This window comes from Somniosus microcephalus, chromosome 1, assembly GCF_052327205.1.
Source record: "Somniosus microcephalus isolate GS21.2 chromosome 1, FLI_Smic_1.0, whole genome shotgun sequence".
NCBI classification, from domain to species: Eukaryota; Metazoa; Chordata; class Chondrichthyes; order Squaliformes; family Somniosidae; genus Somniosus; species Somniosus microcephalus.
Genome location: NC_140987.1, coordinates 6,943,458 through 7,888,399, shown reverse-complemented (window position 1 = coordinate 7,888,399; position 944,942 = coordinate 6,943,458). Strand labels below are relative to the sequence as shown.

The window sequence follows — 944,942 nt, the reverse complement described above, 5'->3', positions numbered from 1 at the left end:
GAAGATAATCACTGCTGGCTAGTTTTATCCTAACAGCCAGGCAAAAAAACCTAAACTTAGCCTGGAGTGGAAATAGTCTCTCTTCAATTATTTTTTTCCTTTATATTTTGTCTGTTTATTTGCCTGTATGTCTTTAATTCTATTCAACTTATATTTTATCGATATTTGACATAGTATAAGTTAGATAAAGTTATAAAAAATGTTACGATGACAGGACAGCTGCTACCTGAGTTGAATGAATCTTGCCAGATGTGAGAGTTTCTGGATGGTTTCAGCATCCAGGGAAACCGCACTCACAGGAAGTGTCTCCAGCTGTATTCACTCAAGAGGAGATTACTGAGCTCGAGGACCAGAGGGAGACATTGCAGCCCAGATTTTTCAATTGGAGTTATTTTAATACCGTCAGTAACCCACTTAAAGTAAACGTTTTATAGCTTGCGTTAAAATCATGACACTCTGAAAATCAAGGCTTATATTACCTATAGGAGGGGAGGGCTTTCTGGGGTAGATGTTTCAAGAGGTGGTCACCCCACAAACCAGACAGAGATAAAAAGAGGATAGCAAAATACTGCGGATGCTGGAAATCCGAACTAACAACAGCTAAACGCTGGAAAAACTCAGCAGGCCAGGCAACATCCGTGGAGAGAGAAACAGAGTTAACGTTTCAGGTCGAAACCCTTCTTCAGAACTGAGAAAAAAGCAGGAAATGAAACAGATTAAAAGGCCAGTTTGGGGGCTGGGAAATGGGGGTGGGGATGAAAGAACAAAGGGTAAAGGTCTGAGAGGTGAAGAGACATTCAGAGATATTCAAGACGAGACGAGATGGTGATAGGGCAGGTAAAGAGACAAAAGATAAAAAGAGTATGGATTCGAAGTGGGTGACCATCCTTTGTGGTGGAAAGAGGAGTCGGCCTTGCCAAATACATTTTCCATACAGGAAACCTGTCCCAAGGGTGATAATTTGAGGAAGGGAGGCTACAAACAATGCCATGGCTTTGTGGAAAAAGTAATTTCCCGAGGGGAAGAAATCAGCGTTGGAACACTGTGGCAATGGAAAATATTAGAGAGAGGAATAGCCAGTTACTTCTATAACTGTAGATGTGAGTTCCGAATGGTGTATTGCATTCCCGGTGCCAGAGTAAGGGACATAATAGAATAGGTGCAGAACCTCTTAGACAAGGAGGGGGAATCAGCCAGTAATTATGCTTCATGCCAGAAACAAACACAAAGGAAAGAATTGGATTCATATAAATGACCTGGAGTTGGGTATAAGGGATAAAATATCAAAATTTACAGCCGTTACAAAAATAAGGAGCATGCTTAACTGTGAAGAGGACTCCAAGTTCCCCTTCATTTTACACACCATCCCGACTTGGAAATATATCGGCCGTTCCTTCATCGTCACTGGGTCAAAATTCCGGAACTTCCTATGAAACAGCACTGTGGGAGCACCTTCACCACACGGACTGCAGCGGTTCAAGAAGGCGGCTCACCACCACCTTCTCAAGGGCAATTAGGGATGGAATACTCTCCGCTTGCCTGGATGAGTGCAGCTCCAACAACACTCAAGAAGCTCAATACCATCCAGGCCAAAGCAGCCCGCTTGATCGGCACCCCATCCACCACCTTAAACATTCACTCCCTCCACCACCGGCGCACCGTGGCTGCAGTGTGTACCATCTACAAGATGCATTGCTGCAACTCGCCAAGGCTTCTTCGGCAGCACTCTCATTCTTATAAACTCCAATGAGTATAGGCCCAACCTGCTCAACCTTTCTTCATAAGACAACCTATTCATCTCAAGAATTAATCTGGTGAACCTTCTCTGAACTGCTTCCAATGCAAGTATATCCCCCCTTAAATAAGGAGACCAAAACTGTAAATTTTGATATTTTATCCCTTATACCCAACTCCAGGCCAGTTGCAGCAAGACTTCCCTACTTTTTTACTCCATCCCCCTTGCAATAAAGCCCAACATTTCATTTGCCTTCCTAATTACTTGCTGTACCTGCATGCTAACTTTTTGTGTTTCATGTACGAGGACCACCAGATCCCTCTGTACCGCAGCATTCTGTAGTCTCCATTTAAATAACAATTTGCTTTTTTATTTTTCCTACCAAAGTGGATATCCTCACATTTTCCCACGTTATTTTCCATCTGCCAAAGTTTTGCCCACTCACTTAACCTATCTATATCTCTTTGCAGACTCTTAGGCCGCGATTCGGCTTGGGGGTGGGACAGCTGCCTTCCGGGTTCCAGTCACGGTACCAACGGCATCAGATGCAATTTTGTGTCAATTGGCCTTGTTAAGCCTGATCTGCTGGTTTTCGTAAAGGGGCCATGCACAATTTTTTTTGACAGCTGACCTTTCAGTGTTTGACAGCATTGAGGTGCTGTAAACACTGACAATCACTGTACAAAGGTGAGCCCTTGCATCCAGGCTCTCCAATGACTTCCTCCTTAGGCTAGAACAGATGGCAGCTGCAGGTGAGGTTCAGAACGATCTGTCACTAGTGAGAGAGGTTCTCCCAATGAGGTGGGACTACACTCACAATCCAAAACTTGTCAACTACAGAAAAGTGTAAATGCATTAAAAATGATTTTCCCAACATTTTCTTACCTCTGAACCTCACCAGTCTACCACTGGATCCTTCACACCAATTCTGCAGCTGTCATCAATGCAGAAACATTACAGTAGACCCACACATACCTGGCGTGGTGTCCAGACGTCAGGAAGCCCGTAGTAGACATGTCAAAATTGCAAAAAGTCTCTTAACTGCCTGTTAACAACCTATTAATAAGCAATTAAGTGCCTATAATCCTCTTCCCGTCGCGAGGTGTCGGGTCCATGCGCAAATCGGGGACTTAACACCTGGGAAGATTGTTTGGAGGCAGCTTGACAGCGGGTTTCCGACCCGCTGTCAATCTTTGTGATTTTGTCGGATGTCCCGCCTCCAAACCTGCCCCCTGAGCGCCGGCAAAATTCCGGCCTTTGTGTCCTCCTCACAACTTGCATTTCTGCCTATCTTTGTATCATCAACAAATTTGGCTGCAGTACACATGGTCCCTTCATCCAAGCCATGAGAATCATAGAAATTTACAGCACAGAAGGAGGCCATTTGGTCCACCTTGTCTGTGCCGGCCGACAAAGAGCTATCCACCCTAATCCCATTTTCCAGCACTTGTCATAGAGTCATAGAGTTATACAGAAAGAGGCCCTTCGGCCCATCGTGTCCACGCAGGCCATCAAGCCCTGTCTATTTTAATCCCACTTTCCAGCACTTGGTCCATAGCCTTGAATGCTATGGCGTTTCAAGTGCTCATCTAAATGCTTCTTGAATGTTGTGAGGGTTCCTGCCTCTACCACCCTTTCAGGCAGTGAGTTCCAGATTCCAACCACCCTCTGGGTGAAAAGTTTTTCCTTAAATCCCCTCTAAACCTCCTGCCCCTTATCTTGAAACTATGCTCCCTGGTTATTGACCCCTCTACTAAGGGGAAAAGTTTATTTCTATCTACCCTATCTATGCCCCTCATAATTTTGCACACCTCAATCAGGTCCCCCTTCAGCCTTCTTTGCTCTAGGGAAAACAACCCCAGCCTGTCCAGTCTCTCTTCATAGCTGAAGCGCTCCAGCCCAGGTAACATCCTGGTGGATCTCCTCTGCACCCTCTCCAATGCAATCACATCCTTCCTATAGTGTGGCGACCAGAACTGCACACAGTATTCCAGCTGCGGCCTAACTAACGTTTTGTACAGCTCCATCATAACCTCCCTGCTCTTATATTCTATGCCTTGGCTAATGAAGGCAAGTATCCCATATGCCTTTTTAACCACCTTATCTACCTGTCCTGCTGCCTTCAGGGATCTATGTACATGCACATCAAGGTCCCTCTGATCCTTTGTCCTTCCTAGGATCCGACTATTCATTGTGTATTCCCTTGCCTTGTTAGTCCTCCCAAAATGCATCACCTCACACTTTTCAGGGTTAAATTCCATTTGGCAGTGTTCTGCCCATCTGACCAACCCGTCTATATCATCCTGTAGCCTGAGGCTTCCCTCCTCGCTATTTACCACTCCACCAATTTTCGTGTCATCTGCGAACTTACTGATCATACTTTCTACATTCATATCTAAATCATTAATGTACACTACAAACAGCAAAGGACCCAGCACCGATCCCTGCAGTACACCACTGGACACAGGCTTCCAGTCACAAAAACAACCTTCGACCATTACCCTCTGCCTCCTGCCACTAAGCCAATTTTGGATCCAATGTGCCAAATTGCCCTGGATCCCATGGGCACATACTTTCTTGACCAATCTCCCATGTGGGACTTTGTCAAAAGCCTTACTGAAGTCCATGTAGACTACATCAACTGCACTACCCTCATCCACACACCTAGACACCCCCTTGAAAAATTCAATCAAATTGGTTAGACATGATCTGTTCCTTTATCTCCCCCTGACTGTTTGGGGGCCTATAGTGCACTCCCAGCAAAGTGCTTGCCCCCTTTTTGTTAAGTTCTACCCATATGGCCTCATTAGAGGAACCTGCTAAGCTATCATCCCTCCTTACAGCAGTAATTGACTCCTTGATTAATACTGCGACACCCCCTCCTCTTTTACACCCCCCTTTGTCTCACCTGAAGATTCTATACCCCAGAATATTGAGCTGGCAGTCCTGCCCGTCCCTCAACCATGTCTCTGTGATAGCAACAATATCATACTCCCATGTGTTCATCAACACCTTCAATTTATCTGCCTTATTCGCAAGACTCCTTGCATTAAAATAAATGCCATCCAGCCTTGCCATACTCCCTTGAGCCACTACATATTTGCTCTGCCTTCCAGGCTGACTTGTTTTTTCCTCTGTATTTGGCTGTACATCACCCCCTACTATAGCTCCACTCCGTATCCCATCCCCCTACCAAGTTAGTTTAAACCCCCTCCCCAACAGTACTAGCAAACCTCCCTGCAAGGACGTTGGTCCCATTCCGGTTCAGGTGCAACCCGTCTGACTTGTACAGGTCCCACCTTCCCCAGAAGCAGACCCAGTGATCCAGGAAACTAAAGCCCTCCCTCCTACACTAACTCTTTAGCCACGCATTCATCTGCTCTATCCTCCTATTCCTATACTCACTAGCACATGGCACCGGGAGTAATCCAGATATTACAACCTTTGAGGTCCTGCTTTTTAATCTGCTACCGAGCTCCCTAAATTCTTGTTGCAGGACCTCATCCCTCTTTCTACCCATGTTGTTGGTACCAATGTGAACCATGACCTCAGACTGTTTGCCCTCCCCCTTCAGAATGCCCTGCAGCTGTTCAGTGACATCCTTGACCCTGACACCAGGGAGGCACATCTGCGGCCACAGAAACATCTGTCTGTTCCCCTTACAATAGAATCCCCTATCACTATTACTCTCCCATTCTTTTTCCTCCCCTCCTGTGCAGCTGAGGCACTCGTAGTGCCATGGACTTGGCTCATGCTGCATTCCCCTGAGAAACCATCTCCCTCATCAGTATCCAAAACGGAAAATCTGTTGGAGAGGGAGATGGACCCAGGGGACTCCTGCACTACCTTCCTAGTTCTTTTACTCTGTCTGGCGGTCACCCATTCCCTGTCTGCCTGTGCACTCTTTACCTGCGGTGTGACCACCTTGTTAAACATGCTATCCACGAAGATCTCAGCTTCGCGGATGCTCCACAGTGACTCCAGCCGCAGCTCCAGCTCCGAAATGTGGATTTGGAGTAGCTGCAGCTGGAGACACTTCCTGCACATATGTTTGCCCTGGACACCTAAAGTGTCCCTGACTTCCCACATAGCACAGGAGGAGCACTGCACGCTGCCGAGCTGCCCTGCCATGTCCTACCCTTAATTTACTCCCTTTACTTCCTTTAAATTATAGAATATTAAATACACTTGGGACATTACTTAGTCCGTAGCCTTCTAGTGCATATCCAAGTACTTTTAAATGTGATGAGGGTCTCTGGCTCTACCACCCTTTCAGGCAGTGAGTTCCTACTTACTTAACCTATCTATATCCCTTTACAGCCACTTTGTCTCCTCACAGCTTAATTTCCCACTGAGCTTTGTATCATCAGCAAACCTGGATACATTACACTCGGTCCCCTCATCAAATTCATTGATAGAGATTATAAATAGCTGAGGCCCCAGCACTGATCCTTGCAGCACCGCACTAGTTACAACCTGCCAAGCTCAAAATTACCGGTTTATTCCTTCTCTGTTTTCTGTCCATTAACCAAGCCTCAATCCAGGCTAATATATTATCCCCAATCCCATGAACCCTAATCTTGTGTAACAACCTCTTGTGCTACACTTTATCGAATACCGTTTGAACATACATAAGAAACAGGAGCAGGAGTAGGCCAATCGGCCCTTCGAGCCTGCTCCGCCATTCAATAAGATCATGGCTGATCCAATCTTGGCCTCAACACCACTTTCCCGCTCTCTCCCCATACCCCTTGACTCCCTTGTAGTTCAAATGTCTGTCAATCTCCGCCTTGAATATATTCACTGACTCCGCCTCCACAGCTCTCTAGGGTAGAGAATTCCAATGATTCACGACCCTCTGAGAGAAGAAATTCCTCCTCATCTCCATCTTAAATGTGCCTCCCCTTATTCTGAAACTATGCCCACTAGTTCTAGATACCCCCACTAGGGGAAACATCCTCTCTGCATCTACGCTGTCAACCCCCCTCAGAATCTTACATGTTTCAATAAGATCACCTCTCATTCTTCTAAATTCCAATGAGTATAGACCCAACCTGCTCAACCTTTCCTCATAAATCAACCCAATCAACCTAGTGAACCTTCTCTGAACTGCCTCCAATGCAAGTATATCCTTCCTTAAATATGGAGACTAAAACTGTATGCAGTACTCCAGGTGTGGTCTCACCAACGCCCTGTAAAGTTGCATCAAAACCTCCCTACTTTTATACTCCATGTCCCTTGCAATAAAGCCCAACATTCCATTAACCTGATAAAAGCCACTCGCCCTTTCGAACGCCTGAGCGTCGATTTTAAAGGGCCTCTCCCCTCCTCCGACCGCAATGTGTACTTCCTCAACATCATTGACGAGTACTCCCGTTTCCCGTTCGCTATCCCCTGCCCGGACATGACCAGTGCCACGGTCATTAAATGTCTGAACAGCCTCTTCACCCTGTTCGGTTTCCCCAGCTATATCCATAGCGACCGGGGCTCATCGTTTATGAGCGACGAACTCCGCCAGTACCTGCTCGCTAGGGGTATAGCCACAAGCAGGACCACCAGTTACAACCCCCGGGGGAACGGACAGGTGGAAAGAGAGAATGCAACAGTTTGGAAGGCCACCCTACTAGCCTTAAAGTCTAGGGGCCTTCCGACCTCCCGCTGGCAGGAGGTGCTCCCCGATGCGCTCCACTCGATTCGGTCACTGCTCTGCACTGCCACCAATGCCACCCCTCACGAGAAAATGTTTGTCTTCCCAAGGAAGTCCACATCGGGGACAGCGTTACCGCCATGGCTGACGTCCCCAGGGCCGGTACTACTGAGAAGACATGTGAGGACCAATAAAACGGACCCCCTGGTTGAGAGGGTCGACCTCCTCCACGCCAACCCCCAGTACGCTTACATTGCGTACCCGGACGGGCGGGAGGACACAGTCTCCATACGAGACCTCGCACCCTCGGGGACCGCTGTAACCCACTACCCATTACCACCACCCCCCACGACACCCTCGGGGACCGCTGTAACCCACGACCCATTACCACCCCCCCCCCCCACGACCCGATATCCAACCCGAGCAGCCGGCTCGCCTTGGACCGTCACCCACGAGGACTACACTCCAATGCCCCAGCCTACACGGGACGCGACGCCGGAAGCTCCACCACCCCTGCCGTCGCCACGTCGATCACAGCGGCAGACAAGACCTCCGGAGAGACTCCAATACACGAACTTTTAAATACACTTCACCCCGCCGGACTCATTTTTAAACAAGGGGTGAATGTGGTAAACCACTGTTATACCTGTCTGTATGTGTATGTGTATTCCACTAGGTACAGGTCTGGACATGCCTCGGCTGACTCCTCCCACTATTCCAGGTATATAAGTGACTACCTCCCAGTCCCTTAGTATTCTGGACGGGTCGACCACTCGAGACTAGACCTTCATTCTTTAGTTAATAAAAGCCTGGTTGTTACTCGCTCAACCTCAGTCTTTGGAGTAATTGATGGCGCATCACCTGCATGCTAAGTTTTTGTGTTTCATGTACTCGGACCCTCAGGTCCCTTTGTACCTCAGCATTTTGTAGTCTCACTCCATTTAAATAATAATTTGCTTTTTCATTCTTCCTTCCAAAGTGGATAACCTCACATTTTCCCACATTATACTCCATCTGCCAAATTTCTGCCCACTCACTTAACCTATCTCTATCCCTTTGCAGACTCTTTGGGCTGGATTTTGATACTGGAGGCGTGTAGGAGGCAAGACGACAACTTTCGGGGTTGTAGTCCTGCCTCCATCGAGTTGTGGCCAACCCATGCGATTTTCACTTGATTGACCTTGTTGAGCCTGCCCAGCGGGCTCGGCAGGCCAATTAAGGGCCACCCGGCAACAGGTGATATCACAGATTGACATTTCATCTGTCAAGAACGTTTGACAGATGAAATATCAGCGTTTGACAGCTCTTTGAAGCTGTCAAACACTGACAATCTGTACACTAAGTTAATTCCTTCCTCTCAGGCTGATTTAGAGATCTCTCCAGAACAGACAGCTGAATGCTGCAACTTTTGACAGCTCACGGCCATTCTGCTTTCTGTGTCAGTGAGATGAGGGACTCCCGAGACCTGAAGGAAGGAAGGCTGTAAAGGTAAGTAAAGGTAATTAAACTTTTTTAAACACTTTACACACACCAAACACTGTGCACTCATGCACCCATCACTCACCTGAACACCGGACATCTCGAACCCTCCAAGCCCTTCAGCCCAACGGTCCGCCTCGCTAACTTGGCGTGGTTTGGAGCCGTCGGGAATCCCACACTTCAGGAATAAAAATAGGGATTAGGCTAAAAACTGCCTGTTAACTACCTGATAACAGGCAGTTAATTGGCACTAATCCCCTTCCTGCCTCGGGGAGGCGGCTCCCAGCACAGGTCGGGTATCCGCCTCCTTTGAAATTGACATGGAGGCGGGATGGGTTCGTGACCGCCGATTTCGCGATTTTTAACCCCCCACACGCCTCCAATCCCGCCTCCATGGCCCAATGAAAATCTTGCCCTCTGTGTCCTCCTCACAACTTGCTAACACACCTACCTTTGTATCATCAGCAAATTTGGCTACAGTACACTCGGTCCCTTCATCCAAGTCATTAATATAGTACTATAATCCAAATATACTACGTCAACTGGTTCCCCTTTATCTACCCTGCCTGTTACACCCTCAAACAACTCTAACAGATTTGTCAAACACGATTTTCCTTTCATAAAATTGCGTTGACTCTGCCTAATCATATTATGATTTTGTACGTGCCCTATTACCATGGTCACGATTTCCCCTACCTCGGCAGGTCCGTGGCGGGCGACGTCAGTGCCGGGTCCCATCCCCGCTGCTGGCTCCAGCCCGCTGTGTAGAATGATTTTACGTTGATTTGGGCTTGTTAAGCCCGCCCAGCGCGTTTGTCGGCCAGTTGAAGGAAGCGGGTCTGATGACGTCATTTGATGGAAGTGGCTTAGTGAGTTGCAGTGAATGGTGAGACATAACGGAACCCCCCGCAATGGTGATGAGTGTGAAAGGAATGGCTTGGTCATTGTAGTGATGCTTTATGGTGTTGTTGTGGGGTGGTGCCAGCCTGGCATATCATATGGTAGCCAGGGTGTACAGTGTCAAGTGAAGTAAATCTGGCCATGGTGAGGCCAACCCTGTGCTCAGGTACTGATGCCCTGTGTCATGTGCAGCATCAGTTGATTGTGGAGAAGGCTGGTGTTGTTATTGGTGCTGCTGGTGTGCCTGCTGCTGCTGGTGTTGGGCTGATCATGGTGGGATTCTAAGGACCAAGGTGAGATAGTTTCAAGGGCACCAATGCTGATGTAATAGATTAACTTGAAATGACAGAAGTGATCTGTCAATGGTGAGAGAGATTGCTCCAAGGAGGTGACACTGGATAGAGAGTTTACTCCAAACACTTGCAACCTGCATAAAGATCAATCTGTCTTCCAAATTCAGTAAGCAACAGCCTCTAAGCTTGGAAAGTGAACAGCTGTGAGATGGGAGCTTTTGCACATTTGCAGCTGTCAAGAAATGAGATTATTCCATGGTCATACAACTCCTGACCTGCTTACCTAACATGATCCCCGAGCAGTGTGGACCCCGTGGGCGACCTCGTAAAATGTAAAGGGGATCTCAAAATACTTTTTAATGGGCTGTTAACAAGGTCTTAATGACCTGAATTGACTCCCCCGTCGCTACATGTTGGACCTGTTCAGCACTGACAAACTGGACATCTGGGAAAGGTGCGTGGCGGCGGGTTGACAGAGACGTCCCGACATGTCGCCCAGAAAAAAAAAAATTCCCACCAAATGCGCCTGCTGACCCCCAAAAAAATCCCCCCCCCCCCACGCTCCTAATACTGGATTGCAGCATTTGCCCTACTACTGATGTCAGGCTAACTGGCCTGTAGTTCTCTCTCGCTTCTCTTAAAATAAGCATGTAAGGATGTTAAGTGGTGAAACATAGAAGATAGGAGCAGGAGTAGGCCATTCGGCCCCTCGAGCCTGCTCCGCCATTCAATGCGATCATGGCTGATCATCCAAATTCAGTACCCGGTCCCTGCTTTCTCTCCATATCCCTTGATCCCTTTAGCCTTAAGAAATATATCCAACTCCTTCTTGAATATATTTAATGAATTGGCCTCAACTGCCTTCTGTGGCAGAGAATTCCACAGGTTCTCCACTCTCTGGGTGAAGAAATTCCTCCTCATTTCTGTCCTAAATGGCTTACCCCTTATCTTTAGACTGTGACCCCTGGTTCTGGACTCCCCGACCATCGGGAACATCCTTCCTGCATCTAGTCTGTCCAGTCCTGTTAGAATTTTATAAGTTTCAATGAGATCCCCTCTCATTCTTCTAAACTCCAGCGAGTACAAGCCCAATCGACCCAATCTCTCCTCATACATCATTCCTGCCATTCCAGGTATCAGTCTGGTGAATCTTCGCTGCACTCCTTCCATGGCAAGAACATCCTTCCTCAGATAAGGCGACCAAAACTGCACACAAAAGCACCTAGGAGGTCATGGGAAAGAGTACAGCAATATTAAATGTTAATGTATTTTAGCAATTTTTAACCATTTTTCCTTGTTCTTTTCCTCTAAGCACTTAGGTTCCCAAAGCCTCTGTGCCCGTTAATGTAAATGATTCCCCCAGCCCCCCACCCGGCCGCCCCCGCCGCCAGCACCACAACTGGCATCACTGGGTTCCTTGCTTAGAATCCCCTTAGCTGGAAGAAGAGCACCTACAGGGGAATGCCAGGCAGGTCTGGCTGCACAGGAGATGCTCTGTGTCCTCCGTGACATTGTCAATATCTTAGACTTTGATCATTAGCCAGTATCTGTCCACCATTACTAGCATCTGCAATAAAGCTGAACATCTTACTTTTATAGACGATTGGAAGTTAATCTTCCAGAAGAAAACTGAAACATTAGAACAAGTGGATCACGAAGATATGCAGCTGCCTGACAAAGCCCACATTTGGATGCTTCCTCAGAAACACTTCGGCAGCCCCTCCCAATCCCGCGACCTCTACCACCTAGAAGGACAAGGGCAGCAGGCGCATGGGAAACACCACCACCTCCAAGTTCCCCTCCAAGTCACACACCATCCTGATTTGGAAATATATGGACCATTCCTTCATCGTCGCTGGATCAAAATCCTGGAACTCCCTCCCTAACAGCACTGTGGGAGTACCTTCACCACATGGGACTGCAGCGGTTCAAGAAGGCGGCTCACCACCACCTTCTCAAAGGGCAATTAGGGGATGGGCAATAAATGCTGACCTTGCCAGCGACGCCCACATCCCAGGAACGAATAAAAAAACCCACCCTGATAGCAAAATGTCCCACTTTTAGTGGCACTGTATCATAGAGCTTCACTGCACAGAAAGGGCCATTCAGTGTCTATTGCACCTCTGCCTGCTCAACGAAATAGCTAGCCCTTATTCTCATTCCCCTTCCCTTTTTCCATACCAGTATAAGTTTTTATCATTCAATATCTACTATTTTATGCTGGATTGGTGCACAGAGAACAGTAAGGCACGGAAACTGGCACCAACAAATTCAGCAATCTGAATATTATGCTCTTCTATTTTTGAACAGGAAATTAGAGATGCATGTAACAAGGGTACTACACTAATCATGGGTGACATTAATCTACATATAGACTGGCCAAACCAAATTAGCAATAATACTGTGGAGGATGAATTCCTGCAGTGTATACGAGATGGTCTTTTAGACCAGTACGTTGAGGAACCAACTAGGGAACAGGCTATCCTAGGTTGGGTATTGTGTAATGAGAAGGGGTTAATTAATAATCTTGTTGTGTGGGGTCCTTTAGGGAAGAGTGACCATAACATGATAGAATTCTTCATTAAAATGGAAAGTGAAGACGTCCAATCCGAAGCTAGGGTATATGTGAAATCCGCGTATGGCAAAACTGCGGTTGGGGCGGCATTCCTGTATTAGTAAAAAAATGGTGCTGGAGAAATTAATGGGACTGAAAGCTGATAAATCCCCTGGACCTGATAATCTGCATCCCAGAGTACTGAAAGAGGTAACCATGGAAATAGTGGATGCATTGGTTGTCATCTTCCAAAATTCTATAGATTATGGAACAGTTCCTGCAGATTGGAGGGTGGCAAATGTAACCCCACTATTTAAAAAAGGAGAGAGAGAGAAAACGGGGAACTACAGACCGGTTAGCCTAACATCAGTAGTAGGGAAAATATTCGAGTCTATTTTAAAGGATGTGATAACAGGATGCTTAGAAAATATCAACGGGATTAGACAAAGTCAACATGGATTTATGAAAAGGGAAATCGTGTTTGACAGACCTACTGGAGTTTTTTTGAGGGTGTAACTAGTAGAATAGATAAGGGAGAACCAGTGGATGTGATGCATTTGGATTTTCAGAAGTCCTTTGATAAAGTCCCACATAAGAGGTTAGTGTGCAAAATTACAACACATGGGATTGGGGGTAATATACTGGCATGGATTGAAAATTGGTCAACAGACAGGAAACAGAGAGTAGGAATAAATGGATCTTTTTCAGGGTGGCAGGTGGTGACTAGTGGGGTACCGCAGGGATCAGTGCTTGGGCCCCAGCTATTCACAATATATATCAATGATTTGGATGAGGGAACCAAATGTAATATTTCCAAGTTTGCTGACAACACGAAACTAGGTGGGATTGTGAGTTGTGAGGAGGATGCAAAGAGGCTTCAAGGCGATTTAGACAAGTTGAGTGAGTGGGCAAATACATGGCAGATGTAGTATAACGTTGATAAATGTGAAGTTATCCACTTCGATAGGAAAAACAGAAAGGCAGAGTATTATTTAAATGTTGATAGATTGGGAAATATTGATGTACAGAGGGACCTGGGTGTCCTTGTACACCTGTCACTGAAAGTAAACATGCAGGTGCAGCAGGTAGTTAGGAAGAGAATGGGTGACCACCAGGCAGAGTAGTAGGCGCAGGCAGGTAGTGCAGGGGTCCCCTGTGACCATCCCCCTCTCAAACAGATATACCGCTTTGGATATTGTTGGGGAGGATGGCTTATCAGAGGAAGGTAGCAGCAGCCAACTTCCTGGCACCAGGGGTGGTTCTACTGCACAGGACGGAAGGAAAAAGAGCGGGAGAGCTATCGTAATAGGGGATTCTATTGTAAGGGGAATAGATAAGCATTTCTGCAGCCGCAAACGTGACTCCAGGATGGTATGTTGCCTCCCTGGTGCAAGGGTCAAGGATGTCTCAGAGCGGCTGCAGAACATTTTGGAAGGGGACGGTGAACAGCCAGTTGTCGTGGTGCATATAGGTACCAACGATATAGGTAAAAAAACGGGATGAGGTCCTAAAAGCTGAATATAGGGAGTTAGGAGGTAAATTAAAAAATAGGACCTCAAAGGTAGTAATCTCAGGATTGCTACCAGTGCCACGTGCTAGTCAGAGTAGAAATAGAAGGATATTTCAGATGAATACGTGGTGCAAGGGGGAGGGATTCAAATTCCTCGGACATTGGAACCGGTTCTGGGGGAGGTGGAACCAGTACAAACCGGACGGTTTGTACCTGGGCAGGGCCGGGACCGATGGGGGAGTGTTTGCTCGTGCTCTGGGGGAGGGTTTAAACTAAAATGGCAGGGGGTTGGGAACCTGAGCAGGGAAACAGAGGAAAGGGAAACAAGGACAGAAGCAAAAGACAGGAAGGAGAAAAACAAAAGTGGCAGTCAGAGAAATCAAGGCCTAGAAATTCAGTTGGCTGCGCCAGCCGTTAGCACCTTAGGAGGAGCAGATCTCGAGCGCTAGGCGCTTAGCGCCCGGGCGCAGTGCGATCTGCGCCTCGCCCCAACTTCAGTAGACATTTAGCGCCGGCGCAAAGTCTTTGCGCGCGCTCATCTGCGCGCGCAGATCATGACGTCATTTCGTCGTGCAATGACCTTTGTGCGCCCGGAACCGGAACTTCACTCGCGCCGCCCCATTGTGCGCCGGGCGGCCTTAACGACTGTTGAGTGGAACGGTACACAGCCAAGGCGGGCCGCGGGGAGCGCAAATTAAAGGGCACTTACCCTGCACTATAAAGGGCAGCCATTTTGCAGCATTCACAGAATCACAGAATCTACAGTGCAGATAGAGGCCATTTCGGCCCATCGAGCCTGCACCGACACACATCCCACCCCATCCCCGCAACCCCACGTATTTAATCCCCTAACACTAAGGGTCAATTTATCACAGCCAATCAACCTAACCTGCACATCTTTGGACTGTGGGAGGAAACCGGAGCACCCGGAGGAAACCCACGCAGACACAGGGAGAATGTGCAAACTCCACACAGACAGTCGCCCGAGGCCAGATTTGAACCCGGGTCCCTGGCGCTGTGAGGCAACAGTGCTAACCACTATGCCACCGTGCCCTCACTCTTGTGCAACGGATTTTTGGAGAGAGACCAAGGAAGAGAGCTTACTGCTTTGGCCCAACACTAGGACAGGTATTTTTGGCTTCAGGCCAAAGCTTTGCAATTATCTTTGCCTTCATTGAGATCTCAGTGTTTGCCAGCATATTATGGGGGCTGCATTGGGTGCCAACGCTGAGTTTCAGCATTATGTCGGAAGGGCTTACAGACGCCGTGAGAGAGTGGCAGCCCTGGCTAGACGCAGAGGGGGCAACAGGCATCGCCAAGGGAGGCCTTACCCACCCAGGGTATACCGCCAACAGTTCTCCTATCTCAACATGTCTGCCGCGCAGTGTGTTAGGAGGCTGCGCTTCAGAAGGGAGGTGGTTGCAGACATCTGCCAGCTGCTTCACAGAGATCTGCGTCCACAGCTGATGCGCAGGACGTCTCTGTCGGTGGCAGTGAAGGTGACGGTGGCTCTCAACTTCTATGCCACCGGCTCCTTCCAATCCGCTACTGGGGACATCGCTAACATCTCCCAGTTCGCCGTGCATTGCTGCATCCGCCAGGTGACCAATGCCCTTTTCAGAAGGAGACGTCAATTCATCTCCTTCCCCATGACGCTGGACAAGCAGCAGCAGCGTGCAGTGGGATTTGCAAGAATAGCGGGCTTCCCCATGGTGCAGGGCGCCATTGACTGCACGCATGTGGCTTTGCAGGCACCTCTGGAGCATGCCGAGGATTACCGCAACCGGAAGGGCTACCATTCCCTCAATGTACAGCTGGTGTGTGACCACAGGCAGCGCATCCTAGCTGTCAATGCCTGCTTTCCAGGCAGCAGCCACGATGCCTTTATCCTGCGACAGACAACTGTGGCTGACATGTTCCAGGCACAGCCTCCCCCAAGAGGATGGCTTATCGGGGACAAAGGCTATCCTTTGTGTACCTGGCTCATGACCCCGCTCCGCGCGCCCATGACCCCTGCTGAAGAGGCATACAATGAGAGCCATCAAGCGACCAGGAACCTCATCGAACAAACAATCGGCGTCCTGAAGCAACGGTTCCACTGTCTCAATCGCTCCGGGGGAGCCCTCCAGTATTCGCAGGAGCGAGTCTCCCAATTCGTCGTCGTTTGCTGCATGCTGCACAACCTGGCTATCCGCAGGACTCAGGCACTGCCACCTCACGTTGGACCACCACCTCAGGAGGAGGAGCAGGAGGAGCATGAGGAGGAGGAGGAGTACCAGCCCAGGAGGGAGGCAGAAGGTCCAAGGGCCGCCCGTCGGCGGCTTATTGAACGTCACTTCTAGGCCCCCTGTCAGGGAATGGCTTGTGCCAATGAAAGAATATGATTGCAGCCGCTCCGCAAACCCTCAGCCGGTTATGGCAACAAACACTTCAAAGATCAAACATGGACAATGTGAATAAATAAAATGGTTTATTGTACAAACTCAGGGCCCTTCCCACATGAAAACCAAAAACACACGAAACCCCCAAAAAACACTCACACACATGACTCACTCCCACAACCTGGGGAGGATTAACAAAAGATGTAAACAAAAATGGCCTTCATTCTCGGCCTTCACAAAACACCCATTCCAAAAAACAAAACATTTGGACACACCCTCTACTTTGTGGCCCACGGGGGCGATGCCTTCTGCAAACTTTGGCGGCCCCTGCCCGCCCTGCTGCTCCTCCTCAAAGTGAGGCCAGTGGCTGCTGCAAGGCTGGGCGAAGGCTCCTGAGGGGCACATGTCGTGACAGCAGATGCCCTTGGGGGTCGGCCTAGACGAGGCCTGGCCCTCGAGGGGCCGGCTGGTGAATGCTGCAGCTGTGGCTGGGCAGCATCAGTCGCTGCAGCAGCTCGTGGCAGCTCCACTGGGGGAGTGGCAGTGGCGGCTGGAGGAATGGGGGCAAGCTGGTGGATGGCAGGCGCTCGCTGGTCGCCTGAGACACTGGCACTCACCCGGGCCAGCACTGCAGCATGCGCAGCAATCTGCCGAGGGACAGACCGCTGTGCTGCTGCAGCGCGGCGGGTGCCCTGGCGATGCCTGGCTGACACAGCGAGTGTGGCAGCAGTGAGTGCCCGTGTTGCCCTGTTCTGTGACCGCATCAGAGCAGCCAGTGACTGCACGGCACCACTGATCACCTGGCCAGTCGCTGCCTGAGCTGCCCCGAATTCCGCCCGACTCGCTGCCTGATCTGCCCCGAATTCCGCCAAACTGGTGGCCTGTGAGGCCCCAAATTCAGTCACACTCCGAGACAGGGACTCGATGGCCTCAGGCATCCATGCCACTACCCCCATGAGCTCCGTGTGCCGGTGCTCCGAGTCCGCGGACACGTCCTCGAGGAGGCGCATCTCCTCGGCGTTGACCATCTCCGGACTGGAGGCCGGACTCTCCCTCTGGGGAGAAGGCCGCCGAGCTGGCCGACCCTTCCTGCGTTGCTGGACGCCGCTGGGCCCAGCAATTGGACTCCCCTCCGACCCTTCCCCCCTCTGGGGAGAAGGCCGCTGAGCTTCCACCCCCCTCCCACGTTTCTGCAGGCCGCTGGTCCCAGGAGCTACACTCCCCTCCGACACTTCCCCCAGGCTCCCCTCCAGGGAAGACGTGTCCCCTACATTGGCATGGCTTGCCGCGGCTGAGGGTTCCCCTGATGGGCCGCCTTCCTCTTGCTCCTCCTCCTCCTCCTCTTCTGAGGGGCTGTCACTGGCAACTTCAGGGACCTCCTCCTCACCATCTGAAAGCAGGAAGGCACAAGAGTAGCTTTAGAGTGAGGAGCGGGCATCAGCGAGGGATGCATGAGTGGTGGCATTCAGCGCATTGGTCGGACAGTGGCAAAGGATGTAGATCTGATGCGCAAGTGGGACGAGAGAGGTCCAAAAGGTGATGTCCTTACCATTGGTGCCCAGAACAGGGTCGGCATCTCCAGATGCAACGGGGCCAATCACCCGGGCACCCATGATGCGCTCCACGCGCTGTTGCAGCTCGGTGAGCTGCTGGATCTGGGGTCCGCCTCCCCCGGTCTCAGTCCGGCTCCTCTTATTATTGGCCAGCTTGGCCTGCAAGAGAAAGGACGGCCTCTAAGTACAGTGTGTAGCCCTGATCTTGTGTGCACTGCCTCCCATGGTGGAATAGCCTGGCCAGTGTGTAGCCCTGATCTTGTGTGCACTGCCACCCATGGTGGAATAGCTTGGCCAGTGTGTAGCCCTGATCTTGTGTGCACTGCCTCCCATGGTCGAACAGCCTGGCCAGTGTGTTAAGTGCACAATGTGCAATTGATGTTCATGACTGTCCCATAGCTGCTGCATGAGGGCTGGCCATTAAGGCTTGCAGGTCCCTTTGCCCATAATGTGAGGTGCACATGCAAGGATAAGGAGGACACTGGAAAGGGTACTCACCCTGACAATCCTGGCGAGGTCATTTAGCTTTTTGCAGCATTGTACAGAGCTCCTGGGGACCTCACTTTTGGACGTCACCCTGGTGGCGACATGCCTCCAGGCTTTCCAGTAGACGCGGGCCGCCGGCTTCTTCCCATTGTCCAGAAACAAAATATGGCGTCTCTTCTCCACAGCGCCAACCAGCACCCTCAGATCATGCTCTGAGAAGCGCTGCGCTCGTTCACGGGCCTTCTCCATCCTTTCAGGCGCTATTTGGGTTCAACAGCAGTGTTCAGGCCTAGCTGGAGGGCTGCAGTGTCCAGGGCGTGGCAGCAGACCAACTCGACCCTTCCCCCTTAAGAGCTGGCCGGCGCCAGGGTGTCTGCTGTCAATCAAGAAATGGCCGCACCTGCGCTGCTCCCGGCCTCGGCGGTATCGCTCAGCACCTCCGGCTTAGCGCCTAAAGAGAGCCGTGCATCGCCAGTTTTAGCGCTCGAGCAAACTCTTAGGGTGAAGCTAATGAATATCGGCGAAGTGGCCTCGAATTTGCGCCGGGCGCAAACTTTAGCGGCCGCCCGACTTTACCGCCCCAAAAGTGGCTATAATGAATTTCTAGGCCCAAGGGTTTAAATCAAACATGGCCATAGTAAATAATAATTCTAAAAGGTGCAAGGCCTAGAAATTCAGTTGGGCGCGCCAGCCGTTAGCGCCTTAGGAGGAGTAGATCTCGAGCGCTAGGCGCTTAGCGCCCGGGCGCAGCACGATCTGCGCCTCGCCCCAACTTCAGTACACATTTAGCGCCGGCGCAAAATCTTAGCGCGCGCCCTGCTGCGCGCGCAGATCATGACGTCATTTACTAGTGCAACGCCCTTTGTGCGCCCCGAACCGGAACTTCACTCGCGCCGGGCCATTGTGCGCCGGGCGGCCCTAACGACTGTGAAGTGGAACGGTACACAGCCGAGGCGGGCCGCGGGGAGCGCTAATTAAAGGGCACTTACCCTGCACTATAAAGGCCAGCCATTTTGCAGCATTCACTCTTGTGCAACGGTTTTTTGGAGAGAGACCAAGGAGGAGAGCTTACTGGTTTGGACCAAGACGAGGACAGGTATTTTTGGCTCAGGCCAGAGCTTAGCAATTATCTTTGCCTTCATTGAGAGCTCATTGTTTGCCAGCATATAATGGGGGCTGCATTGGGTGCCAACGCTGACTTTCAGCCTTATGCCAGAAGGGCTTACAGACGCCGTGAGAGAGTGGCAGCCCTGGCTAGACGCAGAGGGGGCAACAGGCGTCGCCAACTGAGGCCTTACCCACCCAGGGTATACCGCCAGCAGTCCTCCTATCTGACCATGTCTGCCGCGATGTGTGTAAGGAGGCTGCGATTCAGAAGGGAGGTGGTTGCAGACATCTGCCAGCTGCTTCAGAGAGATCTGCAGCCACAGCTGATGCGCAGGACGTCTCTGTCGGTGGCAGTGAAGGTGACGGTGGCTCTCAACTTCTATGCCACCGGCTCCTTCCAATCCGCTGCTGGGGACATCGCTAACATCTCCCAGTTCGCCGTGCATTGCTGCATCCGCCAGGTGACCGAAGCCCTTTTCAGAAGGAGACATCAATTCATCTCCTTCCCCATGACCCTGGACAAGCAGCAGCAGCGTGCAGTGGGATTTGCAAGAATAGCGGGCTTCCCCATGGTGCAGGGCGCCATTGACTGCACGCATGTGGCTTTGCGGGCACCTCTGGAGCATGCCGAGGATTACCGCAACCGGAAGGGCTACCATTCCCTCAATGTACAGCTGGTGTGTGACCACAGGCAGCGCATCCTAGCTGTCAATGCCCGCTTTCCAGGCAGCAGCCACGATGCCTTTATCCTGCGACAGACAACTGTGGCTGACATGTTCCAGGCACAGCCTCCCCCAAGAGGATGGCTTATCGGGGACAAAGGCTATCCTTTGTGTACCTGGCTCATGACCCCACTCCGCGCGCCCACGACCCCTGCTGAAGAGGCATACAACGAGAACCATCAAGCGACTAGGAACATCATAGAACAAACAATCGGCGTCCTCAAGCAACGGTTCCGCTGTCTCGATCGCTCCGGGGGAGCCCTCCAGTATTCGCAGGAGCGAGTCTCCCAATTCGTCATCGTTTGCTGCATGCTGCACAACCTGGCTATCCGCAGGACTCAGGCACTGCCACCTCACGTTGGACCCCCACCTCAGGAGGAGGAGCAGGAGGAGCATGAGGAGGAGGAGGACGAGGAGTACCAGCCCAGGAGGGAGGCAGAAGGTCCAAGGGCCGCCCGTCGGCGGCTGATTGAACGTCACTTCTAGGCCCCCTGTCAGGGAATGGCTTGTGCCAATGAAAGAACATGATTGCAGCCGCTCCGCAAGCCCTCAGCCGGTTATGGCAACAAACACTTCAAAGATCAAACATGGACAATGTGAATAAATAAAATGGTTTATTGTACAAACTCAGGGCCCTTCCCACATGAAAACCAAAAACAGGCGAAACCCCCAAAAAACACTTAAACACATTACTCGCTCCCACAACCTGGAGAGGATTAACAAAACAGTGCAGCTAAAATGGCCGTCATCCTCGGGCTTCGTAAAATACAAACATCACATCCTCGGCCTTCAAAAAACAAACATCCAATTCTTGGCCTCAAAAAACAAACATCCAATTCTCGGCCTCAAAAAACAAACATCCAATTCTCGGCCTCAAAAAACAAACACAACTGGCCACACATTCCATTTTTTGGCCCGCTAGGGCGATGCCTTGGCCATCTTTGTGTGGCCCCTGCCCGCCCTGCTGCTCCTCCTCAAAGTAAGGCCATTGGCTGCTGCAAGGCTGGGGGCAGGCTCCAGAGGGGCACATGTCGTGACGGCAGATGCCCTTGGGGGTCGGCCTAGTCGAGGTCTGGCCGTCGAGCGGGCGGCTGTTGAATGCTGCAGCTGTGGCTGGCCAGCATCAGTCGCTGCAGCAGCTCCTGGCAGCTCCACTGGGGGAGTGGCAGTGGCGGCTGGAGGAATGGGGGCAAGCTGGCGGATGGCAGGCACTCGCTGGTCACCTGAGACACTGGCACTCGCCCGGGCCAGCACTGCAGCATGCGCACCAATCTGCCGAGGGACAGACCGCTGTGCTGCTGCAGCACGCCGGGTGCCCTGGCGATGCCTGGCTGACACAGCGAGTGTGGCAGCAGTGAGTGCCCGTGTTGACCTGTTCAGTGACCTCATCAGAGCACCCAGTGACTGCACGGCACCACTGATCAGCTGCCCACTCGCTGCCTGAGCTGCCCCGAATGCCGCCCAACTCGCTGCCTGATCTGCCCCGAATGCCGCCCGACTCGCTGCCTGCTCTGCCCCGAATTCCGCCAAACTGATGGCCTGTGAGGCCCCGACGTCGGTGACACTCCGAGAGAGGGACTCGATGGCCTCAGGCAACCGTGCCACTACACCCATGAGCTCCGTGTGCCGGCGCTCCGAGTCCGCGGACAAGTCCTCGTGGCGTTCCATCTCCTTGGCGAAGACCATCTCCGGACTGGAGGCCGGACTCTCCCTCTGGGGAGAAGGCCGCCGAGCTGGCCGACCTTTCCTGCGTTGCTGGACGCCGCTGGGCCCAGCAATTGGACTCCCCTCCGACCCTTCCCCCCTCTGGGGAGAAGGCCGCCGAGCTGGCACCCCCCTCCCGCGTTTCTGCAGGCCGCAGGTCCCATGAGCTCCCCTCCTCTCCGACACTTCCGCGACGCTCCCCTCCAGGGAAGACGTGTCCCCTACATTGGCATGGGTTGCCACAGCTGAGGGTTCCCCTGATGGGCTGCCTTCCTCTTGCTCCTCCTCCTCCTCTGAGGGGCTATCACTGGCAAGTTCAGGGACCTCCTCCTCACCATCTGAAAGCAGGAAGGCACAAGAGTAGCTTTAGAGTGAGGAAAGGGCGTCAGCGAGGGATGCATGAGTGGTGGCATTCAGCACATTGGTCGGACAGTGGCAAAGAATGTAGATCTGATGCGCAAGTGGGACGAGAGAGGTCCAAACGTTGATGTCCTTACCATTGGTGCCCAGAACAGGGTCGGCATCTCCACATGCAACGGGGCCAATCACCCGGCCACCCATGATGCGCTCCACGCGATGTTGCAGCTCGGTGAGCTGCTGGATCTGGGGTCGGCCTCCCCCGGTCGCAGTCTGGCTCTCCTTGTTATTGGCCAGCTTGGCCTGCAAGAGAAAGGACGGCCTCTAAGTACAGTGTGTCGCCCTGATCTTGTGTGCACTGCCTCCCATGGTGGAATAGCCTGGCCAGTGTGTCGCCCTGATCTTGTGTGCACTGCCTCCCATGGTGGAATAGCCTGGCCAGTGTGTCGCCCTGATCTTGTGTGCACTGCCTCCCATGGTGGAATAGCCTGGCCAGTGTGTCGCCCTGATCTTGTGTGCACTGCCTCCCATGGTGGAATAGCTTGGCCAGTGTGTTAAGTGCAGAATGTGCAATTGATGTTCATGCCTGTTCCATAGCTGCTGGATGAGGGCTGGCCATTAGGGCTTTCAGGTCCCTTTGCCCATAATGTGAGGTGCACATGCAAGGATGAGGAGGTCACTGGAAAGGGTACTCACCCTGACAATCCGCGTGAGGTCATTAAACTTTTTGCGGCATTGGACACCGGTCCTGGGGACCTCGCTGTTGGCTGACACCTTGCTGGCGACATGCCTCCAGGCTCTCCGGTAGGCGCGGACCGGCGCCTTCCTGCCATTGTCCGGGTACAAAATATGGCGCCTCTTCTCCACACCACCAACCAGCACACTCAGATCACGCTCTGAGAAGCGCTGCGCTCGTTCACGGGCCCTCTGCATGGCTTCAGGCGCTATTTGGGTCCAGCAGCAGTGTTCAGGCCTAGCTGGAGGGCTCCACTATCCAGGGCGTGGCAGCAGACAAAGTCGACCCTTCCCCCTTAAGAGCTGGCCGGCGCCAGGGTGTCTGCTGTCAATCACGAGATGGCCGCAACTGCGCTGCGCCCGGCCTGGGCGCTCTCGCTCAGCACCTCCGGCTTAGCACCTAAAGAGAGGCGTCCAGCGCCAGTTTTAGCGCTCGAGCAAACTCTTAGGGCGAAGCTAATGAATATCGGAGAAGTGGCCTCGATTTGGCGGCGGGCGCAAACTTTAGCGGTCGCCCGACTTTAACGCCCCAAAAGTGGCTACCATGAATTTCTAGGCCCAAGAGTGTTCAAAAAACAAGCCTGAAGTCCTTGGGGGAGAAATTCGGTTGTTTGTGCCACTGATTAGCGCCTAAAGAGGCCGAGAAGTGGGGCACTAGCCAATTTCCGGCCGGGTGCAGGGAGCCTAGCGCCTCGCCCCATATTAAGCATGCATTTAGCGCCGGCGCAAAATCTTAGCGCCCGCTCACGGGCGCAGGCAGATTATGATGTCATTTGAGTGTGCAATGCCTTTTGGGCACCCCGGACCGGAAATTCAGTGGCGCCCACCTCCGTAGCGCCTGGCGCTAATAGTGACAGCTTACCTGGAACCTTACCCAGTCACTCTCGGCCTGGGGGGACGTTATTTAAAGGGGAATAGTGTGGTTTAAAAGCGGCAGCCATTTCTGCAGCACAACTTCTTCGAGAGTTACAAAGAGTTGCTGAGCTGCACACAGAGAGCCTTTTGACCACTGAGCCCGTGCAGGCAGAGGAACTTCAGCCTTCTGACCATCGCCTTGCTTTTGGTGAGCATTTACAACGGGAAAACTTCCTGTGCGCACTTATTATGGGGGCTGCATTGGAGGGGAGCATCCTGCTGCTGAATCATCGGGGAAGGGCACAGCGAAATTAGTATCTCTAGGGATATGGTGTTGGGTAAGTTGAGGGGACTGAAGGCCGACAAATCCCCGGGGCCTGATAAACTACATCCTAGGGTACTTAAGGAGGTGGCCCTGGAGATAGCAGATGCTCTAAGGATCATCTTCCGGAACTCCATTGACTCGGGAACAGTACCCGTGGATTGGAGGGTAGCTAATGTTACCCCAATATTTAAAAAGGGGGGTAGAGAGAAAGCAGGGAATTATAGACCAGTAAGCCTTACATCGGTTGTGGGCAAAATGCTAGAGTCCATTATTAAGGATAAAATAGCGGAGCACTTGACAAATGGGGAAAGGATCGGACAGAGTCAACATGGATTTACAAAGGGTAAATCGTGTTTGACTAATCTGCTGGAATTTTTTGAGGAAGTAACTGGTAAAATAGATGGGGGAGAGCCAGTGGATGTGGTGTACCTTGACTTCCAGAAAGCCTTCGATAAGGTTCCACACAAAAGATTATCATGCAAAATTAAGGCTCATGGGATTGGGGGCAAAGTATTAACGTGGATAGAGAACTGGCTGGCGGATAGAAAACAGAGAGTTGGAATAAACGGCTCGTTTTCGGAGTGGCAGGCAGTGACCAGCGGGGTGCCGCAAGGATCTGTCCTGGGACCCCAGCTGTTCACAATATATATAAATGATCTGGATCAGGGAATTGGATGCAATATTTCCAAATTCGCTGACGACACTAAACTAGGAGGAGGGGTGGGCTCTGATGAGGATGTCAGGAGGCTACAGTGCGATTTGGACAGGTTGGGGGAATGGGCGGATACGTGGCAGATGCACTATAATGTGGATAAATGCGAGGTTATCCACTTTGGGGGTAAAAACAGGAGGGTAGATTATTATCTAAATGGCAATAGATTGGGAGATGGGGAAGTGCAGAGGGACCTGGGTGTTCTTGTGCACCAGTCACTGAAGGAGAGCATGCAGGTGCAACAGGCGATTAAGAAGGCAAATGGTATGTTGGCCTTCATATCAAGGGGGTTCGAGTATAGGAATAGGGATACCTTACTACAGCTGTACAAGGTGCTGGTGAGACCGCATCTGGAGTATTGTGTACAGTTTTGGTCGCCCCATCTGCGGAAGGATGTTCTTGCCATGGAAAGAGTGCAACGGCGATTCACCAGGCTGATACCTGGAATGGCGGGAATGACCTACGAAGAGAGATTAAATAGTTTGGGCTTGTACTCACTGGAGTTTAGAAGATTGAGAGGGGATCTCATCGAAACATATAAAATTATGGCAGGCCTGGACAGGCTGAATTCAGAGAGAATGTTTCCAATGGCCGGGGAGCACAGAACCAGGGGCCACAGTCTAAAAATAGCGGGCAAATCATTTAAAACAGAGATGAGGAAGAATTTCTTCACTCAAAGAGTGGTGAGCCTGTGGAATTCCCTGCCACAGAGGGCTGTGAAGGCTAATTCAATAAATATTTTCAAGAGAGAATTGGATATATTTCTGAAGGCTAAGGGGATTAAGGGTTACGGAGAAAAGGCGGGGACGGGGTACTGAACTGGTAAGATCAGCTATGATCTCAGACGAAGATCAGCCATGATCTCATTGAATGGCGGAGCAGGCTCGAAGGGCCGAATGGCCTACTCCTGTTCCTATCTCTATGTTTCTATGAAACATAGAGAGAGGGGCTGGCGTGGCCAGACGGAGGAGGGCCAACAGATGTCGCCATACCAGACCTTACGCTGGCAAGGTTTTCCGACAGCAGTTTTCCTACATGGACATGTCGGAGGAGCAGTGTATCAGAAGGCTGCGCTTTACAAAGGAGGTGGTGGCTGAGCTGTGCCAGCTGCTTCAGCCAGATCTCCAGCCTCAGATAAGGTGCAGGACATATCTGCCGGTGGCTGAGAAGATGCCTGCTGCCCTGAACTTCTACGTGAGCGGCTCTTCTCAGGCTGCGCGTCAGAGGCTCATCAGAAGTCGCTTCTAGGCCCCTCTCACGGAATGCTTGCTGCCATTCCAAGACCAGGAATGGCACTGACCTCATACCCCCAAGCCTGTGAAGGACAAGATGCATGTAAATAGCAGACATGGCCATTGTAAATGAATAAAGTGTTTTATTACAAAAAATGTGCTTCCTTCCAGCATGATAAACCAATAGGCACAGAAAGCTAAACTAACACACACACACATTAGTCTCTCTCCCTCCCGTGAGACTGGCCAAAACATCAATAACACTCATAACAGTTGACTCTCCCTCCCATGAGACTGGCCAAAACATTAAGAACACTCATAACAGTTGTCTTGGCCTTGATTCCACCTCAGCAGAGGCTTCATCACCACCCTTTACTTTTTGCCCCCTGATGGGGATCTTGGTCTCTTGCGGCTCTGGCCCCTTCCCTCCCTGCTGCTCCTCCTTAATGTGACCCCAGTGGCTGCAGCAAGGCTGGGGGAGGCCTGCTGACTGTCCTTGAGTGCAGATGCCCCTGAGGTGCGGCCTGGACGACCTCTGGGCCTAGAGGGCCCAGCTGCTGACTTATCCACCTGTGCATGGGTGGAAGCAGCCTGTCCTGCAGGTGGTGGCAGCTGCAGTGGAGAAGTGCCAGTGGTGGCAGCAGGAAAGCTGTCATCTTCAGAGAGGACAGCACCTCCCTGCTCCAACAACACACTGGCACTCCCACGGGGCAGCACCTCAGCATCCGGAGCAATCTGATGGAGCACAGATTGCTGGCCTGCTGTGGTGATGTGAGGGCCCCGGATAATCCTGCCTGAGCCATCGAGGGTGGCAGCAGTCACTGGTCGCGTGGCCTCAATCTGCATATGCAGGAGACCAGTGAGTGACTGGGTGGCAGCACTCAGCACTTGCGTGGCTGGTGCCAGTGTTTCGGTGAAGCCCTGGACAGTCCTTTCCATTGCTTCGGCGAAGCCCTGGACACTCCTTTCCATTGCTTCGGTGAAGCCCTGGACAGTCCTTTCCATTGCTCCGCTGAAGCCCTGGACAGACCTTTCCATTGCTCCGCTGAAGCCCTGGACAGACCTTTCCAATGCTGACCCGAAGTCCTGCGCACTCCGGGCCTGTGCTGCCCCGATGTCTTGGACACTCCTCGCCAGTGTCTCAATGGTTTCAGGCAACCTTGCCACTGCAGCCATGAGCTCGGTGTGCCTCCAGCCAGCCTGGGCACTCATTTCAGTGAGGGCACGCACCTCCTCTGCGTTCTGTGCAGCAGCACTGGCGGCCTGACTCGCCCTCCGGGGAGACGGCACCCCAGCTTCCCTCCCCGCCCTGCGTTGTTGCAGCCCGCTGGTGCCTGGAGTTGCCTCCTCCTCCGAGCGGTCCCCCCCGCTCCCCTCCAGGGAAGTTGTGCCACCAGTCTGCTGTTGGGCTGGCTCACCTGAGGGTGCTTGGGATGTTCCGGCTTCCTCCTGGTCTTCACCTCCAGAGTCACTCATAGTGGCAGCTTGAGGGCCCACCTCCTCACCTGGCGATTCAGCATCTGAAGGGAGGGAGGTACAGGAGTGGCTTTAGCGTGAGGACAGGGTGGCAGCGAGGGAGGCATAAGTGCTGCAATGTACTGTAGTGGAACGACAGTGGGAAATCATGCCGGTGGGGGGAACAAGTGGTAGGAGAGAGATCAAAAAGGTGATAGCCTTACCATCGCTGGCCACTATGGGGTCGGCAGCTCCAGAGGCGACAGGACCACTCAGCCAGTTTCCCATTATCATCTGCACTCTCTCCTCCAGGTCGCTGAGGATGTGCAGGTTAGGCGGGCCTCCTCCGGTGCGCATCTGCTCATGCCGGTTCCTGGCCAGCTTCGCCTGCAGGAGAAAGGACGGGAAGTGCTGACACATGCTGCACTGAGCAGACATCAACTGCCCCCCATGGTTGAATAGCCATTGCATCATGCACTGCGCAGACATCACCTGCCCCCCATGGTTGAATAGCCCTTGCATCATGCACTGAGCAGCATGTGCGTGTGTGTTTCCTGAAAGGGCCATGGGTGCTGGCATACAGATGGTCTTTGGGGGTTCGGGCGCCCTCTAGCCATAAAGTCAGGTGCAGATGGAGGGATGAAGATGATCGTGGAAAAGTCACTCACCCTGACGACCCGAGTGAGGTCGTTGAACTTTTTCCTGCATTGAACTGCACTCCTGGGCACCACGCTTCTGGAGGTCACTCTGGTGGACACATCCCTCCAAGCTCGCTGGTAATCAGCATGTGGAGCCCTCCTCCCATCCTCAGGGTACAGAATATCACGCCGGCGCTCCACAGCGCCAACCAAAGCTTCCAGTGCCAGATCTGTGAAGCGCTCCGCCCTCTGCCTCACCCTCTCCATGCCTTGACAGGCTGCAGCGCCTCAGGAAAGTTAGCGCCGAATTTAAGGCCTGCCAGGAAGTGCTGTGTCTGGTGATCCTAATTTACCCGCCCCTTTAAGAGCTGTCCGGCGCCAGTGTGTCTCGGGGTAAGTGATTATTGACAGCACCTGCGCTGCGCTCCGCCGCCGCAAAATTGGGTTGCACCGCCGGGTTAGCGCCTTAGGGGTCTCATGCAGCGCCTGATTTAGTGCCACAATCACCTTCAGGGGCGCAACAACCCAATATTGCGCTAGGTGGCGAGACATTGCGCCTGATGCTAAACTTTGCGTTTCGCCAGGACTAGCGCCCCAAACGGGGCGATACCGAATTTTTAGCCCAAGCTTGTGTCTTAATGCGAGGAGCATTCGTAATAAGCTGGATGAATTAGCTGCGCAAATAGAGGTAAACGAATATGATTTGATTGGGATTACGGAAACATGGCTGCAGGGTGGCCAAGGCTGGGAACTCAACATCCAGGGGTATTCAATATTCAGGAAAGATAGGCAAAAAGGAAAAGGAGGTGGGGTAGCATTGCTGGTTAAAGAGGGGATTAACACAATTGAAAGGAAGGATATTAGCTCTGATGATGTGGAATCTGTATAGGTAGAACTGAGAAATACCAAGGGGCAGAAAACGTTAGTGGGAGTGGTATACAGACCTCCAAACAGTAATGCTGAGGTTGGGGATGACATTAAAAGAGAAACTAGAGACACGTGCAATAAGGGCACAGCAGTTAACATGGGTGACTTTAATCTACATATAGATTGGGCTAACCAAATTAGTAACAATACCGTGGAGGAGGAATTCCTGGAGTGTATACGGGATGGTTTCCTGGACCAATATGTCGAGGAACCAACTAGAGATCAGGCCATCTTAGACTGGGTATTATGTAATGAGAAAGGATTACTTAGCAATCTTGTTGTGCGAGGCCCCTTGGGTCGGAGCGATCATAACATGATAGAATTCTTCATTAACATGGAGAGTGAAGTAGTTGACTCAGAGACTAGGCTCCTGAATTTAAATAAAGGAAACTACGATGGTATGAGGCGCGAGTTGGGTAGGATTGATTGGGGAATGTTACTCAAAGGGTTGACGGTGGATAGGCAATGGCAAACATTCAAAGATCGCATGGATGAACGAGAGAATTTGATCAGAAAAAGCTGGAAAAACTCAGCAGGTCAGGCAACATCCGTGGAGAGAAATTTGAGTTGACGTTTCGGGTTGGACCCTTCTTCAAAACTGGAAAGAAAAGAAACTAGATCGAAGGCAGGGCTGCGATCGGACAAAAGAATAAAAGAAACAAAAGAAGTAAAAGAGATTAGAAGCTAGACGAGATGGTAATAGGCTGGGATTAGGTGTAAAGTGTACTGGCAGGGCAAAAGATAGCTGCCAGGTGTGAGAGAGAAACAAAAGGAAAGTAGGGGGGGGGGGGAAAGGAGTGGAACAAATACAAGAGAAAATGAAATGGGGGCCCAGCTTATGATCTGAAATTGTTGAACTCGATATTGAGTCCGGAAGGCTGCAGACTGCCTAATCGGAAGATGAGGTGCTGTTCCTCGAGTTTACGTTGAGCTTCCGTGGAACAATACAAGAGGCCAAGGACGGTGAGGTCCGAGTGGGAATGGAGCGGTGAATTAAAATGACAGGCGACCGGAAGCTCGGGGTCACCCTTACGGACTGAACGGAGGTGTTCCGCAAAGCGGTCACCCAATCTGCGTTTGGTCTCCCCAATGTAGAGGAGACCGCATCGTGAGCAGCGAATACAGTATACTAGATTGCGAGAAGGACAAGTAAATCGCTGTTTCACCTGGAAGGGGTGTTTGGGGCCCTGGACAGTGGGAAGGGGGGAGGTATAGGGGCAGGTGTTACATCTCCTCCGCTTGCACGGGAAGGTGCCAGGTGAAGAGGAAGGGCTGTTTGGGGTGATAGAGGAGTGGACTAGGGTGTCTCGGAGGGAGCGGTCCCTGCGGAATGCTGAAAGGGGAGGGGAGGGGAAGATACATTTGGTGGTGGGATCACTTTGGAGGTAGCGGAAATGCCGGAGGATGATCCGTTGAATGTGGAGGCTGGTGGGGTGAAAGGTGAGGACAAGGGGAACCCTATCGTGGTTCCGGGAGGGAGGGGCAGGGGTGAGGGCAGAAGTGCGGGAGATAGAACTGACACGGTCGAGGGCAGTGTCAACCACAGTAGAGGGGAATCCACGGTTGCGGAAAAAGGACGACATGTCTGAAGCACTGGTGTGGAAGGTGGCGTCGTCGGAGCAGATACGGCGGAGGCGGAGAAACTGGGAGAATGGAATAGAGTCCTTACAGGAAGCGGGGTGGGAGGAAGTGTAGTCCAGGTAGCTGTGGGAGTCAGTGGGCTTGTAGTAAATATTGGTCGATAACCTATCCCCAGAGATGGAGACGGAGAAGTCGAGGAAGGGAAGGGAAGAGTCCGAGATGGACCATGTGAAGGTGAGGGAAGGGTGGAAATTGGAGGCAAAGTGAATGAAATTGTCAAGTTCGGGGCGAGAGCAGGAAACGGCACCGATACAGTCATCAATGTATCGGAAAAAGAGGTGAGGGAGGGGACCCGAGTAGGACTGGAACAAAGATTGTTCCACATAGCCCACGAAAAGGCAGGCATAGCTAGGACCCATGCGGGTACCCATGGCAACACCTTTGATTTGGAGGAAATGAGTGGAGTTAACGGAGAAGTTGTTCAATGTGAGAACAAGTTCAGCCAGGCGGAGGAGGGTCGTGGTGGATGGGGACTGGTCGGGCCTCTGTTCAAGGAAGAAGCGGAGCACCCTCAGGCCACCCGGGTGGGGGATGGAGGTGTAGAGGGATTGTACGTCCATGGTGAAAAGGAAGCGGTTGGGGCCAGGAAACTGGAAACTGTTAAAGTGGCGGAGGGCGTCCGAAGAGTCGCGGATGTAGGTGGGAAGAGACTGGACAAGGGGAGAAAAGATAGAGTCAAGATAGGAAGAGATAAGTTCTGTAGGGCAAGAACAGGCTGAAACGATGGGTCTACCAGGGCAGTCCTGTTTGTGGATCTTGGGAAGGAGGTAGAAGCGGGCTGTGCGGGGTTGGGGAACTATGAGGTTGGTGGCAGAAGGGGGAAGATTTCCAGAGGAGATGAGGTCAGTGACAGTCTTGGAAACGGTGGTTTGATGTTCGGTAGTGGGGTCATGGTCCAGGTGGAGGTAGGAGGAGGTGTCGGAGAGTTGGCGTTCAGCTTCCGCTAGGTAGAGGTCAGTACGCCAAACAACAACAGCACCACCCTTGTCAGCGGGTTTAATGACAATGTCAGGGTTGGAACACCTCCGTTCAGTCCGTAAGGGTGACCCCGAGCTTCCGGTCGCCTGTCATTTTAATTCACCGCTCCATTCCCACTCGGACCTCACCGTCCTTGGCCTCTTGTATTGTTCCATGGAAGCTCAACGTAAACTTGAGGAACAGCACCTCATCTTCCGATTAGGCAGTCTGCAGCCTTCCGGACTCAATATCGAGTTCAACAATTTCAGATCATAAGCTGGGCCCCCATTTCATTTTCTCTTGTATTTGTTCCACTCCTTTCCCCCCCCCCCCCTTTCCTTTTGTTTCTCTCTCACACCTGGCAGCTATCTTTTGCCCTGCCAGTACACTTTACACCTAATCCCAGCCTATTACCATCTTGTCTAGCTTCTAATCTCTTTTACTTCTTTTGTTTCTTTTATTCTTTTGTCCGATCGCAGCCCTGCCTTCGATCTAGTTTCTTTTCTTTCCAGTTTTGAAGAAGGGTCCAACCCGAAACGTCAACTCAAATTTCTCTCCACGGATGTTGCCTGACCTGCTGAGCTTTTCCAGCTTTTTCTGTTGTTATTTCGGATTTCCAACATCTGCAGTATTTTGCTATCGTACTAGAGAATTTGATCATCCCTGTTTGGCATAAAAATAAAACAAAAAAGGTGACTCAACCGTGGCTAACAAGGGAAATTAGGGATAGCATAAGATCCAAGGAGAGAACATATAAATTGGCCAGAAAAAGCAGTAAACCTGAGGATTGGGAGCAGTTCAGGATTCAGCAAAGGAGGACAAAGGGATTAATTAAGAGGGGGAAAATAGAGTATGAGAGTAAGCTTGCAGGGAACATAAAAACTGACTGTAAAAGCTTTTATAGATGTGTGAAGAGAAAAAGATTGGTGAAGTCAAGCGTAGGTCCCTTGCAGTCAGAATCAGGGGAATTTATAATGGGGAACAAAGAAATGGCAGACCAATTAAATACATACTTTTGTTCTGTCTTCACAAAGGAGGACACAAATAACCTCCCAGAGATGTCGGGGAACATAGAGTCTAATGAGAGGGAGGAACTGAATTAAATCAGTATTTGTAGGGTAATGGTGTTAGGGAAATTGACGGGATTGAAGGCCGATAAATCCCCAGGGCCTGATAATCTACATCCTAGTGTACTTAAGGAAGTGGCCCTAGAGCTAGTAGATGCATTGCTGGTCATCTTCCAAAATTCGATAGACTCTGGGACAGTGCCCATGGATTGGAGGGTAGCTAATGTTACCCCACTATTCAAAAAAGGTGGTAGAGAGAAAACGGGGAATTATAGACCGGTAAGCCTGACATCGGTAGTGGGGAAAATGCTAGAGTCCATTATAAAAGATGTAGTAGCAGAGCACTTGGAAAACAGTGACAGGATCGGACAAAGTCAACATGGATTTACAAAAGGTAAATCGTGCTTGACTAATCTACTGGAATTTTTTGAGGATGTAACTGGTAGAATAGATAAGGGAGAACCAGTGGATGTGGTGTATTTGGACTTTCAGAAGGCTTTCGATAAGGTCCCGCATAAGAGATTAGCATGTAAAGTTAAGGCACAAGGGATTGGGGGCAAGGTACTGACTTGGATAAAGAACTGGTTGGCAGACAGGAAGCAAAGAGTTGGAATAAACGGCTCTTTTTCCGAGTGGCAGGCAGTGACTAGTGGGGTACCGCAGGGACCGGTCCTAGGACCCCAGCTATTCACAATATATATAAATGATCTAGACGAGGGAACTAGATGTAATATCTCCAAGTTTGCAGATGACACAAAGCTGGGTGGGGGTGTGTGCTGTGAGGAGGATGCCGAGAAACCCCAGTATGATTTGGACAGGTTGGGTGATTGGGCAGAAGTATGGCAGATGCAGTATAACGTGGATAAATGTGAGGTTATCCACTTTGGTGGCAAAAGCAGGAAGGCAGATTATTATCTGAACGGCAATAGATTGGGAGAAGGGGAAGTGCAACGAGACCTGGGCGTCCTTGTGCATCAATTGCTGAAGATAAGCATGCAGGTGCAGCAGACGGTTAAGAAGGCAAATGGTATGTTGGCCTTCGTAGCGAGAGGGTTTGAGTACAGGAACAAGGATGTCTTGCTGCAGTTGTACAGGGCCTTGGTGAGACCACACCTTGAGTATTGTGTGCAGTTTTGGTTGCCTTATCTGAGGAAGGATGTTCTTGCCATGGAGGTTGTGCAGCGAAGCTTCACCAGACTGATACCTGGGATGACAGGAATGACATATGAGGAGAGATTGCGTCGATTGGGCTTATACTCGCTGGATTTTGGAAGAATGAGAGGGGATCTCGTTGAAACTTATAAAATTCTAACAGGACTAGACAGACTAGGTGCAGGAAGGATGTTCCCGATAGAAACATAGAAACATAAAAGATAGGAGCAGGAGTAGGCCATTCAGCCCCTTGAGCCTGCTCCGAATTCAATGAGATCATGGCTGATCATCCAAATTCAGTACCCTGTCCCTGCTTTCTCTCCATATCCCTTGATCCCTTTAGCTGCAGAATACCTAGCCTTTGACCTGCTCTTGTTACCACAGTATTTATGTGGCTGGTCCAGTTAAGTTTCTGGTCAATGGTGACCCCCAGGATGTTGATGGTTGGGGATTCGGCGATGGTAATACCATTGAATGTCAATGGGAGGTGGTTGGACGCTCGCTTGTTGGAGATAGTCATTGCCTGGCACTTCTGTGCCGCGAATGTTACCTACCACTTATCAGCCCAAGCCTGAACGTCGTCCAGGTCTTGTTGCATGCGGGCATGGACTGCTTCATTACCTGAGGAGTTGTGAATGGCCCTGAACACTGTGCAGTCATCAGCGAACATCCCCATTTCTGACCTTATGTTGGAGGGAAGGTCATTGATGAAGCAGCTGAAGATGGTTGGGCCTAGGACACTGCCCTGAGGAACTCCTGCAGCACTGTCCTGGGGCTGTGATGAGTGACCTTCAACCACAACAACCATCTTCCTTTGTGCTAGGTATGACTCCAGCCAGTGGAATGTTTTCCCCCCCGATTCCCATTGACTTCAATTTTACTAGGGCTCCTTGATGTCATACTCGGTCAAATGCTGCCTTGATGTCAAGGGCAGTCACTCTCACCTCACCCCTGGAATTCAGCTCCTTTGTCCAGGTTTGGACCAAGGCTGTAATGAGGTCGGGAGCTGAGCGGTCTTGGCGGAACCCAAACTGAGCATCCGTGAGCAGGTTATTGGTGAGTAGGTGTCACTTGATAGCACTGTCAACGACACCTTCCATCGCTTTGCTGTTGATTGAGAGTAGACTGATGTGGCGGTAATTGCCCGGGTTGGATTTGTCCTGCTTTTTGTGGATAGGACATATCTGGGCAGTCTTCCACATTATCAGATAGATGCCAGTGTTGTAGCTGTACTGAAACAGCTTGGCTAGAGGCGCGGCTAGTTCTGGAGCACAAGTTTTCAGCACGATAGCCAGGATGTTGTCGGGGCCCATAGCCTTTGCTGTATCCAGTGCGCTCAGCCGTTTTTTGATATCACATGGAGTGAATCGAATTGGCTGTAGACTGGCTTCTGTAATGGTGGGGACCTCAGGAGGAGGCGAATTCGGATCATCCACTCGGCACTTCTGGCTGAAGATGGTTGCGAACGTGGGTGCGGAGTACTCATACATCCAGAGTTCAAAGGGCAACAAAGGTATCTCCCCTTCTCCTTCCTCCACAATAAAATAGACAGACACTAGAATCTAAGTGTGCACAAAGCTGGATTTCTGACGGTTTACTGGAGTATGAAGGCACATGCAGGGGCCAAGGCTTTACATGACTCACCGTTATCATTGTACATAATCCTGCTCCATTTCTGTTGTTCAACCTGATCTGTTCCAGCGAATTTAATTGGTACTATTACTGAGCTGTGCAAGATTTATGAAGAGCTACATGTGAGCTTGAGCTATGTGCATGATGTGCTGAAATGTTTGTGCAGCAATCTGAGAGCTGCACTCAGTGTCACCTGTGGCTCAGTTGCTAGCACTCTCACCTCTGACTCCCACCCCAGAGACCTGAGCGCAAAAATCTAGCCTGACACTCCAGTGCAGTGCTGAGGGAGCGCTGCACTGTCGGAGTTGCTGTCTTTCAGATGAAACATTAAACCAAGGCCCCATCTACTCTCTGAGGTGGATGTAAAAGATCCCATGGCATTATTTTGAAGAATAGCAGGGGAGCCAACTTCGTGCTGCCTTCGCATTCTAATGACTTCAGCGTGCAGCAGTGCTAACAGCGCTGTTAAGAACATAAGAAATGGGAGCAGGAGTTGGCCATTCGGCCCTTCGACCCTGCTCCGCCATTCAGTAAGATCATGGCTGATCTTCTACCTCATCTCCACTTTCCTGCACTATCCCCATATCCCTTGATTCCCTTAATATTCAAAAATCTATCGATCTCAGCCTTGAATATACTCAACGACTGAGCCTCCACAGCCCTATGGGGTAGAGAATTCCAAAGATTCACCACCCTCTGAGTGAAGAAATTTCTCCTCATCTCAGTCCGAAATGGCCGACCCCTTATTCTGAGACTGTGGCCCCTGGTTCTAGACTCCCCAGCCAGGGGGAACATCCTCCCTGCATCTAGCCTGTCAAGCCCTGTAAGAATTTTGTATGTTTCAATGAGGTCACCTCTCATTCTTCTAAACTCTAGAGAACATAGGCCTAGTCTACTCAATCTCTCCTCATAGGACAAGCTCCCTATCCCAGGAACCTTTGTTGCACTCCCTCTATGGCAAGTATATCCTGCCTTAGGTAAGGAGACCAAAACTGTACACAATACTCCCCCAAGGCCCTCTGTAATTGCAGTAAGACGTCTTTATTCTTATACTCAAATCCTCTTGTAATAAAGGCCAACATACCATTTACTGTCCTAATTGCTTGCTGTACCTGCATGTTAACTTTCAGTGATTCGTGTACAAGGACACCCAGGTCCCTCTGAACACCAACATTTCCCAATCTCTCATCATTTAAAAAATACTCTGCTTTTCTATTTTTCCTACCAAAGTGGATTTCTCCACATTATATTCCATTTGCCATGTTCTTGTCCACTCACTTAGCTTGTCTATAACCTCTTGAAGCCTCTTTGCACCCTCCTCACACCTTACATTCCCACCCAACTTTGTGTCATCAGCAAACTTGGATATATTACATTTGGTTCCCTCATCCAAATCATTGATGTAGATTGTGAATAGCTGGGGCCCAAGCACTGATCCTTGCGGTACCCCACTAGTTACAGCCTGCCAACCCGAAAATGACCTGTTTATTCCTACTCTCTGTGTTCTGTATGTTAACCAATCCTTAATCCATGCAAGTATATTACCCTCAATCCCATGAGCCCTAATTTTGTTTAATAACCTCTTGTGTGGCACTTTATCGAATGGCTTCTGAAAATCCAAAATACACCACATCCACTGGTTCCCCCTTATCTATTCTGCTAGTTACAACCTCAAAAAACTCTAACAGATTCGTCAAACGCAATTTCCCTTTCATAAATCCGTGTTGACTCTGCCCAATCCGATTATTATTTTCTAAATGCCCTGTTACCACGTCCTTAATAATAGATTCCAGCATTTTCCCTACAACTGATGTCAGGCTAACTAATCTATAGTTCCCTGTTTTCTCTCTCCCTCCTTACTTAAATAGTTGCTACCTTCCAATCCGCGGGAACAAATCTTATCCATTTTACATACCTATAGAAGCTTTTAGTCTGTTTTGATGTCTCTCGCTAGTTTGCGCTCACATTCTATTTTCTCTTTCTTTACCAATTCCTTAGTCTTCCTTTGCTGAATTCTAAAATCCTCCCAATCCTCAGGCTTACTACTCTTTTTGGCAACATTATAAGTGTCTTCCTTTGATTTAATACTTTTTTTTTTGTTAGCCACGGTTGGACCACTTTTCCTGTGGGGTTTTTGTGCCTTAAAGGAATGCATATTTGTTGTAAATTATGTATTAATTCTTTAAATACTAGCCATTGCTTGTCTACCATCATGCCTTTTACTGTAGTTTCCCAATCTACCCCAGCCAACTCGCCCTTCATACCACGTTGTTTGCTTTGTTTAGATTTAAGACCCTAGTTTCAAATTTAACTAAATCACTTTCAAACTCAATATAAAATTCTATCATATTATGGTCACTCTTCCCTAAAGGCCCCTTTACTACAAGGTTATTAATTAACCCTTTATCATTGCACAATACTAGATCTAAAATAGCCTGTTCCCCAGTTGGTTCCTCAACATACTGATCTAGAAAACTATCTTGTATTTGTCCTCCACACTATTACTGAAAATTTGGTTTGCCCAGTCTATATGTAGATTCAAGTCCCCCATGATTACTGTATTACCCTTGTTACATGCGTCTCTAATTTCCTGATTTATACTCTGCCCTACATTACAACTACTGTTTGGGGGCCTATAAACAACTCCCACCAATGTTTCCTGCCCCTTGCTGTTTCTTAGCTCCACCCAAACTGATTCTATTCTTGATTTTCGGAGCTAAGATCCTTTCTCTCCACTGTCTTTATCCCATCCTTTATTATCAGGGCTACCCCTCCTCCTTTTCCATTTTGCCTATCTCTTCTAAAAGTTAAGTATTTTGGAATATTTCGTTTCCAACCTTGGCCACTTTGCAACCACGTCTCCGTAATGGCTATTAGATCAAACTTGTTCATTTCTATCTGCGCTATTAATTCATCTGTTTTGTTGTGAATCTTCGCACATTCAGATGTAGTGCGTTTAGCTTTGACTTATTTCTCTCTTTCCCTGATGTCACCTTAGTCACTGATGCCCTATTACCTTTGTTACTCTCTCTGTCCCTTCCTGACCCACTCTGTTTATTTTTACCCAAATACTCTACTCTGCTCTAGAGCCTTGACATTTCTCTCGCTGCTTTTAGATTTACTATTTCCTGAATCCTCCCACCACCCCTTCATTAGTTTAAAGACTTGTCTACTGCCCTAGTTATTCGGTTCACCAGGACACTGGTCCCAGCATGGTTTAAGTGGAGCCCATCCCAATGGAACTGCTCCCTCTTTCCCCAGTACTGGCACCAGTACCCCATGAACTGAAACCCCTTCCTCCTACATCATTGTTTGAGCCACGCATTTAAAGCTCTAATCTGTTTGTCCCTATGCCAATTTACGTGTGGCTCAGTTAACAATCCAGAGATTATTACCTTTGAGGTTCTGCTTTTTTATTTCGATCCTAGCACCTCAAACTCCCTCAGCAGAACCTCATTCCTAGTTCTACCTATGTCGTTGGTTCCTATGTGGACCACGACAACTGGAACATCCCCCTCCCACTCCAAGTTCTCCTCCAGCCGCGAGGAGATGTCTTTAACCCTGGCACCGGGCAGGCAACACAACCTTCGGAGCTCTCGGTCATGGCTGCAGAGCGCAGTATCTATCCCCCTAACTATACTGTCCCCTACCACAACTACATCCCCTTTCATTCCCCCCAACTTGAATGGCCTCCTGCACCATGGTGCCATGGTCAGCCTGCTCATCCGTCCTGCAGACTTTTCCCTCATCCACACAGGCAGCAAGAACCTCATCCCTGTTGGACAAGGGCAAAGGCTGAGGCTCCTTCAGCACTACACCTGGGGTCCCCTTACCTGCCTGAGTTGCAGTCACACCCTCCTGTCTGTGACCACTAACCAGACCTGTACCACTACCTAACCTAAGGGTGTGACTGTCTCCTGGATCAAAGTATCCAGGTAACTCTCCCCATCCCTGATGCCCCGCAATGTCTGCACCTCAGACTCCAGCTCAACAACTCTGAGCTGAAGTTCCTCAAGATGCAGGCACTTACTGCAAACGTGGTTGTCCGGGATCACAATGCTCTCCACAAACTCCCACATTACATTTAAATAGATTTGTAAATCGGTAACTTAGTTTACAGTGTAGTTTCTTGACTACTTACTTGATCTCGATTAAGTTATGGGCACTGGAATTAAATATCTACCTGTAACACAAAGCACGACAAGTAGTGTAGGCAAAAAGCAGCAACTCCTTCCCCGTATTCTCCCAATTCCCACTCTTTCCAAATTCCCAAATGAAACACTCTGTTTAAGTCCACTCTGTTTTAATCCTGCTCTATTTTCTCTGCTCTCCAGACCTGTTTACTTTTATACTCTAGGAGCCTCACCCAATTTACCAGTGATGACTCAGCTCCCCTGCTCCCGGTGATTCGCGCCCATTCAAGACAAACACTTACAGCTGACTGACAGTCAACTGCCATTGGCAGGCAGCTTCTGTTAACTACAGTGTTTAAAGTTCTAAGTTAAAATCAAAATGTTGAACTAAATTTCACTTTTTACGTCTACTACTTCCCCAATACTTACCAGAAATTCTCACTCTTTCCAAATAAAACACTATGGGGAAAAATTTGGTTGGTTTGCACCTCCCATTAGCGCCCTAAGAGGGTGCTAATGGGGCTCAAAGCAACTAGCACCCGGGCGCAGCGATGTTTGCGGCGTTCGCGAAATTGACTAGAGTTTTTGCAGCGGCGCAAAAGTTTACCGCCTCGCAGATCGTGACGTCAGGAAGGAGAAAAACATAGAAACATAGAAACATAGAAGATAGGAGCAGGAGTAGGCCATTCGGCCCCTCGAGCCTGCTCCGCCATTCAATGCGATCATGGCTGATCATCCAAATTCAGTACCCTGTCAATGCTTTCTCCCCATATCCCTTGATCCCTTTAGCCTTAAGAAATATATCCAACTCCTTCTTGAATATATTTAATGAATTGGCCTCTACTGCCTTCTGTGGTAGAGAATTCCACAGGTTCACCACTCTCTGGGTGAAGAAATTCCTCCTCATTTCTGTCCTAAAAGGCCTGCCCCTTATCCTTAGACTGTGACCCCTGGTTCTGGATTCCCCGACCATCGGGAACATCCTCCCTGCATCTATTCTGTCCAGTCCTGCCAGAAATTTATAAGTTTCAATGAGATCCTCTCTCATTCTTCTAAACTCCAGCGAGTACAAGCCCAATCGACCCAATCTCTCCTCATACGTCATTCCTGCCATCCCAGGTATCAGCCTGGTGAATCTTCACTGAACTCCTTCCATGGCAAGAATATCCTTCCTCAGGTAAGGCGACCAAAACTGCACACAATACTCAAGATGTGGTCTCACCAAGGCCCTGTACAACTGTAGCAAGACATCCTTGTTCCTGTACTCAAACCCTCTCGCTATTAAGGCCAACATACCATTTGCCTTCTTAACCGCCTGCTGCACCTGCATGCTTACCTTCAGCGACTGGTGCACAAGGACACCCAGGTCTCGTTGCACTTCCCCTTCTCCCAATCTATTGCCATTCAGATAATAGTCTGCCTTCCTGTTTTTGACACCAAAGTGGATAACCTCACATTTATCCACATTATATTGCATCTGCCATGCTTCTGCCCAATCACCCAACCTGTCCAAATCATCCTGTAGTTTCTTGGCATCCTCCTCACAGCACACACGGCCACCCAGCTTTGTGTCATCTGCAAACTTGGAGATATTACATCTAGTTCCCTTGTCTAGATCATTAATATATATTGTGAATAGCTGGGGTCCAAGGACCGATCCCTGCGGTACCCCACTAGTCACTGCCTGCCACTCGGAAAAAGACCCATTTATTCCAACTCTTTGCTTTCTATCTGCCAACTAGTTCTCTATCCAAGTCAATACCTTGCCCCCAATCCCATGTGCCTTAACTTTACACGCTAATCTCTTATGTGGGACCTTACCGAAAGCCTTCTGAAAGTCCAAATACACCACATCCACTGGTTCTCCCTTATCTATTTTAATAGTTACATCCTCAAAAAGTGACAGGCAAAGAAATCAAGGGTTTAAATCAAACATGGCCACAGTAAATAATAATTCTAAATGATCTAAGAGTGCTAAAAAAACAAGCCTGAAGGCTTTGTGTCTTAATGCAAGGAGCATTCGTAATAAGGTGGATGAATTAGCTGCGCAAATAGAGGTAAACAAATATGATAAATTGGGATTACGGAAACATGGCTCCAGGTTGGCCAAGGCTGGGAACTCAACATCCAGGGGTATTCAATATTCAGGAAAGATAGGCAGAAAGGAAAAGGAGGTGGGGTAGCATTGCTGGTTAAACAGAGGATTCACACAATTGAAAGGAAGGATATTAGCTCTGATGATGTGGAATCTGTATGGGTAGAACTGAGAGATACCAAGGGGCAGAAAACGTTAGTGGGAGTGGTATATAGACCTCCAAACAGTAATGCAGAGGTCGGGGATGGCATTAAACGGGAAATTAGAGAAGCGTGCAATAAGGGCACAGCAGTTATCATGGGCGACTTTAATCTACATATAGATTGGGCTAACCAAATTAGTAACAATACTGTGGAGGAGCAATTTCTGGAGTGTATACGGGATGGTTTCGTGGACCAATATGTCGAGGAACCAACTAGAGATCAGGCCATCTTAGACTGGGTATTATGTAATGAGAAAGGATTAATTAGCAATCTTGTTGCGCGAGGCCCCTTGGGACGGAGCGATCATAATATGATAGAATTCTTCATTAAGATTGAGAGTGAAATAGTTGACTCAGAGACTAAGGTCCTGAATTTAAATAAAGGAGACTATGATGGTATGAGGTGCGAGTTGGGTAGGATTGATTGGGGAATGTCACTCAAAGGGTTGACGGTGGATGGGCAATGGCAAACATTCAAAGATCACATGGATGAACTACAGAATTTGTTCATCCCAGTTTGGCATAAAAACTGACTGTAAAAGCTTCTATAGATATGTGAAGAGAAAAAGATTGGTGAAATCAAGCGTAGGTCCCTTGCAGTCAGAATCAGTGGAATTTATAACGGGGAACAAAGAAATGGCAGACCAATTAAATACATACTTTGGTTCTGTCTTCACAAAGGAGGACACAAATAACCTCCCAAAGATGTCGGGGAACATAGGGTCTAATGCTAGTGAGGAACTGATAGAAATCAGTATTTGTAGGGAAATGGTGTTAGGGAAATTGATGGGATTGAAGGCCGATAAATCCCCAGGGCCTGATAATCTACATCTTAGGGTACTTAAGGAAGTGGCCCAAGAAATAGTAGATGCATTGCTGGTCATCTTCCAAAATTCGACAGACTCTGGAACAGTACCCATGGATTGGCGGGTTGCTAATGTTACCGCACTGTTCAAAAAGGGTGGTAGAGAGAAAACGGGGAATTACAGACCAGTAAGCCTGACATCGGTAGTGGGGGAAATGCTATAGTCCATTATAAAGGATGTAATAGCAGAGCACTTGGAAAAAAGTGACCGGATCGGACAAAGTCAACATGGCTTTACAAAAAGTAAATCGTGCTTGACTAATCTACTGGAATTTTTTGAGGATGTAACTGGTAAAATAGATAAGGGAGAACCAGTGGATGTGGTGTATTTGGATTTTCAAAAGGCTTTCGATAAGGTCCCGCATAAGAGATTAGCGTGTAAAGTTAAGGCACATGGGATTGGGGGTAAGGTACTGACTTGGATCGAGAACTGGTTGGCAGACAGAAAGCAAAGAGTTGGAATAAACGGGTCTTTTTCCGAGTGGCAGGCAGTGACTAGTGGGGTACCGCAGGGATCGGTCCTAGGACCCCAGCTATTCACAATATATATTAATGATCTAGACAAGGGAACTAGATGTAATATCTCCAAGTTTGCAGATGACACAAAGCTGGGTGGGCGTGTGTGCTGTGAGGAGGATGCTGAGAAACTCCAGTATGATTTGGACAGGTTGGGAGATTGGGCAGAAACATGGCAGATGCAGTATAACGTGGATAAATGTGAGGTTATCCACTTTGGTGGCAAAAGCAGGAAGGCAGATTATTATCTGAACGGCAATAGATTGGGAGAAGGGGAAGTGCAACGAGACCTGGGCGTCCTTGTGCATCAATTGCTGAAGATAAGCATGCAGGTGCAGCAGACGGTTAAGAAGGCAAATGGTATGTTGGCCTTCGTAGCGAGAGGGTTTGAGTACAGGAACAAGGATGTCTTGCTGCAGTTGTACAGGGCCTTGGTGAGGTCACACCTTGAGGATTGTGTGCAGTTTTGGTCACCTTATCTGAGGAAGGATGTGCTTGCCATGGAAGGAGTGCAGCGAAGATTCACCAGGCTGATACCTGGGATGGCAGGAATGACGTATGAGGAGAGATTGGGTTGATTGGGCTTATATTCGCTAGAGTTTAGAAGAATGAGAGGGGATCTCATCGAAACTTATAAAATTCTAACAGGACTAGACAGACTAGATGCAGGAAGGATGGTCCCGATGGTCAGGGAGTCCAGAACCAGGGGTCACAGTCTAAGGATAAGGGGTAAGGCATTTAGGACAGAGATGAGGAGGAATTTCTTCACCCAGAGAGTGGTGAACCTGTGGAATTCTCTACCACAGAAGGCAGCATAGGCCAATTCATTAAATATATTCAAGAAGGTGCTGGATATATTTCTTAAGGCTAAAGGGATCAAGGGATATGGAGAGAAGGCAGGAACAGGGTACTGAATTTGGATGATCAGCCATTATCTCATTGAATGGCGGAACAGGCTCGAGGGGCCGAATGGCCTACTCCTGCTCCTATCTTCTATGTTTCTATGTTTCTATGTGCAACACCCTGGTGGCGCCCTGGACCGGATATTGAGTGGCGCCCCCTCCTCTCCGCCTGGCGCAAGCAACGACAGGAAGACTGGAACATTTCCCAGTCGGTAAGGCGTTGCGGGGTGGGTTCTATTTAAAGGCGCCCTCTTCCTGGCTTTTTCTGTGGTAGACATTTTTACACCACACAGAAAGAGAGATTCTGAGAGAGAGATAGAAATGCTTCTGCATAGAGTCAACGTTGTGTGAAGTAGTTTTGGCTACTGAGCATCACTTTGCAGGTACTTTTGGATTTGACCTTTATTACTTCGATTGCCAAGAGAGTGTGGGGGCGGCACTGATTCGGGGCGTCGTCCTGCACCTGCAGAATCGGAGGCAAAAGAGATGCAGAGAAAGAGTGGCAATCATGGCCAACAGGCCTCTGCACAGGAGACCTTACCCTCCCAGGGTATTCCGGGAACAATACTCCTCCATTAATTTGTCTGAGGAGCAGTGTTTGCACAGGCTGCGCTTCAGCAAGGAGGTGGTCACTGAGCTCTGCCGCCTGCTGCAGCCAGATCTGCAGCCTCAACTGAGGACCAGGACATCTCTATCGGTGGCAGTGAAGGTCACAGTGGCTCTGAATTTTTAAGTACACTCCGTTTTAATCCTGCTCTATGCAGATCGCTCTGTGCTCTTAATTATCCCCAGACAGGCCGGAAAAAAGGCAATACAGATGGTTAAAGTAGAGAATGCTATTTTTGATTCATCCAAGACTGCTTCCTAGATTAATGTTTCTAGTCCAACAAGGATACAAGCACTGCTTGGTTTAGTTCTGGGAAATAAAGTGGGGCATATAATCAAAGTGAGAGTGGGAGAACAATAGTGACCACAGCTTAGGTTAAATATAAATCTCGTAAGTCAAAAAAATGCTGAACTGAAAGAACGCAATGTTCACTGAGATAAGAAGGGATTGCTCCCAAATTAACTGCCCAGAAAGGTTAGTAAACAGATCAATGGAACAGCTGTGTGGAAAACCTTCTAAATGATCTGGCTAGAATACAAAATAGATATATTCCTATTGGACAAACAGCAGGTGCTTCAAAGAATAAAGTTCTATGGATACAGAGAGATTAAAACCAAACTGCAATTTAAAAGGGAGGCATATGATGAAATTAGGACTAACAATACCAAACCCGTCACCCTCCCACTATAGCCCTGAACCACCATCTCTATCTAGCTTCTTCTACGTGGTCCTCTGGTCAGATCAGTGCCAGTTCTCGTCACTGATACACGAGGAAGGCATTCAAGTATTGGAGGTTATATTGGAGGTAATATAGAGGAGCCACAATGTCGAACCTTAACATTAGAGGTCTGAAATAAGAGGAAAGATTGAAGAAACTTGGGCTTTTAGGAGGCGTCTGAGAAGTGACCGTCTGAGAAGTGACCAGCATGGTGGCATAGTGGTTAGCACTGTTGCCTCACAGCGCCAGGGACCCGGGTTCGAATCCGGCCTCGGGCGACTGTCTGTGTGGAGTTTGCACATTCTCCCCGTGTTTGCGTGGGTTTCCTCCCACAGTCCAAAGATGTGCAGGTTAGGTTGATTAGCTATGATAAATTGACCCTTAGTGTTAGGGGGATTAAATACGTGGGGTTACAGGGATAGGGTGGGATATGTGTTGGTGTAGGGGTTACGGGGATCGGGTGGGATATGTGTCGGTGCAGGCTCGATGGGCCGAAATGGCCTCTATCTGCACTGTGGGGTTTCTGTGATTTCTGTGAAAAGTATGTAAGATAGTAAAGATGGAAATGGTAAATCCAGAAAGTCACTTCAAACTACATTGCAAGAATGAGATAAGGGGACACAGGTTCACACTGGTAAAGGGCAAATTTGGGACACACAGAGTAATCAACACATAGAATGGGCTCCCAGATATAACAGTAGCAGTGAAACCCTGAACTTGTTTAAGAACCAATTGGATGCTGCAGTAGGGGGAGTATAGGGACTTTCTGAATTGATAAATGAAGATAAGCTGAATGGCCTTTGTTATCCATAAGTATCTTGTGATAATTCCCAATATGTGCTCCTGGTAAGTGATCTCTGCACCCAGAGTATGGATTTGTAAAATTGTCCTTGTCATTTTCTCGAAGTGGTACCACTTAAACCTGCAATGCCCTATTTCAATTCTTTTGTATTTATGGGCCTATAAACTTGAAGTCTTACTGCTGGCCCTTAAGGCCCGTTTCGGGGGAAAAAATGGCGGCCGCCGCACTTCCGCCCGCTGCCCGTGGGTCCCGAGGCGGCCGCCATTTTGGCAGGTTGGCAGTGCTGCCATTGCCTACGCTCACCGAAAGTATTGTAATTAGTTGGAGCATGGCGCCAATCAGCGTTCATTGCCGCGTTGATGCCCGCTTGTCCATTTTGGATATTGCCGCTCCTCTTGCCGCCCGCTCCAAAGCACGCCCGTGCGTGCAGCCGCTAAAAGCCCTTCAGCAGCGTTAACAGCCATGAGGACACTTCAACTGACAAATGTAAGACAGCCAGGATTCCCCACGTAGCGGTGTTCATATTATTCGCAGGCCTGGGTCTCGAGAGCTAACCCTTGGGATTTGTAGGTAAAGTTCCGGTGGTTTGCTGATTTGAAACTGTCCTGGCTGAGATTGTAATACTGAATGTAACAAATGGGAAGATGCAGAATACTGTAAGTGCTTACTTCTGAGTGACTAGAAGAGTAAGCTGGAGGCTTGGATTAGGAATCACCTGTGGACGTTCAGTGTCTCGCTCTCTGAAATCTGAAGTGTGAATTCAAATTCTTGAAGTTATCAGCTATGAGTCCTCTGTCCCCACCAGTTGTCAGACCCTCCGAAGCCAGTGACTAAAGTGACCTCAGTATATCAATGAAATTATGAATACGGTGTAATGGTTTCAAAAACTACAAAGCGCTGGATTTCATCATTCCCTGTTTTTCTTCCTGCTACACGAAAATTTAAACAAGCATTTAAAATAAAGAGCTTGGTTTAGTCTCCTTTAGACTGAGATCTATGGGTAAAGTGAGAGGGGAGAGTCCTTGAAAGCATTAAATGGGCCACCTTGGCTCAATGTCAGAAACAATGACCTGTGGTCCCTTTCAACAACACTGAATACTGCATGCCTTCTTCAGCGTAATGAGAGGTACAGACTTTGAGAATTAATTTGCTCTGGAGTACACCCACACCCTCCCCTCTTCTCCTCCGACCCCATGAAACCCAAAGTCCGATCAAAGCACAGACTTCCCTGGCGCAGTCGACAAAATCCCTACAAATGCATAAACAATTTGCCTGCAACATTGATTGGTGAGCGGGTGGCAGGTAAATTGTTGTAACAAATACGGCAACTGTTCCATACATGGCCCACAGGTTCACTCGTTTCTTCCCCATTCTCCTTAACTGCAAGCGGGACACAAGTGCGACCTTCGGTCTCCTGCTGAGCTTAGCAGCAGAAAGAGCGGGGTTTTTTTTTATTCGTTCCTGGGATGTGGGCGTCGCTGGCAAGGCCGGCATTTATTGCCCATCCCTAATTGCCCTTGAGAAGGTGGTGTGCCACCTTCTTGAACCGCTGCAGTCCAGGTGTTGAAGGTACTCCCACAGTGCTGTTAGGGAGGGAGTTCCAGGATTTTGACCCAGCGACGATGAAGGAACGGCGATATATTTCCAAGTCTGGCAGGTGTGTGACTTGAACGGGAACTTGGAGGTGGTGGTGTTCCCATGCGCCTGCTGCCCTTGTCCTTCTAGGTGGTAGAGGTCGCGAGTTTGGGAGGTGCTGCAGTGTATCTTGTAGATGGTACACACTGCAGCCACAGTACGCCGGTGGTGGAGGGAGTGAATGTTTAAGGTGGTGGATGGGGTGCCAATCAAGCGGGCTGCTTTGTCCTGGATGGTGTCGAGCATCTTGAGTGTTGTTGGAGCTGCACTCATCCAGGCAAGTGGAGAGTATTCCATCAGACCCCTTGCTTGTGCCTTGATGGTGGAAAGGCTTTGGGGAGTCAGGAGGTGAGACACTCGCCGCAGAATACCTAGCCTCTGACCTGCTCTTGTTGCCACAGTCCAGTTAAGTTTCTGGTCAATGGTGACCCCCAGGATGTTGATGGTGGGGGATTCGGTGATGGTAATGCCTTTGAATGTCAAGGGGTGGTGGTTAGACTCTCTCTTGTTGGAGATAGTCATTGCCTGGCACTTGTGTGACGCGAATGTTACCTGCCACTTATCAGCCCAAGCCTGAATGTCACCCAGGTCTTGTTGCATGCAGGCATGGACTGCTTCATTATCTGAGGAGCTGTGAATGGAACTGAACACTGTGCAGTCATCAGCGGTTACACCACAAATTCTTTGCACTGCTGATGTTAATTAGCAGGCAGCACCAAGAAACCGTGCTGCCTGCGCTCTCTCGACGGGCAGCCGTTAGCCTTGGCCGGTGCTGTTACTGGCAGGTTTCCGGCCGACTGCAATTTCTAGGCCATAGAGTCTTACAGCACAGAAGGAGGCCATTCAGCCCATCGTGCCTGTGCCGACTCTTTGAAAGACCAACTAATTAGTCACAATCCCCTGCTCGTTCCCCGTAGCCCTGCACTTCTCTCCCATTCTAGTATTTATCCAATTCTCTTTTGAAAGTTACGACTGAATCTGCTTCCACCGCCCTTTCAGGCAGCGCATTCCGGATCATGACAACTCGCTGCATAAAAGAAATTCTCCTTATTTCACCTCTGGTTCTTTTGCCAATTACCTTAAATCTGTGTCCTCTGGTTTCTGCCCCTTCTGCCACTGGAAACAGTTTCTCCTTATTTACTCGATCAAAACCCGGCATGGTTTTCAACACCTCTATTAAATCTCCCCTTGAACTTCTCTGCTCTAAGGAGAGCAATCCCAGCTTCTCTCGTCTATCCACGTAACTGAAGTCCCTCATCCCTGGAACCATTCCAGTAAATCTCCTCTGCACCCTCTCCAAGGCCTTGACATCCTCCCTGAAGTGTGGGGCCCAGAATTGGACCCAATACTCCAGCTGGGGCCTAACCAGTGTTTTATAAAGGTTCATCATAACTTCCTTGCTTTTGTACTCTATGGGCTGGATTTTCCAAGCCCCGAGGAGGTGGGCATGGAGGTGGAACAGCCGGTAATTTCGGAGAAAGTGGGGGCGGATGGCAAAGCCGCCCCCATCCCGCCTCCGTGCCCTTTTGCCAGGAGGCGGGAAGATGTGTAGCTTCGGGTCCCGTCTCCTGGAGGCGGGAAAGGCATTTAATCCTTTTAACTGCCTGTTAACAGGTAGTTAACCAGCAGAAAAAGGGATTAGTGCGATTTTACCTTCACAGGTGAATGCTTCCCGACCTCGGAGAACCCCGCTGGGTTGGAGGAGACGTGGAGGAGGTCTGCGGCGGTCGGAGGCACCTGGAAGTAAGGTGTAGAGGTGAGTGATGGGTGCAAGTGTGGAGTGGTAAGTATGCAAGGTGAGTGATAAGTTTTAAAAAGTGTTCACTTACCTTGTTTTCTTCCTACAGCCTTCAGCCGCGGTAGATCGGGAGAGCCGACATCCTCCTTGTCAATTTCACAGACTGGCTGCTGGAACCTTCGAACCAACAGTCATGTGAAATTTACAAATTTGAAAGGTCCTGAACACTAGGACTCGTCAAACTATAGAGAATGTCAGTGTTTGACAGCTTCACAGAGCTGTCAAACGCTGACATTTCTTCTTTCAAGAAGTCTTGACAGATAGCACGTCTGACATTGATGTGATCTGTCAGTGATTTCCTCCCTAATTGGCCTGCTGAGCCCGTTATGCCTTAGAGTCATAGAGTTATACAGCACAGAAAGAGGCCCTTCGGCCCATCGCGTCCGCGCCGGCCATCAAGCCCTGTCTAATCTAATCCCATTTTCCAGCATTTGGTCCGTAGCCTTGTATGCAATGGCATTTCAAGTGCTCATCTAAATGCTTCTTGAATGTTGTGAGGGTTCCTGCCTCCACCACCCTTTCAGGCAGTGAGTTCCAGATTCCAACCACCCTCTGGGTGAAAAAGTTCTTCCTCAAATCCCCTCTAAACCTCCTGCCCCTTACCTTGAATCTATGCCCCCTGGTTATTGACCCCTCTACTAAGGGGAAAAGTTCCTTTCTATCTACCCTATCTATGCCCCTCATAATTTTGTACACCTCACTCAGGTCCCCCCTCAGCCTTCTCTGCTCCAAGGAAAACAACCCCAGCCTGTCCAGACTTTCTTCATAGCTGAAGCGCTCCAGCCCAGGTAACATCCTGGTGAATCTTTTTAACCGCTTTCTCAACCTGCCCTGCCACCTTCAACGATTTCTGCACATATACCCCCAGGTCTCTCTGTTCGTGCACCCACTTTAGAATTGTACCCTTTAGTTTATATTGCCTCTCCTCGTTCTTCCTACCAAAATGTATCTGCGTTAAGTTTCATCTGCCACGTGTCTGCCCATTTCACCAGCCTGTCTATGTCTTCCTGAAGCCTATCACTCTCCTCCCCACTGTTCACTATACTGCCAAGCTTTGCGTCATCTGCACATTTTGAAATTGTGCCCTGTACAAGTCATTAATATATATCAGGAAAAGCAGTGGCCCGAGTACTAACCCCTGGGGAACACCACTGTATGCCTTCCTCCAGTCCGAAAAACAACCATTCACCACTACTCTCTGTTTCCTGTCACTTAGCCAATTTCATACCCATGCTGCCACTGTCCCTTTTATTCCACGGGCTTCAACTTTGCTGGCAAGCCTATTATGTGGCACTTTGTTAAAAGCCTTTTGGAACTCCATGTACACCACATCAACCGCATTACTCTCATCAACCCTCTCTGTTACCTCATCAAAAAACTCAATCAAGTTAGTTAAGCACAATTTGCCTTTAACAAATTCGTGCTGGCTTTCCTTAATTAATCCACACTTGTTCAAGTGACTGTTAACTTTGACCCTGATTATCGTTTCTAAAAGCTTCCCCACTACCGAGGTTAAACTGACCGGCCTGTAGTTGCTGGGTTTATCTTTACACCCTTTTTGAACAATGGTGTAACATTTGCAATTCTCCAGTCCTCTGGCACCACCCCCCTAAGGAGGATTGGAAGATTATGGTCAGTACCTCTGCGATTTCCACCATTGCCTCCCTCAGCATCCTAGGATCCGGTCCTGGTGACTTATCAACTTTAAGTACAGCCAGCCTTTCTAGTACCTCCTCTTTATCAATTTTTATCTCATCCAGTATCTCCACTACCTCCTCTTTCAGTATGACTTTGGCAGCATCTTCTTCCTTGGTGAAGGCAGATGCGTAGTGCTCATTTAGTACCTCAGCCATGCCCTCTGCCTCCATGTGTAGGTCTCCATTTTGGTTTCTAATCGGCCCCACCCCTCTTCTTACTGCCCATTTACTATTTATATGCCTGTAGAAAACTTTTGAATTCCCTTTTATGTTAGCTGCCAGTCTATTCTCATACCCTCTCTTTGCCCCACTTATTTTCTTTTTCACTTCCTGTCTGAACTTTCTATATTCAGCCTGATTCTCACTTGTACTCTCAATCTGACATCTGTCATATGCGCCCTTTTTCTGCTTCATCTTACTCTCTATCTCTTTCGTCATCCAGGGAGCTCTGACTTTAGTTGCCCTGCCTTTTCCCCTTGTGGGGATGTACCTCGACTGTACCCGAACTATCTCCTCTTTAAAGGCAGCCCATTGTGCGATTACAGTTTTGCCTGTCAATCTTTAATTCCAGTTTACCCGGGCCAGATCCGTTCTCAACCCACTGAAATTTGCCTTCCTCCAATTAAGTATTTTTACTCTAGATTGCTCCCTGTCCTTTTCCATAGCTAAACTAAACCTTATCATACTATAATCACATGTTCACCTATTGACACTTGCTCCATTTGACCCACTTCGTTTGGACAATGATAAACTTTCTTTAAACCAACAATGACATTATGTGAAAGTGTCCCCATAGTATGTAAGAATCATAGGGGGAGAAATGGAGAGAGGGTGGGGCGGAGGAGAAAATATCAAGTTCAAGTGTCTGGTTATAAGAGTAAGACTGAAGAGCAAGAACAGATAATGAAACCACTCTGGAACACTGGAACATCCGAGTGGGACTCAGCAGTGAATGTGAGGGATGGAGACGGTCCTACCCTAGAAGATCCGAGAAGATATGCTCCTTTCTGGAATTGGTAAAATTGCAGTTATATGGGTCTGTGTGTAAGAATATCTGTCTCGGTGCCTGCAGAGGAGAGGAGGTGTAATATATTGAGCTTTTTGGCCTTGGACTGCAGATGACACAATGTCATCTGTGGAGAAAAGGAGCATCTGATAAGATTCTTGCAAACCAACCCTGCAGAAACAGTGAGCTGAACTGATAAAAGATTACTGTGGTCACTTAATATATAATGCCCAATTGTTACCCTATAATCTCTGTAGAGCTGGTTCCTGACACTACAGATTGTATTCTTGCTAAAAGCAGAGAAACATTATTTGGACAAAGTTCCCAAAGGCATGAGGGTATGGCCAATCTCAGCTTTGTTCACACACTCTAGTGTATCAATGCTGCACAGTTCATTTGACTTATTTCCTCGCAGCTTTCTCCGCTCAGCTCCTCGCAGGATTAACTCACGCTGGGCACTACTATCCTTTCAGTGATTTGGCTGGATGCTGACTTGAACCTGGAAACACCTGTCTTTGGTGAAGGGCGCTTTGATCTTTTTTACCTTTCCTCACTGACAACAAAGCCCCTGAGGCGTCTTCCAACTGATCTCCTTCATGGTCCTTAACTCCGAAGCAAGTAATTCAGGAGTGTTTTTTCTGGTTCATGTCAGGTCGAGGACCAAATTGTGATGCAGGTTTGTGGCAAAAAAGGGACAGTGGCTGCAAGGAGGGAGGGCTCCCCCTACACCTCTCCGTTACTGACTACCTGAAGGGAGGTTCAGCCTCACAAAAGGCACAGCTTCTTTATTCGTTCATGGAATATTGGCGTCGCTGGCAAGGTCAGCATTTATTGCCCATTCCTAGTTGCCCTTGAGAAGGTGGTGGTGAGCCGCCTTCTTGAACCGCTGCAGTCCGTGTGGTGAAGGTGCTCCCACAGTGCTGTCAGGGAGGGAGTTCCAGGATTTTGACCCAGCAATGATGAAGGATCGGCCGATATATTTCCAAGTCAGGACGGTGTGTGACTTGGAGGGGAACTTGGAGGTGGTGGTGTTCCCATGCGTCTGCTGCCCTTGTCCTTCTAGGTGGGAGAGGTCGCGGGTTTGGGAGGTGCTGCCGAAGAAACCTTGGCGAGTTGCTGCAGTGCATCTTGTAGATGATACACACTGCAGCCACGGTGCGCCGCTGGTGGAGGGAGTGAATGTTTAAGGTGGTGGATGGGGTGCCAATCAAGCAGGCTGCTTTGTCCTGGATGGTGTCGAGCTTCTTGAGTGTTGTTGGAGCTGCACTCATCGAGGCAAGTGGAGAGTATTCCATCACACTCCTTACTTGTGCCTTGCAGATGGTGGAAAGGCTTTGGCGGGTCAGGAGGTGAGACACTCGTCGCAGAAGCTAAAACTTGAATTGCCACAGCCTCTCACATAAGGGTCTGGATAAAGGGTGATAAGTAAACCTGGTACACAGTTCCAGACGTGGACTCCTGGAGACTCAAGGTGACTGGCCCGAATATTACATGCTGCCTGAGTCACTTGCAACAGGCCATGCAGTGCGTACCTCGCCCCCAACAGCCCGATTCTGGGCACGAAAGGATTTCTAAGCCTTTGGCTTTCCAGTATGAAACTGTCAAATTTGAATGGATATTCCATATTCTGTTTCATACCTCAAAAGCGTCTCTCCCTACCTCAATCACCCATTGCAGTCAGTTGCTTTGGTTAGTGGTTAAAAGCAACTTGAAATTATCACTGGCCATTTCATTAAGTTGATGGCATTATTAAAACCAAACAACAGACTGTTAGAAAGTGGGCATTTTCTCAGCAAGCCAAAAGTCACAGATATCAGAAAATGCCTTCAGATTGTTTGCATGACTCCTGTAAAGTATAATAACCATGAATTTCCTCAGGGACTGGGATAGACTGCAGGTGTAAGAATGAAAGACAGGGGCAGGAAGTGGGGTGAGACTCAATAACACAGGATCAAACTTGAAGAAATGGAGCACGGATTTCCTCTGAGGGCGGAGGCAGGTGGTAAGTGCGTTGTACCCTTGCAGCCCGAAGTATGAAAAGGAGGTGAGACTGAAAGGATATCATCTATTGGATTTCACGCTACTCCTACTTCCTGTGCCCCAATATAGAAACATAGAAACATCGAAGATAGGGGCAGGAGTAGGCCATTCGGCCCCTCGAGCCTGCTCCGCCATTCAATGCGATCATGGCTGATCATCCAAATTCAGTACCCTGTCCCTGCTTTCTCCCCATATCCCTTGATCCCTTTAGCCATAAGAAATATATCTAACTCCTTCTTGAATATATTTAATGAATTGGCCTCTACTGCCTTCTGTGGTAGAGAATTCCACAGGTTGACCACTCTCTGGGTGAAGAAATTCCTCCTCATCTCTGTCCTAAATGGCCTACCCCTTATCCTTAGACTGTGACCCCTGGTTCTGGACTCCCCGACCATCGGGAACATCCTTCCTGCATCCAGTCTGTCCAGTCCTGTCAGATTTTTATAAGTTTCAATGAGATCCCCTCTCATTCTTCTAAACTCCAGTGAGTATAAGCCCAATCGACCCAATCTCTCTTCATACGTCATTCCTGCCATCCCAGGTATCAGCCTGGTGAATCTTCGCTGAACTCCTTCCATGGCAAGAACATCCTTCCTCAGATAAGGCGTATATGGGCGTATAGTACATTGAAACAGCAGGTGTGGGGCCCCACAAGTGGGTTATTGGCCTGAAAGACTCAGAACATGCATCCCTGATATCAGCAGCCTTTTGCTGGATCTCCTGGCTATGCGCTCAAGTGGCTGACCATTTTCCTAACTCCTCTCTTCCATCCTGCAATTGCCCAAGATGTGCTGACACCACACTATGTAAATGGTCTGACTCCAGGAACTCTGACAGTGTCAGGCACTGGGTCACTGGTGGGCCTGTCGACTCCTGCTCCGGCATACTTACAGCGACCATGTGGAATCGCAGATTTTTGACCCAATGTTCGAGCAACATTTACGGAAATGATCATACTATCAAGAGCCCGTGAACGAGCTGGGTCCTACCTAGCAAAACTGGACAAACACAGGCCGGAATTTTCTCAAGGGAGCTGGGTTGGGGGTGGTGGATCTCCAAGGCCAGGGATCGCCGGGGAAGGGGTTGGCTGGGGATCGGGGGTGGGGGGGCGGTCAGCTAGGGATCGGCGGGGGGGAGAGAGGATCCGGGATTGGCCACTGGAGGATCGTGGCCAGCCTCATCATCATCGTTGGGGGGAGGCCTGGGGGGTGATCGGAATCCTCGTGGGGGGGTCAACGATCGCTGGGGGTGAGTGTGGTCGGGACCCTGGATCCAGGAGGTAGGTATAAAGTCACTTGCCTCCTGGATGCAGCAGCCCCCACCTCTATTTAACTGCCGGGTTTCACAAACTGTGTAAAACCCGACCCCAGGCACTTAGACACAAGATGGACAGGGAGGATTAGGCTTCCATCCTCATTACCATATTAAATTGAGGTAACGCCCCCTGGGAGCAGGTTGGTCGCCCCTCCTCACCCTCACCCTCCCCGTCCCCCCACCCCCCTCCCCCTCCCCGTCCGTCCTCCCCCCATCCCCCCTCCTCCTCCCCCCACCCCGTCCCTCCTCCACCTCCCCTCCCCGTCACTCCTCCTCCTCCCCTCCCCTCCTCCTCCCTGTCACTCCTCCTCCTCCCCTCCCCCTCCTCCTCCCCCCTCCCTGTCTCCCCTCCCTGTCCCTCCCCACTCCCTCCTCCCCCCTCCCCTCCTCCTCCCTTCTCCCCGTCCCTCCTCCCCCTCCCCGTCCCCGTCTCCCCTCCCCCTCCTCCTCCTCCCCCCTCCCAGTACCTCCCCCCCTCCCCGTCCCTCCTCCCCCTCCTCCTCCCCCTCCCAGTCCCTCCTCACCCTCCCCCTCCTACTCCCCCTCCCCGCCCCTTCTCCCCCCTCCCCCTCCTCCTCCCCCTCCCCGTCCCTCCTCCCCCTCCCTGTCCCCCTCCCCCTCCCCGTCCCTCCTCCTCCTCCCCCTCCCCGTCCCTACTCCCCTCCCCCTTCCCGTCCCTCCTCCCCCTCCCCCTTCCCGTCCCTCCTCCCCCTCCCCCTTCCCGTCCCTCCTCCCCCTCCCCGTCCCTCCTCCCCCTCCCCCCTCCCCCCTCCCCCTCCCTCCTCCTCCTCCCCCCTCCTCTTCCCCCTCCCCGTCCCCCCTGTCCCTTCCCCATCCCTCCTCAGTGCAAGATGCCATGGAAATTAAACGGGCTCGGACAAGTCTAACTAACGGCTAGTGCCGTTGTTGATTGGTTACAGCAAATTCTGGGCAATTAATGATCTGGGCTCGGGCAGACAGGCTACAGTTTCAAAGTTTGCAGATGACACAAAACTTAGGAACAGGAGGATTCAACAATAATTTAAATTTTTGAAAAAATTAATTAAATTTTCTAATGGAGCTCAAAATAAACTTACCTCTCTTTTTAAATTATTTAAAAATAATAAACCTGTGGAAAAAATGTTTTAATTTTACTTAATTCACCACTTACCTTGTTAAAAGCAGGCCTTGCGACTTGCTTTTTAAAAGCGTAGCTCCTGGAGACTTACCCTCCCAGAGAAACCTGCAAAAGACGGAAGTTCCAGGCGCACGCGCTGCCTCTCCGGCGCACGCATTCGACCTGTGAACCCCTTCCTTTAAAGGAATGGAAGTTCCGGTTTCCCGCGCATGCGCAGTGCATGCACGAAACCGGCACTTTCGTTGGGCCTACGCGTGAGTACCCAGCTCGTACTCACCCGTGGGGACCCGAATTTCTGGGCCATGCATCTGTTTTAGTGTTGTTGATTGAGGGATAAATATTGGCCAGGACACCGGGGATAAATCCCCAGCTCTTCTTGGAAATAGTGTCATGGGATCTTTTACATCCACCTGAGAGCAGATGGAGCCTCGGTTTGACGTTTCATCTGAAAGACGGCACCTCCGACAATGCAGCACTCCCTCAGTACTGCCCCTCCAACAGTGCAGCACTCACTCAGTACTGACCCTCCGACAGTGCCGCGCTCCCTCTGTACTGCCCCTCCGACAGTGCGGCACTCCCTCAGTACTGCCCCTCTGACAGTGCAGCACTCCCTCAGTACTGCCCCTCCGACAGTGCAGCTCTCCCTCAGTTCTGCCCCTCCGACAGTGCAGCGCTTCCTCAGTACTGCCCTTCCGACAGTGCAGCGCTTCCTCAGTACTGCCCTTCCAACAGTGCAGCGCTGCCTCAGTACTGCCCCTCCGACAGTGCAGCGCTCCCTCAGTACTGCCCCTCCAACAGTGTAGCGCTCCCTCAGTACTGCCCCTCCGACAGTGCGGCGCTCCCTCAGTACTGCCCCTCCGACAGTGCAGCGCACCCACAGTACTGCCCCTCAGACAGTGCAGCACTCCCTCAGTACTGCCCCTCCGACAGTGCAGCACTCCCTCAGTACTGCCCCTCCGACAGTGCAGCGTTCCCTCAGTATTGCCCCTCCGACAGTGCAGATCTCCCTCAGTTCTGCCCCTCCAACAGTGCAGCACTCCCTCAGTACTGCCCCTCCAACAGTGCAGCACTCCCTCAGTACTGCCCCTCCGACAGTGCAGCGCTCCCTCAGTACTGACCCTCTGACAGTGCAGCGCTCCCTCAGTACTGCCCCTCCAACAGTGCAGCACTCCCTCAGTACTGCCCCTCCGACAGTGCGGCGCTCCCTCAGTACTGCCCCTCCAACAGTGTAGCGCTCCCTCAGTACCGCCCGTCCGACAGTGCGGCGCTCCCTCGGTACTGCCCCTCCAACAGTGTAGCGCTCCCTCAGTACTGACCCTCCGACAGTGTAGCGCTCCCTCAGTACTGCCCCTCCGACAGTGGGGTGCTCCCTCAGTACTGCCCCTCTGACAGTGCGGCACTCCCTCAGTACTGCCCCTCCAACAGTGCAGCACTCCCTCAGTACTGCCCCTCCGACAGTGCGGCGCTCCCTCAGTACTGCCCCTCCAACAGTGTAGCACTCCCTCAGTACTGCCCCTCCGGCAATGCGGCGCTCCCTCAGTACTGCCCCTCCAACAGTGTAGCGCTCCCTCAGTACTGCCCCTCCGACAGTGCGGCGCTCCCTCAGTACTGCCCCTCCAACAGTGTAGCGCTCCCTCAGTACTGCCCCTCCGACAGTGCGGCGCTCCCTCAGTACTGCCCATCCAACAGTGTAGCGCTCCCTCAGTACTGCCCCTCCGACAGTGCAGCGCTCCCTCAGTACTGCCCCTCCGACAGTGCAGCGCTCCCTCAGTACTGCCCCTCCGACAGTGCAGCGCTGCCTCAGTACTGCCCCTCCGACAGTGCAGCGCTCCCTCAGTACTGCCCCTCCGACAGTGCAGTGCTCCCTCAGTACTGCCCCTCCGACAGTGCAGCGCTCCCTCAGTACTGCCCCTCCGACAGTGCAGCGCTCCCTCAGTACTGCCCCTCCGACAGTGCCGCACTCCTTCAGTACTGACCCCTCCGACAGTGCAGTGCTCCCTCAGTACTGCCCCTCCGACAGTGCAGCGCTGCCTCAGTACTGCCCCTCCGACAGTGCAGCGCTCCCTCAGTACTGCCCCTCCGACAGTACAGCGCTCCCTCAGTACTGCCCCTCCGACAGTGCAGTGCTCCCTCAGTACTGCCCCTCCGACAGTGCAGTGCTCGCTCAGTACTGCACCTCCAACAGTGCAGCGCTCCCTCAGTACTGCCCCTCCGACAGTACAGCGCTCCCTCAGTACTGCCCCTCCGACAGTGCAGCGCTCCCTCAGTACTGCCCCTCCGACAGTGCAGCACTCCCTCAGTACTGCCCCTCCGACTGTGCAGCGTTCCCTCAGTACTGCCCCCCCGACAGTGCAGCTCTCCCTCAGTTCTGCCCCTCCAACAGTGCAGCACTCCCTCAGTACTGCCCCTCCGACAGTGCGGCGCTCCCTCAGTACTGCCCCTCCAACAGTGTAGCGCTCCCTCAGTACCGCCCGTCCGACAGTGCTGCGCTCCCTCGGTACTGCCCCTCCAACAGTGTAGCGCTCCCTCAGTACTGCCCCTCCGACAGTGCAGCGCTCCCTCAGTACTGCCCCTCCGACAGTGGGGCGCTCCCTCAGTACTGCCCCTCTGACAGTGCGGCACTCCCTCAGTACTGCCCCTCCAACAGTGCAGCACTCCCTCAGTACTGCCCCTCCGCCAGTGCGGCGCTCCCTCAGTACTGCCCCTCCAACAGTGTAGCACTCCCTCAGTACTGCCCCTCCGGCAATGCGGCGCTCCCTCAGTACTGCCCCTCCAACAGTGTAGCGCTCCCTCAGTACTGCCCCTCCAACAGTGTAGCGCTCCCTCAGTACTGCCCCTCCGACAGTGCGGCGCTCCCTCAGTACTGCCCCTCCAACAGTGTGGCGCTCCCTCAGTACTGCCCCTCCAACAGTGTAGCGCTCCCTCAGTACTGCCCCTCCGACAGTGTAGTGCTCCCTCAGTACTGCCCCTCCGACAGTGCCGTGCTCCCTCTGCACTGCCCCTCCGACAGTGCGGCGCTCCCTCAGTACTGCCCCTCCGACAGTGCAGTGCTCCCTCAGTACTGCCCCTCCGACAGTGCAGTGCTCCCTCAGTACTGCCCCTCCGACAGTGCAGCGCTCCCTCAGTACTGCCCCTCCGACAGTGCAGTGCTCCCTCAGTACTGCCCCTCCGACAGTGCAGCGCTCCCTCAGTACTGCCCCTCCGACAGTGCAGCGCTCCCTCAGTACTGCCCCTCCGACAGTGCCGCACTCCCTCAGTACTGACCCCTCCGACAGTGCAGTGCTCCCTCAGTACTGCCCCTCCGACAGTGCAGCGCTGCCTCAGTACTGCCCCTCCGACAGTGCAGTGCTCCCTCAGTACTGCCCCTCCGACAGTGCAGCGCTCCCTCAGTACTGCCCCTCCGACAGTACAGCGCTCCCTCAGTACTGCCCCTCCGACAGTGCAGCGCTCCCTCAGTACTGCCCCTCCGACAGTGCAGCGCTCCCTCAGTACTGCCCCTCCGACAGTGCAGCGCTGCCTCAGTACTGCCCCTCCGACAGTGCGGCACTCCCTCAGTACTGCCCCTCCGACAGTGCAGCTCTCCCTCAGTTCTGCCCCTCCAACAGTGCAGCACTCCCTCAGTACTGCCCCTCCAACAGTGCAGCACTCCCTCAGTACTGCCCCTCCGACAGTGCAGCGCTCCCTCAGTACTGACCCTCTGACAGTGCAGCGCTCCCTCAGTACTGCCCCTCCAACAGTGCAGCACTCCCTCAGTACTGCCCCTCCGACAGTGCGGCGCTCCCTCAGTACTGCCCCTCCAACAGTGTAGCGCTCCCTCAGTACCCGCCCGTCCGACGGTGCTGCGCTCCCTCAGTACTGCCCCTCCGACAGTGCAGCACTCCCTCAGTACTGCCCCTCCAACAGTGCAGCACTCCCTCAGTACTGCCCCTCCGGCAATGCGGCGCTCCCTCAGTACTGCCCCTCCAACAGTGTAGCGCTCCCTCAGTACTGCCCCTCCGACAGTGCGGCGCTCCCTCAGTACTGCCCCTCCGACAGTGCAGCACTCCCTCAGCACTGCATTGGAGTGTCAGCCTAGATTTTTTTGTGCTCAGGCCTCTGGAGTGGGACTCTGAACCCACAACGTTCTGACTCAGAGGCGAACCTGCTGCCGACTGAGCCACAGCTGACACTGTAGTAGCTGACACTGAACCTTAGTAGCAGCTTTGCGTTTCTCCCTTTCAAACAGTACATTGGACTCGATTATGTTATGTACTTGGAAATATAGTAAACAGTGAGGAGGATTGTAACAGACTTTTGCAAGATATAGATAGACTCGTGAAATTGGCAGACACATGGCAGATGAAATTTAATGCAGAGAAGCTGTGGCTAAAGCTAACAGGGTATTGGGTTGTATTATTAGAACCAATCAGAATAAATCAAAGGACATCATTTTGTCACTCTACAGGTCGCTGGTCAGACCGCAGCTGGAGAACTGTGCCCAGATTTGGTCCCCCCATATGGTGGGTGATATAGTGGCTTTGGAATAGGTCCAGAGGAGAGCTACAAGAATGATTCCCAGCTATTGAGATAAACTTAATGACATTGATCTGTTTACTTTAGAACAGCGTAGACTTCGAGGTGACCTGATAGAGATCTACAAAATAATTAAAGGGCTAGACAGCATATCTATTGATAGATTATTCCAGTTTAACAGATTGGGGAGGACCAGGAGACTGGATGTTAGACGGTTCGTTTCCCAGAGAGTAGTGAGCCTCTGGATTACATTGACTGCTGGTGTGATGGGTGCTGACTCTCTGCATGCCTTCAAGATGGAGCTGGACCAGTTATTGACTGGGGTAGAGGCTGCATCGTATAGGAGCATGTTGTCTTTATGGATAACACTTGGTCCATATGAACTCCTGGACTGGTTTTGATGGCCTGAGGGAGTTGGAGAGGAATTTTCCAGAGTATTTTTACCCTTATTAGCCCTGGGTTTTTTCTCTGTCTTTTTGACTCTCCCAGGAGATTACATGAGTGTGGGAGATGGGGTGGGCTGGGGGAGGGTAGGAGGTGTCCAGTCGTGATGCTCTCGCCATCATGAGGCGCGGGCCAGGCTGGATGAGGAAGAATGAGGAGGGGCAATATAGAGTACAAAAGCAAGCAGAAGATCCAGAGGAGATAATTGTTCCACTCCTTCCCCCCCCCACCCTTTCCTTTTGTTTCTCTCTCACACCTGGCAGCTATCTTTTGCCCTGCCAGTACACTTTACACCTAATCACAGCCTATTACCATCTCGTCTAGCTTCTAATCTCTTTTACTTCTTTTGTTTCTTTTATTCTTTTGTCCGATCGCAGCCCTGCCTTCGATCTAGTTTCTTTTCTTTCCAGTTTTGAAGAAGGGTCCAACCCGAAACGTCAACTCAAATTTCTCTCCACGGATGTTGCCTGACCTGCTGAGTTTTTCCAGCATTTTCTGTTGTTATAAGGGCATTCAGTGTTGTGGGGAGACTGGAACCGCTGGGATTGTTCTCCTTTGAGCAGAGAACATTAAAGGGAGATTTAATAGAAGTGTTCAAAATTATGAGGGGTTTTGATCGAGTAAATAAGGAGAAACTGTTCCCATTAGCAGGTGGATTGGTAACCAGAGGACACAGATTTAAGATTATTGGCAAAAGGACCAGAGGGGAGACAAGGAAAGTTTTTTTATGCAACAAGTTGTTGTGATCTGGAATGCGCTGCCTGAAACAGTGGTGGAAGCAGATTCAATAGTAACTTTCAAAAGGGAATTGGGGATAGACTCGAAAAGGAAAACGCTGCACTGCTACGGAGCAAGAGCAGGGGAGTGGGGCTAATTGGATCGGTCTTCAAAGAGCCGGCACAGGCACAATGGGCTGATTTGTCTCCTTCTGTGCAGTGATTCTATGGGGGAAAAATTCAGTATCGCCCCGTTTGGGGCGCCATTATCGGCCGTGCGCAAAGGTAAGGGCCTGGCGCTAATTATCGCCTCTGACGGCAAACTTGGCTTTTATCGCCCCTGGAGGTGATTGGACTGCTAAATCAGGCGCTTCACACCTGTCTTAAGGTGCAAAGGCCGAGGAATGAGGCGCTACCTCAGAGCGCTGGCGAAGCAAGGAAGGGCAAATCAAAATGAACCTGCAAAGTGCTGCTCAGTACTCAAAACTCCTTCACACAGCGTTGAATCTCTCCAGAAGTCTCTCTCTCTCTCTCAGAATGCGTGGTGCAAAAATATCACCGACAAAGAAAGGCAGGGAGCGGACGCCTTTAAATAGCGCTCCCCCAGTCCCTTTCTGACTGCAAAACGCTCCCTCAACCTGTCGTTGCTAGCGGCAGGCGGTAAGGCAGGGGACGCCATTCAATATCCGGTCCGGGGCGCTAACGGGGCGTTGCGCACTCGACTGACGTCACGATCTGCCAGCGCAGGAGATCGTGGCGGTAGTGTTTAGCGCCACCGCAAAATGTCTAGTTAATTTCACGAGCGGCGCAAACATCGCCGCGCCCGGGCACTAGTTGCTTTGCGCCCCATTAGCGCCCTCTTAAGGCGCTAACGGGAGGCGCAAACAACTGAATTTTCCCCCCTATGGTTCTAACTGCTGACTATCCTTGTAAATTGTGCCATATATGTTCTTTATTGACCATTATTAAAGGTTCCCTTGTACTTCTGGCTCTGGACAAAAAGCCAGAGCAAGCAAAATGAGGTCAACCAAATATTTTTACATGAAGATAGCCTTGTTCTTTCAAGTTCGCAAAATATGGAGAAGGAGAAACATTGAGAAAGCAATTAGGTCACCTACAGTTCACCTCCGTAGCATTGTGTTGGTGTTACTGTCTCACTGTCCAGTGTCAATGTGTTGGTTACTTAAAGAAAAAGCATATAATTGCGCAAAGATGGGTGGCAGGTCAGAAGATTGGACAGAATATAAAAAACAGCAAAGAATGACTAAAAGATTAATAAGGAGAGAAAAATTAGAGTACAAGAGAAAGCTAGCTAGAAATATAAAAACAGATAGTAAGAGTTTCTATAGATATTTTAAAAAGAAAAGAGTTAACAAAGTGAGCGTTGGTCCTATAAAAAGTGAGTCTGGGGGATCAATAATGGAAAATAAGGAGATGGCAGTTGAATTGAACAGGTATTTTGCATCGGTCGTCACTATAGAGGATACAAGTAACATCTCAGAAAAAGCTGTAAATCAGGAAATGGAAGGGAGGGAGGAAGTCAAGTAAATTATAATCACCAGGGAAGTGGTACTGAGCAAATTGTTGGAGCTGCGGGCTGACAAGTCCCCAGGTCCTGATGGACTTCATCCTAGGGTCTTAAAAGAAGTGGCTAGTGAGATAGTTGATGCGTTGGTTTTAATTTTCCAAAATTCCCTAGATTCGGGGAAGGTTCCATTAGGTTGGAAAATAGCGAATGTAACTCCTTTATTCAAAAAGGGAGAGAGACAGAAAACAGGAAACTACAGGCCAGTTAGCTTAACATCTGTCATAGGGAAGATGTTAGAAGCTATTATTAAAGACGTTATAGCAGGGCACTTAGAAAAGTTCAAAGTAATCAGGCAGAGTCAACATGGTTTTGTGCAAGGGAAATCATGTTTAACCAATTTATTGGAGTTCTCTGAGGAAGTAACATGTGCTGTGGATAAAGGGGAACTGGTGAATGTACTGTACTTAGATTTCCAGAAGGCATTTGATAAGGTGCCACATCAAAGGTTATTGCGGAAAATAAAAGCTCATGGTCTAGGGGGTAACATATTGGCATGGATAGAAGATTGGCTAGCTAACAGGAAACACAGAGTAGGCATAAATGGGTCATTTTCTGATTGGCAAGATGTAACGAGTGGTGTGCCACAGGGATCAGTGCTGGGGCCTCAGCTTTTCACAATTTATATAAATGACTTGGATGAAGGGACCGAAGGTATGGTTGCTAAATTTGCTGATGACACAAAGATAGGTAGGAAAGTAAATTGTGAAGAGGACATAAGGAGGCTACAAAGGGATATAGATAGGTTAAGTGAGTGGGCAAAGATCTGGCAAATGGAGTACAATGTGGGAAAATGTGAAGTTGTCCATTTTGGCAGGAAGAATAAAAAAAGAAGCATATTATCTAAATGGTGAGAGATTGCAGAGCTCTGAGATGCAGAGGGATCTGGGTGCCCTCGTGCATGAATCGCAAAAGGTTACTATGCAGGTACAGCAAGTAATTAGGAAAGCTAATAGAATGTTATCGTTTATTGTGAGGGGAATTGAATACAAAAGTAGGGAGGTTATCCTTCAGTTATACAGGGCATTGGTGAGACCACATCTGGAGTACTGTGTACAGTATTGGTCTCCTTATTTAAGGAAGGATGTAAATGCGTTGGAACCAGTTCAAAGAAGGTTTACTAGACTAATACCTGTAAGAAATCACACAACACCAGGTTATAGTCCTGGGGCTAGATTTTCAGTTGCTTGCGCCAGCAGTTAGCGCCTTAAGAGAAGTGATTTTCGGGCGCTATGCGTGTAGCGCCCGGGCGCAGCGCAGTTTGCGCCCCGCCCCAAATTAAGTTGCCCGTTAGCGCCGGCGCAAAGTTTAGCGGCCGCCCGGATGCGCACGCAGAAAATGACGTCACATCCTCGTGCAACGCCCTTTGGCCGCCCCGAATCCAAACTTCAGTCGGACCGCCCCATTGTGCGGCTGGCGTCCAGAGCGTTTGTAAAATGGAACGCAACACACCCTGGGGAGCGCAAATTAAAGGGCACTCCTCCTGCACTATAAACGGCAGTCTGCATGTGTTGTGTGGAAGGATGCAGTGTGTTGTTCTGAATGGCGTATTTATGTTTCCGGACACCTCCTCCTCCTCCTCCTCCTCCTCCTCCTCCTCCTCCTCCTCCTCCTCCTCCTCCTCCTCCTCCTCCTCCTCCTCCTCCTCCTCCTTCTTCTTTCCCCCCAGACTCTGCCTTTGAAAACAACACATGCACCCTTCCCCTTTAAGAGCTCACTGGCACCAGAGTGTCTGCTGTGCGCTGCGCCCGAACTCAGGCGCTGCGCTCTGCACCGCCGGCTTAGCGCCTAAAGATAGTAGTGGAACGCTTCTTTTAGCGCTCCACCAACCTCTTAGGGCGAAGCCACTGAATTTCCGGCAACGGGGCGCTACTTTGGGGCGGGCGCTAACTTCGGGCGGGCGCTAAGGTTAGCGCCCCAAAACTGTCTATACTGAAAATCTAGCCCCAACAGCTTTATTTGAAATCTCAAATAAAGCTGTTGGACTATAACCTGGTGTTGTGTGATTTCTTACATTTGTCCACCCCAGTCCAACACCGGCATCTCCACACCAAGACTAATACCTGGAATGGGCGGGTTGTCTTATGAGGAAAGGTTGGACAGGCTAGGCTTTTATCCGCTGGAGTTTAGAAGAGTAAAAGGTGACTTGATTGAAACATATAAGATCCTGAGGGGTCTGGACAGGGTGGATGTGGAGAGGATGTTTCCTCTTGTGGGAGAATCTAGAACTAGGGGTCACTGTTTAAAAATAAGGGCCTAGAAATTCAGTGGGCTGCGCCACCAGTTAGCGCCTAAAGAGGGCACTCAGTGGCTTTAGCGCCACTGGCCACGCCTCCCGTGATATCTAGCGGGGCGCTAATGGCGGCGTTAGCCTGTTGCGCTGCGCCACCACCAATGATGTCATCGGTGTGCGCAGCGCCCCGCTACCGCCCCGATCGCAATATTTGGTAGCACCCGCCTCTGTAGCGCCATTCGCAAATCGCGCCCGGTTCATGGGGCCTACCTGTGGCGGCAGTGGCGCAAATTAAGGCGGAGGTGCGGGGCGGCCATTTTTGCCGGCGGCTGCCTGCCAGCACCTTCGTCCCCGGCCTCCTGATCCCCCCCCCCCGAGCAGTGCCGGCTGTGTCCCGAGAGCCCGGCACTTCTCCTAGGTGCCGGGCTCTTTTGCCAGCACTCGCGATTGGTCATCGTGCTGGTGCAGGCCCCTCCCCCTTAAGAAGCGGAGGAAGGCCTGCAGTACTGCAGTGCGCCGTGCCGCAGCGTGTGGTGCTGTGGCATGTTGCGCTGCGATATTCAGTTTCAGCACCCTAAGAGGGACGCGGGGCGCCTCGAGCAGCGCCCCGAGTCCCTCTTGGGGCGTTCAAGATGAATTTCTGGCGGGCGCAACTGCTCCGATCGCAGCGGTAATTCTGGCGCCCAGGCGAGCTTGGCGCCCCGTTTGGGCCTCCACTGAATTTCTAGGCGAAGGGGTCTCCCATTTAAGACACAGATGAGGAGAAATTTTTTCTCACAGAGGATCGTGAGTCTTTGGCACTCTCTTCCTCAGAGGGCAGTGGAAACAGAGTCTTTGAATATTTTTAAGGCAGAGGTAGATAGATTCTTGGTAAGCAAGGGGGTGAAAAGTTATCGGGGATAGGTGGGAATGTGGAGTAATCGGATCAGCCATGATCTTATTGAATGGCGGAGCAGACTCGAAGGGCCGAGTGGTCTATTCCTGCTCCTAATTCATATGTTCGTATGTTCGTATGGTTTTACTATCTCACTGATATCCAGTAACAATGTGTTGGTGCTACTGTCTCACTGCTGTCCGTTCACAATTTGCTGGTGTTACTGACTCACTGATGTCCAGTAACAATGTATTGGTGTTACTGTCTCACTGATGTCCAGTAATAATGTGTTAGTGTCACTGTCGCACTGCCCAGTTACAATGTGTTGGTGTTACTGTCTCAGTGATGTCCATTAACAATGCGTTGGTGTTACTGTCTCACAGATGTCCAGTAGCAATGTATTGGTGTTACTGTCTCACTGATGTCCAGTAATAATGTGTTGGTGTTACTGTCTCACTGTCCAGTTGTAATGTGTTGGTGTTACTGTCTCACTGATATCCAGTAACAATGTGTTGGTGTTACTGTCTCACTGTCCAGTAACAATGTGTTGGTGTTACTGTCATACTGATATCCAGTTGTAATGTGTTGCTGTTACTGACTCACTGTGAAGAGAAAAAGATTGGTGAAGTCAAGCGTAGGTCCCTTGCAGTGCGAATCAGTGGAATTTATAATGGGGAACAAAGAAATGGCAAACCAATTAAATACATACTTTGGTTCTGTCACAAATAACCTCCCAGAGATGTCGGGGAACATAGGGTCTAATGAGAGGGAGGAATTGAATGAAATCAGTATTTGTAGGTAAATGGTGTTAGGGAAATTGACAGGATTGAAGGCCGATAAATCCCCAGTGCCTGATAATCTACATCTAGGTTACTTAAGGAAGTGGCCCTAGAAATAGTAGATGCATTGTTGGTCATCTTCCAAAATTCTATAGACTCTGGAACAGTTCCCATGGATTGGAGGATAGCTAATGCAACCCCACTACATAAAAAGGGTGGTAGAGAAAATACTGGGAATTATAGACCGGTAAGCCTGACATCGGTAGTTGGGAAAATGCTAGAGTCCATTATAAAAGATGTAATAGCAGAGCACTTGGAAAACAGTGACAGGATCGGACAAAGTCAACATGGATTTACAAAAGGTAAATCATGCTTGGCTAATCTACTGAAATTTTTTGAGGATGTAACTGGTAGAATAGATAAGGGAGAACCAGTGGATGTGGTGTATTTGGACTTTCAGAAGGCTTTCGATAAGGTCCCGCATAAGAGATTAGCGTGTAAAGTTAAAGCACATGGGATTGGGGGTAAGGTACTGTTTTGGATAGAGAACTGGTTGGCAGACAGGAAGCAAAGAGTTGGAATAAACGGATCTTTTTCCGAGTGGCAGGCAGTGACTAGTGGGGTACTGCAGGGATCGGTGCTTGGACCCCAGCGATTCACAATATATATAAATGATCTAGACAAGGGAACTAGATGTAATATCTCCAAGTTTGCAGACGACACAAAGCTGGGTGGGCGTGTGTGCTGAGAGGAGAATGCAAAGAAACTCCAGTATGAATTGAACAGGCTGGGTGATTGTGCAGATGCATGGCAAATGCAGTATAATGTGGATAAATGCAAGGTTATCCACTTTGGTGTCAAAAACAGGAAGGCAGATTATTATCTGAACGGCACTAGATTGGGAGAACCGGAAATGCGGCAAGACCTGGTGTCCTTGTGCATCAGTCGCTGAAGGTAAGCATGCAGGTGCATCAAGCGGTTAAGAAGGCAAATGGTATGTTGGCCTTCGTAGCTGTTAGATCCGTGTATCTGAATGTTGTGTCCTTCAATAATCAGACAACAGACTGCAGGGAACGATTCAACAGGTGTTTACTGAATGAGGGTTATTCTAGAACCAACTCTACAGATCACTACTCAGGGTTTATATACAGGTGTGGTCACTGCCGGTACTACAGTATACAGGAGCTGTAAAAAGTAGTTCCCCCCTTAAAGGTACATATATTACAATTCATCCCCTTTTAGATTAACAGTACCATAACACTCATTTAACAATTAAATATCAAACTAATTACAATTAACACTTTTAACATGCAACATTAGCTGAAAATAGTCTATTTATAAATTCAGTCTTTGGGGAGGCTTCGTGATCCTTTCTGGATAGCGCTTTTCCCAAGTGTCTTGCTCTTGGTGCGGAGGCGATTCTGGCCCCCTGTCGTCGGTTGGTTCATCCACTTCCGATGCTACTGTTTCTGGGGTAGATGCTACCTGTACGTCGGGTTCATCACCAGGTACATATGGGCGAGGCATGGGGTTGACTTGTTCCTGTGACTCTAGGATCTGGTCAGCATGGCGTCTCACGATGCTCTCCCCAACGTCCACTGTGTACATTAGTGGGCCCTGCCGTGTGCATATCGTTCCTGGCTGCCATTTTTCTGTTCGGTAGTCGCGGGCCAAGACTGGTTGCCCTACATTGAAGCTCCTTGTTGGCTTCTCATGGATGTGCTGGAATTGCTTACACTCAACATCTCTTTGTACGTTTGGTCTGAGCAAATCCAGGCGAGATCTTAACCTTCGGTTAAAGAACATCATGGCTGGGGCCTGGTTGGTGACTGCATGTGTCGCATTCCGGTAGGCGACCAGGAAATTTTCCACCTTGTGCTGCAGCGGAATGTTATCATTGTACATAGCCTTTATTGCCTTCTTAAAGGTTTGTACGAACCTCTCAGCCAATCCATTTGTGGCTGGATGATACAGGGCGGATGCGTAATGCCTTACCCCATTCCATTTCATAAATCTTCAAAACTCTTCGGACACAAACTGTGGTCCGTTATCAGAGCAAATCTGCTCTGGCAAGCCGTTCCTGGCAAAAATGGTCCGTAGGACTGCAATAGTTTTCTCCGTGGTGGTGGAGGACATTTTGATCACCTCAGGCCATTTCGAGTGCGCATCCACGGCTATTAAAAACATTGAGTCCATGAATGGACCAGCAAAATCAATATGCACCCGTTGCCATGGAGATGAGGGCCACTCCCATGGGTGTAGAGGGGCATGTGGTGGTGCATTTTGGACCTTCTGGCATCCTGAGCAGCTCTTTGTCAGGTCCTCGATTTGCTGATCGATCCCCGGCCACCACACATAAGCCCTAGCAAGGCTTTTCATTTTCACCCCTCCCAGATGACCTTCGTGAAGCTCATTGAGCACTCTCTCCCTTAACTTGGGTGGAATTACCACTCGGGATCCATACATCAAGGTCCCCTGACATACTGACAGCTGTTCTCTTCTGGATGAGAATGCTGGCAACAGTGAGTCGCCATGTGCTGGCCATCCCTTCACCGTCAAATCATATACCCGAGACAGTGTCGGGTCATTTCGGGTCTCCTTCTCTATACCAGCGTTAGTTACTGGCAAGCATTCAATTATAGTCGAATGAAATATTTTGACAGAATCCACTGCTGGTGCTTCCTCCGCAGTAGGCAGTGGCAGGCGTGATAGCCCATCAGCGTTTCCATGCTGTTTCGTGCCCTTATACTCGATTTCATATTGGTGCGCCCCTAGAAAAAAGGACCATCTTTGTAGCCGTTGCGCAGTCATCACCGGAACGCCCTTCTTTGGATTAAAGATGGAGACAAGTGGTTGGTGGTCAGTCAGCAAGGTGAACTTCTGCCCGTGCAGATAGTGATTGATCTTTTTCACTCCCCACACTAGGCCCTGTCAATCTGGGCGTAGTTACGCTCGGCTGAGGTTAGTGATCATGACGCAAAGGCTATTGGCCTCTCTGAGCCGTCCGATAATTTGTGCGACAGCACCGCTCCAATGCCGTAGGGTGACGCATCACATGCCAACCAAATTGGTAATGCCGGGTTGTAATGGGCCAATAACTCTTTCGATGTGATTAGTGTTTAATCTTCTGGAAAGCTCGTCTACATTCGTCACTCCACTTCCATGGCACCCCAGTTTGCAGTAGGGTGTCCAGTGGCTGTAGTATTGTAGACAAATTTGGCAAAAACTTATGGCAGTAGTTTACCAGCCTGAGGAACAACCTCAGTTGTGACACATTTTCCGGTGCTGGAGCCTTGACTACTGCCTCAATCTTCTGTGGGGACTTATGTAACCCCTCTTTATCGATAACGTGGCCACAATACGAGATCTGTTTTCTGAAAAACTCGCATTTGGGGCGGTTAGCTCGGAGCCCATATTCCTGCAATCTAGTGAGCACCTGCTCCAGGTTGGCAAGGTGATCAGTGTCATTTTCACCCGTGACCAGGATGTCGTCCAAAAACATTGGGTCCCTGGGATCCCTTGCAGGACTTGTTCCATTGCCCTCTGCCAAATAGCCGGAGCTGATGCTACCCCGAATACCAGCCGGTTGTATTGGTAGAGACCTTTATGGGTGTTGATTGTGAGGTATTTTTTTGATGCTTCTTCTACCTCCATTTGCAGATACGTCTGGGCCAGATCAATCTTAGTGAAGCGTTTCCCTCCAAATAGCGAGGCGAAAATATCTTCAATCCTCGGAAGTGGATATTGTACAGTGTGAAGGACTGGGTTCACTGTTACCTTAAAGTCCCCACAGATGCGAACCTTCCTTGGTTCCCCAGGCGTGCTGCTCAACGACTTTTTCATCACAGGGACGATGGGTGTAGCCCACTCGCTCCAGTCTACCTTGGACAGTACACCTGAATGTTCCAGACTCTCCAGCTCTGCTTCGACGGCTGGGCAGATCGCATAAGGTACCGGTCTGGCCTTAAAAAAATTTAAGCTTGCGTTTTCTTCAATTTTAATCATCGCTGTCACGCCTTTTACTGTTCCGAGTCCTTGCTGGAACACTTCTTTCGCATCAGGTAGGATCTTTGACAGTCGCCCAGGTGTGACGTCGTCATCCTTTTTGTCAGCCACAGTCAGTGCCTGTATGGAATGCCAATCTAGCTGTATCTTCCGGATCCATTCACGTCCTAGTAGTGGTGGTCCTCCATCTGGCAATACATATAGGTCCATTTTTGGTGTTTCCTTGCTGTTATATATAAAGTTCACTCTTATTTTTCCTTTGGGGTAGACTTTTTGCCCCGTGTACATCTTCAGGACAATCTTTGTATCTCTCAAGGGTATATGTGAGAATAGCCGCTTGTAGTCCCTTCGTTTTATGACTGTTAGGGCTGATCCTGTGTCCAATTCCATTTTCACTTGGACTCCTGCTATCTTGAGCGTGACCCAGATAGTTTGGTGATCCTCCGTTTTGATCACATTATGTAGTTTCAGACAGCCCAGCTCCTTGCTTCCAGAGTCTGTATCACTCTTCTGTTCGTCTGAACTACTCTCCGTCACCTTATGTACCTTCTTGTACTTCTCCTGTGGAGATTTCTTGCTGCTGGTTTTCTTTCCCGACCTGCAGACTCTTGCTATGTGTCCTACTTTTCCACACTGTCTGCACACTTTGTCCTTGAACCAGCAATCATTATGGTCGTGTGTTGTTCTGCCGCAGCGATAGCACTTCACTGTTCCGTATGACATTTCATTTGTGCCATATTCTTGCGGTCTCCATTGTATCTCTGCAGCGCCCCGTGCTGCTGCTTCATGTGATACTGCAATGCTGAAAGCCTTGTCCAGCGTAAGATCCTTTTCTGATAGAAGCCGTTTCTGGGTTCCTTCACTTTGAAGCCCACACACAAACTTGTCCCTTAAAGTATCTGCTAGTCCCATTCCAAACTGGCAGTGTTTCGATAGCTTGCGCAGTTCCGTTAAATACTCAGCATTACTTTCATCTTTATGCTGGTTCCTTTTGTGAAGCTTAAATCTTTCTGCTATCAGCAGCAGTGTGGGGTTTAAGTGGTCCTGTAGGACTGACACTATGTTTTCAAAATCCTTTTCTACTAGCTTCTCTGGGGTTACTAGGTTTCGTAGTAAGCCATATGTTTTTGCACTCATTGAATTCAACAATACCAGCGCTTTCTTGTCATCTGGCACTTCATTCACCTTGCAGTATACGTCTATGCATTCGACATATGTCGTCCAATCTTCGACTTCATTGTCGAACGCTGTGATACTGCCACTCTTCGGCATTTTTGGGTGTGGTTAGACTGGCTTAAAATGGCGTCTCCTGCGCTTTCCTTTCTTCCCCGCTGCGGCTTAAAATGGCGTCTCCCGCGCTTTCCTTTCTTCCCCGCTGCGGCTTAAAATGGCATCTCCCGCGCTGCTGCCAACGCCGCTATCGGCGGTCCTCTTGGCAAACGGCAGCGCCTCGTGTTTTCCTGCGCGCCTCTCTCCCCCGTTGACGCTGCTCGGCCTTTTTCTGTGACGCTCGGTCGGGCTCTAGCCCGTCGCTGTCCGGGAAGGGTCTGCGCAGTACCTGTTGCCAGCCCGTTTCGCTGGACCACCGTGACTGGAAAGCCAAGACTGGCTCTCGACAGCCTCCCCTGCGATGCTCAAATCTCCGCTGGATGACTGGGCGGTTGCCCGTGGTTGACGCCCGTGCTTCTGGACTCTACCTTCTTCCACTGTTCTCCAGGAGCGAATCCCTGGGAGGTGATGCAGAGTTGCAGGTAGGTTCGAACTTGTTCATCGCCACTGTTAGATCCGTGTATCTTAATGTTGTGTCCTTCAATAATCAGACAACAGACTGCAGGGAATGATTCAACAGGTGTTTACTGAATGAGGGTTACCCTAGAACTAACTCTACAGATCACTACTCAGGGTTTATATACAGGTGTGGTCACTGCCGGTACTACAGTATACAGGAGCTATAAAGAGTCGTTCTCCCCTTAAAGGTACATACATTACAGTAGCGAGAGGATTTGAGTACAGGAACAAGGATGTCTTGATGCAGTTGCACAGGGCCTTGCTGAGACCACACCTTGAGTATTGTGTGCAGTTTTGGTCTCCTTATCTGAGGAAGGATGTTCTTGACATGGAAGGAGTTCAGCAAAGATTCACCAGGCTGATACCTGGGATGGCAGGAATGACGTATGAGGAGAGATTGGGTCGATTGGGCTTATACTTGCTGGAGTTTAGAAGAATGAGAGGGGATCTCATTGAAATTTATAAAATCCTGACAGGACTGGACAGACTAGATGCAGGAAGGATGTTCCCGATGGTCGGGGAGTCCAGAACCAGGGGTCACAGTCTAAGGATAAGGGGTATGCCATTTAGGACTGAGATGAGGAGGAATTTCTTCACCCAGAGAGTGGTGAACCTGTGGAATTCTCTGCCACACAGGGCAGTTGAGGCCAATTCATTAAATATATTCAAGAAGGAGTTAGATATATTTTTTGAGGCTAAAGGGATCAAGGGACATGGGGAGAAAGCAGGGACAGGATACTGAATTTGTATGATCAGCAATGATCTCATTAAATGGTGGAGCGGACTCGAGGGGCCAAATGGCCTAATCCTGCTCCAATCCTCTATGATTCTGTTTCCATATCCAGGAACAATCTGTTGGTGTTACTGCCTCACTGATGTCCAGTAACAATGTGTTGGTGTTACTGTCTCACTGATATCCAGTAACAATGTGTTGGTGTTACTGTCTCACTGATATCCAGTAACAATGTGTTTCTGTTACTGACTCACTGATGTCCAGTAACAATGTGTTGGCGTTATTGACTCATTGTCTAGTAACAATGTGTTGGTGTTACTGTCTCACAGATGTCCAGTAACAATGTGTTGGTGTTACTGTCTCACTGATGTCCAGTAACAATATGTTGATGATACTGTCTCACTGATGCCCAGCAACAATCTGTTGGTGTTACTGACTCACTGTCCAGTAACAATGTGTTGTCGTTACTGTCTCACTGATATCCAGTAACAATGTGTTGGTGTTACATTCTCACTGTCCAGCAACAATATGTTGGTGTTACTGTCTCACTGATGTCCAGTAACAATGTGTTCGTGTTACTGTCTCACTGATATCCAGTAACAATGTGTTGGTGTTACTGTCTCACTGATGTCCAGTAACAATATGTTGGTGTTACTGTCTGACTGATGTCCAGTAACAATGTGTTGGTGTTACTGTCTCACTGATGTCCGGTAACAATGTGTTGGTGTTACTGTCTCACTGATGTCCATTAACAATATGTTGGTGTTACTGTCTCACTCCTTTACAGTAACAATATGTTAGTGTTACTGTCTCGCTGTCCAGTAACAATGTGTTGGTGTTACTGTCTCACTGATGTCCAGTAACAATGTGTTGGTGTTACTGTCTCACTGATGTCCAGTAACAATATGTTGGTGTTACTGTCTCACTTGTGGCCAGTAACAAGGTGTTGGTGTTACTGTCTCATTGATATATAGTAACAATGTGTTGGTGTTACTGTCTCACTGATGACCATTAACAGCTTATTGGTGTTACTGTCTCACTGATATCCAGTAACAATATGTTGGTGTTACTGTCTCGCTGATATCCAGTAACAATATGTTGGTGTTACTGTCTCAGTGATATCCAGTAACAATGTTTTGCTGTTACTGTCTCACTGATCTACAGTGACAATGTGTTCATGTTACTGCCTCAGTGATGTCCATTAACAATATGTTCGTGTTACTGTCTCACTGATGTCCAGTAACAACATGTTGGTGTTACTGCCTCACTGAAGACCATTAAAAATGTTTTGGTGTTACTGTCTCACTGATGTCCATTAACAATATATTGGTGTTACTGTCTCACCGATGTCCAGTAACAATGTGTTGGTGTTACTGTCTCACTGATGTCCAGTAAAAATGTTTTGGTGTTACTGTCTCACTGTCCATTAACAATGTGTTGTTGTTACTGTCTCACTGTCCAGTAACAATGTGTTGGTGTTACTGTCTTACTGATGTCCAGTAACAAGGTGTTGGTGTGTTTGTCTCACTGATGTCCAGTAACAATGTGTTGGTGTTACTGTCTCACAGATATCCAGTAACAATGTGTTGGTGTTACTGTCTCACTGATATCCAGTAACAATGTGTTGGTGTTACTGTCTCACTGATATCCAGTAACAATGTGTTGGTTTTACTTTCTCAGTGATAATCAGTAACAATGTGTTGGTGTTACTGTCTCACTGATATCCAGTAACAATGTGTTGGTGTTACTGTCTCACTGATATCCAGTAACAATGTGTTGGTTTTACTTTCTCAGTGATAATCAGTAACAATGTGTTGTTATTACTGTCTCACTGATGTCCAGTAACAATGTGTTGGTGTTACTGTCTCACTGATGTCCAGTAACAATGTGTTGGTGTTACTGTCTCACTGTTGTTCAGTAACAATGTGTTGGTGTTTCTTGTTCGATCCGTGTATCTTGATGTTATGTCCTTCAATAATTAGACAAGAGACTGCAGGGAACGATCAACAGGTGTTTACTGAATGAGGGTTACTCTAGAAGTAACTGTACATATCACTACCCAGGGTTTATATACAGGTGTGGTCACTGCCGGTACTACAGTATACAGGAGCTGTAAAAAGTAGTTCTCCCCTTAAAGGTACATACATTACAATTCCTCTCCTTTTAGATTAACAGTACCATAACACTCATTTAACAATTAAATATCAAACTAATTACAATTAACACTTTTAACATGCAACATTAACTGAAAATAGTCTATTTATAAATTCAGTCTTTGGGGAGGCTTCCTGATCCTTTCTGGATAGCGCCTTTCCCGAGTGTCTTGCTGTTGGTGCGGAGGCGATTCTGGCCCCCTGTCGTTGGTTGGTTCATCCGCTTCCGATGCTACTGTTTCTGGGGTAGATGCTACCTGTACGTCGGGTTCATCACCAGGTACGTATGGGCGAGTCATGGGGTTGACTCGTTCCTGTGACTCTAGGATCTGGTCAGCATGGCATCTCACAATGTTCTCCCCAACATCCACTGTGTACATTAGTGGCCCCTGCCGTGTGCATATCGTTCCTGGTTTCCATTTCTCTGTTCGGTAGTCGCGGGCCAAGACTGGTTGCCCTACATTGAAGCTCCTTGTCGGTTTCTCATTGATGTGCTGGAATTGCTTATTCTCAACATCTCTTCGTACATTTGGTCTGAGCAAATCCAGACGAGATCTCAACCTTCGGTTAAAGAGCATTGTGGCCGGGGCCTGGTTGGTGACTGCATGTGTCGCATTTCTGTAGGCTAACAGGAAATTGTCCACCTTATGCTGCAGTGGAATGTCGTCATCGCACATGGCCCTTCCTGCTTTTTTAAAGGTTTGTATGAACCTCTCAGCCAATCCATTTGTGGCTGGATGATACGGGGCGGATGTGTAATGCCTGATCCCATTCCTTTTCATGAATCTTCGAAACTCTTCGGACACAAACTGTGGTCCGTTATCAGAGCAAATCTGTTCTGGCAAGCTGTTCCTGGCAAAAATGGTCCGTAGGACTGCAATAGTTTTCTCCGTGGTGGTGGAGGACATTTTGATCACCTCAGGCCATTTCGAGTGCGCATCCACGGCTATTAAAAACATTGAGTGCATGAATGGACCAGCAAAATCAATATGCACCCGTTGCCATGGAGATGAGGGCCACTCCCATGGGTGTAGAGTGGCATGTGGTGGTGCATTTTGGACCTTCTGGCATCCTGAGCAGCTCTTTGTCAAGTCCTCGATTTGCTGATCGATCCCTGGCCACCACACATAAGCCCTAGCAAGGCTTTTCATTTTCACCCCATTAGATGACCTTCGTGAAGCTCATTGAGCACTCTCTCCCTTAACTTGGGTGGAATTACCACTCGGGATCCACACATCAAGGTCCCCTGGCATACTGACAGCTGTTCTCTTCTGGATGAGAATGCTGGCAAGACTGAGTCGCCATGTGCTGGCCATCCCTTCACCGTCAAATCATATACCCGAGACAGTGTCGGGTCATTTCGGGTCTCCTTCTCTATACCAGTGTTAGTTACTGGCAAGCATTCAATTATAGTCGAATGAAATATTTCGACAGAATCCACTGCTGGTGCTTCCTCCGCAGTAGGCAGTGGCAGGCGTGATAGCCCATCAGCGTTTCCATGCTGTTTCGAACCCTTATACACAATTTCATATTGGTGCGCCCCTAGAAAAAGGGACCATCTTTTTGCCATTGCGCAGTCATCACCGGAATGCCCTTCTTTGGATTAAAGATGGAGACAAGTGGTTGGTGGTCAGTCAGCAAGGTGAACTTCTGCCCGTGCAGATAGTGATTGAACTTTTTCACTCCCCACACTAGGCTGAGGGCCTCCCTGTCAATCTGGGCATAGTTACGCTCGGCTGAGGTTAGTGACCGAGACGCAAAGGCTACTGGCCTCTCCGAGCCGTCCGGGAATTTTTGCGACAGCACCGCTCCAATGCCATAGGGTGATGCATCACCCGCCAACCGAATTGGTAGTGCTGGGTTGAAATGAGCCAACACCTCTTTTGATGTGATCAATGCTTTGCTCTTCTGGAAAGCTCGTTTACATTCATCACTCCACTTCCATGGTACCCCCGTTTGCAGTAGGGTGTTCAGTGGGTGTAGTACTGTAGACAAATTCGGCAAGAACTTATGGTAGTAGTTCACCAGCCCGAGGAACGACCTCAGTTGTGACACATTTTCCGGTGCTGGAGCCTCGACTACTGCCGCAATCTTTTCAGGGGACTTATGCAACCCCTCTTTATCAATAACGTGGCCACAATACGAGATCTGCTTCTGGAAAAACTCGCATTTGTGGCGATTAGCTCGGAGCCCATATTCCTTCAATCTAGTGAACACCTGCTCCAGGTTGGCGAGGTGATCACTGTCATTTTCGCCCGTGACCAGGATGTCGTCCAAATAACACTGGGTCCCTGGAATCCCTTGCAGGACTTGATCCATTGCCCTTTGCCAAATAGCCGGAGCTGATGCTACCCCGAACACCAGCCGGTTGTATTGGTAGAGACCTTTGTGAGTGTTGATCATGAGGTACTGTTTCGAGGCGTCTTCTACCTCCATTTGCAGGTACGCCTGGGCGTTTCCCTCCAGATAGCGAGGCGAAAATATCTTCAATCCGCGGAAGCGGATATTGTACAGTGTGAAGGATTGGGTTCACTGTCACCTTAAAGTCCCCACAGATGCGAACCTTCTTTGGTTCCCCAGGCGCATTACTCAACGACCTCTTCATTACAGGAACGATGGGTGTAGCCCACTCGCTCCAGTCCACTTTGGACAGTACTCCTGAACGTTCCAAACCTTCCAGCGGCAGCTGGGCGGATCGCATAAGGTACCGGTCTGGCCTTAAAAAACTTTGGGCCTGCATTTTCCTCTATTTTGATCGTCGCTTTTATGCCTTTTAGTGTTCTGAGTCCCTGCTGGAACACTTCCTGTGCGTCAGTTAGCATTTTTGACAGTCGTCCAGGTGTGACGTCGTCATCCTTTTTGGCATCTACAGTCAGTGCTTGTATGGAATGCCAATCTAGCTGTATCTTCCGGATCCATTCACGTCCTAGTAGTGGTGGCCCTCCATCTGGCAATACATATAGGTCCATTTTTGGTGTTTCCTTGCCGTTATATATAACGTTCACCCTTATTTTTCCTTTGGGGTAGACTTTTTGCCTCGTGTACATCTTCAAGACAATCTTTGTATCTCTCAAGGGTATATGTGAGAATAGCCGCTTGTAGTCCCTTCGATTTATGACTGTTAGGGCTGATCCTGTGTCCAATTCCATTTTCACTTGGACTCCTGCTATCTTGAGCGTGACCCAGATAGTTTGGTGATCCTCCGTTTTGATCACATTATGTAGTTTCAGACAACCCAGCTCCTTGCTTCCAGAGTCTGTATCACTTTTCTGTTCGTCTGCACTACTCTCCGTCACCTTACGTACCTTCTTGTACTTCTCCTGTGGAGATTTCTTGCTGCTGGTTTTCTTTCCCGACCTGCAGGCTCTTGCTATGTGTCCTACTTTTCCACACTGTCTGCACACTTTGTCCTTGAACCAGCAATCATTATGGTCGTGTGTTGTTCTGCCGCAGCGATAGCACTTCACTGTTCTGTATGACATTTCATTTGTGCCATATTCTTGCGGTCTCCGTTGTATCTCTGCAGCGCCCCGTGCAGCTGCTTCGTGTGATACTGCCATGCTGAAAGCCTTGTCCAGCGTAAGATCCTTTTCTGATAGAAGCCGTATCTGGGTTCCTTCACTTTGAAGCCCACACACAAACTTATCCCTTAAAGTATCTGCTAGTCCCATTCCAAACTGGCAGTGTTTCGATAGCTTGCGCAGTTCCGTTAAATACTCAGCATTACTTTCATCTTTATGCTGGTTCCTTTTGTGAAACTTAAATCTTTCTGCTATCAGCAGTGGTGTGGGGTTTAAGTGGTCCTGTAGGATTGACACTATGTTTTCAAAATCCTTTTCTACTGGCTTCTCTGGGGTTACTAGGTTTCGTAGTAAGTCATACATTTTTGCACCCATTGAATTCAACAATACCAGCACTTTCTTGTTATCTGGCACTTCATTTGCCTTGTAGTGTACTTCTATGCATTCGACATATGTCGTCCAATCTTCGACTTAACATAAGAACATAAGAAATAGGAGCAGGAGTAGGCCAATCAGCCCCTTGAGCCTGCTCCACCATTCAATAAGATCATGGCTGATCTGATCCTAACCTCAAATCTTCTATCACTCTCCATCCCACCCGAACCCATGTGATCTCCCGAGAGAGGCGAAAAACCAGGTAAAAAAACCAATGGCCAATTTGGGAGAAAAAATCTGGGAAATTCCTCTCCGACCCATCTAGGCGATCAAAACTCTTCCAGGAGATCACTCTGTCCCTATATTTTCTACAGTACTTACCTTCTGTAAAGGCAATCTCCACCCCAGCCAGGAACAGGAATAAAACCATCTCCTGAAATCTAACACAGAATTAGAACACAAGAAGTAGGAGCAGAACCAGGCTACACGGCCCCTGGGCCCGCTCCACTACCCACAGGGCCATGACCATTCCGAACCTAGACTCATGTCCAATTTCCTGCCTGCTCCCCGTAACCCTTAATTCCCTTTACTTCTAGGAAACTATCTATTTCTGTTTTAAATTTATTTAATGATGTAGCTTCCAAAGCTTTCTGGGGCATCAAATTACACAAACCTACCACCCTCTGAGTGAAGAAGTTTCTCCTCATCTCAGTTTTGAAAGAGCAGCCCCTTATTTTAAGAATATGCCCCCTAGTTCTAGTGTCACCCATCATTGGGAACATCCTCACCGCATCCACCCGATCAAGCCCCTTCACAATCTTATATGTTTCAATAAGATCGCCTCTCATTCTTCTGAACTCCAATGAGTAGAGTCCCAATCTACTCAACCTCTCCTCATATGACCACCCCCTCATCCCCGGGATTAACCGAGTGAATCTTCTTTGTACTGACTCGAGAGCAAGTATGCCTTATCTTAAGTATGGACACCAAAACTGTATGCAGTATTCCAGGTGCGGTCTCACCAATGCCTTGTATAACTGCAGCAATACCTCCCTGTTTTTATATTCTATCCCTCTAGCAATAAAAGCCAACATTCCATTGGCCTTCTTGATCACTTGCTGCACCTGCATACTAACCTTTTTGAGTTTCGTGCACCAGGACCCCCAGATCCCTTTGTACTACAGTACTTTCCAGTTTCTTGCCATTAAGATAATAACTTGCTCTATGATTTTTCCTGCCAAAGTGCATAACCTCACACTTTCCAGTATTGTATTCCATCTGCCAAATCTCTGCCCACTTACTTAGCCTGTCTATGTCACTTTGCAGGTTTTTTATGTCCTCCTCACTCACTACCTTCCCTCCCATCTTTGTATCATCTGCAAACTTTGATATGCTACACTCGGTCCCCTCCTCCAAATCGTTAATATAGATTGTAAAGAGTTGGGGACCCAGCACTGACCCCTGCGGAACACCACTAGTTACTGATTGCCAGTCTGAGAATGAACCATTTATCCCAACTCTCTGCTTTCTGTTAGAGAGCCAATTCTCCACCCACGACAGAATATTACCCCCAATCCCATGATTTTTTAACTTGAGCAATAATCTTTTGTGTGGCACCTTGTCAAATGCCTTTTGGAAGTCTAAATACACTACGTCCACTCGTTCTCCTTTATCCACCCTGTATGTTACTTCCTCAAAGAACTCAAGCAAATTTGTCAAACATGACTTCCCCTTCATGAAACCATGCTGAGTTTGTCCTATTAAATTATGTTTATCCAAATGTCCCGTTACTGTCTCCTTAATAATGGACTCTAACATTTTACCAACCACAGATGTTAGTCTAACAGGTCTATAGTTTCCAGCCTTCTGCCTACTACCCTTTTTAAATAAGGGTGTTAAATTAGCAATTCTGCCGGGACCTTTGCTGAATCCAGGGAGTTTTGGAAAATTATCACCAATGCATCCACAATCCCTACCGCCACTTCCCTCAAGACCCTAGGATGTAAGCCATCAGGTCCAGGGGATTTATCCGGCTTAAGTCCCATTATTTTACCAAGTACCACTTCCTTAGTGATTTTAATCGTATTTAGCTCCTCTCCCCCTAGAGCCCCCTCTTTGTCCAGTGTTGGGACATTCTTGGTGTCCTCTACCATAAAGACTGATACAAAATATTTGTTCAGCGTTATTGCCATCTCCATGTTCCCCACCATTAATTTCCCGGTCTCATCCTCTAAGGGACCAACAATTACTTTAGCCACCCTTTTTCTTTTTATATAACTATAGAGCTTTTGCTATCTGTTTTTATATTTTTTGCTAATTTACTTTCATAATCTATCTTCCCTTTCTTAATCAATCTTTTAGTTAGTTTTTGCTGTCTTTTAAAGACTTCCCAATCTTCTATCCTCCCACTAGATTTGGCGACCTTATATGCCCTTGTTTTTAGTCGGATGCTATCCTTAATTACTTTACTTAGCCACGGATGGCTATCTTTTCTTTTACACTCTTTTTTCCTCAGTGGAATATATATTTTTTGGAAGTTGTAAAATAACTCCTTAAATGTACACCACTGATCATGTACCGTCTTACCCTTTAATCTATTTTCCCAGTCCACTCTCATCAATTCCGCTCTCATACCTTCATAGTCTCCTTTATTCAAGCTCAGCACGCTTGTTTGAGATCCAACCTTCTCACCCTCTACTTGAATATGGAATTCAACCATGTTATGGTCACTCATTCCAAGGGGATCCTTTACTAGGACATTTTTAATTAATCCTGTCTCATTTCACAGGACCAAATCTAAGGTTGCTTGCCCCCTAGTCGGTTTAGTTACATACTGCTCAAGAAACCCATCCCTAATACACTCAATGAACTCATCCTCAAGGCTGCTCTGCCCAATTTGATTTGTCCAGTTAATATGATAGTTAAAATCCCCCATAATTATAGCTGTTCCCTTATTACAAGCCTCAACTATTTCCTGATTAATACTCCGTCCAACAGAGTTGCAACTGTTCGGAGGCCTATAGACTACGCCCACTAGTGTTTTTTTCCACTTATTATTCCTTATCTCTACCCAAACTGTTTCACTATCCTGCTCCTTTGACCCAATATCATTTCTCTGTATTATAGTGATTCCTTCCTTTATTAACATAGCCACCCCACCTCCCCTCCCTTCCTGCCTGTCCTTCCTGATTGTTAAATAACCTGGTATGTTTAATTCCCAGTCATGGTCACCATGCAGCCATGTTTCTGTAATGGCCACAAGATCATACCCATATGTCATTATTTGTGCCATTAACTCATTCATTTTGTTACGAATGCTACGTGCATTCAGATAAAGAACTTTCAAATATGTTTTGTGACACTTCGTTCCTGTTTTTTCCCCTTTTACTACTTTACCTTTTACTCCATACCTTCTGTCCCTTCCTGACACGTTCTGTTTTTTAATTTCCCCACTGCTACCAAAGTCGATGACCTTCACCGTTGTCATTTCTGTTATTTGCTCTCTAGAAACCTCCCCCCCACTAATTAGTTTAAAGCCCTCTCTACAGCCCGAGTTATATGATTCGCCAGGACTCTAGTCCCAGCACTGGCCTTCATTGTCCAACGCTGTGATACTGCCACTCTTCGGCATTTTTGGGTGTGGTTAGACTGGCTTAAAATGGCGTCTCCAGCGCTTTCCTTTCTTCCCCGCTGACGCTGCTTGGCCCTTGAACACCGGCTGCGCTCTGCGCATTTTCCTGCGCGCCTCTCTCTCCCATTGACGCTGCTCAGCCCTTGAACACCGGCTGCGCTCTGCGCATTTTCCTGCGTGCCTCTCTCTCCCGTTGACGCTGCTCGGCCCTTGAACACCGGCTGCGCTCTGCTATCTCTCATTGACGCCGCTCGGTCCTGAACACCGGCTGCGCCCTGTGCGCTCTACCCTCTCTCTCTCCCCCGTCGATGCTGCTAGGCCTTTTTCTGTGCCGTCGGTCGGCTCTAGCCGCCGCTGTCCGGGAAGGTTCTGCGCAGTACCTGTTGCCAGCCCGTTTTGCTGGACCACCATGGCTGGAAAGCCAAGCCTGGCTCTCGACAGCCTCCCCTGCAATGCTCAAATCCCCGCTGGATGACTGGGGGGTTTCCCGTGGTCGACGCCCGTGCTTCTGGACTCGGCCTTCTTCCACTGTTCTCCAGGAGCGAATCCCTGGGAGGTGATGCATAGTTGCAGGTAGGTTTGAATCTGCTCGTCGCCAATGTTAGGTCCGTGTATCTTGATGCTATGTCCTTCAATAATTAGACAAGAGACTGCAGGGAACGATCAACAGGTGTTTACTGAATGAGGGTTACTCTAGAACTAACTGTACAAGTCACTACTCAGGGTTTATATACAGGTGTGGTCACTGCCGGTACTACAGTATACAGGAGCTGTAAAAAGTAGTTCTCCCCTTAAAGGTACATACATTACATTACTGTCTCACTGATGTCCAGTAACAATGTGTTGGTGTTACTGTCTCACTGATATCCAGTAACAACGTGTTGGTGTTACTGACTCACTGTTGTCTAGTAACAATCTGTTGGTGTTACTGTCTCTCTGTCAATTAACAATGTGTTGGTGTTACTGTCTCACTGATATCCAGTAACAATGTGTTGGTATTATTGTCTCACTGATGTCCAGTAACAATGTGTTGGTGTTACTGTCTCACTGTCCAGTAACAATATGTTGGTGTTACTGTCTCACTGATGTCCATTAACAATGTGTTGGTGTTACTGTCTCACTGTCCAGAAACAATGTGTTGGTGTTACTGTCTCACTGATGTCCAGTAACAAGGTGTTGGTGTCACTGTCTCACTGATACTCAGTAACAATGTGTTGGTGTTACTGTCTCACTGACATCCAGTAACAATGTGTTGGTGTTACAGGCTCACTGATGTCCGTTAGCAATGTGTTAGTGTTAACGTCTCACTGATGTCCAGTAACAATGTGTTGGTGTTACTGTCTCACTGATGTCCAGTAACAATGTGTTGATGTTAATGTCTCACTGATATCCAGTAACAACATGTTGGTGTTACTGTCGCACTGATGTCCAGTAACAATTTGTTGGTGTTACTGTCTCACTGATGTCCAGTAACAATGTGTTGGTGTTACTGTCTCACTGATGTCCAGTAACAATGTGTTGGTGTTACTGTCTCACTGATATCCAGAAACAATATATTGGTGTTACTGTCTCACTGATGTCTGTTAGCAATGTGTTGGTGTTACTGTCTCTCTGATGTCCAGTAACAATGTGTTGGTGTTACTGCCTCACTGATGTCCAGTAACAATGTGTTGGTATTACTGTCTCATTGAGGTCCAGTAACAATGTGTTGGTGTTACTGTCTCACCGATGTCCAGTAACAATGTGTTGGTGCTACTGTCTCACTGAAGTCCAGTAACATTGTGTTGATGTTACTGTCTCACTGATGTCCAGTAACAAGGTGTTGGTGTCACTGTCTCACTGATACTCAGTAACAATGTGTTGGTGTTACTGTCTCACTGTCCAGTAACAATGTGTTGGTGTTACTGTCTCACTGATGTCCAGTAACAATGTACTGGAGTTACTGTCTCACTGATGTCCAGTAACAATGTGTTGGTGTTACTGTCTAACCGATGTCCAGTAACAACGTGTTGATGTTAATGTCTCACTGATATCCAGTAACAATGTATTGGTGTTACTGTCTCACTGAAGTCCAGTAACGATGTGTTGGTGATATTGACTCACTGATATCCATTAACAACGTGTTGATGTCACTGACTGGCTGATATCCATTAACAATGTGTTGGTGTTACTGTCTCAATCATGTCCAGTAACAATGTGTTGGTGTTACTGTCTCACTGATGTCCAGTAACAATGTGTTGATATTACTGTCTCACTGATGTCCAGTAACAATGTGTTGGTGTTACTGACTCACTGTTCAGTAACAATGTGTTGGTGTTACTGTCTCACTGTTGTCCAGTAACAATGTGTTGGTGTTACAGTCTCACTGATGTCCAGTAACAATGTGTTGCTGTTACTGTCCCACTGATATCCAGTGACAATGTGTTGGTGTTACTGTCTCTCTGTCAATTAACAATGAGTTGGTGTTACTGTCTCACTGATATCCAGTAACAATGAGTTGATATTACTGTCTCACTGATGTCCAGCAACAATGTGTTGGTGTTACTGTCTCACTGTCCAGTAACAATGTGTTGGTGTTAATGTCTCACTGATATCCAGTAACAATGTGTTGGTGTTACTGTCTCACTGATGTCCAGTAACAATGTGTCGGTGTTACTGACACACTGATATACATTAACAATATGTTGGTGTTAATGTCTCACTGATATCCAGTAACAATGTGTTGGTGTTACTGTCTCACTGATGTCCAGAAACAATATGTTGGTGTTACTGTCTCACTGATGTCCAGTAACAATGTGTTGGTGTTACTGACTCACTGTCCAGTAACAATGTGTTGGTGTTACAGTCTCACTGTTGTCTAGTAACAATGTGTTGGTGTTACTGTCTCACTGATGCCCAGTAACAATGTGTTGGTGTCACTGTCCCAATGATATCCAGTAACAATGTGTTGGTGTTACTGTCTCACTGATATCCAATAACAAAATGTTGGTATTACTGTCTCATTGAGGTCCAGTAACAATGTGTTGGTGTTAATGTCTCACTGAAGTCCAGCAACAATGTGTTGATGTTACTGTGTCACTGATGTCCAGCAGCAATGTGTTGGTGTTACTGACTCACTGTCAAGTGACATTGTGTTGGCGTTACTGTTTCACTGATGTCCAGGAACAATATGTTGGTGTTACTGTCTCACTGATATCCAGTAACAACGTGTTGGTGTTACTGACTCACTGTTGTCTAGTAACAATCTGTTGGTGTTACTGTCTCTCTGTCCATTAACAATGTGTTGGTGTTGCTGTCTCACTGATATCCAGTAACAATGTGTTGGTGTTATTGTCTCACTGATGTCCAGTAACAATGTGTTGGTGTTACTGTCTCACTGTCCAGTAACAATATGTTGGTCTTACTGTCTCACTGATGTCCATTAACAAAGTGTTGGTGTTACTGTCTCACTGTCCAGTAACAATGTGTTGGTGTTACTGTCTCACTGATGTCCAGTAACAAGGTGTTGGTGTCACTGTCTCACTGATATCCAGTAACAATGTATTGGTGTTACTGTCTCACTGATGTCCAGTAACAATGTGTTGGTGATATTGACTCACTGATATCCATTAACAATGTGTTGATATCACTGACTGGCTGATATCCATTAACAATGTGTTGGTGTTACTATCTCAATCATGTCCAGTAGGAATGTGTTGGTGTTACTGTCTCACTGATGTCCAGTAACAATGTGTTGATATTACTGTCTCACTGATGTCCAGTAACAATGTGTTGGTGTTACTGACACACTGTTCAGTAACAATGTGTTGGTGTTACTGTCTCACTGTTGTCCAGTAACAATGTGTCGGTGTTACTGACACACTGATATACATTAACAATATGTTGGTGTTAATGTCTCACTGATATCCAGTAACAATGTGTTGGTGTTACTGTCTCACTGATGTCCAGAAACAATATGTTGGTGTTACTGTCTCACTGATGTCCAGTAACAATGTGTTGGTGTTACTGACTCACTGTCCAGTAACAATGTGTTGGTGTTACAGTCTCACTGTTGTCTAGTAACAATGTGTTGGTGTTACTGTCTCACTGATGCCCAGTAACAATGTGTTGGTGTCACTGTCCCAATGATATCCAGTAACAATGTGTTGGTGTTACTGTCTCACTGATATCCAATAACAAAATGTTGGTATTACTGTCTCATTGAGGTCCAGTAACAATGTGTTGGTGTTAATGTCTCACCGATGTCCAGTAACAATGTGTTGGTGCTACTGTCTCACTGAAGTCCAGCAACAATGTGTTGATGTTACTGTGTCACTGATGTCCAGCAGCAATGTGTTGGTGTTACTGACTCACTGTCAAGTGACATTGTGTTGGCGTTACTGTTTCACTGATGTCCAGTAACAATATGTTGGTGTTACTGTCTCACTGATATCCAGTAACAACGTGTTGGTGTTACTGACTCACTGTTGTCTAGTAACAATCTGTTGGTGTTACTGTCTCTCTGTCCATTAACAATGTGTTGGTGTTGCTGTCTCACTGATATCCAGTAACAATGTGTTGGTGTTATTGTCTCACTGATGTCCAGTAACAATGTGTTGGTGTTACTGTCTCACTGTCCAGTAACAATATGTTGGTGTTACTGTCTCACTGATGTCCATTAACAAAGTGTTGGTGTTACTGTCTCACTGTCCAGTAACAATGTGTTGGTGTTACTGTCTCACTGATGTCCAGTAACAAGGTGTTGGTGTCACTGTCTCACTGATATCCAGTAACAATGTATTGGTGTTACTGTCTCACTGATGTCCAGTAACAATGTGTTGGTGTTACTATCTCAATCATGTCCAGTAGGAATGTGTTGGTGTTACTGTCTCACTGATGTCCAGTAACAATGTGTTGATATTACTGTCTCACTGATGTCCAGTAACAATGTGTTGGTGTTACTGACACACTGTTCAGTAACAATGTGTTGGTGTTACTGTCTCACTGTTGTCCAGTAACAATGTGTTGGTGTTACAGTCTCACTGATGTCCAGTAACAATGTGTTGCTGTTACTGTCCCACTGATATCCAGTAACAATGTGTTGGTGTTACTGTCTGACTGATATCCAGTAACAACGTGCTGGTATTACAGTCTCACTGATGTCCAGTAACAATGTGTTGGTGTTAATGTCTCACTGATATCCAGTAACAATGTGTTGGTGTTACTGTCTCACTGATGTCCAGTAACAATGTGTTGGTGTTACTGACTCACTGATATACATTAACAATGTGTTGGTGTTACTGACTCACTGATATCCATTAACAATGTGTTGATGTCACTGACTCGCTGATATCCATTAACAATGTGTTGGTGTTACTGTCTCAATCATGTCCAGTAAGAATATGTTGGTGTTACTGTCTCACTGATGTCCAGCAACAATGTGTTGGTGTTACTGACTCACTGTCCAGTAACAATGTGTTGATGTTGCTGTCTCACTGTTTTCTAGTAACAATGTGTTGGTGTTACTGTCTCACTGATGTCCAGTAACAATGTGTTGGTTTTACTGTCCCAATGATATCCAGTAACAATGTGTTGGTGTTACTGACTCACTGATGTCCAGGAACACAGTGTGGGTGTTACTGTCTCACTGATGTCCAGTAACAATCTGTTGGTGTTACTGACTCACTGATGTCCAGTAATCATATATTGGTGTTAATGTTTCACTGTCCAGTAACAACGTGTTGGTGTTACTGTCTCACTGATGTCCAGTAACAATGTGTTGATTTTACTGTCTCACTGATATCCAGTAACAATATGTTGGTGTTACTGTCTCACTGATGTCTGTTAGCAATGTGTTGGTGTTACTGTCTCACTGATGCCCAGTAACAATGTGTTGGCGTTACTGTCTCACTGATGTCCAGGAACAATGTGTTGGTATTACTGTCTCACTGTCCATTAACAATGTGTTGTTGCTACTATCTCACTGCTATCCAGTAACAATGTGTTGGTGTTACTGTCTCACTGATGTCCAGTATCAATGTGTTGGTGTTACTGTCTCACTGATATCCAGTAACAGTGTGTTGGTGTTACTGTCTACTGATGTCCGTTCACAATGTTTTGGTGTTACTGTCTCACTGTCCAATAAAAATGTGTTGGTGTTACTGTCTCACTGATGTCCAGTAACAATGTGTTGGTGTTACTGTCTCACTGATGTCCAGTAACAATGTGTTGGTGTTACTGTCTCACTGTCCAGTAACAATGTGTTCGTGTTACTGTCTCACTGTTGACCAGTACCAATGTGCTGGTGTTACTGTCTCACTGACGTCCAGTAATAATGTGTTGGTGTTACTGTCTCACTGATGTCCAGTAACAATGTGTTGGTGTTACTGTCTCACTGATGTCCAGTAACAATGTGTTGGTGTTACTGTCTCACGGATGTCCAGTAACAATGTGTTGGTGTTACTGTCCCACTGATATCCAGTAACAATGTGTTGGTGTTACTGTCTCACTGATGTCCAGTAACAATGTGTTGGTGTTACTGTCCCACTGATATCCAGTGACAATGTGTTGGTGTTACTGACTCACTGATGTCCAGTAACACAGTGTTGGTGTTACGATCTCACTGATGTCCAGTAACAATCTGTTGGTGTTACTGACTCACTGATGTCCTGTAACAATATATTGGTGTTACTGTCTCACTGTCCAGTACCAATGTGTTGGTGTTACTGTCTCACTGATGTCCAGTAACAATGTGTTGATGTTACTGTCTCACTGATGCCCAGTAACAATATGTTGGTGTTACTGTCTCACTGGTGTCCAATAACAATGTGTTGGTATTACTGTCTCACTATCCATTAACAATGTGTTGTTGTCACTGTCTCACTGATATCCAGTAACAATGTGTTCGTTACTGTCTCACTGATGTCCAGTAACAATCTGTTGGTGTTACTGTCTCACTGATATCCTGTAACAATGTGTTCATGTTACTGTCTCACTGATGTCCAGAAACAATGTGTAGGTGTTACTTTCTCACTGATATCCAGTAACAATGTGTTGGTGTTACAGCCTCATTGATGTCCGTTAGCAATGTGTTAATGTTAACGTCTCACTGATGTCCAGTAACAATGTGTTGGTGTTACTGTGTCACTGATGTCCAGTAACAATGTGTTGGTGTTACTGTCTCACTGATAACCAGTAGCAATATGTTGGTATTACTGTTTCACTGAGGTCCAGTAACAATGTGTTGGTGTTATTGTCTCACTGTCAATTAAAAATGTATTGGTGTTACTGTCTCACTGATGTCCAGTAACAATGTGTTGATGTTACTGTCTCACTGATCTCCAGTAACAACTTGTTGGTGTTACTGTCCCACTGATATCCAGTAACAATGTTTTGGTGTTACTGGCTCACTGATATCCAGTAACACAATGTTGGTGTTACTGTCTCACTGATGTTCAGTAACAATCTGTTGGTGTTAATGACTCACTGATGTCCAGTAACAATGTATTGGTGTTACTGTCTGTCTGATGTCCAGTAGCAATGTGTTGGAGTTACTGTCTCACTGTCCAGTAACAATGAGTTGGTATTACTGTCTCACTGATGTCCAGTAACAATGTGTTGGTGTTACTGTCTCACTGATATCCAGTAACAATGTGTTGGTGTTACTGTCTCATTCATATCCAGTAACAATGCGTTGGTGTTACTGTCTCACTGATGTTCATTAACAATCTGCTGCTGTTACTGTCTCACTGTCCAGTGACAATATGTTGGTGTTACTGTCTCACTGATATCCAGTAACAATGTGTTGGTGTTACTGTCTCACTGACATCCAGTAACAATGTGTTGGTGTTACTGTCTCACTTATGGTCAGTAACAATCTGTTGGTGTTAATGACTCACTGATGTCCAGTAACAATGTGTTGGTGTTACTGTCTGTCTGATGTCCAGTAACAACGTGTTGGAGTTACTGTCTCACTGTCCAGTAACAATGAGTTGGTATTGCTGTCTCACTGATGTCCAGTAACAATGTGTTGGTGTTACTGTCTCACTGATATCCAGTAACAATGTGTTGGTGTTACTGTCTCATTCATATCCAGTAACAATGTGTTGGTGTTACTGTCTCACTGATGCTCATTAACAATCTGCTGCTGTTACTGTCTCACTGTCCAGTGACAATATGTTGGTGTTACTGTCTCACTGATATCCAGTAACAATGTGTTGGTGTTACAGTCTCACTGGTGTCCAGTAACAACGTGTTGGTGTTACTGACTCACTGATATCCATTAACAATGTGTTGATGTCACTGTCTCTCTGATGTCCAGTAACAATGTGTTGTTGTTACTGTCTCACCCATGTCCAGTAACAATGTGCTGGTGTTACTGTCTCACTGATGTCCAGTAACAATGTGTTGGTGTTACTGTCTCACTGTTCAGTAACAATGTGTTCGTGTTACTGTCTCACTGTTGACCAGTAACAATGTGCTGGTGTTACTGTCTCACTGACGTCCAGTAACAATGTTTTGGTGTTACTGTCCCACTGATATCCAGTAACAATGTGTTGGTGTTATTGTCTCACTGATGTCCAGTAACAATGTGTTGGTGTTACTGTCTCACTGATGTCCAGTAACAATGTGTTGGTGTTACTGTCCCACTGATATCTAGTAACAATGTGTTGGTGTTACTGTCTCACTGATGTCCAGTAACAATGTGTTGGTGTTACTGTCTCACTGATGTCCAGTAACAATGTGTTGGTGTTACTGTCTCACTGATGTCCAGTAACAATGTGTTGGTGTTACTGTCCCACTGATATCCAGTAACAATGTGTTGGTGTTACTGTCTCACTGATGTCCAGCAACAATGTGTTGGTGTTACTGTCCCACAGATATCCAGTGACAATGTGTTGGTGTTACTGACTCACGGATGTCCAGTAACACAGTGTTGGTGTTACTGTCTCACTGATGTCCAGTAACAATCTGTTGGTGTTACTGACTCACTGATGTCCAGTAACAATATATTGGTGTTACTGTCTCACTGTCCAGTAACAATGTGTTGGTGTTACTGTCTCACTGATGTCCAGTAACAATGTGTTGATGTTACTGTCTCACGGATGCCCAGTAACAATATGTTGGTGTTACTGTCTCACTGATGTCCAATAACAATGTGTTGGCATTACTGTCTCACTATCCATCAACAATGTGTTGTTGTTACTGTCTCACTGATATCCAGTAACAATGTGTTGGTTACTGTCTCACTGATGTCCAGTAACAATCTGTTGGTGTTACTGTCTCACTGATATCCTGTAACAATGTGTTCATGTTACTGTCTCACTGATGTCCAGTAACAATGTGTTGGTGTTACTATCTCACTGATGTCCTTCAGCAATGTGTTAGTGTTAACGCCTCACTGATGTCCAGTAACAATGTGTTGGTGTTACTGTGTCACTGATGTCCAGTAACAATGTGTTGGTGTTACTGTCTCACTAATGTCCAGGAACAATGTGTTGGTGTTACTGTCTCACTGATAACCAGTAGCAATATGTTGGTATTACTGTTTCACTCAGGTCCAGTAACAATGTGTTGGTGTTATTGTCTCACTGTCAATTAAAAATGTGTTGGTGTTACTGTCTCACTGATGTCCAGTAACAATGTGTTGATGTTACTGTCTCACAGAGGTCCAGTAGCAATGTGTTGCTGTTACTGACTCACTGTCCAGTAACAATGTGTTGGTGTTACTGTCTCACTGATCTCCAGTAACAACTTGTTGGTGTTACTGTCCCACTGATATCCAGTAACAATGTTTTGGTGTTACTGGCTCACTGATGTCCAGTAACACAATGTTGGTGTCACTGTCTCACTGATGATCAGTAACAATCTGTTGGTGTTAATGACTCACTGATGTCCAGTAACAATGTGTTGTTGTTACTGTCTGTCTGATGTCCAGTAACAATGTGTTGGAGTTACTGTCTCACTGTCCAGCAACAATGAGTTGGTATTACTGTCTCACTGATGTCCAGTAACAATGTGCTGGTGTTACTGTCTCACTGATATCCAGTAACAATGTGTTGGTGTTACTGTCTCATTCATATCCAGTAACAATGCGTTGGTGTTACTGTCTCACTGATGTTCATTAACAATCTGCTGCTGTTACTGTCTCACTGTCCAGTGACAATATGTTGGTGTTACTGTCTCACTGATATCCAGTAACAATGTGTTGGTGTTACTGTCTCACTGACATCCAGTAACAATGCGTTGGTGTTACTGTCTCACTGATGTTCATTAACAATCTGCTGCTGTTACTGTCTCACTGTCCAGTGACAATATGTTGGTGTTACTGTCTCACTGATATCCAGTAACAATGTGTTGGTGTTACTGTCTCACTGATGTCCAGTAACAACGTGTTGGTGTTACTGACTCACTGATATCCATTAACAATGTGTTGATGTCACTGACTCACTGATATCCATTAACAAAGAGTTGGTGTTACTGTCTCAATCATGTCCAGTACGAATGTGTTAGTGTTACTGTCTCTCTGATGTCCAGTAACAATGTGTTGTTGTTATTGTCTCACTGATGTCCAGTAACAATGTGTTGGTATTACTGTCTCACTGTCCATTTACAATGTGTTGTTGTTACTGTCTCACTGATATCCAGTAACAATGTGTTGGAAACTGTCTCACTGATGTCCAGGAACAATCTGTTGGTGTCACTGTCTCACTGATATCCAGTAACAATATGTTGGTGTTACTGTCACACTGATGTCCATTAGCAATGTGTTCGTGTTACTGACTCACTGATGCCCAGTAACAATATGTTGGCGTTCATGCCCCACTGATGTCCAGTAACAATGTGTTGGTATTATTGTCTCATTGTCAACTAACAATGTGTTGTTGTTACTGTCTCTCTGATATCCAGTTACAATGTGTTGGTGACTGTCTCACTGATATCCAGTAACAATGTGTTGGTATTACTGTCTCACTGTCCAGTAATTATGTGTTGGTGTTACTGTCTAACTGATGTCCAGTAACAAAGTGTTCATGTTACTGTCTCATTGATGTCCAGTAACAATGTGTTGGTGTCACTGTCTCACTGATATCCAGTTACAATCTGTTGGTGTTACTGTCTCACTGATGTCCGTTGCCAATGTGTTGGTGTTACTGTCTCACTGATGTCCAGTAACAATGTGTTGTGTTTCTGTCTCACTGATGTCCAGTAACAATGTTTTGGTGTTACTGTCTCACTGATGTCCAGTAACAATGTGTTGGTGTTACTGTCTCACTGATATCCAGTAACAATATCTTGGTATTACTGTCTCTCTGAGGTCCAGTAACAATGTGTTGGTGTTACTGTCTCGCTGTCGAATATCAATGTGTTGGTGTTACTGCCTCACTGAAGTCCAGTAACAAGGTGTTGGTGTTACTGTCTCACTGATATCCGGTAACAATGTGATGGTGTTACTGTCTCACTGATATGCAGAAACAATGTTATGGTCTTCATGTGTCTCTGGTGTCCAGTAACAATGTGTTGGTGTTACTGTCTCACTGATATCCAGTAACAATGTGTTGGTATTACTGTCTCACTGTCCATTAACAATGTGTTGTTGTTACTGTCTCACTGATATCCAGTAACAATGTGTTGGTGTTACTGTCTCACTGATGTCCAGTAACAATGTGTTGGTGTTACTGACTCACTGATATCCAGTAACAGTGTGTTGGTGTTACTGTCTCACTGATGTCCATTAACAATGTTTTGGTGTTACTGTCTCACTGTCCAGTAACAATGTGTTGGTGTTACTGTCTCACTGATGTCCAGTAACAATGTATTGGTGTTACTGTCTCACTGATGTCCAGCAACAATGTGTTGGTGTTACTGTCTGACTGATATCCAGTAACAATGTATTGGTGTTATTTTATCACTGATGTCCAGTAAAAATGTGTTGGTGTTACTGACTCACTGATATCCATTAACAATGTGTTATTGTTACTGACTCACTGATATCCATTAACAATGTGTTGGTGTCACTTACTCGCTGATATCCATCAACATTATTCTGGTGTTACTGTCTCAATAATATCCAGTAACAATGTGTTCGTGTTACTGTCTCACTAATGTCCAGCAACAATGTGTTGGTGTTACTGTCTCACCGATGTCCAGGAACAATGTGTTGGTTTTACTGTCTCACTGAAGTCCAGTAACAATGTGTTGATGTTACTGTCTCACTGATGTCCAGCAGCAATGTGTTGGTGTTACTGACTCACTGTCAAGTAACATTGTGTTGGTGTTACTGTCTCAGTGATGTCCAGTAACAATGTGTTGGTGTTACTGTCCCACTGATATCCAGTAATAATGTGTTGGTGTTCCTGTCTCACTGATGACCAGTAACAATCTGTTGGTGTCACTGTCTCCCTGCTATCCAGTAACAATGTGCTGGTGTTACTGTCTCACTGATGTCCAGTAACAATGTGTTGGAATCCCTGTCTAACTGTCCAGTAACAATATGTTTGTTTTACTGTCTCACTGATATCCAGTAACAATGTGCTGGAGTTACTGTCTCACTGATAACCAGTAACAATGTTTTCGTGTTACTGTCTCACTGATATCCATTAACAATGTGTTGGAGTTACTGACTCACTGATATTCATTAACGATGTGTTGATGTCACTGACTCGCTGATATCCATTAACAATGTGTTGGTGTTTCTGTCTCAATCATGTCCAGTAACAATGTGCTGGTGTTACTGTCTCACTGATGTCCAGTAACAATGTGTTGGTGTTACTTTCCCACTGATATCCAGTAACAATGTGTTGGTGTTACTGACTCACTGATGTCCAGTAACACAGTATTGTTGTTACTGTCTCACTGATGTCCAGTAACAATCTGTTGGTGTTACTGACTCACTGATGTCCAGTAACAATATATTGGTGTTACTGTCTCACTGTCCAGTAACAATGTGTTGGAGTTACTGTCTCACTGATGTCCAGTAACAATGTGTTGGTGTTACTGTCTCACTGATATCCAGTAACAATGTGTTGGTGTTACTGTCTCACTGATAGCCAATAACAAAATGTTGGTATTACTGTCTCATTGAGGTCCAGTAACAATGTGTTGGTGTTACTGTCTCACCGATTTACAGTAACAATGTGTTGGTGTTACTGTTTCACTGAAGTCCAGTAACAATGTGTTGATGTTACTGTGTCACTGATGTCCAGCAGCAATGTGTTGGTGTTACTGACTCACTGTCAAGTAACATTGTGTTGGTGTTACTGTCCCACTGATATCCAATAATAATGTGTTGGTGTTACTTTCTCACTGATGACCAGTAACAATCTGCTGGTGTTACTGACTCACTGATGTCCAGTAACAATGTATTGGTGTTACTGTCTCACCGATGTCGAGTAACAATGTGTTGGTGTTACTGTCTCACTGAAGCCCAGTAACAATGTGTTGATGTGACTGTCTCACTGATGTCCAGCAGCAATGTGTTGGTGTTACTGACTCACTGTCAAGTAACATTGTGTTGGTGTTACTGTCCCACTGATATCCAGTAATAATGTGTTGGTGTTACCGTCTCACTGATGACCACTAACAATCTGTTGGTGTTACTGACTCACTGATGTCCAGTAACAATATATTGGTTTTGCTGTCTCACATCCAGTAATAATGTGTTGGTGTTACTGTCTCACTGATGTCCAGTAACAATGTGTTGGTGTTACTGTCTCGCTGATGTCCAGTAACAATGTGTTGGTGTTACTGTCTCACTGATGTCCAGTAACAATGTGTTGGAGTTACTGTCTGACTGTCCAGTAACAATGAGTTGGTATTACTGTCTCACTGACGTCCAGTAACAATGTGTTGGTGTTACTGTCTCATTGATATCCAGTAACAATGTATTGGAGTTACTGTCTCACTGATGTTCATTAAGAATGTGTTGCTGTTACTGTCTCACTGTCCAGTGACAATATGTTTGTGTTACTGTCTCACTGATATCCAGTAGCAATGTGTTGGAGTTACTGTCTCACTGATATCCAGTAACAATGTGTTGGTGTTACTGTCTCGCTGATGTCCAGTAACAATGTGTTGGTGTTACTGACTCACTGATATCCATTAACAATGTGTTGGAGTTACTGACTCACTGATATCCATTAACAATGTGTTGATGTCACTGACTCGCTGATATCCATTAACAATGTTTTGGTGTTACTGTCTCAATCATGTCCACTAACAATGTGTTGGTGTTACTGTCTCACTGATCTCCAGTAACAATGCATTGTTGTTACTGTCTCATCGATGTCCAGTAACAATGTGCTGGTGTTACTGTCTCACTGATGTCCAGTAACAATGTGTTGATGTTACTGTCTCACCGATGTCCAGTAACAATGTGTTTGTGTTACTGTCTCACTGATGTCCAGTAACAATGTGTTGGTGTTACAGTCTCACTGATGTCCAGAAACAATGTGTTGGTATTAATGTTTCACTGATATCCAGTAACAATGTGTTGGTATTACTGTCTCACTGATGTCCAGCAACAATGTGTTGCTGTAAATGACTCACTGATATACATTAACAATGTGTTGGAGTTACTGATTCACTGATATCCATTAACAATGTGTTGATATCACTGACTCGCTGATATCCATTAACAATGTGTTGGTGTTACTGACTCACTGTTCAGTAACAATGTGTTGGTGTTACTGTCTCACTGTTGTCCAGGAACAAATGTGTTGGTGTTACTGTCTCACTGATGTCCAGTAACAATGTGATGGTGTTACTGTCCCACTGATATCCAGTAACAATGTGTTGGTCTTGCTGTCTGACTGATGTCCAGGAACAATGCGTTGCTATTAATATCTCACTGATATCCAGTAACAAGGTGTTGGTATTACTGTCGCACTGATATCCAGTAACAATCTGTTGCTGTAACTGACTCACTGATATACATTAACAATGTGTTGGTGTTACTGACTCACTGAAATCCATTAACAATGTGTTGATGTCACTGGCTCGCTGATATCCAGTAACAATGTGTTGGTGTTACCGTCTCAATCATGTCCGGTAACAATGTGTTGGTGTTACTGTCTCACTGATGTCCAGTAACAATGTGTTGCTGTTACTGTTTCACTGAAATGCAGTAACAATGTTTTGGTCTTCATGTGTCTCTGGTGTCCAGTAACAATGTGCTGGTGTTACTGTCTCACTGATATCCAGTAACAATGTCTTGGTATTACTGTCTCACTGTCCATTAACAATGTGTTGTTGTTACCGTCTCACTGATATCCAGTAACAATGTTTTCATGTTACTGTCTCACTGATATCCATTAACAATGTGTTGATGTCACTGACTCGCTGATATCCATCAACAATGTGTTGGTGTTACAGTCTCAATCATGTCGAGTAACAATGTGTTGGTGTTACTGTCTCACTGATGTCCAGTAACAATGTGTTGGTGTTACTGTCCCACTGATATCCAGTAACAATGTGTTGGTGTTACTGACTCACTGATGTCCAGTAACACAGCGTTGGTGTTACTGTCTCACTGATGTCCAGTAACACAGCGTTGGTGTTACTGTCTCACTGATGTCCAGTAACAATCTGTTGGTGTTACTGACTCACTGATGTCCAGTAACAATATATTGGTGTTACTGTCTCACTGTCCAGTAACAATGTGTTGTGTTACTGTCTCACTGATGTCCAGTAACAATGTGTTGATGTTACTGTCTCACTGATGTCCAATAACAATGTGTTGTTATTACTGTCTCACTATCCATAAACAATGTGTGGTTGTTACTGTCTCACTGATATCCAGTAACAATGTGTTGGTTACTGTCTCACTGATGTCCAGTAACAATCTGTTGGTGTTACAGGCTCACTGATGTCCATTAGCAATGTGTTAGTGTTAACGTCTCACTGATGTCCAGTAACAATGTGTTGGTGTTACTGTCTCACTGATGTCCAGTAACAATGTGTTGGTGTTACTGTCTCACTGATAACCAGTAGCAATATGTTGGTATTACTGTTTCACTGAGGTCCAGTAACAATGTGTTGGTGTTATTGTCTCACTGTCAATTAACAATGTGTTGGTGTTACTGTCTCACTGATGTCCAGTAACAATGTGTTGATGTTACTGTCTCACAGATGTCCAGTAGCAATGTGTTGGTGTTACTGACTCACTGTCCAGTAACAATGTGTTGCTGTTACTGTCTCACTGATCTCCAGTAACAATTTGTTGGTGTTACTGTCCCACTGATATCCAGTAACAATGTTTTGGTGTTACTGGCTCACTGATGTCCAGTAACACAATGTTGGTGTTACTGTCTCACGGATGATCAGTAACAATCTGTTGGTGTTAATGACCCACTGATGTCCAGTAACAATGTGTTGGTGTTGCTCTCTGTCTGATGTCCAGTAACAATGTGTTGGAGTTACTGTCTCACTGTCCAGTAACAATGAGTTGGTATTACTGTCTCACTGATGTCCAGTAACAATGTGTTGGTGTTACTGTCTCTCTGATGTCCAGTAACAATGTGTTGGTGTTACTTTCTCATTCATATCCAGTAACAATGTGTTGGTGTTACTGTCTCACTGATGTTCATTAACAATCTGCTGCTGTTACTGTCTCACTGTCCAGTGATATGTTGGTGTTACTGTCTCACTGATATCCAGTAACAATGTGTTGGTGTTACTGTCTCACTGATATCCAGTAACAATGTGTTGGTGTTACTGTCTCACTGACGTCCAGTAACAATGTGTTGGTGTTACTGACTCACTGACATCCATTAACAATGTGTTGATGTCACTGACTCACTGATATCCATTAACAATGTGTTGGTGTTACTGTCTCACTGATGTCCAGTAACAATGTGTTGTTGTTACTGTCTCACCCATGTCCAGTAACAATGTGCTGGTGTTACTGTCTCACTGATGTCCAGTAACAATGTGTTGGTGTTACTGTTTCACTGTTGTCCAGTAACAATGTGTTGGTGTTACTGTCTCACTGATGTCCAGTAACAATGTGTTGATGTTACTGACTCACTGTCCAGTAACATTGTGTTGGAGTTACTGTCTCACTGATGGCCAGCAACAATGTGTTGGTGTTACTGTCTCACCGATGTCCAGTAACAATGTGTTGGTATTACTGTCTCACTGAAGTCCAGTAACAATGTGTTGATGTTACTGTCTCACTGATGTACAGCAGCAATGTGTTGGTGTTACTGACTCACTGTCAAGTAACATTGTGTTGGTGTTACTGTCTCACTGATGTCCAGTAACAATGTGTTGGTGTTACTGTCCCACTGATATCCAGTAATAATGTGTTGGTGTTACTGTCTCACTGATGACCAGTAACACTCTGTTGGTGTCACTGACTCACTGATGTCCAGTAACAATATATTGGTGTTACTGTCTCACTGATATCCAGCAACAATGTGTTGGAGTTACTATCTTACTGATAACCAGTAACAATGTTTTGGTGTTACTGTCTCACTGATATCCATTAACAATGTGTTGGAGTCACTGACTCACTGATATCCATTAACAATGTGTTGATGTCACTGACTCGCTGATATCCATTAACAATGTGTTGGTGTTACTGTCTCAATCATGTCCAGTAACAATGTGCTGGTGTTACTGACTCACTGATGTCCAGTAACACAGTATTGTTGTTACTGTCTCACTGATGTCCAGTAACAATCTGTTGGTGTTACTGACTCACTGATGTCCAGTAACAATATATTGGTGTTACTGTCTCACTGTCCAGTAACAATGTGTTGGAGTTACTGTCTCACTGATGTCCAGTAACAATGTGTTGATGTTACTGTCTCACTGATGTCCAGTAACAATGTGTTGGTATTACTGTCTCACTGTCCATTAACAATGTGTTGTTGTTACTGTCTCACTGATATCCATTAACAAAGTGTTGGTCACTGTCTCACTGATGTTCAGGAACAATCTGTTGGTGTTACTGTCTCACTGATATCCAGTAACAATATGTTGGTGTTACTGTCACACTGATGTGCAGTAACAATGTGTTGGTATTACTGTCTCACTGTCCAGTAACAATGTGTTGGTGTTACTGTCTCACTGATGTCCAGTAACAATGTATTGGTGTTACTGTCTCATTGATGTCCAGTAACAATGAGTTAGTGTTCCTGTCTGACTGACATCCAGTAACAATGTATTGGTGTTACTGTCTCACTGATGTCCAGTAACAATGTGTTGGTGTTACTGACTCCCTGATATCCAGTAACAATTTGTTGGTGTTACTGTCTCACTGATGTCCAGCAACAATGTGTTGGTGTTTCTGTCTGACTGATATCCAGTAACAATGTATTGGTGTTATTGTATCACTGATGTCCAGTAAAAATGTGTTGGTGTTACTGACTCACTGATATCCATTAACAATGTGTTGGTGTTACTGACTCACTGATATCCATTAACAATGTGTTGGTGTCACTTACTCGCTGATATCCATTAACAATATGTTGGTGTTACTGTCTCAATAATATCCAGTAACAATGTGTTAGTGTTACTGTCTCACTGATGTCCAGCAACAATGTGTTGGTGTGACTGTCTCACCGATGTCCAGTAAAAATGTGTTGATGTTACTGTCTCACTGATGTCCAGCAGCAATGTGTTGGTGTTACTGACTCACTGTCAAGTAACATTGCGTTGGTGTTACTGTCCCACTGATATCCAATAATAATGTGTTGGTGTTACTGTCTCACTGATGACCAGTAACAATCTGTTGGTGTTACTGAGTCACTGATGTCCAGTAACAATATATTGGTGTTACTGTCTCACATCCAGTAATAATGTGTTGATGTTACTGTCTCACTGATGTCCAGTAACAATGTGTTGGTGTTACTATCTCCCTGATATCCAGTAACAATGTGCTGGTGTTACTGTCTCACTGATGTCCAGTAACAATGTGTTGGAATCACTGTCTGACTGTCCAGTAACAATATGTTTGTGTCACTGTCTCACTGATATCCAGTAACAATGTGTTGGAGTTACTGTCTCGCTGATAACCAGTAACAATGTTTTGGTGTTACTGTCTCACTGATATCCATTAACAATGTGTTGGAGTTACTGACTCACTGATATCCATTAACAATGTGTTGATGTCACTGACTCGCTGATATCCATTAACAATGTGTTTGTGTTACTGTCTCACTGATGTCCAGTAACAATGTGTTCGTGTTACTGTCCCACTGATAACCAGTAACAATGTGTTGGTGTTACTGAATCACTGATGTCCAGTAACACAGTATAGTTGTTACTGTCTCACTGATGTCCAGTAACAATCTGTTGGTGTTACTGACTCACTGATGTCCAGTAACAATATATTGGTGTTACTGTCTCACTGTCCAATAACAATGTGTTGGAGTTACTGTCTCACTGATGTCCAGTAACAATGTGTTGATGTTACTGTCTCACTGATGCCCAGCAACAATATGTTGGTGTTACTGTCTAACCGATGTCCAGTAACAATGTGTTGGTATTAATGTCTCACTGTCCATTAACAATGTGTTGTTGTTACTGTCTCACTGATATCCATTAACAAAGTGTTGGTCACTGTCTCACTGATGTACAGGAACAATCTGTTGGTGTTACTGTCTTACTGATATCCAGTAACAATATGTTGGTGTTACTGTCGCACTGATGTCCAGTAACAATGTGTTGGTGTTACAGTCTCACTGATCTCCAGTAACAATGTGTTCATGTTACTGTCTCACTGATGTCCAGTAACAATGTGTTGGTGTTACTGTCTCACTGATGTCCAGTAACAATGTGTTGGAGTTACTGTCTCGCTGATAACCAGTAACAATGTTTTGGTGTCACTGTCTCACTGATATCCATTAACAATGTGTTGCAGTTACTGACTCACTGATATCCATTAACAATGTGTTGATGTCACTGACTCGCTGATATCCATTAACAATATGTTGGTGTTACTGTCTCAATCATGTCCAGTAACAATGTGCTGGACTTACTGTCTCACTGTTGTCCAGTAACAATGTGTTTGTGTTACTGTCCCACTGATATCCAGTAACAATGTGTTGGTGTTACTGAATCACTGATGTCCAGTAACACAGTATTGTTGTTACTGTCTCACTGATGTCCAGTAACAATCTGTTGGTGTTACTGACTCACTGATGTCCAGTAACAATATATTGGTGTTACTGTCTCACTGTCCAGTAACAATGTGTTGGAGTTACTGTCTCACTGATGTCCAGTAACAATGTGTTGATGTTACTGTCTCACTGATGCCCAGCAACAATATGTTGGTGTTACTGTCTAACCGATGTCCAGTAACAATGTGTTGGTATTACTGTCTCACTGTCCATTAACAATGTGTTTTTGTTACTGTCTCACTGATATCCATTAACAAAGTGTTGGTCACTGTCTCACTGATGTACAGGAACAATCTGTTGGTGTTACTGTCTTACTGATATCCAGTAACAATATGTTGGTGTTACTGTCGCACTGATGTCCAGTAACAATGTGTTGGTGTTACAGTCTCACTGATCTCCAGTAACAATGTGTTCATGTTACTGTCTCACTGATGTCCAGTAACAATGTGTTGGTGTTACTGTCTCACTGAAGTCCAGTAACAATGTGTTGGAGTTCCTGTCTCGCTGATAACCAGTAACAATGTTTTGGTGTCACTGTCTCACTGATATCCATTAACAATGTGTTGTTGTTACTGTCTCACTGATATCCATTAACAAAGTGTTGGTCACTGTCTCACTGATGTCAGGAACAATCTGTTGGTGTTACTGTCTTACTGATACCCAGTAACAATATGTTGGTGTTACTGTCGCTCTGATGTCCAGTAACAATGTGTTGGTGTTACTGTCTCACTGATGTCCAGTAACAATGTGTTCATGTTACTGTCTCACTGATGTCCAGTAACAATGTGTTGGTGTTACTGTCTCACTGATATCCACAAACAATGTGTTGGTGTTACTGACTCACAGATGTCTGTTAGCAATGTGTTGGTGTTACTGTCTCACTGATGTCCAGTAACAATGTGTAGGTGTTACTGTCTCACTGATGTCCAGTAACAATGTGTTGGTGTTACTGTCTCACTGATATCCAGTAACAATGTGTTGGTGTTACTGTCTCACTGATATCCAATAACAAAATGTTGGTATTACTGTCTCATTGAGGTCCAGTAACAATGTGTTCGTGTTACTGTCTCACCGATGTCCAGTAACAATGTGTTGGTGTTACTGTTTCACTGAAGTCCAGTAACAATGTGTTGATGTTACTGTGTCACTGATGTCCGGCTGCAATGTGTTGGTGTTACTGACTCACAGTCAAGTAACATTGTGTTGGTGTTACTGTCCCACTGATATCCAGTAAGAATGTGTTGGTGTTACTGTCTCACTGATGACCAGTAACAATCTGTTGGTGTTACTGACTCACTGATGTCCAGTAACAATATATTGGTGTTACTGTCTTACATCCAGTAATAATGTGTTGGTGTTACTGTCTCACTGATGTCCAGCAACAATGTGTTGGAGTTACTGTCTGACTGTCCAGTAACAGTGAGTTGGTATTACTGTCTCACTGATGTCCAGTATCAATGTGTTGGTGTTACTGTCTCACTGATATCCAGTAACAATGTGTTGGTGTTACTGTCTCACTGATATCCAGTAACAATGTGTTGGTGTTACTGTCTCACAGATGTTCATTAACAATGTGTTGCTGTTACTGTCTCACTGTCCAGTGACAGTATGTTTGTGTTACTGTCTCACTGATATCCAGTAACAATGTGTTGGTGTTACTGTCTCACTGATATCCAATAACAATGTGTTGGTGTTACTGTCTCGCTGATGTCCAGTAACAATGTGTTGGTGTTACTGACTCACTGATATCCATTAACAATGTGTTGGAGTTACTGACTCACTGATATCCATTAACAATGTGTTGATGTCACTGACTCGCTGATATCCATTAACAATGTGTTGGTGTTACTGTCTCAATCATGTCCACTAACAATGTGTTGGTGTTACTGTCTCACTGATCTCCAGTAACAATGCATTGTTGTTACTGTCTCACTGATGTCCAGTAACAATGTGTTGATGTTACTGTCTCACCGATGTCCAGTAACAATGTGTTTGTGTTACTGTCTCACTGATGTCCAGTAACAATGTGTTGGTGTTACAGTCTCACTGATGTCCAGTAACAATGTGTTGGTATTAATGTCTCACTGATATCCAGTAACAATGTGTTGGTATTACTGTCTCACTGATGTCCAGCAACAATGTGTTGCTGTAACTGACTCACTGATATACATGAACAATGTGTTGGTGTTACTGACTCACTGATATCCATTAACAATGTGTTGATATCACTGACTCGCTGATATCCATTAACAATGTGTTGGTGTTACTTACTCACTGTTCAGTAACAATGTGTTGGTGTTACTGCCTCACTGTTGTCCAGTAACAAATGTGTTGGTGTTACTGTCTCACTGATGTCCAGTAACAATGTGATGTAATTACTGTCCCACTGATAACCAGTAAAAATGTGTTGGTATAACTGTCTGACTGATATCCAGTAACAATGTGTTGATTACTGTCTCACTGATGTCCAGTAACAATCTGTTGGTGTTACAGGCTCACTGATATCCATTAACAATGTGTTGATGTCACTGACTCGCTGATATCCATTAACAATGTGTTTGTGTTACTGTCTCACTGATGTCCAGTAACAATGTGTTGGTGTTACTGTCCCACTGATAACCAGTAACAATGTGTTGGTGTTACTGAATCACTGATGTCCAGTAACACAGTATAGTTGTTACTGTCTCACTGATGTCCAGTAACAATCTGTTGGTGTTACTGACTCACTGATGTCCAGTAACAATATATTGGTGTTACTGTCTCACTGTCCAATAACAATGTGTTGGAGTTACTGTCTCACTGATGTCCAGTAACAATGTGTTGATGTTACTGTCTCACTGATGCCCAGCAACAATATGTTGGTGTTCCTGTCTCACTGATGTCCAGTGACAATGTGTTGGTATTACTGTCTCACTGTCAATTAACAATGTGTTGTTGTTACTGTCTCACTGATATCCATTAACAAAGTGTTGGTCACTGTCTCACTGATGTCAGGAACAATCTGTTGGTGCTACTGTCTTACTGATACCCAGTAACAATATGTTGGTGTTACTGTCGCACTGATGTCCAGTAACAATGTGTTGGTGTTACTGTCTCACTGATGTCCAGTAACAATGTGTTCATGTTACTGTCTCACTGATGTCCAGTAACAATGTGTTGGTGTTACTGTCTCACTGATATCCACAAACAATGTGTTGGTGTTACTGACTCACAGATGTCTGTTAGCAATGTGTTGGTGTTACTGTCTCACTGATGTCCAGTAACAATGTGTAGGTGTTACTGTCTCACTGATATCCAATAACAAAATGTTGGTATTACTGTCTCATTGAGGTCCAGTAACAATGTGTTCGTGTTACTGTCTCACCGATGTCCAGTAACAATGTGTTGGTGTTACTGTTTCACTGAAGTCCAGTAACAATGTGTTGATGTTACTGTGTCACTGATGTCCAGCTGCAATGTGTTGGTGTTACTGACTCACAGTCAAGTAACATTGTGTTGGTGTTACTGTCCCACTGATATCCAGTAAGAATGTGTTGGTGTTACTGTCTCACTGATGACCAGTAACAATCTGCTGGTGTTACTGACTCACTGATGTCCAGTAACAATGTGTTGGTGTTACTGTCTCACCGATGTCGAGTAACAATGTGTTGGTGTTACTGTCTCACTGAAGTCCAGTAACAATGTGTTGATGTTACTGTCTCACTGATGTCCAGCAGCAATGTGTTGGTGTTACTGACTCACTGTCAAGTAACATTGTGTTGGTGTTACTGTCCCAGTGATATCCAGTAATAATGTGTTGGTGTTACTGTCTCACTGATGACCAGTAACAATCTGTTGGTGTTACTGACTCACTGATGTCCAGTAACAATATATTGGTGTTACTGTCTCACATCCAGTAATAATGTGTTGGTGTTACTGTCTCACTGATGTCCAGTATCAATGTGTTGGTGTTACTGTCTCACTGATATCCAGTAACAATGTGTTGGTGTTACTGTCTCACAGATGTTCATTAACAATGTGTTGCTGTTACTGTCTCACTGTCCAGTGACAGTATGTTTGTGTTACTGTCTCACTGATATCCACTAACAATGTGTTGGTGTTACTGTCTCACTGATATCCAATAACAATGTGTTGGTGTTACTGTCTCGCTGATGTCCAGTAACAATGTGTTGGTGTTACTGACTCACTGATATCCATTAACAATGTGTTGGAGTTACTGACTCACTGATATCCATTAACAATGTGTTGATGTCACTGACTCGCTGATATCCATTAACAATGTGTTGGTGTTACTGTCTCAATCATGTCCACTAACAATGTGTTGGTGTTACTGTCTCACTGATCTCCAGTAACAATGCATTGTTGTTACTGTCTCACTGATGTCCAGTAACAATGTGTTGATGTTACTGTCTCACCGATGTCCAGTAACAATGTGTTTGTGTTACTGTCTCACTGATGTCCAGTAACAATGTGTTGGTGTTACAGTCTCACTGATGTCCAGTAACAATGTGTTGGTATTAATGTCTCACTGATATCCAGTAACAATGTGTTGGTATTACTGTCTCACTGATGTCCAGCAACAATGTGTTGCTGTAACTGACTCACTGATATACATGAACAATGTGTTGGTGTTACTGACTCACTGATATCCATTAACAATGTGTTGATATCACTGACTCGCTGATATCCATTAACAATGTGTTGGTGTTACTTACTCACTGTTCAGTAACAATGTGTTGGTGTTACTGCCTCACTGTTGTCCAGTAACAAATGTGTTGGTGTTACTGTCTCACTGATGTCCAGTAACAATGTGATGGTATTACTGTCCCACTGATAACCAGTAAAAATGTGTTGGTATAACTGTCTGACTGATATCCAGTAACAATGTGTTGGTCTTACTGTCTCACTGATGTCCAGTAACAATGTGTTGGTATTAATATCTCACTGATATCCAGTAACAATGTGTTGGTATTACAGTCCCACTGATATCCAGTAACAATCTGTTGCTGTAACTGACTCACTGATATACATTAACAATGTGTTGGTGTTACTGACTCACTGATATCCATTAACAATGTGTTGATGTCACTGACTCGCTGATATCCATTAACAATGTGTTGGTGTTACAGTCTCAATCATGTCGAGTAACAATGTGTTGGTGTTACTGTCTCACTGATGTCCAGTAACAATGTGTTGGTGTTACTGTCCCACTGATATCCAGTAACAATGTGTTGGTGTTACTGACTCACTGATGTCCAGTAACACAGTGTTGGTGTTACTGTCTCACTGATGTCCAGTAACAATCTGTTGGTGTTACTGACTCACTGATGTCCAGTAACAATATATTGGTGTTACTGTCTCACTGTCCAGTAACAATGTGTTGTGTTACTGTCTCACTGATGTCCAGTAACAATGTGTTGATGTTACTGTCTCACTGATGTCCAATAACAACGTGTTGTTATTACTGTCTCACTATCCATAAACAATGTGTGGTTGTTACTGTCTCACTGATATCCAGTAACAATGTGTTGGTTACTGTCTCACTGATGTCCAGTAACAATCTGTTGGTGTTACAGGCTCACTGATGTCCATTAGCAATGTGTTAGTGTTAACGTCTCACTGATGTCCAGTAACAATGTGTTGGTGTTACTGTCTCACTGATGTCCAGTAACAATGTGTTGGTGTTACTGTCTCACTGATAACCAGTAGCAATATGTTGGTATTACTGTTTCACTGAGGTCCAGTAACAATGTGTTGGTGTTATTGTCTCACTGTCAATTAACAATGTGTTGGTGTTACTGTCTCACTGATGTCCAGTAACAATGTGTTGATGTTACTGTCTCACAGATGTCCAGTAGCAATGTGTTGGTGTTACTGACTCACTGTCCAGTAACAATGTGTTGGTGTTACTGTCTCACTGATCTCCAGTAACAATTTGTTGGTGTTACTGTCCCACTGATATCCAGTAACAATGTTTTGGTGTTACTGGCTCACTGATGTCCAGTAACACAATGTTGGTGTTACTGTCTCACTGATGATCAGTAACAATCTGTTGGTGTTAATGACCCACTGATGTCCAGTAACAATGTATTGGTGTTGCTGTCTGTCTGATGTCCAGTAACAAAGTGTTGGAGTTACTGTCTCACTGTCCAGTAACAATGAGTTGGTATTACTGTCTCACTGATGTCCAGTAACAATGTGTTGGTGTTACTGTCTCTCTGATGTCCAGTAACAATGTGTTGGTGTTACTTTCTCATTCATATCCAGTAACAATGTGTTGGTGTTACTGTCTCACTGATGTTCATTAACAATCTGCTGCTGTTACTGTCTCACTGTCCAGTGATAATATGCTGGTGTTACTGTCTCACTGATATCCAGTAACAATGTGTTGGTGTTACTGTCTCACTGATATCCAGTAACAATGTGTTGGTGTTACTGTCTCACTGACGTCCAGTAACAATGTGTTGGTGTTACTGACTCACTGACATCCATTAACAATGTGTTGATGTCACTGACTCACTGATATCCATTAACAATGTGTTGGTGTTACTGTCTCACTGATGTCCAGTAACAATGTGTTGTTGTTACTGTCTCACCCATGTCCAGTAACAATGTGCTGGTGTTACTGTCTCACTGATGTCCAGTAACAATGTGTTGGTGTTACTGTTTCACTGTTGTCCAGTAACAATGTGTTGGTGTTACTGTCTCACTGATGTCCAGTAACAATGTTTTGGTGTTACTGTCCCACTGATATCCAGTAACAATGTGTTGGTGTTACTGACTCACTGATGTCCAGTGGCACAGTGTTGGTGTTACTGTCTCACTGATGTCCAGTAACAATCTGTTGGTGTTACTGACTCACTGAAGTCCAGTAACCATATTTTGGTGTTAATGTCCCACTGTCCAGTAACAACGTGTTGGTCTTACTGTCTCACTGATGTCCAGTAACAATGTGTTGATGTTACTGACTCACTGTCCAGTAACATTGTGTTGGAGTTACTGTCTCACTGATGGCCAGCAACAATGTGTTGGTGTTACTGTCTCACCGATGTCCAGTAACAATGTGTTGGTATTACTGTCTCACTGAAGTCCAGTAACAATGTGTTGATGTTACTGTCTCACTGATGTACAGCAGCAATGTGTTGGTGTTACTGACTCACTGTCAAGTAACATTGTGTTGGTGTTACTGTCTCACTGATGTCCAGTAACAATGTGTTGGTGTTACTGTCCCACTGATATCCAGTAATAATGTGTTGGTGTTACTGTCTCACTGATGACCAGTAACACTCTGTTGGTGTCACTGACTCACTGATGTCCAGTAACAATATATTGGTGTTACTGTCTCACTGATATCCAGCAACAATGTGTTGGAGTTACTATCTTACTGATAACCAGCAACAATGTTTTGGTGCTCCTGTCTCACTGATATCCATTAACAATGTGTTGGAGTCACTGACTCACTGATATCCATTAACAATGTGTTGATGTCACTGACTCGCTGATATCCATTAACACAGTATTGTTGTTACTGTCTCACTGATGTCCAGTAACAATGTGCTGGTGTTACTGTCTCACTGTTGTCCAGTAACAATGTGTTTGTGTTACTGTCTCACTGATGTCCAGTAACAATGTGTTGGTGTTACTGTCCCACTGATATCCAGTAACAATGTGTTGGTGTTACTGACTCACTGATGTCCAGTAACACAGTATTGTTGTTACTGTCTCACTGATGTCCAGTAACAATCTGTTGGTGTTACTGACTCACTGATGTCCAGTAACAATATATTGGTGTTACTGTCTCACTGTCCAGTAACAATGTGTTGGAGTTACTGTCTCACTGATGTCCAGTAACAATGTGTTGATGTTACTGTCTCACTGATGCCCAGGAACAATATGTGGGTTTTACTGTCTCACTGATGTCCAGTAACAATGTGTTGGTATTACTGTCTCACTGTCCATTAACAATGTGTTGTTGTTACTGTCTCACTGATATCCATTAGCAAAGTGTTGGTCACTGTCTCACTGATGTTCAGGAACAATCTGTTCGTGTTACTGTCTCACTGATATCCAGTAACGATATGTTGGTGTTACTGTCACACTGATGTGCAGTAACAATGTGTTGGTGTTACTGTCTCACTGATGTCCAGTAACTCTGTGTTCATGTTACTGTCTCACTGATGTCCAGTAACAATGTGTTGGTGTTACTGTCTCACTGATATCCACAAACAATGTGTTGGTGTTACTGTCTCACTGATATCCAGTAACAATGTCTTGGTGTTACTGTCTCACTGATATCCAATAACAAAATGTTGGTATTACTGTCTCATTGAGGTCCAGTAACAATGTGTTGGTGTTACTGTCTCACCGATGTCCAGTAAGAATGTGTTGGTGTTACTGTTTCACTGAAGTCCAGTAACAATGTATTGATGTTACTGTGTCACTGATGTCCAGCAGCAATGTGTTGGTGTTACTGACTCACTGTCAAGTAACATTGTGTTGGTGTTACTGTCCCACTAATATCCAGTAATAATGTGTTGGTGTTACTGTCTCACTGATATCCAGTAACAATGTGTTGGTGTTACTGTCTCACAGATGTTCATTAACAATGTGTTGCTGTTACTGTCTCACTGTCCAGTGACAGTATGTTTGTGTTACTGTCTCACTGATATCCAGTAACAATGTGTTGGTGTTACTGTCTCACTGATATCCAATAACAATGTGTTGGTGTTACTGTCTCGCTGATGTCCAGTAACAATGTGTTGGTGTTACTGACTCACTGATATCCATTAACAATGTGTTGGAGTTACTGACTCACTGATATCCATTAACAATATGTTGATGTCACTGACTCGCTGATATCCATTAACAATGTGTTGGTGTTACTGTCTCAATCATGTCCACTAACAATGTGTTGGTGTTACTGTCTCACTGATCTCCAGTAACAATGCATTGTTGTTACTGTCTCACTGATGTCCAGTAACAATGTGTTGATGTTACTGTCTCACCGATGTCCAGTAACAATGTGTTTGTGTTACTGTCTCACTGATGTCCAGTAACAATGTGTTGGTGTTACAGTCTCACTGATGTCCAGTAACAATGTGTTGGTATTAATGTCTCACTGATATCCAGTAACAATGTGTTGGTATTACTGTCTCACTGATGTCCAGCAACAATGTGTTGCTGTAACTGACTCACTGATATACATGAACAATGTGTTGGTGTTACTGACTCACTGATATCCATTAACAATGTGTTGATATCACTGACTCGCTGATATCCATTAACAATGTGTTGGTGTTACTTACTCACTGTTCAGTAACAATGTGTTGGTGTTACTGCCTCACTGTTGTCCAGTAACAAATGTGTTGGTGTTACTGTCTCACTGATGTCCAGTAACAATGTGATGGTATTACTGTCCCACTGATAACCAGTAAAAATGTGTTGGTATAACTGTCTGACTGATATCCAGTAACAATGTGTTGGTCTTACTGTCTCACTGATGTCCAGTAACAATGTGTTGGTATTAATATCTCACTGATATCCAGTAACAATGTGTTGGTATTACAGTCCCACTGATATCCAGTAACAATCTGTTGCTGTAACTGACTCACTGATATACATTAACAATGTGTTGGTGTTACTGACTCACTGATATCCATTAACAATGTGTTGATGTCACTGACTCGCTGATATCCATTAACAATGTGTTGGTGTTACAGTCTCAATCATGTCGAGTAACAATGTGTTGGTGTTACTGTCTCACTGATGTCCAGTAACAATGTGTTGGTGTTACTGTCCCACTGATATCCAGTAACAATGTGTTGGTGTTACTGACTCACTGATGTCCAGTAACACAGTGTTGGTGTTACTGTCTCACTGATGTCCAGTAACAATCTGTTGGTGTTACTGACTCACTGATGTCCAGTAACAATATATTGGTGTTACTGTCTCACTGTCCAGTAACAATGTGTTGTGTTACTGTCTCACTGATGTCCAGTAACAATGTGTTGATGTTACTGTCTCACTGATGTCCAATAACAACGTGTTGTTATTACTGTCTCACTATCCATAAACAATGTGTGGTTGTTACTGTCTCACTGATATCCAGTAACAATGTGTTGGTTACTGTCTCACTGATGTCCAGTAACAATCTGTTGGTGTTACAGGCTCACTGATGTCCATTAGCAATGTGTTAGTGTTAATGTCTCACTGATGTCCAGTAACAATGTGTTGGTGTTACTGTCTCACTGATGTCCAGTAACAATGTGTTGGTGTTACTGTCTCACTGATAACCAGTAGCAATATGTTGGTATTACTGTTTCACTGAGGTCCAGTAACAATGTGTTGGTGTTATTGTCTCACTGTCAATTAACAATGTGTTGGTGTTACTGTCTCACTGATGTCCAGTAACAATGTGTTGATGTTACTGTCTCACAGATGTCCAGTAGCAATGTGTTGGTGTTACTGACTCACTGTCCAGTAACAATGTGTTGGTGTTACTGTCTCACTGATCTCCAGTAACAATTTGTTGGTGTTACTGTCCCACTGATATCCAGTAACAATGTTTTGGTGTTACTGGCTCACTGATGTCCAGTAACACAATGTTGGTGTTACTGTCTCACTGATGATCAGTAACAATCTGTTGGTGTTAATGACCCACTGATGTCCAGTAACAATGTATTGGTGTTGCTGTCTGTCTGATGTCCAGTAACAAAGTGTTGGAGTTACTGTCTCACTGTCCAGTAACAATGAGTTGGTATTACTGTCTCACTGATGTCCAGTAACAATGTGTTGGTGTTACTGTCTCTCTGATGTCCAGTAACAATGTGTTGGTGTTACTTTCTCATTCATATCCAGTAACAATGTGTTGGTGTTACTGTCTCACTGATGTTCATTAACAATCTGCTGCTGTTACTGTCTCACTGTCCAGTGATAATATGCTGGTGTTACTGTCTCACTGATATCCAGTAACAATGTGTTGGTGTTACTGTCTCACTGATATCCAGTAACAATGTGTTGGTGTTACTGTCTCACTGACGTCCAGTAACAATGTGTTGGTGTTACTGACTCACTGACATCCATTAACAATGTGTTGATGTCACTGACTCACTGATATCCATTAACAATGTGTTGGTGTTACTGTCTCACTGATGTCCAGTAACAATGTGTTGTTGTTACTGTCTCACCCATGTCCAGTAACAATGTGCTGGTGTTACTGTCTCACTGATGTCCAGTAACAATGTGTTGGTGTTACTGTTTCACTGTTGTCCATTAACAATGTGTTGATATCACTGACTCGCTGATATCCATTAACAATGTGTTGGTGTTACTTACTCACTGTTCAGTAACAATGTGTTGGTGTTACTGCCTCACTGTTGTCCAGTAACAAATGTGTTGGTGTTACTGTCTCACTGATGTCCAGTAACAATGTGATGGTATTACTGTCCCACTGATAACCAGTAAAAATGTGTTGGTATAACTGTCTGACTGATATCCAGTAACAATGTGTTGGTCTTACTGTCTCACTGATGTCCAGTAACAATGTGTTGGTATTAATATCTCACTGATATCCAGTAACAATGTGTTGGTATTACAGTCCCACTGATATCCAGTAACAATCTGTTGCTGTAACTGACTCACTGATATACATTAACAATGTGTTGGTGTTACTGACTCACTGATATCCATTAACAATGTGTTGATGTCACTGACTCGCTGATATCCATTAACAATGTGTTGGTGTTACAGTCTCAATCATGTCGAGTAACAATGTGTTGGTGTTACTGTCTCACTGATGTCCAGTAACAATGTGTTGGTGTTACTGTCCCACTGATATCCAGTAACAATGTGTTGGTGTTACTGACTCACTGATGTCCAGTAACACAGTGTTGGTGTTACTGTCTCACTGATGTCCAGTAACAATCTGTTGGTGTTACTGACTCACTGATGTCCAGTAACAATATATTGGTGTTACTGTCTCACTGTCCAGTAACAATGTGTTGTGTTACTGTCTCACTGATGTCCAGTAACAATGTGTTGATGTTACTGTCTCACTGATGTCCAATAACAACGTGTTGTTATTACTGTCTCACTATCCATAAACAATGTGTGGTTGTTACTGTCTCACTGATATCCAGTAACAATGTGTTGGTTACTGTCTCACTGATGTCCAGTAACAATCTGTTGGTGTTACAGGCTCACTGATGTCCATTAGCAATGTGTTAGTGTTAATGTCTCACTGATGTCCAGTAACAATGTGTTGGTGTTACTGTCTCACTGATGTCCAGTAACAATGTGTTGGTGTTACTGTCTCACTGATAACCAGTAGCAATATGTTGGTATTACTGTTTCACTGAGGTCCAGTAACAATGTGTTGGTGTTATTGTCTCACTGTCAATTAACAATGTGTTGGTGTTACTGTCTCACTGATGTCCAGTAACAATGTGTTGATGTTACTGTCTCACAGATGTCCAGTAGCAATGTGTTGGTGTTACTGACTCACTGTCCAGTAACAATGTGTTGGTGTTACTGTCTCACTGATCTCCAGTAACAATTTGTTGGTGTTACTGTCCCACTGATATCCAGTAACAATGTTTTGGTGTTACTGGCTCACTGATGTCCAGTAACACAATGTTGGTGTTACTGTCTCACTGATGATCAGTAACAATCTGTTGGTGTTAATGACCCACTGATGTCCAGTAACAATGTATTGGTGTTGCTGTCTGTCTGATGTCCAGTAACAAAGTGTTGGAGTTACTGTCTCACTGTCCAGTAACAATGAGTTGGTATTACTGTCTCACTGATGTCCAGTAACAATGTGTTGGTGTTACTGTCTCTCTGATGTCCAGTAACAATGTGTTGGTGTTACTTTCTCATTCATATCCAGTAACAATGTGTTGGTGTTACTGTCTCACTGATGTTCATTAACAATCTGCTGCTGTTACTGTCTCACTGTCCAGTGATAATATGCTGGTGTTACTGTCTCACTGATATCCAGTAACAATGTGTTGGTGTTACTGTCTCACTGATATCCAGTAACAATGTGTTGGTGTTACTGTCTCACTGACGTCCAGTAACAATGTGTTGGTGTTACTGACTCACTGACATCCATTAACAATGTGTTGATGTCACTGACTCACTGATATCCATTAACAATGTGTTGGTGTTACTGTCTCACTGATGTCCAGTAACAATGTGTTGTTGTTACTGTCTCACCCATGTCCAGTAACAATGTGCTGGTGTTACTGTCTCACTGATGTCCAGTAACAATGTGTTGGTGTTACTGTTTCACTGTTGTCCAGTAACAATGTGTTGGTGTTACTGTCTCACTGATGTCCAGTAACAATGTTTTGGTGTTACTGTCCCACTGATATCCAGTAACAATGTGTTGGTGTTACTGACTCACTGATGTCCAGTGGCACAGTGTTGGTGTTACTGTCTCACTGATGTCCAGTAACAATCTGTTGGTGTTACTGACTCACTGAAGTCCAGTAACCATATTTTGGTGTTAATGTCCCACTGTCCAGTAACAACGTGTTGGTGTTACTGTCTCACTGATGTCCAGTAACAATGTGTTGATGTTACTGACTCACTGTCCAGTAACATTGTGTTGGAGTTACTGTCTCACTGATGGCCAGCAACAATGTGTTGGTGTTACTGTCTCACCGATGTCCAGTAACAATGTGTTGGTATTACTGTCTCACTGAAGTCCAGTAACAATGTGTTGATGTTACTGTCTCACTGATGTACAGCAGCAATGTGTTGGTGTTACTGACTCACTGTCAAGTAACATTGTGTTGGTGTTACTGTCTCACTGATGTCCAGTAACAATGTGTTGGTGTTACTGTCCCACTGATATCCAGTAATAATGTGTTGGTGTTACTGTCTCACTGATGACCAGTAACACTCTGTTGGTGTCACTGACTCACTGATGTCCAGTAACAATATATTGGTGTTACTGTCTCACTGATATCCAGCAACAATGTGTTGGAGTTACTATCTTACTGATAACCAGCAACAATGTTTTGGTGTTACTGTCTCACTGATATCCATTAACAATGTGTTGGAGTCACTGACTCACTGATATCCATTAACAATGTGTTGATGTCACTGACTCGCTGATATCCATTAACAATGTGTTGGTGTTACTGTCTCAATCATGTCCGTAACAATGTGCTGGTGTTACTGTCTCACTGTTGTCCAGTAACAATGTGTTTGTGTTACTGTCTCACTGATGTCCAGTAACAATGTGTTGTTACTGTCCCACTGATATCCAGTAACAATGTGTTGGTGTTACTGACTCACTGATGTCCAGTAACACAGTATTGTTGTTACTGTCTCACTGATGTCCAGTAACAATCTGTTGGTGTTACTGACGCACTGATGTCCAGTAACAATATATTGGTGTTACTGTCTCACTGTCCAGTAACAATGTGTTGGAGTTACTGTCTCACTGATGTCCAGTAACAATGTGTTGATGTTACTGTCTCACTGATGCCCAGGAACAATATGTGGGTTTTACTGTCTCACTGATGTCCAGTAACAATGTGTTGGTATTACTGTCTCACTGTCCATTAACAATGTGTTGTTGTTACTGTCTCACTGATATCCATTAACAAAGTGTTGGTCACTGTCTCACTGATGTTCAGGAACAATCTGTTGGTGTTACTGTCTCACTGATATCCAGTAACGATATGTTGGTGTTACTGTCACACTGATGTGCAGTAACAATGTGTTGGTGTTACTGTCTCACTGATGTCCAGTAACTCTGTGTTCATGTTACTGTCTCACTGATGTCCAGTAACAATGTGTTGGTGTTACTGTCTCACTGATATCCACAAACAATGTGTTGGTGTTACTGTCTCACTGATATCCAGTAACAATGTGTTGGTGTTACTGTCTCACTGATATCCAATAACAAAATGTTGGTATTACTGTCTCATTGAGGTCCAGTAACAATGTGTTGGTGTTACTGTCTCACCGATGTCCAGTAAGAATGTGTTGATGTTACTGTGTCACTGATGTCCAGCAGCAATGTGTTGGTGTTACTGACTCACTGTCAAGTAACATTGTGTTGGTGTTACTGTCCCACTAATATCCAGTAATAATGTGTTGGTGTTACTGTCTCACTGATATCCAGTAACAATGTGTTGGTGTTACTGTCTCACAGATGTTCATTAACAATGTGTTGCTGTTACTGTCTCACTGTCCAGTGACAGTATGTTTGTGTTACTGTCTCACTGATATCCACTAACAATGTGTTGGTGTTACTGTCTCACTGATATCCAATAACAATGTGTTGGTGTTACTGTCTCGCTGATGTCCAGTAACAATGTGTTGGTGTTACTGACTCACTGATATCCATTAACAATGTGTTGGAGTTACTGACTCACTGATATCCATTAACAATGTGTTGATGTCACTGACTCGCTGATATCCATTAACAATGTGTTGGTGTTACTGTCTCAATCATGTCCACTAACAATGTGTTGGTGTTACTGTCTCACTGATCTCCAGTAACAATGCATTGTTGTTACTGTCTCACTGATGTCCAGTAACAATGTGTTGATGTTACTGTCTCACCGATGTCCAGTAACAATGTGTTTGTGTTACTGTCTCACTGATGTCCAGTAAAAATGTGTTGGTGTTACAGTCTCACTGATGTCCAGTAACAATGTGTTGGTATTAATGTCTCACTGATATCCAGTAACAATGTGTTGGTATTACTGTCTCACTGATGTCCAGCAACAATGTGTTGCTGTAACTGACTCACTGATATACATGAACAATGTGTTGGTGTTACTGACTCACTGATATCCATTAACAATGTGTTGATATCACTGACTCGCTGATATCCATTAACAATGTGTTGGTGTTACTTACTCACTGTTCAGTAACAATGTGTTGGTGTTACTGCCTCACTGTTGTCCAGTAACAAATGTGTTGGTGTTACTGTCTCACTGATGTTCAGTAACAATGTGATGGTATTACTGTCCCACTGATAACCAGTAAAAATGTGTTGGTATAACTGTCTGACTGATATCCAGTAACAATGTGTTGGTCTTACTGTCTCACTGATGTCCAGTAACAATGTGTTGGTATTAATATCTCACTGATATCCAGTAACAATGTGTTGGTATTACAGTCCCACTGATATCCAGTAACAATCTGTTGCTGTAACTGACTCACTGATATACATTAACAATGTGTTGGTGTTACTGACTCACTGATATCCATTAACAATGTGTTGATGTCACTGACTCGCTGATATCCATTAACAATGTGTTGGTGTTACAGTCTCAATCATGTCGAGTAACAATGTGTTGGTGTTACTGTCTCACTGATGTCCAGTAACAATGTGTTGGTGTTACTGTCCCACTGATATCCAGTAACAATGTGTTGGTGTTACTGACTCACTGATGTCCAGTAACACAGTGTTGGTGTTACTGTCTCACTGATGTCCAGTAACAATCTGTTGGTGTTACTGACTCACTGATGTCCAGTAACAATATATTGGTGTTACTGTCTCACTGTCCAGTAACAATGTGTTGTGTTACTGTCTCACTGATGTCCAGTAACAATGTGTTGATGTTACTGTCTCACTGATGTCCAATAACAACGTGTTGTTATTACTGTCTCACTATCCATAAACAATGTGTGGTTGTTACTGTCTCACTGATATCCAGTAACAATGTGTTGGTTACTGTCTCACTGATGTCCAGTAACAATCTGTTGGTGTTACAGGCTCACTGATGTCCATTAGCAATGTGTTAGTGTTAACGTCTCACTGATGTCCAGTAACAATGTGTTGGTGTTACTGTCTCACTGATGTCCAGTAACAATGTGTTGGTGTTACTGTCTCACTGATAACCAGTAGCAATATGTTGGTATTACTGTTTCACTGAGGTCCAGTAACAATGTGTTGGTGTTATTGTCTCACTGTCAATTAACAATGTGTTGGTGTTACTGTCTCACTGATGTCCAGTAACAATGTGTTGATGTTACTGTCTCACAGATGTCCAGTAGCAATGTGTTGGTGTTACTGACTCACTGTCCAGTAACAATGTGTTGGTGTTACTGTCTCACTGATCTCCAGTAACAATTTGTTGGTGTTACTGTCCCACTGATATCCAGTAACAATGTTTTGGTGTTACTGGCTCACTGATGTCCAGTAACACAATGTTGGTGTTACTGTCTCACTGATGATCAGTAACAATCTGTTGGTGTTAATGACCCACTGATGTCCAGTAACAATGTATTGGTGTTGCTGTCTGTCTGATGTCCAGTAACAAAGTGTTGGAGTTACTGTCTCACTGTCCAGTAACAATGAGTTGGTATTACTGTCTCACTGATGTCCAGTAACAATGTGTTGGTGTTACTGTCTCTCTGATGTCCAGTAACAATGTGTTGGTGTTACTTTCTCATTCATATCCAGTAACAATGTGTTGGTGTTACTGTCTCACTGATGTACATTAACAATCTGCTGCTGTTACTGTCTCACTGTCCAGTGATAATATGCTGGTGTTACTGTCTCACTGATATCCAGTAACAATGTGTTGGTGTTACTGTCTCACTGATATCCAGTAACAATGTGTTGGTGTTACTGTCTCACTGACGTCCAGTAACAATGTGTTGGTGTTACTGACTCACTGACATCCATTAACAATGTGTTGATGTCACTGACTCACTGATATCCATTAACAATGTGTTGGTGTTACTGTCTCACTGATGTCCAGTAACAATGTGTTGTTGTTACTGTCTCACCCATGTCCAGTAACAATGTGCTGGTGTTACTGTCTCACTGATGTCCAGTAACAATGTGTTGGTGTTACTGTTTCACTGTTGTCCAGTAACAATGTGTTGGTGTTACTGTCTCACTGATGTCCAGTAACAATGTTTTGGTGTTACTGTCCCACTGATATCCAGTAACAATGTGTTGGTGTTACTGACTCACTGATGTCCAGTGGCACAGTGTTGGTGTTACTGTCTCACTGATGTCCAGTAACAATCTGTTGGTGTTACTGACTCACTGAAGTCCAGTAACCATATTTTGGTGTTAATGTCCCACCGTCCAGTAACAACGTGTTGGTGTTACTGTCTCACTGATGTCCAGTAACAATGTGTTGATGTTACTGACTCACTGTCCAGTAACGTTGTGTTGGAGTTACTGTCTCACTGATGGCCAGCAACAATGTGTTGGTGTTACTGTCTCACCGATGTCCAGTAACAATGTGTTGGTATTACTGTCTCACTGAAGTCCAGTAACAATGTGTTGATGTTACTGTCTCACTGATGTACAGCAGCAATGTGTTGGTGTTACTGACTCACTGTCAAGTAACATTGTGTTGGTGTTACTGTCTCACTGATGTCCAGTAACAATGTGTTGGTGTTACTGTCCCACTGATATCCAGTAATAATGTGTTGGTGTTACTGTCTCACTGATGACCAGTAACACTCTGTTGGTGTCACTGACTCACTGATGTCCAGTAACAATATATTGGTGTTACTGTCTCACTGATATCCAGCAACAATGTGTTGGAGTTACTATCTTACTGATAACCAGCAACAATGTTTTGGTGTTACTGTCTCACTGATATCCATTAACAATGTGTTGGAGTCACTGACTCACTGATATCCATTAACAATGTGTTGATGTCACTGACTCGCTGATATCCATTAACAATGTGTTGGTGTTACTGTCTCAATCATGTCCAGTAACAATGTGCTGGTGTTACTGTCTCACTGTTGTCCAGTAACAATGTGTTTGTGTTACTGTCTCACTGATGTCCAGTAACAATGTGTTGGTGTTACTGTCCCACTGATATCCAGTAACAATGTGTTGGTGTTACTGACTCACTGATGTCCAGTAACACAGTATTGTTGTTACTGTCTCACTGATGTCCAGTAACAATCTGTTGGTGTTACTGACTCACTGATGTCCAGTAACAATATATTGGTGTTACTGTCTCACTGTCCAGTAACAATGTGTTGGAGTTACTGTCTCACTGATGTCCAGTAACAATGTGTTGATGTTACTGTCTCACTGATGCCCAGGAACAATATGTGGGTTTTACTGTCTCACTGATGTCCAGTAACAATGTGTTGGTATTACTGTCTCACTGTCCATTAACAATGTGTTGTTGTTACTGTCTCACTGATATCCATTAACAAAGTGTTGGTCACTGTCTCACTGATGTTCAGGAACAATCTGTTGGTGTTACTGTCTCACTGATATCCAGTAACGATATGTTGGTGTTACAGTCACACTGATGTGCAGTAACAATGTGTTGGTGTTACTGTCTCACTGATGTCCAGTAACTCTGTGTTCATGTTACTGTCTCACTGATGTCCAGTAACAATGTGTTGGTGTTACTGTCTCACTGATATCCACAAACAATGTGTTGGTGTTACTGTCTCACTGATATCCAGTAACAATGTGTTGGTGTTACTGTCTCACTGATATCCAATAACAAAATGTTGGTATTACTGTCTCATTGAGGTCCAGTAACAATGTGTTGGTGTTACTGTCTCACCGATGTCCAGTAAGAATGTGTTGGTGTTACTGTTTCACTGAAGTCCAGTAACAATGTGTTGATGTTACTGTGTCACTGATGTCCAGCAGCAATGTGTTGGTGTTACTGACTCACTGTCAAGTAACATTGTGTTGGTGTTACTGTCCCACTAATATCCAGTAATAATGTGTTGGTGTTACTGTCTCACTGATGACCAGTAACAATCTGCTGGTGTTACTGACTCACTGATCTCCAGTAACAATGTGTTGATGTTACTGTCTCACCGATGTCCAGCAGCAATGTGTTGGTGTTACTGACTCACTGTCAAGTAACTTTGTGTTGGTGTTACTGTCCCACCGATATCCAGTAATCATGTGTTGGTGTTACTGTCTCACTAATGACCAGTAACATTCTGTTGGTGTTACTGACTCACTGATGTCCAGTAACAATATATTGGTGTTAGTGTCTCACATCCAGTAATAATGTGTTGGTGTTACTGTCTCACTGATGTCCAGTAACAATCTGTTGGTGGTACTGCCTCTCTAATATCCAGTAACAATGTGTTGGTGTTACTGTCTCACTGATGTCCAGTAACAATGTGTTGGAGTTACTGTCTGACTGTCCAGTAACAATATGTTTGTGTCACTGTCTCTCTGATATCCAGTAACAATGTGTTGGAGTTACTGTCTCGCTGATAACCAGTAACAATATTTTGGTGTTACTGTCTCACTGATATCCATTAACAATGTGTTGGAGTTACTGACTCACTGATATCCATTAACAATGTGTTGATGTCACTGACTCGCTGATATCCATTAACAATGTGTTTGTGTTACTGTCTCACTGATGTCCAGTAACAATGTGTTGGTGTTACTGTCCCACTGATAACCAGTAACAATGTGTTGGTGTTACTGAATCACTGATGTCCAGTAACACAGTATTGTTGTTACTGTCTCACTGATGTCCAGTAACAATCTGTTGGTGTTACTGACTCACTGATGTCCAGTAACAATATATTGGTGTTACTGTCTCACTGTCCAGTAACAATGTGTTGGAGTTACTGTCTCACTGATGTCCAGTAACAATGTGTTGATGTTACTGTCTCACTGGTGCCCAGCAACAATATGTTGGTGTTACTGTCTCACCGATGTCCAGTAACAATGTGTTGGTATTACTGTCTCACTGTCCATTAACAATGTGTTGTTGTTACTGTCTCACTGATATCCATCAACAAAGTGTTGGTCACTGTCTCACTGATGTCCAGGAACAATCTGTTGGTGTTACTGTCTTACTGATATCCAGTGACAATATGTTGGTGTTACTGTCGCACTGATGTCCAGTAACAATGTGTTGGTGTTACTGTCTCACTGATCTCCAGTAACAATGTGTTCATGTTACAGTCTCACTGACGTCCAGTAACAATGTGTTGGTATTACTCTCTCACTGATGTCCAGTAACAATGTGTTGGAGTTACTGTCTCGCTGATAACCAGTAACAATGTTTTGGTGTTACTGTCTCACTGATATCCATTAACAATGTGTTGCAGTTACTGACTCACTGATATCCATTAACAATGTGTTGATGTCACTGACTCGCTGATATCCATTAACAATATGTTGGTGTTACTGTCTCAATCATGTCCAGTAACAATGTGCTGGTGTTACTGTCTCACTGTTGTCCAGTAACAATGTGTTTGTGTTACTGTCTCACTGATGTCCAGTAACAATGTGTTGGTGTTACTGTTCCACTGATATCCAGTAACAATGTGTTGGTGTTACTGAATCACTGATGTCCAGTAACACAGTATTGTTGTTACTGTCTCACTGTCCAGTAACAATGTGTTGGAGTTACTGTCTCACTGATGTCCAGTAACAATGTGTTGCTGTAACTGACTCACTGATATACATTAAAAATGTGTTGGTGTTACTGACTCACTGATATCCATTAACAATGTGTTGGTGTTACTGACTCACTGTTCAGTAACAATGTGTTGGTGTTACTGTCTCACTGTTGTCCAGTAACAAATGTGTTGGTGTTACTGTCTCACTGATGTCCAGTAACAATGTGATGGTGTTACTGTCCCACTGATATCCAGTAAAAATGTGTTGGTATAACTGTCTGACTGATATCCAGTAACAATGTGTTGGTCTTACTGTCTCACTGATGTCCAGTAACAATGTGTTGGTATTAATATCTCACTGATATCCAGTAACAATGTGTTGGTATTACAGTCCCACTGATATCCAGTAACAATCTGTTGCTGTAACTGACTCACTGATATACATTAACAATGTGTTGGTGTTACTGACTCACTGATATCCATTAACAATGTGTTGATGTCACTGACTCGCTGATATCCATTAACAATGTGTTGGTGTTACAGTCTCAATCATCTCCAGTAACAATGTGTTGGTGTTACTGTCTCACTGATATCCAGTAACAATGTGTTGGTGTTACTGTCCCACTGATATCCAGTAACAATGTGTTGGTGTTACTGACTCACTGATGTCAGTAACACAGTGTTGGTGTTACTGTCTCACTGATGTCCAGTAACAATCTGTTGGTGTTACTGACTCACTGATGTCCAGTAACAATATATTGGTGTTACTGTCTCACTGTCCAGTAACAATGTGTTGTGTTACTGTCTCACTGATGTCCAGTAACAATGTGTTGATATTACTGTCTCACTGATGTCCAATAACAATGTGTTGTTATTACTGTCTCACTATCCATAAACAATGTGTGGTTGTTACTGTCTCACTGATATCCAGTAACAATGTGTTGGTTACTGTCTCACTGATGTCCAGTAACAATCCGTTGGTGTTCCAGGCTTACTGATATCCAGTAACAATGTGTTGGTGTTACTCTCTCACTGACGTCCAGTAACAATGTGTTGGTGTTAATGACTCACTGACATCCATTAACAATGTGTTAGTGTTAACGTCTCACTGATGTCCATTTGCAATGTGTTAGTGTTAACGTCTCACTGATGTCCAGTAACATTGTGTTGGTGTTACTGTCTCACTGATGTCCAGTAACAATGTGTTGGTGTTACTGTCTCACTGATAACCAGTAGCAATATGTTGGTATTACTGTTTCACTGAGGTCCAGTAACAATGTGTTGGTGTTATTGTCTCACTGTCAATTAACAATGTGTTGGTGTTACTGTCTCACTGATGTCCAGTAACAATGTGTTGATGTTACTGTCTTACACATGTCCAGTAGCAATGTGTTGGTGTTACTGACTCACTGTCCAGTAACAATGTGTTGGTGTTACTGTCTCACTGATCTCCAGTAACAATTTGTTGGTGTTACTGTCCCACTGATATCCAGTAACAATGTTTTGGTGTTACTGGCTGACTGATGTCCAGTAACACAATGTTGGTGTTACTGTCTCACTGATGATAAGTAACAATCTGTTGGTGTTAATGACCCACTGATGTCCAGTAACAATGTGTTGGTGTTGCTGTCTGTCTGATGTCCAGTAACAATGTGTTGGAGTTACTGTCTCACTGTCCAGTAACAATGAGTTGGTATTACTGTTTCACTGATGTCCAGTAACAATGTGTTGGTGTTACTGTCTCTCTGATGTCCAGTAACAATGTGTTGGTGTTACTTTCTCATTCATATCCAGTAACAATGTGCTGGTGTTACTGTCTCACTGTCCAGTGATAATATGTTGGTGTTACTGTCTCACTGATATCCAGTAACAATGTGTTGGTGTTACTGTCTCACTGATATCCAGTAACAATGTGTTGGTGTTACTGTCTCACTGACATCCATTAACAATGTGTTGATGTCACTGACTCGCTGATATCCATTAACAATGTGTTGGTGTTACTGTCTCACTGATGTCCAGTAACAATGTGTTGTTGTTACTGTCTCACCCATGTCCAGTAACAATGTGCTGGTGTTACTGTCTCACTGATGTCCAGTAACAATGTGTTGGTGTTACTGTTTCACTGTTGTCCAATAACAATGTGTTGGTGTTACTGTCTCACTGATGTCCAGTAACAATGTTTTGGTGTTACTGTCCCACTGATATCCAGTAACAATGTGTTGGTGTTACTGACTCACTGATGTCCAGTGGCACAGTGTTGGTGTTACTGTCTCACTGATGTCCAGTAACAATCTGTTGGTGTTACTGACTCACTGAAGTCCAGTAACCATATTTTGGTGTTAATGTCCCACTGTCCAGTAACAACGTGTTGGTGTTACTGTCTCACTGATGTCCAGTAACAATGTGTTGATGTTACTGACTCACTGTCCAGTAACAATGTGTTGGAGTTACTGTCTCACCGATGGCCAGCAACAATGTGTTGGTGTTAATGTCTCACTGATGTCCAGTAACAATGTGTTGGTATTACTGTCTCACTGAAGTCCAGTAACAATGTGTTGATGTTACTGTCTCACTGATGTCCAGCAGCAATGTGTTGGTGTTACTGACTCACTGTCAAGTAACATTGTGTTGGTGTTACTGTCTCACTGATGTCCAGTAACAATGTGTTGGTGTTACTATCCCACTGATATCCAGTAATAATGTGTTGGTGTAACTGTCTCACTGATGACCAGTAACACTCTGTTGGTGTTACTGACTCACTGATGTCCAGTAACAATATATTGGTGTTACTGTCTCACATCCAGTAATAATGTGTTGGTGTTACTGTCTCACTGATGTCCAGTAACAATGTGTTGGTGTTGTTGTGTATGTAACCGTTTACCTTTAAGGGAACTATAGAATGTAACCGTTCGCCTTTAAGAGCACTACTTTAGGGTGGCACTATCTATTGGCTCATGTATACTGTAATACCGATAGTGACCACACCAGTATATAAGGGTTGTGATACGTTAACTAGGGCAGAATCGCCCGAGCCTCTGAATAGTAAAGACGTGTTTTATTTTGTTAACAGTGGAGTCTGTGATTATTTATAATACAACCCACAGACTTAAAATTGGCGACGAGTCAGGATTCGAACCCTGCGGCAGTTGTTCCACGGCGGCTTCGTCCGAAGACAGGACGTTGAAGAGAGGTTTCAATCCTCACCAGTCTGGAACCGACAGGCGGGAAGCGACAGGCATTAGGACCCTGAAGCCTCCATAACCTCGTGGGTAAGCCGCAGCGTTGGCTGCAAAGACAGGGCGATCGCAATCCCTGATAAGAGCCGCGGTGAAACGCGCGAGCGGGTAAGCCAGAGCCCGGGAGGGAGCGAGCAAGAGCCGCGCGAGCGGGTGAGCCAGAGGCCGGGGGCCGCTTTCAAGTGCGAGGCGCAGCCGGGCCATCGATCGCATCCGCTGATAAGGCCCGCACTCGGCCTGAAAGTCAGCGTCGGGGAACGGGTGATAACCGCCATTGAAGTGGGCGGAGAGCGCCGAGAAGCGCGGGAAAACCGCCATCGAAGTGGGCGGGGAGAGCGAGAAGCGCGGGAAAGCCGCCATTTTTCGCGGGGAAACCGCTGAAGAAGAAGGAAGAAGCGGGAAACCGCCATCTTGGAAATTATTAAGAATTTCAGGAAAGTAATAAGATTTTTCAGAAAGGCTGGTGTGTTCTCAAGAAGAGAGGGAAAATAAGTATAAGTACAGCAATACTTGTGGTGTTCTCAAGAAGAGAGAAGAAAATTAATAATAAGTAAAGTAATACTTGTACTGTACTCGAAAAGAGAAGAAGATGCCTAAGCGAGGAAATATTAATGATTTTAATGCTGAAATAGAAGACAGGGCCACGTATGGGGAACGCATAGGAATATATTGCGTAGCCATATACGACAAGGCAATAACTTTGTTAAATTCGATGGGAGCAAAAACATACGGGCTTTTGAAACATCTAATAGCACCAGTTAAACCAGTGGACCAGACCTTCGAAGAGATCGTAGCAGTGCTGAAGGATCACTTGAACCCCACACCGTTGATACTGGCTGAACGATTTAAATTTTACGCCAGAACCCAGAGGCAAGATGAAAGCAATGCGGAATACTTAGTCGAACTGCGTAAGCTAGCGAAATACTGCCAGCTTGGAGGGAATTTGACAGAGGCGCTGCGGGACAAGTTCGTATGCGGCTTGGCCAAAGAAGGAACGCAGAAGCGACTCCTGGAGGAAAACGACCTCACACTGGACAGGGCTGTCCTCATAGCTTCATCGCACGAAGCCGCAGTGAAAGGAACGGCGGAAATGCAGCTAAAGGCGGCGGCACTCGGGGTGGACCAAATGACTGCAAGCATTTCCAAATGCTACCGTTGTGGAAAGACAACGCACGACCAGAATCAGTGCTGGTTTAAGAATCAAGAGTGCAGGAAATGTGGCAAACTGGGTCACATCGCGAAGGTATGCAGGTCCAGAAAGAAGACCAACAAACAAAGGAAGCCACCACCACAAGAAAAGTACAACAAGGTGCATCAGGTGGCTGAAAAGAGTTCAGACGAACAAAATTCAGACTCAGACCCAAACAGCCAGGAGTTGGATAGTCTGAGAATCCACAATGTGGGTAAAGTAACTGATCTACAGACGATCTGGGTCACACTAAAAATAGCTGGAGTCCAAGTACGAATGGAGCTGGACACGGGATCAGCTGTATCAGTCATCAACCAAAAGGACTACCACCGACTATTCTCTCACATACCCTTAAGAAATACCAAGTTCGTATTACAGACATACACGGGGCATCGCGTATACCCCATGGGGAAAATAAGAGTCAAGGTGAGAGATAGGGGTAAAGTACACCCAAGAATGAATTTGTACGTACTACCTGAGGGAGGACCACCACTTCTAGGACGGGAGTGGATCAAGAAAATAGACATGGAATGGCACTACCGACAAGCAATGACGAGTGAGGACTCGGTGCAGACAAGCAGCTCAGACTCTGAGCCGGAAGACGATAAGTCCAGCTTATGTATGAAAAACAAGGTTAACATTAACTCACGGACTAAGGTTGGAAAATCGATGGCGTGCATAAAGACAGAGAATTCTGAGTCTGTTCAAGCTACAGACATATGCATTACGGAGGAACACCGGGCTCGAACTCAACGCTATTTCAAAGTACAACAACAATTAGAACAATTAAGTTACCGCCTCGTACAAGAGATGAAAACAATGAAAAAGTTCTATGACACCGAATGGGAGAGTCTGGAAAGACAACAGAACCTACTGGCTCAAGCAGAGAGCGACCATAGAGCCATCGTGACCAATTACCGATCACATCTCCCTGATGATGTTCAGGGGTTAGAATATTTGCATGATCTAGAGATACAGCAGAAGGGCAAATCACGCTGCACTGAGGATTTTGTTCTGCAATTAGAGACGGAGCTAGTGCAGGCAAAGTTAAGAGAAGTTGAATCACAGGGTGCTCTTAAGGAGATGCAGAAACAAATCTTGGACATGGAAAAGAGAAACGCTTCTTTACCTGATGAGAATAATGTGGCCATGTTGCAAGAGGAGCTTATAGGGGCGAAACTGAAAGAAGCTAAGCAAAGGACGTTGGAACTTGAAACGCAGAACCAAATCAGCGGTAATCAGCTATGTCAAGCAGAGAAGGAGTGCAAGGGTCTACATGAGAAGGTGCAATATCTCTCAGCCCAAAATAAGGGACTACTCACTCAGTTAAATGAAAGTAAACGGGAAATGGCTGAGATGGACTGCAAGAATAAAGAAGAGTTGATGGCAGTGAGACTTCGAGAGGCAGATAGCATAGCAGCCTTGGCTGAACTCCAACAGGAAATTGCGAAAGAAACAAATGAAGAGGAATCTTCAGGAAGCCAGGATTTTATTCCAGTTCTTCTCTACGACTCCTTACAAGCAGAGTGCGAGAAGTTGAAAAAACAGTATGAACAGGCCCAGACTACAATTCTGGAGGGGGTTAACTCAGCAACCTCCGAAAAGCTAGTTTCGTTGGAAGTATATGAGCAACTAAAGGTTGAACATGAGCAAGAAGTCCAAAGGCTGCAGGAAATTCTTGAGGAGCTCAGGGCCAAGACAGACTCATCGGTAGAAGTTCCATACATAGATGAGGATGTAGAGGTGAAAGACATGGCAGAACTCATAAAAATATGGAAGGAAGCCCAAGACAAATATGAGGCGGCAATTACCGAGGTTGACCGACTTGAAGAACAGTTTCAACTGGGAATGGGCCCTGAACATGAGCTAGAGAGCATCGAGGCGCAACTTCTCCAAGCACTGGAAGCCAAAGTACAAGAGGAAGAGAAGATGAAAGCATTGGAGAAAATGATGGATGAAATGGAGGAGTACGCTGAATTACGTCCAGGGGAACAGGAGAATGGGGAAACAGCTACTTCAGTAGAAGGATTAAATAGCCTGATAACGAAATCCCTGAAGGAAGGGAAAGGATTGAACGCACAAATGAGGCCAGGAGGGAAGGAAGGGCAGACATCCGAGGAAGAGCAGGATGAATATGATTGCTTGAAGAAGGGTTTTGACCTGTTGAGTGACACCGAATGTTATGAGGATGTGGTCTGCCCAAATTGTGATGGGAACTCCCAAAGTGCTGAAATCCTGAGGAAGCACTTAAGGTCTAAGGAACATAGAGAGTTGGTGGCGCTACAGATGGCAGCCGGGAAAAGAGCTCGGAGAGTTTCAAAAAGGCAGAAAAGAAAAAGAAGAAGCAGAAAATAATAACTGTTTAAAATGTTATTACTTCTACTACCTCAGTCCGAACACTACGAAAGGTGCTAAATTTGTAAAAAAAATCCAGGGACATTATCAAGACAGCCAGTGGGTTGTATAAGTCCGCACTGCTGGTTCAACAGGACGAAAGTACAAGCTGTTAAAAAAAAAAAAAAAAAAAGGCTATGGAGGATGCTGTCTGGAACGAATTAATACCAGAGACTGAATTTATGAACTGTTCCCACAGAGACTGAACCTGTAAACTGATTCCACTGAGAGTATGTTTGTAAACTGTTATATGACGTTGACTCCATTGAGAGTATATCTGTAAATTGTTATATGACGTTGACTCCATCGAGAGTATATCTGCAAACTGTTTATATAAAGTTGAAGATTGTATGTTTAACGGGATTCTGTAAGTAATAAGCTAGGAAGGGAGGAGTGTTGTGTATGTAACCGTTTACCTTTAAGGGAACTATAGAATGTAACCGTTCGCCTTTAAGAGCACTACTTTAGGGTGGCACTATCTATTGGCTCATGTATACTGTAATACCGATAGTGACCACACCAGTATATAAGGGTTGTGATACGTTAACTAGGGCAGAATCGCCCGAGCCTCTGAATAGTAAAGACGTGTTTTATTTTGTTAACAGTGGAGTCTGTGATTATTTATAATACAACCCACAGACTTAACAGGTGTTACTGTCTCCCTGATATCCAGTGACAATGTGCTGCTGTTACTGTCTCACTGATGTCCAGTAACAATGTGTTGGAATCACTGTCTGACTGTCCAGTAACAATATGTTTGTGTTACTGTCTCACTGATATCCAGTAACAATGTGTTGGAGTTACTATCTTACTGATAACCAGTAACAATGTTTTGGTGTTACTGTCTCACTGATATCCATTAACAATGTGTTGGAGTTACTGACTCACTGATATCCATTAACAATGTGTTGATGTCACTGACTCGCTGATATCCATTAACAATGTGTTGGTGTTACTGTCTCAATCATGTCCAGTAACAATGTGCTGGTGTTACTGTCTCACTGATATCCAGTAACAATGTGTTTGTGTTACTGTCTCACTGATGTCCAGTAACAATGTGTTGGTGTTACTGTCCCACTGATATCCAGTAACAATGTGTTGGTGTTACTGACTCACTGATGTCCAGTAACACAGTATTGTTGTTACTGTCTCACTGATGTCCAGTAACAATCTGTTGGTGTTACTGACTCACTGATGTCCAGTAACAATATATTGGTGTTACTGTCTCACTGTCCAGTAACAATGTGTTGGAGTTACTGTCTCACTGATGTCCAGTAACAATGTGTTGATGTTACTGTCTCACTGATGCCCAGGAACAATATGTGGGTTTTACTGTCTCACTGATGTCCAGTAACAATGTGTTGGTATTACTGTCTCACTGTCCATTAACAATGTGTTGTTGTTACTGTCTCACTGATATCCATTAACAAAGTGTTGGTCACTGTCTCACTGATGTTCAGGAACAATCTGTTGGTGTTACTGTCTCACTGATATCCAGTAACAATATGTTGGTGTTACTGTCACACTGATGTGCAGTAACAATGTGTTGGTGTTACTGTCTCACTGATGTCCAGTAACTATGTGTTCATGTTGCTGTCTCACTGATGTCCAGTAACAATGTGTTGGTGTTACTGTCTCACTGATATCCACAAACAATGTGTTGGTGTTACTGACTCACTGATGTCTGTTAGCAATGTGTTGGTGTTACTGTCTCACTGATGTCCAGTAACAATGTGTTGGTGTTACTGTCTCACTGATGTCCAGTAACAATGTGTTGGTGTTACTGTCTCACTGATATCCAGTAACAATGTGTTGGTGTTACTGTCTCACTGATATCCAATAACAAAATGTTGGTATTACTGTCTCATTGAGGTCCAGTAACAATGTGTTGGTGTGACTGTCTCACCGATGTCCAGTAACAATGTGTTGGTGTTACTGTTTCACTGAAGTCCAGTAACAATGTGTTGATGTTACTGTGTCACTGATGTCCAGCAGCAATGTGTTGGTGTTACTGACTCACTGTCAAGTAACATTGTGTTGGTGTTACTGTCCCACTAATATCCAGTAATAATGTGTTGGTGTTACTGTCTCACTGATGACCAGTAACAACCTGCTGGTGTTACTGACTCACTGATGTCCAGTAACAATGTATTGGTGTTACTGTCTCACCGATGTCGAGTAACAATGTGTTGGTGTTACTGTCTCACTGAACTCCAGTAACAATGTGTTGATGTTACTGTCCCACTGATATCCAGTAATAATGTGTTGGTGTTATTGTCTCACTGATGACCAGCAACATTCTGTTGGTGTTACTGACTCACTGATGTCCAGTAACAATATATTGGTGTTAGTGTCTCACATCCAGTAATAATGTGTTGGTGTTACTGTCTCACTGATGTCCAGTAACAATCTGTTGGTGGTACTGCCTCTCTGATGTCCAGTAACAATGTGTTGGTGTTACTGTCTCACTGATGTCCAGTAACAATGTGTTGGTGTTACTGTCTCACTGATATCCAGTAACAATGTGTTGGTGTTACTGTCCCATTGATATCCAGTAACAATGTGTTGGTGTTACTGTCTCACTGATGTTCATTAACACTGTGTTGCTGTTACTGTCTATCTGTCCAGTGACAATATATTTGTGTTACTGTCTCACTGATATCCAGTAACAATGTGTTGGTGTTACTGTCTCGCTGACGTCCAGTAACAATGTGCTGGTGTTACTGTCTCACTGATGTCCAGTATCAATGTGTTGGTGTTACTGTCTCACTGATATCCATTAACAATGTGTTGGAGTTACTGACTCACTGATATCCATTAACAATGTGTTGATGTCACTGACTCGCTGATATCCATTAACAATGTGTTGGTGTTACTGTCTCAATCATGTCCACTAACAATGTGTTGGTGTTGCTGTCTCACTGATCTCCAGTAACAATGCATTGTTGTTACTGTCTCATCGATGTCCAGTAACAATGTGCTGGTGTTACTGTCTCACTGATGTCCAGTAACAATGTGTTGGTATTAATGTCTCACTGATATCCAGTAACAATGTGTTGGTATTACTGTCTCACTGATGTCCAGCAACAATGTGTTGCTGTAACTGACTCACTGGTATACATTAACAATGTGTTGGTGTTACTGACTCACTGATATCCATTAACAATGTGTTGATATCACTGACTCGCTGATATCCATTAACAATGTGTTGGTGTTACTGACTCACTGTTCAGTAACAATGTGTTGGTGTTACTGTCTCACTGTTGTCCAGTAACAAATGTGTTGGTGTTACTGTCTCACTGATGTCCAGCAACAATGTGATGGTGTTACTGTCCCACTGATATCCAGTAACAATGTGTTGGTGTAACTGTCTGACTGATATCCAGTAACAATGTGTTGGCCTTACTGTCTCACTAATGTCCAGTAACAATGTGTTGGTATTAATATCTCACTGATATCCAGTAACAATGTGCTGGTATTACTGTCCCACTGATATCCAGTAACCATCTGTTGCTGTAACTGACTCACTGATATACATTAACAATGTGTTGGTGTTACTGACTCACTGATATCCATTAACAATGTGTTGATGTCACTGACTCGCTGATATCCATTAACAATGTGTTGGTGTTACAGTCTCAATCATGTCCAATAACAATGTGTTGGTGTTACTGTCTCACTGATGTCCAGTAACAATGTGTTGGTGTTACTGTCCCACTGATACCCAGTAACAATGTTTTGGTGTTACTGACTCACTGATGTCCAGTAACACAGTGTTGGTTTTACTGTCTCACTAATGTCCAGTAACAATCTGTTGGAGTTACTGACTCACTGATGTCCAGTAACAATATACTGGTGTTACTGTCTCACTGTCCAGTAACAATGTGTTGGTATTACTGTCTCACTGATGTCCAGTAACAATGTGTTGATGTTACTGTCTCGCTGATGCCCAGTAACAATATGTTGGTGTTACTGTCCCACTGATGTCCAGTGACAATGTGTTGGTGTTACTGTCTCGCTGATGCCCAGTAACAATATGTTGGTGTTACTGTCTCACTGATGTCCAATAACAATGTGTTGTTATTACTGTCTCACTATCCATAAACAATGTGTTGTTGTTACTGTCTCACTGATATCCAGTAACAATGTGTTGGTTACTGTCTCACTGATGTCCAGTAACAATGTGTTGGTGTTACTGTCTCACTGATGTCCAGTAACAATGTGTTGATGTTACTGTCTCACAGATGTCCAGTAGCAATGTGTTGGTGTTACTGACTCACTGTCCAGTAACAATGTGTTGGTGTTACTGTCTCACTGATCTCCAGTAACAATTTGTTGGTGTTACTGTCCCACTGATATCCCGTAACAATGTTTTGGTGTTACTGGCTCACTGTCCAGTAACAATGTGTTGGTGTTACTGTCTCACTGATCTCCAGTAACAATTTGTTGGTGTTACTGTCCCACTGATATCCCGTAACAATGTTTTGGTGTTACTGGCTCACTGATGTCCAGTAACACAATGTTGGTGTTACTGTCTCACTGATGATCAGTAACAATCTGTTGGTGTTCATGACCCACTGATGTCCAGTAACAATGTGTTGGTGTTACTGTCTGTCTGATGTCCAGTAACAATGTGTTGGAGTTACTGTCTCACTGTCCAGTAACAATGAGTTGGTATTACTGTCTCACTGATGTCCAGTAACAATGTGTTGGTGTTACTGTCTCACTGATATCCAGTAACAATGTGTTGGTGTTACTGTCTCTTTCATATCCAGTAACAATGTGTTGGTGTTACTGTCTCACCGATGTCCAGTAACAATGTTTTGGTGTTACTGACTCACTGATATCCATTAAGAATGTGTTGATGTCACTGACTCACTGATATCCATTAACAATGTGTTGGTGTTACTGTCTCACTGATGTCCAGTAACAATGTGTTGTTGTTACTGTCTCACCCATGTCCAGTAACAATGTGCTGGTGTTACTGTCTCACTGATGTCCAGTAACAATGTATTGGTGTTACTGTTTCACTGTTGTCCAGTAACAATGTTTTGGTGTTACTGTCTCACTGATGTCCAGTCACAATGTTTTGGTGTTACTGTCCCACTGATATCCAGTAACAATGTGTTGGTGTTACTGACTCACTGATGTCCAGTGACACAGTGTTGGTGTTACTGTCTCACTGATGTCCAGTAACAATCTGTTGGTGTTACTGACTCACTGAAGTCCAGTAACCATATTTTCGTGTTAATGTCCCACTGTCCAGTAACAACGTGTTGGTGTTACTGTCTCACTGATGTCCAGTAACAATGTGTTGATGTTACTATCTCACTGATGCCTAGTAACAATGTGTTGGCGTTACTGTCTCACTGATGTCCAGTAACAATGTGTTGGTATTACTGTCTCACTGTCCATTTACAATGTGTTGTTTTTACTGTCTCACTTATATCCAGTAACAATGTGTTGGATACTGTCTCACTGATGTCCAGTAACAATCTGTTGGTGTCACTGTCTCACTGATATCCAGTAACAATATGTTGGTGTTACTGTCACACTGATGTCCGTTAGCAATGTGTTCGTGTTACTGACTCACTGATGCCCAGTAACAATATGTTGGCGTTCATGCCCCACTGATGTCCAGTAACAATGTGTTGGTATTATTGTCTGATTGTCCACTAACAATGTGTTGTTGTTACTGTCTCTCTGATATCCAGTAACAATGTGTTGGTGACTGTCTCACTGATATCCAGTAACAATGTGTTGGTATTACTGCCTCACTGTCCAGTAATAATGTGTTGGTGTTACTGTCTAACTGGTGTCCAGTAACAACGTGTTCGTGTTACTGTCTGATGCGCTATCAATTACTCATAAGAGACTGAGAGTTAAGTGAGTAACTAAAGGCTTTTGTTAGGAAAGAACAGAGCATGCCTCTCGTGGTTGACTGGGTTCCAAGAAGGCAGGGGGCTGCAGGTCAATCACCTTTATACCTGGGCCTGTGTGGGTGGAGCCAGCCGAGACATGTTGAGGCATGCATAGGTACAACAGTGTGTAATAACAACAACAACAACAACAACAGTGGTTTACCACATTCACCCCTTGTTTAAAATTGAGTCCGGCGGGGTGAAGTGTACTAAAGGTTCGTGTAAGTAAGTCTATCAGGTGGCCTTGTATGCCGCCCTGATCGTCGTGGTGGCGGCGGTGATGGTGCAGCATCCAACGTTGAGTCTGGCGTCTCATTGAGTGGTTGGGTGGTCAATGACGGGTCCTGGGGCTGCGGCATGCCGTCTAGCGTGGTTGGGTTGTGGGTAGTGGTGGATGGCAATGGCAGTGTTTCAGGGGCACCCAAAGGTGCGAGATCTCGTGTGGGGGCTGTGTCCTCCCGCCCGTCCGGGTACGCTACGTAAGCGTACTGGGGGTAGGCGTGGTAGTGGTGGATGGCGAGGGGGGTGTTTCGGGAGCACCCGAAGGTGCGAGGTCTCGTATGGAGACTGTGTCCTCCCGCCCGTCCGGGTACACCACGTAAGCGTACTGAGGGTTGGCATGGAGGAGGCTCACCCTCTCGACCAGGGGGTCCGTCTTATGGGACCTCACGTGCTTCCGCAGTAGGACGGGTCCTGGAGAAGTCAGCCATGTCAGTAACGAGATCCCCGATGTGGACTTCCTGGGGAAGGAGAACATTCTCTCGTGAGGGGTAGCATTGGTGGCTGTACAGAGCAGTGACCGAATGGAATGGAGCGCCGCAGGGAGGACTTCCTGCCAGCGAGAGGTCGGAAGGCCCTTAGATTTCAAGTTTAAAAGGACTGCCTTCCAGACCGTCGCATTCTCCCTTTCCACCTGGCCATTCCCCCGGGGGTTGTAGCTGGTGGTCCTGCTTGTAGCAATACCTCTCGAGAGCAGGTACTGCCGGAGTTCGTCGCTCATAAAGGATGAGCCCCTGTCGCTATGTCGCTATGAATATAGCTAGGGAAACCGAACAAGGCGAAGAGGTCATTCAGACATTTAATGACCGTGGTACTGGTCATGTCTGAGCAAGGGATGGCAAACGGGAAATGGGAGTACTCATCAATTATGTTGAGGAAGTACACATTGCGGTCGGAGGAGGGGAGGGGCCCTTTAAAATTGACGCTCAGCCGTTCAAAGGGGCGCGTGGCTTTGATCAGGCTTGCTCTGTCTGGCCTATAAAAATGCGGTTTGCACTCGGCACAGATTTGGCAGTTCCTGGTCATGGTCCTGACCTCCTCGATGGAGTAGGGCAGGTTACGGGATTTGATGAAGTGAAAAAACCTGGTGACCCCCGGGTGGCAGAGGTCATTGTGGAGGGTCTTCAGTCTATCGACCTGCGCGTTGGCGCATGTACCACGTGATAGGGCATCTGGGGGCTCATTGAGTTTCCCGGGCCGGTACAAGATATCGTAATTGTAGGTGGAGAGTTCGATTCTCCACCTCAAGATCTTGTCGTTCTTGATTTTGCCCCTTGTGGTAAACCACTTTTATCGTTCACTATCGTTGCACTATAGTTATCACTGTTATATCGTTTTTCTATGGTTATCACTGTTCACACTGTTGTATCACTATACGAGGTCGCCTCTTGTCACGCTGCTATACCTGGGCTGACCACTGCTGACTCCGCCCATGACTCCACCTACCTGACCAGGTATAAAGGTAGTCGACTGGCTGGCATTCCTCCTTGTTGTATCCGATCACCCACGAGGGTGGGCTCTGTTATTTAGCCAATAAAAACCTATAGTTACTTTCTTAACTCGTCGCTTTTCATTGGATGAATTGATAGGTATATCAATTTTATTGGCTAAATTTTAAAATGTCGACACCTGAGCAGTCAAACGACCAGCCAAGCGACCAGCCAGACGCCCAGCTACAACAGCCACAGCAGCCGGCCTGGCTGCGAGCCCTCAGACCACCGTACCTGGATCTAAACCCACAGGCAGCAAACTCAGCCCTCGACTTCGAACACTGGCTGAGCTGCTTTGAAGCCTACCTGGGAGAATCCGGCGTGCCTCAGAAATCCATGCTAAGAGTTCTGAACGCCCAAGTGAGCCCTAAAGTATTCGCACTCATCCGGGACCTTAAAACATACGAGGACGCCATCAACCGGCTGAAAAGACAGTACCAAACCCCGGTAAATTCCATGTATGCCAGACACCTCCTAAGATCCCGCCCGCAACAGCCAGGAGAGCCCGTGGAGGAATTTTTACGGGTGCTACAAGCACTCGGCAGAGACTGTAACTTTAAAGCGGTAACGGCGGCAGAAAATACTGAAGACAATGTCCGCGATGCCTTCGTGAAAGGCCTGCGGTCCGACTACTCACGGCAAAGACTACTGGAAGCAAGGGACCTCGACCTGAACAAAGCTGCAGCCCTCGCTCTCTCTCTAGAGGTGGCCCATCGGGACCTCGAGGCATACTCAAGGTACTGTAACTCGCGACCCTGGGACTTGGGACCAACCCCGACCGCGATACCTCCCGCAGCAACCCCCCTGGGACCTACCTCAGCGTCCCGGACCCGATCGAGACCGCCACCCCCGGTACCGGCTCCGACATCGGACTCCCGCGATCGGGCCGCCGGCTGCTTCTTCTGCGGCCAGGCGAAACACCCGAGGTCGCGCTGCCCAGCCAGGAACTCTACCTGCTCAAACTGCATGAAGAAAGGCCACTTCGTTAAGGCCTGCAGAGGTGGATCATCAGAGGCCAGCAGTGCCTCATGCGAGCTGTGGGGGCGGCCATCTTCCTTCAAGGCAACAGAGGCAGCATCCTCACATGTGAGTCATGGGGGCAGCCATCTTTGATACAGGCAACCGACACCAGCAGTGCCTCATGTGAGTTATGGGGGCAGCCATCTTCTCCGCCATTTTGTCCAACCTCGTGGGAGACGCCATTTTACCTGTTGTGTATGTAACCGTTTACCTTTAAGGGAACTATAGAATGTAACCGTTCGCCTTTAAGAGCACTACTTTAGGGTGGCACTATCTATTGGCTCATGTATACTGTAATACCGATAGTGACCACACCAGTATATAAGGGTTGTGATACGTTAACTAGGGCAGAATCGCCCGAGCCTCTGAATAGTAAAGACGTGTTTTATTTTGTTAACAGTGGAGTCTGTGATTATTTATAATACAACCCACAGACTTAACATTGGCGACGAGTCAGGATTCGAACCCTGCGGCAGTTGTTCCACGGTGGCTTCGTCCGAAGACAGGACGTTGAAGAGAGGTTTCAATCCTCACCAGTCTGGAACCGACAGGCTGGAAGCGACAGGCATTAGGACCCTGAAGCCTCCATAACCTCGTGGGTAAGCCACAGCGTTGGCTGCAAAGACAGTGCCACCGATCGGGAGATAAGGGCGATCGCAATCCCTGATAAGAGCCGCGGTGAAACGCGCGAGCAGGTAAGCCAGAGCCCGGGAGGGAGCGAGCAAGATCCGCGCGAGCGGGTGAGCCAGAGGCCGGGGGCCGCTTTCAAGTGCGAGGCGCAGCCGGGCCATCGATCGCATCCGCTGATAAGGGCCGCACTCGGGCTGAAAGACAGCGTCGGGGGACAGGCGAAGACCGTCAAGCGCGGGAAAACCGCCATTGAAGTGGGCGGGGAGAGCGAGAAGCGCGGGAAAGCCGCCATTTTTTGCGGGAAAACCGCAGGGGAAGAAGGCAGAAGCGGGAAACCGCCATCTTAGAAAATTAATTCGAATTTTCAGAAACAAGAAATAAGTAAAGCAATACTTGTGGTGTTCTCAAGAAGAGAAGAAAATTAATAATAAGTAAAGAAATACTTGTGCTGTTCTCGGAAAGAGAAGAAGATGCCTAAGCGAGGAAATATTAATGATTTTAATGCTGAAATAGAAGACAGGGCCACGTATGGGGAACACATAGGAATATATTGCGTAGCCATATACGACAAGGCAATAACTTTGTTAAATTCGATGGGAGCAAAAACATACGGGCTCTTGAAACATCTAATAGCACCAGTTAAACCAGTGGACCAGACCTTCGAAGAGATCGTAGCAGTGCTGAAGGATCACTTGAACCCCACACCGTTGATACTGGCTGAACGATTTAAATTTTACGCCAGAACCCAGAGGCAAGATGAAAGCAATGCGGAATACTTAGTCGAACTGCGTAAGCTAGCGAAATACTGCCAGTTTGGAGGGAATTTGAAAGAGGCGCTGCGGGACAAGTTCGTATGCGGCTTGGCCAAAGAAGGAACGCAGAAGCGACTCCTGGAGGAAAACGACCTCACACTGGACAGGGCTGTCCTCATAGCTTCATCGCACGAAGCCGCAGTGAAAGGAACGGCGGAAATGCAGCTAAAGGCGGCGGCACTCGGGGTGGACCAAATGACTGCAAGCATTTCCAAATGCTACCGTTGTGGAAAGACAACGCACGACCAGAATCAGTGCTGGTTTAAGAATCAAGAGTGCAGGAAATGTGGCAAACTGGGTCACATCGCGAAGGTATGCAGGTCCAGAAAGAAGACCAACAAACAAAGGAAGCCACCACCACAAGAAAAGTACAACAAGGTGCATCAGGTGGCTGAAAAGAGTTCAGAAGAACAAAATTCAGACTCAGACCCAAACAGCCAGGAGTTGGATAGTCTGAGAATCCACAATGTGGGTAAAGTAACTGATCTACAGACGATCTGGGTCACACTAAAAATAGCTGGAGTCCAAGTACGAATGGAGCTGGACACGGGATCAGCTGTATCAGTCATCAACCAAAAGGACTACCATCGACTATTCTCTCACATACCCTTAAGAAATACCAAGTTCGTATTACAGACATACACGGGGCATCGCGTATACCCCATGGGGAAAATAAGAGTCAAGGTGAGAGATAGGGGTAAAGTACACCCAAGAATGAATTTGTACGTACTACCTGAGGGAGGACCACCACTTCTAGGACGGGAGTGGATCAAGAAAATAGACATGGAATGGCACTACCGACAAGCAATGACGAGTGAGGACTCGGTGCAGACAAGCAGCTCAGACTCTGAGCCGGAAGACGATAAGTCCAGCTTATGTATGAAAAACAAGGTTAACATTAACTCACGGACTAAGGTTGGAAAATCGATGGCGTGCATAAAGACAGAGAATTCTGAGTCTGTTCAAGCTACAGACATATGCATTACGGAGGAACACCGGGCTCGAACTCAACGCTATTTCAAAGTACAACAACAATTAGAACAATTAAGTTACCGCCTCGTACAAGAGATGAAAACAATGAAAAAGTTCTATGACACCGAATGGGAGAGTCTGGAAAGACAACAGAACCTACTGGCTCAAGCAGAGAGCGACCATAGAGCCATCGTGACCAATTACCGATCACATCTCCCTGATGATGTTCAGGGGTTAGAATATTTGCATGATCTAGAGATACAGCAGAAGGGCAAATCACGCTGCACTGAGGATTTTGTTCTGCAATTAGAGACGGAGCTAGTGCAGGCAAAGTTAAGAGAAGTTGAATCACAGGGTGCTCTTAAGGAGATGCAGAAACAAATCTTGGACATGGAAAAGAGAAACGCTTCTTTACCTGATGAGAATAATGTGGCCATGTTGCAAGAGGAGCTTATAGGGGCGAAACTGAAAGAAGCTAAGCAAAGGACGTTGGAACTTGAAACGCAGAACCAAATCAGCGGTAATCAGCTATGTCAAGCAGAGAAGGAGTGCAAGGGTCTACATGAGAAGGTGCAATATCTCTCAGCCCAAAATAAGGGACTACTCACTCAGTTAAATGAAAGTAAACGGGAAATGGCTGAGATGGACTGCAAGAATAAAGAAGAGTTGATGGCAGTGAGACTTCGAGAGGCAGATAGCATAGCAGCCTTGGCTGAACTCCAACAGGAAATTGCGAAAGAAACAAATGAAGAGGAATCTTCAGGAAGCCAGGATTTTATTCCAGTTCTTCTCTACGACTCCTTACAAGCAGAGTGCGAGAAGTTGAAAAAACAGTATGAACAGGCCCAGACTACAATTCTGGAGGGGGTTAACTCAGCAACCTCCGAAAAGCTAGTTTCGTTGGAAGTATATGAGCAACTAAAGGTTGAACATGAGCAAGAAGTCCAAAGGCTGCAGGAAATTCTTGAGGAGCTCAGGGCCAAGACAGACTCATCGGTAGATGTTCCATACATAGATGAGGATGTAGATGGCAGAACGCATAAAAATATGGAAGGAAGCCCAAGACAAATATGAGGCGGCAATTACCGAGGTTGACCGACTTGAAGAACAGTTTCAACTGGGAATGGGCCCTGAACATGAGCTAGAGAGCATCGAGGCGCAACTTCTCCAAGCACTGGAAGCCAAAGTACAAGAGGAAGAGAAGATGAAAGCATTGGAGAAAATGATGGATGAAATGGAGGAGTACGCTGAATTACGTCCAGGGGAACAGGAGAATGGGGAAACAGCTACTTCAGTAGAAGGATTAAATAGCCTGATAACGAAATCCCTGAAGGAAGGGAAAGGATTGAACGCACAAATGAGGCCAGGAGGGAAGGAAGGGCAGACATCCGAGGAAGAGCAGGATGAATATGATTGCTTGAAGAAGGGTTTTGACCTGTTGAGTGACACCGAATGTTATGAGGATGTGGTCTGCCCAAATTGTGATGGGAACTCCCAAAGTGCTGAAATCCTGAGGAAGCACTTAAGGTCTAAGGAACATAGAGAGTTGGTGGCGCTACAGATGGCAGCCGGGAAAAGAGCTCGGAGAGTTTCAAAAAGGCAGAAAAGAAAAAGAAGAAGCAGAAAATAATAACTGTTTAAAATATTATTACTTCTACTACCTCAGTCCGAACACTACGAAAGGTGCTAAATTTGTAAAAAAAATCCAGGGACATTATCAAGACAGCCAGTGGGTTGTATAAGTCCGCACTGCTGGTTCAACAGGACGAAAGTACAAGCTGTTAAAAAAAAAAAAAAAAAAGGCTATGGAGGATGCTGTCTGGAACGAATTAATACCAGAGACTGAATTTATGAACTGTTCCCACAGAGACTGAACCTGTAAACTGATTCCACTGAGAGTATGTTTGTAAACTGTTATATGACGTTGACTCCATTGAGAGTATATCTGTAAATTGTTATATGACGTTGACTCCATCGAGAGTATATCTGCAAACTGTTTATATAAAGTTGAAGATTGTATGTTTAACGGGATTCTGTAAGTAATAAGCTAGGAAGGGAGGAGTGTTGTGTATGTAACCGTTTACCTTTAAGGGAACTATAGAATGTAACCGTTCGCCTTTAAGAGCACTACTTTAGGGTGGCACTATCTATTGGCTCATGTATACTGTAATACCGATAGTGACCACACCAGTATATAAGGGTTGTGATACGTTAACTAGGGCAGAATCGCCCGAGCCTCTGAATAGTAAAGACGTGTTTTATTTTGTTAACAGTGGAGTCTGTGATTATTTATAATACAACCCACAGACTTAACATTACCCACCACGTCCGACCGCCACCGTGCCTCTAGACCCGACTACCGCCTCAACCGCAGACTACAACAACTCGCTCAGCTATACACTAGCCTCCGTCACACTGGACCAGGCCCGCCCGCATCACCTGTCCAAGTCGATGATGGACATCAAAGTAAACGGCCACGCCACGACCTGTCTGTTCGACAGCGGAAGCACGGAGAGCTTCATCCACCCAGACACGGTGAGCCACTACTCCCTCCCTGTCCTGCCAACGCGCAACCGGATCTCGATGGCATCGAGGTCACACGCCACAGACATCAGCGGCTACTGTGTTGTGACCCTGTCGGTTAAGGGTACGGAGTATAAAAATTTTAAACTCCTCGTCCTGCCCCAGCTATGCGCTGCCGTCCTACTAGGCCTAGACTTCCAATCCCACCTCCAAAGCGTCACGCTAGCATACGGCGGACCCCTCCCCCCACTCACAGTCGACAACCAGCAGATTTTAAACCGCCCACCGCGTAACACCTGCGGCCTATCCACCCTCAAGGTCCCGCCACCATCCCTGTTCGCTAACCTCACCCCCGACTGCAAACCCGTCGCTACCAAGAGCAGGCGGTACAGCGCCGGGGACAGAGCTTTCATTAGCTCTGAGGTGCAGCGTCTCCTGAAGGAGGGCATCATCGAGGGGAGCACCAGCCCCTGGCGTGCCCAGGTCGTGGTCGTTAAGACCGGCAATAAAAACCGCCTGGTCATCGACTACAGCCAGACCATAAACAGGTACACCCAGCTGGACGCATACCCCCTTCCCCGCATATCTGATATGGTCAATCAGATTGCGCAGTACCGGGTATTCTCCACCATCGACCTTAAGTCGGCCTATCACCAACTCCCTATCCGCCCTGAGGACCGCCAGTATACAGCCTTCGAGGCGAACGGCCGCCTCTACCACTTCCTTAGGGTTCCCTTCGGCGTCACCAACGGGGTTTCGGTCTTCCAAAGGGAGATGGACCGGATGGTTGACCAGAACGGGCTGCACGCCACATTCCCCTATCTAGATAACGTCACCATCTGCGGCCGCGACCGTCAGGACCACGATGTTAATCTGGAGAGATTCCTCCGTACGGCCCAACGGCTGAACCTCACCTACAATAAGGATAAATGTGTGTTTAACACCTCGCGCCTTGCCATCCTCGGCTGTGTAGTAGAGAACGGAATCATCGGCCCCGACCCCGAAAGAATGCGCCCCCTCATGGAGCTACCCCTTCCCCACTGTCCAAAGGCACTGAAGAGAACCCTGGGGCTATTCGCCTACTATGCCCAATGGGTGCCCAATTATGCGGACAAAGCCAGACCCCTCATGAAGTCCACATCCTTCCCCCTTACGGAGGAAGCGTGCGCAGCCTTCTCCCTCATTAAGGGAGACATTGCCAAGGCCACTATGCACGCAGTGGATGAGTCCATCCCCTTCCAAGTCGAGAGCGATGCATCCGACTTCGCCCTAGCCGCCACCCTTAACCAGGAGGGGAGACCGGTGGCCTTCTTCTCAAGGACCCTACAGGGCCCTGAGATCCGACACTCGTCGGTCGAGAAGGAGGCCCAGGCGATTGTGGAGGCGGTACGACGCTGGAGGCACTACCTGGCAGGCAAACGATTTACCCTCCTTACCGACCAACGTTCGGCCGCTTTTATGTTTAATAACAAGCTGAGGGGCAAAATCAAGAATGACAAGATCTTGAGGTGGAGAATCGAGCTCTCCACCTACGATTATGATATCTTGTACCGGCCAGGTAAGCTGAACGAACCCCCCGATGCTCTGTCACGAATTACATGCGCCAGCGCGCAAAGTGATAGACTTCAGACCCTCCACAACGACCTCTGCCACCCCGGGGTCACCAGACTTTACCACTTCATTAAGGCCCGCAACCTGCCCTACTCCATCGAGGAGGTCAGGACCATGACCAGGAACTGCCAGACCTGTGCCGAGTGCAAACCGCACTTCTTTAGGCCGGACAGAGCAAGCCTGATCAAGGCCACCCGCCCCTTCGAGCGCCTGAGCATCGACTTTAAGGGGCCCCTCCCGTCCTCTGACCGTAATGTGTACTTCCTCAACATTGTTGATGAGTACTCCCGTTTCCCCTTTGCCTTCCCCTGCCCAGACATGACCAGTACCACGGTCATTAAATGCCTGAACGACCTCTTCGCCTTGTTCGGGTTCCCAAACTATATACATAGTGACCGGGGCTCCTCCTTCATGAGCGAGGAACTCCGTCAGTTCCTACTAGCGAGAGGTATTGCTGCAAGCAGGACCACCAGCTACAACCCCCGAGGGAACGGCCAGGTAGAAAGAGAGAACGCGACGGTATGGAAGGCCGTCCTCTTAGCCTTAAAGTCTAAGGGCCTCCCAACCTCCCGCTGGCAGGAAGTCCTCCCGGCAGCGCTGCATTCCACCCGGTCACTACTTTGCACTGCCATCAACGCCACCCCCCATGAACGAATGTTTGCTTTCCCCAGGAAGTCGACTACGGGAACCACGCTACCAACCTGGCTGACCTCTCCGGGCCCGTCTTGCTGCGAAAGCACATGAGGGCCCATAAAACGGACCCCCTGGTCGAGAGGGTGGACCTCCTGCACGCCAACCCCCAGCACGCCTATGTGGCATACCCAGACGGGCGGGAGGACACAGTCTCCTTACGAGACCTCGCACCCTCGGGCACTCCGGAGACACCACCTTCACCCCCCCCACCACCCCCCCAATTCCAGACCAGGTAGACGGCATGCCGGAACCCCACGAGACTTCGCCGACCACGCAGACACCAGCATTAACACCGGATAATGCAACACCGCCGCTGCGCCGATCAGAAAGGCTTACGAGGCCTCCGGACAGACTGACATACCAGAACTGGTAGTACACTTCACCCCGCCGGACTCAAATCTAAACAAGGGGTGAATGTGGTAAACCACTTTTATCGTTCACTATCGTTACACTATAGTTATCACTGTTATATCGTTACTCTATGGTTATCACTGTTCACACTGTTGTATCACTATACGAGGTCGCCTCTTGTCACGCTGCTATACCTGGGCTGACCACTGCTGACTCCGCCCATGACTCCACCTACCTGACCAGGTATAAAGGTAGTCGACTGGCTGGCATTCCTCCTTGTTGTATCCGATCACCCACGAGGGTGGGCTCTGTTATTTAGCCAAAAAAAACCTATAGTTACTTTCTTAACTCGTCGCTTTTCATTGGATGAATTGATAGGTATATCACCCCTCTGCTTATTATTAAACATAAAAGCTACTGAACGCTGGTCAGTGAGCAGGGTAAATCGTTTTCCGGCCAGGTAATGCCTCCAATGTCGCACAGCTTCCCCAATGGCCTGGGCCTCCTTTTCGACAGAGGAGTGTCGAATCTCGGGGCCCTGGAGGGTCCTTGAGAAAAAGGCCACGGGTCTCCCCGCCTGGTTAAGGGTTGCAGCTGGGGCAAAGTCAGATGCGTCACTCTCCACTTGGAAAGGGATGGACTCATCCACTGCGTGCATTGTGGCCTTCGCAATATCTTCTTTTATGAGAGTGAAGGCTGCACAGGCCTCTGCTGTCAGGGGGAAGGAGGTGGACTTGATGAGGGGTCTGGCTTTGTCCGCATAGTTGGGCACCCACTGAGCATAGTACGAGAAAAACCCTAGGCATCTCTTCAGTGCTTTTTGGCAGTGGGGGAGGGGGAGCTCCATAAGGGGGCGCATCCTGTCGGGGTCGGGGCCGATGACTCCGTTCTCCACTACACAGCCAAGGATGGCAAGGCGCTTGGTACGAAACATACATTTGTCCTTGTTGTATGTTAGGTTCAGCCGCTGGGCCGTACGGAGGAATTTTTCTAGATTAACATCATGGTCCTGCTGGTCGCGGCCGCAGATGGTGACGTTGTCTAGATAGGGGAAAGTGGCCTGGAGCGCGTTCTGGTCGACCATCCGGTCCATCTCCCGTTGGAAGACTGAAACCCATTGGTGACGCCGAAGGGAACTCTGAGGAAGTGGTAGAGACGACCGTCAGCTTCAAAAGCTGTGTACTGGCGGTCCTCAGCCCTGATGGGGAGCTGGTGGTATGCCGACTTCAGATCAATCGTCGAGAACACCCGGTATTGTGCTATCTGATTGACCATGTCAGATATGCGGGGGAGTGGGTATGCATCTAGCTGGGTGCAGCGATTGATCGTCTGGCTGTAGTCAATAACTAGGCGCTGTTTTTCGCCAGTCTTCACTACCACCACTTGTGCTCGCCATGGGCTGGTGCTACTTTCAATAATCCCTTCCTTCAGGAGTCTTGCTACCTCGGATTTAATGAAGCTCCTATCCCCGGCACTGTAACGCCTGCTTTTGGTAATGATGGGCTTATAGTCGCGGGTGAGGTTAGCGAACAAGGAGGGGGGGGGGACTTTAAGGGTGGAGAGGCTGCAAATGGTGCGCGGCGGACGATTTAAAAGCTGCTGGCTGCAGACTGTGAGTGGGGGGAGGGGTCCGTCGTACGCTAATGTGACACTCTTAAGGTTGCACTGAAAATCCAACCCCAGTAGAACGGCAGCGCAAAGATGGGGCAGGACCAAGAGTTTAAAATTTTTGTATTCTGTGCCCCTTACTGAAAGGGTCACTACACAGTAGCCACCGATGTCCGCTGACTGGGCTTTGGAAGCCAAAGAGATCCGATGTCGCATCGGCAGGACCGGGAGAGAGTAACTGCGCACCGTGTCGGGGTGGATAAAGCTTTCCGTGCTCCCGCTGTCAAAAAGGAAGGTAGTGGCGCGGCCATTTACCTTAATGTCCATCACGGACCTGGACAGTTGATGAGGGAGTGATTGGGCCAGCGTCACGGAGGCCAGCGTATGGTCGAGCGAGTCGATGTGGTCATCAGATGAGGCGGTGGTTGAGTCCGGGTCCCCCGTGGTTGAAGTTGGAGACGTCCGAGATGGCGGACAAAATGGCGGCGCCCATGGTCCCGATCCCCACGCGGCTGGGGGAGCCCAAGATGGCGGACAAGATGGCTGCCCCCACGGTTCGCACGCGGCACTGCTGGCGTTAGCGGTTTTACCTTTGCAGGCGCTGACAGTGTCCTTTCTTCCCGCAGCCGGAGCAGGTAGCGTTTCTCGCCGTGCAGCGTGCTCTGGGGTGTTTTGCCTGGCCACAAAAATAACATTTCTGTGCCTTGGACATCGCAGCAGCAGTTGAAGGTGGCGGTCCCAAGACCCAAGGTTGTGGCGTCCACGTTGCGGAGCGGTTAGGGGAGAAGGCGTCCATATTCCTGTGGGCTGCGTCGAGCGAGAGCGCGAGGGACACTGCCTTTCTCAGGTCCATTTCTCCCTTTTCCAACAGTCTCTGCCGGGAGTAGTCGGACCTTAGACCCGCAACGAAAGCATCTCGGATCAGTCCCTCCGTGTGTGCTGCGGCTGATGCTTCTTTGCAATCACAGTCTCGGCCTAGTATCCGTAGTGCCCGTAGGAAGGCCTCCACCGATTCCCCGGGCTGCTGTCTGCGGGATCTTAAGAGGTGCCGGGCATAGACCGTATTTACCGGGCGTGCGTATTGCCCTTTTAGCAGACCGATAGCCGCCGCGTAGGTCGTCGCGTCCTGGATTATTGTATAAACTTGGTGGCTCACCTTTGAGGCCAGGATTTCCAACTTGTTTTCGTCCAGGGTCACAGTTGAGGCTTGCAGGTAGGCCTCGAAGCAACGCAGCCAATGCGCGAATTGGGTAGCCGAACCCGTTTCTTGCGGGTCTAGGTCCAGGCATGTTGGTCTGAGGGCTCGCAGCAGCTCCTGTTGCTCAGCGTTTGGTGCCGCAGCCTGCTGTTCAGCGTTTGGTGCAGCAGCCTGCTGTTCAGCGTTTGGTGCAGCAGCCTGCTGTTCAGCAAATGTCGACATTTTGTTTTTGCTAATAAAATTGATGCGCTATCAATTACTCATAAAAGACTGAGAGTTAAGCGAGTAACTAAAGGCTTTTATTCGCAAAGAACAGAGCATGCCTCTCGTGGTTGACTGGGTTCCAAGAAGGCAGGGGGCTGCAGGTCAATCACCTTTATACCTGGGCCTGTGTGGGTGGAGCCAGCCGAGACATGTTGAGGCATGCATAGGTACAACAGTGTGTAATAACAACAACAACAACAACAACAACAACAGTGGTTTGCCACACTGTCTCACTGATGTCCAGTAACAATGTGTTGGTGTCACTGTCTCACTGATATCCAGTAACAATGTGTTGGTGTTACTGACTCACTGATGTCCGTTAGCAATGTGTTGGTGTTACTGTCTCACTGATGTCCAGTAACAATGTGTGGTGTTTCTGTCTCACTGATGTCCAGTAACAATGTGTTGGTGTTACTGACTCACTGTCCAGTAACAATGTGTTGGTGTTACTGTCTCACCGATGTCCAGTAACAATGTGTCGGTGCAACTGTCTCACTGAAGTCCAGTAACAATGTGTTGATGTTACTGTGTCACTGATGTCCAGCAGCAATGTGTTGGTGTTACTGACTCACTGTCAAGTAACATTGTGTTGGTGTTACTGTCTCACTGATGTCCAGTAACAATGTGTTGGTGTTACTGTCTCACTGATATCCAGTAACAACGTGTTCGTGTTACTGACTCACTGTTGTCTAGTAACAATCTGTTGGTGTTACTGTCTCTCTGTCCATTAACGATGTGTTGGTGTTACTGTCTCACTGATATCCAGTAACAATGTGTTGGTATTATTGTCTCACTGATGTCCAGTAACAATGTGTTGGTGTTACTGTCTCACTGTCCAGTAACAATGTGTTGGTGTTACTGTCTCACTGATGTCCAGTAACAAGGTGTTGGTGTCACTGTCTCACTGATACTCAGTAACAATGTGTTGGTGTTACTGTCTCACTTTCCAGTAACAATGTGCTGGTGTTACTTTCTCACTGATGTCCAGTAACAATGTATTCGAATTACTGTCTCACTGATGTCCAGTAACAATGTGTTGGTGTTACTGTCTCACCGATGTCCAGTAACAACGTGTTGATGTTAATGACTCACTGATATCCAGCAACAATGTATTGGTGTTACTGTCTCACTGATGTCCAGCAACAATGTGTTGGTGATATTGACTCACTGATACCCATTAACAACGTGTTGATGTCACTGACTGGCTGATATCCATTAACAATGTGTTGGTGTTACTGTCTCAATCATGTCCAGTAACAATGTGTTGGTGTTACTGTCTCACTGATGTCCAGTAACAATGTGTTGATATTACTGTCTCACTGATGTCCAGTAACAATGTGTTGGTGTTATTGACTCACTGTTCAGTAACAATGTGTTGGTGTTACTGTCTCACTGTTGTCCAGTAACAATGTGTTGGTGTTAAAGTCTCACTGATGTCCAGTAACAATGTGTTGCTGTTACTGTCCCACTGATATCCAGTAACAATATGTTGGTGTTACTGACTGACTGATATCAAGTAACAATGTGTTGGAATTACAGTCTCACTGATGTCCAGTAACAATGTGTTGGTGTTACTGACTCACTGATATACATTAACAATGTGTTGGTGTTACTGACTCACTGATATCCGTTAACAATGTGTTGATGTCACTGACTCGCTGATATCCATTAACAATGTGTTGGTGTTACTGTCTCAATCATGTCCAGTAACAATACGTTGGTGTTACTGTCTCACTGATGTCCAGTAACAATGTGTTGGTGTTACTGACTCACTGTCCAGTAACAATGTGTTGGTGTTACTGTCTCACTGTTGTCTAGTAACAATGTGTTGGTGTTACTGCCTCACTGATGTCCAGTAACAATGTGTTGGTGTCACTGTCCCAATGATATCCAGTAACAATGTGTTGGTGTTACTGTCTCACTGATATCCAATAACAAAATGTTGGTATTACTGTCTCATTGAGGTCCAGTAACAATGTGTTGGAGTTACTGTCTCACTGATGTCCAGTAACAATGTGTTGGTGTTACTGTCTCACCGATGTCCAGTAACAACGTGTTGATGTTAATGTCTCACTGATATCCAGTAACAATGTATTGGTGTTACTGTCTCACTGATGTCCAGTAACAATGTGTTGGTGATATTGACTCACTGATATCCATTAACAACGTGTTGATATCACTGACTGGCTGGTATCCATTAACAATGTGTTGGTGTTACTGCCTCAATCATGTCCAGTAACAATGTGTTGGTGTTACTGTCTCACTGAAGTCCAGTAACAATGTGTTGGTGTTACTGACTCACTGTTCAGTAACAATGTGTTGGTGTTACTGTCTCACTGTTGTCCAGTAACAATGTGTTGGTGTTACAGTCTCACTGATGTCCAGTAACAATGTGTTGCTGTTACTGTCCCACTGATATCCAGTAACAATGTGTTGGTGCTACTGTCTGACTGATATCCAGTAACAATGTGTTGGTGTTACTGACTCACTGATATACATTAACAATGTGTTGATGTTACTGACTCGCTGATATCCATTAACAATGTGTTGGTGTTACTGTCTCAATCATGTCCAGTAACAATATGTTGGTGTTACTGTCTCACTGATGTCCAGTAACAATGTGTTGGTGTTACTGACTCACTGTCCATTAACAATGTGTTGGTGTTGCTGTCTCACTGTTGTCTAGTAACAATGTATTGGTGTTACTGTCTCACTGATATCCAGTAACAATGTGTTGGTGTTACTGTCCCAATGATATCCAGTAACAATGTGTTGGTGTTACTGACTCACTGATGTCCAGTAACACAGTGTTGGTGTTACTGTCTCACTGATGTCCAGTAACAATCTCTTGGTGTTACTGACTCACTGATGCCCAGTAACAATGTGTTGATTTTACTGTCTCACTGATATCCAGTAACAATATGTTGGTGTTACTGTCTCACTGATGCCTGTTAGCAATGTGTTGGTGTTACTGTCTCACTGATGCCCAGTAACAATGTGTTGGTGTTACTGTCTCACTGATGTCCAGCAACAATGTGTTGGTATTACTGTCTCACTGTCCATTAACAATGCGTTGTTGCTACTATCTCACTGCTATCCAGTAACAATGTGTTGGTGTTACTGTCTCACTGAAGTCCAGTAACAAGGTGTTGGTGTTACTGTCTCACTGATATCCGGTAACAATGTGATGGTGTTACTGTCTCACTGATATGCAGAAACAATGTTATGTTCTTCATGTGTCTCTGATGTCCAGTAACAATGTGTTGGTGTTACTGTCTCACTGAAATGCAGTAACAATGTTTTGGTCTTCATGTGTCTCTCATGTGCAGTAACAATGTGTTGGTGTTACTGACTCACTGATATCCAGTAACAGTGTGCTGGTGTTACTGTCTCACTGATGTCCAGTAACAATGTGTTGGTGTTAATGTCTCACTGATATCCAGTAACAATGTGTTGGTGTTACTGTCTCACTGATGTCCAGTAACAATGTGTTGGTGTTACTGACTCACTGATATACATTAACAATGTGTTGGTGTTACTGACTCACTGATATCCATTAACAATGTGTTGATGTCACTGACTCGCTGATATCCAGTAACAATGTGTTGGTGTTACAGTCTCAATCATGTCCAGTAACAATATGTTGGTGTTACTGTCTCACTGATGTCCAGTAACAATGTGTTGGTGTTACTGACTCACTGTCCAGTAACAATGTGTTGGTGTTACTGTCTCACTGTTGTCTAGTAACAATGTGTTGGTGTTACTGTCTCACTGATGTCCAGTAACAATGTGTTTGTGTCACTGTCCCAATGATATCCAGTAACAATGTGTTGGTGTTACTGTCTCACTGATATCCAATAACAAAATGTTGGTATTACTGTCTTATTGAGGTCCAGTAACAATGTTTTGGTGTTACTGTCTCACCGATGTCTAGTAACAATGTGTTGGTGCTACTGTCTCACTGAAGTCCAGTAACAATGTGTTGATGTTACTGTGTCACTGATGTCCAGCAGCAATGTGTTGGTGTTACTGACTCACTGTCAAGTAACATTGTGTTGGTGTTACTGTCTCACTGATGTCCAGTAACAATGTGTTGGTGTTACTGTCTCACTGATATCCAGTAACAACGTGTTGGTGTTACTGACTCGCTGTTGTCTAGTAACAATCTGTTGGTGTTACTGTCTCTCTGTCCATTAACAAAGTGTTGGTGTTACTGTCTCACTGATATCCAGTAACAATGTGTTGGTATTATTGTCTCACTGATGTCCAGTAACAATGTGTTGGTGTTACTGTCTCACTGTCCAGTAACAATGTGTTGGTGTTACTGTCTCACTGATGTCCAGTAACAAGGTGTTGGTGTCACTGTCTCACTGATACTCAGTAACAATGTGTTGGTGTTACTTTCTCACTGATGTCCAGTAACAATGTATTGGAGTTACTGTCTCACTGATGTCCAGTAACAATGTGTTGGTGTTACTCTCTCACCGATGTCCAGTAACAACGTGTTGATGTTAATGACTCACTGATATCCAGCAACAATGTATTGGTGTTACTGTCTCACTGATGTCCAGTAACAATGTGTTGGTGATATTGACTCACTGATACCCATTAACAACGTGTTGATGTCACTGACTGGCTGATATCCATTAACAATGTGTTGGTGTTACTGTCTCAATCATGATCAGTAACAATGTGTTGGTGTTCCTGTCTCACTGATGTCCAGTAACAATGTGTTGATATTACTGTCTCACTGATGTCCAGTAACAATGTGTTGGTGTTATTGACTCACTGTTCAGTAACAATGTGTTGGTGTTACTGTCTCACTGTTGTCCAGCAACAATGCGTTGGTGTTACAGTCTCACTGATGTCCAGTAACAATGTGTTGCTGTTACTGTCCCACTGATATCCAGTAACAATATGTTGGTGTTACTGACTGACTGATATCAAGTAACAATGTGTTGGTATTACAGTCTCACTGATGTCCAGTAACAATGTGTTGGTGTTAATATCTCACTGATATCGAGTAACAATGTGTTGGTGTTACTGTCTCACTGATGTCCAGTAACAATGTGTTGGTGTGACTGACTCACTGATATACATTAACAATGTGTTTGTGTTACTGACTCACTGATATCCGTTAACAATGTGTTGATGTCACTGACTCGCTGATATCCATTAACAATGTGTTGGTGTTACTGTCTCAATCATGTCCAGTAACAATATGTTGGTGTTACTGTCTCACTGATGTCCAGTAACAATGTGTTGGCGTTACTGACTCACTGTCCAGTAACAATGTGTTGGTGTTACTGTCTCACTGTTGTCTAGTAACAATGTGTTGGTGTTACTGTCTCACTGATGTCCAGTAACAATGTGTTGGTGTCACTGTCCCAATGATATCCAGTAACAATGTGTTGGTGTTACTGTCTCACTGATATCCAATAACAAAATGTTGGTATTACTGCCTCATTGAGGTCCAGTAACAATGTGTTGGTGTTACTGTCTGACCGATGTCCAGTAACAATGTGTGGCGTTACTGTCTCACTGATGTCCAGTAACAATGTGTTCGTGTTACTTTCTCACTGATGTCCAGTAACAATGTATTGGAGTTACTGTCTCACTGATGTCCAGTAACAATGTGTTGGTGTTACTGTCTCACCGATGTCCAGTAACAACGTGTTGATGTTAATGACTCACTGATATCCAGCAACAATGTATTGGTGTTACTGTCTCACTGATGTCCAGTAACAATGTGTTGGTGATATTGACTCACTGATACCCATTAACAAAGTGTTGATGTCACTGACTGGCTGATATCCATTAACAATGTGTTGGTGTTACTGTCTCAATCATGTCCAGTAACAATGTGTTGGTGTTCCTGTCTCACTGATGTCCAGTAACAATGTGTTGATATCACTGTCTCACTGATGTCCAGTAACAATGTGTTGGTGTTATTGACTCACTGTTCAGTAACAATGTGTTGGTGTTACTGTCTCACTGTTGTCCAGTAAAAATGTGTTGGTGTTACAGTCTCACTGATATCCAGTAACAATATGTTGGTGTTACTGACTGACTGAAATCAAGTAACAATGTGTTGGTATGACAGTCTCACTGATGTCCAGTAACAATGTGTTGGTGTTAATATCTCACTGATGTCGAGTAACAATGTGTTGGTGTTACTGTCTCACTGATGTCCAGTAACAATGTGTTGGTGTGACTGTCTCACTGATATACATTAACAATGTGTTGGTGTTACTGACTCACTGATATCCATTAACAATGTGTTGATGTCACTGACTCGCTGATATCCATTAACAATGTGTTGGTGTTTCTGTCTCAATCATGTCCAGTAACAATATGTTGGTGTTACTGTCTCACTGATGTCCAGTAACAATGTGTTGGCGTTACTGACTCACTGTCCACTAACAATGTGTTGGTGTTACTGTCTCACTGTTGTCTAGTAACAATGTGTTGGTGTTACTGTCTCACTGATGTCCAGTAACAATGTGTTGGTGTCACTGTCCCAATGATATCCAGTAACAATGTGTTGGTGTTACTGTCTCACTGATATCCAATAACAAAATGTTGGTATTACTGTCTCATTGAGGTCCAGTAACAATGTGTTGGTGTTACTGTCTCACCGATGTCCAGTAACAATGTGTTGGTGTTACTGTCTCACTGATGTCCAGTAACAATGTATTGGAGTTACTGTCTCACTGATGTCCAGTAACAATGTATTGGTGTTACTGTCTCACTGATGTCCAGTAACAATGTGTTGGTGATATTGACTCACTGATATCCGTTAACAACGTGTTGATATCACTGACTGGCTGGTATCCATTAACAATGTGTTGGTGTTACTGTCTCAATCATGTTCAGTAACAATGTGTTGGTGTTACTGTCTCACTGATGTCCAGTAACAATGTGTTGATATTACTGTCTCACTGAAGTCCAGTAACAATGTGTTGGTGTTACTGACTCACTGTTCAGTAACAATGTGTTGGTGTTACTGTCTCACTGTTGTCCAGTAACAATGTGTTGGTGTTACAGTCTCACTGATGTCCAGTAACAATGTGTTGCTGTTACTGTCCCACTGATATCCAGTAACAATGTGTAGGTGTTACTGTCTGACTGATATCCAGTAACAATGTGCTGGTATTACAGTCTCACTGATGTCCAGTAACAATGTGTTGGTGTTAATGTCTCACTGATATCCAGTAACAATGTGTTGGTGTTACTGTCTCACTGATGCCCAGTAACAATGTGTTGGTGTTACTGACTCACTGATATACATTAACAATGTGTTGGTGTTACTGACTCACTGATATCCATTAACAATGTGTTGATGTTACTGACTCGCTGATATCCAGTAACAATGTGTTGGTGTCACTGTCTCAATCATGTCCAGTAACAATATGTTGGTGTTACTGTCTCACTGATATCCAGTAACAATGTGTTGGTGTTAATGTCTCACTGATATACAGTAACAATGTGTTGGTGTTACTGTCTCACTGATGTCCAGTAACAATGTGTTGGTGTTACTGACTCACTGACGTCCAGTAACAATGTGTTGGTGTTACTGTCTCTCCGATATCCAGCAACAATGTGTTGATGTCACTGTCTCACTGATGTCCAGTAACAAAGTGTTGGTGTTAGTGTCTCACTGTCCAGTAACAATGTGTTGGTGTTACTGTCTCACTGATGCCCAGCAACAATGTGTTGGTGTTGCTGTCTCACTCATGTCCAGTAACAATGTGTTGGTATTACTGTATCACTGTCCATTAACAATGTGTTGTTGTTACTGCCTCACTGATATCCAGTAAGAATGTGTTGGTTACTGTCTCACTGATGTCCAGTAACAATCTGTTGGTGTTAATGTCTCACTGATATCCAGAAACAATATGTTGGTGTTGCTGTCTCCCTGATGTCCAATAACAAATGTGTTGGTGTTACTGTCTCACTGATATCCAGTACCAACATGTTGGTGTTACTGTCTCACTGATGTCCGTTAGCAATGTGTTGGTGTTACTGTCTCACTGATGTCCAGTATCAATGTGTGGTGTTACTGGCTCACTGATGTCCATTAAAAATGTGTTGGTGTTACTGTCTCACTGATGTCCAGTAACAATGTGTTGGTGTTACTGTCTCACTGATGTCCAGTAACAATGTGTTGGTGTTACTGTCTCACTGTCGATTAACAATGTGTTGGTGTTACTGTCTCACTGATGTCCAGTAACAAGGTGTTGGTGTTACTGTCTCACTGATATCCGGTAACAATGTGTTGGTGTTACTGTCTCACTGATATGCAGTAACAATGTTTTGGTCTTCATGTACCTCTGATGTCCAGTAACAATGTGTTGGTGTTACTGTCTTACTGTCCATTAACAATGTGTTGTTGTTACTCTCTCACTGATATCCAGTAACAATGTGTTGGTGTTACTGTCTCACTGATGTCCATTAACAATGTGTTGGTGTTACTGTCTCACTGTCCAGTAGCAATGTGTTGGTGTTACTGTCTCACTGATGTCCAGTAACAATATATTGGTGTTACTGTCTCACTGATGTCCAGTAACAATGAGTTGGTGTTCCTGTCTGACGGATATCCAGTGACAATGTATTGGTGTTACTGTCTCACTGATGTCCAGTAACAATGTGTTGGTGTTACTGACTCACTGATATCCAGTAACAATGTGTTGGTGTTACTGTCTCACTGATGTCCAGCAACAATGTGTTGGTGTTACTCTCTGACTGATATCCAGTTACAATGTATTGGTCTTACTGTTTCACTGATGTCCAGTAACAATGTGTTGGTGTTACTGACTCACTGATATCCATTAACAATGTGTTGGTGTTACTGACTCACTGATAACAATTAACAATGTGTTGGTGTCACTTACTCGCTGATATCCATTTACAATGTGTTGGTGTTACTGTCTCAATAATGTCCAGTAACAATGTGTTAGTGTTTCTGTCTCACTGATGTCCAGTAACAATGTGTTGGTGTTACTGTCTCACTGATGTCCAGAAACAATGTGTTGGTGTTACTGTCTCACTGAAGTCCAGTAACAATGTGTTGATGTTACTGTCTGACTGATGTCCAGCAGCAATGTGTTGGTGTTACTGACTCACTGTCAAGTAACACTGTGTTGGTGTTACTGTCTCACTGATGTACAGTAATAATGTGTTGGTGTTACTGACTCACTGATGTCCAGTAACAATATATTGGTGTTACTGTCTCACATCCAGTAATAATGTGTTGATGTTACTGTCTCACTGATGTCCAGTAACAATGTGTTGGTGTTACTGTCTCTCTGATGTCCAGTAACAATGTGTTGGAGTCACTGTCTGACTGTCCAGTAACAATGTGTTGGTGTTCCTGTCTAACTGATGTTCATTAACAATGTGTTGCTGTTACTGTCTAACTGTCCAGTGACAATATGTTTGTGTTACTCTCTCACTGATATCCAGTAACAATGTGTTGGAGTTACTGTCTCACTGATATCCAGTAACAATGTGTTGGTGTTACTGTCTCACTGATGTCCAGTAACAACGTGTTGGTGTTACTGACTCACTGATATCCATTAACAATGTGTTGGAGTTACTGACTCACTGATATCCATTGACAATGTGTTGCTCACTGTCTCACTGATGTCCAGGAACAATCTGTTGGTGTTGCTGTCTCACTGATGTCCAGTAACAATGTGTTGGTGTTACTGTCTCTATGATGTCCAGTAACAATGAGTTGGTGTTACTGTCTCACCGATGTCCTGTAACAATGTGTTGGTGTTACTGTCTCACTGATGTCCAGTAACAATGTGTTGGTGTTACTGTCTCTCTGATGTCCAGTAACAATGTGTTGGTTTACTGTCTCACTGATGTCCAGTAACAATGTGTTGGAGTTACTGTCTGACTGTCCAGTAACAATGTGTTGGTATTACTGTCTTAATGATGTCCAGTAACAATGTGTTAGTGTTACTGTCTCACTGATATCCAGTAACAAAGTGTTGGTGCTACTGTCTCATTGATATCCAGTAACAATGTGTTGGTGTTACTGTCACACTGATGTTCATTAACAATATGTTGCTGTTACTGTCTCACTGTCCAGTGACAATATGTTTGTGTTACTGTCTCACTGATATGCAGTAACAATGTTTTGGTGTTACTGTCTCACTGATATCCAGTAACAATGTGATGGTGTTACTGTCTCACTGATATCCAGTAACAATGTGTTGGTGTTACTGTCTCACTGATGTCCATTAACAATGTGTTGGTGTTACTGTCTCACTGTCCAGTAGCAATGTGTTGGTGTTACTGTCTCACTGATGTCCAGTAACAATATATTGGTGTTACTGTCTCACTGATGTCCAGTAACAATGAGTTGGTGTTCCTGTCTGACGGATATCCAGTGACAATGTATTGGTGTTACTGTCTCACTGATGTCCAGTAACAATGTGTTGGTGTTACTGACTCACTGATATCCAGTAACAATGTGTTGGTGTTACTGTCTCACTGATGTCCAGCAACAATGTGTTGGTGTTACTCTCTGACTGATATCCAGTTACAATGTATTGGTCTTACTGTTTCACTGATGTCCAGTAACAATGTGTTGGTGTTACTGACTCACTGATATCCATTAACAATGTGTTGGTGTTACTGACTCACTGATAACCATTAACAATGTGTTGGTGTCACTTACTCGCTGATATCCATTTACAATGTGTTGGTGTTACTGTCTCAATAATGTCCAGTAACAATGTGTTAGTGTTTCTGTCTCACTGATGTCCAGTAACAATGTGCTGGTGTTACTGTCTCACTGATGTCCAGAAACAATGTGTTGGTGTTACTGTCTCACTGAAGTCCAGTAACAATGTGTTGATGTTACTGTCTGACTGATGTCCAGCAGCAATGTGTTGGTGTTACTGACTCACTGTCAAGTAACACTGTGTTGGTGTTACTGTCTCACTGATGTACAGTAATAATGTGTTGGTGTTACTGACTCACTGATGTCCAGTAACAATATATTGGTGTTACTGTCTCACATCCAGTAATAATGTGTTGATGTTACTGTCTCACTGATGTCCAGTAACAATGTGTTGGTGTTACTGTCTCTCTGATGTCCATTAACAATGTTTTGCTGTTACTGTCTCACTGATGTCCAGTAACAATGTGTTGGAGTCACTGTCTGACTGTCCAGTAACAATGTGTTGGTGTTCCTGTCTAACTGATGTTCATTAACAATGTGTTGCTGTTACTGTCTAACTGTCCAGTGACAATATGTTTGTGTTACTCTCTCACTGATATCCAGTAACAATGTGTTGGAGTTACTGTCTCACTGATATCCAGTAACAATGTGTTGGTGTTACTGTCTCACTGATGTCCAGTAACAACGTGTTGGTGTTACTGACTCACTGATATCCATTAACAATGTGTTGGAGTTACTGACTCACTGATATCCATTGACAATGTGTTGCTCACTGTCTCACTGATGTCCAGGAACAATCTGTTGGTGTTGCTGTCTCACTGATAACCAGTAAGAATATGTTGGTGTTACTGTCTCACTGATGTCCAGTAACAATGTGTTGGTGTTACTGTCTCTATGATGTCCAGTAACAATGAGTTGGTGTTACTGTCTCACCGATGTCCTGTAACAATGTGTTGGTGTTACTGTCTCACTGATGTCCAGTAACAATGTGTTGGTGTTACTGTCTCTCTGATGTCCAGTAACAATGTGTTGGTTTACTGTCTCACTGATGTCCAGTAACAATGTGTTGGAGTTACTGTCTGACTGTCCAGTAACAATGTGTTGGTATTACTGTCTCACTGATGTCCAGTAACAATGTGTTAGTGTTACTGTCTCACTGATATCCAGTAACAAAGTGTTGGTGCTACTGTCTCATTGATATCCAGTAACAATGTGTTGGTGTTACTGTCACACTGATGTTCATTAACAATATGTTGCTGTTACTGTCTCACTGTCCAGTGACAATATGTTTGTGTTACTGTCTCACTGATATGCAGTAACAATGTTTTGGTGTTACTGTCTCACTGATATCCAGTAACAATGTGATGGTGTTACTGTCTCACTGATGTCCAGTAACAATGTGTTGGTATTACGGACTCACTGATATCCATTAACAATGTGTTGGAGTTACTGACTCACTGATACCATTAACAATGTGTTGATGTCACTGACTCGCTGATATCCATTAACAATGTGTTGGTGTTGCGGTCTCAATCATGTCCAGTAACAATGTGTTGGTGTTACTGTCTCACTGATGTCCAGTAACAATGTGCTTGTGTTACTTTCTCACTGATGTCCAGTAACAATGTGATGGTGTTACTGTCTCACTGATGTCCAGTAACAATGTGTTGCTGAAACTGATTCACTGTTCAGTGACAATGTGTTGGTGTTACTGTCTCACTATTGTCCAGTAACAAATGTGTTGGTGTTACTATCTCACTGATGTCCAGTAACAATGTGATGGTGTTAATGTCCCACTGATATCCAGTAACAAATGTGTTGGTGTTACTGTCTCACTGATGTCCAGTAACAATGTGATGGTGTTACTGTCCCACTGATATCCAGTAACAATGTGTTGGTGTTATTGTCTGACTGATATCCAGTAACAATGTGTTGGTGTGAATGTCTCACTGATGTCCAGTAACAATGTGTTGGTATTAATGTCTCACTGATATCCAGTAACAATGTGTTGGTATTACTGTCTCACTGATGTCCAGTAACAATGTGTTGCTGTAACTGACTCACTGATATACATTAACAATGTGTTGGTGTTACTGACTCACTGATGTCCAGTAACAATGTGTTGATTTCACTGTCTCACTGATGTCCAGTAACAATGTGTTGGTGTTAATGTCTCACGCTCCAGTAACAACGTGCTGGTGTTACTGTCTCTCTGATGTCCATGAACAATGTGTTGATGTTACTGTCTCACTGATGCCCAGCAACAATGTGTTGGTGTTGTTGTCTCACTGATGTCCAGTAACATTGTGTTGTTATTACTGTCTCACTGCCCATTAACAATGTGTTGTTGTTACTGTCTCACTCATTTACAGTAAGAATGTGTTGGTTACTGTCTCACTGATGTCCAGTAACAATCTGTTGGTGTTACTGTCTCACTGATATCCAGTAACAATGTGTTGGTGTTCCTGTCTCACTGATATCCAGTAACAACGTGTTGGTGTTACTGACTCACTGATGTCCGTTAGCAATGTGTTGGTGTTACTGTCTCACTGATGTCCAGTATCAATGTGTGGTGTTACTGGCTCACTGATGTCCAGTAACAATGTGTTGGTGTTACTGTCTCACTGATGTCCAGTAACAATGTTTTGGTGTTACTGTCTCACTAATATCCAGTAACAATGTGTTGGTATTATTGTCTCACTGATGTCCAGTAACAATGTTTTGGTGTTACTGTCTCACTGATGTCCAGTAACAATGTGTTGGTATTAATGTCCCAGTGATATCCAGTAACAATGTGTTGGTATTACTGTCTCACTGATGTCCAGTAACAATGTGTTACTGTAACTGACTCACTGATATACATTCACAATGTGTTGGTGTTACTGACTCACTGATATCCATTAACAATGTGTTGATGTCACTGACTCGCTGATATCCATTAACAATATGTTGGTGTTACAGTCTCAATCATGTCCAGCAACAATATGTTGGTGTTACTGCCTCACTGATGTCCAGTAACAATGTTTTGGTGTTACTGTCTCACCGATGTCCAGCAACAATGTGTTGGTGTTACTGTCACACTGATGTCCAATAACAATGTGTTGATGACACTGTCTCACTGATGTCCAGTAACAATGTGTTGGTGTTAATGTCTCACTGTCCAGTAACAACATGTTGGTGTTACTGTCTCACTGATGTCCAGTAACAATGTGTTGATGTTACTGTCTCACTGATGCCCAGCAACAATGTGTTGGTGTTGCTGTCTCACTGATGTCCAGCAAAAATATGTTGGTTTTACTGTCTCACTGTCCATTAACAATGTGTTGTTGTTACTGTCTCACTGATATCCAGTAAGAATGTGTTGGTTACTGTCTCACTGATGTCCAGTACCAATCTGTTGGTGTTCCTGTCTCACTGAAATCCAGTAACAATATGTTGGTGTTGTTGTCTCACTGATGTCCGGTAACAAATGTGTTGGTGTTACTGTCTCACTGATATCCAGTAACAACATGTTGGTGTTACTGTCTCACTGATGTCCAGTATCAATGTGTGGTGTTACTGGCTCACTGAAGTCCAGTAACAATGTGTTTGTGTTACTGTCTCACTGTCGATTAACAATGTGTTGGTGTTACTGTCTCACTGATGTCCAGTAACAAGGTGTTGGTGTTACTCTCTCACTGATATCCGGTAACAAAGTGTTGGTGTTACTGTCTCACTGATATGCAGTAACAATGTTTTGGTCTTCATGTGTCTCTGATGTCCAGTAACAATGTGTTGGTGTTACTGTCTCACTGATGTCCAGTAACAATGTTTTGGTGTGACTGTCTCACTGATATCCAGTAACAATGTGTTGGTATTATTGTCTCACTGTCCATTAACAATGTGTGGTTGTTACTCTCTCACTGATATCCAGTAACAATGTGTTGGTGTTACTGTCTCACTGATGTCCAGTAACAATGTGTTGGTGTTACTGTCGCACGGATATCCAGTAGCAGTGTGTTGGTGTTACTGTCTCACTGATGCCCATTAACAATCTGTTGTTGTTACTGTCTCACTGTCCAGTAGCAATGTGTTGGTGTTACTGTCTCACTGATGTCCAGTAACAATGTATTGGTGTTACTGTCTCACTGATGTCCAGCAACAATGATTTGGTGTTCCTGTCTGACGGATATCCAGTAACAATGTATTGGTGTTACTGTCTCACTGATGTCCAGTAACAATGTGTTGGTGTTGCTGACTCACTGATATCCAGTAACAATGTGTTCGTGTTACTGTCTCACTGATGTCCAGTAATAATGTGTTGGTGTTACTGTCTCTCTGATATCCAGTAACAATGTGTTGGTGTGACTGTCTCACTGATGTCCAGGAACAAAGTGTTGGTGTTACTGTCTCACTCATGTCCAGTAACAAAGTGTTGGTGTTACTGTCTCACTGGTGTCCAGTAACAATGTGTTGATGTTACTGTCTCACTGATGTCCAGTAGCAATGTCTTGGTGTTACTGACTCACTGTCCAGTAGCAATATGTTGGTGTTAATATCTCACTGATGTCCAGTAACAATGTTTTGGTGTGAAAGTCTCACTGATATCCAGTAACAATGTGTTGTAATTACTGTCTCACTGTCCATTAACAATGTGTTGTTGTTACTGTCTCACTGATATCCAGTAACAATGTGTTGGTGTTACTGTCTCACTGATGTCCACTAACAATGTGTTGGTGTTACTGTCTCTCTGATATCCAGTAACAATGTGTTGGTGTGACTGTCTCACTGATGTCCATTAACAATGTGTTCGTGTTACTGTCTCACTGTCCAGTAACAATGTGTTGGTGTTAATGTCTCACTGATGTCCAGTAACAATATGTTGGTGTCACTGTCTCACTGATACTCAGTAACAATGTGTTGGTGTTACTGTCTCACTGTCCAGTAACAATGTGTTGGTGTTACTGTCTCACTGATGTCCAGTAACAATGTATTGGTGTTACTGTCTCACTGATGTCCAGTAACAATGATTTGGTGTTCCTGTCTGACGGATATCCAGTAACAATGTATTGGTGTTACTGTCTCACTGATGTCCAGTAACAATGTGTTGGTGTTGCTGACTCACTGATATCCAGTAACAATGTGTTACTGTCTCACTGATGTCCAGTAATAATGTGTTGGTGTTACTGTCTCTCTGATATCCAGTAACAATGTGTTGGTGTGACTGTCTCACTGATGTCCAGTAACAAAGTGTTGGTGTTACTGTCTCACTCATGTCCAGTAACAAAGTGTTGGTGTTACTGTCTCACTGGTGTCCAGTAACAATGTGTTGATGTTACTGTCTCACTGATGTCCAGTAGCAATGTCTTGGTGTTACTGACTCACTGTCCAGTAGCAATATGTTGGTGTTAATATCTCACTGATGTCCAGTAACAATGTTTTGGTGTGAAAGTCTCACTGATATCCAGTAACAATGTGTTGTAATTACTGTCTCACTGTCCATTAACAATGTGTTGTTGTTACTGTCTCACTGATATCCAGTAACAATGTGTTGGTGTTACTGTCTCACTGATGTCCACTAACAATGTGTTGGTGTTACTGTCTCTCTGATATCCAGTAACAATGTGTTGGTGTGACTGTCTCACTGATGTCCATTAACAATGTGTTCGTGTTACTGTCTCACTGTCCAGTAACAATGTGTTGGTGTTAATGTCTCACTGATGTCCAGTAACAATATGTTGGTGTCACTGTCTCACTGATACTCAGTAACAATGTGTTGGTGTTACTGTCTCACTGTCCAGTAACAATGTGTTGGTGTTACTGTCTCACCGATGTCCAGTAACAATGTGTTGATGTTAATCTCTCACTGATATCCAGTAACAATGTATTGGTGTTACTGACTCACTGATATACATTAACAATGTGTTGGTGTTACTGACTCACTGATATCCATCAACAATGTGTTGATGTCACTGACTCGCTGATATCCATTAACAATGTGTTGGTGTTACAGTCTCAATCATGTCCAGCAACAATATGTTGGTGTTACTGTCTCACAGATGTCCAGTAACAATGTTTTGGTGTTATTGTCTCACCGATGTCCAGCAACAATGTGTTGGTGTTACTGTCCCACTGATGTCCAGTAACAATGTGTTGATTTCACTGTCTCACTGATGTCCAGTAACAATGTGTTGGTGTTAATGTCTCACTCTCCAGTAACAACGTGCTGGTGTTACTGTCTCTCTGATGTCCATGAACAATGTGTTGATGTTACTGTCTCACTGATGCCCAGCAACAATGTGTTGGTGTTGTTGTCTCACTGATGTCCAGTAACATTGTGTTGTTATTACTGTCTCACTGTCCATTAACAATGTGTTGTTGTTACTGTCTCACTCATTTACAGTAAGAATGTGTTGGTTACTGTCTCACTGATGTCCAGTAACAATCTGTTGGTGTTACTGTCTCACTGATATCCAGTAACAATGTGTTGGTGTTCCTGTCTCACTGATATCCAGTAACAACGTGTTGGTGTTACTGACTCACTGATGTCCGTTAGCAATGTGTTGGTGTTACTGTCTCACTGATGTCCTGTATCAATGTGTGGTGTTACTGGCTCACTGATGTCCAGTAACAATGTGTTGGTGTTACTGTCTCACTGATGTCCAGTAACAATGTTTTGGTGTTACTGTCTCACTAATATCCAGTAACAATGTGTTGGTATTATTGTCTCACTGATGTCCAGTAACAATGTTTTGGTGTTACTGTCTCACTGATGTCCAGTAACAATGTGTTGGTATTAATGTCCCAGTGATATCCAGTAACAATGTGTTGGTATTACTGTCTCACTGATGTCCAGTAACAATGTGTTGCTGTAACTGACTCACTGGTATACATTAACAATGTGTTGGTGTTACTGACTCACTGATATCCATTAACAATGTGTTGATGTCACTGACTCGCTGATATCCATTTACAATATGTTGGTGTTGCAGTCTCAATCATGTCCAGCAACAATATGTTGGTGTTACTGCCTCACTGATGTCCAGTAACAATGTTTTGGTGTTACTGTCTCACCGATGTCCAGCAACAATGTGTTGGTGTTACTGTCACACTGATGTCCAAAAACAATGTGTTGATGACACTGTCTCACTGATGTCCAGTAACAATGTGTTGGTGTTAATGTCTCACTGTCCAGTAACAACATGTTGGTGTTACTGTCTCACTGATGTCCAGTAACAATGTGTTGATGTTACTGTCTCACTGATGCCCAGCAACAATGTGTTGGTGTTGCTGTCTCACTGATGTCCAGCAAAAATATGTTGGTTTTACTGTCTCACTGTCCATTAACAATGTGTTGTTGTTACTGTCTCACTGATATCCAGTAAGAATGTGTTGGTTACTGTCTCACTGATGTCCAGTACCAATCTGTTGGTGTTCCTGTCTCACTGAAATCCAGTAACAATATGTTGGTGTTGTTGTCTCACTGATGTCCAGTAACAAATGTGTTGGTGTTACTGTCTCACTGATATCCAGTAACAACATGTTGGTGTTACTGTCTCACTGATGTCCAGTATCAATGTGTGGTGTTACTGGCTCACTGAAGTCCAGTAACAATGTGTTTGTGTTACTGTCTCACTGATGCCCAGTAACAATGTGTTGGTGTTAATGTCTCACTGATGTCCAGTAACAATGTGTTGGTGTTACTGTCTCACTGTCGATTAACAATGTGTTGGTGTTACTGTCTCACTGATGTCCAGTAACAAGGTGTTGGTGTTACTCTCTCACTGATATCCGGGAACAAAGTGTTGGTGTTACTGTCTCACTGATATGCAGTAACAATGTTTTGGTCTTCATGTGTCTCTGATGTCCAGTAACAATGTGTTGGTGTTACTGTCTCACTGATGTCCAGTAACAATGTTTTGGTGTGACTGTCTCACTGATATCCAGTAACAATGTGTTGGTATTATTGTCTCACTGTCCATTAACAATGTGTGGTTGTTACTCTCTCACTGATATCCAGTAACAATGTGTTGGTGTTACTGTCTCACTGATGTCCAGTAACAATGTGTTGGTGTTACTGTCGCACGGATATCCAGTAGCAGTGTGTTGGTGTTACTGTCTCACTGATGCCCATTAACAATCTGTTGTTGTTACTGTCTCACTGTCCAGTAGCAATGTGTTGGTGTTACTGTCTCACTGATGTCCAGTAACAATGTGCTGGTGTTACTGTCTCAGCGCTGTCCAGTAACAATGTGTTGATGTTAATCTCTCACTGATATCCAGTAACAATGTATTGGTGTTACTGTCTCACTGATGTCCAGTAACAAAGTGTTGGTGTTACTGTCTCACTGATGTCCTGTAACAATGTGTTGATGTTACTATCTCACTGATGTCCAGTAACAATGTGTTGGTGTTACTGACTCACTGTTCAGTAACAATGTGTTGGTGTTACTGTCTCACTGTTGTCCAGTAACAAATGTGTTGGTGTTACTGTCTCACTGATGTCCAGTAACAATGTGTTGGTGTTACTCTCCCACTGATATCCAGTAACAATGTGTTGGTGTTAATGTCTGACTGATATCCAGTTACAATGCGTTGATGATACTGTCTCACTGATGTCCAGTAACAATGTGTTGGTGCTAATGTCTCACTGATATCCAGAAAGAATGTTTTGGTGTTACTGTCTCACTGATGTACAATAACACTGTGTTGATGTCACTGACTCACTGATATGCATTAACAAGGTGTTGGTGTTACTCTCTCAATCATGTCCAGGAACAATATGTTGGTGTTACTGTCACACTGATGTCCAGTAACAATGTTTTGCTGTTACTGTCTCACCGATGTCCAGTAACAATGTGTTGGTGTTACTGTCTCACTGATGTCCAGTAACAATGTGTTGATGTTACTGTCTCACTGTCCAGTAACAATGTGTTGGTGTTACTGTCTCACTGTTGTCCAGTAACAATGTGTTGGTGTTACTGTCTCATTGATGTCCAGTAACAATGTGTTGGTGTTACTGTCCCACTGATATCCAGTAACAATGTGTTGGTGTTACTGACTCACTGATGTCCAGTAACAATGTATTGGTGTTACTGTCTCACTGATGTCCAGTAACAATGTGTTGGTGTTACTGACTCACTGAGATCCACTAACAATGTGTTCGTGTTACTGTCTCACTGATGTCCAGTAACAATGTGTTGGTGTTACTGTCTCTCTGATATCCAGTAACAATGTGTTGGTGTTGCTGTCTCACTCATGTCCAGCAGCAATGCCTTGGTGTTACTGACTCACTGTCCAGTAGCAATGTGTTGGTGTTAATGTCTCACTGATGTCCAGTAACAATGTTTTGGAATTACTATCTCACTGTCCATTAACAATGTGTTGTTGTTACTGTCTCACTGATATCCAGTAACAATGTGTTGGTGTTACTGTCTCACTGATGTCCAGTAACAATGTGTTAGTGTGACTGTCTCACTGATGTCCATTAACACTGTGTTGGTGTTACTGTCTCACTGTCCAGTAACAATGTGTTGATGTTACTGTCTCACTGATGTCCTGCAACAATGTGTTGATGTTACTGTGTCACTGTCCAGTAACAATGTGTTGGTGTTACTGTCTCACCGATGTCCAGGAACAATATGTTGGTGTTATTGACTCACTGATATCCATTGACAATATGTTGATGTCACTGACTCGCTGTTATCCATTAACAATGTGTTGGTGTTACTGTCTCACTGATGTCAAGTAACAATGTGCTGGTGTTACTGTCGCACCGCTGTCCAGTAACAAAGTGTTGGTGTTACAGTCTCACTGATGTCCTGTAACAATGTGTTGATGTTACTGTCTCACTGATGTCCAGTAACAATGTGTTGGTGTTACTGACTCACTGTTCAGTAACAATGTGTTGGTGTTACTGTCTCACTGTTGTCCAGCAACAAATGTGTTGGTGTTACTGTCTCACTGATGTCCAGAAAGAATGTTTTGGTGTTACTGTCTCACTGATGTACAGTAACAATGTGTTGGTGTAACTGACTCACTGATATACATTAACAATGTGTTGGTGTTACTGACTCACTGATATCCATTGACAATATGTTGATGTCACTGACTCACTGATATGCATTAACAAGGTGTTGGTGTTACTGTCTCAATCATGTCCAGTAAAAATATGTTGGTGTTACTGTCACACTGATGTCCAGTAACAATGTTTTGCTGTTACTGTCTCACCAATGTCCAGTAACAATGTGTTGGTGTTACTGTCTCACTGATGTCCAGTAACAAAGTGTTGATGTTACTGTCTCACTGATGTCCAGGAACAATGTATTGGTGTTACTGACTCACTGTCCATGAACAATGTGTTGGTGTTACTGTCTCACTGTTGTCCAGTTACAATGTGTTGGTGTTACTGTCTCATTGATGTCCAGTAACAATGTGTTGAAGTTACTGTCCCACTGACATCCAGTAACAATGTGTTGGTGTTACTGACTCACTGATGTCCAGTAACAATATATTGGTGTTAATGTCTCACTGTCCAGTAACAACATGTTGGTGTTACTGTCTCACTGATGTCCAGTCACAATGTGTTGATGTTACTGTCTCACTGATGCCCAGTAACAATGTGTTGGTGTTGCTCTCTCACTGATGTCCAGTAACAATGTGTTGGTGCTAATATCACACTGATATCCAGTAACAATGTATTGGTGTTACTGTGTCACTGATGTCCAGTAACAAGGTGTTGGTGTTACTGACTCACTGATATCCAGTAACAATGTGTTCATGTTACTGTCTCACTGATGTCCAGTAACAATGTGTTGGTGTTACTGTCTCACTGTCCATTAACAATGTGTTGTTGTTACTGTCTCACTGATATCCAGTAAAAATGTGTTGGTGTTACTGTCTCACTGATGTCCAGTAACAATGTGTTGGTGTGACTGTCTCACTGATGTCCATTAACAATGTGTTGGTGTTACTGTCTCACTGTCCAGTAACAATGTGTTGGTGTTACTGTCTCACTGATGTCCAGTAACAAGGTGTTGGTGTCACTGTCTCACTGATACTCAGTAACAATGTGTTGGTGTTACTGTCTCACTGTCCAGTAACAATGTGTTGGTTTTACTGTCTCACCGATGACCAGTAACAATGTGTTGATGTTAATGTCTTACTGATATCCAGTAACAATGTATTGGTGTTACTGTCTCACTGATGTCCAGTAACAATGTGTTGGTGTTACTGACTCACTGTTCAGTAACAATGTGTTGGTGTTACTGTCTCACTGTTGTCCAGTAACAAATGTGTTGGTGTTACTGTCTCGCCAATGACCAATAACAATGTGTTGGTGTTACTGTCTCACTGATATCCAGTAACAATGTGTTGGTTACTGTCTCACTGATGTCCAGTAACAATCTGTTGGTGTTACTGTCTCACTGATATCCAGTAACAATATGTTGGTGTTACTGTCTCACTGATGTCCAGTAACAATGTGTTCGTGTTACTGTCTCACTGATGTCTAGTAACAATGTTTTGGTGTTACTGTCTCACTGATATCCAGTAACAATGTGTTGGTGTTACTGTCTCACTGATGTCCATTAGCCATGTGTTGGTGTTACTGTCTCACTGATGTCCAGTAACAATGTGTTGTGTTATTGACTCACTGATATGCATTGACAATATGTTGATGTCACTGACTCGCTGTTATCCATTAACAATGTGTTGGTGTCCTGTCTCAATCATGTCCAGTAACAATGTGTTGGTGTTACTGTCTCACTGATGTCCAGTAACAATGTGCTGGTGTTACTGTCTCACCGCTGTCCAGTAACAAAGTGTTGGTGTTACTGCCTTACTGATGTCCTGTAACAATGTGCTGATGTTACTGTCTCACTGATGTCCAATAACAATGTGTTTGTGTTACTGTCTGACTGATATCCAGTTACACTGCGTTGGTGATACTGTCTCACTGATGTCCTGTAACAATGTGTTGGTGTTACTGTCCCACTGATATCCAGTAACAATGTGTTGGTGTTACTGTCTGACTGATATCCAGTTACAATGCGTTGGTGATGCTGTCTCACTGATGTCCATTAGCAATGTATTGGTGCTAATGTCTCACTGATATCCAGAAAGAATGTTTTGGTGTTCCTGTCTCACTGATGTACAGTAACAATGTGTTGGTGTAACTGACTCACTGATATACATTAACAATGTGTTGGTGTTACTGACTCACTGATATCCATTAACAATGTATTAATGTCACTGACTCACTGATGTGCATTAACAAGGTGTTAGTGTTACTGTCTCAATAATGTCCAGTAACAATGTTTTGCTGTTAATGTCTCACCGATGTCCAGTAACAATGTTTTGGTGTTACTGGTTCACTGATGTCCAGTAACAATGTGTTGATGTTACTGTCTCACTGATGTCCAGCAACAATGTGTTGGTGTTACTGACTCACTGTCCAGTAACAATGTGTTGGTGTTACTGCCTCACTGTTGTCCAGTAACAATGTGTTGGTGTTACTGTCTCATTGATGTCCAGTAACAATATGTTGGTGTTACTGTCCCACTCATATCCAGTAACAATGTGTTGGTGTTAATGTCTCACTGTCCAGTAACAACATGTTGGTGTTACTGTCTCACTGATGTCCAGTAACAATGTGTTGATGTTACTGTCTCACTGATGCCCAGTAAAATGTGTTGGTGTTGCTGTCTCACTGATGTCCAGTAACAATGTGTTGGTGCTAATGTCTCACTGATATCCAGTAACAATGTGTTGGTGTTACTGTCTCACTGATGTCCAGTAACAATGTGTTGGTGTTACTGACTCTCTGATATCCAGGAGCAATGTGTTCATGTTACTGTCTCACTGATGTCCAGTAACAATGTGTTGGTGTTACTGTCTCTCTGATATCCAGTAACAATGTGTTGGTGTGACTGTCTCACTGATGTCCAGTAACAAAGTGTTGTTGTTACTGTCTCACTCATGTCCAATAACAAAGTGTTGGTGTTACTGTCTCACTGGTGTCCAGTAACAATGTGTTGATGTTACTGTCTCACTGATGTCCAGTAGCAATGTCTTGGTGTTACTGACTCACTGTGCAGTAACAATGTGTTGGTGTTAATGTCTCGCTGATGTCCAGTAACAATGTTTTGGTGTGAAAGTTTCACTGTTATCCAGTTACAATGTGTTGGAATTACTGTCTCACTGACCATTAACCATGTGTTGTTGTTACTGTCTCACTGATATCCAGTAAAAATGTGTTGGTGTTACTGTCTCACTGATGTCCAGTAACAATGTGTTGGTGTTACTGTCTCTCTGATATCCAGTAACAATGTGTTGGTGTGACTGTCTCACTGATGACCATTAACAATGTGTTGGTGTTACTGTCTCACTTTCCAGTAACAATGTGTTGGTGTGACTGTCTCACTGATGTCCAGTAACAAAGTGTTGGTGTTACTGTCTCACTCATGTCCAGTAACAAAGTGTTGGTGTTACTGTCTCACTGGTGTCCAGTAACAATGTGTTGATGTTACTGTCTCACTGATGTCCAGTAGCAATGTCTTGGTGTTACTGACTCACTGTCCAGTAACAATGTGTTGGTGTTAATGTCTCACTGATATCCAGTAAAAATGTGTTGGTGTTACTGTCTCACTGATGTCCAGTAACAATGTGTTGGTGTTACTGTCTCTCTGATATCCAGTAACAATGTGTTGGTGTGACTGTCTCACTGATGTCCATTAACAATGTGTTGGTGTTACTGTCTCACTGTCCAGTAACAATGTGTTGGTGTTACTGTCTCACTGATGTCCAGTAACAAGGTGTTGGTGTTATTGGCTCACTGATATCCATTGACAATGTGTTGATGTCACTGACTCGCTGTTATCCATTAACAATGTGTTGGTGTCACTGTTTCAATCATGTCCAGTAACAATGTGTTGGTGTTAGTGTCTCACTGATGTCCAGTAACAATGTGCTGGTGTTACTGTGTCACCGCTGTCCAGTAACAAAGTGTTGGAGTTACTGATTCACTGTTCAGTAACAATGTGTTGCTGTTACAGTCTCACTGTTGTCCAGTAACAAATGTGTTGGTGTTACTGTCTCACTGATGCCCAGTAACAATGTGTTGGTGTTACTGTCCCACTGATATCCAGTAACAATGTGTTGGTGTTACTGTCTGACTGATATCCAGTAACAATGCGTTGGTGATACTGTCTCACTGATGTCCAGTAACAATGTGTTGGTGCTAATGTCTCACTGATATCCAGAAAGAATGTTTTGGTGTTCCTGTCTCACTGATGTACAGCAACAATGTGTTGGTGTAACTGACTCACTGATATACATTAACAATGTGTTGGTGTTACTGACTCACGGATATCCATTAACAATGTGTTGATGTCACTGACTCACTGATATGCATTAACATGGTGTTGGTGTTGCTGTCCCAATCATGTCCCGTAACAATATGTTGGTGTTACTGTCACACTGATGTCCAGTAACAATGTTTTGCTGTTACTGTCTCACCAATGTCCAGTAACAATGTGTTGGTGTTACTGTCTCACTGATGTCCAGTAACAATGTGTTGATGTTACTGTCTCACTGATGTCCAGCAACAATGTGTTGGTGTTACTGACTCACTGTCCAGTAACAATGTGTTGGTGTTACTGTCTCACTGATGTCCAGTAACAATGTGTTGATGTTATTGTCGCACTGATGTCCAGTAGCAATGTGTTGATGTTACTGTCTCACAGATGTCCAGTAACAATGTGTTGGTGTTACTGTCTCACTGATGTCCAGTAACAATGAGTTGGTGTTCCTGTTTGACTGATATCCAGTAACAATGTATTGGTGTTACTGACTCACTGATATCCAGTAACAATGTGTTGGTGTTACAGTCTCAATCATGTCCAGCAACAATATGTTGGTGTTACTGTCTCACCGATGTCCAGTAACAATGTCTTGGTGTTCCTGACTCACTGTCCAGTAACAATGTGTTGGTGTTCCTGTCTCACTGATGTCCAGTAACAATGTGTTGGTGTTACTGACTCACTGATGTCTAGTAACAATGTCTTGGTGTTACTTACTCACAGTCCAGTAACAATGTGTTGGTGTTACTGTCTCACTGATGTCCAGTAACAATGTGTTGATGTTACTGTCTCACTGATGTCCAGCAACAATGTGTTGGTGTTACTGACTCACTGTCCAGTAACAACGTGTTGGTGTTACTGTCTCACTGTTGTCCAGTAACAATGTGTTGGTGTTACTGACTCACTGTCCAGTAACAACGTGTTGGTGTTACTGTCTCACTGTTGTCCAGTAACAATGTGTTGGTGTTACTGTCTCATTGATGTCCAGTAACAATATGTTGGTGTTACTGTCCCACTGATATCCAGTAACAATGTGTTGGTGTTACTGTCTCACTGATGTCCAGTAACAATGTGTTGATGTTAATGTCTCACTGATGACCAGTAGCTATGTGTTGGTGTTGCTGTCTCACTGATGTCCAGTAGCAATGTGTTGGTGTTACTGTCTCACTGATGTCCAGCAACAATGTGTTGATGTTCCTGTCTCAGTGATGTCCAGTAACAATGTGTTGATGTTATTGTCTCAGTGCTGTCCAGTAGCAATGTCTTGGTGTTACTGACTCACTGTCCAGTAACAATGTGTTGGTGTTATTGTCTCACTGATGTCCAACAACAATGTTTTGCTGTTACTGTCTCACTGATGTCCAGTAACAATGTGTTGGTGTTACTGTCTCACTGATGTCCAGTAACAATGAGTTGGTGTTCCTGTTTGACTGATATCCAGCAACCATGTATTGGTGTTACTGTCTCACTGATGTCCAGTAACAATGTGTTGGTGTTACTGACTCCTTGATATCCAGTAACAATGTGTTGGTGTTACTGTGTCACCGATGTCCAGCAACAATGTTTTGGTGTTATTGTCTGACTGATATCCAGTAACAACGTATTGGTGTTACTGTCTCACTGATGTCCAGTAACAATGTGTTGGTGTTACTGACTCACTGATAACCTTTAACAATGTGTTGGTGTTACTGACTCACTGATATACATTAACAATGTATTGGTGTCACTTACTCGCTGATATCCATCAACAATGTGTTGGTGTTACTGTCTCAATCATGTCCAGTAAAAATGTGTTAGTGTTACTGACTCACTCATGTCCAGTAACAATGTGTTGGTGTTACTCACAGAATCACAGAAACCCCACAGTGCAGATAGAGGCCATTTCGGCCCATCGAGCCTGCACCGACACATATCCCACCCGATCCCCGTAACCCCTACACCAACACATATCCCACCCTATCCCCGTAACCCCATGTATTTAATCCCCCTAACACTAAGGGTCAATTTATCATAGTCAATCAACCTAATTCGCACATCTTTGGACTGTGGGAGGAAACCGGAGCACCCTCACCAATGTCCAGTAACAATGTCTTGGTGTTACTGTCTCACTGCCCAGTAACAATGTGTTGGTGTTACTGTCTCATAGATGTCCAGTAACAATTTGTTGGTGTTACTGACTCACTGATGTCCAGTAACAATGTTTTGATGTTACTGTCTCACTGATGTCCAGTAGCAATGTCTTGGTGTTACTGACTCACTGTCCAGTAAAAATGTGCTGGTGTTACTGTCTCACTGATGTCCAGTAACAATGTGTTGATGTTACTGTCTCACTGATGTCCAGCAATAATGTGTTGGTGTTACTGACTCACTGACCAGTAACAATGTGTTGGTGTTACTGTCTCATTGATGTGAAGTAACAATGTGTTGGTGTTAATGTCCCACTGATATCCAGTAACAATGTGTTGGTGTTACTGACTCACTGATGTCCAGTAACAATATATTGGTGTTAATGTCTCACTGATGTCCAGCAACAATGTGTTGGTGTTACTGACTCACTGTCCAGTAACAATGTGTTGGTGTTACTGTCACTTGTTGTTCAGTAACAATGTGTTGGTGTTACTGACTCACTGACCAGTAACAATGTGTTGGTGTTACTGTCTCATTGATGTGAAGTAACAATGTTTTGCTGCTACTGTCTCACCAATGTCCAGTAACAATGTGTTGGTGTTCCTGTCTCACTGATGTCCAGTAACAATGTGTTGGTGTTACTGACTCACTGTCCAGTAACAATGTGTTGGTGTTAATGTCGCTTGTTGTTCAGTAACAATGTGCTAGTGTTACTGTCTCATTGATGTCCAGCAACAATGTGTTGGTGTTACTGTCCCACTGATATACAGTAACAATGTGTTGGTGTTACTGACTCACTGATGTCCAGTAACAATATATTGTTGTTAATGTCTCACTGTCCAGTAAGAACGTGTTGGTGTTACTGTGTCACTGATGTCCAGTAACAATGTGTTGATGTTACTGTCTCACTGATGCCCAGTAACAATGTGTTGCTGTTACTGTCTCACTCATGTCCAGTAACAATGTGTTGGTGTTACTGTCTCACCGATGTCCAGTAATAATGTGTTGATGTTCCTGTCTCAGTGATGTCCAGTAACAATGTGTTGATGTTATTGTCTCAATGATGTCCAGTAGCAATGTCTTGGTGTTACTGACTCACTGTCCGGTAACAATTTGTTGGTGTTATTGTCTCACTGATGTCCAACAACAATGTTTTGGTGTTACTGTCTCACTGATGTCCAGTAACAATGTGTTGCTGTTACTGTCTGACTGATATCCAGTAACAATCTGTTGGCGTTACTGTCTCACTGATGCCCAGTAACAATGTGTTGGTGCTAATGTCTCACTGATATCCAGTAACAATGTGTTGGTGTTACTGTCTCACTGATGTCCAGTAACAATGTATTGGTGTTACTGTCTCACTGATGTCCAGTAGCAATGTGTTGGTGTTACTGTCTCACTCATGTCCAGGAACAATGTGTTGGTGTTACTGTCTCACCGATGTCCAGTAACAATGTGTTGATGTTCCTGTCTCACTGATGTCCAGTAACAATGTGTTGGTGTTACTGTCTCACAGATATCCAGTAACAATGTGTTGGTGTTACTGTCTCACTGATGTCCAGTAACAATGAGTTGGTGTTCCTGTTTGACTGATATCCAGTAACAATGTATTGGTGTTACTGTCTCACTGATGTCCAGTAACAATGTGTTGGTGTTACTGACTCACTGATATCCAGTAACAATGTTTTGGTGTTACAGTCTCAATCATGTCCAGCAACAATATGTTGGTGTTACTGTCTCACCGATGTCCAGTAACAATGTCTTGGTGTTACTGACTCACTGTCCAGTAACAATGTGTTGGTGTTACTGTCTCACTGATGTCCAGTAACAATGTTTTGGTGTTACTGTCTCACTCATATCCAGTAAGAATATGTTGGTATTACTGTCTCACTCAGGTCCAGTAACAATATGTTGGTTTTACTGTCTTACTGATGTCCAGTAACAATGTGTTCGTGTTACTGTCTCACTGATGTCCAGTAACAATGTGTTGGTGTTACTGTCTCACTGATGTCTAGTAACAATGTTTGGTCTTCATGTGTCTCTGATGTCCAGTAACAATGTGTTGGTGTTACTGTCTCACTGATTTCCAGTAACAATGTTTTGGTGTGACTGTCTCACTGATATCCAGTAACAATGTGTTGGTATTACTGTCTCACTGTCCATTAACAATGTGTCGTTGTTAATGTCTCACTGATATCCAGCAACAATGTGTTGGTGTTACTGTCGCATTGCTGTCCAGTAACAACGTGTTGGTGTTACTGTCTCACTGATATCCAGTAACAGTGTGTTGGTGTTACTGTCTCACTGATGTCCATCAACAATGTGTTGGTGTTACTGTCTCACTGTCCAGTAACAATGTGTTGGTGTTACTGTCTCACTGATGTCCAGTAACAAGGTGTTGGTGTCACTGTCTCACTGATACTCAGTAACAATGTGTTGGTGTTACTGTCTCACTGTCCAGTAACAATGTGTTGGTGTTACTATCTCACCGATGCCCAGTAACAATGTGTTGATGTTAATGTCTCACTGATATCCAGTAACAATGTATTGGTGTTACTGTCTCACTGATGTCCAGTAACAATGTCTTGGTGCTATTGACTCACTGATATCCATTGACAATGTGTTGATGTCACTGACTCACTGATATCCATTAACAATGTGTTGGTGTTACTGTCTCACTGATGTCCAGTAACAATGTGCTGGTGTTACTGTCTCACTGAAATGCAGTAACAATGTTTGGTCTTCATGTGTCTCTGATGTCCAGTAACAATGTGTTGGTGTCACTGTCTCACTGATACTCAGTAACAATGTGTTGGTGTTACTGTCTCACTGTCCAATAACAATGTGTTGCTGTTACTGTCTCACCGATGCCCAGTAACAATGTGTTGATGTTAATGTCTCACTGATATCCAGTAACAATGTATTGGTGTTACTGTCTCACGGATGCCCAGTAACAATGTGTTGGTGCTATTGACTCACTGATATCCATTGACAATGTGTTGATGTCACTGACTCGCTGATATCCATTAAAAATGTATTGGTGTTACTGTCTCAATCATGTCCAGTAACAATGTGTTGGTGTTACTGTCTCACTGTTGTCCCGTAGCAAATGTGTTCGTGTTACTGTCTAACTGATGTCCAATAACAATGTGTTGGTGTTACTGTCCCACTGATATCCAGTAACAATGTGTTGGTGTTACTGTCTGACTGATATCCAGTAACAATGTGTTGGTGTTAGTGTCTCACCGATGTCCAGTAACAATGTCTTGGTGTTACTGACTCACTGTCCAGTAACAATGCGTTGGTGTTACTGTCTCACTGATGTCCAGTAACAATGTGTTGGTGTTACTGACTCACTGATGTCCAGTAACAATCTGTTGATGTTACTGTCTCACTAATGTCCAGTAGCAATGTCTTGGTGTCACTGACTCACTGTCCAGTAAAAATGTGTTGGTGTTACTGTATCACTGATGTCCATTAGCAATGTGTTGGTGTTACTGTCTCACTGATGTCCAGTAACAATGTGTTGATGTTACTGTCTCACTGATGTCCAACAATAATGTGTTGGTGTTACTGACTCACTGTCCAGTAACAATGTGTTGGTGTTACTGTCTCATTGATGTCCAGTAACAATGTGTTGGTGTTAATGTCCCACTGATATCCAGTAACAATGTGTTGGTGTTACTGACTCACTGATGTCCAGTAACAATATATTGGTGTTAATGTCTCACTGTCCAGTAACAATGTGTTGATGTTACTGTCTCACTGATGTCCAGTAACAATGTGTTGATGTTACTGTCTCACTGATGCCCAGTAACAATGTGTTGGTGTTGCTGTCCCACTGATGTCCAGTAACAATGTGTTGATATTACTGTCTCACTGTCCATTAACAATGTGTTGATTTTACTGTCTCACTGATATCCAGTAACAATGTGTTGGTTACTGTCTCACTGATGCCCAGTAACAATCCGTTGGTGCTACTGTCTCACTGATATCCAGTAACAATATGTTGGTGTTACTGTCTCACTGATGTCCAATAACAATGTGTTCGTGTTACTGTCTCGCTGATGTCCAGTAACAATGTTTTGGTTTAGCTGTCTCACTGATATCCAGTAACAATGTGTTGGTGTTACTGTCTCACCAATGTCCAGTAACAATGTGCTGGTGTTACTGTCTCACCGATGTCCAGTAACAATGTGTTGGTGTTACTGTATCACTGATGTCCAGTAACAATGTGTTGAAGTTACTGTCTCGCTGATGTCCAGTAACAATATGTTGGTGTTACTGACTCACTGTTCAGTAACAATGTGTTGGTGTTACTGTCTCATTGTTGTCCAGTAACAAATGTGTTGGTGTTACTGTCTCGCCAATGTCCAGTAACAATGTGTTGGTGTTACTGTCTCACTGATATCCAGTAACAATGTGTTGGTTACTGTCTCACTGATGTCCAGTAACAATCTGTTGGTGTTACTGTATCACTGATATCCAGTAACAATATGTTGGTGTTACTGTCTCACTGATGTCCAGTAACAATGTGTTCGTGTTACTGTCTCACTGATGTCTAGTAACAAAGTTTTGGTGTTACTGTCTCACTGATATCCAGTAACAATGTGTTGGTGTTACTGCATCACTGATGTCCATTAGCAATGTGTTGGTGTTACTGTCTCACTGATGTCCAGTAACAATGTGTTGGTGTTACTGTCTCACTGATGCCCAGTAACAATGTGTTGGTGTTACTGTCTCACTGATGTCCAGTAACAATGTTTTGGTGTTACTGTCTCACTGATATCCAGTAACAATATGTTGGTATTACTGTCTCGCTGAGGTCCAGTAACAATATGTTCGTGTTACTGTCTCACTGATGTCCAGTAACAATGTGTTGGTGTTACTGTCTCACTGATGTCCAATAACAATGTGTGGTGTTACTGTCCCATTGATGTCCAGTAACAATGTGTTCGTGTTACTGTCTCACTGACGTCCAGTAACAATGTGTTCGTGTTACTGTCTCACTGATGTCTAGTAACAAAGTTTTGGTGTTACTGTCTCACTGATATCCAGTAACAATGTGTTGGTGTTACTGCATCACTGATGTCCATTAGCAATGTCTTGGTGTTACTGTCTCACTGATGTCCAGTAACAATGTGTTGGTGTTACTGTCTCACTGATATCCAGTAACAATGTGTTGGTGTTACTGTCTCACTGATGTCCAGTAACAATGTTTTGGTGTTACTGTCTCACTGATATCCAGTAACAATATGTTGGTATTACTGTCTCACTGAGGTCCAGTAACAATATGTTGGTGTTACTGTCTTACAGATGTCCAGTAACAATGTGTTCGTGTTAATGTCTCACTGATGTCCAGTAACAATATGTTGGTATTACTGTCTCACTGATGTCCAGTAACAAGGTGTTGGTGTTACTGTCTCACTGATATCCGGTAACAATGTGTTGGTGTTACTGTCTCACTGATATGCAGTAACAATGTTTGGTCTTCATGTGTCTCTGATGTCCAGTAACAATGTGTTGGTGTTACTGTCTCACTGATGTCCAGTAACAACGTTTTGGCGTGACTGTCTCACTGATATCCAGTAACAATGTGTTGGTATTACTGTCTCACTGTCCATTAACAATGTGTCGTTGTTACTGTCTCACTGATATCCAGTAACAATGTGTTGGTGTTACTGTCGCACTGCTGTCCAGTAACAACGTGTTGGTGTTACTGTCTCACTGATATCCAGTAACAGTGTGTTGGTGTTACTGTCTCACTGAAATCCAGTAACAATGTGTTGGTGTTACTGTCTGACTGATATCCAGTAACAATGTGTTGGTGTTACTGTCTCACTGATGTCCAGTAACAATGTGTTGGTGCTAATGTCTCACTGATATCCAGTAACAATGTGTTGGTGTTACTGTCTCACTGATGTCCAGTAACAATGTATTGGTGTTACTGTCTCACTGATGTCCAGTAGCAATGTGTTGGTGTTACTGTCTCACTCATGTCCAGTAACAATGTGTTGGTGTTACTGTCTCACCGATGGCCAGTAACAATGTGTTGATGTTCCTGTCTCAGTGATGTCCAGTAACAATGTGTTGATGTTATTGTCTCACTGATGTCCAGTAGCAATGTCTTGGTGTTACTGACTCACTGTCCAGTAACAATGTGTTGGTGTTATTGTCTCACTGATGTCCAACAACAATGTTTTGGTGTTACTGTCTCACTGATGTCCAGTAACAATGTGTTGGTGTTACTGTCTCACTGATGTCCATTAACAATGTGTTGGTGTTACTGTCTCACTGATGTCCAGTAACAATGAGTTGGTGTTCCTGTTTGACTGATATCCAGTAACAATGTATTGGTGTTACTGTCTCACTGATGTCCAGTAACAATGTGTTGGTGTTACTGACTCACTGATAACCAGTAACAATGTGCTGGTGTTACTGTCTCACTTATGTCCAGTAACAATGTGTTGGTGTTACTGTCCCTCTGATATCCAGCAACAAAGTGTTGGTGTTACTGAATCACTGATGTCCAGTAACACAATGTTGGTGTTACTGTCTCACTGATGACCAGTTATAATATATTGGTGTTACTGTCTCACATCCAGTAATAATGTGTTGGTGTTACTGTCTCACTGATGTCCAGTAACAATGTGTTGGAGTTCCTGTTTGACTGATATCCAGTAACAATGTATTGGTGTTACTGTCTCACTGATGTCCAGTAACAATGTGTTGGTGTTGCTGACTCACTGATAACCAGTAACAATGTGTTGGTGTTACTGTCTCACTGATGTCCAGCAACAATGTTTTGGTGTTACTGTCTGACTGATATCCAGCAACAATGTATTGGTGTTACTGTCTCACTGATGTCCAGTAACAATGTGTTGGTGTCACTTACTCGCTGATATCCATTAACAATGTGTTGGTGTTACTATCTCAATAATGTCCAGTAACAATGTGTTAGTGTTACTGACTCACTCATGTCCAGTAACAATGTGTTGGTGTTACTGCCTCACTGATGCCCAGTAACCATGTCTTGGTGTTACTGACTCACTGTCCAGTAATAATGTGTTGGTGTTACTGTGTCACTGATGTCCAGTAACAATGTGTTGGTGTTACTGACTCACTGATGTCCAGTAACAATGTGTTTATGTTACTGTCTCACTGATGTCCAGTAGCAATGTCTTGGTGTTACTGACTCACTGTCCAGTAACAATGTGTTGGTGTTACTGTCTCACTTATGTCCAGTAACAATGTGTGGGTGTTACTGTCCCTCTGATATCCAGCAACAAAGTGTTGGTGTTACTGAATCACTGATGTCCAGTAACACAATGTTGGTGTTACTGTCTCACTGATGACCAGTTATAATATATTGGTGTTACTGTCTCACATCCAGTAATAATGTGTTGGTGTTACTGTCTCACTGATGTCCAGTAACAATGTGTTGGAGTTACTGTCTCACTGTCCAGTAACAATTTGTTGGTATTACTGTCTCACTGATGTCCAGTAACAAAGTGTTGGTGTTACTGTCTCATTGATATCCAGTAACAATGTGTTCGTGTTACTGTCTCACTGATGTTCATTAACAATGTGTTGCTGTTATTGTCTCACTCTCCAGTGACAATATGTTGGTGTTACTGTCTCACTGATATCCAGTAACAATCTGTTGGTGTTACTGTCTCACTGATGTCCATTAACAATGTGTTGGTGTTACTGTCTCACTGACATCCAGTAACAATGTATTGGTGTTCCTGTCTCACTGATGTCCATTAACAATGTCTTGGTGTTACTGTCTCAGTGTCAATTAACAATGTGTTGCGGTTACTGTCTCACTGATGTCCAGTAATAAGGTGTTGGTGTTACTTTCTCTCTGATATCCAGTAATAATGTGTTGGTGTTACTGTCTCACTGATATCCATTGATAATGTGTGGGTGTTATTGTCTTACTGATGTCCAGTAACAATATATTGGTGTTACTGACTCACTGTCCAGTAAAAATGTGTTGGTGTTACTGTCTCACTGATGTCCATTGACAATGTGTTGGTGTTACTGTCTCACTGATGCCCAGTAACAATCTGTTGGAGTTACTGTCTCACTGATGTCCAGTAACAGTGTGTTGGTGTTACTGTCTCACTGATAATTTGGCAGGGGGATGGGAACCTAGGTAGTGGAAAAGAGGGAAGTCATATGAAGTCAGAAATAGATGGTAGAAAGGTGAGAAGCAATAAGCAAAGGAGAGAAACACAAAGGGCCAAACTAATTCATAATGAGAGTGTGAAAAAAGCAAGCCTGAAGGCTTTGTATCTTAATGCTAGAAGCATTAGGAACAAGGTGGATGAATTAGTTGTGGAAATAGAGGTAAACAAGTATGATTTGATTGGGATTACAGAAACGTGGCTGCAGGGTGGGCAAGGCTGGGAACTTAACATCCAGGGATATACAATATTTAGGAAGGATCGGCAAAAAGGTAGGGGAGGTGGGGTAGCATTGCTGGTAAAGGAGGGGATTAATGCAATGGAAAGGAAGGATATTAACTCGGATGAAACGGAATCTGTATGGGTAGAAATGAGAAATAGCAAGGGGAGGAAAACGTTAGTGGGTGTGATATATAGGCCTCCAAATAGTAATATGGAGGTGAGGGAAGGCATAAAAAGGGAAATTAGAGAAGCGTGCGATAAGAGCACAGCTGTCATCATGGGTGACTTTAATTTACATATTGATTGGACTACCCAAATTAGTAAAAATTCTGAGGAGGAGGAATTCCTGGAATGTTTTCGGGACGGTTATCTGGACCAATATGTCGAGGAGCCGACTCGAGATCAGGCCATTTTAGACTGGGTATTGTGCAATGAGAAGGGACTTATCAGCAATCTTCTTGTACGAGGCCCCTTGGGTCAGAGCGATCATAATATGATCGAGCTCTCAGTCGAGATGGAGAGTGAGGAAATTGAATCAGAGACTAAGGTCCAGAACTTAAATAAAGGGAATTACGAGGGTATGAGACGGGAATTGGGTAAGATTGATTGGGTGGTGTTTCTGGGGGGATTGACAGTGGATAGACAATGGCAAGCATTCAAAGATAGAATGGAAGAATTCCAGAACATGTTTATACCGGTTTGGCATAAAAATAAACCTAAAAAGGTGACTCAACCGTGGATAACGAGGGAAATTAGGGACAGCATAAAATCAAAAAAAAGGGCATATCAACTGGCAAAAAAAAGCACCAGACCGGAAGATTGGGGGCAGTACAGGATACAGCAAAAGAGGACAAAGGGATTAATCAGGAAGGGGAAAATAGAATACGAAAGTAAACTTGCAGCAAACATAAAGACAGACTGCAAAAGCTTTTATCGGTATATCAGGAGGAAAAGACTGGTAAAATCCCAAGTCGGTCCCTTGCAGTCCGATTCGGGAGAATATATAATGGAGAATAAGGAAATGGCAGACCAATTAAACTCATACTTTGGTTCTGTATTCACAAAGGAGGACACAAATAACCTCCCAGGAATATCGGCAAACATAGGGACTAATGAGAGGGAGGAGCTGACAGAAATTAGTATCTCTAGGGATATGGTGTTGGGTAAGTTGAGGGGACTGAAGGCCGACAAATCCCCAGGGCCTGATAAACTACATCCTAGGGTACTTAAGGAGGTGGCCCTGGAGATAGCAGATGCTCTAAGGATCATCTTCCGGAACTCCATTGACTCGGGAACAGTACCCGTGGATTGGAGGGTAGCTAATGTTACCCCAATATTTAAAAAGGGGGGTAGAGAGAAAGCAGGGAATTATAGACCAGTAAGCCTTACATCGGTTGTGGGCAAAATGCTAGAGTCCATTATTAAGGATAAAATAGCGGAGCACTTGACAAATGGGGAAAGGATCGGACAGAGTCAACATGGATTTACAAAGGGTAAATCGTGTTTGACTAATCTGCTGGAATTTTTTGAGGAGGTAACTGGTAGAATAGATGGGGGAGAGCCAGTGGATGTGGTGTACCTTGACTTCCAGAAAGCCTTCGATAAGGTTCCACACAAAAGATTATCATGCAAAATTAAGGCTCATGGGATTGGGGGCAAAGTATTAACGTGGATAGAGAACTGGCTGGCGGATAGAAAACAGAGAGTTGGAATAAACGGCTCGTTTTCGGAGTGGCAGGCAGTGACCAGCGGGGTGCCGCAAGGATCTGTCCTGGGACCCCAGCTGTTCACAATATATATAAATGATCTGGATCAGGGAATTGGATGCAATATTTCCAAATTCGCTGACGACACTAAACTAGGAGGAGGGGTGGGCTCTGATGAGGATGTCAGGAGGCTACAGTGTGATTTGGACAGGTTGGGGGAATGGGCGGATACGTGGCAGATGCACTATAATGTGGATAAATGCGAGGTTATCCACTTTGGGGGTAAAAACAGGAGGGTAGATTATTATCTAAATGGCAATAGATTGGGAGATGGGGAAGTGCAGAGGGACCTGGGTGTTCTTGTGCACCAGTCACTGAAGGAGAGCATGCAGGTGCAACAGGCGATTAAGAAGGCAAATGGTATGTTGGCCTTCATATCAAGGGGGTTCAAGTATAGGAATAGGGATACCTTACTACAGCTGTACAAGGTGCTGGTGAGACCGCATCTGGAGTATTGTGTACAGTTTTGGTCGCCCCATCTGCGGAAGGATGTTCTTGCCATGGAAAGAGTGCAACGGCGATTCACCAGGCTGATACCTGGAAAGGCGGGAATGACCTACGAAGAGAGATTAAATAGTTTGGGCTTGTACTCACTGGAGTTTAGAAGATTGAGAGGGGATCTCATCGAAACATATAAAATTATGGCAGGCCTGGACAGGCTGAATTCAGAGAGAATGTTTCCAATGGCCGGGGAGCACAGAACCAGGGGCCACAGTCTAAAAATAGCGGGCAAATCATTTAAAACAGAGATGAGGAAGAATTTCTTCACTCAAAGAGTGGTGAGCCTGTGGAATTCCCTGCCACAGAGGGCTGTGAAGGCTAATTCAATAAATATTTTCAAGAGAGAATTGGATATATTTCTGAAGGCTAAGGGGATTAAGGGTTACGGAGAAAAGGCGGGGACGGGGTACTGAACTGGTAAGATCAGCTATGATCTCAGACGAAGATCAGCCATGATCTCATTGAATGGCGGAGCAGGCTCGAAGGGCCGAATGGCCTACTCCTGTTCCTATCTCTATGTATCTATGATATCCATTAACAATGTGTTGGTGTTACTGTCTCACTGATGTCCAGTACCAGTGTGTTGGTGTTACTCTCTCACTGTCCAGTAACAGTGTATTGGTGTTACTGTCTCACTGATATCCATTTACAATGTTTTGGTGTTACTGTCTCACTGATGTCCAGTAACAATGTGTTGGTGTTACTGTCTCACTGATGTCCAGTAACAATGTGCTGGTGTTACTGTCTCACTGATGTCCAGTAACAATGTGTTGGTGTTACTGTCTCACTGATATCCAGTAACAATATGTTGGTGTTACTGTCTCAGTGATGTCCAGTAACAATGTGTTGGTGTTACTGTCTCACTGGTGTCCAGCATCAATGTGTTCGTGTTACTGTCTCGCTGATGTCCAGCAACAATATGTTGGTGTTACTGTCTCACTGATATCCAGTAACAATATGTTGGTGTTACTGTCTCACTGATATCCAGTAACAATGTGTTGGTTTTACTATCTCACTGTCCTGTAACAATGTGTTGGTGTTACTGTCTCACTGATGTACAGTAACAATATGTTGGTTTTACTGTCTCTCTGATATCCAGTAACAATGTGTTGGTGTTACTGTCTCACTGGTATCCAGTAACAATGTGTTGGTGTTACTGTCTCACTGATGTCCATTAACAATATGTTGATGTTACTGTCTCACTGATATCCAGTAACAATGTGTTGGTGTTACTGTCTCACTGATGTCCATTAACAATGTGTTGGTGCTATTGACTCACTGATATCCATTGACAATGTGTTGATGTCACTCACTCGCTGATATCCATTAAAAATGTGTTGGTGTTACTGTCTCAATCATGTCCAGTAACAATGTGTTGGTGTTACTGTCTCACTGATGTCCAGTAACAATGTGCTGGTGTTACTGTCTCACCGCTGTCCAGTAACAATGTGTTGGTGTTACTGTCTCACTGATGTCCAGTAACAATGTGTTGGCGTTACTGACTCACTGTTCAGTAACAATGTGTTGGTGTTACTGTCTCACTGTTGTCCAGCAGCAAATGTGTTGGTGTTACTGTCTAACTGATGTCCAGGAACAATGTGTTGGTGTTACTGTCTGACTGATATCCAGTAACAATGTGTTGGTTTTAGTGTCTCACCGATGTCCAGTAACAATGTCTTGGTGTTACTGACTCTCTGTCCAGTAACAATGTGTGGGTGTTACTGTCTCACTGATGTCCAGTAACAATGTGTTGGTGTTACTGACTCACTGATGTCCAGTAACAATCTGTTGATGTTACTGTCTCACTGATGTCCAGTAGCAATGTCTTGGTGTTACTGACTCACTGTCCAGTAAAAATGTGTTGGTGTTACTGTATCACTGATGTCCATTAGCAATGTTTTGGTGTTACTGACTCACTGATGTCCAGTAACAATGTGTTGGTGTTACTGTCTGACTGTCCAGTAACAATGTGTTGGTGTTACTGTCTCATTGATGTCCAGTAACAATGTGTTGGCGTTAATGTCCCACTGATATCCAGTAACAATGTGTTGGTGTTACTGACTCACTGATGTCCTGTAACAATATATTGGTGTTAATGTCTCACTCTCCAGTAACAACGTGTTGGTGTTACTATCTCACTGATGTCCAGTAACAATGTGTTGATGTTACTGTCTCACTGATGCCCAGTAACAATGTGTTGGTGTTGCTGTCCCACTGATATCCAGTAACAATGTGTTGATATTACTGTCTCACTGTCCATTAACAATGTGTTGATTTTACTGTCTCACTGATATCCAGTAACAATGTGTTGGTTACTGTCTCACTGATGTCCAGTAACAATCCGTTGGTGCTACTGTCTCACTGATATCCAGTAACAATGTTTTGGTGTAGCTGTCTCACTGATGTCCAATAACAATGTGTTCATGTTACTGTCTCACCAATGTCCAGTAACAATGTGCTGGTGTTACTGTCTCACCGATGTCCAGTAACAATGTGTTGGTGTTACTGTATCACTAATGTCCAGTAACAATGTGTTTATGTTACTGTCTCACTGATGTCCAGTAACAATATGTTGGTGTTACTGACTCACTGTTCAGTAACAATGTGTTGGTGTTACTGTCTCATTGTTGTCCAGTAACAAATGTGTTGGTGTTACTGTCTCGCCAATGTCCAGTAACAATGTGTTAGTGTTACTCTCTCACTGATATCCAGTAACAATGTGTTGGTTACTATCTCACTGATGTCCAGTAACAATCTGTTGGTGTTACTGTCTCACTGATATCCAGCAACAATATGTTGGTGTTACTGTCTCACTGACGTCCAGTAACAATGTGTTCGTGTTACTGTCTCACTGATGTCGAGTAACAAAGTTTTGGTGTTACTGTCTCACTGATATCCAGTAACAATGTGTTGGTGTTACTGCATCACTGATGTCCATTAGCAATGTGTTGGTGTTACTGTCTCACTGATGTCCAATAACAATGTGTGATGTTACTGTCCCATTGATGTCCAGTAACAATGTGTTCGTGTTACTGTCTCACTGATGTCCAGTAACAATGTGTTCGTGTTACTGTCTCACTGATGTCTAGTAACAAAGTTTTAGTGTTACTGTCTCACTGAAATCCAGTAACAATGTGTTGGTGTTACTGCATCACTGATGTCCATTAGCAATGTGTTGCTGTTCATGTCTCACTGATGTCCAGTAATAATGTGTTGGTGTTACTGTCTCACTGATGTCCAGTAACAATGTGTTGGTGTTACTGTCTCACTGATGTCCAGTAACAATGTTTTGGTGCTCCTGTCTCACTGATATCCAGTAACAATATGTTGGTATTACTGTCTCACTGAGGTCCAGTAACAATATGTTGGTTTTACTGTCTTACTGATGTCCTGTAACAATGTGTTCATGTTACTGTCTCACTGATGTCCAGTAACAATGTGTTGGTGTTACTGTCTCACTGATGTCCAGTAACAATGTTTGGTCTTCATGTGTCTCTGATGTCCAGTAACAATGTGTTGGTGTTACTGTCTCACTGATGTCCAGTAACAATGTTTTGGTGTGACTGTCTCACTGATATCCAGTAACAATGTGTTGGTATTACAGTCTCACTGTCCATTAACAATGTGTCATTGTTACTGTCTCACTGATATCCAGTAACAAAGTGTTGGTGTTACTGTCGCACTGCTGTCCAGTAACAACGTGTTGGTGTTACTGTCTCACTGATATCCAGTAACAGTGTGTTGGTGTTACTGTCTCACTGATGTCCATCAACAATGTGTTGGTGTTACTGTCTCACTGTCCAGTAACAATGTGTTGGTGTTACTGTCTCACTGATGTCCAGTAACAAGGTGTTGGTGTCACTGTCTCACTGATACTCAGTAACAATGTGTTGGTGTTACTGTCTCACTGTCCAGTAACAATGTGTTGGTGTTACTATCTCACCGATGCCCAGTAACAATGTGTTGATGTTAATGTCTCACTGATATCCAGTAACAATGTATTGGTGTTACTGTCTCACTGATGTCCAGTAACAATGTGTTGGTGCTATTGACTCACTGATATCCATTGACAATGTGTTGATGTCACTGACTCGCTGATATCCATTAACAATGTGTTGGTGTTACTGTCTCAATCATGTCCAGTAACAATGTGTTGGTGTTACTGTCTCACTGATGTCCAGTAACAATGTGCTGGTGTTACTGTCTCACTGATATGCAGTAACAATGTTTGGTCTTCATGTGTCTCTGATGTCCAGTAACAGTGTGTTGGTGTCACTGTCTCACTGATACTCAGTAACAATGTGTTGGTGTTACTGTCTCACTGTCCAATAACAATGTGTTGCTGTTACTGTCTCACCGATGCCCAGTTACAATGTGTTGATGTTAATGTCTCACTGATATCCAGTAACAATGTATTGGTGTTACTGTCTCACGGATGCCCAGTAACAATGTGTTGATGTTAATGTCTCACTGATATCCAGTAACAATGTACTGGTGTTACTCTCTCACTGATGTCCAGTAACAATGTGTTGGTGCTATTGACTCACTGATATCCATTGACAATGTGTTGATGTCACTGACTCGCTGATATCCATTAAAAATGTATTGGTGTTACTGTCTCAATCATGTCCAGTAACAATGTGTTGGTGTTACTGTCTCACTGTTGTCCCGTAGCAAATGTGTTCGTCTTACTGTCTAACTGATGTCCAATAACAATGTGTTGGTGTTACTGTCCCACTGATATCCAGTAACAATGTGTTGGTGTTACTGTCTGACTGATATCCAGTAACAATGTGTTGGTGTTAGTGTCTCACCGATGTCCAGTAACAATGTCTTGGTGTTACTGACTCACTGTCCAGTAACAATGTGTTGGTGTTACTGTCTCACTGATGTCCAGTAACAATGTGTTGGTGTTACTGACTCACTGATGTCCAGTAACAATCTGTTGATGTTACTGTCTCACTAATGTCCAGTAGCAATGTCTTGGTGTTACTGACTCACTGTCCAGTAAAAATGTGTTGGTGTTACTGTCTCACTGATGTCCAGTAACAATGTGTTGATGTTACTGTCTCACTGATGTCCAACAATAATGTGTTGGTGTTACTGACTCACTGTCCAGTAACAATGTGTTGGTGTTAATGTCTCATTGATGTCCAGTAACAATGTGTTGGTGTTAATGTCCCACTGATATCCAGTAACAATGTGTTGGTGTTACTGACTCACTGATGTCCAGTAACAATATATTGGTGTTAATGTCTCACTGTCCAGTAACAATGTGTTGGTGTTACTGTCTCACTGATGTCCAGTAACAATGTGTTGATGTTACTGTCTCACTGATGCCCAGTAACAATGTGTTGGTGTTGCTGTCCCACTGATGTCCAGTAACAATGTGTTGATATTACTGTCTCACTGTCCATTAACAATGTGTTGATTTTACTGTCTCACTGATATCCAGTAACAATGTGTTGGTTACTGTCTCACTGATGTCCAGTAACAATCCGTTGGTGCTACTGTCTCACTGATATCCAGTAACAATATGTTGGTGTTACTGTCTCACTGATGTCCAATAACAATGTGTTCGTGTTACTGTCTCGCTGATGTCCAGTAACAATCTTTTGGTTTAGCTGTCTCACTGATATCCAGTAACAATGTGTTGGTGTTACTGTCTCACCAATGTCCAGTAACAATGTGCTGGTGTTACTGTCTCACCGATGTCCAGTAACAATGTGTTGGTCTTACTGTATCACTGATGTCCAGTAACAATGTGTTGATGTTACTGTCTCGCTGATGTCCAGTAACAATATGTTGGTGTTACTGACTCACTGTTCAGTAACAATGTGTTGGTGTTACTGTCTCATTGTTGTCCAGTAACAAATGTGTTGGTGTTACTGTCTCGCCAATGTCCAGTAACAATGTGTTGGTGTTAATGTCTCACTGATATCCAGTAACAATGTGTTGGTTACTGTCTCACTGATGTCCAGTAACAATCTGTTGGTGTTACTGTATCACTGATATCCAGTAACAATATGTTGGTGTTACTGTCTCACTGATGTCCAGTAACAATGTGTTCGTGTTACTGTCTCACTGATGTCTAGTAACAAAGTTTTGGTGTTACTGTCTCACTGATATCCAGTAACAATGTGTTGGTGTTACTGCATCACTGATGTCCATTAGCAATGTGTTGGTGTTACTGTCTCACTGATGTCCAGTAACAATGTGTTGGTGTTACTGTCTCACTGATGTCCAGTAACAATGTGTTGGTGTTACTGTCTCACTGATGTCCAGTAACAATGTTTTGGTGTTACTGTGTCACTGATATCCAGTAACAATATGTTGGTATTACTGTCTCGCTGAGGTCCAGTAACAATATGTTGGTGTTACTGTCTTACTGATGTCCAGTAACAATGTGTTCGTGTTACTGTCTCACTGATGTCCAGTAACAATGTGTTGGTGTTACTGTCTCACTGATGTCCAATAACAATGTGTGGTGTTACTGTCCCATTGATGTCCAGTAACAATGTGTTCGTGTTACTGTCTCACTGACGTCCAGTAACAATGTGTTCGTGTTACTGTCTCACTGATGTCTAGTAACAAAGTTTTGGTGTTACTGTCTCACTGATATCCAGTAACAATGTGTTGGTGTTACTGCATCACTGATGTCCATTAGCAATGTGTTGGTGTTACTGTCTCACTGATGTCCAGTAACAATGTGTTGGTGTTACTGTCTCACTGATGTCCAGTAACAATGTGTTGGTGTTACTGTCTCACTGATGTCCAGTAACAATGTTTTGGTGTTACTGTCTCACTGATATCCATTAACAATATGTTGGTATTACTGTCTCACTGAGGTCCAGTAACAATATGTTGGTGTTACTGTCTTACTGATGTCCAGTAACAATGTTTTCGTGTTACTGTCTCACTGATGTCCAGTCACAATGTGTGGCGTTACTGTCCCATTGATGTCAAGTAACAATGTGTTCGTGTTACTGTCTCACTGATGTCCAGTAACAATATGTTGGTATTACTGTTTCACTGATGTCCAGTAACAAGGTGTTGGTGTTACTGTCTCACTGATGTCCAGTAACAATGTGTTGGTGTTACTGTCTCACTGATGTCCAGTAACAATGTTTTGGCGTGACTGTCTCACTGATATCCAGTAACAATGTGTTGGTATTACTGTCTCACTGTCCATTAACAATGTGTCGTTGTTACTGTCTCACAGATATCCAGTAACAATGTGTTGGTGTTACTGTCGCACTGCTGTCCAGTAACAACGTGTTGGTGTTACTGTCTCACTGATATCCAGTAACAGTGTGTTGGTGTTACTGTCTCACTGATGTCCATCAACAATGTTTTGGTGTTACTGTCTCACTGTCCAGTAACAATGTGTTGGTGTTACTGTCTCACTGATGTCCAGTAACAAGGTGCTTGTGTCACTGTCTCACTGATACTCAGTAACAATGTGTTGGTGTTACTGTCTCACTGTCCAGCAACAATGTGTTGGTGTTACTGTCTCACCGATGCCCAGTAACAATGTGTTGATATTAATGTCTCACTGATATCCAGTAACAATGTATTGGTGTTACTGTCTCACTGATGTCCAGTAACAATGTGTTGGTGCTATTGACTCACTGATATCCATTGACAATGTGTTGATGTCACCGACTCGCTGATATCCATTAACAATGTGTTGGTGTTACTGTCTCACTGATGTGCAGTAACAATGTGTTGGTGTTACTGACTCACTGTTCAGTAACAATGTGTTGGTGTTACTGTCTCACTGTTGTCCAGTAACAAATGTGTTGGTGTTACTGTCTCACTTATGTCCAATAACAATGTGTTGGTGTTACTGTCCCACTGATATCCAGTTACAATGTTTTGGTGTTACTGTCTGACTGATATCCAGTAACAATGTGTTGGTGTTACTGTCTCACTGATGTCCATTAACAATGTGTTGGTGCTAATGTCCTTCTGATATCCAGTAACAATGTGTTGGTGTTACTGTCTCACTGATGTCCAGTAACAATGTATTGGTGTTACTGTCTCACTGATGTCCAGTCGCAATGTGTTGGTGTTACTGTCTCACTCATGTCCAGTAACAATGTGTTGGTGTTGCTGTCTCACCGATGGCCAGTAACAATGTGTTGATGTTCCTGTCTCAGTGATGTCCAGTAACAATGTGTTCATGTTATTGTCTCACTGATGTCCAGTAGCAATGTCTTGGTGTTACTGACTCACTGTCCAGTAACAATGTGTTGGTGTTATTGTCTCACTGATGTCCAACAACAATGTTTTGGTGTTACTGTCTCACTGATGTCCAGTAACAATGTGTTGGTGTTACTGTCTCACTGATGTCCAGTAACAATGTGTTGGTGTTACTGACTCAGTGTCAATTAACAATGTGTTGCTGTTACTGTCTCACTGATGTCCAGTAAGAAGGTGTTGGTGTTACTTTCTCACTGATATCCAGTAATAATGTTTTGGTGTTCATGTCTCACTGATGTCCAGTAATAATGTGTTGGTGTTGCTGTCTCACTGATATCCATTGATAATGTGTGGGTGTTATTGCCTTACTGATGTCCAGTAACAATATATTGGTGTTCCTGACTCACTGTCCAGTAAAAATGTGTTGGTGTTACTGTCTCACTGATGTCCATTGAAAATGTGTTGGTGTTACTGTCTCACTGATGTCCAGTAACAATCTGTTGGAGTTACTGTCTCACTGATGTCCAGTAACAGTGTGTTGGTGTTACTGTCTCACTGATATCCATTAACAATGTGTTGGTGTTACTGTCTCACTGATGTCCAGTACCAGTGTGTTGGTGTTACTCTCTCACTGTCCAGTAACAGTGTATTGGTGTTACTGTCTCACTGATATCCATTTACAATGTGTTGGTGTTACTGTCTCACTGATGTCCAGTAACAATGTGTTGGTGTTACTGTCTCACTGATGTCCAGTAACAATGTGTTGGTGTTACTGTCTCACTGATGTCCAGTAACAATGTGTTGGTGTTACTGTCTCACTGATATCCAGTAACAATATGTTGGTGTTACTGTCTCAGTGATGTCCAGTAACAATGTGTTGGTGTTACTGTCTCACTGGTGTCCAGCATCAATGTGTTCGTGTTACTGTCTCGCTGATGTCCAGCAACAATATGTTGGTGTTACTGTCTCACTGATATCCAGTAACAATATGTTGGTGTTACTGTCTCACTGATATCCAGTAACAATGTGTTGGTTTTACTATCTCACTGTCCTGTAACAATGTGTTGGTGTTACTGTCTCACTGATGTACAGTAACAATATGTTGGTTTTACTGTCTCACTGATATCCAGTAACAATGTGTTGGTGTTACTGTCTCACTGGTATCCAGTAACAATGTGTTGGTGTTACTGTCTCACTGATGTCCATTAACAATGTGTTGGTGTTAATGTCTCACTGATGTCCAGTAACAATGTGTTGGTGTTACTGTCTGTAAAGTCTGTGGGTTGTATTGCAAATAATACACAGACTCCAAGATTAACAAATAAAACAGGTCTTTACTATTCAGAGGTTCGGGCGAATCTGCCCTTGTTAACGTATCACAACCCTTATATACTGGTGTGGTCACTATCGGTATTACAGTATACATGAGCCAACAAATAGTGCCACACCTAAAGTAGTGCTCTTAAAGGCGAACGGTTACATTCTATAATTCCCTTAAAGGTAAACGGGTACATACACTACAATCCTCCCTTTTTAGCTTTTTCCTTACAGAATCCCGTTAAACATACAATCTTCAACTTTATATAAACAGTTTGCAGATATACTCTCGATGGTGTCAACGTCATATAACAATTTACAGATATACTCTCGATGGAGTCAACGTCATATAACTTCATGTTTAACATAACATAATAACATATATAACTTCATGTCAAAACAGATCACAGATTCAGTCTCTGCGGAAAACAGTTCACAGATTCAGTCTCTGTGGTGTAGTCGGTTCACATTGCTGGAGTGACTCATTCAATAGTCCTTCCATGGATTTAACAGTTTGAACTTCCGAACTGATTTGGCTCCGTTCGGAGGGACCACGTGTGTGATCTGGTAGAGGTGATAATGGTTCAGATGGGTCATCTTCTGTTTCGACTTTTCCTTTTCTGCTTCTTGGAGACTCTCTGGGCTCCACTGTCAGCTGCCAGCTGCATGCGCAGTTCCTCCTTCTCTTCCTCCTTTTTCCGTAGTAGAGCCACCTTCTCCCGATGTTCCGTAGACTTTTGGTGCTCCTCCATGATTTCTGCACTTTGTGAGTCGAAGTTACAAGCTGGGCAGGACAGGACATCGTAATATTCGGTGTAGTCCACCAGGTCATGGTAATATTCGTTGTCGTCCTGAGCTAGGCCAGCGAGAGGGTCGTCTATTTCCTCCATACCCAGCTGGACGTTAGCCAGCTCTTGTTCCAAATCCAGACATCTTTCCTGAAGAGACTTCTTCATGTGTACCTCTTCATCCAGCTTTTTCTGGGCTTTCAGCAAGTCGTTTACTAATGACCTCATTTGTGATTTTAATACTTCAACTTCCTTTGGAGATTGATTGATCGGACTATTCAATCCCTCTACCGGAGCAGCTGTTTCAGCGGTCTGTTGTTCTACATTGACGTGAGTCAGCGTACTTTTGGTATCCAAGGGTTGCTCTGCTGCCATCTTCTCAGTCTGTGTTGCAACCTCAGCTATTTCAATAACTTTTGAGAGCTCCAAACCCCTCTCCTCTTCCACGACTAATGTTTCATCTATGGATGGAATCTTTACCGATGAGGCAGCCTTGGCCTGGAGCTCATCAAACATTTCCTGCAGCCTTTGGACTTCTTGCTCATGTTCAACCTTTAGTTGTTCATATGCTTCTACTGAAACTAGCTTTTCGGGGGTTGCCGAGTTAATCCCCTCCAGAATTGTTGCCTGGGCCTGTCCATACTGTTCTTTCAACTTCTCACACTCTGCTTGTAAGGAGTCGTAGAGAAGGACTGGAATAAAATCCTGGCTTCCTGAAGATTCCTCTGCAATTGTTTTTTTTGCAATTTCCTGTTGGAGTTCAGCCAAGGCTGCTATGCTATCTGCCTCTCGAAGTCTCACTGCCATCAATTCTTCTTTATTCTTGCAGTCTATCTCAGCCATTTCCCGTTTACTCTCATTTAACTGAGTGAGTAGCCCCTTATTCTGGGCTGAGAGATATTGCACCTTCTCATGTAGACCATAGCACTCCTTCTCTGCTCGACATAGCTGATTTCTGCTGATTTGGCTCTGTGTTTCAAGTTCCAACATCCTTTGCTTAGCTTCTTTCAGTTTCGCCTCAATAATCCCCTCTCGCAACATGTCCACATTATTCACATCAGGTAAAGAAGCGTTTCTCTTTTCCATGTCCAAGATTTGTTTCTGCATCTCCTTAAGAGCACACTGCGATTCAACTTCTCTTAACCTTGCCTGCACTAGCTCCGTCTCCAATTGCAGAACAAAATCCTCAGTGTAGCGTGGTTTGCCCTTCTGCTGTATCTCTAGATCATGCAAATATTCTAACTCCTGAACATCATAAGGGAGATGTGATCGGTAATTGGTCACGATGGCTCTATGGTCGCTCTCTGCTTGAGCCAGTAGGTTCTGTTGTCTTTCCATACTCTCCCATTCGGTGTCATAGAACTTTTTCATTGTTTTCATCTCTTGTACGAGGCGGTAACTTAATTGTTCTAATTGTTGTCGTACTTTGAAATAACGTTGAGTTCGAGCCCGGTGTTCCTCCGTAATGCATATGTCTGTAACTTGAACAGACTCAGAATTCTCTGTCTTTATGCACGCCATCGATTTTCCAACCTTAGTCCGTGAGTTCATTTTAACCTTGTTTTTCATACGTAAGCTGGACTTATCGTCTTCCGGCTTGGAGTCTGAGCTGCTTGTCTGCACCGAGTCCTCACTCGTCATTGCTTGTAGGTAGTGCCATTCCATGTCTATTTTCTTGATCCACTCCCGTCCTAGAAGTGGTGGTCCTCCCTCAGGTAGTACGTACAAATTCATTCTTGGGTGTACTTTACCCCTATCTCTCACCTTGACTCTTATTTTCCCCATGGGGTATACGTTATGCCCCGTGTATGTCTGTAATACGAACTTGGTATTTCTTAAGGGTATGTGAGAGAATAGCCGGTGGTAGTCCTTTTGGTTGATGACTGATACAGCTGATCCCGTGTCCAGTTCCATTCGTACTTGGACTCCAGCTATTTTTAGTGTGACCCAGATCGTCTGTAGATCAGTTACTTTACCCACATTGTGGATTCTCAGACTATCCAGCTCCTGGCTGTTTGGGTCTGAGTCTGAATTTTGTTCTTCTGAACTCTTTTCAGCCACCTGATGCACCTTGTTGTACTTTTCTTGTGGTGGTGGCTTCCTTTGCTTGTTGGTCTTCTTTCCGGACCTGCATACCTTCGCGATGTGACCCAGTTTGCCACATTTCCTGCACTCTTGGTTCTTAAACCAGCACTGATTCTGGTCGTGCGTTGTCTTTCCACAACGGTAGCATTTGGAAGTGCTTGCAGTAATTTGGTCCACCCCGAGTGCCGCCGCCTTTAGCTGCATTTCCGCCGTTCCTTTCGCTGCGGCTTCGTGCGATGAAGCTATGAGGACAGCCCTGTCCAGTGTGAGGTCGTTTTCTTCCAGAAGTCGCTTCTGCGTTCCTTCTTTGGCCAAGCCGCATACGAACTTGTCCCGCAGCGCCTCTGTCAAATTCCCTCCAAACTGGCAGTATTTCGCTAGCTTACGCAGTTCGACTAAGTATTCCGCATTGCTTTCATCTTTCCTCTGGGTTCTTGCGTAAAATTTAAATCGTTCAGCCAGCATCAACGGTGTGGGGTGTTGTGTATGTAATATGTGTGCTACTTTGAACCTATGGACAGGACTGCACTACTTGTAGGGCGTAGTGATACGCAGTACCACTCCTGGCCATAGGGGTATAAATAGTACTGTGGGTACTGATCTCCCCTCAGTTCCCGCCTGTGGGCATGAAGTAAAGAACTACGTGCAGTCCCTACCTCCAACCAGTAAAGACCTGTTTGAGTTATACGTTTAAGTCTTTGTGTTAATTGTTCAATACAATACACATACTTAACACTGGCGACGAGTCGGTTCGAACCCTGCGGCAGTTATTCCACGGCGGCTTCGTCCAAAGACAGGACGTTGAAGAGAGGTTTCAATCCTCAACACCCCACTCAAAACTGAAGGGCAGCAGAAATCCTGACAGCTTCCAACGACTGGATGCGACAGGCATTAGGACCCTGAAGCCTCCATAACCTCGTGGATAAGCCAGAGCCGGGAGGGAGCGAGCAAGAGCCGCGCGAGCGGGTGAGCCAGAGGCCGGGAGCCGCTTCAAGTGCGAGGCGCAGCGCGGGCCAGCGATCGGGACCAAAGATAAGGGCCGCACTCGGACTGAAAGGCGCGGCGGCTGCAGAAGCTCAAGGTGCGAGAGCCGCGGTGCACAGCGCGGGCTATCGATCGCACAGAAGATAAGGGCCGCACTCGGGGGCTGAAGGGAGACGGCGTCGGGGGACGGGTGAAGACCGCCAAGCGCGGGAAAACCGCCATTTTGTGGGCGGAGGACGACGGCAAGAGCGGGAAGCCGCCATCTTTGATAACAAGTAAACAAAATAAAATCTGAGAAATTGCAAATCTACAATGCCTAAACACGGGAATATTAGCACCTTTGATAGTGACCTCGAAGATTGAGCCATATATGTTGAAAGAGTAAAAAATTATTGTAAGGCCAATAAAATTCGTGACCAAGATAAAGCTCTAACATTATTAAATTTAATGGGTGCGAAGACATACGGGCAATTGAAACATCTGTTATCACCAGATGAACCGGCGGATAAGACGTTCGATGAGATTGTTACTGTCCTGAAAGATCATCTAAACCCCACGCCGCTGATGCTAGCGGAATGATTTAAATTTTACGACAGAAGGCAGCTACAGCATGAAAGCAATGCTGAATATTTGCTGGAATTGCGTAAATTAGCGAAATATTGCCAGTTTGGAACGGGACTGACAGATGCACTACGAGACAAATTTGTGTGTGGTTTATTTAAACAGGATACACAAAAGCGACTGCTCGAGGAGAATGAGCTGACGCTTGAGAAGGCGGTCACTATGGCAGCAGCACACAAAGCCGCAGCGAGAGGCACGGCAGTAATGCAGCTACGGTCACCGGAGCTCAGTGCACACAAATTGGGTGTGAGTTCTGGCAAATGTTATCGTTGTGGAAAGACAACGCATGATCAGAACCAGTGTTGGTTTAAAAACCAAGAATGTAGAACTTGTGGTAGGCTTGGACATATAGCTAGAGTATGCAGGTCAGGGAAGAAGACCAGCAACAAGAAGTCACCGCAAGGAAAATACGCAAAGGTACACAAGGTGACCGAACAGGAGTCCGATTCAGACGCTAGCAGTAATGAACTGGCTAGCTTAAGCTGTAATGAACTGGCTAGCTTAAGAGTACTCAACGCTGGTAAGGGTGCAGACCTCCAGACAATTTGGGTCACTCTTCAGATAGAAGGAGTCCAAGTAAAACTGGAATTGGACACTGGATCGGCATTGACGGTCATAAATAAGAAAGATTACGGAAAGTTATTCCAACATATTCCCCTACAGGATACGGGGATTATATTGAAAACATACACGGGGCAAAGAGTGTACCCCATCGGGAAAATAGAGGTTGCAGTGGTCCACAAGGGCGAAGACAGTCAAATAATGGACTTATATGTGATATCTGAAGGAGGTCCTCCACTACTAGGATGGGAGAGGATTAGGAAAATGAATATGGACTGGCATTTCCTACAAACAATAACGAGTGAGAACTCGGTGAAGATAGTCGGCCCAGACTCTGGAACGGATGATGGTAAGCCCAACTCAGGTGCAAAAGACAAAGTTTCAGCACAGAATTCCACTGAGCAACAACAACATAGTTTAACTGTGGATTCTGAGTCTGGCAAGTCTACTGATGTGCCCATTTCTGAGGGACACCGGGCTCGAACTCAACTCCATTTCAAACTACAACAGCAATTAGAACAAATGCTTCGCCGTTTTGAGCAAGAGTTGAATGCAACGAAAGAGTTCTTTGATATAGAGTTGGAGAATCTGGAAAGACAACAGAAGCAGCTGATGGAGAAAATGGAGCAGGAGCACACAAAACGTCTGATGTCAGAGGAGTTAACGGTCAGCCAACTCCTGCATATGCTGAAGGACAGGACTCTGAAATGGGAAAAACTTGAACACGAACTTCAATATTCAAACGAAAGGGGTTCGGAGCTCTCAAAGGTTATTGGAAGAGCTGAGGTGGCAACACAGACTGAGATGACTGCAACAGAGCAGCCCTTGGATGCCAAAAGTACGCTGACTCACGTCAACGTAGAACAACAGACCGCTGAAACAGCTGCTCCGGTAGAGGGATTGAATAGTCCGATCAATCAATCTCCAAAAGAAGTTGAAGTAGTAAAATCTCAAATGAGGTCATTAGTAAACGACTTGCTGAAAGCCCAGAAAAAGCTGGATGAAGAGGTACGCATGAAGAAGTCTCTTCAGGAAAGATGTCTGGACTTGGAACAAAAGCTGGCTAACGCCCAGCTGGGTATGGAGGAAATAGACGACCCTCTCGCTGGCCTAGATCAGGACGACACCGAATATTACTATGTCCTGTCCTGCCCAACTTGTAACTTCGACTCCCACCATACAGAAATCATGGAGGAGCACCGAAAGTCTACGGAACATCGGGAGAAGGTGGCTCTACTACGGAAAAAGGAGGAAGAGAAGGAGGAACTGCGCATGCAGCTGGCAGCTGACAGTGGAGCCCAGAGAGTCTCCAAGAAGCAGAAAAGGAAAAGTCGAAACAGAAGATGACCCATCTGAACCATTATTACCTCTACCAGATCACACACGTGGTCCCTCCGAACGGAGCCAATTCAGTTCGGAAGTTCAAACTGTTAAATCCATGGAAGGACTATTGAATGAGTCACTCCAGCAACGTGAACCGACTACACCACAGAGATTGAATCTGTGAACTGTTTTCCGCAGAGACTGAATCTGTGATCTGTTTTGACATGAAGTTATATATGTATATATGTTATTACGTTATGTTAAATGGGGAGATGACTGTAAAGCTAAGAAGGGAGGAATGTTGTGTATGTAATATGTGTGCTACTTTGAACCTATGGACAGGACTGCACTACTTGTAGGGCGTAGTGATACGCAGTACCACTCCTGGCCATAGGGGTATAAATAGTACTGTGGGTACTGATCTCCCCTCAGTTCCCGCCTGTGGGCATGAAGTAAAGACCTACGTGCAGTCCCTACCTCCAACCAGTAAAGACCTGTTTGAGTTATACGTTTAAGTCTTTGTGTTAATTGTTCAATACAATACACATACTTAACATGGGGTTCAAGTGATCCTTCAGCACTGCTACGATCTCTTCGAAGGTCTGGTCCACTGGTTTAACTGGTGCTATTAGATGTTTCAAGAGCCCGTATGTTTTTGCTCCCATCGAATTTAACAAAGTTATTGCCTTGTCGTCATCCTCAATTTCGTTGGCTACGCAATATATTTCTATGCGTTCCACATACGTGGCCCAGTCTTCTATTTCAGCATTAAAATCATTAATATTTCCTCGCTTAGGCATCTTCTTCTCTTCTTGAGAACAACACAAGTATTGCTTTACTTATTCTTATTTTTCCTCTCTTCTTGAGAACACGCCAGCATTTCTGAAAATTCTTATTAATTTTCTGAGATGGTGGTTTCCCGCTTCTGTCTTCTTCCCCAGCGGTTTCCCCGCGAAAAATGGCGGCTTTCCCGCGCTTCTCGCTTCACCCGCCCACTTCAATGGCGGTTTTCCCGTGCTTGGCGGTCTTCACCCGACCCCCGACGCTGTCTTTCAGCCCGAGTGCGGCCCTTATCTCCGCCGCGATCGATGGCCCGCGCTGTTCACCGCGGCTCTCGCGCCTTCAGTGTCTGCCGACTCTGCCCTACCAGCCCGAGTGCAGCCCTTATCAGGGATTGCGATCGATGGCCCGGCTGCGCCCCTCACTTCAAAGCGGCCCGGCCCTTATCAGTGGATGCGATCGATGGCCCGCGTTGCGCCTCTCGCCCGAAGCGGCTCTCGGCCCTTATCGCTGGTGCGATCGCTGGCTCGCGAAGCGCCTCCCGCTCGAAGCGGCTCTTGCTCGCTCCCTCTCGGGCTCTGGCTCACCCGCTCACGCGGCTCTTGCTCGCTCCCTCTCGGGCTCTCGCTCAGCGGATTCAAACGCCTCTCCCCGACCTCCCGCAGTCCGGCCCTTTCCTCCCCCGGCTGCGGCTGATTCTTCGCGGGTTATTTAGTTATTTATTTATTTATCGCCACCGCGCCTTCTGATCCCGGTCGCTGTCCGGCCTTTTTCACCCCCTCGACCGTGGTGGTCACTGCCCTTATCCTCCGGATATTTTCCACACTTTCCCCTACTCACAGTCGTTGCGGTCGCCGGTTGCTTTCTTTTGTTAGTTGATCGACGCACTCCGCACCGTGGTAAAAGGGTAGTTGTGCCTGTTGCTGATGAACTTTCATTGCTAGTCTGCTTCCTGTCTGTTGCTGCAGCCTCGTGTGTTCTTCCAGCAGCACGACGAAGGCGGTTGCCTCACTTCGACGCTCCTTAGTAGCTTAGGAAGTACTGTTGCCGCAGGGTACGATCGTCCTCGTCACCATTGTAAAGTCTGTGGGTTGTATTGCAAATAATACACAGACTCCAAGATTAACAAATAAAACAGGTCTTTACTATTCAGAGGTTCGGGCGAATCTGCCCTAGTTAACGTATCACAACCCTTATACACTGGTGTGGTCACTATCGGTATTACATTATACATGAGCCAACAAATAGTGCCACACCTAAAGTAGTGCTCTTAAAGGCGAACGGTTACATTCTATAGTTCCCTTAAAGGTAAACGGGTACATACACTACACTGTCCTACTGTCCAGTAACAATATGTTGGTGTTACTGTCTCATTGCTGTCCAGTAACAATGTGTTCGTGTTACTGTCTCACTGATGTCCAGTAACAATGTACGATAGCAAAATACCTCAGATGCTGGAAATCCAAAATAACAACAGAGAATGCTGGAAAGGTGACCGTAAGGGTGACCCCGAGCTTCTGGTCGCCTGTCATTTTAATTCACCGCTCCATTCCCATTCGGACCTCACCGTCCTTGGCCTCTTGTATTGTTCCACGGAAGCTCAACGTAAACTCGAGGAACAGCAAATCATCTTCCGATTAGGCACCATGCAGCCTTCCGGACTCAATATCGAGTTCAATAATTTCAGATCATAACCTCGGCCTCGATTACTTTTTTCCTTTAAATTTTTTCCAGCCCTTTGTTTTGGGTCCTCCTTTCCGCCACCACCCCTCCACCCCCCCCCCCGCCCCTCCTTTCCTTTTGTTTCTCTCTCTCACCTGGCAGCTGTCCTTATCCTGCCAGTACACTTCACACCTAATCTCAGCTGCCTTTTGTCTCCACGGGCCCATTACCATCTCATCTGGCTTCGCATATCTTTTATTGTCTCCTTTTCTTCTTTTGTTCGATCGCAGCTTTGCCTTCGATCCTTTTATTTTCTTTCCAGTTTTGAAGAAGGGTTTCAACCCGAAATGTCAACTCAAATTTCTCTCCACGGATGTTGCCTGACCTGCTGAGTTTTTCCAGCATTCTCTGTTGTTATTTCCGGTAACAATGTGTTGGTGTTACTGTCTCACTGACATCCAGTAACAATGTGTTGGTGTTACTGTCTCACTGATGTCCAGTAACAACGTGTTGGTGTTACTGTCTCACTGATGTCCAGTAACAATGTATTTGTGTTACTGTCTCACTGTCCATTAACAATGTGTTGGTGTTACTGCCTCACTGTCCAGTAACAATGTGTTGGTGTTACTGTCTCACTTTCCAGTAACAATGTGTTGGTTTTAGTGTCTCACCGTCCAGTTACAATGTGGCGGCCTTACTGTCTCACTGTCCAGTAACAATGTGTTGGTGTTACTGTCTCACTGTCCAGTAACAATGTGTTTGTGTTACTGTCTCACTGTCCAGTAACAATGTGTTGGAATTACTGTCTCACTGTCCAGTAACAATGTGTTGGTGTTACTGTCTCACTGTCCAGTAACAATGTGTTTGTGTTACTGTCTCACTGTCCAGTAACAATGTGTTGGAATTACTGTCTCACTGTCCAGTAACAATGTGTTGGTGTTACTGTCTCACTGTCCAGTAACAATGTGTTGGTGTTACTGTCTCACTGTCCTGTAACAATGTGTTGGTGTTACTGTCTCACTGTCCAGTAACAATGTGTTAGTGTTACTGTTTCACTGATGTCCATTAACAATGTGTTGGTGTTACTGTCTCACTGATGTCCATTAACAATGTGTTAGTGTTACTGTCTCACTGATGTCCATTAACAATGTGTTGGTGTTACTGCCTCACTGATGTCCATTAACAATGTGTTGGAGTTACTGTCTCACTGATGTCCAGTAACAATGTGTTGGAGCTACTGTCTCACTGATGTCTAGTAACAATGTGTTGGTGTTACTGTCTCACTGTCCAGTAACAATGTGTTGGAGTACTGTCTCACTATCCAGTAACAATGTGTTGGTGTTACTGTCTCACTGTCCAGTAACAATGTGTTGGTGTTACTGTCTCACTGTCCAGTAACAATGTGTTGGTGTTACTGTCTCACTGTCCAGTAACAATGTGTTGGTGTTACTGTCTCACTGTCCAGTAACAATGTGTTGGAGTACTGTCTCACTGTCCAGTAACAATGTGTTGGTGTTACTGTCTCACTGTCCAGTAACAATGTGTTGGTGTTACTGTCTCACTGTCCAGTAACAATGTGTTGGTGTTACTGTCTCACTGTCCAGTAACAATGTGTTGGAGTTACTGTCTCACTGTCCAGTAACAATGTGTTGGAGTTACTGTCTCACTGTCCAGTAACAATGTGTTGGAGTTACTGTCTCACTGTCCAGTAACAATGTGTTGGAGTTACTGTCTCGTTGACTTTCCATACCACTACCACCTTGTTGATGTATAGCAGTTACATGTGTTGGTGTTACTGTCTCACTGTCCAGTAACAATGTGTTGGTGTTACTGTCTCACTGTCCAGTAACAATGTGTTGGTGTTACTGTCTCACTGTCCAGTAACAATGTGTTGGTGTTACTGTCTCACTGTCCAGTAACAATGTGTTAGTGTTACTGTCTCACTGATGTCCATTAACAATGTGTTGGTGTTACTGTCTCACTGATGTCCATTAACAATGTGTTGGTGTTACTGTCTCACTGTCCAGTAACAATGTGTTGGAGTACTGTCTCACTATACAGTAACAATGTGTTGGTGTTACTGTCTCACTGTCCAGTAACAATGTGTTGGTGTTACTGTCTCACTGTCCAGTAACAATGTGTTGGAGTTACTGTCTCACTGTCCAGTAACAATGTGTTGGAGTTACTGTCTCGCTGACTTTCCATACCACTACCACCTTGTTGATGTATAGCAGTTACATGTGTTGGTGTTGCCATCTCATTTGGGATGGCCGCTTCTGAAAAAGTCAGGATGCAACTCAATTTCCAGCTTTCTTCCTTTGTTGTTCGATGCAATAGCCTTATTTGCATAGCCCTAGGAATATTGAACTGGAAAGACAAATACACAGAGCACACAGTGTGCAGACTTTAAGCAAATATCTGATCAAATCATCCAAAGTAACAGGCAGTTCTTTTATCCAGCTCTCTAAGAATGTACAATGGGAGACCCTTTATTCTCAAGCCGCAACCCAGTGTATTGATCAGCTTGTGTTTCTATAATATAGAAAGGAACCAGCAGTGCGGACTGTTCAGCTCCACCTTTTGATGGCCAACTCTCTTCCCTCTCCCCATTATACCTGACCACCACCCAGCTCCTCACCCACTCCAATATTGTCACTCTCTAACTTCTCTCCCACCTCACTCACTCCTTTGCACTTTAATGTCTTCTATCGAAGAATCATAGAAATTTACAGCACAGAAGGAGGCCATTTGGCCGATCTTCTCCATGCCGGCCGACAAAGAGCTCTCCACCCTAATCCCACTTTCCAGCTCTCGGTCTGTAGCCCTGCAGGTTACGGCACTTCAAGTGCATATCCAAGTACTTTTTACATGTGATGAGGGTTTCTGCCTCTACCACCCAGTGAGTTCCAGACCCCCACAACCCTCTGGGTGAAAAAATGAGATCCATCTCCTGGTACTTCAAACCCTGCATCACTCAACTTCCCTTCCTGGCTGCTGTGCTAGCTGGAGGGGTAATTGTTATTGGCTTGCTGTGCTCAGGCCCCCATTGCTCTTCTTTTTAAAACTGCCATCAATAGCTCAGTCTTCAGAAAGCACCTCCTCAAACTATTTATGCTCTCCAGCTAGTGTCCATCTCTGACCTCTCTTTTTTCTAAGTTTTTTGAACATGTCGTTACCTCTCAGCTCCGTGCCCATCTCTCCCACAGCTTCCTGCTCAATTCTCTTGAGCTTAGTTGGGACCCTATTTGGCACCGACCACTTTGAGCAACCTCATCCACCGTGTTCCTCGTGACTGCCATCGTGGCACACCATCCATTCTTGTTCTCCTTGCCCTCTCCACACTGGTCGGCATGGATGACCACATCATTCTCCTCCACTGCCTTTTGACTGCGGTTCAGTCTTTTATGGTTCTACAGTAATCTGGGATGTTATGATTAAGGTTATCCACCAGGTGGTGCTGTAGCCAATGCTGCTACTAAGGTCAGAGGTTTGCGTCCTGTTAAGGTCAGAGGTTTGCTTCCTGTATAGGTCAGCACAAGGTGGAATGCCAGGATGCTGATGCAGGCTGTCTGTAAACATGTTTCCCAGTTGTTACTAAAGTACTCGTGTTAATTCTACGATATCGCCTCTTTGAGTCCTTGTTCCACTTAATGGATTTATCACAGGTTCTACTCCTTTCTGTCCCAGTGCAGCCAGCACATCTCCTCCCAGCTCTGCACAGCCAACTTCAGAGCATTCTTGGCCCTCTCTTCTTCCTCAACTACATGTTGCCCCTCGGTGATATCATCTGTAGACGTGGACTCAGTTTTTCTCATGTACAGCGATGACACCCAGCACTACCTCCCTCACCGCTATGACCTTCACTGTGCTGTCAGACTGCTTGCCTGTTTTAAATCTTCAGGAGCCATCATTTCCTCCAGTTGAATGTTGGGAAGACTAAAGCCATTGTTGACGTAATAAAACTCACTCCACACTTGGTTTGAGTATAAAGCAAGGCTTTAATCAACTTGTTTCAGAACATGGAGGTCGAGTTGTACTTCACTAGTTCCTTGTCTTTACAAAATGTCCCTGGGCAAGCTGGGCCCACGCCCGAGTATTTATACACCTTGGACAGCACCACCAGCTGGCCGTCCAGCGTTATTTCATAAGTAGTTTCTTGATGATGAGATTTATAACAATTGTTTTCAACCCCTGAAAGATAATGCATTCTCCTGCCACTGACTTTGCACCGCCTCCGCCACCCCCCACCCCCGGCCCCGCCACCCCCTCCACTGAAACCCTTATCCAGGCCTTCCTTATCTCGAGACAACACTGGCATTTCCATGTGGTGGGCAGGGAAAGAGTGGGCAGGGGCAAGAGGAGGGAAGTTGGGGTTGGGACAGTGAGGTGATTTTGTCTCATTCTCCACCGCTTTATTTCAGATGGGATAAAGGAGGAGAATCCAGCACAGTGTCCTGGGTGCTGTTGCCCCGGCATTTGTTGTCGCCTCATAAACTCATCTTCCTCTCTCAGGATGGACTGCAAACAGGACCCCCCACTGAAATCTCCATCCTTTGTACTGTTTTTGCAGCAACTTCATTACAGCTGCAAGCAATGATATTGGGTCAAAGTCTTTCAAAAGGTCAGGTCTTATGCATTCACGGGACGTGGACATCGCCAGTAAGGTCAGCATTTATTGCCCATCCTTAATCGCCCTTGAGAAGGTGCTGGTGAGCTGCCTTCTTGAATACAACAAAGTGTCTCGCTATTTTGCTATCGCACTAGTGTTTGGTTCACTGCCACACCTCTTCTAGGAATGCCTACCTTGAAGAAGTTCTGCTCTTCTCTTCGACGGGATCTCTGTTTGACTCTTCACTCTCCCAGCCCCCATACTGGCCTTTTAATCTATTTCATTTCCTGTGCTTCTTCAGTCTTGACAAAGGGTTGTGACCCGAAACATTGACTCTATTTTCTCTCCATGGATGTTGCCTGGCCTGCTGAGTTTTTCCAGCATTTTCTGTTGTTATTTCGGATTTCCAGCATCTGCAGTATTTTGCTATCGTAAAAGTGTCTCGCTGGGCCATTTCAGAGGGCAGTTAAGAGTCAACCACATTGCTGTGGGTCTGGAGTCACATGTAGGCCAGACCGGGTAAGGACGGCAGATTTCCTTCCCGAAAGGACATTAGTGAACCAGATGGGTTGTTACAACAATTCGGTTTCATGGTCACCATTACTGATACTAGCTTTTTATTCCAGATTTATTTAATTAACTGAATTTAAATTCCCCAGCTGATGTGGTGGGAACTCTTGAACTCCAGATCATTAGTTCAGACCTCGGGATTACTAGACCAGCAATATAACCGCTATGCTACCGTACCCGTAGAGCCTAATCGTGCATTCCACCTAATAATTCCAAACAAAATGCATCAATGCTTGTTGAAAAGAAGCCACAACTTTGGTCGGACTGTTGCAGTAGAAACGAATTTAGGTCGGGTAAATATTGACTATAAGGGATTGTAGTAACAGTGGGAATTGTGCACTGCGACAGTGAAACAAATCCCTGACACAGAATTCCCAATTTTGCTTCACCACTCCACGCATGCATTGCGAATGCATGTCGGAACATTCGACACAACCAGCCTGAGATTTTCTATCCATTAAAACAGATGGATGGTAAACCATGGGCTGTGCTGGGACTGCCAAAGTGGAGAAACTCCCCTCCAGTGTTTCTGACGGCACATCAAGAATGATTCAAAAAGATCAGCATAAACAAGTGTTGACCTCAAACACAACTGCAGCCAGCAGTTGGAGCTGGAATCAAAAATGTTTCATGTGTTGAATGAATGAGGTAAGTGATTGGCTGTGCTTGGCTGTTAGGTAAGTGCTGTCCTGTGTACTGCCTAAAACAGAAGTGAGCCTCTTTTGCCTTAAACCTTTTGGGGTTTAAAGCTACATTATCTCCCTCCTCCACAGAAGACCCTTGCTGGGTCAGCTTTCTCTGCTGTTGGCATATCAAATCATGGAATCATAGAAATTTACAGCACAGGAGGAGGCCACTCGGCCCATCGTGACTGCACCAGCTGAAAAAGAGCCCTCCAGCCTAATCCCACTTTCCAGCTCTTGGTTCGTAGCCCTGTAGGTTACGGCACTTCAAGTGAATATCCAAGTACTTTTTAAATGTGATGAGGGTTTCTGCCTCTACCACCCTTTCAGGCAGTGAGTTCCAGACCCCCACCACCCTCTGGGTGAAAACATTTCTCCTCAACTCCCCTCTAATCCTCCGACCAATTACTTTAAATCAATGCCCCCTGGTTATTGACCTCTCTGCTAAGGGAAATAGGTCCTTCCTATCCACTCTATCTAGGCCCCTCATAATTTTATACACCTCAATCAAGTCTCCCCTCAGCCTCCTCTGTTCCAAAGAAAACTACCCCAGCCGATCCAATCTTTCCTCATAGCTAAAATTCCCCAGTCCTGGCAACATCCTCGTAAATCTCCTCTGTACCCTCACTAGTGCAATCACAATCAAATGCCATTGTTTATGCGTGCTCCTGGACACTGAGGCCAGTACTTTCACTTCAGCGATCCTGGTGAACTTTAGGAGCAGATTGTGGGAAATCCATGATTTATCATTGGTCAGAAAATCCGGGCTGAGGGTGCTCAATTTTCCTATCTCCTTGCCCAGGCAAGGAGCGCTGAAGCGGAAAATCCCAGCCTGAGTGTCAGTAACATAATAAAGAAGTAAAACCGTCGCAGATGGAAGATCTTAACTTATTTTTGTTGTGTTTTTATTCCACATCCCAGATCTCCGACTCTCCTGGATCAAGAGGATGATCCTTCCCTGGGTCCTGCTAATGCAATGCAGCTCTGAAACTAGGGTCCTGAGAGGAGCCAGGAAGAAGCAGAGTAAGGTTCTAACTCTAGTTGTGCCTTCCTCTTCTGTGGAGAAGAGCCTGGTCTTTGTGTGGCAACTACGTGCATTAATGTGACTAAAATTGGCAGCAGGGAAGCTCAGGCAATATTGTCAAATCGGAGGGGAGAGAGGGAATGATCACTAGCAGCTACTCCCTTCGCTTAAGTGTAGTTTAGTTAAGTGGGTGGCAGACTTCCCTAAGCGTCGGAAAATTGTGGGTTCAATCTCCATGCAAGCACTTTGAGCTAATAATCTAGGCTGACATTCCAATGCAGTACTGAGAGAATGCTGCATTGTTAGAGAAACATAGAAGATAGGAGCAGGAGTAGGCCATTCGACCCCTCGAGCCTGCTCCGCCATTCAATGAGATCATGGCTGATCATCCAATTTCAGTACCCTGTTCCTGCCTTCTCCCCATATCCCTTGATCCCTTTAGCCTTAAGAAATATATCTAACTCCTTCTTGAATGTATTTAATGAATTGGCCTCCACTGCCTTCTGTGGTAGCGAATTCCATAGGTTCACCACTCTCTGGGTGAAGAAATTCCTCCTCATCTCAGTCCTAAATGGCTTACCCCTTATCCTTAGACTGTGACCCCTGGTTCTGGACTCCCCTGCCATTGGGAACATCCTTCCAGCATCTAGTCTGTCTAGTCCTGTTAGAATTTTATAAGTTTCAATGAGATCCCCTCTCATTCTTCTAAACTCCAGCGAGTATAAGTCATTCCTGCCATCCCAGGTATCAGCCTGGTGAATCTTCGCTGCACTCCCTCCATGGCAAGAACATCCTTCCTCAGATAAGGTGACCAAAACTGCACACAATACTCAAGGTGTGGTCTCACCAAGGCCCTGTACAACTGCAGCAAGACATCCTTGTTCCTGTACTCGAACCCTCTCGCTACGAAGGCCAACATACCATGTTTTGGATGTGATATCAAACCGAGGCCCTGTTTGCCTGTTCTGGTAGTTCATGTGGATGTTAAAGATCCAATAGCACTATTGACAGAAGATAAGTGAATTCTCCCAATATCCTGGCAAACATTTCTCCCACAAGCAGCACCGCCAATAACAGATTTATTTTCTTTCTAATGGTTATAGAGGGACATTGACAAAGGTTCTGGAGTAGGGAGCGGCTTCACCACTTGGGCTGGGAACAGTGCCTTAAAAATGGGGCAACAAGAAACAAAAGCTGCCAAATTGATGGTGGCTCTAGCTGAACACACACAGTTGAACCATTGTCAATCTGTGCTTCAGTAACCCCATGAACCTATGCACTGTCATCTTCACAGAACTGGTGTGGAGGCCACTTTCTTGATAAATTCATCAATTATTTACCAAAGAATGCTGCATAGAATCATAGAATGATACATGTTGCATTTAGGTTGGGATTTCAGATCAAAATTACCACTTTCTTTGTCGTTCTCCTGCTGTCATGTAAAAAATAAAATGAAAGAGTTAGATAAGTACCTGGGTAGTAATGGGATTGAAAGTTTTCTAAACTCTGGAGGGCAGCCTTTGTAAAGCACACTAGCACCGCCAAAATTATGGTGGTCAAGCACTAGTGGGGTCTGTGCCAGGGAAGTAGCCTAGACCCCAGACCTCACCCTCTATGTCATCCCCACTGTTTGGTGGCCTGTAATGCACACCACAATTTATACAAGTTCCCTTCCTATTTCTTAACTCCATCCAAATGGATTCTGTCTTAACAAAATGTGAAGACACTTAGCTTATCAACTTCTTGAGCCCTGGAATTTCTTTCTCCGTCGCTGCCATGTTCAATGTACATGTAAGACAACATTCACATGCATTGCTATCTCTGGGCATTATATGCATTGGCCAGTATTATTGGCTGCCCCTGAGATCCAAAGGGGGCCACTTTTCCTTCCAGTACCTTCTGGAATACGGCCTCCAAAGCAGTGGCCTCAAAAGGAGCAGTGCTACATCTCACCTTCCGTGCTAACATGGTTGATTTGTTTGCATAAGTTGCAGATTCATCAATAAGCAGGACAGTTTTAAGAAAGTGATGAACAACTACTCCTGCCAGATACATTGCCCATTGATCCCAGCACATAGGTGGTCTGAGCAAGGAGTGTTGCAGAAATATTGAAATCATTTGAAATCAGGCACAGTCAGGCCAGTTTGATGGTCTGTATGAAGAGCAGTGGCCTTGATGCCAATCATACACTCTCAAGCTGCATAATCAGCATTAGGTCAATTTTCATTTGTACGCTGACACCCAGGACTATTTCACCACCGCCTTGATTTGAGAGACATCTCTGTGTTGTCAGATTACTTATCTGGCTTCAAGTCATGATGAATCAGAAAATCATAGAATGGTTACAGCACAGAAGGAGGCCATTTGGCCCGTCGAGCCTGTGCCAGCTCTCTGTAAGAGCACTTCAGCCAGTCCCACTCCCCCGCCCTTTCCCCGTAGCCCTGCAAATTATTTTCCTTCAAGTACTTATCCAACTCCCTTTTGAAAGCCGGGATTGAATCTGCCTCCACCACCCTTTCAGGCAGTTCATTCCAGATCCTAACCACTCGCTGCGTAAAAATGTTTTTCCTCATGTCGCCTTTGGTGCTTCTGCCAATCACCTTAAATCTGTGTCCTCTGGTTCTCGACCCTTCCACCAATGGGAACAGTTTCTCTCTATCTACTCTGTCTCGACACCTCATGATTTGAAATAACTCTATCACTGCTGTAAGTAGAACAACCTCAGCTTCTCCAGTCTATCCACGTAACTGAAGTCCCTCATCCCTGGAACCATTCCCGTAAATCTTTTCTGCACCCTCTCCAAGGCCTTCACATCCTTCCTAAAGTGCGGTGCCCAGAATTGGACACAATACTCCAGTTGAGGCCGAGCCAGTGTTTTATAAAGGTTCATCATCATTTCCATGCTTTTGTACTCTACAGGGCAGGATTTTCATTGGGCCATGGAGGCGGGATTGGAGGCGTGTGGGGGGTTAAAATTGCGAAATCGGGGGGGGGGCACGAACCCATCCCGCCCCCAACCCACCTCCATGCCAGTTTCAAAGGAGGCGGATACCCGACCTGTGCTGGGACCCATCTCCCCCGAGGCGGGAAGGGGATTAGTGCCAATTAACTGCCTGTTATCAGGTAGTTAACAGGCAGTTTTTAGCCTAATCCCTATTTTTATTCCTGAAGTGTGGGATTCCCGACGGCTCCAAACCACGCCAAGTTAGCGAGATGTCCGGTGTTCAGGTGAGTGATGGGTGCATGAGTGAAGAGGTAAGTGTGTTTGGTGTGTGTAAAGTGTTTAAAGAAGTTTAATTACCTTTACTTACCTTTACAGCCTTCCTTCGTTCAGGTCTCGGGAGTCCCTCATCTCATCGGCACAGAAAGCAGAATGGCCGCGAGCTGTCAAAAGTTGCAGCATTCAGCTTTCTGTTCCGAGGAGATCTCTAAATCAGCCTGAGAGGAAGGAATTAACTTAGAGTACAGATTGTCAGTGTTTGACAGCTTCGAACAGCTGTGAAACGCTGATATTTCATCTGACAAAAGCTTTTGACAGATGAAATGTCAATCTGTGACGTCACCTGTTGCCGGGTGGCCCTTAATTGGCCTGCTGGGCCCACTGGGCGGGCTCAACAAGGTCAATCAAGTGAAAATCGCGTGGGTTGGCCACAACTCGATGGAGGCGGGACTACAACCCCGAAAGTTGTAGTCCCGCCTCCTACACGCCTCCAGAATCAAAATCCAGCCCTATGCCTCTGTTTATGAAGCCCAGGATCCCGCAAGCATTTTTAACCGCTTTCTCAACCTGCCCTGCCACCTTCAACGATTTGTGCACAAATATCCCCAGGTCTCTCTGTTCATGCATTCCCTTCAGGATTGTGCCCTTTAGTTTATATGCCCGATCCTCATTCTTTCTACCAAAATGCATCAATTCACACTTCTCTGCATTAAATTTCATCTGCCACGTGTCCACCCATTCCAGCAGCCTCTCTATATATTCCTGAAGTCTGTCACTATCCTCCTCACTGTTCACTATACTTCCAAGTTTTGTGTCATCTGCAAATTTTGAAATTGTGCCCTGTACACCCACGTCCAAGTCATTAATATATATCAAGAAAAGCAGTGGTCCTAGAACCGACCCCTGGGAAACACCACTGTATACCTTCCTCCAGTCCGAAAGACAACCGTTCACCACTACTCCTGTCATTTAGCCAATTTTGTATCCATGCTGCCACTGTCACTTTTATTCCATAGGCTTCAATTATACTGACAAACCTATTATGTGGCACTTTGTCGAACGCCTTTTAGAAATCCATGTCAACCGCATTGCCCTCATCAACCCTCTCTGTTACCACATCAAAAAACTTGATCAAATTGGTTAAACACAATTTGCCTTTAACAAATCCGTGCTGGCTTTCCTTAATTAATCCGCCCCTATCCAAGTGACTGTTGATTTTGTCACTGATTACTGTTTCTAAAAACTTCCCCACTACTGAGGTTAAACTGACTGGCCTGTAGTTGCTGGGTTTATCTTTACACTCTTTTTTGAACAATGGTGTAACATTTGCAAATTCTCCAGTCCTCTGGCACTACCCCCATATCTATGGAGGGTTGGAGTATTATGGCCAGTACCTCCGCGATTTACGCCCTCAATTCCCTCAGCATCCTAGGATGCATCCCATCCGCTCCTGGTGATTTACTTACTTTAAGTACAGCCAGCCTTTCTAATACCTCTTCTTTATCAATTTTTATACTATCAAGTATCTCCACTACCTCCTCCTTCACTATGTCTATGGCAGCATCCTCTTCCTTGGTGAAGACACGTTACTCTGTCTCATTTAGTACCTCAGCCATACTCTCTGCCTCCATGAATAGGTCTCCTTTTTGGTCCCTAATCGGCCCCACCCCTCCTCTTACTACCCTTTTACTATTTTTATGCCTATAGAAGAATTTTGGATTACCTTTTATGTTGGCTGCCATTCTATTCTCATACACTCTCTTTGCCCCTCTTATTTTCTTTTTCACTTCTCCTCTGACCTTTCTATATATAGCCTGATTCTCAGGTGTATTTGCAACCTGACATCTGTCATACGCGCTCTTTTTCTGCTTCATCATATTCTCTATCTGTTTCGTCATCCAGGGAGCCCTGACTTTAGTTGCTCTGCCTTTACCCCTAGTGGGAATGTACCTCGACTGTACCTGAACTAGTTCCCCTTTAAAGGCAGCCCATTGTTCCACTACAGTTTTGTCTGCCAATCTTTGATCCCAGTTTACCCGGGCCAGAACCATTTTTGAGCCAGGTCTGTTATTGCCACAACATCATATTCCCATGTGGCTATTTTTGCCTGCAGCTCAGTTACCTTGTTTACTACGCTTTGCGCGTTCACATACATACTCTGTAAACCCATCTTAGACCATCCTGGATTCTCTCTTAGTTGGACCCCACCTAATACCTTACTATTTCTTACTTTAGTGCTCTCTGCCTCTCCTAACCCTTTGAGTACTTTATTTCCCCTTTTGAATGTTACATCCTGGTGTCCATCCCCCAGCCAAATTAGTTTAAACCCTCCCCAACAGCACTAGCAAACCTCCCAGCAAGGATATTGGTTCCAGCCCTGTTGAGGTGAAACCCATCCGGCCTTTACAGGTCCCACCTCCCCAAGAACCAGTCCCAATGCCCCAAGAATCTGAAGGCCTCCCTCCTGCACCACCTCTCCAGCCACCCATTCATCTGCTCTGCCCTCCTATTTCTATACTCACTTGTGTGTGGCACCAGGAGTAATCTGGAGATTACTATCTTTGAGGTGCTGCTTTTTATCTCTTTCCTAGCTCCCTAAACTCTGCAGGACCTCATCCCTCTTTCTGCCTATGTCATTGGTACCAATATGGACCACGACCTCTAGCTGTGCGTCCTCCCCCTTCAGAATGCCCTGCAGCCATTCAGTGACATCCTTGACCCTGGCACCAGGGAGGCAACATATCATCCTGGAGTCACGTCTGCGGCCGCAGAAACGCCTGTCTGCTCTCCTAACTATCGAATCCAATACCACTATTGCTCTCCCACTCTTCTTCCTGCCCCCCCCACCCCCCCGTATAGCTGAGCCACCCATGGTGCTGCGGACTTGGCTCTGGCTGTATTCCCCAGTGGAACCATTGCCCTCACCAGTACTCAGAACTGAATACTGGTTGGAGAGCGAGATGCACTCAGGGGACTCCTGCACTACCTGCTTGGTCCTCCTCGTCAGTCTGATGGTCACCCATTCCCTCTCTGTCTGCACACTCTTACGCTGCGGGGTGACCACCTCCTGAAACGTGCTATCCACGAAGCTCTCAACCTCGTGGATGCTCCGCAGTGACGCCAGCTGCTGCTCAAGCTCTGAAACCTGGAGCTCGAGCTCCTCCAGCTGACGACACTTCCTGCATGCCTGGTTGTCCAGGACACAGGAAGCATCCTGGATTTCCCACATGGCACAGGATGTGCATTCCACAGGACTGAGCTGCCCTGCCATGCCTCTATTTAATAGGCTATTTACTAGCTTTACAGAAATTTAAGACTAAGATGTATCTAATTCAAATTATTGATATAATATGATATTAACAGTTACTAATTTAATATAGTATTAACAGTTACCAATCTCTAAGTTTCTGTTTTATCGCTAACCAGCTATTTATACCCGACCCCTTGGAAGAGCAAGAAAAAAACCAATGTGGCCTTTACCAACCAATCATTTACCAGCTGTCCTGTGACATCCCTCCTTGTGTTTTTTTCTCTCTCTCCCCGCTCTTTAAATCCTCGGTTTCTGCGCTCAGTCTCCACCCAGGGCCGCTTTCACTGCTGCTGCCGGTTCAGCCTGCTGCTCACTTGTATTCTCAACCTGACATCTGTCATACGCCTGAACTTTCTCGAACTGAACACTGGGAAAGTTGAAACAAAAACAGAAAATGCTGGAAATACTCAGCAGGTCAGGCAGCATCTGTGGAGAGAGAAACAGAGTTAACGTTTCAGGTCGATGACCCTTCGTCAGAACTGAAAGAAGTTGAGATTTAACCGGTTTTAAGCAAGTGCGGGGGCAGGGAATGGGGGGAGGGGATGGGAGGACAAAAGGGAAGGTCTGTGATAGGGTGGAAGGCAGGAGAGATTAAATGACAAAAGGGATGATGGTGCGAGGCAAAAGAAGATGGTAATGGGACAAGAAAAGAAAGAAAAGATGACGCTAGAGGAGGTGTAAATGTCAATGGCAGAATCGTCAACAGCTGCCATCTGAAAAAATAGGGGCCGAGGTTAGGGTCTGAAATTGATGAACTCGATGTTGAGTCCAGAAGGCTGTAAAGTGCCTAATCGAAAGATGAGGTGCTGTTCCTCGAGCTTACGCTGAGCTTCACTGGAACAGTGTAAGAGGCCGAGGACGGAGAGGTCAGAGTGGGAGTGGAGCGGAGAATTAAAGTGACAGGAGATCGGAAGCTGGGAAAGCTGAGTCCATCTTATTTGACTCCACCAAAAATGTGTACTCTTGCTCCGACTCCACCCCGCTATGGATACTGACTTAACTGAACCAGACACTGCGGAACCTCGATGGTCGCTTCAATGCAGAGCTCAATCGAAAGTCCCATATCCCACTCATCATCTAGAATAGGGGTATGGTTATTGTTGTGTATGTACCTTTAAGGGAATAACTGGTCTCAGACTGCAGTTCCAGCAGTGACCACCCCTGTATAAAAGGCCCTAGCAGGCTTCTGTAGTTTCAGTTTCCAGGTTGTCTCCATTCAGTAAAGACTTGTTATAATCAACTCCTGCAGTCCGTGTCTCAATTATACACGGACATAATAGTGGCGACGAGTAAGAAACGAACTTACCTGCAACTCGGCAGCACCTCAGACGACGTTATTGAAGGTCGAAGCCAGAAGAAAGAAAAAAAAAAAAAAATAATCCAAAGAAACTCGAGAAACGGGCGTCGACTGTGGACAACCGCCCTCCAAATCATCGAATTGAAAAGTGGAGGAGAGACTGTCGAGAGCCAGGCTTGGTTCTCCAGTCTGTGGTTTCCCAGCTAATCGGGCTGGTGGCAGGTAGTGCACTGATCCTTCCTGGGCTGCGGCCGGCTAGAGCTCGATTGGGTGGCTCTGCAACGGGGCCGGGCAGCGAGTCGGGAAGCAAAGAGAGAGAGAGAGGGTGGAGCACACAGGGCGCGGCCGGTGCTTCGAAGCCGGGCAGCGTTCGGACCTAAGAGGAGGGAGGGAAGTGTCCCAGAGGGCCTGCTCCATGACGGGAACGGTTCTTCAATTAATGGAGCAAATATTGAAGCGCGATAGAAAAATAAAAATACCGCGGAGAGCGGCGTTGGCAGCAGCGATCGGGGAGGCGCGAAGACCATAGGGCGTCGCCATTACAGGATAGTAAAATAAATATAATTGCCAGCAACAGCGTTGGCAGCAGAGGCAGTGGTGGGAAAGCACGGGAGGCGCCATCTTAATTCGGCGGGGAAGAAGGAAAAGCACGGGAGGCGCCATTTTGATCCGTCGGGGACGAAGGAAAAGCGCGAGAGGCGCCATCTTAGATTTTCAAGATGCCAAAGACTGGCGATATCACTGCCTTCGATAATGCAATAGAAGACTGGACCACGTATGTGGAAAGAGTCGAGGTATATTGCGAGGCAAACGAAATAGCCGATGAGAAAAAGGCATCGGTATTGCTAAATTTAATGGGCGCAAGAACGTACGGCCTATTGCGGGACCTGATTACTCCAGCCAAACCGAAGGCGAAGAGTTTTAACGAAATTGTTGCTATCCTACAGGAACACCTAAATCCTACACCACTGCTGATAGCAGAAAGATTGAAATTCCACAGGAGAAATCAGCATAAAAATGAGAGCAATGCTGATTACCTTACGGAACTACGCAAGCTATCAAAGCACTGCCAGTTCGGAGCAGGACTGGCAGATACCTTACGGGACAAATTTGTCTGTGGACTCCTGAGTGAAGGAACCCAGAAGAGGTTACTCTCAGAGAAAGAGCTGACGCTAGATAAGGCTTTCAGTGTGGCAGTATCGTACGAAGCAGCAGCAAGGGGAGCTGCGGAAATACAACAAAAGCCACAGGAATACGGCACCCATGAAATGACACGGGGATTTGCAAAATGTTATCGCTGCGGCAGAACAAACCATGACCAGAAGGACTGCTGGTCCAAGGACAAAATATGCAGGCAATGCGGAAAGATGGGACACATTGCACGAGTTTGCAGGTCTGGGAAGAAGACCAACGACAACAAAAAGGCTACTAAGGAACCGTACAGGAAAGTACAAAATGACGGGCAGTAGTTCCGAAGACCAGATGAGCGATAGTGAATCCGGGAACAAGAGACTAAGCTGTCTCAAACTTCACAATGTAATCGCAAAAGAGGATCACCGAACCATTTGGGTCACCCTCACGATAGCAGGGTGCCAAGTCAAAATGGAATTGGATACAGGATCTGCGTTAACCGTCATGAATCAACGAGACTACGAGCGGCTATTCTCACACATACCCTTGAGAGAGACATCCATTGTCTTGAGGACGTATACGGGGCAAAAAGTATACCCCAGAGGAAAAATAAGGATGCCTGTCGAATACAACGGCAAAAAAATACGGAAATTGTATCTCTACATTCTGCAAGATGGTGGACCACCGTTATTGGGACGTGAATGGATCAGAAAGATAAGTTTAGACTGGCACTCTATTCAGGCACTGACGGTGGCTGGTAAAAAGGATGACGACGTCACTCCTGGATGATTTTCAACAATATTAGCTGACGCCAAAGAGGTATTTCAACAAGAACTGGGCACTCTTAAAGGCGTAACCGCCTCGATAAAAATAGAGGAGAATGCAATTCCCAAGTTTTTCAAGGCAAGACCGGTACCATATGCAATTCGCCCAGCCGTCGAGGCAGAGCTGGAGAATCTGGAGAATGCAGGCGTGTTACCTAAGGTAGACTGGAGCGAGTGGGCGACACCCATCGTTCCTGTCATGAAGAAAACGTTAAACAATAGGTCTGAGGAGCCAAGGAAGGTTCGCATCTGTGGGGACTTCAAGGTGATGGTGAACCCAGTCCTTCACACAGTACAATATCCTCTTCCAAGGATAGAAGATATCTTCGCCTCACTATCTGGAGGGAAGCATTTTACAAAAATTGACCTAGCACAAGCATATTTGCAGATGGAGGTTGAAGAATCCTCTAGGAAGTATCTCACGATAAACACTCAGAGGTCTTTACCAGTATAATTGACTTGTATTTGGAGTAGCATCTGCTCCGGCGATATGGCAGAGAGCGATGGAACAAGTCCTGCAAGGGATTCCGGGGACTCAGTGTTACTTGGACGACATCCTAGTGACAGGTGAAGATGACAGTGAACACCTTGCCAACCTAGAGCAGGTGCTCACTAGACCACGTGAACATGGGCTACGAGCCAATCACCCCAAGTGCGAGTTTTTTAAGAAACAGATATCGTATTATGCCCACGTGATCGATGAAGAGGGGTTGCATAAGTCCCCTGACAAAATTGAAGCGGTAGTTAAGGCTCCAGCGCCTGAAAATGTGTCGCAACTGAGGTCATTCCTCGGATTGGTGAATTACTACCATAAGTTTTTGCCGAATTTGTGCACAATTCTGCATCCACTAAACGCCCTACTACGAACGGGAGTAGCATGGAAATGGAGCGATGAATGTAAGCGGGCCTTTCAGAAGAGTAAGGACCTAATCACTTCAAGAGAAGTATTGACTCACTGCAACCCATCACTACCGATAAGATTGGCGTGTGATGCGTCTCCCTACGGCATTGGGGTGGTTCTGTCACATAAATTCCTTGATGGTTCAGAGAGGCCGATAGCTTTTGCGTCACGCTCGTTAACTTCAGCCGAGCGTAACTACGCCCAGATTGACAGAGAGGCCCTCAGCCTGGTGTGGGGGGTGAAGAAGTTCAATCACTACCTGCACGGTCAGAAATTTACTCTACTGACTGATCATCAACCTCTCGTTTCCATTTTCAACCCTCAGAAGGGCGTACCGATAATGACGGCACAACGGCTACAGAGGTGGTCCCTTTTCCTAGGGGCACACCAATATGACATCGAGTACAAAGGAACTAAACAGCATGGGAATGCTGATGGATTGTCGCGCCTACCGTTGCCGACGGTGGAAGAAGAACTGGCAGTGGATCCAGTGGAGTTATTCCACTCGACTATAGTCGAATGTCTCCCTGTGACGAATGCAAACATAGAAAAGCAAACACAAAATGACCCGACACTCTCCTGGGCCTATGATTTAATGGTGAAGGGATGGCCAGGACATGGCGAACCACTGCTGCCAGCATTCTCGCCGAGAAGAGAACAGCTGTCAGTGTGCAGAGGAACCCTGATGTGTGGATCCAGAGTAGTAATTCCACCCAAATTGAAGGATAGAGTGCTCAATGAGCTTCATGAGGGTCATCTGGGAGGGGTAAAAATGAAGAACTTAGCCAGAGCGTTTGTGTGGTGGCCGGGAATCGATAGAGAAATCAAAGAGATGACCAAGAGCTGTACAGGATGCCAGAAGGTCCAAAACGCCCCACCACAAGCCCCTCTACATCCATGGGAGTGGCCCTCATCTCCATGGCAAAGGGTGTACATTGATTTTGCTGGTCCCTTTATGGACTCGATGTTTTTAATTGCGGTGGATGCACATTCAAAGTGGCCAGAGGTAATAAAAATGTCCTGAACCACCACAGAAAAAACTATCACAGTCTTACGAACCATATTTGCCAGGAATGGGCTGCCTGAACAGATTTGCTCTGACAATGGACCACAGTTTGTGTCTGAAGAGTTCCGGAGGTTCTTAAAGAACAATGGTGTTAAGCATTACACATCCGCCCCATATCATCCAGCCACTAATGGATTGGCCGAGAGGTTTGTTCAAACATTCAAGAAGGCTATCAAGGCAATGTGTAATGAAGATATACCCCTACACCACAAGATGGATAACTTCTTGTTTGCCTACCGGAATGCGACACATGCGGTTACCAACCAAACTCCAGCCATGATGTTCTTCAATCGAAGGCTACGATGCCGCTTGGATTTGGTTAAGCCAAACGTCAGAAGAGATGTGGAGAACAGGCAGTTTCAGAATATGAATGAAAGGCCGACCAGGAGTTTTAAGATAGGTCAACCAGTTTTGGCCCGGGACTACCGCACAGAGAAATGGCAGCCAGGAACGATCTGTACACGGCAAGGACCTCTAATGTATACCATGAACGTTGGAGAGAGCATTGTAAGACGCCATGCTGACCAGATTCTAGAGTCACTGGAAAACTTCAACTCCACACCACGATCTGATACACCTGGCGATGAAACCGAAGTACCAATTGCATCTACCGCCGAATCGGTGATATTGGAAGCAGACGAACCAAACAACGACATTGATCCCGACTCAACCTTGCCAGAAGAACCTGATATCCCAAAGAGGCGTTATCCAGAAAGAATCAGGAAGCCTCCTCAAAGACTGAACTTATAATTGCTTAACTTCAACCAATGTATCTAGCATCCGTAATTGTAATTGTAATTAGTTATTTTTAGTTGTTAAATGAATGTTATGTACTGTTTATCTAAAAGGGGAGGAATTGTTGTGTATGTACCTTTAAGGGAATAACTGGTCTCAAACTGCAGTACCGGCAGTGACCACCCCTGCATAAAAGGCCCTAGCAGGCTTCTGTAGTTTCAGTATCCAGGTTGTCTCCATTCAGTAAAGACTTGTTATAATCAACTCCTGCAGTCCGTGTCTCAATTATACACGGACATAATAGTTATGTTTCTGGAGAAATCCAAAGGTCCATGAGTTCAAATCCCACCACCGACAGCTGGGGAATTTAAATTCAGTAAATTAAATTCATCTGGAATAAAAAGCTAGCATCAGTCATTTAAAAAAACTCATTTATGGGATGTGGGTGTCACTGGCAAGGCCAGCATTTATAGCCCATCCCTAATTGCCCTTGAGAAGGTGGTGGTGAGCCGCTGCAGTCCCGTGTGGTGAAGGTGCTCCCACAGTGCTGTTAGGGAGAGAGTTCCAGGATTTTGACCCAGCGACGATGAAGGATCGGCGATATATTTCCAAGTCAGGATGGTGTGTGACTTGGAGGGGAACTTGGAGGTGGTGGTGTTCCCATGCGCCTGCTGCCCTTGTCCTTCTAGGTGGTAGAGGGCGCGGGTTTGGGAGGTGCTGCCAAAGAAGCCTTGGTGAGTTGCTGCAGTGCATCTTGCAGATGGTACACACTGCAGCCACGGTACGCCGGTGGTGGAGGGAGTGAATGTTTAAGGTGGTGGATGGGGTGCCAATCAAGCAGGCTGCTTTGTCCTGGATAGTGTCGAGCTTCTTGGGTGTTGTTGGAACTGCATTCGTCCAGGCAAGTGGAGAGTATTCCATCATACTCCTTACTTGTGCCTGGTAGATGGTGGAAAGGCTTTGGGGAGTCAGGAGGTGAGACACTCACCACAGAATATCCAGCCTCTAACCTGCTCTTGTTGCCACAGTATTTATGTGGCTGGTCCAGTTAAGTTTCTGGTCAATGGTGACCCCCAGGATGTTGATGGTGGGGGATTCAGTGTTGGTAATGCCGTTGAATGTCAAGGGCCGGTGGTTAGACTCTCGCTTGTTGGAGATAGTCATTGCCTAGCACTTGTGTGGCACGAATGTTACCTGCCACTTATCAACCCAAGCCTAACTGTCATCCAGGTCTTGTTGCATGCAGGCATGGACTGCTTCATTATCTGAGGAGATGCGAATGACACTGAACACTGTGCAGTCATCAGCGAACAGCCCCATTTCTGACCTTATATCGGAGGGAAGGTCATTGATGCAGCTGAAGATGGTTGGGCCTCGGACACTGCCCTGAGGAACTCCTGCAGCAATGTCCTGAGGCAAAGGTGATTCATCTCCAACCAGCACAACCATCTTCGTTTGTACTAGGTATGACTCCAGCCAGTGGAACTTTCTCCCCCCGCTTCCCATTGACTTCAGTTTTACTAGGGCTCCTTGATGCCACACTCGGTCAAATGTTGCCTTGATGTTAAGGGTAGTCACTCTCATCTCACCTCTGGAATTCACTTCCTTTGTCCATGTTTGGACCAAAGCTGTAATGAGGTCAGGAGCCGAGTGGTGTTGGCAGAACCCAAACTGGGCATCAGTGAGCAGGTTATTGGTGAGTAAGTGCCGCTTGATAGCACTGTCGATGACACCTTCCATCGCTTTGCTGATGATTGAGAGTAGACTGATCGGACAGGAATTGGCCGGATTGGATTTGCTCTGTTTTTTGTGGACAGGATATACCTGGGCAGTTTTCCACATTATAAAAACATAAGAACATAAGAAATAGGAGCAGGAGTAGGCCATTCAGCCGATTGAGTCTGCTCCACCATTCAATGTGATCATGGCTGATCTTCTGCCTCAATTCCATTCACCGGCCCTATCATCATATCCCTTGATGCCCTTACTAGTCAGAAATCTATCGACTTCTGTTTTAAATATACCCAATGACTGAGCCTCCACAGCCCTCTGGGGCAGAGAATTCCTCTGTGTGAAGAAATGTCTTCTCATCTCAGTCCTGAATGGCCTACCCTTTTATCTTGAGGCTGTGGCCCCTGGTTCTAGACTCCCCAGCCAAGGGAAACATTCTCCCAGCTTCCACCCTATCGTGCCCTGTAATAATTTTGTATGCTTCAATGAGATCCCCTCTCATTCTTCTGAATTCAAGAGAATACAGGCCTAGTTTATTCAATCTCTTCTCATACGACAGTCCCGCCATCCCAGGAATCAATCTCGTGAACCTTCATTGTACTCCCTCTATGGCAAGTATATCCTTCCTTAGGTAAGGAGACCAAAATTGTACACAGTACTCCAGGTGTGGTCTCACCAAGGCCCTAAATAATTGGAGTAAGACTTCTTTACTCCTGTACTCAAATCCTCTTGTAATGAAGGCCAGCATATCATTTGCCTTCCTAATGGCTTGCTGCACCTGCACATTTACTTTCAGTGACTCATGTACAAGGACACCCAGGTCCCTTTGAGTATCTGCATTCCCCAATCTTTCACCATTTAGGAAATACTCTGCCTTTCTGTTTTTTCTACCAAAGTGGATAACTTCACATTTATCCACATTATATTCCATCGGCCATGTTCTCGCCCACTCACTGAGCCTGTCGAGATCCCCTTGAAGCCTCTTCACATCCTCTTCGCGACTGACACTGCCACCTAGCTTTGTATCATCAGCATATTTAGAAATGTTACATTTAGTCCCCTCATCCAAATCATTGATATAGATTGTGAATAGCTGGGGCACAAGCACCGATTCTTGCGGTACACCACTAGTCACAGCCTGCCATCCTGAAAAAGACCCGTTTATCCCTACTCTTTGTTTTCTGTCTGTTAACCAATTCTCAATCCATGCTAGTATATTACCCCCAATTTCATGTGCCCTAATTTTGTTCACCAACCTCTTGTGTGGGACCTTATCGAAGGCCTTCTGAAAATCCAGATATATCACATCTACTGGTTCCCCTTTGTCTACTCCGCTAGTTACATCCTCAAAGAACTCCAATAGGTTTGTCAAACAGGATTTCCCTTTCATAAATCCACATTGACTCTGCCCAATCTTACTATTAGTTTCTAAGTGCCCAGTTATTGCATCCTTTATAATAGATTCCAGCATTTTCCCAACTACTGATGTGAAGCTAACAGGTCTGTAGTTCCCCGTTTTCTCTCTCCCTCCTTTCTTAAATAGCAGGGTTACATTTGCTATCCTCCAATCTGCAGGAACCGTTCCAGAATCTATAGAATTTTGGAAGATGACAACCAATGCGTCCACTATTCTAATGGCCACCTCTTTCAAAACCCTAGGATGTAGGTCATCCAGTCCTTGGGATTTATCAACTTTTAGTCCCATTCATTTTGCTGGTGCTGTTTCATTACTAATAATAATTTCTTTAAGTTCCTCATTCTCTTGGTTTTCTCGTATTTCTGGGAGGTATTTTGTGTCTTCCTCCGCGAAGACAGAAACAAAGTATTTATTTAATTTCCCTTCCATTTCCTCATTCCCCATTATAAATTCTCCCGTGTCTGACTGTAAAGGACCAACATTTACCTTCGCCAGTCTTTTCCTTTTCACATACCTATAGAAGCTTTTACAATCCTCTTTTATATTTTTCACTAGTTTGTGCTCATATTCCATTTTCCCTTTCTTTATCAATTTCTTGGTCCCCCTTTGCTGATTTCTAAAAAGATCCCAATCCTCAGGCTGACCGCTTTTTCTGGCAACTTTATAAGCTTCCTCCTTCGACTTAATACTAGCTTTAATTTCTATTGTTAGCCATGGTTGGATCACTTTTCCTTTTGGGTTTTTATGCCCTAGAGGAATATATGTTGTTGCAAATTATGCATTATTTCCTTGAATGTTAGCCATTGTATGTCCACCTTCATACCTTTAGTGTAATGGCAATGACATCATACCCATTTACTTCTATTAGTGCCATTAATTCATCCACCTTGTTGCGAATGCTACGTGCATTTAGATAAAGTGCCTTCACATTTGCCTGTTTAATAGTTTTCTGCACTTTGACCCTCTTTACTGTTGACCTTTGTTTCTGCTCCCGACTAGTTTTGCTGACTACTTTTCTAACTTGCACTTCCAGCTTTGTTTCTCTCTGTTCTGGGCCCACACTTAGGTTCCCAGCCCCCTGACAAACTAGTTTAAATCCTTCGCAACAGCACTAGCAAACCCCCCTGCGAGGATGTTAGTCCCGTTTCTGCCGAGGTGTAAGCCGTCCAGCTTGTACAGGTCCCACCTTCCCCAGAATCGGTCCCAATGCCTCAGGAATTTAAATCCCTCCCTCCGACACCATCTCTCCAGCCATGCATTCATCTGGTCTATTCTCCTATTTCTGCTCTCGCTAGCACGTGGCACTGGGAGTAATCCTGAGATTACTACCTTTGAGGTCCTGCTTTTTAATTTATTTCCTAGCTCCCTATATTCAGCTTGCAGAACCTCGTCCCTCTTTCTACCTATGCCGTTGGTACCAATGTGAACCACGACCTCTGGCTGTTCACCCTCCCCCTTCAGAATGTCCTGCAGCTGCTCAGTGACATCCTTGACCCTGGTACCAGGGAGGCAACATACCATCCTGGCGTCACGTCTGTGGCCACCAGGGAGACAACATACCATCCTGGAGTTACGTCTGCGGCCACAGAAACCTCTATCTGTTCCCCTTACGATAGAATCCCCTATCACTATTGCTCTCCCATTCTTTTTCCTCCCCTCCTGTGCAGCTGAGCCACTCATCGTACCACGGACTTGGGCCTTGCTGCATTCCCCTGAGAAACCATCTTCCCCAGCAGTTTCCAAAATGGAAAATCTGTTGGAGAGGGATTTTGGATCCAGGGGACTCCTGCACTACCTTCCTAGTTCTTTTACTCTGTCTGGCGGTCACCCATTTCCCGTCTGCCTGTACACTCTTTACCTGCGGTGTAACTGTAGTGTATGTGCGTTTAAGTCAGAACTACTTTTACAGCTCCTGTATACTGTAGTACCGGCAGTGACCACACCGGTATATAAGCTTTGCGCATGCCTCTGTACCCCGAGTCTAGAGACTACCCTCCTCCAGTAAAGACCTGTTTATTGTTCATGTACAGCATCCGTGTGATTATTTAATAATAGCATATCTACTGAACCACGGATCCAACAGTGGCGACGAGTGTAGATTCGAATCTACCTGCAACATAAAAAAAGAAATAGTCGAGGCCAGGAACACGGGCGTCGACCACGAGCAACCGCCCAGCAGTCAGGCAGAGATTGAACTTCGCAGGAGAGGCTGTGGAGAGCCGGGCTTGGTTCCCCAGCCACGACGAGCAGTAAGAGACCGACGACAGGTCCAGCGCAGACCCTTCCCGAGCAGCGGCGGCTGGAGCCGACCGACGGCGGAGAGAAAGCCGAGCAGCGTCGACGGGGTAAGACAGAGGGTGAAGAGCGCAGGGTGCAGCCGGGGGCTGAACACCGAGCGGCGTCAAGAAAAAGAAAACAAACCGAAGAGAGAGAGGGTTAAGAAACAGCCGGGTTCTAGACTGAGCGGCGTCGAAAAATATAAAAAGAAGAACGCGCAGAGCACAGCCAGGGCTACGAGCTAATCGCCAAAAGTGCGAGTTTTTCCAGTAACAGATCTCGTATTGTGGCCACGTCATCGATGAAGAGGGGTTACATAAGTCCCCTGACAAGATTGAGGCAGTAGTCAAGGCTCCAGCACCGGAAAATGTGTCACAACTGAGGTCGTTTCTCGGGCTGGTAAACTACTACCACAAGTTCTTACCAAATTTGTCTACGGTATTACACCCACTGAACACCCTACTGCAAACAGGGGTACCATGGAAGTGGGATGACAAACGTAGATGAGCTTTCCAGAAGTGTAAAGAATTGATCACATCAAAAGAGGTGTTGGCCCATTTCAACCCAGCACTACCAATTCGGTTGGCGTGTGATGCATCACCCTATGGAATTGGAGTGGTGCTGTCGCACAAATTCCCAGATGGGTTGGAGAGGCCAGTAGCCTTTGCGTCTCGGTCACTAACCTCAGCCGAGCGCAACTACGCCCAAATTGACAGGGAGGCCCTCAGCCTAGTATGGGGAGTAAAAAAATTCAACCACTATCTGCATGGGCAGAAGTTCACCTTGCTGACTGACCACCAACCACTTGTCTCCATCTTTAATCCTAAGAAGGGCGTTCCGGTGATGACTGCACAGCGGTTACAAAGATGGTCCCTGTTTCTAGGGGCGAATCAATATGAAATAGAATATAAAGGCACGAAACAGCATGGGAACGCTGATGGGCTATCGCGCCTGCCACTGCCTACTGTGGAGGAAGCACCAGCAGTGGACCCTTTCGAGATATTTTATTCGTCAATAATTGAACGATTGCCAGTAACAAACGTGGATATAGAGAAGGAGACCCGCAATGATCCGACGCTGTCGAGGGTATATGAATTGACGGTGAGGGGATGGCCAACACATGGCGACTCACTGTTGCCAGCATTCTCATCCAGAAGAGAACAGCTGTCAGTATGCCAGGGGACAGTGATGTGTGGATCCAGAGTGGTGATTCCACCCAAGTTAAGGGAGAGAGTGCTAAATGAGCTACATGAAGGTCATCTGGGGGGAGTGAAAATGAAAAGCCTTGCTAGGGCTTATGTGTGGTGGCCGGGAATCGATCAACAAATCGAAGACCTAACTAAGAGCTGCTTAGGATGCCAGAAGGTCCAAAATGCACCACCACATGCCCCTCTACACCCATGGGAGTGGCCCTCCTCTCCATGGCAACGGGTGCATATTGATTTTGCTGGTCCATTCATGGACTCAATGTTCTTAATAGCAGTGGATGCTCATTCAAAGTGGCCTGAGGTGATAAAAATGTCTTCAACCACTACAGAGAAAACGATTGCAGTCCTATGGACCATATTTGCCAGAAACGGTTTGCCAGAGCAGATTTGCTCTGATAATGGACCACAGTTTGTGTCCGACGAGTTCCAAAAATTTATGAGAAGGAATGGGGTAAGGCATTACACATCCGCCCCGTATCATCCAGCCACAAATGGATTGGCTGAGAGGTTCGTACAAACCTTTAAGAAGGCGATAAAGGCCATGTGCGACGATGAAATTCCACTACAGCATAAGATGGACAATTTCTTATTAGCCTACCGAAACGCGACACATGCAGTTACCAACCAGACCCCGGTCATGATGTTCTTTAACCGAAGGTTGAGATCTCGTCTGGACTTGCTCAGACCAAATGTGCGAAGAAATGTTGAGGACAAACAATTCCAGCACATCAATGAGAAGCCGACAAGGAGCTTCAATGTAGGGCAACCAGTCTTGGCCCGTGACTATCGAACAGAGAAATGGCAACCCGGAACGATATGTACAGGGCAGGGGCCATTAATGTACACAGTGGATGTCGGGGAGAACATTGTGAGACGCCACGTCGATCAGATCTTAGCGTCACAGGAACGTATCAACCCCATGTCTCGAGTACCTGGGGATGAACCCGATATACCGGTAGCATCTACTTCAGACCCAGTAACAGTGGAACCCGATGAACTACCCGATGAAAAGGGGTCAGAATCGCCTCTGCACCAAGAACAAGAACCTCCAGAAAGGCGCTATCCCGAAAGGGTCAGGAAGCCGCCCCAAAGACTGAATCTATAAATGGACTTTTGTTGTTTAATGTACATGTTGAAATGTTAATTGTTATTTGAATATTAGGGGTACTACTAATCTAAAAGGGGAGGAATTGTAGTGTATGTGCCTTTAATCAGAACTACTTTTACAGCTCCTGTATACTGTAGTACTGGCAGTGACCACACCGGTATATAAGCTTTGCGCATGCCTCTGCACCCCCAGTCTAGAGACTACCCTCCTCCAGTAAAGACCTGTTTATTGTTCATGTACAGCATCCGTGTGATTATTTAATAACAGCATATTTACTGAACCACGGATCCAACAGTAACCACCTCGTTAAACGTGCTATCCACGAAGATCTCAGCCTCGCAGATGCTCCACAGTGACTCCAGCCGCAGCTCCAGCTCCGAAACGCGGATTTCAAGTAGCTGCAACTGGAGCCACGTCCTGCACATGTGTTCGGCCTGGACACCGAAAGTGTCCCTGACTTCGCACGTAGCACAGGAGGAGAACTCCACGCTGCCGAGCTGCCCTGCCATGTCCTACCCTTAATTTACTCCCTTTACTTCCTTTTAATTACAGAATATTAATACACTAGGGACCTTACTTCACTGTAAACACTACTTACTCTAAACTAGAGACTTTACTTTTACTTTAACGACTGGACTGTAGAAATACTCACCAGGTCCTACTCACCAATCAGCTCCTTCCCTTGTGCCGACGTCACTTTTAATGTCTGACGTCACTTTCGAATGTTGCCTGTTGAGGTCCGCTCTCGCTGCTGCTCCCAATAGCATTGTCGGATAGATGGCAGTGTTGTTGCTTTACTAGAACAGATTGGCTAGAGGCGCGGCTAGTTCTGGAGCACAAGTCTTCAACAGGACAGCTCGGATGCTGTTGTGGCCCATAGCCTTTGCTGTATCCAATGCACTCAGCCATTTCTTGATATCACGTGGAGTGAATCGAATTGGCTGAAGATTGGCTTCTGTGATGGTGGGGACCTCAGGGGGAGGCTGAAATGGATCCTCCACTCAGCACTTCTGGCTGAACATAAGAACATAAGAAATAGGAGCAGGAGTAGGCCATTTGGCCCTTTGAGCCTGCTCCACCATTCAATCATATAATGGCTGATATTCTACCTCATCTCCACTTAGAGTCATAGAGTCATAGAGTTATTCAGCACGGATAGAGGCCCTTCGGCCCATCGTGTCCGCGCCGGCCATCAAGCCCTGCCTAATCTAATCCCATATTCCAGCATTTGGTCCGTAGCCTTGTATGCTATGGCATTTCAAGTGCTCATCCAAATGCTTCTTAAATGTTGTGAGGGTTCCTGCCTCCACAACCCTTTCAGGCAGTGAGTTCCAGACTCCAACCACCCTCTGGGTGAAAAAGTTCTTTCTCAAATCCCCTCTAAACCTCCCGCCCTTTACCTTGAATCTATGCCCCATAGTTATTGACCCCTCTACTAAGGGAAAAAGCTCCTCAGCATCCATCCTATCTATGCCCCTCATAATTTTGTACGCCTCAATCATGTCCCCCCTCAGCCTCCTCTGCTCCAAGGAAAACAAACCCAATCTGCCCAGTCTCTCTTCATAGCTGAAGCGCTCCAGCCCTGGTAACATCCTGGTGAACCTCCTCTGCACCCTCTCTAACGCCATCACATCCTTCCTGTAGTGTGGCGACCAGAACTGCACACAGTATTCCAGCTGTGGCCGAACCAGTGTTTTATACAGCTCCATCATAACCTCCTTGCTCTTATATTCAATGCCTCGGCTAATGAAGGCAAGTATCCCATATGCCTTTTTTACCACCTTATCCACCTGTTCCGCCGCCTTCAGGGATCTGTGTACTTGCACACCCAGATCCCCCTGACCCTCCGACTTGCCTAGGGTCTTACCATTCATTGTGTATTCCCTTGCCTTGTTAGTCCCCCCAAAGTGCATCACCTCGCACTTTTCCGGGTTAAATTCCATTTGCCACTGTTCCGCCCATCTGACCAACCCATCTATATCATCCTGCAGACTGAGACTACCCTCCTCGCTATTTACCACCCTACCAATTTTTGTATCATCCGCGAACTTACTGATCATACCTTTTACATTCATATCCAAGTCATTAATGTAGACCACAAACAGCAAGGGATCCAGCACCGATCCCTGTGGTACCCCACTGGCCACAGGCTTCCAGTCACAAAAACAACCTTCGACCATCACCCTCTGCCTTCTGCCACTAAGCCAGTTTTGTATCCAATGTGCCAAGGCACCCTGGATTCCATGGGCTCTTACCTTCTTGACCAGTCTCCTGTGCGGGACTTTATCGAAGGCCTTACTGAAATCCATGTATACCACATCCACTGCGTTACCCTCATCCACACACCTAGTCACCCCCTCAAAAAATTCAATCAAATTAGTCAGACATGATCTTCCCTTGACAAAGCCATGTTGACTATCCCCATATTCCTTGATTCCCTTAATATTCAAAAATCGATCGACCTCTGTCTTGAATATACTCAACGACTGAGCCTCCACAGCCCTCTAGGGTAGAGAATTCCAAAGATTCACCACCCTCTGAGTGAAGAAATTTCTCCTCATCTCAGTCCGAAATGGCCGACCCCTTATTCTGAGACTGTGACCCCTGGTTCTAGACTCCCCAGCCAGGGGAAACATCCTCCCTGCATCTACCCTGTCAAGCCCTGTAAGAATTTTGTATGTTTCAATGAGATCCCCTCTCATTTTTGTAAACTCTAGAGAATATAGGCCTAGTCTACTCAATCTGTCCTCATAGGACAATCCCCCATCCCAGGAACCAGTCTGGTGAACCTTCATTGCACTCCCTCGATGGCAAGTATATCCTTCCTTCGGGTGAGGCGTTAAACCAAGGCCCCATCTGCTCTCTCAGGTGGGCGTAAAAGATCCCGTGGCACTATTTCGAAGAGCAGCAGGGGGTTATCCCCGGTGTCCTGGGGACAATATTTATCCCTCAACCAACATAACAAAAACAGATTATCTGGTCATTATCACATTTGCTGTTTGTGGGAGCTTGCTGTGCGCAAATAGGTTGCCATGTTTCCCACATTACAACAGTGACTACACTTCAAAAAGTACTTCATTGGCAGTAAAGCGCTTTGAGACGTCTGGTGGTCGTGAAAGCCGCTATAGAAATGCAAGTCTTTTTTTCTTCTTTCTTTCCTTAGGTAAGGAGACTAAAACTGTCCACAATACTCCAGGTGTGGTCTCACCAGGGCCCTATTTAATTGCAGTAAGACGTCTTTACTCTTATACTCAAATCTTCTCGAATAAAAGCCAACATACCATTTTTTTAAATTTGTTTTTATGGGATGTGCGCGTTGCTGGCAAGGCCGGCATTTATCGCCCATCCCTAGTTGCCCTTGAGAAGGTGGTGGTGAGCTGCCTTCTTGAACCGCTGCAGTCCCGTGTGGTGAAGGTACTCCCACAGTGCTGTTAACGAGGGAGTTCCAGGATTTTGACCCAGCGACGATGAAGGAACGGCCGATATACTTCTAAGTCAGGATGGTGTGTGACTTAGAGGGGAACTTGGAGGTGGTGGTGTTCCCATGCGCCTGCTGCCCTTGTCCTTCTAGGTGGTAGAGGGCGCGGGTTTGGGAGGTGCTGCCGAAGAAGCCTTGGCGAGTTGCTGCAGTGCATCTTGTAGATGGTGCACACTGCAGCCACGGTACGCCGGTGGTGGAGGGAGTGAATGTTTAAGGTGGTGGATGGGGTGCAAATCAAGCGGGCTGCTTTGTCCTAGATGGTGTCGAGCTTCTTGGGTGTTGTTGGAACTGCACTCATCCAGGCAAGTGGAGAGTATTCCATCACACTCCTTACTTGTGCCTTATAGATGGTGGAACGGCTTTGGGGAGTCAGGTGGTGAGACACTCGCCGCACAATATCCAGCCTCTGACCTGCTCTTATTGCCACAGTATTTATGTGGCTGGTCCAGTTAAGTTTCTGGTCAATGGTGACCCCCCAGGATGTTGATAGTGGGGGATTCAGCAATGGTAATGCCGTTGAATGTCAAGGGGAGGTGGTTAGATGGTCGCTTGTTGGAGATAGTCATTGCCTGGCACTTGTGTGGCGCGAATGTTACCTGCCACTTATGCAGTCATCAGCGAACATCCCCATTTCTGACCTTATGTTGGAGCGAAGGTCATTGATGAAGCAGCTGAAGATGGTTGGGCCTAGGTCACTGCTCTGAGGAACTCCTACAGTGATGTCCTGGGGCTGAGATGATTGACCTCCCAACAATCACAACCATCTTCCTTTGTGCTAGGTATGACTCCAGCCAGTGGAGTGTTTTTCCCCTGATTCCCATTGACTTCAGTTTTACTAGGGCTCCTTGATGCCAAACTCGGTCAAATGCTGCCTTGATGTCAAGGGCAGTCACTCTCACCTTACCTCTGGAATTCAGCTCCTTTGTCCATGTTTGGACCAAGGCTGTAATGAGTTCGGGAGCTGAGTGGTCTTGACGGAACCCAAACTGGGCATCAGTGAGCAGATTATTGGTGAGTAAGTGCCACTTGATAGCACTGTCAATGACGCCTTCCATCACTTTGCTGATGATTGAGAGTAGACTGATTGGGCGGTAATTGGCCGGATTGGATTTGTCCTGCTTTTTGTGAACAGGACATACCTGGGCAGTTTTCCACATTGTCGGATAGATGCCAGTGTTGTAGCTGTACTGGAACAGCTTGGCTAAAGGTGCGGCTAGTTCTGGAGCACAAGTCTTAAGCACTATAGCCGGGATGTTGTCAGGGCCCACAGCCTTTGCTGTATCTGTAGTGTATGTACCTTTAAGAGAGAACTACTTTTACAGCTCCTGTATACTGTAGTACCGGCAGTGACCACACCTGTATATAAGCCTTGAGCATGCCTCTGTACTGTCAGTCTTTAGACTACCCTCCTCTAGTAAACACCTGTTGATTGTTAAGTTACAGCCTCTGTGTAGTTATTAGAAAACATCATACTCTAAGAATCACGGATTCAACAGTGGCGACGAGGTCGATTCGAATCTACCTGCAACTCTGCATTTCCCTTCAAGGATTCGCTCCGGGCGGGCGGTGGAAGAAAGTCGAGGCCAGAAGCACGGGCGTCGACCACGAGCAACCGCCCAGTCATCCAGCAGAGAGTGAACATCGCAGGGGAGGCTGTTGAGAGCCAGGCTTGGTTCCCCAGCCACGACGATCCAGCAACAGACTGGCAACAGGTACAGTGCAGACCCTTCCCGGACAGCGGCGGCTGGAGCCGACCGACGGCAGAGAAAGAGCCGAGCAGCGTCGACGGGGTAAGAGAGAGGGTGAAGCACACAGGGCGCGGCCGGGGGTTGAAAACCGAGCAGCATCGAGGAAAAACAAACAGAGAGAGAGAGAGGGTAAAGCAGCAGCCGGGTTCAGGAACGAGCGACGGCAACAGGAAAAGCGCACAGGAGAACGCGCAGAGCACAGCCAGGGCTCAACGGCTGAACCGCGTCCGTGGGGAGAAGAAGGGAGAGCGCAGGAGACGCCATTTTAGAAGCCGCAGCGGAGAAGAAGGGCGAGCGCGGGAAGAAAGGAAAGCGCGGGAGACGCCATTTTGTGCCAGCGGAGAAGAAGGGAGAGCGCGGGAGACGCCATTTTAGACAGTTAAATCACACCCAGGGATGCCGAAGAGTGGCAGTATCACTGCGTTCGACGATGAAGTCGAAGATTGGGCGACATATGTGGAACGCATTGAGGAGTACTGCAGGGCGAATGAAGTGCCAGATGCTAGGAAAGCACTGGTTTTGTTAAATTCCATGGATGCAAAAACTTATGGCTTACTGTGAAACCTAATAACCCCAGAGAAGCCCGTGGATAAGAATTTCGAAAGCATAGTAGAAATCCTACAGGACCACTTAAACCCCACACTGCTGCTGATAGCAGAAAGATTTAAGTTCCATAAAAGGAACCAGCATAAAGACGAAAGTAATGCTGAGTACTTAACGGAACTGCGCAAGCTATCGAAACACTGCCAGTTTGGAGTGGGACTAGCAGATACGTTAAGGGACAAGTTTGTGTGTGGGCTTCAAAGTGAAGGAACCCAGAAACGGCTTCTATCAGAAAAGGATCTTACGCTGGACAAGGCTTTCAGCATGGCAGTATCACACGAAGCAGCCGCACGGGGCGCTGCAGAGATACAACGGAGACCGCAAGAATATGGCACCAATGAAATGTCATATGGAGCAGGGAAGTGTTATCGCTGCGGCAGAACAACACACGACCAGAAGGATTATTGGTTCAAGGACCAAATGTGCAGACAGTGTGGAAAAGCAGGACACATAGCAAGAGTCTGCAGGTCAGGGAAGAAAACCAGCAGCAAGAAATCTCCACAGGAGAAGTACAAAAAGGTACATAAGGTGATGGACAGTAGTTCAGACGAACAGAAAAGTGATACAGACTCCGGAAGCAAGGAGCTTGGTTGTCTGAAACTACATAAGGTAATCAAAATGGAGGATCAGCAGACTATCTGGGTCAGGCTCAAGATAGACGGAGTCCAAGTGAAAATGGAATTGGACACAGGATCAGCCCTAACAGTCATAAACCAAAGGGACTACAAGCGGCTATTTTCACATATACCCTTGAAAGCTACAGAAATTGTCTTGAAGATGTACACGGGGCAAAAAGTCTACTCCAAAGGAAAAATAAGGGTGAAAGTGATATACAAAGGCCAGGAAATACCTAAAATGGACCTATATGTATTGCCAGATGGAGGACCACCACTAAGACGTGAATGGATCCAGAAGATACAATTAGATTGGCATTCCATACAGGCACTGAAGGTTGAGGCCAAAAAGGATGACGACGTCACACCTGGACGACTGTCAAAAATGCTAACTGACGCACAAGAAGTGTTCCAGGAGGGACTCGGAACACTAAAAGGCATAACAGCAACGATTAAAATAGAGGAAAATGCAAGCCCAAAGTTTTTTAAGGCCAGACCGGTGCCTTATGCGATCTGACCAGCCGTCGAAGCAGAGCTTCGCTATCTGGAGCTAAACGCTTCACCAAAATTGATCTAGCCCAGGCATACTTGCAAATGGAGGTAGAAGAAGCCTCGAAACAATACCTCACGATCAACACTCATAAAGGTCTCTACCACTACAACCGGCTGGTGTTCGGGGCAGCATCGGCTCCGGCTATTTGGCAAAGGGCAATGGATCAAGTCCTGCAAGGGATTCCAGGGACCCAGTGTTATTTGGGCGACATCCTGGTCACGGGCGAAAATGACAGTGATCACCTCGCCAACCTGGAGAAGGTGCTCACTAGATTAAAGGAATATGGGCTACGAGCTAATCGCCACAAGTGCGAGTTTTTCCAGAAGCAGATCTCGTATTGTGGCCACGTTATTGATGAAGAGGGGTTACATAAGTCCCCTGAAAAGATTGAGGCAGTCGTCAAGGCTCCAGCATCGGAAAATGTGTCACAACTGAGGTCGTTTCTCGGGCTGGTAAACTACTACCATAAGTTCTTACCAAATTTGTCTACAGTATTACACCCACTGAACACCCTACTGCAAACAGGGGTACCATGGAAGTGGGATGACAAATGTAAACGAGCTTTCCAGAAGTGCAAAGAATTGATCACATCAAAAGAGGTGTTGGCCCATTTCAACCCAGCACTACCAATTCGGTTGGCATGTGATGCATCACCCTATGGTATTGGAGCAGTGCTGTCGCAAAAATTCCCAGACGGGTTGGAGAGGTCAGTAGCCTTTGCGTCTCGGTCACTAACCTCAGCCGAGCGCAACTACACCCAGATTGACAGGGAGGCCCTCAGCCTAGTATGGGGAGTAAAAAAATTCAACCACTATCTGCATGGGCAGAAGTTCACCTTGCTGACTGACCACCAACCACTTGTCTCCATCCTCAATCCAAAGAAGGGCGTTCCGGTGATGACTGCACAACGGTAACAAAGATGGTCCCTTTTTCTAGGGGCGGACCAATATGAAATAGAATATAAAGGCACGAAACAACATGGAAACGCTGATGGGCTATCGTGCCTGCCAATGCCTACTGTGGAGGAAGCACCAGCGGTGGACTCTGTCGAGATATTTTATTCGTCAATAATTGAATGATTGCCAGTAACTAACGCGGATATAGAGAAGGAGACCCGCAATGATCCGACACTGTCTCGGGTGTATGATTTGACGGTGAGGGGATGGCCAACACATGGCGACTCACTGTTGCCAGCATTCTCATCCGGAAGAGAACAGCTGTCAGTATGCCAGGGGACACTGATGTGTGGATCCCGAGTGGTAATTCCACCCAAGTTAAGGGAGAGAGTGCTCAATGAGCTTCATGAAGGTCATCTGGGAGGGGTGAAAATGAAAAGCCTTGCTAGGGCTTATGTCATAGAGTCATAGAGTCATAGAGTTATACAGCACGGATAGAGGCCCTTCGGCCCATCGTGTCCGCGCCGGCCATCAAGCCCTGTCTAATCTAATCCCATATTCCAGCATTTGGTCCGTAGCCTTGTATGCTGTGGCATTTCAAGTGCATCCAAATGCTTCTTAAATGTTGTGAGGGTTCCTGCCTCCACAACCCTTTCAGGCAGTGAGTTCCAGACTCCAACCACCCTCTGGGTGAAAAAGTTCTTTCTCAAATCCCCTCTAAACCTCCTGCCCTTTACCTTGAATCTATGCCCCCTAGTTATTGACCCCTCTACTAAGGGAAAAAGCTCCTCAGCATCCATCCTATCTATGCCCCTCATAATTTTGTACGCCTCAATCATGTCCCCCCTCAGCCTCCTCTGCTCCAAGGAAATCAAACCCAATCTGCCCAGTCTCTCTTCATAGCTGAAGCGCTCCAGCCCTGGTAACATCCTGGTGAACCTTCTCTGCACCCTCTCTAACGCCATCACATCCTTCCTGTAGTGTGGCGAACAGAACTGCACACAGTATTCCAGCTGTGGTCTAACCAGTGTTTTATACAGCTCCATCATAACCTCCTTGCTCTTATATTCAATTGCTCGGCTAATGAAGGCAAGTATCCCATATGCCTTTTTTACCACCTTATCCACCTGTTCCGCCGCCTTCAGGGATCTGTGTACTTGCACACCCAGATCCCTCTGACCCTCCGTCTTGCCGAGGGTCTTACCATTCATTGTGTATTCCCTTGCCTTGTTAGTCCCCCCAAAGTGCATCACCTCGCACTTTTCCGGGTTAAATTCCATTTGCCACTGTTCCGCCCATCTGACCAACCCATCTATATCGTCCTGCAGACTGAGGCTATCCTCCTCGCTATTTACCACCCTACCAATTTTTGTATCATCCGCGAACTTACTGATCATACCTTTTACATTCATATCCAAGTCATTAATGTAGACCACAAACAGCAAGGGACCCAGCACCGATCCCTGTGTTACCCCACTGGCCACAGGCTTCCAGTCACAAAAACAACCTTCGGCCATCACCCTCTGCCTTCTGCCACTAAGCCAGTTTTATATCCAATGTGCCAAGGCACCCTGGATTCCATGGGCTCTTACCTTCTTGACCAGTCTCCTGTGCGGGACTTTATCGAAGGCCTTACTGAAAACCATGTATACCACATCCACTGCGTTACCCTCATCCACACACCGAGTCATCCCCTCAAAAAATTCAATCAAATTAGTCAGACATGATCTTCCCTTGACAAAGCCATGTTGACTATCCCTGATTAATCCTTGCCTCTCCAAGTGGAGACAAATTTTGTCCCTCAGAATTTTTTCCAATAACTTTCCTACCACTGATGTTAGGCTCACTGGCCTGCAGTTCCCCGGTTTTTCCCTACTTCCCTTCTTGAATAATGGTACTACATTAGCGGTTCTCCAGTCCTCTGGCACATCCCCTGTGGCCAGAGAGGTCCTGAATATATGTGCTAGAGCCCCCGCAATCTCTTCCTTTGCCTCACACAGCAGCCTGGGATACATTTCATCCGGGCCTGGGGATTTATCCATTTTTAGGCCAGCTAAAACCGCCAATACCTCCTCCCTCTCGATGTTAATATGTTCGAGCATATCACAGTCCCCCCGCCCTATTTCTATGTCTACACCGTCCTTCTCCATAGTGAAAACAGATGCAAAAAATTCATTTAGAACCCCTCCTACATCTTCCGGCTCCACACACAGATTGCCACTTTTGTCCCTAATGGGCCCTATTTTTTCCCTAGTTATCCTCTTACCCTTAATATACTTATAAAACATCTTAGGATTTTCCTTTATTTTGCTCGCCAGTGTTATTTCATGGCCCCTCCTTGATCTCCTAATTTCTTTTTTAAGTATCCCCCTGCACTTTTTGTACTCCTCTAGGGCTTCCTCCATCTTTAGCCTTTTGTATCTGCCAAAAGCCCTCCTTTTTTTCCTAATCCATTCTCGTATATCCCCTGACATCCAAGGTTCCCTGTGGTTTTTGGAACCACCCTTGACCTTTACGGGAACATGTTGCCATTGTATGATCTCAATCTCCCTTCTGAAAGCCTCCCATTGCTCCGATGCGGATTTTCCTACAAGTAGCTGATCCCAGTCCATTTTGGCCAGATCCTGCCTTATCCTATTAAAATCGGCCTTCCCCCAATTTAGAACCTTTATTTCCGGCCCATCCATGTCCTTTTCCATGACCACCTTAAATCTTACCATATTATGGTCACTGTCACCAAAGTGCTCACCTACTAGCACTTTTTCCACTTGGTCAGCCACATTCCCTAGAATTAGGTCCAGTACCGCTCCCTCTCTTGTAGGACTTTCTACATGCTGGCTCAAAAAGCTCTCCTGGATGCACTTTAAGAATTCTACACCCTCTGAGCCTTTCACACTCTGACTATCCCAGTTAATATTGGGGAAGTTGAAATCCCCCATTATTATTACCCTATTATTTGCACATTTCTCTGAGATTTGCCTACATATCTGTTCCTCTATCTCCCCCTGACTGTTTGGAGGCCTATAGTACACTCCCAGCAAAGTGCTTGCCCCCTTTTTGTTTTTAAGCTCCACCCATATGGCCTCATTAGAGGAACCTGCTAATATATCATCCCTCCTTACTGCAGTAATTGACTCCTTAATTAATATTGCGACACCCCCTCCTCTTATACCTCCCCCTCTGTCTCGCCTGAAGATTCTGTACCCCGGAATATTGAGCTGCCAGTCTTCCCCCTCCCTCAACCATGTCTCCGTGATAGCAACAATATCATACTCCCATGTGTTTATCAACACCTTCAGTTCATCCACCTTATTTGCAAGACTCCTTGCATTAAAATAGATGCCATCCAGCCTTGCCCTTATATGTTTGCCCTGTCTACCAAACTGACTTATTTTTTTCCCTATAATTGGCAGCACATCACCCCCTATTTCAGCTCCCCTCTGTATCCCATCCCCCTGCCAAGTTAGTTTAAACCCCCCCCAACAGTGCTAGCAAACCTCCCCGCAAGGATATTTGTCCCGCTCTGGTTCAGGTGCAACCCGTCCGACTTGTACAAGTCCCACCTTTCCCAGAAGCAGGCCCAGTGATCCAGGAAAGTAAAACCCTCCCCCCTACACCAACTCCTTAGCCACGCATTCATCTGCTCTATCCTCCCATTCCTATACTCACTAGCACGTGGCACTGGGAGTAATCCAGAGATTACAACCTTTGAGGTCCTGCTCTTTAATCTGTTACCTAGCTCCCTAAATTCTTGATGCAGGACCTCATCTTCCTTCCTTCCTATGTCGTTGGTCCCAATGTGGACCACGACCTCTGCCTGCTCACCCTCCCCCTTAAGAATGCCCTGCAGCCGCTCAGTGACATCCCTGACCCTGGCCCCAGGGAGGCAACAAACCATCCTGGAGTCATGTTTGCGGCCACAGAAACACCTATCTGTTCCCCTTACGATAGAATCCCCTACCACTATTGCTCTCCCACTCTTTTTCCTCCCTTCCTGAGCAGCAGAAGCCTCCCTGGTGCCAGGAAGCTGGCTGCTGCTGCCTTCCCCTGGTAAGTCATCCCCCTCAACAGTATCCAACTTGGTATACTTGTTTGAAAGGGGGATGTCCGCAGGGGTTCCCTGCACTACCTGCCTGCCTTTGTTGCTCCGCCTGATGGTCACCCCCTGTGCAGCCCTACCCTGAGGCGTGAACAACTCGCTAAACGTGCTATCCACGAGCCTCTCAGCATCGCGCATGCTCCAAAATTCATCCACCCGCAGCTCGAGCGCCGTAATGCGGTCTACAAGTAGCTGCAGCTGGATGCATTTCCCGCACACATGGTCGTCAGGGACACTGGCAGCGCCCCTGACTTCCCACATGGAGCAAGAGGAGCAGAACACGGGTCTGAACTCTCCTGCCATGACTTACTCCTTTAATTAATTAAAACATTTATTCAATACCCCAGTTACAGGTATACTCTAGGGCGCTTTATTTACCAACTGTCCCCACTACACCAGAGACCCTAGAAATTTAACACCACAGAAGTCAAGCTTGTATTGAAAAGAGAGAAATACTCACCAACCAATCACTTACCTGCTCCCTGGTGACGTCACACTCTGATTACTTTTTACCTCTCTCTCCGCTGCTGAGTTGGTAAGCCTCGCTGCTCTCCGGTTTTTATACCGGGCTCCTCACCTCCCAGGCTCCGTGCTCCGACTGCTCTCGGGCCTCGCTGCTCTCCGGTTTTTATACCGGGCTCCTCACCTCCCAGGCTCCGTGCTCCGACTGCTCTCGGGCCTCGCTGCTCTCCGGTTTTTATACCGGGCTCCTCACCTCCCAGGCTCCATGCTCCGACTGCTCTCGGGCCTCGCTGCTCTCCGGTTTTTTATACCGGGCTCCTCACCTCCCAGGCTCCGTGCTCCGACTGCTCTCGGGCCTCGCTGGGGATCGATCAACAAATCGAGGACCTAACCAAGAGCTGCTCAGGATGCCAAAAGGTCCAAAATGCACCACCACATGCCCCTCTACACCCATGGGAGTGGCCCTCCTCTCCATGGCAACGGGTGCATATTGATTTTGCTGGTCCATTCATGGACTCAATGTTCTTAATAGCAGTGGATGCGCACTCGAAATGGCCTGAGGTGATAAAAATGTCCTCAACCACTACAGAGAAAACGATTGCAGTCCTACGGACCATATTTGCCAGGAACGGCTTGCCAGAGCAGATTTGCTCTGATAATGGACCACAGTTTGTGTCCGAAGAGTTTCAGAAATTTATGAGAAGGAATGGGGTAAGGCATTACACATCCGCCCCGTATCATCCAGCCACAAATGGATTGGCTGAGAGGTTCGTACAAGCCTTTAAAAAGGCGATAAAGGCCATGTGCGATGATGAAATTCCACTACAGCATAAGGTGGACAATTTCCTGTTAGCCTACAGAAATATGACACATGCAGTTACCAACCAGACCCCGGCCATGATGTTCTTTAACCGAAGGTTGAGATCTCGTCTGGACTTGCTCAGACCAAATGTGCGAAGAAATGTTGAGGATAAACAATTCCAGCACATCAATGAGAAGCCGACAAGGAGCTTCAGTGTAGGACAACCAGTCTTGGCCCGTGACTACCGAACAGAGAAATGGCAACCCGGAACGATATGCACACGGCAGGGGCCATTAATGTACACAGTGGATGTCGGGGAGAACATTGTGAGACGCCACGTCGACCAGATCTTAGCGTCACAGGAACGAGTCAACCCCATGTCTCGCGTCCCTGGGGAGGAACCCGACATACTGGTAGCATCTACCTCAGAAACAGTAGCAATGGAAACTGATGAAATAACCGACGAAAAGGGGCCAGAATCGCCTCCGCACCAAGAACAAGAACCTCAGGAAAGGCGCTATCCAGAAAGGATCAGGAAGCCGCCCCAAAGACTGAATCTATAAATGGACTATTTCAGTTTAATGTGCATGTTAAAGTGTTAATTGTTATTTGAACATTATGGGTACTGCTAATCTAAAAGGGGAGGAATTGTAGTGTATGTACCTTTAAGAGAGAACTACTTTTACAGCTCCTGTATACTGTAGTACAGGCAGTGACCACACCTGTATATAAGCCTTGAGCATGCCTCTGTACTGTCAGTCTTTAGACTACCCTCCTCCAGTAAACACCTGTTGATTGTTAAGTTACAGCCTCCGTGTAGTTATTGGAAAACATCATACTCTAAGAATCACGGATTCAACAGTATCCAGTACGTTCAGCCGTTTCTTGATATCACGTGAAGTGAATCGAATTGGCTGAAGACTGGCTTCTGTGATGGTGGGGACCTCAGGTGGAGGCCGATATGGATCATCCACTCGGCACTTCTGGCTGAAGATGGTTGCAAACGCTTCAGCCTTGTCTTTTGCACGCGCGTGCTGGGCTCTACCACCATTGATGTTCTGCCCTCGCAACGCGTGGCTATGCAAAGCTAGACAGATAGCGAACAGCTTGAGATCTTCCAATAAAATCACAAGGCTTGACTTTTCTTGTAACGCTTTACTGAAAGATTTCTTATTTGTAAAACTGAAATACAACACAGAAATGGAAGCACACATTAGTATACAAGCGCATAACTGATATGTATACACAAATTTAGGTACGCCTGCGCAACACAGTACATTTAGTAAACTGGGAGGCATTCTCTTTAAATTAGCCCTGTACATAGTGTATCAAAATACAGCTACTAGTTAATCAGCTAGACAGAGAAAAGTTACAACTGAACATTTTCTACAACATACAGTGCACATTAATCATCTATAGCATTCTAGAATACTTACAGACAAACAATTTCCAAGACTCAAGCGTGGGGACAATACAACTGCTCGGAGCCTGTGCTGCTGTAGGAGCACCGTGGTGTAGGTCTGTGTCCCAGTGAGGACTCCACGAGGACTACGTAGCAGTCCTGTGGGGAGCGTGATGACCTCATCACGCTCGGTCGCGTTGTCTGCGCTTGGGGCGTCACGTGATGCGTGTGGTCGCGTTTCTGGCCGTTGCGTCCCTGGCCGTTGGGGCCAAAGTCAGGAGCGGGAGCTGGAGGCCAGGCTGAGCCGGTGCTTGCCGCGGGAGCGGCGATAGCGGCGCTCCCGGCGGCTGATCGATGCGGCCTAAGACGCTAGGCCGGGCTGTGCCGGCGGCCTTCTGGAGGGCCGAGTCGGGCCGGCAGCCGCCTCACGCACGTCACGTCGTACGTGCCGTGACGTCAGCACGCTACGTCGTACGTGACGTGACGTCAGCACGCTAAGGCGCGTCTTAAAGGGGCAATGGCCCTAAAAGGTAAGTTAAAGGGGCAACGGCCCCAACAGGTAGGTTATACATATATAAGTAAGTTAAATACATACAGTGAGGTTAAGTTAGAGGGAGAGGCAGCACAATTGAGGATGGGGATATTCTTGGAGCCTCCTCCTCCCGTTAGTTGTTTAATGGACCACCACCATTCACAACTGGATGTGGCAGGACTGCAGAGCTTTCATCTGATCCATTGATTGTGGGATCGCTTAGCCCTGTCTATAGCATGCTGCTTCTGCTTTTTAGCATGTATGTAGTCCTGTGTTGCAGCTTCCCCAGGTTGGCAGCTCATTTTTAGGTATGCCTGGTGCTGCTCCCGGCATGCTCTTCTACACTCGTTGTTGGACCAGGGTTGGTGGTAATGGTAGAGTGAGGGATATGCCGGGCCATGAGGTTACAGATTGTGGTGGAATACAATTCTGCTGCTGCTAATGGCCCACAGCACCTCATGGATGCCCAGTTTTGAGCTGCTAGATCTGTTCTGAATCTATCCCATTTAGCACAGTGGTAGTGCCACACAACACGATGGAGGGTGTCCTCAGTGTGAAGACGGGACTTCGTCTCCACAATGGCTGTGCGGTGGTCACTGCTGCCAATACTGTCATGGACAGATGGCATCTGTGACAGGTAGATTGGTGAGAACAAGGTCAAGTAGGTTTTTCCCTCGTCTTGGTTCTCTCACCACCTGTCACAGGCCCAGACTGGCAGTTATATCCTTCAGGACTCAGCCAGCTCGGTCAGTAATGGTGCTACCGAGCCACTCTTGGTGATGGACATTGAAGTCCCCCACCCAGTGTGGTAATCAGCAGGAGGTTTCCTTGCCCATGCTTGACCTGAAGCCATGAGACTTCATGGGGTCCAGGGTCAATGTTGAGGACTCCCAGGGCCACTCATTCCTGACTGTATACCACAGTGCCACCACCCCTGATGTGTCTGTCCCGATGGTGGGACAGGACATACCCAGGGATGGTGATGGAGGAGTCTGGGACATTGGCTGAAAGGTATGATTCTGTGAGTATGACTATGTCAGGCTATTGCTTGACTAGTCTGTGGGACAGCTCTCCCAATTTTGGCACAAGTCCCCAGATGTTGGTGAGGAGGACTTTGCAGGGTTGACTGGGCTGGGTGTGCCGTTGCCATGTCTGTAGCCGGTGCCAAGTGGTCATAGAAACATAGAAGATAGGAGCAGGAGTAGGCCATTCGGCCCCTCGAGCCTGCTCCGCCATTTAATGAGATCATGGCTGATCATCCAAATTCAGTACCCTGTCCCTGCTTTCTCCCCATATCCCTTGATCCCTTTAGCCTTAAGAAATATATCCAACTCCTTCTTGAATATATTTAATGAATTGGCCTCAACTGCCTTCTGTGGTAGAGAATTCCACAGGTTCACCACTCTCTGGGTGAAGAAATTCCTCCTCATCTCAGTCCTGGTTTCATGCTTATTATTTTGTTCCGTAGCGGTTAGTTACAACTGAGTGTCTCGCTGGGCCATTTCAGAGGGCAGTTAAGAGTCAACCACATTGCTGTGGGTCTGGAGTCACATATAGGCCAGACCGGGTAAGGACGGTAGATTTCCTTCCCTAAAGGACATTAGTGAACTCGATGGGTTTTATGACAATCCGATAGTTTCATGGTCACCATTACTGATACTAACTTTTTATTCCAGATTTATTTAATTAACTGAATTTAAATTCCCCAGTTGTCTTGGTGGGATTTGAACTCATGTCTCTGGATCATTAGTGCAGGCCTCTGGATTACTAGTCCAGTGACATTCCCACTCCACTACCATTCCCTAATTGCTTGTTGTACCTGCATGTTAACTTTCAGTGATTCGTGTACAAGGACACCCAGGTCCCTCTGAACACCAACATTTCCCAATCTCTCACCATTAAAAAATACTCTGCTTTTCTATTTTTCCTACCTTTAGGGAAGGAAATCTGCCACCCTTACCCGGTCTGGCCTACATGTGACTCCAGACCCACAGCAATGTGGTTGACTCTTAATGCCCTCTGAAATGGCCTAGCAAGCCACTCAGTTGTAAACAACCGCTACAAAAAAAAACAATAAGAATAAAACCGGACAGACCACCCGGCATCGACCTTGGCGCCGGAAACGACAACGACAACGGCAAACCCAGCCCTGTCGACCCTGCAAAGTCCTCCTTACCAACATCTGAGGGCTTGTGCCAAAATTGGGAGATCTGTCCCACAGACTAGTCAAGCAACAGCCTGACATAGTCATAATTACCGAATCATACCTTACAACCAATGTCCCAGACACCACCATCACCATCCCTGGGTATGTCCTGTCCCACCGGCAGGACAGACCCACCAGAGGTGGTGGCACCGTGGTATACAGTCGGGAGGGAGTAGCCCTGGGAGTCCTCAACATTGACTCAGGACCCCATGAGGTCTCATGGCATCAAGTCAAACATGGGCAAGGAAACCTCCTGCTAATTATCACCTACTGCCCTCCCTCAGCTGATGAATCAGTTCTCCTTCATGTTGAACACCAATTGGAAGAAGCACTGAGAGTAGCAAGGGCACAAAATGTCCTCTGGGTGGGGGACTTCAATGTCCATCACCAAGAGTGGCTCAGTAGCACCACAACTGACCGAGCTGGTCGAGTCCTAAAGGACATACCTGCCAGACTGGGTCTGCGACAGGTGGTGAGGGAACCAACAAGAGGGAAAAACCTACTTGATCTCGTCCTCACCAATCTACCTGTTGCAGATGCATCTGTCCATGACAGCATTGGTGGAAGTGACCACCGCACAGTCCTTGTGGAGACGAAGTCCCGTCTTCATGTTGAGGATACCCTCCACCGTGTTGTGTGGCACTACCACCGTGCTAAATGGGACAGATTTCGAACAGATCTGGCAACTCAAAACTGGGCATCCATGAGGCGCTGTGGGCCATCAGCAGCAGCAGAATTGTATTCAACCACAATCTGTAACCTCATGGCCCGGCATATCCCTCACTCTACCATTACCATCAAGCCGGGAGATCAACCCTGGTTTAACAAAGAGTGCAGGAGAGCATGCCGGGAACAGCACCAGGCATACCGAAAAATGAGGTGTCAACCTGGTGAGGCTACAACACAGGACTACTTGCATGCCAAACAACGGAAGCAACATGCGATAGACAGAGCTAAGCGATCTCACAACCATCGGATCAAATCAAAGCTCTGCAGTCCTGCCACATCCAGTCGTGAGTGGTGGTGGACAATTAAACAGTTAACAGGAGGAGGAGGCTCCAAAAATATCCCCATCCTCAATGATGGTGGAGCCCAGCACGTGAGTGCAAAAGACAAGGCTGAAGCATTTGCAACTATCTTCAGCCAGAAGTGCCGAGTGGATGATCCATCTCGGCCTCCTCCTGAGGTCCCCAGCATCACAGATGCCAGTCTTCAGCCCATTCAATTCACTCCACGTGATGTCAAGAAACGGCTGAAGACACTGGATACTGCAAAGGCTATGGGTCCTGACAACATTCCGGCAATAGTACTGAAGACTTGTGCTCCAGAACTAACTGCGCCCCTAGCCAAGCTGTTCCAGTACAGCTACAACACTGGCATCTACCCGGCAATGTGGAAAATTGCCCAAGTATGTCCTGTCTACAAAAAGCAGGACAAATCCGACCCGGCCAATTACCGTCCCATCAGTCTACTCTCAATCATCAGCAAAGTGATGGAAGGTGTCGTCGACAGTGCTATCAAGCGGCACTTACTCAGCAATAACCTGCTAACTGACGCCCAGTTTGGGTTCCGCCAGGGCCACTCAGCTCCTGACCTCATTACAGCCTTGGTCCAAACATGGACAAAAGAGCTGAACTCAAGAGGTGAGGTGAGAGTGACTGCCCTTGACATCAAGGCAGCATTTGATCGAGTGTGGCATCAAGGAGCCCTAGCAAAACTGAAGTCAATGGGAATCAAGGGGAAAACTCTCCATTGGTTGGAATCATACCTAGCACAAAGGAAGTTGGCTGTGGTTGTTGGAGGTCATTCATCTCAATCACATGACATCACTGCAGGAGTTCCTCAGGGCAGTGTCCTAGGCCCAACCATCTTCAGCTGTTTCATCAATGACTTTCCCTCCATCATAAGGTCAGAAGTGGGGATGTTCGCTGATGATTGCACACTGTTCAGCACCATTCGAGACTCGTCAGATACTGACGCAGTCCGTGTCCATATGCAGCAAGACCTGGACAACATTCAGACTTGGGCTGACAAGTGGCAAGTAACATTCGCACCACACAAGTGCCAGGCAATGACCATCTCCAACAAGCGAGACTCTAACCATCTCCCCTTGACATTCAATGGCATTACCATCGCTGAATCCCCCACTATCAACATCCTGGGGGTTACCATTGATCAGAAACTGAACTGGACCAGCCATATAAATACTGTGGCTACAAGAGCAGGCCAGAGGCTGGGAATTCTGCAGCGAGTGTCTCACCTCCTGACTCCCCAAAGCCTTTCCACCATCTATAAGGCACAAGTCAGGAGTGTGATGGAATACTCTCCACTTGCCTGGATGAGTGCAGCTCCAACAACACTCAAGAAGCGCGACACCATTCAGGATAAAGCAGCCCGCTTGATTGGCACTCCATCCACCACCTTCAACATTCACTCCCTCCACCACCAGCGCACTGTGGCTGCAGTGTGTACCATCTACAAGATGCACTGCAGCAACTCACCAAAGCTCCTTCAACAGCACCTTCCAAACCTGCGACCTCTACCACTTAGAAGGACAAGGGCAGCAGACGCATGGGAACATCACCACCTACAAGTTCCCCTCCAAGCCACACACCATCCAATTCGTCCTCCACAGTGTTACTGCAAATTTGGTTTGCCCAGTCTATATGTAGATTAATGTCCCCCATGATTACCCTTGTTACATGCGCCTCTAATTTCCTGATTTATACTCTGCCCTACATTACAACTACTGTTTGGGGGTCTGTATACAACTCCCACCAATGTTTTCTGCCCCTTGCTGTTTCTTAGCTCTACCCAAACTGATTCTACTTCTTGATTTTCAGAGCGAAGATCCTTTCTCTCTACTGTCTTTATCCCGTCTTTTATTATCAGGGCTACCCCTCCTCCTTTTCCATTTTGCCTATCTCTTCTAAAAGTTAAGTATCCTGGAATATTTAGTTCCCAACCTTGGCCACTTTGCAACCACATCTCCATTATGGCCATTAGATCAAACCTTTTAGTTTCTATCTGCACCACTAATTCATCTTTCTGAAGATGGTTGCAAACACTTCAGCCTTGTATTTTGCACTCATGTGCTGGGCTCCACCATTATTGAGGATTGGGATATTCATGGTGCCTCCTCCTCCTGTTAGTTGTTTAATGGTCCACCTCCATTCACGACTGGATGTGGCAGGATTGCAGAGCTTTGATCTGATCCGTTGATTGTGGGATCGCTTAGCTCTATCTCTAGCATTTTGTTTTTGCTTTTTAGCATGCATGTCGTCCTGTGTTGCAGCTTCCCCAGGTTGGCACCTCATTCTTAGGTATGCCTGGTGCTGTTCCTGGCATGCTCTTCTACACGCCTTATTGTACCAGGGTTGGTCCCCTGGCTTGATGGTAATGGTAGAGTGAGGGATATACCGGGCCATGAGGTTACAGATTGTGGTGGAGTACTATTCTGCTGCTGCTGATGGCCCATAGCATGGATACCCAGTTTTGAGCTGCTAGATCTGTTCTGAATCTATCCCATTTAGCATGGTGGAGGATGTTCTCAGTGTGAAGATGGGACTTTGTGTCCACAATGACTGTGCGGTGGTCACTGCTACAAATGCTGTCATGGACAGATGCATCTGCGACAGGTAGATTGGTGAGGACGAGGTCAATTAGGTTTTTCCCTCGTGTTGGTTCTCTCACCACCTGTCGCAGGCCCAGACTGGCAGCTATGTCCTTCAGGACTCAGCCAGCTCGGCCAGTAGTGGTGCTATCTGTAGTGTATGTAATCGTTCTACCTTTAAGAGAACTATTGTATGTAACCGTCCACCTTTAAGAGAACTATTTTAGGTGTTGCACTACTTTATCTTGGCTGCGGTATACTGTAATACCGGTGGTGACCACACCGGTATATAAGTGCTGTGTAATGAGTGATTGGGCAGATTCGCCCTGACCTTCGAATAGTAAAGTCCTGTTAAAGTTTACTCTTGTAGTCTGTGTAATAATTTGCAATATAACACACAGACTTTACAGTGGCGACGAGTTCGATCTTACCCTGCGGCAGCGATACATCCGAAGCAGTTAACGAGCGTCGAGAAGAGGCATCCGCCCTCGTCGTTCTGCTGAGAGAAGACTCGAGTCTGCAGAGCAAGGAAGAAGGAAGAATTCAGACACGAAGCCTTCCATCAGCAACAGGCAGTGATCGTCCCTTCTGTCACGGTGGTGAGTGAGCCGATCAGCCACGAGAAGCAAGTCGGCCACGTTGACTGTGAGTAGGGGGGCAATAAAAAGAAACGGAGGATAAGGGCGGTGAACTCGACCACGGTCGGGGGAAAGGAGCCAGACAGAAGTCGGGGCCAGAGACGCTGAGACTGGGGCAGCGTAGGGCACGGAAGCCGCGGTACAAGCGGGAACGCAGCCGGTGTGAGAGACCGGGCTACAAGCGGGAATGCAGCCGGTGTGAGAGACCGGGCTACAAGCGGGCTGGGAGACGCAACAGCGTCGTGAGACAGCTCGACCGCGACCGGCGAAAAAGGCCGGGCAGCTACCGAGGCCGCGAGGCGCTGCGACCGGGATCGTAAGGCGCGGGAAGAAATAAATAAATAAAACCGCGGAGAACTCAGCCGCAGCCTGGGGAGGAAAGGACCGGACTGCGAGAGGGCTGGGAGGCGCGATTGGAAGCCGCTGAGGGAGAGACAGAGCCCGAGCGAGCGGGAGAGACAGAGCCCGAGCGAGGGGGAACGGGACCGAGCGAGGGAGACCGAGCGAGATTCCGCCCAGCGGCTGGAACTATTCGCCGCCAACGGGTTGTCCCCAGCGCCGGTTGCCCTGCCGAGAAAAGGGAACAAGGAACGCACTGAAGCCGGCGCGCAGGCTGCGAACCCCGAAAGCCAGCGGTCGTCGCCCGAGAGCAAAGCTTACCCCTCCCGCCAGGGGAAGAAACGCGGGAAGCCGCCAGTAGGCGGGGAAGAAGACAGGAGCGGGAAACCGCCATTTTGAAAGTGGGCGGGGAAGAAGACAAGCGCGGGAAACCGCCATTTTTGGAAAAAAAAAGTAACGAACAAATTTGTTGTTGTTTCTCAGAAAGATAGTGAAGATGCCTAAGCATGGTAACATCAATGACTTCGATTCCGAGGTGGAAGATTGGACCACGTATGTAGAACGCATCGAGATATATTGTGAGGCCAATAAAATAGCAGATGATGATAAAGCTCTAACCTTACTAAACTCAATGGGGGCGAAGACATACGGGCTATTGAAGCATCTTCTATCACCAGCTAAACCGGCGGATCAGACTTTCGCTAATATTGTTGCTGTCCTGAAGGATCATTTGAACCCCACACTGCTGATGTTGGCGGAACGATTCAAATTTTATGCGAGAACGCAACAGAAAGAGGAAAGCAACGCGGAATACTTGGTTGAACTGCGTAGATTAGCGAAATACTGTCAGTTTGGGGAAAATCTGACAGAGGCATTGAGAGACAAGTTCGTGTGTGGGTTGTCGAAGGAAGGAACACAAAAGCGACTGCTAGAAGAGAACGATCTTACACTTGATAAGGCTGTCCTTATTGCAGCATCGCACGAAGCCGCAGCGAGAGGCACTGCAGAAATGCAGCTGAAGGCAGCGGTACTCAGCGTGGATCAAATGACTTCGGGTACAACGAAATGTTATCGTTGTGGGAAGACAACACATGACCAGAACCAATGCTGGTTTAAAAACCAGGAATGTAGAAAATGTGGCAAGCTTGGTCACATAGCTAAAGTATGCCGGTCAGGAAAGAAGACCAGCAACAAAAAAAAGTCACCGCAGGAAAAGTACAGCAAGGTACACAAGGTGGCTGAGAAGAGTTCGGATGAACAGAATTCGGATTCAGACCCAAACGACCAGGAACTGGGTAGTCTGAGAATTCACAATGTGAGTAAGGAAGCTGACCTACAAACTATCTGGGTCATGCTAAAAATAGCCGGAGTCCAAGTAAAAATGGAATTGGACACAGGATCAGCCCTATCAGTCATAAATTGAAGGGATTACAACCGGCTATTCTCACATATACCCTTGAGAGATACCAAGATCGTATTGCAGACATACACGGGGCATAAAGTATACCCCATCGGAAAGATAAAAGTCAAGGTGAGAGACAAGGGCAAAGAACACCAAGGAATGGACTTATATGTACTACCTGAGGGAGGTCCACCACTTCTGGGACGGGAGTGGATCAGGGAAATAAACATGGAATGGCACTACCTAAAAGCAATAACGAGTGAGAACTCGGTGAAGACAATCAGCTCAGACTCTGAAACTGATGACGATAAGACCAGCCCAGGTGCGAAAGACAAGTCTAAAATGGACTTGCTGACTAAGGTTGGAAAAACGAAGGAGTGCATAAATGCTTATGCTTCAGAGGAGAACAAAGTTTCAGAACAGAATTCCACTGAACAACAACAACATAGTTTGACAGAGAATCCGAATTCTGTTCATCCGAACTCTTCTCAGCCACCTTGTGTACCCAGAATTCTGAGTCTGTCCAGTTTACAGACATGCACAATTCTGAGGAACACCGGGCTCGAACTCAACTCCATTTCAAATTACAACAGCAATTAGAACAATTGAGTTGCCGTCTTGAGCAAGAGATGAAAGCAATGAAAAAGTTCTTTGACACAGAGTGGGAGAATCTGGAAAGACAACAGAAGCAGCTGATGGAGAAAAGGGAGCAGGAGCACACAAACCGTCTGCGCGAGGAGGCCAAACAAATCAAAGCTGATTCGGTTTCTGAAGGTGCGTGCTCTAATCTGGTGGAGCAAGATGTTCAGCAACTGAAGGCGCTTGTTAGCAGGTTGCAGGCAGAAAAGGCTGATTTGGTCGCCATGAATTCCGAGCTCCTACTGAAGTTGGGTGCAGCATCACCGGACGATTCATTTGTGGAAATTCGAATGGTGGAGGCTGCGGATGATGGCGAAGTAGAAACAGCAAAGGAGCCCCAGGGCAAGGCTATAAACATCCCTGCAGCTACTGGGAAACGGATGATGTCAGAAGAGTTAACGGTCAGCCAACTCCTTCATATGCTGAGGGACAAGACTCTGAAATGGGAACAATTTGAACATGAGCTTAAATCTTCAAAGGAGAGGGGTTTGGAGCTCTCAAAAGTTATTGAAATAGCTGAGGTTGCAACACAGACTGAGAAGATGGCAGCAGAGCAACCCTTGGATGCCAAAAGTATGCTGACTCACGTCAATGTTGAACAACAGAATGCTGAAACAACTGCTCCAGTAGAGGGATTGAATAATACGATCAATCAATCTCCGAATGAAGTTGAAGTATTGAAATCACGAATGAGGTCATTAGTAAAAGACTTGCAGGAAGCCCAGAAAAAGCTGGAGGAAGCTGAACACATGAAGAAGTCTCTTCAGGAGAGATGTCTGGAATTGGAACAAAAGCTGACTAACGTCCAGCTGGGCATGGAGGAAATAAAAGACCCTCTCGCTGGCCTAGCTCAGGACGACACCGATTATTACCACGTCCTGTTGAACGACACCGAATATAACGATGACCTGTTCTGCCCAGCTTGTGGGGAAATCTTCCGAAGTGCAAAAACCCTGAAGAATCACAAAAAGTCGAAGAAACACCGGGAGATGGTGGCGCTGCTAAGGCAACAGGAGAAAGAGGAGGAGGAACTGTGCATGCGGCTGGCAGCGGAGCACAGAGAGTCTCCAAGAAGCAGGAAAGGAAAAGACGAAACAGAAGAAGATGACCCATCTGAACCATTATCACCCCTACCAGATCACGCACGTGGTCCCTCCGAACGGAACCAAATCAGTTTGGAAGTAGAAAAACTTCCCAAGGTACTCAAGCTTTTAGAAGTCAGCAATGCTGGTTCAGAAGTGACGGAAGTTCAAGCTGTTAAGTCCAGTGAAGGACTATTGGATGAGTCACCCCAGCAAAGTGAACCGACTACACCACAGGGAACTGCTACACCACCGAGGCATTGTCCAGACCGAGTCAAGAAGCACAGGAGGCGCCTCCACAGAGACTGAATCTGTGAACTGTTTTCCACAGAGACTGAATCTGTGAACTGTTTTCCGCAGAGACTGAATCTGTGAACTGTTTTCCGCAGAGACTACATCTGTGAACTGTTTTTACATGAAGTTGGATATATGTTATGATGTTATGTTAATGGGGAATAAGTATGTTGTAAGCTAAAAAGGGAGGATTGTAGTGTATGTAACCGTTCTACCTTTAAGAGAACTATTGTATGTAACCGTCCACCTTTAAGAGAACTATTTTAGGTGTTGCACTACCTTATCTTGGCTGCGGTATACTGTAATACCGGTGGTGACCACACCGGTATATAAGTGCTGTGTAATGAGTGATTGGGCAGATTCGCCCTGACCTTCGAATAGTAAAGTCCTGTTAAAGTTTACTCTTGTAGTCTGTGTAATAATTTGCAATATAACACACAGACTTTACATTATCGAGCCACTCTTGGTGATGGACATTGAAGTCCCCCACCCAGAGTACATTCTGTGCCCTTGCTACCCTCAGTGCTTCTTCCAAGTGGCGTTCAACATGGCGGAGTACTGATTCATCAGCTGAGGGAGGGCGGTAGCTGGTAATCAACAGGAGCTTTCCTTGCCCATGCTTAGTGAACCAGATGGGGTTTTACGACTATCCGATAGTTTCGTGGTCACCATTACTGATGCTAGCTTTTTATTCCAGATGTATTTAATTAACTGAATTTAAATTCCCCAGCTGCCGTGGTGGGATTTGAACTCCCGTCTCTGGATCATTGGTCCAGGCCTCTAGATTATTAGTCCAGTAACATAACCTCAATGCTATCGTTCCCGTTCATGGTGACCATAAAACTATCGGATTGTTATAAAAACCCACCTGGTTCACTAATGTCCTTCAGGGAAGGAAATCTGCCGCCCTTACCCGGTCTGGCCTATATGTGACTCCAGACCCACAGCAATGTGCTTGACTCTTAACTGACCTCTGAAATGGCCTAGCAAGCCACTTATTCAAGAAGGCAGCTCCCTGCCACCTTCTGGAGGGTAATTAGGGATGGGCAATAAATGCTGGCCTTGCCAGCGACATCTACATCCTGTGAACAAATAAAAAAAAGACTGCTTAATTTCACCTCGCAACATTGCTCTCCTTTGCCCCTGTTGAAACCCTTATTACATCAACTTAACTTCTTGGAGGGCTTCCTCACTGACCTCCTTTCGTGCACTAATTCCTCCCTGCTTTCACGTCAGCCCTGACTGATTTACATTTGCTCTATGCCCACTGATGAATTCAAAATCGTTGTCCTTGTCTTTAAATCTTTACAATGCCTAACCCCACTCTAGCTGTGCAACCTCCGCCGACTTTTCCTCCCATCTGTAAGAAATGGTGAACTGGAAGAAATTGTGAATTGTGAAAGGAATAATGGTTTTATAAAAGAAATGGGTTTTCCGAGCTCAGCAGCCAGGATAAGCTGATGACACAGAAGAAACCAATTATGTCAGGTAAGGAGTTGCACAAAGAGCTGAGGTCGTTTACAAGGGCAGAACACAGAAACAGGCCTTCATTTAGGCATAGCTAGGCCTGATAAGAGGTTGAGTAAGGAGTCTTTGAGATGAACAAACTGTCCAAGAGAAGGTAACTAGAGGTCCAAACAAGAGATAAGTGGAGGAATGACCTTGTGAGTCTGGGCGGGGTTTGTCATAGGGACCTATTCCCCTGTAATTGGACAATTGAATGGGTAACAAATGATTGACATGAGGTATATAAACGGGCAGCCGAAAGGGAAAAACAGGCAGAGACAGCAAGAGCTTCCCTGGGGAGGCAGAGAGGGGAAGGGCTTTTCATGCTGGCTTTGGCTTAACACCTTGTTCAATGCGAGGTTATCCACTTTGGTGGCAAAAACAGGAAGGCAGATTATTATCTGAAAGGCAATAGATTGGGAGAAGGGGAAGTGCAACGAGACCTGGGTGTCCTTGTGCACCAGTTGCTGAAGGTAAGCATGCAGGTGCAGCAGGCGGTTAAGAAAGCAAATGGTATGTTGGCCTTAGTAGCGAGAGGATTCGAGTACAGGAACAAGGATGTCTTGCTGCAGTTGTACAGGACCTTGGTGAGACCACACCTTGAGTATTGTGTGCAGTTTTGGTCACCTTATCTGAGGAAGGATGTTCTTGCCATGGAGGGAGTGCAGCGAAGATTCACCAGACTGATACCTGGGATGGCAGGAATGACGTATGAAGAGAGATTGAGTCGATTAGGCTTATATTCACTAGAGTTTAGAACAATGAGAGGGGATCTCATTGAAACTTATAAAATTCTAACAGGACTAGACAGACTAGATGCAGGAAGGCTGTTCCCAATGGCAGGGGAGTCCAGAACCAGGGGTCACAGTCTAAGGATAAGGGGTAAGCCATTTAGGAATGAGATGAGGAGGAATTTCTTCACCCAGGGAGTGGTGAACCTGTGGAATTCTCTACCACAGAAGGCAGTTGAGGCCAACTTATTAAATATATTCAAGAAGGAGTTAGATATATTTCTTAAGGCTAAAGGGATCAAGGGATATGGGGAGAAAGCAGGAACAGGATACTCAATTTGGATGATCAGCCATGATCTCATTAAATGGCGGAACAGGCTCGAGGGACCGAATAGCCTTTTAAAAAAATTCATTGATGGGATGTGGGCGTCGCTGGCTAGGCCTGCATTTAGTGCCCATCCCTAATTGCCCTTGAGAAGATGGTGGTGAGCCGCCTTCTTGAACCGCTGCAGTCCATATGATGTAGGTACACCCACAATGCTGTTAGGAAGGGAGTTCCAGGATTTTGGCCCAGCGACAGTGAAGGAACGGCGATACAGGTCCAAGTCAGGATGGTGTGTGGCTTGGAGGGGAACTTGTAGGTGGCGATGTTCCCATGCGTCTGCTGCCCTTGTCCTTCTAAGTGGTAGAGGTCGCGGGTTTGGAAGGTGCTGTTGAAGGAGCTTTGGCGAGTTGCTGCAGTGCATCTTGTAGATGGTACACACTGCAGCCACAGTGCGCTGGTGGTGGAGGGAGTGAATGTTGAAGGTGGTGGATGGAGTGCCAATCAAGCGGGCTGCTTTATCCTGAATGGTGTCGAGCTTCTTGAGTGTTGTTGGAGCTGCACTCATCCAGGCAAGTGGAGAGTATTCCATCACACTCCTGACTTCTGCCTTATAGATGGTGGAAAGGCTTTGGGGAGTCAGGAGGTGAGACACTCGCTGCAGAATTCCCAGCCTCTGGCCTGCTCTTGTAGCCACAGTATTTATATGGCTGGTCCAGTTCAGTTTCTGATCAATGGTAACCCCCAGGATGTTGATAGTGGGGGATTCAGCGATGGTAATGCCATTGAATGTCAAGGGGAGATGGTTAGAGTCTCGCTTGTTGGAGATGGTCATTGCCTGGCACTTGTGTGGTGCGAATGTTACTTGCCACTTGTCAGCCCAAGTCTGAATGTTGTCCAGGTCTTGCTGCATATGGACACGGACTGCGTCAGTATCTGACGAGTCTCGAATGGTGCTGAACAGTGTGCAATCATCAGCGAACATCCCCACTTCTGACCTTATGATGGAGGGAAAGTCATTGATGAAACAGCTGAAGATGGTTGGGCCTAGGACACTGCCCTGAGGAACTCCTGCAGTGATGTCATGTGATTGAGATGAATGACCTCCAACAACCACAGCCAACTTCCTTTGTGCTAGGTATGATTCCAACCAATGGAGAGTTTTCCCCTTGATTCCCATTGACTTCAGTTTTGCTAGGGCTCCTTGATGCCACACTCGATCAAATGCTGCCTTGATGTCAAGGGCAGTCACTCTCACCTCACCTCTTAAGTTCAGCTCTTTTGTCCATGTTTGGACCAAGGCTGTAATGAGGTCAGGAGCTGAGTGGCCCTGGCGGAACCCAAACTGGGCGTCAGTTAGCAGGTTATTGCTGAGTAAGTGCCGCTTGATAGCACTGTCGACGACACCTTCCATCACTTTGCTGATGATTGAGAGTAGACTGATGGGACGGTAATTGGCCGGGTCGGATTTGTCCTGCTTTTTGTAGACAGGACATACTTGGGCAATTTTCCACATTGCTGGGTAGATGCCAGTGTTGTAGCTGTACTGGAACAGCTTGGCTAGGGGCGCAGCTAGTTCTGGAGCGCAAGTCTTCAGTACTATTGCCGGAATGTTGTCAGGACCCATAGCCTTTGCAGTATCCAGTGTCTTCAGCCGTTTCTTGACATCACGTGGAGTGAATTGAATGGGCTGAAGACTGGCATCTGTGATGCTGGGGACCTCAGGAGGAGACCGAGATGGATCATCCACTCGGCACTTCTGGCTGAAGATAGTTGCAAATGCTTCAGCCTTGTTTTTTGCACTCACGTACTGGGCTCCACCATCATTGAGGATGGGGATATTTTTGGAGCCTCCTCCTCCTGTTAACTGTTTAATTGTCCACCACCACTCACGACTGGATGTGGCAGGACTGCAGAGCTTTGATTTGATCCGATGGTTGTGAGATCGCTTAGCTCTGTCTATCGCATGTTGCTTCCGTTGTTTGGCATGCAAGTAGTCCTGTGTTGTAGCCTCACCAGGTTGACACCTCATTTTTCGGTATGCCTGGTGCTGTTCCCGGCATGCTCTCCTGCACTCTTCGTTAAACCAGGGTTGATCTCCCGGCTTGATGGTAATGGTAGAGTGAGGGATATGCAGGGCCATGAGGTTACAGATTGTGGTTGAATACAATTCTGCTGCTGCTGATGGCCCACAGCGCCTCATGGATGCCCAGTTTTGAGTTGCCAGATCTGTTCGAAATCTGTCCCATTTAGCACGGTGGTAGTGCCACACAACACGGTGGAGGGTATCCTCAACATGAAGACGGGACTTCGTCTCCACAAGGACTGTGCGGTGGCCACTTCCACCAATGCTGTCATGGACAGATGCATCTGCAACAGGTAGATTGGTGAGGACGAGATCAAGTAGGTTTTTCCCTCTTGTTGGTTCCCTCACCACCTGTCGCAGACCCAGTCTGGCAGGTATGTCCTTTAGGACTCGACCAGCTCGGTCAGTTGTGGTGCTACTGAGCCACTCTTGGTGATGGACATTGAAGTCCCCCACCCAGAGGACATTTTGTGCCCTTGCTACTCTCAGTGCTTCTTCCAATTGATGTTCAACATGAAGGAGTACTGATTCATCAGCTGAGGGAGGGCGGTAGGTGGTAATTAGCAGGAGGTTTCCTTGCCCATGTTTGACTTGATGCCATGAGACCTCATGGAGTCCTGAGTCAATGTTGAGGCCTACTCCTGCTCCTATGTTTCTGTGTTTCAATCTTAACCTCTGAGGTGGATCTCATGCTGGCTTCGGCTTAATACCTCCGCCAGCCTCGGGAGACGACCAAAGAGGAAGAGATCACTGCCGCAGTCTGCAGGGATCCGAGATCACCGTTCTGCCTCAACCCCTGTCTGTCCGCCCATTCCGGGGCCGGTAAACCATTCTCATCTGTTACGGGTTGTATGTCGACTATGTCTATCCTGATTTAACTATATTTGAACTGCCGCTCCTTAATAAAGTGACCTATGACGCCTAAGACCCTTTGGGTAGTCTGTGTGTGACCTATGATCCAAATCTTACACATCCCTTCAATCCTTTGATCCTCACCTTCTCCCGCTGCACCTTCAATGGTGCAAGGACATTCAGCAGTTTTACTCTTACTTTCAGGAAGTCACTCCCTAATCCTCTGCCTCATTAATTCTCTCACCAACTTTAAAAATGTTCTGATGTGCAGTTCCGGGAAGCATCAGAAGCCATCTTTTTGACCACACTCTCGGTCACCTCTGGTAACCCCGAATACAGTGTCAGCCTGTTCTCTCCTCTGTGAGGCACCTTGGGATGTTCTCTTATTGTAAAGGAGCTGTAGAAATACCAGTTGCTGTCAATCATAAAACAGCACGGTGGCATAATGGTTAGCACTGTTGCCTCACAGCGCCAGGGACCCGGGTTCGAATCCGGCCTCGGGCGACTGTCTGTGTGGAGTTTGCACATTCTCCCCGTGTTTGCGTGGGTTTCCTCCGGGTGCTCTGGTTTCCTCCCACAGTCCAAAGATGTGCGGGTTAGGTTGATTGGCTATGATAAATTGATCCTTAGTGTTAGGGGGATTAAATACGTGGGGTTGCGGGGATAGGGTGGGATATGTGTTGGTGTAGGGGTTGCGGGGATCGGGTGGGATATGTGTCGGTGCAGGCTCGATGGGCCGAAATGGCCTCTATCTGCACTGTGGGGTTTCTGTGATTTCTGTGTTCTGTGAGATACATCCTGGGAGGTGTAGTTTTCTCCTTGGTTGAGTCCCTTAATATAGCTGAGTCACATTTCTGGGAAACTCAAATACCAGTACTGAGCTTTTTGGAGAGACACAGGCCTCGAACAAAAAAATTCTTAAAAGACATTTGAAACAACCAAAATACTACAATATAATTCCCTCATTTGCACGTCATTTCCCTGCACCCACCCATCCATTCTTTGTGCACCCGTGAATCACAATTTCTGTCCAATGAGCAAGACTACATTTATCGGTGTCTGTCCAACTGCTTTGCCTATCTAAATACTTCTGTAAATCCGTGCTGCTGTAGGATTCGCAAAATTGAATTTTATATTATAAAGGGTCGAATGGCAGAAGAGGCCATGATTTTAAAGACTGTTTTAAAAGAAGCCTAGGAAAAAGGGGCATTCAAAATGGCCACCAGACCCCGTGACTAACTTATTGGGACACTTTAAAATGGTTCCTGCAGTCCTCAGACAGCTTTGTGGATTCAGCCCACAGTAAGTTCTGGAAGCCGTTTCTGAGAGAACGAAACCAGACACCCACATATACATATAGATTGGATGCAGATCCAGTCAAGATCGGCCTGTAGATAAAGGCCATCTAAATGTTTAACCAGACAAAAGGGAACAGTTTCATATTCATGAGAAGAGCATCAAGGACCCGTTAAGAACATCACCAGGACATTAAAAACAATGAAGGTCATTCCAGACCAGAGATGGCCCATTACCGGCCATCCAAGAACATTTTAAAATATAATAACTACCCCGTTGTGCTCCCAGCCCGCCAAAATTAAAACAAAAGACTAACCTGATTTGGCGCGAGATAGGGGCTTCTGATGAGAAGTATATCTGGGAACCCAGAGGTAGGAAGGAAGCCATCGAGGTGAGGAAGCCATAGACGGGGAGGCCATCGTGGAAAGAAGCCATCGTGGTGCTGCCATCATATCGGTAGCATCATCGCTAGAAGAAGGAGAAGAAGACGGTTCGAGCCGACGTCCCGCCCCGGGGTAGAACATCGGGAGATCATCGACCAACCCCGGGCTGTTGACGAAACGGGAGGCCATCGACCCACTCCGGCTCGGGAGAAGAGACAATAAGAAGCTGAAGAAATGATGGGGGCCAGCCCGAGGCTCCTCTGACCGGAGTCGAGCAAATGATCCCCGACCCCGCCGACATCCAGACCAGCCGGTGTCCAGCCGTCCCCGACCCCCACCTCAGGAGAGAGGTGTGGCGCAGTTCACTGGGGCTCCACCAACCGCGTGGAGACGGGACGCCTGAAAGAATCAAACGCAGACCTGTTTCAAAACCTTGCACTTCCTAGTTGGATTGGTGAGCATGTTTCTGGCCCTTCATAATCAGATCTAGATAGGCTTAAGGGGGTGGACATTTAAGGGTATAATTAACATGAGCTGTTGTCCCTCGATGTTCCGTGTGTTTTCCCCATTTCATGATGATCTTTGTAGAGTATAATATGCCTATATTTGCCTTAGTTAGTACTGTGTCGTTATGATTTGTTTGTGTTTTCCCCTCCCATGTACCCTCTTATTTGCTTGCATTTTGTTTTGTTTTACATTATGCAATAAAATTCCATTTTGTTTCATCAAACTTGGTCTATAAGAGTTTTCTCTACATTGTAGTTCCTGCCCCTAAGTCCAGAGTACAGAATCTAAGGGGCGAGTGGGTCGAACCACTCACGGTTTACTGTGCAAGAGAGAGAGGCCTCCAGAGAGAGAAACCTCTGCGATCTAAAACCCCTTACACTGCGTCCTCTGTCACTGCTCGTTTAGTGTCATCAGCAAATCTAACAAGCTTACATTTGATTTCAGTTTTCAGGTCAATTATATAATTTAGAAACAGAGAGGTGCAAGTACTGACTTCTGCCAGACTCAAATCGCAGCTCCTCCCAGAATATAGAAACCCAATTCAGAGAAATAGGATACCCAGAAACTTGTATCTGACATGATCGCCATGAATAAATGGGAGCCTGCCATCCACAGAGGCTGTCACGTATGCAGTAAACTATTGATGCCAATCAGAGTAAATTACAGGTGTGCTTGCTTAAGTATCTCAGTATACTTAATATTAACTGATCCAGGAACCTGCTGCAAATAGAACACAAAGGCAGGTAATGAACGTGGCTGAGAACTTGTACAGTAAGACAGAAGGATGAGCTTAGAATGACTCAGCCTAGAAATATTTGAGTCTGACTACAATTATTTCCATATACATCTGACAATTACATGAACTCAATTACCTGTCAAACATTGTCAGAAAGTTTCTGTAGCCATGATACTTTATGCCATAAAACTGTGTCCCAGCCTGAAATACTCAGCACAAAAGATCCTCTCATTCAATGTATGCTTTTCTTCCTTGGACCATAGGAACAGGAGGCCATTCAGCCCCTCAAGCCTGCTCCGCCATTCTAGTAGATCACGGCTGATCTGTACCTGAACTCCATTTACCCACCTTTGCTCTATATCCCTTGATGCCCTCACCCAACAAAAATCCATCAAAACAACAACAGAAAACGCTGGAAAAACTCAGCAGGCCAGGCAACATCTGTGGAGAGAGAAACAGAGTCAACGTTTCAGGTCGAAGACCTTTCATCAGGGAAGGGTCTTCCTGACGGAATCTATCAATCTCAGTCTTGAAAGCTTCAGTTGACCCCCAGCCTCCACTGCCTTTTGGGGGAGAGAGTTCCAGATGTCCATTATTGTTTGTGTGAAGAAGTGCTTCCTGGTTTCACTCCTGAACAACCTAGCTCTAATTTTAAAATTGTGCCCCCTAGTTCGGGATGCCCTCACCAGAGGAAATAGATTCTCTGTATCAACTCTATCAAATTCGTTTATCATTTTAAACACCTCAATTAAATCACCCCTCAACCTTCTAAACTCAAGTGAGTAAAAGCTAAGTTTCTGCAACCTGTCTTCATAATGTAACTCTTTTTAAGCTCTGATATCTTTCTGATGAATCTACGCTGCACTCTGTCCAAGCCCAACCTATCCTTCCTGAGGTGCGGTGCCCAGAACTGAACGCGGTTCTCCAGATGGGGTCTGACCAAGGCTCTGTACAACTGAATCTGTCTTTGACACGAGTGTCCTCAACTCCATCCCACAGCATGCTACCCACCACCATCTCAGCACAACCCCAGCCCGGCATGAGGTTAAAAAGGCCATCCGACAACTGAAGAACAACAAGGCCTCAGGAGCAGATGGAATCCCTGCCGAGGCACTAAAGCATGGTGGAGAAGCACTACTGGTGCAAATTCATGAACTCATTTCTCTTATCTGGAAGGAGGAGAGCATGCCAGGGAATCTCAGAGACGCCGTAATTGTGACCATCTTCAAGAAAGGTGACAAGTCCGATTGCGGTAATTACAGAGGAGTCTCCCTGCTATCTGCCACAGGGAAAGGCATCGCAAGAATCCTCCTCAATCGCCTTCTCCCAGTGGCCGAAGAGCTCCTCCCAGAGTCGCAATGCGGATTCCACCCACTAAGGGGCACAATGGACATGATCTTCACCGCACATCAATTACAAGAGAAATGCAGGGAACAGCACCAACCACTGTACATGGCCTTCTTTGATCTCACAAAAGCCTTCGACACTGTCAACCGTGAGGGATTATGGAGTGTCCTCCTCAAATTCGGCTGCCCTCAAAAGTTCGTCACTATCTTCCGCCTGCTTCATGACGACATGCAAGCCGTGATCCTGACCAACGGTTCCACCACAGACCCAATTCACGTACGAACCGGGGTCAAGCAAGGCTGTGTCATCGTATCAACGCTCTTCTCAATCTTCCTTGCTGCAATGCTCCATCTCACCCTCAGTAAGCTCCCCAATGGAGTGGAGCTAATTTACAGAACAAACGGGAAACTGTTCAACCTCCGTCGCCTCCAGTCCCGATCCAAGGTCGTCCCTTCCTCTGTCGTCGAATACAGTATGCAGACGATGCTTGCGTCTGCGCTCCCTCGGAGGTCGAACTCCAAACCATCGTAAACACCTTCACCGAAGCATACGAGAGCATGGGCCTTACACTAAACATCCGTAAGACAAAGGTCCTCTACCAACCTACCCCCGCCACACAGTGCTGCCACCCGATTATCCAAATCCACGACAAGGCCTTGGACAACGTGTACCACTTTCCATACCTCGGGAGCCTACTGTCAACAAGGGCAGACGTCGACGACGAAGTCCAACACCGCCTTCAGTGTGCCAGTGCAGCCTTCGGTCGCCTGAGGAAGAGAGTGTTTGAAGAGCAGGACCTCAAACCCGGCACTAAGCTCATGGTCTACAGGGCAGCAGTGATACCTGCCCTGCTGTATGCCTCAGAGACATGGACCATGTACAGCAGGCACCTCAAAGCACTGGAGAGGTACCACCAACGCTGCCTCCGCAAGATCCTGCAAATCCATTGGAAGGATAGGCGCACCAACATCAGTGTTCTTGCTCAGGCCAACATCCCCAGCATCGAAACTCTGACCATGCTCAATCAGCTCCGATGGATGGGTCACATTGTCCGCATGCCCGATACGAGACTCCCAAAACAAGCACTCTACTCGGAGCTCCGGCATGGCAAGAGAGCCCCAGGTGGGCAGAGGAAATGCTTCAAGGACACCATCAAAGCCTCCTTGAAAAAGTGCAACATCCCCACCGACACCTGGGAATCCCTGGCCCAAGACCGCACAAAGTGGAGGAGAAGCATCCGGGAAGGTGCCGAACACCTCGAGTCTCTTCGCCGGGAGCAAGCGGAAGCCAAGTGCAGGCAGCGCAAGGAGCGCACGTCAACCCAAGCACCCCACCCACCCGCCCCTTCAACCACTGTCTGCCCCACCTGTGACAGAGACTATGGCCTAGAAATTCAGTTGCTTGCGCCACCAGTTTGTGCCCAAAGAGGCCACTCAGAGGCTTTAGCGCCACTGGCCACAACCACCGCGATATTTAGCGGGGCGCTAATGGCGGCGTTAGCCTGTAGCGCTGCGCCGCCACCAATGACGTCATCGGTGTGCGCAGTGCCCCGCTACCGCCCCGAACGCCATATTAGGTCGCGCCCGCCTCTTCCGCGCCGGCCGCAAATAGCAACCGGTACACAGGGGCCAACCTGTGGCGGTAGTGGCGTGAGTTAAGGTGGAGGTGCGGCCGGCCGCTTTTTCGGTGGCCGCCTGCCCGCACCTCCGTCCCCAGCCTCCTACACCCCGCCCCCCCCCCCGCGGCATTGCCGGCTGTTTCCCGAGGGCCCGGCACTTCTCCTTGGTGCCGGGCTCATTTGCTGGCACTCGCGAGCAGGGCTCGCGCTGTTGCAGGCACCTCCCCCTTAACAGTGGGAGGAAGGCCTGCAGTACCGCAGCGTGCCGTGCCGCAGCGGGTGGCGCTGCGGCACTTTGCGCGCCGACATTCAGTTTCAGCGCCCCAAGTGGGGCGCGGGAAGCCTTGTTTAGCGGCCGGCTTCCATTTGGGGCACAGAAGCTGAATATCCCGATGGCGCAAGTGGCTCCGCGCGCAGCGGTAATTCCGGCGCCCAAGCGAGCTTGGCGCCCCAAAGTGAATTTTTAGCCCTGTAGGTCCCACATTGGACTAATCAGCCACCTGCAAGCTCATTTTTAATGTGGAAGCAAGTCATCCTCAGTTCCGAGGGACTGCCTAAGAAGAAGAGTGCAACTGGAGCATCACTTCCTCTGCTTTGTGTTCTTTAAAAACCAACATTCCATTTGCCCTCTTGATTGGTTTTTGTACCTGTGCACTAGTGATTTGAGTGATTCATGTACATGGACACCTCAGTTCCTTTGCTCCTCTACAATTCCTTGTCTTTCGCCATTAAGAAAATATTGCAATTTGTCTTTCTTGGCTTCAAAAGGATGACCTCGCACTTCCCCACATTGAACTCTGTCTGCTATAGTTTTGCCCGCTCATTTAATCTGACTGTGTCCTCTTGTAACTTCCTGCTTCCATCCACACAAATTACTGTGCCTCCTTACTTGGTCCCATCACATCGACGTTGTAACCAAGAAGGCATGCCAACGCCTGTTCTTCCTCAGGAGACTGAAGAAATTTGGAATGGCCCCCCAGATCCTCACCAACTTCTACCAGTGCACCATCGAGAGTATCCTGTCCGGCTGCATCACTACCTGGTATGGCAACTGCACCGCCACAGACCGCAAGGCTCTACAGATGGTAGTGAAAGCTGCACAACACACTATAGGAATTAAACTACCTGCTGTGCAGGATATCTACCCCGAGAGGTGCCGGGGGAAGGCCCTGAGAATCATTAAAGACGCGAGTCACCCCAGCCACAACCTCTTCGCCCTGCTCCCGTCCGGTAAGAGATACCGAAGCATACGGTCTCGTACCAACAGGTTTTGAAACAGCTTCTACCCCCAGGCCATAAGACTCATGAACGATTAATTTATTATTATTTATTACTGTTGTTTTATTTATTATTACTGTCTTTCTATTAGTATTTCTATTAGTATTTTTATCATTGTTATGCCATATTTATTCCAATGTTGGGAGGACTCGTAAAAATCAACATTTCATTGTGCAGTACACACGTCTGCTGCATATATGACAAATAAAATTGAATTGAATTGAATCTGGAAAGCTTGGATATACAACTCTATTCCTTCATCCGCGTCATTAATGTAAATGCTGTAGCCCCAGTACAGATCCCTGGGGACACCACTTCTCACATGCTGCCACTCAAAGAACAAAGCCTTCATCACTATTACATTAAACATTAGTTAGAAGGGAAAACAGAGAATAGGAGTTAAGGGCGGTTTCTCGGAGTGGTTGCAAGTAGGGGAGTCACACAGGGTTCAGTTCTGGGGTTACTTGACTGCGTATATCAATGATTTGGACACAGGCCGAGATGGAGCGGTGTTAACATCTGCAGATGATACCAAAATAGGAGGTATAGTTCATTCTTTAGAAGACCAAAGGAAGCAGCAAAAGGATATTGGTATGGTGGGGGAATGAGCTAAAAAGTGGCAGATGGAATTCAGTGTAAATGTAAGGTGATGCATTTTGGTAGAAATAATGACAGTGGTAATTATACTGTGAATGGAAGTAGGTTCGGGGCTGTGGATGAGCAGAGGGATTTGCAGGGGACAGGTTTACAGGACACTAAAGGCAGCACCATGGGTTGATAAGGTCACAAGGAAAGCTAATGAAACTATAGGTTTTATCACAAGAGGTACAGAATAGGTCATTATGAGCCTACATAAAACCTTAATTAGACCTTGGTTCAAGTACTGTGTACTAGGAACATAGGAACAGGAGTAGGCCATTGAGCCCCTCAAGCCTGTTCCGCCATTCAGTGAGGGTACTTTGTGCTGTATTGGGCTCCACACTGCAGGAAGGCCAGTGAGGCTTTAGTGAGGATATAACACAGATTCACGAGGAAGCTGCCTGGTATGCAAGTTGTTGTTGTTGTTGTTGTATGAGGAAATACAAATACGAAGAAAGACTTGAAAGACTGGGGCTTTTTTGTTAAATAATGAGGGTGGTGATACGAGTGTTTAAAATTCTGCAAAGATGGGTCAGAGTAGCTAGAAGTGGACTGTCCCCAGTAGTTGAGGGGTCTGGAACGAGGGGCCGGAGATACATGATTAAATGTAAGAGATTTAGAACAGAGGGCAGGAGAAACTTCTTCCCACAGAGAGTCGTGGGTCTGTGGAATTCACTCCCAGGGTGAGTGGTCGAGGCAGAAACGGTGTCAACATTGAAGATTTGATTGGAGAGGGGGATGGAGAAAAAGGGGTTGAAGAGATGTGGGAACAGGAGGGGTAAATATGATTAGAAGTATTTGCTGTGTGGAGGGTAAACTCCGATTGGCCTGATTTCCATGTTGTAACTTCTGTCTATCTCTCTGCGAGTGCTGATGCGGGGCCTGCAGGTCACACTGACTTCCCCACTCTTATCTGATCCAATCTGAACGGAAAGCACTGGAGGCATGTGCGGTTCCGGGCAGCGTCAGGCAGGGTTTGCAGCTCAGTGAGGACACCGTCAGCACTCTGACCGGTGGGTCCATACAGGCATAACTGCGACAAGCAGTCAAGTACCAACGGAAAACAGCTACTACAGCTCTGTCGAAACCTGGGTCTGTACATTGTCAATGGTAGGTTCATAGGAGACCTCCTAGGAAGATCGACCTATTGCTCACCTCTTGGCTGCAGCACAGTAGACTATATGATTACAGACTTAAACCCATGCTCTTTCAGAGCATTCACAGTCAAACCACAAACAACACTGTCAGATCACAGTCAAATTACTATGTTCCTCAAAAAGACAGAAACAAACAACATAGAAACACAACCCAGTAAACTGTACAACACCAAAAAATCGTACAGATGGGCCAAAAACGACACGGAAAAATACCAGAAAACAATTAGCAATGCATCAACTCAAGCTCTCTTAGACACCTTTCTGGATAACATATACACTCACAATAAAGAAGGCGTAAACCGGGCAGTTAGTAAACTAAACAATATTTTTGATAATTTGGCAACAAATGCAAACTTGAAAGCTCGCAAGAACAAACCCAAAACAAAAAACTATGAAAAATGGTTTGACCGAGATTGCCATAACATGAGGAAAAAACTTAGAAAAATATCAAACCAAAAACACAGACATCCAGAAAACGAGGAACTACGCCTTACTTATTGTCAGACACAGACACAATACAGAAACACACTCAGAACCAAAAAAGAGCAATATATTAAGAATACACTCAGCTCCATGGAGGAATCCATTGATTCCAATTGTTTCTGGGAAAACTTGAAAACACTACACAAAAAACAACACGACGATTTGGCCATTCAAAATGGGGACACATGGGTAAACCACTTTGAAAAATTATACCAGAAAAACACACTAAGACCAGAGCAACACCAAATATGCAAAAAACTGGAAAAGCTAGAAATGGCCATAAAAGATAACCAAAACCCGCTGGACGCCATAATAACAGAAAAAGAACTTCTTGAAAAACTCAAGGACCTGCGACCAGGAAAAGCCTGCGGGACAGACGGCATACTAAACGAGATGATTAAACACACAGACAACAAAATGAAACTGGCTATCCTAAAACTCTTCAACTTGGTTCTGAGTGTCGGTTATTTCCCTGATATCTGGAACAAAGGACTCATAACGCCCATATACAAAAGTGGGGACAAAATCGACCCAAACAACTATCGAGGCATCTGTGTAAACAGTAACCTGGGGAAGGTATTCTGTAGCATCATAAACAAAAGACTTATAAACTTCCTTGAGGAGCACAATGTCTTGAGTAAAAGCCAAATTGGATTCCTGCCAAACTATAGAACATCCGATCATATCTTCACCCTACAGACCCTAATTGACAAACACGTTCACCATAACAAAAGCAAAATCTACGCATGCTTTGTAGATTTCCAGAAGGCTTTCGACTCCATCTGGCATGACGGTTTATTCCTGAAACTTATCGAAAGTGGGGTAGGAGGGAAAACATATGATGTAATTAAATCAATGTATACAAACAACAAATGTGCAGTTAAAATTGGAGACAAACAAACAAAATACTTCCCACAGGGGCGGGGGGTGACGCAGGGCTCGCCAATCTCACCGGCACTCTTTAATATTTACATAAATGGATTGGCAAAACTACTTGAACAATCTACAGCACCCGGCCTCACCCTATATGAATCCAAGGTTAAATTCCTCCTCTATGCAGACGACCTGGTTCTGCTGTCACCTACAAAAGAGGGGCTACAGCAAAACCTGGACCTGCTGGAGTCGTACTGCCAGACTTGGGCCCTGACAATAAATCCCCAAAAAACCAAAGTCCTTGTGTTCCAGCAAAGATCCAAACATCAGGGACCCAAAATAAATTTCACAGTAGGAACAACCAAAATTGAACAAACCACTAACTACACATACTTGGGCTTAAAAATCAGTTCTATGGAAAACTTCAAACTGGCTGTGAATGAACTGAAAGAGAAAGCAAGAAGGGCTTTCTATGCCATCAAAAAATCAATCCAAATAGAAATCCCAATTAGCATTTGGCTCAAAATTTTCAAATCAGTAATTGAACCAATTGCACTCTATGGCAGTGAGGTATGGGGACCGCTAACTCAACAAGAATTTGCAAAATGGGACAAACACCCAATTGAGATCTGTAAAGTCTGTAAGTTGTGCAGTAAATAACTTCAGAGACTTTAGGAGTACAAACAAAACAGGTCTTTACTATTCAGAGGTCTGGGCGATTTCTGCCCTAGTTAACGTATCACAACCCTTATATACTGGTGTGGTCACTATCGGTATTACAGTATACATGAGCCAATAAATAGTGCCACCCTGAAGTAGTGCTCTTAAAGGCGAACGGTCACATTCTATAGTTCCCTTAAAGGTAAACGGTTACATACACAACACTCCTCCCTTCCTAGCTTATTACTTACAGAATCCCGTTAAACATACAATCTTCAATTTTATATAAACAGGTTGCAGATATACTCTCGATGGAGTCAACGTCATATAACAATTTACAGATATACTCTCGATGGAGTCAACGTCATATAACTTCATGTTTAACATAACATAATAACATATATATCTTCATGTCAAAACAGATCACAGATTCAGTCTCTGTGGAAAACAGTTCATAGATTCAGTCTCTGTGGTGTAGTCGGTTCACATTGCTGGAGTGACTCATTCAATAGTCCTTCCATGGGTTTAACAGTTTGAACTTCCGAACTGAATTGGCTCCGTTCGGAGGGACCATGTGTGTGATCTGGTAGAGGTAATCATGGTTCAGATGGGTCATCTTCTGTTTCGACTTTTCCTTTTCTGCTTCTTGGAGACTCTCTGGGCTCCACTGTCAGCTGCCAGCTGCATGCGCAGTTCCTCCTTCTCTTCCTCCTTTTCCCGTAGTAGAGCCACCTTCTCCCGATGTTCCGTAGACTTTCGGTGCTCCTCCATGATTTCTGTATGGTGGGAGTCGAAGTTACAAGTTGGGCAGGACAGGACATAGTAATATTCGGAGTCGTCCTGAGCTAGGCCAGCGAGAGGGTCTTCTATGTCCTCCCTACCCAGCTGGACGTCAGCCAGCTTTTGTTCCAAATCCAGACATCTTTCCTGAAGAGACTTCTTCACGTGTTCCGCTTCCTCTAACTTTTTCTGGGCTTTCAGCAAGTTGTTTACTAATGACCTCATTTGTGATTTTAATACTTCAACTTCCTTTGGAGATTGATTGATCGGACTATTCAATCCCTCTACCGGAGCAGTTGTTTCAGCGTTCTGTTGTTCAACCTTGACATGAGTCAGCGTACTTTTGATATCTAAGGGTTGCTCTGCTGCCATCTTCTCAGTCTGTGTTGCAACCTCGGCTATTTCAATAACTTTTGAGAGCTCCAAACCCTTCTCCTCTGACGATTTAAGCTCATGTTCATGGCCCATTCTTACGGTCTCTGTGTTTCTTACAGTTCCCTTTTCTTCCACTGAAAAGATTTCCAGTTGCATCTGTTCTTCAAGTCGTTGGACCTCGGCCATTGCCGCTTCATATTTATTTTGTGTTTCCTTTAATAATTTAACGAGTTCTTGGACATCCTGTATTCCCTGTTCTGGTATGTCTTCCACCACTAATTTTTTTCCTATGGATTGAATCCCTAACGATGAGTCAGCCTTGGCCTGAAGCTCATCAAACATTTCCTGCAGACTTTGTAATTCTTGCTTATGGTCAACCTTTAGTCGTTCATGTTCTTTCACTAACACGAGCTTTTCGGAAGTTGCCAAGTTAACCCCTTCCAGGATTGTAGTCCGAGCCTGTTCATACTGTTCTTTCAACTCGTTACACTCTGCTTGCAACAAGTCGTAGAGGTGAACTGGAATACCATCCTGACTTCCTGAAGATTCCTCTTCCTTTGGATCGTTCTGTGTATATTCTAGTTCCTGAACAGCCTCAGGGAGATGTGATTGGTACTTGACCACGATGGCTCTATGGTCGCTCTCTGCTTGAGCGGGCTGTCTCTGTTGTCTTTCCAGGGACTCCCATTCGGTGTCCCAGAACTTTTTCACCTTTTCCATCTCTTGTAGGAGACGGGCACGCAACTGTTCTAATTGTCGTTGTACTTTGACATAACGTTGAGTTCTAGCCCGGTGTTCCTCCATAATGCATCTGTCTGTAGCTTGAACAGACTCAGAATTCTCTGTCTTTATGCACGCCATCGATTTCCCAACCTTAGTCCGTGAGTTCATGTTAATCTTGTTTTTCATACATAAGCTGGACTTATCGTCTTCCGGCTCGGAGTCTGAGCTGCTTGTCTGCACCGAGTCCTCACTCGTCATTGCTTGTCGGTAGTGCCATTCCATGTCTATTTTCTTGATCCACTCCCGTCCCAGAAGTGGTGGTCCTCCCTCAGGTAGTACGTACAGATACATTCGTGGGTGTTCTTTACCCCTATCTCTCACCTTGACTCGTATTTTTCCCAGGGGGTATACATGATGCCCCGTGTATGTCTGTAATATGAATTTTGTATTTCTTAAGGGTATGTGAGAGAATAGCCGGTGATAGTCCTTTTGGTTGATGACGGATACAGCTGATCCCGTGTCCAGCTCCATTCGTACTTGGACTCCCGCTACTTTTAGTGTGACCCAGATCAACTGTAGATCAGTTACTTTACCCACATGGTGGATTCTCAGACTATCCAGCTCCTGGCTGTTTGGGTCTGAGTCTGAATTTTGTTCGTCTGAACTCTTTTCAGCCACCTGATGCACCTTGTTGTACTTTCCTTGTGGTGGTGGCTTCCTTTGCTTGTTGGTCTTCTTTCCGGACCTGCATACCTTCGCGATGTGACCCAGTTTGCCACATTTCCTGCACTCTTGGTTCTTAAACCAGCACTGATTCTGGTCGTGCGTTGTCTTTCCACAACGGTAGCATTTGGGAGTGCTTGTTGTAATTTGGTCCACCCCGAGTGCCGCCGCCTTTAGCTGCATTTCCGCCGTCCCTTTCGCTGCGGCTTCGTGCGATGAAGCTATGAGGACAGCCCTGTCCAGTGTGAGGTCGTTTTCTTCCAGAAGTCGCTTCTGCGTTCCTTCTTTGGCCAAGCCGCATACGAACTTGTCCCGCAGCGCCTCTGTCAAATTCCCTCCAAACTGGCAGTATTTCGCTAGCTTACGCAGTTCGACTAAGTATTCCGCATTGCTTTCATCTTGCCTCTGGGTTCTGGCGTAAAATTTAAATCGTTCAGCCAGCATCAACGGTGTGGGGTTCAAGTGATCCTTCAACACTGTTACGATCTCTTCGAAGGTCTGGTCCACTGGTTTAACTGGTGCTATTAGATGTTTCAAAAGCCCGTATGTTTTTGCTCCCATCGAATTTAACAAAGTTATTGCCTTGTTGTCATCCTCAATTTCGTTGGCTACGCAATATATTTCTATGCATTCCACATACGTGGCCCAGTCTTCTATTTCTGCATTAAAGTCATTAATATTTCCTCGCTTAGGCATCTTCTTCTCTTTTTGAGAACCGTACAAGTATTACTTTACTTATTATTAATTTTCTTCTCTCTTCTTGAGAACACACCAGCCTTTCTGAAAAATCTTATTACTTTTCTGAAATTCTTAATAATTTCCAAGATGGCGGTTTCCCGCTTCTTCCTTCTTCTTCGGCGGTTTTCCTGCGAAAAATGGCGGCTTTCCCGCGCTTCTCGGCTCTCCCCGCCCACTTTAATGGCGGTTTTCCCCGCGCTTTTCTGTTCTCCCCGCCCACGGCAATGGCGGTTTCCCGCTTCTTCCCCTGGCGGGAGGGGTACACTTTCCCCCGCGGGCGACGGCCGCTGGCTACCGGTCCCCAGCCTGTGCGTCGGCTTCAGCGCTCTCCGCTGGTTTTCAGATCCCCAGCCCGCGCGTCGGCTTCAGCGCTCTCCGCTGGCTTTCAGATCCCCAGCCCGCGCGTCGGCTTCAGCGCTCTCCTTCCCGCGGCAGGCAACCGGCTCCGGGTACCCCCGATGACGGCGGACAGTTACAGCCTCTGAACTGGCTCTCGGCCAATTCCCGATTTCTCGGCTCTGTCTCACCCGGCCTGCTCCCAGTCTCAGCGCCTCTGGACCCGACTTTGTCTGGCTCCTTTCCCCCTCGACCGTGGTCGAGTGTACCGCCCTTATCCTCTGGTTTTACTCCTTCCTTATTTTCTTTTACTGTTCCCTTACTCACAGCCCGTGGCAGCCTTGCCTCTCTTGTCGATCGGCTCGCTCCTCACTGTGGCAGAAGGGACCGTCAGTGCCTGTTGCAGATGGAAGTTTTCAATGCCAAAATCTTCCTCTTTGCTATCGCTGCAGCCTCGAGTTTTCACCCAGCAGAACGACGAGGGCGGGTGCCTCACTTCGACGCTCCTTAGTTGCTTAGGAACTACTGTTGCCGCAGGGTACGATCGGCCTCGTCGCCATTGTAAAGTCTGTAAGTTGTGCAGTAAATAACTTCAGAGACTTTAGGAGTACAAACAAAACAGGTCTTTACTATTCAGAGGTCTGGGCGATTTCTGCCCTAGTTAACGTATCACAACCCTTATATACTGGTGTGGTCACTATCGGTATTACAGTATACATGAGCCAATAAATAGTGCCACCCTGAAGTAGTGCTCTTAAAGGCGAACGGTCACATTCTATAGTTCCCTTAAAGGTAAACGGTTACATACACAACAAGATCCTACATGCAGAATTCTGTAAAAGTATCCTCCGGACTCAAAGGAAAACAGTAAACAATGCATGCAGGGCGGAACTAGGCCAATATCCATTAATAATCACTATCCAAAAAAGAGCCACCAAATTTTGGAATCACCTACAAATGAGCAATCCCCAATGCTATCACTACGACGCCCTGAAATGCCAAGAGCTGACCATAAAGAAGAATACCCTCAGTCAACTAGTCCTGGGACTCAGTGAAGTAACTACTAACAATACTAACAATAACCAGCCCCAGGACAGTGACAGGGTAACACAAAGAATTCGACCCAACACAATCGTCGCTAAGCAAAAGGAAAAATATCTGACATATTGGGCAGAAACAACAAAAACCCAAAGCAAACTCAATTGCTACTTGGCCCTAAACAGACAATACAACATAGCTGATTACCTGACCATGGTAAAGGATAACAAACTGAGAAGAACCTTGACAAGGTACAGACTTAGCGAACATAGCCTAGCGATCGAAAAAGGCAGACACAGGCAGACCAGGCTGCCAAGAGAGGACAGGATATGCTCTCACTGCAGTCAGGGAGTGGTGGAGACAGAGATGCACTTCCTCACAGCTTGTGGAAAATATCAGGGCATCAGGGAGAATTTCTACCAAAAATTCTCACAAATATGCCCTGATTTCAGAAATCTGAATGACAACCAAAAACTCCCATTCCTACTGGGAGAGGAGAGAAGCTGTATAACACTGGCGGCACACTATGTTACAGCTTGCCATGAACAGAGGGACAACCAGTAAACTAAGAAAAGAATATATATAAACAATGCGAATGTATATTTATACACTCAGGGATATACCTGTTTATACACTGTATGAATAGAACTGCGTTTATGTGCTAAACCATAAATGTATTTTGATGCTTTGGCAACATAAGATGTAACTTATCATGCCAATAAAGCGATTTGAATTGTGAATTGTGAATTGGGTCGGCAGCAGTACTGCAGGTGAGTCCTCCCTGGCTCTTTGTTGGAGTGATAGCTGAAACGCCTGTGCTGGATTGCTGAGTGAAGTTGCATTCATGTCCCTGGGAATGAGCTCAAAAGGAACTCATTTAGTGCATTCTTTGCATACTCCGAGTAAAGGCTCTCTCCTAATAATATATATATTTTAAAAAACTCATGTGTAATGTCTTTTATGAGTTAATTTTACTAGGTTTCAGTTGCAGGGATTGTCTCCAGTCAGTCTCTGTCCCTTTCCCAAGTTGCAATAACTATTTTCAATATCAGATTCATAATTTGTCCTTTCTCCAGTGAAAAAAACTTGTATTTATATAGCACCTATCACATTTGTTCAATAAGTGCCCTAAAGTACCTCTTACACTAGGGACAGTTTTCCCAACGAGCACTCCTGTTGCAGCAACAGGAGCACACCATGGGAATTTGAGCATGGATATCGGTGCACTTGATTCACGCCTCGTACAGTTTTCCAAGCATTAGGTTTCTGAGCTGTCTATCAGCCGTGTGGATCTCCGCATTCCCAGTGTGCCAAGGTGAAATTTCCCCTTACAGTGAAGGAGTTGAAACTCAGTGACTGCTGCTATGTAAGCGAAATGGGATTTGGAAGTTACATTGTCCGCTCTGGGTTGTGCTTGGGATTACATCGGATATACGGCACAGAAACAGACCATTCGGCCCAACCAGTCCATGCCGGCGTTTATGTTCCACTCGAGCCTCCTCCCATCTTTCCTCATCTAACTCTATCAGCATAACCCTCTATTCCCTTCTCCCTCATACGCTTATCTAACTGCCCCTTAAATGCAAGGTTAGTTGCAATGAAAGAAAGATTTGCATTTATATAGCGCCTTTCACGTCCACCGGGCATTCCAAAGCACTTTACAGTCAATGAAGCAGTTTTTGAAGTGTGGTCACTGTTGTAATGTAGGAAACAGAGCAGCAATTTGCGCACAGCAAGTTCCCACAAACAGCAATGTGATAATGACCAGATAATCTACATAAGAACATAAGAACATAAGAAATAGGAGCAGGAGTAGGCCAATTGGCCCCTCGAGCCTGCTCCGCCATTCAATAAGATCGTGGCTGATCTGATCCTAACCGCCAATCCACTATGACAGGACTATCTCCTGAATCTAACAGCATTAGACACATGAAAACAGGAGCAGGATCAGGCTACACGGCCCCTGGGCCCGCTCCGCTACCCACAGGGCCATGACCTATCCGAACCTAGACTCATGTCCAAATTCCTGCCCGCTCCCCGTAACCCTTAATTCCCTTTTCTACTAGGAAACTGTCTATTTCTGTTTTAAATTTATGTAATGATGTAGCTTCGACAGCTTTTTGGGGCAGCATATTCCATGGACCTACCACCCTCTGAGTGAAGTAGTTCCTCCTCATCTCAGTTTTGAAAGAGCAGCCCCTTATTCTAAGACTATGCCCCCTAGTTCTAGTTTCACCCATCATCTGGAACATCCTCCCTGCATCCACCCGATCCAACCCCTTCATAATCTTATATGTTTCAATAAGATCGCCTCTCATTCTTCTGAACTCCAATGAGTAGAGTCCCAATCTACTCAACCTCTCCTCATATGTCCATCCCCTCATCCCCGGGATTAATCGAGTGAACCTTCTTTGTACTGACTCGAGAGCAAGTATGTCCTTTCTTAAGTATGGACACCAAAACTGTATGCAGTATTCCAGGTGCGGTCTCACCAATACCTTGTACAACTGAAGCAATACCTCCCTATTTTTATATTCTATCCCCCTAGCAATGAAAGCCAACATTCCATTGGCCTTCTTAATCACTTGCTGCACCTGCATACTAACCTTTTGAGTTTCGTGCACCAGGACCCCCAGATCCCTTTGTACTTCAGTACTTTCAAGTTTCTTGCCATTAAGATAATAACTTGCTCTACGATTTTTCCTGCCAAAGTGCATAACCTCACACTTTCCAGTATTGTATTCCATCTGCCAAATCTCTGCCCACTTACTTAGCCTGTCTATGTCCCCTTGCAGGTTTTTTATGTCCTCCTCACTCACTACTTTCCCTCCCATCTTAGTATCATCTGCAAACTTTGACGTGTTACACTCGGTCCCCTCCTCCAAATCGTTAATATAGATTGTAAAGAGTTGGGGACCCAGCACTGACCCCTGCGGAACACCACTGGTTACTGATTGCCAGTCTGAATATGAACCATTTATCCCAACTCTCTGCCTTCTGTTAGATAGCCAATCCTCTATCCATGCCAGAATATTACCCCCAATCCCGTGATTTTTTATCTTAAGCAATAATCTTTTGTGTGGCACCTTGTCAAATGCCTTTTGGAAGTCTAAATACACTACGTCCACTGGTTCACCTTTATCCACCCTATATGTTACTTCCTCAAAGAACTCCAGCAAATTTGTCAAACATGACTTCCCCTTCATAAAACCATGCTGACTTTGTCTAATTAAATTATGATTATCCAAATGTCCTGTTACTGTCTCCTTAATAATGGACACCAAAATTTTACCTACCACAGATGTTAGGCTAACCGGTCTATAGTTTCCAGCCTTCTGTCTACTGCCCTTTTTAAATAAGGGTGTTACATTAGCAGTTTTCCAGTCTGCCGGGACCTTTGCTGAGTCCAGGGAGTTTTGGAAGATTATTACCAATGCATCCACAATCCCTACCGCCACTTCCCTCAAAACCCTGGGATGTAAGCCATCAGGTCCAGGTGATTTATCCGCCTTGAGTCCCATTATTTTACCAAGTACTACTTCCTTAGTGATTTTAATCGTATTTAGCTCCTCCCCCCCTATAGCCCCCTGCTTGTCAAGTGTTGGGATATTCTTGGTGTCCTCTACTGTAAAGACTGATACAAAATATTCATTCAGTGTTTTTGCCATCTCCATATTTCCCACCATTAATTTCCCGGTCTCATCCTCTAAGGGACCAACATTTACTTTAGCCACCCTTTTTCTTTTTATATAACTATAAAAACTCTTACTATCTGTCTTTATATTTTTTGCGAATTTACTTTCATAATGTATCTTCCCTTTCTTAATCAATCTTTTTGTTATTTTTTGCTGTCTTTTAAAGTTTTCCCAATCCTCTATCCTCCCACTAGATTTGGCTACCTTATATGCCCTTGTTTTTAGTCGAATACTATCCTTAATTTCTTTACTTAGCCACGGATGGCTGTCTTTTCTTTTACACCCTTTTTTTCTCAGTGGAATATACTTTTTTTGGAATTTGTAAAATAACTCCTTAAATGTACACCACTGATCATGTATCGTCTTATCCTTTAACCTATTTTCCCAATCCACTTTACTCAATTCCGCTCTCATACCTTCATAGTCTCCTTTATTCAAGCTTAGCACGCTTGTTTGAGATACAGCCTCCTCACCCTCTAACTGAATATGGAATTCAACCATGTTATGGTCACTCATTCCAAGGGGATCCTTTACTAGGACATTTTTAATTAATCCTGTCTCGTTACACAGGACCAGATCTAAGGTTGCTTGCCCCCTGGTTGGTTCAGTTACATACTGCTCAAGAAACCCATCCCTAATACACTCAATGAACTCATCCTCAAGGCAGCCCTGCCCAATTTGATTCGTCCAATTTATATGATAGTTAAAATCCCCCATAATTATAGATGTTCCCTTATTACAAGCCTCAACTATTTCCTGATTGATACTCCGTCCAACCGAGTTGCGACTGTTCGGAGGCCTATATACTACACCCACTAGTGTTTTTTTCCCCTTATTATTCCTTATCTCCACCCAAACTGTTTCATTATCCTGATCCTTTGACCCAATATCATTTCTCTGTATTACAGTGATTCCTTCCTTTATTAACATAGCCACCCTACCTCCCCTTCCTTCCTGCCTGTCCTTCCTGATTGTTAAATAACCTGGTATGTTTAATTCCCAGGCATTGTCACCCTGCAGCCATGTTTCTGTAATGGCCACAAGATCATACCCATATGTAGCTATTTGTGCCTTTAACTCGTCTATTTTGTTACGAATGCTACGTGCATTCAGATAGAGAACTTTCAAATATGTTTTGTGACACTTAGTTCCTGCTATTGCCCTTTTTATTACTTTACCTTTTACTCCACACCTTCTACCCCTTCCTGACACGCTCTGGTTTTTAATTTCCCCACTGCTACCTAAGTCTATGACCTTCTCTGTTGTCATTTGTATTATTTGCTCTCTGGGAACCTCCCCCCCACTAGTTAGTTTAAAGCCCTCTCTACAGCCCTAGTTATATGATCCGCCAGGACTCTAGTCCCAGCACTGGCCAAGTGAAGCCCGTCCCAACGGAACAGCTCCCTCCTGTCCCAGTACTGGTGCCAGTGTCCCAGGAAGCAAAACCCATTTCTCCCACACCAGTCTTTGAGCCACGCATTTAACTCTCTTATTTTATTTGTCCTAGCCAAATTCGCTCGTGGCTCAGGTAATAATCCAGAGATTATTACCCTTGTGGTTCTGCTTTTTAATTTGGCCCCTAGCTGCTCAAACTCCCTCAGCAGAACCTCCTTCCTTGTCCTATCTATGTCGTTGGTACCAACATGGACCACGACAACTGGATCCTCCCCCTCCCACTCCAAGTTTCTGTCCAGCCCAGAGGAGATGTCCTTAACCCTGGCACCGGGTAGGCAACACAGCCTACGGGACTTTCGCTCTTGGCTGCAGAGAACTCTATCTATCCCCCTAATAATACTATCCCCTGCCACTACAACATTTCTATTTACTCCCCCCTCTTGAATGGCCCCCCTCTCCACGGTGCTGTGGCCAGGTTACTCATCCTCCCTGCAGCCCCTGCTTCCGTCTCCACAGGGAGCAAGAAGCTCGAACCTGTTGGACAAGAGCAAGGGCTGCGGCTCCTCCAACACTACCTTCTGGATCCCCGTACCTGCCTCACTCGTGGTCACACCGTCCAGTCCCTGACCATGGGCTACATCTGAATTAATTAACTTCATAGGTGTGACCACCTCCTGAAACACAGAGTCCAGGTACTTCTCCCCCTCCCTGATGTGTCGCAGTATCTGAAGCTCAGACTCCAGCTCATCAACACGGAGCTGGAGATCCTGTAGCAGCAGACACTTGTCACAAATGTAATCACCGTTAGCCTCAATGGGGTCTACCGGCTCCCACATCTCGCAACAGTAACACATCATCTGCTCCATTCTATGTAATTAATTATAATTTTTTTTATTTAATTAGATTAATTCAATCCCTCTAAATTACACCAGTTTAATGGTTAACCAACTGTCTCCCTTACAGCACAGACCCTAGAAAAAAACCGCCGAATTTAAGCTTGTAATAAAAAGAAGAAATACTCACCAACCAATCCAACCAATCACCTACCTGCTTCCTGGTGACGTCACTCTTGGATTATTTTTTACCTCTCTCCTCTGCTGTTGATTTGGTATGCCTCTGGTCGCTGCTGCTGGTTTTTATGCCGGTTATAGCTCCTCCTCCTGACCTCGCTGCTCACTCCTAGGTCCGATGCTGGTCTCGGGCCTCTGGTCGCTGCTGCTGGTTTTTATGCCGGTTATAGCTCCTCCTCCTGACCTCGCTGCTCACTCCTAGGTCCGATGCTGGTCTCGGGCCTCTGGTCGCTGCCGCTGGTTTTTATGCCGGTTATAGCTCCTCCTCCTGACCTCGCTGCTCACTCCTAGGTCCGATGCTGGTCTCGGGCCTCTGGTCGCTGCCGCTGGTTTTTATGCCGGTTATAGCTCCTCCTCCTGACCTCGCTGCTCACTCCTAGGTCCGATGCTGGTCTCGGGCCTCTGGTCGCTGCCGCTGGTTTTTATGCCGGTTATAGCTCCTCCTCCTGACCTCGCTGCTCACTCCTAGGTCCGATGCTGGTCTCGGGCCTCTGGTCGCTGCCGCTGGTTTTTATGCCGGTTATAGCTCCTCCTCCTGACCTCGCTGCTCACTCCTAGGTCCGATGCTGTTTTCATGATGTTTGTTAAGGGATAAATATTGGCAAGATCCTGTGTAATGTCCGTGTGTAATTGAGACACGGACTGCAGAAGTTGGTTATAGCAGGTGTTTACTGAATGGAGACAAAACTGGAACTACTATACAAAGTTACTACACAGGCTTATATACAGGGGTGGTCACTACTGGTACTGCAGTATACAGGGGCTGCAGAATATAGTTCCTTCTTCAAGGTACATACACTACAATTCCTCCCCTTTTAGCTAAACAGTACATAACATTCGATTAATACTTAAATAACATATTTACAATTACAGTTGCTATGTACATTAGCTGAAGTTAATCAATTATAAATTCAGTCTTTGAGGAGGCTTCCTGATTCTGTCTGGATAACGCCTCTTTGGGGTATCAGGTTCTTCTGGCAAAGTTGATTCGGGATCAACGTCGTTGTTTGGTTCGTCTACTTCCAATATCACCGATTCTGAGGTAGATGCAATTGGTACTTCGGTTTCATCACCGGGTGTATAGGATCGTAGTGTAGATTTGACGTTTTCCAGTGACTCTAAAATCTGGTCAGCATGGCGTCTTACAATGCTCGCTCCAACGTCCACGGTATACATTAGAGGTCCTTGCCGTGTGCAGATCGTTCCTGGCTGCCATTTCTCTGTGCGGTAGTCCCGGGCCAAAACTGGTTGACCTATCTTGAAACTCCTGGTTGGCCTTTCATTCATATTCTGAAACTGCCTGTTCTCCACATCTCTTCTGATGTTTGGCTTAACCAAATCCAAGTGGCATCTTAGTCTTCGATTGAAGAACATCATGGCTGGAGTTTGGTTGGTAACCGCATGTGTCGCATTCCGGTAAGCAAACAAGAAGTTATCCACCTTGTGTTGTAGGGGTATGTCTTCATTACACATTGCCTTGATAGCCTTCTTGAATGTTTGAACGAACCTCTCAGCCAATCCATTGGTGGCTGGATGATATGGGGCGGATGTGTAATGCTTAACACCATTGTTCTTTAAGAACCTCCGGAACTCTTCAGACACAAACTGTGGTCCATTGTCGGAGCAAATCTGTTCAGGCAGCCCATTTCTGGCGAATATGGTTCGTAAGACTGTGATAGTTTTTCTGTGGTGGTTGAGGACATTTTTATTACCTCTGGCCACTTTGAATGTGCATCCACCGCAATTAAAAACATCGAGTCCATAAATGGACCAGCAAAATCAATGTGCACCCTTTGCCATGGAGATGAGGGCCACTCCCATGGATGTAGAGGGGCTTGTGGTGGGGCGTTTTGGACCTTCTGGCATCCTGTACAGCTCTTGGTCATCTCTTCGATTTCTCTATCGATTCCCGGCCACCACACAAACGCTCTGGCTAAGTTCTTCATTTTTACCCCTCCCAGATGACCCTCATGAAGCTCATTGAGCACTCTATCCTTCAATTTGGGTGGAATTACTACTCTGGATCCACACATCAAGGTTCCTCGGTACACTGACAGCTGTTCTCTTCTCGGCGAGAATGCTGGCAACAGTAGTTCGCCATGTGCTGGCCATCCCTTCACCATTAAATCATAGACCCTGGAGAGTGTCGGGTCATTTCGTGTTTCCTTTTCTATATTACCATTCGTCACAGGTAGACATTCGACTATGGTCGAGTGGAATATCTCCACAGGATCCACTGCAGGTGCTTCTTCCACCATCGGCAACGGTAGGCGCGACAATCCATCAGCATTCCCATGCTGTTTAGTTCCTTTGTACTCAATTTCATATTGGTGTGCCCCTAGGAAAAGGGACCACCTCTGTAGCCGTTGTGCTGTCATTATCGGGATGCCCTTCTTAGGGTTGAAAATGGAGACAAGAGGTTGATGATCAGTTAGTAGAGTAAATTTCTGTCCGTGCAGGTAGTGATTGAACTTCTTCACCCCCCACACCAGGCTGAGGGCCTCTCTGTCAATCTGGGCATAGTTACGCTCGGCTGCAGTTAACGAGCGTGACGCAAAAGCTATCGGCCTCTCTGAACCATCAAGGGATTTATGTGACAGTACCGCTCCAACGCCGTAGGGAGACGCATCACACGCCAGTCTTATCGGTAGTGATGGGTTGTAGTGAGCCAATACTTCTCTTGAAGTGATCAGGCCTTTACACTCCTGAAAGGCCCGCTTACATTCATCGCTCCATTTCCATGCTACTCCAGTTTGTAGCAGGGTGTTCAGTGGGTGCAGAATTGTGGACAAATTCGGCAAAAACTTATGGTAGTAATTCACCAATCCGAGGAATGACCTCAGTTGCGACACATTTTCAGGCGCTGGAGCCTTAACTGCCACTTCAATTTTGTCAGGGGACTTACGTAACCCCTCTTCATCAATCACGTGGCCACAATACGATATTTGTTTCTTAAAAAACTCGCACTTGGGGTGATTGGCTCGTAGCCCATGTTCTCTTAGTCTAGTGAGCACCTGCTCTAGGTTGGCAAGGTGTTCACTGTCATTTTCACCTGTCACTAGGATGTCGTCCAAGTAACACTGAGTCTCCGGAATCCCTTGCAGAACTTGTTCCATCGCTCTTTGCCATATAGCCGGAGCTGATGCTACTCCGAATAACAGTCGATTATACTGGTAAAGACCTTTGTGAGTGTTTATCGTGAGATATTTCCTAGAGGATTCTTCAACCTCCATCTGCAAATATGCTTGCGCTAGGTTAATTTTTGTAAAACGCTTCCCTCCATATAGTGAGGCAAAAATATCTTCTATCCTCGGAAGAGGATACTGTACTGTGTGAAGGACTGGGTTCACAGTCACCTTGAAGTCCCCACAGATGCGAACCTTCCTTGGCTCCTCAGACTTATTGTTTAACGTTTTCTTCATGACAGGAATGATGGGTGTCGCCCACTCGCTCCAGTCTACCTTAGATAACACGCCTGCATTCTCCAGATTCTCCAGCTCTGCCTCGACGGCTGGGCGAATTGCATACGGTACCGGTCTTACTTTGAAAAACTTGGGAATTGCATTCTCTTCTATTTTTATCGAGGCGGTTATGCCTTTAAGAGTTCCCAGTCCTTATTGAAATACCTCTTTAGCGTTAGCTAAGATTTTTGACAATCGTCCAGGTGTGACGTCGTCATCCTTTTTACCAGCCACAGTCAGTGCCTGAATGGAGTGCCAGTCTTAACTTATCTTTCTGATCCATTCACGTCCCAATAATGGTGGTCCACCATCTTGCAGTATGTAAAGATACAATTTCTGTATTTCCTTGCCGTTGTATTCGACAGGTACCCTTATTTTCCCTCTGGGGTATACTTTCTGCCCCGTATATGTCTTCAAGACAATGGATGTGTCTTTCAAGGGTATGTGTGAGAATAGCCGCTCATAGTCTCATCGATTCATGACGGTCAGGGCTGATCCTGTATCCAATTCCATTTTGACTTGGGACCCTTCTATCGTGAGGGTGACCCAAATGGTTCGGTGATCCTCTTTTGCGATTACGTTGTGTAGTTTGAGACAGCTTAGTCTCTTGTTCCCAGATTCACTATCGCTCTTCTGGTCTTCGGAACTACTGTCCGTCATCTTTTGTACTTTCCTGTACTGTTCCTTAGTCGTCTTTTTGTTGTTGTTAGTCTTCTTCCCGGACCTGCAAACTCGTGCAATGTGTCCCATCTTTCCGCATTGCCTGCATGTTTTGTCCTTGGACCAGCAGTCCTTCTGGTCATGGGTTGCTCTGCCGCAGCGATAACATTTTTCAAATCCCCGTGTCATTTCATGGGTGCCGTATTCCTGTGGCTTTTGCTGTATTTCCGCAGCTCCCCTTGCTGCTGCTTCATACGATACTGCCACGCTGAAAGCCTTATCTAGCGTCAGCTCTTTCTCTGAGAGTAACCTCTTCTGGGTTCCTTCACTCAGGAGTCCACAGACAAATTTGTCCCGTAGGGTATCTGCCAGTCCTGCTCCGAACTGGCAGTGCTTTGATAGCGTAAGGTAATCAGCATTGCTCTCATCTTTATGCTGATTTCTCTTGTGGAATTTAAATCTTTCTGCTATCAGCAGCGGTGTAGGATTTAGGTGTTCCTGCAGGATATCAACAATTTCGTTAAAACTCTTCGCCATCGGTTTGACTGGAGTGATCAGGTTCCGCAATAGCCCGTACGTTCTTGCGCCCATTAAGTTTAGTAGTACCGATGCCTTTTTCTCATCGGCTACTTCATTTGCCTTACAATATACTTCGACTCTTTCCACATACGTGGTCCAGTCTTCTATTGCATTATCGAAGGCAGTGATATTGCCAGTCTTCGGCATCTTGGAGATCAAGATGGCGCCTCCCGCGCTTTGCCTTCTTCCCCGATTGAACAAAATGGCGCCTCCCGTGCTTTGCCTTCTTCCCCGCTGGATTAAGATGGCGCCTCCCGCACTTTCTGCCTTTTCTGCTGCTGCCAGTGCTGTTGCTGGCGTTTTTATGCCTTGATGGTGACGCCCTATGGTCTTCACGCGCTTCCCCCCGTGCTGCTGCCAACGCCGCTCTCCGCGGTCCCCGTGGCAACTGCAGCTCCTCGCGGCTTTCTGCGCTTCTAATTTCTTTTTCTTTTATTTTAATTACTGTTCCCGTCGTCAGAGCAGACCCTATGGGACACTTCCCTCCCTCTTCTCCGGTCTGTACGCTGCCTGGCTTCGTAGCACCCGCCGCGCCCTGTGTGCTCCACCCTCTATCTCTCTCTCCTCTTCCCGACAACGCTGCTCGGCCCCGTTGAAAAGCCACCCGATCGAGCTCTAGCCCGCCGCAGCCCAGGAAGAATCAGTGTACTACTTGCCACCAGCCCGATTAGCTGGAACACCATAGACTGGATAACCAAGCCCAGCTCTCGACAGCCTCTCCTGCAAATCTTCGAATTCGACGAATCAGAGGGCGGTTGCCCACGGTCGACGCCTGTTTCTTCTGTTTGTTTTTTTTTCTTTTTGGATTTCTTCCTTCTGGCTTCGACCTCTAGTAACTTCGCTTCAGGGATGGATCCCCGTGAGGTGGTGCAGAACTGTAGGTAAGTTCGGATCTGTTCGTCGTCAATGTAATGTCCGTGTGTAATTGAGACACGGACTGCAGAAGTTGGTTATAACAGGTGTTTACTGAATGGAGACAAAACTGGAACTACTATGCAAAGTTACTTCACAGGCTTATATACAGGGGTGGTCACTACTGGTACTGCAGTATACAGGGGCTGCAGAATATAGTTCCTTCTTCAAGGTACATACACTACATCCTGCAAATCCATTGGCAGGATAGGCGCACCAACGTCAGTGTTCTTGCTCAGGCCAACATCCCCAGCATCGAAGCTTTGACCACGCTCAATCAGCTCCGATGTACGGGCCACATCGTCCGCATTCCCAATACGAGACACCCAAAACAAGCGCTCTACTCGGAGCTCTGGCACGGCGGGAGAGCCCCAGGTGGGCAGAAGAACCGCTTCAAGGGCACCTGCAAAGCCTGCTTTAAAAAGTGCAACATCCCCACTGACACCTGGGAATCCCTGGTCCAAGTCCGCACAAAGTGGAGGAGAAGCATCCGGGCAGGCGCCGAACACCTCAAGTCTCTTTGCCGGGAGCAAGCGGAAGCCAAGCGCAGGCAGCGCAAGGAGCGCCCGTCAAACCAAGCACCCCACCCACCCGCCCCTTCAACCACTGTCTGCCCCACCTGTGACAGAGACTGTAGGTCCTGCATTGGACCCTTCAATCATGAGGGACTGCCTAAGAAGAGAAGAAGAAATATTGGCCAGGACACCGGGGAGAACTCCTCTGCTCTTCTTCGAAATAGTGCCATGGGATCTTTTATGTTCACCTGAGAGGGCAGACGGGGCCTTGGTTTAATGTCTCATCCGAAAGACAGCACCTCCGACAGTGCAGAGCTCCCTCGGTACTGCCCCTCCGACAGTGCAGCGCTCCCTCACTTGGGGCGGAGCAATCATAATATGATAGAATTCTTCATTAAGATGGAGAGTGAAGTATTTGACTCAGAGACTAGGGTCCTGAATTTAAATGATGTAGGTAAAAAGAGGGAGGAGGTCCTACAAGCTGAATTTAGGGAATTAGGAGCTAAATTGAAAAGTAGGACCTCAAAGGTAGTAATCTCTGGATTGCTACCAGTGCCACGAGCTAATAAGTTTAGAGAGAGTAAGATAGATAAGCTAAATACGTGGCTTGAGCAGTGGTGCAAGGGAGAGGGATTTAAATTCTTGAGGCATTGGAACCAGTTCTTGGGGAGGAGTGACCTGTACCAAGGGGACGGTCTACACCTGAACTGTGAGGGAGCCGATGTCCTCGGGGTAATATTTTCTAGGGCGGTTCGGGAGGATTTAAACTAATTTGGCAGGGGGATGGGAACCTAGGTAGTGGAAAAGAGGGAAGTCATATGAAGTCAGAAATAGATGGTAGAAAGGTGAGAAGCAATAAGCAAAGGAGAGAAACACAAAGGGCCAAACTAATTCATAATGAGAGTGTGAAAAAAGCAAGCCTGAAGGCTTTGTATCTTAATGCTAGAAGCATTAGGAACAAGGTGGATGAATTAGTTGTGGAAATAGAGGTAAACAAGTATGATTTGATTGGGATTACAGAAACGTGGCTGCAGGGTGGGCAAGGCTGGGAACTTAACATCCAGGGATATACAATATTTAGGAAGGATCGGCAAAAAGGTAGGGGAGGTGGGGTAGCATTGCTGGTAAAGGAGGGGATTAATGCAATGGAAAGGAAGGATATTAACTCGGATGAAACGGAATCTGTATGGGTAGAAATGAGAAATAGCAAGGGGAGGAAAACGTTAGTGGGTGTGATATATAGGCCTCCAAATAGTAATATGGAGGTGAGGGAAGGCATAAAAAGGGAAATTAGAGAAGCGTGCGATAAGAGCACAGCTGTCATCATGGGTGACTTTAATTTACATATTGATTGGACTACCCAAATTAGTAAAAATTCTGAGGAGGAGGAATTCCTGGAATGTTTTCGGGACGGTTATCTGGACCAATATGTCGAGGAGCCGACTCGAGATCAGGCCATTTTAGACTGGGTATTGTGCAATGAGAAGGGACTTATCAACAATCTTCTTGTACGAGGCCCCTTGGGTCAGAGCGATCATAATATGATCGAGCTCTCAGTCGAGATGGAGAGTGAGGAAATTGAATCAGAGACTAAGGTCCAGAACTTAAATAAAGGGAATTACGAGGGTATGAGACGGGAATTGGGTAAGATTGATTGGGTGGTGTTTCTGGGGGGATTGACAGTGGATAGACAATGGCAAGCATTCAAAGATAGAATGGAAGAATTCCAGAACATGTTTATACCGGTTTGGCATAAAAATAAACCTAAAAAGGTGGCTCAACCGTGGATAACAAGGGAAATTAGGGACAGCATAAAATCAAAAAAAAGGGCATATCAACTGGCAAAAAAAAGCACCAGACCGGAAGATTGGGGGCAGTACAGGATACAGCAAAAGAGGACAAAGGGATTAATCAGGAAGGGGAAAATAGAATACGAAAGTAAACTTGCAGCAAACATAAAGACAGACTGCAAAAGCTTTTATCGGTATATCAGGAGGAAAAGACTGGTAAAATCCCAAGTCGGTCCCTTGCAGTCCGATTCGGGAGAATATATAATGGAGAATAAGGAAATGGCAGAGCAATTAAACTCATACTTTGGTTCTGTATTCACAAAGGAGGACACAAATAACCTCCCAGGAATATCGGCAAACATAGGGACTAATGAGAGGGAGGAGCTGACAGAAATTAGTATCTCTAGAGATATGGTGTTGGGTAAGTTGAGGGGACTGAAGGCCGACAAATCCCCGGGGCCTGATAAACTACATCCTAGGGTACTTAAGGAGGTGGCCCTGGAGATAGCAGATGCTCTAAGGATCATCTTCCGGAACTCCATTGACTCGGGAACAGTACCCGTGGATTGGAGGGTAGCTAATGTTACCCCAATATTTAAAAAGGGGGGTAGAGAGAAAGCAGGGAATTATAGACCAGTAAGCCTTACATCGGTTGTGGGCAAAATGCTAGAGTCCATTATTAAGGATAAAATAGCGGAGCACTTGACAAATGGGGAAAGGATCGGACAGAGTCAACATGGATTTACAAAGGGTAAATCGTGTTTGACTAATCTGCTGGAATTTTTTGAGGAAGTAACTGGTAAAATAGATGGGGGAGAGCCAGTGGATGTGGTGTACCTTGACTTCCAGAAAGCCTTCGATAAGGTTCCACACAAAAGATTATCATGCAAAATTAAGGCTCATGGGATTGGGGGCAAAGTATTAACGTGGATAGAGAACTGGCTGGCGGATAGAAAACAGAGAGTTGGAATAAACGGCTCGTTTTCGGAGTGGCAGGCAGTGACCAGCGGGGTGCCGCAAGGATCTGTCCTGGGACCCCAGCTGTTCACAATATATATAAATGATCTGGATCAGGGAATTGGATGCAATATTTCCAAATTCGCTGACGACACTAAACTAGGAGGAGGGGTGGGCTCTGATGAGGATGTCAGGAGGCTACAGTGCGATTTGGACAGGTTGGGGGAATGGGCGGATACGTGGCAGATGCACTATAATGTGGATAAATGCGAGGTTATCCACTTTGGGGGTAAAAACAGGAGGGTAGATTATTATCTAAATGGCAATAGATTGGGAGATGGGGAAGTGCAGAGGGACCTGGGTGTTCTTGTGCACCAGTCACTGAAGGAGAGCATGCAGGTGCAACAGGCAATTAAGAAGGCAAATGGTATGTTGGCCTTCATATCAAGGGGGTTCGAGTATAGGAATAGGGATACCTTACTACAGCTGTACAAGGTGCTGGTGAGACCGCATCTGGAGTATTGTGTACAGTTTTGGTCGCCCCATCTGCGGAAGGATGTTCTTGCCATGGAAAGAGTGCAGCGGCGATTCACCAGGCTGATACCTGGAATGGCGGGAATGACCTACGAGGAGAGATTGAATAGTTTGGGCTTGTACTCACTGGAGTTTAGAAGATTGAGAGGGGATCTCATCGAAACATATAAAATTATGGCAGGCCTGGACAGGCTGAATTCAGAGAGAATGTTTCCAATGGCAGGGGAGCACAGAACCAGGGGCCACAGTCTAAAAATAGTGGGCAAATCATTTAAAACAGAGATGAGGAAGAATTTCTTCACTCAAAGAGTGGTGAGCCTGTGGAATTCCCTGCCACAGAGGGCTGTGAAGGCTAATTCAATAAATATTTTCAAGAGAGAATTGGATATATTTCTGAAGGCTAAGGGGATTAAGGGTTACGGAGAAAAGGCGGGGACGGGGTACTGAACTGGTAAGATCAGCTAAGATCTCAGACGAAGATCAGCCATGATCTCATTGAATGGCGGAGCAGGCTCGAAGGGCCGAATGGCCTACTCCTGTTCCTATCTCTATGTTTCTATGAAACTACAATGGTATGAGGTGCGAGTTGGCTAGGATGGATTGGGGAACATTACTTAAAGGGTTGACGGTAGATAGACAATGGCAAACGTTTAAAGATTGCATGGATGAACTACAGAATTTGTTCATCCCTGTTTGGCATAAAAATAAAACAAAGAAGGTGACTTAACCGTGGCTAACAAGGGAAATTAGGGATAGCATAAGATCCAAGGAGAGGACATATAAATTGGCCAGAAAAAGATGCAAACCTCAGGATTGGGAGCAGTTTAGGATTCAGCAAAGGAGGACAAAGGGATTAATTAAGAGGGGGAAATAGAGCATGAGAATAAGCTTGCAGGGAACATAAAAACTGACTGTAAAAGCTTCTATAGATATGTGAAGAGAAAAAGATTGGTAAAGTCAAGCATAGGTCCCTTGCAGTCAGAATCAGGGGAATTTATAATGGGGAACAAAGAAATGGCATACCAATTAAATACATTCTTTGGTTCTGTCTTCACAAAGGAGGACACAAATAACCTCCCAGAGATGTCGGGGAACATAGGGTCTAATGAGAGGGAGGAATTGAATTAAATCAGTATTTGTAGGGAAATGGTGTTGGGAAATTGATGGGATTGAAGGCCGATAAATCCCCAGGGCCTGATAATCTACATCCTAGGGTACTTAAGGAAGTGGCCCTAGAAATAGTAGATGCATTGCTGGTCATCTTCCAAAATTCTACAGACTCTGGAACAGTTCCCATGGATTGGAGGGTAGCTAATGTAACCCCAATATTCAAAAAGCTGGTAGAGAGAAAACAGGGAATTATAGACCGGTAAGCCTGACATCGGTAGTGGGGAAAATGCTATTACGATAGCAAAATACTGCAGGTGTTGGAAATCCGAGATAACAACAGAAAATGCTGGAAAAACTCAGCAGGTCAGGCAAAATGCTGTAGTCCATTATAAAAGATGTAATAGCAGAGCACTTGGAAAACAGTGACAGGATCGGACAAAGTCAACATGGATTTACAAAAGGTAAATCGTGCTTGACTAATCTACTGGAATTTTTTGAGGATGTAACTGGTAGAATAGATAAGGGAGAACCAGTGGATGTGGTGTATTTGGACTTTCAGAAGGCTTTCGATAAGGTCCCGCATAAGAGATTAGCGTGTAAAGTTAAAGCAATGGGATTGGGGGTAAGGTTCTGAATTGGATAGAGAACTGGTTGGCAGACAGGAAGCAAAGAGTTGGAATTAACGGGTCATAGAAACATAGAAACATAGAAGATAGGAGCAGGAGTAGGCCATTCGGCCCTTCGAGCCTGCTCCGCCATTCAATGAGATCATGGCTGATCATCCAAATTCAGCACCCTGTCCCTGCCTTCTCTCCATATCCCTTGATCCCTTTAGCCTTAAGAAATATATCCAACTCTTTCTTGAATATATTTAATGAACTGGCCTCCACCGCCCTCTGTGGCAGAGAATTCCACAGGTTCACCACTCTCTGGGTGAAGAAATTCCTCTCCATTTCAGTCCTAAATGGCTTACCCCTTATCCTTAGACTATGACCCCTGGTTCTGGACTCCCCGGCCATCAGAAACATCCTTCCTGCATCTAGTCTGTCCAGGCCTGACAGAATTTTATAGGTTACGATGAGATCCCCTCTCAATCTTCTAAACTCCAGTGAGTATAAGCCCAATCGACACAATCTCTCCTCATTTGTCATTCCTGCCATCCCAGGTAGCAGCCTGGTGAATCTTCACTGCACTCCCTCCATGGCAAGAACGTCCTTCCTCAGGCAAGGCGACCAAAACTGCACACAATACTCAAGGTGTGGTCTCACCAAGGCCCTGTACAACTGTAGCAAGACATCCTTGTTCCTGTACTCGAACCCTTTTGCTACGAAGGCCAACATACCATTTGCCTTCTTAACCGCCTGCTGCACCTGCATGCTTACCTTCAGCGACTGGTGCACAAGAACACCCAGGTATCTTTGCACTTCCACTTCTCCCAATCTATTGCCATTCAAATAATAATCTGCCTTCCTGTTTTTGCCACCAAAGTGGATAACCTCACATTTATTCACATTATAGTGCATTTGCCATGTTTCTGCCCAATCACCCAACCTGTCCAAATCGTACTGGAGTTTCTCGACATCCTCCTCACAGCTTACCCTCCCACCCAGCTTTGTGTCATCTGCAAATTTGGAGATATTACATCCAATTCCCTCGTCCAGATCATTAATATATATTGTGAACAGCTGGGGTCCTAGGACCGATCCTTGCGGTACCCTACTAGTCACTGCCTGACACTCGGAAAACGACCCGTTTATTCCAACTCTTTGCTTTCTGTCCGCCAACCAGTTCTCTATCCAAGTCAATACCTTGCCCCCAATCCCATGTGCCTTAATTTTGCACGCTAATCTCTTATGTGGGACCTTATCGAAGGCCTTCTGAAAGTCCAAATACACCACATCCACTGGTTCTCCCTTGTCTATTTTACCAGTTACATCCTCAAAAAATTCCAGTAGATTAGTCAAGCATGATTTACCTTTTGTAAATCCATGTTGACTTTGTCCGATCCTGTCACTGCTTTCCAAGTGCTCTGCTATTACATCTTTTACAATAGACTCTAGCATTTTCCCCATTACCGATGTCAGGCTTACCGGTCTATAATTCATCGCTTTTTCTCGACCACCTTTTTTGAATAGTGGGGTAACATTAGCTACCCTCCAATCCATGGGTACTGTTCCAGAGTCTATCGAGTTCTGGAAGATGACCAGCAATGCATCTACTATTTCTAGGGCCACTTCCTTAAGTGCCCTGGGATGTAGATTATCAGGCCCTGGGGATTTATCGGCCTTCAGTCCCGTCAATTTTCCTAACACCATTTCCCTACAAATACTGATTTCTTTCAGTTCCACCCTTTCATCAGACCCGATGTTCCCCGGCATCTCTGGGAGGTTATTTGTGTCCTCCTTTGTGAAGACAGAACCAAAGTGTGAATTTAGTTGGTCTGCCATTTCTCTGTTTCCCATTATAAATTCCCCTGATTCTGACTGCAAGGGACCTACGCTTGACTTCACCAATCTTTTTCTCTTCACATATCTATAAAAGCTTTTACAGTCAGTTTTTATGTTCCTTGCTAGCTTACTCTCATATTCTATTTTCCGTTTCTTAATTAATCCCTTTGTCCTTCTTTGTTGAATCCTAAACTGCTCCCAATCCTCAGGATTATTGCTTTTTCTGGCCAATTTATATGTCCTCTCCTTGGATCTTATGCTATCCCTAATTTCCCTTGTTAGCCACGGTTGAGTCACCTTTTTTGTTTTATTTTTATGCCAAACTGGGATGAACAAATTCTGTAGCTCATCCATTTGGTCTTTGAATGTTTGCCATTGCCTATCCACCATCAACCCTTTGAGTGCCATTCCCCAATCAATCCTACCCAACTTGCTCCTCAGACCATCGTAGTTTCCTTTATTTAAATTGAGGACCCTAGTCTCTGAGTCAACTACTTCATTCTCCATCTTAATGAAAAATTCGATCATATTATGATCGCTCCGACCCAAGGGGCCTCGTACAACAAGAGTGGCAGGCAGTGACTAGTGGGGTACCGCAGGGATCGGTGCTCGGACCCCAGCTATTCACAATATATACTAATTGTGATAAAAATAATAACTTCCGGGAAGTTATGTCATCACTTCCTGTGAACCGTGAACTGTGAACTGTGAACTATGAACTGTGTACATACCTCACTTCCTGTCATATGTCACTTCCTGTTGGACTGGTATAAATACTGGTCTGTTCAGTATTGTAAGAGGCTTCTACCAGAGGCATGGTAAAGACCTCTCTTGTATATAGTGTGTTTATAAGTTACTTAAAGCTTACTTTAAAGTTACTTGATGGTAAGTCTCCTTTTTCTTACATCAATTTAAGTAACTTAATATTTACACTGACAAATACTAGACCTTCAGACAAACTCGGAAGTTAAGGATCCAGGGAACCACCCATCATGGAGAAAATCCTTAGACCTATTCGTCTGGACTTGGACCCGAATACACCAGCAGCTGGCAGGGTATGGAAGCATTGGTATCGTACTTTTGAGAATTTTCTGGATGAATGTAAAACGGATGCTCCTGCTAAATTGAAGATACTTGTCAATTATGTGACCCCAAAAGTGTTCGAATATGTTGATGACTGGGATAATTATGAAGAGGTGATTCGGGCACTTAAGAAACTGTATGCGAAGACCCCAAATGAGGTCTATGCTAGACATCTACTGGCCACAGCCCGACAAGGGCCAGGGGAATCAATTGACGAATTCCTGCAAGAACTTCGCAGGCTCAGCGTAGATTGTAACTTTCAGGCAGCCTCAGCTGAGCTGTACCGCCAAGAAATGATTCGTGATGCTTTCATCTGCGGGATTGCCTCTCCATTTATACGCCAGCGTCTACTAGAAAGTAAAACACTTGAGCTACAAAAAGCTTTTGACCTAGCTTGTTCACTGGATTTGGCAAAGAGAAATGCAGACCTCTATCAGCTGCCCAGATCTCGATCTGCTGCTGTAGCTGCAACCAGACAATTCAAGCGGTCTCAGGTGAACCCTATCATGGGGGAATCTAATTCTGATAATTCTGATGAAGAAGAGGAGGACGACCCCACTTTAGCAGCCTCTTGGCAATCTAGGAAGGAATGCTTCTTTTGTGGAGATGCTTTTCACCCTAGGAAAACCTGCCCTGCTCGCAATGCAATCTGCAGTTATTGCGGGAAAAAAGGACACTTTGCTAAAGTTTGCCTATCAAGGGCCTCTACGAGGGCCAATCCAGCTAAGGCCTACCGAACTGCCCCAATTAGGGCCTATCAAGATGCTCCAGCTAGGACCTATCAAGCTTCCTCTCGAGCTCTCTCCCGAAGAAGCACACCGAGAGTTTTAGCCACTCTCTGTGCAACGACACCAATTACAGCTGCTTGCCCACAGAACCTGTCTCATGCAGCCACAAAAATTTCAATTAAAGGGCATACCTTAGATGCCTTAATTGACTCAGGAAGTACTGATAGTTTCATTAAGGAACAGATTGTTGCGAAATTGAAACTACATGTCTTCCCATCGGACCAGGCAATTGCGATGGCCCAGTCATCACTTAATACCAGAATCTCCGGCTTTTGTGTTGTTGATATGACACTTCATGGTCGTATGTATCCCTCCACCCGTCTTTCGGTGCTCAAGGACTTATGTAGTGATCTCCTCTTAGGGCTGGACTTCCAAAAACAGCATAAGAAACTCACCATTGAGTTTGGTGGATCCAAACCCGGACTTACTATTTCTAATATACCGTCTAAATTACCATTTTGTGCATTATCAGCAGCTTCACTTGATGAACCCTCATTATTTGCCAGTATTCCGCCTCAATGCCAACCGATAATAACGAAATCGCGGCGCTTTAATCAGGAAGACCAATCTTTTATTGCGGCTGAAATCTCTCGACTTCTAGCAGAGGATATCATTGAACCATGTTCGTCGCCCTGGCGGGCTCAAGTCGTCATTGTCAAGAACCCTCTAAAACCTCACAAACAGCGACTATGCATCGATTATTCACAAACCATCAATCAATATACCGACTTGGACGCCTACCCATTGCCACGCATTGATGATATGGTTAATAAACTGGCCGAATACAAAGTGTTCTCAACTTACGATTTAAAAAGTGCCTATCATCAGTTACCCTTGAAGGTCTCAGATAAGCAGTACACGGCCTTTGAGGCTAATGGACGGCTGTACCAATTTCGTCGCCTCCCATTCGGGGTTACTAATGGAGTGGCTGTCTTTCAACGGGCAATGGATGGCCTGGTTAAGCAGGAAAACCTAAGGGACACTTTTCCCTATCTTGATAACATTACCATTGCAGGTCACGATCAACAGGAACACGACTCCAACCTCCAAAAATTTCGGGATGCCCTCCATCGCCGTAATTTGACCCTGAATGAATCCAAATCTGTTGAGTCGCAACCGACCATCAACATCCTTGGCTACTGCGTAGGCAATGGTATCATTAAGCCAGACCCAGAAAGACTTCGCCCGCTCCAAGAGCTCCCGTCACCTAAGAATCCGGCTTCTTTACGTCGGGCTCTCGGTCTGTTTGCATACTACGCTAAATGGATTCCTCATTTTTCGGACAAAATCCAACCCTTGCTGCATGCTAGATCATTTCCACTGGGAACAGCGGCTGTTGCAGCCTTTAACCTTCTCAAAAAACAGTTGGAGAAAGCGGCTCTTCACTCCATTGATGAGAATCTCCCTTTCGTGGTTGAATGTGATGCCTCGGAGGTGGCGATCTCGGCTACTCTGAATCAGGAAGGTCGTCCTGTAGTATTTATGTCCAGGACCTTACAAGGTGCCGAGCTACATTATCCTCCGGTTGAGAAAAAAGCCACAGCCATCATAGAGGCAGTACGGAAGTGGAACCATTTTCTAGCTCGCCAGCACTTTACATTGATCACGGACCAACGATCAGTCGCCTTCATGCTCGATAATCGCAAACGAACCAAAATTAAGAATAATAAAATACAACTTTGGAGGATGGAACTGGCCTCTTTTGGTTATACCATTCTCTATCGGCCTGGCAAGGAGAATATGGCCCCGGACACCCTCACACGGGCATTCTGCTCCACTATGTCATCCTCCACTCTCATGGATGTCCACAATGGTTTGTGTCATCCTGGCGTTACGCGCATGCTACATTTCGTACGATCACGGAATCTCCCTTTTTCCACTGGAGATGTAAAGAAAATATGCTCAGAATGCCGGCTTTGTGCGGAATTAAAACCTCAGTTCTTCCGCCCCTCAGCTGGTATACTCATACATGCAACCCAACCGATGCAACGACTTAGCATCGATTTTAAGGGCCCAGTGCCCTCTTCAACTCGGAACACATATTTGCTCACCATGATCGACGAATATTCACGTTTTCCGTTTGCCTTCCCCTGCTCCAATATGCTGGCGTCCACAGTAATCTGCTGCCTTGAGCAGGTATTTTCTCTCTGTGGCATGCCGGCTTATATTCACTCAGATCGGGGTCCATCCTTTATGTCAAGGGAACTCAAGGACTACCTCTCAGAACGGGGAATTGCTACAAGCAAAACAACACCATACCATCCCATCGGAAATGGGCAGGTAGAGAGGTATAACGGTATCATCTGGAATTCCGTACGTCTCGCTTTAAGATCTCGGGGCCTACCAGACCAGCAATGGGAAACAGTGCTTCCGGATGCATTGCACTCTATATGGTCCCTGCTTTCTACAGCCACAAATACTACACCTCATGAGCGGTTCTTTGGATTCCAGCGTCGCTCATCTCATGGGACATCACTCCCGTCATGGCTAACTACTCCTGGACCTGTATTACTCCGAAGATACGTTCGGACGTCTAAAAATGACCCTCTTGTAGACGAGGTCGAACTAACCGATGCCAACCCCACCTATGCAAACATACGATATTCCGACGGCCGAGAATCTACCGTATCATTACGGGATCTGGCTCCCTGCCCACCAGGACCTAGTGGGACATCGGGTGATGGCATTTCACCAGGAAACTCTTGGGACCTATCGGGTACCCCTCTCCAGGATCCTGATCGGACACCAACTAGCTTGGTGCCGGTAGAACCCCGTGCTCAAGGTTGCGACCCTCCCAGTACCGCGCATGAAAGTACTGATCCACCACAGACCAGCTCTGCACCTCCCTCTGAACAGAGGCAGTCCGACTTTGAACCTATTGGGGCTCGTACTCGAAGCCATGATCTCCCCGACCCTTCACAGGGCAATCCAGGCCACACAGACTCTGACCAATGGCCAACCGCATGTAAGCGGACCAGCGACCCTCTACGACGGGAATCCAAACGGGTGCGACTCTTCCTTGTTCGGCGGCTGCGGACCAAAAGGTAGACCACAGCCTCCTAATCCTGCAGGAGGGAAGAATGTGATAAAAATAATAACTTCCGGGAAGTTATGTCATCACTTCCTGTGAACTGTGAACTGTGAACTATGAACTGTGTACATACCTCACTTCCTGTCATATGTCACTTCCTGTTGGACTGGTATAAATACTGGTCTGTTCAGTATTGCAAGAGGCTTCTACCAGAGGCATGGTAAAGACCTCTCTTGTATATAGTGTGTTTATAAGTTACTTAAAGCTTACTTTAAAGTTACTTGATGGTAAGTCTCCTTTTTCTTACATCACTAATGATCTAGACGATGGAAGTAGCTGTAATATCTCCAAGTTTGCAGACGACACGAAGCTGGGTTGATATGTGTGCTGTGAGGAGGATGCCGAGAAACTCCAGTATGATGTGGACAGTTTGGGTGATTGGGCAGATGCATGGCAGATGCAGTATAATGTGGATAAATGCGAGGTTATCCACTTTGGTGGCAAAAACAGGAATGCAGATTATTATTTGAACAGCAATAGATTGGGAGAAGGGGAAGTGCAACGAGACCTGGGTGTCCTTGTGCACCAGTCGCTGAAGGTAAGCATGCAGGTGCAGCAGGCGGTTAAGAAAGCAAATGGTATGTTGGCCTTCATAGCGAGAGGATTCGAGTACAGGAGCAAGGATGTCTTGCTGCAGTTGTACAGGGCCTTGGTGATACCACACCTTGAGTATTGTGTGCAGTTTTGGTCGCCTTATCTGAGGAAGGATGTTCTTGCCATGGAGGGAGTGCAGCGAAGATTCACCAGATTGATACCTGGGATGGCAGGAATGACGTATGAAGAGAGATTGAGTCGATTAGCATTTTATTCACTAGAGTTTAGAAGAATGAGAAGGGATCTCATTGAAACTTTTAAAATTCTAACAGGACTAGACAGACTAGATGCAGGAAGGATGTACCCGATGGCGGGGGAGTCCAGAACCAGGGGTCACAGTCTAAAGATAAGGGGTAAGCCATTTAGGACTGAGATGAGGAGGAATTTCTTCACCCAGAGAGTGGTGAACCTGTGGAATTCTCTACCACAGAAGGCAGTAGAGGCCAATTCATTAAATATATTCAAGAAGGAGTTAGATAAAGGGATCAAGGGATATGGGGAGAAGGCAGGGACAGGGTACTTAGTTTGGATGATCAGCCATGATCGCATTGAATGGCGGAGCAGGCTCGAGGGGCCGAATGGCCTACTCCTGATCCTATCTTCTATGTTTCTAACTCCTGCCCCACCGATAGTGCAGCGCTCCTTCAGTACTGCCACTCCGAGAGTGCAGGGCTCCTTCAGTACTGCCCCTCCGACAGTGCATGGCTCCCTCAGTACTGCCCCTCCGACAGTGCAGGGCTCCCTCTGTACTGCCCCTCCGACAGTGCGGCGCTCCCTTAGTACTGCCCCTCCGACAGTGCGGCACTCTCTCAGTACTGCCCCTCTGACAGTGCAGCGCACCCTCAGTACTGCCCTTCTGACAGTGCGGCGCTCCCTCAGTACTGCCCCTCCGACAGTGCAGCACTCCCTCAGTACTGCTCCTCCGACAGTGCAGTACTGCCCCTCCGACAGTGCAGGTCTTCCTCAGTACTGCCCCTCAGTACTGCCCCTCCGACAATGCAGTGCTCCCTTAGTACTGCCCCTCCGACAGTGCGGCACTCCCTCAGTACTGCCCCTCCGACAGTGCAGTGTTCCCTCAGTACTGCCCCTCCAACAATGCAGAGCTCCCTCAGTACTGCCCCTCCGACAGTGCGGCTCTCCCTCAGTACTGCCCCTCCGACAGTGCGGCACTCCTTCAGTACTGTCCCTCCGACAGTGCGGCGCTCCCTCAGTACTGCCCTTCTGACAGTGCGGCGCTCCCTCAGTACTGCTCCTCCGACAGTGCAGCACTCCCTCAGTACTGCCCCTCCGACAGTGCAGGTCTTCCTCAGTACTGCCCCTCAGTACTGCCCCTCCGACAATGCAGTGCTCCCTTAGTACTGCCCCTCCGACAATGCAGCGCTCCCTCAGTGCTGCCTCTCTGACAGTGCAGCGCTCCCTCAGTACTGCTCCTCCGACAGTGCGGCGCTCCCTCAGTACTGCACTGGATTGTCAGCCTGGATTTTTGTGCTTAATTCTCTGGAGTGGGACTTGAACCCACAACCTTCTGACCCAGAGGCGATAGTGCTACCCACTGAGCCGCTGGCTGACCCTTTGTGTGTGTACTGATTTGGATTTGAAGCTTCTGCCAGCTGATTTGAATGCAGTGAATGTGTCCCAGTTATTAATGCTGGGATATTGCCTTTGTGCACAGAGGGCGCAGTTCCCTAGGCTGGGCTGCAAGTTTCAGACTTCCCGCTGACTCGCAGTTTGCAGCAGGGTCAGAGAGAGAGAGAGAGCGTGTGGTGGTGGCGAGGGTTGCTGCGGAATGCGGAGCGATCTCTGCTTCCAGCTCCAGCTCCAGCTCAACCCAGCACAGCCCAGCACCCGCCTGCCCTGGGAGGCAGCCAGTTTCGGTAACAGCGAGCCCGCAAGGACAACTCCGCCTGGGCACACAGTGGGGAAGAGGAAGAGCCAGGGAGACAGAGAGAGAAGAACCATCCGACATCCCAGCCCGGCCCGGCCAGGCTCGGGCACCGCCAGGTAAGCAGAGTCTCTCTGCCCGGATTCCGGGACAACCTCTGTGGGCTTGTGACAGATGTTGTGCAGTGTGGTTTTTTCCTCTCTCTCTCTGATCACTCTGCTCTGTATGTAGAATGAACCCCCGCCGCCTGGGGAAGAGCCTTGTGTAGTCAATAAATACACACACAGCCATCTGCTGAATTATTTTGAATTTAAATCAGTGCATTCGGACCTCCAGTTGTTTTGCTCATCTGCCTGCAATTTCCAAACCTTTTTTTTGCCCCCCCCTTCCTGTCCCCATTTCTTTTCGTGTCTCTCATTTGTTTGCAACTTTGGTGACTTTTAAAAAAAAAATACTATTTTCAGAGTGGTCCTTAAAGGGATTGACAGTGCCAGTGCTTAAAGGGGTTTCCGTCTGTTTGGGGGGGAAAACTGCATTTGGTGAAGTTTGATATATTTTTTGATTGGGAGGGTGTGAGAGCACGGCCGCCTAATAGCATTGGTCATGGCCTGTGATGTGGTGTGTTTCAGTGTAGCTCCTGTGTCTTTGGTAAATGAACAAAATGAGATTTGCCGACAACCTTAATGATAGCGACCTTTAAAATAACCTAAAAATGTCTCAAGAAGAGAGAGGTGTATGGAAGCAATGTGCGAGGAGAGGAGAGGAGTTTTGCGGAGATTCTGAAGGAGGAGAGATCATTTGTAAACCTGCCCGCCTGGACGATAACCTGGTGGAGTGAATCCCCATCCCTTATATCACGTGCCCAGTTTGCATCCCAGGCAGCCACATCCAAAATGACCCCGTGGAGGTGGTGATGGGTCTCGGTAATGGAGGGGCTGAGTTAGGCAATGTGACGATGATGGGGATCTGGCATCTGAAGCACAACTCCGGGTTGAATTAGGACTGAGGGTGCAAACCGGTTCAGCCTGAGTCAGTGGCCGAGAAGGGAGTTGGAATCAGTGACAAGAATGCGAAGTTTGTGATGGAACTGTCGATGGCAATAGCTTCGGTCTTTCCAATGTTCGGCTACAGCCGCGTGTCAGCCCTGGCTCAGTTGGTAGCCTTTGAGTCAGAAGGTTGTGGGTTCAAGTTCCCACTTCCCAGAGACTTGAGCACAAAAATCTAGGCTGACACTCCCAGTGCAGTGCTGAGGGAGTGCTGCACTGTCAGAGGTGCCATCTTTCAGATGAGATGTTAAACCGAGAGCTCATCTGCTCCCTCAGGTGGATGTAAAAGATCTCCTGGCACTATTTCAAAGAAGAGCGAGGGAGTTATCCCATATTTATTCCTCAATCAACACCACTAAAACATCTGGTCATTATCACATTGCTGTTTGTGGGAGCTTGCTGTGCGCAAATTGGCTGCCCCGTTTCCTGCATTACAACAGTGACTACACTTAAAAAAAAAGCATTTAATTGGCTGCGAAGCGTTTTGGGACGCCCAGTGGTCGTGAAAGGTGCTATACAAATGCAAGTCTTTCTTTCTTAAAGGAAGTTAAGATTCATCCAGAACTGGATGTTGAACCAACAGACTTAAAACTTACATCAAGAGAGTAGTGGAGAAGTCGAGCTGGGCGTCAATGGCATACGTGTGGAAGCTGACCCTGTGCCTGTGGGTGATGTTGCTGAGTGGGAGCATGTCGGAGGGAAGAGGAGGGGGCCAAGGACAGATCCTCGGGTGACTCTGGAGGTAATGGTGCAGGATAGGAAAAAGAACAATTGGTAAAGATGCTATGGCCATATAGCTGAGTGGAACATAGCAAGGGAAGTCCCCTAGAACCAGACAAAGGAAGAGCAGCGTTGGAGGAGAATGGTGTGGCCAACCACGTCGAAGGCTATAGAGGGGACAAGAAAGGATAATGCATCATGGTCGCAGTCCCAGAAGGTGTCAATAGTGACTTTGGTTATGGCTGGGAGGCACGGAAGCATGATTCGAGAGATTGAAACAGGATGTTTAGAGATAGGGAACAAAACTGGGAGGCGACTTCGTTCAAGGATTGAGAGGAAAGGGAGGTTGGAGATGGGGCAATAGTTGGTGAGGATGGAAGAGTCGAGGGTGGTTTTTTTTTAGGAGGGGGTGACCATGGCAATGATGAGGGGAAGGAGGGTGCCGCCTGAGGAGAATGAACCATTGCTAAGTTTTTTAATTTTTTTTAATTAATTCTCGGGATTTGGGTGTTGCTGGCAAGGCAGGCATTTATTCCCCATCCCTAGCTGCCCTTGAGAAGATGGTAGTGAGCTGCCTTCTTGAACCACTGCGGTTTGTGTGATGAAGATGCTCCCACAATGCTGTTGGGTAGGGCGTTCCAGGATTTTGACCCAGCGACGATGAAGGAACAGCGATATATATCCAAGTCAGAATGGTGTGTGACTTGGAGAGAAATTTCGAGGTCGTGGTGTTCCCATGCACATGATACCCTTGTCCATCCATTGGCAGGATAGGCAAATCCATTGGCAGGATAGGCGCACCAACATCGGTGTTCTTGCTCAGGCCAACATCCCCAGCTTCGAAGCTTTGACCACGCTCAATCAGCTCCGATGGATGGGTCACATTGTCCGCATGCCCGATACGAGACTCCCAAAGCAAGCGCTCTACTCGGAGCTCCGGCACGGCAAGAGAGCCCCAGGTGGGCAGAGGAAACGCTTCAAGGACACCCTCAAAGCCTCCTTGAAAAAGTGCAACATCCCCATCGACATCTGGGAATCCCTGGCCCAAGACCGCACAAAGTGGAGGAGAAGCATCCGGGAAGGCGCCGAACACCTTGAGTCTCTTCGCCGGGAGCAAGCGGAAGCCAAGCGCAGGCAGCACAAGGAGCGCACGTCAACCCAAGCACCCCACCCACCCGCCCCTTCAACCACCGTCTGCCCCACCTGTGACAGAGACTGTAGGTCCCGCATTGGACTCATCAGTCACCTGAGAACTCATTTTTAATGTGGAAGCAAGTCAACCTCGGTTCCGAGGGACTGCCTAAGAAGAAGAAGACACTTTTCCTTCTAGCTGGTGGAGTTTGGGAGGTGCTGTCGAAGAAGTTTTGGCGAGTTGCTGCAGTGCATCTTGTAGATAATACACACTGCAGACACGGACACGGTCCAGGGTGAAGGGAGTGGATCGTTAAGGTGGTGGATGGGCTACCGATCAAGTGGACTGCTTTGTTCTAGATATTGTTGAACTCCTTGGCCTAGAAATTCGGTTGGTAGCGCCAGCGATTAGCGCCTAAAGAGCCCGAGAATTGGGGCGTTACCCAATTTTCGGGCGGGCGCAGTGAATATAGCGCCACCTCCCATATTGAGTATCCTTTTAGCGCTGGCGCTAACTCTTTGTGCGCGCCCGCGGGCGCAAGCAGATCATGACGTCATTTCAGTGTGCAACACCTTTTTGGTGCCCCGGACCGGATATTCGGTGGCGCCCGCAACCTTTCCGCCTGGCACTATTAGTGACAGTTGGATGGAGCGTTCCCAGGCCCTTCTCGGACTCGGGGGCCGCTATTTAAAGGGGACAGCACTAGCATAAAAGCTGCAGCCATTTGGCCTGGCCATTCTGATCGTTGCTGGAGAGAGTTGCTGACCTTCTGTTGGACAGTACTTTTCTCATTGAGCCTTTGGAGGCACTGGCACTGGCAGCTTGAGGGCCCGGCTCCCGAGCTGGTGATGCAGCATCTGAAAGCAGGGAGGTGGAAGAGTGGCTTTAGCAAAAGGACAGCTTGGCAGCAAGGGATGCCAGATTGGGGCAAGGCTATGACATGGCTCCACAGTGAGAAAGCATGCTGGTGGGGGGAACAAGTGGAAGGAGACAGTTGTAAAAGGTGAGAACCTTATCATCGCTGTCGACAATGGGGTCGGCAGCTGCAGTGGTTACAGGACCACTCAGACGTCCTCCAAGAATCTGGTGGACTCTCTCCTCGAGATCCGTGAGAGTGACCACTTGTGGAGGTCCTCCACCGGTGCGAAGCTGGTCTTTGCCAATCCTCGCCAGCATGGACTGCAGGGGAAAGGAGGGGAAGTTATGTTACCTGATGCCCTGAGTGATCATCTCATGCCCCCCATGGTGCAAGAGCCCTTACATGACGCCTTGAGTCAAATGTGCACGTGTGTGCCCAGAAAGGGCCATGGGTGCTTGCTGGCAGATGGCCAATGGGGCACAGGCCACCCTGTAGCCATAAAGTCAGGTGCAAATGAAGGGATGCAGAAGTTTGCAGAAACAACACCCACCCTCACGACCCGAGTGAGGTCGTTGAATTTCTTTCTGCATTGGACAGGGCTCCTGGTCACCATGCTGCTGGAGTTGACCCTCTGGCATACATCCCTCCAAGCTCGTCGGCAGTCCTTATGATTCGGCCTCCTGCCATTGTCTGGGTAGAGAACATCTCGCCGGCGCTCTACTGTGGACACCAATTGCTCCAGAGCCTCATTGGTGAAGCGCTCTGCTCTCTGTCTCACCTTCTCCATCTGGTCCAAGTTTTTAGCGCCAGAGAAGGGCCTGCGCCGATTCTGAGGCCTGCAAGGCGCAGAGTGTGGATGCTGAAGCTGACTGACCCACCCCTTTAAGAGCTGGCTGGCACCTGGAAGTCTCGTGGTCATCGGTAATTGAGAGCACCTGCGCTGCGCCCGTCCGCTCCGATACTGGGTTGCGCCGGAAGTTTAGCGCCTTTGGAGCCCCATGTAATGCCTGAATTCGCGCCTCAATCACCTTTAGGGGCGATGCAACCCAATATCGCGCCAGGTGGCGATAAGTTGCGTCTGGCTATAAACTTTGTGCTGCGCTAATTCTAACGCCCCAAGCGGGGCTATACCCAATTTCTAGGCCCTTGAGTATTGTTTGGACCAAAGCTGTAATGAAGTCTGGAGCCGAGTGATTCTAGCGGAACCCAAATTTGGAATCAGTGAGCAGGTTGATAGCACTGTTTACGACTCTTTCTAACAATTTGCTGATGATTGCCTATGGGACAAAAATGTCCGGATTGGATTTGTCCTGCTTTTTGTGGACAGGACGTACCTGGAAAATTTCCTACATTGTCGGGTAGATGCCAGTGTTGTAGATGTATTGGAACAGCTTGGCTAAGGGCACGGTTAGTTCTGGAGCACAAGTCTTCAGCACGACAGCCGGGATATTGTTGGCCCGTAGCCTTTGCCGTGTCCAGTGCACTCAGCTGTTTCTTGATGTCATGCCACGTGGAGTGAATTGAACAGGCTGAAAACTGGCATCTGTCAGTAGCTTGAGGGCCAGGAAGGGGATCAAGACACCAGTAGATTGAGGAAGCAAGAGGTATGTCTCATGTACAGGTTGAGCTTAGAGAGAGCAGGGGAGGGGATGAGGGCAAGGAAGTTATGATGATCCTTTATAAAACACTGGTCTGACCTGAACTGGAGTATTGTTTCCAATTCTGGGCACCGCACTTTAGGAAGGATGTGAAGGCCTTAGAGAGGGTGCAGAAAAGATTTACAAGAATGGTTCCAGGGATGAGGGACTTCAGTTAGGTGCAGAGACTGGAGAAGCTGGGGTTGTTCTCCTTAGAGCAGTGAAGGTTGAGAGGAGATTTGATAGAGGTGTTCAAAATCATGAGGGGTCGAGACAGAGTAGATAGAGAGAAACTGTTCCCAGTTTAGGGGTCCCAACTGTGGCTCAGTGGGTAGCACTCTCACTTCTGAGTCAGAAGGTTGTGAGTTCAAAACCCCACTCCAGAGACTTGAGCACAAAATCTTGCCTGTTATTCCAGTGCTGCGCTGTCTGAAACATAGAAGATAAGAGCAGGAGTAGGCCATTCGGCCCCTCAAGCCTGTCCTGCCATTTAATGAGATCATGGCTGATCATCCAAATTCAGTACCCGGTCCCTGCTTTCTCCCTTGGTCCCTTTAGCCTCAAGAAATATATCTAACTCCTTCTTGAATATATTTAATGAATTGGCCTCAACTGCCTTCTGTGGTAGAGAATTCCACAGGTTCACCACTCTCTGGGTGAAGAAATTCCTCCTCATCTCAGTCCTAAATGGCCTACCCCTTATCCTTAGACTGTGACCCCTGGTTCTGGACTCCCCGGCCATCGGGAATATCCTTCCTGAATCTAGTCTGTCCAGTCCTGTTAGAATTTTATAAGTTTCAATGAGATCCCCTCTCATTCTACTAAACTCCAGCGAATATAAGCCCAATCGACCCAATCTCTCCTCATACGTCATTCCTGCCATCCCAGGTATCAGCCTGGTGAATCTTCGCTGCACTCCCTCCTTCCTCAGATAAGGATGTTCTTGCTGCGGTGCCATCATTCCGATGTAACTTTAAACCGATGCACTGTTTGCCCTCTCGATGTCCTGGCCAATAATTACCCCTCATCCCTCAACCAACATCCCGAAAAACAGATTATCTGGTCATTATCACATTGCTGTTTGTGGGATCCTGTTGTGCGCAAATTGGCTGCTGACTACGCTTCAGAAGTATTTGATTGGCTGTAAAGTGCTTGAGGTGGTGAAAGGCGCTGCAGAAATGCAAACCTTTTTCTTTCTTTTTTATCAGCAAGATGTTTCCCTTTAAAAGAAAATGTGGTAAATAGTTGATGTTGTGGAGGCCTGCTCAGTGTAAAGAGTGGCTTGTTTACAGGCTTGATATTTGGATAGTGGTATTTTGTCAGGCTCATGTTGTGGATGTTTGGTTTGTGCGCGGAGAATGAGACTGAGTTAAAGGGGCAGGCAGTGTTCCTGAACCAGACACTGCGATCAGCAGAATTACTGACGTTAAGATTTTACCCATTCTGCTAAGTCGAAAGTGTGAATGTTATTTTCTTTCAAAATTCGTTTCAAGTAGGGCACGACTGCTTTAAGTTGGTCAGGCCGCACATTTTTGAAATACCTGGGGCTGTGCAGGGCAGCGGCTGCGTGTCTTGGCCCGCTTGTAGCTTGACCTTTACACATGAGCCCCACAAGGGTTAAGAAGCTCGATTTGCAGGTATGTGGAACCATCCGTAGAAATACTTGGGTTCATTAGTGATGTAAAAGATATAAATTAACCTTTTAATACAAATACTACTCTCTGGAATAACAACAGAAAACGCTGGAAAAACTCAGCAGGCCAGGCAACATCCGTGGAGAGAGAAACAGAGTTAACGTTTCGGGTGAAAACCCTTTGTCAAGACTAAGGGTTCACCTGAAACGTTGACTCTATATTTTCTCTCTCCACGGATGCTGCCTGGCCTGCTGAGTTTTTCCAGCATTTTCTGTTGTTATTTCGGATTTCCAGCATCCGCAGTATTTTGCTATCGTACTACTCTCTGGACGTTGGTGTGTGATTCCATCCAGGCGAAGCTGAGCTTTCTCCACCTCTGTTTTGAAAAGTCGATTCACTCCCCAGATTTGTACATGCGGTAAAACCACAGGGCAGCTTGAGTAAACTGTAGTGAGGCCGGATAGCTCATCAATTGACCTTTGTGGTTGCTGGGAGCACAGAAATTGTACCGGCCAATAGTTTTCATTCTATACTGCAGGTTGCAGCAATCCCCCACAGCAGGAGAAGTGGTGTGCAAAGTATCGCTGACACTATGAGTGAGAGAGAGAGAGAGTTTCACGGGCAGGAGAAACAGTGTGCAAAGTATCGCTGACACTATGAGTGAGCGAGAGAGAGAGAGAGAGAGAGTTTCATGGGCAGGAGAAACAGTGTGCAAAGTATCGCTGACACTATGAGTGAGCGAGAGAGAGAGAGAGTTTCATGGGCAGGAGAAGTGGTGTGCAAAGTATCGCTGACACTATGAGTGAGCGAGAGAGAGAGAGAGTTTCATGGGCAGGAGAAACAGTGTGCAAAGTATCGCTGACACTATGAGAGAGAGAGAGAGAGAGAGAGTTTCATGGGCGGGAGAAGTGGTGTGCAAAGTATCGCTGACACTATGAGAGAGAGAGAGAGAGAGAGAGAGTTTCATGGGCAGGAGAAGTGGTGTGCAAAGTATCGCTGACACTATGAGTGAGCGAGAGAGAGAGAGAGTTTCATGGGCAGGTGTAAAGTCTGTGGGTTGTGCAGTTAATAAATACACAGACTTCAGAAGTAACAAACAAACAGGTCTTTACTATTCGAAGGTCCGGGCGAATCTGCCCCAGCAATCCTGCCACAACACTTATATACTGGTGTGGTCACTATCGGTATTACAGTATACAGAAGCCAAACAAATAGTGCCACACCTAAAGTAGTTCCCTTAAAGGTGAACGGTTACATTCAATAGTTCCCTTAAAGATAGACGGGTACATACGCTACAATCCTCCCTTTTTAGCTTATTACTTAGAGTCCCCGTTAAACATACATATCTTCAACTTCCTATAAAACAAATTACAGATATAATCTCGGTGGAGTCAATGTCATATAAAACAATTTACAGATATAATCTCGGTGGAAACAGTTCACAGGTTCAGTCTCTGCGGAAACAGTTCATAGATTCAGTCTCTGATCTTGACTCGTTCGGAACAACATTTCTTTGGTGTAGCCGGTTCACCTGGCTAGCGTGACTCCTCCATAGCCTTTTTCTTGACGTAACAGCTTGAACTTTCGTCCTGTTGAACCAGCAGTGCGGACTTTTACAACCAACTGGCTGTCTTGACATTTTCCAGTTTTTCAACTAATTTAGCTCCTTTCGTAATGTCCTGCCTGGAATGGTAGAAGTGCTAATATTTTAGACAGTTATTATCTTCTGCTTCTTCTTTTTCTTTTCTGCCTTTTTGAAACTCTCGGAGCTCCTTTCTCGGCTGCCAGCTGTAGCGCCACCAACTCTCTATGTTCCTTAGACCTTAAGTGCTTCATCCGGATTTCAGCACTTTGAGAGTTTTCATCACAAGCTGGGCAGACCACATCCTCGTAATATTCAGTGTCACTCAACAGGTCATGGTAATATTCGGGTTCGTCCTGAGTTAGGCCAGCGAGAGAGCCTTCTTCTTCCTCCGCACCCGTCTGGACATTAGCTGACGGTGGTTCCTTCCCTAGACGTCTTTCTTGAAAAGCCCTCTTCATGCATTCATATTCATCCCGCTCTTCCTGGGTTATCTGCCATTCCTTCACGACGGACCTCATTTGTGAGTTCAATACCTTCCCTTCCATCGGTAATTGCGTTACCAGGCTATTTAACCCTTCTACTGAAATAACGGTTTCCCCATTCTTCTGTTCACCTTGACGTGATTCAACGTACTTTTGGCATCCTTGTAAAATTTGTGTTGCCACCTCAGCTATCTCCGTGACTTTTGAGAGCTCCGAACTCGTTCCCCCTGAAGATTGAAGCTCGTGTTCAGATTGTTCCCCTTGCAGAGTCTTGTCCTTCAGCATATGAAGGAGTTGGCTGGCCGTTAACTCTTCCCTGGGAACACGGTGGATCAGAGTCTTCTCCATTTCATCCACCTCTTTCTCCAATACTTCCACCTTACGTTCCTCTTGAACTTTGGCTTTCAGCGCTCGGAAAAGTTGCGCCCTGATGCTCTCTAGTTCATGTTCAGGGACCATTCTTACAGTTTCCTTTTCTTCCACTGAAAGGATTCCCAGTTGAATCTGTTCTTCAAGTTGTTGAACCTCGGTCATTGCCGCCTCATATTTGTCTTGGGTGTCCTTCAATGTTTTTATAAGTTCTTGGACATCCTGTCTTTCATGCTCTGCCATGATTTCCACCTCTAGTTTCTCATCTATGGATGGAACTTCTACCGATGAGTCTGTCTTGGCCTTGAGCTCATCAAGAATTTCCTGCAGCCTTTGGACTTCTTGCTCATGTTCAACCTTTAGTTGTTCATATGCTTCTACTGAAACTAGCTTTTCGGAGGCTGCCGAGTTAACCCCCTCCAGAATTGTAGCCTGGGCCTGTTCATACTGTTCTTTCAACTTCTCACACTCTGCTTGTAAGGAGTCGTAGAGAAGAACTGGAATAAAATCCTGGCTCCCTGAAGATTCCTCTTCCTTTGGTTCGTTCTGTAAATATTCTAGTTCCTGAACAGCATCAGGGGAATGTGATTGGTATTTGACCACGATGGCTCTATGGTAGCTCTCTGCTTGAGCTAGCTGTCTCTGTTGTCTTTCCAGGTTCTCCCATTCGGTGTCCCAGAACTTTTCCATATTTTTCATCTCTTGTACGAGACGGTCACTCAACTGTTCTAATTGTTGTCGTACTTTGACATAAGTTTGCGTCCGAGCTCGGTGTTCTTCCGTCGTGGATGAATCCTTTGCTTGAACAGGCTCAGAATTCTCTGTCAACCTGGAGTTCTGCTCTGCAGCTTTATTCTTCTTGGTACCATAAGTCCTTCTGCATGTCTTCGTTTTCTTCCCCATCGTCGGCAAGTCCCTTTTAGCCTTGTCTTCCATATTCGACTTGGTCTTATCATCATCCATTTCAGAATCTGAGCTAATAGCTTGCACCGAGTCCTCCCTCATTATGGCTTTTAGGTAATGCCATTCCATGTCTATTTTCTTAATCCACTCCTGTCCTAGAAGTGGTGGTCCTCCCTCAGGTAATACGTACAAGTTCATTCTTGGGTGTTCTTTACCCCTATCTCTCACCTTGACTCTTATTTTCCCCACGGGGTATACGTTATGCCCCGTGTATGTCTGTAATACGAACTTGGTATTTCTTAAAGGTATGTGAGAGAATAACCGGTGGTAGTCCCTTCGGTTGATGACTGATAGAGCTGATCCAGTGTCCAGCTCCATTCTTACTTGGACTCCAGCTATTTTTAGTATGACCCAGATGGTCTGTAGATCCATTTCTTTACCCACATTGTGGATTCTCAGACTACCCAGCTCCGGGTTGTTTGGGTCTGAGTCTGAATTCTGTTCGTCTGAACTCTTCTCAGCCACCTTGTGTACCTTGTTGTACTTTTCTTGTGGTGGCTTCCTTTGATTGTTGGTCTTTTTCCCGGACCGGCATACCTTCGCGATGTGACCCAGTTTGCCACATTTCCTACACTCTTGGTTCTTAAACCAGCATTGATTCTGGTCATGCGTTGTCTTCCCACAACGGTAGCATTTTGTTGTGCTTGAAGTAATTTGGTCCACCCCCAGTGCCGCTGCCTTTAGTTGCATTTCCGCCGTTCCTTTCGCTGCGGCTTCGTGCGATGCAGCTATAAGGACAGCCCTGTCCAGTGTGAGGTCGTTCTCTTCCAGTAGTCGCTTCTGCGTCCCTTCTTTGGACAATCCGCATACGAACTTGTCCCGCAGCGCTTCTGTCAGATTCCCTCCGAACTGGCAGTATTTTGCTAGCCTACGCAGTTCGACCAAGTATTCCGCATTGCTTTCGTCTTTCTTCTGCGTTCTTGCGTAGAATTTGAATCGTTCAGCCAGCATCAACGGTGTGGGGTTCAAGTGGTCCTTCAGCACAGCCACAATCTCTTCGAAGGTCTGATCCGCTGGTTTATTTGGTGCTATTAGATGCTTCAAGAGCCCGTATGTTTTTGACCCCATCGAGTTTAGCAGTGTTATCGCCTTGTCGTCTTCCTCTATTTTGTTGGCTTCGCAATAGATTTCTATGCATTCCACGTACGTGGCCCAGTCTTCTATTTCAGAATTAAAGTCGTTAATATTCCCTCGCTTAGGCATCTTTCTTCCCTTGGGAGCAGCACCAGTATTTCTTTAAGTATTCTTATTTATTTGTTTATTTCTAAGATGGTGGGTTTCCCGCGAAATCGGCAGTTTCCCGCTCTTTCCTTCTCTCCCCGCCCACTTCAACGGCGGTATGTCAGTTAAGATGGCGGTTTTCCCGCGAAAATGGCGGTTCCCCGCTCTTCCTTTCTCGCCCCGCCCACTTCAATGGCGGTTTCCCGCTTCTGGCGTCTTCTCCGCCTAATGGCGGCTTCCCGCGTTTCTTCCCGGTGGAAGGGGTACGCTTCCCCCACAGCGGACAGGTTCAGCCGCTGGCTGGCTTCCGCACAGCTCCCCTTACTCGGCTCTGGCTTTTCCTCCCGCCCGCACGGCTCTACCGGCGCTGGGTACACCCCGTTAACGGAGGACAGTTCAGCCGCTGGACTGGCTCTCGCACAGTCTCTCTCCCCTTGCTCGGCTCTGTCTCTCCCTCTCCCGCACGTTCGGTTCTACCGGCTCTGGGTACTCCGTTGGTGGAGGACAGCTCAGCCGCTGGACTGGCTCTCGCGCAGTCTCTCTCCCCTTGCTCGGCTCTGTCTCTCTCTCCCACCCGCACGGTTCCCGTTCGCCTCCCAGCCCTCTCGCCGACCGGTGTTTCCCTCCCCGGCTGCGGCTGGGTTTCTCTTCCCGCGCCTACTCCCAGTCTCAGCGCTTCGTGGCTGCGGTCGCTGCCCGGCTTTTCCCGCCGATCGCGGTCCGGCTGTCACCCGACGCCGTTGGACCCGACTTCTGACCGGCTCAGCTCCCCCTCGACTGAGGTCGAGTGCTCTGCCCTTATCCTCCGGATACTTCTACACCTTCCCCTACTCACAGTCTCTTCGGCCGCCTTGTTCCCTGCTGATCGGCTCACTCCGCACCGTGGTAGAAGGGTAGTCAGTGCCTGTTGCTAATGGAAGCTTTTGTTGCTAAAGTTTTCCACCTTTCTCCTGCTGCAGCCTCGTGTTTTCTTCCAGCAGCACGACGAGGGCGGTTGCCTCTCTTCGACGCTCTTCTTGCTTTGGTAATCTTGCCGCAGGGTACGATCGGACTCGTCGCCACTGTAAAGTCTGTGGGTTGTGCAGTTAATAAATACACAGACTTCAGAAGTAACAAACAAACAGGTCTTTACTATTCGAAGGTCAGGGCGAATCTGCCCCAGCAATCCTGCCACAACACTTATATACTGGTGTGGTCACTATCGGTATTACAGTATACAGAAGCCAAACAAATAGTGCCACACCTAAAGTAGTTCCCTTAAAGGTGAACGGTTACATTCAATAGTTCCCTTAAAGATAGACGGGTACATACACTACAGCAGGAGAAACAGTGTGCAAAGTATCGCTGACACTAAGAGAGAGAGAGAGAGAGAGAGAGTTTCATGGGCAGGAGAAACAGTGTGCAAAGTATCGCTGACACTATGAGTGAGCGAGAGAGAGAGAGAGTTTCATGGGCAGGAGAAACAGTGTGCAAAGTATCGCTGACACTATGAGTGAGCGAGAGAGAGAGAGAGTTTCATGGGCAGGAGAAACAGTGTGCAAAGTATCGCTGACACTATGAGTGAGAGAGAGAGAGAGAGAGAGTTTCATGGGCAGGAGAAACAGTGTGTGAAATATCGCTGACACTATCAGTGAGCGAGAGAGAGAGAGAGTTTCATGGGCAGGAGAAACAGTGTGTGAAGTTCTGTCTTTGACGTTTTCTCTGGATGTTTTGGGCTGACGCCAAGGTACAGAATGTGAACCAAAGATTGAAGGTCACTGGGAATGAATTGAGAATCAGGTAAAGCAGGCTTCACTTGAATGCTTCTGAAACTTAAACCACAGCACAGCCTTGCTAATTATACCATCTCCTTAAAGGCATATGCTCTCTTTTGAAAACTGTTTGACAAGACAGAAATTTTGTAGTCTGTAAGACAACACTGATGATCAATGCTGATGTTGTTTTCATAATGTTGCTGTTTGTTTGTTAGCTTGTCTCAGTTGGTCGCACTCTCGCTTGTGAGTCAGAAAGTTGTGGGTTCAAACTCCACTGCAGGAGTTGATTACATAATCTAGGCTGATACCACAGTGTTGGCCAGGACATCTTTCCAATGAGACATTAAATCAAGGCCAGGACAGCCTGTTCAGTTGGATACCAGAGATAGCATGGAAGTATTTGAAGAAGTGCAGAGGTTTTCTCAGTATCTTGGGCCAACATTGCTCCCTCAACGAACACAACCAACACAACTGATCAACTGGTTGTTCAACTCAAGAGATGGGGCTACTGTTTATTATCTCACCCGAAGAACTGCCCCTGTACAATGCAGCATTCTTGCAGTACTGCACTGAAATGTGAGCATAGACTGGCCCAGAAATTCGGGTCTCCACGGGTGAGTCCGCACGGGGTACTCACCCGTGGGCCCGATGGAAGTGCCGGTTTCCTGCATGCACTGCGCATGTGCGGGAAACCGGCACTTCCGTTCACTTGAACGAAGGGGTTCAGAGGTCGAACGGGTGCGCAGGAGAGGCTGCGCGTGCGCATCGAACTTTGTTTTTTTTTGCAGGTTTTCCCGGGAGGGTAAGTCTCCAGAATTTACACATATAAAAAGCAGGCGTAAGGCCTGCTTTTTACAAGGTAAGTGGTGAATTAATTAAAATTAAAACATTTTTTCCACAGGTTTATTATTTTTAAATACTTTAAAGAAAGCTAAGTTTACTTTTAGCCCCGTTAGAAAATAAAATTACTTTTTTCAAAAATTTAAATTATTTAAAATAGTTATTTCATGTAATTTATAGTTTATTTAAAAAATATGGGCCTAGAAATTCATTAAGGCGCTGCCAGCTTTGCGCCCAGTTAACGCCTAAAGAGTGATTTTGCGCCAAAAATGAGTTTGCGCAGATATTCAGCGCAACGGTATTGGCGGCGGTAGCCGTTAGCGCTGCGCCGGCACCGATGACGTAATCGGTGTGCGCAGTGCCCCGGTACCGCCCCGAAACCGGCCCGATCCCCATATTTAGTTGCGGCCGCCTCCTCCGAAGCGGCCGCAAACAGCGACCAGAGAACGGGGCCGTACTGAATCCTTAGTGGGGCGCTTTAAAGGGGAAGGTGCGGCCGGCCGCTTTTTCGGCGGCCGCCTGCCCGCACCTCCTTCCCCGGCCTCCTCCACCCACCCCCCCCGCGGCATTGCCGGCTGGTTTGCGGGAGCCCGGCACTTCTCCGTTGTGCCGGGCTCTTTTGCCGGCACTCGCAATCGGGGCTCCGGCTGTTGCAGGCACCTCCCCCTTAAGAGAAGGAGGCCTGCAGTACCGCAGCCTGCCGCTCCGCAGCGGCTGGCGCAGCGGCGCCAAGAGCGCTGATATTCAGTGTCAGCGCCCCAAGCGGAGGCGGGCACACCCTGGTATAGCGCCCGGTTCCGAATTGGGGCGCTAACAATGAATATCTGATGATCGCTATAGGCTTCCCGCCCAGCGCTAACTTCTGGGCGCTAGCCAGCTGGCGGGGCCATAGTCAATTTCTAGGCCATGATGTTTTAAAAAAAAATATTTGAAGATTTAGTGCTGTTTTGGGGCCGTAGTATTTATAAGTTTTGACAGCTCTTCCTGTCAAAACTTATGAATGGGCATTCCCTGCTCCAGTTGGCTCCCTGTGGCCCATGTGATCCCAGGGGATGCATCGAACTAACTGTGCCCCTGGGATACGCAAGCACTGTGCTGGGCACTGAGCAGGCCCAGGATCGAAATCCCTCGCGGGCCCACAGCTCAACGGCCGGCGCGCAAGCTAACTGCAGGTCGGGGGCTTACACCCGCGGGATGAGACCGGGAAATTAATGGTGGGAAATATGGAGATGGCAAAAACACTGAATGAATATTTTACATCAGTCTTTACAGTAGAAGACACTAAGAATATCCCAACACTTGGCAAACAGGGGGCTAAAGGGGGGGAGGAGCTAAACACGATCAAAATCACTAAGGAAGTGGTACTCGGTAAAATAATGGGACTCAAGGCAGATAAATCACCTGGACCTGATGGCTTACATCCTAGGGTCTTGAAGGAAGTGGCGGTAGGGATAGTGGATGCATTGGTAATAATTTTCCAAAACTCCCTGGACTCGGCAAAGGTCCCGGCAGACTGGAAAACTGCTAATGTAACACCCTTATTTAAAAAGGGCAGTAGACAGAAGGCTGGAAACTATAGGCCGGTTAGCCTAACATCTGTGGTAGGTAAAATTTTGGAGTCCATTATTAAGGAGACAGTAACAGGACATTTGGATAATCATAATTTAATAGGACAAAGTCAGCATGGTTTTATGAAGGGGAAGTCATGTTTGACAAATTTGCTGGAGTTCTTTGAGGAAGTAACGTATAGGGTGGATAAAGGGGAACCAGTGGACGTAGTGTATTTAGACTTCCAAAAGGCATTTGACAAGGTGCCACACAAAAGATTATTGCTTAAGATAAAAAATCACGGGATTGGGGGTAATATTCTGGCATGGATAGAAGATTGGCTATCTAACAGAAGGCAGAGAGTTGGGATAAATGGTTCATTCTCAGACTGGCAATCAGTAACTAGTGGTGTTCCGCAGGGGTCAGTGCTGGGTCCCCAACTCTTTACAATCTATATTAACGATTTGGAGGAGGGGACCGAGTGTAACATATCAAAGTTTGCAGATGATACTAAGATGGGAGGGAAAGTAGTGAGTGAGGAGGACATAAAAAACCTGCAAGGGGACATCGACAGGCTAAGTAAGTGGGCAGAGATTTGGCAGATGGAATACAATACCTGTACTGGAAAGTGTGAGGTTATGCACTTTGGCAGGAAAAATCGTCGAGCAAGTTATTATCTTAATGGCAAGAAACTGGAAAGTACTGAAGTACAAAGGGATCTGGGGGTCCTGGTGCACGAAAATCAAAAGGTTAGTATGCAGGTGCAGCAAGTGGTTAAGAAGGCCAATGGAATGTTGGCTTTCATTGCTAGGGGGATAGAATATAAAAATAGGGAGGTATTGCTGCAGTTGTACAAGGTATTGGTGAGACCGCACCTGGAATACTGCATACAGTTTTGGTGTCCATACTTAAGAAAGGACATACTTGCTCTCGAGTCAGTACAAAGAAGGTTCACTTGGTTAATCCCGGGGATGAGGGGATGGACATATGAGGAGAGGTTGAGTAGATTGGGACTCTACTCATTGGAGTTCAGAAGAATGAGAGGCGATCTTATCGAAACATATAAGATTGTGAAGGGGTTGGATCGGGTGGATGCGGGGAGGATGTTCCCGATAAGAACATAAGAACATAAGAAATAGGAGCAGGAGTAGGCCAATCGGCCCCTCGAGCCTGCTCCACCATTCAATAAGATCATGGCTGATCTGATCCTAACCGCCAATCTACTATCACAGAACCATCTCCTGCATCTAACAGAATTAGACACACGAAATGGGAGCAGGATCAGGCTACATGGCCCCTGGGTCCGCTCCGCTAACCACAGGGCCATGACCGATCCGAACCTAGACTCATGTCCAAATTCCTGCCCGCTCCCCGTAACCCTTAATTCCCTTTACTTCTAGGAAACTGTCTATTTCTGTTTTAAATTTATGTAATGATGTAGCTTCTACAGTTTTTTGGGGCAGCATATTACATGGACCTACCACCCTCTGAGTGAAGTAGTTCCTCCTCATCTCAGTTTTGAAAGAGCAGCCCCTTATTCTAAGACTATGCCCCCTAGTTCTAGTTTCACCCATCATCGGGAACATCTTCCCTGCATCCACCCGCTCCAACCCCTTCACAATCTTATATGTTTCAATAAGATCGCCTCTCATTCTTCTGAACTCCAATGAGTAGAGTCCCAATCTACTCAACCTCTCCTCATATGTCCATCCCCTCATCCCCGGGATTAACCGAGTGAACCTTCTTTGTACTGACTCGAGAGCAAGTATGTCTTTTCTTAAGTATGGACACCAAAACTGTACGCAGTATTCCAGGTGCGGTCTCACCAATACCTTGTACAACTGAAGCAATACCTCCCTATTTTTATATTCTACCCCCCTAGCAATGAAAGCCAACATTCCATTGGCCTTCTTAATCACTTGCTGCACCTGCATACTGACCTTTTGAGTTTCGTGCACCAGGACCCCCAGATCCCTTTGTACTTCAGTACTTTCCAGTTTCTTGCCATTAAGATAATAACTTGCTCTACGATTTTTTCTGCCAAAGTGCATAACCTCACACTTTCCAGTATTGTATTCCATCTGCCAAATCTCTGCCCACTTACTTAGCCTGTCTATGTCCCCTTGAAGGTTTTTTATGTCCTCCTCACTCACTACTTTCCCCCCCATCTTAGTATCATCTGCAAACTTTGATATGTTACACTCGGTCCCCTCCTCCAAATCGTTAATATAGATTGTAAAGAGTTGGGGACACAGCACTGACCCCTGCGGAACACCACTAGTTACTGATTGCCAGTCTGAGAATGAACCATTTATCCCAACTCTCTGCCTTCTGTTAGATAGCCAATCCTCTATCCATGCCAGAATATTACCCCCAATCCCGTGATTTTTTATCTTAAGCAATAATCTTTTGTGTGGCACCTTGTCAAATGCCTTTTGGAAGTCTAAATACACTACGTCCACTGGTTCCCCTTTATCCACCCTATATGTTACTTCCTCAAAGAACTCCAGCAAATTTGTCAAACATGACTTCCCCTTCATAAAACCATGCTGACTTTGTCCTATTAAATTATGATTATCCAAATGTCCTGTTACTGTCTCCTTAATAATGGACTCCAAAATTTTACCTACCGGTGATGGATGAAACTAGAACTAGGGGGCATAGTCTTAGAATAAGGGGCTGCTCTTTCAAAACTGAGATGAGGAGGAACTACTTCACTCAGAGGGTGGTAGGTCCATGGAATATGCTGCCCCCAAAAACTGTAGAAGCTACATCATTACATAAATTTAAAACAGAAATAGACAGTTTCCTAGAAGTAAAGTGAATTAAGGGTTACGGGGAGCGGGCAGGAATTTGGACATGAGTCTAGGTTTGGATCGGTCATGGCACCGTGGGTAGCGGAGCGGGCCCAGGGGCCTTGTAGCCTGATCCTGCTCCTATTTCGTGTGTCTACTTCTGTTAGATTCAGGAGATGGTTCTGTGATAGTAGATTGGCAGTTAGGATCAGATCAGCCATGATCTTATTGAATGGTGGAGCAGGCTCGAGGTGCTGATTGGCCTACTCCTGCTCCTATTTCTTATGTTCTTATGTTCTTATGACCTGAATTTCTGGGCCAATGTCTCACCACCAGCTTCTCACCAGCAACGAGGGATGGACAATAAATGCCAGCTTTGCCAGTGATGCCCACTGTTATGTTTTCAAGTCCTGGGCTGGAACTTGAACTTGGTGGGAGTGTAATCTGCATATCCACTCCTCTGTGGGGAAAACATTTCTTGCTTAAAAACTCTCGTCTTGCTTGAAGCTGGTTAATTTTGTATTTGTGTCTTTAACTGCCTGAGGGGATCTCGGGAACAGTTGCTCTCCTTTGCAAATATCCAGTGCAATCACATGTTGAGAAAATAGGTCCACCCCACAAGGATTTATTCCCAATCAATGAATGAAGCATCAATGTATGCTGCATTCACTGCTGCACCTAAAGCCAGACAATCCAACAACTGACAGCATCAAAACTTTCAACGCAATTTCAACGGCCTTGATACTGTGACCATCTACCCATGAAAACTGGTGTTAAATTCAGGAGAATGAAAGGGGATACACCACAGCTTCGGCTCACCACCACCTTCTCAAGGGCGATTAAGGATGGGCAATAAATGCTGGCCTTGCCAGCGACGCCCACATCCCATGAACGAATAAAAAAAAACTAGCACTGAAGTAAAAGTGGCCCTTCAACCCATGAAACGCATTCCTTCCATGGACCAAATTGCCTAAAAAGCAGTCTTGCACCAAATGTGTGAGGTGCTTGGAGAAGCTTCCAGTGCAGCAATAAGCAAACCAAGAGGATCTATTGAGACCATTGCTGTACTGAGGGAATCTTTCCAAATGCCTGGAGACCTGAAAGTTTTGATGCTGTCAGTTGTTGGATTGTCTGGCTTTAGGTGCAGCAGTGAATGCAGCATGCATTGATGCTTCATTCATTGATTGGGAATAAATCCTTGTGGGGTGGACCTATTTTCTCAATATTTGATTGCACTGGATATTTGCAAAGGAGAGCAACTGTTCCCGAGATCCCCTCAGGCAGTTAAAGACACAAATACAAAATTAACCAGCTTCAAGCAAGACGAGAGTTTTTAAGCAAGAAATGTTTTCCCCACAGAGGAGTGGATATGCAGATTAGACTCCCACCAACAGTAGCTAATGCTGTGTTCAATAGCCTGTGATGGAGATCCGAATAGACATGTCCTGGCGAATTAAACTGGAGACTCTGGCGAAGGTACAGGCTGAGATGGTGACACACACTATAGCTGTATGTGCTGCTGAAACCCAAAAACTGTGGATGTGGAAAGCAATCATTCAGGGTTAACAATGTAGATTGTAATGTTAGATTGATATCCTGGCGTTTAATAGGAAGCTTTCAGGGATTAAGCAGGGAGTTTTCTCCTGGTGGCTTTCCCTGTGAGTCTTCCACCTCCATCCGCAGATTGAGTGAGATCCCATGAGAGCTGATTGTACATGAAAGAAATATTTGAAAATGCAGACCTGAGTTATACAGTACTACGCTGCACTGGAAGCTTCTCCAAGCACCTCACACATTTGGTGCAAGACTGCTTTTTAGGCAATTTGGTCCATGGAAGGAATGCACTTGATGGGTTGAAGGGCCACTTTTACTTCAGTGCCAGTTTAATTTTTTTTTTATTCGTTCATGGGATGTGGGCGCCGCTGGCAAGGCCAGCATTTATTGCCCATCCCTAATCGCCCTTGAGAAGGTGGTGGTGAGCCAAAGCTGTGGTGTATCCCCTTTCATTCTCCTGAATTTAACACCAGTTTTCATGGGTAGATGGTCACAGTATCAAGGCCGTTGAAATTGCGAGGTGCAACACAGCTGGCTTTTAATCTGCAGAGGCGAAATGATACATTTGTCATGGGCACTGTTGATCTGATTTCCATTAGGTTTGATTCGGGAGAATAGGAATCACAGGATGTGGGCAAGACTATATCTATTACGCATCTCTAGTTGCCCATAGAAACTGTTGATGGGCCATAATTTTGATAAGTGAGTGGCTTGCTAGGTATTAAGAGCCAACCATGTAGATTGGAATCAAGTGTAGGCCAGACAAGATAAAGTGGAAGAAAGAACTTGTATTTCTATCACACCTTTCATGACCACAGGACATTCCAAAGTACTTTACAGCCAATGAAGTAATTCATTTTTTGAAGTGTAGTCCCGGTTGTAATGTAGGAAACGTGGCAGCCAATTTGCACACGGTAAGGTCCCACAAACAGCAATGAGATAATCACCAAATAATCTGTTTTTAAGTGATGTTTGTTGAGGGATGAATATTAGCCAGGACGCCCCTGCTCTTCTTCGAAATAATGCCATTGGATCTTTTACATCCACCTGAGAGAGCAGATGTGCCTTGGTTTAAAGTCTCATCCGAAAGACCACCCCTCCGACAGTGCAGCACTCTCTCAGTACTGCCCCTCCGACAGTGCAGCACTCCCTCAGTACTGCCCCTCCGACAGTGCAGCACTCCCTCAGTACTGCCCCTCCGACAGTGCAGCGCTCCCTCAGTACTGCCCCTCCGACAGTGCCGCGCTCCCTCAGTACTGCCCCTCTGACAGTACGGTGCTCCCTCAGTACTGCCCCTCCGACAGTGCAGCGCTCCCTTAGTACTGACCCTCCGACAGTGCAGCGCTCCCTCAGTACTGCCCCTCCGACAGTGCCGCGCTCCCTCAGTACTGACACTCCGACAGTACGGCTCTCCCTCAGTACTGACCCTCTGACAGTGCCGCGCTCCCTCAGTACTGCTCCCTCTGACAGTGCCGCGCTCCCTCAGTATTGCCCCTCCGACAGTGCAGCACTCCCTCAGTACTGCCCCCTCCGACAGTGCAGCGCTCCCTCAGTACTGCCCCTCCGACAGTGCAGCGCTCCCTCAGTATTGCCCCTCCGACAGTGCAGCACTCCCTCAGTACTGCCCCCTCCGACAGTGCAGCACTCCACCAGCACAGCACTGGAGTGTCTGGATTATGTGCTCAAGTCTCTAGAGTGCGACTTTAAACCTCAACCTTCTGATCCTGAGGTGAGAGTGCTACCCACTGGGAACCAGTTGGGTTTTTATGACAATAACAGCTTTTCATTTTTCTGACTAGCTATAAATTACCAGATTTATTGAATTGAATTTCACAATTTGCAACTGTGGGATATGAACGCGCATCTGCTGGATTGCTGGTCCAGTACCATAACCGCTAGGCTATAATACTACAGACTTATACCGTAGCTGGGTGAGGTGGAGAATAATTTTACCCAATCGTTTGTGTCTGTCATCAAGGTAGATGGTGTAACAAGGAGAGGGAATAGTTTATAATTGGAACAGTAGCGGAGGAGGGATTGTAATTAAGGGGAGCCAGAGATTTAAATCTTTTCAGCATAGACGCAAAGATTCAGAACTTGTCTTCTAAATAACTCTAAACACCTGTAAAGGAAATGATTACTCTGTGCAGAGATTTTGGTGCCATCCTGCTCACAGCTTGCCTTGGGAATTCCCTGCTAAGGAAGTATTAATGCCAAATCATTCAAATTGTCCGTTCCATTTCCCGCACTTCTGCTCTCACCCCTGCCCCTCCCTCCCGGAACCACGATAGGGTTCCCCTTGTCCTCACCTTTCACCCCACCAGCCTCCACATTCAACGGATCATCCTCCGCCATTTCCGCCACCTCCAAAGTGATCCCACCACCAAACGCATCTTCCCCTCACCTCCCCTTTCAGCATTCCGAAGGGATCGCTCCCTCCGAGACACCCTGGTCCACTCCTCAATCACCCTTAACAGCCCTTCTCCTTTGCCTGGCACCTTCCCGTGCAAGCGCAGGAGATGCAACACCTGCCCCTATACCTCCTCCCTTCCCACTGTCCTGGGCCCCAAATACCCCTTCTAGGTGAAACAGCGATTTACTTGTACTTCTTGCAATCTAGTATACTGTATTCGCTGCTCACGATGCGGTCTCCTCTACATTGGGGAGACCAAACGCAGATTGGGCGACCGCTTTGCGGAACACCTCCGTTCAGTCCGTAAGGGGGACCCTGAGCTTCCGGTCGCCTGTCACTTTAATTCTCCGCTTCACTCCCTCTCTGATCTCTCTGCCCTCGGCCTATTACAGTACATTGTTCCAATGAAGCTCAACGTAAGCTCGAGGAACAGCTCCTCATCTTTCGATTAGACACTTTACAGCCTGCCGGACTCAATATCGAGTTCAACAATTTCAGATAATAATCCCTGCCCCCATTTTTCTTGCAGTATGAATTTGCCATTCCCATTTGCAACATTTTCACAGTATGTTCTTTCAATTCCTTCCTCCCCTCCTAAACCCAACCACCCCACCCCCCCCATCTCTGCACCTGCTTAATACCTGTTACATTTCCAGCTTTTCCCAGTTCTGATGAAGGGTCCCAGACCTGAAACGTTAACTCTGTTTCTCTCTCCACCGATGCTGCCTGGCCTGCTGAGTATTTCCAGCATTTTCTGTTGTTATTATAGATGCCAAGTTTGGCTCGTTAATCTGCCTAAACGCGAGATCTGTTAGAATCAGGAAGATGGTGCTGTGAATGTGTAAGCAGGGTGTGCACTTTACTGCTGTTCAGTGCTTGGGTATGTAGACTCACATAAGCAATGTACAGACTGACCACGGCTGTCAAGTGCTTGAGTGCATGGATTTGAGTCATTGGCTAAGGTCTTACCTCTGGAGACGTGCTGGAGGCAGGACTTCTGGTTTCCGGGTTTGAGACCCACCTCCAGCGATGCCTGATGAACCCACGCTATTTTCCCTTGATTGGCCTTGTTAAGCCCACCCTGCGGGCTTAGCCGGCCAATTAAGTGAAAGCCGGTGACAAATGACGTCAGCGTATGACGCATCATCTGTCAAATTTTTTGACAGATGAATTGTCAGCGTTTGACGGCTTTGAGAAGCTGTCAAACACTGACAATCTCTGTTCTAAGGTGAGCCCTTGCTCCATATACTGTATATCGGTTATATTAAGTAGTTTTAGATTTATGCATTTGCCAATATTTCACAACTCAAAATCTGCAGTATCTCCACAGGGAGACGCTAAGCGTATTCTGCTGAGAGAGTTTGAGCAGCTAGGGACTAAATTAAAAAGCAGAACCACAAAGGTCATAATCTCTGGATTATTACCTGAGCCACAAGCAAATTGGCATAGGATCAGTAGGATCAGGGAGATGAATGCGTGGCTCAAAGATTGGTGTGGCAGAAGTGGTTTCGATTCGTGGGGCACTGGCACCAGTACTGGGGAAAGAGAGAGCTGTTCTGTTGGGATGGACTACACCTGAACCATGCTGGGACCAGAGTTCTAGCGAATCGAATAACTAGGGAGGTAGATAGGGCTTTAAACTAAATAAGGGGTGGGAGGGTCCCGGTGGAGAGAAATCTAGAATTCTAAAGAGAAAAGACAAGGAAGCAGTGCAGGAAAGTGATTGGGGTAAGGATAACCAGATTGTGTCAGGAAGGGACAGAGCGTACAAACAAAGGAGTGCACCAACAAATAGGGTCCGGGTCAGAAAAAATGGTAATAAGACACAGAGGGCCATAGTAAAAAAATGTTAAGATGTCTAAAAATGTTAAAAAGACAAATCTAAAGGCAATGTTTCTGAATGCACGAAGCATTCATAATAAGGTAGACGAATTAACAGCGCAAATAGATGAAAACAGATACGATATAATTGTGATTACGGAGACATGGCTGCAGGGTGACCAAGGCTGGGAGTTGAATATCCAAGGATATTCGATATTTAGGAAGGACAGGCAAAAAGGAAAAGGAGGTGGGGTAGCGTTGTTAGTAAAGGATTAAATCAGAGCAATAGTGAGAAAGGATATTGGCTCAGAAAATCAAGATATAGAATCAGTCTGGGTGGAGCTAAGAAGCACCAAGGGGCAGAAAACATTGCTGGGAGTTGTCTGTAGGCCTCCAAACAGTAGTGGTAATGTAGGGGACGGCATCAAACAGGAAATTAGAGATGCATGTAACAAGGGTACTACAGTAATCATGGGTGACTTTAATCTACAAATAGACTGGCCAAACCAAATTAGCAATAATACTGTGGAGGATGAATTCCTGGAGTGTGCACGAGATGGTTTTTTAGACCAGTACATTGAAGAGCCAACTAGGGAACAGGCTATCCTAGATTGGGTATTGTGCAATGAGAAGGGGTTAATTAATAATCTTGTTTTGTGGGGTCCTTTAGGGGAAGAGTGATCATAACATGATAGAATTCTTCATTAAGATGGAAAGTGAAGAAGTCCAATCCAAAACTAGGGTCCTAAATCTAAACAAAGGAAACTACGAAGGTATGAGGACTGAGGTGGCAATGATAGATTGGGGAGCTGCGTTAAAAGGCATGATGGTGGATAGGCGATGGCTAACATTTAAGGAACGAATGCATGAATTGCAACAGTTATACATTCCTTTCTGGCGCAAAAACACAAAAGGAAAAGCAGCCCAACCATGGCTATCAAAGGAAATTAAGGATAGTATTAGATCCAAAGAGGATTCATATAAAGTGGCCAGAAAAAGTAGCAAGCCTGAGGATTGGGAGCAGTTTAGAATTCAGCAAAAAAGGACAAAGATTGATTAAGAGGGGAAAAATAGAGTATCAGAGTAAACTTGCAAGGAACATAAAAGCGGACTGTAAAAGCTTCTACAAGTATGTAAAAAGAAAAAGATTAGTGAATCTTACAGTCAGAAATGGGAGAATTTATAATGGAGAACAAGGAAATGGCAGAGCATTAAACAAATACTTTGGTTCTGTCTTCACGGTAGAAGACACAAATAACGTCCCGGAAATGCTAAGGAACCAAGGGTCTAGTGAGAAGGAGGAATTAAAGGAAATTAATATTATTAAAAAAATAGTGCTGGAGAAATTAATGTGACTGAAAGCTGATAAATCCCCAGGGCCTGATAATCTGCATCCCAGAGTACTAAAAGAGGTAGCCATTGAAATAGTGGATGCATTAGTGAATTCCCAAATTCTATAGATTATGGAACAGTTCCTGCAGATTGGAGGGTGGCAAATGTAACTCCACTATTTAAAAAAGGAAGAAGAGAAAACAGGGAGCTACAGACCAGTTAGCCTAACATCAGTAGTAGGGAAATTGCTAGAGTCCACTCTAAAGGATGTGATAACAAGACACTTAGGGGGAAAAATTCAGTTGGTTGCAGCGCCCGTTAGTGCCTTAAGAGGGCGTTAAGTGGGGCGCAAACCAACTCGCCCGGGCACGGCACTGCCCACGCCTCCCGCAAAATTCAGCGGGAGGTTAGTGGTGGCGCTAATCGGTAGCGCTGCGCCGCTGGCGATGACGTCATTGGTGTGCGCAGTGCGCCGCTCATGCCCCGGCCGCGATCTTCGGGAGCACCCCCTGATTTACCGCCGGACGCTATGTCCGACAGGGTCAGGGTGACGTACCTGTGGCTGGGGAGGCGCAATTTAAAGGCGAGGTGCGGGGCGGCCATTTTTGTTGGATCATGGATTTACAAAAGGTAAATCGTGCTTGACTAATCTACTGGAATTTTTGAGGATGTAACTGGGAAAATAGATAAGGGAGAACCAGTAGATGTGGTGTATTTGGACTTTCAAAAGGCTTTCGATAAGGTCCCGCATAAGAGTTAAGGCACATGGGATTGGGGACAAGGTATTGACTTGGATAGAGAACTGGTTGGCGGACAGAAAGCAGAGAGTAGGAATTAACGGGTCTTTTTCCGAGTGGCAGGTAGTGACTAGTGGGGTACCGCAGGGATCGGTCCTTGGACCCCAGCTATTCACAATATACATTAATGATCTAGATAAGGGAACTAGATGTAATATCTCCAAGTTTGCAGACAACAGAAAGCTGGGTGGGCGTGTGTGCTGCGAGGAGGATACCGAGAAACTCCAGGATGATTTGGACAGGTTGGGTGATTGGGCAGAAGCGTGGCAGATGCAATATAACGTGGATAAATGCGAGGTTATCCACTTTGGTGTCAAAAACAGAAAGGCAGACTATTATCTGAATGGCAATAGATTGGGAGAAGGGGAAGTGCAACGAGACCTGGGTGTCCTTGTGCACCAGTCGCTGAAGGTAAGCATGCAGGTGCAGCAGGCGGTGAAGAAGGCAAATGGTATGTTGGCCTTCATAGCAAAAGGGTTTGAGTACAGGAGCAAGGATGTCCTGCTGCAGTTGTACAGGGCCTTGGTGAGACCACACCTTGAGTACTGTGTGCAGTTTTGGTCACCTTATCTGAGAAAGGATGTTCTTGCCATGGAAGGAGTTCAGCGAAGATTCACAAGGCTGATCCCTGGGATGGCAGGAATGACGTATCAGGAGAGATTGGGTCGATTGGGCTTATACTCGCTGGAGTTTAGAAGAATGAGAGGGGATCTCATCGAAACTTATATAATTCTGACAGGTCTGGACAAACTAGATGCAGGTAGAATGTTCCCGATGGTCGGAGAGTCCAGAACCAGGGGTCACAGTCTAAGGATAAGGGGTAAGCCATTTAGGACAGAGATGAGGAAGAATTTCTTCACCCAGAGAGTGGTGAACCTGTGGAATTCTCCACCACAGAAGGCGGTTGAGGCCAAGTGTTTAAATATATTCAAGAAGGAGTTAGATATATTTCTTAGAGCTAAAGGTATCAAGGGATTTGGGGAGAAGGCAGGTATGGGGTACTGAGTTTGGATGATCAGCCATGATCTCATCGAATGGCGGAGCAGGCTCGAGGGGCCCGAATGGCCTACTCCTGCTCCTATCTTCTATGTTTCTATGTTGCTGGCCACCTGCCTGCGCTCCCGTCCCCGGCCAACTGAACAGCCCTCCCCCGCCCCTGCGGAGTGCCGGCTGCGCTCCAAGAGCCTGGCACTTCTCTTGAGTGCCGGGCTCTTTTGCCGGCACTCCCGATCCCTGGTGGCCCAGTTGGGCCTGGGTCGCGCTGCACAAGGCCCCTCTCCTTTAAGAAGGGGAGGAAGGCCTGCAATACTGCGGCGCGATGTACTGCAGCGTCTGGCGCTGCGGCACGTAGCGCCACGATATTCACTTGCAGCGCCCCAAGAGGGTGGCGGGGCGCTTCCAGTAGCGCCCCGCTTCCCTCTTGGTGTGCAACCATTCAATTTCTGGCGCGGGGGCGCTAATTTTTACGGGGCGCTACTTTTAGCACCCCGGCGAAGTTAGCGCCTCAATTGGGGCAATACTCAATTTTTAGCCCTTAGAAAATATCGACGGGATTAGACAAAGTCAACATGGATTTATGAAAGGGAAATTGTGTTTGACAAACCTACTGGAGTTTTTTGAGGATGTAACTGGTAGAATAGATAAGGGAGAACCAGTGGATGTGGTGTATTTGGATTTTCAGAAGGCCTTTGATAAAGTCCCACATAAGAGGTTAGTGTGCAAAATTAAAGCACATGGGGGGCAGAAATTCAGTATCGTCCCGTTTGGGGCGCGATTATCAGCCGTGCGCAAAGTTTAGCGCCTGGCGCTAATTATCGCCTCCGACTGCAACTTGGCTTTTATCGCCCCTGGAGGTGATTGGAGCGCTAAATCAGGTGCTTCACACCTGTCTTAAGGCGCAAAGGCCGAGGAGCGAGGCGCTACCTCAGAGCGCTGGCGAAGCTCATGTGATGTCAGTCAGCAATGGAACACAGACACAATGGCGCCGGCCAGTTCTTAAAGGGGTGGGTTGATCTTGCTCTCCATCCACACCCTGCTCATTGCAGCCTTGAATCTCGGCCTGGAGAGACCTGTACATCAAATCTGCTGGAAAGAACAATGGAGAGGCCCAGGGAAAGAGCTCAGAGTGCAGCCCCCACAGTCTCTTCTAAATCGATACAAGGAAGGGCAAATCAAAATGAACCTGCAAAGTGCTGCTCAGTACCCAAAACTCCTTCACACGGCGTTGAATCTCTCCAGAAGTCTCTCTCTCTCTCTCTCTCAGAATGCGTGGTGCAAAAATGTCACCAACAAAAAAAGGCAGGAAGCGGCCGCCTTTAAATAGCACTCCCCCAGCCCCTTCCTGACTGCAAAACGCTCCCCTCAACCTGTCGTTGCTAGCGGCAGGCGGTAAGGCAGGGGGCGCCACTCAATACAGGAAACTTTCTGGTATCCGGCACGGACGGGACCGACGTGTTGCCCGTTCATCAACAATTCCGGATAACCGAACGCTATTGTAAAAGATACGGAGCTCAGAGCTCCGTATAAAGCAACAAACTCTGTTGCTTAACAGCTTCAAAACAATCGGCACAAGTTGCAAGCGTCTCTGTAGCTTAGCAACAGCTTCAGCTACACCCTTGCACAGCAACAAATGGAGTAAAAAAAGCTACCTGAACCGACTCCTGAATTTTGCCGGTGGATAGAGCGTTCTGGCTATTTAGGGGCCAGTTAATCGAAAGTTTCCTGTATCCGGTCTGGGGCGCTACCGGGACGTTGCACACTCGACTGACATCACGATCGTCTGGCGCAGGAGATCGTGGCAGTAGTGTATAGCGCCGCCGCAAAATGTCGAGTTAATTTCGTGAGTGCCGCAAACATCACCGCGCACGGTTGCTAGTTGCTTTGCGCCCCATTAGCTCCCTCTTAAGCCGCTAATGGGAGGCGCAAACCAACTGAATTTTTCCCCCATGGGATTGGGGGTAATATACTGGCATGGATTGAAAATTGGTTAACAGACAGGAAACAGAGAGTAGGAATAAATGGGTCTTTTCCGGGGTGGCAGGTGGTGACTAGTGGGGTACCGCAGGGATCAGTGCTTGGGCCCCAGCTATTCACAATATATATCAATGATTTGGATGAGGGAACCAAATGTAATATTTCCAAGTTTGCTGACGACACGAAACTAGGTGGGATTGGGAGTTGTGAGGAGGAAACAAAGAGGCTTCAAGGCGATTTAAGTTGAGTGAGTGGGCAAATACATGGCGGATGCAGTATAATGTGGATAAATGTGAAGTTATCCACTTCGGTAGGAAAAACAGAAAGGCAGAGTATTATTTAAATGGTGATAGATTGGGAAATGTTGATGTACAAAGAGACCTGCGTGTCCTTGTACACCAGTCACTGAAAGCAAACATGCAGGTGCAGCAAGCAGTTAGGAAGGCAAATGGTATGTTGGCCTTCATTGCAAGAGGGTTTGAGTACAGGAGCAAGGATGTCTTACTACAGTTGTACAGGGCCTTGGTGAGACCACACCTGGAGTACTGTGTGCAGTTTTGGTCTGCTTACCTAAGAAAGGATATACTTGCCATAGAGGGAATGCAACGAAGGTTCACCAGACTGATTCCTGGGATGGCAGGACTGTCGTATGAGGAGAGATTGGGTTGACTAGGCCTGTATTCACTAGAGTTTAGAAGAATGAGAGGGAATCTCATTGAAACGTATAAAATTCTGACAGGGCTAGACAGACTGGATGCAAGGAGGATGTTTCCCCTGGCTGGGGGGTCTAGAACGAGGGGTCACAGTCTCAGGATACAGGGTAGGACATTTAGGACTGAGATGAGGAGAAATTTCTTCACTCAGAGGGTGGTGAACCTGTGGAATTCTCTACCACAGAAGGCTGTGGAGGCCAAGTCACTGAATATATTTAAGAAGAAGATGATAGATTTCTAGACACAAAAGGCGTCAAGGGGTATGGGGAGAGAGCGGGAATATGGTATTGAGATAGAGGATTGTTGACCCATTGGTATTAACTAATTAATAGTACGATTTTGTAATGTCTGTTCTATTGCAAAAAGCTGAGAGCAACATTAGAAATCAGATTGCAGATGAGAGGAAGAGGGAATTGGGTAGAAATGTCCTTTATGTGAAAATGTGGGGAGCAGGATGATTAGAAGGGGTCAGGAAATGAAGTATTTATTCAATTATTTTTTCACATCAATCTTTTAAACTCCAGAGCCAGTCTCGGGCCCCCTGACAGCAGCGAAGCACGAACAGGAAGCAGTGAAAATCCAAAGTCAAAGGGCTGGATTTTCATTCAGGAGTCAGGTTGGAGGCGGGACTACAACTTTCGAGGTTGTAGTCCCGCCTCCATGGAGATGCGGCCAATCCACGCGATTTTAACTTGATTGACCTTGTTGAGCCCGCCTAGCGGGCTCAGCAGGCCAATTAAGGGCCACCCGGCAACAGGTGACATCACAGACTGCAATTTCATTTGTCAAGACGTTTTGACAGATGAAATATCAGCGTTTCACAGCTGTTTGAAGCTGTCAAACACTGACAATCTTACTTCTAACCTGAGTCCTTCTCCACAGACTCAGTTAGAAATCTCTCCTGCACAGAAAGCTGCAGGCTGTCACTTTTGACAGTTCGCGGCCATTCTGCTTTCTGTGCCAGTGAGGTGAGGGACTCCCCGAACCTAAAGGAAGGAAGGCTGAAAAGGTAAGAAAAGGTCATTTACACTTCTTTAATCACTTTAGACACACCAAACACACTTACCTTTGCACTCATGCACACATCACTCACCTGAACACCGACATCTCGACCCCTCCAAGTCCTTCAACCCGACGGTCCGACTCCTCTAACTTGGCGTGGTTTGGAGCCATCGGGAATCCCACAGTTCAAGCTTTAAAATAGGGATTAGGCTAAAAACTGCCTGTTAACTACCTGTTAACAGGCAGTTAATTGGCACTAATCCCTTCCCGCCTCGGGTCGGCGGGTCCCAGTGCAGGGCGGGTACCTGCCTCCTTTGAAACTGGCATGGAGGCGGGTTGGGGTCGGGATGGGGTCAGGACCCCCGATTTCAGGATTTTAACCCCCCACGCCTCCAATCCCGCCTCCATGGCACAATGAAAATCGAGCCCAATGTCTCTGCATTTTGATCAGAATCCTAAATGCTGGCTTTTGAGAAGAGCTCGGTGTTTGGTGAATTTGAGTAGTGTGTTTTGTTTATGATGCTAAAAGGGGAGGAATTGTAGTGTATGTGCCTTTAAGAGCCCCCTGTGTACTGTAATGCCGGTAATGGCCACTCGGGCTATATAAGCCTGTATATTGTGTTGTATCAGTTAGTTCACCTCCAGACTTTGTTCAGTAAACACCTGTGAAACCAACTCCTGCCTTCAGTGTCTCTATCAACACACGGACACAACAGTGGCGACGAATTGGAAACGGACTTACCTGCAATTCGGCAGCACCTCAAGGACATCGATTCCTCAGACGTCCAAAGTCGAAGAAAAGCAAGAAAAAGAAAAAGCTGTGGTTTCACCAGCTAGCCGAGCTGGTGGCAGGTACTGCAATAATCCTTCCTGGGCGGCGGGCTGGGGCTCCATCGGCTGGCTTTGCAGCGAGGCCAAGCAGCGAAGGCGGAGGCAAGCAGTAACAGACGGGGAGGGAGCACTCGGGAGACGGCCGGCGCTGCAAGCAGGTCGGCGTTCGGACCTAGCAGAGAGAGTCCGGTGGGAATGAGTCTCCACCTGTAAATAAAAAAAATTAAAAACCGCGGAAAACAGTGTTGTCATCGGCAGCAGCGGCGGGAAAGCGCCATATCTTTTCTGCAGGGAAGAAAGAAAAGCGCGGGAAGAGCCATTTTTTTCCAGGATGCCTAAGGCTGGCAATATTGATGCTTTTGATAACGATAGAGGATTGGACCACATATGTGGAAAGAGTGGAGGTATATTGCACCGCAAATGGAATAGAAAATGATAAAAAGGCGTCAGTACTTCTAAATCTAATGGGCGCAAAGACATACGGGCTGTTACAAAACTTAATCACTCCAGCCAAACCAAAGGACAAGAATTTTAAGGAAATTGTTGATACCCTACAGGAGCACTTAAACCCAACACCGCTGCTGATAGCGGAACGATTCAAATTCTTCAAGAGGAATCAACACAAGAATGAAAGTAATGCTGATTACCTCACCGAATTAAGAAAGCTATCAAAGCACTGCCAATTCGGGGCAGGACTGGCAGATTATCTTCGAGACAAATTCGTCTGCGGTCTCCGAAGTGAAGGAACACAGAAAAGGCTGCTTTCTGAGAAAGATTTGACACTGGACAAGGCTTTCAGTATGGTTGTATCATACGAAGTAGCCGCAAGAGGAGCTGCAGAGATACAGCAAAAGACACAGGACTTCGGCACCCATGAAATGACACAGGGTTTCGAGAGATGTTATCGCTGCGGCAGATCCACCCATGACCAGAGGGACTGCTGGTTCAAGGACAAAGCATGCAGGCAATGCGGAAAGATTGGACACATTGCATGGGTGTGCCGATCTGGACAAAAAAAATCCACGGACAGGAAAAAAAAAATCAATAAAGAAAAGTACAGAAAGGTACAAATGATGACGGACAATAGCTCCGAAGACCAGAAGAGCGATAGCAACTCCGGAAACAAGATACTAAGCTGTCTCAAATTACATAATGTAATTGCCAAAGAAGATTACCAGACCATTTGGGTTACCCTCACGATAGCAGGGTCCCCTGTTAAAATGGAGCGAGATACAGGATCAGCTCTGACCGTCATAAATCGACGGGATTACGAGCGGCTATTTCCGCATATACCTTTAAAAGACACATCCATTATCTTGAAAACATATACGGGGCAGAAAGTATACCCCAAAGGAAAAATAAGGGTGCCTGTTGTATACAACGGCAAGGAAATACAGAAGTTGTATTTATACTTTCTACAAGATGGTGGTCCACCGCTGTTGGGACGTGAATGGATCAGGAAAATACGTTTAGACTGGCACTCCATTCAGGCACTGACGGTGACCAGTAAGGAAAAAAATGATGATGACGTCATACCTGAACGATTAAAAGACATCTTGGCCAACGCCAAGGAAGTGTTTCAAGAGAAACTAGGAACCTTGAAAGGCATCACCGCCTCAATAAAAGTGGAAGATGCGGCAATTCCTAAGTTTTTTAAGGCAAGACCGGTGCCATACGCAATTCGTCCAGCAGTCAAGGTAGAGCTGGAGAATTTGGAAAACGCAGGCGTATTATCCAAGATTGATTTGAACGAGTGGGCAACACCCATCGTCCCGGTCATGAAGAAAACGTTGAATAATGATAAATCTGAAGAACAGAGAAAAATTCGCATCTGTGGAGACTTCAAGGTGACTGTAAACCCGGTCCTTCACACGGTACAGTATCCTCTTCCGAGGATAGAAGATATTTTCGCCTCACTATCGGGAGGGAAACGTTTCACCAAAATTGACTTGGCACAGGCATATCTACAGATGGAGGTTGAAGAGGCCTCTAAAAAGTATCTCACGATAAATACACACAAAGGCCTGTACCAGTACAATCGACTGGTTTTCGGAGCAGCATCCGCTCCAGCTATCTGGCAAAGAGCTATGGAGCAAGTCCTCCAAGGGATTCTGGGGACTCAATGCTACCTAGACGACATCCTTGTAACAGGAGAAAACGACAACGAGCACCTTGCCAATTTGGAGCAGGTGCTCACTAGGCTGAGAGAACGGGGCCTGCGAGCAAATCGCCCCAAGTGTGAATTTTTCCAGAATCAAACATCATATTGTGGCCACATAATTAATAAGGAAGGGTTGCATAAGTCACCTGAAAAAATTGAAGCGGTCATAAAAGCCCCAGCACCTGAAAATGTTTCACAATTAAGGTCGTTCCTGGGATTAATAAATTACTATCATAAATTTTTACCGAACTTATCAACTCTTCTGCACCCTCTTAATGAACTGCTACAAACAGGAGTAATTTGGAAATGGAGCGAAGACTGTGAACGTGCCTTCCATAAATGCAAAGACTTAATCACGTCCAAGGAAGTTTTGGCTCATTACAACCCATCACTGCCAATCAGACTAGCGTGCGATGCATCCCCTTACGGCGTAGGAGCGGTATTATCGCATGGATTCCCTGATGGCTTGGAACAGCCGATAGCTTTTGCGTCACGCTCATTGAACTCAGCTGAGCGTAACTATGCCCAAATCGACAGGGAAGCACTCAGCCTGGTATGGGGAGTGAAGAAATTCAACCATTACCTACACGGACAAAAATTTACCTGTTGACTGACCATCAACCCCTCATCTCCATATTCAACCCTAAAAAGGGTGTTCCCATTATGACAGCGCAAAGGCTACAGAGGTGGTCCCTTTTTCTAGGGGCACACCAATATAACATAGAATACAAAGGATCAAAACAGCATGGGAATGCTGACGGTTTATCGCGCCTACCGTTGCCAACGGTAGAAGAGGCACCTACCGTAGACCCAGTGGAGATGTTCCACTCTACCATAGTCGAATGTCTACCAGTAACAAATTCTGCCATTGAAAGGGAAACTAGAAATGACCCGACTCTCTCACGAGTCTACGATTTAACAGTGAAGGGATGGCCAGCACATGGCGAACCACTGTTGCCAGCATTCTCGCAAAGAAGAGAACAGCTGTCAGTGTGCCGAGGAACCTTGATGTGTGGATCCAGAGTGGTGATTTCACCCAAACTCCAGGATAAAGTTCTAAAGGAGCTTCACGAGGGGCATCTGGGTGGAGTGAAAATGAAGAACCTAGCCAGGGCGTTTGTATGGTGGCCAGGTATCGATGGAGACATCGAAGAAATGACCAAGAGCTGCCTAGGATGCCAGAAGGTCCAAAACGCTCCACCACAAGCCCCTCTACATCCATGGGAGTGGCCCTCATCTCCATGGCAAAGGGTACACATCGACTTTGCTGGTCCATTTATGGACTCAATGTTCTTAATCGCGGTTGATGCACACTCCAAGTGGCCGGAGGTAATAAAGATGTCCTCCACCACCACGGAAAAAACCATCACAGTATTAAGGACCATATTTGCCAGGAATGGGCTGCCTGAACAGATCTGTTCTGATAATAATGGACCGCAATTTGTGTCCGAGGAATTCAGGAAGTTCTTAATAAACAATGGGGTTAAGCACTACACGTCCGCCCCATACCATCCCGCCACCAATGGATTGGCTGAAAGGTTTGTCCAGACCTTCAAGAAGGCCATAAAGGCCATGGGTAATGAAGACATAAAACTGCTTTGGATATAAAATGAGGTGAACTATCTCTGTGTAACTGTCTTTCTCCATGTTGTGCGCGAGAAATGTACTCTACACCTGAAAGTATCCCGCACACAAAGGGGGTAATTTTAACTATCTTGTAGTTATGGACCCTAGTTTTGGATTCTCCCACAATTGGAATCATTGGCCTTGGATTTTGGGGTCAGTGGCGAAGGAACGGCGCTCGCCGCTCATTCCGCTTACAGCTGCCCACAGACTTTCTGTGGGCTATTGCGCGGCAATTTGCAGTCATAGAGAGTCCGAAACAACGTTTACATAGAAACATAGAAGATAGGAGCATGAGTAGGCCATTCGGCCCCTTGAGCCTGCTCCGCCATTCAGTGCAATCATGGCTGATTATCCAAATTCAGTACCCTGTCCCTGCCTTCTCCCCATATCCCTTTAGCCTTAAGAAATATATCTAACTCCTTCTCGAATATATTTAATGAATTGTCCTCAACTGCCTTCTGTGGTAGAGAATTCCACAGGTTCACCACTCCCTGGGTGAAGAAATTCCTCCTCGTCTCTGTCCTAAATGGCTTACCCCTTATCCTTAGACCGTGACCCCTGGTTCTGGACTCCCCGACCATCGGGAACATCCTTTCTGCATCTAGTCTGTCTAGTCCTGTTAGAATTTTATAAGTTTCAATGAGATCCCCTCTCATTCTTCTAAACTCCAGCGAGTATAAGCCCAATCAACCCAATCTCTCCTCATACGTCATTCCTGCCATCCCAGGTATCAGCCTGGTGAATCTTCTCTGCACTCCCTCTATGGCAAGAACATCCTTCCTCAGATAAGGTGACCAAAACTGCACACAATACTCAAGGTATGGTCTCACCAAGGCCCTGTACAACTGCAGCAAGACATCCTTGTTCCTGTACTCGAACCCTCTTGCTACGAAGGCCAACATACCATTTGCCTTCTTAACCGCCTGCTGCACCTGCATGCTTACCTTCAGCGATTGGTGCACAAGGACACCCAGGTCTCGTTGCACTTCCCCTTCTCCCAATCTATTGCCATTCAGATAATCTGCCTTCCTGTTTTTGACACCAAAGTGGATAACCTCGCATTTATCCACGTTATATTGCATCTGCCATGCTTCTGCCCAATCACCCAACCTGTCCAAATCATCCTGGAGTTTCTCGGCATCCTCCTCACAGCACACACACCCACCCAGCTTTGTGCCGTCTGCAAACTTGGAGATATTACATCTAGTTCCCTCGTCTAGATCATTAATATATATTGTGAATAGCTGGGGTCCGAGCACCGATCCCTGCGGTACCCCACTAGTCACTGCCTGCCACTTGGAAAAAGACCCGTTTATTCCAACTTTTTGCTTTCTGTCTGCCAACCAGTTCTCTATCCAAGTCAGTACCTTACCCCCAATCCCATGTGCCTTAACTTTGCACGCTAATCTCTTATGCGGGACCTTATCGAAAGCCTTCTGAAAGTCCAAATACACCACATCCACTGGTTCTCCCTTATCTATTTTACCAGTTACATCCGCAAAAAATTCCAGTAGATTAGTCGAGCATGATTTACCTTTTGTAAATCCATGTTGACTTTGTCCGATCCTGTCACTGTTTTCCACGTGCTCTGCTATTACATCTTTTATAATGGACTCTAGCATTTTCCCCACTACCGATGTCAGGCTTACCGGTCTGTAATTCCCCGTTTTCCCTCTACCAGCTTTTTTGAATAGTGGGGTTACATTAGCTACCCTCCAATCCATGGGAATTGTTCCAGAGTCTATCGAGTTCTGGAAGATGACCAGCAATGCATCTACTATTTCTAGGGCCACTTCCTTAAGTACCCTAGGATGTAGATTATCAGGCCCTGGGGATTTATCGGCCTTCAATCCCGTTAATTTCCCCAACACCATTTCCCTACAAATACTGATTTCTTTCAGTTCCTCCCTCTCATCAGACCCTATGTTCCCCGACATCTCTGGGAGGTTATTTGTGTCCTCCTCTGTGAAGACAGAACCAAAGTATGTATTTAATTGGTCTGCCATTTCCTTGTTTCCCATTATAAATTCCCCTGATTCTGACTGCAAGGGACCTACGCTTGACTTCACCAATCTTTTTCTCTTCACATATCTATAAAAGCTTTTACAGTCAGTTTTTATGTTCCCTGAAAGCTTACTCTCATATTCTATTTTCCCTTTCTTAATTAATCCCTTTGTCCTCCTTTGTTGAATCCTAAACAGCTCCCAATCCTCAGGCTTACTGCTTTTTCTGGCCAACTTATATGTCCTCTCCTTGGATCTTATGCTATCCCTAATTTCCCTTGCTAGCCACGGTTGAGTCACCTTTTTTGTTTTATTTTTATGCCAAACTGGGATGAACAAATTCTGTAGCTCATCCATTCGGTCTTTGAATGTTTGCCATTGCCTATCCACCGTCAACCCTTTGAGTGACATTCCCCAATCAATCCTACCCAACTCGCGCCTGCGCATGTGCGGAAGCCGGAAGTTGCTGTTAGATTTATTCCTTAATAACGGTGAGCGCTGATAACAGCCCCTCTATTACTACTGCAAAATCCGGGGTGAGCGAACAAGGCAAGGGAATTCACAATAGGATGCTGAATGGCCTCCTTCTGAGCATACATTTCCGTGATTAATCCGTGCCTTTCTAAGTGCCGATTTAACACTGTCTCGGAATTTTTTCCAATAATTTGCCCACCCCAAGGTTAGGCTAATGGACCTGTAATTACTCGGTCTATCCCTTTCTCCCCTTTTAAACAACAGTATAGAAGGTCACCTCTGAAGAAAATAGCCCCAACCTGTTCAATCTTTCCTGCTAGCTGTAATCTCTCAGTTCAGGTGCCATCCTTGTAAATCATTTTTGCTCTTCCTTCAGTGCTTCCCTTTCCTCTTTATAGTATGGAGACCAGAACATACGATCATAAGAAGTAAGAGCTAGAGTCGGCCATACGGCTCCTCGAGCCTGCTCCGACATTCAATAAGACCATGGCTGATCATCGACCTCAACTCCACTTTCCCGCCCGATCTCCATATCCATTCCTTACCCTAGAGTCCAAAGATCTATCGAGCTCAGCCTTGAATATATCAAAGGGCCGGATTTTGTGAATGGAGGCGAGTTGAAGGCGGGACTGCTGCTTGTCATGTCAATGTCCCGCCTCCATCCTCACCTGACCAATCAGAGGGATTTTAAGGCCAATTAGGGAGGAAGTCACTGACAGATCACGTCAACGTCCGACGTGCTATCTGTCAAGACTTCTTGAAAGAAGAAATGACAGTGTTTGACAGCTCTGTGAAGCTGTCAAACACTGCCATTCTCTATAGTTTGATGAGGCTTTGTGGTGAGGGCTCATCAAACCTTTCAACTTTGTAAATTTCACATGTCTGTGAGATCGGAGGATCCAACAGCCATTTTGTGAAATTGACAAGGAGAATATCGGCTCTCCCCATCCAGCGCGGCTAAAGGTTGTAGAAAGAAAACAAGGTAAGTGCACACTTTTTTAAACTTATCACTCACCTTACATACTTACCACTCCACTCTCCCCTCAGAATCACAGAATCTCAGAAACCCCACAGTGCAGATAGAGGCCATTTCGGCCCATCGAGCCTGCACCGACACATATCCCACCCTATCCCCGTAACCCCACATATTTTAATCCCCCTAACACTAAGGGTCAATTTATCATAGCCAATCAACCTAACCCGCACATCTTTGGACTGTGGGAGGAAACCGGAGCACCCGGAGGAAACCCACGCAAACACGGGGAGAATGTGCAAACTCCACACAGTCACCCGAGGCCGGATTTGAACCCGGGTCCTTGGCGCTGTGAGGCAACAGTGCTAACCGTGCTCCCCTGGTTGGAGTGTCTAGAACTAGGGGGCATAGTCTCAAGATAAGGGGTTGGACATTTAAGACTGAGATGAGGAGGAATTTCTTCACTCAGAGGGTTGCAAATCTTTGGAATCTTCTACCCCAGAGGGCTGTAGATGTTGAGTCTTTGAGTATATTCAAGGGTGAGATAGATAGACTTTTGGACTCTAGCGGAATCAAGGGATATGGAGATTGGACGGGAAAGTGGAGCTGAGGTAGAAGATCAGCCATGATTTTATTGAATGGCGGAGCAGGCTCGAGGGGCCGTATGACCAACTCCTGCTCTGAATTCTTATATTAACGTTAGCTGTCCATCTCCTCCCTAGTTACCTTGAATTTATGTGGGCGCGTACCATCCGGACCTGGGATTTTATCCTCTTTTAGTTCTGCTAGTTTGTCAATTATTTTCTCTCCTATCCCAACTGTATTAATATTCTTTTTAAGCTCATCCTCCAGTGAACATGGAATGCTTTCCCATAAGTGACAGAGACGATAACATCATTTAAAATTGTATAATTATTTGAAAAGGAAGAATATAAAAGGATACAGGAAAGGGCAGGGAAGTGGAAGTATGTTGATGGCTCCAATTAAGCTAGCACAGGCACTAAGGGTCAAATGGCTTCCTTCCGTGCTGAAATTTCTGCGATTGACAAGAAAGCAACAGATCAGTGGTGATTGCCTCAAAGTTTAGTGAATGGGGAGGGTAGGTGGCAGTGAACAAGAAGCAAGGAGGTCGGAAAGCTCCCAGCAGCAACAACCTGAAAAGATTTTTTCTAACTGGCTTTGGTCACTTAATTTCTAAACCAGCTAAATAATAATCCCTAGATTTAACTCTTCAAATACAAGAAACGTATAAAGAATGGAATCATTCCAGAAACTTCGCCAGACTTAGCCGTGGGGGGAATTTAATGAGTTGGAGTTTCTAGCAGAAATATCGGCTGTGTTCAGTGAATATTGGAAAGTTACAGGAGTACTGGCCGCTAATCGCGCGCTTGTGATTTGCTAATGTCACCGCCAAGGAGGTGAGGTTCCCTGCCAGCATCACAAACTCAGAAAAATTACTCCCATTAAATAAGCCAGCGTACCCGAGACTCCCAGCAGTAGTTTCTCCACAGAAGTCTCAACCTATTGCTGGAGCAAAAGACTTGGATTCAGCTGCTTGCCCCAGTTTGCGTTGCGTTACTGCACCACTGCCTGAGGTAAAGAAGCTCAACCAACTTGTGGGCTTCCAGATGAGCCAGTGTCATTCTATGCACGTCATGCTGATGGACAACAAGCCCCACAATACACTGTTCTCGCCGTGCATCACTCATGATACAAAGATGGGAGGGAAAGCAGTGAGTGAGGAGGACATAAAAAACCTGCAATAGGACATAGACAGGCTAAGTGAGTGGGCAGAGATTTGGCAGATGCAATATAATGTTGGAAAGTGTGAGGTTATGCACTTTGGCAGAAAAAATCAAAGAGCAAGTTATTATCTAAATGGAGAGAAACTGCAAAGTGCTACAGTACAAAGGGATCTGGGGTCCTGGTGCATGAAACACAAAAAGTTAGTATGCAGGTGCAGCAGGTGATCAGGAAGGCCAATGGAATCTTGGCTTTTATTGCAAGGGGGATGGAGTATAAAAACAGGGAAGTCTTGCTGCAGTTATACAGGGTATTGGTGAGGCCACACCTGGAATACTGCATGCAGTTTTGGTTTCCATATTTAAGAAAAGATATACTTGCTCTCGAGGCAGTTCAGAGAAGGTTCACTCGGTTGATTCCAGAGATGAGGGGGTTGACGTATGAGGAAAGGTTGAGTAGGTTGGGACTCTACTCATTGGAGTTCAGAAGAATGAGAGGCGATCTTATCGAAACATATAAGATTGTGAGGGGTCTGGATCGGGTGGATGCGGTGAGGATGTTTCCACTGATGGGTGAGATTAGAACTAGGGGGCATAATCTTAGAATAAGGGGCTGCCCTTTCAAAACTGAGATGAGGAGAAATTTCTTCACTCAGAGGGTAGTAAATCAATGGAATTTGCTACCCCAGAGAGCTGTGGAAGCTGCAACATTAAATAAATTTAAAATGGAGATAGACATTTTCCCAGCAGATAAGGGAATTAGGGGTTACGGGGAGAGGGCAGGGAAGTGGACGTGAGTCTAGATTCAGATCAGCCATGATCCTATTGAATGGCGGAGCAGGCCCGAGGGGCCGTATGGCCTACTCCTGCTCCTCTTTCTTATATAGACTGGCCAAACCAAATTAGCAATAATACTGTGGAGGATGAATTCCTGGAGTGTGTACGAGATGGTTTTTTAGACCAGTACGTTGAGCCAACTAGGGAACAGGTTTTCCTAGATTGGGTATGGTGCAATGAGAAGGGGTTAATTAATAATCTTGTTGTGCGGGGGCCTTTAGGGAAAAGTGACCATAACATGATAGAATTCTTCATTAAGATGGAAAGAAAAGTAGTCCAATCCGAAACTAGGGTCCTAAATCTAAACAAAGGAAACTACGAAGGTATGAGGAGTGAGTTGGCTATGATAGATTGGGGAGCTTTATTAAAAGGCATGACGGTGGATAGGCAATGGCTAACATTTAAGGAACGAATGCATGAATTGCAACAATTATACATTCCTTTCTGGCGCAATAACACAAAAGGGAAAGCGGCCCAACCATGGCTAACAAAAGAAATTAAGGATAGTGTTAGATCTAAAGAGGATTCATATAAAGTTGCCGGAAAAAGTAGCAAGCCTGAGTATTGGGAGCAGTTTAGAATTCAGCAAAAAAGGACCAAGAGATTGATTAAGAGGGGAAAAATAGAGTATGAGAGTAAACTTGCAAGGAACATCAAAGTGGATTGTAAAAGCTTCTACAAGTATGTAAAGAGAAAAAGATTAGTGAAGACAAATGTAGGTCCCTTACAGTCAGAAACGGGAGAATTTATAATGGGGAACAAGGAAATGGTTGAGCAATTAAACAAATACTTTGGTTCTGTCTTCTCGGAAGAGGACACAAATAACTTCCCAGAAATACTAAGGAACCCTGGGCTAGATTTTCAGTTGCTTGCGCCAGCAGTTAGCGCCTTAAGAGAAGTGATTTTCGGGCGCTATTCGTGTAGCGCCCGGGCGCAGCGCAGTTTGCGCCCCGCCCCAAATTAAGTTGCCCGTTAGCGCCGGCGCAAAGTTTAGCGGCCGCCCGGATGCGCGCGCAGAAAATGACGTCACATCCTCGTGCAACGCCCTTTGGCCGCCCCGAATCCAAACTTCAGTCGGACCGCCCCATTCTGCGGCTGGCGTCCAGAGCGTTTGTAAAATGGAACGCAACACACCCTGGGGAGCGCAAATTAAAGGGCACTCCTCCTGCACTATAAACGGCAGTCTGCATGTGTTGTGTGGAAGGATCCAGTGTGTTGTTGTGAACGGTGTATTTATGTTTACCACCACCACCACCACCACCACCACCACCACCACCTCCTCCGAAAAAAACACATGCACCCTTCCCCTTTAAGAGCTCACTGGCACCAGAGTGTCTGCCGTGCGCTGCGCCCGAGCTCGGGCGCTGCGCTCTGCACCGCCGGCTTAGCGCCTAAAGATAGTAGTGGAACGCCTCTTTTAGCGCTCCACCAACCTCTTAGGGCGAAGCCACTGAATTTCCGGCAACGGGGCGCTACTTTGGGGCGGGCGCTAACTTCGGGCGGGCGCTAAGGTTAGCGCCCCAAAACTGCCTATACTGAAAATCTAGCTCCAAGGGTCTAGTGAGAAGGAGGAATTAAAGGGAATTAGTATTGGTAACAAAATAGTGCTGGAGAAATTAATGGGACTGAAAGCTGATAAATCCCCAGGGTCTGATAATCTGCATCCTAGAGTACTAAAAGCGGTAGCCATGGAAATAGTGAATGCATTGATTGTCACCATCCAAAATTATGTAGATTATGGAACAGTTCCTGCAGATTGGAGGGTGGCAAATGTAACCCCACTATTTAAAAAAGGGTGGAGAGAGAAACAGGGAACTACAGACCGGTTAGCCTAACATGAGTAGTAGGGAAAATGCTGGAGTCCATTATGAAGGATGTGATAACAGGACACTTAGAAAATATCAATGGGATTAGACAAAGTCAAAATGGATTTATGAAAGGGAAATCGTGTTTGACAAACCTACTGGAGTTTTTGAGGATGTAATTGGTAGAATAGATAAGGGTGAACCAGTGGATGTGGTGTATGGATTTTCAGAAGGCCTTTGATAAAGTCCCACATAAGAGGTTAGTGTGCAAAATTAAAGCACATGGGATTGGGGGTAATATACTGGCATGGATTGAAAATTGGTTAACAGACAGGAAACAGAGAGTAGGAATAAATGGGTCTTTTTCGGGGTGGCAGGCGGTGACTAGTGGGGTACCGCAGGGATCAGTGCTTAGGCCCCAGCTATTCACAATATATATCAATGATTTGGATGAGGGAACCAAATGTAATATTTCCAAGTTTGCTGACGACACGAAACTAGGTGAGATTGTGAGTTGTGAGGAGGATGCAAAGAGGCTTCAATGCGATTTAGACAAGTTGAGTGAGTGGGCAAATACATGGCAGATGCAGTATAATGTGGATAAATGTGAAGTTATCCACTTCGGTAGGAAAAACAGAAAGGCAGAGTATTATTTAAATGGTGATAGATTGGAAAATGTTGATGTACAAAGGGACCTGGGTGTCCTTGTACACCAGTCACTGAAAGCAAACATGCAGGTGCAGCAAGCAGTTAGGAAGGCAAATGGTATGTTGGCCTTCATTGCAAGAGGATTTGAGTACAGGAGCAAGGATGTCTTACTACAGTTGTACAGGGCCTTGGTGAGACCACACCTGGAGTACTGTGTGCAGTTTTGGTCTCCTTACCTAAGAAAGGATATACTTGCCATAGAGGGAATGCAGCGAAGGTTCACCAGACTGATTCCTGGGATGGCAGGGCTATCGTACGAGGAGAGTTTGGGTTGACTAGGCCTGTATTCACTGGAGTTTAGAAGAATGAGAGGGAATCTCATTGAAACGTTTAAAATTCTGACAGGGCTTGACAGACTGGATGCAGGGAGGATGTTTCCCCTGGCTGGGGGGTCTAGAACGAGGGGTCTCAGGATACGGGGTAGGACATTTAGGACTGAGATGAGGAGAAATTTCTTCACTCAGAGGGTGGTGAATCTGTGGAATTCTCTACCACAGAAGGCTGTGGCGGCCAAGTCACTGAGTATATTTAAGAAGGAGATGGATAGATTTCTAGACACAAAAGGCATCAATGGGTATGGGGAGAGAGCGGGAATATGGTATTGAGATAGAGGATCAGCTATGATCATATTGAATGACGGAGCAGGCTCGAAGGGCCGAATGGCCTACTCCTCCTATTTTTCTATGTTTCTATGTTTCTGTGGTGGTTGCAGTCTCTGATTCCTGAGAGTTCAATGTCTGACTCCTGGGGTGATGCAGTGTCTGACCTCAGATGGAGCAGTGTCTGACCCCTGGGTGGTTCAGTGTCTGACTCCCCCTCCTTGAATCAGCGGAATAATCACTGCAAAGACTTTCATGAAGGTAAAACCTGTTGAAATTTCTCCACGACCCATCTGTCAGTTCTAGTGTTTCCTGTGGCTGTGAAAGATCCCATGGCACTATTTGAAGATAAGCAGGGAGTTTACCTGGTGTCCTGGCTAACAGTTCTCCCTCAACTAATACACCTTAACTAGACATTCATCTGGGATCTGGCTGCGTGCAAAATGGTTGCCTGCATAAAAAAGTCACTGCACTTCAAAACAATTTCATGTGTGTGAATGTTTTATGACATTTGAGAGATGTACTGAAAGTATTTAATTAGTTTCTGGTTTTTGATACTAGGTAAATAAAGCAGCCATTTTCTGTTGTGCCAATAAATTGGGTCTCCAGCTCGTGGCTTGATCCTGCAATCTTGATCGAGTGACCCGTGGCCCAGGACATGAGTTTTAATAGTTGTGTGTTGACTACAACATAAGAACGTAAGAAATAGGAGCAGGAGTAGGCCATTCGGCCCTTCGAGCCTGCTCCGCCATTCAATGTGATCATGGCTGATCTTCTGCCTCAACTCCATTCACCGGCCCTATCGCCATATCCCTTGATGCCCTTACTAGTCAGAAATCTATCGACTTCTGTATTGAATAGACCCAATGACTGAGCCTCCACAGCCCTCTGGGGTAGAGAATTCCAAAGATTCACCACCCTCTGTGTGAAGAAATTTCTTCTCATCTCAGTCCTGAATGGCCTACCCTTTATCCTGAGGCTGTGGTCCCTAGTTCTAGACTCCCCAGCCAAGGGAAACATTCTCCCAGCATCCACCCTATCAAGCCCTGTAATAATTTTGTATGCTTCAATGAGATCCCCTCTCATTCTCCTGAACTCAAGAGAATACAGGCCTAGTTTACTCAATCTCTTCTCATACAACAGTCCCGCCATCCCAGGAATCAATCTCGTGCACCTTTGTTGCACTCCCTCTATGGCAAGTATATCCTTCCTTAGGTAAAGAGACCAAAATTGTACACAGTACTCCAGGTGTGGTCTCACCAAGGCCCTATATAACTGGCCCGCAGTGGGATAGGACCTGAAGAACAACAATGCCCCAGGAGCAGATGGAATCCCCGCCGAGGCACTAAAGCATGGCGGAGAAGCACTACTGGCCCGAATTCATGAACTCATTTCTCTTATCTGGAAGGAGGAGAGCATGCCAGGGGATCTCAGAGACGCCATAATTTTGACCATCTTCAAGAAAGGTGACAAGTCCGATTGAGGTAATTACAGAGGAGTTTCCCTGCTGTCTGCCACAGGGAAAGTCATCGCAAGAATCCTCCTCAATCGCCTTCTCCCAGTGGCTGAAGAGCTCCTCCCAGAGTCGCAATGTGGATTCCGCCCACTAAGGGGCACAATGGACACAATCTTCACCGTGCTCCAATTACAAGAGAAATGCAGGGAACAGCACCATCCGCTGTACATGGTCTTCTTTGACCTCACAAAGTCCTTTGACACTGTCAACTGTGAGGGATTATGGAGTGTCCTCCTCAAATTTGACTGCCCTCAAAAGTTTGGCACCATCCTCTGCCTGCTTCGCGATGACATGCAAGCCGTGATCCTGTTCCACCACAGACCCAATTCACGGACGGACCGGGGTCAAGCAAGGCTGTGTCATCGCACCAACGCTCTTCTCGATCTTCCTTGCTGCAATGCTCCATCTCACCCTCAGTAAGCTCCCCACTGGAGTGGAGCTAATTTACAGAACAAACGGGAAACTGTTCAACCTCCGTCGCCTCCAGTCCAGATCCAAGGTCGTCCCTTCCTCTGTCATCGAATTACAGTATGCAGACGACGCTTGCGTCTGCGCTCACTCGGAGGTCGAACTCCAAGCCATCGTTAACACCTTCACCGAAACATACGAGAGCATGGGCCTTACACTAAACATCCGTAAGACAAAGGTCCTCTACCAACCTGCCCCCGCGACACAGCACTGCCCCCCATTATCAAAATCCATGACAAGGCCATGGACAACGTGGACCACTTTCCATACCTCGGGAGCTTACTGTCAACAAGGGCAGACGTCGATGACGAAGTCCAACTCCGCCTTCAGTGTGCCAGTGCAGCCTTCGGTCACCTGAGGAAGAGAGTGTTTGAAGACCAGGACCTCAAACCTGGCACCAAGCTCATGGTCTACAGAGCAGTAGTAATACCCGCCCTCCTGTATGCCTCAGAGACATGGACCATGTACAGCAGGCACCTCACAGCACTGGAGAGGTACCACCAACGCTGCCTCCGCAAGATCCTGCAAATTCATTGGCAGGATAGGCGCACCAATGTCAGTGTTCTCGCTCAGGCCAACATGCCCAGCATCGAAGCTCTGACCACGCTCAATCAGCTCTGATGGACGGGTCACATTGTCCGCATGCCCGATACGAGACTCCCAAAACAAGCGCTCTACTTGGAGCTGCGACACGGCAAGAGAGCCCCAGGTGGGCAGAGGAAATGCTTCAAGGACACCCTCAAAGCCTCCTTGAAAATGTGCAACATCCCCACTGACACTTGGGAATCCCTGGCCCAAGACTGCACAAAGTGGAGGAGAAGCATCAGGGAAGGCGCAGAATACCTCGAGTCTCTTCGCCGGGAGCAAGCGGAAGCCAAGCGCAAGCAGCGCAAGGAGCGCACGTCAACCCAAGCACCCCACCCACCTGCCCCTTCAACCACCATCTGCCCCACCTGTGACAGAGACTGTAGGTCCCGCATTGGACTCATCAGTCACCTGAGAACTCATTTTTAATGTGGAAGCAAGTCATCCTCGGTTCCGAGGGACTGCCTAAGAAGGAGAAGACATAATTGGAGTAAGACTTCTTTACTCCTGTGCTCAAATCCTCTTGTAATGAAGGCCAGCATACCATTTGCCTTCCTAATGGCTTGCTGCACCTGCACATTCACTTTCAGCGACTCATGTAGAAGGACACCCAGGCCCCTTTGAGCATCTGTATTCCCCAATCTTTCACCATTTAGGAAGTACTCTGCCTTTCTGTTTTTTCTACCAAAGTGGATAACTTCATATTTATCCACTTTATACTCCATCTGCCATGTTCTCGCCCACTTACTGAGCCTGTTGAGATCCCCTTGAAGCCTCTTCACATCCTCTTCGCAACTGACACTGCCACCTAGCTTTGTATCATTAGCAAATTTAGATATGTTACATTTAGTCCCCTCATCCAAATCATTGATATAGATTGTGAATAGCTGGAGCCCAAGCACCGATCCTTGTGGTACCCCACTAGTCACAGCCTGCTAACCTGTAAAAGACCCGTTTATCCCTACTCTTTGTTTTCTGTCTGTTAACCAATTCTCAATCCATGCAAGTATATTACCCCCAATTCCATGTGCCCTAATTTTGTTCACCAACCTCTTGTGTGGGATCTTATCGAAGGCCTTCTGAAAATCCAAATACACCACATCTACCGGTTCCCCTTTGTCTACTCCACAACAGCTGAGCACGAGCTGCACGGGGTGTTTTACACACACACACCAGGGTGGCCTACATCACCAGCAGCAGCTCCCAGTCCCACTGCACAGTCCAATTATTCCCCACCCCTTCCACTTCACGATTTTATTCCTGCAACAATAAAAATTAAGCCAATATACCCAGATATTGAGGTCCAGGAAAAGTCATTACAACATTACAGTGACTACACTTCAAAAAGTCCTTCATTGGCTGTAAAGCTCTTTGGGACGTCCAGTGGTCGTGAAAAGCATTATATAGTGTCAGCCGTGGCTCAGGCTGACACTCCAGTGCAGTACCGAGGGAGCGCTGCACTGTCGGAGGGGCAGTACTGAGGGAGCGCTGCACCGTCGGAGGGGCAGTACCGAGGGAGCGCTGCACTGTCGGAGGGGCAGTACTGAGGGAGCGCTGCACTGTCGGAGGGGCAGTACTGAGGGAGCGCTGCACTGTCGGAGGGGCAGTACTGAGGGAGTGCTGCGCTGTCGGAGGGGCAGTACTGAGGGAGCACTGCACTGTCGGAGGGGCAGTACCGAGGGAGCGCTGCACTGTCGGAGGGGCAGTACTGAGGGAGCGCCGCACTGTCGGAGGGGCAGTACTGAGGGAGCGCTGCACTGTCGAGGGGCAGCACTGAGGGAGCGCTGCACTGTCGGAGGGGCAGTACTGAGGGAGCGCTGCGCTGTCGGAGGGGCAGTACTGAGGGAGCGCTGCACTGTCGGAGGGGCAGTACTGAGGGAGTGCTGCACTGTCGGAGGTGCAGTACTGAGGGAGTGCTGCGCTGTCGGAGGGGCAGTACTGAGGGAGCGCTGCGCTGTCGGAGGGGCAGTACTGAGGGAGTGCTGCACTGTCGGAGGGGCAGTACTGACGGAGCGCCGCACTGTTGGAGGGGCAGTACTGAGGGAGTGCTGCACTGTCTGAGGGGCAGTACTGAGGGAGCGCCGCACTGTCGGAGGGGCAGTACTGAGGGAGTGCTGCACTGTCGGAGGGGCAGTACTGACGGAGCGCCGCACTGTTGGAGGGGCAGTACTGATGGAGTGCTGCACTGTCTGAGGGGCAGTACTGAGGGAGCGCTGCACTGTCGGAGGGGCAGTACTGATGGAGCGCCGCACTGTCGGAGGGGCAGTACTGAGGGAGTGCTGCACTGTTGGAGGGGCAGTACTGATGGAGTGCTGCACTGTCTGAGGGGCAGTACTGAGGGAGCGCTGAACTGTTGGAGGGGCAGTACTGAGGGAGCGCTGCACTGTCAAAGGTGCTGTCTTTCAGATGAGACGTTAAACCGAGGTTCTGTCTGCCCCCTCAGGTGGACGTAAAGGATCCCACGGCCACTGTTTCAAAGAAGAGCAGGGGAGTTTTCCCCGGTGTCCTGGCCAATATTTATCCCTCCATCAACATCACTAAAACACATTATCTGGTCATTATCACATTGTGGTTTGTGGGAGCTTGCTGTGCACAAATTGGTTGCCACATTACAACAGTGACTACACTTCAAAAGTACTTCATTGGCTGTGAAGTGCTTTGGGATGTCCTGAGGTGGTGAAAGGCACTATAGAAATGCAAGTCTGTCTTTTTTCTTTGATAATCAGAGTGTTGTGGAGTTGTGGTGAGGCCCTGTTAAAGTTACCGAACAAGTGAATCGGAGATTTAACTACACATCTCTGTCACCTGTTTGGAGCTGTTGGCAAGTCTTTTTACCCTTCAAGTATTCTTAGTGCAATGATAGCATTGTGCCATGCACCCCTCAGTTTATTGACTCCAGCGCACAGTTCTAGGATGACGGTGTCCCTTTAAGTGTACATGGGTTTTTCTTTGTTTTGAAAGTGCAGACATGTGTGAACCCATTGACACCTGCTCAGGTATCAGTGACTCATTCATTAAACTCCTGCATAAATCAGCAAACACAGCAGCTTTTTACTCTCCAGATAATCCTTTCCAGTCTCGCCAGGTGGTTATCTGATGCCCAATACTGCCTCAAACATGACTGCTCTGTCCCCCATATCTACCTCTATTTAAATTAAAGAATGTTTGCTGTCTCATTTATCAAGGGAATAGCCTCTTTTTAAATTATTTTGTTCCCCTTTCTTGGTTTCTCTGTGTTTCATACCATCCATGGCGATAACATGAGAGGAACCTTTGATATATCAAATGGGCATGCAGGGGATGTTTTGTTCTGTAGTTGTGCAAAGGATCGCTCTTTCAAACAAAGCTCTAATTGCAAAGATACCTCTGTCGGACCAGGGCCGAGTCTCAGTTCTGTTGAAGGAATGTGAGGTTAAACCCAGCCAATAGGGTGGGAGCAGGAGGAGATCTGTGACAATCGCTGGCCAAATCACACATCTTCGTGTATTCTTTAGGCTGCGAATGAGAAAGGACCGCGTCACCAATGGTTGGCTCTGCAGCTCCCTTCTCCTTCTGGAACTTATTTCCTAATTCCACACCCACCTCTCCACCACTAAAAGCCTTTGTCACCTGTGGTCTCTCTTCCTCTGACGTTCTCTTCACCAGCCTCCCCAGTTCAGCTTTTCCACAAATTGTGACTTGTCAAAACTTCCAGTTTCCATGGCCTATTCTGCAGTAGTCCGGCTTCTGCTCCCTATCACCCTTGTCGATGCCAATCTTCATTCTCTGTGCTCCGATAATGGGGAGGTGGTGGGGAGGGCTGGCTATTGAGTCCAGTGACAGAAACGCAGATCAAGCGAACTGCTGTGCTCTCGATGGTGTTGAGCTTCTTGCGTGTTGTTGTGGCGGCACCCGTCCAACAGTATTCTATCACACTCCTAACTGAGACTTGTCGATGGTGGATAGCCTTTGAGGAGTCAGGAAGTGAGCCAGCCATTGCAAAGTACCCACCCTTTGTCCTGCTCTTGTAGCCACAGCGTTAATGTGGCTCACCCAGTTCAATTTCTGATCAATGGTGATCTCCAAGGTTTTGATGGTTGGGAACTAGACAGCAGTGGTGCTTTTGAAGGTCATGGGGGGATGGTTGGGCTTTCTCTTGTGGTGGTCATTGCCTGATGCTTCCCCGAGGAACACCTGCAGCAATTGGCATCTAACAACTACCATCTTTCTTTGTGTCAGGTGTGATCGCAGACAATGGAGGATTTTCCCTTTGACCCACATTGACTTTGGCTGGTGCCCTTGGTGCCATGCTCAGTCGAATGTTGTCTTGATGTCAAGGAACACGACTCTGGCACCCCCTCTGCCGTTCAGCTCTTGCATCCATGCCTGAATTAAAAAATGTCAGGAGGTCTGGAGCAGAGTGGTTTGGGCAGGAAATTGATTATTTGTGAGTAGGTGTCAACTGATGGTCCTATTAATGATTCCCTCCGTTACTTTACTGATGGTGGGAGCAGGCTGATAGGACAGCAACGGGCCGGAATTGATTTATCCTGTTTTTTGAGGATAGGAGATACCTGGACAATTTTTTCCACATTGTCAGACTTGTTCCCGATGTTGTTCTCACGCAGATGGCCAGCCTCCTGGATTGGACCCCTGTTTTCCATCCAGAAAACAAGCGCAATGAGGTCCAATTCCATCGACTCTGTGTGTGTGAAAGACTGATGAACAGACCAAGACTGAAGGTCTATCTAGCCTCTGGCCTTGGTGAATCCATTGTTATTTGGTGTTGGTGCGGCTGCCGAGATACCCTGTATCGGGAGCCTATAGCACTAATACAACAATATACTGAGAAATGCAGCTCATGAGGAACGCAGCATCGAGCACACCTACGTCATTGATTTTACACAGCCACCTTTCTTCAGTCCTGTTGCATGGTTTTGCATGCAGAGGCTGAGAGCTGGAAAGTCAGTGTTCCATGTGTTTTGAAGTTCAGCTCTGGAAAGCAAAGGGTCTTGGAAACAACCTGAGTTACCATTGGTGGCAGAGAGTCTCTGAGGTCAGTATTCTTAACCCTTCTTCTCTTCTTGTTAATTGCACACGGCCATGTCCTGGGGTATCTGTCAGTGATCTTGTTAACACTGAACACTCCTGCTAGCAGTTTAACAATGCTTTGCATGTTCCCTTGACATCCAGGAATTTAACTCCATAACTCCCAACAGTAAGAGGATTCTCCTCTACCGTGGTTGACACGGCCCTTGACCGTGTCCGTTCCATTTCCCGCACTTCTGCTCTTACCCTTTCCCCTCCCCTCCCAGAACCACTATAGGGTTCCCCTTGTCCTCACCTTTCACCCCACCAGCCTCCACATTCAATGGATCATCCTCTGCCATTTCCGCCACCTCCAGCGTGATCCCATCAGCAAACACACCTTCCTCTTCCCTCCCCTTTCAGCATTCCGAAGGGACCGCTCCCTCTGCGACACCCTGGTCCACTCCTCAATCATCCCCAACAGTCCCGCCCCTTCCCACGCACCTTCCCGTGCAAGCGCAGGAGATGCAACACCGGCCCTTTTACCTCCTCCCTTCCCACTGTCCAGGGCCCCAAACACTCCTTCCAGGTGAAACAGCGATTTACTTGTACTTCTTGCAATCTAGTATACTGTATTCACTGCTCACGATGCGGTCTCCTCTACATTGGGGAGACTGTGGTGTATGTAACCTGTTCCACCTTAAGAGAACTTAAGCCTGTTCCACCTTAAGAGATGTACTACTTTCTCTGGCTGCTGTATACGTAATACCGGTGGTGACCACCAGTATATAAGTACTGTGTAGTGATATTGTATTTAGTATAGTCCTGACCTCCAACTAGTAAAGACCTGTTGAACTTTATTCTTGTAGTCTGTGTCAGTAATTAATCTTAATACAACTGGAACACACAGACTTAACAGTGGCGACGAGTCCGATTCTTACCCTGCGGCAGTTTATATCCACGGCGGCTTCGTCCACAGAACGGGCGTCGAAGAGAGGCATCCACCCTCATCACCCTGCTGGAAGACACGTCGCGCGGCAGGCATCGAGAACCCGGAGTGCAGAAGACATCCTGAACTCGAAGCCTCCATCAGCGGCAGCCAGCTATCTTCTTTCTACCTCTGTGGTGGGTAAGCCGGTCAGCGACGCGAGCAGAAAGTCGGCCGCGTTGGCTGTACAGAAGGGGGGAGGAAGACGGAGAAATAAGGGCGGTGAGATCGATCGCGACCGGAGATAAGGGCCAGGCCGCATTCGGGCCGAAAGGCGCAGCGCGGGGACATCGATCGCGGCTGGTGATAAGGGCCGGGCCGCTTTCGGGCCAAAAAGGCGCAGCGTCTGGGGCGACTGAAGGCGCGAGAGCCGCGGTGAAGGTGAACGCAGCCGGTGCTAATAACCGGGCTGCAAGAAGGGCTGCGAGGCGCGACATCGGGGAAGCGCGAATGCCCGAGGGAGCCGCGGTGAAGCGGAGACAGCGTCAGGGGAGTTACTAACTACTGGGAAAGGGGAGCAGCAGCGGCACGCCAAACGCCATTGCAGCCAGTGGGTGAAGACCGCCAAGCGCGGGAAAACCGCCATTTTGTAGGCGGAGGACGAAGACAAGAGCGGGAAGCCGCCATCTTGGGATAAAATAAATTGCAACGATGCCTAAACATGGGAACATTGATACCTTTGATGGCGACATCGAAGATTGGGCCATGTATGTAGAACGCATACAAAGTTATTGTAAAGCAAATAAAATCCCAGATGCAGAGAAAGCACTAAAGTTATTGAACTTAATGGGTGCGAAGACATACGGGCAATTGAAACACCTTTTATCACCAGATGAACCGGCGGATAAGACGTTCGAGGAGATTGTTACTGTCCTGAAAAATCATCTAAACCCCACGCCGCTGATGCTAGCGGAACGATTTAAATTTTACAGCAGAAGGCAGCTGAAGGATGAAAGCAATGCTGAATATTTAATGGAATTGCGTAAGCTGGCAAAGTACTGTCAGTTTGGAACGGGACTGACAGACGCGCTAAGAGATAAATTTGTGTGTGGATTATTAAAAGAAGATACACAAAAGCGACTGCTCGAGGAGAATGAGCTGACGCTTGAGAAAGCGGTCACTATGGCAGCAGCACACGAAGCCGCAGCGAGAGGCACGGCAGTAATGCAGCTACGGTCACCGGAACACAGTACAAATAAATTGGGTTTGAGTACTGTAAAATGTTATCGTTGTGGAAAGACAACGCATGATCAGAACCAGTGTTGGTTTAAAAACCAAGAATGCAGAACGTGTGGCAGGCTTGGCCACATAGCTAAAGTATGCTGGTCAGGAAAGAAGACCAGTAACAAAAAGTCACCGCAAGGAAAATACATAAAGGTGCACAAGGTGACAAAGACCAGTTCGAACGAACAGAAGTCAGATTCAGACGCTAGCAGTAATGAACTGGGTAGCTTAAGAGTACACAACGTTGGTAAGGATGCAGCTCTCCAGACAATTTGGGCCACTCTTCAGATAGCAGGAGTCCAAGTAAAGATGGAATTGGACACTGGATCGGCATTGACGGTCATGAATAAGAAAGATTACAAAAGGTTATTCCAACATATTCCCCTACGGGATACGGAGATTATATTGAAAACATACACGGGGCAAAGAGTGTACCCCATCGGAAAGATAGAGGTAAAAGTGGTCCACAAGGGCGAAGAAAGCCAAGTAATGGACTTATATGTGCTACCTGAAGGAGGTGCACCACTACTGGGATGGGAGTGGATTAGGAAAATGAATATGGACTGGCACTCCTTAAAAGCACTAACGGTAGATTCCAGGGAAACAGATGTCAAACCTAAACGATTGTCCAAAATATTGGATGATGCTAAAGAGGTGTTCCAGCAAGGACTGGGAACACTGAAAGGAATTACAGCAAACATCAAGATTGATGAACATGCACAACCAAAATTTTTCAAAGCCAGACCCGTACCCTATGCAATACGACCTACTGTAGAAGCAGAACTGGAAGCGCTAGAACGTTCAGGTGTACTGTCTAAGGTAGATTGGAGTGAGTGGGCTACGCCCATTGTTCCCGTTATGAAATGTCCTTCGAGCAACAAGCCAGGAGAACCAGGGAAGGTTCGCATCTGTGGAGATTTCAAGATCACCGTTAATCCGGTGCTTCACACGGTGCAGTATCCGCTTCCGCGGATTGAGGATATTTTTGCTTCGTTGTCTGGCGGGAAACACTTCACCAAGATAGACCTGGCGCAGGCGTACTTGCAGATGGAGGTTGAAGAAGAGTCACGCCAGTACCTCACGATCAACACGCATAGAGGTTTGTACCGGTATAATAGGCTGGTTTTTGGAGTGGCATCGGCTCCGGCAATTTGGCAGAGGGCCATGGAGCAGGTATTACAGGGAATTCCAGGCACACAATGTTACCTGGACGATATTCTGATTACAGGTGATGGTGATGAAGAACACCTCGCAAACTTGGAACTGGTGCTCAACAGACTGAAAGAGTATGGACTTAGAGTTAATCGGCAGAAATGTGAGTTCTTTCAGAAGCGGATCTCGTACTGTGGTCATGTCATTGACCGGGAGGGGTTTCATAAGTCTCCTGACAAGATAGAGGCAGTTGTAAAGGCTCCCGCTCCGGATAATGTCTCTCAGTTGAGGTCGTTTCTGGGATTGATTAACTATTACCATAAGTTTCTACCGAATCTATCCACGGTACTGCACCTGCTGAACGCTCTTTTACAGAAGGGGGTACCATGGGAATGGAGCGAAAACTGTAAGAAGGCATTTCGCAAAAGCAAAGAATTGATCACCTCAGGAAGTGTTGGCTCACTTCAACCCGACACTGCCTATTCGGTTGGCTTGTGATGCTTCTCCATATGGTATTGGGGCAGTACTCTCACACAAGTTGCCAAATGGCACGGAAAGGCCAGTCGCGTTTGCATCCAGATCATTGACCTCCGCTGAGCGCAACTATGCGCAGATCGATAGGGAGGCTCTCAGCCTTGTATGGGGAGTGAAGAAGTTTAATCATTACCTGCAGGGCCAAAAATTCACACTTCTGACAGACCATCAGCCGTTGGTATCCATTTTTAACCCTAAGAAGGGTGTTTCGGTGATGACAGCACAGCGACTCCAGAGATGGTCCCTTTTCCTAGGGGCACATCAATATCAAATAGAATTCAAAGGTACAAAGCAGCATGGCAATGCTGATGGGCTGTCGCGCCTGCCACTACCTGAAGCAGAAGAGACGACGAAAGTTGACCCTGTTGAGTTATTTCATTTGACCATCATCGAGTGTTTACCAGTCACCAATGCAAGTATTGAAAGAGAAACCAGGAACGACCCGACACTGTCCCGAGTTTACGAGGTGACAGTGAAGGGATGGCCAACACATGGTGATCCTCTGTTACCGGCATTCTCGGCAAGGCGAGACCAGCTGTCCGTCTGCCATGGTACTTTGATGTACGGGACAAGAGTGATTATTCCTCCCAAGTTACGGGAAAGAGTTCTAAAGGAACTGCATGAAGGTCATCTGGGGGGAGTTAAGATGAAAAGTCTTGCTAGGGCTTATGTATGGTGGCCGGGCATTGACCAACAGATAGAGGAGTTGACAAAAAGCTGCGCTGGGTGCCAAAAAGTGCAAAATGCACCTCCGATCGCACCGCTACACCCATGGGAATGGCCTTCAGCCCCATGGCAACGCGTACATATTGACTTTGCTGGTCCATTCATGGACTCCATGTTCCTAATTGCAGTGGACGCACATTCCAAATGGCCAGAAGTGATCAAGATGAATACCACTACTTCAGAAAAGACAATTGCGGTGTTAAGAACAATATTCGCAAGGAACGGATTGCCAGAACAGATATGTTCGGACAACGGACCACAGTTCGTGTCGGAAGAATTCCAAAAATTCTTAAAGAAGAATGGGGTGAAACATTATACCTCTGCCCCATATCATCCGGCGACAAACGGGTTGGCCGAGAGATTTGTCCAAACATTCAAAAAGGCAATAAAGGCCATGAACGATGATCAGATTCCGTTACAACACAAGGTGGACAATTTCCTAATGGCATATCGAAACGCCGCTCATGCAGTGACTAACCAAAGTCCTGCCATGATGTTTTATAACAGGAGGTTGCGGTCCAGGTTGGACTTGTTAAAACCAAATGTGCGGAGGGAAGTGGAAAACAAACAGTTCCGGCATATTAATAACAAGTCCACTCGAAGTTTCGATGTAGGACAACCAGTCCTGGCAAGGGGCTATGGAAACGAAAAATGGCAGTCCGGAACAATTCGGGCCAGACAAGGACCTCTGATGTACACAGTAGATATTGGTAACAATGTGATAAGGCGTCATGCGGATCAACTGGTAGAATCAAGAGCAAGGGTCGAACCCATGGTTGCGACAAGAGACAACTGTGGAAGACGTTAATGAACCTGAAGCATCTACCTCGGCAGGGACTGTACCTGATGATGACGTCCAATACATAGGAAACCAACAAGAAGAGTCACTTCAGCAACAAGAATCAGAGACCACTGAAAGGCGTTATCCAAACCGAATCAGAAGGCCTCCTGAGAGACTGAACCTTTGAACTGTTTATACCTGAAGTTATATATGTATATATGTTATGATGTTATGTTAAATGGGGATATGACTGTTAAGCTAAAAAGGGAGGATTGTGGTGTATGTAACCTGTTCCACCTTAAGAGAACTTAAGCCTGTTCCACCTTAAGAGATGTACTACTTTCTCTGGCTGCTGTATACGTAATACCGGTGGTGACCACCGGTATATAAGTACTGTGTAGTGATATTGTATTTAGTATGGTCCTGACCTCCAACTAGTAAAGACCTGTTGAACTTTATTCTTGTAGTCTGTGTCAGTAATTAATCTTAATACAACTGGAACACACAGACTTAACAGAGACCAAACGCACATTGGGTGACCATTCAGCCCGTAAGCGTGACCACGAGCTTCCGGTCGCCTGTCGCTTTAATTCACCTCTCTGTCCTCGGCCTCTTACACTGTTCCAATGAAGCTCAACGTAAGCTCGAGGAACAGCACCTCATCTTTCTTTTAGGCACTTTACAGCCTTCTGGACTCAACATCGAGTTCAACAATTTCAGACCCTAACCTCTGCCCCTATTTTTTCACATGGCAGCTGTTGATGATTCTGCTATTCCCATTTACACCTCACCTAGACCCATCTTTTGGTTCTTTACTTGTCCCATTACCATCTCCTTTTGCTTTGTACAATCATACCTTTTGTCATTTAATTTTTCCTGCCTTCCATCCTATCACAGGCCTTCCCTTTTGTTCTTTCATAAGAACATAAGAAATAGGAGCAGGAGTAGGCCAATCGGCCCCTCGAGCCTGCTCCGCCATTTAATAAGATCATGGCTGATCTGATCCTAACCGCCAATCTACTATCACAGAACCATCTCCTGAATTTAACAGAATTAGACACACGAAATAGGAGCAGGATCTGGCTACACGGCCCCTGGGCCCGCTCCGCTACCCACAGGGCCATGACCGATCCGAACCTAGACTCATGTCCAAATTCCTGCCCGCTCCCCGTAACCCTTAATTCCCTTTACTTCTAGGAAACTGTCTATTTCTGTTTTAAATTTATGTAATGATGTAGCTTCTACAGCTTTTTGGGGCAGCATATTCCATGGACCTACCACCCTCTGAGTGAAGTAGTTCCTCCTCATCTCAGTTTTGAAAGAGCAGCCCCTTATTCTAAGACTATGCCCCCCTAGTTCTAGTTTCACCCATCATCGGGAACATCCTCCCCGCATCCACCCGATCCAACCCCTTCACAATCTTATATGTTTCAATAAGATCGCCTCTCATTCTTCTGAACTCCAATGAGTAGAGTCCCAATCTACTCAACCTCTCCTCATATGTCCATCCCCTCATCCCCGGGATTAACCGAGTGAACCTTCTTTGTACTGATTCGAGAGCAAGTATGTCCTTTCTTAAGTATGGACACCAGAACTGTATGCAGTATTCCAGGTGCGGTCTCACCAATACCTTGTACAACTGAAGCAATACCTCCCTATTTTTATATTCTATCCCCCTAGCAATGAAAGCCAACATTCCATTGGCGTTCTTAATCACTTGTTGCACCTGCATACTAACCTTTTGAGTTTCGTGCACCAGGACCCCCAGATCCCTTTGTACTTCAGTACTTTCCAGTTTCTTGCCATTAAGATAATAGCTTGCTCTACGATTTTTCCTGCCAAAGTGCATAACCTCACACTTTCCAGTATTGTATTCCATCTGCCAAATCTCTGCCCACTTACTTAGCCTGTCTATGTCCCCTTGCAGGTTTTTTATGTCCTCCTCACTCACCACTTTCCCTCCCATCTTAGTATCATCTGCAAACTTTGATATGTTACACTCGGTCCCCTCCTCCAAATCGTTAATATAGATTGTAAAGAGTTGGGGAACCAGCACTGACCCCTGCGGAACACCACTTGTTACTGATTGCCAGTCTGAGAATGAACCATTTATCCCAACTCTCTGCCTTCTGTTAGATAGCCAATCCTCTATCCATGCCAGAATATTACCCCCAATCCTGTGATTTTTTATCTTAAGCAATAATCTTTTGTGTGGCACCTTGTCAAATGCCTTTTGGAAGTCTAAATACACTACGTCCACTGGTTCCCCTTTATCCACCCATATGTTACTTCCTCAAAGAACTCCAGCAAATTTGTCAAACATGACTTCCCCTTCATAAAACCATGCTGACTTTGTCCTATTAAATTATGATTATCCAAATGTCCTGTTACTGTCTCCTTACTAATGGACTCCAAAATTTTACCTACCACAGATGTTAGGCTAACCGGTCTATAGTTTCCAGCCTTCTGTCTACTGCCCTTTTTAAATAAGGGTGTTACATTAGCAGTTTTCCAGTCTGCCGGGACCTTTGCTGAGTCCAGGGAGTTTTGGAAAATTATTACCAATGCATCCACAATCCCTACCGCCACTTCCCTCAAGACCCTAGTATGTAAGCCATCAGGTCCAGGTGATTTATCCGCCTTGAGTCCCATTATTTTACCGAGTACCACTTCCTTAGTGATTTTGATCATGTTTAGCTCCTCCCCCCTTTAGCCCCCTGTTTGTCCAGTGTTGGGATATTCTTAGTGTCTTCTACTGTAAAGACTGATATAAAATATTCATTGTGTTTTTGCCATCTCCATATTTCCCACCATTAATTTCCCGGTCTCATCCTCTAAGGGACCAACATTTACTTTAGCCACCCTTTTTCTTTTTATATAACTATTAAAACTCTTACTATCTGTTTTTATATTTTTTGCTAATTTACTTTCATAATCTATCTTCCCTTTCTTAATCAATCTTTTTGTTATTTTTTGCTGTCTTTTAAAGTTTTCCCAATCCTCTATCCTCCCACTAGATTTGGCTACCTTATATGCCCTTGTTTTTAGTCGAATACTATCCTTAATTTCTTTACTTAGCCACGGATGGCTGTCTTTTCTTTTACACCCTTTTCTTCTCAGTGGAATATATATTTTTTGGAAGTTGTAAAATAACTCCTTAAATGTACACCACTGATCATGTATCGTCTTACCCTTTAATCTATTTTCCCAATCCACTCTACTCAATTCCGCTCTCATACCTTCATAGTCTCCTTTATTCAAGCTTAGCACGCTTGTTTGAGATCCAACCTTCTCACCCTCTAATTGAATATGGAATTCAACCATGTTATGGTCACTCAATCCAAGGGGATCCTTTACTAGGATATTTTTAATTAATCCTGTCTCGTTACACAGGACCAGATCTAAGGTTGCTTGCCCCCTGGTTGGTTCAGTTACATACTGCTCAAGAAACCCATCCCTAATACACTCAATGAACTCATCCTCAAGGCAGCCCTGCCCAATTTGATTTGTCCAATTAATATGATAGTTAAAATCCCCCATAATTATAGATGTTCCCTTATTACAAGCCTCAACTATTTCCTGATTGATACTCCGTCCAACAGAGTTGCCACTGTTCGGAGGCCTATAGACTACGCCCACTAGTGTTTTTTTCCCCTTATTATTCCTTATCTCCACCCAAACTGTTTCACTATCCTGATCTTTTGACCCAATATCATTTCTCTGTATTACAGTGATTCCTTCCTTTATTAACATAGCCACCCCACCTCCCCTTCCTTCCTGCCTGTCCCTCCTGATCGTTAAATAACCTGGTATGTTTAATTCCCAGGCATTGTCACCCTGCACCTTTCCTCCCCTCCCCCCTTTCCCTGCCCCTACACTTGCTTAAACCTGTTACATCTCCAACTTTTTCCAGTTCTGACGAAAGGTAATCGACCTGAAAGGTTAACTCGGTTTCTCTCTCCTCAGATGCTGCCTGACCTGCTGAGTAGCTCCAGCATTTTCTGTTTTTACTCCCAATAACAATGTAGTTTCTGTGCAGTGAATTTCTATGATTCTATGATTCTAGTTTGTCCTCGGGCATCAACTGTACCAAGTGAGCAGCGACTGGCTTATGCTGCATATATGTTAATCAAATTCATCGGAGGGTTAGCTGAGGCTGATGATTAGTGTTGGGTCGGCTCCAAACTGGTCAGAGATGAGACAGTTTTAAAATAAAAAGACTGCATGCATGGATGGGTCCAGTTTAGCTTGTGAGAAATGTATATTAAAGCTATCACAATATATATTAATGATCTAGATGAGGGAACCAAATGTAATATCTCCAAGTTTGCAGACGACACAAAGCTGGGTGGGCGTGTGTGCTGTGAGGAGGATGCCGAGAAACTCCAGTATGATTTGGACAGGTTGGGTGATTGGGCAGAAGCATGGCAGATGCAGTATAACGTGGATAAATGCGAGGTTATCCACTTTGGTGTCAAAAACAGGAAGGCAGATTATTATCTGAATGGCAATAGATTGGGAGAAGGGGAAGTGCAACGAGACCTAGGTGTCCTTGTGCACCAGTCGCTGAAGGTAAGCATGCAGGTGCAGCAGGCAGTTAAGAAGGCAAATGGTATGTTGGCCTTCGTAGCGAGAGGGTTTGAGTACAGGAACAAGGATGTCTTGCTGCAGTTGTACAGGGCCTTGGTGAGACCACATCTTGAGCATTGTGTGCAGTTTTGGTCCCCTTATCTGAGGAAGGACGTTCTTGCCATGGAGGGAGTGCAGCGAAGATTCACCAGGTTGATACCTGGGATGGCAGGAATGACATATGAGGAGAGATTGGGTCGATTGGGCTTATACTCGTTGGAGTTTAGAAGAATGAGAGGGGATCTCATTGAAACTTATCAAATTCTGACAGGACTGGACAGACTAGATGCAGGAAGGATGTTCCCGATGGTCGGGGAGTCCAGAACCAGGGGTCACAGTCTAAGGATAAGGGGTAAGCCATTTAGGACAGAAATGAGGAGGAATTTCTTCACCCAGAGAGTGGTGAACCTGTGGAATTCTCTACCACAGAAGGCAGTAGAGGCCAATTCATTAAATATATTCAAGAAGGAGTTGGATATATTTCTTAAGGCTAAAGGGATCAAGGGATATGGGGAGAAAGCAGGGACAGGGTACTGAATTTGGATGATCAGCCATGATCGCATTGAATGGCGGCGCAGGCTCGAGGGGCCAAATGGCCTACTCCTGTTCCTATCTTCTATGTTTCTATGTTGCTTGAATACAAGCGATCGTGAAAGTACAGCAAATTGAAGGCCAAAAATATATTCTTCCTCTGCCCTTCCCCACGGGTAAATGAAACAAATACTGACCACCGGAGGAGGCAGTCCATACACTTCAGGGCTCTTGAATTTAGTGCAGATGGAATGAAACCTCCCTTGTAAGAGACCCACATAAAATAAATTGGGACATTCTTGGGCAGTTCAAAACTAACTTCCACCCACCCTAGGATGTGCACTGACTCTGGCTGATTTCCAGCCCCAAGTTCATTTGAATTATTCTGGGTGGGCTCCTGTGTCTGTCCGCAGGGAGGGGTGGAGTTTGGCTACAGCAGGGTCGTGAGGCCAGCAGCCTCGGTGCTGCTGCTGTGAATTCAACTTTGTTCCCCACTGATTTTTTAAAGCTTATGCAATCAGTTCTGTCGGGGTTTCAGCCACGTGAATTTTAAAGAGACCTGTTCCCACGAAACCAAAGCTGCATGTCGGGGATGAACCGGCATTCCTGGCTCCGATGTTGCTGAGGCACACATCTTGGAAAATACATCCGATGTTACATAGAGGCTAACACTGACACAGATGTTTGGACCTAATGGACTGTGTAGTTCTATTCATGCTAGCTCCCTGTCAGAATTCCAGCAGAGAATTGCTGATTGTTAACTGTGGCTCAGTGAGTAGCACCTCACCTCTGAGTAAGAAGGTCGTGGATTCAAGTCCAACTCCAAAGACTTGAGAACAAAAATCTAGGTTGACACTCCAGTGCAGTGCTGAGGGAGAGCTGCACTATCGGAGGGGCAGTACTGAGGGAGCGCTGCACTGTCGGAGGGGCAGCACTGAGGGAGTGCCGCACTGTCGGAGAGGCAGCACTGAGGGAGTGCCGCACTGTCAGAGGGGCAGTACTGAGGGAGTGCCGCACTGTCGGAGAGGCAGTACTGAGGGAGGGCCGCACTGTCAGAGGGGCAGTACTGAGGGAGGGCTGCACTGTCGGAGGGGCAGTACTGAGGGAGCGCTGCACTGTCGGAGGGTCAGTACTGAGGGAGCGCAGCACTGTCAGAGGGGCAGTACTGAGGGAGCGCTGCACTGTCAGAGGGGCAGTACTGAGGGAGCACTGCACTGTAGGAGGGGCAGTACTGAGGGAGCGCTGCACTGCAGGAGGGGCAGTACTGAGGGAGCGCTGCACTGTCGGAGGAGCAGTACTGAGGGAGCGCTGCACTGTTGGAGGGGCAGTACTGAAGGAGTGCTGCACTGTCGGAGGGGCAGTACTGAGGGAGCGCTGCACTGTCGGAGGGGCAGTACTGAGGGAGCGCTGCACTGTCGGAGAGGCAGTACTGAGGGAGTGCTGCACTGTCGGATGGGCAGTATTGAGGAGCACTGCACTGTTGGGGGGCACTACTGAGGGAGCGCTGCACTGTCGGAGGGGCAGTACTGAGGGAGCGCTGCACTGTCGGAGGGGCAGTACTGAGGGAGCGCTGCACTGTCAGAGGGGCAGTACTGAGGGAGTGCTGCACTGTCGGAGGGGGCAGTACTGAGGGAGCGCTGCACTGTCGGAGGGGCAGTCCTGAGGGAACGCTGCACTGTTGGAGGTACTGTCTTTCGGATGAGATTTTAAACCGACGCCCTGTCTGCACTCTCAGGTGGGTGTAAATGATCCCACAGCACTAGCAGGGGGTTTTCCCCGGTGTCCTGTCCAATATTTATCCCTCAATCAACATCACTAAAACAGATTATCACATGAGAACTTAAGAATTAGGAACAGGAGTCGGCCACTCGGCCCTTCGAGCCTGCTCCGCCATTCAATAAGATCATGGCTGATCTACTACCTCAATTCCACCTTCCCAAACTATCCCCATATCCCTTGATTCCCTTAATATTCAAAAATCTATCGATCTCTGGCTTAAATATTCTCAACGACTTTGCCTCCACAGCCCTCTGTGGTAGAGAATTCCAAAGATTCACCACAATCTGAGTGAAGGAATTTCTCCTCATCTCTGTCCTAAACGGACGACCCCTTATTCTGAGACTGTGACCCCTGGTTCTAGACCCCCCAGCCAGGGGAAACATCCTCCCTGCATCTATCCAGTCAAGCCCTGTAAGGATTTTATGTTTCAATGAGATCACCTCTCATTCTTCTAAACTCTAGGGAGTATAGGCCTAGTCTCCTCAATCTCTCCTCATAGGACAATCCCCCCATTCCAGGAATCAGTCTGGTGAACCTTCGTTGCACTCCCTCTGTGGCAAGTATATCCTTCCTTAGGTAAGGAGACCAAAACTGTACACAATACTCCAGGTGTGGTCTCACGAAGGCAGTATATAATTTCAGTAAGTCTTCTTAACTCTTCTACTCTGTACTCCATATTTGCATTTTTGTTTGTGGGACCTTGCTGTGCGCAGATTGGCTGCTGTATTTCCTACATTGCAACAGTGACTACGCTTCAAAAGTGCTTGAGCAAAATACTTGAGCTAAAGGTAGTCAGGAGGGCGAGTTCATGGAATGCATTCGGGACAGTTTCCTGGAGCAATATGTCATGGAACCAACCAGGGAACAGGCTATATTAGATCTTGTATTGTGTAATGAGACAGGGATAATTGGCAATCTCATAGTAAAGGATCCTCTGGGGCAGAGTGATCATAATATGATAGAATTTCACATTAAGTTTGAGAGTGACTTGCCTAAATCCGAAACTAGTGTCTTAAAACTTAAATAAAGCCAATTACATAGGTATGAGGGGCGAGTTGGCTAAGGTAGATTAAGGTATGGTGGTAGATAAGCAGTGGCTAGCATTTAAAGAAATATTTCATAATTCTCAACAAAAATACATTCCATTGAGAAACAATAACTCCACGGGAAAAGTGATCCAACCGTGGCTAACTAAAGAAGTTAAGGATAACATTTGATTGAAAGAAGAAGCTTATAATGTTGCGAAGAATAGTAGTAAACCTGAGGATTGGGAGAGTTTCAGAAACCAGCAAAGGATAACCAAAAAATTGATAAGGGAAAAAAAATAGAATATGAGAGAAAACTAGCAAGAAATATAAAAGCAGATTGTAAGAGATTCTACAAATATGTAAAAAGGAAAAGAATAACAAAAGTAAAGATTGCTCTCTTAGAGGCTGAGACAGGAAAATTATTATGGGTAATAAGGAAATGGCAGAAACGTTAAACAAATATGTTGTATCTGTCTTCACAGTAGAAGACACAAACAGTACACCAAAAATAGTGGGGAACCAAGGGGCTAATGAGGATGAGGAACTTAACGGAGTTAATATTAGTAGAGAAAAAGTACTAGAGAAACTAATGGGACTAAAAGCCAACAAATCCCCTGGACCCGACGACCTACATCCTCGGGTTCTAAAAGAGGCGGCTGAAAAGATAGTGGATGCATTGGTTTTGATCTTCCAAAATTCCCTAGATTCTAGAACGGTCCCAGCGGATTGGAAGGTCGCAAATGTAACCCCGCTATTCAAGAAAGGAGGGAGTGAAAAAACAGGGAACTAAAGCCCAATTAGCCTGATATCAATCATCGGAAAAATGCTGGAATCCATTGTTAAGGAAGTGGTTTCAGGGCACTTAGAAAATCATAACATGATTAGGCAGAGTCAACATGGTTTTATGAAGGGAAATCGTGTTTGACAAATTTATTAGAGTTTTTTGAGGATGTAACTAGCAGGGTAGATAAAGGGGAACCAGTGGATGTAGTATATTTGGATTCCCAAAAGGCATTCAATAAGGTGCTACATAAAAGGTTATTACACAAGATTAGGGCTCATGGGGTTGGGGGTAATATAGTAGCATGGATAGAGGATTGGTTAACGGACAGAAAACAGAGAGTTGGGGTAAACGAGTCTTTTTCAGGTTGGCAGGCTGTAACTAGTGGGGTGCCGCAAGGATCAGTGTTGGGGCCTCAGCTATTTACAATCTATATTAATGACCTAGATGAAGGGACCGAGTGTAATGTATCGAAGTTTGCTGATGATACAAAGCTAGGTGGGACAGTAAGCTGTGAGGAGAACACAGAGTCTGCAAAGGGATATAGATAGACTAAGTGAGTGGGCAGTAAGGTGGCAGATGGAGTATAATGGAGGGAAATGTGAGGTTATTCACTTTGGTAGGAAGAATAGAAAAACAATATTTTTTAAATGGTGAGAAACTTTCAAATGTTGGTGTTCAGAGAGATTTGGATGTCCTCGTGCAAGAAACACAGAAAGCTAGCATGCAGGTACAGCAAACAATAAGGAAGGCAAATGGCATGTTGGCCTTTATTGCAAAGGGGTTGGAGTATAAGAGTAAGGAAGTCTTGCTACAATTGTACAGGGCCTTGGTGAGACCACCTGGAGCACTGTGCACAGTTTTGGTCTCCTTATCTAAGGAAAGATATACTTGCCTTGGAGGCGGTGCAACGAAGGTTCACTAGGTTGATTCCTGGGATGAGAGGGTTGTCCTATGATGAGAGATTGTGTAGAATGGGCCTATACTCTCTGGAGTTTAGAAGAATGAGAGAAGATCTCATTGAAACATACAAGATTCTGAAGGGGATTGACAGGGTAGATGCTGAGAGGTTGTTTCCCTTGGCTGGAGAGTCCAGAACTAGGGGTCATAGTCTTAGGATAAGGGAGTTAGCCATTTAAAACCGAGATGAGGTGGAATTTTTTCATTCAGAGGGTTGTGAATCTTTGGAATTCTCTGCCGCAGAGGGCTGTGGATGCTGAATCTTTGAATATATTCAAGGCTGAGATCGATAGATTTTTGGACTTTAGGGGAATTAAGGGATATGGAGATCGGGCGGGAAAGTGGAGTTGAGGTCGATGATCAGCCATGATCTTATTGAATGGTGGAGCAGGCTCGAGGGGCCGTATGGCCGACTCCTGCTCCTAATTCTTATGTTCTTATACTGCGGTGCCGGAAATTTGAAACAAAAACAGAAAATGCTGGAAATACTCAGCAGGTCAGGCAGCATCTGTGGAGAGAGAAACCGAGTTAACGTTTCAGGTCGAGGACCTTTCGTCAGAACTGGAAAAAGTTAGAGGTGGAGCAGGTTTTTAAGCAAGAGCAGGGGCAGGGAGAGGGGGGAGGGGAGGAAAGAACAAAAGGGAAGGTCTGTGATAGGGTGGAAGGCGGGAGAGATTAAATGACAAAAGGTATGATGGTGCGAGGCGAAAGGAGATGGTAATGGGACAAGAAAAGAAACAAAAGATTGGTTGAGAGGAGGAGTAAATGGGAATGGCAGAATCATCAACAGCTACAGTCTGAAAAAATGGGAGCGGAGGTTATGGTCTGAAATTGTTGAACTCAATGTTGAGCCCAGAAGGCTGTAACGTGCCTCATCGAAAGATGAGGTGCTGTTCCTCGAGCTTACGTTGAGCTTCGTTGGAACAGTGCAAGAGGCCGAGGACGGAGAGGTCCGAGTGGGAGTGGAGCGGAGAATTAAAGTGACAGGAGATCGGAAGCTCGGGGTCACGCTTGTGGACTGAATGGAGGTGTTCCGCAAAGGGTCGGGCATGAAGGAAAAAGTTCTTGTGTATTTAGCTTACTTTAAATTAGATATGCTGTGTTTGAGAGCAGGTCCCCCAGTACAATAAGGCTTAAGGCTGAGTTTGACTTTGAGAGAGTTGAGCGGTTCTCAGGTCAGCTGTTCAATGTAAGTCAATACGGTAATAAATCAACCCATTGCTGGCAGGGATCTGTGTAAACAGCACAACCAGCATTCACACGGGGCCTGACATTCAGACGGCTCCTGAATCCAGGCAAGTCACACACATTGGTTATGTAAAGTGTTTTTTAAATTGAAAAGCAAAATGAAGGACCAAGTCCGTAGTGCGACACAGCGCCAGGGGCAAAAACAGCAGAAAAGATCACTCAGCACGTTCTGACTGGCAATTCCCACCCCAGGCCTTAGAAATCAGAACATCGCAGGAGAAAAGGAGGACTGAATGGGATGATGGGATCCGCAATTTTGAGGTTCTGATAAAGAATACGGTTCGAGGTGTGTCAGTGGTGCGAGTAGTGGAACCCTTTCGAGGGGCTGGAATCAGTGCAGCTCCCAGGAATAATGTGGCACAACGTTCGAGCATTCTGAACTAACTGTGATTACATTGGCACCAACACCTGTGGCTGTGAGACGTGTGATTCTGTGCGCCTGTGTCATTGTGGGTGTGGTTTGAGAGTGTGACTCTGTATCTCTGTCAATATGTGTGTGTGAGAGACTGGAGCTATTTTAACTCCCAATACCTGGAGGAAACCAGGCGGTTAAATTAAGGCAGAGACTCACGCCGGGACGTCACTGCCTTCCCATGGGATCGGATTTTAACCTGCTGTGTTCAGCAGGCACGCGGGATAGCCGCCAGAAGGCAGTGGAATTCTGCTTTAAACATGTGCGTCGGGCTCCTGTGAGCAGCACAAGGAAACCTTGGGCCTCCCCTGCCCTGGGGTTTCCCCTGACTGCGATCATAAAAACATAAGAACATAAGAAATAGGAGCAGGAGTCGGTCATTCGGCCCCTCGAGCCTGCTCTGCCATTCTGATCTAATCTTGGCCTCAACTCCACTTTCCTGCCCGCTTCCCATAACCCTTCATTCCCCTGTTTTTCAAAAATCTGTCTATCTTGAATATATTCAATGACTCCGCCTCCACAGCTCTCTGGAGTAGAGAATTCCAAAGATTCACGACCCTCTGAGAGAAGAAATTCCTCCTCATCTCCGTTTTAAATGGGCGATCCCTTATTGTGAAACTATGCCCCCGAGTTCTAGATTCGCCCACGAGGGGAAACATCCTCCCTGCATCGACCCTGTCGAGCCCCTTCAGAATCTTATATGTTTCAATAAAATCACCTCTCTGCGCAAATAGAGGTAAACGAATATGATTTGATTGGGATTACGGATGGCTCCAGGGTGGCCAAGGCTGGGAACTCAACATCCAGGGGTATTCAATATTCAGGAAAGATAGGCAAAAAGGAAAGGGAGGTGGGGTAGCATTGTTGGTTAAGGAGGGGATTAACACAATTGTAAGGAAGGATATTAGCTCTGATGATGTGGAATCTGTATGGGTAGAACTGAGAAATACCAAGGGGCAGAAAATGTTAGTGGGAGTGGTATATAGACCTCCAAACAGTAATGCGGAGGTTGGGGATGGCATTAAAAGGGAAATTAGAGAAGCGTGCAATAAGGGCACAGCAGTCATCATGCGTGACTTTAATCTACATATAGATTGGGCTAACCAAATTAGTAACAATACTGTGGAGGAGGAATTCCTTGAGTGTTTACGGGATGGTTTCCTGGACCAATATGTCGAGGAACCAACGAGAGATCAGGCCATCTTAGACTGGGTATTATGTAATGAGAAAGGATTAATTAGCAATCTTGTTGTACGAGGCCCTTTGGGTCGGAGCGATCATAATATGATAGAATTCTTCATTAAGATGGAGAGTGAAGTAGTTGACTCAGAGACTAGGGTCCTGAATTGAAATAAAGGAAACTACGATGGTATGAGGCATGAGTTGGGTAGGATTGATTGGGGAATGTCACTCAAAGGGTTGACAGTGGATAGGCAATGGCAAACATTCAAAGACCGCATGGATGAACTACAGAATTTGTTCATCCCAGTTTGGCATAAAAATAAAGCAAAAAAGGTGATTCAACCGTGGCTAACAAGGGAAATTAGGGATAGCATAAGATCCAAGGAGAGGACATATAAATTGGCCAGAAAAAGCAATAAACCTGGTGATTGGGAGCTGTTTCGGATTCAACAAAGGAGGACAAAGGGATTAATTAAGAAGGGGAAAATAGAATATGAGAGTAAGCTTTCAGGGAACATAAAAACTGACTGTAAAAGCTTTTATAGATATGTGAAGAGAAAAAGATTGGTGAAGTCAAGCGTAGGTCCCTTGCAGTCAGAATCAGGGGAATTTATAATGGGGAACAAAGAAATGGCAGGCCAATTAAATATATATTTTGGTTCTGTCTTCACAAAGGAGGACACAAATAACCTCCCAGAGATGTCGGGGAATATAGGGTCTGATGAAAGGGAGGAACTGAAAGAAATCAGTATTTGTAGGGAAATGGTGTTAGGGAAATTGACGGGATTGAAGGCCGATAAATCCCCAGGGCCTGATAATCTACATCCTAAGGTACTTAAGCAAATGGCCCTAGAAATAGTAGATGCATTGCTGATCATCTTCCAACATTTGATGGAATCTGGAACAGTACCCATGGATTGGAGGGTAGCTAATGTTACCCCACTATTCAAAAAAGGTGGTAGAGAGAAAACGGGGAATTACAGACCGGTAAGCCTGACATCGGTAGTGGGGAAAATGCTAGAGTCCATTATAAAAGATGTAATAGCAGAGCACTAGGAAAACAGTGACAGGATCGGACAAAGTCAACATGGATTTACAATAGGTAAATCGTGCTTGACTAATCTACTGGAATTTTTTGAGGATGTAACTGGTAAAATAGATAAGGGAGAACCAGTGGATGTGGTATATTTGAACATTCAAAGGGCTTTCGATAAGGTCCCGCATAAGAGATTAGCGTGTAAAGTTAAGGCACATGGGATTGGGGGCAAGGTATTGACTTGGATAGAGAACTGGTTGGCAGGCAGAAAGCAAAGAGTTGGAATAAACGGGTCTTTTTCCGAGTGGCAGGCAGTGACTAGTGGGGTACCGCAGGGATCGGTCCTTGGACCCCAGCTATTCACAATATATATTAATGATCTAGACAAGGGAACTAGATGTAATATCTCTAAGTTTGCAGATGACACAAAGCTGGGTGGGCGTGTGTGCTGTGAGGAGGATGCCGAGAAACTCCAGGATGATTTGGACTGGTTGGGTGATTGGGCAGAAGCATGGCAGATGCAATATAACGTGGATAAATGCGAGGTTATCAACTTTGGTGACAAAAACAGGAAGGCAGATCATGATCTGAATGGCAATAGATGGGAGAAGGGGAAGTGCACCAAGACCTGTGTGTCCCTGTGCACCAGTCGCTGAAGGTAAGCATGCAGGTGCAGCAGGCGGTTAAGAAGGCAAATGGTATGTTGGCCTTCGTAGCGAGAGGGTTTGAGTACAGGAACAAGGATGTCTTGCTGCAGTTGTACAGGGCCTTGGTGAGACCACATCTTGAGTATTGTGTGCAGTTTTGATCGCCTTATCTGAGGAAGGATGTTCTTGCCATGGAGGGAGTTCAGCAAAGATTCACCAGGCTGATACCTGGGATGGCAGGAATGACGTATGAGGAGAGATTGGGTCGATTGGGCTTATACTCGCTGGAGTTTAGAAGAATGAGAGGGGATCTCATTGAAACTTATAAATTTCTGACAGGACTGGACAGACCAGATGCAGGAAGGATGTTCCCGATGGTCGGCGAGTCCAGAACCAGGGGTCACAGTCTAAGGATAAGGGGTAGGCCATTTAGGACAGAGATGAGGAGGAATTTCTTCACCCAGAGAGTGGTGAACCTGTGGAATTCTCTACCACAGAAGGCAGTGGAGGCCAATTCATTAAATATATTCAAGAAGGAGTTGGATATATTTCTTAAGGCTAAAGGGGTCAAGGGATATGGGGAGAAAGCAGGGACAGGGTACTGAATTTGGATGATCAGCCATGATCGCATTGAATGGCGGAGCAGGCTCGAGGGGCCGAATGGCCTACTCCTGCTCCTATCTTCTATGTTTCTATGTCTCATTCTTCTAAACTCCAATGAGTATAGGCCCAACCTGCTCAACCTTTCTTCATAAGACAACCCCTTCATCTCAGGAATCAACCTCGTGAACCTTCTCTGAACTGCCTCCAACGCAAGTATATCCTTCCTTAAATAAGGAGACTAAAACTGTACGCAGTACTCCAGGTGTGGTCTCACCAACGCCCTGTACAGTTGTAGCAAGACTTCCCTACTTTTATACTCCACCCCACTTTGCAATAAAGGCCAACATTCCATTTGCCTTCCTAATTACTTGCTGTACCTGCATGCTAACTTTTTGTGTTTCATGTACAAGGACCCCCAGATCCCTCTGTACCGCAGTATTCTGTAGTCTCTCTCCATTCACCTGCCAAACCCCGATCAACCTATTAGTGCCAGTGACCATTCCTGCAGGACTCCGGCAGCAGCCTCCTGCACCGACCCCAGCCAAGTTAAAATCGACTCTGTGTGTGTGTGTGTGTGTGTGTGTGTGAGAGAGACTGAGCAAAGCTGTGTGTTTTTAGTATTTTAGATAGGTTTCTATATTAGGCTGGGTAGTTGCACATTTTCTTCACATAATGTTTAGGGCCTGATTTAGATGTGGTGGAACTATTTATATCAGCTGTTAAAACGTGAAGGAGTGGGCCGAGCTGGGTGCCAGGACCTGAATTCACTTCTAGTGACAGGCTCTGGTGGATTGATATTGAGGAGAGAGGGGGAGTTGTCTCACTCAGTTCTAGTGTGGAGTCTATGAAGGGAAGTTGTGTGGACAGGTAGGTGGGCTTTATGTTGGTCACGTTCCATGTGTTCCCCTGCAGACGACGCTTGCATCTGCGCCCACTCGGAGATCGAACTCCAAACCATCGTCAGCACCTTCACCGAAGCGTACGAGAGCACGGGCCTTATACTAACCATCCGTAAGACAAAGTTCCTGTACCAACCTGCCGCCGCCACACAGTACTGCCCCCTGATTATCAAAATCCACGACAAGGCCTAGGACAATGTGGACCACTTTCCATACCTCAGGAGCCTACTGGCAACAAGGGCAGACGTCGACGACGAAGTCCAACACCGCCTTCAGTGTGCCAGTGCAGCCTTCGGTTGCCTGAGGAACAGAGTGTTTGAAGACCAGGACCTCAAACCCAGCACTAAGCTCATGGTCTACAAAGCAGCAGTGATACCCGCCCTACTGTATGCCTCAGAGACATGGACCATGTACATAGAAACATAGAAGATAGGAGCAGGAGTAGGCCATTCGGCCCCTCGAGCCTGCTCTGCCATTCAGTGAGATCATGGCTGATCATCCAAATTCAGTACCCTGTCCCTGCCTTCTCCCCATATCCCTTGATCCCTTTAGCCTTAAGAAATATATCCAACTCCTTCTTGAATATATTTAATGATTTTTTTTTTTGATTTATTGATGGGATGTGGGCGTCGCTGGCTAGGCCTACATTTAGTGCCCATCCCTAATTGCCCTTGAGAAGATGGTGGTGAGCCGCCTTCTTGAACCGCTGCAGTCCATATGGTGTAGGTACACCCACAATGCTGTTAGGAAGGGAGTTCCAGGATTTTGGCCCAGCAACAGTGAAGGAACGGCGATACAGGTCCAAGTCAGGATGGTGTGTGGCTTGGAGGGGAACTTGTAGGTGGTGATGTTCCCATGCATCTGCTGCCCTTGTCCTTCTAATGTAAGAAGTCACACAACACCAGGTTATAGTCCAACAGCTGTTGGACTATAACCTGGTGTTGTGTGACTTCTTACATTTGTGCACCCCAGTCCAACTCCGGCATCTCCACACCTTGTCCTTCGAAGTGGTAGAGGTCGCGGGTTTGGAAGGTGCTGTTGAAGGAGCTTTGGCGAGTTGCTGCAGTGCACCTTGTAGATGGTACACACTGCAGCCACAGTGCGCCGGTGGTGCAGGGAGTGAATGTTGAACGTGGTGGATGGAGTGCCAATCAAGCGGGCTGCTTTATCCTCAATGGTGTCGAGCTTCTTGAGTGTTGTTGGGAGCTGCACTCATCCAGGCAAGTGGAGAGCATTCCATCACACTCCTGACTTGTGCCTTGTAGATGGTGGAAAGGCTTTGGGGAGTCGGGAGGTGAGACACTCGCCGCAGAATTCCCAGCCTCTGGCCTGCTCTTGTAGCCACAGTATTTATATGGCTGGTCCAGTTCAGTTTCTGATCAATGGTAACCCCCAGGATGTTGATAGTGGGGGATTCAGCGATGGTAATGCCATTGAATGTCAAGGGGAGATGGTTAGAGTCTCGCTTGTTGGAGATGGTCATTGCCTGGCACTTGTGTGGTGCGAATGTTACTTGCCACTTGTCAGGCCAAGTCTGAATGTTGTCCAGGTCTTGCTGCATATGGACACGGCATAATGAATTGGCCTCAACTGCCTTCTGTGGTAGAGAATTCCACAGGTTCACCACTCTGGGTGAAGAAATTCCTCCTCATCTCTGTCCTAAATGGTTTACCCCTTATCCTTAGACTGTGACCCCTGGTTCTGGACTCCCCGGCCATCGGGAACATCCTTCCTGCATCCAGTCTGTCTAGTCCTGTTAGAATTTTATACGTTTCAATGAGATCTCTTCTCATTCTTCTAAACTCCAGCGAGTGTAAGCCCAATCGACCCAATCTCTCCTCATACGTCATTCCTGCCATCCCAGGTATCAGTCTGGTGAATCTTCGCTGCACTCCCTCCATGGCAAGAACATCCTTTCTCAGATAAGGCGACCAAAACTGCACACAATACTCAAGGTGCGGTCTCACCAAGGCCCTGTACAACTGCAGCAAGACATCCTTGCTCCTCTACTCGAACCCTCTCGCTACGAAGGCCAACATACCATTTGCCTTCTTAACCGCATGCTGCACCTGCATGCTTACCTTCAGCGACTGGTGCACAAGAACACCCAGGTCTCGTTGCACTTCCCCTTCTCCCAATCTATTGCCGTTCAGATTATAATCTGCCTTCCTGTTTTTGCCACCAAAGTGGAAAACCTCGCATTTATCCACATTATACTGCATTTGCCATGTATCTGCCCAATCACCCAACCTGTCCAAATCATACTGGAGTTTCTCGGCATCCTCCTCACAGCACACACGCCCACCCAGCTTTGTGTCATCTGCAAACTTGGAGATATTACATCTAGTTCCCTCGTCTAGATCATTTATATATATTGTGAATAGCTGGGGTCATAGAGTCATAGAGTTATACAGCACAGAAAGAGGCCCTTCGGCCCATCGTGTCTGCGCCGTCCATCAAGCCCTGTCTAATCTAATCCCATTTTCCAGCATTTGGTCCATAGCCTTGTATGCAATGGCATTTCAAGTGCTCATCCAAATGCTTCTTGAATGTTGTGAGGGTTCCTGCCTCTACCACCCTTTCAGGCAGTGAGTTCTAGACTCCAACCACCCTCTGGGTGAAAAAGTTCCTCCTCAAATCCCCTCTAAACCTCCTGCCCCTTACCTTGAATCTATGCCCCCTTGTTATTGACCCCCCTACTAAGGGGAAAAGTTCCTCTTTACCCTATCTATGCCCCTCATCATTTTGTACACCTCAATCAGGTCCCCCCTCAGCCTTCTTTGCTCCAAGGAAAACAACCCCAGCCTGTTTAGTCTTTCTTCATAGCTGAGGCGCTCCATCCCAGGTAACATCCTGGTGAATCTTCTCTGCACCCTCTCCAAAGCAATCACATCCTTCCTATAGTGAGGCGACCAGAACTGCACACAGTACTCCAGCTGTGGCCTCACCAGCGTTTTGTACAGCTCCATCATAACCTCCCTGCTCTTATATTCTATGCCTCGGCTAATGAAGGCAAGTATCCCATATGCCTTTTTAACCACCTTATCTACCTGTTCCGCTGCCTTCAGGGATCTATGTACATGTACACCAAGGTCCCTCTGACCCTCTGTACTTCCTAGGGTCCTACCACTCATTGTGTATTCCCTTGCCTTATTTGTCCGTCCAAAATGCATCACCTCGCACTTTTCAGGGTTAAATTCCATTTGCCACTTTTCCACCCATCTGACCAACCCATTTATATCGTCCTGTAGCCTGAGGCTTTCCTCCTCGCAATTTACCACCCCACCAATTTTTGTGTCATCTGCGAACTTACTGATCATACCTTTTACATTCTCATCCAAATCATTTATGTAGATCACAAACAGCAAGGGACCCAGCACCGATCCCTGAGGTACCCCACTGGACACAGGCTTCCAGTCACAAAAGCAACCTTCGACCATCACCCTCTGCCTCCTGCCACTCAGCCAGTTTAGGATCCAACGTGCCAAGGCACCCTGGATCCCATGGGCTCTTACCTTCTTGACCAGTCTCCTATGCGGGACTTTGTCAAAAGCTTTACTGAAGTCCATGTAAACCACATCCACAGCATTTCCCTCATCCACACACCTAGTCACCCCCTCGAAAAATTCAATCAGATTGGTCAGACATGATTTACCCTTGACAAAGCCATGCTGACTATCCCCGATTAATCCTTGCCTCTCCAAGTGGAGACTAATTTTGTCCCTCAGAATTTTTTCCAATAATTTCCCTACCACAGATGTTAGGCTCACTGGCCTGTAATTCCCTGGTTTATCCCTGCTACCCTTCTTGAATAATGGTACTACATTAGCTGTTCTCCAGTCCTCTGGTACATCCCCTGTGGCCAGAGAGGTTCTGAAAATTTGTGTCAGAGCCCCTGCAATCTCCTCCTTTGCCTCACACAGCAGCCTAGGATACATCTCGTCCGGGCCTGGGGATTTATCCACTTTTTGGCCTGCTAAAACCGCTAGTACCTCCTCCCTCTCGATGCTAATATGTTCAAGTATATCACAGTCCCCTTGCCCGATTTCTATGTCTACATCGTCTTTCTCCATAGTGAACACAGATGCAAAACATTCATTTAAAACCCCGCCTACATCATCTGGCTCTACACACAGATTGCCACTTTGGTCCCTAATGGGCCCTACCCTTTCCCTGGTTATCCTCTTGCCCTTAATATACTTATAAAACATCTTAGGATTTTCCTTTATTTTGCTCGCCAGTGTTATTTCATGGCCCCTCCTTGCTCTCCTAATTTCTTTTTTAAGTATGCCCCTGCACTTTTTATACTCCTCTAGGGCTTCCTCCGTCTTTAGTCTTTTGTAACTGCCAAAAGCCCCCCTTTTTTTCCTAATGCATTTTTGTATATCCCTTGTCATCCAAGGTTCCCTTTGCTTGTTGGTCCCACCCTTGACCTTTACAGGAACATGTTGGCGTTGTACTCTCTCTATTTCCCTTCTGAAAGTCTCCCACTGCTTTGATGTGGATTTTCCTATAAGTAGCTGCTCCCAGTCCACTTTGGCCAGATCCTGCCTTATCATATTAAAATCGGCCTGCCCCCAATTTAGAACCCTTATTTTTGGGCCGTCTTTGTCTTTTTCCATGACCACCTTAAATCTCACCGAATTATGGTCACTGTCGCCAAAATGCTCTCCTACTGACACTTCCACCACTTGCCCGGCTACATTCCCTAGAATTAGGTCCAGTACCGCCCCCTCTCTTGTAGGACTTTCTACATGTTGGCTCAAAAAGCTCTCCTGGATGCACTTTAAGAATTCTGCACCCTCTAAGCCTTTCACACTCTGACTATCCCAATTAATATTGGGGAAGTTGAAATCCCCCACTATTATTACCCTATTATTTTCACACTTCTCTGAGATTTGCCTACATATCTGTTCCTCTATCTGCCCCTGACTGTTTGGGGGCCTATAGTACACTCCCAGCAAAGTGCTTGCCCCCTTTTTGTTTTTAAGTTCTACCCATATGGCCTCATTAGAGGAACCCGCTAATATATCATCCCTCCTTACAGCAGTAATTGACTCCTTAATTAATATTGCAACACCCCCCTCCCCTTTTACACCCCCCTCTGTCTCGCCTGAAGATTCTATACCCCGGAATATTGAGCTGCCAGTCATGACCCTCCCTCAACCATGTCTCCGTGATAGCAACAATATCGTACTCCCATGTGTTCAACAACAACTTCAGTTCATCCACCTTATTTGCAAGATTCCTTGCATTAAAATAAATGCCTTCCAGCCTTGCCATATTCTCTTTTGCCTTCACATATTTGCTCTGTTTTCCCAGCTGACTTGTTTTTTCCTCCGTATTTGGCTGTAAATCACCCCCTACTATAGCTCCACTCTGTATCCCATCCCCCTGCCAAGTTAGTTTAAACCCCCCCCAACAGTGCTAGCAAACCTCCCCGCAAGGATATTGGTCCCCCTCTGGTTCAGGTGTAAACCGTCCGACTTGTACAAGTCCCACCTTTCCCAGAAGCAGACCCAGTGATCCAGGAAACTAAAGCCCTCCCTCCTGCACCATCCTTTTAGCCACGCATTCATCTGTTCTATCTTCCTATTCCTATACTCACCAGCACGTGGCACCGGGAGTAATCCAGAGATTACAACCTTTGAGGTCCTGCTCTTTAATCTTCTACCTAGCTCCCTAAATTCTTGCTGCAGGACCTCATCCCTCTTTTTACCTATGTCGTTGGTACCAATGTGGACCACGACCTCTGGCTGTTTGCCCTCCCCCTCCAGAATGCCCTGCAGCCGCTCAGTGACATCCTTGACCCTGGCACCAGGGAGGCAACAAACCATCCTGGATTCACGTCTACGGCCACAGAAATGCCTATCTGTTCCCCTTACTATAGAATCCCCTACCACTATTGCTCTCCCACTCTTTTTCCTCCCTTCCTGGGCAGCAGGAGCACCCCCAGTGCCAGGAAGTTGGCTGCTGCCGCCTTCCCCTGATAAGTCATCCCCCCCAACAGTATCCAAAGCGGTATACCTGGTTGAAAGGGGGATGGCCACAGGGGTCCCCTGCACTACCTGCCTGCTTCTGTTGTTCCGCCTGGTGGTCACCCATTTCCCTTCTGCCTGTGCAGCCCTACCCTGCGGTGTGACCAACTCACTGTACGAGTAATTCGCGACCCTCTCAGCATCGTGAATGCTCCACAACCCATCCACCCGCAGCTCCAGCGCCCCAAGACGGCCCGTTAGTAGCTGCAGCTGGATGCATTTCTGGCACACGTGTTGGTCAGGGACACTGGCAGCATCCCTGAATTCCCACATAGAGCAAGGGGAGCATATCACGGGGCTGGGCTCTCCTGGCATGACCTACCCCTTTAATCAATTTAAATTAAATTAATTCAATACCACCAGTAAAGTAAGCCTTACCTGGTCTCTGGAGCCCTTTGTAGGCCCGCTCTACCGCTGAAGCTCCCGCCGAAGCTCTGAGGCCTTGCCTCACCTGACTCCCTGACTCACCCAACTCTCAGCACTCTGTTCAAACCGCACTCAGGGCAAAATCGCACTTCAAAGCCTGTTTTTATAGGCCTGAAACAAAGACTTGCTGAGCCCAGCTACAGGAGAACCAGGTTAACCAGATTACTCCAGTTTCCCTTGTTAACTGCCTTCAGCTGCTCTGAGTTGTAGGACTTGTTTATCCCTTTTTAACCCTGCTTAAAGCTGGGAAATTTAGATTTTAAACAGTAAACAGTACACAGTAAATGTGAAACAAACAAAAGTTTGATTTCAGCAACCAGTTCAGACTCCTTGACTCACCCAACTCTCAGCACTCTGTTCCTAGCCCCGATCCCTGTGGTACCCCACTAGTCACTGCCTGCCACTTGGAAAAAGAGCCGTTTATTCCAACTCTTTGTTTTCTGTCTGCCAACCAGTTCTCTATCCAAGTCAATACCTTGCCCCCAATCCCATGTGCCTTAACTTTACACGCTAATCTCTTATGCGGGACCTTATCGAAAGCTTTCTGAAAGCCCAAATATACCACATCCACTGGTTCTTCCTTATCTATTCTACCAGTTACATCCTCAAAAAATTCCAGTAGATTAGTCAAGCACGATTTACCTTTTGTGAATCCATGTTGACTTTGTCCGATCCTGTCACTGTTATCCACGTGCTCTGCTATTACATCTTTTATTATGGACTCTAGCATTTTCCCCACTACCGATGTCAGGCTTACCGGTCTGTAATTTCCCATTTTCTCTCTACCACCTTTTTTAAATAGTGGGGTAACATTAGCTACCCTCCAATCCATGGGAACTGTTCCAGAGTCCATCGAATTTTGGAAGATGACCAGCAATACATCTACTATTTCAAGGGCCACTTCCTTAAGTACCCTAGGATGTAGATTATCAGGCCCTGGGGATTTATTGGCCTTCAATGCCGTCAAATTCCCTAACATCATTTCCCTACAAATACTGATTTCTTTCAGTTGCACCCTCTCATTAGACCCTATGTTCTCTGACATCTCTGGGAGGTTATTTATGTCCTCCTTTGTGAAGACAGAACCAAAATATGTATTTAATCTAAAGTATGTACAGCAGGCACCTCAAAGCACTGGAGAGGTACCACCAACGCTGCCTCCGCAAGATCCTGCAAATCCATTGGCAGGATAGGCGCACCAACGTCAGTGTTCTTGCTCAGGCCAACATCCCCAGCATCGAAGCTTTGACCACGCTCAATCAGCTCCGATGGACGGGTCACATTGTCCGCATGCCCGATACGAGACTCCCAAAACAAGCGCTCCCCTCGGAGCTCCGGCAATGCAAGAGAGCCCCAGGTGGGCAGAGGAAACGCTTCAAGGACACCCTCAAAGCCTCCTTGAAAAAGTGTAACATCCCCATCGACACCTGGGAATCCCTGGCCCAAGACCGCACAAAGTGGAGGAGAAGCATCCGGGAAGGCGCCGAACACCTCGAGTCTCTTTGCCGGGAGCAAGCGGAAGCCAATCACAGGCAGTGCAGGAGCGCATGTCAACCCAAGCACCCCACCCACCCGCCCCTTCAACCACCATCTGCCCCACCTGTGACAGAGACTGGAGGTCCTGCATTGGACTCATCAGTCACCCGAGAACTCGTTCTTAATGTGGAAGCAAGTCATCCTCGGTTCCGAGGGACTGCCTAAGAGGAAGAAGTTCCCCTGGGGTGGGCGGCCCAGTTGTCGTGCCTGAGGTCATGATTTGTGTAGTTGCAGGATTTGAGGGATATTGGGCCATATTTTGCACTCCCAGCTCCCATGGAATTTTGCATGAGAAGAGATGAACAGGGAAATCGGTAATCCCAGTGTCTACTAGCAGTGTTCCCAGTTGGCTGCCCGTTGAATACCAAAGGTTTGGAAATGTAGTGCTGTCTGTCCATCAATACTAATTCATGGTTTGCTCAGGACCAAGAGCCTGGATTTGCACTTTTCCTGCTCGGTGAGGTAGATACTGCCATGGTGCCCTTTCTTTCCCAAACCTGTAGGAATTCTCTTCTTTGGTGAAGGTAAAGATCCTACCAGTGTATGTGACTGTTGCAGTCTTTCCTGTGCTGCATTGATGCTTGAAATGTGAGCAAAGGCTGTCTGGTGCAGCTTCCGATCATTGAAGAAAGTGATAGAATTCACCCACCCGTTGAACGAAGAGTTGTAGGAGCAGCCTTGGGTGAGCACTGTCCTCTCTGTGCCAGTCCATCTCATGACTCCACTCCATTGTTATGCAGCTAACATCTTGCAAGTATCAAATCAAACAGTGGTTGGAATGGGTAACAGAGTTCCACAGGGTCCTGTTCTGGGATTACTTCTGTCCATATGTGTATGTTAATGACGTGTGTATCTGGCTGGAGGGAATTGTGTCCAAATTTACAGATGATACTAATACAAGAGGCACAATAAATAATTCTGAGGAACAAAGGAAGCTGCAAGGAGATATTGAAAAGATGGTGGCATGGGCATAAAAGTGGCAGAAGATATTTTGTGCCAGTAAATGTGATTACATAGGATTACATCGGATATACGGCACAGAAACAGGCCATTCGGCCCAACCAGTCCATGCCGGTGTTTATGCTCCACTCGAGCCTCCTCCCGTCTTTCCTCATCTAACTCTATCAGCATAACCCTCGATTCCCTTCTCCCTCATATGCTTGACTAGCCTCCCCTTAAATGCATCTATACTATTTGCCTCAACCACTCCCTGTGGGAGCGAGTTCCACATTCTCACCACTCTCTGGGTAAAGAAGTTTCTTCTGAATTCCCTATTGGATTTCTTGGTGACTATCTTATATTGATGGCCTCTAGTTTTGCTCTTCCCCACAAGTGGAAACACTCTCTCTGTATCCACTCTATCAAAACCTTTCATAATTTTAAAGACCTCTATCAGGTCACCCCTGATGCGCTATCAATAACTCAAAAGACTGAGATTAAGCGAGTAATTAACAGGCTATTATTAACAAGAGAATGAAGGTGTGCCTCGAGTGGTCGACCGGTCCAGAATACAAAGGGGCTGTGGAGCAGTCACCTTTATACCTGGATTCGTGGGAGGAGTCAGCCGAGGCATGTCATAGAGTCATAGAGTAATACAGCACGGATAGAGGCCCTTCGGCCCATCGTGTCCGCGCCGGCCATCAAGCCCTGTCTAATCTAATCCCATATTCCAGCATTTGGCCCGTAGCCTTGTATGCTATGGCATTTCAAGTGCACATCCAAATGCTTCTTAAATGTTGTGAGGGTTTCTGCCTCCACAACCCTTTCAGGCAGTGAGTTCCAGACTCCAACCACCCTCTGGGTGAAAAAGTTCTTTCTCAAATCCCCTCTAAACCTCCCGCCCTTTACCTTGAATCTATGCCCCCTAGTTATTGACCCCTCTACTAAGGGAAAAAGCTCCTCAGCATCCATCCTATCTATGCCCCTCATAATTTTGTACACCTCAATCATGTCCCCCCTCAGCCTCCTCAGCTCCAAGGAAAACAAACCCAACCTGCCCAGTCTCTCTTCATAGCTGAAGCGCTCCAGCCCTGGTAACATCCTGGTGAACCTCCTCTGCACCCTCTCTAGCGCGATCACATCCTTCCTGTAGTGTGGCGACCAGAACTGCACACAATATTCCAGCTGTGGCCTAACCAGTGTTTTATACAGTTCCATCATAACCTCCTTGCTCTTATATTCAATGCCTCGGCTAATGAAGGCAAGTATCCCATATGCCTTTTTTACCACCTTATCCACCTGTTCCGCCGCCTTCAGGGATCTGTGTACTTGCACACCCAGATCCCTCTGACCCTCCGTCTTGCCTAGGGTCTTTCCATTCATTGTGTATTCCTTTGCCTTGTTAGTCCCCCCAAAGTGCATCACCTCGCACTTTTCCGGGTTAAATTCCATTTGCCACTGTTCCGCCCATCTGACCAACCCATCTATATCGTCCTGCAGACTGAGGCTACCCTCCTCGCTATTTACCACCCTACCAATTTTTGTATCATCCGCGAACTTACTGATCATACCCTTTACATTCATATCCAAGTCATTAATGTAGACCACAAACAGCAAGGGACCCAGCACCGATCCCTGTGGTACCCCACTGGCCACAGGCTTCCAGTCACAAAAACAACCTTCGACCATCACCCTCTGCCTTCTGCCACTAAGCCAGTTTTGTATCCAATGTGCCAAGGCACCCTGGATTCCATGGGCTCTTACCTTCTTGACCAGTCTCCTGTGCGGGACTTTATCGAAGGCCTTACTGAAATCCATGTATACCACATCCACTGCGTTACCCTCATCCACACACCTAGTCACCCCCTCAAAAAATTCAATCAAATTAGTCAGACATGATCTTCCCTTGACAAAGCCATGTTGACTATCCCTGATTAATCCTTGCCTCTCCAAGTGGAGACAAATTTTGTCCCTCAGGATTTTTTCCAATAATTTTCCTACCACTGATGTTAGGCTCACTGGCCTGTAGTTCCCCGGTTTTTCCCTACTACCCTTCTTGAATAATGGTACTACATTAGCGGTTCTCCAGTCCTCTGGCACATCCCCTGTGGCCAGAGAGGTCCTGAATATATGTGTTAGAGCCCCCGCAATCTCCTCCTTTGCCTCACACAGCAGCCTGGGATACATTTCATCCGGGCCTGGGGATTTATCCATTTTTAGGCCAGCTAAAACCACCAATACCTCCTCCCTCTCGATGTTAATATGTTCGAGCATATCACAGTCCCCCCGCCCTATTTCTATGTCTACATCGTCCTTCTCCACAGTGAAAACAGATGCAAAAAATTCATTTAGAACCCCTCCTACATCTTCCGGCTCCACACACAGATTGCCACTTTTGTCCCTAATGGGCCCTATTTTTTCCCTAGTTATCCTCTTACCCTTAATATACTTATAAAACATCTTCGGATTTTCCTTTATTTTTCTTGCCAGTGTTATTTCATGGCCCCTCCTTGATCTCCTAATTTCTTTTTTAAGTATCCCCCTGCACTTTTTGTACTCCTCTAGGGCTTCCTCCGTCTTTAGCCTTTTGTATCTACCAAAAGCCCTCCTTTTTTTCCTAATCCATTCTCGTATATCCCCTGACATCCAAGGTTCCCTGTGGTTTTTGGAACCACCCTTGACCTTTACGGGAACATGTTGCCATTGTATGATCTCAATCTCCCTTCTGAAAGCCTCCCATTGCTCCGATGCGGATTTTCCTACAAGTAGCTGATCCCAGTCCATTTTGGCCAGATCCTGCCTTATCCTATTAAAATCGGCCTTCCCCCAATTTAGAACCTTTATTTCCGGCCCATCCCTGTCCTTTTCCATGGCCACCTTAAATCTTACCATATTATGGTCACTATCACCAAAGTGCTCACCTACTAGCACTTTTTCCACTTGGCCGGCCACATTCCCTAGAATTAGGTCCAGTACCGCCCCCTCTCTTGTAGGACTTTCTACATGCTGGCTCAAAAAGCTCTCCTGGATGCACTTTAAGAATTCTACACCCTCTGAGCCTTTCACACTCTGACTATCCCAGTTAATATTGGGGAAGTTGAAATCCCCCATTATTATTACCCAATTATTTGCACATTTCTCTGAGATTTGCCTACATATCTGTTCCTCTATCTCCCCCTGACTGTTTGGAGGCCTATAGTACACTCCCAGCAAAGTGCTTGCCCCCTTTTTGTTTTTAAGCTCCACCCATATGGCCTCATTAGAGGACCCTGCTAATATATCATCCCTCCTTACTGCAGTAATTGACTCCTTAATTAATATTGCGACACCCCCTCCTTTTATACCTCCCCCTTTGTCTCGCCTGAAGATTCTGTAGCCCGGAATATTGAGCTGCCAGTCTTGCCCTTCCCTCAACCATGTCTCCGTGATAGCAACAATATCATACTCCCATGTGTTTATCAACACCTTCAGTTCATCCACCTTATTTGCAAGACTCCTTGCATTAAAATAGATGCCATCCAGCCTTGCCCTTATATATTTGCCCTGTCTACCAAGCTGACTTGTTTTTTTCTCTATAATTGGCAGCACATCCCCCCCTATTTCAGCTCCCCTCTGTATCCCATCCCCCTGCCAAGTTAGTTTAAACCCCCCCCAACAGTGCTAGCAAACCTCCCCGCAAGGATATTTGTCCCGCTCTGGTTCAGGTGCAACCCGTCCGACTTGTACAAGTCCCACCTTTCCCAGAAGCAGGCCCAGTGATCCAGGAAAGTAAAACCCTCCCCCCTACACCAACTCTTTAGCCACGCATTCATCTGCTCTATCCTCCCATTCCTATACTTACTAGCACGTGGCACTGGGAGTAATCCAGAGATTACAACCTTTGAGGTCCTGCTCTTTAATCTGTTACCTAGCTCCCTAAATTCTTGATGCAGGACCTCATCCCTCTTTTTACCTATGTCGTTGGTACCAATGTGGACCATGACCATTGGCTGTTCACCCTCCCCCTCCAGAATGCCCTGCAGCCGCTCAGTGACATCCTTGACCCTGGCACCAGGGAGGCATGTACACAGTGGAATACAAACAGTGGTTTACCACATTCACCCCTTGTTTAAAATTGAGTCCGGCGGGGTGAAGTGTATTAAAAGTTAGTGTATTGGAGTCTCTCCGGAGGTCTTGTCTGCCGCTGTGCGACGGCAGGGGTAGTGAAGCTTCCGGCGTCGAGTCCCGCGTAGGCTGGGGCACTGGTGTGTAGTCCTCGTAGATGTCGAGCGGGTCGCGGGGCTGAGGCATGCCGTCTGCTGGGGCTGGATATCGGATCGTGGGGAGGGGTGGTAGTGGGTAGTGGGTTACTGCGGCCCCCGAGGGTGCGAGGTCTCTTATGGAGACTGTGTCCTCCCGCCCGTCCGGGTACGCAATGTAAGCATACTGGGGGTTGGCGTGGAGGAGGTCGACCCTCTCGACCAGGGGGTCCGTTTTATGGGTCCTCACGTGTCTTCTCAGTAGGACCGGCCCTGGGGACGTCAGCCATGGCGGTAGCGATGTCCCCGATGTAGACTTCCTTGGGAAGACAAATATTTTCTCATGAGGGGTGGCGTTAGTGGCAGTGCAGAGCAGTGACCGAATAGAGTGAAGCGCATCGGGGAGCACATCCTGCCAGCGGGAGGTCGGAAGGCCCCTAGACTTTAAGGCTAGCAGGGCGGCCTTCCAAATTGTCGTATTCTCTCTTTCCACCTGTCCGTTCCCCCGGGGGTTGTAACTGGTGGTCCTGCTTGTGGCAATACCCCTAGCTAGCAGGTACTGACGGAGTTCGTCGCTCATAAACGATGAGCCCCGGTCGCTATGGATATAGCTGGGGAAACCGAACAGGGTGAAGAGGTCGTTCAGACATTTAATGACCGTGGCACTGGTCATGTCTGGGCAGGGGGTGGCGAACGGGAAACGGGAGTACTCATCAATAATATTGAGGAAGTACACATTGCGGTCGGAGGAGGGGAGAGGCCCTTTAAAATCAACGCTCAGGTGCTCGAAGGGGCGAGTGGCTTTTATCAGGTGAGCCCTGTCTGGTCTATAAAAGTGCGGTTTGCACTCAGCGCAGACTTGGCAGTTCCTGGTCATGGTCCTGACCTCCTCAATGGAGTAAGGCAGGTTGCGGGCCTTGATGAAGTGGAAGAACCTGGTGACCCCCGGGTGGCAGAGGTCATTGTGGAGGGCCCGCAGTCTATCGATCTGCGCGCTGGCGCAGGTGCCACGCGATAGAGCATCCGGGGGTTCATTGAGCTTCCCGGGCCGGTACAAGATCTCGTAATTGTAGGTGGAAAGTTCGATTCTCCACCTCAAGATCTTGTCGTTTTTGATTTTGCCCCTCTGCTTGTTGTTAAACATGAAAGCAACTGAACGCTGGTCAGTGAGCAGGGTAAATCGTTTTCCGGCCAGGTAGTGCCTCCAATGACGCACAGCCTCCACAATAGCCTGGGCCTCCTTCTCAACAGCGGAGTGTCTGGTCTCCAGGCCCTGGAGGGTTCGTGAAAAGAAGGCCACGGGTCTCCCCGCCTGATTGAGGGTAGCGGCCAGGGCAAAGTCGGACGCGTCACTTTCCACCTGGCAGGGGATGGATTCGTCCACTGCGTGCATGGTGGCTTTAGCAATGTCTTCCTTGATACGGTGGAAGGCTAAGCGGGCCTCTGCCGTCACGGGAAAAGAGGTGGACTTGATCAGCGGATGGGCCTTGTCCGCATAGTAGGGGACCCACTGGGCGTAATAAGAGAAAAACCCTAGGCACCTCTTCACGGCCTTGAGGCAGTGGGGCAGTGGGAGTTCCATAAGGGGACGCATCCGGTCGGGGTCGGGGCTGATGACTCCGTGTTCCACAACACAGCCAAGGATGGCGAGGCGGGTTGTGCGGAATATGCACTTCTCCTTGTTATACGTCAGGTTGAGGAGTTTGGCGGTGCAGAGGAATTTTTTGAGGTTTGCGTCATGGTCCTGCAAGTCATGGCCGCAGATGGTCACATTGTCCAGATATGGGAAAGTGGCCTGCAACGCATTTTGATCGACCATCCGGTCCATCTCCCTTTGGAAGACGGAGACCCCGTTGGTGACGCCAAAGGGAACCCTAAGGAACTGATAGAGGCGGCCGTTTGCCTCAAAGGCAGTATACTGGCGGTCCTCAGGGCGGATAGGGAGCTGGTGGTACGCTGATTTCAGGTCAATGGTCGAGAAGACGCGGTACTGCGCGATCTGGTTGACCATATCAGCTATGCGGGAGAGTGGGTAAGCGTCCAGCAGGGTGTAGCGATTTATTGTCTGGCTGTAGTCGATGACCAGGCGCTGCTTCTCGCCGGTCTTAACGACCACAACCTGGGCTCGCCAGGGGCTGGTGCTGCCCTCAATAATCCCTTCCTTCAGGAGCCACTCCACTTCGGTTTTAATGAAAACCCTGTCCCCGGCACTGTATCGCCTGCTCTTTGTGGCGATGGGCTTACAGTCGGGGGTGAGGTTAGCAAACAGTGGGGAGGGGGTGACTCTGAGTGTGGAGAGGTTGCACCTGGTGCGCGGCGGGCAATTTGGAAGCTGCTGGCTGCGGACTGTGAGTGGGGGGAGGGGTCCACCGTACACCATCGTAACACTTTTAAGGTGGCACTGAAAATCTAACCCCAGTAGAACGGCAGCGCAGAGGTCGGGCAGGACCAGAAGTTTAAAATTATCGTACGCAGTCCCGTCTACTACGAGTGTCACCACGCAGTAGCCGCCAATGTCCGCCGACTGGGACTCGGAGGCCATAGAAATCCGCTGGTGCGCAGGCAGGACTGGGAGAGAGCAACGCCGCACCGTGTCGGGGTGGATGAAGCTCTCCGTGCTCCCAGAGTCAAAAAGGCAGATTGTTTCGTGACCATTTACCTTAATGTCCATTGTGGAACTGGCCAGCTGGTGCGGTCTCGCTTGGTCCAGTGTAACGGAAGCCAGCGTAGGGGTCGGTGTGTCGCTGCGGGTATCAGACGAGGCGGTGTTGGGGGCCTGCTGCGTCCCGGCTGTCGTCCAAGATGGCGGCGTCCATGATCCCCATGTGGCTGGAGGCGTCCAAAATGGCTGCTGTTCCGGTGGTTCGCACATGGCTGGGGAGGCCCAAGATGGCGGCCCGCACGGCCCACATGCGGCGCTGCTGGGGTTTGGGGTGGCTTTGGCCCTGCAGACGCTGGCGTAGTGACCCTTCTTCCCGCAGCCCGAGCAATCGCATTTTTCGCCGGGCAGCGCGCTCTGGGGTGTTTGGCCTGGCCACAGAAGTAGCATTTCTGGCCTTGGGGCACTGCTGTCTGGCCTTGGGACACTGCTGCGGTAGTTGGGCCATTGCTGGGATGTGGCTGGGGTGGCACGGCGCTATGAGATGGTCCTACCGTGTCCCAGGCTGTCGTTCCCCGCGGCGTCCACGGTGCAGAGGAGTAGGCATCCATGACCCGGTAGGCTGCGTCCAATGATAGTGCGAGTTCAGAGGTCGAGGTCACTCTGCTCCAACAGTCGCTGTCGGATGTAATTGGACCTGTGGCCCGCTACAAAAGCGTCCCAGATAAGTTCCTCTGTGTACACGGCGGCCTTTACATCCTTACAACCACAGGCCCGGCCAAGCACAGACAGTGCCTGAAGGTATTCCTCGGTCGATTCCCCAGGTTGTTGTTTATGACTCCCCAGAAGGTGCCTGGCGTACACTTCTGATGAAGGGTTCCAGACCTGAAACATTAACTCTGTTTCTATCTCCATGGATGCTGCCTGGCCTGCTGAGTATTTCCAGCATTTTCTGTTGTTATTTCAGATTTTCAGCATCCGCAGTATTTTGCTATTATACCTCTATAAATAAACCCGAGTGCTTGGTTTGCTTTTTTTATGGCCTTGTTAACCTGTGTCGATACTTTTAGTGATTTGTGTATTTGTACTCCGAGATCCCTTTGCTCCTCTACTCCATTAATATTCTTATTTTCCAAGTAATATCTGACCTATTTTTCTTCCCAAAATGTAATACCTCACATTTATCTGTGTTGAACTTCATTTGCCAATTATATGCCCATTCTGCAACTTTATTAATGTCCTCCTGTAACTTGTTGCAGTCCTCCTCAGTATTGACTATCCCCCCCAATTTGGTGTCATCTGCAAATTTAGAAATTGTGTTTTTGATTCCAAAGTCTAAATCGTTAATATAAATAGTGAGCAGCAGTGGTCCCAGCACTGACCCTTGTGGAACACCACTACCCACCCTCTGCCCCTGTGAATAGCCACCCTTTACTCCTACCCCTACTTGGATGACACCTATGGAACCATCACACAACAAAGAACAATCAGGTTGGAGGAGAGGAGAAATAAGGGCAGAAAGATGTAATGTCAAAGTTAGTCATTGAATTTTTTCCTCTTGCAGGTCATTCTGGATTGAACTATGGCTGTTCTCTGGGCCATCTGGTACTTACTGGCTGTGGCGTTCAGTGACTCTGTTTTCTCTTCAGGTGGTAAGTTAATTTATGTCAGTGATTTTCGCAGGTCTAGGATGAAAGTTAGTAACGTTTGGAAGGAAATGGGCAGAACATCTAGTTCTTAATCTAGTAAAATGGCGGGGGAGGGATCTGGTAGAAATGACAGTAGTGTGAAAATAAAGGAAATAGGAAATGAGAGTACAGGTCAGACTAAGGAAAGGAATAAGGGTATCACAAACGGCCAGGGAACAGATAAAGTTATAGAGCATAAGTATAAAATTTAATTGCCTGTAGAGCAATGTGCACGGTATCCAAAATAAAATGGGGGATTGGAGGCAATCATTCGTTGAGAGGACCCAGATGTGGTAGCGATAACGGAAACATGGACAGACTGGAGAAGCTGGGGTTGTTCTCCTTGGAGCAGAGAAGGTCTAGGGGAGATTTAATAGAGGTGTTCAAAATCATGAATGGTTTTGATAGAGTAATTAAGGAGAAACTGTTTCCAGTGGCAGGAGGGTTGGTAACCAGAGGACACAGAGTGAAGGTAATTGGCAAAAAACAGAAACGACATGAGGAGAATTGTTTTTTACCCAGTGAGTTATGATTTGGAATACACACTGCCTGAAAGGGTGGTGGAAGCAGTTCAATAAAAACTGTCAAAATGGAATTGGACACTTACTGAAGGGGAAAAATTTGCAGGGCTCTGGGGAAAGGGCAGGGGATTGGGTCTAATTGGAGAGCTCTTCAAAGCGCCGGCACAGGCACGGTGAGCCGAATGGTCTCCTTCTGGTATCATTCTGTGATTCTATAATTATATGGTGATAGGGTGAGATGAAGAGGGGTGGGAGGAGGCTCGTGTGGAGCATAAACACCATCATGGAACTGTTGGCCCGAATGACTGGAGTTTAGAAGAATGAGAGGGGATCTCATTGAAACTTATAAAATTCTGACAGGGCTGGACAGACTAGATGCAGGAAGGATGTTCCCGATGGTCGGGGTGTCCAGAACCAGGGGTCACAGTCTAAGGATAAGGGGTAAGCCATTTAGGACAGAGATGAGGAGGAATTTCTTCACCCAGAGAGTGGTGAACCTGTGGAATTCTCTACCACAGAGGGCGGTGGAGGCCAATTCATTAAATTTATTCAAGAATGAGTTGGATATATTTCTTAAGGCTAAAGGGATCAAGGGATATGGGGAGAAAGCAGGGACAGGGTACTGAATTTGGATGATCAGCCATGATCTCATTGAATGGTGGAGCAGGCTCGAGGGGCCGAATGGCCCACTCCTGCTCCTATCTTCTATGTTCCTATGTTTCTATGAACCTGGTTCTGTGCTGTAAATTGTATGTGTGTAATTCTATGTAGGATCCAAAGAATTAAAAATCAGGGTCGCCAGACACCCTAACTGGCTGGGTTATTTTATTCCCCCCCCCCCCCGGAGAGATTTATCTGTGGCCCAGTATCTCAGTGAGCACTGTGCCAGCTCCCAGTGGCACTGGTGGTCGCTGTGCCACGTAACAGCTACAAAAGGGAGCTGCGTAGATCTCTGGCTGGGGATGGGGGTCAGAGGTTCTAAAGACAGCTGTTGACTGAGATGGTCAAATAGTCTACGGGACAGTTGGCTCCTGCGCTGCTGTGATGTAGCAGTGTAATCTGTTTGGTGTAACTAGTCAGAGCTGAGTAATATGGGTCGTGTTGTCAGACCGCGATCCTGCAGAGGATTAACAAGAATCATTGCAAAGGTGAATCACCTTATCGGCTTCCAAATGTGCTCAGAATGAGAAAAGCTGGTGTTCTGATTGACTTGAGTGCCATAATTTCAAACTTGGAGGATAACATTTCGCACCAAACGACACCAAACACTCTCATGTTCTCAGTAGCATCACTGTGTTCTAGCGATTCGCTGGCTAAGGATTATGGGAGTAGCAATATGGGGACGATGCAGAAGATGGGAGAAATTATCAGTGGTTAAAGCACGTACGTCAGCGGGGAAGAGTTAAAACTGCAGTTCATTAGATGTATTACCAAGCAGCAGTCATTGCACCGTCTTAGGCAGCAGAAGAGGGTTTCCTGATTTGTAAAGTTTTATGGCTTTGAAGTGGTTCTCTTTGAAGCTACACTTGGCGTCACCAGTGGGTTCAGCTTGTAATAGAACCTCCTATTAATTATTAAAGCAGCTAGAGTGCCCAGAGCATACACTCAGACACCAAGATTTCAGAATTTTTTAATTCATTCATGGGATCTGGGCATCACTGGCAAGGCCAGCATTTCTTGCCCGTCCCTAGTTGCCCTTGAGAAGGTGGTGGTGAGCCGCCTTCTTGAACCGCTGCAGTCCGTGTGGTGAAGGTGCTCCCACAGTGCTGTTAGGGAGGGAGTTCCAGGATTTTGACCCAACGACGATGAAGGAACAGCTGATATATTTCCAGGTCAGGATGGTGTGTGACTTAAGGGGAACTTAGAGGTGGTGGTGTTCCCATGTGCCTGCTGCCCTTGTCCTTCTAGGTGGAAGAGGCGGCGGGTTTGGGAGGTGCTGCCGAAGAAGCCTTGGCGAGTTGCCGCAGTGCATCTTGTAGATGGTACACACTGCAGCCACAGTACGCCACAGTACGCCAGTGGTGGAGGGAGTGAATGTTTAAGGTGGTGGATGGGGCGCCAATCAAGCGGGCTGCTTTGTCCTGGATAGTGTCGAGCTTCTTGAGTGTTGTTGGAGCTGCACTCATCCAGGCAAGTGGAGAGTATTCCATCACACTCCTTGCTTGTGCCTTGTAGATGGTGGAAAGGCTTTGGGAAGTCAGGAGCAATGTTCCCCGCAGCGCTCCAGGGAACCCGCGCAGCGGCTCGCCGGCTTTTCAATACAAAACGGCACATCAGTGGTAATTTGAATGGCCCGCGCAGCCCCTTAAAGGGGCCAAGCAGCACCAAACAAAATTAAGAGGGAACATTGATCAGGAGGTGAGTCACTTGCCACAGAATACCCAGCCTCTGACCTGCTCTTGTAGCCACAGTATTTATGTGGCTGGTTCAGTTAAGTTTCTGGTCAGTGGTGACCCCCAGGATGTTTATAATAATAATAATCAACTTTATTGTCATTGTTAGTGCACAAGTGCAGTACAACGAAATGTAGGCTTGCGGCTCCCGAGAGTGTACATTTAGATTAAGACATTTAAACATTCAACATTCATTTGGCTTGTAATACATTAACATAAACATAAACACAATAAAGTGCATTGGCAGATGTGCAGGCTTTAGAGTTTATTTGTGGAGTTCAGTAGGATGACAGCCCTGGGAAAGAAGCTGTTCCTAAATCTGGTTGTTCGGGTGCGAATGCATCTGTAGCGTCTCCCAGATGGCAGGGGGGCGAACAGACTGTGGCTGGGGTGGGTAGGGTCTTTGATGATGGTCCGTGACCTCCGTAAACAGCGTTTCTGGTATATGTGCTCTATGGTCAGTAGCCGGGTGCCGGTAATGCGTTGGGCAGTTTTGACTACCCGCTGCGGGGCTTTCCAGTCATAGTAGCTACAGCTGCCATACCATACTGTGATACAGTTTGTCAGGATGCTCTCTATTGTGCAGCGGTAAAAGTTAGAGAGGATCAGGGGTGACAGGTTACATCCCTTCAGCCTCCTTAGGAAATATAGGCGCTGCTGGGCCTTCTTCACCAGAGAGGAGGTATTGAGGGACCAGGAGAGGTCTTCCGTGATGTGGACTCCGAGGAACTTAAAGCTGTCATCGGGGATTCGACGATGGTAATGCCATTGAATATCATGGGGAGGTGGTTAGACTTTCTCTTGTTGGAGATAGTCATTGCCTGGCACTTGTGTGGCGTAAATGTTATCTGCCACTTATCAGCCCAAGCCTGAATATCGTCCACGTCTCGCTGCATGCGGGTGTGGACTGCGTCATTATCTGAGGAGTTGAGAATGTAATTCATTCGCAACTCCTCAGATAATGAATGGAACTGAACACTCTGCAATCATCAGCGAACATCCCCTTGTGATGGAGGGAAGGTCATTGATGAAACAGCTGAAGGTGGTCGGGCTTAGGCTCCACTGCACGTTATGACATCACAACGGCAAAGCTCACAGTAGTTTAATGTTGACACTCCACTCCCGCTAGGCGTCTGATTGCTCAGGTGACAATGACTTAGGAGGCAAGTGAGGCGTGTCATTCTGGTCAGTCACGCTGGGCACACCAGCCTTCTGTCAATTTCAGAGCACTGTCTGCAGATTCATGCACGCAGTTACGCCGTGTGACTGTGTACGAGCAGCTGCACGTGCCCGGTGCTGCCCTGGCTATCTGGCTAGCCACTGTAAACTGACCAGTACAGCTGAGGCACCTTCAAGACATTGGGTTACGTAAGCTCAGCAGACATAAGCCTGCAGCACAGAGCTGACTTGGCAATTCAGAAGTGTAAGTAACTGTTTGGTGTTCTTCGTTGTAACTTTCTTTTTGCTATCCCGTGAGAGGTTTGACCTCATTTGAACATTCACATTCTGAGAAATAAATGATACAGTGAACTAAGACAGATACAAGTGAAGGAAATAACCAAGAATCTAATCAGAAGCACTGAGGTTGGAAAGTTAAGCATATCGATATGGGTCAGGGCTGTCAATAACGCACCCACACAATTCCAGCCTCCATTAGGATATTTTTCGCCTTGAATTGTATGCACAGGAAAGTAACAAAGATGGTCCCTAGTTTCAGGAATTTCAGTTACAAGGAAATGTTGAGGGAGTTGGGCTTGATTTCTTTAGAAAAGAGACTTTGGTCTGATCTGACTGAAATTTGCTAGATTATGTTGGGGATTGATGGAACTAAAGCCGACAAATTGTTCAACTCTCAAGGCCACGTTAACCATTTTTTTGTTGAGGTAACAGAGAGGGTGGATGAGGGCAGTGTAGTTGATGTTGTGTATATGGATGTTCAGAAGTTTGATAAAGTACCACAGACTAAGCTTGTTGGCAAAATTGAAGCCCGTGGGATAAAAGGGGCAGTAGCAGCATGGATAAAAGAATGGCTAAGGAATAGAACACAGACTTGTGGTGAATGGCTGGTTTTTGGACTGGAGGGAGGTATACAGGGGCGTTCCCCAAGGTTCAGCACTAGGACCACTGCTGTCTTTGATATATATTAATGACATGGACATGGGTGTACAGGGCACAATTTCAAAATTTGCAGATGACACAAAACTTGGAAGTATAGTGAACAGTGAGGAGGATAGTGATAGACTTCAAGAAGACATAGACAGGCTGATGGAATGGGCGGACACGTGGCAGATGAAATTTAACGTAGAGAAGTGTGAGGTGATACATTTTGGTAGGAAGAACGAGGAGAGATTATACACACTAAATAGTGCAATTTTAAAGTGGGTACATGAACAGAGGGACCGGGGGGTGTTTGTGTACAAATCTCTGACGGTGGCAGGACAGGTTAACAAAGCAATTAATAAACCATACGGGATCTTGGGCTTTAAATAGAGGCAGAGAGTACAAACACCAGGAAGTTATGATGAACCTGTATAAAACACTAGTTCGGCCCCAACTGGAGTATTGTGTCCAATTCTGGGCTCCACACTTTAGGAAGGATGTGAAGGCTTTGGAGAGGGTGCAGAAGAGATTTACTAGAATGGTTCCAGGGATGAGGGATTACAGTTACGTGGATAGCCTCGAGAAGCTGGGGTTGTTCTCCTTAGAGCAGAGAAGGCTAAGAGGAGATTTGATAGAGGTGTTCAAAATCATGAAGGGTTTAGATAGAGTAAATAAAGAGAAACTGTTTCCAGTGGCTGAAGGACCGATAATCAGAGGGCATGGATTTAAGATGATTGACAAAAGAACCAGAGGGGAGATGAGGAAAAACCTTTTTAGCAACGAGTGGTTAGGATTTGGAATGCACTGCCTGATAGGATGGTGGAGACAGATTCAATAGTAGCCTTCGAAAGGGAATTGGATAAATACTTGAAGGAGGAACAAATTGCAGGGATACGGGGAAAGAGCGGGGGAATGGGACTAACTGGGTTGATCTTTGAACGAGCCGGCACAGACTCGATGGGCTGAGTGGCCTCCTTCTGTGCTGTACGATTCTACGATTCTACGATTAGGAAGTTAGGAGCAACAAGGAAAATCAGGAAGAACTTCTCACCCAAAGAGTAATTGAGTTGTGCATTTTTACCAGGGAGGCCATTGAGCTTGACAGTACCAGTAGGTTCAAGAGACGATTAGAGAAGGGATTAAGCTGCGGTCAGTCTATTAAAAGAATGGTCCAAATGTGATTTCTCTGTACCTAAAATTCATTTAAAATCGCTATTGGTTTCCAAGATCTTTCACATCAGTCTTCACGTACCGATGGTGTATAGAGCGAATGCCTGGTGGTGAAATGAGACAATACAGCCCCCTCCAGAGTATGGAGCTGGTAGCTAGCTAGTGGTTACATGAGACCATCTAACCCCCTTTCAGTGTGACCACTACATCCCTCCTGATCTCCAAATACTCCATCAGACATACTTTTCTTCCCCCCTCATGTATTGAAACCAAACTCATTGCACCATCTCCTCTGGCTCATGAAAAAGAGACAGTAGCTTCGTGACCTGGTGCGAGCTTAACCGAATCTGAGGCTCTGAGTTCAAATCCCGCCATTGTAAATTGTGAAGCTGAGTTAACTAAATCTGGTCATTTGTGAAGAAAGACGATGAAAGCTGCTGGATTATTTTAAAAAGCCAGCTGGTTCACTAATGAGAACTGCCACCCATCCTGGATCTAAACTACATGCAACTGTTGCTCTTAATGTCCTCATAAGAACATAAGAAATAGGAGCGGGAGTCGGCCATTCGGCCCTTCGAGCCTGCTCCACCATTCAAGGAGATCATGGCTGATCTTCTGCCTCAACTCCATTCACCGGCCCTATCGCCATATCCCTTGATGCCCTTACTAGTCAGAAATCTATCGACTTCTGTTTTGAATATACCCAATGACTGAGCCTCCACAGCCCTCTGGGGTAGAGAATTCCAAAGATTCACCACCCTCTGTGTGAAGAAATTTCTTCTCATCTCAGTCCTGAATGGCTTACCCTTTATCCTGAGGCTGTGGCCCCTGGTTCTAGACTCCCCAGCCAAGGGAAACATTCTCCTAGCATCCACCCTATCAAGCCGTGTAATAATTTTGTATGCTTCAATGAGATCCCCTCTCATTCTTCTGAATTCAAGAGAATACAGGCCTAGTTTACTCAATCTCTTCTCATACGACAGTCCCGCCATCCCAGGAATCAATCTCGTGAACCTTCGTTGCACTCCCTCTATGGCACGTATATCCTTTCTTAGGTAAGGAGACCAAAATTGTACACAGTACTCCAGGTGTGGTCTCACCAAGGCCCTATATAATTGGAGTAAGACTTCTTTACTCCTGTACTCAAATCCTCTTGTAATGAAGGTCAGCATACATTTGCCTTCCTAATGGCTTGCTGCACCTGCACATTCACTTTCAGTGACTCATGTACAAGGACACCCAGGTCCCTTTGAGCATCTGCATTCCCCAATCTTTCACCATTTAGGAAATAATCTGCCTTTCTGTTTTTTCTACCAAAGTGGATAACCACATTTATCCACATTATAATCCACCTGCCATGTTCTCGCCCACTTACTGAGTTTGTCGAGATCCCCTTTGTGATAATAAGAACTTCCGGGAAGTTATGTGCACATCACTTCCTGTGAACTGTAAACTGTGAACTCTGCATACATCACTTCCTGTGCATACGTCACTTCCTGTGTTTGGACTAGTATAAATACTGAACTGCTCAGTATTGTAAAAGGGCTTCACCTAGAGGCATGGTGAAGACCGCTCTTGTATATAGTTTAATTATAAGTTGCTTAAAGCTTACTTTAAAGTTCCTTGATGTGTGAGTCTTTTTATTACATCAATTTAAGCAACTTAGTATTTACACTCACAAATACTAGACCTTCGGACAAACTCGGAGTTAAGGATCCAGGGAACCACCCATCATGGAAAACATCCTTAAACCTACTCGTCTGGACTTGGACCCAAACGCACCAGCAGCTGGCAGGGTATGGAAGCATTGGTACCGTACTTTTGAGAATTTTCTTGATGAATGTAAAGCGGATGCTCCTACTAAACTGAGGATACTTATCAACTATGTGACCCCAACAGTGTTTGAATATGTTGATGAATGGGACAATTATGATGAGGTGATCCGGGCACTTAAAAAACTATATGCCAAGACCGCAAATGAGGTCTATGCTAGACATCTACTGGCCACAGCCCGACAAGGGCCAGGGGAATCGATTAACGAATTCCTCCAGGAACTTCGCAGGCTCAGCGTAGATTGTAACTTTCAGGCAGCCTCGGCTGAGCTGTACCGCGAAGAAATGATTCGTGATGCTTTCATCTGCGGGATTGCCTCTCCATTTATACGCCAGCGTCTGCTAGAAAGTCCTACAAGAGAGGGGGCGGTACTGGATCTAATTCTAGGGAATGTGGCCGGCCAAGTGGAAAAAGTGCTAGTAGGTGAGCACTTTGGTGATAGTGACCATAATATGGTAAGATTTAAGGTGGTCATGGAAAAGGACAGGGATGGGCCGGAAATAAAGGTTCTAAATTGGGGGAAGGCCGATTTTAATAGGATAAGGCAGGATCTGGCCAAAATGGACTGGGATCAGCTACTTGTAGGAAAATCCGCATCGGAGCAATGGGAGGCTTTCAGAAGGGAGATTGAGATCATACAATGGCAACATGTTCCCGTAAAGGTCAAGGGTGGTTCCAAAAACCACAGGGAACCTTGGATGTCAGGGGATATACGAGAATGGATTTGGAAAAAATGGAGGGCTTTTGGTAGATACAAAAGGCTAAAGACGGAGGAAGCCCTAGAGGAGTACAAAAAGTGCAGGGGGATACTTAAAAAAGAAATTAGGAGATCAAGGAGGGGCCATGAAATAACACTGGCGAGCAAAATAAGGGAAAATCCGAAGATGTTTTATAAGTATATTAAGGGTAAGAGGATAACTAGGGAAAAAATAGGGCCCATTAGGGACAAAAGTGGCAATCTGTGTGTGGAGCCGGAAGATGTAGGAGGGGTTCTAAATGAATTTTTTGCATCTGTTTTCACTATGGAGAAGGACGATGTAGACATAGAAATAGGGCGGGGGGACTGTGATGTGCTCGAACATATTAACATCGAGAGGGAGGAGGTATTGGCGGTTTTAGCTGGCCTAAAAATGGATAAATCCCCAGGCCCGGATGAAATGTATCCCAGGCTGCTGTGTGAGGCAAAGGAGGAGATTGTGGGGGCTCTAACACATATATTCAGGACCTCTCTGGCCACAGGGGATGTGCCAGAGGACTGGAGAACCGCTAATGTAGTACCATTATTCAAGAAGGGTAGTAGGGAAAAACCGGGGAACTACAGGCCAGTGAGCCTAACATCAGTGGTAGGAAAATTATTGGAAAAAATCCTGAGGAACAACATTTGTCTCCACTTGGAGAGGCAAGGATTAATCAGGGATAGTCAACATGGCTTTGTCAAGGGAAGATCATGTCTGACTAATTTGATTGAATTTTTTGAGGGGGTGACTAGGTGTGTGGATGAGGGTAACGCAGTGGATGTGGTATACATGGATTTCAGTAAGGCCTTCGATAAAGTCCCGCACAGGAGACTGGTCAAGAAGGTAAGAGCCCATGGAATCCAGGGTGCCTTGGCACATTGGATACAAAACTGGCTTAGTGGCAGAAGGCAGAGGGTGATGGTCGAAGGTTGTTTCTGTGACTGGAAGCCTGTGGCCAGTGGGGTACCACAGGGATCGGTGCTGGGTCCCTTGCTGTTTGTGGTCTACATTAATGACTTGGATATGAATGTAAAGGGTATGATCAGTAAGTTCGCAGATGATACAAAAATTGGTAGGGTGGTAAATAGCGAGGAGGGTAGCCTCAGTCTGCAGGACGATATAGATGGGTTGGTCAGATGGGCGGAACAGTGGCAAATGGAATTTAACCCGGAAAAGTGCGAGGTGATGCACTTTGGGGGGACTAACAAGGCAAAGGAATAGACAATGAATGGAAAGACCCTAGGCAAGACGGAGGGTCAGAGGGATCTGGGTGTGCAAGTACACAGATCCCTGAAGGCGACGGAACAGGTGGATAAGGTGGTAAAAAAGGCATATGGGATACTTGCCTTCATTAGCCGAGGCATTGAATATAAGAGCAAGGAGGTTATGATGGAGCTGTATAAAACACTGGTTAGGCCACAGCTGGAATACTGTGTGCAGTTCTGGTCGCCACACTACAGGAAGGATGTGATAGCTTTGGAGAGGGTGCAGAGGAGGTTCACCAGGATGTTACCAGGGCTGGAGCGCTTCGGCTATGAAGAGAGACTGGGCAGATTGGGTTTGTTTTCCTTGGAGCAGAGGAGGCTGAGGGGGGACATGATTGAGGTGTACAAAATTATGAGGGGCATCGATAGGATGGATGCTGAGGAGTTTTTTCCCTTAGTAGAGGGGTCAATAACTAGGGGGCATAGATTCAAGGTAAAGGGTGGGAGGTTTAGAGGGGATTTGAGAAAGAACTTTTTCACCCAGAGGGTGGTTGGAGTCTGGAACTCACTGCCTGAAAGGGTTGTGGAGGCAGAAACCCTCACAACATTTAAGAAGCATTTGGATGTGCACTTGAAATGCCATAGCATACAAGGCTACGGGCCAAATGCTGGAATATGGGATTAGATTAGGCAGGGCTTGATGGCCGGCGCGGACACGATGGGCCGAAGGGCCTCTATCCGTGCTGTATTACTCTATGACTCCATGACTCTAAAGTAAAACACTTGAGCTACAAAAGGCTTTTGACCTGGCTTGTTCTCTGGATTTGGCAAAGAAAAATGCAGACCTCTATCAGCTGCCCAGATCTCGATCTGCTGCTGTAACTGCAACCAGACGATTCAAGTGGCCTCAGGTGAACTCTATCATGGAGGAATCTAATCCTGATGATAATTCTGATGAAGAAGAGGAGGATGACCCCACTTTAGCAGCCTCTTGGCAATCTAGGAAGGAATGCTTCTTTTGTGGAGATTCTTTTCACCCTAGGAAATTCTGCCCTGCTCGCAATGCGATCTGCAGTCATTGCGATAAAAAGGGACACTTTGCAAAAGTTTGCCAATCAAGAGCCTCTACGAGGGCCTATCCAGCTAAGGCCTACCGAACTGCCCCAATTAGGGCCTATCAAGATGCTCCGGCTAGGACCTATCAAGCTTCCTCTTGAGCTCTCTCCCGAAGAAGCACACCTCGAGTTTCAGCCACTCTCTGTGCAACCACATCAATTACAGCTGCTTGCCCACAGAACCTGTTTCACGCAGCTACAAACGTTTCAATTAATGGGCATACCTTAGATGCCTTAATTGACTCAGGAAGTACTGATAGTTTCATTAGAGAACAGATTGTTGCGAAATTGAAACTACATATCTTCCCATCGGACCAGGCAATTGCGATGGCTCAGTCATCACTTAATACCAGAATCTCCGGCTTTTGTATTATTGATATGACACTTAATGGTCGCATGTATCCCTCCACCCGACTTTCGGTGCTCAAGGACTTATGTAGTGATCTCATCTTAGGGCTGGATTTTCAAAAACAGCATAAGAAACTCACCATTGAGTTCGGCGGATCCAAACCCGGACTTACTATTTCTAATATACTGTCTAAATTACCGTTTTGTGCATTATCAGCAGCTTCACTTGATGAACCCTCATTATTTGCCAGTATTCCTCCTCGATGCAAACCAATAATAACGAAATCACGGCGCTTTAGTCAGGAAGACCAATCTTTTATTGAGGCTGAAACCTCTCGACTTTTAGCAGAGGATATCATCGAACCATGTTCGTCGCCCTGGCGGGCTCAAATCATCATCGTCAAGAACCCTCTAAAACCTCACAAACAACGACTATGCATTGATTATTCGCAAACCATCAATCAATATACTGACTTGGACGCCTACCCATTGCCACGCATTGATGATATGGTTAATAAACTGGCCGAATACAAAGTGTTCTCAACTTACGATTTGAAAAGTGCCTATCATCAGGTACCCTTGAAGGTCTCAGATAAGCAGTACACGGCCTTTGAGGCTGATGGACGGCTGTACCAATTTCGTCGCCTTCCATTCGGGGTTACTAATGGAGTGGCTGTCTTCCAACGGGCAATGGATGGCCTGGTTAAGCAGGAAAACTTAAGGGACACTTTTCCCTATCTTGATAACATTACTATTGCAGGTCACGATCAACAGGAACACGACGCCAACCTCCAAAAATTTTGGGATGCTCTCCATCACCGTAACTTAACTTTGAATGAATCTAAATCTGTTGCGTCGCAACCGACCATCAACATCCTTGGCTACTGCGTAGGCAATGGTATCATTAAGCCAGACCCAGAAAGACTTCGCCTGCTCCAAGAGCTCCCGTCACCTAAGAATCCGGCTTCTTTACGTCGGGCTCTTGGTCTGTTTGCATAATACGCTAAATGGATTCCTCATTTTTCAGACAAAATCCAACCCTTGCTGCATGCTAGATCATTTCCATTGGAAACAGCGGCTGTTGCAGCCTTTAACCTTCTCAAAAAACAGTTGGAGAAAGCGGCTGTTCACTCCATCGATGAGACTCTCCCTTTCATAGTCGAATGTGCTGCCTCGGAGGTGGCGATCTCGGCTAATCTAAATCAGGAAGGTCGTCCTGTAGCATTTATGTCCAGGACCTTACAAGGTGCCGAGCTACATTATCCTCCGGTTGAGAAGGAAGCCACAGCCATCATAGAGGCGGTACGGAAGTGGAACCATTTCCTAGCTCGCCAGCACTTTACATTAATCACGGACCAGAGATCAGTCGCCTTCATGCTCGATAATCGAAAACGAACCAAAATTAAGAATAATAAAATACAGCTTTGGAGGATGGAACTGGCCTCTTTTGGTTACACCATTCACTATCGACCTGGCAAGGAGAATGTGGCCCCGGATACCCTCACACGAGCATTCTGCTCCACTATGTCGTCCTCTACTCTCATAGATGTCCATAATGGATTGTGTCATCCTGGCGTTACGCGCATGCTACATTTCGTACGATCACGGAATCTCCCTTTTTCTACTGGAGATGTAAAGAAAATATGCTCAGAATGCCGGCTTTGTGCAGAATTAAAACCTCAGTTCTTCCGCCCCTCAGATGGTATGCTCATACACGCAACCCAACCGATGCAACGACTTAGCATCGATTTTAAGGGCCCAGTGCCCTCTTCAACTCGGAACACATATTTGCTCACCATGATTGATGAATATTCACGTTTTCCGTTTGCCTTCCCCTGCTCCAATATGCTGGCGTCCACAGTAATCTGCTGCCTTGAGCAGGTATTTTCTCTCTGTGGCATGCCGGCTTACATTCACTCGGATCGGGGTCCATCCTTTATGTCAAGGGAACTCAAGGACTTCCTCTCAGAACGGGGAATTGCTACAAGCAAAACAACGCCATATCATCCCATCGGAAATGGGCAGGTAGAGAGGTATAACGGTATCATCTGGAATTCCGTACATCTTGCTTTAAGATCTCGGAGCCTACCAAACGAGCAATGGGAAACAGTGCTTCCGGATGCATTGCACTCTATACGGTCCCTTCTTTCTACAGCCACAAATACTACACCTCATGAGCGGTTCTTTGGATTCCAGCATCGCTCATCTTATGGGACATCCCTCCCGTCATGGCTAACTACTCCTGGACCTGTACTACTCCAAAGATACGTTCGGACATCTAAAAATGACCCTCTCGTAGATGAGGTCGAACTAACCGATGCCAACCCCACCTATGCATACATACGATATCCCGACGGCCGAGAATCTACCGTATCATTACGGGATCTGGCTCCCTGCCCACCAGGACCTAGTGGGGCATCGAGTGATGGTATTTTACCAGGAGCCTCTTGGAACCTACCAGGTACCCCTCTCCAGGATCCTGATCTGACACCAACTAGCGTGGTACCGGTAGAACCCCGTACTCAAAGTAGCGACCCTCCCAGTACTGCGCACCAAAGTACTGATCCGCCACAGACCAGCTCTGCACCTCCCTCTGAACAGAGACAGACCAACTCTGCACCTATTGGGACTCGTACACGAAGCCATGATCTCCCCGACCCTTCACAGGGTAATCCAGGCCACACAGACTCTGACCAATGGCCAACAGCGTGTAAGCGGACCAGCAACCCTCTACGACGGGAACCCAAACGGGTGCGACTCTTCCTCGTTCGGCGGCTGCGGAACAAAAGGAAGACCACAGCCTTCTAATCTCGCAGGAGGGAAGAATGTGATAATAATAATAACTTCCGGGAAGTTATGTGCACATCACTTCCTGTGAACAGTGAACTCTGCATACATCACTTCCTGTGCATACGTCACTTCCTGTGTTTGGACTAGTATAAATACTGAACTGCTCAGTATTGTAAAAGGGCTTCACCTAGAGGCATGGTGAAGACCGCTCTTGTATATAGTTTAATTATAAGTTGCTTAAAGCTTACTTTAAAGTTCCTTGATGTGTGAGTCTTTTTATTATAACACCCTTGAAGCCTCTTCACATCCTCTTCACAACTGACACTGCCACCTAGCTTTGTATCATCAGCAAATTTGGAAATGTTACATTTAGTCCCCTCATCCAAATCATTGATATAGATTGTGAATAGCTGGGGCCCAAGCACCAATCCTTGCGGTACCCCACTAGTCACAGCCTGCCATCCTGAAAAAGACCCGTTTACCCCTACTCTTTGTTTTCTGTCTGTTAACCAATTCTCAATCCATGCTAGTATATTACCCCCAATTCCATGTGCCCGAATTTTGTTCACCAACCTCTTGTGTGGGACCTTATCGAAGGCCTTCTGAAAATCCAAATACACCACATCTACTGGTTCCCCTTTTTCTACTCCACTAGTTACATCCTCAAGGAATTCCAATAGGTTTGTCAAACAGGATTTCCCTTTCATAAATCCACATTGACTCTGCCCAATCTTACTATTAGTTTCTAAGTGCCCAGTTATTGCATCCTTTATAATAGATTCCAGCATTTTCCCAACTACTGATGTGAGGCTAACAGGTCTGTAGTTCCCCGTTTTCTCTCTCCCTCCTTTCTTAAATAGCGGGGTTACATTTGCTATCCTCCAAAATGCAGGAACCGTTCCAGAATCTATAGAATTTCAGGTGACATAATGTCCTGAGGAGAATGCAGGAGGGGCAATAAATAGTGCTTTTCCCCCTACTCCAAGAACAAATTAAAATATATATTATATATATATATTTTCCGTGACATCTCCCTCCCCTTGGGAAGGACTAACAAGGCAAGGGAATACACTATAGATGGTAGGACACGGAGAAGTGCAGAAGATCAGAGGGACCTTGGAGTGCATGTCCACAGATCCCTGAAGATAGCAAGACAGGTAGACAAGATAGTTAAGGCGGTACACGGGATACTTTCCTCATTAGTGGAGGCATAGAATATAAGAGCAGGGAGGTTATGCTTGAACTGTTTAAAACACTAGTTAGGCCACAGCTAGAGTACTGCGTGCAGTTCTGGTCACCACATTACAGGAAGGATGTGATTGCACTAGAGAGGGTGCAGAGGAGATTTCCGAGGATGTTGCCTGGGCTGGGGAATTTTAGCTCTGAGGAAAGATTGGATAGGCTGGGGTTGTTTTCTTTGGAACAGAGGAGGCTGAGGGGAGATTTAATTGAGGTGTATAAAATTATGAGGGGTCGAGATAGAGTGGATAGGAAGGACCTATTTCCCTGAGCAGAGAGGTCAATAACCAGGGGGCATAGATTTAACGTAATTGGTCGAAAGTTTAGAGGGGATTTGAGGAGAACTTTTTTCACCCAGAGGGTGGTGGGGGTCTGGAACTCACTGCCTGAAAGGGTGGTAGAGGCAGAAACCCTCATCACATTTAAAAAGTACTTGGATATTCACTTGAAGTGCGGTAACCTACAGGGCTACGGACCAAGAGCTGGGAAGTGGGATTAGGCTGGATCGCTCTTTATTGGCCGGCACAGGCACGATGGGCCGAGTGGCCTCCTTCTGTGCTGTAAATTTCTATGATTCTATGAAAACTCATCACCTCAGTCATTCCTTCCTTCTTTGTACAATACAGGATTATAAAACCCAAACTCAGTGACATCCAACCTCGGCTTGCTGATTAACCCTCACTGTCTCTCATATTCTCATCAAACTTGGTGTGTTGTGAGCCTTGGCCCTTCGCCTCGTCTTCTTGGGAGATAAATATTGAAAAAGCTGAGTATGTTGCGGTGTCAGTAAAGGGCAAACCTGGAAATTGGGAGTTATCTAAATAAGGTACAACAGCACCTTGTATTTATATAGAACCTTTAACGTAGTAAAACACCCCAAGGTGCTTCACAGGAGTGTTATAAGACAAAAAGTTTGACACCGATTCACATAAGGATAAATTAGGGCCGGTGACCAAAAGCTTGGTCAAAGAGGTCGGTTTTAAGGAGCGTCTTAAAGGCGGAAAGAGAGGCAGAGAGGTTTGGGCAGGGAATTCCAGAGCTTAGGACCTCGGCAACAGAAGGCACGGCCGCCAATGGTGGAGGGATTATAATCAGTGATGCTCAAGAGGGCAGAATTAGAGGAGCGCAGATATCTTGGGGAGTTGTGGGGCTGAAGGAGATTACAGAGATAGGGAGGGGTGAGGCCATGGAGGGATTTGAAAACAAGGATGAGAATTTTGAAACCAAGGCGTCGCTTAACTGGGAGCCAATGTAGGACAGCGAGCACAAATTCAATCTTTATAGTTCAGTTCCACTTGAGCGGAGGAGAGAAGTAGAACAGTGGCACTTTGATCAAAATTGGATCGGTTCTGAGGTGAGACTGACTAGGACTGCTCGACACCTGAGGAAGGAGATCTCTTTCAACTGCTTGTGATTTTTGGCACTTTGTGCCTTGCTAATTTGTTTGTCCTAATATCATTGCTATGTCCGAGTAGACTAGGATGACATTTAAATGAGGTAAGAGCACGACAAGTAGTCTAAGAAGCCGGGTAGAGGTCCCCCCATCCTGTGTGCGGAGAGTTCCCAAGCACAGCCAGCCAGCCGAAGGAGCGGTGCAGAGCAGAGGCCAAGAACCTGCTTATTGAGGAGAAAGAAAAAGCAGTTGTGGAGCCTGAGGTTGCTTGAAGGCATAAGATAGGTCAGCTCCGCCCCGGCCACAGAGCACTTACCTCCTGTGGCTGCGAGCAGAGCACCAGACACGGGAGAGGCCAAAAAATAAACCTCCATATGCTGTGTGGAGAACGGCTGGGGTACTGGTGGAATGTACAGCCCTGCTGTGATCATTTTCTGTGTCACTGTGAGACCTTGGTTGCAGATCTGGCGAATGCTGCTCCTCCAAAGCTACATGAATGCAGCAGACCTGAGACCGAGCGAGCTCCTGGGAAAGTTATCACAACGTACGGCCAGCAACTCGATCCTGTGGTGTGGGTATTGCCAGGATGGTGTGACACACCTCTAGTGTTGCTTAATTAATCTGGCTGGTTTTTTTAATTCATTTTCGGAATGTGGGCTGGCATTTATTGCTCATCTCTAATTGGCTTGAGACGGGAGTAGGGGGGCCGCCTTCTTGAAAGTTTTGAAATGACAGAGCAGCTTGCCCAGAGCTCAGAGTCCGCTGCCTCTTCAGGGCGGCTGTCTCTGCGGCTAAGGTATCATCCTTGGCTCGGCGAAGGCAACCTTATCTCTGACTCACATCGTCCTGGGCTCAAGCCCCACTCCACAGACTTCAGCACATAATCTCGGTGACGCTTCAGTACAGCACTGAGGGACTGTTAAAATCAAGGGCATGCCTGTCCTCTCAGGTGGACATAAAAGATCCTGTGGTACTATTCAAAGAGGAGCAGGGGAGTTCTCCCATTGTCATGGCTAACATTTATCCCAACACCAACACCATGAAAACAGATTAACTGGTCATTTATTGCTGTTTGTGGGTCCTTGCTGTGTGATGTGAACCTTCAGGCCACATCCTCCTGCTGCATAGATTCCTCCGTTTCCCTACATAAGAACCAGTGACTACCCTTCAAAAGTACTTCCTTAGATTTTAATTTATTCATTTGTGGGATGTGGGCATCGCTGGCAAGGCCAGCAGTTATTGCCCATCCCTAGTTGCCCTTGATGTAGAAACATAGAAGATAGGAGCAGGAGTAGGCCATTCAGCCCCTCGAGCCTGCTCCGCCATTCAATGCGATCATGGCAGAGGGTGTCCATAACTAACAATAAAAAATTTAATTAATTACATAGAATGGAGCAGGTGATGTGCTACTGTTGCGAGATGTGGGAGCCGGTGAACCCCATTGAGGCTCACGGTGATTACGTCTGTGACAAGTGTCTGCTGCTACAGGAACTCCAGCTCCGTGTTGATGAGCTGGAGTCTGAGCTTCAGACACTGCGACACATCAGGGAGGGGGAGAAGTACCTGGACTCTGTGTATCAGGAGGTGGTCACACCTATGAAGTTAAGTAATTCAGATGTAGCCCATGGTCAGGGACAGGACGGTGTGACTACGAGTGAGGCAGGTACGGGGATCCAGGAGGTAGAGCTGGAGGAGCCGCAGCCCTTGCTCTTGACCAACAGGTTCGAGGTTCTTACTCCCTGTGGGGACAGGAGCAGGGACTGCAGGGAGGATGAGCAACCTGGCCACAGCACTGTGGAACGGGGGGCCATTCAAGAGGGGGGAGTAAATAGAAATGTTGTAGTGGTAGGGGATAGTATTATTAGGGGGATAGATAGAGTTCTCTGCAGCCGAGAGCGAGAGTCCCGAAGGCTGTGTTGCCTACCCGGTGCCAGGGCTAAGGATATCTCCTCTGGGCTGGAAAGAAACTTGCAGTGGGAGGGGGTGGATCCAGTTGTCGTGGTCCATGTTGGTACAAACGACGTAGATAGGACTAGGAAGCCGGTTCTGTTAAAGGAGTATGAGCAGCTAGGGGTCAAATTAAAAAACAGAACCTCAAGGGTGGATTATTACCTGAGCCACGAGCGAATTTGGCGAGGACAAATAAAATTAGAGAGCTAAATGCGTGGCTCAAAGACTGGTGTGGGAGAAATGGGTTTTGCTTCCTGGGACACTGGCACCAGTACTGGGGCAGGAGGGAGCTGTTCCGTTGGGACGGGCTTCACTTGGCCAGTGCTGGGACTAGAGCCCTGGCGGATCATATAACTAGGGCTGCAGAGAGGGCTTTAAACTAACTAGTGGGGGGGAGGTTCCTAGAGAGCAAATAATAAAAATGACAACAGAGAAGGTCATAGACTTAGGTAGCAGTGGGGAAATTAAAAACCAGAGCATGTCAGGAAGGGGCAGAAGGTATGGAGTAAAAGGTAAAGTAATAAAAAGGGCAAAAGCAGGAATTAAGTGTCACAAAACATCTTTGAAAGTTCTCTATCTGAATGCACGTAGCATTCGTAACAAAATAGACGAGTTAATGGCACAAATAACTACATATGGGTATGATCTTGTGGCCATTACAGAAACATGGCTGCAGGGTGACAATGCCTGGGAATTAAACATACCAGGTTATTTAACGGTCAGGAAGGACAGGCAGGAAGGAAGGGGAGGTGGGGTGGCTATGTTAATAAAGGAAGGAATCACTGTAATACAGAGAAATGATATTGGGTCAAAAGATCAGGATAATGAAACAGTTTGGGTGGAGATAAGGAATAATAAGGGGAAAAAAACACTAGTGAGCGTAGTCTATAGACCTCCGAACAGTTGTAACTCTGTTGGACGGAGTATCAATCAGGAAATAGTTGAGGCTTGTAATAAGGGAACATCTGTAATTATGGGGGATTTTAACTATCATATTAATTGGACAAATCAAATTGGGCAGGGCTGCCTTGAGGATGAGTTCATTGAGTGTATTAGGGATGGGTTTCTTGAGCAGTATGTAACTGAACCGACCAGGGGGCAAGCAACCTTAGATCTGGTCCTATGTAACGAGACAGGATTAATTAAAAATGTCCTAGTAAAGGATCCCCTTGGAATGAGTGACCATAACATGGTTGAATTCCATATTCAATTAGAGGGTGAGAAGGTTGGATCTCAAACAAGCGTGCTAAGTTTGAATAAAGGAGACTATGAAGGTATGAGAGCGGAATTGAGTAGAGTGGATTGGGAAAATAGATTAAAGGGTAAGGCGATACATGATCAGTGGTGTACATTTAAGGAGTTATTTTACAACTTCCAAAAAAAATATGTTCCACTGAGAAGAAAAGGGTGTAAAAGAAAAGACAGCCATCCGTGGCTAAGTAAAGAAATTAAGGATAGTATTCGACTAAAAACAAGGGCATATAAGGTAGCCAAATCTAGTGGGAGGATAGAGGATTGGGAAAACTTTAAAAGACAGCAAAAAATAACTAAAAGATTGATTAAGAAAGGGAAGATAGATTATGAAAGTAAATTAGCAAAAAATATAAAAACAGATAGTAAGAGTTTTTATAGCTTTATAAAAAGAAAAAGGGTGGCTAAAGTAAATGTTGGTCCCTTAGAGGATGAGACCGGGAAATTAGTGGTGGGAAATATGGAGATGGCAAAAACACTGAATGAATATTTTGTATCAGTCTTTACAGTAGAGGACACTAAGAATATCCCAACACTGGACAAACAGGGGGCTCTAGTGGGGGAAGAGCTAAACATGATCAAAATCACTAAGGAAGTGGTACTCGGTAAAATAATGGGACTCAAGGCAGATAAATCACCTGGACCTGATGGCTTACATCCTAGGGTCTTGAGGGAAGTGGCGGTAGGGATTGTGGATGCATTGTTAATAATTTTCCAGAACTCCCTGGACTCAGCAAAGGTCCCGGCAGACTGGAAAACTGCTAATGTAACACCCTTATTTAAAAAGGGCAGTAGACAGAAGGCTGGAAACTATAGACCGGTTAGCCTAACATCTGTGGTAGGTAAAATTTTGGAGTCCATTATTAAGGAGACAGTAACAGGACATTTGGATAATCATAATTTAATAGGACAAAGTCAGCATGGTTTTATGAAGGGGAAGTCATGTTTGACAAATTTGCTGGAGTTCTTTGAGGAAGTAACATATAGGGTGGATAAAGGGGAACCAGTGGACGTAGTGTATTTAGACTTCCAAAAGGCATTTGACAAGGTGCCACACAGAAGATTATTGCTTAAGATAAAAAATCACGGGATTGGGGGTAATATTCTGGCATGGATAGAGGATTGGCTATCTAACAGAAGGCAGAGAGTTGGGATAAATGGTTCATTCTCAGACTGGCAATCAGTAACTAGCGGTGTTCCGCAGGGGTCAGTGCTGGGTCCCCAACTCTTTACAATCTATATTAACGATTTGGAGGAGGGGACCGAGTGTAACATATCAAAGTTTGCAGATGATACTAAGTTGGGGGGGAAAGTAGTGAGTGAGGAGGACATAAAAAACCTGCAAGGGGACATAGACAGGCTAAGTAAGTGGGCAGAGATTTGGCAGATGGAATACAATACTGGAAAGTGTGAGGTTATGCACTTTGGCAGGAAAAATCGTAGAGCAAGTTATTATCTTAATGGCAAGAAACTGGTAGGTACTGAAGTACAAAGGGATCTGGGGGTCCTGGTGCACGAAACTCAAAAGGTTAGTATGCAGGTGCAGCAAGTGATTAAGAAGGCCAATGGAATGTTGGCTTTCATTGCTAGGGGGATGGAATATAAAAATAGGGAGGTATTGCTTCAGTTGTACAAGGTATTGGTGAGACCGCACCTGGAATACTGCATACAGTTTTGGTGTCCATACTTAAGAAAATACATACTTGCTCTCGAGTCAGTACAAAGAAGGTTCACTCGGTTAATCCCGGGGATGAGGGGATGGACGTATGAGGAGAGGTTGAGTAGATTGGGACTCTACTCATTGGAGTTCAGAAGAATGAGAGGCGATCTTATTGAAACATATAAGATTGTGAAGGGGTTGGATCGGGTGGATGTGGGGAGGATGTTCTCGATGATGGGTGAAACTAGAACTAGGGGGCATAGTCTTAGAATAAGGGGCTGCTCTTTCAAAACTGAGATGAGGAGGAACTACTTCACTCAGAGGGTGGTAGGTCCATGGAATATGCTGCCCAAAAAAGCTGTAGAAGCTACATCATTACATAAATTTAAAACAGAAATAGACAGTTTCCTAGAAGTAAAGGGAATTAAGGGTTACGGGGAGCGGGCAGGAATTTGGACATGAGTCTAGGTTCGGATCGGTCACGGCCCTGTGGGTAGCGGAGCGGGCCCAGGGGCCGTGTAGCCTGATCCTGCTCCTAGTTCGTGTGTCTAATTCTGTTAGATTCAGGAGATGGTTCTGTGATAGTAGATTGGCGGTTAGGATCAGATCAGCCATGATCTTATTGAATGGCGGAGCAGGCTCGAGGGGCCGATTGGCCTACTCCTGCTCCTATTTCTTATGTTCTTATGTTCTTATCCAAATTCAGTACCCTGTCCCTGCCTTCTCCCCATATCCCTTGATCTCTTTAGCCTTAAGAAATATATCCAACTCCTTCTTGAATATAGAAACATAGAAACATAGATGACAGGAGCAGGAGTAGGCCATTCGGCCCTTCGAGCCTGCTCCGCCATTCAACGAGATCATGGCTGATCATCCAAACCCTAGCACCCGGTCCCTACACTGACAGCCATCCCACCCAAGCCCTATCCCCGTAACCCCGCGTATTTAATCCCCCCTAACACTAAGGGTCAATTTTTTTATCATGGCCAATCAACCTAACCCGCACATCTTTGGACTGTGGGAGGAAACCGGAGCATCCGGAGGAAATGAATTGGCCTCTACTGCCTTCTGTGGTAGAGAATTCCACAGGTTCACCACTCTCTGGGTGAAGAAATTCCTCCTCATTTCAGTCCTAAATAACTTACCCCTTATCCTTAGACTGTGACCCCTGGTTCTGGACTCCCTGGCCATCAGAAACATCCTTCCTGCATCTAGTCTGTCCAGGCCTGACAGAATTTTATAGGTTTCGATGAGATCCCCTCTCAATCTTCTAAACTCCAGTGAGTATAAGCCCAATCGACCCAATCTCTCCTCATACGTCATTCCTGCCATCCCAGGTATCAGCCTGGTGAATCTTCGCTGCACTCCTTCTATGGCAAGAACATCCTTCCTCAGATAAGGCGACCAAAACTGCACACAATACTCAAGGTGCGGTCTCACCAAGGCCCTGTACAACTGCAGCAAGACATCCTTGTTCTTGTACTCAAACCCTCTCGCTACGAAAGCCAACATACCATTTGCCCTCTTAACCGCCTGCTGCACCTGCATGCTTACCTTCAGCGACTGGTGAACAAGGACACCGAGTACTCGTTGCACTTCCCCTTCTCCCAATCTATTGCCATTCAGTAAATAATCTGCCTTCCTGTTTTTGCCACCAAAGTGGATAACCTCACATTTATCCATGTTCTATTGCATCTGCCATGCTTCTGCCCAATCACCCAACCTGTCCAAATCATCCTGGAGTTTCTCGGCATCCTCCTCACAGCGCACACGCCCACCCAGCTTTGTGTCGTCTGCAAACTTGGAGATATTACATCTAGTTCCCTCGTCTATGTGAAGTGCTTTAGAACATCCAGAGGTCGTGAAAGGACCTATATAAATGCAAGTTTGTTCGTCCGCTCGGGAATGGTAGAGTGCTCGTCCACTCTCCATTCCTCTCTCTCTTTCTCTCGCTCTCTAGCTGTGTGGTCCTCCTATTGTCAATTCCTAATCCCTGCCGTCATTCTCCTCCCCCCGCCACCCCCCGGGAAAAAGTCAGAGTTGGTGAGTGAACAGAGGGTAAAGGTGAGGGTGTGTGACCAGAAGCAGAGGGACCAGCTGCCTCCTCCATCTCCTCCTTTCTCTCCTCCCACTTCCTCTTCTCACTCACTCCTGCTTTTTCTGCTCCGCTGGGAACGGCAGCCTTGATTCCAATCAGGCAGCACCGACTTTACAATATAACCAAACTGCAAAATAAACTGCTGTTGCTGCAAATCTGAAACAGAAAATGCTGGAAACACTCAGCAGGTCGGTCAGCATTATGGAAAGAACAGATAAGTTAACATTTAATTACACAAAAAGAAAATTAAAGAAAGAAAAAAATATACATTACAGACAAATATCTCCGTGTAGCTGCCATTTAAAATAGTTTCTGTCCGTTTGACAAGGTGTGATTTGTCTGAAGAGCTACACCTGGCCTGTCATTGTTGCTGTGTAGTTTAGGTGTCAGATTGGAGTCTTTTTTTAAATTCGTTCCTAGGATGTGGGCGTCGCTGACAAGGCCCAGCATTTATTGTCCATCCCTAGTTGCCCTTGAGAAGGTGGTGGTGAGCCGCCTTCTTGAACCGCTGCAGTCCGTGTGCTGAAGGTGCTCCCGCAGTGCTGTTAACGAGGGAGTTCCAGGATTTTGACCCAGCGACAATGAAGGAACGGCGATATATTTCTAAGTCAGGATGGTGTGTGACTTGGAGGGGAACTTGGAGGTGGTGGTGTTCCCATGTGCCTGCTGCCCTTGTCCTTCTAGGTGGAAGAGATTGCGGGTTTGAGAGGTGCTGCCGAAGAAGCCTTGGCGAGTTGCTGCAGGGCATCTTGTAGATGGTACACACTGCAGCCATGGTGCGCCGGTGGTGGAGGGAGTGAATGTTTAAGGTGGTGGATGGGGGGCCAATCAAGTGGGCTGCTTTGTCCTGGATGGTGTCGAGCTTCTTGAGTGTTGTTGGAGCTGCACTCATCCGGGCAAGTGGAGAGTATTCCATCACACTCCTCACTCTCCCCCCATCCCCCACACTCTCCCCCCATCCCCTGCACTCTCACCCCATCCCCTGCACTCTCACCCCATCCCCCGCACTCTCCCCCCATCCCCCACACTCTCACCCCATCCCCTGCACTCTCACCCCATCCCCTGCACTCTCCCCCCATCCCCCGCACTCTCACCCCATCCCCCGCACTCTCACCCCATCCCCCGCACTCTCACCCCATCCCCCGCACTCTCACCCCATCCCCCGCACTCTCCCCCCATCCCCCGCACTCTCACCCCATCCCCCGCACTCTCACCCCATCCCCCGCACTCTCACCCCATCCCCCGCACTCTCACCCCATCCCCCGCACTCTCACTCCATCCCCCGCACTCTCACCCCATCCCCTGCACTCTCACCCCATCCCCCGCACTCTCACCCCATCCCCTGCACTCTCACCCCATCCCCTGCACTCTCACCCCATCCCCCGCACTCTCACCCCATCCCCCGCACTCTCACCCCATCCCCCGCACTCTCACCCCATCCCCTGCACTCTCACCCCATCCCCTGCACTCTCACCCCATCCCCTGCACTCTCACCCCATCCCCTGCACTCTCACCCCATCCCCCGCACTCTCACCCCATCCCCCGCACTCTCCCCCATCCCCCGCACTCTCCCCATCCCCCACACTCTAACCCCATCCCCCACACTCTCCCCATCCCCCACACTCTCACCCCATCCCCCATACTCTCCCCCATCCCCCACACTCTCACCCCATCCCCCACACTCTCCCCATCCCCCACACTCTCCCCCCCATCCCCCACACTCTCCCCCCATCCCCCACACCCCACACTCTCCCCCATCCCCCACACTCTCACCCCATCCCCCACACTCTCACCCCATCCCCCACACTCTCCCCATCCCCCACACTCTCACCCCATCCCCCACACTCTCCCCATCCCCCACACTCTCCCCCCATCCCCCACACCCCACACTCTCCCCCACACCCCACACTCTCCCCCATCCCCCACACTCTCACCCCATCCCCCACACTCTCCCCCATCCCCCACACTCTCCCCCCATCCCCCACACTCTCACCCCATCCCCTGCACTCTCACCCCATCCCCCACACTCTCACCCCATCCCCCACACTCTCCCCCATCCCCCACACTCTCCCCCATCCCCCACACTCTCACCCCATCCCCTGCACTCTCACACCATCCCCCGCACTCTCACCCCATCCCCCGCACTCTCACCCCATCCCCTGCACTCTCACCCCATCCCCCGCACTCTCCCCCATCCCCCACACTCTCCCCCCCATCCCCCACACTCTCACCCAATCCCCTGCACTCTCCCCCCATCCCCCACACTCTCACCCCATCCCCCGCACTCTCACCCCATCCCCCGCACTCTCACCCCATCCCCCGCACTCTCACCCCATCCCCCACACTCTCCCCCATCCCCCACACTCTCCCCCCATCCCCCGCACTCTCACCCCATCCCCCGCACTCTCCCCCCATCCCCCGCACTCTCCCCCCATCCCCCGCACTCTCCCCCATCCCCCGCACTCTCCCCCATCCCCCGCACTCTCCCCCATCCCCCGCACTCTCACCCATCCCCCGCACTCTCCCCCCATCCCCCGCACTCTCCCCCCATCCCCCGCACTCTCCCCATCCCCCGCACTCTCACCCCATCCCCCGCACTCTCACCCCATCCCCCGCACTCTCCCCCATCCCCCACACTCTCCCCCATCCCCCGCACTCTCCCCCCATCCCCCGCACTCTCCCCCCATCCCCCGCACTCTCACCCCATCCCCCGCACTCTCCCCCCATCCCCCGCACTCTCCCCCATCCCCTGCACTCTCCCCCATCCCCCGCACTCTCCCCCCCTCCCCCGCACTCTCACCCCATCCCCCGCACCCCACACTCTCCCCCACCCCCCACACTCTCCCCCCATCCCCTGCACTCTCCCCCCATCCCCCACACTCCCCCCATCCCCCACACTCCCCCCATCCCCCGCACTCTCCCCCATCCCCCGCACTCTCCCCCATCCCCCACACTCTAACCCCATCGGCCACACTCTCCCCATCCCCCACACTCTCCCCCCATCCCCCATACTCTCCCCCATCCCCCACACTCTCACCCCATCCCCCACACTCTCCCCATCCCCCACACTCTCCCCATCCCCCACACTCTCCCCCCCATCCCCCACACTCTCCCCCCATCCCCCACACCCCACACTCTCCCCCATACCCCACACTCTCACCCCATCCCCCACACTCTCTCCCCATCCCCCACACTCTCACCCCATCCCCCACACTCTCCCCATCCCCCACACTCTCCCCCCATCCCCCACACCCCACACTCTCCCCCACACCCCACACTCTCCCCCATCCCCCACACTCTCACCCCATCCCCCACACTCTCCCCCCATCCCCCGCACTCTCCAACATCCCCCGCACTCTCCCCCATCCCCCGCACTCTCCCCCATCCCCCGCACTCTCCCCCCATCCCCCACACTCTCACTCCATCCCCCACACTCTCACCCCATCCCCCACACTCTCCCCCCATCCCCCACGCTCTCCCCCGATCCCCCACACTCTCCCCCCATCCCCACACTCTCTCCCCCATCCCCCACACTCTACCCCCCATCCCCCACACTCTCCCCCCACACCCCACACTCTTCCCCCATCCCCCACACTATCACCCCATCCCCCACACTCTCACCCCATCCCCCACACTCTCATCCCATCCCCCACACTCTCACCCCATCCGCCGCACGCTCTCCCCATCCCCCACACTCTCCCCCATCCCCCACACTCTCCCCCATCCCCCGCACTCTCCCCCCATCCGCCACACTTTCACCCCATCCGCCACACTCTCACCCCATCCCCCACACTCTCCCCATCCCCCACACTCTCACCCATCCCCCACACTCTCATCCCATCCCCCACACTCTCACCCCATCCCCCACACTCTCACCCCATCCCCCACACTCTCACCCCATCCCCCACACTCCCCCCATCCCCCACACTCTCCCCATCCCCCACACTCTCCCCCCATCCCCCACACTCTCCCCCACACCCTACACTCTTCCCCCATTCCCCCACACTCTCCCCATCCCCCACACTCTCCCCCCATCCCCCACACTCTCACCCCATCCCCCACACTCTCACCCCATCCCCCACACTCTCACCCCATCCCCCGCACTCTCCCCATCCCCCCACACTCTCACCCATCCCCCACACTCTCATCCCATCCCCCACACTCTCACCCCATCCCCCACACTCTCACCCCATCCCCCACACTCTCACCCCCATCCCCCACACTCTCCCCATCCCCCACACTCTCCCCCCATCCCCCACACTCTCCCCATCTCCCACACTCTCACCCCATCCCCCACACTCTCCCCCCATCCCCCACACTCTCCCCATCCCCCACACTCTCACCCCGTCCCCCACACTCTCACCCCATCCCCCACACTCTCCCCCACACCCTGCACTCTTCCCCCATCCCCCACACTCTCACCCCATCCCCCACACTCTCACCCCATCCCCCACACTCACCCCATCCCCCGCACTCTCTCCCCATCCCCCACACTCTCCCCCATCCCCCGCACTCTCACCCCATCCCCCACACTCTCACCCCATCCCCCACACTCTCACCCCATCCCCCACACTCTCCCCCCATCCCCCATACTCTCCCCCATCCCCCACACTCTCACCCCATCCCCCACACTCTCCCCATCCCCCACACTCTCCCCCCCATCCCCCACACTCTCCCCCCATCCCCCACACCCCACACTCTCCCCCATCCCCCACACTCTCACCCCATCCCCCACACTCTCACCCCATCCCCCACACTCCCCCCATCCCCCACACTCTCACCCCATCCCCCACACTCTCCCCATCCCCCACACTCTCCCCCCATCCCCCACACCCCACACTCTCCCCCACACCCCACACTCTCCCCCATCCCCCACACTCTCACCCCATCCCCCACACTCTCCCCCATCCCCCACACTCTCCCCCCATCCCCCACACTCTCACCCCATCCCCTGCACTCTCACCCCATCCCCCACACTCTCACCCCATCCCCCACACTCTCCCCCATCCCCCACACTCTCCCCCCATCCCCCACACTCTCACCCCATCCCCTGCACTCTCACCCCATCCCCCGCACTCTCACCCCATCCCCCGCACTCTCACCCCATCCCCTGCACTCTCACCCCATCCCCCGCACTCTCCCCCATCCCCCACACTCTCCCCCCCATCCCCCACACTCTCACCCAATCCCCTGCACTCTCCCCCCATCCCCCACACTCTCACCCCATCCCCTGCACTCTCACCCCATCCCCCGCACTCTCACCCCATCCCCCGCACTCTCACCCCATCCCCCACACTCTCCCCCATCCCCCACACTCTCCCCCCATCCCCCGCACTCTCACCCCATCCCCCGCACTCTCCCCCCATCCCCCGCACTCTCCCCACATCCCCCGCACTCTCCCCCATCCCCCGCACTCTCCCCCATCCCCCGCACTCTCCCCCATCCCCCGCACTCTCACCCATCCCCCGCACTCTCCCCCCATCCCCCGCACTCTCCCCCCATCCCCCGCACTCTCCCCCATCCCCCGCACTCTCACCCCATCCCCCGCACTCTCACCCCATCCCCCGCACTCTCCCCCATCCCCCACACTGTCCCCCATCCCCCGCACTCTCCCCCATCCCCCGCACTCTCCCCCCCATCCCCCGCACTCTCACCCCATCCCCCGCACTCTCCCCCCATCCCCCGCACTCTCCCCCCATCCCCCGCACTCTCCCCCATCCCCCGCACTCTCCCCCCCTCCCCCGCACTCTCACCCCATCCCCCGCACCCCACACTCTCCCCCACCCCCCACACTCTCCCCCCATCCCCTGCACTCTCCCCCCATCCCCCACACTCCCCCCATCCCCCACACTCCCCCCATCCCCCGCACTCTCCCCCATCCCCCGCACTCTCCCCCATCCCCCACACTCTAACCCCATCGGCCACACTCTCCCCATCCCCCACACTCTCCCCCCATCCCCCATACTCTCCCCCATCCCCCACACTCTCACCCCATCCCCCACACTCTCCCCATCCCCCACACTCTCCCCCCCACCCCCCACACTCTCCCCCCCATCCCCCACACCCCACACTCTCCCCCATCCCCCACACTCTCACCCCATCCCCCACACTCTCTCCCCATCCCCCACTCTCACCCCATCCCCCACACTCTCCCCATCCCCCACACTCTCCCCCCATCCCCCACACCCCACACTCTCCCCCACACCCCACACTCTCCCCCATCCCCCACACTCTCACCCCATCCCCCACACTCTCCCCCCATCCCCCGCACTCTCCAACATCCCCCGCACTCTCCCCCATCCCCCGCACTCTCCCCCATCCCCCGCACTCTCCCCCCATCCCCCACACTCTCACTCCATCCCCCACACTCTCACCCCATCCCCCACACTCTCCCCCCATCCCCCACGCTCTCCCCCGATCCCCCACACTCTCCCCCCATCCCCACACTCTCTCCCCCATCCCCCACACTCTACCCCCCCATCCCCCACACTCTCCCCCCACACCCCACACTCTTCCCCCATCCCCCACACTATCACCCCATCCCCCACACTCTCACCCCATCCCCCACACTCTCATCCCATCCCCCGCACTCTCACCCCATCCGCCGCACTCTCTCCCCATCCCCCACACTCTCCCCCATCCCCCACACTCTCCCCCATCCCCCGCACTCTCCCCCCATCCGCCACACTTTCACCCCATCCGCCACACTCTCACCCCATCCCCCACACTCTCCCCATCCCCCACACTCTCACCCATCCCCCACACTCTCATCCCATCCCCCACACTCTCACCCCATCCCCCACACTCTCACCCCATCCCCCACACTCTCACCCCATCCCCCACACTCCCCCCATCCCCCACACTCTCCCCATCCCCCACACTCTCCCCCATCCCCCACACTCTCCCCATCCCCCACACTCTCCCCCATCCCCCACACTCTCCCCCACACCCTACACTCTTCCCCCATCCCCCACACTCTCACCCCATCCCCCACACTCTCACCCCATCCCCCACACTCTCACCCCATCCCCCGCACTCTCCCCATCCCCCACACTCTCACCCATCCCCCACACTCTCATCCCATCCCCCACACTCTCACCCCATCCCCCACACTCTCACCCCATCCCCCACACTCTCACCCCATCCCCCACACTCCCCCATCCCCCACACTCTCCCCATCCCCCACACTCTCCCCCCATCCCCCACACTCTCCCCATCTCCCACACTCTCACCCCATCCCCCACACTCTCCCCCCATCCCCCACACTCTCCCCATCCCCCACACTCTCACCCCATCCCCCACACTCTCACCCCATCCCCCACACTCTCCCCCCACACCCTGCACTCTTCCCCCATCCCCCACACTCTCACCGCATCCCCCACACTCTCACCCCATCCCCCACACTCTCACCCCATCCCCCGCACTCTCTCCCCATCCCCCACACTCTCCCCCATCCCCCGCACTCTCACCCCATCCCCCACACTCTCACCCCATCCCCCACACTCTCACCCCATCCCCCACACTCTCACCCCATCCCCCACACTCTCACCCCATCCCCCACACTCCCCCATCCCCCACACTCTCACCCCCATCCCCCCGCACTCTCTCCCCATCCCCCGCACTCTCACCCCATCCCCCGCACTCTCACCCCATCCCCCGCACACTCCCCCCATCCCCCGCACTCTCTCCCCATCCCCCGCACTCTCACCCCATCCCCCACACTCTCACTCCATCCCCCGCACTCTCTCCCCATCCCCCGCACTCTCTCCCCATCCCCCACACTCTCCCCCCATTCCCCACACTCTCACCCCATCCCCCACACTCTCACCCCATCCCCCGCACTCTCTCCCCATCCCCCTCACTCTCACCCCATCCCCCGCACTCTCTCCCCATCCCCCACACTCTCCCCCCATTCCCCACACTCTCACCCCATCCCCCACACTCTCACCCCATCCCCGCACTCTCTCCCCATCCCCCACACTCTCACCCCATCCCCCGCACTCTCTCCCCATCCCCCACACTCTCACCCCATCCCCCACACTCTCACCCCATCCCCCGCACTCTCTCCCCATCCCCCACACTCTCACCCCATCCCCCACACTCTCACCCCATCCCCCACACTCTCACCCCATCCCCCACACTCTCACTCCATCCCCCACACTCTCACCCCATCCCCCACACTCTCACCCCATCCCCCGCACTCTCTCCCCATCCCCCACACTCTCACCCCATCCCCCACACTCTCACCCCATCCCCCGCACTCTCTCCCCATCCCCCACACTCTCACCCCATCCCCCACACTCTCACCCCATCCCCCGCACTCTCTCCCCATCCCCCACACTCTCACCCCATCCCCCACACTCTCACCCCATCCCCCACACTCTCACCCCATCCCCCACACTCTCCCCCCATCCCCCACACTCTCACTCCATCCCCCACACTCTCACCCCCATCCCCCACACTCTCACCCCATCCCCCACACTCTCCCCCCATCCCCCACACTCTCACTCCATCCCCCACACTCTCACCCCATCCCCCACACTCTCCCCCAATCCCCCACGCTCTCCCCCCATCCCCCGCACTCTCCCCCCATCCTCCGCACTCTCCCCCCATCCCCCACACTCTCCCCATCCCCCACACTCTCCCCCCATCCCCCACACTCTCCCCATCCCCACACTCTCACTCCATCCCCCACACTCTACCCCATCCCCCACACTCTCACTCCATCCCCCACACTCTCACTCCATCCCCCACACTCTCCCCATCCCCCACACTCTCCCCCATCCCCCACACTCTCCCCATCCCCACACACTCTCCCCCATCCCCCACACTCTCACTCCATCCCCCACACTCTCCCCCCATCTCCCACACTCTCACCCCATCCCCCTCACTCTCACCCCATCCCCCACACTCTCACCCCATCCCCCACACTCTCACACCCATCCCCCACACTCCCCCATCCCCCACACTCTCCCCCATCCCCCACACTCTCCCCCATCCCCCCACACTCTCCCCATCCCACACACTCACCCCATCCCCCACACTCTCACCCCATCCCCCACACTCCCCCATCCCCCACACTCTCCCCCATCCCCCACACTCTCCCCCATCCCCCACACTCTCCCCATCCCACACACTCACCCCATCCCCCACACTCTCACCCCATCCCCCGCACTCTCTCCCCATCCCCCGCACTCTCACCCCATCCCCCGCACCCACCCCTCTCACCCATCCCCCGCACACTCCCCCCCATCCCCCGCACTCTCTCCCCATCCCCCGCACTCTCACCCCATCCCCCACACTCTCACTCCATCCCCCGCACTCTCTCCCCATCCCCCACACTCTCCCCCCATTCCCCACACTCTCACCCATCCCCCACACTCTCACCCCATCCCCCGCACTCTCTCCCCATCCCCCACACAATACAATACAATACAATACAAATCGCTTTATTGGCATGATAAGGTACATCTTATGTTGCCAAAGCATCAAAATACATTTATGGTTGAACACATAAACGCGGTTCCATTCATACAGTGTATAAACAGGTACATCCCTGAGTTTATAAACATATTTTCGCCTTGTTTATATATACTCTTGTCTTAGTTTACTGGTTGTCCCTCTGTTCATGGCAAGCTGTAACATAGTGTGCCGCCAGTGTTACACAGCTTCTCTCCTCCCCCAGTAGGAATGGGAGTTTTTGGCCGTCAGTCAGATTTCTGAATTCAGGGCATATTTGTGAGAATTTTTGATAGAAATTCTCTCTGATGCCCTGATATTTTCCACAGGCTGTGAGGAAGTGCATCTCTGTCTCAACTACTCCCTGACTGCAGTGAGAGCATATCCTGTCTTCTCTTGGCAGCCTGGTCTGCCTGTGTCTGCCTTTTTCGATCGCTAGGCTATGTTCGCTAAGTCTGTACCTTGTCAAGGTTCTTCTCAGTTTGTTATCCTTTACCATGGTCAGGTAATCAGCTATGTTGTATTGTCTCCCCCCTCTCACCCCATCCCCCGCACTCTCTCCCCATCCCCCACACTCTCCCCCCATTCCCCACACTCTCCCCCCATCCCCCACACTCTCACTCCATCCCCCACACTCTCACCCCATCCCCCACACTCTCCCCCATCCCCCACGCTCTCCCCCATCCCCCGCACTCTCCCCCCATCCTCCGCACTCTCCCCCCATCCCCACACTCTCCCCATCCCCCACACTCTCCCCCCATCCCCCACACTCTCCCCATCCCCTACACTCTCCCCCCATCCCCCACACTCTCACTCCATCCCCCACACTCTACCCCATCCCCCACACTCTCACTCCATCCCCCACACTCTCACTCCATCCCCCACACTCTCCCCATCCCCCACACTCTCCCCCCATCCCCCACACTCTCCCCATCCCCCACACTCTCCCCCCATCCCCCACACTCTCACTCCATCCCCCACACTCTCCCCCCATCTCCCACACTCTCACTCCATCCCCCACACTCTCACCCCATCCCCCACACTCTCCCCCCATCCCCCACACTCTCACTCCATCCCCCGCACTCTCTCCCCATCCCCCACACTCTCACCCCATCCCCCACACTCTCACCCCATCCCCCGCACTCTCTCCCCATCCCCCACACTCTCACCCCATCCCCCACACTCTCACCCCATCCCCCACACTCTCACCCCATCCCCCACACTCTCCCCCCATCCCCCACACTCTCACTCCATCCCCCACACTCTCACCCCATCCCCACACTCTCACCCCATCCCCCACACTCTCCCCCCATCCCCCACACTCTCACTCCATCCCCCACACTCTCACCCCATCCCCCACACTCTCCCCCCATCCCCCACGCTCTCCCCCCATCCCCCGCACTCTCCCCCCATCCTCCGCACTCTCCCCATCCCCTACACTCTCCCCCCATCCCCCACACTCTCACTCCATCCCCCACACTCTCACCCCATCCCCCACACTCTCCCCCCATCCCCCACACTCTCCCCCCATCCCCCACACTCTCACTCCATCCCCCACACTCTCACCCCATCCCCCACACTCTCCCCCCATCCCCCACACTCTCCCCCCATCCCCCACACTCTCACTCCATCCCCCACACTCTCACCCCATCCCCCACACTCTCACTCCATCCCCCACACTCTCACCCCATCCCCCACACTCTCCCCCCATCCCCCCACGCTCTCCCCCACTCTCCCCCCATCCCCCACACTCTCCCCCCATCCCCCACACTCTCCCCCCATCCCCCACACTCTCCCCCCATCCCCCACACTCTCCCCATCCCCCACACTCTCCCCATCCCCCACACTCTCACTCCATCCCCCACACTCTCACCCCAGGTTAAAATCGGGGCTTGAGAGTGTGAGCCACACCGAAACGATAAACTGCAGACAGCTCATCGACATAATTCTTGATGGAGCAACTGCCTTTCAATTATTAACTAACTCTTCAGGACAGAGTGATCTGTCTCCTGTGCCAGTAATTGATAAGAGTCATAAGTTAACCAACTGCATGATTTTGTTTCCCAACGGGTCTGATGATGTGAAGGTCAGCAGCGTGGAGTGTTGCCTCTTCGGTTCTTGTTCAGTAACTTAGGCTTGCTTTGTCATGGAAGGTACAATAACTCGGAAGTCTAGTTGGGTGAGTGGAGCATTTTCCAGTTAAGTATTGGAGTGAGAGAACGATGGGAAAGGCCACTGCTTTATAACGACTGAAGAAGGCGTTCAGTTTGTGTTGCCTGGGATTTAAATATTGAAAGGGAACAGCAAAATTACTGGCAGGTCTGGTTGAAGATCATTGCAAACACTTCAGCCTTCTCTTGGCACTCGCATGCTGAGCTCCACCATCGCTGAGGATGGGGATCTTCATGGAGCCTCCTCAATGTTGCTCAATGGTCCACCACCATTCACGGCTGGATGTGGCAGGACTGCAGAGCTTTGACCTGATCCGTTGGTTGTGGGATCGCTTTGATCTGTCTATAGCATGCTGCTTCCGCTTTTTAGCATGCATGTAGTCCTGTGTTGCAGCTTCCCCAGGTTGGCACCTCATTTTTAGGTACGCCTGGTGCTGCTCCTGGCATGCTCCTCTACACTCCTCATTGAACCAGGGTGGGTCCCCTGGCTTGTGAGGGATATACCAGGCCATGCGACTGTTTCCTCTAACTGGTTAATAGTGACAACAACAACAAAAACGTGTATTTATATCGTACGTTTAACATAGTAAAATGTCCCAAGGTCCTTCACAGCAGTGTTATGAAACAAAATTTGACACCAATCCACATAAGGAGATATTAGGACAGATGACCAAAAGAGGTCGGGTTCTTAATGAATACTTTGCGTCTGTTTTCACAAAGGAGAGGGGCGAAGCAGACACTGCTATCGGGGGGGGGAGGACTGTGAAATATTAGATGAAATAAACAGAGTGAGAGAGGAAGTATTAAGGGGTTTAGCAGCTTTAAAAGTGGATAAATCCCCAGGCCCGGATGAAATGTATCCCAGGCTGTTAAGTGAAGCAAAAGAGGAAATAGCAGAGGCCCTGACCATGATTTTCCAATTCTCTCTGGCTTCAGGTGTGGTGCCGGAGGACTGGAGGACTGCTAATGTGGTACCCTTGTTTAAAAAGGGAGAAAAGGATAGACTGAGTAATTACAGGCCAGTCAGCCTAACCTCGGTATTGGGAAAATTATTCAAAAGAATTCTGAAGGACAGGATAAATCTTCATTTAGAACGACACAGATTAATCAAGGATAGTCAGCATGGATTTGTTAAGGGAAGGTCGTGTCTGACAAAATTGATTGAATTTTTTGAGGAGGTAACAAGGAGGGTAGATGAGGGTAGTGCGTTTGATGTAGTGTATATGGACTTTAGCAAGGCTTTTGATAAGGTTCCACATGGCAGACTGGTCACGAAGTTAAAAGCCCATGGGATCCAGGGCAAAGTGTCAAGTTGGATTCAAAACTGGCTCGGAGGCAGGAAGCAGAGGGTAATGGTTGATGGGTGTTTTTGTGACTGGAAGGCTGTTTCCAGTGGGGTTCCGCAGGGCTCAGTACTAGGGCCTAGAAATTCAGTTGCGTTCGCCAGCCATTAGCGCCTTAGGAGGGGTAGATCTCGAGCGCTAGGCACTTAGCGCCCGGGCGCAGGACGATCTGCGCCTACACCCAACTTCAGTAGACATTTAGCGCCGACGCAAAGTGTTTGCGCGCGCTCAGCTGCGCGCGCAACTTATGACGTCATTTCGTCGTGCAACGCCCTTTGTGCGCCCCAAACCGGAACTTCAGTCGCGCCCGCCCAATGTGGGCGTGGCGGTGTTAAGAACTGTGAAGTGGAACGCAGCAGAGGCCCTGCGGGCCTCGGGGAGCGCTAATTAAAGGGCACTTACACTGAACTATAAAGGCCAGCCATTTTGCTGCAATGGCTTTTCTGCAACGGATTTCTGGACAGAGACCAAGGAAGAGACCTTACTGATTTGGCCCAACATAGGAGAGGTATTTTTGGCTTCTGGCCAGAGCTTGGAAATTTGCTTCATTGTGATTTCATTGTTTGCAAGTATATTATGGGGGCTGCATGGGGTTCCAACCCTCAGTTCCAGCATTATGTGCGAAGGGCTCGCAGACGCTGTGTGAGAGGGGCAGCCATACCTAGACGCAGAGGGGCCATCAGGCGTCGGCAACGTAGGCCTTACCCACTCAGGGAATACCGCCAGCAGGTGTCCTATCTCACCATGACTGCCGCGCAGTGTGTTAAGAGGCTGCGCTTCAGAAGGGAGGTGGTTGCAGAGATCTGCCAGCTGCTTCACAGAGATCTGCGTCCACAGCTGATGTGCAGGACGTCTCTGTCGGTGGAAGTGAAGGTCACGGTGGCTCTGAACTTTTATGCAAGCGGCTCCTTCCAAGCCGCTGCTGGGGACATAGCTAACATCTCCCAGTTCGCCGTGCATCGCTGCATCCGGCAGGTCACCGATGCCCTTTTCACAAGGAGACACCAATTCATCTCCTTCCCCATGACCCTAGAGAGGCAGGAGCAGCGTGCAGTCGGATTTGCGAGGATCGCCGACTTCCCCATGGTGCAGGGCGCCATTGACTGCACGCATGTGGCTTTGCGGGCACCTATCGACAATGCCGAGGATTACCGCAACCGGAAGGGCTACCATTCCCTCAATGTACAGCTGGTGTGTGACCACAGGCAGCGCATCCTAGCTGTCAATGCCCGCTTTCCAGGCAGCAGCCACGATGCATTTATCCTGCGACAGACTACTGTGGCTGACATGTTCCAGGCACAGCCTCCCCCAAGAGGATGGCTTATCGGGGACAAAGGCTATCCTTTGTGTACATGGCTCATGACCCCGCTCCGCGCGCCCAGGACCCCTGCTGAGGAGGCATACAACGAAAGCCATCAAGCCACAAGGAACATCATAGAGCAAACGATTGGCGTCCTCAAGCAACGGTTCCGCTGCCTGGATCGCTCCGGCGGATCTCTGCAGTATTCGCCGGATAGAGTCTCCCAGTTCGTCGTCGTTTGCTGCATGCTGCACAACCTGGCTATCCACAGGACTCAGGCACTGTCACCTCACGTTGGAGCACCACCTCAGGAGGACGAGCAGGAGGACCATGAGGAGGAGGAGGAGGAGGAGGAGGAGTACCAGCCCAGGAGGGAGCCACAAGGTCCAAGGGCCGTCCGTCGGCGGCTTATTGAACGACACTTCTAGGCCCCCTGTCAGGGAATGGCTTGTGGCAATGAAGGCACATGAATGCAGCCGCTCCGCAAGCCCTCAGCCGGTTAACGCAACAACCACTTGAAACATCACACATGGACAAGCTGAATAAAGAAAAAGCTTTATTGAACAAACTCAGGGCCCTTCCCACATGAAACCCAAAAACAGACAACACCCCCAAAAAACAGTCAAAAACATATCTCACTCCCACAACCTGGGGAGGAATAACAAAACTTGTCCATCCAAATGGCCTTCATCCTCGGCCTTACCAAAAGAACCCCCCCCATAGACAACACAACCACCCCCATATAAAAAAACATTTGCCAACACACTCTACTTTGTGTGCCGAGAGGGCGAGTCCTTGTCCAAGCTTTTCCGGCCCCTGGCCGACCTGCTGCTCCGCCTCAACCTGGGCCCTGTGGGTGTTGCAAGGCTGGGGGAAGGCTCCTGAGGGGCACATTGCGTGACGGCAGATGCCCTTGGGGGTCGGCCTAGATGAGCTCTGGCCCTCGAGGGGCCGGCTGCTGACTGCTGCAGCTGTGGCTGGGCAGCATCAGTCCCTCCAGCAGCTCGTCGCAGCTTCGCTGGGGGAGTGGCAGTGGCGGCTGCAGCAATGGGGGCAAGCTGGCTGATGCCAGGCGCTCGCTGCTCGCCTGAGACACTGGCACTCGGCCGAGCTGGCACTGCAGCAAGCGCAGCAATCTGGTGAAGGCCAGACCGCTGTGCTGCTGCAGCGCGGCGGGTGCCCTGGCGATGCCTGCCTGGCACAGCGAGTGTGGCAGCAGTGAGTGCCCGTACTGCCCTGGTCTGTGCCCGCATCAGACCAGCCAGTGACTGCACGGCACCACTGATCAACTGTCCACTCGCTGCCTGTGCTGCCCTGAATTCGCCCCGACTCGCGTCCTGTGCTGCCCTGAATTCGGCCCGACTCGCGTCCTGTGCTGCCCTCAATTCGGCCCGACTCGCGTCCTGTGATGCCCCGAATTCGGCCCGACTCGCGTCCTGTGATGCCCTGAATTGTTCGAGACCCCTGGCCTGTGCTGCCGCGAGTTGTTCGAAACCCCTGGCCTGTGAGGCCCCGAAATCGGACACACTATGAGCCAGGGACTCAATGGCCTCAGGCAACCGTGCCACAACCCCCATGAACTCGGTGTGCCGACGATCCGAGTCCGCGGACATTTGATCAAGGAGGCGCACCTCCTGGGCGAGGACCGTCTCCGGACTGGAGGCCGGACTGTCCCTCTGGGGAGAAGGTCGCCGAGCTGCCTGACCCTTCCCGCGTGGCTGCACGCCACTGGGCCCAGCAACTACACTCCCCTGCAACACTTCCCCCCTCTGGGGAGAAGGCAGCCGAGCTGCCCGACCCTTCCCGCGTGGCTGGACGCCACTGGGCACAGGAGCTACACTCCCCTGCAACACTTCCCCCCTCTGGGGAGAAGGCAGCCGAGCTGCCCGACCCTTCCCGCGTGGCTGGACGCCACTGGGCACAGGAGCTACACTCCCCTGCAACACTTCCCCCCTCTGGGGAGAAGGCAGCCGTGCTGCCCGACCCTTCCCGCGTGGCTGGACGCCACTGGGCACAGGAGCTACACCCCCCTGCAACACTTCCCCCTGGCTCTCCTCCAGGGAAGACGTGTCCCCTCCATTGCCATCCCCTGGCGCGGATGAGGGTTCCCCCGATGGGCCGCCTTCCTCTTGCTCCTCCTCGTCCTCCTCTTCCGAGGGACTGACACTCGCAGCTTCAGGGACCTCCTCCTCACCAGCTGAAAGCAGGAAGGCACAAGAGTAGCTTTAGAGTGAGGACAGGGCGTCAGCGAGGGAGGCATGAGTGGTGGCATTCAGCACATTGGTCGGACAGTGGCAAAGGATGTAGATCTGAAGCGCAAGGGGAACGAGAGAGGTCCAAAAGGTCATGTCCTTACCATTGGGGCCCAGCACAGGGTCGGCATCTCCAATTGCAATGGGGCCAATCACCCGGGCACCCATGAGTCGACCCACGCGCTCCTCCAGGTCACTGAGCTGCTGGAACTGGGGACGGCCTCCCCCGGTGACAGTCCGGCTCTTCAGATTCTGGGCCAGCTTGGCCTGCAAGAGAAAGGACGGCCTCTAAGTACAGTGTGGTGCCCTGTTGTTGTGTGCACTGCCTCCCATGGTCGAATAGCTTGGCCAGTGTGGTGCCCTGTTGTTGTGTGCACTGCCTCCCATGGTCGAATAGCTTGGCCAGTGTGTAAAGTGCAGAAAGTGCAATTGATGTTCATGCCAGTGCCATAGTTGCTGGATGAGGGCTGGCCATTAGGCCTTTGAGGTCCCTTTGCCCATAATGTGAGGTGCACATGCAAGGATGAGGAGGACACTGGAAAGGGTACTCACCCTGACAATCCGAGTGAGGTCGTTAAACTTTTTCCGGCATTGGACAACAGTCCGGGGGACATCGCAGGTGGCTGTGACCCTCTGGGCGATATCCCTCCAGGCTCTCCTGTACACCCTGTTGGGAGGCTTCTTGCCACTGTCCGGGAACAAGATATGGCTTCTCTTCTCCAAAGCCCTAACCAGCACCTTTAAATCATGGCCAGAGAAGCGCTGCGCTCGCTCACGGGCCCTCTGCATCGTTGCTGGCGCTATTTCTCTCCAGCAGCAGTGTTTAGGCCTAGCTGGAGGGCTGCAGTATCCAGGGCGTGGCAGCAGACCAAGTCGACCCTTCCCCCTTTAAGAGCTGGCCGGCGCCAGGGTGTCTGCTGTCAATCAAAACATGACCGCACCTGCGCTGCGCCCGGCCTCGGCGGTATCAGTCTGCACCGCCGGCTTAGCGCCTAAGGATAGCCGTGCATCGCCAGTTTTAGCGCTCGAGCAAACTCCTTGGCCAAAGCTACTGAATTTCGGCGAACTGCCCTCCACTTTCCGGCGGGCGCAAACTTTAGCGGCTGCCCGACTTTACCGCCCCAAAAGTGGCTACACTGAATTTCTAGGCCTAGGTCCCTTGCTTTTTGTGGTATATATCAACGATCTTGACTTGAATATAGCGGGTATGATTAAGAAGTTTGCAGATGATACTAAAATTGGCTGTGTGGTTGATACTGAAGAAGGAAGCTGTAGACTGTAGGAAGATATCAATAAATTGGTCAGGTGGGCAGAACAGTGGCAAATGGAATTCAATCCAGAGAAGTGTGAGATTTAAAGTAATTGGGGGAAGGTTTAGAGGGGATTTGAGGGGAAATTTCTTCACCCAGAGGGTTGTGGGGGTCTGGAACTCACTGCCTGAAAGGGTGGTAGAGGCAGGAACCCTAACCACATTTAAAAAGTACTTGGATGTGCACTTGGGATGCTGTAACCTGCAGGGCTACGGACCAAGAGCTGGGAAGTGGGATTAGGCTGGATGGCTCTTTGTTGGCCGGCACGGACACGATGGGCCGAAATGGCCTCCTTCCATGTTGTAACTTTCTATGATACTATGATTCTAGGTAGGTTTTAAGGAACGTCTTAAAGGAGGAGAGAGAGGTAGAGAGGCGGAGAAGTTTAGGGAGGGAATTCCAGAGCTTAGGGCCGAGGCAGCTGAAGGCACGGCCACCAATGGTGGGGCGATTAAAATCAGGGATGTTCAAGAGACCAGAATTAGAGGAGGTTACAGAGATAGGGAGGGGTGAAACCATAGAGGGATTTGAAAACAAGGAAGAGAATTTTAAAATCGCGGTGTTGCCGGACCGGGAACCAATGTAGGTCAACGAGCACTGGGGTGCTGGGTGAACGGGACTTAACTGTTACAAAATACCTGCACTGCACTTCCCTGCCCACTCCCCATAACCCGGAACCGAGGATGACTTGCTTCCACATTAAAAATGAGTTTTCAGGTGACTGATGAGTCCAATGCAGGACCCACAGTCCCCACCACAGGCAGGGCAGACGGTGGTTGAAGGGGCAGGTGGGCGGTGTGCCTGGGCCAATGCGTGCTGCTTGCGCCTGGCCTCCGCCCGCTCCCGGTGAAGAGTCTCGAGGTGCTCAGCGCCCTCTCGCAGTACTCCAGGTGCGGTCTCACCAGCGCCCTGTACAGTTGTAGCAAGACTTCCCTACTTTTATACTCCAACCCCCCTGCAATAAAGGCCAACATTCCATTTGCCTGATAGCAAAATACTGCGGATGCTAGAAATCCGAAATAACAACAGAAAATGCTGGAAAAGCTCAGCAGGCCAGGCCGAGGTTATGATCTGAAATCGTTGAACTTGATATTAAGGCTGTAAAGTGCCTAATCGGAAGATGAGGTGCTGTTCCTCGAGCTTACGCTGGGTTTCTGTGGAACAATTCCATTTGCCTTCCTAATTAATTGCTGTACCTGCATGCTAACTTTTTGTGTTTCATGTACGAGGACCCCCAGATCCTTCTGTATCGCAGCATTATGTAGTCTCTCTCCATTTAAATAATAATTTACTTTTTTATTTTTCCTACCAAAGTGGATAACCTTATATTTTCCCACATTATATGCCATCTGCCCAATGTTTGCCCACTCACGTAGCCTGTCTATATCCCTTTGGAGATTCTTTGTGTCCTCCTCACAACTTGCTTTCCCACCCATCTTTGTATCCTCAGCAATGTAACAATGCCAAGAGACCCGCAGCCAATGTGCCTTGTTACAATTCAGGTTCTTCAAAGCATAATTTCTCTTTCCCTGCACTCCCATTGTGCTGATCGTGGCCCCAGAAAATCTGGAAAGCTGTCTTTTCTGTGTCCGCTTTGCCTTAAGCTCAAGTCTAACAACTAACCTGATTTGCTGTAATAAAAACAGCTCGATGACCCTTCAGAACTGTTTTTATTGCAGATTTCCAGCCTTTGCGGTATATTGCTTTCTGATTTGCTGTAAATTGGATATTTAAGTCTACTCAGTAAATGAAATATCACAACAATCAGAACATTCACTGGTTGAAATGAAACTATTTAAAATTTAAAGAGACACAGAAGCACAGCAAGCCAAATTAAGACTGGACAAAAACTCAATGACAATCATTGATAAGGACTAGAGGACTGCTAACGTTGTACCGTTCTTCAAAAAGGGAGAAAGGGATAGACCGAGTAATTACAGGCCAGTCAACCTAACCTCGGTGGTGGGCAAATTGTTGGAAAAAATTCTGAGGGGCAGGATAAATCGTCATTTAGAAAGACACGGATTAATCAAGGACAGTCAGCATGGATTTGTTGAGGGAAGGTCGTGTCTGACTAACTTGATTGAATTTTTTGAGAAGGTAACAAGGGTCGATGAGGGTAACGCGTTTGATGTAGTCTGTATGGATTTTAGCAAGGCTTTTGATAAGGCCCCACATGGCAGACTGCTCAGAAAAGTAAAAGCCCATGGGATCCAAGGGAAAGTGGCAAGTTGGATCCAAAATTGACTCTGTGGCAGGAAGCAGAGGGTAATGGTCGACGGGTGTTTTTGTGACTGGAAAGCTGTTTCCAGTGGGGTTCCACCGGGCTCAGTACTGGGTCCCTTGCTTTTTGTGGTATATATCAATGATGTGGACTTCAATGTAGGGGGTATGATTAAGAAGTTTGCAGATGATACAAAAATTGGCCGTGTGGCTGATAGTGAGGAAGAAAGCTGTAGACTGCAGGAAGATATCAATGCACTCGTCAGGTGGGCAGAAAAGTGACAAATGGAATTCAATCCAGAGAAGTGTGAGGTAATGTATTTGGGGAGGGATAACAAGGCAAAGGAATACACAATAAATGGTAGGACACTGAGAAATGCAGAAGATCAGAGGGACCTTGGAGTGCAGGTTCACAGATCCCTGAAGGTAGCAGGACAGTTAAGGTGGTTAAGAAGCCATACGGGATACTTTCCTTTATTAACCAAGGCATAGAATATAAGAGCAGGGAGGTTATGCTTGAACTGTATAAAACACTAGTTAGGCCACAGCTAGAGTACTGCGTGCAGTTCTGGTCACCACATTACAGGAAGGATGTGATTGCACTAGAGAGGGTACAGAGGAGATTTACGAGGATGTTGCCAGGACTGGAGAATTTTAGCTATGAGAAAAGACTGGATAGGCTGAGGGGAGACTTAATTGAAGTGTGTAAAATTATGAGGGGCCTAGATAGAGTGGATAGGAAGGACCTATTTCCCTTAGCAGAGGGGTCAATAACCAGGGGGCATAGATTTAAAGTAATTGGTCGGAGGTTTAGAGGGGAGTTGAGGAGAACTTTTTTCACCCAGAGGGTGGTGGGGGTCTGGAACTCACTGCCTGAAAGGGTGGTAGAGGCAGAGACCCTCACCACATTTAAAAAGTACTTGGATATACACTTGAAGTGCCGGAACCTACAGGGCTACGGACTGAGAGCTGGGAAGTGGGATTAGCCTGGATCGCTCTTTGTTGGCCGGCACAGACACGATGGGGCGGTGCTTTAAATTTCTATGATTCTATAACTCTCCTGTTCAAAACATTATCAGAGGTTAGTTTACTCTCTCACCACAGCACTGGGGACACGGCCTTCTCTAGGTTTTACATATAAACAGTCAATGAAACTCCTTCAGTGTTAGCTTTAATGTTTCTTCTGAGCTGTCCTGTTCCAGCTGGTCAAGAGCAGCAAAACTGTCCAGTTTACAAGCCGCCTTTCTCCAATTTCTGTATCAGGTTACCAGAAGAATTAATTTTTTTTAAAGGCAGATAAAGCTGGAAATACAAATCAGGTCCATCAGCATTTCCAAAGAGAAAAGGCAGGTCCATGTTTTGGGTGTAAAACCTTTCACAACTGGAAACTGGGAGATGCGCATTGAGCAAAATGAAAGAGGGACAGAGTAATCAACAAGTGACTAGCCTGAGTGCTGACTATTATCACGGTGTCGAGTTAATGGGTTTAATTCGGTGTGAACAGGCTATTTTTAAAGAGCTCAAAAGTGCTGAACTTGTAAAGTAATTGGAGAGACAAATGGGGAGTGGAAACAGCTCCCTCCTGCTGACAAAACATCTGCACTGAAAGGGTAAACCTCCCACACCTCCTCCTGCCTCCACCTGGACCATGACCCCACTACCGAACATCAAACCACCGTTTCCAAGACTGTCACTGACCTCATCTCCTCTGGAGATCTTCCCCCCGCGGCCACCAACCTCCTAGTTCCCCAACCCCGCACAGCCCGCTTCTACCTCCTTCCCAAGATCCACAAACAGGACTGCCCTGGTAGACCCATCGTTTCAGCCTGTTCTTGCCCCACGGAACTTATCTCTTCCTATCTTGACTCTATCTTTTCTCCCCTTGTCCAGTCTCTTCCCACCTACATCCGCGACTCTTCGGGCACCCTCCGCTACTTTAACAGTTTCCAGTTTCCTGGCCCCAACCGCTTCCTTTTCACCATGGACGTACAATCCCTCTACACCTCCATCCCCCACCCGGATGGCCTGAGGGCGCTCCGCTTCTTCCTTGAACAGAGGCCCGACCAATCCCCATCCACCACCACCCTCCTCCGCCTGGCTGAACTTGTTCTCAAATTGAACAACTTCTCCTTTAACTCCACTCATTTCCTCCAAATCAAAGGTGTTGCAATGGGTACCCGCATGGGTCCCAGCTATGCCTGCCTTTTCGTGGGATATGTGGAACACTCTTTGTTCCAGTCCTACTCAGGTCCCCTCCCTCACCTCTTTTTCCGATACATTGATGACTGTATCGGTGCTGTTTCCTGCTCTCGCCCCGAACTAGACAATTTCATTCACTTTGCCTCCAATTTCCACCCTTCCCTCACCTTCACATGGTCCATCTCTGAATCTTCCCTTCCCTTCCTCGACTTCCCCGTCTCCATCTCTGGGGATAGGTTATCGACCAATATTCACTACAAGCCCACTGACTCCCACAGCTACCTGGACTACACTTCCTCCCACCCCGCCTCCTGTAAGGACTCTATTCCATTCTCCCAGTTTCTCCATCACCGCCGTATCTGCTCCGACGATGCCACCTTCCACACCAGTGCTTCCGACATTTCTTCCTTTTTCCTCAACCGAGGATTCACCTCTACCATGGTTGACACGGCCCTCGACCGTGTCCGTTCTATCTCCCGCACTTCTGCCCTCACCCCTGCCCCTCCCTCCCGGAACCACGATAGGGTTCCCCTTGTCCTCACCTTTCACCCCACCAGCCTCCACATTCAACGGATCATCCTCCGCCATTTCCACCACCTCCAAAGTGATCCCACCACCAAACGCATCTTCCCCTCCTCTCCCCTTTCAGCATTCCGTAAGGACCGCTCCCTCCGAGACACCCTAGTCCACTCCTCTATCACCCCCAACAGCCCTTCCCCTTCGCCTGGCACCTTACCGTGCAACCGCAGGAGATGTAACACCTGCCCCTATACCTCCCCCCTTCCCACTGTCCAGGGCCCCAAACACCCCTTCCAGGTGAAACAGCGATTTACTTGTACTTCTTGCAATCTAGTATACTGTATTCGCTGCTCACGATGCGGTCTCCTCTACATTGGGGAGACCAAATGCAGATTGGGTGACCGCTTTGCGGAACACCTCCGTTCAGTCCGTAAGGGTGACCCCGAGCTTCCGGTCGCCTGTTGCTTTAATTCACCGCTTCATTCCCACTCGGACCTCACCGTCCTCGGCCTCTTGCATTGTTCCATGGAAGCTCAAAGTAAACTCGAGGAACAGCACCTCATCTTCCGATTAGGCACTTTACAGCCTTCTGGACTCGATATCGAGTTCAACAATTTCAGATCATAACCTCAGCCCCTATTACATTTTTAGTTATATATTTTTTCCACCCCTTTGTTTTGGGTTTTCCCTCCCCCCCCACTTCCTTTTTTTTCTCTCTCCCACATGGCAGCTGTCTCCCATTCTGCCAGCGCATTTCACACCTAATCTCAGCTGTCTTTTGTCTCCACTAGTCCTATCACCATCTCGTCTGGTTTTGAATACCTCTTAATGTCTCTTCACTTCTTTTGTTCTATCGCAGCCCTGCCTTCGACCTATTTCATTTCCTTTCCAGTTTTGAAAAAGGATTCACCCAAAACGTTGACTCTAATTTCTCTCCACGGATGTTGTCTGACCTGCTGAGTTTTCCAGCATTTCCTGTTGTTATTTTGGATTTCCAGCATCTGCAGTATTTTGCTGTCGTACCATCATAAAGGGTAAACCTGTTTGCCAGGTCTTTTTTCCATTCCCCAAGATGTCCTGGAGCTGGGTTTGCAGCTGCAACAGGCGCAGGCCCATTGCTGTTGTTAATGAGGCAGAGAATGGATGTTCCCAGCCTCCTTTCCAGTTGTATGAAAGGGAAATCACGTTTGACAAATTTGCTGGAGTTCTTTGAGGATGTAACGAGCAGGGTGGATAAAGGGGAACCAGTAGATGTCGTGTATTTGGATTTCCAGAAGGCATTTGATAAGGTGCCACATAAAAGGTTACGACACAAGATAAGAGCTCACGGGGTTGGGGGTAATATATTAGCATGGATAGAGGATTGGCTAACTAACAGAAAACAGAGAGTCGGGATAAATGGGTCATTTTCAGGTTGGCAAACTGTAACTAGTGGGGTGCCACAGGGATCAGTGCTGGGGTCTCAACTATTTACAATCTATATTAATGACTTGGATGAAGGGACTGAGTGTAATGTAGCCAAATTTGCTGATGATACAAAGATAGGTGGGAAAGCAAATTGTGTGGAGGATGCAAAGAATCTCCAAAGGGATATAGATCGGCTCAGTGAGTGGGCAAAAATCTGGCAGATAGAGTTTAATGTGGGAAAATGTGAGGTTATCCACTTTGGTAGGAAAAATAAAAAAGCGAATTATTATTTAAATGGGGAGAGATTACAAAATGCTGCTGTACAGAAGGATCTGGGGGTCCTTGTACATGAAACACAAAAAGTTAGCATGCAGGTACAGCAAGTAATTAGGAAGGCAAATGGAATGTTGGCTTTTATTGCAAAGGGAATGGAGTATAAAAGTAGGGAAGTCCTGTTACAACTGTACAGGGTGTTGGTGAGACCACACCTGGAGTACTGCGTACAGTTTTGGTCTCCTTATTTAAGGAAGGATATACTTGCATTGGAGGCAGTTCAGAGAAGGTTCACGAGGTTGATTCCGGAGATGAAGGGGTTGTCTTATGAAGAAAGGTTGAGCAGGTTGGGCCTATACTCATTGGAGTTTAGAAGAATGAGAGGGGATCTTATAAGATTCTGAAGGGGCTCGACAGGGTAAACACAGAGAGGATGTTTCCCCTTGTGGGGGAATCTAAAACTAGGGGGCATAATTTCAGAATAAGGGGGCACCATTTTCAGTCGGAAATGAGGAGGAATTTCTTCTCTCAGAGGGTTGTGAATCTTTGTAATTCTCTTCCCCAGAGAGCTGTGGAGGCTGGGTCATTGAATATATTTAAGGTGGAGATAGACAGATTTTTCAATGGTAAGGGAGTCGAGGGTTGTGGGGAGCGGGCAGGGAAGTGGAGTTGAGTCCAAGATCAGATCAGCCATGATCTTATTGAATGGCGGAGCAGGCTCGAGGGGCCAAATGACCGATTCCTCCACCTACATCTTATGTTCTTATGTAGTGCAGCACTCCCTTAGTACTGCCCCGTCGACAGTGCAGCTCTCCCTCAGTACTGCTCCTCCGACAGTGCAGCTCTCCCTCAGTACTGCCCCTCCGACAGTGCAGCGCTCCCTCAGTACTGCCCCTCTGACAGTGCAGTGCTCCCTCAGTACTGCCCCTGCGACAGTGCGGCGCTCCCTTAGTACTGCCCCGTCGACAGTGCGGCGCTCCCTCAGTACTGCTCCTCCGACAGTGCAGCTCTCCCTCAGTACTGCCCCTCCGACAGTGCAGCGCTCCCTCAGTACTGCCCCTCTGACAGTGCAGCGCTCCCTCAGTACTGCTCCTCCGACAGTGCAGCTCTCCCTCAGTACTGCCCCTCCGACAGTGCAGCGCTCCCTCAGTACTGCCCCTCTGACAGTGCAGTGCTCCCTCAGTACTGCCCCTGCGACAGTGCGGCGCTCCCTCAGTACTGCCCCTCCGACAGTGCAGCGCTCCCTCAGTACTGCCCCTCCGACAGTGCGGCACTCCCTCAGTACTGCCCCTCCAACAGTGCAGGTCTCCCTCAGTACCGCCCCTCCGACAGTGCGGCACTCCCTCAGTACTGCCCCTCCGACAGTGCAGTGCTCCCTCAGTACTGCCCCTCCGACAGTGCAGGTCTCCCTCAGTACCGCCCCTCCGACAGTGCGGCACTCCCTCAGTACTGCCCGTCCGACAGTGCGGCGCTCCCTCAGTACTGCCCCTCCGACAGTGCAGCTCTCCCTCAGTACCGCCATTCCGACAGTGCGGCACCCCCTCAGTACTGCCCCTCCGACAGTGCGGCGCTCCCTCAGTACAGCCCCTCCGACAGTGCAGCACCCCCTCAGTACTGCCCCTCCGACAGTGTAGCGCTCCCTCAGTACTGCACTGGAGTGTCAGCCTAGATTTTTTGCTCAAGTCGCTGGAGTGGGAACTTGAGCCCACAACCTCCTGGGTTCAAGTTCCACTCCTGTTGGGCTGGAGGACGTCACCGAGATAGGGAGGGCTGAGCCATTTGAACAGCTGGTTGAGGATCTTACACTCAGGGCATTCTTAGACCAGGTGCCAATGTCGGTCAGCGAACACACGGTGTGATGGGTGAGCGGGACTTGGTGCGAGTAAGGACACGGGCAGCAGCGTTTTGGAGGAGCTGAAGTTTACAGAGGATGGAAGATGGGAGGCCAGCCAGGAAAGCGTTGGAATAGTTGAGACTGGAGGTAGCAAAGGCAGGGTTGAGAGTTTCAGAGCAGACGGGCTGAGGCAGGAGCCCCGTCAGTCAAACATTTACAAAGCTGGGCTCCTGCTGTAAAGTACACTTCTGCAATGCTGACTGCTATGAATATTTTAAAATGCCAAAAGTCACACTGCAACCAAAGCAGGGGATAATGGTCTTAACAAGTTTCAAAGCAACAAATGCATTTTCCATAATTAATCAAAAGGCACATTCTGGACTTCTGATTCTTTCAACCCAACTCAAAACTCTTTTCTTTCTTCACACCTGACCAGCCACTTCTGGGTGTGTTCTTATCTAAAAACGTGAACATAGAAACATAGAAGATAGGAGCAGGAGTAGGCCATTCGGCCCCTCGAGCCTGCTCCGCCATTCAACGAGATCATGGCTGATCATCCAACTTCAGTATCCTGTCCCTGCCTTCTCCCCATATCCCTTGATCCCTTTAGCCTTAAGAAATATATCCAACTCCTTCTTGAATATATTTAATGAATTGGCCTCGACTGCCTTCTGTGGTAGAGAATTCCACAGGTTCACCACTCTCTGGGTGAAGAAATTCCTCCTCATCTCTGTCCTAAATGGCTTACCCCTTATCCTTAGACTGTGACCCCTGGTTCTGGACTCCCCGACCATCGGGAACATCCTTCCTGCATCTAGTCTGTCTAGTCCTGTCAGAATTGTATAAGTTTCAATGAGATCCCCTCTCATTCTTCTAAACTCCGGCGAGTATAAGCCCAATCGACCCAATCTCTCCTCACACGTCATTCCTGCCATCCCAGGTATCAGCCTGGTGAATCTTCGCTGCACTCCCTCCATGGCAAGAACATCCTTCCTCAGATAAGGTGACCAGAACTGCACACAATACTCAAGGTGTGGTCTCGCCAAGGCCCTGTACAACTGCAGCAAGACATCTTTGCTCCTGTACTCAAACCCTCTCACTACGAAGGCCAACATACCATTTGACTTCTTAACCGCCTGCTGCACCTGCATGCTTACCTTCAGCGACTGGTGCACAAGGACACCCAGGTCTCGTTGCACTTCCCCTTCTCCCAATCTATTGCCGTTCAGATTATAATCTGCCTTCCTGTTTTTGCCACCAAAGTGGATAACCTCGCATTTATCCACATCATACTGCATTTGCCATGCATCTGCCCAATCACCCAACCTGTCCAAATCATACTGGAGTTTCTCGGCATCCTCCTCACAGCACACATGCCCACCCAGCTTTGTGTCATCTGCAAACTTGGAGATATTACATCTAGTTTCCTTGTCTAGATCATTAATATATATTGTGAATAGCTGGGGCCCAAGGACTGATCCCTGCGGTACCCCACTAGTCACTGCCTGCCACTCGGAAAAAGACTCGTTTATTCCAACTCTTTGCTTTCTGTCTGCCAACCAGTTCTCTATCCAAGTCAATACCTTGCCCCCAATCCCATGTGCCTTAACTTTACACGCTAATCTCTTATGCGGGATCTTATCAAAAGCCTTCTGAAAGTCCAAATACACCACATCCACTGGTTCTCCCTTACCTATTTTACCAGTTACATCCTCAAAGAATTCCAGTAGATTAGTCAAGCACGATTTACCTTTTGTAAATCCATGTTGACTTTGTCCGACCCTGTCACTGTTTTCCAAGTGCTCTGCTATTACATCTTTTATAATGGACTTTGGCATTTTCCCCACTACCGATGAACTGCACAAGTTTATGTGTCACATTGTGAACATAGAAAATAGGATTGACGAGGTCTTGCAAACAGGTGAAGTGCTGGTAGATTAATGGGAACGAAAGGAAAATATCGAACCAAAATTCTTGAGGATGCAAGTCCTCCCTGCTGGCTGACACTGGCTGTGCGATTCCTCTGGGAGCTGATTTACTCGAGTGTTTGTCCTGAGCAAGCAGAGCTTATGTGAATGGTTGTGGTGGATGAGGCATTCCTGTGTTTGTGGTTTTATCAGCGTGTGTGTTCCTGTGGTAACAGATTGCCCTACTGTGTCACTCGGTTCAGCTCTTGTTTCCTGCTTGCTCCTCTCCATCTGCACACATCACAAGCCCTCAGTGTTCGGCGAGCAAGCGGCCCATCAGCTGGCCTCTCACTTGCTCTGACTGCAAGCCGGGTCTTTACAACCTATGAGTACTGTCATTTCAGTGAAGTTCAATGTACACTTTACCAATACTTTTTTAATTGTATTGGATTGAAAGTTGTGGACATCATGCCTGTGATTTTTTTCAAAATTTACCACCAGCAGGCGAGGCACTCTGCTATAGTTCAAAAATGCGCTTGTGTGGAATTCAGTCCGAGACAATCTCAATCCCGTTTCCAATAGGTATTAATTCATCACCAATTGCCAATCTTACCCAAAGAGCACATCCGAGAGCAGAGCAGGTGTGGGAAATCAATCATTGTCAAGTAGAGGGCGCTCTTCTGAAATGGGGCTTAGCAGCAATGTTGGGGCAGTGTCGATATATGTTTAATCTGTCCTGTACCTGCCCTGGGAGTGTTTGATGGGACAGTGTAGAGGGAGCTTTACTCTGTATCTAACCCGTGCTGTACCTGCCCTGGGAGTGTTTGATGGGACAGTGTAGAGGGAGCTTTACTCTGTATCTAACCCGTGCTGTACCTGCCCTGGGAGTGTTTGATGGGACAGTGTAGAGGGAGCTTTACTCTGTATCTAACCCGTGCTGTACCTGCCCTGGGAGTGTTTGATGGGACAGTGTAGAGGGAGCTTTACTCTGTATCTAACCCGTGCTGTACCTGCCCTGGGAGTGTTTGATGGGACAGTGTAGAGGGAGATTTACTCTGTATCTAACCCGTGCTGTACCTGCCCTGGGAGTGTTTGATGGGACAGTGTAGAGGGAGCTTTACTCTGTATCTAACCCATGCCGTACCTGCCCTGGGAGTGTTTGATGGGACAGTGTAGAGGGAGCTTTACTCTGTATCTAACCCGTGCCGTACCTGCCCTGGGAGTGTTTGATGGGACAGTGTAGAGGGAGCTTTACTCTGTATCTAACCCGTGCTGTACCTGCCCTGGGAGTGTTTGATGGGACAGTGTAGAGGGAGCTTTACTCTGTGATGTGCCTCAATAAATCTGAGACTCGATGTTAGCGACACAAAACAAGGCTTTTATTGACTTAGAAGGTAACACACAGAGGAGAATGTATCTTCCATCCAGAGGTCTGCCGTACTGGATGTGCTGCAGGCTGGGCCAGCTTACATAGGAGCCAGGTATGGGCGGAGCCCTGCACACAGTACAATACAATGGAAATGAAACTGAAACCAACCACAGTCACAGGCAGAGAAATACTGATGAGTGATGAATGGAATATTTCATCACATTCACCCCTTCTATAGATTTAGTCTGTTCGGGGGTTTGATAGTCCTCTGCGACCGACGTGGCTGTTGTGGTGCCGCGGGTGTCGGCTGGGTGTCCCCAGTGGCCTCCTGGGTCTCTGCCGGGGGTGCCGCCAGGGTTGTTGAAGGGGTAGTTGGTGGGGGTACCGTTGGTCGATGTTCTTCCGGGGGTGATGAAAGAGTAGTGGGTGGGTAAGAGTTGCTGTGGTCGTTGTTGCTGCTGTTGTCGTGGTTGTTGTCGTTACCGGCTGGGGCGACGTCTTTTATGGACACGGTGTCCTCCCTTCCGTCGGCGTGCCGGACATACGCGTATTGGGGGTTGGCGTGGAGTAGGTGCACTGACTCCACAAGAGGGTCCGTCTTGTGGCCCCTCACATGCCTTCGCACGAATACCGGACCTGGGGTGGAGAGCCATGACGGCATGGATACGCCTGAGGTGGATTTCCGGGGAAAGACAAACATTCGCTCGTGAGGCATGGCATTAGTGGCAGTACACAATAGCGACCGTATCGAATGGAGCACATCTGGGAGGACTTCCTGCCAGCGGGAGATAGGGAGGCCTTTGGTCCTTAGAGCTAGAGTGACTGCTTTCCATACTGTCCCGTTCTCTCGCTCCACTTGACCGTTACCCCGGGGGTTGTAGCTGGTGGTACGGCTCGTGGCGATCCCCCTGGACAGCATGTACTGGCGTAGCTCTTCACTCATGAAGGACGCCCCCCTATCCGTATGGATGTAGCTCGGCATACCGAACTGGCAGAACAGGCTGTTGAGGCATTTAATGACCGTGGCGCTGGTCATGTCTGGGCAGGGGAAGGCGAATGGGAAACGAGAGTATTCGTCCACAATGTTCAGGAAGTAAACATTGCGGTCGACGGACGGGAGGGGGCCCTTGAAATCTAAGCTGAGCCGCTCAAAGGGCCGTGTAGCTTTGATTAAGTGGGCTCCATCTGGGCGGTAGAACCGAGGCTTGCACTCAGCGCAAGTGCGACAGTTCCTGGTCAGGGACCGAACTTCCTCAATCGAGTAGGGTAAGTTGCGGGACTTTATGAAGTGGAACAGCCGCGTGACCCCTGGGTGGCAGAGGTCATTGTGGAGGGTCTGTAGCCGATCCCCAGTGGCGCTGGCACACATCCCTCGTGAGAGGGCGTCGGGGGATTCGTTAAGGGCCCCTGGCCGGTAAATGATGTCATAATCGAAGGTGGAGAGCTCGATCCGCCACCTAAGAATCTTATCATTTTTAATCTTCCCCCTCTGTTTATTATTGAACATAAACGCTACCGACCGCTGGTTGGTAAGTAGGGTGAAGCGTTTGCCGGCTAGGTAGTGGCGCCAGTGGCGCACTGCCTCCACGATGGCTTGGGCCTCCTTTTCTACGGAGGAGTGTCTGATCTCGGGCCCTTGGAGGGTCCTCGAGAAGAAAGCTATGGGCCGCCCCGCCTGGTTGAGGGTGGCCGCCAAGGCAAAGTCAGACGCATCACTTTCCACTTGAAAGGGAGTGTTCTCGTCCACTGCCTGTAGCATGGCCCGCTCAATATCCTGCTTAATGCTTTTGAAGGCGGCATGGGCCTCAGCAGAGAGCGGAAAAGAGGATGCTTTCAAGAGGGGGCTGGCTTTGTCGGAGTAGTTGGGGACCCATTGGGAATAATAAGAAAATAACCCCAGGCACCTTTTCAGGGCTTTGGGAGTGTTGGGCAGGGGCAGCTCCCGTAGGGGGCGCAATCGGTCGGGGTCTGGTCCGATTTCCCCATTCTCCACCACGCTGCCTAGTATGCAGAGGCGCGTGGTGTTGTAAACACACTTGTCCTCGTTGTAGGTGAGGTTGAGTTTTTGTGCGGTTTTCAGGAACCTCTCGAGGTTCGAGTCGTGATCCTGCTGGTTGTGACCGCAGATGGTGACGTTGTCGAGGTAGGGGAAGGTTGCCTGCAAGTGGTGGTCATCGACCATGCGGTCCATCTCCCTCTGGAAGACCGAGACCCCATTCGTCACCCCAAAGGGGACGCTGAGGAATTGGTAGAGGCGTCCGTTCGCCTCGAAGGCGGTGTACGGGCGGTCCTCTGGTCTGATAGGGAGCTGGTGGTACGCTGACTTGAGGTCGATGGTGGAGAACACCCGGTATTGGGCGATTTGGTTCACCATTTCTGATATGCGGGGTAGCGGGTAGGCGTCTAGTTGGGTGTACCTGTTGATCGTTTGGCTATAGTCGATCACCATCCGTTTCTTCTCGCTACCCCTTACCACCACCACTTGGGCGCGCCACGGGCTATTGCTGCGTTCAATAATGCGCTCTTTCAGGAGCCTGTCTACCTCGGTCGCGATAAACCGCCTGTCCTCCCAGCTGTACCTCCTGCTTTTGGTCGCTATTGGCCGGCAGTTAGGGGTAAGGTTCGCGAATAGCGAAGGCGGCTTTACCTTCAGGGTAGCCAGACCGCACACTGTGAGGGGCGGCTGGGACCCACCGTAATTGAGCGTGATGCTTTGGTGGTAGCACTGGAAATCCAGGCCCAAGATCACGCTCGCACATAGATTCTTCATGATTAATACTTTAAAATTATCGTATACAGTTCCGTTAACGGGCAATTGTACCGTGCAGTAACCCATAATGGTCGATGTCTGGGTTTTATCAGCCATAGAGATGGTACCCCGAGTAGGGACCACCTTTAGGGAGAGTTGTTGTACCAGTTCAGGGTGGATAAAACTCTCCGTGCTTCCACTGTCAATTAAACATTTAACCCTGCACCCGTTTACCTCGATGTCCACCATTGATTTGGATAGCGGGTGCGGCCTGGTCTGGTCCACTGTGACCGATGCCACTGTAGGGCCCTGATCGAGACAAGATGGCGTCCACGCTGTCTGCTCACAAGATGGCGGACCCCACGAGGTCGGGCAAGATGGCGTCCAAGATGGCCGCTCCCACGGCGCACACGTGGCGGTGGCGGGTTTTCCGGCGGGGTTCCCTCTGCACACCTTCCCGAAGTGCCCCTTCTTACCGCACTTAAAGCAGGTGGTGCCTTTCGCCGGGCACAGGTTTCTGGTGTGCTTCGGCTGCCCGCAGAAGTAGCAGTTGGGTCCCCGACGCGTCGCGGCTGTCGTAGGGCTTCTGGGGGGTGAGCGGGGCCCCGACGGTGTCGGGCTGCCGGGCGGGGAAGATGCCTTCCAAGATGGCGGCACCCTTGGTGCACACGTGGCGGCGTGGACGGCGCGGGCTGAAGAGTAGGCGTCCGAGTTTCTCTGGGCCACATCCAGGGATCGTGCTGTGTCCGCAGCCTGTTTCAGGTCCAATCCCGTTTTTTCCAGCAGTCTCTGCCGGATGTAAGTGGAGCTGAGGCCTGTGATAAAGGCATCGCGAACAAGCTCGTCAGTGTACACTGCGGCTTTTACATCTTGGCACTTGCAGTCTTTGCCAAGCGTTTTCAGGGTGCCTAGGAACTCCTCCACCGATTCCCCAGGTCGCTGTGCGCGAGTAGCGAGCAGATGCCTAGCATACACCTCATTCGTAGGCTGCTGGTAATGCGCCTTTAAGATGTCGCAGGCGGCCGGGTACGTGTCGGCGTCTTGGATGAGGGGGTAAACCCGGTGGCTTACCCAATTCCGCAGAATTCCGAGTTTCATACTCACAGCGTCCGTAGCATCTTTGACGGCTGCGGAATTGTCCAGGAAGAATTCCATGCACATAAACCAGTGTCCGAAGCGTGCCGATGCGTCCGAAGCATGCTGGTCCAAATCCAAACGTTCGGGTTTCAAAAGTTGATCCATTGTGTTGAAAATTAAGTCAATAAAATTGATGTGCCTCAATAAATCCGAGACTCGATGTTAGCGAAACAAAACAAGGCTTTTATTGACTTAGAAGGTAACACACAGAGGAGAATGTATCTTCCATCCAGAGGTCTGCCGTACTGGATGTGCTGCAGGCTGGGCCAGCTTACATAGGAGCCAGGTATGGGCGGAGCCCTACACACAGTACAATACAATGGAAATGAAACTGAAACCAACCACAGTCACAGGCAGAGAAATACCGATGAGTGATGAATGGAATATTTCATCACACTCTGTATCTAACCCGTGCTGTACCTGCCCTGGGAGTGTTTGATGGGACAGTGTAGAGGGAGCTTTACTCTGTATCTAACCCGTGCTGTACCTGCCCTGGGAGTGTTTGATGGGACAGTGTAGAGGGAGCTTTACTCTGTATCTAACCCGTGCTGTACCTGCCCTGGGAGTGTTTGATGGGACAGTGTAGAGGGAGCTTTACTCTGTATCTAACCCGTGCTGTACCTGCCCTGGTAGTGTTTGATGGGACAGTGTAGAGGGAGCTTTACTCTGTATCTAACCCGTGCTGTACCTGCCCTGGGTGTGTTTGATGGGACAGTGTAGAGGGAGCTTTACTCTGTATCTAACCCGTGCTGTACCTGCCCTGGGAGTGTTTGATGGGACAGTGTAGAGGGAGCTTTACTCTGTATCTAACCCGTGCTGTACCTGCCCTGGGAGTGTTTGATGAGACAGTGTAGAGGGAGCTTTACTCTGTATCTAACCCGTGCTGTACCTGCCCTGGGAGTGTTTGATGGGACAGTGTAGAGGGAGCTTTACTCTGTATCTAACCCGTGCTGTACCTGCCCTGGGAGTGTTTGATGGGACAGTGTAGAGGGAGCTTTACTCTGTATCTAACCCGTGCTGTACCTGCCCTGGGAGTGTTTGATGAAACAGTGTAGAGGGAGCTTTACTCTGTATCTAACCCGTGCTATACCTGCCCTGGGAGTGTTTGATGGGACAGTGTAGAGGGAGCTTTACTCTGTATCTAACCCGTGCTGTACCTGCCCTGGGAGTGTTTGATGGGACAGTGTAGAGGGAGCTTTACTCTGTATCTAACCCGTGCTGTACCTGCCCTGGTAGTGTTTGATGAGACAGTGTAGAGGGAGCTTTACTCTGTATCTAACCCGTGCTGTACCTGCCCTGGGAGTGTTTGATGGGACAGTGTAGAGGGAGCTTTACTCTGTATCTAACCCGTGCTGTACCTGCCCTGGGAGTGTTTGATGGGACAGTGTAGAGGGAGCTTTACTCTGTATCTAACCCGTGCTGTACCTGCCCTGGGAGTGTTTGATGGGACAGTGTAGAGGGAGCTTTACTCTGTATCTAACCCGTGCTGTACCTGCCCTGGGAGTGTTTGATGAGACAGTGTTGAGGGAGCTTTACTCTGTATCTAACCCGTGCTGTACCTGCCCTGGGAGTGTTTGATGGGACAGTGTAGAGGGAGCTTTACTCTGTATCTAACCCGTGCTGTACCTGCCCTGGGAGTGTTTGATGGGACAGTGTAGAGGGAGCTTTACTCTGTATCTAACCCGTGCTGTACCTGCCCTGGTAGTGTTTGATGAGACAGTGTAGATGGAGCTTTACTCTGTATCTAACCCGTGCTGTACCTGCCCTGGGAGTGTTTGATGGGACAGTGTAGAGGGAGCTTTACTCTGTATCTAACCCGTGCTGTACCTGCCCTGGGAGTGTTTGATGGGACAGTGTAGAGGGAGCTTTACTCTGTATCTAGCCCGTGCTGTACCTGCCCTGGGAGTGTTTGATGGGACAGTGTAGAGGGAGCTTTACTCTGTATCAAACCCGTGCTGTACCTGCTCTGGGTGTGTTTGCTGGGTCAGTGTAGAGGGAGCTTTACTCTGTATCTAACCCGTGCTGTACCTGCCCTGGGAGTGTTTGATGGGACAGCAGTCTTCTTCTTCCGTATGGTAGTAGCAAAACAAACCAAATGTCAATATCTAAGTCACATATCCAGTCCAATGCATGCAGTGTAACAGCGTGGATATCTTGTTTGCTGCCTGCGAATTTCCTCTGAGGGCAGTGCTCAATGATGTGCTCCAGGGTCTGATCAGGAGATCCACAGTTGCATGATGGGGATGCTTTAATCTTCCATCTATGGAGAAGATGGCAGCATCTACCGTGACCGGTTCTGAGGTGGTTGATGGTTGTTCACTGTTTGCAAGGATGGTTTGATCCTTCAGGTTGTACTGTGGGGTCCTCTATAAGGAATCCATTCCATATGTCGCAATTCTTCCAAGCATTTTGCCATCGTTCATCAAGGCTGGGACAGCGTCGTGGGTGCTTTAGTCTGTATGTAAACCATACTGAACCTGACATTGGAGTGTAGTGGGAGCTTTACTCTGTATGTAAACCATACTGTACCTGACATTGGAGTGTAGTGGGTGCTTTAGTCTGTATGTAAACCATACTGTACCTGACATTGGAGTGTAGTGGGTGCTTTAGTCTGTATGTAAACCATACTGTACCTGACATTGGAGTGTAGTGGGTGCTTTAGTCTGTATGTAAACCATACTGTACCTGACATTGGAGTGTAGTGGGTGCTTTAGTCTGTATGTAAACCATACTGTACCTGACATTGGAGTGTAGTGGGTGCTTTAGTCTGTATGTAAACCATACTGAACCTGACATTGGAGTGCAGTGGGAGCTTTACTCTGCAGGAAGCCACAAATGTAAATGATCATTGTCTGCCAATAGTTTGAGTTTAGTGACTTATTTTCATAAACTGACCAGCATCCCTGGCAGTATTGAGTAAATGACCATCTCATCCCATGGAAAGCTGCACAACGCTGTGTGCCTGGACCTGTAGGCCTAGAAGTTTGGTTGCGCGGTGCCCATTGTTTTGGCGCCACGGGTGCTGAATTGGATCTAAAATGCTGTTCGAGCAGCACGCGCATGTTTCTGGTGCGGGCCGCGCTGGGCGCCATCTTGGTGGGGGTGGTAGAGCGGCCGTTAGCAGCGTGCACTGCAAGCATGCTAAGTAGGCAGATCATGATGTCAATCTGATTTGACGTCTGCGCTGCCATTTTCATCGTCATCGCTGGAACTAACGCCCTGTGTTAACCTTGCACAGCAGCAGGAAGGACCCCCCCCACCAACGCTATTTAAAGGGGTCATCAACAACTTTCAGCTAACTTGCTTTTTGATTTCTACTGGCTCTGTGTAAGTTTGTGGAAGTGTTTGGAGCTTTCTAGAGTTATTTAAAGTTGGTGAGGTGACAGGGAGTGGTGCTGCAAGTGGAGAAGGCCTTGTTCCTGACTTCAAGGGTACTGGTCACACCACTTGTTCCAGTCCTGGGGGCTCTCGCTGTCACCCCCCCCTTGGCCTGCAGCATGACAGGGAGATGGAGCAGAGGCAGTGAAGAAGAGGACAAGCTGCTCTCAGGGGGAGGAGGGCCCTCAGCAGGAGGCCTCACCCACCTTGGGTCTTCCGAGAGCAATTCTCTTGCCTCAGCCTGAGCCAGGAGCAGTGTGTGAGGCCTCTGCGCTTTACGAAGGAGGTGCTCACAGAACTCTGCCACCTCTTGCAGCCGGACCTGCAGCCTCATTCAGGGCAAGGAGAGCCCAGCCAGTGGCTGTGAAGGTGACTGTGGCCCTGAATCTCTTCGCATCGAGATCCTTCCAGCCTGGAGCAGGCGACATCTGTACCATCTCCCAGCTCGCCGTCCACTGCTGCATAAGAGAGGTGAGTGAGGCTTTTAATGCCAGGAGAGGGGACTTCATTGTCTTCTCTCTGACCAGAGAGAAGCAGGCGGTGCACGCATGTGGCTTTGCCAGGATAGTTGACTTCCCCATGGTGCAGAGTGCCATCGACCTTCCCACGTGGTTTTGTGGGCACCGTATATAAATGCTGAGATGTACCGTGACTGACGTAAGAAAACTACTAGGCACTCGGTCTAAGCGTTAAACAAAGCTTTAATCAACTGTTTTACAACATGGAGGTCTAGTTGTGTCCTTCACCAGTTCCTGTTAAAGAATGCGTACAACGAGAGCCATGCTGCCACAAGAAACATCAGCGCAGACCATTGGGGTGCTGAAGCAACTGTTCCGCTGCCTGGCCTGCTCTGAAGGAGCACTATAGTCGTCACTGGAGCCTGTGTCCCGATTCGTCAGTCTGCTGTCTCTTCCACAACCTGGCCATCATGAGGGCACAGTCCTTGCCACCAGGGATACAGCCACTAGCTCAGGAGGAGGAGGAAGTGGAAGGAAGGAGGCAACCCAGACAGCCCCCTTCTGGCCGGGATATCCGGGATCGAATCATTCGCCTGTGGTACCAGTGAACGCAACCCCAATTCCCCTTTCAACATTAGTCCCACACCTTACCTTCCCTCTGTTACTGACCATCACAGCGTCCTCTTGGCCACAATGCTGAAATAAAAGCTGCCACAAAGCAAACTTTCCAGTCCAACTTTATATATCTATCCATCTAATATGACATCAAGAAATAAACTCATCACCCTTGTGCATTCTCTTAGTGACTGTCTTGCATGTGCCTTTGCCTATCCTAGTGCTCCTACGCAGTGCTACCCCAGTGGCTGCAGCATGGCTGGTGGAAGGCTGCTGACTTTCAGTGGGGTCACTGCAGATGGCCTTGCTGGTTGACCTCGAGGAGCTCTGGGCCTAGTGGGTCCGGCTTTGGGCTGCACCATTCGGCATGGGTGGCAGCAGTCTGGGCTGGCTGGCTGACAGGCAACAGCAAGGGCACTGGCGGCGTGGCAGTGGAGGGAGGACGAATGCTGTTATCCTGAGAGAGGACAGCAGGTTCGTCGTCCACGGAGCCACTGCCACTCCCACGGGGCAGCGCCTCAGCATTCGTAGTCATCTGTTGGAGGACAGATTACGGGACTGCTGTGACACCCTCCAAGTCCCTTTCAACACTGGTAAACCCAGCCGTGGATGGTAGCAGTCTGTGCTTGCATGGCAACAAGCTGAGCTTGTATGACTTCACGCTGAGCTTCCATTGCAGCACTCAGACCTTGGGTGGCTTCTGCTTGTGGTGCAGTGGAAGCTGAGTCTTCAGCTGTCCGACATGGCATGATGGTTGATGACGTATGAGGAGAGATTGAGACGATTGGGCTTGTACTCGCTGGAGTTTAGAAGAATGAGAGGGGATCTCATCGAAACCTATAAAATTCCAACAGGACTAGACAGACTAGATGCTGGAAGGATGTTCCTGATGGTCGGGGAGTCCAGAACCAGGGGTCACAGTCTAAGGATAAGGGATAAGCCATTTAGGACAGAGATGAGGAGGAATTTCTTCACCCAGAGAGTGGTGAACCTGTGGAATTCTCTGCCAAAGAAGGCAGTAGAGGCCAATTCATTGGCCCAGAAATTCCAGAACGGGGCTTGCAGCGCGTGCAAGCCCCGTATTTACACTTACCCCGCGCTACTGCCGATCAGCTCCAGGGACGCCTGGAATTGGTGTTTCCAGAAGAAGAATCCCGGGCAGCGTATGACGTCACGCCACCCAGGAGTGCAGCCAGCGCGAAGTCAGGAGCGTGCAGTGCAAGTGAGACACGCCCCTTGAGGTCTCAGTTTCACTGGACACGCCCCCAATGTTTCTGTCAAGCTGCTAACCATTTTTACATGCAAAGCAGCAGTTTAAATAGGTTTTTGGAAGTTTTTTGAAGATTTTGGTAACTTTCATAAACTTTTTAAAATGTTTACATTATTTTGAGTAATCTGAAGTAGTTTTAAAGAGAATTAAAGCAATTTAAAGACTTTTAAAAGCCTTAAAAGAATTTTTTAAATTCCATTTATTTATTTAGCAATGTCGTCGTCATACGTGTCTTCACACTGTTCCCTTTGGGGAACTGTATGAAGTGGTGGAAGGATTTATGGCCATGATTAACGCTCATTCCGTGACCGTAACCATCTTTGAACCAGCCATTAGGGCGGTTAGTCCTATGGCGGGAGGGTTTTACGGGCTCCCACAAGCTATACAAGGAGGGGGGGCCACCCACACCCACGGACGCAAATATCCCACTGGATGTCAACCCAGAATTTAGAGCCGGAGCTCCGACTCCACTTGCCGGGACTTTCTGGAGCGGGGTTCGAAACCCTACCCTGATCTGGCCCAGCGGCGGGGATCCTACCGCTATGACAAAGGCCCAATCCAATTAGCAACGTGAAATGGCAGCATAGGGCTCCAGTCACGGGGAGGGAAAAGGCGCAGGAAACGTATGGGTGTCACCTTTTGTGCGGAGTGGGCCTTTTGCGTAGCAGTAAGCATCCCCGCCGCTGGGCCAGAAGGAGTAGGGTTTTGAACCCCACTCCAGACAGTCCCGGCAAGTGGAGTCGGAGCTCCAACTTTAAATTCTGGGTGGACATCCAGCGGGATGCTTGCGTCCGTGGGTGTTGGTGGCCCCCCCCCCCCTCAGATGGGTTGTGGGAGCCCGTAAAACCCGCCCGCCATAGGACTAACCACCCTAATGGCTGGTTCAAAGATGGTTACGGTCACGGAATGAGCGTTAATCACGGCCATAAATCCTTCCACCACTTCATACAGTTCCCCAAAGGGAACAGTGTGAGGATACGTACGATGATGACCTCTTGCGCAATGCACCTCCTTGGACCCTCAGTCGCAGATGCGAGGGGGCAAGTTGTGCAATTGTTAAATTTTTTATTTTATTGACATGTAAAATGTTGGCCCAGTAATTCCCTTCCAAATGCGCTAGTACGGTCGGGGTACTTACGCATCTGGCCGGATGAAATGCCGGTTTTCAGCATGCACAGTGCATGTGGGGAAAACCGGCATTTCCTGTCCTCTGAACGAAGGGGTTCAGAGGCAGAACGCGTGCGACTGCACAGGCAGCGCGTGCGCAGTATAATTCGCCGCTTTCATTAATGCTTTCAGTGAGGTCCAGTCATTACAACTTACACATGAAAAAAGCATGGGTACAGTTGCTCCAGAGGCTGCGGAGGAAGATATTTCTTATCGTGGAGCTTCTGAAAGTATGTATGTCTGTATATATTCCTTTGCGTGTTATGTATATATTCCTTTACTTATGTGTATGAATGTATTATTTAATTATGACTTTCAGAGAAAGTAACTTATTGGAAAATCATAATTAAAAATATACATTCATACACATTAGTAAAGGAATATAAAACATACATACATATACGTAAAGGAATATATGTGGACATACATACATAACTCATTCTCACATTCCATTCACACAGCCACAATTGCTCCTTCTACCTACCGTTCTGAAAACCCGTTTAAAAAAAAAAAATTAAAGTTTAAAACTTAGTTAAAATTTCTTAAAATAACTTCCCTCCCTTTCCCAAACCTAAATATTGCATTTCATAAGCTCCTCCATAAAATATATCTCCTTCCCCAGCCAATGAACAACTTTACACTTGCTTTTTTCAAGTGCCAGTTCTAGGGACTTACCCTCACTGAATCCATCAGTGAAATCTACAAAGTTCACTGCGCAAGCGCTGCCTGTGCAGTCGCACGCGCTGTGAATAGACCTCGGGTCTGGAAATGCCGCGTTCCCCGCATGCGCTGTTCCTGCTGAACGCCGGCATTTCCAACGGCCAGATGCGTGAGTAACCCGACCGTACTCACGCTTCTGGCCGCGAATTTCTGTCCCATACGGTCGGGTTACTCACGCATCTGGCCGTTGGAAATGCCGGCGTTCAGCAGGAACAGCGCATGCGGGGAACGCGGCATTTCCAGACCCGAGGTCTATTCACAGCGCGTGCGACTGCACAGGCAGCGCTTGCGCAGTGAACTTTGTAGATTTCACTGATGGATTCAGTGAGGGTAAGTCCCTAGAACTGGCACTTGAAAAAAGCAAGTGTAAAGTTGTTCATTGGCTGGGGAAGGAGATATATTTTATGGAGGAGCTTATGAAATGCAATATTTAGGTTTGGGAAAGGGAGGGAAGTTATTTTAAGAAATTTTAACTAAGTTTTAAACTTTAATTTTTTTTTTTTTAAACGGGTTTTCAGAACGGTAGGTAGAAGGAGCAATTGTGGCTGTGTGAATGGAATGTGAGAATGAGTTATGTATGTATGTCCACATATATTCCTTTACGTATATGTATGTATGTTTTATATTCCTTTACTAATGTGTATGAATGTATATTTTTAATTATGATTTTCCAATAAGTTACTTTCTCTGAAAGTCATAATTAAATAATACATTCATACACATAAGTAAAGGAATATATACATAACACGCAAAGGAATATATACAGACATACATACTTTCAGAAGCTCCACGATAAGAAATATCTTCCTCCGCAGCCTCTGGAGCAACTGTACCCATGCTTTTTTCATGTGTAAGTTGTAATGACTGGACCTCACTGAAAGCATTAATGAAAGCGGCGAATTATACTGCGCACGCGCTGCCTGTGCAGTCGCACGCATTCTGCCTCTGAACCCCTTCGTTCAGAGGACAGGAAATGCCGGTTTTCCCCACATGCACTGTGCATGCTGAAAACCGGCATTTCATCCGGCCAGATGCGTAAGTACCCCGACCGTACTAGCGCATTTGGAAGGGAATTACTGGGCCAACATTTTACATGTCAATAAAATAAAAAATTTAACAATTGCACAACAATTGCACAGCACGGTGGCATAGTGGTTAGCACTGTTGCCTCACAGCGCCAGGGACCCGGGTTCAAATCCGGCCTCGGGTGACTGTCTGTGTGGAGTTTGCACATTCTCCCTGTGTTTGCGTGGGTTTCCTCCGGGTGCTCCGGTTTCCTCCCACAGTCCAAAGATGTGCGGCTTAGGTTGATTGGCTATGATAAATTGACCCTTAGTGTTAGGGGGGATTAAATACGTGGGGTTACGGGGATCGGGTGGGATATGTGTCGGTGCAGGCTCGATGGGCTGAAATGGCCTCTATCTGCACTGTGGGGTTTCTGTGAAGTTCTGTGAACTTGCCCCCTCGCATCTGCGACTGAGGGTCCAAGGAGGTGCATTGCGCAAGAGGTCATCATCGTACGTATCCTCACACTGTTCCCTTTGGGGAACTGTATGAAGTGGTGGAAGGATTTATGGCCGTGATTAACGCTCATTCCGTGACCGTAACCATCTTTGAACCAGCCATTAGGGTGGTTAGTCCTATGGCGGGCGGGTTTTATGGGCTCCCACAAGCTATACAAGGAGGGGGGGCCACCCACACCCACGGACGCAAATATCCCACTGGATGTCAACCCAGATCTCGTTGAATGGCGGAGCAGGCTCGAGGGGCCGAATGGCCTACTCCTGCTCCTATCTTCTATGTTTCTATGGTTGTGTCCACAAGTGCATTAATGGATCTGCCCAAAGCCCTGTGCAAGGCTGGAGCTGTACTCCTCTATGCTCCTTGACATTGTATTTAGGCTTTTTGGCAGGCCTGCCAATGCACCAAGCATTTCATTGTGCCTTCTCATCAGCGTTCTTCATTACGCCGCCCCATCGAAGTCCTCATCTGAGTCCTGTGTAACAGAACTTGTGTGCGACTGGGAAGCTCCCTTTCCCCCCACCCTGGCTGCAGACCACTCGTGCCCAGTGTCTCACCACGTGCAAATCCCGCGTCTAACCTATCCTCTAAAGTGCGCGGAGTGGCAGTGTGAAATTGAGTGACGGTGTTTCTTCTTCACTCTCCTCTCCCTCTTCCTGTTGACCCACTGGCTGGGCGGATTTCTTGGGTATCTGAAATGAGGAAGGCACAAGGATAGAGTTGCGATGAGGGGAGTCGGGGGCGAGCAAGAGCTGCATGCTTACACCATGTGCATATTGTAAATCAGAAGAGATTGTGGGATGAGGGGGAAGTGGGATGTGAGAAGGATGATAACGTATGAGGATATTGATACCTTGTACTCTTTCAGCCCCACCACTGACCACGGGCTCAGCCATGCCCCTGCCAAGAATGGCCAGCACCATCTCCTCCAAGGGGGTGAGGTGATGCAGGCGAGCCTGTCCCCCGCCAGTTAAGGTCTGCTTGTGCCAGTTATGAAAGGGAAGTGTGTCAATGAGTGTGGTGTACGTAATGTGTTTGGGTGATGAGCCTGTCATAGTTAAATAGCTGACAGTGTGTTCAAACTGTGAGATGTGGGTGTGAGGCTTGCAGCAGTGGTAAGTGTGTGAGAATGCGGTGAAGCTATGAATGTGTGGTGTGAGTTGTGTTTGGTAGAGATTGTTGGTAGGTGAGTGATGGGGGTGTGGTGCATTGAGCAGTGTGTGAGGCTAGTGGTGCAGATGGTGGGTTATGGCATTTGAAGATATCTTCACTGACCTTGACCACTCGTGTGAGCTCATTAAACTTCTTCCTGCACTGAGTCCAGGTCTTCGGGGCTGAATTGCTGGCATTTACCGCAGTGGCTATCTGCTCCCACTGCCATCTGGTCTGTTGCCTGGAGGACCTCCTGGCCCCCTGTGGAAAGAGGACCTTTCTCCTGGAGTTGGCCTCCTGGACCAAGGCCCCCAGTGCTGCATCCGAGAACTTTGGAGCCCCTTCTCTGGCCTGTTGAGCCATTATTCAGTCTTCGTCTTTCTAACCCTTGCCTCCACAGCTAGTTCAGCTGCTGTTGCAGGCAGAATGCACCTCCCCTTTAAGAGGTACGGACTGCCTTTAAGAAGAGGAGACTAGCTTTAATTGGAGCTAGCCCGGCACGAACTCGGGCCCCCTTGCTGAGCATTCAGCCACTCAGCAGCACGTTCAGCACTGGGCTGAACACGCGGATCATGTAATTGGCAGTGTGCGTGCTGCCTGCAGTCCTCCGAATGGGCGCCAGTTGATCGCACATCACGATCCCCACGCCTGTTTTTGGGCCTTATCCAATTTCTAGCATAGCAAGTCTTTGACAGAGTTGCACGGGAAAGGCTGTTCCATAGGCTTAAAGCAGTGGAAATTCACAGTAAAACTCGGAAATGGATAAGGAATTGGTTTAAGGAAAGGAAGCAGCAGGTCCCTGTTTGGGAAGTGATGTTGGAATGGTGGGAATTACTAAGCGGGGAGCCTCTGAAATCAGTGGTACCCATACTGTTTCTAATGTACGTTAACTTGGATTCAGAAACTGGGCAGATTTGCCGAGTATAATAAATTGCTCTGGCACGCAAGGAGTTACAAAGTGAACCGTATAAAATCTGCAAATGGGCAGAACAATGAGAGAATGGCCCAGAAATTTGGGTCGGGGGCTTCCCGCGGGTGCAAGCCCCCGACCCGCACTTACCTACCACGCCGGCCGTTGTGCTGTGGGCCCCTGTGGGATTCCGATCCTGGGCCTGCTCCAGCTGCCGACGCGCAGTGCTTGTGTATCCCAGGGGCGCAGTTAGTTCGATGCGTCCCCTGGGATCACGTGGGCCATGGGGAGCCAATCGGAGCAGGGAATGCTCCATTCATAAGCTTGACAGGAAGTGCTGTCAAAACTTAGAAATACTACGGCCCCAAAACACCACTACATCTTCAAATACATTTTTTTCAATCACATTTTTTAAATTAACTATAAATTACATGAAATAACTATTTTAAACAATAATTTAAATTTTTGAAAAAAATAATTTTATTTTCTAACGGGGCTAAAAATAAACTTACCTTTCTTTAAAGTATTTAAAAATAATAAACCTGTGGAAATTTTTTTAAATTTTAATTAATTCACCACTTATCTTGTAAGAAGCAGGCCTTACGCCTGCTTTTTAAATGTGTAACTTCTGAAGCCTTACCCTCCCAGGAAAACCTGTAAAAAACAAACCTAAGTTCGATGCGCACGCGCAGCCTCTCCCGCGCACGCGTTCGACCTCTGAACCCCTGCTTTCAGGGGAACGGAAGTGCCGATTTCCCACGCATGTGCAGTGCATACAGGAAACCGGCACTTCCATCGGGCCTACGGGTGAGTACCCCATGCGGACTCACCCGTGGAGACCCGAATTTCTGCCCCATTAAATTTAGCACTGATAGAAGCGTTAAGATAATACACTGGAAGAAAGATGGATAACACACCTTCTGTAAATGGTGTTGAACTAGCTACGGGTGAAGTTGAAACAGAGACTCAGCATTAGAGCAACAGGTGCAGTTACTGCACAGCAACAATCATCGAGGCAAAGGGAGTGCTGACCTATATCGCCCCAACGACGGGATACAGGCGGAGGAAGCCATGTTAAAACAACACTGGTCAGATGATACCTTGAGTACGATTTTAGTCACTGAGGCATAAGGTAGACATTCAGGTGTTGGAGTCCGTGCAGAGAAGGCCAATAATGCTGATTCTTAGTGTCAATTTATGAGGAAAATTCAAGAGAAACTTGGATTCTTCACCCTTCTGTTGGGCAGGTCACAATGCATTGACAAATGCCAACCAAAGTCCTGATCTAATTGACGCCATCACGTTTAATGCATCTTCTGCCATCACATCGAGCAACGAGGAATTAATTGTGCCAACCAAACAGATTCGTTGATCATGTGTTGCTGCCCAATGGCTCCAGGGAAATGGACTGTGATATTTTTGAAAAACAGAACAAAAGAGAGAGAATGGTAAAAATCAAGAAAAGCGCAGAATGGCAACAGAGAAAATGAATGCGATGGAAGGAAGAAGAGAGAATGAATAAAAGAGAAAAAGAGAGATAACAACCGCAAAAAAGAGTAAAAGAGAAAGTGAGAGAGAGAAAACAAGACTGAAAAGGAATATCGACAGAGGAAGGATGGAAAGGCACAAGAGACAGAGTGAAAGAGAAAAAGTAAAATCAAGTGAGACCAAAAGAAAGTTAGAGGAAGAGAAAATAATAAGAGTGGACATGTGACTGTCTGTCTGCAGCCTGTGTTCAGTCACGGGCTCCCTGCTGGTTCAAGATGAGACACAGCCCTGTTGTATTCTTTGGCCTCGGGAGTGATGTGAATGAACATGTTTGCTGTGGTGCTGGAAGAGGCCTCAATATAACCAGTCATCTGAGAATCATTGCCTTCATTATACAAAATGTAATAGAAGAACTGCCAAGGATAGTGTTCATCCACTCGCCCATCTAATCATAATATTTGGCTAAAAGAATAAAATTAGAACGGTGTCATTGCAGTGTCTCCCTGGTAACAGCAAAACGACTGGTTCTGTTCATATCTGAGTTTGAAAACATCCTCAAACACATCCACAGAGAAACTGCTTTGATGATTTGGAGACGATATTGGAGACTTTTCTGAAAGGGCGAAAAGGGGTCTTCCTGAAGCCCCCTAGACTATTCATAAGAATGAGTAATTTTTGGCTCCCACTGACACCACCTTCTCCCTACAGTGACTTACAATAAGTCAAAAACAAAATTCACAAAAAGGCCTTAGAACAATTCTACAAATACAATTGGCATAAGAATGCTATTTACGCCACTCAACCAGCAGATCATAGACCAGGGTCCAAGGGCTTCACAGCACTCAGGTCTGCTCGTTTCTCAGGTAACTTCATCAGTTTACAAACAGACTAACAAATACAATGGCATGTGTTCTCTTTCTATTTTGATCGGGATGCTGAGGAAATACGTTAGTGTGTGGCTCGCTCCTTCTGCTGGAGGGTCAGTGAGGTGATATTAACTGTGGAGCTGGTCGTAAATTCGAGCCACATCATTCTTCCCCAGCAAGAAATGTTTGGCAGGATAGCAACAGTGAAGGCCCAGGTCTTGAAAGCAAAGAAACACTTGTATGGGTTGACCATATCTAATTTAATTTTACTCAGTTTTTTAACAGAAGCTTAATCAACTGCAGTAAGAATGGAGATTCTGTCTCCCAAGACGCTGCTGCGAGTCTACATAAATCTGTTGCAGGTTACGTTGAGTCTACCAGTCTGCACCGAGTAAGCTGATCGCAGCCGGTGCAGCAACTAGAACACTACAGCTGATGGGTTGGAGAGGGAAAAACCAACCAGGGTGCCACTCCTGATCACTGTAGTGATTCCTGCTGAAAAGTGCACCGGTGTGGACGTCATTTGAGAGCAAAAACACTCATCTATCTTGTCCTCGATGGTTGAATAGCCAGCCCACATATGCTGTACGACCACAAAACCCATGGGAATGAACCCCAGCACGAATTAGCACCTTCTGGAATGACGGGGAGCAAAGGACAACCATGACATTTATTGACAGGAATTAATTTGTTTCCCAATGATGAAGTTGATTGTTCAGTCTGGTATATAAGTTGCATCTTAATGCAGGTTCCTACAAGGTGTGAACTTGTGTGTGCATTGTAGTGTATGTAACTGTTCTACCTTTAAGAGAACTATTGTATGTAACCGTCCCCCTTTAAGAGAACTATTTTAGGTGTGGCACTATTTGATCTTGGCTGCTGTATACTGTAATACCGACGGTGACCACACCGGTATATAAGTGCTGTGTCAGGATTTATTGGGCAGATTCGCCCTGACCTTCGAATAGTAAAGTCCTGTTAAAGTTACTCTTGTAGTCTGTGTATTAATTCGTCACAATACCTACAGACTTTACATGCATCACACATCATCTTTGGTCCCATGCTACAGGCCCTAAGCTCTGGAATTCCCTCCCTAAACCTTTCCGCCTCTCTACCTCTCTTTCCTCCTTTAAGATGCTCCTGAAAACCTACCTCTTTGATCTGTCCTGTAGGGGGTTTGCACAGGCGTGTTTGGTCAGTCAGCTTTGCCTCTGACTACCTTCTTTGAGCGGTTCGAATCGCTCGCCCCCTGGGTTCTGGACATCGGACTTAGATACAGGCAGTGATACAGAAAATCGAGTAGACAAGTGGTTTGGTGTAAAAGAACCAAGATTTTATTGAACTGAAAAATTATAACGATCTTACACGAGAAAATTACTGGTACAGCACACTACAGACATAAAATGCTTATACTTAAAGGGAATGGGGAACACACGGCACAATCGAGGGAAAACAATTATATTAGCAATCCCCTTAATTCCCACCCCCTATACCTAACTCGATTAGACTATGAGGGGCCAGAACTTCATGCTCACCAATCCAAGAACCTGTTACGTTAAAAAAAAACAATTGAAGGTTTTGGGTTCACTCCTTGTGCACTCTGTGGCCGGCCAACGTCACGTGGTTCCAGCACGCTGCAAGGGTGCCGTCCAGGTAAAATACCCCAATATTAAAGTCTCTGCCTGGGTATTTTACCTCGCAGGACGGGCTCTTCTTCAGTTGATGTTCTTCCTTGGTTGAGCCTGTTGGGTTGAATGAGCTGGACTGAGGGCCCGTTTATTCGAAGCCCCACGCAGTCTTCTTCATACAACCCGTCCTGGTTGTAATCTGGCAGCGAGTTGCGAGGCAGGAGGGAAGAGGCAAGAGAGAGAGTGGCTTCCTGATGGGCCCGTAGTTATACCCCCATCGGGAGCCCTTATCTGCACGCCAAATCAGTTGTCCTTTGTCTGATTTGGGTGAGCTCGTTTAAATGTTTAAAAACGTTTATAGAAATGACCTGTAGAGTGATAGTCGTTATGTCTAAAGTAGCCTCAAAACCCTGGCCGTTGTTAAAGACAAGTTGTGAATTGCTCCCATTCAGGCTTAATGTCTCTGGTGAGCGGTTCCCGATTTAAAATGCAGAAAGCCTAATGGCTTGATGGAGCCCATTCCAACTTAATGACTGGAATGTACTGTCTTTTGTTCATTTTATCAGTCCTTACAAAGTCTTTGATTAGTTTAAAACTTGAACTCCTTGAGCTGCTTGTTTGCAGAACCTTTGTTTTAAAATCCCATTGGGCCTGGTCACCAGGTTTACCGCAGCCATTTTGGGAACCCTGGTTTTAAAATCAAGTCCATCCAGGGTCCCTTTTGATTCATAACTTCGGGGAATGTTGGAATTTTGAGAACCTTACAGTCCATATAATAATAATAATAATCAACTTTATTGTCATTGTTAGTGCACAAGTGCAGTACAACGAAATGTAGGCTTGCGGCTCCCGAGAGTGTACATTTAGATTAAGACATTTAAACATTCAACATTCACTTGGCTTGTAATACATTAACATTAACATAACCATAATAAAGTGCATTGGCAGATGTGCAGGCTTTAGAGTTTATTTGTGGAGTTCAGTAGGATGACAGCCCTGGGAAAGAAGCTGTTCCTAAATCTGGTCGTTTGGGTGCGAATGCATCTGTAGCGTCTTCCAGATGGCAGGGGGGCGAACAGACTGTGGCTGGGGTGGGTAGGGTCTTTGATGATGGTCCGTGACCTCCGTAAACAGCGTTTCTGGTATATGTGCTCCATGGTCGGTAGCCGGGTGCCGGTAATGCGTTGGGCAGTTTTGACTACCCGCTGCAGGGCTTTCCGGCTCCTTATGCAGCTCCAAGACAAAATTTGTTTAATAACACTCCTGTGAAGCGCCTTGGGATGTTTTACTACTTTAAAGGCGCTATATAAATACACGTTGTTGATGATACCTCCTGCGTGATATTTGTCATTTCAATCTGGACAGCTGAAGCAGTGTTGAGACTCATTTTACTATATAAATACAAGTTGTTGTTGTTATTAAAGTCACTTGTGTGACACATATCTCCCAATGGGAGGAGATTCCCTGGTTTGTTTTACTCCATCCTCACGGAGCCTCTGACCTGCCATTAAATCCTGAGAAATCCAGGGATTTGCTGAGAAGTGTCCCACTTGGAGCAGTATGTGTAGAAAATCCAGATTACAAAGAAGCAATTAATAAACCTGTGACTCCAGCGATCAGACTATTAATCTAGCAACTCACGCCAAACACAAGTAACATACGCTGGACAGAATTTCTACAGCAGAAGCTTTACTCTGAAGAGTGTACTGCCGCCTTAGGGTGGGGAGGCACCGGGTGTTTGGTGTGCCACATGTTAGAAATCAACAGAGCACAAGATAATTACAGAGGAAGAAGGCGATTCCGCCTATCTTGGTCTACCCATCCCGAGAGATCCCAATGTCGTCCTTTCCCGGTTGTCTTGAAGTACTAGTCATAGAGTCATAGAGTTTTACAGCACAGAAAGAGGCCCTTCGGCCCATCGTGTCTGCGCCGCCCATCCATCCCTGTCCAGTCTAATCCCATTTTCCAGCATTTGGTCCATAGCCTTGTATGCATTGGCATTCCAAGTGCTCATCCAAATGCTTCTTAAATGTTGTGAGGGTTCCTGCCTCTACCACCCTTTTAGGCATTGAGTTCCACATTCCAACCACCCTCTGGGTGAAAAAGTTCCTCCTCAAATCCCCTCTAAATCTCCTGCCCCTTACCCTGAATCTATGCCCCCTTGTTATTGACCCCCCGACTAAGGGGAAAAGTTCCTCTTTGTCTACCCTATCTATGCCCCTCATCATTTTGGACACCTCAATCAGGTCCCCCCTCAGCCTTCTTTGCTCCAAGGAAAACAATCCCAGCCTGTTTAGTCTTTCTTCATAGCTGAGGCGCTCCATCCCAGGTAACATCCTGGTGAATCTTCTCTGCACCCTCTCCAAAGCAATCACATCCTTCCTATAGTGAGGTGACCAGAACTGCACACAGTACTCCAGCTGTGGCCTCACCAGCGTTTTGTACAGCTCCATCATAACCTCCCTGCTCTTATATTCTATGCCTCGGCTAATGAAGGCAAGTATCCCATATGCCTTTTTAACCACCTTATCTACCTCTTCCGCTGCCTTCAGGGATCTATGTACATGTACACCAAGGTCCCTCTGACCCTCTGTACTTCCTAGGGTCCTACCACTCATTGTGTATTCCCTTGCCTTATTTGTCTGTCCAAAATGCATCACCTCGCACTTTTCAGGGTTAAATTCCATTTGCCACTTTTCCGCCCATCTGACCAACCCGTTTATATCGTCCTGTAGCCTGAGGCTTTCCTCCTCGCAATTTACCACCCCACCACTTTTCGTGTCATCTGCGAACTTACTGATCATACCTTTTACATTCTCATCCAAATCATTTATGTAGATCACAAACAAGGGACCCAGCACCGATCCCTGAGGTACCCCACTGGACACAGGCTTCCAGTCACAAAAGCAACCTTCGACCATCACCCTCTGCCTCCTGCCACTCAGCCAGTTTAGGATCCAACGCGCCAAGGCACCCTGGATCCCATGGGCTCTTACCTTCTTGACCAGTCTCCTATGCGGGACTTTGTCAAAAGCTTTACTGAAGTCCATGTAAACCACATCCACAGCATTTCCCTCATCCACCCACCTAGTCACCCCCTCGAAAAATTCAATCAGATTTGTCAGACATGATTTACCCCTGACAAAGCCATGCTGACTATCCCCGATTAATCCTTGCCTCTCCAAGTGGAGACTAATTTTGTCCCTCAGAATTTTTTCCAATAATTTCCCTACCACAGATGTTAGGCTCACTGGCCTGTAATTCCCTGGTTTATCCCTGCTACCCTTCTTGTATAATGGTACTACATTAGCTGTTCTCCAGTCCTCTGGTACATCCCCTCTACATTATCTGCAATATTTGACCCCTTGTGACCCCACCTCATTGTTCTTTGATGTAATGTTTCCCTGACTGACCTGTTTGGACACCATTCACACCTTTGACTGCTGTGATTATCTCTCTGCCGAGGTGCGATAAATGGCAGTTGGAAAGGTTACCTGTAAACATCTGACATGATTCTCTGACTATATAAGCTGTGTCTTTATGCATTTCTCCACTTCACCTGAAGAAGGAGCAGCGCTCCGAAAGCTTGTGATTTCAAATAAAGCTGTTGGACTATCACCTGGTGTTGTGTGACTTCTTACATTTGGACATCCCCTGTGGCCAGAGAGGTTCTGAAAATTTGTGTCAGAGCCCCTGCAATCTCCTCCTTTGCCTCCCACAGCAGCCTGGGATACATCTCGTCCGGGCCTGGAGATTTATCCACTTTTTGGCCTGCTAAAACCGCTAGCACCTCCTCCCTCTCGATGCTAATATGTTCAAGTATGTCACAGTCCCCTTGCCCGATTTCTTTGTCCGCATCGTCTTTCTCCATAGTGAACACAGATGCAAAAAATTCATTTAAAACCCCGCCTACATCATCTGGCTCTACACACAGATTGCCACTTTGGTCCCTAATGGGCCCTACCCTTTCCCTGGTTATCCTCTTGCCCTTAATATACTTATAAAACATCTTAGGATTTTCCTTTATTTTGCTCGCCAGTGTTATTTCATGGCCCCTCCTCGCCCTTCTAATTTCTTTTTTAAGTATGCCCCTGCACTTTTTATACTCCTCTAGGGCTTCTTCCGTCTTTAGTCTTTTGTAACTGCCAAAAGCCCCCCTTTTATTTCTAATGCATTTTTGTATATCCCTTGTCATTCAAGGTTCCCTTTGCTTGTTGGTCCCACCCTTGACCTTTACAGGAACATGTTGGCGTTGTACTCTCTCTATTTCCCTTCTGAAAGTCTCCCACTGTTTTGATGTGGATTTTCCTATAAGTAGCTGCTCCCAGTCCACTTTGGCCAGATCCTGCCTTATCATATTAAAATCGGCCTTCCCCCAATTTAGAACCCTTATTTCCGGGCCGTCTTTGTCTTTTTCCATGACCACCTTAAATCTCACCGAATTATGGTCACTGTCGCCAAAATGCTCTCCTACTGATACTTCCACCACTTGCCCGGCTACATTCCCCAGAATTAGGTCCAGTACCGCCCCCTCTCTTGTAGGACTTTCTACATGTTGGCTCAAAAAGCTCTCCTGGATGCACTTTAAGAATTCTGCACCCTCTAAGCCTTTCATACTCTGACTATCCCAATTTATATTGGGGAAGTTGAAATCCCCCACTATTATTACCCTATTATTTTCACACTTCTCTGAGATTTGCCTACATATCTGTTCCTCTATCTCCCCCTGACTGTTTGGGGGCCTATAGTACACTCCCAGCAAAGTGCTTGCCCCCTTTTTGTTTTTAAGTTCTACCCATAAGGCCTCATTAGAGGAACCCGCTAATATATCATCCCTCCTTACAGCAGTAATTGACTCCTTAATTAATATTGCAACACCCCCTCCCCTTTTACACCCCCCTCTGTCTCGCCTGAAGATTCTATACCCCGGAATATTGAGCTGCCAGTCCTGACCCTCCCTCAACCATGTCTCCGTGATAGCAACAATATCGTACTCCCATGTGCTCAACAACAACTTCAGTTCATCCACCTTATTTGCAAGACTCCTTGCATTAAAATAAATGCCTTCCAGCCCTGCCATATTCCCTTTTGCCTTCACATATTTGCTCTGCCTTCCCAGCTGACTTGTTTTTTCCTCTGTATTTGGCTGTAAATCACCCCCTACTATAGCTCCACTCTGTACCCCATCCCCCTGCCAAGTTAGTTTAAACCCCCCCCAGCAGTGCTAGCAAACCTCCCCGCAAGGATATTGGTTCCCCTCTGGTTCAGGTGTAAACCGTCCGACTTGTACAAGTCCCACCTGTCCCAGAAGCAGACCCAGTGATCCAGGAAACTAAAGCCCTCCCCCCTGCACCATCCCTTTAGCCACGCATTCATCTGTTCTATCTTCCTATTCCTATACTCACTAGCACGTGGCACCGGGAGTAATCCAGAGATTACAACCTTTGAGGTCCTGCTCTTTAATCCTTCACCTAGCTCCCTAAATTCTTGCTGCAGGACCTCATCCCTCTTTTTACCTATGTCGTTGGTACCAATGTGGACAAAGCATTCCAGAGCTTTTGCTTCCATTACTCTATCTGCAAGTTTATTCCACACATTGATCACTCTGTGGGTGCAGAAGAATTTCCTAATTAACAGCTCTACATTTACCTTTTACCAGTTTGAACCTTTGTCCTCTAGTTTTACTTACACAGATTAATGTAAAGTAATATTCTGGGTTATTTTTTCTGTATCCTTAACAATCTTTATATCCCTCTAAAAGACAACACCTCAGACACACCCTTCCCAGGCTGTAAAGCCCAAGTCTTTGTGTGTAATTCAGACTTTTGATACTGGGGAACAGCCTTGCAGCTCTTCTCTGCACAGCTTCCAGTACTCGAATGTTTCCCTTGTTTCCTGGTGACATGAACTGGACACAGTGCTCATGGTGGGACTGACCAGGACTGGACACAGTGCTCACGGTGAGTCTGACCAGGACTGGACCCAGTGCTCACGGTGGGACTGACCAGGACTGGACACAGTGCTCACGGTGAGTCTGACCAGGACTGGACCCAGTGCTCACGGTGAGTCTGACCAGAACTGGACCCAGTGCTCACGGTGGGTCTGAGCAGGACTGGACACAGTGCTCACAGTGGGACTGACCAGGACTGGACACAGTGCTCACAGTGGGACTGACCAGGACTGGACACAGTGCTCACAGTGGGTCTGACCAGGACTGGACACAGTGCTCACAGTGGGACTGACCAGGACTGGACCCAGTGCTCACAGTGGGTCTGACCAGGACTGGACCCAGTGCTCACGGTGGGACTGACCAGGACTGGACCCAGTGCTCACGGTGGGTCTGACCAGGACTGGACACAGTGCTCACGGTGGGTCTGACCAGGACTGGACACAGTGCTCACGGTGAGTCTGACCAGAACTGGACACAGTGCTCACAGTGGGACTGACCAGGACTGGACCCAGTGCTCACGGTGGGACTGACCAGGACTGGACCCAGTGCTCACGGTGGGACTGACCAGGACTGGACACAGTGCTCACGGTGGGTCTGACCAGGACTGGACACAGTGCTCAAGGTGGGACTGACCAGGACTGGACACAGTGCTCACGGTGGGACTGACCAGGACTGGACACAGTGCTCACGGTGAGTCTGACCAGGACTGGACACAGTGCTCACGGTGAGTCTGACCAGAACTGGACACAGTGCTCACAGTGAGTCTGACCAGGACTGGACACAGTGCTCACGGTGAGTCTGACCAGGACTGGACACAGTGCTCACGGTGAGTCTGACCAGGACTGGACACAGTGCTCACGGTGAGTCTGACCAGGACTGGACACAGTGCTCACAGTGAGTCTGACCTGAACTGGACCCAGTGCTCACGGTGAGTCTGACCAGGACTGGACACAGTGCTCACGGTGAGTCTGACCAGGACTGGACACAGTGCTCACGGTGGGTCTGACCAGGACTGGACACAGTGCTCACGGTGAGTCTGACCAGACCTGGACACAGTGCTCGCAGTGGGTCTGACCAGGACTGGACACAGTGCTCACAGTGGGTCTGACCAGGACTGGACACAGTGCTCACAGTGGGACTGACCAGGACTGGACCCAGTGCTCACAGTGGGTCTGACCAGGACTGGACCCAGTGCTCACGGTGGGACTGACCAGGACTGGACCCAGTGCTCACGGTGGGACTGACCAGGACTGGACCCAGTGCTCACGGTGGGTCTGACCAGGACTGGACACAGTGCTCACGGTGGGTCTGACCAGGACTGGACACAGTGCTCACGGTGAGTCTGACCAGAACTGGACACAGTGCTCACAGTGGGACTGACCAGGACTGGACCCAGTGCTCACGGTGGGACTGACCAGGACTGGACCCAGTGCTCACGGTGGGACTGACCAGGACTGGACACAGTGCTCACGGTGGGTCTGACCAGGACTGGACACAGTGCTCAAGGTGGGACTGACCAGGACTGGACACAGTGCTCACGGTGGGACTGACCAGGACTGGACACAGTGCTCACGGTGAGTCTGACCAGGACTGGACACAGTGCTCACGGTGAGTCTGACCAGAACTGGACACAGTGCTCACAGTGAGTCTGACCAGGACTGGACACAGTGCTCACGGTGAGTCTGACCAGGACTGGACACAGTGCTCACGGTGAGTCTGACCAGGACTGGACACAGTGCTCACGGTGAGTCTGACCAGGACTGGACACAGTGCTCACAGTGAGTCTGACCTGAACTGGACCCAGTGCTCACGGTGAGTCTGACCAGGACTGGACACAGTGCTCACGGTGAGTCTGACCAGGACTGGACACAGTGCTCACGGTGGGTCTGACCAGGACTGGACACAGTGCTCACGGTGAGTCTGACCAGACCTGGACACAGTGCTCACAGTGAGTCTGACCAGACCTGGACACAGTGCTCAAGGTGGGTCTGACCAGGACTGGACACAGTGCTCACAGTGAGTCTGACCAGGACTGGACCCAGTGCTCACAGTGAGTCTGACCAGGACTGGACCCAGTGCTCACAGTGAGTCTGACCAGGACTGGACACAGTGCTCACGGTGGGACTGACCTGAACTGGACCCAGTGCTCACGGTGAGTCTGACCAGACCTGGACACAGTGCTCAAGGTGGGTCTGACCAGGACTGGACACAGTGCTCACAGTGAGTCTGACCAGGACTGGACCCAGTGCTCACAGTGAGTCTGACCAGGACTGGACCCAGTGCTCACAGTGAGTCTGACCAGGACTGGACCCAGTGCTCACAGTGAGTCTGACCAGGACTGGACACAGTGCTCACGGTGGGTCTGACCAGGACTGGACACAGTGCTCACGGTGGGTCTGACCAGGACTGGACACAGTGCTCAAGGTGGGACTGACCAGGACTGGACACAGTGCTCACGGTGGGTCTGACCAGGACTGGACACAGTGCTCAAGGTGGGACTGACCAGGACTGGACACAGTGCTCACGGTGGGACTGACCAGGACTGGACACAGTGCTCACGGTGAGTCTGACCAGGACTGGACACAGTGCTCACGGTGAGTCTGACCAGAACTGGACACAGTGCTCACAGTGAGTCTGACCAGGACTGGACACAGTGCTCACGGTGAGTCTGACCAGGACTGGACACAGTGCTCACGGTGAGTCTGACCAGGACTGGACACAGTGCTCACGGTGAGTCTGACCAGGACTGGACACAGTGCTCACAGTGAGTCTGACCTGAACTGGACCCAGTGCTCACGGTGAGTCTGACCAGGACTGGACACAGTGCTCACGGTGAGTCTGACCAGGACTGGACACAGTGCTCACGGTGGGTCTGACCAGGACTGGACACAGTGCTCACGGTGAGTCTGACCAGACCTGGACACAGTGCTCACAGTGAGTCTGACCAGACCTGGACACAGTGCTCAAGGTGGGTCTGACCAGGACTGGACACAGTGCTCACAGTGAGTCTGACCAGGACTGGACCCAGTGCTCACAGTGAGTCTGACCAGGACTGGACCCAGTGCTCACAGTGAATCTGACCAGGACTGGACACAGTGCTCACGGTGGGACTGACCTGAACTGGACCCAGTGCTCACGGTGAGTCTGACCAGACCTGGACACAGTGCTCAAGGTGGGTCTGACCAGGACTGGACACAGTGCTCACAGTGAGTCTGACCAGGACTGGACCCAGTGCTCACAGTGAGTCTGACCAGGACTGGACCCAGTGCTCACAGTGAGTCTGACCAGGACTGGACCCAGTGCTCACAGTGAGTCTGACCAGGACTGGACACAGTGCTCACGGTGGGTCTGACCAGGACTGGACACAGTGCTCACGGTGGGTCTGACCAGGACTGGACACAGTGCTCACGGTGGGACTGACCAGACCTGGACACAGTGCTCACGGTGGGACTGACCAGACCTGGACCCAGTGCTCACAGTGAGTCTGACCAGACCTGGACACAGTGCTCACGGTGAGTCTGACCAGGACTGGACACAGTGCTCACGGTGAGTCTGACCAGGACTGGACACAGTGCTCACGGTGGGTCTGACCAGGACTGGACACAGTGCTCACGGTGGGTCTGACCAGGACTGGACACAGTGCTCACGGTGGGACTGACCAGACCTGGACACAGTGCTCACGGTGGGACTGACCAGACCTGGACCCAGTGCTCACAGTGAGTCTGACCAGACCTGGACACAGTGCTCACGGTGAGTCTGACCAGGACTGGACACAGTGCTCACGGTGAGTCTGACCAGGACTGGACACAGTGCTCACGGTGAGTCTGACCAGAACTGGACACAGTGCTCACGGTGGGTCTGACCAGGACTGGACACAGTGCTCACGGTGGGACTGACCAGGACTGGACACAGTGCTCACGGTGAGTCTGACCAGAACTGGACACAGTGCTCAAGGTGGGACTGACCAGGACTGGACACAGTGCTCAAGGTGGGACTGACCAGGACTGGACACAGTGCTCACGGTGAGTCTGACCAGGACTGGACACAGTGCTCACGGTGGGACTGACCAGGACTGGACACAGTGCTCACGGTGGGACTGACCAGGACTGGACACAGTGCTCACGGTGAGTCTGACCAGGACTGGACACATTGCTCAAGGTGGGTCTGACCAGAACTGGACACAGTGCTCACGGTGAGTCTGACCAGGACTGGACACAGTGCTCAAGGAGGGACTGACCAGAACTGGACACAGTGCTCACGGTGAGTCTGACCAGGACTGGACACAGTGCTCATGGTGGGACTGACCAGGACTGGACACAGTGCTCACGGTGAGTCTGACCAGGACTGGACACAGTGCTCAAGGTGGGTCTGACCAGGACTGGACACAGTGCTCACGGTGGGACTGACCAGGACTGGACACAGTGCTCACGGTGAGTCTGACCAGGACTGGACACAGTGCTCACGGTGGGACTGACCAGGACTGGACACAGTGCTCACGGTGAGTCTGACCAGGACTGGACACAGTGCTCAAGGTGGGTCTGACCAGGACTGGACACAGTGCTCATGGTGGGACTGACCAGGACTGGACACAGTGCTCAAGGTGGGTCTGACCAGAACTGGACACAGTGCTCAAGGTGGGTCTGACCAGAATTGGACACAGTGCTCACGGTGGGTCTGACCAGGACTGGACACAGTGCTCACGGTGGGTCTGACCAGAATTGGACACAGTGCTCACGGTGGGACTGACCAGAACTGGACACAGTGCTCACAGTGAGTCTGACCAGAACTGGACACAGTGCTCAAGGTGGGACTGACCAGAACTGGACACAGTGCTCACAGTGAGTCTGACCAGAACTGGACACAGTGCTCAAGGTGGGTCTGACCAGAATTGGACACAGTGCTCACGGTGGGTCTGACCAGAACTGGACACAGTGCTCAAGGTGGATCTGACCAGAATTGGACACAGTGCTCACGGTGGGACTGACCAGAACTGGACACAGTGCTCAAGGTGGGTCTGACCAAAACTGGACACAGTGCTCATGGTGGGACTGACCAGAACTGGACACAGTGCTCAAGGTGGGACTGACCAGAACTGGACCCAATGCTCAAGGTGGGACTGACCAGAACTGGACCCAATGCTCAAGGTGGGACTGACCAGAACTGGACACAGTGCGCAAGGTGCAGTCTGACCAGAACTGGACCCAGTACTCGAGGTGCAGTCTGACCAGAACTGGACCCAGTGCTCAAGGTGCAGTCTGACCAGAACTGGACCCAGTACTCAAGGTGCAGTCTGACCAGAACTGGACCCAGTGCTCAAGGTGCAGTCTGACCAGAACTGGACACAGTGCTCAAGGTGGGACTGACCAGAACTGGACACAGTACTCAAGGTGCAGTCTGACCAGAACTGGACCCAGTGCTCAAGGTGGATCTGACCAGAACTGGACCCAGTGCTCAAGGTGGATCTGACCAGAATTGGACACAGTGCTCCAATTTCCTCCAACTAAATATTGGGGTCACCGAAGGCAATGTCTTCGGCCCCTGCTACAAACTCCGCTGTCCAGCCAGCGATGTCATCCTTCTCCTGGCAACTGTCTGAGGGTGAACCAGACCGTTCGTAACCTTGGTGTGGTATTTGACCCCGAGATGAGCTTCCAACCACATATCCGTTCCATCGCCTACTTCCATCTCTGTAACAACCCTTGCCTCAGCTTATCTCCAGCTGAAACCCTCATCCATGCCTTTGCTCTAGACTTGACGATTCCAGTGTTCTCCTGGCCGGCCTCCCATGTTCCACCCTCCATAAACTTGAGCTCATCCAAAACTCCTGCGTATCCTAACTCACAACAAGTTCCGCTCACCCATCACTCTTGTGCTCACTGACGTACATTGGCTGTTGGTTCAGCAATGCCTCAATTTGAAAATTCTCATCCTTGTTTTCAAAGCTCTCCATGGCCTCGCCCCTCCCTATCTGTAACCTCCTTATCTGAGGAAGGATATACTTGCATAGGATTACATCAGATATACGGCACAGAAACAGGCCATGCCGGCGTTTATGCTCCACTCGAGCCTCCTCCCATCTTTCCTCATCTAAATCTATTAGCATAACCCTCTATTCCCTTCTCCCTCATATGCTTGTCTAGCCTCCCCTTAAATGCATCTATACTATTCGCTTCAACCACTCCCTGTGGTAACGAGTTCCACATTCTCACCACTCTCTGGGACTCGCCTTAGGGGCGGTGCAACAAAGGTTCGCTAGATTGCTCCCTGGAATGATAGGATTGTCCTATGATGAGAGATTGAGTCGATTGGGCCTAAACTCTCTGGAGTTTGGAGGACTGAGAGGTGATCTCATTAAAGCATAAAAGATTCTGAGGGGGATTGACAGGGTAGATGCTGAGAGGTTGTTTCCCCTGGCTGGAGAGTCTAGAACTAGAGGGCCTGGTCTCAGGATAAGGGGTCGGCCATTTAAGACTGAGATGAGGAGGAATTTCTTCACTCAGAGGGTTGTGAATCTTTGGAATTCTCTACTGCAAAGAGCTGTGGATGCTGAATCGTTGAGTATATTCAAGGCTGAGATAAATTTTTGGAATCAAGGAATATGGAGATCGGCAGGATAGTGGAGTTGAGGTCAAAGATCAGCCATGATCTTATTGAATTGTGGAGCAGGCTCGCGGGGCCGTATGGTCTAATCCTGCTACTAATCCTTATGTTCTTATGTTCTCCTCTCGCTCTACAATCCATCTCTGCGCTCCTCCAATTCTAGCCAGTTACGCAGCCCCGATTTTAATCGCTCCACCATTGGCGGCCGTGTCTTCAGTTGGCTAGCTCTGGAATACCCTCCTTAAAACTTTCTGCCTCTCTTCTCCTTTAAGACGCTCCTTAAGACCGACCTCTTCGACCAAGCTTTTGGTCACCTGCCCTAATATCTCCTTAGGTGGCTTGGTGTCAAATTTTGTTTGATAATCGCTCCTGTGAAGCATCTTGGCACGTTTTACTACATTAAAGGCACTATATGAATGTAAGTTGTTTTGTTATTCAAGGAAACAAAAAATATAATAAATAGTCAGTGATGTAAGAAAAGGAGTCTTACACATCAAGTAACTTTAAGGTAAGCTTTAAGCAACTTACAAACACACTATATACAAGAGAGGTCTTTACCATGCCTCTGGTAGAAGCCTCTTACAATACTGAACAGTCCAGTATTTATACCAGTCCAACAGGAAGTGACATATGACAGGAAGTGAGGTATGTACACAGTTCATAGTTCATAGTTCACAGTTCACAGGAAGTGATGACATAACTTCCCGGAAGTTATTATTATTATCACATTCTTCCCTCCTGCAGGATTAGGAGGCTGTGGTCTACCTTTTGTTCCGCAGCCGCCGAACGAGGAAGAGTCGCACCCATTTGGGTTCCCGTCGTAGAGGGTCGCTGGTCCGCTTACATGCGGTTGGCCATTGGTCAGAGTCTGTGTGGCCTGGATTACCCTGTGAAGGGTCGGGGAGATCATGGCTCCGTGTACGAGCCCCAATAGGTTCAAAGTCAGACTGCCTCTGTTCAGAGGGAGGTGCAGAGCTGGTCTGTGGCGGATCAGTGCTTTCATGCGCGGTACTGGGAGGGTCGCAACTTTGAGTACGGGGTTCTACCGGCACCAAGCTAGTTGGTGTCCGATCAGGATCCTGGAGAGGGGTACCCGATAGGTCCCAAGAGTTTCCTGGTGAAATGCCATCACCCGATGTCCCACTAGGTCCTGGTGGGCAGGGAGCCAGATCCCGTAATGATACGGTAGATTCTCGGCCGTCGGAATATCGTATGTTTGCGTAGGTGGGGTTGGCATCGGTTAGTTCGACCTCATCTACGAGAGGGTCATTTTTAGACGTCCGAATGTATCTTCGGAGTAATACAGGTCCAGGAGTAGTTAGCCATGACGGGAGTGATGTCCCATGAGATGAGCGACGCTGGAATCCAAAGAACCGCTCATGAGGTGTAGTATTTGTGGCTGTAGAAAGCAGGGACCGTATAGAGTGCAATGCATCCGGAAGCACTGTTTCCCATTGCTGGTCTGGTAGGCCCCGAGATCTTAAAGCGAGACGTACGGAATTCCAGATGATACCGTTATACCTCTCTACCTGCCCATTTCCGATGGGATGGTATGGTGTTGTTTTGCTTGTAGCAATTCCCCGTTCTGAGAGGTAGTCCTTGAGTTCCCTTGACATAAAGGATGGACCCCGATCTGAGTGAATATAAGCCGGCATGCCACAGAGAGAAAATACCTGCTCAAGGCAGCAGATTACTGTGGACGCCAGCATATTGGAGCAGGGGAAGGCAAACGGAAAACGTGAATATTCATCGATCATGGTGAGCAAATATGTGTTCCGAGTTGAAGAGGGCACTGGGCCCTTAAAATCGATGCTAAGTCGTTGCATCGGTTGGGTTGCATGTATGAGTATACCATCTGAGGGGCGGAAGAACTGAGGTTTTAATTCCGCACAAAGCCGGCATTCTGAGCATATTTTCTTTACATCTCCAGTGGAAAAAGGGAGATTCCGTGATCGTACGAAATGTAGCATGCGCGTAACGCCAGGATGACACAATCCATTGTGGACATCCATGAGAGTAGAGGATGACATAGTGGAGCAGAATGCCCGTGTGAGGGTGTCCGGGGCCACATTCTCCTTGCCAGGCCGATAGAGAATGGTATAACCAAAAGAGGCCAGTTCCATCCTCCAAAGTTGTTTTTTATTATTCTTAATTTTGGTTCGTTTTCGATTATCGAGCATGAAGGCGACTGATCGTTGGTCCGTGATCAATGTAAAGTGCTGGCGAGCTAGAAAATGGTTCCACTTCCGTACTGCCTCTATGATGGCTGTGGCTTCTTTCTCAACCGGAGGATAATGTAGCTCGGCACCTTGTAAGGTCCTGGACATAAATGCTACAGGACGACCTTCCTGATTCAGAGTAGCCGAGATCGCCACCTCCGAGGCATCACATTCAACCACGAAAGGGAGGTTCTCATCGATGGAGTGAAGAGCCGCTTTCTTCAACTGTTTTTTGAGAAGGTTAAAGGCTGCAACAGCCGCTGTTCCTAGTGGAAATGATCCAGCATGCAGCAAGGGTTGGATTTTGTCCGAAAAATGAGGAATCCATTTAGCGTAGTATGCAAACAGACCGAGAGCCCGGCGTAAAGAAGCCGGATTCTTAGGTGACGGGAGCTCTTGGAGCGGGCGAAGTCTTTCTGGGTCTGGCTTAATGATACCATTGCCTACGCAGTAGCCAAGGATGTTGATGGTCGGTTGCGACTCAACAGATTTGGATTCATTCAGGGTCAAATTACGGCGATGGAGGGCAACCCGAAATTTTTGGAGGTTGGCATCGTGTTCCTGTTGATCGTGACCTGCAATGGTAATGTTATCAAGATAGGGAAAAGTGTCCCTTAGGTTTTCCTGCTGAACCAGGCCATCCATTGCCCGTTGGAAGACAGCCACTCCATTAGTAACCCCGAATGGGAGGCGACGAAATTGGTACAGCCGTCCATTAGCCTCACAGGCCGTGTACTGCTTATCTGAGACCTTCAAGGGTACCTGATGATAGGCACTTTTTAAATCGTAAGTTGAGAACACTTTGTATTCGGCCAGTTTATTAACCATATCATCAATGCGTTGCAATGGGTAGGCGTCCAAGTCGGTATATTGATTGATGGTTTGCGAATAATCGATGCATAGTCGCTGTTTGTGAGGTTTTAGAGGGTTCTTGACAATGACGACTTGAGCCCGCCAGGGCGATGAACATGGTTCGATGATATCCTCTGCTAGAAGTCGAGAGATTTCAGCCTTAATAAAAGATTGGTCTTCCTGAATAAAGCGCCGCGATTTCGTTATTATTGGTTTGCATCGAGGCGGAATACTGGCAAATAATGAGGGTTCATCCAGTGAAGCTGCTGATAATGCACAAAACGGTAATTTAGACGGTATATTAGAAATAGTAAGACCAGGTTTGGATCCGCCGAACTCAATAGTGAGTTTCTTATGCTGTTTCTGGAAATCCAGCCCTAAGAGGAGATCACTACATAAGTCCTTGAGTACCGAAAGTCGGGTGGAGGGATACATGCGACCATTAAGTGTCATATCAACAATACAAAAGCCTGAGATTCTGGTATTCAGTGATGACTGAGCCATCGCAATTGCCTGGTCCGATGGGAAGACATGTAGTTTCAATTTCGCAACAATCTGTTCCTTAATGAAACTATCAGTACTTCCTGAGTCAATTAAGGCATCTAAGGTATGCCCTTTAATTGAAACTTTTGTAGCTGCATGAGACAGGTTCTGTGGGCAAGCAGCTGTAATTGGTGTCATTGCACAGAGAGTGGCTAAAACTCTCGGTGTGCTTCTTCGGGAGAGAGCTCGAGAGGAAGCTTGATAGGTCCTAGCTGGAGCATCCTGATAGGCCCTAATTGGGGCAGTTCGGTAGGCCTTAGCTGGATTGGCCCTCGTAGAGTCCCTTGATAGGCAAACTTTAGCAAAGTGTCCTTTTTTTTTGCAATAACTGCAGATTGCATTGCGAGCAGGGCAGGTTTTCCTAGGGTGAAAAGCATCTCCACAAAAGAAGCAGTCCCTCCTAGATTGCCAAGAGGCTGCTAAAGTGGGGTCATCCTCCTCTTCTTCATCAGAATTATCAGAATTAGATTCCCCCATGATAGGGTTCACCTGAGACCGCTTGAATTGTCTGGTTGCAGCTACAGCAGCAGATCGAGATCTGGGCAGCTGATAGAGCTCTGCATTTCTCTTTGCCAAATCCAGAGAACAAGCTAGGTCAAAAGCTTTTTGTAGCTCAAGTGTTTTACTTTCTAGTAAACGCTGGCATATAAATGGAGAGGCAATCCCGCAGGTGAAAGCATCACAAATCATTTCTTCGCGGTACAGCTCAGCTGAGGCTGCCTGAAAGTTACAATCTATGCTGAGCCTGCAAAGTTCTTGGAGGAATTCGTTAATCGATTCCCCTGGCCCTTGTTGGGCTGTGGCCAGTAGATGTCTAGCATAGACCTCATTTGGAGTCTTGGCATACAGTTTCTTAAGTGCCCGAATCACCTCATCGTAATTATCCCATTCATCAACATATTCGAACACTTTTGGGGTTACATAGTTGATAAGTATCCTCAATCTAGCAGGAGCATCCACTTCACATTCATCCAGAAAATTCTCAAAAGTACGATACCAATGCTTCCATACCCTGCCAGCTGCTGGTGTATTCGGGTCCAAGTCCAGACGAATAGGTCTAAGGATTCTCTCCATGATGGGTGGTTCCCTGGATCCTTAACTCCGAGTTTGTCCGAAGGTCTAGTATTTGTGAGTGTAAATATTAAGTTGCTTAAATTGATGTAAGAAAAGGAGTCTTACACATCAAGTAACTTTAAGGTAAGCTTTAAGCAATTTACAAACACACTATATACAAGAGAGGTCTTTATCATGCCTCTGGTAGAAGCCTCTTACAATACTGAACAGTCCAGTATTTATACCAGTCCAACAGGAAGTGACATATGACAGGAAGTGAGGTATGTACATAGTTCATAGTTCATAGTTCACAGTTCACAGGAAGTGATGACATAACTTCCCGGAAGTTATTATTATTATCACAGTCAGCATGGATTTCAAATAAAAAGTGTTGCTTGATCAAACTAATTGAATTTTTTGAAGAGGTAACAGAGAGAGTAGACAAGGGTAATGCAGTAGATGTAATTTATCTAGATTTTCAGAAGACCTTCGATAAGATACCACATAATAAACTAATGAATAAGGTCAGGGAATGCGGAGTCAGGGGACAAGTCACAGAATGGATAGCTAGCTGGCAGAAAGCAGAGAGTAGGGGTAAAGGGCAGCTATTCAGAGTGGCAGTAGGTGGGAAGTGGTGTTCCATAAGGATCACTGTTGTTCACAATTTATATTAACCATTCAGACTTTGGAGTCAAAAACACAATTTCTAAATTTGCGGATGACACCAAATTGGGGGGATAGTCAATACTGAGGAGGACTGCAACAAATTACAAGAAGACATTAATAAACTTGCAGAATGGGCATATAATTGGGAAATGAAATTCAACACAGATAAATGTGAGGTATTACATTTTGATAAGAAAAATAGGGAGGTCACTTATTACTTGGAAAATAAGAATCTAAATGGGGTAGAGGAGTAAAGTGATCTCGGAGTACAAATACTGTACACAAATCACTAAAAGTTGCGACACAGGTTAGCAAGGCCATAAAAAAAGCAAACCAAGCACTAGGGTTTATTTCTAGAGGGATGGAATTGAACAGTAGTGAAGTTATGCTAAACTTGTATCGAACCTTGGTTAGACCACACTTGGAGTACTGTGTACAATTCTGGTCACCATATTATAAAAAGGATATAGAGGCACTGGAGAGGGTGCAGAGAAGATTTACAAGGATGGTACCAGAAATGCGAGGGTATACATATAAGGAAAGGATGAACAGGCTGGGTCTCTTTTCTCTTGAAAAAAGAAGGCTGAGGGGTGACCTAATAGAGGTCTTTAAAATTATGAAAGGTTTTGATAGAGTGGATACAGAGAGAATGTTTCCACTTGTGGGGAAGAGCAAAACTAAAGGCCATCAATATAAGATAGTCACCAAGAAATCCAATAGGGAATTCAGGAGAAACTTCTTTACCCAGAGAGTGGTGAGAATGTGGAACTCGCTACCACAGGGAGTGGGTGAAGTGAATAGTATAGATGCATTTAAGGGGAGGCTGGACAAGTATATGAGGGTGAAGGGAATCGAGGGTTACACTGATAGAGTTAGATGAGGAAAGACGGGAGGAGGCTCGAGTGGTGCATAAACGCCGGCATGGACTGGTTGGGCCGAATGGCCTGTTTCTGTGCCGTGTATCCGATGTAATCCTGTGTAATGTAAAGGTGGGTCTGACCAGAACTGGACACAGCACTCAACAACAGTTGCACCTTCCTCGGTACTTTCCCACCACTCCTCTATAACTCCTCGAATGAGTGCTTGTTATTTGTTGCATTTCTTCATCTGTGAGCCTAGACAGTTCATGTTGACAGGCTGTTTAACTTTTAGCATATCACAGCTGAGCCCAACCAGTCCCTTACCTGACACTCATACTCTCAATTGGATGGTGATCAGAGTAGGAATGCTGGCTGACTTTGTTCCCTTCTCTAGTCCAAGGACACTGGGATCAATTATCATGTCCCAATTTTGCCCTTGCTGAGATCAAATAGGCCAGCGATTGATCCTGTGACTTCATCTATATTAATGCCACATGTTGTATTCACTCAGTGAGCCCATAGGGTGCACCAAATATCTTCGGTTTGAATCCGGATTTTACATTTGTCACTTTAGATTGAATTCTATACAATGGTGTGAACGGGCAGGGATTTGGTGCATTGGGATTTTATGCAGTGGGATTAATTGGGAGGAGCTTAGAATGGCACTGAGTGAGAGAGTTCCACAGTGAGGAGAGACGGTCTGTGAATTTTTGCCGGTGGTGTCAAGGAATTTTGATTCGATCCGGAAGAAAAGAGAGAGGAAGTTGCATTTATTTAGCGCCTTTCATGTCGCAGGATGTCCCAAAGTGCTTCTAATGAAGTGCAGTCACTCCTGCTCTTTAGACAAGAGTAGCACCAAGTTTTGCACGGCAAGGACACAGAAACAGCAAATGTGATAAATGGCCAGCTAATGTGTTGGGTGGTTTTGGTACAGGGAGGTCTGTCGGCCAGGACACTAGGAGAATTCTCTGCTCCTTGATTAGTGCCATTGCATCTTTAACACGAGCAGATGGGCCGGAGTTTAGCCGCTCATCCAAAAGATAGCACCCCTGACAATGCAGCACTCCTTCAGTATTGCACTGGAGTGTCAGCCTAGATTATGTCGTTAAGCTGTGGTTTGGGACTTGAAGCTGCTGACTTGGAGTTGAGTTTACTACCAATTGAGCCAAAATGACTAGGAATGCTGATGTACAGCTGCAGCTGCTCCTGGTGTAAACATGTGCGTTACACACCAACCCTCCCGTGGTGCTGCTCTACTTATAATCTGATAGAGCACTGACGGCCCCATCATAGGTCTTTGACGTGAAGGAGGTGAACTCTGGCATGGGGCAGACCACCTTCATTAAGTCTAGTTTGGGCTGTACTGGGTTTTCTAACCCCCCCCCCCACCCCTTGCTCCCCCAGGCTATCAGATAGAGCAACAATTTGCTATCGTGTGTCAGCTTTGAGAGCATTGAAGCAGGGCTTCAGGGTTCCCGAGGACTCTTGCTCCTCAACACAAATATGTTTACCAAGTCATGGAGCTGAGTGTTTGCAATTGAAGAGAGTTGCCAGCACTTAGACTGAAAGGAGTGGTGAATCTGATAGTTTGACAGAGCTGTTGGCTGAGTTGGAGGTAGAATGGATGTGACAGGCCATCTGTTATCCCGTTAAGCCTGTCACTACCTGGGGTCATTCATTTCACTGCAATTACATTGTTTTCCTTTCAACTTTGTTGAAAAGACATTCATAGCTGGACAGATTCAAAAATATCAGATCAGTTCCCTTTATTTAGGCAAGAGGAGCAATGCAGAATTGAACTGTGTTCAGGTTTTGGCTCGCTTTGCACATTTTTGAAGATTGTGTCATTTACAGTGTATCTGCCAACTTGTGGCAAAGGCTTCGCAGCCCTTCCACCATGCAGCTGTTTCAAAACTCTCCCAACAAAAAGCTATTTGTGTTACTTTGCTTAATGTAATTTATTCATAAAATCTAACAGCAGCTCAGAGACAACATGGGTCAAGCCCCACGTACAGATTCCCCTCAGACCCTTCAGATCCATTCAAAAAGTAATTAAAAAACAGCAAGTAAAATGCTGATAAGTGAAAACTAGTTTGATCTGTGGGGTGATTTCGTGCCCCTGCACACTCTCGGACAGACACACTGAAGGATTGGAGAAGGAGGGAGAGACACTGAAGGATTGGAGAAGGAGGGAGAGACACACTGAGGGATTGGAGAAGGAGGGAGAGACACACTGAAGGATTGGAGAAGGAGGGAGAGACACTGAAGGATTGGAGAAGGAGGGAGAGACACTGAAGGATTGGAGAAGGAGGGAGAGACACTGAAGGATTGGAGAAGGAGGGAGAGACACACTGAGGGATTGGAGAAGGAGGGAGAGACACACTGAGGGATTGGAGAAGGAGGGAGAGACACACTGAAGGATTGGAGAAGGAGGGAGAGACACTGAAGGATTGGAGAAGGAGGGAGAGACACTGAGGGATTGGAGCAGGACGGAGAGACACTGAGGGATTGGAGAAGGAGGGAGAGACACACTGAAGGATTGGAGAAGGAGGGAGAGACACTGAAGGATTGGAGAAGGAGGGAGAGACACTGAGGGATTGGAGAAGGAGGGAGAGACACTGAGGGATTGGAGAAGGAGGGAGAGACACTGAGGGATTGGAGAAGGAGGGAGAGACGCTGAGGGATTGGAGAAGGAGGGAGAGACACTGAAGGATTGGAGAAGGAGGGAGAGACACACTGAGGGATTGGAGAAGGAGGGAGAGACACACTGAGGGATTGGAGAAGGAGGGAGAGACACTGAGGGATTGGAGAAGGAGGGAGAGACACTGAAGGATTGGAGAAGGAGGGAGAGACACTGAGGGATTGGAGAAGGAGGGAGAGACACACTGAAGGATTGGAGAAGGAGGGAGAGACACTGAAGGATTGGAAAAGGAGGGAGAGACACTGAGGGATTGGAGAAGGAGGGAGAGACACTGAAGGATTGGAGAAGGAGGGAGAGACACTGAAGGATTGGAGAAGGAGGGAGAGACACTGAGGGAGTGGAGAAGGTGGGAGAGACACACTGAGGGATTGGAGAAGGAGGGAGAGACACTGAGGGATTGGAGAAGGAGGGAGAGACACACTGAGGGATTGGAGAAGGAGGGAGAGACACACTGAGGGATTGGAGAAGGAGGGAGAGACACTGAGGGATTGGAGAAGGAGGGAGAGACACTGAGGGATTGGAGAAGGAGGGAGAGACACTGAGGGATTGGAGAAGGAGGGAGAGACACTGAGGGATTGGAGAAGGAGGGAGAGACACTGAGGGATTGGAGAAGGAGGGAGAGACACTGAGGGATTGGAGAAGGAGGGAGAGACACTGAGGGATTGGAGAAGGAGGGAGAGACACTGAGGGATTGGAGAAGGAGGGAGAGACACTGAGGGATTGGAGAAGGAGGGAGAGACACTGAGGGATTGGAGAAGGAGGGAGAGACACTGAGGGATTGGAGAAGGAGGGAGAGACACTGAAGGATTGGAGAAGGAGGGAGAGACACTGAGGGATTGGAGAAGGAGGGAGAGACGCTGAGGGATTGGAGAAGGAGGGAGAGACACTGAAGGATTGGAGAAGGAGGGAGAGACACACTGAAGGATTGGAGAAGGAGGGAGAGACACTGAGGGATTGGAGAAGGAGGGAGAGACACACTGAGGGATTGGAGAAGGAGGGAGAGACACACTGAGGGATTGGAGAAGGAGGGAGAGACACTGAGGGATTGGAGCAGGAGGGAGAGACACTGAGGGATTGGAGAAGGAGGGAGAGACACACTGAGGGATTGGAGAAGGAGGGAGAGACACTGAGGGATTGGAGAAGGAGGGAGAGACACTGAGGGATTGGAGCAGGAGGGAGAGACACTGAAGGATTGGAGAAGGAGGGAGAGACACTGAAGGATTGGAGAAGGAGGGAGAGACACTGAGGGATTGGAGAAGGAGGGAGAGACACTGAGGGATTGGAGAAGGAGGGAGAGACACTGAGGGATTGGAGAAGGAGGGAGACACACTGAGGGATTGGAGAAGGAGGGAGAGACACTGAAGGATTGGAGAAGGAGGGAGAGACACTGAAGGATTGGAGAAGGAGGGAGAGACACTGAGGGAGTGGAGAAGGTGGGAGAGACACTGAGGGATTGGAGAAGGAGGGAGAGACACTGAGGGATTGGAGAAGGAGGGAGAGACACTGAGGGAGTGGAGAAGGAGGGAGAGACACATTGAGGGATTGGAGAAGGAGGGAGAGACACACTGAGGGATTGGAGAAGGAGGGAGAGACACTGAGGGATTGGAGAAGGAGGGAGAGAGACTGAGGGATTGGAGAAGGAGGGAGAGACACACTGATGGATTGGAGTAGGAGGGAGAGACACTGAGGGATTGGAGATGGAGGGAGAGACACACTGAGGGATTGGAGAAGGAGGGAGAGACACTGATGGATTGGAGAAGGAGGGAGAGACACTGAGGGATTGGAGAAGGAGGGAGAGACACTGAGGGATTGGAGAAGGAGGGAGAGACACTGAGGGATTGGAGAAGGAGGGAGAGACACTGAGGGATTGGAGAAGGAGGGAGAGACACTGAGGGATTGGAGAAGGAGGGAGAGACACTGAAGGATTGGAGAAGGAGGGAGAGACACTGAGGGATTGGAGAAGGAGGGAGAGACGCTGAGGGATTGGAGAAGGAGGGAGAGACACACTGAGGGATTGGAGAAGGAGGGAGAGACACACTGAGGGATTGGAGAAGGAGGGAGAGACACTGAGGGATTGGAGCAGGAGGGAGAGACACTGAGGGATTGGAGAAGGAGGGAGAGACACACTGAGGGATTGGAGAAGGAGGGAGAGACACTGAGGGATTGGAGAAGGAGGGAGAGACACTGAGGGATTGGAGCAGGAGGGAGAGACACTGAAGGATTGGAGAAGGAGGGAGAGACACTGAAGGATTGGAGAAGGAGGGAGAGACACTGAGGGATTGGAGAAGGAGGGAGAGACACTGAGGGATTGGAGAAGGAGGGAGAGACACTGAGGGATTGGAGAAGGAGGGAGACACACTGAGGGATTGGAGAAGGAGGGAGGGACACTGAAGGATTGGAGAAGGAGGGAGAGACACTGAAGGATTGGAGAAGGAGGGAGAGACACTGAGGGAGTGGAGAAGGTGGGAGAGACACTGAGGGATTGGAGAAGGAGGGAGAGACACTGAGGGATTGGAGAAGGAGGGAGAGACACTGAGGGAGTGGAGAAGGAGGGAGAGACACACTGAGGGATTGGAGAAGGAGGGAGAGACACACTGAGGGATTGGAGAAGGAGGGAGAGACACTGAGGGATTGGAGAAGGAGGGAGAGAGACTGAGGGATTGGAGAAGGAGGGAGAGACACACTGATGGATTGGAGTAGGAGGGAGAGACACTGAGGGATTGGAGATGGAGGGAGAGACACACTGAGGGATTGGAGAAGGAGGGAGAGACACTGATGGATTGGAGAAGGAGGGAGAGACACTGAGGGATTGGAGAAGGAGGGAGAGACACTGAGGGATTGGAGAAGGAGGGAGAGACACTGAGGGATTGGAGAAGGAGGGAGAGACACTGAGGGATTGGTGAAGGAGGGAGAGACACACTGAGGGATTGGAGATGGAGGGAGAGACGCTGAGGGATTGGAGAAGGAGGGAGAGACACTGAGGGATTGGTGAAGGAGGGAGAGACACTGAGGGATTGGAGAAGGAGGGAGAGACACACTGAGGGATTGGAGAAGGAGGGAGAGACACACTGAGGGATTGGAGAAGGAGGGAGAGACACACTGAGGGATTGGAGATGGAGGGAGAGACGCTGAGGGATTGGAGAAGGAGGGAGAGACACACTGATGGATTGGAGAAGGAGGGAGAGACACTGAGGGATTGGAGAAGGAGGGAGAGACACTGAGGGATTGGAGAAGGAGGGAGAGACACTGAGGGATTGGAGAAGGAGGGAGAGACACTGAGGGATTGGAGAAGGAGGGAGAGACACTGAGGGATTGGAGCAGGAGGGAGAGACACTGAAGGATTGGAGAAGGAGGGAGAGACACTGAGGGATTGGAGAAGGAGGGAGAGACACTGAGGGATTGGAGAAGGAGGGAGAGACACTGAGGGATTGGAGAAGGAGGGAGAGACACTGAGGGATTGGAGAAGGAGGGAGAGACACTGAGGGATTGGAGAAGGAGGGAGAGACACTGAAGGATTGGAGAAGGAGGGAGAGACACTGAGGGATTGGAGCAGGAGGGAGAGACACTGAGGGATTGGAGCAGGAGGGAGAGACACTGAGGGATTGGAGAAGGAGGGAGAGACACACTGAGGGATTGGAGACGGAGGGAGAGACACTGAGGGATTGGAGAAGGAGGGAGAGACACTGAGGGATTGGAGCAGGAGGGAGAGACACTGAGGGATTGGAGCAGGACGGAGAGACACTGAGGGATTGGAGAAGGAGGGAGAGACACACTGAGGGATTGGAGAAGGAGGGAGAGACACTGAGGGATTGGAGAAGGAGGGAGAGACACTGAGGGATTGGAGAAGGAGGGAGAGACACACTGAGGGATTGGAGAAGGAGGGAGAGACACACTGAGGGATTGGAGAAGGAGGGAGAGACACACTGAGGGATTGGAGATAGAGTGACAGAGTTTCCAGCACGAAGTGCAAGTTATTTTCATATCTGCCAGCAGCTGCAGCAGCCCATGGAGATTTTAACAGCCGGGTCTCATTTAAATGCCGTCGGTCCACTTCCCACCCAGAACAGGCAGGAAGATGGCGCCCAGTGGATGCTAGTAGGGAGATATCGGGCAGCTCTAGGCTGGCTTGCAGGCAAGTGGCAGGAGGTGGTTTCGGGAGAGTCTCGTGGGAGGGGAAGAGGGAGTCTGGCCCTACATGAAAGTTTTACACTTGCCTTGGAGGGCCTCTTCTGTCTGCAGACCAGATGCAGACGCTCCTCGGCCGCTTGGGAAAGTCACAGCAGTTTCCCAATCCGACCTCAGTCATGAAGCAATCAGGGTCCTATTGACAGATTAGGACCTGTATTTGCATAAATTCATGATGACACTGCCTGCTTTAGACGGGCCCCTCATTTACCTGCAGTACCCTGCTGATTAAAATTAGGAATGGCACAAAATGGTTGAGTTACGAGGGAGTAAGAAACCTGATAATTTTTTAACTGCACATCCACCCGTTTTCAGATCAACAGGTGGAGTTAAAATAGACTCCAGAGACACTAAAGTATTGGAGGTGAAGTAATAGAGACACAAGGATTGGAGATGGATGGAAAAACGCACTGAAGGATGGGATGGAGTACAACCTAAAGGGTACAATCCTAAAGCGGGTGCATGAACAGAGAGACCTGGGGGTATATGTGCACAAATTGTTGAAGGTGGCAGGGCAGGTTGAGAAAGCGGTTAAAAAAGCACACGGATTCTGGGCTTCATAAGTAGAGGCGAAGCAAGGGAGTTATGATGAACCTTTATGAAACACTGGTTCGGCTTCAATGGAATTTAGAAGGTTAAGGGATGACCTGATCGAAGTTTTCAAAATATTATGGGGAACAGATAAGGTAGATAGAGAGAAACTATTTCTGCTGGTTGGGGATCAGGGGTAAGCCATTTAGGACAGAGATGAGGAGGAATTTCTTCACCCAGAGAGTGGTGAACCTGTGGAATTCTCTACCACACAGGGCAGTAGAGGCCAATTCATTAAATATATTCAAGAAGGAGTTGGATATATTTCTTAAGGCTAAAGGGATCAAGGGATATGGGGAGAAGGCAGGGACAGGGTACTGAATTTGGATGATCAGCCATGATCTCATTGAATGGCGGAGCAGGCTCGAGGGGCCGAATGGCCTACTCCTGCTCCTATCTTCTATGTTTCTATGATTCTCGGACTAGGGGACATAGTCTAAAAATTAGAGCCAGACCTTTCAGGAGTGAAATTAGGAAACACTTCTACACACAAAGGGTGGTAGAAGTTTGGAACTCTCTTCCGTAAATGGCAATTGATGCTAGATCAATTCTTAATTTTAAATCTGAGATTGATAGCTTTTTGTTAACCAAAGGTATTAAGGGATATGGGGCAAAGGCGGGTAGATGGAGTTAGGCCACAGATCAGCCATGCTCTCATCGAATGGCGGAACAGGTTCAAGGGGCTGATTGGCCAATTCCTGTTCCTATGTTCATATTATCTCTTCTCGGACCTCTGTTTAGGACCAGGACATGTCCCTTCCAGTCCCTGCCATGCCAATATAACCTGAATTCCTTCTGTGCCCATTTGCATGTGTATTTTGGCTAACGCTCCAGGCTTGAGTTATTGCTTCTATCTCCTGCTTTTTTTCCTTGGGGCCCCATTTAGGCCCTTCTCCCCTGCCTCCTTCCCTTTCTGACAACCCATCATGCCACCTTTCATTACTCCACTCTCAGATATTTTGTACCCTTTGCCCAGCTGCAGCCCACCAATGTGCCACTGTGTTCCTACCTTCCTGGCTTGGCAGCCGTTCTTTTGATTATTTGCCTTTGTGAAGCGTTTTGGGACATTTTTTGACATATATGCATTCTATAAATGGATGTTGCTATAAACTGTGATGAGGTAATTGTGTTTGCTGAAGGAGTTATTCCTCGTTTTTTAATACAATGTTACTGTATATTTCAGCTGTTGGCTGATAGGTTTTAGTGTGCTATGGGCGCTGACTGGTGCTGCAGCTGTTGTGCTGGTTAAAGGGAATTGGCATTGCTCAAACAGCTAAGGTATTTTGTTCCCAGGCTGTAACTATTTGTAACTGGTGCTAAGATAAAACCTCTTCCTCATCCTAACCACTGAACGACCACTTGGTGCAGAGCTATCCCTGATCACGAATCCCAACCATCCTTTTTAGATAAGAGCATACGAAATAGGAGCAGGAGTCGGCCATTCGGCCCCTCGAGTCTGCTCCGCCATTCAATAAGATCATGGCTGATCTTCGACCTCATCTCCACTTTCCTGCACTATCCCCATATCCCTTTATTCCCTTAATATCCAAAGTTCTATCGATTTCTGTTTTGAATATACTCAACGACTGAGCCTCCACAGCCCTCTGGGGCAGAGAATTCCAAAGATTCACCGCCCTCTGAGTGAAGAAATTTCTCCTTATCTCAGTCCTAAATGGCCGACCCCTTATTCTGAGACTGTGACCCCTGGTTCTAGACTCCCCAGCCAGGGGAAACATCCTCCCTGCATCCACCCTGTCAAGCCCTGTAAGAATTTTGTATGTTTCAATGAGATCACCTCTCATTCTTCTAAACTCTAGAGAATATAGGCCTAGTCTACTCAATCTCTCCTCATAGGACAATCCCCCCATTCCCAGGAACCAGTCTGGTGAACCTTCGTTGCACTCCCTCTATGGCAAGTATATCCTTCCTTAGGTAAGGAGACCAAAACTGTCCACAATGCTCCAGGTGTGGTCTCACCAGGGCCCTATATAATTGCAGTAAGATGTCTTTACTCTTATACGCAAATCCTCCTGTAATAAAGGCCAACATACCATTTGCTTTCCTAATTGCTTGCTGTACCTGCATGTTAACTTTCAGTGATTCGTGTACAAGGACACCCAGGTCCCTCTGAACACCAACATTTCCCAATCTCTCACCATTTAAAAAATACTCTGCTTTTCTATTTTTACTACCAAAGTGGATAACTTCACATTTCTCCACATTATATTCCATTTGCCATGTTCTCGTCCACTCACTTAGCTTGTCTGTATCCCCTTGAAGCCTCTTTGCATCCTCCTCACAACTTAGATTCCCACCTAGCTTTGTATCATCAGCAAACTTGGTTATATTACCAAATTATTGATGTAGATTGTGAATAGCTGAGGCCCAAGCCCCTGATCCTTGTGGTACCCCACTAGTTACAGCCTGTCAACCCGAAAATCACCCGTTTATTGCTACTCTCTGTTTTCTGTCCGTTAACCAATCCTCAATCCATGTTAGTATATTACCCCCAAACCAATGAGCCCTAATTTTGTTCAATAACTTCTTGTGTGGCACCTTATCAAATGCCTTCTGAAAATCCAAATACACCACATCCACTGGTTCCCCTTTATTTATTCTGCTAGTTACAACCTCAAAAAACTCTAACAGATTTGTAAAATATGATTTCCCTTTCATAAATCCTATTATTACATAGAAACATAGAAGATAGGAGCAGGAGTAGGCCATTCGGCCCCTCGAGCCTGCTCCGCCATTCAATGCGATCATGGCTGATCATCCAAATTCAGTACCCGTCCCTGCTTTCTCCCCATAACCCTTGATCCCTTTAGCCTTAAGAAATATATCCAACTCCTTCTTGAATATATTTAATGAACTGGCCTCCACCGCCTTCTGTGTTAGAGAATTCCACAGGTTCACCACTCTCTGGGTGAAGAAATTCCTCCTCATTTCTGTCCTAAATGGCCTACCCTTTATCCTTAGACTGTGTCCCCTGGTTCTGGACTCCCCGACCATCGGGAACATCCTTCCTGCATCTAGTCTGTCCAGTCCTGTCAGAATTTTATAAGTTTCAATGAGATCCCCTCTCATTCTTCTAAACTCCAGCGAGTACAAGTCCAGTCGACCCAATCTCTCCTCATGCGTCATTCCTGCCATCCCAGGTATCAGCCTGGTGAATCATCACTGAACTCCTTCCATGGCAAAAATATCCTTCCTCAGATAAGGCGACCAAAACTGCACACGATACTCAAGATATGGTCTCACCAAGGCCCTGTACAACTGCAGCAAGACATCCTTGTTCCTGTACTCAAACCCTCTCGCTACGAAGGCCAACATACCATTTGCCTTCTTAACCGCCTGCTGCACCTGCATGCTTACTTTCAGCGACTGGTGCACAAGGACGCCCAGGTCTTGTTGCACTTCCCCTTCTCCCAATCTATTGCCATTTAGATAATAATCTGCCTTCCTGTTTTTGACAGCAAAGTGGATAACCTCGCATTTATCCACGTTATATTGCATCTGCCATGCTTCTGCCCAATCACCCAACCTGTCCAAATCATACTGGAGTTTCTCGGCATCCTCCTCACAGCACACACGCCCACCCAGCTTTGTGTTGTCTGCAAATTTGGAGATATTACATCTCGTTCCCTCGTCCAGATCATTAATATATATTGTGAATAGCTGGGGTCCAAGGACCGATCCCTGCGGTACCCCACTAGTCACTGCCTGCCACTCGGAAAAAGAGCCGTTTATTCCAACTCTTTGCTTTCTGTCTGCCAACCAGTTCTCTATCCAAGTCAATACCTTGCCCCCAATCCCATGTGCCTTAATTTTACACGCTAATCTCTTATGTGGGACCTTATCGAAAGCCTTTTGAAAATCCAAATACACCACATCCACTGGTTCTCCCTTATCTATTTTACCAGTTACATCCTCAAAAAATTCCAGTAGATTAGTCAAGCACGATTTACCTTTTGTAAAGCCATGTTGACTTTGTCCGATCCTGTCACTGTTTTCCAAGTGCTCTGCTATTACATCCTTTATAATGGACTCTAGCATTTTCCCCACTACCGATGTCAGGCTTACCGGTCTGTAATTCCCCGTTTTCTCTCTAGCACCCTTTTTGAATAGTGGGGTAACATTAGCTACCCTCCAATCCATGGGTACTGTTCCAGAGTCTATCGAATTTTGGAAGATGACCAGCAATGCATCTAATATTTCTAGGGCCACTTCCTTAAGTACCCTAGGATGTAGATTATCAGGCCCTGGGGATTTATCGGCCCTCAATCCCATCAATTGCCCTAACTCCATTTCCCTACAAATACTGATTTCTATCAGTTCCTCCCTTTCATTAGACCCTATGTTCCCCGACATCTCTGGGAGGTTATTTGTGTCCTCCTTTGTGAAGACAGAATCAAAGTATGTATTTAATTGGTCTACCATTTCGCTAGTTACATCCTCAAAAATCTCTAACAGATTTGTCAAACACGATTTCCTTTTCATAAATCTGCAAACCCGCCCCCATTCCACCTCCGTGCCCTTTTGCCAGGAGGCTGGAAGCCGTCCTGCCCTGGGTCCCGTCTCCTCGATCAGGAAAGGGATTAAATCCTATTAACTGCTGGTTAACAGGTAGTTAACAGGCAGAAAATAGGATTAGTCCCATTTTACCTTTCCAAGTGCAGGCTTCCCGACCTCGGAGAATCCCACCAAGGTGTAGGACATGAGAAGGAGGTCTGCGGCGGTCGGAGGGGTCTGAAAGTGAGATGTAGAGGTAAGTGATGGGTGCAAGTGTGGAGTGGTAAGTATGTAAGGTGAGTTTTATAAGTGTTATAAAATGTTCACTTACCTTTGTTTCTGCCTACAGCCTTCAGCCGCTGTGGATCCGGAGTCCCGACACCTTCATTGTAGATTTCGCAGACTGGCTGTTGGATCCTCCGAACCAACAGCCAGGTGATTTCTGCAAAGTTTTAAGGTTTGATGAATCCTGAACACAAGGACTCATAACTACACAGAATGTCAGTGTTTGACAGCTTCACAGAGCTGTCAAACGCTGATATTTCTTCTTTCAAGAAATCTTGACAGATGGCATGTCAGACGTTGACGTGCTCTGTCAGTGACTTCCCCCTAATTGGCCTGCTGAGCCCACTGGGCGGGCTTAACAAGGTCAATCAGGAAAATCCTGCTGGTTGGCCAGAAGCTGATGGAGGCGGGATTGAAAGCCGGCAAGCAGCAGTCCCGCCTCCAAAAGCTTCCCATTGACAAAATCCAGCCCATAGTATTTGTTTAATTTCTCTGCCATTTCCTTATTTCCCCATTATAATTTCTCCTGTCTCAGCCTGTAAGGGACCCCCATTTACTTTCGCTAATCTTTCCCTTTTACATACCTACAGAAGCTTTTACAGTCTGTTTTTATGTCTCTCACTAGTTTACTCTCATAGTCTATTTTCCCTTTCTTTAACAATTTCTTGGTCCTCCTTTGCTGAATTCTAAAGTTCTCCCAATCCTCAGGCTTACCACTCTTTTTGGCAGCATTATAAGCCTCTTCCTTTGATCTAAGACTATCTTCAACTTCTCTTGTTCACCACGGCTGGACCACTTTTCCTGTGAGGTTTTTTTTGCCTTAAAGGAATGAATATTTGTTGTAAATTATGTATTAGTTCTTTAAATGCTAGTCATTGATTCTCTAAATTCATACATTTTAATGCAGTTTCCCAATGTACGTAAGCCAACTCTCCCCTCAAACCTACCTAGTTTGCTTTGTTTAGATTTAAGACCCTAGTTTTGGATTTAATAAAATCACTTTCAAACTCAATATAAAATTCTATCATATTATGGTCACTTTACTACAAGGTTATTAATTAACCCTTTCTCATTGCACAATACTAGATCTAAAATAGCCTGTTCCCCAGTTGGTTCCTCAACATACTGATCTGGAAAACTGTCTTGTATACATTCCAGAAATTCATCCTCACACTATTATTGCCAATTTGGTTTGCCCAGTTTATATGTAGACTAGCAGGGGGTCCCGGCGTTGCCAGGGCAGTTTAGAGGGCCGCGCGGTTGACGGCCGGCCGCTGCCGCTCCCCCGCTCTGTGTGTCGGGCCGCGCGGTTGACGGCCGCCCGCTGCCGCTCCCCCACTCTGTGTCTTGGGCCGAGCGGTTGTGAGCCCCAGCCCGAGTGACCCCAACTCACCTCCCGCTCCGGCGGGCCGACGCAGCTGCCCCACTCGCTGTTGAGGAAAAGCAGGGGAAAAAATGGCGGTGAAGTTTCGGGAGGCTGCAGGATTAGGTGCCGCCCGTGACGCACCAATTGGTCAACCATCAGGTCACTGAACTGTAGGATTGGTCAACCATCACGTCACTCAACGCTAATGAGCGGTAGGATTGGTCAACCGCTAATGAGCGGATTTGTGAACGTTTTTTGCATACTGTCCAAACAATTTTTGTCTGACCAAAAAGTAAATACACCTACGACACTCCCCTGATCATCAGCTTTCTTTTGATATTTAACATATGTATAGGTACGCTCTATAACTTTTGAGTGTATAGCGGACATACAGACATACAGACATACTGCTTTATATGTATAAATAATAGATTAAAGTCCCCCATGATTACTGTATTGCCCTTGTTATATGCGCCTCTAATTTCCTGATTTATCCTCTGCCCTACATTACAACTACTGTTTGGGGGTCTGTAAACAACTCCCACCAATGTTTTCTGCCCCTTGCTGTTTCTTAGCTCCACCCAAACTGATTCTACTTCTTAATTTTCAGAGCGAAGATCCTTTCTCTCTACTGTCTTTATCCCGTCTTTTATTATCAGGGCTACCCCTCCTTTTCCATTTTGCCTATCTCTTCTAAAAGTCAAATATCCTGGAATATTTAGTTCCCAACCTTGGTCACTTTGCAACCACTTCTATCTGCACTATTAATTCATCTGTTTTGTTGCGAATGCTTCACGCATTCAGATATAGTGCCTTTAGCTTTGACTTTTTTCTATTTTTCCCTGATGTCACATTAGTCACTGATGCTCTATTACCTTTGGGGCAATTTTATCTGGGGGCGGGCAGGGGATGGGGCAGGGCGAGTATCAAACCCCTTCCCCTGATGAATTAGTTTGAAGTCTGCGCTATTTTAACTCCTGGGCCTCATTTACATCCCGCTGCCCAGCTGCCCAGCTGAAGATCGGGCAAACCAGAGGTTCCCCTGACAGCGCTCGGGTGGTGCAGGGGATGGAAGGGTTTCGGCAGGTGAGATGCAGAGTGGGGCGGGGGCAGGAGGTCCAAACATGCCTCGCGGAGCCCAGAGGAGCACTCCTGCTCCTCTTGAGTCATAGAGTCATAGTCATAACGGCACAGAAGGAGGCCATTCGGCCCATCGAGTCCGTGCCGGCTCTCTGTAGAGCAATCCAGTCAGTCCCATTGCCCCGCTCTATCCCCGTAGCCCTGCAAGTTTATTTCCCTCAAGTGCCTATCCAGTCTCCCCTTTAGAACACTGAGTGTCTCCGCTTCCACCACTTCCGTCGGCAGCAAATTCCAGGTCATCACCACTCGCTGCGTAATAAAGTTTTTCCTTACATCCCCCCTGTATCTCTTGTCCAAAACCATCATAATCTTGTACACCACTATCAAATCACCCCTCAACCTCCTTTGCTCCAATGAAAACAAACCAGCTTCTCCAACCTGTCCTTGTAGCTAAGATCCCCAGAACCATTCTGGTAAATCTCTTCTGCACCTTCTCAAGGGCCTTCACATCCTTCCTAAAGTGTGGTGACCAGAACTGGACACAATACTCCAGTTGTGGCCTAACCAGCGCTTTATAAAGGTTCACCATAACTTCTCTACTTTTGTACTCAATACCTCTATTTATGAAGCCCAAGATCCCATATGTTTTGCTAACCCTCTCTCAATATGTCCTGCCACCTTCAGGGACCTATGCACATTAACTCCAGGTCCCTCTGTCCCTGCACACTCTTTAAAACTGTGCCATTAAGTGTATATTGCCTCTCCCTGTCCCTTCTGCCAAAATGCATCACCTCACACTTCTCTATTAAATTCCAACTACCACATGTCTGCCCATTCTGCTAGCCTTTCTATGTCCTGTTGCAGTCGATTGGTATCATCCTCACTGTTTGCCACACCCCCAAGTTTGGTGTCATCGGCAAATTTAGAAATTCTACTTTGTATTCCAATATCCAGGTCATTTATATATATCACAAAAAGCAGTGGCCCCAGCACTGACCCTTGGGGAACACCACTGTCTACCATCCTCCAGTCTGAAAAACAGCCATTTACCACAACTCGCTGTTTTCCGTCCTTAAACCAATTCCTTATCAAAGCTGCCACTGACCCACCTATTCCATGAGCCTCAATTTTGTTAACCAGCCTTCTATGTGGTACTTTGTCAAACGCTTCCAAAAATCCATGTAGACAACATCCATTGCATTCCCTTCATCGATCCTCCCTGTTACTTCATCAAAAAATTCAATTAGATTAGTCAAACATGATCTGCCTTTAACAAATCCATGTTGGTTCTCCTTAATTAGCTTAAATCTCTCCAAATGTTGTTAATTTTTTCCTTGATTATTGTTTCTAAAACTTTACCCATCACTGATGTTAAACTGTCACACAACACCAGGTTATAGTCCAACAGCTTTATTTGAAATCACAAGCTTTCGGAGCGCTGCTCCTTCTTCAGGTGAAGGAGCAGCGCTCTGAAAGCTTGTGATTTCAAATAAAGCTGTTGGACTATAACCTGGTGGTGTGTGACTTCTTACATTTGTCCACCCCAGTCCAACTCCGGCATCTCCACACCATGATGTTAAACTGACCGGCCTGTAGTTACTAGGATTGTCCTTACACCCTTTCTTGAACAATGGTGTCACATTTGCCACTTTCCAATCCTCAGGCACCTCCCCCCTCATCTAGGGAAGATTGGAAAATTATGGCAAGCCCTTCCACTATCTCCTCCCCCAATTCCCTTAACAACTTGGGATGCAAGCCATCTGGACTAGGCGACTCAAGGAAATAATGCATAATTTGCAACAAACATATATTCCTCTAGGACATAAAAACCCAAAAGGAAAAGTGATCCAACCATGGCTAACAAAAGAAATTAAAGCTAGTATTAAGTCAAGTCAAAGGAGGAAGCTTATAGAGTTGCCAGAAAAAGCAGTCAGCCTGAGGATTGGGATCTTTTTAGAAATCAGCAAAGGGGGACCAAGAAATTGATAAAGAAAGGGAAAATGGAATGTGAGCACAAACTAGCGAAAAATATAAAAGCGGATTGTAAAAGCTTTTATAGGTATGTGAAAAGGAAAAGACTGGCAAAGGTAAATGTAGGTCCTTTACAGTCAGAGACAGGAGAATTTATAATGGGGAATGAGGAAATGGCAGAGAAATTAAATAAATACTTTGTTTCTGTCTTCACGGAGGAAGACACAAAAAACCTCCCAGAAATACGAGAAAACCAAGGGTGTGGCGAGAATGAGGAATTTAAAGAAATTACTATTAGTAAGAAAACAGTACCAGCAAAATTAATGGGACTCAAAGCCGATAAATCCCAAGGACTGGATGACCTACATCCTAGGGTTTTGAAAGAGGTGGCCATTGGGATAGTGGACGCATTGGTTGTCATCTTCCAAAATTCTATAGATTCTGGAATGGTCCCTGCAGATTGGAAGGTAGCAAATGTAACCCCGCTATTTAAGAAAGGAGGGAGAGAGAAAACGGGGAACTACAGACCTGTTAGCCTCACATCAGTAGTTGGGAAAATGCTGGAATCTATTATAAAGGATGCAATAACTGGGCACTTAGAAACTAATAGTAAGATTGGGCAGAGTCAACATGGATTTATGAAAGGGAAATCCTGTTTAACAAACCTATTGGAGTTCTTTGAGGATGTAACTAGTGGAGTAGACAAAGGGGAACCGGTAGATGTGGTGTATTTGGATTTTCAGAAGGCCTTCGATAAGGTCCCACACAAGAGGTTGGTGAATAAAATTAGGGCACATGGAATTGGGGGTAATATACTAGCATGGATTGAGATGTGGTTAACAGACAGAAAACAAAGAGTAGGGATAAATGGGCCTTTTTCAGGATGGCAGGCTGTGACTAATGGGGTACCGCAAGGATCGGTGCTTGGACCCCAGCTATTCACAATCTATATCAATGATTTGGATGAGGGGATTAAATGTAACATTTCCAAATTTGCTGAGGATACAAAGCTAGATGGCAGTGTCAATTGTGAAGAGGATGTGAAGAGGCTACAAGGGGATCTCGACAGGCTCAGTGAGTGGGCGAGAACTTGGCAGATGGAATATAATGAGGAGCCCGGTATAAAAACCGGAGAGCAGCGAGGCCCGAGAGCAGTCGGAGCACGGAGCCTGGGAGGTGAGGAGCCCGGTATAAAAACCGGAGAGCAGCGAGGCCCGAGAGCAGTCGGAGCACGGAGCCTGGGAGGTGAGGAGCCCGGTATAAAAACCGGAGAGCAGCGAAGCCCGAGAGCAGTCAGAGCACGGAGCCTGGGAGGTGAGGAGCCCGGTATAAAAACCGGAGAGCAGCGAGGCCCGAGAGCAGTCGGAGCACGGAGCCTGGGAGGTGAGGAGCCCGGTATAAAAACCGGAGAGCAGCGAGGCCCGAGAGCAGTCAGAGCACGGAGCCTGGGAGGTGAGGAGCCCGGTATAAAAACCGGAGAGCAGCGAGGCCCGAGAGCAGTCAGAGCACGGAGCCTGGGAGGTGAGGAGCCCGGTATAAAAACCGGAGAGCAGCGAGGCCCGAGAGCAGTCGGAGCACGGAGCCTGGGAGGTGAGGAGCCCGGTATAAAAACCGGAGAGCAGCGAGGCCCGAGAGCAGTCAGAGCACGGAGCCTGGGAGGTGAGGAGCCCGGTATAAAAACCGGAGAGCAGCGAGGCCCGAGAGCAGTCGGAGCACGGAGCCTGGGAGGTGAGGAGCCCGGTATAAAAACCGGAGAGCAGCGAGGCCCGAGAGCAGTCAGAGCACGGAGCCTGGGAAGTGAGGAGCCCGGTATAAAAACCGGAGAGCAGCGAGGCCCGAGAGCAGTCAGAGCACGGAGCCTGGGAGATGAGGAGCCCGGTATAAAAACCGGAGAGCAGCGAGGCCCGAGAGCAGTCAGAGCACGGAGCCTGGGAGGTGAGGAGCCCGGTATAAAAACCGGAGAGCAGCGAGGCATACCAACTCAGCAGCGGGGAGAGAGGTAAAAAGTAATCAGAGTGTGACGTCACCAGGGAGCAGGTAAGTGATTGGTTGGTGAGTATTTCTCTCTTTTCAATACAAGCTTGACTTCTGTGGTGTTAAATTTCTAGGGTCTCTGGTGTAGTGGGGACAGTTGGTAAATAAAGCGCCCTAGAGTATACCTGTAACTGGGGTATTGAATAAATTTTTAAATTAATCAAAGGAGTAAGTCATGGCAGGAGAGTTCAGACCCGTGTTCTGCTCCTCTTGCTCCATGTGGGAAGTCAGGGACGCTGCCAGTGTCCCTGACGACCATGTGTGCGGGAAATGCATCCAGCTGCAGCTACTTGTAGACCGCATTACGGCGCTCGAGCTGCGGGTGGATGAATTTTGGAGCATGCGCGATGCTGAGAGGCTCGTGGATAGCACGTTTAGCGAGTTGTTCACGCCTCAGGGTAGGGCTGCACAGGGGGTGACCATCAGGCGGAGCAACAAAGGCAGGCAGGTAGTGCAGGGAACCCCTGCGGACATCCCCCTTTCAAACAGGTATGCCAAGTTGGATACTGTTGAGGGGGATGACTCACCAGGGGAAGGCAGCAGCAGCCAGCTTCCTGGCACCAGGGACGCTTCTGCTGCTCAGGAAGGGAGGAAAAAGAGTGGGAGAGCAATAGTGGTAGGGGAACAGATAGGCGTTTCTGTGGCCGCAAACGTGACTCCAGGATGGTTTGTTGCCTCCCTGGGGCCAGGGTCTGGGATGTCACTGAGCGGCTACAGGGCATTCTTAAGGGGGAGGGTGAGCAGGCAGAGGTCGTGGTCCACATTGGGACCAACGACATAGGAAGGAAGGGGGATGAGGTCCTGCATCAAGAATTTAGGGAGCTAGGTAACAGATTAAAGAGCAGGACCTCGAAGGTTGTAATCTCTGGATTACTCCCAGTGCCACGTGCTAGTGAGTATAGGAATGGGAGGATAGAGCAGATGAATGCGTGGCTAAAGAGTTGGTGTAGGGGGGAGGGTTTTACTTTCCTGGATCACTGGGCCTGCTTCTGGGAAAGGTGGGACTTGTACAAGTTGGACGGGTTGCACCTGAACCAGAGCGGGACAAATATCCTTGCGGGGAGGTTTGCTAGCACTGTTGGGGGGGGGTTTAAACTAACTTGGCAGGGGGATGGGATACAGAGGGGAGCTGAAATAGGGGGTGATGTGCTGCCAATTATAGAGAAAAAAACAAGTCAGCTTGGCAGACAGGGCAAATATATAAGGGCAAGGCTGGATGGCATCTATTTTAATGCAAGGAGTCTTGCAAATAAGGTGGATGAACTGAAGGTGTTGATAAACACATGGGAGTATGATATTGTTGCTATCACGGACACATATATTCAGGACCTCTCTGGCCACAGGGGATGTGCCAGAGGACTGGAGAACCGCTAATGTAGTACCATTATTCAAGAAGGGTAGTAGGGAAAAACTGGGGAACTACAGGCCAGTGAGCCTAACATCAGTGGTAGGAAAATTACTGGAAAAAATCCTGAGGGACAAAATTTGTCTCCACTTGGAGAGGCAAGGATTAATCAGGGATAGTCAACATGGCTTTGTCAAGGGAAGATCATGTCTGACTAATTTGATTGAATTTTTTGAGGGGGTGACTAGGTGTGTGGATGAGGGTAACGCAGTGGATGTGGTATACATGGATTTCAGTAAGGCCTTCGATAAAGTCCCGCACAGGAGACTGGTCAAGAAGGTAAGAGCCCATGGAATCCAGGGTGCCTTGGCACATTGGATACAAAACTGGCTTAGTGGCAGAAGGCAGAGGGTGATGGTCGAAGGTTGTTTTTGTGACTGGAAACCTGTGGCCAGTGGGGTACCACAGGGATCGGTGCTGGGTCCCTTGCTGTTTGTGGTCTACATTAATGACTTGGATATGAATGTAAAGGGTATGATCAGTAAATTCGCGGATGATACTAAAATTGGTAGGGTGGTAAATAGCGAGGAGGGTAGCCTCAGTCTGCAGAACGATATAGATGGGTTGGTCAGATGGGCGGAACAGTGGCAAATGGAATTTAACCCGGAAAAGTGCGAGGTGATGCACTTTGGGGGGTCTAACAAGGCAAGGGAATACACAATGAAGGGAAAGACCCTAGGCAAGACGGAGGGTCAGAGGGATCTGGGTGTGCAGGTACACAGATCCCTGAAGGCGGCGGAACAGGTGGATAAGGTGGTAAAAAAGGCATATGGGATACTTGCCTTCATTAGCCGAGGCATAGAATATAAGAGCAAGGAGGTTATGATGGAGCTGTATAAAACACTGGTTAGGCCACAGCTGGAATACTGTGTGCAGTTCTGGTCGCCACACTACAGGAAAGATGTGATCGCGTTAGAGAGGGTGCAGAGGAGGTTCACCAGGATGTTACCAGGGCTGGAGCGCTTCAGCTATGAAGAGAGACTGGGCAGATTGGGTTTGTTTTCCTTGGAGCAGAGGAGGCTGAGGGGGGACATGATTGAGGTGTACAAAATTGTGAGGGGCATAGATAGGATGGATGCTGAGGAGCTTTTCCCCTTAGTAGAGGGGTCAATAACTAGGGGGCATAGATTCAAGGTAAAGGGCGGGAGGTTTAGAGGGGATTTGAGAAAGAACTTTTTCACCCAGAGGGTGGTTGGAGTCTGGAACTCACTGCCTGAAAGGGTTGTGGAGGCAGAAACCCTCACAACATTTAAGAAGCATTTGGATGAGCATTTGAAATGCCATAGCATACAAGGCTACGGGCCAAATGCTGGAATATGGGATTAGATTAGACAGGGCTTGATGGCCGGCATGGACACGATGGGCCGAAGGGCCTCTATCCGTGCTGTATTACTCTATGACTCTATGGTTGAGGGAGGGGCAAGACTGGCAGCTCAATATTCCGGGGTACAGAATCTTCAGGCGAGACAGAGGGGGAGGTATAAGAGGAGGGGGTGTCGCAATATTAATTAAGGAGTCAATTGCTGCAGTAAGGAGGGATGACATATTAGCAGGTTCCTCTAATGAGGCCATATGGGTGGAGCTTAAAAACAAAATGGAGGCAAGCACTTTGCTGGGAGTGTACTATCGGCCTCCAAACAGTCAGGGGGAGATAGAGGAACAGATATGTAGGCAAATCTCAGAGAAATGTGCAAATAATAGGGTAATAATAATGGGGGATTTCAACTTCCCCAATATTAACTGGGATAGTCAGAGTGTGAAAGGCTCAGAGGGTGTAGAATTCTTAAAGTGCATCCAGGAGAGCTTTTTGAGCCAACATGTAGAAAGTCCTACAAGAGAGGGGGCGGTACTGGACCTAATTCTAGGGAATGTGGCCGGCCAAGTGGAAAAATTGCTAGTAGGTGAGCACTTTGGTGATAGTGACCATAATATGGTAAGATTTAAGGTGGTCATGGAAAAGGACAGGGATGGGCCGGAAATAAAGGTTCTAAATTGGGGGAAGGCCGATTTTAATAGGATAAGGCAGGATCTGGCCAAAATGGACTGGGATCAGCTACTTGTAGGAAAATCCGCATCGGAGCAATGGGAGGCTTTCAGAAGGGAGATTGAGATCATACAATGGCAACATGTTCCCGTAAAGGTCAAGGGTGGTTCCAAAAACCACAGGGAACCTTGGATGTCAGGGGATATACGAGAATGGATTAGGAAAAAAAGGAGGGCTTTTGGTAGATACAAAAGGCTAAAGACGGAGGAAGCCCTAGAGGAGTACAAAAAGTGCAGGGGGATACTTAAAAAAGAAATTAGGAGATCAAGGAGGGGCCATGAAATAACACTGGCGAGCAAAATAAAGGAAAATCCTAAGATGTTTTATAAGTATATTAAGGGTAAGAGGATAACTAGGGAAAAAATAGGGCCCATTAGGGACAAAAGTGGCAATCTGTGTGTGGAGCCGGAAGATGAAGGAGGGGTTCTAAATTAATTTTTTGCATCTGTTTTCACTATGGAGAAGGACGATGTAGACATAGAAATAGGGCGGGGGGACTGTGATATGCTCGAACATATTAACATCGAGAGGGAGGAGGTATTGGCGGTTTTAGCTGGCCTAAAAATGGATAAATCCCCAGGCCCGGATGAAATGTATCCCAGGCTGCTGTGTGAGGCAAAGGAAGAGATTGCGGGGGCTCTAACACATATATTCAGGACCTCTCTGGCCACAGGGGATGTGCCAGAGGACTGGAGAACCGCTAATGTAGTACCATTATTCAAGAAGGGTAGTAGGGAAAAACCGGGGAACTACAGGCCAGTGAGCCTAACATCAGTGGTAGGAAAATTATTGGAAAAAATTCTGAGGGACAAAATTTGTCTCCACTTGGAGAGGCAAGGATTAATCAGGGATAGTCAACATGGCTTTGTCAAGGGAAGATCATGTCTGACTAATTTGATTGAATTTTTTGAGGGGGTGACTAGGTGTGTGGATGAGGGTAACGCAGTGGATGTGGTATACATGGATTTCAGTAAGGCCTTCGATAAAGTCCCGCACAGGAGACTGGTCAAGAAGGTAAGAGCCCATGGAATCCAGGGTGCCTTGGCACATTGGATACAAAACTGGCTTAGTGGCAGAAGGCAGAGGGTGATGGTCGAAGGTTGTTTTTGTGACTGGAAGCCTGTGGCCAGTGGGGTACCATAGGGATCGGTGCTGGGTCCCTTGCTGTTTGTGGTCTACATTAATGACTTGGATATGAATGTAAAAGGTATGATCAGTAAGTTCGCGGATGATACAAAAATTGGTAGGGTGGTAAATAGCGAGGAGGGTAGCCTCAGTCTGCAGGACGATATAGATGGGTTGGTCAGATGGGCGGAACAGTGGCAGATGGAATTTAACCCGGAAAAGTGCGAGGTGATGCACTTTGGGGGGACTAACAAGGCAAGGGAATACACAATGAATGGAAAGACCCTAGGCAAGACGGAGGGTCAGAGGGATCTGGGTGTGCAAGTACACAGATCCCTGAAGGCGGCGGAACAGGTGGATAAGATGGTAAAAAAGGCATATGGGATACTTGCCTTCATTAGCCGAGGCATTGAATATAAGAGCAAGGAGGTTATGATGGAGCTGTATAAAACACTGGTTAGGCCACAGCTGGAATACTGTGTGCAGTTCTGGTCGCCACACTACAGGAAGGATGTGATCGCGTTAGAGAGGGTGCAGAGGAGGTTCACCAGGATGTTACCAGGGCTGGAGCGCTTCAGCTATGAAGAAAGACTGGGCAGATTGGGTTTGTTTTCCTTGGAGCAGAGGAGGCTGAGGGGGGACATGATTGAGGTGTACAAAATTATGAGGGGCATAGATAGGATGGATGCTGAGGAGCTTTTTCCCTTAGTAGAGGGGTCAATAACTAGGGGGCATAGATTCAAGGTAAAGGGCGGGAGGTTTAGAGGGGATTTGAGAAAGAACTTTTTCACCCAGAGGGTGGTTGGAGTCTGGAACTCACTGCCTGAAAGGGTTGTGGAGGCAGGAACCCTCACAACATTTAAGAAGCATTTGGATGATCACTTGAAATGCCATAGCTTACAAGGCTACGACCAAATGCTGGAATATGGGATTAGATTAGACAGGGCTTGATGTCCGGCGCGGACACGATGGGCCGAAGGGCCTCTATCCGTGCTGTATAACTCTATGACTCTATGACTCTACAATGTGGATAAATGTGAAGTTATCCACTTTGGTAGAAAAAACAGAAAGGCAGAGTATTTCCTAAATGGTGAAAGATTGGGGAATGCAGATGCTCAAAGTGACCTGGGTGTCCATGCACATGAGTCACTGAAAGTGAATGTGCAGGTGCAGCAAGCCATTTGGAAGGCAAATGGTATGCTGACCTTCATTACAAGAGGATTTGAGTACAGGAGTAAAGAAGCCTTACTCCAATTATATAGGGCCTTGGTGAGACCACACCTGGAGTACTGTGTACAGTTTTGGTCTCCTTACCTAAGGAAGGATATACTTGCCATAGAGGGAGTGCAACGAAGGTTCACGAGATTGATTCCTGGGATGGCGGGACTGTCATATGAGAAGCGATTGAGTAAACTAGGCCTGTATTCTCCTGAATTCAGAAGAATGAGAGGGGATCTCAATGAAGCATACTAAATTATTACAATGCTTGATAGGGTGGATGCTGGGAGAATGTTTCCCTTGGCTGGGGAGTCTAGAACCAAGGGCCACAGCCTCAGGATAAAGGGTAGGCCATTCAGGACTGAGATGAGAAGAAATTTCTTCACACAGAGGGTATATTCAAAACAGAAGTCGATAGATTTCTGTCTATTAAGGGCTCCAAGGGCTATGGTGAAAATGCTGGTGAATGGAGTTGAGGCAGAAGATCTGCCATGATCTCATTGAATGGCGGAGCAGGCTCGAAAGGCCAAATGGCCTACTCCTGCTCCTATTTCTTATGTTCTTGTCCACTCTAAGCATACCCAGCCTTTCTAGTACATCCTGTCTGTCAATTTTCACCCCTTCCATTGCTTCTACCTTTTCCACTTCTACCGATATTTTGTCAGCATCCACCTCCTTAGTAAACACCGATACAAAGTACTCATTGAGTATTCTAGCCTTGCCCTGCGCCTCTAAGCATATATCACCTTCTTTGACCCTAATAGGCCCCGCCCCGCCTCTTCCTACCCACTTACTGTTTACATGCCGGTAGAAGATTTTTGGGTTCCCTTTTATGTTAACCGCCATTCTACTCTCATACTCTCTCTTTGCCAATCTTATTTCCATTTTCACTTCCCCTCTCAACTTATTGTATTTGGTCTGGTTCTCCCTTGAAGAATTCACCTGACATGCATCATACACCCTCTTTTTTTTGTTTCATCATCTTCTCTAGCTCCCTCATCATCCAAGGAGCCCTTGCTTTGGTTCCCCTACCTTTCCCTCTTGTTGGAATGTACCTAGCCTGTACTTGGAACATCTCCTCCTTAAAGATCACCCATTGTTCCATTACAGTTTTTCCTGTCAGTCAGTGGTTCCGTTTTACCCTGGCTCAATCTTCTCACATCCCATTGACGTTGACTCCACAAAGAAAAGTTTTAACACTTCCCTTGCAGGACCTCTTCTTGCAGACCAGCCTTCAGTGAGCAGGGTGGCTATGACGGGTGCTCTGCTCAGTCAGGTTAAATTGTATGCGGAGGTCCTAATTTCACAGGACCCTGATTTGCGTGTATTAATAAGGCTCCCACCTGAGGCAAACGAGCGTCGTAGCTACCTAAAAAAAGGGAGCAGTTAAGGTGGCAGCAGGCAGGAATTGAGCAGGAACCGGGTGGTAAGTGTTCGGAGGCGATTTAACTGCAGGCACCCACTTCCAATTGCCCCTTTGTTTCTGATTAGGTGTCGGCCTTCTGAGTGATGGCCAGTTGGACGGGGGCACTTGTCCAGGTTTGTGAGTGGGGCCTGTGCATTTCCTTAGACGATAACGCCGAAGTCAGCGTGAGCATTCTACACCTCCATGCCCGGTATCGCACTGGAAATCAAGACTCATTGCACCATCTCCCACTCTTAACTCATTCTCACTCCTTCTTGATTTAGCTCGTCTTCTCTTTTACTCTTGGAATTGTAGTTGTGTCCTTCACCTGGATTTCCCAATAAAAAGAAGGCACGCGCAAAACAGATGTTGCAATCAGGTTATGTGAGCCTCTGTAAACAAGTACGATGAGTGCGTGATATAAATCTGGACTGTGCAGCCTGGGACTACCCAGCACCAAATCATCGTCCTTGGGATATTTATAAGTTCCCCATCAACTCCTACATCTCACACTTTTTGCTAATCCTTGGCAAAAGTGCACATATTCTCATTCCTCTGGTGTAAAGTGTTTTGAATCTGATTCCACTGGCTGGCTTGGCGCCATGGTGTTTGAGCTTTCTTGGCAGAGTCTTTCTATAACAAGGTCCCTGAAGTTCAAGCTGTCCAATCCCTGCACTCGACATCAGGGGAAAAGAAAATGCCAGTGATTAAAAAAAAAATCTGACCTCTGGACTGAAGGACACAGATGGTGGGTGGAGTTTGTGAAAGAGGCGGAACCTCGTACCTTCGATGTGGTGTGAAGTTGCTGGTACCATCAGCGGGACAGTCAATTCCACGTGGACTGGAGGACGGGCCAAGTGTTGCAGTCTGCAGGGGGGGAACGCAGGGACACTGAGGCACTCACTCAACAACAACTTGTGTTTATACAGCGCCTTTAACGTAGTAAAACGTCCCAAGGCGTTTCACAAGAGCGTTATAAAACAAAATCTGACACCGAGCCACATGAGATTGTTGGACAGACTTGGTCAAAGAGGTTGGTTTTAAGGAGTGTCTTAAAGGAGGAAACCGAAGTAGGGAGGCGGAGAGGTTTAGGGAGGGAATTCCGGAGCTTAGGGCCTTGGCAGCTGAAGGCACAGCCGCCAATGGTGGAGTGATTATAATCAGGGATGCTCAAGAGGCCAGAATTGGAGAAACGTAGATATCTCGGAGGGTTGTGGGGCTGGAGGAGATTACAGAGATCGGGAGGGGTGAGGTCATGGAAGGATTTGAGAATTTTAAAATCGAGGTGTTGCTTAACTGGGAGCCAAAGGTCAGCGAGCACAGGAGTGATGGGTGAACGGGACTTGGTGCGAGTCAGGACGGATGAGCTCAATATTACGTAGGGTGGAATGTGGGAGGCCGGCCAGCAGTGCGTTGGAATAGTCAAGTCTAGAGGTAACAAAGGCATGGATGAGGGTTTCAGCAGCGGATGAGCTGAGTCCGGAGCAGAGACGGGCAATGTTACAGAGGTGGAAATATGCAGTCTTAGTTATTATGTGGATACATGGTCGGAAGCTCATTTCAGGGTCAAGTATGACACCAAGGTTGCGAACAGTGTGGTTCAGCCTCAGACAGTTGCCAGAGAGAGGGATGGAGTTGGTGGCGGGGCCCGAAGACACTGGCTTCAGTCTTCCCAATATTTCACTGGAGGAAATTTCTGCTCATCCAGTACTGGATGTCGGACAAGCAGTCTGACGATTTAGAGACAGTGGAGGGGTCGAGAGAAGTGGTGGTGAGGTAGAGCTGGATATCGTCAGCGTACATGTAGAAACTAAGGCTGTGTTTTTGGATGATGTCGCCAAGGGGCAACATGTAGATGAGAAACAGGAGGGGGCCGAGGATAGATCCTTGGGGGGGCACCAGCAGTAACGATGTGGGAGCGAGAAGAGAAGCCATTGCAGGTGATTCTCTGGCTACGATTAGATAGATAAGAATGGAACCAGGCGAGTGCAGTCCCACCCAGCTGGACGATGGTGGAGAGGCGTTGGAGGAGGATGGAGTGGTCACCCGTGTCAAAGGCTGCAGACAAGTCAGTCGAGTAGGACAAGGTATCCCAGAGATCACAGGTGATATCGTTAGGAAATTTGAATTAAGAAAGGAGTCTGGGTATTTGAAATGTAGAAGCATAAAATGCTTCAAAAGGCAAATAGATGTGATTCCGGAGAGAAATGGGGCAGATCCCATCTGGAGCACTTCATTTATTTTTGAGCATCGAACCTCAGGAAAGATCTTGGAAGGGATGAAGTGCAGATTCACCAGAATGATACCAACGTTTAAAGGATTAAATTATTAAGACAGCTTGCCTGAACTTGATTTATATTCTCTTGAGTTCAGAGGATTGAGGGATGATCTAATCGGGGTGATTATTAAAAAGATAAAAGGATTCGATAGGGTAGATATGGAGAAACTGTTTCCTCTAGTGGAGGAATCCACTGGTTTCCTCTGGTGTGGGAGCACCTTCCCCACACGGACTGCAGCGGTTCAAAAAGGCGGCTCACCACCACCTTCTCAAGGGCAACTATGGAATGGCAATAAATGCTGGCCTTGCCAGCGACGCCCAGGTCCCATGAACAAATACAAAAAAAATCCAGAACAAGTGACCACAATCTGAAAATTAGAGCGAGGCCATTTCAGTGAAATCAGGTCACATTTTTTCACACAAAGGGTAGTGAAAATCTGGAACTCTCTCAACAAAAAGGCTGTGGTTGCTGGGGCTCGAAATAAATCTTCAAGTCTGCAATCGATAGGTATTTGTTAGCTTAGGGTATCAATGGATATGGAGCAAAGGCAGGTAAGTGGAGTTGAGATACAGATCAGCCGTCATCTAATTGAATGGCGGAGACAGGCTCGAGGGGCTGAATCTTGTACTCCCGTTCTGAAGCTTGGGGAATATGGTGAGAAAATGGTTAGGTGGGTTTAAGGGATATTTTGAGAAGATGGTTAGGTGGGATTAAGGGATATGTTGAGAAGATGGTTAGGTGGGATTAAGGGATATGTGAGATGATGGTTAGGTGGGATTAAGGGATATGTTGAGAAGATGGTTAGGTGGGATTAAGGGATATGTTGAGAAGATGGTTAGGTGGGATTAAGGGATATGTGAGAAGATGGTTAGGTGGGATTAAGGGATATGTTGAGAAGATGGTTAGGTGGGATTAAGGGATATGTTGAGAAGATGGTTAGGTGGGATTAAGGGATATGTTGAGAAGATGGTTAGGTGGGATTAAGGGATATGTTGAGAAGATGGTTAGGTGGGATTAAGGGATATGTGAGAAGATGGTTAGGTGGGATTAAGGGATATGTGAGAAGATGGTTAGGTGGGATTAAGGGATATGTGAGAAGATGGTTAGGTGGGATTAAGGGATATGTGAGAAGATGGTTAGGTGGGATTAAGGGATATGTTGAGAAGATGGTTAGGTGGGATTAAGGGATATGTTGAGAAGATGGTTAGGTGGGATTAAGGGATATGTGAGAAGATGGTTAGGTGGGATTAAGGGATATGTTGAGAAGATGGTTAGGTGGGATTAAGGGATATGTTGAGAAGATGGTTAGGTGGGATTAAGGGATATGTGAGAAGATGGTTAGGTGGGATTAAGGGATATGTGAGAAGATGGTTAGGTGGGATTAAGGGATACGTTGAGAAGATGGTTAGGTGGGATTAAGGGATATGTTGAGAAGATGGTTAGTTGGGATTAAGGGATATGTGAGAAGATGGTTAGGTGGGTTTAAGGGATATGTGAGAAGATGGTTAGGTGGGATTAAGGGATATGTTGAGAAGATGGTTAGGTGGGATTAAGGGATATGTTGAGAAGATGGTTAGGTGGGATTAAGGGATATGTGAGAAGATGGTTAGGTGGGATTAAGGGATATGTTGAGAAGATGGTTAGGTGGGATTAAGGGATATGTGAGAAGATGGTTAGGTGGGATTAAGGGATATGTGAGAAGATGGTTAGGTGGGATTAAGGGATATGTTGAGAAGATGGTTAGGTGGGATTAAGGGATATGTGAGAAGATGGTTAGGTGGGATTAAGGGATATGTGAGAAGATGGTTAGGTGGGATTAAGGGATATGTGAGAAGATGGTTAGGTGGGATTAAGGGATATGTGAGAAGATGGTTAGGTGGGATTAAGGGATATGTGAGAAGATGGTTAGGTGGGATTAAGGGATATGTGAGAAGATGGTTAGGTGGGATTAAGGGATATGTGAGAAGATGGTTAGGTGGGATTAAGGGATATGTTGAGAAGATGGTTAGGTGGGATTAAGGGATATGTTGAGAAGATGGTTAGGTGGGTTTAAGGGATATGTTGAGAAGATGGTTAGGTGGGATTAAGGGATATGTGAGAAGATGGTTAGGTGGGATTAAGGGATATGTGAGAAGATGGTTAGGTGGGATTAAGGGATATGTGAGAAGATGGTTAGGTGGGATTAAGGGATATGTTGAGAAGATGGTTAGGTGGGATTAAGGGATATGTGAGAAGATGGTTTGGTGGGATTAAGGGATATGTGAGAAGATGGTTAGGTGGGATTAAGGGATATGTTGAGAAGATGGTTAGGTGGGATTAAGGGATATGTTGAGAAGATGGTTAGGTGGGATTAACGGATATGTTGAGAAGATGGTTAGGTGGGATTAAGGGATATGTTGAGAAGATGGTTAGGTGGGATTAAGGGATATGTTGAGAAGATGGTTAGGTGGGATTAAGGGATATGTTGAGAAGATGGTTAGGTGGGATTAAGGGATATGTGAGAAGATGGTTAGGTGGGATTAAGGGATATGTTGAGAAGATGGTTAGGTGGGATTAAGGGATATGTTGAGAAGATGGTTAGGTGGGATTAAGGGATATGTGAGAAGATGGTTAGGTGGGATTAAGGGATATGTGAGAAGATGGTTAGGTGGGATTAAGGGATACGTTGAGAAGATGGTTAGGTGGGATTAAGGGATATGTTGAGAAGATGGTTAGGTGGGATTAAGGGGTATGTGAGAAGATGGTTAGGTGGGTTTAAGGGATATGTGAGAAGATGGTTAGGTGGGATTAAGGGATATGTTGAGAAGATGGTTAGGTGGGATTAAGGGATATGTTGAGAAGATGGTTAGGTGGGATTAAGGGATATGTGAGAAGATGGTTAGGTGGGATTAAGGGATATGTTGAGAAGATGGTTAGGTGGGATTAAGGGATATGTGAGAAGATGGTTAGGTGGGATTAAGGGATATGTGAGAAGATGGTTAGGTGGGATTAAGGGATATGTTGAGAAGATGGTTAGGTGGGATTAAGGGATATGTGAGAAGATGGTTAGGTGGGATTAAGGGATATGTGAGAAGATGGTTAGGTGGGATTAAGGGATATGTGAGAAGATGGTTAGGTGGGATTAAGGGATATGTGAGAAGATGGTTAGGTGGGATTAAGGGATATGTGAGAAGATGGTTAGGTGGGATTAAGGGATATGTGAGAAGATGGTTAGGTGGGATTAAGGGATATGTTGAGAAGATGGTTAGGTGGGATTAAGGGATATGTTGAGAAGATGGTTAGGTGGGTTTAAGGGATATGTTGAGAAGATGGTTAGGTGGGATTAAGGGATATGTGAGAAGATGGTTAGGTGGGATTAAGGGATATGTGAGAAGATGGTTAGGTGGGATTAAGGGATATGTGAGAAGATGGTTAGGTGGGATTAAGGGATATGTTGAGAAGATGGTTAGGTGGGATTAAGGGATATGTGAGAAGATGGTTAGGTGGGATTAAGGGATATGTGAGAAGATGGTTAGGTGGGATTAAGGGATATGTTGAGAAGATGGTTAGGTGGGATTAAGGGATATGTTGAGAAGATGGTTAGGTGGGATTAAGGGATATGTTGAGAAGATGGTTAGGTGGGATTAAGGGATATGTTGAGAAGATGGTTAGGTGGGATTAAGGGATATGTTGAGAAGATGGTTAGGTGGGATTAAGGGATATGTGAGAAGATGGTTAGGTGGGATTAAGGGATATGTTGAGAAGATGGTTAGATGGGATTAAGGGATATGTTGAGAAGATGGTTAGGTGGGATTAAGGGATATGTGAGAAGATGGTTAGGTGGGATTAAGGGATATGTGAGAAGATGGTTAGGTGGGATTAAGGGATACGTTGAGAAGATGGTTAGGTGGGATTAAGGGATATGTTGAGAAGATGGTTAGGTGGGATTAAGGGATATGTGAGAAGATGGTTAGGTGGGTTTAAGGGATATGTGAGAAGATGGTTAGGTGGGATTAAGGGATATGTTGAGAAGATGGTTAGGTGGGATTAAGGGATATGTTGAGAAGATGGTTAGGTGGGATTAAGGGATATGTGAGAAGATGGTTAGGTGGGATTAAGGGATATGTTGAGAAGATGGTTAGGTGGGATTAAGGGATATGTGAGAAGATGGTTAGGTGGGATTAAGGGATATGTGAGAAGATGGTTCGGTGGGATTAAGGGATATGTTGAGAAGATGGTTAGGTGGGTTTAAGGGATATGTGAGAAGATGGTTAGGTGGGATTAAGGGATATGTTGAGAAGATGGTTAGGTGGGTTTAAGGGATATGTTGAGAAGATGGTTAGGTGGGATTAAGGGATATGTGAGAAGATGGTTAGGTGGGATTAAGGGATATGTTGAGAAGATGGTTAGGTGGGATTAAGGGATATTTTGAGAAGTTGGTTAGGTGGGATTAAGGGATATGTGAGAAGATGGTTAGGTGGGATTAAGGGATATGTTGAGAAGATGGTTAGGTGGGATTAAGGGATATTTTGAGAAGGTGGTTAGGTGTGATTAAGGGATATGTGAGAAGATGGTTAGGTGGGATTAAGGGATATGTTGAGAAGATGGCTATGAGATTGAGGAAGAGGTGAAAACATCAAATTACACAAATGAGGTTGAGCACATGATAGTAACTATTCTGAAGAATTACTTCACTAAAGTATTTAGAAGGAAAAACATGAACAAGGTGCTCTCCTCAAAAAAGAGTTACCGGGGCAAAATTCAAAACTTCAACATCAATAAAGTGGAAGCCTAGACAAGCTGAAAGGACTTAAAAGAAATAAATCCCCAGGGCTAAATGGTAGTTATCTCAAAATGTTGCAAGACTAGTGAGGAGATTTGTGAGACACTCGCTTGTCATTATTAGGGAGTCAGTGGACACTGTGAAGAAGCCTGTAGATCGACAACCGGGTTAGATGGTACCCATATTTAAAAAGGGGGACGACCCAGGCAACTACAGACCTATTAGAACAAAAAGCAAAATACCACAAGGCCGCAACTCTGAAACAGAAACAGAAAAGGCTGGAGTCACTCAGCAGGTCAGTCAGTATCTATCTAACACAAGACAGGTGACGTTTGGGAGGGTTTATACCTTCTGTACAAAGTGGCGGGGTTTCAGGGCAAAACTTGGGTATGAATAAGAAGTTGGCTTTAGGGTAGAAAAAGTGGGCCGGATTTTGCGGTCAGCGGTGAACGAAAGTCACCAGTCGTTCATTACGCTTACACTTGCCCACAAATTTTCTATGGACCTTTGCACTGGAACTTGCTGTGATCAGAAGGCCATTTCAGCGATGCAGGGTATCTGGGACCTGGCAACAGGGCAAGCAACTGAGAATCTCCTTAACCACTCAGATTGAAGAACTGTTGCTGAGCAGTGCAGAGACTGAACCAGGAAGTGTAAATTAGAATATTTAATTCAATGGCAATTCATGTATAGAAAGTGAAATAAAGAAAGATGGAATTAAGAGAGAGAGTTAAAAGAGACAAAGAAAAATTAGCAAAAAATTTTAAAAAAATTTAAATCTCCAACAATAATTAAAATCTGAAGGAATGAGGCTCCACACTTGTAAAAGTTAATTTTTAGCGTTGGAGAGGTTCTTTGGCAGAAATTAAGCCTTATCATGCCATCAAAAATTCACTTAGACTGGAATGGACAAGCCCTAACTTTTTCTGGTGAGTTTAGTGTGTACCTATCACGTGAGTACCGCAACCTCACGACATTTCATCTGTTTCAATGCCGAGTTTTTCAGCAAGATACCAGTACAGCGAAGCTTGTGGAGGAGCAGGGCGGCTCAGAAGAAAACGTCCTCATTTCCACGTTTAACTGCGCTTGGAGTCACCAGAAATTGCTGTCTGAATTACACTTTACTAACTGTGAGCACAGATAGTCTCAACCTGACTTCGACCACAGAATCCGGGCCATAGGGTATTGGTTGGTTGGGGGATAAATGTCAGCGGGGGGGGGATGTGCGATGCCCCAGGAGTTGATTTATTAATTTAAATCAATGACTTGGATTTAGAAAGTTCTGTGGGTCGGGGTGTGATGGGAGGCAGTGTTCTGTTGGTGTGATGGAGGCAGTGTTCTGTTGGTGTGATGGGAGGCAGTGTTCTGTTGGTGTGATGGGAGGCAGTGTTCTGTTGGTGTGATGGGAGGCACTGTTCTGTTGGTGTGATGGGAGGCAGTGTTCTGTTGGTGTGATGGGAGGCAGTGTTCTGTTGGTGTGATGGGAGGCACTGTTCTGTTGGTGTGATGGGAGGCAGTGTTCTGTTGGTGTGATGGGAGGCAGTGTTCTGTTGGTGTGATGGGAGGCAGTGTTCTGTTGGTGTGATGGGAGGCAGTGTTCTGTTGGTGTGATGGGAGGCAGTGTTCTGTTGGTGTGATGGGAGGCAGTGTTCTGTTGGTGTGATGGGAGGCAGTGTTCTGTTGGTGTGATGGGAGGCAGTGTTCTGTTGGTGTGATGGGAGGCAGTGTTCTGTTGGTGTGATGGGAGGCAGTGTTCTGTTGGTGTGATGGGAGGCAGTGTTCTGTTGGTGTGATGGGAGGCAGTGTTCTGTTGGTGTGATGGGAGGCAGTGTTCTGTTGGTGTGATGGGAGGCCGTGTTCTGTTGGTGTGAAGGGAGGCCGTGTTCTGTTGGTGTGATGGGAGGCAGTGTTCTGTTGGTGTGATGGAAGGCAGTGTTCTGTTGGTGTGATGGGAGGCAGTGTTCTGTTGGTTGGGGTGTGATGGGAGCCAGTGTTCTGTTGGTGTGATGGGACGCAGTGTTCTGTTGGTGTGATGGGGCAGTGTTCTGTTGGTGCGATGGCAGACAGTGTTCTGTTGGTGTGAATGGAGGCAGTGTTCTGTTGGTGTGATGGGGCAGTGTTCTGTTGGTGTGATGGGAGGCAGTGTTCTCTTGGTGTGATGGGAGGCAGTGTTCTGTTGGTGTGATGGGGCAGTGTTCTGTTGGTGTGATGGGAGGCAGTGTTCTGTTGGTGTGATGGGAGGCAGTGTTCTGTTGCTGTGATGGGATGCAGTGTTCTGTTGGTGTGATGGGAGGCAGTGTTCTGTTGATGTGATGGGAGGCAGTGTTCTGTTGGTGTGATGGGAGGCAGTGTTCGGTTGGTGTGATGGAAGGCAGTGTTCTGTTGGTGTGATGGGAGGCAGTGTTCTGTTGGAGTGATGGGAGGCAATGTTCTGTTGGTGTGATGGAAGGCAGTGTTCTGTTGGTGTGATGGGGGCAGTGTTCTGTTGGTGTGATGGGAGGCAGTGTTCTGTTGGTGTGATGGAAGGCAGTGTTCTGTTGGTGTGTTGGGAGGCAATGTTCTGTTGGGTGGGGTGTGATCGGAGGCAGTGTTCTGTTGGTGTGATGGGAGGCAGTGTTCTGTTGGTGTGATGGCTGGCAGTGTTCTGTTGGTGTGAAGGGAGGCAGTGTTCTGTTGGTGTGATGGGGCAGTGTTCTGTTGGTGTGAAGGGAGACAGTGTTCTGTTGGTGTGAAGGGAGGCAGTGTTCTGTTGGTGTGATGGGGCAGTGTCCTGTTGGTGTGATGGGAGGCAGTGTTCTGTTGGTGTGATGGGAGGCAGTGTTCTGTTGGTGTGATGGGGCAGTGTTCTGTTGGTGTGATGGGAGGCAGTGTTCTGTTGCTGTGATGGGATGCAGTGCTCTGTTGGTGAGATGGGAGGCAGTGTTCTGTTGATGTGATGGGAGGCAGTGTTCTGTTGGTGTGATGGGAGGCAGTGTTCTGTTGGTGTGAAGGGAGGCAGTGTTCTGTTGTGTGATTGGAGGCAGTGTTCTGTTGGTGTGATGGAAGGCAGTGTTCTGTTGGTGTGAAGGGAGGCAGTGTTCTGTTGTGTGATTGGAGGCAGTGTTCTGTTGTGTGATTGGAGGCAGTGTTCTGTTGGTGTGATGGGAGGCAGTGTTCTGTTGGTGTGATGGGGCAGTGTTCTGTTGTGTGATTGGAGGCAGTGTTCTGTTGGTGTGATGGGGCAGTGTTCTGTTGGTGTGATGGGAGGCAGTGTTCTGTTGGTGTGATGGGAGGCAGTGTCCTGTTGGTGTGATGGGAGGCAGTGTTCTGTTGGCGTGATGCGAGTCAGTGTTCTGTTGCTGTGATGGGAGGCAGTGTTCTGTTGCTGTGATGGGAGGCTGTGTTCTGTTGGTGTGATGGGGCAGTGTTCTGTTGGTGTGATGGGGGCAGTGTTCTGTTGGTGTGATGGGGCAGTGTTCTGTTGGTGTGATGGGAGGCAGTGTTCTGTTGGTGTGATGGGGCAGTGCTCTGTTGGTGTGATGGGAGGCAGTGTTCTGTTGGTGTGATGGGAGGCAGTGTTCTGTTGGTCGGGGTGTGATGGGAGGCAGTGTTCTGTTGGTGTGATGGGAGGCAGTGTTCTGTTGGTGTGATGGGAGGCAGTGTTCTGTTGGTGTGATGGGAGGCAGTGTTCTGTTGGCGTGATGGGAGGCAGTGTTCTGTTGGTGTGATGGGAGGTAATGTTCTGTTGGTGTGATGGGAGGCAGTGTTCTGTTGGTGTGATGGGAGGCAGTGTTCTGTTGGTGTGATGGGAGGCAGTATTCTGTTGGTGTGATGAGAGGCAGTGTTCTGTTGGTGTGATGGGAGGCAGTGTTCTGTTGGTGTGATGGGAGGCAGTGTTCTGTTGGTGTGATGGGAGGCAGTGTTCTGTTGGTGTGATGAGAGGCAGTGTTCTGTTGGTGTGATGGGAGGCAGTGTTCTGTTGGTGTGATGGGAGGTCGTGTTCTGTTGGTGTGATGGGAGGCAGTGTTCTGTTGGTGTGATGGGAGGCAGTATTCTGTTGGTGTGATGGGAGGCAGTGTTCTGTTGGTGTGATGGGAGGCAGTGTTCTGTTGGTGTGATGGGAGGCAGTGTTCTGTTGGTGTGATGGGAGGCAGTGTTCTGTTGCTGTGATGGGAGGCCGTGTTCTGTTGGTGTGATGGGAGGCAGTGTTCTGTTGGTGTGAAGGGAGGTAGTGTTCTGTTGGTGTGATGGGGGCAGTGTTCTGTTGGTGTGATGGGAGGCACTGTTCTGTTGGTGTGATGGGAGGCACTGCTCTGTTGGTGTGATGGGAGGCAGTGCTCTGTTGGTGTGATGGGAGGCAGTGTTCTGTTGGTGTGATGGGAGGCAGTGTTCTGTTGGTGTGATGGGAGGCAGTGTTCTGTTGGTGTGATGGGAGGCAGTGTTCTGTTGGTGTGATGGGGCAGTGTTCTGTTGGTGTGATGGGAGGCAGTGTTCTGTTGGAGTGATGGGAGGCAGTGTTCTGTTGGGCGGGGTGTGATTGGAGGCAGTGTTCTGTTGGTGTGATGGGGGGCAGTGTTCTGTTGGTGTGATGGGAGGCAGTGTTCTGTTGGTGTGATGGAAGGCAGTGTTCTGTTGGTGTGATGGGAGGCAGTGTTCTGTTGGTCAGTCATAGAGTCATAGAGTTTTACAGCACAGAAAGAGGCCCTTCGGTCCATCGTGTCTGAGCCGCCCATCCATCCCTGTCCAGTCTAATCCCATTTTCCAGCATTTGGTCCATAGCCTTGTATGCAATGGCATTTCAAGTGCTCATCCAAATGCTTCTTGAATGTTGTGAGGGTTCCTGCCTCTACCACCCTTTCAGGCATTGAGTTCCACATTCCAACCACCCTCTGGGTGAAAAAGTTCCTCCTCAAATCCCCTCTAAATCTCCTGCCCCTTACCCTGAATCTATGCCCCCTTGTTATTGACCCCCCCACTAAGGGGAAAAGTTCCTCTTTATCTACCCTATCTATGCCCCTCATCATTTTGTACACCTCAATCAGGTCCCCCCTCAGCCTTCTCTGCTCCAAGGAAAACAACCCCAGCCTGTCCAGCCTCTCTTCATAGCTGAGGCGCTCCATCCCAGGTAACATCCTGGTGAATCTTCTCTGCACCCTCTCCAAAGCAATCACATCCTTCCGATAGTGAGGCGACCAGAACTGTACACAGTACTCCAGCTGTGGCCTCACCAGCGTTTTGTACAGCTCCATCATAACCTCCCTGCTCTTATATTCTATGCCTCGGCTAATGAAGGCAAGTATCCCATATGCCTTTTTAACCACCTTATCTACCTGCTCCGCTGCCTTCAGGGATCTATGTACATGTACACCAAGGTCCCTCTGACCCTCTGTACTTCCTAGGGTCCTACCACTCATTGTGTATTCCCTTGCCTTATTTGTCTGTCCAAAATGCATCACCTCGCAATTTTCAGGGTTAAATTCCATTTGCCACTTTTCCGCCCATCTGACCAACCCGTTTATATCGTCCTGTAGCCGGAGGCTTTCCTCCTCGCAATTTACCACCCCACCAATTTTCGTGTCATCTGCGAACTTACTGATCATACCTTTTACATTCTCATCCAAATCATTTATGTAGATCACGAACAACAAGGGACCCAGCACCGATCCCTGAGGTACCCCACTCGACACAGGCTTCCAGTCACAAAAGCAACCTTCAACCTGGGATACATCTCGTCCGGGCCTGGGGATTTATCCACTTTTTGGCCTGCTAAAACCGCTAGCACCTCCTCCCTCTCGATGCTAATATGTGATGGGAGGCAGTGTTCTGTTGGTGTGATGGAAGGCAGTGTTCTGTTGGTGTGATGGGGGGCAGTGTTCTGTTGGTGTGATGGGAGGCAGTGTGCTGTTGGTGTGAATGGAGGCAATGTTCTCTTGGGTGGGGTGTGATGGGAGGCAGTGTTCTGTTGGTGTGATGGAAAGCAGTGTTCTGTTGGTGTGAATGGAGGCAATGTTCTCTTGGGTGGGGTGTGATGGGAGGCAGTGTTCTGTTGGTGTGATGGGAGGCAGTGTTCTGTTGGTGTGATGGGAGGCAGTGTTCTGTTGCTGTGATGGGAGGCAGTGTTCTGTTGCTGTGATGGGAGGCCGTGTTCTGTTCTGTTGGTGTGAAGGGAGGTTGTGTTCTGTTGGTGTGATGGGGGCAGTGTTTTGTTGGTGTCAACGGAGGTAGTGTTCTGTTGCTGTGATGGGGGCAGTGTTCTGTTGGTGTGATGGGAGGCACTGTTCTGTTGGTGTGATGGGAGGCACTGTTCTGTTGGTGTGATGGGAGGCAGTGTTCTGTTGGTGTGATGGGAGGCACTGTTCAGTTGGTGTGATGGGAGGCACTGTTCTGTTGGTGTGATGGGAGGCAGTGTTCTGTTGGTGTGATGGGGCAGTGTTCTGTTGGTGTGATGGGAGGCAGTGTTCTGTTAGTGTGATGGGAGGCAGTGTTCTGTTAGTGTGATGGGAGGCAGTGTTCTGTTGGTGTGATGGGAGGCAGTGTTCTGTTAGTGTGATGGGAGGCAGTGTTCTGTTGGTGTGATGGAAGTCAGTGTTCTGTTGGTGTGATGGGGGGCAGTGTTCTGTTGGTGTGATGGAAGGCAGTGTTCTGTTGGTGTGATGGGAGGCAATGTTCTGTTGGTGTGATGGGAGGCAGTGTTCTGTTGGTGTGATGGAAGGCAGTGTTCTGTTGGTGTGATGGGAGGCAATGTACTGTTGTTGTGATGGGAGGCAGTGTTCTGTTGCTGTGATGGGAGGCAGTGTTCTGTTGCTGTGATGGGAGGCCGTGTTCTGTTGGTGTGATGGGAGGCCGTGTTCTGTTCTGTTGGTGTGAAGGGAGGTTGTGTTCTGTTGGTGTGATGGGGGCAGTGTTCTGTTGGTGTCTAGGGAGGTAGTGTTCTGTTGCTGTGATGGGGGCAGTGTTCTGTTGGTGTGATGGGAGGCACTATTCTGTTGGTGTGATGGGAGGCACTGTTCAGTTGGTGTGATGGGAGGCAGTTTTCTGTTGGTGTGATGGGAGGCAGTGTTCTGCTGGTGTGATGGGAGGCAGTGTTTTGTTGGGCGGGGTGTGATTGGAGGCAGTGTTCTGTTGGTGTGTTGGGGCAGTGTTCTGGTGCTGTGATGGGAGGCAGTGTTCTGGTGGTGTGATGGGAGGCAGTGTTCTGTTGGTGTGATGGGAGGCAGTGTTCTGTTGGTGTGATGGGAGGCAGTGTTCTGTTGGTGTGATGGGAGTCAGTGTTCTTTTGGTGTGATGGGAGGCAGTGTTCTGTTGGTGTGATGGGGGGCAGTGTTCTGTTGGTGTGATGGGAGGCAGTGTTCTGTTGGTGTGATGGAAGGCAGTGTTCTGTTGGTGTGATGGGAGGCAGTGTTCTGTTGGTGTGATGGGAGGTAGTGTTCTGTTGGTGTGATGGAAGTCATTGTTCTGTTGGTGTGATGGGGGGCAGTGTTCTGTTGGTGTGATGGGAGGCAGTGTTCTGTTGGTGTGATGGAAGGCAGTTTTCTGTTGGTGTGATGGGAGGCAATGTTCTGTTGGGTGGGGTGTGATGGGAGGCAGTGTTCTGTTGGTGTGATGGGAGGCAGTGTTCTGTTGGTGTGATGGGAGGTAGTGTTCTGTTGGTGTGATGGGAGGCAGTGCTCTGTTGGTGTGATGGGAGGCAGTGTTCTGTTGGTGTGATGGGGCAGTGTTCTGCTGGTGTGATGGGAGGCAGTGTTCTGTTGGTGTGATGGGAGGCAGTGTTCTGTTGGTGTGATGGGAGGCAGTGTTCTGTTGGTGTGATGGGGCAGTGTTCTGTTGGTGTGATAGGAGGCAGTGTTCTGTTGGTGTGAAGGGAGGCAGTGTTCTGTTGGTGTGATGGGAGGCAGTGTTCTGTTGGTGTGATGGGGCAGTGTTCTGCTGGTGTGATGGGAGGCAGTGTTCTGTTGGTGTGATGGGAGGCAGTGTTCTGTTGGTGTGATGGGAGGCAGTGTTCTGTTGGTGTGATGGGGCAGTGTTCTGTTGGTGTGATGGGAGGCAGTGTTCTGTTGGTGTGATGGGAGGCAGTGTTCTGTTGGTGTGATGGGGCAGTGTTCTGTTGGTGTGACGCGACGCAGTGTTCCGTTGGTGTGAAGGGAGGCAGTGTTCTGTTGGTGTGATGGGAGGCAGTGTTCTGTTGGTGTGATGGGAGGCAGTGTTCTGTTGGCGTGATGGGAGGCAGTGTTCTGTTTGTGTGATGGGAGGCAGTGTTCTGTTGGTGTGATGGGAGGCAGTGTTCTGTTGGTGTGATGGAAGGCAGTGTTCTGTTGGTGTGATGGGAGGCAGTGTTCTGTTGGTATGATGGGAGGCAGTGTTCTGTTGGTGTGATGGGAGGCCGTGTTCTGTTGGTGTGATGGGAGGCAGTGTTCTGTTGGTGTGACGGGAGGCAGTTTTCTGTTGGTGTGATGGGAGGCAGTGTTCTGTTGGTGTGATGGGAGGCAGTGTTCTGTTGGTGTGATGGGAGGCAGTGTTCTGTTGGTGTGATGGGAGGCAGTGTTCTGTTGGTGTGATGGGAGGCAGTGTTCTGTTGGTGTGATGGGAGGCCGTTTCTGTTGGTGTGATGGGAGGCAGTGTTCTGTTGATGTGATGGGAGGCAGTGTGCTGTTGGTGTGATGGGAGGCACTGTTCTGTTGGTGTGATGAGAGGCAGTGTTCTGTTGGTGTGAAGGGAGGTTGTGTTCTGTTGGTGTGATGGGGGCAGTGTTCTTTTGGTGTGAAGGGAGGTAGTTTTCTGTTGGTGTGATGGGGGCAGTGTTCTGTTGGTGTGATGGGAGGCAGTGTTCTGTTGGTGTGATGGGAGGCACTGTTCTGTTGGTGTGAAGGGAGGCAGTGTTCTGTTGGTGTGGTGGGAGGCAGTGTTCTGTTGGTGTGATGCGACGCACTGTTCCGTTGCTGTGAAGGGAGGCAGTGTTCTGTTGGTGTGATGGGAGGCAGTGTTCTGTTGGTGTGATGGGAGGCAGTGTTCTGTTGGTGTGATGGGAGGCAGTGTTCTGCTGGTGTGATGGGAGGCAGTGTTCTGCTGGTGTGATGGGAGGCAGTGTTCTGTTGGTGTGATGGGAGGCAGTGTTCTGTTGGTGTGATGAGAGGCAGTGTTCTGTTGGTGTGATGGGAGGCAGTGTTCTGTTGAGCGGGGTGTGAATGTAGGCAGTGTTCTTTTGGTGTGTTGGGGCAGTGTTCTGGTGGTGTGATGGGAGGCAGTGTTCCGTTGGTGTGAAGGGAGGCAGTGTTCTGTTGGTGTGATGGGAGGCAGTGTTCTGTTGGTGTGATGGGAGGCAGTGTTCTGTTGGTGTGATGGGAGGCAGTGTTCTGTTGGTGTGATGGGAGGCAGTGTTCTGTTGGTGTGATGGGAGGCAGTGTTCTGTTGGTGTGATGGGAGGCAGTGTTCTGTTGGTGTGATGGGAGGCCGTTTCTGTTGGTGTGATGGGAGGCAGTGTTCTGTTGGTGTGATGGGAGGCAGTGTGCTGTTGGTGTGATGGGAGGCACTGTTCTGTTGGTGTGATGAGAGGCAGTGTTCTGTTGGTGTGAAGGGAGGTTGTGTTCTGTTGGTGTGATGGGGGCAGTGTTCTTTTGGTGTGAAGGGAGGTAGTTTTCTGTTGGTGTGATGGGGGCAGTGTTCTGTTGGTGTGATGGGAGGCAGTGTTCTGTTGGTGTGATGGGAGGCACTGTTCTGTTGGTGTGATGGGAGGCAGTGTTCTGTTGGTGTGATGGGAGGCAGTGTTCTGTTGGTGTGATGCGACGCACTGTTCCGTTGCTGTGAAGGGAGGCAGTGTTCTGTTGGTGTGATGGGAGGCAGTGTTCTGTTGGTGTGATGGGAGGCAGTGTTCTGTTGGTGTGATGGGAGGCAGTGTTCTGCTGGTGTGATGGGAGGCAGTGTTCTGCTGGTGTGATGGGAGGCAGTGTTCTGTTGGTGTGATGGGAGGCAGTGTTCTGTTGGTGTGATGAGAGGCAGTGTTCTGTTGGTGTGATGGGAGGCAGTGTTCTGTTGAGCGGGGTGTGAATGTAGGCAGTGTTCTTTTGGTGTGTTGGGGCAGTGTTCTGGTGGTGTGATGGGAGGCAGTGTTCCGTTGGTGTGAAGGGAGGCAGTGTTCTGTTGGTGTGATGGGAGGCAGTGTTCTGTTGGCGTGATGGGAGGCAGTGTTCTGTTGGTGTGATGGGAGGCAGTGTTCTGTTGGTGTGATGGGAGGCAGTGTTCTGTTGGTGTGATGGGAGGCAGTGTGCTGTTGGTGTGATGGGAGGCAGTGTTCTGTTGGTGTGATGGGAGGCACTGTTCTGTTGGTGTGATGAGAGGCAGTGTTCTGTTGGTGTGAAGGGAGGTTGTGTTCTGTTGGTGTGATGGGGGCAGTGTTCTTTTGGTGTGAAGGGAGCTAGTTTTCTGTTGGTGTGATGGGGGCAGTGTTCTGTTGGTGTGATGGCTGGCAGTGTTCTGTTGGTGTGAAGGGAGGCACTGTTCTGTTGGTGTGATGGGGGCAGTGTTCTGTTGGTGTGATGGGAGGCAGTGTTCTGTTGGTGTGAAGGGAGGCAGTGTTCTGTTGGTGTGATGGGAGGCAGTGTTCTGTTGGTGTGATGGGAGGCAGTGTTCTGTTGGCGTGATGGGAGGCAGTGTTCTGTTGGTGTGATGGGAGGCAGTGTTCTGCTGGTTTGATGGGAGGCAGTGTTCTGTTCGTGTGATGGGAGGCAGTGTTCTGTTGGCGTGATGGGAGGCAGTGTTCTGTTGGTGTGATGGGAGGCAGTGTTCTGTTGGTGTGATGGGAGGCAGTGTTCTGTTGGTGTGATGGGAGGCAGTGTTCTGTTGGCGTGATGGGAGGCAGTATTCTGTTGGTGTGATGGGAGGCAGTGTTCTGCTGGTGTGATGGGAGGCAGTGTTCTGTTGGTGTGATGGGAGGCAGTGTTCTGTTGGTGTGATGAGAGGCAGTGTTCTGTTGGTGTGATGGGAGGCAGTGTTCTGTTGGTGTGATGAGAGGCAGTGTTCTGTTGGTGTGATGGGAGGCAGTGTTCTGTTGCTGTGATGGGAGGCCGTGTTCTGTTGGTGTGATGGGAGGCAGTGTTCTGTTGGTGTGAAGGGAGGTTGTGTTCTGTTGGTGTGATGGGGGCTGTGTTCTGTTGGTGTGAAGGGAGGTAGTGTTCTGTTGGTGTGATGGGGGCAGTGTTCTGTTGGTGTGATGGGAGGCAGTGTTCTGTTGCTGTGATGGGAGGCACTGTTCTGTTGGTATGATGGGAGGCAGTTTGCTGTGGGTGTGATGGGAGGCAGTGTTCTGTTGGTGTGATGGGAGGCAGTGTTCTGTTGGTGTGATGGGAGGCAGTGTTCTGTTGGTGTGATGGGAGGCAGTGTTCTGTTGGTGTGATGGGGCAGTGTTCTGTTGGTGTGATTGGAGGCAGTGTTCTGTTGGTGTGTTGGGGCAGTGTTCTGGTGGTGTGATGGGAGGCAGTGTTCTGTTGGCGTGATGCGAGTCAGTGTTCTGTTGGTGTGATGGGAGGCAGTGTTCTGTTGGTGTGATGGGGCAGTGTTCTGTTGGTGTGATGGGAGGCAGTGTTCTGTTGGTGTGATGGGAGGCAGTGTTCTGTTGGTTTGATGGGAGGCAGTGTTCTGTTGTTGTGATGGGATGCAGTGTTCTGTTGGTGTGATGGGAGGCAGTGTTCTGTTGATGTGATGGGAGGCAGTGTTCTGTTGGTGTGATGGGAGGCAGTGTTCTGTTGGTGTGATGGAAGGCAGTGTTCTGTTGGTGTGATGGCTGGCACTGTTCTGTTGGTGTGAAGGGAGGCAATGTTCTGTTGGGTGGGTGTGATGGGAGCCAGTGTTCTGTTGGTGTGATGGGAGGCAGTGTTCTGTTGGTGTGAATGGAGGCAGTGTTCTGTTGGTGTGATGGGGCAGTGTTCTGTTGGTGTGATGGGAGGCAGTGTTCTGTTGGTGTGATGGGAGGCAGTGTTCTGTTGGTGTGATGGGGCAGTGTTCTGTTGGTGTGATGGGAGGCAGTGTTCTGTTGGTGTGATGGGAGGCAGTGTTCTGTTGCTGTGATCGATGCAGTGTTCTGTTGGTGTGATGGGAGGCAGTGTTCTGTTGATGTGATGGGAGGCAGTGTTCTGTTGGTGTGATGGGAGGCAGTGTTCTGTTGGTGTGAAGGGAGGCAGTGTTCTGTTGTGTGATTGGAGGCAGTGTTCTGTTGGTGTGATGGGAGGCAGTGTTCTGTTGGTGTGATGGGAGGCAGTGTTCTGTTGGTGTGATGGGAGGCAGTGTTCTGTTGGTGTGATGGGAGGCAGTGTTCTGTTGGTGTGATGGGGGGCAGTGTTCTGTTGGTGTGATGGGGAAGTGTTCTGTTGGTATGAAGGGGGGCAGTGTTCTGTTGGTGTGATGGGGGCCATGTTCTGTTGGTGTGAAGGGAGGCAGTGTTCTGTTGGTGTGATGGGAGGCAGTGTTCTGTACGTGTGATGGGGCAGTGTTCTGTTGGTGTGATGGGGCATTGTTCTGTTGGTGTGATGGGAGGCAGTGTTTTGTTGGTGTAATGGGAGGCAGTGTCCTGTTGGTGTGATGGGAGGCAGTGTTCTGTTGGTGTGATGCGAGTCAGTGTTCTGTTGCTGTGATGGGAGGCAGTGTTCTGTTGCTGTGATGGGAGGCAGTGTTCTGTTGCTGTGATGGGAGGCAGTGTTCTGTTGCTGTGATGGGGCACTGTTCTGTTGGTGTGATGGGAGGCAGTGTTCTGTTAGTGTGATGGGAGGCAGTGTTCTGTTGGTGTGGTGGGAGGCAGTGTTCTGTTGGCGTGATGGGCGGTCGTGTTCTGTTGGTGTGATGGGAGGCAGTGTTCTGTTGGTGTGATGGGGCAGTGTTCTGGTGGTGTGATGGGAGGCAGTGTTCTGTTGGTGTGATGGGAGTCAGTGTTCTGTTGGTGTGATGGGAGTCAGTGTTCTGTTGGTGTGATGGGAGGCAGTGTTCTGTTGGTGTGATGGGAGGCAGTGTTCTGTTGGTGTGATGGGAGGCAGTGTTCTGTTGGTGTGATGGCTGGCGCTGTTCTGTTGGTGTGAAGGGAGCCAGTGTTCTGTTGGTGTGATGGGACGCAGTGTTCTGTTGGTGTGATGGGGGCAGTGTTCTGTTGGTGTGATGGCAGACAGTGTTCTGTTGGTGTGAATGGAGGCAGTGTTCTGTTGGTGTGATGGGGCAGTGTTCTGTTGGTGTGATGGGAGGCAGTGTTCTGTTGGTGTGATGGGAGGCAGTGTTCTGATGCTGTGATGGGATGCAGTGTTCTGTTGGTGTGATGGGAGGCAGTGTTCTGTTGATGTGATGGGAGGCAGTGTTCTGTTGGTGTGAAGGGAGGCAGTGTTCTGTTGGTGTGATGGAAGGCAGTGTTCTGTTGGTGTGATGGGAGGCAATGTTCTGTTGGGTGGGGTGTGATGGGAGCCAGTGTTCTGTTGGTGTGATGGGAGGCAGTGTTCTGTTGGTGTGATGGCTGGCACTGTTCTGTTGGTGTGAAGGGAGGCAGTGTTCTGTTGGTGTGATGGGGGCAGTCTTCTGTGGGTGTGATGGGAGACAGTGTTCTGTTGGTGTGAAGGGAGGCAGTGTTCTGTTGGTGTGATGGCAGACAGTGTTCTTTTGGTGTGAATGGAGGCAGTGTTCTGTTGGTGTGATGGGGCAGTGTTCTGTTGGTGTGATGGGAGGCAGTGTTCTGTTGGTGTGATGGGAGGCAGTGTTCTGTTGGTGTGATGGGGCAGTGTTCTGTTGGTGTGATGGGAGGCAGTGTTCTGTTGGTGTGATGGGAGACAGTGTTCTGTTGGTGTGATGGGAGGCAGTGTTCTGTTGCTGTGATCGATGCAGTGTTCTGTTGGTGTGATGGGAGGCAGTGTTCTGTTGGTGTGATGGGAGGCAGTGTTCTGTTGGTGTGATGGGAGGCAGTGTTCTGTTGGTGTGAAGGGAGGCAGTGTTCTGTTGTGTGATTGGAGGCAGTGTTCTGTTGTGTGATGGGAGGCAGTGTTCTGTTGGTGTGATGGGAGGCAGTGTTCTGTTGGTGTGATGGGAGGCAGTGTTCTGTTGGTGTGATGGGAGGCAGTGTTCTGTTGGTGTGAAGGGAGGCAGTGTTCTGTTGTGTGATTGGAGGCAGTGTTCTGTTGTGTGATTGGAGGCAGTGTTCTGTTGGTGTGATGGGAGGCAGTGTTCTGTTGGTGTGATGGGAGGCAGTGTTCTGTTGGTGTGATGGGGGGCAGTGTTCTGTTGGTGTGATGGGAGACAGTGTTCTGTACTTGTGATGGGGCAGTGTTCTGTTGGTGTGATGGGAGGCAGTGTTCTGTTGGTGTAATGGGAGGCAGTGTCCTGTTGGTGTGATGGGAGGCAGTGTTCTGTTGGTGTGATGCGAGTCAGTGTTCTGTTGCTGTGATGGGAGGCAGTGTCCTGTTGCTGTGATGGGAGGCAGTGTTCTGTTGGTGTGATGGGGCAGTGTTCTGTTGATGTGATGTGGCAGTGTTCTGTTGGTGTGATGGGAGGCAGTGTTCTGTTAGTGTGATGGGAGGCAGTGTTCTGTTGGTGTGCTGGGAGGCAGTGTTCTGTTGGTGTGATGGGCGGCGGTGTTCTGTTGTTGTGATGGGAGGCAGTGTTCTGTTGGTGTGATGGGAGGCAGTATTCTGTTGGTGTGATGGGAGGCAGTGTTCTGTTGGTGTGATGGGAGGCAGTGTTCTGTTGGTGTGAAGGGAGGTTGTGTTCTCTCGGTGTGATGGGGGCAGTGTTCTGTTGGTGTGAAGGGAGGTAGTGTTCTGTTGGTGTGATGGGGGCAGTGTTCTGTTGGTGTGATGGGAGGCAGTGTTCTGTTGGTGTGATGGGATGCACTGTTCTGTTGGTGTGATGGGAGGCAGTGTTTTGTTGGGCGGGGTGTGATTGGAGGCAGTGTTCTGTTGGTGTGATGGGGCAGTGTTCTGCTGGTGTGATGGGAGGCAGTGTTCTGTTGGTGTGATGGGAGGCAGTGTTCAGTTGGTGTGATTGGGCAGTGTTCTTTTGGTGTGATGTGAGGCAGTGTTCTGTTCGTGTGCTGGGAGTCAGTGTTCTGTTGGTGTGATGGGAGGCAGTGTTCTGTTGGTGTGATGGGAGGCAGTGTTCTGTTGGTGTGATGGAAGGCAGTGTTCTGTTGGTGTGATGGGAGGCAATGTTCTGTTGGGTGGGGTTTGATGGGAGGCAGTGTTCTGTTGGTGTGATGGCTGGCAGTGTTCTGTTGGTGTGATGGAAGGCAGTGTTCTTTTGGTATGATGGGGGGCAGTGTTCTGTTGGTGTGATGGGAGGCAGTGTTCTGTTGGTGTGATGGGGGGCAGTGTTCTGTTGGTGTGATGGGAGGCAGTTTTCTGTTGGTGTGATGGAAGGCAGTGTTCTGTTGGTGTGATGGGAGGCAGTGTTCTGTTGGTGTGATGGGAGGCAGTGTTCTGTTGGTGTGATGGAAGGCAGTGTTATGTTGGTGTGATGGGAGGCAGTGTTCTGTTGGGTGGGGTTTGATGGGAGGCAGTGTTCTGTTGGTGTGATGGGAGGCAGTGTTCTGTTGGTGTGATGGCTGGCAGTGTTCTGTTGGTGTGAAGGGAGGCACTCTTCTGTTGGTGTGATGGGGGCAGTGTTCTGTTGGTGTGATGGGAGACAGTATTCTGTTGGTGTGAAGGGAGGCAGTGATCTGTTGTTGTGATGGGACAGTGTTCTGTTTGTGTGATGGGAGGCAGTGTTCTGTTGGTTTGATGGGAGGCAGTGTTCTGTTGGTGTGATTGCTGGCAGTGTTCTGTTGGTGTGAAGGGAGGCACTGTTCTGTTGGTGTGATGGGGGCAGTGTTCTGTTGGTGTGATGGGAGACAGTATTCTGTGGGTGTGAAGGGAGGCAGTGATCTGTTGGTGTGATGGGACAGTGTTCTGTTGGTGTGAATGGAGGCAGTGTTCTGTTGGTGTGATGGGGAAGTGTTCTGTTGGTGTGATGGGGCCGTGTTCTGTTGGTGTGATGGGAGGCAGTGTTCTGTTGGTGTGATGGGGCAGTGTTCTGTTGGTGTGATGGGAGGCAGTGTTCTGTTGGTGTGATGGGAGGCAGTGTTCTGTTGCTGTGATGGGATGCAGTGTTCTGTTGGTGTGATGGGAGGCAGTGTTCTGTTGATGTGATGGGATGCAGTGTTCTGTAGGTGTGATGGGAGGCAGTGTTCTGTTGGTGTGAAGGGAGGCAGTGTTCTGTTGTGTGATTGGAGGCAGTGTTCTGTTGGTGTGATGGGAGGCAGTGTTCTGTTGGTGTGATGGGAGGCAGTGTTCTGTTGGTGTGATGGGAGGCAGTGTTCTGTTGGTGTGAAGGGAGGCAGTGTTCTGTTGTGTGATTGGAGGCAGTGTTCTGTTGGTGTGATGGGAGGCAGTGTTCTGTTGGTGTGATGGGAGGCAGTTTTCTGTTGGTGTGATGGGAGGCAGTGTTCTGTTGGTGTGATGGGGCAGTGTTCTGTTGGTATGAAGGGGGGCAGTGTTCTGTTGGTGTGATGGGGGCCATGTTCTGTTGGTGTGAAGGGAGGCAGTGTTCTGTTGTGTGATTGGAGGCAGTGTTCTGTTGGTGTGATGGGAGGCAGTGTTCTGTTGCTGTGATTGGAGGCAGTGTTCTGTTGGTGTGAAGGGAGGCAGTGTTCTGTTGTGTGATTGGAGGCAGTGTTCTGTTGGTGTGATGGGAGGCAGTGTTCTGTTGGTGTGATGGGAGGCAGTGTTCTGTTGGTGTGATGGGAGGCAGTGTTCTTTTGGTGTGATGGGGGGCAGTGTTCTGTTGGTGTGACGGGGCAGTGTTCTGTTGGTATGAAGGGGGGCAGTGTTCTGTTGGTGTGATGGGGGCCATGTTCTGTTGGTGTGATGGGAGGCAGTGTTCTGTTGCTGTGATGGGAGGCAGTGTTCTGTTGGTGTGATGGGGCAGTGTTCTGTTGGTCTGATGGGGCAGTGTTCTGCTGGTGTGATGGGAGGCAGTGTTCTGTTAGTGTAATGGGAGGCAGTGTTCTGTTGGTGTGATGGGAGGCAGTGTTCTGTTGGTGTGATGGGCGGCCGTGTTCTGTTGTTGTGATGGGAGGCAGTGTTCTGTTGGTGTGATGGGAGGCCGTGTTCTATTGGTGTGATGGGAGGCAGTATTCTGTTGGTGTGATGGGAGGCAGTGTTCTGTTGGTGTGATGGGAGGCAGTGTTCTTTTGGTGTGATGGGGGCAGTGTTCTGTTGGTGTGAATGGGCAGTGTTCTGTTGGTATGAAGGGGGGCAGTGTTCTGTTGGTGTGATGGGGGCCATGTTCTGTTGGTGTGAAGGGAGGCAGTGTTCTGTTGGTGTGATGGGAGGCAGTGTTCTTTAGGTGTGATGGGGCAGTGTTCTGCTGGTGTGATGGGGCAGTGTTCTGTTGGTGTGATGGGAGGCAGTGTCCTGTTGGTGTGATGAGAGGCAGTGTTCTGTTGGTGTGATGGGAGGCAGTGTTCTGTTGGTCGGGATGTGATTGGAGGCAGTGTTCTGTTGGTGTGATGGGAGGCAGTGTTCTGTTGGTGTGATCGGAGGCAGTGTTCTGTTGGTGTGATGGGAGGCAGTGTTCTGTTGGTGTGATGGAAGGCAGTGTTCTGTTGGTGTGAAGGGGGGAAATGTTCAGTTGGTGTGATGGGAGGCAGTGTTCTGTTGGTGTGATGGAGCAGTGTTCTGTTTGTCGGGGAGTGATGGGAGGCAGTGTCCTGTTGGTGTGATGGGAGGCGGTGTTCTGTTGGTGTGATGGAAGGCAGTGTTCTGCTGGTATGATGGGAGGCAGTGTTCTGTTGGTGTGATGGAAGGCAGTGTTCTGTTGGTGTGAAGGGGGGAAATGTTCAGTTGGTGTGATGGGAGGCAGTGTTCTGTTGGTGTGGTGGGAGACAGTGTTCTGTTGGTGTGATGTGAGGCAGTGTTCTGTTGGTGTGATGGGAGGCAGTGTTCTGTTGGTGTTATGGAAGGTAGTGTTCTGTTGGTGTGATGGGAGGCAATGTTCTGTTGGGTGGGGTGTGATGGGAGGCAGTGTTCTGCTGGTGTGATCGGACGCAGTGTTCTGTTGGTGTGATGGGAGGCAGTGTTCTGTTGGTGTGATGGCTGGCAGTGTTCTGTTGGTGAGAAGGGAGGCAGTGTTCTGTTGGTGTGAAGGGGGCAGTGTTCTGTTGGTGTGATGGGAGGCAGTGTTCTGTCGGTGTGATGGGACAGTGTTCTGTTGGTGTGATGGGAGGCAGTCTTCTGTTGGTGTGATGGGAGGCAGTGTTCTGTTGGTCTGATGGGAGGCAGTGTTCTGTCGGTGTGATGGGGCAGTGTTCTGTTTGTGTGATGGGAGGCAGTGTTCTGTTGGTGTGATGGGAGGCAGTGTTCTGTTGGTGTGATGGGAGGCAGTGTTCTGTTGCTGTGATGGGATGCAGTGTTCTGTTGGTGTGATGGGAGGCAGTGTTCTGTTGATGTGATGGGAGGCAGTGTTCTGTTGGTGTGATGGGAGGCAGTGTTCTGTTGGTGTGAAGGGAGGCAGTGTTCTGTTGTGTGATTGGAGGCAGTGTTCTGTTGGTGTGATGGGATGCAGTGTTCTGTTGGTGTGATGGGAGGCAGTGTTCTGTTGATGTGATGGGAGGCAGTGTTCTGTTGGTGTGATGGGAGGCAGTGTTCTGTTGGTATGGAGGGAGGCAGTGTTCTGTTGTGTGATTGGAGGCAGTGTTCTGTTGGTGTGATCGGGGCCGTGTTCTGTTGGTGTGAAGGGAGGCAGTGTTCTGTTGGTGTGATGCGGCAGTGTTCTGTTGGTGTGGTGGGAGGCATTGTACTGTTGGTGTGATGGGAGGCAGTGTCCTGTTGGTGTGATGGGAGGCAGTGTTCTGTTGGTGTGATGCGAGTCAGAGTTCTGTTGGTGTGATGGGAGGCAGTGTCCTGTTGGTTTGATGGGAGGCAGTGTTCTGTTGGTGTGATGGGAGGCAGTGTTCTGTTGGTGTGATGGGGCAGTGTTCTGTTGGTGTGATGGGGCAGTGTTCTGTTGGTGTGATGGGAGGCAGTGTTCTGTTGGTGTGATGTGAGGCAGTGTCCTGTTGGTGTGAAGGGAGGCAGTGTTCTGTTGGTGTGATGCGAGTCAGTGTTCTGTTGCTGTGAAGGGAGGCAGTGTTCTGTTGCTGTGATGGGAGGCAGTGTTCTGTTGGTGTGATGGGGCAGTGTTCTGTTAGTGTGATGGGGCCAGTGTTCTGTTGGTGTGATTGGGCAGTGTACTGTTGGTGTGATGGGAGGCAGTGTTCTGTTGGTGTGATGGATGGCAGTGTTCTTTTGGTGTGATGGGGGGCAGTGTTCTGTTGTTGTGATGGGAGGCAGTGTTCTGTTGGTGTGATGGAAGGCAGTGTTCTGTTGGTGTGATGGGAGGCAGTGTTCTGTTGGTGTGATGGGAGGCAGTGTTCTGTTGGTGTGATGGAAGGCAGTGTTCTTTTGGTATGATGGGGGGCAGTGTTCTGTTGGTGTGAGGGGAGGCAGTGTTCTGTTGGGTGGGGTTTGATGGGAGGCACTGTTCTGTTGGTGTGATGGGAGGCAGTGTTCTGTTGGTGTGATGGGAGGCAGTGTTCTGTTGGTTTGATGGGAGGCAGTGTCCTGTTGGTGTGATGGGAGGCAGTGTACTGTTGGTGTGATGCGAGTCAGTGTTCTGTTGGTGTGGTGGGGCAGTGTTCTGTTGGTGTGATGGGGCAGTGTTCTGTTGGTGTGTTGGGGCAGTGTTCTGTTGGTGTGATGGGGCAGTGTTCTGTTGGTGTGATGGGAGGCAGTGTTCTGTTGGTGTGATGGGGCAGTGGTCTGTTGGTGTGATGTGAGGCAGTGTTCTGTTGGTGTGATGGGAGGCAGTGTTCTGTTGGTCGGGGTGTGATGGGAGGCTGTGTTCTGTTGGTGTGATGGGAGGCAGTGTTCTGTTGGTCGGGGTGTGATTGGAGGCAGTGTTCTCTTGGTGTGATGGGAGGCAGTGTTCTGTTGGTCGGGGTGTGATTGGAGGCAGTGTTCTGTTGGTGTGATTGGAGGCAGTGTTCTGTTGGTGTGGTGGGAGGCAGTGTTCTGTTGGTGTGATGGGATGCAGTGTTTTGTTGGTGTGATGGGAGGCAGTGTTCTGTTGGTGTGATGGGAGGCAGTGTTCTGTTGGTGTGATGCGAGTCAGTGTTCTGTTGGTGTGATGGGATGCAGTGTTTTGTTGGTGTGATGGGAGGCAGTGTTCTGTTGGTATGATGGGGGGCAGTGTTCTGTTGCTGTGATGGGAGGCAGTGTTCTGTTGGTGTGATGGGGGGCAGTGTTCTGTTGTGATGGGAGGCAGTGTTCTGTTGGTGTGATGGAAGGCAGTGTTCTGTTGGTGTGATGGGAGGCAGTGTTCTGTTGGTGTGATGGGAGGCAGTGTTCTGTTGGTGTGATGGAAGGCAGTGTTCTTTTGGTATGATGGGGGGCAGTGTTCTGTTGGTGTGATGGGAGGCAGTGTTCTGTTGGGTGAGGTTTGATGGGAGGCAGTGTTCTGTTGGTGTGATGGGAGGCAGTGTTCTGTTGGTGTGATGGAAGGCAGTGTTCTTTTGGTATGATGGGGGGCAGTGTTCTGTTGGTGTGATGGGGGGCAGTGTTCTGTTGTGGTGATGGGAGGCAGTGTTCTGTTGGTGTGATGGAAGGCAGTGTTCTGTTGGTGTGATGGAAGGCAGTGTTCTTTTGGTATGATGGGGGGCAGTGTTCTGTTGGTGTGATGGGAGGCAGTGTTCTGTTGGGTGGGGTTTGATGGGAGGCAGTGTTCTGTTGGTGTGATGGGAGGCAGTGTTCTGTTGGTGTGATGGGAGGCAGTGTTCTGTTGGTGTGATGGCTGGCAGTGTTCTGTTGGTGAGAAGGGAGGCAGTGTTCTGTTGGTGTGATGGGACAGTGTTCTGTAGGTGTGATGGGAGGCAGTGTTCTGTTGGTGTGATGGGAGGTAGTGTTCTGTTGGTGTGATGGGGCAGTGGTCTGTTGGTGTGATGGGAGGCAGTGTTCTGTTGGTGTGATGGGAGGCAGTGTTCTGTTTGTGTGATGGGAGGCAGTGTTCTGTTGGTGTGATGGGGCAGTGTTCTGTTGGTGTGATGGGGCAGTGTTCTGTTGGTTTGATGGGAGGCAGTGTTCTGTTGGTGTGATGGGAGGCAGTGCCCTGTTGGTGTGATGGGAGGCAGTGTTCTGTTGGTGTGATGCGAGTCAGTGTTCTGTTGGTGTGATGGAGCAGTGTTCTGTTTGTCGGGGAGTGATGGGAGGCAGTGTTCTGTTGGTGTGATGGGAGGCAGTGTTCTGCTGGTATGATGGGAGGCAGTGGCCTGTTGGTGTGATGGAAGGCAGTGTTGTGTTGGTGTGAAGGGGGGAAGTGTTCAGTTGGTGTGATGGGAGGCAGTGTTCTGTTGGTGTGGTGGGAGACAGTGTTCTGTCGGTGTGATGGGACAGTGTTCTGTTGGTGTGATGGGAGGCAGTCTTCTGTTGGTGTGATGGGAGGCAGTGTTCTGTTGGTCTGATGGGAGGCAGTGTTCTGTCGGTGTGATGGGGCAGTGTTCTGTCGGTGTAATGGGAGGCAGTGTTCTGTTGGTGTGATGGGAGGCAGTGTTCTGTTGGTGTGATGGGAGGCAGTGTTCTGTTGATGTGATGGGAGGCAGTGTTCTGTTGGTGTGATGGGAGGCAGTGTTCTGTTGGTATGGAGGGAGGCAGTGTTCTGTTGGTGTGATGGGAGGCAGTGTTCTGTTGCTGTGATGGGATGCAGTGTTCTGTTGGTGTGATGGGAGGCAGTGTTCTGTTGATGTGATGGGAGGCAGTGTTCTGTTGGTGTGATGGGAGGCAGTGTTCTGTTGATGTGATGGGAGGCAGTGTTCTGTTGGTGTGATGGGAGGCAGTGTTCTGTTGGTATGGAGCTAGGCAGTGTTCTGTTGTGTGATTGGAGGCAGTGTTCTGTTGGTGTGATGGGGGCCGTGTTCTGTTGGTGTGAAGGGAGGCAGTGTTCTGTTGGTGTGATGCGGCAGTGTTCTGTTGGTGTGATGGGAGGCATTGTACTGTTGGTGTGATGGGAGGCAGTGGCCTGTTGGTGTGATGGGAGGCAGTGTTCTGTTGGTGTGATGGGAGGCAGTGTTCTGTTGGTGTGATGGGGCAGTGTTCTGTTGGTGTGATGGGGCAGTGTTCTGTTGGTGTGATGGGAGGCAGTGTTCTGTTGGTGTGATGGGAGGCAGTGTCCTGTTGGTGTGATGGGAGGCAGTGTTCTGTTGGTGTGATGCGAGTCAGTGTTCTGTTGCTGTGAAGGGAGGCAGTGTTCTGTTGCTGTGATGGGAGGCAGTGTTCTGTTGGTGTGATGGGGCAGTGTACTGTTGGTGTGATGGGAGGCAGTGTTCTGTTGGTGTGATGGGAGGCAGTGTTCTGTTGGTGTGATGGGGCAGTGGTCTGTTGGTGTGATGTGAGGCAGTGTTCTGTTGGTGTGATGGGAGGCAGTGTTCTGTTGGTCGGGGTGTGATGGGAGGCAGTGTTCTGTTGGTGTGATGGGAGGCAGTGTTCTGTTGGTCGGGGTGTGATGGGAGGCAGTGTTCTGTTGGTGTGATGGGATGCAGTGTTTTGTTGGTGTGCTGGGAGGCAGTGTTCTGTTGGTGTGATGGGAGGCAGTGTTCTGTTGGTGTGATGGGGCAGTGTTCTGCTGGTGTGATGGAGCAGTGTTCTGTTGGTCGGGGAGTGATGGGAGTCAGTGTTCTGTTGGTGTGATGGGAGGCGGTGTTCTGTTGGTGTGATGGAAGGCAGTGTTCTGCTGGTATGATGGGAGGCAGTGTTCTGTTGGTGTGGTGGAAGGCAGTGTTCTGTTGGTGTGAAGGGGGGAAGTGTTCAGTTGGTGTGATGGGAGGCAGTGTTCTGTTGGTGTGATGGGAGGCAGTGTTCTGTTGGTGTGATGGAAGGTAGTGTTCTGTTAGTGTGATGGGAGGCAATGTTCTGTTGGGTGGGGTGTGATGGGAGGCAGTGTTCTGTTGGTGTGATGGGACGCAGTGTTCTATTGGTGTGATGGGAGGCAGTGTTCTGTTGGTGTGATGGCTCGCAGTCTTCTGTTGGTGTGAAGGGAGGCAGTGTTCTGTTGGTGTGATGGGGGCAGTGTTCTGTTGGTGTGATGGGAGACAGTGTTCTGTTGGTGTGAAGGGAGGCAGTGTTCTGTTGGTGTGATGGGGCAGTGTTCTGTTGGTGTGATGGGAGGCAGTGTTCTGTTGGTGTGATGGGAGGCAGTGTTCTGTTGGTGTGATGGGCACTGTTCTGTTGGTGTGATGGGAGGCAGTGTTCTGTTGGTGTGATGGGAGGCAGTGTTCTGTTCGTGTGATGGGAGGCAGTGTTCTGTTGGTGTGATGGGAGGAAGTGTTCTGTTGGTGTGATGGAAGGCAGTGTTCTTTTGGTATGATGGGGGGCAGTGTTCTGTTGCTGTGATGGGAGGCAGTGTTCTGTTGGTGTGATGGGGGGCAGTGTTCTGTTGGTGTGATGGGAGGCAGTGTTCTGTTGGTGTGATGGGAGGCAGTGTTCTGTTGGTGTGATGGAAGGCAGTGTTCTTTTGGTATGATGGGGGGCAGTGTTCTGTTGCCGTGATGGGAGGCAGTGTTCTGTTGGTGTGATGGCTGGCAGTGTTCTGTTGGTGAGAAGGGAGGCAGTGTTCTGTTGGTGTGATGGGACAGTGTTCTGTTGGTGTGATGGGAGGCAGTGTTCTGTTTGTGTGATGGGAGGCAGTGTTCTGTTGGTGTGATGGGGCAGTGTTCTGTTGGTGTGATGGGGCAGTGTTCTGTTGGTTTGATGGGAGGCAGTGTTCTGTTGGTGTGATGGGAGGCAGTGCCCTGTTGGTGTGATGGGAGGCAGTGTTCTGTTGGTGTGATGCGAGTCAGTGTTCTGTTGGTGTGATGGAGCAGTGTTCTGTTTGTCGGGGAGTGATGGGAGGCAGTGTTCTGTTGGTGTGATGGGAGGCAGTGTTCTGCTGGTATGATGGGAGGCAGTGTCCTGTTGGTGTGATGGAAGGCAGTGTTGTGTTGGTGTGAAGGGGGGAAGTGTTCAGTTGGTGTGATGGGAGGCAGTGTTCTGTTGGTGTGGTGGGAGACAGTGTTCTGTTGGTGTGATGTGAGGCAGTGTTCTGTTGGTGTGATGGGAGGCAGTGTTCTGTTGGTGTTATGGAAGGTAGTGTTCTGTTGGTGTGATGGGAAGCAATGTTCTGTTGGGTGGGGTGTGATGGGAGGCAGTGTTCTGTTGGTGTGAAGGGAGGCAGTGTTCTGTTGGTGTGAAGGGGGCAGTGTTCTGTTGGTGTGATGGGAGGCAGTGTTCTGTTGGTGTGATGGGGCAGTGTTCTGTTGGTGTGATGGGAGGCAGTGTTCTGTCGGTGTGATGGGACAGTGTTCTGTTGGTGTGATGGGAGGCAGTCTTCTGTTGGTGTGATGGGAGGCAGTGTTCTGTTGGTCTGATGGGAGGCAGTGTTCTGTCGGTGTGATGGGGCAGTGTTCTGTCGGTGTAATGGGAGGCAGTGTTCTGTTGGTGTGATGGGAGGCAGTGTTCTGTTGGTGTGATGGGAGGCAGTGTTCTGTTGATGTGATGGGAGGCAGTGTTCTGTTGGTGTGATGGGAGGCAGTGTTCTGTTGGTATGGAGGGAGGCAGTGTTCTGTTGGTGTGATGGGAGGCAGTGTTCTGTTGCTGTGATGGGATGCAGTGTTCTGTTGGTGTGATGGGAGGCAGTGTTCTGTTGATGTGATGGGAGGCAGTGTTCTGTTGGTGTGATGGGAGGCAGTGTTCTGTTGATGTGATGGGAGGCAGTGTTCTGTTGGTGTGATGGGAGGCAGTGTTCTGTTGGTATGGAGCTAGGCAGTGTTCTGTTGTGTGATTGGAGGCAGTGTTCTGTTGGTGTGATGGGGGCCGTGTTCTGTTGGTGTGAAGGGAGGCAGTGTTCTGTTGGTGTGATGCGGCAGTGTTCTGTTGGTGTGATGGGAGGCATTGTACTGTTGGTGTGATGGGAGGCAGTGGCCTGTTGGTGTGATGGGAGGCAGTGTTCTGTTGGTGTGATGGGAGGCAGTGTTCTGTTGGTGTGATGGGGCAGTGTTCTGTTGGTGTGATGGGGCAGTGTTCTGTTGGTGTGATGGGAGGCAGTGTTCTGTTGGTGTGATGGGAGGCAATGTCCTGTTGGTGTGATGGGAGGCAGTGTTCTGTTGGTGTGATGCGAGTCAGTGTTCTGTTGCTGTGAAGGGAGGCAGTGTTCTGTTGCTGTGATGGGAGGCAGTGTTCTGTTGGTGTGATGGGGCAGTGTACTGTTGGTGTGATGGGAGGCAGTGTTCTGTTGGTGTGATGGGAGGCAGTGTTCTGTTGGTGTGATGGGGCAGTGGTCTGTTGGTGTGATGTGAGGCAGTGTTCTGTTGGTGTGATGGGAGGCAGTGTTCTGTTGGTCGGGGTGTGATGGGAGGCAGTGTTCTGTTGGTGTGATGGGAGGCAGTGTTCTGTTGGTCGGGGTGTGATGGGAGGCAGTGTTCTGTTGGTGTGATGGGATGCAGTGTTTTGTTGGTGTGCTGGGAGGCAGTGTTCTGTTGGTGTGATGGGAGGCAGTGTTCTGTTGGTGTGATGGGGCAGTGTTCTGCTGGTGTGATGGAGCAGTGTTCTGTTGGTCGGGGAGTGATGGGAGTCAGTGTTCTGTTGGTGTGATGGGAGGCGGTGTTCTGTTGGTGTGATGGAAGGCAGTGTTCTGCTGGTATGATGGGAGGCAGTGTTCTGTTGGTGTGGTGGAAGGCAGTGTTCTGTTGGTGTGAAGGGGGGAAGTGTTCAGTTGGTGTGATGGGAGGCAGTGTTCTGTTGGTGTGATGGGAGGCAGTGTTCTGTTGGTGTGATGGAAGGTAGTGTTCTGTTAGTGTGATGGGAGGCAATGTTCTGTTGGGTGGGGTGTGATGGGAGGCAGTGTTCTGTTGGTGTGATGGGACGCAGTGTTCTATTGGTGTGATGGGAGGCAGTGTTCTGTTGGTGTGATGGCTCGCAGTCTTCTGTTGGTGTGAAGGGAGGCAGTGTTCTGTTGGTGTGATGGGGGCAGTGTTCTGTTGGTGTGATGGGAGACAGTGTTCTGTTGGTGTGAAGGGAGGCAGTGTTCTGTTGGTGTGATGGGGCAGTGTTCTGTTGGTGTGATGGGAGGCAGTGTTCTGTTGGTGTGATGGGAGGCAGTGTTCTGTTGGTGTGATGGGCACTGTTCTGTTGGTGTGATGGGAGGCAGTGTTCTGTTGGTGTGATGGGAGGCAGTGTTCTGTTCGTGTGATGGGAGGCAGTGTTCTGTTGGTGTGATGGGAGGAAGTGTTCTGTTGGTGTGATGGAAGGCAGTGTTCTTTTGGTATGATGGGGGGCAGTGTTCTGTTGCTGTGATGGGAGGCAGTGTTCTGTTGGTGTGATGGGGGGCAGTGTTCTGTTGGTGTGATGGGAGGCAGTGTTCTGTGGTGTGATGGGAGGCAGTGTTCTGTTGGTGTGATGGAAGGCAGTGTTCTTTTGGTATGATGGGGGGCAGTGTTCTGTTGCCGTGATGGGAGGCAGTGTTCTGTTGGTGTGATGGCTGGCAGTGTTCTGTTGGTGAGAAGGGAGGAAGTGTTCTGTTGGTGTGATGGAAGGCAGTGTTCTTTTGGTATGATGGGGGGCAGTGTTCTGTTGCTGTGATGGGAGGCAGTGTTCTGTTGGTGTGATGGGGGGCAGTGTTCTGTTGGTGTGATGGGAGGCAGTGTTCTGTTGGTGTGATGGGAGGCAGTGTTCTGTTGGTGTGATGGAAGGCAGTGTTCTTTTGGTATGATGGGGGGCAGTGTTCTGTTGCCGTGATGGGAGGCAGTGTTCTGTTGGTGTGATGGCTGGCAGTGTTCTGTTGGTGAGAAGGGAGGCAGTGTTCTGTTGGTGTGATGGGACAGTGTTCTGTTGGTGTGATGGGAGGCAGTGTTCTGTTTGTGTGATGGGAGGCAGTGTTCTGTTGGTGTGATGGGGCAGTGTTCTGTTGGTGTGATGGGGCAGTGTTCTGTTGGTTTGATGGGAGGCAGTGTTCTGTTGGTGTGATGGGAGGCAGTGCCCTGTTGGTGTGATGGGAGGCAGTGTTCTGTTGGTGTGATGCGAGTCAGTGTTCTGTTGGTGTGATGGAGCAGTGTTCTGTTTGTCGGGGAGTGATGGGAGGCAGTGTTCTGTTGGTGTGATGGGAGGCAGTGTTCTGCTGGTATGATGGGAGGCAGTGTCCTGTTGGTGTGATGGAAGGCAGTGTTGTGTTGGTGTGAAGGGGGGAAGTGTTCAGTTGGTGTGATGGGAGGCAGTGTTCTGTTGGTGTGGTGGGAGACAGTGTTCTGTTGGTGTGATGTGAGGCAGTGTTCTGTTGGTGTGATGGGAGGCAGTGTTCTGTTGGTGTTATGGAAGGTAGTGTTCTGTTGGTGTGATGGGAAGCAATGTTCTGTTGGGTGGGGTGTGATGGGAGGCAGTGTTCTGTTGGTGTGAAGGGAGGCAGTGTTCTGTTGGTGTGAAGGGGGCAGTGTTCTGTTGGTGTGATGGGAGGCAGTGTTCTGTTGGTGTGATGGGGCAGTGTTCTGTTGGTGTGATGGGAGGCAGTGTTCTGTCGGTGTGATGGGACAGTGTTCTGTTGGTGTGATGGGAGGCAGTCTTCTGTTGGTGTGATGGGAGGCAGTGTTCTGTTGGTCTGATGGGAGGCAGTGTTCTGTCGGTGTGATGGGGCAGTGTTCTGTCGGTGTAATGGGAGGCAGTGTTCTGTTGGTGTGATGGGAGGCAGTGTTCTGTTGGTGTGATGGGAGGCAGTGTTCTGTTGATGTGATGGGAGGCAGTGTTCTGTTGGTGTGATGGGAGGCAGTGTTCTGTTGGTATGGAGGGAGGCAGTGTTCTGTTGGTGTGATGGGAGGCAGTGTTCTGTTGCTGTGATGGGATGCAGTGTTCTGTTGGTGTGATGGGAGGCAGTGTTCTGTTGATGTGATGGGAGGCAGTGTTCTGTTGGTGTGATGGGAGGCAGTGTTCTGTTGATGTGATGGGAGGCAGTGTTCTGTTGGTGTGATGGGAGGCAGTGTTCTGTTGGTATGGAGCTAGGCAGTGTTCTGTTGTGTGATTGGAGGCAGTGTTCTGTTGGTGTGATGGGGGCCGTGTTCTGTTGGTGTGAAGGGAGGCAGTGTTCTGTTGGTGTGATGCGGCAGTGTTCTGTTGGTGTGATGGGAGGCATTGTACTGTTGGTGTGATGGGAGGCAGTGGCCTGTTGGTGTGATGGGAGGCAGTGTTCTGTTGGTGTGATGGGAGGCAGTGTTCTGTTGGTGTGATGGGGCAGTGTTCTGTTGGTGTGATGGGGCAGTGTTCTGTTGGTGTGATGGGAGGCAGTGTTCTGTTGGTGTGATGGGAGGCAATGTCCTGTTGGTGTGATGGGAGGCAGTGTTCTGTTGGTGTGATGCGAGTCAGTGTTCTGTTGCTGTGAAGGGAGGCAGTGTTCTGTTGCTGTGATGGGAGGCAGTGTTCTGTTGGTGTGATGGGGCAGTGTACTGTTGGTGTGATGGGAGGCAGTGTTCTGTTGGTGTGATGGGAGGCAGTGTTCTGTTGGTGTGATGGGGCAGTGGTCTGTTGGTGTGATGTGAGGCAGTGTTCTGTTGGTGTGATGGGAGGCAGTGTTCTGTTGGTCGGGGTGTGATGGGAGGCAGTGTTCTGTTGGTGTGATGGGAGGCAGTGTTCTGTTGGTCGGGGTGTGATGGGAGGCAGTGTTCTGTTGGTGTGATGGGATGCAGTGTTTTGTTGGTGTGCTGGGAGGCAGTGTTCTGTTGGTGTGATGGGAGGCAGTGTTCTGTTGGTGTGATGGGGCAGTGTTCTGCTGGTGTGATGGAGCAGTGTTCTGTTGGTCGGGGAGTGATGGGAGTCAGTGTTCTGTTGGTGTGATGGGAGGCGGTGTTCTGTTGGTGTGATGGAAGGCAGTGTTCTGCTGGTATGATGGGAGGCAGTGTTCTGTTGGTGTGGTGGAAGGCAGTGTTCTGTTGGTGTGAAGGGGGGAAGTGTTCAGTTGGTGTGATGGGAGGCAGTGTTCTGTTGGTGTGATGGGAGGCAGTGTTCTGTTGGTGTGATGGAAGGTAGTGTTCTGTTAGTGTGATGGGAGGCAATGTTCTGTTGGGTGGGGTGTGATGGGAGGCAGTGTTCTGTTGGTGTGATGGGACGCAGTGTTCTATTGGTGTGATGGGAGGCAGTGTTCTGTTGGTGTGATGGCTCGCAGTCTTCTGTTGGTGTGAAGGGAGGCAGTGTTCTGTTGGTGTGATGGGGGCAGTGTTCTGTTGGTGTGATGGGAGACAGTGTTCTGTTGGTGTGAAGGGAGGCAGTGTTCTGTTGGTGTGATGGGGCAGTGTTCTGTTGGTGTGATGGGAGGCAGTGTTCTGTTGGTGTGATGGGAGGCAGTGTTCTGTTGGTGTGATGGGCACTGTTCTGTTGGTGTGATGGGAGGCAGTGTTCTGTTGGTGTGATGGGAGGCAGTGTTCTGTTCGTGTGATGGGAGGCAGTGTTCTGTTGGTGTGATGGGAGGAAGTGTTCTGTTGGTGTGATGGAAGGCAGTGTTCTTTTGGTATGATGGGGGGCAGTGTTCTGTTGCTGTGATGGGAGGCAGTGTTCTGTTGGTGTGATGGGGGGCAGTGTTCTGTTGGTGTGATGGGAGGCAGTGTTCTGTGGTGTGATGGGAGGCAGTGTTCTGTTGGTGTGATGGAAGGCAGTGTTCTTTTGGTATGATGGGGGGCAGTGTTCTGTTGCCGTGATGGGAGGCAGTGTTCTGTTGGTGTGATGGCTGGCAGTGTTCTGTTGGTGAGAAGGGAGGCAGTGTTCTGTTGGTGTGATGGGACAGTGTTCTGTAGGTGTGATGGGAGGCAGTGTTCTGTTGGTGTGATGGGAGGTAGTGTTCTGTTGGTGTGATGGGGCAGTGGTCTGTTGGTGTGATGGGAGGCAGTGTTCTGTTGGTGTGATGGGAGGCAGTGTTCTGTTTGTGTGATGGGAGGCAGTGTTCTGTTGGTGTGATGGGGCAGTGTTCTGTTGGTGTGATGGGGCAGTGTTCTGTTGGTTTGATGGGAGGCAGTGTTCTGTTGGTGTGATGGGAGGCAGTGCCCTGTTGGTGTGATGGGAGGCAGTGTTCTGTTGGTGTGATGCGAGTCAGTGTTCTGTTGGTGTGATGGAGCAGTGTTCTGTTTGTCGGGGAGTGATGGGAGGCAGTGTTCTGTTGGTGTGATGGGAGGCAGTGTTCTGCTGGTATGATGGGAGGCAGTGTCCTGTTGGTGTGATGGAAGGCAGTGTTGTGTTGGTGTGAAGGGGGGAAGTGTTCAGTTGGTGTGATGGGAGGCAGTGTTCTGTTGATGTGGTGGGAGACAGTGTTCTGTTGGTGTGATGTGAGGCAGTGTTCTGTTGGTGTGATGGGAGGCAGTGTTCTGTTGGTGTTATGGAAGGTAGTGTTCTGTTGGTGTGATGGGAAGCAATGTTCTGTTGGGTGGGGTGTGATGGGAGGCAGTGTTCTGTTGGTGTGAAGGGAGGCAGTGTTCTGTTGGTGTGAAGGGGGCAGTGTTCTGTTGGTGTGATGGGAGGCAGTGTTCTGTTGGTGTGATGGGGCAGTGTTCTGTTGGTGTGATGGGAGGCAGTGTTCTGTCGGTGTGATGGGACAGTGTTCTGTTGGTGTGATGGGAGGCAGTCTTCTGTTGGTGTGATGGGAGGCAGTGTTCTGTTGGTCTGATGGGAGGCAGTGTTCTGTCGGTGTGATGGGGCAGTGTTCTGTCGGTGTAATGGGAGGCAGTGTTCTGTTGGTGTGATGGGAGGCAGTGTTCTGTTGGTGTGATGGGAGGCAGTGTTCTGTTGCTGTGATGGGATGCTGTGTTCTGTTGGTGTGATGGGAGGCAGTGTTCTGTTGATGTGATGGGAGGCAGTGTTCTGTTGGTCGGGGTGTGATGGGAGGCAGTGTTCTGTTGGTGTGATGGGAGGCAGTGTTCTGTTGGTCGGGGTGTGATGGGAGGCAGTGTTCTGTTGGTGTGATGGGATGCAGTGTTTTGTTGGTGTGCTGGGAGGCAGTGTTCTGTTGGTGTGATGGGAGGCAGTGTTCTGTTGGTGTGATGGGGCAGTGTTCTGCTGGTGTGATGGAGCAGTGTTCTGTTGGTCGGGGAGTGATGGGAGTCAGTGTTCTGTTGGTGTGATCGGAGGCGGTGTTCTGTTGGTGTGATGGAAGGCAGTGTTCTGCTGGTATGATGGGAGGCAGTGTTCTGTTGGTGTGGTGGAAGGCAGTGTTCTGTTGGTGTGAAGGGGGGAAGTGTTCAGTTGGTGTGATGGGAGGCAGTGTTCTGTTGGTGTGATGGGAGGCAGTGTTCTGTTGGTGTGAAGGGAGGCAGTGTTCTGTTGGTGTGATGGGGGCAGTGTTCTGTTGGTGTGATGGGAGACAGTGTTCTGTTGGTGTGAAGGGAGGCAGTGTTCTGTTGGTGTGATGGGGCAGTGTTCTGTTGGTGTGATGGGAGGCAGTGTTCTGTTCGTGTGATGGGAGGCAGTGTTCTGTTGGTGTGATGGGAGGAAGTGTTCTGTTGGTGTGATGGAAGGCAGTGTTCTTTTGGTATGATGGGGGGCAGTGTTCTGTTGCTGTGATGGGAGGCAGTGTTCTGTTGGTGTGATGGGGGGCAGTGTTCTGTTGGTGTGATGGGAGGCAGTGTTCTGTTGGTGTGATGGGAGGCAGTGTTCTGTTGGTGTGATGGAAGGCAGTGTTCTTTTGGTATGATGGGGGGCAGTGCTCTGTTGGTGTGATGGGAGGCAGTGTTCTGTTGGGTGGGCTTTGATGGGAGGCAGTGTTCTGTTGGTGTGATGGGAGGCAGTGTTCTGTTGGTGTGATGGGGGCAGTGTTCTGTTGGTGTGATGGGAGACAGTGTTCTGTTGGTGTGAAGGGAGGCAGCGTTCTGTTCGTGTGATGGGACAGTGTTCTGTTGGTGTGATGGGAGGCAGTGTTCTGTTGGTGTGATGGGAGGCAGTGTTCTGTTGGTGTGATGGGGCAGTGTTCTATTGGTGTGATGGGAGGCAGTGTTCTGTTGGTGTGATGGGAGGCAGTGTTCTGTTTGTGTGATGGGAGGCAGTGTTCTGTTGGTGTGATGGGGCAGTGTTCTGTTGGGGTGATGGGGCAGTGTTCTGTTGGTTTGATGGGAGGCAGTGTTCTGTTGGTGTGATGGGAGGCAGTGTCCTGTTGGTGTGATGGGAGGCAGTGTTCTGTTGGTGTGATGCGAGTCAGTGTTCTGTTGGTGTGATGGGAGGCAGTGTTCTGTTGGTGTGATGGGGCAGTGTTCTGTTGGTGTGATGGGGCAGTGTTCTGTTGGTGTGTTGGGGCAGTGTTCTGTTGGTGTGATCGGGCAGTGGTCTGTTGGTGTGATGTGAGGCAGTGTTCACTTGGTGTGATGGGAGGCAGTGTTCTGTTGGTCGGGGTGTGATGGGAGGCATTGTTCTGTTGGTGTGATGGGAGGCAGTGTTCTGTTGGTCGGGGTGTGATGGGGGGCAGTGTTCTGTTGGTGTGATGGGAGGCAGTGTTCTGTTGGTCCGGGTGTGATTGGAGGCAGCGTTCTGTTGGTGTGATGGGAGGCAGTGTTCTGTTGGTGTGATGGGAGGCAGTGTTCTGTTGGTGTGATGGGATGCAGTGTTTTGTTGGTGTGATGGGAGGCAGTGTTCTGTTGGTGTGATGGGAGGCAGTGTTCTGTTGGTGTGATGGGGCAGTGTTCTGTTGGTGTGATGGAGCAGTGTTCTGTTTGTCGGGGAGTGATGGGAGGCAGTGTTCTGTTGGTGTGATGGGAGGCGGTGTTCTGTTGGTGTGATGGAAGGCAGTGTTCTGCTGGTATGATGGGAGGCAGTGTTCAGTTGGTGTGATGGGAGTCAGTGTTCTGTTGGTGTGGTGGGAGACAGTGTTCTGTTGGTGTGATGTGAGGCAGTGTTCTGTTGGTGTGATGGGAGGCAGTGTTCTGTTGGTGTGATGGAAGGTAGTGTTCTGTTGGTGTGATGGGAGGCAATGTTCTGTTGGGTGGGGTGTGATGGGAGGCAGTGTTCTGTTGGTGTGATGGGACGCAGTGTTCTGTTGGTGTGATGGGAGGCAGTGTTCTGTTGGTGTGATGGCTGGCAGTGTTCTGTTGGTGTGAAGGGAGGCAGTGTTCTGTTGGTGTGAAGGGGGCAGTGTTCTGTTGGTGTGATGGGAGACAGTGTTCTGTTGGTGTGAAGAGAGGCAGTGTTCTGTTGGTGTGATGGGGCAGTGTTCTGTTGGTGTGATGGGAGGCAGTGTTCTGTTGGAGTGATGGGAGGCAGTGTTCTCTCGGTGTGATGGGACAGTGTTCTGTTGGTGTGATGGGAGGCAGTGTTCTGTTGGTGTGATGGGAGGCAGTGTTCTGTTGGTCAGATGGGAGGCAGTGTTCTGTTGGTGTGATGGGGCAGTGTTCTGTTGGTGTGATGGGAGGCAGTGTTCTGTTGGTGTGATGGGAGGCAGTGTTCTGTTGGTGTGATGGGAGGCAGTGTTCTGTTGCTGTGATGGGATGCAGTGTTCTGTTGGTGTGATGGGAGGCAGTGTTCTGTTGGTGTGATGGGAGGCAGTGTTCTGTTGCTATGGAGGGAGGCAGTGTTCTGTTGTGTGATGGGAGGCAGTGTTCTGTTGGTGTGATGGGAGGCAGTGTTCTGTTGGTGTGATGGGAGGCAGTGTTCTGTTGGTGTGATGGGAGGCAGCGTTCTGTTGGTGTGATGGGGGACAGTGTTCTGTTGGTGTGATGGGGCAGTGTTCTGTTGATATGAAGGGGGGCAGTGTTCTGTTGGTGTGATGGGGGCCATGTTCTGTTGGTGTGAAGGGAGGCAGTGTTCTGTTGCTGTGATGCGGCAGTGTTCTGTTGGTGTGATGGGAGGCAGTGTTCTGTTGGTGTGATGGGAGGCAGTGTCCTGTTGGTGTGATGGGGCAGTGTTCTGTTGGTGTGATGGGGCAGTGTTCTGTTGGTGTGATGGGAGGCAGTGTTCTGTTGGTGTGATGGGAGGCAGTGTCCTGTTGGTGTGATGGGAGGCAGTGTTCTGTTGGTGTGATGCGAGTCAATGTTCTGTTGCTGTGAAGGGAGGCAGTGTTCTGTTGCTGTGATGGGAGGCAGTGTTCTGTTGGTGTGATGGGGCAGTGTTCTGTTAGTGTGATGGGGGCAGTGTTCTGTTGCTGTGATGCGGCAGTGTTCTGTTGGTGTGATGGGAGGCAGTGTTCTGTTGGTGTGATGGGAGGCAGTGTCCTGTTGGTATGATGGGGGCAGTGTTCTGTTGCTGTGATGGGAGGCAGTGTTCTGTTCGTGTGATGGGGGGCAGTGTTCTGTTGCTGTGATGGGAGGCAGTGTTCTGTTGGTGTGATGGGGGGCAGTGTTCTGTTGCTGTGATGGGAGGCAGTGTTCTGTTGGTGTGATGGATGGCAGTGTTCTTTTGGTATGATGGGGGGCAGTGTTCTGTTGCTGTGATGGGGCAGTGTTCTGTTGGTGTGATGGGAGACAGTGTTCTGTTGGTGTGAAGGGAGGCAGAGTTCTGTTGGTGTGATGGGACAGTGTTCTGTAGGTGTGATGGGAGGCAGTGTTCTGTTGGTGTAATGGGAGGCAGTGTTCTGTTGGTGTGATGGGGCAGTGGTCTGTTGGTGTGATGGGAGGCAGTGTTCTGTTGGTGTGATGGGAGGCAGTGTTCTGTTGGTGTGATGTGGCAGTGTTCTGTTGGTGTGATGGGGCAGTGTTCTGTTGCTTTGATGGGGGGCAGTGTTCTGTTGGTATGATGGGAGGCAGTGTCCTGTTGGTGTGATGGGAGGCAGTGTTCTGTTGGTGTGATGCAAGTCTGTGTTCTGTTGGTGTGATGGGGCAGTGTTCTGTTGGTGTGATGGGGCAGTGTTCTGTTGGTGTGTTGGGGCAGTGTTCTGTTGGTGTGATGGCGCAGTGTTCTGTTGGTGTGATGGGAGGCAGTGTTCTGTTGGTGTGATGGGAGGCAGTGTTCTGTTGGTGTGATGCGAGTCTGTCTTCTGTTGGTGTGATGGGGCAGTGTTCTGTTGGTGTGTTGGGGCAGTGTTCTGTTGATATGAAGGGGGGCAGTGTTCTGTTGGTGTGATGGGGGCCATGTTCTGTTGGTGTGAAGGGAGGCAGTGTTCTGTTGCTGTGATGCGGCAGTGTTCTGTTGGTGTGATGGGAGGCAGTGTTCTGTTGGTGTGATGGGAGGCAGTGTCCTGTTGGTGTGATGGGGCAGTGTTCTGTTGGTGTGATGGGGCAGTGTTCTGTTGGTGTGATGGGAGGCAGTGTTCTGTTGGTGTGATGGGAGGCAGTGTCCTGTTGGTGTGATGGGAGGCAGTGTTCTGTTGGTGTGATGCGAGTCAATGTTCTGTTGCTGTGAAGGGAGGCAGTGTTCTGTTGCTGTGATGGGAGGCAGTGTTCTGTTGGTGTGATGGGGCAGTGTTCTGTTAGTGTGATGGGGGCAGTGTTCTGTTGCTGTGATGCGGCAGTGTTCTGTTGGTGTGATGGGAGGCAGTGTTCTGTTGGTGTGATGGGAGGCAGTGTCCTGTTGGTATGATGGGGGCAGTGTTCTGTTGCTGTGATGGGAGGCAGTGTTCTGTTCGTGTGACGGGGGGGCAGTGTTCTGTTGCTGTGATGGGAGGCAGTGTTCTGTTGGTGTGATGGGGGGCAGTGTTCTGTTGCTGTGATGGGAGGCAGTGTTCTGTTGGTATGATGGGGGGCAGTGTTCTGTTGCTGTGATGGGGGCAGTGTTCTGTTGGTGTGATGGGAGACAGTGTTCTGTTGGTGTGAAGGGAGGCAGAGTTCTGTTGGTGTGATGGGACAGTGTTCTGTAGGTGTGATGGGAGGCAGTGTTCTGTTGGTGTAATGGGAGGCAGTGTTCTGTTGGTGTGATGGGGCAGTGGTCTGTTGGTGTGATGGGAGGCAGTGTTCTGTTGGTGTGATGGGAGGCAGTGTTCTGTTGGTGTGATGTGGCAGTGTTCTGTTGGTGTGATGGGGCAGTGTTCTGTTGCTTTGATGGGGGGCAGTGTTCTGTTGGTGTGATGGGAGGCAGTGTCCTGTTGGTGTGATGGGAGGCAGTGTTCTGTTGGTGTGATGCAAGTCTGTGTTCTGTTGGTGTGATGGGGCTGTGTTCTGTTGGTGTGATGGGGCAGTGTTCTGTTGGTGTGTTGGGGCAGTGTTCTGTTGGTGTGATGGCGCAGTGTTCTGTTGGTGTGATGGGAGGCAGTGTTCTGTTGGTGTGATGGGAGGCAGTGTTCTGTTGGTGTGATGCGAGTCTGTCTTCTGTTGGTGTGATGGGGCAGTGTTCTGTAGGTGTGATGGGGCATTGTTCTGTTGGTGTGTTGGGGCAGTGTTCTGTTGCTGTGATGGGGCAGTGTTCTGTTGGTATGATGGGAGGCAGTGTTCTGTTGGTGTGATGGGAGGCAGTGTTCTGTTTGTCGGGGTGTGATTGGAGGCAGTGTTCTGTTGGTGTGATGGGAGGCAGTGTTCTGTTGGTCGGGGTGTGATTGGAGGCAGTGTTCTGTTGGTGTGATGGGAGGCAGTGTTCTGTTGGTGTGATGGGAGGCAGTGTTCTGTTGGTGTGATGGGATGCAGTGTTTTGTTGGTGTGATGGGAGGCAGTGTTCTGTTGGTGTGATGGGAGGCAGTGTTCTGTTGGTGTGATGGGGCAGTGTTCTGTTGGTGTGATGGAGCAGTGTTCTGTTGGTCGGGGAGTGATGGGAGGCAGTGTTCTGTTGGTGTGATGGGAGGCGGTGTTCTGTTGGTGTGATGGAAGGCAGTGTTCTGCTGGTATGATGGGAGGCAGTGTTCTGTTGGTGTGATGGAAGGCAGTGTTCTGTTGGTGTGAAGGGCGGAAGTGTTCAGTTGGTGTGATGGGAGGCAGTGTTCTGTTGGTGTGGTGGGAGACAGTGTTCTGTTGGTGTGATGGGAGGCAGTGTTCTGTTGGTGTGATGGGAGGCAGTGTTCTGTTGGTCTGATGGAAGGTAGTGTTCTGTTGGTGTGATGGGAGGCAATGTTCTGTTGGGTGGGGTGTGATGGGAGGCAGTGTTCTGTTGGTGTGATGGGACGCAGTGTTCTGTTGGTGTGATGGGAGGCAGTGTTCTGTTGGTGTGATGGGACGCAGTGTTCTGTTGGTGTGAAGGGAGGCAGTGTTCTGTTGGTGTGATGGGGGCAGTGTTCTGTTGGTGTGATGGGAGACAGTGTTCTGTTGGTGTGAAGGGAGGCAGTGTTCTGTTGGTGTGATTGGGCAGTGTTCTGTTGGTGTGATGGGAGGCAGTGTTCTGTTGCTGTGATGGGATGCAGTGTTCTGTTGGTGTGATGGGAGGCAGTGTTCTGTTGGTGTGATGGGAGGCAGTGTTCTGTTGGTGTGATGCGAGTCTGTCTTCTGTTGGTGTGATGGGGCAGTGTTCTGTAGGTGTGATGGGGCATTGTTCTGTTGGTGTGTTGGGGCAGTGTTCTGTTGCTGTGATGGGGCAGTGTTCTGTTGGTATGATGGGAGGCAGTGTTCTGTTGGTGTGATGGGAGGCAGTGTTCTGTTTGTCGGGGTGTGATTGGAGGCAGTGTTCTGTTGGTGTGATGGGAGGCAGTGTTCTGTTGGTCGGGGTGTGATTGGAGGCAGTGTTCTGTTGGTGTGATGGGAGGCAGTGTTCTGTTGGTGTGATGGGAGGCAGTGTTCTGTTGGTGTGATGGGATGCAGTGTTTTGTTGGTGTGATGGGAGGCAGTGTTCTGTTGGTGTGATGGGAGGCAGTGTTCTGTTGGTGTGATGGGGCAGTGTTCTGTTGGTGTGATGGAGCAGTGTTCTGTTGGTCGGGGAGTGATGGGAGGCAGTGTTCTGTTGGTGTGATGGGAGGCGGTGTTCTGTTGGTGTGATGGAAGGCAGTGTTCTGCTGGTATGATGGGAGGCAGTGTTCTGTTGGTGTGATGGAAGGCAGTGTTCTGTTGGTGTGAAGGGCGGAAGTGTTCAGTTGGTGTGATGGGAGGCAGTGTTCTGTTGGTGTGGTGGGAGACAGCGTTCTGTTGGTGTGATGGGAGGCAGTGTTCTGTTGGTGTGATGGGAGGCAGTGTTCTGTTGGTCTGATGGAAGGTAGTGTTCTGTTGGTGTGATGGGAGGCAATGTTCTGTTGGGTGGGGTGTGATGGGAGGCAGTGTTCTGTTGGTGTGATGGGACGCAGTGTTCTGTTGGTGTGATGGGAGGCAGTGTTCTGTTGGTGTGATGGGACGCAGTGTTCTGTTGGTGTGAAGGGAGGCAGTGTTCTGTTGGTGTGATGGGGGCAGTGTTCTGTTGGTGTGATGGGAGACAGTGTTCTGTTGGTGTGAAGGGAGGCAGTGTTCTGTTGGTGTGATTGGGCAGTGTTCTGTTGGTGTGATGGGAGGCAGTGTTCTGTTGCTGTGATGGGATGCAGTGTTCTGTTGGTGTGATGGGAGGCAGTGTTCTGTTGATGTGATGGGAGGCAGTGTTCTGTTGGTGTGATGGGAGGCAGTGTTCTGTTGGTGTGATGGGAGGCAGTGTTCTGTTGGTATGGAGGGAGGCAGTGTTCTGTTGTGTGATTGGAGGCAGTTTTCTGTTGGTGTGATGGGAGGCAGTGTTCTGTTGGTGTGATGGGAGGCAGTGTTCTGTTGGTGTGATGGGAGGCAGTGTTCTGTTGGTGTGATGGGAGGCAGTGTTCTGTTGGTATGGAGGGAGGCAGTGTTCTGTTGTGTGATTGGAGGCAGTTTTCTGTTGGTGTGATGGGAGGCAGTGTTCTGTTGGTGTGATGGGGCAGTGTTCTGTTGGTATGAAGGGGGGCAGTGTTCTGTTGGTGTGATGGGGGCCGTGCTCTGTTGGTGTGAAGTGAGGCAGTGTTCTGTTGGTGTGATGCGGCAGTGTTCTGTTGGTGTGATGGGAGGCAGTGTCCTGTTGGTGTAATGGGAGGCAGTGTTCTGTTGGTGTGACGCGAGCCAGTGTTCTGTTGGTGTGATGGGAGGCAGTGTCCTGTTGGTGTGATGGGAGGCAGTGTTCTGTTGGTGTGATGGGAGGCAGTGCCCTGTTGGTGTGATGGGGCAGTGTTCTGTTGGTGTGATGGGGCAGTGTTCTGTTGGTGTGATGGGAGGCAGTGTTCTGTTGGTGTGATGGGAGGCAGTGTCCTGTTGGTGTGATGGGAGGCAGTGTTCTGTTGGTGTGATGCGAGTCAGTGTTCTGTTGCTGTGAAGGGAGGCAGTGTTCTGTTGCTGTGATGGGAGGCAGTGTTCTGTTGGTGTGATGGGGCAGTGTTCTGTTGGTGTGATGGGGGCAGTGTTCTGTTGGTGTGATGGGGCAGTGTTCTGTTGGTGTGATGGGAGGAAGTGTTCTGTTGGTGTGATGGGGCAGTGTTCTGTTGGTGTGATGGGATGCAGTGTTCTGTTGGTGTGATGGGAGTCAGTGTTCTGTTGGTCGGGGTGTGATGGGAGGCAGTGTTCAGTTGGTCGGGGTGTGATGGGAGGCAGTGTTCTGTTGGTCGGGGTGTGATGGGAGGCAGTGTTCTGTTGGTGTGATGGGAGGCAGTGTTCTCTTGGTGTGATGGGAGGCAGTGCTTTGTTGGTGTGATGGGAGGCAGTGTTCTGTTGGTGTAATGGGAGGCAGTGTTCTGTAGGTGTGATGGGGCAGTGTTCTGTTGGTGTGATGGAGCAGTGTTCTGTTGGTCGGGGTGTGATGGGAGGCAGTGTTCTGTTGGTGTGATGGGAGGCAGTGTTCTGTTGGTCGGGGTGTGATTGGAGGCAGTGTTCTGTTGGTGTGATGGGAGGCAGTGTTCTGTTGGTGTGATGGGAGGCAGTGTTCTGTTGGTCGGGGTGTGATGGGAGGTAGTGTTCTGTTGGTGTGATGGGAGGCAGTGTTCTGTTGGTCGGGGTGTGATTGGAGGCAGCGTTCTGTTGGTGTGATGGGAGGCAGTGTTTTGTTGGTGTGATGGGAGGTAGTGTTCTGTTGGTGTGATGGCTGGCAGTGTTCTGTTGGTGTGATGGGAGGCAGTGTTCTGTTGGTGTGATGGGGCAGTGTTCTGTTGGTGTGATGGGGCAGTGTTCTGTTGGTGTGATGGGAGGCAGTGTTCTGTTGGTGTGATGGAAGGCAGTGTTCTGCTTGTATGATGGGAGGCAGTGTTCTGTTGATGTGATGGGAGGCAGTGTTCTGTTGGTGTGATGGGAGGCAGTGTTCTGTTGGTGTGATGGGACGCAGTGTTCTGATGGTGTGATGGGAGGCAGTGTTCTGTTGGTGTGATGGCTGGCAGTGTTCTGTTGGTGTGAAGGGAGGCAGTGTTCTGTTGGTGTGAAGGGGGCAGTGTTCTGTTGGTGTGATGGGAGACAGTGTTCTGTTGGTGTGAAGGGAGGCAGTGTTCTGTTGGTGTGATGGGGCAGTGTTCTGTTGGTGTGATGGGAGGCAGTGTTCTGTTGGAGTGATGGGAGGCAGTGTTCTCTCGGTGTGATGGGACAGTGTTCTGTTGGTGTGATGGGAGGCAGTGTTCTGTTGGTGGGATGGGAGGCAGTGTTCTGTTGGTCTGATGGGAGGCAGTGTTCTGTTGGTGTGATGGGAGGCATTGTTCTGTTGGTGTGATGGGGCAGTGTTCTGTTGGTGTGATGGGAGGCAGTGTTCTGTTGGTGTGATGGGAGGCAGTGTTCTGTTGGTGTGATGGGAGGCAGTGTTCTGTTGCTGTGATGGGATGCAGTGTTCTGTTGGTGTGATGGGAGGCAGTGTTCTGTTGGTGTGATGGGAGGCAGTGTTCTGTTGCTATGGAGGGAGGCAGTGTTCTGTTGTGTGATGGGAGGCAGTGTTCTGTTGGTGTGATGGGAGGCAGTGTTCTGTTGGTGTGATGGGAGGCAGTGTTCTGTTGGTGTGATGGGAGGCAGTGTTCTGTTGGTGTGATGGGGGGCAGTGTTCTGTTGGTATGATGGGGCAGCGTTCTGTTGATATGAAGGGGGGCAGTGTTCTGTTGGTGTGATGGGGGCCGTGTTCTGTTGGTGTGAAGGGAGGCAGTGTTCTGTTGCTGTGATGCGGCAGTGTTCTGTTGGTGTGATGGGAGGCAGTGTTCTGTTGGTGTGATGGGAGGCAGTGTCCTGTTGGTGTGATGCGAGTCAGTGTTCTGTTGGTGTGATGGGAGGCAGTGTCCTGTTGGTGTGATGGGAGGCAGTGTTCTGTTGGTGTGATGGGAGGCAGTGTTCTGTTGGTCGGGGTGTGATGGGAGGCAGTGTTCTGTTGGTGTGATGGGAGGCAGTGTTCTTTTGGTGTGATGGGGCAGTGTTCTGTTGGTGTGATGGGGCAGTGTTCTGTTGGTGTGATGGGAGGCAGTGTTCTGTTGGTGTGATGGGAGGCAGTGTCCTGTTGGTGTGATGGGAGGCAGTGTTCTGTTGGTGTGATGCGAGTCAATGTTCTGTTGCTGTGAAGGGAGGCAGTGTTCTGTTGGTGTGATGGGGCAGTGTTCTGTTAGTGTGATGGGGGCAGTGTTCTGTTGGTGTGATTGGGCAGTGTACTGTTGGTGTGATGGGAGGCAGTGTTCTGTTGGTGTGATGGGAGGCAGTGTTCTGTTGGTGTGATGGATGGCAGTGTTCTTTTGGTATGATGGGGGGCAGTGTTCTGTTGCTGTGATGGGAGGCAGTGTTCTGTTGGTGTGATGGGGGGCAGCGTTCTGTTGCTGTGATGGGTGGCAGTGTTCTGTTGGTGTGATAGGGGGCAGTGTTCTGTTGGTGTGATGGGAGGCAGTGTTCTGTTGGTCTGATGGGAGGCAGTGTTCTGTTGGTGTGATGGCTGGCAGTGTTCTGTTGGTGTGAAGGGAGGCACTGTTCTGTTGGTGTGATGGGGGCAGTGTTCTGTTGGTGTGATGGGAGACAGTGTTCTGTTGGTGTGAAGGGAGGCAGAGTTCTGTTGGTGTGATGGGACAGTGTTCTGTAGGTGTGATGGGAGGCAGTGTTCTGTTGGTGTAATGGGAGGCAGTGTTCTGTTGGTGTGATGGGGCAGTGTTCTGTTGGTGTGATGGAGCAGTGTTCTGTTGGTCGGGGAGTGATGGGAGGCAGTGTTCTGTTGGTGTGATGGGAGGCGGTGTTCTGTTGGTGTGATGGAAGGCAGTGTTCTGCTGGTATGATGGGAGGCAGTGTTCTGTTGGTGTGATGGAAGGCAGTGTTCTGTTGGTGTGAAGGGTGGAAGTGTTCAGTTGGTGTGATGGGAGGCAGTGTTCTGTTGGTGTGGTGGGAGACAGTGTTCTGTTGGTGTGATGGGAGGCAGTGTTCTGTTGGTGTGATGGGAGGCAGTGTTCTGTTGGTCTGATGGAAGGTAGTGTTCTGTTGGTGTGATGGGAGGCAATGTTCTGTTGGGTGGGGTGTGATGGGAGGCAGTGTTCTGTTGGTGTGATGGGACGCAGTGTTCTGTTGGTGTGATGGGAGGCAGTGTTCTGTTGGTGTGATGGGACGCAGTGTTCTGTTGGTGTGAAGGGAGGCAGTGTTCTGTTGGTGTGATGGGGGCAGTGTTCTGTTGGTGTGATGGGAGACAGTGTTCTGTTGGTGTGAAGGGAGGCAGTGTTCTGTTGGTGTGATTGGGCAGTGTTCTGTTGGTGTGATGGGAGGCAGTGTTCTGTTGCTGTGATGGGATGCAGTGTTCTGTTGGTGTGATGGGAGGCAGTGTTCTGTTGGTGTGATGGGAGGCAGTGTTCTGTTGGTGTGATGCGAGTCTGTCTTCTGTTGGTGTGATGGGGCAGTGTTCTGTAGGTGTGATGGGGCATTGTTCTGTTGGTGTGTTGGGGCAGTGTTCTGTTGCTGTGATGGGGCAGTGTTCTGTTGGTATGATGGGAGGCAGTGTTCTGTTGGTGTGATGGGAGGCAGTGTTCTGTTTGTCGGGGTGTGATTGGAGGCAGTGTTCTGTTGGTGTGATGGGAGGCAGTGTTCTGTTGGTCGGGGTGTGATTGGAGGCAGTGTTCTGTTGGTGTGATGGGAGGCAGTGTTCTGTTGGTGTGATGGGAGGCAGTGTTCTGTTGGTGTGATGGGATGCAGTGTTTTGTTGGTGTGATGGGAGGCAGTGTTCTGTTGGTGTGATGGGAGGCAGTGTTCTGTTGGTGTGATGGGGCAGTGTTCTTTTGGTGTGATGGAGCAGTGTTCTGTTGGTCGGGGAGTGATGGGAGGCAGTGTTCTGTTGGTGTGATGGGAGGCGGTGTTCTGTTGGTGTGATGGAAGGCAGTGTTCTGCTGGTATGATGGGAGGCAGTGTTCTGTTGGTGTGATGGAAGGCAGTGTTCTGTTGGTGTGAAGGGCGGAAGTGTTCAGTTGGTGTGATGGGAGGCAGTGTTCTGTTGGTGTGGTGGGAGACAGTGTTCTGTTGGTGTGATGGGAGGCAGTGTTCTGTTGGTGTGATGGGAGGCAGTGTTCTGTTGGTCTGATGGAAGGTAGTGTTCTGTTGGTGTGATGGGAGGCAATGTTCTGTTGGGTGGGGTGTGATGGGAGGCAGTGTTCTGTTGGTGTGATGGGACGCAGTGTTCTGTTGGTGTGATGGGAGGCAGTGTTCTGTTGGTGTGATGGGACGCAGTGTTCTGTTGGTGTGAAGGGAGGCAGTGTTCTGTTGGTGTGATGGGGGCAGTGTTCTGTTGGTGTGATGGGAGACAGTGTTCTGTTGGTGTGAAGGGAGGCAGTGTTCTGTTGGTGTGATTGGGCAGTGTTCTGTTGGTGTGATGGGAGGCAGTGTTCTGTTGCTGTGATGGGATGCAGTGTTCTGTTGGTGTGATGGGAGGCAGTGTTCTGTTGATGTGATGGGAGGCAGTGTTCTGTTGGTGTGATGGGAGGCAGTGTTCTGTTGGTGTGATGGGAGGCAGTGTTCTGTTGGTATGGAGGGAGGCAGTGTTCTGTTGTGTGATTGGAGGCAGTTTTCTGTTGGTGTGATGGGAGGCAGTGTTCTGTTGGTGTGGTGGGAGGCAGTGTTCTGTTGGTGTGATGGGAGGCAGTGTTCTGTTGGTGTGATGGGAGGCAGTGTTCTGTTGGTATGGAGGGAGGCAGTGTTCTGTTGTGTGATTGGAGGCAGTTTTCTGTTGGTGTGATGGGAGGCAGTGTTCTGTTGGTGTGATGGGGCAGTGTTCTGTTGGTATGAAGGGGGGCAGTGTTCTGTTGGTGTGATGGGGGCCGTGCTCTGTTGGTGTGAAGTGAGGCAGTGTTCTGTTGGTGTGATGCGGCAGTGTTCTGTTGGTGTGATGGGAGGCAGTGTCCTGTTGGTGTAATGGGAGGCAGTGTTCTGTTGGTGTGACGCGAGCCAGTGTTCTGTTGGTGTGATGGGAGGCAGTGTCCTGTTGGTGTGATGGGAGGCAGTGTTCTGTTGGTGTGATGGGAGGCAGTGCCCTGTTGGTGTGATGGGGCAGTGTTCTGTTGGTGTGATGGGGCAGTGTTCTGTTGGTGTGATGGGAGGCAGTGTTCTGTTGGTGTGATGGGAGGCAGTGTCCTGTTGGTGTGATGGGAGGCAGTGTTCTGTTGGTGTGATGCGAGTCAGTGTTCTGTTGCTGTGAAGGGAGGCAGTGTTCTGTTGCTGTGATGGGAGGCAGTGTTCTGTTGGTGTGATGGGGCAGTGTTCTGTTGGTGTGATGGGGGCAGTGTTCTGTTGGTGTGATGGGGCAGTGTTCTGTTGGTGTGATGGGAGGAAGTGTTCTGTTGGTGTGATGGGGCAGTGTTCTGTTGGTGTGATGGGATGCAGTGTTCTGTTGGTGTGATGGGAGTCAGTGTTCTGTTGGTCGGGGTGTGATGGGAGGCAGTGTTCAGTTGGTCGGGGTGTGATGGGAGGCAGTGTTCTGTTGGTCGGGGTGTGATGGGAGGCAGTGTTCTGTTGGTGTGATGGGAGGCAGTGTTCTCTTGGTGTGATGGGAGGCAGTGCTTTGTTGGTGTGATGGGAGGCAGTGTTCTGTTGGTGTAATGGGAGGCAGTGTTCTGTAGGTGTGATGGGGCAGTGTTCTGTTGGTGTGATGGAGCAGTGTTCTGTTGGTCGGGGTGTGATGGGAGGCAGTGTTCTGTTGGTGTGATGGGAGGCAGTGTTCTGTTGGTCGGGGTGTGATTGGAGGCAGTGTTCTGTTGGTGTGATGGGAGGCAGTGTTCTGTTGGTGTGATGGGAGGCAGTGTTCTGTTGGTCGGGGTGTGATGGGAGGTAGTGTTCTGTTGGTGTGATGGGAGGCAGTGTTCTGTTGGTCGGGGTGTGATTGGAGGCAGCGTTCTGTTGGTGTGATGGGAGGCAGTGTTTTGTTGGTGTGATGGGAGGTAGTGTTCTGTTGGTGTGATGGCTGGCAGTGTTCTGTTGGTGTGATGGGAGGCAGTGTTCTGTTGGTGTGATGGGGCAGTGTTCTGTTGGTGTGATGGGGCAGTGTTCTGTTGGTGTGATGGGGCAGTGTTCTGTTGGTGTGATGGGAGGCAGTGTTCTGTTGGTGTGATGGAAGGCAGTGTTCTGCTTGTATGATGGGAGGCAGTGTTCTGTTGATGTGATGGGAGGCAGTGTTCTGTTGGTGTGATGGGAGGCAGTGTTCTGTTGGTGTGATGGGACGCAGTGTTCTGTTGGTGTGATGGCTGGCAGTGTTCTGTTGGTGTGAAGGGAGGCAGTGTTCTGTTGGTGTGAAGGGGGCAGTGTTCTGTTGGTGTGATGGGAGACAGTGTTCTGTTGGTGTGAAGGGAGGCAGTGTTCTGTTGGTGTGATGGGGCAGTGTTCTGTTGGTGTGATGGGAGGCAGTGTTCTGTTGGAGTGATGGGAGGCAGTGTTCTCTCGGTGTGATGGGACAGTGTTCTGTTGGTGTGATGGGAGGCAGTGTTCTGTTGGTGGGATGGGAGGCAGTGTTCTGTTGGTCTGATGGGAGGCAGTGTTCTGTTGGTGTGATGGGAGGCAGTGTTCTGTTGGTGTGATGGGGCAGTGTTCTGTTGGTGTGATGGGAGGCAGTGTTCTGTTGGTGTGATGGGAGGCAGTGTTCTGTTGGTGTGATGGGAGGCAGTGTTCTGTTGCTGTGATGGGATGCAGTGTTCTGTTGGTGTGATGGGAGGCAGTGTTCTGTTGGTGTGATGGGAGGCAGTGTTCTGTTGGTATGGAGGGAGGCAGTGTTCTGTTGTGTGATGGGAGGCAGTGTTCTGTTGGTGTGATGGGAGGCAGTGTTCTGTTGGTGTGATGGGAGGCAGTGTTCTGTTGGTGTGATGGGAGGCAGTGTTCTGTTGGTGTGATGGGGGGCAGTGTTCTGTTGGTGTGATGGGGCAGCGTTCTGTTGATATGAAGGGGGGCAGTGTTCTGTTGGTGTGATGGGGGCCGTGTTCTGTTGGTGTGAAGGGAGGCAGTGTTCTGTTGCTGTGATGCGGCAGTGTTCTGTTGGTGTGATGGGAGGCAGTGTTCTGTTGGTGTGATGGGAGGCAGTGTCCTGTTGGTGTGATGCGAGTCAGTGTTCTGTTGGTGTGATGGGAGGCAGTGTCCTGTTGGTGTGATGGGAGGCAGTGTTCTGTTGGTGTGATGGGAGGCAGTGTTCTGTTGGTCGGGGTGTGATGGGAGGCAGTGTTCTGTTGGTGTGATGGGAGGCAGTGTTCTTTTGGTGTGATGGGGCAGTGTTCTGTTGGTGTGATGGGGCAGTGTTCTGTTGGTGTGATGGGAGGCAGTGTTCTGTTGGTGTGATGGGAGGCAGTGTCCTGTTGGTGTGATGGGAGGCAGTGTTCTGTTGGTGTGATGCGAGTCAATGTTCTGTTGCTGTGAAGGGAGGCAGTGTTCTGTTGGTGTGATGGGGCAGTGTTCTGTTAGTGTGATGGGGGCAGTGTTCTGTTGGTGTGATTGGGCAGTGTACTGTTGGTGTGATGGGAGGCAGTGTTCTGTTGGTGTGATGGGAGGCAGTGTTCTGTTGGTGTGATGGATGGCAGTGTTCTTTTGGTATGATGGGGGGCAGTGTTCTGTTGCTGTGATGGGAGGCAGTGTTCTGTTGGTGTGATGGGGGGCAGCGTTCTGTTGCTGTGATGGGTGGCAGTGTTCTGTTGGTGTGATAGGGGGCAGTGTTCTGCTGGTGTGATGGGAGGCAGTGTTCTGTTGGTCTGATGGGAGGCAGTGTTCTGTTGGTGTGATGGCTGGCAGTGTTCTGTTGGTGTGAAGGGAGGCACTGTTCTGTTGGTGTGATGGGGGCAGTGTTCTGTTGGTGTGATGGGAGACAGTGTTCTGTTGGTGTGAAGGGAGGCAGAGTTCTGTTGGTGTGATGGGACAGTGTTCTGTAGGTGTGATGGGAGGCAGTGTTCTGTTGGTGTAATGGGAGGCAGTGTTCTGTTGGTGTGATGGTGCAGTGGTCTGTTGGTGTGATGGGATGCAGTGTTCTGTTGGTGTGATGGGAGGCAGTGTTCTGTTGGTGTGATGGGGCAGTGTTCTGTTGGTGTGATGGGGCAGTGTTCTGTTGCTTTGATGGGAGGCAGTGTTCTGTTGGTGTGATGGGAGGCAGTGTCCTGTTGGTGTGATGGGAGGCAGTGTTCTGTTGGTGTGATGCAAGTCTGTGTTCTGTTGGTGTGATGGGAGGCAGTGTTCTGTTGGTGTGATGGGGCAGTGTTCTGTTGGTGTGATGGGGCAGTGTTCTGTTGGTGTGTTGGGGCAGTGTTCTGTTGGTGTGATGGCGCAGTGTTCTGTTGGTGTGATGGTAGGCAGTGTTCTGTTGGTGTGATGGGAGGCAGTGTTCTGTTGGTGTGATGCGAGTCTGTGTTCTGTTGGTGTGATGGGGCAGTGTTCTGTAGGTATGATGGGGCAGTGTTCTGTTGGTGTGTTGGGGCAGTGTTCTGTTGCTGTGATGGGGCAGTGTTCTGTTGGTATGATGGGAGGCAGTGTTCTGTTGGTGTGATGGGAGGCAGTGTTCTGTTGGTCGGGGTGTGATTGGAGGCAGTGTTCTGTTGGTGTGATGGCAGGCAGTGTTCTGTTGGTCGGGGTGTGATTGGAGGCAGTGTTCTGTTGGTGTGATGGGAGGCAGTGTTCTGTTGGTGTGATGGGAGGCAGTGTTCTGTTGGTGTGATGGGATGCAGTGTTTTGTTGGTGTGATGGGAGGCAGTGTTCTGTTGGTGTGATGGGAGGCAGTGTTCTGTTGGTGTGATGGGGCAGTGTTCTGTTGGTGTGATGGAGCAGTGTTCTGTTGGTCGGGGAGTGAGGGGAGGCAGTGTTCTGTTGGTGTGATGGGAGGCGGTGTTCTGTTGGTGTGATGGAAGGCAGTGTTCTGCTGGTATGATGGGAGGCAGTGTTCTGTTGGTGTGATGGAAGGCAGTGTTCTGTTGGTGTGAAGGGCGGAAGTGTTCAGTTGGTGTGATGGGAGGCAGTGTTCTGTTGGTGTGGTGGGAGACAGTGTTCTGTTGGTGTGATGGGAGGCAGTGTTCTGTTGGTGTGATGGGAGGCAGTGTTCTGTTGGTCTGATGGAAGGTAGTGTTCTGTTGGTGTGATGGGAGGCAATGTTCTGTTGGGTGGGGTGTGATGGGAGGCAGTGTTCTGTTGGTGTGATGGGACGCAGTGTTCTGTTGGTGTGATGGGAGGCAGTGTTCTGTTGGTGTGATGGGACGCAGTGTTCTGTTGGTGTGAAGGGAGGCCGTGTTCTGTTGGTGTGATGGGGGCAGTGTTCTGTTGGTGTGATGGGAGACAGTGTTCTGTTGGTGTGAAGGGAGGCAGTGTTCTGTTGGTGTGATTGGGCAGTGTTCTGTTGGTGTGATGGGAGGCAGTGTTCTGTTGCTGTGATGGGATGCAGTGTTCTGTTGGTGTGATGGGAGGCAGTGTTCTGTTGATGTGATGGGAGGCAGTGTTCTGTTGGTGTGATGGGAGGCAGTGTTCTGTTGGTGTGATGGGAGGCAGTGTTCTGTTGGTATGGAGGGACGCAGTGTTCTGTTGTGTGATTGGAGGCAGTTTTCTGTTGGTGTGATGGGAGGCAGTGTTCTGTTGGTGTGATGGGAGGCAGTGTTCTGTTGGTGTGATGGGAGGCAGTGTTCTGTTGGTGTGATGGGAGGCAGTGTTCTGTTGGTATGGAGGGAGGCAGTGTTCTGTTGTGTGATTGGAGGCAGTTTTCTGTTGGTGTGATGCGAGGCAGTGTTCTGTTGGTGTGATGGGGCAGTGTTCTGTTGGTATGAAGGGGGGCAGTGTTCTGTTGGTGTGATGGGGGCCGTGCTCTGTTGGTGTGAAGGGAGGCAGTGTTCTGTTGGTGTGATGCGGCAGTGTTCTCTTGGTGTGATGGGAGGCAGCGTCCTGTTGGTGTAATGGGAGGCAGTGTTCTGTTGGTGTGACGCGAGCCAGTGTTCTGTTGGTGTGATGGGAGGCAGTGTCCTGTTGGTGTGATGGGAGGCAGTGTTCTGTTGGTGTGATGGGAGGCAGTGCCCTGTTGGTGTGATGGGGCAGTGTTCTGTTGGTGTGATGGGGCAGTGTTCTGTTGGTGTGATGGGAGGCAGTGTTCTGTTGGTGTGATGGGAGGCAGTGTCCTGTTGGTGTGATGGGAGGCAGTGTTCTGTTGGTGTGATGCGAGTCAGTGTTCTGTTGCTGTGAAGGGAGGCAGTGTTCTGTTGCTGTGATGGGAGGCAGTGTTCTGCTGGTGTGATGGGGCAGTGTTCTGTTGGTGTGATGGGGGCAGTGTTCTGTTGGTGTGATGGGGCAGTGTTCTGTTGGTGTGATGGGGCAGTGTTCTGTTGGTGTGATGGGAGGAAGTGTTCTGTTGGTGTGATGGGGCAGTGTTCTGTTGGTGTGATGGGATGCAGTGTTCTGTTGGTGTGATGGGAGTCAGTGTTCTGTTGGTCGGGGTGTGATGGGAGGCAGTGTTCTGTTGGTCGGGGTGTGATGGGAGGCAGTGTTCTGTTGGTCGTGGTGTGATGGGAGGCAGTGTTCTGTTGGTGTGATGGGAGGCAGTGTTCTCTTGGTGTGATGGGAGGCAGTGCTTTGTTGGTGTGATGGGAGGCAGTGTTCTGTTGGTGTGATGGGAGGCAGTGTTCTGTAGGTGTGATGGGGCAGTGTTCTGTTGGTGTGATGGAGCAGTGTTCTGTTGGTCGGGGTGTGATGGGAGGCAGTGTTCTGTTGGTGTGATGGGAGGCAGTGTTCTGTTGGTCGGGGTGTGATTGGAGGCAGTGTTCTGTTGGTGTGATGGGAGGCAGTGTTCTGTTGGTGTGATGGGAGGCAGTGTTCTGTTGGTCGGGGTGTGATGGGAGGTAGTGTTCTGTTGGTGTGATGGGAGGCAGTGTTCTGTTGGTCGGGGTGTGATTGGAGGCAGCGTTCTGTTGGTGTGATGGGAGGCAGTGTTCTCTTGGTGTGATGGGAGGCAGTGTTCTATTGGTGTGATGGGGCAGTGTTCTGTTGGTGTGATGGGGCAGTGTTCTGTTGGTGTGTTGGGGCAGTGTTCTGTTGGTGTGATGGGGCAGTGTTCTGTTGGTGTGATGGGAGGCAGTGTTCTGTTGGTGTGATGGGATGCAGTGTTTTGTTGGTGTGATGGGAGGCAGTGTTCTGTTGGTGTGATGGGAGGCAGTGTCCTGTTGGTGTGATGGGGCAGTGTTCTGTTGGTGTGATGGAGCAGTGTTCTGTTTGTCGGGGAGTGATGGGAGGCAGTGTTCTGTTGGTGTGATGGGAGGCGGTGTTCTGTTGGTGTGATGGAAGGCAGTGTTCTGCTGGTATGATGGGAGACTGTGTTCTGTTGGTGTGATGGAAGGCAGTGTTCTGTTGGTGTGAAGGGGGTAAGTGTTCAGTTGGTGTGATGGGAGTCAGTGTTCTGTTGGTGTGGTGGGAGACAGTGTTCTGTTGGTGTGATGTGAGGCAGTGTTCTGTTGGTGTGATGGGAGGCAGTGTTCTGTTGGTGTGATGGAAGGTAGTGTTCTCTTGGTGTGATGGGAGGCAATGTTCTGTTGGGTGGGGTGTGATGGGAGGCAGTGTTCTGTTGGTGTGATGGGACGCAGTGTTCTGTTGGTGTGATGGGAGGCAGTGTTCTGTTGGTGTGATGGGAGGCAGTGTTCTGTTGGTGTGATGCGAGTCTGTGTTCTGTTGGTGTGATGGGGCAGTGTTCTGTAGGTGTGATGGGGCAGTGTTCTGTTGGTGTGTTGGGGCAGTGTTCTGTTGCTGTGATGGGGCAGTGTTCTGTTGGTATGATGGGAGGCAGTGTTCTGTTGGTGTGATGGGAGGCAGTGTTCTGTTGGTCGGGGTGTGATTGGAGGCAGTGTTCTGTTGGTGTGATGGCAGGCAGTGTTCTGTTGGTCGGGGTGTGATTGGAGGCAGTGTTCTGTTGGTGTGATGGGAGGCAGTGTTCTGTTGGTGTGATGGGAGGCAGTGTTCTGTTGGTGTGATGGGATGCAGTGTTTTGTTGGTGTGATGGGAGGCAGTGTTCTGTTGGTGTGATGGGAGGCAGTGTTCTGTTGGTGTGATGGGGCAGTGTTCTGTTGGTGTGATGGAGCAGTGTTCTGTTGGTCGGGGAGTGAGGGGAGGCAGTGTTCTGTTGGTGTGATGGGAGGCGGTTTTCTGTTGGTGTGATGGAAGGCAGTGTTCTGCTGGTATGATGGGAGGCAGTGTTCTGTTGGTGTGATGGAAGGCAGTGTTCTGTTGGTGTGAAGGGCGGAAGTGTTCAGTTGGTGTGATGGGAGGCAGTGTTCTGTTGGTGTGGTGGGAGACAGTGTTCTGTTGGTGTGATGGGAGGCAGTGTTCTGTTGGTGTGATGGGAGGCAGTGTTCTGTTGGTCTGATGGAAGGTAGTGTTCTGTTGGTGTGATGGGAGGCAATGTTCTGTTGGGTGGGGTGTGATGGGAGGCAGTGTTCTGTTGGTGTGATGGGACGCAGTGTTCTGTTGGTGTGATGGGAGGCAGTGTTCTGTTGGTGTGATGGGACGCAGTGTTCTGTTGGTGTGAAGGGAGGCCGTGTTCTGTTGGTGTGATGGGGGCAGTGTTCTGTTGGTGTGATGGGAGACAGTGTTCTGTTGGTGTGAAGGGAGGCAGTGTTCTGTTGGTGTGATTGGGCAGTGTTCTGTTGGTGTGATGGGAGGCAGTGTTCTGTTGCTGTGATGGGATGCAGTGTTCTGTTGGTGTGATGGGGCAGTGTTCTGTTGGTGTGATGGGATGCAGTGTTCTGTTGGTGTGATGGGAGTCAGTGTTCTGTTGGTCGGGGTGTGATGGGAGGCAGTGTTCTGTTGGTCGGGGTGTGATGGGAGGCAGTGTTCTGTTGGTCGTGGTGTGATGGGAGGCAGTGTTCTGTTGGTGTGATGGGAGGCAGTGTTCTCTTGGTGTGATGGGAGGCAGTGCTTTGTTGGTGTGATGGGAGGCAGTGTTCTGTTGGTGTGATGGGAGGCAGTGTTCTGTAGGTGTGATGGGGCAGTGTTCTGTTGGTGTGATGGAGCAGTGTTCTGTTGGTCGGGGTGTGATGGGAGGCAGTGTTCTGTTGGTGTGATGGGAGGCAGTGTTCTGTTGGTCGGGGTGTGATTGGAGGCAGTGTTCTGTTGGTGTGATGGGAGGCAGTGTTCTGTTGGTGTGATGGGAGGCAGTGTTCTGTTGGTCGGGGTGTGATGGGAGGTAGTGTTCTGTTGGTGTGATGGGAGGCAGTGTTCTGTTGGTCGGGGTGTGATTGGAGGCAGCGTTCTGTTGGTGTGATGGGAGGCAGTGTTCTCTTGGTGTGATGGGAGGCAGTGTTCTATTGGTGTGATGGGGCAGTGTTCTGTTGGTGTGATGGGGCAGTGTTCTGTTGGTGTGTTGGGGCAGTGTTCTGTTGGTGTGATGGGGCAGTGTTCTGTTGGTGTGATGGGAGGCAGTGTTCTGTTGGTGTGATGGGATGCAGTGTTTTGTTGGTGTGATGGGAGGCAGTGTTCTGTTGGTGTGATGGGAGGCAGTGTCCTGTTGGTGTGATGGGGCAGTGTTCTGTTGGTGTGATGGAGCAGTGTTCTGTTTGTCGGGGAGTGATGGGAGGCAGTGTTCTGTTGGTGTGATGGGAGGCGGTGTTCTGTTGGTGTGATGGAAGGCAGTGTTCTGCTGGTATGATGGGAGACTGTGTTCTGTTGGTGTGATGGAAGGCAGTGTTCTGTTGGTGTGAAGGGGGTAAGTGTTCAGTTGGTGTGATGGGAGTCAGTGTTCTGTTGGTGTGGTGGGAGACAGTGTTCTGTTGGTGTGATGTGAGGCAGTGTTCTGTTGGTGTGATGGGAGGCAGTGTTCTGTTGGTGTGATGGAAGGTAGTGTTCTCTTGGTGTGATGGGAGGCAATGTTCTGTTGGGTGGGGTGTGATGGGAGGCAGTGTTCTGTTGGTGTGATGGGACGCAGTGTTCTGTTGGTGTGATGGGAGGCAGTGTTCTGTTGGTGTGATGGGAGGCAGTGTTCTGTTGGTGTGATGCGAGTCTGTGTTCTGTTGGTGTGATGGGGCAGTGTTCTGTAGGTGTGATGGGGCAGTGTTCTGTTGGTGTGTTGGGGCAGTGTTCTGTTGCTGTGATGGGGCAGTGTTCTGTTGGTATGATGGGAGGCAGTGTTCTGTTGGTGTGATGGGAGGCAGTGTTCTGTTGGTCGGGGTGTGATTGGAGGCAGTGTTCTGTTGGTGTGATGGCAGGCAGTGTTCTGTTGGTCGGGGTGTGATTGGAGGCAGTGTTCTGTTGGTGTGATGGGAGGCAGTGTTCTGTTGGTGTGATGGGAGGCAGTGTTCTGTTGGTGTGATGGGATGCAGTGTTTTGTTGGTGTGATGGGAGGCAGTGTTCTGTTGGTGTGATGGGAGGCAGTGTTCTGTTGGTGTGATGGGGCAGTGTTCTGTTGGTGTGATGGAGCAGTGTTCTGTTGGTCGGGGAGTGAGGGGAGGCAGTGTTCTGTTGGTGTGATGGGAGGCGGTTTTCTGTTGGTGTGATGGAAGGCAGTGTTCTGCTGGTATGATGGGAGGCAGTGTTCTGTTGGTGTGATGGAAGGCAGTGTTCTGTTGGTGTGAAGGGCGGAAGTGTTCAGTTGGTGTGATGGGAGGCAGTGTTCTGTTGGTGTGGTGGGAGACAGTGTTCTGTTGGTGTGATGGGAGGCAGTGTTCTGTTGGTGTGATGGGAGGCAGTGTTCTGTTGGTCTGATGGAAGGTAGTGTTCTGTTGGTGTGATGGGAGGCAATGTTCTGTTGGGTGGGGTGTGATGGGAGGCAGTGTTCTGTTGGTGTGATGGGACGCAGTGTTCTGTTGGTGTGATGGGAGGCAGTGTTCTGTTGGTGTGATGGGACGCAGTGTTCTGTTGGTGTGAAGGGAGGCCGTGTTCTGTTGGTGTGATGGGGGCAGTGTTCTGTTGGTGTGATGGGAGACAGTGTTCTGTTGGTGTGAAGGGAGGCAGTGTTCTGTTGGTGTGATTGGGCAGTGTTCTGTTGGTGTGATGGGAGGCAGTGTTCTGTTGCTGTGATGGGATGCAGTGTTCTGTTGGTGTGATGGGAGGCAGTGTTCTGTTGATGTGATGGGAGGCAGTGTTCTGTTGGTGTGATGGGAGGCAGTGTTCTGTTGGTGTGATGGGAGGCAGTGTTCTGTTGGTATGGAGGGACGCAGTGTTCTGTTGTGTGATTGGAGGCAGTTTTCTGTTGGTGTGATGGGAGGCAGTGTTCTGTTGGTGTGATGGGAGGCAGTGTTCTGTTGGTGTGATGGGAGGCAGTGTTCTGTTGGTGTGATGGGAGGCAGTGTTCTGTTGGTATGGAGGGAGGCAGTGTTCTGTTGTGTGATTGGAGGCAGTTTTCTGTTGGTGTGATGCGAGGCAGTGTTCTGTTGGTGTGATGCGGCAGTGTTCTCTTGGTGTGATGGGAGGCAGTGTCCTGTTGGTGTGATGGGAGGCAGTGTTCTGTTGGTGTGATGGGAGGCAGTGCCCTGTTGGTGTGATGGGGCAGTGTTCTGTTGGTGTGATGGGGCAGTGTTCTGTTGGTGTGATGGGAGGCAGTGTTCTGTTGGTGTGATGGGAGGCAGTGTCCTGTTGGTGTGATGGGAGGCAGTGTTCTGTTGGTGTGATGGGATGCAGTGTTCTGTTGGTCGGGGTGTGATGGGAGTCAGTGTTCTGTTGGTCGGGGTGTGATGGGAGGCAGTGTTCTGTTGGTCGGGGTGTGATGGGAGGCAGTGTTCTGTTGGTGTGATGGGAGGCAGTGTTCTCTTGGTGTGATGGGAGGCAGTGCTTTGTTGGTGTGATGGGAGGCAGTGTTCTGTTGGTGTGATGGGAGGCAGTGTTCTGTAGGTGTGATGGGGCAGTGTTCTGTTGGTGTGATGGAGCAGTGTTCTGTTGGTCGGGGTGTGATGGGAGGCAGTGTTCTGTTGGTGTGATGGGAGGCAGTGTTCTGTTGGTCGGGGTGTGATTGGAGGCAGTGTTCTGTTGGTGTGATGGGAGGCAGTGTTCTGTTGGTGTGATGGGAGGCAGTGTTCTGTTGGTCGGGGTGTGATGGGAGGTAGTGTTCTGTTGGTGTGATGGGAGGCAGTGTTCTGTTGGTCGGGGTGTGATTGGAGGCAGCGTTCTGTTGGTGTGATGGGAGGCAGTGTTCTCTTGGTGTGATGGGAGGCAGTGTTCTATTGGTGTGATGGGGCAGTGTTCTGTTGGTGTGATGGGGCAGTGTTCTGTTGGTGTGTTGGGGCAGTGTTCTGTTGGTGTGATGGGGCAGTGTTCTGTTGGTGTGATGGGAGGCAGTGTTCTGTTGGTGTGATGGGATGCAGTGTTTTGTTGGTGTGATGGGAGGCAGTGTTCTGTTGGTGTGATGGGAGGCAGTGTCCTGTTGGTGTGATGGGGCAGTGTTCTGTTGGTGTGATGGAGCAGTGTTCTGTTTGTCGGGGAGTGATGGGAGGCAGTGTTCTGTTGGTGTGATGGGAGGCGGTGTTCTGTTGGTGTGATGGAAGGCAGTGTTCTGCTGGTATGATGGGAGACTGTGTTCTGTTGGTGTGATGGAAGGCAGTGTTCTGTTGGTGTGAAGGGGGTAAGTGTTCAGTTGGTGTGATGGGAGTCAGTGTTCTGTTGGTGTGGTGGGAGACAGTGTTCTGTTGGTGTGATGTGAGGCAGTGTTCTGTTGGTGTGATGGGAGGCAGTGTTCTGTTGGTGTGATGGAAGGTAGTGTTCTCTTGGTGTGATGGGAGGCAATGTTCTGTTGGGTGGGGTGTGATGGGAGGCAGTGTTCTGTTGGTGTGATGGGACGCAGTGTTCTGTTGGTGTGATGGGAGGCAGTGTTCTGTTGGTGTGATGGCTGGCAGTGTTCTGTTGGTGTGAAGGGAGGCAGTGTTCTGTTGGTGTGAAGGGGGCAGTGTTCTGTTGGTGTGATGGGAGACAGTGTTCTGTTGGTGTGAAGGGAGGCAGTGTTCTGTTGGAGTGATGGGAGGCAGTGTTCTGTTGGAGTGATGGAAGGCAGTGTTCTCTCGGTGTGATGGGACAGTGTTCTGTTGGTGTGATGGGAGGCAGTGTTCTGTTGGTGTGATGGGAGGCAGTGTTCTGTTGGTGTGAGGGGAGGCAGTGTTCTGTTGGTGTGATGGGAGGCAGTGTTCTGTTGCTGTGATGGGATGCAGTGTTCTGCTGGTGTGATGGGGCAGTGTTCTGTTGGTGTGATGGGAGGCAGTGTTCTGTTGGTGTGGAGGGAGGCAGTGTTCTGTTGTGTGATGGGAGGCAGTGTTCTGTTGGTGTGATGGGAGGCAGTGTTCTGTTGGTGTGATGGGAGGCAGTGTTCTGTTGGTGTGATGGGAGGCAGTGTTCTGTTGGTGTGATGGGGGGCAGTGTTCTGTTGGTGTGATGGGGCAGTGTTCTGTTGATATGAAGGGGGGCAGTGTTCTGTTGGTGTGATGGGGGCCGTGTTCTGTTGGTGTGAAGGGAGGCAGTGTTCTGTTGCTGTGATGCGGCAGTGTTCTGTTGGTGTGATGGGAGGCAGTGTTCTGTTGGTGTGATGGGAGGCAGTGTCCTGTTGGTGTGATGCGAGTCAGTGTTCTGTTGGTGTGATGGGAGGCAGTGTCCTGTTGGTGTGATGGGAGGCAGTGTTCTGTTGGTGGGATGGGAGGCAGTGTTCTGTTGGTGTGATGGGGCAGTGTTCTGTTGGTGTGATGGGGCAGTGTTCTGTTGGTGTGATGGGAGGCAGTGTTCTGTTGGTGTGATGGGAGGCAGTGTTCTGTTGGTGTGATGGGAGGCAGTGTTCTGTTGGTGTGATGGGAGGCAGTGTTCTGTTGGTATGGAGGGACGCAGTGTTCTGTTGTGTGATTGGAGGCAGTTTTCTGTTGGTGTGATGGGAGGCAGTGTTCTGTTGGTGTGATGGGAGGCAGTGTTCTGTTGGTGTGATGGGAGGCAGTGTTCTGTTGGTGTGATGGGAGGCAGTGTTCTGTTGGTATGGAGGGAGGCAGTGTTCTGTTGTGTGATTGGAGGCAGTTTTCTGTTGGTGTGATGCGAGGCAGTGTTCTGTTGGTGTGATGCGGCAGTGTTCTCTTGGTGTGATGGGAGGCAGTGTCCTGTTGGTGTGATGGGAGGCAGTGTTCTGTTGGTGTGATGGGAGGCAGTGCCCTGTTGGTGTGATGGGGCAGTGTTCTGTTGGTGTGATGGGGCAGTGTTCTGTTGGTGTGATGGGAGGCAGTGTTCTGTTGGTGTGATGGGAGGCAGTGTCCTGTTGGTGTGATGGGAGGCAGTGTTCTGTTGGTGTGATGGGATGCAGTGTTCTGTTGGTCGGGGTGTGATGGGAGTCAGTGTTCTGTTGGTCGGGGTGTGATGGGAGGCAGTGTTCTGTTGGTCGGGGTGTGATGGGAGGCAGTGTTCTGTTGGTGTGATGGGAGGCAGTGTTCTCTTGGTGTGATGGGAGGCAGTGCTTTGTTGGTGTGATGGGAGGCAGTGTTCTGTTGGTGTGATGGGAGGCAGTGTTCTGTAGGTGTGATGGGGCAGTGTTCTGTTGGTGTGATGGAGCAGTGTTCTGTTGGTCGGGGTGTGATGGGAGGCAGTGTTCTGTTGGTGTGATGGGAGGCAGTGTTCTGTTGGTCGGGGTGTGATTGGAGGCAGTGTTCTGTTGGTGTGATGGGAGGCAGTGTTCTGTTGGTGTGATGGGAGGCAGTGTTCTGTTGGTCGGGGTGTGATGGGAGGTAGTGTTCTGTTGGTGTGATGGGAGGCAGTGTTCTGTTGGTCGGGGTGTGATTGGAGGCAGCGTTCTGTTGGTGTGATGGGAGGCAGTGTTCTCTTGGTGTGATGGGAGGCAGTGTTCTATTGGTGTGATGGGGCAGTGTTCTGTTGGTGTGATGGGGCAGTGTTCTGTTGGTGTGTTGGGGCAGTGTTCTGTTGGTGTGATGGGGCAGTGTTCTGTTGGTGTGATGGGAGGCAGTGTTCTGTTGGTGTGATGGGATGCAGTGTTTTGTTGGTGTGATGGGAGGCAGTGTTCTGTTGGTGTGATGGGAGGCAGTGTCCTGTTGGTGTGATGGGGCAGTGTTCTGTTGGTGTGATGGAGCAGTGTTCTGTTTGTCGGGGAGTGATGGGAGGCAGTGTTCTGTTGGTGTGATGGGAGGCGGTGTTCTGTTGGTGTGATGGAAGGCAGTGTTCTGCTGGTATGATGGGAGACTGTGTTCTGTTGGTGTGATGGAAGGCAGTGTTCTGTTGGTGTGAAGGGGGTAAGTGTTCAGTTGGTGTGATGGGAGTCAGTGTTCTGTTGGTGTGGTGGGAGACAGTGTTCTGTTGGTGTGATGTGAGGCAGTGTTCTGTTGGTGTGATGGGAGGCAGTGTTCTGTTGGTGTGATGGAAGGTAGTGTTCTCTTGGTGTGATGGGAGGCAATGTTCTGTTGGGTGGGGTGTGATGGGAGGCAGTGTTCTGTTGGTGTGATGGGACGCAGTGTTCTGTTGGTGTGATGGGAGGCAGTGTTCTGTTGGTGTGATGGCTGGCAGTGTTCTGTTGGTGTGAAGGGAGGCAGTGTTCTGTTGGTGTGAAGGGGGCAGTGTTCTGTTGGTGTGATGGGAGACAGTGTTCTGTTGGTGTGAAGGGAGGCAGTGTTCTGTTGGAGTGATGGGAGGCAGTGTTCTGTTGGAGTGATGGAAGGCAGTGTTCTCTCGGTGTGATGGGACAGTGTTCTGTTGGTGTGATGGGAGGCAGTGTTCTGTTGGTGTGATGGGAGGCAGTGTTCTGTTGGTGTGAGGGGAGGCAGTGTTCTGTTGGTGTGATGGGAGGCAGTGTTCTGTTGCTGTGATGGGATGCAGTGTTCTGCTGGTGTGATGGGGCAGTGTTCTGTTGGTGTGATGGGAGGCAGTGTTCTGTTGGTGTGGAGGGAGGCAGTGTTCTGTTGTGTGATGGGAGGCAGTGTTCTGTTGGTGTGATGGGAGGCAGTGTTCTGTTGGTGTGATGGGAGGCAGTGTTCTGTTGGTGTGATGGGAGGCAGTGTTCTGTTGGTGTGATGGGGGGCAGTGTTCTGTTGGTGTGATGGGGCAGTGTTCTGTTGATATGAAGGGGGGCAGTGTTCTGTTGGTGTGATGGGGGCCGTGTTCTGTTGGTGTGAAGGGAGGCAGTGTTCTGTTGCTGTGATGCGGCAGTGTTCTGTTGGTGTGATGGGAGGCAGTGTTCTGTTGGTGTGATGGGAGGCAGTGTCCTGTTGGTGTGATGCGAGTCAGTGTTCTGTTGGTGTGATGGGAGGCAGTGTCCTGTTGGTGTGATGGGAGGCAGTGTTCTGTTGGTGGGATGGGAGGCAGTGTTCTGTTGGTGTGATGGGGCAGTGTTCTGTTGGTGTGATGGGGCAGTGTTCTGTTGGTGTGATGGGAGGCAGTGTTCTGTTGGTGTGATGGGAGGCAGTGTCCTGTTGGTGTGATGGGAGGCAGTGTTCTGTTGGTGTGATGCGAGTCAATGTTCTATTGCTGTGAAGGGAGGCAGTGTTCTGTTGCTGTGATGGGAGGCAGTGTTCTGTTGGTGTGATGGGGCAGTGTTCTGTTAGTGTGATGGGGGCAGTGTTCTGTTGGTGTGATTTGGCAGTGTACTGTTGGTGTGATGGGAGGCAGTGTTCTGTTGGTGTGATGGGAGGCAGTGTTCTGTTGGTGTGATGGATGGCAGTGTTCTTTTGGTATGATGGGGGGCAGTGTTCTGTTGCTGTGATGGGAGGCAGTGTTCTGTTGGTGTGATGGGGGGCAGTGTTCTGTTGGTGTGATGGGAGGCAGTGTTCTGTTGGTCTGATGGGAGGCAGTGTTCTGTTGTTGTGATGGCTGGCAGTGTTCTGTTGGTGTGAAAGGAGGCACTGTTCTGTTGGTGTGATGGGGGCAGTGTTCTGTTGGTGTGATGGGAGACAGTGTTCTGTTGGTGTGAAGGGAGGCAGAGTTCTGTTGGTGTGATGGGACAGTGTTCTGTAGGTGTGATGGGAGGCAGTGTTCTGTTGGTGTGATGGGAGGCAGTGTTCTGTTGGTGTGATGGGGCAGTGGTCTGTTGGTGTGATGGGAGGCAGTGTTCTGTTGGTGTGATGGGAGGCAGTGTTCTGTTGGTGTGATGGGGCAGTGTTCTGTTGGTGTGATGGGGCAGTGTCCTGTTGGTGTGATGGGAGGCAGTGTTCTGTTGGTGTGATGCGAGTCTGTGTTCTGTTGGTGTGATGGGGCAGTGTTCTGTTGGTGTGATGGGGCAGTGTTCTGTTGGTGTGTTGGGGCAGTGTTCTGTTGCTGTGATGGGGCAGTGTTCTGTTGGTATGATGGGAGGCAGTGTTCTGTTGGTGTGATGGGAGGCAGTGTTCTGTTGGTCGGGGTGTGATTGGAGGCAGTGTTCTGTTGGTGTGATGGGAGGCAGTGTTCTGTTGGTCGGGGTGTGATTGGAGGCAGTGTTCTGTTGGTGTGATGGGAGGCAGTGTTCTGTTGGTGTGATGGGAGGCAGTGTTCTGTTGGTGTGATGGGATGCAGTGTTTTGTTGGTGTGATGGGAGGCAGTGTTCTGTTTGTGTGATGGGAGGCAGTGTTCTGTTGGTGTGATGGGGCAGTGTTCTGTTGGTGTGATGGAGCAGTGTTCTGTTGGTCGGGGAGTGATGGGAGGCAGTGTTCTGTTGGTGTGATGGGAGGCGGTGTTCTGTTGGTGTGATGGAAGGCAGTGTTCTACTGGTATGATGGGAGGCAGTGTTCTGTTGGTGTGATGGAAGGCAGTGTTCTGTTGGTGTGAAGGGCGGAAGTGTTCAGTTGGTGTGATGGGAGGCAGTGTTCTGTTGGTGTGATGGGAGGCAGTGTTCTGTTGGTGTGATGGGAGGCACTGTTCTGTTGGTCTGATGGAAGGTAGTGTTCTGTTGGTGTGATGGGAGGCAATGTTCTGTTGGGTGGGGTGTGATCTGAGGCAGTGTTCTGTTGGTGTGATGGGACGCAGTGTTCTGTTGGTGTGATGGGAGGCAGTGTTCTGTTGGTGTGATGGGACGCAGTGTTCTGTTGGTGTGAAGGGAGGCAGTGTTCTGTTGGTGTGATGGGGGCAGTGTTCTGTTGGTGTGATGGGAGACAGTGTTCTGTTGGTGTGAAGGGAGGCAGTGTTCTGTTGGTGTGATTGGGCAGTGTTCTGTTGGTGTGATGGGAGGCAGTGTTCTGTTGCTGTGATGGGATGCAGTGTTCTGTTGGTGTGATGGGAGGCAGTGTTCTGTTGATGTGATGGGAGGCAGTGTTCTGTTGGTGTGATGGGAGGCAGTGTTCTGTTGGTGTGATGGGAGGCAGTGTTCTGTTGGTATGGAGGGAGGCAGTGTTCTGTTGTGTGATTGGAGGGAGTTTTCTGTTGGTGTGATGGGAGGCAGTGTTCTGTTGGTGTGATGGGAGGCAGTGTTCTGTTGGTGTGATGGGAGGCAGTGTTCTGTTGGTGTGATGGGAGGCAGTGTTCTGTTGGTATGGAGGGAGGCAGTGTTCTGTTGTGTGATTGGAGGCAGTTTTCTGTTGGTGTGATGGGAGGCAGTGTTCTGTTGGTGTGATGGGGCAGTGTTCTGTTGGTATGAAGGGGGGCAGTGTTCTGTTGGTGTGATGGGGGCCGTGCTCTGTTGTTGTGATGGAGGCAGTGTTCTGTTGGTGTGATGGGGCAGTGTTCTGTTGGTGTGATGGGAGGCAGTGTTCTGTTGGTGTGATGGGGCAGTGTTCTGTTGGTGTGATGGGAGGCAGTGTTCTGTTGGCGTGATGGGAGGCAGTGTTCTGTTGGTGTGATGGCTGGCATTGTTCTGTTGATGTGAAGGGAGGCAGTGTTCTGTTGGTGCGATGGGGGCAGTGTTCTGTTGGTGTGATGGGAGGCAGTGTTCTGTTGGTGTGATGGGGGGCAGTATTCTGTTGGTGTGATGGCTGGCATTGTTCTGTTGATGTGAAGGGAGGCAGTGTTCTGTTGGTGTGATGGGAGGCAGTGTTCTGTTGGTGTGATGGGAGGCAGTGTTCTGTTGGTGTGATGGGGGGCAGTGTTCTGTTGGTGTGATGGGGCAGTGTTCTGTTGGTATGAAGGGGGGCAGTGTTCTGTTGGTGTGATGGGGGCCGTGCTCTGTTGGTGTGAAGGGAGGCAGTGTTCTGTTGGTGTGATGCGGCAGTGTTCTGTTGGTGTGATGGGAGGCAGTGTCCTGTTGGTGTGATGGGAGGCAGTGTTCTGTTGGTGTGATGCGAGCCAGTGTTCTGTTGGTGTGATGGGAGGCAGTGTCCTGTTGGTGTGATGGGAGGCAGTGTTCTGTTGGTGTGATGGGAGGCAGTGCCCTGTTGGTGTGATGGGGCAGTGTTCTGTTGGTGTGATGGGGCAGTGTTCTGTTGGTGTGATGGGAGGCAGTGTTCTGTTGGTGTGATGGGAGGCAGTGCCCTGTAGGTGTGATGGGGCAGTGTTCTGTTGGTGTGATGGGGCAGTGTTCTGTTGGTGTGATGGGAGGCAGTGTTCTGTTGGTGTGATGGGAGGCAGTGTCCTGTTGGTGTGATGGGAGGCAGTGTTCTGTTGGTGTGATGCGAGTCAGTGTTCTGTTGCTGTGAAGGGAGGCAGTGTTCTGTTGCTGTGATGGGAGGCAGTGTTCTGCTGGTGTGATGGGGCAGTGTTCTGTTGGTGTGATGGGGGCAGTGTTCTGTTGGTGTGATGGGGCAGTGTTCTGTTGGTGTGATGGGAGGAAGTGTTCTGTTGGTGTGATGGGGCAGTGTTCTGTTGGTGTGATGGGAGGCAGTGTTCTGTTGGTCGGGGTGTGATGGGAGGCAGTGTTCTGTTGGTGTGATGGGAGGCAGTGTTCTGTTGGTCGGGGTGTGATGGGAGGCACTGTTCTCTTGGTGTGATGGGAGGCAGTGCTTTGTGGGTGTGATGGGAGGCAGTGTTCTGTTGGTGTGATGGAGCAGTGTTCTGTTGGTCGGGGTGTGATGGGAGGCAGTGTTCTCTTGGTGTGATGGGAGGCAGTGCTTTGTGGGTGTGATGGGAGGCAGTGTTCTGTTGATGTGATGGGAGTCAGTGTTCTGTTGGTCGGGGTGTGATGGGAGGCAGTGTTCTGTTGGTGTGCTGGGAGGCAGTGTTCTGTTGGTCGGGGTGTGATGGGAGGCAGTGTTCTGTTGGTGTGATGGGAGGCAGTGTTCTCTTGGTGTGATGGGAGGCAGTGCTTCGTTGGTGTGATGGGAGGCAGTGTTCTGTTGGTGTGATGGGAGGCAGTGTTCTGTAGGTGTGACGGGGCAGTGTTCTGTTGGTGTGATGGAGCAGTGTTCTGTTGGTCGGGGTGTGATGGGAGGCAGTGTTCTGTTGGTGTGATGGGAGGCAGTGTTCTGTTGGTCGGGGTGTGATTGGAGGCAGTGTTCTGTTGGTCGGGGTGTGATTGGAGGCAGTGTTCTGTTGGTGTGATGGGAGGCAGTGTTCTGTTGGTGTGATGGGAGGCAGTGTTCTGTTGGTGTGATGGGAGGCAGTGTTCTGTTGGTGTGATGGGAGGCAGTGTTCTGTTGGTCGGGGTGTGATGGGAGGTAGTGTTCTGTTGGTGTGATGGGAGGCAGTGTTTTGTTGGTGTGATGGGAGGTAGTGTTCTGTTGGTGTGATGGCTGGCAGTGTTCTGTTGGTGTGATGGGAGGCAGTGTTCTGTTGGTGTGATGGGGCAGTGTTCTGTTGGTGTGATGGGGCAGTGTTCTGTTGGTGTGATGGGAGGCAGTGTTCTGTTGGTGTGATGGGGCAGTGTTCTGTTGGTGTGATGGGGCAGTGTTCTGTTGGTGTGTTGGGGCAGTGTTCTGTTGGTGTGATGGCGCAGTGTTCTGTTGGTGTGATGGGAGGCAGTGTTCTGTTGGTGCGATGGGGCAGTGTCCTGTTGGTGTGATGGGAGGCAGTGTTCTGTTGGTGTGATGCGAGTCTGTGTTCTGTTGGTGTGATGGGGCAGTGTTCTGTTGGTGTGATGGGGCAGTGTTCTGTTGGTGTGTTGGGGCAGTGTTCTGTTGCTGTGATGGGGCAGTGTTCTGTTGGTATGATGGGAGGCAGTGTTCTGTTGGTGTGATGGGAGGCAGTGTTCTGTTGGTCGGGGTGTGATTGGAGGCAGTGTTCTGTTGGTGTGATGGGAGGCAGTGTTCTGTTGGTCGGGGTGTGATTGGAGGCAGTGTTCTGTTGGTGTGATGGGAGGCAGTGTTCTGTTGGTGTGATGGGAGGCAGTGTTCTGTTGGTGTGATGGGATGCAGTGTTTTGTTGGTGTGATGGGAGGCAGTGTTCTGTTTGTGTGATGGGAGGCAGTGTTCTGTTGGTGTGATGGGGCAGTGTTCTGTTGGTGTGATGGAGCAGTGTTCTGTTGGTCGGGGAGTGATGGGAGGCAGTGTTCTGTTGGTGTGATGGGAGGCGGTGTTCTGTTGGTGTGATGGAAGGCAGTGTTCTACTGGTATGATGGGAGGCAGTGTTCTGTTGGTGTGATGGAAGGCAGTGTTCTGTTGGTGTGAAGGGCGGAAGTGTTCAGTTGGTGTGATGGGAGGCAGTGTTCTGTTGGTGTGATGGGAGGCAGTGTTCTGTTGGTGTGATGGGAGGCAGTGTTCTGTTGGTCTGATGGAAGGTAGTGTTCTGTTGGTGTGATGGGAGGCAATGTTCTGTTGGGTGGGGTGTGATCTGAGGCAGTGTTCTGTTGGTGTGATGGGACGCAGTGTTCTGTTGGTGTGATGGGAGGCAGTGTTCTGTTGGTGTGATGGGACGCAGTGTTCTGTTGGTGTGAAGGGAGGCAGTGTTCTGTTGGTGTGATGGGGGCAGTGTTCTGTTGGTGTGATGGGAGACAGTGTTCTGTTGGTGTGAAGGGAGGCAGTGTTCTGTTGGTGTGATTGGGCAGTGTTCTGTTGGTGTGATGGGAGGCAGTGTTCTGTTGCTGTGATGGGATGCAGTGTTCTGTTGGTGTGATGGGAGGCAGTGTTCTGTTGATGTGATGGGAGGCAGTGTTCTGTTGGTGTGATGGGAGGCAGTGTTCTGTTGGTGTGATGGGAGGCAGTGTTCTGTTGGTATGGAGGGAGGCAGTGTTCTGTTGTGTGATTGGAGGGAGTTTTCTGTTGGTGTGATGGGAGGCAGTGTTCTGTTGGTGTGATGGGAGGCAGTGTTCTGTTGGTGTGATGGGAGGCAGTGTTCTGTTGGTGTGATGGGAAGCAGTGTTCTGTTGGTATGGAGGGAGGCAGTGTTCTGTTGTGTGATTGGAGGCAGTTTTCTGTTGGTGTGATGGGAGGCAGTGTTCTGTTGGTGTGATGGGACGCAGTGTTCTGTTGGTGTGAAGGGAGGCAGTGTTCTGTTGGTGTGATGGGGGCAGTGTTCTGTTGGTGTGATGGGAGACAGTGTTCTGTTGGTGTGAAGGGAGGCAGTGTTCTGTTGGTGTGATTGGGCAGTGTTCTGTTGGTGTGATGGGAGGCAGTGTTCTGTTGCTGTGATGGGATGCAGTGTTCTGTTGGTGTGATGGGAGGCAGTGTTCTGTTGATGTGATGGGAGGCAGTGTTCTGTTGGTGTGATGGGAGGCAGTGTTCTGTTGGTGTGATGGGAGGCAGTGTTCTGTTGGTATGGAGGGAGGCAGTGTTCTGTTGTGTGATTGGAGGGAGTTTTCTGTTGGTGTGATGGGAGGCAGTGTTCTGTTGGTGTGATGGGAGGCAGTGTTCTGTTGGTGTGATGGGAGGCAGTGTTCTGTTGGTGTGATGGGAGGCAGTGTTCTGTTGGTATGGAGGGAGGCAGTGTTCTGTTGTGTGATTGGAGGCAGTTTTCTGTTGGTGTGATGGGAGGCAGTGTTCTGTTGGTGTGATGGGGCAGTGTTCTGTTTGTATGAAGGGGGGCAGTGTTCTGTTGGTGTGATGGGGGCCGTGCTCTGTTGTTGTGATGGAGGCAGTGTTCTGTTGGTGTGATGGGGCAGTGTTCTGTTGGTGTGATGGGAGGCAGTGTTCTGTTGGTGTGATGGGGCATTGTTCTGTTGGTGTGATGGGAGGCAGTGTTCTGTTGGCGTGATGGGAGGCAGTGTTCTGTTGGTGTGATGGCTGGCATTGTTCTGTTGATGTGAAGGGAGGCAGTGTTCTGTTGGTGCGATGGGGGCAGTGTTCTGTTGGTGTGATGGGAGGCAGTGTTCTGTTGGTGTGATGGGGGGCAGTATTCTGTTGGTGTGATGGCTGGCATTGTTCTGTTGATGTGAAGGGAGGCAGTGTTCTGTTGGTGTGATGGGAGGCAGTGTTCTGTTGGTGTGATGGGAGGCAGTGTTCTGTTGGTGTGATGGGGGGCAGTGTTCTGTTGGTGTGATGGGGCAGTGTTCTGTTGGTATGAAGGGGGGCAGTGTTCTGTTGGTGTGATGGGGGCCGTGCTCTGTTGGTGTGAAGGGAGGCAGTGTCCTGTTGGTGTGATGGGAGGCAGTGTTCTGTTGGTGTGATGGGAGGCAGTGCCCTGTTGGTGTGATGGGGCAGTGTTCTGTTGGTGTGATGGGGCAGTGTTCTGTTGGTGTGATGGGAGGCAGTGTTCTGTTGGTGTGATGGGAGGCAGTGCCCTGTAGGTGTGATGGGGCAGTGTTCTGTTGGTGTGATGGGGCAGTGTTCTGTTGGTGTGATGGGAGGCAGTGTTCTGTTGGTGTGATGGGAGGCAGTGTCCTGTTGGTGTGATGGGAGGCAGTGTTCTGTTGGTGTGATGCGAGTCAGTGTTCTGTTGCTGTGAAGGGAGGCAGTGTTCTGTTGCTGTGATGGGAGGCAGTGTTCTGCTGGTGTGATGGGGCAGTGTTCTGTTGGTGTGATGGGGGCAGTGTTCTGTTGGTGTGATGGGGCAGTGTTCTGTTGGTGTGATGGGAGGAAGTGTTCTGTTGGTGTGATGGGGCAGTGTTCTGTTGGTGTGATGGGAGGCAGTGTTCTGTTGGTGTGATGGGAGGCAGTGTTCTGTTGGTCGGGGTGTGATGGGAGGCAGTGTTCTGTTGGTGTGATGGGAGGCAGTGTTCTGTTGGTCGGGGTGTGATGGGAGGCACTGTTCTCTTGGTGTGATGGGAGGCAGTGCTTTGTGGGTGTGATGGGAGGCAGTGTTCTGTTGGTGTGATGGAGCAGTGTTCTGTTGGTCGGGGTGTGATGGGAGGCAGTGTTCTCTTGGTGTGATGGGAGGCAGTGCTTTGTGGGTGTGATGGGAGGCAGTGTTCTGTTGATGTGATGGGAGTCAGTGTTCTGTTGGTCGGGGTGTGATGGGAGGCAGTGTTCTGTTGGTGTGCTGGGAGGCAGTGTTCTGTTGGTCGGGGTGTGATGGGAGGCAGTGTTCTGTTGGTGTGATGGGAGGCAGTGTTCTGTTGGTGTGATGGGAGGCAGTGTTCTGTTGGTGTGATGGGAGGCAGTGTTCTGTTGGTGTGATGGGAGGCAGTGTTCTGTTGGTGTGATGGGAGGCAGTGTTCTGTTGGTCGGGGTGTGATGGGAGGTAGTGTTCTGTTGGTGTGATGGGAGGCAGTGTTTTGTTGGTGTGATGGGAGGTAGTGTTCTGTTGGTGTGATGGCTGGCAGTGTTCTGTTGGTGTGATGGGAGGCAGTGTTCTGTTGGTGTGATGGGGCAGTGTTCTGTTGGTGTGATGGGGCAGTGTTCTGTTGGTGTGATGGGAGGCAGTGTTCTGTTGGTGTGATGGGGCAGTGTTCTGTTGGTGTGATGGGGCAGTGTTCTGTTGGTGTGTTGGGGCAGTGTTCTGTTGGTGTGATGGCGCAGTGTTCTGTTGGTGTGATGGGAGGCAGTGTTCTGTTGGTGCGATGGGGCAGTGTCCTGTTGGTGTGATGGGAGGCAGTGTTCTGTTGGTGTGATGCGAGTCTGTGTTCTGTTGGTGTGATGGGGCAGTGTTCTGTTGGTGTGATGGGGCAGTGTTCTGTTGGTGTGTTGGGGCAGTGTTCTGTTGCTGTGATGGGGCAGTGTTCTGTTGGTATGATGGGAGGCAGTGTTCTGTTGGTGTGATGGGAGGCAGTGTTCTGTTGGTCGGGGTGTGATTGGAGGCAGTGTTCTGTTGGTGTGATGGGAGGCAGTGTTCTGTTGGTCGGGGTGTGATTGGAGGCAGTGTTCTGTTGGTGTGATGGGATGCAGTGTTTTGTTGGTGTGATGGGAGGCAGTGTTCTGTTTGTGTGATGGGAGGCAGTGTTCTGTTGGTGTGATGGGGCAGTGTTCTGTTGGTGTGATGGAGCAGTGTTCTGTTGGTCGGGGAGTGATGGGAGGCAGTGTTCTGTTGGTGTGATGGGAGGCGGTGTTCTGTTGGTGTGATGGAAGGCAGTGTTCTACTGGTATGATGGGAGGCAGTGTTCTGTTGGTGTGATGGAAGGCAGTGTTCTGTTGGTGTGAAGGGCGGAAGTGTTCAGTTGGTGTGATGGGAGGCAGTGTTCTGTTGGTGTGATGGGAGGCAGTGTTCTGTTGGTGTGATGGGAGGCAGTGTTCTGTTGGTCTGATGGAAGGTAGTGTTCTGTTGGTGTGATGGGAGGCAATGTTCTGTTGGGTGGGGTGTGATCTGAGGCAGTGTTCTGTTGGTGTGATGGGACGCAGTGTTCTGTTGGTGTGATGGGAGGCAGTGTTCTGTTGGTGTGATGGGACGCAGTGTTCTGTTGGTGTGAAGGGAGGCAGTGTTCTGTTGGTGTGATGGGGGCAGTGTTCTGTTGGTGTGATGGGAGACAGTGTTCTGTTGGTGTGAAGGGAGGCAGTGTTCTGTTGGTGTGATTGGGCAGTGTTCTGTTGGTGTGATGGGAGGCAGTGTTCTGTTGCTGTGATGGGATGCAGTGTTCTGTTGGTGTGATGGGAGGCAGTGTTCTGTTGATGTGATGGGAGGCAGTGTTCTGTTGGTGTGATGGGAGGCAGTGTTCTGTTGGTGTGATGGGAGGCAGTGTTCTGTTGGTATGGAGGGAGGCAGTGTTCTGTTGTGTGATTGGAGGGAGTTTTCTGTTGGTGTGATGGGAGGCAGTGTTCTGTTGGTGTGATGGGAGGCAGTGTTCTGTTGGTGTGATGGGAGGCAGTGTTCTGTTGGTGTGATGGGAAGCAGTGTTCTGTTGGTATGGAGGGAGGCAGTGTTCTGTTGTGTGATTGGAGGCAGTTTTCTGTTGGTGTGATGGGAGGCAGTGTTCTGTTGGTGTGATGGGGCAGTGTTCTGTTGGTGTGATGGGGCAGTGTTCTGTTGGTGTGATGGGAGGCAGTGTTCTGTTGGTGTGATGGGGCAGTGTTCTGTTGGTGTGATGGGAGGCAGTGTTCTGTTGGCGTGATGGGAGGCAGTGTTCTGTTGGTGTGATGGCTGGCATTGTTCTGTTGATGTGAAGGGAGGCAGTGTTCTGTTGGTGCGATGGGGGCAGTGTTCTGTTGGTGTGATGGGAGGCAGTGTTCTGTTGGTGTGATGGGGGGCAGTATTCTGTTGGTGTGATGGCTGGCATTGTTCTGTTGATGTGAAGGGAGGCCGTGTTCTGTTGGTGTGATGGGAGGCAGTGTTCTGTTGGTGTGATGGGAGGCAGTGTTCTGTTGGTGTGATGGGGGGCAGTGTTCTGTTGGTGTGATGGGGCAGTGTTCTGTTGGTATGAAGGGGGGCAGTGTTCTGTTGGTGTGATGGGGGCCGTGCTCTGTTGGTGTGAAGGGAGGCAGTGTTCTGTTGGTGTGATGCGGCAGTGTTCTGTTGGTGTGATGGGAGGCAGTGTCCTGTTGGTGTGATGGGAGGCAGTGTTCTGTTGGTGTGATGCGAGCCAGTGTTCTGTTGGTGTGATGGGAGGCAGTGTCCTGTTGGTGTGATGGGAGGCAGTGTTCTGTTGGTGTGATGGGAGGCAGTGCCCTGTTGGTGTGATGGGGCAGTGTTCTGTTGGTGTGATGGGGCAGTGTTCTGTTGGTGTGATGGGAGGCAGTGTTCTGTTGGTGTGATGGGAGGCAGTGCCCTGTAGGTGTGATGGGGCAGTGTTCTGTTGGTGTGATGGGGCAGTGTTCTGTTGGTGTGATGGGAGGCAGTGTTCTGTTGGTGTGATGGGAGGCAGTGTCCTGTTGGTGTGATGGGAGGCAGTGTTCTGTTGGTGTGATGCGAGTCAGTGTTCTGTTGCTGTGAAGGGAGGCAGTGTTCTGTTGCTGTGATGGGAGGCAGTGTTCTGCTGGTGTGATGGGGCAGTGTTCTGTTGGTGTGATGGGGGCAGTGTTCTGTTGGTGTGATGGGGCAGTGTTCTGTTGGTGTGATGGGAGGAAGTGTTCTGTTGGTGTGATGGGGCAGTGTTCTGCTGGTGTGATGGGAGGCAGTGTTCTGTTGGTGTGATGGGAGGCAGTGTTCTGTTGGTCGGGGTGTGATGGGAGGCAGTGTTCTGTTGGTGTGATGGGAGGCAGTGTTCTGTTGGTCGGGGTGTGATGGGAGGCAGTGTTCTCTTGGTGTGATGGGAGGCAGTGCTTTGTGGGTGTGATGGGAGGCAGTGTTCTGTTGGTGTGATGGAGCAGTGTTCTGTTGGTCGGGGTGTGATGGGAGGCAGTGTTCTCTTGGTGTGATGGGAGGCAGTGCTTTGTGGGTGTGATGGGAGGCAGTGTTCTGTTGATGTGATGGGAGTCAGTGTTCTGTTGGTCGGGGTGTGATGGGAGGCAGTGTTCTGTTGGTGTGCTGGGAGGCAGTGTTCTGTTGGTCGGGGTGTGATGGGAGGCAGTGTTCTGTTGGTGTGATGGGAGGCAGTGTTCTCTTGGTGTGATGGGAGGCAGTGCTTCGTTGGTGTGATGGGAGGCAGTGTTCTGTTGGTGTGATGGGAGGCAGTGTTCTGTAGGTGTGACGGGGCAGTGTTCTGTTGGTGTGATGGAGCAGTGTTCTGTTGGTCGGGGTGTGATGGGAGGCAGTGTTCTGTTGGTGTGATGGGAGGCAGTGTTCTGTTGGTCGGGGTGTGATTGGAGGCAGTGTTCTGTTGGTCGGGGTGTGATTGGAGGCAGTGTTCTGTTGGTGTGATGGGAGGCAGTGTTCTGTTGGTGTGATGGGAGGCAGTGTTCTGTTGGTGTGATGGGAAACAGTGTTCTGTTGGTGTGATGGGAGGCAGTGTTCTGTTGGTCGGGGTGTGATGGGAGGTAGTGTTCTGTTGGTGTGATGGGAGGCAGTGTTTTGTTGGTGTGATGGGAGGTAGTGTTCTGTTGGTGTGATGGCTGGCAGTGTTCTGTTGGTGTGATGGGAGGCAGTGTTCTGTTGGTGTGATGGGGCAGTGTTCTGTTGGTGTGATGGGGCAGTGTTCTGTTGGTGTGATGGGAGGCAGTGTTCTGTTGGTGTGATGCGAGCCAGTGTTCTGTTGGTGTGATGGGAGGCAGTGTCCTGTTGGTGTGATGGGAGGCAGTGTTCTGTTGGTGTGATGGGAGGCAGTGCCCTGTTGGTGTGATGGGGCAGTGTTCTGTTGGTGTGATGGGGCAGTGTTCTGTTGGTGTGATGGGAGGCAGTGTTCTGTTGGTGTGATGGGAGGCAGTGCCCTGTAGGTGTGATGGGGCAGTGTTCTGTTGGTGTGATGGGGCAGTGTTCTGTTGGTGTGATGGGAGGCAGTGTTCTGTTGGTGTGATGGGAGGCAGTGTCCTGTTGGTGTGATGGGAGGCAGTGTTCTGTTGGTGTGATGCGAGTCAGTGTTCTGTTGCTGTGAAGGGAGGCAGTGTTCTGTTGCTGTGATGGGAGGCAGTGTTCTGCTGGTGTGATGGGGCAGTGTTCTGTTGGTGTGATGGGGGCAGTGTTCTGTTGGTGTGATGGGGCAGTGTTCTGTTGGTGTGATGGGAGGAAGTGTTCTGTTGGTGTGATGGGGCAGTGTTCTGCTGGTGTGATGGGAGGCAGTGTTCTGTTGGTGTGATGGGAGGCAGTGTTCTGTTGGTCGGGGTGTGATGGGAGGCAGTGTTCTGTTGGTGTGATGGGAGGCAGTGTTCTGTTGGTCGGGGTGTGATGGGAGGCACTGTTCTCTTGGTGTGATGGGAGGCAGTGCTTTGTGGGTGTGATGGGAGGCAGTGTTCTGTTGGTGTGATGGAGCAGTGTTCTGTTGGTCGGGGTGTGATGGGAGGCAGTGTTCTCTTGGTGTGATGGGAGGCAGTGCTTTGTGGGTGTGATGGGAGGCAGTGTTCTGTTGATGTGATGGGAGTCAGTGTTCTGTTGGTCGGGGTGTGATGGGAGGCAGTGTTCTGTTGGTGTGCTGGGAGGCAGTGTTCTGTTGGTCGGGGTGTGATGGGAGGCAGTGTTCTGTTGGTGTGATGGGAGGCAGTGTTCTCTTGGTGTGATGGGAGGCAGTGCTTCGTTGGTGTGATGGGAGGCAGTGTTCTGTTGGTGTGATGGGAGGCAGTGTTCTGTAGGTGTGACGGGGCAGTGTTCTCTTGGTGTGATGGAGCAGTGTTCTGTTGGTCGGGGTGTGATGGGAGGCAGTGTTCTGTTGGTGTGATGGGAGGCAGTGTTCTGTTGGTCGGGGTGTGATTGGAGGCAGTGTTCTGTTGGTCGGGGTGTGATTGGAGGCAGTGTTCTGTTGGTGTGATGGGAGGCAGTGTTCTGTTGGTGTGATGGGAGGCAGTGTTCTGTTGGTGTGATGGGAGGCAGTGTTCTGTTGGTGTGATGGGAGGCAGTGTTCTGTTGGTCGGGGTGTGATGGGAGGTAGTGTTCTGTTGGTGTGATGGGAGGCAGTGTTTTGTTGGTGTGATGGGAGGTAGTGTTCTGTTGGTGTGATGGCTGGCAGTGTTCTGTTGGTGTGATGGGAGGCAGTGTTCTGTTGGTGTGATGGGGCAGTGTTCTGTTGGTGTGATGGGGCAGTGTTCTGTTGGTGTGATGGGAGGCAGTGTTCTGTTGGTGTGATGGAAGGCAGTGTTCTGCTGGTATGATGGGAGGCAGTGTTCTGTTGGTGTGATGGAAGGCAATGTTCTGTTGGTGTGAAGGGGGGAAGTGTTCAGTTGGTGTGATGGGAGGCAGTGCTCTGTTGGTGTGGTGGGAGACAGTGTTCTGTTGGTGTGATGGGAGGCAGTGTTCTGTTGGTGTGATGGGAGGCAGTGTTCTGTTGGTGTGATGGGAGGCAGTGTTCTGTTGGTGTGATGGAAGGCAGTGTTCTGTTGGTGTGATGGGAAGAAATGTTCTGTTGGGTGGGGTGTGATGGGAGGCAGTGTTCTGTTGGTGTGATGGGACGCAGTGATCTGTTGGTGTGATGGGAGGCAGTGTTCTGTTGGTGTGATGGCTGGCAGTGTTCTGTTGGTGTGAAGGGAGGCAGTGTTCTGTTGGTGTGATGGGGGCAGTGTTCTGTTGGTGTGATGGGGGCCGTGCTCTGTTGGTGTGAAGGGAGGCAGTGTTCTGTTGGTGTGATGCGGCAGTGTTCTGTTGGTGTGATGGGAGGCAGTGTCCTGTTGGTGTGATGGGAGGCAGTGTTCTGTTGGTGTGACGCGAGCCAGTGTTCTGTTGGTGTGATGGGAGGCAGTGTCCTGTTGGTGTGATGGGAGGCAGTGTCCTGTTGGTGTGATGGGAGGCAGTGTTCTGTTGGTGTGATGGGAGGCAGTGCCCTGTTGGTGTGATGGGGCAGTGTTCTGTTGCTGTGAAGGGAGGCAGTGTTCTGTTGCTGTGATGGGAGGCAGTGTTCTGCTGGTGTGATGGGGCAGTGTTCTGTTGGTGTGATGGGGGCAGTGTTCTGTTGGTGTGATGGGGCAGTGTTCTGTTGGTGTGATGGGAGGAAGTGTTCTGTTGGTGTGATGGGGCAGTGTTCTGTTGGTGTGATGGGATGCAGTGTTCTGCTGGTGTGATTGGAGTCAGTGTTCTGTTGGTCGGGGTGTGATGGGAGGCAGTGTTCTGTTGGTGTGCTGGGAGGCAGTGTTCTGTTGGTCGGGGTGTGATGGGAGGCAGTGTTCTGTTGGTGTGATGGGAGGCAGTGTTCTCTTGGTGTGATGGGAGGCAGTGCTTTGTTGGTGTGATGGGAGGCAGTGTTCTGTTGGTGTGATGGGAGGCAGTGTTCTGTAGGTGTGATGGGGCAGTGTTCTGTTGGTGTGATGGAGCAGTGTTCTGTTGGTCGGGGTGTGATGGGAGGCAGTGTTCTGTTGGTGTGATGGGAGGCAGTGTTCTGTTGGTCGGGGTGTGATTGGAGGCAGTGTTCTGTTGGTGTGATGGGAGGCAGTGTTCTGTTGGTGTGATGGGAGGCAGTGTTCTGTTGGTCGGGGTGTGATGGGAGGTAGTGTTCTGTTGGTGTGATGGGAGGCAGTGTTCTGTTGGTCGGGGTGTGATTGGAGGCAGCGTTCTGTTGGTGTGATGGGAGGCAGTGTTCTCTTGGTGTGATGGGAGGCAGTGTTCTGTTGGTGTGATGGGAGGCAGTGTTTTGTTGGTGTGATGGGAGGCAGTGTTCTGTTGGTGTGATGGGAGGCAGTGTTCTGTTGGTGTGATGGGGCAGTGTTCTGTTGGTGTGATGGGGCAGTATTCTGTTGGTGTGATGGAAGGCAATGTTCTGTTGGTGCGAAGGGGGGAAGTGTTCAGTTGGTGTGATGGGAGGCAGTGTTCTGTTGGTGTGGTGGGAGACAGTGTTCTGTCGGTGTGATGGGAGGCAGTGTTCTGTTGGTGTGATGGGAGGCAGTGTTCTGTTGGTGTGATGGGAGGCAGTGTTCTGTTGGTGTGATGGAAGGCAGTGTTCTGTTGGTGTGATGGGACGCAGTGATCTGTTGGTGTGATGGGAGGCAGTGTTCTGTTGGTGTGATGGCTGGCAGTGTTCTGTTGGTGTGAAGGGAGGCAGTGTTCTGTTGGTGTGATGGGGGCAGTGTTCTGTTGGTGAGGTGGGAGACAGTGTTCTGTTGGTGTGAAGGGAGGCAGTGTTTTCTTGGTGTGATGGGGCAGTGTTCTGTTGGTGTGATGGGAGGCAGTGTTCTGTTGGAGTGATGGGAGGCAGTGTTCTGTCGGTGTGATGGGACAGTGTTCTGTTGGTGTGATGGGAGGCAGTGTTCTGTTGGTGTGATGGGAGGCAGTGTTCTGTTGGTGTGATGGGAGGCAGTGTTCCGTTGGTGTGTTGGGGCAGTGTTCTGTTCGTGTGATGGGAGGCAGTGTTCTGTTGGTGTGATGGGAGGCAGTGTTCTGTTGTTGTGAAGGGAGGCAGTGTTCTGTTGTGTGATTGGAGGCAGTGTTCTGTTGGTGTGATGGGAGGCAGTGTTCTGTTGGTGTGATGGGAGGCAGTGTTCTGTTGGTATGGAGGGAGGCAGTGTTCTGTTGTGTGATTGGAGGCAGTGTTCTGTTGGTGTGATGGGAGGCAGTGTTCTGTTGGTGTGATGGGAGGCAGTGTTCTGTTGGTGTGATGGGAGGCAGTGTTCTGTTGGTGTGATAGGGGGCAGTGTTCTGTTGGTGTGATGGGGCAGTGTGCTGTTGGTATGAAGGGGGGCAGTGTTCTGTTGGAGTGATGGGAGGCAGTGTTCTGTCGATGTGATGGGACAGTGTTCTGTTGGTGTGATGGGAGGCAGTGTTCTGTTGGTGTGATGGGAGGCAGTGTTCTGTTGGTGTAATGGGAGGCAGTGTTCTGTTGGTGTGATGGGAGGCAGTGTTCTGTTGGTGTGATGGGGCAGTGTTCATTTGGTGTGATGGGGGCAGTGTTCTGTTGGTGTGATGGGGCAGTGTTCTGTTGGTATGAAGGGGGGCAGTGTTCTGCTGGTGTGATTGGGGCCGTGTTCTGTTGGTGTGAAGGGAGGCAGTGTTCTGTTGGTGTGATGCGGCAGTGTTTTGTTGGTGTGATGGGAGGCAGTGTCCTGTTGGTGTGATGGGAGGCAGTGTTCTGTTGGTGTGAAGCGAGCCAGTGTTCTGTTGGTGTGATGGGAGGCAGTGTCCTGTTGGTGTGATGGGAGGCAGTGTTCTGTTGGTGTGATGGGAGGCAGTGTTCTGTTGGTGTGATGGTGCAGTGTTCTGTTGGTGTGATGGGGCAGTGTTCTGTTGGTGTGATGGGAGGCAGTGTTCTGTTGGTGTGATGGGAGGCAGTGTCCTGTTGGTGTGATGGGAGGCAGTGTTCTGTTGGTGTGATGCGAGTCAGTGTTCTGTTGGTGTGATGGGAGGCAGTGTTTTGTTGGTGTGATGGGAGGCAGTGTTCTGTTGGTGTGATGGGGGGCAGTGTTCTGTTGGTTTGATGGGAGGCAGTGTTCTGTTGGTGTGATGGGAGGCAGTGTTTTGTTGGTGTGATGGGAGGCAGTGTTCTGTTGGTGTGATGGGGGGCAGTGTTCTGTTGGTGTGATGGGAGGCAGTGTTTTGTTGGTGTGATGGGGCAGTGTTCTGTTGGTGTGATGCGAGTCAGTGTTCTGTTGGTGTGATGGGAGGCAGTGTTCTGTTGGTGTGATGGGAGGCAGTGTTTTGTTGGTGTGATGGGAGGTAGTGTTCTGTTGGTGTGATGGCTGGCAGTGTTCTGTTGGTGTGATGGGAGGCAGTGTTCTGTTGGTGTGATGGGGCAGTGTTCTGTTGGTGTGATGGGGCAGTATTCTGTTGGTGTGATGGGAGGCAGTGCTCTGTTGGTGTGATGGAAGGCAGTGTTCTGCTGGTATGATGGGAGGCAGTGTTCTGTTGGTGTGATGGAAGGCAATGTTCTGTTGGTGCGAAGGGGGGAAGTGTTCAGTTGGTGTGATGGGAGGCAGTGTTCTGTTGGTGTGGTTGGAGACAGTGTTCTGTTGGTGTGATGGGAGGCAGTGTTCTGTTGGTGTGATGGGAGGCAGTGTTCTGTTGGTGTGATGGGAGGCAGTGTTCTGTTGGTGTGATGGAAGGCAGTGTTATGTTGGTGTGATGGGAGGCAATGTTCTGTTGGGTGGGGTGTGATGGGAGGCAGTGTTCTGTTGGTGTGATGGGACGCAGTGATCTGTTGGTGTGATGGGAGGCAGTGTTCTGTTGGTGTGATGGCTGGCAGTGTTCTGTTGGTGTGAAGGGAGGCAGTGTTCTGTTGGTGTGATGGGGCAGTGTTCTGTTGGTGAGGTGGGAGAAAGTGTTCTGTTGGTGTGAAGGGAGGCAGTGTTCTCTTGGTGTGATGGGGCAGTGTTCTGTTGGTGTGATGGGAGGCAGTGTTCTGTTGGAGTGATGGGAGGCAGTGTTCTGTCGGTGTGATGGGACAGTGTTCTGTTGGTGTGATGGGAGGCAGTGTTCTGTTGGTGTGATGGGAGGCAGTGTTCTGTTGGTGTGATGGGAGGCAGTGTTCTGTTGGTGTGTTGGGGCAGTGTTCTGTTCGTGTGATGGGAGGCAGTGTTCTGTTGGTGTGATGGGAGGCAGTGTTCTGTTGTTGTGAAGGGAGGCAGTGTTCTGTTGTGTGATTGGAGGCAGTGTTCTGTTGGTGTGATGGGAGGCAGTGTTCTGTTGGTGTGATGGGAGGCAGTGTTCTGTTGGTATGGAGGGAGGCAGTGTTCTGTTGTGTGATTGGAGGCAGTGTTCTGTCGATGTGATGGGACAGTGTTCTGTTGGTGTGATGGGAGGCAGTGTTCTGTTGGTGTGATGGGAGGCAGTGTTCTGTTGGTGTGATGGGTGGCAGTGTTCTGTTGGTGTGATGGGAGGCAGTGTTCTGTTGGTGTGATGGGGCAGTGTTCTGTTGCTGTGATGGGATGCAGTGTTCTGTTGGTGTGATGGGAGGCAGTGTTCTGTTGATGTGATGGGAGGCAGTGTTCTGTTGGTGTGATGGGGCAGTGTTCTGTTGGTGTGATGGGGCAGTGTTCTGTTGGTATGAAGGGGGGCAGTGTTCTGCTGGTGTGATTGGGGCCGTGTTCTGTTGGTGTGAAGGGAGGCAGTGTTCTGTTGGTGTGATGCGGCAGTGTTCTGTTGGTGTGATGGGAGGCAGTGTTCTGTTGGTGTGACGCGAGCCAGTGTTCTGTTGGTGTGATGGGAGGCAGTGTCCTGTTGGTGTGATGGGAGGCAGTGTTCTGTTGGTGTGATGGGAGGCAGTGTTCTGTTGGTGTGATGGGGCAGTGTTCTGTTGGTGTGATGGGGCAGTGTTCTGTTGGTGTGATGGGAGGCAGTGTTCTGTTGGTGTGATGGGAGGCAGTGTCCTGTTTGTGTGATGGGAGGCAGTGTTCTGTTGGTGTGATGCGAGTCAGTGTTCTGTTGGTGTGATGGGAGGCAGTGTTCTGTTGGTGTGATGGGAGGCAGTGTTTTGTTGGTGTGATGGGAGGCAGTGTTCTGTTGGTGTGATGGGGGGCAGTGTTCTGTTGGTTTGATGGGAGGCAGTGTTCTGTTGGTGTGATGGGAGGCAGTGTTTTGTTGGTGTGATGGGAGGCAGTGTTCTGTTGGTGTGATGGGGGGCAGTGTTCTGTTGGTGTGATGGGAGGCAGTGTTTTGTTGGTGTGATGGGGCAGTGTTCTGTTGGTGTGATGGGGCAGTGTTCTGTTGGTGTGATGGGAGGCAGTGTTTTGTTGGTGTGATGGGGCAGTGTTCTGTTGGTGTGATGGGGCAGTGTTCTGTTGGTGTGATGGGAGGCAGTGTTCTGTTGGTGTGATGGAATGCAGTGTTCTGTTGGTGTGATGGGAGGCAGTGTTCTGTTGGTGTGATGGCTGGCAGTGTTCTGTTGGTGTGATGGGAGGCAGTGTTCTGTTGGTGTGATGGGGCAGTGTTCTGTTGGTGTGATGGGGCAGTATTCTGTTGGTGTGATGGGAGGCAGTGCTCTGTTGGTGTGATGGAAGGCAGTGTTCTGCTGGTATGATGGGAGGCAGTGTTCTGTTGGTGTGATGGAAGGCAATGTTCTGTTGGTGCGAAGGGGGGAAGTGTTCAGTTGGTGTGATGGGAGGCAGTGTTCTGTTGGTGTGGTTGGAGACAGTGTTCTGTTGGTGTGATGGGAGGCAGTGTTCTGTTGGTGTGATGGGAGGCAGTGTTCTGTTGGTGTGATGAGAGGCAGTGTTCTGTTGGTGTGATGGAAGGCAGTGTTATGTTGGTGTGATGGGAGGCAATGTTCTGTTGGGTGGGGTGTGATGGGAGGCAGTGTTCTGTTGGTGTGATGGGACGCAGTGATCTGTTGGTGTGATGGGAGGCAGTGTTCTGTTGGTGTGATGGCTGGCAGTGTTCTGTTGGTGTGAAGGGAGGCAGTGTTCTGTTGGTGTGATGGGGCAGTGTTCTGTTGGTGAGGTGGGAGAAAGTGTTCTGTTGGTGTGAAGGGAGGCAGTGTTCTCTTGGTGTGATGGGGCAGTGTTCTGTTGGTGTGATGGGAGGCAGTGTTCTGTTGGAGTGATGGGAGGCAGTGTTCTGTCGGTGTGATGGGACAGTGTTCTGTTGGTGTGATGGGAGGCAGTGTTCTGTTGGTGTGATGGGAGGCAGTGTTCTGTTGGTGTGATGGGAGGCAGTGTTCTGTTGGTGTGTTGGGGCAGTGTTCTGTTCGTGTGATGGGAGGCAGTGTTCTGTTGGTGTGATGGGAGGCAGTGTTCTGTTGTTGTGAAGGGAGGCAGTGTTCTGTTGTGTGATTGGAGGCAGTGTTCTGTTGGTGTGATGGGAGGCAGTGTTCTGTTGGTGTGATGGGAGGCAGTGTTCTGTTGGTATGGAGGGAGGCAGTGTTCTGTTGTGTGATTGGAGGCAGTGTTCTGTTGGTGTGATGGGAGGCAGTGTTCTGTTGGTGTGATGGGAGGCAGTGTTCTGTTGGTGTGATGGGAGGCAGTGTTCTGTTGGTGTGATAGGGGGCAGTGTTCTGTTGGTGTGATGGGGCAGTGTGCTGTTGGTATGAAGGGGGGCAGTGTTCTGTTGGAGTGATGGGAGGCAGTGTTCTGTCGATGTGATGGGACAGTGTTCTGTTGGTGTGATGGGAGGCAGTGTTCTGTTGGTGTGATTGGGGCCGTGTTCTGTTGGTGTGAAGGGAGGCAGTGTTCTGTTGGTGTGATGCGGCAGTGTTCTGTTGGTGTGATGGGAGGCAGTGTCCTGTTGGTGTGATGGGAGGCAGTGTTCTGTTGGTGTGACGCGAGCCAGTGTTCTGTTGGTGTGATGGGAGGCAGTGTCCTGTTGGTGTGATGGGAGGCAGTGTTCTGTTGGTGTGATGGGAGGCAGTGTTCTGTTGGTGTGATGGGGCAGTGTTCTGTTGGTGTGATGGGGCAGTGTTCTGTTGGTGTGATGGGAGGCAGTGTTCTGTTGGTGTGATGGGAGGCAGTGTCCTGTTGGTGTGATGGGAGGCAGTGTTCTGTTGGTGTGATGCGAGTCAGTGTTCTGTTGGTGTGATGGGAGGCAGTGTTCTGTTGGTGTGATGGGAGGCAGTGTTTTGTTGGTGTGATGGGAGGCAGTGTTCTGTTGGTGTGATGGGGGGCAGTGTTCTGTTGGTTTGATGGGAGGCAGTGTTCTGTTGGTGTGATGGGAGGCAGTGTTTTGTTGGTGTGATGGGAGGCAGTGTTCTGTTGGTGTGATGGGGGGCAGTGTTCTGTTGGTGTGATGGGGCAGTGTTCTGTTGGTGTGATGGGAGGCAGTGTTCTGTTGGTGTGATGGAATGCAGTGTTCTGTTGGTGTGATGGAAGGCAGTGTTCTGTTGGTGTGAATGGGGGAAGTGTTCAGTTGGTGTGATGGGAGGCAGTGTTCTGTTGGTGTGGTGGGAGACAGTGTTCTGTTGGTGTGATGGGAGGCAGTGTTCTGTTGGTGTGATGGGAGGCAGTGTTCTGCTGGTGTGATGGGAGGCAGTGTTCTGTTGGTGTGATGGAAGGCAGTGTTCTGTTGGTGTGATGGGAGGCAATGTTCTGTTGGGTGGGGTGTGATGGGAGGCAGTGTTCTGTTGGTGTGATGGGATGCAGTGTTCTGTTGGTGTGATGGGAGGCAGTGTTCTGTTGGTGTGATGGGGCAGTGTTCTGTTGGTGAGATGGGAGACAGTGTTCTGTTGGTGTGAAGGGAGGCAGTGTTCTCTTGGTGTGATGGGGCAGTGTTCTGTTGGTGTGAAGGGAGGCAGTGTTCTGTTGGTGTGGTGGGAGGCAGTGTTCTGTTGGAGTGATGGGAGGCAGTGTTCTGTCGGTGTGATGGGACAGTGTTCTGTTGGTGTGATGGGAGGCAGTGTTCTGTTGGTGTGATGGGAGGCAGTGTTCTGTTGGTGTGATGGGAGGCAGTGTTCTGTTGCTGTGATGGGATGCAGTGTTCTGTTGGTGTGATGGGAGGCAGTGTCCTGTTGGTGTGATGGGAGGCAGTGTTCTGTTGGTGTGATGCGAGTCAGTGTTCTGTTGGTGTGATGCGAGGCAGTGTCCTGTTGGTGTGATGGGAGGCAGTGTTCTGTTGGTGTGATGGGAGGCAGTGTTCTGTTGGTGTGATGGGGCAGTGTTCTGTTGGTGTGATGGGGCAGTGTTCTGTTGGTGTGATGGGAGGCAGTGTTCTGTTGGTGTCATGGAAGGCAGTGTCCTGTTGGTGTGATGGGAGGCAGTGTTCTGTTGGTGTGATGTGAGTCAGTGTTCTGTTGCTGTGAAGGGAGGCAGTGTTCTGTTGCTGTGATGGGAGGCAGTGTTCTGTTGCTGTGATGGGGCAGTGTTCTGTTGGTGTGATGGGGCAGTGTTCTGTTGGTGTGATAGGGCAGTGTTCTGTTGGTGTGATGGGAGGCAGTGTTCTGTTGGTCTGATGGGTCAGTGTTCTGTTGGTGTGATGTGAGTCAGTGTTCTGTTGCTGTGAAGGGAGGCAGTGTTCTGTTGCTGTGATGGGAGGCAGTGTTCTGTTGCTGTGATGGGGCAGTGTTCTGTTGGTGTGATGGGGCAGTGTTCTGTTGGTGTGATAGGGCAGTGTTCTGTTGGTGTGATGGGAGGCAGTGCTTTGTTGGTGTGATGGGAGGCAGTTTTCTGTTGGTGTGATGGGAGGCAGTGTTCTGTAGGTGTGATGGGGCAGTGTTCTGTTGGTGTGATGGAGCAGTGTTCTGTTGGTCGGGGTGTGATGGGAGGCAGTGTTCTGTTGGTGTGATGGGAGGCAGTGTTCTCTTGGTGTGATGGAAGGCAGTGTTCTGTTGGTGTGATGGGAGGCAGTGTTTTGTTGGTGTGATGGGAGGCAGTCTTCTGTTGGTGTGATGGGGGGCAGTGTTCTGTTGGTGTGATGGGAGGCAGTGTTCTGTTGATGTGATGGAAGGCAGTGTTCTGTTGCTGTGATGAGAGGTAATGTTCTGTTGGGTGGGGTGTGATGGGAGGCAGTGTTCTGTTGGTGTGATGGCTGGCAGTGTTCTGTTGGTGTGTAGGGAGGCAGTGTCCTGTTGGTGTGATGGGAGGCAGTGTTCTGTTGGTGTGTAGGGAGGCAGTGTCCTGTTTGTGTGATGGGAGGCAGTGTTCTGTTGGTGTGATGGGAGGCAGTGTTCTGTTGGTGTGATGGGGCAGTGTTCTGTTGGTGTGATGGGGCAGTGTTCTGTTGGTGTGATGGGAGGCAGTGTTCTGTTGGTGTGATGCGAGTCAGTGTTCTGTTGCTGTGAAGGGAGGCAGTGTTCTGTTGCTGTGATGGGAGGCAGTGTTCTGTTGGTGTGATGGGGCAGTGTTCTGTTGGCGTGATGGGGGCAGTGTTCTGTTGGTGTGATGGGGCAGTGTTCTGTTGGTGTGATGGGAGGCAGTGTTCTGTTGGTGTGATGGGGCAGTGTTCTGTTGCTGCGATGGGAGGCAGTGTTCTGTTGGTGTGATGGCTGGCATTGTTCTGTTGATGTGAAGGGAGGCAGTGTTCTGTTGGTGCGATGGGGGCAGTGTTCTGTTGGTGTGATGGGAGGCAGTGTTCTGTTGGTGTGATGGGGGGCAGTGTTCTCTTGGTGTGATGCCTGGCATTGTTCTGTTGATGTGAAGGGAGGCAGTGTTCTGTTGGTGTGATGGGAGGCAGTGTTCTGTTGGTGTGATGGGAGGCAGTGTTCTGTTGGTGTGATGGGGGGCAGTGTTCTGTTGGTGTGATGGGGCAGTGTTCTGTTGGTATGAAGGGGGGCAGTGTTCTGTTGGTATGGAGGGAGGCAGTGTTCTGTTGTGTGATTGGAGGCAGTGTTCTGTTGGTGTGATGGGAGGCAGTGTTCTGTTGGTGTGATGGGAGGCAGTGTTCTGTTGGTGTGATGGGAGGCAGTGTTCTGTTGGTGTGATGGGGCAGTGTTCTGTTGGTGTGATGGGGCAGTGTTCTGTTGGTGTGATGGGAGGCAGTGTTCTGTTGGTGTGATGGAAGGCAGTGTCCTGTTGGTGTGATGGGAGGCAGTGTTCTGTTGGTGTGATGTGAGCCAGTGTTCTGTTGCTGTGAAGGGAGGCAGTGTTCTGTTGCTGTGATGGGAGGCAGTGTTCTGTTGGTGTGATGGGGCAGTTTTCTGTTGGTGTGATGGGGCAGTGTTCTGTTGTTGTGATAGGGCAGTGTTCTGTTGGTGTGATGGGAGGCCGTGTTCTGTTGGTGTGATGGGGCAGTGTTCTGTTGGTGTGATGGGAGGCAGTGTTCTGTTGGTGTGATGGGAGTCAGTGTTCTGTTGGTCGGGGTGTGATGGGAGGCAGTGTTCATTTGGTGTGATGGGAGGCAGTGCTTTGTTGGTGTGATGGGAGGCAGTGTTCTCTTGGTGTGATGGGAGGCAGTGCTTTGTTGGTGTGATGGGAGGCAGTGTTCTGTTGGTGTGATGGGAGGCAGTGTTCTGTAGGTGTGATGGGGCAGTGTTCTGTTGGTGTGATGGAGCAGTGTTCTGTTGGTCGGGGTGTGATGGGAGGCAGTGTTCTGTTGGTCGGGGTGTGATTGGAGGCAGCGTTCTGTTGGTGTGATGGGTGGCAGTGTTCTCTTGGTGTGATGGAAGGCAGTGTTCTGTTGGTGTGATGGGAGGCAGTGTTCTGTTGGTGTGATGGGGCAGTGTTTTGTTGGTGTGATGGGAGGCAGTGTTCTGTTGGTGTGATGGAAGGCAGTGTTCTGTTGCTGTGATGGGAGGTAATGTTCTGTTGGGTGGGGTGTGATGGGAGGCAGTGTTCTGTTGGTGTGATGGGAGACAATGTTCTGTTGATGTGATGGGAGGTAGTGTTCTGTTGGTGTGATGGCTGGCAGTGTTCTGTTGGTGTGAAGGGAGGCAGTGTCCTGTTGGTGTGATGGGAGGCAGTGTCCTGTTGGTGTGATGGGAGGCAGTGTTCTGTTGGTGTGATGGGAGGCAGTGTTCTGTTGCTGTGAAGGGAGGCAGTGTTCTGTTGCTGTGATGGGAGGCAGTGTTCTGTTGGTGTGATGGGGCAGTGTTCTGTTGGCGTGATGGGGGCAGTGTTCTGTTGGTGTGATGGGGCAGTGTTCTGTTGGTGTGATGGGAGGCAGTGTTCTGTTGGTGTGATGGGGCAGTGTTCTGTTGGTGCGATGGGAGGCAGTGTTCTGTTGGCGTGATGGGAGGCAGTGTTCTGTTGGTGTGATGGCTGGCATTGTTCTGTTGATGTGAAGGGAGGCAGTGTTCTGTTGGTGCGATGGGGGCAGTGTTCTGTTGGTGTGATGGGAGTCAGTGTTCTGTTGGTGTGATGGGGGGCAGTGTTCTGTTGGTGTGATGGCTGGCATTGTTCTGTTGATGTGAAGGGAGGCAGTGTTCTGTTGATGTGATGGGAGGCAGTGTTCTGTTGGTGTGATGGGAGGCAGTGTTCTGTTGGTGTGATGGGGGGCAGTGTTCTGTTGGTGTGATGGGGCAGTGTTCTGTTGGTATGAAGGGGGGCAGTGTTCTGTTGGTGTGATGGGGGCCGTGCTCTGTTGGTGTGAAGGGAGGCAGTGTTCTGTTGGTGTGATGCGGCAGTGTTCTGTTGGTGTGATGGGAGGCAGTGTCCTGTTGGTGTGATGGGAGGCAGTGTTCTGTTGGTGTGACGCGAGCCAGTGTTCTGTTGATGTGATGGGAGGCAGTGTCCTGTTGGTGTGATGGGAGGCAGTGTTCTGTTGGTGTGATGGGAGGCAGTGCCCTGTTGGTGTGATGGGGCAGTGTTCTGTTGGTGTGATGGGGCAGTGTTCTGTTGGTGTGATGGGAGGCAGTGTCCTGTTGGTGTGATGGGAGGCAGTGTTCTGTTGGTGTGATGCGAGTCAGTGTTCTGTTGCTGTGAAGGGAGGCAGTGTTCTGTTGCTGTGATGGGAGGCAGTGTTCTGCTGGTGTGATGGGGCAGTGTTCTGTTGGTGTGATGGGGCAGTGTTCTGTTGGTGTGATGGGGCAGTGTTCTTTTGGTGTGATGGTAGGAAGTGTTCTGTTGGTGTGATGGGGCAGTGTTCTGTTGGTGTGATGGGATGCAGTGTTCTGTTGGTGTGATGGGAGTCAGTGTTCTGTTGGTCGGTGTGTGATGGGAGGCAGTGTTCTGTTGGTGTGATGGGAGGCAGTGTTCTCTTGGTGTGATGGGAGGCAGTGCTTTGTTGGTGTGATGGGAGGCAGTGTTCTGTTGGTGTGATGGGAGGCAGTGTTCTGTAGGTGTGATGGGGCAGTGTTCTGTTGGTGTGATGGGAGGCAGTGTTCTGTTGGTGTGATGGGAGGCAGTGTTCTGTTGGTGTGATGGGAGGCAGTGTTCTGTTGGTGTGATGGGAGGCAGTGTTCTGTTGGTGTGATGGGGGGCAGTGTTCTGTTGGTGTGATGGGGCAGTGTGCTGTTGGTATGAAGGGGGGCAGTGTTCTGTTGGTGTCATGGGGGCCGTGTTCTGTTGGTGTGAAGGGAGTCAGTGTTCTGTTGGTGTGATGGGGCAGTGTTCTGTTGGTGTGATGGGAGGCAGTGTTCTGTTGGTGTGATGGGAGGCAGTGTCCTGTTGGTGTGATGGGAGGCAGTGTTCTGTTGGTGTGATGCGAGTCAGTGTTCTGTTGGTGTGATGGGAGGCAGTGTCCTGTTGGTGTGATGGGAAGCAGTGTTCTGTTGGTGTGATGGGAGGCAGTGTTCTGTTGGTGTGATGGGGCAGTGTTCTGTTGGTGTGATGGGGCAGTGTTCTGTTAGTGTGATGGGAGGCAGTGTTCTGTTGGTGTGATGGAAGGCAGTGTCCTGTTGGTGTGATGGGAGGCAGTGTTCTGTTGGTGTGATGTGAGCCAGTGTTCTGTTGCTGTGAAGGGAGGCAGTGTTCTGTTGCTGTGATGGGAGGCAGTGTTCTGTTGGTGTGATGGGGCAGTGTTCTGTTGGTGTGATGGGGCAGTGTTCTGTTGGTGTGATAGGGCAGTGTTCTGTTGGTGTGATGGGAGGCCGTGTTCTGTTGGTGTGATGGGGCAGTGTTCTGTTGGTGTGATGGGAGGCAGTGTTCTGTTGGTGTGATGGGAGTCAGTGTTCTGTTGGTGTCATGGGGGCCGTGTTCTGTTGGTGTGAAGGGAGGCAGTGTTCTGTTGGTGTGATGGGGCAGTGTTCTGTTGGTGTGATGGGAGGCAGTGTTCTGTTGGTGTGATGGGAGGCAGTGTCCTGTTGGTGTGATGGGAGGCAGTGTTCTGTTGGTGTGATGCGAGTCAGTGTTCTGTTGGTGTGATGGGAGGCAGTGTCCTGTTGGTGTGATGGGAGGCAGTGTTCTGTTGGTGTGATGGGAGGCAGTGTTCTGTTGGTGTGATGGGGCAGTGTTCTGTTGGTGTGATGGGGCAGTGTTCTGTTGGTGTGATGGGAGGCAGTGTTCTGTTGGTGTGATGGAAGGCAGTGTCCTGTTGGTGTGATGGGAGGCAGTGTTCTGTTGGTGTGATGTGAGCCAGTGTTCTGTTGCTGTGAAGGGAGGCAGTGTTCTGTTGCTGTGATGGGAGGCAGTGTTCTGTTGGTGTGATGGGGCAGTTTTCTGTTGGTGTGATGGGGCAGTGTTCTGTTGTTGTGATAGGGCAGTGTTCTGTTGGTGTGATGGGAGGCCGTGTTCTGTTGGTGTGATGGGGCAGTGTTCTGTTGGTGTGATGGGAGGCAGTGTTCTGTTGGTGTGATGGGAGTCAGTGTTCTGTTGGTCGGGGTGTGATGGGAGGCAGTGTTCATTTGGTGTGATGGGAGGCAGTGCTTTGTTGGTGTGATGGGAGGCAGTGTTCTCTTGGTGTGATGGGAGGCAGTGCTTTGTTGGTGTGATGGGAGGCAGTGTTCTGTTGGTGTGATGGGAGGCAGTGTTCTGTAGGTGTGATGGGGCAGTGTTCTGTTGGTGTGATGGAGCAGTGTTCTGTTGGTCGGGGTGTGATGGGAGGCAGTGTTCTGTTGGTCGGGGTGTGATTGGAGGCAGCGTTCTGTTGGTGTGATGGGTGGCAGTGTTCTCTTGGTGTGATGGAAGGCAGTGTTCTGTTGGTGTGATGGGAGGCAGTGTTCTGTTGGTGTGATGGGGCAGTGTTTTGTTGGTGTGATGGGAGGCAGTGTTCTGTTGGTGTGATGGGGGGCAGTGTTCTGTTGGTGTGATGGGAGGCAGTGTTCTGTTGGTGTGATGGAAGGCAGTGTTCTGTTGCTGTGATGGGAGGTAATGTTCTGTTGGGTGGGGTGTGATGGGAGGCAGTGTTCTGTTGGTGTGATGGGAGACAATGTTCTGTTGATGTGATGGGAGGTAGTGTTCTGTTGGTGTGATGGCTGGCAGTGTTCTGTTGGTGTGAAGGGAGGCAGTGTCCTGTTGGTGTGATGGGAGGCAGTGTCCTGTTGGTGTGATGGGAGGCAGTGTTCTGTTGGTGTGATGGGAGGCAGTGTTCTGTTGCTGTGAAGGGAGGCAGTGTTCTGTTGCTGTGATGGGAGGCAGTGTTCTGTTGGTGTGATGGGGCAGTGTTCTGTTGGCGTGATGGGGGCAGTGTTCTGTTGGTGTGATGGGGCAGTGTTCTGTTGGTGTGATGGGAGGCAGTGTTCTGTTGGTGTGATGGGGCAGTGTTCTGTTGGTGCGATGGGAGGCAGTGTTCTGTTGGCGTGATGGGAGGCAGTGTTCTGTTGGTGTGATGGCTGGCATTGTTCTGTTGATGTGAAGGGAGGCAGTGTTCTGTTGGTGCGATGGGGGCAGTGTTCTGTTGGTGTGATGGGAGTCAGTGTTCTGTTGGTGTGATGGGGGGCAGTGTTCTGTTGGTGTGATGGCTGGCATTGTTCTGTTGATGTGAAGGGAGGCAGTGTTCTGTTGATGTGATGGGAGGCAGTGTTCTGTTGGTGTGATGGGAGGCAGTGTTCTGTTGGTGTGATGGGGGGCAGTGTTCTGTTGGTGTGATGGGGCAGTGTTCTGTTGGTATGAAGGGGGGCAGTGTTCTGTTGGTGTGATGGGGGCCGTGCTCTGTTGGTGTGAAGGGAGGCAGTGTTCTGTTGGTGTGATGCGGCAGTGTTCTGTTGGTGTGATGGGAGGCAGTGTCCTGTTGGTGTGATGGGAGGCAGTGTTCTGTTGGTGTGACGCGAGCCAGTGTTCTGTTGATGTGATGGGAGGCAGTGTCCTGTTGGTGTGATGGGAGGCAGTGTTCTGTTGGTGTGATGGGAGGCAGTGCCCTGTTGGTGTGATGGGGCAGTGTTCTGTTGGTGTGATGGGGCAGTGTTCTGTTGGTGTGATGGGAGGCAGTGTCCTGTTGGTGTGATGGGAGGCAGTGTTCTGTTGGTGTGATGCGAGTCAGTGTTCTGTTGCTGTGAAGGGAGGCAGTGTTCTGTTGCTGTGATGGGAGGCAGTGTTCTGCTGGTGTGATGGGGCAGTGTTCTGTTGGTGTGATGGGGCAGTGTTCTGTTGGTGTGATGGGGCAGTGTTCTTTTGGTGTGATGGTAGGAAGTGTTCTGTTGGTGTGATGGGGCAGTGTTCTGTTGGTGTGATGGGATGCAGTGTTCTGTTGGTGTGATGGGAGTCAGTGTTCTGTTGGTCGGTGTGTGATGGGAGGCAGTGTTCTGTTGGTGTGCTGGGAGGCAGTGTTCTGTTGGTCGGGGTGTGATGGGAGGCAGTGTTCTGTTGGTGTGATGGGAGGCAGTGTTCTCTTGGTGTGATGGGAGGCAGTGCTTTGTTGGTGTGATGGGAGGCAGTGTTCTGTTGGTGTGATGGGAGGCAGTGTTCTGTAGGTGTGATGGGGCAGTGTTCTGTTGGTGTGATGGGAGGCAGTGTTCTGTTGGTGTGATGGGAGGCAGTGTTCTGTTGGTGTGATGGGAGGCAGTGTTCTGTTGGTGTGATGGGAGGCAGTGTTCTGTTGGTGTGATGGGGGGCAGTGTTCTGTTGGTGTGATGGGGCAGTGTGCTGTTGGTATGAAGGGGGGCAGTGTTCTGTTGGTGTGATGGGGCAGTGTTCTGTTGGTGTGATGGGGCAGTGTTCTGTTAGTGTGATGGGAGGCAGTGTTCTGTTGGTGTGATGGAAGGCAGTGTCCTGTTGGTGTGATGGGAGGCAGTGTTCTGTTGGTGTGATGTGAGCCAGTGTTCTGTTGCTGTGAAGGGAGGCAGTGTTCTGTTGCTGTGATGGGAGGCAGTGTTCTGTTGGTGTGATGGGGCAGTGTTCTGTTGGTGTGATGGGGCAGTGTTCTGTTGGTGTGATAGGGCAGTGTTCTGTTGGTGTGATGGGAGGCCGTGTTCTGTTGGTGTGATGGGGCAGTGTTCTGTTGGTGTGATGGGAGGCAGTGTTCTGTTGGTGTGATGGGAGTCAGTGTTCTGTTGGTCGGGGTGTGATGGGAGGCAGTGTTCTGTTGGTGTGATGGGAGGCAGTGTTCTGTTGGTCGGGGTGTGATGGGAGGCAGTGTTCTGTTGGTGTGATGGGAGGCAGTGTTCATTTGGTGTGATGGGAGGCAGTGTTCTCTTGGTGTGATGGGAGGCAGTGTTCTGTTGGTGTGATGGGAGGCAGTGTTTTGTTGGTGTGATGGGGGGCAGTGTTCTGTTGGTGTGATGGGAGGCAGTGTTCTGTTGGTGTGATGGAAGGCAGTGTTCTGTTGCTGTGATGGGAGGTAATGTTCTGTTGGGTGGGGTGTGATGGGAGGCAGTGTTCTGTTGGTCGGGGTGTGATTGGAGGCAGCGTTCTGTTGGTGTGATGGGAGGCAGTGTTCTCTTGGTGTGATGGGAGGCAGTGTTCTGTTGGTGTGATGGGAGGCAGTGTTTTGTTGGTGTGATGGGGGGCAGTGTTCTGTTGGTGTGATGGGAGGCAGTGTTCTGTTGGTGTAATGGAAGGCAGTGTTCTGTTGCTGTGATGGGAGGTAATGTTCTGTTGGGTGGGGTGTGATGGGAGGCAGTGTTCTGTTGGTGTGATGGGAGACAATGTTCTGTTGATGTGATGGGAGGTAGTGTTCTGTTGGTGTGATGGCTGGCAGTGTTCTGTTGGTGTGTAGGGAAGCAGTGTCCTGTTGGTGTGATGGGAGGCAGTGTCCTGTTGGTGTGATGGGAGGCAGTGTTCTGTTGGTGTGATGGGAGGCAGTGTTCTGGTGCTGTGATGGGAGGCAGTGTTCTGTTGCTGTGATGGGAGGCAGTGTTCTGTTGGTGTGATGGGGCAGTGTTCTGTTGGCGTGATGGGGGCAGTGTTCTGTTGGTGTGATGGGGCAGTGTTCTGTTGGTGTGATGGGAGGCAGTGTTCTGTTGGTGTGATGGGGCAGTGTTCTGTTGGTGCGATGGGAGGCAGTGTTCTGTTGCCGTGATGGGAGGCAGTGTTCTGTTGGTGTGATGGCTGGCATTGTTCTGTTGATGTGAAGGGAGGCAGTGTTCTGTTGGTGCGATGGGGGCAGTGTTCTGTTGGTGTGATGGGGCAGTGTTCTGTTGGTATGAAGGGGGGCAGTGTTCTGTTGGTGTGATGGGGGCCGTGCTCTGTTGGTGTGAAGGGAGGCAGTGTTCTGTTGGTGTGATGCGGCAGTGTTCTGTTGGTGTGATGGGAGGCAGTGTCCTGTTGGTGTGATGGGAGGCAGTGTTCTGTTGGTGTGATGGGAGGCAGTGCTTTGTTGGTGTGATGGGGCAGTGTTCTGTTGGTGTGATGGAGCAGTGTTCTGTTGGTCGGGGTGTGATGGGAGGCAGTGTTCTGTTGGTCGGGGTGTGATGGGAGGCAGTGTTCTCTTGGTGTGATGGAAGGCAGTGTTCTGTTGGTGTGATGGGAGGCAGTGTTTTGTTGGTGTGATGGGGGGCAGTGTTCTGTTGGTGTGATGGGAGGCAGTGTTCTGTTGGTGTGATGGAAGGCAGTGTTCTGTTGCTGTGATGGGAGGTAATGTTCTGTTGGGTGGGGTGTGATGGGAGGCAGTGTTCTGTTGGTGTGATGGGAGACAATGTTCTGTTGATGTGATGGGAGGTAGTGTTCTGTTGGTGTGATGGCTGGCAGTGTTCTGTTGGTGTGTAGGGAGGCAGTGTCCTGTTGGTGTGATGGGAGGCAGTGTCCTGTTGGTGTGATGGGAGGCAGTGTTCTGTTGGTGTGATGGGAGGCAGTGTTCTGTTGCTGTGATGGGAGGCAGTGTTCTGTTGGTGTGATGGGGCAGTGTTCTGTTGGCGTGATGGGGGCAGTGTTCTGTTGGTGTGATGGGGCAGTGTTCTGTTGGTGTGATGGGAGGCAGTGTTCTGTTGGTGTGATGGGGCAGTGTTCTGTTGGTGCGATGGGAGGCAGTGTTCTGTTGCCGTGATGGGAGGCAGTGTTCTGTTGGTGTGATGGCTGGCATTGTTCTGTTGATGTGAAGGGAGGCAGTGTTCTGTTGGTGCGATGGGTGCAGTGTTCTGTTGGTGTGATGGGAGGCAGTGTTCTGTTGGTGTGATGGGGGGCAGTGTTCTGTTGGTGTGATGGCTGGCATTGTTCTGTTGATGTGAAGGGAGGCAGTGTTCTGTTGGTGTGATGGGACGCAGTGTTCTGTTGGTGTGATGGGAGGCAGTGTTCTGTTGGTGTGATGGGGGGCAGTGTTCTGTTGGTGTGATGGGGCAGTGTTCTGTTGGTATGAAGGGGGGCAGTGTTCTGTTGGTGTGATGGGGGCCGTGCTCTGTTGGTGTGAAGGGAGGCAGTGTTCTGTTGGTGTGATGCGGCAGTGTTCTGTTGGTGTGATGGGAGGCAGTGTCCTGTTGGTGTGATGGGAGGCAGTGTTCTGTTGGTGTGACGCGAGCCAGTGTTCTGTTGGTGTGATGGGAGGCAGTGTCCTGTTGGTGTGATGGGAGGCAGTGTTCTGTTGGTGTGATGGGAGGCAGTGCCCTGTTGGTGTGATGGGGCAGTGTTCTGTTGGTGTGATGGGGCAGTGTTCTGTTGGTGTGATGGGAGGCAGTGTCCTGTTGGTGTGATGGGAGGCAGTGTTCTGTTGGTGTGATGCGAGTCAGTGTTCTGTTGCTGTGAAGGGAGGCAGTGTTCTGTTGCTGTGATGGGAGGCAGTGTTCTGCTGGTGTGATGGGGCAGTGTTCTGTTGGTGTGATGGGGCAGTGTTCTGTTGGTGTGATGGGGCAGTATTCTGTTGGTGTGATGGGAGGAAGTGTGCTGTTGGTGTGATGGGGCAGTGTTCTGTTGGTGTGATGGGATGCAGTGTTCTGTTGGTGTGATGGGAGTCAGTGTTCTGTTGGTCGGTGTGTGATGGGAGGCAGTGTTCTGTTGGTGTGCTGGGAGGCAGTGTTCTGTTGGTCGGGGTGTGATGGGAGGCAGTGTTCTGTTGGTGTGATGGGAGGCAGTGTTCTCTTGGTGTGATGGGAGGCAGTGCTTTGTTGGTGTGATGGGAGGCAGTGTTCTGTTGGTGTGATGGGAGGCAGTGTTCTGTAGGTGTGTTGGGGCAGTGTTCTGTTGGTGTGATGGAGCAGTGTTCTGTTGGTCGGGGTGTGATGGGAGGCAGTGTTCTGTTGGTGTGATGGGAGGCAGTGTTCTGTTGGTCGGGGTGTGATTGGAGGCAGTGTTCTGTTGGTGTGATGGGAGGCAGTGTTCTGTTGGTGTGATGGGAGGCAGTGTTCTGTTGGTCGGGGTGTGATGGGAGGTAGTGTTCTGTTGGTGTGATGGGAGGCAGTGTTCTGTTGGTCGGGGTGTGATTGGAGGCAGCGTTCTGTTGGTGTGATGGGAGGCAGTGTTCTGTTGGTCGGGGTGTGATGGGAGGCAGTGTTCTGTTGGTGTGATGGCTGGCAGTGTTCTGTTGGTGTGATGGGAGGCAGTGTTCTGTTGGTGTGATGGGGCAGTGTTCTGTTGGTGTGATGGGAGGCAGTGTTCTGTTGGTGTGGTGGGAGACAGTGTTCTGTTGGTGTGATGGGAGGCAGTGTTCTGTTGGTGTGATGGGAGGCAGTGTTCTGTTGGTGTGATGGGAGGCAGTGTTCTGTTGGTGTGATGGGAGGCAGTGTTCTGTTGGTGTGATGGAAGGCAGTGTTCTGTTGGTGTGATGGGAGGCAATGTTCTGTTGGGTGGGGTGTGATGGGAGGCAGTGTTCTGTTGGTGTGATGGGACGCAGTGTTCTGTTGGTGTGATGGGAGGCAGTGTTCTGTTGGTGTGATGGCTGGCAGTGTTCTGTTGGTGTGAAGGGAGGCAGTGTTCTGTTGGTGTGATGGGGGCAGTGTTCTGTTGGTGAGGTGGGAGACAGTGTTCTGTTGGTGTGAAGGGAGGCAGTGTTCTCTTGGTGTGATGGGGCAGTGTTCTGTTGGTGTGATGGGAGGCAGTGTTCTGTTGGAGTGATGGGAGGCAGTGTTCTGTCGGTGTGATGGGACAGTGTTCTGTTGGTGTGATGGGAGGCAGTGTTCTGTTGGTGTGATGGGGCAGTGTTCTGTTGGTGTGATGGGAGGCAGTGTTCTGTTGGTGTGATGGGAGGCAGTGTTCTGTTGGTGTGAAGGGAGGCAGTGTTCTGTTGTGTGATTGGAGGCAGTGTTCTGTTGGTGTGATGGGAGGCAGTGTTCTGTTGGTGTGATGGGAGGCAGTGTTCTGTTGGTATGGAGGGAGGCAGTGTTCTGTTGTGTGATTGGAGGCAGTGTTCTGTTGGTGTGATGGGAGGCAGTGTTCTGTTGGTGTGATGGGAGGCAGTGTTCTGTTGGTGTGATGGGAGGCAGTGTTCTGTTGGTGTGATGGGAGGCAGTGTTCTGTTGTGATGGGAGGCAGTGTTCTGTTGGTGTGATGGGACAGTGTTCTGTTGGTGTGATGGGAGGCAGTGTTCTGTTGGTGTGATGGGAGGCAGTGTTCTGTTGGTGTGATGGGAGGCAGTGTTCTGTTGCTGTGATGGGATGCAGTGTTCTGTTGGTGTGATGGGAGGCAGTGTTCTGTTGATGTGATGGGGCAGTGTTCTGTTGGTGTGATGGGGCAGTGTTCTGTTGGTGTGATGGGAGGAAGTGTTCTGTTGGTGTGATGGGGCAGTGTTCTGTTGGTGTGATGGGATGCAGTGTTCTGTTGGTGTGATGGGAGTCAGTGTTCTGTTGGTCGGTGTGTGATGGGAGGCAGTGTTCTGTTGGTGTGCTGGGAGGCAGTGTTCTGTTGGTCGGGGTGTGATGGGAGGCAGTGTTCTGTTGGTGTGATGGGAGGCAGTGTTCTCTTGGTGTGATGGGAGGCAGTGCTTTGTTGGTGTGATGGGAGGCAGTGTTCTGTTGGTGTGATGGGAGGCAGTGTTCTGTAGGTGTGTTGGGGCAGTGTTCTGTTGGTGTGATGGAGCAGTGTTCTGTTGGTCGGGGTGTGATGGGAGGCAGTGTTCTGTTGGTGTGATGGGAGGCAGTGTTCTGTTGGTCGGGGTGTGATTGGAGGCAGTGTTCTGTTGGTGTGATGGGAGGCAGTGTTCTGTTGGTGTGATGGGAGGCAGTGTTCTGTTGGTCGGGGTGTGATGGGAGGTAGTGTTCTGTTGGTGTGATGGGAGGCAGTGTTCTGTTGGTCGGGGTGTGATTGGAGGCAGCGTTCTGTTGGTGTGATGGGAGGCAGTGTTCTGTTGGTCGGGGTGTGATGGGAGGCAGTGTTCTGTTGGTGTGATGGCTGGCAGTGTTCTGTTGGTGTGATGGGAGGCAGTGTTCTGTTGGTGTGATGGGGCAGTGTTCTGTTGGTGTGATGGGAGGCAGTGTTCTGTTGGTGTGGTGGGAGACAGTGTTCTGTTGGTGTGATGGGAGGCAGTGTTCTGTTGGTGTGATGGGAGGCAGTGTTCTGTTGGTGTGATGGGAGGCAGTGTTCTGTTGGTGTGATGGAAGGCAGTGTTCTGTTGGTGTGATGGGAGGCAATGTTCTGTTGGGTGGGGTGTGATGGGAGGCAGTGTTCTGTTGGTGTGATGGGACGCAGTGTTCTGTTGGTGTGATGGGAGGCAGTGCTCTGTTGGTGTGATGGCTGGCAGTGTTCTGTTGGTGTGAAGGGAGGCAGTGTTCTGTTGGTGTGATGGGGGCAGTGTTCTGTTGGTGAGGTGGGAGACAGTGTTCTGTTGGTGTGAAGGGAGGCAGTGTTCTCTTGGTGTGATGGGGCAGTGTTCTGTTGGTGTGATGGGAGGCAGTGTTCTGTTGGAGTGATGGGAGGCAGTGTTCTGTCGGTGTGATGGGACAGTGTTCTGTTGGTGTGATGGTAGGCAGTGATGGGAGGCAGTGTTCTGTTGGTGTGATGGGAGGCAGTGTTCTGTTGGTGTGAAGGGAGGCAGTGTTCTGTTGTGTGATTGGAGGCAGTGTTCTGTTGGTGTGATGGGAGGCAGTGTTCTGTTGGTGTGATGGGAGGCAGTGTTCTGTTGGTATGGAGGGAGGCAGTGTTCTGTAGTGTGATTGGAGGCAGTGTTCTGTTGGTGTGATGGGAGGCAGTGTTCTGTTGGTGTGATGGGAGGCAGTGTTCTGTTGGTGTGATGGGAGGCAGTGTTCTGTTGGTGTGATGGGAGGCAGTGTTCTGTTGTGATGGGAGGCAGTGTTCTGTTGGTGTGATGGGGCAGTGTTCTGTTGGTGTGATGGGAGGCAGTGTTCTGTTGGTGTGATGGGAGGCAGTGTTCTGTTGGTGTGATGGGAGGCAGTGTTCTGTTGCTGTGATGGGATGCAGTGTTCTGTTGGTGTGATGGGAGGCAGTGTTCTGTTGATGTGATGGGAGGCAGTGTTCTGTTGATGAGATGGGAGGCAGTGTTCTGTTGGTGTGATGGGGCAGTGTTCTGTTGGTATGAAGGGGGGCAGTGTTCTGCTTGTGTGATTGGGGCCGTGTTCTGTTGGTGTGAAGGGAGGCAGTGTTCTGTTGGTGTGATGCGGCAGTGTTCTGTTGGTGTGATGGGAGGCAGTGTCCTGTTGGTGTGATGGGAGGCAGTGTTCTGTTGGTGTGACGCGAGCCAGTGTTCTGTTGGTGTGATGGGAGGCAGTGTCCTGTTGGTGTGATTGGAGGCAGTGTTCTGTTGGTGTGATGGGAGGCAGTGTTCTGTTGGTGTGATGGGGCAGTGTTCTGTTGGTGTGATGGGGCAGTGTTCTGTTGGTGTGATGGGAGGCAGTGTTCTGTTGGTGTGATGGGAGGCAGTGTCCTGTTGGTGTGATGGGAGGCAGTGTTCTGTTGGTGTGATGCGAGTCAATGTTCTGTTGGTGTGATGGGAGGCAGTGTCCTGTTGGTGTGATGGGAGGCAGTGCCCTGTTGGTGTGATGGGAGGCAGTGTCCTGTTGCTGTGATGGGGCAGAGTTCTGTTGGTGTGATGGGGCAGTATTCTGTTGGTGTGATGGGAGGACGTGTTCTGTTGGTGTGATGGGGCAGTGTTCTGTTGGTGTGATGGGATGCAGTGTTCTGTTGGTGTGATGGGAGTCAGTGTTCTGTTGGTCGGTGTGTGATGGGAGGCAGTGTTCTGTTGGTGTGCTGGGAGGCAGTGTTCTGTTGGTCGGGGTGTGATGGGAGGCAGTGTTCTGTTGGTGTGATGGGAGGCAGTGTTCTCTTGGTGTGATGGGAGGCAGTGCTTTGTTGGTGTGATGGGAGGCAGTGTTCTGTTGGTGTGATGGGAGGCAGTGTTCTGTAGGTGTGTTGGGGCAGTGTTCTGTTGGTGTGATGGAGCAGTGTTCTGTTGGTCGGGGTGTGATGGGAGGCAGTGTTCTGTTGGTGTGATGGGAGGCAGTGTTCTGTTGGTCGGGGTGTGATTGGAGGCAGTGTTCTGTTGGTGTGATGGGAGGCAGTGTTCTGTTGGTGTGATGGGAGGCAGTGTTCTGTTGGTCGGGGTGTGATGGGAGGTAGTGTTCTGTTGGTGTGATGGGAGGCAGTGTTCTGTTGGTCGGGGTGTGATTGGAGGCAGCGTTCTGTTGGTGTGATGGGAGGCAGTGTTCTGTTGGTCGGGGTGTGATGGGAGGCAGTGTTCTGTTGGTGTGATGGCTGGCAGTGTTCTGTTGGTGTGATGGGAGGCAGTGTTCTGTTGGTGTGATGGGGCAGTGTTCTGTTGGTGTGATGGGAGGCAGTGTTCTGTTGGTGTGGTGGGAGACAGTGTTCTGTTGGTGTGATGGGAGGCAGTGTTCTGTTGGTGTGATGGGAGGCAGTGTTCTGTTGGTGTGATGGGAGGCAGTGTTCTGTTGGTGTGATGGGAGGCAGTGTTCTGTTGGTGTGATGGAAGGCAGTGTTCTGTTGGTGTGATGGGAGGCAATGTTCTGTTGGGTGGGGTGTGATGGGAGGCAGTGTTCTGTTGGTGTGATGGGACGCAGTGTTCTGTTGGTGTGATGGGAGGCAGTGTTCTGTTGGTGTGATGGCTGGCAGTGTTCTGTTGGTGTGAAGGGAGGCAGTGTTCTGTTGGTGTGATGGGGGCAGTGTTCTGTTGGTGAGGTGGGAGACAGTGTTCTGTTGGTGTGAAGGGAGGCAGTGTTCTCTTGGTGTGATGGGGCAGTGTTCTGTTGGTGTGATGGGAGGCAGTGTTCTGTTGGAGTGATGGGAGGCAGTGTTCTGTCGGTGTGATGGGACAGTGTTCTGTTGGTGTGATGGGAGGCAGTGTTCTGTTGGTGTGATGGGGCAGTGTTCTGTTGGTGTGATGGGAGGCAGTGTTCTGTTGGTGTGATGGGAGGCAGTGTTCTGTTGGTGTGAAGGGAGGCAGTGTTCTGTTGTGTGATTGGAGGCAGTGTTCTGTTGGTGTGATGGGAGGCAGTGTTCTGTTGGTGTGATGGGAGGCAGTGTTCTGTTGGTATGGAGGGAGGCAGTGTTCTGTTGTGTGATTGGAGGCAGTGTTCTGTTGGTGTGATGGGAGGCAGTGTTCTGTTGGTGTGATGGGAGGCAGTGTTCTGTTGGTGTGATGGGAGGCAGTGTTCTGTTGGTGTGATGGGAGGCAGTGTTCTGTTGTGATGGGAGGCAGTGTTCTGTTGGTGTGATGGGACAGTGTTCTGTTGGTGTGATGGGAGGCAGTGTTCTGTTGGTGTGATGGGAGGCAGTGTTCTGTTGGTGTGATGGGAGGCAGTGTTCTGTTGCTGTGATGGGATGCAGTGTTCTGTTGGTGTGATGGGAGGCAGTGTTCTGTTGATGTGATGGGGCAGTGTTCTGTTGGTGTGATGGGGCAGTGTTCTGTTGGTGTGATGGGAGGAAGTGTTCTGTTGGTGTGATGGGGCAGTGTTCTGTTGGTGTGATGGGATGCAGTGTTCTGTTGGTGTGATGGGAGTCAGTGTTCTGTTGGTCGGTGTGTGATGGGAGGCAGTGTTCTGTTGGTGTGCTGGGAGGCAGTGTTCTGTTGGTCGGGGTGTGATGGGAGGCAGTGTTCTGTTGGTGTGATGGGAGGCAGTGTTCTCTTGGTGTGATGGGAGGCAGTGCTTTGTTGGTGTGATGGGAGGCAGTGTTCTGTTGGTGTGATGGGAGGCAGTGTTCTGTAGGTGTGTTGGGGCAGTGTTCTGTTGGTGTGATGGAGCAGTGTTCTGTTGGTCGGGGTGTGATGGGAGGCAGTGTTCTGTTGGTGTGATGGGAGGCAGTGTTCTGTTGGTCGGGGTGTGATTGGAGGCAGTGTTCTGTTGGTGTGATGGGAGGCAGTGTTCTGTTGGTGTGATGGGAGGCAGTGTTCTGTTGGTCGGGGTGTGATGGGAGGTAGTGTTCTGTTGGTGTGATGGGAGGCAGTGTTCTGTTGGTCGGGGTGTGATTGGAGGCAGCGTTCTGTTGGTGTGATGGGAGGCAGTGTTCTGTTGGTCGGGGTGTGATGGGAGGCAGTGTTCTGTTGGTGTGATGGCTGGCAGTGTTCTGTTGGTGTGATGGGAGGCAGTGTTCTGTTGGTGTGATGGGGCAGTGTTCTGTTGGTGTGATGGGAGGCAGTGTTCTGTTGGTGTGGTGGGAGACAGTGTTCTGTTGGTGTGATGGGAGGCAGTGTTCTGTTGGTGTGATGGGAGGCAGTGTTCTGTTGGTGTGATGGGAGGCAGTGTTCTGTTGGTGTGATGGAAGGCAGTGTTCTGTTGGTGTGATGGGAGGCAATGTTCTGTTGGGTGGGGTGTGATGGGAGGCAGTGTTCTGTTGGTGTGATGGGACGCAGTGTTCTGTTGGTGTGATGGGAGGCAGTGCTCTGTTGGTGTGATGGCTGGCAGTGTTCTGTTGGTGTGAAGGGAGGCAGTGTTCTGTTGGTGTGATGGGGGCAGTGTTCTGTTGGTGAGGTGGGAGACAGTGTTCTGTTGGTGTGAAGGGAGGCAGTGTTCTCTTGGTGTGATGGGGCAGTGTTCTGTTGGTGTGATGGGAGGCAGTGTTCTGTTGGAGTGATGGGAGGCAGTGTTCTGTCGGTGTGATGGGACAGTGTTCTGTTGGTGTGATGGTAGGCAGTGATGGGAGGCAGTGTTCTGTTGGTGTGATGGGAGGCAGTGTTCTGTTGGTGTGAAGGGAGGCAGTGTTCTGTTGTGTGATTGGAGGCAGTGTTCTGTTGGTGTGATGGGAGGCAGTGTTCTGTTGGTGTGATGGGAGGCAGTGTTCTGTTGGTATGGAGGGAGGCAGTGTTCTGTAGTGTGATTGGAGGCAGTGTTCTGTTGGTGTGATGGGAGGCAGTGTTCTGTTGGTGTGATGGGAGGCAGTGTTCTGTTGGTGTGATGGGAGGCAGTGTTCTGTTGGTGTGATGGGAGGCAGTGTTCTGTTGTGATGGGAGGCAGTGTTCTGTTGGTGTGATGGGGCAGTGTTCTGTTGGTGTGATGGGAGGCAGTGTTCTGTTGGTGTGATGGGAGGCAGTGTTCTGTTGGTGTGATGGGAGGCAGTGTTCTGTTGCTGTGATGGGATGCAGTGTTCTGTTGGTGTGATGGGAGGCAGTGTTCTGTTGATGTGATGGGAGGCAGTGTTCTGTTGATGAGATGGGAGGCAGTGTTCTGTTGGTGTGATGGGGCAGTGTTCTGTTGGTATGAAGGGGGGCAGTGTTCTGCTTGTGTGATTGGGGCCGTGTTCTGTTGGTGTGAAGGGAGGCAGTGTTCTGTTGGTGTGATGCGGCAGTGTTCTGTTGGTGTGATGGGAGGCAGTGTCCTGTTGGTGTGATGGGAGGCAGTGTTCTGTTGGTGTGACGCGAGCCAGTGTTCTGTTGGTGTGATGGGAGGCAGTGTCCTGTTGGTGTGATTGGAGGCAGTGTTCTGTTGGTGTGATGGGAGGCAGTGTTCTGTTGGTGTGATGGGGCAGTGTTCTGTTGGTGTGATGGGGCAGTGTTCTGTTGGTGTGATGGGAGGCAGTGTTCTGTTGGTGTGATGGGAGGCAGTGTCCTGTTGGTGTGATGGGAGGCAGTGTTCTGTTGGTGTGATGCGAGTCAATGTTCTGTTGGTGTGATGGGAGGCAGTGTCCTGTTGGTGTGATGGGAGGCAGTGCCCTGTTGGTGTGATGGGAGGCAGTGTCCTGTTGCTGTGATGGGGCAGAGTTCTGTTGGTGTGATGGGGGCAGTGTTCTGTTGGTGTGATGGGAGGAAGTGTTCTGCTGGTGTGATGGGGCAGTTTTCTGTTGGTGTGATGGGAGGCAGTGTTCTGTTGGTGTGATGGGAGTCAGTGTTCTGTTGGTCGGGCTGTGATGGGAGGCAGTGTTCTGTTGGTGTGATGGGAGGCAGTGTTCTCTTGGTGTGATGGGAGGCAGTGCTTTGTTGGTGTGATGGGAGGCAGTGTTCTGTTGGTGTGATGGGAGGCAGTGTTCTGTAGGTGTGATGGGGCAGTGTTCTTTTGGTGTGATGGAGCAGTGTTCTGTTGGTCGGGGTGTAATGGGAGGCAGTGTTCTGTTGGTGTGATGGGAGGCAGTGTTCTGTTGGTCGTGGTGTGATTGGAGGCTGTGTTCTGTTGGTGTGATGGGAGGCAGTGTTCTGTTGGTGTGATGGGCGGCAGTGTTCTGTTGGTCGGGGTGTGATGGGAGGCAGTGTTCTGTTGGTGTGATGGGAGGCAGTGTTCTGTTGGTCGGGGTGTGATTGGAGGCAGCGTTCTGTTGGTGTGATGGGAGGCAGTGTTCTCTTGGTGTGATGGGAGGCAGTGTTTTGTTGGTGTGATGGGAGGCAGTGTTCTGTTGGTGTGATGGGGGGCAGTGTTCTGTTGGTGTGATGGGAGGCAGTGTTCTGTTGGTGTGATGGAAGGCAGTGTTCTGTTGCTGTGATGGGAGGTAATGTTCTGTTGGGTGGGGTGTGATGGGAGGCAGTGTTCTGTTTGTGTGATGGGAGACAATGTTCTGTTGGTGTGATGGGAGGTAGTGTTCTGTTGGTGTGATGGCTGGCAGTGTTCTGTTGGTGTGATGGGAGGCAGTATTTTGTTGGTGTGATGAGGCAGTGTTCTGTTGGTGTGATGGGAGGCAGTGTTCTGTTGGTGTGATGGAAGGCAGTGTTCTGCTGGTATGATGGGAGGCAGTGTTCTGTTGGTGTGATGGAAGGCAGTGTTCTGTTGGTGTGAATGGGGGAAGTGTTCAGTTGGTGTGGTGGGAGACAGTGTTCTGTTGGTCTGATGGGAGGCAGTGTTCTGTTGGTGTGATGGGAGGCAGTGTTCTGTTGGTGTGATGGGAGGCAGTGTTCTGTTGGTGTGATGGAAGGCAGTGTTCTGTTGGTGTGAGGGGAGGCAATGTTCTGTTGGGTGGGGTGTGATGGGAGGCAGTGTTCTGTTGGTGTGATGGGATGCAGTGTTCTGTTGGTGTGATGGGAGGCAGTGTTCTGTTGGTGTGATGGGGCAGTGTTCTGTTGGTGAGATGGGAGACAGTGTTCTGTTGGTGTGAAGGGAGGCAGTGTTCTCTTGGTGTGATGGGGCAGTGTTCTGTTGGTGTGGTGGGAGGCAGTGTTGTGTTGGAGTGATGGGAGGCAGTGTTCTGTCGGTGTGATGGGACAGTGTTCTGTTGGTGTGATGGGAGGCAGTGTTCTGTTGGTGTGATGGGAGGCAGTGTTCTGTTGGTGTGATGGGAGGCAGTGTTCTCTTGGTGTGATGGGGCAGTGTTCTGTTGGTGTGATGGGAGGCAGTGTTCTGTTGGTGTGATGGGAGGCAGTGTTCTGTTGCTGTGATGGGATGCAGTGTTCTGTTGGTGTGATGGGAGGCAGTTTTCTGTTGATGTGATGGGAGGCAGTGTTCTGTTGGTGTGATGGGAGGCAGTGTTCTGTTGGTGTGATGGGAGGCAGTGTTCTGTTGGTGTGATGGGAGGCAGTGTTCTGTTGGTATGGAGGGAGGCAGTGTTCTGTTGTGTGATTGGAGGCAGTGTTCTGTTGGTGTGATGGGAGGCAGTGTTCTGTTGGTGTGATGGGAGGCAGTGTTCTGTTGGTGTGATGGGAGGCAGTGTTCTGTTGGTGCGATGGGGGGCAGTGTTCTGTTGGTGTGATGGGGCAGTGTGCTGTTGGTATGAAGTGGGGCAGTGTTCTGTTGGTGTCATGGGGGCCGTGTTCTGTTGGTGTGAAGGGAGGCAGTGTTCTGTTGGTGTGATGGGGCAGTGTTCTGTTGGTGTGATGGGAGGCAGTGTTCTGTTGGTGTGATGGGAGGCAGTGTCCTGTTGGTGTGATGGGCGGCAGTGTTCTGTTGGTGTGATGCGAGTCAGTGTTCTGTTGGTGTGATGGGAGGCAGTGTCCTGTTGGTGTGATGGGAGGCAGTGTTCTGTTGGTGTGATGGGAGGCAGTGTTCTGTTGGTGTGATGGGGCAGTGTTCTGTTGGTGTGATGGGAGGCAGTGTTCTGTTGGTGTGATGGGAGGCAGTGTCCTGTTGGTGTGATGGGAGGCAGTGTTCTGTTGGTGTGATGCGAGTCAGTGTTCTGTTGCTGTGAAGGGAGGCAGTGTTCTGTTGCTGTGATGGGAGGCAGTGTTCTGTTGGTGTGATGGGGCAGTGTTCTGTTGGTGTGATGGGGGCAGTGTTCTGTTGGTGTGATAGGGCAGTGTTCTGTTGGTGTGATGGGAGGCAGTGTTCTGTTGGTGTGATGGGGCAGTGTTCTGTTGGTGTGATGGGAGGCAGTGTTCTGTTGGTGTGATGGGAGTCAGTGTTCTGTTGGTCGGGGTGTGATGGGAGGCAGTGTTCTGTTGGTGTGATGGGAGGCAGTGTTCTGTTGGTCGGGGTGTGATGGGAGGCAGTGTTCTGTTGGTGTGTTGGGAGGCAGTGTTCATTTGGTGTGATGGGAGGCAGTGTTCTCTTGGTGTGATGGGAGGCAGTGCTTTGTTGGTGTGATGGGAGGCAGTGTTCTGTTGGTGTGATGGGAGGCAGTGTTCTGTAGGTGTGATGGGGCAGTGTTCTGTTGGTGTGATGGAGCAGTGTTCTGTTGGTCGGGGTGTGATGGGAGGCAGTGTTCTGTTGATGTGATGGGAGGCAGTGTTTTGTTGGTGTGATGGGAGGCAGTGTTCTGTTGGTGTGATGGGAGGCAGTGTTCTGTTGCTGTGATGGGAGGTAATGTTCTGTTGGGTGGGGTGTGATGGGAGGCAGTGTTCTGTTGGTGTGATGGGAGACAATGTTCTGTTGGTGTGATGGGAGGTAGTGTTCTGTTGGTGTGATGGCTGGCAGTGTTCTGTTGGTGTGTAGGGAGGCAGTGTCCTGTTGGTGTGATGGGAGGCAGTGTTCTGTTGGTGTGATGGGAGGCAATGTTCTGTTGGTTGGATGGGGCAGTGTTCTGTTGGTGTGATGGGGCAGTGTTCTGTTGGTGTGATGGGAGGCAGTGTTCTGTTGGTGTGATGCGAGTCAGTGTTCTGTTGCTGTGAAGGGAGGCAGTGTTCTGTTGCTGTGATGGGAGGCAGTGTTCTGTTGGTGTGATGGGGCAGTGTTCTGTTGGTGTGATGGGGGCAGTGTTCTGATGGTGTGATGGGAGGCAGTGTTCTGTTGGTGTGATGGGGCAGTGTTCTGTTGGTGTGATGGGAGGCAGTGTTCTGTTGGCGTGATGGGAGGCAGTGTTCTGTTGGTGTGATGGCTGGCATTGTTCTGTTGATGTGAAGGGAGGCAGTGTTCTGTTGGTGCGATGGGGGCAGTGTTCTGTTGGTGTGATGGGAGACAGTGTTCTGTTGGTGTGATGGGAGGAAGTGTTCTGTTGGTGTGATGGGAGACAGTGTTCTGTTGGTGTGATGGGGCTGTGTTCTGTTGGTGTGATGGGAGGCAGTGTTCTGTTGGTGTGATGGGAGGCAGTGTTCTGTTGGTGTGATGGGAGGCAGTGTTCTGTTGGTGTGATGGGGCAGTGTTCTGTTGCTGTGATGGGGGCAGTGTTCTGTTGGTGTGATGGGAGGCAATGTTCTGTTGGTGTGATTGTAGGCAGTGTTCTCTTGCTGTGATGGGACGCACTGTTCTCTTGCTGTGATGGGAGGCAGTGTTCTGTTGGTGTGATGAGAGGCAATGTTCTGTTGGTGTGATGGGAGGCAGTGTTCTGTTGGTGTGAAGGGAGGCAGTGTGCTGTTGTGTGATTGGAGGCAGTGTTCTGTTGGTGTGATGGGAGGCAGTGTTCTGTTGGTGTGATGGGAGGCAGTGTTCTGTTGGTGTGATGGGAGGCAGTGTTCTGTTGGTGTGATGGGGGCAGTGTTCTGTTGGTGTGATGGGAGGCAGTGATCTGTTGGTGTGATGGGAGGCAGTGTTCTGTTGGTGTGATGGGAGGCAGTGTTCTGTTGATATGATGGGAGGCAGTGTTCTGTTGGCGTGATGGGAGGCAGTGTTCTGTTGGTGTGATGGTAGGCAGTGTTCTGTTGGTGTGATGGGAGGCAGTGTTCTGTTGGTGTAATGGGGCAGTGTTCTGTTGGTGTGATGGGAGGCAGTGTTCTGTTGGTGTGATGGGAGGCAGTGTTCTGTTGGTGTGATGGGAGACAGTGTTCTGTTGTGTGATTGGCGGCAGTCTTCTGTTGGTGTGATGGGAGGCAGTGTTCTGTTGGTGTGATGGGAGGCAGTGTTCTGTTGGTGTGATGGGGGCAGTGTTCTGTTGGTGTGATGGGGGGCAGTGTTCTGTTGGTGTGATGGGAGGCAGTGTTCTGTTGCACAGATTGGAGGCAGTGTTCTGTTGGTGTGATGGGGCAGTGTTCTGTTGGTATGAAGGGGGGCAGTGTTCTGTTGGTGTGATGGGGGCCGTGTTCTGTTGGTGTGAAGGGAGGCAGTGTTCTGTTGGTGTGATGGGAGACAGTGTTCTGTTGGTGTGATGGGAGGCAGTGTTCTGTTGGTGTGATGGGAGGCAGTGTTCTGTTGGTGTGATGGGAGGCAGTGTTCTGTTGGTGTGATGGGGCAGTGTTCTGTTGGTGTGATGGGAGGCAGTGTTCTGTTGGTGTGATGGGAGGCAGTGTTCTGTTGCTGTGATGGGATGCAGTGTTCTGTTGGTGTGATGGGAGGCAGTTTTCTGTTGATGTGATGGGAGGCAGTGTTCTGTTGGTGTGATGGGAGGCAGTGTTCTGTTGGTGTGATGGGAGGCAGTGTTCTGTTGGTGTGATGGGAGGCAGTGTTCTGTTGGTATGGAGGGAGGCAGTGTTCTGTTGTGTGATTGGAGGCAGTGTTCTGTTGGTGTGATGGGAGGCAGTGTTCTGTTGGTGTGATGGGAGGCAGTGTTCTGTTGGTGTGATGGGAGGCAGTGTTCTGTTGGTGCGATGGGGGGCAGTGTTCTGTTGGTGTGATGGGGCAGTGTGCTGTTGGTATGAAGTGGGGCAGTGTTCTGTTGGTGTCATGGGGGCCGTGTTCTGTTGGTGTGAAGGGAGGCAGTGTTCTGTTGGTGTGATGGGGCAGTGTTCTGTTGGTGTGATGGGAGGCAGTGTTCTGTTGGTGTGATGGGAGGCAGTGTCCTGTTGGTGTGATGGGCGGCAGTGTTCTGTTGGTGTGATGCGAGTCAGTGTTCTGTTGGTGTGATGGGAGGCAGTGTCCTGTTGGTGTGATGGGAGGCAGTGTTCTGTTGGTGTGATGGGAGGCAGTGTTCTGTTGGTGTGATGGGGCAGTGTTCTGTTGGTGTGATGGGAGGCAGTGTTCTGTTGGTGTGATGGGAGGCAGTGTCCTGTTGGTGTGATGGGAGGCAGTGTTCTGTTGGTGTGATGCGAGTCAGTGTTCTGTTGCTGTGAAGGGAGGCAGTGTTCTGTTGCTGTGATGGGAGGCAGTGTTCTGTTGGTGTGATGGGGCAGTGTTCTGTTGGTGTGATGGGGGCAGTGTTCTGTTGGTGTGATAGGGCAGTGTTCTGTTGGTGTGATGGGAGGCAGTGTTCTGTTGGTGTGATGGGGCAGTGTTCTGTTGGTGTGATGGGAGGCAGTGTTCTGTTGGTGTGATGGGAGTCAGTGTTCTGTTGCTCGGGGTGTGATGGGAGGCAGTGTTCTGTTGGTGTGATGGGAGGCAGTGTTCTGTTGGTCGGGGTGTGATGGGAGGCAGTGTTCTGTTGGTGTGTTGGGAGGCAGTGTTCATTTGGTGTGATGGGAGGCAGTGTTCTCTTGGTGTGATGGGAGGCAGTGCTTTGTTGGTGTGATGGGAGGCAGTGTTCTGTTGGTGTGATGGGAGGCAGTGTTCTGTAGGTGTGATGGGGCAGTGTTCTGTTGGTGTGATGGAGCAGTGTTCTGTTGGTCGGGGTGTGATGGGAGGCAGTGTTCTGTTGATGTGATGGGAGGCAGTGTTTTGTTGGTGTGATGGGAGGCAGTGTTCTGTTGGTGTGATGGGAGGCAGTGTTCTGTTGCTGTGATGGGAGGTAATGTTCTGTTGGGTGGGGTGTGATGGGAGGCAGTGTTCTGTTGGTGTGATGGGAGACAATGTTCTGTTGGTGTGATGGGAGGTAGTGTTCTGTTGGTGTGATGGCTGGCAGTGTTCTGTTGGTGTGTAGGGAGGCAGTGTCCTGTTGGTGTGATGGGAGGCAGTGTTCTGTTGGTGTGATGGGAGGCAATGTTCTGTTGGTTGGATGGGGCAGTGTTCTGTTGGTGTGATGGGGCAGTGTTCTGTTGGTGTGATGGGAGGCAGTGTTCTGTTGGTGTGATGCGAGTCAGTGTTCTGTTGCTGTGAAGGGAGGCAGTGTTCTGTTGCTGTGATGGGAGGCAGTGTTCTGTTGGTGTGATGGGACAGTGTTCTGTTGGTGTGATGGGGGCAGTGTTCTGATGGTGTGATGGGAGGCAGTGTTCTGTTGGTGTGATGGGGCAGTGTTCTGTTGGTGTGATGGGAGGCAGTGTTCTGTTGGCGTGATGGGAGGCAGTGTTCTGTTGGTGTGATGGCTGGCATTGTTCTGTTGATGTGAAGGGAGGCAGTGTTCTGTTGGTGCGATGGGGGCAGTGTTCTGTTGGTGTGATGGGAGACAGTGTTCTGTTGGTGTGATGGGAGGAAGTGTTCTGTTGGTGTGATGGGAGACAGTGTTCTGTTGGTGTGATGGGGCTGTGTTCTGTTGGTGTGATGGGAGGCAGTGTTCTGTTGGTGTGATGGGAGGCAGTGTTCTGTTGGTGTGATGGGAGGCAGTGTTCTGTTGGTGTGATGGGGCAGTGTTCTGTTGCTGTGATGGGGGCAGTGTTCTGTTGGTGTGATGGGAGGCAATGTTCTGTTGGTGTGATTGGAGGCAGTGTTCTCTTGCTGTGATGGGACGCACTGTTCTCTTGCTGTGATGGGAGGCAGTGTTCTGTTGGTGTGATGAGTGGCAATGTTCTGTTGGTGTGAAGGGAGGCAGTGTGCTGTTGTGTGATTGGAGGCAGTGTTCTGTTGGTGTGATGGGAGGCAGTGTTCTGTTGGTGTGATGGGAGGCAGTGTTCTGTTGGTGTGATGGGAGGCAGTGTTCTGTTGGTGTGATGGGGGCAGTGTTCTGTTGGTGTGATGGGAGGCAGTGATCTGTTGGTGTGATGGGAGGCAGTGTTCTGTTGGTGTGATGGGAGGCAGTGTTCTGTTGATATGATGGGAGGCAGTGTTCTGTTGGCGTGATGGGAGGCAGTGTTCTGTTGGTGTGATGGTAGGCAGTGTTCTGTTGGTGTGATGGGAGGCAGTGTTCTGTTGGTGTGATGGGGCAGTGTTCTGTTGGTGTGATGGGAGGCAGTGTTCTGTTGGTGTGATGGGAGGCAGTGTTCTGTTGGTGTGATGGGAGACAGTGTTCTGTTGTGTGATTGGCGGCAGTCTTCTGTTGGTGTGATGGGAGGCAGTGTTCTGTTGGTGTGATGGGAGGCAGTGTTCTGTTGGTGTGATGGGGGCAGTGTTCTGTTGGTGTGATGGGGGGCAGTGTTCTGTTGGTGTGATGGGAGGCAGTGTTCTGTTGCACAGATGGGAGGCAGTGTTCTGTTGGTGTGATGGGGCAGTGTTCTGTTGGTATGAAGGGGGGCAGTGTTCTGTTGGTGTGATGCGGGCCGTGTTCTGTTGGTGTGAAGGGAGGCAGTGTTCTGTTGGTGTGATGGGAGACAGTGTTCTGTTGGTGTGATGGGAGGCAGTGTTCTGTTGGTGTGATGGGAGGCAACGTTCTGTTGGTGTGATGGGGCAGTATTCTGTTGGTGTGATGCGGCAGTGTTCTGTTGGTGTGATGGGAGGCCGTGTTCTGTTGGTGTGATGGGAGGCAGTGTTCTGTTGGTGTGATGCGAGTCAGTGTTCTGTTGGTGTGATGGGAGGCAGTGTTTTGTTGGTGTGATGGGAGGCAGTGTTCTGTTGGTGTGATGGGGGGCAGTGTTCTGTTGGTGTGATGGGAGGCAGTGTTCTGTTGGTGTGATGGAAGGCAGTGTTCTGTTGCTGTGATGGGAGGTAATGTTCTGTTGGGTGGGGTGTGATGGGAGGCAGTGTTCTGTTGGTGTGATGGGAGACAATGTTCTGTTGGTGTGATGGGTGGTAGTGTTCTGTTGGTGTGATGGGGGCAGTGTTCTGTTGGTGAGATGGGAGACAGTGTTCTGTTGGTGTGAAGGGAGGCAGTGTTCTGTCGGTGTGATGGGACAGTGTACTGTTGGTGTGATGGGAGGCAGTGTTCTGTTGGTGTGATGGGAGGCAGTGTTCTGTTGCTGTGATGGGAGGCAGTGTTCTGTTGGTGTGATGGGGCAGTGTTCTGTTGGTGTGATGGGAGGCAGTGTTCTGTTGGTGTGATGGGAGGCAGTGTTCTGCTGCTGTGATGGGATGCAGTGTTCTGTTGGTGTGATGGGAGGCAGTTTTCTGTTCATGTGATGGGAGGCAGTGTTCTGTTGGTGTGATGGGAGGCAGTGTTCTGTTGGTGTGAAGGGAGGCAGTGTTCTGTTGTGTGATTGGAGGCAGTGTTCTGTTGGTGTGATGGGAGGCAGTGTTCTGTTGGTGTGATGGGAGGCAGTGTTCTGTTGGTATGGAGGGAGGCAGTGTTCTGTTGTGTGATTGGAGGCAGTGTTCTGTTGGTGTGATGGGAGGCAGTGTTCTGTTGGTGTGATGGGGGGCAGTGTTCTGTTGGAGTGATGGGGCAGTGTGCTGTTGGTATGAAGGGGGGCAGTGTTCTGTTGGTGTGAAGGGGGCCTTGTTCTGTTGGTGTGAAGGGAGGCAGTGTTCTGTTGGTGTGATGGGGCAGTGTTCTGTTGGTGTGATGGGAGGCAGTGTTCTGTTGGTGTGATGGGAGGCAGTGTCCTGTTGGTGTGATGGGAGGCAGTGTTCTGTTGGTGTGATGGGGCAGTGTTCTGTTGGTGTGATGGGGCAGTGTTCTGTTGGTGTGATGGGAGGCAGTGTTCTGTTGGTGTGATGCGAGTCAGTGTTCTGTTGCTGTGAAGGGAGGCAGTGTTCTGTTGCTGTGATGGGAGGCAGTGTTCTGTTGGTGTGATGGGGCAGTGTTCTGTTGGTGTGATGGGGGCAGTGTTCTGTTGGTGTGATGGGGCAGTGTTCTGTTGGTGTGATGGGAGGCAGTGTTCTGTTGGTGTGATGGGGCAGTGTTCTGTTGCTGTGATGGGAGGCAGTGTCCTGTTGGTGTGATGGGAGGCAGTGTTCTGTTGGTGTGATGAGAGGCAGTGTTCTGTTGGTGTGATGGGGCAGTGTTCTGTTGGTGTGATGGGGCAGTGTTCTGTTGGTGTGATGGGGCAGTGTTCTGTTGGTGTGTTGGGAGGCAGTGTTCTGTTGGTGTGTTGGGAGGCAGTGTCCTGTTGCTGTGAAGGGAGGCAGTCTTCTGTTGCTGTGATGGGAGTCAGTGTTCTGTTGGTGTGATGGGGCAGTGTTCTGTTGGTGTGATGGGGGCAGTGTTCTGTTGGTGTGATAGGGCAGTGTTCTGTTGGTGTGATGGGAGGCAGTGTTTTGTTGGTGTGATGGGGCAGTGTTCTGTTGGTGTGATGGGAGGCAGTGTTCTGTTGGTGTGATGGGAGTCAGTGTTCTGTTGGTCGGGGTGTGATGGGAGGCAGTGTTCTATTGGTGTGATGGGAGGCAGTGCTCATTTGGTGTGATGGGAGGCAGTGTTCTCTTGGTGTGATGGGAGGCAGTGCTTTGTTGGTGTGATGGGTGGCAGTGTTCTGTTGGTGTGATGGGAGGCAGTGTTCTGTAGGTGTGATGGAGCAGTGTTCTGTTGGTCGGGGTGTGATGGGAGGCAGTGTTCTGTTGGTGTGATGGGAGGCAGTGTTCTGTTGGTGTGATGGGAGGCAGTGTTCTGTTGGTCAGGGTGTGATGGGAGGCAGTGTTCTGTTGGTGTGATGGGAGGCAGTGTTCTGTTGGTCGGGGTGTGATTGGAGGCAGCGTTCTGTTGGTGTGATAGGAGGCAGTGTTCTCTTGGTGTGATGGGAGGTAATGTTCTATTGGGTGGGGTGTGATGGGAGGCAGTGTTCTGTTGGTGTGATGGGAGACAATGTTCTGTTGGTGTGATGGGGGCAGTGTTCTGTTGGTGTGATGGGGGCAGTGTTCTGTTGGTGTGATGGGAGGCAGTGTTCTGTTGGTGTGATGGAAGGCAGTGTTCTGTCGCTGTGATGGGAGGTAATGTTCTGTTGGGTGGGGTGTGATGGGAGGGAGTGTTCTGTTGGTGTGATGGGAGACAATGTTCTGTTGGTGTGATGGGAGGTAGTGTTCTGTTGGTGTGAGGGCTGGCAGTGTTCTGTTGGTGTGTAGGGAGGCAGTGTCCTATTGGTGTGATGGGAGGCAGTGTTCTGTTGGTGTGATGGGAGGCAGTGTTCTGTTGGTGTGATGGGGCAGTGTTCTGTTGGTGTGATGGGGCAGTGTTCTGTTGGTGTGATGGGAGGCAGTGTTCTGTTGGTGTGATGCGAGTCAGTGTTCTGTTGCTGTGATGGGAGGCAGTGTTCTGTTGGTGTGATGGGGCCGTGTTCTGTTGGTGTGATGGGGGCAGTGTTCTGTTGGTGTGATGGGGCAGTGTTCTGTTGGTGTGATGGGAGGCAGTGTTCTGTTGGTGTGATGTGGCAGTGTTCTGTTGGTGTGATGGGAGGCAGTGTTCTGTTGGTGTGATGGGAGTCAGTGTTCTGTTGGTCGGGGTGTGATGGGAGGCAGTGTTCTGTTGGTGTGATGGGAGGCAGTGTGCTGTTGGTCGGGGTGTGATGGGAGGCAGTGTTCTGTTGGTGTGATGGGAGGCGGTGTTCTGTTGGTCGGCGTGTGATTGGAGGCAGCGTTCTGTTGGTGTGATGGGGCAGTGTTCTGTTGGTGTGATGGGAGGCAGTGTTCTGTTGGTGTGATGAGAGGCAATGTTCTGTTGGTGTGATGGGAGGCAGTGTTCTGTTGGTGTGAAGGGAGGCAGTGTGCTGTTGTGTGATTGGAGGCAGTGTTCTGTTGGTGTGATGGGAGGCAGTGTTCTGTTGGTGTGATGGGAGGCAGTGTTCTGTTGGTGTGATGGGAGGCAGTGTTCTGTTGGTGTGATGGGGCAGTGTTCTGTTGGTGTGATGGGAGGCAGTGATCTGTTGGTGTGATGTGAGGCAGTGTTCTGTTGGTGTGATGGGAGGCAGTGTTCTGTTGATATGATGGAAGGCAGTGTTCTGTTGGTGTGATGGGAGGCAGTGTTCTGGTGGTTTGATGGTAGGCAGTGTTCTGTTGGTGTGATGGGAGGCAGTGTTCTGTTGGTCGGGGTGTGATGGGAGGCAGGGTTCTGTTGGTGTGATGGGAGGCAGTGTTCTGTTGGTCGGGGTGTGATTGGAGGCAGTGTTCTGTTGGTGTGATGGGAGGCAGTGTTCTGTTGGTGTGATGGGAGGCAGTGTTCTGTTGGTCTGGGTGTGATGGGAGGCAGTGTTCTGTTGGTGTGATGGGAGGCGGTGTTCTGTTGGTCGGCGTGTGATTGGAGGCAGCGTTCTGTTGGTGTGATGGGAGGCAGTGTTCTCTTGGTGTGATGGGAGGCAGCGTTCTGTTGGTGTGATGGGAGGAAGTGTTCTGTTGGTGTGATGGGGGGCAGTGTTCTGTTGGTGTGATGGGAGGCAGTGTTCTGTTGGTGGGATGGAAGGCAGTGTTCTGTTGCTGTGATGGGAGGTAATGTTCTGTTGGGTGGGGTGTGATGGGAGGCAGTGTTCTGTTGGCGTGATGGGAGACAGTGTTCTGTTGGTGTGATGGGAGGCAGTGTTCTGTTGGTGTAATGGCTGGCAGTGTTCTGTTGGTGTGAAGGGAGGCAGTGTTCTGTTGGTGCGATGGGGCAGTGTTCTGTTGGTGTGATGGGAGACAGTGTTCTGTTGGTGTGATGGGGCAGTGTTCTGTTGGTGTGATGGGAGGCAGTGTTATGTTGGTGTGATGGGAGACAGTGTTCTGTTGGTGTGATGGGGCAGTGTTCTGTTGGTGTGATGGGAGGCAGTGTTATGTTGGTGTGATGGGAGACAGTGTTCTGCTGGTGTGATGGGGCAGTGTTATGTTGGTGTGATGGGAGACAGTGTTCTGTTGGTGTGATGGGGCAGTGTTCTGTTGGTGTGATGGGAGGCAGTGTTCTGTTGGAGTGATGAGAGGCAATGTTCTGTTGGTGTGATGGGCGGCAGTGTTCTGTTGGTGTGAAGGGAGGCAGTGTGCTGTTGTGTAATTGGAGGCAGTGTTCTGTTGGTGTGATGGGAGGCAGTGTTCTGTTGGTGTGATGGGAGGCAGTGTTCTGTTGGTGTGATGGGGCAGTGTTCTGTTGGTGTGTTGGGAGCCAGTGATCTGTTGGTGTGATGGGAGGCAGTGTTCTGTTGGTGTGATGGGAGGCAGTGTTCTGTTGATATGATGGGAGGCAGTGTTCTGTTGGTGTGATGGGAGGCAGTGTTCTGTTGGTGTGATGGTAGGCAGTGTTCTGTAGGTGTGATGGGAGGCAGTGTTCTGTTGGTGTGATGGGGCAGTGTTCTGTTGGTGTGATGGGAGGCAGTGTTATGTTGCTGTGATGGGAGGCAGTGTTCTGTTGGTGTGATGGGAGGCAGTGTTCTGTTGCTCAGATGGGAGGCAGTGTTCTGTTGGTGTGATGGGGCAGTGTTCTGTTGGTATGAAGGGGGCAGTGTTCTGTTGGTGTGATGGGAGACAATGATCTGTTGTGTGATTGGAGGCAGTGTTCTGTTGGTGTGATGGGAGGCAGTGTTCTGTTGGTGTGATTGGAGGCAGTGTTCTGTTGGTGGGATGGGAGACAATGTTCTGTTGTGTGATTGGAGGCAGTGTTCTGTTGGTGTGATGGGAGGCAGTGTTCTGTTGGTGTGATGGGGCAGTGTTCTGTTGGTATGAAGGGGGGCAGTGTTCTGTTGGTGTGATGTGGGCCGTCTTCTGTTGGTGTGAAGGGAGGCAGTGTTCTGTTGGTGTGATGGGAGGCAGTGTTCTGTTGGTGTGATGGGAGGCAGTGTTCTGTTGGTGTGATGGGAGGCAACGTTCTGTTGGTGTGATGGGGCAGTATTCTGTTGGTGTGATGCGGCAATGTTCTGTTGGTGTGATGGGAGGCCGTGTTCTTTTGGTGTGATGGGAGGCAGTGTTTTGTTGGTGTGATGGGGCAGTGTTCTGTTGGTGTGATGGGGCAATGTTCTGTTGGTGTGATGGGGCAGTGTTTTGTTAGTGTGTTGGGAGGCAGTGTTCTGTTGGTGTGATGGGGCAGTGTTCTGTTGGTGTGATGGGAGGCAGTGTTCTGTTGGTGTGATGGGAGGCAGTGTTCTGTTGGTCGGGGTGTGATGGGAGGCAGTGTTCTGTTGGTGTGATGGGAGGCAGTGTTCTGGTGTGATGGGAGGCAGTGTTCTGTTGGTCGGGGTTTGATGGGAGGCAGTGTTCTGTTTGTGTGATGGGAGGCAGTGTTCTGTTGGTGGGGGTGTGATGGGAGGCAGTGTTCTGTTGGTGTGATGGGAGGCAGTGTTCTGTTGGTGGGGGTGTGATGGGAGGCAGTGTTCTGTTGGTGTGATTGGAGGCAGTGTTTTGTTGGTGTGATGGGAGGCAGTGTTCTGTTGGTGTGATGGGGCAGTGTCCTGTTGGTCTGATGGGGGCAGTGTTCTGTTGGTGTGATGGAGCAGTGTTCTGTTGGTCGAGGTGTGATGGGAGGCAGTGTTCTGTTGGTGTGATGGGAGGCAGTGTTCTGTTGGTGTGAAGGAAGGCAGTGTTCTGTTGGTGTGATGGGAGACAATGTTCTGTTGGTGTGATGGAAGGCAGTGTTCTGTTGGTGTGATGGGAGGCAGTGTTCTGTTGGTGTGATGGGGCAGTGTTCTGTTGGTGTGATGGGAGGCAGTGTTATGTTTGTGTGCTGGGATGCAGTGTTCTGTTGGTGTGATGGGAGGCAGTGTTCTGTTGGTGTGATGGGAGGCAGTGTTCCGTTGGTGTGCTGGGAGGCAGTGTTCTGTTGGTGTGATGGGAGGCACTCTTCTGTTGGTGTGATGGGGGGCAGTGTTCTGTTGGTGTGATGGGAGGCAGTGTTCCGTTGGTGTGAGGGGAGGCAGTGGTTTGTTGGTGTGATGGGAGGCAGGGTTCTGTTGGTGAGATGGGAGGCAGTGGTTTGTTGGTGTGATGGGAGGCAGTGTTCTGTTGGTGTGATGGGAGGCCATGTTCTGTTGGTGTGATGGGACGCATTGTTTTGTTGGTGTGATGGGAGGCAGTTTTCTGTTGGTGTGATGGGAGGCAGTGTTCTGTTGGTGTGATGGGAGGCAGTGTTCTGTTGGTGTGATGGGAGGCAGCCTTCTGTTGGTGTGATGGGAGGCAGTGTTCTGTTGCTGTGATGGGAGGCAGTGTTCTGTTGGTGTGATGGGAGTCAGTGCTCTGTTGGTGTGAGGGGAGGCAGTGGTCTGTTGGTGTGATGGGGGGGAAGTGTTCTGTTAGTGTGATGGGAGGCAGTGTTCTGTTGGTGTGATGGGAGGCAGTGTTCTGTTGGTGTGATGGGTGGCTGTGTTCTGTTGGTGTGATGGGACGCAGTGTTCTGTTGGTGTGGTGGGAGGCAGTGTTCTGTTGGTGTGATGGGAGGCCGTGGTCTGTTGGTGTGATGGGAGGCAGTGTTCTGTTGGTGTGAAGGGAGGCAGGGTTCTGTTGGTGTGATGGGTGGCAGTGTTCTGTTGGTGTGATGGGAGGCAGTGTTCTGTTGGTGTGATGGGGGGCAGTGTTCTGTTGGTGTGATGGGAGGCAGTGTTCTGTTGGTGTGATGGGAGGCAGTGTTCTGTTGGTGTGATGGGAGGCAGTCTTCTGTTGGTGTGATGGGAGGCAGTGTTCTGTTGCTGTGATGGGAGGCAGTGTTCTGTTGGTGTGATGGGAGGCAGTGTTCTGTTGGTGTGATGGGGCAGTGTTCTGTTGGTGTGATGGGAGGCAGTGTTCTGTTGGTGTGAAGGGAGGCAGTGTTATGTTTGTGTGCTGGGATACAGTGTTCTGTTGGTGTGATGGGAGGCAGTGTTCTGGTGTGATGGGAGGCAGTGTTCTGTTGGTCGGGGTTTGATGGGAGGCAGTGTTCTGTTTGTGTGATGGGAGGCAGTGTTCTGTTGGTGGGGGTGTGATGGGAGGCAGTGTTCTGTTGGTGTGATGGGAGGCAGTGTTCTGTTGGTGGGGGTGTGATGGGAGGCAGTGTTCTGTTGGTGTGATTGGAGGCAGTGTTTTGTTGGTGTGATGGGAGGCAGTGTTCTGTTGGTGTGATGGGGCAGTGTCCTGTTGGTCTGATGGGGGCAGTGTTCTGTTGGTGTGATGGAGCAGTGTTCTGTTGGTCGAGGTGTGATGGGAGGCAGTGTTCTGTTGGTGTGATGGGAGGCAGTGTTCTGTTGGTGTGAAGGAAGGCAGTGTTCTGTTGGTGTGATGGGAGACAATGTTCTGTTGGTGTGATGGAAGGCAGTGTTCTGTTGGTGTGATGGGAGGCAGTGTTCTGTTGGTGTGATGGGGCAGTGTTCTGTTGGTGTGATGGGAGGCAGTGTTATGTTTGTGTGCTGGGATGCAGTGTTCTGTTGGTGTGATGGGAGGCAGTGTTCTGTTGGTGTGATGGGAGGCAGTGTTCCGTTGGTGTGCTGGGAGGCAGTGTTCTGTTGGTGTGATGGGAGGCACTCTTCTGTTGGTGTGATGGGGGGCAGTGTTCTGTTGGTGTGATGGGAGGCAGTGTTCCGTTGGTGTGAGGGGAGGCAGTGGTTTGTTGGTGTGATGGGAGGCAGGGTTCTGTTGGTGAGATGGGAGGCAGTGGTTTGTTGGTGTGATGGGAGGCAGTGTTCTGTTGGTGTGATGGGAGGCCATGTTCTGTTGGTGTGATGGGACGCATTGTTTTGTTGGTGTGATGGGAGGCAGTTTTCTGTTGGTGTGATGGGAGGCAGTGTTCTGTTGGTGTGATGGGAGGCAGTGTTCTGTTGGTGTGATGGGAGGCAGCCTTCTGTTGGTGTGATGGGAGGCAGTGTTCTGTTGCTGTGATGGGAGGCAGTGTTCTGTTGGTGTGATGGGAGTCAGTGCTCTGTTGGTGTGAGGGGAGGCAGTGGTCTGTTGGTGTGATGGGGGGGAAGTGTTCTGTTAGTGTGATGGGAGGCAGTGTTCTGTTGGTGTGATGGGAGGCAGTGTTCTGTTGGTGTGATGGGTGGCTGTGTTCTGTTGGTGTGATGGGACGCAGTGTTCTGTTGGTGTGGTGGGAGGCAGTGTTCTGTTGGTGTGATGGGAGGCCGTGGTCTGTTGGTGTGATGGGAGGCAGTGTTCTGTTGGTGTGAAGGGAGGCAGGGTTCTGTTGGTGTGATGGGTGGCAGTGTTCTGTTGGTGTGATGGGAGGCAGTGTTCTGTTGGTGTGATGGGGGGCAGTGTTCTGTTGGTGTGATGGGAGGCAGTGTTCTGTTGGTGTGATGGGAGGCAGTGTTCTGTTGGTGTGATGGGAGGCAGTCTTCTGTTGGTGTGATGGGAGGCAGTGTTCTGTTGCTGTGATGGGAGGCAGTGTTCTGTTGGTGTGATGGGAGGCAGTGTTCTGTTGGTGTGATGGGGCAGTGTTCTGTTGGTGTGATGGGAGGCAGTGTTCTGTTGGTGTGAAGGGAGGCAGTGTTATGTTTGTGTGCTGGGATACAGTGTTCTGTTGGTGTGATGGGAGGCAGTGTTCTGTTGGTGTGATGGGAGGCAGTGTTCCGTTGGTGTGCTGGGAGGCAATTTTCTGTTGGTGTGATGGGAGGCAGTGTTCTGTTCGTGTGATGGGAGGCAGGTTCTGTTGGTGTGATGGGAGGCAGTGTTCTGTTGGTGTGATGGGAGGCAGTGTTCTGTTGGTGTGATGGGAGGCAGTGTTCTGTTGGTGTGATGGGAGGCAGTGTTCTGTTGGTGTGATGGGAGGCAGTGTTCTGTTGGTGTGATGGGAGGCAGCCTTCTGTTGGTGTGATGGGAGGCAGTGTTCTGTTGCTGTGATGGGAGGCAGTGTTCTGTTGGTGTGATGGGAGTCAGTGCTCTGTTGGTGTGAGGGGAGGCAGTGGTCTGTTGGTGTGATGGGGGGGAAGTGTTCTGTTAGTGTGATGGGAGGCAGTGTTCTGTTGGTGTGATGGGAGGCAGTGTTCTGTTGGTGTGATGGGTGGCTGTGTTCTGTTGGTGTGATGGGACGCAGTGTTCTGTTGGTGTGGTGGGAGGCAGTGTTCTGTTGGTGTGATGGGAGGCCGTGGTCTGTTGGTGTGATGGGAGGCAGTGTTCTGTTGGTGTGAAGGGAGGCAGGGTTCTGTTGGTGTGATGGGTGGCAGTGTTCTGTTGGTGTGATGGGAGGCAGTGTTCTGTTGGTGTGATGGGGGGCAGTGTTCTGTTGGTGTGATGGGAGGCAGTGTTCTGTTGGTGTGATGGGAGGCAGTGTTCTGTTGGTGTGATGGGAGGCAGTCTTCTGTTGGTGTGATGGGAGGCAGTGTTCTGTTGCTGTGATGGGAGGCAGTGTTCTGTTGGTGTGATGGGAGGCAGTGTTCTGTTGGTGTGATGGGGCAGTGTTCTGTTGGTGTGATGGGAGGCAGTGTTCTGTTGGTGTGAAGGGAGGCAGTGTTATGTTTGTGTGCTGGGATACAGTGTTCTGTTGGTGTGATGGGAGGCAGTGTTCTGTTGGTGTGATGGGAGGCAGTGTTCCGTTGGTGTGCTGGGAGGCAATTTTCTGTTGGTGTGATGGGAGGCAGTGTTCTGTTCGTGTGATGGGAGGCAGGTTCTGTTGGTGTGATGGGAGGCAGTGTTCTGTTGGTGTGATGGGAGGCAGTGTTCTGTTGGTGTGATGGGAGGCAGTGTTCTGTTGGTGTGATGGGAGGCAGTGTTCTGTTGGTGTGATGGGAGGCAGTGTTCTGTTGGTGTGATGGGAGGCAGTGTTCTGTTGGGGTGATGGGAGGCAGTGTTCTGTTCGTGTGATGGGAGGCAGGTTCTGTTGGTGTGATGGGAGGCAATTTTCTGTTGGTGTGATGGGAGGCAGTGTTCTGTTGGTCAGGGTGTGATGGGAGGCAGTGTTCTGTTGGTGTGATGGGAGGCAGTGTTCTGTTGGTCGGGGTGTGATTGGAGGCAGCGTTCTGTTGGTGTGATAGGAGGCAGTGTTCTCTTGGTGTGATGGGAGGTAATGTTCTGTTGGGTGGGGTGTGATGGGAGGCAGTGTTCTGTTGGTGTGATGGGAGACAATGTTCTGTTGGTGTGATGGGGGCAGTGTTCTGTTGGTGTGATGGGGGCAGTGTTCTGTTGGTGTGATGGGAGGCAGTGTTCTGTTGGTGTGATGGAAGGCAGTGTTCTGTCGCTGTGATGGGAGGTAATGTTCTGTTGGGTGGGGTGTGATGGGAGGGAGTGTTCTGTTGGTGTGATGGGAGACAATGTTCTGTTGGTGTGATGGGAGGTAGTGTTCTGTTGGTGTGAGGGCTGGCAGTGTTCTGTTGGTGTGTAGGGAGGCAGTGTCCTATTGGTGTGATGGGAGGCAGTGTTCTGTTGGTGTGATGGGAGGCAGTGTTCTGTTGGTGTGATGGGGCAGTGTTCTGTTGGTGTGATGGGGCAGTGTTCTGTTGGTGTGATGGGAGGCAGTGTTCTGTTGGTGTGATGGGGCAGTGTTCTGTTGGTTTGATGGGAGGCAGTGTTCTGTTGGTGTGATGGGAGTCAGTGTTCTGTTGGTCGGGGTGTGATGGGAGGCAGTGTTCTGTTGGTGTGATGGGAGGCAGTGTTCTGTTGGTCGGGGTGTGATTGGAGGCAGCGTTCTGTTGGTGTGATAGGAGGCAGTGTTCTCTTGGTGTGATGGGAGGTAATGTTCTGTTGGGTGGGGTGTGATGGGAGGCAGTGTTCTGTTGGTGTGATGGGAGACAATGTTCTGTTGGTGTGATGGGGGCAGTGTTCTGTTGGTGTGATGGGGGCAGTGTTCTGTTGGTGTGATGGGAGGCAGTGTTCTGTTGGTGTGATGGAAGGCAGTGTTCTGTCGCTGTGATGGGAGGTAATGTTCTGTTGGGTGGGGTGTGATGGGAGGGAGTGTTCTGTTGGTGTGATGGGAGACAATGTTCTGTTGGTGTGATGGGAGGCGGTGTTCTGTTGGTCGGCGTGTGATTGGAGGCAGCGTTCTGTTGGTGTGATGGGGCAGTGTTCTGTTGGTGTGATGGGAGGCAGTGTTCTGTTGGTGTGATGAGAGGCAATGTTCTGTTGGTGTGATGGGAGGCAGTGTTCTGTTGGTGTGAAGGGAGGCAGTGTGCTGTTGTGTGATTGGAGGCAGTGTTCTGTTGGTGTGATGGGAGGCAGTGTTCTGTTGGTGTGATGGGAGGCAGTGTTCTGTTGGTGTGATGGGAGGCAGTGTTCTGTTGGTGTGATGGGGCAGTGTTCTGTTGGTGTGATGGGAGGCAGTGATCTGTTGGTGTGATGTGAGGCAGTGTTCTGTTGGTGTGATGGGAGGCAGTGTTCTGTTGATATGATGGAAGGCAGTGTTCTGTTGGTGTGATGGGAGGCAGTGTTCTGGTGGTTTGATAGTAGGCAGTGTTCTGTTGGTGTGATGGGAGGCAGTGTTCTGTTGGTCGGGGTGTGATGGGAGGCAGTGTTCTGTTGGTGTGATGGGAGGCAGTGTTCTGTTGGTCGGGGTGTGATTGGAGGCAGTGTTCTGTTGGTGTGATGGGAGGCAGTGTTCTGTTGGTGTGATGGGAGGCAGTGTTCTGTTGGTCTGGGTGTGATGGGAGGCAGTGTTCTGTTGGTGTGATGGGAGGCGGTGTTCTGTTGGTCGGCGTGTGATTGGAGGCAGCGTTCTGTTGGTGTGATGGGAGGCAGTGTTCTCTTGGTGTGATGGGAGGCAGCGTTCTGTTGGTGGGATGGAAGGCAGTGTTCTGTTGCTGTGATGGGAGGTAATGTTCTGTTGGGTGGGGTGTGATGGGAGGCAGTGTTCTGTTGGTGTAATGGCTGGCAGTGTTCTGTTGGTGTGAAGGGAGGCAGTGTTCTGTTGGTGCGATGGGGCAGTGTTCTGTTGGTGTGATGGGAGACAGTGTTCTGTTGGTGTGAAGGGAGGCAGTGTTCTGTTGGTGTGATGGGGCAGTGTTCTGTTGGTGTGAAGAGAGGCAGTGTTATGTTGGTGTGATGGGAGACAGTGTTCTGTTGGTGTGATGGGGCAGTGTTCTGTTGGTGTGATGGGAGGCAGTGTTATGTTGGTGTGATGGGAGACAGTGTTCTGCTGGTGTGATGGGGGAGTGTTATGTTGGTGTGATGGGAGACAGTGTTCTGTTGGTGTGATGGGGCAGTGTTCTGTTGGTGTGATGGGAGGCAGTGTTCTGTTGGAGTGATGAGAGGCAATGTTCTGTTGGTGTGATGGGCGGCAGTGTTCTGTTGGTGTGAAGGGAGGCAGTGTGCTGTTGTGTAATTGGAGGCAGTGTTCTGTTGGTGTGATGGGAGGCAGTGTTCTGTTGGTGTGATGGGAGGCAGTGTTCTGTTGGTGTGATGGGGGCAGTGTTCTGTTGGTGTGTTGGGAGCCAGTGATCTGTTGGTGTGATGGGAGGCAGTGTTCTGTTGGTGTGATGGGAGGCAGTGTTCTGTTGATATGATGGGAGGCAGTGTTCTGTTGGTGTGATGGGAGGCAGTGTTCTGTTGGTGTGATGGTAGGCAGTGTTCTGTAGGTGTGATGGGAGGCAGTGTTCTGTTAGTGTGATGGGGCAGTGTTCTGTTGGTGTGATGGGAGGCAGTGTTATGTTGCTGTGATGGGAGGCAGTGTTCTGTTGGTGTGATGGGAGGCAGTGTTCTGTTGCTCAGATGGGAGGCAGTGTTCTGTTGGTGTGATGGGGCAGTGTTCTGTTGGTATGAAGGGGGCAGTGTTCTGTTGGTGTGATGGGAGACAATGATCTGTTGTGTGATTGGAGGCAGTGTTCTGTTGGTGTGATGGGAGGCAGTGTTCTGTTGGTGTGATTGGAGGCAGTGTTCTGTTGGTGGGATGGGAGACAATGTTCTGTTGTGTGATTGGAGGCAGTGTTCTGTTGGAGTGATGGGAGACAGTGTTCTGTTGTGTGATTGGCGGCAGTGTTCTGTTGCACAGATGGGAGGCAGTGTTCTGTTGGTGTGATGGGGCAGTGTTCTGTTGGTATGAAGGGGGGCAGTGTTCTGTTGGTGTGATGTGGGCCGTCTTCTGTTGGTGTGAAGGGAGGCAGTGTTCTGTTGGTGTGATGGGAGGCAGTGTTCTGTTGGTGTGATGGGAGGCAGTGTTCTGTTGGTGTGATGGGAGGCAACGTTCTGTTGGTGTGATGGGGCAGTATTCTGTTGGTGTGATGCGGCAATGTTCTGTTGGTGTGATGGGAGGCCGTGTTCTTTTGGTGTGATGGGAGGCAGTGTTTTGTTGGTGTGATGGGGCAGTGTTCTGTTGGTGTGATGGGGCAATGTTCTGTTGGTGTGATGGGGCAGTGTTTTGTTAGTGTGTTGGGAGGCAGTGTTCTGTTGGTGTGATGGGGCAGTGTTCTGTTGGTGTGGTGGGAGGCAGTGTTCTGTTGGTGTGATGGGAGGCAGTGTTCTGTTGGTCGGGGTGTGATGGGAGGCAGTGTTCTGTTGGTGTGATGGGAGGCAGTGTTCTGGTGTGATGGGAGGCAGTGTTCTGTTGGTCAGGGTTTAATGGGAGGCAGTGTTCTGTTTGTGTGATGGGAGGCAGTGTTCTGTTGGTGGGGGTGTGATGGGAGGCAGTGTTCTGTTGGTGTGATGGGAGGCAGTGTTCTGTTGGTGGGGGTGTGATGGGAGGCAGTGTTCTGTTGGTGTGATTGGAGGCAGTGTTTTGTTGGTGTGATGGGAGGCAGTGTTCTGTTGGTGTGATGGGGCAGTGTCCTGTTGGTCTGATGGGGGCAGTGTTCTGTTGGTGTGATGGAGCAGTGTTCTGTTGGTCGAGGTGTGATGGGAGGCAGTGTTCTGTTTGTGTGATGGGAGGCAGTGTTCTGTTGGTGTGAAGGAAGGCAGTGTTCTGTTGGTGTGATGGGAGACAATGTTCTGTTGGTGTGATGGAAGGCAGTGTTCTGTTGGTGTGATGGGAGGCAGTGTTCTGTTGGTGTGATGGGAGGCCGTGTTCTGTTGGTGTGATGGGAGGCAGTGTTCTGGTGGTGTGATGGGGGGCAGTGTTCTGTTGGTGTGAAGGGAGGCAGTGTTCTGTTGGTGTGATGGGAGGCAGTGTTCTGTTGGTGTGATGGGAGGCCGTGTTCTGTTGGTGTGATGAGAGGCAGTGTTCTGTTGGTGTGATGGGACACAATTTTCTGTTGGTGTGATGCGAGGCAGTGTTCTGTTGGTGTGATTGGAGGCAGTGTTCTGTTGGTCAGCGTGTGATGGGAGGCTGTGTTCTGTTGGTGTGATGGGGCAGTGTTGTGTTGGTCTGATGGGAGGCAGTGTTCTGTTGGTGTGTTGGGGCAGTGTTCTGTTAGAGTGATGGGAGGCAGTGTTCTGTTGGTTTGAAGGGAGGCAGTGTTCTGTTGCTTTGATGGGAGGCAGTGTTCTGTTGGTGTGATGGGAGGCAGTGTTCTGTTGGTGTGAAGGGAGGCAGTGTTCTGTTGGTGTGATGGGAGGCAGTGTTCTATTGGTGTGATGGGAGGCGATGTTCTGTTGGTGTGATGGGTGGCTGTGTTCTGTTGGTGTGATGGGTGGCAGTGTTCTGTTGGTGTGGTGGGAGTCAGTGTTCTGTTGGTGTGATGGGAGGCAGTGTTCTGTTGGTGTGATGGGGCAGTGTTCTGTTGGTCAGGGTGTGATGGGAGGCACTGTTCTGTTGGTGTGATGGGAGGCAGTGATCTGTTGGTGTGATGGGAGGCCGTGTTCTGTTGGTGTGCTGAGAGGCAGTGTTCTGTTGTTGTGATGGGAGGCAGTGTTCTGTTGGTGTGATGGGAGGCCGTGTTCTGTTGGTGTGATGAGAGGCAGTGTTTGGGACACAATGTTCTGTTGGTGTGATGTGAGGCAGTGTTCTGTTGGTGTGATGGGAGGCCGTGTTCTGTTGGTGTGATGAGAGGCAGTGTTCTGTTGGTGTCATGGGACGCAGTGTTCTGTTGGTGTGGTGGGAGGCAGTGTTCTGTTGGTGTGATGGGAGGCCGTGTTCTGTTGGTGTGATGGGATGCATTGTTTTGTTGGTGTGATGGGAGGCAGTTTTCTGTTGGTGTGATGGGAGGCAGTGTTCTGTTGGTGTGATGGGAGGCAGTGTTCTGTTGGTGTGATGGGAGGCAGTCTTCTGTTGGTGTGATGGGAGGCAGTGTTCTGTTGCTGTGATGGGAGGCAGTGTTCTGTTGGTGTGATGGGAGGCAGTGTTCTGTTGGTGTGATGGGGCAGTGTTCTGTTGGTGTGATGGGAGGCAGTGTTCTGTTGGTGTGAAGGGAGGCAGTGTTATGTTTGTGTGCTGGGATGCAGTGTTCTGTTGGTGTGATGGGAGGCAGTGTTCTGTTGGTGTGATGGGAGGCAGTGTTCCGTTGGTGTGCTGGGAGGCAATTTTCTGTTGGTGTGATGGGAGGCAGTGTTCTGTTGGTGTGATGGGAAGCAGTGTTCTGTTGGTGTGATGGGAGGCAGTGTTCTGTTGGTGTGATGGGGCAGTGTTCTGTTGGTGTGATGGGGCAGTGTTCTGTTGGTGTGATGGGAGGCAGTGTTCTGTTGGTGTGATGGGAGGCACTCTTCTGTTGGTGTGATGGGGGGCAGTGTTCTGTTGGTGAGATGGGAGGCAGTGGTTTGTTGGTGTGATGGGAGGCAGGGTTCTGTTGGTGAGATGGGAGGCAGTGGTTTGTTGGTGTGATGGGAGGCAGTGTTCTGTTGGTGTGATGGGAGGCCATGTTCTGTTGGTGTGATGGGACGCATTGTTTTGTTGGTGTGATGGGAGGCAGTTTTCTGTTGGTGTGATGGGAGGCAGTGTTCTGTTGGTGTGATGGGAGGCAGTGTTCTGTTGGTGTGATGGGAGGCAGCCTTCTGTTGGTGTGATGGGAGGCAGTGTTCTGTTGCTGTGATGGGAGGCAGTGTTCTGTTGGTGTGATGGGAGTCAGTGCTCTGTTGGTGTGAGGGGAGGCAGTGGTCTGTTGGTGTGATGGGGGGGAAGTGTTCTGTTAGTGTGATGGGAGGCAGTGTTCTGTTGGTGTGATGGGAGGCAGTGTTCTGTTGGTGTGATGGGTGGCTGTGTTCTGTTGGTGTGATGGGACGCAGTGTTCTGTTGGTGTGGTGGGAGGCAGTGTTCTGTTGGTGTGATGGGAGGCCGTGGTCTGTTGGTGTGATGGGAGGCAGTGTTCTGTTGGTGTGAAGGGAGGCAGGGTTCTGTTGGTGTGATGGGTGGCAGTGTTCTGTTGGTGTGATGGGAGGCAGTGTTCTGTTGGTGTGATGGGGGGCAGTGTTCTGTTGGTGTGATGGGAGGCAGTGTTCTGTTGGTGTGATGGGAGGCAGTGTTCTGTTGGTGTGATGGGAGGCAGTCTTCTGTTGGTGTGATGGGAGGCAGTGTTCTGTTGCTGTGATGGGAGGCAGTGTTCTGTTGGTGTGATGGGAGGCAGTGTTCTGTTGGTGTGATGGGGCAGTGTTCTGTTGGTGTGATGGGAGGCAGTGTTCTGTTGGTGTGAAGGGAGGCAGTGTTATGTTTGTGTGCTGGGATACAGTGTTCTGTTGGTGTGATGGGAGGCAGTGTTCTGTTGGTGTGATGGGAGGCAGTGTTCCGTTGGTGTGCTGGGAGGCAATTTTCTGTTGGTGTGATGGGAGGCAGTGTTCTGTTCGTGTGATGGGAGGCAGGTTCTGTTGGTGTGATGGGAGGCAGTGTTCTGTTAGTGAGATGGGAGGCAGTGTTCTGTTGGTGTGATGGGAGGCAGTGTTCTGTTGGTGTGATGGGAGGCCATGTTCTGTTGGTGTGATGGGACGCATTGTTTTGTTGGTGTGATGGGAGGCAGTTTTCTGTTGGTGTGATGGGAGGCAGTGTTCTGTTGGTGTGATGGGAGGCAGTGTTCTGTTGGTGTGATGGGAGGCAGCCTTCTGTTGGTGTGATGGGAGGCAGTGTTCTGTTGCTGTGATGGGAGGCAGTGTTCTGTTGGTGTGATGGGAGTCAGTGCTCTGTTGGTGTGAGGGGAGGCAGTGGTCTGTTGGTGTGATGGGGGGGAAGTGTTCTGTTAGTGTGATGGGAGGCAGTGTTCTGTTGGTGTGATGGGAGGCAGTGTTCTGTTGGTGTGATGGGTGGCTGTGTTCTGTTGGTGTGATGGGACGCAGTGTTCTGTTGGTGTGGTGGGAGGCAGTGTTCTGTTGGTGTGATGGGAGGCCGTGGTCTGTTGGTGTGATGGGAGGCAGTGTTCTGTTGGTGTGAAGGGAGGCAGGGTTCTGTTGGTGTGATGGGTGGCAGTGTTCTGTTGGTGTGATGGGAGGCAGTGTTCTGTTGGTGTGATGGGGGGCAGTGTTCTGTTGGTGTGATGGGAGGCAGTGTTCTGTTGGTGTGATGGGAGGCAGTGTTCTGTTGGTGTGATGGGAGGCAGTCTTCTGTTGGTGTGATGGGAGGCAGTGTTCTGTTGCTGTGATGGGAGGCAGTGTTCTGTTGGTGTGATGGGAGGCAGTGTTCTGTTGGTGTGATGGGGCAGTGTTCTGTTGGTGTGATGGGAGGCAGTGTTCTGTTGGTGTGAAGGGAGGCAGTGTTATGTTTGTGTGCTGGGATACAGTGTTCTGTTGGTGTGATGGGAGGCAGTGTTCTGTTGGTGTGATGGGAGGCAGTGTTCCGTTGGTGTGCTGGGAGGCAATTTTCTGTTGGTGTGATGGGAGGCAGTGTTCTGTTCGTGTGATGGGAGGCAGGTTCTGTTGGTGTGATGGGAGGCAGTGTTCTGTTAGTGTGATGGGAGGCAGTGTTCTGTTGGTGTGATGGGAGGCAGTGTTCTGTTGGTGTGATGGGAGGCAGTGTTCTGTTGGTGTGATGGGAGGCAGTGTTCTGTTGGTGTGATGGGAGGCAGTGTTCTGTTCGTGTGATGGGAGGCAGGTTCTGTTGGTGTGATGGGAGGCAGTTTTCTGTTGGTGTGATGGGAGGCAGTGTTCTTTTGGTGTGATAGGCAGTGTTCTGTTGGTACGGGGGAGGCAGTGTTCTGTTGGTGTGATGGGAGGCAGTGTTCTGTTGGTGTGATGAGAGGCAGTGTTCTGTTGGTGTGAGGGGAGGTAGTGTTCTGTAGGTGTGATGGGGGCCGTGTTCTGTTGGTGTGATGGGAGTCAGTGTTCTGTTGGTGTGAAGGGGGGAAGGGTTCGGTTGGTGTGATGGGGGGCAGTGTTCTGTTGGTGTGATGGGGGCAGTGTTCTGTTGGTCGGGGTGTGATGGGAGGCAGTGTTCTGTTGGTGTGATGGGAGGCAGTGCTCTGTTGGTGTGATGGGAGGCAGTGTTCTGTTGGTGTGATGGGAGGCAGTGTTCTGTTGGTGTGAAGGGAGGCAGTGTTCTGTTGGTGTGATGGGAGGCAGTGTTCTTTTGGTGTGAAGGGGCAGTGTTCTGTTGGTCGGGGTGTGATGGGAGGCAGTGTTCTGTTGGTGTGATGGGAGGCAGTGTTCTGTTGGTGTGATGGCTGGCAGTGTTCTGTTGGTCAGGGTGTGATGGGAGGCAGTGCTCTGTTGGTGTGAAGGGGGGAAGTGTTCTGTTGGTGTGATGGGAGGCAGTGTTCTGTTGGTGTGATGGGGCAGTGTTCTGTTGGTGTGATGGGAGGCAGTGTTCTGTTGGTGTGAAGGGAGGCAGTGTTCTGTTTGTGTGCCAGGATGCAGTGTTCTGTTGGTGTGATGGGAGGCAGTGTTCTGTTGGTGTGATGGGAGGCAGTGTTCCGTTGGTGTGCTGGGAGGCAGTGTTCTGTTGGTGTGATGGGAGGCAGTGTTCTGTTGGTGTGATGGGAGGCAGTGTTCTGTTGGTGTGATGGGAAGCAGTGTTCTGTTGGTGTGATGGGGCGGTGTTCTGTTGGTGTGATGGGGCAGTGTTCTGTTGGTGTGATGGGAGGCAGTGTTCTGTTGGTGTGATGGGAGGCACTGTTCTGTTGGTGTGATGGGGCAGTGTCCTGTTGGTGTGGTGGGAGGCAGTGCTCTGTTGGTGTGAGGGGAGGCAGTGGTTTGTTGGTGTGATCGAGGCAGGGTTCTGTTGGTGAGATGGGAGGCAGTGGTTTGTTGGTGTGATGGGAGGCAGTGTTCTGTTGGTGTGATGGGAGGCCATGTTCTGTTGGTGTGATGGGACGCATTGTTTTGTTGGTGTGATGGGAGGCAGTTTTCTGTTGGTGTGATGGGAGGCAGTGTTCTGTTGGTGTGATGGGAGGCAGTGTTCTGTTGGTGTGATGGGAGGCAGTGTTCTGTTAGTGTGATTGGAGGCAGTCTTCTGTTGGTGTGATGGGCGGCAGTGTTCTGTTGCTGTGATGGGAGGCAGTGTTCTGTTGGTGTGATGGGAGTCAGTGCTCTGTTGGTGTGAGGGGAGGCAGTGGTTTGTTGGTGTGAAGGGAGGCAGTTTTCTGTTGGTGTGATGGGGGGAAGTGTTCTGTTAGTGTGATGGGTGGCAGTGTTCTGTTGGTGTGATGGGAGGCAGTGTTCTGTTGGTGTGATGGGAGGAAGTGTTCTGTTGGTGTGATGGGAGGCAGTGTTCTGTTCGTGTGATGGGAGGCAGGTTCTGTTGGTGTGATGGGAGGCAGTTTTCTGTTGGTGTGATGGGAGGCAGTGTTCTGTTGGTATGAGGGGGGCAGTGTTCTGTTGGTGTGATGGGAGGCAGTGTTCTGTTGGTTTGATGAGAGGCAGTGTTCTGTTGGTGTGATGGGAGGCAGTGTTCTGTTGGTGTGATGGGAGGCAGCCTTCTGTTGGTGTGATGGGAGGCAGTGTTCTGTTGCTGTGATGGGAGGCAGTGTTCTGTTGGTGTGATGGGAGTCAGTGCTCTGTTGGTGTGAGGGGAGGCAGTGGTCTGTTGGTGTGATGGGGGGGAAGTGTTCTGTTAGTGTGATGGGAGGCAGTGTTCTGTTGGTGTGATGGGAGGCAGTGTTCTGTTGGTGTGATGGGTGGCTGTGTTCTGTTGGTGTGATGGGACGCAGTGTTCTGTTGGTGTGGTGGGAGGCAGTGTTCTGTTGGTGTGATGGGAGGCCGTGGTCTGTTGGTGTGATGGGAGGCAGTGTTCTGTTGGTGTGAAGGGAGGCAGGGTTCTGTTGGTGTGATGGGTGGCAGTGTTCTGTTGGTGTGATGGGAGGCAGTGTTCTGTTGGTGTGATGGGGGGCAGTGTTCTGTTGGTGTGATGGGAGGCAGTGTTCTGTTGGTGTGATGGGAGGCAGTGTTCTGTTGGTGTGATGGGAGGCAGTCTTCTGTTGGTGTGATGGGAGGCAGTGTTCTGTTGCTGTGATGGGAGGCAGTGTTCTGTTGGTGTGATGGGAGGCAGTGTTCTGTTGGTGTGATGGGGCAGTGTTCTGTTGGTGTGATGGGAGGCAGTGTTCTGTTGGTGTGAAGGGAGGCAGTGTTATGTTTGTGTGCTGGGATACAGTGTTCTGTTGGTGTGATGGGAGGCAGTGTTCTGTTGGTGTGATGGGAGGCAGTGTTCCGTTGGTGTGCTGGGAGGCAATTTTCTGTTGGTGTGATGGGAGGCAGTGTTCTGTTCGTGTGATGGGAGGCAGGTTCTGTTGGTGTGATGGGAGGCAGTGTTCTGTTAGTGTGATGGGAGGCAGTGTTCTGTTGGTGTGATGGGAGGCAGTGTTCTGTTGGTGTGATGGGAGGCAGTGTTCTGTTGGTGTGATGGGAGGCAGTGTTCTGTTGGTGTGATGGGAGGCAGTGTTCTGTTCGTGTGATGGGAGGCAGGTTCTGTTGGTGTGATGGGAGGCAGTTTTCTGTTGGTGTGATGGGAGGCAGTGTTCTTTTGGTGTGATAGGCAGTGTTCTGTTGGTACGGGGGAGGCAGTGTTCTGTTGGTGTGATGGGAGGCAGTGTTCTGTTGGTGTGATGAGAGGCAGTGTTCTGTTGGTGTGAGGGGAGGTAGTGTTCTGTAGGTGTGATGGGGGCCGTGTTCTGTTGGTGTGATGGGAGTCAGTGTTCTGTTGGTGTGAAGGGGGGAAGGGTTCGGTTGGTGTGATGGGGGGCAGTGTTCTGTTGGTGTGATGGGGGCAGTGTTCTGTTGGTCGGGGTGTGATGGGAGGCAGTGTTCTGTTGGTGTGATGGGAGGCAGTGCTCTGTTGGTGTGATGGGAGGCAGTGTTCTGTTGGTGTGATGGGAGGCAGTGTTCTGTTGGTGTGAAGGGAGGCAGTGTTCTGTTGGTGTGATGGGAGGCAGTGTTCTTTTGGTGTGAAGGGGCAGTGTTCTGTTGGTCGGGGTGTGATGGGAGGCAGTGTTCTGTTGGTGTGATGGGAGGCAGTGTTCTGTTGGTGTGATGGCTGGCAGTGTTCTGTTGGTCAGGGTGTGATGGGAGGCAGTGCTCTGTTGGTGTGAAGGGGGGAAGTGTTCTGTTGGTGTGATGGGAGGCAGTGTTCTGTTGGTGTGATGGGAGGCAGTCTTCTGTTGGTGTGATGGGAGGCAGTGTTCTGTTGGTGTGATGGGAGGCAGTGTTCTGTTGGTGTGATGGGGCAGTGTTCTGTTGGTGTGATGGGAGGCAGTGTTCTGTTGGTGTGAAGGGAGGCAGTGTTCTGTTTGTGTGCCAGGATGCAGTGTTCTGTTGGTGTGATGGGAGGCAGTGTTCTGTTGGTGTGATGGGAGGCAGTGTTCCGTTGGTGTGCTGGGAGGCAGTGTTCTGTTGGTGTGATGGGAGGCAGTGTTCTGTTGGTGTGATGGGAGGCAGTGTTCTGTTGGTGTGATGGGAAGCAGTGTTCTGTTGGTGTGATGGGGCGGTGTTCTGTTGGTGTGATGGGGCAGTGTTCTGTTGGTGTGATGGGAGGCAGTGTTCTGTTGGTGTGATGGGAGGCACTGTTCTGTTGGTGTGATGGGGCAGTGTCCTGTTGGTGTGGTGGGAGGCAGTGCTCTGTTGGTGTGAGGGGAGGCAGTGGTTTGTTGGTGTGATGGGAGGCAGGGTTCTGTTGGTGAGATGGGAGGCAGTGGTTTGTTGGTGTGATGGGAGGCAGTGTTCTGTTGGTGTGATGGGAGGCCATGTTCTGTTGGTGTGATGGGACGCATTGTTTTGTTGGTGTGATGGGAGGCAGTTTTCTGTTGGTGTGATGGGAGGCAGTGTTCTGTTGGTGTGATGGGAGGCAGTGTTCTGTTGGTGTGATGGGAGGCAGTGTTCTGTTGGTGTGATTGGAGGCAGTCTTCTGTTGATGTGATGGGCGGCAGTGTTCTGTTGCTGTGATGGGAGGCAGTGTTCTGTTGGTGTGATGGGAGTCAGTGCTCTGTTGGTGTGAGGGGAGGCAGTGGTTTGTTGGTGTGAAGGGAGGCAGTTTTCTGTTGGTGTGATGGGGGGAAGTGTTCTGTTAGTGTGATGGGTGGCAGTGTTCTGTTGGTGTGATGGGAGGCAGTGTTCTGTTGGTGTGATGGGAGGCAGTGTTCTGTTGGTGTGATGGGGCAGTGTTCTGTTGGTGTGATGGGAGGCAGTGTTCTGTTGGTGTGAAGGGAGGCAGTGTTCTGTTTGTGTGCCAGGATGCAGTGTTCTGTTGGTGTGATGGGAGGCAGTGTTCTGTTGGTGTGATGGGAGGCAGTGTTCCGTTGGTGTGCTGGGAGGCAGTGTTCTGTTGGTGTGATGGGAGGCAGTGTTCTGTTGGTGTGATGGGAGGCAGTGTTCTGTTGGTGTGATGGGAAGCAGTGTTCTGTTGGTGTGATGGGGCGGTGTTCTGTTGGTGTGATGGGGCAGTGTTCTGTTGGTGTGATGGGAGGCAGTGTTCTGTTGGTGTGATGGGAGGCACTGTTCTGTTGGTGTGATGGGGCAGTGTCCTGTTGGTGTGGTGGGAGGCAGTGCTCTGTTGGTGTGAGGGGAGGCAGTGGTTTGTTGGTGTGATGGGAGGCAGGGTTCTGTTGGTGAGATGGGAGGCAGTGGTTTGTTGGTGTGATGGGAGGCAGTGTTCTGTTGGTGTGATGGGAGGCCATGTTCTGTTGGTGTGATGGGACGCATTGTTTTGTTGGTGTGATGGGAGGCAGTTTTCTGTTGGTGTGATGGGAGGCAGTGTTCTGTTGGTGTGATGGGAGGCAGTGTTCTGTTGGTGTGATGGGAGGCAGTGTTCTGTTGGTGTGATTGGAGGCAGTCTTCTGTTGATGTGATGGGCGGCAGTGTTCTGTTGCTGTGATGGGAGGCAGTGTTCTGTTGGTGTGATGGGAGTCAGTGCTCTGTTGGTGTGAGGGGAGGCAGTGGTTTGTTGGTGTGAAGGGAGGCAGTTTTCTGTTGGTGTGATGGGGGGAAGTGTTCTGTTAGTGTGATGGGTGGCAGTGTTCTGTTGGTGTGATGGGAGGCAGTATTCTGTTGGTGTGATGGGAGGCAGTGTTCTGTTGGTGTGATGGGAGGCAGTGTTCTGTTGGTGTGATGGGACAGTGTTCTGTTGGCGTGATGGGAGGCAGTGTTCTGTTGGTGTGATGGGAGGCACTTCTGTTGGTGTGATGGGGGGCAGTGTTCTGTTGGTGTGATGGGAGGCAGTGTTCTGTTGGTGTGAAGGGAGGCAGTGTTCTGTTGGTGTGATGGGAGGCAGTGTTCTGTTGGTGTGATGGGAGACAGTGTTCTGTTGTGGGATTGGCGGCAGTGTTCTGTTGGTGTGATGGGAGGCATTGTTCTGTTGGTGTGATGGGAGGCAGTGTTCTGTTGGTGTGATGGGGGCAGTGTTCTGTTGGTGTGATGGGGGGCAGTGTTCTGTTGGTGTGATGGGAGGCAGTGTTCTGTTGCACAGATGGGAGGCAGTGTTCTGTTGGTGTGATGGGGCAGTGTTCTGTTGGTATGAAGGGGGGCAGTGTTCTGTTGGTGTGATGGGGGCCGTGTTCTGTTGGTGTGAAGGGACGCAGTGTTCTGTTGGTGTGATGGGAGGCAGTGTTCTGTTGGTGTGATGGGAGGCAGTGTTCTGTTGGTGTGATGGGAGGCAACGTTCTGTTGGTGTGATGGGGCAGTATTCTGTTGGTGTGATGCGGCAGTGTTCTGTTGGTGTGATGGGAGGCCGTGTTCTGTTGGTGTGATGAGAGGCAGCGTTCTGTTGGTGTGATGGGAGGCATTGTTCTGTTGCTGTGATGGGAGTCTGTGTTCTGTTGGTGTGATGAGAGGCAGTTTTCTGTTAGTGTGATGGGACACAATGTTCTGTTGGTGTGATGTGAGGCAGTGTTCTGTTGGTGTGATGGGAGGCAGTGTTCTGTTGGTCAGCGTGTGATGGGAGGCAGTGTTCTGTTGGTGTGATGGGGTAGTGTTGTGTTGGTCTGATGGGAGGCAGTGTTCTGTTGGTGTGTTGGGGCAGTGTTCTGTTGGTGTGATGGAGCAGTGTTCTGTTGGGCGAGGTGTGATGGGAGGCAGTGTTCTGTTGGTGTGATGGGAGGCAGTGTTCTGTTGGTGTGAAGGAAGGCAGTGTTCTGTTGGTGTGATGGGAGACAATGTTCTGTTGGTGTGATGGAAGGCAGTGTTCTGTTGGTGTGATGGGAGGCAGTGTTCTGTTGGTGTGATGGGAGGCCGTGTTCTGTTGGTGTGATGGGAGGCAGTGTTCTGGTGGTGTGATGGGGGGCAGTGTTCTGTTGGTGTGATGGGAGGCAGTGTTCTGTTGGTGTGATGGGAGGCAGTGTTCTGTTGGTATGATGGGAGGCCGTGTTCTGTTGGTGTGATGAGAGGCAGTGTTCTGTTGGTGTGATGGGACACAATGTTCTGTTGGTGTGATGCGAGGCAGTGTTCTGTTGGTCAGCGTGAGATGGGAGGCAGTGTTCTGTTGGTGTGATGGGGCAGTGTTGTGTTGGTCTGATGGGAGGCAGTGTTCTGTTGGTGTGTTGGGGCAGTGTTCTGTTAGTGTGATGGGAGGCAGTGTTCTGTTGGTTTGAAGGGAGGCAGTGTTCTGTTGCTTTGATGGGAGGCAGTGTTCTGTTGGTGTGATGGGAGGCAGTGTTCTGTTGGTGTGAAGGGAGGCAGTGTTCTGTTGGTGTGATGGGAGGCAGAGTTCTATTGGTGTGATGGGAGGCGATGTTCTGTTGGTGTGATGGGTGGCTGTGTTCTGTTGGTGTGATGGGAGGCAGTGTTCTGTTGGTGTGGTGGGAGTCAGCGTTCTGTTGGTGTGATGGGAGGCAGTATTCTGTTGGTGTGAAGGGTCACTTTTCTGTTGGTCGGGGTGTGATGGGAGGCAGTGTTCTGTTGGTGTGAAGGGGCACTGTTCTGTTGGTCGGGGTGTGATGGGAGGCAGTGTTCTGTTGGTGTGATGGGAGGCAGTGTTCTGTTGGTGTGATGGGGCAGTGTTCTGTTGGTGTGATGGGAGGCAGTGTTCCGTTGGTGTGCTGGGAGGCAGTGTTCTGTTGGTGTGACGGGGCAGTGTTGTGTTGGTCTGATGGGAAGCAGTGTTCTGTTGGTGTGTTGGGGCAGTGTTCTGTTGGTGTGGTGGGAGGCAGTTTTCTGTTGGTTTGAAGGGAGGCAGTGTTCTGTTGCTTTGATGGGAGGCAGTGTTCTGTTGGTGTGAAGGGAGGCAGTGTTCTGTTGGTGTGATGGGAGGCAGTGTTCTATTGGTGTGATGGGAGGCGATGTTCTGTTCGTGTGATGGGTGGCTGTGTTCTGTTGGTGTGATGGGAAGCAGTGTTCTGTTGGTGTGGTGGGAGGCAGTGTTCTGTTGGTGTGATGGGAGGCCGTGTTCTGTTCGTGTGATGGGAGGCAGTGTTCTGTTGCTGTGAAGGGAGGCAGTGTTCTGTTGGTGTGATGGGAGGCCGTGTCCTGTTGGTGTGATGGGAGGCAGTGTTCTGTTGGTGTGATGGGAGGCCGTGTTCTGTTGGTGTGATGAGAGGCAGTGTTCTGTTGGTGTGATGGGAGGCATTGTTCTGTTGCTGTGATGGGAGGCAATGTTCTGTTGGTGTGATGAGAGGCAGTCTTCTGTTAGTGTGATGGGTCACAATGTTCTGTTGGTGTGATGTGAGGCAGTGTTCTGTTGGTGTGATGGGAGGCAGTGTTCTGTTGGTCAGCGTGTGATGGGAGGCAGTGTTCTGTTGGTGTGATGGGGTAGTGTTCTGTTGGTCTGATGGGGGGCAGTGTTCTGTTGGTCTGTTGGGAGGCAGTGTTCTGTTGGTGTGATGGGAGGCAGTTTTCTGTTGGTTTGAAGGGAGGCAGTGTTCTGTTGCTTTGATGGGAGGCAGTGTTCTGTTGGTGTGATGGGAGGCAGTGTTCTATTGGTGTGATGGGAGGCGATGTTCTGTTGGTGTGATGGGTGGCTGTGTTCTGTTGGTGTGATGGGAGGCAGTGTTCTGTTGGTGTGGTGGGAGTCAGCGTTCTGTTGGTGTGATGGGAGGCAGTGTTCTGTTGGTGTGAAGGGGCACTTTTCTGTTGGTCGGGGTGTGATGGGAGGCAGTGTTCTGTTGGTGTGAAGGGGCAGTGTTCTGTTGGTCGGGGTGTGATGGGAGGCAGTGTTCTGTTGGTGTGATGGGAGGCAGTGTTCTGTTGGTGTGATGGGGCAGTGTTCTGTTGGTGTGATGGGAGGCAATGTTCCGTTGGTGTGCTGGGAGGCAGTGTTCTGTTGGTGTGATGGGGCAGTGTTGTGTTGGTCTGATGGGAGGCAGTGTTCTGTTGGTGTGTTGGGGCAGTGTTCTGTTGGTGTGATGGTAGGCAGTTTTCTGTTGGTTTGAAGGGAGGCAGTGTTCTGTTGCTTTGATGGGAGGCAGTGTTCTGTTGGTGTGATGGGAGGCAGTGTTCTGTTGGTGTGAAGGGAGGCAGTGTCCTGTTGGTGTGATGGGAGGCAGTGTTCTATTGGTGTGATGGGAGGCGATGTTCTGTTGGTGTGATGGGTGGCTCTGTTCTGTTGGTGTGATGGGACGCAGTGTTCTGTTGGTGTGGTGGGATGCAGTGTTCTGTTGGTGTGATGGGAGGCCGTGTTCTGTTGGTGTGATGGGAGGCAGTGTTCTGTTGGTGTGAAGGGAGGCAGTGTTCTGTTGGTGTGATGGGGGGCAGTGTTCTGTTGGTGTGAGGGGACGCATTGTTTTGTTGGTGTGATGTGAGGCAGTTTCTGTTGGTGTGATGGGAGGCAGTGTTCTGTTGGTGTGATGGGAGGCAGTGTTCTGTTGGTGTGATGGGAGGCAGTCTTCTGTTGGTGTGATGTGAGGCAGTGTTCTGTTGCTGTGATGGGAAGCAGTGTTCTGTTGGTGTGATGGGAGGCAGTGTTGTGTTGGTGTGATAGGGCAGTGTTCTGTTGGTGTGATAGGGCAGTGTTCTGTTGGTGTGATGGGAGGCAATGTTCTGTTGGTGTGAAGGGATGCAGTGTTCTGTTGGTGTGATGGGAGGCAGTGTTCTGTTGGTGTGATGGGAGGCAGTGTTCCGTTGGTGTGCTGGGAGGCAGTGTTCTGTTGGTGTGATGGGAGGCAGTATTCTGTTGGTGTGATGGGAGGCAGTGTTCTGTTGGTGTGATGGGACGCAGTGTTCTGTTGGTGTGATGGGGCAGTGTTCTCTTGGTGTGATGGGGCAGTGTTCTCTTGGTGTGATGGGAGGCAGTGTTCTGTTGGTGTGATGGGAGGCACTGTTCTGTTGGTGTGATGGGGGGCAGTGTTCTGTTGGTGTGATGGGAGGCAGTGTTCTGTTGGTGTGAGGGGAGGCAGTGTTCTGTTGGTGTGATGGGAGGCAGTGTTCTGTTTGTGTGATGGGAGAGAGTGTTCTGTTGTGTGATTGGCGGCAGTGTTCTGTTGGTGTGATGGGAGGCAGTGTTCAGTTGGTGTGATGGGGGCAGTGTTCTGTTGGTGTGATGGGACGCATTGTTTTGTTGGTGTGATGTGAGGCAGTTTTCTGTTGGTGTGATGGGAGGCAGTGTTCTGTTGGTGTGATGGGAGGCAGTCTTCTGTTGGTGTGATGGGAGGCAGTGTTCTGTTGCTGTGATGGGAAGCAGTGTTCTGTTGGTGTGATGGGAGGCAGTGTTCTGTTGGTGTGATAGGGCAGTGTTCTGTTGGTGTGATGGGAGGCAGTGTTCTGTTGGTGTGAAGGGAGGCAGTGTTATGTTTGTGTGCTGGGATGCAGTGTTCTGTTGGTGTGATGGGAGGCAGTGTTCTGTTGGTGTGATGGGAGGCAGTGTTCCGTTGGTGTGCTGGGAGGCAGCGTTCTGTTGGTGTGATGGGAGGCAGTATTCTGTTGGTGTGATGGGAGGCAGTGTTCTGTTGGTGTGATGGGAGGCAGTGTTCTGTTGGTGTGATGGGGCAGTGTTATGTTCGCGTGATGGGAGGCAGTGTTCTGTTGGTGTGATGGGAGGCACTTCTGTTGGTGTGATGGGGGGCAGTGTTCTGTTGGTGTGATGGGAGGCAGTGTTCTGTTGGTGTGAAGGGAGGCAGTGTTCTGTTGGTGTGATGGGAGGCAGTGTTCTGTTGTGGGATTGGCGGCAGTGTTCTGTTGGTGTGATGGGAGGCAGTGTTCTGTTGGTGTGATGGGAGGCAGTGTTCTGTTGGTGTGATGGGGGCAGTGTTCTGTTGGTGTGATGGGGGGCAGTGTTCTGTTGGTGTGATGGGAGGCAGTGTTCTGTTGCACAGATGGGAGGCAGTGTTCTGTTGGTGTGATGGGGCAGTGTTCTGTTGGTATGAAGGGGGGCAGTGTTCTGTTGGTGTGATGGGGGCCGTGTTCTGTTGGTGTGAAGGGAGGCAGTGTTCTGTTGGTGTGATGGGAGGCAGTGTTCTGTTGGTGTGATGGGAGGCAGTGTTCTGTTGGTGTGATGGGAGGCAACGTTCTGTTGGTGTGATGGGGCAGTATTCTGTTGGTGTGATGCGGCAGTGTTCTGTTGGTGTGATGGGAGGCCGTGTTCTGTTGGTGTGATGGGAGGCAGTGTTCTGTTGGTGTGATGCGAGTCAGTGTTCTGTTGGTGTGATGGGAGGCAGTGTTCTGTTGGTGTGATGGGGCAGTGTTCTGTTGGTGTGATGGGGGCAGTGTTCTGTTGGTGTGATGGGGCAGTGTTCTGTTGGTGTTTTGGGGCAGTGTTCTGTTAGTGTGTTGGGAGGCAGTGTTCTGTTGGTGTGATGGGAGGCAGTGTTCTGTTGGTCGGGGTGTGATGGGAGGCAGTGTTCTGTTGGTGTGATGGGAGGCAGTGTTCTGTTGGTGTGATGGGAGGCAGTGTTCTGTTGGTCGGGGTGTGATGGGAGGCAGTGTTCTGTTGGTGTGATGGGAGGCAGTGTTCTGTTGGTGTGATGGGAGGCAGTGTTCTGTTGGTCGGGGTTTGATGGGAGGCAGTGTTCTGTTTGTGTGATGGGAGGCAGTGTTCTGTTGGTCGGGGTGTGATGGGAGGCAGTGTTCTGTTGGTGTGATGGGAGGCAGTGTTCTGTTGGTGTGATGGGAGGCAGTGTTCTGTTGGTGTGATGGAAGGCAGTGTTTTGTTGGTGTGATGGGAGGCAGTGTTCTGTTGGTGTGATGGGAGGCAGTGTTCTGTTGGTGTGATGAGAGGCAGTGTTCTGTTGGTGTGATGGGAGGCATTGTTCTGTTGCTGTGATGGGAGTCTGTGTTCTGTTGGTGTGATGAGAGGCAGTTTTCTGTTAGTGTGATGGGACACAATGTTCTGTTGGTGTGATGTGAGGCAGTGTTCTGTTGGTGTGATGGGAGGCAGTGTTCTGTTGGTCAGCGTGTGATGGGAGGCAGTGTTCTGTTGGTGTGATGGGGTAGTGTTGTGTTGGTCTGATGGGAGGCAGTGTTCTGTTGGTGTGTTGGGGCAGTGTTCTGTTGGTGTGATGGAGCAGTGTTCTGTTGGGCGAGGTGTGATGGGAGGCAGTGTTCTGTTGGTGTGATGGGAGGCAGTGTTCTGTTGGTGTGAAGGAAGGCAGTGTTCTGTTGGTGTGATGGGAGACAATGTTCTGTTGGTGTGATGGAAGGCAGTGTTCTGTTGGTGTGATGGGAGGCAGTGTTCTGTTGGTGTGATGGGAGGCCGTGTTCTGTTGGTGTGATGGGAGGCAGTGTTCTGGTGGTGTGATGGGGGGCAGTGTTCTGTTGGTGTGATGGGAGGCAGTGTTCTGTTGGTGTGATGGGAGGCAGTGTTCTGTTGGTGTGATGGGAGGCCGTGTTCTGTTGGTGTGATGAGAGGCAGTGTTCTGTTGGTCAGCGTGAGATGGGAGGCAGTGTTCTGTTGGTGTGATGGGGCAGTGTTGTGTTGGTCTGATGGGAGGCAGTGTTCTGTTGGTGTGTTGGGGCAGTGTTCTGTTAGTGTGATGGGAGGCAGTGTTCTGTTGGTTTGAAGGGAGGCAGTGTTCTGTTGCTTTGATGGGAGGCAGTGTTCTGTTGGTGTGATGGGAGGCAGTGTTCTGTTGGTGTGATGGGGCAGTGTTATGTTCGCGTGATGGGAGGCAGTGTTCTGTTGGTGTGATGGGAGGCACTTCTGTTGGTGTGATGGGGGGCAGTGTTCTGTTGGTGTGATGGGAGGCAGTGTTCTGTTGGTGTGAAGGGAGGCAGTGTTCTGTTGGTGTGATGGGAGGCAGTGTTCTGTTGTGGGATTGGCGGCAGTGTTCTGTTGGTGTGATGGGAGGCAGTGTTCTGTTGGTGTGATGGGAGGCAGTGTTCTGTTGGTGTGATGGGGGCAGTGTTCTGTTGGTGTGATGGGGGGCAGTGTTCTGTTGGTGTGATGGGAGGCAGTGTTCTGTTGCACAGATGGGAGGCAGTGTTCTGTTGGTGTGATGGGGCAGTGTTCTGTTGGTATGAAGGGGGGCAGTGTTCTGTTGGTGTGATGGGGGCCGTGTTCTGTTGGTGTGAAGGGAGGCAGTGTTCTGTTGGTGTGATGGGAGGCAGTGTTCTGTTGGTGTGATGGGAGGCAGTGTTCTGTTTGTGTGATGGGAGGCAACGTTCTGTTGGTGTGATGGGGCAGTATTCTGTTGGTGTGATGCGGCAGTGTTCTGTTGGTGTGATGGGAGGCCGTGTTCTGTTGGTGTGATGGGAGGCAGTGTTCTGTTGGTGTGATGCGAGTCAGTGTTCTGTTGGTGTGATGGGAGGCAGTGTTCTGTTGGTGTGATGGGGCAGTGTTCTGTTGGTGTGATGGGGGCAGTGTTCTGTTGGTGTGATGGGGCAGTGTTCTGTTGGTGTTTTGGGGCAGTGTTCTGTTAGTGTGTTGGGAGGCAGTGTTCTGTTGGTGTGATGGGGCAGTGTTCTGTTGGTGTGATGGGAGGCAGTGTTCTGTTGGTGTGATGGGAGGCAGTGTTCTGTTGGTCGGGGTGTGATGGGAGGCAGTGTTCTGTTGGTGTGATGGGAGGCAGTGTTCTGTTGGTGTGATGGGAGGCAGTGTTCTGTTGGTCGGGGTTTGATGGGAGGCAGTGTTCTGTTTGTGTGATGGGAGGCAGTGTTCTGTTGGTCGGGGTGTGATGGGAGGCAGTGTTCTGTTGGTGTGATGGGAGGCAGTGTTCTGTTGGTGTGATGGGAGGCAGTGTTCTGTTGGTGTGATGGAAGGCAGTGTTTTGTTGGTGTGATGGGAGGCAGTGTTCTGTTGGTGTGATGGGAGGCAGTGTTCTGTTGGTGTGATGAGAGGCAGTGTTCTGTTGGTGTGATGGGAGGCATTGTTCTGTTGCTGTGATGGGAGTCTGTGTTCTGTTGGTGTGATGAGAGGCAGTTTTCTGTTAGTGTGATGGGACACAATGTTCTGTTGGTGTGATGTGAGGCAGTGTTCTGTTGGTGTGATGGGAGGCAGTGTTCTGTTGGTCAGCGTGTGATGGGAGGCAGTGTTCTGTTGGTGTGATGGGGTAGTGTTGTGTTGGTCTGATGGGAGGCAGTGTTCTGTTGGTGTGTTGGGGCAGTGTTCTGTTGGTGTGATGGAGCAGTGTTCTGTTGGGCGAGGTGTGATGGGAGGCAGTGTTCTGTTGGTGTGATGGGAGGCAGTGTTCTGTTGGTGTGAAGGAAGGCAGTGTTCTGTTGGTGTGATGGGAGACAATGTTCTGTTGGTGTGATGGAAGGCAGTGTTCTGTTGGTGTGATGGGAGGCAGTGTTCTGTTGGTGTGATGGGAGGCCGTGTTCTGTTGGTGTGATGGGAGGCAGTGTTCTGGTGGTGTGATGGGGGGCAGTGTTCTGTTGGTGTGATGGGAGGCAGTGTTCTGTTGGTGTGATGGGAGGCAGTGTTCTGTTGGTGTGATGGGAGGCCGTGTTCTGTTGGTGTGATGAGAGGCAGTGTTCTGTTGGTGTGATGGGACACAATGTTCTGTTGATGTGATGCGAGGCAGTGTTCTGTTGGTCAGCGTGAGATGGGAGGCAGTGTTCTGTTGGTGTGATGGGGCAGTGTTGTGTTGGTCTGATGGGAGGCAGTGTTCTGTTGGTGTGTTGGGGCAGTGTTCTGTTAGTGTGATGGGAGGCAGTGTTCTGTTGGTTTGAAGGGAGGCAGTGTTCTGTTGCTTTGATGGGAGGCAGTGTTCTGTTGGTGTGATGGGAGGCAGTGTTCTGTTGGTGTGAAGGGAGGCAGTGTTCTGTTGGTGTGATGGGAGGCAGAGTTCTATTGGTGTGATGGGAGGCGATGTTCTGTTGGTGTGATGGGTGGCTGTGTTCTGTTGGTGTGATGGGAGGCAGTGTTCTGTTGGTGTGGTGGGAGTCAGCGTTCTGTTGGTGTGATGGGAGGCAGTGTTCTGTTGGTGTGAAGGGGCACTTTTCTGTTGGTCGGGGTGTGATGGGAGGCAGTGTTCTGTTGGTGTGAAGGGGCAGTGTTCTGTTGGTCGGGGTGTGATGGGAGGCAGTGTTCTGTTGGTGTGATGGGAGGCAGTGTTCTGTTGGTGTGATGGGGCAGTGTTCTGTTGGTGTGATGGGAGGCAGTGTTCCGTTGGTGTGCTGGGAGGCAGTGTTCTGTTGGTGTGATGGGAGGCAGTGTTCTGTTGGTGTGATGGGAGGCAGTGTTCTGTTGGTGTGATGGGAGGCACTGTTCTGTACGTGTGATGGGGCAGTGTTCTGTTGGTGTGATGGGAGGCAGTGTTCTGTTGGTGTGATGGGAGGCAGTGTTCTGTTGGTCAGCGTGTGATGGGAGGCAGTGTTCTGTTGGTGTGTTGGGGCAGTGTTCTGTTGGTGTGGTGGGAGGCAGTTTTCTGTTGGTTTGAAGGGAGGCAGTGTTCTGTTGGTGTGAAGGGAGGCAGTGTTCTGTTGGTGTGATGGGAGGCAATGTTCTATTGGTGTGATGGGAGGCGATGTTCTGTTCGTGTGATGGGAGGCAGTGTTCTGTTGGTGTGATGGGAGGCCGTGTTCTGTTCGTTTGATGGGAGGCAGTGTTCTGTTGCTGTGAAGGGAGGCAGTGTTCTGTTGGTGTGATGGGGGGCAGTGTTCTGTTGGTGTGATGGGACGCATTGTTTTGTTGGTGTGATGGGAGGCAGTTTTCTGTTGGTGTGATGGGAGGCAGTGTTCTGTTGGTGTGATGGGAGGCAGTGTTCTGTTGGTGTGATGGGAGGCAGTCTTCTGTTGGTGTGATGGGAGGCAGTGTTCTGTTGCTGTGATGGGAGGCAGTGTTCTGTTGGTGTGATGGGAGGCAGTGTTCTGTTGGTGTGATGGGGCAGTGTTCTGTTGGTGTGATGGGAGGCAGTGTTCTGTTGGTGTGAAGGGAGGCAGTGTTATGTTTGTGTGCTGGGAGGCAGTGCTCTGTTGGTGTGATGGGAGGCAGTGTTCTGTTGGTGTGATGGGAGGCAGTGTTCTGTTGGTGTGATGGGGCAGTGTTCTGTTGGTGTGATGGGGCAGTGTTCTGTTGGTGTGATGGGAGGCAGTATTCTGTTGGTGTGATGGGAGGCACTGTTCTGTTGGTGTGATGGGGGCAGTGTTCTGTTGGTGTGATGGGAGGCAGTGTTCTGTTGGTGGGATGGGAGGCCATGTTCTGTTGGTGTGATGGGACGCATTGTTTTGTTGGTGTGATGGGAGGCAGTTTTCTGTTGGTGTGATGGGAGGCAGTGTTCTGTTGGTGTGATGGGAGGCAGAGTTCTGTTGGTGTGATGGGAGGCAGTCTGCTGTTGGTGTGCTGGGAGGCAGCGTTCTGTTGGTGTGATGGGAGGCAGTATTCTGTTGGTGTGATGGGAGGCAGTGTTCTGTTGGTGTGATGGGAGGCAGTGTTCTGTTGGTGTGATGGGAGGCAGTGTTCTGTTGGTGTGATGGGAGGCACTTCTGTTGGTGTGATGGGAGGCACTTCTGTTGGTGTGATGGGGGGCAGTGTTCTGTTGGTGTGATGGGAGGCAGTGTTCTGTTGGTGTGAAGGGAGGCAGTGTTCTGTTGGTGTGATGGGAGGCAGTGTTCTGTTGGTGTGATGGGAGACAGTGTTCTTTTGGGGGATTGGCGGCAGTGTTCTGTTGGTGTGATGGGAGGCAGTGTTCTGTTGGTGTGATGGGAGGCAGTGTTCTGTTGGTGTGATGGGGGCAGTGTTCTGTTGGTGTGATGGGGGGCAGTGTTCTGTTGGTGTGATGGGAGGCAGTGTTCTGTTGCACAGATGGGAGGCAGTGTTCTGTTGGTGTGATGGGGCAGTGTTCTGTTGGTATGAAGGGGGGCAGTGTTCTGTTGGTGTGATGGGGGCCGTGTTCTGTTGGTGTGAAGGGAGGCAGTGTTCTGTTGGTGTGATGGGAGGCAGTGTTCTGTTGGTGTGATGGGAGGCAGTGTTCTGTTGGTGTGATGGGAGGCAACGTTCTGTTGGTGTGATGGGGCAGTATTCTGTTGGTGTGATGCGGCAGTGTTCTGTTGGTGTGATGGGAGGCCGTGTTCTGTTGGTGTGATGGGAGGCAGTGTTCTGTTGGTGTGATGCGAGTCAGTGTTCTGTTGGTGTGATGGGAGGCAGTGTTCTGTTGGTGTGATGGGGCAGTGTTCTGTTGGTGTGATGGGGCAGTGTTCTGTTGGTGTGATGGGGCAGTGCTCTGTTGGTGTTTTGGGGCAGTGTTCTGTTAGTGTGTTGGGAGACAGTGTTCTGTTGGTGTGATGGGGCAGTGTTCTGTTGGTGTGATGGGAGGCAGTGTTCTGTTGGTGTGATGGGAGGCAGTGTTCTGTTGGTCGGGGTGTGATGGGAGGCAGTGTTCTGTTGGTGTGATGGGAGGCAGTGTTCTGTTGGTGTGATGGGAGGCAGTGTTCTGTTGGTCGGGGTTTGATGGGAGGCAGTGTTCTGTTTGTGTGATGGGAGGCAGTGTTCTGTTGGTCGGGGTGTGATGGGAGGCAGTGTTCTGTTGGTGTGATGGGAGGCAGTGTTCTGTTGGTGTGATGGGAGGCAGTGTTCTGTTGGTGTGATGGAAGGCAGTGTTTTGTTGGTGTGATGGGAGGCAGTGTTCTGTTGGTCTGATGGGAGGCAGTGTTCTGTTGGTGTGATGAGAGGCAGTGTTCTGTTGGTGTGATGGGAGGCATTGTTCTGTTGCTGTGATGGGAGTCTGTGTTCTGTTGGTGTGATGAGAGGCAGTTTTCTGTTAGTGTGATGGGACACAATGTTCTGTTGGTGTGATGCGAGGCAGTGTTCTGTTGGTGTGATGGGAGGCAGTGTTCTGTTGGTCAGCGTGTGATGGGAGGCAGTGTTCTGTTGGTGTGATGGGGTAGTGTTGTGTTGGTCTGATGGGAGGCAGTGTTCTGTTGGTGTGTTGGGGCAGTGTTCTGTTGGTGTGATGGAGCAGTGTTCTGTTGGGCGAGGTGTGATGGGAGGCAGTGTTCTGTTGGTGTGATGGGAGGCAGTGTTCTGTTGGTGTGAAGGAAGGCAGTGTTCTGTTGGTGTGATGGGAGACAATGTTCTGTTGGTGTGATGGAAGGCTGTGTTCTGTTGGTGTGATGGGAGGCAGTGTTCTGTTGGTGTGATGGGAGGCAGTGTTCTGTTGGTGTGAAGGGAGGCAGTGTTCTGTTGGTGTGATGGGAGGCAGTGTTCTGTTGGTGTGATGGGAGACAGTGTTCTGTTGTGGGATTGGCGGCAGTGTTCTGTTGGTGTGATGGGAGGCAGTGGTTTGTTGGTGTGAAGGGAGTCAGTGTTCTGTTGGTGTGATGGGAGGAAGTGTTCTTTTGGTGTGATGGGAGGCAGTGTTCTGTTGGTGTGATGGGAGGCAGTGTTCTGTTGGTGTGATGGGAGGCCGTGTTCTGTTGGTGTGATGAGAGGCAGTGTTCTGTTGGTGTGATGGGACACAATGTTCTGTTGATGTGATGCGAGGCAGTGTTCTGTTGGTCAGCGTGAGATGGGAGGCAGTGTTCTGTTGGTGTGATGGGGCAGTGTTGTGTTGGTCTGATGGGAGGCAGTGTTCTGTTGGTGTGTTGGGGCAGTGTTCTGTTAGTGTGATGGGAGGCAGTGTTCTGTTGGTTTGAAGGGAGGCAGTGTTCTGTTGCTTTGATGGGAGGCAGTGTTCTGTTGGTGTGATGGGAGGCAGTGTTCTGTTGGTGTGAAGGGAGGCAGTGTTCTGTTGGTGTGATGGGAGGCAGAGTTCTATTGGTGTGATGGGAGGCGATGTTCTGTTGGTGTGATGGGTGGCTGTGTTCTGTTGGTGTGATGGGAGGCAGTGTTCTGTTGGTGTGGTGGGAGTCAGCGTTCTGTTGGTGTGATGGGAGGCAGTGTTCTGTTGGTGTGAAGGGGCACTTTTCTGTTGGTCGGGGTGTGATGGGAGGCAGTGTTCTGTTGGTGTGAAGGGGCAGTGTTCTGTTGGTCGGGGTGTGATGGGAGGCAGTGTTCTGTTGGTGTGATGGGAGGCAGTGTTCTGTTGGTGTGATGGGGCAGTGTTCTGTTGGTGTGATGGGAGGCAGTGTTCCGTTGGTGTGCTGGGAGGCAGTGTTCTGTTGGTGTGATGGGAGGCAGTGTTCTGTTGGTGTGATGGGAGGCAGTGTTCTGTTGGTGTGATGGGAGGCACTGTTCTGTACGTGTGATGGGGCAGTGTTCTGTTGGTGTGATGGGAGGCAGTGTTCTGTTGGTGTGATGGGAGGCAGTGTTCTGTTGGTCAGCGTGTGATGGGAGGCAGTGTTCTGTTGGTGTGTTGGGGCAGTGTTCTGTTGGTGTGGTGGGAGGCAGTTTTCTGTTGGTTTGAAGGGAGGCAGTGTTCTGTTGGTGTGAAGGGAGGCAGTGTTCTGTTGGTATGATGGGAGGCAATGTTCTATTGGTGTGATGGGAGGCGATGTTCTGTTCGTGTGATGGGTGGCTGTGTTCTGTTGGTGTGATGGGACGCAGTGATCTGTTGGTGTGGTGGGAGGCAGTGTTCTGTTGGTGTGATGGGAGGCCGTGTTCTGTTCGTGTGATGGGAGGCAGTGTTCTGTTGCTGTGAAGGGAGGCAGTGTTCTGTTGGTGTGATGGGGGGCAGTGTTCTGTTGGTGTGATGGGACGCATTGTTTTGTTGGTGTGATGGGAGGCAGTTTTCTGTTGGTGTGATGGGAGGCAGTGTTCTGTTGGTGTGATGGGAGGCAGTGTTCTGTTGGTGTGATGGGAGGCAGTCTTCTGTTGGTGTGATGGGAGGCAGTGTTCTGTTGCTGTGATGGGAGGCAGTGTTCTGTTGGTGTGATGGGAGGCAGTGTTCTGTTGGTGTGATGGGGCAGTGTTCTGTTGGTGTGATGGGAGGCAGTGTTCTGTTGGTGTGAAGGGAGGCAGTGTTATGTTTGTGTGCTGGGAGGCAGTGCTCTGTTGGTGTGATGGGAGGCAGTGTTCTGTTGGTGTGATGGGAGGCAGTGTTCTGTTGGTGTGATGGGGCAGTGTTCTGTTGGTGTGATGGGGCAGTGTTCTGTTGGTGTGATGGGAGGCAGTATTCTGTTGGTGTGATGGGAGGCACTGTTCTGTTGGTGTGATGGGGGCAATGTTCTGTTGGTGTGATGGGAGGCAGTGTTCTGTTGGTGGGATGGGAGGCCATGTTCTGTTGGTGTGATGGGACGCATTGTTTTGTTGGTGTGATGGGAGGCAGTTTTCTGTTGGTGTGATGGGAGGCAATGTTCTGTTGGTGTGATGGGAGGCAGAGTTCTGTTGGTGTGATGGGAGGCAGTCTGCTGTTGGTGTGCTGGGAGGCAGCGTTCTGTTGGTGTGATGGGAGGCAGTATTCTGTTGGTGTGATGGGAGGCAGTGTTCTGTTGGTGTGATGGGAGGCAGTGTTCTGTTGGTGTGATGGGAGGCAGTGTTCTGTTGGTGTGATGGGAGGCACTTCTGTTGGTGTGATGGGAGGCACTTCTGTTGGTGTGATGGGGGGCAGTGTTCTGTTGGTGTGATGGGAGGCAGTGTTCTGTTGGTGTGATGGGGCAGTGTTCTGTTGGTGTGATGGGAGGCAGTGTTCTGTTGGTGTGAAGGGAGGCAGTGTTATGTTTGTGTGCTGGGAGGCAGTGTTCTGTTGGTGTGATGGGAGGCAGTGTTCTGTTGGTGTGATGGGAGGCAGTGTTCTGTTGGTGTGATGGGGCAGTGTTCTGTTGGTGTGATGGGGCAGTGTTCTGTTGGTGTGATGGGAGGCAGTATTCTGTTGGTGTGATGGGAGGCACTGTTCTGTTGGTGTGATGGGTGCAGTGTTCTGTTGGTGTGATGGGAGGCAGTGTTCTGTTGGTGTGATGGGAGGCCATGTTCTGTTGGTGTGATGGGACGCATTGTTTTGTTGGTGTGATGGGAGGCAGTTTTCTGTTGGTGTGATGGGAGGCAGTGTTCTGTTGGTGTGATGGGAGGCAGAGTTCTGTTGGTGTGATGGGAGGCAGTCTTCTGTTGGTGTGATGGGAGGCAGTGTTCTGTTGCTGTGATGGGAGTCAGTGTTCTGTTGTTGTGAGGGGAGGCAGTGGTTTGTTGGTGTGAAGGGAAGCAGTGTTCTGTTGGTGTGATGGGAGTCAGTGTTCTGTTGGTGTGAGGGGAGGCAGTGGTTTGTTGGTGTGAAGGGAGTCAGTGTTCTGTTGGTGTGATGGGAGGAAGTGTTCTTTTGGTGTGATGGGAGGCAGTGTTCTGTTGGTGTGATGGGAGGCAGTGTTCTGTTGGTGTGATGGGAGGCAGTGTTCTGTTCGTGCGATGGGAGGCAGGTTCTGTTGGTGTGATGGGAGGCAGTTTTCTGTTGGTGTGATGGGAGGCAGGTTCTGTTGGTGTGATGGGAGGCAGTGTTCTTTTGGTGTGATGGGAGGTAGTGTTCTGTTGGTGTGATGGGGGCCGTGTTCTGTTGGTGTGGTGGGAGGCAGTGTTCTGTTGGTGTGATGGGAGGCAGTGTTCTGTTGGTCTGAAGGGGGGAAGTGTTCGGTTGGTGTGATGGGGGGCAGTGTTCTGTTGGTGTGATGGGGGCAGTGTTCTGTTGGGCGGGGTGTGATGGGAGGCAGTGTTCTGTTGGTGTGATGGGAGGCAGTGTTCTGTTGGTGTGAAGGGGGGAAGTGTTCTGTTGGTGTGATGGGAGGCAGTGTTCTGTTGGTGTGCTGGGAGGCAGTCTTCTGTTGGTGTGATGGGAGGCAGTGTTCTGTTGGTGTGATGGGGCAGGGTTCTGTTGGTGTGATGGGAGGCAGTGTTCTGTTGGTGTGAAGGGAGGCAGTGTTCTGTTTGTGTGCTGGGATGCAGTGTTCTGTTGGTGTGATGGGAGGCAGTGTTCTGTTGGTGTGATGGGAGGCAGTGTTCCGTTGGTGTGCTGGGAGGCAGTGTTCTGTTGGTGTGATGGGAGGCAGTGTTCTGTTGGTGTGATGGGAGGCAGTGTTCTGTTGGTGTGATGGGGCAGTGTTCTGTTGATGTGAAGGGAGGCAGTGTTCTGTTGGTGTGATGGGAGGCAGTGTTCTATTGGTGTGATGGGAGGCGATGTTCTGTTGGTGTGATGGGTGGCTGTGTTCTGTTGGTGTGATGGGAGGCAGTGTTCTGTTGGTGTGAAGGGGCACTTTTCTGTTGGTCGGGGTGTGATGGGAGGCAGTGTTCTGTTGGTGTGAAGGGGCAGTGTTCTGTTGGTCGGGGTGTGATGGGAGGCAGTGTTCTGTTGGTGTGATGGGAGGCAGTGTTCTGTTGGTGTGATGGGGCAGTGTTCTGTTGGTGTGATGGGAGGCAGTGTTCCGTTGGTGTGCTGGGAGGCAGTGTTCTGTTGGTGTGTTGGGGCAGTGTTCTGTTGGTGTGGTGGGAGGCAGTTTTCTGTTGGTTTGAAGGGAGGCAGTGTTCTGTTGCTTTGATGGGAGGCAGTGTTCTGTTGGTGTGATGGGAGGCAGTGTTCTGTTGGTGTGATGGGAGGCAGTGTTCTGTTGGTGTGATCGGAGGCAGTGTTCTGTTGGTGCGATGGGAGGCAGTGTTCTGTTGGTGTGATGGGAGGCAGTGTTCTATTGGTGTGATGGGAGGCGATGTTCTGTTCGTGTGATGGGTGGCTGTGTTCTGTTGGTGTGATGGGACGCAGTGTTCTGTTGGTGTGGTGGGAGGCAGTGTTCTGTTGGTGTGATGGGAGGCAGTGTTCTGTTGGTGTGATGGGAGGCAGTGTTCTATTGGTGTGATGGGAGGCGATGTTCTGTTCGTGTGATGGGTGGCTGTGTTCTGTTGGTGTGATGGGAGGCCGTGTTCTGTTCGTGTGATGGGAGGCAGTGTTCTGTTGCTGTGAAGGGAGGCAGTGTTCTTTTGGTGTGATGGGAGGCAGTCTTCTGTTGGTGTGATGGGAGGCAGTGTTCTGTTGCTGTGATGGGAGGCAGTGTTCTGTTGGTGTGATGGGAGGCAGTGTTCTGTTGGTGTGATGGGGCAGTGTTCTGTTGGTGTGATGGGAGGCAGTGTTTTGTTGGTGTGAAGGGAGGCAGTGTTATGTTGGTGTGATGGGAGGCAGTGTTCTGTTGGTGTGATGGGGCAGTGTTCTGTTGGTGTGATGGGGCAGTGTTCTGTTGGTGTGATGGGAGGCAGTATTCTGTTGGTGTGATGGGAGGCACTGTTCTCTTGGTGTGATGGGGGCAGTGTTCTGTTGGTGTGATGGGAGGCCATGTTCTTTTGGTGTGATGGGACGCATTGCTTTGTTGGTGTGATGGGAGGCAGTTTTCTGTTGGTGTGATGGGAGGCAGTGTTCTGTTGGTGTGATGGGAGGCAGAGTTCTGTTGGTGTGATGGGAGGCAGTCCTCTGTTGGTGTGATGGGAGGCAGTGTTCTGTTGCTGTGATGGGAGGCAGTGTTCTGTTGGTGTGATGGGAGTCAGTGTTCTGTTGGTGTGAGGGGAGGCAGTGGTTTGTTGGTGTGAAGGGAAGCAGTGTTCTGTTGGTGTGATGGGGGAAAGTTTTCTGTTAGTGTGATGGGAGGCAGTGTTCTGTTGGTGTGATGGGAGGCAGTGTTCTGTTGGTGTGATGGGAGGAAGTGTTCTGTTGGTGTGATGGGAGGCAGTGTTCTGTTGGTGTGATGGGAGGCAGTGTTCTGTTCGTGTGATGGGAGGCAGGTTCTGTTGGTGTGATGGGAGGCAGTTTCCTGTTGGTGTGATGGGAGGCAGTGTTCTGTAGGTGTGCTGGGGGCCGTGTTCTGTTGGTGTGATGGGAGGCAGTGTTCTGTTGGTGTGATGGGAGGCAGTGTTCTGTTGGTGTGATGGGAGGCAGTGTTCTGTTGGTGTGATGGGAGGTAGTGTTCTGTTGGTGTGATGGGGGCCGTGTTCTGTTGGTGTGGTGGGAGGCAGTGTTCTGTTGGTGTGATGGGAGGCAGTGTTCTGTTGGTCTGAAGGGGGGAAGTGTTCGGTTGGTGTGATGGGTGGCAGTGTTCTGTTGGTGTGATGGGGGCAGTCTTCTGTTCGGCGGGGTGTGATGGGAGGCAGTGTTCTGTTGGTGTGATGGGAGGCAGTGTTCTGTTGCTGTGATGGGAGGCAGTGTTCTGTTGGTGTGATGGGAGGCAGTGTTCTGTTGGTGTGAAGGGGCAGTGTTCTGTTGGTCAGGGTGTGATGGGAGGCAATGTTCTATTGGTGTGATGGGAGGCAGTGTTCTGTTGGTGTGAAGGGGGGAAGTGTTCTGTTGGTGTGATGGGAGGCAGTGTTCTGTTGGTGTGCTGGGAGGCAGTCTTCTGTTGGTGTGATGGGAGGCAATGTTCTGTTGCTGTGATGGGAGTCAGTGTTCTGTTGGTGTGATGGGAGGCAGTGTTCTGTTGGTGTGATGGGAGGCAGTGTTCTGTTGGTGTGATGGGAGGCAGTGTTCTGTTGGTGTGATGGGAGGCAGTGTTCTGTTGGTGTGATTGGGCAGTGTTCTGTTGGTGTGATGGGGCAGTGTTCTGTTGGTGTGATGGGAGGCAGTGTTCTGTTGGTGTGATGGGAGGCACTGTTCTGTTGGTGTGATGGGGGGCAGTGTTCTGTTGGTGTGATGGGAGGCAGTGTTCTGTTGGTGTGAGGGTAGGCAGCGGTTTGTTGGTGTGATGGGAGGCAGGGTTCTGTTGGTGAGATGGGAGGCAGTGGTTTTTTGGTGTGATGGGAGGCAGTGTTCTGTTGGTGTGATGGGAGGCCATGTTCTGTTGGTGTGATGGGACGCATTGTTTTGTTGGTGTGATGGGAGGCAGTTTTCTGTTGGTGTGATGGGAGGCAGTGTTCTGTTGGTGTGATGGGAGGCAGTGTTCTGTTGGTGTGATGGGAGGCAATCTTCTGTTGGTGTGATGGGAGGCAGTGTTCTGTTGCTGTGATGGGAGGCAGTGTTCTGTTGGTGTGATGGGAGGCAGTGTTCTGTTGCTGTGATGGGAGGCAGTGTTCTGTTGGTGTGTTGGGAGGCAGTGTTCTGTTGGTGTGAGGGGAGGCAGTGGTTTGTTGGTGTGAAGGGAGGCAGTGTTCTGTTGGTGTGATGGGGGGAAGTGTTCTGTTGGTGTGATGGGAGGCAGTGTTCTGTTGGTGTGATGGGAGGCAGTGTTCTGTTGGTGTGATGGGAGGTAGTGTTCTGTTGGTGTGATGGGAGGCACTGTTCTGTTGGTGTGATGGGAGGTAGTGTTCTGTTGGTGTGATGGGAGGCAGTGTTCTGTTGGTGTGATGGGAGGCAGTGTTCTGTTGGTGTGATGGGAGGCAGTGTTCTGTTGGTGTGATGGGAGGCAGTTTACTGTTGGTGTGATGGGAGGCAGTGTTCTGTTGGTGTGATGGGAGGCAGTGTTCTGTTGGTGTGATGGGAGGCAGGTTCTGTCTGTGTGATGGGAGGCAGTTTACTGTTGGTGTGATGGGAGGCATTGTTCTGTTGGTGTGATGGGAGGCAGGTTCTGTCTGTGTGATGGGAGGCAGTTTACTGTTGGTGTGATGGGAGGCAGTGTTCTGTTGGTGTGATGAGAGGCAGTGTTCTGTTGGTGTGATGGGAGGTAGTGTTCTGTAGGTGTGATGGGGGCCGTGTTCTGTTGGTGTGATGGGAGGCAGTGTTCTGTTGGTGTGATGGGAGGCAGTGTTCTGTTGGTGTGAAGGGAGGCAGTGTTCTGTTGGTCGGGGTGTGATGGGAGGCAGTGTTCCGTTGGTGTGATGGGAGGCAGTGTTCTGTTGGTGTGAAGGGGCAGTGTTTTGTTGGTCGGGGTGTGATGGTAGGCAGTGTTCTGTTGGTGTGATGGGAGGCAGTGTTCTGTTGGTGTGATGGGGCTGTGTTCTGCTGGTCAGGGTGTGTTGGGAGGCAGTGTTCTGTTGGTGTGATGGGAGGCAGTGTTCTGTTGGTGTGAAGGGGGGAAGTGTTCTGTTGGTGTGATGGGAGGCAGTGTTCTGTTGGTGTGATGGGAGACAGTGTTCTGTTGGTGTGATGGGAGGCAGTGTTCTGTTGGTGTGATGGGAGGCCGTGTTCTGTTGGTGTGATGAGAGGCAGTGTTCTGTTGGTGTGATGGGAGGCAGTGTTCTGTTGGTGTGATGGGAGGCAGTGTTCTGTTGGTGTGATGGGAGGCTGTGTTCTGTTGGTGTGATGGGAGGCAGTGTTCTGTTGGTGTGATGGGGGGCAGTGTTCTGTTGCTGTGATGGGAGGCAGTGTTCTGTTGGTGTGATGGGAGGCAGTGTTCTGTTGGTGTGATGGGAGGCCGTGTTCTGTTGGTGTGATGAGAGGCAGTGTTCTGTTGGTGTGATGTGAGGCAATGTTCTGTTGGTGTGATGCGAGGCTGTGTTCTGTTGGTTTGATGGGAGGCAGTGTTCTGTTGGTCAGCGTGTGATGGGAGGCAGTGTTCTGTTGGTGTGGTGGGGCAGTGTTGTGTTGTTCTGATGGGAGGCAGTCTTCTGTTGGTGTGTTGGGGCAGTGTTCTGTTGGTGTGATGGGAGGCAGTGTTCTGTTGGTTTGAAGGGAGGCAGTGTTCTGTTGCTTTGATGGGAGGCAGTGTTCTGTTGGTGTGATGGGAGGCAGTGTTCTATTGGTGTGAAGGGAGGCAGTGTTCTGTTGGTGTGATGGGAGGCAGTGTTCTATTGGTGTGATGGGAGGCAATGTTCTGTTGGTGTGATGGGTGGCTGTGTTCTGTTGCTGAGATGGGAGGCAGTGTTCTGTTGGTGTGTTGGGAGTCAGTGTTCTGTTGGTGTGATGGGAGGCAGTGTTCTGTTGGTGTTAAGGGGCACTTTTCTGTTGGTCGGGGTGTGATGGGAGGCAGTGTTCTGTTGGTGTGAAGGGGCAGTGTTCTGTTGGTCGGGGTGTGATGGGAGGCAGTGTTCTGTTGGTGTGATGGGAGGCAGTGTTCTGTTGGTGTGTTGGGGCAGTGTTCTGTTGGTCAGGGTGTGATGGGAGGCAGTGTTCTGTTGGTGTGATGGGAGGCCGTGTTCTGTTGGTGTGATGAGAGGCAGTGTTCTGTTGGTGTGATGGGAGGCAGTGTTCTGTTGGTGTGATGGGAGGCCGTGTTCTGTTGGTGTGATGGGAGGCATTGTTCTGTTGCTGTGATGGGAGGCAGTGTTCTGTTGTTGTGATGCGAGGCCGTGTTCTGTTGGTGTGATGGGAGGCAGCGTTCTGTTGGTGTGATGGGGGGCAGTGTTCTGTTAGTGTGATGGGAGGCAGTGTTCTGTTGGTGTCATGGGAGGCCGTGTTCTGTTGGTGTGATGAGAGGCAGTGTTCTGTTGGTGTGATGGGACGCAATGTTCTGTTGGTGTGATGTGAGGCAGTGTTCTGTTGGTGTGATGGGAGGCAGTGCTCTGTTGGTCAGCGTGTGATGGGAGGCAGTGTTCTGTTGGTGTGTTGGGGCAGTGTTCTGTTGGTGTGATGGGAGGCAGTGTCCTGTTGGTTTGAAGGGAGGCAGTGTTCTGTTGCTTTGATGGGAGGCTGTGTTCTGTTGGTGTGATGGGAGGCAGTGTTCTGCTGGTGTGAAGGGAGGCCGTGTTCTGTTGGTGTGATGGGAGGCACTGTTCTATTGGTGTGCTGGGAGGCGATGTTCTGTTGGTGTGATGGGTGGCTGTGTTCTGTTGGTGTGATGGGACGCAGTGTTCTGTTGGTGTGGTGGGAGGCAGTGTTCTGTTGGTGTGATGGGGGGCAGTGTTCTGTTGGTGTGATGGGACGCATTGTTTTGTTGGTGTGATGGGAGGCAGTTTTCTGTTGGTGTGATGGGAGGCAGTGTTCTGTTGGTGTGATGGGAGGCAGTCTTTTGTTGGTGTGATGGGAGGCAGTGTTCTGTTGGTGTGATGGGAGGCAGTGTTCTGTTGGTGTGATGGGTGGCCGTGTTCTGTTGGTGTGATGAGAGGTAGTGTTCTGTTGGTGTGATGGGTAGCAGTGTTCTGTTGGTGTGATGGGAGGCCATGTTCTGTTGGTGTGATGAGAGGCAGTGTTCTCTTGGTGTGATGGGAGGCATTGTTCTGTTGCTGTGATGGGAGGCAGTGTTCTGTTGGTGTGATGGGAGGCCGTGTTCTGTTGGTGTGATGGGAGGCAGTGTTCTGCTGGTGTGATGGGTGGGCAGTGTTCTGTTGGTGTGATGCGAGGCAGTGTTCTGTTGGTGTGATGGGAGGCAGTGTTCTGTTGGTCAGCGTGTGATGGGAGGCAGTGTTCTGTTGGTGTGATGGGGGGCAGTGTTCTGTTGGTGTGATGGGACGCATTGTTTTGTTGGTGTGATGGGAGGCAGTTTTCTGTTGGTGTGATGGGAGGCAGTGTTCTGTTGGTGTGATGGGAGGCAGTCTTTTGTTGGTGTGATGGGAGGCAGTGTTCTGTTGGTGTGATGGGAGGCAGTGTTCTGTTGGTGTGATGGGTGGCCGTGTTCTGTTGGTGTGATGAGAGGTAGTGTTCTGTTGGTGTGATGGGTAGCAGTGTTCTGTTGGTGTGATGGGAGGCCATGTTCTGTTGGTGTGATGAGAGGCAGTGTTCTCTTGGTGTGATGGGAGGCATTGTTCTGTTGCTGTGATGGGAGGCAGTGTTCTGTTGGTGTGATGGGAGGCCGTGTTCTGTTGGTGTGATGGGAGGCAGTGTTCTGCTGGTGTGATGGGGGGGCAGTGTTCTGTTGGTGTGATGCGAGGCAGTGTTCTGTTGGTGTGATGGGAGGCAGTGTTCTGTTGGTCAGCGTGTGATGGGAGGCAGTGTTTTGTTGGTGTGATGGGAAGCAGTGTTCTGTTGGTGTGATGGGAGGCAGTCTTTTGTTGGTGTGATGGGAGGCAGTGTTCTGTTGGTGTGATGGGAGGCAGTGTTCTGTTGGTGTGATGGGTGGCCGTGTTCTGTTGGTGTGATGAGAGGTAGTGTTCTGTTGGTGTGATGGGTAGCAGTGTTCTGTTGGTGTGATGGGAGGCCATGTTCTGTTGGTGTGATGAGAGGCAGTGTTCTCTTGGTGTGATGGGAGGCATTGTTCTGTTGCTGTGATGGGAGGCAGTGTTCTGTTGGTGTGATGGGAGGCCGTGTTCTGTTGGTGTGATGGGAGGCAGTGTTCTGCTGGTGTGATGGGGGGGCAGTGTTCTGTTGGTGTGATGCGAGGCAGTGTTCTGTTGGTGTGATGGGAGGCAGTGTTCTGTTGGTCAGCGTGTGATGGGAGGCAGTGTTCTGTTGGTGTGATGGGGGGCAGTGTTCTGTTGGTGTGATGGGACGCATTGTTTTGTTGGTGTGATGGGAGGCAGTTTTCTGTTGGTGTGATGGGAGGCAGTGTTCTGTTGGTGTGATGGGAGGCAGTCTTTTGTTGGTGTGATGGGAGGCAGTGTTCTGTTGGTGTGATGGGAGGCAGTGTTCTGTTGGTGTGATGGGTGGCCGTGTTCTGTTGGTGTGATGAGAGGTAGTGTTCTGTTGGTGTGATGGGTAGCAGTGTTCTGTTGGTGTGATGGGAGGCCATGTTCTGTTGGTGTGATGAGAGGCAGTGTTCTCTTGGTGTGATGGGAGGCATTGTTCTGTTGCTGTGATGGGAGGCAGTGTTCTGTTGGTGTGATGGGAGGCCGTGTTCTGTTGGTGTGATGGGAGGCAGTGTTCTGCTGGTGTGATGGGGGGGCAGTGTTCTGTTGGTGTGATGCGAGGCAGTGTTCTGTTGGTGTGATGGGAGGCAGTGTTCTGTTGGTCAGCGTGTGATGGGAGGCAGTGTTCTGTTGGTGTGATGGGAGGCAGTGTTCTGTTGGTCTGAAGGGAGGCAGTGTTCTGTTGGTGTGATGGGAGGCAGTGTTCTATTGGTGTGATGGGAGGCGACGTTCTGTTGGTGTGATGGGTGGCTGTGTTCTGTTGGTGTGATGCGAGGCAGTGTTCTGTTGGTGTGGTGGGAGGCAGTGTTCTGTTGGTGTGATGGGAGGCAGTGTTCTGTTGGTGTGAAGGGAGGCAGTGTTCTGTTGTTGTGATGGGAGGCAGTGTTCTGTTAGTGTGAATGGAGACAGTATTCTGTTGGTGTGATGGGAGGCAGTATTCTGTTGGTGTGATGGGAGGCCGTGTTCTGTTGGTGTGATGAGAGGCAGTGTTCTGTTGGTGTGATGGGAGGCAGTGTTCTGTTCGTGTGATGGGAGGCCGTGTTCTGTTGGTGTGATGAGAGGCAGTGTTCTGTTGATGTGATGGGAGGCATTGTTCTGTTGCTGTGATGGGAGGCAGTGTTCTGTTGGTGTGATGGGGGGCAGTGTTCTGTTGGTGTGATGGGAGGCAGTGTTCTGTTGGTGTGATGGGAGGCAGTGTTCTGTTGGTGTGATGGGAGGCCGTATTCTGTTGGTGTGATGAGAGGTAGTGTTCTGTTGGTGTGATGGGACACAATGTTCTGTTGGTGTGATGTGAGGCAGTGTTCTGTTGGTGTGATGGGAGGCAGTGTTCTGTTGGTCAGCGTGTGATGGGAGGCAGTGTTCTGTTGGTGTGATGGGGCAGTGTTGTGTTGGTCTGATGGGAGGCAGTGTTCTGTTGGTGTGTTGGGGCAGTGTTCTGTTGGTGTGAAGGGAGGCAGTGTTCTGTTGGTGTGATGGGAGGCAGTGTTCTATTGGTGTGATGGGGGTCGATGTTCTGTTGGTGTGATGGGTGGCTGTGTTCTGTTGGTGTGATGGGATGCAGTGTTCTGTTGGTGTGGTGGGAGGCAGTGTTCTGTTGGTGTGATGGGAAGCCGTGATCTGTTGGTGTGATGGGAGGCAGTGTTCTGTTGGTGTGATGGGAGGCAGTGTTCTGTTGGTGTGATGGGAGGCAGTGTTCTGTTGCTGTGATGGGAGGCAGTGTTCTGTTGGTGTGATGGGAGGCAGTGTTCTGTTGGTGTGATGGGGCAGTGTTCTGTTGGTGTGATGGGGCAGTGTTCTGTTGGTGTGATGGGAGGCAGTGTTCTGTTGGTGTGAAGGGAGGCAGTGTTCTGTTTGTGTGCTGGGATGCAGTGTTCTGTTGGTGTGATGGGAGGCAGTGTTCTGTTGGTGTGATGGGAGGCAGTGTTCTGTTGGTGTGATGGGAGGCAGTGTTCTGTTGGTGTGAGGGGAGGCAGTATTCTGTTGGTGTGATGGGAGGCAGTGGTTTGTTGGTGTGATGGGGGCAGTGTTCTGTTGGTGTGATGGGAGGCAGTGTTCTGTTGGTGTGATGGGAGGCAGTTTTCTGTTGGTGTGATGGGAGGCAGTGTTCTGTTTGTGTGCTGGGATGCAGTGTTCTGTTGGTGTGAGGGGAGGCAGTGTTCTGTTGGTGTGATGGGGCAGTGTTCTGTTGGTGTGAGTGGAGGCAGTGTTCTGTTGGTGTGAGGGGAGGCAGTGTTCTGTTGGTGTGATGGGAGGCAGTGTTCAGTTGGTGTGATGGGAGGCAGTCTTCTGTTGGTGTGATGGGAGGCAGTTTTCTGTTTGTGTGCTGGGATGCAGTGTTCTGTTGGTGTGAGGGGAGGCAGTGTTCTGTTGGTGTGAGGGGAGGCAGTGTTCTGTTGGTGTGACGGGGCAGTGTTCTGTTGGTGTGAGGGGAGGCAGTGTTCTGTTGGTGTGAGGGGAGGCAGTGTTCTGTTGGTGTGATGGGAGGCAGTGTTCTGTTGGTGTGATGGGAGGCAGTGGTTTGTTGGTGTGATGGGGCAGTGTTCTGTTGGTGTGATGGGAGGCAGTGTTCTGTTGGTGTGAGGGGAGGCAGTATTCTGTTGGTGTGATGGGAGGCAGTGGTTTGTTGGTGTGATGGGGGCAGTGTTCTGTTGGTGTGATGGGAGGCAGTGTTCTCTTGGTGTGATGGGAGGCAGTTTTCTGTTGGTGTGATGGGGGCAGTGTTCTGTTGGTGTGATGGGAGGCAGTGTTATGTTGGTGTGATGGGGGCAGTGTTCTGTTGGTGTGATGTGAGGCAGTGTTCTGTTGGTGTGATGGGAGGAAGTGTTCTGTTGGTGTGATGGGGGGCAGTGTTGTGTTGGTGTGATGAGGCAGTGTTCTGTTGGTGTGATGGGAGGCAGTTTTCTGTTGGTGTGATGGGAGGCAGTGTTCTGTTGGTGTGATGGGAGGCAGTGTTCTGTTGGCGTGATGGGGCAGTGTTCTGTTGGTGTGATGGGGGGCAGTGTTCTTTTTTGAAGGGGAGGGCGAGCTCCGAGGGCTGCATTAACTCCTCCTCCGCCAACCCCTACCCCCAGGGAATTTATGTTTTTTGATAATTTAAGTGCATTTTCTGGAATTTTGACAGCTACTCTCATTCATGTTTGAAACCAATAATATTTTATTCTGGAAAATATTTTTATGCAGTTGATACAAGTTAATTTTTTTCGGCACCAGAGTTGTAGACAGTGAGTGACGTGAATCTTGACATTCATGTGGAAATGACTTATGAAATTATACTGAGCGGCCTACGGGTGGCGCTGTCCAGGGAGAGTATAAATACTCGGGCACGGGCCCAGCTTGCTCAGGACATTCATAACAGGAACTATTAAAGGACACAACTAGACCTCCATGTTGTAAAACAGTTGATTAAAGCCTTGTTTAATACTCAGGCCAGGTGCCTCGTAGTTTTCTTACTTCAGTGAGTATACCTCACGTATGTAGGTGCCAAAACTGAATGAGAGAAACTGACCAACAGAACTACAAATGAAAATGACACTTTACTCCCAGGATTGACTGGCATCCAACCATTAAACTTCAGCTTATTTACAACTTACTTACAGCACCTTATTGAACCTGAAGCTGAGTGGGGAAACAGAAAGCACATCTATACACATAAGTATTTGGACTAAGAGGAGAACCCCCGTTCGCGTTGCGTCTACTGGACTAGCTCTGAAATATAGCAACTCGCAAAGGGGAGGCAAGTGATTGTACACCATCGCGTGAGTCAGCCCGAGCCTAAGCAAGTCACTTTGGTACAGGAAACTCTTTTTTTATCCAGCACCGACGGGACCGGCGTGGCGCCGGTTTATCAAAAAGTCCCGATTACAGAGAGGTCTAGTAAAAGGTGTGAGAGCCCCGTACACGGCCACAGATCCAGGCTTCCCTGTTGCTTAGCAACAGCTGCAAGAACCCCGGCCACAGACCAAGCGTCCCTGTTGCTTAGCAACAAGTGCAGGAACCCCCGATTACACAGCCAAGAATCAAGAAACGGCCACTAATATGAAGAAAAACTTAACTGAACCTACTCCTGAATTTTGCCGGTTAACCGAGATTTCCGGTTGTTTGGGTGCCGGTAAATCGAGAGTTTCCTGTACTGGCTGCGTGGATAGCATGAATGGCGGCAAAAAAGCTGGTGTTCACTCAAAAAGCAGACGGTTAGCCGAGCGTCGCCACGATACTGCAGTCGCTGGCGGCTCATTACCGATATAAAAGGTGCACACTCCACATCATCAGCCTTCTGTTTCACAGGTCCCGAGAGCTGCTGTCAAGAGGTGTGAGGAAAGACTTGGTCCTCTTACTTGTACAAGCCCTCCAATGGTCCCAGTCCAGACCATAGCGGGTTGGAACCTTTCAGGATTGCCCACTGAGGAGCCTCCAAGAATTGAACATTTATCTCCAGGACACTGCTGCCAGCAATCCAGGGGAAAAATCACAAGGGCATAAAAAAAAAATGTCTTTTTTCATTTTCTTTGAAAACGTTTCTTTGTTAGTTGTAAAGGTACTGGAGGTGGTGAAGAAAGGCTGTTTGACTGAGCGGGGCGATTAGAGGCAAGTGTTCAGGTGATGAAACGGCAGGGATATGCCCAGACAGAGGAGTTGTTCGCCCTGACAGACCAGCATATAGTCGAACAGTGCAATTAGCAGAGCGATTGTAGGCCGCCGGCCTCTACTTCAGTGCCTCTCTCTTGCCACAATCATATCTGTGCATAAACGCCGGATAACACATTCTGTAATCTGATCATCTGGTTCCTTAGCAACCTACGAGACTTTGACCCACCAGATCACGTTAGCACAGCTTGAATCCAATGTTAAAATGTGCCTGATAATCATTGCTTCTATCACCAGGCAGATTTCTGTGCAGAGTTATGTTGCGAATTTCTTTCTAAACAAGGTAGCAGAGTGCATTGGAACTCTGTCCTTTCACCTTTCGCCACCCGAACCTGGATTTCAATCATTTTATTATATGTCTTGCTGCAGTTGTACAGGGCCTTGGTGAGACAACGTCTTGAGTATTGTGTGCAGTTTTGGTCGCCTTATCTGAGGAAGGATGTTCTTGCCATGGAGGGAGTGCAGTGAAGATTCACTAGACTGATACCTGGGATGGCAGGAATGACGTATGAGGAGAGATTGGGTCGATTGGGCTTATACTCGCTGGAGTTTAGAAGAATGAGAGGGGATCTCATTGAAACTTATAAAATTCTGACAGGACTAGACAGACTAGATGCAGGAAGGATGTTCCCGATGGCGGGGGAGTCCAGAACCAGGGGTCACAGTCTAAGGGTAAGGGGTAAGCCATTTAGGACAGAGATGAGGAGGAATTTCTTCACCCAGAGAGTGGTGAACCTGTGGAATTCTCTACCACAGAAGGCAGTAGAGGCCAATTCATTAAATATATTCAAGAAGGAGTTGGATATATTTCTTAAGGCTAAAGGGATCAAGGGCTATGGGGAGGAAGCAGGGACCGGGTACTGAATTTGGATGATCAGCCATGATCACATTGAATGGCCTACTCCTGCTCCTATCTTCAAAGTCTATGTTTCTATGGTTACAGCACAGGAGGAGGCCATTCGGCCCATCGAGCCCGTGTCGGCTCTCTGCAAGAGCGCTTCAGCTAGTCCCACTCTGCCCGCCCTTTCCCCGCAGCCCTGCTAATTTTTTTCTTTCAAGTACTTTTCTGATACTTAAATAATGTCGGGCAATGTTGCAGGATCAGCAGCGGAGGTACCCAGTCAGCACATCCTGGCACTGACACCAGGCTACCACTGCAGTGGGTGAAGACAAATCAGACTCGGCTATGACAGCTGCCATAGTTGAATAGACAGCCATCGCTCGTTGTCTAGACTCACACATGACTAGCCATTTGGCTGAGGTACCAGATGGCTGCCGGTGGGGAGGGGGCAGAGATGACAAAAACTGAGGCAACAAATTACGCAATGGTGCTCTGTTTAAACAATTCAGAATATCATATAGAATCATAAAACCTTTATAGAACCTTAATGATGAACATAGAAACAGAAGATAGGAGCAGGAGTAGGCCATTCGGCCCCTCGAGCCTGCTCCGCCATTTAATGAGATCATGGCTGATCATCCAAATTCAGTACCCGGTCCCGGCTTTCTCCCCATACCCCTTGATCCCTTTAGCCTTAAGAAATATATCCAACTCCTTCTTGAATATATTTAATAAGTTGGCCTCAACTGCCTACTGTGGTAGAGAATTCCACAGGTTCACCACTCTCTGGGTGAAAAAATTCCTCCTCATCTCAGTCCTAAATGGCTTACACCTTATCCTTAGACTGTGACCCCTGGTTCTGGACTCCCCGACCATCGGGAACATCCTTCCTGCATCTAGTCTGTCTAGTCCTGTTAGAATTTTATAAGTTTCAATGAGATCACCTCTCATTCTTCTAAACTCCAGCGAATATAAGCCCAATTGACCCAATCTCTCCTCATACGTCATTCCTGCCATCCCAGGTATCAGCCTGGTGAATCTTCGCTGCACTCCTTCCATGGCAAGTACATCCTTCCTCAGATAAGGAGAACATCCTCAGATAAGAACCTGTATAAAACACAGGTTCGGCTTCAACTGGAGTATTGTGTCCAATTCTGGGCACCGCACTTTAGGAAGGATGTGAAGGCCTTAGCGAGGGTGCAGGAAAGATTTATAAGAATGGTTCCAGGGATGAGGGACTTCAGTTAGGGGGATAGACTGGAGAAGCTGGGGTTGTTCTCCTTCGAACAGTGAAGGTTGAGAGGAGATTTGATAGAGGTGTTCAAAATCATGAGGGGTCTCGACAGAGTAGATAGAGAGAAACTGTTCCCATTGGCGGAAGGGTCAAGACCCAGACCCTACTATTTAAGAAGGAGAAAACGGGGAACCACAGACCAGTTAGCCTGACACCATTGAGTCATAGAGTCATAATGGCACAGAAGGAAGCCATTCAGCCCATCGAGACCGCGCTGGCTCTCTGTAGAGCAATCCAGTCAGTCCCATACCCCCGCTCTATTCCCGTAGCCCTGCAAGTTTATTTCCCTCAAGTGCCTATCCAGTCTCCCCTTGAAAACATCGAGTGTCTCCGCTTCCACCACTTCCGTCGGCAGCGAATTCCAGGTCATCACCACTCGCTGCGTAAAAAGGTTTTTCCTCATATCCCCCCTGTATCTCTTGTCCAAAACCTTAAATCTGTGTCCCCTAGTCCTTGTACCATCAACATAGAAACATAGAAGATAGGAGCAGGAGTAGGCCATTCGGCCCCTCGAGCCTGCTCCGCCATTCAATGCGATCATGGCTGATCATCCAAATTCAGTACCCTGTCCCTGCTTTCTCCCCATATCCCTTGATCCCTTTAGCCTGAAGAAATATATCCAACTCCTTCTTGAATATATTTAATGAATTGGCCTCTACTGCCTTCTGTGGTAGAGAATTCCACAGGTTCACCACTCTCTGGGTGAAGAAATTCCTCCTCATCTCTGTCCTAAATGGCCTACCCCTTATCCTTAGACTGTGAGCCCTGGTTCTGGACTCCCCGACCATCGGGAACATCCTTCCTGCATCTAGTCTGTCTAGTCCTGTCAGAATTTTATAAGTTTCAATGAGATCCCCTCTCAATCTTCTAAACTCCAGCGAGTATAGAAAACATAGAGATAGGAACAGGAGTAGGCCATTCGGCCCTTCGAGCCTGCTCCGCCATTCAATGAGATCATGGCTGATCTTCGTCTGAGATCATAGCTGATCTTACCAGTTCAGTACCCCGTCCCCGCCTTTTCTCCGTAACCCTTAATCCCCTTAGCCTTCAGAAATATATCCAATTCTCTCTTGAAAATATTTATTGAATTAGCCTTCACAGCCCTCTGTGGCAGGGAATTCCACAGGCTCACCACTCTTTGAGTGAAGAAATTCTTCCTCATCTCTGTTTTAAATGATTTGCCCGCTATTTTTAGACTGTGGCCCCTGGTTCTGTGCTCCCCTGCCATTGGAAACATTCTCTCTGAATTCAGCCTGTCCAGGCCTGCCATAATTTTATATGTTTCGATGAGATCCCCTCTCAATCTTCTAAACTCCAGTGAGTACAAGCCCAAACTATTCAATCTCTCCTCGTAGGTCATTCCCGCCGTTCCAGGTATCAGCCTGGTGAATCGCCGCTGCACTCTTTCCATGGCAAGAACATCCTTCCGCAGATGGGGCGACCAAAACTGTACACAATACTCCAGATGCGGTCTCACCAGCACCTTGTACAGCTGTAGTAAGGTATCCCTATTCCTATACTCGAACCCCCTTGATATGAAGGCCAACATACCATTTGCCTTCTTAATCGCCTGTTGCACCTGCATGCTCTCCTTCAGTGACTGGTGCACAAGAACACCCAGGTCCCTCTGCACTTCCCCATCTCCCAATCTATTGCCATTTAGATAATAATCCACCCTCCTGTTTTTACCCCCAAAGTGGATAACCTCGCATTTATCCACATTATAGTGCATCTGCCACGTATCCGCCCATTCCCCCAACCTGTCCAAATCGCACTGTAGCCTCCTGACATCCTCATCAGAGCCCACCCCTCCTCCTAGTTTAGTGTCGTCAGCGAATTTGGAAATATTGCATCCAATTCCCTGATCCAGATCATTTATATATATTGTGAACAGCTGGGGTCCCAGGACAGATCCTTGCGGCACCCCGCTGGTCACTGCCTGCCACTCCGAAAACGAGCCGTTTATTCCAACTCTCTGTTTTCTATCCGCCAGCCAGTTCTCTATCCACGTTAATACTTTGCCCCCAATCCCATGAGCCTTAATTTTGCATGATAATCTTTTGTGTGGAACCTTATCGAAGGCTTTCTGGAAGTCAAGGTACACCACATCCACTGGCTCTCCCCCATCTATTTTACCAGTTACTTCCTCAAAAAATTCCAGCAGATTAGTCAAACACGATTTACCCTTTGTAAATCCATGTTGACTCTGTCCGATCCTTTCCCCATTTGTCAAGTGCTCCGCTATTTTATCCTTAATAATGGACTCTAGCATTTTGCCCACAACCGATGTAAGGCTTACTGGTCTATAGTTCCCTGCTTTCTCTCTACCCCCCTTTTTAAATATTGGGGTAACATTAGCTACCCTCCAATCCACGGGTACTGTTCCCGAGTCAATGGAGTTCCGGAAGATGATCCTTAGAGCATCTGCTATCTCCAGGGCCACCTCCTTAAGTACCCTAGGATGTAGTTTATCAGGCCCCGGGGATTTGTCGGCCTTCAGTCCCCTCAACTTACCCAACACCATATCCCTAGAGATACTAATTTCTGTCAGCTCCTCCCTCTCATTAGTCCCTATGTTTGCCGATATTCCTGGGAGGTTATTTGTGTCCTCCTTTGTGAATACAGAACCAAAGTATGAGTTTAATTGGTCTGCCATTTCCTTATTCTCCATTATATATTCTCCCGAATCGGACTGCAAGGGACCGACTTGGGATTTTACCAGTCTTTTCCTCCTGATATACCGATAAAAGCTTTTGCAGTCTGTCTTTATGTTTGCTGCAAGTTTACTTTCGTATTCTATTTTCCCCTTCCTGATTAATCCCTTTGTCCTCTTTTGCTGTATCCTGTACTGCCCCCAATCTTCCGGTCTGGTGCTTTTTTTTGCCAGTTGATATGCCCTTTTTTTTGATTTTATGCTGTCCCTAATTTCCCTCGTTATCCACGGTTGAGTCACCTTTTTAGGTTTATTTTTATGCCAAACCGGTATAAACATGGGCAGCACGGTGGCATAGTGGTTAGCACTGTTGCCTCACAGCGCCAGGGACCCGGGTTCGAATCCGGCCTCGGGCGACTGTCTGTGTGGAGTTTGCACATTCTCCCCGTGTTTGCGTGGGTTTCCTCCGGGTGCTCCGGTTTCCTCCCACAGTCCAAAGATGTGCAGGTTAGGTTGATTGGCTATGATAAATTGACCCTTAGTGTTAGGGGGATTAAATACGTGGGGTTACAGGATAGGGTGGGATATGTGTTGGTGTAGGGGTTACGGGGATCGGGTGGGATATGTGTCGGTGCAGGCTCGATGGGCCGAAATGGCCTCTATCTGCACTGTGGGGTTTCTGTGATTCTGTGATTTCTGTGATTCTTCCATTCTATCTTTGAATGCTTGCCATTGTCTATCCACTGTCAACCCCCCCAGAAACACCACCCAATCAATCTTACCCAATTCCCGTCTCATACCCTCGTAATTCCCTTTATTTAAGTTCTGGACCTTAGTCTCTGATTCAATTTCCTCACTCTCCATCTCGACTGAGAGCTCGATCATATTATGATCGCTCTGACCCAAGGGGCCTCGTACAAGAAGATTGCTGATAAGTCCCTTCTCATTGCACAATACCCAGTCTAAAATGGCCTGATCTCGAGTCGGCTCCTCGACAGATTGGTCCAGATAACCGTCCCGAAAACATTCCAGGAATTCCTCCTCCTCAGAATTTTTACTAATTTGGGTAGTCCAATCAATATGTAAATTAAAGTCACCCATGATGACAGCTGTGCTCTTATCGCACGCTTCTCTAATTTCCCTTTTTATGCCTTCCCTCACCTCCATATTACTATTTGGAGGCCTATATATCACACCCACTAACGTTTTCCTCCCCTTGCTATTTCTCATTTCTACCCATACAGATTCCGTTTCATCCGAGTTAATATCCTTCCTTTCCATTGCATTAATCCCCTCCTTTACCAGCAATGCTACCCCACCTCCCCTACCTTTTTGCCGATCCTTCCTAAATATTGTATATCCCTGGATGTTAAGTTCCCAGCCTTGCCCACCCTGCAGCCACGTTTCTGTAATCCCAATCAAATCATACTTGTTTACCTCTATTTCCACAACTAATTCATCCACCTTGTTCCTAATGCTTCTAGCATTAAGATACAAAGCCTTCAGGCTTGCTTTTTTCACACTCTCATTATGAATTAGTTTGGCCCTTTGTGTTTCTCTCCTTTGCTTATTGCTTCTCACCTTTCTACCATCTATTTCTAACTTCATATGACTTCCCTCTTTTCCACTACCTAGGTTCCCATCCCCCTGCCAAATTAGTTTAAATCCTCCCGAACCGCCCTAGAAAATATTACCCCGAGGACATCGGCTCCCTCACAGTTCAGGTGTAGACCGTCCCCTTGGTACAGGTCACTCCTCCCCAAGAACTGGTTCCAATGCCTCAAGAATTTAAATCCCTCTCCCTTGCACCACTGCTCAAGCCAAGTATTTAGCTTATCTATCTTACTCTCTCTAAACTTATTAGCTCGTGGCACTGGTAGCAATCCAGAGATTACTACCTTTGAGGTCCTACTTTTCAATTTAGCTCCTAACTCCCTAAATTCAGCTTGTAGGACCTCCTCCCTCTTTTTACCTACATCGTTGGTACCTACATGTACCACGACAACTGGCTGATCCCCCTCCCCCTTCAGAATGCTCTGCACCCGCTCCGAGACATCCTTGACCCTTGCACCAGGGAGGCAACATACCATCTTGGAGTCTCGGTCTCGGCCACAGAAACTCCTATCTATCCCCCTTACAATTGAATCCCCTATCACTATAGCCCTATCCCTCTTTTTCCCGCCCTTCTGTGCAGCAGAGCCAGTCATGGTGCCCTGAACCTGGCTGCTGGTGCCTTCCCCTGATAAGTCATCTCCCCCAACAGTACCCAAAACGGTAAACCTGTTTTGGAGGGAGATGACCGCAGGTGACTCCTGCACTACCTTCCTGCCTTTACCCTGCCTTTTGGTCACCCATTTACTGTCTGAGCTAGCCTTTACCTGCGGTGTGACCAACTCACTGAATGTGCTATCCACAACATCCTCAGCATCGCGTATGCTCCAGAGTGAGTCCATTCGCAGCTCCAGCGCCGCCATGCGGTCTGCTAGGAGCTGCAGCTGGACACACTTCCTGCACACATAGTTGTCAGGGACAGTGTCCCTGATTTCCCACATGGCACAGGAGAAGCATGACACGGGTCCGAGCTGCCCTTCCATGACTTAACCCTTACAATACCCTTTTATTTACTACGATTTAGCTTAATTATTGAATTCTACTTAGAATAAGTTTGTGAAAGTACTCACCAACCAGTCACCTACCTGTTTTCTGGTGTTGTATTTTCACTGCCGCCTCCTGTCCTGGAACCTTTTCCACCTAGGTTAGGCTCCTGAAATAAAATAAATTGAACCTACCTTTTCAACTTCCCCTAACCCGTAAAAGGTTAGAGGAGGTGGAAGGGTGGGAGACACTACACTGTAGTGTTTCGGGTTTAGCAACAGCTCCACCTATATAAGAGTTACTGGCCTCCTGCTCTCCCAACTGCACCAGCTGTGAAAGAAAAAGCCCGCGAAAGGTGAGCTTTTAAACTCACCAGTTACTGGCCTCCTGCTCTCCCGACTGCCCCAGCAGTTACTGGCCTCCTGCTCTCCCGACTGCCCCAGCTGTGGTCTCGGGCCTCGCCTCTCTCCGGTTTCTATACCGGGCTCCGACTCACTGCTCCCGACTGGTCTCGGGCCTCGCTGGTCGCCGGGTTTTCTCCCGAGCTCCTCCTCGCTGCTCCCGCTGGTCCCGACTCCGCCTCCACCCACTGCCGATGCCGCACTGAGGCCTACCTGAGCCTCTGGGGCCTCTTGTAGTCGCTCTGCCGCTCAGCTCCGCCTCCACCCGCTGCCGATGCCGCACTGGGGCCTACCTGAGCCTCTGGGGCCTCTTGTAGTCGCTCTGCCGCTCAGCTCCGCCTCCACCCGCTGCCGATGCCGCACTGGGGCCTACCTGAGCCTCTGGGGCCTCTTGTAGTCGCTCTGCCGCTCAGCTCCGCCTCCACCCACTGCCGATGCCGCGCTGAGGCCTACCTGAGCCTCTGGGGCCTCTTGTAGTCACTCTGCCGCTCAGCTCCGCCTCCACCCGCTGCCGATGCCGCACTGGGGCCTACCTGAGCCTCTGGGGCCTCTTGTAGTCGCTCTGCCGCTCAGCTCCGCCTCCACCCGCTGCCGATGCCGCACTGAGGCCTACCTGAGCCTCTGGGGCCTCTGTAGTCGGTCTGCCGCTCAGCTCCGCCTCCACCCGCTGCCGATGCCGCACTGGGGCCTACCTGAGCCTCTGGGGCCTCTTGTAGTCGCTCTGCCGCTCAGCTCCGCCTCCACCCACTGCCGATGCCGCACTGAGGCCTACCTGAGCCTCTGGGGCCTCTTGTAGTCGCTCTGCCGCTCCCTCCATGGCAAGAACATCCTTCCTCAGATAAGGCGACCAAAACTGCATACAATACTCAAGGTGTGGTCTCACCAAGGCCCTGTACAACTGCAGCAAGACATCCTTGTTCCTGTACTCAAACCCTCTCGCTATCAAGTAGTGGGAACAGCCTTTCCCCGTCTAGTCTATCCAAATCAGTAGTGGGGAAAATGCTAGAATCTATTATTAAGGACGTGGTAACAGGGCACTTTGAAAATAATAATCGGATTGGGCAGAGTCAACACGGATTTATGAAAGGGAAATCGTGTTTGACGAATCTGTTAGAGTTTTTTGAGGTTGTAACTAGCAGAATAGATAAGGGGGAACCAGTGGATGTGATGTATTTGGATTTTCAGAAGGCATTCGATAAGGTGCCACACAAGAGATTATTAAACAAAATTTGGGCTCATGGGATTGGGAGTAATATACTACCATGGCTTGAGGACTGGTTGACGGACAGAAAACAGAGAGTCGGAATGAACGGGTCATTTTCGGGTTGGCAGGCTGTAACTAGTGGGGTTCCACAAGGATCAGTGCTTGGGCCTCAGCTATTCACAATCTACATCAATGATTTAGATGAGGGGACTAAATGTAATATATCCAACTTTGCTGATGATACATAGCTGGGTGGGAATGTAAACATAGAAACATAGAAGATAGGCGCAGGAGTAGGCCATTCGGCCCCTCGAGCCTGCTCCGCCATTCAATGAGATCATGGCTGATCATCCAAACTCAGTACCCTGTCCCTGCCTTCCCATGTAAGTTGTGAGGAGGATGCAGAGAGGCTTCAAGGGGATACAGACAAGCTAAGTGAGTGGACAAGAACATGACAAATGGAATATAATGTGGAGAAATGTGAAGTTATCCACTTTGGTAGGAAAAATAGAAAAGCAGAGTATTTTTTAAATGGTGTGAGATTGGGAAATGTTGGTGTTCAGAGGGACCTGAGTGTCCTTGTACACGAATCACTGAAAGTTAACATGCAGGTACAGCAAGCAATTAGGAAAGCAAATGGTATGTTGGCCTTTAATACAAGACGATTTGCGTATAAGAGTAAAGACGTCTTACTGCAATTATATAGGGCCTTGGTGAGCCCACACCTGGAGTATTGTGTACAGTTTTGGTCTCCTTACCTAAGGAAGGATATACTTGCCATAGAGGGAGTGCAACAAAGGTTCACCAGACTGATTCCTGGGATGGGGGGGTTGTCCTATGAGGACAGATTGAGTAGACTAGGCCTACATTCTCTAGAGTTTAGCAGAATGAGAGGTGATCTCATTGAAACATACAAAATTCTTACAGGGCTTGGCAGGCTAGATGCAGGGAGGATGTTTCCCCTGGCTGGGGAGTCTAGAACCAGGGGTCACAGTCTCAGAATAAGGGGTCGGCCATTTAGGACTGAGATGAGGAGAAATTTCTTCACTCAGAGGGTGGTGAATCTTTGGAATTCTCTGCCCCAGAGGGCTGTGGAGGCTCAGTGGTTGAGTATATTCAAGACAGAGATCGATAGATTTTTGGATATTAAGGGAATCAAGGGATATGGGGATAGTGCAGGAAAGTGGAGATGAGGTAGAAGATCAGTCATGATCTTATTGAATGGCGGAGCAGGCTCGAAGGGCCGAATGGCCGACTCGTGCTGTTATGTTCTTATTTAAGGTGATTGGCAGAAGAACCAAAGGCGACAGGAGGGAAAACCTTTTTACGCAGCGAGTGGTTGTGATCTGGAATGAACTGCCTGAAAGGGTGGTGGAGGTAGATTCAATCGCGGCTTTCAAAAGGGTGTTGGATAAGCACCTGAAGGAAAAGCATTTGCAGGGCTCCGGGGAAAGAGCGGGGGAGTGGGACTAGCTGAAGTGCTCTAGCAGAGAGCCGGCACGGGCTCGATGGGCCGAATGGCCTCCTTCTGTGCTGTAACCATTCTATGATTCTATGATTAGGTAATGGGGCCCTGTTTAAACAATTCAGAATAATTGAAGCTGGAATACGGCCAAGGGGATAGGCAAACTAACCATGGCCAAATAATCTTTTATTGCCAAGCATGAGTAGAAAATTCAAAAATGAGCAGCAAGAGATTTGGCTGCTGCAACCAGTCTTGCACGGATCTCTCATCCAGTATCAACCGGTTTCTTAGGTACATTTAAATTTGCACATTTTTGGGAACACGCACTAATATAACGATGAACCTGTCAGCACATTTGCACATATTGGTTCAAACACGCATTAGGACAGGGGAGAAGGATGGAGTAGTCAGCTTGGGGTGTGAAGGAGCTATTTTACCTGGTCCAGTGATCTCACTTTGTTGTTTCATTATTCTTCGGTTGCCCAGAGCAGATGCTGTGTATTCCCGCCTTTCCTGTCGTGCCAATCTGTCCTTTCCTTAGTAGAGGCTTGTTATGGGGTTGGTGTGGAGCGGGTCCGTGTTTTAAAGGTGATGAGCTAATATCCTCCCAAAATGGTACCATTTGAAAGCGGTTTGGGAGTTTACCGAGACCCAGTTTACAATGAAATCGAAAGCGTTCCTAATCAGGCGTCACCTTCTAAATCATCAAGAGCAAAACATTTGATCGTATCTAAGAAAGCTGTTGATCCGGGAGGAGAGATAGATATGAGACCGGTTGTAGCAGCCAGATCTCTTGTTGAGATCTGATAGAGGGGTTCCAAGTAATGAATGGTTATGATACAGTACACAAGGAGAACCTGGTCCCAGTGGCGGAACAGTGGGTAACCGGAGGACACAGATTTAAGGTGATTGGCAAAAGAACCAGAAGCAACATGATGATGCATTTTTTTTACACAGAGAGTTGTTGTGGCCTGAAATGCACTGCCTGAAAGGGCGGTAAATCATAGAATGGTTACAGCACAGAAGGAGGCCATTCGGCCCGTCGAGCCCGTGCCGGCTCTCTGCAAGAACACTTCAGCTAGTCCCACTCCCCCGCCCTTTCCCCGTAGCCCTGCAAATGTTTTTCCTTCAGGTACTTATCCAATTCCCTTTTGAAAGCCACGATTGAGTCTGCCTCCACCACCCTCTCAGGCAGTGCATTCCAGATCCTAACCACTCGCTGCGTAAAAAAGTTTTTCCTCATGTCGCCTTTGGTTCTTCTTGCCAATCACCTTAAATCTGTGTCCTCTGGTTCTCGACCCTTCCGCCAATGGGACCAGTTTCTCTCTCTCTACTCTGTCCAGACCCCTCATGATTTTGAACACCTCCATCAAATCTCCTCTCAATCCTCTCTGCTTTGAGGAGAACAACCCCAGCTTCTCCAGTCTATCCACGTAACTGAAGTCCCTCATCCCTGGAACCATTCTTGTAAACCTTTTCTGCACCCTCTCTAAGGCCTTCACATCCTTCCTAAAGTGCAGTACCCAGAATTGGAAATAATACTCCAGTTGGGGCTGAACCAGTGTTTTATAAAGGTTCATCATAATTTCCTTTTGTACTCTATGGGCTGGATTTTGTCAATGGGGACGTGATGGAGGCGGGACGCTCACTTTTTGGGTTGTAGTCCCGCCTCCATCGATTTGTGGCCAACCCATGCAATTTTCCCTTGATTGACCTTGTTAAGGCCGCCCAGCGGGCTCAGCAGGCCAATTAAGGGACACCTGGTTACTGGTGACGTCAGGGATTGACATTTCATCTGTCAAGAGCTTTTGACAGATGAAATATCAGCGTTTGACAGCTCTTTGAAGCTGTCAAACACTGACAATCTGACTTCTAACTTGAGTCCTTCTCCACAGACTCAGTTAGAAATCTCTCAAGAACAGAAAGCTGAATGCTGCAACTTTTGACTGCTCGCGGCCATTCTGCTTTCTGTGCCGGTGAGATGAGGGACTCCCAAGACCTGAAGGAAGGAAGCCTGCATTAGTAAGTAAAGGTAAGTAAAACTTATTTAAACACTTTACACACACCAAACACACTTACCTCTGCACTCATGCACCCATCACTCACCTGAACACTGGACATCTCAAACCCTCCAAGCCCTTCAGCCCGACGGTCCGCCTCGCTAACTTGGCGTGGTTTGGAGCCGTCGGGAATCCCACACTTCAGGGCTAAAAATAGGGATTAGGCTAAAAACTGCCTGTTAACTACCTGTTAGCAGGCAGTTAATTGGCACTAATCCCCTTCCCGCCTCGGGGAGGCGGCTCCCAGCACAGGTCGGGTACCCGCCTCCTGGGAAACGGGCATGGAGGTGGGTTGGGGGCGGGAAGGGTTCATGCCCCCCCGATTCTGCAATTTTCCCACCACTCCCGCCTCCAAACCCGCCTCCATGGGGCTTGGAAATTCGAGCCCTCTGTCTCTATTTATGAAGCCCAGGATCCTGTAAGCTTTTTTAACTGCTTTCTCAACCTGTCCTGCCACCTTCAACGATTTGTGCACATATACCCCCAGGCCTCCCTGTTCATGAACCCCCTTTAGGATTGTACCCTTTAGTTTATATTTCCTCTCCTCATTCTTCCTACCAAAATGTATCACTTTGTACTTTTCTGCGTTAAATTTCATCTGCCACGTGTCCACCCATTTCACCAGCCTGTCTATGTCCTCTTGAAGTCTGTCACTATCCTCCTCACTGTTCACTATACTTCCAAGTTTTGTGTCATCTGCAAATTTTGAAATTGTGCCCTGTACACCCACGTCCAAGTCATTAATATATATCAAAAAAAGCAGTGGTTCTAGAACCGAGCCCTGGGGAACACCACTGTATACCTTCCTCCAGTCTGAAAAACAACCGTTCACCACTACTCTGTTTCCTGTCACTTCGCCAATTCCGTATCCATGCTGCCACTGTCCCTTTTATTCCATGGGCTTCAACTTTGCTGGCAAGCCCATTATGTGGCACTTTATCAAACGCCTTTTGGAAATCAATGTACGCCACGACAACTGCATTACCCTCATCAACCCTCTGTTACCTCATCAAAAAACTCAATCAAGTTAGTTAAACACGATTTGCCTTTAACAAATCCGTGCTGGCTTTCCTTAATGAATCCACACTTGTCCAAGTGATTGTTAATTTTGTCCCTGATTACTGTTTCTAAAAGCTTCCCCACTACCGAGGTCATACTGACTGGCCTGTAAACTGATAACAGGGTCTACCCAGCCAGCAGATGGATATCAGGACTGCAGAATTTCAGGTTTACTCACCTCCAGCACACACACTCGCCCCTCATGTATTGATTTGTATGTGGGTTCTATGACGACACATTCATGAAAGAGAATGACTTTTTATCTAAAGTATGTGTAAAGTCTGTAAGTTGTGCAGTAAATAACTTCAGAGACTTTAGAAGTACAAACAAAACAGGTCTTTACTATTCAGAGGTCTGGGCGATTTCTGCCCTAGTTAACGTATCACAACCCTTATATACTGGTGTGGTCACTATCGGTATTACAGTATACATGAGCCAATAAATAGTGCCACCCTGAAGTAGTGCTCTTAAAGGCGAACGGTCACATTCTATAGTTCCCTTAAAGGTAAACGGTTACATACACAACACTCCTCCCTTCCTAGCTTATTACTTACAGAATCCCGTTAAACATACAATCTTCAATTTTATATAAACAGGTTGCAGATATACTCTCGATGGAGTCAACGTCATATAACTTCATGTTTAACATAACATAATAACATATATAACTTCATGTCAAAACAGATCACAGATTCAGTCTCTGTGGAAAACAGTTCATAGATTCAGTCTCTGTGGTGTAGTCGGTTCACATTGCTGGAGTGACTCATTCAATAGTCCTTCCATGGGTTTAACAGTTTGAACTTCCGAACTGAATTGGCTCCGTTCGGAGGGACCACGTGTGTGATCTGGTAGAGGTAATCATGGTTCAGATGGGTCATCTTCTGTTTCGACTTTTCCTTTTCTGCTTCTTGGAGACTCTCTGGGCTCCACTGTCAGCTGCCAGCTGCATGCGCAGTTCCTCCTTCTCTTCCTCCTTTTCCCGTAGTAGAGCCACCTTCTCCCGATGTTCCGTAGACTTTCGGTGCTCCTCCATGATTTCTGTATGGTGGGAGTCGAAGTTACAAGTTGGGCAGGACAGGACATAGTAATATTCGGAGTCGTCCTGAGCTAGGCCAGCGAGAGGGTCTTCTATGTCCTCCCTACCCAGCTGGACGTCCGCCAGCTTTTGTTCCAAATCCAGACATCTTTCCTGAAGAGACTTCTTCACGTGTTCCGCTTCCTCTAACTTTTTCTGGGCTTTCAGCAAGTTGTTTACTAATGACCTCATTTGTGATTTTAATACTTCAACTTCCTTTGGAGATTGATTGATCGGACTATTCAATCCCTCTACCGGAGCAGTTGTTTCAGCGTTCTGTTGTTCAACCTTGACATGAGTCAGCGTACTTTTGGTATCTAAGGGTTGCTCTGCTGCCATCTTCTCAGTCTGTGTTGCAACCTCGGCTATTTCAATAACTTTTGAGAGCTCCAAACCCTTCTCCTCTGACGATTTAAGCTCATGTTCATGGCCCATTCTTACGGTCTCTGTGTTTCTTACAGTTCCCTTTTCTTCCACTGAAAAGATTTCCAGTTGCATCTGTTCTTCAAGTCGTTGGACCTCGGCCATTGCCGCTTCATATTTATTTTGTGTTTCCTTTAATAATTTAACGAGTTCTTGGACATCCTGTATTTCCTGTTCTGGTATGTCTTCCACCACTAATTTTTTTCCTATGGATTGAATCCCTAACGATGAGTCAGCCTTGGCCTGAAGCTCATCAAACATTTCCTGCAGACTTTGTAATTCTTGCTTATGGTCAACCTTTAGTCGTTCATGTTCTTTCACTAACACGAGCTTTTCGGAAGTTGCCAAGTTAACCCCTTCCAGGATTGTAGTCCGAGCCTGTTCATACTGTTCTTTCAACTCGTTACACTCTGCTTGCAACAAGTCGTAGAGGTGAACTGGAATACCATCCTGACTTCCTGAAGATTCCTCTTCCTTTGGATCGTTCTGTGTATATTCTAGTTCCTGAACAGCCTCAGGGAGATGTGATTGGTACTTGGCCACGATGGCTCTATGGTCGCTCTCTGCTTGAGCGAGCTGTCTCTGTTGTCTTTCCAGGGACTCCCATTCGGTGTCCCAGAACTTTTTCACCTTTTCCATCTCTTGTAGGAGACGGGCACTCAACTGTTCTAATTGTCGTTGTACTTTGACATAACGTTGAGTTCTAGCCCGGTGTTCCTCCGTAATGCATCTGTCTGTAGCTTGAACAGACTCAGAATTCTCTGTCTTTATGCACGCCATCGATTTCCCAACCTTAGTCCGTGAGTTCATGTTAATCTTGTTTTTCATACATAAGCTGGACTTATCGTCTTCCGGCTCGGAGTCTGAGCTGCTTGTCTGCACCGAGTCCTCACTCGTCATTGCTTGTCGGTAGTGCCATTCCATGTCTATTTTCTTGATCCACTCCCGTCCCAGAAGTGGTGGTCCTCCCTCAGGTAGTACGTACAGATACATTCGTGGGTGTTCTTTACCCCTATCTCTCACCTTGACTCGTATTTTTCCCAGGGGGTATACATGATGCCCCGTGTATGTCTGTAATACGAATTTTGTATTTCTTAAGGGTATGTGAGAGAATAGCCGGTGATAGTCCTTTTGGTTGATGACGGATACAGCTGATCCCGTGTCCAGCTCCATTCGTACTTGGACTCCCGCTATTTTTAGTGTGACCCAGATCAACTGTAGATCAGTTACTTTACCCACATGGTGGATTCTCAGACTATCCAGCTCCTGGCTGTTTGGGTCTGAGTCTGAATTTTGTTCGTCTGAACTCTTTTCAGCCACCTGATGCACCTTGTTGTACTTTCCTTGTGGTGGTGGCTTCCTTTGCTTGTTGGTCTTCTTTCCGGACCTGCATACCTTCGCGATGTGACCCAGTTTGCCACATTTCCTGCACTCTTGGTTCTTAAACCAGCACTGATTCTGGTCGTGCGTTGTCTTTCCACAACGGTAGCATTTGGGAGTGCTTGTTGTAATTTGGTCCACCCCGAGTGCCGCCGCCTTTAGCTGCATTTCCGCCGTCCCTTTCGCTGCGGCTTCGTGCGATGAAGCTATGAGGACAGCCCTGTCCAGTGTGAGGTCGTTTTCTTCCAGAAGTCGCTTCTGCGTTCCTTCTTTGGCCAAGCCGCATACGAACTTGTCCCGCAGCGCCTCTGTCAAATTCCCTCCAAACTGGCAGTATTTCGCTAGCTTACGCAGTTCGACTAAGTATTCCGCATTGCTTTCATCTTGCCTCTGGGTTCTGGCGTAAAATTTAAATCGTTCAGCCAGCATCAACGGTGTGGGGTTCAAGTGATCCTTCAACACTGTTACGATCTCTTCGAAGGTCTGGTCCACTGGTTTAACTGGTGCTATTAGATGTTTCAAAAGCCCGTATGTTTTTGCTCCCATCGAATTTAACAAAGTTATTGCCTTGTTGTCATCCTCAATTTCGTTGGCTACGCAATATATTTCTATGCGTTCCACATACGTGGCCCAGTCTTCTATTTCTGCATTAAAGTCATTAATATTTCCTCGCTTAGGCATCTTCTTCTCTTTTTGAGAACAGTACAAGTATTACTTTACTTATTATTATTAATTTTCTTCTCTCTTCTTGAGAACACACCAGCCTTTCTGAAAAATCTTATTACTTTTCTGAAATTCTTAATAATTCCCAAAATGGCGGTTTCCCGCTTCTTCCTTCTTCTTCGGCGGTTTTCCCGCGAAAAATGGCGGCTTTCCCGCGCTTCTCGGCTCTCCCCGCCCACTTTAATGGCGGTTTTCCCCGCGCTTTTCTGTTCTCCCCGCCCACGGCAATGGCGGTTTCCCGCTTCTTCCCCTGGCGGGAGGGGTACACTTTCCCCCGCGGGCAACGGCCGCTGGCTACCGGTCCCCAGCCTGTGCGTCGGCTTCAGCGCTCTCCGCTGGCTTTCAGACCCCCAGCCCGCGCGTCGGCTTCAGCGCTCTCCGCTGGTTTTCAGATCCCCAGCCCGCGCGTCGGCTTCAGCGCTCTCCGCTGGCTTTCAGATCCCCAGCCCGCGCGTCGGCTTCAGCGCTCTCCTTCCCGCGGCAGGCAACCGGCTCCGGGTACCCCCGATGACGGCGGACAGTTACAGCCTCTGAACTGGCTCTCGGCCAATTCCCGATTTCTCGGCTCTGTCTCACCCGGCCTGCTCCCGGTCTCAGCGCCTCTGGACCCGACTTTGCCTGGCTCCTTTCCCCCTCGACCGTGGTCGAGTGTACCGCCCTTATCCTCTGGTTTTACTCCTTCCTTATTTTCTTTTACTGTTCCCTTACTCACAGTCCGTGGCAGCCTTGCCTCTCTTGTCGATCGGCTCGCTCCTCACTGTGGCAGAAGGGACCGTCAGTGCCTGTTGCAGATGGAAGTTTTCAATGCCAAAATCTTCCTCTTTGCTATCGCTGCAGCCTCGAGTTTTCACCCAGCAGAACGACGAGGGCGGGTGCCTCACTTCGACGCTCCTTAGTTGCTTAGGAACTACTGTTGCCGCAGGGTACGATCGGCCTCGTCGCCATTGTAAAGTCTGTAAGTTGTGCAGTAAATAACTTCAGAGACTTTAGAAGTACAAACAAAACAGGTCTTTACTATTCAGAGGTCTGGGCGATTTCTGCCCTAGTTAACGTATCACAACCCTTATATACTGGTGTGGTCACTATCGGTATTACAGTATACATGAGCCAATAAATAGTGCCACCCTGAAGTAGTGCTCTTAAAGGCGAACGGTCACATTCTATAGTTCCCTTAAAGGTAAACGGTTACATACACAACAGTATGTTCAACTCAGTTAACAGCATTACAGGAGACACCATCTTAGAGATCCATCTAAAACGAAACTAAAACTAAACTGCTTGTCTCTCACATGCCCTCTGCTGGTCAGGCATAAATAATCAATCAGGCAAATATGCTGGTAAGGCATCATAATCAAACAGGCAAATACCATCACTATTTGCTGATATCATTACACCTCACTCATCAAATGATACATGATCAAGCATCACATGATCAAATGTCAAGACATATCCAGCCAGGGTTGGGAATCCTCATCTGAAGCTCAGCAGGGTGAGAGGTTAGGCAGAGGCCCACGACCTATCACAGCCTGGTAATTGTGGTCATACTGCTACATGTGCCTCCTTTGCTTTCTGGCTAGCGGGGAGCTTTCATTTTAATTATTAGTATGACCCCCCATGACTCTAGTCACAGAGCCCTGAGCGCTCAAAGCTCCTCGATTATCACAGGATTGTAGTCACAGAACCCTGAGCACTCAAAGCTCCTCGATTATCACACAGTCGGATGAATCAATATGACAACAAAGCAACTCATTTGTCTCAATTCCCCTTGTTACCTATTGATCACATCTGGGTACAGACTGTTCCGGAAACCTGCAGCACCAGCTGGACAGCAGACAAATAAAGGTCATTAAGAGCCACAATTGAGAGCAATTTGGACAGAGCCGAGCTCTCTCAGATCCCAGTGGACCTCTGCAGCATAATGCTGGCCCCACAACCACAGGCAGGAAAAAAATATCAGCAGCAACAACTTCCATTTATATAGCGCCCATAACGTAGTTAAACATCACAAGGCGCTTCACAGGAGCGCTAGCAAACAAAGATTGACAGCGAGACAAAGAATGAGACGTAAGGACAGGTGACCAAAGTTGCCAACATGGAATAAAAGAGATGAGTCTGAGGATCAAGCAGGATAACATCACAAAATCCCAGACCGGTTTGTCAGGTTTTTTTTTTGCTCAACAATTGTATCATCATCACGTTCAAGGTTGGTAACTGCATCTAGACTCCGGCTCAACATAAACCTGATAGCATGTTCCCTGAACGCATCTACACAATTTAAGGAATTTAAAAATTCCTTTGTTTATTTTTATCGCTGCTTTCTAATTTACTTCATATTCTCTCTAACTCTTGATTGAAGCCTTCCTCTCCACTCCAGGTCTTTAACCTATACATCTTATATTCAACTAAAAAACAGGATAGCTGTTCTACTCCCTATTTCTGTGACGCACGAATAAAACTTTACGAGTAGAGGTACAGAGAGATTTAGGGATTCAGGTACCGTGGGCTAACTTCGCCGGGGCACTACTTTTAGTGTCCCAGAAAAATTTGCACCCCTGCGCCGGAAATTGAGTGGCTGTGCCTCAGGAGGGAAGCGGGGCGCTACTGGAAGTGTCCCTCATCCCTCTTGGGGCACTGCGAGTCAATATTGCAGCGTCACGCACCGCGGTATTGCAAGCCTTCCTTCCCTTCTTAAAGGGGAGGGGCCTTGCGCAGCGCGACCCGGGGCCCAGCTGGGCCCCCGAGGATCGGGAGTGCCGGCAAAAGAGCCCGGCACTCAAGAGAAGTGCCGGGCTCTTGGAGCACAGCCGGCACTCCGCGGCGGGGGGGGGGGAGCATTCAGGAGGCCGGGGACGGGAGCGCAGGCACGTGATGGCAGGTGGCCAGCAACAAAAATGGCCGCCCCGCACCTCGCCTTTAAATTGCGCCTCCCCGGCCGCAGGTAGGCCCCCCTGACCCCGTCGGACATAGCGTCCGGCGGTAAGTCAGGGGGCGCTCCCGAAGATCGCCGTCGGGGTGCTGCGCACGGCAATGACGTCATTGCCGGTGGCGCTACCGGTTAGCGCCGTCGCTAACCTCCCGCTGAATTTCGCAGGAGGCGTGGGCAGTGCCACGCCTGGGAGCTAGTTGCGTTGCGCCCACTAACGGGAGACGCAAAGCAACCCAATTTTTCCCCTCTTGTGTTTTCGGATGATGTCGCTAAGGGGCAGCATCCAGATGAGAAATAGGAAGGGGTCAAGGATAGATCCTTTGGGGGACTCCAGAGGTAACATTACGGGAGCGGGAAGAGAAGCCATTGTAGATGATTCTCTGGCTACGACTGGATAGATAAAAATTGAGCCAGGTGAGTGCAGTCCCACCCAGCTGGACAACAGTGGAGAGGTGCTGGAGAAGGATGGTGTGGTCGACCATGTCAACGGCTGCAGACAGGTCAATAAGGATGAGGAGGGATAGTTTAACAGGGTCACAGTCATTTAAGAATCGATGCAAGCACTCCAATGCAGTGCTGAGGGAGTGCTGCAATGTCGGAGGTGCCGTCTTTCGGATGAGACATTAAACCGAGGCCCCGTCTGCTCTCTCAGGTGGACGTAAAAGATCCCAAGGCACTATTTCGAAGAAGAGCAGGGGAGTTCTCCCCGGCGTCCTGGGGCCAATATTTATCCTTCAATTAACATCACTAAAACAGATTATCTGGCCATTACACATTGCTGTTTTTGGGAGCTTGCTGTGCGCAAATTGGCTGCTGCGTTTCCTACATTACAACAGTGACTACACTTCAAAAAGTACTTCATTGGCTGTACAGTGCATTGGGACGTCCGGTGGTCGTGAAAGGCGCTATATAAATGCAAGTCTTTCTTTACATTAACTCTCCCATTGTACCATCTTAGATTTTGAATATAATCCCACTGCGTTTGCCTTTATTACTTTGCCCTCATTTGGTGTATTATTCCAAATATTCTTCTGAGGTTTTCTGGAGATTGGTTTGAAATTTACTTTCCATTTAGCTTCTCAGACCCTATTTTCCTGGGGTACTTGGAAGTGTGATTGTGGATGTACCTGTACTATGCCATTTAACATTTTATATATCTTGATGAATGACCCCTTAACTACCCCGTATTTCTACACTATTGTGGTAAAGCTTCTCTAATACTTCTTCATAGCTCATCCCCTTTACATTGGCATCAGTCTTGTTGCTGCTTTCTGTATCTACAGTATTCCAATACAAGGATATATTTTTGTGGCATATTGACCAGAACTGAGCACGGCACTCCAAGTGGAGGCTTTAGCTTAACTCCAGTAGATTTGTAGGCAATTGTTCTGCCTTTTTATCTCACTACTTTATTGGAATTTTTAATTCTATGTTGAGTGCATTCTGAGGCAGTTTGCATTATCGCATTGTGGTGTTTATAAACGAAGAAGAAAATGTTTGGCAGGCAGAATTTTGGGAACATAGTGCCCCTTTAATTGTGTGCGTCAGCTGCAACTGATTACATTTGCAGTCACATACCAAGGTTGGAGCCAGCTTGAGGCGATGTGACATTGATCTGTCTGCAGCATCTGCTCGACAGTGACACCCTTGATTAACTGGTGAACTGCAGCAGAAATGGAGCCAATGGCCCAGAACTTCGGGTCTCCACGGGTGAGTCCGCACGGGGTACTCACCCGTGGGCCCAATGGAAGTGCCGGTTTCGTGCATGCACTGCGCATGCGCGAGAAACCGGCACTTCCGTTCCCCTGAAAGAAGGGGTTCAGAGTTCGAACGCGTGCGCGGGAGAGGCTGTGCGTGCGCATCGAACTTACGTTTTTTTTGCAGGTTTTCCCTGCTTTTTACCAGGTAAGTGGTGAATTAATTAAAATTGAAACATTTTTTCCACAGGTTTATTATTTTTAAATACTTTAAAGCAAGGTAAGTTTATTTTTAGCCCCGTTAGAAAATAAAATTATTTTTTTCAAAAATTTAAATTATTGTTTAAAATAGTTATTTCATGTAATTTACAGTTTATTTAAAAAATGTGATTTAAAAAAAAAATTATTTGACGATTTAGTGATGTTTTGGGGCCCGTAGCATTTATAAGTTTGACAGCACTTCCTGTCAATTTTATGAATGGAGCATTCCCTGCTCCGATTGGCTCCCCATGGCCCACGTGATCCCAAGGGACGCATCGAACTAACTGCGCCCCTGGGATACGCAAGCACTGCGTGCCGGCAGTTGGAGCAGGCCCAGGATCGGAATCCCACGGGGGCCCACAGTTCAACGGCCGGCGCGCTAGGTAAGTGCAGGTCGGGGGCTTGCACCCGCAGGAAGCCCCCGACCCGAATTTCCGGGCCATGGTCTGCTTAAGGACCATCAACAGCCCTGTCACAAGATCACCAAGACCAACATTCGCTGTGAGCTGCGCTTTGTTCTGCGAGACCTGCTTCTTTTAATGCGCGGTCCCTTTAAATCTCTGCGCACGTGCGGTGTTTACAATGCAGAAGCCAGTGAGCAGCCTGCGCGGGACCTTTCTGATTACTGTGCGCCTTAGTGGGAATATTGCACAAGACACTCATGGACAAGGAAGGCCATTGGGCCCATCTTAATTCATCCATCAGATTAACCCTACTGTAAATGGTTCCCGGGTTCATCCTCCACCAGTACCCAGGTGCATCTCTTTTTTATTCGTTCATGGGATGTGGGCGTCGCTGGCAAGGCCAGCATTTATTGCCCATCCCTAATTGCCCTCGAGAAGGTGGTGGTGAGCCGCCTTTTTGAACTGCTGCAGTCCGTGTGGTGAAGGTGCTCCCACAGTGCTGTTAGGGAGGGAGTTCCAGGATTTTGACCCAGCAACGATGAAGGAACGGCCGATTTACTTCCAAGTCAGGATGGTGTGTGACGTGCAGGGGAACTTGGAGGTGGTGGTGTTCCCATGTGTCTGCTGCCCTTGTCCTTCTAGGTGGAAGAGGTCGCAGGTTTGGGAGGTGCTGTCGAAGAAGCCTTGGCGAGTTGCTGCAGTGCATCTTGTAGATGGTACACACTGCAGCCACGGTACGCCGGTGGTGGAGGGAGTGAATGTTTAAGGTGGTAGATGGGGTGCCAATCAAGCGGGCTGCTTTGTCCTGGATAGTGTCGAGCTTCTTGAGTGTTGTTGGAGCTGCACTCATCCAGGCAAGTGGAGAGTATTCCATCACACTCCTGACTTGTGCCTTGTAGATGGTGGAAAGGCTTTGGGGAGTCAGGAGATGAGACAATCGCCGCAGAATACCCAGCCTCTGACCTGCTCTTGTTCCCACAGTATTTATGCGGCTGGTCCAGTTAAGTTTCTGGTCAATGGTGACCCCAGGATGTTGATGGTGGGGGATTCGGTGATAGTAATGCCGTTGAATGTCAAGGGGCGGTGATTAGACTCTCACTTGTTGGAGATAGTCATTGCCTGGCACTTCTGTGGCGCGAATGTTACCTGCCACTTATCAGCCCAAGCCTGAACGTCGTCCAGGTTTTGTTGCATGCGGGCATGGACTGCTTCATTATCTGAGGAGTTGTGAATGGCACTGAACACTGTGCAGTCATCAGCGAACATCCCCATCTCTGTCCTTATGTTGGAGGGAAGGTCATTGATGAAGCAGTTGAAGATGGTTGGGCCTAGGACACTGCCCTGAGGAACTCCAGCAGCGATGTCCTGGGGCTGTGATGATTAACCTTCAACCACCACAACCATCTTCCTTTGTGCTAGGTATGACCCCAGCCAGTGGAGCGATTCCCATTGACTTCAGTTTTACTAGGGCTCCCTGATGCCAGACTCGGTCAAATGCTGCCTTGATGTCAAGGGCAGTCACTCTCACTTCACCTCTGGAATTCAGCTCCTTTGTCCAGATTTGGACCAAGGCTGTAATGAGGTCGTGAGCCGAGTGGTCTTGGTGAAACCCAAACTGGGCATCAGTGAGCAGGTTATTGGTGAGTAATTGCCGCTTGATAGCACTGTCGACGACACCTTCCATCACTTTGCTGATGATTGAAAAAGATAAAACTTAACATGAAATCCTTATATATTTCGACCTGGAATATCCAAGGTCTACGCTCTTCAGTGCGAGAAGTGAAGAGTAGGACCCCAGAGTTCATAGAGGAAACTAAAGATCTAGATATTATCATTTTACAGGAAACTTGGTATAAAGGAAAAGGACACACCGGCTGTCCCCAAGGGTACACTGAGCTAGTGGTCCCCTCCAATAAATTACCAAGTGTAACCCAAGGCAGAGACTCCGGAGGCATACTGATCTGGTTTAAAACAGAACTTAAGAATTACATCAAATTTATAAAAAAGGGCGAAAACCATATGTGGCTCAAACTTGAGAGGGAGATTATCTCAAACACCCAAGATGTTTACATTTGCGCACTTTATATCCCTCCAATTGATTCCCCGTACTACAAAGAGGACACCTTCTCCAACATGGAGGGGGAAATTATCCAATACCAGGCCCAGGGGAACGTGTTGATCTGTGGGGACCTCAATTCAAGAACGGGCGAAGAACCAGACTTCACCAATAATCAGGGAAACAATTACGTATTCGGGAACAACCACTTTGACATCCCTTCCCTTCCATACAGGCATAACTGCGACAAGCAGTCAAATACCAATGGAAAACAGCTACTACAGCTCTGTCGAAACCTGGGTCTGTACATTGTCAATGGTAGGTTCATAGGAGACCTCCTAGGAAGATCGACCTACTGCTCACCTCTTGGCTGCAGCACAGTAGACTATATGATTACAGACTTGGACCCATCCTCTTTCAGAGCATTCACAGTCAAACCACAAACAACACTGTCAGATCACAGCCAAATTACTATGTTTCTCAAAAAGACAGAAACAAACAACATAGGAACACAACCCAGTAAACTGTACAACACCAAAAAATCGTACAGATGGGCCAAAAATGACACGGAAAAATACCAGAAAACAATTAGCAATGCATCAACTCAAGCTCTCTTAGACACCTTTCTGGATAACATATACACTCACAATAAAGAAGGCGTAAACCGGGCAGTTAGTAAACTAAACAATATTTTTGATAATTTGGCAACAAATGCAAACTTGAAAGCTCGCAAGAACAAACCCAAAACAAAAAACTATGAAAAATGGTTTGACCATGATTGCCATAACATGAGGAAAAAACTTAGAAAACTATCAAACCAAAAACACAGACATCCAGAAAACGAGGAATTACGCCTTACTTATTGTCAGACGCTAACACAATACAGAAACACACTCAGGACCAAAAAAGAGCAATTTATTAAGAATACACTCAGCTCCATGGAGGAATCCATTGAGTCGAATTGTTTCTGGGACAACTTGAAAACACTACACAAAAAACAACACGACGATTTGTCCATTCAAAATGGGGACACATGGGTAAACCACTTTGAAAAATTATACCAGAAAAACACACTAAGACCAGAGCAACACCAAATACGCAAAAAACTGGAAAAGCTTGAAATGGCCATAAAAGATAACCAAAACCCGCTAGACGCCATAATAACAGAAAAAGAACTTCTTGAAAAACTCAAGGACCTGCGACCAGGAAAAGCTTGCGGGACAGACGGCATACTAAACGAGATGGTTAAACACGCAGACGACAAACTGAAACTGGCTATCCTAAAACTCTTCAACTTGGTTCTGAGTGTCGGTTATTTCCCTGACATCTGGAACAAAGGACTCATAACACCCATATACAAAAGTGGGGACAAAATCGACCCAAACAACTATCGAGGCATCTGTGTAAACAGTAACCTGGGGAAGGTATCCTGTAGCATCATAAACAAAAGACTTATAAACTTCCTTGAAGAGCACAATGTCTTGAGTAAAAGCCAAATTGGATTCCTGCCAAACTATAGAACATCCGATCATATCTTCACCCTACAGACCCTAATTGACAAACACGTTCACCATAACAAAAGCAAAATCTACGCATGCTTTGTAGATTTCCAGAAGGCTTTCGACTCCATCTGGCATGACGGTTTATTCCTGAAACTTATCGAAAGCGGGGTAGGAGGGAAAACATATGATGTAATTAAATCAATGTATACAAACAATAAATGTGCAGTTAAAATTGGAGACAAACAAACAAAATACTTCCCACAGGGGCGGGGGGTGACGCAGGGCTCGCCAATCTCACCGACACTCTTTAATATTTACATTAATGGATTGGCAAAACTACTTGAACAATCTACAGCACCCGGCCTCACCCTATATGAATCCAAGGTTAAATTCCTCCTCTATGCCGACGACCTGGTTCTGCTGTCACCAACTAAGGAGGGTCTACAGCAGAACCTGGACCTGCTGGAGTCGTACTGCCAGACTTGGGCCCTGACAATAAATCCCCAAAAAACCAAAGTCCTTGTGTTCCAGCAAAGATCCAAACAACATGGACCCACAATAAATTTCACAGTAGGAACAACCAAAATTGAACAAACCACTCACTACACATACTTGGGCTTAAAAATCAGTTCTACGGGAAACTTCAAAATGGCTGTGAATGAACTGAAAGAGAAAGCAAGAAGGGCTTTCTATGCCATCAAAAAATCAATCCAAATAGAAATCCCAATTAGCATTTGGCTCAAAATTTTCAAATCAGTAATTGAACCAATTGCACTCTATGGCAGTGAGGTCTGGGGACCACTAACACAACAAGATTTTGCAAAATGGGACAAACACCCAATTGAGATCCTACATGCGGAATTCTGTAAAAGTATCCTCCGGACTCAAAGGAAAACAGTAAACAACGCATGCAGGGCGGAACTAGGCCAATACCCATTAATAATCACTATCCAAAAAAGAGCCACCAAATTTTGGAATCACCTACAAATGAGCAACCCCCAATGCTATCACTACGACGCCCTGAAATGCCAAGAGCTGACCATAAAGAAGAATACCCTCAGTCAACTAGTCCTGGGACTCAATAAAGTAACTAATAACAATACTAACAATAACCAGTCCCAGGACAGTGACAGGGTAACACAAAGAATTCGACCCAACACAATCGTCGCAAAGCAAAAGGAAAAATATCTGTCATATTGGGCAGAAACAACAAAAACCCAAAGCAAACTCAATTGCTACTTGGCCCTAAACAGACAATACAACATAGCTGATTACCTGACCATGGTAAAGGATAACAAACTGAGAAGAACCTTGACAAGGTACAGACTTAGCGAACATAGCCTAGCAATCGAAAAAGGCAGACACAGGCAGACCAGGCTGCCAAGAGAAGACAGGATATGCTCTCACTGCAGTCAGGGAGTAGTTGAGACAGAGATGCACTTCCTCACAGCCTGTGGAAAATATCAGGGCATCAGAGAGAATTTCTACCAAAAATTCTCACAAATATGCCCTGAATTCAGAAATCTGACTGACAACCAAAAACTCCCATTCCTACTGGGGGAGGAGAGAAGCTGTGTAACACTGGCGGCACACTATGTTACAGCTTGCCATGAACAGAGGGACAACCAGTAAACTAAGACAAGAGTATATATAAACAAGGCGAATGTATATTTATAAACTCAGGGATATACCTGTTTATACACTGTATGAATGGAACCGCGTTTATGTGTTCAACCATAAATGTATTTTGATGCTTTGGCAACATAAGATGTACCTTATCATGCCAATAAAGCGATTTGTATTGTATTGTATTGAGAGTAGACTGATGGGGCGGTAATTGGCCCTGTTGGATTTGTCCTGTTTTTTGTGGACAGGACACACCTGGGCAGTTTTCCACATTGTTGGATAGATGCCAGATAGTAGCTGTACTGGAACAGCTTGGCTAGAGGCGCAGCTAGTTCTGCAGCAAATGTCTTCAGCACGATAGCCGGCGATGTTGTCGGGGCCCATAGCCTTTGCTGTATCCAGTGCGCTCAGCCGTTTTTTGATATCACGTGGAGTGAATCGAATTAGCTGAAGACTGGCTTCTCTGATGGTGGGGACCTCAAGAGGAGGCCGATATGGATCATCCGCTCAGCACTTCTGGCTGAAGTTGGTTGCAAACGCTTCAGCCTTGTCTTTTGCACTCATGTGCTGGCCTCCTCCATCATTGAGGATGGGGATATTCATGGAGCCTCCTCTTCCCATTAGTTGTTTAATGGTCCACCACCATTCACGCCTGGATGTGGCAGGACTGCAGAGCTTTGATCTGATCCGTTGATTGTGGGATTGCTTAGCCCTGTCTGTAGCATGCTGCTTCCGCTGTTTAGCATGCATGTAATCCTGTGTTGCAGCTTCCCCAGGTTGGCACCTCGTTTTTAGGTACGCCTGGTGCTGCTCCTGGCACGCTCTCCTACACTCCTTATTGAACCAGGGTTGGTCCCCTGGCTTGATGGTAATGTTAGAGTGAGGGATATACCGGGCCATGAGGTTACAGATTGTGTTGGAATACAATTCTGCTGCTGCTGATGGCCCACAGCACCTCATGGATGCCCAGTATTGAGCTGCTAGATCTGTTCTGAATCTATCCCATTTAGCACGGTGGTAGTGCCACACAACACGATGGAGGATGTTCTCAGTGTGAAGACGGGACTTTGTCTCCACAATGACTGTGCGGTGGTCACTGCTACCAATACTGTCATTGACAGATGCATCTGCGACAGGTAGATTGGTGAGGGTGAGGTCAAGTAGGTTTTTCCCTCGTGTTGATTCTCTCACCACCTGTCACAGGCCCAGACTGGCAGTTATGTCCTTCAGGACTCGGCCAGCTCGGTCAGTAGTGGTGCTACTGAGCCACCCCTGGAGATGGACATTGAAGTCCCCCACCCAGTGTATATTCTGTGCCCTTACTACTCTCAGTGCTTCAACAATGTTATTAACTAGAACCTGTGTCCACTGTTTCAATTCCCGCTGTTTAAAGTAGTATTCCGGATTAACCTTTTCCACGCCAGTTACTTTCCTATATCCCTCTATAATATCTCCTCTCAGATACCTCTTTTCCAGGTTGAAAAACCCAAGGCCCTCCAATCTTTGCTCAAATATGGTTAAATACACACACTGTTTATTCAGGGATTGGATTGATAAAAACTTGATGAAAGGTAAAAGCAGTATTTCAGTAATTGTCAGCTTGTAGTAGTCCATCTCCCAGTTGAAACCAACTCTATAGATGTCTTCTGAGGTTTGGCTGTCAGGGTGGCTTTCCCTCTGATTCTCCCTCCCTATCTGTAGGAAATCCTCCATACACGCCACCCATCCACGTTTGACACTGTGCACCCATGTTTATGGCAAAAAAAAAACCTCTTGACCATCCTCCACCTTGCTGCTCTGGGACTCCGACCTCCTGTTGCTCCAGTTTTAATCACTGGTGCACAATGTGATGAGGGAGGGAGGCCTGAGAGCAGCACTGACGTGAGCAGACTGGAGGTGCAGACATTTGTTGATAAATGAGGTGGACAGAAAGAATGACCAATGAGACAGACCTTGATTAGTGCGGATGGACGGGTCACATTGTCCGCATGCCCGATACGAGACTCCCAAAACAAGCGCTCTACTCGGAGCTCCGGCACGGCAAGAGAGCCCCAGGTGGGCAGAGGAAACGCTTCAAGGACACCCTCAAAGCCTCCTTGAAAAAGTGTAACATCCCCACCGACACCTGGGAATCCCTGGCCCAAGACCGCACAAAGTGGCGGAGAAGCATCCGGGAAGGCGCCGAACACCTCGAGTCTCTTCGCCGGGAGCAAGCACAGGGAGCGCATGTCAACCCAAGCACCCCACCCACCCGCCCCTTCAACCACCGTCTGCCCCACCTGTGACAGAGACTGTAGGTCCCGCATTGGACTCATCAGTCACCTGAGAACTCATTTTTAATGTGGAAGCAAGTCATCCTCGGTTCCGAGGGACTGCCTAAGAAGAAGACGAAGTGCAGAGATAAATAATGAGCTTTATTTAGGAGGAGAAAAAATGTGGGTGACATTCAGGGATGAGTGTGTGATTATGGTAGCATTCTGGGATTGTGCTGTGTATTTGTTAATCCTGCTGCAAATGCACACATGCTGCGCCACATTCATTGAAAATGGACAGTGTGTGTTCCTGGAACGTAGCTGGAATCCGTTTTGTTTACAGCCATCACTGTAATTAAGAACAAGGCAGGAGACAGGATTACTGCAAGTCTTGCACCTTGTTTCTCACAGCACTGTGAATCTTTCATCCTCTCTCATTTCCTTTTGAAGGGCCTCGGATTACCGAATGCCGCTCACCAGAGCAGGAAACCTTCACATGCAGGTGGAGTGCCGGAAACTACCAGAACCGGACAGAACGTGGCCGACTAAAATTCTTTTATACAAAGGGGTAAGGTTTGACACTGATCAATTGCTGCATTTTTTCATGTTTTTTGTTATTTCTTTTTGTAGCATTGATGTGTCTATGTTCTACACTGTTGAGACTCCCCAGCACACTCATGTAGACATGCAATTCTAAAAATATCCAACAACTAGATTAGCGCAAAAGCACAATTCTTCATTTTCAGCAGTTCTGTTGACTCAGTCTTTCAAGGCCATTAACCACTAAGTCGGAAACAATTACATTTACAACCCAACAGATGTCCCCCTTCACAACATTGAGCAAACCTTGAGGCTGACAGGGTTCCTCCTGTTGTGTCAATGAGAAAGTACATCGCCTGACACGGCACTGAGTCTTATAGAGTAGGGAGGTTCCAGGTTCAACGCCTGTCATGTGCTGATAACAGCCATGATTATCGTGTCCAAATAGAAACATAGAAGATAGGAGCAGGAGTAGGCCATTCGGCCCTTCGAGCCTGCTCCGCCATTCAACGAGATCATGGCTGATCATCCAAACCCTAGCACCCGGTCCCTACACTGACAGCCATCCCACCCAAGCCCTATCCCCGTAACCCCGTAACCCCGCGTATTTAATCCCCCCTAACACTAAGGGCCAATTTTTATCATGGCCAATCAACCTAACCCGCACATCTTTGGACTGTGGGAGGAAACCGGAGCACCCGGAGAAAACCCACGCAAACACGGGGAGAATGTGCAAACTCCACACAGACAGTCACCCGAGGCCGGATTTGAACCTGGGTCCCTGGCGCTGTGAGGCAACAGTGCTAACCACTATGCCACCGTGCTGCCCTTTATCTGGACAATACACTTTAGGATGGATGTGAAGGCTTTGGAGAGGGTACAGAAGAGTTTTACTACATTGATAGGGTTCGGGATTACAGTTACGTGGAGAGACTGGAGAAGCTGGGGTTGTTCTCCTTAGAGCCGAGAAGGCGGAGGAGATTTAATAGAGGTGTTTAAAATCATGAAGTGTTTAGATAGAGTAAATAAAGAAAAACTGCTTCCAGTGGCTGGAGGATCAATAACCACAGATTTAAGGTGATTGGCAAACGAACCAGAGGCGACAGGAGGAAAAACTTTTTACGCAACGAGTGGTTAGGATTTGGAATGCGCTGCCTGATAGGGCGGTGGAGGCAGATTCAATAGAAGCTTTCAAAAGGGAATTGGATAAATACTTGTAGGAGAAAAATTTGCAGGGATATGGGGAAAGGGGGGGAACAATGTTCCCTCTAAGCTGTGCAGACTCGATGGGCCAAATGGCCGCCTTCTGTGCTGTACTCTCCATGACTCTAGGCTAGCAGAGGGCACGATATTGGCTTTCATCACCCTAGTTTACAAATGATAAAACTCAGCCAGGGCTCCCGATGTCTATCCAATGATCACTATTGGCGAACGTGTCATGCGGATGTCGGGTGAGGCGGAGCTGGCACTCACTGTCTAGGTGCACACGTTGCAGTCAGAATCAGGGGAATTTATAATGGGGAACAAAGAAATGGCAGACCAATTAAATACATACTTTGGTTCTGTCTTCACAAAGGAGGACACAAATAACCTCCCAGAGATGTCGGGGAACATAGGGTCCAATGAGAAGGAGGAACTGAAAGAAATCAGTATTTGTAGGGAAATGGTGTTAGGGAAATTGACGGGATTGAAGGCCGATAAATCCCCAGGGCCTGATAATCTACATCCTAGGGTACTTAAGGAAGTGGCCCTAGAAATAGTAGGTGCATTGCTGGTCATCTTCCAAAATTCAATAGACTCTGGAACAGTTCTCATGGATTTACAAAAGGTAAATCATGCTTGACTAATCTACTGGAATTTTTTGAGGATGTAACTGGTAAAATAGATAAGGGAGAACCAGTGGATGTGGTGTATTTGGACTTTCAGAAGGCTTTCGATAAGGTCCCGCATAAGAGATTAGCGTGTAAAGTTAAGGCACATGGGATTGGGGGCAAGGTATTGACTTGGATAGAGATCTGGTTGGCAGACAGAAAGCAAAGACTTGGAATAAACGGGTCTTTTTCCGAGTGGCAGGCAGTGACTGGTGGGGTACCGCAAGGATCGGTCCTGGGACCCCAGCTGTTCACAATATATATTAATGATCTAGATGAGGGAATTGGATGTAATATCTCCAAGTTTGCAGATGACACAAAGCTGGGTGGGCGTGTGTGCTGTGAGGAGGATGCCGAGAAACTACAGGATGATTTGGACAGGTTGGGTGATTGGGCAGAAGCATGGCAGATGCAATATAATGTGGATAAATGCGAGGTTATCCACTTTGGTGTCAAAAACAGGAAGGCAAATTATTATCTGAATGGCAATAGATTGGGAGACTGGGAAGTGCAACAAGACCTGGGTGTCCTGGTACACCAGTCGCTGAAGGTAAGCATGCAGGTGCAGCAGGCGGTTAAGAAGGCAAATGGTATGTTGGCCTTCGTAGCGAGAGGGTTTGAGTACAGGAACAAGGATGACGTATGAGGAGAGATTGTGTCGATTGGGCTTATACTCACTGGAGTTTAGAAGATTGAGAGGGGATCTCATCGAAACCTATAAAATTCTGTCATGTCTGGACAGACTAGATGCAGGAAGGATGTTTCGGATGGCCGGGGAGTCCAGAACCAGGGGTCATAGTCTAAGGATAAGGGGTAAGCCATTTAGGACTGAAATGAGGAGGAACTTCTTCGCCCAGAGAGTGGTGAACCTGTGGAATTCTCTGCCACAGAGGGCGGTGGAGGCCAGTTCATTAAATATATTCAAGAAAGAGTTGGATATATTTCTTGAGGCTAAAGGGATCAAGGGATATGGGGAGAAGGCAGGGACAGGGTACTGAATTTGGATGATCAGCCATGATCTCATTGAATGGCGGAGCAGGCTCGAAGGGCCGAATGGCCCACTCCTGCTCCTATCTTCTATGTTTCTATGTTTCTATGTTTGCTGCAGTTATACAGGGCCTTGGTGAGACCACATCTTGAGTATTGTGTGCAGTTTTGGTCGCCTTATCTGAGGAAGGATGTTCTTGCCATGGAGGGAGTGCAGCGAAGATTCACCAAGCTGATACCTGGGATGGCAGGAATGATGTATGAGGAGAGATTGGGTCGATTGGGCTTGTACTCGCTGGAGTTTAGAAGAATGAGAGGGGATCTTATTGAAACTTATAAAATTCTAACAGGACTGGACAGACTAGATGCAGGAAGGATGTTCCCGATGGCCGGGGAGTCCAGAACCAGGGGTCACAGTCTAAGGATAAGGGGTAGGCCATTTAGGACAGAGATGAGGAGGAATTTCTTCACCCAGAGAGTGGTGAACCTGTGGAATTCTCTACCACAGAAGGCAGTGGAGGCCAATTCATTAAATATATTCAAGAAGGAGTTGGATATATTTCTTAAAGCTAAAGGGATCAAGGGATATGGGGAGAAGGCAGGGACAGGGTACTGAATTTGGATGATCAGCCATGATCGCATTGAATGGCGGAGCAGGCTCGAGGGGCCGAATGGCCTACTCCTGCTCCTATCTTCTATGTTTCTATGTTTCTACAATAGCTACTTGGACAAGGAATAGGCCCCTCGGGGACTGCACCCAGAAATAGTTAATGCTCCGGAGGAAAGGAAAGCCGATTTGAGTGTTAAGAGATCCTCATCCTTCTACAAGCAGGGATTGTTTTAAATATATCTTCCAATGAGTGCACTCACAAGGAAAGTGTAGCCATGGACTCAATAGTTCAGTGGGACAGCAGACTGGAATTTCATTTCTGAGATCCGGTTTTGAATTCGGGTCGAGTCATGAGATGAAATGGTCCCAGCAATGTATTCTCTTTGCAGCCCCACACCGTCGCCTCCAGAGTCCACTAAGGATCTATCCTTGACCCCTCCACTTTCTCATCCTACATGATGCCCCTCAGCAGCACTACCTGCAGATGTGAGGGGTAGCTTCCATATGCACATTGATGACATCCAGCTGTACCTCCGCACTACCTCCCGCAACCCGACTGCCTCCATGCTATTAGGCTGCTTCACAGAATCACAGAAACCCCACAGTGCAGATAGAGGCCATTTCGGCCCATCGAGCCTGCACCGCCACATATCCCACCCGATCCCCGTAACCCCTACACATATCCCACCCTATCCCCATAACCCCATGTATTTAATCCCCCTAACACTAATGGTCAATTTATCATAGCCAATCAACCTAACCCGCACAGCTTGTCTGACATCCAGTCTTGGATAAGTCTTGACCTGCTCCAACTCGACACTGGGAAGGCTGAAGTCAAAGTCTTTCATCCCTGGTACCATTCTCGTAAATCTCCTCTCCACTCTCGCTGAGGCCTGGACATCCTCTCTAAAGTGTGGTGCCCAGGACCAATTACGAGAATGATTTAAGTTATATGGAGAGACTAGAGAAGCCGGGATTGTTCTTCTTAGAGCAGAAAAGGTTAAGGGGAGATTAATAGAGGTGTTCAAAATTATGAGGGGTTTTGGTAAGGAGAAACCTTCCACTGGCAGAAGGGTCGGTAACCAGAGGACACAGATTTAACATTATTGACAAAAGAAAAAGAGGGGAGATGTGGACACATTTTATTACGCAGCGAGTTGCTGTGATCTGGAACGCGCTGCCTGAAAGGGCGGTGGGAGCAGATTCAATAGTAACTTTCAAAAGGGAATGGGAGAAATACTTAAAAAAAAAAACCATGCAGGGCTCTGGGGAAAGAGCGGGGGAGCGTGGCAGATGGACTTCAATGTGGAGAAGTGTGAAGTGACGCACTTTGGGAGGACGAATATGGAAAGACAGTTTGCTGTACTATAAATGGCAGGATTTTGAAAAGTGTAGATGAGCAGAGAGACCTTGGTGCCCATGTACACAAATCCTTAAAGGAGGCCGGGCACGTTGATAGAGTGGTTAAAGAAGCTCATGGGTTCCTTGGGTTTATAACTAGAGGGACAGAATATAAAAGCGAAGAGATCACGCTCGAACTTTATAAATCACTGGTTAGACCTCAGTTGGAGTATTGTGGACAAATCTGGGCCCCACACTTCAGGAAAGATGTAAAGGCCTTAGAGAGGGGACAGAGGGGACAGAGGAGGTTTCCCAGGGTGTTACCAGGGACTTCAGTTATGGGGAGAGGTTGGAAAAATTCGGACTGTTCTCCTTGGAACAGAGAAGGTTAAGAGGTGACCTAATCGAGGTTTTCTAGATGATGAGAGGTTTTGCTAGAGTAGATAGAGAAAAACTAGAGGTGTACAAGATTATGACAGGATTGGATAGGCTAGATGGGGAAAGGCTGTTCCCACTAGTTGATGGTACAAGGACTAGGGGACACAGATTTAAGGTTTTGGGCAAGAGATACAGGGGGGACGTGAGGAAAAACTTTTTTACGCAGTGAGTGGTGAGGACCTGGAACTCGCTGCCGACGGAAGTGGTGGAAGCGGAGACACTCAATGTTTTCAAGGGGAGACTGGATAGGCACTTGAGGGAAATAAACTTGCAGGGCTACGGGGATAGAGCGGGGGAGTGGGACTGACTGGATTGCTCTACAGAGAGCCAGCACGGACTCGGTGGGCTGAATGGCCTCCTTCTGTGCCGTTATGACTCTGTGACGCTATTCCCCCTGGTGAGTGGGTCAATAAGCAGAGGTCATAGATTCAAAATCATTGGCAAAAGATGTAGAGGGGAGATGAGGAGAGTTTTCACTGAGATGTCGGGATCTGGAACACTCTCCCTGAAAAGGTGATGGAAGCTGATTCCATCAATAATTTTAAAAAGGAGTTGGAAATGCCTCTGCTATTTCCACCTTTTGCTTTTTTCAGCAACCTAGGATGCATCCCATCTGAACCAGGTGACTTACCAGCTTTCAGTGATGCTAATCGTTTTAGTCTGCGCTATCTATTGCTATCCTGTCCATAACTTCCCCCTCCACTGTATCTAACCTGTACTGTGCCTAACCCAATAATAGTTGTGTGACAACTTGTGTGGTAATTATTGAATGATTGCTATTTCTGTCCAGAGAAAGTCAGAACTGGAGAGAATGTCCAATGTATATCAGCAGAGAAAAGGCCTGCCACTTCAACCAGTCCTACACCTCGGAGAACAAGTACTGTGTGCGACTGAAATCTGACAACATCACACACGAGCAACGATGCTTTACACTCGATGATATTGGTAAATAAACAGCGAATCACAATGGTAGAAGACTGAATTTATCATCGCTTCTTTGCAAGTAAAGTCTGAGCAGTATGAGTTTCAGACAGACTGTCCTTCTGCTCTAGCACATTGATATTCATATTATACACCTCTCACTGTCCCACCCCGCACACTCCTCACTGTCCCTGCACACTCCCCACTGTCCCCGCACACTCCTCACTGTCCCCGCACACCCCTCACTGTCCCCGCACACCCCTCACTGTCCCCGCACACCCCTCACTGTCCCCGCACACTCCCCACTGTCCCCGCACACTCCCCACTGTCCCCGCACACTCCCCACTGTCCCCGCACACTCCTCACTGTCCCCGCACACTCCCCACTGTCCCCGCACACTCCTCACTGTCCCCGCACACCCCTCACTGTCCCCGCACACCCCTCACTGTCCCCGCACACTCCTCACTGTCCCCGCACACTCCCCACTGTCCCCGCACACTCCCCACTGTCCCCGCACACTCCTCACTGTCCCCGCACACTCCTCACTGTCCCCGCACACTCCCCACTGTCCCCGCACACTCCCCACTGTCCCCGCACACTCCCCACTGTCCCCGCACACTCCCCACTGTCCCCGCACACCCCTCACTGTCCCCGCACACCCCTCACTGTCCCCGCACACCCCTCACTGTCCCCGCACACTCCTCACTGTCCCCGCACACTCCTCACTGTCCCCGCACACCCCTCACTGTCGCCGCACACCCCTCACTGCCCCCGCACACCCCTCACTGTCCCCGCACACCCCTCACTGTCCCCGCACACCCCTCACTGTCCCCGCACACCCCTCACTGTCCCCGCACACCCCTCACTGTCCCCGCACACCCCTCACTGTCTCCGCACACTCCTCACTGTCCCCGCACACCCCTCACTGTCCCCGCACACCCCTCACTGTCCCCGCACACCCCTCACACTCCTCACTGTCTCCGCACACTCCTCACTGTCCCCGCACACTCCTCACAGTCCCCGCACACTCCTCACAGTCCCCGCACGCTCCTCACCGTCCCCGCACGCTCCTCACCGTCCCCGCACGCTCCTCACCGTCCCCGCACGCTCCTCACCGTCCCCGCACGCTCCTCACCGTCCCCGCACAACCCTCACCGTCCCCGCACAACCCTCACCATCCCCGCACAACCCTCACCGTCCCCGCACACTCCCCACTGTCCCCGCACACTCCCCACTGTCCCCGCACACTCCCCACTGTCCCCGCACACTCCTCACTGTCCCCGCACACTCCTCACTGTCCCCGCACACCCCTCACTGTCGCCGCACACCCCTCACTGTCGCCGCACACCCCTCACTGTCCCCGCACACCCCTCACTGTCCCCGCACACCCCTCACTGTCCCCGCACACCCCTCACTGTCGCCGCACACCCCTCACTGTCCCCGCACACCCCCTGTCCCCGCACACTCCTCACTGTCCCCGCACACCCATCACTGTCCCCGCACACCCCTCACTGTCTCCGCACACCCCTCACAGTCCCCGCACAGTCCTCACAGTCCCCGCACGCTCCTCACAGTCCCCGCACGCTCCTCGCCGTCCCCGCACGCTCCTCGCCGTCCCCGCACGCTCCTCGCCGTCCCCGCACTCTCCCCGCCGTCCCCGCACTCTCCCCACCGTCCCCGCACTCTCCCCGCCGTCCCCGCACACTCCCCGCCGTCCCCGCACACTCCTCACTGTCCCCGCACACTCCCCACTGTCCCCGCACACCCCTCACTGTCCCCGCACACCCCTCACTGTCCCCGCACACCCCTCACTGTCCCCGCACACTCCCCACTGTCCCCGCACACTCCTCACTGTCCCCGCACACCCCTCACCATCCCCGCACACTCCTCACCATCCCCGCACACTCCTCACTGTATCACTGGACACTCACGGTCTCTTTTTATCTCTTATCTCTTTTCTTAGTGAAACCAGATGCTCCCGTCTCATTGAACTGGGCACTCTTGAACATCAGCCAGTCAGGATTGTTGATGGACATCCAGCTGTGGTGGGAGGACCCGGCTACTGCCGACATCAGCTCTGGACGGATCCCACGCAAGTTTGAAATCCAGTATAAAGCCCGAGATGCTGAGCACTGGGATTCGGTATGTTCTCCGGGCACCAATAGCAGATTTTTTACCTTCGACCAAGATCAGCAGTCATGCTGCCATGATCTTTCTCACAGAGCCGTGAAAACCATATTGTGGGGAATTTCAGGTGCAAGATCACAACTGTGCAGGGCTCCCTCGCTGGGCTCTTGTCGAATGTTGCACCTGACAGAGAGCTGAGTATTGGAGACCAGCTGGCTCCCAGGATCATCCTTGGTCTGTGCTGAGATTGTGGCAGGGGAGGGAATGTTGCCCCACAGTGTTAGCTGTGTCTCAGTGGGCAGCACACTCACCTCTGAGTCAGAAGGTTGTGGGTCGAAGTCCCACTCCAGAGACTTGAGCACAAAAATCTAGGCTGACACTCCCAGGGCAGTGCTGAGGGAGTGCCGCACTGTCGGAGGTGCCGTCTTTCGGATGAGACGTTAAACCGAGGCCCCGTCTGCTCTCTCAGGTGGACGTAAAAGATCCCATGGCACTATTTTGAAGGAAGAGCAGGGGAGTTCTCCCCGGTGTCCCGGGGCCAATATTTATCCCTCAATCAACATCACTAAAACAGATGATCTGGTCATTCTCACATTGCTGTTAATGGGAGCTTGCTGTGCGCAAATTGGCTGCTGTGTTTCCCACATTACAACAGTGACTACACTTGAAAAGGTACTTAATTGGCTGTAAAGCACTTTGAGACGTCTGGTGATCATGAAAGGCGCTGTAGAAATGCAAGTCTGTCTGCCTTCCTGTATAAATAAACTGCGAATGTTGGGAACCTCAAGAAGGGCCCGACCAGCAACCTTGGTCTGTCTTTGCTCTCCACAGATGCTGACTGACCTGCTGTCTGTCTTCCTGGTTTTGTTTCACCTTATCTGTATGATGTATTTATGAATTAGTAAATGTTGAGCCTTGGGAAAAGCGGACAGCCAGGCTTGCCGTGACCAGCTGGAAGAAACTTGGGCTGTCTATTTGTTGCGGCCTTGTTGAAAGGAGGGCTGATTGTGTAACCTGCATTGGCTGTCGGCAGAGCACCACCCAGGAGCAATCCCAGTCAGAGGCTCGTGTGTATCAAGTGGTACTTGAGGTAACAGATGAGCAAATCCACCTCTCATTCAAGTGTCCTTTCATCAAGAACAAACCGAGTGGAGGCTCGAGCGATCATGTAGTCCAACTGCACTTCTCTGTCCTGCTGCTGTTTTGAAATGAGTGTTGCTGGAGATTTCTTTAACGGGAATATTGCTCTTCTCTGTTCTATTTTCTGCCTTTTTCTTTCCTCTCCTTCTGACATGCTTAGACACCAGCAGTCCTCCGATACCGGGCTTGAGTGGCCGTTCTTCATGTGGAAGCCTTGACAATGATTGTCGGTAGGTTGTTTGCCTGTTAGAGGGCATCATAATTGAGCCTGACCTTGGGCTTGCTCAACATCAACACTCACTGGATTGCAATCTGTAGAGTGAACTCACGCTTATCCTTACCAGCTAAGGGAAACTGAACCAATTTTAATTTCCCCACGGCTGCAAATTGCGCACAAACCAGGGGGTCAGTCTTGTGTGGTTCAGTAGCACGCCATGTCATGCATTTACTTGAAGGTCTCTTCAAGATACATTATGTAAAGCACATTCCCCAGCACTCAGAAACATCAGCAATGTCTGATTCTGTTTTTCATTCAGACATGTAACCGCTTATCAGAGCGTTAGCCATTTTTAAAAATGCTACCATAGGAAGATAGGAACAGGAGGAGGCCATTCAGCCCCTCGAGCCTGTTCCACCATTCAATGAGATCATGGCTGATCTGCGACCTAACTCCATATTCCTGCCTTTGGCCCATATCCCTTAATACCTTTAGTTAACAAAAATCTATCTTTCTCTGATTTAAAATCAACAATTGATCCAGCATCAATTGCCATTTGCGGAAGAGAGTTCCAAACTTCTACCACCCTTTGTGTGTCGAAGTGTTTCCTAATTTCACTCCTGAAAGGTCTGGCTCTAATTTTTAGACTCTGCCCCCAGTCCGAGACTCCCCAACCAGCGGAAATAGTTTCTCTCTCTCTACCCTATCTGTTCCCCTTAATATCCTGAAAACTTCGATCAGATCACACCTTAACCTTCTAAATTCCAGGGAGTACAACCCGAGTTTGTGTAATCTCTCCTCGTAACTTGAAGTCCGGGTATCATTCTGGTAAACCTGCGCTGCCCTCCCTCCAAGGCCAATCTATCCTTCCTAAGGTGTGGTGCCCAGAACTGCTCCCAGTGCTCCAGGTGTGGTCTAACCAGGGTTTGTACAGCTGCAGCATAACTTCCACCCCCTTGTACTCTAGTCCTCTCGATATAAAGGCCAGCATTCCATTAGCCTTTTTGATTATTTTCTGTACCTGTTCCTGACATTTTAATGATCTGTGCACCTGGACCCCCCTAAGTCTCTTTGGACCTCCACTGTTTTTAGCTTTTCATCATTTAGAAAGTACCCTGTTCTATCAAAATCCACGACAAGGCCTTGGACAACGTGGACCACTTTCCATACCTCGGCAGCCTACTGTCAACAAGGGCAGACGTCGATGACGAAGTCCAACACCGCCATTTGCCACAGTTTTGCCCATTCACTTAATCTAGCAATATCCCTTTGTAATTTGATGCTTTCATCTAAACTGTCTACAATGCCACTTATCTTTGTGCCATCAGCAAATCTGGATATATGACTTTCTATGCCATCATCTAAGTTGTAAATAAATACTGTGAATAGTTGAGGCCCCAACACAGATCCTTGTGGGACACCACTAGTCACATCCTGCCAATTAGAGTACCTGCCCATTATCCCTGCTCCCTGTCTCCTGCCGCTCAGCCAATTTCCTAACCAGGTCAATAATTTACCCACAATTCCATAGGCCTCTATCTTAGTTAACAGTCTCTTATGTGGGACTTTATCAAATGCCTTCTGGAAGTCCATATAAATAACATCCATAGACATTCCCCAGTCCACTACTTTAGTCACCTCCTCAAAAAATTCAATCAGGCTTTTCAGGCATGACCTACCTTTCACAAATCCATGCTGGCTCTCTGATCAACTGAAAATTTTCGAGGTGTTCAGTCATCCTATCTTTAATTATAGACTTTCTTATGAAGTGTCTCTTAGGCAGTCCCTCAGAACCGACGATGACTTGCTTCCACATTAAAAAATGAGTTCTCAGGTGACTGATGAGTCCAATGCAGGACCTACAGTCTCTGTCACAGGTGGGGCAGACGGTGGTTGAAGGGGCGGGTGGGTGGGTTGCTTGGGTTGACGTGTGCTCCTTGCGCTGCCTGCGCTTGGCTTCCGCTTGCTCCTGGCAAAGAGACTCAAGGTGTTCGGCGCCTTCCCAGATGCTTCTCCTCCACTTTGTGCGGTCTTGGGCCAGGGATTCCCAGGTGTCGGTGGGGATGTTACACTTTTTCAAGGAGGCTTTGAGAGTGTCCTTGAAGAGTTTCCTCTGCCCACCTGGAGATCTCTTGCTGTGTCGGAGCTCCGAGTAGAGCGCTTGTTTTGGGAGTCTCGTATCGGGCATGCGGATGATGTGACCCGTCCATCGGAGCTGATCGAGCGTGGTCAAAGCTTCGATGCTGGGGATGTTGGCCTGAGCGAGAACACTGACGTTGGTGCACCTATCCTTGTGTCTGCGCTCACTCGGAGGTCGAACTCCAAACCATCGTCAACACCTTCACCGAAGCGTACGAGAGCATGGGCCTTACACTAAACATCCGTAAGACAAAGGTCCTCTACCAACCTGCCCCCGCCACACAATACTGCTCCCCGATTATCAAAATCCACGACAAGGCCTTGGACAACGTGGACCACTTTCCATACCTCGGGAGCCTACTGTCAACAAGGGCAGACATCGATGACGAAGTCCAATCCCGCCTTCAGTGTGCCAGTGCAGCCTTCGGTCACCTGAGGAAGAGAGTGTTTGAAAACCAGGACCTCAAACCTGGCACTAAGCTGATGGTCTACAGAGCAGCAGTGATACCCGCCCTGCTGTATGCTTCAGAGACATGGACCATGTACAGCAGGCCCCTCAAAGCACTGGAGAGGTATCACCAATGCTGCCTCCGCAAGATCCTGCAAATCCATTGGCAGGATAGGCGCACCAACATCAGTGTTCAGTAATCTATATATATAAAACAGTATGTCTCTCTGCCTGTCTGTCCGGCTATACAATCAAAAGTTATAGGCCTAGAAATTGGGTTGGGGCGCCAAAGTGGCGCAAGACTGGGTATTGTGCAATGAGAAGGGACTTATCAGCAATCTTCTTGTACGAGGCCCCTTGGGTCAGAGCGATCATAATATGATCGAGCTCTCAGTCGAGATGGAGAGTGAGGAAATTGAATCAGAGACTAAGGTCCAGAACTTAAATAAAGGGAATTACGAGGGTATGAGACGGGAATTGGGTAAGATTGATTGGGTGGTGTTTCTGGGGGGATTGACAGTGGATAGACAATGGCAAGCATTCAAAGATAGAATGGAAGAATTCCAGAACATGTTTATACCGGTTTGGCATAAAACTAAACCTAAAAAGGTGACTCAACCGTGGATAACGAGGGAAATTAGGGACAGCATAAAATCAAAAAAAAGGGCATATCAACTGGCAAAAAAAGCACCAGACCGGAAGATTGGGGGCAGTACAGGATACAGCAAAAGAGGACAAAGGGATTAATCAGGAAGGGGAAAATAGAATACGAAAGTAAACTTGCAGCAAACATAAAGACAGACTGCAAAAGCTTTTATCGGTATATCAGGAGGAAAAGACTGGTAAAATCCCAAGTCGGTCCCTTGCAGTCCGATTCGGGAGAATATATAATGGAGAATAAGGAAATGGCAGACCAATTAAACTCATACTTTGGTTCTGTATTCACAAAGGAGGACACAAATAACCTCCCAGGAATATCGGCAAACATAGGGACTAATGAGAGGGAGGAGCTGACAGAAATTAGTATCTCTAGGGATATGGTGTTGGGTAAGTTGAGGGGACTGAAGGCCGACAAATCCCCGGGGCCTGATAAACTACATCCTAGGGTACTTAAGGAGGTGGCCCTGGAGATAGCAGATGCTCTAAGGATCATCTTCCGGAACTCCATTGACTCGGGAACAGTACCCGTGGATTGGAGGGTAGCTAATGTTACCCCAATATTTAAAAAGGGGGGTAGAGAGAAAGCAGGGAATTATAGACCAGTAAGCCTTACATCGGTTGTGGGCAAAATGCTAGAGTCCATTATTAAGGATAAAATAGCGGAGCACTTGACAAATGGGGAAAGGATCGGACAGAGTCAACATGGATTTACAAAGGGTAAATCGTGTTTGACTAATCTGCTGGAATTTTTTGAGGAGGTAACTGGTAGAATAGATGGGGGAGAGCCAGTGGATGTGGTGTACCTTGACTTCCAGAAAGCCTTCGATAAGGTTCCACACAAAAGATTATCATGCAAAATTAAGGCTCATGGGATTGGGGGCAAAGTATTAACGTGGATAGAGAACTGGCTGGCAGATAGAAAACAGAGAGTTGGAATAAACGGCTCGTTTTCGGAGTGGCAGGCAGTGACCAGCGGGGTGCCGCAAGGATCTGTCCTGGGACCCCAGCTGTTCACAATATATATAAATGATCTGGATCAGGGAATTGGATGCAATATTTCCAAATTCGCTGACGACACTAAACTAGGAGGAGGGGTGGGCTCTGATGAGGATGTCAGGAGGCTACAGTGCGATTTGGACAGGTTGGGGGAATGGGCGGATACGTGGCAGATGCACTATAATGTGGATAAATGCGAGGTTATCCACTTTGGGGGTAAAAACAGGAGGGTAGATTATTATCTAAATGGCAATAGATTGGGAGATGGGGAAGTGCAGAGGGACCTGGGTGTTCTTGTGCACCAGTCACTGAAGGAGAGCATGCAGGTGCAACAGGCGATTAAGAAGGCAAATGGTATGTTGGCCTTCATATCAAGGGGGTTCGAGTATAGGAATAGGGATACCTTACTACAGCTGTACAAGGTGCTGGTGAGACCGCATCTGGAGTATTGTGTACAGTTTTGGTCGCCCCATCTGCGGAAGGATGTTCTTGCCATGGAAAGAGTGCAATGGCGATTCACCAGGCTGATACCTGGAATGGCGGGAATGACCTACGAAGAGAGATTAAATAGTTTGGGCTTGTACTCACTGGAGTTTAGAAGATTGAGAGGGGATCTCATCGAAACATATAAAATTATGGCAGGCCTGGACAGGCTGAATTCAGAGAGAATGTTTCCAATGGCCGGGGAGCACAGAACCAGGGGCCACAGTCTAAAAATAGCGGGCAAATCATTTAAAACAGAGATGAGGAAGAATTTCTTCACTCAAAGAGTGGTGAGCCTGTGGAATTCCCTGCCACAGAGGGCTGTGAAGGTTAATTCAATAAATATTTTCAAGAGAGAATTGGATATATTTCTGAAGGCTAAGGGGATTAAGGGTTACGGAGAAAAGGCGGGGACGGGGTACTGAACTGGTAAGATCAGCTATGATCTCAGACGAAGATCAGCCATGATCTCATTGAATGGCGGAGCAGGCTCGAAGGGCCGAATGGCCTACTCCTGTTCCTATCTCTATGTATCTATGTAAAAGTCGCCTGAGCGCAGGATTTAGCGCAGCGTTCGAGGCTTCAGCGATCGTCAGATATTCAGTTTCAGTGCCCCTCGAGGGACACGGGGCGAGGCTCGAGGCGCTCCGCGTCCCTCTTAGGGCGCTGAAACTGAATATCGCAGCGCAACGTGCCGCAGCGCCACACGCTGCGGCACGGCACGCTGCGGTACTGCAGGCCTTCCTCCCACTGTTAAGGGGGAGGTGCCTGCAACAGCGCGATCCCCGATCGCGAGTGCCGGCAAACGAGCCCGGCACCAGCTCTCGGGAAACAGCCGGCAATGCCGCGGGGGGGTTAGGAGGCCGGGGACGGAGGTGCTGGCAGGTGGCCGCCGAAAAAGGCGGCCGCCCTGCACCTCCACCTTAACTTGCGCCGCTGCCGGCACAGTAAGGCCCCGTGAACCGGGCGCGGGTAGCAAATAGCGCAACTGCGGCATTCGCTACCAAATATCATGAATGGGGCGCGAATGGGGCGCTGCGCACACCGATGACATCATCGGTGGCGGCGCAGCGCAAAAGGCTAACGCCACCATTATCGCCCCAACTCAATATCGCGGGAGGCACAGCCAGTGGCGCTACAGCCACTGCCTGCCTCTTTAGGCGCTAACAAGTGGCGCTACTCACCCAATTTCTCCCCCTTAGAGCGTACCTACACATATGTTATATCAAAAGAAAGCTTATCATTCGGGGACTCTCGTAGGCGTATTCACTTTTTCGTCACACAAAAATTGTTAGCACAATATACAAAAAAGGTTCAAAAATCCTACCTGTCATTAGCGTTGACTGACGTCCTGCTTGACCAATCCTACAGTTCACTCACCTGGTGGTTGACCAATCAGTGCGTCACGGGCGGGTCCTAATCCTCCACTCTCCCTAAACTTCGCCGCCATTTTTTCTATCCCCACAGGGACAGCAGCACCAGAACAAACCCCCACATTCCGGCTCCCGATCCCGCTCCCGCCCCGCCGGAGCGGCAGGTAAGTTGTGCTCACTTGGGCCGTGCCTCGCAACCGCTCGGCCCGACACACACAGCCGTCGGGGGAGCCGCAGCGGCCGTCCGTCAGCCACGCGATCCGCGGGGGAGCTCAGCTCGGGTCCTTCTTGGCCCGACAGCCCGGTCACGCCTCAACCGCTAGGCCCCGCACGGCCGCTATCAGAACGGCACCGGGCCTCAGGCGCTAGGCAGGGAGAGGGGAGGGAGGGGGAGGGGAGGGAGGGAGAGCACAGCACAGGGAGACCAGGAGAGGGACAGAGAGGGGGGACAGACAGGGGCACGGAGACCGCGCGGCCCAAAATTGCCCTGGCAACGCCAGGCTCCCCTGCTAGTTTGTAATATTACAGTATCAGCAATGTTCCCCCTAAGGTCGGCCGTGCACCGATCACGAGGCCCCGCGCAGACTGTCCACCAGCGCTGCCTCTGGAAACAATACCGCGCATGCGTGACCGAGCTGCAAATTTAAAGAGCCTGCGCAGGAAAAAAAATTAGAGGGAACATTGAGTATCAGCCCCCGGGACATGTTGTAATTTGTAATATCAAAGGAACATGTCGCTGGCCGGCCTCCCATTCTCCACCCTCTGTAAATTTCAATTCATTCAAAACTCTTCTGCCCATATTCAAGTTCACACTCGCCTACATTGGCTCCCAGTCACCCAATGCCTCGAATTTAAAATTCTCATGATTAATTCCAATCACGGTCTTGGCCCTCCCTTTCTCCGTGACTTCTACTGCTCCCCCGCCACTTGCCCTGAACTCGCCGGTCTCCCGACTCTGGCCCTTTGGCGGTGTGCCATCTAGGACCCATGCTCTGGAATTCCCCCCCTAAACCCTTCTGCCTCGCTCACTCCTTCTCCTCCACTTCTTCGACCAAGCTCTTGGTCACACTGTCCTTGGCACGGTGTCTGTTTTTTGTCTGTAAATGCTTCTGTGACGATGACTTGGGATGTTTTTCAACGTTAAAGGCGCTGTATAAATTCAAGTAGTTATCTGCAGATTGTGACTGGATATGGATGAATAGAATGGTTTGTGCCTTTCCCTTTTCTCTCTCCCACATGGCAGCTGTCTATCACTCTGCCAGCGCATTTCACACTTCATCTGGAGCCATTGTCTGTTTCTTTACCTGTCCTATTACCATCTCGTCTCACCTTGAATATCTCTTAATGTCTCTTCTTTCATCCCCCCCCCATTTCCCAGCCCCCAAACTGCCTTTTGTTCCATTTCCTGCCTTTTTCTCAGTTCTGACGAAGGGTTTTGACCTGAAACGTCGACTCTGTTTCTCTCTCCACAGATGTTGCCTGGCCTGCTGAGTTTTTCCAGCGTCTTCTGTTGTTATTATGGATGAATAGTGTAGGTTCTCATTTTATAAAAAGAAAAACTGCAAATGTTGGAACTACACAGGTCTGTCAGCATCTGAAAAGAGGAAACACAGATTACTGGCTAATCCGAGATCCTGCAAAAGAACCAATTATAATGGCAGCTTTCATTTTATTATAGGTGTGGGGAGATCAGAAGAAATTTCAGGGTATTACATCTTCGAGTGTTATTCATGTCCCCAGGAGATTAAATAAACTGAGAAGACAGAGTGGAAGGAGTGGGCGTGACAGGCCGAGTGGTGAATTACGAGAATTGTTCCAGGGATGAGGGACTTCAGTTACGTGGAGAGACTGGAGAAGCTGGGGTTGTTCTCCTTAGAGCAGAGAGGATTGAGAGGAGATTTGATCGAGGTGTTCAAAATCATGAGGGGTCAGGACAGAGTAGATAGAGAGAAACTGTTCCCATTGGCAGAAGGGTCGAGAACCAGAGGACACAGATTTAAAGTGATTGGCAGAAGCACCAAAGGTGACATGAGGAAAAACCTTTTTACGCAGCGAGTGGTTCGGATCTGGAATGCACTGCCTGAAAGGGTGGTGGAGGCAGATTCAATCACGGCTTTCAAAAGGGAGTTGGATAAGTACCTGAAGGAAAAGAATTTGCAGGGCTACGGGGAAAGGGCGGGGAGTGGGACTAGCTGAAGTGCTCTTGCAGAGAGCCGGCACGGGCTCGACGGGCCGAATGGCCTCCTTCTGTGCTGTACCCATTCTATGATTCTATGAATAGCACTTTCTCATTTCATTGTACATTGGCGGCTGACCATTAACAACTGCATCAGCTGCGACAGTGAAAATGGCCCGGCCAGTGCGTACAGTATGCATGGTGGACTTTTAACCATTTACATTTTGCTTTTCTGTCAATAGAACAAAATGAATGACTTTAGGGGTTGGTTCTGGAAATCTAATGCTGCTTACCTTGTAATTCCTGCCCTTGCTGCCTCTTTGTTTTACCCCGTTCTCTGCAATGAAACAGGGACTGTGCCCTTTGCTGAATTTCCCTGTCTTGACAGATTGAAACCTTGCCAAGCCAGCATCCACCACAGCCAGTCTACAGCTTTGCGACGGGGAAGGAGTACGTGGTCCGACTGAGAAGCACATATCCCAACGTTGGCAATTTCAGTGAATTCAGCAACACTTTAAAAGTTTTCCTTCCACCGTCACAATCAATAGAAGGTGAGTTGAGTTTTCAAAGCAAAGCATGATCATTAATAATGTGAGAGAGGACACTGGGAGCGTTGTTACAGTTTTTCCAGACTCCCCTTAATAAACAGTATGTTAAAACTGAGTGAGTTAGACAGGCACTAACTGACAGCTCCCCATTGGGCCTGCTGGTTCAGGTAATGACTAGCTGAGCCATAGATCCAGAAGGTCACATGGTTGTACTGAGTCAGCTGATTTGCTCTGTTACAGTGTTAGCGCTACAGTTTATGTCTCAATCACTGGGTTAGGGTGGGGGAGATGGGTCAGGTCTCTGTCACTGTCAGGTGAGGACAGAATTGGACTGTCCCATGTTGTCCCTATGGTTGAATAGTCTGCTGACACTTTCTGTCAAGATTAACACAGGAAGTATGGTCAGTTTCGTAAAGTGCCAGAGGGTCAGTTACGTTGGGGAAAAAAAAGGGAGATTGTCTGGGGTGGGGAAGAAGAGTCCTCATGAACAGACCAATCTGAATTTTGTATTGAGGATTCAAGTATTGGCATTGCCGCATTATTGATCTGTCCATCATAAAAGAGATTGTGCAATGGCTGGACCTTCCACTACAGGGCGAACGAGGTATGGGATTTCAGTATTGTTCTGATAGTCCTTGTGTGGCAAACTTTTGTGCAGCCAGCCTTAGGAAACCGGCTGAGTGCATTCCTGGGACAAGGCTGCAGCTCTTTTCAATGTGTTGCACTATCGCCAGTATATCTCTCCTTCTGCTACAGTTCCTTTGGAAAGGCCTCGGATTACGGAATGCCGCTCACCAGAGCAGGAAACCTTCGCATGCAGGTGGAGTGTCGGAAACTACCAGAACCGGACAGAACGAAGGCGACTGAGATTCTTTTACAAAAAGGGGTAGGTTTGGTGATGCTGCAATATTGCATTTTGTGTTATTCAGTTTTCTGTACTCATGATTTGTCTGTGCTCAGGAGAATGATCTGATCTGGTTTGGTGTGAGAGAGAAATATGCAATCCTGTTATTATTTTCACACTCCCAACTGCCTGTCCTTTAGTCTTCCATTCGCCACATTATTTCATTTGATCTGCTCAATACTCCCTCACCCCCACCTTTTATGCCCTTGTTCTCAGTAAAACCCTTATTCTCTCCCACTGTGGTCGTTAACCCTGGCGCGAATCCCATCTTCACTACTACGGAAGTGGTGGAAGCGGAATCACTCAGTGTTTTCAAAGGGAGACTGGATAGGCACTTGAGCTATTCACAATATATATTAATTATCTAGACAAGGGAACTAGATGTAATATCTCCAAATTTGCAGACGACACAAAGCTGGGTGGGCGTGTGTGCTGTGAGGAGGATGCCGAGAAACTCTAGTATGATTTGGACAGGTTGGGTGATTGGGCAGAAGCATGGCAGATGCAATATAACGTGGATAAATGTGAGACTATCCACTTTGGTAGCAGAAACAGGAAGGCAGATTATTATCTGAATGGCAATAGATTGGGAGAAGGGGAAGTGCAATGAGACCTGGGTGTCCTTGTGCACCAGTCGCTGAAGGTAAGCATGCAGGTGCAGCAGGTGGTTAAGAAGGCAAATGGTATGTTGGCCTTCGTAGCGAGAGGGTTCGAGTACAAGAACAAGGGTGTCTTGCTGCAGTTGTACAGGGCCTTGGTGAGACCACATCTTGAGTATTGTGTGCAGTTTTGGTCGCCTTATCTGAGGAAGGATGTTCTTGCCATGGAAGGAGTTCAGCAAAGATTCACCAGGCTGATACCTGGGATGGCAGGAATGATGTATGAGGAGAGATTGGGTCGATTGGGCTTGTACTCGCTGGAGTTTAGAAGAATGAGAGGGGATCTTATTGAAACTTATAAAATTCTAACAGGACTAGACAGACTAGATGCAGGAAGGATGTTCCCGATGGCCGGGGAGTCCAGAACCAGGGGTCACAGTCTAAGGATAAGGGGTAAGCCATTTAGGACTGAAATGTGGAGGAATTTCTTCACCCAGAGAGTGGTGAATCTGTGGAATTCTCTACCACAGAAGGCAGTAGAGGCAATTCATTAAATATATTCAAGAAGGAGTTGGATATATTTCTTAAAGCTAAAGGGATCAAGGGATATGGGGAGAAGGCAGGGACAGGGTACTGAGTTTGGATGATCAGCCATGATCGCATTGAATGGTGGAGTGAGCTCGAGGGGCCGAATGGCCTACTCCTGCTCCTATCTTCTATGTTTCTATGAGGGAAATAAACTTGCAGGGCTACGGGGATAGAGCAGGGGAATGGGACTGACTGGATTGCTCTACAGAGAGCTGGCATGGACTCGATGGAGCAAATGGCCTCCTCCTGTGCCGTGATGACTCTATGACTCAGCTCCAAGGGGAATAGGCATGAGCCTATCTAGCATACAGCTGGTTTAGCCATCCATCGTCCGATCTGGCTGGACCACATCAAACACTATCAGGCTTGCCAAAGTCGCCATCTACTCCCAAGATCATTCTAGACAGCAAAAATAATCGCCAGCTTCTTTTCTCCACTACCAGCTGTCTCTCCTGCAACTCCATATTTGAATCCCTCCAATCAGGTTTCCATCCCTGCCTCAGCATTGAAACAGCCCTAATCAAAGAAAGGGACGGTAGCATCGTGGTTATGTTACTAGACTAATAATCCAGAGGTCTGAACTAATGATCTCTGAGACATGAGTTCAAATTCCACCACGGCAGCTGGGGAATTTAAATTCAATTAATTTAATAAATCTGGAATAAAAAGCCAGTGTTAGTGTCAGTGACGGTGACCATGAAACTACCACATTGTTGTAAAAACCCATCTGGTTCACTAATCTGGCCTACATGTGATTCCAGACCCATAGAATGGTTACAGCACAGGAGGCCATTCGGCCCGTCGAGCCCGTGCCGGCTCTCTACAAGAGCACTTCAGCTAGTCCCACTCCCCCGCCCTTTCCCCGTAGCCCTGCAATTTTTTTCCTTCAGGTACTTATCCAGTTCCCTTTTGAAAGCTGCGATTGAATCTGCCTCCACCACCTTTTCAGGCAGTGCATTCCAGATCCTAACCATTTGCTGAGTAAAAATGTTTTTCCTGATGTCGCCTTTGGTTCTTCTGCCAATCACCTTAAATCTGTGTCCTCTGTTTCTCGACCCTTCCGCCAATGGGAACAGTTTCTCTCTATCTACTCTGTCTAGACCCCTCATGATTTTGAACACCTCTATCAAATCTTCTCTCAACCTTCTCTGCTCTAAGTAGAACAACCCCAGCTTCTCCAGTCTATCCACGTAACTGAAGTCCCTCATCCCTGGAATCATTCTTGTAAATCTTTTCTGCACCCTCTCTAAGGCCTTCACATCCTTCCTAAAGTGCGGTGCTCAGAATTGGACACAATACTCCCGTTGAGGTCGGACCAGTGTTTTATAAAGGTCCATCATAACAGCAATGTGGTTGACTCTTAACTGCCCTCTGAAATTGCCTAGCAAGCCACTCGAGGGCAATTAGGGATGGGCAATAAATGCTGACTTTGCCAGCGATGCTCACATCCCAAGAATGAATTAAAAAATAACAAATGACATCCTCTGTGATTGTAGCGGTGGTGAATATCCCTCTTTGTCCTTCTCAACCTCTCTGCAGCTTTTGACCCAGCGACTACACCATCCTATAGTGAAAGGAATGATGTATGAGGAAGGATTGAGTATCTTGTGCCTTTTCCCTCTTGAAAATAGAAGACTGAGAGAGGATAGGATAGACATGTTTAAAATTATGAAAGGTTATGATCTGGAATGCACTGCCTGAAAGGGTGGTGGAGGCAGATTCAATCACGGCTTTCAAAAAGGGAATGGATAAGCACCTGAAGGAAAAGAAATTGCAGGACTACTGGGAAAGGGCGGGGCAGTGGGACTAGCTGAAGTGCTCTTGCAGAGTGCCGGCACGGGCGCGACAGGCCGAATGGCCTCCTTCTGTGCTGTAACCATTCTATGGCCTAGAAATTCAGTTGTTTGCGCCAGCCGCTAGCGCCTCAGGAGGAGGAGATGTGGGGCGCTAGGCGGCTAGCGGCCGGGCGCAGCATGATCTGCGCCTCTCCCCAACTTCAGTAAAGATTTAGCGGCGGCGCAAAGCCTTTGCGCGCGCTCAGCTGCGCGCGCCGATCCTGACGTCATTTCATCGTGCAACGCCCTTTGTGCGCCCCAAACCGGAAATTCAGTGGCGCCGCCCTTCTTTGCGCCTGGCGCCCCCAGCGACTGGTAGAGGGGAACGGTTCCCAGTCGCTGCGGGGCGCGGGGGGCGCTATTTAAAGGGGACTCCTCCTGCAGTATAAGTGGCAGCCATTTTGTGCCAATCCCTCTGTGTGAGAGACGGATATTTGGAGAGAGACAAAGGCAGAGAGCTTTCTGCTTTGACTCAGCGCTTGCACAGGTACTTGTGGCTTCAGGCCAGAGCTTTGCACTTGGATTTCACTTTCAGTGCCATAGCCTTGAGTCGCCACATATAATGGGGGCTGCAATGGGTGGAAACGTTGGCTTTCTGCATTGCATTCAAAGGGATCAGAGACGCCGTGAGAGAGTGCCAGTCATGGCCAGACGGAGATTGGCCAACAGGCGTCGGCACAGGAGGCCTTACCCACCCAGGGTATACCGCCAGCAGTTCTCATATCTGAACATGTCTGAGGAGCAGTGTGTTCGGAGGATGCGATTCAGAAGGGAGGTGGTCACTGAGATCTGCCACCTGCTTCGCAGAGATCTGCAGCCACAGCTGAGGAGCAGGACGTCTCTGTCAGTGGCAGTGAAGGTGACGGTGGCTCTCAACTTCGATGCCACTGGCTCCTTCCAATCCGCTACTGGGGACATTGCCAACATCTCCCAGTTCGCGGTACATTGCTGCATCTGCCAGGTGAACAATGCCCTTTTCAGAAGGAGACGTCAGTACATCTCCTTCCCCATGACCCTGGACAAGCAGCAAGAGCGTGCAATTGGCTTTGGAAGAATAGCGGGCTTCCCCATGGTTGAGGGCGTAGAACTGATGAACCAGCAATGGTCAGGCCTTGCTTCAGGGCTGCAGTGTGCAGGGCATGGCAGCCAAACAAGTCGACCCTTCCCCTTTAAGAGCTGACCGGCGCCAGCGTGTCTGCCTTCATTGAGCAACTCGCCGCACCTGCGCTGCGCCCGTCCTCGGTGTTAGCGCCCCGGATCGCCGGCTTAGCGCCGAATGATAGTCGTGCATCGCCTGCTTTAGCGCAGCAGCAACCTCTTGGGGCGATGCCACTGAATATCGGCGAAGGTGGCGCGAAGTTGCGCCGGGCGCAAACTTTAGCGGCCGCCCGGCTGTAGCGCCCCAAACGTGGCTATACTGAATTTCTAGGCCTATGATTTTAGCTGGTGGAGCAAGATACCTTAATAGGTTTCAAGAAGGAACTGGAAAGGTTTTTGTCAAAAAATGGGATTCAGGGTTATCAGATATGCATCAAGTCAACACTGTGAATAATGGAAATCTGGAACTTTCTTCCTCCAAAAGGCTGTGGATGCTGGTTCAATTGAAATTTTCAAGACTGAAATTGAAGATTTTTGTTAGGTAAGGCTATCAAGAGATGTATGGAGAAAAGGCGGAACAGGCTCGAGGGGCTGAATGCCTACTCCTGATCCTATAGGTGTGCTATATGGACCAAAGATGTGCCTGAAACTGTTGCTATGTTACTATCCTCCTACAAACCTTCCCCTGCATCCAGTTGTGTGGAAGTGCCCTCATTTGGTTCCACTCTTACTGATCCAATCACTGCCATGGTTTTTCTTCCCTCCACAGCACTGTTACCTTTGATGTCCCCAAGGATCTAACCTTGACTCCTTTCCCTCTCCCCGTCTCCTCCACCCTCACCTCCGACAACAAGTGTGAGGAGCTCATGGACTTCTTTGTCTCTAAGATTGAGACCATCCATTCAGCTGCCTCGGCCACTTCCCTTCCTTCCCCTAGCCCACTGGGCCAAACTTACTCTTAAGGCTCCCCCCTGCCCTAGCCCTGAACTCACATCTTTCTCCAGTTTCTCTCCGATCTCCCTTCATGACCTCTCTGCGCTCATCTTGTCTATGAGACCCACTTCCTGCTCCCTCGACCCTATTCCCACCAAACTGCTGACCACCCAACTTCCTTTTCTGGCTCCCATGTTAGCTGACAATGTTAATGGTTCTCTCTCCTCAGGTACTGTCCCCCTCTCCCTCAAATCTGCTGTCATCACCCCTTTAGGAAAGACAGGCGAATAGGAAAAGGAGGTGGGGTGGCCTTGTTAGTAAAGGATGAAATCAGGGCAATAGTGAGAACGGATATTGGCTCAGAAAATCAAGATGTAGAATCAGTCTGGGTGGAGCTAAGAAGCACCAAGAGGCAGAAAACATTGGTGGGAATTGTCTATAGGCTTCCAAACAGTAGTGGTAATGTAGGGGATGGCATCAAACAGGAAATTAGAGATGCATGTAACAAGGGTACTACAGTAATCATGGGTGACTTTAATCTACATATAGACTGGCCAAACCAAATGAGCAATAATACTGTGGAGGATGAATTCCTGGAGTGTGTACGAGATGGTTTTTTAGACCAGTACATTGAGGAGCCATCTAGGGAACAGGCTATCCTAGATTGGGTATTGTGCAATGAGAAGGGGTTAATTAATAATCTTGTGCAGGGTCCTTTAGGGAAGAGTGACCATAATATGATAGAATTCTTTATTAAATGGAAAGTAAAGAAGTCCAATCCGAAACTAGGGTTCTAAATCTAAACAAAGGAAACTACGATGGGATTAGGAGTGAGTTGGCTATGATAGATTGGGGAGCTTCATTAAAAGGCATGACAGTGGATAGGCAATGGCTAACATTTAAGGAACGAATGCATGAATTGCAACAGTTATACATTCCTTTTTGGCGCAAAAACACAAAAGGAAAAGCGGCCCAACCATGGCTAACAAAAGAAATTAAGGATAGTATTAGATCCAAAGAGGAGTCATGTAAAGTTACCAGAAAAAGTAGCAAGCCTGAAGAATGGGAGCAGTTTAGAATTCAGCAAAAAAGGACCAAGAGATTGATTAAGAGGGGAAAAATAGAGTATGAGAGTAAACTTGCAAGGAACATAAAAGTGGATTGTAAAAGCTTCTACAAGTATGTAAAAAGAAAAAGATTAGTGAAGACAAATGTAGGTCCCTTACAGTCAGAAACGGGAGAATTTATAATGGGGAACAAGGAAATGGAAGAGCAATTAAACAAATACTTTGGTTCTGTCTTCACAGAAGAGGACACAAATAACTTCCCAGAAATGCTAAGGAACCAAGGGGGAGAAATTCAGTTGGCAGCGCCTCCAATTAGCGCCTAAAGAGGCCGAGAAGTGGGGCGTTAGCCAATTTTCGGCCGGGCGCAGTGAACCCAGCGCCTCCTCCCATATTGAGTGGGCATTTTGCGCCGGCGCTAAACCTTAGCGCCCGCTCGCGGGCGCAGGCAGATCATAACGTCATCTCAGTGTGCAGCGCCTTTTGGGCGCCCCGGACCGGAAATTCAGTGTTGCGCCCCTCCGTTCCGCCTGGCACTAATAAGGACTGCTTACCTGGAACGTTCCCCAGTCGCTCTCAGGCTAGGGGGGCGCTCTTTAAAGGGGACTGCACTGGTATAAAAGCGGCAGCCATTTTGGGAGCACAACTTCCTCGAGACTTTCACAGAGTTGCTGAGCTGCACTCTGAGAGCCATTGCACCAGTGAGCCAGTGCTGGCCAGAGGAACTTCAGCCTTCTGACCATCACCTTGCTGCTGGTAAGCATTTACAACATTTACAATTTCTTGTGCACTATTATTATGGGGGCTGCATTGGAGGGGAACGTCCTGCTGCTGAACCATCTGGAAAGGGCACAGAGACGCAGGGAGAGAGGGCCAGGAATGGCCAGACGGAGGAGGGCCAACAGACGTCGCCACACCAGACCTTACACTGCCAGGGTTTTCCGACAGCAGTTCTCTTACTTGAACATGTCAGAGGAGCAGTGTCGTAGAAGGCTGCGCTTCAGAAAGGAGGTGGTGACTGAGCTGTGCCACCTGCTTCAGCCAGACCTGCAGCCTCAGATAAGGTGCAGGACCTCTCTGTCGGTGGCTGTCAAGATGACTGTTGCCCTGAATTTCTATGCGAGCGGCTCCTTCCAGGCCGCAACTGGGGACATCGCTAACATATCGCAGTTTGCGGTGCATTGCTGCATCCATCAGGTAACAGATGCCCTATTTAAAAGGAGGCGGCAGTACATCTCCTTCCCTGTGACACTGGAGAAGCAGCGGGAGCGCGCAGAGGGCTTCGCAGCAATAGCGGACTTCCCCATGGTGCAGGGCGCCATTGACTGCACGCACGTGGCTTTGCGGGCACCTGTTTTGAATCCAGAGGAGTTCCGCAACCGCAAGGGGTTCCATTCCTTGAATGTTCAGCTGGTCTGTGACCACCGACAGCTGATCCTCGCAGTCAATGCGCAGTTCCCTGGCAGCAGCCACGACGCCTTCATCCTGCGCCAGACTTCAGCTGCAGACCTATTCGAGGCCCCGGCTCACCCAGGAGGCTGGCTTCTCGGTGACAAGGGCTATCCTCTGTGCCCATGGCTGATGACGCCGCTCCGTTCGCCCAGCACTCCTGCTGAAGAGCGCTTCAATGCGAGCCATCAGGCGACGAGGAACATTGTGGAGCACACAATCGGTGTGCTGAAGCAGCGGTTCCGCTGTCTGGACCATTCCGGAGGCGCCTTGCAGTACTCACCAGAGCGAGTCTCCCACTTCGTCGTAGTCTGTTGCATGCTGCATAACCTCGCCATCCTACGCACCCAGCCAATGCCACCAGCCATTGAAGCACCAGCGGAGGAGGAGGAGGAGGACCAAGATGGAAGGGAGGAACAAACTGGAAGGGCCGTCCGTCAGAGGCTGATAACAAGCCGCTTCTAGGCCCCTCTGACGGAATGCTTGGTGCCATTCGATGAGGAGGAATGGAACCGTCCGGATAACCCAAAGCCTATGAAGGGCAGTGAATGTAAATATCAGACATGGCCAATGTAAATAAAAAAAGTTGTTTATTTTGCTAAGTGTGCTTCCTTCCAACATGACAAAGCAATGGCAACAGAAAGCAAAACTAACACACTAACACATAAGTGGCTCGCACACCCGGGAGACTGTCCAAAACATTACTAACATTCAGACCAGCATCCACGGCCTTGGTTTCTACAAATAAGACATCTCAGCTGCACCTTCTACTCTTTCCCCCTTGATGGTGATCTACTTCTCTTGCGAGATCGGCCCCTTCCCTTCCTGCAGCTCCTCCGTAATGGGACCCCAGTGGCTGCATCAAGGCTGGGGGAGGCCTGCTGGCTGTCCGAAAGCGCAGATGCCCCTGAGGGACATCCTGGACGACCTCTGGGCCTGGAGGGCCCAGATGCTGACTGCTCCAACTGTGCATGGGTGGAAGCAGTCTGTCCTGCAGGTGGTGGCAGCTGCAGTGGAGACGTGCCAGCGGTGGCATCAGGAATGCTGACATCCTGAGAGCGGACAGCAGCTCCCTGGTCGACCGACACACTGGCACTCTGACGGGGCAGCACCAATCGGCTGGTCCACAGATTGATGCCCTGCTGTGGTGCTGCAAGGGCCCCGGTTAATCCCACCTGATCCAGCGAGGGTGGCAGCAGTCATTGGTCGCGTGGCCTCAATATGCGTCTGCATGAGACCAGCGTGTGAATGCGTGGCAGCACTCAGCACTTGCGTGGCAGGTGCCAGTGCTTCGGTGAAGCCCTGGACAGTCCTTTCCAGTGCTTCGCTGAAGGCCAGGACAGTCCTTTCCACTGCTTCGGTCAAGCCCTGGACAGTCCTTTCCAGTGCTGCCCCGAAGCTGTGGACAGTCCTTTCCAGTGCTGCCCCAAAGTCCTACGCACTCCTTGCCTGTGCTGCCCCGAAGTCCTGCGCACTCCTTGCCTGTGCTGCCCCGAAGTCCTGCGCACTCCTTGCCTGTGCTGCCCCGAAGTCTTGGACACTCCTTGCCAGTGTCTCAGTGGATTCAGGCATCCTTGCCACTGCAGCCATGAGCTCAGTGTGCCTGAGCCGAGCCTGGGCGCTCATTTCTGCGAGGGAACGCACCTCTTCTGCGCTCTGTGCAGCAGTACTCACGGCCTGACTCGCCCTCCGGGGAGACGGCCCCCGAGCTTCCCTACCCCCCTCGCGTTGCTGCAGCCTGCTGGTTCCTGGAACTGCTTCCTCCTCAGAGCATTCCCCCCCGCTCCCCTCCAGGGAAGTAGTCTCCCCAGTCTGCAGAGGGGCTGGCTCGCATGAGGGTGGCAGGGATGGTCCAGCTTCCTCCTGCTCGTCGCCTCCGGAGTCAGTGGCAGTGGCAGCTTGAGGGCCCGGCTCCCGAGCTGGTGATGCAGCATCTGATAGCAGGGAGGTTGAAGAGTGGCTTTAGCGAAAGGACAGGGTGGCAGCAAGGGATGCATGAGTGCTGCAATGCTCTGACTTGGGTCCAATGTGAAAAAGCATGTTGGTGGGGGGAACAAGTGGAAGGAGAGAGTTCAAAAAGGTGATGACCTTACCATCGCTGTGCACAATGGGGTCGGCAGCTCCAGTGGTGACAGGACCAGTCATCCGGCCTCCAACAATCTGGTGGATTGGTTCCTCCAGGTCCGTCAGTGTCTGCAGCTGAGGAGGGCCTCCTCCGGTGCGAAGCTGCTCCCTCCGGTTCCTGGCCAGCTTGGCCTGCAGGAGAAAGGATGGGAAGTGATGAAACATGCTGGCCTGAGCTGACATCACATGCCCCCATGGTAGATTAGCCCTTCCATTATGCATTGAGCTGACATCACATGCCCCCCATGGTAGATTAGCCCTTCCATTATGCATTGAGCTGACATCACATGCCCCCCATGGAAGAATAGCCCTTCCATTATGCATTGAGCTGAATGTGCATGTGTGTTTCCAGAAAGGGCCATGGGTGCTGGCTGACAGATGGCCATTGGGGCTTCGAGCACCCTCTAGCCATAATGTCAGGTGCAGATGGAGGGATGAAGAAGATGGCGAAAAAGGCACTCACCCTAACGACCCGAGTGAGGTCGTTGAACTTTTTCCTGCATTGCACAGGAGTCCTGGCCACCATGCTGCTTGAGGTGACTCTTTGACAAACTTCCCTCCAAGCCCTGCGGTACTCGCTCTGATGAGGCCTCCTGCCATTGTCGGGGTACAGCACAGCTCGCCGGCGCTCCACTTCGCCAACCAAAGCATCCAATGCCCCATCGGTAAAGCGCTCCGCTCTCTGCCTCACCCTCGCCGTATGTTCAAAGTTTGTAACGCCACAGAAAGCACAGCGCCGATTTTGAGGCCTACAAGGCGCAGAGTGTGGCTGCTGCTCCTAATTGACCCGCCCCTTTAAGAGCTGGCCGGCGCCAGCATGTCTCGGGGTAATCGATTATTGACAGCACCTGCGCTGCGCCCGGCCGCCAACATACTGAGTAGCGCCGTCGGGTTAGCGCCTTAAGACTCCCGTGCAGCGCCTGAATCAACGCCGCAATCACCTTTAGGGGCGCAGCAACCCAATATCGCTCGAGGTGGCGATAAGTTGCGCCTGGCGATAAAATTTGCGCACTGCCAATTCTAACGCCCCAAACGGGGCTATACCCAATTTCTCCCCCCAAGGGTCGAGTGAGAAGGAGGAATTAAAAGAAATTAGTATTAGTAAAAAAAATAGTGCTGGAGAAATTAATGGGACTGAAAGCTGATAAATCCCAGGGTCTGATAATCTACATCCCAGAGTACTAAAAGAGGTAACCATGGAAATAGTGAATGCATTGGTTGTCATCTTCCAAAATTCTATAGATTATGGAACAGTTCCTGCAGATTGGAGGGTGGCAAATGTAACCCCACCATTTAAAAAAGGAGGGAGAGAGAAAACAGGGAACTACAGACCAGTTAGCCTAACATCAGTAGTAGGGAAAATGCTAGAGTCTATTATAAAGGATGTGATAACAGGACACTTAGAAAATATCAACGGGATTAGACAAAGTCAACATGAATTTATGAAAGGGAAATCATGTTTGACAAACTTACTGGAATTTTTTGAGGATGTAACTGGTAGAATAGATAAGGGAGAACCAGTGGATGTGGTGTATTTGGATTTTCAGAAGGCCTTTGATAAAGTCCCACATAAGAGGTTACTGTGCAAAATTAAAGCACATGGGATTGGGGGTAATATATTGGCATGGATTGAAAATTAGTTAACAGACAGGAAACAGAGAGTAGGATTAAATGGGTCTTTTCCGGGGTGGCAGGTGGTGACTAGTGGGGTACCGCAGGGATCAGTGCTTGGGCCCCAGCTATTCACAATATATATCAATGATTTGGATGAGGGAACCAAATGTATTATTTCCAAGTTTGCTGACGAAACTAGGTGGATTTGTGAGTTGTGAGGAGGATGCAAAGAGGCTTCAAGGCGATTTAGACAAGTTGAGTAATTGAGCAAATACATGGCAGATGCAGTATAACGTTGATAAATGTGAAGTTATCCACTTCGGTAGGAAAACCGGAAAATAGAGTATTATTTAAATGGTGATAGATTGGGAAATGCTGATGTACAAAGGGACCTGGGTGTCCTTGTGCACCAGTCACTGAAAGCAAACATGCAGGTGCAGCAAGCAGTTAGGAAGACAAATGGTATGTTGACCTTCATTGCAAGAGGATTTGAGTACAGGAGCAAGGATGTCTTACTACAGTTGTACAGGGCCTTGGTGAGACCACACCTAGAGTACTGTGTGCAGTTTTAGTCTCCTTACCTAAGAAAGGATATACTTGCCATAGAGGGAGTACAGCGAAGGTTCACCAGACTGATTCCTGGGATGGCAGGACTGTCGTATGAGGAGAGATTGGGTCGACTAGGCCTGTTTTCATTAGAGTTTCGAAAAATGAGAGGGATCTCATTGAAACATATAAAATTCTGACAGGACTAGACAGACTTGATGCAGGGAGGATGTTTCCCCTGGCTGGGGGGGTCTAGAACGAGGGGTCACAGTCTCAGGATATGGGGTAGGACATTTAGGATGAGATGAGGAGAAATTTCTTCACTCAGAGGGTGGTGAACCTGTGGAATTCTCTACCACAGAAGGCTGTGGAGGTCAAGTCACTGAATATATTTAAGAAGGAGATAGATAGATTTCTAGACACAAAAGGCATCAAGGGGTATGGGGAGAGAGCGGGAATATGGTATTGAGATAGAGGATCAGCCATGATCTCATTGAATGGCGGAGCAGGCTCGATGGGCCGAATGGCCTACTCCTGCTCCTATTTTTCTATGTTTCTCTCCTCAAGAAAACAACCCTTGACTTCTCCTCCCCATCTCCAGCCTCCCTTTCCTCTCCAAAGTCCTTGAACGTTTTGTCGCCTCCCAAATCCGTGCCTATCTTTCCCGCAACTCCATGTTTGAATCCCTCCAATCAGGTTTCCGCCCTTCCCACAGTACCAAAATGGCTCTCATCAAAGTCACAAATGACATCCTTTGTGACTGTGACAAAGGTAATCTATCCCTCTTCTTCCTTCTTGACTTGTCTGCAGCCTTTGACACGGTTGACCATTCCATCCTTCTCCAGCACCTCTCGTCCGTCGTCCAGCTGGGTGGGACTGCACTCGCCTGGTTCCATTCTTATCTATCTAATCGTAGCCAGAGAATCGCCTGTAACGGTTTCTCTTCCCGCTCCCGCATCGTTACCGCCGGTGTCCCCCAAGGATCTATCCTTGGCCCCTCCTAGTTCTCATCTACATGTTGCCCCTTGGTGACATCATCCGAAAACACAGCGTCAGTTTCCACATATACGCTGACGACACCCAGCTCTACCTCACCACCACTTCTCTCAACCCCTCCACTGTCTCTAAATTGTCAGACTGCTTGTCCGACATACAGTTCTGGATGAGCAGAAATTTTCTCCATTTAAATATTGGGAAAACCGAAGCCATTGTTTTCGGTCCCTGCCACAAACTCCGTTCCCCCGCCACTGACTCCATCCCTCTCCCGAACATCTGTCTGAGGCTGAACCACACTGTTTGCAAACTTGAAAGAAAGAAAGACTTACATTTACATAGCGCCTTTCACGACCACCAGATGTCTCAAAGCGCTTTACAGCCAGTGAATTAATTTTGAAGTGGAGTTGTAATGTGGGAAACACGGCACCCAATTTGCGCACGGCAAGCTCCCACAAACAGCTATGTGATAATGACCAGATAAACTGTTTTTGTTATGTTGATTGAAATTTATTAGATTGGAAATGAGGAGGAATTTCTCCTCTCAGAGGGTCGGGAATCTTTGGAATTCTCTTCCCCAGAGAGCTGTGGAGGCTGGGTCATTGAATATATTTAAGGTGGAGACAGACAGATTTTTGAATGATAAGGGAGTCGAGGGTTATGGGGAGAGGGCAGGGAAGTGGAGTTGAGGCCAAGATCAGATCAGCCATGATCGTATTGACCTACTCCTGCTCCTACGTCTTACGTTCTTATGTTCTAATGGTTGAGGGATAAATATTGGCCATGATAACTCCCCTGCTCTTCTCCGGAATAGTGCCCTGGGATCTTTTACGTCTACCTGAGGGAGCTGACGGGGCCTCGGTTTAACGCCTCATCTGAAGGACAGCACCTCCAACAGTGCAGCACTCCCTCAGCACTGCACTGGAGCGTCAGCCTAGATTTATGTGCTCAAGTCCCTTGGCGTCGTATTTGACCCTGAGATGAGCTTCCGACCACAAATCCACAGCATAACAAAGACCGCCTATTTGCACCTCCATCACATCGCCCGTCTCCGCCTTTGCCTCAGCTCATCCGCTGCTGAAACCCTCATCCGTGGCTTTAGAATCATAGAAACATCGAAGGTAGGAGCAGGAGTCGGCCATTCGGCCCCTCGAGCCTGCTCCGCCATTTAATGAGATCATGGCTGATCATCCAAATTCAGTACCCTGTCCCTGCCTTCTCCCCATACCCCTTGATCCCTTTAGCCTTAAGAAATATATCTAACTCCTTCTTGAATATATTTAATGAATTGGCCTCTACTGCCTTCTGTGGTAGAGAATTCCACAGGTTCACCACTCTCTGGGTGAAGAAATTCCTCCTCATCTTTGTTACCTCTATACTTGACTATTCCAACGCACTCCTGGCTGGCCTCCCACATTCTACCCTACGTAAAGTTGAGGTCATCCAAAACTCGGCTGCCCGTGCCCTAACTTGCACCAAGTCCCGCTCACCCATCACCCCTGTGCTCGCTGACCTACATTGGCTCCCGGTTAAGCAGCGCCTCGATTTCAAAATTCCCATCCTTGTTTTCAAATCCCTCCATGGCCTCGCCCCTCCCCATCTCTGTAATCTCCTCTAGTCCCCGAGATATCTGCGCTCCTCTAATTCTGCCCTCTAGAGCATCCCTGATTATAATCGCTCAACCATTGGCGGCCGTGCCTTCTGTTGCCTGGGCCCTAAGCTCTGGAATTCTCCCTAAACCTCTCCGCCTCGCTACCTCTCTTTCCTCCTTTAAGACGCTTCTTAAAACCTCCCTTTTTGACCAAGCTTTTGGTCACCTGCCCTAATTTATCCTTATGTGGCTTGGTGTCAAATGTTTTGTCTTTTAATACTCTTGTGAAGTGCCTTGGGACGTTTTACTACGTTAAAGGTGCTATATAAATACAAGTTGTTGTTGTTCTTTAATGACATGCTTCCCCTTGGCAATATCCTACAAACCCTGTGTGTCCAAGGCCATTGAAATGTCCCCTCAGCAGCGAGAAATTAATAGCTGGATGTATCCCAAAGTTGAGAAGTAGCGCCCAAGATAAAATGCTGGGCTTTTTCGTAAAGTGAGAAATAAATACATAGACTGGAAACTTTCTGTGCACATGGCTGCACATGTGAGAGACCGACCCAGTGAAAAAGAGACAGCAACTGAGGAGAGACAGAGAGCGAGAAAGAGGGAGAAAGAGCTAAAGGGAAAAAAAGACAGATTCGCTCCATTACAAGAAAAGATTTTGCTAAACAGCGATGTATCAGTAAGTTCTTTTATAGTTTTGTTTTCAAGTCTGGCTCCCACATTGAGCTGTCTTTTCTTCAAATGACAGTTTCTGTCTCGTCTGGTGATCAACGCCTTCATCCACTGCCTCCACTGTGTTCTCTAAAATCAAATAATAGGCTCCCAGAATGATCAGTGGCACGCGATCTCTCCATCAGATTACCACTTATGCTATTCCATCTAGGTTGTTATGAATAGCAGCAAAAAATGTACAAATACAAGCAGCTGCTCGGAATACAGTGTGGTGTAAGTGAACAGAATGTATCACCTTGTAATGAGTGATCGAATCACTTCCACAGCTCCCAGGTAAGAGCTGGTACTATTAAGGGATGAAGAATGGTTTCAGAGAGGATGTCCTTTCTACTCTACACCTGGGGCCATGAGCAAATTAAAATAAAAAGTACTTTTCTGAGTCAGCACTTTCAATTCACAGTCGAATTACTTGTGATGCAAGTCGACAGCTTTAAATGAACACGTATTCGGAAAAGCAAGGGGAATGCAACGATCAACTGAAACGCTGGAGCGAAGGGGGTCTACTGAGATTGAGATTAAAGTCTGGGACTCAAAAAAGAGAGCTTTATCATGATTCAACCACTTTATTTAACCTGGGAGTGTTTGCTGGGACAGTGTAGAGGGAGCTTTACTCTGTATCTAACCCGTGCTGTACCTGCCCTGGGAGTGTTTGATGGGACAGTGTAGAGGGAGCTTTACTCTGTATCTAACCCGTGCTGTACCTGCCCTGGGAGTGTTTGATGGGACAGTGTAGAGGGAGCTTTACTCTGTATCTAACCCGTGCTGTTCCTGCCCTGGGAGTGTTTGATGGGACAGTGTAGAGGGAGCTTTACTCTGTATCTAACCCGTGCTGTACCTGCCCTGGGAGTGTTTGATGGGACAGTGTAGAGGGAGATTTACTCTGTATCTAACCCGTGCTGTACCTGCCCTGGGAGTGTTTGATGGGACAGTGTAGAGGGAGCTTTACTCTGTATCTAACCCGTGCTGTACCTGCCCTGGGAGCGTTTGATGGGACAGTGTAGAAGGAGCTTTACTCTGTATCTAACCCATGCTGTACCTGCCCTGGGAGTGTTTGATGGGACAGTGTAGAGGGAGCTTTACTCTGTATCTAACCCGTGCTGTACCTGCCCTGGGAGCGTTTGATGGGACAGTGTAGAAGGAGCTTTACTCTGTATCTAACCCGTGCTGTACCTGCCCTGGGAGCGTTTGATGGGACAGTGTAGAAGGAGCTTTACTCTGTATCTAACCCGTGCTGTACCTGCCCTGGGAGTGTTTGATGGGACAGTGTAGAGGGAGCTTTACTCTATATCTAACCCGTGCTGTACCTGCCCTGGGAGTGTTTGATGGGACAGTGTAGAGGGAGCTTTACTCTGTATCTAACCCGTGCTGTACCTGCCCCAGGAGTGTTTGATGGGACATTGTAGAGGGAGCATTACTCTGTATCTAACACGTGCTGCACCTGCCCTGGGAGTGTTTGATGGGACAGTGTAGAGGGAGATTTACTCTGTATCTAACCCGTGCTGTACCTGCCCTGGGAGTGTTTGATGGGACAGTGTAGAGGGAGCTTTACTCTGTATCTAACCAATGCTGCACCTGCCCTGGGAGTGTTTGATGGGACAGTGTAGAGGGAGCTTTACTCTGTATCTAACCCGTGCTGTACCTGCCCTGGGAGTGTTTGATGGGACAGTGTAGAGGGAGCTTTACTCTGTATCTAACCCGTGCTGTACCTGCCCCGGGAGTGTTTGATGGGACAGTGTAGAGGGAGATTTACTCTGTATCTAACCCGTGCTGTACCTGCCCTGGGAGTGTTTGATGGGACAGTGTAGTGGGAGCTTTACTCTGTATCTAACCCGTGCTGCACCTGCCCTGGGAGTGTTTGATGGGACAGTATTGCGGGAGCTTTACTCTGTACCTAACCCGTGCTGTACCTGCCCTGGGAGTGTTTGATGGGAGAGTGTAGAGAGAGCTCTACTCTGTATCTAACCCGTGCTGTACCTGCCCTGGGAGTGTTTGATGGGACAGTGTCGAGGGAGCTTTACTCTGTATCTAACCCGTGCTGTACCTGCCCTGGGAGTGTTTGATGGGACAGTGTCGAGGGAGCTTTACTCTGTATCTAACCCGTGCTGTAACAGCCCAGGGAGTGTTTGATGGGACAGTGTAGAGGGAGCTTTACTCTGTATCTAACCCGTGCTGTACCTGCCCTAAACTGATGGGACAGTGTAGAGAGCATTGAATGTAACAAAGATTGTTCCATAGCAGTATCAATAGTGAGTGAAGAAATTAGGATTGGTGTCCACCTTGGCTCCTTCTTCACTCTGAGTCGGATGGTGTGGGAAAGGTTCGAGAGCATGGGCTTGGCTGGCACTCCAGTGCAGTACTGCTAGAGTGTTGCGCTGTCAGAGGTGCTGCCTTTCAGATGAGATGTTAGTGAAGTCCAGTCTGTCCTCACCTGTGAACGTCATAGATCCAGTAACAGTATTAAAAGAAGAGCAGGGTTTTTCTCCCGATGTCCTGGCCAACATTTATCTCTCAATCAACTCCTCTAACAAAACAGTTTCATTGGTCATTGATCTTCCTGTGTGGAGATTGGCTGCCATGTTTCTACATTGCAACAGTTACCACACTTCAGAAAGTAATTCATTAGCAGTGAAGCGATTTGGGACCTCCAGAAGTCATGAAAGGTGCTAGATAAATGGAATTGTTTTCTTTATTTACTGTTTAATCAAAATCAAATCAAATCAAATCAACTTTTATTGTCATTGTTAGTGCACAAGTGCAATACAACGAAATGTAGGCTTGCGGCTCCCGAGAGTGTACATTTAGATTAAGACATTTAGATTTAGATTAAGACATTTAGGCCAAGAGATTGGGTTGGGGCGCAAAAGTCGCCTGAGCGCAGGATTTAGCGCAGCGATCGGAGTGATACCGATCGCCAGAAATTCAGTTTCAGTGCCCCTCGAGGGAGACGGGGCGAGGCTCGAGGCGCTCCGCGTCCCTCTTAGGGCGCTGAAACTGAATATCGCAGCGCAACGTGCCGCAGCGCCACATGCTGCGGCACGGCACGCTGCGGTACTGCAGGCCTTCCTCCCACTGTTAAGGAGGAGGTGCCTGCAACAGCGCGATCCCCGCTCGCGAGTTCCGGCAAATGAGCCCGGCACCAAGGAGAAGTGCCGGGCTCTCGGGAAACAGCCGGCAATGCCGCGGGGGGGGGGGTGTTAGGAGGCCGGGGACGGAGGTGCTGGCAGGCGGCCGCCGAAAAAGCGGCCGCCCCGCACCTCCACCTTAACTTGCGCCGCTGCCGGCACAGTAAGGCCCCGTGAACCGGGCGCGGGTAGCGAGCAGCGCAACTGCGGCGTTCGCTACCAAATATCGCGAACGGGGCACGGATGGGGCGCTGCGCACACCGATGACGTCATCAGTGGCGGCGCAGCGCAAATGCCTAACGCCACCATTAGCGCCCCTACTGAATATCGCCGGAGACGCAGCCAGTGGCGCTACAGCCACTGACTGCCTCTTTAGGCGCTAACAGGTGGCGCTACTCACCCAATTTCTCCCCCTACTGTTTTGCCTGAAAGACGACATCTTGAACAATGCAGCACTGTATAGATTAAAGTATTCAAATCCTGTAGTGTCACTAACCAATTCAAAAAGTAAATGAAATGCTGGGGTATTTAGCCAGTTCAGCAGAAAACAAGTCTACACAGACTGTGCTGAGATTTTACAGTGTACTTGGCAGACTTCACCTGGAGTGTATTCGGTTCGAGATGGCACACCACAAAAGGCCAAACCTGCATTGGAGAAGGTGCAAATAACAACATTGATGATCCCAAGTGTAAAGGAAACATAGAAACATAGAAGATAGGAGCAGGAGTAGCCATTCGGCCCTTCGAGCCTGCTCCGCCATTCAATGAGATCATGGCTGATCATCCAAATTCAGTACCCTGTCCCTGCCTTCTCCCCATATCCCTTGATCCCTTTAGCCTCAAGAAATATATCCAACTCCTTCTTGAATATATTTAATGAACTGGCCTCCACCGCCCTCTGTGGCAGAGAATTCCACAGGTTCACCACTCTCTGGGTGAAGAAATTCCTCCTCATTTCAGTCCTAAATGGCTTACCCCTTATCCTTAGACTATGACCCCTGGTTCTGGACTCCCCGGCCATCAGAAACATCCTTCCTGCATCTAGTCTGTCCAGGCCTGACAGAATTTTATAGGTTTCGATGAGTTCCCCTTTCAATCTTCTAAACTCCAGTGAGTAAAAGCCCAATCGACACAATCTCTCCTCATACGTCATTCCTGCCATCCCAGGTATCAGCCTGGTGAATCTTCGCTGCACTCCTTCCATGGCAAGAACGTCCTTCCTCAGGTAAGGCGACCAGAACTGCACACAATACTCAAGGTGCGGTCTCACCAAGGCCCTGTACAACTGTAGCAAGACATCCTTGTTCCTGTACTCGAACCCTCTTGCTACGAAGGCCAACATACCATTTGCCTTCCTAACCGCCTGCTGCACCTGCATGCTTACCTTCAGCGACTGGTGCACAAGAACACCCAGGTCTCTTTGCACTTCCCCTTCTCCCAATCTATTGCCATTCAAATAATAATCTGCCTAAAGGAGATGAGCTATGGGGAAAGATAAGGGAGCTCAAGCTCTATAATCTGGAGAAAGTTAACGGGCGACCTCATGAAGACACAGAAAATGTTATATGGTATGGATGAGGCAAGTCCAAAATATTACTTCAAAGAAAGACCAGGGGGGAGAAATTCAGTATCGCCCCATTTGGGGAGCAATTATTGGCTGGGCGCAAAGATTAGCGCCTGGTGCTAATTATCGCCTCCGACTGCAAACTTGGCTTTTATCGCCCCGGAGGTGATTGGAGCGCTAAATCAGGCGCTTCACGCCTGTCTTAAGGTGCTAACGCCGAGGAGCGAGGCGCTACCTCAGAGCGCTGGCGAAGCTCAGGTGATGCCAGTCAGCAATGGAACACAGACACAATGGCACCGGCCAGTTCTTAAAGGGGAGGGTCGATCTTGCTCTCAATCCACATCCTGCTCATTGCAGCCTTGAATCTCGGCCTGGAGAGACCTGTACATCAAATCTGCTGGAAAGAACAATGGAGAGGCCCAGGGAAAGAGCTCAGAGTGCAGCCCCCATAGTCTCTTCTAAATCGATACAAGGAAGGGCAAATCAAAATGAAACTGCAAAGTGCTGCTCAGTTCCCAAAACTCACACAGCGTTGAATCTCTCCAGAAGTCTCTCTCTCTCTCTCTCTCAGAATGCGTGGTGCAAAAATGTCACCAACAAAAAAAGGCAGGAAGTGGTCGCCTTTAAATAGCGCTCCCCCAGTCCCTTCCTGACTGCAAAACGCTCCCCTCAACCTGTCATTGTTAGCGGCAGGCGGTAAGGCAGGGGGCGCCACTCAATATCCGGTCCAGGGCGCTACCGGGGTGTTGCGCACTCGACTGATGCCATGATCTGCCGGCGTAGGAGATGGTGGCGGTAGTGTTTAGCGCCACCGCAAAATGTCTAGTTAATTTCGTGAGCGGCGCAAACATCGCCGCGCCCGGGCGCTAGTTGCTTTGTGCCCCATTAGCGCCCTCTTAAGGTGCTAACGGGAGGCGCAAACCAACTGAATTTCCCCCCCCAGGAGACAAGCGTTTAAATTAGACAAAACTACATTCAGAACAGAAATTGGAAGAACTTATTGTGAAATAACAACAGAAAATGCTGGAAAAGCTCAGCAGGCCAGGCATCATCCGTGGAGAGAAATTAGAGTCAGTCTGTAAGGGTGACCCCGAGCTTCCGGTCGCCTGTCATTTTAATTCACCGCTCCATTCCCACTCAGACCTCACCGTCCTTGGCCTCTTGCATTGTTCCACGGAAGCTCAGCGTAAACTCGAGGAACAGCACCTCATCTTTCGATTAGGCACTTTACAGCCTTCCGGACTCAATATCGAGTTCAACAATTTCAGATCATAGCCTCGGCCCCTATTACATTTTTACTTATATTTTTTATCCACCCCTTTGTTTTGGTTTCCCCCCCCCTCCTTTTTATTCTCTCTCTCACACGGCAGCTGTCTCCCATTCTGCCAGCGCATTTCACACCTAATCTAGAGCCGTCTTTTGTCTCCACTAGTCCTATCACCATCTCGTCTCATTTTGAATACCTCTTAATGTCTCTTCTTTTTTGTTCGATTGCAGCCCGGCCTCTTAATCTATTTCATTCCCTGTGCCTCTTTAGTCTTGACAAAGGGTTTTGACCCGAAACGTTGACTCTAATTTCTCTCCACGGATGCTGCCTGGCCTGCTGAGTTTTTCCAGCATTTTCTGTTGTTATTTCGGATTTCCAGCATCTGCAGTATTTTGCTATCGTACTAGAACTTATTGTGGATGGTTTTCCTGAGGGTGGATGGAATAAAGCTCTGGCCGTCAGTCTCTTGGCAGAGGATTTACTGGGTCACAAAGTAAGAAATATGGGACTTACCTTTTGTTCCTCTTTGGCTCGCTGCCAGGCCTCATTCAGACCAGGGTCTGGTTTCAATGCAAACCCAGCTTCTTGGGGTGCCCCTGCATCTGGATGCCCATGAACATTGTAGCAGGAAATAGAGTTGGGAAGCTAGGAGTGCCCCCAGGGCAATGGAACAGGGGCAGAGACCCAAGTTAAATGGTCCACCTTTTTCCTGATTTTTTTTCACTTGAACGGGCATTCCGAAGGGCCAGGCAAATCAGCCCTTTATTCAAAGGGTGATAAATATTTGAAATAATCTGCAAAGACATTAAGGGTGTTCAGAATGAGCTTTAATGGGGAAAATGGACTTTCCTTACCCTTGAATGCATTTGCTTTCTGAAGTGTTCATCTTAAACTTTTCAGTTTCCCTTCTTCTTATTGTGAAAACTTTGAATAAAGGAAAACCTCAAGTTGACAAAGTGACACACTGAAGTTTAGCTGGAGATTTAGTGAAGTCTTATAATTAGGGAGCTGAACTGTCTCAGCATTATCGTACAATAGTGGCCATGGTGACAGGGAATTTACGATGTCTAATTCTGGGGGCACTAAATTCGGTTGATTTGTACCTCAATTTAGCGCCCTACTTTTTACCCCCCTAATGTTTTATTGGATCAGAAATCATTTCTTTTACCTTGGAGACTGTACATGGCAACCAATGAATCCTAGCAGCAGCCCTAATACACCCTCTAATTACAGAGGGAGAAGGAGGCGTGGAGGATGTTAACCCTGGCATACAGAGGATGTTAACCCTGGCTACTATGACCGGAAAGCCCTGCAGCGGGTAGTCAAAACTGCCCAACGCATTACTGGCACCCGGCTACCGACCATAGGGCACATATACCATAAACGCTGTCTACGGAGGTCACGGTCCATCATCAAAGACCCTACCCACCCCAGCCACAGTCTGTTCGCCCTCCTGCCATCTGGGAGACGCTACAGATGCATTCGCACCCGTACAACCAGATTTAGGAACAGCTTCTTTCCCAGGGCTGTCATCCTACTGAACTCCACAAATAAACTCTAAAGCCTGCACATCTGCCAATGCACTTTATTATGGTTATAGTTATGTTAATATACTACAAGCCAAATGTATGTTGAATGTTTAAATGTCTTAATCCAAATGTACACTCTCGGGAGCCACAAGCCTACATTTCGTTGTACTGCACTTGTGCACTAACAATGACAATAAAAGTTGATTTGATTTGATTTGATTTGAGAAACATACACCAACAACTGGAAGTTTGGTTGGCTTTTTATGCAGATAAACGAGGTTTGGCACTGGCCGTTTGCTGTGCTGAAACTGATTTGCTTTGCATGAATAATTCTCCTTGTATTAAGGTGCCGATCTTGTATTGGAAACAGTTTCTAAGAAAATACAATCAGTGAGCACCCAGGCCCATACCTGAACTTATGCCATGCTGAGAAACAAAGAAATGGCAGACCAACTAAATTCATACTTTGGTTCTGTCTTCACAAAGGAGGACACAAATAACCTCCCAGAGATGCCGGGGAACATAGGGCCTGATGAAAGGGTGGAACTGAAAGAAATCAGTATTTGTAGGGAAATGGTGTTAGGAAAATTGATGGGACTAAAGGCCGATAAATCCCCAGGGCCTGATAATCTACATCCCAGGGTACTTAAGGAAGTGGCCCTAGAAATAGTAGATGCATTGCTGGTCATCTTCCAGAACTCGATAGAGTCTGGAACAGTACCCATGGATTGGAGGGTAGCTAATGTTACCCCACTATTCAAAAAGGGTGGTCGAGAAAAAGCGGTGAATTATAGACCGGTAAGCCTGACATCGGTAGTGGGGAAAATGCCAGAATCTATTATAAAAGATGTAATAGCAGAGCACTTGGTAAGCAGTGACAGGATCGGACAAAGTCAACATGGATTTACAAAAGGTAAATCATGCTTGACTAATCTACTGGAATTTTTTGAGGATGTAACTGGTAAAATAGATAAGGGAGAACCAGTGGATGTGGTTTATTTGGACTTTCAGAAGGCTTTCGATAAGGTCCCACATAAGAGATTAGCGTGCAAAATTAAGGCACATGGGATTGGGGGCAAGGTATTGACTTGGATAGAGAACTGGTTGGCGGACAGAAAGCAAAGAGTTGGAATAAACGGGTCGTTTTCCGAGTGGCAGGCAGTGACTAGTGGGGTACCGCAAGGATCGGTCCTAGGACCCCAGCTGTTCACAATATATATTAATGATCTGGACGAGGGAATTGGATGTAATATCTCCAAATTTGCAGACGACACAAAGCTGGGTGGGAGGGTAAGCTGTGAGGAGGATGTCGTGAAACTCCAGTACGATTTGGACAGATTGGGTGATTGGGCAGAAACATGGCAAATGCACTATAATGTGGATAAATGTGAGGTTATCCACTTTGGTGGCAAAAACAGGAAGGCAGATTATTATTTGAATGGCAATAGATTGGGAGAAGGGGAAGTGCAAAGAGACCTGGGTGTTCTTGTGCACCAGTCGCTGAAGGTAAGCATGCAGATGCAGCAGGCGGTTAAGAAGACAAATTGTATGTTGGCCTTCGCAGCAAGAGGGTTCGAGTACAGGAACAAGGATGTCTTGCTACAGTTGTACAGGGCCTTGGTGAGACCGCACCTTGAGTACTGTGTGCAGTTTTGGTCGCCTTAACTGAGGAAGGACGTTCTTGCCATGGAAGGAGTGCAGCGAAGATTCACCAGGCTGATACCTGGGATGGCAGGAATGACGTATGAGGAGAGATTGTGTCGATTGGGCTTATACTCACTGGAGTTTCGAAGATTGAGAGGGGATCTCATCGAAACTTATAAAATTCTGTCAGGCCTGGACAGACTAGATGCAGGAAGGATGTTTCTGATGGCCGGGGAGTCCAGAACCAGGGGTCGTAGTCTAAGGATAAGGGGTAAGCCATTTAGGACTGAAATGAGGAGGAATTGCTTCACCCAGAGAGTGGTGAACCTGTGGAATTCTCTGCCACAGAGGGCGGTGGAGGCCAGTTCATTAAATATATTCAAAAAAGAGTTGGATATATTTCTTAAGGCTAAAGGGATCAAGGGGTATGGGGAGAAAGCAGGGACAGGGTACTGAATTTGGATGATCAGCCATGATCTCATTGAATGGCGGAGCAGGCTCGAGGGGCCGAATGGCCTACTCCTGCTCCTATCTTCTATGTTTCTATGTTTCTATGTGTGATGTTTTGGAATGACCCCATTTCTAGAGGGATAGAACTGAAAAGTAGTGAAGTTATGCTAAACTTGTATCGAACCTTGGTTAGACCACACTTGGAGTACTGTGTGCAATTCTGGTCGCTATATTATAAAAAGGATAGAGGCACTGGAGAGGGTGCAGAGAAGATTTACATGGATGATACCAGAAATGCGAGGGTATTCCTATCAGGAAAGGATGAACAGGCTGGGTCTCTTTTCTCTTGAAAAAAGAAGGCTGAGGGGTGACCTAATAGAGGTCTTTAAAATTATGAAAGGTTTTGGTAGAGTGGACAGAGACAGAATGTTTCCACATGTGGGGAAGAGCATAACTAGAGGCCATCAATATAAGATAGTCACCAAGAAATCCAATGGGGAATTCAGGAGAAACTTCTTTACCCAGAGAGTGGTGAGAATGTGGAACTCGCTGCCACAGGGAGTGGTTGAAGCGAATAGTATAGATACATTTAAGGGAAGGCTGGACAAACATATGAGGGAGAAGGGAATCGAGGGTTACGCTGATAGAGTTAGATGAGGAAAGACGGGAGGAGGCTCGAGTGGAGCATAAACGCCAGCATGGACTGGTTGGGCCGAATGGCCTGTTTCTGTGCCGTATATCCGATGTAATCCGATGTAATGACTCCTGTTTATCAAAGACACTAACAGATTGATGTCTCTTCAGAAATAATGCCGACTGGAAAGAATGTCCCCAATATGTGCACAACGAAAACGCCTGCTACTTCAACCAGACCTACACCTCCATCTGGATTTCATACTGTGTGCAGCTGAAGTATGACTTTCAGGATCAGAACATCACTTTCGACAAACGCTGCTTCTCCATCGATAACATCGGTAAAAGAAACTTCTTCTTCTCCTTCTTTGAGAGAGTAGTGAGGCAACAGGCCTGGACTAATGATCCCGAGACATGAGTTCAAATCCCACCACGGCAGCTGGGGAGTTTAAATTCAATTCAATAAATCGGGAATAAAAAGCTCGTCTCAGTAATGGTGACCATGAAACTACTGGATTGGTATAAAATCCCATCTGGTTCACTAATGTCCTTTAGGGAAGGAAATCTGCCGCCCTTACCCGGTCTGGCCTATGTGTGACTCCAGACCCACAGCAATGTGCTTGACTCTAAATTGCCCTCTGAAATGGCCCAGCAAGACACTCAGTTAAGGGCAATTAGGGATGGGCAATAAATGCCGGCCTAGCCAGCGACGCCCACATCCAATGAATAAAAAAATGGTTGGAATAATTACATCAGAAGAGTCTGGAGACAGAACACAAAGATGGTAAGGAATGGTTGAAGGCCATTTGGCTCTCTTATCAGAGATCCACCTCATTTACACACCGTCTCACCATATCCCTCAATCGCTCCTCGCTCCAGAAACACGTCTAATTATCTCTTGAACCCCTCAACATTTAACACTTCAATGCCCTCCCCTTGTAACTTATTTCACAATTTCATTGCAATTGGGTGAAAAAGTTCCCCCTGATTCTCCTAACTCCTTCCTAAATTTATTTTTAATTTATATTCCCTGGGATTTGTATCCTTCCCCACATTGAACACTTTAGCATGATCAGGTTATTTGATTCAAAGGGACTGGGATGGAGTTATTTCTTTTGAGTTATTTCTTGTCTGCTTTGAACAATGGTTTTTGTTTGTCCAAGACAGATTCATTTGCCATGGTTTATAACCCTGGAACGCCCATTAAACTAATGGTAGAGCTCCCAGTGACAGCTACAAATGTCAAATGCCCATTTACCCTGTGGATGTGCAATATGGCACTGGTTGCTGTGTTAGGGAACAGAGCGTTGTGGTGAATGGCTGTATTTCGGACTGGAGGGAGGTATACATTATTGTTCCCCAAGGTTCAGCACTAGGACCACTGCTGTTTTTGATATACCTTAATGACTTGGACTTGGGGGGGTACAGGGCACAATTTCGAATTGACACGGATGATATGAAACTCGGAAGTGTAGTAAGCAGTGAGGAAGATAGTAATAGACTTCAGGAAGACATAGACAGGCTGGTGGAATGGACAGACACATGGCAGATGAAATTGAACGCAGAGAAGTGTGAGAATCATAGAAATCTACAGCACAGAAGGAGGCCATTCGGCCCATCGTGTCTGTACCTGCCGACAAAGAGCGATCCACCCTAATCCCACTTTCCAGCTTTTGGTCCATAGCCCTGTAGGTTACGGCACTTCAAGTGTACATCCAAGTACTTTTTAAATGTGATGAGGGTTTCTGCCTCGACCACCCTTTCAGGCAGTGAGTTCCAGACCCCCACCACCCTCTGGGTGAAAAAAGTTCTTCTCAAATCCCCTCTAATCCTTTTACCAATTACTTTAAATCTATGCCCCCTGGTTATTGACCCCTCTGCTAAGGGAAATAGGTCCTTCCTATCCACTCTATCTAGGCCCCTCATAATTTTATACATCTCAATGAAATCTCCCCTCAGCCTCCTCTGTTCCAAAGAAAACAACCCCAGCCTATCCAATCTTTCCTCATAGCTAAAATTCCCCAGCCCAGGCAACATCCTGGCAAATCTCCTCTGTACCCTCTCGAGTGCAATCACTTTCCTGTAATGTGGTGACCAGAACTGCACGCAGTACTCTAGCTGAGGCCTAACTAGTGTTTTATACAGTTCAAGCATAACCCCCCTGCTCTTATATTCTATGCTTCAGATAATAAAGGAAAGTATCCCATATGTTTTCTCAACCAAAATATTTACCAAGAACCATATCTACGTCTTCCACCTCCACACACAGACCTTTTAGGTCTCTAATAGGCCCTACTCTTTCCTTAGTTATCCTATTGCTCTTTATGTATTTATTAAACATCTTTGGGTTTTCCTTGATTTTACTTTCATCATCCCCTCTCTTTACTTTCCTAATTTCCTTTTTAATTTCACCCCGCACTTTCTATACTCCTTTAGGCTTTCTGCAGTATTGAGCGCTCGGTGACTGACAAAAGCTTCCCTTTTTTGTCTTATCCTACCCTGAATGCCCCTTGACATCCAGGGGACTCCAGATTTGGGAGTCCCACCCATTTTCTTTGTAGGAACATATTTGCTCTGAACCCTCACTATCTCCTCCTTGAATGCCTCCCACTGCTCTGACACTGATTTACCTTCAAGTCGTTCTTTCCAGTCCACTTTTGCTAAATCACATCTCAGCTCAGTAAAATATGGCCTTTCCCCAATTGGGAACTTTTACTCATGGTCTATCTTTGTCTTTTTCCATATCTACGCTAAATCTAACAGAATTGTGATCACTACCACCAAACTGCTCTCCCACTGATAGCCCTTCCACCTGCCCAGCTTCATTCCCTAAAACTAGGTCCAGAACTACCCCCTCGCTTGTTGGGCTTGCTACGTACTGGCTAAAAAAGTTCTCCTGAATGCATTTTAAGAATTCTGCACTCTCTATACCTTTTACATTGATTCTATCCCAGTTAATGTTAGGGTAGTTGGAATCCACTACTACTACTGCCCGATTGTTTTTGCACTTCTCAGAAATTTGCCTACATATTTGCTCTTCTCTCTCCCTCTGACTGTTTGGGGGTCTACAGTACACTCCCAGCAGTGTGATTGCCCCTTTTTTGTTCTTCAGTTCAACCCATACGACCTCATTTGATGCTCCTGCTAAGACATCATCCCTCCTCACAGCTGTAATTGTTACTTTAACCAATATTGCGACCCCCCCTCCTTTTTTATCCCCCTCTCTACCTCGTCTGAAAACCCTGTAACCAGGAATGTTGAGCTGCCATTCCTGCCCTTCTTTCAGCCATGTTTCAGTAATAACTATGACATCATATTCCCACGTGTTTATCTGTGCCCTCAGCTCATCCACCTTATTCACTAGACTCCTTGGGTTGAAGTATATACCATTAAACACTGCCAAACCCCTTTGTTGTCTATTTTCTAGCCTTTGTTTCCTCTGCCTTCCAAACTCACTTAATAGTTTACTGCTTTCCATTTCTAGCTTTGCTTCTCTCCCTTCTGAATCTACGCTCAGATTCCCATCCCCCTGCCAAGCTAGTTTAAACCCTCCCCAACAACACTAGCAAACCTCCCGCGAGGATATTGGTCCCGGCCCTGTGAGGTGCTACATTTTGGTAGGAAGAAGGAAGAGAGACCGCACATACTAAATGGAACAATTTTAAAGGGGGTGCAAGAACAGCGAGATCTGAGGGTGCTTGTCCACAAATCTTTAAAGGTAGTAGGACAGGTGAACAAAGTAGTTAATAAAGAACGATAGCAAAATACTGCGGATGCTGGAAATCTGAAATAACAACAGAAAACGATGGAAATACTCAGCAGGCCAGGCAACATCCATGGAGAGAGAAACAGAGTTAACGTTTCAGGTCAATGACCTTTCGTCAGAACTGGAAAAAAACAGGAAAAGGAACAGATTTTAAAGCAAGTTTAGGGGCTGGGAAATGGGGGAGGGGATGAAAGAACAAAAGGGAAGGTCTGTGATAGGATAGAAGGCAGGAGAAGAAAAGAGGCATTAAGAGATATTCAAGGCGAGAGGAGATGGTAATGGGACAGGTTACGAAACAAAGGATGGCTCTAGATGAAGTGTAAATTGCGCTGGCACAATGAAAGACAGCTGCCCTGTGGGACTGGGGAAAAAAAGGCACAAACAAAAAGTGTGGATAAAAAATATATATATGTGATAGGGGCCGAGGTTAAGATCTGAAATTGTTGAACTCTATGTTGAGTCCAGAGGGCTGTAAAGTGCCTAATCGAAAGATGAGGTGCTGTTCCTCGAGCTTACGCTGAGCGTCCGTGGAACAATGCAAGAGGCCGAGGACAGTGAGGTCAGAGTGGGAATGGAGCGGTGAATTAAAGTGACAGGCAACCGGAAGCTCAGGGTCCCCCTTACGGACTGAACGGTGGTGTTCCGCAAAGCGGTCACCCAATCTGCGTTTGGTCTCCCCAATGTAGAGGAGACCGCATCGTGAGCAGCGAATACAGTATACTAGATTGCAAGAAGTACAAGTAAATCGCTGTTTCACCTGGAAGGAGTGTTTGGGGCCCTGGACAGTGGGAAGGGAGGAGGTATAAGGGCATGTGTTGCATCTCCTGCGTTTGCACGGGAAGGTGCCAGGCGAAGGGGAGGGGGTGTTGGGTGTGATAGAGGAGTGGACCAGGGTGTCACGGAGGGAGCGGTCCCTTCGGAATGCTGAAAGGGGAGGTGAGGGGAAGATGCGTTTGGTGGTGGGATCACGCTGGAGGTGGCGGAAATGGCTGAGGATGATCCGAATGTGAAGGCTGGTGGGGTGAAAGGTGAGGACAAGGGGAACTCTATCGTGGTTCCGGGAGGGAGGGGCAGGGGTGAGGGTGGAAGTGTGGGAGATAGAACGGACACGGTCAAAGGCCGTGTCAACCACAGTAGAGGAGAATCCTCGGTTGAGGAAAAAGGAAGACATGTCGGAAGCACTGGTATGGAAGGTGGCATCGTCGGAGCAGATGCGGCGGAGACAGAGAAACTGGGAGAATGGAATAGAGTCCTTACAGGAGGCGGGGTGGGAGGAAGTGTAGTCCAAGTAGCTGTGGGAGTCAGTGGGCTTGTAGTGGATGTTTGTCAATAACCTATCCCCAGAGATGGAGACGGAGAAGTCAAGGAAGGGAAGGGAAGAGTTGGAGATGGACCATGTGAAGGTGAGGAAAGCGTGGAAATTGGAAGCAAAGTGAATGAACTTATCTAGTTCAGGGCGAGAGCAGGAAACGGCACCGATACAGTCATCAATGTACCGGAAAAAGAGGTGAGGGAGGGGACCCGAGTAGGACTGGAACAAAGAGTGTTCCACGTATCCCACGAAAAGCCAGGCAGAGCTAGGACCCATGCGGGTACCCATAAGAACATAAGAACATAAGTAGTAGGAGCAGGAGTAGGCCATACGGCCCCTCGGGCCTGCTCCGCCATTCAATAGGATCGTGGCTGATCCAAATTTAGACTCACGTCCACTTCCCTGCCCTCTCCCCGTAACCCCTAATTCCCTTATCTGCTAGGAAACTGTCTATCTCCATTTTAAATTTATTTAATGTTGCAGCTTCCGCAGCTCTCTGGGGTAGCAAATTCCATAGATTTACTACCCTCTGAGTGAAGAAGTTTCTCCGCATCTCAGTTTTGAAAGGGCAGCCCCTTATTCTTAGATTATGCCCCCTAGTTCTAGTCTCACCCATCAGTGGAAACATCCTCACCGCATCCACCCGATCAAGCCCCCTCACAATCTTATATGTTTCAATAAGCAACACCTTTGATTTGGCGGAAATGAGTGGAGTCAAAGGAGAAGTTGTTCAATGTGAGAACAGGTTCAGCCAGGCGGAGGAGGGTGGTGGTGGATGGGGACTGGTTGGGCCTCTGCTTAAGGAAGAAGCGGAGCGCCCTCAGGCCATCCTGCTGGGGGATGGAGGTGTAGAGGGATTGTACGTCCATGGTGAAAAGGAGGCGGTTGGGGCCAGGAAACTGGAAACTGTTAAAGTGGCGGAGGGCGTCGGAAGAGTCGCGGATGTAGGTGGGAAGAGACTGGACAAGGGGAGAAAAAATAGAGTTGAGATAGGAAGAGATAAGTTCCGTGGGACAAGAACAGGCTGAAACGATGGGTCTACCAGGGCAGTCCTGTTTGTGGATCTTGGGAAGGAGGTAGAAGCGGGCTGTGCGGGGTTGGGGAACTATGAGGTTGGTGGCCACGGGGGGAAGATCTCCAGAGGAGATGAGGTCAGTGACAGTCTTGGAAACGGTGGCTTGATGTTCGGTGGTGGGGTCATGGTCCAGGTGGAGGTAGGAGGAGGTGTCGGAGAGTTGGCGTTAATAAAGTATATGGGATCCTGTGCTTTATAAATAGAGGGATAGAGTACAAAAGCTGGGAAGTTACACTAACTAGTGGGGGGGAGGTTCCTAGAGAGCAAATAAAAGTGTCGGGTCAGCCGCTCCTGAACTGACCCGACATCAAACAGCGGGAGAGGCAGTTAAGGCAATTAACAGCTTGTTAACTGCCTGGATAATCCTATTTTAACTGCCCGTTGGGATTTTGCAGCTTTTTCTGCGTGCTGCCCGCCTTCACAAGGACACGCCAGCTGAATCGAGCCGGGTTGAGCGAGGACCTGAATTGTTGCCAGCTGCTCGAACAGCTTAAAAGCGGTCCTGCAATCTCTCATTCTTTCATACGCCATAACTTCGTGCTTTGAGGTTTGGGAGACGTTTTTCAGCTCAATAATCTTGTGAGTGTTGAGGCTGAAATCCATGTGCAGTGTGAGCTCCTTGGAATACCCTCTGGCCCCTTTGTCTGAGCGTAAACAACCTCCATTCCTCGACTGAGATATATACCAGCGGGATGGGAACCATTTATATCCTCTCATCTTGGTCGCCCGATTCGCAGGAAGAGCAGCCGCGGCAGCAGCAGAACCAGGCACAGCAGCAACACCAGGAGCGCCAACCTTCCCCTCACCCACCTGAAGATGCACAGGGCAGAGGACGTCAGCACAGGCCTGCACCACGCCGCAGGAGATACCCCCAACACAGGGTTTACAGGCCAAGGATGACTTTCCTCAACATGAGTGAGCAGCAGTGCCAAAGGAGGCTGAGACTTCCGCGAGAGGTAGTCGCTGACATCTGCGCAATGCTGCACCAACACCTGGAGCCCAAAGGAGCGGGTGGACACCCTTTACTAGTGGCTGTCAAAGTCACCACCGCACTCAATTTTTTGGCTTCAGGGTTCTTCCAGGGATCCTCAGCAGACATCAGCATCACGCAGGTTACCGATGCCCTCTTTGCAAAGGCGCACAATCACATCCACTTCTCCACAGATGAAGCAAGTGTAACCACGCGTGTGGCTGGCTTTGCCAATATGGCAGGCTTGCCAAGGGTGCAGGGTGTCATACACTGCACACATGTGGCCATTAGGGCCCCCCATCACAACCCAGCTGTATTTGTCAACCGCAAGGGATTCCACTCCTTTAACGTCCAGCTGGTGTGTAACCACAGGAAGATCATCTTGCATGTTTGCGCAAAGTACCCTGGCAGTTGCCATGACTCCTTCATCTTGTGGCAGTCTACTGTGCCTCAGCTCTTCAATCCGCCAACACAACTTTCCAGATGGCTACATGGCGACAAGGGCTATCCCCTGAAAAAGTGGCTCATGACACCGATGAGGAGGCCAACAAGCGAGGCTGAGGAGCGGTACAATGTGAGCCACATTTCCACCAGAAGCATCATAGCGCAAACCATCGGCTTGCTCAAAATGCGATTCCCATGCCTCGACAGATCTGGTGGAGCCCTGCAGTATGCACCAGCCAGGGTGTCCAGAAACATCGTGGTCTGCTGCGCCCTGCACAACATCACACAGCAGCGCGGCTTAGTGCTGCCTGAGGAACAAGTGGCTCAGCACAGAGCATCCTCGGACGAGGAGGGGGAGGCCGAGGAGGAGGGGGAGGCCGAGGAGGAGGGGGAGGCCGAGGAGGAGGAGGAGGCCAAGGAGGAAGAGGATGAGGAGGAGGCCGAGGAGGAGTAGGCATGCCTTGCGGGGCCAGATGTGGCCAATGCAGCAGCACTCGATCACATTGCTGGCCGTCGGGCAAGGGATGCACTCATCCATGCCAGATTCGCGTAAGCTTACGCTTCAACCACAGGTGGCTGGTATATGGCTATGAATGTGTGGACGACCTTCTTAACACGCCATACATCATCTCTCCAATAAACGGTGCTTTCCGATCACTCTCAGCACCATCGTTACAAATGCAAGTCACCCTGTGCCCTCAATGTGCAACTTCCGTTTCCCAGAACACACAGGGCAGAACTTCAACTGTTTGCCATCACTTTTGTTTAATCTCATCACAAAAGGATAACAATCAAAAATATACAACAGAATAAAACACCCAAGTGACTACCCTTGTGACTATTTGTGTGCTAGCTTCCTCTTATGCGTGCTTCTACGTGGTGCTTCCCCTGTGGCTTCAGCAGATGTAGAGGCACCTTGCTCACTTTGATGCTGCGCCTGCTTAGATGCCTTTTGCGGGCGTCCTCTGGGTTTGGCAGCCTGGCAGGGCTCTTCCTGCGGCTGTGCAGGGGCTGAGACGGCCATCTCAGCTGGGTGAGGACTCTGGGGCTCTGACCGAGGGCTCCGCAGTGACATGGTCGTGTGAGCGCTTGGAGAGGAGCCCACACTTCCTTCTTGTCTGCTACCAGCATCCCTCTCATGGGTCACCCGCACTTCACTGCTAGCAAGTGGCTGGAGAGCACCTTGCTGCATAACAGTGGGGCCATGACAATCCTCATAATGGGGACGTCCATGTACCTCTGGTGTCTCTCCTCAATAGCTGCCCATCTATCCTCCATAGCAGACCATTTATTTAGAAGAGTCACCATGTTCTCGTGTGTCTGGCGACTTATGTCCTCCAAGGAGGTTGCCACCCTCTCCATGGCGGAACGTTCATGCGCCATTGCCTCTGCAAAGGCAGTGCTCATGTTTGAGATGGACTTCTCCATTCTCTCCACACTCGCAGTTACCCTGGATGCAAACCCTGGCAGAGACTCCTGCACTTGTTCCTGGAGTTCCAGCACCGCTCTTTCTGGATGGCCCCAGAGGCACAGCGTCCACATGCAGCTGAGCAGAGCTAGGAGCGTCCTGCGACCACCGACGAGGACTCTCCACTGCTGTCGCTGTTTCCACCATCTGCTGATGCTCACTTGTGAGCTGTGATACACCAGGTGACAACATTATGTCGCAAAGGCCCCGCTGAGGTGTGCGTATCTGCGCTGGTGCTGGGTGTGCTGAGTCCTGGTGACGCTGCTCCCTCAGAGGCTGCAGATTCCTCTGAGGAGTCGTCCGACTCTTCCTCATGGACAGTGAGGAGGGGGGCTCTCAATGGTCCCGTGGGAAAGTAAAGGCATGAGTTAGACATCTGATTTTTAGGTAGCAGACACATCCTATTGTGCGGATGATCCAAAGTTAATCTCTATGAACATCATATGCCATTGCAGTCAATCATGAAATCTAAGTGCGAGGGTTGAAAATCTACTCTGTCACCAGCTTTGTCTAGTGCGCCCGTCTCTCCATCCCCCACTTCCAGCTCCTCGCCACCTCCTATGATCTTGTGTGCAGCCTCCTCAGCACTTGCCAATGTCGCCAGGAATGGTGGGCTTCCTCCTGTCTTCGCTCTCGCCCTCTTATTGTGGGCTATCTTTTCCTGCAAGCAGGGACACAAGTGGATTAGGAAAAAAAGGGAGGCTTTTGACAGATACAAAGGACTAAAAACAGTGGAACCCGAGAGGAGTATAGAAAGTGCAGGGGGGTACTTAAAAAAGAAATTAGGAGAGCGAAGAGGGGGCATGCAAAAACACCGGTGGGCAAAATAAAGGAAAATCCCAAGGTGTTTTATAAGTATATTAAGGGCAAGAGGCTAACCAGGGATCGGTGCTGGGTCCTTTGCTGTTTGTAGTATACATTAATGATTTAGATATGAATGTAGGAGTTATGATCAGTAAGTTCACAGATGACACGAAAATTGGTGGAGTGGTAAATAGCGAGGAGGGAAGCCTCAGGCTACAGGACGATATAGACGGGTTGGTCAGATGGGCAGAACAGTGGCAAATGGAATTTAACCCTGAAAAGTGTGAGGTGATGCATTTTGGGAGGACTAACAAGGCAAGGGAATACACAATGAATGGTAGCATCCTAGGAAGGACAGAGGATCAGAGGGACCTTGGTGTGCATGTACATAGATCCCTGAAGGCAGCAGGACAGGTAGATACGGTGGTTAAAAGGCATATGGGATACTTGCCTTCATTAGCCGAGGCATAGAATATAAGAGCAGGGAGGTTATGATGGAGCTGTACAAAACGCTAGTTAGGCCACAGCTGGAATACTGTGTGCAGTTCTGGTCACCACACTATAGGAAGGATGTGATTGCTTTGGAGAAGGTGCAGAGGAGATTCACCAGGATGTTACCTGGGCTGGAGCGCTTCAGCTATGAAGAGAGACTGGATAGGCTGGGGTTGTTTTCCTTAGAGCAGAGAAGGCTGAGGGGGGACCTGATTGAGGTGTACAAAATTATGAGGGGCATAGATAGGGTAGATAGAAAGGAACTTTTCCCCTTAGTAGAGGGGTCAATAACCAGGGGGCATAGTTTCAAGGTAAGGGGCAGGAGGTTTAGAGGGGATTTGAGGAAAAACTTTTTCATTCAGAGGGTGGTTGGAATCTGGAACTCACTGCCTGAAAGGGTGGTAGAGGCAGGAACCCTCACAACATTCAAGAAACATTTAGATGAGCACTTGAAACGCCATAGCATACAAGGCTACGGACCAAATGCTGGAAAATGGGATTAGAATAGACAGGGCTTGATGGCCGGTGCGGACACGATGGGCCGAAGGGCCTCTTTCTGTGCTGTATAACTATGACTCTATGGAGTTTCAGCGAGAGTGATGGAGTGACTGAAGAATCCATAACATTGAAGCTTAGAGGGAGACCAAGATGGAGTGAGGTGCCAAGAGGAAGCTGCCTCCCTGTGCGTTGTTAGTTGTTGTCATTGCATAACAGTAAGAGCAAGTGTGAGAGCTGCATAGTAGGATGGTGAGGTGATTCAGTAGAGAGAGAGAGATGGACAGGTAAGGGTGCAAGGGAAGTAAGGGTAAGGTGGGAGGTGGAGGAGCAGGCTGACAACGCAGAGTGCAGGTGATGAGAAGAGAAGGGAAGCAGATTGAAGGTAACTGATGTGATACTCACTTTTGATGATCGCAGAAGATCATTAAACTGTTTCGGGCACTGGATCCAGGTGCGTGAACATAAGGACCTTGCGCTGACCTCCTCGGCAATGTGCAGCCAGGTTGCCTTGGTTTGCTGAAGAGGCTTCCTCCAGCCATCGGGAGGGAACAGACTCTCCCTGCGCCCTCTTATTCCCTCCACAAGAGCTTCGAGGGACCCTCATTAAACCTTGGAGCAGCCTTGGCTTTAGCAGGACTCATTGCAGCCTGGGCCCATTCAAACACGAGCAGAAACGAGAAATGAGAGGCTGAGGCTGCATGGGCCCCTTAAAAACAACTGCAGCAATGACGTCATCAGAGATGACTAACAGACCCGATCCCACTCATTGGACAATGCGCACAACGGGACTTAATAGGCCACTTAAATTCAAATCTCAATTTGGGAGCAGCTAAAACCGGCAGTGGGACTGGAACCCGCCGACCAGGCAACCTGACTCCAACCCACCTCCTCTATTAAATTCGCGGCCTTTGTGTCTGTCTTCACGGAAGAAGATGCAAAAAACTTCCCGGTAATAGTGGAGAACGAAGGGTCTGGCGAGAATGAGGAACTGAAAGAAATTAGTATTAGTAAAAAAAATACTACTGCAGATATTAATGGGACTGAAAGCCAATAAATCCCCTGGACCTGAGGGTTTTGAAAGAGGTGGCTATCGAGATAGTGGGTGCATTGGTTGTCAGTTTCCAAAATTCCATAGATTCTAGAACAGTTCCCGCGGATTAGAAGGTAGCAAATGTAACCCCACTAATTAAGAAAGGAGGGAGAGAGAAAACGGGGAACTACAGACCAGGTAGCCTAACATCAGTAGTGGGGAAAATGCCGGAATCTATTATTAAGGACGTGGTAACAGGGCATTTAGAAAATAATAATCGGATTGGGCAGAGTCAACACGGATTTAGGAAAGGGAAATCGTGTTTGACGAATCTGTTGGAGTTTTTTGAGGTTGTAACTAGCAGAATAGATAAGGGGGAACCAGTGGATGCGGTGTATTTGGATTTTCAGAAGGCATTCGATAAGGTGCCACACAAGAGGTTATTAAACAAAATTAGGGCTCATGGGATTGAAGATAATATACTAGCATGGATTGAGGATTGGTTAACGGACAGAACACAGAGAGTAGGAATAAATGGGTCATTTTCGGGTTGGCAGGCTGTAATTAGTGGGGTACCGCAAGGATCAGTGCTTGGGCCTCAGCTATTCACAATCTAGATCAGTGATTTGGATGAGGGGACCAAATGTAATATATCCAAGTTTGCTGATGATACAAAGCTGGGTGGGAATCTAAGTTGTGAGGAGGATGCAAGGAAGCTTCAAGGGGATATAGACAGGCTAAGTGAGTGGGCAAGAACATGGCAAATGGAATATAATGTGGAGAAATGTGAAGTTATCCACTTTGGTAAGAAAAACAGAAAGGCAGAGTATTATTTAAATGGTGATAAATTGGGAAATGTTGATGTACAAAGAGACCTGGGTGTCCTTGTACACCAGTCACTGAAAGCAAACATGCAATGCAGCAAGCAGTTAGGAAGGCAAATGGGATGTTGGCCTTCATTGCAAGAGGATTTGAGTAGAGGAGCAAGGATGACTTACTACAGTTGTACAGGACCTTGGTGAGACCACACCTGGAGTACTGTGTGCAGTTTTGGTCTCCTTACCTAAGAAAGGATACACTTGCCATAGAGGGAGTGCAGCGAAGGTTCACCAGACTGGTTCCTGGGATGGCAGGACTGTCGTATGAGGAGAGATTGGGTCGACTAGGCCTGTATTCACTAGAGTTTAGAAGAATGAGACAGGATCTCATTGAAACGTATAAAATTCTGACAGGGCTAGACAGACTGGATGCAGGGAGGATGTTTCCTCTGGCTGGAGGGTCTAGAATGAGGGGGCACAGTCTCAGGATACGGGGTAGGACATTTAGGGCTGAGATGAGGAGAAATTTCTTCACTCAGAGGGTGGTGAACCTGTGGAATTCTCTACCACAGAAGGCAGTGGAGGCCAAGTCACTGAATATATTTAAGAAGGAGATAGATAGATTTCTAGACACAAAAGGCATCAAGGGGTATAGGGAGAGAGCGGGAATATGGTATTGAGATAGAGGATCAGCCATGATCATATTGAATGGCGGAGCAGGCTCGAAGGGCCGAATGGCCGACTCCTGCTCCTATTTTTCTATGTTTATGTGTTCAGAGGGACCTGGGTGTCCTTGTATACAAATCACTGATAGTTAACAGGCAGGTACAGCAAGCAATTAGGAAAGGAAATGGTATGTTGGCCTTTATTACAAGAGGATTTGAGTATAAGAGTCAAGATATCTTACTGCAATTATATAGGGTCCTGTCAGACCACATCTGGAGTATTGTGGACAGTTTTGGTCTCCTTACCTAAGGAAGGATATACTTGCCATAGAGGGAGTGCAACAAAGGTTCACCAGACTGGTTCCTGGGATGGGGGGATTGTCCTATGAGGAGAGATTGAGTAGACTAGGCCTATATTCTCTAGATTAGAAGAATGAGAGGTGATCTGATTGTAACATACAAAATTCTTACAGGGCTTGACAGGGTAGATGCAGGGAGGATGTTTCCCCTGGCTGGGGAGTCTAGAACCAGGGGTCACAGTCTCAGAATAAGGGGTCGGCCATTTAGGACTGAAATGAGGAGAAATTTCTTCACTCAGAGGGTGGTGAATCTTTGGAATTCTCTGCCCCAGAGGGCTGTGGAGGCTCAGTCGTTGAGTATATTCAAGACAGAGATCGATAGATTTTTGAATATTAAGGGAATCAAGGGATATGGGGATAGTGCAGGAAGGTGGAGATGAGGTAGAAGATCAGCCATGATCTTATTGAATGGCGGAGCAGGCTCGAAGGGCCAAATGGCCGACTCCTGCTCCTATTTCTTATGTTCTTATGTTCATCACCAGTGATGCTTTATTTCACTCAAAAATCGCTTCTCTCCCGATGGATTAGTGAGTGGGCAACACTGCATACAGTACATGGCTGTTTGACTTTCCGGCTTTCACCTGTGTTTTCTCGTGTTTATTGTAAAGTGCCTTTAAACAAGGCATTGTTCCCTACGAACTGAAGTGGGACCTCAAACACGCAATATCTGATATTGTAGTATTACCTATGGGTTAAACAGAAGTTCATTACTCTATTTAACTTACTGGATAAGATACTCTCAGTGGCCCAGAAATTCGGGTCGGGGGCTTCCCGCGGGTGCAAGCCCCCGACCTGCACTTACCTTGCACGCCGACCGTTGTGCTGTGGGCCCGCGTGGAATTCCAATCCGGGGCCTGGTCCAACTGCCAGCGCGCAGTGCTTGCTTATCCCAGGGGCGCAGTTAGTTCAATGCGTCCCCTGGGATCACAAGGGCCACGGGGAGCCAATTGAAGCAGGGAATGCCCATTCATAAGTTTTGACAGGAAGAGCTGTCAAAACTTATAAATACTACGGCCCCAAAACAGCACTAAATCTTCAAATAATTTTTTTTTTTTAATCACATTTTTTAAATAAACTATAAATTACATGAAATAACTATTTTAAACAAAATAATTTTATTTTCTAACGGGGCTAAAAATAAACTTACCTTGCTTTAAAGTATTTAAAAATAATAAACCTGTGGAAAAAATGTTTTAATTTTAATTAATTCACCACTTACCTTGTAAAAAGCAGGCCTTACGCGTGCTTTTTAAATGTGTAAATTCTGCAGACTTACCCTCCCGGGAAAACCTGTAAAAAACACCTAAGTTCGATGCACACGCGCCGCCTCTCCTGCGCATGCGTTCGACCTCTGAACCCCTGCTTTCAGGGGAACGGAAGTGCCGGTTTCCCGCGCATGCGCAGTGCATGCAGGAAACCGGCACTTCCATTGGGCCTACGGGTGAGTACCCCGTGCGGACTCACCCGTGGAAACCCGAATTTCTGGGCCATTATCTCCTAGACTTTGGACAACAGAAAAACAGTCTGTAGTGTAGGCTGTGAAATATGGAACAAGTTTATTAAAAGTAACACGTATACAGTAGCAAGTAACAATAGAACATCTTGCACTAACTCTACAGAGCTTTTACTCACACCCCCTCAAGTACAAAAATCAATAAAAGGTGTAACCTTTCGCTAACCCCTATTGAGAATACTAAACTTGAACTAGCGTCTGTACTGTAACTCTTGTACATGGACATTGGTAATAACTGCCTGCAGCTCCCAGACAGTGCTGCCACATGGCTGCAGTCCAGTAATGACTAGCTGGGAGCACACTGCCTGGGATTTACCTCTCATGCCCTCTGAAGCTTAAACTGAGACACAAGAAAAGAAAAAGTGCCTTCCAGGGTTTAGACAACTTTGCAGATTCTTTGGCCTAGAAATTCGGTTTTGGCGCAGCGAGGGCTTTAGCGCCGGAAGTTAGTGCTGGCGCTAAGTCCCCCTGCGTGCGCCAAAAATTCAGTAGCGCCGCGCCCAAACGGCTGCCGGCGCTACTGAGGGGTCTCAGCGCCTCAAAACTGGCGCCACGCGCCGCATTGCGGCGCTATTCCGGCGCTGCGGCGCCCGCTGCGGTGCGGCAGGCTCGGGAAGTGCAGGCCTCCTCCTTCCGTTAAGGAGGAGCTGCCTGCACCCGGCCGCGGCCCGCGATAATCTTTTTAAAAATGAGCCCGGCACCTCGGACAAGTGCCGGGCTTGCTTCTGTTCCGGGGGGGGGTGGGGGGGGGAAGTCCGGGGAGGGAGCTGCGGCCAGGCGGGCGGCGGGAAAGCGGCCGGCCGCCGCGGGGCCTTTAATGCGCCGGCGCAAAGTTCTGTAAGGCACCTCTGCCAGAACGTTGCTTGCGGCTGCCACGGGCGAGGCGGCCGCAACTCAATTTCCGAGTTCGGGCGGGTTACCATGGCAACCGGGACGCTGCGCACACCGATGACGTCATCGGTGCCGGCGCAGCGCTACCGGCCTAACGCCGATTTAGGGCCCCTGTCAATTTCTAAACTGGCCATAACTTCGGCGCTAGGCCCTCTAGCGCCTCAAAAGCGGCGCTAAGGCCAGTGAATTTCTAGGCCTTTGTGTTCTCCTCACAGCTCACTGTCCCACCGAGCTTTGTATCATCAGCAAACTTGGAAACAACCCCATGAGCCCTTATCTTGCGTAGCAACCTTTTATGTGGCACCTTATCAAATGCCTTTTGCAAATCCAAATATACTAACTACATCCACTGGTTCCCCTTTATCTACCCTACTAGTTACATCCTCAAGAAAAACCTAATAAATTTGTCAAACCTGATTTCCCTTTCATAAAAACATGTTGACTTTGCCTAATCATATGTTTTTCTAATTGCCCTGTTACCACTTCCTAAATAATGGATTCCATCATTTTCCTGATGACTGATGTCAGGCTAACTGGTCTATAGTTCCCTGCTTTCTCTCTCCCTCCTTTCTTGAATAGTGGGGTTATATTTGCTACTTCCAAGCTGCTGGAACTGTTGCAGAATCTAGAGAATTTTGGAAGATCACAACCAGTGCATCCCACTACCTCTGTAGCCACCTCTTTTAAAACCCTAGGATGTAGACCATCAGGTCCAGGGCATTTGTCGGTTTTTAGTCCCATTAGTTTCTGAAGTACTTTTTCTCTACTGATATTCATCACTTCAAGTTCCTCACTCTCATTAGCCCCTTGGTTCCCCACTATTTTTGGTGTGCTATTTGTGTCTTCCATTGTGAAGACAGATACAAAATATTTGTTTAAAGCCTCTGCCATTTCCTTATTCCCCAGTATAATTTCTCCTGTCACAGCCTCTGAGGGACCAACGCTTACTTTTGCATAAACTTTCGAATGACTTGCATTGTGATAATTACTATTCATCACACATATATACAAGGTGCCATCACAGAAATACATAAAGTTACAACATGAAAACAGGCCATTTGGCCCAATCAGTCTGTGTTAGCATTTACCCTCCACACAGAGTCATAGAACAGTAGGAGGCAATTCGGCCCACCGAGTCTGCACCGGCTCTTTCAAAGAACAAGCTAGTTAGTCCCACTCCCCCGCTCTTTCCCCATTTCTCCTTCAAGTTATTTATTCAATTCCCTTTTGAAGGCTACTATTGAATCTGCATCCACCGCCCTATCAGGCAGCGCATTCCAAATCCTAACCACTCGTTGCGTAAACCCCGAGAGCATGAGAGGGGAGACCTTATTGAGGTGTATAAAATTATGAGGGGCCAGGATAGAGTGGATAGGAAGGACCTATTTCCCCTAGCAGAGAGGTCAATAACCAGGGGGCATTGATTTAAAGTAATTGGTCGGAGGTTTAGAGGGGATTTGAGGGGAAATTACTTCACCCAGAGGGTGGTGGGGGTCTGGAACTCACTGCCTGAAAGGGTGGTAGAGGCAGAAACCCTCACCACATTTAAAATCGTTCACTCGGGCAGCATTTTGTGCAGTGACCACTATCCCACGGAGCCAATCTAGCCTGCTTGGGTGTTAGGCATGATATTCTTCATTCTCTATTCCAGTTTTCTTACACAGCAGCCTCATCAAATCACTGAAATGCTGTCCCAGTAAAACTGCCGGGCCACTTCAAACATTGCAAAGCTACAAGATACTTAACAAATAACCATGGCAGAGTTGAGACCAGTTTCCACTTCCCTTACCACAGTCACGGAATGGGAAAAATCAAACAACAAGCCAACCACCCTCTTTACTGAGCCCTCACACTCCCGGCCTCACTGTATCACTGGAGCTGTACAAAACGCTGGTGAGGCCACAGCTGGAGTACTGTGTGCAGTTCTGGTCACCTCACTATAGGAAGGATGTGATTGCTTTGGAGAGGGTGCAGAGAAGATTCACCAGGATGTTACCTGGGATGGAGCGCCTCAGCTATGAAGAAAGACTAAACAGGCTGGGGTTGTTTTCCTTGGAGCAAAGAAGGCTGAGGGGGGACCTGATTGAGGTGTACAAAATGATGAGGGGCATAGATAGGGTAGATAAAGAGGAACTTTTCCCCTTAGTAGAGGGGTCAATAACAAGGGGGCATAGATTCAAGGTAAGGGGCAGGAGGTTTGGAGGGGATTTGAGGAGGAACTTTTTCACCCAGAGAGTGGTTGGAATCTGGAACTCACTGCCTGAAAGGGTGGTAGAGGCAGGAACCCTCATAACATTCAAGAAGCATTTGGATGAGCACTTGAAATGCCATTGCATACAAGGCTATGGACCAAATGCTGGAAAATGGGATTAGACTGGACAGGGATTGATGGTCGGCGCAGACACGATGGGCCGAAGGGCCTCTTCCTGTGCTGTATAACTCTATGACTCTATGACTCCTGGCCTCACTGTATCACTGGACACTCCCGGCCTCACTGTATCACTGGATACTCCTGGCCTCACTGTATCACTGGACACTCCCGGCCTCACTGTATCACTGGACACTCCCGGCCTCACTGTATCACTGGACACTCCCGGCCTCCCTGTATCACTGGACACTCCCGGCCTCACTGTATCACTGGACACTCCGGGCCTCACTGTATCACTGGACACTCCCGGCCTCGCCTGTATCACTGCACATTCCCGCCCTCACTGTATCACTGGACACTCCCGGCCTCACTGTGTCACTGGACACTCCTGGCCTCACTGTATCACTGGATACTCCCGGCCTCACTGTATCACTGGACACTCCCGGACTCACTGTATCACTGGACACTCCCGGACTCACTGTATCACTGGACACTCCCGGACTCACTGTATCACTGGACACTCCCGGACTCACTGTATCACTGGACACTCCCGGACTCACTATCACTGGACACTCCCGGCCTCACTGTATCACTGGACACTCCCGGCCTCACTGTATCACTGGACACTCCTGGCCTCACTGTATCACTGGACACTCCTGGCCTCACTGTATCACTGGACACTCCTGGCCTCACTGTATCACTGGACACTCCTGGCCTCACTCTATCACTGGACACTCCTGGCCTCACTGTATCACTGGACACTCCCGGCCTCACTGTATCACTGGACACTCCCGGCCTCACTGTATCACTGGACACTCCCGGCCTCACTGTATCACTGGACACTCCCGGCCTCACTTTATCACTGGACACTCCCGGCCTCACTGTATCACTGGACACTCCCGGCCTCACTGTATCACTGGACACTCCTGGCCTCAATGTATCACTGGACACTCCCGGCCTCACTGTATCACTGGACACAACTGGCCTCACTGTATCACTGGACACTCCCGGCCTCACTGTATCACTGGGCACTCCCGGCCTCACTGTATCACTGGGCACTCCCGGCCTCACTGTATCACTGGACACTCCCGGCCTCACTGTATCACTGGACACTCCCGGCCTCACTGTATCACTGGACACTCCCGGCCTCACTGTATCACTGGACACTCCCGGCCTCACTGTATCACTGGACACTCCCGGCCTCACTATCACTGGACACTCCCGTCCTCACTGTATCACTGGACACTCCCGGCCTCACTGTATCACTGGACACTCCCGGCCTCACTGTATCACTGGACACTCCCGGCCTCACTCTGTCACTGGACACTCCCGGCCTCACTCTATCACTGGACACGCCCGGCCTCACTGTATCACTGGACACTCCCAGCCTCACTTTATCACTGGACACTCCGGGCCTCACTGTATCACTGGACACTCTTGGCCTCAGTGTATCACTGGACGCTCCGGGCCTCACTGTATCACTGGACGCTCCCGGCCTCACTGTATCACTGGACGCTCCCGGCCTCACTGTATCACTGGACGCTCCCGGCCTCACTGTATCACTGGACGCTCCCGGCCTCACTGTATCACTGGACGCTCCCGGCCTCACTGTATCACTGGACGCTCCCGGCCTCACTGTATCACTGGACGCTCCCGGCCTCACTGTATCACTGGACGCTCCCGGCCTCACTGTATCACTGGACGCTCCCGGCCTCACTGTATCACTGGACGCTCCCGGCCTCACTGTATCACTGGACGCTCCCGGCCTCACTGTATCACTGGACGCTCCCGGCCTCACTGTATCACTGGACGCTCCCGGCCTCACTGTATCACTGGACGCTCCCGGCCTCACTGTATCACTGGACGCTCCCGGCCTCACTGTATCACTGGACGCTCCCGGCATCACTGTATCACTGGACACTCCCGGCCTCACTGTATCACTGGACACTCCCGTCCTCACTGTATCACTGGACACTCCCGGCCTCACTGTATCACTGGACACTCTTGGCCTCAGTGTATCACTGGACGCTCCCGGCCTCACTGTATCACTGGACGCTCCCGGCCTCAGTGTATCACTGGACGCTCCCGGCCTCACTGTATCACTGGACGCTCCCGGCCTCAGTGTATCACTGGACGCTCCCGGCCTCACTGTATCACTGGACGCTCCCGGCCTCACTGTGTCACTGGACGCTCCCGGCCTCACTGTGTCACTGGACGCTCCCGGCCTCACTGTATCACTGGACGCTCCCGGCCTCACTGTATCACTGGACGCTCCCGGCCTCACTGTGTCACTGGACGCTCCCGGCCTCACTGTGTCACTGGACGCTCCCGGCCTCACTGTGTCACTGGACGCTCCCGGCCTCACTGTGTCACTGGACGCTCCCGGCCTCACTGTGTCACTGGACGCTCCCGGCCTCACTGTGTCACTGGACACTCCCGGCCTCACTGTGTCACTGGACACTCCCGGCCTCACTGTGTCACTGGACACTCCCGGCCTCACTGTATCACTGGACGCTCCCGGCCTCACTGTGTCACTGGACGCTCCCGGCCTCACTGTGTCACTGGACGCTCCCGGCCTCACTGTGTCACTGGACACTCCCGGCCTCACTGTGTCACTGGACACTCCCGGCCTCACTGTATCACTGGACACTCCCGGCCTCACTGTATCACTGGACACTCCCGGCCTCACTGTATCACTGGACACTCCCTGCCTCACTGTATCACTGGACTCTAGAACGGTCCCAGCGAATTGGAAGGTAGCAAATGTAACCTCACTATTCAACAAGGAAGGGAGAGCGAAAACAGGGAACTATAGGCCAGTTAGTCTGACATCAGTCGTCAGGGCAAGTGCTGGAATCCATTATTAAGGAAGTGGTAACAGGGCACTTAGAAAATAATATTAGGATTAGCATGGTTTTATGAAAGGGAAATCGTGTTTGACAAATTTATTAGTTATTTGAGGATATAACTAGCAGGGTAGATAAAGGGGAGCCAGTGGATGTAATATATTTGAATTTCCAAAAGGAATTCAATAAGGTGCCACATAAAAGGTTGTGGTTGTTTTGCAAGATAAGGGCCCATGGGGTTGGGGGTAATATAGTAGCATGGATTGAGGACTGGTTAACGGACAGAAAACAGAGAGCAGGAATAAATGGGACATTTTCCAGTTGGCAGGCTGTAACTAGTGGGGTGCCGCAAGGATCAGTGTTGGTGCCTCAGCTATTTACAATCTATATTAATGACCTAGATGAAGGGACCAAGTGTAATGTATCCAAGTTTGCTGATGATACAAAGCTAGGTGGGACAGTAAGCTGTGAGGAGGACACAAAAGGCCGCGAATTTAATCGCGCTGAGGGGGCGGGTTTGGAGGTGGGACCGCTGTCAAAATTGCAAAGATTGACAGCGGGTAGGAAACTCGCTGTAAACCCGCCTCCACGCGAGTCTCCCAGGTGTCGGGTCTGTCAGCGCAGAACTGACCCGACACCAAGCAGTGGGGGAGACAATTCTGGTTCTTAAATGGCTTGTTAAGAGCCAATTTAAGAGGATTTTGAGGCTTTCCTGTAATTTCAGTTTCTCCCCCACTGGTTACCCGCTGTTCGGGGAACACGCCAAGCTCAACCTGGCGTGTTGTGAGTCTGCTCTGATGTTTGTGTAAAGATGACAGCTGCAGAAGTGGTGTCAAGGATGCCATATTGTAGATGGTGAGTTTCAGAGCAAAGAAAATGTTGGTTACTGCATTTTTAATACGTATAGAGGTTTCTTTAGCTTACAAGTTTTTAAATCCAACTGTATGTCCAGTGCTACCTCATTGGGAGAACCTCTCTCACCAGTGACAGATCGCTTCTGTCATCTCACCTGCAGCTGCCATCTATTCCAGCAACATCGGAGCCAATGAAACAATCAGACCGTGGTCCTCCGAATCCTTCCACGAACAGCCCCAACACCAACATCATCACCAACCTCATCACCAACCTTCGCCGCCATCACCTGATGCTGCACTGGACACAGGGCATCAGCCCCTGACAACATTGCTGGCCGGGAGGCTTCACCATGGCCAGATTAATTTCACTTGATGCTGTAAACCCTGGCTGCCACATGATGTGCCAGGTTGACACCATCCCACACCAGCACCGTGAAGCATCCCTTTAATGTCCAAGCCATTCCATGCACACACATCACCATAGCGGGGGGGGGGGGGCGCGGAGATATGAGTGAACAATCACTGGAACTCAGTAAGACACTTCTCAATGTGCGCTCAGACCTGTCCAATAAGGGGCACTTTTGGAAAAAGAGATTTCACTGTATGACAACACATTACCAGAAACTTCACATGGACATTGGCTAAACCTCTCAAGTGCCTACCCTTGTGTGTTGTTAGTTGGTATGCTTGCAGTAGGATGAGGGGGAGTGTGAGGGGTTGCTAGTGAGATGGGGAAGTGATAAAGTAGATAGAGAGGGTTGGGTGGAGGTGCAAGGTAAGTTGATGTCCTGGGGAGGTCTCTTCCACCCTTGGAAGGGAAGAGGACCTTCCTGCGTGCTGTGACTCCCTCCATAAGCATATGGAGGGAGTCATTGGAGAGCCTGGGCACAAGTGTTCACCTTCGTGTAGTGATTGTCGGTGTTTGCAGCACCTCAATGCTGTCAAACACTGACAGATCAACTGTCAAAATAAAATTGAGCATGGTCCCTTTAAGGAAACCGGCAGATGACGTGTCATCAAATGATGTAATCAGACCCGCTTCCTGTTAATTGGCCGGTAAAGGCCAATCAAGGGAAAATCATGTCCGCAGAGCGGAGGCCGCTGGGGGCGGGACCGGAACAAGGAAACCAGCCGACCCGCCTCCGGGATTAAATTCGCGGCCCAAGAGTCTGCAAAGGGATATACAAAAGCAATATACTACGGACGCTAACTTTCTGTCTTTCTTGAACAAGGGCACCCAAATCTCTCGGAACACCAACATTTCATAGTTTCTCACCATTTAAAAAATATTCTGCTTTTCTGACGAAAGGTCACCGACCTGAACCGTTAACTCTGTTTCTCTCTCCACAGACGCTGCCTGACCTGCTGAGTGTTTCCAGAATTTTCTGTTTTTATTGCAAAGAGATTTGACAGGTTAAGTGAGTGGGCAGTAAGGTGGCAGATAGAGTAGAATGTGGGGAAATGTGAGGTTATTCACTTTGGTAGGAAGACAGGATAATTTTACTAAGGTGAGAAACTATTAAATGTTGGTGTTCAGAGAGATTTGGGTGTCTTTGTACAGGAAACACAGAAAGCTAGCATGCAGGTACAACAAGCAATTAGGAAGCAAGTGGCATGTTGGCCTTTATTGCACGGGGGTTGCAGTACAAGAGAAAGGAAGTGAGGATAGGGTGAGGACTGAACACCTTGAAAATGTTCCGTTGATCAGAGCGAGCCAGCATGGATTTGTGAAAGGTAGGTCATGCCTGACAAACGCGATTGAATTTATGAAGAGGTGACTAAAGTAGTGGACAGGGGAATGTCTATGGATGTTATTTATATGGACTTCCAGAAGGCATTTGATGAAGTCCTACATAAGAGACTGTTATCTAAGGTAGAAGCCCACGGAATTGAGGGCAAATTATTCACCTGGTTAGGACATTGGCTGAGCGGCAGGAGACAGGCAGTAGGGATAATGGGCAGGTACTCTAATTGGCAGGAGGTGACTAGTGGTGTCCCACAGGGATCTGTGTTGGAGCCTCAACTATTCACTGTATTTATTAATGGCTTGGATGATGGCATAGAAAGTCATATATCCAAATTGGTCTCACTGTATCACTGGACACTCCTGGTCTCACTGGACACTCCTGGTCTCACTGGACACTCCTGGCCTCTCTAAACCAGATCCTTTTTTTCACTTTTTCTTCCTCCTCTTTACAGTGAAGCCTGATCCTCCGATTGCGCTGAACTGGACACTCCTGAATATCAGCCAGTCGGGACTGCTCGCTGACATCCAGGTGTGGTGGGAGGCGCCACCTACTGCTGATATCAAGAATGGGTGGATATCGCTCAAGTACGAGATCCAATATAAAACCAGCGAGAGTAACCACTGGGACTCGGTATGTTCAAATGAGTTCAGCAAAAATGATTCTTTTTCTTTGAACGGCAGGGAAATTCCACTTCCATTGTAAATGCTGAGCGAGTAGTGTGGTTCAGGCACAGTAAAAAGGAGTGCTTCAGAGCAGCGTGCAGTTCATGGTGCGTTGATGATGCCATAAGTATTTCAGGTGAATCATCAGCAGTGCAGGGGTTTGTAGGTCAAAAATATGTCGCATTTTTGTTGCTGGGCGGGGAGGTTGTGTGCCCACTGCAAAGACCAATTCCCAGCTATAATGGAGAGAGGTCTTTAAAATTGGCCGTTTTTGTTGACGAGAGTCCAGGGTGCAAATGCAGCCCAGCTTCACAGAATGAGCATCTCCCCTCATTTCATGCTGAAAGTGTCAGCTTGGCTCAGTCAGTGTACTGTCCTTTCGGAGTCAGAAGGCCATCGTGGCTTCAAACCCCACTTCAGGAATGAGTACAGAATCTATGCCGACACATCAATGCTGAGCGAGTGCTGTCTTTTGGATGAAGCTTTAAACCAAGACCCCTGTCTGCCTGTTCTGCTGGATGTAAAAGATTCCAAGGCGCTATTTCAAGTAGAGCTGGGGGAATTCTCGCCGGGTCCTCGCCAACATTTATCCCTCAACCAGCATCATCAAAACACATCAACTAATCATTCAGTTGCTTGCTGTTAGGAGGATCTTCCTTTGTGCAGAATTGTTGCTGAGTTTGCCTACATAACACCATTGACTACGCTTCTAAAGTAATGAATTGGTAGTGAAGAGCTTTGGGAGGTCCTGAGTCCTGTGAACAGGACGATATGAATGAAAGTTTCCTCCAAACGATTCTAATTGAAATGCGTTCTGGCAATTTAACTCGGTTCCCAGCAGCGGAATTCGTAGCCGATAATTCATTGCAATTCAACACTAATTGGTGTTTTAAGGTTCTGGTTACTAGACGTTGATGGGACGGTGTACAGGGAGCTTTACTCTGTATCTAACCCGTGCTGTACCTGCCCTGGGAGTGTTTGATGCGACGGTGTAGAGGGAGCTTTACTCTGTATCTAACCTGTGCTGTACCTACCCTGGGAGTGTTTGATGGGACAGTGTAGAGGGAGCTTTACTCTGTATCTAACCCGTGCTGTACCTGCCCTGGGAGTGTTTGATGGGACAGTGTAGAGGGAGCTTTACTCTGTATCTAACCCGTGCTGTACCTGCCCTGGGAGTGTTTGATGGGACAGTGTAGAGGGAGCTTTACTCTGTATCTAACCCTTGCTGTACCTGCCCTGGGAGTGTTTGATGGGACAGTGTAGAGTGAGCGTTACTCTTTCTCTAACCTGTGCTGTACCTGCCCTGGGAGTGTTTGATGGGACAGTGTAGAGGGAGCTTTACTCTGTATCTACCCGTGCTGTAGCTGCCCTGGGAGTGTTTGATGGGACAGTGTAGAGGGAGCTTTACTCTGTATCTAACCCGTGCTGTACCTGCCCTGGGGGTATTTGATGGGACAGTGTAGAGGAAGCTTTACTCTGCATCTAACCCGTGCTGTACCTGCCCTGGGAGTGTTTGATGGGACAGTGTAAAGGGAGCTTTACTCTGTATCTAACCCGTGCTGTAGCTGCCCTGGGAGTGTTTGATGGGACAGTGTAGAGGGAGCTTTAATCTGTATCTAACCCGTGCTGTACCTGCCCTGGGAGTATTTGATGGGACAGTGTAGAGGAAGCTTTACTCTGCATCTAACCCGTGCTGTACCTGCCCTGGGAGTGTTTGATGGGACAGTGTAGAGTGAGCGTTACTCTTTCTCTAACCTGTGCTGTACCTGCCCTGGGAGTGTTTGATGGGACAGTGTAGAGGGAGCTTTACTCTGTATCTACCCGTGCTGTAGCTGCCCTGGGAGTGTTTGATGGGACAGTGTAGAGGGAGCTTTACTCTGTATCTAACCCGTGCTGTACCTGCCCTGGGGGTATTTGATGGGACAGTGTAGAGGAAGCTTTACTCTGCATCTAACCCGTGCCGTACCTGCCCTGGGAGTGTTTGATGGGACAGTGTAGAGTGAGCTTTACTCTTTCTCTAACCTGTGCTGTACCTGCCCTGGGAGTGTTTGATGGGACAGTGTAGAGGGAGCTTTACTCTGTATCTAACCCGTGCTGTACCTGCCCTGGGAGTGTTTGATGGGACAGTGTAGAGGGAGCTTTACTTTGTATCCTACACTCAGAGGACGGGTATTCTGCGGCGAGTGACCCATCCCCTGGCTCCCCAAAGCCTTTCCACCATCTACAAGGCAGAAGTAAGGAGTGAGATGGAATACTCTCCACTTGCCTGGATGAGTGCAGCTCCAACAACACGCAAGATGCTCGACACTATCCAGGACAAAGCAGCCCACTTGATTGGCACTCCATCCACCACCTTAAACATTCACTCCCTCCACCACCGGTGTACCGTGGCTGCAGTGTGTACCATCTACAAGATGCACTGCAGCAACTCGCCAAGGCTTCTTCAGCAGCACATCCCAAACCCGCAACCTCTACCACCTAGAAGGACAAGGGCAGCAGGTGTATGGGAACACCGCCACCTCCAAGTTCCCCTCCAAGCCACACACCATCCTGACTTGGAAGTATATCACCGTTCCTTCATCGTCGCTGGGCCAAAATCCTAGAACTCACCCCGTAACAGCACTGTGGGAGCACCTTCACCACACGGACTGCAGCGGTTCAAGAAGGCGGCTCACCACCACCAGCGACATCCACATCCCATGATCGAATAAAAAAACCAGACATCTCGCGCTCACCACCCTGTGAGAACGGACGTCTCGTGCTCACCACCCTGTGAGAACGGACGTCTCGCGCTCACCGCCCTGTGAGAACAGACGTCTCGCGCTCACCGCCCTGTGAGAACAGACGTCTCGCGCTCACCGCCCTGTGAGAACAGACGTCTCGCGCTCACCACCCTGTGAGAACAGACGTCTCGCGCTCACCACCCTGTGAGAACAGACGTCTCGCGCTCACCACCCTGTGAGAACAGATGTCTCGCGCTCAACGCCCTGTGAGAACAGACGTCTCGCACTCACCACCGTGAGAACAGACGTCTCGCGCTCACCGCCCTGTGAGAACAGACGTCTCGCACTCACCACCCTGTGAGAACTGACGTCTCGCGCTCACCGCCCTGTGAGAACAGACGTCTCGCGCTCACCGCCCTGTGAGAACAGACGTCTCGCACTCACCACCCTGTGAGAACAGACGTCTCGCGCTCACCACCCTGAGAACAGACGTCTCGCGCTCACTGCCCTGTGAGAAGACGTCTCGCGCTCACTGCCCTGTGAGAACAGACGTCTCGCGCTCACTGCCCTGTGAGAAGACGTCTCGCGCTCACTGCCCTGTGAGAAGACGTCTCGCGCTCACTGCCCTGTGAGAACAGACGTCTCGCGCTCACCACCCTGTGAGAACAGACGTCTCGCGCTCACTGCCCTGTGAGAAGACGTCTCGCGCGCACTGCCCTGTGAGAAGACGTCTCGCGCTCACTGCCCTGTCAGAACAGACGTTTCGCGCTCACTGCCCTGTCAGAACAGACGTCTCGCACTCACCACCCTGTGAGAACAGACATCTCGCGCGCACTGCCCTGTGAGAAGACGTCTCGCGCTCACTGCCCTGTGAGAACAGACGTCTCGCACTCACCACCCTGTGAGAACAGACGTCTCGCGCTCACTGCCCTGTGAGAAGACGTCTCGCACTCACTGCCCTGTCAGAACAGATCCCCCTTGCTGTTTCTGATTTATCAGCCTTAACTGAATTTTTTTTCCTTCACATGACAGATTGAAGCTTTTTCCACCTCCCATCCAGTTTACGCACTTGGTACTGGCAAGAATTATGAGATGAGGCTGCGATGTAAACAGATCGCCAATGGGGACTTTAGTGAGTTCAGTGACATGGTGCCTGTCTTCATTCCAGCACCACAGTCGACAGAAGGTAAGTGGAACCAATAACCACATAAACATGAGCGGCTGTAGATGCTTTGTCCGCAAGGTATGTGCTGGGCAGAAGCTGCAGTATCTTTCTGCGAGGGGGACGTAACAACCAGTGCAGGATCCTCGCCAGGTCACTGGCCCACATGTTCAGCCATAAGTGGGCAACTTGAAACAGACCAACTGCCCACTCGTATTCCTAGGGCAGAGGCACACAGTCCAGTCGTGATCTACGTGCCAGACCTCCGTATAGCATCTGTGTTCTAGAAGAGAAAATGAAAGGTGCGTGTCATTCATTAAAGGGTGAAAACGCTCAGGAATATTTTATAAACTGTGAACCCCCTGGCTGTCCTGAGACAGTCACTGTCGGGGATGTATGAGCTCTGGTCATGACAGCAGATGATGGCCCTGGTAAATCACAGCAACAGAAACACAGGAAAAAAATATTAACTAGCCCGACTGGTGGAAGGCAGCAGTGCAGAGCTTTTGAGCAATGATATCTGGCCGAGCAGAGCGCTGGGACCTCAGCTTGTTATCCTGAACCCTCGCCTTAAGTTGCCAGTTTTTCTGTATCACCACAAGTTGGCAGCCAGGCAGTACCCAGCAGGTAGGGAGGGAACGTCAGAGGGAGAGTGATTCCCCGCTGCCTCGTGTGCCCCTCGGCAGCTGACTCCGAGTCGGTTGGCAAACGGTTACAGCTGCCTACCCATCCTCTTGTTTTAAGATTGCCATACCGTTAGCTTTCCCCTATCCCCAGGCGCCATTTCTGGTTCTAATTATTCCCTGAAGATAGTGGCAAGGATGGAACTGATTTTGCCACTGTAAGTTTCCTGTTTTTATTTCAGGTTTCCAGCCTTTGCCGTTTTTTTTCTTCTGCCGCATCTTAAATTTATGTGGGTGGGTGGCAATCATTACATGTAAATGATCTCACTCAGGGGTTCAACCGAAGTCATAAACAAGAATGAAACTCAACCAGTTTATTGTTCGTTAACCCACGTGATGAGAAGATATGGTAATAATCAGTCCCACCCATACACAGAGCAGTATTAGAAGTAATCTGTTGGGTGATCTGTGGAGAGGATGTTTCCTCTTGTGGGAGAATCTAGAACTAGGGGTCACTGTTTAAAAATAAGGGATCGCCCATTTTAGACAGAGATGAGGAGAAATTTTTTCTCACAGAGGGTCGTGAGTCTTTGGAACTCTCTTCCTCAGAGGGTGGTGGAAGCAGAGTCTTTGAATATTTTGAAGGCGGAGGTAGATAGATTCTTGGTAAGCAAGGGGGTGAAAGGTTATCGGGGGTAGGCGGGAATGTGGAGTAATCGGATCAGCCACGATCTTATTGAATGGCGGAGCAGGCTCGAGGGGCCGGATGGCCGACTCCTGCTCCTAATTCGTATGTTCGTATGCTGCTGATCTGTGGAAGATGTTTTTGCCCCAACCTCAGGGGTTGTGGCCGGCATCGATAGGCAGGAATCTACGGAATGACATTTTCACTGAAATACTAAAATGAGCAAGTTGAACATCTCAGACACTCCCCTTGTGGAATAATCAAACACCTCATGACTCTACGGCTCACCCTAGCCTGGAACCAGGGCACTACAGTCATCGGTGTGTACGCCCCAACACTGGAAGCCACAGCCTCGAACAATCCCTGTCCCAAGTCCCAACGGGTGACAAACTGATCCTCCTTGGCGACTTCAACGCCAGAGTTGGAAAGGACACAGATCTCTGGGGAGGTGTGATCGGCAGAGAGGGGGTAGGGAAAGCCAACTCCAACGGTACCCTCCTCCTGACGAAATGCTTAGAACATGGCCTTGTCATAACCAACACCTTGTTCCGTGAGAGAGACAAGTACAAGGCTTCATGGCAACACCCTCACTCCAAACACTGGCATCTGCTGGACTACGTCATCGTCCGAACAAGGGACCGCAAGGGCGTCCACATCACCCGTGCCATGACAGGAGCTGATGACTGCTGGACAGACCACCACCTAATCCGCTCTGTCATCTCCATCAACATAGCCCCAAAGCAGCAGCGGCAACAAAAACAATGCCACAGGAAAATCAACGCTGGAGCACTCAATGACCCCGCCAAGAAAGCCCTATTCAGCCTGTGCCTCACAACAAACCTAACGACTCCCAGTGATTCAGAGTGTCCACAGCGCCTGGTCTGCACGCAAGGCCTCCATAATCAGCACCTGTGAAGAGATGCTCAGTCACTCGACCAGGAAACACCAAGACTGGTTCGACGAGAATGACCAAGAGATCCAGGAGCTAATAAGAACATAAGAAATAGGAGCAGGAGTCAGCCATTCGGCCCCTCGAGCCTGCTCTGCCATTCAATGAGATCATGGCTGATCTTCTGCCTCAACTCCATTCACCGGCCCTATCGCCATATCCCTTGATGCCCTTACTAGTCAGAAATCTATCGACTTCTGTTTTGAATATACCCAATGACTGAGCCTCCACAGCCCTCTGGGGTAGAGAATTCCAAAGATTCACCACCCTCTGGGTGAAGAAATTTCTTCTCATCTCAGTCCTGAATGGCCTACCCTTTATCATGAGGCTGTGGCCCCTGGTTCTAGACTCCCCAGCCAAGGGAAACATTCTCAGCAGCATCAATGTATGCTTCAATGAGATTCCCCTCTCATTCTACTGAATTCAAGAGAATACAGGCCTAGTTTACTCAATCTCTTCTCATACGACAGTACCGCCATCCCAGGAATCAATCTCGTGAACCTTCATTGCACTCCCTCTATGGCAAGTATATCCTTCCTTAGATAAGAAGACCAAAATTGTACACAGTACTCCAGGTGTGGTCTCACCAAGGCCCTATATAATTGGAGTAAGACTTCTTTACTCCTGTACTCAAATCCTCTTTTAATGAAGGCCAGCATACCATTTGCCTTCCTAATGGCTTGCTGCACCTGCACATTCACTTTCAGTGACTCATGTACAAGGAAACCCAGGCCTCTTTGAGCATCTGCATTCCCTAATCTTTCACCATTTAGGAAATACTCTGCCTTTCTGTTTTTTCTACCAAAGTGGATAACTTCACATTTATCCACATTATATTCCATCTGCCATGTTCTCGCCCACTCACTGAGCCTGTCGAGATCCCCTTGAAGCCTCTTCACATCCTGTTCACAACTGACACTGCCACCTAGCTTTCTATCATCAGCAAATTTGAAAATGATACATTTAGTCCCCTCATCCAAGTCATTGATATAGATTGTAAATAGCTGGATTGTGAATCCAGGAGCTAATAAGCCATAAGCACAAGGCATTCCTGATCTGGAAACAGCAACACAACTCGAGAGCAAGAAAGCAGCTCTACAGACACCTGAAGGCCAAGGTCCAACAAAAAACTCGCGACCTAAGGAACAGATGGTGGGTGGAGAAAGCGCAGGATATCCAGCAGCTAGCCGACAACCACAATTGTTGTGTATGTAACCTGTTCCACCTTAAGAGAGCTTAAGCCTGTTCCACCTTAAGAGATGTACTACTTGCTCAGATTTTATTTTCTTTACTTGTTATCAAAGATGGCGGCTTCCCGCTCTTGCCGTAGTCCTCCGCCCACAAAATGGCGGTTTTCCCACGCTTGGCGGTCTTCACCTGTCCCCCGACGCCGTCTCCCTTCAGTCCCCGAGTGCGGCCCTTATCTTCGCCGCGATCGCCCGAGTGCGGCCCTTATCAGCGGATGCGATCGATGGCCCGGCTGCGCCTCGCACTTGAAAGCGGCCCGGCCCTTATCAGTGCTTGCGATCGATGGCCCGGCTGCGCCTCGCACTCCAAAGCCCTTATCTCCCGATCGCGATCGATGGCCCGCGCTGTGCACCGCGGCTCTCGCGCCTTCAATTTCTGCAGCCGCTGCCCTTTCAGCCCGAGTGCGGCCCTTATCAGTGGTTGCGATCGATGGCCCGGCTGCGCCCCTCACTTCAAAGCGGCCCGGCCCTTATCTGCCGATCGCTATCGCCCTGTACCTTTGTCTTCCCCAGCCCTGTCTTCTACTCCGGTTCACAAGCTGATGGAGGCTTCAGGGTCCTAATGCCTGTCGCTTCCAGTGGGGTGGTGTGGTTTGAAACCTCTCTTCAACCGCCGTGGAATAACTGCCGCAGGGTAAGAACCTGACTCGTCGCCAGTGTTAAGTCTGTGAATTATTTAGTTAATTAAGACACAGACTAATGAGTAACAATAAAACAGGTCTTTACTGGTTGGAGGTAGGGACTATACTGAATACAAGATTACTGCACAGTGCTTATATACCGGTGTGTTCACCCCCGGTATTACGTCTACAGCAGCCTGAGAAAGTAGTACATCTCTTAAGGTGGAACAGGCTTAAGCTCTCTTAAGGTGGAACAGGTTACATACACAACAACAATGTGTGTACTTTCTTTAGCGCAGTCAAGACCACCTACGGCCCAAGCATCCAAGATCCTATCCCACTGCGGGCCAAGAATGGAGAGGTACTCATCAAGGACAGAAAAGCAGTCATTGCCGCTGGAAGGAGCACCTTGAAGATCTCCTTAACCGAGACTCTGTCTTCGACGCGAGTGTCCTCAACTCCATCCCACAGCATGCTACCCGCCACCACCTCAGCACAACCCCAGCCCGGCATGAGGTTAAAAAGGCCATCCAACAACTGAAGAACAACAAGGCCTCAGGATCAGATGGAATCCCCGCCGAGGCGCTAAAACATGCGGAGAAGCACTATTGGTGCAAATACATGAACTCATTTCTCTTATTTGGAAGGAGGAGAGCACGCCAGGGGATCTCAGAGACGCTGTAATCGTGACCATCTTCAAGAAAGGTGACAAGTCCGATTGCAGTACTTGCAGAGGAGTCTCCCTGCTGTCTGCCACAGGGAAAGTCATCGCAAGAATCCTTCTCAATCGTCTTCTCCCAGTGGCTGAAGAGCTCCTCCCAGAGTCGCAATGCGGACTCCGCCCACTAAGGGGCGCAATGGACATAGAAGGTAGGAGCAGGAGTAGGCCATTCGGCCCCTTGAGCCTGTTCCGCCATGTAATGAGATCATGGCTGATCATCCAAATTCAGTACCCTGTCCCTGGTTTCTCCACATATCCCTTGATCCCTATAGAAACATGATCTTCACCGCGCGTCAACTACAAGAGAAATGCAGGGAACAGCACCAACCGTTGTACATCGCCTTCTTTGACCTCACAAGGCCTTCGACACCGTCAACCGTGAGGGATTATGGAGTGTCCTCCTCAAATTCGGCTGCCCTCAAAAGTTTATCACCATCCTCCGCCTGCTTCACAACAACGTGCAACCCGTGATCCTGACCAACGGATCCACCACAGACCCAATTCACATATGGACCAGGGTGAAGCAAGGCTGTGTCATCGTACCAACACTCTTCTCGATATTCCTGGCTGCAATGCTCCATCAAACCCTCAGTAAGCTCCCCTATGGAGTGGAGCTAATCTACAGAACAAATGGGAAACTGTTCAACCTCCGTCGCCTCCAGTCCAGATCCGAGGTCATCCCATCCTCTGTCGTCGAATTACAGTATGCAGACGACACTTGCATCTGCGCTCACTCGGAGGTCGAACTCCAAACCATCGTCAACACCTTCACCGAAGCGTACGAGAGCATGGGCCTTACACTAAACATGCGTAAGACAAAGGTCCTCTACCAATCTGCCCCCACCACACCAGTACTGCCCCCCAATTATCAAAATCCACGACAAGGCCTTGGACAACGTGGACCACTTTCCATACCTCGGGAGCCTACTGTCAACAATGCCAGATGTCGATGACGAAATCCAACACCGCCTTCAGTGTGCCAGTGCAGCCTTCGGTCGCCTGAGGAAAAGAGTGTATGAATACCAGGACCTCAATACCAGCACCAAGCTCATGGTCTACAAAGCAGTAGTGATACCCGCCCTCCCGTATGCTTCAGAGACATGGACCATGTACAGCAGGCACCTCAAAGCACTGGAGAGGTACCACCAACGCTGCCTCTGCAAGATCCTGCAAATCCATTGGCAGGATAGGCGCACCAATGTCAATGTTCTTGCTCAGGCCAACATCCCCAACATCGAAGCTTTGACTACGCTCGATCAGCTCCGATGGACGGGTCACATCGTCCGCATGCCCGATACGAGACTCCCAAAGCAAGCGCTCTACTCGGAGCTCCGGCACGGCAAGAGAGCCCCAGGTGGGCAGAGGAAACGCTTCAAGGACACCTTCAAAGCCTCCTTGAAAAAGTGCAACATCCCCACCGACACCTGGGAATCCCTGGCCCAAGACCGCACAAAGTGGAGGAGAAGCATCCGGGAAGGCACCGATCACCTCGAGCCTCTTCGCCGGAAGCAAGCAGAAGCCAAGCGCAGGCAGCGGAAGGAGCGCACGCCAACCCAAGCACCCCACCCACCCGCCCCTTCAACCACCGTCTGCCCCGCCTGTGACAGAGACTGTAGGTCCCACACTGGACTCATCAGTCACCTGAGAACTCATTTTTAGGACCGGCGAATGAAGTTGAGGCAGAAGATCAACCATAATCTCATTGAATGGCGGAGCACACTGGAAGGGCCAAATGGCCAACTCCTGCTCCTATTTCTTATGTTCTTATGTTCTTAGTGTGGAAGCTAGTCATCCTCGGTTCCGAGGGACTGCCTAAGAGAAGAACCTCGAGGTGCAATTAGGTTCAAAAGGGTAGAAACTCAGGCGGGCCCATTTCTGTGGATGCGGGAGTGAGGCGTTCATTCCCTGCTCTTGAATGGTGAGGCCCAAGGCGTCCCGATATTGGGCCTTGGGCCTCATTTCAATGGAGCCAGCGTGCCGCAAACAGCCAACCGGCAAAGAGGAAAGCGGTATCAGGCCGCTGCTAGCCTCACACCGACGCTCGGGGAGGTGAATCCGGGGGTCAGGAGACCGGGTAGTGCAGAGGGCGGAAGTGGGAGTTAGTAGGCCAGGGGAAATCAGGGGTCAGGAGAGCGGGGTCGGGAAATAGGAGACCGGGGTGGGGTGGGCAGGGACATGGGGTCAGGAGATCGGGGGGGGATTGGGGCTGAGAGGTAGGAGACAGTGGGTAGTGGTGGGGCTGATCAGGGGTCAGGAGATTGGAGACAGTGGGTAGTGGTGGGGTTGATCAGGGGTCAGGAGATTGGAGACGGTGGGGGGGGATTGGGGCTGAGAGATAGGAGACAGTGGGTAGTGGTGGGGTTGATCAGGGGTCAGGAGATTGGAGACAGTGGGTAGTGGTGGGGCTGATCAGGGGTCAGGAGATTGGAGACGGTGGGGGGGGGATTGGGGTTGATCAGGGGTCAGGAGATAGGAGACAGTGGGTAGTGGTGGGGCTGATCAGGGGTCAGGAGATTGGAGACGGTGGGGGGGGGATTGGGGTTGATCAGGGGTCAGGAGATCGGGGGGGGATTGGGGCTGAGAGGTAGGAGACAGTGGGTAGTGGTGGGGCTGATCAGGGGTCAGGAGATTGGAGACGGTGGGTAGTGGTGGGGTTGATCAGGGGTCAGGAGATAGGAGACAGTGGGTAGTGGTGGGGTTGATCAGGGGTCAGGAGATTGGAGACAGTGGGTAGTGGTGGGGTTGATCAGGGGTCAGGAGATAGGAGACGGTGGGTAGTGGTGGGGTTGATCAGGGGTCAGGAGATAGGAGACAGTGGGTAGTGGTGGGGTTGATCAGGGGTCAGGAGATTGGAGACGGTGGGTAGTGGTGGGGTTGATCAGGGGTCAGGAGATTGGAGACAGTGGGTAGTGGTGGGGTTGATCAGGGGTCAGGAGATAGGAGACAGTGGGTAGTGGTGGGGTTGATCAGGGGTCAGGAGATAGGAGACAGTGGGTAGTGGTGGGGTTGATCAGGGGTCAGGAGATAGGAGACAGTGGGTAGTGGTGGGGTTGATCAGGGGTCAGGAGATTGGAGACGGTGGGGGGGGGATTGGGGCTGAGAGATAGGAGACGGTGGGTAGTGGTGGGGCTGATCAGGGGTCAGGAGATTGGAGACGGTGGGGGGGGGATTGGGGTTGAGAGATAGGAGACAGTGGGTAGTGGTGGGGTTGATCAGGGGTCAGGAGATTGGAGACGGTGGGGGGGGGATTGGGGTTGATCAGGGGTCAGGAGATAGGAGACAGTGGGTAGTGGTGGGGTTGATCAGGGGTCAGGAGATTGGAGACGGTGGGGGGGGGATTGGGGTTGATCAGGGGTCAGGAGATCGGGGGGGATTGGGGCTGAGAGGTAGGAGACAGTGGGTAGTGGTGGGGCTGATCAGGGGTCAGGAGATTGGAGACGGTGGGGGGGGGATTGGGGTTGATCAGGGGTCAGGAGATAGGAGACAGTGGGTAGTGGTGGGGTTGATCAGGGGTCAGGAGATTGGAGACGGTGGGTAGTGGTGGGGTTGATCAGGGGTCAGGAGATAGGAGACAGTGGGTAGTGGTGGGGTTGATCAGGGGTCAGGAGATTGGAGACAGTGGGTAGTGGTGGGGTTGATCAGGGGTCAGGAGATTGGAGACAGTGGGTAGTGGTGGGGTTGATCAGAGGTCAGGAGATTGGAGACGGTGGGTAGTGGTGGGGTTGATCAGGGGTCAGGAGATAGGAGACAGTGGGTAGTGGTGGGGTTGATCAGGGGTCAGGAGATTGGAGACGGTGGGTAGTGGTGGGGTTGATCAGGGGTCAGGAGATAGGAGACAGTGGGTAGTGGTGGGGTTGATCAGGGGTCAGGAGATAGGAGACAGTGGGTAGTGGTGGGGTTGATCAGGGGTCAGGAGATTGGAGACGGTGGGGGGGGGATTGGGGCTGAGAGATAGGAGACGGTGGGTAGTGGTGGGGCTGATCAGGGGTCAGGAGATTGGAGACGGTGGGGGGGGGATTGGGGTTGAGAGATAGGAGACAGTGGGTAGTGGTGGGGCTGATCAGGGGTCAGGAGATTGGAGACGGTGGGGGGAGGATTGGGGTTGAGAGATAGGAGACAGTGGGTAGTGGTGGGGCTGATCAGGGGTCAGGAGATTGGAGACGGTGGGGGGGGATTGGGGTTGAGAGATAGGAGACAGTGGGTAGTGGTGGGGTTGATCAGGGGTCAGGAGATTGGAGACGGTGGGGGGGGGATTGGGGTTGAGAGATAGGAGACAGTGGGTAGTGGTGGGGTTGATCAGGGGTCAGGAGATTGGAGACAGTGGGTAGTGGTGGGGCTGATCAGGGGTCAGGAGATTGGAGACGGTGGGGGGGGGGATTGGGGTTGAGAGATAGGAGACAGTGGGTAGTGGTGGGGTTGATCAGGGGTCAGGAGATTGGAGACAGTGGGTAGTGGTGGGGCTGATCAGGGGTCAGGAGATTGGAGACGGTGGGGGGGGGGATTGGGGTTGAGAGATAGGAGACAGTGGGTAGTGGTGGGGCTGATCAGGGGTCAGGAGATTGGAGACGGTGGGGGGGGGATTGGGGTTGAGAGATAGGAGACAGTGGGTAGTGGTGGGGTTGATCAGGGGTCAGGAGATTGGAGACAGTGGGTAGTGGTGGGGTTGATCGGGGGTCAGGAGATTGGAGACGGTGGGTAGTGGTGGGGTTGATCAGGGGTCAGGAGATTGGAGACGGTGGGGGGGGGGATTGGGGTTGAGAGATAGGAGACAGTGGGTAGTGGTGGGGTTGATCAGGGGTCAGGAGATTGGAGACGGTGGGGGGGGGGATTGGGGTTGAGAGATAGGAGACGGTGGGTAGTGGTGGGGCTGATCAGGGGTCAGGAGATTGGAGACGGTGGGGGGGGGATTGGGGTTGAGAGATAGGAGACAGTGGGTAGTGGTGGGGTTGATCAGGGGTCAGGAGATTGGAGACGGTGGGTAGTGGTGGGGTTGATCAGGGGTCAGGAGATTGGAGACGGTGGGTAGTGGTGGGGTTGATCAGGGGTCAGGAGATAGGAGACAGTGGGTAGTGGTGGGGTTGATCAGGGGTCAGGAGATTGGAGACGGTGGGGGGGGGGATTGGGGTTGAGAGATAGGAGACAGTGGGTAGTGGTGGGGTTGATCAGGGGTCAGGAGATTGGAGACGGTGGGTAGTGGTGGGGTTGATCAGGGGTCAGGAGATTGGAGACGGTGGGTAGTGGTGGGGTTGATCAGGGGTCAGGAGATTGGAGACGGTGGGTAGTGGTGGGGTTGATCAGGGGTCAGGAGATTGGAGACGGTGGGGGGGGGATTGGGGCTGAGAGATAGGAGACAGTGGGTAGTGGTGGGGTTGATCAGGGGTCAGGAGATTGGAGACGGTGGGGGGGGGGATTGGGGTTGAGAGATAGGAGACAGTGGGTAGTGGTGGGGCTGATCAGGGGTCAGGAGATTGGAGACGGTGGGGGGGGGATCAAGAAACGGAGGAAAGGGAGGAGAGCATTTGCCCTGTTCCACCATTCATTGAGATCGTGGCTGATCTGCGACCTAACTCCATATACCCGCTTTTGGCCCATATCCCTTAAAAACTTTGATTAACAAAAATCTATTAATCTAACATTTAAAATTAACATTTGATCGAGCATCAGTTGCCGTTTGCGGAAGAGAGTTCCAATCTTCTACCACCCTTTGTGTGTAGAAGTGTTTCCGAATTTCACTCCTGAAAGGTCCGACTCTAATTTTTAGACTGTGCCCCCTAGTCCTAGAATCCCCAACCAAAAATAGTTTCTCTCCATCTACCCTATCTGTTCCCCTTAAAACTTCGACCAGATCAGCCCTAAACGTTCTAAATTCTAGGGAATACAACCCTAATTTCTGAAATCTCTCCTCGTAACTTAATCTTTGAAGTCCGGGTATCATTCTGGTAAACCTGCGCTGCCCTCCCTCCAAGGCCAATATATCCTTCCTAAGGTGTGGTGCCCAGAACTTTTTTTTTTTTAATTTTATTATTCGCTTATGGGATGTGGGTGTCGCTGGCAAGGCCAGCATTTATTGCCCATCCTAGTTGCCCTTGAGAGGTGGTGGTGAACCACTGCAGTCCGTGTGGTGAAGGTGCTCTCACAGTGCTGTTAGGTCGGGAGTTCCAGGATTTTGACCCAGCGACGATGAAGGAATGGCTGATGTATTTGCAAGTCAGGATGGTGTGTGACTTGGAGAGGAACTTGGAGGTGGTGGTGTTCCCATGCGCCTGCTGCCCTTGTCCTTCTAGGTGGAAGAGGTCATGGGTTTGGGAGGTGCTGCCGAAGAAGCCTTGGCGAGTTGCTGCAGTGCATCTTGTAGATGGTACACACTGCAGCCACGGTGCGCCGGTGGTGGAGGGAGTGAATGTTTAAGGTGTTGGATGGGGTGTCAATAAACAGGCTGCTTTGTCCTGGATGGTGTCGAGCTTCTTGAGTGTTGCTGGAGCTGCACTCATCCAGGCAAGTAGAGAGTATTCCATCACACTCCTGACTTGTGCCTTGTAGATGGTGCTGTTCCCAGTGCTCCAGGTGTGGTCTAACCAGGGTTTTGTACAACTGCAGCATAACTTCTACCCCCTTGTATTCTAGTCCTCTAGATATAAAGGCCAGTATTCCATTCGCCTTTTTGATTATTTTCTGTACCTGTTCATGACATTTTAATGATGTGTGTACCTGGACCCCCCAAGTCTCTTTAGACCTCCACTGTTTTTAGCCTTTCACCATTTAGAAAGTACCCTGTTCTATCCTTTTCAGGTCCAAGGTGGATGACCTCACATTTGCTTCCATTGAAATCCATTTGCCACAGTGTCCGTGACTCCATCGTATGATTGTCAATGACTTGCAGATCTCCTTCCTAGTTGTTCATTGCATTCTAAGATAAATACCATCTATTCCTGGGCATGTATTGGTTTTTGAAGCACTCTGCATCCTCTGAGGATTTGTGAGCATCTTTGCTTTTCCCAAGCGTCCTTCAAGCAACGAGTTTGAATTCTCCAAAAAATATTTCAGATTGGTCTCATTTAAAATATTAACTTTTCTATTAGGAAGTGCTCAGCCAGACAAGACTGTGATTAACATTTCTGTGATCAGCAGCAGCTATGCTTTCTGATTTTCTGTCAACATTGGCCCAGAAATTCGGGTCGGGGGCTTCCCGCGGGTGCAAGCCCCCGACCTGCACTTACCTAGTGCGCCAGCCGTTGAACTGTGGGCCCGCACGGGATTCCGATCCTGGGCCTCCTCCAACTGCCGGCGCGCAGTGCTTGCGTATCCCGGGGCGCAGTTAGTTCGAAGCGTCCCCTGGGATCACGTGGGCCATGGAGAGCCAATCGGAGCAGGGAATGCTCCATTCATAAAATTGACAGGAAGAGCTGTCAAAACTATAAATACTATAAGCCCCAAAACATCACTAAAACTTCAAACACATTTTTTTTTAAATCACATTTTTAAAATAACTATAAATTACATAAAATAACTATTTTAAACAATAATTTAAATTTTTGAAAAAATTAATTACATTTTCTAATGGGGCTAAAAATAAACTTACCTTTCTTTAAAGTATTTAAAAATAATAAACCTGTGGAAAAAATGTTTTAATTTTAATTAATTCACCACTTACCTTGTTAAAAGCAGGCCTTTTAACATGTGTAACTCCTGGAGACTTACCCTCCCGGAGAAACCTGCACAAAAAAAACGTAAGTTCCAGGCGCACGCGCTGCCTCTGAACCCCTTCCTTTAAGGGAACGGAAGTCCCGGTTTCCTGCGCATGCGCAGTGCATGCACGAAACCGGCTCTTCTATTGGGCCTACGGGTGAGTACCCCGTGCGTGCTCACCCGTGGGGACCCGAATTTCTAGGCCAATGATTTTTTTACTGCAAATCCATTTCTGTTCCTTGATCAAAAGGTTGAAAGTTCAGTTCAAAACTCTTTTTCTTCTGAACTAAGCACATAATTTCTAACTGGGAACCAACGTAAAGTCAACTAGTGAGAGATTTATGAGGTCACTTTTGTTTGTTTTAGTGTTATATTTATTAAAGACAGTATAAGTCAGCAAACTCATTGATAGTGCACGAACTTTTATGGTAGAATGTAAAGACGGGAACCAACTGACAGTGGGGAAAGCTATGGGCTGCCTGACAGTGTAAAAGGGGCTTGGGACGCGTCAGGGAGGAGGTTGAGGTGGGTCTGCGGTGGAAGCTTGGAGCCTGCAGGTTAAACAGCAGTTCGGGTTAATTCTGGCTTCACTCTCCCACAGGACTGCTAGGTTCTATCTCCTGTACAAGATCCAGTCAACCTCTAATTCTGACAGACTGTGCCCCATCAAAGCTCTCAAACCCCCCTCCTCAGTCCAACTGGCTCCTGGACTCCCTTCCTGAATAACTCCCCCCTCCACCCAAATTTCAGGACCCTTCTCCCAGTGTTCACAGATCCGAGGACATGTCCCAGTTCCCAGAACACCTCTGTAGTGTTCCCAAGACTAGGCCCTGCTCGCTGCTGAGACCCTATCCCATTACAGGAAACTTTTTTTTATCCGGCACAGACGGGACCGACGTGGTGCCGGTTCATCAAAAATTCCGCATAACCGAACGCTGTAGTAAAAGATACGGAGCTGAGAGCTCCGTATAAAGCAACAAACCCTGTTGCTTAGCAACAGCTTCAGAACAATGACCACAAGTTGCAAGCGTCTCTGTAGCTTAGCAACAGCTGCAGCCACACCCTTGCACAGCAACAAATGGAGGAAGGCAAGTAATAAAAGTTACCTGAACCTACTCCTGAATTTTGCCGGTTAACCGAGATTTCCGGTTATTTTAGGTGCTGGTAAATCGAAAGTTTCCTGTACTGCCATCATAGAATCATGGAATGGTACAGCACAGAAGGAGTCCATACGGCCCATCGTTCCTGTTCTCTTTGGTAGAGCTATCCACTTAATCCCACTCCACTGCCTTTTCCTCAGCCCTGCTCATTTCTCCTTGTCCAGTATTTATCCAATTCCCTTTTGAAAGTTACTATTGAATCTGCTCCCACCGCTCTTTCAGGAAGCGTATTCCAGATCATGTCCTAGGCTGCTGCAATGTTGATGAGTTAGTGTCCTCGATAAAGCTACTTGGCATAGACTCCTGTTTTCATAAAAGCATCGTGAGCAACACCACGGGAGATTTGAGAGTTTGTTAAATAAGATGCCACCTGAAAAATATCACTCAGTATTGTACATAGTTCTTTTCATAAGTAGATGTATATGTCTCTGCACACTTTTATAAAGTTGGATTTCTATATGTTGTTTCTTACAGAAGCAGGACTCTTGTTCAGGTTGATTCTTGTCTTTGTTTCACTGGGCATGGCCTTGACGCTTCTGTTGATCCTGTTTACCAAGAACCACAGGTATGTGTGACACAAACATGATGAATGATGCACTATTATCAGCCAATTACTGGTCAATCTATCCACTTATAGACTCTTACGGAACTAAAGAGGCCTTTTGGCCAATCGTCCCTGTGCTGACTCTCTGAAAGAGGCTCTCCACTTAGTCCATTCCCCTGCCTTTCTCCAGCTGACCCATGTGCCTATGCTGACTGAAGGAGCTCTCCATTTAGTTCATGCCTCTGCCCTTTTCCTGTAAGCTTTTAAATGTTAACACAAATATTTATCCACTTATATTTTGAAAGCTGTTATGGATTCTGGTAGGACATTTTTTTAAATTAATTCCTGGGACATGGGCGTCACTGGCAAGGCCAGCATTTATTGCCCATCCCTAATTACCCTTGAGAAGGTGGTGCCTTCTTGAACCGCTGCAGTCCATGTGGTGAAGGTACTCCCACAATGCTTTTAAGGAGGGAGTTCCAGGAATTTGACCCAGCGACGATGAAGGATCAGCGATATACTTCCAAGTCAGGATGATGTGTGACTTGGAGGGGAACTTGGAGGTGGTGCTGTTCCCATGCGTCTGCTGCCCTTGTCCTTCTAGGTGGTAGAGGTTGTGAATTTGGGAGGCGCTGCTGAAGAAGCCTTGGTGAGTTGCTGCAGTGCATCTTGTAGATGGTACACACTGCAGCCACGGTACGCCGATGGTGGAGGGAGTGAATGTTTAAGGTGGTGGATGGGGTGCCAATCAAGCGGGCTGCTTTGTTCTGGATGGTGTCGAGCTTCTTGAGTGTTGTTGCAGCTGCACTCATCCAGGCAAGTGGAGAGTATTCCATCACACTCCTGACTTGTGCCTTGTAGATGGTGGAAAAGCTTTGGGGAGGTGAGTCACTCGCCACAGAATACCCAGCCTCTGACCTGCTCTTGCAGCCACATTATTTATGTGGCTGGTCCAGTTAAGTTTCTGGTCAATGGTGATCCCCAGGATGTTGATGGTGGGGGATTCATCAATGGTTATGCCGTTGAATGTCAAGGGGCGGTGGTTAGACTCTCGCTTGTTGGAGATAGTCATTGCCTGGCACTTGTGTGGAGTGAATGTTACCTGCCACTTATCAGCCCAAGCCTGAATGTTGTCCTGGTCTTGTTGCATGCGGGCATGGACTGCTTCATTATCTGAGGAGTTGCGAATGGAACTGAACACTGTGCAATCATCAGCGAACATCCCCACTTCTGACCTTATGATGGATTGAAGGTCTTTGATGAAGCAGCTGAAGATGGTTGGGCATAGGACACTGCCCTGAAGAACTCCTGCAGCGATGTCCCGTGGCTGAGATGATTGATCTCCAACCACCACAACCATCTTCCTTTGTGCTAGGTATGACTCCAGCCAGTGGAGAGTTTTCCCCCCGATTCCCATTGACTTCAGTTTTACTAGGGTTCTTTGATGCCACACGCATTCAAATGCTGCCTTGCTGGCAAGGGAAGTTACTCACATCTCACTTCTGGAATTCAGCTCTTTTGTCTACGTTTGGACCAAGGCTGTAATGAGGTTTGGAGCCAAGTGGTGCTGCCAAACCCAAACCCATCAGTGAACAGTTTATTGGTGAGTAAGTGCCGCTTGATAGCACTGTCGACGACACCTTCCATCACTTTGCTGATGATTGAGAGTAGACTAATGGGGCAGCAATTGGCCGGATTTGATTTGTCCTGCTTTTTGTGGACAGGACATACCTGGGTGGTTTTCGACATTGGCGGGTAGATGCCAGTGCTGTAGCTATACTGGAACAGCTTGGCTAGAGGCACGGCCAGTTCTGGAGCATAAGTCTTCAGCACGATAGCCGGGATGTTGTCGGGGCCCAAAATCTTTACTGTATCCAGTGCACTCAGCCATTTCTTGATATCCCGTGGAGTGAATCGAATTGGCTGAAGAATGGCTTCTGTGCTGGTGGGGACCTCGGGAGTAGGCCAATATGGATCATCCACTCGGCACTTCTGGCTGAAGATGGTTGCAAACACTTCAGCCTTGTCTTTTGCACTCGCATGCTGGCATCCGCCATCATTGAGGATGGGTATATTCATGGAGCCTCCTCTTCCCATTAGTTGTTTAATTGTCCACCCCCATTCACGACTGGATGTGGCAGGACTGCAGAGCTTTGATCTGATCCGTTGATTGTGGGATTGCTTAGCCCTGTCTATAGCATGCTGGTTCCACTGTTTAGCATGCATGTAGTCCCGTGTTGCAGCTTCCCCAGGTTGGCACCTCATTTTTAGGTACACCTGGTGCTGCTCCTGGCATGCTCTTCTACACTCCTTATTGAACCAGGGTTGGTCCCCTGGCTTGATGGTAATGGTAGAGTGAGGGATATGCCGGGCCATGAGGCTACAGATTGTGGTGGAATACAATTCTGCTGCTGCTGATGGCCCACAGCACCTCATGGATGCCCAGTTTTGAGCTGCTAGATCTGTTCTGAATCTATCCCATTTAGCACAGTGGTAGTGCCACACAACACGATGGAGGGTGTCCTCAGTGTGAAGACAGGACTTCGTCTCCACAATGACTGTGCGGTGGTCACTGCTACCAATGCTGTCATGGACAGATGCATCTGCGACAGGTAGATTGGTGAGGATGAGGTCAAGTAGGTTTTTCCCTCCTGTTGGTTCTCTCACCACTTGCACTAGGCGCAGACTGGCAGTTATATCCTTCAGGACTCGGCCAGCTCGGTCAGTAGTGGTGCTACCGAACCACTCTTAGTGATGGACATTGAAGTCCCCCAACCAGAGTACATTCTGTGCCCTGGTTACTCTCAGTGCTTCTTCCAAGTGGTGTTCAACATGGAGGAGTATGGATTCATCAGCTGAGGGAGGGCGGTAGGTGGTAATCAGCAGGAGGTTTCCTTGCCCATGCTTGACCTGAAGCCAGGAGACTTCATGGGGTCTGGAGTCAATGCTGAGGACTCCCAGGGACACTCCTTCCCAACTGTATACCACTGTGCCGCCACCCCTGGTGGGTCTGTCCTGCCGGTGGGACAGGGATGGTGATGGAGGAGTCTGGGACATTGACTGAAAGGTATGATTCTGTGAGTATGACTATGTTAGGCTGTTGCTTGACTAGTCTGTGGGACAGCTCTCCCAATTTTGGCACAACTCCCCAGATGTTGGTGAGGAGGACTTTGCAGGGTCGACTGGGCTGGGTGTGCGGTTGTTGCATCCGAAGCTTTCCACAGGCCTGGCAGTTCATTGACAGCAGAGGGAACCAATCACAAAGCGAAGTGACGTGAAACAGCCAATAGAAGAGCAAGGAAGGCGGTGCCGCAAGCATTTTGTGAAGCTGCGTTTCTCCCTGCTCCGGGCCGAACTGCGGTGTGACGGGACTCTGCATGGCGAGGAAGGTGAAGCTCCCCCTAGGGAAGCTGCCCCCAGAGTTGCGGCGGGACGAGCAGTTTGGCAGAGTCAGCGAGTGCGATCTGGTGAGGGTGAGACTTGGGTGGGGGGAGGAGAGAGGGTGGAGAGTGACAGGGAGAAGGGGTAGAGAGAGGGGAATGGGAAAAAGATGGAGGTAGAGAGAGCGAGATTAGGGAAGAATGACAGGGAGAAAGAGATGGAGTCACGGAGAAAGGGAGAGCAATGGGGAAGAGTGACTGGGGGAGAGAGAGAGAGAGAGATGGGATACAGAGAGGAAAGGGAGAGATGAAAGTACAGATGTGGAAGAGTGACAGGGGAGAGATGGAGGTAGAGGAATGGAAGAGATGGGAGTACAGAGAGAGAGATGTGGACGAGTGACTGGAGCGAGAGAGATGGAGGTACAGAGAAAGGTGGGGGAAGATTGAGGGAGCAGGGGGTACAGAGAGGAATGGGGCACAGAGAGAGGAATGCAAGAGATACATAGAAACATAGAAGATAGGAGCAGGAGTAGGCCATTCGGCCCCTCGAGCCTGCTCTGTCATTCAATGAGATCATGGCTGATCATCCAAACTCAGTACCCTGTCCCTGCCTTCTCCCCATATCCCTTGATCCCTTTAGCCTTAAGAAATATATCTAACTCCTTCTTGAATATATTTAATGAATTGGCCTCAACTGCCTTCTGTAGTAGAGAATTCCACTGGTTCACCACTCTCTGGGTGAAGAAATTCCTCTTCATCTCTGTCCTAAATGGCTTACCCCTTATCTTTAGACTGTGATCCCTGGTTCTGGACTCCCCTGCCATCGGGAACATCCTTCCTGCATCTAGTCTGTCTAGTCCTGTTAGAATTTTATAAGTTTCAATGAGATCCCCTCTCATTCTTCTAAACACCAGCGAGTATAAGCCCAATCGACCCTATCGCTCCTCATACGTCATTCCTGCCATCCCAGGTATCGGTCTGGTAAATCTTCGCTGCACTCCCTCCATGGCAAGAACATCCTTCCTCAGATAAGGCGACCAAAACTGCACACAATAGTCAAGATGTGGTCTCACCAAGGCCCTGTACAACTGCAGCAAGACATCCTTGTTCCTGTACTCGAATCCTCTCGCTACGAAGGCCAACATACCATTTGTCTTCTTAACCACATGCTGCACCTGCATGCTTACCTTCAGCGACTGGTGCACAAGGACACCCAGGTCTTGTTGCACTTCCCCTTCTCCCAATCTATTGCTGTTCAGATAATAATCTGCCTTCCTGTTTTTGCCACCAAAGTGGATAACCTCGCATTTATCCACATTATATTGCATCTGCCATACATCTGCCCAATAACCCAACCTGTCCAAATCATACTGGAGTTTCTCGGCATCCTCCTCACAGCACACACGCCCAACCAGCTTTGTGTCATCTGCAAACTTGGAGATATTACATCTAGTTCCCTCGTCTAGATCATTTATATATATTGTGAATAGCTGGGGTACTAGCACCAATCCCTGCGGTACCCCACTAGTCACTGCCTGCCGCTCGGAAAAAGACCCGTTTATTCCAACTCTTTGCTTCCTGTCTGCCAGCCAGTTCTCTATCCAAGTCAATACCTTGCCCCCAATCCCATGTGCTTTAACTTTACACGCTAATCTCTTATGCGGAACCTTATCGAAAGCCTTCTGAAAGTCCAAATACACCACATCCACTGGTTCTCCCTTATCTATTCTACCAGTTACATCCTCAAAAAATTCCAGTAGATTAGTCAAGCATGATTTACCTTTCCATGTTGACTTTGTCCGATCCTGTCACTGTTTTCCAAGTGCTCTGCTATTACATCTTTTATAATGGACTCTAGCATTTTCCCCACTACCGATGTCAGGCTTACCGGTCTATAATTCCCCGTTTTCTCTCTACCACCTCTTTTGAATAGTGGGGTAACATTAGCTACCCTCCAATGCATGGGAACTGTTCCAGAATCTATAGAATTTTGGAAGATGACCAGCAATGCATCTACTATTTCTAAGGCCACTTCCTTAAGTACCCTAGGATGTAGATTATCAGGCCCTGGGGATTTATTGGCCTTCAATCCCGTCAATTTCCTTAACACCATTTCCCTACAAATACTGATTTCATTCAGTTCCTCCCTGTCATTAGACTCTATGTTCTCCGACATCTCTGGGAGGTTATTTGTGTTCTCCTTTGTGAAGACAGAACCAAAATAAGTATTTAATTGGTCTTCCATTTCTTTGTTCCCCATTATAAATCCCCCTGATTCTGACTGCAAGGGACCTACGCTTGACTTCACCAATCTTTTTCTCTTCACATATCTATAGAAGCTTTTACAGTCAGTTTTTATGTTCCCTGCAAGCTTACTCTCATACTCTATTTTCCCCCTCTTAATTAATCCCTTTGTCCTCCTTTGCTGAATCCTAAACTGCTCCCAATCCTCAGGTTTGCTGCTTTTTCTGGCCAATTTACATGTCCTCTCCTTGGATCTTATGCTATCCCTAATTTCCCTTGTTAGCCACGGTTGAGTCACCTTTTTGGTTTTATTTTTATGCCAACAGGGATGAACAAATAGTGAGAGATGGGGGTACAGAGGGCGAGAGAGGATGAGACACAGGGGAGAGAGAAAGAGATCAAGACCAGTGGAGGGGGCGGGGGGGAGAGAGAAGGATGGAGACGCAAAAGGAAGAGATTGACACAGCCGGGGGGAGAGGAGTGTGGGAGAGATTGGGGAGGTAGAGGAAGAGACCGGGCAGGTAGAAAAAGGATAGACACTGAGGGCAAAAGATAGTGAGATGCAGGGAAAAGAGGAAGGGAAGATGAGAGAAAGAAACTGAGAGGTAGTGGGAATAAGAGTGAGAAACAGGGGAGGGCAATTGATGGAGAGATGTGAGGGAGAGAATGGAAGGAGGAGCGCAGGAGAGACAAACCAGAGGGGTTGGGAAGCGAGAACAGAGGCAAGGAGGAGAAAGAAAATGGGAGGAAGGGAGAGAAAGAAGACCGATAGAGGCATGGGGGAACAGGAGAGAGGAAGTCGATGAGGAATGGGGGGAGGGAGAGAGGAGATCGATGAGGAATGGGGGGAGGGGAGAGAGGAGGTCGATGAGGAATGGGGGGAGGGGAGAGAGGAGGTCGATGAGGAATGGGGGGAGGGGAGAGAGGAGGTCGATGAGAAATGGGGGGAGGGGAGAGAGGAGGTCGATGAGGAATGGGGGAGGGGAGAGAGGAGATCGATGAGGAATGGTGGGACAGGAGAGAGGAGATCGATGAGGAATGGGGGAGGGGAGAGAGGAGATCGATGAGGAATGGGGGAGGGGAGAGAGGAGGTCGATCAGGAATGGGGGAGGGGAGAGAGATCGATGAGGAATGGGGGAGGGGAGAGAGGAGATCGATGAGGAATGGGGGAGGGGAGAGAGGAGGTCGATGAGGAATGGGGGGAGGGGAGAAAGGAGGTCGATGAGGAATGGGGGAGGGGAGAGAGGAGTTCGATGAGGAATGGGGGAGGGGTGAGAGATCGATGAGGAATGGGGGGAGGGGAGAGAGGAGGTCGATGAGGAATGGGGGAGGGGAGAGAGGAGATCGATGAGGAATGGGGGAGGGGAGAGAGGAGATCGATGAGGAATGGGGGGAGGGGAGAGAGGAGGTCGATGAGGAATGGGGGAGGGGAGAGAGGAGTTCGATGAGGAATGGGGGAGGGGAGAGAGGAGGTCGATGAGGAATGGGGGGAGGGGAGAGAGGAGGTCAATGAGGAATGGGGGGAGGGGAGAGAGGAGATCGATGAGGAATGGGGGAGGGGAGAGAGGAGGTCAATGAGGAATGGGGAGGGGAGAGAGGAGATCGATGAGGAATGGGGGGAGGGGAGAGAGGAGATCGATGAGGAATGGGGGAGGGGAGAGAGGAGATCGATGAGGAATGGGGGGAGGGGAGAGAGGAGGTCGATGAGGAATGGGGGAGGGGTGAGAGGAGATCGATGAGGAAAGGGGGGAGGGGAGAGAGGAGATCGATGAGGAATGGGGGGAGGGGAGAGAGGAGATCGATGAGGAATGGGGGGAGGGGAGAGAGGAGATCGGTGAGGAATGGGGGAGGGGAGAGGAGATCGATGAGGAATGGGGGAGGAAAGAGAGGAGGTCGATGAGGAATGGGGGGAGGGGAGAGTGGAGATCGATGAAGAATGGGGGAGGGGTGAGAGGAGATCGATGAGGAATGGGGGAGGGGTGAGAGGAGATCGATGAGGAATGGGGGGAGGGGAGAGAGGAGATCGATGAGGAATGGGGGAGGGGAGAGAGGAGGTCGATAAGGAATGGGGGGAGGGGAGAGAGGAGGTCGATGAGGAATGGGGGGAGGGGAGAGGAGGTCGATGAGGAATGGGGGGAGGGGAGAGAGGAGATCGATGAGGAATGGGGGGAGGGGAGAGAGGAGATCGATGAGGAATGGGGGTACTGGAGAGTGGAGATCGATGAGGGCGGTCAGGTTTTTAAGCTGCACCAAATATTTTTCTTGTGTCCAGTGACAAGAATCATTCCTGTAGGTAAGCCCACATGCCCAGTTAACTGGAGTGACTTTATATGCCAGTAATGTAGCATTGCCCAGGGTCAATCAGAACTTTCTTGCTGTAATTTGCTAATTGGATATGATACCAGCCCTCCCGGGTATTTGAATAATGGACGAATAATCCAGTAGTTCTCAAACTGGGGTCTGTGTCGACAGGCCCGGAAACAGCAGAGGGGGAGGAACAAACACTGAAACACTCAGGGGCTGTGCGTAGGCGTGCGGTGGAGGGTTACACCTCCTGGCTGGGGAGTCTAGAACCAGGGGCCACAGCCTCAGGATAAAGGGTAGGCCATTCAGGACTGAGATGAGAAGAAATTTCTTCACCCAGAGGGTGGTGAATCTTTGGAATTCTCTACCCCAGAGGGCTGTGGAGGCTCAATCATTGAGTATATTCAAAACAGAAGTCGATAGATTTCTGACTAGTAAGGGCATCAAGGGATATGGCGATAGGGCCGGTGAATGGAGTTGAGGCAGAAGATCAGCCATGATCTCATTGAATGGCGGAGCGGGCTCGAAGGGCCGAATGGCCGACTCCTGCTCCTATTTCTTATGTTCTTACACCAGAAACGGTGCCAGCGTTCCCAACAGGAGCCACTGAGCCTAATCCCACTCCGGGAAGAGCAGGGAGCGATGTTCCCTTTAAGTTGCACAGCCACACAGCGCCCTGGACCTCCAGCGCAGCCGGCTCGCCGGCTTTTCAATAGGAAAAGCCGCGCATGCGCGGTATTCTGAGTGAGCCGCACAGCCCCTTAAAGGGGACGCATTCCCAAAAAAATGAATGGGAACATTAGCAGGGAGGAGTCGTGTGGTGAAGTAGGCAACGGGCATGTTGCTAAAACTGTAGGGTTACCTCTCTGCTGAAGGGAAGGTAAAAGTTTTCCCGTCACCAATCACATCAGTGTTCACTGGGGGTGATCGCCACTCCCGTCTCCATCGGAAGGAGTTTGGTGATCTTTTTTCCCCAAAACTTCCCTTTGGTTGGCAGCTGCAGGGACTCCATTGTGTGGTGGTTGTGTTGGGCACCAGGTGAAGGGTGCTGATAACAGGTAGGATTTTTAGAAAAGTTTTTTGTAAAGCATTTTCAGATGTAGTAATACAGTTTTTGTAAAGAGCTGTGATCTGTTAGGATTAAACAGAGCCACCAATAAGGTTTATAAACTAAAAAATAGCAACTCGTGATTTCTTACCATGATTTTTGAGAGTTTGTCTCATGATTTATGAGACTGTAAGATTTGGATCACAAGTCACACACAGATTACCCAAAGGGTCTTAGGAGTCATAGGTCACTTTATTAAGGAATATTTAGGGAACAGAAATCATAGTACCATAAGGTTTATATTAGCAATGGAAAAGGACAAGGAGCAATCTAGAGTAAAAATGTTTAACTGGGGGGAGGCCAATTTCAGTGGGATGAGAACGGATCTGGCCCGGGTAAACTGGAATCAAAGATTGGCAGGCAAAACTGTAGTGGAACAATGGGCTGCCTTCAAAGAGGAAATAGTTCAGTACAGTTGAGGTACATTCCCACTAGGGGAAAAGGCAGGGCAACTAAAGTCAGGGCTCCCTGGATGATGAAAGAGATAGAGAGTAAGATGAAGCAGAAAAAGAGCTCATATGACAGATGTCAGGTTGCAAATACATGAGAATCAGGCTACATATAGAAAGGTCAGAGGAGAAGTGAAAAAGAAAATAAGAGGGCCAAAGAGAGGGTATAAGAATAGAATGGCAGCCGACATAAAAGTTAATCCAAAAGTCTTCTATAGGCATATGAATAGTAAAAGGATAGTAAGAGGAGGGGTGGGGCCGATTAGGGACCCAAAAGGAGACCTATGGATGGAGGCAGAGAGTATGGCTGAGGTACTAAACGAGTTCTTTGCATCTGTCTTCACCAAGGAAGAAGATGCTGCCATAGACATAGTGAAGGAGGAGGTAGTGGAGATACTTGATTGGATATAAATTGATAAAGAAGAGGTATTAGAAAGGCTGGCTGTACTTAAAGTAAATAAATCACCAGGAGCGGAAGGGATGTATCCTAGGATGCTGAGGGAATTGAGGGAGGAAATTGCGGAGGTACTGGCCATAATATTCCAACCCTCCTTAGGTGGTGCCAGAGGACTGGAGAATTGCAAATGTTACACCATTGTTCAAAAAGGGGTGTAAAAATAAACCCAGCAACTACAGGCCAGTCAGTTTGACCTCGGTGGTGGGGAAGCTTTTAGAAACAGTAATCAGGGACAAAATTAACAGTCAGTCGGACAAGTGTGGATTAATTAAGCAAAGCCAGCACGGATTTGTTAAAGGCAAATCGTGTTTAACTAACTTGAGTTCTTTGATGAGGTAACAGAGAGGGTTGATGAGGGCAATGTGGTTGATGTGGTGTACATGGATTTCCAAAAGGCATTTGACAAAGTGCCACATAATAGACTTGCCAGCAAAGCTGAAGCCAATGGAATAAAAGGGACAGTGGCAGCATGGATACGGAATTGGCTAAGTGACAGGAAACAGAGAGTAGTGGTGAGTGGTTGTTTTTCAGACTGGAAGAAGGTCATAGAGTCATAATGGCACAGAAGGTGGCCATTCGGCCCATCGAGTCCGTGCCGGCTCTCTGTAGGGGCAGTCAGTCCCATTCCCCCGCTCTATCCCCGTAGCCCTGCAAGTTTATTTCCCTCATGTGCCTATCCAGTCTCCCCACGAAAACATTGAGTGTCTCCGCTTCCACCACTTCCGTCGGCAGCGAGTTCCAGGTCATCACCACTCGCTGCGTAAAAAAGTTTTTCCTCACATCCCCCCCTGTATCTCTTGCCCAGAACCTTAAATCTGTGTCCCCTAGTCCTTGTACCATCAACTAGTGGGAACAGCCTTTCCCCATCTAGCCTATCCAAACCCGTCATAATCTTGTACACCTCTATCAAGTCACCCCTCAACCTCCTTTGCTCTAATGAAAACAAATCCAGCTTCTCCAACCAGTCCTTGTAGCTAAGATCCCCCATCCCTGGAACCATTCTGGTAAATCTCCTCTGTACCCTCTCAAGGGTCTTCACATCCTTCCTAAAGTGTGGTGACCAGAACTGGACGCAATACTCCAGTTGTGGCCTAACCAGCGCTTTATAAAGGTTCAGCATAACTTCTCTACTTTTGTACTCAATACCTCTATTTATGAAGCCCAAGATCCCATATGCTTTGTTAACCACTCTCTCAATATGTCCCACCACCTTCAGGGACTTATGCACATTAACTCCAGGTCCCTCTGTCCCTGCACACTCTTTAAAACTGTGCCATTAAGTGTATATTGCCTCTCACTGTTCCTACTGCCAAAATGCATCACCTCACACTTCTCTGTATTAAATTCCATCTGCCACTTGTCTGCCCATTCTGCTAGCCTTTCTATGTCCTGTTGCAGTCGATTAGTGTCATCCTCACTGTTTGCCACACCCCCAAGTTTGGTGTCATTGGCAAATTTAGAAATTCTACTCTGTATTCCAATATCCAGGTCATTTATATATATCAAAAAAAGCAGTGGCCCCAGCACTGACCCTTGGGGAACACCACTGTCTACCATCCTCCAGTCTGAAAAACAGCCATTTACCACAACTCGCTGGTTTCTGTCCTTAAGCCAATTCCTTATCCAAGCTGCCACTGACCCACCTATTCCATGAGCCTCAATTTTGTTAACCAGCCTTCTATGTGTTACTTTGTCAAACGCCTTCCCAAAATCCACGTAGACAACATCCATTGCATTCCCTTCATCAATCCTCTCTGTTCATCAAAAAATTCAATTAGATTAGTCAAACACAATCTTCCTTTTACAAACCCGTGTTGGCTCTCCTTAATTAGCTTAAAACTCTCCAAATGCTCGTTAATTATTTCCTTGATTATTGTCTCTAAAACTTTACCCACTGATGTTAAACTGACCGGCCTGTAGTTACTAGGATTGTCCTTACACACTTTCTTGAACAATGTTGTCACATTTGCCATTTTCCAATCTGCAGGCACCTCCCCTGCAGCTAGGGAAGATTGGAAAATTATGGCAAGTCCTTCCGCTATCTCCTCCCCCAATTCCCTTAACAACCTGGGATGCAAGCCATCTGGACCAGGCGACTTGTCCACTCTAAGGTATACAGTGGTGTTCCCCCGGGGTCGGTTCTAGGACCACTGCTTTTCTTGATATATATTAATGACTTGGACATGGGTGTATAGGGCACAATTTCAAAATTTGCAGCTGACACAAAACTTGGAAGTATAGTGAACAGTGAGGAGGAGAGTGATAGGCCCCGATTTTCGGCTTGTCTGGGAAATGGTCGGGTTTCCCCGAATGTGGGGTTTCTGACACACACAAAAAAGTGTCAGCCAGCTCCACGCAATTTTCCCTCAATTGGCCAATTAAGTCCCAGCATGTGGGAAGCCTTGCTAATTGTCCAGTTCGAGTCAGAAATCCCCACAGTATGATGTCATCATTCGTGGTGCTTTCAAGGTCCATGGCAAGCACTGCATCCTCTGAAGGCTTCCAAATGAACCATACAGGATGGCAGAGGAGCCTGCAGCAGCTGTGGCCAGTGCCAGACCCCGAGCTGCCTTCAAATTCGACGAGGCTTCACTGCAGGCATTATTGGATGGGGTTAGGGCCCACAGGGAGGTCCTCTTCCCTAGGTCAGGGAGGAAGAGGCCTCCCACTGAGACCAATGCTGCATGGATGCAGGTGCCAGCAGATGCCAACTCGCTGGGAGTCACCAGAAGAACCTTGGCATTACATCTCTAACTCCTTCCTTTACTCCCCCACAGTTCCATCCAGAGCCCCCGTCCTCACTGTGGAGGAGGAAGAGGCTGTGCAGCCAGACTCCTCAGAGGAAACTCCAACCTCTGAGGGCGCAGCGTCAGCAGAAGTAAGCGCACCCAGCACCAGCGCAGACACTCACACCTCGGGGGGACCTTCGGGACATAGAGTAGTGTTGTCACCTGGTGTTTCACAGCTCACAAGTGAGCCTCAGCAGATTCTGGAGACAGGGACAGCAGTGGAGAGTCCTCGTCGGAGGGCGCAGGACTCTGCCAGCTCAGCTCAGCTGCGCTGCATGTCGACCCTCTACCTCTGGGTCCATCTGCAAGAGAAGAGGTGATGGATCTCCATGCACAGATGCAGGAGTCTCTGGCAGGTTTTGTCTCCAGGGTCGCTGCAAGTGTGGAGCGAATGGAGGAGTCCATAGCGACCATGAGTAGAGCCTTTGTGGAGTCATTGGCGCATGAACGCATCACCATGGAAAGGTTGGCAACCTCCATGGAGGAGATAACTCGCCAGGGTACGGAAAACATGGTGAGTGCTCATAAGAGAATGACATCTCTTGAGGAGCGTTGGCCATCTGTTGAACAGAGAAACCAGATCTTCATGGAAGTCCTTCTGAGTAGGACTGCCAGTGCAGAAACGGGTCCCCATGGCCCCCTAAAGCGCAGCAAGGTACTCTCAAGCCACTTCCAAGCGCTGGCCCCTTCTGGCTTGTGCAGCTTCAGGTGAGTGAGCAGCAGCCTGGTGCTCCTGGTGCTCATCCTGCTGTTCCTGGTTCTGCTGCTGCCGCCTCTGCTGCTGGAGATCCTGTAATGGCAAGAAGGGAAGGAAAAAAAGGTGTCCCATGCTTCTCGTAGATGCCTCCGCTGAGGAAGCGCTGAGTGAAGGTGACGAGAGGAGCTTCCCAGGAGATCGCATTGGAGAAGTGTGTGAGGCTCCAACCTTCCACAGCTGTGCCTAAGCCTTGAAGAAGTAGCCCCAAACCTGCAACAACAAGGTCCTTCAACATACAAGTGCTGTCCCTTTAAATCGCAGCTTTCCCTGACCAACTGACAGCAAGCAAGCCGGCAAGCTTCACGCCAGGTCTCATCAGCGGGGTTCCCCGCAGGCGTGTTTGATGTGGGGAAAGTCCCAAAGTCGCAACGGCCCTGGAAAATCTTCTTCAACAAGGTAATTATTGGTCATTAGTGTGCCGACGACCAGTCCCGCCAGCGGCGGCCAGGACTGAAGCGGGTCGCGGGGAAGCGGCGGTCCGAAAGTCGGACGGGGCGGGGTGGTCCCGACCCGCATTTTCGGCCCCCGGCCGCCTGAAAAGCCGCCCGATGGCAGCCAGAAAATTGACCCCATAGACTTCAGCAAGACATAGACAGGCTGTTGAAATGGGCGGACATGTGGCAGATGAAATTTAACGCAGAAAAGTGTGAAGTGATGCATTTTGGTAGAAAGAATGAGGAGAGGAAATATAAACTAAAGGGTACAATCCTGAAGGGGGCGCATGAACAGAGTCCTGGGGGGGATGTGTGCACAAATTGTTGAAGGTGGCAGTGCAGGTTGAGAAAGCAGTTAAAAAGGCTTACGGGATCCTGGGCTTCATGAATCGAAGTACAGACAAAAGTGTGGAAATTATGATGAACCTGTATAAAACACTGGTTCGGCCTCAACTGGAGTATTGTGTCCAATTCTGGGCACCGCACTTTAGGAGGGATATGAAGGCCTTAGAGAGGGCGCAGAAAAGATTTACGAGAATGATTCTAGGAATGAGGGACTTCAGGTACGTTGATAGACTGGAGAAGCTGGGGTTGTTCTCCTTGGAGCAGAGAAGATTGAGAGGAGATTTGATAGAGGTGTTCAAAATCATGAGGGGTCGAGACAGAGTAGATAGAGAGAAACTGTTCCCATTGGCGGAAGGGTCGAGAACCAGAGGACACAGATTTAAGGTGATTGGCAAAAGAACCAAAGGCGACGTAAGAAAAAGCTTTTTTACGCAGCGAGTGGTGAGGATCTGGAATGCACTGCCTGAAAGGGTGCTGGAGGCAGATTCAATCGTGGCGTTCAAAAGGGAGTTGGATAAGTACCTGAAGGAAAAAATTTTGCAGGGCTACGGGGAAAGGGCGGGGGAGTGGGACTAGCTGAAGTGCTCTTGCAGAGAGCCGGCACGGGCTCGACGGGCCGAATGGCCTCCTTCTGTGCTGTAACCATTCTATGATTAAGGGGCAGCAGTTTAAGTTAAGTACAACAGACAATCAACACAGACATAGTCGACATACGACTGTGACAAGCAGCTGGTATTGGTCCCGATCAGGCGGCTGGCGTGCGCGAACAGCTCTTCCCTTCCCTCCACCGTCTTGCTAAAAGCTCTTTAGATATCTCTTTTACTCTCTTTTTATGGGTGGGCCGAAGGTAGATTATCAAAGATACAGTCAACAACCTTTCTAGCACACAAACAGCAAGTCTGGAAAAAAGGGGGTCGATTTTCAGTGTGCCGTGAGGCGGGCTTTTCGGTGTGCGGGGGGCAAAAATCCCGAATTCGGGGGTCCTGACACCATCCTGCCCAAAACCCACCTCCATGTAAGTTTCAAAGGAGGCAGGTACCCACCCCGTACTGGGACCCGCCGACCCGAGGCGGGAAGGGATTAGTGCCAATTAACTGCCTGTTAACAGGTAGTTAACAGGCAGTTTTTAGCCTAATCCCTATTTTGAAGGTTGTCGTGTGGGATTCCCGAGGGCTCCAAACCACGCCAGGTTAGAGGAGTCGGGCTGTCGGGTTGAAGGACTTGGAGGGGTCGCGATGTCGGTGTTTCGGTGAGTGATGGGTGCATGAGTGCAAAGGTAAGTGTGTTTGGTGTGTCTAAAGAAGTTTAAATTACCTGTACTTACCGTTACAGCCTTCCTTCCTCTAGGTTTCGGGAGTCCATCATTCAGCCGACACAGAAAGCAGAATGGCTGCGAGCTGTCAAAAGTGACAGCCTTCAGATTTCAGTGCCAGCGAGCTTTCTAACTGAGTCTGCGTAGAAGGACTCAGGTTAGAAGTAAGACTGTCCGTGTTTGACAGCTCCAAACAGCTGTGAAACACTGATATTTCATCTGTCAACACGTCTTGACAGATGAAATTTCAGTCTGTGACGTCACCTGTTGCCGGGTGGCCGTTAATTGGCCTGCTGAGCCTGCTGGGCGGGCTTAACAAGGTCAATCAAGTGAAAATCGCGTGGATTGGCCGCATCTCGATGGAGGCGGGACTAAAGCCGGAAAGTTGTAGTCCCGCATCCTTCCCGACTTCTGAATGAAATTCCAGCCCAAGGTCACCGCCACGGTGCAGAATGTTATCATCGCGGCAGGAGTTCCTCAGGGCAGTGTCCTAGGCCCAACCATCTTCAGCTGCTTCATCAATGACCTTCCCTCCAACATAAGGTCAGAAATGGGGATGTTCGCTGATGACTGCACAGTGTTCAGGGCCATTCACAACTCCTCAGATAATGAAGCAGTCCATGCCCGCATGCAACAAGACCTGGACGACATTCAGGCTTGGGCTGATAAGTGGCAGGTAACATTCTTGCTACACAAGTGCCAGGCAATGACTATTTCCAAGAAGCACAAGTCTAACCACTGCCCCTTGACACTCAACGGCATTACCATCGCAGAATCCCCCACCATCAACATCCTGGGGGTCACCATTGACCAGAAACTTAACTGGACCAGCCACATAAATACTGTGGCAACAAGAGCAGGTCAGAGGCTGGGTATTCTGTGGCGAGTGTCTCACCTCCTGACTCCCCAAAGCCATTCCACCATCTACAAGGCACAAGTAAGGAGTGTGATGGCATACTCTCCACTTGCCTGGATGAGTGCAGCTCCAACAACACTCAAGAAGCTCGACACCATCCAGGACAAAGCAGCCCGCTTGATTGGCACCCCATCCACCACCTTAAACATTCACTCCCTCCACCACCGGCGTACCGTGGCTGCAGTGTGTACCATCTACAAGATGCACTGCAGCAACTCACCAAGGCTTCTTCGGCAGCACCTCCCAAACCCGCGACCTCTTCCACCTTGAAGGACAAGGGCAGCAGGCGCATGGGAACACCACCACCTCCAAGTTCCCCTCGAAGTTACACACCATCCTGACTTGGAAGTATATCGCCGATCCTTCATCGTTGCTGGGTCAAAATCCTGGAGCTCTTTCCCTAACAGCACTGTGGGAGCACCTTCACCACACGGACTGCAGCGGTTTAAGAAGGCAGCTCACCACCACCTTCTCAAGGGCAACTAGGGATGGGCAATAAATGCCGGCCTTGCCAGTGACGCCCACATCCCAGGAACGAATAAAAAAAAAATTATAACATCTGCAGGGAAGCAAATTTTAAGCGTTTATCCAGTTATTCTAACTTTTTGTCTCAAGTTATTTCTTCCAATTCACGATTTCTTACAACGGTGAGGTTGGCATTACTGCAAATTCAGCTAGTAGCGGCCCGATCTTGAATTACTCTGCACTAGCTGTCTATTCCTGCCACACCAGCTTCATTGAAATGAGGCCTGAGACCCAATATCGGAGGCACTTTGGGCCTTGCAATGTACCAGGCGCTTCTACCCACCCCAAGTGTGCCCAAGAATAGGCATGCCCAAATATTAACCCACCATATACTAACAATTGCCTGTGTCTTTTAAAAAAATCACCTAACCTGGCCCTTTGTTCTTTGACGATGATACTAAATGTATTCACTGTAGTTACTGATTCATTGGTCAGTGGAAATAAATTTATCCCTATTTACTTTATCAAAACCTCTCATCATTTTGAACACCTCAATGAGATTTCCTCTTAACCTTGTGTGCACTAATGCAAAGAGCCCCAGTTTCTCCTGCCTTTCATGTGCACAAATCATTGAAGGTGGCAGGGCAGGTTGAGAAAGCGGGTAAATAAAGCTTACGGGATCCTGGGCTTCATAAATGGAGGCATAGAGTACAAAAGCAAGGAAGTTATGATGAATCTTTATAAAACACTGGTTCGGCCTTGAAATAAAGAATAGATTTGCCTTTCTAATCTAGGCTTTATTAACTTTAAAAACCCAGTAGCACATCTTTCAACACCAGTCTCCAACAATGACTAGAGAGAACTGAATTTAAGATGGCCACCACAAATCACATGACATCAACTACCAATGAGATTACAGCATATATCCCAAGGCAGGAAACAAACAACCAATCACAATACTTCTTACTAACATAAAGAATAATCACCACATTCACCCCTCCTTTTAAAATATACTCCAACCTAATAACCTTTACAATTTATAATTAATTATTTACAACTAAAACTATGCACAGACAAGAATAAAACTATTCAACATGACACAATACTAAGTGACAACAACAAATAGTAACATTGCACATAAGTATTAAGTATCTCTCAACTAAAACAATATAATATAATATTTCAACAATTTTAAAACACCAGTATCAATTTAAAAGTCCATTTTCAATCGGTCGACCGGATATCTTGTTCGTGTCGACCTTCTTAACCTTGGTGAAATTCCTTGCCCTCCCACACCAGGAGACACAGAAGTATCTTCTGCAGGAAGGCTATCCATATCCCGATTCTCAACGGTTTCCGGATTAGAAATCCCATCAGGAGGTAAACTGGGACGGTCATAAACATCCATCGAGGGCTGACTAATAGAAGTATAATTATCTGCAATCGGATTGGAAATATTCGTAGTATCTGTAACAGCATCCACATTATCTGAATCATGACTATTGTTAATATCCTCAGAAGAGGGCTGGCCACCACAAGGAGCCAAGTCTTTAATTGAAACGGTACTTTCTTTCCCATCTTGGAATCGAATATGAGCATATTGGGAATTTGCCTCCAACAGCTCCACCTCCTCCACTAAAGGATCATATTTTGACAATCTAACACAGCGTCGAAGCAGCACAGGTCCCTGCATAGTAAGCCATGAAGGTACCGAATATCCCGTAGTAGATCTCCGCGGATAGTTAAAGAGCCTTTCATGGGGGGTCACATTAGTAGCCATTGAAAGCAATGATCTAATGGAATGCAGGGCATCAGGCAGTACCATTTCCCACTGTGTATTCTTAAGGTTCCGGGATGTCAAAGCCAACATAACTGCCTTCCAGATCACCCCATTGTATCGTTCGCACTGTCCATTACCCTGGGGATTATACGGGGTAGTTCTAGTAGTAGAAATTCCCCGACTCTGAAGGTATTCCTTCAACTGGGAAGACATAAAAGAACTTCCCTGATCCGAATGGATATACGCAGGCATCCCAAAGATAACAAAAAGTTGAGTCAGACATTTGATAACTGTAGCAGCTGATACATCTGCGCAAGGAAAAGCAAAAGGGAACCTTGAAAACTCATCCACAACAGTAAATATATATCGGTTTTGAGTAGTTGAAGGAAGAGGCCCCTTAAAATCGACGCTCAAACGTTCAAAAGGAGAAGTAGCCTTTATAAGATGAGCTCGTTGAGGCTTAAAGAAATTCGGTTTACACTGAGCACAGATAGAACATGATGAAGTCATCCGCTTGACGTCTTCAACTGAAAAGGGCAAATTCTTACTGCGTACGAAGTGTATCATCCTCGTAACCCCAGGATGGCATGAGGCATTGTGAAGATTAATAAGCGTATCTCCGTGAATCACAGAACAATAAGCCCTCGACAGTGCATCAGCAGCAACATTATCCTTCCCCGGACGATAAACTATATCAAAATGGTAACATGCCAACTCAATCCTCCACCTCATTATTTTATCATTTTTAATCTTTCCAAAATGTTTAACTTCAAACATAAAGGACACAGATTTTTGATCGGTTACCAACGTGAAATGTCACCCCGATAAATAATGTCTCCATTTACGCAGTGCTTCTACTATTGCATATGCCTCTTTCTCTATTGAAGAATGCCTTTTTTCACTATTGTTCAAAGTACGTGAGAAAAAGGCCACAGGTCTTCCATTTTGGTTCAGAGTAGCCCCAATTGCAAAATCAGAAGTGTCCGTCTCAATCACAAAGGGAACCTGCTCATCAATAGAATGCACAACTGCTCCTAGGATATCCTTTTTAAATTTATCAAAACATGTCCTGGCCTCCCATGATAGAGGATATGTCGTAACCCGTATAAGGGGCCGGATCTTCTGCGAAAAGTTTGCAATCCAATTAGAATAGTAAGAAAACAGTCCAACAACTCGTTGCAAAGCCTTAGAATTAGTAGGATAAGGTAAATCGATCAATGGTCGCAGACGTTCTGGATCTGGTTTAATCTTATTTCCCGAGATAATATACCCCAGTAGATTTACCTCAGTAGTCGAAAAGATACACTTCTCTTTATTAAAAGTTAAACCAACTTTTTCCGCAGCTTGAAGGAATCTTTCTAAATTAGAATCATGCTCCACCCTTGATTTACCACACACCGTGATATCATCTAAATATGAAAAGGTGTCAGAGAGAGAGTTATCACTTATAAAAGCATCCATTGCCCGTTGAAAACAAGCAACACCATTAGTAACACCAAATGGTATTCGGCAAAACTGATACAGCTTTCCACCAGCCTCAAAGGCTGTATATGGTTGATCCCTCTTAACAATAGGAATCTGATGATAAGCACTCTTTAAATCAATAGTGCTAAAAAACTTATACTGAGATACTTTGTTGATAAGCTCATCAATCTTAGGCAAAGGGTACGCATCTAATTGAGTATACCTATTAATAGTTTGAGAGTAGTCTATCACCATTCGTTTCTTATGCCTCTCGTTAGTGGTGACAACTACCTGAGCCCGCCAAGGCAAACAACTAGGTTCAATGATTCCTTCCAATAAAAGACGTTGGACTTCAGAATTAATAAATTCTCTATCCTGACTGCTATACCTTCTTGACTTGGTAGCAATTGGCTTACATTCCGGCATCAAATTGGATAAAAGTGATAATGGAGAAATGGATAAAGAAGTTAATCCACAAATAGATAAGGGTGGCTTAGTCCCTCCAAACGAAAGACTAAGACTCTCGTGTAATTTAAGCACATCATGACCAATCAAAATATCCGCACAAAGATTAGGCAAAACAGATAGGCGTATATCAGTATACGTATTACCTAGAAGAATCAATTTCACAAGGCAACAACCAGCTACTTGTGAAGTAAGGGTCGTCTGAGCCATACACACCTGATAAGTAACAGGCAAGATTTTCAAACACTTTTCCTTCACAAACTGAAGACTTATAAAACTCTCGGTACTGCCCGTATCTATGAGAGCCTTCACTTCTAACCCATTAACTTGGGCCTTAACTATAGCTTTGTTTAGGCCATGAGCAAATGCAGCAGAAATTGATGCAATAAACACCCTCTCTACAGGTTGAATAGTCGCAGAAGAGGAGGTAATTGAACCTAATGATTTACAAACACGTGCATAATGACCTCTCTTGCCGCATTTACTACATACAGCCTCCCGGGCAGGACACTTCAAACGAGGATGCCGGACGTTCCCACAAAAATAACACTTCTGAATCCTGGAGGCAACAGCCGCCAAAGTAAAAGGTGGAGCTGTTGGAGTAGAAACTATTTCAGAATCTAGTAAACCACTCCCATTAAGTCCACCTAATTCCTTTTCGTCCGGAACTGCCGAAACCACAGTCACAGGCCGATTAGAAAGAGCATAAGAATCCGAACTTCTCTGAGCCATATCCAATGTAGAAGCTTGCTCAAAAGCACTCTTGAGATCCAAAGTCTTATTTTCTAACAACTGCTGACGAATTGATCTAGACAGTAGTCCATTAATAAAAGCATCCCGTACCGATTCTTCCTTATATTCTTCGGCCGTCACGGCTTTATAATTACAGTTAGCACCAAGGTGCCGAAGTGCTTGTAAATAAGTATCCAAAGATTCTCCCACCTGCTGCCTATGGGCAGATAGAAGGTAACATGCAAATACCTCATTCTTTGGTTTAACAAAAATCTTCTCCAATGTAGAAATAGCCAATTCGTAAGTTTTACAGTCCAAAATATACTTATACACATCCGGAGCAATGTAGTTGATCAGCATATTCAGTTTATTCAGAGACTCTTGTTCCAACACACCCAAAAAGTTTGTAAATGTACAATACCAATGCTTCCATTTATCATCCACTCCTGCAGAATTAGGGTCAGCATTGAATCGTTCCGGTTGAAGATATCGCTCCATTCTGATAAAAAGTTAATAAATTGAAATAAAGAATAGATTTGCCTTTCTAATCTAGGCTTTATTAACTTTAAAAACCCAGTAGCACATCTTTCAACACCAGTCTCCAACAATGACTAGAGAGAACTGAATTTAAGATGGCCACCACAAATCACATGCCATCAACTACCAATGAGATTACAGCATATATCCCAAGGCAGGAAACAAACAACCAATCACAATACTTCTTACTAACATAAAGAATAATCACCACAGGCCTCAACTGGAGTACTGTGTCCAATTCTGGGCACTGCACTTTAGGAAGGATGTGAAGGCCTTAGAGAGGGTGCAGAAAAGATTTACAAGAATGGTTCCAGGGATGAGGGTCTTCAGTTACGTGGATAGACTGGAGAAGCTGGGATTGTTCTCCTTAGAGCAGAGAAGATTGAGAGGAGATTTGATAGAGGTGTTCAAAATCATGAGGGGTCAGGACAGAGTAGAGAGAAACTGTTCCCATTGGCGGAAGGGTCGAGAACCAGAGCACACAGATTTAAGGTGATTGGCAGAAGAACCAAAGGCGACATGAGGAAAAACTTTTTTACGCAGCGAGTGGTTATGATCTGGAATGCACTGCCTGAAAGGACGGTGGAGGCAGATTCAATCACGGCTTTCAAAGGGGAATTGGATAAGTACCGGAAGGAAAAACATTTGCAGGGCTACGGGGGAAGGGCGGGGGAGTGGGACTAGCTGAAGTGTTCTTGCAGAGAGCCGGCACGGGCCGAATGGCCTCCTTCTGTGCTGTAACCATTCTATGATTCTTTCCCTGGGATTGTTGTAGTAAATCTCTTCTGCATCCTCTCCAGGGTCTTGACATCTTTCCTAAAGTAGACCACTCAAAACTGGACATAATAGTCCAACTGCAGCCTAACCAATAATTTGTATAGATTTACATTACCTCTTTGTGCCTTATTCCCGTATTTCAAAAACCTAGGACCCCATCTTCAGTATTGTGTTCAGTTCTGCCTCTGCCTCTGCCAGAATCAGCTGCCTAGGCACCAGTCTGGAATTATTTCCCTACATCCCTCTCCGCATCCACCTCCTCTACTCCTTTAAGATCCTCCTTAAAACCCACTGCTTTGACCACTCTTTTGGTCACCCCCTCCTAATACCTCCTTCTTTGATTTGGTTGTCATTTTTTGAATACACCTCTGAATTGCTTTGGGATGTTTATGCTAAACGCACTATGCACGAGCAAGTTGTTGTGAGTAATAATGTAATTATTAGCAGCAGCTGAACCTGCCCTCACCTAATATCCATAAATGATCGGGAATGGGAACCCTGTCTGATTTTACCCTCCCTGGCCTCAACTACTGCCCTGCCTCACATCAGCTAACTGCACCGACTGGAGAACGAACGGCAGGGTTCCTCGCTTTCTTGCCTTGATGCTGACACATTACCTTTATCCACTAGTAGTTGGGGGAGCTCCATTTTAGTATTTAAAACAAATAATGGCCCAGAAATTCGGGTCGGGGGCTTCCCGCGGGTGCAAGCCCCCGACCTGCACTTACCTAGCGCGCCGGCCGTTGAGCTGTGGGCCCGCGCGGGATTCCGATCCTGGGCCTCCTCCAACTGCCGGCGCGCAGTGCTTGCGTATCCCAGGGGCGCAGTTAGTTCGAAGCATCCCCTGGGATCACGTGGGCCATGGAGAGCCAATTGGAGCAGGGAATGTCCATTCATAAGTTTGACAGGAAGAGCTGTCAAAACTGAGAACTACTACGTGCCCCAAAACATCACTAAATCTTCAAATAAATTTTTTAAAAACATCACATTTTTTAAATAAACTATAAATTACATGAAATAACTATTTTAAACAATAATTTGAATTTTTGAAAAAAATAATTTTATTTTCTAACGGGGCTAAAAACAAACTTACCTTTCTTTAAAGCATTTAAAAATAATAAACCTGTGGAAAAAATGTTTTAATTTTAATTAATTCACCACTTACCTTGTAAAAAGCAGGCCTTATGCCTGCTTTTTAAATGTGTAAATTCTGGAGACTTACCCTCCCGGGAAAACCTGCAAAAGAAACCTAAGTTTGATGCGCACGCGCTGCCTCTCCCACGCACGCATTCGAACTCTGAACCCCTTCTTTCAGGGGAACGGAAGTTCCGGTTTCCCACGCATGCGCAGTGCATGCAGGAAACCGGCACTTCCATTGGGCCTACGGGTGAGTACCCCGTGCGTACTCACCCGTGGAGACCCGAATTTCTGGGCCATTAATAATTCAGTCATATGAAGAATGCTGCATATCACTCCATGATAATCACTCTTCCACTCCTTCTCCTATCTCCCTGACACTCGTTCCTCAGCTCAGTGTTGGGACACACACTTGTCTCTCTCTGTTACACTTTGCTTCTGCTTGAACAGTGAGTTCCCTATTCTGGTGTAGCATGCTGACGTTCCACTGGTCGGTTTGACACGTGTTGGCACCATGAATTGCCACACAGTGAGTTCTCAATTTCAACCACGATATGGAGACATCAGGCGGCAGCCAGGTGCCTCCCTACTGGCAGAGGTCATGTGTACCTCATAGTGGCCAAACACAGGCATGGGTAAAATGCAGAGTGAAGGATTCCCATTCATCCTTTCCTGCGCATGCTATGTACTGCAAGAGACTAAAAAGAGATAGCGGAGAAATTAAACCAAAAATGTATTTTAAATGGGGAATTGACATCCTAAAATACGTTTCTTTTCAGACTGAAGCTATTCTTTCTGCCTCCTGTTCCTGTGCCCAAAATCAAAGGAATTGATCCAGATCTTCTTAAGGTAATCTGAGTTCTTTGAGAACTACATAATTTCTTAGTTAAAGCAGAAAGAATAACTACTTAGGACCACGGTCCACTGACAAAACAGAAACCGTCCATAACAATTACATCAAGAACAAGGGATGATTGAAGATGACACAAGATAATAGCCAGGCTAGAGTGTGTGAACACAGGATATCACACGGCTAGAGTGTGTTACACAGGATATCACACGGCTAGAGTGTGTAAACACAGGATATCACACAGCTAGACACAGGATATCACACGGCTAGGGGTGTGTAAACACAGGATATCACACAGCTAGAGTGTGTAAACACAGGATATCACACGGCTAGAGTGTGTTACACAGGATATCACATGGCTAGAGTGTGTAAACACAAGATATCACACGGCTAGAGTGTGTTACACAGGATATCACACGGCTAGAGTGTGTAAGCACAGGATATCACACAGCTAGAGTGTGTAAACACAGGATATCACACAGCTAGAAACAGGATATCACACAGCTAGGAGTGTGTAAACACAGGTTATCACACAGCTAGAGTGTGTAAACACAGGATATCACACGGCTAGAGTGTGTTACACAGGATATCACATGGCTAGAGTGTGTAAACACAAGATATCACACGGCTAGAGTGTGTTACACAGGATATCACACGACTAGAGTGTGTAAGCACAGGATATCACACAGCTAGAGTGTGTAAACACAGGATATCACATGGCTAGAGTGTGTAAACACAGGATATCACACGGCTAGAGTGTGTATACACAGGGTATCACACGGCTAGACACAGGATATCACATGGCTAGGAGTGTGTAAACACAGGATATCACATGGCTAGAGTGTGTTACACAGGATATCACACAGCTAGAGAACACAGGATATCACACGGCTAGGAGTGTAAACACAGGAAATCACACGGCTAGAGTGTGTAAACACAGGATATCACACGGCTAGAGTGTGTAAACACAGGATATCACACAGCTAGGAGTGTGTTACACACAATATCACACAGCTAGGGGTGTGTTACACAGGATAACACATGGCTAGAGTGTAAACACAGGATATCACACGGCTAGAGTGTGTAAACACAGGATATCACACGGCTAGGAGTGTGTTACACACAATATCACACAGCTAGGAGTGTGTTACACAGGATAACACATGGCTAGAGTGTGTAAACACAGGATATCACACAGCTAGTACACAGGATATCACACGGCTAGAGTGTGTAAACACAGGATATCACACGGCTAGAGTGTGTTACACACAATATCACATGGCTAGAGTGTAAACGCAGGGTATCACACGGCTAGAGTGTGTAAACACAGGCTATCACACGGATAGAGCGTAAACACAGGATATCACATGGCTAGAGTGTGTTACACAGGATATCACACGGCTAGGAGTGTGTAAACACAGGATATCACACAGCTAGGGTGTGTAAACACAGGCTATCACACGGCTAGAGTGTAAACACAGGATATCACATGGCTAGAGTGTGTTACACAGGATATCACACGGCTAGGAGTGTGTTACACAGGATATCACACGGCTAGAGTGTATAAACACAGGATATCACACAGCTAGACACAGGATATCAGACGGCTAGAGTGTGTAAACACCAGATATCAAACGGCTAGAGTGTGTTACACAGAATATCACACAGCTAGAGTGTGTAAACACAGGATATCACACAGCTAGAGTGTGTAAACACAGGATATCCCACGGCTAGAGTGTGTTACACATCATATCACACGGCTAGAGTGCGTAAACACAGGATATCACATGGCTAGAGTGTGTTACACAGGATATCACACGGCTAGGAGTGTGTTACACAGGATATCACACAGCTAGAGTGTGTAAACACAGGATATCACACAGCTAGAAACACAGGATATCACACAGCTAGAGTGTTACACAGGATATCACATGGCTAGGAGTGTGTTACACAGGATATCACACAGCTAGAGTGTGTTACACAGGATATCACACGGCTAGAGTGTGTAAACACAGGATCTCACACAGCTAGATTGTGTAAACATAGGATATCACACGGCTCGAGTGTGTAAACACAGGATATCACACAGCTAGACACAGGATATCACACGGCTAGGAGTGTGCAAACACAGGATATCACACGGCTAGAGTGTGTAAACACAGCCTATCACACGGCTAGCGTGTGTAAACACAGGATATCACATGGCTAGAGTGTGTTACACACAATATCACACGGCTAGAGTGTGTAAACACAGGATATCACATGGCTGGAGTGTGTAAACACAGGATATCACACGGCTAGAGTGTGTAAACACAGGATATCACACAGCTAGAGTCTGTAAACACAGGATATCACACGGCTAGATTGTGTTACACACAATATCACACGGCTAGAGTGTGTAAACACAGGATATCACATGGCTAGAGTGTGTAAACACAGGATATCACATGGCTAGAGTGTGTAAACACAGGATATCACACAGCTAGAGTGTGTAAACACAGGATATCACACAGCTAGAGTGTGTAAACACAGGATATCACACGGCTAGAGTGTGTTACACAGGATATCACACGGCTAGAGTGTGTAAACACAGGATATCACACAGCTAGACACAGGATATCACATGGCTAGGAGTGTGTAAACACAGGATATCACACAGCTAGAGTGTGTAAACACAGGATATCACACGGCTAGAGTGTGTTACACAGGATATCACATGGCTAGAGTGTGTAAACACAAGATATCACACGGCTAGAGGGTGTTACACAGGATATCACGCGACTAGAGTGTGTAAGCACAGGATATCACACAGCTAGAGTGTGTAAACACAGGATATCACACGGCTAGACACAGGATATCACATGGCTAGGAGTGTGTAAACACAGGATATCACATGGCTAGAGTGTGTTACACAGGATATCACACAGCTAGAGAACACAGGATATCACACGGCTAGGAGTGTAAACACAGGAAATCACACGGCTAGAGTGTGTAAACACAGGATATCACACGGCTAGAGTGTGTAAACACAGGATATCACACAGCTAGGAGTGTGTTACAATATCACACAGCTAGGGGTGTGTTACACAGGATAACACACGGCTAGAGTGTAAACACAGGATATCACACGGCTAGAGTGTGTAAACACAGGATATCACACGGCTAGGAGTGTGTTACACACAATATCACACAGCTAGGAGTGTGTTACACAGGATAACACATGGCTAGAGTGTGTAAACACAGGATATCACACAGCTAGTACACAGGATATCACACGGCTAGAGTGTGTAAACACAGGATATCACACGGCTAGAGTGTGTTACACACAATATCACATGGCTAGAGTGTGTAAACGCAGGGTATCACACGGCTAGAGTGTGTAAACACAGGCTATCACACGGATAGAGCGTAAACACAGGATATCACATGGCTAGAGTGTGTTACACAGGATATCACACGGCTAGGAGTGTGTAAACACAGGATATCACACAGCTAGAGTGTGTAAACACAGGCTATCACACGGCTAGAGTGTAAACACAGGATATCACATGGCTAGAGTGTGTTACACAGGATATCACACGGCTAGGAGTGTGTTACACAGGATATCACACGGCTAGAGTGTATAAACACAGGATATCACACAGCTAGACACAGGATATCAGACGGCTAGAGTGTGTAAACACCAGATATCAAACGGCTAGAGTGTGTTACACAGAATATCACACAGCTAGAGTGTGTAAACACAGGATATCACACAGCTAGAGTGTGTAAACACAGGATATCCCACGGCTAGAGTGTGTTACACATCATATCACACGGCTAGAGTGCGTAAACACAGGATATCACATGGCTAGAGTGTGTTACACAGGATATCACACGGCTAGGAGTGTGTTACACAGGATATCACACAGCTAGAGTGTGTAAACACAGGATATCACACAGCTAGAAACACAGGATATCACACAGCTAGAGTGTTACACAGGATATCACATGGCTAGAGTGTGTTACACAGGATATCACAAGGCTAGGAGTGTGTTACACAGGATATCACACAGCTAGAGTGTGTAAACACAGGATATCACATGGCTAGGAGTGTGTTACACAGGATATCACACAGCTAGAGTGTGTTACACAGGATATCACACGGCTAGAGTGTGTAAACACAGGATATCACACAGCTAGACACAGGATATCACACGGCTAGGAGTGTGCAAACACAGAATATCACACGGCTAGAGTGTGTAAACACAGCCTATCACACGGCTAGCACGTGTAAACACAGGATATCACATGGCTAGAGTGTGTTACACACAATATCACACGGCTAGAGTGTGTAAACACAGGATATCACATGGCTGGAGTGTGTAAACACAGGATATCACATGGCTGGAGTGTGTAAACACAGGATATCACACGGCTAGAGTGTGTAAACACAGGATATCACACAGCTAGAGTCTGTAAACACAGGATATCACACGGCTAGATTGTGTTACACACAATATCACACGGCTAGAGTGTGTAAACACAGGATATCACATGGCTAGAGTGTGTAAACACAGGATATCACATGGCTAGAGTGTGTAAACACAGGATATCACACAGCTAGAGTGTGTAAACAAAGGATATCACACAGCTAGAGTCTGTAAACACAGGATTTCACACGGCTAGAGTGTGTAAACACAGGATATCACATGGCTAGAGTGTGTAAATACAGGATATCACACGGCTAGAGTGTGTAAACACAGGATATCACATAGCTAGAGTGTGTAAACACAGGATATCGCACGGCTAGAGTGTGTAAACACAGGATATCACATGGCTAGAGTGTGTTACACAGGATATCACACGGCTAGAGTGTGTTACACAGGATATGACATGGCACGAATGTGTAAACACAGGATATCACATAGCTAGAGTGTGTAAACACTGGATATCACACAGCTAGAGTGTGTAAACACAGGATATCACAAAGCTAGAGTGTGTAAACACAGGATATCACACGGCTAGAGTGTGTTACACAGGATCTCACACGGCTAGAGTGTGTAAACACAGGATATCACACAGCTAGATACAGGATATCACATGGCTAGGAGCATGTAAACACAGGATATCACACAGCTAGAGTGTGTAAACACAGGATATCGCACAGCTAGAATGTGTAAACACAGGATATCACATGGCTAGTGTGTGTAAACACAGGATATCACACGGCTAGACTGTGTAAACACAGGCTATCACACGGCTAGAGTGTGTAAACACAGGATATTGCATGGCTAGAGTGTGTTACACACTATCACACGGCTAGAGTGTGTATACACAGGATATCACACAGCTAGAACACACAATATCACACGGATAGAGTGTGTAAACACAGGATATCACACGGCTAGAGTGTGTAACACACAATATCACACGGATAGTGTAAACACAGGATATCACATGGCTAGAGTGTGTAAACACAGGATATCATATAGCTAGAGTGTGTAAACACAGGATTTCACACGACTAGAGTGTGTAAACACAGGATACCACATGGCTAGAGTGTGTAAACACAGGATATCACACGGCTAGAGTGTGTAAACATAGGCTATCACACGGCTAGGAGTGTGTTACACACTATCACACGGCTAGAGTGTGTATACACAGGATATCACACGGCTAGAGTGTGTAATCACAGGATATCACACGGCTAGTGTGTGGAAACACAGGATATCACATAGCTAGAGTGTGTAAACACAGGATTTCACACGGCAAGAGTGTGTAAACACAGGATATCACACGGCTAGAGTGTGTAAACATAGGATATCACACGGCTAGAGTGTGTAAACACAGGATATCACACGGCTAGGAGTGTGTTACAGACAATATCACATGGCTAGGAGTGTGTTACACAGGATAACACATGGCTAGAGTGTGTAAACACAGGATATCACATGGCTAGAGTGTGTAAACACAGGATATCACACGGCTAGGAGTGTGTTACACAAAATATCACACAGCTAAGAGTGTGTTACACAGGATAACACACGGCTAGAGTGTGTAAACACAGGATATCACACAGCTAGTACACAGGATATCACACGGCTAGAGTGTGTAAACACAGGATATCACAGCTAGCGAACACAGGATATCACACGGCTAGAACACAGGATATCACACGGCTAGAGTGTGTTACACACAATATCACACGGCTAGAGTGTGTAAACACAGGATATCACACGGCTAGAGTGTGTAAACACAGGCTATCACACGGCTAGAGTGTAAACACAGGATATCACATGGCTAGAGTGTGTTACACAGGATATCACACGGCTAGGAGTGTGTAAACACAGGATATCACACAGCTAGAGTGTGTAAACACAGGCTATCACACGGCTAGAGTGTAAACACAGGATGTCCCATGGCTAGAGTGTGTTACACAGGATATCACACGGCTAGAGTGTGTTACACAGGATATCACATGGCTAGAGTGTATAAACACAGGATATCACACAGCTAGAGTGTGTAAACACAGGATATCCCATGGCTAGAGCGTGTTACACACCATATCACACGGCTAGAGTGTGTAAACACAGGATATCACATGGCTAGAGTGTGTTACACAGGATATCACACGGCTAGGAGTGTGTTACACAGGATATCACACGGCTAGGAGTGTGTTACACAGGATATCACATGGCTTGGAGTGTGTTACACAGGATATCACACAGCTAGAGGTGTAAACACAGGATATCACACAGCTAGAGTGTGTAAACACAGGATATCACACGGCTAGAGTGTGTTACACAGGATCTCACACGGCTAGAGTGTGTAAACACAGGATATCACACAGCTAGATACAGGATATCACACGGCTAGGAGCATGTAAACACAGGATATCACACAGCTATAGTGTGTAAACACAGGATATCGCACAGCTAGAATGTGTAAACACAGGATATCACATGGCTAGACTGTGTAAACACAGGATATCACACGGCTAGAGTGTGTAAACACAGGATATCACACGGCTAGTGTGTGTAAACACAGGCTATCACACGGCTAGACTGTGTAAACACAGGATTTCACACGGCTAGAGTGTGTAAACACAGGATATTGCATGGCTAGAGTGTGTTACACACTATCACACGGCTAGAGTGTGTATACACAGGATATCACACAGCTAGAACACACAATATCACACGGATAGAGTGTGTAAACACAGGATATCACACGGCTAGAGTGTGTAACACACAATATCACACGGATAGTGTAAACACAGGATATCACATGGCTAGAGTGTGTAAACACAGGATATCATATAGCTAGAGTGTGTAAACACAGGATTTCACACGACTAGAGTGTGTAAACACAGGATATCACATGGCTAGAGTGTGTAAACACAGGATATCACACGGCTAGAGTGTGTAAACATAGGCTATCACATGGCTAGGAGTGTGTTACACACTATCACACGGCTAGAGTATGTATACACAGGATATCACACGGCTAGAGTGTGTAATCACAGGATATCACACGGCTAGTGTGTGGAAACACAGGATATCACACGGCTAGAGTGTGTAAACACAGGATATCACACGGCTAGAGTGTGTAAACATAGGATATCACACGGCTAGAGTGTGTAAACACAGGATATCACACGGCTAGGAGTGTGTTACAGACAATATCACACGGCTAGGAGTGTGTTACACAGGATAACACATGGCTAGAGTGTGTAAACACAGGATATCACATGGCTAGAGTGTGTAAACACAGGATATCACACGGCTAGGAGTGTGTTACACACAATATCACACAGCTAAGAGTGTGTTACACAGGATAACACATGGCTAGAGTGTGTAAACACAGGATATCACACAGCTAGTACACAGGATATCACACGGCTAGAGTGTGTAAACACAGGATATCACAGCTAGAGAACACAGGATATCACACGGCTAGAGTGCGTAAACACAGGATATCACACGGCTAGAGTGTGTTACACACAATATCACACGGCTAGAGTGTGTAAACACAGGATATCACACGGCTGGAGTGTGTAAACACAGGCTATCACACGGCTAGAGTGTAAACACAGGATATCACATGGCTAGAGTGTGTTACACAGGATATCACACGGCTAGGAGTGTGTAAACACAGGATATCACACAGCTAGAGTGTGTAAACACAGGCTATCACACGGCTAGAGTGTAAACACAGGATGTCCCATGGCTAGAGTGTGTTACACAGGATATCACACGGCTAGAGTGTGTTACACAGGATATCACATGGCTAGAGTGTATAAACACAGGATATCACACAGCTAGAGTGTGTAAACACAGGATATCCCATGGCTAGAGTGTGTTACACACCATATCACACGGCTAGAGTGTGTAAACACAGGATATCACATGGCTAGGAGTGTGTTACACAGGATCTCACACAGCTAGAGTGTGTAAACACAGGATATCACACGGCTAGAGTGTGTTACACAGGATCTCACACGGCTAGAGTGTGTAAACACAGGATATCACACAGCTATGTACAGGATATCACACGGCTAGGAGCGTGTAAACACAGGATATCACACAGCTAGAGTGTGTAAACACAGGATATCGCACAGCTAGAATGTGTAAACACAGGATATCACATGGCTAGACTGTGTAAACACAGGATATCACACGGCTAGAGTGTGTAAACACAGGATTTCACACGGCTAGAGTGTGTAAACACAGGATATCACACGGCTAGAGTGTGTAAACATAGGATATCACACGGCTAGAGTGTGTAAACACAGGATATCACACGGCTAGGAGTGTGTTACAGACAATATCACACGGCTAGGAGTGTGTTACACAGGATAACACATGGCTAGAGTGTGTAAACACAGGATATCACATGGCTAGAGTGTGTAAACACAGGATATCACACAGCTAGTACACAGGATATCACACGGCTAGAGTGTGTAAACACAGGATATCACAGCTAGCGAACACAGGATATCACACGGCTAGAGTGTTTAAACACAGGATATCACACGGCTAGAGTGTGTTACACACAATATCACACGGCTAGAGTGTGTAAACACAGGATATCACACAGCTAGAAACACAGGATATCACACAGCTAGAGTGTTACACAGGATATCACACGGCTAGGAGTGTGTTACACAGGATATCACACAGCTAGAGTGTGTAAACACAGGATATCACACAGCTAGAAACACAGGATATCACACAGCTAGAGTGTTACACAGGATATCACATGGCTAGGAGTGTGTTACACAGGATATCACACAGCTAGAGTGTGTTACACAGGATATCACACGGCTAGAGTGTGTAAACACAGGATCTCACACAGCTAGATTGTGTAAACATAGGATATCACACGGCTCGAGTGTGTAAACACAGGATATCACACAGCTAGACACAGGATATCACACGGCTAGGAGTGTGCAAACACAGGATATCACACGGCTAGAGTGTGTAAACACAGCCTATCACACGGCTAGCGTGTGTAAACACAGGATATCACATGGCTAGAGTGTGTTACACACAATATCACACGGCTAGAGTGTGTAAACACAGGATATCACATGGCTGGAGTGTGTAAACACAGGATATCACACGGCTAGAGTGTGTAAACACAGGATATCACACAGCTAGAGTCTGTAAACACAGGATATCACACGGCTAGATTGTGTTACACACAATATCACACGGCTAGAGTGTGTAAACACAGGATATCACATGGCTAGAGTGTGTAAACACAGGATATCACATGGCTAGAGTGTGTAAACACAGGATATCACACAGCTAGAGTGTGTAAACACAGGATATCACACAGCTAGAGTGTGTAAACACAGGATATCACACGGCTAGAGTGTGTTACACAGGATATCACACGGCTAGAGTGTGTAAACACAGGATATCACACAGCTAGACACAGGATATCACATGGCTAGGAGTGTGTAAACACAGGATATCACACAGCTAGAGTGTGTAAACACAGGATATCACACGGCTAGAGTGTGTTACACAGGATATCACATGGCTAGAGTGTGTAAACACAAGATATCACACGGCTAGAGGGTGTTACACAGGATATCACGCGACTAGAGTGTGTAAGCACAGGATATCACACAGCTAGAGTGTGTAAACACAGGATATCACACGGCTAGACACAGGATATCACATGGCTAGGAGTGTGTAAACACAGGATATCACATGGCTAGAGTGTGTTACACAGGATATCACACAGCTAGAGAACACAGGATATCACACGGCTAGGAGTGTAAACACAGGAAATCACACGGCTAGAGTGTGTAAACACAGGATATCACACGGCTAGAGTGTGTAAACACAGGATATCACACAGCTAGGAGTGTGTTACAATATCACACAGCTAGGGGTGTGTTACACAGGATAACACACGGCTAGAGTGTAAACACAGGATATCACACGGCTAGAGTGTGTAAACACAGGATATCACACGGCTAGGAGTGTGTTACACACAATATCACACAGCTAGGAGTGTGTTACACAGGATAACACATGGCTAGAGTGTGTAAACACAGGATATCACACAGCTAGTACACAGGATATCACACGGCTAGAGTGTGTAAACACAGGATATCACACGGCTAGAGTGTGTTACACACAATATCACATGGCTAGAGTGTGTAAACGCAGGGTATCACACGGCTAGAGTGTGTAAACACAGGCTATCACACGGATAGAGCGTAAACACAGGATATCACATGGCTAGAGTGTGTTACACAGGATATCACACGGCTAGGAGTGTGTAAACACAGGATATCACACAGCTAGAGTGTGTAAACACAGGCTATCACACGGCTAGAGTGTAAACACAGGATATCACATGGCTAGAGTGTGTTACACAGGATATCACACGGCTAGGAGTGTGTTACACAGGATATCACACGGCTAGAGTGTATAAACACAGGATATCACACAGCTAGACACAGGATATCAGACGGCTAGAGTGTGTAAACACCAGATATCAAACGGCTAGAGTGTGTTACACAGAATATCACACAGCTAGAGTGTGTAAACACAGGATATCACACAGCTAGAGTGTGTAAACACAGGATATCCCACGGCTAGAGTGTGTTACACATCATATCACACGGCTAGAGTGCGTAAACACAGGATATCACATGGCTAGAGTGTGTTACACAGGATATCACACGGCTAGGAGTGTGTTACACAGGATATCACACAGCTAGAGTGTGTAAACACAGGATATCACACAGCTAGAAACACAGGATATCACACAGCTAGAGTGTTACACAGGATATCACATGGCTAGAGTGTGTTACACAGGATATCACAAGGCTAGGAGTGTGTTACACAGGATATCACACAGCTAGAGTGTGTAAACACAGGATATCACATGGCTAGGAGTGTGTTACACAGGATATCACACAGCTAGAGTGTGTTACACAGGATATCACACGGCTAGAGTGTGTAAACACAGGATATCACACAGCTAGACACAGGATATCACACGGCTAGGAGTGTGCAAACACAGAATATCACACGGCTAGAGTGTGTAAACACAGCCTATCACACGGCTAGCACGTGTAAACACAGGATATCACATGGCTAGAGTGTGTTACACACAATATCACACGGCTAGAGTGTGTAAACACAGGATATCACATGGCTGGAGTGTGTAAACACAGGATATCACATGGCTGGAGTGTGTAAACACAGGATATCACACGGCTAGAGTGTGTAAACACAGGATATCACACAGCTAGAGTCTGTAAACACAGGATATCACACGGCTAGATTGTGTTACACACAATATCACACGGCTAGAGTGTGTAAACACAGGATATCACATGGCTAGAGTGTGTAAACACAGGATATCACATGGCTAGAGTGTGTAAACACAGGATATCACACAGCTAGAGTGTGTAAACAAAGGATATCACACAGCTAGAGTCTGTAAACACAGGATTTCACACGGCTAGAGTGTGTAAACACAGGATATCACATGGCTAGAGTGTGTAAATACAGGATATCACACGGCTAGAGTGTGTAAACACAGGATATCACATAGCTAGAGTGTGTAAACACAGGATATCGCACGGCTAGAGTGTGTAAACACAGGATATCACATGGCTAGAGTGTGTTACACAGGATATCACACGGCTAGAGTGTGTTACACAGGATATGACATGGCACGAATGTGTAAACACAGGATATCACATAGCTAGAGTGTGTAAACACTGGATATCACACAGCTAGAGTGTGTAAACACAGGATATCACAAAGCTAGAGTGTGTAAACACAGGATATCACACGGCTAGAGTGTGTTACACAGGATCTCACACGGCTAGAGTGTGTAAACACAGGATATCACACAGCTAGATACAGGATATCACATGGCTAGGAGCATGTAAACACAGGATATCACACAGCTAGAGTGTGTAAACACAGGATATCGCACAGCTAGAATGTGTAAACACAGGATATCACATGGCTAGTGTGTGTAAACACAGGATATCACACGGCTAGACTGTGTAAACACAGGCTATCACACGGCTAGAGTGTGTAAACACAGGATATTGCATGGCTAGAGTGTGTTACACACTATCACACGGCTAGAGTGTGTATACACAGGATATCACACAGCTAGAACACACAATATCACACGGATAGAGTGTGTAAACACAGGATATCACACGGCTAGAGTGTGTAACACACAATATCACACGGATAGTGTAAACACAGGATATCACATGGCTAGAGTGTGTAAACACAGGATATCATATAGCTAGAGTGTGTAAACACAGGATTTCACACGACTAGAGTGTGTAAACACAGGATACCACATGGCTAGAGTGTGTAAACACAGGATATCACACGGCTAGAGTGTGTAAACATAGGCTATCACACGGCTAGGAGTGTGTTACACACTATCACACGGCTAGAGTGTGTATACACAGGATATCACACGGCTAGAGTGTGTAATCACAGGATATCACACGGCTAGTGTGTGGAAACACAGGATATCACATAGCTAGAGTGTGTAAACACAGGATTTCACACGGCAAGAGTGTGTAAACACAGGATATCACACGGCTAGAGTGTGTAAACATAGGATATCACACGGCTAGAGTGTGTAAACACAGGATATCACACGGCTAGGAGTGTGTTACAGACAATATCACATGGCTAGGAGTGTGTTACACAGGATAACACATGGCTAGAGTGTGTAAACACAGGATATCACATGGCTAGAGTGTGTAAACACAGGATATCACACGGCTAGGAGTGTGTTACACAAAATATCACACAGCTAAGAGTGTGTTACACAGGATAACACACGGCTAGAGTGTGTAAACACAGGATATCACACAGCTAGTACACAGGATATCACACGGCTAGAGTGTGTAAACACAGGATATCACAGCTAGCGAACACAGGATATCACACGGCTAGAGTGTGTAAACACAGGATATCACACGGCTAGAGTGTGTTACACACAATATCACACGGCTAGAGTGTGTAAACACAGGATATCACACGGCTAGAGTGTGTAAACACAGGCTATCACACGGCTAGAGTGTAAACACAGGATATCACATGGCTAGAGTGTGTTACACAGGATATCACACGGCTAGGAGTGTGTAAACACAGGATATCACACAGCTAGAGTGTGTAAACACAGGCTATCACACGGCTAGAGTGTAAACACAGGATGTCCCATGGCTAGAGTGTGTTACACAGGATATCACACGGCTAGAGTGTGTTACACAGGATATCACATGGCTAGAGTGTATAAACACAGGATATCACACAGCTAGAGTGTGTAAACACAGGATATCCCATGGCTAGAGCGTGTTACACACCATATCACACGGCTAGAGTGTGTAAACACAGGATATCACATGGCTAGAGTGTGTTACACAGGATATCACACGGCTAGGAGTGTGTTACACAGGATATCACACGGCTAGGAGTGTGTTACACAGGATATCACATGGCTTGGAGTGTGTTACACAGGATATCACACAGCTAGAGGTGTAAACACAGGATATCACACAGCTAGAGTGTGTAAACACAGGATATCACACGGCTAGAGTGTGTTACACAGGATCTCACACGGCTAGAGTGTGTAAACACAGGATATCACACAGCTAGATACAGGATATCACACGGCTAGGAGCATGTAAACACAGGATATCACACAGCTATAGTGTGTAAACACAGGATATCGCACAGCTAGAATGTGTAAACACAGGATATCACATGGCTAGACTGTGTAAACACAGGATATCACACGGCTAGAGTGTGTAAACACAGGATATCACACGGCTAGTGTGTGTAAACACAGGCTATCACACGGCTAGACTGTGTAAACACAGGATTTCACACGGCTAGAGTGTGTAAACACAGGATATTGCATGGCTAGAGTGTGTTACACACTATCACACGGCTAGAGTGTGTATACACAGGATATCACACAGCTAGAACACACAATATCACACGGATAGAGTGTGTAAACACAGGATATCACACGGCTAGAGTGTGTAACACACAATATCACACGGATAGTGTAAACACAGGATATCACATGGCTAGAGTGTGTAAACACAGGATATCATATAGCTAGAGTGTGTAAACACAGGATTTCACACGACTAGAGTGTGTAAACACAGGATATCACATGGCTAGAGTGTGTAAACACAGGATATCACACGGCTAGAGTGTGTAAACATAGGCTATCACATGGCTAGGAGTGTGTTACACACTATCACACGGCTAGAGTATGTATACACAGGATATCACACGGCTAGAGTGTGTAATCACAGGATATCACACGGCTAGTGTGTGGAAACACAGGATATCACACGGCTAGAGTGTGTAAACACAGGATATCACACGGCTAGAGTGTGTAAACATAGGATATCACACGGCTAGAGTGTGTAAACACAGGATATCACACGGCTAGGAGTGTGTTACAGACAATATCACACGGCTAGGAGTGTGTTACACAGGATAACACATGGCTAGAGTGTGTAAACACAGGATATCACATGGCTAGAGTGTGTAAACACAGGATATCACACGGCTAGGAGTGTGTTACACACAATATCACACAGCTAAGAGTGTGTTACACAGGATAACACATGGCTAGAGTGTGTAAACACAGGATATCACACAGCTAGTACACAGGATATCACACGGCTAGAGTGTGTAAACACAGGATATCACAGCTAGAGAACACAGGATATCACACGGCTAGAGTGCGTAAACACAGGATATCACACGGCTAGAGTGTGTTACACACAATATCACACGGCTAGAGTGTGTAAACACAGGATATCACACGGCTGGAGTGTGTAAACACAGGCTATCACACGGCTAGAGTGTAAACACAGGATATCACATGGCTAGAGTGTGTTACACAGGATATCACACGGCTAGGAGTGTGTAAACACAGGATATCACACAGCTAGAGTGTGTAAACACAGGCTATCACACGGCTAGAGTGTAAACACAGGATGTCCCATGGCTAGAGTGTGTTACACAGGATATCACACGGCTAGAGTGTGTTACACAGGATATCACATGGCTAGAGTGTATAAACACAGGATATCACACAGCTAGAGTGTGTAAACACAGGATATCCCATGGCTAGAGTGTGTTACACACCATATCACACGGCTAGAGTGTGTAAACACAGGATATCACATGGCTAGGAGTGTGTTACACAGGATCTCACACAGCTAGAGTGTGTAAACACAGGATATCACACGGCTAGAGTGTGTTACACAGGATCTCACACGGCTAGAGTGTGTAAACACAGGATATCACACAGCTATGTACAGGATATCACACGGCTAGGAGCGTGTAAACACAGGATATCACACAGCTAGAGTGTGTAAACACAGGATATCGCACAGCTAGAATGTGTAAACACAGGATATCACATGGCTAGACTGTGTAAACACAGGATATCACACGGCTAGAGTGTGTAAACACAGGATTTCACACGGCTAGAGTGTGTAAACACAGGATATCACACGGCTAGAGTGTGTAAACATAGGATATCACACGGCTAGAGTGTGTAAACACAGGATATCACACGGCTAGGAGTGTGTTACAGACAATATCACACGGCTAGGAGTGTGTTACACAGGATAACACATGGCTAGAGTGTGTAAACACAGGATATCACATGGCTAGAGTGTGTAAACACAGGATATCACACAGCTAGTACACAGGATATCACACGGCTAGAGTGTGTAAACACAGGATATCACAGCTAGCGAACACAGGATATCACACGGCTAGAGTGTTTAAACACAGGATATCACACGGCTAGAGTGTGTTACACACAATATCACACGGCTAGAGTGTGTAAACACAGGATATCACACGGCTAGAGTGTGTAAACACAGGCTCTCACACGGCTAGAGTGTAAACACAGGATATCACATGGCTAGAGTGTGTTACACAGGATATCACACGGCTAGGAGTGTGTAAACAGGATATCACACAGCTAGAGTGTGTAAACACAGGCTATCACACGGCTAGAGTGTAAACACAGGATGTCCCATGGCTAGATTGTGTTACACAGGATATCACACGGCTAGAGTGTGTTACACAGGATATCACATGGCTAGAGTGTATAAACACAGGATATCACACAGCTAGAGTGTGTAAACACAGGATATCCCACGGCTAGAGCGTGTTACACACCATATCACACGGCTAGAGTGTGTAAACACAGGATATCACATGGCTAGAGTGTGTTACACAGGATATCACACGGCTAGGAGTGTGTTACACAGGATATCACACGGCTAGGAGTGTGTTACACAGGATATCACACAGCTAGAGTGTGTAAACACAGGATATCACACGGCTAGGAGTGTGTTACACAGGATATCACACAGCTAGAGTGTGTTACACAGGATATCACACGGCTAGAGTGTGTAAACACAGGATCTCACACAGCTAGATTGTGTAAGCACAGGATATCACATGGCTAGAGTGTGTAAACACAGGATATCACACGGCTAGAGTGTAAACACAGGATATCACATGGCTAGAGTGTGTCAACACAGGATATCACACAGCCACGGTGTAAACACAGGATATCACATGGCTAGCGTGTGTCAACACAGGATATCACACAGCTAGAGTGTGTAAACACAGGCTATCACATGGCTAGTGTGTGTAAACACAGGATATCACACGGCTAGAAACACAGGATATCACATAGCTAGAGTGTGTAAACACAGAATTTCACACGGCTAGAGTGTGTTACACAGGATATCGCACGGCTAGAGGATATCGCATGGCTAGAGTGTGTAAACACGGGATATCACACGGCTAGAGTGTGTAAACACAGGATATCACATGGCTAGTGTGTGTAAACTCAGGATATCACACGGCTAGAGTGTGTAAACACAGGATATCACACAGCTGCAGTATGTAAACACAGGATATCACACAGCTAGAGTGTGTAAACACAGGATATCAAAGCTAGAGTGCGTAAACACAGGATATCGCACGGCTAGAGTGTGTAAACACAGGATATCACACGGCTAGAGTGTGTTACACAGGATATCACATGGCTAGAGTGTGTTACACAGGATATCACATGGCTAGAGTGTGTAAACACAGGTTATCACATAGCTAGAGTGTGTAAACACAGGATATCACACGGCTAGAGTGTGTTACACAGGATCTCACACGGCTAGAGTGTGTAAACACAGGATATCACACAGCTATGTACAGGATATCACACGGCTAGGAGCGTGTAAACACAGGATATCACACAGCTAGAGTGTGTAAACACAGGATATCGCACAGCTAGAATGTGTAAACACAGGATATCACATGGCTAGACTGTGTAAACACAGGATATCACACGGCTAGAGTGTGTAAACACAGGATTTCACACGGCTAGAGTGTGTAAACACAGGATATCACACGGCTAGAGTGTGTAAACATAGGATATCACACGGCTAGAGTGTGTAAACACAGGATATCACACGGCTAGGAGTGTGTTACAGACAATATCACACGGCTAGGAGTGTGTTACACAGGATAACACATGGCTAGAGTGTGTAAACACAGGATATCACATGGCTAGAGTGTGTAAACACAGGATATCACACAGCTAGTACACAGGATATCACACGGCTAGAGTGTGTAAACACAGGATATCACAGCTAGCGAACACAGGATATCACACGGCTAGAGTGTTTAAACACAGGATATCACACGGCTAGAGTGTGTTACACACAATATCACACGGCTAGAGTGTGTAAACACAGGATATCACACGGCTAGAGTGTGTAAACACAGGCTCTCACACGGCTAGAGTGTAAACACAGGATATCACATGGCTAGAGTGTGTTACACAGGATATCACACGGCTAGGAGTGTGTAAACAGGATATCACACAGCTAGAGTGTGTAAACACAGGCTATCACACGGCTAGAGTGTAAACACAGGATGTCCCATGGCTAGATTGTGTTACACAGGATATCACACGGCTAGAGTGTGTTACACAGGATATCACATGGCTAGAGTGTATAAACACAGGATATCACACAGCTAGAGTGTGTAAACACAGGATATCCCACGGCTAGAGCGTGTTACACACCATATCACACGGCTAGAGTGTGTAAACACAGGATATCACATGGCTAGAGTGTGTTACACAGGATATCACACGGCTAGGAGTGTGTTACACAGGATATCACACGGCTAGGAGTGTGTTACACAGGATATCACACAGCTAGAGTGTGTAAACACAGGATATCACACGGCTAGGAGTGTGTTACACAGGATATCACACAGCTAGAGTGTGTTACACAGGATATCACACGGCTAGAGTGTGTAAACACAGGATCTCACACAGCTAGATTGTGTAAGCACAGGATATCACATGGCTAGAGTGTGTAAACACAGGATATCACACGGCTAGAGTGTAAACACAGGATATCACATGGCTAGAGTGTGTCAACACAGGATATCACACAGCCACGGTGTAAACACAGGATATCACATGGCTAGCGTGTGTCAACACAGGATATCACACAGCTAGAGTGTGTAAACACAGGCTATCACATGGCTAGTGTGTGTAAACACAGGATATCACACGGCTAGAAACACAGGATATCACATAGCTAGAGTGTGTAAACACAGAATTTCACACGGCTAGAGTGTGTTACACAGGATATCGCACGGCTAGAGGATATCGCATGGCTAGAGTGTGTAAACACGGGATATCACACGGCTAGAGTGTGTAAACACAGGATATCACATGGCTAGTGTGTGTAAACTCAGGATATCACATGGCTAGAGTGTGTAAACACAGGATATCACACAGCTGCAGTATGTAAACACAGGATATCACACAGCTAGAGTGTGTAAACACAGGATATCAAAGCTAGAGTGCGTAAACACAGGATATCACACAGCTAGAGTATGTAAACACAGGATATCGCACGGCTAGAGTGCGTAAACACAGGATATCGCACGGCTAGAGTGTGTAAACACAGGATATCACACGGCTAGAGTGTGTTACACAGGATATCACATGGCTAGAGTGTGTTACACAGGATATCACATGGCTAGAGTGTGTAAACACAGGTTATCACATAGCTAGAGTGTGTAAACACAGGATATCACACGGCTAGAGTGTGTTACACAGGATCTCACACGGCTAGAGTGTGTAAACACAGGATATCACACAGCTATGTACAGGATATCACACGGCTAGGAGCGTGTAAACACAGGATATCACACAGCTAGAGTGTGTAAACACAGGATATCGCACAGCTAGAATGTGTAAACACAGGATATCACATGGCTAGACTGTGTAAACACAGGATATCACACGGCTAGAGTGTGTAAACACAGGATTTCACACGGCTAGAGTGTGTAAACACAGGATATCACACGGCTAGAGTGTGTAAACATAGGATATCACACGGCTAGAGTGTGTAAACACAGGATATCACACGGCTAGGAGTGTGTTACAGACAATATCACACGGCTAGGAGTGTGTTACACAGGATAACACATGGCTAGAGTGTGTAAACACAGGATATCACATGGCTAGAGTGTGTAAACACAGGATATCACACAGCTAGTACACAGGATATCACACGGCTAGAGTGTGTAAACACAGGATATCACAGCTAGCGAACACAGGATATCACACGGCTAGAGTGTTTAAACACAGGATATCACACGGCTAGAGTGTGTTACACACAATATCACACGGCTAGAGTGTGTAAACACAGGATATCACACGGCTAGAGTGTGTAAACACAGGCTCTCACACGGCTAGAGTGTAAACACAGGATATCACATGGCTAGAGTGTGTTACACAGGATATCACACGGCTAGGAGTGTGTAAACAGGATATCACACAGCTAGAGTGTGTAAACACAGGCTATCACACGGCTAGAGTGTAAACACAGGATGTCCCATGGCTAGATTGTGTTACACAGGATATCACACGGCTAGAGTGTGTTACACAGGATATCACATGGCTAGAGTGTATAAACACAGGATATCACACAGCTAGAGTGTGTAAACACAGGATATCCCACGGCTAGAGCGTGTTACACACCATATCACACGGCTAGAGTGTGTAAACACAGGATATCACATGGCTAGAGTGTGTTACACAGGATATCACACGGCTAGGAGTGTGTTACACAGGATATCACACGGCTAGGAGTGTGTTACACAGGATATCACACAGCTAGAGTGTGTAAACACAGGATATCACACGGCTAGGAGTGTGTTACACAGGATATCACACAGCTAGAGTGTGTTACACAGGATATCACACGGCTAGAGTGTGTAAACACAGGATCTCACACAGCTAGATTGTGTAAGCACAGGATATCACATGGCTAGAGTGTGTAAACACAGGATATCACACGGCTAGAGTGTAAACACAGGATATCACATGGCTAGAGTGTGTCAACACAGGATATCACACAGCCACGGTGTAAACACAGGATATCACATGGCTAGCGTGTGTCAACACAGGATATCACACAGCTAGAGTGTGTAAACACAGGCTATCACATGGCTAGTGTGTGTAAACACAGGATATCACACGGCTAGAAACACAGGATATCACATAGCTAGAGTGTGTAAACACAGAATTTCACACGGCTAGAGTGTGTTACACAGGATATCGCACGGCTAGAGGATATCGCATGGCTAGAGTGTGTAAACACGGGATATCACACGGCTAGAGTGTGTAAACACAGGATATCACATGGCTAGTGTGTGTAAACTCAGGATATCACATGGCTAGAGTGTGTAAACACAGGATATCACACAGCTGCAGTATGTAAACACAGGATATCACACAGCTAGAGTGTGTAAACACAGGATATCAAAGCTAGAGTGTGTAAACACAGGATATCACACAGCTATGTACAGGATATCACACGGCTAGGAGCGTGTAAACACAGGATATCACACAGCTAGAGTGTGTAAACACAAGATATCGCACAGCTAGAATGTGTAAACACAGGATATCACATGGCTAGACTGTGTAAACACAGGATATCACACGGCTAGAGTGTGTAAACACAGGATTTCACACGGCTAGAGTGTGTAAACACAGGATATCACACGGCTAGAGTGTGTAAACATAGGATATCACACGGCTAGAGTGTGTAAACACAGGATATCACACGGCTAGGAGTGTGTTACAGACAATATCACACGGCTAGGAGTGTGTTACACAGGATAACACATGGCTAGAGTGTGTAAACACAGGATATCACATGGCTAGAGTGTGTAAACACAGGATATCACACAGCTAGTACACAGGATATCACACGGCTAGAGTGTGTAAACACAGGATATCACAGCTAGCGAACACAGGATATCACACGGCTAGAGTGTTTAAACACAGGATATCACACGGCTAGAGTGTGTTACACACAATATCACACGGCTAGAGTGTGTAAACACAGGATATCACACGGCTAGAGTGTGTAAACACAGGCTCTCACACGGCTAGAGTGTAAACACAGGATATCACATGGCTAGAGTGTGTTACACAGGATATCACACGGCTAGGAGTGTGTAAACAGGATATCACACAGCTAGAGTGTGTAAACACAGGCTATCACACGGCTAGAGTGTAAACACAGGATGTCCCATGGCTAGATTGTGTTACACAGGATATCACACGGCTAGAGTGTGTTACACAGGATATCACATGGCTAGAGTGTATAAACACAGGATATCACACAGCTAGAGTGTGTAAACACAGGATATCCCACGGCTAGAGCGTGTTACACACCATATCACACGGCTAGAGTGTGTAAACACAGGATATCACATGGCTAGAGTGTGTTACACAGGATATCACACGGCTAGGAGTGTGTTACACAGGATATCACACGGCTAGGAGTGTGTTACACAGGATATCACACAGCTAGAGTGTGTAAACACAGGATATCACACGGCTAGGAGTGTGTTACACAGGATATCACACAGCTAGAGTGTGTTACACAGGATATCACACGGCTAGAGTGTGTAAACACAGGATCTCACACAGCTAGATTGTGTAAGCACAGGATATCACATGGCTAGAGTGTGTAAACACAGGATATCACACGGCTAGAGTGTAAACACAGGATATCACATGGCTAGAGTGTGTCAACACAGGATATCACACAGCCACGGTGTAAACACAGGATATCACATGGCTAGCGTGTGTCAACACAGGATATCACACAGCTAGAGTGTGTAAACACAGGCTATCACATGGCTAGTGTGTGTAAACACAGGATATCACACGGCTAGAAACACAGGATATCACATAGCTAGAGTGTGTAAACACAGAATTTCACACGGCTAGAGTGTGTTACACAGGATATCGCACGGCTAGAGGATATCGCATGGCTAGAGTGTGTAAACACGGGATATCACACGGCTAGAGTGTGTAAACACAGGATATCACATGGCTAGTGTGTGTAAACTCAGGATATCACATGGCTAGAGTGTGTAAACACAGGATATCACACAGCTGCAGTATGTAAACACAGGATATCACACAGCTAGAGTGTGTAAACACAGGATATCAAAGCTAGAGTGCGTAAACACAGGATATCACACAGCTAGAGTATGTAAACACAGGATATCGCACGGCTAGAGTGCGTAAACACAGGATATCGCACGGCTAGAGTGTGTAAACACAGGATATCACACGGCTAGAGTGTGTTACACAGGATATCACATGGCTAGAGTGTGTTACACAGGATATCACATGGCTAGAGTGTGTAAACACAGGTTATCACATAGCTAGAGTGTGTAAACACAGGATATCACACGGCTAGAGTGTTACACACAATATCACACGGATAGAGTGTGTAAACACAGGATATCACACGGCTAGAGTGTGTAAACATAGGATATCACACGGCTAGAGTGTGTAAACACAGGATATCACACGGCTAGGAGTGTGTTACACACAATATCACACAGCTGGGAGTGTGTTACACAGGATAACACACGGCTAGAGTGTGTAAACACAGGATATCACACAGCTAGTACACAGGATATCACAGGGCTAGATTGTGTAAACACAGGATATCACACGGCTAGAGTGTGTTACACAGGATATCACATGGCTAGAGTGTGTTACACAGGATATCACATGGCTAGAGTGTGTAAACACAGGTTATCACATAGCTAGAGTGTGTAAACACAGGATATCACACGGCTAGAGTGTGTTACACACAATATCACATGGATAGAGTGTGTAAACACAGGATATCACACGGCTAGAGTGTGTAAACAGGATATCAGACGGCTAGAGTGTGTAAACACAGGATATCACACGGCTGGAGTGTGTAAACACAGGATATCACACGGCTAGGAGTGTGTTACACACAATATCACACAGCTGGGAGTGTGTTACACAGGATAACACACGGCTAGAGTGTGTAAACACAGGATATCACACAGCTAGTACACAGGATATCACAGGGCTAGATTGTGTAAACACAGGATATCACACGGCTAGAGTGTGTTACACACAATATCACACGGCTAGAGTGTGTAAACACAGGATATCACACGGCTAGAGTGTGTAAACACAGGATATCACACAGCTAGAGAACACAGGATATCACACGGCTAGGAGTGTGTAAACACAGGATATCACACAGCTAGAGTGTGTAAACACAGGCTATCACACGGCTAGAGTGTAAACACAGGATGTCACACAGCTAGAGTGTGTAAACACAGGCTATCACACGGCTAGAGTGTAAACACAGGATATCACACGGCTAGAGTGTGTAAACACGGGATATCACACAGCTAGACACAGGATATCACACGGCTAGAGTGTGTAAACACAGGATATCACATGACTACAGTGTGTAAACACAGGATGTCACACAGCTAGAGTGTGTAAACACAGGATATCACACGGCTAGAGTGTGTTACACACAATATCACACGGATAGAGTGTGTAAACACAGGATATCACACGGCTAGAGTGTGTAAACACAGGATATCACATAGCTAGAGTGTGTAAACACAGGATTTCACACGGCTAGAGTGAGTAAACACAGGATATCACATGGCTAGAGTGTTACACAGGATATCACATGGCTAGAGTGTGTTACACAGGATATCACATGGCTAGAGTGTTTAAACACAGGATATCACATAGCTAGAGTGTGTAAACACAGGATTTCACACGGCTAGAGTGTGTAAACACAGGATATCGCTCGGCTAGAGTGTGTAAACACAGGATATCACACAGCTAGAGTGTGTTACACAGGATATCACATGGCTAGAGTGTGTAAACACAGGATATCACACAGCTAGAGTGTGTAAACACAGGATATCACACGGCTAGAGTGTGTTACACAGGATCTCACACGGCTAGAGTGTGTAAACACAGGATATCACACAGCTAGATACAGGATATCACACGGCTAGAGTGTGTTACACAGGATACCACACAGCTAGAGTCTGTAAACACAGGATATCACACGGCTAGAGTGTGTTACACACAATATCACACGGCTACAATGTGTACACACAGGATATCGCACAGCTAGAGTGTGTAAACACAGGATATCACACGGCTAGAGTGTGTTACACACAATATCACATGGCTAGAGTGTGTAAACACAGGATATCACACAGCTAAAGTGTGTAAACACCGGATTTCACACAGCTATCGCACAGCTAGAATGTGTAAACACAGGATATCACACGGCTAGACTGTGTAAACACAGGATATCACACGGCTAGAGTGTGTAAACACAGGATATCACATGGCTAGTGTGTGTAAACACAGGCTATCACACGGCTAGTGTGTGTAAACACAGGATATCACATGGCTAGAAACACAGGATATCACACAGCTAGAGTGTGTAAACACAGAATTTCACACGGCTAGAGAGTGTTACACAGGATATCGCACAGCTAGAGTGTGTAAACACAGGATATCGCACGGCTAGAGTGTGTAAACACAGGATATCACACGGCTAGAGTGTGTAAACACAGGATATCACATGGCTAGTGTGTGTAAACTCAGGATATCACATGGCTAGAGTGTGTAAACACAGGATATCACACAGCTAGAGTATGTAAACACAGGATATCACACGGCTAGAGTGTGTAAACACAGGATATCACATGGCTAGAGTGTGTAAACACAGGATATCACACAGCTAGAGAACACAGGATATCACACGGCTAGGAGTGTGTAAACACAGGATATCACACAGCTAGAGTGTGTTAACACAGGCTATCACACGGCTAGAGTGTAAACACAGGATGTCACACAGCTAGAGTGTGTAAACACAGGCTATCACACGGCAAGAGTGTAAACACAGGATATCACACGGCTAGAGTGTGTAAACACGGGATATCACACAGCTAGACACAGGATATCACACGGCTAGAGTGTGTAAACACAGGATATCACATGGCTAGAGTGTGTAAACACAGGATGTCACACAGCTAGAGTGTGTAAACACAGGATATCACACGGCTAGAGTGTGTTACACACAATATCACACGGATAGAGTGTGTAAACACAGGATATCACATAGCTAGAGTGTGTAAACACAGGATTTCACACGGCTAGAGTGAGTAAACACAGGATATCACACGGCTAGAGTGTTACACAGGCTATCACATGGCTAGAGTGTGTTACACAGGATATCACATGGCTAGAGTGTTTAAACACAGGATATCACATAGCTAGAGTGTGTAAACACAGGATTTCACACGGCTAGAGTGTGTAAACACAGGATATCGCTCGGCTAGAGTGTGTAAACACAGGATATCACACAGCTAGAGTGTGTTACACAGGATATCACATGGCTAGAGTGTGTAAACACAGGATATCACACAGCTAGAGTGTGTAAACACAGGATATCACACGGCTAGAGTGTGTTACACAGGATCTCACACGGCTAGAGTGTGTAAACACAGGATATCACACAGCTAGATACAGGATATCACACGGCTAGAGTGTGTTACACAGGATACCACACAGCTAGAGTCTGTAAACACAGGATATCACATGGCTAGAGTGTGTTACACACAATATCACACGGCTACAATGTGTACACACAGGATATCGCACAGCTAGAGTGTGTAAACACAGGATATCACACGGCTAGAGTGTGTTACACACAATATCACATGGCTAGAGTGTGTAAACACAGGATATCACACAGCTAAAGTGTGTAAACACCGGATTTCACACAGCTATCGCACAGCTAGAATGTGTAAACACAGGATATCACACGGCTAGACTGTGTAAACACAGGATATCACACGGCTAGAGTGTGTAAACACAGGATATCACATGGCTAGTGTGTGTAAACACAGGCTATCACATGGCTAGTGTGTGTAAACACAGGATATCACATGGCTAGAAACACAGGATATCACACAGCTAGAGTGTGTAAACACAGAATTTCACACGGCTAGAGAGTGTTACACAGGATATCGCACGGCTAGAGTGTGTAAACACAGGATATCGCACGGCTAGAGTGTGTAAACATGGGATATCACACGGCTAGAGTGTGTAAACACAGGATATCACACGGCTAGTGTGTGTAAACTCAGGATATCACATGGCTAGAGTGTGTAAACACAGGATATCACACAGCTAGAGTATGTAAACACAGGATATCACACAGCTAGAGTGTGTAAACACAGGATATCAAAGCTAGAGTGCGTAAACACAGGATATCACACAGCTAGAGTATGTAAACACAGGATATCGCACGGCTAGAGTGCGTAAACACAGGATATCGCAAGGCTAGATATCGCACGGCTAGAGTGCATAAACACAGCATATCGCAAGGCTAGAGTGCGTAAACACAGGATAGCGCACGGCTAGAGTGTGTAAACACAGGATATCGCACGGCTAGAGTGCGTAAACACAGGATATCGCAAGGCTAGAGTGTGTAAACACAGGATATTGCACGGCTAGGAGAAACATAGAAACGTAGATGATAGGAGCAGGAGTAGGCCATTCGGCCCCTCGAGCCTGCTCCGCCATTCAATGAGATCATGGCTGATCATCCAAATTCAGTACCCTGTCCCTGCCTTCTCCCCATACCCCTTGATCCCTTTAGCCTTAAGAAATATATCCAACTCCTTCTTGAATATATTTAATGAATTGGCCTCCACTACCTTCTGTGGTAGAGAATTCCACAGGTTCACCACTCTCTGGGTGAAGAAATTCCTCCTCATCTCAGTCCTAAATGGCTTATCCCTTATCATTAGACTGTGACCCCTGGTTCTGGACTCCCCGGCCATCGGGAACATCCTTCCTGCATCTAGTCTGTCCAGGCCTGACAGAATTTTATAGGTTTCGATGAGATCCCCTCTCAATCTTCTGAACTCCAGTGAGTACAAGCCCAATCGACCCAATCTCTCTTCATACGTCATTCCTGCCATCCCAGGTATCAGCCTGGTGAATCTTCGCTGCACTCCCTCCATGGCAAGAACATCCTTCCTCAGATAAGGCGACCAAAACTGCACACAATAATCAAGGTGCAGTCTCACCACGGCCCTGTACAACTGCAGCAAGACATCCTTGTTCCTGTACTCGAACCCTCTTGCTATGAAGGCCAACATACCATTTGCCTTCTTAACCGACTGCTGCACCTGCATGCTTACCTTCAGCGACTGGTGCACAAGGACGCCCAGGTCTCGTTGCGCTTCCCCTTCTCCCAATCTATTGCCATTCAAATAATAATCTGCCTTCCTGTTTTTGCCACCAAAGTGGATAACCTCACATTTCTGCCCAATCACCCAACCTGTCCAAATCGTACTGGAGTTTCACGACATCCTCCTCACAGCACACACGCCCACCCAGCTTTGTGTCGTCTGCAAATTTGCAGATACTGCATCCAATTCCCTCGTCCAGATCATTAATATATATTGTGAACAGCTGGGGTCCTAGGACCGATCCTTGCGGTACCCCAGTAGTCACTGCCTGCCACTCGGAAAACGACCCATTTATTCCAACTCTTTGCTTTCTGTCTGCCAACCAGTTCTCTATCCAAGTCAATACCTTGTCCCCAATCCCATGTGCCTTAATTTTGCAAGCTAATCTCTTACACACAGGATATCGCACGGCTAGGAGTGTGTTATACACAAGATATTGCATGGCTAGGAGTGTGTTACACACAAGATATTGCACGGCTAGGAGTGTGTTACACACAAGATATCGCATGGCTAGGAGTGTGTTACACAAGATACCGCACGGCTAGGAGTGTGTTACACACAAGATATCACACGGCTAGAGTGTGTAAACACAGGATATCACATGGCTAGAGAGTAAACACAAGATATCACACGGCTAGAGTGTGTAAACACAGGATATCACACGGCTAGAGTGTGTAAACACAGGATATCACACGGCTAGAGTGTAAACACAAGATATCACATGGCTAGAGTGTGTAAACACAGGATATCACACAGCTAGGAGTACATTGAACAGACATATAACAGACACAGCTAGAAGTCAAAGATGTTACTTCTAAGGTTTGTTAAATGGCTACAATATGTTGGAGCTGATTATAACTCCGCACGCCCAAGGAAAACAGGCCATTGAGGGGTTAAATAGGTTAGTTGATTTTGTTTTTTATGGTCTCCTTGTGAGCCAGGAGGAGCACTGATTGGCCCCTCTTGCACCAGGCTTTCCCCCACCTGATTCACTCGCCTCAGTGCCGCCTGCTCTGCTCAACCTTCACTGGGGCTGGGCGGGTGGGGGCGAAGATGCCACATGAGGAAAACATTGTAAAAATTAGAACAATTTAAATAAAACAGAAAATGGTACAAATACACAGCAGGTTCATCAGCATCTGAAAAGAGAGGTCAATTAATGTTTCAGGTGAATGGCATTTGTTACAAAGCGTCTTCACCCTATAAGTTAATCTGTCCTTTTTTTCAGATGCTGATAGACCTGCTGTGTCTTTCCACCATTTTCTGCTTCTATTTCGATTTCCAGTGTTCTGAAGACTCAGAACACTGGAAAACGCATGCAGGTGCAGCAGGCGGTTAAGAAGGCAAATGGTATGTTGGCCTTCGTAGCAAGAGGATTCGAGTACAGGAACAAGGATGTCTTGATGCAGTTGTACAGGGCCTTGGTGAGACCACATCTAGAGTATTGTGTGCAGTTTTGGTCGCCTTATCTGAGGAAGGATGTTCTTGCCATGGAGGGAGTGCAGCGAAGATTCACCAGGCTGATACCTGGGATGGCAGGAATGACATATGAGGAGAGATTGGGACGATTGGGCTTATACTCGCTGGAGTTTAGAAGAATGAGAGGGGATCTTATTGAAACTTATACAATTCTGACAGGACTGGACAGACTAGATGCAGGAAGGATGTTCCCGATGGTCGGGGAGTCCAGAACCAGGGGTCACAGTCTAAGGATAAGGGGTAAGCCATTTAGTACAGAAATGAGGAGGAATTTCTTCACCCAGAGAGTGGTGAACCTGTTGAATTCTCTACCACAGAAGGCAGTTGAGGCCAATTCATTAAATATATTCAAGAAGGAGTTGGATATATTTAAGGCTAAAGGGATCAAGGGGTATGGGGAGAAAGCAGGGACAGGGTACTGAATTTGGATGATCAGCCATGATCGCATTGAATGGCGGAGCAGGCTCGAGGGGTCGAATGGCCTACTCCTGCTCCTATCTTCTATGTTTCTATGACTCTTGTATCTCTCCGCTAATATTTTTAATGTTTTTTTTGTTACAGATGGGTAAAATAGATGAAGTGAACTCAATCTTTGCAAATCACATGAACTACAAGGTTGACTCATATATTGATGACCCCTGGGTCGAGTTTATTGATATTGACCTTGATGATCCAGATGGGAAGACAGAGGTGTCGGATACAGACAGACTCCTTGGCCATGACCACCCAAAGTCCGACAACTGCCTGAGCGTCAAGGACGATGACTCTGGCCGCGACAGTTGTTACGAACCAGATGTTTCTGAAGCAGACATCACTACTGGTAAACAAAGTGCCAATGAATTAAGCAGCCTCCAGTTGGAAGCCAATGAAAGAAAAGAAGACACGAAGAGTGATGCTGGACTTCCTTTAGGCGCAGATGCCAAATGGAGCCAGCAACCAAATGGTGAGGAGTGCGAGTGCGGTAAGGTGCAACTGGTTACCACAGACAGCGGACTGTCAACAGTAACCAAAAATGGGCTCAATCAACCGCCTCTGCACAGTCAACTCAGCAACCAGAGCTCCTTCGGGAAGATGGACTTTTATGCACAGGTAAGCGACATCACCCCTACAGGGGGTGTCCTCCTTTCCCCAGGGCAGCAGAACAAGATGGAGCTACCCCTAGCCAAAGAAACCTCAGTTGATCCAAAAGCAAATCAGAAAACCAAACCATCAGACAGCGCCTACACGTCTGAGGTCGACGCGAAGCAGTTCTGTGCCATCAGCTCAAGCAAAGAGAGCGTATCAGATGTGGAGAGAAACCTTAATCTAAGCAGCTATTTCACCACAGAAAGCCTTGCAAGTGCCATGGTTGGTTGTTGTAAAGAAACAGAAAACACAAGGCAGCCAACAATACCCGTCCCAGACTATACCTCGATACACATGGTGGACTCTCAGCACAGCCTACTGTTGAACCCAAATGTGCTGCCCAGCAAGAGTCAACCTACCCTCGCTGGATACCTGATGCCCGAACAACTTGGTAATGTTGTCCCCTGACTGCAGAGGCCGTGAAGTGTAGGCCGCACCGTCGTAAGCTTCTCGACTTAAACAAAAATCAGTGGTGTCACATAGACTTTGTGTACAATGATTTAAGAGTAATATTCCCCAGAAAACACAAAATGGTACAACCATTATGAAATATTATGATTGATAAATCAAGACTAAGAATTATTTTTAAATTATTTTTAAATGTTTGTTAGTGAGAAAAAATTACTGTATTTTTATAAAACCGAAACAATTCCTAAAATTAAAACAGTCCCATATAAAACGAGCTGAAGTTTGATTGGAAGAGTGTTCTCTGTCGATCAGGTTGGGAACACTGTTCCTCAGCAACCCAATTTCTGTAACTCTTGGAAATGTCTGTACTCCTGCAAACCGGTCATTTAATCGCCAGAATCAGCAACTGCGCTGCTTCCTGCAAACTGTGTGCAAAGGAATTTGGGGACTGGGACTGGCCCAACGTCCTGAAAGCTTGCATTGTCTCTGTAAAATAATAGTGCTCACAGCGGCTGTGCCACCACTCATACCAAAAGGGGATGTTGACAGTTCGTGACGACCTGCAATACTCTTCTGTTCATTTTACTTAGACAGGATTTCAAACGGAAGCCATGCCCTAAAGAGGGGGTCTCAGCAACAAAACAAATCTCACTATCAAGACAGCCTTTAGTGAGTGTAACCATTAGGACCCTCCTTAGACAGGGCACTGAGCTCTTTGAGATTGGGATTGGGTAAACTCTGCATCCGGCCAGTCGTGGGATTCGGGTCAAACAGATACTCACAAAAGGATCTCAAACTGAAATATGGATGTTGCATTCACCTTGGTGAGGGCCCCTCAGTTCAAGGTGTGGGTATGCTCAGAGGGTTGAAGAGCTGATTGCCGGTATCTCCACTCCAAAGTTGTGGGCTAGGGATTCAGAGTTTCCGGGCAGTAGCATGGGAATGCTCTGCAGTGGCTCTCAGGCCAGTGGGAAGTTGACCCCCTCGTTGTTTACGATGGGCCTGCTTTGGGTTGCAAGGGCAGTCAGCAGAGCGGTGCAGTGACCCCTAATCATGGGGCTTTGTGTTGGGAGGAAACCCGACCTTTTTACTAAAATGTGAAAATAACTCTGCTCAGACTTTTATAAAAATGGGGGGATATTTTGAACCCAAAGTAACTCTCGTAGGCTTTCCCTCCCCTTGCATTTTATTTTAGTGAGGTAGAAGGGGTCTTTACAGATTGATTGCACATGCTGCATTTTGAACTGTGGCCACATTTATAAAATTCAGTAAAAATAAATTGAAAACTCTTGCCGTTCTCGGAGAACAAGCCGAGTGATATTGATGATTAAGGAACACAATGATCTATGTGATTCTGTGGGGACAGAGCAGGGTATAAGAAATGATAAGCATTTTGTTAAAATTCCCATGTTGTTTTCAATCAGTCACTGCAGGTGAGGCTGAATACATGTGGGACACATTGCACTGGTCAGATAATTCATCGTGGGTAAAAGACAAAACCCAATCAAACATTGATGTCCAACATCTTCAGTGTATGAGTTGAATATATAAATCTAGAATCTTGTGCACAATATAAATAGTTTCATTTTTTAAGTAACAAACTGATTGTAATAAGTGCACTTTTGCCAATGGGTAATACAGAAGCAAAGGTCATTAGTGATTTTTGCTTCTGTGCTCTGTAAGCTGTGATTGGACTGTAGTCTCTGTAGCTACTGCAATGACATAGTCCAAAGGATCAGCACTTGTGTGTTCACCGACTCACTTTTTGTTTATGTTCCTCACGAACTTGCTCTTAATTAGCCGTTAACAAAACCTTCGCGGGCCTGATCCAGCAAAGACTGCTTCTTTTGTTTTCTCCAATTTCCATCAATAGATTTGAAGAAGTGACCAACACTTACAATAGCGGTGGAAAGACCCCTTCCCACTTTCTATCAGGGGTCTTGCCCCACCGCCCCACCCTCCAAAGATATGTTCATACATCTACTTTTTCAGTAAAATTAACACACAGGGGAAAATGTATTCATTCACGGGATGTGGGCGTCGCTGGCAAGGCCGGCATTTATTGCCCATTCCTAGTTGCCCCTTGAGAAGGTGGTGGTGGGCCGCCTTCTTGAACCGCTGCAGTCCATGTGGTGAAGGTGCTCCCACAGTGCTGACTTTGGCGAAGCGGTTTGGTACAACTGAGTGTCTCGCTGGGCCATTTCAGAGGGCAGTTAAGAGTCAACCACATTGCTGTGGGTCTGGAGTCACATATAGGCCAGACCGGGTAAGGGCGGCAGATTTCCTTCCCTAAAGGACATTAGTGAACCAGATGGGTTTACGACAATCCGATAGTTTCACGGTCACCGTTACTGATACTAACTTTTTAATTCCAGATTTATTTAATGAACTGAATTAAAATTCCCCAGCTGTCTGCTGTAGTCCATGTGGGAGCTTTCAACTTGAATTTCTCTACATTGCTGAGTTTCTGAATGACCCTTTCACCTTCAGTGGATGCTGGGATAGTGTCATCCCCCCCCCCCCCCCCCCCACAACCCCATCCCAATAATATTTGGGATTGCCTCACCCACCTCAGCAGTATTCCTTTGCTTTCCCTGAGAAGTAGCAGCAATAGTTCCAAGCTCCAGAAACATCCCGCAGCCAATTGAGCCATGAATGGATATCCAGGAATGGAGCATGAAGCCTGTTACAGATACAGGAAGTGAGCCTTAGGCCATATCACAAGCACCACTGTACTCACACCCTTCAATCCCATTCTTAACTTGGTAGTTACTGTGTTAGTCAATATTTCATTAACTTTTTGCTGGGAACCTGTTCCATATATCTTTCTATTCATTCCACGTATCAGTATTGAATAACAAAAGATCCTGTGCCAACTCGAAAGCATCAGGCAGATAAAACATTAAACATTTTAGCTTACACAAAGCCTTCCTCAGGGACAGTAAGATGTGCTTTTCCCAAAGTTCAGTTATATTGAAACACTTTTATTAAGCAAGTTTTTTTTTGTGTCAAATGTAGCATATAGTTACCTCCCTGGAAAAATGTGAATCAAACTTAAGGCTAAGAAATACTCTCAGTTCTAACAATCTTTATTTTAGGCTACTTGATCTTGGTTCCTGCCTCCTGCAGACCACGTTAGTTTAGGGAGGGTAGAATCATTTTTTGAGAGGTAACCAGCTATTCTGTCACAGGGTCACCATGTCCGTATGGTGCGATGTAACCTCCCAACCAGTACTCAGTATGTATAGGGAAACTAATAGACCAGTTGGCCTCTATTAGCAGGTTTCTTCCAATACGTATCAAGACTGTCAACGAGGCCCCAGATCTTGTCCGGATGAGGCTGAATGTTCAGGTTCTTAAAGAACCGTTCTTTTTGAATGTACAATTCTGGCACAGTATCTCACTCCCTCGCTAGCGCTTGTCAGGAAATCATGCGCTTTCCCCCGTGATTTTTCAGCTGCCTGTTGTAAAAAGTGGGCAGTACGCTCAATGTGCACTCCCAGTAGGTGAGGCTCCACACCAGCAGTGCACATTCAGAAAACCAGCCCTTAAATGTACAGCTTGCATACGAGCACTTAATTTTCCACTAGTATTAAAAAAAAAGGGGGCTTCAGCATGTAAATGATAAGCAATGCCCTGGCACAACTCAAAATATGTCTTCTGTCAGTTCTCTACTGTGAGAGGCAGGGGGAGAGCGGTACTTGCCATGTAAAAGACTCCCATCTCCAGAAAAACTGGGAGTTAAGTTCTTTTTAAAGATGTATCTCCTATCTAAGGGCAGCTGTTTCAACTACAGCACATTTGAAAGCAGCCTTCTAGACCTGTTCTGTTCGAAAGGACTAGCTAGGACTGCACACCCGTGAGTATATTTCCAGCTGGCTGAATTGAGATAGGGGACTGATTGATAAATTCCCCAATCCTAGATGCCGATTCTCAGTGCTGTTGAGATGCGCATTATAATAGCAGCTGGCTAGAGACGTTCCCCATTAACGAATGCAAAAAAAACCTGCCTGTACACGAGCCTAAAGCTACCGATTAATAAGGTGCCCGTAGTTGGTGTGCGCTGTATATACTTCCCACTGCCCTGCCAAGAGTTCAGATTGGCATTTTTGCTGGTCATGGCACAGGCATTGGATCGGTGACATCTTCTCTGTGTAACCTTGCTTCTGGGGGCTCACTGGAATATTCTGCAAGGCTCATGCAGTGCCAAGATGTACCTATTCCGTTTCCCATTCAAGTGAATCAAGCGACAGTGCACTAGCAGTAGCATGTTACAGGTGCACAGCACACATCTTTAGGAAGCACTAGGTGCCAGCTCAGTCAAGGTGAAAGATACCAACTAATCAAACTTGGTTGCAGTTAATCAATCATAAGTCTCTAATTGTTCGACCACTAAGAGGAAAAGAAACTAACATCTGAATGTGCCAATTTAATACTGACTTCAGTCATTTAGCAGAGATGTGCTAGCAGCCTTTGAGTATTTATCATTGCACACAAATTACTGAGGCTCTTCTGGAGGGGAGTTGTGTGGAACCAGTCTAGGAGACAAATTATGGCAATTGAGAATGACAAATTTTCTAGTTAGTAATAGAACGTACCTTTCTGTGTCTTAATTGTTTTTAAATACCAGAAGGATTTTCAGTGTCGAAGTACAATAGTAACAAGTTCATGACCTTAATCAGAGGCGAAGACTTTTGTTGCTCAATTGTCATCAAGGTGTAGCCAGAGCTATACAGTGAATTGATACCTGCATTATGTACATTATATACCCGAGCACATTACATGAAGCTTAAAACTAAAGCATGTATAACAGAAACAATGATAATGAATTATATTGCCACAGTGCATTAGATATTGGTGTTGAAGGTTAAAAAGAAACTATTGGAAAAGTTAGGGAGATCTAGAGATATTTGGCAGCCTCTCATTGTCTACAGGGCTGTCTCTCTGGCGTTTCTCTTGCTCTCCCTGTAAAGAGGACGCTTCCTCCTGCATTATTTCCTGTTGCTATGGAATGTTTTAACGAAAGAGAGCGACTGCTTCATGTTGATAGTTTTCTTTCTCCTCCATACTGTGCTGTGAGACCTCCTGGAGGTTGTTGTGCCTGACCTGCTTTGGGACCGTACGTTAAAAAAATGTGCAAAGAACTGAACACTCAAATCAGGTAGCTTTTTTTTTTAGGGTGGCGGGGGGGTGGGGGGTGGTAAGGAGGTCTTACTCTGACTTCAATACACCACTGTCAAAAAAAAGTTACATTTTAATTTGTATTTGCTGAAATAATTGGCTCTACATGACACTAAACAGAAAAAGGCACTGTGCAATTTCTCCCCCTAACTCTTCTCTCGCTGTGGCATTGACTCCTGCTTGGGCACAGTTTCATGGCTGCAATGGCCCTCCATCCGATCCAAGTGGCCATTCTTCGTGAGGGAAATTAGACTATGGGTTGAGTGCAGGCTATTTGACATGTAGAGCATCACTGCTGAGCCCTCTCCTGCCCGTTCTGTTGTACACATACACAGTTCCAGCAGAGGCTTCTGAATAGGAATCAGGAGCTGGAAGTCCGTCCCTCCCTAGGGGTACTGTAGTGCCCAAACCCCCACCCCTCGAGCACAGAGATATTCCAATATTTTGTCACTACTTTAAAAATAAATATATTTATATGGTTCTATTGTGTATGTGAACTGAACAAATTGTGTGGTGTAAGCAAATATGTATGGAATGTGTATATACCATGCTCCCGGCCAACTTCTGCAGTATTTGTTTAGTGTACTAATAAGGTTAAACAAGTTTTGCTTTATATCCAAGTTGCTGCTCTGAGGGCTGATGGTTCATTTCTTTGCACAAAGCCATTCCTCAGTCCTAAAACATTAAACTATTCACCAGTGCCAATAGGCCTGTTTTCACTAGGCCTCATCTTAGTTACTAGAAACCATTATATTTGAAAAACAGATTTGTACAAACTGGTACTTTGCTTCATCAAAACAAAATGTAGACAATAGCCAGGACTTCATACCCAGTACTTTGGAGCTGTAGCCATGCCTTTTGTGAAGGTAGTTTCACATCACACAGTGTTGTCTTGATATTAATGTAATGGTGGGGGGGGGGGGGGGGGGGAGGAGGTGACTATAGTCTCAGTTCATGGTGGGGTTGAGCTTTTTGAAGAGTTTTCTACCTGCTTCTAGGTAGAGACCCCTCTTCCCATCCGTTTTTGAGAAAGATGTTATAGTCTATGCAAAATACCGAGCCAACTTGTGGGTCTTGCGGTCTATCCTTCTAAAGTAGGTAGAGACGATTTTACCCAGATTAGTGCAGGGCAGCAGCAAGCTTTTCAAGAATTGAAAACATATCATATTCATTCATTTATTTTTTCCAAAGCATAGGTATGAGCTTCAATAAAATAAATGCAGTCTCAGGGTCATCTCTTATGAAGATAGGTGGGTTTGTCTGTTAGAGGGCTTCAGCCCATTACGACCATGTCCCACCTCTTCTCCTGCCCATCTTTCCCCTTTTGGGGGCGTCCCAGGGTCATATAAGTCCTATGTTTGAGAGATTGGGTCTCCCATAGCTCACATCAGGCATATCCCATCTCCCTTGGGAAGCTGCTTTACCTCAGTCTATCGCAACACAGCAGGACAATCAAACACATTCCGCTCTCCAGTTCATAGAATCATAGAAATTTACGGCACAGAAGGAGGCCATTCAGCCCATCGTGTCTATGCCGGCCGAAAAAGAGCTATCCAGCCTAATCCCACTTTCCAGCTCTTGGTCGAAGTCCTAACAGAACTTTGCTCCCAGATGTTATAGTCTATACCTGAACAGTGGAGTCTGGCAAGAGTTAATCTTCATTTGATGGTGTGTGACTTTCAAAAGTTGCAAAGCCAACATTACCAGTTCCAAAATGCAGGGATTAAGTCAAGGCTACCAACTACATCTCTCTTCTTTGTTGTCTAGTAACAGAAAGTGCCCTTGTGTCCATGGCAACATGGCAACACATGTCTAAATGTAGAGAACCGAACTCGGAGAGTATTATTTTCGCTGCGTAAAGTTCACATTGTCTTAAAAAGCTTCAGCACTTTATGAAATCAGTCTTCTATTTTCAGCACTTTGTGAAATCAATCTTCTATCTTTGCATTCATGTACAGATAACCAGATTATATATAAAAGTATATCCCACCATTAAATGGGATATATTCATGGAACATAACTTAAAATATATTTTTAATTCAGTATGTGGTAATTCTCCAGTTTATACTAAAGTCACGCTCATGTTTTAGTTTTATGTTGTGTCCTGTAGCAAACCATTCCTTGAGGGCATGGGGGCCTGCAGTAAGTGCACCTCTTTTTGTTATTGAGGTGTAATAAGGCTGCCCGGTGGTAGCTAGAGACATTAACAGCTTGTTCTCCTCTCACCTACTTTGAAGAAAATGATTAGATCCAGAAAGGTCCCCGGCTTGAGAGGGCACATTTCCTTTTTAAAGGGGCTTGGATAGTGGTGTGGGTGAGACTGGTCTCCTACCTCCCGGGTTTAACTCACTCCAGACTGGGGATGATAGTCTGATCCGGTAGCTGTAAGGGTCCGAATGTGAAAAGAATCTGGGAGACTCAATACAGTCCCCAGAGCACAGCACAAACTACCCCTGATTCGATACTAACATGCTAGTTTCACTCTGAGATGTCACTGAAATGGAAAAATGGCTCATCAGCATAACAGCTGGTGCTGAGGCACATTTCTGGAATCTATTCGTGCTTTACCTCACCTGGGAATGCTTGACGGTGACACTGAGTGGTCCCAAGGACTAACCTTTACAAAACGAAAGAAAACAAGCCGATTTGTTCCGGAATTTAACGTGCTGCTATTCGTAATTTGAAAATAAGAATATCAGATCATTTCTCGGCGATTTGATCACAACAAATGGGAATATAACTGATAAAATCAGTGAGATCTTGGAATGATGGGCTGTGAGAAAGTGCTGAAGAATGGTGGCCTGACCACCGGGCCCACTGCCTGTTGGAGTACACAGTCACACCGGGCCCACTGCCTGTTGGAGTACAGTCACACTGGGCCCACTGCCTGTTGGAGTACAGTCACACCGGGCCCACTGCCTGTTGGAGTACAGTCACACCGGGCCCACTGCCTGTTGGAGTACACAGTCACACCGGGCCCACTGCCTGTTGGAGTACACAGTCACACTGGGCCCACTGCCTGTTGGAGTACAGTCACACCGGGCCCACTGCCTGTTGGAGTACAGTCACACCGGGCCCACTGCCTGTTGGAGTACAGTCACACCGGGCCCACTGCCTGTTGGAGTACAGTCACACCGGGCCCACTGCCTGTTGGAGTACAGTCACACTGGGCCCACTGCCTGTTGGAGTACAGTCACACCGGGCCCACTGCCTGTTGGAGTACAGTCACACCGGGCCCACTGCCTGTTGGAGTACAGTCACACCGGGCCCACTGCCTATTGGAGTACAGTCACACCAGGCCCACTGCTCAGGGGCTTCACTTTCTGTTCAGAATGGCTGGCCTTGTGCTGTGAAATATTCCTGCAGCAGAGATTCTGGGTGAATGCTCGCTGCAGCCCTTGTGATTGCCGCATACGGAATCAAAAATAAACCAAATTTAAGAATAAAACATAGAAATAAGTTATGTCTCATGAAGTTTTCTTTCAAGTTGGACAATGTGAAGAATATTTGAGGCAGATTTAAAAAATACACATGATTTTTTTTTCTTTAAGGCCAAAATGTACTCTGGCCAATCACCGCTCGCATTCCTCACACTGCTTAGTGATGGCGACTGTTCCACCGCATGCGGCATCCTTTTCATCACCTCCTGACTCCTCACAACTGCCTTACTCCCTCCATCCTGCTCACGGTCGCCACCCCCTTCTCACTTCCTGGGCAGAAATTGAAGGCTTTTGCTTTATCAAAGACAACAGCTGCTAAATTTTATTAAGTCAAAGGGAGGATAAAAGAAAACCAAGTCAAACTATCAACCCTTGTTTGCTCAGAAGTAAAAGTCAGAACGTATTTTTTTCTCTGTCGTAATTTTGTATTTTAATTAAATTTAAAGGAGATGCAAGAGTACAAATATTGAAATTTTGTGAAGTATATAATGGATTATATATTAGTTTTTAATCCAGAAAAGCTGCATGTTCTATTTTTTAAAATGCTTTACCTTCTGTGTATGTACAGCTTGTGGTTTTTGTCAAACTCTTGGATTTCATTGCTCTGATTTGCTGTAACTGAATGATGATTAAAAACTAAAACTGTGCCAATCGAAAAAACAATGGCTGAGCTACTATGAAAATTCACCATCTATTCCGATGGAGGCATCACCACTTCACACTCAGATAGCACCGAATACTTGGGGGGAAACATTTGGCTGCTTTGCGCATCCCGCTAGCACCCTAAGAGGACGCTAATGGGGCGCAAAGAAACTAGCGCCCGGGCGCGGCGATGTTTGCGCCGCTCGCAAAATTGACCAGACATTTTGCGGTGGCGCTTTACACTACCGCCACGATCTCCTGCACCGGCAGATCGTGACGTCAGTCGAGCGCGCAACACCCCGGTAGCGCCCCGGACCGGATATTGAGTGGCACCCCCTGCCTTACCGCCTGCCGCTAGCAACGACAGGTTGAGGGGAGCGTTTTGCAGTCGGGAAGGGACTGGGGGAGCGCTATTTAAAGGCGACCGCTTCCTGCCTTTTTTTGTCGGCGACATTTTTGCACCATGTATTCTGAAAGAGAGAGAGACTTCTGGAGAGATTCAACGCTGTGTGAAGGAGTTTTGGGTACTGAGCAGCACTTTGCAGGTTCATTTTGATTTGCCCTTCCTTGTATCGATTTAGAAGAGACTGTGGGGGCTGCACTCTGAGCTCTTTCCCTGGGTCTCTCCATTGTTCTTTCCAGCAGGTTTGATGTACAGGTCTCTCCAGGCCGAGATTCAAGGCTGCAATGAGCAGGGTGTGGATGGAGAGCAAGATCGACCCTCCCCTTTAAGAACTGGCCGGCACCAGTGTGTCTGTGTTCCATTGCTGACTGACATCACATGAGCTTCGCCAGCGCTCTGAGGTAGCGCCTCGCTCCTCGGCATTAGCACCTTAAGACAGGTGTGAAGCGCCTGATTTAGCGCTCCAATCACCTCCAGGGGCGATAGAGGTCAAGTTTGCAGTTGGAGGCGATAATTAGCGTCAGGCGCTAAACTTTGTGCCCAACCGATAATTGCGCCCCCAAACGGGGCGATACCGAATTTCTCCCCCTTAGCATCTTAGCACAACCTCAGCCCATTCCACGATTCTTAACAATCAAATAAATATGTTGGTTGTGGCAGGAATTTTGTCCAGCCCTGCTTTTCTAGTCGTGCCATGGGATCTTTTGCATCTACCTGACCTGGTATACAGTCCCATAGTCTAACATCTCATCTGAAAGACAGCAGGGCCTAATTTTAACATTTTTTGTGCCTGTTTTGCACCCATAACCAGTAACCACTGCTGGAAAGTGCGGTTGTCGGGTAATTAAACTACCCTGCACATGGACAAATAACTTGCTAACATTCACTCTCTCGGCTCATACCTGAAGAATGGGTACTGTGGTGAGGTGCTGCAGGAGCATGAGTCAACACCTTCAGGCCAACAGGGTAGAAAGCTGAAGGGAGGAACAAATAAAATAAATTTAACTAACAGATACAATGGCCCCGATATTTGTGGGAAGGCGGGGAGGGAGCACGGGGAAAAACCCGGCAAGGCCAGGGCCATGGAGGTCCTTTATAGTCTTTCTCTTCTGGTTCACACCAGACAGCTAGCCAAATTAACAGGCCGGCCGGGAAAAGCAGCGGTGGGAGGCCAGGGACCTTTGGGGACAGTCCCCGGCAATCAGGAGTGGGGAGGCAGAGAGGACATTGCGGGAGGGAGCGAGAGATCGGGGGCGGCGGGGGGGAGGGTGGCGGGGAGGTGGGGGGGAAGAGTGAGGCCGCGACCGGCAGAGAGGAGGCCAAAGGCTTCCTTGATGGGTCGGGGCAGGAAGCGCTCCTGCTGTTCTCGTGGTGCCGGAAGCTTCTGCCTCCCTTTCGTTGCCGGGTTGCCCGACCCCTGGGAAACCCGTGCGGCAACTGTTAAATTGAAATCAGGCTCCGATTGCGCTGTGGGGGCCTGATTTAAATATTTTAATGAAGTGTGCCACAGTCGCACGACACTAAACGTGCCGCCGTAGAATCGGCAACAGGTGCCGACGCAGTTTGCCGTTCTCTTCCCCGTTTCAACACTTTTAAGCCCCCGACCCTCTCCCACCCATCGTGGGGGGTTAATATCTAGGCCAATTAGCTGCCAGGGGTCACGCACAGCCTCCAATGTTGACACGCCAAAGTATGTTGGGTCAGGGAGAGGCCATCTCATTGAAATATGCTTGGCAGGCTCCCACACCACTAGGAGCAGCACCTGCCTAATGGAAGGCCACAAAATGCAGCCGTCTTCTCCCGTATGGTATCAGCAAAACAAATCAAATGTCAATATCTAAGTCAGATATCCAGGCCAAAGCTTGCGGTGTAACAGCGGGGATATCTTGGAGGCTGCCTGCGAATTTCCTCTGAGGGCAGTGTGCAATGATGTGCTCCAGGATCTGATCAGGAGCTCCACAGTCGCTTTAATCTTCCGTCTATGGAGAAGGTGGCAGCATCGACCGTGACCGGTTCTGAGGCGGTTGATGGTTGTCCACTGTTTGATTCTTCCGATTGTTCTGTGGGGGTCATAGAAACATAGAAACATAGAAACATAGAAGATAGGAGCAGGAGCAGCCCATTCGGCCCCTCAAGCCTGCTCTGCCATTCAATGCGATCATGGCTGATCATCCAAACTCAGTACCCTGTCCCTGCCTTCTCCCCATATCCCTTGATCCCTTTAGCCTTAAGAAATATATCTAACTCCTTCTTGAATATATTTAAAGAATTGGCCTCCACTGCCTTCTGTGGTAGAGAATTCCACAGGTTCACCACTCTCTGGGTGAAGAAATTCCTCCTCATCTCTGTCCTAAATGGCTTACCCCTTATCCTTAGACTGTGACCCCTGGCTCTGGACTCCCCGGCCATCGGGAACATCCTTCCTGCATCTAGTCTGTCTAGTCCTGTTAGAATTTTATAAGTTTCAATGAGATCCCCTCTCATTCTTCTAAACTCCAGCGAGTATAAGCCCAGTCGACCCAATCTCTCCTCATACGTCATTCCTGCCATCCCAGGTATCAGGCTGGTGAATCTTCGCTGCACTCCTTCCATGGCAAGAACATCCTTCCTCAGATAAGGTGACCAAAACTGCACACAATACTCAAGGTGTGGTCTCACCAAGGCCCTGTACAACTGCAGCAAGACATCCTTGTTCCTGTACTTGAACCCTCTCGCTATGAAGGCCAACATACCATTTGCCTTCTTAACCGCCTGCTGTACCTGCATGCTTACCTTCAGGGACTGGTGCACAAGGACACCCAGGTCTCGTTGCACTTCCCCTTCTCCCAATCTATTGCCTTTCAGATAATAATCTGCCTTCCAGTTTTTGCCACCAAAGTGGATAACCTCGCATTTATCCACATTATATTGCATCTGCCATGCTTCTGCCCAATCACCCAACCTGTCCAAATCATACTGGAGTTTCTCGGCATCCTCCTCACAGCACACACGCCCACCCAGCTTTGTGTTGTCTGCAAACTTGGGGATATTACATCTAGTACGATAGCAAAATACTGCAGATGTTGGAAATCCGAAATAACAACAGAAAATGCTGGAAAAACTCAGCAAGTCAGGCAACATCCGTGGAGAGAAATTTGAGCCGACGTTTCGGGTTTGACCCTTCTTCAAAACTGGAGAGAAAAGGAACTAGATCGAAGGCAGGGCTGCGATCGGACAAAAGAATAAAAGAACCAAAAGAAGTAAAAGAGATTAGAAGCTAGACGAGATTACATCTAGTTCCCTCCTCAAGATCATTTATATATATTGTGAATAGCTGGGGTCCAAGGACCGATCCCGGCGGTACCCCACTGGTCACTGCCTGCCACTCGGATAAAGAGCCATTTATTCCAACTCTTTGCTTTCTGTCTGCCAACCGGTTCTCTATCCAAGTGCGGTAAACCACTGTTTGTATTCCTGTTTGTCTTCCACTGTGTACATGCCTGGACATGCCTCGGCTGACTCCTCCCACAGGTCCTAGTATAAAGGAGACTGCTCCCCAGCCCTTTGTATCCTGGACCGGTCGACCACGCGAGGCAGACCTCCATTCTGTTGTTAATAAAAGCCTTTAGTTACTCTTCTAACTCTCAGTCTTTTATGAGTAATTGATAGCGCATCACCAAGTCAATACCTTGCCCCCATCCCATGTGCCTTAACTTTACACGCTAATCTCTTATACGGGACCTTATCGAAAGCCTTCTGAAAGTCCAAATACACCACATCCACTGGTTCTCCCTTATCTATTTTACCAGTTACATCCTCAAAAATTCCAGTAGATTAGTCAAGCACGATTTACCTTTTGTAAATCCATGTTGACTTTGTCCGATCCTGTCACTGTTTTCCAAGTGCTCTGCTATTACATCTTTTATAATGGACTCTAGCATTTTCCCCACTACCGATGTCAGGCTTACCGGTCTGTAATTCCCCGTTTTCTCTCTACCACCTTTTTTGAATAGTGGGGTAACATTAGCTACCCTCCAATCCATGGGTACTGTTCCAGATTCCATCGAATGTTGGAAGATGATCAGCAATGCATCTACTATTTCTAGGGCCACTTCCTTAAGTACCCTAGGATATAGATTACCAGGCCCTGGGGATTTATCGGCCTTCAATCCCATCAATTTCCCTAACACCATTTCCCTACAAATACTGATTTCTTTCAGTTCCTCCTTCTCATTAGACCCTATGTTCCCCGACATCTCTGGGAGGTTATTTGTGTCCTCCTTTGTGAAGACAGAACCAAAATATGTATTTAATTGGTCTGCCATTTCTTTGTTCCCCATTATAAATTCCCCTGATTCTGACTGCAAGGGACCTACGCTTGACTTCACCAACTTTTTTCTCTTCACATATCTATAAAAGCTTTTACAGTCAGTTTTTATGTTCCCTGAAAGCTTACTCTCATATTCTATTTTCACCCTCTTAATTAATCCCTTTGTCCTCCTTTGCTGAATCCTAAACTGCTCCCAATCCTCAGGTTTACTGCTTTTTCTGGCCAATTTGTATGTCCTCTCCTTGGATCTTATGCTATCCCTAATTTCCCTTGTTAGCCACGGTTGAGTCACCTTTTTTGTTTTATTTTTATGCCAAACAGGGATGAACAAATTCTGTAGTTCATCCATGCGGTCTTTGAATGTTTGCCATTGCCTATCCATCGTCAACCCTTTGAGTAACATTCCCCAATCAATCCTACCCAACTCGCGCCTCATACCATCGTAGTTTCCTTTATTTAAATTCAGGACCCTAGTCTCTGAGTCAACTACTTCACTCTCCATCTTAATGAAGAATTCTATCATATTATGATCGCACCGACCCAAGTGCCCTCGTACAACAAGATTACTAATGAATCCTTTCTCGTTACATAATACCCAGTCTAAGATGGCTTGATCTCTGGTTGGTTCTTCGACATATTGGTCCAGGAAACCATCCCGTAAACACTCCAGGAATTCTCTATGAGGAATCCATTCCGTATGTCGCAGTTCTTCCAAGCATTTCGCCATTGGTCATCAAGGCTGAGGGGAGATCACTGAAGGGCTTCGGCGACGGTCCAAAATGGCCTTCAAGATTTGAAAGGGGTTGGTGGTTGGTTGTTCAAGTCGGCCTGGATCGTGTCTTTGCTGGTGTAGCGGTTGTATTCTCTGGAGAGAGTAGGTGTGGTGGTGCGATGCAGCAGTAATTGACCAATTCAGCAGGAGGGAGAAATCTTGCCCCATCAGCCCCCTTTATAGGGAATGAAAACAACTAGAACAGATGATCTGGCCATTATCACATTGCTGTTTGTGGGAGCTTGCTGTGCGCAACTTGGCTGCCGCATTTCCTACATTACAACAGTGACTACACTTCAAAATACTTCATTGGCTGTAAAGCGCTTTGGAACGTCTGGTGGTCGTGAAAGGCGCTATAGAAATGCTTTCTTTTCTTTAACTTTAAAAGTTTCAAAAACTTCAGGCCTGGCCCCCAGTGAGCCTCACGTACGAAGCTCAGCAAGTCGGCTCTCCTTTCACTCAGGGTACGGGCCTACTGATGCTCCACCAGGACAGGGACGAGGAAACTCCTGGAGTTGTGAATGTCCTCCCCGATCATCCCCCTCTGCTGCAATAGGCCTTATTTGGGCAGACACCAATGTACACTTCCTGTAAGTCACACACTTAGCGGGTAATTGTAACATAACTCGCCTGGCGAGAAGGCGACAGTATCAGATCAGCCGCCTGTCTTACACCCCGCACAATTTTACTTTGTAATAAGAACATAAGAAATAAGAGCAGGAGTAGGCCATTCGGCCCCTCGAGCCTGCTCCGCCATACGGCCCCTCGAGCCTGCTCCGCCATACGGCCCCTCGAGCCTGCTCCGCCATTCGGCCCCTCGAGCCTGCTCCGCCATACGGCCCCTCGAGCCTGCTCCGCCATACGGCCCCTCGAGCCTGCTCCGCCATACGGCCCCTCGAGCCTGCTCCGCCATACGGCCCCTCGAGCCTGCTCCGCCATACGGCCCCTCGAGCCTGCTCCGCCATTCAATCAGATCATGGCTGATCTTCGACCTCAACTCCACTTTCCCGCCCGATCTCCATATCCCTTGATTCCCCTAGAGTCCAAAAATCTATCGATCTCAGCCTTGAATATACTCAAAGACTCAGCATCCACAGCCCTCTGGGGCAGAGAATTCCAAAGATTCACCACCCTCTGAGTGAAGAAATTTCTCCTCATCTCAGTCTTAAATGGCCAACCCCTTATCCTGAGACTATGCCGCCTAGTTCTAGACTCTCCAGCCAGGGGGAAACAACCTCTCAGCATCTACCCCGTCAATCCCCCTCAGAATCTTGTATGTTTCAATGAGATCACCTCTCATTCTTCTAAACTCCAGAGAGTATAGGCCCAATCTACACAATCTCTAATAAAGTCAATTCTAGCTGATAGCGGTAGATTATGGCCTGTTTGGGTCCAGACTTGGCAATCCATGAGCAGACCAGGAGCCCGATGGTTGATGTGAGATTGATCCTCGGGCCTCATCAGGCACAAGCTGTTGACGCTGGTCACGCCTCCACATGCTCCTCGCCGGAGCAGAGGTCAGCGTCGAGCCATCTGCCTTGCCGACAACACGTCTCGTGTAACGTCCCAGGAGGGGGGGGCGGGATTGAAGCAAGCTACGCGGTGCGGGCAATCGCAAGTCCTGTACAGCTCGGTGTCGATCTCTGCCTGGAAACGCTCCTCTGAAGCACCTTGGGACTTTTACTACATTAAATGCGCTGTAAAAATGCAAATGGTTGTTGTTGAAACTCCACGTTTTGCAGGTAGACTATCCTTTATCCGCACTTCCGAAAACCGGAAACCTCTAAAAACCAAAAGTTTTTTCGTGGAGCGTAAGTCGTGCGCACGACATGACCCGAGTGGCGCCAAACATGACAGGAGTGGTCCGGGAGCTCTGCCTTTCCCTGTGAGCAGAGCAGAGGGTCACAGAGTTCCCTCCTGGGTAGGAGATTGCAGGCCGAGCCGGGCAGTGTGAAGGAGGTACCGGGAGAGTGAACCCAACAATACAGCGGCCCGTCCGATAGCTGCAGCGGCCCGTCCGATAGTCTTTTCTTCCCCCCCCCGACCTGATTTGCGGGCCAGCTTAGTGTAGGAGTCAGCCGATATCCGGCTTTCCCACAACTGGCAGCGGCAGTCGAGCCCCAGACCCCCGCTAAGTCAAGGAATTCAGATACGGAGCAGGGGGAGCCGGAAACCTCGATCTAACGGCAGAAATCAGCAGCCGTTTTGTTAGGTTTTTTTTCTTCCCCTAGCATTTTTTTAAACAGTCAGGCTGTGGGAAGAGTCTCTGTAGCTTAGCAACAGCTTCAGAGACGCTTCCAAGGCAGGGCCCGAGTGTTTACAAGCTGTTGCAACAGTGTTTGTTGTCAGATACGGAGATGAAAACCTTCTGAAATCCGAAAAATTCCGAAAACCGAAACACAGCTGGTCCCAAGGTTTTCGGATAAAGGATAGTCTACCTGTAGAAGGAAGGCTGAAATGAAAGACGTATCTATCGATCTACAATCTATTAAATCCAGCACGTGCGCCTCCTGCAAATCCCTATAAAACTTTCCTGCTACTCTTTTTCTGTCGCACTTTGTTCATTGGCTCAAAGTGAGATCGGTCGGGGGCGGTAGAAACAGAACTGTAGCTGCAGGACAGAAGATTAATCCAAAGATTATCCAGGGAAGGAGGGGGAAACGCTTTTTTGTCAGGGTTAATGGGGCGGTAAGCAATGTTCCCTGTAAGCTGTGCGGCTGTGAAGCACTCCAGGGATCCGCACAGCCGGCTTACCGGCTTGTCAGTGTAAAAACCGTGCATGCCCCTGAAAGGGGTCGTGCGGCACCAAACAAAATGACATGGGACACTGGCGGTAAGGCTGCTGGCCCTATTTTGAGGCCCTTCCTGCCCCTTTAACACCAACTGAACGGAGAGAAAATTATCCCCACTTGGAGAAAAAACAATTTTAAACACTAAATATAGGCAACATTTCACATCAACTGCATTTTTATATTTTATATCATTTAGGTCTAAGTATTGATGGTAAGATCCTAAATTAATTTACTTTAATCCTAAATTAATTTACATTTTCTGTACATCCGCATAAGCCTTCGATAATTGGCTGCCACTTTCCCTGATCAAAGCATATAATTAAGTACTAAATGCTGGCCTGTACTAAACATTCCATACATAGCTTTTTTGCAGTTCTGCATTCACTTCGTGCAATCAATCTGTTGCCAAGTTTCACATTATTCGAGGTCCAGTTACTCTTGTTTGAAATAGATATTTTTGAAGTGCGTGAATGATCTAGGCACTGACTATTTTAATTTGCAGTTTATGGAGATCCTAAACCAAGCTTAACATTGACAAATTAGGTCAACATTTCTGCAGGTTACTTTTGTCCTGAGGACAAAGCTAATCTTCAGTAATTCTAAATGAGTGCAGTGTACTTTTTTAAAATCCAGGGATGTGGGCCTTGCTGGCAAGGCCGGCATTTATTGCCCATCCCTAATCGCCCTCGAGTAGGTGTTGGTGAGCAAAAGCAGGAACTAAGGCCTAGAAATTCAGTTGGTTGCGCCAGCCGGTAGCACCTTAGGAGGAGTAGATGTCGAGCACTAGGCGGATAGCGACTGGGCGCAGCGCAATCTGCGCCTCGCCCCAACTTCACTCACGATTTAGCGGCGGCGCAAAGTCTTTGCGCACGCTCAGCTGCGCGCGCAGATCATGACGTCATTTCCTCGTGCAACGCCCTTTGTGCGCCCCCAACCGGAAATTCAGTCGTGACGCCACATTGTGCGCCTGGCGCCCCTAGCGACTGTTAGAGTGGAACGGTGCTCAGTCGATGCGGGGCGCGGGGGGCGCAAATTAAAGGGCACTCCTCCTGCACTATAAAAGGCTGCCATTTCACAGCACTCCTTCTTGAGAGACGGATCTTTGCAGAGAGACCAAGGTAGAGAGCTTTCTGCTTTGGCCCAACGCTCGGACAGGTACTTGTGGCTTCAGGCCACAGCTTTCCACTTGTCTTTGCCTTCATTGACATATCATTGTTTGCCAGCATATTATGGGGGCTGCAATGGGTGCAAACGCTGGCTTTCTCAATTGCATCCAAACGGCTCACAGATGCCGTGAGAGAGTGGCAGCCCTGGCTAGACGGAGAGGGGGCAACATGCGTCGGGACAGGAGGCCTTACCCACCCAGGGTATACCGCCAGCAGTTCTCCTATCTCAACATGTCTGACGAGCAGTGTGTTCGGAGGCTGCGATTCCGAAGGGAGGTGGTCACAGAGATCTGCCACCTGCTTGGCGGTGATCTGCAGCCACAGCTGAGGAGCAGGACGTCTCTGTCGGTGGCAGTGAAGGTGACGGTGGCTCTCAACTTCTATGCCACCGGCTCCTTCCAATCCGCTACTGGGGACATTTCCAACATCTCCCAGTTCGCCGTGCATTGCTGCATCCGCCAGGTGACCAATGCCCTTTTCAAAAGGAGACGTCAGTTCATCTCCTTCTCCATGGCCCTTGCCAAGCAGCAACAGCGTGCAATAGGCTTTGCAGCATTCGCGGGCTTCCCCATGGTGCAGGGCACCATTGACTGCACGCATGTGGCTTTGCGGGCACCTCTGGAGAATGCCGAGGATTACCGCAACCGGAAGGGCTACCATTCGCTGAATGTCCAGCTGGTGTGTGACCACAGGCAGCTCATCCTAGCTGTCAATGCCCGCTTTCCAGGCAGCAGCCACGATGCCTTCATCCTGCGACAGACTTCTGTGGCAGACATGTTCCAGGCCCAGCCTCACCCACGAGGATGGCTTATCGGGGACAAAGGCTATCCTTTGTGTACCTGGCTGATGACCCCGCTCCGTGCGCCCAGCACCCCTGCTGAAGAGGGATACAACGATAGCCATCAAGCGACCAGGAACATCATCGAACAAACAAGCGGCGTCCTGAAGCAATGGTTCCGCTGTCTGGATCGTTCCGGTGGAGCCCTACAATATTCGCCGGAGCGAGTCTCCCATTTCGTGGTCGTTTGCTGCATGCTGCACAACCTGGCTATCCGCAGCAGCCACTGCCACCAGACATTGGAGGACCACCTGAGGAGAAGGAGGAGGAGGAGGAGGAGGACCAGCACAGGAGGGAGGCAGAAAGTGCAAGGGCCGCCCGTCGCCGGCTTATTGAACGTCGGTTCTAGGCCCCCTCTCAGGGAATGGCTTGTGCCAATGTCAGCAGATGAATGTAGCCACTCCACAAGCCCTCAGCCGAGCAGGGCAACCCGGACTTTACAAAAAAACCATGCACAGTGCAATTTAAGAACAATAATTTATTGCAAACCTCTGCCCTTCCCACATTACATCCTCATGTGGAGAAGCCCCCTCCAAAAACACAAAACTACCAGTCTCGGCCTTACAAAAAGAAAGAAAGACACCAGTCTCGGCCTTACAAAAACACAACTACACAAATCTCGGCCATACAAAAAGCACCAGGCATTTGTGCATACCTTCTACTTTTTGCCCTGCGAGGGCGATGCCTTTCACATCCTTGCCTGGCCCCTGCCCGCCCTGCAGCTCCTCCTCAATGGGAGCCCAGTGGCTGCAGCAAGGCTGGGGGAAGGCTGCTGAGGGGCAGATGTCGAGACGGCAGATGCCCTTGGAGGTCGGCCTGCACCAGCTCTGGCCTTGGAGTGGCCGGCTGCTGACTGCTCCAACTCTGGCTGGGCGGCAGCAGTCTGTTCAGCGGCTCGTGGCAGCTGCAATGGCGGAGTGGCAGTGTCGGCTGCAGGAATGGTGCCAACCTGGCAGATCGCAGGTGCTCGCTGGTCGCCTGAGACATTGGCACTCGCACGGGCCAGCACTGCAGCATGCGCAGCAAACAGCTGAAGAACAGACTGCTGGGCTGCTGCTGCGCGGCGAGTGCCCTGGCGATGCCTGGCTGATCCAGCGAGGGTGGCAGCAGTTAGTGCCCGTGTGGCCCTGGTCTGTGTCCGCATGACAACAGCCAGTGAATGGACGGCACGACTGAGCACTTGGCTCGAAGCCGCCTGTGCTGCCGCGAAGTCCTGTAGATTCCTGGCCTGTGCTGCACTGAATTGTTGCAGACTCCTGGCCTGTGCCGCTCCAAATTGCTGCACACTCCTTGACAAAGACTCAATGGAGTCAGGCATCCTTGCCACTGCAGCCATGAGCTCAGTGTGCCTGCGCTCAGCCTGGACGGCCATTTCCTCCAGGAGCCGCACCTCCTCTGCGCTGACCGTCGCAGGACTGGAGGCCGCACTCACCCTCTGGGGAGGAGTCCGCCGAGCTTCCCCACCCCTCCCGCGTTGCTGCAGGCCGCTGGGCCCTGGAGCTTCACTCTCCTCCGACCCTTCCCCCAGGCTCCCCTCCAGGGAAGACGTGTCCCCTACATCGCCATGGGCTGGCGTGGTTGAGGGTGGCACTGATGGGCCGGCTTCCTCTTCCTCCTCCTCGTATTCGGAAGCGCTGACAGTGGCAGCTTGAGGGCCCGCCTCCTCACCTGGCGATTCACCATCTGAAAGCAGGTAGGCACAAGAGTAGCTTTAGAGTGAGGACAGGGTGGCAGCGAGGGAGGCATGAGTGGTGCCATTCACCGCATTGGTCGGACAGTGGCAAAGGATGCTGATCTGAGGCGCAAGTGGAACGAGCGAGGTCAAAAAGGTGATGCCCTTACCATTGGTGCCCAGAACAGGGTCGGCATCTCCACTGGCGATGGGGCCAATCAGCCAGCCTGCCATAATGCGCTCCACACGCTGGTCGAGGTCGGAGAGCTCTTTTACGTCAGGACGGCCTCCCCCGGTGTCCGTTCGTTTCCGCCGGTTGTGCGCCACCTTGGCCTGCAAGAGAAAGGACGGCCTCTAAGTACAGTGTGAAGCCCTGATCTTGTCTGCACTGCCTCCCATGGTCGAATAACTTGTACAGTGTGAAGCCCTGATCTTGTCTGCACTGCCTCCCATGGTCGAAGAGCTTGTACAGTGTGTAAAGTGCTGAATGTGCAAGTGTTTTTCATGCCAGTCCCATAGCTGCTGGATGAGGGCTGGCCATTAGGGCTTTCAGGTCCCTTTGCCCACAAAGTGAGGTGCACATGCAGGGATGAGGAGGACACTGGAAAGGGTACTCACCCTGACAACCCGAGTGAGGTCGTTGAACTTCTTCCGGCATTGCACAGGAGTCCTGGCAACCACGCTGTTGGAAGACACCCTGTTTGAGACCTCCCTCCAGGCTTTCCGGTAGGCGCTGGGCAGCGGCCTCTTGCCACCTTCTGGGAACAGAACATGGCGCCTGCGCTCCACTCCGCCAACCAGCAGCCTCAGGTCACCGTCGCTGAAGCGCTGCGCTCTCTCCCTGGCCTTCTCCATAGCCCTGGGCGTTGTGCAGATGAAGCTGAAGTGGTCAGGCCTAGGTTGAGGGCTGCAGTGTGCAGGGCGTGGCAGGCAAACAAATCCACCCTCCCCCTTTAAGAGCTGACCGGCGCCAGAGTGTCTGCCGTCAATCAACAACTCGCCGCACCTGCGCTGCGCCCGGCCTCGGGGGTATCGCTCAGCACCGCCGGATCAGCGCCTAAAGATAGTCGTGCATCGCCTGTTTTAGCGCAGCAGCAACCTCTTGGGGCGATGCGACTGAATATCGGCGAAGGTGGCGCGACTTTGCGCCGGGCGCAAACTTTAGCGGCCGCCCGACTTTACCACCCCAAAAGTGGCTATACTGAATTTCTAGGCCTAAGTGTCACAAAACATATTTGAAAGTTCTCTATCTGAATGCACGTAGCATTCGTAACAAAATAGACGAGTTAATGGCACAAATAACTACATATGGGTATGATCTTGTGGCCATTACAGAAACATGGCTGCAGGGTGACAATGCCTGGGAATTAAACATACCAGGTTATTTAACGATCAGGAAGGACAGGCAGGAAGGAAGGGGAGGTGGGGTGGCTATGTTAATAAAGGAAGGAATCACTGTAATACAGAGAAATGATATTGGGTCAAAAGATCAGGATAATGAAACAGTTTGGGTGGAGGTAAGGAATAATAAAGGGAAAAAAACACTAGTGGGCGTAGTCTATAGGCCTCCGAATAGTTGCAACTCTGTTGGACGGAGTATCAATCAGGAAATAGTTGAGGCTTGTAATAAGGGAGCATCTATAATTATGGGGGATTTTAACTATCATATTAATTGGACAAATCAAATTGGGCAGGGCTGCCTTGAGGATGAGTTCATTGAGTGTATTAGGGATGGGTTTCTTGAGCAGTATGTAACTGAACCGACCAGGGGGCAAGCAACCTTAGATCTGGTCCTGTGTAACGAGACAGGATTAATTAAAAATGTCCTAGTGTAGGAACGGAAGTTCCTATCCAAATAACGAATTCCAACGCAGATAAACGAAGTAATCAACTTTTAATAAACTCAATACTTTAACTTTTAAACTACAGGAGCAAAGGTCAGCAGGTCTGTTAAGGTCTCCAGCCTTTCTCAGACTGCCTTTAAATACTGGAACCTGACGTCATGACGTCATCACATTTTCCGCGCCAACTGGGGGTCACGTGATCGGCGTCATGACGTCATCACGTGAAAATACAAGAAGCTGCATACAGCTTAAAGGTGCAGTCCACAACTGCACTACAGAGTGTTTAAAGGAATTATTACAGGTTGTTCAGTGTCTCTTGGTGGCTCTGCCACAGGCGCCCCCCCAGAATTCTCTTTAACAGACAGCATCAAACGTGCAGGAGGTTTAATTATTCTGCCCGAACGACTGCGAACTTCAGACGCTGGATCGATAGCAGATGGGCCAACATTTGGCTGTGTCTGAAGAGGTACATCTGGGGTGGAGGAAACCGTAGCAGAAGGTGTAGATGAGGATGAAGCCGAAGCAGGCAATTTAATAGTAGGCCGCTTCAGGATTGGTCTAGTAGCCAATGGCGGTCGTCCACGGCGAGGCGGCTGAGCAACAACCACCGGTTCACTCCGATCCAGATGGGCTGGTTTAAGTCGGTCGATGGAGATGGTATCCGATTTACCTCCTATTTCGATCGTAAAATATTTCTCTCCCGTTGCAATAACCCGAAACGGTCCCTCATAAGGTGGTCTGAGTGTATCTCCATGAGCATCCCGCCGAATAAAAACATAATCGGAACTCATAAGTTCTGCCGGTACATGAGGCTGATGTAGATCGTGATGTGAAGTTGGAATAGGCAGAAAATTCTTTGCCGCCTCTTGATGCAGAAGAAGCTGCTGCGCAGGCGACCATGATTCTGTATGTGGAGGGAGGAAATCCCCGGGTACTCGAAGCACCTGCCCGTATACTAATTCAGCCGATGAAGCCTGGAGGTCTTCTTTAGGGCTGTACGGAGGCCTAGCATCACCCAAGGGAGTCTATCCACCCAGTTGGAACAACGCAAACTGGCACGGAGGGACGCCTTTAAAGAACGATGAAATCTTTCACATAAGCCATTTGCTTGCGGATGGTAAGCGGTGGTACGATGCAGCTTGGTACCCAAGCCCTGTGCAACTGCATTCCATAATTCTGACGTAAATTGAGGACCACGGTCAGAGGAGATATCAGATGGCACACCAAACCGGGCCACCCACGCTGAAATAAATGCCCTGGATACGTCTGCTGTGGTACAGGTAGACTACCCTTTATCCGGACTTCCGAAAACTGAAACCCTCTAAAAACCGAAGGTTTTTTCGTTCAGCGTAAGTCGTGCGTACGAACGAAAAAACCTTCGGTTTTTAGAGGGTTCCAGTTTTGGAAGTTCGGATAAAGGGTAAGTCGTGCGCACGACCCCCCGCCGGCCCCGACAACCGCCGACCCCGCCAGCCCCGACAACCGCCGACCCCCCCGCGGACCCCGCCGGCCCCGACAACCGCCGTCCCCGCCAGCCCCGACAACCGCCGACCCCCCCGCGGACCCCGCCGGCCCCGACAACCGCCAGCCCCGACAACCGCCGACCCCCCCCGCGGACCCCGCCGGCCCCGACAACCGCCGGCCCCGACAACCGCCGACCCCCCCGCGGACCCCGCCGGCCCCGACAACCGCCGACCCCCCCGCGGACCCCGCCGGCCCCGACAACCGCCGACCCCCCCGCGGACCCCGCCGGCCCCGACCCCCGCCGACCCCGACTGACTTACGCTGAGCATTAGCGTAAGTCGTGCGCACGACCCCCCGGCGACCCCCGCCGACCCCCCCGCGGACCCCCGCCGACCCACCTTCCGAAATCTGAAATTCTCCTTTATCCGAAACTCGGCTGGTCCCGAGGTTTTCGGATAAAGGATAGTCTACCTGTAGTAGCAACTAAGGGAATCGCTTCTGGCCACCTGGTAGTATGGTCTACTGTTGTCAGGAGATGCATAAAACCCCGCGAAATGGGGAGGGGGCCCACCAAGTCCACATGTACATGGTCGAAACGGCGTTCAGGCACTGGAAAGATGGCCCTTGGAGCCTTCACATGACGATGAATCTTTGACTTTTGACAGTCCACGCAATTGTTTGTCCAGTCACGAACATCTAAATGTATCCCCTTCCAAACAAACTTACGGGACATAAGTCGTTGTGAAGCTCGCATCCCCGGGTGTGATAAGCCATGTATAATATTAAATATCTTCTTACGCCATTCGCCTGGCACAATTGGTCAGGGCACTCCCATGGATATGTCACACAACAGCGTGGTTCCTGCTGATTGGAACATAACATCGGCTACCTGCAAGCTAGAAGGCATGGTCCGATACGCCTGAACTTCAGGGTCCGTCTGTTGTTCTTTCGCCAACCCGACGTAATCAATTCCCAGGTGAATTGTCTGGACTGGGGCACGTGACAGGCAATCAGCCACAAGATTATCTTTGCCAGACACGTGTCGCAAATCCGTTGTAAATTCAGATATGAATGTGAGATGACGCTGTTGTCGGGCTGACCACGGCTCCGCCGCTTTGGCCATTGCAAAAGTAAGTGGTTTATGGTCCACAAATGCTGTAAAAGGACGTCCTTCTAACAGAAAACAAAAATGCCGGATGGCCAAAAACAAGGCCAGCAACTCCCTATCAAAAGTGCTATATTTTCGGTCATTTTTACGTAATTGGCGGCTAAAAAAGGCCAATGGCTGCCATGTACCATCCACCCATTGTTCCTGCACTGCCCCGATGGCGTAATCGGAGGCGTCGGTAGTGAGGGCGATGGTTGCGCCCGGAAGTGGGTGTGCAAGCATAGTTGCATCTGCCAATGCCGCCTTGGTGTCCAAGAATGCTTGGCCCATCTGTGGTGTCCAAATGATAACAGCTTTACCCGACTTCCCTTTAAGTGCTTCATACAGCGGCTGCATTAATTGAGCTGTCTTGGGGACAAAACGGTGATAAAAATTCACCATTCCCAGGAACTCCTGAAGAGATTTAATCGTTTGAGGCTGCGGGAATGCCATAACTGCTCCTACCTTAGTGGCCAGTGGGACAGCGCCTTCTGAGGTGATCCTGTGCCCTAGAAAGTCAATGCTGGTTAACCCAAACTGGCATTTGGCTAGATTTATAATGAGGCCATGTTGGCTGAGACGGGCAAAGAGTGTACGTAAATGAGCCATGTGCTCTTCCTTATCTTTACTAGCAATGAGTATATCATCCAAGTAAATGAAAATGAAAGAAAGGTCCCGTAACACAGAGTCCATAAGCCGCTGAAAAGCCTGAGCTGCATTTTTTAATCCAAACGGCATACGAAGGAACTCAAACAGGCCAAACGGTGTGATGACCGCCATTTTGGGGATGTCTTGAGGGTGTACAGGAACTTGATGGTATCCACGAACGAGATCCACTTTAGAAAATATCGATTTGCCGGCCAAATGAGCAGAAAAATCCTGTATATGTGGTATTGGATACCTATCTGGCCTAGTGACTTCGTTAAGGCGTCTGTAATCCCCACAAGGCCTCCATCCGCCACCTGGTTTGGGTACAATGTGTAATGGGGAAGACCAAGGACTGTTGGAGCGTCGGACAATCCCAAGGCGCTCCATAATACGAAACTCTGCCTTTGCGGCTACAAGATTTCCGGGTTCCAATCTTCGTGCACGAGCGTACATGGGCGATCCCGTTGTGGTAATATAATGCACCACCCCGTGCTTCGCAACTGCTGCTGAGAATGTAGGCCTGGTGAGCTCTGGGAATTCGCCAAGTAGGCGCTTAAACCCGTCTTGCGATGGAACCGCACAGGCAACCGACCAGGAGACAGCAGTACTGCGGTGACAAGGCACTGCATGGAAGGTAGACGCATTAATAAGTCGACAATGTTGGACGTCGACCAGTAAACCATCGGCACAAAAAAAATCAGCCCCCAGAATGGCCTGTGATACTTTAGCCGTTATAAATTCCCATACAAAACGTTGACCTCCAAGAGTTAAATTAACTGTCCGTTTACCGAATGTGTGAATGGCCGCACCATTGGCTGCCTCAAGGGAAGGGCCGTGACTGCCGGATTGTAGGTCCAGCTTTGAAACTGGCAATATACTACACTGAGAACCAGTATCACATAAAAATCGTCGCCCTGTTCCAGAATCAATAACATAGAGGAGTTTTCCTGCTGAACCGATTGCCATGGTGAACTGGATGTGTTTGTCAGTTTCTGTCTTCTTCGAAGCTTGTGAGTCTGTTGGAGACTTTTTCTCTACCCAACTGCAGGGTGGACGGCAGCGTCTAGCCCTGACGCCAAAACGGGCGTGGTACATACACAAGCCTGACGAAGGAGGGCTGGATTTTGCTCGCGTAGGAGAAAGACGCCTCGTAGCTGCACAACTCTGCTGTATGACCATAAAAGACTTATCTGCCTCCGCAGCCAGCTCGGCACAGTCCATAATCGTAGAACTGGCCAAGCCTGCCTGAACTGGCTCGGGTAGCTGGCAGAGGAAGAGCTCTCGAAATAAAAAACATTGGGGCTCTGAACCCAAAAGCGTGAGCATTTGGCCCATCAATTCTGATGGTTTTGAGTCCCCAAGACCCGGCATTGCAATAAGCTTGCGTGCCCGTTCCGATTTAGTTAAAGCATACACTTGTAGTAAACGCTCTTTTAAAGCTGAGTACTTCCCCTCTGCCGGTGGATTCCCCAGGATGCTGATCGCGTGAAGCCGTGGCGCTGTCCAGAGTGGAAACCACATAATAATAACGGGTTGAATCCGCTGTAATGTCCCGGATAGCAAACTGGGCTCCTGCTTGAAAAAACCATGCTTCTGGTTGCTGTTCCCAGAACTGCGGCAATTTAAGGGCAACGGCGTTCGTATTCATCATGAATATCTCGAAGAAAGTTGTCCAACGAGCTCGGGGTCACCAATGTAGGAACGGAAGTTCCTATCCAAATAATGAATTCCAACGCAGATAAACGAAGTAATCAACTTTTAATAAACTCAATACTTTAACTTTTAAACTACAGGAGCAAAGGTCAGCAGGTCTGTTAAGGTCTCCAGCCTTTCTCAGACTGCCTTTAAATACTGGAACCTGACGTCATGACGTCATCACATTTTCCGCGCCAACTGGGGGTCACGTGATCGGCGTCATGACGTCATCACGTGAAAATACAAGAAGCTGCATACAGCTTAAAGGTGCAGTCCACAACTGCACTACAGAGCGTTTAAAGGAATAATTACAGGTTGTTCAGTGTCTCTTGGTGGTTCTGCCACACTAGTAAAGGATCCCCTTGGAATGAGTGACCATAACATGGTTGAATTCCATATTCAATTAGAGGGTCAAAAGGTTGGATCTCAAACAAGCGTGCTAAGCTTGAATAAAGGAAACTATGAAGGTATGAGAGCGGAATTGAGTAGAGTGGATTGGGAAAATAGATTAAAGGGTAAGACGATACATGATCAGTGCTGTACATTTAAGGAGTTATTTTACAACTTCCAAAAAATATATATTCCACTGAGAAGAAAAGGGTGTAAAAGAAAAGACAGCCATCCGTGGCTAAGGAAAGAAATTAAGGATAGTATTCAACTAAAAACAAGGGCATATAAGGTAGCCAAATCTAGTGGGAGGATAGAGGATTGGGAAAACTTTAAAAGACAACAAAAAATAACAAAAAGATTGATTAAGAAAGGGAAGATAGGTTATGAAAGTAAATTAGCAAAAAATATAAAAACAGATAGTAAGAGTTTTTATAGTTATATAAAAAGAAAAAGGGTGGCTAAAGTAAATGTTGGTCCCTTAGAGGATGAGACTGGGAAATTAATGGTGGGAAATATGGAGATGGCAAAAACACTGAATGAATATTTTGTATCAGTCTTTACAGTAGAGGACACTAAGAATATCCCAACACTGGACAAACAGGGGGCTATAGGGGGGGAGGAGCTAAACACGATCAAAATCACTAAGGAAGTGGTACTCGGTAAAATAATGGGACTCAAGGCGGATAAATCACCTGGACCTGATGGCTTACATCCTAGGGTCTTGAGGGAAGTGGCGGTAGGGATTGTGGATGCATTGGTAATAATTTTCCAAAACTCCCTGGACTCAGCAAAGGTCCCGGCAGACTGGAAAACTGCTAATGTAACACCCTTATTTAAAAAGGGCAGTAGACAGAAGGCTGGAAACTATAGACCGGTTAGCCTAGCCTAACATCTGTGGTAGGTAAAATTTTGGAGTCCATTATTAAGGAGACAGTAACAGGACATTTGGATAATCATAATTTAATAGGACAAAGTCAGCATGGTTTTATGAAGGGGAAGTCATGTTTGACAAATTTGCTGGAGTTCTTTGAGGAAGTAACATATAGGGTGGATAAAGGGGAACCAGTGGACGTAGTGTATTTAGACTTCTAAAAGGCATTTGACAAGGTGCCATACAAAAGATTATTGCTTAAGATAAAAAATCACGGGATTGGGGGTAATATTCTGGCATGGATAGAGGATTGGCTATCTAACAGAAGGCAGAGAGTTGGGATAAATGGTTCATTCTCAGACTGGCAATCAGTAACTAGTGGTGTTCCGCAGGGGTCAGTGCTGGGTCCCCAACTCTTTACAATCTATATTAATGATTTGGAGGAGGGGACCGAGTGTAACATATCAAAGTTTGCAGATGATACTAAGATGGGAGGGAAAGTAGTGAGTGAGGAGGACATAAAAAACCTGCAAGGGGACATAGACAGGCTAAGTAAGTGGGCAAAGATTTGGCAGATGGAATACAATACTGGAAAGTGTGAGGTTATGCACTTTGGCAGGAAAAATCGTAGAGCAAGTTATTATCTTAATGGCAAGAAACTGGAAAGTACTGAAGTACAAAGGGATCTGGGGGTCCTGGTGCACGAAACTCAAAAGATTAGTATGCAGGTGCAGCAATTGAATAAGAAGGCCAATGGAATGTTGGCTTTCATTGCTGGGGGATAGAATATAAAAATAGGGAGGTATTGCTTCAGTTGTACAAGGTATTGGTGAGACCGCACCTGGAATACTGCATACAGTTTTGGTGTTCATACTTAAGAAAAGACATACTTGCTCTCGAATCAGTACAAAGAAGGTTCACTCGGTTAATCCCGGGGATGAGGGGATGGACATATGAGGAGAAGTTGAGTAGATTGGGACTCTACTCATTGGAGTTCAGAAGAATGAGAGGCGATCTTATTGAAACATGTAAGATTGTGAAGGGGTTGGATCGGGTGGATGCGGGGAAGATGTTCCCGATGATGGGTGAAACTAGAACTAGGGGGCATAGTCTTAGAATAAGGGGCTGCTCTTTCAAAACTGAGATGAGGAGGAACTACTTCACTCAGAGGGTGGTAGGTCCATGGAATGTGCTGCCCCAAAAAGCTGTAGAAGCTACATCATTACATAAATTTAATACAGAAATAGACAGTTTCCTAGAAGTAAAGGGAATTAAGGGTTATGGGGAGCGGGCAGGAATTTGGACATGAGTCTAGGTTCGGATCGGACATGGCCCTGTGGGTAGCGGAGCGGGCCCAGGGGCCGTGTAGCCTGATCCTGCTCCTATTTCGTGTGTCTAATTCTGTTAGATTCAGGAGATGGTTCTGTGATAGTAGATTGGCGGTTAGGATCAGATCAGCCATGATCTTATTGAATGGCGGAGCAGGCTCGAGGGGCCGATTGGCCTACTCCTGCTCCTATTTCTTATGTTCTTATGTTCTTATGTTCCTGAACCACATTGGGCAGTTAAGAGTCAACCACATTGCTGTGGGTCTGGAGTATAGGCCAGACCGGGTAGGGGGGGCAGATTTCCTTCCCTAAAGGGCATCAGTGAATCAGATGGGTTTTTAAGACAATCTGATAGTTTCACGGTCACTGATGTTGTGTCTGTGTATAATAAGACACAGACTGCAGGAGAAACGGTACAACAGGTGTTTACTGAATGAGGGTTACTCTAGAACTAATTATACAGATAACTACTCAGGGTTTATATACAGGTGTGGTCACTGCCGGTACTACAGTATACAGGAGCTGTAAAAAGTAGTTCTCTCCCTTAAAGGTACATACATTACAATTCCTCCCTTTTTAGATTAACAGTACCATAACACTCATTTAACAATTAAATATCAAACTAATTACAATTAACACTTTTAACATGCAACATTAGCTGAAAATAGTCTATTTATAAATTCAGTCTTTGGGGAGACTTCCTGATTCTTTCTGGATAATGCCTTTCCCGAGTGTCTCGCTCTTGGTGCGGAGGCGATTCTAGCACCCTGTCGTCAGTTGATTCATCAGCTTCCAATGCTATTGTTTCTGAGGTAGATGCGACCTGTATGTCGGGTTCCTCACCAGGTACGTATGGCCGAGACATGGGGTTGACTCGTTCCTGTGACTCTCGGATCTGGTCAGCATGGCGTCTCACAATGTTCTCCCCAACATCCACTGTGTACATTAGTGGCCCCTGCCGTGTGCATATCGTTCCTGGTTGCCATTTCTCTGTTCGGTAGTCGCGGGCCAAGACTGGTTGCCCTACATTGAAGCTCCTTGTTGGCTTCTCATTGATGTGCTGGAATTGCTTACTCTCAACATCTCTTCGTACATTTGGTCTGAGCAAATCCAGACGAGATCTCAACCTTCGGTTAAAGAACATCATGGCCGGGGCCTGGTTGGTGACTGCATGTGTCGCATTTCTGTAGGCTAACAGGAAATTGTCCACCTTATGCTGCAGTGGAATGTCGTCATCGCACATGGCCTTTACTGCTTTTTTAAAGGTTTGTACGAACCTCTCAGCCAATCCATTTGTGGCTGGATGATACGGGGCGGATGTGTAATGCCATACCCCATTCCTTTTCATAAATCTTCGAAACTCTTCGGACACAAACTGTGGTCCGTTATCAGAGCAAATCTGCTCTGGCAAGCCGTTCCTGGCAAAAATGGTCAGTAGGACTGCAATAGTTTTCTCCGTGGTGGTGGAGGACATTTTGATCACCTCAGGCCATTTCGAGTGCGCATCCACGGCTATTAAAAACATTGAGTCCATGAGTGGACCAGCAGAATCAATATGCACCCGTTGCCATGGAGAGGAGCGCCACTCCCATGGGTGTAGAGGGGCATGTGGTGGTGCATTTTGGACCTTCTGGCATCCTGAGCAGCTCTTTGTCAGGTCCTCGATTTGCTGATCAATCCCCGGCCACCACACATAAGCCCTAGCAAGGCTTTTCATTTTCACCCCTCCCAGATGACCTTCGTGAAGCTCATTGAGCACTCTCTCCCTTAACTTGGGTGGAATTACCACTCGGGATCCACACATCAAGGTCCCCTGGCATACTGACAGCTGTTCTCTTCTGGATGAGAATGCTGGCAACAATGAGTCGCCATGTGCTGGCCATCCCTTCACTGTCAAATCATATACCCGAGACAGTGTCGGGTCATTTCGGGTCTCCTTCTCTATACCAGCGTTAGTTACTGGCAAGCATTCAATTATAGTCGAATGAAATATTTCGACAGGATCCACTGCTGGTGCTTCCTCCGCAGTAGGCAGTGGCAGGTGTGATAGCCCATCAGCGTTTCCATGCTGTTTCATGCCCTTATACTCGATTTCATATTGGTGCGCCCCTAGAAAAAGGGACCATCTTTGTACCCGTTGCACAGTCATCACTGGAGCGCCCTTCTTTGGATTAAAGATGGAGACAAGTGGTTGGTGGTCAGTCAGCAAGGTGAACTTCTGCCCGTGCAGATAGTGATTGAACTTTTTCACTCCCCACACTAGGCTGAGGGCCTCCCTGTCAATCTGGGCGTAGTTACGCTCGGCTGAGGTTAGTGACCGAGACGCAAAGGCTACTGGCCTCTCCGAGCCGTCCGGGAATTTGTGCGACAGCACCGCGCCAATGCCATAGGGTGATGCATCACACGCCAACCGAATTGGTAGTGCTGGGTTGAAATGAACCAACACCTCTTTTGATGTGATCAATGCTTTGCTCTTCTGGAAAGCTCATTTACATTCGTCACTCCACTTCCATGGTACCCCCGTTTGCAGTAGGGTGTTCAGTGGATGTAGTACTGTAGACAAATTCGGCAAGAACTTATGGTAGTAGTTCACCAGCCCGAGGAACGACCTCAGTTGTGACACATTTTCCGGTGCTGGAGCCTTGACTACTGCCTCAATCTTTTCAGGGGACTTATGTAACCCCTCTTTATCAATAACGTGGGCACAATACGAGATCTGCTTCTGGAAAAACTCGTATTTGTGGCAATTAGCTCAGGGCCCATATTCCTTCAATCTAGTGAGCACCTGCTCCAGGTTGGCGAGGTGATCAGTCATTTTCGCCCGTGACCAGGATGTCGTCCAAATAACACTGGGTCCCTGGAATCCCTTGCAGGACTTGTTCCATTGCCCTTTGCCAAATAGCCGGAGCTGATGCTACCCCAAACACCAGCCGGTTGTATTGGTAGAGACCTTTATGAGTGTTGATCGTGAGGTACTGTTTTGAGGCTTCTTCTACCTCCATTTGCAGGTACGCCTGGGCCAGATCAATCTTAGTGAAGCGTTTCCCTCCAGATAGCGAGGCGAAAATATCTTCAATCCGCGGAAGCGGACATTGTACAGTGTGAAGGACTGGGTTCACTGTCACCTTAAAGTCCCCACAGATGCGAACCTTCTTTGTTTCCCCAGGCGTATTACTCAACGACCTCTTCATTACAGGAACGATGGGTGTAGCCCACTCGCTCCAGTCCACTTTGGACAGTACTCCTGAATGTTCCAAACCTTCCAGCTCTGCTTTGACGGCTGGGCGGATCGCATAAGGTACCGGTCTGGCCTTAAAAAACTTTGGGCTTACATTTTCCTCTATTTTGATCGTCGCTGTTATGCCTTTTAGTGTTCCGAGTCCCTGCTGGAACACTTCTTGTGCGTCAGTTATCATTTTTGACAGTCGTCCAGGTGTGACGTCGTCATCCTTTTTGGCATCTACAGTCAGTGCTTGTATGGAATGCCAATCTAGCTGTATCTTCCGGATCCATTCACGTCCTAGTAGTGGTGGTCCTCCATCTGGCAATACATATAGGTCCATTTTTGGTGTTTCCTTGCCGTTATATATAACGTTCACCCTTATTTTTCCTTTGGGGTAGACTTTTTGCCCCGTGTACGTCTTCAAGACAATCTTTGTATCTCTCAAGGGTATATGTGAGAATAGCCGCTTGTAGTCCCTTCGGTTTATGACTGTTAGGGCTGATCCTGTGTCCAATTCCATTTTCACTTGGACTCCTGCTATCTTGAGCGTGACCCAGATAGTTTGGTGATCCTCCGTTTTGATTACATTATGTAGTTTCAGACAACCCAGCTCCTTGCTTCCGGAGTCTGTATCACTTTTCTATTCGTCTGAACTACTCTCCGTCACCTTATGTACCTTCTTGTACTTCTCCTGTGGAGATTTCTTGCTGCTGGTTTTCTTTCCCAACCTGCAGACTCTTGCTATGTGTCCTACTTTTCCACACTGTCTGCACACTTTGTCCTTGAACCAGCAATCATTATGGTCGTGTGTTGTTCTGCCGCAGCGATAGCACTTCACTGTTCCGTATGACATTTCATTTGTGCCATATTCTTGCGGTCTCCGTTGTATCTCTGCAGCGCCCCGTGCTGCTGCTTCATGTGATACTGCAATGCTGAAAGCCTTGTCCAGCGTAAGATCCTTTTCTGATAGAAGCCATTTCTGGGTTCCTTCACTTTGAAGCCCACACACAAACTTGTCCCTTAAAGTATCTGCTAGTCCCATTCCAAACTGGCAGTGTTTCGATAGCTTGCGCAGTTCCGTTAAATACTCAGCATTACTTTCATCTTTATGCTGGTTCCTTTTGTGAAACTTAAATCTTTCTGCTATCAGCAGCGGTGTGGGGTTTAAGCGGTCCTGTAGGATTGACACTATGTTTTCAAAATCCTTTTCTACTGGCTTCTCTGGGGTTACTAGGTTTCGTAGTAAGCCATACATTTTTGCACCCATTGAATTCAACAATACCAGCGCTTTCTTGTCATCTGGCACTTCATTCGCCTTGCAGTATACTTCTATGCGTTCGACATGTCGTCCAATCTTCGACTTCATTGTCGAACGCTGTGATACTGCCACTCTTCGGCATTTTTGGGTGTGGTTAGACTGGCTTAAAATGGCGTCTCCCGCGCTTTCCTTTCTTCCCTGCTGTGGCTTAAAATGGCGTCTCCCGCGCTTTCCTTTCTTCCCCGCTGCGACTTAAAATGGCGTCTCCCGCGCTGCTGCCAACGCCGCTCTCGGCAGTCCTCGTGGCAAATGGCAACGCCCTGTGGGTTTCGTGCGCTGCTCCTGCACTGCTGCCAATGCCGCTCTCTGCGGTCCTCGTGGCAATGGCAGCGCCTCGCGTTTTCCTGCGCGCCTCTCTCCCCCGTTGATGCTGCTCGGCCCTTGAACACCGGCTGTGCTCTGCTCTCTCTCGTCTCTCTTTCCCGTTGACGCTGCTCGGCCCTTGAACACCGGCTGCGCCCTGTGTGCTCTGCCCTCTCTCTCCCCCGTCGACGCTGCTCGGCCTTTTTCTGTGCCGCTTGGTCGGCTCTAGCCGCCGCTGTCCGGGAAGGGTCTGCGCAGTACCTGTTGCCAGCCCGTTTCGCTGGACCACCATGACTGGAAAGCCAAGCCTGACTCTCGACAGCCTCCCCTGCGATGCTCAAATCTCCGCTGGATGACTGGGCGGTTGCCCGCGGTCGACGCCCGTGCTTCTGGACTCGACCTCCTTCCACTGTTCTCCAGGAGCGAATCCCTGGGAGGTGATGCAGAGTTGCAGGTAGGTTCGAATCTGCTCGTCGCCACTGTTACGTCCGTGTATAATAAGACACAGACTGCAGGAGAAACGGTACAACAGGTGTTTACTGAATGAGGGTTACTCTAGAACTAACTATACAGATAACTACTCAGGGTTTATATACAGGTGTGGTCACTGCCGGTACTACAGTATACAGGAGCTGTAAAAAGTAGTTCTCTCCCTTAAAGGTACATACATTACAACTGACACTAGCTTTTTAGTCCAGATTTATTTAATTAACTGAATTTAAATTCCCCAGCTGCCGTGGTGGGATTTAACTCATGTCTCCGGATCATTAGGTCCAGGCCTCTGGTTTACTAATCCAGTAACCATAACTACATGGTTTTACTGATAAACTGTTTCAATTGTCAGTCAGTGCCGCTTTAGCTTTTCAACAACACGTCACATCACCATTTTAAGCAGCCTGTCTTTTGGCTGAAGCTGTGGGACTGACACCTTCTAATCCAGGTTTGGGTTAACAGCAGTGAATAGATTGCATCGAGGAGGGAAGGTTTTGGGTTGAGAGTTGACAGCAATGAATGGAGTGCTTTCCATAGAGTGAGTTCAGCGTAAACCTGATCAGTTTTTACTGACTTGTACAATTGATGCAAAATGTATGGATTGAATACAAACTTGCTGTTTGTGGGAGCTTGCTGTGCGCAAATTAGCTGCCGCGTTTCCTACATTACAACAGTGACTACAGTTCAAAAGTACTTCATTGGCTGTAAAGCACTTTGGGATGTCCTGAGGTCGTGAAAGGCGCTATAGAAATGCAAGTCTTTCTTTCCACACAAGTACCATTTGAGCAGTTTATTTGCATAATCACGATAAGCAGTGATCACGTAAAGTGCATGTTATGGATAAAAATCTAGCTTCCAGTACGTTTCTGTTACATCTCAGGTGTCACACAGACATGCTGTAAAGCATCACACTTGAAAATGTCACTTGTAATTGTATATCACACTTGCATCTTGTTGACTCAAATATCATCTTCTTAAAACACCAACAAGTCTTGGCGACAGATCGGGAATGCAGTAAGTGGATAACAAAAGCAGTCAATCAGGAATTAGCAGTCAAACCATTCGGCCCATCGTGCCTGGGCCGGTCTTTTACTGGAGCAATCCAAAAATAATCCCACTGCCCCGCACTCTCCCCCTTGCCCAGCATCTTCCTGAGCTTCAAATGTTTATCCAATTTTCCCTTTAACAATGCAGTGCCCTCTGCCTCAGCCACTCCGTGGCAAAGCGTTCCCGGTCCAACAATCCTCGGTGTAAAGGCATGTTCCCTAACTTCTTTCCTGGATCTCCTAGTGATCATTTTTAATTGATGACCCTTTGTAATTGATTCCCCGACCGGAGGAAAGAGGATTTTCCCATTCACTCTATCAAACCCTTCAATTTTAAAAATCTCGACTAAATCTTCTCTTAGTCTTCTCTGAGCCAGTGGCAGCAGCCCCTGAATCACAAGTCTGCCACCATAACAATAGTCTCCCATCCCTGGCGTAATCCTGATGAATCTGCACATATGGCTTTAATGTCCTTTCTATAATAGGATGCCTAAAACTGTGCATAGCAGCGGTGTCAATGACGTCAGGCAAGCAGGCGAGAGTTGGCCGAGCTTGGCAGGAGGCCGCAGTGGGGACTTGTGGGGAGGTTCCAGGTAAGGTAGGTGATGGGGAGAGATGCCAGGTGATCACAGGAAGCCCGGGGCAGGAGTGGCCCAAAGATTTATTGTGGGGCCCGGAGGAGCAATCCTGCTGCTCTTAGTCCCCAAGGAAACCTTTGAAAAATAAAATAAATTTACCTTTTTGACCCTCTTATTGGTGTCTGACGTAAAGATACAATTTCTGGCTGCTTACCCTCAACAACCCAAATTATTATTGCGGAGCTGGGGGAATTTTAACTCCCTCCTCCCAGCACAAACCATCCAGGCAGAACAGGAGTTAAAATCCAAGCGCTGGACTTTCCACACTTTCCTACCCGCAGCCAGTTTAACATCAGCCAGCCGGGGAGCCCGCCTGAATCAAATGGAAGCCTCGTGAACAGATGTAAATCAGGGTCCCACAAAGTCATGAGGATCAGAGCTATTTTGCTGGAGCAATAGGAAACACAGGAACAGGGGGAGGCCATTCAGCCCCTCGAGCCTGCTACGCCATTCTATTAGATCACAGCTGATCTGTACCACAACTCCGTTTACCCAGCTTTGATCCATATCCCTTGATCCCCTTACCTAACAAAAATCTACCGGTCTCAGACTTCAACATTTCAATGACCCTCAGCATCTGCAGGTTTCTGGGGGACGGAGTTCCAGATTCCCACCACCCTTTATGTGAAAGTGCTTCCTGACATCACCCCTGAACGGCCTGGCTCTAATTTTAAGGTTCTGCCCCCTTGTTCTGGACTCCCCCCACCAGAGGAAATAGTTTCTCTCTATCAACCCGATCGAACCCTTTAATAATTTTAAACCCCTCAATTAGATCACCCCTCAACCTTCTAAACTCGAGAATACAAACATAGAAACATAGAAGATAGGAGCAGGAGTCGGCCATTCGGCCCCTCGAGCCTGCTCCGCCATTCAATGAGATCATGGCTGATCATCCAAATTCAGTACCCTGTCCCTGCCTTCTCCCCATATCCCTTGATCCCTTTAGCCTTAAGAAATATATTTAACTCCTTCTTGAATATATTTAATGAATTGGCCTCCACCGCCCTCTGTGGTAGAGAATTCCACAGGTTCACCACTCTCTGGGTGAAGAAATTCCTCCTCATTACTGTCCTAAATGGCTTACCCCTTATCCTTAGACTGTAACCCCTGGTTCTGGACTCCCCCGCCATCGGGAACATCCTTCCTGCATCTAGTCTGTCTAGTCCTGTTAGAATTTTATAAGTTTCAATGAGATCCCCTCTCATTCTTCTAAACTCCAGCGAGTATAAGCCCAACCGACCCAATCTCTCCTCATACGTCATTCCTGCCATCCCAGGTATCAGTCTGGTGAATCTTCGCTGCACTCCCTCCATGGCAAGAACATCCTTCCTCAGATAAGGCGACCAAAACTGCACACAATACTCAAGGTGTGGTCTCACCAAGGCCCTGTACAACTGCAGCAAGACATCCTTGTTCCTGTACTCAAACCCTCTCGCTATGAAGGCCAACATACCATTTGCCTTCTTAACCGCCTGCTGCACCTGCATGCTTACCTTCAGCGACTGGTGCACAAGGACACCCAGGTCTCGTTGACAGGTTAATGCACTCAGTCCTCATAGTTTACCTCTTTTTCAGCCCTGGTATCGTTCTGGTGAATCTGCGCTGTACCCCCTCCAAGGCCAATCTATCCTTTCTGAGGGGCGGGGCCCAGCACTGAACACAGTGCTCCAGATGGGGTCTGACCAAGGCTCTGTACAACTGGAAAATCACTTCATAGAATCATAGAATGGTTACTGCACGGAAGGAGGCCATTCGGCCTGTCGAGCCTGTGCCGACTCTCAGCTAGTCCCACTCCCCCGCCCTTTCCCCGTAGCACTGAAGTTTTTTTACCTTCAGATACTTATCCAATTCCCTTTTGAAAGCCGTGATTGAATCTGCCTCCACCACCCTTTCAGGCAGTGCATTCCAGATCCTAACCACTCGCTGCGTAAAAAAGTTTTTCTTACGTAGCCTTTGGATCTTCTGCCAATCACCTTAAATCTGTGTCCTCTGGTTCTCGACCCTTCCGTCAATGGGAACAGTTTCTCTCTATCTACTCTGTCTCGACCCCTCATGATTTTGAACACCTCTATCAAATCTCCTCTCAACCTTCTCTGCTCCAAGGAGAACAACCCCAGCTTCTCCAGTCTATCAACGTAACTGGTCCCTCATTCCTGGAACCATTCTTGTAAATCTTTTCTGCACCCGCTCTAAGGCCTTCACATCCTTCCTAAAGTGCGGTGCCCAGAATTGGACACAATACTCCAGTTGGGGCCGAACCAGTGTTTTGTAAAGGTTCATCATAATTTCAGAAATCACACAACACCAGGTTATAGTCCAACAGCTTTATTTGAAATCACAAGCTTTCGGAGCGCTGCTCCTTCGTCAGGTGAAGTGGAGAAATGCACTATAACCTGGTGTTGTGTGACTTCTTACATTTGTCCACCCCAGTCCAACTCCGGCATCTCCACACCATCATAATTTCCACACTTTTGTACTCTGTGCCTGTACTTATGAAGCCCAGGATCCCGTAAGCATTTTTAACCACTTTCTCAACCTGCCACCTTCAACGATTTGTGCACATATACCCCCAGGTCTCTCTGTTCATGCACCCACTTCAGGATTGTACCCTTTAGTTTATATTTCCTCTCCTCATTCTTTCTACCAAAATGTATCACTTCACACTTTATTGCGTTAAATTTCATCTGCCACGTGTCCGCCCATTTCACCAGCCTGTCTATGTCTTCCTGAAGTCTATCACTCTCACTCCTCACTGTTCAAGTTTTGTGTCATCTGCAAATTTTAAAATTGTGTCCTGTACACCCACATCCAAGTCATTAATATATATCGGTCTAGTACCGAGCCCTGGGGAACACCACTGTACACCTTCCTCCAGTCCAAAAAACAACCGTTCACCTCTACTCTCTGTTTCCTGTCACTTAGCCAATTCCGTATCCATGCTGCCACTGTCCCTTTCATTCCATGGGCTTCAACTTTGCTGGCAAGCCTATTATGTGGCACTTTGTCGAACGCCTTTTGGAAATCCATGTACACTACGTCAACCGCATTATCCTCATCAACCCTCTTTGTTACCTCATCAAAAAATTCGATCAAGTTGATTAAACACAATTTGCCTTTAACAAATCCGTGCTGACTTTCCTTAATTAATCCACCCCTATTCAAGTGACTGTTAATTTTGTCCCTGATTACTGTTTCTAAAAGCTTCCCCACTACCGAGGCTAAACTGACTGGCCTGTAGTTGCTGGGTTTATCTTTACACCCTTTTTTGAACAATGGTGTAATATTTGCAATTCTCCAGTCCTCTGGCACTACCCCTGTATCTAAGGAGGATTGGAAGATTATGGCCAGTGCCTCCACGATTGCCCCCCTCAATTCCCTCAGCATCCTAAGATGCATCCCATCCGCTCCTGGTGATTTATCTACTTTAAGTACAGCCAGCCTTTCTAGTACCTCTTCTTTATCAATTTTTATCCTATCCAGTGTCTCCACTACCTCCTCCTTCACTAGCAGCATCCTCCTCCTCACTTTTGTCTACCACCCCCTTTGAGATAAAGACCATTCACCTTTTTGATCATTTTTTGTACCTGTGCACTACTGATTTATGTACATGAACACCTAAATCCCTTTGCTCCTCCACAGCTCCTAACTCACTATTAAGAAAATATTCCAATTTGTCTTTTTCAGATCAAAGATGACCTCACACTTCCCAGCTTGAACTCTGTCTGCCACAGTTTAGCCCAGTCTCTGTCTGTCTATGTCCCTTTGTGACTTCCTCCCCTCATCCACACAACTTGCCTGCCATGTCCCACAAAGAAGCTTTGGGCAGCTGCTCACCTTCCGACCTTTGAAATCCTCTCAAAGCCCCCACCCAGCGACTCACCTGACTGCACGGGCCTGATGGTCTCTGGCTGCAAGATCTTGACCGACCCAAAACCAGTGAGCCGCTTCTGGACACCCGCTTCCAGCTGAATGTAAATGAGGCTCGCAACAACAACTTGCATTTATATAGCGGCATTATCGTAGTAAAATGATTAGTTTTGAATTTACCCCCCTTCAAGCACAGACCAAGACCTCTGGTTCTATTGCTCTGGACAAGGTGGAATAACTTGTCTTGGTCTAAAGGTTTCTGACTAAACGTTTCTAATTTGAACATTGAATAAATGCCCAGATCTGAATTATGATCCATGTCTCATCAGCTCACCCCTGCCGAAGTAACAACTTCTGTCCCTGGAATCCCATTTCTGATCCCTGCCAGGAAGGACTCTTGCCCGGAGATCTGGAGCAGACGGTCAGTTTCAGCTATGATACCCCTCATGATTGAATAATAGGTCCACACATGAGGAATGGCCATTTGAGCAAGATACCAGATCTCCTAACATTATTGGCTGTTGCTCGAGGTCAAGGCAGACCGTCGTAACTGGTCAGTATAAGAGCAGGCAGATACTGAAACAACCGTTGTGAAGTAAAGTCTTCCTGAGCTCTTTGATGTTTTTAGTCCTAAAGCAATACATTGGCGGGTGACGGCCTCTGTGGGGTTATATTCCAGCATGAGTCAACAGAGTAGAAATTATGATTGATACCATACTTGTACAAATCCTTAACATACACATATCAAATTCTTTTCCGCAGTATTTTAATGCAGTCAATAACTCAACAAAATTAGAGAAGTATTTAGTAGGAGCATATTAAACATTCATAGAATCTTACAGCACAGAAGGGGGCCATTCGGCCCATCATGCCTGTTCCAGCTCTTTGAGCTTTCCAAATAATTCCAATACCCTGCTTCTTCCACATAGGCCTGCAAACGTTTCCTTTTCAAGTATATATCCAATTTCCTTTTGAAAAGTGAATTTGAATTGTCAACAAGAATTTTGCCATTCAGAGGAAGTCTCTATCATAAATTCTACTCCAATATCTTTAGGTAAAAAGGGAGAAAATTGTAGGGGGGGGATAGTTTTTTTTAAATTAATTTACAGAATATGGGCGTCACTGGCAAGGCCGGCATTTATTGCCCATCCCTGGTTGCCCTTGAGAAGGTGGTGGTGTGCCACCTTCTTGAGCCGCTGCAGTCCGTGTGGTGAAGGTGCTCCCACAGTGCTGTTAGGGAGGGAGTTCCAGGATTTTGACCCAGCGACGATGAAGGATCGGCGACATACTTCTAAGTCAGGATGGTGTGTGACTTGGAGGGGAACTTGGAGGTGGTGGTGTTCCCATGAGCCTGCTGCCCTTGTCCTTCTAGGTGGTAGAGGTCGCGGGTTTGGGAGATGCTGCCGAAGAAGCCTTGGTGAGTTGCTGCAGTGCATCTTGTAGATGGTACACACTGCAGCCACGGTACGCCGGTGGTGGAGGGAGTGAATGTTTAAGGTGGTGGATGGGGTGCCAATCAAGCAGGCTGCTTTGTCCTGGATGGTGTCGAGCTTCTTGAATGTTGTTGGAGCTGCACTCATCCAGGCAAGTGGAGAGTATTCCATCACACTCCTTACTTGTGCCTTGTAGATGGTGGAAAGGCTTTGGGGAGTCAGGAGGTGAGTCACTCGCCACAGAATATCCAGTCTCTGACCTGCTCTTGTAGCCACAGTATTTATGTGGCTGGTCTAGTTAAGTTTCTGGTTGATGCACTATCAATTGCTACAAAAGACTGGAGATTGAGAAAGTAATAAACAGGCTTTTATTACCAAAGAACAGAGCATGCCTCTTGTGGTTGCCTGGTATCCAAAAGGGCCGGAGGCTGCCGAGCAGCGACCTTTATACCCAGCCATGAGGATGGAGCCAGGGGCGGAGTCAGCTGAGGCATGCACAGACAAGTACAACAGTATGCAAGAGTGAACAACAGTACTAACAGTGAACAACAGTACTAACAACAGTGGTGAACAACAATACTAACAACAGTGGTTTACCACATTCACCCCTTGTTTAGAATTGAGTCCGGCGGGGTGAAGTGCACTAAAAATTCGTGTACTGAAGTCTATCAGGAGGCCTTGTAAGCCGTCCTGAGCGTCGCAGCAGCGGCGGTGATGGTGCAGCATCCAACGTTGAACCCGGTGTCTCGTTCAGAGGAGGTGTAGCAGGTGGCGGACCCTGGGGCTGCTGCATGCCGTCTACAGGGGTCAGAGCATGGGTAATGGGAGGTAGCGATGGTGGTCTCTCAGAGGCACCCGAAGGTGCGAGGTCTCGTGCGGGGACTGTGTCCTGGGGGTAGGCAGGAGTAGCGGTGGGTGGCGAAGAGGGTGTTTCAGGAGCACCCGCAGGTGCGAGGTCTCGAATGGAGACTGTGTCCTCCCGCCCGTCCGGGTACACCACGTAAGCATACTGCGGGTTGGCGTGGAGGAGGCTCACCCTCTCGACCAGGGGGTCCGCCTTATGGGTCCTCACGTGCTTCCGCAGTAGGACGGGTCCTGCAGAAGTCAGCCATGTTGGTAGCGAAATCCCCGACGTGGACTTCCTGGGGAAGGAGAACATTCTCTCGTGAGGAGTGGCATTGGTGGGTGTACAGAGCAGCGACCGAATGGAATGGAGCGCCGCAGGGAGGACCTCCTGCCAGCGGGAGGTCGGAAGGCCCTTAGATTTTAAGTTTAAAAGGACTGCCTTCCAGACTGTCGCATTCTCCCTTTCCACCTGGCCGTTACCCCGGGGGTTGTAGCTGGTGGTCCTGCTTGTAGCAATGCCTCTCGCGAGCAGGTACTGCCGAAGTTCGTCGCTCATAAAAGATGAGCCCCTGTCGCTATGGATATAGCTAGGGAAACCGAACAATGCGAAGAGGTCATTCAGACATTTAATGACCGTGGTACTGGTCATGTCCGAGCAGGGGATGGCAAACGGGAAACGGGAGTACTCATCAATTATATTGAGGAAGTACACATTGCGGTCAGAGGAGGGGAGGGGCCCTTTAAAATCGATGCTCAGCCGCTCGAAGGGGCACGTGGCTTTGATCAGGCTCGCTCTGTCTGGCCTATAAAAATGCGGCTTGCACTCGGTACAGATCTGGCAGTTCCTGGTCATGGTCCTGACCTCCTCGATGGAGTAGGGCAGGTTACGGGATTTGATAAAATGGAAGAACCTGGTGACCCCCGGGTGGCAGAGGTCATTGTGGAGGGTCTGTAATCTATCAACCTGCGCGTTGGTGCACGTACCACGTGATAGGGCATCTGGGGGCTCATTGAGTTTCCCGGGCCAGTACAAGATATTGTAATTGTAGGTGAAGAGTTCGATTCTCCACCTTAATATCTTGTCATTCTTGATTTTGCCCCGCTGCTTATTATGAAACATAAAAGCTACTGAACGCTGGTCAGTGAGCAGGGTAAATCGTTTTCCGGCCAGGTAATGCCGCCAATGTCGCACGGCTTCCACAATGGCCTGGGCCTCCTTTTCGACAGAGGAGTGTCGAATCTCGGGGCCCTGGAGGGTCCTTGAGAAAAAGGCCACGGGTCTCCCCGCCTGGTTAAGGGTTGCAGCTAGGGCAAAGTCAGATGCATCGCTCTCCACTTGGAAAGGGATGGACTCATCCACAGCGTGCATTGTGGCCTTCGCAATATCGCTTTTTATGAGAGTGAAGGCTGCATATGCCTCTGCTGTCAGGGGGAAGGAGGCGGACTTGATGAGGGGTCGGGCTTTATCTGCATAGTTGGGTACCCACTGAGCATAGTAAGAGAAAAACCCCAGGCATCTCTTCAGTGCTTTCTGGCAGTGGGGGAGGGGGAGCGCCATAAGAGGGCGCATTCTATCGGGATCTGGGCCGATGACTCCGTTCTCCACTACGCAGCCAAGAATAGCAAGGCGCTTAGTACGAAACATACATTTGTCTTTGTTGTATGTGAGATTCAGCCGCTGGGCTGTCCGGAGGAATTTCCCTAGATTAACGTCGTGGTCCTGCTGGTCATGGCCGCAGATGGTGACGTTGTCTAGATATGGGAAAGTGGCCTGGAGCGCGTTCTGGTCAACCATCCGGTCCATCTCCCGTTGGAAGACAGAAACTCCGTTGGTGACGCCGAAGGGAACTCTGAGAAAGTGATAGAGCCGACCGTCAGCTTCAAAAGCTGTGTACTGGCGGTCCTCAGCCCTGATGGGGAGCTGGTGGTATGCCGACTTCAGATCAATCGTCGAGAACACCTGGTATTGTGCTATCTGATTGACCATGTCAGATATGCGGGGGAGTGGGTATGCATCCAACTGGGTGTAGCGATTGATCGTCTGGCTGTAGTCAATAACTAGGCGCTGTTTTCCGCCAGTCTTCACCACCACCACTTGTGCTCGCCATGGGCTATTGCTGCTCTCGATAATCCCTTCCTTCAGGAGTCTCGCTACCTCGGATTTAATGAAACCCCTATCCCCGGCACTGTAACGCCTACTTTTGGTAGCGATGGGCTTACAGTCGCGGGTGAGGTTAGCGAACAAGGGTGGAGAGGCTGCAAATGGCGCGCGGCGGGCGATTTAAAAACGGCTGGCTGCAGACCGTGAGAGGGGGGAGGGGTCCACCGTACGCTAAAGTGACACCCTTAAGGTGGCACTGAAAATCCAACCCCAGTAGGACGGCAACGCAGAGATCGGGCAGGACCAGAAGTTTAAAATTTTTGTATTCAGTACCCCGCACTGAAAGAGTCACCATACAGTAGCCACCGACTTCCGCTGACTGGGCTTTGGAAGCCATAGAGATGCGATGACGCGTCGGCAGGACCGTGAGAGAGTAACTGCGCACCGTGTCGGGATGTATAAAACTCTCCGTGCTCCCGCTGTCAAAAAGGCAGGTAGTGGCGCGGCCGTTTACCGTAATGTCCATCATGGACCTGGACAGTTGATGCGGGAGAGATTGATCCAGCGTCACGGAAGCCAGCGTATGTTCAAGCGCGTCGATGCGGTCGTCCGATGAGGCAGTGGTGGAGTCCGGGTCCCCCGTAACTGAAGTCGGAGGCGTCCAAGATGGCGGACAAAATGGCGGCGCCCACGGTCCCGATCCCCACGCGGCTGGGGGAGCCCAAGATGGCGGGCAAGATGGCTGCGCCCACGGTTCGCACGCGGCGCTGCTGGCGTTAGCGGTCTTCCCTTTGCAGGCGCTAACGTAGTGACCTTTCTTCCCGCAGCCGGAGCAGGTAGCATTCTTCGCGGGGCAGCGTGCTCTAGGGTGTTTAGCTTGGCCACAAAAATAGCATTTTTGTGCCTTGGACATCGCTGCAGCAGTCGGAGGTGGCGGTCCCATGGCCCAAGATTGCGGCGTCCACGGCACGGGGCGATTAGGGGAGAAAGCGTCCATATTTCTGTGGGCCGCGTCGAGCGAGAGCGCGAGGGACACTGCCTTTGTCAGGTCTATTTCACCCTTCTCCAGCAGCCTCTGCCGGGAGTAGTCGGACCTTAGACCCGCAACGAAAGCGTCTCATATCAGTCCCTCCGCATGTGCTGCGGCCGATACTTCCTTGCAGTCACAGCCGCGTCCGAGTACCCGCAGTGCCCCTAGGAAGGCCTCCACCGACTCCCCGGGCTGCTGTCTGCGAGATCTTAAAAGGTGCCTGGCATAGACCGTGTTAACCGGGCGTGCATACTGCCCTTTCAGTAGGTTGATAGCCGCCGCGTAGGTCGTCGCATCTTGGATTAAAGTATAGACTTGGTGGCTCACCTTCGAGGCCAGGATTTTCAGTTTATTTTCATCAAGAGTCACGGTCGAGGCTTCCAGATACGCCTCAAAGCAACGCAGCCATTGTGCGAATTTAGTCGACGAACCCGCTTCTTGGGGGTCTAGGTCCAGGCATGTTGGTCTGAGGGCTCGCAGCAGCGCCTGCTGCTCAGCGTTTTGCGCCATCGGTTGATCAGCATCCGCAGCCAACATTTAACTTTGGTAATAAAATTGATGCACTATCAATTGCTACAAAAGACTGGAAGTAATAAACAGGCTTTTATTACCAAAGAACAGAGCATGCCTCTTGTGGTTGCCTGGTATCCAAAAGGGCCGGGGGCTGCCGAGCAGCGACCTTTATACCCAGCCATGAGGGTGGAGCCAGGGGCGGAGTCAGCTGAGGCATGCACAGACAAGTACAACAATATGCAAGAGTGAACGACAGTACTAACAGTGAACAACAGTACTAACAACAGTGGTGAACAACAATACTAACAACAGTGGTTTACCACACTGGTCAATGGTGACCCCCAGGATGTTGATGGTGGGGGATTCGGTGATGGTAATGCCGTTGAATGTCAAGGGGAGTTGGTTAGACTTTCTCTTGTTGGAGATGGCCATTTCCTGGCACTTGTGTGGCGCGAATGTTACCTGCCACTTATCAGCCCAAGCCTGAAGGCTGTCCAAATCTTGCTGCATGCGGGCATGGACTGCTTCATTATCTGCGGAGTTGTGAATGGCACTGAAAGCTGTGCAGTCATCAGCGAACATCTCCATTTCTGACCTCATTGATGAAGCAGCTGAAGATGGTTGGGCCTCGGACACTGCCCTGAGGAACTCCTGCAGCGATGTCCTGGGGCTAAGATGATTGGCCTCCAACAAACAAAACCATCTTCCTTTGTGCTAGGTATGACTCCAGCCAGTGGAGCGTTTTCCCCTTGATTCCCATTGACTTTAATTTCACTAGAAGAAAGACTTACATTTATATAGCGCCTTTCACGACCACTGAATGTTCCAAAGCGCTTTACAGCCAATGAAATACTATTTAGAGTGTAGTCACTGTTGTAATGTGGGAAACGTGGCAGCCAATTTGTGCACAGCAAGCTCCCACAAACAGCAATGTGATAATGACCAGATAATCTGTTTTTGTTATGTTGATTGAGGAAAAAATATTGGCCAGGCCACGAGGATAACATCCGAAAGACAGCACCTCCGACAGTCTTTTGGATGAGACATTAAACCGAGGCCCCGTCTGGTGGATGTAAAAGATCCCATGGCACTATTTCGAAGAAGAGCAGGGGAGTTCTCCCCAGTATCCTTGGGCCAATATTTATCCCTCAACCAACGTCACTGAAACAGATTATCTGGTCATTATCACATTGCTGTTTGTGGGAGCTTGCTGTGTACAAATTGGCTGCTGCGTTTCCTACATCACAACTTCAAAAAGTACTCCATTGGCTGTAAAGCGCTTTGGAATGTCCTGACATCATGAAAGGCGCTATAGAAATGCAAGTCTTTCTTTTTCTCAAACTGAGCATCAGTGAGCAGGTTCTTGGTGAGTAAGTGCCGCTTGATAGCACTGTTGATGACACCTTCCATCACTTTGCTGATGATTGAGAGTAGACTGATGGGGCGGTAATTGGTCGGATTAGATTTGTCCTGCTTTTTGTGGACAGGACATACCTGGGCAGTTTTCCACATTGTCGGATAGATGCCAGTGTTGTAACTGTACTGGAAAAGCTTGGCTAAAGGTGCAGCTAGTTCTGGAGCACAAGTCTTCAGCACGATAGCCGGGATGTTGTCGGGGCCCATAGCCTTTGCTGTATCCAGTGCGCTCAGCCATTTCTTGATATCACGTGGAGTGAATCGAATTGGCTGAAGACTGGCTTCTGTGGTGGTGGGGACTTCAGGAGGAGGCCGATATGGATCATCCACTCAGCACTTCTGGCTGAAGATGGTTGCAAATGTTACAGCCTTGTCTTTTGCACTCATGTGCTGGACTCCTCCATCATTGAGGTTGGGAATATTCTTGGAGCCACCTCCTCCTGTTAGTTGTTTAATGGTCCACCACCATTCACGACTGGATGTGGCAGGTCTGCAGAGCTTTGATCTGATTCGTTGATTGTGGGATCGCTTAGCTCTGTCCATAGCATGCTGTTTCCGCTGTTTAAAATGTATGTAGACCTATGTTGCAGCTTCCTCAGGTTGGCACCTCATTTTTAGGTACACCTGGTGCTGCTCCTGGCATGCTCTTCTACACTCCTTATTGAACCAGGGTTGGTCCCCTGGCTTGATGGTAATGGTAGAGTGAGGGATATGCCGGGCCATGAGGTTACAGATTGTGGTGAAATACAATTTTTCTGCAGTTGATGGCCTACAGCACCTAATGGATGCCCAGTTTTGAGCTGCTAGATCAGTTCTGAATCTATCCCATTTAGCACGGTGGTAGTGCCACACATGATGGAGGGTGTCCTCAATGACTGTGCGGTGGTCACTGCTGCCAATACTCATGGACAGATGCATCTGCGACAGGTAGATTGGTGAGGACGAGGTCAAGTAGGTTTTTCCCTCGTGTTGGTTCTCTCACCACCTGCCACAGGCCCAGTCTAACCGATATCCTTCAGGACTCGGCCAGTTCGGTCAGTAATGGTGCATTGAAGTCCCCCACCCAGAGTACATTCTATGCCCTTGCTACCCTCAGTGCTTCTTCCAAGTGGTGTTCAACATGGAGGAGCACTGATTCATCAGCTGAGGGAGGGCGGTAGGTGGTAATCAGCAGGAGGTTTCCTTGCCCATGCTTGACCTGAAGCCATGAGACTTCATGGGGTCCGGATTCAATGTTGAGGACTCCCAGGGACACCACCTCCCGACTGTATACCACTGTGCCGCCACCCCTGGTGGGTCTGTCCTGCCGGTGGGACAGGACATACCCAGGAATGGTAATGGAGAAGTCTGGGATGCTGACTATAAAGTGTGATTCTGTGCATATGACTATGTCAGGCTGTTGCTTAACTAGTCTATGGGACAGCTCTCCCAATTTTGGCACAAGTCTCCAGATGTTGGTGAGGAGGACTTTGCAGGGTTGACTGGGCTGGGTGTGCAGTTGCTGTGTCCGTAGCCAGTGCCGAGGTCGATGCCGAGTGGTCCGTCCGGTTTTATTCTTATTATGGTTTTTCGTAGTGGTTGTGTACAACTGAGTGGCTCGCTGGGCCATTTCAGAGGACAGTTAAGAGTCAACCACATTACATAAGAACATAAGAACATAAGAAGTAGGAGCAGGAGTAGGCCATACGGCCCCTCGGGCCTGCTCCACCATTCAATAGGATCATGGCTGATCCGAATCTAGACTCACGTCCACTTCCCTGCCCTCTCCCCGTAACCCCTAATTCCCTTACCAGCTAGGAAACTGTCTATCTCCATTTTAAATTTATTTAATGTTGCAGCTTCCACAGCTCTCTGGGGTAGCAAATTCCATAGATTTACTACCCTCTGAGTGAAGAAGTTTCTCCTCATCTCAGTTTTGAAAGGGCAGCCCCTTATTCTTAGATTATGCCCCCTAGTTCTAGTCTCACCCATCAGTGGAAACATTCTCCCCGCATCCACCCGATCAAGCCCCTTCACAATCTTATATGTTTCGATAAGATCGCCTCTCATTCTTCTGAACTCCAATGAGTAGAGTCCCAACCTACTCAACCTTTCCTCATACGTCAACCCCCTCATCTCCGGAATCAACCGAGTGAACCTTCTCTGAACTGCCTCGAGAGCAAGTATATCTTAAATATGGAAACCAAAACTGCACGCAGTATTCCAGGTGTGGCCTCACCAATACCCTGTATAACTGCAGCAAGACTTCCCTGTTTATATACTCCATCCCCCTTGCAATAAAAGCCAAGATTCCATTGGCCTTCCTGATCACCTGTTGCACCTGCATACTAACTTTTTGTGTTTCATGCACCAGGACCCCCAGATCCCTTTGTACTGTAGCACTTTGCAGTTTCTCTCCATTTAGATAATAACTTGCTCTTTGATTTTTTCTGCCAAAGTGCATAACCTCACACTTTCCAACATTATATTACATCTGCCAAATCTCTGCCCACTCACTTAGCCTGTCTATGTCCTTTTGCAGGTTTTTTATGTCCTCCTCACTCACTGCTTTCCCTCCCATCTTTGTATCGTCGGCAAACTTGGATATGTTGCACTCGGTCCCTTCCTCCAAATCATTAATATAGATTGTAAAGAGTTGGGGTCCCAGCACTGACCCCTGCGGAACACCACTAGTTACTGATTGCCAGCCCAACAATGAACCATTTATCCCAACTCTTTGTTTTCTGTTAGATAGCCAATCGTCCACCCATGCCAGTATATTATCCCCAATCCCGTGATTTCTTATCTTGATCAGTAATCTTTTGTGTGGAACCTTGTCAAATGCCTTTTGGAAGTCCAAATACACTACATCCACTGGTTCCCCTTTATCCACCCTGTATGTTACATCCTCAAAGAATTCGAGCAAATTTGTCAAACATGACTTCCCCTTCATAAAACCATGCTGACTCTGTCCTATTAAATTATGTTTATCCAAATGCTCTGTTACTGTTTCCTTAATAATGGACTCCAACATTTTGCCAACCACAGATGTTAGGCTAACTGGTCTATAGTTTCCAGCTTTTTGTCTACTTCCCTTCTTAAATAAGGGTGTTACATTAGCAGTTTTCCAATCTGCCAGGACCTTTCCTGAGTCCAGGGAGTTCTGGAAAATAATCACCAATGCATCCACAATCCCTACCGCCACTTCTCTCAAGACCCTAGGATGTAGGCCATCAGGTCCGGGGGATTTATCCGCCTTAAGTCCCATTATTTTACTGAGTACCATCTCCTTAGTGATTTTAATCGTCTTTAGCTCCTCTCCCCCCCCCCCCCCCATTGCCCCCTGTTTGTCCAGTGTTGGGATATTTTTAGTGTCCTCTACTGTAAAGACTGATACAAAATATTTGTTCAGCGTCTTTGCCATCTCCATGTTCCCCACCACTAGTTTCCCGGTCCCATCCTCTAAGGGACCAACATTCACTTTAGCCACCCTTTTTCTTTTTATATAGCTGTAGAAACTCTTGCTATCTGTTTTTATATTTTTTGCTAGTTTACTTTCATAATCTATCTTCCCTTTCTTAATTAATCTTTTAGTTATTGTTTGCTGGCTTTTAAATGCTTCCCAATCTTCTATCCTCCCACTAGATTTGGCTACTTTATATGCCCTTGTTTTCAGTCGGATACTATCCTTTATTACTTTACTAAGCCACGGATGGCTGTCTTTTCTTTTATTCCTCTTTTTCCTCAGTGGAATATATTTATCTTGAAAGATGTGAAATATCTCCTTGAATGTAGACCACTGCTCTTGTACCGTCTTACACTTTAATCTGTTTTCCCAGTCCACTTTAGTCAATTCTACTCTCATACCTTCATAGTCTCCTTTATTTAAGCTTAGTACGCTGGTTTGAGATCCAACTCTCTCACCCTCAAACTGAATTTGGAATTCAACCACATTGCTGTGGTCTGGAGTCACATATAGGCCAGACCGGGTAAGGGCGGCAGATTTCTTTCCTGAAAGGACATTAGTGAACCAGAAGGGTTTTTACGACAATCCAATAGTTTCATGGTCACCATTACTGAGACGAGCTTTTTATTCTGGATTTATTTATTTATTTAACTCAATTTGGAATTTATGGGATTCTCACAACTCCGGATCATTAGTCCAGGCCTCAGGATTACTAGTGCAGTAACATAACCACTCTGCTACTGTCCCCTGTGCCCTCTCCCTGGAGGGGAGAATGAGTAAAGGCCCTTCTCCCGGATTACTGTCTGTGACCATTGCTAGAAAGTCTTCATGTGTGGATGTCAGATTAGGAAAACATTGGGCTTGACTGCGATGCTTCTATGGTGGAATGCCCTGTTAATTATCTGAGATCACTTGTGAACAATGGCCACTAGTACAAGGTACAGGTGGCTGCTCATGGAAAAGTACCTCAGCCTGAGTCAGTACCTTCAGGAAAGAATTGGTGACAGTTATTGGGGGAATAAAAAGCACACAGTAGCATTTCCAGCAAGAGGAACTTGTAACAGTTCTCGTTCTTTTGCACATTGCAATTTCCCCAAATGACATGTTTGTTATTTGAACATTCGAGGCTGTAAGAGGCAGAATGTGACATACACATAAGAAACAGGGGCAGGAGTCGGCCATTCGGCCCCTCGAGCCTGCTCCGTCATTGAATGAGTTCATGGCTGATCTGATCTTGGCCTCAACTCCACTTCCCTGCCCGCCCCCCATACCCCTCGACTCCCCTGTTTTTCAAAAATCTGTCTGTCTCCGCCTTGAATATATTCACTGACTCCGCCTCCACAGCTCTCTGGGGAAGAGAATTCCACAGATTCACGACCCTCTGAGAGAAGAAATTCCTCCTCATCTCAGTTTAAAAGGGTGCCCCCTTATCCTGAAACTATGCCCCCTAGTTCTAGATTTCCCCACGAGGGGAAACATCCTCCCTGCATCTACCCTGTCAAGCCCCTTCAGAATCTTGTTTCAATAAGATCACCTCTCATTCTTCTAAACTCCAATGAGTATATGTCTGTCTATTTTTTAATACTGTTAAAATTGGACAGATATGTAGTTGCAGTTCTTGAAAACTGACAGAGAAATGTATCTTGCCAAGACTTGCCCTAGAATGGCATGTTCCAAATGCCTCTTCAGTGATGCGGGAAGGACAATTGGTTCTATACTCTAAATTGATTGAAAAGTGACCGAGTTAAACAAATGCAGTATAGTAGGAGTGCAGCAATCAGGTTAAGCCATCAAGAAAAGCAACTTCTTTGTGATTTTTCACAAAAAATAGGCCATTAGACAGATCAGTTTTCTTCTTAATGTAAGTTGCCTCACTTCAAAGCAGCATTTCAAGTTGAAATCAGTTTCAATGTACAAAGGTTGAGCTGTTTGCAAAGGCTAAAGTGACAGCTGGTCTCTCTACAGAACAGAAAGATTTCTTTTTTAATTTACCTCCATGGCAAAGAACATTACTGTCTTACTTCCCTGCACATTTTTAGATCCATCATGACATTTTGAAACTCGTTGTACATGTAATAGGTTTTCACAAGCGTTATTTATCAGATGATGCGCTGCTCCTCATTCAACTGTAGAACTAAGAAAGAAAGAACTTACATTTCTATAGCGCCTTTCACAACCTCAGGACGTCCCAAAGCTTTACAGCCAATGAAGTACTTTTAAAGTGTAGTCACTGTTGTAATGTAGAGAAACACGGCAGTCAATTTGCACACAGCAAGCTCCCACAAACAGCAATGTGATAATGACCAGATAATTGTTTATTTAGTGATGTTGATTGAAGGATAAATATTGGTCAGAGTGAGAACTCATCTGCTCTTCTTCAAATAGTGCCATGGGATCTCTTATGTCTACCCGAGAGGGCAGACTGGGTCCTCGCTTTCATCCAAAAGACGGCACCTCCGACAGTGCAGCACTCCCTCAGTACTTTCCCTCCAACAGTGCGGCTCTCCCGCAGTACTGCCCCTCCGACAGTGCAGCACTCCCTCAGTACTGCCCCTCCGACAGTGCAGCGCTCCTTCAGTACTGCCCCTCCGACAGTGCAGCACTCCCTCACTACTGCCCCTGACAGTGCAGCGCTCCCTCAGTACTCTCCCTCCAACAGTGCGGAGCTCCCTCAGTACTGCCCCTCCGAGAGTGCAGCGCTCCCTCAGTACTGCCCCTCCGACAGTGCAGCACTCCCTCAGTACTGCCCCTCCGACAGTGCGGAGCTCCCTCAGTACTGCCCCTCTGACAGTGCAGCGCTCCCTCAGTACTGCCCCACCGACAGTGCAGCGCTCCCTCAGTACTGCCCCTCCGACAGTGCGGAGCTCCCTCAGTACTGCCCCTCCGACAGTGCAGCACTCCCTCAGTACTGCCCCTCCGACAGTGCGGAGCTCCCTCAGTACTGCCCCTCCAACAGTGAAGCACTCCCTCAGTACTGCCCCTCCAACAGTGCAGCGCTCCCTCAGTACTGCCCCTCCAACAATGCAGCACTCCCTCAGTACTGCCCCTCTGACTTTAATCAACATTCAATTTAATTGAGGTTCTTCTTGGTGATGCTCATCCACCTTCTTGTGAGCCTTGCTGGGGTATAGTTTTTTTGGATGCCTGTCACCAAGTGACGATTCCTGCCCAAGTGATTATTTTTAAACACTGGAGCATCACAGCAGGTTGGGCCTATACTCATTGGAGTTTAGAAGAATAAGAGGTGATCTTATTGAAACATATAAGTGTTGTGTATGTACCTTTAAGAGAATAACTGGTCTCAGACTGCAATACCGGCAGTGACCACCCCTGTATAAAAGGCGCTAGAGAGCCTCTGTTGGTTAGATTCGTTTATGCCTTCCACCAGTAAAGATCGTTTTGTTTTCTCTCCTGCTAGTCCGTGTCTCAATCATTCACGGACTTAACACTGGCGACAAGGTAGAAAGAACTTACCTGCAACTCAGCAGCAGCTCCGACGACGTTGAAGGTCGGAAGAAGAAAAAAAAAAGATAGAGTCCATTGAAACTCGAGGAACGGGCGTCGACCATCAATCATCGGGTTCAAGGCTTTGCAGGAGCGACTTTCCAGAGCCAGGCTGGGTTCCTCGGTCCGTGGTTTCCCAGCTAATCGGGCTGGTGGCAGGTAGTGCTCTGATCCTTCCTGGGCTGCAACGGGGCCGGGCAGCGAGTCGGGAAGCAAGGAGAGAGGGTGGAGCATACAGGGCGCGGCCGGTGTTTCGAAGCTGGGCAGCGTTCGGACCTCAGAAGAGGGAGAGAAGTGTTCCAGAGGGTCCGCTCCACGACGGGAAAATAATAAAAGAAAAAGAATACGCGCAAGAAACCGTGGAAAGCAGCGCTAACAACAGCGGGGGAAGAATGAAAAGCGCGGGAGGCGCCATTTTGTTAAATCAGAGAAGAAGGCAAAGCGTGGGAGGCGCCATTTTAGATTTGCAAGATGCCGAAGACTGGCTGTATCACTGCTTTTCATAATACATTAGAGGACTGGACCACGTATGTGGAAAGAGTCGAGGTATATTTCGAGGCAAATGAAATAGCGGAGGGGAAAAAGGCATCAATATTGCTAAACGTAATGGGCGCTAGAACGTACGGCCTATTGCGGGATCTGATTACTCCAGCCAAACCGAAGGCGAAGAGTTTTAACGAAATTGTTGCTGTTCTACAGGAGCACTTAAACCCTGCACCGCTGTTGATAGCAGAAAGATTTAAATTCCACAGGAGAACTCAGCACAAAGATGAGAGCAATGCTGAGTATCTTACGGAACTACGCAAGCTATCAAAGCACTGCCAGTTCGGAGCAGGACTGGCAGATACCCTACGGGATAAATTTGTCTGTGGACTCCTGAGTGAAGGAACACAGAAGAAGTTACTCGCAGAAAAAGAGCTGACGCTAGATAAGGCTTTCAGCGTGGCAGTATCGTATGAAGCAGCAGCCAGGGGAGCTGCAGAAATTCAACAAAAACCACAGGAATACGGCACCCACGAAATGACACGGGGATTTGCAAAATGTTATCGCTGCGGCAGAACTAACCATGACCAGAAGGACTGCTGGTCCAAAGACAAAATATGCAGACAATGCGGGAAGATTGGACACATTGCACGAGTTTGTAGGCCTGGGAAGAAGACCAGCGACAACAAAAAGGCTACTAAGGAACCGTACAAGAAAGTACAAAAGATGACGGACAGTAGTTCCGAAGACCAGATGAGCGATAGTGAATCCGAGAACAGGAGATTAAGCTGTCTCAAACTTCACAATGTAATCGCAAAAGAGGATCACCAAACCATTTGGGTCACCCTCACGATAGCAGGGTCCCAAGTTAAAATGGAATTGGATACAGGATCAGCGCTAACCGTCATGAATCGACGAGACTATGAGCGGCTATTTTCACACATACCCTTGAGAGAGACATCCATCATCTTGACGACGTATGCGGGGCAAAAAGTATACCCCAGAGGAAAAATAAGGGTGCCTGTCGAATACAATGGCAAGAAAATAGGGAAATTGTATCTCTACATACTGCCAAATGGTGGACCACCGTTATTGGGACGGGAATGGATCAGGAAGATAAACTTAGATTGGCATTCCATTCATGCAATGACGGTGGACGGTAAATAAGATGAAGACGTCACTCCTGGACGATTGTCAGCAATCTTAGCTAACGTCAAAGAGGTATTTCAACAAGAACTGGGCACGCTTAAAGGCGTAACCGCCTCGTTAAAAATAGAAGAGAATGCAGTTCCCAAGTTTTTCAAAGCGAGACCGGTACCATATGCAATTCGCCCAGCCGTCGAGGCAGAGCTGGAGAATCTGGAGAAGGCGGGCGTGTTGTCTAAGGTCGACTGGAGCGAGTGGGCGACACCCATCGTTCCTGTCATGAAAAAAACGTTAAGCAATAAGTCCGGAGAGCCAAGGAAGATTCGCATCTGTGGGGATTTCAAGGTGACGGTGAACCCTGTCCTTCACACAGTACAATATCCTCTTCCAAGGATAGAAGACATCTTCGCCTCACTGTCTGGAGGGAAGCGTTTTACAAAAATTGACCTAGCACAAGCATATTTGCAGATGGAGGTTGAAGAGTCCTCTTGGAAGTATCTTACGATAAACACTCACAAAGGTCTTTACCAATATCATCGATTGGTATTCGGAGTAGCATCGGCTCCGGCAATATGGCAAAGAGCGATGGAACAAGTCCTGCAAGGGATTCCGGGGACTCAGTGTTACTTGGACGACATCCTTGTAACAGGTGAAGATGACAGTGAACACCTTAACAAGCTAGAACAGGTGCTCACTAGACTACGGGAACATGGGCTGCGAGCCAACCGCCCCAAGTGCGAATTTTTTAAGAAACAGATATCGTATTGTGGCCACGTGATTGATGAAGAGGGGTTACATAAGTCCCCTGACAAAATTGAAGCGGTTGTTAAGGCCCCAGCGCCTGAAAATGTGTCGCAACTGAGGTCATTCCTCGGGTTGGTGAATTACTATCATAAGTTTTTGCCGAATTTGTCGACAATTCTGCATTCACTGAACGCCCTGCTACGAACGGGGGTAGCATGGAAATGGAGCGATAAGTGTAAATGTGCTTTTCAGAAGAGTAAGGACTTAATCACTTCGAAGGAAGTATTGGCTCACTACAGCCCAGCACTGCCAATCAGGCTGGCGTGTGATGCGTCTCCCTATGGCATTGGGGCAGTACTGTCACATAAATTCCTTAATGGTTTGGAGAGGCCGATAGCTTTTGCGTCACGCTCGTTAACTTCTGCCGAGCGTAACTACGCCCAGATTGACAGAGAGGCCCTCAGCCTAGTGTGGGGGGTGAAGAAGTTCAATCACTATCTGCACGGTCAAAAATTTACTCTACTAACCGATCATCAACCTCTTGTCTCCATTTTCAACCCTCAGAAGGGCGTACCGATAATGACAGCACAACGGCTGCAGAGGTGGTCCCTTTTCCTAGGGGCACACCAATATGACATCGAGTACAGGGGAACTAAACAGCATGGAAATGCTGATGGATTGTCACGTCTACCGTTGCCGACGGTGGAAGAAGAAGACCTTGCAGTGGATCCAATGGAGTTATTCCACTTGACCATAGTCGAATGTCTCCCTGTGACGAATGCAAACATAGAAAAGGAAACACGGAATGACCTGACACTATCACGGGTCTATGATTCAACGGTGAAGGGATGGCCAGCACATGGCGAACCACTGCTGCCAGCATTTTCGTCAAGAAGAGGACAGCTGTCAGTGTGCAGAGGAACATTGATGTGTGGATCCAGAGTAGTAATTCCACCTAAGTTGACGGATAGAGTGCTCAATGAGCTTCATGAGGGTCATCTGGGTGGGGTAAAAATGAAGAGCTTAGCCAGAGCGTTTGTGTGGTGGCCGGGAATCGATAGAGAAATCGAAGAGATGACCAAGAGCTGTGCAGGATGCCAGAAGGTCCAAAACGCCCCACCACAAGCTCCTCTGCCTCCATGGGAGTGGCCCTCATCTCCATGGCAAAGGATGCACATTGATTTTGCTGGTCCCTTCATGGACTCGATGTTTTTAATTGCGGTGGATGCACATTCAAAGTGGCCAGAGGTAATAAAAATGTCCTCAACCACCACGGAAAAAACTATCGCAGTTTTACGAACCATATTCGCCAGGAATGGGCTGCCTGAACAGATTTGCTCTGACAATGGACCACAGTTTGTGTCTGAAGAGTTCCGGAGGTTCTTAAAGAACAATGGTGTTAAGCATTACACATCTGCCCCATATCATCCAGCCACTAATGGATTGGCCGAGAGGTTTGTCCAAACATTCAAGAAGGCTATCAAGGCAATGTGTAATGAAGATATACCCCTACAACACAAGGTGGACAACTTCTTGTTTGCCTACCGGAATGCGACACATGCGGTTACCAACCAAACTCCAGCCATGATGTTCTTCAATCGAAGACTACGATGCCGCTTGGATTTGGTTAAGCCAAACGTCTGAAGAGATGTGGAGAACAGGCAGTTTCAGAATATGAATGAAAGGCCGACCAGGAGTTTTAAGATAGGTCAACCAGTTTTGGCTCGGGACTACCGCACTGAGAAATGGCAGCCAGGAACGATTTGTACACGACAAGGACCTCTCATGTATACCGTGGACGTTGGGGAGAGCATTGTAAGACGCCATGCTGACCAGATTCTAGAGTCACTGGAAAACGTCAACTCCACACCACGATCTGATACACCTGGTAATGAAATCGACGTTCCAATTGCAGCTACCGCAGAACCGGTAATATTGGAAGCAGATGAACCAACAACGACATTGATTTCGACTCAACATTGCCAGAAGAACCTGATACTCCAAAGAGGCGTTATCCAGACAGAATCAGGAAGCCTCCTCAAAGACTGAACTTATAATTGCTTAAACTTAACCAATGTATCTAGCAACAGTAATTGTGATTGTAATTCGTTATCATTAGTGTTAAATGAATGTTATGTACTGTTTATCTAAAAGGGGAGGAATTGTTGTGTATGTACCTTTAAGAGAATAACTGGTCTCAGACTGCAATACCGGCAGTGACCACCCCTGTATAAAAGGCGCTAGAGAGCCTCTGTTGGTTAGATTCGTTTATGCCTTCCACCAGTAAAGATCGTTTTGTTTTCTCTCCTGCTGGTCCGTGTCTCAATCATTCACGGACTTAACAATAAGATTCTGAGGGGGCTTGACATTGTGCTGTCGTGATTTTAGAGTGATCAGATTTTTTAGCTCCTTTGCTCAGGGATGCTAAAGCTCCCTTCCTGCCAACCCCGCTGAGATCAGATGACCGAGCACATTCTGAAATAAAACCAGAAAACGCTGGAAATACTCAGCAGGTCAGGCAGCATCTGTGGAGAGAGAAACAGAGTTAACGTTTCAGGTCGATGACCTCTCGTCCGAACTGGAAAAAGTAAAGGGACAGTCTGTGATAGGGTGGAGGGCAGGAGAGATTAAAAGATCAAACACGAGAAGGGAAACAGAAAGCAATGAAGATGAACAAAGTAAAAGAGACAAACGGAAATCCCGTCGGAGAGAAGAGCAGAACTTCTTCAAGGTGGGTATTCCTGGAAGGGAAGTGGCAGTGAACCAAACACTAATACAAAAGCAAAACACTGCAAATGCTGGAAATCTGAATTGGAACCAGAAAATGCGGGAAACACTGATTCTGAAGTCTTTCCTGGTACTTTTAGCTCAGTTTCACACTTGACGGTGAATTTATCAACTGAGCCAATAGTGTTCTGATAATAAAAATGAACTGTTAGAATCTATAAAATATAGATAACCAAAGGAATAACTTATTTATGTTTAGAGTAATTGGTACGATATACTTACATTGGAGGCAGTTCAGAGTATTATGTCCGTGTATAATTGAGACACGGAATGCAGGAGTTGATTATAACAAGTCTTTACTGAATGGAGACAACCTGGAAACTGAAACTACAGAAGCCTGCTAGGGCCTTTTATACAGGGGTGGTCACTGCCGGTACTGCAGTCTGAGACCAGTTATTCCCTTAAAGGTACATACACAACAATTCCTCCCCTTTTAGATAAACAGTACATAACATTCATTTAACAACTAAATAATAACTAATTACAATTACAATTACGGTTGCTAGATACATTGGTTGAAGTTAAGCAATTATAAGTTCAGTCTTTGAGGAGGCTTCCTGATTCTGTCTGGATAACGCCTCTTTGGGGTATCAGGTTCTTCTGGCAAGGTGGAGTCGGGATCAATGTCGTTGTTTGGTTCCTCTGCTTCCAATATCACCGATTCTGCGGTAGATGCAATTGGTACTTCGGTTTCATCGCCAGGTGTATCAGATCGTGGTGTGGAGTTGAAGTTTTCCAGTGACTCTAGAATCTGGTCAGCATGGCGTCTTACAATGCTCTCTCCAACGTCCACGGTATACATTAGAGGTCCTTGCCGTGTACAGATCGTTCCTGGCTGCCATTTCTCTGTGCGGTAGTCCCGGGCCAAAACTGGTTGACCTATCTTAGAACTCCTGGTCGGCCTTTCATTCATATTCTGAAACTGCCTGTTCTCCACATCTCTTCTGACATTTGGCTTAACCAAATCCAAGCGGCATCATAGTCTTCGATTGAAGAACATCATGGCTGGAGTTTGGTTGGTAACCGCATGTATCGCATTCCGGTAGGCAAACAAGAAGTTATCCACCTTGTGTTGTAGGGGTATATCTTCATTACACATTGCCTTGATAGCCTTCTTGAATGTTTGAACAAACCTCTCGGCCAATCCATTAGTGGCTGGATGATATGGGGCGGATGTGTAATGCTTAACACCATTGTTCTTTAAGAACCTCCGGAACTCTTCAGACACAAACTGTGGTCCATTGTCAGAGCAAATCTGTTCAGGCAGCCCATTCCTGGCGAATATGGTTCGTAAGACTGTGATAGTTTTTTCTGTGGTGGTTGAGGACATTTTTATTACCTCTGGCCACTTTGAATGTGCGTCCACCGCAATTAAAAACATCGAGTCCATAAAGGGACCAGCAAAATCAATGTGCACCCTTTGCCATGGAGATGGGGGCCACTCCCATGGATGTAGAGGGGCTTGTGGTGGGGCGTTTTGGACCTTCTGGCATCCTGTACAGCTCTTGGTCATCTCTTCGATTTCTCTATCGATTCCCGGCCACCACACAAACGCTCTGGCTAAGTTCTTCATTTTTACCCCTCCCAGATGGCCCTCATGAAGCTCATTGAGCACTCTATCCTTCAATTTGGGTGGAATTACTACTCTGGATCCACACATCAAGGTTCCTCGGCACACTGACAGCTGTTCGCTTCTCGGCGAGAATGCTGGCAGCAGTGGTTCGCCATGTGCTGGCCATCCCTTCACCGTTAAATCATAGACCCAGGAGAGTGTCGGGTCATTTCGTGTTTCCTTTTCTATGTTTGCATTCGTCACAGGGAGACATTCGACTATAGTCGAGTGGAATAACTCCACTGGATCCACTGCCAGTTCTTCTTCCACCGTCGGCAACGGTAGGCGCGACAATCCATCAGCATTCCCATGCTGTTTAGTTCCTTTGTACTCGATGTCATATTGGTGTGCCCCTAGGAAAAGGGACCACCTCTGTAGCCATTGTGCCGTCATTATCGGTACGCCCTTCTGAGGGTTGAAAATGGAGACGAGAGGTTGATGATCAGTTAGTAGAGTAAATTTCTGACCGTGCAGGTAGTGATTGAACTTCTTCACCCCCCACACCAGGCTGAGGGCCTCTCTGTCAATCTGGGCGTAGTTACGCTCGGCTGAAGTTAACGAGCGTGACGCAAAAGCTATCAGCCTCTCTGAACCATCAAGGAATTTATGTGACAGTACCGCCCCAATGCCGTAGGGAGACGCATCACACGCCAGTCTTATCGGTAGTGATGGGTTGTAGTGAGCCAATACTTCTCTTGAAGTGATTAGGTCCTTACTCTTCTGAAAGGCCCGCTTACATTCATCGCTCCATTTCCATGCTACTCCCGTTCGTAGTAGGGCGTTCAGTGGATGCAGAATTGTGGACAAATTCGGCAAAAAACTTATGGTAGTAATTCACCAATCCGAGGAATGACCTCAGTTGCGACACATTTTCAGGTGCTGGAGCCTTAACTACCGCTTCAATTTTGTCAGGGGACTTATGCAACCCCTCTTCATCAATCACGTGGCCACAATACGATATCTGTTTCTTAAAAAACTCGCACTTGGGGCGATTGGCTCATAGCCCATGTTCACGTAGTCTAGTGAGCACCTGCTCTAGGTTGGCAAGGTGTTCACTGTCATCTTCACCTGTCACTAGGATGTCGTCCAAGTAACACTGAGTCCCCGGAATCCCTTGCAGGACTTGTTCCATCGCTCTTTGCCATATCGCCGGAGCTGATGCTACTCCGAATACCAGTCGATTATACTGGTAAAGACCTTTGTGAGTGTTTATCGTGAGTTACTTCCTAGAGGATTCTTCAACCTCCATCTGCAAATATGCTTGTGCTAGGTCAGTTTTTGTAAAACGCTTCCCTCCAGATAGTGAGGCGAAGATATCTTCTATCCTTGGAAGAGGATATTGTACTGTGTGAAGGACTGGGTTCACCGTCACCTTGAAGTCCCCACAGATGCGAACCTTCCTTGGCTCCTCAGACTTATTGTTTAACGTTTTCTTCATGACAGGAACGATGGGTGTCGCCCACTCGCTCCAGTCTACCTTAGATAACACGCCTTCATTCTCCAGATTCTCCAGCTCTGCCTCGACGGCTGGGCGAATTGCATATGGTTCCGGTCTTGCTTTGAAAAACTTGGGAATTGCATTCTCCTCTATTTTTATTGAGGCGGTTACGCCTTTAAGAGTGCCCAGTTTTTGTTGAAATACCTCTTTGGCATCAGCTAAGATTGTTGACAATCGTCCAGGAGTGACGTCGTCATCCTTTTTACCAGCCACCATCAGTGCCTGAATGGAGTGCCAGTCTAAACTTATCTTTCTGATCCATTCCCGTCCCAATAATGGTGGTCCACCATCTTGCAGTATGTAGAGATACAATTTCTGTATTTTCTTGCCGTTGTATTCGACTGGCACCCTTATTTTTCCTCTGGGGTATACTTTTTGCCCCGTATACATCCTCAAGACAATGGATGTCTCTCTCAAGGGTATGTGTGAGAATAGCCGCTCGTAGTCTCGTCGATTCATGACGGTTAGAGCTGATCCTGTATCCAATTCCATTTTGACTTGGGACCCTGCTATCGTGAGGGTGACCCAAATGGTTCGGTGATCCTCTTTTGCGATTACGTTGTGAAGTTTGAGACAGCTTAGTCTCTTGTTCCCGGATTCACTGTCGCTCATCTGGTCTTCGGAACCACTGTCCGTCATCTTTTGTACTTTCCTGTACGGTTCCTTAGTAGCCTTTTTGTTGTCGTTGGTCTTCTTCCCAGACCTGCAAACTCGTGCAATGTGCCCCATCTTTCCGCATTGCCTGCATATTTTGTCCTTGGACCAGCAGTGCTTCTGGTCATGGTTTGTTCTGCCGCAGCAATAACATTTGCAAATCCCTGTGTCATTTCGTGGGTGCCGTATTCCTGTGGCTTTTGTTGTATTTCTGCAGCTCCCCTTGCTGCTGCTTCGTACGATACTGCCATGCTGAAAGCCTTATCTAGCGTCAGCTCTTTCTCTGAGAGTAACCTCTTCTGGGTTCCTTCACTCAGGAGTCCACAGACAAATTTGTCCCGTAAGGTATCTGCCAGTCCTGCTCCGAACTGGCAGTGCTTTGATAGCTTGTGTAGTTCCGTAAGGTAATCAGCATTGCTCTCATTTTTATGCTGATTTCTCCTGTGGAATTTAAATCTTTCTGCTATCAGCAGCGGTGTAGGATTTAGGTGTTCCTGTAGGATAGCAACAATTTCGTTAAAACTCTTCACCTTCGGTTTGGCTGGAGTAATCAGGTCCCGCAGTAGGCCGTACGTTCTTGCGCCCATTAAATTTGGCAATACCGATGCCTTTTCCTCATCGGCTATTTTGTTTGCCTCGCAATATACCTCGACTCTTTCCACATACGTGGTCCAGTCTTCTATTGCATTATTGAAGGCAGTGATATCGCCAGTCTTTGGCATCTTGAAAATCTAAGATGGCGCCTCCCGCGCTTTGCCTTTGTCCCCGACGGATCAAAATGGCGCCTCCCGCGCTTTTCCTTCTTCCCCGCCGAGTTAAGATGGCGCCTCCCGTGCTTTCCCGCCGCTGCCGCTGCTGCCAACGCTGTTGCTGGCGATTATATTTATTTTACTGTCCTGTAATGGCGACGCCCTGTGGTCTTCGCACCTCTCCGATCGCTGCTGCCAACGCCGCTCTCCGCGGTATTTTTATTTTTCTATCGCGCTTCAATATTTGCTCCGTTAATTGAAGAACCGTTCCCGTCGTGGAGCGGACCCTCTGGGAAACTTCCCTCCCTCTTCTTAGGTCCGAACGCTGCCCGGCTTCAAAGCACCGGCCGCGCCCTGTGTGCTCCACCCTCTCTCTCTCTCTTTGCTTCCCGACTCGCTGCCCGGCCCCGTTGCAGAGCCACCCGATCGAGCTCTAGCCTGCCGCAGCCCAGGAAAGATCAGTGCACTACCTGCCACCAGCCCGATTAGCTGGGAAACCACAGACTGGAGAACCAAGCCTGGCTCTCGACAGTCTCTCCTGCACTTTTCAATTCGATGATTTGGAGGGCGGTTGCCCATGGTCAACGCCCGTTTCTCGAGTTTCTTTGGATTATTTTTTTTTCTTCTGGCTTCGACCTTCAATAACGCCGTCTGAGGTGCTGCCGAGTTGCAGGTAAGTTCGTTTCTTACTCGTCGCCAGTATTATGTCCGTGTATAATTGAGACACGGACTGCAGGAGTTGATTATAACAAGTCTTTACTGAATGGAGACAACCTGGAAACTGAAACTACAGAAGCCTGCTAGGGCCTTTTATACAGGGGTGGTCACTGCCGGTACTGCAGTCTGAGACCAGTTATTCCCTTAAAGGTACATACACAACACAGAGAAGGTTCACGAGGTTGATTCCGGAGATGAAGGGGTTGTCTTATGAGGAAAGGTTGAGCAGGCTGGGCCTATACTCATTGGAGTTTAGAAGAATGAGAGGTGATCTTATTGAAACATATAAGATACTGAGGGGGCTCGACAGGGTAGATGCAGAGAGGATGTTTCCCCTCGTGGGCGAATCTAGAACTCGGGGGCACAGTTTCAGAATAAGGGGGCGCCCATTTAAAACGGAGATGAGGAGGAATTTCTTCTCTCAGAGGGTGGTGAATCTTTGGAATTCTCTTCCCCAGAGAGCTGTGGAGGCTGGGTCATTGAATATATTTAAGGTGGAGATAGACAGATATTTAAACAATAAGAGAGTGAAGGGTTATGGGGAGCGGGCGGGGAAGTGGAGTTGAGGCCAAGATCAGATCAGCCATGATCTTATTGAATGGTGGAGCAGGCTCGAGGGGCCGAATGGCCGACTCCTGCTCCTATTTCTTATGTTCTTATGTTCCTTATGGTCTCTATGCTCTTAGTACTGATAGTGTTGTGCAACATATTCTTGAGAACTTTCCCCATTTCAAATGCTGTTCCAGTTGGGTTTATTGAATAGCCAGTCATCATGTAACTTTGTTTAACTTTGTGTGCAGTAGACTTTGGCTTGCTCAGAATATCCAAGAGGGATCAGGCCAATTTGTTCTTTGTAAGAAGACAGAAGGCTATGTTTTTTGGTCGTAAAACCAAAAATATAACTGCGTTTAAAAGCAGCAAGCTGCATCTGTTACTTGCATCAAAGGTAATATTGAAATGGCGATCATATTTTCATCTCTTTTTTTTTGTATTTTTCTTTCTTTGTTCACAGCTGTGGGATTTCCAAGAGTTTTCTCTTACTATAATAAAAGTTCTCTCCTCTGACTCGTCAGCCACAGTGATGGAGAGGAGCTGAAATCAAGGAGCTTATTTTTGCAACTAAGAAAATAAGAAATAGGAGCAGGAGTCGGCCATTCGGCCCCTCGAGCCTGCTCCGCCATTTGGCCCCTCGAGCCTGCTCTGCCATTCGGCCCCTTGAGCCTGCTCCGCCATTCAATAAGATCATGGCTGATCCTCTACCTCAATTCCACTTTCCTGCACTATCCCCATATCCCTTGATTCCCTTAATATTCAAAAGTCTATCGCTCTCTGTCTTGAATATACTCAACGACTGAGCCTCCACAGCCCTCTGGGGTAGAGAATTCCAAAGATTCACCACCCTCTGTGTGAAGAAATTTCTCCTCATCACAGTCCTGAATGGCCGACCCCTTATTCTGAGGCTGTGACCCCTGGTTCTAGACTCCCCAGCCGGGGGAAACAACCTCCCTGCATCTACCCTGTCAAGCCCTGTAAGAATTTTGTTTCAATGAGGTCACCTCTCATTCTTCTAAACTCTAGAGAATATAGGCCTAGTCTACTCAATCTCTCCTCATAGGACAATCCCCCCATCCCAGGAACCAGTCTGGTGAACCTTCGTTGACTTTATCATATTGCATGCAAATGGCATGCGTGCCATTTCTGAAAATTGAGAGATACGGGCCCAGAAATTCCGTTCGCAGGCCTCCCCGCGGGCAGAGGGCTGCGATCTGGAAAAATTCTGCGTCTGGACCGGAGGGCTCCCAGGAGGCACAGAGTTCCGTTGCTGGGCCTCTCCAAACTGCCGGTGCGCAGGGCCCACGTATCCCAGAGGCGCAGGTGGTTCGCAGCATCCCTGGGATCACGTGGGCCATGGGGAGCCAATCAGAGAAGGGAATCTCCCTTCATACATTTGACAGGAAGACCTGTCAATTATATGAATGGTGATCACCCCCAAAACATAGTAAAACTTTAAATACATTAAAAAAAAATCACATTTTTAAAATGACTTGAAATTACATAAATTAACTATTTTAAACAAAAATTTAAATTTTTGAAAAAAATAATGAACGTTTTTAACGAGGCTAAAAATCTTACCTTTCTTTAAAGTATTTATAAATGATAAATCAGTGGAAATTTTTTTTTACTTTTTTCAACTCTTATCCTGGTAAAAGCAGATTTGACCAGGCGTAAGAATTGTCAGTGTTTTCTGCGGGCGGAGGGTCTCCCAAAAACAGAACTCTTCGCCCCGCAGAGGCCCTTCTCCCGGGCACGCCTGAAACCGGCATTTCCGATGTCCCTACGGGTGAGTACACACCCGTAGGGATCGGAATATCTGCCCCATGATGTGAAGGTAGGCAGAGGATGATCTATCATAAAAAGGGTTGAGTTCATTGGGCCGAATTGCTTTTTCCTGTTCCTAAAAATTATTACGTTTTTATCAAAACTAAAGCCCAGTAATTTTAACAGGGGTTTAATTGGAACTATGAATTATTTTTTAATTCGTTCCTGGGATGTGGGCGTCGCTGGCCAGGCCAGCATTTATTGCCCATCCCTAACTGCCCTTGAGAAGGTGAGCCGCTTTCTTGCATACAACTGAGAGGCTTGTTAGGCCATTTTAGAGGGTAGTTAAGAGTCAACCACATTGCTGTGAGTCTGGAGTCACATGTAGGCCAGACACGGTAAGGACAGCAGATTTTCTTCCCTAAAGGACATTAGTGAACCAGATGGGTTTTTACAACAACCTGATAGTTTCATGGTCACTATTACTGATACTAGCTTTTTATTCCAGATTTATTTAATTAACTTAATTTAAATTCCCCAGCTGTCATGGTGGGATTTGAATTCAGGTTTACTTGGATCATTAGTCCGAGCCCCTCTGGCTTACTAGTCGAGTAACATAACCACTATGCGACTGTAGCCGTAGGCTGCACTCATCCAGGCGAGTGGAGAGTATTCCATCACACTCCTGACTTGTGCCTTGTAGATGGTGAAAAGGCTTTGGAGAGTTAGGAGGTGAGACACTCGCCGCAGAATTCCCAGCCTCTGACCTGCTCTTGTTGCCACAGTATTTATGTGGCTGGTCCAGTTAAGTTTCTGGTCAATGGTAACCCCCAGGATGTTGATGGTGGGGGATTCAGCGATGGTAATGCCGTTGAATGTCAAGGGAAGGTGGTTAGATGCTCGCTTGTTGGAGACAGTCATTGCCTGGCACTTGTGTGGCGTGAATGTTACCTGATACTCATCAGCCCAAGCCTGAATGTTGTCCAGGTCTTGCTGCATGCGGGCATGGACTGCTTCATTATCTGAGGAGTTGGGAATGTAACTGAACACTGCAGTCATCAGCGAACATCCCGACTTCTGACCTTATCACGGAGGGAAGGTCATTGATGAAGCAGCTGAAGATAGTTGGACCTAGGACACTGCCCTGAGGAACTCTTACAGTGATGTCCTGAGGCTGAGATGATTGACCTCTAACAACCACAACCATCTTCCTTTTTGCTAGGTATGACTCCAGCCAGTGGAGCGTTTTCCCCCCTGATTCCCATTGATTTCAATTTTACTAGGGCTCCTTGATGCCACACTCGGTCAAATGCTGCCTTGATATCAAGGGCAGTCACTCTCACCTCACCTCTGGAATTCAGCTCTTTTGCCCATGTTTGGACCAAGGCTGTAATGAGGTCTGGAGCCAAGTGGTCCTGGTGACCCCAAACTGGGCATCAGTGAGCAGGTTACTGGTGAGTAAGTGCTGCTCGATAGCACTGTTGGCGACACCTTCCATCACTTTGCTGTTGATTGAGAGTAGACTGATGGGCAGTAATTGGCTAGATTAGATATGCCCTGCTTCTGTGGACAGGACATACCTGGGCAGTTTTCCACATTGTTGGTTGAGGGCAGAGGCCATTTAAGAGTCAACCACATTGCTGTGGGTCTGGAGTCACATCTCGGCCAGATTTCCGTCCCTAAGGGACATTAGTGAATGTTGGTATAAAACTGTCTCTACAGTTACCAACATAACAACTTGTACAGCTATAGTGCCTTCCAAAAAATGCAAACGATGATGAGCTTGAGTGTTTACAAGGTGTTCACCTCATTTACACCCAGTATTGTGCAGGAGCCCATATTTTTCAAGATTCCACTGGTCGTGCAGAGACACATTGGCAGTGGCCCCAAAGGCAGCTCATTGTTCCGGGAAATATTAGGCAGAGTCCAAGGGCGAGACAATTTGTGGGTTAGGGGTTGGGGTGGGGTTGTGTGGTGGCCGGCAACACCCTGTAATAAGGTAAGTAGAAGAATTAAAACGCAGCTATCGGGAAGCAGGTTCCAGAACGGTGCATGCTGCAATCAGTCACTAATGAAGTTTGGAGGCTGAAGGGAGCCTCAAACAAGCATAGGCAAAGAGAGTACCTCCTGTTTCAGGTGCGGGGCCTGGACGCTGTACAGGAGCCTTTACCAATATGGCGGGTAGCTGAAGGGGGCCTCAAACAAGCATAGGCAAAGAGTGTACCTCCTGTTTCAGGTGCGGGGCCTGGACGCTGTACAGGAGCCTTTACCAATATGGCGGGTAGCTGAAGGGGGCCTCAAACAAGCATAGGCAAAGAGTGTACCTCCTGTTTCAGGTGCGGGGCCTGGACGCTGTACAGGAGCCTTTACCAATATGGCGGGTAGCACACTTCCAGTGCAGAATGTGCACTCGCACACCTACCATCATACTGAACGCCTAGGTGCCTGTTTTACACCTGTATTCATTGTGCACCAACGTATTTCAAGGCCATGCGATCTATGATTTTATGTTCTAGTTTTGTCTGCAGTATAAAAATCCATTTGTTTGCTTTGTTTTTGGAGTCAGATTGTCTGTTCTTTACAGAAATCTTGTTGACAGGAACCCAGAGGAAGTAGGATATTATAGATTTAACCATCTGTACAGATGCTTGGTGAAGTTATGGGCCTCCTCCTTTCCCCGCTAATCGGGAACACAGGAACTGTAAGTTCTGCCACTGATCGATAATGAAGGTGTGACATCGGTGATAATTGTTTTCATTAGGAAGGTAGCTTGTTCTTACAGCAGAGCTACATGAAGTACCTTGAGTTTCAGTCTGGTTACTCAGTATAAATGAAGTGAACATCTTGTAAACATGATTACTGAACCATATATAAATCATCTTCTATGATACTTGAAAAGCTGTGCAGAAAGAGGGGCCGGGGGAAAGAGGTTAAAAAACAGAGACACATGCACATGAAATAAAACCTTTAATTTATATAATAAAAACGGAAAATGCTGGAAATACTCAGCAGGTCTGGCAGCATCTGTGGAGAGAGAAACAGTTAAGGTTTCAGGTGACCTTTTGTCACATTAATTTATACAGCGCCTTTCACAACCCCAGGCTGTACCAAAGCATTTTACAGCCATTGAAATATTTTGGAAGTATAGTCAGTGTAGGGAAAGCCAGCTATAAACCTCAAGAACACAGTTTCCATCAAGCAAACTGTTAAGCTTGTAAGTAAAATCTTTGCACAGAAGCCCCGATTTTCTGAGACTCCATCAGTGATGTGAAGTCTCCCTGGTGGCAGGCACAGGTTGGAAAATTGGGAGGCCGGGATAAAGGGCTTATTCAAATAAGATTCCATTAGGAATTTCATGACTCTGGGTGACTCACCACCCATAGTGCACACCTCATCCATGTAAAATGAGTATGAATGTGTAATGGGCCGGGCATGAGCCGATGTCCTCGGGGTAATATTTTCTAGGGCGGTTCGGGAGGATTTAAACTAATTTGGCAGGGGGATGGGAACCTAGGTAGTGGAAAAGAGGGAAGTCATATGAAGTCAGAAATAGATGGTAGAAAGGTGAGAAGCAATAAGCAAAGGAGAGAAACACAAAGGGCCAAACTAATTCACAATGAGAGTGTGAAAAAAGCAAGCCTGAAGGCTTTGTATCTTAATGCTAGAAGCATTAGGAACAAGGTGGATGAATTAGTTGTGGAAATAGAGGTAAACAAGTATGATTTGATTGGGATTACAGAAACGTGGCTGCAGGGTGGGCAAGGCTGGGAACTTAACATCCAGGGATATACAATATTTAGGAAGGATCGGCAAAAAGGTAGGGGAGGTGGGGTAGCATTGCTGGTAAAGGAGGGGATTAATGCAATGGAAAGGAAGGATATTAACTCGGATGAAACGGAATCTGTATGGGTAGAAATGAGAAATAGCAAGGGGAGGAAAACGTTAGTGGGTGTGATATATAGGCCTCCAAATAGTAATATGGAGGTGAGGGAAGGCATAAAAAGGGAAATTAGAGAAGCGTGCGATAAGAGCACAGCTGTCATCATGGGTGACTTTAATTTACATATTGATTGGACTACCCAAATTAGTAAAAATTCTGAGGAGGAGGAATTCCTGGAATGTTTTCGGGACGGTTATCTGGACCAATATGTCGAGGAGCCGACTCGAGATCAGGCCATTTTAGACTGGGTATTGTGCAATGAGAAGGTACTTATCAGCAATCTTCTTGTACGAGGCCCCTTGGGTCAGAGCGATCATAATATGATCGAGCTCTCAGTCGAGATGGAGAGTGAGGAAATTGAATCAGAGACTAAGGTCCAGAACTTAAATAAAGGGAATTACGAGGGTATGAGACGGGAATTGGGTAAGATTGATTGGGTGGTGTTTCTGGGGGGATTGACAGTGGATAGACAATGGCAAGCATTCAAAGATAGAATGGAAGAATTCCAGAACATGTTTATACCGGTTTGGCATAAAAATAAACCTAAAAAGGTGACTCAACCGTGGATAACGAGGGAAATTAGGGACAGCATAAAATCAAAAAAAAGGGCATATCAACTGGCAAAAAAAAGCACCAGACCGGAAGATTGGGGGCAGTACAGGATACAGCAAAAGAGGACAAAGGGATTAATCAGGAAGGGGAAAATAGAATACGAAAGTAAACTTGCAGCAAACATAAAGACAGACTGCAAAAGCTTTTATCGGTATATCAGGAGGAAAAGACTGGTAAAATCCCAAGTCGGTCCCTTGCAGTCCGATTCGGGAGAATATATAATGGAGAATAAGGAAATGGCAGACCAATTAAACTCATACTTTGGTTCTGTATTCACAAAGGAGGACACAAATAACCTCCCAGGAATATCGGCAAACATAGGGACTAATGAGAGGGAGGAGCTGACAGAAATTAGTATCTCTAGGGATATGGTGTTGGGTAAGTTGAGGGGACTGAAGGCCGACAAATCCCCGGGGCCTGATAAACTACATCCTAGGGTACTTAAGGAGGTGGCCCTGGAGATAGCAGATGCTCTAAGGATCATCTTCCGGAACTCCATTGACTCGGGAACAGTACCCGTGGATTGGAGGGTAGCTAATGTTACCCCAATATTTAAAAAGGGGGGTAGAGAGAAAGCAGGGAATTATAGACCAGTAAGCCTTACATCGGTTGTGGGCAAAATGCTAGAGTCCATTATTAAGGATAAAATAGCGGAGCACTTGACAAATGGGGAAAGGATCGGACAGAGTCAACATGGATTTACAAAGGGTAAATCGTGTTTGACTAATCTGCTGGAATTTTTTGAGGAAGTAACTGGTAAAATAGATGGGGGAGAGCCAGTGGATGTGGTGTACCTTGACTTCCAGAAAGCCTTCGATAAGGTTCCACACAAAAGATTATCATGCAAAATTAAGGCTCATGGGATTGGGGGCAAAGTATTAACGTGGATAGAGAACTGGCTGGCGGATAGAAAACAGAGAGTTGGAATAAACGGCTCGTTTTCGGAGTGGCAGGCAGTGACCAGCGGGGTGCCGCAAGGATCTGTCCTGGGACCCCAGCTGTTCACAATATATATAAATGATCTGGATCAGGGAATTGGATGCAATATTTCCAAATTCGCTGACGACACTAAACTAGGAGGAGGGGTGGGCTCTGATGAGGATGTCAGGAGGCTACAGTGCGATTTGGACAGGTTGGGGGAATGGGCGGATACATGGCAGATGCACTATAATGTGGATAAATGCGAGGTTATCCACTTTGGGGGTAAAAACAGGAGGGTAGATTATTATCTAAATGGCAATAGATTGGGAGATGGGGAAGTGCAGAGGGACCTGGGTGTTCTTGTGCACCAGTCACTGAAGGAGAGCATGCAGGTGCAACAGGCGATTAAGAAGGCAAATGGTATGTTGGCCTTCATATCAAGGGGGTTCGAGTATAGGAATAGGGATACCTTACTACAGCTGTACAAGGTGCTGGTGAGACCGCATCTGGAGTATTGTGTACAGTTTTGGTCGCCCCATCTGCGGAAGGATGTTCTTGCCATGGAAAGAGTGCAACGGCGATTCACCAGGCTGATACCTGGAATGGCGGGAATGACCTACGAAGAGAGATTAAATAGTTTGGGCTTGTACTCACTGGAGTTTAGAAGATTGAGAGGGGATCTCATCGAAACATATAAAATTATGGCAGGCCTGGACAGGCTGAATTCAGAGAGAATGTTTCCAATGGCCGGGGAGCACAGAACCAGGGGCCACAGTCTAAAAATAGCGGGCAAATCATTTAAAACAGAGATGAGGAAAAATTTCTTCACTCAAAGAGTGGTGAGCCTGTGGAATTCCCTGCCACAGAGGGCTGTGAAGGCTAATTCAATAAATATTTTCAAGAGAGAATTGGATATATTTCTGAAGGCTAAGGGGATTAAGGGTTACGGAGAAAAGGCGGGGACGGGGTACTGAACTGGTAAGATCAGCTATGATCTCAGACGAAGATCAGCCATGATCTCATTGAATGGCGGAGCAGGCTCGAAGGGCCGAATGGCCTACTCCTGTTCCTATCTCTATGTTTCTATGTTTTCTATGCTTTGGATTGCTTCCTAATTAAAGGATGCTAGTTCAGATTTCCAGCATCCGCAGTACTTTGCTTTTGTAAAGGATGCTATTATTCTTCTGAGTGTCCACTGACACCACTGTGTCAGCCAATGAGTCGGAGGTGGGGCGGGACTTACAACAGAATTTACAGCAAACAACTCCCCCAATTATACAGCGCCTTTAATGAAGTAAAATGTCCCAAAGTGCTTCACAGGCACATTAGCAAACAAAATTTGACACGAAGCCACAGAAGGAGATATTAGGACAGATGATCAAAAGTTCGGTCAAAGACCAGCCACATAAATACTGTGCCAACAAGAGCAGGTCAGAGGCTAGGTATTCTGCGGCGAGTGTCTCACCTCCTGACTCCCCAAAGCCTTTCCACCATCTACAAGGCACAAGTCAGGAGTGTGATGGAATACTCTCCACTTGCCTGGATGAGTGCAGCTCCAACAACACTCAAGAAGCTCAACACCATCCAGGCCAAAGCAGCCCGCTTGATGGGATACCCCATTCACCACCTTAAACATTCACTCCCTCCACCACCGGCGCACCGTGGCTGCAGTGTGTACCATCTACAAGATGCACTGCAGCAACTCGCCAAGGCTTCTTTGGCAGCACCTACCAAACCCGCGACCTCTTCCACCTAGACGGACAAGGGCAGCAGGCGCATGGGAACACCACCACCTCCAAGTCACACACCATCCTGACTTGGAAGTATATCGCCGTTCCTTCATCGTCGCTGAGTCAAAATCCTGGAACTCGTTCCCTAACAGCACTGTGGGAGCACCTTCACCACACGGACTGCAGCGGTACAAGAAGGCGGCTCACCACCACCATCTCGAGGGCAGCTAGGGATGGGCAATAAATGCTGGCCTTGCCCGCAACGCCCACATCCCATGAATGAATAAAAATAAAACTTCCAATATTTCACGTGTTGACATGTAGGCCCCGATTTTAACCGCTGCCACCTGGCGGAAAACCGGGAAGGGGTCAGTTACCCCCACCGACCCTGCTTCCTTCCCAGTGTGTCCCCATATTAACCTCTTTTGAGCAGGCGAGTAGGACACCCGCAGGAAAGAAGTGGAGTGCTCTTTCAAATACGCAGGTTGGGTCCAATGATGTCACCAGGACTCGATCTGCAATATCAGCCGAAGCAAGTGAGAAGTGTCAGCTGGGGTGCTCCTCCGGGCCTCACAAGGAAGCCTTGGGCCTCTCTTGAACTGAGCTACCCCCACTCCCCCTGATCACAGTATGACCCCCTCCCCCCGTTCGGCGTATGACCCCCTCCCCCCGATCGGGGTCTGACCCCTCCCCCCCCGATCAGGGTATGACCCCTCCCCCCCGATCGCGGTATAACCCCTCCCCCCCCGATCGCGGTATGACCCCTCCCCCCACTGATCGCGGTATGACCCCCTCCCCCCCCTGATCGCGGTATGACCCCTCCCCCCCCGATCGCGGTTCCCTCAGTACTGCCCCTCTGACAGTGCAGCGCTCCCTCAGTACTGCCCCTCCGACAGTGCAGCGCTCCCTCAGTACTGCCCCTCCAACAGTGCGGCACTCCCTCAGTACTGCCCCTCCGACAGTGCGGCACTCCCTCAGTACTGCCCCTCCGACAGTGCGGCACTCCCTCTGTACTGCCCCTCTGACAGTGCAGCGCTCCCTCAGTGCTGCCCCTCCGACAGTGCAGCGCTCCCTCAGTACTGCCCCTCCGACAGTGCGGTGCTCCCTCAGTACTGCCCCTCCAACAGTGCAGCGCTCCCTCGGTGCTGCCCCTCCAACAGTGCAGCGCTCCCTCAGTACTGTCCCTCCGACAGTGCAGCGCTCCCTCAGTACCGCCCCTCCGACAGTGCAGCGCTCCCTCAGTGCTGCCCCTCCGACAGTGCAGCGCTCCTTCAGTACTGTCCCTCCGACAGTGCAGCGCTCCCTCAGTACTGCCCCTCCGACAGTGCGGCACTCCCTCAGTACTGCCCCTCCGACAGTGCAGCGCTCCCTCAGTACTGCCCCTCCGACAGTGCGGCACTCCCTCAGTACTGCCCCTCCGACAGTGCAGCGCTCCCTCAGTACTGCCCCTCCAACAGTGCGGTGCTCCCTCAGTACTGCCCCTCCGACAGTGCAGCGCTCCCTCAGTACTGCCCCTCCGACAGTGCAGTGCTCCCTCAGTACTGCCCCTCCGACAGTGCGGCGCTCCCTCAGTACTGTCCCTCCGACAGTGCAGCGCTCCCTCAGTACTGCCCCTCCGACAGTGCGGCACTCCCTCAGTACTGCCCCTCCGACAGTGCGGCGCTCCTTCAGTACTGTCCCTCCGACAGTGCAGCACTCCCTCAGTACTGCCCCTCCGACAGTGCAGCACTCCCTCAGTACTGCCCCTCCGACAGTGCAGCGCTCCCTCAGTACTGCCCCTCCGACAGTGCGGCGCTCCCTCAGTACTGCCCCTCCGACAGTGTGGCACTCCCTCAATACTGCCCCTCCGACAGTGCAGCGCTCCCTCAGTACCGCCCCTCCGACAGTGCAGCGCTCCCTCAGTACTGCCCCTCCGACAGTGCAGCGCTCTCTCAGTACTGCCCCTCCGACAGTGCGGTGCTCCCTCAGTACTGCCCCTCCGACAGTGCGGCGCTCCCTCAGTACTGCCTCTCCGACAGTGCGGCGCTCCCTCAGTACTGTCCCTCCGACAGTGCAGCGCTCCCTCAGTACTGCCCCTCCGACAGTGCGGCACTCCCTCAGTACTGCCCCTCCGACAGTGCGGCGCTCCCTCAGTACTGTCCCTCCGACAGTGCAGCACTCCCTCAGTACTGCCCCTCCGACAGTGCAGCACTCCCTCAGTACTGCCCCTCCGACAGTGCGGCACTCCCTCAGTACTGACCCTCCGACAGTGCAGCACTCCCTCAGTACTGACCCTCCGACAGTGCGGCGCTCCCTCAGTACCGCCCCTCCGACAGTGCAGCGCTCCCTCAGTGCTGCCCCTCCGACAGTGCAGCGCTCCTTCAGTACTGTCCCTCCGACAGTGCAGCGCTCCCTCAGTACTGCCCCTCCGACAGTGCGGCACTCCCTCAGTACTGCCCCTCCGACAGTGCAGCGCTCCCTCAGTACTGCCCCTCCGACAGTGCGGCACTCCCTCAGTACTGCCCCTCCGACAGTGCAGCGCTCCCTCAGTACTGCCCCTCCAACAGTGCGGTGCTCCCTCAGTACTGCCCCTCCGACAGTGCAGCGCTCCCTCAGTACTGCCCCTCCGACAGTGCAGTGCTCCCTCAGTAGTGCCCCTCCGACAGTGCGGCGCTCCCTCAGTACTGTCCCTCCGACAGTGCAGCGCTCCCTCAGTACTGCCCCTCCGACAGTGCGGCACTCCCTCAGTACTGCCCCTCCGACAGTGCGGCGCTCCTTCAGTACTGTCCCTCCGACAGTGCAGCACTCCCTCAGTACTGCCCCTCCGACAGTGCAGCACTCCCTCAGTACTGCCCCTCCGACAGTGCAGCGCTCCCTCAGTACTGCCCCTCCGACAGTGCGGCGCTCCCTCAGTACTGCCCCTCCGACAGTGTGGCACTCCCTCCATACTGCCCCTCCGACAGTGCAGCGCTCCCTCAGTACTGCCCCTCCGACAGTGCAGCGCTCCCTCAGTACTGCCCCTCCGACAGTGCAGCGCTCTCTCAGTACTGCCCCTCCGACAGTGCGGCGCTCCCTCAGTACTGCCCCTCCGACAGTGCGGCACTCCCTCAGTACTGCCTCTCCGACAGTGCGGCGCTCCCTCAGTACTGTCCCTCCGACAGTGCAGCGCTCCCTCATTACTGCCCCTCCGACAGTGCGGCACTCCCTCAGTACTGCCCCTCCGACAGTGCGGCGCTCCCTCAGTACTGTCCCTCCGACAGTGCAGCACTCCCTCAGTACTGCCCCTCCGACAGTGCAGCACTCCCTCAGTACTGCCCCTCCGACAGTGCAGCGCTCCCTCAGTACTGCCCCTCCGACAGTGCGGCACTCCCTCAGTACTGACCCTCCGACAGTGCAGCACTCCCTCAGTACTGACCCTCCGACAGTGCGGCGCTCCCTCAGTACTGGCCCTCCGACAGTGCGGCGCTGCCTCAGTACTGACCCTCCGACAGTGCGGCGCTCCCTCAGTACTGACCCTCCGACAGTGCAGCGCTCCCTCAGTACTGCCCCTCCGATAGTGCGGCGCTCCCTCAGTACTGACCCTCCGACAGTGCGGCGCTCCCTCAGTACTGACCCTCCAACAGTGCGGCACTCCCTCAGTACTGCCCCTCTGACAGTGCAGCACTCCCTCAGTACTGCCCCTCCGACAGTGTGGCGCTCCCTCAGTACTGCCCCTCCCACAGTGCAGCGCTCCCTCAGTACTGCCCCTCTGACAGTGCGGCGCTCCCTCAGTACTGCCCCTCCCACAGTGCGGCAGTCCCTCAGTACTGCCCCTCCAACAGTGCAGCGCTCCCTCAGTATTGCCCCTCCAACAGTGCAGCGCTCCCTCAGTACTGCCCCTCCCACAGTGCGGCGCTCCCTCAGTACTGCCCCTCCGACAGTGCAGCGCTCCCTCAGTGTAACGAGACGGGATTAATTAAAAATGTCCTAGTAAAGGATCCCCTTGGAATGAGTGACCATAACATGGTTGAATTCCATATTCAATTAGAGGGTGAGAAGGTTGGATCTCAAACAAGCGTGCTAAGCTTGAATAAAGGAGACTATGAAGGTATGAGAGCGGAATTGAGTAGAGTGGATTGGGAAAATAGATTAAAGGGTAAGACGATACATGGTCAGTGGTGTACATTCAAGGAGTTATTTTGCAACTTCCAAAAAATTTTTATTCCACTGAGAAGAAAAGGGTATAAAAGAAAAGACAGCCATCCGTGGCTCAGTAAAGAAATTAAGGATAGTATTCGACTAAAAACAAGGGCATATAAGGTAGCCAAATCTAGTGGGAGGATAGAGGATTGGGAAAACTTTAAAAGACAGCAAAAAATAACAAAAAGATTGATTAAGAAAGGGAAGATAGATTATGAAAGTAAATTAGCAAAAAATATAAAAACAGATAGTAAGAGTTATATAAAAAGAAAAAGGGTGGCTAAAGTAAATGTTGGTCCCTTAGAGGATGAGACCGGGAAATTAATGGTGGGAAATATGGAGATGGCAAAAGCACTGAATGAATATTTTACATCAGTCTTTACAGTAGAAGACACTAAGAATATCCCAACACTGGACAAACAGGGGGCTAAAGGGGGGGAGGAGCTAAACACGATCAAAATCACTAAGGAAGTGGTACTCGGTAAAATAATGGGACTCAAGGCGGATAAATCACCTGGACCTGATGGCTTACATCCTAGGGTCTTAGTCATAGAGTCATAGAGTTTTACAGCACAGAAAGAGGCCCTTCGGCCCATCGTGTCTGCGCCGCCCATCCATCCCTGTCCAGTCTAATCCCATTTTCCAGCATTTGGTCCATAGCCTTGTATGCAATGGCATTTCAAGTGCTCATCCAAATGCTTCTTGAATGTTGTGAGGGTTCCTGCCTCTACCACCCTTTCAGGCATTGAGTTCCACATTCCAACCACCCTCTGGGTGAAAAAGTTCCTCCTCAAATCCCCTCTAAATCTCCTGCCCCTTACCCTGAATCTATGCCCCCTTGTTATTGACCCCCCTACTAAGGGGAAAAGTTCCTCTTTATCTACCCTATCTATGCCCCTCATCATTTTGTACACCTCAATCAGGTCCCCCCTCAGCCTTCTTTGCTCCAAGGAAAACAACCCCAGCCTGTCCAGCCTCTCTTCATAGCTGAGGCGCTCCATCCCAGGTAACATCCTGGTGAATCTTCTCTGCACCCTCTCCAAAGCAATCACATCCTTCCTATAGTGAGGCGACCAGAACTGCACACAGTACTCCAGCTGTGGCCTCACCAGCGTTTTGTACAGCTCCATCATAACCTCCCTGCTCTTATATTCTATGCCTCGGCTAATGAAGGCAAGTATCCCATATGCCTTTTTAACCACCTTATCTACCTGTTCCGCTGCCTTCAGGGATCTATGTACATGTACACCAAGGTCCCTCTGACCCTCTGTACTTCCTAGGGTCCTACCACTCATTGTGTATTCCCTTGCCTTATTTGTCCGTCCAAAATGCATCACCTCGCACTTTTCAGGGTTAAATTCCATTTGCCACTTTTCCGCCCATCTGACGAACCCGTTTATATCGTCCTGTAGCCTGAGGCTTTCCTGCTCACAATTTACCACCCCACCAATTTTCGTGTCATCTGCGAACTTACTGATCATACCTTTTACATTCTCATCCAAATCATTTATGTAGATCACAAACAACAAGGGACCCAGCACCGATCCCTGAGGTACCCCACTGGACACAGGCTTCCAGTCACAAAAGCAACCTTCGACCATCACCCTCTGCCTCCTGCCACTCAGCCAGTTTAGGATCCAACGCGCCAAGGCACCCTGGATCCCATGGGCTCTTACCTTCTTGACCAGTCTCCTATGCGGGACTTTGTCAAAAGCTTTACTGAAGTCCATGTAAACCACATCCACAGCATTTCCCTCATCCACCCCCCTAGTCACCCCCTCGAAAAATTCAATCAGATTTGTCAGACATGATTTACCCTTGACAAAGCCATGCTGACTATCCCCGATTAATCCTTGCCTCTCCAAGTGGAGACTAATTTTGTCCCTCAGAATTTTTTCCAATAATTTCCCTACCACAGATGTTAGGCTCACTGGCCTGTAATTCCCTGGTTTATCCCTGCTACCCTTCTTGAATAATGGTACTACGTTAGCTGTTCTCCAGTCCTCTGGTACATCCCCTGTGGCCAGAGAGGTTCTGAAAATTTGTGTCAGAGCCCCTGCAATCTCCTCCTTTGCCTCCCACAGCAGCCTGGGATACATCTCGTCCGGGCCTGGGGATTTATCCACTTTTTGGCCTGCTAAAACCGCTAGCACCTCCTCTTGAGCGAAGTGGCGGTAGGGATTGTGGATGCATTGGTAATAATTTTCCAAAACTCCCTGGACTCGGCAAAGGTCCCGGCAGACTGGAAAACTGCTAATGTAACACCCTTATTTAAAAAGGGCTGTAGACAGAAGGCTGGAAACTATAGACCGGTTAGCCTAACATCTGTGGTAGGTAAAATTTTGGAGTCCATTATTAAGGAGACAGTAACAGGACATTTGGATAATTATAATTTAATAGGACAAAGTCAGCATAGTTTTATGAAGGGGAAGTCATGTTTGACAAATTTGCTGGAGTTCTTTGAGGAAGTAACGTATAGGGTGGATAAAGGGGAACCAGTGGACGTAGTGTATTTAGACTTCCAAAAGGCATTTGACAAGGTGCCACACAAAAGATTATTGCTTAAGATAAAAAATCACAGGATTGGGGGTAATATTCTGGCATGGATAGAGGATTGGCTATCCAACAGAAGGCAGAGAGTTGGGATAAATGGTTCATTCTCAGACTGGCAATCAGTAACTAGTGGTGTTCCGCAGGGGTCAGTGCTGGGTCCCCAACTCTTTGCAATCTGTATTAACGATTTGGAGGAGGGGACCGAGTGTAACATATCAAAGTTTGCAGATGATACTAAGATGGGAGGGAAAGTAGTGAGTGAGGAGGACATAAAAACCCTGCAAGGGGACATCGACAGGCTAAGTAAGTGGGCAGAGATTTGGCAGATGGAAAACAATACTGGAAAGTGTGAGGTTATGCACTTTGGCAGGAAAAATCGTAGAGCAAGTTATTATCTTAATGGCAAGAAACTGGAAAGTACTGAAGTACAAAGGGATCTGGGGGTCCTGGTGCACAAAACTCAAAAGGTTAGTATGCAGGTGCAGCAAGTGATTAAGAAGGCCAATGGAATGTTGGCTTTCATTGCTAGGGGGATAGAATATAAAAATAGGGAGGTATTGCTTCAGTTGTACAAGGTATTGGTGAGGCCGCACCTGGAATACTGCGTACAGTTTTGGTGTCCATACTTAAAAAAGGACATACTTGCTCTCGAGTCAGTACAAAGAAGGTTCACTCGGTTAATCCCGGGGATGAGGGGATGGACATATGAGGAGAGGTTGAGTAGATTGGGACTCTACTCATTGGAGTTCAGAAGAATGAGAGGCGATCTTATTGAAACATATAAGATTGTGAAGGGGTCGGATCGGGTGGATGCGGGGAAGATGTTCCCGATGATGGGTGAAACTAGAACTAGGGGGCATAGTCTTAGAATAAGGGGCTGCTCTTTCAAAACTGAGATGAGGAGGAACTACTTCACTCAGAGGGTGGTAGGTCCATGGAATATGCTGCCCCAAAAAGCTGTAGAAGCTACATCATTACATAAATTTAAAACAGAAATAGACAGTTTCCTAGAAGTAAAGGGAATTAAGGGTTACGGGGAGCGGGCAGGAATTTGGACATGAGTCTAGGTTCGGATCGGTCATGGCCCTGTGGGTAGCGGAGCGGGCCCAGGGGCCGTGTAGCCTGATCCTGCTCCTATTTCGTGTGTCTAATTCTGTTAGATTCAGGAGATGGTTCTGTGATAGTGGATTGGCGGTTAGGATCAGATCAGCCATGATCTTATTAAATGGCGGAGCAGGCTCGAGGGGCTAATTGGCCTACTCCTGCTCCTATTTCTTATGTTCTTATGTTCTTATGTACTGTCCCTCCGACAGTGCAGCACTCCCTCAGTACTGCCCCCCCTCAGTACTGCCCCTCCCACAGTGCAGCAGTCCCTCAGTACTGCCCCTCCGACAGTACAGCACTCCCTCAGTACTGCCCCTCCGACAGTGCAGCGCTCCCTCAGTACTGACCCTCCGACAGTGCGGCACTCCCTCAGTACTGCCCCTCCGACAGTGCGGCACTCCCTCAGTACTGCCCCTCCGACAGTGCAGCGCTCCCTCAGTACTGCCCCTCCCACAGTGCAGCACTCCCTCAGTACTGCCCCTCCGACAGTGCAGCGCTCCCTCAGTACTGCCCCTCCGACAGTGGTTCACCACAGAGGAAGCTGCCATTGGAGAATGATTTTAGAGAGTAATTAATTAATTACCATTGCTTGAGTAAGTAATAGAGTAATCAACAGAGTAATTAAAATAGATTAATCAATAGAGTAATTAAGATAGAGTAATCAGTCGATAGATAATCAATAGATGGAGTGATTCATAGAATAAATCATGAATTATTCACCAGTGGCTTGGCGCCATTTCTGGCGGCGGCCGCTTTGACCCGGGCCGGGCCCGGGGCCGGGATTGTGTCTCCGGGGGCCGGGATTGTGTCGCCGGGGTCTCCCCGGGGGGTCGGGGCCTGGATTGTGTATCCGGGAGCGCCGGGCGCGCCAGACATTGATCAGAGACCGGCTCTCACCCCCCGCCCGCCCACAGGCACCCGGCCCCGGCTGACCCGGGGAGACCCCGACCCTCAGTTTCTGGCGGGAGAGACAAGAGAGAGTGAGTGTGAGGGGGAGGTAGTGTGAGAAAGGGAGAAAGAGTGAATGTGAGGGGGAGGGAGTGTGAGAAAGGGAGAAAGAGTGAATGTGAGGGGGAGGGAGTGTGAGAAAGGGAGAAAGAGTGAATGTGAGGGGGAGGGAGTGTGAGAAAGGGAGAAAGAGTGAATGTGAGGGGGAGGGAGTGTGAGAAAGGGAGAAAGAGTGAATGTGAGGGGGAGGGAGTGAGCGAATGTGAGGGTGGGAGAGAGTGAGCGAATGTGAGGGTGGGAGAGAGTGAGCGAATGTGAGGGGGGGAGAGAGTGAGCGAATGTGAGGGAGGGAGTGAGTGAATGTGAGGGGGAGGGAGTGAGTGAATGTGAGGGGGAGGGAGTGTGAGAAAGGGAGAAAGAGTGAATGTGAGGGGGAGGGAGTGAGTGAATGTGAGGGGGAGGGAGTGAGTGAATGTGAGGGGGAGGGAGTGAGCGAATGTGAGGGGGAGAGAGTGAGCGAATGTGAGGGTGGGAGAGAGTGAGCGAATGTGAGGGGGGGAGAGAGTGAGCGAATGTGAGGGAGGGAGTGAGTGAATGTGAGGGGGAGGGAGTGAGTGAATGTGAGGGGGAGGGAATGAGTGAATGTGAGGGGGAGGGAGTGGGTGAGAGAGAGAGGGAGGGGGTGAGTGAGAGGGAGAGAGAGGGAGGGGGTGAGTGAGAGGGAGTTAGGGAGTGTGAGTGAGGGAGTGTGAGTGAGGGAGTGAGAGGGAGTGAGGGTGAGTGAGTGAGTGAGGGTGAGTGAGTGAGGGAGGGAGGGGAAGGGCGAGGGAGGGGGGGGGAGAGCGAGAGTGAGAGCGTTCGAGAGAGTGAGTGCACTGAATTCAGAAATTTGAATGACGACCAAAAACTCCCATACCTACTAGGGGAAGAGAGAAATTGTGTAACACTAGCGGCACACTATGTTACAGCTTGCCATAAACAGAGGGACAACCAGTAAATATAAGAAAAGAGTATATACAAATTATACGAATGTATATTTATACACTCGGATATATCTGTTTATACAATGTATGAATAGATCTGCGTTTATGTGTTCAACCATGAATGTTTTTCGATGCTTTGGCAACATAAGATGTACCTTATCATGCCAATAAAGCGATTTGAATTGAATTGAAAAAAGCGAGTGAGTGTGAGGGGGGAGCGAGTGAGTGTGAGGGGGGCGAGTGAGTGAGGGGGGCGAGTGAGTGTGAGGGGGGGGTGAGTGAGTGTGAGGGGGGGGCGAGTGAGTGTGAGGGGGGGGGCGAGTGAGTGTGAGGGGGGGCGAGTGAGTGAGGGGGGCGAGTGAGTGAGGGGGGCGAGTGAGTGTGAGGGGGGCGAGTGAGTGTGGGGGGGGGCAAGTGAGTGTGGGGGGGCGAGTGAGTGTGAGGGGGGTGAGTGTGAGGGAGGGAGAGAGTGTGAGTGGGAGGGAGAGAGAGTGCGGGAGGGGGTGGGAGAGAGGGAGGGGTTGTGAGAGGGAGGGGGTGGGTGGGAGGGGAGAGAGAGTGAGGGAGGGGGGTGAGAGAGAGAGAGAGAGTGAGGGAGGGAGGGAGTGAGGGGGTGGGTGGGAGAGAGAGTGAGGGAGGGGGTGGGTGGGAGAGAGAGAGTGAGGGAGGGGGTGGGTGGGGAGAGAGAGAGAGTGAGGGAGGGGGTGGGTGGGAGAGAGTGAGGGAGGGGTGGGTGGGTGGGAGAGAGAGAGTGAGGGAGGGGGTGGGTGGGAGAGAGAGAGTGAGGGAGGGGGTGGGTGGGAGAGAGAGAGAGTGAGGGAGGGGGTGGGTGGGAGGGAGAGAGAGTGAGTGAGGGGAGTGGGTGGGAGGGAGAGAGAGAGTGAGGGTGGAGAGGGGGTGGGTGGGAGGGAGAGAGAGAGAGTGAGGGAGTGGGGGAGAGGGAGAGAGAGTGAGCCTGGGTCTGTACATTGTCAATGGTAGGTTCATGGGAGAGACCTCCTAGGAAGATCGACCTATTGCTCACCTCTTGGCTGCAGCACCGTAGACTATATGATTACGGATTTGGACCCATCCTCTTTCAGAGCATTCACAGTCAAACCACAAACAACACTGTCAGACCACAGTCAAATTACTATGTATCTTAAAAAGACAGAAACAACCAACACAGAAACACAACCCAGTAAGCTGTACAACACCAAAAAATCGTACAGATGGGCCAAAAACAGCAGAAGGCAATTAGCAATCAATCAACTCAAGCTCTCTTGGACACCTTTCTGGAAAACATATACACTCACAATAAAGAAGGCGTAAACCGGGCAGTGAATAACCTAAATAATTTGGCAACAAGGTCAAACTTGAAAGCTCGCAAGAACAAACCCAAAACAAAAAACTATGAAAAATGGTTTGACCCAGATTGCCATAACATGAGGAAAAAACTTAAAAAAATATCAAACCAAAAACAGACAGCCAGAAAACGAGGAATTACGCCTTATTGTCAGACACTAACACAATACAGAAACACACTCAGAACCAAAAAAGAGCAGTATATTAAGAATACACTCAGCTCCATTGAGGAATCCATTGATTCCAATTGTTTTTGGGACAACTTGGCCATTCAAAATGGAGACACATGGGAAAACCACTTTGAAAAATTATACCAGAAAAACACACGAAGGCCAGAGCAACACCAAATATGCAAAAAACTGGAAAAGCTCGAAATGGCCATAAAAGATAACCAAAACCCGCTAGACTCCATAATAACAGAAAAAGAACTATTTGAAAAACTCAAGGACCTGCGACCAGGAAAAGCTTGCGGTGCAGACGGCATACTAAGCGAGATGATTAAACACACAGACGATAAAATGAAACTGGCTATCCTAAAACTCTTCAACTTGGTTCTGAGTGTCGGTTACTTCCCTGATATCTGGAACAAAGGACTCATAACGCCCATATACAAAAGTGGGGACAAAGTCGACCCAAATAACTATCGAGGCATCTGTGTAAACAGTAACCTGGGGAAGGTATTCTGTAGTATCATAAACAAAAGACTTATAAA

General features: G+C 48.6%; 2 protein-coding genes across 2 annotated transcripts in view; both read left to right on the top strand.

Annotated features, from left to right (window-relative positions):
- Positions 1-308,479: 308,479 nt before the first annotated feature.
- Positions 308,480-866,735, top strand: LOC147123909 (growth hormone receptor-like). The gene is made up of 13 exons (XM_085964446.1): positions 308,480-308,753; positions 399,640-399,727; positions 713,941-714,058; positions 720,068-720,222; positions 722,162-722,340; positions 732,346-732,508; positions 733,262-733,391; positions 758,965-759,134; positions 783,166-783,344; positions 787,132-787,285; positions 801,427-801,517; positions 826,128-826,197; positions 856,480-866,735. Exons 2-13 carry the CDS (start codon positions 399,658-399,660, stop codon positions 857,449-857,451), a joined length of 2,451 nt encoding a protein of 816 aa, XP_085820572.1. The 5' UTR covers positions 308,480-308,753; positions 399,640-399,657; the 3' UTR covers positions 857,452-866,735.
- A 74,733-nt stretch (positions 866,736-941,468) lies between these two features.
- LOC147123908 (coiled-coil domain-containing protein 152-like) overlaps positions 941,469-944,942 on the top strand; it is a 352,349-nt gene continuing 348,875 nt past the window's right edge. The window contains exon 1 of the mRNA XM_085964314.1: positions 941,469-941,548. The gene's annotated coding sequence lies outside the window, so the exon portion shown is untranslated. The remainder of the gene's footprint in view (positions 941,549-944,942) is intronic.

What these genes read in the sequence shown, in the direction of transcription:
- LOC147123909 (XM_085964446.1), top strand. Translation starts at nt 399,658, where the DNA reads ATGGCTGTTCTCTGGGCCATCTGGTACTTACTGGCTGTGGCGTTCAGT. An exon ending in CTCTGTTTTCTCTTCAGGTG is followed by an intron (nt 399,728 to 713,940) that starts GTAAGTTAATTT and finishes TTCCTTTTGAAG; the next exon opens with GGCCTCGGATTACCGAATGC. An exon ending in TTGATCCAGATCTTCTTAAG is followed by an intron (nt 826,198 to 856,479) that starts GTAATCTGAGTT and finishes TTTTTGTTACAG; the next exon opens with ATGGGTAAAATAGATGAAGT.